General features: G+C 35.5%; 1 protein-coding gene, 1 long non-coding RNA gene and 5 pseudogenes across 2 annotated transcripts; 6 read left to right on the top strand and 1 right to left on the bottom strand.

The window, feature by feature from the left end:
• The first annotated feature begins 130,341 nt into the window (after nt 1-130,341).
• On the top strand, nt 130,342-141,727 carry LOC110196688 (putative E3 ubiquitin-protein ligase TRIML1 pseudogene; annotated as a pseudogene).
• Nucleotides 141,728-142,399: 672 nt separating this feature from the next.
• Nucleotides 142,400-143,026, top strand: LOC110196690 (COP9 signalosome complex subunit 8 pseudogene; annotated as a pseudogene).
• Nucleotides 143,027-167,559: 24,533 nt separating this feature from the next.
• LOC110196691 (putative E3 ubiquitin-protein ligase TRIML1 pseudogene) lies at nt 167,560-170,687 on the top strand (annotated as a pseudogene).
• Nucleotides 170,688-172,023: 1,336 nt separating this feature from the next.
• Nucleotides 172,024-174,731, top strand: LOC144454876 (putative E3 ubiquitin-protein ligase TRIML1 pseudogene; annotated as a pseudogene).
• Nucleotides 174,732-175,210: 479 nt separating this feature from the next.
• LOC110196692 (putative E3 ubiquitin-protein ligase TRIML1 pseudogene) lies at nt 175,211-184,750 on the top strand (annotated as a pseudogene).
• A 53,984-nt stretch (nt 184,751-238,734) lies between these two features.
• Nucleotides 238,735-932,272, bottom strand: MYO16 (myosin XVI). Its single transcript, XM_020970073.2, is given in 36 exon segments — nt 238,735-239,614; nt 269,991-270,082; nt 277,999-278,157; nt 319,974-320,314; nt 320,316-321,174; nt 328,938-329,245; nt 331,790-332,036; nt 345,782-345,878; nt 376,521-376,623; nt 433,570-433,775; nt 434,036-434,116; nt 436,636-436,811; nt 441,745-441,820; nt 469,776-469,976; nt 474,359-474,511; nt 519,514-519,586; nt 549,583-549,724; nt 553,341-553,412; nt 554,186-554,303; nt 557,601-557,712; nt 611,827-611,974; nt 621,878-621,995; nt 637,794-637,899; nt 650,880-651,007; nt 654,782-654,847; nt 664,052-664,162; nt 683,753-683,903; nt 695,981-696,134; nt 703,262-703,337; nt 728,593-728,718; nt 742,833-742,957; nt 751,805-751,913; nt 817,633-817,776; nt 836,148-836,218; nt 888,425-888,688; nt 931,778-932,272. Coding segments are annotated over 36 exon segments (5,772 nt in total). The 5' UTR covers nt 931,806-932,272; the 3' UTR covers nt 238,735-239,383.
• A 72,153-nt stretch (nt 932,273-1,004,425) lies between these two features.
• Nucleotides 1,004,426-1,014,756, top strand: LOC144454778 (uncharacterized). Its single transcript, XR_013483313.1, has 2 exons — nt 1,004,426-1,004,493; nt 1,013,732-1,014,756. It is a non-coding gene; the product is annotated as an uncharacterized LOC144454778 (long non-coding RNA).
• Nucleotides 1,014,757-1,153,433: the final 138,677 nt, after the last annotated feature.

Raw genomic sequence — 1,153,433 nt, 5'->3', positions numbered from 1 at the left:
GTTTTTTTAGGAGTATCAGAAATATATGATAGCCAATTAATTTTCCCTTCAAAGCATCAATTTTTCAACTGATTATACTGTTTGACTAGATAAATCAGCTTCTTTTCTGTTTTCCAGCTTATTAAATCAAAAGACAATTATGATAATTCTGACAGTATTTAACAAGAATGAAATTTCAGTCAAATTGTGTAAACAATGAAAGCATTTCTATTAAATTAAAATTTGTCATTAGTTATAGAATCTAGAGAAAACTTTCTAAGACATACAACCAAGGGTATGCTGGACTTAGCTTAAGCTAGTGATGGCTGAATTTTCAGTATTTACATGTTGGAAATCAGCAAATGCTAAAAATCAGGATGGGATTTATTGTTTCATTGATAGTCTAGACCTAAGAAAGTGATAGCAAAATGTTAATAATGGTGACTAAACTTAAAAGTATCTTGTGGGTACATTTTTTTCCTGGAAAACCAATTGTTAAATATTTAACAGTACAACCCTGAATAAAACTCAGATTAATGTTTTGAAATTAAACGTATTCTCACATGACTTATAGACATGTGTTTTCTTTTATAATTTGCATTTAATATAATATACATTTAAAATATAAAGATAATAAGACAGCTAGGTGGCAGAGTAGATACAGTACCAGTCCTGGAGTCATGATTATGCACCTTTCTAAGTTCAAATGTGACCGCAGACACTTAGTTGCTGTGTGACTCTGGGCAAATCACTTAACCTTCTTTGCCTCAGTTTCGTTATTTGTAAAATGAACTGGGGTAGGAAATGGCAAACCATTCCATCATCTTTGCCAAGAAAACCTCAAATGGGATCTTTAAGAATCAGACACAAATAAAAATAACAATAACAAATAATGATCATAGGAGTAGTCATATGCATGTATAGATGTGGTCATGTCTTCCCTCTACTCAGAATCTTTCAATAAAATAGAATTACTTGGTCTGATTTTCAAGGTCTTACAGTTTTTTTTAATATTTCCAGTCAGCCTGCAAAAATCTGAAATTCACATTTAAAAGGGGGAATAGCTTCTCTCTGTTCCATTTCTCATTGTCTGATTATCAGTATGACACATTTTTTGCATGACTATTATCCTTTTTAATGATGGGAAAAAAGTAAAGATCAGACCACTTTTAGTTTGAAGTTCGGAATTTCAGATGTTTGGGGACAGTATTTTTTGTAGGATATTGTCAATTTCTTTAAGAAACTTGGAAAGGGGCTTCTATCCCATTAGCTGGCATGACATTATAGATGTAGGCCAAAGATCAAGCATTCTCCCTGGAGTTCTCTCTTCAGTGTATGTGCTCAATGTGCCATTCAAATAGACCCATTGTTGTTCTTCCCTTTTTCTTTCTCAGAGAAAATGGTTTTGATCAGTTCAAATGACCACTCTTTCCTAAGTCACAAAGCTAGCAATGTAGGTATAACTTTACCTTTGTTAATGCCATGAAAGTACCATATGCTCACCTAGACTTCAAGAAGAATTGGTCCTTATGGATTTAGTTCAGACCAAAGATTAAAAAGAAAAATACCAGTTGGAGTCTTTCCCTCTCTCTTCCTTCTTTTTTAACGTGTAAGGACAGGAAAAGTCAATAGTGTGGAGGGCAGGCAGTATGGAATTATAACTCTTCAGCCTCCTTTTACTGTATGCAAGATGAAATTTGACCTCTATACATCTACTCTGCAATTTCCCATCGTTAATCATTGATTCATTGTGTTGGACACCTTCCCCACCCTGCTCTCTGTGATCTCTATCTTCAGAACAGCTGTTGTTTTTTAACTGAGTTGGTTTAAGTGAATAATCAGAAAACAAATTGCTGGCTAATATTTTCTCAAGATGAACTGAAGATTAACTTCAGCATTCTAGGGCTGTGGTATGTAGGCATGATGTACACAAGATTTGTGCACATGTGGGTATGAGTGGATATGCAGATGAACTCTAGTCCAGGATGATGCTACAGGTGTATTAGAAAGACCAACGTGAACCTGCCATCCTTTCAATAACAAGTGAACAGATCCTCTGTTCTTTCGCTGCAGCACTACTCTCTTGCACTGTTTACGTGCAATGTTAAAGTTGTTCTTTCTCAGAGATGAAGAACTATACCCACCCTTTCAGGTTGGGTTTTAGTATATCATTTACCTTTTTTCCTCTACTTGTCACAGTTCTCCAGAGTGGTCACTTCTGTCTGTTATTTTTATCCACTTATCTCACATACTTAACCACCATGAAAGGCTTTGATGCTGACAAACAATCTACTCAGGGCAACTTAACTTTGTGATGGAATGGATAGAAGCAGGAATCAGTCAGTTCTTATGGACAAAGCCCATGTGCGAACTACACTAGCCCAGTCATTTGGTCAGGTTTGTAGTTGATTCTGGTCACTGTAATTTATTCACAGAGTCTATTCTCTATTTAGTAACTCTTTCCTCCCAATGATTCCATTCAAATTGATTAAGTTCAAGAAAGAAATTTAGCAATGTTGAAGGCACTGTGCTAGGTAATAAGCATACTAGGATGAGAAGTGACAAAGTCCGTGTCCTAAAAGAACTTACATTCTAATAAGGCACTTTTGTGAATTCTGCTACAAGGCAGATTGTGGCAAGAACCAAAAGAAGAACCAAAGGTACATCAACATTTCATATAATACTTTAAGATGAATAAAATGTTTTATATACATTAATAATACGCAATCTCGTTTGATCAACTCAGCAACTTTGTCATTATTATTTCCTATTATCCAAGTGAAGATACCAAGGTTCAGAGAGATTTACTAATTTGCCCAGTTTTCTGTAACTAGCAAAATTCTAAGACAAGACTTAAACCCAGTCTTTCTACGTATAAATCCAACACTCTGACCAAGAAGTTTGAAAACAGAGAAATCAGTTTGACCTACACAGTCTAGGAGGAGTGTCAAAGAAGGTTTCCTGAGCAAAGTACTGAGCTTAGCTTTGAGAGGATGAAAGAATTTCAACAAGTAGTGATATGGAAGGAGTTTATGAGGAATGTCTGTACATTTGCTGACTAGGTAAAGGTGAAGATTCAGTTGCACTGGAATGTGGAGTGCACACTAGGGAGTAATGTGAAATAGGTCTTGAAAGAAGACTGGAATCTGATTATAGAAAGTCTTAAATGACAAGTTTACATTTGTCCTACAGACAACGGGGAGCTCCTGAAGGCTTTTGAGCAGGAGAGAAATGTAGCCACATTCATCCAAAACGTTATTTTGATTGGATGGATTATAGAGAGGACAGACTCAAAATGAGGAAAGCAGTTCACAAACTATTACAACAGTCCAAATGAGAAGAGATATGAGTCTGAATTAGGATAATAGCAGTGTGAGTGGAGGGAAGGGGATAGATGGGGTTACAAATGTCTGACTCTAGGGTCTATTACCTCTAGAATATAGTATGAACTCCATTAGTCTGTGAGCACCTTGAGTTTTCTTGCCTCTCTTTGTATCCCCAGGGCTTACTTAGCACAGTGCCTGGCACATAGTAGATGCTTAATATCTTTATTGACTGACTGGCTTTGATTGCTACTTAAAGACCTTTGTAATGTGGCTGCCACCTACTGAACATTAATTCCCTTCACATGTTTTATTGTTCATTTATTGTAGATTTCTTCCTCTTCCTCATACACAAGGCACTCCACTTTTTACCTCAGTGCCTTTGGACATTGCCCATGCCTGGAACATACTCCTCTTTACCTCCTTTTAGAATCCCTAGCTTCCTTTAAGACTCAGTTCAAATAACACCTGCTAGAGAAGCCTGTCTTAGATCCCAGATGCTACTGTCTTTCTCCTCAAAATCACCTGTGATTTATTTTGCGTATGTTCAGATATGTCTAGTATACAAACTCCTTGTGGACAGGGTCTGCTTCACATTTGTCTGTGTGCTACGTGGCATCTAAGACGGTACCTGATATAGAATAGGCACTTAATAAATGCTCATTAAATAGGAGCTAGATGGCACAGTAGATAGAGAGCCAGGCCTGGAATCAGGAGGACTTGAGTTCAAATGTGGATTCAGACACTTACTAGCTATATGACCCCAGACAAGTCATTTACCCTTGTTTGCCTCAGATTCCTGTAAAATGAGCTGGAGATGGAATGGCAAGTCCCACCAGTATCTTTGCCAAGAAAACCCCAAATGGGGTCACAGAAAGTTGGATATGACTGAAATGACTCAATAACAAAAATGATCATAAATGTCTTTGAAGAGTAAAAGGGGGAATTGTTCTTTTTTTTTTTTTTGGCTAGGCAATGGGGTTAAGTGACTTGCCCAGGGTCACACAGCTAGTAAGTGTTATGTGTCTGAGGCCAGATTTGAACTCAGGTCCTCCTGACTCCAGGGCCAGTGCTCTATCCACTGCACCACCTAGCTGCCCCTGAAAGTGGGAATTGTTAAATATCACCATGAGGATTCATAGAACTAGGAAAAGTAGGAGGGGGGACAGGTTTATGTAGGATTATGATGAACACAGTCTTGGAGATGTTGAGTTGGAGCTACCAAGGTGACATCTGGGTGAATATATTTAGCAGGCAATGGGGAATGTGGTATTGAATCCCAGAGGAGAGACTGGAGTTGCATATATAGTCTTGACAGCCATCTGCACATATGGGATAGTTGAAGCCATGGAGTTAAGAGGCTGCCAAGGAGAGAAGGAAGATGAGGGCAGAGCCTTGGAGGAACAGGAGGAAGAAAATGAACCAGAGAAGGCTATGAAGAAACAGAGTGTCAAGGCACAAGAACCAGAAGAGGAAAGTTTCATGGAGAGCAGAGAGGTCATTAAGAAAGAGGAGTATATTAAGAGCGCCAAATGCCAGAGAAAAATCCCAAGATGGTGATGATTCAGAAAGGATCATCATGTTTGTCAATGAACATTGCATGGCTGACCTTGGTGAAGTGAAGTGAAGAGGGCAAATAATAAGCTTGGTCATAGGGTTGTGTGTAATTAGGAAGCAGGAACAGCAAGTGTAGATTACCATTCCTAGAAATTCAGCAGTAAATGGAAAGGAGAAACAAAATATGGATATTAGCTGCAATGGCTTATAGGTCCCAGGACAGGTATGTTTTTAGGACGGGACAGACCTGAACATGTTTCCCGCTTTAGAAGAGAAAATGTCAGCAGAAAGATGTGAAGATCAAGAGCACCAAACTGCTTGGAGACATCATGCTAATGAATATGGCTCTGTGGAGGTGATCCAAAGTGGACAATCAGAATGGGAGAGGGATGCTATAAAATGCCAGATTCTTCGTTTTTTATATTCTAGGATTGGATTTTTTTTTAATGTATGTCCTCAGAGATATACACATAGTAGGTATTTAATGACGTTTGTTGAATTTATTTTGTTGATTGAGCTGCATGTTATAAGTTTAATGTATATACCCTGTCATCATGTCAAATTGTCATTGAGGAGAAGGATGAAGCATGGAGACTTATTTAAACTTTAGAATTCTCTCTCTTTCTTTTCATATATATCATATATGTATGTATGTATATATACATACATGTATACATACATAAACTTTTTTTGTTGTTTATTCATTTCAGTCATGTCTGACTCTTTGTGACCCCACTGGGGGTTTTCTTGGCAAAGATACCGGAGTGGTTTGCCATTTCCTTCTCCAGCTCATGGATGAGGAAACAGAGGCAAACAGTGACTTGCCCAGGGTCACACAGCTAGTAAGTGTTTGAGGCCAGATTTGAACTCAGGAAGATGAGCCTTCCTGACACCATGCCCAGCACTCTATCCACTGTGCTACCTAACTGCCCCCATGGGATAATATAGTAAAGCACTTAGCACAGTTAATAAACATTAATTAAGTGGCTACTATCCGCCATACCCTATATTAAGTACTATGGAGACAAAACAAGGTAAAATAGTCCCCGCCTTGGAGTTCAAAATCTAATGGGGGATGGGCAGCTAGGTGGTGAAGTGGATAGAGCACTGGCCTTGAAATCAAGAGGATCTGAGTTCAAATCCGGCCTCAGACAAAACACTTGACACTTACTAGCTGTGTGACCCTGGGCAAGTCACTTAACCCCAATTGCCAAAAAAAAAAATCTAATGGGGGAGAAAGCAAACAAATAAATACAAAAAAAGAGCTCTATTTAGAAAACACATGAAACAATTTTTAAAAGAGAAGGCACTAGGGGGCAGCTAGATGATGCAGTGGATAAAGCACTGGCCCTGGATTCAGGAGGAACCTGAGTTCACATCCAGCCTCAGGCACATAACACTTACTAGCTGTGTGACCCTGGACTAGTTACTTAATTCCATTGCCTAACCCCCCTGCAAAAAAAAAAAAGAGAGAGAGAGAGAGAAGGAAGGCACTAAAATTAAAAGGGGTAAGGAAATGCTTCCTAGGACATATAGTATTTAACTGGCACATAGTAGGTGTTTAATAAATGCCTCTCCTTTCCCCCTTCACTAGGTCAGTGCTACTTCCACTTTGCTATGGTGTATTTCATTTCTATGTACCACACATGTACATAAATATTCATCAAAAACATTCACTCATTTAGCAAACATTTAATGAAGGATTCTTGTGTGAAAACAAAACAAAACAAAACATTGTGCCAGGTGTCAAGTGCACACCATGCTAAGTGCTGAGGAAGATAAAAAGATTAGATGTGACCTGGTCCAAGTCCTGCTGGAACTTCAAATATAGCAGAAGACAAAGACAAAAACACACCCAACTATAATGGATAATATCACATGCAAGTGCTTTAGAGAATTGCACCAACAACCCCAACAAAAATGCCACGTTAGATCAATATGGAGGACTTCGAATGCTGAGTATATTTTAATCCATTAATAATATTCTGGGAGTAGCTGCAGGCCTGCCTCATTCGAGGCTAGCTGGAGGTGCCTGATGTAGTTTCTTGAAGAGTTGTTTATTCTCTTCTTTGCTGCTGCTTGTAGCATAGTTAGAAAGGGCAGTTTTGATGTTGCAAACTTTCTTGCTAAGAAAAACAACTCCTGCTGAGGAGGTATCAATATGAGCAACCGAAATGGTGCAAGCTGTGTTCTCTGGCAAATGTACTTTAGGGAAGAAGAGTAACTTTTAGCCCACATTGCACTTTTGCAATCATGTAGAAATAACTGTAGGAGGCTAGTGGCTTTTTTTTTTGCCTTTGCAATATTGTAGGTTTAAGAAATAAACTTTTAATGACAAATGATTTCACTTTGTCTGGTTAATTATTATTGGTGGTTTATTGATTGATACTGTGCCCTCTACGACTATCAGGAAGCTGAATATAGAAAACAAAACCCAAAAACAAAAACAACTCCCTTACATTTTCTGGGAATTGACAGAGTCCTGTACAATGAAATGTTTTAAGCTTAACCTTGGAATTGCTAAGGAGTGAGTGTGTGCAGTCTCCTATAGGCAGGCAGGCATTCCATGCATCAGGAAGTAAATGGGGGTTTGTTCTATATTTGGAAATAATACAAGATTCCAAAGGCAGCAAGCCCCATATGAGAAATAAACAGAAATTAAATTAGATAAATGTGATGAAGCTGTTGAATGAATTATTTTATGTTAAATGAATAGCTTGCATCAAATCTTTAGGGTTCTAGGTTACCTTTCTATTTTGATGGTGAATGAATAATAAGGAATAATAATCACAGGGTGCTAAGAACAGAGGAGAGAGGAGCCTCCCAGACAGTGACTGGAAGATGTTTCCAAATTGTGTTTCTTTATTGAAGATATGTAGTGGCCTTCCCCCTCCAGGCTATGGAGAGGTAACATTCTTCTTTAGCTGTCACATCATTCACCATTTACTGTAGCTCAAAGATAATTGATCCCAAAGCTGAAGAATTTTCCTAAATATGATACAATCCATGGTTTGCTTTTTTTTTAAGCCATATGTATTAAGCCTGGAAAAAAATTTTCTGTAGTGTTTCAGATGATAAGGCACCTTCCTAAAATATACCTGGATCAGAATTAAAGGTAACAGTGATCCAGAGTTCACTAGAGAAGAGATGTGCAGTGTTCCAAGTAGACTTTCACATAACAGACATGATGCCTTGTATATGAGGAGAGCAAGGACACATACACCTTAAAAAGAGATGGACTAGTTATCTGGCAAAAGTCAGGGCAAATGAGGGGTAAGATCTCTTGTATTACATTGATATCCACTAAATATTTTCAACTTCAGAAGACTGGCTTCAGGGCATTGGATGGATTCTCTACGGAGAATTTATCAAAAGAAATGGAGAATGATAGCATTGAAAAAAGAGTGTGGATGAGTTGCAATTTATATCCACTAAAGGGAAAACCCATATTAACAAAGCCATGGATCCAAAGAAGCATTGAAGCTTAGATGATAGGATCCCTTAGAGATTATTCTAGTCTACTCCCCTGAGTGCATAGATAGGGAAACTGAGGCCCAGAGAGTTGAAATGCTTTGTCCACAGGCACATAAGCAGTAAGAGTCAGAGCCAAGATTCCAACCAAGTCCTCTCATCCTAAATCCAGCATCTTTTCCACTGAAACAGGCTGGCTCCTTAATTTAGCACTTGTCAACATGTGCAAAGTAAAATGGAAATCTAAGGAAAATATCTAGATAACTGAGGCTTAAAATAAATCCCATAACATTTTTACTTAGAACAATTGGAGCCTATGGGGAGGAGGTAACAGAGAGAGTAGACTGAGGTGAACCTTTCTCTTGCAGATTGTCATCTTAGATACCTGCTTCACTTTTTATAGGTTGACACCAATTAAGAAACTAATAATCTTTGTACAGTGATTGATTCCTTTCCAAACTGTGGTGTGTCCATCAGGTTGATATGCGATCCTTCCCTCCCCTCAACATTTCCCCTCCAAAAAGGGAACATACATGTTATGTTAAAAAATTTAACCAGACCATACTTTGGTCTAAGGCCAGCAACAATAGCTAGCATTTATAGATCTGTTTAAGACTTGCAACATATACTATTTGTATTACCTCACAACAACCCAGGGAAGTAGGAAATATTATTATCCCCATTTTTCCATTGATGAAAGTAAGACAAGCTAAATGACCTGTGCAGGGTCACAGCCAATAAGCATCTGAGGCAGGATTTGAATTCAGTTTCCATTTCTCCAAATCTAGTATTCTATTCATTGTGCAAACTAGCTGCATAATAAGAGATGAGGTGATCTGTCTACAAACAATGCTCCCATTTCTGGCTGAATCTTTAAGATGAAGGAGTCTCAGTAGGTAACCACTGACTATCCTGAGGGAAGTCACAGGGAAATCTTTGAATGTTCCATGGCACTTTGAAGTGGGAAACCCTGTTTGGAGGAGATACGGTTGATACACAGGCTATATGTGCTAACAGTAAGTTTTGGCTACTGTCTAAGATTTGCTCCTATCTCATTGATTTGACCAGAGGCTTTGGTATCCAACCATGTCAGAAGCAACTTTTCCCACTCAATCTGATCAGGATCCCAAAGAGCCCTGGGTGAAAGAAAATTTAATTCCTCACTGACACTGTAAATAGGAAGGCTGGCATTTCTTCATGGGGCCACGATCAACACAAATAAACTCCCTTTACATCACTCTCATTAAAAGAAAAAAAAAGACCAAAGTAAGAAAATCAGGAAAGTTACCAACCTTGAATGATAATATTAAAAACATATCAACATTATGCAAAAATAATTATCAGAGAGACAATGAAGAAAAATAAAAGTTAAAGAGATTTTTGTAGATGGTTTTAAGTGCTTAAGGGTAATTGTTGGAGGCTTAACTCTGATCTGATAATTATATGGTAGGGGAAACCCTGGCAACATTTTTGATTTGGTGAAACATTTTGAAACATTATTTAAAAGGAGTATATAAAGACTCAGCTCACACTATGAGAAGATAACCTTTTCTGCCTAATTGTAGACACACCTTCCAGCTCTGCACTTTTAATTTAGGTATGTCTCAAATAGGAAAATAATATGATGTATTCTTATATTGCTGGAAGTCATTTTTTTCCTTTTAAATTCCAGAATTTCTCTATATTATCATTGTCTTTTGTATACAGAGGAATATAATGAAGCTTATTATGTGTAAAAAGCCTTGTAGTTCAAAAGACCAATACATAATCACTATTCTTATCCTCACTTGCCTTAATTGATAATTATTGCCTCTGTTTGCAAAACTTGTTTTAGTTTGAGATATTTCTCTATCCTACGGTTCCAAAGGGACATGAAAAAGTGGTATGGATGAGACCATTCTAACTATCCTTTGGTAATGCAGATGTGAATCCCACACTGGTAATGGTAAACAAATGCCCTCAGCTGCTATATCTTCAGGTGAGACCACTAATATATGAAGCCTATATCACAGAGGCAACTTTTATACCTAGGAAAGATAGATCGACAGGATGCACCTTTTTAAGAGGTCTCTTGTAATTTATCTTATGGTTCCCATTGCAATATTTTTAAACATCTTTTTTTTCATGATGCAAAGAATATTAGGCCGAGTCAGGGGACCTGAATTCTAGATCTGGATCTTCCATTAACTAGCTTTGTGCCTGGGCAAATTACTTCACTTCTCTGGGCCTCAGTTTACTCACCAGTAAAGTAAGGGGGGTCAGATTAGACGATATTTATGGTCTCTCCAAATAGAAACAACATGGCTATCCTAGAGTTGGGCAGACCTATGTTTGAATAGTGTTTCTGATACTTGACTGTGTGACCATTGAAAAGTAATTTAATATCTCTGACCTTTGGTTTCCTTATCTGTAAAATGGAGATAATATCTGATGTATCTACTTCACAGGTTTCTTGCAGCTCAAAAGAAATTATGTATATATACAAAGTTCTTATAAGCCCAACCACGTTATGTAAATGACAGTTATTATTATCATGCATGAGTTTGTTTTAAAGTTATCTGCTCATGTGTTATACAACTCTACTACTAGACTCTAGCTCTCTGAGAACAGGGACCATGTTTTATTTAAATTATATATTTCTCCTAGGACTAAGCACAATAGTCTCCTAGCAGATTTTAATTGAATTGAATTAGGTTTATGACAGGCATTATGCCTTGTTGGAGTTAATCTGCTAGTAGTAGTAGTAGTAGTAGTAGTAGTAGTAGTAGTAGTAGTAGTAGTAGTATTCCAGCAGTAACATTTCATAACTCTATGCAAAATAATAAAGACTGAAAACTGAAATAGATATTAGTATTTATTGACTCCAAGGTTAAAAGGGATGGGGCATAATCAAAATTTGACAGCATAAGAAATCAGATAGATAAACAGATCGATCAATCTATATCTATTGATGTCTATCTATCTATCTAATCTATCTATCATCATTAATTAAAGGACAATGGGGTGGTTAGTTTAGATAACAGCAAGGGAAACTCATATAAAACTCTGGAAGAATAGCTGAACCATGAATAGAGGTTTAGAGTACTATTGCAGAGGATAACTATTTTCCCAGTGGCTTTTGGCTCAAACTCGAAATTTTGAATTTTACTTCAGGGCTAAAGAAGTAAAGACAGTCCCAGGGTGGCCAACCACTCTTGAAACTAAACATGTTCCTATAGCATCATGGGAAGTTACATAACCTGTTTATGTACAATGTTTACGTACAAAGTTTATGTACAAAGTTTAAGTACAAAGTTGGTAAAATATAGGCTTCATTTTCCTCATCAGCAAAATATGAGGACTGGGCTACATGATCTCTATGGTCTAATCTATTCCCAAGATTCTAGGATTCCACAGCATTATTGTATCATGCTTTCCTAATTGCTTTATTTATTTACTTTTTGTTTCCTTTATTCTTCTGGTTTAGACTGATGCTACATGATGTGTATCAGACTGATATAAGGAAAGTCTTTAAGAGATGTATAACCAGGAAGGAAATGCCTATTTTGTCTGCCCTTAGGTCATGGCACAATGTAGCCTCAGTGGAAAATTTTCCTATGGTAAATGGTAAGTTTTCTTGAGAGTGCCTATTTTAACAGATCAACTCTTAAATTGAACCAAAGAAGCAGGGATTTCTCCTCTGAAGATGACATCCTTTACATTCCCAGCCTTTCCATCATTCCCTTCTCCAACTGTATCCCTCCCCCACTGTACTTACTGCATTATAGTGTTGTAATGTATTCAAATGCATGACTATTTTGACTACACTGTGAGTAAATACAAACTATAAACAAATAAAGTATATCATAGGCACACAGCATCTTACTCAAATAGCTTGGACAGGTTAAAAACACTCCCTTTCCAGCTCCCTAGATACCAGGAAAAGTGTGGTCAAAGATACTACATTAATAGAATTATAGATTAGGGTTGGAAGTGATCTTAGAAATTGTCACCCAACCCCTTCATCTTACAGATGAGAAAACTGAGGCCCAGAAACATAGAGTCACATAGGCAGTAAGCTCAGGCCCTTTTCTGTCTGAACCTCAGGTCCATTTACACATCTGCAGGTCAAAGTTGGTTTTCCTTGATGCCATCTCAACCTTCAATAGTCTTTGTCCCTTGCATTTTGCCCACAGAAATTTCTTGATGAATCTTTCCTTAAACACACCAGACATTGTTCAGCTCCTCTGAGCTGAGACTCTTATCGTTATCATCAATGATATCCTAGGTTGCCTCTAGGCTTGTCTCTCATCTTTCTTCCTTTCTTCTGACCTAGTCTTTTTCTAGTGGGCTAATTCCCCAGGCCTTCACTTTCAGCTATGTAATTCCACCCTGTTTCTTATCCTTTCTTCTGTCTTTTTTTTCAAAACCAAAAGACCTCCAAAAGCTCTCTATTTTTTTCATCATCTTGATGCCCTTTTTACCCGCATTTGAATGGCACATAGTAATAATCTGCAAAGCAGCATTCACCCTACTAAATACTGCAACACACACTCGGCCCCGGGATGTCCCAAAGTTGTTCTTTTCCATAAACCATATGAATACTTAACATGGATGCTAAGATTTTATTATTTAGAAGATCTTATTTGTTAAGGTGAAAGTTTATTGAGTACTCAGTCATATTAGATGTGATTTTACTTATCAAATTAAATTGAAACTATATTTGATTTTAAAAATTAACAACTGTGTTTAACTTTTAAAATACAAACAAAAATGAAAAGCAAAATATAATTTTAAAAGATATCAGGACATACCCAGGCACAAAGCGCTATGAATACTTAAACCTTCACAATCGTTCCATCAGTTTGAGGTCCTTCCCCCTTTAAAAAATGATCTCCAGTAGTAAGCCTTTGCTAAGATTTTCAGTGCCAGCATATATTCTATGAAAGCAAGAGAACACATAAAAACAATCAACCAAAATATATTCTGAAGCCTAAACTCCACACTGGATTTGGGATGTTCTCAAATAATCAGAAATATTCCTTGTGTTAATCACTAACGTAACTTGGAATCCTCTTCAGATCAAAAACAAAAAACAAAAAATCTCTCTCATTAGAAATGGAATTCTGGTTTCATTAAACAAGAGAATCAAAATAAAGTGAGAAAACCTCTGTTCCTAAGATCTTCATGAGGACCATAGCAAAAAAAAAGAAAAACAAACAAAAAAACAGGGATACAAGTAATCATTGAGTAAACATAACTGGCATCCTGGAGAGAGCATATTATCTCCCCTAGTTCTTTGTTCACTCACATGTTTTCATTCATTCCCAGAAGAATTGCTAAAACCAGTAATTAAGAACAATAAATACCATTGCTTTGCCTAGAGAGGAATCTGGGATTCAAGTTAAAATAATCTAAAATTTGAAATCTCTAATTAAAGGCTACTATAATCTTACATTTCCCAAACCCTTTCTGTCATTGACTTTCTTTGATAGCCTACATGTTGATTTCTCCATCTCAGTTTCCCCATCTTGCACAAGTTTTCACAGGCAACAGTTGTGTCTCCATACCTAGTGTCTGAGACAATTATTTTGTTTTATTTTGATTTTCAGGCCAGTTTTTTTTTTTGCAAGTGTAATCAGGATAATAGGTCTCCCTGATGTCCAGTGATCTAAATTACTCCTAGACACAATCAAAAACACTTGAGAGTTTTGTGATTCTGTGAACGCCACAAATTGGCATGATTTCCCCCACTCATTACCTTATCAGAATATGAAAGTTTCACAAGGCTATAAAACTCAATACAAATGAATAAATCATTTTTACTATGTTTCCTCAAGACAAAACAAACAAAAGCAAGTGCATTTTAGAGAAATTAACCTTTAATAATATTTTTCAGAAGTTTAACATTTCCTTTAAAAGACTGTTTTTGTTAACATTAGGCAAGTGTAATCATTATTTTTCTGACTGTGTTGTCCAAACAGGACTATCACGATAGTTTAGGGGACTGAGCAATGATTTGGAGTCAGAGGACCTGCATTCACTTCCCAAGTCTGCCACTTATATCCCTGGGACTAAGGTTTCTCATTTATAAATTGAAGGGGTTGGACCTGATGACCTCATTCTCTGAATGTATGTTCCCAGCACCTAACTTATGGCTAGGTTTCTCATATAAGGAAGACCCTTTAGAAATTTGCTCATTCTTCCTTTGTCCCTCCATTCCACTAACCCTCCAGGGAATATGCCTCCTGATATTTAGAAATCCTGTGATGAGAAAGAAAATTTTTCTCTGGGAACTCTGACTATACAATTTTGCACTACTGTGTTACTTGATATCTTAGCTATGAGAAGCAGCAAGAGGTCATGAAAAAAAAATCACTGAACTAGAAATCAGGGGTCCTGAGTTCTAGTCTCAGCTCCACCAATAATGGTCTGGGTAATTTTGGACACACCACTTAGCCTCTTTCTCTATACCTAATTTGATTCATCTATAAAGTGAGAAAATGAGAGATGATCATTTCTAAGGTCCCCTCTGATCCTGAAGTTCATACTTTAAATGTGGATGAGACTATTACTATATAGATCCCCTCTCCTTGTCAAAATGTCATCTCCCCCTGCCCTATATAAATCCAATTATATTCTAACAAGAAATGAGCTCATTATGCCAGAAGAAATACATAGAAAAAAATTTTGAAACACTGTATATATTAATAGGACTAAATGTTGTTATTTCTTAGCTGTGGACAAATTTTTCCTGCCTCCCCATTCCCCACCGCATTCCAATTATGGCTTCATCGAGAGGTATTTTACTTTCAAAGTCATCTTGAAGAACTTATTAACATTTGTAAAATGTTTTGAAAACACTGGGTGAAAGTAATAATTATTAATGACATAGATGTCCCTGAGGGCAATTATCTAATAAAAGGCATGTTATATGTGTAAAGGGGAAAAAAATTAATGTCAAAACTTAAACCTGCGCGACCAGATGTTGACTTGCAGAGCGCAGTGTATTTACCATCCAGTTTGGATTTCTCTGCCAGGAGGATGGATGCTAATGCAGTGCGCTGTTTTGGAGTAGGATTTTTTTTTATGCCATTTGTATTTGTTTTTCTCTAAGCTGAAACACATTCTGTACAACTACAGTACTACTGGCTGGAAATGAAAACAACAGGTATAAATAATCTCATCCACCCTGGCTGCCTTTGCTAAGGGTTGTTTTCTTTTTAACAGTGTGTGAGCTTCATTTCTCCCTCCCCCCTTTTAATGCTCTGTTTATGATACAGGAGCCAATGGAAACAGGGACAAATTATGCTGAGGAGGTAAACAAGTTGTTTACAACACAGCGGGGCTCCAGGTATATTAACTGAAAGGCAATAAAAGCCTTGAGTCTTGAGCTCCTGATAGGAGCTGGGCTCGTGGAGCTGCTGAGTCCTGGCTCCAGAAATGTCTGAAGGGCTTCAATAACAGGAAGTCACGTGTAGTGTCATTATCAGCTGCTGAGAGAGACAGATGCACCCAGATCAATATCAGTGTCCAGTATCAAAGACGTATTGTTATTGCACTGAGCATTTTTAACTAGGGAGAACAACAAAACTTCTCTGTATGACAGAGACAGGCAAAAGCTGCCGGTGTTAACCCTCCTCTCTCCTTTTTTTGTTGTTGTTCTTAAGGGGTCAGATACATTTGGAGAAGGGATCTAAATTCTATGTTTAGGAAGTTGATTTTGATTATTTTATCTAATTAAATTGGTAGCACTTACTGCTTTCAAGCTGAGAGACCCAGTAAATCAGCTAATGACAGTACTAACCTTCCTGACCCTTTCAAATCTCAAGGGACAGTGACCTGATTTATTTTCTCTATTTACAACAAAAGATGTTTGTCACCGCCCTACCTGTGGCTATTTGTGTAATTACAAACATTTTTTCCCCAAAAATAGAAAAGCAACTATTCTTCCAAATGGCCCCCAACTTGTTGGAATAGATAAAAGCTCCCAGTGGAGGGGAAAGGGGTGGGTGGAAAGCATTAGCTGGCCACATGGTCGAAGAGAAAGAGCAAATTGAAGCAATTTACTTCAATTGCTGGAAAATAAATTAAAAAAAATTAAAAAAGGTTGTGGGTCTCCCCCCCCCAAACACAGAGCTTGAATTCTCTGATTAATTGCCTTAGTGTGCTTCTCACAATGTGCATTGGAACAGCTTTTGAATTCTCACACCCCAACATTCCAGTCCTATCCAACATCATCCTCCATGAGTAGGATTACACTTGTGCGCCCAAGAGCATGGACAAGATATAATCACACTGCCATATACTTCCTTCTCTTTTGCTTTTTTTATTTTTCTTAAACACCTGAGGGCTCTTGGGGAACACAGGCCCTTTAATGCTCACAACAGCCCAGGAGTCCAGTTGCAGGTAAGTTTCTTTCTATCCATATTAAGAACTGGAGAGAAAAGGAGATCAAAAAAATTACCAAAGGTCATCCAGAAAAACCAGGGCTTGTGGTTTGCTGATTCCCATTTTACAGTTCTCTCCATCAGACCACAAGTTGCAGCAAAAGGCCCATGGTCACAGCTAAACTAAATTTGGACTGAGGGCAGTTCATGAGGTAGCTAGTCATATGAAAATGGGCATACTTTTTTTCCAGTGCAATCAGAAATTTTTTAATCCCTTACTCTGTGTTCCCTAATATGTATCTTTTCATTACCCACCTACACTGTTGACTTGTTTTGGTGAGAAGAAACTCAAAAGAGGAGGGGGAAAAGCTGCAGGAAACATTATGAGAATGAATACTCTGTGTACTGTGATAATAGCTCTCAGTACTATTCACACAGTATTATCATGGTACACAGAGTGCTCATTATCATAATGTGTCCAGTTTTTAAAAAAATTTTTGGTAAGAAAAAAACAAGCCAGCAGTTTATTTAATAAGCAGTAAAAAAAAATACATTCTTACTGACTTACTCTGAGCAGTTCAAGGTTTCCAATCTGAACTGGAAAACAGGCTGGCATCCAGTTCCTGCTAATAAAGTCCTCAGTGCCTAAAGCATTAAACAGATTGACTCGGGATATAAATTTGAATAACATTAAAACAGGTTAAATATCTAAAACCATAGGATTAATCATTTTATAAAATTTAATAGCACTTACTGGGTATATAACAATTTTATATTCAGGCTCTTACCTGCTAAATAAGTTTCTTTAAGTTCAATACACCCATATTATGGAATCTGGCATATGATACCAAAGGTTTTTCTCCCATGATGCTACTAAAAAAATCCATAGAGCTATACTGGAGTAGAGCTTCCCTAGCAGTTCTATCCTGAGCAGTGAATTAGCAGAAACACGTAAAATAAATGATGTCTGGAAACTAAAGATGCTAAACGTAGGTTTAGACACAGAAGCAAGGATACCAAGGCAGGAAACATGTTTTTCATCATTTACAATGAGTCTTTGTCAATATGAGAAGTTACTTTGTTTCACCTGAAAAATGGACAGACTGTTTGGCCTTCACTGAAGTGGCACAAGACTGAATATAAATTATGGCAATAGGATAAGTGTTTCTTTATGGGCTTCACTTGTCTTTCCTACATATTTAGAAAAACCCAAGATACTGTTTTATCACCAAGAGGAATGTGTGGGGCTATCATAAGCTTGTGTGCCTGTGGATAAATGACTAGGCTATGACTGAGGCAGCCACCAACCTTGGCATGTAGGAATTTCTTTTGGCTTAAATCTGTGCTTTGAGGTTTTATGATGTTTTAGAGAAGAACGTACGTGTCTGCTAGGTCTGAAGAATGCCATGCTTACTGCAGAACCCAGAGGTGGCATTTGCTGAACATTCTACACACACCAAATCCCACTGACAAGAGCCATGAACAGATCCTTTGAGCTGGGGGCGGGGGGAGCTCTGCATGCCCAAAAGAAAGCCCCCTTCCCCACTTGCGTGTTCACCAGTTTTCACAGGGCTCTCTGTCTGCGTGTTCAGGTGCTAAGAGGAGATACGGCCTCTGGAGCACAGATCTCTTCTACATGGATATGAAAAGGCAAGTCATTAATGTGATACTCACATCCCCATGGGGAGCACCAAAAACTCTGCAAAACAAACAAGTAGTGGAAATAATGAATGAGAACACTTCAGGAAGCCAACAAAGCATGGCAACGGCTGCTTCTGTAGTAAACAAGGGCATATGCCATCCATGGCCACACCTCCTTTGCCTGGTACAGTCACAGATTAGCTGGGCAGTTTTCAAAAAGATCCCTGGAATAAAAGAGATTTCCTGTTGGTAGGGTGCCTCTTTTTTAACCTGCTCCAGCTTGAGATTTGGAAGCTTGTGACCCACATGTCTAGAAGAGATTTTTTTTCCCTATATTTTGCCACCTAGTCTGTGCTGTGGCTTTTTCTGGAAATATGTACTCTTCACGCTGCTGTGTAGATGACAAGGAAAGAAAATCACTGGGCTAAGGCTGTTGCAAGAGAAAGGATGCAGGGAAATCTGAAAGAAGCATCTTTTAGGCTCTGTGTGTATATACATATGTACACCATCTCTCTGATGTTGACGCAGAACTGTTGTCAGTTACATACCAGGCCATGTACTTGGACTACTAATTTGCATTCTGATGACTGATCATTATTGTGGTGGTCTGTTTTAATCGATAGTTAGCTTATCTTATCACCCTGCAATTTTCTCCTATGGGCAGAGATAAACACACAAAGACTCACAGACCCTTGCTCATCATTTTTTTTCCTAATAAAAACTTGTTGCATGCACTAAGATACAAGAATGCTTTTCAATTTTAATTCTTTACAAAATCATCTGAAGCTATATTGATACCAGCAAAGTGAAGTGGACAGCTGAGAAACTATTTGGTTAATTCAATTAAAAATCCTAATTCAGAAAGTTTTTCCAAAGCAAAGATTTTATTTGTTTATTTTACCTGAATAAGAGCTATATATGTGCATAGATGTGCATAGATATCTCTATTATGTGTGTATATAAAATCTGTCTCCCTATGTATATACATATAAAATATGTGTGTGTGTGTGTGTGTGTGTATACATATTATTTGTGTGTATAGTGCAAGTGTAATTAGTTCTACAGGGACAACTAGGTGGCACAGTCAAGCACTGGGCCTGGAATCAGGAAGACCTTAGTCCAAATCCAGCCTCAGATATACTAGCTGTGTGATCCTGGGCGAGTCACTTAACCCTGTTTGCCTCAGTTTCCTCATTTATAAAACCAATTGGAGAAGGAAATAGCAAGCCACTCCAGTATCTTTGCCAAAAAAAAAACCCAGATGGGGTCATGAAGTCTGATGTGACTGAAATGACTGAGCAATGACAGCAACAAGATTAACCCTTCAGACCTAGAAGCTTCTGACTGCAGTGTTAAGGCATCACAGGGCACACATCATGGAGTCAAATCCACCTTCCTCCATTTCCCTTACTCTGTAGTAAGTGTGCAGCTATGGACAGTGTTGGCTTACCCCAAGGGAATGTTGATGTCTTACTGGTGGCATGTAGAGTACTGCAATAATTTGTGCTTTTCTGATAAAATGAGGAGGAAGCAGAAATGGTCTTTTACTACTTACGATTCTATTTGGTAAGTAGGCCTCAGAAGAATCTGCCTGTTCTGCTCCATGGAGGTGTTAATATCCTACTGGCCATTTGTGTAAGTCCTAACAATATGTCAAATGCAAGCTCAAGTCTTTATTTCTTTTGCTCCTCTTCCTCTTCTTCCTCCTCCTCCTGTGGTCAGAGAGCCAGGTTATATAAGGATGATCATATACATATAAATATGCACATATGTATATATGTACATATATGTATGTATTTATATGTGGAGATATGGATATATGCTTGCTCTTCAATGGAACTGAGCTCCTTAAGGCCATGGGTTCTTAACATGTCCCTTCTCTTTTTCTAGTATTTGGCATCTCATACCTAGTAATTTCTATTTATTATTATAACCATCTCTCTTTCAAGGTAAGACCATATTCAAAACCAACCTGAAAAATTTTGGTGAAAACCCATAAGGTGTTTTGTCAATTTCATAAACTCTATGAGCCAATACCCTTGACTCTGAGTTTCCTGGGTCAACCTCCCACAAAAACTACTTTTTTTTTTCATTCATTTTATCCTTACCTTTTCCTTGGGATAGTATCAGAACGTGGCTTAAATATAGCTCATATATAGGTACCTACAGCTATGAATAGAAGGTTTTCCAGTTCCTGTGTAAGCACTCAAAGCCACAACATATATTAGGATAGCCTTTATTTCACCTCAAAGATAATACAGAAAATACATAAAGGACTCCCAGAAGCTTATAGTCAATATAATTTACCTTCTCTCCAGTGAGTCCCATCTTCCCCCATGGTGTTAGTCCCCCAAATTCATAGCCCTCCTCTATGGCTTGTTCTTCTTCCTGGAAGGAAGTGGCCTTGTTGTTGCTAAAGAGGTAACCCTCTAATGAGTACCATTTTCTTTTTTTTCTTTTTTTAGTGAGTCCCATTTTCACCCCAAGAATTCATTCAGTCCTCCAGGCTTATGTTACTAACCTAAGAACTTGAACTCTTCCCTAAATGGAAAAATGGACTTATGATTGCTAGGGAGGCACCTCTTCCCCCACCTTCCCCCTTCACATTAGACATTCACTGTCCAAATAATACGAAGTAGTATAGGAAAACAAAGTCCAGGTCTTTTGCTCCCCTATATCATAGCTAAGCCCTTTGCTGCTTCTCCAGTTCAGGGCCAATGTATATGAATGTCTCCCTTTTCTCTCTCTAGAAAATAAATTCTCTGAACTACTAAATTTAACATTGTTCTAGAGGTAGCTCAAAGTCTGGCTCTCCTTAGTTATTCTTCTTTCTGTAAAAATTCGGGATACCAGAACTCCCACAACTTGACTATATGGTTTCTCTTTCCTGGGGTCACGTACATGTTTGTAGACCCTACGCAATGAAACATGACTCTTGCCTCTCCACAACTGGGTTCAGATATTCAGAGCCTAGTAACCCAGGTTCAGGAGCTTACTTTCTTCCACTTCCCTATATGCCACCATCTTCGGAGTTGAGAAGTTGACTAATTCTTTGGTTTCAGGAAGGGGTGGTGGTAGTGGTGATATTGTATCATTGCATAGGTACACCCTTAGGGATCGAAGCTCGGTTTCAGCACACTGATTTTTGACAAGTACTCAGCTCTCATTCTCGTTTGTGCTCTCTCTTTCTTTCACTTTTTCTCTCCTTCTGCCTATTTGTTTGTCTACCTGACTGTCTGTTGGTCTATCTAGGAGGAAACAGAGCCTAATCACCCCTTAGTCCTTGAGACCCCTCTTTTCTACATGTGGCATAAAGGAGAAGCTCTAATCCAAATCAGAAGCAAATCTGTTCATTACTGAAACTAATCAGAAAATGTCTTTAATCCATTGAGTATGGTAGAACTTGTCATGTCTACACTACCTAAAAGTGTAGACACTGTCTACACCTTCTTGTAACCCAATCAAGTTGAGCAGGGAAATCCCAGATCAGCTCCTTTCACTCAGATTCCCTGTTGTTGTTTGTCCTTCATTTTCAAAGAAGACCATGATACCAGGAAGGTGATGCCATGACCTTTTCAAGTGAATTGGAGTTAAGTGAGGGAGAGCTGTGCAAATCATCAGACTCACTTTCCTCCTTTCTTCTAGAGCCATTTGAGTCCAGTGGCAAAATATAGATCGAAATGACTGGAGATGGCTCTGTGTGAGACCTTGGCCTTTTTAAGTTAAGGTCTTTACCAGATCTCAGTTTGATTGAGGCAACACTCATTCAGTGGTTAAGGCTAGGTAAGAAATGAGGCAAAGAATGGCCTCTTTAACCTACTAAATTAAAAAAAAAATCAATCTTGGAGGGGAAGACCCTCAGGGCTTCTGGCCAAAACATAGACAATGGCTATTTATAATCACTCTGAACCATTAGGGCCCAAGCAATGACCAAGTGAGGCTTGGGCTGGGACCTATTGTTGGCCAATCAATGAGAGCCAAAGTGATTTGAGTTTAAGACATGGTCATTAAAAAAGAAAGCTAGCCCTCAAACCCCAAGATATCTTTTGAGGTTTCAGTAATCAAAATTTATATTCTTTTGACAGAGTACCCATGGGTATGGGTATGGTACTCTAATAGGAAGAAGGAAGGAAGACAGGAAGGAAGGAAGGAAGGAAGGAAGGAAGGAAGGAAGGAAGGAAGGAAGGAAGGAAGGACTCAGAGTACCTATGAAAAAGGCTCCTACTAAAGTTTAAGCATTTTTTATCTGTTTAGACTCCTCCACTAGATTCTCAGTTTTATAGTCTTTAACCTTTCTGTCCCTCCAGCCTTGTTACAGGGACAAGTCCTTCTATACATCTCATTTATTTCTTCCAGGAACAATCCATCCCTGAAGGACATAAACCTTTCATCTTTGAAACTTCTGGCCTGGGGCTGCACTGTCCTGTTTGGTGAGTGTCTCATGTGGCCCATTATATCTAGGCTAGCTTTAACCATTTTTTCACTTTAATCCCCAACCATCTTCCCAACAGCCGGCTTTCCATTGAACATATATTCCCTATGCCTCACAACCATCTGTTACTCCATCCCCATTTTCTAGGTGTGGATACATAAACAAATCGATGCTGTCATTGCCACTTGGAAAGGATATGTCAATCTACTCTACTACATATCCACTCACCATCATTGTAGCTTTCTAAACAACTTTCCCTTGCTAGCACTTTCATATATTGTCTCCCTCAATTATAACATAAGCTACTTGAGTTCAGGGACTGTATTCCTTCTCAGTTTGTATCCTCAGCACTTACCACAGTACTCATCAGTTAATAAGAGCTAAATGAATGCTCTTTAATTCATTCATACCTGATGGGCTATGTGGAGAATGAGAGTATAGCTGAGGGAGAGGTAGTAAAGGATACTCTTTTGTTTATAGGTGCCATTATTGGCTTTGTGAACAAGTACTTGTCCTCCAAATTAGTTAGTCCATGAACATTTCATTCTTCTGCAGAGATAAGCCTCTTGCTACTGCTCCAAAGAATCATCCTATTTGTAGCCAAGATTCTTGGAGTATAAAAACCGCACTGTTACTTGTTTGAGACTATGGCTTTTCCAAGGAAACCTGGGTTTTCCCATGACCACCTTGTTCATCCCAACAACAGCCATCAGTTAACCTGTTGATTGCTGTACCATCAAAGATGAGAGGGAGGGGTGAGGAAAATGACAATCATGATGATGGTAATAATAGATCTAGAATTATAAGAGACCTGAGAGGCCATCTAATCTAATATCCTTATTTTACAGATGAATAAACTGAGACCCATGGGAGTTAAGTGACTTCTCTGTGATGATGGTTATAGTATGGATTCACATGGATCCATTCAACCAAAGTGATCCCACATAATAACACTGACTTAGGTTACAAAGGCTCATTGATATTGTGATAAACTGTAGCAGGAAAATGGAATCACAGGTTTCGTCCTTAGCATAGCATTAAGACAACCCCTGGGAAATCAAACCTACTGAATTTTTCAGACACAGTTCAATTTGCCCAAAGCTGTTTAGATGTGGTCTCAAAGAAGGACAAGTGTTTTCTGGTTTTAACTAGTTAACAAGGTTTGCTGTTTGGAGAATAGAAGTGTTATATATCATAACATGTTTTAAGGTTTTATGTTTATCAACAATTGTTTCATATCATCCCAGTTTTGTGTAGTCTTAGTCATTGTTCTAAAACAATGGATAGCCCATAGTTATTTCAAGTGAACTGTGCTCTTTAATAGGGAAAACAAAATCAAAACAATCACTGAGACCAAAATTGCTTTACATACTTAAGATTTTAGCAGCCCGGAGGAATGGTCTATCATGTGAATCCTCTTTCCATTTCCAACTAAAATTATACCAAAAAAAAAAGAAATAAAAATTGGAAGGAACAAAATTAGAAGTTTCACTGCTTTTATGTTATTTCCTTATTTGGTTTTGTGACTCTTTTCTTCTATATTCATAAAGTATCTGAAGTGTGGGATACCATGTTGATTCCACCTTTATGATGCCAAACATCTGGATGAAAAATGAAAAAAATTCTATACAATCCAGATGTTTCCTACCATTCAAAGATTTGACACTGTGCAGAAAATTTTTTGGTATGTTTTCACTTTTCATTTGATATTTTGTTGTTGTTTAGACACAGGAAAATTATGAATATGATCTTGTGCCATCTCCCTGAAACAATAGAGTTCAGTTCAACATCCCCAAAATCAAAAAAGGAGGAGAGAAGGAAGTGACACTAATGAGTGTCACAATTAAAAGAGCATGTATTGGAAACCAACTCCCTGAGAGGTTCACCGTCCTGAATACTGGGAGTAGAACAACATAATGAGATAGAATAAGAAATTAGGAATCAGCAGATGGGTACAGAAAATGCTTGAATGTGGTAAGTGGGAAGGAAAAGAGCTAGAGATATTCTGTGGGTGTGTCGTTATCCTTGAGGTCAGGCTATTTGAATGAGTGGGGAAAGATCCAACACTTTTTGCTGAGGCTGCCATATGTTGATCTGACATGACCAATTGAAAGGTGTGCTGCTTTCCTGGAGCATGTATCCAGGATGCTACAAAAAGCCTCCAAAGACTCATCAAATCTGATGACTTCCATGAATTTCTAGTGGTTCATAAGGTGATATACAACAGATATATAGGCAGAAGAAACCTAGAAAGAACCTCTATGGATTATTTAATCCCAGGTTAGGAAATTCAAAGACTTGGAGGCATAGGAGGTATTTTTATCACTGTTTCCAGTGGACAATTACATTAGAAGGTAAAACAGTCTCTCAAAACTGTAACCTAAGATGTAGGAATAATGGATTCTTGGCCAGGGATGGAATGTATCTAGTAGCGAATAGTTTCATATTATAAAAGAGGAAGTGTTTGTCAGACACTTACTGATCAAATTAGGAGGGCTTCAAATTAAAAATGGAGGGAGCATGAAAAAGTCTAAATATTAACTTTAAATCATATATCATGAAGCACATTAATATCAAAAGAATGGCAATTAAGATATCTATTAATATATGGTAGAAAATAACTAGGAAGAAAAACAGATGTGATCATTATGGCCTTGGCTAATTACATACAAATGTATAGGTATATGGGTACTATACATAGTCATCTAACACAAGAAGATAAGAATGTATTCATGAACAGCACTGAGACTTGGTAGGAGAGGATTCATGACCAGAGGACAACAATTATTCTAAAAGAACAAGTCAAATAAAGAGGACTATGAAGAAGTGCCATACATCAAGAAAATATGTACTTGTGTAGAAATTATAAACCTTAAAAAGAGGAAGCATAGTGAGAAATCTTTAGGTAAGGATATGAGAGAGAGAGAGAGAGAGAGAGAGAGAGAGAGAGAGAGAGAGAGAAACAGTAGTGACATCATAGTGAGAATGGGACAGATGACCTGGTTGGTCCAGGAAAAAAAATAAAGATTATGGTTTTTCTATGCATATCACGGAATTAACAGGGAAATAGTTATCATTGCTAGAAATCTGATTGAGATTTCACTCTTTGTCTTCCAAGAAGTAAAGCAGTTCATTTGCCACATTGATAATTCCATCTTCTAAAAGAGAAATTGAGAAAGGGTTCTGACCAATCAGAAGGACCTGATTGGCCAAATAGTAACACCAGAAACTTTTAGAAAAATTTAACACAGATTAACAATTCTGTAATAGAGTAGAAAGGAACTGGTGAGTAAAGTCTAGACTTTGGGGAAAAAAACAAACAAAAAATATTTTTAACTGTGGAAAAAAGAGAGGAGGGATCTCATGGCCTTAGACTTTTTAAAAAAGGGAAATCAGTTCATTAATAATGGGAGTATCTCAAATAATTCTGATGAAATAGTCACAATATACTAATAAGGAAGAAAAAACAAATGTCATTATACAGGGAGTTCTATAATGAGATTTTAAAATTGTTACGCTCAAAAGGTCAGCCATATTCTGTAGTGGATAAAGACTCATTCCCCTAGCCAGAAAGACCTGGTTTCAAATCCAGTCTCAGAGAAATGTTGGATGTGTGATCCTGAAAATGTTATTCCAAACAGTTATTGCTCTAGGCAATTGTTCAAGTTTATAAATTGCAAAGAAGGTGCTACCCCACATTGGTAGAATTTATTGAAAAAAGGCATGGTGTCCAGCCTGAGGAAGGTGCTAGCATTGTTCTGGTCAGTCTATATCTGGGGGATGCCAGTCTATTCTCAGCCCAAAAATTTAAGTACTATATTGACAAACTGAAGCATATACAAACGTGGGAGACCAGGATATTTGATACATTCTGATGTAGAAGAGGAATTAAATTTGAATTTGGTGGTTAATAGGCAGGTTTCAGATCAATATAAAGAGGAATTTCATAACAATTAAAGCATCCAAAAATGGAATGGGCTGCTTAGGGCTGTAGTGAATTCTCCAGTGGCTGAATGACAAGTTAGAGAGATGTTTTACGTAGGATTTGTGTAGATAAGCGTTTTACTAGAGGATCTCTGATCAAACTTCCAAATCTAGGATTTTTTGAGTCTGCATTCTATTGAAAAATCTTTAATGTACTCTAATATAGTGGCAAGTTTTGGCATATTCTGAATCCTAGATACTGTTAGATAAAGCTTAAAGTATAGTACTAGAATACTTAATTACAGAATTAGAATTAAATATTTATTCTACCTCTTCCTAATCCCACTTGTATGTAGGGTAGTGTTTATGATGTTTATTTATTTACCAACATCTGTTTCTTGGCTTTATTGAAAGATCCTGTCTTTTTCTTTTCTCCCAGGAAAATAACCTTGCCAAACCAATATTTTAAAGATAGGGATACTCAGAGTAGCTGCATCTCCCTCTTGATGCTAGAATAATATGGCTCTGGGCACAGACTATGCTTATGACATAAATTATTTTAAAAGCTAAACATGTGTCTGTCACTTTAAATTTTACCTGTAGAAAGCAGACTGCAGGTCCTTTAAATTTCCGCTCATGGATAGACTCCAGTGAATCACTTAATCACTCTAAGTGGCTACTCTGTAATAGCTTCCTTACAGGCATCTGCTCACACTGTGATCACAATGAAAAAGAAATCCAGGAACAAACTAGTTCCAGTTTCAACTCGGTGACAGGTGTGAGTGGTGCTTTTATAAACTTTGTCATGGCTTTCAATTTCACTCAAGGCCTAAAAGATTCAGAAAATGTGTAGAGCCAAAAAGACCCTTTTCTTAATTGAGAGATGCAGCTCTTCATGGCTACATACTGGGTCCTGGGCTTATCCTTTGTTCTCACTAGTGAGTGGCCAATTCTTCAAAGATCACTCACAAATGGAGAAAAGTGAGCAGTGCTTATGATTGCAGTGTGGTCATGAAGGGAAACATATGATAATCTCCTCTAAATTCAATTATTTGGGGTTAGAAAGAACCTTAGACATCATGTAGTCCCACCTTTTCTTCCATGAAATCTTACTTAATGCCCCCATTTGTAATGAACTACTGTTTCCAAACTTCCCACAAAATTTTATTTTTTAATTCAATTTAATTGATTTTTTGGTAACATTTTAAGTTCCTGTCTCCTCCCTTTTTCCCTTCCTCCTCACCCCATGCTAGAAAAGGCTAGCATTTCACGCACACACACACACACACACACACACACGCATATCACACACACATATATATGTAAAACTGTACTATACATACTTCCATTTATCAGTTCTTTTTCTGAAAGTGGATAGCATCTTCCTTTATCGGTCCTTTGAATTTGATCTGAGTAGTTACAATACTCAAAAAAAAAAAACCCTAGTCATTTACAATTGTTCCTTGAACAGTTGCTGTAATTGTATACAAGGCTGGTTTTTTTTTTTTTGCTCTGCTTATTTTGCGCAAATATTTCCATGTTTTTTTCCCCTAAAATCAATCTGATCATTATTTCTCACTTCACAGTAGAATCACAATCATATGGCGCACCTTGTTTAGCCATTCCCTAAATGATAGGCATCCCCTCAATTTCCAAGTCTTTGCCACCAGAAGGAAAGCTGCTATAGTTTAGAACACACAGGTTCTTTTCCTTTTTCCCTTGTCACGTTGGGAAACAGACCTAATACTGGTACTGCCACGTCAAAGGGTGTACATAATTCTTTGGGCATAATTCCAGATTGCTCTCCAAAATGGTTAGATCAGTTTACAGTTCCACCAACCACAGTTCTTTATTTTGTAACTCTTCAATGGATTTATCATATCGTGCCACATATTATCGTTAGCTTCATTTGTGTCTCCTGACTGTAAGCTTCTTGAGAGCAGAGACCTTGATGTAACTTTGTATCTTTCTCAGGACCTAGCATATGACTCTGAACTCACACAACCCATGTTTAATAATATTTGTTTATGTTCTCTAACCCTGGCTAGTATCCCAAGAGAAATACCAAACATACCTCCAAACATACCTCCCACATAATGGGAGACAGCACTAAGGGAACCCAAGGTCGGCAATCGAGGTCTTGCTTTGTGACCTCATCCAACTCTCTTGATCTTTCTGCATTTCAGATCCCCCTACATGTAGGCTGCAAACATGAAAATCAGCCCTGCTTATTTCTTAGCTTTGTTGGGGGACTCAAAGGAGCTTGCGAATTGAAAAGTACTTTAGAGCCATGGAAATATAAAGAAACATTATTTTTATAATTTCTTTTTACACACAAAGCAATAATTCACTAAGGACCAGCCTCACAGCAAACTGTAGTGGATGGGGGAAGGGGAAAGAATCCAACATAACCAGCAAACACAGTTGCATAGAAATGCAAATAGATCCCTTTCCATCTGAAGGAAATTGAATAGAGAAAATGTGTTCCAAAAAAGATATTTGTTACTCAGTATATTAAAGCAGATCATGACAAAGCACCTATTTAACAGAGTTTGTCCTTTAGTACAATGATGATTTCTAACCCTTGCTCCATATTACCTGAGTGTTCACAACTCAACTTTATCTTGATATTAAAAAAAATAACGGTAATATATTTAAAAAATAAACACTGGACATGACATATAGCACTTGTGGGTGTGGGGTGGGGGAAGAAATCACGGATAGTAGTTTGCATTCGGGTATAAACCTGGGGAAATTAGGAAGTAAACTCTCAAATATTTTTATAAGAACCTCTTACAGCAAGAGATCTATATAGGCTTTCAATCTCACTGCACTCCCCTGAGAGCTTAGACTCCTCGCTAATGGAAATAAATTTGGGGCAACTGGAAAGGTAATGAATGCCCATTTGTAAAAAGGGCAAACTCCAGGTCTTTTGGTCCTCTGTATTGTGACTTAGATTTCTCTGATGATTCTTCAGTTTTAAGGTCACGTAGACAAACTCTCTCTCTCTCTCTGCCTCTCTCTCTCTCTCTCTCTCTCTCTCTCTCTCTCTCTCTCTCTCTCTCTCTCTCTCTCTCCAAGAGACTAGTGAATAAATGAATTAATAAAGGAATAATTTAAAACATTTACCACATGATTAGTATGAGCCAGGAACCAAAGTGCTAGGGATACAAATTTTGACATGTAAGAAAGTCCTCAAGAAGCTTATATTCTAGGATAGGGAGGCAACAGATTGAGAGGAGAGGTGGCCAAGAAGAAGTGTCAAATTATTGATATATCATTTTTAGGAATGATAGTATTGATTTGATTACTATCCTCAGAGCTAAAGTGGAAGGGGTGAGGGGCTAATACACATGGTGAAACGGCAAGGAGATGGTCACTATAAAATGAAAATTCACTACAAGTCAGGGCTCCGTTCAGTCCAGGCAAAAGAAATGGTCACCAATCAGAATCCAGTGTCCGAAGGGTCAGAGTCAGATTTCTGTGTGGAAGATGAGGAGACTGGAGTTCTGCCCCAAAACTTCCTATCCCTTTCTGGAAGGCCGTATTCCCAAATCCTCTTCTCTCTCCAAAAGACTTGTGCTGTCTGGGAACTCCTCTGTCCCTATCTTGAGAGAAAATGGGTCATATTATCTTCAAACTTGGGGTTGTTAGAGTGGCAACTCTGAGCTTACAGTATCAAAGAAATCTCTTTTCTTTCTCCACACTCTAGAAGGTTAGTAAGCCCATCTAGTTAATGACTGATTATTCCCTTATCACCTTTATTTCTCTTCATGGAGAATGCTAAAAATACATGAAGGACTCTTAGTACAATGCTATTCTTCCTCCAGAGTCCATCCTTTTCCCACAGCCCTATTGTCCCCTAGACTTAGAGTCAAATTTTTTATTTTGTACTCCCGACAGAAGGAAAACAAACTTGGCATTTATGGGGAAACAGGAGTACCCCATTTAAGAGACTGTAATTCAGAAAAGAAATTATTTTATTTATGGAATTTATTAAAGAAAATAAATTTGGCTAGTAGAATTCTATTGGCCATGGGTCTAATTTCTACTTGCTATTGTAAGACTTAGAATAATGATGACTATCATTTTTAAGATTATTCACTAATATGCAAACTTATCTATTCATCTATTTAGCAGGTACAAATTCAATGATGCTCATGTGCATTGCACTGTCCTATGCACTGAATGGGATACAAAAGAATTGTATGTCATGAATTCTGCCCTTTAGAGCATACAGTCTAAATGGGAAGACAAGATTAGATATAGATATAGATATATAGATATAGATATAGATATAGATATAGATATAGATATAGATACAGATACAGATACAGATACAGATACAGATACAGATACAGATATAGATATAGATATAGATATAGATATAGATATAGATATAGATATAGATATAGATATAGATATAGATGTAGATATAGATATAGATATACATATAGATATAGATATACATACATACACATACATACACACATATACATATATACACATATGTATGCACGTATGTATATAGAGAGAGACACACACACACACACAAAGAAAAGCCTTAAATAACTGATGAAGTAGATAACTAAATACCAAATGGGCAGAAATTCACTAGGTGTTCAGAGACAAGGAGGAGCAATCATAGGGACTGGTATAGTTGAAGAAAGGCTTGGGAAATAAGTAGAAGTTAACTATTTATCATGGTTATAGTGAGATTTAAGTGAGCAAATATAAATTCATTTCCTGTAATAGACTAGGGGAAAAAATCGTTGTCATTGTTCTAGAATTTCTGCTGTCTGTAAAGTGCCTCACTGAAGATGCTATGGTTGACTGGTGCAAACCTTCTGCCTGGCAGACATGAAAAGAAAACTAGGTAATTAACGTCCAGCATCTGATCTGGTTGCCTGATACCCTATGTACCCAAGATTGTCTTATGATTTGTTTTATTGTCTTTTGTATTTGTTTTTGAATTCAGAATGCATAAACTACTATTGTTGAGCACCTCCCATTCCCAGCAAAATGCCTCTTCTCCAAAATAAGCTAGTATCTGGAAATTCTAATCTCCATTATCACACTTTCCTTAGCTATTCCAGCTCCCAGTGACTTACTTAGGTCTGAATACATGCTCACTGGTCGTTTGCTGTGTCAAACAACTATTGTTTTTGAGTTTCAACTTTCTCCATTCTCCTTCCCCTCCCTCTGCCATTTGCTCTCCTCCAATTCCCCCAACACCCTCTTTATCTCACTATCTAGATGTTTTATGAGAAAGTGGCACCTACATTCTTCCAATACAACATTTTAGTCCCACTGGTGGCAAAATAACTTAGAAGGCAGAGAAAAAAGTTGTGTTTGTTTGTCTTAGCTTACTTCATAAATGAATAGTTATATAGAAGGGGTGAGGGGAGGACTAAATTGTTCATTCTGAGTCTAAATGCTGTAATGCTATGATCTGGACTGTAAGTTTCTGGAAACTGTATATTATTTCAGTAGACACTAAAAGAGCTATATGTATCAAGCAATTTGCTCTTATTGTTTAGTCATGTATGACTCTTTGTGACCCTTTTTGGGGTTTTCTTGAAAGAAATACTGGAGTAGTTTGCCATTGCCTTCTCCAGGTCATTTTACAGATGAGGAAACTGAGGCAAACAGGGTAAAGTGACTTTCCTAAGGCCACACAGCTAATAAATGTCCAAGACTGAATTTGAACTCAGGTTTTCCTTTCTCTAGACCTTGCACTTTATCAAACTGTGCTACTTACCTGAGTGCCAAGCAACAGTCTTTTATAAAAAAATCTATCTGGGTATTCCTATTGGAGTAGCTAGAGGAAAAAGTATGATTTCAAAATAACTCTCCATGGGCAGACAAATCAATCAACACAAAATTATAATGCACCTACTTTGTGAAAAGGCACTACACTTTTCATTTTTGAGGATAAAAAGACATAACATTTCTCCCTCAAAGAGCTTGCAATTTAGTTAGGGACTCTACAAAAAAGTTATTGCTGTATGCAAGGCTACATGCGATAAATTTCTAAAAAGTAATAGAAAAATAGCTATTAACTAACTCAGAGGAAAGAATGGGGGAATTAAGATGATGGCACAGGTTTAACAATAGAAGGTGGGGTATTTGATGCATAGAGCTGTGACTTGATAATTTTGAACCTGAGGCAAAGATGAAAAATCGCACATTGCATGTACACACACACACACACGCGCACACACACACACACACACACACACATTCATCCCACTATATAGTGAAATGATATCATGCATAAATATATTTATACATATTTTTCTGTGTCTCTTTCAGCATTGTTTGCCTGACGCAATAACCTCCCTTGTTTCATCCCTGTTATGGTTCTGGTCCACAGAGAGGCATTAAGAAGAACAATATGTTTCCAGTCATAAGTACAAGTCGGTGGCTTTTTAGGCATTTGGTATATGTACAATGCAAAGGATATCCATTAAGATCCTCTAAAATAAATGTCAAGATTTATAGCTTCTCACTGTCAACACATACAACCACATACACATACACGTACATATACATACACGCACAAGCAGTGACTTTTATATATTCTAAGCATGATAACATTAGGAAGACAAGATAGTAAAATACATGATAATATACTGTTATGTGGGTGTGCTGCATGTTGAAAGGGTGATAAATTTTTTGATTCGTGTACGAAGATATATCTATTTAACACTTTGTGATGCTTGGGTTATTCCACATTTATTTTTATCAATTTTCTTCTTTTTTTTTTAGTTGTTTCTAGGAATGACAAACTGATCATGGTTTAATAGAAACAGGGAATCTTGTACTATCATAGATGTGACTTATGGAGTAATGAAGGGGGAGGGAGATGTCACATTTTGAGGAAGCTCTCTGTTTTAGCAACTGCAGGCAATGAGCTAGCTTGATTGATGGATTATAGGGCACACATCAATTGTTGCTACAGAACTGCTGCAGACATACATAATTTTCTGAGATATTTAGGATTGTTAGTTGGTAATAAGTATAAAGGTGAGTGAACAGCATACAAAGTGCTCACCCAAAGAGAGGCAACTGGATACCTTCCTGGCTCTTCTTTTCCTCTCCAAATCATAGTTGTCCTTTGCGGCCTGGGACAAATTCCACCTACTCCTAAAAGATTTCATGGCCACTGTAGTTCTGAGTACTGTATATTCTTGAACTTGCAGCACTAATTGTGGTTACTATTCATTTGCATGTTTGAGTTAATTACATATGGTTCTTATATTTTTAAATAACTATTGTATTGATATTTCACTTTTTCAGTATTTTTGCCTATTTTCCCAGTATAATTCAATTCAATAAATAATTATCAAGTGTCTTCAGAGTATGGAGAGCTATTCTGTGTGATTAGGATAAATGAGACAAAAACAAAGTAGCTCCTGTCCTCAGGGAGCTTACATTCTACCATGGGAAAGGAACACGTATACGGATAAGTAAATATGAATACATATAAAGGTAACATAAAGCAATTTACAAGGTAAAGGGAGCACTAGCGAGTTGAGTGAAATAGGAAAGATCTCTTGAAAGGGATCCAACTTGAGACAAGTCTTGAAGGCAGCTAGGGATTCCAAGAGGCTAAAATGAGGAGGATTGGAGAATAATCTGTACAAAGACAGAGAGTTAGGAAATAGAATGCTTAGTATGGAAAATGGTAGGTAGGCCAGTTTTACTGCAATGTAGAGTAAGTGAGGGCAAATATAAAATCAGTCTGGAAAGATAGATGGTGACCATGTTGTAAAGAGCTTGACCCTTCCTCACCAAACACAGGTTATATAAAAGACCATCATAAAAAGCAAATAGCAAGCCCATTTAACTAAGCAAGAAAGGCAGCTGAGTGGCAAAGTACATAGAGTACTAGATTTATAAGTTGTTGTTGAGTTGTTTTTCAGTCATGTCCAACTCTGTGTGACTCCATTTGTTTTTTGTTTGTATTTGTTTTGTTTTTGTTTTTTTTTGCAGAGATACTGGAATAGCTTGCCATATTCTTCTCCAGATCATTTTATAGATGAGAAAACTGAGGCAAACAGGGTTAAGTGCTGTGCCCAGAGTGACATAGTTAATAAATGTCTGAGCCCATATTTGAACTCAGGAAGATGAGTTTTCTTGACTGCAGGCCCAGTACTCTATCCACTGTGCCACCTAGCTGCCCAAATTTGTAAGACCTATGTTCAAATACTTCCTCAGACATTTACTTAACTGTGTGACATTGGGCAAGTAACTTAACCTTTGATTTTTCCCATCTGTAAAGTGGGGATAAGAATAACTATTTTACATAGTCTCAAATGAAGTAATATATATAAAATGCATTGTAAACCTTAAAGCAGTTATGTAAATATTAGCTATTACCCTTAATATCAAAATAGCAAATAGAAATTGAAGTTATAAAGATTAGAATATAACAGAAATTACAGAGCAAATTAAATCACTAAATTGTGCATACCCTCTGACCTAGCAATACTACTAATTTTCTACCCCAAAGAGATCAAACAAAGAGGAAAAGAAGCCATATATACAAAAATATTCAGAGAAGCTCTTTTTTTGTGGTGGTAAAGAATTGAAAACTGAGGGGTTGCCCCATAATTTGGGGAATGACAACATTTATTTTGTTAAGGTTGCATCAATAGGAATTGGAAACTGATTGGGTAAGTACCAAGCTAAATTATTCACCGAAACAGGAAAGTTAGAAAGTTAAGTCAGGTTGTTGGATAGATGGGGGAGAGGAAGGGAGTGATGAATTCACCTTTGAGTAAATTGAGTTTGAGAAACAAAAGGGACATCTAAGTAGCATATCTATAAGAGAGTTGGATACATGGAATCAGGAGGTGGCTAGAGATAAAGATATGTGAGTAATTTGTGATGATTAGTTTAAATATTTATTTAGCACCTAATATGTGTTAGGTACTGATATACAAAAATAGAACACTTCTTGCTGTTAATGAGTTTACTTTCTCCTGAGGGAATCATCATGTACGTGGAACAGTTATATAGAAAATATATTCCAGTAGATATGAAGTCATTTCAGGAGACGATAGTAACAAACTGGCAGGGGCAGAGATGAGTGTAGTTGAAGAAAGTGGACTTTGAGTTGAATACTGAAGAAGCCTAGGGATTTTACTAGAGACAGTTGAGGAGGGAGGGCATCTCTATTTAGGAAACTGCCTATATATAGGCATGGAAAAAAGAAATGGGCAATACAATGGTGTCGATAGGGAACACAGTAAGTAGACCAGTTTGACTGGAGTGTAGAGTATGTAAAGAAATGTGATGTGAAATAAAAAAAAACCAGGAAGTAGACCAGAGCCAGATTGTGAAGGGCTTTTAAAAGAGCAGAGAAATTTGTATTTCATAATGGTGGCAAGAGAGAGCCACTAAAGCTTCTTGAATACACAAATAATATAGTTAGGCTTGAATTTAAGGAATATTAACCTGGCAGTTGTATGGAAAATGGATCGCACAGGGGAAAGATTAGAGTCTGGGAGACCAATTAGGTGGATATAGCAACAATACAGAGGAGAATTAACTACAGCCTGAATTAAAAAGGTGGCTGTGTTCCTGGGAAGTAGAAGATTGGTGTGAGAGATAGAATGGAGAAAGAATCAGCAATACTAGACGAATGAATGGCTATGAGGGATGAGTGAAAGTAGAAAATAGAGGATAAATCTGCCTTTATGAACTTGGGTACCTGGAAAGATGGTGGTGACCTCAAATGAAATAGGAAAGTTAAGAAAAATGGAGGATTTTGAAGAAAAGATAATGTATTTTTTTTCATTGGGAATAGGGCCACTTTAAAAAAGAATAATCTAAAGTAACTGCAGGATTATATTACTGTATTTACAGTAAAAATGGGGAAAAGTCATGACTTAAACAAAATTAGAAACAAATGGAGGAAAACATAACACAACTATCATAATTTAAACGTGAATGGATTAAATAGTCCAATAAAATGAAAAGGAATGACAGATTGGATAAGAAAACAGCTCCTACAGCCTGTTGCCTATAAGAAATACATTTAAAAAACAGAGAAATGCAGAAAATGAAATTAAGGGGATTTTTTAAAAACTATGCACCAAGTAAGTCTGTAAGAGCAGGAGTCACAATTATGCTATCTGACAAAGCAAAAACAAATATCCAAAAAATTGAAAAGGGACAAAAAAGGAAACTACATTATAGTGAAAGTAACCACATCCAGCAACCAATATCATTGATAACCTTATCCACTCTAAATGGTTTAACATCCAAATTCATGAAGAGAACATCAATTTAGCTATAAGAAGATAGAGACACAGTAGTGACAAGAGCTCAGTTTTGGATAAGTATAACAGAAAGATGGACAGCTAGGAGGCACAGTGGATAGAATTCCGGCCCTGGAGTCAGGAAGAGCTGAGTCCAAATGTAGCTTCAGATACTTACGAGCTGTGTGACCCTGGGCAATTCTGTTAACCCTGTTTGCCTCAGTTTCCATCTGTAAAATGATTTGGAGAACTAAACGGCCAACCACTTTGCCAAAATATCTTTGACAAGAATACCCTAAAAGGGGTCACAAAGAATTGGATATAACTGAAAATGACTAAACAATAACAAACAGAAAAATAAGCAAAAAGAAAAATATGGAACTAAAAAAAAAGATTGGAGAAGCTAGAGTTAAAACACTCATGGCATATTTAAACTAGGACAGCAAAAGAATATAAATATTTCTCAGTACCATTTGGAAATTTTGCATAAATTGATTATATATTATGGCATAGAAATATTACAATCAAATATAAATAGGAAGGAATAGTTAATATATCCTTTATAGAACATAAAAATTAAAATGGTCATTAGTTCAGGTAACACAAACAAACAAACAAACAAAAAACAGACACAAATGGAAATTTAACGATGAAATCTTAAACAATGATTAGGTCAAAGAAAAAAATCATAGAAATAATAATTATGTGAAAGAAAATGATCATGTTGAAATAAGATACCAAATTTTCTAGGATGCAGCCTGGGGGAAAAATCTTATCTCTTCCTAAGGGAAACAGCTTATCTCTACAAATATATACTAAAAATTTTTTAAAAAACCAAAGACAAAAACGAAAGAGAGAAACATAGACAGAGACAGACAGAAAAGAGAGAGAGAAAGGATTAATAACATAAATATGCATTAAAATACTCAGCCAATAAAAAAACAAACAAAATAAAAAGCAAAAATATAAAAATTAGAGGAGAAATAGAAATTAGAAGTTACCTCCACATAGAAATTATAAATAATACTAAAATCTGGTTCTTTGAAAAAACTAACAAAATAAATAAACAAAATAAATAAGCTAATCTGCTTTTTAAAATATTGGGCAGGAAATCAAATTAGTAAATAGTAAATGAGAAAGTTGAAATCACAAGAAAACCAGAAAAAATACATATATAACATAAATATAAATAATAATACTAATAAAATATAAAAAAGAATTATAAGCCAATATCGATAATGAATAATGACTTAATTTTTTAAACAAAATCTTGTCAAACAAACTACAGCAATTTATTCAAGAAGTCATTTATTGTGACCAACTGAGCTTGATTTTTATTTACTTTTTTTGGGGTGGGGCTGTGTGTGTTTTTTTCACATTTTCATATATAAATATATTTTGCATGACTGAATGTGTATAAACATATCAAATTGCTTGCCTTCTCAATGAGAGAAAAAGGGAGAGGAGGAGGGAGATAATTTCAAATTAAAAATTAAAAAAAGAATGTTAAATATGTTATATGTAATTGTAAAAAATAAAATATTTCAAAAAATTTGAAAAATATGGGAATGAAGAAAGGATGTCCACTCTCTTCACTATTATTTCACATGGTTTTGAAATGTTAGGAAAACACAATAAGACAAGAAAAAGAAATTAAAGGCATAGTGATAGGCAAAAAAGAAATACAACTATATTATTCGGTGACAATATGAAAGTATTATTTGGAAAATCCTACCGAATCAGGAAAAATACTGAGATAATCCTTTAAATCAAATTGCAGACTACAAAATAAATTTGTAAAAATCAACAGCATTTCTATATAATAATAACAAAACACAAGAAACAATCATAGAAAGGATGATCTTACTCCAAATAATTACCAAATATAGAAAATATCTGAGTACCTACCAAAGCACGCATATAAATATACATATATATACATATACACATATAAATTCAATTACAAAGTATTTCTTAAAGAAATTTTTTAAAAAAGCTTTAATAACTTGAAAAATATTCAATGCTCACGGCTAGGCTATGCCAATATAATAAAATACCAATAAATACTAATTAATAAATTAAAGTTAATTAATATATTAAGTGCTATACCAATCAAATTACAAAAAAATACAGAATTATTTGGAAAAAACAAAGTATCTAGTATATAAAGGTAATATTTGGAATGGGACAAGATAGAATGAGAATCAATAGAACTAAGTAAGGCAGTGTTTAATAAAGTTGAAAACATAAATTAATTAGGAAAAAAGTTCGTATTTGTCAATCTTGCTGCGAAACCTGGAAACAGTCTGGCAGAAATTTGTCTCAGACCAACACTTTATACCACATTCTGCGACACATTCTAAATAGATATGTGACCTTATTATTAAAGATCATATTATATTTTTAAAAGTTATAAACAGATCATATACTTTTAGAATTATAAGTTAATGCATTTTTAACATTTTATATTTTCCCACAATTACTTGTAAAAACAATTTTTAACATTAAAAATAAAATTGAGTCCCAAATTCTCCCCCTCCCTTCCTTCCCTACTCCCCTCATTGAGAAGGCAAGCAATTTGATATACATTACACATGTGCAGCCACATGCATTATTTTTTAAAACCATTTTATTTTTCCAATTACATGTAAAAACAAGTTTTACCTTTTTTTAGTTACAAATTCCTTTCTCCTTTCTTCCCTTTTCTCTTCATTGAAAAGACAGACAATTTGATATAGGTTATACATGTGTAGTCATGCCAAACATATTTCCATATTCATCATGTTCTGAAAGAAAATGTAGACCAAAAAACCAAACAAACAAGAAAAATGAAGTAAGAAAAAGTATGCTTTGATCTGTGTTTAGACTGTATCAGTTCTTTCTCTGGACGTAGATAGTGTTTTTCATCATAAGCTCTTTAGAACTGTCTTACATCATTGTGTTGTTTAGAAGAGCTAAGTCATTTACAGTTGATCATCATACCATATTGCTGCTACTGTGTACAATGTTCTCTTGGTTCTGCTCACTTCACTTTGCATCAGTTCATATAAGACTTTCCAGGGTTTCTTAAATCATCTTGCTCATCATTTCTTATGGCACAATAGTAGTCCATCACAATTATATAGCACAACTTGTTCAGCCATTCCCCAATTGATGGGCATCCCCTCAATATTCAATTCTTTGCCACAACAACAAAACAACAAAAAAAGGTGCTATAAAATTTTTGCCCCTGTAGGCTCCGTTCCTTTTTAAAAAAAAAAATCTCTTTGGGATAGGATATATATATATATTCTTAACCAAGTAATAGAGGCAATTACAAGAGATAAAAATTTTGATTACAAGAAACTGAAAAGCTTTTGCACAGACAAAATTAAAGCAGCTAGCATAAGAAGGAAATGGTCAAATGTGTGTGTGTGTGTGTGGGGGAAACAACTTAGTATTAAATTTATCTGATAAGGGCTTGGTATCCAGAAGCCATTTCCCGAAAGATAAGTGGTCAAAGGATATGAACAGTCAGTTCTCAAAAGAAGAATTGTAAAGGAATCATAAGAAAGAATGCTTCAAGTTACCAATAATAGAAATGCAAATCAAAATAGCCCTAAGGTTTTACCTCACACCCTGCAATTTGTCAAAAATGACCAAAAATGGCAATGTTCATTGCTATTGACAATGTTGAAAAGTTGTGAAATAATAGGCATTGTTGGGGTTCTGTGAAATGGTCAGCTATTTAGGAAAGCAATTTGGAATTATGAAAATAAACTGACTAGAGTATTACTGGGCTTATTCCTCAAGGATACCATTAATAAGAATAAAGTTTTCATATAAATGAAAATATTTATAGCAGCACTTTTTGTGAATTGGAAACAAAATAGATGTCAATTGACTGGGAATGCCTAAATAAAGTGTGAATGTAGTGGAATATTAATATGCTGTAAAATTATATATATGATGCATACAGAGAAACATGGTAAGATTTACATGAACCAATGCAGAGTGATGTAAACTGAACCAAGAAAACAATATACACAATAGCTACAACAAAAAATGGAAAGAGCAATCAAAAATCTAAATAAATCAAAAGTGAATGTAATAAAATTATAATAATCAAGCATGATTCAAATGAAAAGATGTGAGGAGATAATCCCAAGTCACCCTTTTGTGGAGGTGGGAGTTCCACAGATGTTACATGTTGTAAATGTTTTCTGATATTTTCAATGTATTGATAAATTCGTTGATTTTTTCCTCTTCAAAAAAAATACTGTTTATTATATGATATGGTTCTCTGGGAGTGAGAAGGGGAAAGGATACTGAGAATGACTATGATGATAGAATAAAAAGAAGATATTAATATAATTTTTTTAAAAAGTCTGGACATTATATTTCAAGAAATCATGAAATGAAAATTACTCAGATCAATTAGAACTAGAGAGAAAAGTGAAGTTAGAGAGAATACATGGATCCTCTCTTGAAAGAAACCTCAGAATGAAAACTCCTATGAATGTTATAGCTAAAATTCAGAGCTTTTATGATAAAGAAAAAAATATTTTAAGCATCCAGAATGAAAGGAGTGCTCATGGCAGTATATGTATTACAGGCAGAAGGTGGCACAGTGGATAGAATTTTATGCCTGAAGTAAGCAAGACAAATTTGAATCCTGTCTCAGAAACTTAATAGCTTTATGACTTTGGGCATGTCATTTCACCTTTCCGAAAAAAGGCAAATTTAATTGAGCAATTGGAAGGGGCTGTATAATGATGTACTACTAACATTCTAATAAGGAGAGAAGAAATGTGTCCTTTCAGCACCAGTGTCATTTCAAATGGGATTAAGGGAATTAAACAACAACAACAACAATAACAACAGCAACAACAAAAGATCTGAGTATATATTGGTTCCATTATGATGGTTTTAAGAGGAGAAAGAGAAGAAAGAGCAAAAGGAATACACCAGAGTGGAAAAGAAGAAGAAAGGGGCGGATCTTGTTGTTTCGCATATGTGATGAGGAGAGTATATAAACATGGAAGAAGGCGAGCATTCATCAGATGAACTTTACTCCTGTAGGAACTTCCATAAGATCTTGGAATATGACAAAGGAAGATTGAACTCTCAGACACAAACAATTTAGTATAAAAAATATATCAAATTGAAAAGGAAAACAAATGGCAATAATGAAGGGTGATAGTACAGAGGAGGAGATAGTTATGAGGAAAACAAACTTATTGATCCTCAAAGAGAGATAGGAAAGGAGAGGGGAAGGAAGAGAAGGAGAGGAAAGGAGAGAAAAGGGGCATCTAATGGAGTGTCCATCAATTAGGAAATGACTGAGAAAATTTTGTTATATAAATGTAATGGCTTATTATTATGGAATAAGAAATGATTAGATGACTGCAGCAGAGTCTGACAAGTATGAACTTACATAATGAAATAAGCAGAAGCAAGAAAACGTGGACAACATTGTAAAAACAACCACCACCACAAAAATAACAATCACAACTCTGAAAGGTTTGAGAACTCTGATCAATCTTTTCCAGAAGACCTACGTTGAAACCTATTACCTATCTTCTTTCAGAGACATAATGGATTAAAAAACAGAAAGAAACATTTTTGAATGTGGCCACAGTTTAGATTTATTTTGTTGACTATGCTTATTTGTTCTGAGGATTTTTTCCCCCTCTTTCTTTAATGAGGGAGAGGGAGGGTAGCAAAAATTGTTGCTAAAGGACAGAAGAGGGGAAAAAAAGGTTCAAAAAGAAGCGAAGACAGGCAGGACAGTCTTGAATCTAACATGTATGATTTGTTACATATTAACAAAAGTAGTATGAAATAGCGAGTTTCCTACACATTTCTCTTTTTCTGTCTTGTTTATATAGAAAAGCTCTTTTTGGTGGGTTAGTTCAGAATAAAGATGACACTTAAAAAGGATATCCATTACAACCTTTTATTTTTACAGATAATAAGAGTAATAATAGTAGTAAACATTTATTTATATGGAGGCAGCTAGGTTGCTCAGTGGATAGAGCACTCTGCTAAAGTCAGGAAGACCTGAGTTCAAATCTGGCCTCAGACACTCCCTGGGTGACCGCAGGCAACTCACTTAAGCTCTTTTTACTTTAATTGACTGGAGAAAGAAATGGCAAACTACTCTGGTATCTATGCCAAGAAAGTCTCAATATGGGGTCATGAAGAGTTAGATAGAACTAAATTAACAAAAACATTTATGTAGTGCTTTAATATTTACAAAATGCTTTCTATTTATTATATTATTTGGCCCTCACAAGAACCTTAAGATGTAGCTATTGTTATTATCCCTATTCTATGTCTTTACAAAAATTATTTTACTTTCCTGATCTCATAGCTAATATATGTCTGAGACAGTAGCTGAACTCAGTTCTTTCTAGTTATAATTTCAGTACTTCATTCACTGTACCACAGCAACCCAGAACAATAAAGCAATTTAGTGTTTACACTGGTGCTAAATGGCAAAGCCTAGATATGAGCCCAAGATCTCTGTCTTCAAATCCAGTGCTCTTTGCACAGTAGCATACTGTTTTGCTTGGTTTTTGTCTACAGGATAGAAAAGATAAATACATTTACATGTTGATAGGCTGAGAGAAATGAGTCAAGGAGAGTCTGAAGATGTAGGAGGGGAAAAAAGGATTATAAATGATGTAAGCAACTGGAGGAGATTAGAAGGGATAGAACAAGAATAAAGTTGTCAAGGATAGCCTTGAGAAGGGGGAGGGATTACTTTGTGCTCTGAAAATGGAGGAAAAGAAGAACAGGATGGATGAAAACATAAAAAGATTGAAGGAGAAATGAAGGAACTCACAAAACATAGCCTCAATCTTCTCAGAAGGGTAGTCATCTAGGGGCAGCTAGGGTGGCACAGTAGACACAGCACCAGCCCTGGAGTCAGGAGGATCTGAGTTCAAACCAAGCTTCAGACACATAACACTTACTAGCTGTGTGACCCTGGGTAAGTCAATTAACTCCATTGCCTAGCCCCTCTCCCCCCAAAAAAATCAGTCATCTGAGAAAAAGCAGTGTAGGGATACAGTGGGAGGTCTGAAGATAAAAAAGGATACTTAGACTAGCCGCAGTGGGGAATGTGACAAGATCTCGGAGATAAACATGTATGTAGCTGTGAGTGGTGAAAAGACAGATGGTGTACGTGTACATATGTCTATATGAATATATCTGTATCTATACCCATCTATCTATCTGTAGAGAGACACAGAGACAGAGAGACAAAGTATTTATCAAATGATAAATTAGTGCCAAGCACTGTGCTAAGGTGAGTGTTGAGGATAAAAATGAAAGCAGTAAGAAAGACCATCTGTGCCCTCAAGGGACTTCTAATTTTGTTGTTGTTGTTCAATCCTGTCTGACTCTTTGTAATCCCATTCGGAGTGTTCTTTTTTTTTTCTTAATTTTTAAATTTATTTATTTATTTTTAGTTTTCAACATTCACTTTCATAAGCTTTTGAGTTTTAAATTTTCTCCACCTCCCTTCGCTCCCCTCTCCCCAAGACAGTGTGCAGTCTGATACAGGCTTTACACATACATTCTTATTAAACATTTTCACATTAGTCATGTGATAAAGAAGAATTAGAACGAATGGGGAGGAACCACAAGAAAGAAGAAACAAAATGAGGGAGGGAGAGAAAGAGAGAGAGAGAGAGAGAGAGAGAGAGAGAGAGAGAGACAAATAGTATGCTTCAATCTGCATTCAGAGTCAATAGCTCTTTCTCAGGATGTGAATAGCATTTTCCATCATGAGTTTTTCGGAGTTAAGAGCTAAGTCTATCAAAGTCAGTCATTACACAATGTGACTGTTATTATGTGCAATGTTCTTCTGGTTCTGCTCACTTCACTCAGCATCGGTCCTTCCAGTTTTTCTGAAGTTCACCTGCTCATCATTTCTTATAGCACAATAATATTCCATTCATATGCCACAACTTGTCCAGCCATTCCCCAATTGATGGGCATCCCCTCAATTTCCAGTTCTTTGCCACCACAAAAAGAGCTGCTATAAATATTTTTGTACATGTGGATCTTTTCTCCATTTTTATTATCTCTTTGGGATACAGCCCTAGAAGTGCTATTGCTGGGTCAAAGGGTATGCACATTTTTTATAGATCTTTAGGCCTAGTTCCTACATTTGGAGTATTCTTGGCTGAGATACTGGAGTGGTTTACCATTTCCCTCTTCAACTCATTTTACAGATGAGGAACCTGAGGCAAACAGGATTAAGTGACTTGTGCAGAGCCACAAAGCTAGCAAGTGCCTGAGGCTAGATCTGAACTCATGAAGATTAGTGCTCTATCTACTTCTAATAGAGGAAGACAAAACTTAAAGGGGAACCAGAAGTGAGTACATGGCTGGCCTTTGTAAATAGGGGCAAGGCTGTTGAAGTGTTTGAGAAGTCTGGAAAGTGAAATGAGCTGGAAATGAAGTAAGCATGGAAAGAACTCCTCCAACAATGGCTAAGTTGCCCAGAGATTCACCAATCAGGAGAACGGGTCCCAGTGCAGTCATTGGATAATTCTCCTAGTAGCTGAATAGAAAGGATTTGTAATGGACTCAATTAATATGCTTTTCCTCAAAACATCTTTTTTCAATTTCCTTTTGGGGATTAGGGCTTGAATGATCAGGTTAGGTGTCCTATTTCACCGATCCCTTTTATTTTTCCTCTTGTAGAGTAGCATGGCCTTCATATGTGATTTCTCCTGTAGTTTTGGTGACCACTAACAAAAACTTGAGGCATTAGCCATTTCCCATCAGGACCACCAACTGAAGGGAAGAGATTCTGATAAATCTGAAACACGTAGATAATTTGGATTACCAGAATGTTTGAGGTTAAGAAAGCTCAACATTTTCACACTCACCTTATAATATTTGCTGAAATAATCTGATTAGTTGTGGCTTGAAAAGCATTCGATCCAGAGTAGCCCCAAATAGGCATTAGCAAAAGTGTCTCTAATAAAAAGTAAATTGAAGAACCACAGGACTATTTTTAAAATGAGGAATTACATAAAGTAGAAATGTTAGAAAGACCATGGAAATAATTGAATTTCTCCCTCTTTAGTTTCTTGACACCTCTTATGTTATGTAGTTATTTCATATTTCCTCATTCATCTACATCTGTGTAGATGGAGAGATCTGGATATACCTGGATGCTGTATAGATATAGATATATTAACCACCTTCTCATTGCCAGCTAGGAAGTCATATTTCATAGCTCTAATGTAATCAGAGGCTACAAAATTTAATCAGGGGCTACAATATTTCATGCCTGTGAGGCCATTACTTTGAAATATGGCTTTTTTAAGCACAAGAAAAGACCAGAACTTTCATAGGATTTTAAACCAGTATCACTGAGATACTCAAAATAACTCAGGTTAATCATGTGATATCTGGCAGAGATGATCAGAAATCCTGATTCTAACACTAGAACATTAGTATCTGACCAAACAAGAAAATGTAACACAAATTAATTTTGTTTCAGTGTTTTCCCAATAGATTACCAATTGACAAGGTACAAATACAAAGATAAAGCATGAGACCTATTTTAAATGTGATATTACCTTTGAAAAAAAAGATTTCTGAATATTCTCTGTTACCCAGACAAAAATCATTATTTCTAGACAGAGCTTTAATATCTGATGAGACCAAAGCAATCCAACATTCTAGTCTGGCAGCAGCAGTAGTAGTGGTAGTAATGGTGGTAGAAGTAGCAGTAGCAGCAGCAGCAGCAGCTGATAATGATATTTATATAGCACTTCAAGATTTTTGGAAGCACTTTACATATATTATCATGTTATTCTTAAAATTAGAAAGTAGGTTTGATAATTTAATATGCACTTTTATGCTCCTGTTCTATGCCTGGCACTGGGAATAAAAGGGAAAAAAGAAAGAGTTCTAATCTACAGTATTGGTGGAGAAACCACATTTATATTAAAAAAAATGTGCAAATATATAAAAAAGGTATTTTTCCAGGGGAGAGCACTTGGATTTATTATAGAGGAATGGTCCCCATTTTACAGATGGAAAAAAAAACCTTCAGAGAAGTTGAGTAATTTGCCCATGGTCACACAGTTAGCAAATTCTAGAGGAAGGAATCACCCTCTGGTCTCTGATGACTCCAAAGCCAATGCTCTTCATATTCTACACCTTGCTGCTTCTGGTATCTGTGTACTTCTGGCGACAAAGTATATATGGAACAGTCGCAAAAATAATCCTTCAAGTTCCATGATTATAGAAAGGAGAACAAAATTTAGAGTTTAATTTTATATTGCAATTTATGATATACTGCCAGTAGTATGGGAAGAAAATTTGTATTCTTTTGTAAGATTCAATGGGTAGCTAGGTGGCAAAGTGGATAGATCACCTGGCTTGGTGTCAGGAAGACCTGGGTTCAAACATGGCCTCAGACACTTACTAGCTGTGTGACCCTGGGCAAATCACTTAACCTGCTTACTTCAGTTTCCTCATCTGCAAAATGAGCTGCAGAAGAAAATGGCAAACCACTCCAGAATCTCTGCAAAGAAAACCCTAAATGGGGTCATGGAGAGTCAGACAAAACTGAACAACAAGAAGATACAACTCCTGCCTACTCTGGAGGTACTAAAATGAGCGTATTATTGCAAAAAAAAAAAATCCCACATACAAGGAACTAGTAAAAGCTAACAAACAAACAAACAATAAAATGGATTACTTGGAAAAGGAATGATTAAGTCCACCCTGGGTTGGTTACCTGAGGAATCATAGCGCCTGACAATGCATAGCAATTTAAAGCTTTTTTAAAAAATCAAATGCTGTTTTTTTTTTTTCCAGCCTGGGTTATGAGATTTTTCATGCTGAAAAATTTAAAAGACTACATGATCCATGTGAAATGAAAATGAGGGTGGAAAAGTAATTATTGCAGCTAATTGTTATAAGTGTAATAAATAAAGACCAGAACATTGAGTGGGAGAATAAGTGATTATGATAGGGAAGAGAGGAGGAAAAAACCAGCTAAATAGGAAGAAAATTAATTATGGAAGAGGGGTTCTTAACTTTCTTTGTGTCATGGACCCCTTTCACATTCTCTTGAAGCCTATGGAATCCTTATCAGAATAATGTTTTAGAATTCAAAAATATCAAGGAATAAAAAAAATCAATTATTTTGGAATACGATTATTTAAATATTGAGGTAAAATAGCTCACAAACCCCACATTAAGAAGCCCTGTATAGAGGAAATATCAATAATGGCTTTTACTCACTTATTCATTTTTGTTGTTGTTCAACTGAGGTTAATTTTTATTTGACTGTTTTTGTTAATATTTGATTTGTACATCATGGGAAACTGTTGTCTTTGGATTTTTTTAGATAATAGTGACTTATTTCCCACCTATTAATTCTACAATCAAGGTGTGTGACCTTAACCAAATCTTTTACCTTCTCTGGACTTCAGTTTCTTCATCTGTAACATAAGAGATTGGACTAGATAATCTCTTAGGTCTCTTCCTAATCTCACATTCTTTAACTCTATGATTTTTATGTGTATAAACTAAAATTAACTTTCAGAAATCAACACTGATCACATAAACCATATTCACCTCACTTGAAGTGGCTTTCACATCATCCTCAGCTTTTCCAATCTGTCTTTTACCTTTCCACAACTTGCCTGTCTTCTTGATTGAATAGATTTTCCCCATTAACATCTGATGTTAATTCTACAATTTGGAAATTAAGGTACTTTTCCGGACAGGATCCATTAAAGCACAATGATTTTTTTTCTTATTCTTCACAAACTTGGACTAAATGCTAGGTCATTAATAGAGCAGAAGCAGGTAAAACCAAGCTGGTATGAACAAACAAAAAATAAACAAATGAATAAATTAGTATATTGAAAAGTATATATGTATATGTGTGTATGTGCATTAGAATAACCTATACAATATAATACAATATATGCAATACAATAATTTATTCATATATACATATACTTAATACATCTATTCATTCACGTGTGTGTATTGTTACTGTTTTTCAGTTGTTCAGTCATGTCTGACTCTTTATGACCCTATGGACCATAGCACGCCAGGCCCTTCTATCATCCACTATCTCTCAAAGTCTGTCCAAGTTCATATTCATTGTCTCCATGACACTATCTCTTTCTCTCTCTCTCTCATCCTCTACCATCTCCTTTTCCTTCTGCCTTCAATCTTTCCCAGTATCAGGGTCTTTTCCAATGAGACCTGCCTGTCTTCTCATTATGTGGCCAAAGTATTTAAGCTTCAGCTTCAGTATACATATACGTATGTGAATGTATATATGCATATTGTATATATATATATTCATGCACACATACAGCTTCAGTATACATATACATATGTGTATATGTGTGTATTGTATGCATATGCATGCACACATACAGCTTCAGTGTACATATACATATATGTATGTGTGTATATTGTATATATATTCAAGCGCACACATATATACACATATATGTATATAGCCATATGCATGTATTATATGTGTATATGTATGTGTGTATGTATACTGTTCACAAGGGTACATTATCAAAAAATTCTACTAAACTTAGAAAACATATGGAAGAACATACTATCGAAAGCTATGTGACAGAAACTTTTGCTTTGCATCATATTTTATTGTGAAGGTGATATCTACATTTCCAAGTAAGCTCTTTCATATTCTTGAGAGTCAAATGTTTGAGAGATGGCTTTAGGGAGGAATATTGAAGGCAGGCCCCCAGGAGAGTAGTATTTTTTGTTCCCTTATCAACAGCCTTCTACAAGATCTACTTGTTTGACTTTGGAATCAGATACTACCCTGACACAGAATAGGTGCTTAATAAATGCTCGTTACTTGATTCATTCACAAAACTGTCCGGCCAAATTCCCATAATACCAGGCCATTCAGCAGTATTTTCCAAGCTGTCAGACCACTGCTGTTGCTTCTCTTTGTCTCAAAGAGCAGAAGGCACTGGTCTGGTAGCCCATGAGACACAATTGTCCTCTTGTTTCTTAGAAGGAGTACAAAAAAGGAAACATTCTTAATGTTATACTGTTAGAGCTAAAGATCAAAGGCCAGCAAATATCCCCAGCAGGGAAACAGAGCTGAAAAAATCATCACTTGTGCTTTTTTGTGTATATCTTGCATAGGATTCGATTAGCAAGGCTATTGAATTTTTTGTCTCTGCGTGAACAATTTTTGGTTGCTTAATTTTGATTATTGAATTTTTTTTTATCAAACTATGTTGTACTACTACCATCGAAAGAAATTTTCATGATCCTGGCTACACAGTGGGAAATGGGACTTGTAAAATACAGTTTACTTTTATCCAGGACCGAGAAAGGGAAAAAACCTCTTTAAACAGTCATTTCCAGGAATAGAAGTATAACCAGGATATAATTTGGTGAATTTACTAATTATTTTTCTCCATGGTAAGCATCTCTTAGGCTTTATTAGGCAAAGACATTGTGGACATTGTTGTATAATAAATGGAGCCAATAATAACAATTTTGTCTCAAAAAATTCAGTATTTCCAGAGGAAAAGCTAACTTTTTGATACTGAGCAATTGTTTAAATTCATTTTTTTTTACATCTGTACAATGAGCAAGTTGGAGGAGAATCGGATGTCTCTCCTAAATCTAAAATTATTTGATTCTGTGATCCAAAAATAATCTAATTTTAAAAAGGCAGTGTTTCTCCTTCCTATCTCACGGATTTTGCTAAATTTTCCCCTGCTATACTTGTCATTTAAGCTTTCTGGTAAATCAGTATACTTTAATCAAGTGAGATTATCAAGTGAGATAATATTTGTATACCACCTGGTACACAGTAGGAATGTAATAAATGTTTGTTCCCTTCCTCCCTCCCCCTTAAGCAGGAATTCACATTTCTGTAGGAGCTTTCTTTGATAGTGACATTGACCTGGGAACGAGAAATTTAAGCCTGAGGTTGAATCCAAAGCTTACCTTTTATAGATGTCTGTAAAGTATTAGGTCTCTATAAGTGCAAAGAATAACTGCCTTTAAATAGCTGCTGATCTTCATATCATTAATTTCCTGTTCTGAAAACTGAAATGCCCTTTAATTATCCAGCTGTAGGAACACAGAAGATGGTACTAAATTTTGCTTAAATACAGCCTATTGCCAAAACGGAAGCCAAAATGTATAATTATGTTGGCATTAACATTCTATAGCTGTGTGATATCAGAGCTACACAATGGCTAGAACATTCTGTGAAGGGCAATGCTGTCTGGGTAATGTAGCAGAAACACTTATCTAATAGCATGCCCTCCCATGCCCTCTGTCAGAGTGCCAGCATATTAGTCCTATTATCAGTCTGCAAATACAGTAGGCTTCCACGTTGCAATCACTGCCAAAAGAAACAGTCTTCCATGTTTCAGGAGCAAATGTCTGCACACATAGATGAAAGTGAAGAATAATTAGATTACAGCATTCAGAGCTGACCCCTATTCAAGAAAATAGTCCATCTTGCTCATTTACATTAATAAACATCCCACTATTTTTACCAAATATTGTACTAAGGGTGTGGGTCATCCTTTTTCCATAATAAATTCCAAGAAGACAAGGAGAAAGGAAAAAAAAAACCCTACCATGACCCATTGCCTGTAACTCTGTTTAAGAGTGTGTTCATTTTATGACATGCATGATTTTTCTCTACTAGTTATTATTTGAAAAATCACTGTGTGTCTATGATGGGCCAGTTTGGACATGAGAGGTCAGGAAAAAAAATAAACATTTTCTGTCAGGAAGCTACTTAATGCATGTGTCACATTCCTTGCAAAGAAATTGTTTTATGTAGTAAGTCCTCCTTTTTTTTTCTTTTTTTTCTTTTTAACCTCCTTTAACCTATGAAAAGAGAGTGCTGCAAGCCTGGCAGCTTATAAGAAAAAAAAATATCTAATTACTATTAATGAGATTCATTATAATATATGCTCTTCCAGTAATGAATTTATAATTTCCTCTGTCAGTATTCCTATCAACCTAGTGCAGAAGAAAACATCTGCTCTGTAGTGTCCATGGAACTGCATTCACATTAGCTGATATAAGCAATCTATTATAAGACTTATCTTTTGGAGGAAAAAAAATCAATCTTTCCAGAGCAAGATAAAAGCTGGGGTGTTGACATCTCATGCATGTTTTTCTCAGATCTGACATTAAAATAATTGCAAGGAATTAAACCCTGGATTTTTTTTTAATCTAACACAAATTGCCTTATAACCTTCATGATTTCTTGATGTCAGTTAGGGGAAAAACAACAGCACACAAATGCACAGGGTAATTCCAGAGGAGGAAATGAAGCCCGTTTGTGCACTGTATAATTCCACCAATTTCTTAGAGGCTTAAGAATCCCCTTATTCAAAGACACTCACTGCGCAGAGGAAGCTGTCATTGCACTGTTTAGTTCTTCTCTAAGAAATAGGAAGATGATGATAAAATGTTGTTCGAATTACACCTCTGTGGAGTGGACTCAATAGCCTACTTCTTTCTCAAAGTAAAAAAAAAAAATCCCTGAAGTCTGATGATTTGTCATTATCAAAATATGAAGAATTTAAAGGACAAGACTTTTGCTAAAAACTTTAAGGGTGATAAAATGTTCTCAGCTTCTTAGTAATATTAACTTAGGTCTAAGGTCTTAGGAAAATTAATATAAATATTATTTCATTTTTATTTCTTCCTACTACTGTAGAGTCAAATATTTTTACACCTTTTCTTTTAAAAAATTATTGAATTTGAAATGAAAATAACATAGAGTTCATTCATACCACCAGGAATTTGCAATTTGCAAAATTACTTTCATTTCAACAACATTTATTGTTTGCTAGGCAATGGGGTTAAGTGACTTGCCCAGGGTCACACAGCTAGTAAGCGTTACTTATCTGTGGCCAGATTTGAACTCAGGTTCTCCTGAATCCAGGGCCAGTGCTCTATCCACTGCGCCATCTAGCTGCCCCTTCAACAACATTTATTAAGCATCTACTATATTTAACTTGTAGTAGATTTTCTATGGATATGGATATAGATGTACATGCACATACGTACACACAAACACACATATATATGGAAGCAGGACTACCCAAGGTTTCTTATACCATCCCAAAGTGCCAAGTTCTTCAGCACTAGGAAATGTGTCCCCCAAAATGACCAAAATTAAGACTTAGCACCCATTAGAAATCCTTCCAGAACTACATCACCAGAAATGACAGTCTGGAATTATCCCTATGGATGCTTCATGGGATAGCCACTGTGGCTAGCCTCTTTTCCATGAAAAGGAGAGCAAGAACATTCTCATTTGGCCTGCCTTCAATGAGATTAAGGCTTCATTAACTGCACTCTTCCATTCCTCCAAACTTCTCACTATCATCATCTACTCTTTCCTTCCCTTCTTTTCACTGAGGAAGAGACAGCCTTACTTTTCTCTAGGGACAATTTTTCTACAGTCCTTCCACTTGTGCCCTTGATCCTGTCCCCTTCTTCCTTTTCCAAGGCCTTGTTCCAGTACTTATCCCTTCCATCTCTTTCTTTTTTCCCCTGATCCCCAAATTCCTTTAAATCCATTTTTCCTCACAAAGTTTCTAAAAAGAGTAGTTTGCATTACCACCTCTACGTCTACCCTACTTATTCACTCTTTGATCTATTACAATATGGTTTCTCATTATATTCTTGTACTAAAATGCTCCCTCCCAGGTAGTCAGTAACCTCTACCTGTCAAATAGAATGACCACTTTTTAGTTTCATAATTATTGACATTTCTGCAGCATTTGCCACTATTGACCACTCCCTCCTTTTGGGTACTCTATACCTTCTTGGGACTCATCCTCATGCTGTCTCACTAATTCCTAGTCAATATTCTTCACTGGCTTATTGTCATGCCACCTTCTAAATTATTCCCTAAGGCTCTACCCTGGGCATTCTTCCCTTTTCTTTCCATACTCTGTTCTTTGGCGATTTTATCCACTGTCATGCCTCCAAATATCAGCTCTTTCCTTTGTTCTCTATACTCTTATTTGTTGATTTTACCTACTGTCATATCTTCAATTATCATATCTTTGCAATGAAGTCAAATCTGAATACACAGCCCAAATCTCATACATAAATTCAAATCCCACTTCTCCAACTGCTTCATGTATTTCTTTTTTTGCCCTGACCTGTAATTTCATTTTTTAAGGTAATTCCCAGGGAACGTACTACTCCCATCCTAGTTGTGGCTAAAGTAGGAGAATATTTACCTTTGAAATATTGGGGTAAATATTTGTATTTTTGTTTGCACTATCCTTGAACTAAATGTACCTTTATAAAAAGTTAAATGATGTTAAATGGTTAAGCAGAACTGGGTTGCTGGGCACTAGGGTACAAGGCCCTGATTAGTCACCCTGGCCAATGTCTAACAGTAGGAGAAACTAGTTAGTGGAAGCTTGAATAGATGGCATTAGAGAAGAGAATCCAAACCCTGCAGGGCAGAATTAAGCAGCCTGGCTCTCAAAGAGGTGAGCCAAGGCAGACTGGCTAAAATAAAAACCTTGGGGCAGGGAAAGTTAAGGACTCTCAAAGCTTTTTTCTTTGAAAAGTTATTTTGTGAGATGGCATCATTACAGACATTAAAGTTCATCTCAGTTGAAAAGCATTGTCCTGAAAGATGCCCATTGTTGATAGCATTGCCACCTATGCCAACTTGACCTGGACTGACCAGATATTAAAGCAATGATAAGAGAGGAAATTAAAAGGAATTGCAGGAAAGGTAGTTATAACTCTTATCTTTTTTAATCTATCTTGTGACCTTAGAGGCTGATTGAGACAATGAAATGTACTTTCTCTTTTCTCTTCTCTTCTTTTCTTTGTTTTCCTTCTTTATCTTATCTTTTTTTTTTTTTTTTGCTCTGATGGTTAACATTTTATTATTTTTATTATTTCATTATCAGTACTGCAAGAAAAAATATAACCACAAATATTCATCATCACCTATAGGAATGTTTTTTTTTTCAACAAAGCCAGTAAGTTCTTGTCATGCTAATACATTCAATAAGACCCAAAGCAACATCTTTCATGGGAATATGTGTTTTATTTGTTTGGTTGCTCAAACTCATGCCTTAGTGCTTCTATAACATAGAATCATTCAGAAAAGTGTCTCCATCAGTTGCCCACTTCTTCAGTGCAAGGCTTACATAAATGACTGATTAAATTGTGAAGGTTTAGATTTATTTCTAAAGCATTTCATTTCAGGAGGACCCAGGTAACCAAGAATATCTCAACTGATTTCCTTTTTGACTTTATTTCTTCATCACTTTGCCACAGGGCTCTCTTTGTTCCAGGACTGAGTAGGAAAGCACAAGGATGGTTAAAGTTTATACTAAGTACATTATTCAGTCTTCGATATTTAAGATTCTGCTTTCATTGTTGTTTACCTTCATTAGACCTTCATTGCCATGCATCAATGTAGCCCAGGCTCTGGTCAAAGGCTAGCTTCATAGTAGTTACTATTAATACTTGGATTAATAGCTATTCTAACTTCTGTTTATGACTGAAACCAGAATTGAAAGAGGAAACAAGAAAGAGTTTTCCCTACCAAGAGACATGGGCTTTTTGCAAGTTTGTGTCCATTTATATCTTATGCTTGAAATCAGAACACATAGCAACATTTATGCCTCATTCAGTAAGCTTGATGTGAAGGGAAGGTAGACACAGAGATCAAGAATGATGGTTTTATGATATAAGGAATTTCCATGTAAGAATACTTCTATCAATGTGGGTCAGCACCTTCTCTGCAACTGATAGTCTCAGAGAGTTGCCTAGCATTGAAATGCTAAGTAAGGCTTGCACAACCAGTATATGCACAAGTCTGGAAAGACTTGAACTTAAAGGTCTTAATGGCTTTAAGGCCAGAATTCTGTCTACTAAGATGACTGATGGTAAGGGGATAACAAACAAACAAACATAAAACTTTTTCTTCTGAGATTAATATTTCTATTTAGCTTCCTAAGTGATCTGGGGATCAAGAAAATGATAAAGAAAAACAGAGAAACAGGGCCATCTCTAGGCAAAACGACTTCCCTTTTATTTACAACTCCCTCACGTACCTAATGGCAATAGTAGATTATATTTACATAATACTTTATGATATGACACTTTATGACAAAGCAGCTATTCCCATACATTATCTCATTTGATTCCCACAACTCAACATATGAGAAGTAGAAGTTACTTCCTGGCCCCCAACTTATGCCCCCACTTGCATGGCTTCCTTCTGAAGTTGTGGGGTAACAGAGTAAAATTGGTTTTATCTATGTACATCAAGGAGTCTACATATCTCCAGATAAAAGGGTAGGAGAACAGAGCTTGCTGTACACCAATAGGGCTGGTACCCCTTAGCATATTAACACAAGATATTTGTATTCATCAATAAGCTGAGCACCATAAAATGCAATTGGACAAATGGCCCCCTAAGTATCTCCAAATCTCCTTTCAAGATATAAATGGAGTAGGAGAAATGGAGTTCCCTAAAACACTGCACCAATTGTGGAAGAGAGGTGTAAAATCTTAGTCTCTTCTTGGCCAGCTCAGGGAAGAATTTACCTGGTGCACAGACAGAGATGAGGAAGTATTCCATCTGCTAGCTTCTTATTTTAACTAATTATTCTTTTAACAGGTTTCCAATCATGTCTATGTTGCTGAAAGCCTAACAGTGCTCTTGTCAAATCTATAAAATTTCAGTGTCCTAGGAAAAAGCTCTGATTCTCTTGTCCTAGTTAAAGCTCAACTTCCATTAATCTACTGTTTATCCTCCTCACATTCCCTACTCCTCACAAAATGTTACTCAGTATTCTTACCCAGGCAGCTTATACTGTGTGGCACAGTGGAGGGAGCGCTGCTCTTAGAGTCAAGAAGACCTGAGTTCAAATCCAGCTTCAGACACTTAGTAGCTGTGAGACCCTGGTAATTCACTTAATCTGTATAGTCTCACAAAGAAGCATTCACCTGTAGGTACTGTCTTCCTCCTTCCCCAGTAACTTCTGGTGCCCAGAGGCTGAAATCATTTCTTAACTGAACCAGTCACACTAATTGAATTTGTCTTTAAAAGTTGGTGTGACACCACTTTTTCACAGTGCTTGTCTGATTGAATTTTTTTCTGTTTGCCTAAACAACAAAAATGATACTTATAGGCTCTGTTGGAGGATTTAACAATTCACTTGAAGTGACTGATAAAAATAAAATATTAGCCGAATATTTCTACATGTCAGAGCTTTTGCAGCTGTCTTGAAGATTAAAATGTGGTTATATTTGGTGAGTCTATTGAACACATCTAATCTCATCTGATCTCAGAAGCTAAGCAGGATTGAGCCTGGTTAGTACTTGGAGCCCACCTGAAAATATTGGGTACTGTAGGCGAGGCTTTAAAAATTAAGGTAGCTAGATGGCTTGGTGGATAGAGTGCTGGGCCTGGAGTCAGAAAGACCTGAGTTCAAATGTGACCTCAGACACTTCCTAGCAAGTCATCAGAGAAGGAAATAGCAAACTACAACAGTATCATTGCTAAGAAAACCCCATATAGAGTCAGGAAGTATTGGGCATGACTGAACAACAATAATATTTGGTAAATATAAACCTCAGTGGGAAAAACAATGGATCTGGAATCAAAAGACTGAGATTATTTCCCTGACATTGGGCAAGTCACTGCCTCCTCTCTAAACTGAGGAAAACTGGAGTAGAACTCCAAGGATCTTTTTAGCTCTAAATAAGCAAATGCAAGACATTCCTCTGTTCTTAGTTAAGAAGCACTTTAACTATTTGCATTTACAACAAATTCAACTGGCCTACTTCTGTTTCTCCAAGTATAGGGATGATTTTCAGAAATGCTGCTTTGGCTGATTTACATACATCCTTTGTTTAGGGTCTCTAAACTTAGTTAAAAGAGATTTGCTCTTTTAGTTCCTCTGTATCCTTTCCTTATCAGTCACTTCTTTTATTCCTAAAAAAGAAACTAGTATCACTTCCTTTATGTGTTTGTGAAATGTTTCCTTTCAAGTATCTGAAGACTTAGCACATTGGAAAAGAAAGAAACCCTTCAAGAGCAAGCATCAGAGTGAATTGTAGAACTCTTTGGAGATTTGAATGTGATACAGCTCATTAATTCTGGTAACATGAGGATTTCATTACATAATTTTACTTTAGTACTCAGTTGCAGTAGGATTGGAGAAGGGAGGGGGAAAGGAGACCTTTATACTTACATAGATCTATCAGCTGTTTACCTAGCCATATTTTGTTTTCTATATTTGTGTATATATCAAGAGCCCCAACCCCATCTGGAGCACACGCGTGTGCACACACACACACACACATGTTCCAAAATGTATTTTATAGGTAAAAATCTTCATTTATATTAGGTTCAGTAATTTATTTCTGTGCTGTAACTAGAGAAAACCATATCCATATTCTTAGCAGAATCAATTTTCTTCAGAGATTCAAGTTGAATAAGATGGCAAAGTTATATATGGCTACAGAAGAGCTGACATGAATCCCAGAGTTATTTCTAATACCATCTGAGGGGATTATGAAATATTATTCCTCCTTTAGGATATATTTTTTTCTATGATTTGGACCTGAGACCTTCTGGACATGTTTTTTCCCTATGAATTGATTAACATGAAGCCTAGATACGGTTCATTTGGAAGTCAAACTTTTGGAAACTTTTAGAGAGAGATTTGGTCTTTTGTAAAATGACTGACATTCCAGTAGAACACCTGGGTTCCCTCATCCATACCCGGGCTAGCTTTGGTGTGTCATCTATTTGCTATTCTCAAAGGTGCATGCAAAGCATTTATCACAGCTTCTTTGAAATACTTGCTTGTATCAGTAAGGGTCAAATTCCAATACTCGTATGTTGTTCCTATATCTTGATATAGGAAACTAGGGATTCTGTTTTTAGAGGCATAAATAACAACGACAGCAGCAGCAACAGTTTTATTCATTAAGTCCATAGTCACAGAGAGAGAAAAGAATAAAAAAAAATCTACACAGACATTGTCCACCACATGTCTGTTCAACGCCTCTCCTCTTTCCACTTTCATCCTTAACTGTCTTCAGAGTGCTCTGGTTCTCACCTTTGACTCTTAGAATCCCTCAATCATTAAAGCTTCACTTGACCATGAGGTCTTTCATAACTATCTCCCCCAAGCAAGTCCTTTTGTCTCCTCCCACATTGCCTTCAATTATACACACACACCACACACACACACACACACACACACACACACACACACACACACACATTTTGAATATACCTTTATGTATACATAGTTTCCCCCAATAGAATGCAAGCTCTCTGAAAGGAAACAGTTATATTTTTATCTTTGTATGTCCATTGCATCGTACACACTAAATACATGCTTGGTGATTGGTTGAATGACTGATTAGCTGAATCTCTCATCAACTTTCCTGTAAAATTATTTTTAATTCTATTAGTTGTTGCTTTTTTATAAAGTACTACTGATCATTATCTTCCATCAGCCACCTCGCTAATATTTTATGAATGTCTTTATATTCTTTGCTGTGCTTCTCTGACTGCCATATCAATCTGCTTGGAAAGGAGATGAAGTATTTGCTGGTTAAAACAGTGCCTAGGGTCTTTTGGTTTCCTCTTTAATTTGCAATGGTTTGTAAATGGTGGCAGTCTTTTTAGGGACTGTTCTTGTATCCTTTTCCCATTATTTGACATCAATACATAGGTCAGGTTGTAGTTGCCTCAATTACAAAGCATATCTTTCCATTGCTGTTTTTCTTTTAATTTATGCTGAATTTTACCTTTGTTCTAGTAATTGAATGACCTGAACATATTCAGATACATGATTTGGAAATGATTCCCAAACTGGTAGCCAGGCATTTTTTGTCTATTAGAATATAATCAATTTCATTTTTGTGGCGTCATTTGGTACTCAGTAGTTTGTCTGTTGATTGTGAGGTTTGTCTATCAGAATAATTGAACCAATTACAGAATTAGGAGTGGGTCCTCCATAGAGTATAAATTCAAAATGAGAGACCAGGATGAGTATAAAAATCCATATGTAGTATGGATATGGAGGAACAGGATCATAGTCACTTACTATTGCAGGGTGAGTCATTTTTCATTAAGAACTGAATGTTCCAAAAAAGCCAACCTTGATAATCTGCCATAGTAGACCAATCAGAAATGAGACAAGGACAGGGCACTAATAATTCTACCTACCACAAATCCTATTTTAAGGTCTCCTGGTGGTAATGGATATAATGTTCTTGAAGGCAAAAATGTGAAAATGGCAAAACTGAGATTGAAACCCAGATATTCTGACTTTAAATCCAACATTCTTTCCACAATATGATGCTACTTCCAACATTATGTAATATCAAAAAATGTCAAAAGAAAAAAAAAATCAGTTACCCAATTGCTATTTTGATTCAGTATCCTCTGTAAAGGAGAAGGTTCTTTAAAAACGATGGTTAAGGAACAGCTAGTTGGCATAGTGGATAGAGCTCCGGCCTTGGAGCCAAGAGGACCTGAATTCAAATCCAGCCTCAGCCCCAAGATACTTACTAGCTGTGTGACCCTGGACAAGTCACTTAACCCCAGTTGCCTCACCAAAAAAGCAAAAAAAACAAAAAAGATGGTTGAAACAATATGCTTAACAAATAATTAGAACCAAGATAGAAGAAGACCTAGTAAAGGGATACCTACAAGAGTTCCAGTCTCCCTCCACCCCAGATAAATTAATTTTATCCCAAAGGACTGAAACATTTGCACATTGAAATGTAGATCTTTTGTATTTTTTGAGGAACTATGGAGAGTGGAAAAGGTGCCAGAAAATTGGGGAAAAAGCAGCTATTGTCCCAATTTTTTAAAAGCAAGGAAAATTAAATTCCAGAAATTCCAGAGAGGTGAGATTGATATTAATACATACCAACATTCTAAAATGGATTACTTAACACATGTTTAATGACATTCAATAAAGAAATGGTTAATCCCTAAAGGCCAACATGAGTTTACTAGGTATAAATCATGCATAACCAACTGAATTTCTTTTTTTTTTTGTATAGGCTTACTTGACTAGTATTTTAAGATAAACATGCAATACAGTAACTTACATGAAAAATCTTATCATATTTCTAGGGAATTAATGAAGTTGTGTATTTTATACCATATCATAACTGGTTTGATGTACAACTGGTTGAGCAGCTTTACCCAATGAATGCATATCATTGAGTTGATGTCAACCTTACCAGTGATGTCTAATAGTATGCCACAGCCTTCTGAACTTGGCCTGGTCCTGGTCAATGTTTTTAATTAACCAGTTGGATGAAGAGTAAGACGGCATACCTGTTAAATTTGTTGGAAGTATATTAATATTTTATTAGATGACAGAATCAAGATTTCAAAAGATCTCGAAGTGACATAACAATTGTAGAAGCTAATAGAATTATAGACTGGAAAAGACCTTAGAGGCAATATTATTCAGATTATTAAATGTACATGGACTGATAAACTGAGTTTTTCACTGAAGTGTTGCAAATCACAACCCATTCATGCCTACATCCTTTCTTATTCTTGTCCATAGACTCTCATAAGATTGTCACATGGGGTCTACAAAGATATGCTAATGGACTTCCTTGCTTTCTTTTTGCTTTACCCTTTCATAAGGATATCAGGCGAAAACTGAATGTCTACCTGTTGCTATTCTTTGCCCTTGGCACATGGCCAGTTCTTCTAATACTAATGTATATTTCCTCGATACTTCTTTATTTCTCTTCTATATTCTGTGTTGATTATATGAGACAGCCTGTTCATACTCACTATGTGTGTGATATTTAATTTCACTTTTTAATAAAGTGTTACATTCTATGTCTTCTGCCATATAGCATCAGTGGTAGAATATTGGTATTAAAATGATGGCCCCCTGTTATGGGAGATGGTTAGAGTAATTAAAAAGACTGCAATTTCCTAGAAGTAATCAAGCCTTTTGTCTTCCTCCTGTTCAACTTTAGGCCCAGCTTGTTTTCTATTTATATTGTCTAGGACAGATATAACCACTCATTGGCAGATTCTATAGGCTATTTGTCCAACTCTGTGTCATAATCTGGAAAACAGACATTCATTATTAACTTGATCTTTCTTGTGTGGTTGCTCAAATCAACCTCTTTTGAGTGTTTTGGCTCTCTTCCATGAAGCATTGCTATGTTCTCAGGCCACATTCAATTAGAACATTGCCATCTGCAAACAGGAGCATTGGGAGGACCTCACCATCCACAGTGACACCCTCTTCAACTTGGACTCTGTGTTGGATATCCTCCATCAAAGTGGAGAATAGAGGGCATCTATTTATATGGAAAAGAACTAGGGATTTACTACAATTTTTGTATGAATCAACAGTACCAAAATGGTCACCAAAATTACTAATATATCTTAAGATGCCTTGAATCAAATATAATGTGTAGAACTCAGAATACCACATTTAGAGTATTGTACTCAATTTGGGTGCAACATTTAAGAGGAATCATTCATAAAGCTTAATAAATATTTGGTGACCGATTGCTATATTAGGAGCAGATGGCATGATAAAGATTCTGTGTGAACCTGGAGCAGTCTTTTTTTTTTGGGAGGGGGCAGGGGAAAGTGGTTTTGTTTTTTAAATTTGTTTGTATCCAGAAAATAATGTAACAAACACAAATTAAATGGTTGTTTCCATATATGCGGTAGGAAAGACCAATAAAAGAAGACTTTACCCAAAACTATTCATCTCTATTATTCACCACTTGCTCTTGTTTTATATTTATAATAATTTCAAACTATAGCTTCAAAGCCATCCTCCATACTTCTTTCTGGCCTTCAGTCTTGTCTTCATTTCCCCACTCCCCCCCCCATACCACAATGCCCCTTGTTTCTTTTCTTTTTTTGGTTGCTTCCCTATCTCTATATCCTTTTACCCTCCCTTTTCATCTTGGAAAAAGGAAAAGAAAAACAAATACTTTCCACCAAAAATGCATAGTCAAGCAAAACAAATTTCCGCATTCACCATGTCCAAAAATTCAACTTGAATTGAGTAGAATATTCCTCTTCTGAAAGAATTCTTAGAATCTTTAACTCCCTTCAAAGCTCAGCTTATATGTCATCTTCCACATGAAGCCTTCCCTAATTTCTCTGGAATTTGTTTTTACTTCCAAAAATAACGTAGTATTTACTTATTTATCTATTTGTTTTTTCCTTGTCTGTATATGCATTGATTCTCTTAATAGAATGTAAACTCCTTCTGGGAAGGAAAATTTTTGTTTTTGTTTTCCCAATGGCTAATATTTGAATTTGTTTTGAGCTAGAAATTTCCCTGTAATGCCTTCTTAAGTGTCTCTCCACTTTTCTAGAATAAAACAATTTTTCTTTAATGAATTGAGTTTAACCTTCCATTGTGTCCTATTGGCATCTTACTTTCACAGACTTTGAAGGATGTCAACTGGGAAGGGCACCAATTATACCTTTAAATCCTTTCTGGGATCTCTACTATTAAAACCTGGCTCCAGCGGTGAAGTCAAGATGAAAAAGTAAAGTCAGCATTTTTGTCCAGCTCATCCAGCAGACATACTCCATGAAAACTCAGAAAATGTACCAGACCAAATTCTGATCTTCATTGGGAAAACCACAAAAAAAGTCACAATAATTCATTTTTTTTCTAGCCTAGGGCAGCTTAGGAAAACAGATTTTTGAACACTGGGTCAAGGGCTGGACAGCAGCACAGTACAGTGGCAGGTGCTGCAGAGGTAGGGACCATTCTAACACCCAGGGACTAGAAGAGCTCTAAGACTGAACATCAGGGCAAGAAACACAGGGGCAGGAAAATATTCTAAGGGACCCTTTAACCAGTACCAGGGACTGGAACAAGTGTCAGTTTGCAGCTTCATTATCCATTACCGAGTTCTAGGTCATACTTCCAGGGTGGAGAGGAGTGGTCATAAGTCATCATGAGCAAAAAGAAGCTGAGTTGTGTACATGTTCCCAAAACTTAGTTGTGTGGCTCTGAGCCCAAGAGTAGAGGAGAAACTCAGTTCTAACCTTTAGCTTTGCACATAAACCTGTAGTGGAATGATCAGGTCAGGAACCAAAATCAAAAGGGAGCTAACAGTTCAATCACTCTGAACCTGCAGAAACTCCCAGTGGGCTAATAGTGACTGAGTGCAACATCAATCAAATGAAACACAACCACACATAATCCAAGCCCTTAACCTAGGTTATTAGGTTAATATCAGGAATTTAGAGAGCTCTGACCATAAAAGGAGTGAACAGACCTCTCCCCAATCATACTAACTTGGAAGCACTGAAAACTTACAGACCCCAGGCTGAGTTGTGGAGGCAGCAGAAAGACATGAAAAGCCAAAGAGCTCAATCTAGAATTCCACCCCCACCCACACACACACACACACAAAGAAGGGAGCAAAGTCCAACACCATGAAGTCCAAAGTCCAGCAGTAGGTTGATAAAATTAGAGAATTTAAAAATAATTTGACTACAAAGAGCTACCATGGTGATAGGGAAGCTTAAGACAGAAACACAGAAGACAATGACTTGAACCTGTCTACAAGCAAAGCCTCAAAGCAAAATGCAAATTGGAAAAAAGCCCAACAAGAATTCTTAGAAAAATTAAAGAGACCTACAAAAAGATCAAAATCAGTGATTTAAAAATCAAACAAGGGTGGTAAAGAAATAAATGGTAAAATAGAACTTATGCAAGAAATGACAGCTTTGCAAGAAAGTTAAGAAAAGAAAAATGTCAGTGAATAATTGCTTAAAAACTAGAATTAGCTAATTAAAGCTAATGACTCCATGGCACATCAAGAAATAGTAGAACAAAATCAAAAACTTTAAAAATAGCAGAAATATGAAATATCACATAAGAAATACAACTGAACTGAAAAAATACACTAAGGAGGGATAATAACTCTGTGGCAAGGGCTAGGAAACATTCAGGAAACATTGAACTACTTGAAAACCATGAAACACCCTCCCCTACTAATAAAAAGCCTGGACATGATCTTTAAAGAAATTATAAAGGTAAACTCTTCAGATATGTTAGAACTAGAAGACAAAGTGGAAATTGAAAGAATTCACCAGTCAAATACTGAAAGAAATCCCCAAATGAAAATTCTCAGGAATATTATAACTAAAATCTAGAACTTCCAAGTCAAGGAGAAAATACTACAAGTAGCCAGAAGGAAAGAATTCAAGCATAGTGGATCCAGAGTCAGGATCACACAAGATTTAGCAGTCACCAAATAAAGGAAAGGAGGGCTTGGAATATTATATTCCAGAAAGCAAAGGAGCTAGGATCAGAATAAAAAAAATAGCAAAGAAAGCAAAATTGAATATGATCTTATGGGGGCAAGGAATGGAAGTTTAATGAACTAGGAGTCTTTCAAGCATTCTTGATGAAAGACCAGAGCTGAATAGGAAATATGGCATTCAAATACAGGACTCAAAAGGAACATAAAATGTTAAATATGAGTGAGAAAACATAAGGGACTAAACATGATTAAACTGTTTATATTTTTATGTGGGAAGATGATACATATAATCCATCAAAATTTTGTCATCATAAGGGGTATTAAAGACAGTCTACTTAAAGTGCCTGAGTGTGACTATCATGTTGGGATGATCTCAAAATAAGTATAGAAGAAAGAGAAAGAGAGGTGCACTGGTAGAGGAGGAAGGGAGAGGAAGAATGAGGAAAATTCTCTCACATAAATGGTGCATACAAAGGTTTATACATTGCAGGAGAAAATGGGAAGAGTATGCAACACTTGAACCTCATGCTCATCTGAATTGGCTCACTAAAGGAGGAATACACATGCACATACTGTTGGGTATAAAAAAATCATCTTACCCAGCAGGGAAATAGGAGGGGAAGGAGAGGGTAGATTAAAAGAGTCAATGGTAAGAAGCAAAAAAGTCTTAAGGAGGGAACAGAGTTTAAAAAAGAGAAGGATAAGTATAAGGAAATAAGATAGAGGGATATATGCAGCAATCATAATTGTGAATGTGAAGGGAAGAGAGTAGATCAATGAATAATGCAATTGAAAAAAATTTAAGAAAAAAACAACAAATTAACCTCCCCCAATTAAACACTAATGTGGAAATCTGAAAATCAAAGGAGAGATCAACAAAATTGAAGGGGAAACCACTGAATTAATAAATAAAACTAGGAGCTTTTAAAGAAACAACAAAATAACAGCAAAATAAAGAATTAATGATGAAAATTAAAAGCAATTTTAAGACATCATTTTGCCCAATTATATTCCAAGAAAACTATCAACCTAAATGGAATAAATGAATATTTACAAAATATGAATTGCTCAGATTAACAGAACAGGAAATAGAATTCTTAAATAACCCTGGCTTAGAAAAAGAAAGTGAACAGTCCATAAATGAACTTCTTAAGTAAAAGTCCCCAGGAACAGATGGATGTACAAGCAAATTCTACCCAAAACTTAAAGAATTAATTCTAATACTACAAAAGCATTCAAAAATAGGTAAAGAAAGACTCCTACCAATTTCCTTCTATAACACAAATATGGTTTTGATACATAAAACAGAGAGAGTCAAAACAGAACAAAAAACACCAGAGACAAATTTTCCTAATTATATTGATGCAAAAATTTTAAATCAAATATAAGCAAGGATATTATAACAATATATCAAGATCGTTTACTATGACTAGACTGGAGCTATACCAAAAATGTAGGGCTGGTTCAATTTTTAAAATCCTATGAAGATAATTCATCATAATATTATTTTTATGTACTCATATGATTATTTCAATAGACACAGAAAAATTTTTTTGGCAAAATATAAAACCTGTTCCTGTTTAAAACATTAGAAAACACAGAAACAGATAGAGCTTTCCTTAAATGATAAGCAATATCAATCTAAAACCAAGAGCAAATATTATCTATAATGAAGATAAGGTGAAAACCTGGCCAATAAGATCAGGAGTGAAGCAAAGATGTCATTATCACCATTACTGTTCAATCTTGTAGTAGAAACTCTAGCTACAGCAATAAGACAAGGAAAAGAAATTAAAGGAATAAGCATAGGTAATGAAGAAACAAAATTATCTCTTTTTGCTAATGATATGATGGTTTACTTGTAGAAGCCTAGAAAATCAACTAAAAAAAAAACTACTCAAAACAACTTACAACTTAAGCAAATTTTAAGGATATAAAATAAGCCCTCACAAACCAGCATTTCTTTATATTATCAATCAAACCCCACAGGAAGAGATAGAAAGAGAAGCTCCACTTAAATGACTACAGATAACTTAAAATGGTTGTGAGTCTACTTGCCAAGACATACCCAGGAATTATATGAACACAATTTCAGAATATTTTTCACACAAATAAAGATAGATCTAAATACCTGGAGAGATATTAATTGATCATGGGGAGGCTGAACAAGTATAAAAATTATAATATTTCATAAATTGATTGATTTATTCAATGCAATACTAAACTATCAAAAACTATAGAAATTCACTTAGTGGAACAAAAAGTTATGACAATCATAAGAATCAGTTTTTTTTAAGATGGGAATTCAGGGGTCCTAATAATGCCAGATCTCAAATTATGCTACAAAACTGTAATAATCAAAACAATTCGGTAATGGGTAATATAGAGGATGATCATTGGAACAGATGCTGCATACAATACACAGAAACAAATGAGCACAGTACTTGGTGTTTGACAAACCCAAAGAACCAAGGTATTGAAGACAATATTTGTCACTATTTGACAAAAAAGCATTGAGAAATTTTGAAAAGCATTTGACAGGAACTATGTATAGAAACATGTCATATCTACCAACATAAATTCCAAATGGCTGTGTGATTTATATGTAAAGGGTTATTTCTTAAGAAAATTATTGGAGCAGGGAAGAAATTGCCCATCAGGCCTCTGGATAGGGGAAGAGTTAGTGACCAATAAGAAAAATTCATAGCAGGTAAAATGGACAATTTTTATTACATCAAATAAAAAGTATTGCACAGGGGCAGGTAGGTGGCACAGTGGATAGAGCTCCAGCTTTGGAGTCAGGAGGACCTGAGCTCAAATCTGGCCTCAGACACTTGATACTTACTAGCTGTGTGACCCTGGGCAACTCACTTAACCCCCAATTGCCTCACAAAAAACAAAAGCAAACAAAGAAAGTTATTGCACAAACAAAACCAAAGCAGCTAAAAATAGAGGAAAAGCAGGAAACTGGGAGCCCATCTTTGCAGCTAGTGTCTGTGATAAAGGTCATAATTCTCAAATATATAAGGAACTGAGTCAACTCTACAAGAATAAAAGCCATTCCCCAATTGACAAATGGTGAGAAGACTAAATAAGCAGTTTTAGAGGAAGAAATCAGAACTAAGAATAGGTATATTAAAAATGCTCCAATTCACTAATAATTCGAGAAATGCAAGTTAAAACAACTCTGAGACACCTCCTTGCACCCATCAGATTGGCAGATGACAAAAAGAAAATTACAAATGCTGTTTTTCCACAGATACACTAATACATTATTGGGGAAGCTGTGACCTGATTAAGCCATTATAGAAACAAGTTTGAAATCATTCTCAGAAAGCTAGTGAACTGTGCACACTTGTTGATGGAAGAAAAATATTATTAGTCTATACTCTAAAAGGTCAAAGAAAGAAGAAAAGTACCCATACATGCACAAATATTTATAGCACCTCTTTTTTTTTCTTTTTTTTTTTTTGCAGTGGCAAAGAATTGTAAACTGAGTGGATGCCTGATAGTTGAGGAATTATGAACAAGTTATGGTACATAAATGTGATGGAATAAAAAATGTGCTATAGGAAATGATGAAGGGTTTCAGAAATACCTGGGAAGACATATAAACTGATACAAAATGAAGTGAGTAGAATCAGGAGAACAATCTACACAGTCACATCAGTATTGTAAAGATAATTACCTCTGGAAGATTTAGTAACTCTAATCAATATAATAACCCACCACAATTCCAAATGACTCATGGTGAAACATGGTATCCACTTCCAGACAGAGAATAGACTCAAAGTGAAATTTGGATCATTTTTTCTTTCTTTTCTTTCCTTTTCTTTTTCTTTTTGAATATGTCTAATGCGTAAATGTTGAGTATAAATATTAGTAATGGGTGTTGTTTTCTTGCCTACCCCATGGATGGGATGGGGGTGGAAAGGAGAGAACTTGGAACTGAAAAAAAAAAGTCTTTGTTCCTTAAAAAGATTTTAAGTTAATAGTCTTTCTAAAAATAAGCTATATTTTCACTTATGATCACTTTATCTTATCTATTAATATAATGTTTGTTTTTACTTATTGATATTATTTATAATTTATAATTATATTTATAATTTATAATTTATAAATAATTTATAATTATTTATAATAAATAAAAATTAAGACAAAAGAAGAATAAATCATGACTCCAGGCACACACATGAAAGAATTTTTTTTTGTGAGCTTATGCCCTAAAGTATAGAACCCTAGTGCCTCTCCTTTTTGTCAGATTTGAAGATTCCTGGTATGTGGTAGATGTTGAAAAGTTTCTATATGAGGAACACTTGAAGAAACTGGAAATATTTAGAATGAGGAAAATAAGAATCTAAATTATTATTCATTTTAGTTGAGAAAAACTTGAAGCTGTCACAATAAGTTCAGGAACTAAGCAAGGATGTCCCCTCTCTCCACTACCATTTGACATAATGCTATAAACTATAGCTACCAAAAGAAAACAGGAGAAAGAATGAGAATAAACAACAGCAAATGGGGAAGCAAAATAACCCCATCACAGGCAATATGATGTAGTTGTTAGGAAACTTTAGCAAATCAGTTAAGAAACTATCTTAAATGAGTAACAATTTCAGCAAAGTACAAGATACAAAATAAATCCTCACCTTAAAGGTCATTAGTATTTCTGTGTATTATTAACAAAAATCAGGAGGAAAAGAAATGGAGAAATTCCATTTAAAAGAAATATAAAATGTGTGAAATGTCTGAAAGTTAATCTCCCCAAACAGCATAAGATATAAATGCAGCTGCAAAATAGACTTTACAGATTTAAGGAAAGCTTTAAATAATTTGAGAGATATTTAATGTTTATGGCTGGGCCATGCTGATGGATTAAATATGAACATACTGTCTCCAATTAATCTACAAATTTGGTTCAACATCAGCCAAACCACTAAACTACTTTCCAGAATTAAGCAATGTGATAAAAATTAATTTGGAGGAGCAACAAATCAAGAATACCAAGAAAAATAAAGGAAAAAAAGCAATTGTTGAAGCATAGAATTCCCAGATACAAAATTAGATTTTAAAGTGGTAATTATCAAAACTATTTTGTAGTGGCTCAAGAAATATAAAAGTAATTCAGTGGAATACATTAGATAAGCCAAATTTAAAGAAATTTTTTTAAAAAAAGCAGCCCAGTGTTTCATAAGCACAAGGCCTCAAACTATTGGAGAAGGGACTTTTAGCTGACAGTAACTACTGAGAAGAGTTTAAAGCAGTGTTCTTTGAAAATAAATTTAGACTACCAACTTAAGTTATATAATAGAAGAAATTAGAAATGGGTAAGCAATCTAAGCAGGAAAGATTATATCGTAAACATAGAAAATGGAGCATAACTTTTATATCTATGGCTAGAGGAAAACCTATAAGTAGACAAGGAATAAATGTGATAAAGGATAAAAGACACAATTTTAATTAATTAAAATTAAATTAAAATGCTTCAATAATAATAATTAGTTTCATTTAAATGTCATCTTAATGTCTGAAAATGCTTTAAATACATAATATCATAAAATTAATGCAGTTAAAATTGGAAAAGTAATGCCTGGGGGTAATTTTTTTTTAATTAGGCTTCCCTGGTAAAAATCTGATTCTAAAAGCTATAGGGAATTAAAAATAAATCTACAAGACTAAGAACATTCTTCTATAGATAAGTTATATGAAAAAATATTTCATGAAAATGCAACATCTTCGAGGTAGCACACTTATCAAATTGGAACAATGTTTCAAAAATATAAACTCAATATTTAAGCTAGTGTGTAAAAAAAGGCCTACTAATGCATTATTGGTAGAACTGTGAAGTAGTCCAACCATTCTTTAAAATTAATTGTAATTATATAAGAAAAGTTAGTGAATTGCTGATATCTTTTGATCTAATGATGCTGTTATTGGGTTTATATCCCAAAGAAGTAAATAGAAAAATAATCATCACACATGCAAAAATATTGATAATACCATTATTTGCAGTAGCACAAAGCTAAAAACAAATTCTATATATGACTATTGGGAAATGGATAAACAAATTATGGCATATGGATGTAATGTAAGTATAATACCATAACAATTATTATATGTTATAATTATATCTTATAATTATTACAATTACTATACTATATAATACTGTGTCATGAATGAAAAATATGAAAAATTTATAAGGTGGGAAAGCCACCTAATAAATATGGGAAGACATTTGAATGTGGGAAATAAACATGAAGAAATATGGAAAGATATATAAAATGGTATAAAGTGAAGAAAACAAAACCAGGAAGATATATGAAAACAACCTTGAAATACAACAGAAATAGGGGCAGCTAGGTGGCACAGTAAATAGAGGTCTGGCCTTGGACTCAGGAGGACCTGAGTTCAAATCCAGCCTCAGACATTTAACACTTACTAGCTGTGTGACCCCGGGCAAGTCACTTAACCCCAATCGCCTCACCAAAAAACAAAAATAAAAAAAATACAAAGACCAATGTTGGCTCCAGATGATTGACATTAAAACATAGTCTCTTCTATTCTATCAATATGTGGTAAACTATAAAAATGGAAAGTTATCTGATATGGTAATCATTGCTAATTTAGATGGTCTACTTACCTTTTTAAGGAGGTAGATAGCTGCTTATTGGAAAATAGTTGATGTATCAAAGGGAAATGTAGCAATAAGAGTGTTTTTAAAACACATGAAAGTCAACTATCTTCAAGTATTTGAAACCATATCATGTCAGATTGTTCAACTGTGTATCTCTGCAGGAAAAATTTAGAATCTGTAGGTAGGAGTCATAGCAAGCAAACTTTGGATCAATATAAAGACTACTTTCTCAGAATTAGAGGTGTTCAAAAATAGAATGGGCTGCCTTATGGATAATGTCATTACTTGAGATGTCTGAATAGATTCTAAACACTTGTCTATCTGAGATAGAGAAGCAATTTGGGGAGAGAGGGAGTGGAAGAAACCCTATAGAACTCAAGATATTCATCGATAAAATGAGAAGAATTTATTCTAGATGATCTCTAAGTACATTCTAGCTCCAAAATATGCAGTCTAATTAAAAAACATTATTTTAGGTTATTGTTCTGTGTGATAAGAACAATGGTAACCTGAAGAGCCACTACTTTTGTAGTGACGTCTCATGGAACTGTACTCTGGAGCTAGAAGGGACCTTAGATATGTAGTCCAACCTCCTCATTTCATAGATGAATAAACTGAGTCACAGGCAAGCACACTCTTGACCAAAATCATGTTTAGAGGTGATGGGCTTTATGTCCCTCACTAAGAAGTAAGAGTGACTCTGGGTCCTCAAACACAATGACAATGCTCTAAAGGCAAGTAAACATGCTTATTATAGGGATATATCACAACAATGTAAACATGCCTAGTCAACAAGCGTGTTTTAAGTGCTTATTATGTGTACTGCAAAATGCTGAGGACAGAAAGAAAGAAAAAAGATAGTCATTGCCCTTGAGGAGCTCAAAGTCTAATGGGATAGACAATATACAAAAAACCTTGTACCAACAAGATCAATAATGACAAATGTTGTTGTTCTGTCATATTATATTCCTCATGAGCCCATTTTTGAAGAGTTTTCTTGGCAAAGATACTGGAGTGGTTTGTACTTCCTTCTCCAGCTCATTTTACAAATGAGGAAACTGAGGCAAAGAGGGTTAAGTAATTTGCCCAGAGTAGTCACACAGTTAGTGAGTGTCTGAGGCCACGTTTGAATTCAGGTCTTCCTGACTCCAGACCCAGAACTCTATCCATTGAAGCACCTAGCCGCCCCATAAAGATAAATAGGAAATAACAAACAGAAGGAAAGCACTTAGAATTAAGAGGGATTGAAAAAGGTTTCCTGAAGGAGAGATTTTACTGCAGAAGCTGGGAAAGCCAGGATGTGGATACTGGGAAGAAGAGCATTCCAGGCATGGGGACAGCAAGAAAAAATACTATAACTTACTGGAAGAATATCTTACAAGTTCTCTTTTTAAGAGCCAGACAAAGGTGTGAAATGGGTACTATAATACACCCCTAAGACAAAATTTATATTATTTCATTGGAAATTCGATCATCACATATTACAGTAACTGAGACTGAAACTTGCAAAAAGACCAACATAAAAATAATTGTAGCTCATATACCAACAGTTGTTGCAGAGGATGAAGAAGTAGAGAAATTCCACAAAGAATCCAGTAAAATCCTCCAATTTAATACATGCTTGGAAAATTACTGACTATATTGCAAAAGTGGGCACAGATGAGAATGAAGGAAAATACCTTCAACCTTCAACATGCTTCAGTGATAAGGAATGAGAGATGAATACAGCAATGGTCCTCAAACTTTTTGGTCTAAGGATCCCTTTATACTCTTCAAAAATTATTGAGTATCCCAAAAAGTTTTACTTTGTATAGGGCATATATGTTGATATTTTCCATATTAGAAGTTAAAACTGATGAAATTTTTAAATATTTTATTAATTTATTTAAAATAATAATGAGCTTATTTATGTTTAACCCAAGTAACATGTTTTTATGGGAAAAAAACTTATATTGTCCAAAACAAAAAGAAAAAGAAAAGAATAGCATTGTTTTTTACATTTTTACAAATCTTTGATGTCTGCTTTAATAAAACAAAGCTGGACTCTCATATCTACTTCTATATTAAATTTGTTGTGTCATACACACACATATGTGTGTGTGTATATATATATATATATATATATATATATATATATATATATATATATATATATATATATGCATGTGTGTATAATGAAACTGGTAGCTGTAGTGTAGAATCTGAAACCCTATCAACAAAACTTTATATTCTGTTACTTTAAAATTAATTTGTCTTCCTTTCACTTTGAATGGATGTTTTACCCACACATGATTTTGTTACATCATGCATTGGTCATTGGAAAATTGGTTCACTCAATTATGCATACCTTTTAAATGTTGATACATTTCATTATTCAACATTTTAAAAATAACATTTATTAATGTCACACTGATTTTATCAGAAAAGTCATTAAGAATTGAGAATCTGTCAGGTTCACAGTGATGTATCCAAGTTTTCCAAAATTCTAATTTTCAGCTGAAAACTCAAATTTTAATTTAAGAAACAAATACTAGTCAGTTGTTTTTCTTGAAGTGACAGGTTCATTTTGTTCATTTTTGGGAAAATGTCTTCCAAATACCCAAGTCTGAGTAATCTGTCAGTTATTCTTTCAAGTAAAAACGGAATTCCACAAAGAAAGTGGCTAGTTGGCAATTCAAACAATCTTACAGGTGCTTTTACTTGCAACACCAATAATATTTCAGTATACAACAGAGTTACACTGGCTATACTTCCCATTTTGTCCCACATAATGTTTTAAAAGATGTGTGCTCAAGGGTCAATATTTTATCTGATCAATTGTTTATATTGCTTATCAAGGGCATTTTTAAGTGAATATACATGTAGATGTGTATGTATATATCTGGGTGCATGTGTATCTACATATATATGTGTGTATATGCATATATCTGCATGCACATATGTGTGTATATTATATAGAGGTGTGGATATATGTATAGATGTGTGTATGTATATATGTGTTGTTGCATGGTGGCAAAGAGCTCAATGACTGCTTGTAGAATTAGGTGCCACTGTCTTAGTTCCTGTTAAGGCTTCAGCGGTTTTGCCCTTCAGAGCAAATGTCAGCTCTTTTGGTCCAGGATAAACCATGAGATTTAAAAAAGTTATTCAACAAAATATTTCAGCATCACCTGTGTCTGTTGCCAAGTACTCACATAAAAGACCTTCCGTGATGATTAGTTGTTGCTAAATCTAACAAATACAAAATGAAACCACAAATTGAGCCATGTTTGTGGTTTTGTCCATTTGTAAGGCAAAAATGCAATTCTGTAGATGAGAGTTAAACTTAGTTTTCATGTTTCATCTAAATCTCTAATTCACAGGTCATATAGCCTGTGGAAAACTCCACTGTATGTTCATGAGAGAACAAGAGTAAAAATAGAAATAATATCTTAGTATTATTATGAAAATAGTACTGACCTTGAAGCCCCCTTGAAAGGGTCTCAGGGATCACCAGTTGCCGTGGCCCACACTTTGAGAATTGTTGTATTTTGGTACACAGAAGCCTTGTGCCTATAAAGCATGACTACTTTCCTGGAGAATAGAACCAAATGAGTCTTTACATGGTGAGTACTGAATAATACTATAAAAATAAAATTGATCATACTTCAACAGACAGGAAATGGTTAGCTACTGATGCCAAAGTCATTCCTGAATCTGTGTACATCAGATCACTCTCTTGATAGAGAAAAATACAGTGAGAGGTTATTAGAAGAGAATAGGCAGGGTTTTGTAAGCTTTATTCCACAGCAGAACACATCATTACCATCACAGAATTGACTGAAATATATAAAGAATAAAAGACACCATTGTGCTTACTGTCTGCTTACTATAAAAAAAAGCATTAAATTGAGTGGAGCAAAGTGACATCTTAAAGCTTCTCCTCCCAATGGTTCCTTACATGAATATGTCAAAATAACAGAAGATTCCTTGAAAGATGGAACAATAGATATAACCTTTTTAAAAATGACCTTCTGATTGTTAGCATAAAACAGGGAGATGTATGCTTCCTAATGCTATTCAACATTATTTTAAAGGAGACCCGGCACAGATTCCAGATTTTAGAGGAATTCCCTCCTGCTTACAGATGACATTGCCCTGATTATATACAATATATTCTTAGAACATTGCACAGCTTCCTAAATAAGATCCATAGTTACTCTGAAGAATATCATTCAGATATCCATCCAGTAAAAAAAAAAAACATACGGGAGAAAATTCTTATTGTCTATGCCATGAGATACAGTAAAAAGAAAGAGCTATTGTGGATGATAGAGTGGAAAGAACCCTGGTTGTAGATTCAGAGGACCTATGCTCAAATCCCAGTTCTGACATTTGCTACTTATATGGCCTTGGGAAAGTGACTAGACCTCTGTTGGCCTCAGATTCCTCTTCTATAAAATGAAGGGGTTTAATTAGATACCCTCTGAGGCCCCTTCCAGATCTTACCTTGGACTGAACCATTACTGGATAACGAATTGGGCCCAGAATTGAAAAGAAAATTTCCTATCTTTCCTTTGAGAAATGGTAAAGTTCTTGTAATGTTCCCAAGTTTCTCTCTGAAACAAAAGTCCATCTTTTTAATACCAATATTTCCTCAGTGATAAGATATTATTCTGAGTCATGGAAATGTGTGGGCCCAAAAAGAATCATCCAAAAGGAAACAGGCATATGCATGAACTGTGTAAAAGACTGTAATACATTACATATAATGAAATTTGGTATGCTGGACTGGTAGTACAGAAGAATGGCATATAGGATGTCATCAAAGAGATGTACAATCCAAAAAGAAGATAAACTCATCATGTGGTAAGACTGAAGGATAGTCATTGGAAGGACTTTAACACATTGGGTGTGCACATTATTTTAAATTCTTACAAATGAAAAATCCAAGCATGAATAATATGAAATGATTTAATGTTCACCTTTTAGAATTCTCATCTTTTTACTTTAAATCTAAAAATATAACAAATACCTTATTTGTGATCAGTGACCTTGGAGAAGTTGCATAACCTCAGTTTCCTGATCTGTAAAATCATACTTGTCCTATCATCACTATATATACATCAAGGTTGTTCTAAAGAAAATCATTGTAAACTTTAAGTCACAGAATTTCAGAGTTTTAAGGGGCTTAAGTCATTTAATACATCATATTCTTGAATAAGAATCATCATTAAAATATAACTTGCAAATCTTCACCCAGACTTTGCTTGGAGACTTTGAATGATTGTCCTTGGCATTCCTAATACTCATCAGTTAATTGTATTAGTGTTTCTGGTGCTATAGTCAAAGCTGTAAATAAAGTTGGATAACCAGAGCTTTACGTTTGGCTAGGACATTTACAAATATGTGTGTGCATGTATGTATATGTACATCTAATATATATATTGTATTATGTACACATACACACATATATACAGACATATGTGTGTGTGTGTGTGTGTGTGTATTGTTGTTGTTGCTTGTCCTTCATTCTCAAAGAGGACCGTGACATCAGGAGGTGATGCCATGACATGGAAGTGAATTGGATTTAGATGAGGGAGAGTTGTGCAAAGTCACCAGCTTTACTTTCTCCTTTGGAGCCATCTGGGTCCAGTGGTGAGATATAGATCAGGATGCCTGGAGATGGCCCTGGATGCAGTGGGAGACCTTTACTTTTTTAAGCTAAGATCTTTAATAGATCTCTGCTTGACCAGGCAACACTCATTCAGTGATTAAGACTAGGTACATGTATATATATGTAATATATATACATGTATACACACATATACTATAAATTATATTATATACTATATATAACCATATATTACAATATGTTACATATTATATACATGTATAATACATAAATATATAATATATACACTATACTTATATATATAAACCAAAAATCACGGTTTTAAAAGATTCTACAACTTTAAAAGTTATTATGTTTACAAATTGACAGCACTTTGACTATTTTGAAAAACTATTTAGCAAGAATAATTAAAGTAGGAAGCTACCAGATGGTGAGCTCCCTCTCCTCAGTGGCTTCACAGCAGGTGTGATACTTCCCAGTCCTATCTAGTCTGGAGCCATTCTGCTTTCCCTTAGATGTCACTCTCCCCAACAGGACTCCAAAGTATGCCAAAGTCTCTTCCTGATATTGTGCTAGTTTTGAGCTTGATTTGAAAGTATATTTAAGCTACTTGTCCCAGATGTCAAAATTACTAGATGTGTCTCTGCCTATGTTTACTTGGCTTTGCCACACAAATACGAGGTATTATTAAGGGACTTGTGGTTAGAAAGAATATTGAATACTAGAATCATCATGGAAAATGTTTAAAGGCAATTTTCATGTCTCCCTTCACTTATATATGCCAGTATTGGGAAGAATTTTTTTCTATCACATTTTCACTTCTAAAATTCAAGGATTTTATTTTTTAATTTAGTATAAAATTTGGAAATGGTTTAGAATCTTGCCAGAAATTTTTTTTTAATTTTGTAAATTGATACAGTACATTAAGATTAATAGAAATAAAACCACACTGAAAATAGTTACTATCATATATGAGTTTCATATGTATGTGGAACTTGGTACTCTAATTGGATTTATCGACATTTGTTTCATTGCAATAGTCTGAATTAATAACATTTCTCATTTCTTGTTTCTTCCCTATTTTACCCAATTATACCTAATAGATTATAAGATCATAGATGTAAAACTAGAAGGAAACTTAAACATGAATTCTAAACTCCTTTTATTTACAGATAAGGAAACTGAGATCAATGATTGTTAAGGGAATTTCCTAAAGTCATATATAGTTAGTATATATAGACTTGAGATTTGCACTCGGATTCTCTGTCTCAAGAGTTGGTAATCTTTCCAATATGCCATGTATCATATATGTGTTATATGTTTATAGTGTATGTATATGTGATTTACATTTATATTATAATATGAACCCATGGCTTTATAGGTATCTATGTGTATATGTATGCACATGTATGTATATATACATGTGTGTTGCCACATGTGTGTATATAAACACATGTATGCACATAAAACCACTGTGCCAAAGCCCACTGGTATAGAACTCTCTCTCCCTATTGGTAGAGATGAAGACCCTGCCCTGTGTGAGAGGCAGAACAGAGGTGGTGAGAGATAAGAAAGCTTAAGCTTTCACCTTCAAGCTCCCCTTGGTGACTCATTAATCTTTGAGTCTTCCTGACTTTTTAAGTGTTGAATAACTCTGGGCACTCTTGTCTTCCAACTTTGAGAAAGAAGATGGAAGAGGCTAACTCTATTTCATGTTGCTGACACAAAAGACGCTGGAAAGACAGGAGAGAAGCTGGCATCTCCATCCTGTCCCTATTCCCAGCTTCTTCCTCTAGACGCTTCAGTGAGTTTCTCCTTGTGTGAGATCTGGAACACTCTCTTTTGGTTGAGATGAGTTATTTCACTCACAAAGAGAGATCTTCACTTTGTATTGTCTGGTATATATTCTTCTATGTGTACCTTCTTTGATGCCTGTTTTTCTATGATTTGGATTTCTATGTTTTTGGTTTCTTTGCTGTTCTCTGTGTCAGTTCATTGTGGAACTGGTATTAGGTAAGAAATTGATCAATCATTTAATATGGAGCTAAGGATCCCTTTTCCCCTCAAAACTGACAAAATGATCAGAAGTTACATGGAACCTAATCGTATCTCCTAGACAAACAATATTTAAGGCAATAGGTAGATATAATGCTAGCTGTGTACTCCCTTGCTGTGAAGAGAGCAGTGTGGCTTTTGCCCCAACTTCCTGCTTCCCCTCCTGGCATGAATGAAAGTCTCTCTTGGAGATGGATGGGGAAAGAATAGGCAAGTGATGTCTATACTGACTCCCTTTGAGCTATATAATGACATATCTATCTGTCTGTCTGTCTGTCTTTGTCTCTGTCTCTCTGTTTCTCTCTCTGTCTCTCTCTGTCTCTCTGTCTCTGTCTGTCTTTGTCTCTGTCTCTCTGTCTGTTTCTCTCTCTGTCTCTCCCTGTCTCTCTGTCTCTGTCTCTCTCTGTCTCTCTGTCTCTGTCTCTCTCTCTCTCTCTCTGTGTCTCTCTCTCCCCCCCCCACATTTTTCCCTCTTAAAGCCTATAGAAAGGCTCTAAGATTACAAAGACAGAAGTTCAGTAGTCCTTGCTGTTGAGCCAGCAGAGACAAGTGCATACAAATGTAGCATTTGTATATATATATATATATATGTATGTATATATGTGTATATATATATATGTATATATGTGTATATATATATATGTATATATATGTGTATATATATATGTATATATATATGTGTGTGTATATATGTATATTATATATATATATATATTATAATGTATATATGTATGTAGATAAACACACAGACATACCTATACACAGACACACAAAATAGATACAAGACAGTGTTGTGGAGAATGAGGGAAGCATTAGCAGCTGTTGAAATGAAAGTCTTCACAGAGAAGGTGATGCTTGAGCTTAGCCTTGAAGGTAACTAAGTATTCTGACAGATGTAAGTGAAAAGATAGGGCAGTCCACCCATGAATAAGAATTAGTATGAAGAAAGAGTCAGTCAACTGATACCTATTAAGTGCCTAAGAAACGCAAGGTATGTGCTAAATGTACAGTGGCAAGAAGTGGAGTGGCATGTATGAAGAATAGTTGGAATTCAGTTTGGCTGAGCGAATGAAGGGGATTCATTTGCTATAAAGCTGGAAAGGTATGCTGGAAACAAGTTGTGAAGAACTTACATGTCAAACCAAGGAATTTATGTTTCATGATATAACAGGGAAGCAGGAGAGCTTTTTTAGTAGGGGACTCAGATTTATGCTTTAGGAAAATCATTTTGGCAGCTGTGTGTGTGTGGCGGATTGGATTAGGGACACTTGAGACAGGAAGAGCAATTAGGAGGCTATTGCTAAAATCCAGGTGAGAGGTGATTAGGCCTGAAACTAGAGTTGTGGTTGTGTGACAATTAGGAGACATGTGAGTAAAGTTATAGAAGTGGAATTGGCAAGATTTAGCAACTGAATGAGTATGCAGGATGATGGAAATTAAGGAGCAGAAGATGACACCAAAGGCCCAAACTTATGTAACTAGGAAGCATAAGAGTAAACTAAACAGAAAAAGGAATTTGGGCTTTGGGAAGGAAAGATAATGAACCCAGTTGAGATGCCTATGGAACATCTAATTAGAAATGTCCTGTATGCAGTTAGTGATGTGGGACTCAGGCTTAGGAGAGAGACTATGTAGATCTGTTAGTCATCATCACAGAGGTGATAATTAAATCCATGGGAGCTGATGAGAGAGCCAAGAGAGGTGTAGAGAGAGAATAAAAGAGAGACCAAGGCATGGTCTTGTGTGGGACAGAGACCACTTACTCAAAATAAAAACAAAGACGTAGATACCTTGAAAGTAGAAAGGAGTTTATTGCTTTCTCATGAGAAAGGGTACCTCTCCTGGCTGGCAATGGCAACTAAGAGGGGTATGAGTTCGTTACAGAAATCAAGGCTTATTTATACCCTAACTCAAGCTCCTCCTCCCTAACCCCCTTCCCCTTATCCCATTGGCTGGGCTTTCTGGGGGCACAATCTATTCATGGATTTTCCCCAGCAACAGAGAGTTACACAAGTTTGCCCAGAGATAAGAAAAGGCAGGAAGTTTTGCTAGGGCAAGCAGTTCAGGTTGGGGGTAGGGCTATTCTTTCTGCTAAGTACTTAAAACAGGGTCTGAGTGGAGGAGGGTTTTGAAAACAATACAAGAACCATTAAAAAGAGCTAACACCCTTTGAGGAGGCTTCACTGCTGAGAGATCATCTCTCACAGTCTTAAAGTGCATCTGATGTTGGTAGGTATATCCTACAAAGGATTTGTTTGAGGGTGTGGACCCATGTAGGTTATATATGTCCACATGGCTCTGTGTAGGTATGGGCAGCACCAAGCATGAATAGATATCTCTAGAGTCTTCTGTAATCACCCTACTAAACTAAAAATTAATTAATTAATTATCGAAGAAAAAAAATAAACATGTGGCAATGGCAAAAGTAGTAGTAGTAGATACCAGGTATCTAGGCTAAGAAGGTATGATCTAAGCAATGCATGAGTACTTCCTGAACTTGAGATGGGTTGACAATCAGGTGAATAGTGGTTAGAATCAAGAACAGAAACTCTGAGAGAAGCACTTCTCCCAAGGAGACATAGGTGCTGGATATTCCAAATCCTTAACTATAATTACATTCCTGGACGTTCCCTAACAGTATTGTAGATGTATCTTTGTGGGGGTCATGTACTAACTTTTTGATGAAAGCAAAATAGCCCTATTCTTCTGCTACTTGGGGCACATAGAAAAGTTCAATTTCTGTGATTTATATGTTTACTAAATGTGCTTTATGTTCGATTGTTTTTCTGGAAGGTTGTTTGCTTGCAGGTGACCTAATTCAAATTCTCCTAGCAGGGAAGTCAGATGTGAGTTAAATTTATATGTTCCCAGATTGATGTGGAGGGGGCAAAACTCAAGACGTATTGATGTTATTAGAGAGAAGCTCACCCTGTCCAGTTGCCAACAGTCCACTTGGTACTTGGGTTACAGCTACTCTATTAAGGCAGAACTAATAATCAGTTGATTATTGCTGACTTTTGGTTTCATTCAATACCTAATAGAAATTCAGTTGAGTGGGAAGGTGTACAGGTAGATGAGTGAAGATCCTATCTCTAGTCTATCCTGAAGTGGATTGGTGGGTAGAAAGGATCCAAGGAAGAGGTGTCATCCTATCTCATTGGTGGGGGGGGGAGATGTGGAGGAATGAGCCTGGGAATGTTCATATCCTTCCATAGTGTGGTCTGGGAGAGGACAGTGAGTTGAGGTGTGAGGTCATCAGTCACCACAAGCAGGAGCTACACTCTGCCTGAGAGGAGAAAGCATTTTTTCCCCCATCCTCCTAAATGTCAGCACCCTGGGACAAAGCCCTGGACATACCCCTGCTAGTTATTATTGCTGTAATTGTTGTTGTTGTTGTTTGTCCTTTGTTCTTGCAGAGGACCAGCGACATCATGAGGTGATGCCTTGACTTGAGCCTGAATTGGATTTAAGTGAGGCAGAACTGTGCAAAAACAGTCTTGCTCTCTCCTCGGGGTCATGGAAGTACAGCGGCAAGACAAAAGTAAAGACGACTGGTGATGGCTCAGAATGCAGTGTGTGACCTTGGCATTTTTAAATTAAGGTCTTTCCCAGGTTTCAATTTGTCTGAGGAAGCACCCATTCAATAACTGAGGACTAGGGAAGAATTGAGACAAAAGATGGCCTAAGTGTACCATTATAAAAGTATCAACTTGGGAAGGAAAGCTCCTCTGAGTTTCTGGCCAGAACAGAAAACAATTGCTATTTACACTCATTTTAGCCATCAAAACCTAAATATAGAACTAGTAGGGCTTAGCCTGGGGGCTATTATCGGCCATTCGGTGAAAGCCAGAGTGATTTGGGTTTAAAGACATAGTCAAGTAGCTCCATTTGTATCACAATGTTGTTTTGGTTTTTGGGTTTTTTTTGTTTTTGAAGCCTGTTTTTTTCAGAATTATATTTCAAGAAATCATAAATGAAAACTTTATAGGACAAAAAAATAAATTTTCCCAGTGTTTAATTAATTTAAAAAATCTAGCCCCTAAACCCCAAAATATTTTACAAAATATAAGTAACCAAAAGTTATATTCCTATGGACAGAGAACCCACATGTAAAAGTATGGCATCCCAAGCAGAGAGAAGGACACATCGGTGAGGGAAGAAGTAGAAGCAGGGGGAGGAGAGGTTGTTAATCCAAAATATTCTCTAAAAACTTGGTTTAGCAGTAAGTTCAAACCTAGAGTATGATCGTAGTGAGGCACATGTGTAGGAAATCCGTGTGACAAAGGTTTAACTCACAACACGTGCTCTAGAAGGCCTTTTCTCTTTGTAGCCTTGTGCAGAAATCTTTGTTGTTGCTGCTGATGCAGGTGTTGTTATTTGTCCTTCATTCTCAAAAAGAACCAATGACTTCACAAGGGTGATGCCTTGACTTGCTGTACAAAGTCATCAGCCTCACTCACTCCTCCAGAGTCTTTGGGAGCTCAGTGACAAGACCTCTGTTAGTTATAGGTGTGGATTTAATGACTGATTCAAGACAAATTAGAAACCAACATTTCATCATGTTTAACTCTGACTAACTTATAATTTTTTGCCTCTCCTCACATTTTTAATTTTGGAACCTCTTAGACTACTACACAGAGCTCCAGAGTCCTGTGCTACTGCATTTGAACAATTTATGTCTTCTAATGTTGTACAATAGAGATCCACTCATTACCTTGTGACAGCAATAGTAGGATTTCTAGTCCTTTTCAGCATATCTCTATTTAAAAAAAAGGCTCTTAAACTAGGCTCTACAGACTCATGTACTTGGTTGGGAAAAAATACATTGTTTCCATATAGTTGATTTAATTTTTAGTTCTATGTATTTTATTTCTGCCTTTAAAAACATTATTCTGCAAACGGGTCAATAGACTTAACCGGACTGCTAAAGAGGTCCATGACACAGAAAAGTCTAAGAACTCCTACTCCAGAGGAAGAAATGGGCACCATTAATTGGAATTTTACTAGGTAAACATTGTGAAAGTCATTGTTTACCTTGGAGATTAAAAAAAAATTGTTTCCCAAGGACTGGAACATTCTCATTTTACAAAGAATCATTCACTCACTCTAATATTAATGCTGGCTATTACTAAGCTTTTAAAATTCAAATCTAGACTATGTAAGCCTTACATGAATGTTTCTGGGTACTTATTGTTAGAAAAATCTGAAACAAAAATCTACTACAGTGAGTGAGTGAAGGAAAAGCCTTTATTACACTTCTCTCAAGAGAAGCGGACACAATGCATTTTAGTAGCACCTGGGTGCTGGTTCAGTGGTAGAATCAACTTTTAAACCATTAGTAAGATCCATACTCCACCCATCAGGGCTACTATTGGTCTGGTTCATCTGAGTTACTCCCGTCCTGGACAGCCCATCATATGTTCGTCCATGTTCTCCCATGTCATGTTAGGTCATGTATCCCATGATCAGAAATGGGAGCAATCTCTGCCCTTGGGGTGTGTTAGTATTTCAATATTCAATAAGCTTATTAAGCAAGCACCATGGAGAAAAGCCTTTGCCCGGTTGAAGCCCAGGCTTCAAAAACCTGACGAGTAGCCTCCAGGGCTCTTTCTTAAGGAATTAGTTGTCTGCTAAACTTTCTGATTGGTTGAGGGACTATACACAAGATCTTGGAATTTCTTATCTTGCTGTGGAAGCCTAACCCCCTAAAATTTTTCTTACACTTATAAATTTAGAATGGCAAAGATTTCCTAAAAAGCATTTAATCTCAACGAGGTCCTGGAGTCCAAGGAGGTTACTGAGGGTCAGCTTGACAGTCAATGGCAAGGTAGGACTACAGGCTATCTCATAGCTGCAGGTTTGTGCTCTGCCTTATAGAATAACTGCATTGCAGTATTCTGTAGAAATATATAAAGGAATAAGGATTGAGACTAAATCTGCGATTTCACTGGCATCGGGAATCCCTAGGTAAGTAATGCAGATCAGTTCTTTCATTTAGAGTCATAGAGGGTTTTCTAGAGCTCTCAAAGGTTAACTGACTTGCCCAGAATGGGTCAGAGGAAGGACCTGACCCCAGGTCTTCCTAGCTTTGTCAAGTCCTGATCTCTATCCAATATGACACAGTGCTACACTCACACCTCCACCCCCAACACACATACATAGAATAAGTACTGAACCTGTGATTTCATTGATATAGAGAACCACCAGAAGAAACTGACTCTACCAATGTAGAGGCAGGCAGTCCCTTGAAACTCATATAGTCTTATAAGTCCTGATTTTGATGCAATCTTTTGAATGGGTTTTCCTAATTCCTCTTTGGGTGGCAGCTGAGTTAAAAGGTCTGATAATGAGAATGGCTGTATTGCATCTGTTTTTAGGCTTACTTGTGAAGGGAGCAGTATAGTATATACAATTTTATGAGGCAGATCATGACTTTTTATGAATTGTATTCTAAGAATAGAATCACAGCATTTTGAATTGGATGAGAGAGAGAGAGAGAGAGAGAGAGAGAGAGAGAGAGAGAGAGAGAGAGAGAGAACATTAAGCAAGTGGATTATATCTGGGCTTTTAGCCTAAGCCTTGGCTTCTCTTCAAGGTGAACTTTGGATTGTCTAAAATTCAACAGGTGCATTAAATAGACATGCACCATGATTTAGGGTTTTTTTTCTTTTTTTTTCCCTACATGTATTTGGTTACATTGTCTTTTACTTTCTAAACAAATCTAGGCATTTTGACTCTTACAACTAGAAATTCATATTTACTTATAGATGATAGGATATAGCTGCTATATCTAAGTTTATCAGTAGCCTGTGCATGAATAACGGCAAACAAGCTCTCCATCAGTAAATAAATTAAACAGAAGCCATTCCCTAAGTGACTGAAATATGGTCCCTTCTCTGTTGTCATGAACTACCTGCTTAAGTTCCTTATAAACATAGGGAAAATTTATGCTAGTCTATTAGACGTCAAACTCATAAACATTCTATCCCTCAAGAATTTCATAGTTTTAAAAATATTAGTTCATATGCCTCATTGTGTATTCATTTGTCATGGCTTTGAGAAAAAAGAGCCAACTTTGGAGACAGAAAGATCTAAATTCAAGTCCTGCCTGCAATTCCCATAATAATTGTATGACCATGGGCAAATCACATAACTTATCAGTTCCTCAGACAACTCTCTAAGACCGTAAGTAGCAGAGAAGGTACTCATTTGCATTGGTACTGGGAATTCTTCTCCATTAATTTCCTATGCTGATGAAATAATAGGTTACTAAAAATGTATTTATGTGTGTATGTATGTATGTATATATACATATATATGTCCATATATGTATAAATTCATTCTATTTACAAATAGGTATTTGTTGGTTTCAATCATATCTAACTCTTTGTGACCCCATTTTGGAGTTTTCTTGGAAAAGATATTGGAGTGGTTTGCCATTTCCTTCTCCGGATATAAAGGTATACAAATGCATAAAAGATAGAAATATTAAAAGAGATGTCCTGCCTTGAAGGTCTGACACACAATGGTTAAATGATTTTCAGGCTTATTAGTAAAAGAAACCTGGAGACTGACTTTCTACCCCACTTATTTATCTTGCAAGGACATAAGGATAATTTAGATTAATTTAAATAATGCTCCTCAGTGTTATTATTGTGATAAAGCCAAGTCTTGGGTTAGGCTTCACCATATTTAAGCTTGGGGTATGTCTCTCTAGGGCCCCATTTCTGCACAAATACCTTTCTTAATAGCCACGATACGTTTTATACTTGGAACTCAAGTTCCAAAGCCAAAAATGTACACCAGACGTTGGATCGCATTCTATTGCTTGCAGGGTTGTTTTGATCCTGTTTGTAAGATTCTCAGGACTGTATATTTCTGAGCTTTCTGTTAGTAGATTTATGCTGAGCTTTTTGGATTAAATGCATTTTCACAGGGAAAATTAACCATTATGTCACATTAAGGATGCTTATTCATTTAGATTATTTAGGGATCTTTTCTTCCATTGATATGCATATTTAATTCACATTAATGGTAATGAGTGAACATATTGACACCAAAATAAACCCCATGGGCTCTATATGTATAATACATTTTGTTAATTGGAAAGTATTTTCCCATAAATAATGCACAAAGCAGAAATGATTACAATTACATAAATAAGGGACAAGAAATGTTATTTGCTCATTTGAAGAGGGATCTAGTTTGATTCTGTGCAAGAGATGTTTTGAAAAAGAGACATAATTCTGAAACCTTATGTGTGTGTGTGTGTGTGTGTGTGTGTGTGTGTGTTTAATGGGGTTGAATAGGAGTGGAGTATCAAAGAAAGGCATCTATTTATTAGTATAGTTTTCCTGCTTCCTATCACCTCTTTGAAAGATTCAGCTACTGTAATTACCTTAGCCTGGACATAACAGTTCACCTCTGATGGCAACTAAATAAATTTAAAGACTAGATTAACTATGATGCCTGATTTGGCATAACAAGTTAATTTGCATCTCCTAAATTCATGGATTCCAAGAAAACCAATCAGAAGCTCCCATCACAACGAGGCTATGCTCCACAACTGTATCAATTCTGACCTCAGTGTTTATTTTCTTCTTACCAGGATCTCCAGCAGTTCTGAATTGATGTGGCAGTCTGGACATATTGCCTTGGCAGCTGTGATAACCAGGTGCAGGACTGGACTTGGTTCAGTAGAGGTTTATAGCATCCTAGTAAGAATGTACACACTCTCTAGAGAGGACCTGGGGATAGTGTTGACTGCCAGCTGTCCCTCTGGTCTACTCAGGGTTGGCATATCCCTCGAGTGACCTTCATATCACCTTTATAAAGAGTCTGGCGCTGGCACCGTATGGCCCAAACATGAAATGCCATAGTGGCAATGCTCTGGATAAGTAGTAAAACAATCATTAGAAACACAAGAAACATGAATGCCCCCCCCCAACAGAAATGTAAATATATCTAAATGTTCTACCTAATATACTAGGCTGGTGCTAGGATTTTGTTGCCCTAGGCAAAATAAGAAAAAGCAAACATTGAAAAACTAAAAAAAACAAAAACAAAAACAAAAACAACAAAACTAAACTAAAAACAACCCCCTCTTCCAAAAAACATGATGTCCCTAACTACCCTGAGTCACTCACTCAGTAGTGTCACTAAAGATTTTGCTGCCCTAGGCAACCATCTGCTGCTTTGCTTGTATCGAAAAATGATCTAACTTCAAACCCCTCCATCTCTGACTAGTAACTCCATGTTACAGTTATAGTTGTTCCAGGTTACAAAATAAAATCGAAGGGGGAGAGGCTGTAGGTTGTGTGTGCGTAGGGAGAAAGGGCGGGGGGGACCCTTAGACCACCTTTATGTTTTTTTCTTAGCAAGTTACACTTTTTGTTTGTTTATTATTAGTATTTACTATAAATTCCAGAAATTGAAAGGAAAGGTTAAAATTACCAGTAGGATTTCACAACAGGCATAGTTTTTACCTCCTTATTTTCTTTTCTCTTTCTTTTTTCAAGCTAATCCAATAATCTACCTCCAAATATTTAATTCCATTCACCAATCATTTACTAAGCACCTTCAAGTTATATGTGAGCATCTCTGTCCCTACATTACTGGATAGAGTCAATAAGATTTGAAAAATAACTAGATACAATTTTTGAAGGAAAAAAAGAAACTAACATTTTGTTACTATGCAATTTGCAGATTTACATGTTTCTGTGTTGACTACATGTGTCATTTTGGTGATTGGATGGTACTTCACATTATTGATTTCACAATCTTAAAATATAAACTAGCTGAAAGCAAGAAAGAAGTCCTTTTATGTTCGTGTTCTCTATGACATGCATTTAATTAGACATATTCACTAAGTATTTTAAAAGAATCGAAGGGTACTAAATGGTAGCTAGGGGTATAGAGGATTATTTTGTTCAGTCATGTCTGACTCTTTGTGACCCCATTTGGGGGTTTCTTGGCAAAGATACTGGAGTGGTTTGCCATTTTCTCCTCCAGCTCATTTTACAAATGAAGAAACAGACAAATAGGGTTAAGTGACTTGCCCAGGGTCATACAGGTAGTAAGTGTCTGAGGCCAGATTTGAACTGAGGAAGATGAGTCTTCCTGACTCCAGGTCTGGCACTCTATCCACTACGCCTCCTAATTGCCTATAAATGTTGGTAAAGATATCAGAAGGGAAGAAAAGTGAGATGGAAGGAGAAAATATATCTGGAAAAATTATCTGTGAAAAAAATATTTAACAATATTCTGATATAACAAGGTGATAACGCCTCTAAATGGAACACTTAACTGTGTATGATTAAGCCTGCCCCACCTCTACCTCCCACCTTTCTATTGATGGAAAAATTGTTTTTGTTCTTGTTCTTGTTCTTGTTTCAGTCCGGATTTCTCCAGATTTATTATCATCACATATCAGATTGACTGGCTAATCAATCATCATCTACCCTGTGCTTAATTTTTTTCCTAAAAAAATAAAACCTTTCTGCATATAACTTTCCGGTTTTTACAAAGCTTTTTTCACATCCATTATTCTACGTGATCCTAACAACAGCCCTGTCAGGCAGGGAAGAGCAGGGCAGGGCAGGGCAGGGCACAGTAGGTATTTCCCATTTTTTTCATATATAAGAGTACCAAATTTCTGAGAAGTTTTGACTTGCCTAAGGTAACTTGGAAAGTGAGTGGTTAGAGTACTCCCTACTACTACACAAAGGGCAATTGACTTGACTGAGGGATAAAACCATGCTTCATTTAGATCCCTAATCAGCTATTTTTTACTTCAAAGAAAACTATAGGCAAAGCTTTGTTGTCCCCCATGCCTGGAAGGCTCTCCCTTCTTATCCAAGGTCTGGAATCATCTTCCTTTTGGTTTCCATGATCTCCTTCCAATCTGTCTTCTGACAGAGGTCTTATTTGGTCCTTTTCTTATGTAACAAGCCGTGATCCCCATGACTTCTGAGATTGCCCTCCATTTATACTATATACATCTTACAAGTACGTACTTATTTAATGTTATTTCACCCATTAGAATGTAAGCTTAAGGAATATGTTTTCATTTCCCCAGCACTAAACACAGTGACTAGAACGGAGTAAATAATAAATGCTTGTTGACTAACTGGTTGACTGACAACTGAATAGTGAAGGGTTCGCATAAAGATATGACTTATTCAGCAGATCTCTAAGTCTGACAACCCCAAATCTCTAAGGTGTCTCTTCTTGTTGAAAAGTTACAGAGATCGTATGCCACATAGCAGATTGGGGACAACCTCTAAAACCTGAAAGGTAGTGGGGTCAAAAAGGACAGCATCCCCCTGTTCACCAGCCTCCTTTGTTATGATAGCATGGTTAGTGTTGCTATAATAACCCCTGGCCTCTTATGACACCAATGGTTACTGAGCACATGACAATGACGAAAATATCAGGTTACAAGGGCAGACAGCACGTTAAAACATCCTGTGCCTCCAACACCCAATTCCCCAGGACAGAGTGTGCCTACTACAGCTTGAAAGGGAGGGGTTTTTTTGGGGGGGGGTGGAGGGGAGGAGAATAACATCATAGTACATCACAGGTTTGCAAATATTTATTGCAAACATTGTCAAAGAATTGTTTTCCAAATCCCAGCTTCCTCTTCCTCTACAGTTAATGTCAATTCCCTGTTCAGTCACAACTATTATCCCAAAGTCTAAATGTCAGGAAGACAAAATACAATCTGCAGAATTATCCTGTGCTTTTGGATAGACAAATAGACATAGCGGTTGAAAAACACCTCCTTCATTTTCCATCTGCTTGTTTGCATTGCAGTCTCAGGAGCACAATGCCGAACTGACACCAGTTGGTCGACCAAACTGCTTGAAAATTTTTTTTGAGGGGGGAGGCACAAAGTGATGGGGGGAGATGGGGAAGGAAGTGGGGAATGGAGTGAATTAGCTCTAGCTCACCTAAAGCTTTCTGAGGGGATTTTCACTACTGTGATGGAGAATTGATTGGGGGAGGGGGTGAGAAAAGGGGGGGGGTTAAAAATGGAATCGACTTCTTTGTTGCTATTGTTGTTGTCTTAAAATAAAGACTTTGTTTACTCTTAATATTTGGCCTGCCCAGTTAGAAGACAAGTCAAGAATTTTATTTATACAAGATTAGCTGCAGTCTACACTTGAAATATAATACACATGTGATTATTATTGATTTTTTTTAAATGCAAACAGGAAAGAACCCTTGATTCAATTAAACATGATGCACAGGAAGACTGCTTGTTTATCTGGTTTTTCCACATCACTGATAAGTCAAAGAGGTTTTTATCAAGAAGTCTGAGTAATTTTAGAGGAAACTGAAGGAGGTAGAATCATTATGAAATCCAAAAAGTCATTAAAATTTGAAGCAATAGCAGACTATCTAATTATTAGTAATCTACATCAAAAATAGATTATGAAATTTGGAACTTTATTGATGGCTAGATTCTATGTTATCCCCCAATCACTTCAGTTTTCCATATGTTGCCAAGACTTTAATTACTATCCTGCCTCAGATTTTTTTTTTTACCTTGCTCTAAGACCTTAGGCAAACTAGTCTGGGTTTCAGTTTCTTCCTTGTTAAATAAGAGTGTGGATTTGATACTGACTAAGATTTTCTGCTCTAAAAGGTTATGATTCTATGTGTGCTTAAGAAATATATCTATATCTATCTATCTATTTATCTATCTATATGTATCTATTACAGCATATCAACAGAAAAATCATCAAATAGAGAAAGTTTACTGGTCAAAATTGTTCCATTTACACAATTACACAATTGTTCCATTCTGCTGGCTTTCCATTGTAGGATTCCTAAAGTGAATTATCAAATAGTGATAAGAGGTTAATGATACTATAGTCCAGCTGATGTTAATGTAGAGGTGAGAATGGGGCAAGGCACAAGGTCAAAAGGGACTGCTGAATATGCCTTGTGCCTCCAGAGAGGAGAGCCTCTGGGATGTTATCTATCCTGCCAACACCATGGCCATGAACAGCTGAATCAAGAGGTGGCTCAATGCCCTAACTCTTCTGCCAGGGAATTTAATGGAGCCAGATGATTGGAAGGCTGTTGGAGTATCTTTGATTGAACTAGCCTATGCTTGGAAGTGAAAAAGCATGTGATGACAATAAGTGGAGCAGAGGCTTATAGTGGAGTAAAGACTGATTGAGGCTATTGGGTGCAGCTGTGTCTTCTGTGCTGTTTGTCCCTCAGTCTCTTTCCCACATGTCATCACTGTTGTGAGTGGGTGGATAGGGGTGTCACAAGTGTTTTGTGCCGCTCTGGAGCTGGGACTCGCACTACTCAAGAGCCCACACTTAGCCAACACCTGTAGTGAGGAAGTCAAGAAGTGAGTGAAGTCCGGTATCATACAGAGCTAGACTTGAAATCAGGAAGTCTTAGGTTTGAATCCAACTCAGACACTAGCTGTGTGACCTTGGATAAGTCACTTCATTATCACTTGTTTCAGTTTTTCCTTTTTTGTTTTCTGTTTTTTTCATTTTGTTTTGTTTTCATTTGTGAAATGAGGGAATTGAACTTGACAACCTCTAAGTTTCTTTTCAGATCTAAATCTCAGATCCTGTATTATCAAGAATTGGCCCAGCCAAGGCTAATCTCAATTTCCAGTCCTTAAAGACGTATGTTTACCTAGGCCTGTATACCAGCAAGCAAGACAGTAGTGAGAAGTCTCAAGAAAGGGTGTTTTTTTTTTTTTTGTAGCTGGCTTTCACAAGCAGTCTCCACACCTTACTGTTCTATATGTATCTTCTACTCAGATCTGGACCAGACCCACTGAGAGACAGTATGAATTTGTTTCATGGTAGCTATAACAAGAGCTTTAAAATGTAGCCATTTGGTTATTATGAGTAAAACCATTATTGCTACAATTTTCTTGTTGTTCTGGTTGTTGTCAGAAACGAAAATAACTCTGGTGAAAGAGATCCAGGACAGTGAGACAATTTTGCTTGAGCCACTAATTCTGCTCAGCTTGCATGCATACTTTAGAAAGGAAGAGATTTCAGCAATAATTCTAGTCATGTAAAAGCTCTTCGTCACGGATATAAATCTTTTATATAGATCCCCTGCCCTGTCCATACAAGAGGACAATTGGAGTGTGGCTTTGAACTATTATCCCCTAAAGTCTGGACCAGCAGTTGGCATGGAAATTTGGTTTCATTGCCACAGTCTCTGCTGTTGCTCCCAACTCATCCATTAAGCCACATAGCCCTGGCTTTAAGGCTAGAATAAACAAAATGAAGAGATATGCCAGGGTAGTAATACTGCCTATAAGAATATGAATCTAATCCACTACCCTCTTAAATGCCAGGAGATCCAAAGGCAATATCAGTGCCCTCAGGCCCATCTCTTTATCTGAGGGTATATCCAATTTATAGCATGTTTGGCTCAAGCCCCAGAAACCCACTGAAATTTGTGTCTCCCAGTGATCCAGATCAGAGCACTTTAATTTGTCCTTGGATTTAGTAATGAAAAGAGGAAGTAGGTGTCTGCATTTGTTTTTTACTATTTGAAATTGAGGCAGCTAGGTGGTGCAGTAGATAGAGCACCAGGCCTCAGAAAGACTTGAGTTCAAATTGGATTCAGACACTTACTAGTTGTGTGAACCTGGGCAAGTCACTTAACCCCGTGTGCCTCAGTTTCTTTATCTGTAAAATGATCTGGAGAAGGAACTGACAAACCACTCCAGTATTTCTTTCAAGAAAACCCCAAAAGGAGTCATGAAGTATATGACATGATTGAACAATAACAACAACATTTCAAATTGACTCAATCTTCATTCAAAAATGGGGGAAAAATAAGAGTCAAAAACATAGACCTCAATGAGGCATGGTTTAGGTTGATTTAAAGGTCCACGCTTTTTCTTCTGGATGATTAGGTTCCAAAATCTCCAATACATTCAACTTGGTCAGTAAACATTTCTTAAGCATCTATTATTGCCAGGCACTGGCTAAGCAGTAGGGAAACCAAGGAAAACAAAAGAAAGTCCCAAATCTCAAGGAATGCCCAGTCAAATGGAGGTCTCTATCTTTCCTGTTCTTGGTATCTTCTGGAAATTTCTATACTCTGTAAGTATTCTATCCAGAGTACTTTCCATGAATAGAGTTCATTCACTCACTGTACTGCAAATTATTCTGCTCCCCTGGAGAAAGACTTTCTGATTACAAAAGAAGTCATCTCTGGTCGTTTTATTTTAGAGACATCATTGCAAGATAGAAGACTGAGATGCAAATTTTGCTTTGATTCCCATTTATGTTACCCAATCAAGCTTCCTCAGGGGTCAATCAGTGAGGTATTTTCTAGTAGCCTGTGGGATAAGAGACACCTTTGATACTTTGGAAGTGTCCCAGGAAACTCCTCTGGAAGTCTGTAGACAGCGGTCATACATTTAATGTCTCATGCTTCTCCTGCACACATACAAACTAACTTGAGAAACTTAACTAAGAGAGAACCAAATTAGCACAAATTTGCCCTATTGCTTTTAGCTTCTAACTAAAATAAAAAAGCCCAGAACTTGAGGCAGTGAACATCCTTGTCTGGTTGCTTACCCATGGTTCTCATACTCGTCTCACTTCAACATGTATATGTTCTTTCACAGAACATAAAATATTTGGTTTTACCAAATTTTCAAATTAAAAAAAAAGTAGATATGCTGCAAGCTCAGTCTTTCCTTTTCTTTCACCAAGAGTGCTGAGTTTTGCAATGTTCTCCTGATAAATTTATGAATAAATTTCGAACTCTATATAAGGCATATTTTTTAGCAATTTTTTCTAGCAGCAAAAGGTTATGTAAGTATGCAATATCATCATAAGTATAGACATAAAATGTTCTTTTCTGGAGGTTAGAATGATTTTCAGGCTGACCTAAAGCAGTTCTCAAAAATAATAGAGCATATGACTATTCTTGTTAGGTGCCATCAGTGGCATATTATTTCCTCTGAAGTCATTCTGTCTAATTTACTTTAGACAACTGTAATGGATACTTACAACCTGCAGCCCAGTGGAAATGATGCTTTCCCAAGTCAGCTTGGAGTGGCAGTGTTATGGGGCTCCAGGGCTAAAGCACATCAATTATCTTAATTGAAGCCTTCTCGTGCACTTCAACTGGACATGTCTCCATATTCATTTTCCCCTAAGATGAAGAGTCAATTTAATAAGAAATGACCCTCTGTTGGAGGGAAACAGGCTATCATATGGATGTAGGAAGTCTGCCTGGAAGTGAGTGGACACCTGCATTTCTCATAGCTACTGAGACTGGATGCCCCAGTGATGCTATTCCAGGTAAGGCCCAAGACCTAGGGTACATAAAGAAATAGCATATGGTTTTTTTTTATTCCTGCTACAACAGAAGAACAATAACTAGTTCCTTGATTCTCAGTAAAGAAGAACAAAATGTGATCACTCCTAACCTAACTCCAGAAAATACCAGTCTAATTATTAAAAAGATATGCAGTTAATAATAATCTATAATCTTTCTAATTCTTCAGAAAAATAAATCTTTGTGAATTTTGAGAGACATTATTCCCAATTAAAATGGACTAGGCTTATCAATTTGTCATTTCAAAAAAGTTGAATGATGTTAACATGTACTAAAGAAAGTTTGGAGACAAAAAAATGGGAATTAAAAACTCAACTCTCATGATTGAACTTGTTGCCATGGCCAAAGTATTCACTGGATAGTAAATTTAGAGCTGTAAGTGACCTTGAAGGTCACTGAATTCAACCCCTTCATTTTATAGATTAGGAAACTGAGGTTTAGACAGGATAAGTAATTTTCCCATGGTCACTCACCTAGTTCATCATCTCTTAGCAGGACTACTAGTGATGGGTTTTTCTGTACTGACCAAGATTGGTCCTTAAACATTGACGTTTTTCCCCACCTCCCACCCAGGATTCCTAACTTTTCTACAATGAGACCTACCACTTGGTTTATATTCTGTTTACATAGCTTCAAGAAAGCAGTGTCACTATCTTGCCATGATGATGCACTCAAAATCCTATATTATGGAAGAATTAGAATGGCAATGAGAAGGAAGGAAGGAATGAAGGAAGGGAGGAAGGAAGAAAAGAAGGAAAGAAAAAAAAAGAAAGAAAGGGAGGAAGGAAGGAAGGAATGACTTAATTTGTGGTGCTTGTGAAATAATAACTGTATAGTCTTTCTTACTCAAGTATGTGCTAATGCAGAATAGCTCTGGCCAAACATATTTAGCATCGTGCTTAGTGAGTAATCAATTACTGATAATTGAATTTGAGCCAAATAATTTAAACTCCTCCTGTTCCCACCTTCATCCCCACCTCCAGCTACCTTTTGGAGTAGATAAGTACTCACACTCCAATTTATGATGATTAAAGCTATAATGACATCTGTCATTTAAAAGAAAATTGAAGTCCTTTACCTTGTGCCAAACAAATGCTCAGTAGAAATGTGACTCATTTAAACCTATTAAAATTTTGCTGTTACACACAACACTGAATCTTCTGTCTGTTACATACACACAAAAAAAAGTGGCCTGTGCACTGTGTAGAGAGGAATAAGTTGCAAGAAGACTGGAAATTTTTCGGGGGGGTCAGATTACAAAGGTTAAAGCTAGAGGGTTTTATATTTGATACTTGAAGCAATAGGGAACCACTGGAGTTTAGTGAGGAGGGGAGCAACATAGTCAGACCTGCACTTCAAGAAGATGGTTTTGAGAGCTAAGAGGAGGATGAATTGTAATGGGAATAGCCTGAGGCAGAGAGACCAACCTGAAAACTATTGTAATAGCTCGGGAGTGAGGTGATGAGGGCCTTTATCCGCATAGTGGTAGTGTCAGAGGAGAGGAGAGAGTGTATGCTAGAGACGCTGAGAAGGTAGAATCAACAAGACTTCTTAACAGATTGGATATTGGAGAGTGAAAGAAAATGAGGAGCCTAGGATACATCTATGTAGTTTGGAGTCTAAGTGGTTGCATACTCAACAGTAATAGGGAAATTCACATGAAGAGAGATTTTTTTTTTGGAGGGGGGGAAGATGATGAGTTCAGTTTTGGGCATATTGAATTTAAGATGTCTACAGAACATTCTGTTTGAAATGTCCAATAGGCAGTTGGAGATGCAAGACTGGTGGTCAGGAGAGAGGTTGGGGCTTGATAAATAGACTTAGAAAAATCAAGTTGAATCTATAGGAGCTGTTGAAATCACCAAGTGAAATATAGTGGAAGAAGAGAAAAGGGTTTGTCAGTAAGCTAGGCACTCATTATGCTTTTTTGTCTAATGTCCTATTTCTGTCTGTCTGTTTACCCCATATGAGTTATTCATCTGCAAATCTAAATAATAACACAGTCCTGTATTTATATAAACTCCTTAAGAAACATATCTAAATGAAAAGTTCAGTCATAATTATAAAAAAAAATTAGTTTGACATTTTTTTCCATTTAATTTTTTGGATCTTCAAATCCAATTCACCTGTCAATTTAGCATCTCAAAGATACAGATTATGCTGATCTGTATTTCAAAAAGGAATCATTCTTTCTTTATATTCATATACCCAGAGCATAGCACAGTGCCTGACACATAATAGGCACTTAATAAATTCTTAGCAATCGATTCATTGTCTTGAAATAGCTTTTCCCCTCTCCCTACTCAGCTTCTTCAAGTAGCACCAGCTTATGGATGGGGATTGAGGAGTGGGAACAGCAGGGAGAAGGGGAGAAATGGAGGGAGCTTGCCATTAATTCAATACTAAATACTTCAATATAGTTTACAGCTGGCATTATTTCCCTGGTTATACTAATTGGTTTATCAAGGACCACATTACAAAGTTAATGGAAAATTTGAATTAAAAATGAAACTCCTGTTTCTGGCCTCTGTTCAAACCTAGGCTGAATCTTTCATTCTTAACTTTTCCATGTGATATAGTGAGAGAACAAAACAAAACACTGGCTTTGAGGGAGAAGACATAGGTTTAAATCTTGCCTCTTATGAATGCTGTTTGACCTTGAGGAAATCATTAACAACCTTAGTCTCTTCATTTGTAAATTACATTATATGATATGATATGTTTTATGATACAGTATATTGTATATTATGTATTATATCAAATAATAGAATATATGTTATTATATAATACATAATATATATTAAATAACAGTTGGACTAGTTGACTTTTGAGGTCCTTTCAGCTCTAGGGACAATGACACTTGATTTTAATTTTAAATGCTAAAGGGACTAGAGCAGAGATTTTTAACCTTTTTGTATATGTATGTCATGGATCCCTTTGGCAATCTGCTGTAGCCTCTGGACATCTTCACAGAATAATGTTTTTAATGCGTGGCATAAAATATATATGATTATAAAGGAAATCAATTATGAAATTGAAATAGCATTATCAAAATATTTTTAAAATAAGTTCATGCACCTCAGGTTATGAACCCTTGGATGGGAAAGAATTGCTTATTTGATAAATAATATAGGCAGGAATAAGTGAAGTGACCTCTAGTGTTTCTTTGAAAACTTTATATCCTGCTCTCTTTCAGTTTATCTTTTCTCCCTCCCTTCTGCATTTCCCCCTTTTCCTCTTCCTCAAATAAATATGTATGAAAGAAATGGCATCTAATTGGGCTGCTCTGAAGAAATGTAACCTAAGTGTGAGAAATGGTACTCCTTATTTCCTTACTCACTTCCACTGTAGCCTGGGGAACGTTATTGAATTTCTCTGTACCATAATATAGTCTCCTTTAAAAAGATGGGGGGGGCCAGGGGAAAGGTGTGCAGGGGTATACTTCTATTACACAGAGATACCCTGAGGATTGATAGTATGATGTTTATAAAGCCCTTTAAGATCCAAAGCAGGAAGATTCGATATAAATGCAAAAGGATCAGGAAATCCAAGAATCCTGGGGATAGTGTGAGCTTCTAGACTTCTTTTGCTGTAGTATAAATAGTTGATTTTATAGTGATTTAGATTTTTTAGGACAAAACCCTAAGGTAGAAAGTGTCAAGGGTCTCATTTTTTTTTAAATTTTAAAGATAATCTTGTTCTTTTCTATTTCCATTTCTCTATTTTAAAGAAATGAATTTTAATATTATCCAAAATGCAATGTTTTATATCCCATGGTAAAATGAGATATTTATTCTGAGTACTGTTAAAGTATTTTCAAAGCTCTGGGTATGTTACACATCTGTCTAGGAATTTCTTATACATTTAGACTAAAAATTGTGCTGTGTCCTAAAATAGCTATTTATTGATTTTTTTCCCCTTCTCTGTTTCTTCCTATCTTCCTTTGCATGTTCTCCCAGCTGACATATTATCTTTCCTACCCCAGGGACGAACACAGGAAAGATTAGGGAAAAGGAGAGAGAAACAAACCACTACTGTTTTTTAGAAAGAGGAAGAGGATAATTATACCTTACTAGACAGACTCCAAGCACATGCGTAAGGTATTCCTTACTTAGGAAATGAACACATGAAGTAAAAGTATGCTTGCCAGCTGAACTATAAATGCATCAAATGTGAGGTTCTAATATTTCCCAGGATGCCCTGCCCATGTGAGAGTTGCTGTCATAGTGGAGAGTGACTGATGAGATAATCTGGAGCACATACATACATTCTCTCCTTTGCCATCTCAAGTGAATGAAGACAAATAAAAAACCAATGCTTTCATTGACTGTTCTTGGTGTTGAGGATTCCTTTCTGATATTTGTCATTTCTTACAACTCTGGGACAAGACAAAGTCTTTGTCCTACAGTTGGACATGCTTCATTCTTGATAAAGACCAGAATTATTTCAGCAGCCACTGTGACTTGAAGCCACAATTCTGGGATGTAGAAGGTGAGTACCTGTCAGATATCTTAATTTTTAACCCATCTCTCAGCACTCAACTCAAGGAGCTTGTGAACCAGCTTTCTCTACACAACACAGATAGTCTATGGTTGGCCAGCACCCCCAAACATGTTTGAGTTGTTAGAATCATAATAACTAGCATGTATATAGCACATTGGGCAGGTAGATAGTGTAGTGGATAGGGTATTGGACTTGGAACCAGGAATACTCATCTTCCTGGGTTCAAATCTGGCCTCAGACACTTATTAGCTATGTTACCCTGGACAAGTCACTTACCCCTGTTTGCCTCAGTTTCCTCATCTGTAAAGTGAGCTGGAGAAGGAAATGGCAAACCACTCCAGTATCTTGACAAGAAAACCCCAAAAGGGGTCACGAAGAATCAGACACAATGAAAATGACAGAACAATAACAATATAGCACTTTAAGGTATATAAAGTGCTTAATTTGTGCTATTTCATTTGACCCCAACAATAATATTGTAAGATTGGTGTTACTGTTATCTCCATTTTACAGATGAGGAAACTGAGGCTGAATGAGGTAAAATGTCTTATACCTACTCAATTTCTGAGGTGGGATTTGAGCTTAGCTCTACTCCATTTGATGAGTGGCTTTACGCCACTGTTTATGTTCTGTTAATTACCCCCACTAATATTATCCTTCCAGATTAAAACAAAAAAAAAATAGGGACTGAGAGAGATCAAATGACTCCCAGGCCTGCTTCCCCTCACACAGGTAAGTTCGAGTCTGAGGCAGGATTTGAACTAAGGTCTTTATAATTCCAAGTATGGTGCTATCTCTGCCATACCAAGCTGAATGTGTTAGGTGTCCACCTTAGTGGAGATTTCCCACTCTGATGAAGCCACAGATACACTGAAATATTGAAGTAATATCAGAGCAGAGGCAGGCAGTTGATAGCATTTATTTTGCATTTGCTGCCTGCCGAGATTTGCTCTGTGGGCACCGGGGCACTTTGAGGAGTTTGTAATCTAGTTGGGGAAACAACATAACTAGCTTAAACAATACTTAGGAACAATTACCAGGCTACATACAGATAAGTGCATGATAAGGTAGTCTGTTCACATAAGTGCTAGGGGAATATAGGAATGATAGGGAAAGTCCATCTAACTCAGCAAACAGTCATTAATAAAAATAATGGTCTTTATACAATTATTTAAGGTTTTCAAAGCACTTTAGAAATATGTCATTTTATCCATGCAAGAGCCCTGGGAGTCAGGTTTTATTACTGTCCCCATTTTATAGATGAGAGGGAGAGGAGTAAGAGAATAAGCATTTACATAGGACCTACTATGTACCAGGTACTGCATTAAACACTTTTATAAATATTATTTCATTTGATACTTATAACCACTGGGTTGATTATTATCTTCATTTTATACTTGAGGAAATTGAGGCAAACAGAGATTAAGTGATTTGCCCAGAGTCACATAGCTAGTAAGTATCTGAGGTCCAGTAGGAAACAGGGTTGCCTCCCTAGCAAACTTTTTGTAATATGAAGAAAAAAAAACAAAAACAAACAAACAAAAACAACAAACATATAGTTACATCCATACAATGCTGTTTTTTTTTTCCTGGCTTAATCTACTTTCTAGATTTTTCTTCTAACCTTCTCATAACCTGATACCCCCTCTTTTCTTTCCTGTTCCATCTCTGAAATCTCCATAAATGGAACTGTCTATTCCACTCTAGAAAATTTTTGTTTCCTACAACCTGGGACCTTAGAGGTGGAAAACAATCTAGACCCTCTTGAGCAGGGCCCCTCCCCTCCCTGAACTGCTTACTGGGATCAAATCTTAACATGCTACAATGCCCTTCAAGTTGCCTGAGCTGCACTGAAGCATAGAGCCAGAATTCCTTGTGAAAACCTAGTGTAAGCAGGCACTGTCTAGAAAGTAGTCTCATTGTGGCGTGTCATTGCCTAAACACTATTGTTCCTGAGACTACCTGGCCACATTGTCAGTTAGACCCTTCCCTTGCCCTTGCCCAGTTCAGTTTTGTAGATATTAGTCTCAATCCTGGTGTGATGGGGTTTATTAGGTTACCTAATCTGGAGGTATCACTATTAGCCCCAGCATAAAGAAGCCAAAGGAGAATCAAGAGCCTTCCTCCATATTCATCTTTTGTTGTCCTTGCTTCTCCTTCGTTAAATACTCCAAAAGGAAAAGCTTGTTGATTTTACTTCTTAAACTGTTTTAATAAGTTTTTATTGATAATTTAATTGATAATATTGATAATTTATTGTTTTTACCATTGACTGATTCAATTCTTTTTTTCTGAGAAGTCTTTTTATTTCCAATACTGGCCCTAATTTAAGTTAGTTTCTCTTCAGAGTGAGTATAAATTCTTAGGGTAATAATTTAAGAATGGAGGATTATAAGGTCCCTGGAGGAGTAGGTGGAATTCTTTGGAACGTGAGCTAATAACTCCCTAGTAACCCCAAGTTTTGTTTCCATTCTGGGAAACTCAAAACCAGTAGGGATAGAATGAGAAAGTTATACACCTGAATAGACCACTTCAATGCAAAGTAGAACTCCCTGGAATATGAGGAAATTTTTTTCAATTAGTATTAGTTTATCTTTTGCTGTTTATTTTGCATTGTTTTTTATTTATTTTTTTTGTTTTGTTTATTGTTGTCAAACTACAAACAGTCCTGTTTCCAATATTGTGATTTTAGTGCTTTCATGGTGTGTACAGGCGTTCTGGGAAGACTAGTATCTCTGGTGTGAGGGGTGCTTTCCACCTTTGGTGTCTACCTGCCACCCAATTCTCAACTGTGGCTCCAAAAAGCTGTCGCATGTGTAGTGGCCACACCCTAGTACACCATTTCAGTGGATGGACTAAACGAGGTTGAGGGTAACCGAGGGACCTCAGACCCACTGGTAAGTCAGGGGGTTATCTATGCCAAGCAGGTGAAGACTTCCCTGGTAGAATAAGCAGATATGAACAATTTGTAATAAAAGACCATGAAGGTGGTGGAAGCAGGCACTGTGGAGCACTTCGACCTTGGTTAGATATCAAAGATGACAAGGTCATCCACTGCATCCCCGGTCATCACCACTTGTCTTGACTTTTGTTTTGCCACTAGACTCTGATGACTGTAGAAGAGACAGTGAAGCTGATGGCTTTGTGCAACCCTACCTCACTCAATTCCAACTTATTCACGAGTCAAAAGATAGCATCCATACCATTTTCCAATTTTACCTACCTCAAAGTCCTGTGGCAATGGGTAAGTGATGAAGCAGAAGGTATAGATACACTGGGAACTGTAGTTACAACCCTGCAAGCAGGTGGTCCAGGTCATAGGGTTATCTTCTCACTGGGCTGAAGCAGCAGTGGGATTCTAGCCCCCTGGGTGTCTGAGTAGCCTTTTTAAAGGACCACACTGCTCATTTCCTGGTGTGAGGAATGAGCTAGAAAAGGTTCCCTAAAAATTGTCTGCTTCACCCAACCCTGGCCTGCTTATCATGGCAGATAGGGAGCCTACAAGGCAGTCAAAACACATACCAAAAAAAAAATTGTACAAAACCTTTTGCAAAGATGATTCCACTCACCATCACTACATGGAATGTGTACACATTTATAGATAACACAAAACCCAGCAGACCTGAAAGATGAATAACTCTTCTTGCAAGAAAACTCAGTAGTTATTGCATACAACTAGCAGGCCTGAGTGAAACAAGGCTGGCAAATTAAGGCCAAGTTACTGAAGTTGGAGCTGGATACACCATTTTTTTTTGTTCTGGAACAGCCTCAGTGATAGGAAGTGCCATGAAGCTGGTGTAGGTTTCACAATCAAAACTAATCTAGTCAACAAGTTTGCATGCTTCCCAAAAGGAATGAATGACGGGCACATGACAATGTAATCGTCAGTTGCTGGAAAGTGCCATGCCACCATCATCGGTGTGTATATGTTCCCACCATGATGAACCCTGGTGAGGTCAAAGAAAAACATTATGACGACCTGGAGACCCTCATCAGCAATGTGCCAAAAGAGGACAAGCTTGTAATTCGGAGTGACTTTAATGCCACAGTAGGCATAGATAATCAAACATGGCAGGGGGTTATTAGAGGAATAGAGTCAGAAACAACAATAGCAAGAGTCATTTACTACTGAAGATTTATGTGTCTCATGACCTCATCACCAACCCTGTCTTTCATTTACCTAAATGCAATAAAACTTCATGGCACTCTCACTGGAAATAGTGGCATTTGATAGTGTAAGTCATTGTAAGGAGAAGAGACAGGCAGAGTGTGAGAGTGATGAAGGTGATGTGTGGTACTGAGTGCTGGACCAATCATAGACTTATCCTCTCCAAGCTAAACATTTGTATTCAACAATTGGAAAATGGTATGGATGCTATCTTTTGACTCGTGAATAAGTTGGAATTGAGTGAGGTAGGGTTGAACAAAGCCCTCAGCTTCACTGTCTCTTCTAGAGTCATCAGAGACTACCAAAGACTTAATGTCAGTAGATTAAAGGGCTTCTGTATGTGGGAATAGTGTGTTGCTAACCTGGAGAGAAACCTGAGCCAACAGATGACAACAGTGGAGCAGAAAGGGAGTGGACACCTTTCAGAGATTTGGTGTATACCATTGCACTCACTCATCTGGGACAGAACACTTGGAAACTTCAAGATTGGTTCTACCAAAATGATGGGAAAATTCAGAAACTGCTAAACAAAAACAAAACAAAAACCTGATGACAACAACAACAACAAAAAACAAAAGAAGAACTCTACAAGGTTTACCAACAGGATAGTTTGTCTGTCTCTAAGTGAGCATTTAACTCCATGAAAAGTAAAGTACAAGCAAAGCTTAGAGAGATGCAGGATTATTGACTCAGTAAGAAGGCAGATGAAATTTAGTTTTACATGGATAGAAACAATCTAAAGTACTTTTATGATGCACTGAAGGCTATTTATGGGGTAAAGACATATGGTGTATCCCAACTACTTGGCACTGATGGAGCTATATTGATTAATGAAAAGGACATGATCCTGGAGAGATGGGCTGAATACTTCTGTAGTGTTCTCAGCACAGTCATCAACCAAAGCTGAAACTATTGACTGTATACTCAGGTTGAAGTCAATCCCTCTCCAGCCAAACTTCCAATTGAAGACCTTTTGAATGCTTTTAGGCTTCTCTTATGTGGCAAAGTGCCTGGTGCTGATTCTATTCCAGCTGAGATTTATAAGGCAGAGGTTACAATGCTCATACAAGAGCTGACTGAAATCTTCCAGGTTATATGGCAAGAGGAGGTTATCCCCTAGAGTGCAAGGATGCCTCCATTGTCCATCTATATATCTATATCTATATCTATCTATATAGATATAGATATATATCTATATAGATAGATATAGATATATAGATATAGATAGATAGATATATATAGATATATATCTAGATAGATAGATAGATAGATAGATAGATAGATAGATAGATAGATAGATAGATAGATAAAAGAGGAAATAGATTGTCCTGTGAAAATGTTGTGGGGAGGGCAGCTCAGTGGCACAGTGGATAGAGCTCTGGCCTTGGACTTAAGAGGACCTGAGTTCAAATCCAGCCTCAGACACTTGACACTTACTAGCTATGTGAACTTGGGCAAGTCACTTAACCCCGATTGCCTATTTTTTTTTTAAATTGAAAATCACATGGAGGTCTCTCCCTTAGTCATTGCTGGCAAGATTCTTGCCGGAGTCTTCCTTAATAGGCTGATCCTTCACCTGGAAGATGGTCACCTACCTGAGAGCCGTTGTGGCTACAAGAAAGGGCCAATGAAGGGTTGATATGTTGTTTGCTTCCTGATGATTCCAGGAGAAATCCCAGGAGCAGACCAGAGGTTTGTAAACAATGTTCATCAATTTTAGTGATGTCTTTGATACTGTCAGTTATGAGGGCTTGTAGAAGATCATGGCAAAATTTGATTGCATGGAGAAGTTCATTAGTACTGTATACCAGTTCCATGATGGCGTGCTTGCACAGGGTTCTGTATAATGGATGATGCTCTCTTGCTTTCCTAGTCACCAGTGAAGTGAAGCAGAGCTGTGTGTTTGTTCCCATGCTTTTTAAAAGGATGTTTTCAATGATGCCATCAGAGGCTTTCAACAAAGATGAAACTAGCATCAAAGTTAGCTACTGTAGTGACAGTAAATTATTTAACTTGAAAACACTACAAGCCAAGATCAAAGTGGAGAGAGAGTTGTTGTGCTACTTTTTGTTCACAGATCTGTGCAGCTTCAGAGGCTGCAATATGAGTATGGATTGATTCACTGTAACTCGTGCTAATTTTGGCCAAGGGAACCAAGAAAACAGAAGTTCTCTATCAGCCAGCACCATACCATCCGTACATGGAACCATTGGTTATAGCAAATGGAGAAATTTTGAATGCTGTCGTAAAGTCACTTACCTTGGCAGCATACTTTCTAAGGATGTACATATAGATGATAAGATCGATGCACACATTGCCAGAGCTATCTCAGTGTTTAGGAGGCTCCAGAGGAAAGTGTGGGAGAAAAGAGGTATTAGACTGCCTACAAAACTGGATGTTGTGCTGACTTCATTATTGTATGCCTGTTAAATTTGGACAGTATACCAGAGCTATGACAGGAAAACTGAATAGCTTCCATTGGAATTGTCTTGGGAAGATTCTGAAGATCACCTGACAAGATAAGTTACTGGATGCTGAGTTCTTTTCTCGAGCTGAAATGCCAAGCATTCAAACTCTGCTGCAGAGAGTGCAGTTTCAATGGGCTGGCCACATTGTTCAAATGCCAATTATTCGTTTGTCTAAAAGACTATTTTATGAAGAACTCACACGAGGCAAGCTCTCACACAGAGATCAGAAGAAGTGATACAAGGACATTCTCAAGGTCTCTCTGAAGAACTTTGGAACTGATAATGAGACATAGGAGACACAGGACCATCCAGCATGGTGTACCTGAATCAAAGAAGGCACTTTGCTCTATGCGTAAAGTAGAATTACAGTAACTCAAAAGAAATATGAAGGGTACAAATTCAGAGACATCTTCATTCCAAATGTTCATATGGACTATTTGTGCCCAACTTGTAGTAGAGCCTTCTGAACTTGTATTGGTCTGATCAGCCATACTCAGACACACTGTATCTTGACCCCTACATAATGGTGTCATTTTGGTCCTCTTTAAGCACTAAGGACAACAGCCATCTTTCATGAGAACCAGTGTCCTTACTACACTGTAGAGACTAGGCAAGATCCATATTCTGAAATTCTCATGTAAGCCTGAGTGGGGAGTGGGGGCAAATAGGGACAAATCTAAGGTTCCCAGGGAGTGCAAAACAATCTAAAGATAGTGATTTCTGAGAGAATCTGAGGTTTGAAACCAGTCTGTATAGACGAACAACTTGGAATTCTAAGCCAGGGCTACAAAAAAAAAAGCCTACTTCAGACAGAGCAGCGCATTAGGTATTAGGAAAGATAGAAAGCTTAGATTTTTTTTTCTTAATTAAAAATTCTATTTTCTCTTTTCCTCTCCCTCCCTCAATTGAAAGAGAAAACAAAACCCTTTTAACAAATGTGCAGTCAAGCTAAACAAATTCCCACATAAGCTATGAACTCTACAGTTTACACATTTAACACACATATATATGTATAATGTATGTGTGGACATATACACATGCATACAAACATATACATACATCTCTTTATACATATATCTATGCATATACATATACATATTTTCATTCTACACCTGAATCTGTCAAGTCTCTATTAGGAGGTGGGTACATACTTCATCATTGTTCCTCTGGAATTGTGATTATAGCTCTACACCTATAACCCTAAGAACTTTCAGAAACCACCCAAAAGGAGGAATGAATTTTAGGTTGTGTTGTGGAGGAAAGAAGAAAATCACTTGGTCCTGGAAATGAAAGCAAACAGCATTACAGTTGGAGGAGCGAATAGCAAATTCAGCCTACAGGAAGTTTTGAACAGGTTGCAGCGAACAGGTTTCTCCATTGAACTATTCTTGTTGCCTTTGTTGGCAAGTAAAGAACTAAAGATTTTAAAAATCAAGTTAGAAGTTTGGATTTAATAAGAGGAACATTATTGGTTACAGAGTTAACTCTTAGTCAGAATGCAAACCTAGGTACCAAGATGCCTCCTGTTGCAATTCTGTCAATGAACTTGAATTGTAACTACAAGTACAAGTAAATACTTTCTTAGTCATGTATTTGTTTCTGTGTGGGAAGGGGGTGTGGGGATTGGGAGTACCAATTTAAAAGACTTCTTTAGGTTACCTTATAAATATAATCAAGGAGTTTTCTCTAATGTATAGTCTATTCAGATTTCTCCTTGTTTTGTTGCTAACCTGCATGCCTCGTGGTAGAGAGACATATTCAATTTTGGCTAATGGTTAAATATGCCCCACAGTAGAAATCATTCCCAAGTTAACAATTATCTCTGCACAATATTTATCTTATCAGAAGGAAGTTGTGCTATTTGCTTAGTCTTTCAGTAAGATCTCCTACTGAGCAGAACTTAGCGCAGTCAAGATAAATGTTACCTCTTCAGATATCACTACCAGAGCTAGAAAGGAGTAAGGCTTATTGGGGCCTTGGACTGTCAGACAACTTCCAGAGTAGTACATTTCTAATCAGGTCATTTCAGGTGACTCTGATGGTCTAGAAATTGCCTTTTTTTTTGGGGGGGGGAGGGTGACAAGATCTATATTTTCACTGGAATAGAGGGAGCTCCATGGTAAGGAATCATCCTTTACCAAGAGCAGATCAGAACCTGTAGTATAGATTCAGGTCTATTCCTATAGTTTTAAGGAGCTACCAAGGAGACTAAGGGAATAAATATTTTGCTTGTTCAGGTTCACACAGTTAGCCTATCTCAGAGCCAGGTCTTAAAACCAGTGTTTCTGTCCTCCAAGGCCAACTCTCTAGGCCTTCATTCCTCTCACATATTGACTTGTACAAATATCTATATAGGTCAATATTTGTTAGCACATGTGTAATTTTGATTCCTCTCATAATCACACTAGATATTATGGCAAGCTACCATGATTTCTCCACTAAGTATAAGTGAAATTCCCTGACAATTGCCAAGGATCTGGCACTTTGAGTTTACTGGCTGGCCTACTTATATTTATATTTGATTAATATCTACTTATATTTAATATATATTTAATATTAATATCTGCTTATATTTGATTAATATAAAATGACCCAGGTATTTTTCCAAATCTCCACTTGACTTTGAGCCATATTAACAGAGTCATGGAAAATAGCATAGGAACTGAGCAATAAAACATCTAATACAGTAGTAACTAAGAGGTCTATTTTTTTACCTCACTTTCCAGAAGTAAATGCTTATTTGCCTATTACATGATTGTTATGTAAAGGGAGAAGCAGTTTCATTCAAAGTATGACAGGCTCACTAAAAGGATGTGATAATCATGGTTCCTGGGTGTCTTGTGCACATCCAGAACTGGGGCTAGGTTTTGTGGAAAATACAAAAGAAATGTTCACTAATTAGTCCCTGTCCTTGAGGAATTTATGATCCTATTGGGTGAAGAAGACTCACAAGCTAGGAATAATTATATAATGACATAGTGTTATAATTCATTCATTTTAAATCCAGAGGATTATAGATTTAGAGCAGGAAGGAACCTTAGAGATTAATTTAATCCAAACTTCCTTTCCATAGCTGAGGAAACGGATACCCAGAGAACTTAAGAGACTTGCCCAAGTCCATACAGTTATTAAGTAGTAGAGCTAGGATTTAAACCCAAGAATTCTGACTCAAGATCCAAAGATCCCTTAACTACTTTGCATACATAATTTAATTTGACCCTTTTAACAACCCTGTAAGGGGAATCTTATATTTCCCTTATGAGGCAGTATCTGCAGTCAGGAAGACAAGTTCAAAACTGGTATCAGATATTTGGTGGATATTATTCACCTCTGTTTGCCTCAGTTTCCTCAATTGTAAAATAGGGGTAATTGTGCCTGCCTCCCAGGGTTATTGTGAAGATCAAATCAGAGAATATCTGTAAAGAGTTTCATACAGTGTCTGGCACACAGTAGGTACAATATTAATACTAGATTTTGTTGTTGTTGTTGTTATTTACAGATATCACAGATCTTATTTTTATGAATGTGGAAAACATGTATCAGAGAGGTCCATCAACACACAACTAATAAAATCTGAGATCTGGTTTTGAATCTACGTCTTTCCTGGTGCAAAGTTTAGAGTTCTTTATATAACACCCTCCCTCTCAATGACGAGTACTACTGCCTTTCAAAGAAGTAATAAGAATAGGAATTAAAGGCTTCGTGGAGAAGGAGAACTTTACAAATACATTACTGTATTTATGATCTCACCTATTTGTGATCTCCAGTGGTATAGATTAAAATTCTTTCATCTCTTTCAATCCTCTATACCAGTGGTGTCAAACTGGAATAAAAACAGATCCCTTTAGGCTGCATATTGACTTACAAAACCAGAAACAAACATTTTCTATGTTGTATCATATTTTCATTTATTTTGTAAAACATTTACCAATTAGATTTCAATCTGGTTGTATAGAAGACTTTTAATGGGGAGAATCTGCCTCCTCTGCTTAACAACAATCCAGTTTACAAGGAAAAAGAGGAGAGACTGTACTAGTTTTATTTATTTTTGTTTGAATACTACGTTTGGAATCAGAAGACTAGGGTTCAACGAATAGCCTCAACATGACTATCCTATCTGCTTGACCTGAGAAAAATTACTTAAGTTCATTGGGTCTTCATTTTCTTATCTGTAAAATAAAAATGTTGTATTAGATCATCTCTAAATTCGCTTGAGTGAATCATTTGTTATATTTCATCCTCTGTAAAATAAGGAGGGTTTTACTAAGATGACCCCAAAGGCCCATTCCAATTCTAAATCCATGATCCCATGACTTGTCATGCTATTCTCTTCCAAAAATCTTCCAAAGGGGCTCTACTCAATATGTATGTGTTTGGGGTGGGAGGGAGGAGTCTATGTCTAGAGCCATTACATGGCAACCATTACATGGAGATGGATATAGTAAGTAAGCTATCCATCTGCTCATTATCTCTTCCTCTTATTAGATGACTTTGAAATACATTCTCCAGATGTGACATTATATGAGTGCTAATGCTACATGTGAAGTATTTTCAAAGATATTTATGGGAATAATATAACAAAAACACGACCAATGTGAAAAAGGCATAGATACAATTAGGTTAAAAATCAAAGCAAAAAAAAGCTTCAAAAGGCAAATTAGAAAACAGACACTGATACTAGTAACGCCAGGCTTGGTTAAAAATAAGTCCACACTTGTAATTTTTTCTTTCTCTAGCAACAAAGACTCATGTGAGAAACAGTATAATGAGGGGCAGCTAGGTGGCGCAGTGGATAGAGCACTGGCCCTGGATTCAGGAGGACCTGAGTTCAAATCCAGCCTCAGACACATAACACTTACTAGCTGTGTGACCCTGGGCAAGTCACTTAACCCCATCGCCTAGCCAAAAAAAAAAAACCTCCCTGAGAAACAGTGTAACGTATAAAAAGAACTTGGCACCAGAAGACCTGAGAGAAGCCCAGTCTCTGGAAGCTTCGTGTCCAAGGGCAAATCACTTGCCCACTTTAGCCTCAGTTTCCTCATCTTTAAAATGAGAGGGTTGAACCTTTCCTCGGACACTGTTAGAGTGACCCCAGAAAAGTCTTTTGGCCTCAGTTTTTTCAACTCTAAAATGACAGGATTGGACAAGATAGTTACAGAAGTCACCCTCAGATCGGTTCAATGGTCCTATAAAATGAGGTGATCTCCACAGTCTCTTCTTACCTTAACTTTATACCTTTGTGTAAACATTTTTGTGGCTTCTAAGGGCTTTGTCATTACATGTAAAATGCCAACCTTCACTGCTAGAGCAGCATTGTCTGTCTTCTCTACTTTATATAAAGAAAAAGCACAGGCAGAGAGAGTATAGCAGAGTTATGTGACAACCAACCACAGCTGTAACTAACAGCATGCCAACAGTTGTGAGAAAGTAAAGAATTCAGTCAGTTAGCAGCTGATTATTTATTTATCCAATCTCAAACACCTCATTGCTACCCCCTAGGTCCTAGAAATTTTGCAAAGGTCTAAATGTTATTAAAATTTTTGTATGGGCAATTGAATTGTACGTGTTAATGAAAGGAAGCAAGGATACCTACAATCCACATCAGGGCACAAAGTCAAAATTTTGTTAGCACATCAACTCAGTTGCACTTCAGCTGTTTTAGTCTCTGCCACGGTAGTGGTTCTTAATATACATTTTTGGTTTTGTTTGCTTATAAGCCTTTGGAAGCTTGTCATTGACTATGCAGTAGGTATTCACATACCTGCTGTGGACCAATGGGTCATTGTCACAGCATGGAAACTACTTCTTTCTTAGTATTTAAGGCCCTCCACAACCTGACCCTAATCTTATCCTTATAACCATATCTTCTATCATACCCTTGCTTACTTTCTCTGTGCCAAACAAGCTACAAGTTACTGTTTCTCAAACACATCTCTTATCTTTCTTCCTCCCTTCCCTTGATCATCCCCCCAACCCCATCATTGCTATTTCTTTTGCTTGGTATAAGATAGGATGACTCCCTTCCTTTCCAAATTGGTTGAAGTAGCCACAGACTATAGTCACAAATAATGCATTTTTAATGTGCAAACGCATATATGCCCTAATCTCTTTATAAGATTTGAATACATCTCTAATTGGGTCATTAGGGGAAGAACATGGCTGAGTATGCAGGTTATCATGTTTCTGTGGACTTTAAATTGCTAGACCCTGGACAAGTTTCAGAATTTAAGAGTGGGTTGCAGTTATGGAAGAGACCCCTGTGTCTGTGTCAGAGGGCAGCAAGCAGGGGGGAATTTTTTTCCCCTCCCCTCCATAGGCCATGTTACCAGAAGTAATGGGCCAGTAGGAGATTCAACAACAGGAAGGGAGAAGAGACAAGCCAGACAGACATAGATACATGAAGACAATTATCAGAAGGAGGAAATGGCTTCAAGGAACTAGTGCTCACAATCAAAATTTGAACTGTGGAGAGAAGTATGTCCTAGAACAGAGGTTTCCAAACTTGTTTGGCCTACTTCCCCCTTTTAAAAAAAATGCTCAGAACACTCCTGGAAATCTACTTTCTTTTGTCCCTTAATATTTTTTTAAAAATTTGCATTATTTCAAAAAATATATATAATGTTTTAATTATGCATCTTAAATTTAATAATTTATTGTAAATTTGTGGGCTTTTTCTGCATTGAAATTTTGATGATGCAATATTATATTATGTAACCATATAGTATCCTATTGTAAATAAGTCATTACATGCACATATTCCCGTCCATGTATGCTGGACTTTCTGACGATGCACTACACACTCGCCTGTCAATGTTTGCTTGTAAAGACCTGTCAGTAGACTTGACCACTGATCAGTTATAACTTGCATTTTGTGTGTTTATTTGGAAAATAATGTAATCACTGTGACTTTGACTTTTTTACACAACAGATGAAACATGTAAGAACATTTTTTTTCAAAATTTTCTTAACTTCTCTTCTTTCCTTATGCTTCTACCACCCCCTTATTTTTATTCAACACCCTCCCCCAGTTTCACCCGTGGTTACTACTGCCCCCTTGGATCAGTTCAGTGCCCCCCAGGGGGTAGCATCACCCACTTTTGGAACCTCTGCACCTAGAAGCCCAGCTGATCTGAAGCCCTCTATAGGAAAAAGCAGCTTCAAGGAGTGAGCTCACAATCCAAATTGGAACTATGAAGAGAAATATGCCCTAGAAGCCCACCCAGCAGATATGCTGCACTGAAGAGGAGCTACATAAGGTTCTATAATGAGAAAAAGTATTTCTAAGGCCCTGCCATGCTAGTAGATTTAATTCCCTTTTACACACATGTACTCTACACATGTCCCCCAGTACCATTACTCTAAGTTTTTGTTAACCTTTTTTTTTGTTTGTGCTAATGTAATTGTAGGACAATGTGTCCCAAGTATATAGGAAGTGTTTTATAATTGCTATTCTTGCTATGTCACTTAAGTAAATGATTTAAGAGCTAATTGTATCTACCGGCTGATTGTTAATGTGGAGCAACTGGCACACTGGTTGGGGATCATGAGCTAATGGTAGGAATGAGGACCCACAGAGTTAACCCTAGAACCCAAGGGTGGTCAGCCCTCTGAAGGCCCTGTCAATTTAAATGCACGTTGGGGAATACCACATTCTGCATTAGAATACCCATTAATACTTCAATGGATATGAGCTTTCAAGAAAAAGGGTAAAAATGGTAACTCATCCATACCTTTTTAATCTACGTGATTCTTGTCTATGTCCTTGAATCAATCCTCTATAAATAGTCCACCTAACAGAGCTGCAGATCTTTCTATAGAACTCTTACTATTACACGGTGTTTCTACTTCATTCAAGCATAGAATGGGTATTGGACACTTACTATATGTGAAGTGTATTATGGACTTAAAGAGTCCTTAATCACTTAAATCACTTAAAGAGTGATAAGCCCATGAAGGCTAGGGTAAGATACATTTCTTTTGTTTTTACTTCTCTCTGAACTGACTTTCATTATTGTTGTTTGTCCTTTGTTTTCCAAGCGGACCAATGATATAACAGGGTGATGTCTTGACTCACACGTGAACTGGATTTAAAGGAAGCAGAGCTGCACACAACCATCAGCCTCATTCTCTCTTCCAGAAGAATCCAGCGGCAGAACAAAAATCAAAGCGAATGAAGACGGCCCAGGATGCAGTGTTCTCATTGTCTGAACAAGATCTAAGTGTTCCATAGCATCAACTTCAGCCACATTCACGGTCACTGGGAAAAAAAAAAGTTCTCACCTGTCCTTTCCACTAGAGGCATTTACATACCTGCTGTAGACACCCCTATAACTCACCAGTGGGTCATTATCACAGCACGGTCCCTATTGAGTCAGCAGTCAGAGATATTAAAGATCTGGAAAATAAAGTTCTTACCACAAAAGCCTTTAGTCTTTTTCAGAAATGGATGTTGTCTATCAGCAAATATAACATTAAAGATGGTACATTACTTTGTGTTTTGTTGTTTGCACTGTAAGGATCATAGGTCCTTCCATCTGACTTAAAGTTGAAACCACCTAACTAATTTTCTCACCTAATTAGAAAGTGAACTCCTTTAAAGTATTTGGCCCTTACCACATAGCCTTTCATATAGTTTCTAATAAATTATTTTTCATTCATTCTTAATGTAAGTTTTCATTTCAAGTGGAGATGAAATGAGATAAGAGATGGGGTGATGAACAAAACTAAGACTGGAAAAAATGTAGCTGAAATGAAGAAAGGAATAGTAGATGGACACTGGGTTCAATTTAATAAGCATCCACTAGGCACCTGCTTTGTGCAAGGCACTATGATAAATGCTGAATGCTATAAAGAATCTGTTTTCAGGGAGTCTATAATTTAATGAAGGGAAAGTTATGTATACAAATTACTATGATTCTAAGGACAAGAGTGTAGATAAGAAAAATGCTAAGAAAAATTTGAGGAGGGTGAGACAACTTTGAACTGGGGGGGGTAGGTAGAGTCAGGGAGCATTGAAGAATGGGAGGGACTTTAACAGGTTCTGGAGATCAGAGGCGAGTCTATTCCCAGTGTGAAAGAACAGAGTGAACAAAGAATAGGATAAGAAAAAATGACAGAGAGTAGTTTCATAAATTACGTGCAGGACACTTGTATGGGGAAAGGGTAGGTTGGGCTTGGAGAAAAAGATAGAGTATCGTGAATGCCTGATAAATACTGTAGATACCAGTGAGCCATCGATGCATTTTGAGCAAAGGAAGCACTATCACCACGTAAAAGAAAGAATGGAATGATGAAGAGTGCTGCAGGGAAAAGCCCTGAGTCCAAGTCATATTTGCTGTATGAACCTTGGACAAATTGTCTCACCTCTCTGTCTCGGATTTCTTATGAAATCAAAATAGAGGGAATGGAGGCAAGATGGCAGAGTAGAATAAGAAGATGAAATCTCCAAACATGCACCTTCAAACAACTTGAAAATAATGTCTCAAGTCAAATTCTAAAGCAAGAGAGCCAGCAAAAGGTCAGGGCAAGATATTTTTCAGCCCAAGAGAACTGAAGAGGTTAGAAGGAGAGGTATATGACACTGGGGTGGAGGCTGGCTTGGAACCCACATGACAGCACCACCGGCTGTAGGCCGTGGAGACAATGTGACAGTGGCAGCAGCAACTTTAGCAGCTCTCAGCCCAGAGACAGTAAGCAGATCAGGCAGCTGATCAGAAAGAGATTACATTGGGCCCCTATGCTAGCACTAGGCACAGGACCAGGTGCTGTATGGCAATTCCATTTCCTATACCCACTTTCAAGTCATAGTTCTAGGGCAGAGAAGAACACTTTTGGTCGCAAGAGAACAGGGGCCCTGGGGGTCAGGGGCCCATTTTGGGTAAGAGCAGTGACCACACCTCTTTCCAGATCATACCAATTTGGAAGCATGAAAAACTTCCAAACCCTTAGAATTAGCTATGAAAACAGCAGTGTGAAAAGCCTGACACTGGAGACAGTGCTACCCCATCATCACCTGGGAACAGAGCCCAACTTTAACATAAAGTTCAAAGTCAAGAAATAGTCTGTAAAAATTAGCAAATAACAAAACAACAAAAATTACTGGATCGTAAAAACTTATATGGTGATGAAGATAATCAAGATGCAACTCAGAAGATGACAACAATGTTAAAACATCTATAAGTAATGCTTCAGAGGGGGAAAATGTGAATTGGACACAACCCCAAAAAGAATTCTTGTGAGAACTAAAATTTTATTTGAAAAAAAAAATCAAATACAAGTAGTGGAGGGGCAAAATGGGAAAAGAAATGAGAGCAATGCAAGACAATTATGAAAAGACAAGTAACAGCTTAGGAAAAGAGGCATCAAAAATGTGGAAAAAAATACATTTAAAAAGACAGAATTGGTGGGGCAGCTAGGTGACACAGTGGATAGAGCACTGGCCCTGGATTCAGGAGCACCTGAGTTAAAAATCTGATCTCAGACACATAACATTCACTAGTTGTGTGACTCTGAGCCAGTCACTTAACCCCAATTGCCTCACCCCCACAAAAAAAAAAGTCTCTAAGAACATTTTGGGGCAGCTAGGTGGCACAGTGAATAGAGCACTGGCCCTGGAGTCAGGAGGACGGAGTTGAAATCTAGCCTCAGACACATAATACTTACTAGTTGTGTGACTCTGGGCAAGTCACTTGACCCCAATTGCCTCCCCGCACCCTCCCCCCAAAAAAACCCAGAATTGGCTAAATGGAAAAAAGGTTTTGAAAAAAAGCTCAATGGAAAAAAATCATTCTTAAAAATTAAAATTGGGCAAGTGAAAGCTAATGACTTCATGAGACATCAAGAAACAATAAAACAAAGTCAAAAGGAAAAAAAATAGAAAAAAATTGAAAGATCTTATTGGAAAAGCTGAGCTGAAAAATAGTCTGAGGAGAGATAACTTATGAATTATTTGACTGCCTGAAAGCCATGTCCAAAGAAAGAACCTAGATATTATATTTCAAGAAATTATGAAAGAAAACTGTACTGATATCTTAGAGCCAGAGGGCTCTAGAATTCAATAGAAATTGAAAGAATCTACTGAGTTCAAATCCCACCTCAGACCAAACACTTGACACTTACTAGCTGTGTGACTCTGGGCAATTCACTTAACCCCAACTGCCAAAAAAAAAATCTACTAATCACCTCTGAAAGAAATCCCTAAATGAAAATTCCCAGGAATACTATAGCCAAATTCGAGAGCTCCCAATCCAGATTTCTTATGAGAAATGAGGAAACATATTTGTCTACTTCACAGGATTGTTGTGAGTAAATTGCTTTGTAAGGTATGAAATACTATTATGAGTTATTATTACAGTTGAGATGAAGAAGTTGGTCAGGAGAGTCCTGATCAATCCATTCCCTTTCTCCAACACAGTTAATGAAATAATAGAAGAAGATCACAGAGATAAGAAGATTTTTAATGTTATAAATAAAATGCAAAGTTGTTGGTGGTGGGTTTTTTTGTTTTGTTTTGTTTCTGTTTTTGTTTTTGTTTTTTGCTTAGGCAATCAGAGTTAAGTAACTTGCCCAGGGTCACACAGCTAGTAAATAAGCTGTTAAGTGTCAGAGGCTGGATTTGAACCCAGGTCCTCTTGACTCCAAGGTCAGAGCTCTATTCACTGCGCTACCTAGCTGCCCCAAAATGAAAAGTTTTCACTATTACTCCTTCAAAAAGAAAAGTGAAGATCTTCTCTTTTATAAAATTAGAAGGATAGTTTGCCATTGCCCAGAAAAGAATGGCCATGCCCTCAAGGAAATTTGTAAAGAAAAAGCTAGCTAGCTTTTGGAAAGAGTGGACCCAGAGACAATTACGAAGTGTGAACCCTGGCAGGAGAGAGAATGGACAATTATGAAGAAAGAATCTAACTGGTGAGAGAAGATTACTTCTTGCTTTTATCAGATGGCAGTAGGAGAGGGAACAATCTCCTAACTTCCTTATTCATTCCTTTTTACTATCATATCTTATAGCATAACTATAGGTTCACCGCGGCAGAAAAAGAGAGTCAGTGGAGGCAAAGGCAGGTCTGAGGAGAATGACCCCTGACTGCAAAGAAGAGAATCAGTTATGGAAACAAAAGAGACTTTAACCCTATAGTCAGGGCTTAAGCTGTGCAGATCTGATTATGTCAGTCCCCTCAGCCCTCTCAATAAACTCCAGGGGCTCCCTACCACCTCCAGGATCAAATGCAAAATCCTCTGTTTGGCCGTTTAAAGTTCTTCATAACTTAGTCTCTCTTACCTTTCTAGGCTTTTTATACCTAACTTCCTGCCACATACTCTTTGATCCTGTAACATTGAGCTCCCTGCTGTTCCATGCGCAAGACACTTCATCTCTCAGCTCCAAGAAATTTCTAGTATCTCTTGGTTAATTATTTCCTATTTATCCTATATATAGCTTGTTTCTATATATATATGTGTTTGATTGTTGTCTCCTTCATTAGATTGTAAACTCCTTGAGGGTAAGGACTGTCTTTTGTCTCTTTTTGTATCCCTAGTGCTTTGTCTAATGCCTGGCAAGTAATAAGTGTTTACTGATTTATTGATTGAAACAGACACAGAGAACCAATCTGAGCAACATGTCTAATACTGAAGTTAACACTGGAGGGGAAGAAGCAGGAGGACACTAGGAGAACAGAAAGGACCTTTGGGCCCTATAGTTCCAAAGGCCTTGGTCATATGAATTCCCTATATTTTTGCCTCCCAAAGTACCTCCTAGATATATGGCCTACTCTTATAATTTATGGTGAGTGGATTTGTGGAAGAATGTGTCCCAAGTCCATGGGAGCAAGGGAAAATATTTTATAGTTATTATTCCTACTATGCTATTTTAGCAAACACCTTTGTTTGAGCTAATTATGTTTACTGGCTAATGACAGTGGTAAGGCTGGGGGTAGGGGATGATATTATGAGATACAGTGTTAATAGCCTGGCCTGCAGAGTTCCTTGAATTTGAGGTAATAGTCACTCCCTAGGAATTAAATCTAAAACTTGGAATACCAAGTTGGGGAGGTAGCCCAGAGAGGATAGCTTCCTATTATTAAGAAATAACATGAATAGAATAGAGCATTAGAAAGACTTCCAGGGGAGAAAAGCGAAGGATAGATGGGAGAGAAGAGAGACTTAAAGCAGGAATGTCAGTGATTATGTCTTTATATCCCTGATGAGGTCTTGGGGTGTAAGAACCCCAAAATACAGGGTGGGTCTGCCTCAAGACAATTTGACCACCCAAGCCTTCTTTTAATCCAAGTAACAAATTTATTATGACACTGGTTGGGTGGGAGAGATTCCTAGTGAGTCTATGATATTTGTGACACCAATAAGAAGTGGGCCAGATTCTAAGAATCTGTGCAATTTAATGGGGGTAAAATTGGTACATTTATACAGAAAAGACTGTGAGAAGATCTGGTTGGGATTAAGGAGTGGTAGATATCCTGGGGTGGTCTGGGAGGTAACTAGAAAAGGGCCTGGATGGGATTAAAGAGTGTCAAGTAAGCTAACTAAGTAATCAAGGTGGGCTGGGGTGGAACAGATGCCTCAGGCAAACACCAGGAACTGGCCCACGTGGGAAAACTGGGGCCTTTTAGGTATCCATCAGTAGCCCCCCAGCAACCCCAGACCCTAGCACACTGCCTGGATCATAGTAGCTACTTAATAAATGTTAATTAATTGATAAACAAGAAAAAAATTGAGATTCTGAAGGAGGGTGATTGTAGCGGAAGTGTAGAGACAGAAGCTTAGTACAATGTATTGAATGTAGCAGGCACCTGGTAGGATATTGGTTGAATTGAATTGAATCACATTGAGAATTTAAAGGAAATATGGGACAGGATATGTTTATACAATGTGAAAAAATCCTGAATGGAATACTTCCCAGCTGGTTCTGCAGCTGCTGGATAACTTTTGAGCTCAAACTCCTCAAGACCTTAGCTTGAAAAGGCCAAGGTCCCCCACTGCATTCTGGGCCATCTCTGGTTCTCCTGATCCATATCTGTCCACTGGACCCAGATGGCTCCAGAGGAGAAAGTGAGGCTGATGACCTTGCACAGCCCTCCCTCACTTAAATCCAGTTCACTTGCATGCCATGGCATCACTTCCCTGATGCCAATGGTGCTCTTCAAGAATGAAGGACAAACGGCGGCAGCCACCTCTGAGCTGAAGAGGAATTCTTCTCTACATGTCCTCCTGAGATTTCTGACCCTTCTCTCTTTGCTTCTCTGGCACTGCCCCTCCTTCTCATCACCATTGCAATGCCCCATGCCTGTGGAGACTACATTGTGAGGGAATCTCAGGAAACAAAGAATACATTAATTTTGCACAGTACAGGCATGTAGTCACTCCTTACTTACTCCAGCTTGTCGTGGCTTGCAACATTGCTCAGTCTCTTCTGGGACCTTCCTGCTTTACCTTAGAGCGTCCAGTGCCTCCTTACAGCCTCACCATTTGGCATACTCTTGATTTTTTCTGCAGGTTCTCTCTTACTATTACCACAGAATCACCGACTGTTGGAGACAGAAGGAACCCTAGAAATCATTTCCTTAACCCTTTCATTTTGAAAAGGAAATTAAAAAAAAAAAGAAAAAAACAACTGAGGCCCAAACTGATGAATAGATTTGCCCCAGTCATACATAAATGTCAGAATTTGGACTTAAATTCAACGTGTGGACTTCTCTAGGGTTTGAGGCACACTGCGTAAAGCATATTATAGATTGCAAAGTCGGTTCATGTGGATCATGTCACTCAGTCCTCACAATAACTCTGTGAGGTACATAGACCAGCTATTTATATGCCCATCTTATGAATGAGGTATTAGCCTCAGTAGGAAGTGATAGAGCCTGGAATCAAACCCAAGATGTTCTATTCCATTTCCAAGGTCCTGGCTGCCCTATCTCTGACAAATATTATCACAGAGCCTGAGCACATCTACAGCTTTTTGATTACTGTGACCTTTGCCAGAATTCACCTTGGGAAGCAAAATTTGTTTTGTTGCAATTTTTTTTTTTTTTGCTGAAGAGTATGTCAGTGGGGGCCTGGGCCTTTGAAAATGGGACCTTTTTGTCTACATAGGAATGGGATGACATAATGGTATTCTGGAATATTGCTTTTTTTCCCCATTTAGAGGTAATAGTATGGCATAGTAAGATATCAGGGTTAGGAGTTGATGGACCCGGAGAAGTGAGTTTGACAACTTAAAAAAAAAACAGCACGAGGCTGATTTTCTGAAAAACATCCATATCATTATTTCTCTAAAAATAAAATGGAAGAAGGTAGGGTTTTGGTTTTTGGGGTTTTCTTTTCTTTTTTTTTTTTTTTTTGCTCTACCCAGTTGAATATACCAGTTTTCTTAAAATTCTAATGAAGAATTTTAGGCTTAAACATTCTTCTATTTCATGAAACAGCTAGATGGCTCAGTGGCTTAAAGTAATTGAACCAGAGTTGGAAAGATATGAATTGATATTCTCTGTCAGGTGTTTACTTAGCTATGTGACCCTAAGCAAGTCATTTACTCTCCCTCAATCTCAGCTTAATCATTTGTAAAATGAGGATAAAAATAGCACCTATTTCACATGGTTATTGTAAAGAACAAACGAGGTACAAATGAGGTACTGTATGTGAAGTGCATTCCAAACCTTAAAGTATTAAATGAATGCTAGTTCTTAGTATTTTTAATGTCTTTCACACAGTAGTTAAATTAATATTTATCAAATGTGATTGACATTCCAAATATTCTAAAGGCAGAAAAAGGATTTAAAATGTTTCTTTTCACCTTCTTCACCACACAGACATGCATGTACAAACATCACTTAGACATACACACACATGCACAGCAATAAATTAAATCAGATGAGCTTTGGTCATAATTATGATCATCATTTTCATCAATAAAATTTTTTTTTGCAAATTCCTTTTAGGTTATTTTACTCAATAATACCATGGATTCTTAGGCAACAGGCACTGAGGATCCAGAGGCATGAAAGTATCATATATATATATATAAAGTTTTATAAAACCTTTCCCCCTATAAAACCCATAAATTAGCCATTAAAAGTTGTATCTCAATGTTTAAAATGAGGAAACTGAGGCTTGGAAAATCAAAGTAACTTGTTCAAGGTTACACAGCTAATAAATGACACCAGTAGGATCTGAACCTCCTTCAGACATGAAATGTCATACTTTTTCCACCTATACCATCAGAATATCAGAAACACAAGAATGCAGCTCTCTCTCTCTCTCTCTCTCTCTGTGTCTCTCTCTGTCTCTCTCTCTGTCTCTCTGTCTGTCTGTCTCTCTTCTCCTCCATCTCTCTGTATTTGTCTCTCCTCTCTGTGTCTCTCTTTTCTTTCTTTCTATGTCTGTCTCTCTCTCTGTGTCTTTCTCTCTGTCTCTGTGTTCTCAGCACCATGCTCATTATAGGTGCTCAATATTTACTTGTTGATTGATTGATGTTCTTGAGGGGCTCCTCATCCAAGACATCTTTACATTAGAAGAAGAGTGGTATGATGGAAGGAACATTGAAATGGGAATCAGGAGACCTAGATTCTAATCTTGACTCTGCCACAAAGTATTTGTCATTGAACACTCTCTGGACCTCAGTCACCTCATCCCTCTATCCTCATCGAGATGATCAGGTTCTCCTCATCAGTCTTCTACAACTATTACAAGGCGAGGGGCACATGAACATTTCTGTTTCTAAAATGCAAAAGTCCTATAATTATGAACTCGTGTCTCAATAACATGGTACAGATTAGAAAGTACATTAGACCAAGAATCAGAAGATCTGAGTTCTAGCTATGCCCCTTACTAATGGTATGACCTTGAGTAAATCATTTACCATTTCTAGGTAGTTATTACCCCACCTGCACAATGTGAGATTTTGTTTAAGTGATTTTGTCTAAGAGATTTTGTCTAAGTGACTTCTAAGGTCCCTTAAGTTGTCTAATAATCAGTAAACAACCATATTACTTATTCTAGTGACCCAATAACACCTTCTTCCTGAAGCTACCCATGCTTTTAGAAGGTCGATGATAAGCTAGTCCAGAGGACAGTGGTCAGGGGAGTAACAGCATGAGAAATATTGCCATATAATGATGACTTTTTGGAACTGGGGGTAGGGGTTGGGGCAGGGGTGGGGTTTAACCTGGGCAAATGAAAACTGGAAGAGAGACTAAATTTGTGAAGTCAAGCTATATAGTATCTGAGGTTTCTCTGAGATTCTAAGGTCTTAACCAGATGACCCCTGTGTGCTTCTAATGTCAAAACAACATCCTAAAACAATGTGCACATCCCTAAAGCCATTTCCTTGTGCCTCTGGTGGGGAAGGGGAGGAGAAGGTCAGAAACCTTCCCTTCTCTGAATCCTCTCTGTTCCTTTAAATGTGGAAGATCATAATCTCTTTATAAGTAGTTTGGCTTCACGAGGGCTAAACCTGAGACAAACCCAGTTTCACTGTATCTTTCCAGGGCATGACAGGTATTAAGGATGAGTAACAGCTTCTGAGACAACTCCTAGGCCCTTTCTACTCATTGAATATGGAACTCCAGGGTCATATTCTTCCTGGAGATTATCATGAGCTGCCAGAAGTATTCTGAAGCCTCTCTTTGGCCCTACACATTTTTCCAGCACATAAAAGCAGAATAATTGCCATGAGACATATGTATTCCAAAAGGTTTTATGGCTGAAATGTACATGATTCAGTTTGTTAGTCACCTCTTTATTATAGCAAGTGTCAGTTTTTAATGTTACACATCAGTTCTTGAAATGGCTTAGTAAGTTGTCCAATACTAAAATCATGGATGATGCATTTGGAAAAGTATGTAAGTGTGATAGACTGTTAGACTTTGTTTTCTTTTTCCAGAATCCAAATTTTGCATTTTGTCAGCACAATTTCACTTGGGTTATAATGCCCCATTACTCCCACATTTACTCTGGCTTTTGTCAGATTAATCATTGTACACTTTAAATATAGTTAGAAGTTGTACAGAGGTAATTTATTTTTTAACAGCAAACAAGCAGATAGGATATTTATAGCAGTTTCATTTTTTTTAAAATGTATGTTAGAAACACTTGTTATAAACCCAACAGACCATTCTTGGATATGGATTGGTGGAAAATCAGCTATTAGCTCAACAAAATTACTAATTTTCCAGCACAGCTGCTTAAGTTTGCTGTGGCCACAGCATTTTAAATAAATAAATAAGAGTAGAAATCATTGATTATTATTTATTACAAAAATAATTACCTTTAATCAATTATCATGGCTAACAAGTGATTTCTTGGGGATCATTATCTAATTATTATTAAACATCTGAGTGGAGATGACATATGCTATTCATTGTTTATTATTATTTTTACAAGCACAGATGGCTTAGTACAATCAGTAAGACGAATGGACAGTAATCTTTTTCCTTAATGTAATTATCCTATGAATATATGAAATATTTTTTCTACTTTTGCTACAGTGATAATGTCATTATAAGTTAGGATGCTGAGTGCAGGAATTTTTCTGCCTTACTGGCAAAAATGGATAGGAATTCATATTCCCACATAGAGATGCAAAGCATGATTTTGAAAATGATGATGAATTTCCTAAATACACCTTGCATTGAAATGCTTGTTTTTTACCCACCAACTGAAAGCCAGGCAGTACATTTAGTCTTCCCTGCCCCCACTGCAATTCTGACATCTTGCAAAGTCTATAGTAGGCTATTCTAACAGCATGTGCCAGACATTAAAATATTCAAGGGGTGGGTCTACTAACATTGTAAAAAAACAAACAAACTAGGGCTCTGAGGATCTTCATCAGATCATGAAAGTTTTTTAGAATTAAAATGAAGATTGTGAATCATTCCACATAATGGATATGTGAAAAATATGAAAAACAATTGCATATTCACCTTTGAAAGAAAATTCTCTGAAACCCACTTTCCATCAACAGTGACGAGGCCCCCTGTGAGCTATCTCTGTGAGGCAGCAAACAAATTTCTGGTCTGAAAAACCATCAATATATTCATTCAATTATTCCATTCATTGATTCAGCAAACATTTGTTAATGCCTACAGTTGGTAAATCACTGTTCTAGGTCCTTGAGGAGATACAAAAATTATGTAAGACCATGTTTGTGCCTTCAAAGAGCTTACTGTCCAATTCAGAATTTGTGCAGAAGCTCCCAGACTTTCTTGAGGAGTCCAATTCTTACCTCAGACAGCTGTGGATCACTACAGATATCCTAAATCTGATAGATTTTACAGAGGTAGGGAACCTTCTGCCTCAAGGCCACACATGGCCCTCTAGGTCCTCAAGTGCAGCCCTTTGACTGAATCCAAGCTTCTCCTTAAGAAAAGGATTTGTTCTGTGAAACTTGGACTCAGTCAAAAGTTCAGTGCAGCATAGCACAGTGGAGTGCAGCGCAATGTAGTGTGCCATAGTGCAGTATAGTGCAGTGCAGTGTAGTGCACCAGAGTGCAGTGTAGTGCAATGGAGTGTGCTATAGTGCAGTGTAGTGTACTGTAGTGTGGTGTGGTGCAGTGAAGTATAGTGCAATGAAGTGCAGTGTACTTCAGTGTAGTGCAATGCAGTGTAGTGTACTGTAGTACCCTGCAGTGCATTTTAGTGTAGTGCAGTTCAGTGCAGTGCAGTGAAGTGTAGTGTGCTGTAGTGCAGTATAGTGCAGTGCAGTGTACTGTGGTGCAGTACAGTGAAGTGTAATTAGTGCTGTGTGGCGCAGTGCAGTGCAGTGAAGTTCAGTGCAGTGTAGTATAGTATAGCTTGGTGCTGCACAGTGTAGGTCAGTGTAGTGTACTGTACTGCAGTGCAGTGTAGTGCAATGGAGTGTACTGTAGTGCAGTGTAATATAGTGTACCGTAGTGTAGTGCAGTGTAGTGTACTGTGCTGTAGCGTCATTCAGCGTAGTGTGGTGTAGTGTACTTTAGTGCAGTGCAGTGTGCTGTAGTGCAGTGCAATGCAGCATAGTATACTGTCGTGCAGTGCACTATTGTGCAGTGTGGTGTGTTGCTGCGCAGTGTGCTTAAAAAAGACAGTGTAAAGAATGAGGAAGAGGAGAGAGGAGAGAAGGAGAAGAAAAGAAGGAGGAGGAGGAGGAGGAGAAAGGAGGATGGTGGGGGAAGGGGAAGGGAAAAAGAAAGTGAGAGTGGAGGGGAGGGAGAGGGAGAGGGGAAGAGGGGAAAAGAAGAAGGGGAGGAGATGGGGAAAAGGAAGGGGGCGGAGAAATACACAGTTATTATGAAAAATCAAACTGATACATATTCTAAACCATTCCAAAGAGAAGACCACTCCAGCAAAACTAAAGCCCTGGAATTTATTTAGAAATTCCTGTTTAATTAACACAATACAGATAGAACTATCTCTTCAACCGGGGTGAACCATCAGTGAGAAGATAAGGAAAGACAATCTAGGGGAAAAACAAAATCAGAATTTCTTTCCCCTGATGTGTGTAATCAGAAAAAATTCTGATAAGGGATATTGGGTCTTCTAGGTTACTGACATCTTTCATCTGGCTCCAATTAAGGAATTTCATCACTTACTAGAGGAAAAGAAATGAACTGCAAACGTAAAGTATGAAAGAAACATTTGTACAAATAATGTGATCTCAATGATGAGAAAAACAAAATGAGTGATCTCTAAGATTCCTTCTAGTTTTAAAATACTAAGATTATAATATAATAATTATATTTTATAGAGTTAGGATTATTTAATCATTAACAGATTAAAAAGTGGACCATAAATTAACTCTTGACCTGGTAGTGCCTGATTAACTATACAGCCTTAGGTTACATTATTCTTTGGTCTACGCTAACTTGGTTACCATCTGTCCTTTGGTCTGGTTCCTGAGGATCTGAGTTCAAATATTACTTCTGACACATCCTACCTCTAGTGTAATGGATAGAGGAGTAGACTTGAAATTTGGAAGACTTGAGTTCAAATCCTCCCTCTAAAACTTATTAGCTGCATGATCCTGGGAAGGCCACTTAACCTTTCTCCATCTCAGTTTCCTCATCAGCAAAATAGGGATAAAAATAGGCCTTATTTTGCAGGGTTTTTATGAGAATTAAATAAGATAACAGATGTAAAATCTTTTGCAAACATCAAAATATTATATAAACACTAGCTATTATTGTAGTTATTATTAGGCAAGCCACTTAATCTGTTTGGGTCTCTGTTTCCCCCTACACAAAAATAAGGGGGCCAAATTCTGTCTTCAAGGTACCATTCAGGACCTATAATCCTATTGCCTTCTGGCTCCATTCTATTTTCATTCTTGAAGTTTGTAATTCACTGTCTATTTGTCTGTATAATGAAACCTTTGTCTTCCTTCAGGATAGCACTTCACAATACTGCACTGCACTACAGATTACTATGCTGCATCGCGCTACTACTACAGCACGCTGCACTTAACTACACCACACTGCACCACAGCGCACAATGCTCATTGCGCCACACTAGGCTGCACTACAGTACGCTGCATTGCACTGCATCGCACTGCACTGCAGCACACCACACTGAACTGCACTATAGTACGCCGCACTGTGCTAAACTACACTGCACCACACTGCACCATGCTGCACTAAGCTACACTGCACCACACTAAAGTACAGTACACTGCATTGCACTGCACTACAGCACAGTACACTGCACCACATTAAAGTATGCTGCACTGCATTGAAGCATACAACACTGCACTTCCTTCTTCTTGATACCTTCCTTGACCAACAAGAAAAAGTCCTCTTACCCTACTCACATTTCCTGATGGTCCTTTGTCTGACTCTGTCCATCATCCTTTCACACTTTATCTTATATCTTATGTGTTTGTATAGATGTCATATCCCCTGAATAGACTTTAACTCCTTGAAGAAAGGGACCTTTTTCCTCTCTCATCTTTGTAGTTTAATAAATTCTTATTCAATTGAATTCATTTAGTAATTCATGATAAGGGTATGATCGATTATTATGTATCATTTACATTTTTTCTAGTACAGAGTTTGTACAATTGAGCAATTGAAGCAGCCCTTTGTTTTTAAAAGCAGCATAATGCAGTGGAAAAATATTGAATTGGGAGTTTAAGACTATATATTCAAATCCCATACCTGATCTCTACTAAGGATATGAGCTTGACCAAGATACTTAACCTATGTGGGTCTCAGTTTCCCCATCTGTAAAATAAAGGTGTTACATTAGATGGTTTTAAAGGCTCCTTCCAACTCTCGATCCTTTGAGAATAGTAATGTAGAAAAGAAAAGAAAAACATCAATAATTTTATTTTTAATTGAAGTAGTCAATAATAATGCAGTATTTTTGAATGAACAGAATTTTTATGAAACAGTTATTTTATTTTGTAAAATCATAACCCAGAGTTTGGCATGGAAATGTTATTCTAGAATCCTGCCTGGTTTTGTGTGTGTGTTTGGTGAAGGGGGGAGAAGGCTGCCTCTAAAATGCAAGAAAGTATTTTGTAATGCTCATTTACCAAGAACAAAACTGTATTTATTTAAATTGTTGAAATGTGGACCTCATCCTTTCCTGTATAACTCCCACTGAAATCCTGTAAATCCCCCAGAGCACAGACTGACAAGTCACACCCTTGCAGTAAGTGTAGCAATGCTTATCCGTGAGCTCTAATTCAACTGCCTGATGGAAGATCACACAAACTCAATTCCTCCTTGCTTTCAGATCTAAGATGTATGCACTAATATCAGCTCACATTCATATTACCATTGGGAAAAACAAAAGATAGAACAAGCTTCTGACCCCATGCAATTCCAAAATGTATACTTTGAAATATCTGAGTGAATGAAATTTCAGTTGTATAGAATGAAAGGATAAAATCCCCCATAAAAAATAATGTCAGACATGCTGGTTAACAAAGCTGCCTATTCTTCAATGGGCAGTATAGGCCAAGCCTTACTCTTTTTCAGTGTTCATACTATACTGTCTTCCAGCATTTTCTTTATTTTCCTGAACTTAAGTCAAAAATGGCATATAAGCTCAGATGTACCTGTTTCACAGTCTCCCTCTCGGCTTGACTAACTGCCAGAATCAGTTACCGATAAACAGAATAATCAGACGCCTGTATGGTATGATTTAAAGGGTGCCAAGAAATCCCTCTTTCTCTCTTCAAATATCTCCACTATCAGCCTGTCATAGGGAGAGCCATTCCTTCTTAAAGGCTTTTCAGGCTTAGAGAGTCTATGGTTAATTAAAATGAAAGAGATAGATAATCCAAGAGCTGTTATCAGCTTCTGTGTTAGTGAAGAAGAAATGTCTACTGCAAGTGAGATTGAGAGTGTCTACCCCCACACTAAGGTGGCTAAGAGTAGGGAAAGTTTGGTTGAAAAGGGAACATGCGAGACTTTTCAAAACAAATTTCACTTTTTGTACTTTTTCTGGGAGTGAGGAGAGAGAGTGCAAGACAGAACAAGGAAATTGCCCACTATCTAGCTGAGGGGGTGTTTGCCTGGCTCAGTCTGAAGGGGCCATCTAGCCTTGGCTCACACAAAAGTAGTGGTAGCGAGTGACCCTATAAATAGTGTAGTGATAGGGCGTTAGCAGTATGGATGCTGAAGCGTGAGTGTGGAGAGACCAAGGTTTAAGACATGAGGGTTTTGCTGTAGGTCTAAACCCTCCTACCAGTGTGTAGCCTTTCTCCCCATATTTCCCAAAAGCCCCACCAATAGTAACAATCACCCCACCCTCATACCACCATCTTTGCTTCCAGACTAGGCCTCATAGTTATTGTCCAGAGGAACAGCCCTTATGGAGATTTGACCCGGCAACTGCCACTGGAAAGATGCAATAGTCACTTATCTGCTCAACAGTCATGGTCCCTGAAAACCCAGAAAAGCAAGTTGTCACCATCAAAATCCTTGGCATCATTATTGGATTCAAGGAATATGTCTTTATCAAAGGAAATGACACTAAAGAAGATACATTCTTGGGGGGCAGAGCCAAGATGGCAGAGTAAAAGCAGTGACTTGCTTGAGCTCTCCCCCAAACTCTTCCAAATACCTATAAAAATGGGTCTAAACAAATTCTAGAGCAGCAGAACCCACAAAAAGACAGAGTGAAACAAATTTCCAGCCCAAGACAACCTCAATGGTTGATCAGGAAGGTATATCACGCCAAGCAGGGAGAGGAATACAGTTAGGGTATGCAGGCAAGGTAGGCCTCAGCAAACCTGGAGCAGGCCTCAGAAGACTGATTTACAGGCAGCTGTGGTGGTTTCCAGACTTCTCAACCCATGAACACCAAAAACAACTTAGAAGGTCAATAAGAAAAGTCTGTGCCTGCAGTGAGAGGGAAGCGTGGTGCGGGCCCAGCCCCAGAGCCAGAGTGTGGCCCTGGGATGGTGGCTGCCTCTGGAGCTTCTGGACCACAGACTGAAGGGGAATTGAGAGGCTGATCAGAGGGAGATTGCAGGGATGTCTTTGCTGGTGCAGGATTCTCTTGCTTTGCCCATGGTTAGATCTGGGCCACAGTTCTGCGTGGTGGTCCTGGGGCAAGGAGGAGCACTGGCTTGGTGGAGCTTTAGTGGCTATGAAGAGAGAATCCTCCTCACAGTTCCAAGACAGAAAAGAGTGCTTGTGATCACTCATAGACCAGACCACAGGCCAGGAAAGTAGTAGACATCTCACCCGTGATCATTCCACCTTAGAAGAACTGAAAATTTACAGGTCCCTAGAAGTATCTCTGAAAACAGCTGCACAAAATCCCTGAAGCTTGGGACAGTATATTTTCCACACTGGAAGCAGACCCCTAACTTAACAAAGACTTTATAACTCAAGTAATTGGCTGAGAACATGAGCAAGCAGCACAAAAAGAGTCAGACCATAGAATCTTACTTTGCTGACAAAGAAGATCAAAACATACAACCAGAAGAAGACAACAAAGTCAAAGCTCCTACATCTAAAGACTCCAAGAAAAATATGAATTGGTCTCAGGCCATGGAAGAGCTCAAAAAGGATTTTGAGAAGCAAGTAAGAGAAGTAGAGGAAAAACTGAAAGTGATGCAAGAAAATCATGAAAAACAAGTCAACAACTTGCTGAAGAAGACCCAAAAAAATACTGAAGAAAATAACAACTTAAAAAATAGCCTAACCCAAATAGCAAAAGAGGTCCAAAAAGCCAATGAGGAGAAGAATGCCCTAAAAAGCAAAACTGGCCAAATAGAAAAGGAAGTCTAAAAGCTTACTGAAGAAAATACTTCCTTAAAAATTAGAACAGAGCAATTGGAAGCTAGTGACTTTATGAGAAATCAAGACACTGTAAAACAAATCCAAAAGAATGAAAAAATGGAAAACAAGGTGAAATATCACATTGCAAAAGCAACTGACCTTGAAAATAGATCCAGGAGAGATAATTTAAAAATTATTGGACTATCTGAAAGGCAAGATAAAAAAAAAAAGAACCTAGACATCATCTTTCAAGAAATTATCAAGGAAAATTGCCCTGATATTTTAGAACCAGAGGGCAAAATAGAAATTGAAAGAATCCACCAATCACCTGCTGAGATCCCCAAAGGGGAAAATCCTAGGAATATTGTAGTCAAATTCCAGAGTTCCCAGGTCAAGGAGAAAATATTACAAGCAGCCAGAAAGAAACAATTCAAGTACCGTGAAAATACAATCAGGATAACACAAGATTTAGCAGCTTCTACATTAAGGGATTGGAGGGCTTGGAATAGAATATTCTGGAGGGCAAAGGAGATAGGATTATAACCAACTATCACTTATGTCACAAAACTGAGTATAATCCTTCAGGGGGAAAAAATGGTCATTCAGTGAAATAGGGGACTTTGAAGCATTCTTAATGAAAAGAACAGAACTGAATAGAAAATTTGATCTTCAAATACAAGACTCAAGTGAAACATGAAGAGGTAAACAGGAAAGAGAAATCATAAGAGACTTATTAAAGTTGAACTGTTTATATTCCTGCATGGAAAGATGATATTTGTAACTCATGAGACCTTTGTCAGTATTAGGGTAGTTGGAGGGGAAAAAATTGTAAGTATGTAGATAGATAGATAGATAGATAGGTAGATAGACAGATAGAGGGCACAGGGTGAGTTGAAGATGAAGGGGTGATATCTGGAAAATAAAATTAAGGGTTGAGAGAGGATTATACTGGGAGAAGGAGAAAGGGAGAGGTAGAATGGGGCAAATTATTTCACATGAAACAGACAAGAAAAGGCTTTTACAGTGGAGGGGAAATAAGGGAAGGTGAGAGGAAATGAGTGAATCTTATTCTCATAGGATTTGGCTTAAGGAGGGAATAACATACATATTCAATTGGGTATGGAAATCTATCTTATCCTACAGGAAAAGGGTGGGGGACAAGAGAGCAGGTGTATAATAGAGGTGAGGACAGATTGGGGAAGGGGGTAATCAGTAGCAAACACTTCTGAAGAGGGAGTGGGTCAAAAGAGAGAATAGAATAAATGGGGGATGGGGCAGGATGAAGGGAAATATACTTAGTTTTCCACAGCCTGACTACTATGGAAGTGTTTTGCATGACTACACATGTATAACCTGTATCAAGTTGCTTGCCTTTTCAATGAGGGTGGGTGGGGAGGGAGGAAGGGAGAAAATTTGTAACCCAAAGTTTTAAAAATACATGTTAAAAAAAAATTGTTTTCACATGCAACTGGGAAATAAGAAATACAGGAAATGAGGCATAGAAATCTATTCTGCCCTACAGGAAAATAGAAGGGGAAGGGGTTAAGAGAAGGGGGGAAAGATAGAAGGAAGGACAGATTAGGGGAAGGGGTATACAGAATGCATGCCGTCTTGGGGTGGGGAGAGGGATGAGATGGGGAGAAAATTTGGAAATCAAAATCTTGTGGAAGTGAATGTTGAAAACTAAAAATAAATAAATTAAAATAAATAAATAAATAAAAACTAAGCATAAAAAAAAGAAAGGAAAAGAAAAGAGGATACATTCTTATATGCCTTGATTCTGCACCCTAAGGACCATTGAGCCTTTCTATCTGAGTTGAATATCAAACTTAATGTATTTGTTGCCTTCTCCTATTCAAATTCAAACTCTTTGAGAACAGAGATTGTTTTGTTTTCCTCCTTGCATCCCCAGTTCTTAGCACATTGCTTAGTACATAGCACGTGCTTAATAAATGTTTTCTGTCCCATCTGCCTAGCCCCACTTATTCATCAATTTATTCCTAGGCTGGCTTCCCCATCGTTTCTTTTCTTTAATTCTGTGAATCTCAGGCTCTAATTCACTATCTCTTTCCACTTGCAAAATTTAAAAGGCCCTCAACACTTCTTCCACTTAGGCTAAGTAGGAATGGTTACTTCTAGGTACTAATGGAGTCTTTGTGTACAGAAAGTACTAAAATTAGACAGCTACATTTCAGAGGAACAGGAAACACAGTCTTCTCTGGGTGTTTCATCAAAGGAATTGGGGAAGGACACCTGGGACGTGCATTGAACAGTGGTGAAGGGAGAGAGAACTTTAGAAGTTTGTTCTCCCCTCCTCCCTCACCAACCCTAGTCTTCTTGCCCATATCTTCAACTGCACTAGGAGCTACATTTGTGGGAGAGGCAGCTGCCTATAAAACGAGTGTTGGACTTAGTCCAGTCCTTAGTCAAGATTTACAGTAGTCTGTAAAATGAGGGCTGGACTAAGTCATTCTTAAATGTCCTCTCTTCCCATTCAAAATGCCATGGTCCCACGATCCCAGGCTTGGGGAAAAGGGAGGATGGATCAGTTTCAGGCAGTATTAGTCAAAAGGAGAGGGGAGAAAGGAAGATAGGGAGCACAAACAGTGGAGTCAATGAGGCAGCAGGATGAAGGGGAAAAACACTGGAACTGAGTATCAAAAGATTTTATTTGAATTCTGACTTTGGTGTCTCACCAGCTGTGTGACCATGGACAAGTCAAATGACTCCTCTAAGACTCAGTTTACTCATCTATAAAATGAGGGGTTTAGGCTACATCAGGGGTCCTTGACCTAGAGTCACATGAAATTATTTTTAAAAATATTTTAATAATTTTATTTCAATATAATTTTCCTCATTATCTTAGGTATTTTATTTTATACATTTATAAACATTATTCTGAGAAGGAGTACAGAGGCTTCACCAGATCATCAAGGGTCTGTAATACAAAAATGGTTGAGAATTCTTGGGTTAGATGATCTCTAAGGTCCCTTAGGACTTTAACATCCTCTGATTTTGTAGGAGAAATTATGCCCTTCTAAGACAAATGTGAAATTCCTAGGTATGTAACATATATAAGTTACAGTTTATTTGGACTTATTAGATATTTCCTAACAGTATCAACTGTCTTCTAAGACTCTGCATTCATTTTAATAGTCAGAATATATACAGACATGTAAATATATATATATATATATATATGAGTGTTATATATATGTATGTGTTATATATATATGTGTGTGTGATATATATATATATATATATATATATATATATATATATATGTTTTTGGTGTAAGGGAAATATGTGAGGGGGTGTAGAGGGCACATGATAGACAGAGGATCCGGCTTCAGTATTAGGAATACCTTGTTATAAGTCCCATCTCTGACATATATGGCTGTGTGACCCTGGCAAGTCACTTAACCTATTAATGGCTCCAGTCAACTAAGTCTGTAAGTTGCAGAGAAAGTTCTGATTTCTGCTGGAGGGAGTTTTTTGTGGGGGATTCCCTTCACTAATAAAATCTTAGGTTGGCTCAAGTCATATAAATAAGTAATGTTGAAGCTGCATTCATTGTTCCATTCAAATCACCCCTCCCCCCCCACATTGATCTTTATTTCTTTATCCTCTGAAAACCTTAAAACCCTCAGAAAGAATCACCATATAAATATGTGTCTTGTTTTAGAGAGGGAGGGGAAAAAACCGGGGATCTCCTCTTCAGGTGATGCTTATCTTCATTCAGAAAACAACTAAACTAAACAAAACAATACACATAAACACAGAAACCACTCAGTAAATTTCTTAAGGGATTTAAGAATCATCAGGGCCTCTCAATGGTGCATGGTCTTCCTTCTAAGGCCACAAAACAGGGACATTCAGCCAAATTCTTATTTGTATGCCCCACATCAATGGTCTGACTCCTTTCCAGTACTCCTATACCCTAGAAGACTTGCTGGAGAAATAATATTATAGCATATGATTAAGCATTTTTCAAAAGTGAATTATTTCTTTGGCATTTCCAAACAAGTGCAGCCCACAGGTTTTCCTAACAGGCTACATTTCTAGTACTGTGAGTGGCTCAGAAATGCAGCTGAGTAGCTGAAAGTCGGTTCTCAGTACCGGCTGAAATTGATTGTTTTCTCATCTCTACTCCCCCAAAACATTTTAATTAGTCCCAATCACCCCAGGAGAGGATTGCAGCAAGCATTGCATTGGCTCTGAAGGCATAAGCTCTGTCTAAATGTAGCAGAACAACTGTACAATGGAAAATATACTTCTGGTCATTGTGCCAATTCATCCAAATTTCCCCCTGATTGATTCAGCTGCAGTGCATCAAGGTTGAGGGAGGAGATTGCAAGAATCAAGGCCGGTCTACGCAAGCCAAACTGGCTTGCTGTGTATGTGTTGCAGTCCTCTTGTTTCTATGTCTTAGCCTTGCAAACCTCCATTCCTAGTGACAGAAATATTTAGTTAACTGACAAAATTTTGAAACTATCCACTTAGAAAAAGCTGAGTAGGCTTGCAGTGCTTGCCTGTAAGAATATATATATATATATATATTATATATATATATATATATATATATATATATGTATGTATGTATAGTGATTCCCTTTGCAATCCTAGGTGCATCCCTACCAGCATTTAGTTAGAATATAATTGTCAGTGTATGCTATGAACCATGAGATCTTGGGCACTGGAGGACCCACATCAAATTAAAAAGGTCATACAAAATTTAAAAATCTTATAATGTATTTGCTTAGGATAGATAGACTCAGACCCCTTTTTCACACTGAAACATTGGCTTAATCACAATGGTTTACTGATATAATTTAACTGGCAACTTCTTTTGCAGATTCTGTAGATCTTCACAGAAACACTGCTGTCTTTATCACTCTTTACCAAGGAAATTTGTTTTTTTCATCTGACCCTCCAAAGCATTCTATTCTGTGTGCAGATGTTGGTGGCAGGATGTTTGAAAATTCCCTGGCATAGGGACAGGGCTATCTTTCTAACAAAAATAAACAAATCACTACATGTTTCAGGGAAAGAAAAAAGTTTGAAAATAGCTCTCGACTTAGGAGAACTGATTTGAATCAGAAATCTAGCCTTTCTTACTGGAGTAAAGTCATTACTGTTCCACATTCAAATGTGATTAGAAAGCATTTTCAACATTATGGATATGGGGAAAGACCAGTTTCCCATTGAGGCAAATGTCCTACAGCTGCTTATTAGCAATTTGAGACCAAACAGGCAGAATCTGGAATTTTTACTCCCAATTTTTTTTTATCCTAACAGCCATTCTAGCTGGAATTGTGTTATTTGGGTATAGGGGACGGGGAAGATTGTTGCTTATCTGTTTTATTCCTCTTAAATGATACTATTAACCTCAGAAAGAAAGGAAACTCAGAAACTAAGCCGGAAAAAGATTTAATGATTCGAAAAGACAACTACAGATCAACTGTTCCTGTCAAATACAAAGCAGAAGTAACTAACCCACAGCCCTGCCTTATCACTGTTGAGGGGTAATTTCAATATGAAGTAGTAATATAAAGGGCAACTAGGTGGCACAATGGTAGAGTGCCAGGCCTGGAGTCAAGAACTCATTTTCCTCAGTTCAAATCTGGCCACAGAAACTCACCGGCTAGGTGACCCTGAACAAATCACTTAACACTGTTTGCCTCAGTTTCCCCATCTGTAAAATGAGCTGGAGAAGGAAATGGCAAATCACTCCAGTATCTTTGCCAAGAAAACTCCAAATGGAATCCCAAAGAGTTGGACTGAACAAAAACAAAGTCATTGTCATAATCCTTTGGTTAATTTAGTTAATTTACTGGGTACTTTTAAAGCTCCCATTTGATTAAGACATTTACTCTTGCTAGATCTCCATTTCCTTATATGTAAGAGTTGGAAATCTATATGAGTATAAGGAGGGCAGGATATAGAAGACCTCTTAGAATACTTCTAGCACTAGACCTATGACCTTAAGGAACTATAATCTTGTGATGGGCAAGGCACTCTGTAAAGAACAATATCATCCTGTAGAGCTTTGTTAGCATCACACATTTATCCATATGAGCAAAGTCCTGCATTTTTACTTTATAGTAATAGAAGTTCCATTGCCCTGGACATGAAACTAAAGTTTCTTGTGCTCTTTACATGTGTTCTTATACCTGACAACCTTTTCCTCTGCTTCACATTCAATTAAATAAAGTAAATCATAGGTACCTACATGAGCGATTTTTAAACATTGTATTACCAGACATGAATGCCCTATCCCAATTCATTTGCCATCTCAAGTATACTTTAAGAAAAAAAGGGGGGGGGAGCATCTAGGTGGTGCAGAGAATAGAGCTCAGGCCTTAAGAGTCAGGAGGATGTGAGTTTAAATCGGGCTTCAAACTCTTGATACTAACTGTGTGACCCTGGGCAATTCGCTTCATCCTGACTGCCTCTCCAAAACAGGGTGAGAGGAATCTTTTTTATGTTTTTCGAGTGTGTATTGTCTTTTGCAACATGGCTAATACAGACATGTTTTTGACTGAGTACACAATCATAATGTATATCAAATTACTTGCCTTTTAAAAGAGGGGGGAGAGCAGAGAGAAAGAGAATTTAGAACTCAAAAGTTTAAAGAAGTAATGCTAAATTTATTTACTTGTAATTGAGAAAAAATAAAAATTAAATGCAAAAAATGAAAAAGAAAAATTGATGCTATGAAGAACACATTCAAGAAAGATGATAATAAATTTTAAAATTATTTTTTTTAAAGGCTGTTGGTCCCTGAGTAAGAAACAATGCAATAGAGGAGCTGAGTAGACTCATGGAACTTCCACTGAGTCAAGAAAATAAGACATCTACAAAAATAAAGGCATTATGAATAGTTTTAATGAATAAGACATCAGCAGATGAGCAAAACACAGGAAACTGAGGCAAAGCTTTTTACAAAATAAACTTTTATTGCTACCTTCTATTTTTTATACCCTTGTTCTTCCCCTGTAGAACTTCCTTTCCCTCTTCTCAGAGCTATCACACCAAAGAAGGCAATCTAAAACACTACTGTTACCGTCACTGTGTCTTTAATAAAAAATCCAGTCATTTCTACCCCATCCCCACTGACTTGAAGGATTGAAGGAGCAGGAAACTCTGGTTTAAAGTGCCTTCACATGAACACCGCTGTGAACAAGAGAAGGTCATAATTATGAAAAAAAGAAATTGATGAAAACTCAGCCCCATTGCAAAGACTAGAAACACTTTGGGACATAGGAGTTCTCACCTTTTGAAGGAGGGGTAACAAGAGGAGCTTACAGGGGCAAATTTTAAAAAAGTAAAAGACACTGAAAAGTCAGTTCTGAAATTTTTGTTGGTAAAGCTCTGGAAAAAAAAAGAGCTGGTGTTTTATTTTATGAGTGGAATATGTGAGAAGAAAGGAATCAGAAGTCTCCCTTTAAAAAAAGAAAAAAAGAAATCTTCATATTAAAAAAAAATAATACCATGTTGGTCCAATCAATTAATCATAACAGAGAGAGGGGACAAAAAAGAGGTGCTTAGGGGGGAAATACCAAAGTTCAACACATATGTTGGTTATAGGGAGAAGGCAGTTTGGGGAAAGAGATGATGTTTTGGGGGTGTTTCTTACCCTGTTTCCATCTCAGAACAACAGAAATGTGATGTCCTGAGGCTTGGAAATGAGATGGGTTATTGCTAAGTGACCCAATTAGGAGAACTTTGCCAGTACTAAGAGGAAGTACAAGCTGTTTTCTTCTAGAGCTGTGGGATAAGAAGAGAGGTGAGAATTCAGCTCTAAAGCAGAGATTAGAAGCCCTCTCAAAAGTTAGGAGTTCTCAACTTTTGGGGGTGGAGTAAAGGGAGGGGCAAAGCAGAGGAAGAGACATAAGAGGACTCCCACAACTCAGTGCTAGTATCTTTTGCTGCCAGAGCTCAAGGGGAAGAGACAGCATCAACTCTCCTGCCAGGGATATTTGAGAAGCAAGGAACCAGAGGCCTAGGAATACAAATGCAAGAGACTTAATTGACAACCTCCAGACAGATCTCACTTGCTCCATCTGCCTGGACTACTTCACTGACCCAGTGACTGTCACATGCGGCCATAGCTTTGCACAGAGTGTCTTCTCCAGTGCAAGGAGGGAGCCAATAAAACCTTAAACTGCCCAGAATGCAGAGGAGTCATCAAATACAGTGATTTGATGTCCAAAGGGAACCTGTAGAATCTGTCTATGACTGGCAAAATGCTCAGACCTCATTTGCTGCAGAGTATGGTGGGCCTGACCACCTGTGATCAACATAAGGAAAAAAGGAAGTTCTTCTGTGAGGAAGACAAGACAGTCCTCTGTGATTGCTGTTTATTAGCCCCAGAGCACAAGGACCATCAAGTCCTTCCCTTAGAAACAGCTGCTGACAAGAGCAAGGATAAGCTCCAGGAGACACTGACTGTCTTAAAGAAAAAAGAAGAGGAATTTAAAATGGCATTGGATGAAGTGAGAAGGAGAGAGACTCACTGTAAGGAGGCTGCCTCCACTTTGAAATGCTCTGTTATTTCTGAATATGGGAAAATGCACCGGTTCTTATGGGATGAAGAATATCAATACTTGCAAGAAATGGACCAGGAATCTAAAGACAATCTGGTCAAACTGGAGAAAGGCAAGGCCAAGCTGTCCCAACAAATCCAGAATCTGCAAGGAAGGATTGTAGAAATAGAGGAGAATTTGGACAAGGTGCCCTTGGAAATGCTGCAGGCTATGAAAGGTACTAGGGAAAGGAAGAAGGAGCTGCTACTTCAAGAACCAGAGCTTCCTTCCCTTGGCTTGACCACCTGGTCCATCACAGGCTTGAGAGAAGTGCTCTTGAGTTTCCAGAGGGATATAACTCTTGATCCTGAATCAGCCAATCCTCATCTCATCCTGTCTGAGGACTTGAAGAAGGTCCAGTATGGAAGTGTCTCCCAGGACCTGCCTGACAACAAAGAGAGATTTGACTATGTTCTTGCTGTTTTGGGGGCCCAGACCTTCACCTCAGGGAAACATTATTGGGAAGTGGAGGTGGGAGATGAGACAGTGTGGGAATTTGGCATCTGTAAAGATTCAGTCAGCAGAAAGGGGAAACTCTCCTCATCTGAGGGTATAAGGACCCTAGCAGGCTGCACATTTGGAAATTGTTTTGTCCTTTTGAATTCACAAAATTGTTTTCAATTGATTCAGCCTGTATACAAAATAGGCATTTTTCTTGATTATGAAAAGGGACATTTAGCATTTTATGATGTCACGGATGGATGCCTTATCCACAGTTCCCCAAACACAGTCTTTGAAGGGCCTCTTCGCCCTTACTTTTCTTTTGGCATTCCTAAAGAAGAAATTATCCCTGGATCACTCATTATCTGCCCTATTAATAATCAGTAGAAGGCTGTCAATGATGCTTATTACTATGGGTAACTTTCAATGAAAGTGACTGAAAGGGATACTAAAAAGGGCTTTCTATTTACTTGAACTTATGTTGAGATGGCCAATAAAGTGATGTATGATTATCAAAACCAATAAAAATAAAGTCTCTCTTGTTTTCACTTGGTATAAAGAATGAGGGCTTTAAAAAAAATAGTAGCTGATATGCAGGCACCTAAATTGGAGATCAGTTGGAAGGGAAGGCAGAAAAGGAAGAAGAGAGAAGGACTGAGGGAAGCAAAAAGGGAGACAATAATTTTCAGGTAGGGAAGGATGAAGAAGGAAATTTAGAATGCTAAATAAATAAACAAATGAATGAATAAACAAGCAAAGAAACAAACAAATGAATAATTGAAAGAGAGAATGATTCTCTTGTATGATGTCTTAGGCTGTGAAAGTTGATAGCACTGAAATTCAAGACAAAAAGAGTTCCACAGTAGACTCAAGGAATTTCCACTGAATCAGGAAATACAAAACCTCTACAGAAAAAAAAAGTATTATAAAGAAGTGAAGAAGATCTTGGTCTCAAAAGCTGAGAGAGCCCAGGTCAGAGGCTAGCAGCAAGCTCTAGGACCTGGCCTCGGTGGCTACGGTGGAGGAGAAGAAGTCCCAGGCCCAGTGCAGTCAGGGAAGATGCCTGTGGTGATGATGCTGGACAACACCACCTTCAGCTTTAAGAAGCTGATGAATCAGTGCAGGAACCAGGAGTTGGGGCTTCTGGAGGAATCACCACGCCCCTCATTTGTGGGCAGCCCCTTGTTCTCTACTCCACAATGACAATAATGCCAATTATCTTTGAAAATAAATTCCTCCTGCAAGAAAACTGCGAATTCTGGGCTTGGGGGAATCTGGTCAGTAGGACAAAGAATCTGGCAGGGAAATTTGTCAGGAATCTATGTGACCTTCCGCTCTCATCAGTGGCCTGAGTCCATTCAGCCCATCATGGAAGCATTCAGAGATGCCACAAGAAGATGCACCTTTGTACTGTTTTCTCAGGCAAATATTTTATTGCTGATGATTTTCCTGCATTTGTTGGACTTCCTGTAGAAGAAGCAGTGAAAGAAACAGTGTCTCAGAGCTAGGATGGCAAGTGCCCCAAAAGCCAGGTTTCCGAGCGTTTCCTTGAACAGATTTATTCCTTTATCAGAGCCTGCTCCAGTTCCACCAATCCCTGATGAATAACAATCAGCCAGATGGACTGACTACCTGGCTTTTCTTGAGAAGTGGTTGGAAGTCTTTTCTGTTCAAGATCAAACTTAGAAATTTCATTGTGTTCTCTTGGATGAAGCACCCCAATATTCTTCATTAACCTGGGATAAACTACATGTGTTAGATATATACATGTAATATATATATATATATATATATATATATATATATATCCTCAAACATTGTGCTGAATTCACCATTGAACACCTTCTTAGTCCCATGATATTTATTAATTCAGAGTACAACAGTATTATGTGGTTAGGCTTTAATCTGTAATGATTTCTGATGGGGAAACTACCTGTCTCTGTCAATGGATTTAAAATGTAGTAGGTTGGCAAAGACAATTACCTCTTTGTTAGCAAACTGACTTGGTAAATCTTAGCTCTTCTCTGCTGATGTTTTCCGTGTACCCACTGCTGGTAGTGAGGTACATGTTGTGAAAGGAGACAGTGACCCTGAAAGGAGGCATATCACTCAGTATGAAAGGCCTGGTTCAATTACAGCCATCCACTAAAAAGAAGGAAATGATGAGTCCAAAAGTCATTCCCTGGATTGGTGTGATGCTGCTGCATCCTCTTAGGGCACCTTCCCGAATGAGAAGCATATTCATGCTTTGGCCCTTCCCTATTCCTCAAATTCATGGAGAGCATTTTGATAAGAATGTTGGCATTTGGGGACCTGCTTTTAGGTGGCCCTTAGGGTGCAAAGGACAATGTGTTGGGTCTAGGGGGAAGAAGGGGACTAGCTTTGTTGAATTTGCTGTCTGATGAAGACTTGCTAGGAACGTGCTTGAGAAAGAAATTACATTACAGAGGGATCTAGGCCACATTGTTGAACTTGAGAACAATGCTCTTGAAATTCTGGAGTTTATCGGCTCCCTATTTGGAAGGGTGAAACTTATATTACTCTTATGATTCTATTTAAAAACAGAATTTCACAAATTCATGATGATTGGGTAGTACATTTCTTTCATCTTTTCATGGTGGTGATTGTCATTTAAATAAGTTCTTTTTATTTGGTGATTTCATTCATTGTTGAGACTGGTAGATTCTCATATTTGTAGTAAGATTTCCTTGGGCACACTGTGCTAATGTACCTTTTTGTTTGTTTGTTTTAGAAAACTGTAGTTTTCTACTTTTTCAAAGGATCCTGAATCATACACTGTTATTTTAAAAGTCAATTAAACATGTGAGGCAATTAATCTCATAGGCTATTTATTTGAACCTACTGAAGTCCTGGAAGTTTTTCTAAGTGTTGAAGGAATTGTAATTTCAGTGACATTAAATATGTTTACACTAAAACAAACAAACAAACAAAAATAAAAACAAAAACTCAATGAATGAGTGAATGGTAGGAAATCGAGGCAAGACATTTTACAAAATAAACTTTTATGTCTATCTTCTCTTTTTATACCCTTGTTCTTCCACACATTTCAAAACTGTGCTTCTGACAGTCAACCTCAGAAATTTTGAGTCTTCACTCTTGACAGACACACCTTCACATACAGAACACTTTCATTCCACAGAAGATGTTCTAGTATTCAAAATATACTCATTAACAAAAGGTAATATAAAACATATCTCTGGTCACACCCCACCCTATATGTTACAACCTCATTGGCTTTTTATATACCTCTAGCCCTAGCTGCTGTTTCTTCTATGTGCAAAACACTTTTGTTAAATATTTCTAAAAAGTCATAGAAAAATAAGACTTTTTTTCTGCCCTCAAGGAGATTACAATCTACTAGGGCAAGTGAGACCTGTAAGCAAATACCTTTAATATAATATATAATCTTCCACAGTGTAAATGGAAAAGTTGGATCTAGATGATGATGATGATATATTTTTACAGCACTTACACTTACACCACATACAAGGCATTATGCTAAGCACTTAAGAATTATTCCCTCATTTGGTCCTCACAACAACCTTTGTGAGGTAGGTGCTTTTATTATCCCCTTTTTAAAGATGGGGAAACTGAGGCAAATAGGGGCTAAGTGATTTGCCCAGGGTCACACAGATAGTAAGTGTGTGAGGCCAGATTTGATTCTGATTCCAGGTCCAGAACTTAAACCACTGTGCCACCCAGCTGCCCCACATTTCTTTACTCAAATAACTACTTGTAGTTAAAGTTGAATGGAATGTGGTGAAAACCCCTCATAAAATCTAAACTCAAAATACAGGCCTTTTGCCCAACTGTGTGAACAAATGGTTGTATCATGTCTGCAGGGGGTCCTGGGGGGTGGGGCAGGAATTTCGCAGGGGTTTGCAGAATTTGAACATTTCAAGATAACCACATCTGTTTGTCACTGTCTCCGGGGAGATTTATCGCATGTAGATTGTACCTTCAAGGCTTGTAACTGTGGGCTGAGAGGAAAGGGGTTGGGGAGGAGAACTTTGGTAGAGACCTATAAAAACCTGCTGTATCTATGTTTGGTGGACTTTGACACTGAGGTTTTTCGGTGTGGATCACCCTTTCTGTCGAGATTATAATAAAAATTCATTTCTGCTTTCTACCTCGGAAGCCTCTGAGTTTTATTTGGAAAATAAGGATAGCCATCCCACACAAAGTCTTTGTTTTCAGTGTCCAACTCTTCTAGACTCCATTTTACCCCATTTGGGATTTTCTTGACAATGTCATGAATAAAAACCCCAAGAGACAGAGTTTCCAGGTAATTAATAATCAATTTATTAATTGAGTTAGCTAAAAAGAAAGAAATTGATGGTCAGTAGTTTTTCTTGGTAAACAAGGCAAGGGAGACTTTGAAATACCTTAAATCAGGTGTGTACCTTCTGACAGGGAACTCACCTGACAAGTGAAACTTAACCCTGATTGTTGGACATTAATGAGGAAGTAGGCTAAAAGTCTTCAGATCCTCCAGCTGGTTTGATCATGAAATCCAGTAGCCTCCAGCAATCTGGGCAGGGAAAGCCATTTCCATCCTACCTCTCTGGCTAGTTTTCTCCTTCATAAGCTGGGTTGCCTTGAATTATAACGGAGAGTCTAAAGGACAGGGGTTCCTTCCCTCAGGATGAGGTATCAACAAGACTGGATTCCGTTTATACAGGAAATAGAAAGTGGTTTCTCAGTTGGATGTGGTCCTTCCCAACCAAGTTAGAGGTGGGTGTGGTCCCACCCAATCTATTTAATGGCTGAGTGAGGTGAAGTACTTCCCAACCTAATTAAGAACATATGCCTTGGAGGCTAGGATAATCTTATTAGGCTGAGGACTGACTTTTTCTGGAGTAGGGTCTTCACAGAAATAGGAGGAAAAGGATGGATTACAAATTAATTAGCTATTAACATAATTATATCATTAATTTCTCTCACGAAGATAATAGAGTAGTTTTCTATTTTCTTCTCCAGATCAATTTACAGATAAGGAAACTGAAACAAACAGGGTTAAGTGACTTGCCCAGGGTCACACAGCTAGTAAGTTTCTGAGGCTAGATTTTTAATTTGGGAAGATGAATCTTCTCAACTCACCTAGTGGCTGTCAGTAAAGGTTTAAGGGTTTATTGACTGGCTGTTCCTGAGGCCAATCTAAAGTCAGGTCTTCCTGACTCCAGGCCCAGAGGTCATCTGCTGAGTCACCTCGTAGTTCTCAAGTCCTTATTGCCCTTCACTTTTTTTATTTTTTGAAGGCAATCAGGGTTAAGTAACTTGCCCGGGGTCACAGAGCTAGTAAGTGTCAAGTATTTGGTCTGAGGTACCATCTGAACTCAGGTCCTCCTGACTTCACAGCCAGTACTCTATCCACTGATTCACCTAACTGCCCCTACCCTTTACTTTTGTTATTGTTCTTACCGCATTATAGCCTCCTAACCTGTCTATAAGACTCTAGTTTCTCCACTTTTTAGTGCATGCCTTGCAAGTTTGCCAAAATAAGCTTCTCAAGGCAATAGACTGAATGTGTCACCACGGAGCTCAAAATCCTTCAGTGACTCCATATTGCCTAAACTAAAACTAACAGCTCCTTAGCTTGACATTTAAGGTGCTCTATAGTCCGGTTCCCACCTACTGTATAGGCATTATTTTATATTATCCCATTTCTCAAACCCTATGTTCCATACAAAGTCACTATTTGCCAAACTTTCTTCTATTTTTCTTCACTTCTCACCTGATGGTACTCCTATATTTTATCAGAAGCTCATCTATTGGCTCTCACACACGTGGGATGCCCGACTTCCCAGGTCTTAATAAAGCTTCTTCCTGATTCAACAATAGCCTTGTGGAATTCATGAAAAAGTAACAGATGGGAGCTTGGTCTGGTCCAGACCTTCTAAGGAAGAAAGACCCATGGGGGAATGGGAAGACAATTTCAAGGATCCCATGTATCCTGGGTGGGGGGCATCCCAGCTCATTGATGGTTCAAGATTCTAGGACCAAGTTAATGAGTGAAGCCATGGCTGAACCAGGAACAACAACAACAACAACAAAATGGTGTCTGTGTGTGTGTGTGTGTGTGTGTGTGTGTGTGTGTGTGAAAACCGTGGCCATGCATAAGTTTGTATATGAAGCAAGCATTATCAAAGCTGTTTGTGAAGAGAGAGGGGGAAATACAGCTGTCTGGATTTACAGATGTTAACTCCCTCCAGATTCTAACAGGGTAAAGAGAAGGAGACCGAAAGTGGGGAGTTTTGTGCTGTTAAATTATGATAAAGACAACAAGGGGACCCCCAAGGAGACTTGAAGAGAGATGAAAAGGTTTGGAAGAGCCATTTTGGGAAGAAAAGGGCTAAGAGAAGATAAATGACTTGCCTTTGAGTGTCTGAGAAGAGATTTGAACCCATATCTTCTGGAATTTAAGTGCCACAAACTAACCATTATAGCGTGCTACCTGTCAAAAATGCTACAAGTCATAAAGTGCCTCTCCAGGCTTGTGATATAGGGAGATTTCCCTCTGCCAATCAAGATTTAACTGCTGCTTGGTACAACAAAATCTCCACCTATGAAAAATTACACCCCTACCATGAAGCAGAGACCCAGCCTCCCCTGTCTTCTACCAAAGATGAGAAAGCTGAGGCCCAAAGAGTTTAAATGACTTGCCCAAATTCATAGGTGCAAGAAGGGGTAGGATTTGAACCCAGAATCTGACTCCAAACGCAGCATGCTTTCCACTATGCCACACAAACCATTTAAAATTGTGAACAAAAGAAGAGTAAAAAAGATCTGAGTGAGGGCTTCTTATATGAATAAAGTAAATGAACTTCATTACAAAAAGTATGTATTCATCCATCATACTGCAAGATCATATAAACCCTGAAAATCATACTTCTTCATTGACTCTGGGGCCCCTTCTTCCCTTTATTTGGAGAAGATAGAGAGTGGATGATGGACAGCTCCTCTCAGGTCCTCCATTTAAAAAGGGTGCCAATGGCAGCAATCTCTTCATTTTTCACCAACTGTCATCATGCCCAGGGACCATATGCCCTCTCTCCAACCCCTTTCAAGCTTCTTTTTATATATTCTCTTCCTTCCTTAGATCACTAGCTCCTTGAGGTCAGGACTGTTTTTTCCTTATATCCTTAGCACTTAGTAGGTGCTTAATAAAGATCTGTCGTTGTTAAGTCTTTTTTTTTTTCAGTTGTAGGGTTTTCTTGGGAGATACTGGAGGGGCTTGCCATTTCCTTCCCCTGCTCATTTTACGAGGAATAAATGATGAGGAACTGAGGGAAACAGAGTTAAGTGACTTGTCCAGGGTCACACAACTAAATAAGTGTCTGGGGCCAGATTTTAACTATGGAAGATGAATCTGCAGGACTCCAGACCCTGAGTTTTTTCCATTGCAGCACTTAGCTGCCACCAATAAAGGATCACTGACTATTTCTCCTGCTTCCACGCATTTGCTCAAGCTGCCCTCCTCTCCCAATGCTAGGATATATTCAGGAGTGTGATCATTACATTTTCAGTATATATCCTAGCAATCTGCAAATACTACAGATTGGTACTTGATTTATTATTTTGTTGATTGCCTAAGCTTAAGAAAGTGCTGGAGAAAATGTTAATAATGCAGATTAAGCTTAAAGTAGTTTGCTCTCTGCAGATTTTCTTTGCGGGAAAGCTGGTTGTTAAACATTTACCAGCACACCCCAACATTACCTCCAGCTTACTGCCACTAAAATTTCTTGTTTTCTTTTCAGATTTGCATTATGTGCTACCCTCTTCTGAGAAGTATTCTCTGAGTCTCTACATCTCCTTTTTCCATTTTCCTAGAGCACTCTGTCTCATCTCTCCTGGCCCCCTTTTCTTATGCTTATTAGGGTATCTTTTGCATCCTTCCTCGCCCTCCCACCCCCAGTAGAATGTAAGCTTCTTGATGGCAGTGAATATTTCAGTTTTGTTTTTGTATCTCCAATACCTTGTGTCTCCAAGGTGAGTTGCAGATCCCATTTCGTGGTGGTGGTTCTTTACTGGGACCGCCTTACACTGATTAAATCATTTGTCTAATATCTCTTTGTGATTTTCTTCTTTTAATCATCCTTATCCCAGATTTCTTCATTTGTTGGAAGGAGATAACAATATTTAACCCTTCTATTTCACAGGGCTATTTATATGGAAATGGCTAGGCAAAATGTGTCAAAAATGAAACTTGAACTCAGGTCTTCATAATTGCAAGGCTAAGATACCAAATCAGCCTCTCTTCAACAGTTAAATATGAGGTTATTTAGGGGGTTGTCTATCCCAAGAATGTGAAGACTTTCCCCGGTGCAATGGGCCAATGAGAAGAATTTGTTCCATAGGTCATGAAGGCAGCTGAAACAGATGCTGTGGTCCTGAATTTTGTCTTAACCCTGGATTTTGATAACTCTGGAAAAGAACGAACGTGAAGCTGATGACTTTGTGCAGCTCTGCCTCACTTAAATCCATTTGATGCATGAGTCAAGGCATCATTCAGTGATGACATTGGTCCTTCTTAGAAAATGAAAGACAAACAGCACCAACATGAGGTCATTATTCTAAGAGGAGTAGCTGCTCCCTGCTTTTCTATAATTTCCACTCCCATTGTCATGAGGGTCCCGAGTGCTGGAGGATTAAAAGTAACAGAAACTACCAGCAATGAAGCTGTGGATTTGAATTAAAGACTATAGACTTTTTTTTTAAAATCAGATCATAGACTTTTGAGTTGGAAAGGATTTTAAAAGTAATTTAGTCCAACCCTCTCATTTTGCAGAGGTAACTAAGGCCCATATAGGTTAATTGACTTTCCCAAGTTCACAGAGGTAATAAGTAGTAGCGATGGGATTCAAATGCAGATCTTTTAACTTCAAATGCAGTGCTCGTTCTATTGTATTTTACTATCTTCCTGACTGCCAAACATTAGTTGTGTGATCTTGGGTTGGTCACTTAATTTTCTTGGGCTTTCTTTCCACATCTGAAAAATGATAGGGTTTGAGTAAATGATTTCTAAGGTTCCATATAGCTCTAACAATTAAGATGGATCATCAACTGGGGATGACAGGATGATCAACATTCTGTGGGTACATGGTAAGATTCAGGCCATGCATGGTGCCACCAGGGAGGGAAACCACAATGGACTTTGGATAGCTGGCATGCAGAAATGTGCAGATTCCCTTGAGGGAGAAATTGTATCACCTTTATCTTTGTGCACCACCACTCCCTCCCACCCTCCAGCTCAGTACTTTGGGCTTGCTACTAAATGGGTATTAAATTAATAAATGTTTGTTCAGTTGAATTGAAGCAGATGAATTGGGATAAAAAAGGGCTGGAGGAATGGAAAAGGAAGGGAAGGGTCTAACCTAGGTATCCTATTGTCCTTTTTCACTCCTAACCTAAAAATACCAAAGGAGATTATACCTTCTAGATTAGCCTCAGGAATTCTAATTTGAACTCAAAGACTATGAGAAGGTCACTCTTCCTTCTCCCCTCTCCCCCATCCCAAACCTGAAGGCTATCTCCTGAAATTCCATTTACTAGAACAAAGACTTTGATTCTATAAGTAGATATGGCTCTTAAAATGCAAATATGGCTAAGAGAGTTAGCAAATTAGTGTGAATACTATTGCTTTAAAATGTAAATGATGGCATCTGCTCCTTTCCAATTTTGTTTGGTTTTGGAGGGCTAGAGACCATTAAAGCCTGGGTCTTTAAAGTGGAGCAAAGAAATTTCTGAGCAATAAGAAAGTAGGGGACAAGGATGGAGGGGACCACTAACTTGTATTGTGTCCTGAAAGAAAACTCAGATCCAGTTTTGCTGGAGGACACAATATACTTTATGTCTTATGTGGACACAAAATAGAAGACCAGATGATCATTACTTTCTCCTATCAGTAGTATTGATATACCTAAGAATCTCTTAAACTAAAACTGTCTTGCTTTGGGATTGGTGCAAGTTGAGTACTGAAGTAAGAAATGTATCCGAAAAGCAAGGATGACTTTTCAGAGCTGTAGTCCTCAAGTAGATTAAAAAAAATTTTAAAAGCTCTTTAGTTTCATGGAATTATGTAATTTAGATCTTGAAGGTATCCTAGTTACCATCTAGTACAACTCTTTCATTGTACAGATGACAAAACTGAGTGCCATAGAGGTTAAATGACTTACTCAAAGTTATGAATATGGTAAGAAAAAGATCTGGGATTCAACTCAGATAATATGATAACAAATTTTGTAATCTTTCATTTTGTTGCAGCAACTATGAGGCAGCTTTTTTTTAAAGCCAGTTGTAAAGTGCACCAATAAGAAGAGTGATACATTCAGAGCAATATGACAAAATTCAAGTTTGTTATTTCATGCTGAAAGACAGCAATGACTAATAGATTTCAATTCAACAAACAAATGATTATGTTTGACAATGTTAACATTAGCTTACACAGTGGATTTGTTTTCACTTGTCTATGAGTATTGGTTGTAAGGATCATATTTTTCTTCTGTTATGATAAGGGAAGAGAGGAACTAGTGATAGTATTGCCAAAAATAAAGAAGAGAAAAAGAGAAAAGAAGTGCATGGAAACATTTTTTAATGTACAGAAGATAGTAAAATGAATTTTAGGAGAAAAGAGATAAGCAGGACAGTTTTGAAAGTAAAATGTTGAATTTATTATATACTTTTAAAGACCAAGTTGTATGTAATAGACATTTACATACCTGTCTACACATGTGATTTTATGAACAAGACTCTTTAAAAAAAATTCTACTTTGCATCTAGAAGTTTCTCTCTCTCTCTCTCTCTTTCATATTTATTACATTCACAAGTTTTTTAAGGTGAAGAAAAAGGAAAAAAATACCTTGCATAATGAAATTATGAATGTTTTTTCCCCATTTCTAGATTTCAGTCGCAGTTTAGGCCTTAGCTTTGGAATGCACACACAACAAAACTGTCTAAGGAGCAAAGATTGTTCAAGGTTAAGAAGGGGAAAAGGTGCTGGCTTCAATATTTCCTTAATACATCTTTTAGAATTTCCTCCTTGTTTCCATGCCCCACCACTCAGTTCCTTATTCCTGATTTTCATCTACTCAGGATTTTTCATTCCAGTTTCACATCTAGACCTGTGCTATCTAATAGTGTTGTATGCTCTGATTCAGTCTTCTCTTCCTTCCTTCCTTCCTTCCTTCCTTCCTTCCTTCCTTCCTTCCTTCCTTCCTTCCTTCCTTCCTTCCTTCCTTCCTTCCTTCCTTCCTTCTTTCCTTCCTTCCTTCCTTCTTTCCTTCTTTTATTTGGGCATGAGGATTACTAAGATCCTTATGCTATTCAACAAAAGACGGAACCTAGGGAAACACTCTGTATCTCAGAGACCTGGCTACTTCTCTCCTAGTTTAAACCCTACTGGGAAGGACAACTCTCACATCTCTATCCAGCAGTTACCAAAATTTTGATTACACACCTTTATCGGGGGGAAAAAATTGAGCATGTGCCGTTATACATTTATCTATTTTTTAAAAAAATAATTCATGTGTGTGTACGTGGCTTTAATTCAGTTTAATGCTTTTTGAAATGACTACCATAGCTGAAAAAGAAACAACTCCAAATGAAAGAAATGCATCCTAAGTCATGGTATTTATTTTTCAATCTCAGCTATTATTTATGGAAACATTTTTCTTGAAATTTGGCTAGAAATTTCCATTTCCCTGATGTCAACCAATTATTCTTGCAAACGAATCCAAAGGTGTTGTATTTTTATGTTTAAAAATATTTCAAAACCAAAATTTGTCATGTGAAAAATTTTAAACAGATTAGAAATTCTTTTTTCAAGTTCTGAAAGTGTACAAATATGGTACACATCATTTACAGCAACAAAATCACATAATGATGAAAGTATTTCCAAACATTTATTTTTTAAATGCTCTCCACATAACGTTTCTTTCAAAAATTAATTTATATCTCACTGATTGTTAGTGACACCACTGTCTGATTGCTAAGATATAGAGGGAACTAACAAATATGTAACACTAAAAGTCATTCCTCAATGGATAAATAATCTAAGGGCAACCTTTCATTTCTATTTAGGAAACTGTCAAAATGACAAAAGTTGGAAATAGTCAACGTTGGAGCAGTTGTGAAAAACAGATACCCTATTGGTTGAGCTATAACTTTCTTATTGTAGTAAGTAATTGGAAACAAGCTTTATGTCATTGATTAGGGAATTGGAACATGAGAGGATGTTTGGACTGATGCAAAGTAAAGTAAATAAGACCAGAAAAACAATATATACAATAAGTGCAACAATGAAAAAAGAAAGGATGTCAACAGTAACAAGAAGAAAGAAACTAAAACTAAAACTATAACAATACTTGGCCAAAAGAAGGTATCTTCCTCTATTCTTTGCAGAGGCAGGTAGGTATGGAACTCTATTAAAAAAGTTGGATTTAATTGATTATGTTTATTAAATTTGTTGAATTGCTTTTTTTCCATCTTTCTCATTTTTTGTTCTAAGAGGGAGAAATACATTTAGATATGAAGGTGACATAAAATAAAATGTATCAATAGATGTTTAATGCCACCTTTACCTTGATGGAATAACACAACCACACACACACACACACACACACACACACACACACAGATAGGTATAGATATACTCACATACTAGCAACCACTTGTCATTGCAGAAAATGTCAGCAAATTTGAGGCAATTGTCTTTTTGTAAATGAAAAATGCACAACATCTGTAAGTTCATGATCTCTTTTACACACTTTGCCAGGAGGTAATGCAGAAACTGGGGCAGCTTGGTGGCACAATGGATATAGTGCTGGTCCTGGAATCAAGAAAACCTGAGTTCAAAAACGACCTCAGAGAATTACTAGATATGTGACCCTGGGCAAGTCACCTAACCCTGTTTGCCTCAATTTTTTTCATCTGTTAAATGAGTTGGAGAAGAAAATGGCAAACTGCTCTAGTACCTTTGCCAAGAAACCCCAAATGGGGTCATGAAGAGTCAAACGTGACTGATCAACAAAACAATAACAACAAATTAGAAAATTTCACTGTGGAAATATGTTGGCATATGTAATCTTTCCGGATAAAAGGTTTTGAAGGCTTTGCATTTTTTCTTCATTTGCTTGCTTTGGTAGCACATGTGAAAGAAATACTTGATAGAAAAATATTTCAGTTTCGATGCTTGAATCTAGAACTCTTCAAATGTCTTTACAATGTATTGCATATCACTTCTTATAACTTTTTAAACATACCTTATTCTTCCTATGACTTATTTTTATGAGTATTGGTATTCATTAAGGTTGTAGACATTAAGACCAAGAAAATGATCTGCTTGATCAGTCAAACCTCATCACTTAACAGAAGTTGCTCTCTCTAAAGTTATCAATAATCTTGCCAAGTCTGATAGGTGTTTCTCAATATGCATCCTTCTTGTCTTCTTTGAAGATTTTGACAGTGATACTTTTTCTTCTCTGGATTTTGGTTTTCCTTCTCTTGTTTAAATGGTCCTTCTCAGTGTCCTTTCCAGGATGATCATCCATAGCACTCTTACTGTTGTTGTTTGTCCTTCATTTTTGAAGAGGACCATGGCATCAGGAAGGTGATGCCATGACTTAAGTCAGGGCAGGCTGTGCAAAGTCACCAGCCTCACTCTCTCCTCTGGAGCCATCTGGGTCCAATGGCAAGAATCAGGATGACTGGAGATGGCCCCCAGCACCCTTACTGTTGGGTACCTGCCAAAGCCCTATCCTAGTACTATTGTGTCTCTCTGCTGTCCCTCAATGAGTTCATCAGGTCCCATGGGTTCAATCATTGAGTCAACAAGTATTCATCAAGAGCTTACTATGCACCAGTAACTAAGCACTGGGTATACAAAGAAAAAGGAGAGGGGGAGGCATCTCTGCCCTAAAGGAGAAAATATTCTAATGGGGCTATAGCATGTAATTAACTTTGTATATGCAAAAGACATGCAGGGTAGATGGAATATTATCTCATTAGGAAGTCACTGACAACTGTGTGGGGCAAGGAGAAGAGAGGGAAGAACTCCAAGAGGTTTCCTGGAGAAGGTAGAATTTGAGCTGCATCTTGAAGCAATTCTGGGAAAATCCAGGAAAGCTAAAGTATACACACACACACATACATACATACATACATACATATATATATATATGTATATATATATATATACACATACCATACATATATACATACATACACATATACATATATATGTGTACACACACACACACACACACACACACACACACACACATATATATATATATATATATATATATATATATATATATATATATATATATATATATATATATATATATATATATACAAAGCTGAAAGGAAGATACATGATGGAATAGAACATTTCAGGCATGGGAGACAGCCAGTGGGGCTCTATGCTTACCAAATGTCATGAATATTCAGTGTTAATAAGATCCCCCCAAATATCAGGAGACAAAGAACAGTGTGAATTCCTGAGACCCTACATCTCAAAGAAAAATAAAAAGCCTATATTGAGCTCTCTGGTGAAACAGGAGCTTCACTAGAAAAAGATCACTGTACTTGGAGGTAAAAGTCAGTCAGACAGCAAGCATTTATTAAGCATTTACTATATGTCAAGTGCTGTGTCAAGCTCATTATCATCTCCATGCAAATGACTCCACGATCCATATATCCAGCCTTCTGTATGTTGAGATCCAGCCCCACATTGTTAACTTCCCATTGAAAATTTTCAACTGGATATTTCCTAGGCATCACAAACTCACAATGTCCAAAATAGAACACATTATCACTCTCCCCAAAACTCAACTCATCGTCTAAAACTTCCCTAGTTTTATGAAATATTTCACCATCCTTCTAATCACTCAGGTTCATAACCTCAATATTATTCCCAATGTCTTGCTTTCACTTAATTGCTGAGTTTCATTTTTTATATTTCTTCAATATCTCTTGAATATTTCTCCTTCTCTTCACTCACACAACCCCCTCAGTTCAGGTCTTTTATCACATTTTCATCATTAAGACCTCAGTGTTGTCTTAGTATTTATCCCAGCATCAAGTTCATCACTACTCTATCTAGTTCATCTTCCAACTAGGCAGCAAAGTGACTTTTAAAAAGTGCATTTTTGACCATGTCACTCCTCTACTCAATCAATTCCTGTGGTTCACTATTACTCGTCAGATCAATTATCATGTTGGCTTAGCTTTTAAGTCACTTCGTAACCTGACTTCATCTGACATTCTAGTGTTGCTTAACCTCTATGTACTATAACATCTGGTCAGGCTGTCTTTTCTGCTTTTCCCACATAAAACATTCCATCTCCTACTTTGAACTGGCTGTCCTCCCTGCCTAGAACACACACATTCACTTTCCCTTTTAGAATCACTGTTGTTGTTCAGACATTTCCAGGCACGTCCAATTCTTCATGACCCTGTTTGGGGTTTTCTTAGCCAAAGATACTGTAACTGGCTTGCCATTTCCTTCTCCAGCTCTCATTTTACAGATAAGGAAACTGAGGCCAGCAGGGTTAAATGACTTGTCCAGAGTTATACAGCTAGTATCTGAAGCCAGATTTAAACTCAGGAAGATGAGTCTTCCTGACTCCAGACCCTATCCACTGTGCTACTTAGCTGCTCTTAGAATCTCTAGTTTCCTTTCAAATCTAGTTTGTGTTATCCCCAACATTAGCAGTTTCCCTAATGCCTCTGATTACTAATGTCTGCCTTCCAATGCCTTTTATTTAGTTTGAATACATAAACACATATACATATATATGTATGTTTGTATGTATGTATAATACCACACATGGACATAGTTTATATCTCACAAAGTATGAGTTTAAAAAAATACTTTTTGATTGATTGATCCTCAGTACTTTGAACCTCAGGAATATCTAACTGTGGTAATCATTTAAAGTGATATAGTGGAATGATCAAAGTTATTTTTGGATAGCAAGATTTTTGGACTATAACCCTCCAATCATTTTGTAAGCAACTGTCTATTCAGGCTATGCTTCAGGGCAGTTTTGTTGAGGAATAATTACTGAATGAGGAATAGTTATTGTTTAAATATATGACAGATTTTCAATAATTATTGAGTAGAAAGGGTCCTAGCCAAAGCATTCACATTCTTAGAATTCACATACAGAAGACATGATTATAGCCTCTAATGAAGCTGCGTTCTATTATAAAACAAAATATGATAGAAATTTGAGGAATTTCTGTGAATTGAAGTCTAGTCTTAGACTTTACAGGACAATATAGCCTTTTCCAGGTATCTTGTATATTATACTGAAACAAAAGATAATGAGAAGCAGCTAGGTGGGCACAGTAGAGAGAACACTGTTTCTGGAGTCACAAGGACCTGAGTTCAAATCCAGCCTCAGACATTTTATGCTAGATGTGTGATCCTGGGCAGGTCACTTAACTCCAATTTCCTTGCCAAAAAAAAAAAAGGTAATGAAAGAAAGGGTGTGAATGTTGTTATGAACCAATAACATCAGCAATAAACCCAATGGCACTGATTTCTACTCTAACAAAGTCAATAGCTTAGCACCTGCTCCTTAAATGGGAGCTTTGGTCATATGTGTTCCATGTCATACAGGGCTCTCCACCAAGCCATATCCACTCCAATCTTTCAAACACAGCTCAAAAACCAGCTTCAGATACCTCCATATGTTCCAGCGAAGCCCAAAATTTTAGCTCCGAAAAGAATGTCAGAAATTGTCTATCCAATTTCAGCTGAATCAACTGAGGCCCAAAGAAGCTGTAATTTGCTTGAAAAGAACAGTTTATGATTAGTTAGAACCCTACTCCCCAGATTCTTTTGAATGATCTCTGCCCTACACCCTCTGCTCTATTTAGAAAAAGAAAATCCTCTGAGTACTTCTAAATTTAATGAGATATTCTATCACTTACTTGTGTTGTCTTGTAATTATTCTTAGGTTACTTTTTTAAGTAACTTACTCATTATCATCAAATCCCTGAACCTAGAACGCAGAATGTAAATTCCCTAATATAAACTACACCTCGATTCCTTTCTATTTCCCTGTTTTTACTCTAGTACTCCAATACACTGGTCCCTTAATAATAGACATCTTGACTTTAACCATCTAGTTTATTCCTCAAATCCCTGCAACAGCCTCTTATAAAGCAGAGGAGAACCCATTAGAGAGCTGAGCTGCTGGGGCCATCAGCAGTGGTGAAAGGAAGAAAACTTTCTAGGATGCATTCCTATTGCATTGTTGGACTCATGGCTCAAAGAAAGCAAAAAATTAAAAAGAATCTTTTAGTACATACCCATGGACAACAGAAAATAAAGAGGAGGGTGTAAACCCATGAATCAGTGCCATAACTCTGGTTTCACTGACATATAGGAGTATATGTCTTAGCTGAGCTGATATTCTTTTCAACTTAGAATTTTCTCTGTTTTTTATTCGAATTAACTTTTGCACACTCACAAAGCACCATGCTCATTGGGGTGTTAATAATTTTCTTAGGGATGATAACATTACATATGTCCCTATCTGTATTTCAACATGAACACTGTATGGGTGTATAAACTACCTTACAGAGAAAATGGTAAATGGGAATGATGTTATATTAGAATATCGACTGAGGATTTTTTGGTTAGGTTTTTTTTTTCTTCTGGAACCATTGGCCCAAAGACATTTATCAATGAAACATGGTATGTTACTGAAATGCTAGGGTAAGTAGATGTACAGGTAGATATTTCCTTTAATCTGAAATTTTGAGGGTATATTTGAGATAGTAAGGTGCTTCACATTAGTAACATCTTTCTAAAAAATGGAATTTCCCCCCTCCCTCAAAGTGACAACTATTTAATTTTAACCAGATTTAATGGAAATCTTTACAAAACATTATATACTTCTTTGCCTTCACAAGCAGAGCATACTAAATGTAATTTAGCCCAGGGGTGGGGAACTTTTGGCCTCAAAGCCACATGTGGCCCTCTAGGTCCTCAAGTGTGGCCCTTTGACTGAATCCAAACTTCACTTTTTACCTCTGAAGTTTGGATTCAATCAAAAGATGACTTTGAGGCTGCAGGTTCCCCATCCCTGATTTAGCCTTTTTTTGATGACTCAGAATCATCATTCAGGATATGTTGGCTGACTAGACTTTAATATTAACCAAGGAATGTTGGAATGTTTGGGGGGTAATATGTGCACTTTACAAATAATATTTCATTTGATCACCACAACAACCCTGAGAGATAGGTGCTATTATTATCTCCATTTTACAGATGAGGAAACTGAGACAGAAGTTAAGGGACTTTCCAGGGTTATTTGGATAATGTCTGAGGATAGATTTGAACTCACAACTTCCTGACACCTAGTCCCAATCTCTGTTCACTGTGCTATCTACACTAAGTGATGTTAGTAAAGTTTTATAATGATTTAATGCACTGATACCAATATAGAATATAACCTTTGTCCATAAAGCGCTTACAATATAGCTGGTTAGACAAATATATATGTATCATACATGCACATGCTGGGTATCCAAAAATCTCAGTGCCACTATACTAAGTTGTACTTTATGCAACTGTGCTAAAGGCAGCTAAGTGGTAGCTCAATCACTAACTTTTCAGTGTGAGTATTTACACACCCTGGGAATTGTCAAATGTTACAAATCAGGACTTGATTTATTATTGTGTTGATTGTGTAGACAATAAAATAATGGAGAAAATGTTAATGATACAGGATAAACTTGAAAGTGTGTTGTGCATATACTTTCTTTTGGAGGGGAGAGTAGAGAGGCAATTGTTAAACATTTGCCAGTACACCACTAGGGGGATCATAGCATGAAGAACAGTAATCTATAACACAAGAAAAGTAGGGTTGGGGAAAGATTGTGTAAGAGACTTAAATGGCTAAACATAGGAAAATTATTTTATTCTTGAGGCAGTAATCACTGGCATTTCTTGAGTAAAGGAATGATGTCCTCAGTCCTTATCATTTTGCCATGTTGTGATTGAAATTAAGGCAAACAAAGGCACAAAGCTCTGTGCATGATCAATTTATTAGCAAGGTATGAATTTGTTGATAAAGGGTGTCTCTGCCTCCTCAGCTAGCTAAGATCTTGAATGTACTGAAAAACCATTTTTATAGAAAAAAGGAAAAGTATCCCAAAATTAGAAGACAGCATCATAGATGGGGGAAACAATATGATTGGTTGCAAAATCTGAAGTATCATAAGTTTAGGCGACAATATGATGGGCCAGAAATGGGAACTGCAGGTCTAGCAACAACCTCTCACTAATAAATTCTGATTGATTCAATCTACCTGCATAGCTGGTTAAAGTCATTGCAATAACAGGCCAGACTTTCCTGCAGAATAGCCAGTGTTGCAGAGATAACAGACCATACTCCTTGACACCCACCTGCATCTTTCAAGGATAACAGATTTCCTTGACAAAAGAATAGAACAGTGATTAGCAGGAAAACTGAACTTCTAAATTTAACTCAGAGACAATGAGTGATTTACAGAAAAGCTTAACTTCCCAACATAACTTGGAGGCAAATGAAATACGACTTAAGTAGTTATACAAAATGATGGTAGTAGTACAAAATGAAATCAATTACAGAATAGAATCAATTTGATTTCCTTAATTTTCAGGCCACGGTATGGAGGATGAGCTAAATTTGGGTAGCTAGATTGTACACTAGATAGCACTTTGGGCCTGAAGAAAAAAAGATGAGTTAAATCCGGTCTCAGATACTATCTGTATAACCTTGAACAAGTCCTTCACTTCTGTTTACCTCAGTTTCTTTATCTATAAAATGGGAAAAATAATAGCACCTATCTCCCAGGATCACTGTGAGGATCAAATGAGATAATAATTGTAAAGTACTTGCCACATAGTAGGTGCTCTATAAATGTTAGCTATTATCATTATTGCAGTGGGAAGAGTATATGCCTTGAGAGGCAATTTAGGAATAAAATTCAATCATCTAGATGAGAAGTAATGAAGGCCTGAATATGAGCACTAGGGCAGGGATGACCATGAAGTGTCTAGAATATGTGTATTGGAAAGTAATGGGGAAAAGATGTAGAGGTTGAGTGGGATAAGGTTATGGAGAATCTTCAAAGCCAAACAGAGGAGTAAAACTTTGCAATGGTTAAAATAATAATATTTTGGCCTATTTTGATGCTACTGAAAACAGAGAGGCAATGTGACATTGTGGGGGGAAAAATGTTGGATTTGGCATCTGATGACTTGGTTTCAAATTTTGGCTCTGTCATTTTCTTTTTTTGTTTTGTTTTGTTTTAGGCAATTGGGGTTAAGTGACTTGTCCAGGGTCACACAGCTATTAAGTGTCAAGTGTTTGGTCTGAGGCCAGATTTGAACTCAAGGGCAGATGCTCTATCCACTGTGCCACCTAGCTGCCCCTGGCTCTCCCACTTTCTACCTGTATGACTTTAACTGCCCTGGGCTGTAGTTTCCTTAACAATAGTATAGATTATGTACTATATTACCTTGAAGTTTCCATCCATAATTAATCTATCAGCCTATGAGGAAGCCATTAAATGTTTTTGAGTGTGGATGAGATGATAAAAGTGGCATTTAATGAAGTATCATGAAAAATAGATTGGAGGAGAGCAGGAAATCAAGAAGAAAAGAGGTAGGAGACACTTGCTGCTAATATATACAGAAATTGACAAGTCCTGAAGCAAAATAGTTGATATAAAAATAAAACAAAAAGATTTGAGAAACATATTAAGTCAGGAATATCTGAGTTCAGATTTTACCTTGAACACAAACTGGGCAAGTCTTCCTTTGTTTTCTCATCTGTAAGATGGGGATAATAATAGAATCTGCCTTCAAAGATTGTTGTGAGATCTGAATGAGATCATATATGTAAAGTACTCTGCAAAATTTGAAGTATCATATAAATATCTAGCAGTAGTTTTACTACTACTAGTAGTAACACCAATATTTGAACCCTGACCTCTGTCCCCAATTTTTGTATGATTCCCAATATATCATCTTGTGTTCCTTAAAGGTTAAGCCTTTTTACCTATCAGATCTATGGAGAACAGAAGAATTCATGACCAAACAGGAGATAGAGAACATTATGAAAAGCAAAATGGATAATTTTGATTACATTAAATTGAAAAGTTTTTGCACAAACAAAGCCAATGCAACTAAGATTAGAAGGAAGGTAGAAAATTGGGAAAGAATTTTTAGAACCAGTCTCTCTGATAAAGGCCTCATTTCTAAAATATATAGAGAATTAAGACAAATTTACAAGAACACAAGCCATTCCCCAATTGATAAATGGTCAAAGGATATGAACAGACAGTTCTCAGATGAAGAAATTAAAGCCATCTATAATCATATGAAAAAATGCTCTAAATCGTTATTGATTAGAGAAATGCAAATTGAAACAACTCTGAGGTACCACATCACACCTATCAGATTGCCCAATGTGACAAAACAGGAAAATGATAAATGTTGGAGAAGATGTGGGAAAATTGGAACTAATACATTGTTGGTGGAGTTGTGAAATAATCCAACCATTTTGGAGAACAATTTGGAACTATGCCCAAAGGGCTACAAAAATGTGCATACCCTTTGATCCAGCAATAGCACTTCTAAGGCTATATCCCAAAGAGATCAGACAAATGGGAAAAGGACCCACATGTACAAAAATATTCATAGCAGCTCTTTTTGTGGTGGCAAAGAATTGGAAATTGAGAAGACGCCCATCAGTTGGGGGAACGTCTGAGCAAGTTGTGGTATATGAATGTAATGGAATACTATTGTGCTATAAGAAATGATGAACAGGCTGACTTCAGAAAAACCTGGAAAGACTTATATGGTCTGATGCTGAGTGAAGTGAGCAGAACCGAGAGGACTTTGTACACAATAATAGCCATGTTATGCAATGACTAAGGTTGTTAAACTGAACCCTTCTCAGCATTACAAGGATCTAAGACATTTCCAGAGGCCTCGGGATGGAAAATACTGTCCACATCCAAAGAAAGAACTATGGAAGTCGAATCACTATCACTTATTTTTACCTTCTGTTGAGTTTTGTCTCATCTTTCTGATGGTTCCTCCTATTGGTTTTAATTTTTACTTACAACTTCACTAATGTGAAAATATGTTTAATGGGTATGTAAATGTAAAGCCTATATCAGATTGTGTGCCATCTTGGGGAGGGTGAGGGGGAGGAAGGGGGAGAAATATTTTCAACTCAAAAGCATGTGGAAGTGATTGTTGACAAATCAAAATAAATTAATAAAAAAAAATTAAGCCTTTAAAATCTTGAGAATTAGCATGCTTTTTAAGTTGAACCTTCTGAATGAATGAGATTTCCCTGTTAGATAACATCTAGAACAAGATTAAAATGAGCACCTTTACCTTTGAATGAAGAAGTTACCTGAAAGTCTCTTTACTAAATATAACTTTTGTATGGGAGGCCAACTGAAATCTTGTGAGACCAATTGAGTAAGAGTTGGCTGTGCTGCTTGTTTTGTCTACAGTCATCTAGAGAGACTTCAAATCTAGCTTGGCTTCAGCTAGGTCTGCCCTTTTAAATTCACTACTTTTCCCACATGCTTTCTGTTGTCCTTCTAAGCTAAAACAAATAGTAACCTTCAGCTCCATTCATCCAAGGATCACTATTGTTAAAGAAAGCAAAACAGAACATCTCTAGGCAACCAGTTTGAAAAGGAACAGAAAAGATTTTCTTGTTAGCAAGACATGTGCCTGACACTCTTTTGATTTTTGCAATATATACATTTTGTGTTGTTGTTTAAATAACTCAACATACCACACCCTTCAGTGAGCATGGTATTTCAGTCATACATTGATGACTATTGTAAATCTACATGAATTTTAAGCTTCTTTCTTGCTTTTCTCTTCAATTGGTAGCTTAGAGGTGAACAACTAGACGGTTGTGCTTTTCATAGCCAATACTAGGAGGAAGGACGTCTAATACACATTGAATTCACATCAAGATTATAATATCCCCAAAATGAACAACCCTTAGGTCTTCAATTTCCCTTTTACTATATATTCCGCAGATGTATACCTTCCATTTCTTTAGGCCAATATTGAAAGGAGGATCACAAACTATAAAGGACAAATTCCATGTAGATCTTCACAATATCTTTCCCATAATCTTGGTAAAGTGGATACATCACTGGCCTTTAAGTCAGGAAGACTTAGACATTACATGTGTAGCCCTGAGAAAGCCACTCAGCCTTTTAAAGACACAGTTGCCCCATATGTAAAATGGGGATAATGCTAGTATTTTTCTCACATCTCTCATGAAGATCAAATTAGACAGCATATGTAAAGCACTTTTGAAAGTCTTAAATAGACATCTCTAGGGTGGGGAGAGGGTTAGGAAAAGAAAAAAGGGCAAAAAAAAGAAGTTTACATAATCATTTTGTTGTATATTCGAAAGGAATAGCAAGTTGTGCATATTAGATTTGCAGTTTCATGTTCAATTCTCTTTTTCACTATACTATGTTATGGAAATGCTTGTTTTATTCTATAAATTAAAAATAAAATACATTTTAAAAACATTATATAAATATCAGTTATTATTATTATTATCATTATTGTTGTCATTGTTTTGAGGAGCAGGAGTCATAGTATCGACAGTGATAGTGTCATCTAGTTCTTTCATTCCACTCTCTTGGCCTATTATGACATCTCACCTACACTGCTTTAACATTCTGTTTTTTTTTTTTTTTAAGTTAGGCAATGGGATTAAGTGACTTGCCTAGGGTCACACAGCTAGTAAGTGTTATGTGTCTGAGGCCAGATTTGAAGTCAGGTCCTCCTGAATCCAGGGCCGGTGCTCTATCCGCTGTGACACCTAGCTGCCCCTTGCTTTAATATTCAAACATCCTCTATTCCACTGCCAAATTGCTATTCCTAAAGCAATTCCCCTGGTCTAGAAGTTCCAATGACTTCCTGTTCTTTGCAGAATAAATACCACCTCTTTTGTTTGACATCTCAAGCCCTTCACTTTCTGGCCACAGACTACCCTCCCAGGCTTATCATCCAAATTTCCCTTTATATACACACACTAGATTTCAGCCAAACTGACTTATTTACTGTTGTCTATATAGAACATTCCATGTTCTATACTTTTGTCCTGGCTGTCACCTGTGCCTAGAATATACTTCTTCCCCATCTCTACCTCTTATCTCTAGCTTCCTTCAAGGTTTAGCTGAAGTCCCTGGCACATGGTAGATGTTTACTATATGCTCATATAATAAATGATTGAATTTTGCATACTTGATTTTTTTGTTATTTTTCTGAATCAAATTTTGTTCTCTCCAGATGAGAATATGGATATGGTATAACTTGCATGTTGTCACTAGAACAGGCATCAGAAGCTTTAAGTCATTTGTCATTTACCAAGCAAATAAAGTCCAGACAAGTTAGCCAGATGTTCAAAAGCCCTCTACAATCTGTGTCCACTCTATCAATCTAACCTTACCCCATGTGTACTTCATGTTGCCCCCAAACTGGACAGCTCACTATTCTCTTCGCCTTCCTGATTTTGCTCATGTTGTTCATTAATCTATCAAGGGGCTGACAAATCCATTTTTTGTAAGGTTAGTGAGCTAAGAATGGTTTTCACATTTTTAAATAGTTGAATTAAAACTATTTTTATTTTATGTTTTTAAAAAGAGTCTAATTTAAGATGTGAAAAACCATGCTTAACTCATAGGCCGTATAAAACCACACTATTGCAGGATTAAACTTTTGGTGCCTTAACCACTACTTCATCTCCATCCAATGAAATGTGACCTTGAAGGGAACAGGTATAGGAAATAGAGCTTTGGACTTGGAATCAGTAAGGCTTGGTTTTGGATGCCACCTCAGACCCTTACTAGCTCTGTGACCTCTGGCAAATCATGTCATTTCTCTGTCTTTAGTTACTTCATCTGTAAAATTGGTTGGACTCAATGACTTTTAAGATTCCTAGTCTGTGACTAGGATGGGAAGGAAGGAAGGAAGGAATGAAGGAAGGAAGGAAGGAAGGAAGGAAGGAAGGAAGGAAGGAAGGAAGGAAGGAGGAGGAAGCTGCATTGCCCAACAGGAACTGGTTGGTTGGGTCCCCAGTGGAGCAGCTAGTACTGCTCACAGGTTTTCCTTCATTCTTAAAGAGGAATATAACACCAGGAAGGTGATGTCATGACTTGCAAGTGAATTGGATTTAAGTGAGGAAGGGCTGTGCAAAGTCACCAGCCTCACTCTCTCCTCTAGATCCTTCTTGGTCCAGGGGCAAGATATAGATCAGGATGACTGGAGATGGTCCTGGATGGCCTTTTTAAGCTAAGGTCTTTCCCAGGTCTCAGTTTGGCTGAGGGAACATCTATTCAGTGATTAAGGCTAGGTAAGAAATGAGGGAAAGAATGGCCTTTTTTATCTAGTCAAAAAAAAAATCAATCTGGAAGGGGAAGGCTCTTAGAGTTTCTGGCCAAAGCAGAAACATTTGCAATTTATACTCTGAGCCATCAGGGCCCAAACAATGACTGAGTGAGGCTTGGGCTGAGAAGTATTGTTGGCCAATCACTGAGAGACAGAGTAATTTGGGTTTAAGGCATGGTCATTAAAAAAAGAAATCACGCCTGTAAACCCCAAGATATCTTGAGAGGTTTCAGCATCAAAATTCATATTCCTTTGGGCAGAGCACCCACAGGCACCAACTTAAAAGTGATTGATTAACAAAGGTGCTAGCTATTTAAATTACTTCCTCTCTACTTCAGAATTGTTTTTGTGCTTCAGTCATTTTGTGACTCCATTTGGGGTTTTGTCAGCAAATATACCAGAGTGGTTTGCACTTTCCTTCTCCAGCTCATTTTACAGAAGAGGCAACTAAGGCAAACAGGGTTAAGTGATTTGCCCAGGGTCATACAGCTACTGTCTGAGGCCAGATTTGAGGTTAGAAAGAAGAGTCTTCCTGATTCCAGGCCCAGCACTCTATCCATGCACCTCTGGCTGCCTACTTAACACTAGGTCAATATTAATCCCCTTGCTGCTTACAGACTGCCCAAAACTATGCTATGGTGAAAAAAATATCTAGACCCTTGAATGCCTGAATCCTGAAGTGATATTAGTGACTGCAGTTTACAGCCTTGAGGTAACAGAGCATACTGTTGTTTTCCTGTTGTCAGGGATGTCCACAGGTAGGCTACTGCCAGAGTGCCATTGTAGAGGAATGATGAAGTCCCAGAATTAAATTTGTGCTACAAGAAGACCAATACAATGATCCAAAACAATTCTGAAGGACTAAATATGCAAAAAAAATATGGTATCCATCATCAGAGAAAGAACTGATGGAATCTGGATGCAGACTCAAGCATATTAAAAAAAAACACCTAAAAACTTTTAAATTTTTTTGGAGCATGCATTGTCTTTTGCAACATGGCTAATGTGGACATATTTTGACTGACTGCACAATCATAAGCTACATCAAATAGCTTGCCTTTTAAAGGGGGGTAGAGCAGAGAGGAAGAATTTGTAGCTCAAAAGTTTAAAGAACTAACACTAAATTTGTTTACATGTAATTGAGAAAAAACAAAATTAAATGCAAAAAAAAGAAAAAGAAAAATTGATGCTATGAAGAACACATTCAAGAAAGATGATAATAAATTTTAAAATTAATTTTTTTTAAAGGCTGTTGGTCCCTGAGTAAGAAACAATGGAATGGAGGAGCTGAGTAGACTCATGGAACTTCCACTGAGTAAAGAAAATAAGACGTCTGCAAAAATAAAGGCATTATGAATAGTTTTAATGAATAAGACATCAGCAGATGAGCAAAACACAGGAAACTGAGGCAAAGCTTTTTACAAAATAAACTTTCATTGCTACCTTCTGTTTTTTTCCCCTTGTTCTTCCCCTGTAGAACTTCCTCTCCCTCTTCTCAGAGCTATCACAACAAAGAAGACAATCTAAAACAATACTGATACTGTCACTCTGTCTTCAATAAAAAATCCAATCATTTCTACCCCATTCTCACTGACTTGAAGGATTGAAGGACCAGGAAACTCTGGTCTAAAGTGCCTACACCGAACATGAGAAGGTCATAATTATGAAAAAAGAAAAAGGTGAGAACTCAGCCCCTTTGAAGAGACTAGAAGCACTTTGGGGCATAGGAGTTCTCACCTTTTGAGGAAGGGGTAACAAGACAAGCTTACAGGGGCAAACTGTTAAAAAGTAAGACGCTAAAAAGGCAGTTCTGAAATCTTTTGTTGGCAAAGCACTGAAAAAAAAGAGCTAGTGTTTTATTTTCCGAGTGGAATATTTGAGAAGAAATCAGAAGTAAGTCGCCCTTACAAAAAAGAAAAAAAGAATCTCCATATTAAAAAAATAATAGCATGTGAGTCCAATCAATGAATCATAACGGAGAGAGGGGACAAAAAAGAGAGGCTGAGAGGGGAAATACCAATGTTTAATACATAATGTCGTTTATAGGGGAGAAGACAGTTTGGGGAAAGAGGTAATGTGTGGGGGTTTTTCCTTGCTCTGTTTCCATCTCAGAACAACTGAAATGTAATGTCCTGAGGCTTGGAAAATTAGATGGGTTGTTGCCAAATGACCCAATTAGGAGACCTTTGAAAGTACTAAGAGGAAGTAAAGATGTTATCTTCAAGAGAAGGTGGTGAATTGTGGGATTAGAAGAAAGGTGAGACTTCAGCTGTAGAGAAGAGCCTGGAAGACCTCTCAAAAATTAGTTCTCACCTTTTGGGGGTGGAGTAAAGGGAGGGACAAAGCAGAGGAAGAGACATAAAAGGACTCCTACAACTCTGCTAGTATCTTTTGCTGCCAGAGCTCAAGGAGAAGAGCCAGCATCACCTCTCCTGCCAGGGATATCTGAGAAGCAAGGAACCAGAGGCCTAGGAATACAAATGCAAGAGACTTAATTGACAACCTCCAGACAGATCTCACTTGCTCCATCTGCCTGGACTACTTCATTGACCCAATGACTGTCACATGCAGCCATAGCTTTTGCACAGAGTGTCTTCTCCAGTGCAAGGAGGGAGCCAATAAAACCTTAAACTGCCCAGAATGCAGAGGAGTCATCAAATACAGTGATTTGATGTCCAGCAGGAATCTGTAGAATCTGTCTATGACTGGCAAAATGCTCAGACCTCATTTGCTGCAGAGCATGGTGGGCCTGACCACCTGTGATCAACATAAGGAAAAAAGGAAGTTCTTCTGTGAGGAAGACAAGACAGTCCTCTGTGATTGCTGTTTATTAGCCCCAGAGCACAAGGACCATCAAGTCCTTCCCTTAGAAACAGCTGCTGACAAGAGCAAGGATAAGCTCCAGGAGACATTGACTGTCTTAAAGAAAAAAGAAGAGGAATTTAAAATGGCATTGGATGAAGTGAGAAGGAGAGAGACTCACTGTAAGGAGGCTGCCTCCACTTTGAAACGCTCTGTTATTTCTGAATATGGGAAAATGCACCAGTTCTTATGGGATGAAGAATATCAATACTTGCAAGAAATGGACCAGGAATCTAAAGACAATCTGGTCAAACTGGAGAAAGGCAAAGCCAAGCTGTCCCAACAAATCCAGAATCTGCAAGGAAGGATTGTAGAAATAGAGGAGAATTTGGACAAGGTGCCCTTGGAAATGCTGCAGGATATGAAAGACACTAGGAAGGAGGAGCTGCTACTTCAAGAACCAGAGCTTGCTTGCCCTCAGTGGCCCACCTGGTCCATCACAGGCTTGAGAGAAGTGCTCTTGAGTTTCCAGAGGGATATAACTCTTGATCCTGAATCAGCCAATCCTCATCTCATCCTGTCTGAAAACTTGAAGAGGGTCCAGTATGGAAGTGTCCCTCAGAATCTGCCTGACAACAAAGAGAGATTTGACATTGCTCTTGTTGTTTTGGGGGCCCAGACCTTCACCTCAGGCAAACATTATTGGGAAGTGGAGGTGGAATATAAGACAGTGTGGGAATTGGGCATCTGTAAAGATTCATCAGCAGAAAGGGGAAGTTCTCCTCCTCATCTGAGGATGTGTTGACTCTAACAGGCTTCATATCTAGAAATTGTTTTTGTCTCTGGAATTCACAAAAGGGCTTTCAATTCAGCTACCCTATACAAAAAGTGGGTATTTTTCTTGATTATGAAGAGGGACATATAGCATTTTATGATGTCACAGACAGATCCCTTATCCACAGTCTCTCAAACATAGCCTTTGAAGGACCTCTTCGCCCTTACTTCTCTTTTGGCATTCCTAATGAAGAAAGTGCTCCTGGATCACTCATTATCTGCCCCAGTAGTAATCAGTAGAGGACTGTCAATGATGCTAATTACTAAGGATAACTTCCTATGACAAGTGACTGAATTTATATGACACTGTAAGTGATTTTCTATTTATTTGAGCTCATGTTGAAATGGTGAATAAAGTGATGTATGATTATCAAAACTAATGAGAATAAAGTCTATCTTGTTTGTACTTGCTATTAAAAAAGTGGGGGCTCTTTAAAAAAATGGTAGCTGATCTGCAAACACCTGAATTAGAGATCAGCTAGAAGGAGAGGCAGAAAAGGAACAGGAAAGAAGGACTGAGGTGAGAAAAAAGGTTAGGGTAGACCTAAGTATGGTATAATTTTAAAAAATGAAAATGTTTAAGAAAAGCTAAAAAAAATACTTGTACCAATGAGGCGTGAGGGGAAGAACCAATAAAGAAAAATGAAATGGGGAGAAGGGCTGGTGGTTCCGGAAACCTACTTTCATAGGGAATGAGTTTAAGAGGGGAACAATACATACATCTATCTAGAAGAAAATAAAGTCTTCTAAATTCAGAAAGAAATAAAACACTAAGGAGATAGGGAGGGGAGAGAGGATAAGGGAGGGATCTTTAGAGGGGAGGGTGAGGCAGTAGGTTAATGGGGGTTATTGAAGGGTGTTTAGATGAATGGAAATAAGATGAGGTAGGGATCGTTGGAGGTGGGCGAAGTTCAGTAATAGGAGTGCAAGGTATCTGGTAGAAATAAAGTAAAGGAGTCAAGAGGGAAAAAGAATAAAGTAAAAAGCACAGAGAACAAAAGAAAACTTACAAGGAAGCAAAGAAAAGATGGACAGCTCTCAACACAATGTGAAGTATTTATTATATAGGCTGTCTTGAAATGGAAATTTATTGCTGTATATTTTGAATCCTCTCACATTCTGCTGTGGGCACAGCAATTTTAAATTTTTTTAATTTTTTCTTTTTTTCTTTTATATTATTTTAGTTTTAGTATTTAAATTCATTTCTTTTTTCTTTTTTTATTTTGTATTTAAGTTTAAAATAAAAAAAACTAATTTAAAAAATGGGGCAGCAAGGCAGTACAATGGATAGATCACCCGCCCTGGATTCCTGAAGACCTAAGTTCAAATCTGGCTGCAGACAATTGACACGAGCTTACTTGGGCAAGTTATTTAACCTCAATTGCCTGGCCAAAAAAACCTCCCAAAAAACAAAAAAACAAACAAAACCCCTCCAAGTAGAGAAGGATGAAGAGGGAAATTTAAAATGCTAAATAGGCAAGTGAATAAATAAATAAACAAGCAAAGAAACAAAAAAAGAATAAATGAGTGAAAAAGAAAAAGAGACAATGTTTCTCTTGGATGAAGTCCTAAGGAGATGGGTATGAGAAGCTTATTGCTATGAGTGAGAGATAAGACGACTTGAGAACCATAGTAGCCTCAAGGAACTTACTCTGAATCAAGTGAAATGACATCTACAGAAATAAAGGTATTCTGAATGATTATAATTTAAAAAAGACCTCAACAGATGTGCAGAAAGTAGGAAATTAAGGCAAGACATTTTGCCAAATATGTTCTGATTGCTACCTTCTGTTTTTATACTCTTGTTCTTCCCCTGTAGAACTTCTCCCCCTTTTAAGAACTCTCATAACAAAGAAGACAATCTAAAATAATATTGATATTGTCACCGTGTCTCCAGTTAAAAATCCAATCATTTAAACCCAATCACTACTGACTTGAAGGACTGAAGGACCAAGAAACTCTGGTCTAAAGTGCCTACATGTACACACCATTGTAAACTTTGAGGTCCACAATTCTGAAAAAGGAAAAAGGTGAGAACACAGCCCCACAGAGAACAGAAGCACTTTGGGACATAGGAGTTCTCACCTTTTGAGGGAGGAGGAAGAAGAGGAGCTTAAAGGGTCAAGTTGTAAAAAAGTAAGACCAACAATTCCATTCTCAATTCTTTTGTGGTAGATTCCTGAGGAAAGAGGCAGCCTTATCCTTTCTAAGTTGGATATCTGAGAAGGAATCAGACGTAAACTTCTCTTGAAAAAAAAATCTTTATATTAAAAAAAAGCCATCTCTGTCCAATCAGTGAATAATAACTGTGAAAGGGGGGAAGAGAGAGAGAGAGAGGGAGAGAGAGAGAGGGAGAGAGAGAGAGAGAGAGAGAGAGAGAGAGAGAGAGAGAGAGAGAGAGAGAGAGAGAGAGAGAGAGACTAAGAGGGAAAATACAAAAGGTGAATACATGTGTAGATTATTGGGGGGGAGGCAGTTTAGGGCAAGAGATGATGTTTTTCTGGTTTTCCTTGCCCTGTTTCCTTCTGAGAATATTAAAAATGTGACGTCCTGAGGCTTGGAAATGAGATGGGCTATTGCTAAATGACCCAATTCAGAGACCTTGGAAGTACTAAGAGGAAATAAAGGTATTATCTTCAAGAGAAGGTAGTGAATTGTGGGATTAGAAGAAAGGTGAAACTTCAGCCCTAGAGCAGAGACTGGAAGACAAGAGTTCTCACCTTTTGGAGGTGAAGTAAAGGGAAGGGTTAAGCAAAGGAAGAGACATAAAAAGACTCCCATAACTCAGTGCTAACATCTTTTGCTGCCAAAGCTCAAGGTGAAGAGCTAGCATTACCTTTCCTGAAAGGAGTATCTAAGAAGAAAGGAATCAGAGGCCTAGGAATACAAATGTGGATTTAGTTGAAAACTTCAAGGCAGATCTCACTTGCTCTAACTGCCTGGGCTACTTCACTGACCCTATGAGTGTCAGATGTGGTCATAGCTTTTGCGTAGTGTCTTCTCCAGTGCAAGGAAGGAGCCAATGAAACGTTAACCTGCCCATCAAATACAGTGATTTGATGTCCAAAGGGAAGTGTAGAATCGGGCAAAATGCTCAGATCTCATTTGCTTCAGTGCATGGTGGGCTTGACCACCTGTGATTAACAAGGCGAAAAAGAGAAATTCTCCTGTGAAGAAGACCAGACATTCCTTTGTGTCTCCTATTCATTAGCCCCAGAGCACAAAGATTACCAAATCCTTGCCTTAGAAACAGCTACTGGGAAGTGCAAGGACAACCTGCAGGAGACATGTACTTTCTTATAGAAAAAAAAAAAGAAGAGGAATTTAAAATGGCATTGGATGAAGTGAGAAGAAGAGAGACAAGCTGTAAGGAGGATACCTACACTTTGAAACACTGTTATTTCTGAATATGGGAAAATGCATCAGTTCTTATGGGATGAAGAATATCAATACTTGCAGAGACTGCACCAGGCCTCCATTGACAATCCATTTAAACTGGAGAAGGGCAGGCCAAGCTGTCCCAACAAATCCAGAATCTTCAAGGAAGGATTGTGGAAGTAGAGGAGAATTTGGACAAAGTGCCCTTGGAAATGCTGCAGGATATGAAAGGCACTATGGAAAAGAAGGAGGAGCTGCTACTTCAAGAACCAGAGCTTGCTTGCCCTCAGTGGCCCACCTGGTCCATCACAGGCTTGAGAGAAGTGCTCTTGAGTTTCCCCAGAGGGATATAACTCTTGATCCTGAATCAGCCAATCCTCATCTCATCCTGTCTGAAAACTTGAAGAGGGTCCAGTATGGAAGTGTCCTTCAGGATCTGCCTGACAACAAAGAGAGATTTGACATTGCTCTTGTTGTTTTGGAGGTCCAGGCCTTCACCTCAGGCAAACACTATTGGGAAGTGGAGGTGGAATATAAGACAGTGTGGGAATTGGGCATCTGTAAAGATTCAGTCAGAAGAAAGGAGAAGTTCTCCTCCTCATCTGAGGATGTAAGAACCCTAGCAGGCTGAATATCTGGAAACTGGTTCTTCCTCTGGACTTCACAAAAGGGTTTTCAATTGAAGCAGCCTATACTGAAGTGGGCATTTTTCTCAATTATAAAAAGTGACATATACCATCTGTCACAGACAGATCTTTTATCTACAGTCCCTCAAATACAGTCTTTGAAGGGCCTTTCCACCCTTCCTTCTCTTTTGGTATTCCTAATGAAGAAAGAACCCCTAAATCACTCATCGTGAACCCCAAGAGTAATCAGCAGAAGGCTGTCAATGATGCTAATTATTAAGGGTGACTCTTAATTTGACTGAAAGTGATAGTGAAAATGACTGTTTATTTGAACTCATGTTGATGTGGCCAATAAAGTGATGTATGTTTATTAAAACCAATGAGAATAAAGTCTATCTTCTTTATACTTGCTATAAAAAAAGAAAGGGAGCTTTCAAAAAATGTTAGTTGATCTGTGAGGAAATTTTGAATTGGAGATCATCTGTAATGGGAGGAAGAATAGTTACAGGAAAGAAGAACTGAAAGAAGGAAAAAAGGAAATAAAAATTTCCAAGTAGAGAAGGATGAAGGGGAAATTTTAGAATGCTAAATGTTTAAATACACGAACAAATAAAAAAGAGATTTTTTTTTGGATGAAGTCCTACAGTATCAAACTCAATGGCTCTCAGAGATTGACAAAATCAGACAAGGACTATAGTAGACTCAAGGAATCTTCCACTGAATCAGGAAATATAAGATATCTACAGAAACAAGTGTATTATGAATGATTACAACAAAGAAGAACTCAGGTGCGACACTGCCAGAGGGAGCCCAGGGTTGGCTGGCCTGAGGCAGCTGGAAAGGAGGAGGAGGAGGCTCAGATCCAGTGCAGGAAGGGAAGATGCCCTTGTTGGTGATGCTTCAAGGAACTTTTGTATCAGTGAGAGAATCAGGAGTTTGAGGGTTCTGGAGAAATCACTAAGTCTTCATTTTATGGGCAGCTCCTTGCTCTATACTTACTAAACAATGATGTGAATGATTCCTAATGTCTTTGAAAATGAATTCTTCTGCTATAAAATCCATGAATTCTGAGCTTGGTGGAATCTGGTCAGTAGGACAAAGAATCTGGTAGAGAGATTTCTCAGGAATCTACATGACCCTCAGCTCACATCAGTGGTCTGAGACCATTCACTGCTGGCAGTGAGGAGCATTCTATGAGAGGGGACAGAGACCCTGAAAAGAGCAGATGAAAAGAAGACAGACATCTCAGAGAAGGAGCCAGAATGCTAGATATAAGGGGCCTGGTTTAATATGAGCTATTCACTAAAAGCAGGGAAATGATGAGTCCAAAATTCATTCTCCAGGTTGGAGAAACCTCTTACCCTCTTAAGATACTTTCCAGAATGAGAAGCACATGCATGGCTAGGCCCCTCCCTGTTCCTCAAATTCATGGAGAACTTTTTGATAAGAATGTTGGCATTCTTGGGCCCCTGCTTTTAGGTGGTCCTTGGGTTGCAGAGGACAATGGGTGCTGGGTGTAGAGGGAAGGATGGGACTGCCTTTGTTGAATTTGCTGGTTGACAAAGACTTTCTAGGATGCTTCTCAAGCAATAAATTACATTAGAAAGGGGACATAAGCCTCATTGTTGACCTCTGAACTCTTGAAATTCTCTATTTGGAAGGATGCAACTTGTGTTACTATTATGATTCTATTTAAAACCAGAATTTTGCAAATTCATGACAATTGACAGGTTGTGCATTTCTTTCATCTTTTCACAGTGGCAAATGCCATTTAATAAGTCCATTTTATTTGGTGGTTTCATTCATTCGTGAGACTGGCAGAATCTCATATTTGTGATAAGATTTCTTTTATCACATTATACTATTGTGTATGTTTTGAAAACTTTAGTTGTTTTTCTGAGGGTACTGAGTTGTGCACTGTTATTTTAAAAATCAATTAGAACTTTAAAAAGTTATTGTAAGAACTTAAAAAAGAATTACAAAATCAAATAAGAGAGATCAAGGAAAAAAATAGGGAGGAAAAGCAATCTAAGAAAATTATGAAAAGAAAGTTAACCAATTGGAAAAAGAGATCCAAAGTCTTATGAAGGAAATGTCTCCTTGAAAACTAGAATTGGGCAAGGGAAATTGAATGACATCATAAGACAGCATGAAATGATAAAACTACAAAAAATGGAAGAGAATTTGAAATGTCACATTAGAAAATAACTCGAGAACAGATAGAAGAGAGAGAAATATAAGAATTGTCAGACTAGCTGTAAGTTGTGATTAAAAAAAAAATCTGGATATAATATCACAAGAAATTATTAAGGAAAATTTTCCTGAAATTCTAGAACAAGAGGGAAAAGTAGAAATAGAAAAAAAAAATCTATCATTCAACACCTGAAAGAGATACCAGAAAGAAAACTTAGAGGAATGTCATAGCCTATTTTCAAAATTCCCAGGTTAAAGACAAAATGTTGCAAGCAACAAGAAAAAAAGCAACACCAAATTAAATACTGTAGAAAAGCAGAATTTCACAAATCCTAGCAATTTCTACACTAAATGTCTGTAGATCTTGGAACATTATGTTTTGAAGAGCAAAGGAGCTGTGGTTGCATCTAAGAATAACTTAACCAGCAAAGTTGAGTGTCAGGTAAGGAGGATAGGGTAAAAAGAGAGGTTTGAGAAGGAAAAAAATGAGTGAAAACAAAATGAAGGGAAATTTACAAACAGTAATTATAATTTTGAATGTGAATGGGAAGTGAATGGGTTTCCACAAAATGGAAACTGATAGCAGAATGGATTAAAAATAAGTATCCAACAATGTGTTGTTTACCAGAAACACATTCAAGAACAAGAGATAAACACAGAGTTAAAATGGAGGGTTAGAGTAGAATTTATTATGCTTCAGCTGATGCAAAAAAGGCAGGGGAAGCAATTATGATCTCAAACAAAGTTATGATTAAAAGCGTTTTAATTGAAAGACATAAAAAAGGTAACTACATTTTAATAAAATGTACCATGGATGATGAAGCAATATAAATACTGAAGCTATATGCACCAAATGCTGTAGCACCTACATTTTCAAAAGAATAGTTAAATGAATTATAAGTGGAGCAGATAGTAATATATATATAACAGAGGACTTCCCCTCTCAGAACTACATAAATCTAACAAAGAAAAGAAAAGAAAGAAGTTAAAGAAGTGAATAGGATTTTAGATAAACTAGATATGACTGATATCTGGAGAGAATCGAACAGAAATAGAAAGGAATATACTTTTCTTTTTTTTCTTTTCTTTTTTTTTTTGGTTTAGGCAACAGGGTTAAGTGACTTGCCCAGGGTCACACAGCTAGTGAGTGTTATGTGTCTGAGGCCAGATTTGAACTCAGGTCCTCCTGAATCCAGGATTGATGCTCTATGCACTGTACCACCTGGCTGCCCCCGGAATACACTTTTTCCTCAGCATTTCATGGTACCTTTACAAAGATTGAGCTTACAAATTTTATAGTTAAAAGCAGAAATATTAAAAGTACTCTTTTTGGATGATAATGCAATAAAAATTATTTTTAATAAGGGACCAAGGAAACATAAAATAAAAACTAATTGGAGATTAAACAAGCTAAACTTAAAGAATGAGTGAGTGAAAGAAAGCATCATAAAAAAAATACCAAATAGTAATTTCGTTAAAGAAAATGACAATAAGGAGACAATATATCAAAAGTTATGGGACAGACCAAAAGCAGTGATTAGAGAAAGATTTCTATCTCTAACTGCTTACATCAATAAAATAGAGAAAGAGCAGACTAATAAATTGAGTATGCAATAAAAAAAACACTAGAAAACGAACAAATTAAATATAACTAATAATCACAAAATTGGAAATCCTAAAAATTAAAGGTAAAATTAATAAAATTGATAGTTAAAAAAACCATTGAATTGATAAATAAAACTAGGAGCTGGTTTTAATAAAAAAAACAATAAAACAAACTGGTTATTTTGATTAAGAAAAGAGAGAGAAAGAAACCAAATCACTGGTCTCAAAGGTGAAAAAGGTGAATATACCACTAACAAAGATGAAATTAAAGCAATTATAAGGAGTTATTTTGCTCAATTATCTACAAATAAATCTAACAATTTAAGTGAAATGGAAGAATATTTACAAAAAAATGTAAACTGCCTAGATTAGCAGAAGAGGAAATACAACAGCTAAATAGACCTATTTTAGAAAGAGATTGAACAGGCCATAAATTAAATTCCTGAGACAAAAGCATCAGCACCAGATGGATTTACAAGTGAATTCTATGAAACATTTAGAAATCAACTAATTCCAATACTAAATAAATTATTTGGAATAATAGATAAAGAAGAGATCTTATTGAATTCCTTTCATGAAACAAATATGATACTGCCACCTAACCTAAAAAAGTAAAAACAGAAAAAGAAAATTATAGACCAATTTCATTAACTACCATAAATCCCAAAAATCCTAAATAAAACACAAGCTAAAAGATTACAACAATATATTACAAAGATTATACATAATGATCAAGGGGGATCTATACCAGGAATGCAGGGATGCTTTAACATAAGGAAAACTGTTAACATAATTGAGTACATCAATAATAAAACTTAAAAAAAATTACCTGATTATATCAATAGATGCAGAAAAAGCTTTTGATAAAGTTCATTTCCACTAAAAACACTTGAAAGTATTAGCATAAATGGATTTTTCCTTGAATTTATAAAAAAACCCCCCTATATTTATTTGAAACCATTAGCAAGAATTATTTATAATGGGAATAAACTAAGCACCTTCCCAGTAAGATCAGGTGTGAAGGATTGCCACCATTACCAATACTATTCAATATTGTGTAAGAAGCCCTAGCAATAGCAATAAGAGAAGAAAAAGAAATAGAAGGAATCGGAATAGGGCATCAGGTAATAAAATTAACCTTTTTGCTAATGATATGATGATATACTTGGAAAATCCCAAAGAGTCATCTAAAACATTAGTTGAAATAATGAATAATTTTAGCAGAATATCATGATATAAAGGAAGTTCACATAAATCATCAGAATTGCTGTATATTACAAACAAAACTCTGCAAGAAGAGAGAGCAAAAAAAATTACTCTACTTAAATAACTCTAGACAGTATAGAATATCCAGGAGAAAAACTGCCAGAACAAACCCAAGAACTATAGAAACAAAATAATAATAATAATAATAATATACCTTTTTTATACACATAAACAAAATTGAAATAATTGGAGAAATATTAATTGTTCATGGGTAGGCATGGCCAACATGGTAAAAATGACAATCTTACCCAAACTAATTTATGTATTCAATACCATCCCAATTAAATCACCAAAAAATTATTTTACTGAATTAGAAATAATAATAACAAAATTCACTTGAAAAAACAAAAAGTTAATAATATCAAAGGAAATAATGAAAAAACATAAAGGAAGGAGGTTTAGCAGTAACAGATCTTCAACTATATTATAAAGCAGTAATTGTCAAAACTCTCCATACTGGCTAAGAAATAGAAAAGCAGATTAATGAAATAGAGTAGACATACAATTTCCAGCAGCAAATAAATACAATAACTTTGTGTTTGACAAGTATAAAGACTTAAGCTTTTGGAACAAGAATTCATTATTCAATAAAAATTGTTTGGAAGACTAGAAAGCAGTATGACAGAAACTTGGCATAGACTAATATCTTACACAATTTACTAAGATAAGGTCAAAATTGATAAGTGACCTAGATGTAAAGAGAGATTTTACAAGAAAAATAGAAGAACATGAAACATGTTACATATCAGGCTTATACGTATGTGAACAATTCATGAATAAATAAGAGATGCAGTACACAGTTGCAAAATGGATAATTATGATGAAAATAAATTAACAAGATTTTGTTCAAGTAAAACAAATGTGGCAAAGATCAGAAGGAAAGCAAAAAAAAAAACCAGAACAAACAATTTTATAGACAGTTTTTCAGATAAAGATTTCATATCTCAAATATACAAAGAATTTTGTGAAATCTATAAGAATATAAGTCATTTGCCAATTGTTAAATAGTCAAAGGATATGAGCAGGTAGTTTTCTAATGAAGAAATGAAACAATTTACAATCATATGAAAAACAGCTCTAAATCATTATTGATTAGAGAAATGCAAATTAAAAAAAAACTTTGAGATAGTTTATACCAACTAGAATGGCTCAAATTATGGAAGGGGAAAGTGACAAATTAGTTAGAGGGTATGTGAAAAAAATTATTAAAATATGCTATTCAGAGAAAGAACTGATGGAGTCTGAATGCAGACTCCAGTATACTTTAAAAAAATATTTTGGGGCATCTAGGTGGTGCAGAGGATAGAGCTCAGGCCTTGGAGTCAGTAGGATATGAGTTTAAATCAGACTTCAGACATTTGACACTTACTAGCTGTGTGCCCCTGGGCAAGTCACTTTTGCCTCACCAAAACAGGGGAGAAAAAAAGCCACAACCTTTTTTTTAATTGTTTTTGGGGTGTGCATTGTCTTTTGAAACATGGCTAATATGGACACGTTTTGACTAAGTACACAATCATGATGTGTATCAAATTACTCACCTTTTAAAAGAAGGGGGAGAACAGACAGAAAGAGAATTTAGAACTCAAAAGTTTAAAGAACTAATGCTAAATGTGTTTATTTACATATAATTGAGGAAAAAATAAAAATTAAATGTAAAAAAAGAAAAATAAAAATTGATGCTATGAAGAACACATTCAAAGAAAGATGATAATAAATTTTAGAACTAATTTTTTTTAAAAGACTGTTGGTCCCTGAGTAAGAAACAATGTAATTAAGGAGCAGAGTAGACTCACAGAACTTCCACTGAATCAAGAAAATAAGACATATACAAAATAAAAGCATTATTAATAGTTTTTTTATTTTTTATTTTTTTCATTATTAATAGTTTTAATGAATAAGACATCAACAGATGAGTAGAACACAGGAAATTGAGGCAAGGGTTTTTACAAAATAAACTTTCATTGCTACCTTCTGTTTTTCCCCTGAAGAACTCCCTCTCCCTCTTCTCAGAGCTATCACAACGAAGAAGACAATCTAAAATAATGCTGATACTGTCACTCTGTCTTCAATAAAAAAAAATCTAACCATTTCTACCCTATCCCCACTGACTTGAAGGATTGAAAGACCAGGAAACTCCCAGTCTAAAGTGCCTACACTGAACATGAGAAGGTCATAATTAGGAAAAAAAGAAAAAGGTGAGAACTCAGACCCATTGAAGAGACTAGAAGTACTTTGGGGCATAGGAGTTCTCTCCTTTTGAGGGAGGGTTAACAAGAGGAGATTACAGGGGCAAATTGTAAAAAAGTAAAAGACACTAAAAAGTCAGTTCTGAAATCTTTTGTTGGTAAAGCTCTGGAAAAAAAAGAGCTAGTGTTATATTTTCTGAGCGGAATATTTGAGAAGAAAGGAATCAGAAGTAAGTCTCTCCCTCCCCGCCCCAAAAAAGAAATCTTCGTATTAAAAAAATACTATGTCAGTCCAATCAATGAATCATAACAGAGGGGACAAAAAAGAGAGACTTTAGGGGAGAAATAACAAAGTTTAATACATATGGTGGTTATGGGGGAGAAGGCAGTTTGGGGAAAGAGATAATGTTTTGGGGGTGTTTCTTTTTTTAATATAAATTTAATTATTTTTAGTTTTCAATATTTACTTATACAAGAGTTCCAAATTTTCACCCCATTTTACCCCTCCCCCATCCAAAGATGACATGCATTCTGAATATTCCTTCCCCTAGTCTGCCCTCTCTTCTATCTCTACCCACCCCTTCTCTTATCCCCTTCCCCTTCTACTTTACTGTAGGTCAGGATAGACTTCTGTACCTCATTTCCTGTATTTCTTATTTTCCAGTAGCATGTGAAAACACGTTTTTTAAACATATGTTTTAAAAACTTTAGGTTTCAAATTTTCTCCCTTCCTCCCTCCCCACTCACCCTCATTGAAAAGGCAAGCCACTCAGGGGTGGCTAGGTGGCACAGTGGATAGAGCAGTGGCCCTGAAGTCAGGAGGACCTGAGTTCAAATCTGGCCTCAGACCAAACACTTGACACTTATTAGCTGTGTGACCCTGGCAAGTCACTTAAACCCAATTGCCCAAAAAAAGAAAAAAAAGAAAAAAAGAAAAGGCAAGGACTCAATATAGGTTATACATGTGCAGTTATGCAAAACATGTCCATAGTAGACATGTTGTAAAAAATTAACCCTATTTCCCTTAATCCTATCCTGCCCTCCCATTTATTCTATTCTTTCTTTTGACCCTGTCCCTCCTCAGAAGTATTTGCTTCTAATTACCCCCTTTCCCAATCTGCCCTCCTCTCTATCACCCCCCGGCTCTCTTGTTCCTTCTTCCCCTATTTTCTTGGGGGTGTTTCTTGCCCTGTTTCCATCTCAGAACAACAGAAATATGATGTCCTGAGGCTTGGAAATGAGATGGATTATTGCCAAATGACCCAATTAGGAGAATTTTCCAAGTACTAAGAGGAAGTAAAAGCTGTTTTCTTCAAGAGCTGTGGGATAAGAAAAAAGGTGAGAATTCAGCCCTACAGAAGAGTCTGGAAGACTTCTCAAGAGTCAGGAGTTTTCACCTTTTGGGGGTAGAGTAAAGGGAGAGACAAAGCAGAGGGAAGACATAAAAGGACTCCCACAACTCAGTGCTAATAGCTTTTGCTGCCAGAGCTCAAGGGGAAGAGCCAGCATGACCCCTTCTGACAGGGATATCTGAGAAGGAAGGAACCAGAGGCCTAGGAATACAAATGCAGGAGATTTAATTGACAACCTCCAGACAGATCTCACTTGCTCCATCTGCCTGAGCTACTTCACTGACCCAGTGACTGTCACATGTGGCCATAGCTCTTGCACAGAGTGTCTTCTCCAGTGCAAAGAAGGAGCCAAGGAAACCTTAAACTGCCCAGAATGCAGAGGAGTCATCAAATACAGCGATTTGATGTCCAACCGGGACATCAGAATCTGTCCATGACTGGCAAAATGCTCAGACCTCATTTGCTGCAGAGCATGGTGGGCCTGATCAACTGTTGTCAACATGAGGAAAAAAAGAAATTCTTCCATGAGGAAGACAAGACAGTCCTCTGTGATTTCTGTTTATTAGCCCCAGAGCACAAAGACCAACAAGTCTTTCCCTTGGAAACAGCTGCTGACAAGAGCAAGGATAAGCTCCAGGAGACATTGACTGTCTTAAAGAAAAAAGAAGAGGAATTTAAAATGGCATTGGATGAAGTGAGAAGGAGAGAGACTCACTGTAAGGAGGCTGCCTCCACTTTGAAACGCTCTGTTATTTCTGAATATGGGAAAATGCACCGGTTCTTATGGGATGAAGAATATCAATACTTGCAAGAAATGGACCAGGAATCTAAAGACAATCTGGTCAAACTGGAGAAAGGCAAGGCCAAGCTGTCCCAACAAATCCAGAATCTGCAAGGAAGGATTGTAGAAATAGAGGAGAATTTGGACAAGGTGCCCTTGGAAATGCTGCAGGATATGAAAGGCACTAGGAAGGAGGAGCTGCTACTTCAAGAACCAGAGCTTGCTTGCCCTCAGTGGCCCACCTGGTCCATCACAGGCTTGAGAGAAGTGCTCTTGAGTTTCCCCAGAGGGATATAACTCTTGATCCTGAATCAGCCAATCCTCATCTCATCCTGTCTGAGGACTTGAGGAGGGTCCAGTATGGAAGTGTCCCTCAGGACCTACCTGACAACAAAGAGAAATTTGACATTGCTCTTGTTGTTTTGGGGGCCCAGACCTTCACCTCAGGCAAACACTATTGGGAAGTGGAGGTGGAACATAAGACAGTGTGGGAATTGGGCATCTGTAAAGATTCAATCAGCAGAAAGGGGAAGTTCTCCTCCTCATCTGAGGATGTAATGACCCTAACAGGCTTCACATCTAGAAACTGTTTTTGTCTCTGGAATTCACAAAAAGGCTTTCACTTCAGCTACCCTATACAAAAAGTGGGCATTTTTCTTGATTATGAAAAGAAACATATAGCATTTTGTGATGTCACAGACAGATCCCTTATCCACAGTTTCTCAAACATAGCCTTTGAAGGGCCTCTTTGCCTTTACTTTTCTCCTTGTCATCCCAATGAAGAAAGTACCCCTGGATCACTCATTATCTGCCAGAAGAGTAATCAGTAGAATACAGTCATCATTGCTAATTAGTATAGGAGACTCTCAATGACTAAGTGACTAAATAGGACCTTGAAAATGTCTTTCTATTTATTTGGACTTATGTTGAAATGGTGAATAAAGTGATGTATGATTATCAAAACCAAATACCAATAAAGTCTTTCTTGTGTGTTTGGTATCAAAAAAAACCCCAAAGACAAAAAGTATGTGCTCTTTTTAAAAATTATGTGCTCTACAAGTGCATAAATTGGAAATCAGCTGGAAAGGGAGGCAGAAAAGAAACAGGAGAAAAGGACTAATAGGAAGGGAAAAAGGAAGTAAAATTTTTTTAAGTACAGATGTATGAAGAAGTAGATGAAAGAAAGCTAAATAAATAAACTCAAAATAAACAATTAAAAAGTGAATAAATGAATAGACAATTAAATGAATGAATGAATGAAAGAGAATGGTACTACTGAATAAAGTCCTAGGTGTGGTGTGGAAAGTTGATGGCAGTAAAGGGTTGGAGATTGTAGTCATGTTTATGCTATTAAGCCTATAGTTTTATGACATTTTTGTTTCTCTTTCCAAATTTGTTGAGGTATCAGGGGATGTGGGTGTTATTAAGGTAGCTTCTGGTTTCCTTTTGGAAAGTCATCAGCAAAGCTCAAGAATGTCTCTCCAGGGAGCTTTATGTCCAGTGACTATAAAAGGCTTTCTTCAAAGCTGGTGGGAGTTAGGCCTTAATTGCTTTAAGGTATGAGGAGCACGTTCCCTCTTTCCCTTCTAACTGGACAATAAAAAAGCCCAGGCAGACCTAGGTGGGCCAGGACAGTAGAGTGAATGGAGGGGGAAATTTTTCTTATTTCTAATTCTTGTGGAATAGCTGTGAGTGATGATTCAGGAGGCTATGTCTGCCTTTCAGAGAGCTGTCAGTGGTAGATAGGGAATGCATATTTAGTATGCAGAAAGCTGTCAGTAGCCAAATGTCCTCTTTCCCCTTCAGAAGCAAATAATTAATATTCCTTCCCCTCTCCCCTTCAATCTCCCTCCGAGGAAGTTGAGAATCTAATACATCTATGTACGCTTTCAAGCATGCTTTCTTAACTTTTTGGTGCCCTTTGGTATTCAGGTAAAGTCTACAAACCCTTTCTCAAAATGATATTTTTAAATGCAAGAAAAAAAATTTATAAGAATTCAAAGAAAATACAAATAAAGCCAATTATATTAAAATGCAATTATTGATTTAAAAAAATCATTGACTTCAAATTGAAAACCCTGTTTAAAAGGGGCATTGTTGTTCTGCTGCTAGAACTTCATAATTTGTGTGATAATTCACTTGTTCTAAGTCTTAAGGAATCCCTTATCCAGGTCAGTGAAACAGATTGAGAGAAGCTGATTTTATCCTCCACCTTCTACGGTTCTTTTCCCTGCTTCATTAACAGCTTGATTTTGCCTGTCTTTTTCCTCCCTAGCTTTCCCTTCCCTCCTGGAGGAAGGGATTATTCTGAAATGTAAGTGATGCAGTCTTCTTCTAGGGAGTGTGAATAGTAATTGGGATATTGCTTTGGACACTGACTGTCCAGAGCTATATTTAAATTGGCCTGTAGGACCCGTTTAGTGATACTGGAGCCATAGAGCAATGAATGCAAAGATGGGACTTATCACTGAAAAATTATGTAAGCAAAAGGAAAAAAACAAAACAAAACGACACTATACCTTGGAGGTATTTCTAGCTATCAGGAGCCTTTCCTGCTTTCATTAATTTTTTTCCTCCAAAAGGTACTTTTGTTCCTTCACCAAAGGGGTCATTTCTCAATTCCTCTTTTAATTTTACCCAGGGTTTTTTTTTCTTTCTTTTCTTTTCTTTTCTTTTCTTTTCTTTCTTTTCTTTTCTTTCTTTCTTTCTTTCTTTCTTTCTTTCTTTCTTTCTTTCTTTCTTTCTTTCTTTCTTTCTTTCTTTCTTTCTTTCTTTCTTTCTTTTTTTTGTGTGGCTTATCTGCCAAATGAATCCTGCTTTGAAAAATCTGAGATGGTATATTTCATTCAGATTTGTAAATAATGTTCCTGCCGTGATACGCCTAGGCTCCCTTTGGGATCTTCCATACACTTTGTTGTTGTTGTCGCTGTTTTGTTTTCTTTTTGGGTTTCTGAGTTGAAACTATTTCTAAGCATGTGTATGCATGCGAGCATACATGTGCCTGTGTGTTTGTCTTTGTGAATGTCTATTTGCGCATGTTTGTGCATCCTGGAAAATCTTCCTTAGAGGGATTGCTGTAGAGGCTTTAATTGATATGTTTCTTTTTCTAGGAACTATTGTTTTTGGTATTCTAAGATATAGTTCAAATGAATTTTGCTTTTTGAAAATACATTTAGTGTTAGTGTTCTAAATAGTCTGCAAAGTTTCTAAGTCATAATTGAATAGCTAGGAAGCACACCCTGGTGGGGCTTGCTTCTGAAGAGCCAAATTCTCTCTTTAGAACAAAGGACAGGTCTGTTTGCACCTCCAAAGTCAGAGTTTAGGAATTCAATTGTTCCATTAATCCATTGTAGCCAGCTACTGGTATTGACTTCCTAGTATCAGTCAATTAACAGACTGTTAGAGCGCTGCCTAAGGAAGCCAAGAATGTGTTTCTCTATGGCCTGGGGTTGCTTTAGTACTTTTCTAACCCCTTCTTTGTGAGCTCAAAGCACTTTCCACTCTCCAGTCTGTGAACCAATTCAAGAAGTGGAGAGGGGGTCCATTTTCTCTTCTTTCCAGATAAAGAAGATTTAAAAGATTTGGCTGTAATCACTGGGAAATTAGCTGCAGACCCAGAAGAAGATCCACCCCTCCCCTCCACTCCAGAAGCCAACCTCTGTTCTCTTATTCCCTGAACAACATTACTTCCTACTCATTTGTGTGAAATTTACAAATGCAATAGGACAGTATTTAACTGTAATGAACTACTTGCTGTCCAAGGGATGTAACCCTACAGCTAACAAGACATTTAAAAATGCATGCCTTAAAAATACAATATAAATATGTACCTTTGCATGCTACTTCTTACTGGGCATGTTGACCAGAGACAAATTAATCTATCCACATTAAAAAATTTGTACATCATAGACAAATCATCAAATATTTTCTTGTTACAAAACCATGGAAATAATTTTCCCCTTTTTATTAGTTGTCTGAAAAAGTCATAAGAGCATGAGATTCACAGTTGGAATAGACCCCGAAAGGTCATTTTAGTCTAATCCCTTCTTTTCTCAGAAAAAAGCGGAAGCCAAGTAACTTTCCCGGAGTTACATAGGAGATGCAGCAGACACTATCAGAATTAGAATCCAGGTGACCTATATCCAAATGTCCCATTTGTGTCATTTTGATTATTGGTTGCAATGCTGATTATGATATTACAACACCCAGTTTGTTTTTTGTGATGTCATATTTATTAAGAAATTGAATTCTACTTTCCCTTCAATTAGCATATCGCTTTAGAGCTGCTTATCCTAATTTCTGTGCTTTAATTGCCATTGCATCTTAACAGCATCCTCTAAGTTTGTACATTCCAGGCCACCCAGTGAACTAGTAAACAAACCCTTAAATGGATTAGGGGTAGAGGGAGAGGAAGTACATTCTAAAGAGACCTCAGGGCAAGTCCTTTGGTGACTAAGAATCCTTTGGTAATGCAAAAGCATTCTTTGAATTCCAGGATCCAACCTCCAGGACACTTTCTTCACTTCCTCTTGGCCTCAGGGCAACAGAGTAGGCATCAACTTCAGTAGTGGAGATGAGGCTGACAGTGATTTAGCATCTGGATCTGGGAGGGACTTCTGGGGTCATTGAGTCCAACCCCTTTGGTTTATAGGCTAGGAAAACCGAGTTTAAGGAAGTTAAAGGACTCCAGAAGTAATGGCAAAGATGAGAATTGAACCTAGTTCCTCTATAACGTCCTGTTTATTCCATTGTACCACACTGCCCTGCTCCCTTCCCATAAATCTGCAAGTCCCATAGGTCCTTACCAGCTGGCTCTTAACCACATTTCTAGTATTAGTAGCATACTATGGTGCACCAGTATACTATAGCATACCAATATACTATAGTATGCTACTAGTGTACTATAGCAGATTGTACTTTAGTCTATACAAACACATATGTGTGTATATATGTATGTATGTATGTATGTATGTATACACATACACAGAGAGAGAGAGAGTCTGCTACTGGTTCAGTACACTATAGTATAGCACATATATGGTATATACACACACACACACACAGAAAGAGAGTATGCTACTAGCATAGCATACTATACTATAGTACATATATACTATAATATATGTATAATATAGTATATATACTATATATACTATACTATATGTAGCATATACACATATATAATATGTGCATATGTGTGTATATACATATATACATATATAATATATAGAGAGTATGCTATTGGCATAGTATACTATACTATATTACATATATAATATATATACATATATAGTATATACACATATATAGTATGTATATATATAATACATACATACACATATAAAGAGAGAGAGAGAGTAGAGAGTATACTGGGGTGTAGTCCACTACACTATAGTACACCAGTAGTATAGTACAGTATAGTATAGTATAGTATAGTATAGTATAGTATAGTATAGTAGTATGTATAGTATAGTATGGTATGGTATGGTATATATAGTATAGTATAGTGTACTGGTGTGCTATAGTATACTACTGGCCTACTATACTGTACTACTACTACTACTACCACTAGATTACCAATCTGTAAAATGAGCTAGAGAAGGAAATGGCAAACCACTGCAATATCTTTTCCAAGAGAACTCCAAATGAGGTCATGAAGAGTCATATGTGATTGAAATGACTAAACAACAAAATAGTCCACCATCCGTGTGTCCACTATAAATAGCCTGCCCACATGCAGCAAAGAGATTGGTATTATTCTGGGTACCCAGAATTTAAGGCTTGCTTCTTGGTCTGGTCCTCAGCTATATGAATTTAGAATCGAGAACATTAACCATTCAGGGTGACTATGAATCCGAAGACCTTGATTAAGAGCCACCCTTGGTGGGGAAAGAGAGAAAAAACAAACTACTGTTATTATTATTACTTGAATTAATATTTTTTAGTTGATTATCAAAGAAGAAAGCAGGCTTTTTTTTCATTTAGAAAATTGGACCCAATAAGTAACATTTCCATTTATCATGCATTTAACTTCTGAAAAATAATGAATAGTTCAACTGATAATTATCAAACTTGGGTGTTCATGGAAGAAACACCCCCTTCATAAATCTTAAAAATTACAATGCTTTGCTACTGAGTCACATCTCAAAGTTTGGAAATCATTACAAACATTTATTGACTGTTGGAATTTGACAAATAGTGAGTAGAAATGTCATTTCTTTCACTAGCATTATGAAAATTACCCCCCCCCAAATCCTGCCAAGTTTGCTATTTCCTTTGATGAATTGTGTCCACTATTTCCAATGAAATAGGTGCACAAATAGATGCAAAAATGAATAATGACAGCATGTTATTTCTATGGAATTGCATTCATGTAGTGCTTTGTATGATGGCTCACCTATAATCTTTAGACATATATTTATGCAAGAAAATAATGGGTTTCTCCAAAATTATCACTTTGCTGCAAGTATCTTCCTCACGCAAAGCCCAGTAACATGTAAATTCAAAGATTTTTTCATTAGCAACTAACCTGTTTCCCCATGGGAACTGAGGAAGCATTTGCTCACTTGGTGAGATCCTTTAGGTACTTGCACTATGAAGTGTGGTAATTATTAACTCATTTCTTGACTCATCTTACCTCTCTTGATCCAAATGGTTGATTTTCTTATTTAACAGACTTTTCTCAGAGTTCAGCAATCTACTCAGTTCTAATCAGTACCAGGGGCAAGGACCTATGGGTCATTTAAATGTCAGATGCAGATGAATTGTGGACTGTCTATATGATATTATATCATCTGATCTCACATCACTCTACTGCATTCCTGCATAAAATAATAGATGGCAAATCTTTTCTCTTTATTCATTATGAGTCAAATTAATAATAACTAATGTAACAGGGGTAAGAGTCAAGCATGTGGTCCACAGTGCTTGGGCAGTTCCATTACCTATATTATACTATCCCCTGACCCTATTACACTAACATTCATATAGAACTCTCTCTCATCCTTATATTAAAGGTTTGTAAAGTGCTTCACATGTATTTTAGCCTCTCTTTTGAGCTTTCTGAAACACTTTGATAGAGCTATTACATGTATTAGCACTGAAAGGTGATATAAATTTGGCCACAGTCACTCTAACAGAATTCAAATACAGAATTTTAATTTGTTTTCTTGGACTCTAGTATAGAGGTGGGGAACCTATAGTCTTGAGGCTGAGTGTGGCTCTGTAGGTCCTCAAGTATAGTCTTTTGACTAAATCCAAACTTCATAGAACAAATCCCCTTATTTGTTCTATAAAACTTAAACTCAGTCAAAAGGCCTCACTGCAAGACTGAGTCTGACCCTTTAAGCTACTTAGCACATTATGTCTCCAAATCCCAAAGTCTGATCTCAGACACTTACTGGTTGGGTGACCCTGGGCAAATCACTTAACCCTGTTTGCCTTAGTTTTCTCATCTGTAAAATAATCTGGAGAAGGAAATGGTGAACCACTCCAGTATCTCTGCCAAGAAAACCCCAAATGGGGTCATGAAGAATTGCACATGACCGAAAAAATGGCTAAACAGCAACAAAAATGCAGTCTGCTATGGAATGTTTTTACCGAAAATTGGATTATTCCTATTTATACTTTCCTTAGGAGTGCTTACAATGTGTGTATATGATATTGCCATAAACACTTGGGAAAGTAGCCATCAAGGTCATTCATTAATGATAGTAATCTTTCTAAAATCATTTATTTATTTAGTGAGGCATTTGGGGTTAAGTGACTTGCCCAGAGTCACACAGCTAGTAAGTTTTTATTTGTCTGAGGCCAGATTTGAACTCAGGTCCTCCTGACTCCAGAGCTGGTGATCTATCCACTGTGCCACCTAGCTGCCTCAATGATAATAATCTTGGTCACATACACATAGACAACCTTTAAGCACTGGTATCATTGGATCATAATGTGATATGACATACCTAGGACTAGTAGTGATGGAGTGCCTGCACTCCAGCCCTAGGATGATGCCTTTTTTCAGCCCAAAGACACTATCTCTGGTCAGAGTGGACCCCAGTGAGGCAAACTATCTCTCCCTATTACAAGAACAAGCTAACCTCTGTAGAATTGCCCTTGTATTTTGTACCAGCAGAACTATCATGTATTGCTTCCCACGGTTATTGTATACAATCTCTGCATCTCTAAAACTGCATCAGTAAGAATTTCATTGGCCATTTATCCAACACCCTCATGCTACAGATGATGATATGGTAATTATTGGAGATTAAGTGACTTCCCCAAAGTCAGAAGGATAGTAAGTTTTAGAGGTTCTATCTGGACCCAGATACATTCATTACCAAGACAGCGTTTTGATATCTTGCTTTTTTTCAGATACCTTATAAATCAATCCCTCAAAATCTTCATAGTTTTATTGCTTCCAACATGGAACTTTTCTATTCACATTTGGTCTAATCCAGCTACTTTTCTATATTTATTCTCTTTAGTGATGTCTTTTTACCTCTCCTAAAAGTACATCTTGGACTTTGAATTCAGTGTCTAAGTGTGGTGGCTCTCTTTATTTTTGCTAGCGAAAAATGTTTCTTGTAAAAACCTTTGCAGATTTTATTCTATTTTCTGTTCATTGTCCTTCCATTTCTATCCATGACTACACTCTGCATGACTTAGATCAATTGGGTCTCATGCCCAGTTTTCTCTAAACTGATTTTATCCTCTTCTGCTTTAAAAAAATGTGAAGAAGAACCTGACCAAAAGTAAAAGTCACCAAAGTAAAGAATAGATGGGATGTTCATGTGGTAAGATAAATCAATAACTGGTGGAAGGAGGGAGAGAAAGAGAGAGAGAAAGAAAGAGAGAGAGAGAGGGAGAGAGAGAGAGAGAGAGAGAGAGAGAGAGAGAGAGAGAGAGAGAGAGAGAGAGAGAGGGAGAGAGAGAATATTTATTAAGTACCTATTTTCTGTTAGTCACTGGTGTAGGCAATGGAAGGAAAACACAAACAAGCAAGACAATCTCAGCACTGAAGGAGCTGATAATTTAAGGGGGAAAAAACCCCATCATACTAAAGGGTGCTTAAAAGTATGCAGAGAGTACCTGTGGGGTATGGAATAGAGAACAAAGCTCACCTATCTAAGAAAGCCAGAATGGAGTTCAAATTTCCTGTGAGATGCAGATAAATGGAGACTAAGGTCTAGGAGAGGCGATGTCAGGAAGTGGCTTAAAGGTCTATGCTGGGTCAAACTATGATAATCACTTCTTAGTGATAATCCACTGGTACACTCACAAAGTGAAGAGAAAGCCCAGAAAACCACCCACTGAGCATATTGACTGAAATGGATGCCCTAGAGTGAAATTATAGGAGGACATAGACAAGAGTCGCACCGAATGGCAAACATGGATAGGGTATGATTTGCACTTATTGAAGGGTGAATTCAACGAGATCACAGATTTGGCCATTTGCAGATTTTGAATTAAACAGTGAGATGTATCATTTCTCTCTCTCTCTCTCTCTCTCTCTCTCTCTCTCTCTCTCTCTCTCTCTCTCTCTCTCCCTCTCCTCTCAAATACACATTTCTTCTTACAAATGCCATGTGTGGTGAATCGACATTAAAAACACAATTTTTTATACCAGTTCCACTACTTTTTTTGATAAAGCAGGTACTGAACCTATATAGACTCAACTAACGAATCTATTGCAACATCTAGTTAAGTATTTAGAAACCAAAGCTCTGCTACAATAGGATGTTTCCCATTGGACCATAGCTTTGTGTGTTGCACGGTTAAAATAGATTTTTAAAAAATCACTTTAAAATTATTAATATGTGCTGTAAGTAAAATGCTAATTGGAAGAGTTCTTTTTGTCTGCATTTCTCTTTCCTATTTCCTCCTCCATCCTTTTCCTTCCTTCTTTCTATCCCTCAATGTTTCCTTCCTTTCTTCTTCCCTTTTCTTTTTTCCTTCCATACTTCCCCTTCTCTTTCTCTTTTACCTTCTATGTTTCTTCATTCATTTATTTATTCTTTTCTTTTTCAATTGAATTAATACATTTATTTTATTTTTGACTTATGAAATAAAACAAGCATTTCCACAGCATAGTAGAATAAAAAAAAAAGATGATTGCATATGAATCAGCAAATCTATTATGTACAACTTGCTATTTCCTTTAAATATATAGTAAAATTATCACGTAACTTTCTCTTTTTCTTTTTTTTCTTCTGTTCCCTCCCGCTCTGCTCTAAAGATAGACAACATTAGACACAAATATGTATGTATGTATGTATGTGTGTATGTATGCATGTGTATAGATATGTGTATATATGTATAAACACACACACATATGATTTTATGTTTAAGGGTACATACTTGTGTTTATCATACTTCTATTTATTCGTTCTCTGGATGCGGATAGAGTCTTCATAGATCCTTTGTAGTTAATTTGGGTATTTATAATAGTCAAAATGACTTAGTCACTTAAAGTTGTTCTTAAAACAATATTGCTATTACTGTATACAACGATCCCTCCTCACCCTCCCTCCCTCCCTTCCTTCCTTCCTTCCTTCTTTCCTTCCCTCTCCTATCTTGTTCTTTGAAAGTTACAGCCTGAGTATTTGAACACACTCTCAGTTTCATAATTGCATATAATAAGCCAGGGTGCTCAAATCAAAGGGGAAAATTGTTCCTGTTATCCTTTTCTCTGAGGAAAGTCTATGAAGAAAATATTATATATGATTTCAAGTCCACTACTTTCTAGGCACCTTGTAAATTATTGCACAGAAGCTTGAGATAGCTTGAGGTAGGGTGAACAGATGATAAATCTGTTGTCATTTTGAATATCCCAGATCAGGGAATTATCTTTAACAGACAGCATACCCTTGATTTCATTTACTGACATATATCTCTCAGGCAAAAAAAAAAAAAGATACCATGATATCTTACAATGGACCCAAACTTACAAGATTGTACATATATTGGGAATAGATCTGGAAAGATTTTTCTTTCCTCCTTTAAATTAGATTCATGAAGTTGTGTGTGTGTGTGTGTGTGTGTGTGTGTGTGTGTGTGTTTGTGTGCGTGTGTGATGATAGTGGGGTCAATTATTTTGAGATAATGTCCCCAAATGAGGAATATATCTCCCTAAATTTCCCAGTATGAAAAATGGCTTTTCCCTGTTTACATTTATTTTCAAAGTTTAGAAAACAAGACAACATGTTTCAATAAACCTTGTTCCAGAAGTGAGGGAGTGGAAAAGAAATCTTTTTTGAATGCTCTGAGATGAAAATATTCTATCTCCATAGAACTGTAGGATGCTGTAGTAATGACAACTAACAGCTAATGAAATTGATGTCTTTCAATACTATACAATGAGTGCCTTAATGGTGTAAGTCATGGACTCCACGGCCTTGGTATTTACCCAAAGCTCTTAGTTCAGGGCTATGCATTTTGCATATTGAATGAAGAAATAAATGAATGAGTAGAAATGACAAATCAGGGATAAGATCTGCAGTAAGGGTATTATTCCTCTATGCAACTGCTAAATGTGATGCCTAGTTTACTTCATTTCCCTTAAAATAAGACTAAGAAATAAAGAACTTGCACACTTTGCATTAATTTAGAATCACAAGATTATGAAATTCCTACCACAAGAGGACAAGTCCACTCTCCTACCATTAGCCTGGTATGCACGACAGTACCATTTTTTAGGCATAGAAGTTTTTATTGGTAACTTTCTTTAAAAAACTGGAAAACAGAACTTTTAGAGAGTATTATAGCAAGTTAGTAGTAGCTCTAAATGTCTCACAAGTCAGGGTTCCCACACATATTGGGGCCTGGAATTTATGCATCCCATTTCCTCATAATGCAGTAACCTAGGGCTCCTTGGGGATGTCATTTTATTCTATTTAAAACATACAAAGGCTAATCCTGATGCAAAATTTATATACCATGGATTTAGAGATTGTTAAATCAATGGTATAATTATTTCATAATCTTGAGAGGGCTTAAGGGTCACAAACACGTCCCCAAATGGGCTCACAGGCCCATAGACTTAAATCTAGAAGGGACCTTAGAGTTGATCAGTATCCTCTTTTTACAGATGAGAAAAATGAGGTATGAGAGTTTAAGTAGCTTAATAAGACCTTTATCAAGTGCCTACTATGTGCTACACATTACATTAAGCTCTGAGGATCTAAAGAAAAAGAAGGGGGAAAAAAAGCAGTTCTAGTCCTCAAGGAGTTTAAAAGTAACCCAGTTAGCAAGTAGCAGAACTCAAATTTGAACCTATATCTTTTTTTTTTAAAAAAAAGATAGTATTTAATTTTTACAATCACATTTAAAGATATTTGATTTTTATAAAATTTTGAGTTCCAAGTTTCCTCTTTCCCTCCCTCCCCTCTCTCTCCCTAAAATGGTAAGCAATTTGATATAGGTTATGTATGTGCAAGCATGTAGAATCTATTTCCATATTAGTCATGTTGTGAAAGAAAAAACAGTTTGCAAAACAACAGTTTGCAAAAGGAAAAAAAAACAGAAAAAAATTAAAATGCTATGTTTTGATCTGCATTCAGACTCCACAGTTATTTCTCTGGATGTAGATAGCCATTTTCCACCATGAGTCTTTTGAAATTGCCTTGGATTTTTGTGTTGCTGAGAAGAGCTAAGTCAATAATAGTTGATCATTGCACAATGTTGCTGTTACTATGTACAATGTTCTCTTGGTTCTGCTCATTTCACTTTGCATCAGTTCATATAAGTCTTTCCAGGTTTTCTACAACTTCCTGTTTGTCATTTTTTATTATTTTACATTCATACACCACAACTTTGGATCTGTATCTTTTGAATAAATGATGAAACTTTGATTTGACTTTATCTGATAATGTATTCAAGAAAGAAATAAAACAAATCTGATAAAATTGTCTAATTTTCTGTAAAGTTAAAGTTTGGATTTACTTCACTTTTCTATCTTATTCCTTTTAGTTTTCTTCCATAACCCTGTTCTCTGTTTCCTGTATTCCTGGGGTTAAGAAGACCAAGAGTTAGGCAAAGGCCTGGATGACCTAACTGGGGCTTCAGACATTGGACTGAATCCAAGAATACCAGGATTTGAGCAAAGCCAAATGGAAGGTATATCATATGTATGCTTATCTCCTGCTATGTTGGGGTGTATTTACTAAGGTGATGCCACATGTGAGATCACTTTAGTCCCAGAATACTCAAACCTCTGGCTTGAGGGTCCCCCCAAAATCTGCTCACAAACATCCACAGTTCCCAGCTGTTTGGGGAGCTAATGCTTCACCATTGCTGCTACAAATCTTTATATAACCCCAGAAAGGGTTGAAATAATTGGTTTCTATCTTCAGTGAATCTTCCCCTCTTACTTCACTATTCTCAGTGACTCAGAATCTTCATTCAGGCTAAAAGCTCTCTTTCTTTCCTCTATCTCCCCTACTCTTATCCTTAACTAGCTAAATTCTACCACTCACTTGTCACCTTTCTCTTGTCTTTTCCATTTCCATTGTACTTTCTAGAGACCCTAATCAATCATACATACATTTCCCTCCATGCTTGTTCTTTTCTTTCACACTCTGCTTTCTTGACTTCACAAAACCTGATTCTACAAATGATTCTTGCTCCCAGTGCTAGTGGTGCTCTTTTATTTTTTTTTTTATGAGCACAACAAACAAACATGACTATATTAATTTCCAAAGAAAAGAGGATTATATGTGAACTTCTATTATACACAGTTTTAAAGCATATATTAAATTATATACTAAAACTTCTCTGCTTGTTTGTTACCTTCCGAACTTTCCTCTGCTTTTATCTGTGTATTTTCACTGATATTTGTTTTTTTCCTTTTTTGCAACACTCTCACTAACAGCTCCCCTCATAGAAGCTTTCTCTTGGGACAAATGAATATAACAAAACAAAACAAAAATCAATGTTTTGATCATGTTTCCAAATAAATGTTTCATTCTACACCTTTTGTTCATCTTTTATTTTCCAACAGGTGGGTTTCTTTCATGTCTCTGAAAGACTGGTCCAGAAGGGGGATTGAGTGTATTCCTCACTCCCCACTGCCACTTTCACACCCTTCTTTTGCTGTGATCACTCAACAATCTCTCCTCCTTTGAACTTAATGTCACCCACCTTTATCATCTCAGCTTAGACTCTTGTTGCTATTATATACAGACTTTCCTTTCTGAAGTTCACCATTTGGCTGACTGCAACCTTTCTCAACAGTTCAGCCTCTTTCTTGCCCACCTGGAAACTGCAATACACATGTTAATAACCCTCAAACATCCTGGTTTCTCAGTTTATCAGTCTATACAGCTCTTATGAGGTACTGCTTTAGTCACTTGCTGAGATGATCGTACTTTATGTTTGTACTATCCTCTGTGATTAAGCACCTATCTGGTTGTGAACTCTGAAATTCCTCTTTCTAATCAACAACCTGTTTTGTATTTTCTCCTTCTTACTCCTTGTAAATCTATGTTTTGTGTTCTCATCCCAGTCTCTGTTTCTTCCATCCCTCCTAATCACTGCCGTTCTGGTCTCAGTGTCTTCCATTCAAAGTTAATCCTCTAGTTATCCATTTCAACTATATACCGTGATCTTTTACATTCTTACTTTTTTGGATTAACACTAACTTGGACTAAACACTAACATTCCTTTTTGAACTTCTGAAATCTGCAGGTGTTATCGATCACACACATATTTCCTTCTTTCTTTCTTTCTTCCTTCCTTCCTTCCTTCCTTCCTTCCTTCCTTCCTTCCTTCCTTCCTTCCTTCCTTCCTTCCTTCCTTTCTTTCTTTCTTTCTTTCTTTCTTTCTTTCTTTCTTTCTTTCTTTCTTTCTTTCTTTCTTTCTTTCTTTCTTTCTTTCTTTCTTTCTTTCTTTCTTTCCTTCCTCCTTCCCTCCCTCCCTCCCTCCCTCTCCTCTCTCTCTCTCTCTCTCTCTCTCTCTCTCTCTCTCTCTCTCTCTCCCTCTCTCTCTCTCTCTCTCTCCCTCCCTCTCCCTCTCTCCCTCTTTCTTTCTTTCTCTGCCTCTCCATCTCTCTCTCTCTTTGTCTGTCTGTCTCTCTCTTTGTTTCTTTTTTCTTTCTTTTTTTTCTTTTTAGCAGCACATATCCAACGTTGAAGACATATGTTTCTTAGTAACATAGTTACTAACACAGTTGTAAGGGTAAATGGAAACAAAGACCTTCTGAAGAATGAAACTATTCTTTTTCAGGCAGTGACATATAGGGAGAGTTTCTTTGAATAATGACTTTAAATGGAATGAGGAAAAATCTATCAGGTGATTCAGACATCACACTGGCATTCAAAAAAATTTGATTGCACAATGTTCTTTTGACTTCCTCCCTCTAAGCAATTTGGAATATCTGTGCTTACATGTCCCATCAAAGTGCTATTTACCAATATTGGTACTCAGTGTCATCATGGACTGTGCATATTCTTATTTATTAAATCACATTTAATATCTTATGGAAAATTCCAAGAAACTTAACTCTCAATATTAGATCATAAAACAAGGACTATTTAAATTTTGGATTCAAAATGGTGAGAAATTATTCCTTTTTGATCCTGCACAAGGTATCTTCTGTTAAAGTTACAACAACAATAACAACATATATAGGGGAAAGGAAAAGGAAAAGGAGGAGAGGGAGAGAGAGAGAGACAGAGACAGACAGAGAGACACAGAGAGAGAGACAGACAGAGACAGAGAGACACACAGACATGGGAAACAGAAAGAGCTAGTTCAAGTTCTAGGATCTTGGGTAGGTTAGTTAAACTTTGACGGCCCCCAGGCAATTCTCTAAGACTACAAGTTGTGAAGTAATTCCTTAATTGCGCTGGTACAGAGAATTCCCTATGTCAATGATACGATATATAGTATATATGGTCATAAATGTTTCTATATCTATCTATACTTATATTTAATCATGGTCATAAATTTGTCTAGATCAATCTACCCTTATGCTTATAGTTATATCTATAATATCTATATTTATTTATTTATATAATACATATCTATATCCTCTATATATTTATCTATTTTTATAAAAATTTAAAGCTTAAAGTTGCCTTACACATAGTAAGTACTCAATAAATGTACTAGATGATATCCTAGGTCTGTTCCAGCTCTTAATCTTCTGTTAGTTACTATGCCATAATCACAGTTGAGGAAGAGATCTTATTTTATATAGTTTGTATCCCTAGTTACATAGTTGGGAAGTGAGGATCTGAACTCTTTTTCTACTTTTAATACAGAAATCTTTATATGTTGTTGGAAACAATCCCCTAACTCCTGTCCTAGAATTGAACCTAAAGGATCAGGCTTGTTGGCCGCCAGTTGGCCTTTCCAAAGCTTGCATTAATGCATTCTAAGAGGAATAAACCAAGCTCAGTCATTCTTCAATTTAAAAAAAAAATCAGGACTCCAAATGTTCTCTGAAGCTCTTTTCTAGCAGAGTGGATGTTATCATTAGTAATCTTGAGACTTGAGGCAAACCCTATTATAAAATAACCTAATAACAGTATGTTAAAAACAAATTATAGCATCCGTTGTGATTGCGAGCCTAACACACATCCATTTTCCTTTTCAGGGCAGTGCCCAGTAATTGCTTGCCTAAATCCTATTGTATAATCGCTAGTAGAGATTTGTGTTTCTGAAACAGGAGAAATCTGTTTTATTTTTATAGGCATCAGTGCCCCATCAATGTTAAATAATTTAATGTTTAAGCAGGGGAACAGAGACTTTTTTAATGTATATGATACTCTATATGTCCGATACTTATTTTGGCAGAAATGGAATATGATTTTATGACTTCATATCATGCCTTCTCTGAAAATTAAAAAAAATACACAAATCTGTAGATACAACTCAATGGTAAGGTGAATGTGTGTATGCATTTGTGTATGTGTGTATATGTGTGTGTATGAGAGAGGGAGGGAGGAGGAGGGAAAGAGAAACAGAGACAAAGAGAGAGAGAAGATGGAGAGAGAGAGAAAGAGAGAGAGAGAGAGAGAGAGAGGATATGGCTAGTGTTTCATTCTGAATCTATTCTATAAAATTGTCCAACTATACTCATGTCAAATGATCAAATGAGTTAATATCTGTAAAGCACTTAGTGCATTCTGTGGCACTTAGTAGGCGCTTAATAAATACTTGTTTCTTCCTACTTGTCTTAATCACAGCCACTGGATCATTTTCACTTTAAAATGAACATGTTGATTTTTAGTCCAGCCTTTTGATTCTATGAAAATCTTGTAATACTTTTCACATTGACTCTACCACACCCCAGGGCATGCTTTTAATGCTTCCCTAATTGAGATGTTCATGTTTTCCTAACACCATCCCACATGCCTAGTGGGTGCTCAATAAATCCTAATTGATGACAAGCTATGTTTCTTTCACAAATAACCCCAAACAAGCATATTTCTATATGTTTCCTGACACCTTGAAGTAATTAAGTTTAAAAATGGAGCTCAAGGTTAGTGTTGGCAAGTAAATTGGCATCAAAACAAGTTAAGTTGTGTCAAATTATGTTACTTGGAATAAACAGTGTCAATTTCAAAGGAAAAAAAAATTTTACATAGTCTGGCTATTGAAAATCTACTATTCTGGGTCAATTAATCAGGATGTTCATGTTTTCCAAGTTAGAACTGGCAATAATATAGAGCAAGAAGATGTCACCAAGCTTTGAACTGGTATTCATTCAGTCGTGGTGAAAGTTCTTTGTGACATTTGGTGATAGAAATAATGGAGGCTTATTTATCCCCAGAGCTTGTTCAAGTCCTTGAGGAAAAAAAACATCATATGCTCATTGATAAAGTTGAGATATATAAAGCCACTAGTTAAAAAATCCCATGCATATTTATTTAATTAAATTCAATATGACCACAGAACATCATCCACCATGACAGTAGGGACTACCTAATGTGGGCATTTTGCTTTTAGATCTGCTGCTTCCCCTTTGTTCTTACCAAGAGCAGAAACCTTCTATATCCTGAACCAATAGAGACCAGGTCCCTCACAACCCTATAGTTTCAAAATTCTAAATTACATGCTGGAGTTAATCTTCTCTGCTTGGTAGTAAGTGAATAAGTGAGTGAATGAAAACTCACCACACCCCACTATATTTAGTATCCTGCCAACCAAAGACCATCTTATCATACCATAAAGTCATCTACCATGATGCCACGGTCTACCTACCATGGACATCTTGCCATCTATCTTCTCTGCTGTTCTGTTTTTACTCCTCCCTGCTTCCCCACTTTCTCCTCTTCCTCTTGGTCTGGAAATAAAAAATCAATATTAGAGAAAGGGAATGAACACTTATATGATGCCTACTATGTGCTAAATTCTGTACTAAGGTTTTTTAAAAAAATATTATCTTTAATCCTCACAACCACTTTGTGCGTTAGGAACTATTATTATCCCCATTTTACAGTTGAAGAATCTGAGATAATTAGAAATTAAGTGACTTACCTAGAATCATACCTAGTAAGTGTCTGAGGTCTAATTTGAACTGAGGTGTTTCTGATTGGAGTTCACTGCTCTATCCGCTATCCTACTAGGTGCCTTTACCCGCACTACCAGCTGCGTATTGATACCAGATTGGACACAATGCTATATTACACTATCACTAGAGTAACAATTCATATGACTCTCCAGACCAAAACCTTTCTCCTTTATATGTGTTGTACTCTGCTATTAGAATGTGAGCTTACTGAGGGTAGGCACTGTTTTGGATTTATATCCCCAGCATCAAGCACAATGCTAGAAACTTAGTATTTTTTTTGATGATTAACCACACATCTGTTAATGTTCTAGGTACTTCTTCTGTTCTAGGCACCCTACTCAATAAGCTTCATTCTACTGGGGGGATCCAACACGTACCAAGTCAGGAAAATGCAATACCCATACAAAGCACATAAATTAATTGAGAAGAGAGAGAGAGAGAGAGAGAGAGAGAGAGAGAGAGAGAGAGAGAGAGAGAGAGGAGGGAGGGAAGAGGAGAGAGGAAAGAGCAGAGAGAGGACATGAACAACTAGGAGAATAATGGTATGCTGGGATCTGGAGCTGTGCTTAGATTGCACAAGATAGAGGTGAAGAGGGGGCAGCTAGGTGGTACAGTGGATAGAGTACTGGTTCTGGAGTCAGGAGGACCTGAATTCAAATCCAGCCTCAGACCAGACAATTGACACTTACTAACTGTGTGACCCTTAGCAAGTCACTTAACCCCATTGCCTAGCCAAAAAAAAAAAAAAGAAGAAGAAGAAGATAGAGGTGAAGAGGGATTATATTAGAGACAGGAGTAACCACCTGTGTGAAAGCACATAGGCAGGTAGTAGAAGGTTTTCTATACTGACCAGCTATCTCAGGCCCTTTTGAGTGGAAAGATACTGGAGGACATACTGAGGATATAAATGGGAATAATATGAAATAGGACTAGAAAAATTATAATCATGTTGTGAAGGCTTTTATATTCTATAAATTGAAACTAAAAGAGACCTGAGAATTGACAGGCTTATAGGATCAGAGGTTTAGAGTTAGTGCTTATTTATGGGGACTAGTCCCCTCTTTTGAGGTCTAGATAAAAGTGACTTGCTTTAGGTCACATAGATGGGTAATAAGTGACAGATCCCAAACTCAAATGCAAGTCTGAATCAAAATAAAGGGCAAAATATAGCACTGAACAGCTTCCTCAGTCATCTTATCCAATGTCCTCATTTAGTAGATGAAAATACTGTGGCCCAAACTGGTAGAGTTATTTGGAAAATTTCTTGGAGGTAATAAAAAATAGATCTGGATTTCAATCTAAATCTTCTGATTCCAAATTTAGTTCTTATTTTATTGCTTCTCTTAATAATAATAATAATAATAATACACACACACGTACATATGTGTACATACATATATAGTATATGTTTGTATTCTATATATATATATCTATATCTTTAGATACTATACATAACATTATATATGGTAGTTCACAATATGGCACAGTGGATAAAGTGCTAGGCCTGCAGTCAGGAAGACCAGGGTTTAAATTTGGCCTCAGATACTTAGTAGCTGTGTGACCCTGGGCAAGTCATTTAACCCTATTTGCCTCAATTCTTCATCTGTAAAGTGAACCAGAGAAGGAAATGATAAACCACTCCAGTATCTTTGCCAAGAAAGCCTCCAATGGAGTCACAAAGAGTCCTACACCATTGACACAACTGAACAACAACAAACAACAACATAATACTGCCATGCTAGTTCATTTAATTCAGTTATCTCCAATTCAAAGAGGAAAACAGTGAGGATCTGAAAAGTTGAGTGATGCAGATGTCCATAGAGCAGCAAATAATAATAGCTGGTATTGGATAGTGTTTTCAGATTTACAGAGCACTTTATATTTGCTACCTCATTCAATCCTCACAGCAATTCTGAGAAGTAGGTATTATTATTTTCCCCATTTTACAGATGAGAAAACTGAGGCTGAGAAAGGTAAGTATTGCCTGGCATCTCATAGCCAGTAAACATCTGAGGCAGGATTTGAACAGTCTTCTTGTTCAAAGCAATTTTCTTGATTTTTGAGTCTAACACTGTATATGTATTGTGCCAGGTTTCCTGATTCCAAGTCCAGTACTTTGTCTTCTACCCATGCTGCCTACTCAAAGAGGCTATTTTTTTTCCTTAGTACAGATCATAGGGTTGTAGTAACTCAGCTTACCTTTAATAATGAACTATGTTGACATGACATTGAATTTAACCAGATGAGTGGTTGGCAGAGAGTATAAAAAGAATCTGATTCAACATTGTGATGTGGCAGCCAAAAAAGCTAGTGTGATTTTAAATAGAATTAATAGAAGGATAACATTCAGATCAAGGGAGGTAGCAGAAGTCAGATTATACCTATGACTGAATCTTAAATCAAAATTTAATTCCAAGGATCATATTGTAAGTGGGACACTTAAGACATTTAGAAGCTATAGTAGATTAAGAGTAAATTGCCTGGAATTATGTAGGAATCCAAACCCATGTCATAGAAAGATCAGTTGATGAATCTGAGGATATTTAGCCTGAAGACCAGAGTATTTCAGGTATGATTGCTTTCTTCACATGCCTGAAGTATCTGTCATAATGCAAAGGTATTAGAGGTATTAGATATAGTTTCAGTGGGCAGAGCGAAGAGCAATGATGAAAGTTACCAGGAGATGAATTTAGGCTCAATATGAGGGGGAAAGCTTCTTATCAATTAGAGTTATAAATAAAATAAAATAAAGTGGGCAGATTCATGAGGTCAAAGAATCCAAACTCAGAGTTGGAAAACTCCCAACTGTTCTCAAACCTCAATCCCCTCTACAATATTCCTTTAAAGGAGTCCCTCAAAAACATCTACAGATCTCGAGTGATAGGAACTCCTTCTTCCTATGGCAGCTCTTTCTACTTCTGTTCAACTCTAATCGTTAGGAAACTTCACACCTATCAAAATAAATCTTCTTTACAATTTCCACACATTGGTGGCATAGCGAATAAATTGATATGGTTGAAGTCAAGAAGAACTGGGTTCAAGTCCCACCTCTGACACATGCTAATTGTGGGATCTGGAACAAATAAGTTAATCTCTGTGTACCTCAGACAATGTTCGAGGATTTATCTATTGGTTCCAGGATTATGGTGAATGGTGATCTGCCACTGAAGGGTGGCTCCCATATTAGGAGTTCTCCACCTGACAATAGAACAGGTTCTTCACCTATTTACATTCCTTGTCCTTTTCTCTGAGGCCAAAGAAAACTAGTGTAAATCCTTTCCCAAATGAAAATCCTTTAAATATTTGAACACAAATATGTTGTCATCCTTTCTTCTTTGTAAGTAAAACATCTTCATTTTCTCCAAATATCCTTTGGAGTTCATTTTTTCAAACACTTTCAGTACATTGGTCAGACTCCCATGGATATATCCCAATCTATCCATATACTTTCTAAGTTGTGCTTAGAAAGGAGCAAAGTATGTGGTCTGACAAGGGAAGAATACAAGGAGACCACCACTTCCCTTTTTATGGATGCTTTGCTTCTATGATTTTAACCTAAGATGGCATCAACTGTTTGGCTACCATATTGCATCATTGAATCATATTGAATTTGCAGTACATTAATGACAACATTTTTCACATTAAAAAAAAAATCACACTTCTCTCAACATGTATCTATGAAGTTTTGTTTTGTTTTTTTTGCTTATGAGTGTACATTCATTCCTATTAATTTCATCTCATTAGGGTCAAACCATTTTTCTACTCTATTAAATCTTATTGGTTACTGACTCTGTAGCCCATTAGGTTAGCTGTCTTTCCTAGGCTTGTCTCATATACAAATATGATAAGCACATTATTTATGCTTTTAACCAAATTATTAATAACATCTTGAAAAACATAGAATACTCTTGGCCCTTCTTTCATGTTGGTGTGGATCTATTAATCATTAGTCTTCCAGTTATTCAGCTGGTTATAGGGTCTGCTATATCCTATCCTCTCTCTTACGTTTCTCCAACCTTAAACACAAATATGTCGTGAAAGACTCTTTGCTGAAATCCAGGTATACTACATTATCATATTCTTGTAGTCCAAAAATGAAGTAACAGTTCCAAAAAGGAAATGAGATCACTTTGGCAAAATCTGTTTTTGATAGATCCAAGCTGATTTTCAATGATGAATGCTTTCCTTTGTAAATGCTCAGAAGCCCTCCCTTATATAATTTGTTATTTAATGTTGCTAAAAGTCTGGGTAATTGTTTCTCCAAGGTTGAATGAATTCATGCTAGGTACTAGCTTCATGGCCTCACTTTATCATGGCATGGATGGGGCCTCCACAGAAGATATTAGGGGAACAAACTCATTCCCTAGGGAATCTGTTGATTCAGTGTCCTTTGTGATATGATTTCTTTGTTAAGACAGTCTGGACCACATTGGTACAACTCATTTGTTGTTTCCAAAAATACTTTGTGGCATAGAGAAGTCATTTCCATAATTCTGTATTTCCTCTAAACAACAAATAAATAATACCTAGAAACCCACAATATGTATTGGTATTGAAGTTCTTTTTTTTCCCAACAAGAAGCACAAACGACTTGGAAATGACAATAATCCTCTGACTACCAGTTCTACCTCCAGCCTAGCTCTCAAAGCTATCATCTGGGGAAGCAACTACTGTGAAAGAGAGGCCAGCCATCCCTACCAGCTGTGAACCACCTGCCATCCACAAGGGGGACAAGCTAGCCTAGCTAAAGCAGGGGAGAGACAGAGAGATAGACAGATACAGAGACAAAGAGAAGGCAGCATGTGACAAGCAAATCAAACTGTTATCACCATACTAACCACTATATTCCGTCACACCATGATGAAGACAACTCATTACCTGAAACCAACAATCTTAAAAATAGCAATGCTTCTAGCATGGTGCCCATAGTCATCACATTAAGAAGTGGAAAATCAACCTGCCAATTACATCTGCAGATACTGTAGCTACATCTATTAAATACCCAGAAAAGAAATTTTTTTTTCCCGTACAAATCCTTGGAACTATCAATTTTTTTTTTTATTTTTTGGCTAGGCAATGGGGTTAAGTGACTTTCCCAGGGTCACACAGCTAGTAACTGTTATGTGTCTGAGGCCAGATTTGAACTCAGGTCCTCCTGAATTGAGGGTTGGTGCTCTATCCATTGCATCACCTAGCTGCCCCTGTCAAAAGTTTTAACATTAGAAATTGATGTAATTTTGTTCATGGGAATGGAAGTTTTACTATCTGCTTTGCTGCTGCATTATAAGGATTATGGTTATCTTTCCATCTAACTTACAACTGAAACCTTCCATATGTGTTGTCTCTGCCATTAGAATGTGAGCTCCTTGAGAACAAAAACTAAATTTTCTATTTTTATCTACAGCACTCAGCACAGTTCTTTACATAGAGTAAGTACTTAATAAATGCTTTTTTCATCCCTTTATTAAAAAAAAGAAGCAAACACTCATAACTCTACATACAGCCTACTTTAAGTATCCTATTTTAAAAACATTTTGCATTGATTGGGTCACAGAATTAGGAAGATGTAAAACTAAAATAAATAAGGACAGAATAAAGTCCTCAAACAGATCTCAGAAGTTGCATTTCTATTTTAATGGGATGATGTGAATTTTTATCTTGATTTGTTCTTGTTATGAGGAAATAAAGCGTACTACTATTTTCTTTAGCCATGGAAACAAATGGTACCCAATTGAATAGTGAAACAAGGTAGAGTAGCATTTGTCATTTTCCTTTTCTATCTTGTTAGCCAGTCTAATAAGTGTGAGGTGCTAGCTCAGTTGTTTAAATTTGTTTTTCTCTAATCAGTAGTGATTTAAAGCCTTTTAAAATGTAATTATTGATAGCTTTGATTTCTTCTTCTGAAAACTGCCTGTGCAAATCCTTTGATCATTTATCAGCCAGGGAATGGCTCTTATTTTTATAAATTTGGCTCAGTTCCCTATAATATTTGAGAAAAGAGGACTTTATCAGAGAAAATTACTGTAAATCTCCCCCATAATTTCTTGTTTTCCTTCTAATTCTGGTGCCATTAGTTTTGTTTGTGCAAAAGCTTTTTAATTTCATGAATCAAAATTGTCTATTTTGTTTTCCGTGATCCTCTTGATATTGTTTTGTCATAAACTCTCCTCTTATCTATAGATCTGAAAGATGCATTTTCTCATGCTCTCCTAATTTACTAACTATATCTATCATTATGTCTAAATTATTTACCCATTTTGACCTTGGTATATGGCGTAGATGTTAGTTTATATCTAGTTTCTGCCAAACTCCTTGCCAGTTTTCCCAGAAATCTTTTTCAAGTGTTTAGTTCTTACCCCCAAAGCCTAGATATTTGAGTTTATCAAACACTATATTGCTATGATCATCTACTACTGTGTATTGCATTCCTAATCTATTCCACTGATCCACCACTCTATTTCTTAACCTATAAGGGATTGTTTTGATGATTACTACTTTGTAATTTAGTTTGAAATCTGAAGCTGCTAGATCACCTTCCTTAGCATTTTAAAAATTAATTCCTTTGATATTATTGAGCTTTTTGTTTTTCTAGATGAATTTTATTAGTATTTTTTTAGTTCCATAAAATAATTTTTTGATAGTTTGATTGGAATGACACTGAATAGGTGAATTAACTTAGGCATATCATCATTTTCATTATATTGGTTCAGCCAACCCATGAGCAATTACTATTTCTTCAATTGTTTAGATCTGTCTTTATTCTTGTGAAAAGTGTTTTGTAAATCCCTGGATTTATCTTGGCATGTAGACCTCCCAAGTATTTCATATTAGATTTAGTCATGCTTATTTCTAAGAGTTTCTTTATAATGCTGCTATAGTCATTTTAATGATTGCTAATATGTGATATTTGATGGTGTGTAATAAGCTCAGAGACTGTTGACTTGGCATAGTATATAAATAGTAGGCTGTCCTTGGTATTAGAAAGATTTAGGTTCAGATACTGTCCTCTGACTCATATTAGCTATATTACCTTTACTCTGGGCATGTGACTTAATTTCTCCCAGACAACTGTATAAACCTGTGAGTTACTAATCTGCATCAGTTAATGAGTTTCCATTTTGGGAGTTTTAAGGTCTGGCCCTTTCTCCAAAAATTTAAAAGTTCAGAAAATGCCCTGTGACATATCTATTAAAGTTTCTAATTAATTAATTAATTAATTTTTAGTTTTAACATTCACTTCCACAAGATTTTGAATCTCAAATTTCCTCCTCATCTCTCTTCTTCCACCACCCCAAGACAGCATACATTCTGAATACCCCTTTCCCCAATCTGCTTTCCCTTCTATCACCCCCCCCATCCCCTTTGCCTTCTATTTTCCTGTAGGGCATCTGCATACCATTGCCTGTATATCTTATTTCCCAGTTGCATGTGAAAACAATTTTTAACTTTCATTTTTAAAACTTTGAGTTCCAAATTCTCCTCCTCCCTCCCTCCCCACCCACTCTCATTGAGAAGATAAGCAATTCAATATAGGTTATACATGTGTAGGCAAACAAAACACTTCCATAATAGTAATGTTGTGACTACCCCTTTCCCCAATCTGCCTTCCCTTCTATCATCTCCCCTCTCTTATCCCCTTCCCTCCTATTTTCCTGTAGGGTAAGATAGATATCCATACCCAAGTGTGTGTACGTTATTCCCTCCTTAAGCCAAATCTTAAGATTCACTCATTTTCTCTCCCCCACTTTTCCTTCGCTGTAAAAGCTTTTTCTTGCCTTTTTTTTGCTAGATAATTTACCCCATCCTACCTCTCCCTTTCTCCTTCTCCCAGTACAGTCCTCTCTCACCTCTTACTTTTATTTTTAGGTATCATCCCTTCATGTTCAATTCACCCTGCGCCATCTGCATATATATGCATGTGTGTATGTGTATATATGCATATACACATACATGTATACATATATACATATACACATGTAGACATACACACACTTGTATGTCTATGTATATATGCACATATATATGTATATATGTGTACAGGTATATATGCATATACATATATATGTACTTATGTATAGCTTTTTGGTGAGGCAGTTGGGGTTAAGTGACTTGCCCATGGTCACACAGCTAGTAATTATCAAGTGTCTGGGGCCAGATTTGAACTCTGGTCCTCCTGACTCCAAGGCCAAGGCTCTGTCCACTGCAATACATATTCCCCTCTAACTACCCTAATACTGAGAAAGGTCTCATGAGTTACAAATATCATCTTTCTATGTAGGAATGCAAACAGTTCAACTTTAATAAGTCCTTTATGATTTCTCTTTCCTGTTTGCCTTTTTGGGCTTCTCTTGAGTCTTGTATTTGAAAGTCAAATTTTCTATTCAGCTCTGGTCTTTTCATCAAGAATGCTTGAATGTCCTCTATTTCACTGAATATCCATTTTTTCCCTTGAAGGATTATACTCAGTTTTGCTGGGTAGTTGATTCTTGATTTTAATCCTAGCTCCTTTGACCTTCAGAATATCATATATCAAGCCCTCTGATCCCTTAATTTAGAAGCTGCTAAATCTTGTGTTATCCTGATTGTGTTTCCACCATATTTCAATTGTTTCTTTCTGATGCTTGTAATATTTTCTCCTTGACCTTGGAATTCTGGAATTTGGCTATAATATTCCTAGGAGTTTTCCTTTGGGGACCTCACTTTCAAGAGGTGATTGGTGGATTCTTTTAATTTCTATTTTACCCTCTGTTTCTAGAATATCAGGTTGCTTTCCTTGATAATTTCTTGAAAGATGATGTCTAGGCTCTTTTTTTTTTTGTTCCTGGTTTTCAGATAGTCCAAAAAATTTTAAATTCTCTCTCCTGGATCTATTTTCCAGGTCAGTTGCTTTTCCAATGAGATATTTCACATTGGCTTCTATTTTGTCATTCCTTTGGTTTGTTTTATAATTTCTTGATTTCTCATAGAGTCATTAGCTTCTATTTGCTCCATTCTAATTTTTACAGAATTATTTTCTTCAGTGTGCTTTTGGACCCCCTTTTCTATTTGGCCAATTCTGCTATTTAAGGCATTCTTCTCCTCATTGGCTTTTTGGACCTCTTTTGCCATTTGGTCTAGTCTATTTTTTAAGGTGTTATTTTCTTCAGTATTTTTTTGGGTCTCCTTTAGTAAGCTGTTGACTAATTTTTCATGATTTTCCTTCATCACTCTCATTTCTCTTCCCAATTTTTCCTCTATTTCTCTTACTTGCTTCTCAAGCTCTTCCATGGCCTGAGATCAATGCATATTTTTCTTGGACGCTTTGGGTGTAGGAGCTTTGGCTTTGTTGTCTTTTTCTGGTTATATTTTTTGATCTTCTTTGTCACAAAACTGAGATTGTATAGTCTGAGTTTTTTTTCCCTTTTTTGCTCATGTTCCCAGTCAATTACTTGACTTTTTAACTCTTTGTTAAGGTAAGACTCTGCTTCTAGTGTGGAGGACGTACTGTTTCAAGCTTCAGTGGTTTTGTACAGCTGTTTTCAGAGATACTTCTAGGGACCTGTAAATTTCACTTGATCCTCACATTGTCTGTGGGCTGATAGCTGCAGAAGCAGCCACCATTGCCACCCCAGGGCTGCACCAGGGCTGGGGCTGGACCATGCTCCTCTCTCACCCAGTTCCGACAGACCTTTCCTACTGACCTTCTAAGTTGACTTAAGTGTTTATGAGTTGAGAAGTCTGGAAACCACCATAGCTGCCACTGATTCAGTCTCCTGAGGCCTGACCTAGGTTCACTGTTCCACCTTTGTCTACATAGCCCATGCTGAACTGTGCTCTTCTCCCAGCCTGCCACAACAGACCTTTCTCATCAACCATCCAGGTTGTCTTAGGCTGGAAATTTGTTTCACTCTGTCTTTTTGTGGAGTCTGCTGCTCTAAAATTTGTTTAGAATCATTTTTTATGGATATTTGGAGGGGTTTGGGGGAGAGCTGAAGCAAGTCGCCACTTTACTCCACCATCTTGGCTCTGCCCTACCCTATTTATATTCCCTGTGACATATTTAAGATTAGAGCTGCATTAAGAAAAATCATACCAGTATTACTTTATAGAACTTGGGAAAAGCAAATTAACCTTCTCTACTAATATTTCAGATTAGTTAAATATTCTTTTTGAATCTTTTTCAGGAAATTCTTAACATTGAACACTTAGCAATATTCACCTCTGCAATACTGATACTTGCTAATGAATAATTTCCCCTTGGCTTAGTAAGTAGGATGGTCAAATATGAGCAGAAGGAAGAGCTCTGTAGATTTTGCATATTCTTCTAGGAAGGTGGGCTCTCTCTAGGAAAGTGGGGGATTATAAGATTGCACCGTTTATTAAGTGCCTAATATGTGAATAACTTTGCATTAAAGTCTATAAAGAGTAACAAGGAAGATAAAAGAAACAATTCCTATCTTATAAGAACATAAAATAATTTTAAAGAGATGGAATATATGTGTGTATGTGTATATACCTATATATGCATATATACAGTTATGTATATATGTGTATATATGTATGTATACACACACAGAGAGACACACAGAAACACACAGATAGAAAGGGAAAAAGTGGCTATTTCCACTGGGAGAATACATGGACATTTTCACCTACATCAGAGTTACATGCAGTCACATTACTGAAACAGAAAGAAGCAATACCACCTTCACTGGGGTACTGAGATTATTAGGTTACCATTCTGTGGATATAAAATTAAGAGGAGGAAGATGGAAGGAGTCAGAAATGATTCTAATTTCAGTGTCAATGAACATAATAAATGAGCATTCATTAAGCACCTATATATATGTGCTAGGAACTCTGTTAGATGCTAAGAATACAGAAAAAAAAACCCCAACAAAAAAACATAAGACAGTCCCTGTCCTCAAGGAGCTCCCAATCTAATGTGGAGAGGGAGGGGAACAACATATAAAATGAAGCTGAAAACAGGTGGAGGAGAAGAATAGGAGGGATGTGATGAACTCTTGCAGCTGAGATCTAAGGAGATATAAATTAGAGTTGATTTCACCTTGATAATTTTCGCAGATCATGAAATCCAGGACATCAGCCAGATATGAAATGATGAAGTGAATTCCCTCTTTGCCTTCCTTAAATGGTAGAGGTTTAAGGAGGAACTCTCCAATGTCCAAATTCTACCTATTCCAATCAAAAGAAAAGAGGAACTCCAAGGGCAAGGAGTGCTGAGAAGGTGTGACGTTCAGAGTTGCCCTACTTAAACTGTAGAAGATAAAGGAGTGATTCAGCACATTATGTTGAAATTATTTGGAATACTTCGATATTTTCTCTTTCATACAAGTCAATAAGTCCTGTAGGACTGCTGTTGTCTCCAGAGGAGGAGACCATTAAGGATTGTGCTGTGCATTTCCCATTTAGGTGTCTTGTTTTCTAGTAGTCATGTTGCTAAGCTGCCCTGGGGTCTGGAATTTACACCAACGAGACTTCATTTCTGATGATTCTGCACCTCATGCTTGGCCATTGTTGCATACTTGCTGAAGAGATTGAACCACAACATCTCTGAGGTTCCTTAAAGTTCATAATGGATCAATAACCTCAAATCTTTAAAAACTTTACAAGTAGTATAGTTTTCAGGAATAAGGAAGTGATAATATGACTATATTTTTACCTTGTCAGATCTCATCTAAAGTATTATGTTTAATTTTGGATGCTACAGTTTTAAGAAGGACATTATTAATTTGGAGAGTCTCTCATAAGGAAATCAGGATGGTGAAAGGCTTGAGTCCATATCATTAGGGATCAGATGAAGGACTTGAACATCTTTAGAATAAGTTTAGATAAAAGATGATAGGGATCAGAAGGACTTGAATATCTTTAGAATAAATAAGTTTACATAAAAGATGAATGATGTGGGGTGGGGCAGTTGAAGATAATGAAGAGCTGCCATGTCAAGGAAGGATTAGATGAGGACCATTTGGGCCCAGATGAGAGAAGTAGAAATAATGGGAAGATATTGCAAGAAGGCCAATTTGACTCTCCATCAGGTAAAATTTCTAGGATTGGAGCTGTCCAAAAGTGGAAGGGGATGCTTCTAGAGGAGGTCTGTTTCTCCTCCTTGAAGTTCTATAAGCAGAAGCTAAAGCAGGAGTGGGGAACTTTTGGCCTTGAGGTCACATGTGGCCCTCTAGGATCTTAAGTACAGCCCTTTGACTGAATCCAAACTTCACAGAATAAATCCCCTTAATAAAAGGATTTGTTTGTTAAATTTGGATTCAATCAAAGGGCAACACTTGAGGACCTAGAGCACCACATACGGCCTCAAGGCTTCAGATTCCCCACCCCTGGGCTACACTATCACTGCTATTATTATTGTGTCTAGATTACATTTGATGGCCACTGAAATCCTTTCCAACTCTCAGATTCTCTGATGCTGTGATTCTTTCAGAATAGTGACACTCATGTTCATAGCCACTTACCTGCCCTTGTTTAATCTTCTGTACATGTATTTTTAAATTTTAAATTAGTCAGTGCTTACCCTGGGAACCACAGCAGATTCTTTAGTGTTTCCCTCTTTCCTCTTTGTTGGAATCATTTATGGTTTGCTGTTGGATTTCAATTCTGATAATCATTTCCAGACTTGTAATTTTAGGCATACCATCCTATCTATTGTTTTTCTGAACAGGGACAGGGTATTTCAAAGGGAAAAAAGAACTGCTGTATGAAGAAACTCTCATATGGTAGCACAGTGGTAGAGGATTGGGCCTAGAGTCAGCAATACTCGAGTTCAAATCAAGCCTGAGTTCAAATCAACACTTCCAGCTGTGTAGCTTTCAGTAATTATTCAAACTCTACCTCAGTTTCCTCACCTTTAAAAGGATGTAATAATAGCACCTACCTCCCAAGAGGTTCACGAGGATCAAATGAGATATTTGTAAAAGAGCTTAGAATAGTGCAAGGCCCAAGTACACATTTAATAAACATTAGTACCCTTCCCTTCCCCTTCTCTACTATTAGAGGTTGGTACTTTCCCGGTTCCTCATAATTTTAGAAAGTTGCCTAAAGGATTGAGGAGTCAAATACATTGTCAAGGGTCGCACAGTCAGTATGTGTATGAGGTAGAATTGGAACTTTCTTGGCTCTGAGACTAGCTTTTTATTGATTATAGCCATTCTGTACTTCATCCTTTATCTGGGATCTTTTAAGATAAGAACTCTAAGGTAGAGTGAACTCTTCCTCCTGTATTTCCCATCAATTATACTCACCAAACAACCTTCTGTTGTTTATTTGTTTCCCAAAAAGACTTTCCTACTTAGGAGAAAAGGGAGTAACAGGCCAACATATGGATTTTAGTTCACTTGACTTCTATAGCTCTCAAAACATGACATTTCATTCTATAAATCATTATCTCATTAATTTGTTCAGTATTTATCAATGACCCTGGATCTGATAACTCTTCAGTAAACTGATCAAATTGAGCTTTTGAAACTGTAGAGCCAAAGACTAGCCCAGAGGCCCATGATTCTCCTCTTGAGGTATCTGTGAGGATTAGCCTCTGCAGCTAGCCAGCCAGTCTCTCTCTTAACTGCATCAATCTAGATTGAAGGGAAAAAACAAATGTTGATATGCCTCCCTCAGTTTTAGCTGCCTATAAGTTTATCCTTACTTCTTGAAAACCACATTCATGTAAGCTAATGGTATGAACTAGATAATATGCTCTACTGAGTCTGGACCACTCTTTTCTCCACTTCTTAATATTCCCAGGCCTTTCCTTAGCATCTGATGGTTCCATCTTAGACAACTTCATTCAACATTCAAATTATTGAGTGCCTACTATATACAAGACATCTAACACAATAAAATGAGTATCCCTTTACTGGCAATGCTCTGCTTGTAATTACAGTGATCTCTGCTCTGCTGACTTTGCCAGGCCACATCTTTCTGCAAATGTAATTACTTATCTATTTCCTTTCTGTCAGATGAATAACTTTTGTATGCTTGAAAATGCTAGGACCTAGGAAGGCTGCTAGCAATTATGTGCACATGTGCTTCAGCAGAAACAGGAAAGGCAGGACGATGAAGGTAAAATCATTGTAGGAGTGAAGCAAGAAAGGAAAACATAATCACTGTTTGCTTTTCATCCTGTCTTTCCCTTTCTCCTTTAATGTTCCTTGGTTTCCTGGTATTGGAGGCCCTGAGAAAAATGCAGATCACATGGCTACCTTCACTTGCTCAGACATGTCACAAGGGCCTCAGAGGAAAAATTCCAGGGAATATCAGTGCTATAATAGGTCTTATTATTCTTTAGCACTGGTAAGTGCCCATAGTGATAGATGCTGAATGTGAAACATGTTGATGTGGGCTTTGAGAAGATGAGAATCTAAATTTAAATGGCAAGACAGAATAGACAAGCAGGTCTAGGTAGATGGAGAAAAGACTTGAAAGCCTGGAAAGGAAAGGCAGGATCCCACATTTCCTGTTATTTTCTTCTATTACCCTTCTAGCCAATGGCCCTATATGAAACTAGGGACTCCCACATCCTTCCAATAAAAATTTAAAAAAATAATTTTAAAAACTATTATTTATATTTTAATTTGATATATACCTGTTGTTTCCCTTAGTTTCCTCATCTATAAAATGAGCTGGAGAAGAAAATGGCCAACCATTCCAGCATCTTTGCCATGAAAACCCCAATGGGGTCAGGAAGAGTCACACAGGACTGAAACCACTAAACAACAACAACAGATTAATTCAGTTTAAGATTGCAGAGGAGTGCAGTGAATAGAGGGCAACTCTTTGACTCAGGAAGGTTTGGATTCAAATTTTACCTCTGACACATAGTGTCTCTGTAACCTTGGGCAAGTTAATGAATCTGTAAATGCCTCCGGCTTTTCTGTAAAATTATAAGTAGAAGAAAACTTATTGCTCTGCACTAGTAAAGGGATTTTCCTCACTTGAGAGCTCCCCAAAGTGGATAAAATCACAAGGCTTTGCCTTTCCTCACCAAAAAAAAAAATCTTGCAAAACAAGACTCAATAAAGTTAATACATAGCTCTGGAATTTAAAAGTCTTTGTCATACACAAAAACTTCTGTCTTCTTTTAGGGCTTATCACCAGCTAATCTGAGGTTTTGTGTGACTGGAAAATTAAGACCTTCACCCGTGGAAGGCAAGAGACATAGAGGTTCAATCTTGTAAGGAAAAACATCTCAATATTGATGCAATTACTAGGAACAGAATATTCCCCTGTACCCATGTGGTTCTGGATGCCATCCAAGTTATTAATAGCCACGGTGACAGGACTGTGCTTTATATTGTTTTCTCATCAAAGAGAACGGAATGTTAGGCTGTGTGGATTGTCACATGGAAACTATGTGAGTTGGCTGTGGCATGTTTTATTGGCTCCTTCCTGGGTTTTCTGTCCTTTCTGGTTGTGTGTATGCATGTGTATGTGTGGAGGGCCATTTGCTTAGTGACAAACTCCCTTGAAAATAATGAGGGAAAAATGGTTCTATTACCACATAAAGGAGGGTTATGGCTATGTTCAGTGTAAATCAATGCTATGTCCCTAAGAGTGACCAATATATGGTAATGTGTTACTACTACTTACTACTACTACTACTACTACTACTACTACTACTACTACTACTACTACTCTACTACTACTACTACCACCACCACGGCAGCATTAGTCCATTAATTAACAAGCAGAGTTTCCAGGTGGCATCGAGGATACAATATTAGACTTGGAATCAAAAAGTCCTGAGTTTAAATACTGTCTTAGACATTTACTGTATGACTGAAGGACAAAATTCATTGTACTTCTCTGTGCCTCATTTTCATCATATATAAATTGGTACTTTGGAATTGACAGGCTCTAAGCTGTCTTTCCAGCTCTAAATCTATTATTCTATATATTTAATTGCTTTCTATGGTACAGGTACTAGTGAGACACAAGGAATACAAAGGCAAAAATTTAACCATCCCTTCAAGTGCCTAACATTCTCTTGAATTTCAACATATATGTATACATATGTATATATATATGTATATATGTATATATGTATATGTACATATATACATGCATACACATATATGTATGTATACTGTATATATGTGTGTGCACCCACACTTTTTTGTTTTTGTTTTTGGTGAGGGCAATTAAGATTAAGTGACTTGCCCAGGGTCACACAGCTAGTAAGTGTTATGTGTCTGAGGCCGGTCCTCCTGACTCCAGGGCCGGTGCTCTAGCCACTGCATCACCTATCTGCCTCCTGGACCCATACTTTCTAAATAGATAATAGCTATTAGTGTTTTATTTCATCAATTAAAAAAATTGATCGAATTGAGTTACCTCATTAGTATGTTACATAGGGCTCATAGGATTTAAGAGATAAAAGAGACCTTTGAGGACTCATTTTTCAGAGTATGAAAGTGAGGTCTAGATTTTCGGAAATGGAAGGGATCTTGGTGCTCACCTTGTCTAACTTTATGTGTGGAACTTGGAGTCAAGAAGAACTGAGTTCAAATCCAGCCTCACATACTTCTTAGCTGTGTGATGCTGGATAAGTCACTTAACCTGTCCCAGCCCCCTTCAGCTGTAAAATGGGGATACCAAGAGCACCTACAATGCACTGTTGTTGTGAGGAGATAATGAGATAATACGAGGGGAGTGCGTTGCAAGCTTTCAAATACTACATAAATGCTGGTGATGATGATAATGATGATTCTGTTGCTGCTGCTGCTGTTGATAAAGATGAGGAAAATGAGGACCAGAAGTGAAATAACTTTCCCAAGATAACATTAAGAGTTTGTGGTATAATCAGGACTGAAACTCAAGTCTCTTGTCTTCTACTCCATCATTCTTTTTTTTAATACATCATAGTAGAAACATCCTTATCTTTGGCAGTTTCTTTGATTAGCATTTTTTCTCAGTTTAAAGGGACTTCTGATTAAATTTCTCATTAAATTTCAGCTATTATAATTGCTTTTGGATTCAAATAGAGAGAAACCTGATATGAGTTCTATTGTCTGTCTGACACAGTGAAAAAACCTCTTGTCATTATTATTGAATTATCATCATCATCATCATCAGCAGCAGCAGCAGCAGCATCATTATCATCCTGGGAAGCAGTATGGCCTAGTGGACAGAGGATTGACCTCACAGTGAGGAACAAGTGGATCCAGGTCTCCCCTCTGACAAATAATGCATGAATGACCGTGGGCAAGTCACTTAATTCCTCAGAAAGTTAAGTGTGTGTGTGTATTTGTTTGTGTTTGTGTGTGTGTGTGTGTGTGTATGGGGAAATCTTTAAAACTATGTTTTGCATATGTCCATTGTTTAAGAAGGTTCTTCACCCCAAGTTTCCCACACAGATGAAATCACAGGTTCAATAAAAAAGCCATAATCCTATACTAAAAGTTACCCTCATGTAGTTATCACTTTCTCCCCACCTCCATCATTTAAAAAAAATCTTTTTAAAAGACAATCGGAAAAGTTTGTATATGTCTGAGGTCAATTTGTTGTGACTTCTTCTCTCCCTCCTCTCCATCCCCCCTCCCGTCCTGAGTCTAAAGATGAAGAAGTTTGTCAATTATTTCTTGTTAAACAGTAAGGAGGCCTAACGTTTTCAGTTGGCTAAGATTCATTATGGTAAGGATGTGGTAGAAGCATACTGAAGAAATAAGGATAAAGGACAAAGTAGCAGAACATTAAGAAGGGATGGAAATGAGTGGACAATAATACAGGCCAGTGGGGGACTGAGGAAGGCACAAAACCAGCCCATCTGGAGCATACATCTATTCCCAACATCAATGGTTGGGAAGAAAAAGAAAAAGGAGATACTGTTCTTTTATAGGTAAAGATATGGTTCAATTATCAGTCCGTGCTTTTAGATGTAATGGATCTAGTATCTTCAAAAGCATTGTCTGGAGGTGAATTTCTTACTCTCCTTGGGTTTTAATCTGATTGCATCTTCAACAATAATTATTGCTTTCATTTTTTTCTTAGATACTGGCAGAAACCACACAATTTAATTCAATTCAGTTCTATTTAATTTAACCAAACTTTATTAGGTATTTACTATTTGCAAGTGACTAGGGATACAATGTAGGAGATAAAGACAGTAAGAAATGAAACATAAATCTTCTTTAGGTTGTGCTTAGTGGATGATGTGGCAAAATGCAAAGTGAGGAAAAGTGAGGACCATCTCATGAAGAATTTGCTACTGCCATCATGAAAATGACTTGTCTTCCCTTCCCCCTTGCCCCTCTACACCTAATAAACAAATAATCTGTCATTTAATTATTACACAGATCTCTTTTTTGGGAATTCTCTCCTCTAAGGTAGATCGCAAATTATGCTACAGAAAGATTAAGTGAATTACTCATGCTTACAGTGACAGCAAGTGTCAAAGGTGGTATTTGAATCCAGGTCATTCTAAGTCCAAGCCCAGTTCTCTATCCAGTACTCTTCATGATCTTTACATACATGCATTCTCTTAATACTCAAATAAAAAGGAATGTGGGTTTCAGTGCTCAGAATATCATGTGCTTTTTGCTGATAAAGTAGAAATTTTGCGAGGTTGGTCCACTACACACCATCAGTTCATATAGGGTTGGGGCCAGTACCTTCCGTGACTAAGGCTCTTCTTTCAGCTGTCCTCACCAATTGATTTTGTGCAGCATTGCATAATTCAGAAGATGTATTAACTGTAAGTCTTTCTCTGCAAGGGAACATATACTATGCCACCAATTATCTAGTTTTCAACCTGCAAGTCTGTCTGGAGGCTCTCACAGTGTGAATTAAACTCTGCTGATTAGTTACCCCTAGTCATGCTTCCCTTTTCACTCTATTCATTGCTTATTTTAGATTTGGAATGAATCAATTGGACCTACAGTCCTATTTTCAGTTCTCTTTCTGCTGGTATTTGTTTATCATTTGATCACTGACATTAAGCTGGGAGGGACATTATGGAGCATCTAGTCCAGTCATGACATTTTACAGATGAGGAAATTGAGGCAGAGGGAGGTTAAGTGATTTGGCCAAGATCATACAGATAGTAAGCATCAGAGTCAGTATTTGACCCAGTGCCTCTGATGTCAAAGCTAGTTCTCTTTCCATTGTATATTGGTTCTTTAATGTTATGAAGTTTGGTGCAGCCTAAGGCATGACCGTTTCAAATATGAATGTCTTCATGTGACAAAATGTCTCCACATTCTTTAATATTCTTTGGGAATCTTTGACCTGCATTCCAGGAATTTCAGTCTCACTCAAGAGTTATCCCCAATTCTGGACTTGGATCATCAGACTGAGGTTGTAGTTGAGTGCCAGAGGGCCCCAAGGAGAAGTGGTTAGTTCTAATTCACCAAATAAATCAGAATTCCTGGGTAGCCACAGAACTGATTCAGTTTTCTAAGCCTGCCACCTCTGATCCAGTCCAAGATTAGAATGAACTTCCTGTGTTTGTACCAAACAAGTTCAAGAACAAAAATCATGAGATGCCAAGGTGCCAGATCATTGTTGCATCTGTGGGGACCTTGCTAAATCATTGTTTATTTGTGGTTTACATACTACCAGTAATTCCTTCTTCAACAATATATTAAATGTATGAAAGCCTTTTGTCCCACACTTTTAAAATGTCTTTAAGAGAGGCCAGATCTACTTTTATTGACTTTTGCATGTTACTTTTATTTATCCTACATTTGCCAGTGGTTTTGCAAGCATTAATTAATGTATTTGTTGGGAATTTCTTTTTCTTGTTCTCATCTTCAAGGAACCTCTTTTTAAAAAGGGCTTTGATTAAGAAAAATAAGTTATCAGTTGAATCTTCACCTTACTTTAAGGAGTTCATTTAATTTGAGATGTAAGCTAGGTGTGGTAGCACAGGCCTATAATCTCTTCTAGATAGGGAGGCTGAGGCTAGTAGAATGCTTGAGTTCTGAGTTATAGTAAGGCTAAAGCTGATTATTTGTCTGCACCAAATCAGATATTAGTAAAAGGAGCCCCTGGGAGCTGGAAGCCACCAGTCTACCAAGAGAGGTGCAAGCTGGCCCCAGAAACACAGCAGGTCAAAGCTTCTATGCAGATCAGCACTGGGATTAGATCTGTGAGTGGCCACTGTACTTCTAGCCTCGGAGCAGTAGGGAGACCCAATCTCAAAACAATAACAATAATAACAATAAAAATTATTTGGAATATGGTTCTTCTTGGTATTTTTAGATGATTGTTGATTACTACAAATAAATGAATTAATAAAATAAAGTAAAAAAAACCCAGAGGTATATAATAAATTATTCAATTTATGCTTAGTTTCAATGATAATCCTTGAGTCAGAGAAATTAGATTGATTCACCACACTCCCCAACACATATCTCTCTCCCCAAATAGAACCCAACCTTGCAACAATTAGTATAGCTAGGCAAAATAAATAATCACATTGATCATGTATGACACCATATGCTTCCTCTTATCCTTGTAGTCTGTCTATCCACTGAGAAGGGACGTATGTTGATTATCATAGATGATGATCAAGATCAGGCATAGAATCAGAGCCAGAAGAGAACTCAGAAGTCATCTTGTCCAACTCCTTCATTTTACTCCTTCATTAAGAAACTGAGGCCCCCAAATGAAAAGTGATTTATCCAAGTCACCAAGTGCTAGAACCAAAATTTAATTCCAGGCCCTCTGGATCTAAATCCACTGTGCTAATAATGCACTTCTCAGATCAGCATGAAGAGAATATCTAGAGTTGAAGTTATATTGATTTGATTCTAACATCTTTTAGTATTATTTTCCTTTATGTTATTGTTTCTATTGCTTGCATGACTTTTTACCTGTTCATGCTCTTCTGGCCACATTTTTTTCCTGAATTTTTCATGTTGGTCAATGCTTATCTGTTTCCTCATCAGTAAAATGAACTAGAGAAGGAAATGGCAAACCACTCCAATATCTTTGCAAAGAAAACCCTAAATGGGGTCATGAAGAGTCAGACATGACTGAAAATGACTAAAAAGTAAAACAACAATGAGGCAGCAATATTCCATTAGACATGTAAAACACAATTTCTTCAGTCACTCCTCGTCAAAGGGAAGTCACTTTATCTCCAGGTTTTTGATGTGCAAAAAGTACTGTTCTCAACAAGTTAGCATACACAATATCTTCCCCCCAGCTTTAATTTCCTTGAAGCAAATAAATGCCCAGTAGTAGTATCATAGATCTAGAAGGGACCTTAGAGATCTTCTGGTCTAATCTCTTCATTTTAAAGAGAAGGAAATTGAGACCCAGTGGGGTTAATTTTTTTTTCAAGGTCACACTGATAGGACATGGGAGATTTGAGAGTTCTATGTTCATCATTTTTTCCTCTGTGCCACAATGCATTCATTAGAAAAAAAGTATGAATAGGTTAGTCACTTTTTTTTTCCCAGCCAAAGACAAGGTTTATTAGAACATTGATTGAGAGTGGGCAAGATTTTAGGAATCTGTCATATTGGCTAGATTCTTAAGGAATCTAAGCATTTGTATCACTAATGCAAGGGGGTCAGATTTTAAGAATCTGAGCACCTTAATGGTGGCCAAGATGGATCTTATATACAGAAAGACTGTGGGAAGAATCAAGGAGTGGTCAAGTAATCTGGGGTGACTGGAGAAGGGGGCTAAGGAGGATGTGGATGGGAATGGCCAGTACACTGGGTAACTGTGAGGTAACAGAACACCAGGGACCTGGACCAAGTGGCCAAGGGAGAATGGAGTCTAGAGAGGATTAAGGGTGGAAAGTGGCCAGGGGAAATTGGGAGGTAACAGAACAGAAGTGGGAGATTGGGCACAGCCACAGTGAAAGACCAGTTGAGTGGATTATAGCCTCAGGCAAACACCAGAAATTCAGCCATGTGGGAAAGTCCAGGGCTTTTCCTTTTTGGGGTCCAGATCCCAAAGACATGGTCTTTTCCTTTTAGGGGTTCAGATCCCATGACCATAATTCCCCCGTGAAACAAATGGGACCTAAACTCTTTTGGGGTAAGGGGCAAAGGTCTTGGCTTCTGAAACTGCTTCCTCCTGACAAGGGGTGTAGAGCTGTCCCTGCCTCAAGGGGCTCCCAAACAGGAGGTTAACTGGAACTGAGAACAGGCTGCATCCAGGAGATGATGGCGGGACATTGGCTGTTACCCGCTGTTTGTTACCAACTGAAGTTGAATGCCCTGTAGTCTGGAAGACACAAATCTGACAGAAACGACTTCAGAGCCCAAATATAGGAAGAAGTGAAAGTGTAAAAGGCCCATTAAAATCATTTACATTTGATCTGCAAGATTATCTGATCTTGTTACTTTTTCAAAAGTTTAAGTAACATTTTTGTAGGTAGTTTTCCATCCCTCTTTCCACCAAACTGAAGATGTTTCTGATTTAATTTCAGTTGTTTGGGGGTATTGAATGACTACACATTAAAGTCAAAAAAGCAAGATCTCACACACTTGCATTGATCTTTTACTGACCACTCGCTCTTATTATAGAAATTTGTTATAAAAGGATGAGGCAGGGACTAGATTTAGGGCCCAAATATTTCAGGATAAAACATCCTTAGCTCTGTTTGGATTCAGATAATTCACCACCAACCATGCAGTATCAAATCCACCTTATAGTCAGTCTCAGAAATAGCCAGGTTGGTAACATTCCTTTTCAAAGGAACACAATAGGGAAACTAAGCCAGATGGATCCCATCTTAGACTGAGGCTAAAATTGTCCTCCTAGCTTTTCCCAGTGTAGACTTCCCACCTGTATCACATTCTCTCTGAGTAGCTTGTGGAATTTCTCTCAATGGTAGATTATTGACTATTGATTATGGATGGATTATTATGATCCATCAGACAACTCAAAATAAAATCATTTACAGTCCTGTGAGCTTTTACCTCAAACAGCAAGTTTCACTAATCACAGCTTAGGGAAAACTTTTCAGGATTTACATCTCAAATTTTAATTTGTCCTGGTATAAAAAGCCACTCGTTAGAGATTATTTCTATATACTTGCAAATTCTCAGCAAACCATAACCCAAACTAGCTTTTTATTAAAACAATAACCAACAATAGCCAAATTGTTTTAGCTATAACCAAATTATGAAAAGTTGCTTGACATAACTGATAAAAAAAAAGTTTAACAGTTTGAAACTTGAAACAAATCTATTACCAATCAGGTGACATCAATTGTGTTAAATGCATTTCCAAAATACTTTACACAGAAAATCAACATCTTATCATTAACAGTTAAAACTACAACTTCAAAAGAGTGGGCTTACCCAAGTTTGGAGGCTGACTGGCTTCTTTACCTTGACCCATCTCTCTCCCCTCTCTCTCCATGGCTGCTGGGGGTTGAGGTGGGGGTAGTGGTGGTGGTGGTGAGCAGGATGTACCAAATGTGTGTGATGCTTCCAGGCAAAGGTTGCCCCAGGGCCCCACACTGTACCTGCTGCCCCTCCCACTCCTTTTCACCAAGTGAGGGAGGGTGAATTCAAAGGTGGGGGGGAGGGTGAAACTCTCTTCTTCTATGAGAAAGGTTAATAGAGATACCCTCTTAACGCAAGGGAAGGTAGTGGGAGAAGGGAGGGACCAGGGTTGTAAGGAAGTGTTTCAAAACTCCTTAATGATTGATCACAAAACCTCCAGAATTTGCTAAGATGTTTTTAGCTATTCTAACATTTCCCTGTAACCTCCATGAAGGAGGATCTAGGGATATAAAGGAAGAGAGTATGTAAGGTTCAGGGAACCAAAAAGCACCTATAGTTTTCCCAATTCCATAGAGCTGAGAGAATTGACAGAATTGGGCATACATTTCCAGATAGGGCATCCATCCTTGTCTTCCATGCTATGGAAGGTGTACCCAGATCCATGGCCACGAACCGAACTGGGGAACCAAGAACCTGAAAGCATTAGACCTGGTGTGAGACATCCTCATAACAGTCTGCCCAAAAAGCACCTCCAAACCTTACTAGGTGCTTGGAGAGCAACCCCAACTGCTGGACAAGAAAGAGAGTGGAGGCTTACATATCTTCCAGTCTTGGCTGGGGAAGAGCTTGGGGTTAATCAGTTTCCCCACATAGGCCAGCAAAATGTTGGTGTTTGGGCTTCAGGGTGCTATTGTTTCACTAATAGGAGCGGGCCAGACTCCTAAAGAACCTGAGCTAGGTTAGTCACTTTGTTACAGGGTCTCTTGACTGCTTCTTCTTTAATATGTATATATTACTCCTAGAAATACTGCACTACTACTACTATACTACTACTACTATAGTAATACATTCATTCTTCTTCTCCTACTACTACTATACTATTACTTAACATTTATATAGCATTTGATGGTTTGTGACATGCTTTACATTTTTTTATAGAGTGACATAGAAATTCTTTTCATTTTCTCTTTATAAATATTACTGGTTTTCTTTTTGGCATCTTCTGACATCATTTGTTTTTTTTCTTTCACCTTCAGTGGTCTCATTTTAAAACAAATACATACTTTAGATTTTTCAAATTTTCTTTCATCTTGCTTGTTGACAGGTAAGATGTCTGACTCTATGATCCTTTTTTCAGCTACATTTACATTTTTAAAAAGATAGTCTTTGTGGTTTTGATACATGTTGGTTCTTTGTTTTCCTAGAATTTATTTCTTCTCCTCTCTTCCCCTTTTGGCTTGCTCTAGGTAGGACTTATGGTTGTGAAATCATCAGAGTATTGGGGACAAGTTTTTGCTACTTGGTTAAAATGTTGCCAAGTAGCTAGCATATTATGGAATATAATATCTCCATTAACAAAAAAACTCAGTGTCTTGAAAAATGAGTGTCATCATGTTACTTTGCCATGGAGATAGTGCTCTTGAGTTTTCCTGAATGGCCAACTTATTTTCTAAATCAACTGTGTTAGCTATGATAACATTTCATGTATATTTAGAGTTTTACAATTTAAAGTTATGAAAGGAAAATTTCCTTTCATTACATAAAAAAGCCTGTGAGGTAGATAATACAAATGTTTTAACTTCCACTACATATGAGGAAACTAAGCTTTAAAGGGTTGAAATGACTTATTCAAAGTCACAGCACTAGTAAATGTTAGAGAAAGGATTCAGATACAAGGGTATACATAGGTTATTATTCTGATACTTAGATCCATTGAAAGGTGATTTGATAAGGATGAGTATTTCTTTCACTGGTGAAGAATGCAGTCATTTCATATGTCATTAATAGGGTTTTCTTTTGGGGGGGGCAATTGGATTAAGTGACTTGCCCAGGGTCACACAGCTAGTAAATTTCAAGTGGTCAAGTGTTTGGTCTGAGACTGGATTTGAACTCAGCTACTCCTGACTTCAGGGCCCCTGCTTTATCCGCTGTGCCACCTCGCTGCCCTGAGTTTTGTTTTTTTTAAATACATCACTTGGTGTTCAGCTTTTTGATGATGGGTCTTCCTACACTTAGCTAGAGAGAAACTTTCTCTGTTGCTAAGTGCAAATTGAAAGCCTTGTCAGTTTGATTAGACTCTCCAGAGCTCACCCTTCACTTATGTACCCCCTTGACAACTCAAGCCCTCTTCCACAAATGGATGAAGAATTACAATGGAACTTTGGTAGGGCTTGGACAGGTTATTTGACCTATCTAGCTTGTGTAGTCTCATATCACCAAAACTTACTTTTGCTTCAAATGAATTTTATCTCTTGTGACATGTATTCTTTCTTTGGACAATCTCCTCACCTCTATGATCTTTTTATATGTTTTCTCCCTGGGAATGGTAGTAGCTATTGGTTTTTCTCATCTCATTCTTGCAGAAATATGAATTGCTCACATACCATTAACAAAAGTTTGCAATGCAAGCTCAAGTCAACAATGAGGCTAGTTTTTCACAGATCTGAATCAAAATTGTTATAACTATTAAATTGTCTTTTAGGAACTTTTGGATTTCTGGATTCAGAGCTTATTATTCTTTGCCTTTTTCTTTGCAATGCCAGGGAATTTTGCATGGATATTTTCAATAATTGACTTGGTATGAACACATGTGGTACCAATGTAGTATGCTAGTTCACTGGGACCTTGGAGAGCACCAAGTTATATCCACTCATTTGACTTAATGAAGTGGAGACCCAATGAAATGAAATGCCTTACTGAAGATCAAACAACAAGAAAATAGAAGAGCCAAGACTAAGAACTTAGGTGTTCTGATTCCTGGTAAAGTGCTTATTAATTACAAAGATACTAGTTAACTTATTAACTATGTGGTGCTAATGAGGATTTAGAACTGGAAAGAGCTTTAGAGGTAATCAAAAATAAAATATTCATCCTATAGATTAGGCAACTGAGGCCCAGACCCCTGAAGTGATTTTCTCAAGCTCACCCAGCAAAGTCAAAAGTCACAGTTAGATCTTCTGAAGTTAATGTGTTATTTCCTTTCCACTACTATTGGTGACATATGATTATGGTGTTCTATTAGCCTCATTTATGAGAATAAAGATGGGAGAAGGGGAAAATTGGTTGGGAATCTCTTGTTTCCCCCTATTTCTCTCTTCCAGAGAGGCAAGGGGAGAAAAATATTATATTTCTACCATGTAAAGAGCCACAAGCCATATGCTTAGGGAAAGAAAGCAATCATCCTAGAGATAATTATCAAGCTTTCTTTTTCATCTAAGGCTATTCTCACTGATCTGTTTTCAAATGCTTGTTTCCATCACTGTTTCCATAAATACAATCAAAAGCAGTTAGACACATTTTATTCCAATAGACTAAAAAAAGTCATCCCTGTGAATCTGGCATCAAGGAGGAGCATGCCCTATTTCACAGATGGGGAATGAGAGACAGATTGTTAGCTAACTTGTCCATAGTCTCATCAAATATGCAAAGCAGAAGAATTTAAAACTATCCCTCAATGAATAATAGCTGACATTTGTATCACTTTAAAACTTGCAAAATGCCTTAGATACATACGCTATTTTTTTTAGGTGTGTGCCAACTCTGTGATGTAGGTATCATTCCTATTGCACATATGAGAAAATTAAGGCCAAAATCTACTGTCCTATTTACTCTACCATGCTATATTGTTTGGAGGATAATTTTGAACAACCAAGTTGTTCTGAGTATTAGAAATACTCAAATCACCTTCAAAAGACCTATGAAGGAAGATGCTATATATCTCCAGAGAAGGAACTGATAAACAGAAGCATACATAGTATAATTTTACATATATTTAAAAATCTATGTCAAATACTGTCTAGAGTGGGGTAAGGAGGAAGAGAGGGAGACAAAAAATAAATTCAATTTTAAAAAAGGAAAAAAATTGTTTCAAAATGTAATTGGGGAAAACAAAATATAAGAAAAGAAGAAAAATAAATTTTCGGGGGGGGATGGGGATTAGAACATCAAAACCATGATAAATTCAGTATCTCCCCAGCAGCCTTATACAAGAATTTTCTTTAAAAAGAGAAAAAATAAAAATGCTTTCTCTCATTATTTCTGCCTCTTGTAAATTTTGGCTTCCTTCAAAACTCAGCTCAAATGCCATCTTCTACTAGAAGTCTTTCCTGGTTTCCTTCCCCCTCCAAACTCCGTCTCTGTTTCTTTCTTTCTCAACCTATCTTTCTATCATTTATCTGCTTACAGGATGACTTCTCCTGAAGTATTCCATTCCATTGTAGCCTCATTATAAGTTCACTGAGGGCAGAGATTGCTTCACCTTTATCTTTGTATCACCTATATTTAGCAATGTGAGTAAGCACTTAATAAATTTATGTTTATTGATAGAAATAATAACACTGGAGGGGGCCTTTCAGATTGTTTATTTCCCCCTCTAAGTAGGACCTTCTTGAAACTATGAAAGAGATGTGATTCAGTGCTGTGTTTAAGAATTGAAGAGAAGCTGACCTTAGGATATGCTTTTTTAATATAGCGCAGTAACTCATGGAAATCTGAGTAAAATATGACTACCTTCTCAAAAGGAGAAACTTCTTTTTCTTCAACTTGGAAGTGCCCTGATTGATCTCATATCCTCTGACTTCAGTAAAATCCTCCCCCACCTTCCATATTTTAGGACAATAGCAGGTTTTAGTAATTTTGGCTCTGGTTGCAGAAACAGCCTCTTCCTCTGTGGTCAAAATGCCTTCTATATCTGATGACAACTAAGATAAAATATTCTTATAAGAATTGTAATGAGGATTATTTGTGCTTTGGATAAACTTCACTAAACCTGGCTAAGTAGCAAGAACTACATCTTGAATAAATTTTTTTAATAAAAATTCAGTTCTGGGGAGAAATCAATTGGGGTACAACAGGTAGGGTAGAAGCAACTCTGTCCCGTGCCTTCATACTTTAACAATTCTTGCTAAATACGTTCTCAATTCAGTTATTTTATTGCTACTGAAAACATGAAGTTGTTGTTAGGGCCCTCAAAATTTTATTGTCCTGGTATAAAGACCTTATTACTCTGCCCTGTTGTTGTTCAGTCCTTGTCATCTCTCTCTATTCCCTTATCTTTTTCCCTGGTTCTGAGATTCCCTTCCCTTCCCTTCCCTGACCTGACCTGACCTGACCTGACCTGTCTTGTCTTTGCATTCCCAGCACCTAGCACAGTGCTTTGCATATAGTAGCGTTTAGTAAATGCTTGTGGATTGAATCTTCACTTCATTTGCCCAGGCAGCCTTCATTACAATACAACCATTCATTTCCTAAAGGAGACAACCTAAAATGTTTTTCTGCTCACATACAATGGTTTTCTGTTGGGACACAACAAACCTAGACAAATGGCAACTTTCCATGCCAATATCATGAATATTTTTCCTAGAAGCTCACTGGAAAGATTTCTGGCGCTTTTTTATCTTAGTTGTTATTAAATGGAATTCTCTAGAATTGACTAGAGCAGTTAAAATCAATATTAGCTCACATTGTCTTCCTCATTTCTATGAACCTGTGTCCACAGTCTGTGTCATTCTAACGGACCACGTAAGGCTTAGCTTCTTTGGTCCTACAACCTCAGGGGATTTAATTGTGGTTGTTGTTGTTGTTGTTGATGTTGTTGTTGTTCTTCCTCCCTCCTCCTCCTCCTTCTCACAGTGGACAGAGTGTTGAACTAGGAGTCAGGAAGACCTGAGTTCAAATATGAACCCAGTCACTACCTGGCTGTTTGACCCTTGGCAAGTTACTTAATCTCTTCCTGCCACAATTTTCTCATCTGTAAAATGTGGATAATAATAGTACCTATCTCCGATACAGTTGAAAAGGTCTGCATCCATAAAGAACTCCAGAGAATAAAATCCTCCAACTCCCAAACTCACTTGCAATTTTTATATATAAGCCCAAAGGAGTGATTAATTCTCTCAATCAACCACAAAACATCTCCTATGTGGTGGCATCTGCCTTCACCTAGTGCCTAAAGCCCTTTAATCCTCTGGAGTTGATTAAGGGGGAACTGATCACACATTTTCAACTGTATCAGAGTGAAGCTAGTAGGGAGATGGGAGGGGAGTTTATCTGATTACTTCCTCCCTCTCCCTATCAGCTATTTAATTGGGGCTAAGAGACCTATAGGGTACAATGCATCCACCCCAGGTGCAGAGACAAACACCAAGGACAGATATGGATGGAGGCAGTCACCGGAGGGCAGCTTCAGGAAGTGTGACTTCTTATGACAGCAAAGAATGCTGGCTATGGATTCATGAAAGAAGCTGAGCCTGGGAACCAAACTGGGTGGCCAACCCTGAGGAAATGCTGTACCCAAGAAGAGTTGCATGGGGACTTTCCAAGGAGAGAAAGGACTGTGAATTGTGGGCTGTTCTTTATTACACATGCGATCTATATGTGTGCTTCCCTAACAATGTACTCCAATTTTGAATCCCCGTTCTCCCATGGATGCCATAAATATTTGTAGAAAAATGTGTTCCAGGTTTTTAGGGATAATGTTTTGTAAGAAACACTATATACCATTAGTAAATGTCACTACTAAAAGCTAATTATGCCTACTAGTTGATTGTTAATAGGAGCACACTGGTAGGGATACATGAGCTCCAGGGTAAGAAGTAGCCACCCCTAGGGTTACTCCCCTAGAAATCTGAGAGTAGCAACCTCTGAGAGGGGCCAATCCTGAGTAGGAGTTGGGGAAGTGGCCCCAGGCAAAATGTTTCTATAGGGATCACAAATTTAGATCTGGGAAGGATCTTAGAGGTCGTCTTGTCCATCTGCCTCCTTTTATGGGTAAGGAAATTGAATCCCTGCGACTTTAAATTATTAGGCTATTAAGTTGCTGATTCAGGATTTGAACTCAGATCCTCTTGCTCCATCTAGTACTCTCTCTGATGTACCACAATGGCCATAACCTTGATCAGAGATGTCATGAAATTTTATTAATATTTGAGCTTGATTCTCTCAAGTTATAAATAAAGTCTATCATTCAGTTGGTCATACTACTAAAAATGCTCACTAACTGGTAGTCCTCATTCTGATTCTGTTAACACACAAAGATTCCATGTACCCTACCTTCAATAAAATATGAGGAGAAAATGTTCAGAGGTTTAATGTATCAGTCTAATACCTAAAATGCTATAAACACAGATGCTATGAGTCCATCAGCTCCATTTTCCTCTGAGGAATGGAGGTTATGGGGAGAACCAGATTAGTACAAGAGGACATGTAAGACTGCTGTGGATATTCCAACAAGCTTTTTTGCTTATTGGAAATAAATGATTTTATACTTACCACTAGTTCAGTGTTACTTTGTATCGGTGTTGTACCTGTTCACCAAACAGGCTGGGGATATCTGACAGGGTTATGCAGAAAGCAGATACATAGCTTATGATCTTCACTAGTCATAATGACTTACATTTATTTAGTGCTTTGAAGTTTATAGACCACTTTACATTCACCATCTTATGTAAGCCTCAGAGCAACTCAGGATTAGAAACCTCATTTCAGACACTAGCTGTGTGATCATGGGCAAGTCACATACAAGCCTCTGTTTCCTGATTTGTAAAATGAGAAATTTGGATTTGATTGCCTCTAAGATTCTTTTCTGCTCTAAATCTATGATACTATGATCATGTGAACCCTGTGAAATGCAGGGAACACTAGTATTATTATCATCATTCCCTTTTTATTGATAAGAGAATCAAATTTGAATGTAGGGATGCCAGGGCTGTTTTCAAGCTGCAAAGTTTCCATTGTGGCTGTGATTGCAAGCATAGCAAGTATTTTTACTATTAGTCTTATATGTATGTTTAATCTGTTTCTGTAGAAAATAAGCAAAGAATGTTTTTGAAACCTTAGGAATGCCATCCAAGGATTTTTCTTAAAAATAGAGTAGGTTTGATGCCTTGGGGACGCGGGGTGCGAACACTCTCCCTCCAACGAACCAGGCTCTGACTGAGTTCTTTTAATAAACCCCAAGACAGTGGGATTCAGCCATTATTTTGGTTCAAATTCCAGCATAGATCTTGTGTGACAAAATGTATGTATTTCTCAGTCAATTATTTTTTAGAGTCATGGGTTCTGAGCCCCAGCGCTGAGTTTGTTGAATATCAACAACAACGACAGCAACAACGAAAATTGAAACTGAATTTGGTGTCATGTCACTTTTCCCCAATACTTTGGTGTCCCCCATCCCCCCTTTCAACTTCACAACAGCTTCATTCTTCTCTATCCCCCTTCAGATTTTGGAAACCAAGCACTGACATCAGGAAAATGCCATCTGACACAAGCTTGCAGGCTTTGCCTTTGAAGAAGCCAATTTTCCCTGAGGCTGAAGGAAAAGCACTGGTCAGCATAGAGGCCTGCAACCATGGGTGCCACTGGCTGATTTAAATAAAGTGAAAGGCAGGTTTGATGACTTTCCATTTTAATATCATAATTTAAATAGATGGCCAGATTTATTATTTCAGTCCGATGGGGTTGTGGAATGAGAGGGCTACAGCTTACCTACAAAAGAGAGAAACCACATTTTCTTCAGCCTTCACTGTGGTCTGATAAGCCATATAAAACTTTCATCAGATCATCCTGATCTCCAAGAACATGAAAGGAATCATGTGTAAAGTGCAATATCATAGCTTATTAAAAATCTGCCCTTGAGGGGAAAAATCAGATAATTCTGAGCAGAATGAAAGAGACCTGGATTATCTTTTTTTGTAAAATCAACTTTAAATTCTTAAAAATTTAGCAATGGTGACTAGAATCATTATAATGGAACTTTCTAGGGGTCTATGGTACTTATGGACAGGAAAGCTGAAACCTCAAAGGGAATTCTTTCTCTTTTGCAACCCAGCATATTACCCCCAGCCCTACCCCCACCCCCTCCTTGGCTACTTAATGTGAATCTCCATAATGCATAGGGAAGTCTTGTAGCACATAATACTTTTTTGTAGTAATGTTTTTTTATGACACTGAATATGAATTAACTGAATAGGAATAGGAATATAAGAATAAGAAATGAGTCTTCACAGGAAGACTTTTTTTTTAGGAAAACATTTTTTAAAAAATAAAGAATAGGGAAAATGCATTGTTATTTGAAAAGAGTGTTAAGCTTGCCTAAAGAATCTAGGCAACCTAGAATGTCTACCTTTTTATTTTTCTGAAAACAACAAATACTATAGAGAGCTAATTATATCTTTTTTTTTAGGGAGGGGGTTGAGACAATATGGGTCAACTGACTTGTCCAGGGTCACACAGGCAGTAAGAGTCAAGTGTCTGAGGCCCGATTTGAACTCAGATCCTCTGACTTCAAGGCTGGAGCTCTATCACTGCACCACCAATAGAATGTTAATTGCTTTTACTAAAATCTACTTCTGGGGGGCAACTGAAGGTAGTTTACAAAATTAGGAAATTTGCTTCAGAACATACTTGCACCACAACTATATCCAACAGCTTAGGAATGGTTTCATGGAAATTCGTTTTGGGAAATTTACATTTTGGGTTTGTAGCTTATGATTTCTTTGATATACAGAACTCCAGGTGAGGACATTCTCTCTACCAATATAAATTGACACCTTTTCTCCAATTTATGGCCTAGAGAGTGACCTAGAGACACTAAAATCCAGTCACTTGCCTAAGTTCACACAGCCAATGTGTAGGTGAGGGAGGATTTAATCCCCCTAGACACATCTTCTTTTCACAACACCACACTACCTTTCTTTCACACATATGCACACACGTCTATGTGTATATATGAATACTATGTATATGATTGGATTTTACTGACTTCACCATGATATGAATTTCAGAAAGGAGAAACCCAGCTCGATCAATTTTGATATTATTTTCACTTAAAAAAGGGACAAATGTCCTTTTATTCTTCTATAAGATAGATTTGAAGTGTCCCTGAAAAATGACAGTGATAGACCTTTGTCAAAAGTTAATCTGCCACTTTAGACTGCTGTGTTCACATTGCTCTGCTCGTCCAAGTTATCTAATGTAGTGGAGTAAACTCTATTTGTAGAGCTAATATTTTAATTAGATGATGCATAGTCTCTTGGGTTGATTTATTTGTGTGTACATCCTTTGGATTTGCTCTTTCAGTTTAAAAACAGTAATTGTTAATTTTTTTCCATCCTAGTGAACACATTTTGACACAGTTTGAAAAAAAAAAGTGCTAATAGCCTTTTTTGACCATTCTGAAAAGTTCTTCCCATCACCTTTAAAAAGCAATAGAATGAGGCAGGGTTCAAATCATTGGCTAATAATTCATAGCAATTATATTATTAAGTACAAGGTCAAAGGCCAGATGACTACTGAACACATTTTATGTGAAATATTTCATCATGCTCTAGGTTTTGGACTCTGAGAAGCATTTTGAAAAACTCTTGAAAATGTTTTGCAAACATAAATAGCTTTTAAAATATTGTTTTTTGAGGAATTCTATCCCTGGGGCTTACTAACCTGATTGCCTTGGTACACTTCAGTGGGAAGACAAACATCTACCTTCTTTTTATCTCCTTGGTTTCTTGCCATGGAATGCACAGTTGTATCTATGAACAGAGGCAATATCCTGAGAACTACTCTTGTGGGTAACTTTTAGTTGAAACACTGTGCTCTGGCACTGCTTACCTTGGCCACATAACGCAATGACTTGGATTTCTAGGTCTTTTTCAGTTGTCCTATTATGTCAATAATAGACCATCATAGATCCCAGTGGACTAAAAGGCCTGGTTCCAACAAATAGCTCTGCTATATTTCCCCAGAGTTTGAAGAAGCAGTTTTAATTCTCTGCTGAGGTCACATTGCTTTACTAAGCCTTATTATTTGTCAAAGCATAAAGTTTTCTGACTATTTCCTCATATATGATACTCCATCTCCCTCTGCCTTTGCACAGGCTCACCATCCCTGGACTGAATTTCCTATTTACCTCTGCCTCTTAGAATTCTTCATTTCCATTAAGGCTCAACTCAAATGCCATGTTCCATATTTTATTTCTCTTCCCAGATGCTGTTGCTTCTCCACTTAAATTACCTTGGGTTTATCTTGCATATATTTGCATATATTTATACATGTGAATATTGTCTCTTCTAGAAAGATTGTGAGTTTCTTGAGGGCAGGTACTCCCTCACTTTCATCTTTGTATCTTTGTAGCCTAGCATAGTGGAGACACTTAATGGTTGTTTGTTCAGAGACTGATTCAAATCCCCAAGCAGCTTCATTTCTAAGTTACCAGTTTAGCTAAGATCAAAAAGAGACTGTGTATTTGCTAGAAAAGGAAGGCACTTATAGTTGAATCTTTCATGCAATAGCCAGAAAGGCACTTGTAAGCGCAGTGGTATGCCACAGCAGATCAAGTTCTGGCTTTGGAATCAGAGAATCTTGGTTCAAATCCCAGCTCTGTTGTTTACTCTAGCTGACCTTGGGCTCTCAACCCTTCTGGACTTCAGGCTCATTTTACTGAGATTAGGGAGACCCAGGTGAATGGCCTTTTGTGATCAATGCAAAAGACAAGCAGCTTTATAGGAATCTCTAGGAAAGGAATAGTTTGCTGTTATAGTTAGAAATGCCCCTTTCTTTCTGCTCCAGAAGACTATATTTCTAATGTGAGGAAGGCAGTAATTCAGTAAATAAATATACTGCATTGTTCTGGTATTTTAGCTATTTTTAGAGTTATTTAGACATAGCAATCATTAAGAACACTAGCAAAACAGTCAATCAGACTGGGTTTGCTATTATCACCACAATTTTTTTTTCTTTTCATGACAGATTCATAATAAAACCCAAGTCTTCTTGTCTTTTTAATTTGAAGTTTATCTCCCCAGAGAGAGACTTATGACTCTATGTATATATGCATAGGCATATATATGCAAATGTACTCATACATGCATATATTTTTAAATACTTTGTAGGGTGAGTTGAATTTTAAGCTCACTTTAGACTTTAAGCAATGAGCTTTAAATAATAATTTTGGGAAAAGTAAAAGTATCTCAACACTATTATTGACGTGAATGATGTTTAATGGTGGAAAGCTGGTTCCTTCTGATGCTTTGTTATTTATGAGTAGAGAATCCAGGAATTAGGAGGAACATGGGAAGAATAGTTTGGAAGCTCCACACTGCATTCAAGTAGATACCCACCTCAGAGCTAAGACTACATTACCTCAGCCATCATGGTTTTTAGGAAGGGTTCCCTAGGAAGTCTATATGCAAAGGTCAATTGATGGTTTAAAGTAGTTAAGTCAACCGTGCCTAGGAGACACTACAGAAAAGGGCAAAAGACTGCTGGATTGAGGTATGCTGAAACCTCAAAGTGTTAGTTTGAATTCGAATCCACGACAACAACAGACAGCAAAAGGAATATACTTGTACCGTTTATTGGCACAGTCATATTTCAAAGGCTGGTACGGCTGGGAAAATCCAAGTAGCAAATTATTATTCTTTTAATGCCACTGCTCAAAATTTCACAACAGCCAACCAGAACACTTCATTAAGTCAAGGCCATTGTAATACATGAGCTCTGGTGATATACAGTATGGGAATCATGCAGCATACCTCTTTAAGGACATATTCATCTTATGATGCCTGTACCTTCAGGAAGCCTTATTGCTCAAAGGAGAAAAATCTCGGCCGTTCTTTCTGCACCTGTTACTGGGTGCACCTTTGTACTGACATATGACCTTTTACATAACCAGCTGTGAAAATGAAGCTATACACATTTACTGAGCACCTCATTATTTCCTGTAACCTATGCTGTCAACTTGAGATGAAGTTTAATTAAAGAAATTCACAATCCACTTATTCCAAAGCACAGCGCATAGAGAAGAAAGTATCTCCTAACTAATGAGTGAAATAGAAAGCATTGGGCACTATCCACAAAAGCCAATTTTACAAGTGTCACCAAATTTAAGGTTGACATCAATGAAGCTAAAACAACAACATAGTGTTGAGATTCTTAGAAACTTCAGGCAAAAACTATATGGAGCAAAAAGAATCCAAATGGATTTGGCGTTTTTACCTGTATTTTGAAGAAAGAACAGCACCACCAATTGCATAAATTTATAAAATCCAGTAACAAACGTAAATAATAATGCTCAGGTTTGGAATTCCAATAAAACACAGACATCTACAAAGAAATATAATATACGTACCATATATATATGCATCATATTAAAACCATTCAAGATTCAATAAACATAGTATTGAACCCTATAAAACAACTGTACAGTGTGCACACCAATTCCTCCTGTCATTCAACCACCACCATTCTGCTTCCCCCTCCACCCTCTGACTCATCTCATCCCCCACCTCCCACTCCTGTTTTCAGAATCCTGGTTTCTAAAGAGTGTTCTGTAGTTCTTGAGGCCTCTAAAGCACACAGTTAGAAAGATCAGTGCTAATCATTACCAAAGGAAAAAAAAAGAAAGAAAGAAAGAACAGAGAGACCAAACACACACACACACATACATATTGAATCTAGTGTATTGAACTCCAGTTTCCTGTGCTTTTTGAGGGTATATGACTGGAGATAGAATCTAGCATACTTGTGGGGGTTAGGGGTAGGAAGAGTAAGATGTTGCTTGCTACTACAGTTTCCAGTCACTAGGTGATTTTGATTTTTAGAGTCTGCAAACCAATCCTCATCAAATCGTAGTGTCCCATAACTCTGAAGGTAATCTATTGCAGGAGGTCTCTTCTGCCTTCTTCAATAGAGCTGGCTTTTTACAAGGGGGTGGAGGAGGTCCGCTGACCCGAGGTTCTGGATGGTGCTGGTTTTGTGGCCAGTCTCTTTCCTCACAAAGTTTCCGCCTCCAGTCTAGGAGTTCCTGAAGTGCCAAGCTCTCATTCTCTGAAAGCCTTAGTTGATGAATTACCTGGAGGGGTTAGGGGTTGGGAATAGAAAAAAAAACAAAAATAAAAAAAACCATCCAAAACATGAAGGACCGTGATGTTTGACAACACCTGGATATAAAAGCCTCTTATTTTATGACTTATAGTTGAACTATGATGCTCTAACTAAATGCCAAAACAGGTAGCATCTACCATTTGCCAAAAATATTATGGAAATGAATTAAAAGTTTGTCATCCCCAGGTAGCTGAGCATGAAGTTGGAAAATAAATGCAAAAATGATGATCAAAAGAGTTATTTTCACACTTTTGTTACTGAATTATGATTAACTAATTGACCTCATTGCAAGGGAAAGAGTCCTCTCCCCTCCAAAAAAATTAGCCAAGTGAGAGGCAACTTTAACTCAATTTCTCCCCATCCCCTTCACTTCACTATGTGGCCACTCTTTGTCCCTGAGGTATCATACATAAAAGGTCAGTATCATTCAGTCCACTACACTCCCTAATGCTGCCTGAAACAGATTAAAATGTAATTGGGCAATATTTAATGAAATAAATAAAAAAATACAATAAAACATGGATAATATCATATTTTCTGTCATTATGCTGCTCTAGGTATCCTTATGTGTAGATTAGTGGCCACTGTCTGTCTCCATTTCAGTTTGACACAACAGGTATATGGATAGAGGACTTGACTTGAAATCAGGCAAGATCTGAGTTCAAATCTTCCTTCTTACACATATTAGCTTTCTTATCATAGGCACGTATTTTAATTTCTCAATGTCTGAGACAATACTGTAGTTAAGTTACAGGGGAGTTATAAATCTACATTGGTAGATGGAATTTTCACAATGGGAATTCCCAATAGGATCATAGATGTGGAATTGCCCTGCATACCCCCAAAACACTCATTCATACATAGGTTATTGATATATGTATATATGATACCCATAGCACTTTAATAGACTTAATGCTTAATGTAAGTGCTATACAGAATTGTCTCATTTGATACCATGTACAATGAAAACCCAAGAGAATCCTGAAATCTTATTTCAGTGAACCCTTCAACTTCTTCTTCTTCTTCTTCACTAGGCAATGGGGTTAAATGACTTGCCCAGGGTCACACAACTAGTAGGTGTCAAGTGTCTGAGTTCAGATTTGAACTCAGGTCCTCCTAACTCCCAGGTGAGCGCTCTATTCACTGTGCCACCTAGCTGCCCCCAACTTCTTCAACTTCAAACCCTTTAACCAGAATAAGTTACCAAATGAGCTTGACTCTCTTTTTCATTCTTACATTTTCCCTGCCTACACCCACTTTTTGAGATTTATGGCCACATGATTATCATAATAGCTCACATTAAGATAATATTTCAAGGTTTCCAAAGCTGTTTCCTCACAACAACCCTGTAAAGGAAACAGAAAAAGGGAGTAATGAAGGTGTAAACACACACACACAGATAGCCAAAGAGAGGAAGAGGCAAAGCGGGTGTGTCTCAAAATGGAGATTTGCAAAATCACCTCCTGAATAGTTAAGACTGGATTGATTTTTACATAAAATAATCAGCAAAATGCTGTCACATTTATACCTGCCATTTAGGGGATACTAGTTTAAGTATCCAGGATATTCAGGTTTAAGCCAAAATGGAAGGATGGAAACAATACAGAGAATGGCAGTGATGCCTTTTGAGACTGAGATCCTTTCCTGTCAGTGTTGAGGTTCATAGGATCATAGCTCTATAGCTGAAAGAGTTTTTGGATCTTGATGACACTTACCCACACAATTACTGTCCTCCATTGTTTTCAGATGAGGAAACTGAGGTCCACAGGAGTGAAGTGATTTTCTTAATGTTACATTGATAGGAAGGGGAAGACCTGGTATTTGAACTTAGGATACATGACTCCAGGTTCAGTGTGCTTTCCACTGCACCACACTGATTCCTGCTAGATATTATATTAGCTGAGAAATTTTATGTCTTTTTGTTATTTCACTGGTGTGGGAAGCTCCCCAAGGGAAATTTCATTTACCCAACTTAGAATCTCAGAGTTTCCTAAGACAATGAGGAACCAAGTGACTTGATCAGGATGGCACAGCCAGCATGTGAATTCAGGTCTTTCTGACTCAAGAAGATAACTCTCTTATCACCTAATCTAGGCTGTCATTCAAATTTCATATGAATGCAAAATGGCATAAAGTTAAATACAATTGCAAAGAGGGCTGCATGATGCCATTAATTTCCCAAGAGAACAAGGATAAAAAAGCAACTTTAGGCAGCTGATTATGGTTTTATTTTTATATCCCCTTCCCTAACTGCATTGAATATTTAGTAATTTAAAGCAAAATTATGTAATCTCCCAGGTATGCACAGAGTTGGAGTGAACTTTTAGAAAAAAAGTTGACAAATCTGTTTTTAGCTTCATCAAGTCAGTGGGAGTTGTGATTATTGGGATTTTAGATGGGGAAAGTATTTTTGGGGGGGGGGGTCAGGCCACTCCCCAGACCTTTCTAACCCTGGTTTCTTTTCTCTCCTCCCCACATAACACTCCATCTATTAAGAAATATATCTCTAATCACTATTATTCATATTTCTGCATTTTTGCAATTCAATTTGCCTCAATTCAGTATAACAAACAATTACTAAGTGTCTATTGTATCCAATTATGGCTCCATGCAGAGGTTGAATGAATATGAGTTAGTGCAGCTTGTCTTAGCAAAGTCGTATGTGGTAGACTAGGAATATTTGACCAATCAAGGAACAGTATCCAGTCTGCATTTCCTCCTTGGTCCTTAATTCTTTTGGTGATGCTTTCAGAATCAACATAAACTTTTACCAGGTGTTGCTCTTTGAAAACAACTTCACAATAGGAAACTCATTTATGGTTAGTCATTCCACGTGGAGTCCTGGAAATCTGCTGACAGTGACTTTTACCAATTGCTGATCCAGAGTCGAACTTGTACAGAGGGCATTAGATGCAAAATTTTACAAATCTCCTGAGTCATTTGTTTTAATTTCCAAATGAAATGTACCTCCTACCAGCTTCTTGGTATTTACTAATAAAAATATTCGAAGTCCCAATTACATTTTAAGAATTGAAACTGATACACACAGAAAGCATTTACTGAAGATGATATTGACTGTCTTGAATGAAGTACTGAGTAGGGAACATTGCTGTCTTCTGTTCACAAGCTAGGGCTCTCTATGCTGACAAGCAAAATTTTGACTGCTGTTTTCAATAATCAACTAATACTCAGAATAACTTCTAAATGGAAAGGCTCTGGTAGATGTTCTCAATTATGAAGATTTATGGCTACCAAGTAAAGATCAGACTATTACACAGCTACCTTTGCTAGTTTGACGTATCTGGAATGCTAAATTGTTAAAGCCTTTAGAAGTTTTCATTTTTTTCAGTTCTTAGTTAATAAACAAACATTTACTCTGTGGCAGACACATTAAACAGTAGCGACACAAAGAAAGGCAAGACAGCTCTTGCATCAAGGTGCTCACAATCTAATGGGGAAGACAATATGCAAACAAGTATGTTCAAGGAAGCTACACACACATCGAATAGGAAATAATCAATAGAAGGCAGTCACTAATATTAAAAAAGATTAAGAAAGGCTTCTTGTAAAAAGGTGAGATTTTAACTGAGACTTGAAGGAAGCCAGAGAAGCCAGAAATTTCCCACCATAGCCTCCTCACCTTCCTTCCTTATTTGTCCCTTCTCCATTTAATATTTTGCATGAGAAGATATATTGTAAAATCTCAGATTTTTCAGAGAAATAGAGTTCAGGAAGATTTCAATTTGATAATTAGGTATGTGATACTGTAAGCAGAAAGAATGCAGCTCTAGAGATTGGGACAGTATGTCCTAAAAGATTGTCTGAATAATGATATATAATCTGCTGTATTTATAGCTGTCAGTTATTGTAATGGTGCCTGTCATAGAGAATAGGTATGAGATTTATTGCCTTCCAATATAAAACACAACACCAACTCTTTTTTTAAATAGTAATCAGATGATATACAGAAAATGATAAACATTTATAAGAATTATTATTTGTAGCTGATAAACATCTGAATAACTGTTAATTTTCTTTTCTGTAAGAGTTTACATAGATATATATGTATGTGTGTGAGTATACATAAAGAAAAGTCATATTCCAGACCCTATGAAAAATGAAATATCACTTACTGTTAAAAGGAAGCTCCCAATCTGTTTTAAGACACAAGGGACCCTTAAGTAAAATTTCAAATTCAAACTCTATTCCATGGAACAGGATTAAGGTTTAAGAGAGTGGGTGAATATGCAGGAAATAAATAAGGATAAGGTACTGATTACAAGGGTTTAATGTAAGGACAACCTTGGAGAAGCTAAAAGTCAATTATTTTTAATATATGTATAAATTTAGTTACTACAACAAAAGCAAAACAAATACATGTTAAGGTAATAAAAATATATTCAATTTATTAAGATAAATTTAAATAAAACACATTTAAATTTAAATAAAAGTATTTCTAAAATAAATAAAATGAATTTATTAAAGTAAAATAAATAACTAATAAATCAATATTTACATGGCCTAGCTAGCTGTTAGTAAATTTATTTTCAAAGTTTAAACAGTGTATTTTGCTACAGAAAAAGAGAACAAAAGAGAGAAATGAAAGAAGGAAAGAGAGAGAGGGGGGTATTGTAACTGAGAATGAGATGAGAGATTATCATAAGCTATCATATTTATACCTTAAATTAGGAGTACAGCATGGGAAAGTTGCTTTACTTCCAAAGCCTCAGTTTCCTCTTCTGTAAAAATGAGGGGGTTGGAGTAGACAATTTTTTTTTACTAAGCTATCTCCAAGTCCTGACAGTATACCCTTGGAAGGGTCCTTGAGAGTCATACAGATTTGATCCGATATCCATCCTTGAAGATGTCTTTTACATCTTTTCCTTTCCAGTAAGACAAACTTGTTGGAAAGCAAGTTGGGGAATGTTTGGAAAAATCTCAGGCTGTCTATCTCACTGGATAGAAGAATGTTTTGGGCAAAAAAAATGTTGATTCTACTTGAGCTAATTCTAAGTATGGGGGCCACAAAATAAAAAAAAAAAAGCAGAAAGTTGAGTCCGTCATGTGTGAGTACTACTTTCAGGTGGGCTAACACAAACAATAGTCAGTTAAAGTTTAATTATGAGCAGTGAGTAATCACTCCAGCTCAGGAGGTCTTAACCTTTTTTTTTTTTGAGTCATTTCCCCTTTGTCAGGCTAGTGAAGTTTGTAGATATCTTCTTCAAAATAATGTTTTTAAGTACAAAAAAAGATAATAAAGAAAATCAATTATTTTTAAATGTAGTCATCAAAATATTAAAAACAAAAAACAAGTTCATGTTAAGAACTCCTTGCTATGCCCCTTTGCTGTAAAAGAGAAAGAAAATTCTTACTGAGTGACTGTTAGAGAGAGGGAGAAAGCTTTCCAACAACTTCAGTCACCTTTCCAGAAGAAGTCTCCTCTGTCCTAAACTGTGATAACAATTCTTGTGCAAATGAATTTTTCCTCTGGGCAAAATTGAGAAGAAAGGTATTTGATCTAGAGAGGATCTCAAAGCACAGAGATCCTCAGAAAAAGAAGCTAAATCCATATCTATGGATGAAAGAACAGACTACTTCTGATTTAAAAAAGAACCCATTCCATATGTCTCTTTTTAAGCTACTAGACATTTTATTCCATTTTGTATACAACTTTTAGTGGTTATATCCTAAAGCCTTGCCAATAAGCATTATGTATATGTAAAGGTTAATAGTTGGGTTGGATATAATTCATAAACAGATGCAGTTTTTCATTGTATTCTCCCATATTCCCTGACTTTTGTAAGAAGCCCAAAGATGTGACCACAGGCTACTTACTACTGGTTAGTTTGAGCAGCAAGCAATGGTGAGAAACTTCTTGGACATGAGGGGATGAGCTTTCATAGTGAGTCAGTTAAGAGACAAGGCTGGGGACTTCAGCTCATGAGCTAGACAAAATAGTGGTTTCTAAAATGATTTCACAAGAGATGACAGAACTTCATCATAATGAGAAAGCCTGGGATTGGAGGGAGAAGGAATTTCAATCAAGAATCGTGAAACACTTTAAACAAAATCTTTTCTTAAAAAAAATAAAGATTCTATGATGCTGCTAATAAATAATACGTGTGTAACTGGCAGTATTCTGTGGTCTTTAAAGGTGATACTTCCTCCATTTGTTTAGGCAATTTTGTCTCAAAACATCCTTGAAAGCATCTTTGCCTTGGGGGCTATTTATTTTTTTATTCATTCATTCATTCATTCATTTGTTGTTTATTTATTTATTTATTTGTTTGTTTATTTTTCTTTAGTACCTGGAAGGCACAAAGGCAGAGTCTGAAGGGAGATAAGTATAATTTGACTGCTCAAAGAAATTGACAAATGCATACTATTTATAGAAGATAGAAAGTAAAGCAGTTTTATTACAGCGTTACCCCTTGTGCGTGCTCTGCTTAAGGTTGTGTCAGCATTTCCAATATACACCCTCATATTAGTTTATAGCAGACATAAAAACCTGGTCTAGGTTACATCTGGGGCACATCACCCTCCTTTATGTTTTAAGAAAGGACCGTATAAAAACAAATGACCAAGCCATTTAAATTCCGTGTGTATATGGCCAGAGAGACTAGATTAATAACCTTGGAAATGTGTAAAACAATACATAAATGGCTATATACCAAACATATTCCTTTATGCATGGACACATCTTCCCAAATAAACACTTTTTCTTCTAAGCAGGTATTTGACTGAAAAATATCCTGTGTTAAGTTGTTAGAACACCAGATACAGGAAAATATAATCCTTAGCGAATGATAATACTACTTGAGACCCTCATGATTATTGACACAGTAGCTCAATATTAGTGATAAAGAAACAGTAATTCTCCAATTGCTATGGCAAATCTGATTTTATAACTGGAACCCCCATACTCTCTTCAGCTAGCTAGTCCCTTGCTCTCCATCTGGATTATAGCACATCTCATGCTGGCATATTCGATAAGCACACAATATCAATTAGCTATGAAAATAAATAGCAGCCAAAATTGATTTAAGGATGCTGTGTGTTCCAGGTCAAATAGGCTCCTTGGTTAAATTAGGCACTGTTTTCAAGGAAGAAAATCACTGAAATGTCCTCACATTATGCAGAGAAACAGGATACCAAAGAATTTAATGAGGTTCATTGCTAATGCATATTTTGCTCATTTAAAGGTTCTTTCTATGTGTCACTAATGTAGCATACTTCAACAATATGTGCCCTATAAGGTTGCCTAATATTTTGGTGGGTTTTTTTTAATAGAATATAAATTGTTTTCCAAAGTTGTGGACTTGTACTTCTATGAACTGTGTCTAAAAGTTGAGTACAATTATTCTTTTTTCTTTTTCCTCTTTCATCATTACTTCTTAGGATGAATATGCTCTTTGTTAAATTATTCATATGTAAAATCATGTTGTTGGTCATTTGTCATTGCATTGATTTTTCTATTGACTACTCACCCAAAAGTGAAAAGAGGCATTTAATGACATTTATGGAAATTAAAAGAAGCAAGTGTTTTTGACAGATTGAATGATAACATCCCTATATTCTCGAATGCAAATATCATTAGATATGGTATTAAGGAAATGTTGTTTTAAAAACATAGCAAATGAAGCCTGAAACCTGAAAGGAGTTTTTACCATCAAGAAAAAAAGAAACCCATACAATTCTACAATTATGGGGTACAATGTAAATGAAACATAGTACTAATAGAGATAATATGGTGTATTAGAAAGATCATTGAATTTGGAGCAAGACATGTTCCAATTAAAATTCCTGCTCTACATTCCAGCCAGCTGCGTGACCTTGGGCAAGTCTCTTAAGCTCTGTAGGCCTTGATTTTTTTGTTTGTAAAATGAGGAGAATGAATTAGATGATATCTATGGACCTTTCAAACTCTAAAACCTATGGTTTATGTGACTACTTTGATTTTTCTAGTCTTTCATAGGATTCTATACTGTGAAAACAAGTTGGGAAATTGAGGAAATTACTAGAATAATTAAAGGCAAATAAAAAATGTCTGTTTTAGATTTACAAAGAATTATGCCCTAGAAATACCATAAACAGCAATCTAGTTAAGTTTAGGATAAGTTAAGGTTGACTTGTTTCTTGACCTCTAAGGGTTAAACAAAAAAAAATTCACTTTGAAAGGTATGCTAAAACCGAGCTCTTGATGATACTAGGAGTTCCATTTAAACATTCAATATAATTCAAAATCAACATGTCCATTTGCATTTGATTGGGCAATTTCCATTGGGCACTCCAGATCACAGCTGGGAGAAGAGAGATGAGGTGGGATAAATGAATTTACATGCTTCTTATTTCTAAATGAAAATCCTCCAACAAAAATGTTCAACTCAGAACCAAACCACACCCTACAATTTTCTTCTGACTCTGGAGACTTGGATTTTTCAGAAGAGTTTTTTCTACTTACTCAATGAATTAACTTATTCAAGTCTTGACTCATAAAACAATAGCATGTTAGAGTTGGAGAGAATAATAGAGAACATCTCAATCCAAATCCTTCATTTTACAGATCAGGAAACTGAAGCCCACAGAAATGAAGCATCTTGCTTAAAGTCATGTGGCTAAGAAGAGGCACATTAAGAACTAGAATTCTAGACCTTGGACATCTTGCCTAATGTTTTTTCCACTATAATCCACTGCCTCACTATCCAGGAATAATTGGTGGGGGATACCCAGTGTGGGAACTCCTACTAATTTAGAGTACAATAGAAGTTAAGTATTAGGAAGTTTTCTTAGGTATATAAAAGTTACACAAATCTTTCTAGACTTTGATGTGGGTTTCACACTAAGGTCTTCCTCTCTTCATGTCCATCCATCTGAGCACTAAAGCACACTGCCACCATTGTGACTAGTGTGGGTGTATGGGGGGGCATAAGATCATAGATTTAGAGTTAAAGACTCTTCAGAGGCCATGGCTATGCCTTCTGAGGCAGGCAGTTCTGACTTAGTTGCACATAAACGAGATCAGAATGAAAAAAAATACAAGAATATTATCTGATATTAGGGATTTATTGAAAACAAACAAACAAACGAAAAATTAGGTATGTGCTGTGGTCAATACGCATCGGACCCAATTGTCTACACTGACAATCGTGTATATGAAAATTGATGTTCATAATTATTACCTTGAAGCACTGCAAGATCATGAATTATCAAAAGAAGATTTAATTGTATTGCCTATTCTCCATGTATTAAAGCAGCAAATTTGACTAATGCATTTTAGACAGTTTCATCAAGGATTTAAACAAAAAGGGCCTTGTGTGTACGCAGTTAAGCCAGAAGCTCCAGTTAACTCGAACATCATTCTCTCAGCCTCCAACCAAGCATTCTGGTTAAATGAAGTTTTACTATATATCACTATTCCCTAGAGCTATAGAAAGATAGCCCAGGAAAAAAATGTTCTCATAAGTTTCTGGTGATAGGGGTGGGGAAAGAGTGTACAGCAAGGGGAGCTCAATTATTATAAAAGAAGGAATGTGCAAAGTGAAATAAATAAATAAATCAAATTGTCTTTTTTTCTTGTGCTTAAATTAAATGGTACAAATAACATTACTGAGCAAAGCCACGAGTAAGAGCATCACCACTCTAGTCTCTCCTTGCTTTCTATCTCTAGCTCTGGGAATAGTAATCAAATCAATATTACCATTCTGGGAAGGATGTGTCAATCAATTGCCCTATGACTCCAATCACCATTCCTTATCCCGCCCCTCCTGTTTTTAGCAGCAGATTGCATCTTCAATCATTCCCAGCCCCCAAACTTGAACATCTCCATATCAACTGGTTCTTTCCCTATTGCTTTCAAGAAAGTATTCCTGAGTCCCCCATTCAAAAACCAACAAACATGAAACATCTCTTTGACCAGATCCCATCATCCCTGAAGATTATTATACTATCTATCTTCTTATTTTCTCAGCCAAAGTTGTTGACAAAAATATTTGCAGTAGTTTTTCTTAATTTTTGGTGGCAAACAACTGGAAACTAGAGGGATTGCCATCAACCAAAATTATGGTATATTAATATAATGAAATGCTGTTGCTCCTTTAGAAGCTATCAAAAGAATGTTGTTTTTTTTCCAGAAACCCGGGAAGACTTGTATGAACTGATATAGAGTGAAATGAACAGAATCAGGAAATCAGGAAAATAAATTACATAATAACACCAATATCATAAAAGAGAACTTTGAAAGACTTAAGAATTCAGGTCAATACAATGATCAACTATAATTCTGGAGGACTGATGATGAAACCTGTTTCCCATCTCCTGACAGAGGGGTGATAGACTAAAGGTAGAAAGTGGAATACATTTTTTTGGACATGGCCAATATAGGAGTTGTTTTGCTTGTTTATGCATGTTTATTACAGGGTTTCGTTTTTGTTTTTTCTTTTTTGATGAAAGAAGATAATTTTTTTATTATTTGAAAAAATAAATTGAATTTAGTTAAAAGAGAAAGTTATCTTTACTCACTGCCTCTATTTGCTCAACCTTTTGTAATCAATCAGGCTTCCAACCTCATCGTTCATCAGAAACTGCTGGGTCCAAAGGTACCATTGATCTCTTAATGACCATATCTGCTGGTCTTTTCTCAGTCCTAATCCTAACTCCTTTAGAGGTAGGAAATTGGCACAGTGGATAGAGTGTTGGGCATTGAGTAAGGAAGTCATGAGTTCAATCCCAGTCTAGTCATTGGAAAAGTCACTTAACCTTTCTTTGCCTTAGTCTACTCAATTATAAAATAGGGATAAACCGTCTACCTCATATGTCACTTAAATACTGTCTGCCTCAGTTTTTCTAACTATAAAACAGAGATAATACCAACTACTTTCCAGGGTCCTTGTGAGAATCTACTGAGATAATATTTGTAAAATGTTTAGTAGAGTGCCTGATGGGTGCTCAACATATCCAAAAGTGAACCCATTATCTTTCCCCAAAGTCCTTGCCTCTTCCAAATTTTCCTGTTTCTACTGATAGTCCTACCTTTCCTTTAGTCTCACAGCTTCATAATCACAGCATTATCTTGGACTTCTGACTTCCCTTCCCTTACATATCCAATCACTTGTCATATTTTGCTATTTCTATCTTCACATCATATCTTTTATCTTATCCCTTCTCTCTACTCACACTGTTACCATCTTCATCTTGCCTATATTATCCTAATTCATCTTCTGATCACAAGTCTCTCACCACTGCAATCCATCCTGCACAATGTTGTCAGAGTAATAATCTTTAAATTTAAATCTGACAATATTACTCTCCTACCTAGTCCTCTAGTAGCTTCTTAGGGAATATAGGACAAAATAGAAATACCTTTGATTAGTTTTTAAGGTTCTATACAATTTCACCACATACCGTATTTTTTTCTTTATTTTTTAAAGTTCAATTTTACTTTATTTTCTCATATGAATTTTCTCCCTCTACCTCTCTCTCTTCACTTTGCTTCCACTGAGAAAGTAAAGAAAAAGCAAAATCTATTATGAATATATATATATAGTCAAGGCAATGTCTAAAAAGCCAAACCCAAATGAAACAAAAACATAAACCTCAATCTGCACTCTCTATTACTTCTCATCCAGAGTAGCCACTCTTTTTCAAGTCTCATTGGATGTTACTTCCTCTCCCAAAGCACTCTGCCATCCTACTCAAAATGGCCTTCTCTGTGTTCTATGCGTATGCCTTAGCATTGACTAATTTCCACTCTTAAAATGCCTTCTTTCATTACTTCAACCACATAAGCTCAGTTTTTTTCCCTTTAAATGCAGCTCAAGCACCTTATTTTTCACGAGCCTTTCCTGATCTCCCCAACTAGTAGTGCATTTCAACTTAAAACTACCTTTTATTTTATTGCTTTCTACATATTAGTATTTATGACCTTATATTTATGCTACATATATGTGTATACATACATTTACATGTACATACATATATACACACATATACATATAAACATACACACATATATTAGATAGGGATTATTTAATTCTTTGTTCTTTTATATCCAGTGCCTGGCAAAGTGATTGGCACATAATAGGCAGTTAATGAGAATTTGTTGATGGATTGACTGATTCTCTATACAAAACACTTCTCCTTGGCCACTATTCCTTTGCCTATTTGGATATCGGCTCCTTAAGGGTAGAGACTGTCTTGACCTTTTGTAGTTTTATCTCTAGTGCTCAACACAGTACTTGGCACATAGTAAGTACTTAAGAAATACTTTTTCATTTATTCTTTTAATGCTTCCATCCTTGGATTGTTACCTGTACTCACTTCACTTCATTGCAATTTGGGTGAATTCACATGGTTAATTCAGTGTGCATTTAATTTATGTCTACTATATTCAATTCACTAGGCACAGTGACTTAAAAAAAGGCGCAGATGTTGTTCTCAAGTGATTTACATTCTATGTGAGGTGGAGAAATAAGTCACACCCATTTACTAGCTGTGAGACACTACCTTTCAGGTTTAGTTCACTGATTTCTAAAACAGAGGGAATAATACTCTCAGTACTTATCCCATAACCATATTGTAAGGCTTAAATGAGATAATATGTGAAAAGTTCTTTGCAAACTTGAGAGTACCATATCTACTCTTGTTAATTAATTCATTCAAAAAGCATTTTTAAGTGCCTACTAACGTCGAAGATAATGTGTTAGGCACTGTAAGTACCAAGGCAAAAATAAGACAATCCCTGCCTACAAGGAGTTATACTCTAGGGTGGATCAGGAGGGAAACAACACACACACACACACACACACACACACACACACACACACACACACACACAGATAGATATGGACAGATAGATATCTACGCATAGATATACACAAAATTCAGAACATAGATAAATAAATAAATACAAAATGATATCTAAGTGGAGGGAAAGAGGGTACTAGTATGCTATAACATCAAGAGAACTAAATAAGAGATAGCTTTTTGGCTTCTTTTGGGAGAGTATCCAAAATGACTAGCTAAAAAACACAAACCCTCATAGATCCAGGAAGAGGAGTATCTATCAGTGGGCAGAAGGATAGTGAATGGAAGTATTCCTAAGTAAGAGGTAGCATTTTTATCCTAGGCTGTTTCTGTCATTGCAGTATGTACCTGTAATTGTATATGCTTGTGGAATATATGCCCTGACCTTTTTTTTACTCAGTAAAGAAAAGTTACCTTGAAGAACATAGACCTTGAAGGCCTATCTCATAGTAGGCTCCCAATAAATGCTTAGGAACAAAGAAAATTGAATTAAACCACTTGTGGACTATATGAAGTGTGTGGTTGCTATAGAAATGCATAGTCCAAAAAACCAAACAGGATGTCCTGGGTTACTGTGAGGATCAAATTAGGTAATGTATAGAGGGTGCTTTGCAACCATAAGATGCTACATAAATGTCAGTTGTTTGTTGCTGTCAGCAGTCATTCTGACGCTCAATTATCTTTTGAATATAGTGGCATAATCTATGTGGGTGCACATGGTAGACATGTGAAGTCAGCAAGGGGAAATTGCTTTGGTATATCAAATGCCTCTGGCAATGTTCTCTATCACTTTGAATACCAGGCAGCCACTGTGTCTAAGCAGACAATTTTACTCATCTACATCAACTCAATAAAGGCTTTCTCGATATCTGGTTAAACAAAAGAAAACACAGATCTCACTGTGATTGGCAGAAACTTTGAAAACAATGCAAACCACCTTGTGTTTTACCATCTGGGCTTTTTGTATCATTGACTTCATGGCTCTTGTTCCCAACATTTCAATTCACCTAGTTTAGAGATACTCAAAGAAATACTCAAAGGGCTGCCTCAGAACATGTTTCTGGTAGAGATAGGAATGCAAAATGACAGCTTCAAGTAATAATGGAATCATAGGAATTAGAGAAGGAAGGGGATCTACCAAGGTCAGAGAATACATTCCTTTGCCAGTGTTAACTGATTATTTTACAGTACAGTAGTATTTTTGTACCTTCAGCCTGCATCATGCCTTCAAAGTTGTCAAAGTATATTAGTACAGAACTCACTGGGCCTAAAAAGGAAATCTGGGCTCCCAGGAGACCCAGGAGAAGTCTCTCATAATCCTTTGTAATTGAATGCAAGGTAAACCTCTGTTTCTCTGTTTCTAGAACTTGTAATAAAATATTGCTACTTCTATGATGAAGATGATGACAACTACAACTGCTACTACTAACCTACAACAACTACTGCTACTAATAGTTGACATATATTTAGGGCTTTAAGGTTTTCAAAGCCTTTTACAAATGTTAACTTACTTAATAAAATAACCTTGAGAGCTAAGAATTGTTATTACCATTATTCAAATTTTACAGATGAAGAAATTTAGCTTGAGAGAGAGTAAATGAATTGCCCAGGGTCACACAGGTCATAAATGTCTAAGGCAAGGTCTGAACTCAACTTTTCCTGATTCCAATTCTAGTACTGTCCTCCCCGTACCCCTGCCATTTAAAAAAAAATTTCTTCCTTGGTTTCTGAGAGGATCCATTAAATACTATTTGCAAAGGTTGTAGAAAATTTTGGAAAATGCATATAAAACATCTACATATGGTTTTTATTATTATTTGCCCTGTATGATAATTTAAATCTTAATCATCATCATTTATAAATAGCTTTCCTTTAAATATCTAATCATATTTGAAGTTATTATTGTTCTTTCAATTGATTTATATTGTGTTTATCAATGAGAGGCAGACTGGTATAGTAGCTAGAGGCTGCATCTTTCAACCTAAGTTCAAGTGTTAGTTGTCTGTGGGACTGTGGGTAAGCCACTTATTCCCTCAGTGACATGGGTAAGTCTCTAAAACTAGAAATTGCAGAGGAAATAGAAAAAAGTGCTGGGCCTGCAGTCAGTAAAACCTGAATTCTAATATGGTTTCAGACATTTACTTTCTCTGCAGACTATGGTAAATCACAACTTCTGTCTGCCTCAGTTTCCTCAACTGTAAAATGGGGATGATGATAATAAAAGCACCTATCTCACAAGACTGTTGTGAGGATCAAATGAGGTGCTATTTGCAAAGCACTTAGCATAGTACCTGGTACATACCAGGTGCTTAATAAATCCTTGTTCCCTTTCTTTTCTTCCCAAGTTCCCTACAATGATGGTCTTTCTACAACATCTATCTCTATTTCCATCTTTTTTTAAAAAAAAATTTTTATAGGCAATAGGGGTAAAGTGACTTGCCCAGGATCCCACAGCTAGTAAGTGTCAAGTGTTTGGTCTAAGGCTGGATTTGAACACAGTCCCTCCTGACTTCAGGGCCAGTGCTCTATTCACTGTACCACCTAGCTGCTCCCCTCCCCCCCGTTTCCATCTTTAATACTGTCTCTCTTCCTATCTCTATAGCATCAATAATGATCTCTCTTTCATCTCTTTATCATCTCTATATCTTTCTCTATATAATATGTATAAATATACATTTATAGACACGTATAGGTATACATACATGCATATACATATATATGCATATGAAGTTACAAGCAGCATTTACTTCATGCAGTTTTATTGATTTTCCTTGTAAAATAAGAATTTTATAGTCATTAAAATAAGCAGGAATTTACATGACTTTTTCTAAAAAAACCAATTAATCTATGATTAGCTAGTCAGGCTAAAATAAATTTTGATATTGTGTGAGCATAGTCAAACCAGTCTTACAGGAGAGTTTGTTTTTTTAAAGAGAATTTACTCAGGCAACTTTTTTGGGCTTAGAAATGCCAAATAACCAGTTTAACTACATTTTCCCTCAGTGAAGAGTCCTGACCATGCATCACATCACATCATCACATCAACATTCTAAAAAGGAACTAAAGGTTCTTTTATTAAATTATCTCTGCCTACCCAGAATTTTTCTTTCTCTTAAATTAAAATGTAACTACAATTCACCTCCCAAATTTCTATTCATCTAGTCACACTGCCTAGACAATGACTTATCCTCATGCTTTCCTGTCCCTTCCCCTCCTACTCCAACTCCTTGTCCCCTCCTTATTCAAACCAGCTCTTTTTTTTTTCCACCTGTCACTAAACTTCCCTGAGCATTCCTTACATTGAGCCTTTTGGAACTCCCTCATGATGCTTATGTTAATGCATACCTCTTCACCCTTGAACTCTTCTTTTTTTTTAGACTCACTTTACTTGCTAATATTAACTGAAACCCGGGTTTCCCCATGAGCATTCCATAGCCCTGAAAACTTTCTAATGTTGACCACTCTTATATCTACCTCCTCAGAACCTGGAGACAAAGTTGACATATTCTTTGCTCTTCATTGGGACTTCTAGACCTTTGCTTGCTAGACCATCATGACTTAATCACCACTCCTTTGAAATCCAAGCCAATCTGAACGTATTACTGTCTCCTGATCCTCGTTATTGTCAGAAACCCAAACCTAGCATGCTTTTGATAAATTGTACAGAGCTTTGGTACTTGACTATTTGGCTTTTTTCTCCATTCCCTCTTCTGCCATCATCCAACAACCATGGCGATAGTCACTTGAACATTACCACAATTCTTTGAACCCTTCAATTTCTTTTAAAAATATTTATTTGGTATTTTGTGAACCTCTCAATTTCTAAGAGCTCCATCTTCAACTGTCCACCAGAAAAGTCACATCTTAGAGTTCATTGTCATTCAAAACTCCTTTATTGCTAAGACACTAAGCTTTGAAATTCAGTATTCTGAGCACTCTAATGTACTCTTAACTTTTTCCATTCTCTTATTCCTATCTTAATTGTTCTTTGTTCTCATATTGACCTTTGAATATTTAATTCACTTTTCCCTTTTCTCCCTACCTGTTAACATCTATAGTCTCACTTAACTCCCTACCCAATGTGGATCCAGTGATGAGCAAATTCAATAATATTATCTCCTCTGTTATCCCTGACTCTCTAGACTTACTGATCTTTAAGTATTCCTACCCTACTTACCTTCAACCCTGAGAAATTCCTTTTAAATAATTTTATTTTTACACTAAATTTAACATGTAACAAAAAACCCTCAATCATTTCCATATATGTACTAGAATAGAAAAAGAATCTACATTAAACTGTAACTCTGAAATTTACAGCTTACTTTTCTTTTGAAATATATAATAAATTCAGTATGTGATTTTTCAAAGCTATATTGCTTGTTTCTAATACTTTTTCTGGCCTTCTTTCTGTAATCTTCTGTATATAATAAAAAATACTTCAATGACTCCCTTTTCTTTTTCTTTCTTTCTTTCTTTCTTTCTTTCTTTCTTTCTTTCTTTCTTTCTTTCTTTCTTTCTTTCTTTCTTTCTTTCTTTTTTTGGCTACCAAATCTGTAGCCTTCATTTTCCACCTTCCCCACCCTGAAATGGAGAAAATATCCTTTTGTAGTCAAGAAAAACAAATTACCATATTGGCTGTATCTGAAATAGTATGAATTATTTTGCGTCCTGAATCCATCACATCTCTATCAAGAAGGGGGGGGTGGCATGCCTCATCATCATTAATCTGGGTGAATTCATATTTGTTTTCTCTGATTTACCTCCTGGGTGACTGAATATTGCTGGAAGAAATTTGCAAACTGCTGGCTCAGTCCACATAAGTTTATGCTATATTCTCGACTGGTCTTTTACTGCTGCATAGCAATCATTTTAATTAACTTCCTATTGAGTCTCTAGGACATCACACACAACAGCTGTATCCAACCCATTTGTCCTCCAAGCCAACCACATCATGTCGTTTTCTTACTCTGTCAATAAATATCCTTCCCCCTACTTTACTGAAAAGGTTATGGCAATCTGATGTGAACTTTAACTTTCCCCTTCTGCTCATTTAAATCTTTCAAGAAACTTCCTCATCAGTCTTAAAAAGCAAATCTCTCCACCTGAGCCCTCAGTCCCATTAATCAACAAACATTTCCTCTAAGTCCTTGCTCCATTAATTATCTCCTTACTTATGCATCTCAAATATCAACATATCTCCTCCTTTTCTGATTCCTTCTTCACAGCATTCAAATATGCTCAGATTTCTGTAATCCTAAAAAAAAAAAGAAAGAAAATACCTTTCCTTAACCCTGGTACTATGCAAGCTGTCATCCTATTCATCTCCTCTGTATTATTAAACTTCTTCAAAGCATAGTATATAATTAAATGTTTCCACTTTCTCATCAGCCACTCTCATTATTCAAACATTTTAAGACAACTGTGGCTTATGCACCAGCATCTCTTTGTAAAGGATGAAGAGGTAAAAGAAAATTCTATCAAGAACTTAACAAGATTCTCCAAAAGAAGGTAACACAAATTCCTTAATAACTGGAGGTTGTTGTGAGGTCAGACACAAAGTAATATCATTCTGGCTACTTTTACCTCTGAGTTTATTTCCTATTACTCTTGCTTAGCTTTACTCTTACCTGAGACTGTTCACTGAGGGTGCACACAAGAGAGAACAGCAAACAATGTGTTATACAATGTTTATGGGATTAAGAAATGAAATAAGCCCTTTGATCCACCAATAGCACTTCTAGGGCTATATCCCAAAGAGATCAAACAAATGGAAAAGGACCCACATGTACAAAAATATTCACAGCAGCTCTTTTTGTGGTGGCAAAGAATTGGAAATTGAGAGGATGCCCATCAATTGGGGAATGGCTGAGCAAGTAGTGGTATATGAATGTAAGGGAATACTATTGTGCTATAAGAAATGATGAACAGGCTGACTTCAGAAAAACCTGGAAAGACCTATATGGTCTGATGCTGAGTGAAGTGAGCAGAACCAAGAGGACTTTGTACACAATAACAGCAATGTTATGTGGTGACTAATATTGTTAAACTGAGCCCTTCTCAGGATCTAAGGATCTAAGACATTTCCAGAGGCCTTGGGATAGAAAATGCTGTCCACATTCAAAGAAAGAACTATGGAAGTCGAATCGCTATCACTTATTTTTACCTTCTGTTGAGTTTTGTTTCATCTTTCGGATGGTTCCTCCTATTGATTTTAATTTTTACTTACAACTTCACTAATGTGAAAATGTGTTTAATAGGAATGTAAATGTAAAACCTATATCAGATTGTGTGCCGTCTTGGGGAGGGTGGGAGGGAGGAAGGAGGAGAAAAATTTTCAACTCAAAAGCATATGGAAGTGATTGTTGCTAAATCAATAATTTAATAAAATTGGGGAAAAAAATAAAATAAGACACTGTGTTCATGCCCGTGAAGAAAAAAAAAGAAATGAAATAAGTAAAAAAAAATGTAGATTATTTGGAAGCCTCACATTTGAATATCATGAACAGTTGCTGCCAGAGGAAGGTAAAGAAGGATTGGGTATGGCAAACACTGAACCCCCCCCTCTCTTTCTTCTCTCTCTCTCTCTCTCTCTCTCTCTCTTCTCTCTCTCTCTGTTTGTCTGTCTGCCTGTCTTTCTCACACACACACACATACACAAAATTAACAGACAGTAAATGAATGGCTGCTAGTATGGTACTTTTTTCACCACAAATTTACTTTCTGTACATAGCTAGAAAATTTACTAAAGAAAGGTCAAAGTTTTCACCAAATTTGATGAAATGATAAACATGAAAAGACATTAGGGAAAAATGTCAACCTGATTCTTTGAATAAATTATTAATGCAAAAGAAGAATAAAAAGATAAAGGGAATACTATTGATCCTATTATCAATTCCTGCAGATATTAAATCTATATAAAACTATTGCCACATAAAGAAGGTCAAAAAACCCTAGAAACTGCCTTAACAATCAATCACATGCTATTTTAGTGGAGAGGCATGGAAACAGCCAAAGGCAGAAGTGGTTTAGAATATAAAGTTAATTATAAAATATTGCAAGGGAAGGCAATGGGACACCATGAACAGTATATCCTCACAAAAGAGAAAGATGAGTGTTGGTAGAAAAAACAAACACGTGGAAAGGCTGGCATTAGAATCAACTAAGTTTGACAATCTCAATTATCCATACATGTAACTGTAAAGAGGAGACAAAAAAAGGAACAGGTTTGTCAGTGTTTCTGTTTTCATAACTGATAAGAATAGGCCAACCGCATTTGTACTCCAACACCTCAGTACCTTATCAGAGGAAAATGAAATAATTCTCCATAAAAATGAGGTCAGGAACAATAGTTGAACTAAATCAAGTACATAGAGAAGAAATCCACATTGGGATTAAAATAGCTTTGAAAGCATCAAGAGACCAATTTTTAAAACATCTGAGAGAAGGAAAAGTACCAAGTCACTGGGGAAGATGTTAGATGGTTTTTATTAGCTTCTGCATCATAAAGTTATGAGCAAAATGACAAAAGAAATTACTCAACAGTATCTCTTCTATCTTATCATATAAAAATGATATCTTTGTCAAAATAGAAGAAGAAGAAGGAGAAGGAGAAGCAGAAGGAGGAAAGGAGAAGCAGAAGGAGGAAAGGAGAAGGAGAAGGAGGAGAAGGAGAAGGAGAAGAAGAAGGAGAAGAACAAGAAGAAAGAGGAGGAGGAAGAAGTGAGTACATTAATATCATACACAAATATTATAATGAATCACTAGTATGAGGCAGGAGAAAAAAAAGGAATGATGTCCTAGGGATAACATAGATACCAATGGAGGTAACAGTCATGGAACCAATCTCCTAAAGGATGAAGAGTTAGAGGGAGTATCCATATTGATGAAATCATAGCTCTTTCTGAGGTATTGCAGTACAATTGAGTCACATTTCACTAGAATTTGTCCTCATGTTACTATCAACAGATATTAATTGAGCATTGATTGCATGTCATTCTGCTATGCATGTGTTTTAAGGAGAAGATGGGAATTTTTTATATTAATCAATCAGTAACCATTTATTCAGGACATACTATATGCCAAGCACTACCAAGTGCTAAGAATAAAAGGACTGACTACTGTCAGGGAGATCAGTTCAGTGGGGAGGACAATGTAAAATAAACTATATAAAAGATAAACTGGAAATCATGAACAGAGATAATTATGGGAGATGTGGAAAGGACTTCTGGAGAGGGTCGGATTATATCAATCTATTTTTTCAAGAAAAACTCTTGTCCTCCCCTGCTTCCCCTAGAATGCCTCTAGTGACTCGGAAAGCTTCTATACCAAATGAGACATACTTCTTCTGTCCTTGGGCATTATGATTTGAACCTTGAACATGAATGCATTGGGTAGAGATGCATTACCCAAACTACTTTATGCCGTCTTCTGGGGTTTATATTCTTCCAGTATCCAAATATATTTTTTGGTGGATTATCATGTAAATATAGCAAATAGACACCCTTTCTTCTCAGACCATATTCCATCGATTGGTATTACTGTGGATTGAATATTGTATTACTGATGAAATGTAAGGAACAGAGGGATTCTAGACATGATTTTGCATTTTGTTAATGACCCAAATACTTTCATTTCCTGATTGGTATCTTTGATTTATGCAATTTGCTCTAATGAAGATAAGCCAAAGGGAAAAACGAACACATACCAGACTTCCACAGATCTTTACACTGGAAAATCTACCCTTTAAGAAATTTTCATGAATTCATCAATCAGAAAAGCAGCAGTGGTGTTTCCAAATGTTCCAAACCAGTGCACAGGCTTTAACCTAGATTCAGCCATTAGGGGAGACAGGTCTCTTCTCTTATATCTCTTGTAGAGAGTTTTATGGGTCAAATTCTATGGACAACATAATATATAATTTCTAGCAAGTGGGACTGGAGTATTGAAATTATAACCCTAAATGTGATGAGTTTCTGCATCTGCTAGCTATTTATAACACTTTAGTAAAAGTGAAGCCCCAATTTCTTTTGGGAAAGTTACCCTGGGTCAGTTAATTTACTTGTGTTTTCAACAATAACGCTGGATTATACTGAGAACTCAGGCTTATTGCTGGCCACCCTCCTCTCCTCATGCTCCTTCCCTCCCCCAACCTTTTGCCTTTATTCTTACTTTTCACTTGTCTAAATCCAATTTGTTTCTCTTTCCTGATTCTTTTTTTTTCTAATTATTTCTTCAAAGTCAAGGTACAAATTATGCTATCTTTTGAGGTACAGGCTTTATTCTTTATTTGATGTCCTTGCAAAGTTAATAAATATTCTTTGTGTTTCATTCTTGTCATTGATAATAATGTTAAATTACCTTAAGTGCTGGACTAGACAAACACCTGATTCTACTAGCTATTGTTCATACTTATCCTTTTCGCTAGACAATAAGTCCTTCAGAGTCAGAAGAAGGTGTGGCAGGCACACGTCAGTAGTCAGGCCTGTCAGGGGACTCTTTCTTCACTCATTCCTACAGAGATCACAGTCTTTTGATTGCCCATTCTGACATTTCTAAATCCTTGGCCTGAAATGACTGGACTAGAGGAACTCTCCAAGCCCACCCTCCCAATCTACCTGCATTGCTATTTGGTTAGCTGGATGCTTTCTTTACAATGACAAAACTGATTATTTCTTAAGTACTGCTGGATTAATTTAAATTTTTTATGGACCAATACAACCAAAGGGACAGAAATGCAGAATATGATTCCTTGAATACCTGGTTAAGTGGCCCCAAATCCCAAAAATATAAATTTTACAGAGGAAGGAAAGCATTCAGATTTGGAGACTGTCTTCCACTTTCTCTTGCAAGCTAATTGATATGCTTCATCCTTTGCCTTGACTGAATCATAAAGGGCCAGTTTCAAAACCACAAGGCAGTTTCCTAATGCTGGTGCCTACTTTAGATCATCTACTTTATTTACCACCCATTTGAAATGGAATTTGCTAATAGCTGTTGCTCCTTGGTGTCAGTTGTCCCTACAACTGGGTATTATGCCAGGATATCATAGCCTGAAAGCTCTGAAGACATACTCTTGAACGAGACCTTTTTTGAATTCTAGTTTTCAACTAGTTATGAACTTATCTACATTCATCTTATCTTCCCAGTTTATTGATACTACATGGAATTAAAACACAATTTTGATAAATTTAAGAAACATTGCATCAATTTACTTCACTTAATGCAGCTTGGTAGAATGGGAAGATCACTGACTTTTGAGTCAGACTACAGTTATCCCTTCTACATTGCTACTTTCCCCATCACAGTTTTGACGTATTGCTGGTTTGCATAAGAAATTAATGGGATTTTGGGGGAGTTTTGTGGAAGCTTCAGATGATATGCAAAGACAACACATGAAGGCCAGTAGATAACACAGAAAAAGCTTAGAAACTCAGAAATGAATCAAATATATGTATAGTATTGTATAATATCAAGAAAAAAGAGAAGAAACTCCATGAAGCCAGTAGAATTCTTCTCTGGTACAAAGAGAAGGCCAAAGGATTTTTTGCAGATTTTCTAGATCAAGGGGATGCCATACTTCCAACCCTAGTGATGTGGAATGGATAATTGTGCCTTACTCTCGTCTCAAATCCTAACTGTATTATTTAGTATCAGTATGGTCTTTTACAAAGTCCTTCTGTTTCTGGAGCTTATTTTGTGCATCTGTAAAATAAGAGGATTGAAGAGAAGAATTCTACCCATCCAGCTCTAATATTCATTGGTTCTGGGGAAATCTACCTGCATTGCTATTTGGTAATTTGGATGCTTTCTTTACAATGACAAAATTGATTATTTCTTAAGTATTGCTGGATTAATTTGATTTCTTTATAGACCAATACAACCATGATTAATTGTAACCCAACTTACTGTAAATCTTCATTAGTTATTGTTCTTTTCTTGACACCTTATAGAGAGCATAGAATGTGAGAGCCAGAAGGAAACCTAGAGATAATCTAGTCCAATACTCTAATTTTGCACATGAAGAAATTGAGGCTAAGGGAGGTAAGGTGACTTGTCTGGTCATACAGTTGATAAATAGTGGAGATGGGATTTGGATTTAGGCTTTCCTGAATTCAAATTAAGTAATCTGACCACCAAGCTATGCTGCTTTTTTTCAGTTCAACATCTATGTATGCTATAATGAAAGTGATGTATAGAATGACAACTCTTAGGGATCTAGAAAATGAATCATCACTAAAGATTATTTTCAATCTGGTTAAAATTTGTTTATCAATGCATTCATTTAACAAGAAAAATTTTAATAGCTTTTGTGTGCAAGACACTAGCTTAAGACAGAGAAAGAAAGACAAAATGAAAAACAATTCCTATTTTCTCTCTCTCTCTCTCTCTCTCTCTCTCTCTCTCTCTCTCTCTCTCTCTCTCTCTCTCTTTCTCTCTCTCTTTTTGGGTGGGGCAATGGGATTAAGTGACTTGCCCAGGACAGCTAGTAAGGGTCAAGTGTCTGAGGCCAGATTTGAACTCAGGCACTCCTGACTTCAGGGCTGGTGCTCTATCCACTGTGTCACCTAGCTGCCCCAACAATTCTTATTTTCAAGGGAACTTATATATGACTAGGATCAGAAGGAAACATATAAGCAGTTAAATAAATACCATATATTTCAGGAAGGAGAAAACACTAAAAGGTAGAGGAATCAGGAAACGCTTCTTTGGGTGTTGACACTTGAGTTGAACCTTAAAGGAATCTAAGAATTTTAAGAGGCAGAAGTGAGCAGGTAATGACTCTAAGCACACAGGTATTTCAGGCATACAAAGAAAGGAACAGTAGTTTAAGACAGCATAAAAGTGGAATATATATATATTATACCATGATTTTCATCAAGAAATGAAATTAAAAGGAAGTACCTGATTATTTCTTAGTTAACCCCGAAAAGAATGAAACGGCCCACTCCCACCGTCATCAAATTAGGTGTAATTTCAGTTTCACCATATAGAAGTTGTCTAAAGATATAAATTTTAAATGATTTTACATTTTAAAAATGTAGGCAAAATTTCAGTCTTCAGCCACCTCCTCAGTTTTCTAGTAATCTTCTCCAAATGATAATTAGAGGCTTTTCTTTTATGATGATCAATTTGTTAAGTTACCAAACACCACAAATTTCAATTCAGCTAAGTTATTCTTAACTACAGCATAATGAATGTTTCATGGAAAAAAATACACCAAGGAATTAAAAAAATCATTTTAGCCTAAAGAACATGACTGTCTCCCATCATAACTGTTATTATTTTAATAAAGTCATCGGCAATTCATTTCATGTCTTCTTTTCTTGTGTACACTCTACCAGGTCTATGCTTGTTATGCAAATAAGCCATTGATATTGAATACCGGTGCTCTGAAGCTTCTGACATGTGAAATATATTTTCCATTTGACATTCTCCATCTTTTTGCAGATCGTGTGTTAGAAATATCTTTTCTCCCTTGTGTGGCTACCTTATTTCTTTTTCCTGTCATGTACTTTAGAATAGTCCTTAATTTTAAGTCATTATTAAATGTCTTTATTGCATTATTTTCTGTAACTTACTATATGTTTTTCTTTCACTATTAAACTTAGTAAGGTGTTTGGAGTAGCATATATTTTGCACATAAAAAAGGACATTTTGTTATTAAATACCTTGCAACAATTAATTTTGTTGATGTGTGATGTTACAAAAAGCCTTCTTTGATAGTCCAGTAAAACAAACCACAAAACAATTTGCTTCCTAATTCAAATCAATTTTCTATTGATTATTTTATATCTTTCATTGGTGGCTGTATGTTAGAAGGAGTAGGGGGTGGAACTATACTTTATTACAGTCTTGACTGTTTGATTGCCACTTTTTTTTTATCAGACTATCACCATTTTTCTTCATTACTAATCTCTGAACATGACACATATTAATAATGAATTCTTATGCCCTTGTAAATGCAAAGTAAGCTCTGCACAGATTCTTTTTTTCACTGGCATTCTATGATTAACTAAACAAAGTAAAGAGTCAATGAAAAGAAAAAAAGTGTTTGATAAGAAATATGAGAATAAATGCCCAAAGGGGGAAAAGAAAGGGATCATAAGTGCATAGGACTCTTACTGTGAGCTACAGATTGCTGGAAGTAATAAAATGGCCCAATGGAGGTACTGGAGCTTAAGTTGAAATGAAAATATAAGTTGTGCTCAAATGAAAAAAGAAAGCTTTCTCATTTTTTATTGTCAAATGTGGGCTGCTAAGCAGATGTGTAACTAGTAATTTTCATGCTGAGGAGAAGGTCTAAGAGTTGTAGCCATACTTTCTCCTTTTCATAGCACCTCACTCCTAACTCACGCATGCTTTCATTCTGTTTTCACCCCACATGTTTTCTTGACTAAGCCTACAAGGATAGAGTGAATGGACTTCCATTTGCTCCTCTGATTCAAATGAGGGTCTTCAAAGCAAGGAAGTTGGTGTATACAACATCAAGTAACATTTTGGGGGTTGAGAGGTATGCACTGTATCCTTTTTTATGTTGTGATATTGGATACTCCCCTGTTTTCCCCACCCCAATTCCACAATACATCTGATAAGTATATTTGCAAGATTATCACAACCCTTTCCTCTTGGATTTTTAGATAGACATCTGACACTTCTTTTCTCATTTTCTTCCTTTCCCTCCTCACTAGAGTTTTGCTTTTGACCACCACCTCCTTCAATCTACCCTCCTTTTTATCCACCCCCTCCCTTTTCTTTCCCCTTTCCTCTCCTACTGCCTACATGGCAAGTTAGATTTCTATATCTGAGTAATCTACTACTTCCTAATGTTACGCCAGTAGATTTTATGGCAGGACCAATATTTAGGATTCCATGGAACATTGGTTTTATTTATGTTTAGTGCTAAAGACTTTACTATGGCTCAATATATTTTTAAAATCACATCCTACTAAGTTTCCTAGATAATTAATTTGGTTCAGTTCAATCCAACAATATATATTGAGTGCCTACTCTGTGTAAGTCACTGTCCTAGGTTCTAGAATACAGACAGAGGCAAATATGAAAAATAGTCCCTGCCCTCAAGAAACTTACTTTCTAATGGGGAAGACAATAAATAGAAGGCAGAAGAAAAAGGAATATAGAGGAAGAAGGTGCCTACTGGAGCATGGTGACAAAGTCCAGCACAGAAATGAAACATGACTGGTCTGGGCCGATGCCCAAGATGAAGGCCATCAGAAGGAAATTACCATTGGAAGAAAGGGCCAGCATGGTAGAGGGATGTCCAGGGTGAGAAGGCCCGGGAAATTGAGGGAAGCTCTAGGGTGAGAAGGGAACTGAGTAATGGTGAAGAAATCTAGTCAGAAAAACAATGGGGAGAGGAACAAGCAGGGATTATGAACTAGTAGATGTGATATTGGGGAATCCTATTTCCCCTACTGAGAAATTAGGCTTTCCTTAAAGCTAAAACTTGGACTAATTATGAGGGCAGATAGAATTTGGGTTGGATTGAATAAAGTCTTCAGCCTCATGATCTTAGCCAAGTGGTGCTTAGCTAGCCACCATATTAGATTTGGAATGAGCTTACCTCACTCTGTGTGTCATTTGGGGGGTGGGGTGGGGGACAAATTTAATATTTTACTTACTCCAGTACTCCAGTGCATTTGTGATCTCATTGTGTGGGTATCACCATTATACACAGATCACAAGCCACCCATGTCTACTTATCCTGTGTAACTCTGATCCAAGGCCTCCCACGTGTTTATTATAGGAAAATGATGGTGAATTGAATAGATTGAAAAAGAGCGCTGGATCTGCAGTCAATACAGACCTGAGTTCAAATCTGTCCCTAGACACTTACTAGCTCTGTGACTCTGGGCAAGTGACTTAACCTCTATCTGCCTCAGTTTCCTCCTTTGTAAAATAGGGATAATAACAGCCTTTATTTCCTAGCATTGTTGTGAAATGAGATATTTTTAAAGTTCTTTGTAAACCTTAAAGTGCTATAGAAACATTATTTTGTTATTGCTGCTGCTGCTGTTATAACTGCTACTACCACTACACATCCTCTCAATGTGAAGAAAGGACCTACTGTGCTTTCTCTCCATATTCCAAACCAATATGCTCATAGGAAAATTTACCTTAAAGTGCCAGAATTCAGACATATGACAGAATATTGAGAATTTCTGAGGCTCTATATTTCTAGAACTAAAACCCAAATAACTATTATACCCTATAAAAGATAAATCAAGAAAATATATATTTAACTTGAAAAAATCATTTGAGCTAGGTATAATGATTAATATTTATATTCTATGTCACAGATGACAAGGCATGTTCTTCATAAAATGTCAGTGAGGTAGTAGTCTGATTATGATTACAGATAAAGGAGATGGAGATTCTGAGAAGATAAGTGACTTAGCACAGTTACAACACTAGTAAATGAAGTATCTAAGACTCTAAGCCATATCTTTTGACTGCAAGTCCTGTACTCTTTATGTTAAACCATATTCCCTGATGTCACAACCTAAAGAGCAATTTAGTCAGCAGCTGCATTAAGCTGTTGAGAATTATCCTATGGCCTATATCCCTGGAAAAATTTATCAAGTGGTCACATGTCTAATTGAATGTGAGTAAGGCCATTTCTGAAAGCAAGGGACAAGCTATGTGACCACATGAGATACCTTCTAATGACACATTCCATAATTTTTGACATGGTGAAAAACGATCAAGACTGTTTCTTATTTTCCTTGCATATAACAATGCCTATACATTCTTATCTTCCTCCAAAGGATGACGTTAAAATCAATGTCTTTGTTATTCAAAATATAAACTTATCTGTGAAGCAATTTAGTTTTCAGTTTACAGAAAGCTTTACAACAAAACAGTTTATCAGTCAGGTTTCATGTTTGTTTTTCCACAGATATTACGTTTATTTATGTTGGGAGAATGCCAAAGCAGAATAATGAAAATGTAGGCAAATAAGCCCATATTAGTCCAGTTTAATTGTCACATATTAGATAGATCCTGAAATGCTAGTGGTAACTAAAAGCGTAATTTCAAATTTCTTCTCCAGCTTCTTAAGTAAGGAATGCGTTTCATCATGTGAATTTTTGCTCTTCAGAAGGAAGGAAATAAACATGGTTTTCCATTTCCCCAAGTAGTGCTGTTGTAAATGACTGGAGGTCACTGCATTAACTATATAACTCTATTTGGAAATAAGCCCCCCACCTCAAATAGAAAGTGAAAAATGACTTCTGAATGACCTTTCCCTTTTGCTTCTTAGCCATAGCCATGGAAGGTGAGAGTCAGTTATGGGGTAGCACATTTCATGCACCTTCTATCAAACTTCTCCATGACTACATTGTGAAGCATGAAACCCTGGTAAAGAAGTTAAATGGATCTATCATTATGTTATTAAGTACTGGAGTCAACCCTACAATAAAAATCACAGCAGTGTTCAGTGCAAGTAAATACCCTTGTGAATTTCTCTTACATAAAATATCAGTAATGCCTAAAAGAGAAAGTGCATGCATCTCTAAGGGATAGAGGGGAGATTAGTGACAATCTGTTACAACCAATCAGCATTTTCTTTCTATCTTAGTGGTGATATTTCAGCACAAGTGATTTCTAAATATTGCTTTTGCAAGATTTATTTTTTAGGATTAAAATTATTGATTTTTTTTCTTTTACTCTTTTTTGTGTTACTTTGAAAAATCTAAGTAGATACAATAGCTATGTGGACATGATGATGAATATATAGCTAAAAACACAAAATGCACAAAATGTTTGTATAAACTAGTTGAAACACCAGGATAACTGACCTTTTTCAATTTAATACTAAAAACTATATTGAACTTTGTAAAAAATATGAATTGAATCCTAATAAGATATCCATTATATAATGATAGAATAGCTTTTTTTTAAAAAAAAAAACATGGTCTATGGAACTTTATTGCAAAACAAACATCAGATTTAATTCCAAATTCACATTTCTTCTTTGAATTTCGTTTTTTAAAGAAAAAGGTTTTTTATTGTCTAAGATACAAATAAAATGACTAAATCTTTGTTAGAATTCCTTGTTCTCAAAAATAAATATGAAACATTTTTTTTCTCCTAGATATGTTAGTTTTCTTTGCTAAGATGAAATGGATATTTAAGAACTTAAGTTTTAGGGATTATATGTAAAGCATTTTGGGGAAAAGATAATATATAATATGACCTGTTGTCTCATTTTAAACTAATTGAATTCTGTCTAGAAATGATACTCAGATTCTGAGTGAAGATATAATGTATTGACTCTTTATGCAACAACTAAGATGAAATGATAGCCTATAATACTGTGTTTCTGTTTTGTGTCATGTTTTGTTTCATGAAAAGAATATTGAGATAGAGAATACCAGCTTCATTATATTGCATAGCCTTAATAATAATCTTACATGACAATAATTTTAAAACACTGCAAAACCAATTATGCCCCAGAGGCAAATCCTGATATAATGCCATTTCTAAGCCATCAGCTTCTATTTGACGATTGTGGACTGACTTACCTGACTCGTGTGGCTTTCCCTATGTCTCTGAATTGATGAGCTTGCTGTACTACTCACTGATAATTTTGAGTAGCCATCTTCTTCCGGTAAACCTATTGACAATGATACCATTGGTTAGATAGTTCTTCAATTTCAATAGAAAAAAATAAAACTTGCATACACATTTAAGCAGATTTCCGTTAATGGGAATGATCTTTGTCAACACCAAATATATACTAAATGATACAGAGTATTTAGCACTATGGGATTTATGTATTGATGGATAAACTTGCTTTAATGAGGATACAAGGTGGTCAAACACCAATTAAAAAACATAAATGAACAAATGTACACGATTGAACATACAAATGGTAGAGGGCAAAGACAGACTCTTCTAGTTTGAAAAAGAGGAAAATAGAAAAAAAAAGTTAGTGCAGCAGATAGAGCATCAGGCCTGGAATCAGGAAGACCTGACATCAAATCTGGCCTCAGATACTTAGAAGCTATTGACCCTGATTAAGTCACTTAACTTCTGTTTGCTTCAGTTTCCTCATCTGTAAAGTGGGTACAATAATAGCACCTACCTCCCAGGGTTGTGGCAAGGGCCAAATTAAATAATAATTGTAAAGTGCTTAACACAGTTCCTGTGTAGGTGCTATATAATGTTAGGTATTATTATTATTACTACTATTATAATTATTTTACCATGCACAGTAAACCGAAAGGTTAAAAAATATGTTGCTTGGGCTAAGAGGAAAGTGATGGCTAAGTTTATACATCTTTTATTGGAGAGCATGGATACCCAGCAGGTTTTCAAAGAATGTTATGAAAGTGAGATGGTATTCTTGACAGGTTACAATAGTCTGAAGAGTAAAGGCAAGAATTTGGAGATGAGAAACTTTATGAAAGAAGCAAAAGGTACCAATTTATTCATTTTGGGAATAATTTTCTTTTATTATTTACATTCATTCTAAGCAATCAAAACCAAAGCACTGGTAAATTGGTCCATCTTTTGTATCAGTTCTTACCCACTCTTATTCATTGAATGGATGTTGCCTTAGAAAAACTAAGACCTGAGAAAGACCTTAATTTAGAAAGGCCAAGGTCACTCACTGAATCCCAGACCATCCCCAGCTGTCTTGACATTTGTCTTGCCATTGGACTTTGATGACTGGAGGAGAGAGCAAGGGTGATAACTTTGCACAGCTCTGCCTCATTTAAATTCAATTCACGTGCAAGTCAAAACATCACCCTTGTGATGCCATTGGCCTTCTTAGAGAATGAAGGATGAATAACAACAACAGGAAGAATATTCTGGTAATTGTCCATCCATGAGTGAATGATAATATGAAAAGTCAAGGATGGAAGATGTGAAAGTTAGCATAGAAAAGGAATTGTTTTTGAAGAACTTGGCAAAGAAGTAGATTAAGGGGTGAGGTATAATGAGGCATCATAAACTTTTTAAGTGACCTGAGTGGTAAAGAAAAGATTCCTTGATGAATCAAGACAAGAAAAAGGAGTAACTGCCAAAAAGAAAGCATCTGATGAAGAGGTGAACCATAAAGGATGGAGGCAATGGGGTGAAGTGACTTGCCCAGGGTTATACGGCTAGTAAGTGTGAAGTGTCTGAGGCCAGATTTGAACTCATGTCTTTCTGAATCCAGGGTTGGTGATCTATCTACTGCGCCTTCTAGCTATCCCCAGGATGGAACAATTTTATTCCAGTTTGAATATACCTACATGCATACATACATGCATACATACACACATACATACAAATATATACACACATATACATATATATTATATATATATATATATATATACATACATAACACACACACATATGTATGTAACAAGAAATCCGCCACTTGAGTGCAAGTAATGTCCCAAAAATTAATTTGTAAATAAATTGTTTTGAATATGTCACTTTTTCTCCACAGGTTTAAAGAGAATCCATTATCTTTACCTCTAAACCCAATCCTCTACCTAACTTTCTTGTTTCTATCCAGGACATTACCCTTGACTATTTCCTTTTAACTAACATGGTTGCGGTGTCTAGGCTATATAGAAGATAGAGCATTGGACAGGGAGTACTGAGATGGAATCCTGCCTTAGCATTTACTTAAAATGGGGATACAATGACATCTACCTCACAGGATGAAATTTATAATATTTGTAAAGCATCATATAAATAGTATTACTACTACTGCTACTGCTGTTTCTGCTGCTGCTGCTGCTGCTGCTGCTGCTACTGCTACTACTACTACTAATTCCTACCTTCTCTTATCTTCAGTTTCCTCACCTGTGAAATGGGGTTAATAACCTATTCAATAGGGTGAAAATGTACAAACATAATACACACATACATATATACACATATGGTTAAAACTGTAATGACTTCTGGAATACTGTGAGTATATGATCAAATATAGCATGCAGTCAGTATTATTCAGACTTTTCTATCTCTCTAGCTGCCACCTCACCCTGGAGATACTCCTATCCCTATAGGACCACCTCTTATCATTAGTGGATTTTTGTCCAGAAAGTCTATTTAAGGAAGTTCCAAGATAGTACATGGCTCATTTTTCTCCTGACTTTAATCCTGATTATCTATATTTTTCCAGCTCCAATCTCCCTCTTACATGTTGCCTTCCTCCATCAGAATCTAGGCTTCTGGAGTGTAGGAACTATCTTTTTGCTTGTGTTTATATTTCTAGTGCTTAGCATAGTGCCTGGCACATTGTAAGTGCATAATAAGTGCTTTATTCATCATCATAAATGTGTATGTATGTATGTATATGTATATATATATGTCTGCAAACCTTAAAACATCATAGAAATGGCAACAAATATAATTTCTTCTTCTTTCACCATACTTTGTATTAATGTTATTTTGTATTTGTTATATCTTTTCCTAAGTCACAAATTCCATGAGGAAAAGGACAATCCCTTATTTGCCTTTGCATCTAACACGTTGCCTGGCACAGTGTTTATGGTGCATGATACTGCCTTCGTGTATCTGATCCTACCTGGCTTTGAACCTTCTATTATGTAGTTGGTACTATTGCCCTTTTCAAACCTCCACATTTGTACCTTTTTTTCTGTTTCTGTGGTTTTAGAGATAGACTGAAATCTGTAACTTGGTAGATCTATGCTGGGTCAGGAGCATTTTTTTTTGTTGGCAATTGAGGTTAAGTGACTTGCCCAGGGTCACACAGCTAGTAAGTGTTAAGTATTTGTTCTGAGGTTGAATTTGAACTTAGGTCCTCCTGACTTCAGGGCAGGTGCTCTATCCACTGTGACACCTAGCTGCCCCCCGGAGCATTCTTAACAACAGAACACTAGACTAGAAACCTCAGACATTGTTTTTAGTCCCAGCACTACATTTAAATAGCTGTATGACTTTGGAATGGTCTGGGACTTACTCCCCCCCCCCCTCGGTAAATGGAGGAATTGATCTTTAAAGTCCACTCAAGTTCTTAAAAATAAACCATACTGTGATTCTATATATGCAAAGAGTAGGCTAACCATGTATGATGTGTTTATGCATGTGGGGTATCTAGATATAACTCCCAGGGAGAAATGGATCACTATCTCTGGAATTTTGCTCACCCCTATCTGAGGGAGACTTTGATACCTGTCTCAAAGAGAAGGATATGGCAGCCAGTCTCATGGCCCTTTCCGTTTCCTTCCAGGGAGCAATCAAAGGCTGCCTTTGAGAAGAGTGGGTAAGATTCTGGAAGTAACTTTCTGTATCTCCCCATAAGTCACATTTAGACATCCCATATGTATACACACTGTAGCAATGGAAAACTTCAACGTAGACAGAAGTAGGATATGTAGTAATGTGTCATGAACAATGACTTACATGTGAGAAATGGCATAAAAGGAGGAGTAGGTGGGTAAATGCTTACACAAGAAATACCTCTCATTTGCACTATTAACATTTTCTTCATCACTTTCTTAGGTTTAAAAGAAATCAACAAAACTATAAACCAAGCTTTGATTTGTAGTATTTGCTGAGTTCTGAGGTATAAATGCTGACACTGACAATTTGACAGTTGGCTCTTGAGAGCCATTTTGAACTGGTTCTAGCACACACCTCTAGGAGACTTCATCAAGGACAGACACAATTTGAAGAGGAGGAGGGTCAATTATGTGAAAAGAAGAAAGAAAAGCAAACAGATGGGAAACTTGAGTGCTACACTAGGCTACCCCAAATAGAAAAAAAAGCACCAGCAGTAGACTGTCAGCGTATCCCAAAGATCCTCTGTGCAAGATTTACAGAATGACACAAATGAGAATCACTCAAAATGAAAATGCATGGAGTGGTTTCAATCTGCACCGATGAAAGGAATATCTATGCTAATGGGACTGCAGATCCATCATAGTATCAAGACACACTTAAATATACGTCATCCTCATACAGAGATTTACATATTTGTAAACACAAATGCACATACATACTATAAATGAGGTTGATAAATAAGAGTTGCCAAATCCCAGGCACCTAAAAATGTACCCATTCTATTAAATATTTAAGTAGCTGAATAGGTTAAATGACCTAAACTTTAAGCAAGCCTCTTTCTTCCAGCATAATTCAGACTAAAAACCTGAATTCTGGTAAGTATTGGAATTGAAGAGAAATTTTGTGGTCTTAGGTGAAATGAAGGTGTGTATGTGTCCAGTTTTTGTGCACAATGGGTGCTTAATAGATGTTTGCTGAAGTGAATTCCAAATCACTTAAAACATTTATAATCACATCATGTTTTCCCTTAGTCCTTCCCTTCTACAATCCAATATTTTATCACATCAGAAAATACTGTGGAATGAAGATAAGCACCATATATTAAATAATAGTATCACAAAGGACATAGAACCCTTCATAGACCATATGCAATTAAATTAACTATAATAACCTCTCAAATCCTCTTTCCTCTTCCCACCATAGCTCAGCAATTAAAAAAAAAGTATCCACCGAGCACAAATACTGCAGGATCTTGCACTGTACAATTATTATTTGGAATGCTTTATTATCTTTGTGTCAACATTACTCCACAAAATAAAAAAAAAATTCTATATGAAAAGAATCTGTAAAGTATCTTGTATGAACAGCATGTTAATACCGACAGTGCATTAATAATAATAAAATGTTTCCTTGATATAATGATAAATAATCATGTCCTTGGAATAAGTAAGTATATAAAACTCCAAGCTAATGTTTTTCTCAGTGAACTGATACAATTAAAATAAGAGATAGCCATAATTATCTATATCCAACCATAGTTCAGTAAATAAAAACATTAAAAAAAATTCTTCTTGGAAATAGAGGTGACATGCAATTTTGACAGTCAAAAGAATGTTTCCTGGAAAATGCTATTTCCAATTCAATTAGAGCTTTAAGTTGTTTTCTATTTCCAATTTTATTTCTTTTAAAAGTAGGATGCACTTTAAATTGTAAATTAGCATTTTATACTAAAAAAAAATCTTTGCAAGGTGTCATGAAATTGTATACCTTAGGGAAAAATGTATTCTGTCCATATTTTAAGGCAATAAGGAAAAAAAAGTTTTTTAGGTAAGATTCAGGTGTGTCATTTAGTTTTTTGTGTGTTCAATAGATGTTTATTGATCTCCTTCTAAATATTGGCAAAGTTAAGGTTGCACATAGAGAGAAGTTTAACACATACACAAAATACTTGCTCCACCTACAACAAAGGTTTGTTGTCAAGAAAGTCCTTTGCAAGCCATAAATTATTATGGAAGAGTGTGTTGTTATTTAATCTATTAAAAAGCAGTTATTCAGGAACAAGACAGCACCTGCTCTCACAGAAAGGATATTAATATAGTATATCCATACCTCTTTGTAGAATATAACATTTTTATTCTAAAATATACCAAAATAAGCCAGATAAATTACAAACAACTTAAACACACAAAGATGAAGGAATCTTTGAACTTTGAAAAGGCTTCCTAATCAAATTCTGATGGGATGATGGATGATCCCACCATATGGACCCCATTTTGGATGCTACAATTCTTTAGAACAGGTAAACAAATATTGATAGCATCACAGATGTGCCTTCCTATGATTCTGGGAATCTCTGACCCATGACAGTCTTCACTGGGAGGGTTTTATACCAATGAAATCACAGGTCCAGGAAAATTAGTTACCATAAAAATGAAAACAACAGTAACATGTGTGATTTATATAAAACTTTAAATTTTGCAAGTGCTTTAAATATATTAAATATATTGCCTCCCTTGACACTTATAAAAACTCTGTGAAATAGGTGCTATTATTCTCCCCCATTTCATAGATAAGGAAACTGAAATTCAGCCAAGTTTAAGCACCTTTTCTAGAATCACAGAACTATAATCAATGAGCAAGCATTATTAAGTCTTTACTATGTACCACGCCAAAGTGATACACTGTCATAGTGTTGTGGTTTGTACAGCGTGTGTTTGTGTGTGCATGTCTTTGTCTATTTCTATGTGTTTATGCGCTTCTACTTTATTCTGGGATATTACACATAAAACGTAGCTAGGCAAAACTTAGGAGGAAGGGAATAATGAAAAGAGGAAAAACTGTAAGATTTCATTAAGATTCCAGACTAGCAGCAGTGCTAGATGGAAACATAGCCTCTGTGACACAGCAATAATCTATTTGAAAGCTAGGCCAGCCAGTTTTTTTTTTTTGTTGTTGTTGTTTTAGTAGTGGTTCTTTAAGGTTTCATCAGATTTCTTTGTAAATAAGATCAAAATCCCAGTTGAAATATATTTTTTTCTTTTGAACATAATAACTTTTAAGATGTTTTCTGTAATACTTTATACTTCAAGAGAATTCTCATTCATGATAGCGAAGGACAAGCCTTATTAAAAAAAAAAGATTCTGTATTTGCTTAAGTGAGTAATGTATAAATTTAGGTTTCTGAGCTTGGAAGCAGGCTGCTTAGTAAAAGGCAGGACTTTGTAGCCTGACATTCTCAAGGACCATATTTTTAACTTTGAATTTCATGTTTTCTATTCCATGAAGTTACCAGAGTTTGATCAGTGGGTAGAACTTTTAAAAAGTGAGTCTATCGATTTGATCTAGGCAGCTTTCTATATAGTTCTCTTTTCAAATGTCACTTTTTTTATCCTCTTTTAGACAAAGATAGATGCACAAATCTCTGAGAAAATAAGGATCTCAAAACTGTCAGCTCTCTTTATCCTTTTTTAAGGGGTAATGGATAGAAGTAAGAGTGGGCATGGAAAAGAGATTTTTTAATATATTTGAATAAACAAAATGTACTTCCCAATATCTTTGGGGATTTTAATATCCCCATTTTCCAGTGATTTATTATTATTATTATTATTATTATTATGTTGTTGTTGTTTGTTTCCTGGATATGTGATTTTTATGGCGGAAGAATCTCCTTCACTGATGCACATTAGAAACCCTTCTATAACTTAGTTTTATACAATTGTCTGACACTGAAACACTGAAAGGTTAAGTGGCTTTCCAAAGCCACAGAATGTCAGAGGAAGGATTTAAACTCAGATTTTTCTGATTGCTAGGCCAGTCCTATAAGCATGCTTTCTCTCAAACATTACTTAACTCTTAAAAATTAGCCTCAGAAAGCAACAACTTAAAGCACCTTATATAGATACACAAAATAAACTTAATAATATCATAAGCAATAACAATTATCTAAAAATTACTTTTTAAAAATTTTCAGTGTAAGTAAAAAAAAATATATTTTTGGTCACAAATTCTTCAGCTATATTACATACCATCCATAGCTTAAAAAAATGACCATAAGGGATGCAAATGCTTTCAATTTTAGCTTCCTCAGCATAGGCAATTCCTATTGATCAGTTTTTGTTCAAATGAAATCTGTCAACCTCCATTCCATTAGTTAGTTTTAAAAGAAGACTAGTACCTTGAAAAATTAGCATTGCTAAATACCATTAAAAGCACATACAGGTTTACCAATTCAGTGTTTTTACCTTCTGAAAAAAAGTTTAGAATCAAGCATTACTTAACCATTTGAGAGTGAATTTCCATTTTCAGAAGTTAGGGAGCTGGACATTGGATTACATAACTGAGTTCCATGGTTGTTTGCATTTCTGTCTTGGGTTTCTGATCCACTCTCTGATATATTAGGGTCATCTCTGCTGGTTAAGTTCAGGTTAGTTTCAAAACCTAAGATGAGAAATGACACATCATAATTAAAAAAAAACTAATAAGAATACCTATTCTCAGTTTAAATGTTAATTAGAAACAAAAATCCCAGATTAAAAATAGCCGACTCTTATAGGTGAGAGATAGCAAGGGATAATTCAAAGAACACTGACTTTGGAGGCTGAGGACCAAGGTACACATGCTCCTTCTGTTACTTACTGCCTATATGACACTATACATGTCCTTTAAGTTTTCTTGGACTCTATTTTCTCCTCTGTAAAACGAAGTAGGTGAAATTAGATGACCTCTCAAAGGTGTGCTGGAGCCAGCTGGTACTGGCTCATAAAAAATATTCTTAAATTTTCAGTGTGAGCATTTATACCTTGAAAATTGACAAACACCACAAATCAAAGCTTGATTTATTGTTTCATTGATTGTCTAGACTTAAGAAAGGTCAGGTGGAGAAAATATCAATAATGCAGATTAAACTTAAAAGTACATTGAATATATGTATATATACACATTATGTATGTATGTATGCATGTATATTGGAGATCTGGTTGTTAATCATTTACCATCACACCTTTACTTCTATATCTAGAGCTACACTCTACATACATTTAAGTTTTACTAAGTATTTTACGTATATTATCTCGTTTGATTCTCCTAACAACTGTATGAGATAAACCATAAAGTTGTAATCCTGGTTTTAAAATAGAGAAAACTGAGGTTCAAAAAGTTGAACCAATTTGGCAAAGTGGTATAGCTACTAAGTGGCAAAGCTGTACCTTGAAGCTAACTTTTCTGACCTCAAACATTCACAAAATTTTGATGTGGCTAGAAAAACAAAGCGAACAACATTCTTTATGCCTTCCTCTGGTGGCCACTAAGGTATGTAGATTGGAGTACTGTAACCAGTCCCACCAAAAGAAAATATTTGAGAACTTCAATGCAAAAACAAACAAAAAACCCCCCACAAAAACCTAAAATCCAACATCTACACGTAAATACTCTAAAAGGTATGTCTCTTCAACCCCTTCCTTTATAAGTTTTATAACTATAGATATCATGTAAGTCATGCTTTGTGACCTCCTCTAATATGTTTCATCAAAACAAAAGTAGTCTCTGACAAGGATCCTCTGGGTCTCTAACACCTGTGAGGTTTTTTTTTAATCATTTTTTTCTTCTTTTGTTTTGGCAGAATAATAACTACTTTCCTCTTCCACCGATTTGAATTGTTTTTAGAAAAGGAAAAAATGAACCTCAGCTGAATTTGGTGAACAAAGCATCTCAGTATTGTACTAACGGTGGATTGTAACATACAAATATGTAGACACAAGCTAACTTTTTCTCTAGCGGGAGAATTTTCACAGATTTTAAAAAGTTGACACAAAGAAAATCCTTGTGCCTTTTGTTAGCCAGTTACAGAAATATAGTAATAGCTCAACAAGTAACATCAAAATCTCCTAGTGGAAAGTTTGATAAAAAGATTTTTTTTTAGTTGCTAGAATTGCTTTTCATGTCGTTTTTGATGATGATGATGGTGATGATGGTGATAGTTCAATTATTCTCTTCGGGAAAAAAATAAACTGTAGTAGTTGTTTTTCCTTTCCATTGAGATATTTTTCAGGTATGGAAGACTTCTGTGATTCATAGCAGACCAACGGCGACTACCAATTAATTCAATTAAGCATATTTATTAAGCACTTACTAGATATAGAAGTAGCATAGCTTGATGGGTAAAAGTCTGGGCTTGGAGTCAAGAAGACCAGTGCTCAAATCCTGTTTCTTACATTAACTGGCTATGTGAAACCGGGAAACTCACTTAATTTCTGTGTTCCTTATAGATAAATCTGATTTATTGACTGAGATTTCCTTTTCCTGATGATATCACAACTTCTTCATGTATTTTCACATTATTTGTTAGGCAAATTTGTCCCTTCCCATACACAGAAAAGTAAACACAAAGGAGAAAGTGAATAAGGAAAATAAGAGATCACTGTATTTTAGGAAATTTTCAGGAGCAAGAATTCATACATTTTCTGAGAACTCTTCACTGATGGAGTTGCAACAGAATCATGTGAGAAGATGCTATTAAGGTGATAGACCAAGGATGATCGAGATAGTTAATAGATTGAGTTAATAGATGATAGATTACTTCAAGTTTTGGAATGGCTCTCATGTGGAAGAGATATTGGACTTTTCCTGCTTGGTTCCAAAGGGTAGATCTAGGAATAATGGATAGAAATTGCAAAGGGGAAGATTTAGACTTGATGAAAAGTTAAAACAAACTAACAATTAGAGTTGTGCAAAAGGGGAAAGAACTACCTCTGAAGACATTTCTCTTTACTTGTAGTGTTCAAGTAAAGGATGACCAATATGGGGGATATTGAAGAATAAATTCTTAGATATGGGTTGGATGAGATGGGCTCTGGGGTGCCATTTGATTTCTGAGTTTCTGTAATATGTACAATAGATGGACTAGCTGATTAAAAGACATCATCTTGAAGGATAACAAATGGTAACCTGGATGACTGAATATGTAATGGGTTATTCCAGCAGTTATTATATAGATCTGGCAATAAAAAAAAAAGCAGTAGATCCAAACATGGAGATAAAATAACACCACTTGGTTATACCACTACTTTTGCTATTGCTTTATTGAAATTTGTGAGAGAAATAACCTAATTCATCAAGACATTACAAATGAATTAATTTAGTAATCTTTTTATTTTATTATTTTATTAATTATTGGTTATTATTCATTTATCTTTCCTTAAAGCACATGTGTGAATATGTCACTCCACTTTTCAAAACATTCCATTAGCTCCCTATTATCTCTAAGGTAAAATACAAACTCTTCATTTTGGCATTTAAAACCTTTCATAATCTGCCTTTCCAGCCTTATTAGTTCCCTTCATATACTCTACATTCCATTCGAAGTGGTCTTCTTGCTGTAGCTCCCACAGAAGACTCCATTTCCTGTCTCAGTACTTTTGTACTGGATATTGTGTCCGGAATGCAACCTTTCCTCACTGATATCTCTGAAAATCCCTTCAAAATTCAGTTTAAGAGCCACTTTCCATATGAAGCTTTTTCTGATTCATACATACACACACACACACACACACACACACACATACTTTTCTACTTTATGTAAATTTGCATTACTGCAATCAACTTTACCTAACGAATTCTGAAAGAAATCCACATCTAAACTCCTCCCCATGCCCCCCCCAAAAAAAAACACAAAACAGACTACAAGCCATGTGTGTTAGCTTTACTGTACAGTATTGTGCTTTTTGTCTCTGCTCCTGCCCCTTGGCTGGGTGCTCTGTGGCCTCCCCCCAAAACAAACAAAAGAATAAACAAATACAACTAAAGAAAAACCCTCAAACTGAAAGCAGAAGAATGGACTCACCACCTACTGGATGTGGGGCTTGACTTGGTACCTCCGCTGTCAGAGAAAGAAACTTTTGCCACACTCCATTCACCCTTCTGTGTGTCTAGCTCCTGTGTATCTGTCTTCCCTCCATCTGCCCCCTGCACCTGTGTGTTGCCTGTCCTCTCTTGTCTCTGTCCATGTTGCGTCCATCTCTAACATGGCCAGCCCCCCTGTCCTTCTCCCTCCTCTTGCCCATTGTGTTCTTCCTCTTGGTTCTGGCCAGGCCTCCACATGTCCTTGAATTGTATGCTCATCTTCACCTCCATGAACCTTCAGCCCCCTTCCTTATTCTCTCCCTTTCTCCCTCCCTCTCTTCCCCATGTCCCCTGACAAGTTTGCATTATGGAAAAAAAAAGTCTTAAGTCTGTGGAACAGTATACTTAGATTAAGTCAGAACTGTCTATAACATACACACACATATAATACATGCATGCACATTTACATTTAATACATGTACCCTCTACTACATTGGGGTAGCTTGGTGGTACAGTGGATACAGTGCTGGGGCTGGAGTAAGACATATCTTGAGTTCTAATCTGGCCTCAGATACTTACTAGCTGTGTGACCCCGGGAAAATCAACTAACCATGTTTGCCTGAGTGCCTCATCTGTAAAATTAGCTGGAGAAGGAAATGGTAAACCATTCCAGTATCTTTACCAAGAAAACTCCAAATGAGGAAATTAAGAGTTGGACATAACTGAAATGACTGAATTTATATACCATGTATATACATATATACATATGTGTACTACATACACATGCTATATACTCATATACATTTAATTATGCATGCTGTCTCTTCTGAAAGAGTGTAAATTCCTTAAAGGTATAGACTTTTACTCACCTAGGATTGCCCTGTACTAATGAAATCATGTGTACAATTCCCATCCCTGGCGCCTTGTACTAAGCCTAGTGCATATAAAATATTTACTGAATGGGTGGATAGTCCCATAGAGCTTAAGAGAGGCAGAACTTGGGTGGCCGGTCATCAAAATGGAGAGGAAGGGATAGATGTGAGAGATACTATGGAAGAAGAATACATAAGATTTAGAAACTGAGTAGATACAGGGGCTGTATCAAAAGAAGAACCAATGATGACTCTGGTGTCACGATCACATGGGACTTGGAAAATGGTAGTGACCTCATAGGGCAAATGGGGAAGTTTAGGGGAAGTTCAGATTTTTAGAGCTTCATTTTTATAGAGGGAGGAGAGGCAAGAATGATAAGCTCCATTTTGGACATGCTGAGTTTAAAATAAGCCCCAGAACACTTAGAAGGAAATATCTAGCACATCATAGGTGACGTTCAAGAGAGATTTTGGAGTCTTCTGCAAAAAGTTGAAAACTGAATCCACAAACGCAAATGAAATCCCCAAGGAAGGGAGAGTAGAAAGAGAAGAGGACTCAGGACAAAGCTTTCTCTAACTATTCCACCTACACTGAACACTCTCCTATCTGAACTCCTAATTCGCTAATGATCAGTACTGCACAATTAAGCACTTAATTGTTATTTAATTGTGGCATGTGCCTAAGCTTTGTCTCTCTAGCTTGATTGTAGGGCAGGGAGTCTTATCCTTCTTTTATATATTTCATAGTTCCCAGGCTTGTTTTCAATATATAATAGGCAATTAGTGGGTACAACTCTGATCACCTTCCAACCCAGATCCAAAATTTAAAATAATTTCATCTACTAAATAGAGTGGTAACATATTAGCTTGACATACAGGCCCCTTTCCCCCATTCCCAAATATAGAATCAAATAACTGTTTTTACCTGACTTCTACAATTTCTTTTCTAGTTGAGTCGAGGTGGATAAAAGGCCATTCGGTGGACATGCCATATACTTGCATGTTCCTTTGTTCATGTCATACCCTATGCTTCAATAAAATCCAAATCATCTTAACTGAATTCAACAAACATTTATTTTAAACCCTCACCATGGGTCATTATGGTAGAGGTTAGGAATAAAAACCAATTCAACCAAGTCTTTGTTTCTCAGAAGTTTGTAAAATTCAGGTTTTCTCAACTGAAAAAGCACTGACCAGAGTTGGAGTCTCTGGAGTTGAGTTTTGCTTCTGACACTCATTATTGACATTACCTTGGGCAGGTCACTTCTTCTGCCTGTGCTTCAGTTGTCTCATCTGTAAGATAAAGAGGCTGGACTAGACAGTCTCTGAGGAATATGAACTTGTGATTTCCTCCAGTTGGAATTTCAGCTGTTCTATTAGGTCCAGCTCAAATGCCAATTCTTCCCATCTTCTTTGATTTTTCTCCTCTTTCAAATTTGATGCCACTTTATTCTTTATCACTTTATCATATCACTCCAAATTTCAGACCTGTGTTACCTCTACAATATTCAAATATTGCTGAATTGATGGAGAAAATCATATAATCATGCCATAGGCATGTACAGAATAGGCCATGTCTGTTGGCACATGTTGAGGGTACATTGCTATTGAACCTTCCTTTGAGAGAAGGCCCATGCTCTGTGGAGAACTATAAACCATGACCACTATTATTATTGTTGTTCAGTTGTTTCCAGTTGTGTCCAACTCTCTGTGATGTCATTTGGGGTTTTCTTGGCAAAGACACTGAAGTGGTTTATCATTTTCTTTTCTGGTTCATCTTATAAATGAGGAAACTGAGGCAAACAGGGTCAAGTGACTTGCACAGGGTCACACAGTTAGTACATGTCTGAAGCTGGATTTGAATTCAGGTTTTCCTGACTATAAGCCCAGAGTTCTATTCACTGAGCCACCTAGCTGCCCTTATGGCTACTGGGTCCACTACAAATGTATGTTATCTTATATTCCATGAAATAATGAAGAGTGTAATGAGCAGAACCAAGAGAACATTTTATATAGTAACAGGAATATTGGTCAAAGAGTAATTGAATGACTAAGCTATTCTGAGTAATATGAACATTCAAATTAACTACGGAGGACTTAGGAAGGAAAATATTCACTTCTAGAAAAAGAACTAATATATGGATGTACATATTATATGGTTCCATATATACGTGTATATATATATATATATATATATATATATATATATATATATATACACACATACATACATATATATATACGTGTATATATATATATACATATATACATATATACGTATATATATATATATATATATATATATATATATATATATATATATATATATAAAATGTTGGCCTTCTCTAATGCAGGGTTGGGAGGGAGGGAGGATAACAACTTGAAACTCAAAATGTTACAAAAACCAAAACCAAAACCAAAACCAAATGTATGTTATCTTATCTCAGCTGCAGTCTTACTGCTTCATGGCTCTTATTGCTTCTTTATTATACACTCTATAGCTTGTCTTCCAAATCTTCTTTCCATAAACTTCCACATCACTTCTTTCTCATGCCTTTTGGCAAAGGGTGGCAAAAGAAGCCATTTTAAGATCCCTTTGTTCACTTAGACTACTATTTGAAACCAATCTCCATCACTCTCTATTACCTCTTTCTTTGCTCCATTTTCTAATGAGAAGGTAGACCTTTTTGCCAGGGTCAGTTCCTCTACTCCTCTCTTTTTATCCGTATCTGTCTCCTGTAGATGATTGCCCTCTCTATCATTCCCTCTTTTAATTTTTTATGTTGACCTTTAGTCCCTCCTTATTCACTGTCTTCTTCCATGGGCTAGGCATTGCCTACAAATATAGACACATTCTCCAGAATGGCTAAGTAGAAAAAGAAACGGATGTGGTATCAGAAGAAGTGGTGTGTGACTTTGGGGAAGTCACTTAATTTCTTTTGGTTTCCATATTCTTATATGTAATATAAGGTAGATAGAAACTGATGGCCACTGAATTTCCTTCCAGCTCTATATCTATGTTACTATGATCTGTCCTTAAAAATACTTTCCATAACCTTTAAGCCATCACCATATATCTCTTCTCTCTTTCATAGCCAGACTTCTAAAAGGGGCCATCTGTTTTTGCCTCCTCCATTTTCTTACCTTTCTTTCACTCTCAACCCCTAACAATCCAGCACACTGTATTGGATAAGCGGGGTACTTAAAGAATGTTTTTTCTAATTAATGAACTAAAGGCTATAGTCATTTCAAGTAACCTTATGAGAATGAATCTATGGATGAGGAAACCTATGAAAGTCTGAAGCTTATTCAAGATAGTAACTCTAGTACTGATTTGCTTTCTCGCTTGCTTTTTTTTAACATTTAATTAGATATATCCATTATCTATTTAAAGCTGTTACAGAGACACAAATATCCTCAACTTCTTAAAAGAAAAGCCTATAATTGGTCAACATATAAATAATAGCTTACCTTTATATAGCGTTTTAAGGTATGCAAAGTATATTTTACATATATTATCATATTTGATTAAATTGCTTACATATTTCTAAACAATACAGGGCCTTGCAAATATAACATATTAATAATTTTCCCTCCCTGTCTCTTTCTGGAATGAGACTATCCAATCAATTTAACTAGTATTTGTTGAGTGCTCATGTGCTAGGTACTTATAGTCTATTTGGGACATAAAATACACTCATACCCATGAAAAACTGAAATAACAAAAGAAAGAACTACAGGACAAATGATAAGAACATAGGAGTACAGAGAAGGGAAATGCAACACCAGGCTAGAGTAATGAGGGAAAACTTCATGAATGAGATTGCACTTGGCATAGACTTTGAAGAACTGACCACATTTGATTAGGAAAAAGGATAATTATTTGGGTGGGGAGAAGATAACATGAGCAAAGATTCAGGGATACAGGTGAATATATTGAATTTGATATAAAGAAAAGGAAAGAGGTAATTGGAGCAGTGAAGAATGGTAACATTTGAATGACTAGAATGGATCCAGATTTTTGATAGCCTTGAAATCCAGTCTGAAGAATTTGAATTTTTTCTTGTAGATGATAGGAAGTCATTAGACACAGGTGGTTTAATGCATAGACCACTGGACTTATGGAAGTGTTGAGTTCAAATGTGGCCTCACATGCTTACTAGCTCTGTGACCCTGGGTAAGTCACTTAACCTTTGTTTGCCTCAGTTTCCTTAACTGTAAAATGGGGATGTTAATAATACTTACCTCACAGGGTAAATGTGAGCATCAAATGAGATAGTATTTGTAAATTACTCAGGACAGTACCTGGTACATAGTAGGTACTTATTCTTCCCTTCACTAAATTTTTTTTTTGTGAAAAACTTAAGTATATTTCCCTTCATCCTATCCCGTCTCCAATTTGTTCTGTTCTCTCTTTTGACCCTATCCCTCCTCAGAAGTGTTTGCTTCTGATTAACCCATTCCCCAATCTGCCCTCCCCTCTAACATCTCCCTGCTCTCTTGTCCCTTTCCCCCTCCCCCCCCATTCTCCTGTAGGGTAAGATAGATTTCCATACCCAATTGAGTGTGTATGTCATTCCCTTCTTAAGCCAAATCCAATGAGAGTAAGATTCACTCATTCCATCTCACTGTCCTCCACTTCCCCTCCAATGTAAAATCTTTTCTTGTCTGTTTCATGTGAGATAATTTACCCCATTCTACCTCTCCCTTTCTCTTTCTCCCAGTATAATCCTCTCTCACTCCTTAATTTTACTCTACAGATATCACCCTTTCATCTTCAACTCAACCTGTGCCCTCTATCTATCTATATATACATACATATACTTTTTTTCCCTCCAGCTACCCTAATACTGACAAAGGACTCATAAGTTACAGATATCATCTTTCCTTGCAAGAACATAAACAGTTCAACCTTAATAAGTTTCTTATGATTTCTCTTTCCTGTTTGCCTCTTCACATTTCACTTGAGTCCTGTTATTTGAAGGTCAAATTTTCTATTCAACTGTGGTCTTTTCATTAAGAATGCTTGGAAGTTCCCAATTTCACTGAATGACCATTTTTTCACTGCAGGATTATACTCAGTTTTGCTGAGTAGGTGATTCTTTGTTGTAATCCTATCTCCTTTGCCCTCCAGAATATTGTATTCCATGACCTTTGGTCCCTTAATGTAGAAGCTGTTGAATCTTGTGTTATCCTGATTGTGTTTCCATAATACTTGAATTGTTTCTTTCTGGCTGCTTGCAACATTTTCTCCTTGACCTGGGAACTCTGGAATTTGGCTACAATATTCCTAGGAGTTTTCCTTTGAGGATCTCTTTCAGGAGATGATCAGTGGATTCTTTCCATTTCTATTTTGCCCTCTGGTTCTAAAATATCAGGACAGTTTTCCTTGATAATTTCTTGAAAGATGATGTCTAGGCTCTTTTTTTGATCATGGCTTTCAGATAGTCCAATAATTTTTAAATTCTCTCTCCTGGATCTATTTTCCAGGTCAGTTGTTTTTCCAATGAGATATTTCACCTTGTTTTCCATTTTTTCATTCTTTTGGATTTATTTTACAGTGTCTGGATTTCTCATAAAGTCACTAGTTTCCAATTGCTCCATTCTAATTTTTAAGGAAGTATTTTCTTCAGTAAGCTTTTGGACTTCCTTTTCCATTTGGCCAATTTTGCTTTTTAGGGCATTCTTCTCCTCATTGGCTTTTTGGACCTCTTTTGCCATTTGGTTAGGCTATTTTTTAAGGTATTATTTTCTTCAGTATTTTTTGGGGAGATCTCCTTTAGCAAGCTGTTGACTTGGTTTTTTCATGATTTTCTTGCATCACTTTCATTTCTCTTCCCAGTTTTTCCTCTACTTCTCTTACTTGTTTTTCAAAGTTCTTTTTGAGCTCTTCCATGGCCTGGGACTGATTCATATTTTTCTTGAAGGCTTTGGATGTAGGAGCTTTGACTTTGTTGTCTTGTTCTGGGTGTATGTTTTGACCTTCTTTGTTATCAAAGAAAGATTCTATGGTCTGACTTTTTTTGAACCTTTGTTTATTCATGATCCCAATCAATTACTTGAGTTTTAAAATCTTTGTTAAGGTAGGGGTCTGCTTCTAGGGTGGAGAATGTACTGTCCCAAGCTTCAGGGGTTTTGTGCAGCTGTTTTCAGAGATATTTCTGGGTGTCTGTAAATTTTCATTTCTTCCAAGGTGGAAGGTGTTTCTTCAAGGGAGAGGTGTTTACTCCTTTCCTGGCCTGTGCTCTGGTCTATGAGCGACCACAGGCACTCTTTTCTATCTTGGAACTGTCAAAAGGATTTCTCTGCACCACCACTGCAAGCTCCACCATGCCAGCACTCCTCCTCTCCACAGGATTGCCACCCAGAACTGCACCCCAGATCCAAGTGAGGGGAAAGCCAGAGAATCCTGCACCAGCAGAGAGATCCCTAAAATCCCCCTCTGATCAGCCACTTGATTCCCCCTCAGTCTGTGGGCTGGAAGCTCAGGAAGCAGCTGCCACCCGGGGCCAAGTTCAAGTTTAGGGACAGGGACTGGGACCACGCTTCTCTCTCTCACTGCAGTCACAGATTTTTCCCACTGACCTTCTAAGTTGTCTTTGGTGTTGATGGGTTGAGAAGTCTGGAAACCACCACAGCTGCTTATGATTTAGTCCTCTGAGGCCTGTTCCAGGTTTGCTGAGGCCTGCCTTGCCTTCATGCCCATGCCAATCTGTGCTCCTGTCCCTGCTTGGCATGATATACCCTTCTGATCAACCATCCAGGCAATCTTGGGCTGTAAATTTTTTTCACTCTGTCTTTTTGTGGGTTCTGTTGCTTTAAAATTTTTTATAGGTATTTGGGGGAGTTTGGAGGAGAGCTCAAGCAAGTCATTGCTTTTACTCGGCCATCTTGATTCTACCCTCCATTAAAGATTTTTAATTAAAGTTATTGCACGACAAAATGATATTTTAACACAGCTAACAATTGGCAATTGTTAATATCATTGTGGTGGGATGGTGACATAATGTCCCTGAAGTCCAGACCAACAGAACACTAACAAAAATTCTGACACAGGTCCTGATAAGATGGAAAAGCATTGTGCACAAAACTATTAATGGACTATATTTCTCACTTGGGAACAACTCATCAAAGCTCAGAGAAGGTCATCATGTTGTCAATCATAGAGTAATGAAATTTTAGAATCATAAAGAGTACTAGCTACACCTGGAACTAAGAAGGCTTGAATTAAAATCCAGATTCTAACAAGTACTAGCTATGTGATAATGGGTCAGTGCCTCCTTGAGCCTTGGCTTCCTCATATGTAACATTTATAGCATCTTTATCACAGAGGTGTTGTGATGCCCATAATACACGTAAAATGTTTTACAAACTTAAACTCAAAACAAATATGAACTACCAGTATAAAGTATCAGTGTTAATATTAATAATAATAAAATAATAATAATAATAATAATAATAATAATAATAGCTATTACTATTAATATTATTACTAGGGTTGTTGGGAACCTTATCAATGGAGAGAGTACTCACACCAATAACATTGAAAGTCATTGGTATACTGAAGTATTCATTAACTAGCCAGGGTGCAAAATGGATTCGAAAAGGAGAGATATTTTTTTCAAATGATAGACTGGAGAGAGAGAGACCAGTTAGAAGTCTGCTGCAATCTGGCATGAGGCTTCACCACTCAACTGAACATATTCTCAATTAAGTTACCAATGATCACTTAATCAACAAATTGTCAATTCTCTGTATATCTGGACTACCAGATCCATATATCCAGACAACATCACTTCCGAGCTCCAATCCTATGTCACCATCTATTGAATGCTTCCAACTAGATGTCCTTAGTCTTTTTCATTTTTACATGTCCAAAACAGAGCTTTCTGCCAAAAACCACCCATCTTCCTAACCTTCCTATCTCTATCAAGGGCACCACACTCCTTCCAATAGCATAAGTGGGAAGACTTCAGAAACAGCCTGCATTCAATATCTGTCACTCCACACACATCTAAGTAGTTTCCAAGTCTTGTTAATTCTGCCACCACAATATTTCTCAGATCTATCTTCTTTCCACTCCAGTTCAAGTCCTCATCAATTTTTGCATGGGCTATTGGAATAGCTTCCTCATTGGTCTCCCTGATTTAACTCTCTGCATTCTCCATCACATGGATGTCAAAATGATATTCTTAATACCTGGATCTGCTAAGAACAAACAAACAAAACAAAACAAAGAAATAAAATTTTCCACTGGTTCCTAGTCACCTTGAAGATAAAATACAATCTCCCTTTTTGGCATTTAAAATTCTTCATAATCTGACTCTAGCCTCAGTGGTCACTCACCTCAGCAAGGCTCTCACTATTGGGCTCTCACCTCAGCAAAGCAAACCCTTTATTTTTTTTAAAAGCCAAACCCTTTATACTTCCCTACTTGATTCATTATCCCACTAACTTTTGTTGTTCAATCATTTCAGTCCTGTCTGACTCTTCATGACCCCATTTTGGGATTTTCTTGGCAAAGACACAAGAGTGATTTGCCATTTCTTTCTCCAGCCAATTTTACATGAGGAACTGAGTCAAACAGGGTTAAGTGACTTGCCCAGGGTCACACATTTAGTAAGTGTATGAGGCCAGATTTGAATTCATGAATATGAGTCTTCCTGACTCCAGGCCTGGCATTCTATCAGCTGCCCATCCCACTCACTATATCAGCTATTACAAACTTTTTCAACCCCCTTCAAAGCTCCCACCATACTTCTTGTATCACCATCTCAGCTGAGGACCTTGCTACATACTTCAGAGAAAAAATTGCAGCCATTCGTCAAGAGTTCCCTCTTTTATCTATCTCTTCACCTCATATCACTCATATATCTAGTTGGAAGCATCCAATCGATGGTGACATAGAATTGGAGCTCATTAACTCATTCACCCCAATCTCATATGAAGAAGTATATTTTCATCTTAACAAGAATTAAAACAACTCTACACATGCTTTATCCCATCCCCATCATCTTCTTCAGTAGATTGGCTCCACTATCATTGTTGCTCTCTCTCTCTAATCTTAAATCTCTAACTCTCCATTGACTCCTTCTTGTTGTAATAAACATACCTTTCATTTCTCCTCCATCCTAGAAAAACAAAACAAACAAAACAACCCAACCCCCCCCCAAAAAAACCCTCATTTGATTCAACTATCCGTGCTATCAACTGATGTCTATTCTTCCCTTCTTGGATAAGCTTAAGAAAATCATCTATGTTATGTGTCTCTGCTTGCTCTCCTCTTACTCTCTTCCAAACCCTCAGAAAAATCACTTCCATTCTCATCCATTCCACTGAAACTGCCTTTTCTGAAGTTACTAATGATCTGTTAATGTCATGTTTGACACTGACTATGACCATTTCCTCTTACTCCTCTAACCATTCTTTCTCAGTCTCTTTTTTTTTAATGTCTTTAGTCAGGTTACCCAGTAATACTTTTTATTTAATTTATTATTATTCATCACTTACATTAATACCATATATTTCAACTGTTTTCAAATTTGTCATATCTATCTTTACATCTCTTGTATTCACCTTTTTCTCTTCACACAGCAAGTATCCTAGGTTAGGTGTTTTTAACCTCTTGCCTAGATTACTACATTTGTATTTTGGTTTCCTCTCTTTACTCCAATCCATCTTCCACTCAAATCCAAAGTGATTTTCCTAAAGTAGAGGGCTGAATATCAAATCCAATTTAAGCAACTTTGGAGGTTCTCTATTACCTCAAGGATTAACTATAAACTTCTCTGTTTTTACATATACAGACCTTTACCACCTGGCCCCCTTCTTGTTCTTCCTGTCTTCTTACACAATACTCCTTATCATCATGGATATCTCAGATTGGCTGTCCTGTAACCCTCTTAAACTAAACATGTTCAATATTCATTATCTTTTCCCCAAAACTTTCTACTCTTAGTAGTTTCCCCATAACTGTTGAGGGCATCACCATTTTCCTTGGTCATCTAGGCTCACAACCTAGATATACCCTCAACTCCTAACTCTTCCCCTCACCTCATATCCAATCTGTTGCCAAGTCCTATCAATTCTAACTTTGCAACATTTCTCCTATACTCCCCCTTCTCTTTTCTGACTTTGCTGTCTTCTTCCTTGTGTGGATCCTTATCACCTTACACCTGGCCTATTTCAATAGCCTTCTGGTTGGTCTCCTTGCCTGAATAGCCTCCCAGTTAGTTCCTCCCCAGTCCAGTCCATTTTCCACTCAGCTATCATAATTATGGTCTTTCTAAAGTGCAAGACTGACCATGTCACCTCACTTCTTAATAAATGTCATTCTCTAGTATTTTCAGAATCAAATATAAAATCTGTTTTGCTACTAAAGTTCTTCATAAACTGGACCATTCTTGCATTTTCACTCTTATATTTTATTTCCTTCTACAGTAGACTAGAATTCAGAGACAATGGTCTCCTTGCTGTTGCCCAAACAAGACTAGCTCTCCACTATACCCAGAATTCTCTCATTGCCTATCTCATCCTCTTGGCTTCCCTGGCTTTCTTCAAGTTTCATCTTAAGTCTAATCTTCTCTAAGAAATCTTTCTCAATCTTGCTTAATGCTAGTGTCCTCCCTGTGAGATTACCTCCAATTTACCCTGTAAATATCTTGTTTGCATATATTTACTTGCATGTTGTCTCCAGTGTTAGAATATGAGCTAATGAGGGTGGAATTGCTTTTGCCTTTCTTTGTATGCCTAGGTCTTAGCACATTCTCTGGCATGTTGTAAGTACTTAAAAATGAGAATTGACTGACTCTGTTCACTCTGTTATCTAACTACATTGACCAGTACACTTCATCTAAAGACTATGGGACTTTATCTTTGCTGTCTTCTTTGTATAGAATGCCCTCCCTCATTACTCCATATCTTAGCTTCTGTAAAGATAGCTCAAAGCCTACTTTCTTTATGTGACCATTCCCAGTCCCTCATGCACCATATTCCACACCCTATGTCTTCCTTTGGAGATTACTTTGCATTTATTTGTATTGATCTTATAAGTATGTAGTTATTTACATGTTCCTTCCTCCATTAGAATAGTAATTCCTTGAAGGTGGGAACTGCTTTTGCCTTTGTTCTTTGTCATCAGCATGTATATAATGGATGCTTACTGACTGCCCAACTATATAGTCTATTTTTCCAGAATTATTACATGTTACTGCACTTTACAAACTCTATGTTCTAGCTGTGTTCCTTATATATAACCACACATTTCCTACCCCTGTGCCTTTGCACAAGTGTCCTCCTTCTCTTATGCCTAGAATGCCTCCTTCCCCAGTTATACTTCTAAGAATCCTCAAGGTCACTTTCTACTTAATGTCATTCTTGATTCCCCAGCTGTTAATACCTTTCACCAATTGAATTTTGCATAAACTTCTAAGTGTATATGTTATTTTCTGTGCTAGATGTAAGATTCTTGAGGGCAGGAATAGTTTCTTTTTCATTTTTATCCCTAGCACAGTGCTTGGCACACATTCATTTAATCAATACATGTTTCTTTTTGTTTGTTTGTTTTGGCTAGGCAAGGGGGTTAAGTGACTTGCCCAAGGTCACAAAGTTGGTAAGTGTTATGTTTCTGAGGCCAAATTTGAACTCAGGTCCTCCTGAATCCAGGGCCAGTGCTCTATCCACTGTGCCACCTAGCTGCCCCCTAATATATGTTTCTGCACGGTTGCTTGATCAGTAGCTTTGAAAAATTTTTTGAAGTAGAAATAATCAGATTTGGTAGCATTGAATTTAAAGGTTCAGACTTTGAACACAGAGAACTGGAGAAATGATGGCATCTTGAATAAGAATGGGGGAGCTGAGAAGGATATTTGGTTTGTGGGTAAGATGATGAGCTTAATTTGGGTTATGTCACTTGTTATGTGACAAGTTGATACTCAGATGTGAATACTAAGTAGCACATTATATGTACAAAATGGGTTCTTGGTTAGACTTGAAAATAAAATTAATAAAGTCATATACAGAGCAATCATAGTTGAAGTGAAATGAAGACATCACACTTTGATGTCACTGATCTTTGAAAATGAAAAACAAACAACAAGTTGAAGTCAAGGGAGTAGATAGTGTCTCCTATTAACAAAGTATAGAGATTCAGTACAGGTATCAACATAAGAGGCATGATGAACTTAATAGAATCAGTGGAGGATGTAGAATGAGAAACTGAAATAGAATGTCAAAGAACCTAGTGTAGCATTATAAAAGCCATGAAAAGGAGTTTTGCCAAGGAGGGAGTGGATAATAAACAGTACTGAATTCCACAAAAAAAGTTAAGAAGAATGAACCATGAATAATATAATATTTTTAAAGAGAATTAAGAAAAAAAATCTTATATGTTTCATTTTCCTAACGAGATAATTTTAGAGAATATTTTGGAAACATATCACATAAGAAATCATGTTTCAGTAAATCAACAAAAAACGAAAATGTAATCTGTTGACTGGTAATACTGGAAGTGCTATGTAAGGCATAAAAATATGAAAATACATTTTTGAATCATTACTCATGCTGAGTATAATTCATTCTTTAACACTATAGGAAAATTCAGTTATGAAAGGGTATTACATGAAGGGAATGAGATTGTATTTCCTACTTGGCATTAAGGAAAAATGCAAATGAAATGCAGGAGACATGGAGTTTGCCATCTTAAAACCGTTAATTTTTACAACCTCACTTATTAGTAGTTATAGCTGACAATGCTTTTGGTTAGAATGAATTATAACTTGAAGCTTCTCCCTGTTTATGAGGATTAACTGTCTTAGGTTCTCAGGCTGGTACATTTTTTTATTCCATAGTATTTTTCTCTAAAATCCTTTTCAAATATTTTAAAATGTGAACATAAGAGTAAAATCAGATTACTCTTGAGCTATCCATGGTTGCAACTGTTGCAAAGTACACAACACAAGCAACCTTTTGAAAACGTCTACACATTTATCAAACATGTTTGGCTGATGTTTGTATGTTACTGTAATTTCCCCTCCTTAACTCACTAATACGACCACACATTTTGGGATCATATAGATAATAGGTATTGGTGAGTTTCATAGGCAATCAAAAAACTTTCATGTACAGGTTTTCTTTATGATGAATGGTGCCTATAAGCATATGTGCTATTTTTGAGAAATATATACATATGAAGGGTAGTGAACTTTTTTTAAGTGTTCTATGCAGCACTCAGTTTGTGCTCATTCCACTATTAAACAATCAATCTAATCTAACGAGCACTTATTAAATGCCTACAATGTGCACATCACTGTACTAGGGAATGTAACAATAAAAAGGAAAAAAAATCCATGCACTCAAGGAGATTAGTACATATTTAGTGTGCACATATAGATAATAACTACATGGATATAGATGTGTGATAATTTGGAAAGGGAGAACACATCAAATTGGGGTGGAGGGATAAGAGAAGGCTTCCCATAGGAAGTGGCCCATGAATTGAACCTTGAATTAATGTAAGGATTCTAAAAGGCAGACAAGAAGGTGTAGTGCATTCCAGGCATAAGATATGACCGGCATGATGGTGTAGAGACACTGAAATTGGGAAAGAGCTAGTAGAACATGAACAAGAGGCTTAAATAGTAATAATCCTAGAATATATCAAGCTGAGTAGTTTGTATTATTTTCTAGAGACAATAGGACACATTGAGATCTTGAGTGTGATATTGAGGTCTTGAATAAGAGCGTGACATGGTCAGACTTGAACATGAATTTATCTTCTCTCAGTAGGGGGAAATAGGTTTTACCACCACTTCATTAAAAGTTTGGGAAACTCATTTACCAATAATTTTAAAGAATGACTTAAAAAATCATAGAAATAATGATGAAAGAAAGAATACAAAATTTAAATGACATAGCAATACTACATTATGCTACAGCCATTTTCCAACTTGATCAGGAAAACATGGAAGCATAGAGATATGTCCTAGTAAGACTCATTGGCACCGAGGAACATGTGGAGAATTGCCTTCCATGACATCATAGGACTGGAGCACATTCCCCTGAACGACACACTAAGGAGCTATCAGTGAATCTAGCTATTTACGTTCTTAGCTTCTACAGCCTAATGGGGGTAGGGTGTTGTGAAAGTTTATTGTGCTAAATAGCCTAGAATCATAGTGGGCCCATATAGATAAGCTGGTAACCCTTTTGTCTCACAAAAAAATAAAGGCAGCCTCCAAAAGAAAAAGTTAATAGCAAAACTGAGACTAGAGCCCAGTTTTTGTGCTTCCACACTTTAGCATTAAATTGGCCAGCACTTGCAGGTACTGTAGGAGGGTTATACAAAAAAACATTCAAACAACATTCTGCAAATTCCCAAGTAGCTGACAAATCTAATGAAATAGCCACATTTGAAATGAGAAGTCTATATTCAAATTATTCCTACAGGGATGCTAAAATTGTTTTCTACAGAGACACAGTGAGATTATCAGGACATCAGCCAAACAACTACCAAAAATCACACCATCCTCTCCAAATGGAAGCTCCCTGTTCTCCCAATTGACTAAGAGTAGGACTAAGCTAGAAAATCAACCCAACAAGGAAACAGAGTAATGTCTTCAACAACATATGTGCTGAGAAAGAGAAGAGCTCACTGATAGTAAAGTTAAGAAATGACTGTCAGTGTAAATAATGTTTTTAGTAACCAAAAACTCATTGGAAATTAAGTTGTGCCAGCTTTCATTTAATTTAAACTAACTAGATCCTTCTCCTATGCACACAGCATGTATTTTGCTCTTGCCGTAATGAAGAAATAATTTCAATTCCTCCCCTCTCTTTGCACTCTTGGTAGGCTGCCTTTCCTATAAATAGCTGAGTACACAACACCTAGACTAGAAGTTTTCCTGGCTGCAAGCCCCATACCACATGTATAGTTTCATAGGTCATGAGGTTATTTATATTGATGTTATTTTTTCTTTCATTTTCAAAAGGCTAAGGCTAGCCTTGATTTTCTTAGACATATAAACCCAAGAGTTCAGGAACACAATGCCTTGAAAGATAGGAATATTATCCCACTTAGCAAGGTGTGCTTTAAGTAAACAATTTCTGTTTAATTTCTCACTGGAAGCAAAAGTGAATAACAAAGATTTGTCAAAGATCAGCTGTGATGCTTCTTCCATTAAGCAATGACCACAGACCTTATGGGTCTAGGAGTAAGCTTCAATCTGGAATGCCATGCTGGTGAATCCAGTTTGCTAACCACCTATTACCAGAAAAAAAACCAAACAAACACTATGTGCCTAGCTTTGTGCTAAGCTCTAGAGAAAAAAAAAACAATGCCCTTCCCCATCCCCCAGTTCCTGTCAGTGAGGAGTTTTTATTCCTTGTGAGAGACAACATAAATATGAACAAGTACATATAAAATGCCTATAGAGTAGATGGAAATTGGAAGAGAGGTTGGAACTGGAAAAATAGATTGGAGCATCATCAGCATAGAGATGATGGGAGATGATGAGATCACCAAGTGAAATGTGTGGTCCAGGACATATTCATCTTCACTGAAAACCTGCCGCTTATCCTAGTTCCTTATTTATGATAACGAAATAAATATTTTCCTAGTGGGCTCAGGTCTGAAACTCCAAAGTCATCTTCAACTCTTCCTTCTCTCTTATTTCCTATGTACAATTAGCTGCAAGGTCCTACCCATTCTGTCCTCCAATATCCTTAGAGATCATCCCTGCCTCATCCCTAGTACCAATACCTATGTTAAGGATTTCTTTACTTATAACTTGATTATTTTAATAACTTTCTAATACATTTCCATGATTTCAGCCTCTTCTATTTTCTACCTGTCCTTCAAACTATTGTCAAAGTAATCTTAATGCAGAAATCTGATCAATTCCCTGCTAAAATATATGGTTCCTCATTGCCTACCAAATGGAACGTAAACTTGTCATCCTGGTTCACAGCTTGAACCTCCTTTCTAGCATCATTTCCTAACACTCCCTTTCTTGTGCTTTGTCTTGTGTAGACTACTTGCTACTCCTCAATATCATCCTGTTCAGTAGTTTTTTTTTCTTGTCTCTATATATTTCTTTCAGAGCTTGTTTCTATATATTTCATATGATGAGAACTGGATGAGATCTCAGAACTCATGCAGTTCAATGCTATTAAGGAAAAGTGGGTGAATGTCTTAGAAGTAAATAGATGGTAAAAAAAATACTGAAATAGGGTAATGTGATTAGTAATAAATTTCAAAGTAGGAGAATAAAGGAGGTGGATGAAGAGTCTAGAGGCATTAGGAAGCAAGGAGTATTATTAGTGCTACATCCTGGCCTTGCCAGTTGTGGGGCATAATCAATCAATCAATCAATCAATCAATCAATCAGCATTTATTAAATGCTGAGACGGCAAATAAAATGAATGAAACAATCTCTGTTGTCAAAGGGCTTACATTCTAAAGGAAAAGACAATATGAACTCACACATGAACATAGAAGATATATAAAATGAATAAATACAAAGAGCAATAAGACTACAAGTGAGGTCATCATTAGAAAAAGTGAGAAGGAGTGAACTTTCCTCAAAGGAAATTTAGGTTTGATGGTAAGTTTGTGGAAAGAGTTTAGGAAGAAGGAGATGGAGGCTGAAGAGAAAATGAAGGGGTTTGTTTGTTATTTACAATAGAGAGAGATGCTAAAAGGCACAATGAAAGGAATGGATAGATGATGATGAAAACACAGCATACTATAGTGGAAAATGGACCAAACTTTCAGTCAGGGCACCCAAGATCGTATTCTGGCTTTGCCACTTATAAACTATTTGACTTTGGGCAAGTACACAGAATTTCTCAGGCCTCAGCTTTATTTTTAAAATGAGGAAATTGGACTAAAAAGCCTTTAAGCTTTGTTCCAATTACAAATATGTGATCCTATGATGGCATAGATCTGGGCTAGGTCACAGTGAGAATATCGGGAGTTACAGAAAGGGAAAGATATTTATGCTTTGAGTGTTGGGTTTGGGTAGTTGGAGAATGGGGTAAGCTCTTCTCCCTATCTCATTGATAATAAGACCTTAAGACAGGGCAGCGATGTACTGATATTTATAAAACAAATCAATGCCAAAGTTCTTATGAGAATATTACTGTGAGGGAGCCTTCAGGGATGGTAATCACCAGGTGACCTGCTAGCTTGATTGGAACTGTTTTAATGAAAACTGCTCAAGGGAAGGAGATTTTGTCATGGCTTCCTTAACTCTTCCTTAACAATATCTGGCATATACTAAGTGCTTAATAAATAATGCTGATTAATTCATTGAACTGGACAGACTAGTAACTTAGGAAAAGAAAGGGGAGGCTAAGCTTCCCTTTATTCTTTAGCATTACCATTCATGTCCCAGCTAAACCCTGGTGATTTACCATGACTTTTGCCCACTGCTAATGACCCTAAATGCATTTACCCAGGTGGTCAAGAAAATTGTAGTTCTCACATATCAACAAGTACTTGTGGATATCACTGACTCAGTGGCATTAATATGACAGTACTCTCACTTGCACAGAGCTTCCATATTCAGAGTTCTATTGCATTTTGCCTATTATAACAGATAGGCTCAAAATATTTGGCTGCCTGAATGACAGAAAAAATGAAGGATGGACTAATAGGATGGAAGCAGTGCCTAAAGCTGTTTTAAAAATCAACCTTCCTGCTACATTGTGCTTCCGTCGCCTTAATTGTTAAACAAGGGTCAAGGCAGCCTGAAATTTCTAATTATATGAGAACAAAGTAGCCTGGGCAACATCGTGGAGAAAACAGTGGAGGCCTGGGTGGGGCAATGTATGTAATTCATGAAATGCTGTCATCTATACCAACATCTATTTCTGTTCCAAGGTCATTTCTGGCAATGTAGATGTTGGCTGCCAATACATTCCAAGCTGCTATTTAATTAAATATTTAGCTTGTTTGTTTGCCTATTTATTTTTGGCTGGAGATATAGTCAAACAATGCAGAAGAATTCCAAATTTTGTCACTTTGTGATACCTTGAAAGTAGTCATATTCACATGGAAACCAAGAAACAGAAGCATTGGGAAGTGGAAAGAAAGCTGAATTTGGAGTCAGAGAATCATATTTCAAATCCTATTTGCACCTAATCAAGCAATCATTTTAGTCAATCAGTACACATTTATTAAGGGCTTATACTATATGCAAAGCTCTGTGTTCAAGCATTGTGAACCCAAAGGAAAAGTGAAAACCTTCCTTGTGAACACAGAGTTTACATTCTAGTAGGGGAAACAACACATGCACAAATTAATAAGCACAATGTAAACTCAAAGCTCACAGAAGTCAATTTTAAAGGAGGAATTACTGGCAGCAAGGGTGAGGAACCTAGACAGATTTTCTATAGGATTTATCACAATCTGAGTTTTAGAGAAAGTCAGAGACTCTAAGACAGACTTTAGGGGGAAAGCATTCCAGTAATGAGAGAGAGCCAAGGCAGGGGCAGGAAAATGGGAAATAGAGCATCACCTGTAATGATAGCCAGTATAGGTTAACTGCAGAGAATGAAGATGCAAGTAACATATTAAAAAGACTGGAAAGATAAAAATAGGCCATGCTGTCAAGAGCTTTAAGTGCTAACCTCTCTGGTCCTTTGTTTTCTCATCAGCAAAATGAAGGGTTTAGACTAGATAACCTGAAAGGTTCCTTCCACCTCTAAATCTATGATTATTAATACTGCTTAAGCCCCTAGACTTAAGAGTCATGCACTCATTCATCTTTCCCAATAATGCCTTCCCTTGGGCACCCAGGAAGCAACGTCCTGCCTCACTTTAAGTTTTGCTCTATTTCTAATATAAGTAATATTAAAAATGAGAAGTAGCGGTGAATTTAATATTATAAATTGGTAGAGCTCCCACTAGTCCCCTCATTATCTTTATAAAGCCTTATGCATACCTGAGATAAAACAGTAAACAGGAAAATGTCTTTACTCTTAAATTTTTGTATTTAATCATCCCCCACTTTTATGTTCTGAAAAAGGAGCTGCATTTCTCAGTAGGTTATGTCACAGGACAATCTTTTTTTTTTTCATTTTTGAAAAGTGAAAGTATTCAGTCACACAGTCAACATTGTGGAGGGTCCCTAAGATCCACTAAATCCCCATGGAAATGGGAATGCATCCTGATTAGCAGCTGGACCACATCGTTGAGTTTTCTAATGATCCTCAGATTAAAAAGACATTTTTATGATCCCACATCACCATATATAAAGCACGATGACCCTTTATTGTGTCACAGTTCCAAGACACACTAAATTAGAAATGATTTCAAGCCTGGATGAGTGAATGCTGGAGACCCCCTGCTTGGTGGCAACTGCATCAGTGAAATTAATGTTAACAATTAGGGAGTTTTACTGTCATGTATGACATGTAAATGATTAAACCAAATCTTTTATCTTTGCTATACTTTTAATTAAGTTTAATTAAGTGGTCAGAGGAGAGGAGAAGGAGAAAAATATCACAAACACTACAATCTGGAGAAACAAAACTGAAACTATACTTTCCAAAAGAGAGCAACACGACTTTTACAGAGATATAATTAGTATCAAGAAATCATGTGAGATACAAATTTTCCTTGGGGAGAGATGTAGTAGTTACAGTCAGATTAATTTATCTATCAGAAACCTAGAGAGCAAAATGTCTGTGAAGTTTTTATCCAAAACAAAAAAACATAAACAGTTAACAACTAAAGATTGTGGGGACACATCTGTAGTACCGATGGAAGCAAACAAAAAAAGGATTTCATGCCCTATACATATGAAGCTGGGCATGACCTAGGATGTGCAGGTGAGTAGTAAGGGCTGAGTCATCAACAAATAAAGCATCATATTTTTTACAGACTGTGGAATTAACTCAGTATCCTCTTTATCTCAGAGTTAAATTGGATTAATGTTAGTCCAAGGCAAAAATGCTGCAAATAGATAACAGGCATTGCCATTGTTAGTGTTTTGTTTTGTTTCCTGTCATTTCATTGGTGTATAGAATTCTTCATTCATTGAAGAACAGGAACTGCTCCATTAATTATAGTTTTAGAAAGTTGCTTGAGACCCTCAGGGGTTAAATAACTTGCTCAGTCACAGAGTCTGAATGTGTCAGAGGCAAGCCTTGAATAAACCAACCAACAAGCCCTTATTAAGTACTTACTAAATGTTGGGTACTATGCTAAGTGCTAGTGAGATGAAGAAAAAGTAAAAATATCCCTTGTTCTCAAGGAGCTTACTTTCTAATGTGGAAAACATGTACATATAAAGGCAGAGAAAGAAAAATACAAAGTATAAGGTAACTTTGGAGAAGAAGGCACAAGAAGCTGGAATATCCCAGGAGAAGCCTCTTGAAGAAGATGGAAAGAGACTAGAAAGAAAGGAAGGATAAGGTTTCAAAGAGCTTTAAATGGTAAAACAGATTGAATATTTGATCCTAGAGGTAACAGAGAGCCATTTGAATTTAATGAATATAGAGTCAACATGGTTGAAGCTACAGTATAGGAAAATCATCTAGGAAGCTGGGTGAAGGACGGCTTCAAATGAAGAGTCTTGAGGCAGAGAAAAACCAATTAAAAGGCTATTTCAGTAGTCCAGTAGTCCAGGCAAGATATGATGAGAAACCAAACTAGTGATTTTTGCATTAATAGAAAGAATTTAATGATGCTGTGGAGAAACAAGATAATCTGGCAGCTGATTGGATATGTAGGGTGGGTGAGAGTGAAGAGTTGAGGATGACACTGAAGTTATAAGAGTGTGTAATTGAAAGGATGATGATGATGATGATGATGATGATGTTGATGATGAAGATGATAATGCCCTTGACAATAATTGGGAAGTTTGGAAGAAAGGAGGGTTTGGGAAGAAAAATTAATGCTTTCTGTTTTGGACATGTTGAGTTTAAAATACTTACGGGGGATTTAATTCAAGATGTCTAATAGGCTGGAGCTAGGAGAGAAACTATGGTTAGAAATATCCATATGGGAATCATACGTCTACAGATAAAATTGAACCTATGGGAAATAATGAGATGACAAAGTAAAATAGTATGGTAAGAAAGTGAAGAAGACATTAGAAGAGAGCCTTGGGGGGCACCTGAAATTAGGTGCTGGACAAAGATGCTGATACAGCAAAGGAAACTGAGAAGTGGTTAGATAGGAGAATCAAAAGAGATTAGTATCCAGACAACTCAAAAAGGAAAGAGTAGAAGAAGATGTTAAGCAATGTATAATGCTGCACAGAGAGGAAAGATAGATGTGGACTGAGAAAAGTCAATTGGATTTGTCAATTAAGAGATTCTTGGTAACTTTGGGGAGAGCATTTTCAGTTTAATGATGATGTCAGAAGCTAGACTGCAAAGAATTTAGGACTTAGTGAGAAAAGAACAAACAAAAGGAAGCTTAAAACTTAGGGTGGTAGGGAGAAGGGAGGAAAGGTACCTGACAGTGGTGAATCATAATAGTGGAGTCAAATACAAGGAGTGTACCTGGTAGGGAATTAAGAGCCGTCTTTCTTTAAATGGAGGCTTTAGGAGGGTTTTTAGTATTATATTGTAATTTAGGAGGAGTTATTGTATTGCATTTTATGGTAGAGGTGGGGCAATCTGTTCAAGAAGATGGGGGGGGGAGATAGGATCAAGAGCATATGAAGAGAAGGGCCACTTTTTCATCTGAGTCAGGAATAAAGGAAAAAGTAGTGACTTCAAGGGGATGTAAGATGAAGAGAGGGGGAGAAGATGGAACTCAAAGGAAACAGGTTTGATTTTTCTGTAAAGATCCTTAGTTGAGAGAATTAGAAGCTTGAGGAAAGTGGGAAACTTAGGGAGGGAGAAGAAACTTTATAACAGATATGGAGATTGGACCAGAGAAACAAGCAAGGAGGAGGCCAGGGATTTGCCTTGTTGCACTGAGTGCCTATTTACAAAGAGATAGTATAAATTTCTTCTAACCCTGATCAGTATGTTTTCATGACTTCCTCACACTCTCTTTAGTAGCATGTAAGTAGCAGTAAAGGAAGAAAATGTTGGGATTTGGTAAGGCATGAACAGCTATAAGATAAGCAAATAAGGACATTTATGATAAAGAACAATAAGAGTTGAACTGGTTCACTAAGGAATCATGATAGAGAAGGTAGAAGGTTCTGTCTAAACAGAACAAAGGTAATGGTCTGGGAAAGTTCTGAGGGATGGCAATATTGAAGCTCAAAGTGAATATAAAGGATAGGTTTAGGAATGAAGGAAAAATAGGGAAAGATCCAATGATGAGAGTTTTTAATCAGAATTTTGAAACTCGACAGAGAAGTGGCACTTGTGGTTGATGACAAGATGGGTATGACCATCCTTGTGGAGTCAAAGTAGAACAGAGTAAAAGGTCATGGGAGATGGGAAGACTGAGGAACTGGGAAGGCAGGGCATATAAAGGAACATCATCATGAATGCCGAAGTCTGCAAGCATTAGTATAGGAGTTTAGATGGAGAAAGACTGTTAACCAGTGACTGAACTCATTGAGAAAGGAGGGAGAATGTCCTGGAGATCAATAGATAATGGTCACCAGTATTGGGATTAGGTATTCAATTTGGAATGAATACATTTCAAAGGAGAGACTGAGAAGATTATAAGAGAGTGTGGAAGTAAAGTGGGAAGCAAATAATATTCAGACTCCCCCAACAGGTCCAGTGAGTTTGGGGATATGAGGAGGTACAACCAGAGCTGTAAAGGATTGCTAGTTACTCAGTGTCACCTGGTAGACAGCAAGGGATCAATGAATATGAGAAGATGGAATGCGTATACCTCTATTACCTTCATAGTAGTTGATGATTAAAAAAAAAATCTTTGCCCAAAGATACCCCAAGTTCTCTTCTACTATGCCATGTCACTATTATTACCACTGTTTGAATACCCTCTAACATTGATCTTAACCAGGTTAGCTGGAATCGGGAAGAATAGACAGTGTAATGTAGTGTTAGGAACACATGCATGACAGTAAGGAAAACTGGGCCTCAGCATTGACTCTGCTACCAGATAGCTGCTCAAGTTTCTATTCACATCATGAGAGGAATAATTAGGCCTTTTGTGGTAGCCCTTAATGCCACTTTTTTGGGGGATGCTTCTAGACATTTTGGGTGCAGGCTGGCTCTTTCCTCCTGATTCGTAGTCCTTTCCAGTTTCTTCCCTGGAACTTGCCATATTTGGAAACTTCTTTGCTGTAATCTCCCAATTTTCTAGTCAATTGGCATTGACATCTACCTGTCTGTGCTATCAGGTCGGGGTGGAGGCGAAATCACTCTGTGATACTTGAGTAAAGGCCTACCCTTCCTCATTAAAAACCTCCCTCTTCCAAACCATTGAGAGACCTTCTCTGGAAGACTGACCCAGATGTACCTGCTTCAAAAAAGGGAAGAATGACAAGAGTTTGCAATAGTCTGGGCATCCAGCCAGGAGGAGGCCTCTTGCTTTAACAAGCTGTTTTTCCTCCCATTGGGGCCTCAAGATGAACTCACTCAAAAACTGAGTCCTCTACTCATAAAGTCACACACACACACACACACACACACACACACACACACACACATATATATACATACATATATATGTGTGTGTGTGTGTGTGTGTGTGTGTGTGTGTGTGTGTGTGTGTGTCCCCTCTAGAAATTTCATTGTATTATTGTCCCTTTGGTGTCTGAGAACCCAAGGTATTTTTCTCTTGTCTTTCGTTGTCTGAATATCCCAATGTAAGAACTTAAGCAGCTTTCCTTGTGTGAAGTAAAATGTGCCTATATGATAAACAAATGTGGAATTTTATCACAATTGTTTGGTTGGTTTCCCCTGTGGAAATCTCTTAGGCCCCCAAATGTAGCTATAATGGACTTGGATAATATGTCCTGTCTACATCATAACATTTCTTTCTTTTTTTAAGTTTAAACTGAGGAATAAGTATGGTACAGTAGCTAGACAAAGTGGTAGACTTGTAGTCAAGGAGTCCTAGGTTTACGTGCTCCCTAAGCCATGTTCTAGTTGTGTGATTCTAATGAAGCCACATAACCTTTTTCAATCTTAGTTTATTCATCTGCAAAATGGGAATAATAATAGCACCTACCTCATAAGTCTATTATAAGAACCAAGAGACAATAGACTTAAGTGTTTGAAATCCTTGAAGTACTATGTAAATATCAGATGTCATTATAATACACATAAAATTGCATTGATAAGTTAAAAGACTATTTACATATAAGTTATTATTGTTGTTATTCAATTTGAGATTCCAAGCTCACTAAGAGGCTTAAACCATCTTGTAATTATCACAAGATTTCTCCAAAACATGGGTTCTGGAGATCTTCCTATTTGCCCTATGGTGAGGCTAACTCCTTTCTTCCCTCTATTTTTACCCTTTCCCATATTATCTTCCCTCTTTTCCTTGGCTTAGTAACCCCTTACCAGACACATTTCTTTGATGTAGGCCTTTTCAAAAACACAAAACCAAAACAAAACCCACAAATTTTCTAGGCAAATACACTTGCGCTTATGAAATTACATCTCTATCCTGGTAATTTTTACTGGATGACTCCTATGCCTGGAATGTTCTCCTTTCTCATCTCTGCCTCTTAGTTTCCCTGGTTTCCTTTAAGTTTTTGCGAAGGTCACCTTCTATATAAAGCCCTTCCCAGTCCTCTTGAACCTTAGCGCCTATCCTCTGAGACTGGCCCAAATTTATCTTGTATGTTTCTTGTTTGTATGTACTTATGTGCATGTTGTCTCCCTCATTTGACTCTGTTTGAGAGCAGGGACTTTAAAAAAATTCCTTTGTGTTTGTCCCCAACACATAACACAGTGCCTAGAACATACTAGGAGCTTAATAAATGCTAGTTGATTGGCACTAATTGTGGAACTAGGTCATCTACACTGGTACCTTTGAAATGGAAAAGTCTACCCTGCCCATTGGGAAGGTTGTCTGTAAAAACTTTATAGAAGAATATGGACAAGAATCATATAGGAAGGTAAGGCTTTGACTACATTAGGGGGAATACACAAATTGATGAAAGAATAGTTGCTTTGAAATATGTAAGTGATATACTCCTAGGAATTTTTAGAAGTCTTTTTTTTTTTAATATTCACATTAGTCATGTTGTAAAGAAGAATTAGAACCCATAGGAAGATCCACAAGAAAGAAGAAACAAAATAAAATAGAAGGGGAAAAAAAGAGGAAATAGTATGCCTCTATCTTCATTCAGACTCCATAGTTCTTTCTCTGGATGTGGATAGTATTTTCCATCATAAGTCTTTTGGAGATCTTAGATCCTTGCATTGCTGAGAACAGCTAAATCTATCAAAGTTAGTCATCACACAATGTGGCTGTTACTGTGTTCAATGTTGTCATGGTTCTGCTCACTTCACTCAGCATCAGTCCATACAAATTTTTCCAAGTTTTTTGGAAGCCCAAATGTAAGTCTTTTTAAGTTTATATATTGACATGCATTGGTGCTCTTCTTTAGGCTAAAGTAAGGTATTTTGGGAAAAGCAAAAATTTTTCAGTCTTCATGTTTTATCTTAATAAATTGAGTCATTCTATATATGTCTAGTGTCTTGTAAGAGATAATGCTCTTTCCTTACAAATAAGGGTGTTTTGGCCACAAAAATTTATGATAACCATTATGTAAGGCAAAAAATAGTTACAATCTACATTGTGGAGGTCATGCGTATGGGATATCAAGACTTCATCAAATATCAAAAGAAGCAATTAAATGATTAGCAACTAACTTCAACTTAACAACCATTTATTAAGCAATTACTATATACCAGGCACTATGCTAGATGCTAAAGGTACAAAGACAAACATCTACTAGTCCATACCCTCAAGGAACTTACATTCTACTTAAAGTCTGCCATACTGTCCATGTTAAAGCCTAGAATTCTTCACTGGTCTTTTTCTAGAAGCTGCCAATATACAAAGTTTTCACAAATAACCAACCTTCAAAAAGGAACAAATAGCTTTAAAGTGTGAAAATAAAAGCCAGATCAACCAAATGACTGAGGGATGTATGCACATAGTAGGTGCTCATTTAATGTGACTCATTGATAAAAATTTACTAGAAACAAGATAAATCTAGATATTGTGACTATAATAAGCTCTTAGGTGTAATATGAGTAATTTCTTGGCTTATTTTAGGATTAATTATAAAAAAAGATCTGAGTCATGCATTAAAGACCTAAATGTTGGTACATAATTAAGAAGTAGGTTTTTCTCCCCACTACTTTTTAGGAAAGAGAGTACATGGCATAAATCCAACACATCTTTAGGAAAATATTCCTCACACTATGTCACTTCTGAGCATTTCTTCACAAAAGGAAGAAAACCCCATGATATTGTATTATTTGAGTATAATGAGATGCAGATAGCCAGGAAGGTCTTTATTAACTTGCTTAAGGAGAGAGGCTGAGTGGCTTAGAGGATAAAGCCCTGGATTTCTCTTTTGAAACCCCAGTGGGAGTTTAATTTGCAATCCAGCATAGAGATACACAATACACAATAGCTGCTTGCTTTAACATGTTGATAGTATGAAAAATATTTACTGGTTATGAAGGATAATCCACTTCTGAAAAGGCAGCATTCTTTTCAGGATACCAGGTACAATGCATTCCTCTTCAGCTGATTCATAGGAGAATATCACACTGGTAATGGCTTCTTTGCCAAGACTGAGCTCATTTCAGAGATGATAAAATACACGTACAAAATCCAAGTGTGGTAGTGTGACTGACACTCCATAGGCAATAAAAAATGATTTGTTAAAGCACCTGCCAACAGCAGTGCCTAGAAATCGGTTGTTTTTGGTCTGAGGTATTGATACTTCACTGGGATCCTCACAATATCAGAAAAATGTGAGGAAAACCTCTAGGATGTTAGGTAAACCCTTTGTGGCAAAGTTAGTGAAGGATGTGGACAAGAAGTGGACCAGTTTGAATGGGAAATAAGGGCCAAGATTTGTATTGTTAGAGAGGGCATCCAAAGTGATGAATTAGATGCCAGGTTCATATAAGCATCTGAGCCTCTAGATACACAATTGCTTTCAGCCACTGCTGCTTCTCTTGGTCTTTGAAAGCTCATCCTTATACCTTCAGAGTAGTCCACTACTAAAGTGACATACTATAAAGAGTCCAAGGGAAGTTTAGAGCAGAAAGACACTTTCATGATCATCCAGGCCATTGCTTTTATTCTACAGGTGAGGAAATGGAAGCTTCAAAGATTGTTTAAAGGACTTGGCCAACCCTACTTAGTGGCAAATCTAAGGCTCTAGCTTTGGTTTTCTCACTGCTACTCCAGCCATCTTTATATAGCACTGTGCTGCCACTTGTTTTGATTTAATATATTTCAATTTTCCCATCTAATGTCTTTCAGGAAGTAGTATGATTCGGTGTCTTATTCATAGTGTCAGTTTTCAGCAATGTCATGAGTGGCCTAGTTACAGTATCCTGGTATGGTAGGATCTGAGAACCTTTACAAAGGTTCCTGTGACTTTCTCTGAAATCCCTACTAGGAGATTCATTCAGTGGGATTAAGGCATTAAATTTCCAAGAATTAAATTTCTTTATAATTTAGATGCTTCCAAGAAGGGAAGCCCCAGGGAAGACATTGTCTGTAATTGCCCCTCACGTCCTTTTTATCAAATACAGAGCCCCGAGGGAATGAAAAGCAGAACAGCAAAATATTGATATATCATAAAATAAAACAAAATATATCTGTAGCATTGAGCTCCATCCTTCCTGGGTGAGGGAATGATAATGAAGGACACAAAAAAAGCTCAAGTGAGCAGCGTGAATGAAAGCTGGAAATGGGATTAGGCCTCAATTTCATCACCTATAGAGTTGGAGGAGATTGGATTAAATGACATCTAAGATTCTTTCCAGTTCTGAATCTGTAGAAAGACTACTGACTCAGAGGAAGTGTGTTCAAATTTGAGGAATTTTCCTCAAGGAAATGAGGAGCTTAGACTAGATAGCCTTTAAGGTGCTTTCAAGTTATTTATTTATGATTTTTATGTACTGGGAGGGCACACAGAAGAGGAGGTTGGGGGAAGGCAGAAGGGTACCAAAGAGAAACTTAATTTAATCTACTATTTGGTTTAGTTTAGTACTGCGTACTGGGAACACACCTTCCTAGAACACAGAAAGAAGAGATATTTGACTTAGCCTTCTCTAACATCTTGATGCTAAACTGGAATTTGGCTTCCTGGTACCTTTTGCAATGATCTTGGCTTTAATAGTTTTCTGCATTAGGTTTCTGCAGAGGAAAATGTCATTGCATTTTCCTAGGAACTGAGGAGAGGAAGACAGAGGCATTGGGAAGAATGTAGAGCCAGCTTTGCCACAGTGTATAATTACTATAACTTTATGAGATTTTTGGATTTAGAGTTGAAAGGTGACTTCAGGGTTCACTTAATCTCACCTTTTTATTCTAAAGATGAGAAAACTGAGTTCCAGAGAAATCATCTGTTCAAGTTCTCACAAGTCCTAAGTAGTAGAACCAAAATTTGAACCCAAATCCTTTGACTTCATACCCAGTCTTCTTTGTATTACATCACCCAGTTTCTCTTCATCTGACACTTGCACAGAGCTTTACAATTCACAAAATGCTTTCACAGATACTTCATCAGATTTCCATAGCCCTCTAGACAAGGAAGGTAGGTATCATCAACTCCATTTTATAGACGAGGAAATATATCAAAGAATTTAAGGATTTCGTTCATGGTCACATGAGAAAACGGTGGCAGGATAAGCCTAAATTTTGTAGCTCTTTTACCACTTCGTCATCGTAAGGGGAGCATCATGCAGATGCGCACAGAGAAGTTATGCATCTATGAAGTGAATTGTAACTGTATGTATGAGAGAGCATAAGCCTCTCAGTTGGAAAATCAGGCTCAATGTCATAAATGCCTGAACATCCACAGGAGGAAGATGCTATAGATGACAACGTATTAGGGCCTTTGCAGTATATTGGAGCAATAAATGATTCGGGGTGTTCTAAATGCATTGCTAAAAGTTATAGCCTATGCTCTACAGAAAAACAGTTTAAATGAAGTCTGTCCCAGTGTTTAATGAATGGTGACTTAATTCACTTATTACCTATGTCACCTTGGTGAAGTCACTGAATCTTCCTGGACTTCAGTCTCCTGATTTTTAGAATGGGGGATGGAGAGTAGAAGTTGGCTCTAGATGTCTTCTAGCATTTCTGGCTCTAGATTGATCGTCCAGGTACTCCAAACGACTATATTATCTAAATGATTATCTAGTTTCTAGTTGATGGAGTCAGCAAAACTCTAACGCAGAAGTGCTAACCACTGGCAGGTGGTTATACTTTTGGGGAAAGGGAGGATGGACCTCTGATTTTATTTGTCTGGCGAATTTTCCATAATGGAACACCCTCAACCAAAGTGGATCAGCAACCCTTTTTTAATCTATAGACTTTGAGAGCTGATTACAAAGTCCTAATGCATTATAGGTAGATCTTGAACTCAGTTTTTCCTTCCTCTAAGGTCAGCTTTCCTTCCCCTCTCCCACTATCTCCATACTACCTCTCACTTTGTACACATTATGGAAGGTGCTTAACAAATGGTTGTACTGCAGAGAAGCCAAGAACTTAGAATAGAATTATTTTCTCATTGCTAGAACTATTCACCCTATGTCAGGGTTCAGGTTCATGGACAGGGTGAGGAAAGAAAGCTTTACATCTCCAATGACTGCTGAATAAATGAGGAACTTCTTTCTCTGGGGATATTAATCCAGCATTCCCCACAGGACTGGTGCAGAAAATGAGAAAATCAGCAATGTCTTCAGCAGAGTTGCCAGCGTGCAGAGGAAGGCCTCCTTTTATTTATTTATTTATTGCAGAAGAATGACTGTTACGTTAGTGAGACATGCTAGTGTACTGGATCAGTGAGAAGAATCACACGTCAGTGAACTCTGTGCAATTTTGGTTCATTCTCTTTATACTTTTAATGCAACTTCATGCTACCACCCATCACAAATAATTATATAGATATAGAATTTAGAGGAATGAAAAAGATGAACTGTTCTGGATGGGGGAGGGGAGGGGTGAACCAAGAGTTCTGGAATAGCCAAGATGCTATGGATTGTCCTGTTATAGGATGTTAAGATTTGCATGGGGTGGGTCAATTTTCCAGACTACAATCTCATTAGAGTGTATCAGAGATTAAGCTGGGGGTAAAGGGGAGCTGGGAAGTGGAAGAGGGGTTTGTAAAAATCTGTTACCAGCACAAAGAACAGAAAATAGCAACTTCCAGATACTGTCCTTGAACAAATAACACATTCATGTTTGTATTTCATGGATCTATGAAAATCTGCTTCTCATCACTAAACAATTTGTAGGTAACAGCATTTAATTTGGTGCAGAAGCTTCTAACCTCATAAAATATTGATTTAAAATGCTATTGTGCATCTTTTTGACCTTTGATCTTTCATACTTAGTTCTGTTTTGATGAAATATTTAGAAGTCCACACATTTTCTATGTGAAAAGTAAATTTAGAGTGGTTATAGGGATGGCAGAATGAGTTGATCGCACTAGCTGCACCCCCTTAAGACATTTGCTGGATACTATATCTAGGATCATACATAGTGCATTGTTATTTTGGTGGAAATCTAACTCCTGAGAACTATTTTATTCAAATTATAAAAAATATCCTACGGCTTTCAGAGGCAAGTTGTTTCTGTGGCATATTGTAATCCATTGCCCATAAAAATTTAAATGGATTGCCCAAGAACGTAGGACAAAATTTCTTAAAGAATGGTGAGAAGAGGAGATGTTGTTTGTTTTTCAAGGTTGTTCCTGTACTAGTCCTACAGAAAATAAATGTCATATCATCCAACTGATAATAAGGTTACATTATGCTTTGATTCTGCAACTCCAAAATAATAAAATACTGAGGAGCTACAATGTTTCAAAAGAAGCCAGAGATCCAGTTGGAGTCAGAGACTTGCGTTTGAATCATGGTTGTCATTACTCAGCTGAATAGCATGGGACCTGTCACTTCATCTCTCTGGGCCTCAATTTCCTTATTTGTAAAATTAGCAGAATGAATTTGATGGTTTCTAAGATACTGGAAAGATGTATCATTTTGTGATTGTAAGATGCATTAAAAATGTAACTTAGTTCTTTGAAAAAATATTTAAAATATTTCTAATTTGTTATTTAAAATAATTTGGATGTGATATATGTCATTCTTATTAAGTAAAAATGCCTTCAACACTGGATCTAATACGCAATCCTTGAATGTCAAAATATTGTTTTATTTATTGTAAAGAATTTTAGCATATTTTCAATGTTCAACAAACATATTAAAGAGTTGCTATGTGAAGAGCACTATTATGGATTATATTTATCATAAAATTTGCCTTATTTTAATTATTTTTACTCATTTATCCTTTATAATCTAAAATTTATAATATTTGAAAATAGTAAAATTGAATTTTTTAAAAAAGAATTCCACCATTCATACCTTTCACAGATTCACACCTAATTTTCCAGAACACCTTTTTTCTTAAATTATTTTCTCTGCTTATAATCTGGATGTTTCTGAATCTCGCTTTTTCCTGGCAATTTTTTCATCTTTCAAAGATGGATGAGTTCAGCCAGGTACCAAAGTGCCAATTTGTACAACGAGGCACCCTAGTGGCCTCAAAGAGTTAATACATCTCTATTAACCAAAAAGGTCTAGCATGTTCGGAATGAAGAAATCAAGAATTATTTGCATTAGGAATGTTAGAAATTTTTCAGCATAACATAACTAAATATTTTTAACATTAATGGGATTATGATATATGAAAAGGTATAAAAAATTAAGCATTCAGTCATGCTCAGTTTTTAAAAGGCAATTTATCAAGTAACTATTGTATTGGTAGGAATATAGGCAGTACTTTTCCACACAAATCTAGATTGTTTGAAACCTGAAAACAGCATATAATCATGTTCCCAGTAAAATGGTGATAATTATAATGAGGACAAAGAGAATAGTAATGACAAAATTAATAAAACATTTCTATTTGAATAGAAAGGAATATTAAAACATTCACAATAAACATATTTTATGTAGAAATCTTATGTATTTTTCTCTATATACACACATTGACACATCCCCCCCTCTACCTTCATTCATTCATTCTCTCTCTTTCAAAAAAAATCTGTTTCTAGGTGTATGATATATATATTTATACCTATATAATCCATTTCTACATTTTATAATGTTCTTATGTCTTAAAGTACATACTGGCATACGTGAGTTTGGGAAGTCCACTTGTCTCCTAAATTGTATGATCCCCCTGCTTTACTTCTCAAGCCAGCAAATGTTTCTTTCATATCACTTTTCTTTGTACCAAGCCCAAATGATACCAAACCTCTAATACAATGACAGCCTGTCTCCACCATTGATGAAGAGACCTTCCCCCATCACAACTCCCTAATCTGCATATAGAAATACTATTTAGCATATGCCTACTATAATTGGAGAATTTGGAAAACCCTGTAAACCTCCAATTGCACACATTAAATTTAATGAAAATGTCATTTGAGAAATGAATGAATGGCTTTTAAAGAAATTCTATTTTTACCCATTTGTTTTCTTTATGTAAACCCATGTAATACTGAGATTTGTCTCTACCTGATAAAATTACACAGGAAATGATGGCTTTTAAAATATAGCCTATATTATTTGTCCAAATTCAGGATAACACATACATTTGTATTTGTGTACGTACGTACGTACGTATGTATGTATGTATGTATGTATGTATGTATGTATGTATGTATGCATGTATGTATGTAAAATACACACAGAGAAAGAGAGATAGAGACCGAAAAATAATTATTATTCTAGATTGAACTCAGGCAAGCCAAAGCTGACTTGCATAAACCCTGAGTTCAATAGCTGTTATTTTTAAGTATAACTCTCTCTCTCTCTCTCTCTCTCTCTCTCTCTCTCTCTCGTGTGTGTGTGTTGTGTGTGTGTGTGTGTGTGTGTGTGTGTATCCTTTCAAAGAGATTTTATTTTAGGAATTCAATATTTTTTAGGAACAGTACATTTTTGGACTAATATGGTTTTATATTTCAACTGGGAATTCTTGAAACTTTAAGTTAATGATTCACAATAGGTCAACAGTTCTATTTGCCCAAGGTCACTAACATAAAGTGGATAAGGCGGAATCTTTTTGTAGACCATTGAAAAAATCTGCCAAATGTTCATCTCATACCATAACCATGCAAGAAATTTTCAAATGGATTTGAGAGATGGGTGGAAAGGATGAATTACTCACTTACTGAAGTTTTATATAGGAAAATAACTTCAGGTAAAAACCACCAAATGTAAGGAAGCTAAAGTGGAAGATTTAAATCTAAATATCATCAGTTGTTAACGATAATTGTTCTGTTCTTTCAGAAGAAACATAAGTGCTAACTCTACAATTTTCTGGGTTTTTTTTTGGGGGGGTTTAGTGATTATATAAGGAGGTTTCAGAGCCATAATTAGAAGTTTTTGAAATAAGACAAGTAGCACAACTGAAGGCAATGCACATCAAAAGGCACCATAATAATTTGGGGGCATAGACCTTGGAATACAACAATGCTGCTTGGTCTATCCCTCTCCTGAATGCGCATGAAGACAGGTCATCTTTCTATTTTAACTTATTGTCCTTGATAACCAGGTGTTAAGGTAAGTTATTTCTTTACTTTTTTAAATAATAATTTTTTTCAGTTAGCAAGCATATATTTTCCTTGGAGAGTATAGGAGAGGAAAGGAGGGGAGAGGAGAGGAGAGGAAAGGAAAGAAAAGGAGAGGAAACGTCTTTTGTCATATAAGCATAGTCAAGCAAAATAAATTGACAACTAAGAAGTCTGATTACTGTGTGCTGGTAGAATTGTACCATGGCAAACAGAATGACAGTTTTGAGGAGTAGCCTTAATGAAAGCCTAGTGCCAACTTCCCACAATTCTCTAAATTTCCCCAGGCTTCCCCACCAAAAAGTATGTGTGTGTGTGTGTGTGTGTGTGTGTGTGTGTTGCTCTGAGAGATTTATTGATTAATCCTGTCTTTAAGACTTATTTTCCCTTCTACACCTAAATTTTAACTCCTTTTTCAGCTTATGCAAGGAAGACCCAAAACCACAAATAACCTGCTTTATGTTACTGGAATACTGCTGGAGAACACAAATATACTTCCCATATCACAGACTATCAATAGGTACAGAAATCTCCAGTGGGTAGTTGGATAACAGAAGTTTGTTGGATGAGGATGAGCTTGTTTCATGTTCCTCAATTTTCTCTTCTACCTACTGTGTTAGACAGGGAAGTTGCCAATTCATGTCTTTATGAGAAAGTCATAAGGAAGCTCAAAGCAATCTTTTCAATTAAAGAATGTCTCATAAAAAAGCTCACAGAAGGGAAATATGTCTTATAATTTCACAGTCAAGATAATAATATTGTACTTGAGATTCTAATATGTGTTACTGAATGCAGGCTAATGCTGCAATAGGAACAAACAATTAGCACATTCATGTTTTATCCTTACATGTATGCCTTAGAGCTTTATATGAGTATTGTCCTTGAAGCTCATGCCATAAGGTTGCCTAATGACATGATCTTACTTTTATTTCCCTGACTAAACCTTCTTGGACAGTTCCAGTAGGATCCTGCCAACTTTTAGGTTCCAGGCATAGTGTTAATCTGAGCTTTGTGTGTACTTAAATTATAGAGGGCAGCTAAGTGGTGCAGCGGGTAGAATTCTGAGTCTAGAGTCAGGAAGACTCATCTTCAAAGTTCAAATCCAGCCTCAGACACTTACTAACTGTGTGGCCCTGGGCAAGTCACTTAACCCTGTTTGCCTCAGTTTCTCATCTGTAAAATGAGCTGGAGAAGGAAATGACAAACTATTCCAGTATCTTTGCCAAGAAAACTCCAAATGGAGTCACAAAGAGTCAGACACAACAGAAATGACTGAATAACAAAAACAAAAACTTTAAAGGCTAACTGATAGCTCATATCAGTTTAAGTATACATCTCTAATATTTCAATGTGAGATTTGTGAAAATCAAAGATCCTTGGAAACACAAATTCAATTTACTTTATTAATGGTTATTGAGGAAGAAACTAAGAAAAGACTGACAAATCATAATGTACCTAAGATGAGTGTATACATTTTAAATAAAGGGTGGCATAACAAATAAATTAGGGGGAAAAAGAAGAATTTTAGAGCTATGGATAGAGGAAAAGTTCATAATCAATCAAAGAGCAGAATCAACAAAGATGAGATGGATATTTTTGATTACATAAAATTAAGAAATTTTACACAAACAAAACCAACTCAGCTAAAATTAGAAAGGAAGTAGATAAGTGGGAAGAAAATTTATGAAGCAAGTTTTGCTGATAAAGGCATGATTTTATGAAATATGGGGAACTGATTGAAATGTATAACAATAAGAACCATTATCCAATTTATAAATGCTCAAAGAATATGGACACCCAGTTTTCCAAGGAAAAAATCCAAGATTTCAACAATCTTTTGGAAAAAGGAAACTTCAATTCAATAAGAATTAGAGATAGGAAGATTAAAATAACTCTGATGTTTTTCTTAACAACCAAAGATGACTTTTAAAATGGCAAATGTTGGAAGGCCTGTGGGAAAATAGGCACATTAATAGTGTACCTGTGACTTGTAACAGCCATTCTAGATAGCAATATGGAACTGTGACTCAAAAGTCACCAAACTATGCAATTTTTGATCCTAAAGTGTGTACTCCAACTTGATCAAAGAAAAGAGAAAATGACTCATATGTGCAAAAATAAACATTTATTTATTTGAATTGTGAGAAAGACATGCTAATTGTCATTTACCTTCTTTTCTTCTTTTAAGTATTGGTAGAATTAATGATATTACAGCTGAAGAAATTATCACAGTTCTGTCTGCACATTCAAGAGCCAGAGGAAAAAGTGCTGTGGGATGTATTCTACCTACTCTTCTTCCTAATGTCCCTATTCTGTCTCCTTGCTGATCACTGAATCTGACTGTTCTCCAATCTGTATTATGGGAGGGAGCTCAGAATTGCCATTTCATTCAACCCCTCCTGCCAACTCTCCTGAATTGTAGGCAAAGCTGTTGACACTATTTGGCTGAACAGAAAGTTACCAACTTCAATCATCATGGTAAGATGGAGGACCTGGCATTACCACCCGTCCTATCACTGGTAATGTATGTTGGGCTTCACCAGCTATCCCATAGCTACAGTTTCTAGAATCCTGAGCGTTGCTATCTGACTTGCTGATATGTCTTAAGGACTCTGGGCCTTGGTATCTGCTCCCCTGCAGCACCCTCCAACACTTCTGGGCTTTTCCATGATTCAGGGGTGTGTGTGTGTGTGTGTGTGTGTGTGTTGTGTGTGTTCTGTCTCTTGAAATTAGAATACAAGCTCTGTGAAAGCAGGCCCTCTGTCTCAATTATATGTTTAGCTAGTGTTTAACATAGTGCTTTGTACATAGCAAGTACTTAATACATATTTTTTCATCCATTATCTAACATGTATTCAACCACAACTAGTTGAAATCCAGTAGGGGGAAATTCCAAGGGATTGATGATGATGATGAAAATTCCACATTTCTACATAGCACTTTAAGGTTTCCTTATGTGCTTTCCTTGCAACTCCTCTGTGAGGTGGGTAATACAAGTATTATTAATCCCATTTCACAAATGAGGAAGTTGAGAGCCATAAAGGTGAAGTAACTTTTCTATAGTCACCATGTTAGCATCATGAGAGGCAAAGAGTAAATTGTTAAAGAGAATGGTTTAGTAGTTATATGTCTACAAGTCAATGTGACTCAGTAATACAGAATGTAAGAACTTTAAGAATGAGTATTATTAATAATGATAAACCAAACATTGGACAGAAATGCCATATTCAATATTTTCCTCAGATTCTTGTTTAGTGTATCCTAATACAGTTTTATCCTAATACTTTAAAATTTTCTTAGCTTTTAATTTTTCTATCCGTAAAGAGGGAACCCTAGTGCTTAGCTAATTTCCTATTCTGACAATATCTGCTTTCTAAACTTAACAATTGTTTAGAAGAAATAATTAAAAATAGTAGTAATGATGCTAGTTAGCATTTATACAAGTTTACATATTATATTATAAACAATATACATATGTACATACACATACATACACACATATATATGAAATAAACTTTAAGGGTTACAAAGCACTTTACAAATATCATCTCACTTATTCCTCACAATAACCCTGAGAGGTAGATTCTAGTATTATCCCCATTTTATGTAAGAGGAAAATAAGCTAGACAGAGATTAAATGACTTGCCCAGAGTCACATAGCTAGTAAATATTGGAGGCTGGATTTGAACTCAAGTTTTCCTGACTCCAGGTCTAATGCTTTATCTACTTCATCATCTAGCATAATCATTCTACTACATTTTCTTAAATAGGAGCAAAAGGGAAATAGTTCCTGACTGCTTACCTTCAGGTTCCCTAATTTTCCTTCCTGCTGCAGACTTCCGAAGCACACTCCGTCCTGAGTTAAACAGGCTTGTTAGCTCATCAAGAGGACTGGTTAACGGTCTTGAGTTTGGAGGGCTGTATGGTAGTGGAGAAGATGAACTGGAGTTGGGCTTCCTGTGTTCCACTTTTGCCACCTTCCCAGGAGAATAGGACAGCTGGGAGACTGAGCTGGAAGAACCTGCACCATGAGTTGAATTTTGTTTCTGAGGTACTTTGGACAACTCTGAATTTGTCACTGCTTTCCCAGCATTAGCCAGAAATAGAGCGTGAGTTTCTGGGGGGAAAGTAAAATGTGGAAGACCGAAAAGCAGAAGGTGGAGGCACTGGAGGAGGTGGGAGGGGAGGAGGAGGTGGAGTTGAAGGAGGAGAAACTTTGCTTGAAACACTAAATATGATTAGACCAGGGGATGATGGTCTGTCATTGTCCCCTTTCTGATTTTTGGAGTACTGTGGAGACAATGGACTTGATCCTTCTGACTGCACAGGGTATTTCAGATTGGTTTCTAGGACAGGAAGCTTTTTGACCTCCAAGGGTGTTAAAGGTGACTCATCAGATGCCGGAGAGCATGTCACTGGGGTTGGAGGAAACACCAGAAGTGGAGGTCTATGAGGAAGCAGATTTGGAAAAGGTGGTGGAATGTCACATGTATCTCTAAAGGTCCCTGTTGTTTGACTGTTTATGTCACTATCCTCAACAGCCAGAGATTTTCGACAGTCAAAAAACAGTGGTGGGGATCCAGTTACTAGTGGAACCATTCCCAAGCCACTGTTGTTACTTTCTTCTGGCAAAAAATATTTCATTTCTTCATAAACAGACTCTCCTTGATCTGGGCTGTCTGTCTCAATGGAACTGTTCTTTATTATGTTCCCTACCATTTCGATGTATACTGGCTCGGTCTCCTCCTCTTCCTCTTGGGACATATACAAATTAAGGATTCCCTGGTGTGGTCCATCTGCAGAAGAAGCTCTTTGCATTGTCATCATGTCTTGTTGACCTACTTTAGTTACAGCACTTAAGTATTTTGCTTCTCCAGGCTTTTGTGCCGGTATCTCCTCATATGAGCCACTAAGCTTTGTGTTGGGGCTCCTTTTGGGCTTTTGGGGAGGAATCTTTTTCATTGTGCTGTAATCATCACTGTGTGGCCTAGGCCGAGTTAACACTGGAACAGAAAAAGAGAGTGGTAGAGTTAAGATTTCTCAAATAATTGATAGCTTGCACCATGTAGCCTAGCTTGGACTTAACTCTTCACAGATCTTACTGTTCCAGATCCTAATATGTTCTAAACCATATTTCTCTTCAACATTTCAATTCAGTCCCTTTGGTTCATAAACAAAATTCACTTTATTCTGTGCAAAAGAAGAATATCAAAACTTTCAATATCAAGATCAAGATCAATTAGTTTTTAGTATCAATAAGACTAACAACTTATCCATGAGAAAAAGGAGAAAGCTGAATAATACAATATTTATATTTGAGTAGGTCCTACTATGTCTTTGCCTTTCTTGAAGAGAGTTTAGCACATTAAGTTGAGATAAAATGGACATAATGACACACGAAATAATCTGGGCTATGTTTAACTGCTATTGTCCAAAGAATTTGTCTAAAGTATCTCAGAAACCTGGTGAAGGTTCGTTCAGCTCATTCTCTAAGTTGCCATATTCTCTTGTGAAGATGGCTAAAGCTGAGAATAGGAAGTCTAGTTCCAAAGAAACTTTATGGTTCCATGTAAACTAAATGCTTTTTCAAAAAAAAATTATATATAAACTCCTTTGTTTGGCACTTAGGGCCCTTCACATTCTGATTCAATTCTGTCTTTCTTGATTAAACATTTCTACCTGCCTGTCTCTGTCACTGTCTTTTTCTGTCTGTCTTTCATAGCTTGCAATCTAGTCAATCTACTCAGCTTTCAATAGACGACATTTCATTTCTCATTTTCATGCCCTTGCACTGGTTTTTCACCCATTCTTAGAATATAATACTTCATTTCTTCTTCTTGGAACCCCTGGATCCCTTCAAAGCTCAGCTTAAGAATAAAATTCTTCAGATCCTTTACCAAATTCTCCTGTTGTTAATGGGTGAATAGCTGTGTAATTATTTTGTATATACCCAATTTAGCCACACAATACAGTGTAAGCTCATTGAGGGCAGAGTGTATCTCAATTTTCAAAGTTGTACACTCAAAATTAAACAGAATAAATGTTTAAAAAATACTTATTGATTAAGTGATTGATTGTATCGTATATTCCACATTTTTACAGGCAAGGAAACTTAGATTCTAGAGGTGGACTGACTAATTAAAATCATATAGGAAATTACTGACAGAGCCAGGACTAGTGCCATTAAATAATTTAACTAGATTGTTTTGCTAGATGAATAAAAATGACTATAGTAGAAGGAAGGAGAAATTTGTTTAAAACTTACTTTGGTTGCTATTTAAATAGTAAAAGCAAGGAACAAATAATGTGTTAATGGGAACGAAAATAAAATCTGAAATAGAAATAATGAGAAATATTTCCTACAGAGACAGAGACAAAGACAGAGAACAGAGAGAGAGAGAGGAGAGAGGGAGAGAGAGAGAGACAGACAGACAGAGAGACATAGAGACAGAGACAGAGAGGAATATGTATGGTAAAGCAGCATCAAATACTATTAGAATCAATTCAAGGCAAAATTAAGTTAAAAAAAGAGTTAAGGGAGCAAATGGAGATACTTGGTCATGTGTAGGTAGAACAAATACAATAGGCTTTTTTAAAAAGAAGAATGATTTATTTCTCTCGTACAATAATGAGCAGTGTCTTATGGAATAGTCATTTTGTTAAATAAACACATCCTTTATAAATAGTGAGAATTATTTTATATAATAACATCATGTTATTTCACAAAATATATTGAATTTTGAAAATCTTGACATTTCATCATTCTGGATTGTTTAGCCGCTGTAATGGAGTTTATTGCTCATTTCGAATAGGGCCCTTCAACAGTTAGGGTCCTTCAACAGGATCCTAATAAAGAGAATTCTAAATCTCAAATTAGTAATGGAAAAGAAAAATTAGCTTTAAATCAATGGAACTCTTGAGAGAGAACCAGTGAAAGGGGGCACATCCATAGTAAGAAATATGCCCATTATTTACTATATTGTTTCATTACCTGTTTTTTTTTCAAAGCAGCCAAGTCTCTGGCTGTCCAGTGGAATGAATACATCATAATTAAATTGTTCTCAGTAAGTCAGAGACCTTTAGTTCATAAGTAACTTCTCTTTGGAAAGTTTCAGCTCTATTATCACCTTGTGACCCAAATGAGCAACGTTTAGATAGATACACTATAGATTCTATGAAAAGTTTAGCTTGTTGTACATTGAGATTAAATGCTTATAATGACACACAAATACAAATCCTGGCTACATTCAATTCAGCTTAATGATGTATATATGTATTTAGAAATTTTGAACTTTATTGATTGATCCAGCCTGAGATGCATTCCAAACCAACCAAATTCTTCTTTGAAAAAAAGTTTGAATAGTAAGTTTTAAGAAAACAGCAACCATGGATATAAAAACTCAACAATTTCACACCTCACCAAAGAAATCAGAATGATGTGATTATCATAGCCATATTTGGGTCAAATTGTGACCAATTTAAACAGAATTCTGTTATGATCACAATTTTGAGAATTGCTAGACCTCTTAAATTGTGTGTTCTGTCATGCCTCCCACATATTTGACTCCTGGCTAATTCATCATGAGATGACACAAATATTGATATTTTTATAAAGTGCCACCAGGAGCTAAAGAAGAATTCTTCTTACACAAGAGTCCATTTTGTTTTGTCTTGTTATGTCCTTTCCATTTTTGGGAAGAACCTTTGAGGTTATTTTAAAATTGTACCATTTGCATAAATATACGTATCACATGGTTTTAATCTCATTGAAGCCCAGACACCTAGAAAGTAATCCAGGAGAATAAAATAGTTCCTTTTCATCAACCAAAAAGTTGAGTAGAGAGTGATCCTACATGTTTCAAAATGGCAAGCAGGATTTAGGGTTAGTTTTGACTGTATTTTACTGCAGGTACAAAGACTCAGTCTCAATTTCATGACAAATGGAGGGTCTCTGAAAAATTCAAGAATTTGCTGGAACCTCATTATGATACTGTTTGGGGAGATTATGTTCCAGTACAATATTACAGGTGGTGAAAGAACATTTAACTGCTTGTCTGGTACATTCAATAATACATTTTCCAAGACTCAGGACTCACAGTTCAGATAGATGATGCCTTTTACCAAATTTCAAAGGAAAATATAATGAATCTCCAGTTGAAAATTAGGTGAGCAAAAGAAATGAAATTTATTGCTAAAAAATTTGTCAATCTCTGTAGAAGATTCTGGAATGCATATATGTATGTATAGTGTATGTATATATATATATATACACACACATACAATTTACATTATGTACATATAAAATAGGAAAGAACTATTTAATGTATAATTTATTTTCAATTTATTGTATATAGCAATATATTTTATATAATTTACTTATTTAACATAACATATATAAATATATTATATAACTATGCAGAATAGAACTATAAATGTATATGTATACATGTGTATGTATGTGTATGTGTATGTGTATACACACACACATAGAGAGAGAGAATATGGAGCTACAAACTATGTATGTCCATACACACACATATACACATACATATATGTGCATGTACACACATATATATACATACATACATCTAGTGAATGATGTTCTCTTAATATGCCATAAAAACAGTCATATGAAAATCTAAGATTTTCAAATAGTAATAAATTACAACATTTATTAAAACCCTTCTCTGATATCTCATAATGATGTGGGGATTATTCTGAAAAGTCTATCTTGTTTTAGAAATTTTACTGCTGCCTTTTGTTTTTACATCCACCTTGCATCTCTCTATTGATATTTGGGTGACCTATAATTTAAATTCTTTGAAAAGGGTAATAGTCCATTTTGCATCACTAGACAAAAATTGGTGTTAAAAAAAATTGGACCTTTATTTCAGAAAGAGATCATTAAAAGCAACTTGCTATTTCCCAAATGCAGTCTAGTTAGCTCTGTTATTCATTTTTTGGGCCCAGTTGGTTGTCCTTCTCAGCATCAGTCCAAAAGGAACTAATTGACTAGCTCTATGGAAGGATCATGCAACGTCAGATTATTGTCTCAGCAATAAGCCTTCTTTATACTTTCACATTATTTTCTCATGTAAATAGTTAGCTAAACTCATTCAGAACGCTCTGCAATGGTTCATTGCCTAATATGATCAGCACTGTATCATCTTCTGATAGGAGCATCTAGAGAAGCTCATAATCCTTAGGGAATTCCTCTCCTCTTTGGATTTGGCACTGAGAATTCTCTATTACAAAGATGAATATCTGTTTTTATCCCTAACTAGTTACTGATAAGCACAATTTTACATAAGATATTATTATTCTAATATATTTGTATAATTCAAACTATTTGAGGCTGAAAGCATCAAGAAAGTGTCTTTTTATATTTAGGCTCCATTGTCTATAATGGACATCTAAGATAGGGTTTGGACACAGCACCCCTTGACTCCTAGGCCAGCTTTCCATCAACCACACTGAATTGCTTCTTTGCTAAGAATCTCTCCAGCTCACTTTTACATCTCCATTTTGAAAGGGACCTCATTTTGCCTAAGCTGCCTTCTTTTTTCCCTAGACATTGTATGGAACAAAACTAAACAAAAACATAAATATATGTTATGCCATGATCAATCCACAAGTAAGCACTTGAAGGATCGCTCACAGTGCCCTACACAGCTTCTGGCTTTGTGTTGTGTAAGGTGGACAAGAGCTGGCTGTAAAGAAATGGGGTGTGTAATCACTGTGGTGGAACTCACATATCATTTCAAATTGTAACTGAATTGAGATGTCTAGAAATTACTTTTGCATATTTGATTTTTGTGGCTTTGGACACACACACACATAAATACTTGCATATATATATATATATATATATATATAGTGTGTTTGTATATATATGTGTGTTATATGTGTATATATGTGTGTATGTATGTATATATATGTATATGTACATACTTCTTTCTTCTCATTCAGATTCAAAATTTGAAAACTCCCTTAATGAAAATATGATTTTAGGGTTTTGGATGCTATTTCGTTGATGCTTTGATTCATTAGTCTTATATTTTACTCATCTAGTGCAAGAGAATATTCTACTGCTGGCAGATTGGATAGAGTGCCAGGCCTACGTCAGGAATATTTGAGTTCAAATTTGACCTCCGACACTTACTAGCTGCGAGATCCTGGACAAGTCACTCAATCTCTGTTTGCCTCAGTTTTCTCATCTGTAAAATGGAGATAATAATAGTACCTATCTTCCAGGATTGTTGTGAGGATCAAATGAGATAATAATTGTGCAGCACTTAGCACAATACTTGGTACATAGTAAGCACTATATAAGGTTAGGTATTGTTACACCAAGATGTGTAGAAGCCATTTTAATTCTCTGATTATAAATCCATTCTCCCTCAGCATACGTATGCTTGACTAAAAAAGTTATTTTGTACTATCTCAATTAGTTTCTCCCTTTAAAATATCATTAGATTTAAAAAAAATGACTTCTGAAATATGTTTTTCTATCTCCTGATAACATTTTCTCTACATGTCAATAGATTCCTTTCGTCAAAGGAAATTTAAAAAGTTATTTTCTAGAACCTCATCCTCTAGATTCCTTCATCCTTTGTAATTTGCCCTGAATTATGCTTAATGATTTGATTTCTTTTTCTCATTTCGTCAAACAACATCATGTTCTGATTCTCAAATTAGGCCTTTCCATCCACTTATGTGATGACTTGATGTGATTTAGAATACTCATGTCTTTTCCCATTCTCCCCACTCTGTAATATTTATTCTATACCTTTTCATATTGATTCTTCCATCTTGAATACAGCTACTACTAGTGGAACTTCACTCTCATATTCTTTTTTATGGTATATTTTGTTCTGAATCTTGTTCTTTTGAAATTATGCCATATTCTCCATATCCAAGTGAATATGATTGTAGGAACTATTTATTCCCCACCAGCTCTGTCTAACCCACAACTTGTTTCTTATTTTGGTCATTCCTTTGTTGAGCTTTGCCCCACAAACCTAGCCCTGCAGACTACTAAGTTAAGATACGTAGAGAGAAATAATGGAATGAATGATATTTATCCCGCCTACTCATCCTGTGTGCTTATGAATTATTTAGTTGTAAATATTATTGAGTAAGCACTGCGCTTCCTCTGTTTAAGATGATATTGTGAATCCCATCCTTTCCAATTGCTTTCCACTGATCAAATTTAAATTCCCCTTCGAAACTCTTTTCTATCTTCACTCCAAGTTGTTTCTTGTATTTGTCTATTTTTGTATTTACCCTCATCTTTATTTCCTACATCCTAGTAGAACATATGATTTTCTGCAGTCTCACCAATTATTAATCACAAGATCATGGGTATAGAGTTGAAAGGGATCCGAGACATTATTTAGTGAGATCCTCTCATTTTACAGAATAACAATTTGAAGCTCAGAGATGTTAACTGACTTGCCCTGGATCACAAAGCTAGTAAAGGCTTGAGGTGGTATTTAAGCCCAGTTCATGGTGATTTCAAGTCTAATCCTCTGTTCATTATACCAAATATTTGCTCTTCTAACAACATCTTGAAGTTTCCTTGTACATTTTTCTATCTATTTAAGGCAATGGGCTACTTCCCTGTGTTTAAAACATATATTTTTTAAAGAATGATTTCACCTGAAAGCCTGCAGAAACACTTTAATGAAAGTTATTGTACTAAGATTAATACTGAATTTTACTCTAGACTTGTGTAACTTGTCAAATATCTTTGTCCAGAAGAATATTCTTATGCTTTCTCTCTATTTTTATCTTGTTGGCTAAATTTCTTTGATTATTATTTTTTAAAAGCAATTAAATTCAATTCTCTGTTCTCTGATGTGTCATATTTATTTTCAATAATGTTAAAGATGAATAATTACTAATAAGTGATCACAATATAAATCAAGGGATGGCAAACTATGGCCCATGGGCTGACTTCTAATATAAATGAGTGGAAGGTAACTTGTATTGAGTATGCAATTTAACTTTAAGCAGTTAGACAAAGACGTTACTAGAATCTCAATACAGAAATTTAAGCTACTTTACTTTTACAGAAACCACTGAACAGAATTGCTATGCATTGAATGGTGAATCATTTCACTCACTGGCATGCTAAAATAGGTGTTGTTTGCCTAAATTTTGATGCAAAGAAAAACTGATGAAATGGTTGATTTGGGGAGTTTTATTTTGTTTTGGACTGGATCTGTTATAAGGAACGCCTAGTGAGAAAATGCACTACCTGTACATATCAACACTTAGAGACTTTGAGTATTGCTTCAGGCACTGATAGCTTGTGTGACTTGCCAAGGTCACACAGCTAGTATGTGTCACAGGCAGGATGATCCTAAGTCTTGCTTCTGGCCATGTGTCTTTCAATTGAAAACTTGGGAAAAAAAATCTAATTATTAATAGGGTGCAAAATTTGTATTGTGAAAATGTGAAGTTTATTTTATGTGCAGCTGTGTGTGTGTTGGGGGTTGTGGAGAGGGCAGGGGTAGGGAGAATATCATGAATTGCCTTTTCCAACAGTCTTGGAAATTTTAATCAAATGTCTTGTTTTCTTTAGTGATTAAAGAGCCACTAGTAAACCAACAATTATATTTATTTCTATTAAAAATGTACTAGAGCAACAAGGCTACTATGTGGCATTTGAGAACTGTAAGTCAAAAGATCGATAAACAGAAGTAATGTTGTTGTCTCCCAATCTACCTCCCCCCCCCCATCCTTTCCCTTTCAGCCTAACCTTCATTAGCTGTTTCCTTAGCAGCTGCTGACAAGCAGGCACTAACAGCTTCATAGGAAGCACTCAGTCTTGTGTTGGGGTCTCTCTTTGGTTTGGGAGGGGGCTGTTTCCGTGGTGATGGCAGGCCACTGCTGTCATCCATGCTGAACACAGAGTGCAGGGAGGGAGATCTGATGGATGATCCAGCCAGAGACTGTACCAAGCCATCCCCTGCCATGGGGACTGGAACTGAGCTAGAATGAAAATGCTTGGGTGCCCGACTGACTGCAAAGGTGTCTTCAGAGACCTTTCCACCCTTGTCTGCAGCTCTTAAAGGAAAGAAGAAAAACACACACACATAACAGAAGGGACGCCCAGATGCATTATTCAAATGATAACAATGAACCTGTTCATGCAAACATAATAACAGCCTTTTGGAAAACAATCTCTCAACACCCCTGCTGTGACTAGAGGATGTGTATGCAGTAATCTTCTGACAAACAAACCCAGATGAAGCTGCTAGCATTTTTCCATTTCCTGCTTTATGATAAATAAGATTATTGGACTCCCCCCCCCCCCCACACACAGACATAAATGCAGCTTTCCTTAAGTAGTTTCATATTGTTGATCAGGCATTTACTGAATGGATTGTTCACACTCTGATTATTAAACACAATCAAAACCTAGGAATTCAATCTGAATGATAATTTCTGGGAAATTCATCTTAATAGAAAGTTACTGATGCAGCAAATGTTAGGAGTTCATCATGGCTCCTTCTCAAAGGAGTACACCACTATAAAAAGCACAGCTTGGAACTATGGGGGTAACCCACTCTACTTTCCTATTTCTGTCTCTCCCTCCATGCATCATCAGCCATCATTTAATTATGTGGAGTTATTTTCTCCATCATAATGATTTTCTTTCGCTTTTAGTCTCTATGTCTTTTCTGTTGCCAAGCGTATTGCTCTTATCCAATAAACAAATTGACAAATCACTTGGTACTTAATTTTACATCTGGGCAAAGTGAGAAATTGAGGTGACTGTTCAGTTCTAGCAGGGAAAATAATGAATATCCTTCTGGAAGGCATATGCAATTAATAGTTCTTTAGTTTAGAAAGACACAGTAATAATAATAATAATAACAAGACCAACAACAACAAAGTTTTTCCTTTTGGTTTTATCATGTAATCACGTGATAAAAAGATGTCAATACATTTGTTTTCCAAGTTGTTGTTTAAACATTTGTTTTTATAACTATACCTCTTTACGGCAGAACATCAGAAGAGTTATAATTCATCTAAAAGACATAGCCAGATGCCCATGTAGTAAATGAAATAGATAAAAACTCAGTATTCAGTACGCAATATGTTTTCACTGTAATTCTTAAGTACCGATTTTTTCCTTATGAAGGGATTTGTTAGTATTTAATCACTGGGACATCTGAAGCTAATTAAACAGAGATGACACTGACATTTTTACTTTAATAAAAATAATCTTACATAGGCAGCACAAGCAAAGGAGCACCATTTCCAGTGAGATAACATGTGGCATTATTGAGTTAACTATGGAAAAATAAATAACTCCCTAACAAGTGAATTATGGTCAAAAAGAACAGATCACTGCCATTACACAGACTGATGTTACTATGTACAGGTGTCTTTATCATTCACATAAGAGGAAGGACACTCCACTGTAAATTGAAACAGGTGGTTGCAAAATTTCTATTTCTAGCTAAGCATTCAAAGTATGCTTTCAAATCAAAAGAAAAAAAAGATGACTTCACTGGTGAAGAAAATGTGTCAATTTAGATAGTGATTAGAACAGACACAATTCTCTATATTGATTTCATGGCATCTCCTCTCCCCTAAAATGGCTCCTTATTAATTATCTTGGCAAATTTCCAGAAGGTTCTGTAAGTCAGCATTTATGTTCAGTATGCTTGAATGAAAAAATTTAAAAGCCCAATTAAATCTGTTTGCTAAAAATAGAGCTATTATATACTTTAAAATAAAAATCTGAGATTGCCTGAGGTATTTAAAAAATGAATCAAGTATATCATACAAAATTAATGACCTTCAAAACAGAGATTATAAATGGTCTTATGATATGTGCATCTGTGTTATGAACTTGTTAACAAGGATATTTAATACATTAACAAAAATATATACAATATTCATCAGAAGCCATCATTAGATCATCATCATCATCTTCATCATCACCATACCTATGATTTCTTTACAATAAGAAACTCCCAATGAGAAAAATTCCCTTACCAGTTCAGAACCTCACCTGCTCTGCAAATTACAGTCTGAGAGAGTTGCTGAAGGTAAAATGCTGTTAAATCACTTGCTTAGGTTCACACAACATGTGTCAGAGGCTTGGTTCAGAGGAAAGCTCTCTACTGCTATATCATGTTGCCTCCCTAATCATAATCATGATAGCAATAATGACAAAAGCAAATATAATACCTCATATTTATAATACCCTCCAAGACTTAGAAAGCACTTCATATATATTGTCCTCATTCTACAGATCAGGAAACTAAGATTAAGAGAGTTTAAGTGACTTGCCCAGGGTCATGCAGCTAATAAGTAGTTGAGGCCAGATTTGAACCTAGGTATTCCTGAACTCAAGCTAAACATTCTATCAACTACACTGTGCTGCCTTTAGCAAAATCTTTGCAGATGACATGCCATACATACTACCATAATATTTGTAAAGCAATTAGCACTGGCTATGGCACATAGTAGATACTTGTTCCTTGCCTCTTCTCTTCTGATCCTTGTTGATGACCCTGAGCTGAGAGCTGTTATGAACTCTTACGATGATAGCTAGATCAATTACAAAGGCTGCCAAAAATGTTTTCCACTTACCTTTTGGTGCCTTCTTCTTGTTTGTTCCTGATTTCGAACTTTTCTCTATGGTAAGCTATGTTCATTTCATTGCGGAGCCGGTCATTTTCTCGAGCTATGTCTGAAGCATTCTGAATGACCAGTGCATCATATGTTTTCAGGCCCATGTCTTCTGTGTTCTGGAGGAAACTCTTTACTGAAGTGACCTCTTGTTGACTGATGCTCATCTTTTGCAGCAAGTGCTGGCGTGCAAGAAAGCCTCTTATAACTGTCAGAATAGGACAAAATTAAGGTCCGATGAGAGAAACATGAATCCAAAATACAGAAGCAAAGTCACAATGACATTAAGCTGCATGACTGATAATGGGGTTACAGACTGATAAATATAAGCTCAGTGTAAAAGAAATAATGAAATGTATCCTAGCCACATTAAAATGAGATTTAAAAATTCACTAATAGCTATCATAAATTCAAAGATTATGTTAAGAATATCATTTACTTGGATAGGTTACCAGGAATAATCTTTATAATGAGGTCTTTTATGTGTGGGTACATACTCTACCAAGGCAGGGCGAAGCTCCTTTATGCTAAGACAAGTGTTATCTACGGCTGGGACTGAAAAAAATATTATCACCTCAGGGCCAACTTTCTGGTGCTGGGTCTGTCTGAGTTTAGCTAAGGCTGCTCTTTTGATAACAGCACCTACTCAGAATTGTAATTTAAATATTTCTAGCTTGGTAGGACCCATCAAGCTTAAGATAGCTTTTAATAAGTCAATGTCTACTCCATACCACAAAGAGGTTTTGTTCTGGGGTTTAAGTGGAGGATAACATAAGTGTGTATACCCATACACACACATATACCTATATATATGCATGTGTGTATACATATGTATGTATACATACACACATACATAGTTGTGTGTAAATGCATTTTAAGCTGTTAACCTCCATATAAGTACTAGTTTATGCCTCATTTAAGGCATAGATAGATAGATAGATAGATAGATAGATAGATACGTAGACAAGTAAACACATTTAAAGTTTCATAGTTGTTGGAAAAAAATAGAAAAGCCAGACTACAGACACAAAGAATATACAATCTAAAAGACAAAGATTAACAGTCTTTTCACAGGTATAAAACTTTATCAGTTTGAAAGCAAAATATCTCATCCCCTTCATCCCATCCTGATAGGCCAATCATGATTACATTCACCCTTATTTCTGGAAATACACTCTTAAATATTTGAGAACCACTGTTTTTCTCTTTTGCTAATAACAATAAGTGCTAATGCTAAATGCTAATAATAAGTCTTCTACAAAATTGACAAAAGAAAGGCTACTCTTCAAAAATTTTTAATGCCGTATAGATATTATATTATAACTGTATTATCAACTCCTAAAAAGCCTAACTTCAAGTGTTTGGCCTTCCTAGAAGTGATGATGCTGAGTTCAGAAGATGTCTCTGAATTTTATCAGAAAAGGAAGGAAGAAGGGAAAGAAGAAAAAGGAAGGAATGAAGGAAAAAAGAAAGAAAGAAGGGAGGGAGAAAGAGAAAGGAAGAAACCAAACAAAAGAATGGATGAATAAATGAATAATAGAAAAGCAAGAGATCTGTTTTGCAAAATAAAACAATTTTTTTTTCTTGGGTGGTAGGGTAGGGAGGGGAGTTGAGATAAGAGAAATCTAAAGTATTAAATGCCTTAAAATTGTCAATTTCTCTGAAATTACAATGAACTAATGGGTTATCTGTATGATATTGGTCGAATACAAAGGGGGAAGTGAACAAATTTTCTACAAGTATGGCTTCAGAAGAAAAATATGCAGACTTAAAATGCTCAACATTTTTTTCAGATGGCAAAACTGAATGTTTATAGTTACTTTGGAATGCAGTGGTACTGTATTAAGTTAAATTGCACAACAGTCATGCTGAACTAATCTGAAAAAAAAGTAAACAGCAAAAGGTACAATCAAGCTTCCATGAATATAAACTATTATAGGATAAAATTCAGTTAGGCTTAAGAGCACCAGATGAAGAGAAAAGGAGAACAAGACAAACTGATCTTTACTCATCCTTGTTACTTTTTAAAAAAGGAAGAGTGTGTCTTTTGGAAGGGTGAAGTTTAGCTTAACTCTATAATGTCTGCTTACTTGACCTAAAGCATTAATGTGAACAAACCAGACCTCTCCCTACCACCACACCTCATTGTTCCTACCCCTCCCCATATGACAACAAAATTTACCCAATCACATCTATTTCAAAAAATTTAAGGGACTCCATTTTCCCATCGTTATTCCTAACTGTCTTTTTTGATCATTTAAACTATACTATATGATACAAATTGGCTTCTTTAGCTTAAGATTAATTACTTCAAGAAAATGATTTGGCACAAAAGGAAATTAATTTCCCATTTTTCTTCTGACATTTTTATGAGATTTTTTAAGGTGACAGAAAGACTAGTAGATTTTAGAGTCATAAAACTTTCTTTTCTTTTGTCTAGAAGGTAATAAATACATATACTCAGAAAGATAATCTCCTGGTAGTATAATTTGAAATTCAAATGATTACATTTATAGCAAAAATGTCCAGTCTCCTTTTCAAACCTTCCTAAAGGTATGTGTGTGGATGAGGGTGGAGTAGGGTGAAAGCAATAAAGCTCAACCAATAATTGGAAACAAGTTAAATCCAAACTATAAAAAATGGATTCATTTTATAGACATAAACTCTGAAATAATATTTTTATAGACTAAATTTATATTTTTGTATGGATGAAAAATAATGAGGTTGCAGAGCCTGTGTCGAGGTTATAGAAAGCCCTGGGCATGTCATATAATGCATCAAGACAATGGTTTATAAAAGAAGAGAAGAACAAATTTTTGAGATTACCCAGAGCGATTTTTAAGGAATTTTTTAATTAAGGGAAAACTGCATTTTCAATAAAGCTAGAGTGTTGTGTCAGTGTCCAGGTTATGTATAATTTTGTCTGAGGTCTACAGAATTGTTTATTGTAAGGACCCATCTCCATCCTATAGAGATAGAATAAATGCTCAGAGTCATGAGAATGAAGAATATTCACAAGTGAGAGCGTCAAAAAGGAAGATAAAAGAGCTAAGGACAGAACCTTGGGGAACCTCACATTAAACAGTTGGGAATGGAAAAGGGACAATGAAAGTCTAAGAGAAGGGCCCTGATTATGGTAGCTCTGAATCTAAGGGAGCAGATGGGCTTCATTAAGAGGGTTTACAGTGTCAAAAGCTGGTGAAAGGTCAAGGAGTATTAAACTTAGGGGGAGACGTGCCATTTAATTCAGCAATTAGAAGCTCATTTGTAACATTTAAAAGAGAACTTTCAATAAACTATTAGGAGACAAAGCCATATTGTACAGATTGATAAGAGTGGAGAGTGAAAATTATTTCAAGAAGTATGACAGTATAAGAGGAGAAATAGTATCCAGATGAGTGTTAAGGAAGGTGTTTATTATTTTTAAAAATGTTTAGGGAGACCTTATATTTGGAGGCCAGTGGAAAGGAGCCAACAGAGAGAAAGCATTTGAAGATATTTGAGAGAGGGGTAATAATTTCTAGAGCAAGGTTCAGAAAGAAGTGAGAGGGAAATAAGACCAAATATATAGGACGATAAGAATGATGAGATAAGAAAGAGAATGATGGTGCTAAAAAGTTTTGATCAACATCTCACGTTGTATACCAATATAAGGTCAAAATAGGTACATGGTTTAGACATAAAAGGTGATATAAGCAAATAAGGGGATCATGGAATATTTTACTGGTCAGATATATGGATAAGGGGAAGAATTTATGACCAAATAAGAGAGAGAGAGAGAGAGAGAGAGAGAGAGAGAGAGAGAGAGAGAGTATTACAAGAAATAAAATGAATGATTTTGATTACATCAAATTTAAAAAAAAGTTTTTTGCACAAACAAAACCAATGCAGCCAAGATTAGAAAGAAAGCAAGAAATTGGGGAGAATTTTTTTAACAGCTTTTGTCTGATAGACACCTTATTTCTCAAATACAGAGAACTGAGTCATTTTTAGTAAGAATATGTCAGTCCCCCCAAAATGATAGAAGGTCGAAGGATATAAACAGGGAGTTTCAGCTGACAAATACAGATCCTTTCAGTGTTCTCTGTTCAGTTTTATAAATAAAAGCTATCTAGTCATGAAAAATTCCCTAAGTAACTATTGACTAGAGAAATGAAAATTGAAACAACTCTGAGATACCATCTCACACCTATTCAGTTGGCTAACATTCCAGAAAAGGAAAATGACAAATATTGGAAGGGATGTGGAAAAATTGGGACCCTAATGCACTATTGGTGGAGTTGTGAACTGATATAATCTTTCTGGAGAGCAATTTGGAACTATGCCCAAAGGGCTGTAAAACTGTGTGTCTAGTCTTTGATTCAGTAATACCACTCTAGGTCTGTACCCCAAAGAGATCAAAGAAAAAGGAAAACAATCTATTTGTACAAAAATATTTATAGTAGTTCTTTTTATAGTGGAAAAGAATTGAAAATTGAGGAGATGCCCATCAATTGGGAAATGGCTGAACAAGTTGTGGTATATGATCATGATGGAATATAATATTACTATAAGAAATGATGAGCAGGATACATTAAAAAACCTGGGAAGACGTGCATGAACTGATACAAAGTGAATATAGCAGAACCAGGAGAACCTTGTATACAGTAACGGCAATACTGTATGATAAACAACTGTGAATGCTTAGCTACTCTCAGCAATATAATGATCCAAGACAATTCTGAAGGACTTATAAAAAATACTATCCAGCTCTAGAGAAAGAACTGATGGCATCTGAATGCTGATTGTAAAATACATTTAAAAAAAACCCCTCTCTTTTTTGTTTCTGTTTCCTTTTGCAACATGGCTAATATGGAAATGTTTTGCATAACTGCACATACATAATCTACATTACATAGCCTGCTTTCTCAGGGAGGGAGGGAGAGAATTTGGAACTCAAAATTAAAAAAAAACAAGTGTTAAAAATTTTGTTTACTTGGAATTGAGAAATAAAATAAAAATGAAATGTTAAAAAAGGGGAAAAAAAGTTTTGAGCAATTGAAAACCTGAGTGAGCTTCCATAGTATGATCTCAATCTCACTGAAGAAGGAGTAAAGTCGCCTGCCAAAACTGATGAGTAGGTGTCTAGTTTTCTAATTATGGAAAGAATAGAAAAGGTGTCAGAACAGATGCTTTGGGGATAATCTCAAGAGTCAGTCAGTGTAGCCTAAAATGATTTGGACAATCAGTAGGGCTGAGCCAGTGAGGGAAGAGTGCTGAAATTTTAACCTTTAAATTTGTGGTATATTTGTGAATTTCTCTAGCTAGAGTTTATAGCTCTGGAAGGGTAGAAGGCAAATTGTATATAGGCAAGGATCTCCTTGGAGAAAAATGTTCAGGTATGGAACAGGAGGGATCTGCAGAATGTTGGTTGGAGAGGAAGATCACATCTATCAGACAGTGGTTTCTAAAATAGCCACCATAGGAGTGTGCTGGAGCCAGTTCCAACCAACTTATGAGAAATATTGTTAAATTCTCATTCAGAACATTTATACTTCAAAAAGAGCAAACAATACAGTTCAGACTTGATATATTATTTTATGGCTTATCTGGACTTAAAAAGTGATGGAGAAAATGTTAATAGCAAAGATTAAACATAAATTTTCTTTTCTCTGCAGATGATATGATGGCATACTTAGGAAATCCTAGAAAATCAAGTAAAAAAAAACTAATTGAAATAATTAACTTCAGCAAAGTTGCAGAGTATAAAATCACCAGCATTTCTATATATATTGCCAACAAAGTCCAACAGGAAGAAATTTAAAAAAAATAATAAAAAATAAAAATAAGTACAGACAATATAAAATACTTGGGAGTCTACTGCCAGGACAAACCCAGGGGCTATGTGAATACAATTACAAAACACTTTTTACACAAATAAAGTCAGATTTAAACAATTAGAGAAATATTGATTGTTCATGATAGGCCAAGGCAATATAATAAAGATGACAATTCTACCTAAATTAATTTACTTATTTAGTGACATACTAATCAAATTTCAAAAAAAAACCCTGTTTTGTAGAGCTAAAAAAATGATAACAAAATTCATCTGGAAAAACAAAAGGTCAAGAATATGAAAAGAATCAATGAAAAAAATGTGAAGAAAGATGGTCTAGCAGTACTAGATCTTAAACTATATTACAAAGTAGTAATCATCAAAATAATCTGGTACTGGCTAAGAAATAAAGTGGTGGATCGGTAAAAGAGATTAGGCACACAATACACATACTAATCTAGTGTTTGAAAAAAGCAAAGATCCAAGCTTTGGGGAAAATGACTACTTGAAAAAAAATTATTGGAAAAACTGGAAAGCAGTCTGGCAGAAAGTAGGTATAAAACAACATCTCACACCAGATACCAAGATAATGACATAAAGGGTGATAACATAAGCAAATTAAGGGAGCATGAAATGCTTTATCTGTCAGAGCTGTGGATAAGGGAAGAATTTATGACCAAACAAGAGAGAGTATTACAGGATACAAAATAGACTACATTAAAATGTAATTTATGCATATAAAATGATTACATTAAATTAAAAATTTTTTCCACAAGCAAAGCCAATTCAACCAAGATTAGAAGGAATATGGGAAACTGAGAAAAAACTTTATAGCAAGTTTCTCGGAAAAGACCTCATTTCTGAAATATATAGAAAACTGAGTCAAATTTATGAGTCATTCTACAATTGATACATCATCAAAGGATACAAACATGCAGTTTTCAGAAGAAGAATTCAAAGCAATTTTAAAGTTGTAAGAAAACAAATACTCTAAATCACAATTCATTAGAGATTGGTTAACATGACAGAAAAGGAAAATGACAGATACTGAAGGGGATGTGGAATAATTGGGGCATTAATTCACGGTTGGTGTAGTAACAAATTAATTGTTCTGGAGAGAATTTGGAACTATGTGTAAAGTTCTATCGGCCCAACAATACTAATACTAGGTCTATATTCCAAAGATATCAAAGGAAAGGAAAAGGTCCTATATGCATGAAACTGCGACAGTAGCTCTTTAAGTGAATTCAAAGAATTCAAAATTTATGGGATGCCCATCAACTGGGAAATGGTTCAATGAGCTGTGGTACATAATTGCGATGGATTAGTATTGTGCTATATCAAATGACAAGTAGGATGGTTTCAGAAAAAACCTAGGAAGTCTTATATGAACTGATGCAAAGTGAAATGACCAAAGCCAGTAGATCATTGTACACAGTAATAGCAACATCATATGATGATCAACTGTGAATGACTTGGCTATTCTCATCAATACAATGATAACAAGACAATTTCAAAGGATGTATGATAAAAATTGCTATCTACCTCCAGAGAAAGAACTGATGGAGTCTGAATATCAACCAAAGCATACTTTTAAAAAACTTTCTTTCTTTTTTCTTGTTTTCTTTTTTTGGGGGGGGAAATCTATGTTCTCTTTTGCAACATAGCTAATTTTTTTGAAGTTTTAAAATTTATTTTAAACTTCATTACAAAATAAGAAAAGAAAAAAATTGCCATGTACATAGCAGAACATGAAAGGATTCAATATAAAAGAATAAATTTCTGTTTCAAGAAAACCTGTATAATGAATATTATACATTAATTTTAAAGCTGCCCATCTTTTCTTTGCTTCCTTGTATCTTTTGTACTGGGCTGCGTACTTTTTACTTTATTTTTAACCCTTCCTCCCTCCCCCCAGCCTCCCCACCCTGAAAGCTACAATTAGGCATGTGTACACACGCACAGATATCTATCTATATCTGTGCTTTACATATATATATATACATATATATGTATATATATATATATATATATATATAATATATGCACACACATATACACACATAAATATATGTATTTAAACACATGCATATATATAGATATCCATAAACATACACATATATACACATATACATAAAACCATTTGCTTATTTCCACTTGTCCTCTATTTCTCTGAAGGTGTGCAGCATTTTCCTTCATAAGTTCAAGTCTTTCCATATTTTGCTAAATGTACCAGCTCATCATTTCCTACACTACAACAATATTCTGACCCAATCAGATTTTATCTGGGAGATTGTCTATAAGAGTTTTTCCCCCAATTTTCTGCATACCTCTATTCTGGCTACATAAGTTTTATTAATAATTTATTAATAAAATAATCAAAATTATCAATTTTATAATTCAATACTGGTCTCACTTTATACTATGGTTTAAGGCCTGATATTACTAAATCTAGTTCCTTCACATCTTTTTCAACATGGCTCATATTGAAATGTGTTTTTCATGGCTGCCCATATATAATCTATTTCAAAATGCTTGTCTTCTCAAGGAGGGAGAAGAGGAGGAAGGAAATTTGAAACTCAAAAATTATTTTAAAAATGTTAAAATGTTTTTACGTGTAGCTGAAAAAAAAAGTAAAAGCATTCTTTAAAAAAGAAAGTTTTCTATGCACTTTCCTCCCTAGAGAGTTGGTTGTTTGTTAAATATTTGTCATCAGTACCCTTCTAAGTGTTGTCCCAGCCTCTGCTTAAATACCTCTTGTGGTATTACCATTACCCTTCACATACAAAAGTGAATAGAAAAAAATTAAATTTTTGTAGGCTTTAAATTTAGAAAGAATTTATGTGTGTGTATATTTACTCATTTGTGTATGTGTGTGTATACTTATTTGACCCTTCCAACAATTTTATGAAGTAATATATGTTATATAATTTCCACCCCATTTTTTCAGATGATAAAATTAAGGCCATGAAAGATCAATGACTTGTCTAGAGAAATACAACTAGCAAATCAAAGGACTTAAAACATGGGTCTAAATGCACTATTCCATGGTGCCCCTTTCTATAGTTATTTGACAGCATGTATTTATTCCGTCTCAGTTCCATGGAGCATATCAACAAAACCTCCAAAACTATACAATGCAAGATTCTCATCAGTTCCTCTTCTTAGGAGGTGGAATACACATCCTCCTTATACCTGTAAACCTATGAAGGGTTGTCCACAGAGGTTATAACACATTGTGTATGGGTCAGAGATTTGTGGTATTCCTTGTAAACTTACCTTAAATTCTATACTGACTTATTGGAATATTTTAAAAAATTTATCAAAACTATTTTTAAAATGACAATAACTCTCCACTTTCTACCTTTTCTTGTAGTTCAAATTTGTGGCAATGAGTGCAATGCAAAATTATTTTAATTACATTGATCTAAACATGTTTTTTTTTCCTGTTAAGCTAAGTTTTTAAAAAATCATCTAAAGATATGTCTAAGCCACATCATAACAAAACAAAATGAAACAGAAAAAGAAATATGTAAGAAATGGATTTTTTTCCACTCAGGATACGTTTATATTTCAAATGCTTACCAAATTTCCAAAATATCAAAATGATAAGTAAGGCATACATATACTTTCCTAGACAAGTCACTAACTCTCCTAGCCTCAGTTTCACACCTATAAAACAGAGATAATGATAGTATCTACCTCACAAATTAGTTGTGATAACAAAATCATATAATATGGGACAAGTTTTGTAAATCTTACATATTAGTTATTATTATTATGGCATCAGTTTATTTCTTTCATTCTTGGAAGAGAAGCTGGGGTATTTTATTTCCTCCCTCTATGTAAATGGCAGATGAAATACTTTCTTTCTGCGGCTTTAATAGACAGTGTGACCACATGCAAAATTCCAGGGGTAGATAAATAACACACACACACACACACACACACACACACACACACACACACACGCCTGAGAGACAGAACTCGTGATGGACTATTTATCTGTTGTCTAACTTCGTGCCTACTTAAGTGTCAAAGGCTCATTACCAGGTTGGTAGCACAGTGATGATTTTTTTTTTTTGGTTAGGCGATGGGGGTTAAGTGACTTGCCCAGCTACTAAATGTTATGTGTCGAAGGTCAGATTTGAACTCAGGTCCTCCTGAATCCAGGTCCAGTGCTCTATCTACTGCGCCACTTAGCTGCCCCAATAATTTTTTATCCACAGTAATTCTAAACCTAGTGTGTTACTATGTATACTACTAAATTATAACAGTACCACTCCTCCTCCTCCTCCACCTTTTACCTAGCATTTTTATAAAACTTTAAGATTTCCAAAGCTTTTCACATGTTATCTCATTTGACCCTCATAACAACCTCAGGTAGTTGATATTATTATGGTCATTTTATAGATAAAGAGACTGAAGCTGAGAGTGTTATGAAAGTTTTTGAAACAGGGTTTGAACTTAGGACTGTCTTAACCTCAAGTGCTGTGCACTACCTAAAGGGCTGCGATTATTATCTGTGTAGCTGAATTCACACTCATGGAATCACTAATCCTTGAAGTTCTGAAGCTGGGACAAAGTTAGTGAATAAAAATGACAACTTACTTTCTGCCTCCCTGGAAGTCTGACAATTATATTAAAAAGATCTGCTATATCTGTCTTTTTTTTCTTAATATAAATTTATTTATTTTTAGTTTTCACTTCCACAAGTTTTTGAGTTCCAAATTTCTCACCTCTCCCCCCACCCCAGGATGGCATGCATTCTGATTACCCCTTCCCCTGGTCTGCCTTCTCTTCTATCTCTCCCCCTTCTCTTATCCCCTTCCCCTTCTATTTTCCTGTAGAGCAGGATAGACTTCTGAACCCCATTTCTTGTATTTCTTATTTCCCAGTTGCATGTGAAAACATTTTTTTTAAAACATGTTTTTAAAACTTTGAGTTCCAAATTTTCTCTCTTCCTCCCTCCCCACCCACCCTCATTGAAAAGGCAAGCAACTCAATATAGGTTGTACATGTGCAGTTATGCAAAACACTTCCTTAGGAGACATGTTGTGAAAAACTAACTCTATTTCCCTTAATCCTATCCTGCCCTCCCATTTATTCTATTCTTTCTTTTGACCCAGTCCCTCCTCAGAAGTATTTGCTTCTGATTACCCTCTTTCCCAATCTGCCCTCCTCTTTATCACCCCCTGCTCTCTTGTCCCCTTCTCCCCCTATTTTCCTGTAGGGTAAGACAGATTTCCATACCCAATTGAATGTATATGTTATTCTCTCCTTAAGCCAAATCCTATGAGAATAAGATTCCCTCATTCCCTCTCACCTTCCCCTGTTTCCCCTCCACTGTGAGAGACTTTTCTTTCTTTTTTTTGTGAGATAGTTTACCCCATTCTACATCTCCCTTTCTTCTCCGAGTATCATCCTCTCTCATCCCTTAATTTTATTCCCCAGATATGACACCTTAATCTTCAACTCATCCTGTGCCCTCTATCTATCTATCTATATATACATACATATAATTTTTTTCCTTCAACTACCCTAATACTGACAAAGTTCTCATGAGTTACAAATATCATCTTTCCATGCAGGAATGTAAACAGTTCAATCTTAATAAGTCTCTTATGATTTCTCTTTCCTGTTTACCTCTTCATGTTCCACTGGAGTCCTGTATTTGAAAGTCAAATTTTCTGTTTAGCTCTGGTCTTTTCATCAGGAATGCTTGAAAGTCCTCTATTTCTATGAATGACCATTTTTTCCCCTGAAATATTATACTCAGTTTTGCTGGGTAGGTGATTCTTGGTTGTAATCCTATCTCCTTTGCCCTCCAGAATATTATATTCCATGCCCTGTGGTCCTTTAATGTAGAAGCTGCTAAATCTTGTGTTATCCTGATTGTGTTTCCACAGTACTTGAATTGTTTCCTTCTGGCAGCTTGTAATATTTTCTCCTTGACCTGGGAACTCTGGAATTTGGCTACAATATTCCTAGGAGTTTTCCTTTGGGGATCTCTTTCAGGAGGAGATCTGTGGATTCTTTCAATTCTATTTTGCCCTCTGGTTCTACTATATCAGGGCAGTTTTCCTTGATAATTTCTTGAAAGATGATGTCTAGGCTCTTTTTTGATCATGGCTTTCAGATAGTCCAATAATTTTTAAATTCTCTCTCCTGGATCTATTTTCCAGGTCAGTTGTTTTTCCAATGAGATATTTCACATTGTTTTCTAATTTTTCATTCTTTTGGATTTGTTTTACAGTGTCTTGATTTCTCATAAAGTCACTGTCTTCCAATTGCTCTATTCTAATTTTTAAGGAAGTATTTTCTTCAGTAAGCTTTTGGACTTCCTTTTCCATTTGGCCAATTTTGCTTTTTAGGGCATTTTTCTCCTCATTGGCTTTTTGGACCTCTTTTGCCTTTTGGGTTAGGCTGTTTTTTAAGGTGTTATTTTCTTCAGTATGTTTTTGGGTCTCCTTTAGCAAGCTGTTGACTTGTTTTTCATGATTTTCTTGCATCACTCTCATTTCTCTTCCCAGTTTTTCCTCTACTTCCCTTACTTGCTTCTCAAAATCCCTTTTGAGCTCTTCTAAGGCCTGGGACTGATTCATATTTTTCTTGGAGGCTTTGGATGTAGGAGCTTTGACTTTGTTGTCTTCTTCTGGTTGTATATTTTGATCTTCTTTTTCACCAAAGTAAGGTAATATAGTCTGACTTTTTTTGTGCTGCTTTCTCATGATCCCAGCCAATTACTTGAGTTTTAAACTCTTTGTTAAGGTAAGAGTCTGCTTCTGATGTGGAGAGTGTACTGTCCCAAGTTTCAGGGGTTTGTGGAGCTGTTTTTACAGGTAGTTGTAGGGACCTGTAAATTTTCAGTTCTTCCAAGGTGGTATGATAAGGGGTGAGGTGTTTACTCCTTTCCTGGCCTGCGACCACAAGTATTCCTTTCTGTCCCGTAACTGTGAGGAGGGGTTCCTCTCCACAGCCACTACAAGCTCCACCATGCCAGCGCTCCTCCTTACCCCAGCACCGCCACCCAGAACTGTGTTTTTTTCAGTATACAACATCCTCCCCCATCACACCTCCCTATACTTTAACAAATAGTCTTCAAGGTCTAAGTTTAAGATCATAGCCTCATGTAAGGCATGAGACTGGAGATAAAGAAGATCTGAGTTTAAAATATGCCTCAGAAACTTATTAGTTTTATGACCCTAGGCAAAACACTTCATCTCTCAAAGCCTAATTCTTCTTATCTGTACAATGAGGATAGTAATATCAACTATTTGCAGTTATTTTGAGGATCAAATGAGATGATCTATGTTAAAGCACGTTTTAAAGTACTATGCAAATGCTAGTGCTTAGTAGTAGTAGTAGTAGTAGTAGTAGTAGTAGTAGTAGTAGTAGTAGTAGTTTTAGTAATAGTAGAAGGAGGAGGAGGAGGAGTAATGGTGGTAGTGTTGGTGGTAGAGACAGAATTCAAAGAGGTGGTAACAGTGCTGTTACATTTTAGTAGATGGTCTTTTAGCATTACTATGGCTAAAAATCATTACCCACTGCTGAGATGGTGATGAACCCTAGACACTTAGAGGCTGAAAGTTAGACAACAAACATCCCATTACCAGACTGTATATGAAATCTTTGTAGCTTGGGGAAAACCTGACAGCACCTGTGGTCCTCTGGCATTGACTCTGACAATCCAGTGTCAGCTCAACATCTCAAGGAAAAATCAGAGGAGAATTTCAGTGGTTGTTACTATAACATCTTTGTTGAAATTAATAAAGAAAAGATCAATGTATTAAATACCTCTTCTCTATAGCATAAGGTTTAAACAATTGCTGCCAATAAATGACTAAGTTAATGGTTGATTAGCTAAAAAGGGTTGTCTCTAACCCCTGAAAAGCTGCATATGCAAATACTGTGCCAAATAATTAATGTCATGGTCAATTGAAAAGTGGATCCTACACAAACAAAAAGTTTTACTTTACCTCATTATCAAATAAGTGTGCATAACAAATAAAAACACAGTTCAGAAACATTAATGTATAATTATTACCACTTAGAGATTAAAAAATTCTATTGTACCCAACAACTTTGTGTGGGTATGAGAAAAATACAGTTCACAAATATCCACATGTAATTGTTACCTTTTTGACAGGTTATAATTTTCCTCTGGAGCTGAAGACACAAATCATTGAGTTGGTCAGCTTGCCAGTATTTTAGAAACACTTTTCGGACTCCTGTCTAAAACACAAACAGCGGGGAAACATTCAGCAACAAGGAAATGCCAAAATGATGATGGGTAAATAATCACAAGGCAGAGATTTTTTTTCCCCCAGGGGGAGGCTGGGAAAGAGCACCAAAAGCAATAACAGCTTGTTTTTTTCCCTCCTAGTATATCTCCTTTGTCAATATCGTCACATACGGTATGTACAAATACATCTTTGAAGGGCCTTCCTTTTCAGCAGTTCTGTACCATACATGTCTTCAAATAATCAAATACCAATGTTTTCATATGAATATTCACATATTTGGACAAACAAGTATCAGCAAGATAGAGTTTGTACTAGTGCCTCTTGGTAAAAAAATGGCAGAACTGACTTTATCATTCTTGCTTGGAGACATGAGTTTAGATAGGAATGAATTCTAGTTATTCATCTTCACGTGCCTCTTTTTTCTTTCCTTTGGAATTCTTTTCTTACCTTAAATTTACTACTAGAAATAAACAAAATGCAAAACATATGTGAATAAGAATATTATCATTTTGTAGGACACAGATATTTTGCTGAATGTGTGGCTGCTTTGTTAAACTTTATTTCTTTTAGAGTGTTACTTCCCTAAGGTAAGACACATGTCTATTGAATTAATCTCTGCAATATAGAGAATGGTTTAAACACAGTTGTGAGGAAGAATGTTTAAAATCCTCAAAACAACAAACTACTTTGAACATTTTCAGACACCTTAGACATTCCACATTTTGATATTCTACCAGGTAATAACGCTAATTAGTAATCACTCTTATCTATTTATTAGGCATATCACCTAGGGATTTCTAGTCCACTGTGAAACACACCTGGAGAACTCATTAAATGTTTGACATGATGATAATGATGATATTCTGTTTTAAGGTCTTCTTTTCTGGATCATAGAAACCTGCTTTTGATAAATGAATAATCACCATCCAGGATAATGGTGTTGGTTTTTGGTTATCATTGTCTTTATACCTGGTCTCTCCTTATTATCCATGTAAACACACTGACAAAGAAACAACTCATTCCATTAATACTAATTGCTGTTAAAAATCAGACTGTGGGAATTATTATTATTTTTTAACTAGCAGGTTGGCTTTAGTTGATCTTGTTCCTTTTAAGATACCATAATGATGAAACAAGAAAATGGAATTTAGCCCATAAGGGGACCTTAAAGATCATTTAGCAGGACACTTTTCTTTTATAGGGGATAACACTGAAGACTAAAGAAGAAAAAACACTCACTCAAGGTCACACAGGAAGTATAAGAACTGGGATTTTGATCATAAGTATTTTTCATTATTTTCAACTTCCATAATTTGGAATTTGTGTTAATTGAGGTAGGAGCTGTTCTATGTTTACTTTTGCTAATCATACCCTCTTCAAAGATAATGAAAATTAATCATGTCAACTCAATGAATGACAAGGAATAATGTTTGAAATACTGAAAACAACAAAGCATTTTACTCATCTTCAAGTCCCTTGATGATTTTCTACTCCTCATTCTACCAACTGACATGCTAATTATAAATCACTTGTCTTTGTATACTAAGCAGGTTTTTTTAGAATTGGACTTCTTTGAGAAAATAATTATTTAACCTAGTTTGAGTTACTATGTATACTGTACTTCAAAGCAAAAAAAAAATATCTAAAATATTTTATTATTTAGATTTTCAGAAATTCTAATTGGTCTTTTTTCATGGTATTGACCATTTACTAAAATTGTTTTATATTAATGTGTTATTAATTTATATTAGTATATAAGTATAATATGAAATATATACATAAATTCCATATAGAAACACATTCCATATTTTGTTTGCTTATCCTTTATAGCTTCTATATTATAATTTATGATGCACTTACGATCATTTGAAGAATCTGTGATTTCTTTACAATAGTTAAAAACAAATCTATAACTTAGTAAATAAATTGTGGAGATTTTCCTGAGGCATGTCGAGTTTAAGTGACTTGACCAGAGTTGCAGAGGTAAGTGTCGGAGACAGATCTCTTGACACCCAGACCAATATGCTAACTTTTCATGACATACTGTCTCTATTGTAATTAAGATGTTATAAAATAGGACTTGAACAGTAAATTTGAAAATTTTACACGAACATCACCTAAGGGATAAAATTCTATTTTTTTATGTAAATTATCACACAACAAATGTATTTATCGAGAATGTAATTTTCTCCCCTAAACTTTCACATAGCCTCAAACCAATTCTCACAAAACTTATGTAATGGTAAGATCAACTCAGTCAAGTATGGTGATAGTCTTGAAAATACTTGACATATAAAATTATTTAATTCTGTCCATTCACATTTTCTAATACTAATATTCTCATAAAATATGTCAATCTATGTACAAATGTTTCAATAATATGGCTTATTTTTATGTTTGGTTAAAAATATAAAATAACCTTTATTTTCTTATACAAAGACAAAATGTCTATATGTGAATTTTATCTTATATGTATCCAAAGTCCTTTCATTTTTCCTTTATAAATTATACCTTACCAATTATTTGCTCTCCCAAAAATACTGTTTGGGGCTAACGGGAGAAATATGGCCCAAACCATTTTAACAAAATGAGAATCTGTCTATAGGTCAGAGTAGTTACCTTGTTCATTTGACCAAAGTAAAGAACATCCTTCTTTATATGACCTTTCACTTACAGGCACACCCCATACAATATAGACAATATTGAACTGATAGGTACACTCAACATAATATTGATCTGACCAACATTATTTTGGAATAAATAATTAAGCCATTATTCTTGTCTCATTACAATGCAGGTGGTAAAAATGCTACTATGGTGTCATTCACCCAGTTATATGAGATTTAAAGTCATTGTTTATGATCAGACTATCTTAGGACAAAGAACTCTAGGAGGAAAGGCTGAGTATAGCCTTCTGATTAGAATGCTGGCCTTGTTAGGAATACCTGGGTTCTAATCCCATTTCTGAAATTATGTGTGTCCATGGACAAACATCTTAACCTCTCTGAGCTTCAGGTTCCTCATCTGTAAAATGAAGATAATAATACCTGTAATACATTGTTCCTGGAATGATTGTGAGTTTCAAATGAGATAATTTAAATAATTCACTCTGCAAAGTATTATACGCTATTCTATATCAGCTATCTCTATTAATTCCACTGAATTCTGGACATATTTCATATGGAAATACCTACTCTTGTAACATTTCTTATCATATGTAATGTTTTCCAGGAAAATTTAGTAATGTTGGCTCAAGTATGACTTTTCAGTGTAGGAGGTTTATGTTCATTTTCTTGGTTTTTATTTTTTTCATTATCAAAATTGTGAAAATTATCACCAACCTTGGTCTCCTTTTGAATCCTTTAAACTAAGTCTTTTGAAAATGTTCATTATTTCTTAAGGAGTTCCCATAGGTAAAGCTTTAGGCAAGTTGTTCTGCCATGCCCTAAAGCATCCTATATTTTCATGTTGGTTCATATTCCGTCTGCTTGTACAAGGCTTCACTCTCTTCTACAGCTTCTCTGGTACAATTCTGCCTTTGCAGATCTGGCTCTCAAATCCTTCCCTGGGGTTCACATTGTCATATCTCCCTTATCCCCAAGTCAGCTCAAAAGAGGGATTCATTACCATACATTATAATACATTAACATATATCTTCTGCTACAATCCAGAATCATCCCTTGCTGCTGGTAGATAGGACATAGAGTGGGGTATGCACTTCAGCTTTCCTTAGTTGTTAACAACTCAAGTTCTCAAGGTAATTCGTAACTTTTTTCTTTAGAGGAAAAAAAAAGTGGCACCCTGCTAGCTCTTCATCAGCTAATTCTAAATGGCCAAAGTGTCAAAGCCAATGGTTAAGGCTGTGAAGGGTGTGTCTTTGAATGGATACCTACTGATTTGCTGCAACCCTCCCCAAATAGTCTACCCAGGCATAATGGTTTCTTAAGTATGACATTTTGAAATATCTATGGTTCAGCAGTGAAGCCACTTCCCTTAAATAATTCAGAAAATAACCTGTCCATGTAGTATCATCTTTTCTGATTTTTGTCTGATTTTCCTCATTTTCTGTAGCTAAATCTATACAATGCTTAGGAGTAGTTTTGACTATTTATTTTATCAGTTTGTGGGGCAGCAATTGACCATTCAAGTTTTCCATGTGATATCAATCAATCATTTTCATGACATATGCAGTTCAATTCCTTGCTTGACACACATATCTCAAATTATGACTTATTTATGCTTTTCTTGTCCTTGAGATCATCATTGCTAACACAGCAGCCAGATTTCATCACCATACACATTTTTATTGCTCTTTGGACAACTTATAACTTTTATTCTTATTACATCATGGTATTCCAGAATTTAACATGATGAAGTTTCAATAGAAGAATATTGTCGACTTGGACTTTTGTAGTAGTGAATAGTTTTCTATCACAGAAAGCAATACATGATTTCCTCAAAACAGTTTAGCCACAACACTTTTTCTTCATTTCTGAGCTTACCAGATTGACCAGACATGAAATTTGTCAAGGTATAGATATAGATCTAGGTCTAGATCTGCATCTGAATCTATATACATATATCTGTTGTTGTCTCTATATACATATATCTGTATACATATATACAAATGATCTGTTCAATCATTTGCAGTCTTGTCTTCCTCTTTGTGATGCAATTTGAGGTTCACTTGGCAAAGATACTGGAGTGGTTTGCCATTTCCTTCTCCAGCTCATTGCACAGATAAAGAACTGAGGCAAATAGGGCAAATGACTTGCCTAGGGTCACATAGCTAATCAGTGTCTGATGCAAGATTGAACTCATAAAAATTAGTCTTCCTGAGTCCAAGCCCAGTATTCTATCCACTGCACCACATAGCTGCTACACACACACACACACACACACACACACACACACACACACGTATATACACATATAAATTTATACATATAAACATATACATACACATTATATATAACATATGTATGTATGTATGTATGTATGTATGTATGTATGTATGTATGTATGTATACTCTACTTTCCCATCCAGCCATATGTGATAATCTAGGCAATGTGTTCAGATTTTTATTTTTGTCTGCTTTGTACTGTACATGTTTATTTATCTCTTTGGCCTTACTGTGTATTTCATTAAAGAAGCTTTGCAGTGATCCCAGGCCTGATAGATTTACTGCAATGTCATTAACGAATATGGATTATGGAGAATCTCATAATAATTACTGTTACCTTTATTTGGGTGGATGTGATTGACTGTACTGGGCATCTTACATGACTGGCAAATATGTCTCCCAATTTAATATCTCATCTGATATTAATGTATTAATGGATCATTGAAAAAGTTTTCTTTTGGTTACATCTGTCATGTAATCTTGTCTAATTTTAATGTACTACTTAGAGGCACCTTGTCTGAGGAGAGCCTTTAAAGCAATACCTTGCTCTACCATGTCAACCACATTCTTAAAATAATAAAAGAAGATTGTCTAACTAGAATTTTATTATATGTTATTCCCATCCACCATCGTTGGTTATTTTCCACAATTTGTGGTCTTTTTATTTTTTCAACTACTGACTTATTCTGGCAATCAACAGGAAGAACAGTTGGTACTGTCTGTAAGCAATGCAGAACAAATCTGTGAGACAGGCATTGGAAAGGAGGGGGCAGGTCATCTATCTGTTCATCACCAAAGGTGACATGTCATTTATAGTGGTGAACTAAATCTCAAAGGCAAAATGTGCTCAAGGCTAAGCATAAAAAAGCAAAACTCAGAAATAGCAATAGCAAGTAAGACACTAGGTCACATTTGTCCAACCTATCAGACAATGAACAGAATCATTGATCACTTAATGGGTGGAAGGTGACTCAATGAAATATAAGTCTCAGTCTCTGCCCTCCAATGTCTCTATGGAGTAGTTTGCAAAAAAAAAAAATTTGTAAATATGAACAGTTCAATAAAACACAAAGCAATATATTGATTAGGCCAAATGAATGGTAGCAGATAAGACATCCTATACCTATATAAAGAAGGGAGACATTCATTGTGGGCTGGAATGATTGAGAAAATCTTTGTTTAAAAGTGGAGATATTTAGGTTGGATCTTCAAGAAGGACAAAGATTCATATGGGCAAAGATGTAGATACAGATATAAGAGTAGTTGGAAAGCACCACTTTGGGGCAGGAAGAATGTGTGAACAAAGCTATGGGGACATGAATATACAAAGCAGGTTCAAGAAACAATTGGTAGAATAATCCGGATAGAGCTGAAAGTTTGGATTGCAAAAGAATTTGGGGAAAGTTAGAAAGATGGGTTAGGACTCAGTATAGATTGATGTGGATACCAGTGTAAGGACTATGGACTTTTAGGCAACTGGGTGGAAAGAAAGCTGTTTATTGTTTTTGCTGTTGTTGTCTTTAAATATAGATATTTAATATGCAAGCCTGTTTTTAAATAATAATAATAATAATTATGTGGAAGAAGTGTGTGGAATAGATTGGAGTGGGGAGAGATTGGAGGCAAAGACCTATTAGGAGACCAACAGGAGAGTCTAAGTATGAGATTCAAGATTAGGAGGTTGGCAGTAAGAATGGAAAAAAAAGAAGAAACAATATGGCTTGTAGACTTATGGGAGAAGCAAGGAGGAAAATGACTTTAAGAATGGGAGAATGGGTTTTCAATTGAATGAAATGGAAAAACTGATGGCAGGGATTGTGCTGTGTAGTATGAATTTGGTTTGGACATACTGCATTTGAGACAGAGGTTATAATTTTCTTTTTCTCTGTCATAGATCCCTTTGGCAATCTGGTGAAACTGAAAGACAATTGTAGAATATTTTTAAATGTATAATACAAATATATGGGACCATAAGGAAACCAAATATTTTGGCATATAGTCATTAAAGTATTAAAATTAAACAAATTTATGGACCGTAGGTTAAGAATTCCTGAATTCAAGATGATGATGGAACATCCAAATAGAGATGTCCAGAAGGTAGTTAAACATATGGGCCTTAATTTCAGGAGAAATTAAAGAATGGAGTAAATATTTGAGAGTCATGCAGATAATATTGATGGACGAAGAAGTCATAGGAATAGACAAGTTCATATAAAAACAAAGTGCTGTGAGAGATATAAGAACTTTGCTTTTGAAGTTGCTTGGATTACTCACATCTAAGAGGTAGGAGGAGGAAAAATTATCCAGCACAAGAAAATCTAGTAGGAGTGGTGAGAGAGGTAAGAGGTCAATCCAAATAGTATAATATCATAAAATGTAAGGAAGGAAAATTTGAAAAGAAGAGAGGTTTCAAAACTACCAAGTAAAGAAACTGTAAAGCTGTAAAGAAGTTAAGAAAAAAAAATGAAGTAGCATAATTTCCCTAGATTTAGTATCTAGAAGATCAATAGCGACATTTGCCAGTATATTTGTCAGTAGAAGAGTAGGGGCAGAGTGGCACTTCAAAGGATTAAGAAGTGAGAGGGTGGTGTGGAACTGGCAGCACCAAGGATAGAATTCGATGTTAAATGTTCTGTAGTTAAGTAGAAATAGAACAGCAGAATGAGAAGGCAGTAGGATCTGGTGAAGGCTTTTCTGAAGTGAGATAGAGTGTGTCTATAGGAAGAAGGGAAGAAACAATGGAAGAGGGAATGCTGGAAAATAATGAAGCGGTAGGAAATACATGAAGGATCAAATTGTAGTAGTGAGTGAGAAATTATGGGATAAAGAGCCTCATGGGGTCAGCCTTAGCAAGCAAGGTCATTTCCTATTTTTATCTGTAGTTATAATTACATCTATGTATGTATATATGGAGGGAACTATTTTGAAGTGAAAAGAAAGTCTTCATTAATAGCCTGATGAGGGCATCAAACTCAGCCTCAGTTTTCTAAGTAAAAGAAAGTCAAGGGGCAGTTAGGTGGTGCTATGGATAGAGTACTGGCTTTGGAGTGAGCAGGACTTGAGTTCAAATTCTGCCTCACACATTTGACTCTTAGTAGCTGTGTGACCCTGGACAAGTCACTTAACCCCAGTTGCCACACACACACACACACACACACACACACACACACACTTAAAAAAAAGAGGAGTCAAGAACCACTTCTAATTAGTAGTATGATATGGTGGAAGATTAGAGGGAAAATAAAGTCCAAAGCAGTCATCATGGGGAATGAATTAGGAGCTACAAAATAAATTAATAAATGAAATGCTAAACATTACTGAAGGCTTAGTTGAAGTGACACAGGATAAATTTGTGATGGTCTCAATTAGTTCTTGAAAAACTTATATGGAGCTATGATCTCATTGAAGTGGGTATTCCTATTAAAACTATATATTGTGAACCATCCATGCCTATTCATCTTGTGTCACTCCTGTACATGTCCTACCATAAGTTTTCCACAAGGAGAACATCCAACATGTTGGTATCCTTCCTTTGTATCTCGTGATCTTGAGGCTGTAACAATGGAACAGGGGAGGTATCCATTGACCATTCTTGTCTCTTTCCATTGCAAACTGCCCATCTTCTTTATTGCTCAAACATCTTTCACGATACTGTTTAGTCAAAATCTCCTTTAGAACTCCATGTTTGTGATGTGTCATAGCTGACTAGTGTCCACTATGTGCTTCTCCTTTGCCCTGTGCTTGCTTTTTAATTTTTGTTTTTTAAGATGAACAGTATTTATTACTTGAATCTCTACAAACATTTTGGAAAACACAGGTAATACAAAGATGAACACTTTGTTTCAAGCCAGGAGTCATTAAAATAAAATTTGAATTTCATAAAGGTATTCTGGCTTTATCCGGTCATCTGTCATTTAGATATGCATTAATTAGATCAATTGTAAAAAAAAAAAGAAAAGAAAAAGAAAACTAGATTCAATTAATGATCTGTAGTGTCTGTCCAAAGTATTTACACTAATGCATGAGCTCTATAGGTTGTCCATTAGATTGATTATACATTATTGTCTGAATAATAGACCCTTTTTCATCAATTTAGATTTTTCTGTGCTAGTAGTTAGTCCAGACTATTTAAAATGGCAATAGATCTCAGTTAGGAGGCTCCTATTTAGTGTTCTAGGGCTTGATATAAACAGCACAATTGCTATTTGGAATAGGAGCATTTAAAAGGCCTCAATAGCTATAAGGAATCACTCTTTGATACAGGTACTGTTCCACTTCTCTATAAGAGTGGAAAATACTTCTGGAAAGGAGACACTTTTCTGTTTTATGCCTCACTTGTTATTAATGATCACAGGGTTATTGAGATCTGTTATATCTTTCAAAAAATTGTCATACGCATGGGTAACCACTTGTTAGGTTAGGTCCTTTAAGAGTTCATCATGCTCTACTGAAGCAAATGCCTTTTTTTTAGTCAACAGATAGAAAGCACAATGAGATCTTACATTTGCTACATCTTTTAGACATTGTATGATGTAGTCTACTATGGAGGATAATGTAAAAACACCCATCTAGATACTCTTACAATAGCTAAAAGATATGGCAAATGTAAGATACACTTCTCAAGATGTTCTTGTTGCATATGTATATGATTCTCAGAAATTTTATATAAATGGGAAAGTAAGCATATGAGTGAGGTTTTTTTAAATCTTTTATTCTCTTAATTTCCTTTGTGAAGGGGCTAATGATAAGATCTCAGATTCCTTTCGATTCTTTGGTCTCTTTCCTTCCTTTAGAAACCTCTCTTCTCAGCCTTCAAAATTGTGTGGCTTCTAGTACAATTGTAGAAGCTTAATCTAATCAAGTGACCTTTTCCTTTTTTTTTCTTAAGAGACATTATGATTTCCTATACAATAAGTATACCTAGGACTATGATGTTAGTGGATATATTGCTCCATTTTCTTTGATGTTGAGAAATTGCTATAAAAATATTTGCAGATCTTTTCCATCTTTCAACTTCCTATTGCCAGCATTCCAGTTTCATTCTTAAATGCCTTTGGGATGACATTGCTTAATTGGTTCTCTCAGCAAGATTTACTTAAATTATTTTTTTCTTTCACATCTCACTATTTTATTAGGTGATGCTGCTCATATTCTTCCATTTTATTTCAAAGGATGACTTTATATTCAATAAGCCTGCTGTCTTTGTAGAAGGAGATGTAAATAAAGTCAATAAAGTTGTCTATAGTGATAGAAAGATAAGAGATGTAGAAGAAAATGAAAGGTGAATGGTGAAGTCATTGAAAAAGCTAGAAATAAGTCATGAAAGGCAAAAACACAATAGAAGCAAGTTAATGGATAAGATAGTATTGTTAGATATCTTAGAAAATCAAATAATTGAGGATAAATATCTAGGAAGTAGACCTAGAGAACAAATAGATTATTGACCCTATGACATCTGTTATTGAAGCAAGGGGGATCAGTGAAAGGGATGCCTTTATAGGATAGGACAATAAATAAATATAGTTATTGATTGATTTATGTGGAAAATAGTTTTCAGTTATTGTTAGATTTTCCAGGAAGGTGGTCAGGAAAACTATGAAGATAAAGAGGAGTATGCTCAAAAAAAAAAAGGGGGAAAAAAAGAGTTTCACATAACATAGTGGAAGGGCATGAGGAAAAGTCCCTTAATAAATTTTGAAGGCATCATCAAATATCCCTAGTAAATTTTGTTTGAGGTCTTTGGGAAGGTACTTGAATGTTTGATATGATCAAATATTTGAAAGACTTTATGAATTTTTGTTCTCTATCTAGATGTTTTGGCTTACTTTATGCACACATAACCACTAAATCCTTATTCCATCATTGAGTAATAACACTTGGAAGAGTCAGCAAAACTAAAAAATGTCTAACACATTTGATTTAACTAGAGGAACTTGGGTTTGAATCTCATCTCTGTGACTTATTGCCTGTGTGACCTTGGGGAAAATTATTTAACCTATCTTGTGTCTCCATTTTCTCAAATTCCAAATGATCGTGTTGAACTATGATCTCTAAGGTTCTTCCTAGTTCTATGTCTATGAATCCATGATCCCCCTCTAATGTACTCTAGTATTATGCACACATACATTATAATTGTACTTTTACAGTTTAATTCGATTTATTTTTGTATACTTCTCTCTGGTAGCATGGTGTAACATGATATTGTTCAAAGAATATTCCACTAGGAATTAGAATTCCTGGACTTTTATTTTAAATTGACTCTTTACTAGCTATGTGGACCTGAACAAGTCACTTATCCTTTCTGAGACTCAATTTTCTCATCTGTACAGTGAAAATACTTGTAATTGAAATGATGAGAATTAACAAAACTAGATTTGGTTAAAAAAAGATACATAATATTAATTAAGCATCTTCTGTACATGAACACTGGCCAGAAGCTAAGACTAGATGCAGGGGAAGATCATAAATTTGGTAGAAGACCTAGTCACAGTATCCATGGAGTTCACAGTCAAGTAGATAATGAATAAGAACTGTTTTGCAATCACTACTTGATATAGAAATGCCACCAATTACCTTTATTACTATACTAGTAAACTATAGAAATTGGGAGCCATAGCTTAGTCATCATTACCTCTCATACCTTCACTGTACTTAGAATAGTGTTATTAAGATAGTAGATGCTAAATAAATGCTGGCTAAAAGAACTCTATGTTCATTTTTTGGGGGGTGACCAAAGTTGTAAGCATGTCAAATAATTTGTTGCAAGCAAGGCATGCCAAATCTTTACTTAAAATTCTGTGTTCATAGAATTGTGTGTAGTGTTGTAGAATAAAATTAGCATTACAGAGTACTTCCTAAGAAATCAAGCTTGATAATCCATCTTCATCCACAGAAGGCACATGACTGTTATTGATGCTCAGCTTCTAACTGGCGACGCCCATTTATGGCGATGTCCATGTCATGGAAACAAACAAGATTAGATGATTTCTAAATTTCCAGGGACTTACGTTAACTCAGAATTGAATCAATTGCCAAAGAAGGGTTGGCCATTTTGCCTCCTCTCTGTGTAACATACTTATGTAAAGTAATTATGGTAAAAGGTATTGAATGCTCTATATCAAATCAAATGGATCTGAGATAGGATTCTGATATCAGGCCAAATTTGGAAATCATTGCCTGCCTGGATTTGGGTTGTTTTCTCTAATCAAAGGATATTTTTTGCCAGAAGAGAAAAAGGCTAAAATGTTCTCCTACTGAGCCACTCTCTGCTTAGCACTCCCTGGGCGACACAGTGTTCTTAGCTTAGATTGAAATGTTAATGTCATTCTGACTCCTGTAAAAGTAAACCATCTGTGAATTACAGTCATAGCTATTTTTATTAGAAAACCATTAGGGTTTTTTAAATTTTTTTTACCCCAAAGTGACAGATTTTAAAAGATTAAGCAAAAGTGTCATTGATGACTTCCAAAGCTTCAATTACTGTTAACAGTTTTCAGTATTTTTTTTTCATACAAAGGTGTAGGATGTGGAAGTGCAGACATTCCAAATGCTGCAGTGGATGTTGAGATGGCGTGTAGGTGGCATGGAGGCTGTATTAGCTCATACTTAGTAGGTGTCAAGGGAATCTGTGAAGCAGTACTTCAGTTGTTGGGTTTTTTTTTCCCCAAAGACAATTTGTGGGAGAGCTATGTGTTTCTGGCAGTACTTTCAAAATAGCTTCTCACAAAAGAAAATTAAACTAAAGTTATATTCTAATGATATTTTACACAATGACAAACATACTCTCTGTGTAATAATGAAACTGGTGAAAAAAAGTTAACCTTGTAAAAATGCCTCCTTCCATATTGATTTTTATAGGAAAATTATGACATGAAGAGTTATAGTTATTTCTTTAGAATACATACTCAGATTTTTAAAAAATCACCAGATTTTTCTATATTCCAAAAGAGCACATGGATTATTTGTATCCTATAGGTAAAATATTTATTCCTTCATTTATTGCTGTTAAATAACAATAATAGGTAATTATTTCTCATGCTGATAAATTAAATGAGTTTAGTCAAATGACTCTCATTTTAAAAAGAAATGACACCCCAATTAAGATGACACAAAGCTTTTCAGTTGTTCATAGGGGATAGAGAATGAGTCTGCTCTGAAAGGAAAATGACTAAAATTTATTTTGAAATTATAGTAAGGCTTCTGTAGGGAAATGTGCCTTCATGATATCATGACAGACTAATGGGATTTATCATCTGTATAAGAGAAAATAAAAGAAGATATAGCTTAGAATTTTAGAGTGAAAGGAACTTAGATATAATCTATTCCAAACTCTTCCCCCTTCTAATATTCTAGTTGTTAAATTGGTCCAGATAAAGAAATTAGCCAAGATTACACAGCTATTTACTGACAGTGATGGAACTAGAAACAAGTTGCCTGACTTTTAATCCAATATTCCTCATGCTATACCCATGATCTCTTAGCATAGTACTTGTTATATAGTAGGTACTGGCTAGAATGTCTACTGACTGCTGTCAGGCCACAACAAATTAGACAGTGGCTTTATGTGAAAGGGACTCTCTCTCTCTCTCTCTCTCTCTCTCTCTCTCTCTCTCTCTCTCTCTCTCTCTGTGTGCATGTGTGTTATTGTGGAAGAATGGTTTGTGGTGAAAAGGGTAGTCAGTAATCTTGGGAAAAATAGTTAAAGGGAAATTTTAATAATACAGTTGGTTAGAAAGGTAAGAAAAAAGAAAGGACACTGGAAAAACTTGAAATAGGCAGATGAAACTAGTCTCAAATATGATTTTTTGCAGAAGTACTTATTAGCTAAATAAAGACGACTTAGGAATTTGAAAATTACCAAATTAGTTCCATAAACAAAGACAGCAACATGTGAGATTGAAGGAGATTAAGATCATAGGATCATAGATGAAGATTTTGCAGGGACTTCAAATGAAATTTGTAAACAAAAGAATATTCTTTCAGAATCATAGGCTAATAGGACATCAGATCTCGATGTCTTCTTGGTTTTTCTTTCATCGTATCATCATCATTCCTCTTTTCCTTTCCCTTCTACTGACACCACATTAGTCCAATCCCCATTGCCTCAAATTGTAGAAACCTCTAAACTAGAGATTTTCTGAGTTTTGTTTTTTTCCCCTCTGATGCATTTTACAAATCCTGTGTGAAAACATTAATCTTCCTAAAACAGCTACTTCAGTGTTTAGATTTAATTCAATCAACATTTAGTTGTGGGAAAAGCTAAGCCTTTTCCTTTGCTAAGGCTAAATCTTCTACTTGCAACTTGTACTCTGATCCCCCTTTTATTTCTAGGAGCCTGTCCCACAGGTCATTTCCTGTATTTTGCTCATCTTCAATCTCTAGTTATTCCACTGACCCCTTTTCTGTAGCCTAAAAATGTAACAGCCCCTAGCAAGTTGTTGACTGGCCACAAAACCCCTCGGACTCATAGTTCTTCCCATTTTGGGAAGAGATGAAACCACTTTCAGATAAGCAGGAATGCAAAGGTTTTCAATTCTTTGGGACTCTCAAAGTGAATGACTTGAGAAGAAGGGAGAGGTGACAATTGTTTTATGTCAGGAGTATCACTGTGGAAGGAGCTGGTATCTGCTATACCTATATTTCTCTTCTATAAGACTTTTTCCCAAGAGTTTGCTCTTCTACATCTTGCATTATTCAGATGCCCTCCCCCACAATTTCCTCCTTTACTCCTGTATTACAGTAAGATTTGAACTGTCATCTTTCTAAAGCAAACACTTCTACATGTACCTTTAATCCCATTATATCCTGTCTTCCCCAGATGATGATTGGCTCCTCTATCATCCCTACCATCTCACTAGTGTTTCATTTTTCTACCTGTTAACTCCTTACCTCTAATCTACAAACATGCTCCTATCTTTCTCTATCCTTAAAACCAAACCAAAACAAAAAAATCCACTTGCTCCTAACATGCCCGCAAGCTATCATTCTATATCTCTCCTCAGTTTCATGGCTAAAGTCATCTAGTGAATTGGCTATAATTGGTACCTCCACTTTGTCCCCTTTCACTTGATTCTAAACCCTATATATCCTAGTTCCTAATTTCTTGGTTCTTTTCCTACCTGTCTGATCAATCCTACTCTGTCTCCTTTTCTGGATTTTCTTATAGGTCATAACCACTAAACATTTGTCCCCTAAAGTTCAGTTTGCAACCCTCTTCTCTTTTCCTCCCTCTATATTTGCTCACTCAGTGATCATACCAGTTACCAAGGATTCAATTATTATCTCTATGAAGATGATTCTCAGCTCTATTCAACCATACAACATCTTTCCTATGCTCTAATCTTGCTTTAGGCCCTCCCTAACCTACTTAGTCATTAGTTCTCCTACCTCCCTGAAATTACTTTATTTTTTTATTTTTATAACTTTTATATTTATTTTTACATATGTTTTGCATTTAATAAGTGATTTCCCTTCAGTAGAATTGAAACTACTTTATCAAAGGGATTAAAGAATGTCCTAATACAGTGGCTGTTACATCATAAGCACTAAACATGTGCTTGTTGAACTTAATATATGTTGATAAGGACATTGTCTCTAATGGGAGCCAAAGACACCAACCTAGCAATCTCTTAGGAGAAGCCAAGCAGATGAAGAAGTAAACAAATCAATGGACAAATGTGTATTGTGACTTCTTTGTGCCAGGCGCAAAAGTGGAAAAGTCCCTGTCCTCAAAGTCATTACAATCTGATAGGAGGAGGTAATGAGTGCATATTTTGTATGTGTCCTGTATACAGGATTCTAACAAAATAAATGCAAGGAAGATTTGGGAAAGAAAGCAACGGTCTCTTAGGGAAGAATAGTAAAACAGTAAGGATGATAGAGGAGATAGAAAAGGCTTCATTGAAAAGGAAGAAAGGGGAAAAAGAGGAAAGAAAGGAAGGAAAGAAGGAAGGAAGGAACAAAGAGGGGAAGGAAAGAAGGAATGATAGAAGAAAGGAAGGGAAATGGAAGGAAGGTAGGAAGGAATAAAGAATGCCTGCATCATATAAACATAAACAAAATAAAATCGTATTTTGTCTACGTCCAAAAGTGTATTTCTTATTATGTAGATTAGTACATCATATATTCCTGATTCTACTCCTTTGGTCCACACTCTACTCTCTGTATATCCAAATTCTACCTATTCTTAAAAGATACTCCTCACTTACTTGAGGAAGTCTGACAAACTTTAGTCACTAATCATACATTGCCTTCTTAGATATAATTCACTGTTCTTTTAAAGTTACTTAACTGATACTATTTGAATTTCTATATATGCAAGTCTTTTCTTACTAACTAGCATTTAACCAAGTTGAAAGCAGAGACCATATTTACATACTTTTTTTCCCTGTTTTTCAAAGTGATTAGCACTTACAACATAGTGGTCACTCACATATTTAGCTGAATGCCTTGTTTTAGGTATTTCTTTACCTTCATAAAGAATTTCACTGCAATGGATTTTTCAAGATACTAATGATTGGTGTGATCAATATTCCATAAAATAAATTTTAATTAGAAACATGTCATTGGGACTTCAAAAATTTTAAGAGCAAAGAAACATACTCTTCATTCCTATTGATAAAGTAACTCTTTAAAGACAATGTCCTTCTGATGACTTAAAGTAATTCTTTTATCAACACATGTAGTTTAAAAGCAGTTCTTTCAATTCTATTTCTTCATTGTGGATGACTTTGGGATGCCAAATGCAAATTCATATTTGTTCAGTATAATTTTAACATAAGAAAAATAGGCAAGTTTGTGAAAAGTGCCTACCAGTGTCAATCTGTGCCCAATAAATAAAACAGCATATTATAAACCAAGGTCTAGATGACAAGCCCATTTTGACTACGTGTTTCTCTTTGGCATATGTAGAATTTTCTCCTGCTAAGTTTATTTTCTTTCATGCTGACCTGACAATGTCACTCTGCTCCTTAAAAACAAACACATTGTACTTTCTTTCCCTTTATGAAGAACAAATACCTACTGGAAACTAGCCTACAAATATTTAATACTGCCGCTACCATTGCCTTTTAGACTTTATCTGTTAGCTAATTTATTCTTTCTCTGGCCTTTAGTCCCTGACTTATGTCTTTCCTCCTTCCTCACATCCATCTCTGTATCTCCAGAAGCTAGCATAGTTCCGGACACATAGTAGGCACTTTATCAATGCTTGCTTTATTTGAGATAGCTCACCTCAACTCTTTCTGGAAGAACCTCCATCTGAATTTCTTCTTCCTTTCTTTAAAATAAATATATAGAAAACAACCAATCTACTGAAAATTCCCCCTTTTACACGCTGAATTATCATTTCTGCCCTTATTTATTCCCTTTTGGGTACAAGTTCATCTAGGGAAGATTATTATTTTGTAAATGTAGTTTTGTACTTTTTTTTTTTTAGTAATTTTAGTTTTCAAATTTAGTTTCAAAAATTTATTATCAGGTCTTTCAATCTCTTGCATCTTCATAGTTTTAAAAAATAACTGAGACCATTCCATTTTTGTGGCTTTTGAATATCATTTCTGCAGAATTCTTGAAAGAGAAGCTAGAGTTTCTGTTCTGTGTCAGTAGTCTAGATGGTCATGAAGTGTGAATTCAAAATAGGAAAGATAATTACGTACACAAACGCCTACTATAGTGTAACATTCTTCAGTTTCCAAAGAAGGTGGATTGGTTAAATTAAATATCATAATTATAGGCTCAAAAATGAGGCCCTCTTACCTAGAACAGTAAGATCTAGTCCAGGGGGAGGGGAAACAGACAGAAAACTCATTGCAGCTTGTTACTGGATTCCTCAATCTGTCCTTTTTGAGCCATTATGGATATTACTTCATTGGACTAAGCATATCTAAAAGATGTAGGTAACTTATATAAAAGAATATACTCTTCCAAATGAAGTGGAAGATTCACTAATCAAAAATATACTTGATCTAACATGGGCACAAAAGCATAGTAAAAACTGCCTTCGTTAAAGTTGCTTTTAGAGACAGCTTTAATCTTCCCATTTCTGAATTTCTGAAACTAAGCAATAATTAAACCTAGACCTCAATGATATAGTGTGTTGAGTAAGAACATTAACATTCCTAAATAAACTTGCAAATAATATGAGAGGCCACATGGCATAATGGAAAAAAAACCCACCTGACTTGAGGACAAGGAACCATTGGTTTATTCCTAGTTCTGATACAAACTGAATAAGTGACCCCTGGAAAGGCAATTAATTCCTCACTGCCCTGGCAACTCTCTAAAACTGTAAGTTATAGATTTATTGTTGATATGTATCACTGGATGGAATTTCTACATTTCCCACTCTAAACTCCAAGTTATTAACATACAGTTTTTTTCCCTTTTTTGGCTAGGCAATGGAGTCAAGTGACTTGCCCAGGGTCACACAGCTAGTGTTATGTGTCTGAGGCTGGATTTGAACTCAGGTCCTCCTGAATGTACTCTATCCACTGTGCCACCTAGCTGCCTCTTAAATTCTAGCTATTAACAGGTTGCCTTTAAACATTATCTATATAAATGCTAGTTATTGTTGTTGCTGGTTTTGTAGTGTAATTTATCTGTGTGTATGTCCCATTTCCCCAGAATCATTCAAAGGCTCTTAAGGGAAGGAATTTCATTCCATCTGTAGTGTATAACAAAAAAGTGTAGCATGTATCACACACTTAATAAATCTTTGTAGTTAAGGATCATTGACTCACAAAAAGTTTTGGAGGGTTATTTAGAATCCATATAGTCTAAATTTCTCATTTTGCAGATGAAGAAAAAAAAAAGACCCAGTGAGGCAAAGTGATTTAAGGTCATTTAACTAGTAAGTGGTGTAACTGGGTTTTGAACCAAGCAATATTGTATTCTTTCTCTTCCATCATGCTGATTAATAAGCAACAATTTTCTTTGCCATGCTTGGTATGGAGGGGGGAGGGCAATGTGGAACTTGATTTAACTCTATAGTAGGTGCTACAGGTTGCTTTGAAAAATCAACTCCAAATACACTGCTGTTTAAGTGCCATTTGTCTCTTTTTCGTAAAAGTGGAGTGCGGAAAAATTCTCAATTATTTAACCGCTATTGTTTTTGGATGTTACAACAAGAATGTTTTACTGAACTCTGTATTGAGTGGATGCTCATTAAATTTTTTCTTATTGACAGTGCTATATTCCATCACTTGGAATTCTGATAAGGCTACAGTGCTACTCATATAAGTGGGATATGGAAGGAAGCTGATAGGTTTTATGGCTGAAATAGCACACCTGATTTTTCTGGATGATGAAAAATAGTTTTACAAAGAGAAGCATTTCTTTCAGAAGGAATCTTCACATGTGTGCCTTCCATATTCAGAAGCATTAATGTGCTCCTAAATTTTTAAGGAAGACCATGACATATGTATATATGTAGGTGTGTGTATATGTATATATATGTATATGTGTGTGTGTGTGTATAAAATTTCCAAATAAAATGAGAAACCATCGGTTAGAATGTATACTGTATCCCCAGACATGCCTAGATTCCGAATGCTTAAATATTTTCAATATCACCAGCTGCAGAGAAGAGGACACATGACAGCTGATGATTTTTATAGTCTATTTTCTAGTTTGTATCTTCCACTGATTTATGAAGAAAGGTTGAAGTGTTACTTCAGTGATAAAACAAACACCATAAACTGTTAATTTATTGCACTAAGAAGAACTAAAACAATTGTCTTATCCTGAAAATGGTAAGAAAGGAACTTAAACTTTTAACATTATTTCTTCTCATTTTTACTATCCTTTCTATGGTACTCTAAGACCAATGCAATAATAAATCCATCACCCTGCTGGGTTCATTTGTAGGCATGATAAACGTTAATCTGGCATTTCTCAGCACTCATTGCCACAGAATCCCTTAGAAAATATACCTTTTAGAATTTCACATAACCAAGAATTCTGAACTCTTCTTTAAAACTACTTGTAAAGAAGAAGAGAATGGTTTTTTTAAATCACTTTTTCTGTGTTGCATTTGGACCTGAGTAGCTTTGCTGCTTACTACCTGGCTGACTTTGGACAAGTTAGTTAGTTTCTCTAGACCTCATTTTTCTAATCTTCAAAATTAGGGGGTTGGATCAGATAACCTATGAGATCCCTTCCTTCTGTAAAATTATGATCTTAGTAAGACTATGAAGGAGAAAGAATATATAGCTGACAATACATTTACCAGCTATGTGACCTTGGACAAGACACTTAACCCTGTTTGCCTCTGTTCCCTTATCTGTAAGATGAGTTGCATAAGGAAATGGCAAACCATTCCAGTATTTTTGCCAAGAAAACCCCAAATGGAGTCATGAAAAGTAAGATACAACTGAAATGACTGAATAACAACAAAAAAGTAGCTACGATTTTGCTTTTGAGCTATGTTTTTTAATTGTTTTCAATTACTAAAAGGTAGTGTATAGTATGGATTATAGTTCTTGATTTGTAGTCAAGAGATCTAGGTTCAACTCCTGGCTCTAACAATTATTTTAAGACCAGGGGAAAGTCAAAGCTTCATCTTCTGCACCTGAAAAATGAAGGTGTTAATCATCTGCTTCAAACAGTTGTTAGGAGGAAAGTATTTCAAAAACCTTTAAGCACTACATAATTTCCAGTTATTAATAGTTTTATTTTTAAGTCAAAGGCCAATACAGACTAGATTGGCAAATATGAAATCTGTATTCTAGCGCTACCTTTAGCCAAGTGATACTGAGCAAATCGTTTAATCATTTGGGTTAATAGAGTTGAATTATAGGGATCTCTAAAGTCACTTTCCAAACTCTAAATTTGAAGTCTATGCTTTAACTTTCACATCTTACAATTAGGATAATATTACTTCAAGATACCATGTTTTACAGGTTCTATGTTATTCTTCACCAGAGAAAAAGAGAGACTTATACTTTCTATTTAAAGAAAAATTAACTCATGTGTTTGGATCTATATTAAAAATGGGAAATCATCCCTAAGCCCCTCTCTCCTTGTATGGGAACACTCTAGATATTCCTGTGTTTCCATGTTTGCCACACACCTAGACAGCCTACAATTAATATAGTAAATTCAAATTACTACATAGTATAATTGATCTTATAATGAGGTAATTCACACCTGATGTATAAAAATCATTTACTTCATTTTCTTGTTTCATATTAACTAAAAAGATTTTCATTTTATGTAGATGACAATGTTCAAAACAATGTAGGCATAGAAGTTGGTTAGAATTTTTTAAAGGCTATTATAGATGAAGGCAGCAATTATTATTATTATTATTATCATTATATTATTATTATTATTATTATTATTATTATATTATTATTATTATATTATTCGGGAGGCAGTAGGGGTTACGTGACTTGCCTAGGACCACACAGTAAGCATCTGAGGCCAGATTTGAAATCAGGTCCTCCTGACTCTCCAGAGCTAGTATTCTATCTACTGTGCCACCTCGCTGCCTTAGCAATTATTTTTAAGGATATTACTGGGGACATAACATTCATAAAAAAACCAAAATCTACCTTAAAGTGGATGATAATCCACATCCAAAATTATCTGGAAAATGGATATATCAAAATAATTGACTATTTTGAAAATATCTGTTTAATCAACACTTATTAGTTAGTAGATTAACTAAATATACTAGATCATGTACAAGATATCTGGTAGTCTGAATTTAAACTGTCTTACGTTAATAAAGACTCTGTCCTTTATCTGCAGTACTGGTAGCAACCTGGCATTCGTTGTTTGTTTGTTTGTTTGTTTTCATTTTCAGTTTTTTTTTCATTCTGTTGAGTTATTATTATATAGATAAGTTATTCTCAGCTACCCAAATGGGGACTAAGGTCTGATGAGCACCCAAACTTTAAGAAAAAAAAATTTCAGGTCTCCCTCTAAGAATTACACAAGTGAAAAATAAAATAAACTTGATGCTTTTTTTCCCCTTTTTGCTCCTTTTAAAATATAAATCATCATGGACCATTAGCCATTGACAAGAATAATTCACTATCCCTAAGCCTTACCATTTCTGACAATAAACAAAAAAGACTTCTCTTTTTTTCTTATATTTGTTAAAATGTGTTCTTTAGTCTAAAACTGGACATAGATATTTTTTTTATATTTCTAATGCAGGTCACATGGAAGAGAATGAAAGGTTGTTATATAATGTTAAGTTTTGGGGTGTGGAATATGCAGTATGTTATAACAGTTTTCATGGCAAACCCCTTATAGTGTTAAAATAATTCAACATAGTTTTAGTGTTGCAATCATTCAACATAGTTTTCAGACTTTTTAGCAAACGCATATGTTCATTTGGCCTCCATATAAATTAGAAGAATATTTTTTTCTCTATATCAATATGTACATATGAGAACCAATTCTAAAAATATCACAAGAAAAGGTTGAGGAATTTAAAAATTGAATAATCAAAATGATTTTCCTTATTAAAGCACTTGTAAAACAAGTGTTCATTCATTCATTCATTCATTCAGTCAGTCAGTCAGTCATAGATTGTTCTCAAAAAGACCTCAGATATCAGCTCTTTCAAATAACTCTGTCCAGCAAACATCTTCTCTTTTCTAATGCTTCCACCTCTACAGTTTCCTACTCTAATTGGTGAATTTCCCTCTGAATCTTCACTGTGGAACATCCCATTCCAGCTCCAACTCAGGCTTTTCAGTTTGCCTTTACATGCTATCTTTCTCTACTAAAATGTATGTTCTTTGAGGTTAGGGTATATTGCTTTTTGCTTTTATTTGTACTCCCAGTGCTTAGCACTGCCACAAAGCTTAATAAATGCTTTATTTATCTAACTCAGCATTTTAGACATTAAGAAACTGAGGCCCAGAGAGATGAAGTGACCTGGTCAATATCAAATGTTGCAGAACCAGGATTCAAGCCTTGTTCTGATGACTACAAATCCAGCACTCAAACTCTACTAGTCTGTGATTATAAAGAGAAAAATGTAAGAAAGAATATTCTAGTCACTATGGAAAAAAGTTAGAATTTATATTTCTTGGATTGCATATAAGATCAATCTTCTGATAACTGTGAGTCCCTTAAATTTTCATTCTTAAGCATCTTCATGTTTCAAATAGGACTAATATCTGCAATGAAAAAAAAAATCTCAGAGTTGGAAGGACATGGCCTTTAAAGCTCATTGCATCCAACCCATTTTAATCCTCTCAGCAACTTGCCCGAAAAGTGGTCATCCATCCTTTACTTGACCTAAAGGGTCACTTACTCCATCCGAAGGCAGCCCATTTCTTTTGGGGAAAGTTTTTCCTTAAATCAAGCCTAAGTTTGCCTCTTTGTAAATTCCCCTCATTGTCCCTAGTTCTACTCTCTGAGACCAACTGGAACAAATCTCATCCTTCTCTTCAAAGACAGAAACACAGCTATCATGTCTTCTTTAGCTTCTTCAGTGACTTCTCATATGGCCTGAATTTGAAGTATTTCACTATGGTTCTTGACTTCCTGTGTCCCTTCCTAGTTTATCAATATTTTTTCTGAAAATGTTGTGCACAGAGCTAATAAGACAATCCAGCTGAGGTCTGACTAATGGGGAGTATAAAAACTCTCATACTTCCCCAGGATGAGCCACCATGCCTTTCTATGCAGCCTATGATGACATTTAAACAATTTTTTTAAAATGATATTTACAAACGTGTATTTAATCTTAGAATGATTTAGCCAAAGTTCTAATTGAAGGCTAATAAACAGAAGTTCTCTGGAAGTCAATTTCAGCTTTATAATTAAATTTGAAACCAAATCATAATATACATGCACTCACATATACACACATATATATCATCATGTTCAAAAATTACATACCGATGGCACCTAAAAATTTCTCATTTTTTTTTCTCAAAATGCAAATGAATACTTAGTAGACTGGTGGATTAGTAGAAAGATTATATGAAGAATACTTAGTGGATTAATATATAAGAATACTTAGTGGATTAGTAGAAAGATTATATGGGAAAATTTTCTAAAGTTTTTTTAATTAAATGTATTAATTATATTTATCAAATTATTAGTAAATTTATTAATTAAAACAATTCACTTTTAAAGTGCTATCAAAACCATACTATGTACAAATTTTACCTCAAGTATTTCAGTTCAGTAATGAAAAGTACCATTACCATTCATCTTTTTACTAAACTAATGTACAAGAATATTTAAAACTATTAATTGTTAAGAAAAATAGTCCTTTTTTTGGGTGGGTGAGGGGTTGCTATTAAAGGGAAATTTACTTTAGGAAAAGATATCTGAAAGGAATATAGCATTTAAGGCTGGAATGAACCTTAGAAATCCCCTAGTCTAACTTCTTCACTTTGTAGAGTAGGACACTGAGACTTAGTGAGGTTTAAGTAACTGACCCAAACCCATCTAGCTCAGATGAGCTCAAAACTTATTTAGTACTTGCTAGACCCTAGATTTAATTTTCATGATATTCTAATCTTTCATAGAGTCAATGATTAAATATGGAGGCCCTAATGTTAACCCTCAAATTTGGTTTGTATGTAGAATGCCAAAATGGGCACCAAAGACTTTGACCTAAATGTAGATATTGACAGGTTGTAGCACTTTCTCTAGCGTGACTATACTCACCCCTGCTTGCATCAGCAGGCTGGCTCCTTATAGCACTTCTGACTATGTCTCCTCTCAAAATCCAACTGGATGGAAGTAGTTCTAAACCTTACTATAACATCACACTAAATATTATAACATCACAGTTTCTAAGAGCTAACCATGGTTGGATGGGTTGGCGATATTAAATGAAAACCCTAGCAGTAGCAGGCCAACAACTCCACAAAGGTCTTTGACACAGTCTCCTGCAGGTATATACAGAGTACAGGCCAAAAGAAACTCATGTTTAAAGCATAATTGGCAAATGATGTAATTCCTAATTTCTAGGAGCCCTCTTATTGTAGTCCTTGAGATGTTGTCCATAGGTGTAGTATAACTTATTTACTTGAAAAGCACTGAATTTATCTGTCAATCAATAAACATTCATTCAGTGCCTATTGTACACTAAGATAGGGATACAAATATGAAAAACAAAAATAGTTCTTATTCTCAATAGTTCTCTTATCTAATGAGGGAAGAGAATGCATGAAAGATGAAAAATGGGGTAATGTCCCAATAGGGACATAATGAAGAAGGCAGAATAGTCCCAAAGGAGAAAGCATCTAGTCTGTCCTTGCCTCTCCATGAATATGCTGTTGTCAGCTGTCCTGGAAATGCTTCTAGGATGCTGTCAGGAAATGCAATATCTTTCAGATCTTTCAAAGATCACAAGATCCTTTTCTGGACAAGAAGGTGGGGGATATAGTAGAAGAAAGACTGAAGCCAGCAATAACATGAGGCTCAACTCCTTCTGCTAGCTGCAAGCAATTTCTTCTCAGTGTTTTGGAAGGAGGCTGCCTGAATGTCAGCAGATTCTCAAAACCCTGGGTTCTGAATTAGTCTATTTTTTTTCCCCAGGCAATTGGGGTTAAATGACTTGCCCAGGGTCACACAGCTAGTAAGTGTCAAGTGTTTGGTCTGAGTCCGGATTTGAACTCAGGTCCTCCAGACTTCAGGGACGGTGTTCTATCCACTGCACCACCTAGCTGCCCCTAGTCTGTTATTTGTTTAATGACATACAAGGTATAAACAAATTTCTTCAACCAATCTGAACACTTTCTATTCAATATTACTATAATTCATCCAGTGGCTTTAAAAGACATCTAAGTTTATCAATGGCATTTTATTTTTTTTTGCATTTAATATGAAACCTATGGCTGAGCAATTAAAGAGAGAAGTGTTATCACCTGGAAAAAGTATCTAGGTGTAGGTAGCATCTTGACATTTGTATTGATTGGGGTAGGTGATTTGACTTTTTGACTTAGTCAACTTCTACCTTACAAAGGTTGTATAGCTAACATGTCTTATAGCAGTGGCTTAGAATGGTTCTAACCGGAATTGGCTGATGAAGGAGAGGAGTTATATTTCTTGTCTTTCAAAAGAATTGTAGACATAAAATCAGAAATGAAAATAGTACTAAACAAGAGTGAATGTAATGAGAATAACTTAGAACTGAAGGATTCTATGATCCCTTATGTTAACTTGAAAAAATTATTGATTTTTTTATACAACCATCCATATGTTAACTTTTAATGAAGTAAGTCATAAATTATCCATCTTAGAGTTCCTACTATCTAAATAAAAGGAATACCTTGAAAATCTAATATTAAGGCCTACAGGTAAAATTAGAAAGCATGCGGAACAGGTATCAGGAGTTATCCAGTCTAGCCTCAAACCAAAGACTGATGAATCACAGAGGAGGCTGAATAATGAGACATCACACCACAACACTTCTGAAAAATAAAGATGTCACCCTTCTCTCACAAATTGTAAGGAATCTTTAGGACCCACAGCGCCTTTAGGACTGAGAACACCTTTAAGGAAATGAATGAGATTCACTGAGTTCAAATTCTTGTGTCCAGTGAAGGTAGAAATCAAATTTTCAATCAACGAAAGGGAAAAAAAAGGCTTTTCAATCAACCAAAAAAAAAAACCCAAACATTTATTGTGTGTGCTTTCTATATTCCAGGCATTCTGCTAAGCACTGAAGACAGAAAGGAATGCAAAGACCCTGTCCTTGCCCTTAAGGAGCTCACATTCAAGTAGAGGAGATAATGTGTAAATGAGTAGGTGCGTTGAAGACACATACAGATTATTTAGACAGTAATGTCAGAAGAGAACCCACTGGAACATGGAGGGACCAAGGAAGGCCTCCAACAGAAGGTGTGCCTTGAGCTGAGATTTGGAGGAAGTCAAGGTAACTAAAAGGTGTTGCTGAGAATGAAGAGCACTCCAGGCAAGGGGTGAATAAAAAGGCATAGTGGCAGGAAATGGAGTCTCATATGTGAGGAGCAACAAGTAGGCTAGTGTGAATGAAAGTGGTAGAGAGTTTTGAATCAAGATGTTGGGGTTAAATTAATACTCTTAAGAATTACAACAAGTACCAAGTAATAGCTAAAGGAAGTGAGTTTTATAGGCTGCCTTATTGCACTGGGTAACTACAGAGTATTGTGTAGCTCTGGACCAGTCCTCTCTCTCTCTCTCTCTCTCTCTCTCTCTCTCTCTCTCTCTCTCTCTCTCTCTCTCTCTCTCTCTCTCTCTCTCTCTCTCTCTCTCTCTCTCTCTCTCTCTCACACACACACACACACACACACACACACATACACACACACACACACTCACACATGCTTTCAATCATCCCCAAGAACTCCTCTGAAAAAAAACTAAAGAGAAAGAAATTCCTGCTAAATCAGGAATCAAAGAAAAATGGTGAACATTCATCTTTCCCTAATAAGCCACGAATTTGAAAAGCTTATAGCTCAGGAATGATATAACAAATCTAGCTAGCTGTGCATTGGACACAAGTCTGTCACCGTAACCAGGAGATCTTCCTTTCTGTAAGAAAAAAAAAGTATGCCTAGACAATGAGTTATGGGTTTGGGTTTTCACGCGTTCAAACCTTAAGAATGAAACTAGCCATTAAATTAGAAGTATGAATGAGATAAAAATCAGCGCTTTCCATGTCTTATCTTGATTCTCTTTTATAGAGTACTGATTCCAACTTGGATTTAATGATGGTATGAAACGTAATTCTAGGTAACTGAGCCACATGCAGAGACATAGAACGGTAATGATTTTTTCCCCCCACAACACACATTTCATCAGCCAGTTTCAATCTGGCTATGATTTCTGCACTATATAGGTGGGTTTCAGAATGATCTTATAACTGGCCAGGTGTTGAGTATATTGCCTGACATTTCCTCAGTAGAGAAGTTATTTCAGGTTTTCCTGACTTCTAAATTTCAAACTCCATTTGTGTTGGTTAAAAACTACACCTCTCTGCTATAATCTCTTCCCCGGGAATGGGTGCAGGGGCGAGGGAGGGTTGTTTGAAGGGTGGGAGCGTGGAAGGAAGTAGCAAGGAGGCGGTCTTAGTTTTAACTTATTCAAGAGCTCCTCTCAAATGACTTCTTTTTATTCCAGCAATGATTCAGTTGAAAGAATTATTGCTAGCTCCCGAGTTGGCTAAAAAGGTTCTTTATTAGAATCCCACATCTTATGTCACTGATGGTGATTCTGTTCATAGCATTGACATCCTCTTCCTCCACCCCTCCCTCACCCTACCCCAGCTTTGTTAGCTGACATCACCCTACGTTAGTAATTCCTCCCTTTGGCTTTCCTTTTTTATACATTCCTCTGGTAGGGCTGTGCATCCATGACAACTACTGACTGTGTGAGCTTCCTCCCTCAGACTGTTATTTAAGGTTCAGATTCCATGATTAGTCAAAAAAAGATAACGAAGAAAGGGATTAGGTGGCACAGACAATTAAACTATTACTCATTTGTGCTCAAAAAATCTAGGTTCTTGTTTCTGTGTCACTGAGAGATTAGTGTGTTACTATCAATCTTGTTTCGCCTCCATTTTTTGTCTATATCTGAAGACTCCTTCAGCCTCTTCTGCAGCAATCCTGAGCCATATGTTCAGTTCACTTCTCAAACCCTGTCTTCTTTTTCTGCCTCATCAATTAGCTTTCACTTGTGTTTCTCCTGGCTGTACCAACCCTCCAAATTAAAATCTTTTGCACTCTATAAACTTCAAGCAAAAACCTTCCTTTTCTGAAGATATCTGATTTGCCTTTCATGCCTGTGAAATTATGAACATCACATTTCTATCAAATAGCATTTTATTTACTCCAGATATTTATTTTGGTCATTTTATTTTTACTTTTATTTTAAATTATTTCTGATGTTGAAGACTGGCATCTTTTCTGCCATTTTTCCTCTACTGGCATTGCTTTTTCTTAAATGAAACATATTTTAATTGCTTTAAGGTTTCAATGTACTTTACAAATGTTATTTCATTTTTTATTCTCAAAACAATCCTGGAAGAGAGATCATAAGAAAGGGATAAGGACCCACATGTACCAAAATATTTATAGCCACTCTTTTTGTGGTGGAAAAGAATTGGAAAGAGGATGTCCATCAATTGGAAAATGGCTGAATAAGTTGTGGTATATGAATGTAATGGAATACTATTGCGCTATAAGAAATGATGAGCAGGCTGACTTCAGAAAAAATTGGAAAATGAAGTGATCAGAACCAGGAGAACATTGTACACAGTAACAGTAACACTTTGCCATGATCAACTGTGATTGACTTAGCTCTAAGCTAAGCAGATTAAAACAATTCCAAAAGACTCATTATAGAAAATGCTGTCTACACCCAGAGAAAGGACTATGGAGTTTGAATAGAGATTGAAGCATACTATTTTCACCTTTTTTGTGTTTCTTCTTTCACAACATAACTAATGTGGAAATATGTTTTACATTATTGTACATGTATAACCTGTATCAGATTTCTTGCTGTCTTAAAGAGAGGGGAAGGAAGGGAGAGACAGCGAAAAATTTGGAATTCAACATCTTTCAAAAAATAAATGTTGAAAATTGTCTTTACATGTAATTACATAAAATAAAATACTATTAAAAGAACCCTGAGAGATAGGTATTACAATTACTTCCATTTTAGAGTTGAGTGAAACTAAAGTAGATAGAGGTTAAATGACTTGCCCAGGGTCATACAGGTAGTAAACGGAGGGGACTTGAACACAGTTTTCCTGATTCAATGTCCAGCTCTGTATCAACTATGCCACCAAGTTTCAAAGAGTTTGGAAACATTCTATTCACTGGGCTACCTTACTAAAACACTTTATAAACCATAAAGTATGAACTATTACTAATGATATTATGTTAACTATTTTAATAACTACAATAATAATTAAATTATTCATTTTCTGTTCAATAATCAAAAAACAAAAAATTTTTATCTACCTGTGTAATAGTTCCCCAAACACTAGGCATGAAAGAACAGTAAGGGGAGAGCAACTTGTCTCAGGACCATTTCTTGCTGAAATATATCAAACTTATATGAGAAGAACGTAATTCTAAAAATAGCTCAAATTTCTATAGCGTTTTAGAGTTAACAAAACACATTACATACAATATTCCATTTGATCCTTGCAACAAACTGTTAAGTAGGTGCTACTATAAAGGCCATTTTAGAGATCAGTAAACTAGCAGTGCTAAGGTTTAGTTCGTATCTGATTATAGTGGATACCATAATGAAGTAATAAATTTACAGTTGTAAGGGAAGTCAGAGACAAAATCAGAGTACAAAGTCTAGATAAATCACTAAAAGAATTAGATGGAATTCTATGGCACACTTGTGAAATTCAGGGTGAATAAATCAGTTCATTTACACAGCCTTTGCTTCTAGACTTTCTGCTAACTTTGTGGTATGCTGAAAAGCTTTTAGCAGCAAAATTCAGAGGAGAACCATGCAAGCTTAATTGTACTGTCCTAACTTGAGCCTGTTACAAAAAGAGAGTCCTTTGATTTCTCTCTACTAGCTACCTGATTGCTGTTAGCAGTGTACTACATAGCTAAAATCAGTAAATCAAACAGATTGATTCATTTCCAAGGAATACATTTAAGGCCTTGCTCATGCCCAATACATCAAAAGGATCTCTTTTTGCCAATAACACTCTGGCGGCTTACTGCAACGGAAGTAACTCAGGTCACTTATTTAAAATCTTAAACTGATATTTTAGTTGCCTGTAGGTCACAAACCTGCCAGCCTTGTAATTTACATTGTTGAAGCACAAGCTGACATTTCTCCTCAGCCGACAGCTTCTTCTCCTCTCCCAGCAATGTATCAGCCAAGGCCTTATACCTGTAAAAAAATAATAATAAAAATCAGGAAAATGACTGATTAACACAGAAAGAAACCAAATAGCAATGATTGAATTTGGATGGCAAATAGCTCTATGTAACTGGTTAGTAGTTTAGATTTGCTGGTATTCTGGGTTTTTGTTTATTTCTTTGTTCTTTTCCTGTCAATATACACAAAAACATTTCAATTAGGAAAAAGGAATTGCCTCCAGAGTCAAAGGACCTGGGTACAAATCTCCTCTTTGGCATTTGTCTGACCTCGGCCAAGTCAGGTCACATCTCTGGGCCTCATTTTCCTGATCTGTAAAATGATAGGATTGGATGGCTTCTGAGATCTCTTCTAGCTCTGTATCTATGAACCTAGGATACTAAAATACTAGACAAATCTGAAGATCTTAGTCTCTTTTTAATTTGTCAGATTATGAGACTAACATTACTTGAAGCTCTATTGGATGTGTAGAATTTTTTTAGATGGTTATTATGAAGCAATTGTTATTCAGAAGTCATTTAACATGAAAATATAAAGACTTTGGAAAACTTCTCTCCTTTCTTCCTTTAAACTGCCAGTCATGTTAATATAAATGAAGATGTAAAGAAAAACAGATGCCTAAGAAGTTCCCTTTAAAGAGACAAAGGGCTTTTTAACCCTACTTTATGTTACATCCTTATGTCTTCTGAGCCCATTAGGAAGGGATGTGGTCAAAGATTCTGCTCAGTGTTTTCCTTTTCCTTGTTGGAGTCAATTAAAAACTGAAGAAGACATCTGTCCATCTCACATTGTTTGCCTGAATCCTTCTAAATTTACTGGAATGGAATTTTTAGAATCATTTATTTTGCCATGTCCCTCATATTCACCTTTTCCAGATGAAATTAATGTAAGTTTTAAATTCCTATCAATAGAGAAAAAAGGCTTTCACAGTGTTCCACAAACCAATTGATAGCTCTTTGTAAAGCCTTTCTTCTCCCATCTCCCCATCCTTTTGGCATTTCACCTGGCATGTGAGCAAATAGTGCATTAAAAAACCAAAAGCACCTGCATTAACTTTCTCTCTGCTACTATATTATACTGTTTATCAATATCATGTTACACTGCACCGTAAGCCAGAATGAAATTCTGCCAAAATTTCAGGGGAAGCACATATCATTATCACATAAGATTTCTGCTCTTTTCTGCAGAATGGCTGATAGTTTTCTCTAATGTGAGCTGTAGTTAATTGGGTGTCTCCTAAAATGAGGCCTTTATTTACCATATTTACTCAGAGTCTAGAATTGCTATTATTGTGGAAACCAATTGACAGTCATGTAAGACTGATATATGGCTCTTCATTTTGCAAATATCATGCATAAGACATTCACTGAAGGGGGGTGGAGGGGTTGGGTGGGCAGTATTGCAAAGGCTGCAGGTACAGTAAATAATGCATATGGGATAAAACCATGCTATTCAGCTCTTTAGATGAGCATGCTTTCTCATTTTCTTTCTTAACTCTTTAAGTATCTAACTTGACCAAAAGCAAAAGTAAAAATGTTTTCTTCTCTCTGGCATGAAAGCCTCCATCATTTAGTCAGCAAAATAAACACATCAATCCCAGCATGATCCCTTCTTTTTATATAGACTTTACTCAAGTGTCAAGCTCTGGGTATGACTGCTCATAAAAATAGAAAAGGGTAAGCAATACATAGTGAAGCTGATATGCCAGAGGCAAGGAAATGAAAAATTCCAACTCATCAACTTAATCATACTAAATGGGCTAAAATGATCTAGGGATGACTAGAGTACATAGTGTTCCTTTATGGAAATAATACTTTCCCTAACTGTCCTGAATCAGAGTCCTACCTCCTACTCACTTTGGATGTAATCACTTTTTGGTTGGTAAGGAAAGCTGAGATTTTTCAGAATCAGGTAGGGAGCAGATGTTGGGTAATGTTTGGGACATGCAGGCCTCCCAAGAACTTTTCAAGTCCCTAAAAGGTACTGGCAACAATTTATCACAGTAAGACACAATATATGTAAAACACTTTTTAAATACCCGCAGTGGAAAGAGAATTGGATTGAGAGTAAGGAGACCTAGAGTTTAGTTGCATCTCTGATACTTATTTACTAGCTGTGTGGAAATGGGCAAGTCATCCAGTGATCATGTTCCATCCTTCCTGTTATCCACCTGCAATTAGCCAGTGAGACTGTCTTGCTGACAGATTCTCCCTATCCAGAACAGCAACCTTTTGGATCCAGATATCCAAAGACATTGACCTCTTTCCTCAGGCTATATTTAGCTTTTAGACTTCCTCCAAGATGAAGTTACCTGGATTGGAAGATAATCAATCAACATGCTCCTCCCCTAAACCCACCTTGCCCCAGATGTCTAGGCTATGCTTCATCCAAACCTGATGTCTACCAAGGTACTAGAACCTAGCTAGTGAGGGCATCTTGCCATCAGTCTTGCCACTACACATATGGATACCTCCCTGAACTTCCCCCATCCCTGCTTCTCTTCTTACTCAAAAACTAATAATAAAATTAATACTGGCAATATTACTGGAAAAATCCTCTGCCACTATAGAAGCTATGGGTGGAAATTACAAAGAGTCTGATTTAGGCTTGATGTGTGTCAGGAGAAAAAAATCCGAACAATTAGTGTTGTCCAAAAGTCGGTTGAGCTGCCTCCAAAAGTGGTGGTTCCTTTTCATCAGGGGTCTTTCAGTAGAAAATGACTTATCAATTGCCAGATATTTAAAACTGGAAATTCCTTTTTGCATTATTTGGGATATATGGACACTGAGGTCCCTTTCCACTCTCAAATTCTGTGACAATCTCAAAAAAAAAGCAAACTCTTTCTCAGACAGATAAATTTTGCCAAAGGAGAACAAAGTAAGAGTTGACATTTCCAAGACTAACTAATTTACATTTGTTGAAGTCTGAATCAAAAAAGAAATCTAATCAAGAATGAAGTCTAGTTTCATCATAAAATAATGTTAATTTGTTTTCTAAAATTTATTTATTTTTAGTTTTCAACATTTACTTCCATAAAATTCTGAGTTTAAAATTTTCTACCCCTTCCACCCCTCCCCCCCCAACAGTATACAATCTGGTATAGGCTCTACATATACATTCATGTTAATTTTCCCATTAGTCATGATGTAAAGAACAATTAAAACTAATGGGAGGAACCATGAGAATGAAGCAATAAAACAAAACAACAAAGGAAAAAGAGAGCAAATAATATGCTTCCTTCTGCATTCAGATTCCATATTTCTTTCTCTGGATAGCATTTTCCATCATGAATCTTTTGGAGTTGTTTTAGATTCTTGCATTGCTGTGAAGAGCCAAGTCTATCAAAGTCAGTCATCGCATAATGTGGCTGTTACTGTGTACAATGTTCTCCTGGTTCTGTTAATTTCACTCTTCATCAGTTCATGTAAGTCTTTCCAAAAAATTTTTTGAAGTGTGCCTTCTCATAATTTCTTATAACACAATAGTATTCCATTATATCCATATACTACAACTTGTTCAGCCATTCCCCAATTGATGGTCATCCCCTCAATTTCACCATAGTTTGCCACTACAAAAAGAGCTGCTTTAAATATTTTTGCACATGTGGGTCCTGTTCCCATTTTTATGATCTCTTTGGGATACAGACCTAGAAGTAGTATTGCTGAATCAAAGGGCATGCACAATTTTATAGCCCTTTGGGCATAGTTCCAAATTGCTCTCCAAAATGGTTGGATCATTTCACAACTCCATTAACAATGTATTAGTGTTTCAATTTTCCCACATCTTCTCCATTTATCATTGTCCTGTTTTGTCATGTTAGCCAATTTAATAAGTGTGATGAGGTACCCCAGAGTCATTTTGATTTGCATTTCTCTAATCAATAGTAATTTAGAACATTTTTTCATATGACTATAGATAGCTTAATTTCTTTAGTTTGTTAAAAAAAACTGATAAATTTCCACTAACTGAACACAATGCTAACCTACCAGGTAGAGATAAAGTCTTTCTCCTAAGGTTTTATTTCCTCATTTTTGAATTGTTCTTTTGATACTTAAAGATTGTCTCATTCTAATTATTTTCTAACAGAAACTAAAAAGATCATAATAATTAAATAATATTTATTTAGTCAGGCCCACAAAATTAACATTTAGAAATGGGAGATATTATTAACACAAAAGAACTTGTACCTATTGTCAGTGACTTTTCTTCCTCATGAAATATGCTTTCATCCTATGACAGATAGTATGGCATAATGGATACAGAGCTGTTGAAGAATCAATCTTGCCTCTGACGTATATTGACTATGTGATCCTGGCCAATTCATTAAACCACTCAGTGCTCTGACCAACTCTTCAAGAGTCTAAGTTTCAGAGAAGTTGTCAACCTGCACTGACAGAGGGAATTTCCTTATCTTAAACTTAAAATTTCCTCATTTTTGTTAAACTATTGAACTCACATACCAGTCCTTATGATATATCCATCTCCTTATTGTTGAGCTAAAGAAGGCAATAAAGAACAAAGAGATGCAGTATGGATTCTGATCTATAGGCAAGGAAATTGAGATTTTGGGTCTTTTTGTTCAAAGAGTCAAAGTAAATCAATCAGAAAGGCGAACCACTCTTTTGAACTAGAACTTCAAAAGAGCCACCTGGTATCATAAGAGGAAATCATAAATAGCCACTCATTTAGCATCTCATGTGTATGAGGTCTCAAAGAAAAAAAAAACAACCCAAAAGCTTAAGATATGTTGAAAAAAGGGACTATTAATTATGCATAGGACTCTTCAAGTACCCATATACTTATGGACAAAAATCAGTAGCAGCACAGCAACATCTTTGATTACAAAGTGTAGCACTAATTGTGGGCAATACAACAGAAATACTAGAAAAAGAAAGATACACTGTCACTTTGTCTTCTAAAAATTTAAGAAGCTAGTACTCATTTAAAATCATTACCATCAACAAAAAATAGAACTTAAATGATTAACTCAGATCATATATTTAGAGCTGGAAGGAACCTTTAGTGAAAGTTGAAAGTAAGTGGTAGTAAGAATATCAAGAGAGATTCAAATGCTTTTACTAAATCTAGGTAACCATGTCAAAAGGAAAAGGAACTTAGAGCGGTACATGGTCTGTTCTTGATGAAGCTATTCTGGCCTTTATCATCATTCCTTTCTCTTAGATGTTTAGCCATACTTTATCAATATATTCTAGAATTCTGCTTGGAATCATAGAAAAATTTACTGGCCCACTGTTTGAAAAGATCATTCTTTTCTCTGCAGAGGTCTAATCAAACTGATAAACATACCAGGACGTGAGCCTGTCTTTGGAACTATGATCTTGGGATCACAGTACTGGAGATAATAAATTTATATCTAAAAGACAGGCCATTCCCTTAATTTTATAGCTCAGGGAACTGAGGTACAGAGAGATTAAATTACTTCCCTGGGTCATGTACAATAAATGTCTGAGGTAGAATTTGAACCCAAGCTTTGCTTATTCCAAGTCCAACACCCTATCTATTGCACATTGTCCTTAAACTGATTTGTAGCTAATTATTGTCAAATGAGCTGATAAATTAACATGGTGAGAGAGATTATGAAAGAAAAACAGACAAATTCTCAAAAAATAGTATACCAGGCAGGATCCATAAGAAACAATATATATCCAATATAACTTAATATATTTACAAAAGAGTTAAACAGCTGACATTCTCTATGAGATTGCATGTGATAACATGCAATGAAACCAATGCCCTGGCAGAAAAGAATAGAATCCTGACTAACTCTGACAAATAAAAGAAACCAGTGTCAGATGTTATGTAATTTTATGACCAAGAAGTTTAGCTCCATGAATGATTTGAAAAAAACAAATTGCTTCCTTCTTTTCAGAGTTGAGCCTTACTGGCTATAGAATATTGCATATACTGTTAGACTTGGGTCATGTGTTTGGTCAGTTTTGCTAGATTGCTTTTTTCTCTCATTTTATTTTATTTTATTTTTTAGTTATTGTTACAAGGGAATACCTTGCTGGGTAAGAGAGGGCAAAGAAATATATTCTGAAGTGAAGATGATGTGAAACGAAAACACGTGTAATGGTGGAAGAAAAGAAATAAGCCACAAGTTAAATATCAGTAACATAGTTGTTCATGAAGCAACTAACCTGACATATGGATGTGCTATATTTTGGAATTAGTACATGAAATTGTATCATGAATTGGACCATGTTTATATTACTTTTCTTCATTTTCAGGAAGATGAGATAAAGCTGAGCATAGCCTAGAGAATATCAAAATTATCATTAAAGGATGAACATTAGAATGTAGAAGAAGAATAAATGATGGTATATACATGTGATTGGATATTTTTGTGCTGTAAGGAATGAGGAAACAGGGGACTTGAAGGGGACATAGAAATACTCTTATAAACTTATATTGAGTGAAATAAGCAAAATAAAAGAGGATCTTATACTCTAACATCAATATTATTTTAAAAAATTGAAGAAAATTAAATGAACAGAACCAGGAGAACAATTTATAAGGCCGTGCAAACATAAACAGTTTTGAAAGTGGTTAAAAATTAGAATTAATGAAATATACATCCGTGATTCCAAATCATTAATGGTAAAACATACCATCCACATCCTGAAAGAGATTATAGATTTACTATATAGAATGAGACACCACACACACACACACACACACACACACACACACACACACACACACAGAGTCAATGAGGAAGTTTGTTCTGCTTAACTATACATATTTGTTATAGGGAATTTGTTATTCTTTTCTGTTTCCTTTTCTCCCCCAATGGGTAAAGACAGAGGGAGGAAGAGTGAAAAAAAGATTTATGTTAATTCATTTTTAATAGATAGGTTTTGTGTGTATGGTGGTGGTGCTACAGATACGGAATGTTGCATGCAGTTTTAGACTAGGTTACTATGTTAGTTTTGCCGAATTGTTTTTCTGTTACAAGCAACTTTTGGGGCATGGGGGTAATAGGCAAATGCAACCTATAAAAAAGAACACATCAACAAAACTTTTAAAAAAATAACTAAAAAGGAGAGATGAAAAGAACAGGAATTGTTTTCTCAATGACAGGAGATCATTCTTTCCACTTATTATAATACTGGCCTTCTATTATTACCTAGACACTTAGGAGGACCAAAGAAGAGAAAATGTTCTCCCGTAGCAGTATATCTCTCTACTCTCCTGGCATCAAGACACATTCAGGTCAAATATAATGTCTTATAAAGAACTATTTCAAAAGACCAACAAGGTTAGTGGTGAAAATCTTCATGAAGAATATAAAATCATCCTATAAAGTCCTTCTTTTCTAACATATGTCTTGAATGTTCAAATTACGCAGAAAGTAGACTCCCAAATACAAATGGTTTCCTCATCATTTTCAAAGAAAAAACCCATTCTTAAGGGCTCTTATGCTACCAGCCCCGATTACTCTACTAAACTCCCCCTCTTGGGAAGTACACATTCTAAAGTATTAATTCTTTGTGTGACAAGTATATAATTTTTTTTTATATTTAATTTATGTTTTCATTGCTGTTCCTTCATTTTTATGCTATCCCTTCATTTTTCTATGGGACATCCCTGATTTTCAGCTTGTTCAAGACAGGGATAAAGATATTTCTATTTCCCTTCCTAACTACTTCCTTTTAAAACTCCCCTCTGGGCATAGTATGGTTGTGTGTATTCAATAAATGTAGCTGCCTGGCTAAGTTCAACTAGAGATTCATTTTATTAGCTTCACAGTACTGTTCCGTTTCCTCTTCATATCATGTTCTCACGGTAAACATGGTGCAGGTGCAGGTGGGTGATTTTCTAGCTATTCAGGGCTAATTTCCAGCATTCTGAAGGCTGAGTGGTATGCTGAGCATAACAGCTGCCTAGCAACGGAGCTGACACGCATCATGAAAACAGAGAGAAGTATGAAGGAAAAGGAAAGAAACTGGGCTTGAGAGGAAAATAAAACCTATTTAAAGTGGGTGGAGGGGTGAGGAGTTAAACAGAGACAGAAAAAGAAAGATAAAGGGATTTTTCTTCTTTGAAAAAAAAAATAAAGTGCTATAGCCAGGAAGTACCTATAGGTATGAAAATCATTCGACTCATAGAAATTCTATTTAGTCCATAAAATGTATAAATTTTCTCCCTTCTACTGTTTTTTACAACACTCAAGCATACTAAGCGTGTGCCTATCATCAATATGGAATTACCTCCACGGACACAAACAACCTTCAAAATAAATCAAAACAGAAAAAAAGAGACAGAATATGTGTTTTAAACCTATAGTCTTTAGTTTGCTAGTCATATTTTGTGATTGGTTTCAGTTTTCCAAGAATACCTTTAGACACTGTGTTCATTTTTAGAAATATACGCCTATAGTGAACTATTGCAAAGCTAGAAAGAAATGCTACTCTAGCATAAGTAAAACAATAGCATCCATTTACATAATGCTTTAAGCTTTGCTTTATATTATCACATTTGACCCTCACAACAACGTTGATAGGTGTTATTACTATGGCTTTATAGCTGAGAAAACCAAATCTTAGAGAATCTGTGATTAGTATAAAGTTATTGTTGGGATCTGAACCCAGGCCTTCCCACCTGCAAGTTCAAGGCTCAATGCATTATCCTGTTCTGCTTCTAATATACAGGAATCATAGACTTGCTGCTGGCTTGTTCCACTTATGAAGAAAAATTGCCATTCTTTTTGGCAGTAGCATTAGAAGGTTGAATCCTGCCTCTGACCCTAGCTCTGTCACCCTGGGCAAGTCACTTAACCTCTTTCAGTCTCAGTTGTTTCTTTATAAAAGAAGGGCATGGGACTAGATGGCCTTAAAGGTCCTCTCCAGGTCAAAATCTGTGATGCTATGATTATCTAGCTTATATTGGGAGAAGAGACTAGTATAATCAGAGGATTAATGCAATAACATGGCCATTATAGAATGACAGATGTTTAAGTCATATTTCTTCCTCATCTACATAGGAATACTATGGTCTTTTATGTTTCTAGATTAAAAAAAAACCACTTATCGAACACTTGCTATGTGCAAAATCCTGTGTGAGAGATGTAAATATCAATCAATCAGTCCATAAGCATTTATTAATCACCTGCCAGACACTGTGCTAAGCAAGCTAGATACAATGAATGCTTAACCCTACTATAAATCATCAAGTCAGAATTGGAAGTGACTTTGAAGGTCATCTAGTTCAATCTTTTCATTTTACAGGTAAGGAACTGAAGCTCAGACAGGTTAAACTTGACCAAGCTTACAAAGGTAGTACCCTAAGGAAGCTAATATCCTCTGGAAAGACATGATATTATCTATCCATCCATCCATCTGTCTGTCTATCAGTCTCTCTGCCAATTTACATTAAATAAATGTTGTATTGAAACTCTTTTTTTAAAACAGTAATTTCACTTCACAAGGACTCTGCCTACTCTCACCCCCTCAATAAAGCCCTTCCTCAAAGAAAGGTAAAAATAAAATAAATGTTTTGGCTATATTTGAAAACGCATAACTCACTCTGCACTTATAGTCTGCCAAATCTTTGCTGCAGGACATAATGTTTCATGATCAGTTCCACTAAAGTCATGGTATTGATCAGAGTTCTGGTGTCTTTCAATGTTATTTGCCTTTAAATTACTGTGTAAATTGTTCTCCTGAATCTACCCATTTCACCCTGCATCAATTCATAAAGTCCTTCTAGGTTTCCATGAATTCTTCACATTTCTCATTTTATGGCACAATATTATACTATTACATTTATAGACCACATTGGGTTGAGATAGTCTGCAATTGTTGGGCACAGATTTTGTTTCTCATTCATTGCTACCACAACAAATACTGCTACAAATACTTTTGCATCTACTCTTTTGCATATATTACCCGTATTTCTATCTTCAAGGTATGTAATGAATAGTGAAATTTCTCATACCAAATCATTTTCCATAATGTTTGTGGACCATTTCATTACTTGATAGTTCCACTAAAACTCAGCACAGGTATGCCTTTCTTTCCATAATGCACCCATTCACCATTATCTTTTTCTTCATTGTCATTGCCACCTTTAATGTTGTTGAAATAACTGTTCATGTAGTCACTAAAAAAGGCAAGATGTTTAATAAGGCAGTAGGGAGGTTGAGCTGATAATACCACCATGCCAATGATTCCAGAAACATTTTAATGGTAATGTTATATCTATAGAAATGAATGATGTTCTTAGAGATAATTCAAGTGCATATAGAAATTTTCTTCTATCAAAGGAACATGGTAACAGGATTAAATAATTGCCTTTTTGGCTTATCCATTTACAAGATCAACTGTACTAGAGCACTGGTCTCTTACAAATCTAATCCATCCTTTATGACATTGCCAGATTAATTTCCAATCATATTATTTCTCTGCTCAAAACATTCAATGACCCCTTTACTTTTCTACAAAGAAAAGTCAAAACTCTCCAGCCTTGCATTCAAAGTTCTTCACAGTAAGGTCCCAACTTATATTTTAAGCTTCTTCACCCATTGTTTAGCACACTGCATGAAACATATTAGGCAATTAACAAATACTTGTTTCCTAATTACTTAGCTGCTGTAAGTATTCTGCTCAACAGCTAACCAAGCCTACTCACAATTCCTAATAGTGTGCCACCTTTTCTTTATTCTGGGATGTGGGTTTTACTGTTTCTGCTGTCCTTCCCTACTGTCTTCCCACCTATATTTCCACTTACTGAACTTTTGTCTTTTCTTGTAGGAAAATTTCCAGAGTTTCTCCATTAACTCTTCCCTGATGTTCCAAACTGGGTCTGATAATTTTCTTCTTCTGAACCTCCATGTTTTGTTGTTTGTACTCCTCTTCTGGCATTTACATTATTTTTAGTTATTTAAATACTTATCCTATTTACTAGAATGTAAATTTCTTGGAAGCAGAGGCTCTATCACTCATCTTTTGTACCCCTATGGAGTCCAACATAGCATGTGTGCATAGTAGACCCTGAAAAAAGTATATGCTGAATCGAGCTGAGATAGGTCAAACACAGAACTGTCCCTTCTGGGCCTTGGCTTTTTGTTATTGATGTTTAGTTGTTCAGTCATATCTAACTCCTTGTGACCCCCAATTGTTTTTCTGGCAAAGATGCTAGAGTGGTTTGCCATTTCTTTCTCCAGGAGATTAAGGAAAACAGAAATAAAATGACTTGCTCAGAGCCACACAGCTGGTAAGTGTCTGAGGCCAAATTAGAACTCAGGTCTTCCTGACTCCTGGCCCAGTGCTCTATGCACTGAGCCACCTTAGCTAACTTCAGGGCCTGGGCATGCACTTGGAAAATGGCATGCATATCCTCTTTCTTCAATGTTACAGGAGATCCCAGCTCAGTCACTCCCTACCCTTGTGCCTTTCAGCAAGTCATTTAACCTCTATGAGACCCAGTTTCCTCATGTGTTAAATAAAAGAGTTTAACTAGATGAGTTCAAAGGATTTTCAGTTCTAAAATTATTATCCTGTAGTCTCTTAATTGCTAAATCTGGTGGCCTTTTCTCAATTTTCATCCTTCTTGACCTCTCTGTAGAATTTTAAACTGTTGATCACTCTCTAGATACTACACTCTTCTCCCTGGGTTTTCATGACACTTCTCTCTCCTGGTTTCTATTCTGCTGCTTCTCAGATTCTTTTGCTGCATCATCATCATCTTTGTACTACCCCCCAAAGCTTCCTCTTTTTTTCTTTCAAGGACTTCATCAGTTTCTATGAATTAAACTTTATTTCTTGACTAAATAACTTCCACATCTAAATATCTAGTCTTTCTCCTGAGCTCTATCCCTGAATCACCAACTTTTTGTTGCAAATAGTGACTTCTCTTTCCACAACTTATCAGTCTACTAGTCAACTAACATTTATTAAATGCTACTTGGCTGACTCATTTCAGTTAAGATCTGTCTCTTTTTCTCCTCAAAAATAAAATTCTTGGGGGTGCTAAGTGGTGCAGTGAATAGAGCACCAGCCCTGGAGTCAGGAGGACCTGAGTTCAAATCTGGCCTCACACACCTAACACTCACTAGCTGTGTGACTCTGGGCAAGTCACTTAACCCCAATTGCCTCACAATAAACAAACAAACAAATAAAATAAAATTCTTCATCACAGTTGTTACCATTCATTGTGATACCTATATATCTCTAATGCTGTACAAGGTCTTAAAAATGATAGAGCAGTTATATAAGGAACAACGTGCTGTAATCAAAGACATATTATTTCAAGAGTGAAGAGATCTACATTCCGATCCTGCCTTTGTCACTGATTAACTCTGTGAACTTGGGCACTTACTCTTTAAGTACCTCACTTTCCCTATATGTAAAGGGAAGTGGCTGAATTTAGCAGATACGAAATTCCATCTAGCACTAAGATTTTGATTTTGTAAGTTTTACTGAAAACACACAGAGATATACATACACACAGAAATTATATATAGAGATGCATATGTATACATGTCTCTTTATCTAATCTTTATCTCTATGTCATCTGTCTCTCTGTTTATCTTAATTATTTGTTCCAAAATGCTAATATATGCTCATTATCATTCAGAGACTTTTGACCATAGGTGATATGTTGAAATTTGGAATGCTTAATGTGACAGATTTGAATTACCACAGTGTACACAGGTTTCACTTCCATTATAATCACTATTTCCGAGGCACCTGAATTCAAATCCCTGGAGAAAAGCAAATCGCTGGGAGATATTATCTTATCCTATGATATTCATTCATGCACTTCATGTAATTAAGCAGGAGTTCCCTCATGCCAGACAATATGGTGGCTGAATAATAAAAAGAATGCTAAATTATACTTCAGCTCTTGGGATTAGCTGATACAGCTATGCAAATAAAAAATGAATTCACAGCATCTGCTAAGAATTTACATGACAATGCTCTCAAGTTCCCTTATTTAAAACTGGCATCACCATTTCATTTTGATTGTGCAATATAACAACATCTTATTTATTTAATAAATGGATTAAAATGAAACACTAAATTAGAAATGTCTTAGCAGGAAATCTGCAGTAAGCTCCATTTCCCAAGCAATGCCACTCGCTTGATAGCATTTTGTTTTAACAATGAGCTGTGTTTCTTCCAGGCATGTTCTTTAGTTTTTCTAGACACATAACACCAGCTCTGCCCAAAGTCACTCTAGTGCTGTCTACCACAAAGAACATTTAGAACTATTCCCTCACGTGGGACTGGCTATGTGATGGGGCTGAAATAATGGCTGTGGGCAGTGGAGCCAATCACACTTTTCTCTGATCCACTTACATACAGGAGGAAGCTAAGCACGTTCAGTACTTTGCATTTGGAATGATGTGTATTACTTCTTTATTTACGGTGCATTGCACAATTCACTTGCTAAACCAGGGGCTTGGATTGATCAGGTACAAGAACAGCTTGTTTTGCTAAACTGAGGAGAACAGATGTTCATTTGCTTTTAAGTCTAAACAAGAGGCCTCTTTAAGGACATGATTTAAGTAAAATTATTCTATTCCTGTACCAATTTGGTCTTTCATCAGATATTTATTGAGGTCACTTTGACCTCCTACCTTTGAGCAGTAACATGAAGCTAAGGCAGGTAGATGTATTTATATATTTGAGATGTTTCTTCTTTAACCTAACTATACTCCCCTATTTTTGTTCACCAATTAGAGGTTACTTTTCTCATAGGCATTGACCAAAAAGGGTATATATATATATATATATACCCACCCATATATATATATATATATATATACCCATATATATATGGCTTTATCTGAAGATTACAAGGTGATATTTCCTTTTAACATATTAGCAAGTTTATTCTGACATTTAACTGATTTTCTTGCACATGTAGACACACTATACACACAAATGTATGCTACATGTGTGGTGCTTATGAATAAAATTAATATTTTCTTGGAATAATAGCATAGTGCTAAAGTCATTCAAGATTCTTAAAAACAATTATGATATTTTTGATCCATATAATTTAGGAAGCTTTCTGATAGAAAACTAGCTAGCTACATATACCTCAGTATTGATATTCTAATTTATTTGCATTTTGGTCTTTATTTAGGAGCATTAATTTGAAAACACAGGCAACAAGTAATGCATGAAAAATGAATGCCAAAGGACTAAAAATATGGTTGATGCTTAAAATGGGGAACAGGGGATGCTAATTTTCATTGGCTGGCATATACTATGTTGAGCCAAGTTTAAGAAAATGTATAGTAAGAAGTAGCATGCTGCAACAGAAAATTTTTCAGATCTGGAATTAGAGACTATAGGTTCAAGTCTCATCTTTACCACTGAATGGCATCACTGAATTCTCATATACAAATGGAGATGCATATATTAGCTACCTCATGGATTATTGTAAAGATCAAAAGAAATGATTTATGGAAAATGCTTTGTTACTCTGAAATCCTGTCTCAGTGTTGGTTATTGTAATTATGAAACCACATAAAGTGAACTACATGTTTTGGTTTGCTCCCTCTGATTTCATAGATGTATGTATTTTCTAACTAAACGTGAACTAAACCAGTTTGGCATCAAGGAAGAACAATTAGCAAATTTATGAATCAGCATCCTGTTTACACTTCTGTTGTAAAGGATAATAACTTGTTGGCTTAATTAAGGCACTTTGTACTCATTGCCAACTGTCATTATATGAAAATATTGACTAAGCTTAAGTCCCTGCTGGGAAATGCAAGATGTGTGAAATTCTCACATATGTTTGGAATTCAAGCACAGTATCATTAACTGATAGGCAGTAATGAGTAGATAAAAATCCTCAACTAAAAAGAATATTAGAATTCATTCATTAATTCAACAAAAAATTTAAGGATGAGTTTTGTGTACAACACTACAGGATTCTGGGGGAAATACAAAATTTAGCCAAGTCATAGTCTGTAACTTCATGAAATTTACATTTTTATATGAGGATGACACAAACTCAGTAATCATCTACAATATCACATGATAAGACCATTAGAGATAGCCAAAATCATGTGACATTTGAGGTAAAAGGTCATTACTGACCAATGGAACAGGAAGAATATCTGAGAAGGTTGGGATTTGAGATGCACTTTGAAAGATATTTAGGAATGCAACAGGTAAGGCAAAGGGAAGGTATTGCTAGCATGAGGAACAATACAAGTAAAATGCATGCAAGTGAAAGAAGGAAAAATATGTTTAGAGGCTGAAGGGTAGTGCATTTTGGCTGGAATAGATGGAGGGGAATAATATATAATAAGGCTGGAAAGGTACAGTAATGCCAGACTGTGAAAGATTTTGAATGTTAGTCAAAGGAGTTAAAATTTTGCTTAATAGTAATGAGAGACACTAAACATATTTGATACTTAAATGACATCTCTACAATTAATATGGAATTATGACAGAATTGACAACACAATTTTTTGTCACGCTTTATTATGACATTAAATGTTCTTCATTTCTTTAGGTATTAACATTTTTTGTTTAGCCATCATAATTATATATGAAAATATAAGCTGATGTTGAATATTACTGTCTGCCCACTGAACACTGTTTTTCAGTGAAATAAGAATAGGAGATTAAAAAATTTCCCATTTGTTGAATTTCAAATCATGTAAGTGCTGTATCCTTATGAGTATAACTGAGAATGGGTAGACATCACCATTTGCTTTGACAAAAATCATCTAGATATTGGATTACGAAGGTTGCGTACAGAAAAATTTACTCTTGCAAATTTACAAAATATACCATATTAAATAAATGTTCACTTGAATGAACTCAGAAAAGTGAATCCTATTTTATTTATAAAATTTTGATGTCTATATAAATCTTTTTCCCCATTCTGCTGAAGGACAAATATATCAGTATAAGTTACTTTCAAAATCTGTATAATCCCTACCTTCCTTCCTTCTAACTGTATAAAATCATTAGATTGTGATAAACAAAGTAGAGTTATCCCTTCCAGCATAATTGTTGAGCATTAATGTGTGTTTTGTATGGTATTACTATATACCGGATTTTTTTAAAAATCCTGAAAAAAAAAGTTATGGAGTCCAAGAACTGAAATTTTGACTGAAGGTGTACATCATGACTCATTTCTGAAGTACTTTTAAACAATTGTTGAACATTCCCAGTTGGATGCCCTGTTACTATTTTAAAGTCAACATTCAATTTAATAAGTATTTGTTAAGTGTCAATTATATGCAAGGCATTGTAATGGTTTGCAATATGTGAGATACCAAAAGGAAGAGCACATTGTGGTATTATATTCCTATTAAGCTCATAGACAACGACATTGCTTTAGATTTCTAGAATTATTTGAGTTGGAAGAGATTTTAGAGTTTTAGTACAATATATCACACAATTCTAAAATTCAATTCATCACCTCCCCCACCTTCACTCAGAACTGGTTATTTCTCTTGATAATCGTACCATCATTTTGGCAGTCATTTGGGCTCCAAATGTTCTTGTAACCCTTTCCAAATGTTTTTATCCTCATTCTTTACATTCTGGTAATTAACCAATTCCAATAGCTATTCTTTCATGATGAATTCTGAAAAAGTCCCTTTTATATATTTCTAACATAATCATCTAATTGCATGCACTCATCTCATGACTCCTCACTGATTTTCTTGACTTCAATTTATCCCCCCACAAAAAATAACCTTCTGCTCTATTTCCAGAATATGATTCCTAAAATACTATTTTACCACATTCATCTGTTTAAAAATTTTTAATGGCTTCCACTGCTTACTTTCATACTTTAAAGGATATGTGACTAATTAATGTGGTTAGTCTATGCACCACTAGAGATTGCAACTCAGACCTTCGTGTCCTGCATGATTCTTGTCCACTTCTTCCAATTTATACTCCATAAGACATATTTACTCAATATAATGGAGACCTCCCTCAAAGTCTTCTAACACTCTTTGGGTACCAATGCAATACTATAGTTGACCCTATGTCATTCCCCACTCTTATAGTATTATTGGTGTGTTCTTTTTGTTGGTGTTTTTCATATATTTACTGGATAACATCTTTTTTAATAACATATTGCAAGCCAATTATCATTGGGAATTTGCTCCAGATGACTTACTTACACCATATATATCTATTGTCCTTTGGATTACCTGCAATTTTATTTGGAGATTATGATACTTTACAATGTATAGTGCTTTAGTATCACCTGCATATTGATATTAATTTCTAAAGGTGAATTTTTTGTGCATAGATGAAGTTAGAATGAGTTTTTCAGTTTCTATTGCAATCTAGTATCTATTAAATTCTGGAACTAGAGGTGTTATAGTAAAACAAGAATATGGATTAGGTGTTACTGATAGCCTCTTGATGCCTTTAGCTCTTTTAAAGTAATAATGGCATCTATGACTTTTCAAATTATTCAGAATATTTTCATTTTTCAGATATCTTGAAAATGATTAGTAAGTATAGAGTTTCTTAACCTCCTTGTATCTGGTGTTTAAACCTTGGCTATCTAGTGAAACCTATAAGTTCAGAACATTTTTTAGTTCATAAAATGCATAGGATTAAATAAAATGAATATATTAAATTGATAGGCAGCTAGGTGGCTTAGTGGATAGAGATAGGCCTGGAGTCAGGAAGACCTGTGTTCAAATTCAGCCTCAGACACTCACTAGCTATGTGACCCTGGGTAAGTCATTTAATTTCTGTTTGCTTAATCCTCAAGAGAAGTAAATGGCAAACCACTCCAGTATCTTTGTAAAGAAAACCCAAATGTGGGGGATGGGGTGGGGGAGGGGAGGGCAGAACCGGCTTGAGCTCTCCTCCAAACCCCTCCAAATACCTGTGAAAATGGCTCTAAACAAATTATAGAGCAGCACAAAAAGACAAAGTAAAACAAATTTCCATCCCAAGACAACCTGGATGGTTGATCAGAAAGGTCTGTCACTCCAGGCTGGGAGATGAACACAGTTCAGTGAGCACCATGAAGGCAAAAATCAGGCCTCAGGGAACCTGGAGCAGTCCTCAGGGGACTGAATCAAGGGGAGCTATGGTGGTTTCCAGACTTCTCAACCCACAAACACCAAAGACAACTTAGAAGGTTAGTAGGAAAGGTTTATTGGATAATGATAAAAGAGGAGTTTGGTCTGGCCCCAATCCCAGTGCAGCCCCAGGATGGCAGCTGCTTCTGGAGCTCCAGAGCTCTTGGCCCACAGACAGAAAAGGGATCAAGTGCTGGATTAGAGTGGGATTGCAGGGACCTCTCCGTTAGTATTGAGGCAGAATTCTCTTGTTTTGCCCATGCTTACATTTGGGTAACAGTTTTGGGTGGTGGTCCTGGGGTGAGGATTGCTGGCATGGTGGAGCTTGTAGTGTTGGTGAAGAGAGAATCCTCCTTATAGTTCCAAGGGAGAAAAGAGTGCTTGTGGTCACTCATAGACCAGAGCACAGGCCAGGAAAGGACCTCGCCCTTGATCATAACACCTTGGAAGAACTGAAAATTTACAGGTCCCTAGAAGTACAGCTTCATTAAACCCCTGAAGCTTGGGACATTAAATTCTCCACACGGTAAGCAGATTCCTACCTTAACAAAGAGTTTAAAACTCAAGTAATTGTCTGGGAAAATGAGCAAACAGTGCAAAAAATGTCAGACCATAGAATCTTATTTTGGTGACAAAGAAGACCAAAATATACAACCGGAACAAGACAACAAAGTCAAAGCTCCTACATGCAAAGCCTCCAAGAAAAATATGAATTGGTTGCAGGCCATGGAAGAGGTCAAAAAAGATTTTGAGAAGCAAGTAGGAGAAGTAGAGGAAAAACTGGGAAGAGAAATGAGAGTGATGCAAGAAAATCATGAAAAATAAGTCAACAGCTTGCTAAAGGAGAGCCAAAAAAATACTGAAGAAAATAACCCCTTAAAAAATAGATTAACCCAAATGGCAAAAGAGGTCCAAAAAGCCAATGGGCAGAGGAATGCCTTAAAAAGCAGAATTGGCCAAATGGAAAAGGATATCCAAAAGCTCACTGAAGAAAATACTTCCTTAAAAATTAGAATGGAGTAAATGGAAGCTAATGACTTTATGAGAAATCAGGAAATTGTAAAATGAAACCAAAAGAACGAAAAAAAAAAATAGAAGACAATGTTAAATATCTCATTAATAGGTACCAAATTTAAAAAAAAAATTTCTTAATCTCTAGAGCAAGAGTGTGAGGTATTATGTGTAAAAGAAATTACCTCCTGGTAATTACTGACCTGGAAAATAAATCCAGGAGAAATAATTTAAAAAATATTTGAAAGCCATGATCAAAAAAGAGCCTAGACATTGTCTTTCAAGAAATTATCAAGGAAAATTGCCCTGATTTTTTAGAACAGGGGGCAAAATAGAAATTGAAAGAATTCACTGATCATCTCCTGAAAGAGATCCCCAAAGGAAAACTCTTAGGAATATTATAGCCAAATTCCAGAGTTCCCAGGTTGAGTAGAAAATATTGCAAATAGCCAGAAAGAAAAAATTCAAGTATTGTGGAAACACAATCAGAATAACATAAAATTTAGCCATTTCTACATTAAGAGACCAGGGACTTGGAATATAACATTCCAGAGGTCAAAGGAGATAGGATTAAAACCAAGAATCACCTACCTATACCCAGCCAAACTAAGTATAATCCTTCAAGGGAGAAAATAGACATTCAGTGAAATAGAGGACTTTCAAGCATTCTTGATGAAAAGACCAGAGCTGAATAGAAAATTCAATTTTCAAATACAAGACTCAAGAGAAGTATGAAGAGGTAAGCAGGAAAGAGAGATCATAACGGACTTAATAAGGTTGAACTATTTACATTCTTACATGGAAAGATGATATTTGTAACTCATGAAATCTTTGTCAATATTAGGGTAGTTGGAGGGAAAATATATGCATAAATAGAGAGAGAGATAAATAGATGGTACAGGGTGAGTTGAAGATGAAGGGGTGATATCTCAAAATAAAATTAAAGGGTGAGAAAGAATTGTATTGGGAAAAGGAAAAAGGGAGGGGTAGAATGGGGTAAATTATCTCACATAAAACAGACAAGAAAAAGCTTTTACAATGGAGGGGAAGTGGGAGAAGGTGAGAGGGAATGAGTGAATCTTATTCTCATCGGATTTGGCTTAAGCAGGGAATACCATACCCACTCATTTGGGTATGGAAATCTATCTTACCCTTCAGGAAAATATGGGGGAGGGGAATAAGAGAGGGGGAGATGATAGAAGGGAGGGCAGATTGGGAGGGGGTGATAAGAAGCAAACACTTCTGAGGGGGGACAGACTCAAAAGAGAGAATAGAATAACCAGAGGGTGGGATAGGATGAAGGGAAATATAGTTAGTTTCTCACAATGTAACTACTATGGAAGTATTTTGCATGGCTACACATGTATAACCTATATTGAGTTGCTTGCCTTCTCAATGAAGGTGTGTGGGGAGAGAGGAAGGGAAAGAATTTGGAACCTAAAGTTTTAAAAACAAATGTTAAAAATTGTTTTTACATGCAACTAGGAACTAAGATATACAGGCAATGGGATATAGAAATCTATCCTGCCCTACAGGAAAATAGAAGGGGAAGGGAATAAGAGAAGGGAGGAGTGATAGAAGGGAGGGCAGATTAGGGGAAGTGGTATTCAAAATGCACTACATCTTGGGGTGGGCTTAAGGTTGAGACGGGGAGAAATGTGGAACTGAAAATCATGGGGAAGTGAATGTTGAAAACGAAAAATAAATAAATAAAAATAAAAGAAAACCCAAATGGGGTCATGAAGAATTGGATGTGAATGAAATGACTGAACAATAAATTAAATTACTATTGTAATTTCCAAAATATACTTTATAAAAGTTCACTAACGCCAGGCTAAGAACTTCCACTTTAGTGCTTTTCAAATAATTCTACTTCCATAAGGAATTTTTCTGTATGTACTTATTATGGACTCACTTCCTCATGTGGCATAATGAGAACTAAGTCATTACAGTCTAAGTGATAATTCTAAGGTTGATGAAGAATATCATGACAGAAATAGATCTGATGCAGTTTTTTTGTCTGTTGTCCTCCTTCCAGTTTCATATATAAATGTTCTTAAAATGTTCTGGATTGGATGGGTGTTACATTAAAATTCCCAAAGACTCATATTCGCCTCTATCACTGCTATGTTATGATCCAGTAACAACTCACACTAGTTCATTACCTGCTTGGTAATGTTTGCAGGTGAATTTGTAGTGCAAGCTGGTACAACCTTAGCTGGAAGCAAGGTAATCCAAAATATGTGCTGGCTGAGGTGGTTTCTAGGCTCTTTGGGTTTTTTCATTGTGACAATTGATTTATGTCATTTAAACTTCCATAGGACATGATGATCATCCATGTTAGTATGATTTCCTTGATCTCTTTTCTGTTTTTGAAATCTTCTTTGAATAAGTCATAATAGAGCTGCTGTAATTACATGCAATATCTTCTCATTTGTATCTTTGTGTCTAATCTGATGTTGACTTGTATTTTTTCTCTGATTGTCAGATAGCACAGGGTCTGTACACTGATTCCGATAAGATACCCACATTAGCGACCATTAGTTTCCTATTTGCTAAAGAATAGTCAATTTAATTTTTCATGCTACAGTTGTCATGCTTACCATATTCAATACTGTCTGACTCTATCATTAAAGAAAATCATTGAGCTATATGATTAAGCCTTTTGAATAGTCTATCAACTTTTGTCCTCTTTCATTATGTAATATGAAGCATATTTTCCCACTTATTATTTTAGCATGCTCTCTTTTACATACACTTGCATTAAAGTCATAGATAACAGATCATGGATTTAGATTTGGGAGGAAAAAAACAGTTCTTTTGTTTAATCACCTCATTTTACTGATAAGGAAAATGAAGGTCAAATAAATTAAGTGATTCGTGCAAAGTCATATACTTAATAGAAACAAAAGCTAAGATGAAAACCTTTGTCCTGAGAGTCCAAATCAGGCCTTCTTTTCATGTCATCATTCTGCCTTGCTAAATCACCATGGTTTGGAGCAGGGGTGGGGAACCTGTGGCCTCAAGGCCATATGTGGCCCTCTAGATCCTCAAGTGTGGCTCTTTGACTAAATCCAAACATCACAGAATTGTTCTGTGTTTGAATTCAATCAACAGGCCACACTTGAGGACCTAAAGAGCCACATGTGGCCTCCAGGCCAAAGGTTCCCCACTTCTATTTTGGAGGATCTTGTTAGTTTATCATAGGATTTCCCCATGTCTTGATTTTCTGCATCAGACATTGGTGTTTGAGCTTCAGTTATCTTTCTTGTGGTCTTTTTTCATTATTGTCATCTTGAACTCCACAATGTTCCTTATATTACCAAACATCTCACAATGAGATTTTTCTTACTGCCTCTGTGTATATGATAACACTGAATCTACCAATTTCTTTATTTACTCTGCTAAGGAAAGAGTATAAGTCATCTTTCTTTTTATTTATAACTTCCTTAAGTTATTGATTTCATTTCTATTGAGCTTATTAACAATGATATGGTTCAGTTCTTATTGTGATATGTCAGTTTGTTAGGGGACAAAGATGCTAATTTAATATTTATAGAAGGTCTAAAACTGCATGAATCTCAAAACTCTCTGCTTTCTTTTCCTCTACTCTGCACTACCACTGCAGAAGAGGTGGAATATATAGAAATTCAGGCCATTTCCATTTTTTCTTTGTTCTTGAGTTACCATGGCCAAATAACTCGTGACTTAGTGGCCAACCCTAGTGGCGGTGATGATACACTATGAAAGTAGGTAGGCTAAATCTTAGATAATGACTCTTCCTCCATAATTTTACTCAAAGCATTTTTGGCTTGAGAGAGTCTTATGAAATTTGCTCTCTGCTGACATGGCCGCTAAGAAGCCGTGTCACTTTCATTCTAAAATGAAACATTAGAACAAAATTTTGAAGACAACTCTCTACTATGTCAAAAATAGAGCCATTCATTCACACAGCAAAATTTATTAAATGCCTACTTTTTGCTAGGTGCTGGGAATAGAAAGACAAAAATGAAATGGCTCCTCTCTCAAGGAAATTATGCTCTAATTCTTCTTGATGGGAATTGCAGTATGATCACAAATAAGGAAAAACAAAGTATATACAAAATGAATACAAACTATTTCATCTGGTGTAATGGTGGAGGAAGTATTGATTGAAAGAATCAATTAATTACTCCTACAGGAATTAAGTAACTGCCAAGACGTTCTACACCCCCATACCTTTATTAGGTGAGACTGCTATTAAATCAATCAATCATTAAAATCATTAAATTAGGTATAAAATGGTCTTGATCAATTTTGGGAATGAAAGCCATTAGATGAAATGAGATGATATAATGCATATTGGGATTGTCTGAAGAGTATGAATTCTATCCTCTGGCAAGGATGATTTAATCCCATTTTTTTTAAATGCTACCTTAGTAGATGCTCATTTCTAATAGCTAGTTAAGACTTTCTAGTTAATTGATATCAATTGATAATCAAAGGGGGAGCACACTAGTGGGAACTCATTAGGAGTAGCATTAGAAAGATAACCACAAACCCTCAGGGTTTGCATTAGATCACTGAAGGGAGAAGCAGCTATTTGCCCCTTGAAACCAAGCCTGCCAGTGTAAATAAGCTAGAGGATAGAGGCTTCTGAGCCTGGGTTACACTGACATTCAGATTCCTAAAATATTGGAAGTCCATAGTTTTCCTTTTCTTTTTGATGAAATGCCAATACTTTAAACTGAAGGATTCAATAAAAGATGAAATTATTTATGTTTCATAAATAGGGTGTATATGGTCACTATGTTGTACTATAGATAAGACAATAGCTAAATAAAATAAAAACAAACCAAGGAAAATGAAGCTAGCTGATGAGATTTCAGAGAAATAATTTTTCTTATTACCATTTGAATGTTTATACAAGCGCTTCCTATATTTTAAATTCACTTTAAATCTGTAATTTTGCATAATGTCATAGAGAATACATTAATTAAATTATTTATCAAAATATTTGATACTGAGAACAATTTCAACAAAAAATTAAATCCTAGAAGGACATATCATTACTACTAATGTATTTCCCTTTTAATTTTTGGTGTTAATTGCTAGACATAATACTTGAGTTGGGCTCATTTAGGATACAAAAGCCTTGGAATGCTTCTTATCCCTTTTGGCTAAGATCAGGTATTTAATGTAGAATTATCTAGATACAGATTCTTTACAGAAATGGTACCATGTTCAGTAAATGAAACCTAAGTGGAGCAAACTGATCTTTGTTTAGTGAAAAGCACAAAAGGAGAGACTGGGTTAATGATAATCAAAAATTCACACATGAAGGAGGACAGTAAGACCTCGTTCCAGAGATGGTATATTGCAGAAGAGGACAGAGGTTGTACCTTTGTGGGTTACAAGTGATAATGGCTATATTGTTACTCTCTCTGATAAACCCATATCAGAATCACATGGAGTGCAAAAGGAATACAGTGCTTGGGGATGAAACTGTTGCTAAGTAATATGTATTCAGATATCACTATTTTTATATCCAGAATCACAAGTTCTATCTATTTTAGCATGCATATACATACACAAATATGCATATTTACACATATTATGAAATATAGATGAATGGATATATATGTATATGTGCATATATAATGTTTTATTAAATATCAATCATTTTAAGTGAAACTGGTTCTAAAATGGTTGCCTGAAAAATATTGCCTGAAAAGCTTCATTTAGAAACAATGACCCTGAGGACACAGCATGAAGAAGCAAATAAAAACTATGATAACTTAAAAAAATAAACCCACAATTCCTAGACAAATTAGAGGGTGAGATAGCTATTAAATAACAATTGTACTGGAGACAGTCGCCTAGAAAAGAATTAGAACAAACACTGCTATTTTCTCTCAATAACTGTATTTGGTGTCTTCTTGTATGCACAACCTGACAGCAATAATACAACTGAGAACAGTTCAATGATGAAAAATAACAAAGCAAAATGACATGATTTTGACCTTGAGGTTCACAATTGGATATTATCATTAAGATGAAAATTTTGCAATATTTCTTAAAATAAAGAACTAGAGTGATGGACTGGTTATTAAGAGGAATCAGTGTGCTGAATAGGTGTCATAGAACTAAATTTTTTAGTACAGGTAGTATGAAAAGTCATTTGGGCAATTAAGTCTTACTAAATTTATTCAAGAATGAGGAAACTAGTTACAAGTGTATCAGTATGCTTATATAAACAGAAATATTCAACATTATTTCTCTAAACACAATGGAATCTTAGTGTTTAAAATAAAAGTTCTGTTTATTAGATTATAAAATGGTCAAATGGTCCATACTTCATATATATGTGTATATATATAAAATGTGTGTATGCACATATATGTATATATGTGTATGTGTATATACATATATGTATATATAAACATGAATGTATGCATATATATATATATATCAACTCAACAAGCATTTATTAATTATATATTATATGGTAAGCACTATCCTAAATGCTAGGGATTTAAAAAAAAAGATAAAAAAACCCCACTACCCTCAATAGGTATAAATACAAGCTACAGAAAGCTACAGAAGGAAGGTAGACTTGTAGGAGAAGGCTCTAGCAGCTGGGGAAGACTAGGAAAAGTCTGCTGTGGAAGGTAATTCTTGAGCTAAGCCTTGAAGGAATCTAGAGATTGTCACAAGTTAAGGTGAGCATTCCAGCCAAGGGAAACAGAAGATGGAGATGTGCAAGGAATGCCAAGTAGAACAGAATAGTTGGATCACAAAGTGTATGGAGGAAAGTAAATAAGTACACTGGAAAAAAAGAACTTAGGTTGTGAATGGTTTCAAAAGTCCAAAAATAAAGGTCTTTATATTAAAACATGGTGATAACAGGAAGCCAGTGGAGTTTATTGAATATGGAAATACTGTGACTCGTCCTGAACTTCATGAAAATCACTTTAGCAGCTGAGTAGAGGATAGATAGGAGTGGAGAGAAATGAGGCAAACAAATCAATTATTGTGATAGTCCATGAGAGAGGTAATGAGAACCTGAACTAGAGTGGTGACTGTGGAAGTGGAAAGAAGTGTCCACATATGAGAGATGTTTTAAAGGTAGAAAATGACAAGATTTTTTTTTTAATATGGGATGAGTGAGATTTAGAAGTTGAGCATAACACTGAAGTTGAGAGCTTGAATTAATGGGAAGATGTTGATGACCTTAAAAATTATATGGAAATTTGAAAGAGTGGAGGTTTAGAGGAGAAAGAGAATGAATTTTCATTGTGGACACATTAAGTTTGAGATACCTACTAGATATTAAATTTGAAAACAGGGGTCTTATTGATGCATGACTGAAGCTTAGGAGAGGAACCCGGGTCTGGATACATAAATCTGAGAGACACATGAATAGAGAAGATAATTGGAATCAGTGGAACCAATGAGAGATTACAGAGCCTAAAGAGAAAGAGGGCCAGAACAGATAATTGGGGAACACTAACATTAAAGAGGAGTAACACAGATCAAAATCCAGAAAATGAAACTGAAAAGGAACAGTTACACAGGCAGAATTACAGAAAAAAGCAGTATAATGAAAATACAGATATGAGAAAGTATCCAGGAAAGGAAGGTGATTAACAATGTCAAATGGCACAGAGAGGTCATTAAGGAAGAGGCCTGAGAATAGGTCGTTAGGTTTGGTAATGAAGAGGTTATTCACTGGTAATTTTGCAGAGGACAGATTCATTTGAATGATAAGGTCAGAAGCTGTATTACAAAGGTTTAGAAGAGAGAGGATAAAAGTATACTGAGTATAGGTGATTTATTCAAGGAATTTAGCTGAGAAGGGAGAAATCTAAGATTGTATCTAGTGAGAAGGGAAGGCTCAAGTGAAGATTTTTAAATGATGGGAGAGACATTGGCATGTTTATGTTCTTCAGGGAAAACTCCTGTGTAGAAAGGTTAAAGATTAGAAAGAATAGGAATGATCATGGGACAATGTGCTGGGGAAGGCAGGGGGTAGGATGAAGGGTACATGTTGTAGAGTTCCTGTGAAGGAGAAGAGCCTCATGTTTACCAGAGACTGGAGTGGAGGGGGATCATCAGAGGGATGTGGGATGAGAAGAGGAAGTTCTTGACAAATAACTTGAATTTTTCAGTGATATCAGGGGATCTATGCATGTAAAAACAGGTAAGTGTTTCCAAAAATTCCAAAAGGAATTTTGGTTTCTGGTTAACTGCAGCTTAGCTACTTATCACTTCTCCCTTTACCTCTGTGCATATGTGTACATATGTAGAAGTATATTTTGATACTTACATAATGCATCTGTGGGTTCTTCTTCCCAAAATGTAGATCATAATCCATCTTAAGCATAGATATATGAAATAAATGTACAAGCACACCTTTGGGCCAGCATTACCACTGGCCCTTTCCTGATCTTTGGAGCAGGAAAAATCTTTAGTTGATTCTTCCTACCTTGTTCTAGGGTTTCTTGAGTTTAAATAGAGCTTTGAGCTCAATAATTTTTAGGTAGTCTATTTAGGATAAGTTTTACTTGTTGACCCAGGATTATTCAGATCATGCTTTATGATCATATACACACATACACATGTGTGCACATATGTAAACACATGTGTATATATTCATATTGTATATGTGTACACATATGATAGAAAGATGCACGTATGCATTGTATGATATGCAACTCTATAAATGTTTATACATGAATATGTGTATAGAATGCACGTTTATATCGACAAACAAGATTGCCACATGCTTTATAAACTAATATTACAAAAGACCATTGCATGGGATTATTTTGAGGGACAAGATTTGGCCTGCATTGTCTAAATCTATGCATTAATGATCAATGATATAAAGGGGATTATGTTCTATGATATGGTAATTACATCTTAAGACTGAAAGTAGACAATTATTCAACACATTAGTGTTTAATTTATATTCCCACTTTCATACCTAGCTTTTACTATAAGTTAAACTATCCAGGCTTCTTAAGAGATATGGCTTCTCAGGACAGGATACTGTGTTTGTATTTGATATTTACATGCTAGACTCAGTCAATATTTTCACACGAGGGAGGCTATAATCAAGAAATACAGAGAAAACTTTGCAAAAAGTAGATGTGCAAGAGTGTCTGTGGCTGCTTTCGTTCGATAAAGAGCTACAACTCACTGTTGGAACTTTGAGGCTAATCTCTTCCAGTATTGGCTTAAATCCTTGCTAGAAAACATCCAAGGCTAAAATCTAGTTGAAGTAAATAAGGACTTACTCTTCTCTAGATACTTTCTTAGTTCAAGGGCCACCCCCAAACAGACTAGAATAAATGAAGCATATAACAAAAAAGCAACAATGTTGCTTCATCAGCATGAATGATGTTCATCATCAACTCTCCTCTCTGTCTCTCTCTGTCTTGTCTTTTCTATAAAAACCAAAACATCATTAACAATGTAATCATTTACTGTCTGAATGATGTACTATTACGACAAAATCCTACTTTCCTTTATACTGGAGGTTGACAAACTCCAGTCTGCCCGACAGTTCTACTGTATTTAAAAATATAAAGATCACTCTTAGCTTGAGGGCCATGGGAAGGATTTTGCTCACCTCTGTTTTATATCATTCCAGTTACATATAGGAGAAAAAGAAATCTCATACAAAAATTCACATCTTTGTTTAAGATACCTGTCTTCTGAGGGGATATTTCTAGACATGAGAGCATAGAAAAAGCAAATAGAAAATAAAGGTGCACTCTCACCTCTAATTTCATATGTGAGTTTGAGGAGCTGGAGTAAAGGAGACTGAAAGTAGACTTTAAAATATAACCTATTTGATTTATATATAATGTCACCATAGCAAAAACTGACTGACTGCAGTCACTTTGGAGGAATACAGACAGATTAGACTCTTTTACTAACAAGATGACCTACTGCAGAGAAAGTAGTTTACACCAGAATCTTCTTTCTCGAAAGAAAGATGGATAGGAAGAAGTCATAATGCTAAATATCTTGAGTCCTCCTTTGGTATATGGATTGGTCCAGTCACACATGTTAATTGAGGTCTTAGAAATCTTTTCAGCAACCATACTAATTTAAGGGTTTGGTTTTGTTTCTACTGAAGATAAAAATTAAAACAGTACTGAAGAATATGTCCTAATGTGAGAACATAGGAATTCTCAGTATTATACCAGTGAGTCAATAACAAATGCCAGTAGAAATTACCATATCATTTTGCTATATTAACTGTTCATAGACTTGCTTGGTCAATTAAGTCAATTGGTTTACCTCATTTGTTTCAGTGAATTGGTCTATTGTTGGAGTGAATATATTGAAGCAACCAATATCACAGAAGTGAAGTTCCCTGCTTCCACTAGTCATAATAACTCCCATGCTCTAGGTACCCCAAAACATGGGGGCACAGAGAAATCCTAATTTTTGTACTAGGCCAGAGTCAAGGAAATTACACATGAAAAGGCTTTCCATAAAAGTTGGCAATTTAGCCTAAAAAAATATTACAAGACATGAAAAGCCACACACAAAACAGTTATCAAAGAAAGAAAGAATAAGAAAACAGACTAGAAAGAAATATATCCATATAGGAGAAGAGGAGCAGTTTTCAGTCACCCTGTCACAGGTTAGAGACAATAAGACATGCTTTTTAAAATATTTGGGGACATAAAAAGCATGAAATTTAAGGTATAATATGAATAGATTTTGAACTGTGAACAGGCTGCCAAAGCATAAGAAATGTTGGGAATAGACAGTGATCTCCATCTAGATGTAACTGTCAAGCACTGGAGTTTACTTTGTTATCATCTTATACATTGATTGTCTATTCCCTACATTTTAGATGGAAACCTTGTTGAGCTTGTCTATCAGCATATATCAGCATATATATATATATATATACATATATATATATATATATATATATATATATATATATATGTATATATATATACATATATATATACACATATATATATATATATATATATATATATATATATATATATATATATATATATACATATATATACACACACACACACACATATATACATACATACACACACGTATATGTAAGTATATATGACAAGCAGTACAGATAGATATTGAGTTGGAGCCAGAGTTGTGAAAGGAGGTGAGTGGGTGTATTTGATTGATTTTAGGAAATTGCAAAGAATTTTTACTGACCCCCATGCTTCTCATGAAAGCAAAGTTTGTTTGTTTTTTTTCCTTTCAATAGTTGCTGGTGTTGTTGCATGGAGCAAGATGGGGACTACCACCACTTCCAAAGAACTAAAGATGAGTATTACACACAAGGTAATGTAAGTAATTTGGGCCTACTTCGAACTGGAGAAAAAAGATATAAATAAATGACATAGTAGAAGAAGGAAGATGGACTGGCCACATGGCAAGATAGAGTGGACAGTCAGAGTATTCCAGTGGTACCCTAAGATCAATAAAAAGAAAGGAAGGCTTGCAGCACATTGGTGGCTTTCCTGGGGTGAATTTTGGAAAGAAATTGAACAAGAATTGCACAGGATAGGAAAAAAGCATGGACAAATTGTGATCTTCATCACTGGAAGCCACTACCATATTAACAAGATCACAGATCTATTTAAGTATATTTATATAGTTATTCATTCTACAAACATATATTGAGTACCAAAGTATTTGCATGACACAGTGTCAGGTGCTGAGGGTGGGGTAGGGATATAAAGATGTATAAAACATGGCCCTGCTTGAGAAAATTATAGTCTAGTCTAGTTGAGGAAACCAGAAATGTTATACAAAAAGTTAATTAGTAATGAAAGTTTTAAATAACAATAAAGAATATAAAGTTCTACCAATCTATATTTATTAATGGCATATCTGATTAAGTGCCAAGTGAGCATGACAAAGGAGTTCACTATTACTTTGATGAGGTTTTAACTTTTTGCCTAAATCATGGACTCCTTTCCAGTTGCATCAAGCTGACATAAATCATGACACTCTCAAGCCCGTGTGAGCAGCAGTTTTACCAGATGGTACAAAGAAATAGCCTAGCTATAGAGAACTAGATACTCTAATGGTATTTGTTAAATTATTTGTATCAATGAAACTGTTACACAGGAAACTTGATGACAACTTAAGTGTTGAAAAACTATTTTAAATCAGTCATGCTATCATGGTATAGTGGTGTTATCTGGCCTTAAAGTCAGTAAGACCTGGGCTCATGCCACATATTGGCTCTGGAGTTGAGTCAACTCACTTCTCTCCTTAGTACTCTAGAGTCTAGAGCAGGGGTGAGGAACCTTGGGCTTTGAGGCCACAGTGTTTGTGAAGTTTGGATTCAGTCAGAGAGCCACACTTAAGGACCTAGAGGGCCACATGTGTCCTTGAGGCTGCAGATTCCCCAAACCTGCTCTAGACCATTCTTGAAAATTATTAAGTTAGAGACAAGGTATTAACATGATGGTAAGGAGAGTTTCCTCAGCTGGGACTTCTTTATGCCAATGAATTCATAGGCCCAATCCCTGTTCCTATTCATCCTATAAGTATTAGCTGATGGCTTCTATACACTCAGAAATGTTTGAGTTGATAGACAAGGAAAAATGAAAAGTGTTTTCTATTTCCTGGATACTTACATTACTGTTGGGGAAACAAGACAAATACTTGTATGGCTCAAATGGAAAGACAATATGTGCGGTCCAGCCTTAAATGGTTTTAGAAGTTCAACTGGGTGGAAATTATTAAAGTGTTGAGATTTACCAGCAATGTCTTAGAATCGAACATATATGAAAGTACAACATAGTGCATTTTTGTTTTGTAAAATCTAATTTGCATTAGCGTGGAATTTTGCCATGCTTGCTGCTGAAGCACATCCATTTCTGGGACATCATTAGTAGCATTCATTTTCCCAGCTTACATAATGAACGTCTTATTTTCTCTTTCTTCCTGATTCTATAAAATTCAACCTGAAATAGTGTTTGGAAGGTCCCCTGCAGCAAAAACATGTAGGTATAGCTTATACTGGCTTTCTTTTTAAAATAAAAGCTAAGAGTTAAATTTCTTAAGTCTGTAAAAGTAAGATTCTTTTAAGAGAAAATAAAAGAACATATTTTCATATGTGCTACATTTGAGATTCTACTTTGTGAATGGGACTTAGACTTTTAATGGTATGGAGATAAGAGCTAAAAAAAAAGGCACTATATTTCATCACCTGTCATTTCTCAAGATTGTTCCTCTCATTTCTACTAATAGCCTTACCTCTTTCTCAATACATATCATGATGGTTTAAGGGCATTTTAAAATTTTTACCCTTCTGCAAAGTCCATTGTTTTGAATATATAAAAGGAAGTTTTCTTCTATAAGAAAATGTGTCCCATTTATAGCTGCAATAGAAAGAGATTCAAATTCTGTAAAGTTATGTCTATTTTCCTCAGAAAGGCAAAAATTTCAGGTGGATTTTTGTGTTTTAACTCTGACTAAGGTATGCTATAGTCTCTAGGTTCATATTATTATTAATACTATACTTTAAAAAAGTAATGATGACTAAATTCTGTGCATCATTTGACAAGAAAATGGATTCGTTTTGCACTGTAAATGTGGTGTCTGCTAAAATACAGACCATAGACCATATCTCAAGGCTGTATTACTGTTGACTAGCAGCGGTGTTCAAAAGATTAATTTAAAAGCTTAATTGGTAATGCCTAAAAACCATTCTGTTGATAGCACAATATTCTGATAGGCCTTGTGTTTACTCCAATATGGGATTATTGTGGAATTTTCAACACCCCTAGTAATAAATTATAATATCACCTACACACACACACACACACACACACACACACAAACACATGACTGTATTTTATCAGAAACTACATTTACAGAGTAAAGTTAATCCATTTTCTTGTCAAATTACGGATAAAATTGAGTCATCATTTTTTAGAAGACATAGTATTAAAGTAATGGAGTATACATTTAAAAAAAAGTAGAATATTGTGCTATCCACAGCAGCATTTTGAATTGCTTGGCTATAATTTTGTGACTCTTGTATCTTTCATTTAAAACTGTTGTTCTCTTAATAAGTAAAACAGTGTTTAAATTCTTAAAGTAATTTATTTGTAGTCATTATTTTCCTAGTAATAACATTAATTTCTCATAAAGACCTTGTAAACTTGCTTTTTAAGATACTTATACTACATTTAAGTGGTATGATGGTACTCCTGAGAAATTAAAGAAATAGAGATATCCCTCTAATGTTTTAGATAATTACTTATATAGAATTCAAGGGCAAAAATAGGCAAAAAGCACACAGAAAGAAGATTAAGAGGTATTTTTGGTCTGCATTAGTGGATAAAGAGGTAGCAGGGGGAAAAAAAAACACTGGATATGGAATCCAAAGACCTGTGTTCAAATTCCTATTTTGACAGTTCATCTGATCTGTTTTACATCTCTAGGCTTCCATTTCCTTAAGGAGACATAATAAATTTGATGATCATTAAGTTCCCAAGGCAACTAGTTTGGACACTGGATTGTGTATTGGGCAAGGAATCAGGAAGAATTGAATTCCAATCTGGCCTCAAACACTTACTAGCTACATGACCCTAGGCAAGATATTTAATCTGGCTGCCTCAGTTTCCTCAAACTTAAAATGGGGAAAATAATAGCACCTGTCTCCTGGTTGGGAGAATCAAGTGAGATAACATTTGTAAAGAGTTTAGCACAGTGCATGGCACAGAACAGGAACTTAATCAATGTTTTCTTCCTTCCTTCTACTCTATCTCCTTAACTTTCTTCCTAATCTAGGTCCTATGAGACTCCCCCCCAACTCCCATCAGTGAAATGACAGCTCCATAAAAGTATTCATGTACTAATAGCTCCAGGTAAGTACCTTCATTAACAATCTTTACAGAGCCTCAAAACACACAATTGAGCCAGAAAGACTTGGTTTCGTCTCTGTGTCACGTCTCTTGCACATACTGGCTATGCGACCCTGGGTGAGTCACAACCTCTCGGTGCCCTCGGTGCCTCTTTAAGACAGGGCTTCTTCACCTATGGCTCACGGATCCCCATAGCCCTCACTCTCTAGGGATCTACAGACAGATGTCAGAGGATCTATAAACTTGGATGAGAAAAAAAAATGTGTCTTTTTTCATCAACCTCTAACTGAAATTTGGCATTTTCTTAAATAATTTAAAAACATTCTGAGAAGGGGTATACACATAGGTTGTACCAGACTAGAATTGTTGACACAACAAAATATTAAGAACCTCTCTTCTAAGACTACAAGTTACAGAGAAAGTGTCAACATGCACCTGTGGAAGGACTTTTCATCTGGGAGTTCCCTACACTGTGAAATTACAGATTAAGGCCTTGTCAATATCATATTTTGAATACGTATGGATCTCATTCAGAAAGAAACATAATGTTCTGAAACTTGATGCAATCAGTACAATTTCATCATCAAACCTAAGTATTACAATTTTGTAGGTAATTCCTTCCTCACTCGCTATAGGGCATCTTCTGTGATAGTATCAAATGCCTTTGATGAACATATAGCTTCCTGTTTTTTTTTTCTCACTTGACACTAATAATTAAAGAAAGATAGCAGAGATCTACCTCTATGCATCTTTTATCATCTTTATATGTTATTGGTAGATTCCTTGTTAAAGTAAAAACTCCAAAAAAAAATGCAAACCACATTTTACTCTGTCAAGCCTTTTTATAAACAAGTATAGGGAATAGGTCAGAAAATTCCAAGCTTTCAAGATATTCCCCCACGAAGATAAATCACCTCAGGGCAAACAGAGTGGGGTGTGTGTAAAATAAATAAGAACAGGGCACAACAGAGGTCCTCCCGGGACAATCCAAGAAGATCTGAAGGAGAATCCCGTGAAGAGGTTTCCTCCCTGTGAAGCGTAAACACCTCCAGGTTAAGGGCCCACTTAAACAGCAAGCAGCAAGCCCTGGGGTTAGCTGGATTGGGAGTCTGCCTCAGGACCAGCCACAGGAACTTTTACCCAGGGGAAGATCAAGGCAAACCTCTGCTGACAAGAAACGCCAGATTCAGCTGTACTGGGGAGAGTGGCAGGGGTGAGAAGGAACCAGCACACTCCAGGTAAGTGCAGAAGCAGGAAGCACCTGGCTATGTGTACTTACAGGAGGCTGGAGGTTTGGCTTTGGTTCCAAGCTAAAGGGGAGATCTGAAGATCTGAGGCCAGAGACACCATCCCCCCATACCCCAGGGCTAGAGGTGATTACAAAAAATTAAGCTATTACTACCAAAAAAAATGGATAGGCAAAGGAGAAGGAATACAACCACAGAAAGTTATTATGGGAATAGAGAAGATTGAGATTCATCTTCAGAGGAGGATATTGATGTAAAGAAACCCTCTTCTACCCCAAAGAATACCATCAAATTGTCACTTGCCTGAAAAGATTTTATAGAAGAACTTTAAAAAGACTTTAAAAATAAAATGAGAGAGATTGAGGAAAAAATTTTTCAAAAATTAAGAACAATACAAGAAAAACAAGACTATGAAAAAAGAGTCAGCCAAGTAGAAAAGGAGATCTAGAATCTTACAGAAGAGAATGAAACCTTGAAAATTAGAATTGGGCCAGGGGAAGCCAGTGAAGTTATAAGAGATCAAGAAATAGGGGGTGGTGCCAAGATGGCAGAGTAAAAGCAGTGACTTGCTTGAGCTCTCCGCCAAACCCCTTTAAAATACCTATAAAAAATGGCTCTAAACAAATTCTAAAGCAGCAGAACCCACAAAAAGATAGAGTGAAGCAAATTTACAGCCAAAGACAGCCTGGATGGTTGATCAGAAAAGTATATCACGCTGGGCTGGGAAAGCATAGTGCAGCATGGCCATGCAAGCCTCAGTGAACCTGGAGCAGGCCTCAGAGGACTGAATCACAGACAGCTGAAGTGGTTTCCAGACCTTTCAACCCACAAATGCCAAAGACAGCTTAGAAGGTCAGTGGGAAGAGTCTGTATCTATGGTGAGAGAAAGAAGCAGGGTAGTCTCAGCTCCAATTCCTGAGCTTGTCCCTGGGGTGGTGGCTGCCTCCTGAGCTTCCTTCCAGCCCGCAGACTGACCCAAATGGCAAAAGAGATTAAAAAAAAAACAATGAGGAGAAGAATGCCCTAAAAAGCAAAATTGGCCAAATGGAAAAGGAAGTCCAAAAACTTACTGAAGAAAATACTTCCTTAAAAATTAGAATGGAGAAATTGGAAACTAGTGACAATTTGAGAAATCAAAGAACTGTAACACTAATCCAAAAGAATAAAAAATAGAAGAGAATGTAAAATATCTCATTGGAAAAACAACTGACCTGGAAACTAGATCCAAGAGAGAACTTAAAAATTATTGGACTAACTGAAAGCCATGATTAAAAAAAGAGCCTAGATATCATCTTTCAAGAAATTATCAAGGAAAACTGCCCTGATATTTCAGAACCAGAGGGCAAAATGTAAATGGAAAGAGTCCACCTATCACCTCATAAAAGAGATCCCCAAAGGAAAACTTGTAGGAATATTGTAGCCAAATTCTAGAATTCCCAGGTCAAGGAGAAAATATTGCAAGCACAATTCAAGTACTGTGGAAACACAATCAGGATAACACAAGTTTTGGCAGCTTCTACATCATGGGTCCAGAGGGAGTGGAGTATGATATTTTGGAGGGCAAAGGAGATAGGACTACAACCAAGAATCACCTACCCAGCAAAACTGAGTATAATCCTTCAGGGTAAAAAATGATCATTCAATGAAATAGGGGACTTTCAAGCATTCCTGAGGAAAAGACCAGAGCTGAATAGAAAATTTGACTTTCAAATACAAAACTCAAATGAAAAGTGGAAGAGGTAAACAGGAAAGAGAAATAGTAAGAGACTTATTAAAGTTGAACTGTTTACATTCCTGCAGGGAAAGATGATATTTGTAACTCATGAGTCCTTTCTCGGTATTAGGGTAGTGGAGGGGAAAAAATTATATGTATGTAGATAGATAGATAGAGGGCACAGGGTGAGTTGAAGATGAAGGGGTGATATCTGGAAAATAAAATTAAGGGGTGAGAGAGATTATATTGGGAGAAGGAGAAAGGGAGAAGTAGAATGGGGTAAATTATCTCACAAGAAAGACAAGAAAAGGCTTTTACAGTGGAGGGGAAATGGGGGAAGGAGAGGAATGAGTGAATCTTATTCTCATAGGATTTGGCCTAAGGAGGGAATAACATACACAATGGGGCATGGAAATCTATCATACCACAGGAAAATAAGGAGGGAAGAGACAAGAGAGCAGGAGGTTGATAGAGAGGAGGGCAGATTGGGGAGGGATGATATCAAAGCAAACACTTCTGAGAAGAGACAGGGTCAAAAGAGAATAGAATAAATGGGGCATAGGATGGATGAAGGGAAATATACTTAGTTTTTCACAACAGGACTATTATAGAAGTGTTTTGCGTGACTACATCTATAACCCCTATTGACATGCTTGCCTTTTCAATGAGGGTGGGTGGGTAGGGAAGAAGGGAGAAAATTTGTAACCCAAAATTTTAAAAACATGTTAAAAAAAAGAAAAAATAGATCAAGAAATAATAAAAACAAAATACAAAGAATGAAAACTAGAAGAGAAAGTGAAATATCTCATGAGAAAAAAAATTGATCTGGAGAACAGATGAAGAAGAGAAAATACAAGAATAATTGGACTACCTGAAAGCTATGATAAAAAAAGAAGAATCTTGATACAATAATACAAGAAATAATTAAAGAAAATTATCCTGAAGCATTAGAACGAGGGTGGAAAGTAGAAACAGAAAAAAAAAATCCATTGATCACCGCTTGAAAATGTTTCTATGAGGACAACTCATAGGAATGTTATAGCCAAATTCTGAAATACCCAGCTCAAGGATAAAATATTAAGAGCAACAACAACAACAACAACAACAAAGAAATTTAAATATGATGGTGCTATGATTAGAATCACAGAAGACCTAGTAGCAGAGACATTAAAGGACTGCAGGTCTTGGAACACCAAATATCAAACAGCAAGAGAATTGTGGTTCCAGTTGAAAATATCATACCCAGCAAAGTTAAGCATAATCCTGAATGAAAATGAAAATATGGGCATTTGATCAACTGTCAGACTTCCAGGACTTTGTTTAAACAAAAACCTGAACTTAACAGAAGATTTGACGTACAACAGCCAAGAGAAACGTAAGGTATATACCAAAGACTGATTACAAGGAATTCAATAAGAATAGACCATTTACTTTTTATTTATGTAAAATGTATGTCTAAGATTGTCATTAGCAATTGGGTAGTTTGTAAGAAAGTTTGGGATAGACCTGAGAATGATATCACTTTAAAAAGTAAAACTATCTAGGAACAGTTAAAAAGAGTAATTATCTTATACAAATGAAATGCAAGAAGAAGAAGTGACACAGCAGAATTAGATGGGGGAGGAGGGCTGGTAGTTCTGGTAACCTACTTTCATCAGGAATAGGTTCAAGAGGGAACTATCTATCTATATCTCTATCTCTATACCTCTATCTCTGTCTATCTATCTATATCTATATCTATCTATATCTATTTCTCTCTCTCTCTCTCTCCATATATTTGTATATATGGAGAGAGAGAGAGAGAGAGAGAGAGAGAGAGAGAGAGAGAGAGAGAGAGAGAGAGAGAACAGTATAAAAGTTTCCTAATTCAGGAGAAATAAAATAGTAAGGGGATAGGGAGGGAGGAGAGGATAAGGGAAGGATCTTTAGAGGGGATGGTGTGGTAATAGGTTAAAAGGGGAGTATAGAAGGGTATTGAGATCAATGAGAATGGGAGGATAAGGAATGGATCTTCTGGAGGATAAGAGAGGGATCTTTGGAGGGGAAGGTGAGAGAATAGGCTGAAGGGGAGTATAGTAGGGTGTTTAGATTTTGGGAATGGGAGGATAGGAGAGTGATTCTTGGAGGGAGGCTAGGCAAAATAATAGGAGGGAAATGTAGTGGGTAGAAATAAACTAGAAATATAAAAATAAAGATCAGGTATAGAATTTGTTAGGGAAAGTGTATGTCTATAAATGTATGTATTCATGTATGTATGTATGTGTATATATGTATATGTTTATGCATATATGTATATATATATATATATATATATATATATATATATATATATATATATATATATATATATATATATATATATATATATATATATAAATCTACCCAGATTTAGTTGTAGCCTTCTTAGGGGGGAACGGGGGAAAAAGAACAAAGTAAAAAGTACATAGAGAACAAAAGAAATCTTACAAGGAAGGAAAGAAAAGATGGGTAGTTCTCAACACAACATGTAACATATATACACTTTCTTTAAATGAAAATTTACTGCTAGATGTTTTGAATCCTCTCCTATGTTCTACTCTGCACATGACATGCTTTTTTTCCCTTTTCTTACTTTGTATTTAAGTTTCAATATTTAAGTTCATGATATGCTTCTTTTTCTTTTCTCTTCTGTATTCAAGTTCTGGTGTTTAAGTCTAAAATACAAAATATATATTAAAAAAAACCCCAAGAATAAACATAGTGGAGTCATATTCTCTGCACACTTTAGTCAATTGTCTGACTATCAAAAATATGATCTACTATAGAATATTGTTCGTAAGTCTACACCTTAATTCTGATAATTTCATCAGGACATCTTCTATGAACTGATCATTCTCATAAAGACTTTTAAAAAATGAGAAAGTAGGGGCAGCTAGGTGGCAAAGTGGATAGAGCACCAGCTCTGGAGTCAGGAGGACCTGAGTTCAAATTCGGCCTCAGACACATAACACTTACTAGCTGTATTACTCTGGGCAAGTCACTTAACCCCAATTGCCTTGCAAAAAAAAAAAAGTACATGTATAAATCAGTAGTTATTAAGGACCATTCAATTATTGTTTTGGGATAATATGATTGTGACTTTTAAATTATTTTGGTTTCTCCCACCTCTGACATATATTATACAATAATATTTCAGTGCCTTCAATATTATATCACCTCTACCACAGAATTAAGCAGTGTGTATTTGGTTTGATCCTGACTTCATCTTCTTAATTATTATTTCAATCTTCTTCTGTATAATGCATTGGGGAATAAGCTATCTGGGGTCTATATCTAAGGGTTCCACTATTCATGATGAAAATAGAATATAGAAATGCACATAGATTTCTCCTGCTGTCACGCTTATATGTAAATGCTCTTGGGATGATGAGGCTTAGTTTGGTCTCCTGCTGTAGACTTGGTTTCACTTCTACTACATTCCATTTTTTTAGAAGGTGATACTGAATATCATTTTCTGCCATCCTCCTCCTTAGTGTTTTCCAGATGAGATTGTATTCTAAAATAGAATTGATTAGCCTTGGCTGCCTTGTCTCTCTGCTTGGCAAGGATGTAAAATGAGTTAGTTAAAAAGTTTTCTGGTCTTTCTTAGCTCCTTGTGGAAGATTGTTTTGCTTTTTGGTGGGGAGAAAAGAGTTAATTTGTTGCAGGAAATACTGCTAATCAAGGTCAATAGCTAAGCTTTTTTTCCATTTCCCATTTTTCAGAATCAATAATTAGTTTCAATAGATCATACTGAAAGTATGTAATTGTTCGTTGGGTTATCTTCTCATCTTCACCCTTTCTTCTAATTTGATGTTAACTTTGACCTTTGTTCTATTTAATGCATGACGGAATGACACAGACAACTAATTCTGATATGACTATCACACCGACAGCCAGTCATTTCCTGTTCATTTTGATATAGTCACTTTAATTTCTGTGTGTGTGTGATTCTGTTTTGTGTTTACCAGTTCAAGAATTTTCTTCCTTTCTTCTATTACAAATATTCATAATACATAATCTTAAGAATTATGAACAATTTATAGGCTTTTGGATGTTCATATTTCAAAAATCTAAATCTTTCCTTTTTACTGCCTTCCTCCTTTCTTATTAAAGTTACCAGATACTTAAATGTAATAGTTAGGAGGTATTTATCAAGCTTTTATAGAATTTTTCTTATTTTTTCACTAGGACCAAGAAGAAAACAAACAAGAAAACACTCCTTGTTTATTTCTTTATCCTGTGAATTACATCTAGTCACTAAGGACCCTTCAAAATTAGGAAAAAAATATTAATTAAAACCTCAATTTGCAGAAAACCTGTAATCTTAGGGCCTAGTCTTTCAGCAACACACAAATCAACCTCAGGATAACTTATTTCAGTTCAGTCCAATCCCAGAATATTCTGAAAGTTTGAAATTATTTATCCAAAGCCAGATAGACAGTCAAGGAGAGATTGAGAAATACAACCAATTCTAGAATTACAAATAAATTGAATATTAGGAGTATAAACTTACATAATATTTGCTAAAAAGAGAAAAAACAAACATCTCATAAAAGTATTTGATGGAAGGAATCACCAAATGGGAGAAATATTTTTCTTGCAAAGCATAAAAATAAGAAAACAGAGCAATAAAAGGAAAACCAACTAGTACTAAAGTGTTTAAAAATGGCTAATTCTTGAGCTCATAGAGCACAAAATCAAGCATTTTAATATGTAATAATATAAATTATGTGCCCATCAGAAAATTATTTTTTGCTGTCCCTACACTACTAAACAAAATATATTTTAAAGAAATTTCAATATGTTCTCAGTCATTGACTTTGTTTACAACTTATAAAACTGGTGGATAATATCTCAGTGAGAAAACTCTACATTTGCCAGAGATATAAATGTTATAGCACATGGTGCATTTCAAATCAATTCAATAAACATTTATCAAATACCTACTGTGTGGAGGCCAATGTATTAGACACTTGATAAGAAAGAATGCAATTGAAGGGGATATTGTGAAGAGCACATTCTAGGCAGAAGGAACAGCAATAGTAAAGTTAGAGAAGCAGGAAAAAAAGGTATGCAGGATAATTAAGTAATTTAGATTTACTTAAGTTTAGATTATGTGGAGGGAAGTGAGATGGGTCTGGAAAGGTAGATGACACTAGACTGTGTACAACCTCAGAAGTCAAGCAATGGAGAACTTTGTATAGTAGGCACAAATGCTAATGAAGATTTTTGAATAGAAGAGAAGTTGAGTTATCAGATCTATGTATAAGGAAGATTAATCTCTTAAAGCAGTGGTATCAAACTCAAATTGAAAGGAGGCAGCATTAAACCATCGTAAAGATTCCTGTGGGCCTCAAATTGATTTAGAAAATTGCATAATTACATATTAATAATATTTGTTTTATTGTATTTTTATTTATTTTATTAAATTTCCCAATTATTCTGGGCAGCATGCAGGAGTATTGTGGGCCATATGGAGCAGTGGGCTGGGTGTTTGGTACTTCTTTCTTAGAAGTACGAAAGCTGGGTTGGGTGTAGAAAAAAGGTGGAGGAGGCAATATCTAGCAGGAAGTTACTTTAATTGTAGAGTAAAGTGGTAGAATTGACTGGGCTTATTAAGTGAATACAAGAGATTATCAAGTGCCATAGAAGTTCCTAATTTGGGAGAATAGATCAGCCATGGGACTTGTGATAAAGGTAATAAATCTCATCTTAAACATGTGAAGTTTGAAATGCTGTCATAACATTCAGATAGAGATATCAAATAGAATGTTGAAAATGTGGGAAAAGAGCATAGGAAAGACATTAGAACAGGCTAGAGAGTTGGCCATTTGTGCAATAAATAGTTGGTGTTGTAAGAATAAATGAGATTGCCAACGATGGCATATAGAAAGAGAATTTAAAAAAAAAGGCCGAGTAGAATGTTCAGGAATGTTCACTGGAAATGGTTAGAAAGAACACAAGGAGCCAGTCAAGTTGAAGGAAGAGTAGCTCATGTCCAAATCAGGTGAAAGTGCAATCTATAATCCAAAGTCAAGTTGAAAGAGGATTGCCATAGGTGCCAAATAGATCAAGGCTTAGCTCATCATCATTCTTGTGTTGATACCATTAGGTATGGATTGACATGGAGCAATTGATGCTTAGAAACCTACTTCTTAAATTAGAAGTCGGTAGAATGATCCTGGTGGTGATGGGTGAGTGGAATCAAAGTAAGGTCAGTGAGGGAGATGTGTTCTCTGGATGGGGGTTAGGTCATTGCAGAGGAGCTCATTTTATAGAATTCTATACATTGGAGATACAGCTATTTAGGTTAAATTTTTGTGCTGCTCCCTCTCTCCTTATATTTATATGTTGTAGTTTGGGGTACTAGGAACCCACAAATGCAAAGGTACAGGGTGGGTCTGCCTTAAAAGAATTCGACCACTCAAGCCTCCTTTCAGTCAGAACAGTGCAATTTTACTATACACCAATTGGGCAAGTGAGATTCTAAGAATCTGTACAATTTAATGGGGGTAAGATTGGCACTTTTATACAGAAAAAGATTATGAGAAGATCTGAATGGCATTAAGGAGTGGCAAGTAGTCTGGAGTGGGCCAGATGACTTGGGCAGAGGCACCAGCAATCTGGGCTACTGAAATGTATTGGAAAAATTCAGGGACTGAGTTGCTTTCAAAGGCATTGTCTTTTCCTTTTAGAGGTTCAGGTCTCAGGACCCCACAGTTTTCCCCAACCATTGATAAAATTTGGTAGTTTTATCATCTGGATTTTGCTTTCTGTTTATTAGTATCTAAGGCAAATATTTCCATGCTGATTGCTTTTATTTAAAATTTTATTTTTTAATAATTTTTTCTCACTCATACCTACAAACAAAACCCTTGAAACAAATATGTATAGTCAAAAAAATAATTCAGACATTGGCCACGTCCAAAAATATATATGTCTTGAAATGCTCTCTGAGTCCATCATTTCTCTGTGAACAGGTGGGTTGTATGCTTTGTCATGAGTCTTCTGGCTGTTTGGAATTGTGGTTGGTCAGATGAGTTAATTCTATAGTGTTTGGAGTTCTTAAAACTTTCAATGATGATGCACAGAGGACATATCAGTTAATTGCCTTCAGTTTTTTTTCCAGTAAATATAATGGTCTATTAACTTGGTATCCTTGTAAAATTATGGTGAACTTGGAGTCACATGGGACCTGAGTTCACATGCTAGATGCCCTCCTTACTGTGTTGGTGACATTAGGCTAGTAATTTAACTTCTTGAGTTATGCATCCTCAGTCCACTATAAAATGAAGAGGTTGGATTGATAATCTCTAGGTCCCTCCTAGCTCTCAATACATAATCTTAAGATCTGTATTTCAAAGTGCTCAAGAAAGCATCTCATACACACAAAAAAGAATATTTTTTTTTTCTAGAGCATTGGCAGCAATTAAAGATGAGTAGGATTTTTGCATAAGAGTGACTATGATGTGAATTTTAAAAGCAAATCTTCTATAGCATGACATGCAAAAGAATATATGGTAAAATTAATTAATTTCCAATGTCTTTTATTTTTATTTTCAATCCTACCTGACAAATTAAAGTTTAAAAAAGAAATGGTTTGCACGACAGATTTAATAAGTACTTATTAAGCACCTAGTATGCACAAAACACTATCACAGGAACTGAGGATACAAAGAATAAAAATAAATATTCTCTGCTCTCTAGGAGATTTTCTTGTGTTGAAACAAGATACATATAAAGATAAATAAAATTAAGCAAAGTAATTAATACAACATAATTTCCAGGGCAGGGGGAAATGATAACCAGGTGAAACATTGAGTTACTAGATGATTAAAAAAATCTACTTTCTTTGTAACTGTACTATTTCCTGATGCATTTTTTTTTAAAAATAAGCAAATTCATTTCTCAATGTTGGTTTAACATAGGAACTTCAACATAGAAAATGCTTATTTAATAATTTCTTTTTCCTTCATTCAGCTACAGTTTATTTTTTTAAAAAACAATCCATGTTTTAAATGTTTTTCCCAAGCACTTTTAGCAGTGAATGGCAGGATAACTTAATGACATTAATCCTTTACTCACCTTTGGTCTTCTTTAGATCCCATAACATATTTCTGTTTTTCTAATTCAAAACAACAAGAGAACTTTCACACACTAACAACCATATGAGTATAATCAACTATATTACAAAATGAATTGTGTAATTTGGATGTAATGACACTAGCAATGTGCTGAAGATGGTGTAAAAAGAGTATAGCAGTGATTCAGAAGTTATTACTCAATTCATTTAATGAGTCTAAAGACTCAAGCATATTAGGGGGTCAAAAATGCCTTAGAGAAATTATTCAGTAAAGATTAAAATATGGTATGCTGAGAAAGGACTTTCTAAGCATGAGACAAAATGTATCAAACATACTGTGCTATGGTCAGAACACTAAAATTATATGGGAGACAGTATGGTGTAGTGGAAAAAGCACATGGCTTGATTTAAGAAACCTGGGTTAGAGCTGTGTGATAATGAATAAGTCACTTCCCCTCTCTGATTTTTATCTGGAAAATGAGGCTAATAATACCTATGCTGCCTACCTTAACTACCTAAGAAATTTCTGAGGAAAGTGGTTTATAAATCTTAAATTATCAAATAAATATTGATGATGGTGATGATGATAGTAATTTAATGAAGATGCTCCTTTTCATCCATCTCTATTTTGAAGACTAAATATCTGTGAAAAAATTGTGGGCTAGCAATAAATTATTATGGGGTGACTGCTTTTGCTATTTACTTACAAGGTTTCCACAATTTTTAGCTATGATGGCTCCTTATAATATCTTTACATTAATTATTTAAAAAGGAAAGTGTTATCCTTCACAGAGAGAAGATTACATGGATAACCTGTTCTGATGAATATACCCTTACAGCTGTTTTTACAACTGTCCATCCACATTCTATCACCTAGCTCCTTTGTGATCAATGGAATACATTTGCAAAATGATTGACCAGGATTAGAGGATTGTTCTGTGACCCCCACCCTGAACAAAGTTAACTGTCTTTTCAGGAATATAGTTCAGTACAACGGAACAACAACTGAATGTGATTCAATCCTTTAACTAAACCTTTTCCCCCTTAATATTCTGCACTGCTATCCAAGGATTGCAGTCATTCAGAATTCTTTTTTTGGCTTTTTTTCGGACTCCCAAATGCTTCAAATTGGTTATTCAGCTCTTAGTGACATTTTGATTGGCTGCCCACTGACAGTAGGGAACATTTCACTTGGCATAGCAGAAATTAGGAAGCATACTAGTTTGGTAAGACAAATACCAGTCACTTCTTGCCTTAAACCTTTTGACCTCCCATAATATTTTGCTGGATTCCATTGGAAGAAATCAGGGTAGATCATTGAGGATCCATGGTCCACAATCAATTAATAAATACGGAACTGGGCTGTCTTTTGTTTAATGTATAGATGAATTACCCAAGTTATTGCTTAGCCTTCTGTTTCCAGTGTTACATTTCATAGAGAAGCTACAGATAGGCTTCCCTCCCACTCTTTGTAAAGCTTCAGAAAATGAGCCAACACTGCAGGCAGGTTCAGCAGAAACACTGCAGTTAGACTTGGCAAGTAGTCCTGGAATCACATTTATCTTTTGCCAATTATATCTGGGCTGTCTGTTTTTACAGTATTTAATAGCTTCTGACCTTATTAATTCAAATTTTTATTAAAGATCCATTGACAGTAACTGGCATCATTTCCACATAACAACACAAACTTCTAGAAGATTTCAACACAGGTCTATGATTCTTGGGTACTGCCTGGTATACTGGGTGCTGTTACCTATTAGTTTTAATTCAAGAGCTAAAATGCATCTTCTTTGCTCCCTCCCCCCCACACCCAATTTAATTCGATGGCATGACCTTTCACTAACAATTGTGTCATTTAAAAAGCTAAATGACTCAGACCTGTTTCTAATAGGGATTCCATCCAATCACAATCTGAGAAAGCCGATCATAATTCCTCCCCATGCCAAGCATAATACCAAAACCTTTAGTACTATTACTGAGCTGTTCCCTCAGTGTTTTTTTTTCTTCCCCAAACAAGGTCATGTCATTAAACTGTAAACCTCTCTGTTGAGTTATTTTGGTCCCACCAAAAGCATAACTACCTTTTTGAATAAATAATATGCATGGGATAAGCCTCAGGATACATAGGAAATTATGATGTTAAGGATGAAGAATTACCTCACAGACTGCTCTTTTCCTAAATCCAAGTGAGGGTGAAACCCTATAGGGTTTGAAGGAAGAAGAGAAAAGGGATCTTGTACTAGAAGGGAATGGACTGTGGGTAATAATTTGAAAGTGCTGTTTCTCATATGTAACATTCCACACATCATTACTGTTTCTTTACACAAGATGTGCCCCATGCTAGAATTCATTCAGTTTTTCCCCTCTACCTTTAGAACTTCAAGACTCACCTCATGTATCATCTCCTTCAAGAGACTTTTTCTGCTTCCTCCAGCCATTAATTATTGATTCTCTTCATAAAATCACTTTTCATGTTTTGATTACATATTCTATTTACTAATCTCTTTATAGAATGTAAACCTTTCAAGGAAAAGACCATCATTTATTTATTTTTCAGAGTTTGTATCCCCTGCGCCTAGCATAATGCCTGACGTATTTATTGTTCACTCATTCCACCGTGCCTGACTCTTCGCGACCTCATTTGGGATGTTCTCTACCAAGATACTGGAGTGGTTTACCCTTTCCTTCTCTAGCTCATTTTACAGATGATAAAACTACAGTTAAGGAAGGCTACACAGGTTGTTACTATCTGAGGCCAAATTTGAACTCAGGAAGAAAAATCTTTCTGACTCTAGGTCCAGCACTCTATCTTTTACAACACATAGCTGCCTTAATACATGCTTCTTGAATGGGAAAAAAATAGAAATAATTCAATAACACAAAAAATGCTAAAGAACTTTGTTGGGGCTTAGATAGAAACATGACATTCTATCAACTCATTGTGTATTTTTTTATTTTGGTGTCCAAATATCAAATGCGGGGGATAGCATGAGCAATTATAGGGATAGGAGAAATCAAGATGAGAACAGAAGAATGGTGAGCCATCCAACTAATTTGGAATTTAAAGGGGAATATTATAAAATATGCTGTAATGGTAAGTTGGAACTCTATTGAAGATGGCTTTGAATGCCATAATGAGCTCATCCTTAATTCAGTAAGTAGTAAGGAACCAGTGAAGGTTTTTTGATAGATGAGTAAAGTGATCAGAATATTCAAAGATTATATTGACATTAATATAAAGGATGAGTTGGGATATGGGTGTGGGGGGATCATGAAGATACAGTGACAATCTAAGTGGCTATTGCAATCATCTAAGGTTAATGAGAATGGTTGCAGTGAGAGTAGAAAGAAAGGGACAAACACAAGAGAAATTCTAGTTGTAGGTAACTGATATGATCCTTAATTATTCCCCTGAGCTTTAATAGCTTGAAATTGCACTAAGACTTCTACTTTGGGGGAGGGGGGAGCATCTACTTTGCACTTGACCCATTTTGCCTTACATCACAAATATTTATGTACAGATAACTGGATTCAATTCTTGGCTCTGATATTTACTATGTGTTTTATTAGGAAAGTCACTTAAGTAATCTGTGTTTCAGTTTCCTCATATGGGAAATGGGAATAAAAATAACCTACATGTATATAGCATTGCAAGGCTTATAAAGATCTTTATATACATATGTGCCAGACACTATGCTAAGTGCTAGATATACAAAAAAAGAGGCAAAAGACACTCAGTCCCTGCCCTCAAATAACTTACAACCTAATAATCAATGAGATAAGTACTAGTGGTGTTATCCCTATTTATAGGTGAGAAAACTAAAGGTCAAAGAAGTTACAAGAGTGAATGAAGGGATGAGAAAAAATGCAATTATTATGAACAAGTACTGTGTCAAATGCTGAGGATACAAGCAGAAAAGTGGAGACTGCTGCTGCCGTCAAGCAGTGCACATTCTAATGGGAGAGAAAGTACATATAGGAGGCGTCAGCTGCAAGTTAGATAGAAAGGTTCCATGATCTGTAGGATGCAGTGGTGAAGTAGAAGGTAAAGCAGTCACTTTAATGTCATTTTCATTGATCACACAGATAGTAAGTATCAAAGAGAGGATTTAATCCCAGGTCTGCCTGACTCCAAGTCCAACATTCTGTCCACGAAGACTAAACTATATCACCTCTTATAGTGACAAAGTACTTAAGAAAAATGAGAAGGGAAAGAGTAATTTCATTTAACGTTAACAGGAAGGTTTCATGCAGGTGGTGGCTTGTGAGTTGAGCCTTGTAGGAAGAGAAGGATTCTGAATACCAGACATAAGGAAGGAGTGAATTTCGGTCATGGGAGAGAGTCTACCCAAATGCGCTAAGGCAGGCAATGGCATAATGAGTTCAGATAACAGCGAATGGTCCAGCTTGTCTAAAACAAAGTGCTGGAGGGGAAGTAATGTGTAATACAACTGTCAGTTTGGATCAAGATTGTGCAAAGCCTTAAATGAATTCTCTTATTTTAATCAACCTTCTATGTGGTTATTATCTTTCCTGTATCTTTCTCTTCCCCACCGTATTATTTTCAGATGTTATCTTCTTGATTTTTCCCCTCCTCCTATGTTTTCTTCTTCCTTCCATAACTAGAAATAACTAAACTAACTTCCTTATAATTGATTCATTAAATAAGAATCAGTTGCCCCTCCTTAGCTGAGAATATCCAAAATCTTTTTAAAGGAACATAAGAAATATGAAATTATATTTAAGAAATTTACTCTCACTCAGAAGTTCCAAACATACAATAAAAGCTTTGGTATCTCTGCCACACAAAATTTTATAGAAAAATAGAAAGAGCTGTAATTTTTTTCAAGATTTTAACATTTGATTCTATTTAATAAGAAGAAAGATCCACAGTTCAAAAACTGTCACATTACAAACCATGTACATTAAAACAGGATTACAATTTGTCTGCATTGGTATTTTAAAACATTCCAATTCTTTATTGTATGTGTGTATGACTTAGAAAATCAATTTAAATCGACTGACTTTATGTGGGGTCTCCTCATGGCAAAGAGATGATCTTGGGTTTTCAAAGGCTATATTAGCACTGTGCATGCTCTGGCAGATTCTCCAGATATAGAGAGGATTTGAGTCTGGGTCAAGAGAATTAGCCAAATATCACACTAGCTAAGAAAGGAGGAATACATTTTTGAAATGCTAAGCACTTAGCGATGATTTTGTTGGGGGTGCAAGCATGCTACAGCAACTGATGAGACAAAAGAACATACAAAATGACCCTTACACAGGGTAGCATAGCCCCATCCCTTTTACCTGAATCAATGACAGTGATAAGAGTAGTTGGAATAGGGCCAGAGTATCCTGAGGAGTATATATTTCTTCAGCCAATAAAAGACATAATAACAATGTCCCTAGAATGTCTACATCTCCTTGGGAATGGTTTATGATCTGGTACAAAATTTGGTAGTTCTAGCAGATTGGTCAAAGCAATTAAAAATGCTTCACAAAACAAGTAAGATCTTTGAAATATTGGCATAAATTTTGCCCAGGTCAAAATTCACACTTTGAAATCCATCCAGTTTCTTAGTATGTGATTAGCACTGAATCAAATATATTGGACACCAAGTAAGTGTTCAATAAATACTTCTAAAGTTAATGCCTGTTGAATAAATTGTGTGAACACCTTAAAGTGTGACCAAATTACTGCTACAGTGTAGCAAATTCCCTATTGTTGACAATGATTGAATAAAGCAGTCTTATAGTACACTCATCTATCTAACAGCATTTCTTTTATAACAGTACTTGAGGAAAAAATGAACACATTAACGTGTTGACCTTTTACATTCTAAATCAATTTAGAATATTATTTAAAAAAATTAAGTTAAGATGTGCTCTATAACTTTATTACTTTCTTAGGTATTGAAGAAAGCTACTGAGACTATTCTATAACTTCAATTCATTCTATCTATTCAAGTTTCAAATCTTCAAAATTGAACTCATATTCTTTCTCATACAAGACCCTTGAGACAGACAAGTCTCACCTTGACCTCTTTATTTCTAATAAAGGTGCTGATATTACTCTTAGCCACCCCCATTGAAGACCTGAATCAATTTTGATTCTTCCTATGGCCTCTTAAATTCAGTCAGTTGTTCTGTGCTCTTCTTTCATACATTTGCAATATTGTTTGCATTCATCTTATCCCTGTCTACTCCCATTGCAACCAATCATTGCAGGTTCTATATAACTCCACTCTAGAGTTTTGAAGAGCCTCCCCCCAATCTTCCTTCCTTTCATTCCCTACCCTTTCCAAACCATCATTCTCATCACTGCTGTAAATCTTCTATCACTTTGATTATGATGCTTTTCTGCTGAAAAACCTTCAAGTCAGATCTATAGGTATGCATAGAGCCTGGGCAGTGTGTGCTGGCACACGTTGGCCAACATGGTCTGCAATATACTCACAACTATGGTTGATATTTCTCCTCTGTCTCTTACTGTCCCCTCCTTTGCATTGTTCCTTGTGGGCACTTTTTACTTTTTTAATTTTTTTAAAAAAGGTATTTTATTTTTAATTTATGGAATAAAACAAGCATTTCCATAACACAATATAATAACAAAGATAAGTGTGCATTAAATTGTACATCTGTTGTGTACAACTTGCTATTCCTTTTAAATACATAATAAAGTTATGATGTAAATTTCTTTTTTCCTTTTTTCTTTTTTTTCCTTCCTCCCCCTCCTGCCCTGCCCTAGAGATGGCCATGACCATGTGTATATATACACACATACACACACACATACATATATAGACACACATACACATGTATATATACACATATATATGTGTGTGCATATACATGTATACAAGTATATGTATGTATATGCATATGTGTAAAATTATTCTATACATACTTCTATCAGTTTTTTTCTCTGGATGCAGATAGCATCTTTCTTCATATGTCCTTTATAGTAAATTTGGGAATTATGATAGCCAAAATGATTTATTAGCTCAGTCATTTTTGAAACAATATTGCTGTTATTGTATAAAATGTTCTCTTGGTTCTGCTCACTTCACTCTTCACCTTTTCCTGGAAGTCTTTGCATGCCTTTCTAAGATCACTGGGCTCATCATTTCTTATATCACAGTAGTATTCCATCACAACCACACACTACAGCTTGTTTAGCCATTCCCTGATTGATGGGGATTCCTGCAATTTCCAGTTCTTTGCCACCACAAAGAGAGCGGCTATACTGCTATAAATAACCCATTCTTATTCAAAGTTATAATTACTATTTGTAAGTTTCCCTCCACCTTATTTTTCTCTCTCAGCCTCTCTTTTTACCCTATCCCCATTACCTGATACATCTCACAATTATTTTAAATAACTGAAGGTCATCTCAACATTATAATGAGATACGAGAATAGGACTTTACCAAAGGACTTGTCCCCCATTCTCTGGCCATTCCAGATTCATTGTTATTGTAGTGTTTTTCTAGAACTTTCAATTTTACAAAGTGCTTTACCAATATTCTCATTTATTCTTCACAAGGGATTTGTAAGATAGCTTTTGCTGGGATTTGTATCCTCATTTTACAAATGAGGAACATGAGACAAAGAGTTTAAATGACTTGTTCTTGCTCCCATCAAAGATGGGATTCAAACACAGATCTTGCAATCTCCTTTCCACTACAAATAAACTATCAAGGACATGTGAAGAAAGATGCTATATCCATCCAGAGAAAGAATTGATAAATAGAAGTATATATACAATAAGTTTACACATACATACCTATTTATGTCTAGTGGTAGCTGTCTTTGAGGTGAAAGTGGGATGAGGTGGAGAGGAGAGAAAAAAAGGAGAAAAAAGGAAATTTACATGATAATTTTGTTGCATGTTTTAAAGGAATAGCAAGTTGTACATAGTGCAAAAATATTTATAGCAGCTCTTTTGTGGTGTCAAAAAATTGTAAATTAAGGGGATGTCCATTAATTGGGGAATGGCTAAACAAGTTGTGATGTATGATTGTGGTGGAATACTATTGTGCTATAAGGAATGATGAGCAAGATACTTTCAATAAAACCTGGGAAGACTTACATGAACTGATGCAAAGGGAAGTAAGCAGAACTAGGAGAATACTATACTCAAGAACAGCAATATTATACAATGATCAACTCTGAATGACTCAGTTATTCTTAGCAATACAATAACCTAAGACAATTTTAAGTGTCTCATGAGAAGTACTGTCCACATCCAGAGAAAGAACTTATAGAATCTGAATTCAGATAGAAGCATATATTTTTTAGCTTCTTTTAGTTTCTTGAGGTCTTTTGGTCTTTTTTTCACAACATGATTTAATATTGAAATATGTTTTACATGACTGCACATACATTAGCTTACATCAAATTGCTTGCCTTCTCCGTGAGGAAAGATGGAAGGGTGGAGGGGAGAGAATTTGAGGTTCAAAATTTTTAAAAAGTTAACATTTTTTACATGTAATTAGAAGAAATGACTTATTTAAAAAAACACACTACATGGGTGGAGCCAAGATGGCAGCGTGAAAGCAGTGACTTGCTTGAGCTTTCCCCCAAACCCCTCCAAATACCTGTAAAAAAAATGGCTCTAGACAAATTCTAAAGCAGCAGAACCCACAAAAAGACAGAGTAAAACAAATTTCCAGCCCAAGACAGCCTGGATGGTTGATCAGAAAGGCATATCGCACAGGGTGAGGAGAGGAGCGCAGTTCAGCATGGGCAGGCAGGCCTCAGTGAACATGGAGCAGGCCTCAGAGGAATGAATCACAGGCAGCAGTGGTGGTTTCCAGACTCCTCAATCCGCAAACGCCAAAGACAACTTAGAAAGTCAGTGGGAAAAGTCCGTTTCTGCGGTGCTGAGAGAGGAGCTAGGTCAGAGCCAGTTCCAGAGCACAGGGCTCAGAGCATGGGCGCCAGGGCGGTGGCTGTGTCCTGAGCTTTGGGCCCACAGACTAAGGGGGAATCAAGTGGCTGATCAGAGGGGGACTGCAGGGATCTCTTTGCCAGTTCTTGGATCTGGGTCACAGTTCTGGGTGGCTGTCCTGGGGTGAGGAGGAGCGCTGGGGCGGTGGAGCTTGTAGTAGGGGTGGAGAGAAAACCCTCATCACAATTCCAAGAGAGAAAAGATTGCTTGTGTCCGGTTACTCAAAGACCAGAGCACAGGCCAGGAAAAGAGTAAACACCTCGACCCTTATACCACCTTGGAAGAACTGAAAATTTGCAGGTCCCTAGAAGTATCTCTGAAAACAGCTATACAAACACCTGAAGCTTGGGACAGTACATTCTCCACACTGGAAGCAGACTTTTACCTTGACAAAGAGTTTAAAACTCAAATAGTTGGCTGGGATCATGAGCAAACCTGGCAAAAAAGAGTCAGACTATATTATCTTACTTTGGCGACAAAGAGGATCAAAACATACAACCAGAAGAAGACAACAAAGTCAAAGCTCTCACATCCAAAGCCTCCAAGAAAAATATGAATCCATTCCGGGCCTTGGAAGAGCTCAAAAGATTTTGAGAAGCAAGTAAGAGAAGCAGAGGAAAAACTGGGAAGAGAAATGAAAGTGATGCAAGAAAATCGTGAAAAACAAGTCAACAGCTTGCTAAAGAAGACCCAAAAACATACTGAAGAAAATAACACCTTAAAAAATAGCCTAACCCAAATGGCAAAAGAGGTCCAAAAAGCCAATGAGGAGAAGAATGCCATAAAAAGAACAATTGGCCAAATGGAAAAGGAAGTCCAAAAGCTTACTGAAGAAAATACTTCCTTAAAAATTAGAATAGAGCAATTGGAAGATAGTGACTTTATGAGAAATCAAGACACAGTAGAACAAATCCATGAAAAATTAGAAAACAATGTGAAATATCTCATTGCAAAAACAACTGACCTGGAAAATAGATCCAGGAGATAGAATTTAAAAATTATTGGACTATTTAAAAGCAATGATCAAAAAAACAGCCTAGACATCATCTTTCAAGGAAAACTGCCCTGATATTTTAGAACCAGAGGGCAAAATAGAATTTGAAAGAATCCACCAATCTCCCCTGAAAGAGATCCCCAAAGGAAAACTCCTAGGAATATTGTAGCCAAATTCCAGAGTTCCCAGGTCAAGGAGAAAATATTGCAAGCAGCCAGAAAGAAACAATTCAAGTATGTGGAAACACAATCAGGATAACACAAGATTTAGCAGCTTCTACATTAAGGACACAGGGCATGGAATATAATATTCCAGAGGGCAAAGGAGATAGGATTACAACCAAGAATCACCTACCCAGCAAAACTGAGTATAATCCTTCAGGGGAAAAAATGGTCATTCAGTGAAATAGAGGACTTTCAAGCATTCTTGATGAAAAGAACAGAGCTGAATACAAAATTTGACTTTTAAATACAAGACTCAAGTGGAACATGAAGAGGTAAACAGGAAAGAGAAATCATAAGAGATTTATTAAGGCTGAACTGTTTACATTCCTGCATGGAAAGATGATATTTATAACTCATGAGACCTTTGTCAGTATTAGGGTAGTTGAGGAAAAAATATATGTATGTATAGATAGATAGATAGATAGAGGGCACAGGGTGAGTTGAAGATGAAGAGGTGATATCTGGAGAATAAAATTAAGGGTTGAGAGAGGATTATACTAGGAGAAGGAGAAAGGGAGAGGTAGAATGGGGTACATTGTCTCACACAAAGCAGAAAAGGTTCTTACAGTGGAGGGGAAACAGGGAAGGTGAGAGGAAATGAGGAATCTTATTCTCATAGGATTTGGCTTAAGGATGGAATAACATACACACTCAATTGGGTATGGAAATCTGTCTTACCCTACAGGAAAATAAGGGAGGAAGGGGACAAGAGAGCAGGGGGATGATAGAGAGAAGGGCAGATTGGGAAAGGGGTAATCAGAAGGAAGTACTTCTGAGGAAGGACAGGGTCAAAAGAAAGAATAGAATAAATGGGGGGGCTGGATAGGATTAAGGGAAATAGAGTTAGTTTTTCACAACATGTCTACTATGGAAGTGTTTTACATAACTGCACATGTATGGCCTGTATTGACTTGCTTGCCTTTTCAATGACGGTGGGTGGGGTGGGAGGAAGGGAGAAAATTTGGAACCCAAAGTTTTAAAAACACATGTTTAAAAAAAAAGTGTTTCCACATGCAACTGGGAAATAAGAAATACAGGAAATGTGACAGAAATCTATCCTGCCATACAGGAAAATAGAAGGGCAAGGGGATAAGAGAAAAGGGGGAAGAGATAGGCGGGAGGGAAGACTAGGGGAAGATGTATTCAGAATGCATGCCATCTTGGGGTTGGGGGAGGGGCAAGATGGGGTGAAAATTTGGAATTCAAAATCTTGTGGAAGTAAATGTTGAAAACTAAAAATAAATAAATTTATATCAAAAAAATTTTAAAAAACCCTGCAAATAAATTCTATGCATTCCTCAAAGCCCATTTTGAATGTCTTTTCCTTCATGAATATTTCCCTGATTCCATACCTAGTTTTATCCTCTTTTGAACTACCCAACCACTTGTTTATGATTCTCCAAGTTACCTTATTCTGTCTTAAATTATGGTGTGTGTTAAAAATTTTTACATTCCTTTTAATACCTAACCCAGCATAAAGCTCATTAAATATCTGTTGAATGAATTTTACATTTGCCCAATTTCTGCATATTTTGGTGTATGGGTGGGTGGGAGCTTCAATAATGTCTTATAGCTCTTTGGATGTGGTTCTCTTCATTTAAAATATAGTAATCTTTGCTCAATGAAATAGGTTTCTCTTGAAAAAAATTGATTTGAAGCCTCATCATAAACAACAACAATAGCAAAACACTCTATGATGGCTCTTGCAGAATATCACAGCATGCTCTGTACCATAGGTGAAACAAGCTTTTATCTAGCTCAAAAGACTTTACCTTGATAAGAAATCATTGAAGGAGAGGCGGACTGGGTATCCATACCGAATGATCTTCACCATCTCTAAGACCCCGATATATTGTAGCTGAGCAGACACATAAAAATTATCAAAGGTATCTGGCAGCTTAGAGTTATTGGGTTTGATGCAATGAATAAAATGTGGTGTGCCCTTCTGAAGCTTCCCAATGATATCCATGAGGGATTTCTATGGAGAGAAGTAAAACCTAGTTGATTCTCAGAGGAACACATTGATTGACAAGAACGCAGTTCATTGTGAAATTTTGCATGTTCAAGTTATTTCTCTCATACTTACTGGGCACTATTTTTGATTTAAAGGTTAATATGAATATCTAAGTTAATTTCCTGAGCCAAATGGAGGAAAGATGCTAATCAAAGCCCTCATATTTAGTATAGTTATATGCTGTTTTTACAACATGTATATAACCTTAAAAAAATAACACTAACCCTGAGTTGTGATGCCACTGTGAGTGGACTTCTCCTTTCCAATTTCTTCAGAAATGTAGAAGTTCCTTTCTTTTTAAAGAGCTGCAAGGGGAAAAAGAAAGCATGTGAGAAAGATTTTATCTGAATTTGAGAAAAGTAACACATCCATATCATATATAAAATCCCTTGCAGGCAAATACAGACTTACAGCATAAATTCTGAAGTCAGAACCAGAGCATTTTTACCAATTTTAATATATGTTGGGGAAGATGACCCAGTGAATGTGTAAATAACTTTCTTTGAGTGACAACTTTTCAAGAAAAGGAGTATTTTCTAAGTCAGATCTGCCAACTTACTTTCAGTTGAGCACAAATATGCATTCAAGCATTAGGTTTTGATTTGCTGGTGCAACATGTATGCTCTGCAGAAAATCATTCTGATAATTTGGGCTAAAATAGCAACACATATTTTTCATTATATGTAGCTTGCCAAAGGAGAAAATGAGGACTTTTTTCTATAAAGAAGCATTTTAATATCATTAGAGTGTATCTCTAAGATTAGCTCTAATAAGTAGTTAAGTAGATGTTTTATTTGCTTTCTTTATAGTCATGTATTTTTTTACTGATAAAATACATAAATATATTACATGCCTTCCCAAGGTTGACAACAAATTGGTTTATTTCTATAAGAAGTAAAATAATAACAAATAGCATAATGTTCTGGTAAGTGAAAAAACCTTCGCATATATAGCTAAAATTGAAGAGATTTAGAAGGGATAAAGGCATTTAAAGCAATGTAAGGAAAAGGATATTGAGCAAAAGAAGGACACAGGGACAATTAATGATATCTCACCCAATAGTAAATTGGTTGTCTGATTTAACATTATAATTCAGTAAATTTTACAAGTGCAACAGATTTGGTCTATCACTTCTGGAGATCTAAAAACCTCAATCTAAAAAGATAAGGTAATTAGCTTTACTGCTCTAGTTGGGGTGAGAGTAGAGATTAAAAAACAACAAGAAATTATTTGATCAATTTTGAAGTATTTCCATTACAAGAACAGCTTAACTTCATTAAGATGAATAAAAAAGTCAAATTGTCCTAATGAATTACACTTCTCAGGCCAATGTGATAAGGAGGTTAGGTATAAAAGCAATTTTCATACAAATAGAATTGTAGGTACAGTGTCCAATTACAAGACTGTGAAAGATGCCAATATTGCAGTGTGTCATAGGGGCTGAGGGATCCAGGATTAGAATACTTCTTATGAAAGAAATATAAGGATGATAGCAGATGCTCATGAAAAAGTATGAGAGAAGGGTAAAATTCCTATTAAGTGAATACCATCTCTTGAAATTAGACCCTTTGGTTTCTTCTTACTTGGACATAACAACCCCCTGGGACTGATTTAATTTCTCAGAAATTTGAGTTAGGAAATGGCTAATAAATTGAATTTAGATATTGGGGGGGAGATAATGGAATCTATAACATTCCATTTTGTCCCTTTAACAAACACTCTTTTTAAAAAATACAATTAAATAATTTGGCTGGTTAGTTTTTCATTATATTTCAAATGAAAGGTTCAGGGGAAACTAAAAGGAACAGAGAAATAAACAGTGATACTTTTTCTTGCTTACAGAAGCCACCATTTTCCAAGGATGAGATTTGCTAAAAAGTTCTTATCAGCATCAATATATCTACTTTGAATGAATTTTCATTCTTAAGTCTTCTGAACCCAGCATGCTCTGAAAAAATTATTTTCCATCCATGTTCACTACCATACAATTTTTCTGACACCACTGTAAAAGACAACTAAGCTTTTATTTCAATAAGTATAGCAAAATGCATTTCAGCTAGGTATAGGACAACATTTCTATTAATTGATTATGCTTGACATCTTCCCAATTACAGTTCCCTGTCTTTTTATAGTTTTTGCAGAGATAAGCAAGGGGAATAAAAAAAAATACATTAAGACATTGAATCAAACAAACAAACAAAACAAAATCCTAGATTGCTTCACTAATATTGGTCAATTCTCAGTTCTATTTATGGTTCGATTTTATTCTACTAAATAGGCAGAATATATGGATATATATTCTTTGATGGAACAAATATAAAATCAAAATTAAGTTGAAGGAGAAGTTAAATACCTTCAAAATAAATGAAAAATATAAAGCTCTAGTCCATGAAAAATACACCATGTCTGTACAAGAAACTACAATTTATTGTTTGGAGACCAAAAACCTCTGAAGTGATTAATGTCAACAGAATAAGGAAGTTGTGTTTATCCCTCTAAGCCGACTGTCCCTGAAGTTACTTCCCATTCATCAAAAAGACAGCCATAGAGATGAAACATAAATAGGATGTTGCACAGACAACCAATAAAATTATTAATATTGTACTTGCTGTTGAATTTTCACTATAATGTATTGTCCTGGGAAGAAAGTAGATTTCATACCTTTCTTTCTCCAATTTTTTTTCAATGACTCTATTGTATACAGTCATTTTCTCCCTCCATTTACATCCCATATGGAGGTAGAGATGGCTGAAAGAAATAACAAGGCTACTAAGACAAACATATTAAGAATTTGCTAGGGAGAAGGGTCACAAAGGATTTTTACCTTGCTGAGTTCCAGGTATTTCTTTGTTTCACTGGTAACCGAGGCAGCTGGTGTTTTTTTACTTAGCATGATAGATCTGGACCATCGAACTTTGAAGGAAGGATAGGGACCTATGAGGGATCCTGTTTGTGTCAATTTGGACTGAAACAACTGATTGATCACTATGTTTTCACTTGCTGAAAGATAAACAAGTGTATGGGGTAAGTAGTGGTAGAAATATTTTACATCACTCAAATTTATTCCTCAATTTATATGTCTAGGTGACTGAAAGAAACATTGAAATGGGTTCTCCTCATATATTCCCTGTGTCATATGTTGCCTTAATCTATGACTTTTCATTTTCCCACTACTGACATGTATTCTTATGATCTTCATCCAAGGGTCCCAAGTCCATATGTACTTTGAAACTTTTACAGAAGGTCTATAGGAAGCTCCTACCTATCTCATAGAGCCTTCAGAGAAGCTCAGCATCATGATCCATTCTGGCTTCCAGTTTTGTCTTCCATTTCAGGCCCCTTGACTATGTCCTATTCTTTTATAGCCTAGACTTTTTGACTTAGGTTCTTGATCCCTGCTTCTTAATTCTTGGATTCTGGACTGGGAATTTTAGTTGGCTAGACTAAAGAGTACTTATGTGTATCTTCCAGTCTTATGTGGCATCACTGGACCAAGCCACTTGGTACAGTATCTGCCAATAACCATTCTTTCTAGTTGAATTTTCTACCCTGTTCTTTGATCTAGCCTGTCTTGTTGTCATTCAAGGAGTGATACTATCTCTGTTAGGTCCAATGATTTCCAGAGTTAGTTATAGTTAAAGAGAAGTGACTCTTTTCTGTAGTAGTGGCAGCAAAAAAAATATATATCCTTTTAGGAAAAGCCTAGTGCCCTTTAAAAAACAACAACAACAACAATAATAAAAAAAGAGTTAAGACATAAATCTTTCTAGCTCTGAGACCATATTGTTACTTCCCTGATTCTAGGAGGCCTAGAGTGTGAATGAATGGATTTTTACTTTACTTATAAACTTGAGTATGTTGTTTATGTGTACCTTTTCAACAGGAGAACAGTTTAATCTCTTACTTAAGGTGAGGATTTAGTGATCCTTCCTGGATGCAAATCAGTATAGCAATAACTTTAAAGTTCCTCTATTTTCTAGCTCTAGAGAAAGATATCACAGAGCTAACACAATCGAACATTGTTACACTGCGTGATTGTAGCAAACCAAAATAAGTAAGCAATTTTATCCTTTAATGTATACTATAATTGAATGAATGGATCAATTCTATGCATAGCAATTGCACTTATGTCCCTGGATAGGACAATGTAAAGAAAGAATAGAAAGTATATGAATAAAATATCAATTTTCTTAAAAGCTTATACAGATATTAAAAAGAAAAAAGAAGCTTCTAAATCAGAGTTCAGAAGATTTGAGTTCAAATCACTACTCTACTTTTTACTTCCCACGTCATTATGGACACATCATTTTGTCTCTCTAAACTTCTATTTCACAATATGTAAAAAGATAAGATTGGACTTGATGGCCTTATTTAAGGTTTCTCTAGCAATAATTCTGGGGTCATTCAAAAACAGATAATTTCTGAAACATGCACTTGGCTGATTCTACCTTTCCTCTGCAAAATTTTGTCAATTCTGCATAAAGATCATAGGGTCATAGATTTAGAGTTGCAAATTACCTCCATCTGGTCCAGCTCTGTCACTAATGGATGAGCTAATAGTGGTCTAAAGAGATTACCTTGGCAAAATGGCTTTAGATCTTACTCCAAATCTAGCATTTTTCTACTCTTCTTTATATATGAGAACTCTTCCACCAGGTTTTGAAAGAGGTAGTATAGTTGGGGGTCTAGGTGTATACCAGGAAAGGGCCACTGAATACGTACATGTGAAAAATTCTATCATCGTGATACCTCAGGAATTTATCCTCCAAACTAGGGAAAAAATATTACTGGTCCAAAGATAAACCATCTTTTCTTAGTGGTGAAGGGAACATTCAAAGTTTGACACTGTGTTAAGTGCTGAGGAAACAAAGAAAAGAAAAAATAGCCCCTGCTTTCCAAGGGTTCAAAGCCTAATGAAGTCAAATGTGAATGGCTTTGATTAACTTTCTGTGTAGTAATATAATCCAAATTCTAGCTGTTGTGTTTTCTATTAGAGAGAAAATCATTTCCCTCTGATATTCAATGCCAATATGTCAATTTACATAACGCTTCTTCAAGCATACATTGGTGTTGCTGGTTTCTGTGAACTGCTATTGCAAAAGGACCATATCTGATTATATATACATTTTATCCTTGTGTAGCTCTTAATAAAGGGTCTCCTACAATTAGATGTTTATTGATTCTGACATATTTATGATAAAATATTATCCTTCATATGTGAAGTTAAATCTACTTATATAATTATAAATCTTCATTTATAAAGTTAAATCTAAATTATAATCTATAATAAAAAGAGAATATGCTTCACATAATTTTCAGAAGTTGCAATAACCTTGTGTTTATCTGCCCACCCACTCTCAATAGTATTCCTTTCAACTAAATTATAAACATTGGAAAGAAAGCTGCCTGTGATCAAGGGGGCTGACCATGTCTATGGAACACAGAAAAGTTAATTAGTCCATCAATATGGAGAATGAACTTGTTATCTTGGCCTTATTAACATCCTGTTCTATCCAACTGAATTAACTGGCATCTGACTCAAGTGGCATTTTACCTAATTACACCCACTCATACTGAATTAATCAATTCAACTCATCAGAACTCACATTTTTATAAAAGTGTGTCTGTACCCCTGGTTTAACAACAAAGACTTCTGAGTCAGAAAGAGGCATGGTGGACCTTATTCCCAGCCATGTTAGCACATCAGTTCCAGTCAAAAGAAGGGAATGCAAGTATCTGCAATAAAAATCCTGAAACTTTAGGGATTCATATTAAGTCAGCTAGAGGGTCAGCTGCCTTGTGTTCTTTGCACTTTGGCTTCTAGATCAGATGCTGACACCCTGGTTCAAAATCCTTGCTTTAGTAATTAGTTTCCCATTTACCTCAGCTCCTTACATATTAGCATGCTAAAGACACCTTAAAACAAACCTGGACTGGCTTTTTTCCCCTACTTCCATAGAACCAAGTAGGAAATACTTTGTCCTTTCCCTGATGGATGCATGTAAGTAAGTAAGACATGTCCTTGTAAGGAGACATGGCATATATTCCAAATAATATGAAATAAGACATGATAAATGAATAAAGGAAAGACTAAACCAACAGTTATTCAAGGCCTTAGGGAGGAAGGAACACAATCAACATGGGAGGATTTATGATGAGAATACATTTGGGCTTTGTTCTAAAGTATGACCAAGTTCTGACATGTCAGATAAAACTGGGAAGGAGCAGGAAGGATAGGCTCAGATCATGATTCAGAAGATCATGCATTATGTTTTAAATTCAACGACTGATAGGTAAGGAGGATATACTAGACATAGAAAGAGGTACGTACATGCAATGATACAGAAGTGAGAAATACTGATATAGCTGAAGTGTAGAATCTGTGGAACCAGTCAACCAGCATTTATTAAACACTTACTATGTACCAGGAAAATTCTTTGAGATAAGGCTTTGGGGAAGAGAGAATGATGTCAGGTTGTACGACAGCCTATGCTGTTAAACTTTATTCAAAAGAGGACCATTAAAAAGTTTTTGGAGAAGCAAAGGACATCCTATCTTCCTAAAACATATTTGTTAAATATTTGCTAGCTTGACAAAGCCTAAACATCTGAAGATATTTTCCCCCCTTCTTTCTATTTATTCCAAAGAGCTTAAGGGCTAATAAACTTACAATAAAAACATTGTTTTTTTATTCCTTCTTAAAACTTCATTGTCTGTTCATAGAAAAGAATGGCTATAAATATTGGACTCTGTTAAGATAAGTGGGGTTTCAATTTCACTGGAGATTATATTTCTCTACTGAATTTGCTTTCTATAGTCACAAGAACACAATGAGCAAGAAAAAGTTACTCTAATTCTCTGAAAAACAATATTCTCGATATACATTTTATACATCAGGCCTTCATAAAAGATTATTGTTAAAAGAACATTATAAAAGAAAGTTCAAACAAATGAGAATTCAAATATTTCTAAAGTGGTAATCAATAAGAATATATTCTGCATCAATTCTTTCATTTCTTTCATTGTACTCTTTATAGCAATAGGTTCATATTTTTGTCAATAGTCCTAGCTTTTAAAATGCAGCAATGACTACATTATCTGCCACAGCAAATATCCTGGCCCATTTATGAGAGCCAATAGGTTGTTTCTGGAGTGTTGAATCAAAAAGCTAATGAGATTTCCCTTCTCCCCTTCTACAATACTCTATGGGTGTCCTCTATCTGGAGGATACTTTTAACCAATAAGGAGTTTTAACGCAACTGTGAGACCTGACCACAATATCAGTTCCATGAAGAAAACAGCCCTTTCTCACTTCATGTATGGCAATAAGTAAGAAAGAGGCACTTTGAATTGAATTTAATTTAGCTAATTGAAAATAGTTATTAGAAAAAATCTGAATCACTGCAGAACTGCTATTAATGAAAGCATTACTAACTGGAGAAAGCTAAGCTCAAGATATATTCACACGTGTACAGGAATATGAAATGATAGGATTCTTCCACTCACTGTACCTTGCTTGCTACTAGGTACCTAAGAAATATATAAGAATAAAACACCATTCCAAGCTGCACTCCACAGTCATCTTAAGTAATGAAATTCACCCTGCTGCAGCCTAAATAACTTGGGAAGCCTGATTCATCTTCATTAGTCTTTAGAGAAAAGCTTTTTTATATTCATATCACTAATGTTATATAAAGGTGTTTTACGTTTCTATCTGCTAAAAGCTTAGTTAAATCATGGTTTCTACAGGACTTCAAATTAAATTGTAACCAATGTATAATGCTGAAAGAGCCAGGCCATTATTATTCAGGGCATTAAAATGCAAACTATGTTTCAATTATTCTTTGGTTGGTGGCATATTTTACAAAACTGTGTTCCGGGTTAGAGAAATAAGAAATGATGGCATTTTTAACAGTCTTTTTAAAAGCCTTACTTTTCATTACAAATAGGAGATTTTGTGAAAGGGAGTCTTTATTTTTTTCAATTGCTCCAACAGCTTCATAAGTCACCTGTAATGAAAGAAAATGGCGTAATTACTAATGATTAAACATGACTGTGAAGATTATTTTCTTTAAAGAATAACTTGACTTTGCTGAAGTTTTAAATTATTCACAAAAAGAAAGAATCCATAAGTTGCAGGGTTCACAACGAATCAGGTTCAATGCTTCATCATTTCAGTCTCATTTTATACTTGTTCACATTTAAACAATAGGTTCCTTTTGCATTTTAACTTGAAAAACCTTATTCTGATTCATGAGCTTAAGTGCTAGTGGTAATGACTCCCAGCCAGGTAGCCCCTTTCATGCAGGAGGACCAAAAACCTCTTGGAAAACTGTATCAAATAGCAAATTTTCCCTACATTTATGAAATGAAAGGTGATAATTGCAATCGAAACTCTAAAATAATTTAAGGGCATTTCCAGAATATCCAAACCTGATGATGGTAACTTTGATTCTTTAAAGTGCGATGCTATATTAGAAAGTCCATTATGTATTATTTGAATTCTAAATTAGTCATTTTCTCATTTTCTCATTTTTATTCATTTTGAACTTAATCCATTTCTTTGTTCACAGTAAATTTTTTTTAAAAAAAATATTCAATATGAAACTATGAATCTCCATTTCAGACTGTTTACCACAATACTCAAAATTACTTAGTCCTTCACAGTTGTTCTTAAAACAACATTGCTGTTACTGTATATAATCATCTCTTGGCTCCATTCATTTCTCTCTTCATTATTTCATGTGAATCTTTTCATGTTTTTCTAAAATCAACTAGCTCATCATTTCTTATAGCAAAGTAGTATTCCATCACAATCATATACCACAACTTGCTTAGCCATTTAACAAATGATGGGAAATTTCTCATCGATTTCAAGTTTTTTGCCACCACAAAGAGAACTAAAATACAAATGTTTTAGAACATATAAGTTATTTTCCTTTTTGCCTAATCACCTTGGGAAATAGACCTAATAGTAGTGTTGCTAGATCAAAGCAAACAAGGCCAAAGTATACAGTTTTATATCTCTTTGGGCATAATTCTATATTGCTCTCCAAAATGGTTGGCTCAGTTCACATTTCCACCAACAGCGTATTAGTGTCTCAATTTTTTCACATCCTATATTAGTCATTTTCAAGGTGCTGATATTTATAAGGCTTCCCTTGATTTACCTTAACCCCAAATGTTCTTTTCCTCTTTAGAGCTTTGTATCTCCTCTAAGCACTCGCATTCTGTCTTGTATTTGAATGATTTGTATCTGTATTTTATAACTCTTCTTAGATTTTTGGATTAAATTTCCCTTAAATAAGGGAAGTACTTATTATTGATCAGTGTGGTATGGTAACACAACAACAATGACAACAATAGCACATAAAATCTTGAAATCCAAAGGCCAGGATTTAATTCTGATTACATCAACACCAGCTGCTTCTGATGAAGCTAAAAATAGAATATCACTGATACCCATAATGGGAGATAATTGTAAGGTCATCAATATTTGGCTTTGAAATGGATTTTATGCTTTTGTGTGGAATTTAAGGAGATATACGTCAAATTAAATAATTAAGTAAACCTATGAAAGCCAAAATCTTCATCATTTTCTCATTTTGTATGACTATGATCAATTTCACTGATTGTTCCCATTTCTAGTATGCTTTTCTTCTTCATTTCTACCTTTTTGTTTCCCTGATTTCCTTCAAGTCGTACCTACGTATCACCTTCTACAGAAAGCCTTTGCAGATAGCCCTTGAGTGTTTTCTGTTTATTATTTCCTATTTATGCCGCATATAGCTGATTTGTACACAGTTATGTGAATGTTATCTCCCTTACTAGACTCTAAGTTCCTTAAGAGCAGGGACTATTTTGCATTTCTTTGTATCCCCAGTGCTTAGTACTGCTTAGACTGGCATATAATAGACGCTTAGTAAATGTTTATTGAATGACTAATTCATTAATGGATTTAACTATGTCTTTTAATAAATCAGCATTTTTTCATAATTCTCTATTAAGGTTGAAATGTAAATGCTATTATCATCACAATATTGAGAAACTATTATACAAATGCTATTTCCATACACTCTTGAGAGTGTCTTTAGGTACTAACAAGTCAATACAGTACTTTCATTCAAATGTTCAAAATAATTTCAAAGCAGTATGCACACATGCATACAAATATATAGGTATATGGCATGTCTTTGTGTATAGGTATGTATATTGATAGATGCTTAATGTTTTATTAGTGCAAAAGTCATATTAATGATTTATTGTTAGCAAATAATGTATTTTAAGGAATTTAAATGGCAGGACCACAGACATTACGCTGAGCTGTCATTTGAAACTTGAGTAATCAATACATCTAGGTGGCATAGTGGACAGATTGCCAGTCAGGAAGACTCATCTTCCTGAGTTCACATCTGGCCACAGACACTTACTAGCTGTGTGACCCTCAACAAGTCACTTAACCCTATTTGCCTCAGTTTCCTCATCTTTAAAATGAGCTAGAGAAGGACATGACAAACCACTCTGGTATCTTTGCCAAGAGAACTTCAGATGGGTTCACAAAGAATCAGACACCTGAAAATGCCTGAACAACAGCACCAACAAAGTGATCAAAGCCACATATTTCAAATCTAACTGCTGGTTTAGAGTTCATAACCAGAGAACTAAAGGAAGCCAAGTAGCCTATTCTGAAAACAAACCTGGGTACTCACTAATAGAGTGGAGGCAACTTTGCTTAGGGGAAAGCCCTCTGGATATGGAGTTGAAAACTTGGGTTAAAATCCCAGCTCTATCTCTTTACTACCTGTGTAACCTTAGGCCGCTCTTCTGGCCCTTAATTTACTTATCTGTTAACAATTCTGAACAGCACCAGATGGCCACTGAGACCACATCCAGAGCCAAATCTAGGATCCTATGTCCTACAGAGCTAAGCTCCTCGGACACAAGTAACAAATACAGTCTCACCCTCATCATGTGGCCTGTGAGTGATTAGTAAGTAGTTTGTTAAAACCAAGGACTGTTCAGCTTGGCAGAGCAAAGCCAGGCTGTTTGAGATTTATTCATCGTTGCACATGAGCAAAAACCAGAGAGAATATGGTTGCTAGATGACTTGGAATGCATTATTTAACTACTCTGTCTTCCATTTTCTTCATTGGAAAATAACAGGAGTTGGACTAGATGTTCTCTAAGGATTTTTCAAGCTCTAACATTCTCTGACACCATATTATAGGAAATATATTCTTTCTTGCTATGTGTACATTTGCCATGTTAAAAATTGTTTATTTCTAAATTTAAAAACTCAAAGTAAATGAAATAAATTAACCAGAATGGTACAGGAAAGCAAATAGTTTTAACTGTCATTGCAGCATAATTAATATAATTGTGTAATTAATATAATTATATCTTATAGTTGTGCATATGTAATTAAGGACTCTTATTACTGATTTGTAAAATTAAATATGTCCATTATGTTTTCAAAGCATATGACATTATACCTCATAAAAATGACAATATACACCTGCTTCTAAATAATCTAATCAATTATATTTGTAACAGGATGCTGTTACGTATTACATGAATAATTCTTGGCATACATTCTTTCTTCATACCACAGATGTCACCAAGCTTATAAGGGGAATAGCATAGGTGACTTTTATTGTGTTAGCATTTGTTTCAATATCAGATACTGAATTGATTTTTAATTCCATGTTGAAAAACATTTTTGAGTTCCAAAATAGTAGGACCAGCATGACAATAAAATTTTGATTATAGATTATTTTAGAAGAAAATATTCTTTTGTTGATTTTAAGAGTAGCATTAATATTATTTTGACATGGACTTCTGATTTCATCGGTTGTGAGGCTCCCCAGAATGGACATTCCCTCCATCAATGTGAATCGACTACTCTTCTGTAACATGTGAGCTTGAAAGTTGTGTGGCTCTCTAAGAGGGTAAGTGACTTGCCAAACGGCACTCAAACAGTTTGTGGTAGAGGCAAGATTCAAGCTGAGGTCTTCTTGACCCTATTGCCTGTTCTATCTACTATCCTGCACTGCCTCTCAGTACCAAGATATAATGGGAGTATAAAAAGGAAAGTAGCTAAGTTAATAATCATATGACAATTCCCAGTATCCTTAAATGACACAATAATGTATCCTAAACATGAAAGTCCTATAGTACACACAAATTATTTGCTTCACACAGATGTTCAAGTGAATAAGCATTGATTAAGCACCTGCTAGGGCTCATTGCAAGTATTCTTAATTTCTAGAATACTTGATTTGTCAAAAGCTACTGATTTGGGATTGCATTCTCCTGATTTATGACCATGAAATGTCAAGGATAAAAAATATTTTTAAGTTTTACTGAATAAGATTCATGTATATTGTGCTTGAATTATCACAAAACTTAAATTTTTAGAAACTGAAATGAGCTTTTATTTTATTTTACATATAGGTGTTTCCAGGTGAAACTCTTATTAAATTCTATTTTTTGGATTATTTCAGTGTACTAGAATTGGAGTAAAATCCCTCTAGCACCTTTTAGAGACTAAAGTTAAAATTCTGTTGAGTTAAGGGTAAAGAGTTCAAGGCAATGTAGTGACTTAGGTTATTTATTTGTTTGTTTTTTGGGGCAGAAACCAGACCTTATATTTCTTTGTTATAGAAAACTCCCAGTAATGAAATATTATACTAATGAAGATCATTACCTTTTCTGTGACTTATAACTTTAGACAGCTGCCTGCAACACTGAATGATTAAGCGATTTACCCAGGGTCACCTAACTAGTATGTGTTAGAGGGAATACTTGTAATGCTGTGGGTTTCCTAAAATATAATCACCCAGTAGATAAGTTCTCAAAGGATGTGAACAGTCTTCAAAAAAAAATAGTAAACTACAAATGACCTTATGAAAGCATGCTCCAAGTCAGTAACAATCTAAGAAACGCAAATTAAAATACCCAGAGCTTTTACTTCACATCATGAATATCAGTAAGAATGATAAAAAATGATAAAAAATTTCTAGCAGAGATGTGGGGAGCTGGGCACATCAATTTACAGTTGGTGGAGTATCCTATCATTTTAGATAGGAATTTGGAACTATGTGGGAAAAGTGATTAAACTCTTCCTAGGCTTTGACTCAGTGATCTCACTACTGAACCTATCCATGGAAGGCAAAGACAAATTAAAGTTTAATATATAGGAAAACATTCATAGCAGCAGTCTCTGTAGAAGTACAGATCTGTAAACAAAGTGGGTACCCATCAATTGGAGAATGTCTGAAAAAATGATGACATGTGAATATAATGGAATATTGTTGTGCAATAAGACATAACAAATATGAGGAATTCATAAGAAAACACAGGAAGACGCATATATTGATGAGGATTAAAATAAGCATAACCAAACAAACAATACAATGGCTACAACAATTTACATGAAAAGATCTCTAAAAAGAAATTCAGATATGAGCAACTGAAAAAAAAATCAGCAATAGTAGAGAAGAATATTTGGCAGAGAAGTGACTCTTCAGGCAGAATTTATACATTGTCAGAAGGTTTCATAGGTGAATGTTGTTGCTTTATTTTATTTTTATTTCAAAGAAAGGTTAAATTTGAATGGTTAATTAGGGAGGTATTTTCAGAATTTTTTTGATGTCAAACAAAAGGCATCAAAAACTTATTTTCAAAAATGCCTAGAATATTAGAGAAACCATGGGCATTTTGGTTTAAATAACCATAGACTTGAAGTTTTATTAAACTTTGTATAAGAATGCTTGTCTTATTTCTACAAGAAAACAATGAACATTCATAAAAAGTTGTTAAATATCCTCTGGTAACTTTAAAATAATTGCTATATATTTTTCATGTTTAGTTTTATCAGACATGAATATTTAGGAATATTCATCAAATATTTCTACATGATGAGTATACACTAAGACAAGTCCATGCAACCTTAGGGAGAAGTGAGGTTTAGTGAAAAGAAGCTTGGACATGGAGTTTGGAAAAACTTGAGCTTAGCTCTGACAGTTAGCTGGATAACCATAAGCAAGTCACTTAACCTTCCTCTTCTACAAAAATGAGACTAATAACAATTTTAAAATCCAATTCAGAATGTTGTTATAAAGATTGAATGACATAATGCCTTCAAATTGCTTTGTAATCATTAAAGCACTGTCAGCTTTTTTTTTTTTACTCTAGTATTGTTGAAAACGTTCTAGGTTGAAAAAAGTCCATATTATTTTTAAAAGTTGATTGCAATAAAATGTTCATGAAGTGGTCAGGGTCATATGAATAAGATTAATAAATTTCAATTTGAAAAAAGAAAACATTTCCTCACAAAAACCCTAAAAAAATCAATGGAGTCTTTAAGCAAAATAAGTAAGAAATTCAAAATACTTGTGTAAGACCTTCAAGCAAATTACTATTCACAAATGAAGAAATTGTACAAATGTAGATTAGCAGTCATCACTACCCCACTACTGAGAAACGGGAAACTGCAATAAGACTTTGATGAAAGAAACCCACAATTATCATTTTAAGTGAATTTTGCAGTAATGCTTTAGTGTCTATTGGCTTGACATATCCATTCATCTGTCTGTGCAGCTAAACACTACTGAGTAGATACTGATAACATCTGATCATGAAAGATAACAGTATAATGTACTGACCAAATTCAATTTGGTCGACATTTTTTTTTTCTGAGAAAGGGTCTCTAATGGGTAAGAATAGCAGCTCACACTTATATAGTGCTTAATAAAATGCAAAAAAGTTTCCCTTTCAACTTCATGAGCTACTTTATTGGAACAATGCTATTAACTTAATTAGTATCATTTCTTATGTTCAATTATCTTCTTTATTCATAAGATATCCAGATCTATACATCCAAATCCCTTTGTTCTTATCTCTAGTCCCCACATTTCCAAATTCTTGGGAGAACCTGAATGTTCTTCCAGGCCATAAAACTCAATATAATCAAAATTAAACTCATCATTGGCTCCACTTAAACCCGTTCCCTTTGGTTGTTCACGGTAAAGTCATCCTCCCAAGCACAGAGGTTTGAAACATTTGTCATCTTTGACTATTTCTTCTCTTCTAATACTTCCTAGCCTCAACCAATCAGTCATGTCTATTCTATGTGCATGATTTCTCCTGATTCATTTTTTTCTTCTCTTGAGATACTACTACCAGACACTCATCTCCTGCCTAAACTGATGTCATAGCTGTCTGCCTCCAATGGCTTACCATTTTAGTGCATCTTTCACACAATCACCAAACTAATCTTCCTAATGCACACAATCGGGCCTTTTTTTTTCCTACACAAAAACATTCAGTGATTCCACATTATAAATTCTTTGGCCTGTCATTTAAACCTTCTATCATGACCTACCTTTCTTGCCTTTTTTGCTTTATTCTCCTCCTTCATGGATTCCAAGTCCAACCAAGTTAGACCAGCTCTTCTCCAATCCATCTTACTCCCTGAATCCACAAAAGTCTCTCTCTCACAGAGGCTAAATATGATTCCTATCCTTACTCTATGATATATACACAGGAGACCCAAAGCAGGACACGGTCTGTGAATGCCAATATAAGCAACAGATCTACCAAGTGATTCCAAAAGTGATCAAGAACCTTATCCAGTATTTCCATAAAACCAACTCTGACCTTATGGAACAAAGAGAGTCAATTTCCTCTTTTGACTTTTTGGCAGGCAATACCACTGCAATATAGCCAAAGAAATCAAAAGAGGAAATTGACTTTCTTTGTTCCCAACTTCAGATCTGGAATGTCCACAGCATCCTCAAAGTGCTTAATTTCCTATCAGACAAGTCCAATATCAACCAGCATAGCAATGAAAGTATTGACCTGCGGCTATAGGAGAAGTACCATGACAAGATGCTACTCATACAGAAAGGAAACCACCAGGGGTAGGAGGTACTCTCTAGCTATCCCAATTTTGGACAACATATACCCAAGCTACCACAAGAAGTCCTTTCTGCAGTAGCTGAATGTATTTGTGGAGGAGGTGCAGCAGCAGGCCCAACTCTCCACCATATGGAGCTTCCTCAAGCTCTACACTGGCATGCCTGTGGCCAAGCTGACTTGCTTCTTGGACCTCAACATGCAGAAATTCTACATCTAGTTGACCAGAGTGAGGAGAGGATTATTGCCTGTATTGTTTGAGGATCATTTGAGAGAAAAGAGGACGCCCTAGCAGAGAGATGACTTAGGAGATGAGGCAATTTCAGAGTCTTTCAGTCTTTGAAAGGCTTCATTTGGAAGAGCATTAGGATTGTTTTGGAACAGTGGATGGGATGTGTAAAATGGCCCATTTCAGCTTGATGAAAATAGTCCCCAAAATGGAATGACTGGGCTCCCTCTGTAGGAGAGAAGAGGTCCCACCCCTCAAAGTCTCCTTTCTGTCCAAGGCTAGACAGCCTTGGGGGAAGGGTAGAGGGTCCTCTTCAGGCAGCTTTTTGCTCACCCATAGGTTTAACCTGATGGGTTCTGAGGCCCTTTCCCTTCTTCCTCTGACATTCTGTGGTTCTATAAAAAGAAACTGAACTTTAAGGGGCAAGAAAACAGATTTGTCTGTCCCCTCACTTCCATCCTCAGCCCCTGAATCACTGACTTTGCAAGAATCAGACAGATCCATTCCTTTTGTAAAATGAGAATGTAAAAACTGTCTGCTGAGCCTCACTTAACTGAGAGTTGCTCACTTGCAACAGATAGATGGTACAGTGGGTAGAGCACTGAGCCTGGAGTCAGAAAGACCTGAGTTCAAATACAGCCTCAGACTGCTAGCTGTGTGACCATGAGCAAGTGACTTACTCCGTTTGCCTCAGTTTCATCATCTGTGAAATGAGCTGGAGAAGTGAATGGCAAACCACTCCAGTATCTTTGCCAAGAAAATCCAAATGGGATCCCAAAGAGTAAGACATGACTGAAACGACTGAACAACTCAGTCAGTTGCAAGAGGAGGCTGTCCTTGGGCTCTTGTGCAGAGCCTAACTCTGCTGCATGGGGCCAGGGAGTCGCCAGTATCGACTAGAATCTTCAGCCTTGTTTTTGGGCTGTCTTGGCCACTACCAGAGCAGGGAGAAGCCTCCCCCAACCTTTTCACTTCCTCTCCCTGCCTCAATATAAAGAGCTTTGGTTTGAAACATGCTGTTCTTATTTATAAAACTCCTTAATGTATATGAAATATGTCTATTTATGTTTACTTCATGTTTGTTTCCCTTGTGCACCTGAATATCCATTTCTGGCAGTGGATGGAAACTTTGTGTGTACACACAGGCACTGTACATTCTCAAAAGCAATAAACTATTTTTCTATGTGATAATGAAGGCTGCTCTCCATCCCTAAATACCATCTTCTCTTTAGCTATCCATAATGCCAGCAATTCCAATATTAGAGCTACATTTCTAAAGAGGGTTATTTAAGAATTGACCCTTATTAAAATGGAGATTTCCCTGGGAAAGTTAACACATTAAGACTTACTGATCTCTAAGAATAAATGTATTTATCAGGTTTTTCTCCCCCCAATATGACAGGTGAGATTACTTACTATAAAATGAGACACAGAAATGGTATATTATGAAGACATAATAATGGCACAAAGCCAGAGAGAATTTAGAAATGGGTCATTGCACCTCTGTGGGGATGCCTGGACAGCCATGGATTCAGTAAGTGCTACAGATGGGGGTTGCCATGAAATAGAAAAAAAAAAGCATCGCAGAAGGAGACATTGGACAGCACCACATATAGAACAATTTCTTTGGACCGGCTGTGACCCTGAGCAAGGCCTGAGAAGATTTTGGAGTACAGGAAGAAAAGAGAGATATTTTACCCTGGGATGGTTGTCAAAGGCACAGCTAGGGCAGTTTAAGAAACAAAAAGCTCTATCCAGGCTTAATTTGAGGCAACTGCTCAGATCCCAAAACATACCCTGGCTCTACCTCCTGTTTCTTCTCTAGATTTTCATTATTAGGAAAATGAAGGGAAAGCAGACATCTCCAAAAGTCTCATAATGGAAAATGTTATTCACATCCACAGAAAGGACTGTGGAATTTGAATGCAGATTGAAGCACACTATTTGCTCTTTTTTTTCCTTCTGTTTTGTTTGGTTTCCTCTTTCTTGTGGTTCCTCCTATTGGTTCTAATTCTTCCTTACAACATGACTAATGTGAAAATATGTTTATATATTTAACAAGAAAGTATAGATAGGGCATATAGATAGATTGCACATCGTCTTGGGAAGGGAAAGTGTGGTAAATTGTAGTTTCATTCTTCTTATTGTTAATTTATCAGTCTTAAATTCCATATTTTTTCTTGTGGAGATTTAGATGGTATGATTCATTTTTAGTATGCCAGTGTCACATATATAACACAGCTAACATGTTGTCACTAGATATTGTAGTGGACAGAAGTTTTGACTTGGAATCAAGAAAACCCACCTTATAGACTTTTTGGTTGTGTGACCCTAAGTAAGCCATGAAATGTTTCTCAGCCTTGGTTTCTTCATATATAAAATAATGACACCTGCTTTCCAGGGTTGTTGTAAAGATCAAATAAAATAACGTATTATAAAAATAGCATACAACAATGATACAAGTGCTTTGCTAAACTTTAAAACACCATATAAATATTAGCTATTACTTTTGTTATATAATAATCCTTATTAACTACTACTAACCCTGAATATTTTTAGGAAATATTTACCTATAAAATTCACTTTCAGTAATATCATTTAAGTTTTAAAACTCCTAAAGGAAAATTATCCTTTTGCTTATACTGCACTACTTTGCAATATTCATTTACAGATTTCTCAGTGGATGCCAAATGAAGAGTGGAGTAAAAATTATGTAATCATGGCAGTTTTGTATTTAGTTTGAAAACACTTGCTGTGTCACCAAAGAACCACAATAAATAAAATTAAAAAATAAATTATGTCAGCTCTCCACCAAAGGGGGAGCAGAAAGTTCACACTATTGCTGTGAATCACAGTATTTCCAGCTACAGGGTTGCTTGGATCAACAGAGCTAATAAGGAAAGAAACATCAAACATCATAAATTGTCCTCTCCACTGAAGGCTATCAGGCTGCTGCTTTGGCTAATCATTAAGAGCACAGGATTTTAGAGCTGAGACTGTGCCACCAAAAAAGCTTTTTGCCGTCAAGACCAGAATTCATTTCCTGGAATGGAAAGCAAGACATTTTGGCTAAACTTACATGCTTAAGGGGAACATGGGGGAAATTGCTGGCATCACAATGCACAGGCAAAAATAACTAATTTTAACATTTTCCACTTTGATGAATCAATGATCTGATCAATGTGGGTGCTCTGTCCAACAATGTAGATTGCAACAGGCCTATCCACATCTGCCCAATCTGGATTATTCCCAGTGTGCTCTTAGAAATCAGCCACAGAAGGTCTACTGAATCTGCTCAAACCTACTTTTAGTTCTGCATGTGAATAGTGATTGTCCACTTGTCATCCCTACCTCTAGTGATGGGAACAGTCCATCTCTTTGGTTCTTTGTGAGATTCAGAACTTTAATTCTTGAGAAAAGATTCTATTCTGTGATTTGTGGCCATGTGATATGATTGGCAGAGTATCAGTATTAAAAAAATAGATCTTTTTAACATCAACTACATATAGATTCCATATAATGGCCATAGTTTATTCTGTTATGGCTTTTTACTTGTGTTATAATGCCCAGAGACAAGGAGATAAGTGAATAAATATTTGGAGTCTCCCAGAAAGAAAATAAATAAATAAAGCATACCTAGACATTTTTAAGATCATGTGATCTTTTAAAAGGGAACTTTCCTATAATTATATTCAAGAATAAATCTGGGCAGGACCTCATTCCATCATACGAACACACACACACGTACACACACATATATGCATATATCCATATATATGTGTGTATACATACATATACACACACATATATGTGTATATATATATATTTTTTCTTATAAGTCTGACAATTCTCAGAAAAGGAACTAGAGACATTTCCTGGTAAGAGACGTATAAAATGTAGTAATTTAAAATAAATTTTAATATCAAATTAAGAACTTGATTCCCTGATGCTAATATTTGAGTAGTATTTAACAGAAATTTTAGAGAAAAATTCAAAGACGGCAACCTGGTAAAGTGGGGGAAAAAAATCCAATATGGGACTGAAAAGTGGGAGGCAGGTTCTCTTTCTGACTCATTTTTACGAAGTGCTTTGATATCTCTGACCTTAGTTTCTTTAACTGTAATATCAGGAGGCTAGACTATAGGATCTCTAATATCCTATGAATATGGATATTCTATGGATACGAATACTTTAAGAGGAAACCATGCTTAATTTATTCACTTAGAATTCTTTGAGTGGGTTAAATATGCACAAAAATAACTTGAGTAATTTTAACTTCCAAAATGAAAAAAAAACATGAAATAACAATACAGACTGAAGTCACCTGACACTTTTCATCAGGGCAGGGAACTGGCTTAGGGAGCAGGAAGCAAGAATTGTGGATTATCTGTCACTCCACTAGGTAGAGAATAATAAACAGTATGCTTTCCCAGAAAATGGTTCAAATGGTTGATTTCATTTAACTTGAAATCCATTTGTAAACTGAAAAGCATTGTACAAGTGTAAAGTATTACCACGATCATCACCACTAATGATAGCATTTTTTATAGATGATCTGCTTGAAGGAAGGAGTGTAGAGTGAAACCTCCTAATTTCAGGCTACCTTGTCTTCTGGACAGGAAAAAAATACAATGAGAACAAAATACAGGAAGATATGTAAGGCTTTATGGAAAGAGTGGCAGATAATTTTCCTTTCTTTAAGTGCAAATAAATAGGGGCAACTACGTGGTGCAGTGGATAGAGTAATGGACCTGAAGTCAGGAGGACCTGAGTTCAAATCCAGTCTCAGACCATAATACTTACTAGCTGTGGGATCTTGGGCAAGTCACTTAACTCCATTGCCTATCAAAAATAACTAAACAAATAAATGCAAATAAATAATGCACTTAGGAGAAAATAATCAAAATTATACTTATAGATAGGATGATGGCGATATATCTGAGTTATTATAAATTTCCCTCTAAGGTAATAGTCCAATATATTGCTAATGCCAAAAAGGCAAGCAACAATGTGGTGAAGGGGTAAAAGTACTAGATTTGGAGTCAGCAATCCTGGCTTCAAATCCTGACACAGTTATTTATTCTCTGTCTGACCTTGGGCAATCCTGCTAATCTCTCTAATCCTGAGTTTTCTTTTTTCTTAAAATGACTGAATATGATTGCATGGACTTTAATTCTATGATGATCAAGAAATAAATTAGAAATGAGAGAAAACACATGAGCCCATTAAGAAGCTGTGGGAATACTACAGGCAGTTCTGGTAACCAAACCACAAGAAAATCATAATGGGGCAAAAAAACTGAAAATTAAATAACCCAACATAGGCCTCAGTGTTTCTATACCAAAAGTTCAAACACAACACTCATTACTTCCAAGCATGGATGATTTAAGGTAAAAAGAGACATGTACCTAGACCTCTGAGTGACCGGCTATCCTCAATGGTTGGCAAGGCAGACCGTCTTAGGCTTTTCCCTTTCCTGGCAGCCATGATTCACCAAACTTACTGCCACTCTAACTTTCATTAATGGATTGTATAGGGCTACAGAGGGGAAAGGCAGCATCTTTTCAGGAGCCAATGGAAATGGCCACCATGCTATTTACCATGAAGATTATCAAGTTGCCTCTTTAATGACTGTTGTGATAGGATCTATAGAGACCTCAACACTGAGTCAAGGAATTGTGGTTAGTAATGGGGCAGATCAAAATGATCTATGAGAAAAATGCAACGAATGCACTAGACAAAAGTAATTAACCTGAAAAAAAAAGGAGAAACCAGGGTCATTTTGGAAAAGCTGTGCAACACTTGATATTTATGTGTATTTCTATGATGTTAGAATATACATTTCAAAGTAGTAATATTATGGCTATAATTATAACTCTAATAAAATAAAAACAACTTGTACTATAACCATGATAAGAGAGGGAAACATTTCTCTGCTAAAGAGTATAAAATCCAGGGTGAAAAGCAGAGAAACTAAAGGGCAATTAAGCTATCCAGAATACACTGCAGCCTGTGATAATTTAGAACGCATACATTATGATGAATCACTGAAGGTGTCGTGGTGAGATGGAAAACACTTTTTCCACATTTCTAGCTTATGTGAGAATATAGATTTGAGTTTCTAAAAAGAATTTCTATTAACTACGCAATGGTGTATCTTTGTATGTTGAGCTTGTTTTTGTACATGTACTTCCCTCCTGTTGTCTGTAGATAAAGTAAGGTCCTTTAGTGCAAAAATTATTTTTATCTTGATATCACTGGTCTGTATGGCACATAGTTAGCATTTAATAAATATCTGTTGAATGGATGAAATAACCAAGCAGAGGAAAGAAGGGATGGAAAAAGAGACTGTAACCTCTTAAATTTATGGTCATTTACCAAAAAAAAGATGCTATCAGTTTAAAGTGATATGTGTTAAAAGAGATATACCTTTAAAGGCAGGTGTGGGCCTATAGGGTGGGAGAAGAATCAGTGTGACATCCCTCCCATTGAAGATGACCCAATAAAGGGCAACATGACTCTGCCTCTCAATTTTTCATTTACATTTGTGTGCGGATGATTGCTTTGATTTTCAGATTAAGATATTTTCAGGCCAACACACTCCCCTGAATGTTAATAAAGCCAAGTTGTCTAGGTGATGAAAACTTCATACAGCTGACTAATACAAGTAATTTATGGAAACTGTGGTAGCCTCTACCAATATTTTGGTCACTAACTCTGCAAAATCCTTCAGTGAAGGTTGATGGGGTAGAGGGATGGTAAAGGGGATGTATCAAAGTTGGAAACTGCAAATCTCTTAGGTGTCCTTTGACTCTAGTTTAGTATATCACCAGACAAGTCTGCAGAAGCTTGATTATATCAAGAGGAATGAATGATCACTTACTGCAAATACCAACTCCTCCATCAGTGATTCTATTATCATATGGGTTATTCTGGTTTATCCTATCTCCTCTCCCTGGGAGATTTTCCTCTTTATATCTTACTGTATTTAAGTTGATCTTTGCTGATTGTCAATATTGAGATGCAGCTCTGGCCTTTGATCTGCCATTAATTAACTCTATAAATAGCAGACAAGTTGCCTAAATTGTTGGCTTCATTGTTTTTACATCTGATGTGGTTGTAAACAATATTCTCTCCTATAGGTCCTTTGGGAATATAAAAACACCTATAAAGCATTTTTGCTAAGTGATGGTGTAGCTTGGGAGCTAAGAGCAATAGAATACACACACACACACACACACACACACACACACATATTATATGTGCATGTGTCTACATATATTGTGTATGTGTGTGTGTGTATATATACACATATATATCTATATCTATCTATATATCTATATATATATATATATATTTCATTTCAAAGTGGACACACTAAATCAATTAACATCAATTTGCTGAAAAGGAATCTGCTAATGCATTCTCCACACAACCATGAAAGTGATTTTCCTATGTTATAGATGTGATCATGTCACTCTGCCCCATTCACAATACAGCCAATTGGCTGCTTACTAATTTCATTATCAGATGTAAAGTCTTCTTGCAATTAAATTTCTTCACATCCTGGCTGTCCCTTGACTTTCTAGCCTTATGAATCATTACTCCTCATCAGCTTACTATGAAGTACAGTCAACTTGACTTCTTGCCCTTCCTCACATGTGGCACTTCACGATTCTGTTATCTGTGCCTTCTTACTACCTGTTCCTTGTACAGGGAATATGTGACTTTCTACCACTTGTTGGAATCCCTGTTTTCTTCAGCCAACTTTTTCCCTGCTCCTGGGAGCAGCCTTGTATCAGTTTTCTATAGCTATTAAATAAATATACACACACATGTATGTGTGTGTGTGTGTGTGTGTGTGTGTGTGTGTGTGTTATCTTTTCTCCCCATTAGAATGTGTACTCCCTTAGGGACTCAGTATGTGACAAAAGTGGGAAAACAGACAAAAAAACCAATCTGGTGGTAATTAAGTTTGGACAAACATCTCACACTGTATACCAATATAGCTCAAAATGGATACATGACTTAGTCATAAAGTGTGATATAATAAATTAAGAGGGAAGAAATGGGTTACCTTTTGGATTTATGAATAGGGAAATGGTTCATGACAAAACAAGAAATGGAGACAACAGAACATGAAATAGACAATTTTGATTATGTAAAGCTAAAAATTTTTGCACAAATAAAAATAATGTAGATAAAACTAGAAGGAAAACAGGAAATTAGAGAAAATATTTTGGAGCCAGTTTCTCCATTAAAGTTCCCATTTCTAATATATATAGGGAATTGATTTAAATTTATAAGAATAAGAGCCATTTTCTAATTGATAAATAGTCAAAGAATAGTAACAAGCAGTTTTCAAAGCAACTAAGCCATCAACAACCATATGAAATAATGCTCCAAATCATTAATAAAGAAATGTAAATTAAAGTAGCTGAAGATGCTGCCTCACACCTATAAGATTAGTGAAGAAACAAAACAAAGACAAATTATATTTGTTTTTGGAGCTGTGGGAAAAGAGACACTATTGAATGTTGATAGAGCTATAAGTTAATCTAGGCATTCTGGCAGTTTGGAACTATACCACAAAAGTGACTAAACTATGAAAACATTTTGACCTAGCCAATACTACTAGTAGGCCTTACTCTAAAGATATCAATGAAGAAAAAAACATCATATATATACAAAACTATTCATAGCAGGTTTTAGAAGCTTTTTCTGATGTAGCAAAAAACCCCACAGAAACTAAGGGAGAATGACTATCTTCTACGTAACGGATGAAGAAATTATGGTATATGAATGTAATGGACTATTATTGTATCACAACAAATGATGAATGAAGTGGTTTTAGAGAAACCTGAGAATACATATACAAATTGATGCAGAATAAGATAAGCTGCACCAGGAGAAAAACTTATAAAATAACAACAAGATTATAAAGAAAAACAACCTCGAAGCATTGAGAACTTTGCTCAACGAAATGACTAACCAAAAATCTAGAGGATTAGTTGTGACTCATGTTCCCCATCTCTTAACAGTGAGGTGATGGACTCAAAGTGCAGAATAAGAGATACATTTTCAGACACTAAGTGGGAATTTGTTTTGGTTTACTAGATAGATATTATGTATAAATATGTGCACATTATATGTATATATACATATATACACAACTATATATATACTATATGTATATTACATGTATAATATACATGCATATATATATGCGTATGCTATATATATATATATATATATATATATATATATATACATATATATCCTATCTATCTCTTTTTGTTACAAGGGCTTTGGAATCTGCTACCTCTCCTCCAAGGCAGAAAGGGAAGTACTAAGAAGAAAGGGAAAAAATGATAAAATAAATTATATAAATAATGTCATTGAAGTTTCTTCCTTCCTTCCTTCCTTCTTTCCTTTCTTCCTTCCTTCCTTCGTTCTTTCCTTCCTTCCTTCCTTCCTTCCTTCCTTCCTTTCTTTCTTTCTTTCTTTCTTTCTTTCTTTTCTTTCTTTCTTTCTTTCTTTCTTCTTTCTTTCTTTCTTTCTTTCTTTCTTTCTTTCTTTCTTTCTTTCTTTCTTTCTTTCTTCTTTTCTTTCTTTCTTTCTTTCTTTCTTCTTTCTTTCCTTTCTTCCTTCCTTTCTTCCTTTCTTTCTTTCTTTCTTTCTTTCTTTCTTTCTTTCTTTCTTTCTTTCTTTCTTACTCTTTCTTTCTCACAGAACAGAAGGAAGCCAAGAAGGAACCACAAGATAAGTAGGACAGTTTTGAAAGCTTCAGGTTAAACTTACATAATTTAAAACAAAAAAAGCTGTGCACAACTGACATCTGCAGTTTAATGTACAACACTTTTTCTCTTTCACTATGTATAAAGAGAGGCCAATTTTATTTGGAGTTTGTTAAGTTTAGAAAAATTATGTTTTTAAAAAAGAAAATGAAAATATAAATATATATATATATATATATTCTTTGAAGGAAGGGATTTTTTTCATTTTTGTCTTTGTATTTCCAGTGCCTAGCATTGTGCTTAGAATACAGTAAGTAATTGGTGTTTGATGCTTACTGACCGATTTATTTTCCAGAAAATTACAACATGTATCTATATCTATGTTTATTATATATAGATTTGATATAAATAAATGGATATATGGATGGATATGCAATATGTGAACATATACAATATATGCGTGTATACATGCTCATACGTATACAAATACCTATCGTGTATTTGTGTCTATATATGACACACATGTATGTGACATATATGTATATAGCACACATGTATGTATACAATGAATTAACTGGGAACTCAGCTATCAGTATTCTGGAATTTTATGCTCTCTCATTTTTTTTGGCTAGTACATAAAATTGGAGGTAACAGAAGCTATTAAGTTTTTGATGAAACTATGAGATCACTTAAAAGCCCTTTTGTGTTTTCTCTAACAAAACCCTGAGTAAGTGAGCACTCATCACACAATCTTTAACAATTTATGCCAATACAGTATTTCACTGGAAATGACAGAATATTACAAGTAGGCTGAATTAACAACATGGTCTCTCTGGTTTTAACTCTTTGAAAAGTCTGTCCAAAAGGTGAACAAATGCAGATTTAAGTTAAAAACCAATAGCTCTTTCTGTGAGTGAAAATGTCTTTGCCAAATAACCTTTAATATTTTCAGCACAGCTTAGACTAGACTGATTTGATTGTTATGTCTGGGGATTCAGCCTGGAGAGAGAAGAAAAAAAGAGAAAATAAAATGAAAGCTTCCCTATTGATTAATCCATCTCCTTTGTCTTTTGATTTAAAGGTTCAGTTTCACAGTCTGCCTGGGATACAAGCTGTCTCCCACAAATCTCCCCATGGTGAAGGTGAGTCGACAGCTGAGACAGGTATTTCTGACACATGTAGAGTTGGGAAATTGAACACCTATTGATCCACATTTAAAAGATGTTATGTAAACAGGTTTAAGGGCAAAGATGTCCATCTTTTGGCCTGATCCATTTATCACCTTGTTATAGGTCAGAGCAGCATTGCATTTCAAGGTAAGACACCCTTGTCAAAATGGTTAGCACGTTGGCAAATGTTAGAAAATTTCAGCATTGGAAGGGACCTAGGAATTTATCTAGTTTAATCTGTACCTACCTAGCAGCTCTCTCTATAGTATCCCGTAATCAAATAATCATTGAGCTTTCTAGTGATGGGGAACTCACTACTTCAAAAGGCAAGCCATTCTACAGTGGATTGTTAGTTCTGATTGTTAGCAAATGTTTGCTTATATTAAGGCAAGATATATCTTCTATCCGTTGTTCCTGCTTCTGACCCCACGGACCAAATTATGCAAGTTCTTCTTCTGTATGATAGCCTTTCTAAAACAAGAACATAGCTCTTACAAACTCCCCACCCCTTAACTTCTCTTCTTCATGCCAGTTTCATTAAGTAATTTTCTTATGGCACAATCTTAAATTCCCTTAACATCCTGGCTTCCCTGTTATGCCAATGCCTTTCCTAAAATATGGTACCTATAGCTGAAAAATATTTGAAATGTGGTTTGACCAGAACCAAAGATCACATTAGCTTTTTCAGCTTCTTTTTTTTCATATACAACATTAATTCATATTAAGGTAAGAGTTCAATAGACACCCCTAATTTTTTTCATATGAATTGTTGTCTAATAGTATCTTGCACATAGGATGGGAATGGGTTTGGGATTATTATTCATTGTTACAGGTGAGGAAATTTCTTCTACCCATACTATTAGGCACCTTCACTACCCCTTATAGTCTTAGAGGGCTGCTGAGAACACTGAGTCTGTAGATATCATATGCAGGACTTGAACCCAAGTTTTCTTCATTTCAAGGGCTACTTCTTAACCATTATACCACACTGCCTTTCAAGTAGTGACTTAATAAATGTTTATTGTATTGCATTGAATTAAACCAAACCTTTCCCTTTCTGTTCTTTGGCAGTTGTTTTTTGAGCCTAAGTAAGAGATTTAAGGCTTGTCTCTATTGAATTTCATCTTATTAGATTGTGGTCTGTAGTTCTAAACTATTGAAGATATTTTTGGTCCTGAACCTATCAAGTGATGTCTTTTTATTCCTCCTAGTTTCAAGCCAGATGCATTTAAACATGTCATCTATTCCTTCATTCAAGTCCCTGATGGCAATGCCAAACTGTGTAGGCTGAAATATAGATCCCTACAGGCATGTGACTCCTTCTAGGTTGACATTAATCAATTAATCACCATTCTTTGTATTTGTCTAATCTTTCAGTCACTTCTTGAATCCATCAAGCCATACCATAATCGGCCCACATTTCTTTGCTTTGTCCACAAGAATATTATGAGAAAAATTTCCCCCAAATTCCATGATAAAACCACAATATACTATGCATATGGCATTGTCCAAGTCTACCAGTGAAGTAGCCCTACCAAAAAGAAGTTTAAAAAATACAATTACTTTCGGGTGTAACACTCTGGCAAGGCTTGGATTGACTGCCTTGTGAGGTGGGCTTAAATCACTTAAGGCACAAGGAGTCATATTCTTCCCAAATCTGGAAGAGAGGAAGCTAATGAGTAATTAAAAGTAGAGGGCATAGTGTTTTGCTTTAGAGGAAGTTTAGATCTCTTTCTCAAGACAAGAGAGAACACAACAAGAAGAGGAGGTTGCTAGGGGCCTGAAAGGGGTCAGGAGGTTGAGGCAGATACATGAAGGGGAATGTGGAAGGACTGGTTGTCCTTATCTCTTCCTCAAGACTTTTTTCCACTGAGTGCCATTGGAACTCCTTTCTAAGTATTCTGTTATCATGTTAAATAATTATTCATTATTTCTATTAAAAAACAGATGTGCTTTTCATTTCCTCATTTTCCTTGTTTGATAGGATGAAAGCGCAACATACCTCTGGGAGCCATATTGGAGAAACTGATCTTTCCTAGCTCAGGACTGAGATCAGAACTTCCATGACTATTGTTATGCCTTTTTCTCTCTAAGAACATAATCATGATCCATTAATATTTTGTGAACCCATGGTGACGATGATTGTTGTTTCTTTATTTCAGATGTAGAAACATGATGTGTTTTGATGAACTCTTCAAATAATCCATTGATAATAATTTATTGTACTGTGTACCTACTATGTGCTTATTGTTGTATAGGATTACTCTAATAAAACTCAGATATTTTTTATTCCTCAGAGAATGGGTTGTCAGAAGACTATCAATGAATAAAGTTCAGAATCATTTTGATGGAAAAGTAGTCCTTTTCTTTTAAAGAAAAAGAAAAGAATCAGTTATTTCTCAGTTTAGGAGAGGATGAGCAATAAAATATTATTCTTTCTTGAAATCATTTCCAATAGCTACGCTAACAGTTCATTGATGTGATTCATGTGAAAGCATGCAGAAACAAATGAAATGATACTAATGTATAGAACCCATGTGCCTATGATTTCTACTTCATGCCTTAGTTGAGGATGATGAGGGGTGGAAAAGGAGAAATAAAATAAAAATATATCACAAAAAGTTACACACACACCCAGAGTATGCAAGAGTAATATATTTTTATTTAGTAAGAAAAAGCTCAGGTATGAATATATGCTGGTTTCATAACAGGCTTTATTTCTTTAAATACACTATTGGAAAAAAACTCAGAAAGAGAAAATATATCAAATGTGGTTGCTTTATGGAAGAATAATCAGTAAAAATATGTAAGTACCAAGAAGAAGAAACTCCAATTTTAAAGGGAAAAAAATAAGATGAATGACTACAGTTAGGCAACACTCAAACAGTAAGTCAATGTAATAGAAAAGGCTATCTTTAAATTTATTGATGAAAAATATGATTTGACTGACTTTTCATGTAATGAACAAGTGTGTATTAAGCATCTACTATGGACCAGGCCCTATGCTATGTGCTGGGATATATAAACAGAAAAGTGAGACAATAAATTGTGTTGTGTTATATAGCTAAACATTTCTAATTAGATTGACTATAGTCTTTCATGTCGACCAAAAAAGAAAGGCTTTTAATACAGTGTAATGTCACAAATTGTCCTTTATCTCTTCTATTGTGATGCTATAATCATCACTGACCAATAAAAATGTACAAGTTTCCTAAGAATTTCATGTGAATATGATTTTTTTTTCCAATCTCTCTCTTCTTTTCTGAAGAATGATCAACTAATATGTATTCAGCACAGTAACAAACATTATAGGGCACCGGGACACATTGTGCCTATACTTAATGAGCTTTCCCACACACACACAGAGACACACCACTCAACACTAGCTCTGTCATTGGCCTTTACTGCCTGGCCTTGCAACTGTCTCTTCTAGCAATGCAATTCCTACTGCCTCAGTGGCCATAGCTACTAAAAAACCCAGAAAAGAACGTTATCACCAAAGTCCTTGCCACTGTCAAATAGTTCAACATCAGAAATGGATATGGTTTTGTCAGTGGAAGCAACTCTAAAAGATTCTTGTTCATATGTTAGCCTTATATCCATTCTACACTCCAGTCATACTGAATTACTTGTCCTTCACAACACTGGACTTCCTTTCTGCCCCAAAGCTGATGCCTCCCATATGATTGTCTCCCCCTGTGGATTCTTTGAGAGCAGGGATTGTCTCACTTTGTTATCTGTATCCCCAGTCCTTAGAACAGTGATTTGCACTAAGTAAGTACTCAATAAATGCTTTTTTATTCATTCATTCATGAACACTAAAATGTTCAGGAGAAGAAACACAGCAACAAAAACGAAAGAAAAATGTTATTGTCAACTTGATTTGGAATAAAATACCATACCTGGGTAACTTTCTATACTAATTTAACAAATTCAATTCAACAAGCATTTTAAGCGTCTATTATGTGCCAGACATTGTGAGACTATAGGTACTTGTGGATACAAAGACTAATAAATAGTGTCCTTAAAAATTTACACTTTAATAAAAACAAACTGAGAAAATCCTCTGCCAAAATCAGACCATGCTAAAGGACATTAGTGGAGTAAAAAGACATTCAATAAACCCAATCACATTTTGAATATTTTTTTTTGGTCAGATTTTCTCAAAAAATATTTTTGTGTGGAATATTTGTGTATGCTTTCTATAAGCACAAGCAATGAAGATTATTATAATGAGAAAATTATAAAATCTATAGGCATATAAAAATATGTTCACTTTTTAGAAACCCAGCATCAAAATGCCATTTCTAGGGTATCAGCAAGCATTTATTAAACACCTACTATGTACTCATTCTACTCAATATCTGCTGCTCTACCTGGTTTTAACTCCACCAAACAAGATGCCTCCTCGTGTCCTACCTCACCTACACACACACAAACACACATTGTCCAGCCTCTTTTTGTGTGTTAGATTGTAAGCTCCATGAAGGTAAAGACTATCTTTCTTTTTATTAGTTGTATCCCTAGCGCTTAGGACAGTTTGTGGCACATAGTAAGCACTTAATAAATATTTATTGGATTGGATTTATTGGATCTTGGATTGTGCCAGGAAATATAAACTCACTTAGCTCTTAAAAGGAAAACTGAAGACAAAAAGAAAAGGGGACCACAGAGGTTGAGATGGATACATAGTAACGTGGAAACAACAAACATGGCCTTGGACAGAGTTTGAGAGAAAGTGGAGGATAAAAGGGTATGGTAAGCTATGGAGTCATGAAGAGTCAGATGCGACAGAATGATGGGACAACAGCAAAGCATTTAAAATATTGTATGGGAAACAAAAAATAAAAGAAGACAGCTAAGCCTTTTTCTCTTCTCAATCTTAGGAGCTGAGGCTTAGGACTGAGGCTAGCAATTAAGAATCGGGGTTTCAAAAAAGCCATGTATGGTCCCAGAGCTCTTGGAAATGATCTCTCTACTCAAAGTGTCTTTTCAGTTCCTTAAGGGAGTAAGATATGCACTCAATGTCCCATTTGGGAACTTTTCAATGGACAGAGAGTTGTAGACTTTCCCCTGAATTTTAAATTGAATCATTGGATTAACAGAACTATAACAATGGAATTTTCACATGCTAGAGAAGGACTATCTTAAGAAGTTCAAGATCTTGCTATAAGCTGGGATGAATAGCTCTAACTCCTATCTCTCAATTTATACCTGAAGAAGACCAGTTAAACCTGCCTCTCCCTACTTATGAAACTAGGCAATGATATCTTATAATCTAGTATTCCCAAAACTGGATTTGCTGTGAATGCAGATTGACAACCTATCACTAACCTGTCATGAAAACACTTATCAAAATGTTTTGAGGTTCACAGAGTATTTCTGGAGATGAAGAGAAGTTTACCACTCCCTACAACTTTGAGCTCTTTCCTTAATGCACTAGGAAGCAAAAGTGTCAACAAGTGGCAACTTCAGTTTTATGCCTGAACAACTGATTTAAAAAAACCTACAATTCTCTGAATTCATTCTTCTCATAACCTACACTCTCTACTTTATGCCACCCTATATTTTTCCCAGTCCCAGATTTATATTCAAGAGAGGTATCAGATGGGATTACTTATCTCAAGGAGTAGCTATCCCCCTCTTCTCTAATGCTAAATTTTAGCCTTGCAATAAAATAATCCTTTTGATTTCAATTAGTATGAAAGAGCTTTAATGAAAAATAAAACTGTACCAATAGTTATCATTCTTTGCCAAACTATACTTTTGTTTCTCTTCATGATTCTTATTTTCAATTGCCAAGAAAACTGAATGCAATTATCTAATGTTTGAACCATTATATAAATCACTAGCTGGATGTTAAGGCTACCCTTGAAAGAGGCTATCCCATAATGTTCTTAAATTCACTCCAGAAGACTACAATTTAACTTCATTCTCATTAATGCTGGACAATTAGTATTTCATTATACCCTCTTTGCCACTTAAAAAAAGAAATCTTTAATGAAGATGGATTAATATATTGTGCTTCTAAGAGAATTGAAAATTGAAATGGGTTTAAGAACATTCTTTAGTTCAACAAACATTTGTTAAGCTTCTAGTACACAAAAACACTTTGTGAGGCACTGGGAAAAAGTGAAAAACCAAATTACACACAGCTTCTGTCCTCAAAGAGCTTTTGTTCTCATTGGAGTGGTAGGATCTGTTAAGGCATATGCAAGATCAATTATTTTTCAGCTTAGAATATGACTAAGTTTACAGGATAGGACAAATAGGGTAATTCGAGAGATTTGTAGAAGTAGAGATAATTTCACATGGTGGTAATCTGGGAAAGTTTTAGTTTGCCTTAAGTGTTCAATAAATATAAGGAAAAAAGATCAAAATAAGACTTTGAAAAGTATTTTAAAGTCAGATTATATGTTGGGGCTCTGCTAGGGGAAGAGTTTCAGCTGTAATTCAAATACTGTTCTTAATTTTTTTTAAAGAAGTCTCTTCTCCTTTGCACTACCATGAACTATATATAGACATAGATAAAGATATACATATGCATGCATGTATATATACATATAATATATATGTATATAGCCATGTATGATATATATGGCTATATATATGTAAAAAAAAGGTGCTTTCAAAAAGTAATTTTTTTAGAGAAAGTTCAGCAATGAATCAGTTCATTCTAGACGTTGGATTAATCATTTACTATCACCAGCAGTGATGATGACCACCTATTTTAAGATGAATTAATTTAAAATAAAATGATTTCATAAACGACCTTTTAGTATAACATTTCAAACAATAAAGAAATACAAACAATAGCGAAAGGCTATCTCTGGACATCTAATTGGCATAATGTATACAGTATTGAACATGGAGGCTGAAATATCTAAGTTCAAAGCTTGCCTCAGATTCCCCATTTACCAAATGGGGATAATAATAGGACCCACCTCACCAGATTATTTTGAGGATCAGAAGAGATAACACACAAAGCACTTTGCAAAATTGAAAGTGTTATACAAATGTGAGCTTTTATTATTATTTTCTAACAAGTCAAATTTTCATTGCTTTCCCAAAATTTGCTAGAAAAGTACTTCACTTTATAGAGCTATAAACATAAAAGAAAAACAAAAACCCTGATGACTGCCCTACTGAAATCACCCTGGCTCTGGTCTTTATCTGCTGAGTTAAGAAATACCATTAAGACTTAAGGAGGGAAAATTTGTTAGCAGTAGAAAGTTCAAATGTTTTACCAGTCCACATATATTTTGGCTTAGGGAATAATTCTCTAGTTCAATGGCATCAAACTCAAACAGAAATGGGCCCAATAAACTACATATAAGGATGCCAGTGGCCTCCATATTGATTCAGTTTTAAAATGTAATATTTTCCCATGAGCTATTATATTATTATTTATTTTATTAAGTATTTCCTAATACATTTTAACTTGGTTTTGGCCAACCTGGGAGTGTCGTGGGCCACATTTTACATTGCATTTTTGATACCTATGTCCTTGTCCCTTCCTCTGGCCAAAGATAAGACCACAGTCATGCCTTAAACCATTGGATCCCCTTTAGGAATCCATTTCAAAAATGTTTTTGTGTATCTAAGTATCATAGAAACCTTAGTTCCTGGAAAGCAAACACTTGGGGATTTCATTTTAATGAAAGGTACAAAAGATGCAACTATCTAAATTTTTTCAATGATTTTTTTTGCACACCCTTTGGTTAGATGTTTCATTCACTTGGTCTTATTAGTTTGTGTGTGTGTATGTGTGTGTGTGTGTGTGTGTGTGTGTGTGTGTGTGTGTGTGTGTGTATGTGTGTAGCTTTTCTTTCAGTAAATTCTTCCATCTCACTGTGGCATGGTTGGACTATATAGTAGTTCAGCTCTAGAACTACTATCTCCTGATCTTAAAGAACATGAACTTGGGTTTGCGGAGTCTATGCTCTTGTAGCATAGACTATGGCCAGTCCTACCATCCTAGAAATGTTTAGGGTATAGATGTGCCCAGTAGTTGACTGTATGTCTGCTGCTCAAAGATCAGTCTAGCTAAACCCAGAGAGATACATTACCACAAAATTGTCTGACTCATAGATGTAAACTATGTAAGTAAAGCAAGATGATTATAATCTGCATTGATAGATTTTTTAAGGGCCCTAAGTGAAGGTTAAGAAATTTGACTTTATCCAATTTGGAAAAGTTAAAGGTTTGGGTATAGGAGAAGGTGACATGAACAAAGTTATGCTTTAGAAAGTCTCGTTTGGCAGAAAGCACGAGGAGTGATTGATAAAATGTCTTACTTAAATGCGATATATATATATATATATATATGTATATATATATATATATGTATATATATATGTGTGTGTGTGTATATATATATATATACACACACACACATACATCTAGATAGATGTATATAAATATATACTATATTTTCCTTTTAAACAAATATTTGTTTAGCAAATGAAAATAGAATTAACTCAATCTTTAGACTCATAAAAATATAAAGTGTATATCAAAGGGTCAAACTAAGAAGTATTTTATCCTGGTGCACTGGAAAGAGTAATGGACATAGACACAATGTGCTTTGATTTGCATCCCAACTCAGGCACTTACATAAAATATGTGACCTGGAACAAGTCCCTTCATCTTTCTGGTCCTCACTTTCTTCACCCATAAAAAAGAAGGAATTGAACTAGATAACTTCAAAGATTCCTTCTAACTCTGTATCTGTAAGTGTGGTCCTAACCTTGGAAGACGTTTGAGAATTGGTGGTTCTAAAACGGATTCCCAAAAGTGGCTGATTTGTTTCCTACCTTTTCTTTGTGAAAATGAAGTGTTATAAAAATTATGACAATCCTAAACTTATCCTTTAATCCTTTGTCCATTATTTGCAGTTCACTGAACTTACCCGTCCTGCATAGTGCATAATAGTGAAGGTGGTACAATGATCTTTGAGTGCTACATTTCCATTTCCATCTTTAATGGCAGAATACACCACATTGGAGTTAGAAGATTCCAAGAGAGACTGCAGCCGTTTAGGAAGGTTAGATTCCAGTGATCCAAGCACTTGGCCCTCTTCATCCAACAAAGAGAGAAATCCAGATGGCTTCTGAAAAGCAAAAGAAACAATACTTTAAAAAAGGCCTTTGGCAATTCTTCTACTCAAAGCCTTTCAATTTGGTATTTTTTGTTAAATAGAAAAATTGTTTAATATTTTGTGTCTAAGAAAGTAATCATGACCATGACTTTTTAAAGTTAGATTTTTTCTAAGTACTAGAAAGTGACTTTTTAGACTTTTTTTTATGAATTGAATTTTATCCTGACACATTACCTTAAAAACAATGGGATTACAAATGAAAAGAGTTCTCATTGAAAAGAGCTAAAAAAATGTTGCTTATGTCAGGAAAGTTGCAGGTTATTTTGATATATGGGAGTTTGGTCTAACTCAAAATAATCACTTCATATTTCAGTTAGGAAGCAGAAGAAAAAGAAGAAATCACCACCAACAAACATGAGAAAGAAAAAAGACTAAGTCTCAAGATTATGTGACAAAATCCCACTCAGCAGGAAGTAGGAAGTGCCTCTATGACATTCCACAGCTCAGACCTAGAAAAAGCAACCGTGCAAAAGAAAGTTATAAATCTCAAATTAGAAGGCTGATCATTTGTGACTGCCAAAGAAAAGAACTAAAGCACTACAGTATCCGATGTTCTAAAATTAATTCTGCATCACTGGAAAGGGCTGCTTAACAGTACTTCCCAGCCTCCAACATCTCCTCCATATTTAGCATACCATTCTGCCTACATAGTTTGGACATCTGTTGAACAACTTTTTTACCTAGTGCTTTGTATCATTTTACTCCCTCAATTTGATCCCTAGGAAAAGTGCTGGAGTAAAGTTTAAAATGGCTTTTTAACTAAGATAATTGGTTGAGTCCGTGCCCAGTAATACCTAGTCTTCTGTAGTCCAATTTAGAGTTGGTTCTGAGAAGCTCTATCCCCAGAGTGTGGCCTCCTTCTCTGCAATAACTGATAACAGTCTATAAAGGAAGGCTGGTGGGAGGAAAGGAAGAATGGCAATTTGTACTAATAAAGGATATACCTATACTGAGAAACTCATAGACTTTTTGAAATATTGATGTAGGAAATAATGGTAACTTAGTGAGCAAAGAGAGATCTAATATATTTTGTCAATGTACATACATTAATGCCATTTTCCTAGGGAGACCTGAAGATAGAGGCTTCATGAATAGGTTGAATAGGCAGCTGCCTTCTTGGTTTAATGTGAGGCCCCCAAACACACATGTACTATCCAATCTTAATAGCTGATATTCCACCCTTATAGAGTGATTCCTTTGGGTCTTGAAGGCTTTCAAGAATTCCAGAGTAGTTATCAAAATGCAAGTATTTGTTAGAGGAATCAGTTTTGACAATCAACTAAAACTAGCGGTAATTATTTATATAATATTCCCAATCATCTCAGCTATCTGGCCTTGTGGGAACGGGGCACAAAGTACTGGGTATAGGTGCCTGAGGATCTTTGGGCAAAGGAGAAATCCAGAATATGAAGTGTTATTTTTTTTTGAGAGAGAGAGAGAGACAGAGATAGAGAAAGACAGAGAGTGAGAGAGACAGAAACAGAGATTTTCAGCTAGAGGAATGGAGCACTAGGAAAAGATTCTTAGAAGTGGCATTCCAGTTCCTTCCTTGAAGGAAGAGAAGTATTTCAGGTTGAAGGAAGAGAAGCATTTCTGCAGGTGAAGATAAGGAAGCAGTACACTAGAGAAGGCCTGAGTGAATATGCACAGACCACACCTGGGTGAGTGATAGATAAAACCAAGGAGCAAATATTTCCATTGGGAAGCTCTTTAGGAAGCTGGAAGGGCAAACTAACCAATGAAGATAAGCATAATGCCCTTTATTATGGGTGTATTTTAACTTACACAAAGGAACTCTTTGTGACCTAACTTGAGACCCTGAAGAACACAAAGAGCAGAACAAGGGAAGAGAGTACAAGTATACATCTGAATCAGTTGCTAGAGAGACAAGGATATCACTAACTCTCTAGAAGAGACAGTATACACCAGATAATTCAATAACCAAAGAAAACATCTGGGTTATAAGTTGATCTTTAGGTAATGATAGAAGTAAAAAGGGGATGAATAATCTAGTGAGCAGTCTGTAATTCCTATAATTCTATTAGTACAGATTGGAGAAAGATCTAACAATGTCTTAAATGCTAGTTTAAGAAGTGTATATTTTATTATTTAGGTAATAGGGGACAGTATAGAAAATAATCACCTATACAGTATATATGTATAAAATCTCATTTGATCACAACAACCCTACGAAAGGGAAAATAAAAACCCTACCAACCATGCTGATTTTACAGTTGAGGAAGCTGAAGCTGAGAAACATTACATGACTTCATCAGGAACTGGTAAGTGTCTGAGGGCAGGATATGAGCTCAGCCCAGCACTATAAATATGTGTGTGTGTGTGTGTGTGTGTGTGTGGGTGGGTGTGGGTGTGGGTGTGTGTCCCACACACACTCTGCCACTTACTGTCTCTAATAATAGTGAACATTTATAAAGAACTTTATGGTTTGCAAAGTGCTTTACATATATCATTTGATCATTACAGTAACCTTGTGAGGTAGGTGTTATTATTATGCCCATTTTACAGATGAGGAAACTGAACCTGAGAGAAATAAAGTGACTTGCCCAAGGGAAGATAGCTTGCAAGTGACTAGGGCAGGATTTGAACTCAGGTTTTAGTGACTGCAAATCTTTTATCCATTATTTTAAGATCCTTTCCAACAGAAATCTTTGAATATGAGAGTAGCATAGTCAGACGTGCATTAGGAACATAATTTTGGCAGCTATGTATAGAGTGGATTGGAAAAGGAGAAAATAGAGACATGGAGACCACTAAGAAAGATATCACTAGTCTAGTTGGGAGGTGATGTGGTCTCAAATGGTAGAAACGAAGATAAACAAGCACTATTTAAATGAAAGAGAAAGGATGAAGTACTGAAGATGTTCTAGAGAGCCTATGGCCAGAATTGAGACTGATGGGCATCTGGAAGTGAAGAACTTTTAAAGAGATAGTAGATACTAAAAATTAAGTGGAAATCAGAGGACAAACTTTGCCTTCTTAACAATCCTACCTCCAGATGAACTCTTGTGCATATTATTTCAACTCAGTCTATATGCTGATGAAAGGCATTAGGATATAGGGGAAAGAGCATGGAATATGATGTCAGAAGACATCATCTGAAACTTTTTAAATTCACACTATCGACTTATGAATCCCATATATGGCGATCCGGAGGAAGAGGGGTTGCAGTTACAATTTAAAGTAGGGAAAGTGTATGGTAGGGAACAGAAAAAAAAGTCTTTTTTTCCCTTAAATTTGGCAAAGAACTGTAAGTGAAGAATACGGACCTGTTGTAGGAACATAATGTGGGCCTTGCATCAGGCACACACAATGATGGATGAACAGAGAAATAAGATTGGGGAGAAGAGGAGAAGATGATTATAAACCACTGTCCCCATTAATATTCAGGTAGGGGAGGAGGGAGGCAACTTAATTAAGTTTTACTAGGGAAATTTTTATGAGAATTGGGGGGAAGGTTCAGATTGTATTTCTTTTAAAATGGAATAGGCACCTTTTTTTCCCTTTCTGAGATGGCTCAAGAGTAGTTCTGTCTAAAGATAAGAATAGACTAAATGTCTTCTTGTGGTCCCTTCCAGCACCACAATTTAATGATTTTATGAATCTATTTTTATAGGGTAAAAAATAGTATACTCTCTAAAATAGCTGAATAGTGTCCTTTTCAAAGAACCATCAAACACTTTAGATATATCTTCTATAAATACTCATAATAGCTCTATGTATAGGTCAGTGAATATCGACATCTACCTAATTTAGATAAGGAAACTGAGGCAAAAAGTCTCTTAGCACATAAACTGAAGTTCAGCAATGATGAATGGACAAATTTGATTCTGAAATATAAACCAGGCTTTATTTTTTTAGGGTTTTTTTTTCCATTTAGTTTTAAAGTCTTGGCCAACAGTTCACTATTGAAGTTCGTATAACCTTTGACTATGAGTATTAAGGAAATGTTATGAATGTGTTTTATGATTCCTCTAGTCTTAGAGATTATATTATAAATTGTGAACATTAAGAGTTTGCAGCTGTGCCAAAAGATGATTCTTTAGGGATGGAGCCAAAGTTGAGCATTTTTATAACAAGATGATCATATATTTCCTACTACTCATTCAGTAAATTGGTAATCATCCAAGAGCTCTTTCGGGAAAAGGTAGTGTGTGTTCTTCAACAGATTTGGAAAGGTAATAAATATATTCAAGGGTTTACAGATGAAGAGGTTTCAAAAAAGTTCACTTAAAAGAAAGCAGTTCATCTCTATTATTTTAAGATTTATACTGCTTGAAAAATATCCAATTGTACCATGTGGATTTGCAAGGTACCTGGAAAAAAAAATCCAAAGCTGCCGTCTGGTTACTAGGAGAATATGTTGTTTCCATGGTAACTCCCTCTTGTACACATTCTGTTTGCTCTTGTAGAAAAAGCACTTCATTGATATACTGATGTATCTTCTCATTGGTCATGTTGACACAGAGCTATTGTGACAAAAAAAAAGAAAAGAAAACATTTACAAAACAATTAGGCAGTTCAGTATTAACTCTATTTAAAAAGAAGTGTTTGATGAAATGGAGACATATAAGAGTTCCAAACCAACTAGAACATACAGGTAAAAGTATGTCATTGCTCTCATATAAGTCAGAATAAAAAAAAAAATTTACTCCATATTTTAATATGGTTTATTTTCAAAATATAGCTTCAGTTGAATTAAGAGTTTTAAAAATCGAAACCAAAACCTTATAGTAGGCAATTACCCCAATAATTTTAAATTTTTTAAATATCTCCTCTAGCTATTAAGTACCGGTTTCAACTTAAAATTAAAATTTCTAGGTTATTTAAATGCCACTGTACCCCAAAGTATATTTTTCCTCCACTGAAACAATGTTGTAGCCATTTGTAGACAGATTTTAAAGTCATCTCTCATTTCAAATATATTTGACTTGCTCTCAATATTTAAGACAAAGAAAAGATGGCAGCCATTATTATCATTGTAGTAACTCATATATGTCATATCGGCATGGGAAGCAACTGTGTACAGAGAGTCAGTTCAGGACAGAATTGTAGCATCAAACAATATTTAAGATGGAGGAAGGTGAGCAAAAGATACCAGGGTTACCAGGATAATATCTAGAAGAAGTATTATCTTTATAGAAGATCAAATATAGAGTATCTAGATGACGTCTGAAAGAAAATATCTGGTCAATGCAAGTAGCAACCTAGAACTCAGGAAGTCAGGTAGATCAAGAGAATGGCATCAACTCTCAAAACATACAAGTGAGATGTGCCAAGATAGTGCCAAGACTTCTTCAATAATCATTAACAAATATTAAATATCTAATATAACCAAAGCATTCTGCATGCCAGAAGTACAAATATGTTTTTAAATGACATAGTTCCTGTTCTCAAGGACCCTTTAATTTTCTTTTAAAGGTTTCTCTTGCCCTTTTTTAATCATTTGTCTTGAATAGGACCTGGTGACTGGCTGTGAGCTATTTCCAAAACAAAGGTACTCTCCATATATTCTCTGATCCTAAAATGGGGCAGAGATCGAAAAGCTAGGACAACAAGAGTATAGTCATCCCTTCCACATCACAGGATTTAGGGGAGCAGCACCTCTGCAATCTGGAAAATCCATGTAAAACTTTTAGGTCCTCCCTTCATACCAGAGAAGAATTCTGATTTTTTTTTCTTTTTCTTTATGGGGTGTTTAAAGTACCTTATTGTAAAATTTGGGTTAAGTATTTGGTCATAGGATACATACAGGTCAACGTTAAGTAAAAATATTGTATGAAAAAGAAATAAAATAATATTAAATATTACAGTAATTTATATGCCAACCCATAATATATTGAAATTTTGATATATTGACATCACAATGAGGAAAATAATGATGTAGAAGAGATAACTCTACTTTGCATTTATACTTATCCACTATCTATCTATCTATCCATCTATCTATCCATTAAATCTAAGTTCCTCCCTCACTACCTCCCTCCACAGGGTTATTACTCCTTTATGAGACACAAATTCATATGGCTAGATGAACAATTGCCTTTTGAACAATAGTGTCCGTTGTGAGGAAATTCTGCTTCAAGAACAGGCTGAGTGAGCTCAGTACCTGAATTCTGATATGAAGCTCTAAGTCTGGATCCAAAACTCCATTCATTCTTACTCACTCAACTCTACCATTTAGTATAATCTTGGTTCTGCAGTAGCTGAGCATGTAATTGGAGAATCATAGAACCAGCATATACAGATATGCCTTTTTTTACCTCCCCAGTGCTTCACTCAGTGTCTGATACACAGTAGGCACTTAATAAATGTTTATCAAGTGGCTGAAAGATTGGAATGTCACTCGTAGAAATAAGCATAGGAGCTCAACACTCCCCCCAAAAATCTGAGGAATTACCAAAGAGTAATAGCTATGTAACAGAATAATAATGATAACTAACATATTTATAGTGCTTACTATGTGCCAGGTACTGTGTTAACTGCTTTGCTCTCATTAGCTCATTTGATTCTCACAACAATATTGCAAAATAGGTGCTATTATTATTCCCATTTTATAGATGAGAAAATTGAGTCTTAGAAAGATTAATGGTGACACAACTAGTAAGTGTCTGAAGCTATATTTGAACTCAGGTTTAAAAGAAAGGCAAAAAAGATAGCCCTCAACTTAGAGAAGCTCACATTCTAGTGTAGGAGACAACATGCAAACAACTGTGCAGGTAGAAATGACAAGATATGTACAAAATAGGTGAAAGAGAATTTCAGGGGGAAGGCAATTGTAGAATGTTGGGACTGGGGAGGATGAAAGCCCTCCTGGACAAGTTTACACTTGAGCTGAATCATAAAGGATGCCAAGGAAGCCAGTAGGCAGAAATAAGAAGAGAAAGCATACCAGGCATAGAGGACAGTCGTTGAAAAGTCACAGAGTTGGGAAATGGAGCTCATTGTGTGGAGGGGGAACAAAAAAGGAAGGTGGATTTTAAAGTATGAGGAGAGTAAAATGTAAAGTCTGGAAAGTAAGAAGGTATCAGGTTGTGAGAGGCTTTAAATTGAGAGGATAATATGTTTGATGCTGGAGATCATAGGGAGCCACTGGAACTTATTAATTGAGGAGAAGGTAACATAATCAGATATTAACTCTAGAAGAAGAGTTGGAATAGGTAAAGCTTGATAGAAGTTCAACTAGTAGGCTATTGAAATAATCCATGTGTGAGATGAGGAGAGCCTCTGAAAGAGAAGAGGTAATATGAGTGGAGAGAAGAAAGCATACATCAGTGATGTTGTGGAGGTATAAATGACAAGACAGAACCAGAAGCATATGTGGAATGAGTACAAGAAAGGAGTTAGTCTGTGAGCATATAGGCATTGCCATATTATTTTTGATTCCTAGGCCTGTTGGGTAGCTTGGGAATGTTGAAGTCATTTAGTATGGGAAGAAAATAAAGCTTTGATAGCTTTAAATTGGAATATAAGGGCCACTGGGTAGATTTTAAGGAAAGCCTAATTTGGATATACTGAGGTGAGGGAGATTTTTTTTTCTATAATCTTGAAAAGTCTATAACATTTGTGGTTGAGTTTTCCTAAGGGATTTTCAGATGGGTTGCTTTCCTAAGGCTTTTGTATCTGCTTTGTAGACTCTTTGGTCCTGTTCAACAAATGGATAAGGATAGTGTAGGTTTTTACTTCAACTATTGAAAATCAAAATCATAGAGGGGATTCGTAAGAAGACAGAAGCTATATTAGACTGAAAGGGCTGAGTGAAAGGTTTTTTTTAAAAATGTTGATAAGATAATTACAATGGAGAGTAGGAAACTAACTCAATCATCTTGGTGATAATCCCTAAAGCACTATATTAATGAGTTATTATTAAAAGTATCTCCAGCAATTAATTATGTTATTGCAGACTGACCAATGAAACCACAGCTTTTATAAACATGAGCAGCCTATGTGGCTTGAGACAATTTTCCAAGGATTGTTTCCTATTTGTTTCCTGCGTGATGTAAAAACGAGCCTCTGATTGGCTCCTGGGTAAAACTGAGCCATAAGATTCCCACAGAGGCAAATTGCTCTTGTTTTTCCTAGTATCGAATGAAGGAAGGACTGAGGTAAACCTCTGGAAGGGAGAAAAAACTGAACATGAACAGCATACTCCCCACATATGAGTTGTCATGAGCACATGGCACAGCACACGACATGGTATTGCTTCTATCTATGTTCTTTCTATCCATTTTGCTCTTAATTGCAGTCCTATTAGACATGAAATGAATTAGGATGTGACCTTGTAAGCTTCAAAACATCAATAAAGCAAAAAAGGGGTTCAGTAAGGGAGTTCCTGCTTAAGTTTGTCAGTAGCCAAGTTTCAATGAGCATGGTCTGCATAGCTATGTGTCTATGACAGCCATAAGGCAACAGCTATCCATTATCTATGCTGCATTCAGAAGCTATCTTAGTGAAATTAATACTATGCAACAGGGTTTGAACACATTCTTCCCAGGGATTGAAGTGGTAAACAGGAAAGTATATTCCTTGATTTAGTTGGATTTGCTTGCATTTTGTTTATTGTCATTCCTTTTAAGAAAATATATGGGGACACTAATCAGTAGGGATTGATTTTGGGGAGAATATGCAAGAGGGTTCATAGTGAGAGAATTAGAGTAAACCTATTACCATTCTTGGATACCTATAGAACCCTGTGGAGGAGTTGTAGTTAGCCAAGTGGAAACTAGTGACTCCATGAAACATTAAGCAAGAGTTAATCAAAAGACTAGAAAAAAAATAGAAGAAAATCTGAAATATCTCATTGAAAAAAAATAACCATATAGTAAAGTAGATTAAGGAGAGATAATTTAAGAATCAGTTGACTAGCTGAAAGCCATGAACAACAACAACAAAAAGCCTAGACACCACGTAGCAAGGAATTATAAAGGAAAACCGACCAGATTTCTTAAAACCAGGGGGCAAAATAGAAATTGAAATACTTCACCTATGACTTCCTGAAAGATATCCCAAAATAAAAACTCCCAGGAATATTATAACCAAAATCCAGAGCTTCTAGGTCAAAGAGCAAATAAAAGAAACCATGTAACCCCTTAGATTGTATCATCACTAGGGTTGTTAGAAGTAATCTACATAGACAAAGGGCATGAGTGTGATTCCATTGTTGGGATAATCTCAAAAGAAGAATGGAAAGATTTGGAATGAAAGATGCACTAGGGAGGGGAAGAGGAAGAATGGGGGAAATTATCTCACATAAATGGAGCACAAAAGGAAGAGTTTAAACAAAGGAAGGAGGAGTAGTGGGGGTGGAATAGGTAACACTTCAACCTCACTCTGATCTGCACTAGTTTAAGGAGAGACAAATATATGTACACAATCAGTGTACAGAAATTTATCTCACCCAACAGGGAAATAGAAGGGAAAGGCATGAAGAGAAAGGGTGGAGGATGTAAAAGGGAAGTAAATTTAAGAAAGACAGTAGTCAGAAACAAGACATTCTTGAGGAGGGGAAAATATTTTTAAAAAGAGAAGAATAAGAGTAATAGGATAGGATGGAAGTAAATATTTAGTTAGCAATAGTTGGCAATGTGAATGGGATGAATTCACCTATAAAACAGAATATGATGGTAGAATGGATTAAAAACTAGAACTCAACAATATGTTGTTTATATGAAATATTCTTGAAACAGATTCACACCATTAAAATCAGAGAATCTTTTATGTTTCTGCTGAAGTAAAAGAAAAAAAGGCAGTTGTATCTAGCAATCATGATTTAGAAAAAGCAAAAGCAAAAATAAACCTAATTAAAGAGATAATTAAGAAAAACGATATTTTACCCAAAAGGGACCATAGACAATGACCTGATATCAATTGTGAATATACATGTATCAAATGGCATAGTATCCAGATTCTTGAAGGAAAAGTTAAATGAGTTACAGAAGGAAATAGATAGTAAAATTATAATAGAGGACAACCTCAATTTACTCATCTTAGACTTGGATAAAATAAAATAAGCAAGAAAGAAGTTAAGAAGAGGAATAGATTTTTAGAAAAGTTAGATATGATAGACCTCTGAAGGATATTGAATGGGAATACAAGGAAGTATACTTATTTATCATCACCTTCACAAAGAAATGAAAACCTTAATCAAACACAGGAAAAAATATTAAATGCATCCTTTTCTTACCATGATGCAAAAAAAATTACATAAAATATAGAGTATTTGAAGTGTAGGTTAAAAATTAATTGGAATCTAAATAATCTCATCCCATAGAATGAGTCAAAGAACACCTCAGAGAAGAAAAAATTTCATTAAAAATGACAAAAATGAGACAACATACCAAAATTTGTGAAATGCAGGCAAAATAGTATGTAAGGGAAAGTTTATATTGCTAAGCACTTACAGTGAAATTGAGAAAGAACAGCTCAATGAAGTGGTCATGCAACTATTAAAAGAAAAAAACTAGAAAAAACTATAAATTAAAAATCTCCAATTAAATACCATAATAGAAAATGAAAACCTGGAAATCAAAAACAAGATTAATAAACTTAAAAATTAAAAATACATAGTCTAGGAGGTGGTTTTTTAAAAAAACAATAAAATTAAATAATAATAATAAATAAATAAACCAATAAACTAGATAAAACAGTTAATAATTTGATGTACAAAGAAGAAAACTAAATTGAAAAAGAAATTGAACCCCTTAAAAAATCAGGACCAGATGGATTTCCAGTTGAATTCTACAAAACATTAATGAACAATTAATTCCAGTACTACATAAACTGTTTTGGGGGAAAAAAAGTAAAGAAGGAGTTGTACCAAATTCCTTCTGTGGCACAAATATGGCCTTCATATCTAAAAGCAAGGGTAACCAAAAGAGATAAAGAAAACTACAGATCAATTTCCCTGATAAATATTAATGCAAAAATTTCAACCAAAATACCACCAAGAATAGTAGAACAATATATCACAAGGATGATACACCATGACAAAGCTGAATTTATACCAGGAAAATTGATCAAAACAATTTAAAAAATGACAAAAATCATGTACTTGTTTCAATACATGAAGAAAGTACTTTGACAAAATACAACACCCATTCCTTATACAAATAATAGGAATTATAGGAGCAAATGAAGCCTTTCTTAAAATGATAAGTAATAACAATCTAAAACCAAGAGCAGGTATTATCTGTAATGGGGATAAAGTAGAAATCTTTCTAGTAAGATCAAGAGTAAAATAAGTTTGTCCATTATCACCATTATTATTCAGTATTGTATTTAAAATGGTAGCTATGGTAATAAGACAGATAAAAAAGAAATTGAAGGAATAGGCATAGGCAATAAAGAAACAAATTATAACAATTTTCCGATGATATGATAGATTACTTAAACAACCAGAGAGAGTTAAATTAAAAAAAAACAACTAGTTGAAACATTGAAATTGAGGAAAGTTGTAGGATATGAAATAAACCAATACAAATCAGCATCTCTATGTATTACCAAAAAAACCTTGCAAGAAGAGAGAGAAAGATAAATTACATCTAAAATGACAACAGATAGTTTAAAATATTTGGAAGTCTACCTGACAAGATACCTACTACTGGAGCTTATCAGCTCTAGTTTCCTATACAGAGCTCAGTGACTTGATGTGGTGGTATTTATAAATGAGTTATAAGACATGGAAACTTAAGTGGCACAGGTGTGTTGAGTCAGAATTGGCCTGGGTTCAAATCCTGCTCCAAAACTTAAACACCACATTTAAGTGCCAATGGGCAAGTTACTTGAGGTCTCCTAGCTTCATTTTCAGCATTTCTTAGGTGAAAATAATAATAGTATCTACTTCACAAAGTTGCTGTGAGGAAAAATGATATAATATATGTAAAGTGATTTACAAACCTTAAAGTATTATATAGATTTTAGCTGCTCTCATTATCATTATTATAGAGTAAAAATCAGATCATCCTAGAGCAGAAGTTCTTGTGTTCCATAAAGTTTTTTTTATTTTGATACTTATAGTGTGTATTTATATTGCATAGTCATTACATTTTGATACAATTTTCTCTGCCTTCTCATGTATTTTATTTTATGCATTTAAAACATTCTGAGAAACTCCTAGCTGCCAAAGTTCTGGGTGATCCACAACACAAAAAAAGCTAAAAAATCACTTTTCTAGAGTCTACCCCAAAATATTTTTAGGCATGTGACATACAGATCATTACGTGTGTGCTGATTTTTATGTAATGTCAGAATCTCTGGCACTTAGCCAAAAAAAAAACCAGATATGGGCTCTATATGGGTTTCAATTATTTAAATAAATTGGATTCTTGATGAAATTTAGAGATAAATAATGAAGAAATAATATACTACTCTTTTATTTGCACATAATTTAAATATAGCAAGTAAGCAGCTTGTCTTATTATGATTTGGAGGTAGAAGGGGTTACTTTAAGCCTATGACAACTGTATATAAGTTCAAAAGTTTTTCAATATTGGTGTAAGGATGGTCATTCTATTTGCTCAGTACCAGCCTCACTAAACTCGAAGAGACTCATTTTCAACATGGTCCAAGGAAATTTAGTTTTTTTTTTCTTTTTCAATTTAGTGACACTAAAAGACCAGCTATGAAGTTGTAAGTTGGTCATGATCTCTGTCAGTGAATGGGAGTTTTAATTCAAATGAAACCAAGGACACTTGAAACAGTGAAGAATAGCAATAACATGAAAATATCCATATTGAGCACCTAGGTGGGAACTATGGTTGCTTTGTTATCTAATGAGGCTATCAATGGCATTTATGCTATTAACAATAGCATCTATGAAGCATCTATTACATGTCAGTCACTGTGCTTAGTATTAGGGATACAAAGAAAGGCATAAGAGATTATCTGCTGTCAATTAACTTACTCTAATGGGAAGACAACATGTAAAGAACTATATACAAACAATGTAGAGAGAGAGCCTTCCAGATATGGGGAATAGTAGGTACAAAGGCACAAATATGGGAGAAAGAACATATGAGAAGAATAGAAAACAGTCTAATATAACTGTAGGATAAAATATATGGAAGGGATGCCCATACACACATATGCATATAGTATATGTGTATATATGCATTTACATACATACATATGTGTGTATGTACACATGCACACATATATTGAGAGAGAGAAAGAGAAGCATACACATGCATATATCATACACAAACTTCAGCATTTTAAAAATATAACCATCTACAGAGAATCCCACTACCATTTTTATCTTGAACTAGGTATCTTCTATGACAGTGAGACATACTTCTGAGCCTGTGTCATTGTTTTCAACAATAATAACTTCCTTTAAAAAATTGGGTTTTCATTTCTTTCAGATATCATGATAATATTTCAACATCCTAAAAATTACATCACTTCTATAATGAATTTCTTCTATATATATAGTTTGCCTAACCCAGCTATTTTGATATTTTTTTTCCTTTTCAGTGTCATTTTTTGCTTCCCCATATAACATACTAGGAACTGTGAAATTAGAATTAAAATATGGTGATCTTATTGTTAATCACTGACAAAATTTTATTGTAGTAGTATTGAAGCACCTTTTCATTGTTTTGTTTCATTTTTCACCTTTGATTTTCATTCTTAAATATTCCTGAACTGATCTCACTTATTTGGGTTTTTCTGCAAGCTTTCTATAAATTTGAATTTTTCCCCACCACTCCTTATTATTTAATGAGATGATACTACTTACAATCTCTTGCCATCCTATTCTATTTGTTTTGCAAGCTGGTTTATATTTTAAATTGGCATTTCCCTTGATGCATTCTCTACATCTCTTCTTAGCAAGGAACACAAATGTTTACTGGCTAAGGCAATTTCTAGGACCTATTATTTTCCTTGTGCTTAATTCATATCAATTAAATTTGTGTAGCAATAGTAATAGGAATAAAATTTCTTGGATGATAGCATGTGCCAGAAGTATTTGATCCATTTCTCATTTTCACCGTCAAAATATTATTTAAATAGGATACGTTTGATTTGTTTTAATTTTGTAACCTATTTTATTTTTTATTCTTTTTTCTGCTTTGTTCTTTGATTTGGTAAGTTGATAATCTCTGCCTTTCTTCAGATCTCCCTAAGGTTCCACTTATGCCATGATGCCTTTCAGAGTGCTCCTTAACCTTAATGCCTTCTCTCTAAAATTAACTACAATTTATCTTATTTATATCTTGATTATACATAGTTGTTTGCGTCTCAACTCCCCCATTAGACTGTGAGGTCCTTGAGAGTAAGGACTATTTGTTTGTTTGTTTGTTGCCTTTGTAACCCCAGACTAGCTTAGTCCTTGGAGCTTAGAGGATGCTTATAATTGCTTGTTAACTTGACTTACTTTATACAAACAGTTGACTGAGACATGACTCCCATATTAGTAATCAATCCTTTCATGTAGAAGATATGATCAAGTTGTAAGTGTTTGTGTGATTCTTCTTATAATGTACAGTTCTTCCTTCTTCTAGTAGAAAATATTCACATTATATAGAAATGAGATTTGTATGTAATCTATTAGTGGTTAGCCTCTTTCATTTCATATATCTTATTCATGTTTTTCAACATTTTTTTATTGTCTTTTTTCACTATGCCCATCTTTTCATTGAAGTCTCAAGTATTCACTAAATTAACTGGGAGAGCTTTATGAAATTCTTTATGGGATTTTTCCACCTTCTCATTTCACTGCAACTGCTGTTATTGAATAAATTATAATCACTTAATGGTGATTACTTCACAAATGTCCATCATGAGCAGTACAACATAAAATTTACTGCCTCCCCCCCCAAAAAAAATGTTTCAGGTTTTTGTAGGCATGGTAAGACTAACCTTATCAATTTTTGTATTTCTTCCTCTAGAGAGAACCAACCTATATAAAATATTCTTCCATTTGGATGGAACTGATTTGATTCAGTTCCTTCATCAATATGCCCACTCACTGCTCACTAAACAATAATTTCCTGTTTAGAGAATGAAGAATTAAATTAATGTTTATTGTGGTGTAAGTAAGTTTCTTAGGGTGCTTGACCCATTTTTTTTTCTTGTTACTCTGCCACTATCACTACAAAAAAGTGTCTGAACCTAGGGCCATTTATTTATTTTACTTTGTTCTATGGGTTGCCATGGCCTAAGAATTTATCACAAAGTGGCTAATCGACTGGTAATAAGCTTCTCTTGACTTAGCTCAATAAGTCCTCAAAAAGTAGAAATATTCTGTTACTAGGACTGCAGGAAAAGCCTATCCAGCATTGTAGAGCTTGTGCTCCCTTAGCAAAGCCTTTCAAAACCCTGGTTCACCTCCATGCCATAATAATGCATCAGAGTAGGAAGTTGGAGAAGTATATTAGATGAACATCTTTAAGGATAACCACTAGTCAGGTTATATTTATGTATTAAAAGCTAATAGCATTGCTATTTTATGTTAATTGATTCTTAATTTATGAATAAATCCTTTCAAATTGTATTTGGATTTGAGATTATAACTCTGGGAGAGGAAAAATATAATAATAACAATAATGATGATAATTATAATAATAACTGACAATATAATGCTTTAAAGTTTGCAAAGCACTTTGAACATATTATCTCATATTCATACTATTACTGTGAGGTAGACAATAGGAATTGACAGCTAGATGTTATAGTAGATAGAGTACCAGGCCTACAGTCAGTAAGACCTGAGTTCAAATCTGGCCTTGGACACTTACTAATTGTGTAACCCTGGGCAGGCCACTTAACCTGTTTGCTTCAGTTTCCTCACCTTTAAAATGAGCTGGAGAAGTAAATGGAAAACCATTCCAGTATCTTTGCCAAGAAAACTCCCAAAGGGATCATGAAGAATCAGATATGAATGAAACAAATGCCAACCACAATTTACCAGTTAAACAAAGGTAAGGCTCAAAGAACTTAAGTGACATCCCTTTTGTCACACATTTAGTAATGTTCAGAATTAGTATTCAAATTTAGTTCTAAGTTCAAGATCAGCATTTTTTTCCTACCATTATCAAAATAGTTTTTTGATGGTGAAAATGAGAAATGGATCAAATGTTTTTGATACATGCTCTCACCCAAAGAATTTCACTATTGCTACAGAAATTTAATTCACATGATTTTTTTTTTCTCTCAGGAATAGAAGACAGCTGGATGTTGGAGCCATGAACTCTAGAAATAAGAACAGAAATGTGAAGGGGCTGGAATGAATATCAGAAAATGAGAAAATTGTATAACATCATGAGTTGTGTTAAAAATATGAATCAAATGCCTGCTTCTTTACTATGAACTTACCAAGCAAGGAATAGGGGAGACCCAGTGACTACCAGAGGGTGATTGAAGCTTCGGGATAGTGTGCTAAAAGAATCTGCTCATTTTGCCTTGATTAGGTGGACACCTCCTCCATTTCCCAATCCACCACTATTCTTCAACTGAGGGTAAGAGAAAGCAGTATAGCTCAGATCTCTTTCACAACTTATCCAAAAAAGTCTGACAAAGAACTGTGATTGGGAAATCCAAGGACACTCTACACCGGGCTGTATTTCTAGTGCAAGATCACAAATTCAGCCCAGAACAAAGTAACTAGTATAAAAACTGTAACAAAGGGTGGGGATGTCACTTAGATCAAGCAGTATAATTTATTTAGCCTATTGACCTGGCAACGTGCCTACAGCTGAATTAACAATGGCAAGAACTATGCACTGTGGAGCAAGAATAAGTGTTCAGCTCTGTTTTTCTGAACTTGCAGACCCTATCAGACAGAGAATTGGGCTAGCAACTATCTACTAAAGCACAAACTAGTGGAAGCATGTAATTGCCCAGACCAAAAAAAGGGACAAGGGCCTGATAATCTCAGCCTAGGAGGGCAGTGGGTCAGACTTAGTGCCAGGTGAAATTTTCAGCTTGCCGGTGGCCTGACCCAAGTCTGAGGTCCTTGAAGAGCACAGTATTCAATATCTGGAAAATTTGACCATAATACCCCATAAAGTCAGAATTTAATAAATAAGACTGGAAGAATGATTAAACAGCCAAAGAAACACTAATAGTGTGGATAGTATAGAACCAGGATGCACAAGATATAGCGAATGTCCACAATAAGGGAATGGATACAAAACATAAACAAAAGAAAAGTTTAAAGAAAACTATACCCTGGCCACAAGGTCACCTAGAATTCCTGGGAGAAGTAAATTGGTACATTTAAAAGCTAAAAATGACATTTTACAAGATAGTTCTAGATCAAATAAAATGGAAATGAGAGTTCTCTGGATGAAAGATTTGGAAGAAGAATTAACAGTTTAGTAGAAGAAGCACAAATACTGAAATAAGAGACTGACTGAAAATTAGGAAGGACAAAATATAAAATAACAATTCCATGAGACAACAAGAAATATAAAAACAAATGACTCGAAAAATAGAAGAAAATATAAGGTATCTCATTGCTAAAAAAAAAAATAACCTAGAAAACTGATCATAGAGAAATGATTTAAGAATCATTGGACCAAAAAAAATTCTTGATATCTTATTTCAAGGAATCATGAAAGGTAATTTCCCATATCCATTAAAGAGATAAAGTGAAAATACAAAAATTTCTGACAACTAGGCAGAGAGAGAGAGAGTTCAAGAACTCATGATTTGCCTCAGAATCACATAAGCTTTGGCAGCTAGCAATGTAAAGAAACAGAGAGCTCTTAATACAATATTCGAAAAGACAGAAGATATAGGCTTAAAATCCAGAATAACTTACCAGAAAAAAAATGAATATAATACTACAATGGGACAAGGGGATAAGAATAGACCTTTAAAGAAATATATTTCCAAAAATTCTTGGTGAAAATACAAAAGCTGAGTAGAAACTTTGAAATCTAAAAACATGATTTAGGGGCAAAAAAACATAAAACAGTAAATAGAAGTGAGCAATTAGAAGGGACATCACAAAGATGAAATTTTTATGTTTTAATAGAAGGAGATGATACTAGTGTCCTCCCAGAACCCTAATTCCATTACAGATGACAGAGTTAGTGAAAGAAGGCAGATGGGATAGGAGTGTTTTTGTTTTGTTTGTATGATCTTACAAGAAGAAAAGAAATGAAATGCAAAAGGAATACAATAGAGAAGAAAGGAGTAGGAAATGTGTGGGAACTTAATATCTCACATAATCAGGATGCATGATTAGAAGATTACACAAACAAGGAGGAAAGGGCAGGGGAACAAGCATCATTTGAACTCTATTTTCATTCTAAAAGGTTAAAGGAAGAGTTTGATATGGAAATTAAAGAGAGGGCTTAGTCATAAGAATAATGAATGCAGTTTCCTCCCAGAGCTCATTTGTTTGGGACTTTCTCCTCAGTTAACAAAGAAGAATGCCCTGCCCTGCATGATGGGTGGAACAAAGTTGGTAAGAGTGGAAGAGCTCAATCTTTCTTCAGTATTCTTCAAGTGTCAAGTTGCTTTGGGCACTTCTGACTTCCAGCTTCAATAGGGAACATGGAAGAGGTCAACACCACTTCACATTGCTAAAGGAAAAGATTCTGGGAAGACATGAGAGGACTGGAAATTTCCATCCTGACCCTGTCTTAGTTAACTATAATAGGGATTTTGGGGGAGTTTCCTCCTGGGTAAGATCTGAGACTCTTTATCATTCTCTTGGTTGAGTTTAGTTACCTTGTTCCCAATGGGAGATCTCCTTCACTCTTTACTGTCTGATACATATCCTCCAATGTTTAGATTTTCTGATCTGTGTGGCTACCAATTTGTATATGTGAGGTTTCTTTAATGATTGCTACATGTATGTTCATTGTGAAACTGGTATTTTGTGGGAAGGGGGTCCTCCTTTCCCCCAATATTGAGAAATAGTAAATAGAAGTTAGATAGAACATGATCAAATTGATTTAAGGGACCAGACAGAATTTTAGCCTGGTCTCTCCTCTCTCTGAGGACAGCAGAACCTCTGACCTAATTTCCTGGTCCTACTCCTAGTAGGAATGAAAATCTCCCTTAGAGAAAGGTGAGGGGATAATAGGCTTGCAATTTTTATTCTGCTTCCCTTCAAGCCATACAGCAATGCTACAGATTATGGGAGAGCCCTCAGCCACACATGAGTCTTCATTACACATGGACTTCTCTACACAAACTAACCCTAGAGTCGCATGTGAAAAGATTTTAAAAAAAAGGGTAAGAACCTGTGATTAAGGTCTGAGGAAGGAGAAGAGGACAAAACAGTAGAAAAAATGATATCAATCTTAGATCACTATTGCTCAGCACATTCCATTCTCACCATCCCATTCTTTGGAAAGATGAAGGAAAAGAGAAAAAAGAAGGAAAAACATATAAGAGAAGGGCATGGAGGAAAATATACAATTTACAGATGTAACTGTAAATATGAATAGATGAAATCACCAAGGAAACAGAAGAGGAATGGTTTAGAAAGCATAATCCAAAAACTTTGTTTACAAGGAACACACTTGAAACACATTATTTAGAAGACACTCACTTGAAACACAAAGATTCATATAAAAATTAAAATAAAGGGCTAAGACAAAATCTAATATCCATAAGCTGAACTATAAAATTCAAAGGTAGCAATAATTATCTCACATAAGGCAACATCAAAAACAGTTGATTTTAAAAGATAAATATAGAAATTATGCTGAAAGGTACTACAGACAAATGAAGCATTTTTCAATATTTAATGTACATGCAGCAAATTGAATGACATCTAAATACTTAAAGGTAAAGCCAAATAAATTATAGGGAAAAATAAAAAAGTAAGCCTATGATAACAGGACTTCTCAATGTATCTCTTCCAGACTTAGGGACATCTAATTTTAAAACTCAGGAAAGAAAATAAGTACCTGAATAAAATTTTAGAAATATTAGAAATGATAAATCTCTGGCAGTTACCAGAAGAAAATTATAAATTATAATGAAAATCACCTGGAGGAGAAAAGTTCAAGAGTCTCAAGAAGAATAATCTTTAAAATGGAAATAAGTGTCCTGATACTAACATCTCAAACTATCTAACAATTTGACAATGATTAATAAACAGAGAAATCAATCAGTGAAATTGAGCAGTTACACAGCATGCAGAAGAAATCAAACCTATTAGCCTAGTGTTCAATAAACCAAAAGGCCATAAGCTTCTGAATGTAATGACTCACCATTTGACAAAACTGCTAGGAAAAAAAATGAAAAAAATATTGCAAAAATTAAGTATAGATCAACACTTCACATGATATACCAAGGGAGGTTCTAAATACATACATTATTTAGAGATAAAAGTTCTTATATGAAGCAAAGTAAAAGAGCAAGTAAGAGATTTACAATTAAATCTAAGAAAAGCATTCATCACAAAAAAAGCATAGAATCACTGAAGATAAAATTAGCAATTTTGATTACATGATATTTTAAAAATTCAGATAAAATTAGAAAGAATACAGTTAATTGAAGGAAAATCTTTACATAAAGTATCTCTCATAAAGATTTCATTTTACACATAAACCATTTATTCAAATTTATAAGAATAAGAGCCATCCTCTAATTGACAAACAGTAAAGGAATATAAGCAGACAACTCTCATAGGAAGTAATTGAAACTATCAATAGCCATATTAAAAATGTTGTACATCATTAATGATTGAAGAAATATAAATTAAAGTAACTGTTAGGTTCTATTTCACGTCCATCAGATTGGCAAACATGATAAAAAAAGAAAAATAACAAATTCAAGAGAGGCTGTATGAAAACAGGTGCAGTAATGTAGTTAGTGGATCCATGAATTTTTCAGCCATTCTAGAAATCATATTGGATCTCTCTCCCATAATAACTGCATAATCTTTTCTGACAGTGATAATACTACTAGGCTAATCACCAAAGAGGTCAAAGCAAGAGAAAAAAGACTTGTTTGTACAGAAATATTTAGATTTTCCAAGGAACTATAAAGCTGGGAGATGTCAATAAAATGGGACATAGCTGAATAAATTATGATATAAGAAGCAAATAGAATATATTCAATCTAGTAATAAATGATAAAATAGACAATTTCATAGAAAACTGAGAATATTTTAATGAAGTGATGCAGAATGAAGAACCCTGAGAACAATTATATAATAAAAACAACATTATAAAAAGAAAAAAAAACTTTGAAAGATGTAAGATGAATAAGCATTTCTATAGTACCTACAGTATGTGAGACCCTGTGCTAAGTACTTTTTACAAGTATTATCTCATTTGATTTTTTCAAGAATCTCAAGAGGTTTTTGTTGTTATTGTTCTCATTTTACAATTGAGGAAACTGGAGCAAACAGAAGTTAAATAACTGCCCTGTATCACACAGTTAGTAAATGTCTAAGGCTGGATTTGAACTCAGATCTTTCTGACTCCAGACCCAGTGCTCTATCCTTTGCAATACTCAGTTGGATATTTTTTTTTATTAAAGGGACCATTCCTTGACTCACTTCTTAAAGAGGCCTATTCATGAATGGGTGCTGCCTCACTTAAAGTGAGGACATGAAGTGATCTTAGCTTAAAAGGGCCAGGGTCTCCCATTGCATCCTGAACTATCTCAAGTCATCCTGATGAATATCTGGCCATTGGACACAGATAGCTTTGGAGGAGAAAGTGAGGCTGGTGACCTTGCACAGCCCTCCCTCACTCAAAACAAAGTCAATTGCAAGTCATGTCATCATCTCCTTGATGTCATGGTCCTCTTTGAGAACAAAGGACAAACACAACAATAGCAACAACAATAGCAGTTTGTGCGGTCAACCAACAATAGGAGTGCTTTTAGGACCATTTACCTCCTTCATGAGCTTCTGCAACTCCCCCCAAGTCCCTTGCACTATACCTATTATTCTTGGTATTTAGCTCACTTGATTCTCCTTTTATCTGAGTTGTATACTGGTCAATAGAGTCAATCCCAAATATCACAACTCTATTGCTGATATATTTTTATTTATGGTATGAAATATTCATTATCTAAAGTCTTTGTGTTAATGGCTAAATATTCAATAAATTGGGGGCTCATCCCATATTTTAATATTTCTTCAAATTTAATATCCTCTAAAAGAAAGTTATTAAAATTTAGCCTACAAATTTTAGTGAATCATATACCTTCTAAAATACTTTAAAATTACTTTTAGCAAAATTGTCATTTTTAAAAGTATATGAGTTAGAAGTTGTAGGGCAGAAAAGAAACTGGGTAGATAGTAATTGGGTGGTTAATAAAATTCTTAACAATGGTTTCACTAAAAAATGAAAATTCAATCAAGTCAGACAAAGCAACATGAATATTTTCTCCATCCCATGGTCTGCAGTACTAGATTAGCTAATGGTTAAGGATTATTGACAATTGGGGCAAACTTGTAGCTTGTCTTTGGAAAGAAATTACAGCAATGGGAATATAGTACTTAACGGAAGTACCCAGACATTAGCATCAAAAACTCTTAGATTCTTCTATAAACTCTAGAAGTTCTTCAGATCTTAAGAAGATTGGATCACGGACAGCAACATTCTCAGTATTTAGATGAACTCACCCACTGAAATATTTTCTTGCCCTTGAAACTGGTTAAGTCATTTTTATGTAGAATATTGCCAAAAGATACTTTTGATCATTTTTATTTAGTGGTTCCAGAAAAGCATGTCCTACATGATGTCAAACATCTGGATGAAAATGGAAAAATTCAATCATCTAAATGTCTCATCTATGTGATGTTAAACATCTGGATATCTAGAAGCATCTAAATGACTGACTGAATTCTTCAATTTCCATGTAGGTGTTTGGCATTATTTATACTCAAACCCTGATAGCTCATATGCAATAAATATTATATTAAGGAAGTATGTGGTTCAATTCACTAATGAAAATAAGAATTATCTTTTAACCCATAGGCCATAAAACCTATGCATAATTATTATCTGCTAAATGAGGAAACTAAGGATGTTTATAAATCCTTTGAAAAACAATGGAAATGTTTCATAGGACTGACTAATATACAACAGTTATTTGATTGGTATATGCAAAATTACTTTATACTTATGCTTTTAATTAAGTAAAAAGATAAGTTTTATAAATACTTATTTATATTTAATTCATTCTTCAATCTACCAAACATTGTAGTATCTATTTTAAAAGGCCAGATTATGTTTTGTAAATCCAAACATATATCTAAAGATATGCTTGACCTAGTCAATATACGTATATACACATATATGTATTCGTACATATACACACATACATATATATGATAAGAGTATATAAAGCAACCAATGGCTGTTTAGGCAGTGGCTAAAAAAAAAATCTAAATTGGGCAGAGTCAAGATGGTGGAGTAAAAGCAGTGACTTGCTTGAGCTCTCCTCCAAACTCCTTCAAATACCTGTAAAAAAATGGCTCTAAACAAATTCCAAAGCAGCAGAACCCACAAAAAGAGAGAGTGAAACAATTTACAATCCAAGACAGCCTGGACGATTAATCAGAAACGTAAATCGCACCAGGTTAGGAGAGGAGCACAGTTCAGCGTGGGTGCCCAGGCCTCAGCTAACTGAATCACAGGCAGCTGTGGCGGTTTCCAGCCTTCTCAACCCACAAATGCCAAAAACAACTTAAGAGGTCAGTGGGAAAAATTCCGTGTCTGCAGTGAGAGAGAGAAGTGCAGTTGATTCTAGCCCCAGTCCCCAAGTTTGGCTCCTGGGGCAGTGACTGCTTCTGGAGCTTCCAGTCCACAGACTGAGGGGGAATCAAGTGCCTTATCAGAGGGGGATTATAGGGATCTCTCTGCTGGTGTAGGGTTCTCTTGCTTTGCCCATGCTTGGATCTGGGTCACAGTTCTGGGTGGTGGTCCTGGGGCAAGGAGGAGCACTGGGGCAGTGGAGCTTGTAGTGGCCGTGAAGAGTAAATCTTCCTTGCAGTTCCAAGACAGAAAAGAGTGCTTGTGGTCACTCACAGACCAGAGTACAGGACAGGAAAGGAACAAACACCTCGCCCTTGATCATAGCACCTTGGAAGAACTGAAAATTTACAGATCCCTAGAAGTATCTCTGAAAACAGTTGCACAAAACCCCCATAACTTGGGACAGTACATTTTCCACACTGGAAGAAGATCCCTACATTGACAAAGAGTTTATAGCTCAGGTAATTAGCTGGGATCCTGAGCAAGCAGCGCAAAAAGAGTCAGATTGTAGAATCTTACTTTGGTGACAAAGAATTTTAAAACATACAATCAGAAGACAACAAAACAAAGCTCCTACATCCAAATCCTCCAAGAAAAATATGAATTGGTCCCAGGCCATGGAAGAGCTCAAAAGGGATCTTGAGAAGCAAGTAAGAGAGGCAGAGGAAAAACTGAGAGTGATGCAAGAAAATCATGACAAACAAGTCAACAGCTTGTTAAAGGAGACCCCCCAAAAATACTGAAGAAAATAACACCTTAAAAAATAAACATAACCCAAATGTCAAAAGAGGTCCAAAAAGCCAATGAGAAGAATGCCCTAAAAAGTAAAATTGGCCAAATGGAAAACAAAGTCCAAAAGCTTTATGAAGAAAATACTTCCTTAAAAATTAGAATGGAGCAATTAGAAGCTAGTGACTTTATGAGAAATCAAAACACTGTAAAAAAAAATCCAAAAGAATGAAAAAATAGAAAACAATGTGAAATATCTCATTGGAAAAAAAATTGACCTTGAAAATTGATCCAGGATAGAGAATTTAAAAATTATTGGACTATCTGAAAGCCATGATCAAAAAAAAGAGCTTAGACATCATCTTTCAAGAAATTATCAAGGAAAACTGCCCTGATATTTTAGAACCAGAGGGCAAAATAGAAACTGAAAGAATCCGCCAATCACCTCCTGAAAGAGATCCCCAAAGGAAAACTCCTAGGAATATTGTAGTCCAATTCCAGAGTTCCCAAGTCAAGGAGAAAATATTGCAAAGAGCTAGAAAGAAAAAAATCAAATATTGTGGAAACACAATCAGGATAACACAAGATGTAGCAGCTTCTATATTAAGGGACTGCAGGGCTTGGAATACGATGTTCTGGAGGGGGAAAGGAGATAGGATTAGAAACAAGAATCACCTACCCAGCAAAACTGAGTATAATCCTTTGGGAGAAAAAAATGGATATTCAGTGAAATAGAGAACTTTCAAGTATTCTTGATGAAAAGACCAGAGCTCAAAATAAAATGTGACTTTCAAATACAGGACTCAAGAAACATGAAGAGGTAAATAGGAAAGAGAAATCGTAAGAGACTTACTAAGGTTGAATTGTTTACATTCCTGCATGGAAAGATATTTGTAAGTCATGAGACATTTGTCAGTATTAGAGTACTTGGAAGGAAAAAATATATATATACATATATATATGTATATATATATATGTAGATAGATAGATAGAGGGCACAGGGTGAGTTGAAGATGAAGGGGTGATATCTAGAGAATAAAAGTAAGGGGTGAAAAAGGATTATACTGGGAGAAGGAGAAAGGGCGAGGTAGAATGGGGTAAGTTATCTCACATGAAACAGACAAGAAAAGACTGATGCAGTGGAGGGGAAATGGGGGAAGGTGAGAGGGAATGAGTAAATCTTATTCTCATAGGATTTGGCTTAAGGAGGGAATAACATACACATTCAATCAGAAATCTATCTTACCCTACAGGAAAATAGGTGGGGAGGGGACAAGAGAGCAGGGGGTGATAGAGGGGAGGGTAGATTAGGGGAGGTGGTAATCAGAAGCAAACACTTCTGAGGAGGGCCAGGTCAAAGAGAAAATAGAATAAATGGGGGGTGGGATAGGATGAAGGGAAATATACTTAGTTTTTTTACAACATGACTACTATGGAAGCATTTCACATGACTACACATGCATAACCTGAAAAAAAAAAAATAAAAAGTGTCTAAATTATGTGATACTAAAGTAAAATATATGAATTTTGTGAATATATATATATATATATATATATATATATATATATATATATATATATATATATATATATCCTTTTACTTAACCTATTTTCCACTCAACAGAATTGACAGGCTATTTAAATAGGTTAGCTTGGAGTTGGTATATTCAAACATCAAACTCAGTACCATTTCACCCTCAGGCTTTAAAAATATTTTAGTATTTTGGCATTGATAAATGAGAAAAAAGATAAAAGTAAAGACATGAATCTACCACCAATTACTAACGAAAAATGGTTACCACAATGAGGTCTACAAGATCAGAATAACCACAGTAGCCAGAATGTATATATTTAATCCTGTTGAAAAGTAGAAAAATATAGTAGCCAAGGGCAATATTGCTTTAAAGTATAAGCTTTTTTTTAAGGGAACAGCTAGGTGGTGCAGTGGATAGAGCTCTGGCCTTGGAGTCAGGAGGACCTGAGTTCAAATGTGACCTCAGACACTTGACACTTACTAGCTGTGTGACCCTGGGCCAGTCACTTAACCCCATAAACCCACTTAACCTTACCAAAAAGCAAAAAAAAAAAAAAAGCTTATTTGTAAAACTTTGGGGGGAGGGGAGAGAGAAAAATTACTGCTGAAACCCATAACAAAAGAGTTAAAAGTACAATTATCCCTTCCACATTGTAACTTGCCCCATTGCAGTTTTGATATATCATGGATTGGTATAATAAGTTTGTTTCATTTTTAAAAATTTATATTTATTTTGTTTTTTTTAATTTCTTTTTCATACAGTATTTTTTACTTAACATTGACCTACATATAGCCTATGACCAAATATTTAACCCAAATTTTACAATAAGGTACTGTAAGTACTCCATAAAAGAAAAAGAAATCAGACTTATTCTTTGGTACAAAGGGAGACTCAAAAAAATTTATGTGGGTTTTCCAGATCATGGGAATGCTGTATTCCTAATTCCTGTGATGCAGAAAGTATAACTCTAGTCAAATACTAAAGGACACTTATTCAAACCAAGAACATTTGTAAACAAAAATTCAGATTTTTTTTAGTACTTTAGCTTTTACAAGTTAGGAACTGGAAAAGTAGGAGGGGACCAGGGTATCAGGAACATTGAATGACAAACAGAGGCAGGTATGTAAGTATATGGAAATGATCATAAGCTTTTCTTTGATAGTGATCTAGATAGAATAACACAATTCTACTATGCTACTTAAATAATAATAATAAAACAAATCTCACCCAAGTTTTGAGCTATCCAGAGCTTCTAATTACATTCTTATACTCTAATTTGGAACAGAAAATCTTGTGGAAGTGAACATTGAAAACTTAAAAATAAATAAAAGTAATATTCTTATACTCTAATTTCATCTCTGAATATTATTTTCTCCTATAGTAGGGAAACTGATATCAAGCAAGAATGCAAGTAAAAATAAAAGTTCTTAAATTGATTTCATGAGTTAAGACAGGTTTAGAGATATAGACACCATAAGATTCTGCTAAATAATCAAACTAATGTAGGCTTTAAATACCTTTCTTACAACAATACTGGGAGGTAGGTAGAGCAACAATATTATTCTCATTTTAGGTATGAGGAAACTGAAGTTCTGACAAGTGACGTGACTTGCCCAGGGTGACATAACTGTTAGGTAGGAGAGACAGGAATTTCTTAGTAAAAAAATCCTAGTAATTTCACTCCAAGTCCACAGCACTTTGTACTAAGCCATGCCCCCTCAAAGCTAGGTTTAATATTTATTAATTTTGAGAAAGCATATACCTCAAGCAAAAAAAAAATGCAACCTTAAAAAGACACTTCAAGGAAAAGTTTCACTGAGTTGTTCATTAAAATAAATTTTAATGAGATCATAATATGTGTATTGAAGAACATAGCAAGATTTAAAAAGACCCTGTTCTCAGCTTCATGGGGTTTACATTTAAGTTACAAAATATAATAAATATTCAAATAACTATAACACAATATAATACATGTTAAGTGCATGCATGTAGTTCCAAGCAAAGTTCTATATTTGGTCCAGGAGAAAAGACACTGACCAGGGATGTGTGGGAGCCAAAGCTTCGTGAAAAACATATGAGATGGTCTTTAATGGACAGGCAGGAATGCAGCAGATGAGGAGGGGGAGGCAAGAGATTCCAAGCCTAACTGATTGCTTGACCTAAGATCCAGAGACAAGAATAATAGGCCATAAATGCTTCGGGGACAGGGAGCAGTCCAATTTGACTGAAATTTCAGTATATAATAGTAATATTAGTCAAGGTTATAAAGGTAGATGGGTAACAGACTGGGAAGAGCCCTTAATGTCACAAAAGAGCTTCAATTTTATTTGGTAAACAATATGAGACAATTAAGATTTCACAGCAGGGGAAAAAAAATGACCAGATCTATGTGTAAAGAAGATTAGTTTGGCAGCAAACTAATCCAGAATGGACTGGAAGAAGAGAATACAGGAAAGACTTGTTAAAAGCCTTCCATAATAACCAATTAGTTTGATAATAATTCTTCCTACTGAGCTGGTGGCAACTGGAAAAGAAAGGATTGGAGAGATGTTAGAGATAGTATGCAGGTCAAATTGATAAGACTTGGCAACCAATTAGGAATGAGAGGTCAAGGATGTCAAGGTCCTGTGACCCTGGAACAGGAAAAACTAAGGGAAGAGAATGGCTGGAGAGTATTGATAAGGAGGCATCTCATATCAGCCTCATAACACTAGGTCACTGCCCAGTCTTTGAACACATAGCACAGATTAGAGGAAATCCACCCAATTAGCCAGACTCCCAATGAAGTTGCATTTATTTGTTAAATTGAAATTTTGTTTTTCTCTATTGCTCCTGCTCCTTTCAATATAGAGTAGTCAATGTCATAACCACTCTTTAAGTCCAGATTAAGGAAAACCACAGTCAAATGCTTTTTGAAGATCCATGAAAAAGCAATAGGTGATGAGTGGGGCCATGTGATAAAAATGAAAAGCAGAAGATAGAGTCAGAATAAAGTACTGGAATTTCCATAGCTTCAATAACAGAAAAAGAAGGTCACTAGTAATTTATTTAGATATTTTATGTGGAATTAGGGAAAAAGTTGGATAAGAATCATACAAGATGAGAAGTTTTTGAAGACTGTGATCTATATCAATGAAGAGAATGCCTACTGCAATGAAATCAGAAGTTCTTCAAATCTTTGATCAAACAATCAAAGTGACATTTGGATGTCCCAAGTAGAATTGTATTTTAACCAGAAAAGTCTCTATCATTTTGTTAGTTTCAATGGCAAGTACATTTATATCCAAATCCACTATAGGGCCTTAGTAAAATGTCCAGCATATCTCAATAAAAATCTGCCCAAATCTGTCAGTAAAAGGTCTGTCTTCTACTGTCTCCATATATCTAACTGGTGTGACTTTTTATTTGAACTGAGCAGATTCTTAAATCAAAAATGTCATTCAAATGAGCCTGCTTGAACTAGCTGGCAGTTGAACTGAACTGGCCGACTAGTTAGTTAACTTTTCTATTCAATAGTCAGAGCAAAGCATCCTGAATTCCATTTGGATGCCTTGTGAAGTCAGAAAGGTTTGCAAATGTATGCCATTGGTTATAAAGTATTCTATGATAAGCATTCTAGATGGAGTCACATAATTCTATTAATTCTACCTAAAAAATAACTCAAATCCCACTCAAATTTTTAATCATTATGAACATCTCCTGCCTTTACATTTTACTTAGCCACATTATTTTCTCTTAAAGTAGGGGGAGTTAAGAGGAAATTTTGATTTTAACATTTACAATACTGGAGGCATGATGAGACCTAATCGTCCATCAATAAGTTCTTGAATTAATTCCATGAATTAGTACACCAGCTACAAGTATTACTGTCTAGGCAGCATTTAAAATGTCCAAAGGGACAGATAATGAATTCTACCTCCTAACTCTCAGTAGAGATGGAGAACTATAGTCTCCAGAGAGATTATCAACAATGGATCAATTAATCAATTCATAAATATTAATTAAGCACCAACTGTGTTCCAGGAACTATGCTAGATGCTGGAAATACAAAGATTGAAATAATCTCAACTTTTAATAAGGGAGGCAACAGATACATATGCAGAAAAAAATAAAAATAAATAAAAAGTAATTATATATAAGGTAATGTAAGAAGGAAGTCACACATAGATAAGGGGAATTATCAAAGGTTTTGTGTAGGTGATACTCAAGCAGGGAGGAGAGGGATTCCATGGAACAGAGGTAAGGAAGAAGTAGAATCTGAGCAAAAAACCCAATAGTTCAAAGGTGTAGAAATGGGAGTTTCAGTGTTATTTTTGAGGAAAAAGAAATGGTAAAGTTAGCTAAATCATAGTGTGTCGAGAGGAAGTGATGCCCAATGAGTCTAAAAAGATTGGTTGGAGTCAGGTTGTTAAGGTTTTTGTTTGTTCATTTGTTTCAAATTTTTTAACATTTTTATTTAAAGTTTTGAGTTCCAAAATCAGTAAGCAATCAGACATAGGTTATACATGTACAATCACGTAAAACATTTCCCTATTAGTCATTTTGTACAAGAAGACTCAAAAGAAAAAAAAATTAAAGAACATGAAAAACAGTAGGTTTTAATCTGTGTTCAATCAATGTCAGTTCTTTCTCTGGAGGTGGATAGTATGCTTCCTCAATAGCCCTTTGGGATTGTCTTGGATCATTGCATTGCTGAAAATAGCTAAGTCATTCACAATTATTCTTCAAATAATATGTTGTTACTGTATACAACATTCTCTTGGTTCTGCTCACTTCATTATGCATCAGTTTATGTAAGTCTTTCCAGAAATTTCTGAAATCATCCTGCTTGTCATTTCTTATAGGATGATAATATCCCATTGCAATCATATACCACAGCTTGTTTAGATATTCCCCAATTGATGGACACCCCTTTGATTTCCAATTCTCAGCCACAACAAAAAGCTGCTATAAATATTTTTGTACAAAGTGGTCCTTTTCCCTTTTTTTGGATATCTTTGGGACATAGACCTAGCAGTGGTATTGCTGGACCAAAGGGCATGCATAGTTTTATAGCCTTTTGGGCATAGTTCCAAATTGCTCTCCAGAGTTATTGGATAAGTTCACAACTCTACCAACAGTGCATTAGTGCCCTGTTTTTCCTTATCACCTCCTACATCCAACATTTTCCTTTCTTTTTTCATATTAGCCATTTTGATAAGTATGAGGTGGTACTTCAGAGTTGTTTTAATTTGTGTTTCTCTGATCAATAGTGATTTAGAGTATTTTTATATGACTATAAACAGTTTTAATTTCTTTATCCAAAAACTGCCTATTCATATCTTTTGATCATTTGTCACTTGAATTACTTGTATTTTTTATAAATTTGACTCAATTCTCTATATATTTGAGAAATGAGACCTTTATCAGAGATACTTGCTGCAAATTTCCTCTCAAATTTTTTGCTTTCCTTATACTTTTGGTTGCATTGGTTTTGTTTGTACATTTTTTTTAATTACATAATTAAAATAATTTATTTTACATTTTGTAATGCTCTCCATATCTTCTTTGGTCTTAAATTCTTCCCTTATCCATAAATCTGAGAGACAAACTGTTTCATGCTCTCTTGATTTGCTTACGGTATCACCCTTCATGTGTAAATCATGTACCCTTTTTGACCTTATCTTGATATACAGTGTGAGATGTTAGTCTATACCTAGTTTTTGCCGTACTGTTTTGTAGTTTTCCCAGCAGTTTTTGTAAAATAATGAGCTTTTGTTCCAAAAGCTTGGATCTTTGGGTTTACCTTATGCTAGATTACTATGGTCATTTACTATAGTGTAATTTGTACCTAAACTATTCCACTGATCCACCACTCTGTTTCTTACTCAGTATCAAATCGTTTTGATTATTATCACTTTATAATGCAGTTTGATATCTGGTACAGCTAGACCACCTTCTTTCACACATTTTTTCATTGATTCTCTTGATATACTTGAGCTTTTGTTATCCCAGATGAATTTTATCATTTTTTTAGTTCAATAAAATAATGTTTGATAGTTTGATTGGCATAACACTGAATAAATAGATTAATTTAAATAGAATTGTCAAATTTATCATATTGACTGACTCAGCCTACCCATGAGCAATTAATATTTTCCCAATTGGTTAGATCTTTATTTGTGTGAAAAATGTTTTATAGTTGTGTTCATGTAGTTCCTGGGTTTGTCTTGGCAGGTAGACTCCCAAGTATTTTATATTGTGTACATTTATTTTAAATGGAATTTCTCTTTCTGTCTTGCTGCTGGACTTTGATGGTAAAATGTAGAAATGTTGATGCTTTATGTGAGTTTATTTTGTAACCTGCAACAATGCTAAAGTTGTTAATAATTTCAAGTAGTTTTTTAGTTGATTCTTTTTCTAAGTATAACATCATATCATCTGTAAAGAACAATAGTTTTGTTTCTTCATTGCCTGTCTTATTCCTTTAATGGATTTTTCTTCTCTTATTCCTATAGCTAACATTTCTAGTACACTATTAAATAATAATTTATTAATAATTAAATAATGATAATGGGCATCCTTGCTTCACCCTTTATTGTATTGGGAAGCCATCTGGCTAATCCCTATTACAGATAATGCTTCTTGATGGTTTTCAAAATATATTAGTTATCATTTTAAGGTAAGCTACATTTATTCCCGTGTTTACTTGTGTTTTTAGTAGGAATGGGTGCTGTATTTTGTCAAAGACTTTTTCTGCATCTATTAAGATAATCAATGATTTTTGTTAATTTTGTTATTGATATGGTGAATTATGCTGATAGTTTTCCTAATACTGAACTAGCCTTGCATTCCTGGCATAAATCCCACCTGGTCATAGTGTATGATCCTTGTGATACATTGCTGTAATTTCTTTGTTAGAATTTTATTTAAATTTTTTGCATCAATATTCATTAGGGAAATTGGGCTATAATTTTCTTTCTCTGTTTTGGCTCTCCCTGGTTTGGTATCAGCACCATATTTGTGTCATAAAAGGGATTTACTAAGTCTCTTTCACCTATTTTTTTTCTCCAAATAGTTTATATAGTACTGGAATCAATTGTTCTTTAAATGTTTAGTAGAATTCACTTTTGAATCCATGTGGTCATGGGGATTCTTTCTTAGGAAAATAATTAATGGCTTGTTCAATTTCTTTTTCTAAGATTAGATCAAGTATTTTATTTCTGCTTCTGTTAATTTGAGTAATTTATATTTTTGTAGATATTCATCTATTTCATCTAGATTGTCAGATTTGTTGGCATATAATTGGGCAAAACAGCTCTTAGCAACTGACTTCATTTCCTCTTCATTGGTAATGAATTTACCCTTCTCATTTTTGATACTAGTAATTGGTTTTCTTTTTTCCTTTTTTTAAATTAAGTTAACCAATTGATTAATTTTATTGTTTTTCCCCATAAACCCAGATTATACTTTTATTTATTAATTGAATGGTGTTGCTTTTTTAATTTTATAAATCTCTCCTTTGATTTTCAAGATTTCCAATTTGGTGTATAATTGGGGATTTTTAATTTGTTCTTCCTTTAGTTTTTGTTTTTGTTTTTGTTTTTAGTTGCCTGCTCAATCTCTAAATGCTTATGTAAATAAATTTTCCCCTAAGTTCTTCTTTGGCTGCATCTCACAAATTTAGGTATTTTGTCTCATTGCAGACATTTTTTTAAATGAAATTACCAACTGTTTCTAAGATTTGTTCTACAACTTATTTGTTTTTTGTTTTTGTTTTTTTAGGATTTGATTGTTTAATTTCCAATTAATTTTTAATCTTTCTTTCTATTGTCCATTATGGAATGCAATTTTTATTGCATTATGATCTGACAAAGATATGTTTACTATTTCCACTTTTCTGCCTTTGGTTGTGAGGTTTTTATGTCCTAACACAGGGTTAATTTTTGTGTAGGTGCCATGTACTTCTGAGGAAAAGGTACATTCCTTTCTACTCTCATTCAGTTTTCTCCGGAGATCTATCTGGAGATAGGTAATCTAACTTCTTTAGAATTTTATTCAGCTCCTTAATTTCTTTCTTGTTTATTTTTTGGTTAGATTATCTAGTTCTGAGAGCAGAAAGTTGAGGTGCCCCACTACTACAGTTTTATTATCAATTTCCTTGTGTAACTCAGTCAATTTCTCCTCCAAAAATTTAGACGCTATGCCATTTGGTGCATATATGTTGAATATTGATACGACTTCACTGTCTGTGGTATCTTTCAGCAAGATTAAGTTTCCCTTTTTAATTATTTTAATTAGATCTGCTTTTTTTTTACTTTTACTTTGTTTGAGATCATGTTGCTACCTCTGCTTTCTTTGTTGCAGCTGAAGTATAATAGATTCTGCTTCAATTTCTTACCTTTGCCCTGTGTATATCTCTCTGCTTCAAATGTGTTTTATTGTAAACAACACATTGTAGGATTCTGGGTTTTAATCCATTTTAATCTATTCTACTATCCACTTCCATTTTATGGGTAAGTTTATCCTATTCACATTTATAGTTATCATAAGTAATTGTGTATTTCTCTCCATGCTATTTTTCACTTTTATCGCACCCATTGCCTCCTCACAAATATTTTACTTCTGTCACCACCTTCCCCAATATATCTTTCCTTTATCACTCTCCCTTCCTCCCCATCCATTTTTACTTATTTATAGAGTAAGATGGATTTCTATATGAATTCCATGTGCATATTACTCCCTCTTTGAGCCAATTTTGATGAGAGTAAGGTTTAAGCTTTGCCTGTCATCACCCTTTCTCATCTTTTCTTCTATTATAATAGCTTTTTCATGCTTCTTTTATATGGGATAATTTATTCAATATATGTAATTTATTCAATCTCCCATCCTTCTTCCAGTGCAATATTCTTTCTCACCCTTTTACTTTGTTTTTTTGGGGTATCATCCCACCAAATCACCCTATATCTCTGTCTATATATACTCCTTCTAACTGTTCTTATAGCAACAAAGTTGTTAACAGTTACAAATATTATCTTGCCAGATAAAATTATAAACAGTTTAACCTTTAATTTCTTATGTTTTCCACTTGTTTCTGTTTTACCTTTTTATGTTTCCCTTGAATCTTATTTGAATGTCAAATTTTCTATTCAGCTCTTGTCTCTTAACTAGAAACACTTGAAAGTCCTCTATTTTGTTAAATGTTAATTTTTTTTCCCCCCATGAAAGATTATAGTAAATTTTGCTGGGTAGGTGATTTGTGGTTGTAATCCTAACATCTTTGCTTTCCTGTATATCATATTCCAAGCCCTCCAGTTCTTTCATGTGGAAGCTGCCAAATCTTGTATAATCCTGATATTTGAATTGTTTATTTTTGGGTGCTTGTAATACATTTTCCTTGAGCTGTAAGCTCTGGAATTTGGCTGTGATGTTTCTGGGAGTTTTCATTTTGGGATATCTTTCAGGAGGTGATTGGTGAATTCATTCAATTTCTATTTTGCCCTCTGGTTCTAATATATCAGGGCAGTTTTCTTTGATAATTTCTTGAAAAATGTCCAGGTTTGTATTTTTTTTATCATGGTTTTCAGGTAGACCAATTATTCTTATCTCTCCTGAATCTATTTTCTAGGCCAGTTGCATTTCCAATGAGAAATTTCACATTTTCTTCTATTTTTTTCATTTTTTTTTTTGTATCTTGATGTCTTACAAAGATATTAGTTTCCACTTCTTCAATTCTAATTTTTAAGGAATGATTTTCTTCAGTGAGGTGTTCTACTACCTTTTCCATTTGGCCAATTCTATTTATTAGGGAGTTATTTTTCTCGTTAAATTTGTGCATATCTTTTCTCATGCTATTAATATTTTTTCCATCCCTGTCTTGCATTACTCTCATTTCTTTTCCCAATTTTTCTTCTACTTCTCTCATGTGCTTTTCAAAATCCTTTTTAAACTCTTTCGGGAACTCTTTTTGGGCCTGAGACCAAATTACATTTTTCTTTGACACTTCACATATAGCCATTTTGACACTGTTGTCCTCCTCTAAGTTAATACCTTGATACTCTCTGTCACCATAGTAACTCTATACTCAAGCTCTTTTGTTTGTTTGCTTGCTTGCTTGCTTATTTTTTCTGCCTTTTTTGTGACTGGTGTTTTTATGTGAGAGTTAGGCTCTGGTCCTGCACTGTCCTGAGCTTTTTGTGCTGGGGCCTTGGGACTTCTGGCTTTCACTAGCCTTCAGGGCTTAGCTTCTTGCTTTCATTGGAGGGTAGGCTTACCTTCTGATTTGTACTGAGTTGTAGGCCTCCTTGTTGACCTCCCTGGGTATAGAGTTTACCTGCTGTCCTGCTCCAGGGGTGGGGCCTTACTTCTGGTTTGCTATGGTAATAGACTCTCTCTGCTGATAGGCTCCAGGAGCAGGATCTTGCTGTTGGCCAGCCCCAGGGTAGGGCTTCATTTTTAGTTAGCAATAGGGTCAATACCTATTTGGAAGCTTGTGCTGGGGGTGGGTTCACTAGGGTGGGATCTTGCTTTGTTACCCAGACTGCTCATTTGCCTGAGGGACTGCTGGTTTGCAGGAGCACAAGGCCTTGCTGGTGGATTACTCCAGGCTTGACTCTTACTTCAGGCTGCTGCTATGAGGATGACTACTGCTGTGCTCCTGGACCTCAGTCCCCTCCCCCAGTGAAAAGACCTTTCCTGCTTAACTGTAAGCTGCTTCCCTGCTCCCAGACTAATTCTGAAGTATTTTTTTTTATTATTGTTTGGAGGGGAATTTGGGAGGGCTTCGAAGGGTTCCTTCCTCACTCTGCCATCTTGGCACTAGAAATTATCTTTAAAGGGTTTAAAGCTAAACAGAGAAGTTCATACATAATCCTAATGTTAATAAGGAGGTATTGGAGTTGATTGAGTAAAGAGTAACACACTAAGATGTGAAATTAAGGAGAATCACTTTGGTAATGTGTGTAAGATGGAGTAGGGAGAGATACAAAGCAGGGAGCTCAGTTAAGAGGATGTTCTAATGATCTAGGTGAGAAGTGATAAGGGCCTGAAATTTGAAGATAGAGTAGTATGTGAGCAGACAGAAAGGGTCAGATGGGAGAAATGCTGTGAAATTAGAAACAGTAAGATTTGGCAACTGATTGGAAATAGGTGAAGGAGAGTGAGGAGTTGAGGATAATGCCAACGTTCCAAATAGACAAGATTGGAAGGATGAGGCATTTGGAAGAGGGAAGGGTTTCAGAATTTAAAGAGAAAAATAATGAGTCCAATTTTGTACATGTTGGGTTGGAGATAGTTCTGAGATATCCAGTTCGAAAAGTGCAAGATGTAAAGTATCTACTTAAATTATCAGATAGCCACTGTAGCAGTTGATTTTATCTTTTTTCCCCCTTTGGTTGCAAAGGAAGGATCATTTCTGGGCAATAGTAGGACATATCCAGAACAACAATACAACTTATTTTTCAAAATGTAGGTTAGGGTGGGCTGACACTAGGTGGGATACTATCTGCCTGATTTCTGGTAGAGTTAATTCCTCCTCCCATAACTTTTTAATAGAGTTTTCTCTTCAGAACATACTGGGGTGAAATATTCCTGTTTTTTTACCTCCCCCAGTTGAAATAGTACAAAAAAAACTAACTTCTTTAACTCACTCCAAGCCTTTTTCAATAGCAATGTATAACAGTGGTTAGTTTTTGTGACAAAGGGGAAATGCTTGCAGTGTATTGGTACCTATTATGGTACATCATGTTCTTTCCTTTCTGCAAAATGTCCTTTCTGTAATTTATTAAAATCCTGTAGGGAAAAATATGGCTTGATATGAAATCAAGTAGACTGTGGAATGATTTTCAGCTTGCAGCCTTTTATTTCAGAGGTGCCGCCTAAAACTAAATATACATTTATATTTCTAACAGGGGAGAGCAAGACTGAGTGTTAACGTGAATCACTGGGAACACAATTATATAGTTCAAAGTGAACTGTGCTTCAAAATCATTTTGAAGTAAAGTGTGTATCTGAAAAATTCAACTCAAAAAAGTTTTTTTTTTCTTTCTCCTCTTTTAAATTGTTCAAAGGTTCTGGTTCTCACTGTTTGACCTACAAAAGTTCTAACACAGAAGCCACATCACGGGATGAACTTTAAAAGTGCAGACTAACATTGGGAAGAAGACATTTATAGATGAATCCATCCATTGCCCAAATAACCAGTTGAAAAGTAAGGGGAAAATGTCTTCAGCTGATTAAATAGAAGGCTAGCAAGGCAATTGCAATCAGGAATTCTGATTTTGTGTACATGTGCTTTTAAACTATCTGCCTTGATGTTGTATAGCTAGCCCCATGAGAAGATAGCCAAGAATATTACAAGAAAATGTGTTTGGGGACATTACAATTTTCTTTAAAAACCTGAAGTCAATTAAAGATGCTTCTGAATTTTAGGAGGAAAAATACCCAAGAAACATAAAAGTGCTCATATTGCCATAAATTTGCCCCTCTGCATTGTGTTCTTGGTTTCTGCAGAACAGATTCGAAGTACTCACCATTGGGGCCTTTAAAACATGAACAGGGTGACAACGGATAGATGTGGATAAATAATGATAAAGTAACTAATTAGTATTTATTGCATCCAGAAGGGAAAGATGAGGAAGGAGAAAATTTCTAGGCATAGGGGGCAGCAAGTAAACATATCCAGAGTCTGGAGGTGGAATATTTTGTTCAAGAAATAGCAGGGAGTCCAATGTCACTGGATTATGGAGTATATGCGGTACAGTCAAAAGAATGGAGAGGTTGGGGGGTGAGGGGAGAAGGAAATTATCTACTACTGTTACTATTGTTAGACAAAAATGCTTATACCTGAAATTTTATTTATATGTACATATATATATATATATGATCATATATAAATATATATACTTAAAATTATACACACATACATATTATAACCACATATATTTCCATTAACAGAAATGGCAAAAGGTGTTCAAGAATAGCCCAATTTTTAAAATAAATTTGCATTTGCTAGATGCTATGTTTGTAGCCAGAATAGGCACACTCAGACAACCATTAATAGTTTTTAATGGTAACTTAAGATCAGCAGTTAAGCCTTCTCTAGTATGAAAACTCAGAGAGGCAGACATATACCATTCTATTAACTTATGCTTTTATACAAAAAGCAAACAAGAATTTATTAAATACCTACTACTATATGTCAGGTACTGTGCTAAGCATTATACTGATAGTATTACCCTTGATCCTCACATAGGTGCTATTATAATTCCTGTTTTACAATTGGGAAAACTCAGGCACACAGCAGTTAAGGTCACACAACTAGTAACTATTTGAAGCTAGACTAGATCTCAATTTAAGATTTCCTGACTCCCAAATCAGTGCTCTATCCACTGTACAACTGGTTGCTCTAGAGTGATAGCTTTAAAAAAAATGCCCTCTAATTTATACTTTTTCTTTTAATATTTCAGTGAAACTAGTGCTTGCTTTAGGATAGGTTCATCATCTATCTTGTACATACAAATCTTGAGGATGTCTTTTATATGCTTTTCTCTTGGTAAGTCTTTGTTGATACTATGATTCATAGCCATATAAGATCACCAGGAGAATTTTAGTGTTAAAAAAGATTGATTTGTGTGGTGGTCAGGAGCTTGAGGTCATTTTAAGTGTTCTACAATTCCCCAAATGCAGTACAGCTCCCTTCCACTTGTTATTTAGCTCTAGTCCACTTTTTTAAGCATCCAGAGTGAATGTCCAAGATAAAGATGTTAATGGACTCATTCAATAGGCTTCCTGTAAACTGATTATTTTATTTGGGCAGTATGTATTTTTCTTCCAAGTGGATATTTTCTAATTTTAAAAATCACTTCTATTGAAAGTTTAGGAATTTTACTGAAAGGATTTTGTACCATTCTAGGCTCAGTGTTGCCAAGAGGAGCAAATAAAAGCATTCGAATAACCTCAGTATCGATAGGGACATATTCTTTTATTTAGGCTTTGCTGAGGATAACCTTCATGACTATGTTACTCTCCTGTTAAAGAACTCCAGTGACTCTCTACTCAATAACTCCAATAGCCCCTTAGTGACTCTAGAATAAGATATTATTTCTTCTTTTTGTCTTTTAGAGTCTTTCACAATCTAGCTAACCTCATTATATATTACTTTTTTCCCCCTAAACTATAGAGTTCAGCCAAACAGGCTTTCTCTATGTTCGTTATACATGGTGCTATATCTCCTATCTCCATACCTCTGCACTGACTGACCTTCATGCTTGAAATATTCTCCTTCCCTTTCTTTCTCAAAGAATCTGTATCTTCCTTCAAGATGCAGTTTAATCTCCACCTTCTATGGAAAGCCTCTCCGGATCCCCCCAAATTGGAATATTCCACCCTCTAATTACTTGATGTTTAATGATCTTGTATTTATTGTGGATTTATTCTGTACATACCTGCACATTTACATGCAATCTCCACCGATTTATAAACTCTTTTTGAATAGAGATTATTTCATTTTTTTAAAGCCCCAGCACCTAGCACAAAGTCAAGTATACAGTAAGTCCTAATTAATGTTTGTTGATTGATTGATTGGTCTTTTCCATCCTCTTACAATGTTCTTCTATCTGAGATATCCTGAAAAAACTTTCCTCTAGCATGGATATCTTCCATATTTAATCAGGTCCATTTATTCTTCTCACTTTAAGTTCTATTGCCACTATCATCACATTGCACATTGGATAATTAGATAATAAAAGTCCAAATGTAGTAGTTTAATTGTCATCATTAATGAGAATACATCATTAAAGAAATGCTGACAGAACTGTTCCATTTCACATTTATTTGTAGTCCTCTCAGTTTTATCTAAAATATTATCTAATGATCTGGTTTAGTTGAGTCACACAGCAGATAATTTTTCCTCAATCTAATAATAAAAAAAAAAAAACATTATTAAGCATCTACTATAAGACTGCATCATGCCGGAAACTCTGGAAACAAATGTAAAATGAAAAATGTTTCCTGATCTCAAGGAGCGTATTAGGAAGGACATCACATGCATAAGTAAGCATATACCTGTTGGGATTTTGAGCAGGGAGAGTACATTATTAACTGGAGGGAAGGGGAGTGAGATCATCGAAGTCCTCCTGTAGGACTTGGCACATGAGCTGAACCTTGAAGTGAATTCTGTATTCTACAAGGAAATATTTTGCCATTGAGTTGGTTGCCCATAATCTTTCACCATCATCCTGCATAACATTTTGAAAATAATGCTGCACTCTAAACCGACATTGTCCTTGGCAGTCCTGCCTCTCTGCTCGATAAGGAAAGCAGGCATTAACTAATGGAAGCTATTTTTGTGTTGACTATTATGTTAATTAACCTTTTCTAAGAAATAGTGATGAGTCAGTTTCTTTTTCTTTTATCCATTTTTCATTTTTCAGTCAAAAACATGTCTAAACAGCTGAGTTGAATCTGTTGTTAACTGCATGCAGTATCTCATACTTTTTAAATTTGTTGTTATTTATGGCCTATTTACCAAACAGCTGGAAGTCTAATAGTCCATCACCAGCTAATCCTAAAATGATTGCTAGATGGGTAACTAGATAAATTTCCTATCTATAAAAATAAATTCAATTCTATATGTGTTTTTGTGCAACGCTTTCCACATCTACCTTCCCAAATGCTTCTTGAACAAAGCAGTCATGACATGTAAGTGTGAAACTGCTAATTAACCTACACTCCTTTGTTCTAATTAATTTCTTCAATGAGAACCAATCATTTAGTCATCTCGTCATTAGTCATCACTCATTCATTCATTGATTCATTTGTTCATTCATTCAGCAAGCAACTGTTAAGCCCCTATTGCATTGTTTCCACAAACACATGCTAAGTGCTAAGGAAAGACAAAAAAAATAGGACCTGCATTTAAGACCTCAAATTTTTTGAAACATTTTCATTATCCTTTCCTGTGAACATCTTCACGTTGAAGTTACCATATTTCAAGGGATATATTGCCTTTAAATTTGGCATATCTTGTCGGGGTCTTCATAGGACATTTTCTGTCATTTCTCCTCTTCAATAGATGGTGACGTAGATTATTATCTTCATAGATATGCTTACACTTACATTAACAATACAAGGTAAGTATTCCATGAAATGACACATCTTGTGTCTTTGGGCATATAAAACCTTTATTTTATTCTTGGGGAAAAAAATTGTGAGTTGTCTTTCTGCAAGCTTTAAATTTTTATTTCTTCCTTTTCATGAAGAGTGATATCATTAATATGCATATGTCTCAAACTCTGCATTCATGTGTCAACTTGTTTATTGTACAAATATCTCACATGAAGAAGACAAAGAATTAAATTAATAATTTTATATATTATGAAAAACTGTTTAATGCTTAACAAGCCCTGCCCTTTTTCCTGTCACTCTTTCATCATCACTGTGGAAGTAAAAGAGGACTGACAGGACTAAGAGTCATATTATATATTTATCTATTCTCACATTCACTCCAAATTATTCATTAAGCAGCCAAATTTCTGGTGACAGATTCAACAGATGAGTTATATTTGTCTGGTACGTGAAGAGCAAACAAAGGTGTTGTTCAAGATGCATAATGGCATGGTAGAGTCTTCCTGAAAGCTCCCCCTCCTAACATTAGCCTTCAAAATCTCAGTCACTTCCATGCCATTATGAGGTATTAGAAGAGAAAATAAAACAAAACAAAATAATCTTTAAGTTCAATTTGAATGTTTCTGTTATAAGATCTTTTTAACATTTGCTTTCATAAATCCCTTACTTAGCTTTCACTCAGAGTCAGACCTTGAGTCTTCCAATAAGCTTTGACAACATATCCCTCACTAGTCTTAGCAGGTATGTGGGGTAAACTACTATTAAAGATAAACTTTCTCAAAACTTTGCCTTTATTTTATTTTATTTTTTAAACCTCTTTCCTCCCCTCAAAATCACACTCGACTTTTCTTAGCACATTTAATCCTTAGACTACTGTCAAGAGCTATTGTATGCTATTTGCCTGTTGGTAATAATCTGATCACTGGGCATGGAGTCAGGAAGACTGGAGTTCAAATCTGGCCTCAGACAGTTACTAGCTGAGTGGTTCTGGCCAAGTCACTTAATCTCTATCTGTCTTGGTTTCCTCAACTATAAAATGGCATTTACCTCACAGTGTTGTTATGAAGGTCAAATGAGAAATTATTTTCAAGGCACTTAGAACAGTGCCTGGCACATTTTAGATACTATATAAGTGTTTATCCCTTCCCTCTAACCTGTCACAAAATGGAAGGAAGATAAATGCTGTGCCTCACATGTAGTGCCATTATTATGTTCAGGATTCCATTCCTGTACATGATTTTATAGTTTGCTTACCAATTTCCTCAAAAAGTTAGACATTCCATTCTCCAACTCCCACTGCCCTCTCCCTGTCCCTTTTTTCGACATTTGAAAATTACCAAGTGAAACAGAACTTCTTTCAAATGTTGGGTAGGTGGCAAAATGGATAGATTTCTGGACCTGAAGTCAAGAATCCTGGAGTTCAAATCTTCCTTCAGCCACTTAGTAGCTATGTGATGATAGGTAAGTCCCTTACCCTGCTTCCTACTCAGTTTCCTCATTATATAATGGGGATGATGATAGCACCTACCTTACAAGGGTTGCTGTGATGTAAGAAGCAAATTAAATAAATAATGTGATTTGTAAAAATTAAACTGGCCTACAAATATTGTTATTATTTTCATTATAATCAAATGAAAAACAGTGATTTCTTCAAATTCAACAATGGGATATAACACAAGACTTATAAAAGATATTTAAGGAAGAAATTTAAAAATTAAAGTTTAAGTCAGATATAAATAGAAAACCAAAAAATATGTCCCTATTAATAGACCTTGACATTATAATGGAAATTTAAAATATGGACATCAATTATGTATGTATTTATTCTTACAATCATCACTTTTAGCTCTACTACTCGGAACATCATAGACTCATAAAGTAAGTCCAATATTTTCATGGATCTAATTCATTTTATAAGTTCTCCTATGAAGTAGATAAATGAGACTTTGGAACTTAAGAAATTGACTGGAAAATTAAGAAAACAGCCAAATTATGGAATAAAATGATAGCCTTAGTGATGAATAATCAAAACTTCAGCAAAAACAAATTTTCAAAATGTTTTACATAATTTACTATATATGTGCATGTGTATATATGTGTATGATATGTGTATATACATGTATAATATACATATAATACAATATACATACCTTTATTCACAATATTAATTATTTCTGAATACTTCATGGGTGTATATTACATTACTCAATTTTTTCATCCAATAAAAGTGAATTTAAGTTATTATGCTAACCAACATAAAATCCATTAGTATAATTCTACAAAAATATTATTTAAGGTGCAGTTTCTACTAAAAATAAGAATAATTTTACATGATATAAATTGAAGACTCATTTTTATAGGATAGCTCTTTAGAGTTCTCATATGTTTAATACACCAAAATCTAGTGCTGGGTCCTAGCCCTATTTTTCAGCATGAACTTCTATTTGTGGCTTTCCCTTTCTATCATCATATAATAGTCACTACTTGTTGCAAATTCAATAATGGGGAAGGGAGCAGATATGCATGGAGGAACAATGGGAGGATGTGCTGGTGGGAAACAGTTTGCTCCAGGCCAGTGCTGCCATGATGAGAGAGCGTGGGGAGTTTCAGTTTGTGGTTGGGCAATGGTGCAAGAGACATCATACAGTGCACACGAATGTCTGACAATTGCCTAGGGCTGAAATATCCCTTCTTCTCCTCAATTCTTAGAAATCTATGATTTGGGACAACGCCCTGATTGCTAGTATAAAAGTCCTCACCAGAGGGATTGAGATGCTTTTTTATAACTAGGGTATAGGTAGACAACAGTTCTTTTGAGAAAAGATGGGAAGAATGAGTGAATTTCAAACTCATTAACAATCAAAAGTGCTGCCTACATGAAATCTCCCCTTCCCCCCAAATGAGGTAATCTTAGGTTCCTTAAAACAGATATAGTATCTAGAACATATAGATTTTTTTTTCAAATTCAAACATTTGTTCAGTTTGGGGAAACAACATTTTAGTAGAGCATTCATTAACGGGAGAGAATCTATAAGGTGAGCACTTGAGGGGACTGGATAAGTTAGAGTATATGTAATATAAAAATAAATTGAAGTAACTAAAAATGTTTGCCCTAGAAAAGAAAAGACAGGGAGGTCATGACAGAAGTCATCCAATATTTGAAAGGCTGTCATCTGAAGTAAGTAAATATTTTTCTGCTTGACTCCAGAGGACACAGCTATGAACAAGGGATTGAAACTGCATTGAGGGATATTAAGGTTAAATGTAAAGGAAACTATCCTTACAATTAATGTTACTCAGGCATTGTGTTTCTCTTCATTTGAGGTCTTCAAGTGAAATCTGGTTGTCTACTAATATTGGAAATGTGATATAAAGGATTGCTGATTAAGTAGATGTTGGACTCAAGGGCCGATGATGTACTTTCCTATTCTGAAATTCTGTGATTATTTATAACTAAATAACATATTTCCATGTATAAGTCTTGTTGTGGCATAAATTATTGTTATAAAGTATCACTTTAAAATTTAAAAGCTATTTTCTTCTAGAAATGTTTCCTTCTATTGTTAGGATTGGGAAAATACGAAACTATTTTTTCCTTTGATTATTTTTCCTTTAAAAAAAAACAAATGACATAATAGGTTACTATGAAATACTTAGTTCCATAACATTTTAAATCAATTTTGAACTAGTTTCACTTATATTAAAATTATATTACTTAAGTATTAACAGTGTCTGTTTCTATAAAAATAAATCTACCCTAGGAAACTACCTTGTCAGAAAGGAATGTGACTTTCTAACAAGAAGATATCCTTTTGTTAAAATATCTGAAAAGTGAATTTAATAAGTTTGTAGAAAAACTATGTGTTGCTTGGAATACATTTTTATTTATCAAATGCATAGCTGCAATGCTTTAAAAAATATACACTTAGGTTTTAGTGAACTTATGATTTTAGAAAATATACATGAAATTTGTAGAGAAAATCCAAAAGGAAGAATTTCCTTATTGTTACATGTTTTCTTGTCCAAAGGTTCAAGCAGAGTAGAGTTTTATATAAGACCATATGTCCAAATACATTAAGCATTTCATGTAACCACAAGCAATTTTAATATATTGCAAGCAAAATTAGTCCTCTCTGCAAACTTCAAGTAGACATAGATTATAAGTTTGTATCCTCTTTGCAAAGTGTGCCAAGGATAGCATTTGCATAATTAGATACTTGATGAATGCTTTTGATGACATGGATAATAAAGAAGTTCTACTATATCACTATAAGATGAGTTTAGATAGGTCAACTGGACGTTTTTCTGTCTCCTGGTTTTTCCCCCTATTTCTAGGCTCAGTCTAAGTTTAACTGGGCTGTTTTTGACCTACAGTTCCAGTAAATCTTATTTTTTAGAAAACAACCTGTAAGCAGGGAAATTGTCCAAGACCTTGTCAACTCTCCTGAAACCAGTTTGGAGGAAGCTTGGGTCAGCAGTGATGAATCATAGTTTTAACTTCTAAGGCACAGGCTTTTGTTTTGACAAACCTTTGACTTTCTCTCTGAATTCTTACAACTTCCTGTCAATACTGGGCTTTACTACATTTCATGCCAACAAAGCCTCCATTTCATAAAGATTTGGCTGTCATATCTCATGAGAAATTTGGGAATTGTTAGTATACATATACATCATTAATATTTTCTACTGTGATATTACTGGTATCTCTAATGCAGCACATTTTTTTCTTTTAGATTTTTGTGGGAAAATATGTTTTGGAATTATAAATTCTCACAATTATTTAAAATAATAAAACATTTGTATGTTTACCATATTAACCAAGGATGGTAACTCAGAGATTCATTACAGTCCCTGCTATCACTGAAACCATATTGAGAACACTATTACTTGAAACACCGAAGTGGCACAGTAGTAGATAGAACGCGGGATCTGAAGTCAGGAAGACAGAATCCAAGACTCAGATACTTACTAGCTGTGTGATCCTGGGCAATTCAGTTACTTAACTTATCTCTGACTCAGTTTTCCCATCTGCACCATAGTGATGATAGCAGTTATCTCAGGTGAGGATCAAAGGAGTAAAAATATTAAAAAGTGTTTTTGCAAACCTTAAAGAGCTATGTAAATGCTAGCTCTCATTATTTCTTAAGGATGATATAATGGAGATTGGATTCAGGACTGGATTAGATTCAATGACTGACCTCTAGGGTCCTTTAAAACTTCCATAAATAAATCTACAAACTTGGGTGATACTGAGATTAGCTATCTGCATATAGTTGGAAAGGGTTTGTTGTTAATGAATTAGGAAATATTTTTTAAGTTCCTAGTATACTACCATTTCCTAATGAAAGAGATGACAGCCATTCTGTGTCTACTTGAAAATGAAGTGAAATGTTGACAGTTATTTTGATTAATTTAATCAATGAAGAGTGGCCAAATTCTGGCCAAAATAGTCTATTCTAGAACAGAAATTACCTGTTATGGCTCTTTCCATTGATTAATCAAATAGCTGTCAAACAACTACTTCATTTGACATTAGGTCTGAGAATTGTCTTAAATCATTAGAGGGTGTAGGGGAAGGTGAGGGGAAGCAGAGATGCACCAAGTGAGAAAGGGAGGCTTTGATTAGTATTTTCATTTAACTGAAACAAATTAACTTTTATAATCAGCACTAATGGGCAGATAATGTAACAGAACTACTTAAGGGTGATGAGATTTGAGGTGGTGTTCCAGATAATAGCACTTACTGTCTACTTAAATCTGTCCTTATTCTAGTCTTTTCACAATCTTCTCAAAAGGAATAATCATAGAAGAAAAACACACTGAGTTCATTTTCTGAATAGGAAAAGTGAAGAAAGGATAAGGCCATTAATTTTTCTTCTTGCTGTTGGATATTTTTGCTTAGCTTTGTTTATTTGGTTAATTTAGTCGATGAAGAGTGCCAAATTCAGGCAAAATAATTCACTCTTGATTTTTTTTTAAAGAATGAAGTGCTTTTTGAAAAAAAAAGATTATTAGAAGAAGAATGTTAGACTGAAACTTTAAAAAAAAAAGAAATTTGGAGTGAGTTAAGGAATGGGGAAAACCCTAAAGTATTTCAGTAACAGTCTTCTAAAATATATTCCTATACAAATAAAAAATATTTTAATGGCTTCAGATGTAAATATAGGGATTTGCTAAATCCAGTGTGAGTAAGATGGGATTTGGATATCACTCAAAGAAAGGGATTTTTTTCTCCTCCTAAATGACTACTATACATTATCTTGTTTAATAGCAAAAGAAAACTGCTAAAAGCAAGAATTTTTTTTTCAGAAAAAGGTTTCTCTTCTTTTCATATTTTATATGCAACCAGGTCTAGGCTTGAAAATTACTCATAGTTTCATGAAAGTGACGTTCAGGTTTTACTCAGGATTTATTATTCATTCATTTTTCAGAAGAACAAATTATACCTTCTGTTACATAAAACCTGAAACCTCAGCAATAATAAAATTTGTGGTTAATTAAAATATTTTAGCAGCAAGCAAGATGTATAAGGCAATATGAAAACAGCAATAAAATCACCTTATTCCAATACCAAAATAGAATAAGCTACCTTAAAGAGGCAGGTTTTGTTCTTGAAATCTTTGAATGAGCTCTATGATACCATGTTGAAGAGGGAAGTTTAAAGACTTACACCTGTCAGAGGGGGACATTGTCTCTTTTGACCAAGGACACAAATTGTACTATCAGTATAAACATCTAGTGAGCTCTGCTGTGTTGAAAGCACATAGGTATTGGTAGAAAAGTCAGCTCCAATATAAACCTTGCCAGTGTCAGTACAAGTAAATAAGAGAGAAGGAATAATATTTTATAAATATATTTCAAGTGTTAAATTAAAATTTAAAATAATTTTAAATAACATATTTTAAAGATAGTAAATAAGGATTTACAAAATGTTTTAGGGTTTAGAAAGTACTTGACATACATTATGTTGATCCACATAATAACCCCTAAGTCATAATACTGTGGCTATTATTATTTACATATTTTTTTCATAGGAAAAGCATGAAGCTCAGGTTTAGAAATGACTTGCTTATGCTTCTATAGCTCATGAAAGTGGAAATGAATTCAGGTCCTTCCAGATTCCAGGCACAGTGATTTTTCCATTGCATCGTATTGTCTTCCTTTCTTCCTTTCTCCCTTCCTCACTTCCTTCCTTCCTTTCTCCCTTCCTTCCTTTCTCCCTCTGTTCTTCCCTGCCTTCCTGTAGTAATACTAATAGCAGTTTTTAAAGGGCATCTTGGCAGAAAGTAAACTACTTGTTTTATTTTATTTTTATCATCCAAATATTATATGACTCTTTTGTGGCCCTAAAAGATCAAAACTGAGTTACCTAAAACATAATTAAGGTGAATGTGTCTTTCAAATAATGCTACTTACTTGTTCAAATTCATTCTTCTGAAATTCCTCAAAGCCGAAGATGTCCAATATCCCAATTTCCAACGTCTGCACACTGAAACAGTAAAATTGAATGCATGAGTATAAATTCTTAAAATCTTTTATTACCCTCTGCCTCTCCCCCTTTTATGAGTTCTACTTTAGCCACTTATCATATCACCATGAATTTTCACTAAAGAAAAATTGGTATATATGCTTTCTGTTTTCAAGGAATGTCAATTCTAAGAGACAATCAAAAATATGAAATTAATATATATATGTATATATATATATATGTATGCATATAGATGTAGATAAAGATATATAATACACAGGCAACAGTGGTTTTTTTTGATCATGGAAATAGGGTTAAATTTGCCAAGCCCATTCTTTTATTGAGCTTTGTTTTAAGGTAATTTTACTGTCAAGTTAGGGATTTGTTACCAGATAATAATGGTGAGTTTTCTATGTTTAATAGTTCAGGATACCTTTATGGCATGAACAAATGATAAGTAATATAAATCAAGATCCACTTGGCTGCTTTCTTTGATTTTTCTTCATTAACTCATTACTAACACTGTGAACTGAATAAGTAAATATCTCTATGAAGAGAATACTAAAGAATTACACTTTGGAACAAAATTTAAACACATTTTATTGGTATTAGAAGCAGCATCATGTAGTTATGGGTCAGGGGATAGAGGGACATTGTTTCCCAAAGTTTTCCCCTTTTCCCCCTCTCTTCATCTTTTGCCCCCTCTCTTCATAGCTAAACAACCAGTATGATTAGCTTTATAGGCTTGTCTGTATGTCATATTTTCCATTAAAAACAAAAAATTAAAAAAAATTAAAATACACAATCTGATGAATATAGAATTTTTTTGTGAAGCCCTGTTAAAAAGAATATATTCTGTTTTTTAAATCTAGACTCTCCCAGAAAATCTGGGAAGTGTGGCACCATGTGGTTGAAATGAGTCAGGGGAACTAGCTTTTAGTCCAGGCTCTGCCATTAACTTGTCCATGGAACCTTGGGCAAATTATATTTTTCAACCTCAATTTACTTATCTGTAAAATGAGAGGGCTTAATTAGATGCTTCCTAAGCTTCTTTTCAGCTTTAGAGTCATAATTTTGTATTTTTAAAAATACAGTGGTCTTTGGGTACTTTCTTTGGTGTATCAAGTGCTGATAATTTTAATATTTCTGTTATAATTAGTGCTTCATTTTCCTGGATCCAAGGTTTCCCCCCCTTCTATATAGCAATGACAGTCTTTGTTCTCCTCTTTCCATGGTTATTCTGACTCAAAATGAAAACTTCCTCTCCTAATACTGAAGCTTTGTAGTCAGCCTTTGCTTCATGATTCATTTTTCTTTTTTTATTTCCTCAGCCACATTCTCTGAGATCTGGACATTGCCACAATTTTGACATATTTCCTTTATAAGTCAATCTTGACACTTCCCAGCAGGAGTAAAGATTTTCTTAAAATATGGACTAGCTAAAAGCTGACTTTTTTGTGAATCTACTTATTTTTTTTAAACAAAATGCATTTTTAAAGAAGTCAAAGTTAAAAAAATTAAAACTTATTAGAACTTGCAGAACATAGAATACCAATTTTTATGTACACCAAATATTAATATACTCACAGCCATTTACAAAATAAGGTTAATGCACAGATGGTAAAGAAGACTATGGTGTTCTTAAAAAAAGTTTTTGTATTTTATCAGTTTGAAGTTGTCATTTGTTTATTCATAAAACTCTATGTTAGGCAGAGCATCAATAAAACAGGTTTAAAATACAAAGAGGTTTATGGTGGCAAAGAACTGTTCCATGGGTCAATTGAGGAATGGTTAGCCAAATGATGGCATATATGAATATAATGGAACTCTATTGAGAAATAAGAAGTAAAAGGAGAAAGAGAGAGAGAGAGAGAGAGAGAGAGAAAAAGAGGGAGATCTGAAAAGACCTGAAAAAAATATGTATGAACTGATGCAGTGCTGTGAGGCTGTGAGCACAATCAAAAGAACAAATTATAATATAATATTAATTTTGTAAAAACTAACAATTCTCCATGATTTAAAAACTTTGATCAAATAAATTTCAGCCATGATTTCAGAGAATTAATGAACAATATTGCCTACCTCTTCAAGAGAAAGATGATGGACTAATAAGCAGAATAAAAAAGATAGTTTTGGACATGGCCAATGTGGGATTTTTTTTCTTTGCTTAACTATGCTTATATTATGCTATGATTTGTTCAGTCTTCTTTCCTTCCTTCCTTCCTTCCTTTCTTTTTCCTTCCTTCCTTTGTAATTAGTGGGAACGATGGAAGGGAGAAAAAATTAATAGTTGATAATTGAAAAAATACATAACCTGTAAAAATTGACAGAAAAACAAGAAATATAGGAGTAGACAAAGCAAATAAGGCAGTTTTATTACTACATTGTTAAATTCAATAACATTTCTTTAAACAACAAACTATAAAAAGAAATGTATTATGTCTTCTACTATCCTCTTAGTCTTTTGTAGATCAATATACATTTCTTTTCATAGATGATTATGAAGTTCACAATACAAAAATATGTAAAAGGTGAATTGAGAGTGAAGTTGAATCTAGCAGACCTAGTGAATGATGAATTAGTACTTCCGCAATATTCTCCAGAGACTATTTCAAGAGAATCATGAGATTTTTCTCTTAGAGGCTCTATCCCTAGGTTAAAAACTATAGTTGGCTGCAAAATTTAAAACAAACAAACATTAATTTGGTCCAACTAGTAATGACAAAAAAAAAAAAAACCTTGTCCCTACAATACAGAAGATAAAAAGAAAATACATTGGGAGAGGGGGAAAAAATACATGTAAAGAATTTTAAAGACAGGGTTTATAACTGCTGGCAGACATATAATGTATTCACTTTTTTGTCTGTTTCATCATTTATGATTGAATGAAATATGTTGCTGTGCTACTACAGCAGCAATCTTGGCAGGGTGGTTACAGAAACTTTTAGCCACTGGATGCCCAGTCTGTTGAGTAGTCAGCATTATTGTCATTCCTTTTTATTGATATCTAGACTTCTATCATACAGACATTTAAATTAACATTCAATTTCTGGCAAGGAGGTTCAGAGATCTTTAGTCATCTAGACATCAATCCTATAGGCAGAATTAACTTTATTAATGTGATAATCTGCTTCAGGCTACTTTCTCCTTTAAAATTCTCCTGAGAGATTCCCTGAGAGTTAACAAATATTTCTAATTAGCATTTGCTTGTTAGCAAAATAGAATGGCTTTTTTAACTCTTGGTGTCAGAAAAAGTGTAGCATCTGACCCAGAAAATAGCAACCTGATTCTATCTGTACCCGAGTGATTCTGGCTTCATCCTAGAAGTAAAGATCTAAATTTACGGCACTTACATTAAAAACATTAACAATTTCTATTTCAAGTGGGTCACTTGATTCACAAGTCTGGTTGGGCACTGTCATCCTCAGTCTAGGATCCTGTGGAAAATAGATTTGCATATTCAGATCTAAACTTGGTGTTGGCCACTCCCCTGAGCAGCTCTATGGTGCAATAGATAGAGCCTGAGCCTGAAGTCAGTAAGATCTGAGTTCAGATTTAAAGTCAGGTATTTACTAGGTGTGTGATCCTAAGGAACACAACCTCTTTCTGCCTCACTTCTCTCAATTGTAAATTGCAGATAATAATAACACTTACCCACTAGGGTTTTGTTTGGATCAAATGAAAATTTATAAAATGCTTAGAAAAATATGAAGTGCTGTATAAATGCTGGTTTTTGTCCGAAGACATACACCATAACTTGTTTTTTAATACCTAATTTTCATTATTTCTTAGGCAATATCAACCTATTCATCATATGCAGTATTAGACATTGAAATATATATATGCATTATTTCCAGAAAAGCTATAGATGAGATCAATGAGCTTAACCTGCAAAGAGAAAGAAAAAAAAGGAAAGAAAGAAGGAAAGGAAGGAAAATTGGAAGGAAGGAAGGAAGGAAGGAAGGAAGGAAGGAAGGAAGGATGGAAGGAAGGAAGGGAGGGAGCGAGGGAGGGAGGGAGGAAGGAAGGAAGGAAGGAAGGAAGGAAGGAAAGAAGGAAGGAAGGAAGGAAGGAAGGAAGGAAGGAAGGAAGGGAGAAAAAAACAAAAGAAGGAAGGAAAGAACAAAGGAAGCTGTAAGTAAAATAGAGCACTAAGATGAAGGGGTCCCACTTCTAGGACCCAAGTTTCCTTATTTGGACCATGATTACATTAAGCTCATTGACCTCTGAAGTCACTTCCAACTCTGGGACTATTATCCTACGAGGCTATGCTCCCAATGCACCTTGCTTGAACTTTGCAAGAACAAAGAAATCTGACAGCACAACAGTGATGGCTCTTACAATATTCGTGTTAATTCCAACTGGTAAGAATTTTTCTCAGTAAATAATAAACAATCAAAAGAATAAAAGGGTCACTGATAAAAATGAAAGGAAATAAAATTATACTGTGAAGATGACTGAATAGGAAAGAGTTCTTGCAACATGACTGAGTTATGCCAATATGGCTTTGGTGACATCTTCTAAGGCAATAGTGAGTCTAGGTCAGAGGCTAGGTCTAGGTCTAGCAATGATGGGGCAAGTATTCTAAGTAATGGGACAAATCAAATAAAATGCCCACAAAATCTCCTTTGTTAATTATAAAAGGCTGTATAAATGATTTACAAGTACTGTCACTCTTTTTAAATAAGGTACTAGAATTTCTAATGCTTATAAGTTTGTAGTGTTCTATGTATCTATGTATCTATCTAATAGATCAGGGAAATTCACACCAGACTGCTTCTTTTTATGCAGAGTTTAATGAAGGAGGTATAGTTTCTAGTAAAATATAAGGACACCAAAGTAACATTTGGTAAGATGTAAGTACTGAAAAATAAATAATTTTTAAAAAAGCTTGAGTAGCTCAAAATCCTTGGATATAAAATAAAGGCAGATTTGAACAAAACCTTCAGAACTCTGAGTGAGTTTTGTTTCTGATGTTGCTAATGCTATTAGTAGAGTTTTTTTTCACTTATGATTGTGACTCACAGAGTCTAACTTCAGCTTCCTTACTTATTAGGCCACCACCTGCTGCCTTACGAAAGCAGGATAAAAACTCTTTGAATCTATTTTTTTAACTTAATTTAATTTTCTGGGTTTTTTTTTTATCACCTATGACTTTAGTCTTACTAATAAAAAACAGGCAGAGCTAACCCTATCTCATCTCATCTCCCCCCTCCCCCCGAACCCCTTCAACAACAGTCTGGACATATGAATCAGAAAGAGAAGCAGGAGGAAAGATACTCAGTTGTCAATATCCTGTGTCATACAGGGGAATGATGTTCTGCTGCCAGAGTACACATTCAAGGAAAAAATTACCCTGGGTATGAATGCCTAGTGCAAAATTAAAATCTCCCCAAGTTCAGATCTCTAAAGGAAATGCGGTGGCTGTGCCTGTCTGCATCAGATTTGTGCTTCTCATCACAAAGCAAGTGATTAATTGTTATTCAACACACCACGTAATAAAGGATGAGAGCTACATATATGCTGCTAAGTTTAGTATACTGCAGAATCTTATTTGGGCTATCATTTCCTAAGTGGCAAAAGCGAGACTGAGGAGATAGCTAAAAGTAGAGTATTTTAATCCCATCTGCCAAGGTAATTTTAATGTCAACCTGGTTTGGGGAAGCAATGCCTGCACTATTTAGATGGAATATGAGATCTATGAGAAGCCAAGTTTGAGAGCAAGCTCCTTGAGGACAGTGAATGTATCATCATTATCTCTGAATCCAACCCTTCAGGGGATTCAGTTTAAATTGCTTCGGAAAAGCAATCACTTTAATAAGGTTTCATTTACTGATACAGGATGTTCACACATTTGGATTTCTATTGACAGTGAGCTGAATTGGAATGTCTGACTTTGTCCTGATAAAACTGAACCATGATGTTTCCCCACCTTTAGTTAGTTCTCTGTAAGATGAATACTGAATTTTGTGCCACACATGTTTATTATTCTCTTTTATTGTATTTTTAATTCTGTAGTTGTTAAGAATGGATATTACTTTTAGGAAGCATGAAAAAGTTGTACTTCTTAAAAAGAACACTTCAATAACTATTAGACATACTATAGCCTCCTTTGGTGTGGGTAATAGCAAAGATCAGTCAAGCCCACAGTGAAACAAGATCAGTTTCACTGAAATGTAATGAAAACAGAAAAAAGTGAAAAGAAAGTACAAGGACTGAGAAATTATTGCTGCTAAACAGCTAAATTAGTCCTAAGAAACGAAGCAAAGATGTTCAAAAGGACCTGGTATCTAGAAGGTTAATTACTGATTCCTATACATTGTAGCGAAGGTTCCTTAAAGATAGAAAAGCAAGATGATTTTAGAAAAAACTTACTCTTCATTGCCATGAAGAAAAAAAAAATGGGGAAAAGACAAAGTTTATGGTATTGAATTTTGGGAAAAGGTAATTTTTTTTTATTGGTGGAATCATTTTTTTCTTCCAAGGCTACATCAAAAACATAGTCTGAAGTTGAGGTGACCTTATAAGACATGGGCTATAAATTACTCATAAGAAATGTTTGGGGTAATTTTTTTTTCATTTCCAGGAGTTTGAAAGCCTTGTCCCCATTGAGAGAATACGGAAATTTGATAACTGTATTGAAATACTGAGAATCAAAGTTGTTTCTGAATTGCAGAAATTCCTAAAATAAGATAGAGTATTACAACATGACTGTACCACAGCACATGGTATAAAAGGTTAATAAAATTATCAGAGTTGTAGAAAAATAATGGCCTGGGAACATGCCTGATATAAACTCTATTAAAAAGTCAAGCCTTTACTTGTAAAAATATACTATTCACAAAAAGTTTACTTAATATCCAATGAGATTAAGTGTGATTTTATGATAAAGAATTGTTTTTAATTAAATTTAATTTTTTTTTCCAATTAACAGGCATTTATTTTCTTGTTTACCCTTCAGCACTGGGAAAAAATGAAAGAAAACAAGAGAAAGCAAAAAAGAAAAAAAAACAACCTCAATATGAAATATGCACAGACAAACAACAAAAAAATTAAACTGAAGGCTTTGAAATTATAATCCCTAAACTTCCCCCCCAAAAAAAAAACCAAAAGAGAATGAGACTCTACCTCCCTCTCCTCTTTGAAGAGGTGAGGAATATGGATGTAGACTATTAAATACAATTTTGGACTTATGGATTTGTTAGTTTTACTGAGATGATTTTTCCCCCTATTTGTTTTTATTCTTTGTTATAAAGTATGGCTCCCAGGGTCAGAAAAAGGAGAGTGATATATTGGGAAATTAAGGTCACTAAAATATATCAATAAAAATTGAAAAACATAATTTATAACCAATACTTCTTCACTTCAATTGGTCCAGATTTATAGTAGGCTTAATATATATTTGATTGAAAAATCTAAGTGGCACAAGTTAACAGGTATGAGCACTATTTTTCGAGAACTAGAGTGTCATGGTATTATGGTTAGCCCAGTACAAAGTTTAAAAATTGTTTACAAATGTAAAGTTATTCTAGCTGTTTATGTCAATACAATCTGCCTATATATGGGTTAAGGAATGAAGAAAAAGGAAGCTTATGAAGAGGTATCCTTTTTATTTGTTTGTTTTTTTTCTGAGAAATCATTGTATTCAATTGAATTAAGTAATTTTTAAAAGTCCAAGAAGTTTCAAGGTCAATAAAAAGGTATTAGCCCTCTCAATAGCTTAGTTAAAGGAGGATGATTACCAAGCACTCACTATAATGGGTCACTATTGTGGTTGATGGAAGAGAAAAGATCTAACTAGTTCATTCCTCTGTATCTGCAGAAATTTGTTCTACATAGCCATGGAAACATAATGGATACACTAAAACAGTGAAAGGAGTTACGTACGTGACCTAACACAGCATTGATTTAGGAGAAAGTAAGTACATCAGCAACTAAGTATATCAGCAAGCTTTTGCTTTTGGTATCTCGTGACTCAGAGATTCAGAAACAGAATTTTGGTGATTAAGAATAAATTGTGACTTTTCATTATGATTTAAACAAATGCTATGTGGTTAAGCCAATTACTTATCTACTAGAGGTCTCAGTTTCTAAGCCTTTTTTTCGCATCTTTGTTTCATGCTGAGACACTTTGGATATATAGCGTGTTCCAAAAGTCTTAATGTAGGTGTAAGCTATTAAAGCTGAAAACTGCACTGTTGTTTTTTTTTTGGGGGGGGAGGGATATCTGTTATAATCTACACAGGCAATGAAAAGAAGATAGAAAAATGTAAATTCTTATTAGCATCTCAGATAAAGGACATTGAAGAGATTAGGATTAGAAAGAATGACTACAAAAAGGCTATGGATCATGTATATATTTCATTTATACATAACATCTCTGCTATCTGGGCCAATAATTCAGTTTCTTTGGGACTCAGCTTCTTCATCAGTAAATTCAAGGAGGTGAGTGTAATTACAAATAAATACTTTGGGTCCTCTGTAGACTTAAACTTTGATAATCTTAATTTCATAAAGAATTTAAAAATAACTACTTTGATACATACTATATCAACTATATAGTTGAGTCTTCAAATTAAAAAAAAATTACTTTTTTTTCCCCTTAGAGAACTATAGGGAAAGGACAAGTGTGCAGCCATCGTAGTGTAATTGATTTAGAGCTGGAAGAGACCTCAAAGGCCATTGCGTCCAAACATCTCATTTGATAGTTAAGTACAATTAGACCCATAGAGGGAACATAAGTGACTAGGCTATGATAGGACAGCAAATAAGTGGGGGAGCTGAGATTTAAGCTCTGATCTGACATCCTCTGATCCACCATTCTTTCCACTGGAAAACATAGTCCCCTAAGATCCTACAGGAATCAGCTCTTTGCCAACAAGTGCTGCAAAAACAAACCATGCAAAGGCAGAAGTCAAAAAGTCAAAAGAGTGAATTGTCAATAAGCTTAAGAGGAATCTGCTTTTAAGTGGGTAAAAACTAAATTGAAATTGGGCTAGAGCACAGTTTATGATCTTGCTCAGGTAAAGAAAATAAGACTGTCAAATCATCAGTACTATATTATAAAATACCCCAGGAGCCCTTTGAAGGCATTCCAACCTATTGTTTAAAAACAAAGATTTGAAGGTAATTGTATGTGTTTGAATTTATTATAACTTGAGTTATAATAGTGCCAAGGTTGAAGTATATAGCAGGGAAAAAAGTAATGGAGTTATTCAAAGTCCATCTTATTTGTGACCATCTTATACTCATCATTGTTTTTATTATTTTTGCAATATTTTGCATTATTTAGAAATATTATAGAAGATACACTAATATCTAAAGTGATATTAGAGATTGAAAGAAGGAATAAATTGGAAGGGCAACCAGGAGAATTTTTAAAATGGATGAAATATGTGTATGGATATGTACACATTTATGTGTGTGTATATATGTATATGTGTGTGTGCATGTAAATGCCTGTAAGTATTAGGATAGCATAAAATTCACATTTTACATCATGAACTCTGTCAAAGTCTGTTCAGGCTCACAGAATTAATGCGATCTTTATTTAGGAAAACAAAACAAAACAAAACAACAATAATGTTCTTTTAGCCTACCTAAGGAAAACTCATTATGGGGACAGCTATATTTAGATAAATAATTAATTATGGAAATTAGCTTAATAGTATTGGATATCTTTAATTGAATGGGAAAATGCCTTATTCTCCCCCTTCCCACCAAAAATAACACAAACAGCAATAAAAATTATTTTCATTATGAAATCTTCATTAAGGCATTAATAGCTATAGTCAAGACCATTAAGTAAATAATTAAGAGATCCACAGCTTAAATACTTCAGAAGAAAACCTTGAGGATTTAGAAGGTAATGTTTGCTTTGGGATCAATCAATGTTATTGGGGGGGCGGGGTCAGGAGATGATATATTTCCTTCTTCCATAGTTCTAGGTCTAAGGAAATGAAGTTTCTAAAAAGTTCACGAACATATTTCTTCTTGAACATTATTAGTATTATTCAATGGTACAAAGTCAAGCTATCATTTTAAGCATAGCTTACAAACACTAAAATATACCTTGACTTTCTAATTTTTCCCCAATGGGGAAATGAATCTTTGATTTTATACTATAAGAAATAGAGTCCATCATATGCTAAAATGGAGATTGCCACCAAGGAACCATTGAATCCCATTAAACAAGATATAAAGAAAGGCAAGTTTTGATATATAATAAATATCTTCCTTTACAGACATTATATATGGAATTCTGGCGTTCTCCTTCAGACTTGGAGATATTCTCAACACAAAGTTAATAATACAGACTGCTTTTGTGATAATGATCCCATTTATGTTAGTGAAATAATCTAAGACACTTCTCTGGCTCCTATAGTTACACTCATTTTGGACTTTTTTGGCTTCACCATGCCCCTTCCCTTTCAGTTTTTTTCTTTTCTTTTCTTTTCTTTTCTTTTCTTTTCTTTTCTTTTTTTTTTTTGAGGGGGGTAGGGTTGTCTTCCACCATTAGATTTTGAATTTCTCGAAAGCAAGGACTATCTATCTTTCTTTTTCATATTTGTATAGCCAGGGTTTAGCCCAGTGCCTGGAACATAGCAAGTGTTTAATAAATGTTTATTAAGTGACTTCAACTGTTTCCAATAATTAGACTAAAATAGAGGATTGCTTCTCTCTGTCTCTCTGTCTCTCTCTCTCTCTCTCTGTCTGTCTCGTCTCTCTCTCTCTCTGTCTCTTCTTGAAGGAATAAGGAAGTAATTAATTTGTTGATTCACACTTACCCAGGGACTGAGAAGTAACTCTTTTGGTTTGAGATCATTTCTCTTCTACTTCTGTTTATTTCAATTTAGACATAAACATCACAGATATAAGCAAATTTCATAATAATGATAAATGTGAGATAAAATAGTCTGCCTATGAATACCTGAGATATAACTGATTCATCCTGACATAATAAACCACTATACTGTGTAGTTTAACATATAATAAATGAAGGATGAAATGAATGCCTAAAATCTAAATCCACCTAGCATTTATTTTTAAAAACCCCTTCTGTACTCTATATACAAATACCCATTTCTTCATCATATCATGATTGTTTTCTCTAATCAAAAATTTGAAGCTCTCCTATATTGTAGGCTTTTTTTTTTCAGAAGCAACCTAAGATGGCTGCTACTGTACACAGAATGGTCTTCAATCTTTTCAACAAAATCACCTGTTCCCATTTTTTTTTCCTCCTCTCCCTTCAATAAAAGAGTTGAGGAGAATTTGGTACAGCAGAAAGAATACTAGCTCTGAAGTAAGAGGACCTGAGTTGCTGGTACTTAGTAGCTGTATAACTTTGGACAAGTCACTTATATTTCCCAGCTCTTTGTCTCCTCATCTGCAAATCACTTGAAACTAGATGTCCTCTGAGTTCCTTCCACTCAAAGTATATAATCCTATAATAATAAAGTTATTTAATATAGATTCAAATTTGAAGTAGAAATGTTTTTAAGCATATTTTTGCAAGCCTAATTTTGTACCAAATTTAGAACATCCAAGTAATCTCAAAAACCACCTATATCCCCCAGAACACACTTTGATAATGACTAGAGTGACATGTATCAAATGTTAAGAATTCAGACTATGTATAATTAACCACACTATAGTTTTATCAATCAAGATATATGAATATTCTTTGGCCAAAAGAAATCATACTTCCTATGCATTTGAAATCCATTTAAAAATGAAATTGCACATTATTAGGTGAAATAAATGAAATGAAATTTAAAATAAATGTTTTAGTAAGAAATAAAGTAAATACCTGACAAAAGAGACAAAAATCACCATCCCTAAGGTAACCTTGTTGGCTTGTCTGCAGTGAAAATATCAAATGGATTGCCATTAGCCCAATCTTCAGGCCACTGACAACAAGCATTTTGCAAAGTGATGCCATGTGCTCCCTTTCCCCCATATTCAGAGGTTGAGCTTATAACCAGTCACAGCAAAAGACCTGTTCCTTAGGCAAGTCATCCCCCAAGCACATTTTTACTTGTTTAAAGTAACTGTATAGGTCTTTAGGTAACTTCATATATGTGTTTGTATGCAATTTTTAGTGCCCAAATCCTTTTAATCATGGAAGGAAGGCACAAATTGAGGGGATAAATAATTTTCAAAATATATAAAATTCACACAGCAGCAGAGGCTTCATTTCTAATTGTATACAAGTTGTAGAAATCCAGAAAATAAGCACATATGCCACTTACTACTAGTGGGACCTTGCGCAAGTCATCTAAACTCTGGACTTGAGCTACTCTAGCCATAAACAAAGATGGGGGATGTGGGGAAGAGAAGTAGTTGACTGGAAAGTCCCTTTTAGTTCTAAATTTGTCCCCCTATGATCCTACGTATTCACAAACAACATTGATAAGCTTGGATGGCAATCTTCTATGGAAAAAAAATGATTCTTTTGCAGATGGGATTTTCAGTGAAACCTAATGGGTGAGACACAATTAACAAGGAGAATCTTGAGTTCCAAAAGTTCTTAACATTACTTTCTTCCCACTTTAGAGCCTCAAAACCAAGGAGGTCAATTCCCACTCTTTGTTCTGAGACAAACATCCAACAACACATATAACTGACAAATCCACAGGTAAAAAAGCTCTTAAGAAAAACAAACAAAAAACCAGTTAACATATAGGTATTCAGGGCTATGAGTCTTATGTGTTAAATGGAAAACATTTTTGATCCCTGATTACAAAAGAATAGCAAGTATTTCCTAACGAAGGAATGTAATTTTCCTGAAGATGAATATAAATTTCTCATTACATTCTCATTAGTGTAGCTTCACTATATTGATTTGGAAGCTATTATTCAGGAAAGTGTCATCGGATGCTGGCCCAGCTTTTATTCACTTTCATAGTTAGGGTTCAAGATTTATCATACTCATTGGATACTTTCTTTTTCCTACTCAGATAAGATAGTGAATCATCAATTTTGACATACCTCTAAGCTATTCCCCACTGCTAGCACAGTAGACTTTTACAAATTAGTCTGTTGCAAATATGCTGATCCAAATATTTCTGTATTTCTAGAACAATAGATATTGACTTGTAAAAAGATTATTTTCTCCTATAATCATATGGTATGCATTTAGAAACTAGATAATATATACATTTTTTAAAGTGGAACTGTATTAGACTATAATTACCTCTATGGCCAGATCTCAGTTGAAATAACAAACTATTAAGTAGATTGCTTCTATTTCATTTTGCTTCCTTGTACAATGTTCTATTTTGAATCTGTTAGTGTGACATTTACCTATTTCCTTCCTTCCTCAAACTATTCAGGTCTAATTAAATAGAACTGAGTTGGGGAGAATTACTCACACTAAAAATATAGGTAGGGTTCTCAACCTGTTCCAACTTATTTCTTCTATGACATTTCAATAATAACTGTGAACTGCATTTTAGTGATTTATTATAGTGGTGATAAAGAAATAGGTTGGAAGACCTATCTATGTTCAGCTATTTTAAATTTTAGAAAATGATATCCAACTACCTTATAACTGTTTGCAAGGGTGGAGGGGAGAATGAGACACAAAATAATCCATCTTTCCTTTACTTGGTTAGAGTACAGATAGTGAGACTAAAGAAAAATTGGCCTCCATTTAGTCATTGATTATAACAGCAGCTTTCTATTATGAGTAGGGAAGGATACTCTAGATTCCCAATTGACTTCATCCTTCAAAAAATCAGAGATAATAATTAATCTTCGTGCCTGGAAGCACTAAGAATTTGGGTGATAAGAGAATACTTTACAATGGAGTAGAAGTTGAGGAACCAAGAAAGGATATATGATTTGACTAAACTGCAAGTAGCACATAAACCTTCAAGACACAGGTGTGCTTAGGTTTTTCTCTTGACTTTGCTTATTCTTTTCTTTTCCAGGTAGATGGAAGAGATAAAACTCATTGTCTTTTTTTTTTATCCAGCATCCAGGAAAGCAGAATCTTTTTAGCTCTTCTCTCTGTGCCTTGCTTCTCTTTTCTTTTGATTCAACAGGATAGCAAAGTCTCCTCTATGCCCTCTTTCTTTCTCCTGTATATGGGCAAAGGAGAACGGCTTGGCACTTATACTCTTTTCAGACAACAAGAAGACTTGGTGGAACCCCATATAAGTACCAATATCCCATTTCAATTTTCCTTTAACAAATATTTGAGTGTCTCATAGCTTTATGGCTGTTAAAAATCCCATTTTAATAATAAAAGGGTCTAGTTTGATATATTTATATTTGTATTGAGCTAGGAATTTTCTCTGATAGTTTCTGTGCTTCATGGTTCTCTTTAAATTTCCCCTGCACATTCCCAATCTCTCTCAAGGAAAATTATGTATTTATTTGGTGGGGTTCCCCTGTCCAGATACCCTAATGACAAGGGCCTAAAAGATCCAAAGAATACTGATCCTCAAAAGCTTTAGGAAAAGACGGATCCTGTAAGAAATGTCAAAGGATGCAGGGATAGTTTGTTAAATTTTTCCCCTCTTTTATTTCAATGGGTCAGAGGAAGATATTTTTGAGTTCAGTGAAATGATTATGTCCCTTATTTTGTGTTTATGTATGTTTGTGTGTGTGTATATGTGTTTTAATTGGAAGCTCATAACATTTACATTTTCAATGTTTTCAGCAGCTTCTTGGCATTTCTTTGCCCAAATTCTCCCAAGCAAATTGCTGCTGTCCACATTTTTATTACTACACTCTACTCTATAGGTCCATTTCTCTACAATATAAATATACTCTTGCCCGCTATGCTAATCCAATATCTTGTCCATTTATGACATAACTGTCTGATACTTTTTTAGTGCCAAATGGCTAAATGAAGAGACAGAGACAAAGAAACAAATACATAGAAAGAAAGAGACAGAGAGACAGAGACAAAGTAGGGGAGGTTAATTTCCAAAATTGAAACTGTTAGGAAAAGTTTTGAATGAATTTATTTGAGTAGTAAGGTAGTGCATCCTACCCAATAATAGATTTTCCTTGTTCAACTCAGTGCTTTTATGGACAGCCCATCCTTACATATGACTCCACCCTTGTATAAAACACTTCACTTTGCTCTGTTCTATGACTGCAGGCTGCATGCCTACTACAGCCAGCCCAAATGTTATAAGACATGTCGCTGATTCCAGTCTGGGGAGGGAAGAGCTTAGAGTACTGCAAAGGATGAAAGCAAGAGCATGGACAAAATAGTCAAAATCCATTATGCCACTGGAAAATAACAAGTAGTTTAGTGTCATTTTCATCTATAAGAACAATAACAAAAAAAATTGGTCTTCAGAATTTTCATCTATACAGTGCATTGCATTATGAGATTTCTATGGTTCCCTTTAGCATTAAAATGCCATGATTCCTTGATTTTTTTTTAGCATGTAGTGGATTGAAAACAAGAATTTCTCACTTCCTGAATATAGCTGTTAATTAATCATGCTTCTTGCATTATTGTATTTAAAAAAATACTTTTATTCATAAGTCAAAATGATGTCTGAATAATTAAATTAAGTTTAAAAAAACTGATAGAAGAAACTTGAAAAAACTTATGCAAGTGGGTACAACCTCAACCCCTATGCATCAAAGCCTATACCATATAGAATATATGTTGGCAGACAGTAATCTAGTCCATGTGCACAATTATAAATAGCTTGTCCTGTGCAAGCTTTAATATTAAAATTACCATTGATTAATCCATCTCAGGAGTCATTAAATAAATGCATTGAAAACTTTTCCAAGTGGTTTCAATTTTAGTAATTACAAAATCTCTCTCTCTCTCTCTCTTTCTCTCTCTCTCTCTCTCCCCTTATCTCTCTATCTCTGCATACCTCTTCCTCTCTTTCCCCTCTTCTCTTTTATATTTCTCTCCTCTCTGTCCTTTCATTATTTCTCCCCTTCCTTGTCTTTCTCCTTCATCCTTTTTACTCTTTTTCTCCCTTCTCTCTCCTGCCTTTGTTTCTCCCTCTCTTCATCTCTCTCATCTTCCTTCTTATCTCTCTTTTATCATTCTAATTCTTCTTCCCTCTCTCTCCTCTCCTGTTTCTCTTCATCCCTCTTTATCTCTCTTTTCTCTCTACTCCTCTCTCATTTCCCTTTCTCTCTTCCCTTGTCCTCTTTGCTTTCTTTATCTCCCTTCCATCCTTTCCTTCCCTGATTCTCTTCCTCCTTCCCTCCCTCTCTCCTGACTTTCCTCCTTCCCTATACACAAATTCATTTCCATTTATCACTCACATTCTCCAATATAATTTCACTCTGATATTTCATCATGGTGATCATGGTGGTGACCCTGCAGGTAGGTTTTTAAAACCTATCTCAGTAGAGCAAATGTTGCTAGTATTTCCTATGAAGCTGTACAGGCTTCTGGCAGAACATTTTGTATTTTGTTTCATCAAAGGAATACTAATAGCTTGCATCAATATAACATCTTAAGGATTATCAAGAGTTATGCTCATACCAGTCCTTTGAGGCAAGTAGGGTAATTAATGCTAGGCTCATTTTTACATGTAAAGAAACTGAAAGTCTGATCACTGAAGTGATTTGCCAATCATGACTCAGCTAGAAGCATCTGCATGGGAGTAAAACTGAGATACCTTGCCTCTGAGTTCAACATTCATTCCATGACACCAAGCTGCTTCTCCTAACTGAATTCAAAGAGAATCATAAACAGAAGGTTGACCAGTAGGTGATGAATTTTGTAGGCCATAGTGAGGAAGGCAGCATGATGCAGTGGATAGGAGTGGCTTTGCCATTTCCTTCTCCACCTCATTTTACAGAGAAGGAAACTGAGGCAAACAGAATTAAATGACTTGTCCAGGGTCACACAGTAGTAAGTGACTGAGGCCAGATTTGAACTGATTGAGATGAGTCTTCCCCACTCAGGCTCAGAACTCTATCCACTGCATCATCTAGCTGCTCTAGAATATCTGAGTTTAAGTCTCAACTGAGACACTTAATTATCTATGTGGCCCCTACGTCTGTAAATTTACCTCACAATAAATGAGACAGTATTTGTAAAGTAGTTAGGACAGGGCTTGGAACATAGTAGGTTCTTACTAAATACTTCCTTCCTTCCTTTCTTTCACTCTGTGCCTCAGTTTTTCATTTTCAAATGAAGGTTTTGATTGGAAGGTTCCTTCCAACCCTGATCCTACAGACACGTCCTACAGAAATAACAATCTACCAAAAAAAGATAGATCTAGGTCACAGATCTTGAGCTAGAAGGGATCTTAGAGATTATCTAGTCCAACCTCATACCATTTTATAGATAAGGAAACTGAGGACCAGAGAGGTTAAATGACTTGCCCAGGGTCACATAACTAGTAATTGTTTCAGATGAGAATTGAACCAAGGTCTTCTTGTCCTATTTTCTTCAAGAATTTCCTGGGGATACTTTGAGGTAAAAATGACTCTACCCAGGGCAACATAACCAGTATATGTCAGAAGTAAAACTTGAATCCAGACTTTTCTGATTCCAAAGATAGCCCTCTGTCTACTAAGATTCACTGCCTAGTATATATGTTTTATTTGTTATTATTATTATCACCATCATCATCATTATTATTCAATTTAATTGCACGTATTATATATCCTCTGCATTGTCAACATAGGGAACATTGCTTAACATTGTAAAAAAAGTTCCCTTTCCTCTTTCCCTCATACACAATATTCCTGTGGGCTTAATTCTGGTCTAATGCTACATCGCTAAGTGCCTCCAAACAACCTTTCCTGATGATGAGAAACCAGAAGCTTAAATGGTGAAATTTAGCAAAGTAGTACCAGACTGGATCTGACTGTAGCTTCTATCATGGTCTGCTTTCACATCTGGCACACACTGTGGATGGGTTGTGGATGGATGTGGATGTGGAAAATGACACAAGCAATGAACTCAGGCCATCAATGACACTCATAAGCAGCTCTCATGCACCACAGAGTTGGTACAAGAAAAAACTCTAAAGTAAGCACTATGGACGTCCCTTCTCTATTATTCTCCTCAAATTTTAACTATAATAAATTCCACTAATTTACTCTCTTTCTTCACTAAGGCAAACTTCTGAATCCATCTCTATACTCAGAGTCCACAATTTTCCTCCTCTTTGAAAATTCCAAATACCCCATTGGAAATGCAAATATAGCCAATCACTGCCCACATCCACCCATCCCATAACAGAGAAGGAGAGCATGTGAGGAAGTATGGTACAGTGCAAAAGGCATGGGATTTGGATTATGACATCCTGGGTTCAAACTATATCTTTGCCAGTTACTGAATGACACTGAAAAAACACTTAACCTCTCTGGGTTTCCGTTTCCTTAACCGCAAAATAAGCAGATTGTATCAGATTACCTTAGAATTCCCTTCTCTAAATTAATGACCCTAAGAATTCTCCTGTCCTCTCCTCAACCCTCTGCTGATTAGCACCAGTATGCTTACTTATACTTCCCAGTCCCATAATATACCAATATGCTAAGTCCAGCATGAGGAATCCTGGAAGTTCTAGTTCCCTCCCTCTTTTCTAAAATCTATATTAACGTATGCCAGTACTAACACATAAAGGAGTAAAGGGATAGAAGGAAGAAAGTTTCATTACCTGATAATAAGCAGTTGTATAACTATATAAACCAAGTATTTAAATCTTAAATAGTAGTATGGCATTGATACTTGTGTTTGAATGTTTTTTAAGTTATTGGACATTATTATGATCATTTTGTCTCTGATTTGTAAATAAAATTAAAAGGCCATTAGTACAACGCTTTTATTGGATCATATATTTAGAGACAGCTTAGATGACATCAGTTAGAATATTCTCCTTTTAGAGGTGAGGAAAATGAGGCTCAGACAGGTTAAGTGAACTGCCCATGGTCATGGAACTAATAAGTGTCTAAGGTAGGATTTGAACTCAGGTATCCCTGAATCCAAGTCATATGCTCTGTTTACTTTGTCAACTAACTCACTTCAAAAGGTCTGTGACTTTTTTTTCCCTAAGGGAGTTCCTATTCCTGGGGCAGCTAGGTGGCATAGTGGATAGAGTGCTGGGTCTGAGGTCAGGAAGATTCATCTTTCTGAATTCAAATCTTGCCTCAGATTCTTACTAGTTATGGAACCCTGGGGAAGTCATTTAACTCTGTTTGCCTCAGTTTCCTCATCTGTAAAATGAGCTGGAGAAAGAAATGGCAAACCACTCCAGTATTTTTTGCCAAGAAAACCTCAAATAGGGTCATGAAGAGTTGGGCATGACTGAAGCAACTCCACAACACCTAGTCATACCTTAATAGATGGTACTTCATGACTTGTTACAAAACCTTCTTATTACTTGGTAGTCAGCCTTCTGGTGATAAGCCTCTCTATGCTTAGTTAAATTAGTCTTTTGGCCTAAGACAAGTCTGTTGACCAGCCTTTTCACTTAAAGCCTTCAAATCAGCATGGGAGGGTAAGAGTTCTATTGGTAAAGCCTTTGAAACCACAGGCATTGAGGTAACACTGGGGTTGTACGTTAGTGCAAGGAATATTGGCTAATAGCTATTTTTTTAAAAAAAAAGCTGAGTGTCTATACCAGAGAGTAGCCCAAAGCAATGAAGAAGTAAAATATTAAATTATAGTTCAGTAACAAAGGAAGAAGTACCTTCTTATGAGATAAAATTAGTATGCTTAACATTTATTAATAAGAAGAGAGTCATTTACAATTTATATGGTTACTATTGATTAATTAGACATTATGCTTTGGTTCTACCCACTTAAGTGATACACTAACTCCCATCTATCTGTGTAATTCAAAGTAGGCTTCTAACTGCCTTTCGTTCCATCATTTCTTACATACTGAAGACCCCTTCCATTAGGATTCACCTCTTATCACTTTCACTATTACCGATATTGTAGCTATGTTTAGAAGTCCATCTATTATGCCGCATTTCACTTTTCAAATTTGCTTTCCATAAGGGGAGGATAATTTACCTGAAATATGAGAACCCTAAAGTTCTTTTGGGCATGCAGTTCACATATTCTCCATAAAAGGCTAATTCTTAACCATAATTTCTAAGGAAAGAATTTATTAGAGTTTTTGCTTCTCGCATAGATGCTATCAGGTATTTAAAATAACAAACTAAAGATGAAGAAGAATTTCAACTATGGAGATTTCAGTTTATTTTGAAATGTATAGCCTCTCAGTTAGAGTCATAAAATTAAAGATATTTGACAAATCTTTTCAAATTAATTCTAATACTGACCCTATATACCCCAAAGCAATGCAATATTCAAATAGTCACAAATGATGGTTGAACAACTACCAGTAAAAATCCATATCTGAAATTTCATTGGCAAGTGTTGGTCCTGCTTTTATTCAAAAGGAAATCAAATCAGGTTCATTTTAAAAAGTTTGGTTTAGATCTATTTCAACAATGTGGGTTGTTCCTGGTCTGCAGACTCCCTCCACCAATGCTAATCTGTAACTCACGAGTTCCCTAGGATTCTGACAACTCAAATGTGTCAGTAGCACTCTAACTTGGGTTTTTCCAGCTCAAGGTTGGCCCTGCATCCAATATTCCTTTGGTATTTCATACTCCTCAAGAAAACCACATATAACTCTTACTCTTCAGAATAAGGAAAAGCTTAAAAGTTGTTTTGTTTTGTTTTTGAGGGGAGAAGACTTTTTGTTTATTTATTGTTTTTACTTTTCCTCTAAACTAATATTACCAAAGTTGTTAATATTAAATAGTAGCTCAATGACTAGACATTTTAAAATGGAATTTAAGGTAAAAAACTTCCATGACACAAAGTAAAAAAAAAATCTTCAAAGACAGGGGCAGCTAGGTGGCTCAGTGGATAAAGCTCTGGCCTTGGAGTCAGGAAGACCTGAGTTCAAATCCGACCTCAGACACTTGACACTTACTAGCTGTGTGACCTTGGGCAAGTCACTTAACCCCGATTGCCTTGCCAAAAAATAAAAAAAAAATCTTTAAAGATATAAAAGGGGGGGGGAGGTATTTGAAGAACTGTAGAAAAGTAGGACTATGGAAAATTCTCTTCCAGTGGCAGAGAAATCTCTCATGAGGTTTGTTCCTAAAAGGAAGCTCTGACCCTATACTTTTAAGACCTGCAAAGGGTCATATGCAAGAGCTATAGGAAGTGATGTACCAGGAAAACCTAAAGAAGTTGACAGTTGTACCATTTTCTGCCCTCACCCCTGCCATAACTGAGGGAGATGGGCAATTGAACACAGTCAGGAAACAAGACAATCTATTTAAAGGTCATAAGATCCTCTTATTTCCTGTTCTAAATCTGGCAACTCATTGCAGGAAAGATGACCCTCGCAATCATTAAAAAGCTCTCCTGAAAAGAATTAGCAAGACTACAAGTTTGTGTCTGGTCATAATGAACAAAACCTATAAAGGAAGATGTTATTCACTGGGGAGATAGATCTTGTATCAATGCTAATCTGTCTAATACTAAATTTTGATTCAAAAGAAATAATGAAAATTATTGTGATTTCAATGCTGATAATAAAAAATATTACAAGTAGAGAGGCCATATTTGAAGATTTCATCACAGTTACTATTTTCCACATATGAAACTATTACTATGCTATAGTTTTCAGTGGGTTTATTTAGGATTCTTGCCTATTTTTAATGGATTTTTTTGATTGAACATTTGTAAAGCATCCTGAAAACTTAAAACACTATATAAGTGCTTATTGTTATTATTATTATTATTATTATTATTATTATTATTATTATTTATTATCTTTTGGATGTTCTATGGGTTAAATGATATCCAGTACCCTGAGAAATCATTGTTCGTTCATGGCTTATATAGGATATGGAGAATCTTTTTCTAATGTTTCAGAAACATAGGCATGAGCTATTATAGTTGGAGATTTCCCAAAGGAAACACTGAATAGGGATGATATGAGACAGAGATACTATTATTTTTCAGTTATCCTTAAGACTAAACCTGGTCCATGTGAGCACAGTGTTGGCCACAGGCATTTTAATTACTAAATACAAAGGCATTTTCTTTGTCTTTATCTTTCTTGATACAATGAAACATTTGACACTTTTGTCTACTCCCTTTTTACTATCTCTTCCTTGGGTTTTCATGATTGTTCTCTCCAAAGCTCACTGTTTATCTGATCGCTTCCTTCTCATTTTTATTATATTATATAACATATTACATTATATATTACATATTATAAACATATATTTATTCTCATTTCTCACTTGGACTTTTATGAAGATTCCTAATTGGACTCCTGGCTTGAATTTTTCTTCTCTCCCATCTGGCTTCTACACATCTAATAAAACAACTTTTCTAAGGCACATGTCTAACCATGTCACCACTTCCTTCCCCTCCAAAGAATCTCTAGTGGCTTCCTATTGCCTCTGGGATTAACACAAAGTACTCAGCCTGGACTTTAAAGCCCTTCAGAATCTGTCTTTTTCCTGCTGCAGCCGTCTTGCATGTCTATGTTCCCACACTCAGCATTCCAGCCAAATAACCTGCAGCCTATTTCCAAATTCAAGACTTTATCTTTTGCATCTATGCTTTTGCATAAGCTATCTCTCATTTCTAGAATGCACTTCTTTCCCACCTACATTTTATAGAATTGCTAACATCTTTTAGGTTTCATTTTATAAGTTATCTATAATGGGAAGCTTTTTTCTCATCTTCATAATTATTAGTTCTTTCTCCTTTTCCCTCAAATTATGTACATATATGTTCTATGCACCTAGGAAAATGCAAGCTCTTTGAGGTCAGGGACTGCTTTTAGTTTTGACTTTCTATCACAATGCCTAATAGGTTCATGTATATGCAGTAAATAAATTTGTGTTAGAATGGGTCATAGAATCACTGGAGTGTATATATATATATATATATATATATATATATATATATATTATATATATATATATATATATATGTATATAATTGGAAGGAAATATAGAAATCATTTCATCCAATGGTGTCACACTCAAATAGAAACAGATTTGTATGATCTGTATATTAACTTGTTATTCAGTCATTTAAGTTGAGTCTGACACTTCATGACCCAGTTTAGGGTTTTGTTGGCAGAGATGCTAGAGTGGTTTGCCATCTTCATTTCCAGCTCATTTTACAGATATGGAAACTGAGGCAAACATGGTTAAGTACCTTGCCCAGGATCATGCACAGCTCAGATCCTCCTGACTCCAGGACCAGTATTCTATCCCCAGTGCTACCTAGCTGCCTTTTTTAACTTAGAAAACCACAAATTTATATTATCTATGTTTTACTGTATTACTATTTATTTTATGAAATAATTCCCAATATATTGGGTCACACATAGGAGTGTTGTAGCCCACTGGCTGAGTTTTTAATACCTCTGATCCAGTCCAACTATGTTATATTACAGATGAGGAAACTGAGGCACAGAGATGTATTTATGCATATGTGTATGTGTGTGTGTATATATATACAAACATATATATACATACACACATTATACATATATACATACATATATATATATATATATATATATATATATATATATATATATATATATATATATATATATATATATATATATATATATATATATACTTCCATGGATTCACTCATTTGCAGAGATATAGATAGATAGACTATATCTCTGAAAATAGCTAATCTATCTATCATAAACATGATATGTATGTAGAGACAGATTGTCTATCTCTAGAAATATCTCTCTATATAATCTCTATATAATTATATATAGCTAGATCTTTCTATATAAATACGCTTATATACACATATGTGTGTGTATATATATATACACACACATATATGTGTGTGTATAGATATATAGATAAGCTAGCTAGCTAGATAGATAGATAGTTAGATAGATATCCATGAAAGAGCCCAGGAATTAAATGAAAGAGCTAGAATTTGAACTCAGAACATATGATTACATCTTTCTGCTACATCATAATGCCACTTAAGAATACAGTGATGATCCTATTCCATTGAGAAAGAGTCAGCTTATATTAAATAACTTCTACTTGAGAAGACAGAGAAGGGTATAATGCATATAGGAAGATATGTTTTAAAAAGTTAAAGTAAGCAAAGTTTTGATGTTTGAAGGAGATAAGTGAATTAGGAGCTAAGTTCTAGTCCAAACTCCACCACAAGCCTTTGGTAAGTCCCTTAAACTTTCTGAGTTGTAGAATTTTAGCACTAAAGCACCTCTTCTTTAGATGAATAAAATGAGGTACCAATGAGAAAAAATAATTTGTGTAAAGCAACACAGCTATAATAGTTAATAGCAGAAATTAGAACTCTGATGTCCTGATTTTCTAGTCTGGTGCTCTATCCATTATATTGGCTTCTAAAAACTATGGTTCCTCCTCTGAATAATGGGGATAATAATGCCTGCCATGCTTGATTTACAGGATTTTCCTGAGTATCAAATAATAAAACAATGTATTTTGAAAGTATTTCCAAAACTCTAAAGCATTCTACAAATGTAAGATGGTATTATCCTAACTTCAAAAGAGCTTTGATTTAATCAGTGTGGGCATTTCCTCCACTGGCTTTCAACCCTTTCACGCCTTAATCACTGGTCTGTGTAGCTAAGACCAAAATGATTCATCACCTGGTGATGAAAATCTCTGAACTTTGCTGGGCAAAAATCTTCAGACAACAGACATTTAGTCCATTGCCGACCATATTCAAAGTCTTTCTGGTTTGGCAGGGCTTGGCAGGGCTGAGCTCTGCTGGCATATTCATAAAGATCTCAAGGTTACTCACTTTGCCATGCTGAGGCATTAGACCAGAACTTCAGTAGCAGGGCATTATAACTATTACTCATGACTAATTTTAATAATTTATATGAAACACCTCATTCTCTAATAATGCGAAGCAAATTAGACGCTACTGTTTTCAGACTTATATCTATAGAAGTTTCTTTTAAAAATGATTTTTATTGTTCTCTTTTATTTTTACATAGCTTAAATTTTCCCCTGCATCCTTCTCTCTAAAGAAATTATTTAAAGGTATGCATACACACACACACACATATATACACATACATATATATGTGTATATATATATATGTGTGTGTGTATATATATATGTGTATATATATATATATATATATATATATATATACATATACACATACGTTTAGGGTTTGTATTTCATTACAAATCTATTTAATATCTCCATCAAAATTATATTTATTGGATATTCAGGTCCCTCAAATGAATACTTTGTTTACCAAAAAAAACCCTCAGCCTAATTGGTAAGGGAAAATATACATTGCTTCATTTATAGTGTAGTAAATGCTAGCTACTGTTTAGAATAAAATTATGTATAGTAAGGTAATGCTAATGATTGAATTTTGTGGGTTTTGATACTATGTATGTTTTGTTTCCACATTTTTATTTGACACAAGGGACAGCAGAATAGCTTTGAATATTTCAAATATTATTTCTAATGCATTATTTGATTGTTCGTAAGCATTCATTATTTGCAATACAACTATGGAAAACAATAGAATATTTTCCCTCAACTTTAGTGATAAAATTGAGTAAAATATGTGAATTATAAAAATTTGCTCCATTTTAAAGAATCATTTCATTTTATACCAGGTACACCATTTGTTTTCCATTGTTTTATTATTAAAAGTTAGTGAGAAAATTTTTAATATAAGTTTGATCTACATCAAATCTAGTTAGAATGACTATATTCCATAAAGTAAACAAGCATTTACAAAGCTATCAGTTGCAAAAATGTGGACATAGTACTTCAGGAAGGACATTGATAAGCTTAGGAATAGAGAAGAATAACCATTATGGTTAAAGTCCCTGAGTTCATGCAATATGAAGAATGGATGAAGTAACTGTGTGGAGTGTTTAGCCTGCAAAAGAGAAATCTTAGAAGCAAATATAATAATCTTCAAATTTATGAGGGCTTCTCATGTGGAAGAGTAATTAAACTTGTTCTTCTTGGCCCTAAAAGAACAATGGGCCATAGATGAAGCTAAAAAGAAGCAAATTGGTTTGGGTTAGATAAAAGAAAACCATATGCTACCTAAAAGTAAAAAAGTCTGGAGTGTCCTGGTAGGTAGGAGTTTCCTCCTTAATTGAGATCTGTGAGCAAAGGTTGAATGATTGCTTGTAGGCAATATTGTAGAGGAGGTTTGATTCAGTTATTGGTTATAACATTGAAGACTTTTCCCATTCTGATATTCTGTGATTCTTATAAAAAGCTTTGATACAGTCATTTGCATAGTGTATAGTGGTTACATTTGCAGGGCCTTAACTATTAATCAGTCCAGTTGATCAGTTAAGAGACAAGGATGTCTGTCATTATCCTAACTCATGTTTATACAGTGTTTTATGGTTTAAAAATTTCTTTTCTCATCTCAACCTTATGAAAGAGGTATAGCAAGAATTATCAGACCCGTTTTATGGATGAAGAAATTGAGTGTTAGGCAATCAATGTCAGTTGACCTTGACAATGAGTGTCAGTTCAAGCAATGTTTTCCAAGTCACAGTAAACCTAAGAGAGAGAGTTTGATTCTGGCTGTTTCAGCTGCAAGATCAGTGTTATTTCTCTTACGTACACAACCCCACCTCTCTAGACCAAAGAAGATGTTCAGATTAGTCTGTAACCAAACACTGGTGATATTTTTTGGTGGAAATCAAAACAAACCAAAACAAACAAGCAAAACTGTACATTAGGTAGATTTTGAAGACTTTGTTCATCTTAATAGTTAATATGTCACCAACTCTTACTTCTGTCTCTTTCTTTCCATTCACATGGCTTTACCATCATCCCTTCCAGCTGGTATTGTGATAGCTTCTACTCCAAATTTCTTATCGCTTCATTCTCTCTTCTGCCACTGTATCAAAATGATATTCCTAAATGGTAGGACTGATCACATCAGTTCCCTGTGCAGAAAGGTCCAGTGGCTCCCTCTTATGGCCAGAAGAAGATACAAACTCCTGTGTTTGGCATCAGAGTGCTTAGTAAATAGCAAATGCTTAATTTTTTTTTTCACATTCTGCTTCACCTAAAGCCCTTTACATATGGTTCTGGTCTACCTGAACATGCTTATTGCTTCTACTGAATATTATTCCTCCTTCATGAACTCTGCTCCAACTTTGTGGCCCACTTACTCTTTTCCATACATTCCATTCCATTTCCCATCTCTATGTTTTTGCAAAGCCTGTCTATCCCTCATATCCGTAATGAATTCCCTCCTCATTTTTTCTCTAGCTTTTTCAAGACTCAGCTCAAACACCATTTCCTACAAACCTCTATTTCAAAAAAAAATTAACCAATAAACTTGAATTATATATTAGGCAGTATGCTTAACCTGGGTATTCTTATACAAAAATGAAACAATTTCTGCCTTCAAAAAACTAATGTTGTAAACTTTAAATGTAATTTTGTATTTAAATGTAAACTTTTAAATGCAGTTTTGACCCTTGCCTTGTCCTCTTGTCAGTCACTCACATTTACTTTGTATAGATTGTTTTATTTATTGGCATATCTTTCATGTTCTCCTCAAATTAACATAAATTCCTTGAGGGCAAGAACTGTATCATTTTTGCCTTTGTATCCCCATCATCTAATCCAAGAGCACGCATTAACTACTTAATACTGTACATGCTTGTTGAACGAATAAAGGAAATTTTTTTCTGCAATAATTTGAAGCTGTGATTTAGACTCAGACTACAACAAGTTCATGAAGAAAAAGGTGAGCCTTTTTTCCTCTGGTGGAATTGAGGATGTTTTCTTGTGCTTAAAATATGCATTTCTAATTTTGCACCTTTCCTACTACCTGTTTCTTTTGATATTCATATTTTTAAGTATATGTTATTGTATTTAAATGTCCTTTAATCTCCCAAAGAAATGTGCAGAATTAGTGTCAATGGGGGAAAACAAAAACAAAAACTGTTGTGTCAAGATGGTAGACTAAAAACCAAAGCTATGTTTATTTTTCATAGCATTTTCTAGAGACCAGGGACTGTGTCTTACTTATGTTTTTAATCATTCCGCCCCTCACCCAGTGTTTTACACACAAGAGACATCCGATAAATATTTTTGGAAATGAATTGAAAATTCCTCAAAGGTTAGCTATTTTAGTTACGTGTGAAAACGACATATATAAGTCTTTGGGATCCCAAGACTCCCTCAGTGACAAACTAATGGAAATATTTGTATTTTACTCATTTAAAAAAATAAAGTAGCGTGACTAGATGATCTCAGAGATGATCCCTTGAAGTTCTGAGAGCTTATGAACCTACTACAACCAATTTTTTTTTCTAGAATTATATCGACATTTTGGTTACTCATTTTTGATTGGGTTAAGAAATAGAAGTTAGAAGATAAAAATGAAATGTGTAACCCTCTCTCTGTCTCTTTTTTTTTTTTGGTCTCTGTCTCCGTCTATTTGTCTGTCTCTGCCTCTGTCTCTCTGTTCTCTCTGTATATGAATATAATAATGTATTCTAAATATTGGCATTATAATAAGGCATTAGTTCTACATATGATAATGGATACCCTCAGTTGTATTTCCTTCACATTCATTTCTTTGTTCATTGGTTTAGTTGAGAATTTTAAAAGATAAGACTGCTCTCAAAAAAAGGGTTTTTTTACTCAAATCTTAAGTACAATTTAAGATAATACACTAAAGGGGTTATGTAAACTGATTTTCGAATGTCTACTTATGTAATTCTAAAAAAAGGAAGAAAAAAGACTATTGAAACTTTAAAAATAAATGAAATTGGAGAATTTAAAGAAATAAATGAAAAGAAAATTTCTGAGAAATTAATGGGCATATGTATTTCTATACTATTCTCAGTATCAACTTTATTATAATTGGTGAAATTTCAATCCAAGATGCATTTTTATGATTGACAAGCTATTATTTTTTTCAAAGACTCTCCATTAAACATATAAATGGAATTGACAAAATAGACAATATAATAAATAGCATTTCAAGCCGAGGTTAATTTTCACTTCATTTTCACTTCATTGTATCTAATATCACACTTAATATTATAATGTAAACTTAATATTTGATATACACATGAACATCAATGCTCAAAAAAAAAGCATTTGTAAGCACAACTTACCATCATTTTATTATTATGCTTATTTCTGAGTTTCACTTGGAATAAGGTATTATTTCACAAGGGTTCCTTTAAAACATTAGTTGATATTAATATTTTTTTTCAAAAACAGTAAGGAGTTATCGAGCTAACTTGCTAGCTAGCTAGGTATCTATCTAGATGATTTATTAAATATGATAACATGCAGAAAATACAGAACTCTTCCCAAGGCTTTTTTCAAAGGCAAGGACACTTTAAATATGCATTGGATGGCCCCCCGAATACATTTTGTTTTCAATGACCTGCTCGAATGTCATAATTACTGACAAGAATATTAACGAATCTGTGAATTGACTAAGTGCCAAGCAGACATAGAATTTTTAGATCATTAAATAACCCTGTAAAGCTATTGCTTAAAGATGATTAAGCCAAGAGCCAATAGAGACTCTGTCAAATAGCCCACAAATTATACATAAAAAAATAAGAAAAAGCATTACGAAACTCAAACATATTGTCAAATTGGAACTGAAAAAGTCATAGAATATGTACTGAACTTGAGTGCTGTAGCAGGGCTTGGTTTGTATTCAGACCTCGAGCCAGACTCATAAATTTTTGATACTGCGTGATGCACAAATGGCCATATATATCTTGGGTCCAGATAGAACATATTTGCATATTTGTACATGACAAATGATTTGATTCATCCATCAACAGCAGGGCTAAGCCCTAGAAGAATGATCAATAAGAAGCTCTTAAGTAAAACCAACTTGTGATAATGAAATATTTTAATGATGGCTCATTGCATTTTGCAGGTTCCATTGTATTTTGAAACACTTTTTTTTTTAAGTCAAGCTCTTACATTGAATATTACATGAATACCAGTAGGGACTGGACTGTGGTAGTAGATTTTTTACCTGTTATGCTCATCTTGACTGTGGAGGTAGCAGTTCATGGTATTCACTAAAAAGTTAAACAAGCGGCTGTATATTGACTTGGCCAAGAGGTCACGATAAAATTCAGCAGTTTCTATAGTGTGTCGTCTTGTTATTGTATCCCCTATAAAAATAAAGACAAAGGAAAATAAGACAAAATCTTAATGGTTTCCTTAACCCCAAATGAAACTTTTAATAGCTAATTTAGCCTGATAGTAAACATTAAATTCCAAGTGAATGCCTTATCAGTAGCACATAGTGCTATGTCTGCTGCTTATAGGAAATATTCGTTCAATTAAGGGAATGAAGAGATGAAGAAAGGCTGAGGCGAATCACCATATTGGGATCCATCCTAAGAATGACTTTTAAGGATACTTCAACTTAAGAATTTATTGCAATATCCCTTTTAATAGGTGTTTCAAATACCCCTGTGGGTATTGTGTAATTGACCTTAATGAACTATGCTGTTTTATCTTTGATAAGGAACTACTTTTTGACAAGCTTCATTCCTTATAAAATTTCTAATAATAAATGAAGATTTATCTGAGATTTACCATCTATCAATAAAGTCAGTGTGAAGGCTTTATATAGATTCCTACCGAGACCAATTCAAAAAATAAAATCAAATGAACACATATTTACTGACCACCATCATGACAGATGCTATAATTATAAAAAGATCCAATCACTGACCTCAAGAACTTTATCATCTATTTAAGCAACATGACAAAAAAAAAGACAGAAAAATTTAAATAACGATAACAAAATTCAAATGTCAATTCAAGTCAACAACCCAAGCCATATACCAGGGCAGTACATGATTATTTGCTAAGTGAATTTCACAAATAATGAGATCACCAGGATAAGGTGATCCATCCAAGCTTTGATGAAGTGACAGAATATGTGTTGATTCTTAAAGAAGGTTAGCAGACTTTGGAAAGGAGAGAGAATTCTAGGAAGACCGAATGTTTGATTAGAGAGCACAGCCATGTAAGTTAAAGGGACATTCATTGGATAGTAGTGAAACTATCTTGCAAAGTGTAATTAGTTCATTTAATGAAGCAGTGAGCAATAAACCAAGAAGGATAAGTTGCAACAAGATTTCAGAGTACTTTAAAGGGTTAGTGAGTAATACGGAGGTAACCTTGTAGACAGTAGGAGGCCGTTGAATGTTTTTGATACGAATAACAATGGAAGTGTTGTTTTAGAGGATAAATACTCTAGTTGTAGAATGCAGAAAAGTTTGGAAGGAAGAAACTGCAGTAATGGAGATATTAGCAGCTTCTCACAATAGGACAGGCATGAAATGAGGATATCAGTAACCGGTATTGTGGCAAGGAGAATGGAAAGGAAAGTAGAGATGTGAGAGTATTTTTTATAATTAAATTTATTTATTTTTAGTTTTCAACATTCACTCCCATAAGATTTTGAGTTTAAAATTCCCCCCCTCCTCCCCCCTGCCCAAGTGTGAGAGTTATTGCAAAGGACAAATTGGTAGAAGTTGAATTAAAAAACAAAACAAAACTGTGAGAGTCTAGTTGAAATTAGCTAGCATGCAATTGTAGTGGGCTAAGTCATCTCAATTTCATAAATCCAGTAAAGCTTTGTAGTCCTAGTCCTCATAAATTAATCATAAAGCATTTATTAAGGCTTTAAGATTAAATACCTATTACATGGCAGGTACAGTGATAGGTACTGGACATATGTGATTTCAAGGAACTAATATTCTGCTGAGGGAGTACTACATGTTCATAGATAGGTAAATACACAGAGCAATTTCAGTATCTTATGTATATAGGGGAACTAAACTAGTAAAATTCAGGAAAGGCTTCCTAAAAGAGATAGTGCTTGAACTCAGGCTTGAAAGGAGCTATAGATTTTAAGACATGAAGAAAATCAACAAAGGACTGATCCTGTTGGGGAACTGCACAGGCAATCTGAAACTGATACTCAGAGAAACTGAGCCAATCAAATCAGAATTCCGGTAATGATAAAGTGGGAAAACAATGAATTGGGAAAACAATTGGAAGTCTAGGTAAGAAGGAAGAATGAAGTCAATGTATGTGTGTGAGTGTGGGGGAAATGAAAACAATGGAAGGAAAGAAAAATACGTTTAAAATGGAAGACTTATAAGATCCTATTGTCAATAGTATCTTGTGATACCATCTGAAGTGGAGCTAGAGTAATGTGTGCAGTATGGTGGAATGAGCACTGAACTGGAGTCAGAAGGCCTAGGTTCACTTTCTAGCTAGAGGACAGAGTGTTCACCAGATACTGCTGAGATAGATTGTACTTGTAAGATGCTCCTTCACTGGCTATAACTTCTCGTTCAACTGTAATTCCTCAATATCTCTTCTCCAAAGGAAGAGTATGTACACCATCATGTTCTTTTAATTTAAAACTCATTTCTTTGCAAGGGTTTTATAAAATGTCAGAAGCCCTTGCTTAGCAAGAATTAAAAGGCTTCCTTTAAGTTCTATCTTGCTTCCTTCAGAGGCTTGATTAGGCTGCAAACTAGTGATTCTCAGCCCTACATGCCAAATTCTTCACAAAGAAAAAAAAAAGAAGTTCCTTCTAGCTATTTCATGTCTTCAGGCTTAATATGGCTTTTATTCCTGGTCCATGAGCTTGGGTCAACCTGTCAGAGATGTCACCTTAGCTAATAGTGCACAGTGCCATATACCTCCCAATTTTAATCTCTGAAGGCTAGCCTAACAAGGCAGATAAAAGATATTGCCCAATAAAGCAACAAAGAGATCTTTTTTGAAAATCCTAATTTTTTCTGTTCTCTCAAGTAGAAGAACAGGTGGGGAATAAGAGTGTAGACAAGCTAAATCCTGGGATTTAGCAAGGTCATGTTTTTTTTCCCCCACCCTTTTCATACCCTTCTGCTTCTTAGCTAGATTTCTGAACCTTTCAAATGTAGATATAATTAGCCTAAATCTCAGTGGGGCTTTGGAATCACATCCATATACCAAGGCATTATATCATTTCCATGATCAAAATTTGTCAGTGGATTGCTGTTTCTTCTAGATTAAAACAAAAACTCCTTACTTTGTCACTTAGAGCCCTCCACAGTTTGATTCCAATTAATCTTTCTCGCCTTGATTCATACTACTTCCTTTCATATACTCTGTTTTTCAACTGCATTAGACTTCTAGCTATTTCCCATACTTGGTATTCTTTCTCCTATCTCTGTATCTTCATCCAATTGTAGTACCCTCCTTATATTCAGAATCCTCACCTTATTCAAAACACAGCCCAGGCACCGATTTCCATCAGTTGTTAATTTCCTCTCCCTTATCAAATTACCTTATATTTATTTGTGCACATGTTTTATTCCACCAGTAGAATGCAAGCTGCTGGATGACAAATTTTTGTTTGTTTGGTTTTTATCCACTGATCATCAGCATCTAGTATAGTGTCTTGCACATGAAATGTGTTTAATATATGGTTAGGGAGTTGAATTTTTGAATTGAGTGAAGTGATTTATCAGATAAACAGTGAATAAATCATATAAATTAGTGAAAATTTTGATGTGAATGAGAGTTCTGAAAATAGTGACTAATTAAAAAAGAGGGAGTGGGACCAAATAGTTACATCTGGACTCATTTTCCATGCTGTAAATATAAATAGAGTTGGCGATAGGAAGGGGTAGAGAGATAGAAAAGGACAGCTGAATGAGAGTTTCCTAACAGAAGTCTAAATGATACCAAATGTCAAAGTATAAAAAAAATTACCTTTGAAATATTGAATATCAGTTGTTAAGGCAGACACTAATTCATCTGGTGATACCTGGAGCATTGCAGCCACTAAAATGAAAAAAGTTAATTTATATAAGAATTTAGCCATGTAATTTACTATATCATTGTATACATTCTATTTTACAACTGAGAGATTTGTATGCATGTAATTATGTAGGCATTTTATAAAGGCCTTGTGAAAACTATATATGACAAAAAATGAACTAATATTTTAATCATTATTAGTTAAAGGAAAAATCAGCTTACAGTAACCAGGCCCTTAATTGGGTCTTGGGGTTCTATAATTTCTATTGTAACACTGCTTTCCTTTTTCTTACTTACTGCAGAGCTTTTTTTTCCAACGCTTGTATAAATCATCTGGGTATTAGACAGAAGGTATGTTACTAATTGGCAACCTGTGCTTATAAGCCACTTTAAAAAGATTTTGAAGTGACCAGCCGGGCAACTTCAAAAGAAGAAATGCTTTTTGGCAAGACTTTGCTAAGGTAATGAATTTTACTGGAATCAAAATTCCTTACCTCGTGACAATACCACAGAAGAATTTTTTTTTGGGGGGGGGTGATTACAAAATTTCAATAAATATAATGAACTTCAATAATATTGCATAATTATATAAAAGATCATTGTCATCTGTTCCTTACACTCATACATATTTATAAAAGATAAAAAACGGTAAATAGGAAGTTATGTCCATATTTGCTTTCCATATTAGCTGATGAAGCCCTGGCTCCTCTGTACTATGTCTCCATCTAGTGGTCAGTTTTGGGATTGCTTTTCAGTGGAACTAAGGAAGGGATGTCAGAAGGTCATGTTGTACTGACCTTGTTCCAGCAGCTGGAGGTCAGACACGAGTGCTGTGTTAGCGTCTGTCAAAGCAGTAAACCGAATGTCTCCAATATGTAAAACTGCTGCTATAATCACAAACAGATTCTCCACCTCCTACACATTTTATAAATAAAGAATACGAACAGTGCTGCTCAGCATACAGATTAAAAGAGAAATCTTAAAAGGGGGGGGGGATATGATAAAAATGTCACAATAACAATTGGCCTATCTTAAAAGGTCTATTTTTATAGTAGCCTGAATGCTACAGATGACAATTATTTACTTTTTAATGCAAAATGAAAAATCGTTTTTAAATATACATCTCCAGAGATAGAAGACCTGGATTGAAATCTCACTTCTTATGCTTACTATTTGTGTGAATTTGAGAAATTCACTTAGCCTCCATGGGACACCTCATCTGCAAAAGGAGTAAGGTAGACCTTGCCCCTCTGAGGTCCCTCCTTGTTCTTGTTTTGAGCTCTTTCTCCAATATTAACTTTTTTAAAAATGGTAAGTGCAGAAAAGCAGCCATGTTTCTACATGAAATGAATTATTTCTAGATAGATATGATAATGAAAAGAGCAGTTATGCAGATGATGATGACAGCGAGGGTGACACCTGAAAACTCCATTAACTAAATAAACCTCTATGAATCTTTAAAATAACTGTAAAAAGAAATGGAAAACAGTATTCTCAAAGATGCCTGAATGATACGAGACATCAGCTAAGAGTAGATTAAGGTAAAGGCTTGTCTAAGATGTGGCCGCTATCAGTAACAGAATAGGGATTGAAAATCTCTGCTGTTCCTGAAATGCTTTTGACACCATACTTTTACCTCAATCAGAAAGAATCTCAGTGCTTGCTGAATTGCCTAGGTCATCAGAGACATATATTATCATCCATATTTTTAATTTAGATAATCCTGTTTTGAAGGGGGAAAATTTGCTAGATCCCTCTGACTAAATAAAAAAGTGGTATTTCATGAAATATTCCCACAAAGTGCTTTCAATACCCTGATATTTTAGGTAGAACTCAGCAAAAAGGACAGTGTGGCAAAAAACTCCTTTTGGGAATAAGGTCCTAGAAAAATGAGAAAATTTGCTATTGAATATAATGGTAAGAAGCAACAGGTAGACCTTTTCAAATACTTTTTTGTTTAATTGGTTATTTTTCCTGTATTAATATTTACTTACAGAATTCATAATGGAAGACTCCCTAGAAAATACAAAAAAGAAGGGAAAATACCTAAATAAAAAGAGAAGTAAGTATGGGGCAAAGATGATGCAGAAAAGGATGAAAAAAAAATAAAAGCTATGATAAGGAAATAAATAAATAAAGCTGCTCAAAAAACTCATCTCAGAAAAAGGAGTTTCCAGTCTCTATCAAGAGATCCAGAGTATGTGAAATTTTAATAGGATATTACATACACTCACATAGACAAGTATGTGTATATTGTATATGTATGTGTGTATATTTATATGTGTGTATGGGTGTGTATAACATTTGTAAAGAGGACTCTTTCCTGGGGTTCAATTCTTAATAAAGCTCCTTTGATACTTCTAGAATCTATGATTTCATAAAATTGCAGCTTTAGAACTGAAGTGGCCTCAGAGTTCATCATGTACACTTCATTTATTTTACAGAAGAAGTAGAGTGACTTGCTGAAGGCAAGCCAGCTAGTGAGTGGTGCTGCCACGATTCAAACCCTGTCCTCTGGTTTGAAAACTAATGCTTTTTTCACGAATCTATTCTGTTTCCTCAGCCTATGTATTAGCACAGATTACATCCATTACTGTAGAAGATCGTTTTGACAGCTTCTGTGGCTGAAAAAGTTAACACTCTATAGGGAACTTGGTGATGAACCTCTCTAAGGCTTGCTGGTCCTCAGACAAGAAATGCACAGCTTGTTACAAGGCCTTGAAGCCTTCACAGGCTAGAGGTTCCATGGCACACATTGAGAAGACAAGTTCCGTGACATAATGGGGCACCAGTATAAGTGGACTTAATTGTACAAATGTAAAAGTTTAGGATCAGAGAACTAGATTACACAAAAGCAAATTAGCCAATCTGCAAAGTGCCCGGCATATAGTAAGCACATAGTAAGTACTTGTTCACTAACCAGCTAACTGACTGGATTCTAAAGGTTCTCATCTCCTTCTTTCTTGCTCTTTTTTTTTTTCTATCAACAAGGGAATAAAATATCCAATAAATATCCACTCTGTGACCAGAAATATTAGATTGCTTTCAAGGAAAAGCATCAGAAAGAACAACACACACACACACACAAAAACCTATTTCAGTGCCAGAACTCTCACATAGGAGTAAAGTTTCAACCTCAGGTGAGAAGCAGAGGAGGCAACGAAGGGAAGTTCAAAGATAGAAAGGGAGAAAGAGAAAGAGAGACCGAAAAAGATAGAAAATGGGGGTGGAGTCAGAATACAAGTGTGATATGAATAAGCAAAGATCTAGGCTCGGAGAGAATACAAGACAGTGACAGAATCATTTCTAAGCAGCACTTTTCTCTGTTAATTGCCTACTTTTCTTAATAGAAGCTCACCACCTCACAGCCACTATCCCTGGCCTAGGCTGCTCTCCAGACCATCACTGTCATTATCACACAGTCACATACACAAGGACATTCATACTGACTCTTACAATGGTTGTTCCTAATTGGTTAGGGGAAAGGAAAAGGAGTTCAAACTGTCACCCTTTCTCCTTTTAAGAAACTTGGAAAAAAGGGACAGAGTTGAACTTTGTGGCTGAAATGAAGTTTAGAATACCTGTGTGTGTGTGCGTGTGTGTATATATATATACATATATATATATATACACACATATATATACACACATATGCATATATATACACTCACATACATATATATGAATGTGTATGTATGTGTATAATATATAAATATTATACATGTATATAATGTGTGTATATACACACATTATATACATATATAATATGTGTCACCTTACATCAAGATTAGAACTAATAAACCATTAGCTGTATTTCTGGCAGGTACCATTTGGTCTGAGAAAATCAGAGGTTATTTGGAAAAGAAATATAGACTTACAGAATTTCAGAGGTTTCTATCTGTAGCATTAGATTTTTTTTGTTATTGATACATTCTTTAATCTGATTGTTCAGCTTGGCATCTATTCTAGATATTGATGAACTTTTAGGCATATTTTCCTTTCTTTTTTATTTTTGAAATATCTACAGTAAAAGTGACTGTATAATTTCCCAAATGAATCCAATATTTCTTTCATTAGTGTTTTGGCCTTCTACAAATAGGAAGCCAGAACTGTTCTTTTTCTTTTGTGTTGTTGATGTAAATTTCATATAAACTCTGCTATCGCAGTTAAATGTGGGATCTCAGTGAAATATATATGATGGGCACAACTCACCAAATTGCTAAATCCAACAGCAGTCAAAGCTTGTTTCAGAGTAGCCATTTTCTCTTTGTTAACAGTGTTTGCTGCTATGGATATGTCTTCCAGTATGGACCCATTCAGATACCTGTGGAGGGAAAAAAAAAAAAAGAAGAAGAAAACAAAAAACAACGAATAACATTATGGCTTGGCATACTGTCAAGCTCCTGTGGTTCTAAACCATTTCAGCCAACTTTGGTCTCCCACTGCAAAGGAAATCACACACAAACACCTGAACATAATGTACTTATTGGTATGCTTACAGGAATGTCAACACAGAATACTTGTTCTGCCCTCTGAAAGAAGAACACTTGTGGTACCATAGTTTATTTATATCACCAGATTCCCAAGGCTTCCTTTAACTATTCATAGTCAAGTGAAAGGACAAGATTCCTTGCAAATCTTTTGAATGGATGCCAAACCATTACATTTGTAACTTATGATTATTAAAGGGACTTACTTATCTTTCCTTCTGGCCAATATCTTGCAACTGTAGAACTGCAAGGAAAGTAAATGTGAAAGCTATCTTCCCATTTGTACATTTCATGAGTTAAAAAATAATTAATGGTGAGCTGAAGTTCCAGGGCAGATCACGGTTGCCCTGATAATACTAAAATCAAGGGTAATGACAAGGTTTCCCATGAAGCTAATCCTCAATTTCAATTCAGTGTGCCAACTCCCCAAGGAACATGCCACTTATAAGGGAAAGATGTGACAGCTATAAAGGGCTTCTTGATGATTCTAATAACCCGCCTTCCCAGGAAGAGTGTGATGGTAAATGTTTAACAACCAACTTTTTAGAGGGGGTGGGAAAGCATGTATTATACACTTTAAGCTAATTCTGCATTATTAAAGGTTTTTTTCTATCACTTTCTTAAGCCTAGGAAATCAACAAAACAATAAATTGAGATCTAATTTATAGCATTTTCCTATTTACCAGTTGTAAATGGTCACATTAAAAATTTAAACATCAGCTGAACCAATTGAAGCTAGTTCCAGACTCTCTTGGTACCTTCGAGGATACGATAAGTAGGATGCAATGGCCTGCGATCATTGGAAAGAAAGTTGTCTCCAGAAAAATGGGAAACTTTCAAGAGCAAAATTCTGGACGTTATACTAGTAACATTGTCTTTAAAGGAAATTAGATTATTTTGGCATGATTTGTTCTCAGTGAAGGAATGCCGATGTGTGGTGATCACTTTTCCTTTCTAAGCATTCATGAACTGTCCCATTAATAATTATTCTTAAAATTTGCCTGGAATTAAAATCAAGCTCACCAGCCTAACATGGCTTAAAAAAAAAAAACCTGAAACATGAATAGTCTTCTCCTCTACATTGGTCAACTCATATATGTCTAGTTTTGCACATGCTATGTTAAAAGTGAGTTCAAGATTTTAAAACTCATTTAGAAGAAGGCAACCATGGTGGTGATGAGATTAAAAATTGTATTGTACAAAGATTGGCTGAAGTAACTAGGGAATTTTAGTCAGTGGGAAAAAAGAGATATAATAGGGAAATGATAGCATTCTGGGTTGTTATCTGGAAGGAAGGCTGGATTTTTTTTTCTGTTTAACCCTGGAAGTCAGAATTAAGGAATTCCCCCCCATATATGTGAATATATAAATATACATTTTAGTATATGTAAATTATATATGTATATATATATAAAATTGAATAAATATATTTTGGCTCCAGATCTGCCTCTTTAATACGCACATACATATATGTATGCAGCATATATACATATATGTGTGTGTGTGTGAGTATATGCATATATAAATACACTTATGTAGGGGTATACATATGTACATTGATACACAAGCATGAATGTATACATGTATATATACATATATACATACACACATGTATACACCTACATCTATGTATTTGCATATGCCTTTACATACTTTTATTCATGTGTATATATATGTATATATGTGTATACATGCATAAATGTGTATATATATGTATATGTATTAGACAGGCAGATTTGAAGTAAGACACAAATTAAAACAAAAAGTGAAATGGGATTTCTCATGAGAGTAGAGCATTCACCATTACTAAAGGTCTTCAAGAGTCCAGATGACTACTTGTCAAGGGTCCTATAGAATAAATTCTAATCTAAGAGGGAGGGACTTCAAAGGCCTCTTCAAATTCTTGAATCTATCAATTCAAAGAGATTAGGATTTTCTGGCATTAAAATATGTTCACTTAATATTTCGAAAAAAGTGTCCCTGGTAATCTCCCTTTCATTCTAACAACCTAGGCAGCTACTACCTTTCCTTCCCCTATTATGATCATAGTTTCAAATTAAGATCATAGAAAGAATTAATCTAGAAAACAGTAATGAAACTGACACTCCACTAACAAGGTTTTTGTCAAAATCTTTTTTTTTAATACTGCTTTTGTTAATGGCTCTTTCAGATTTTGTTTTGTTCAAGTTTTCTTCTATAGCCTGAAATCTGGTAAAAAGACGACTCAGCAAAGAACATGATGTTTCATGCAGCTAATTTAGGATTCCAGATATTATTATCCACCCCGGTGTCATTAGTGTGTTCTTTTTCTGCAAATAGATCTATTAAGAACTATCAAGAAAAATATACCTTAAAGTGAGAGGATAGGTAAGGGGTGAAGCCAAGACGGTAGAGTAAGGCAGGGACTCACCTGAACTCTCCCCCAAACAACTCCAAATACCTTTAAATGATGACTCTAAACAATTTTAGAGTGGCAGAACCCACAAAAAGATGGAATGAAACAATATTCCAGCCCAAGCAACTTAGAAAGTCGGCAGGAAAGGTCTCTTGTAACAGGGTGAGAGAGTCCAGTGCAGGCCATGCCAGTGCAGACTGGGCCCAAGCAACAAGGAGTAGGCCTCGGGATGACTGAATCCATGGTAGCAGCACCAGTTTCTAGACCTTTTAGCCCACAGACAGCAAGGACTTGAAAACTGATCAGAAGGAGATTACAGGGGTCTCCAGGGGTCTCTTTGTTAGAACTGGGGGCAAGACTCTGTTGCTTTACCTATGCTCAGATCCAGATAGCAAGTCCTAGAGGGTAGTCTCAGGTGCAGAGGAGCACTAGTATAATAAAGCTTATGGCCACAGCAGAGTAAGAATACTCCTCACAGTTACAGGACAGAAAAGAGTGTTTGTGATCACTCATAGGCCAGGAGAGTAGTAAATACCTCTCCTTAGATCATACCACCCTGATAGAACTGAGCTATACAAAACCCCTGAAGCCAGAAACTCCATACTGGGAACAGAGCCCTACTTTAACAAAGAGTTAAAAGTCAAGTAACAGGCTGGGGAAATGAGGAAACAACAGGAAAAATATTCTAACCATAGAAAGTATAGTGACAAGGAAAATCAAAACGCACACTCAGAAGATAACAAAGTCAAAGCTCCTACATTCAAAGTCTCCAAGAAAAATATGAATTGGTCTCAGGTTATGGAAGAGCTCAAAAAGGATTTTGAAAATCAAGTAAGAGAGGTAGAGGAAAAATTGGGCAGACAAATGAGTGTGACACAAGAAAAGCATAAAAAATGAGTCAACAGCTTGGGAAAGGAGACACCAAAAAAAATACGAAGAAAATAATACCTTAAAAAACAAACTAGGCCAAATGGTAAAAGAGTTACAAAAAGCCAATGAGGAGAAGAATGCCTTAAAAGGAATTGCCCAAATGGAAAAAAGGCACAAAAATTTACTGAAGAACAAAACTTCTTAAAAAGTAGAATTCACCAAGCGGAAAAGGAGTTACAAAAGCCCAGTGAAGAAAATCATTCCTTAAATTGAGCAAATGGAAGCTTAGTGACTTAGTGACAAGAAACAATAAAATAAAACCAAAAGAATGAAAAAATAGAAGACAATGTGAAAATGGAATTGGAAAAATAATGGACCAGGAAAATAGATCCAGGAGAGAATTTTTAAAAAATTATTGGACTATCTGAAAGCCATAATAATAATAATAATAATAATAATAATAATAATAATAATAATAATAATAAAGAATCTAGGCATCATCTTTCAAGAAATTATCAAGGAAAACTGTCCTGATATTCTAGATCCAGAGGGTAAAGCAGAAATTGAAGAATCCACAGATCACCTCCTGCAAGAGATCCTAAAATAACATCTCCCAAGAATATTGCAAGGAACCAGAAAGAAACAATTCAAGTATTGTGGAGTCACAGTCAGGATAAAATAAGATTTAGCAGCTTCTACATTAAAGTATCATAGGGCCTGGAATATGATATTTTAGAGGGCAAAGGAGCTAGGATTACAATCAAGAAGCCCTACCCAGTAAAACTGAGTATAATTCTTCAGGGGAAAAATGGATTTTCAATAAAATAGAGGACTTTCAAGCATTCCCAAAGAAAAGAACAGAGCTGAATAAAAAAATCTGACATTCAAATACAAGATTCAAGAAAAGCATAAAAAAGTGAACAGGAAAGGAAAATCATAAGGAATTTAATAATGTAAACTTAAACTGTTTACAACCTACATGGGAAGATGATACTTGTAACTCATTAAAAAAAAAACACTTTCTCTTTATCAGGGCAGTTAGAAGGAGTATATGTAGACAGAGGGCACAGATGTGACTTGAATATGAAATGATGATACCTAAAAAAATTTAATTAAGGGGTGAGAGAGGAATGTACAGGGAGAAAGCTAAAGGGAGAGTTAGAATAAAGTATATTATCTCACATAAAAGAAGCAAGAAAAAGCTTTTACAGTGGAGGGGGAGAGGGAGGAAATAAAGGGGAGTGAGTGAACCTTACTCTCATCATAATTGGCTCAAAGAGGGAATAACATATACTCAACTGGATATAGAAATCTATCTTACCCAAAGTAGGAGGAGAAGGGGATAGGAGAAGGGAGAGCAGATAGAAGGAGTGGGTAGTCAGAAACAAAACACTTTTGAGGAGGGACAGGATGAAAGGAGAGAGAGAATGGAATAAACAGGGGGAATAGGATGGAGAGAAATAGTTAGCAATAGTAATTATGAAAAAAAATTTGAAACATGATAAAAGCCTCATTTCTCAACCACATAGAGAACCGAGTCAAATTTATAAAAATAAGAGCCATTCCCCAAATGATACATGATCAAAATATATGAATAGTTTTCGGATGAAGTAATTAAGGCTATCTATAGCCATATGAAAAAATGCTCTAATTCACTATTGATTGGAGAAATGCAAATTAAAACAGTTCTGAGGTACTATCTCATACCTATTAGATTGGCTAATGAGACAAAAGAAAAGTGACCAATGTTGGAGGGGATATGGGAAAAATGAGACATTAATGCACTGTGGTGGAGTTGTGAACTGATTCAACCATTCTATAGAACAATTTTCAACCATGCCCAAAGGGCTATAAAATCAAATACATAAAGTCCTTTGAACTTAGCAATAGTGCTACTAGGTCTGTGTCCCAAAAGAGGTAAAAAACAAAAAGGAAAAGGATTTATACGTACAAAAAATGTTTATACCAGCTCTTTTCTGGTAGCAAAGAAATTGAGGGGATGCCCATCAATTGGGGAATGGCTGAACAAACTGTGGTATGTAATTGTGATGGAATATTATTGTTCTATAAGAAATGATGAGCAGGATGCTCTCAGAAAAGCCTAGAAAGAGCTGATACAAAATGAAATGTACTGTGTACAAAGTAATAGCAATCTTTTGTGATGATCAGCTGTAAATGATTTAGCTATTCTCAGCAATATAATGAATCTCAGCAATACAATCATCCAAGACAACTCTGAAGGACTTATGATAAAAAATGCTATCCATCCCTACAGAAAGAACTGATGGTGTATGAATACAGATTGAAACATACTTTGTAAAACTTCTTTATTTTTCTTGAGGGTTTTTTTTTGTAGGTGTTTTCTTTCACAACATGACTATTATGGAAATGTTTTGCATGACTACACATGTATAACCTGTATCAAATTGCTTACCTTCTCAATGGGGGGTGAAGGGTTGGGAAGGAGGAAGGGAGAGAATTTGGAATTCAAAGTTTTAAAAGACAAATGTAAAAAAATTGTATTTAACATGCAACTGGAGAAAAATGAAATACTAAAGTTTACTTGTTTTAAAAATGGGGTCACATATGACAGGGACAATGCCACTATGACTTTTTTTTTGTGGAAAATGGAAAGTGTCCATTTAGCTATTGCTTGATGTAACTGAAGTGCTCAAGAATAACTAGGTATACCAAAGCATATCATTATACTTTATAAAGACACTTGATTTATCCATCCTTAAGAGAAAATTGTAAATGTGTGAATTTTCACATTTTCAACTTCCATTTAATTAGAGGATGTTAAGGCTGGAATGGACCTTGCAGATTTTCTGGTTCAACCTCCTCTTCTTAAAGAGAAACAGACTTTATCCCAGTGAGGTAAGTGATTTGGCCATGGTCATACTGCTAGTTGATTGAAAATTCAAATATCAAATTTAGTGTATCAGACTCTCAGTCCTGTGTGGTCTCAATAAGAGCCCTGGATCAATTTTTTTCCCCTTAATCTTCCAGAGGATTAAACTTTTTAAAATTTTTGAAAGGATCAAAGAGTACTAAGTTATCTAGAGGCATACATAATTCTTATAATGAAAGTTTTTGGTTTAGTGATTCATAGTGCATGTAGGCCAAAAGTGAATAGCTACCTAAGGAAAAAATTAAGGAACATTTTTTTAAAGAATTTTAGCAAATGTAATTAACTGAGGGGAGTTGTTTCCGATAATAAGTAAGTGATGTTTCCAAAGGTGAAGCTTATTTTGCAACTGATTTATAGTAAAATATGTGATTCTCATCCTTTATAATATGTAAAAGATGTAGTAATATAAATATAGATATAGATAGGTGTATCAATATCTCTACTATCCAGATAGCACTTCAAAGAAGTGCTTTATAATGATAATAATAATACCTACCTCCCAGGGTTGTTCAGAACAAAATCAAATAATGTTTGTAAAGTTTTGTAAACAATAAAGAACTATTATGATGATGATTAATCATCATCACGATCATTATAATTATGACAAGTTCAAGTCCCTCCCTATTCTTCTAATCCAGTACCTCTGCTCTGTCCTCAGTTTCCTTAATTCAGTCTTGACACTATAAACAATCAAATCTTTCCCACTCTTACTTTTCTTTTTCTCTTTTTCTTCTGCCACTCTCACTTTACCAATCCTTAACCCTAGATGCTTCCCCCAAACTAACCAAATCCCCAATTCATTTTGACAGACTCTCAACTACAGAATGGCAATCCTCTTATCATTTTTATCCATCCTCTCTTTGTGTTAATATTTTAAGGAAAGGGACCATTTTCCTTCCAAAGTAAACCTGTTGACTTGAACTCATGTATTTCTTTTTTCAGTTTTGTTCAATATCTCCTCTCCATTAGCACCTTTCCACTACCTATGAGCCTCCCCATCCTTAAAAGCCTTTGTTTAACTCTGTAATTGACTGAACCTGAAATCTTACAGCTTTCCTCCATTTTATAACTAAATTCATGGAGTTGTCTATAATTAGTACTCCACTTCCTAGCCATTCTCTTAGCCACCTCTTGCAACCTGGTTTCTGACCTCCCTGATCTTCTGCAACAGCCTATCAAAGGTGACCTCAACTGCTAAAAGTGATGGTCATTCTCAGTCTTCTTCCTCCTTGACTTCTTTGAATCTGAATATTCTCCTTCAATAACTTTTGTGAGCCTCCTTTCTCCTTGCTTCCTGACTTAAGGCCTAGCACTCTATCCATTGAACCACCTAGCTGCCCTAAACTATAAAGAGTTATAAAATGCTACTTATTGTTGCTGATATTGATATTATTTTGATTGATATTGTTATATTGATAAATTGATATTATTTATTGATTTTATTTATTTGATATTATTGATTGATTTAGAACTGACTGGGACCCAAAGGTATCTAATTGAATCTTGAACCAACTCTATGACATCTTTGACAATAGTATATAATCTCTGTTTGGATACCTCAAAAAGACTAGAGAACTAATTACCACTTTCATTTTCATGAAGCTGTATATTCTAGGAAGCGATTCTGAGTACTAATTTAGGTGCTGTCTCCCTTTATATTCCACTCACTTGATTTAGTTCTACACATTTAAAGACAGTTATCATTGTCCTCTCCCACCAACTCTCCCTCCCCCAAGTCTTTTCTCTTATACGTTAAAAATTCTTAGTTCCATAAATGTTTTAATTCTGAGTTCCCTAATTGTAGCAGTCACTATTCCCTGAGCACATTCGATTTTGTCAATTATCCTTTTAAAGTGTGGTACCAAGAACTGAACATAATCTTTTAGATCTGGTCTCCCCAGGCATATTCGTGTGTGTGTCTTTAGTAAAAGTAGTGTTTAATCGTACATTTTCACTTCATTAAACAATTAATATCATATTAGAACACTAAAAATCTCACAAGCAGCCATGTCTTTTTCATTGGATTATAGATTTAGAGCAGAAAGGAAATATAAAAGTCATTTAGTTCAATATTCTCATTCTACAGATAAGGAAATTGAGGCCCAGAGAGAAATATCTTGCCAACCTTCACACAGGAAATAAATGCCAGAAATTGGTAAAATCATGGATATTTTCAAAGGACTAAGTATGTAGCAACTGCACAGAAGAAAACTAAATTATATTATGAAAGGCATATTAAATATTTTCCATATTCATGATATGTGTCTTTCTTCCTTCTGCAAATTATGCATTGTATAGATTCTTTCCACCTGTAACAGATGAGGGGATAAGCTAGTTAAGTAGTTCAGTTATATCTGAAATTAGATTACTTGGCTACTCAAATGGATTACTTGTAAAAATCATCCTCACTTCTGGAAATAGTAGAAAAATCCTGCCAAAATAAAATATCTTGTTACTGTTGTCCTATGGTAAATTTCTAAGGTGTTTTTTTTTTCCATCTTTGAGCTACTTGAAACAACCACAAAGCTCTGTAACATTCCTCAGTTTTACAGTTAGATAAAATGTAGAGAACACGTTGAGATCACAATGATTACATGTTCAGGTTTGAGAATTTGTGGGAAATTGCCTTAAGCTCCATGTACACTTCATGAATTGAAGAGAAGATTCTTAACCTTATACATTCTATTAAATATGGGAAGGAATAAAGGGGTTGTTTAGATCACATTTCAGATGAAGTACTATTATTTTTAATAATTCCTACCAACAATCTGACTCTGTTTAAATATTATTTTACCATTTGCACAAGATTGGCTTTCTTGGTAGATTATTGGGAAGATGAAGTGAAACTTCTTTTTCATACGCCTTATGAAATTTGTATTTGTGCTGCAGTAGCTGTAGTGGTCCCAACTCATTGGCTGATATAACTTAACTTGACCAACTTCCTTATACTTAGTCATAGGCCTTCCCTGAGTCTGTTCAAATCATGGAGGTTTTTGAAATTTTCCTATACTCACAAGTTCATTCATGGAGTCCTAAAACAACCAAATCAAAGGAGAGGAAAAAAAACCCAGAGTTCAATAGATGGTTTCTTCTTAGGTCCACTGCCTGATTTGCATGAGGTCCTCTCTTATTGCTTAGGTCCCAAAAGCATGTCCTGGTGTTTTGTTGTGATTCAGGAATTTGTATTGGTTATTCAAGAAAACTAACTTACTCAGGGCTGTGCCTTGTCATTTTTTAAAGTCTTTAAGAAGGAATTTTCTGAAAATGTCATGTGCCTTGCTCCCAAGTGGGAATGTGCTCTCCCCTAATTATGAATGTTACAACACACGCAGCAGTGGACTAACCTGGAGGTCATTTACCAGCCATCAAGGCTAAAAAAAATCTCTGCCTGTGTGGATTTACATGAGTACGATGGATTCAGAAAACATTCAAATGCCAAGTCTGACGTGTCACTCGTCCTCATCCTTCCAGGAAATTTTTGAGGTCTATTCCAGCTATGTATGAGCCTTGCTTTTTAGGTAATAATTAATAAATAACACGTTTATATAGCTTTTACTATGTGCCAGGCACTGTGCTAAGCACTTCACAATTTTTATCTCAGAACAAACGGGGAAGTCGGTGCTATTATTATTTCTATTTTGCAGATAAGAAAACTTAGGCAAACTAGTTGATTGACTTGCTCAAGGTCACACAGTTGATGTCTGAGGCTAAATTTACCTCAATTCTTCCTGACTCCAGTCTCAGATCTACTATGCTACCAACTCCCCTAATTTTTAAATGTAGGCCTTTTATTCCTATTTCACAATAAATTTCTATCAATTGTAATGCACTGCAAATGAGAGTTCTGATGACGCAGCTTGTACTGAATGCAGAGTGGAGTCAAATTTCCCAGCATCACCACACTACCTGGATTTCCTGAGACTTTATCTGAATATATTCAACTATTCCCTTGTTTGTTTCTTCCCACCCCCCCATTTTCTATAATTACCAGCAGAATATATATGTATTATATGTATATATATATATATATATATATATATATATTTAATAAAACTAGCACACATACATTTAATCAACTAATTAATTGTTCTGTCTGACCCAGTTTTGCAAGTCTCATTCTCCACACCCCCCCCCAGGTCATCCAAGGGAAAGTACACCTACATGCACATAACACCATCCTGCTTTCATTTACAAAGAAAGAAGCTTATCAAATCAGCAGTACGGTTCAGTTAAGCCAATGTAAAACACTTTTTGTCCTGTAGAGGAGAAAGGATTTTAGCTACCATTTAACCTTAATTAAAATGGGTCAGTTACAAACAAGTTTGGTCAATCTGTGCTTTTATTCCCCTCCATGAAATGCTGCATTTCTTTACACCGATTGCCCTAGAAAGGGACACTGGCTACTTGTGAAGACACAACTTCCAGGTTAGATCATTGCTTCAAGGCATTTTTCTTTCCTAATAGCTTTACTTTTTTGAGGAGAAAAGAGGGTACCGGGAAGAGGCCCTTCCACCTGTGAACACTGGGGGAAAGCATTACTTTGGATGAAGGTTTTTATTTGGTGACAGAAGAATCCACACAGGAATATCCTTTTAGTGTGGACTCTAAAAAGTAGGCACCTTCCCAGCACTACAGATCAGGTTATATTATCTCCTTGGCATAATTATTGTGGGTACACAAAGGCTGTGATTTAAATACTAAATATAAACACCAGCAATCTTTTGCTAAAAAGCATCCTTAGTATTTCAAAGGCCTGCATTCTTCTTCTTCCTGTCCTAACCTGCTGCGTCTTGCTGCTGCTGTACACATTAAAACAGCTGGCAGTGCCCATGCTCAGCAGGGATGGCATCTCAGTGTACATGAACTGATCTTTTGTATGTTTGCCTGTGTGTACATAAAGTGCTCTGGGAATGAAAGATCAAATATGAATAGGAGATATTACTAGTTAAAAACAAACAAGCAGACCACATTCACAGAGTCAGAGGATTATAGACTACAAACACCATATTATTGTTTGGTCTTTAATCTGCCATGTGAATACAAAGGAACAATGTATTCTGTATTGTGTGGAAAAGCTGCCTTTCACTTAGGACTGTTTAATATGTAAACAGAAACCAGATAAGGCAAAACATAACAGTTGACATCCATAAAGACAACACCATTTACAGAGAAAGATAGTGAACTGTTCTGGCGTGGCCCACATCATTTCTCATAGAAAGGAAAAAATGCTCTGTCTCTCTCTGTCTTTCTCTGTCTTTCTGTCTCTTTCTCTGTCTCTCTGTGTCTCTGTCTCTCTCTTTCTCATCTTTTCAAATTAGTTATAAAGTGTTATTAACTAGTCTTAATTTCTAGATATAAATACCTGCCCACATTAACATGAGACAGTTACCAAATTTCTAGTTACATAATTACATAAATCTATACCAAAGGATGGAAAAATAGTCTCTGGCCCAAATTGTTGTTTGTAGATAAAAAAGAGCCCTGTCAATGGAAATTTTTGAAGTCTTATGATACTCCCAGAATAGCTTGTTTGGATTTTTCTGATCCGAGAGGATCTCAGAACAAGACATCTGCTTTTGGTAAAGCATGTTCTAAGAGAAGCATCTTCTCAACAGCATAGCTTCCAAAGTAGTTTTTCTTTGAAAGAGTCGATTCATAGGACCTCAGAGCTTACCCCAAAACTCACAAATAGATGAATGCTATATTGATTACATTTTACATTAGCACATATGTAGGATGAAGGTTAACTCCCTTAGCAGGGAAAAACAACCACATGAATTAGCTAGTTTTCTGCTCCTGATTATATTATGAAGGATCATTCTCTGTTAAGCCTTTATCATCCTACGAGATAAATGACTGTCCCAATGTTCATGTTTCAAAATTTGAGTTGTTTGAAATGAAAACAAATATAGAAAACCAAACACATAATAACTTTATTCCAGTTTTCCAAAATCTTCAGATTACACTGGTTGGGTTACTATATACTCTATTGATAATTTCTGGATTGGCTATCATCCTAACTTCTCTTTTCTCTTTCTCAGTCACATTGCTGGAAAAAGTCATGTAAATTCTATACATCCACATCCCTTTGACTTTGACTACACTGTCAATTCTTTACAATCTGGCTTAAAATCTACCACTGATTCACTCAGTCAATATTGGCCAGCCATTGTACTGTGTGCTTGTGACACAATGGCAGAAATGAAATAGTCTCTGTGCTCAATGATCTCTGAGCATTCTAGACGGAGAGACAACATAGCCACATATGAAGATATGCAAAATAAATACTCAGTAATTTGGTAAGATAGGGCACCCACTTGTAATCGAGAGTGGTAGTTAAGGTAAAGCTTTATGCAGAATGGAGTACTTGACCTCTCTGCAGTGTTTGACAATGTTAACCACCTATTTCTCCAGGATATTTTCACAGCATTTTTTAGTGGGGGAGGAAGAGTTGCTGCATTGTTCTTTTCTGGTTTTCCTCTTACCTATTGGACCTTTAAAATCTGATGCTGTATAAGCATCTTAAATTCCAAATGCCAAAACAGAATTCATCATTCCCCTTGATCCTAATCTACTTTTTTTTTTTCTTCAAAATTATCTGTTACATTGCAAGGGACCTGTCCAGTTACCCTGGCTCACAATCTCAGTGTCATGCTTGACCCCTCACTCTCACTCACCCCACATATCCAATCAGTTGCTATATCCTGTCATTTCTATGTCCACCACATCTCTTGTAAAAATCCTTGTCTCTCAACTAACTCAGCCACCATCCTATTTCAATCTCTTGTCTAATTGTTGATTAGACTATTGCAAATGACCCTTTATTGGTTTCTCTTCCTCATATTCCTTCTCACTCCAATCTAGCCTCATTCAGCTAACAAAATTATTTTCCTAACGTGCGGGTATGATGATTTTACTTCTCTTATGTACTCCAGTGGCTTCCTATTAGCTCTAGGGTCAAATATAAACTCCATGTAGATACATGGGAGCTGATTAAGATGTTAGAGGTTCTCACCTGGGTCTGATATTTCTTCACCTTTACCTTGTGAACATCTGTGTATTGGCACCTTTTGGGGCTACTGTGGCAGGAAAGAGCCTGAAAAATTGCTGGAAATGAGTGGTGGTTGGTCAGAAAATAACTACAATGAGTCTAGACACTTCTCTTTCCCTGGTTTCAAATGAAATTAAAACAAATATAGGAAACCAACCACATCGTTAATAACTTTATTCCAGCTTTCCAATATCTTCAGACTATACTGATTAGGTTACTAGATACTTTATTGATAATTTCTGGATTGACTATCATCCTATCTTCTTCTCTTTTCTCAAATTATCCAAATTTTATTCTTCTTTCCTTCAAGTAAGGATGAATTGAAGCAGAACTTCTAAACCTTTTGTTTGTTTCTTTCTTTCTTAGACTTCTACGTCACTCCAGCAAAGTCTATTGACACTTTCTCTTAAAAAAATGTATTTTTTTAAGAATAAATTAAGTAAAATATATAGTTGTCCAAAGGAAATCAATCCTATTGAAATAGAGTTATCAAAATATTTTTTAAAAGTTCACACCTAGGATTAAGAATTCCTGAATTAAAATGAGAAAATGATTCAGCCTCTATAGCCAGAACCATGAGCCACCTATTTCTTCCTCTAAATAGCCTGTTCCACTCCTCCTCTATAGTGATCATTTAAATTGTTCTAACTTTATTCTGCTTGGTTTTTTTTTAATGAAAATTTAGATGCCACTAATCCTTGTCTAAGTGATTAATGCTAGTGTGGATGTAAAGCTTTGGCAGGGGCTTTAAAGCATGTCTCCACTTCAGTGCAGCTAAGGCATAAGGATTTGGGTTAGAGGAGAAACTGATCTATGTGGAAGTTACAAAGTGAAGGCAATACACTAGTATTATACTTCTAGGTAAATATAAGGGGCCAAAAACAAGAGAACCAATAAGCAGAGAGGAATATACATATATGTAAGTATGCATAGATATGCATGTATATATATATATGTATACATATATACATGTATATATATATGTGTGTATATATACATATATATATATATATACACACACACACACACATACACATATTCAGTCAACCAAATATTTGTCAAGTACCTACTACATATTCTAGGTTCTGTGCTAAGAATTGGGGAATACAAAGAAAGATTAAAAAAAAAATAGTCACGGTCCCTAAGGAACTCACAGTCTAATGAGGTGACAACATGCAGAAAAACTACATACAGATAAGCTATATGTATATCAGAAAAATAGAGACAATTAACAGAGGGAAGGCACTAGAATGAAAGGGGTTCAGAAAAAGACTTTTGTAGAATGTAGGATTTTAGCAGAGATTTGCAGGAAACCAGGAAAATAAGAACATAGATATGAAGAGGGAGAGAATTCTAGGCTTGGGGATAGGCACAGAACAATCCTGGAGTAGGGAGATGGAGCATTTATACACAAGCATATATACCTATACCATTTACATAGATAAGTAAATACAAACATACACATATTTTTGCTTATATGTTTATCTCCACATCTTTAATATGTGTATATGTGTATATGTACATAACTATATACAGCTACATGTGTATGCACACACACCATTTACTTACCTGGGTATATCTTGTTTGTCCTCAAGAGAATATAAGCTCCTTGAGGGCAAGTACTATTTTGGGTTTTGTTTTTGTTTCTCTGCAGCACTTAACATGAAGCCCGTACATTGTACACACAATATTAAATGAAATAACAGATCTTATTGAATAAATCAATGAATGAATGACCATCTGGCCTCTCCAATGAGGAATTTTGTGTTATCTCAAAGTGTTAGGATTTTTTCCCTTTTTCTACCAATTTTAAATTTGCTTCCTTGTGAAATTGACCCACCCACCATTTGCTTCTTCTGATATAGTTCATCCTCTCTGCTGTCCATGGTACTTATCCTCAGAGTATAATAGACTAAGCACAAGATAAGGAGAATGAAAACATGGTTTCTAGTCTCATCTTTCCTCTTAGCTGCTTTGTCCATTAGTCTTGTGTATTCTTTTTTTTCCCTTCCACAAAAGTTTGATATTTAATTAAATTTACTTAGAGATCTACATGAAAAACACTGTTGCAGAATGCCTAAAGGGCAGATCTTGGAATCAAAAAGAAAGAAAAATGTGCATTTATTAACTATCAACTATATGCCAGTTTTTGCACTAAATGTTTTACAAATATTATCTCATTTGATTCTCAAAACAGCCTTGTGAGATAGGTGTTATTATTATTCCCAAATTGCAGTTCAGGAAACTGAGGCAGATGAGATTAGGTGACTTGCCCTGGTTTACACAGCTAGTATTTTCGTTTGAATTTGAATTCAGGTCTGCCTGATTCCACACTCACTGCTCTATCCACTGTAGCACCTTCTGCCTAGGTTCAAATCCTGACTATGACTTATACTGGCTGTGTGACTCTGAACCAGTCATTAAATCTGTTAATGCCCCCAAGTAAACTAAAACTATAAATTACAGATGAGGTAGCTAGTTGTATTAGTAAAGTGAATTTCACTTTACTAATTTCACTGATGAAATCACAGGTCTAAATTTTTTTAAAAGTCCCCATATTCTTGCAAAGGCAGTTTATAAAAATAAAAAGAATATAAAATACAGTAATTATGTATTAGAATAGAACAGAGACTATATAAGAGGAAACCTGGGAGTATAAATTTCCAGGAACTTCAGATGAGCCAATTACAACTGTTGAGAATTAAATCTGGCTTTAAGTTTCCAAGGAGGAATATTGCTTTGAGACAGAGTGTACTATTTAAATAGTATTCTTAAATTTGGAGATTCCACTCTTGTAAAAAAAAATTCAATCTTTCAAGAATGCAACACACATTTTATAATAATATCCTCAAGCAAAATCATACATTAATATATCACTAAGAAATTCAATTTTAAATTTTTTTTAAAATGGGGAAACACTTTCATCTGCAATAAAATTGTAGAATATATCCATGTACATAGTTTGAAGGTCACCACATCTTTCCACTTAATAACCACCTAAAAGTCTATGAATCTGGAATTGACAACCTGCACTAAAGAACATAGTGGCAACCTTAGGCTGAAGATGTAAATGAATTTTTATCTTGGTAGGTTACTATGACAGTCCCAAGATAGTCACACAAGAACATCAGAAAGTAATTGGGACATACAGAGAGGGACTGAATCAAAAGAAAAGGCTGAATACAACCTCTTTCAGAAGATTATTGGTAGCATTTTCAAAACTAGCAAGTTCTGAACCTGCTGGGGCTTAATGTGTTTGTAGGCCGTTAGAAATAAATGAAATTGCCATTTGTAATGCACCAAATAATCTCATGAGATAGTATTTTCACCCACTAAGCTATGTCTCAAGGTTTTTAAAGCAACAGGTTGATTGTCTGGCTGTCCTTTATTTCTTCTGCTTTATCCAAAGTAGTCCCAACCTCTAAAAGTAAACCTGTGTTTATTCTTAAATTATGTGCACAACTGATAAGACTTTAAAATCTATGAGTCTGAAAATTTATAATGTAAATTTCTCTCCTAGTCTCTATCTAATTGTGCAGTTTTTAATGATCAACAATACAAAATAAAAAATAATTCAAGGGGGCAGCTAGGTGGTGCAGTGAATAGAGCTCTGGCCTTGGAGTCCAAAGGACCTGAGTTCAAATCCAGCCTCAGACACTTAACACTTACTAGCTGTGTGACCTTGGGCAGGTCACTTAACCCTGATCGCCTCACCAAAAAGCAATAATAATAATAATAATAATAATAATAATAATAATAATAATAATTCAAGAGGAGAAAGTTCTATACCTCTTAGGCTTCATAATTTAGGCACTGTGGTACAATAAGAGACCTGGACTTAGATATACAGTCCCAGTAATGCTATTTATTATACGCTAGATTTTTGTCAAATAACTATCTGGACCTCTATTTCCTCATATGTAATATGACAGAGTTGGACTACATGAGGTTGGATTTCACTTTCAGTTCTAAGTCCATGATACTATACCACTCTTACCTTAGTCACTAATTAGCTTTATGACCTTTGGCACTTAATTTCATTTCTTTGTGCCTTAATATCCTCACCTATAAAATGAATATCTTCATCTGGGTGTTTTCTCATTTTTTTTTTTAGTTCTAACAATCTGTGATTCTGTTATTTCAGAATGGCAATTTCATTGATGTATGTGGACAAAGATAGAAGAGATTCCTAGTTACCAAGGCTAAATGCTTTGATTTTTTAAAAATTCTGGCATACAAGGAAAAAATCAAATGTGACATTGGAAGGATAAATGGTTGGAGGCCAAAAACAATTTTTAAAAATTCGTTCTTTGTTTTTGTCATTTCTTTCTTTTTTTTTTTTCCCACTGACTTAAATGAGCCCTAACCTCAGCAAACTTGTGTCTGAGTAGAAATTGGACGATGCTTCCTCTCTGGGTTCTTTCATCTCTACTCACAGCATGTTTTTCTATCAGAGACACTGCTGAAACTGCAATAGGTTAAGAGAAGAGGAAACATGGATGATATGCATACCAGGGATCAAAACAAGCTATCAGAGCACTGGGAATTTCAAGGGCAGAGTGGAAGAAAACCTGACACCCAGGCACTTGGGACACAAAGCAACAATAGCACCTGCAATCCAACAATGTACAGTTTGTTTTTCCTCTATCACAGATTGAAAATCTTGGTTGGCTGGTCCGCCCATACCAGAAATAAAGTTGTTTCAGTAAGTATGATAATATAATGATGAGGCACTCTTCTACCATTTAAATGAATAATTTATAAGTGTATGTATTAATGGAAATACAACATATTTAGGTTATTTCACTTATTTTTTGTTTGTTTGTTTACTGCTGGACTTGTGATTTTATCACTGAGGGAACTCCCACTGTAGAAATTCCCTCCACAAATGCAGATGAGAGAGAAAAGATAGTATTGTTTGACTCTTGCTTTCTTCTATTTTGCCCTTTTTTTCTTCCATATCTTTCTTTTATGTAGTTAAGTGGGACTTAATTCCAGTAAGGAAACTCCTTCTACCAATGTATATCTGCAATACTTTTGTTTAAACTTTTAGTCTTAAAGAGTTGTCCAGGACACTGAGAAGTTAAAAGTTAAAAGAACCGATCAAGGTTACATAGAAAGTATTTGTCAGAGGAGACCCTGCAACCCGACCCCATGGCTGGCCCCATAGCAACTGTCACGCTAAATTCAAAATCATCCTATAAAAATCCCCAAAATAGAACACACAACTTCCACAGTAAAGGAAAAATTTAATTGAAATATACTTTCTACTGAATATTATGATAATATGCTTATGATCATTGTCCAATCGTATCATAGCTTACCATAGCATATTATCTTCATGAAACCTTTCTTGAGCTCAACAAAATACAGTCTCTTCTTTCTCTGAACCTTCTGAACAAACTTTTTGTACTTCTCTTACATCATTTACCAAATTCACTTTAGTTTAGATTAATTGAATTTTAGAGTTGTAAAGGACCTTAGATATCATATAATTTAACTCCTCATTTTACTTTTGTGATTTTATCTTTGTGATAACTCCTTCAAGCCCCTTGATGTCAGGGGAAACATCAATGCCAATGGCCGCTAGCACACTATTGCTTTTCATAAAGCAGGAACTTAATAAACATGTTTTAAATCAGAAATTTTAGCCTTTTTATGTCACAAAACCCTTGACAGTCTAGTGAAGCTCATGGACTCTTTCCATGAAGAACTTTTTTTAAAGGAATGAAATAAAAAACACCAGATTATCAGGAAGCCAATTATACTGAAATAGAGATGTCATTTTTTCCTATCCATATTCAAGGTCATTCTAACATCTATCAACGGACCACTTCATTAAGAACCTCTTTTCTAGATAAATGAACTTCCCTGCTATCTGTACTTCTGGATTTCACTTCTTTTCTAGTTGAAATTGAGTCTTGTCAAAAGAATCAGTCACCACAAACTTTAAAAACAAATTGGGAAGTCTCGAAAAATAAATAAATAAATAAAATTAGTGGCAGATTATATCCTTTAAATAACATATTCTCTAAAAATAGGGTATTTGGTTGGATTTTTGTTTGTTTATCTTGGGGTGATTTAAAATAAAACCAACTACACTGTATTGTGATCTGGAGTTACCATACAGCCATCTGAGTAAATGAGACAATTACAGTGTAGTTTAATGATATGTTTCAAAACCATTTTCAGAGAACAGTAGACAGTGATTTGACCATGCAAAAAATGTTAAAGCAGAATTAAAAAGTGTCTTTACTTTTCATCAATTATAAATTAGGGCTTGGGATCCTCTAAGTACAGTAACTGTAGTTGGTCAAATTGTGTTATCTTTTACACAGTCCTGCTCAGTGAGTGATGTGCCTGGCTTACTTGGAACAATTTACAATCTGTTTGAGTTTCCATCAGTTTCTTCATTTTGTGTATTCATTTGGTCAGGTATAAATATATTTATCTCTTCTATGGCTATAGGGATATTACTAATATCTCTGTGGACCATTGTTGTTGACAAACAGCATTTCTTGCTATGTATCCTTTTGTAATGCTAAAATAATAGTGTATGAACTGAAGGAGTTCTTACTCTAGGGACTTAAATGAAATTATTATTATTATCATTATCATTATTGCTAATAAATGGTAATAATAATTATAATTGAATTTGTATGACATTTTAAGGTGTAAAAATGTTTTTACATGAGCCAGCTAGGTGGCACAGTGGATAAAATGTTGGCACTGGAGTCAAGAGTACCTTGAGTTCAAATCTGGACTAAGACACTTACTAGCTCTGTGACCCTGGACATATCTCTTAACCTTGTTTGCCTCCATTTTCTCATCTGTAAAATGATCTGGAGAAGAAAATGACAGACCACTTCAGTATCTTTGCCAAGAAAATCCCAGATAGGGTCACAAAGAGTCAGACATGACTAATCGACTAAAGAACAAAAACAGCTTTACACGTATCATCTCATTAGATACCCACAACAACCCTAGGAGGTACATGCTATTATTAGTCACATTTACAGATGAGAAAACAGAGGGGTTAAATGACATACCCAGGGTCATGGCACTATGGAGTATCTGAAACCATAGTTGAACTCAGGTCTTCTTGACTCCAGACTCCTTACTCTATTCATTGTACTACCTAGCTCTGGATACGTATTTAGTTTGCCAATGGCAGGGGTAAAAATGGAGGTTATTTTATATTATTTTATTTTCATAGTCCAAGAATCTTTTATTTTTTATAGTCATTTATTCCATGAATTCATAGGGGATGGGTTCCAATGGCTCAGGTTCCTTGCCATTGGTTCTCACAAAGTGTGCTTCTCTGAGTGGAACAGGCTGATGTTTCAGTTGAACCTGGGTGCCTTTTTCTTTGACTTCCTTCTTGTTCTGATCATTTTCCTTTACCTGCCTCAGAAAGCTATCTCTGCAGTTAGAGTGCTTAATACGCTCCCCACACACATTAATTCTCTTGGCTAGAATCTTTCCCTTAGTCTGTTTGTTTACAACAAGGCCTGCACCATAGCAACATTTTTAGGGTATTCCATGCTGAACTGTGCCCATACCCTGTTTATCTACAACATCACTCTTCTTGTATATTCACGTATACGTAGCCAAAGGGACAATACCATGTTTTCAAAAGGGCACAGATGCAACTTCAGATAGCAACATAGGATTGTTTTGGTATCATCAGGAGAAGGACACATATAGTCATGTTGTGACTTTCATAAAGTGAGAAAAATATAAGATGGACTATAAATCCAACTTATATCAAGGCAACAAAATAGGGTTTTAAAATACTGTTGATTATAAAAAGGCAGGAACAGTTCAAATTCTGTAATAACATGGAAGGAAACTTTTACCTCCAGACTAGTAAAAATTTCCTTCCATATTACTACAGAATTTCTAAAAATCCACCACAGGGTCACAACACATGTGCACATACCACAGTAGAATGTTGTGCATCTGTACATGTGCTGCCACAAATTCAATTCAAGTTAGTTGACTTTAGTTCAACAATCTGTCGTGGAGGGAAAAGAATGATGGATTTGGAATCAGAGGACCTGGGTTCAAATCCTTACTGTGACATTTGTTCCTATGTAACCTTGAGCAAGCCACCTATCTGGGCTTCAGTTTTCTTATCTGAAGTTATGGCCCTACTAAGTATCTATTATAGGCAATGGGGAAGGACAGGGGGAGATGAAGTTTAAATGAGACGGCCCCTGGCTTCATCAAGTTTAGAGTCCTGTAAGTAAATAAAACACAGGTGACTTTTATGAATGATGATGAAGTAAAAGTGGCTTCCAAGGGACAGGTCACCAAAGAAAAGAGGGGTCGAGGAAGACATATGCAAAAGATAGTATCTGAGTCAGGCATTAAAAAGAAGATAGGAATTCTGCAAGCAATGGGGGAGAATGAGGATTATTGAGGCCTATTACAAAGTGGGAGCAAAGTCAAGGAGGCAGGAAAAAAGGCACATTTGTGCAACCAAAGGTAGGATAATTTATCAGGAAAGCAGAGGGTAGTAAGAAATATGGTTGGAAGGTAGTACGAAAGCTACAATGGCACCAGCTTGTGAAAGGCCTCAAATCCAGGCAATTCAATTCAGCAAACAATAAATAAGTCTCAAATATGTGCATGGCATTTGTTAGTAGCTGGAGATAGCAAGGCAAAAATGGAAAGGCCATGCCCTCAAAGAAATTATATCCTACTGGGGGATATATCATGAATACTGGTAAGTAAATACTAAGTAATTTGGGTAGAGAGTGAGCTCTAAGAAGAAAATTAGAGAAAGCTTTAAGACAAATGACTGAATTCCACTTGCTAATCAATATAAAGCCACTTCAGATTTTTGAACACAGATAAATGATTAAAGCTATTCTCAAGATTGGAGGCACCTAGATAGCTCAGTGGATAGAGCATGAGCCTAGAGTCAGGAAGACCTGAGTTCAAATTTGGCCTCAGACATTCACTAGCTGTGTGACCCTGGGCAGGTCAGTTAACCTCTATTTGCCTAATCCAGTGAAGAAGGAAATGGAAAACCACTGCACTACCTTTGCTAAGAAAACCCTATAAGGGGGCAAGAAGAGTCAGACATGACTGAGCAGCATTCATAAGGTTAATCTGACAGCAGTGGAGTGGATGGATGATAGGAAAGAGGAAATGGACGTAGTAACATTTATAGGAGACTATCACAATCTAGACATGTTCACATAGGCAGTGCCTAAGAGTAAAATCGGGGGGTAACCAGGTGGCACAGTAGATAGTGCATTGGCCCTGGACTCAGGAGGACCTGAATTCAAATCAGGCCTCATACACATCACACTTGCTAGCTGTGTAACCCTGGGCAAGTCACTTAACCCCATTGCCTAGCAAAAAATAATAATAACAATGATAAAGTCAGGTTGTTAAACCAATTATTAGTTCCAGTTGAGATGAATAGTGAGATTAGTAGTGGGTATCCCTTAGGATTCTGTCTGGGCCCCTCTTATTTTCTCTCTCTATATTACTTTACTTCTCAGCTACCATAGACTTAGTACCAGCTCTATTTAATTACCAACCACTCTCACATTTACCTATCCTGTCCCACCAACTCTGTTGACCTCAAATCTCCTATCTCCAACTGCCTTTCAGACATCACAAACGGGATGTTCAGTAGACAACTTAAACTCTACATGTCCAAAGCAGAACTCATCATCTTTCCCCCAAAACTCTCTCTATTCCCATACCTCATCTATTACTATAGAGGGCAATTGCATCCACCCAGTCCCTTTGGTTTACAACCTAGGAAGTGATCTTCATCTCCTTATTACCACTCTTACCCCTCATATCCAATCTCTTGTCAGGACCTGTTGAATTCACCTTTATATCTCTCCAATATACTCCTTTTCTCCTCTGCCGCTGCCACTACTCTGATGTAAGTAAGCCTTCATCAACTTATGATTGGATTATTTTAATACTCTCTTGGTGAATCTATTTATACCAGTTCCTCCCAACTCCAATCTATTTTCCATTCAACCCCTAAAGTGGTTTTCCTAAAGCCCAGGTCTTATCATGTCACCTTTCCTTGCTTGCTTCCTACTCAATAAACTCTAAAGGCTACCTATTGCCTCCAGAATCAAATGTAAAATGTTCTGCTTGGGGGGCAGCTAGGTGGAGCAGCGGATAGAGCACCAGCCCTGAAATCCGGCCTCCGACACATAACACTTATTAGCTGTGTGACTCTGGGCAAGTCACTTAACCCCGTTGCCTAGCCAAATATATTTAAAAAAAAGTTCGGCTTGTCATTCAAAGCCCTTCGTAACTCCTCCTACCTTTCCAGTCTTCTTTTTTGTCTATTTTTTTCATTTTAATGTATTTTTTGTTACATTTTAACTTCCAAACTATCTCCCTCCCTCCTTTCCCATTCCACACCAGAGAAGACCACCATTTCACATAGATTTATACATATGTGTAAAACCATACTATCCATACTTCTATTTATTAGTTCTTTCTCTAGAGGTGGATAACATTTTACTTCATAGGTCCTTCATAGTTGATTTAATTACTTATAGTACTCAGAATAACTTGGTTGTTCACAATTATTCTTCGATATACAGCTGTAACTGTATACAATATTCTCTTGGTTCTGCTCATTTTACTTATTATTTCATGCAAGTATTTTCATGTTTTTCTAAAACCAAGCAGCTCATCATTTCTTACTGCACAAAGAGAGCGGCTACAAATACTTTAGAACATACAGGTTCTTGACTCTTTTCTTTGATCACCTTGGGAAATAAATTTAATGGTGGTATTACTGGGTCAAAAGGTATGCAGTTTTATAAAACTTTGGGCATAATTCTAGATCACTTTCCAAAATCGTTGGATCAGCTCACAGTTCCACCAATGCTACATTAATGTCTCAATTTTCCCACATGCCCTCCAACATTTATCATTTCTCCCTTCTACTATTTGAGCTAATCTGATAGGTGTGAGATGATATTGTAAAGTTGTTTTAATTTACATTTCTCAATTAAGAGTATTTTTTCATACATCTAGATATAGTTTTGATTTCTGCATTGAAAAATTGCTTGTTTGTATCCTTTGACCATTTATCAATTGGGGAATGACTCACATTCTTAAAATCCGACAAAGTTCTCTATATATTTGAGATATGAAAGCTTTATCTGAGAAACTATCTATAAAATTTTCTCCCCAATTTTCTGCTTTCCTTCTAACCTTGGCTACACTGGTTTTATTTGTACAATTTTTTAAAAATTTAATGCAATCAAAATTATCGATTTTACATGTCACAATGCTCTCTATCTCTTGTTTGTTCATAATTTTTTCTCCTATTCATAAGTCTGAAAGGTAATATATTCCATGTTCTTCTAGTTTATATATGATATCTCCATTTATATCTAGGTCATGTATCTATTTTGAACTTATCTTGGCAAATGGTGCAAGATATTGATCTATGCCCTGTTTCTGCCGGACCACTTTCCAGTTTTCCCAACAATTTTTACCAAATAGTGTTTGGTAATTAAATTAAATTAAATTAAAAGCTTAAATCTTTACATTTGTCAAATGAAGAGTTACTATAATTATTTACTACTGTGTATTTTATGTCTACACTGTTCTGCTGATCCACCTTTCTATTTCTCAGCCAGTAGCAGATTGCTTGGATCATTACTGCCATATAATATAGTTAAGATCTTGTACTGCTAAACCACCGTCTTTTACATTTTTTTTCATTAATTCCTTTGATATTCTTGACCTTTTGGTCTTCCAAATGAATTTTTAAATTATTTTTTCTAGCTCAGTAAATTTTTTTTTCAGTAATTTAATTGGGATGGCATTAAATAAGTATATTAGAGTAGAACTGCCATTTTTATTATATTGATGAACAATTAACATTTCTCCAATTATTTAACTCTGACTTTATATAAAAATGTTTTATAATTATGTTTATGTAGTTACTGGATTTGTCTTGGCAGGTATGCTCCAAGCCATTTTAGACAGTCTGTAATTGTTGTAAATGGGGTATCTCTTGTTATCTCTTGCAGTGTTTTGTTGGTGATATATAAAATGCTGATGATTTGTGTGGGTTTATTTTATATCTCTTCCAGTTTTCTTGTGCCTTACTCCTACCTATATGCCGCTTTTTGATTTAGTGATCAAAGGACTCTCTACGTCCCACGAACACAACACTTCATCTCTTGGCTCTAGACATTTATTCTGTCTCCCATGCCTGGAATGCTCTCTTCTCATCCCTATCTAATGGCTTTCCTGGATTCCTTCAAATCCCAACTAAAATCTATTTTCTGGGGGAAGCCTTTCCCAATCCTTCGTGATTCAAGTGCCTTTCCTCTGCTAATTATTTTGTATTTATCCTTTGTAGCTTATTTGTGTGTGTGTGTGTGTGTGTGTGTGTGTGTGTTTGTTTTTTGTCTCCCTCATTAGTTTGTGAGCTCCTTTTGGGCAAGGGTACTCTTTTTTTTTCTTGATGACACAAAAGGTTATAAATTCAGAAATGCACAAAATATACATATAATATTGTATAATGTCAACATATTTTATCTTTTAATATCACAATAATTCAGACTTCTGAAGAGAGAGTCAACAATTTTTCCATGGATTTTTCAGATCTTGTGGGCACCGTATTCCTAATTCCAGTGATATGGAAGGGATAACTACACAGTGAGCTATGGTGTTGGGGTTGGAGCTCTAGGGCCCTCTCTCATTCTGGGTACCAGTGTTACTAGTCTGTCTCTTAGCTTTTGGAAAGTTTCTGGAAATTCAGTTCATCTCCAAGTGTTAGTGGACCAGGGCATCTTGCTGAGTGATATTGTCTGAAGTTTCCTTGATCAAAATTACCTCCCTCACCGCCTGTGTACTTGGACCACCATAGTTCCATTATCATTTGTTGTTGTTGTTGTTTTCTAGAGTCCAGAGTTAAGATGCTACCTAGAAAGGGGGTAGATTGAGGACAAGTAGTGAAGGCATAAAAAATTAATTAGTGTCATTTATATTTTAACCTAGAAGAAATAGGAAACCATTAGAGATAACTGACGTGTGGTAGTGACATGATCAGATCTGCATTTATGGGAAATTACTTTGGCAGCAGTGGGTAGCATAGACTAGAGTACAGAGAGAGACTTATGGTAAGAGGAGGAACCAGGAAGTGTTGTAATAGTTTAGCAAACATGTGATGAATGCCTGAATTAAGATGAGAGAGTAGATAGAAAGGAAGATGTGCAAGAGATATTGAGGTAAAGACAGAAAGTTGTGTCTACTGATTGGATATGTGCGGTGATCAGTATGAGGAATGAGAAAAAGCTAAGGTTATAAATCTGGAAAACTAGAAGACAGTGGTGGTTCCAACACACAGAGAACTGGTTTGAGGAAAAGACAGTGAGTTCAATTTTGGACATAGGGAGTTTCAGGACTATAATGCCTAGTCTGAAATATCCAATAGATAATTGAAGATGTGGGACATTGAAGCTCAGGGAAGAGTATATACATATATGTATAGATGTCTGTATATATATTATATATATATATATACATATATATATATACATATATATGTATATATATAAATATACATACAGGTACATGCTTATATACATATAGGTCTTTTTGCATAGTGTTTATATATTTATATACATACATACATATGTGTGCATGTCTTCTACATAAGGCTAATAATTAAGCCCAAGTGATAGAGGTGATCACAAAAGATAAAATAGAAAACTTTGATTACATGCATTGATCAAACAATATTAATGCATTTAGTACAAGCAAGAAAGTGTTCAAATGGGCAAAACAACCTTCATATCAAATTTCTTGGATAAAGGTCCATTTCTATGAAATGTAGACAAATATTATAGTATATTTGTCAATTACATATTTATGAAAAACCATTTCACAATATATAAGTTTTCGAAGTATATTAACACAGTTTAAAAAACAAAAAAGAATTGCAAACCATTAGAGAAATTAAAATAAAATAATCCTGAGGTTTCTCCCAACAACATGAAAATTCACAAAGATGACCAAAAAAATGCAAAAAAGACTAAATTAGAGGGGTTGTAGAAAGATAGGCACACCTTTGCATTGTTGGTGGAATTGTGAATTGCTATAACCATTTTGGAAAGCAGCTTGGAATTATTTAAAGTGGCTAAACTATCTCTACCTTTTTACCCAGAAAATACATTGCTAGGTATATACCCCAGATATGTTATTGGTAAAAAAAAAAGAAAGCCTCCATATTCGATAAAATGTTTGTAGCTGCACTTTTATAGTAATAAGGAAATGGAAAAAAAAGTAGATGCTCAGTGACAGGAATGACTAATGATTTGTGGTACATTAATGTAATGAAAAACTACTATGTATTAAGAAACAATTACTATGATGAATCTAAAGAAGTGCAGAAAGACTTACTTAAAGTGATGGAAATTGAAATAAAAAGAGCCAAGAAACATATACATGACGCCAATGACAATGTAAATACAATGAACAAAACCCACAAAACAGTAATGAATGTTGCAAAGTTTACAAAGAGTAAGCATGGTCCCAAGGAGGAGATATGAGATAACATTTGCTTTTGCTTTGAAGGGACAGGAATAAGTGAAGAGGGCCCCAGGTATGGAATACCACATACGTTGTCACATTCTTTAGATTAGGTATATAAGGATAGAATGCCAGGCCTGGAATCAGGAAGACCTGAGTTCAGATCTGTCCTCAGATACATACTAGCTATGTCACCCTGGCAAAGTCATTTAACCTCAGTTTTCTTATCTGTAAAAAAAAAAAAGGGGGGGGGAAGCTAATTATAGCATCTGCCTGACCTGGTCGTTGGGAGTATCAAATGAAATAATAACTATAAAGCTCTTGGCACAGTACTTGGCACATAGTATATGCTATATAAATGTTAGCAATTATTTTGTATTCTTGGTATCATTTTCTTCTTCCTTTTTTAAAAACTATTCTTGTTTATGAGGTATGGCTGTATGGGAGGGAATAGATATGAGGAGAAATTTAGGTAATATAAAAACAAAAGACAAAAATTTATTTTAAAAAGAAACCTATATACTAAATTATTAAATATGTAGAAGAAGTACACATAACAGGTTTTCAGTTTCAGTTTCATGGAAAATCCACTTTCTTTGTTGTACAGTATTGGTGGTAATGCCCAACTTCTTTGGTATTTTTTAAGTACAGAATAAAAAAAAAAGTGACAGAGTTCCTTAGCTGGGGGAAGAAAGCAGGGGAGTTCTGTGAGCTTGAGAAGAAAAAGTCTGGAATACCTTCTCTGCAGTACAAGCTAGAGTATCAGTTAGAGAGGAATAAGAGGATTGCCTTGCTGGAGTGAAGGCCCAGGTGGAATTCGCTAACTTAACTTTAAAATGAATTCCATCAACATAGTGGTAAGATTTGGGAATAGAGGAGGAAGGTGAGCCAGATGCCCAATTCCTTGACAAAGGAAGGGCAATAGTCTCTGGGCTTGTATACAATATTCAACTTGGTTTAGACTGGATACAAATGTTGACAGCGGACTTCTAAGGAGAAGCAGCAGTGTGACGGAGTTAGAGTCTTGAAGCAGCAGCAAGAAATAAGGACTATTCTGACCCACACTTCAGAGTTGTAACCATTTATTAAGTATTGGCTGCATCCTGGGCCTTAAGGGTACAAAAATAAATCTCTGGCTTCAAGGAGATGATATTCTACTGAGGGAATGCAATAGGCTCACGATTAAGCAAATGTCAAGTATTTAGAAATAAGAAATACAAAGTAATTTCAAGGGAGAAAGAGAAAGGCACTGAATATGTTAATAATTGGGAGGATCAGAGGTCTGATTTGGGAGGGAGCTCCTGATCTGTGAAGGAAGCTTATGCAATGTACTTGGATATGAAGGATATATGTGTATAGGCAAAGCCATGTTCCATGGTCATGTGTGAATTTCAGTAGAAAAATTCATGACCATGTATAACTACATATGAGTTATTTAATCAATCTGACCCTTGGTCAACTACATATGAGTTATTTAATCTATCTGACCCTTGGTTTTCTCATTTGTAAAATGGAGACAATAATACCTAATAATAACTTTAATAGTAACTAAAATAGTAACTCTAATAGTACCTAATATCTGATAATGGGGTAGCTAGGTGGTACAGTGGATGAAGTCAGGAAGACTCATTTCCATGAGTTCAAATCTGGCCTCAGACACCTATTAGCTGTGTGACCCTGGGCAAGTCACTTAACCCTGTTTGCCTCAGTTCCTCATCTGTAAAATGAGCTGGAAAAGGAAATTGCAAAGCACTAAAGTATCTTTGCCAAGAAAACCCCAAGTAGGGTCACAAAGAGTCCAACAGGATTGGAAAATGACTGAATTACAATAAAAATACCTGATAATTCCTAAGATACACACATATTATTTCTGGTCTTAACTGTTTGCTCTGGAATTTTTATTGAAACAAGAAAAAAGCCACTTCTTTAAATCAGACCAATAATTGATGTCAAATATCTTATTGATCAGCAGCTGGTTGGTAGAGCACCTGGCCTGGAGTCAGGAAGACTCATCTTCCTGAGTTCAAATTTGGTCTCAGGCACTTACTAGCTCTGTGACCCTGGACAAGTCACTTAACCCTGTTTCTTCAGTTTCCTTTCTACAAAATGAGCTAGAGAAGGAAAGGGCAAACCACTCTGGGATTTCTGCTGGAAAAAAAAAAACCCAAATGGGGTCATGAAGAGTCAGACAAACAACTGAAAACTACTGAACAACAAAAAAAATTTCCTGACCACAAAAACTAAAGAGGAAACAAATTTCAGGGTTTTTTTGCTAGATTTTCCTTCTCTTTTTAATTTATTTTTCTTTCTTTATACCCAATTATTAGAATTAGAAGTGAAAAAAGTGATATTCTTAAAGTAGATTGACTTTAAAGTAGATTGACTTTTCTGAATTCATTATGCTTTCCATGGGCTAGCTCACCTGTATGTACCCAATAGGTGCTTATATGCTTGAAAAATGATTCTCTAGTTACAGACTAATCTCAATGTGTCTGTTGATTGATAACTAAAAAAAAAGCAATTGATTCAATTGAGAAAAATGTTGCCTTAAAGTCTCTCTCCTAATAAAGTATCTTCCATGAATACATTACCATACAAGATTCTTTAATAGATCCAACAATGGAAACAGTTTTTTTTTTCCTTAACAAGCTCTGATTACTAATACTAAACATGCATGAAAAGGGACGATACGTTTCTGTCATAGAGGAAGTCCAACTCAATCTAAATGGAAGAGGTATGAAAAGGTTCTCCGGGCACCTCTATTTGCAAATGACATTGTGGCTGACTATGCCAACCTGTGGGAAACTGCAGAGCTTTTACAATAAGATTCTCTATCAAGAATTCAGACTGGGGGCAGTGAGGTGGCACAGTAGATAGAGCACCGGCCCTGGATTCAGGAGAAACTGAATTCAAACCCGGCCTGAGACACATAACACTTACTAGCTGTGTGACATTGGGCAAGTCACTTAACCCCATTGCCTAGCACCCCCTGAAAAAAAAAAAAAAGGAAAAAAAGAAAGAATTCAGACTGATAATTGGCAGTTAGGTGGTGCAGTGGCTAGAACAATGGGCCTGAGATCAGGATTTCAACCTTAAACACTTACTCCCTGTGTGACCCTGGACAAGTCACCTACCCTCCATGTGCTTCAGTTTTCTCCTCTGTAAAATGGGTACAATAACAGTACTTAGCTCCCAGGGTCATTGTGAGTATTACATGAGTTAATAATTATAAAACACTCAGCACAGTGCCTGGCACATACTATGTCCTAAGTAAATGTCATTATTTTTATTAGCGTTGTTGTTATAATTTTACCAGAAATAAAGAGGAGGAAGAGAGCAAATTTCACTGAATTTAGCAAATTGCTCAAGTATTTCAGCCCCTCAATTACCCTTCTTTGGAGGTTTTCCAGAACAAGTTGGATGATCAATTGTAGAGAATGTTCTAATGAAGCTTCCTTTAGAGAATGGGTTAGATTAGATGGCTGCTAAGATCTCTTCTAGCTTCCAAATTCTATAATTCTGTGAGCACCCACATCTTTGGGGTCACAGATTCATTGTTGTGCTGAACATCCAAATGCATTTTATGGTTAAAGTTATTAAAGCCTACATAGGTGAAATGATGCCGGAGTCAGTAACAAAACTCATTTTCTTGTTCCCTTTCAGGTTGAAAATGCTACAAAGAAAGTATATAGAGTTGTTACTAATCCTTTCCAACCATCTCTTCATCCCCTATTAACTCCCTAGAGTGTCCCACCTCCCTCTTGTTCCCTGCAGTTTCTCACTTGACTTGGATATGTCCTGCTCATGAGGAAGAAAAATCAGAATCTACCAACACCGTCCATCAGGAAAAAAAAAAATTAAAAAACGACAGAGAGAGCTTTGTCTGGAAACTGTTTTCACTGGCATGCCTTGTATCACTGTGCATTGTCTCAGATCAGGGATAAACGGAGGGGTTCCTTTTCAGATCAGGGCATGGAGGAATTTCCAGTCAAAGAATAATGACAGGAAGTTTATACAGATTTCTGAAAGCACTACTACAAGCAGCTCGCTTTAAGAAAGAGACTAATGTGTTTTTTTGCACACTGAACAAAACACCTGTATTTTTAAGATTCCCAATGATAAACCATATCCATGATTTGAGAATCTAGCCTCTATATAGTTCTATAAATGTGCCAATGACATGTATTCTTTAGTTGAACGTAGAGTCTTCTTTGGTATCTTCAATTTATTACTTTTAAAATCCTCCTTCCCAGTTTGTTTGCGTTAAGAAAAACTTACGTATTATCTGGTGAGTAAGCAAACATTTCATGATATAGATTTACAAGTGATGTTTCTGGATGACTTAACCTTTCCCCCCAAGCCCCCTAGTTTTCTGTAGAAGACAATTAACAAATATATTCTGTTATAACTGCATGATGTTCTGTTTACCATGAAATGTTTAAACAGGTGAGATGTCGCAAGAGAGTAGGACAAAATGTTCTGTGCCTGGATAATATTTTCTGTGGGTGGGTCCATTACAGATAACAGTCACATCGTGCGTAATGTTACTAAGTTTATTTTCATTAATATTGACATTTTAAGTAAACTTAGCTCTGACGAAAGGTACTTGATTAACCTAGTTGGAAACCAAGCTGCTTTGTTATCCATCTATATGCTAATTAGCTATGTTCCTAAGCAGCTACAGGCCAGTTTAGAGTCACTCAGTTTTCCTCAATATGCTTTGCCTCAATGTGCTGGAGTAACATGGGGATTTGTTTTAATTTCTGACATTTTTACTTAATGGCCTGTACAGAACAAAGATATAATTCATGTTTTCTGGTGCTTTATAAAGAAAATAAATGCATTAAATTTAAAAGCAAATAAGTAATACACACAATTTATAACTTTACATTTAAATATGACTATGTATGTATGGGTGGATGGATGTGTGTATATGTATATATGTATACACACACACACATACACACACAATATGTGTGTGTGTGCTGCATACATGCTCCTCCCATCCTAGGTTTCTGGGACAAGATTGAGTAAAGGTATCAGTGGACTAAAGGGTTTGGTTGACTGTAGTCCAAGGGAAGAATGAGAGACCAATAGCTATCAGGAGCACTAATAATTTTCTGTGTGTCATCTAGATGTTTTTAGGAAATTATTTGAATAGAAAGATATCAAGCTGTTTTTTAAAATGATTTATAATAAACCACAGAAACACATTTCTTCTTAGGAGTTCAGTGGAAACAAATAAGATTATGAATCCTCAAGTGAATTTATTCATGTTCTGGGCTATGTCTGACTCAGGTCAGTCACTTGATAACTTTAAGTCTAATACAGGAATAAAAAGAAATATGTATAGGTTATTCAACAGTTACGAAAAGAAATTTACTTAGCAATAGCAAAGGAAGCATATTCAACATGAATAAGCATCAATGACACCTTAAGTTAATGCATCTGAGCAAAGCTTCTCTGCTACTGGGTTGTCATAGTGGTCTGCCAGCCAAACATCAAAAAGGGACTAGAGCTCTTCATGTTTGTTTTGTAATCAGGAAGCTAAAATGTGGTATTAACAACTGAAACCTTTGATTCCTGAACAAATTATGTCTTAAGTATAGCTTCAGTATTTTTAAGTAAAATTACCCTTATTTGCTTCCATAGGGGAGGAGGGTTGAGATACTGCTCCCACAACTCAACATAAAAAATGAGTACTTTTCAAGAATATTACTTCATAATATGACTTTCAACCTTACATAAGTCATCACTATTCCTTCAAAAAATTTTATGCTCCCCTTTACTCTCCATTTACATCAATAGTACTGGGTTTCCAGGGGACATTGAGTCTTATTATAGCTCACAATAAACAGCCACTTCATAGCAGCACTTTCTCCTCTCTCCATACAAAGCAGTGCATCTATGTTTTCCTGAGCATCTCAGGTGATATCCTTTCATAAAACAAGGTTTCTTCTCTTTCCTCCTCCACTGGGAAGATTAATAGCATGGATCAGTTTATACTCTCATTCCTCTATCTCACTGCAGCAACTTCCAATTCAGCAGCTTCACCTGAATAATGTTTTTTTTCTCTACTCTTCCCCTTTTTATTTCCTCCATTCTCTTTTCCCTAAATAACCCACTTAGCTCCCTCTTTCCTTTTTATCATTAGTTCTCTACACCTTCCTGTTCCACACCCCTCTCTCCCCAACACTTCTTCCCTTCACTCTCCCCAGCACCCTCACCCAGCTCCCTCTGGCAATTGTCTGCTCTCTGCTCTATGATATCATCAACTAGTGTAGCTTTCTTAAAGCTCGCTGACTCCTCATCACTATTCTTAAGGAATCTTATTATAGATTCTTCTAAAGGTCAATAAAAAGGCCTTCTAAGAGACTATTTTAATATTATGCTCCCTCTTCTTGACTTCTTATTTTATTCTACTATTATAAACTAAATATTCATTTTGGGTATCTTTTTGTCTTACCATTCATACAATATTATGAAGCAACTTCCTTCATTCCCCTTCAGTAAAATTTTCATCTGTAGTATCATAGTTTTCCTCTGTTTAGATATCAAAATTCTTCATTTTCTCCTCAAATATCAGAAATGTGTGAAGCAGCATTTGATTTCTCAAATCTCCAGAGAAACAAATTTAGATAAACACACACACACACACACACACACACACACACACGTGTGTGTGTGTGTATATGTTTTTCATATCATCAGTTTTCAGATTTTCAAAATGCACAAGATTGATGAAATATTACCATTACAATTATCAATTTAAACCAATTTTACAGAGGTCCATTAAGCAGCTACCTTGTGGATAGCAACTTTCATTGGGGCTGGATATGAAAAGAGTTTATGTTTTCTGGGGGGAAACAACATATCCTGACAAATGTAAATAGGAATTTATATATACAAAATGATAGGGGGCAGGGGAAGGACCAAGAAAGAGAGAGAGAAAGAGAGAAAAGAGAGAGAGAAGAGAAAGAATAATGAATAATTGGTAGGGAGGGAGAAGATAAGAAAAGGTGGTATGGTAGCTGAGCTATGCCTTAAAGGAAGCTAGGGAGCCTAAATGGTGCAATGGAGGTGTGAGTATAGTTCATAACACATAGAACTCCCAATTCAAGGGCATAGAAGTGGGGGATAGAATTTCATAATAAGGGAAAAACTAGTAGATAAAATGAGGTATAATGGAAAATTAATAAAAGACAGTGATATGAAATAAAATTTGGAAAGCAGGGAGGAGCTACATTGTGGATAGTTTTAAATACATACCTAAGAATTTTGTATTGGGTTTTTTTTTTTTGGAATATAAATTCAGCCCCTCTGTGGAGAATTATTTGAGGACGATAACATTTCACATAAATCTTTCCTCTTCTTAGTTTTTCCCCAAATCTCTCATTAGTTGTCATTTACCATCATCAATAACAAGGTTACTTCCCCAAAACTCTTTCCTTTGGCTAATCTCCATTTGATTTTCTTTATTTCCAAATTTTACTTGCAAATACTTTTCATATCTTTCAATTGCTTTTTCTCTAATTTGAGATAAATATGGAATGCATATTTTAAAACCATGTCCAGTAAAATTGTGGTAGTGTTATCAAAAGTGGTGAGGAAATATGGCTATATGCTCCTGTCAATGGCTCAAGAGTTTAGCTACCTAACTCATTATCTTCTCTTTCTCTTTCCAATTTCCTAATTTCCATTGATAGTACTACTGTCTTGTGGGCCAGGCAGCTTCCAAAGTACAAAGTAGTTTCTGACTCTTTGGGCTCACTCACCCTTTACATTTGATGAGTTACCAAGTCCTTTTACATCTACTTTCAAAATCTCTCCTAAATCCATTTTGACTTAGAAACTTAGAGATGGAAGCTGACCTGATCAAGACCATATAGCTAATTAGCAACTGAGCCAGTTATAAAATCTGGGTATATCACATCTAGCCCAGCGATCTTGCCCCTGACATGGCAAAGAGTATCATGTGGGTTCTCATTACCTCTTCTCTATTTAAATGACATCCTAACTGGTCTGTTTTGCCTCTAGTCTCTCTTCTTTGTTAATCTATCCTTTACATAATTGCAAAAATAATCCTCCTAATGCTTAGGTCTGACAGTGCTTTTCTCTTCCTGCTCCATAGCCATCACGTGCTTTCCATTGCCTTCAGCATAAAACATCCTAGCTTGGAACTCAGAGTCCATTACAATTTTATTTAAATTACCTTTCCAATGTTACTTAACTCTACTATCCTCACTTTACATTCCACACAAAATGGATTACTGTTCCTTTACATGACCTGGTGGCTCTCCTATATCTATCATTCACAATGGCCACCCTCCCCTACTACAATCCTTCCATATCTCTAACTATTGAAATCCTCCTAGTTCTAACTTTGGTGCATCCATGAAGACTTCACTGATTTCCCTTAAATAAAAATAATCTCTCCCAATTTCATTTTTCCTGGACCTCTTTGTCTGACTCTCTTTTTTTGGTGACATTTATTTATAAACATAGTGGTTCAATCTACCCTAGATTATAATCTAATTGAGAACAGAATCTGCATTACTTTTTTATTTGTTTTTCATCCCCAGTACTGAACACTGTACCTTGCACAAAGGAGATACTTAATAAAGGATTTTTAATGAAAGAAAATCATATTTCTTCAAGTCACCAGATCAGAATGTTTAGTTACCCTAGAGTGGGCAACTGGGAATTTAAAATTTCAAGAACAATTTTAAAAAATCCATGACATGAACTTATTCTTAACCTTCTATCACTAAAGCTAATGGTTTATTTTTCCCTTAGGGCATCTGTCTTCATTAAAACTTCATTAAAATAAAATTTTGACCCCAATCCCTGGTATGAAAGGTGAGTCACGAAAGTGCTAAAATATTGATGAAAAATAAGTACACTTTTATTCATGAAAGATTACATTCAAGACAGACACCTTTATTTAGCAAGCAAAAAGCCTTGGAAATAAAAGCTTAAATTGAACATAACCATGTCCCAAGTAGAATATTTTAATTTTCTAATCATTCTTCTGATTTCTTTTACTAAGGTTCTCCTCAGCTTTATCTTGGCTAAGAGGTCTCTTTGGGTTCAGTGAGAGCTCTAAAAATGTCTGTTGTCCAAAGATCAGCCTCTCTGAGTTTAGAGAGGTTAGATAGACTTTAGGATTACACCTGTTTTAACCACAGCAACTCTCAAAAACTATCTATCAAGTTAGAGAGTAACCGTGATTCATGTTGGTAGAGGGAGTACCCATGCTGATGACATCACATGTCCCTGTGATACTGAAATATTTTCCTTTCCATAAAAACAAAACAAAACAAAAACTTACCTATGCTTATTCTTTGACTATACCACTTCTATTTCACCTCATTATAAATAAATTATTTTAGTAGTCTTTTACATTCCTGGAAATTAAAAAGAATTAATTCCAAAGCTTAGGATTTAGAAGTAATTAGATAAATTAGCTCCATTTTTCAATTTTATTCTCTTGAGGCAGTCATTACCTCCTTTATAATCTCATTACTTGTGGTCATTAGTTCAGTGACATTGCTCTTGTTTGTCCTTAGGAATTATATAAGAAGGAACAATTCATTTTTTTTATTCCAAGGTGCTAGTCATTTGTGCATGGATTATTACAAAGCTTTTATTTCCCTGATTACCAGCCTCAGAAACTCATTTGTTCCTATGATCCTTATGATCACTATTATCTCTTAGGGGCTATTGTTTTTTTACCATGATCTTCCCATTTTAATGTTCTACTGGGAGTTTATTAATAATTAATTACAATTTGTTCAATTTTTATTTGCCCAACTTTCTCTGCCTCCCCAAGTGAGCTTAATGTTACATGATAATCAAAAAATATTTGCCAAGCACTCTAAAATTCCTTTGTGAATATTGTTACATAAATCGGAAATGTGACTATAGAGCAAATATAAGCTTGTACACAAATTCATTACGCTATTTTCATTGACTTTAGAAGAGGTAAGCAAAATATCTGAAGGTTTGCCAACAGAAAATGTTGGTGGAAGTGGGAGCTTTGTAGCTTTTGGAAGAGTTTAACCGAGAAGGAATTAGTTACTATGTTTATATGAGATGTCTTTGGCTGACGCCCTAGCTAAATTCCAAAGTGGTCACTATTTCTTAATCCCTCATATCCCAGACAAACAATGGCACAAACAAAATAATCCACATGCTTTCCTCAGTTTTATAACTTCTCTACTAGAAAGGTAAGAGATCATGTCCAGGCTAAGGAACTTGTTTTGGGCAAAAGAAAATGAAATAAGTAGCAAGATATCAATTTCAGCAATATAATTGAGGAAACATTTATTCATTGATGTGAATGACCAAGGACAGATTCAGATGAATACCTTAATGCTCAAATGAAATTTAAAAAGAATAAAGTGCTGAATAGAAATCTACCTTCTGAACCAGCTTCTTAACTTTTTTTTTTTAATGGTCACAGACCCATTTGGTAATCTCGTGAAGTCTAGGGGCTACTTTTCAGAATAGCTGTTTTAAATGCATAAATAAACTACATAGGGTTGCAAAGGAAATTATACTAAAATCAACTAAAATTATATATATATATATATATATATATATATATATATATATATATATATATATGTACATATGTATGTATGTATGTATATAGGTATGTCCCCAGACTCCCAGGTTAAGGAATCCTGTGAGTCTAAGCAATTCAAACCTGTGTGAAAGCACCATCTCATTGAAGAACACACATCAATTATAATTATTTGTATAGATCTAGAAAGGTTCTAAGAGGCACATAAGTGCAGCACACTTTACAGATAAAGAAAGTGAGATTTAGAGAAAGAAAAGAGCTTGCCTAAGATCATAAAGCTCACATGTGGTAGAGCCGGGATTTAATCTAAGATCTTCTGGCTACAAAGGCATTATTTTTGCGATCACCATTTGGCCAAGGAAGCTCAATTCTTACTCCTGTGGCCAAGGAACTGAATAACACCTTAGACATACAGTTTTAGAAATCTAACCATTAGGGATGCAATTAGAACAAATACAACTTAAAGCACCTATTTCAAAAGGGGAGGTAGGTGTCATTATCCGTAGGGAATACATGACAAGAGAGGGGGAATCATAGGATCCCATGATCAGAGATCTAGGGCAAGAAGCGCCCTTAAAGTCCATCTACTCCAAACTGTTCCTTTTACAAATGAAGAAAATGAGACTCAGAAAGGTTAAGTGTCTTGCCCTTGGTGGTATGTAGATTCAAAGTGAGATATAACCTCAGTCTTTTTGGCTCCAAATCCAGCATTCTATGCACTTGGCTTAGGTGCTTCTTTAATCTTTAGCTCAAATTCTCATTTTTTTTTTTTTAGGCAATTGGGGTTAAGTGACTTGCCCAGGGTCACACAGCTAGTAAGTGTCAAGTGTTTGATCTGAGGCCTCAGGTCCTTCTGATTTCAGGGCCAGTGCTCTATCCACTGCCATCTAGCTGCCCCTCAAATCCTTATTAATAAACATTTAGGTGCTGTTTATATTTGCAAAGAGGCTGACCTGTGTAGGTAGGATTAATATCAGAAAGGTGTCAACAATTGCCCTTTCACGCTTGGAGTAAGCATTTCACAATGGAGGAAGTTTGCTTGCTCTGGAATTGTACCTTCGTTCTCATAACTAGAAAGCACTGGGGCTGGCCAAAAGCAATGAGACAGGCTTTCCTAAAAGTGGAGAGAGGAGCTTAGATCTATGCTGCTATGAGTTTTCAGATCATGTTAGGAGTCTGGCTGGGCAGGTTTTGAATATTGGATAACATCCATATTTAACTGTGTATTTCTATACACATCAGCCTGGAGGCCTCCAGGTATATTTTACAATTCCACAAATAAACTAGTTCAAGGTTTGCAATGATTACTGTTACTAACAGCTCAAGCAGAAAAATTTGGAAATTATCTTATGCTACTTTTGTGTACAAAAGATCAAAAAGCTTTCAAGATAACTGGTTCGGTGAAATAAGAAATGCTTGATAATTTTAGTTAAGCAAAGAAGCTCATCAAACACAATTTCTTTGTTGTGCCAGCTAAAGTACTTAGATACCACAATGTGGTTATTTCTCCCCTTGAGTCTGAAAAGGGGCAAACAACATACTGGCCAGTTAAGGAAAGAAAGGCAACCTTCTGCTACTTTATAAACTCTCTAAGAGGCAGGAGCTCGTAGGTTCTCTACGTTTTGTGGTGTTATGGTCCCCTTTTCCAATTTGCCAAATCTATGGACTCCTCAGAATAATGTTTTTAAATGTATAAAATAAAACATCATGTGTCTAAAGTTTTAGTATAGCACTAAGCGCTAAGATTTCAAAGGAAACCAGTTATTAAAATAAAGATACCAAAATAGAAATTCACACACATATAAACACATACACACATACATAAACACCCATATGTATGTATATATCACACACATATACGCACAGTTAAAGTTCATGAATGCTAGGGTAAGAATCTCTGACTTCTTAGGCAGTGAGGAAACTATTCTGTGCTCCCACTCTGGAACTCAGGGACTAGAAGTGGCATCTTTGGGTGCTTCCTGATTTTTATCTTTCCTTCCTTCTTTCTCATCCCAACACATGTCCCAAATCCATTAATCACAGAACACTTATTCAGGATCTACTATTATCCAGGCACTGTGCTAATTGAGGAGAATACAAAGATGAAAATAAAATACCCCCTGTCCTCAAGCAGCTCACATTCTCTGGGGCAAATCAACAATAGTAAAAAATCAAAGGTGACTTATTGTCGTTATCAACAAACATTAATTGTTTGATCTTGGGTAAGTCAGATGGATTAATGAATAGAGTGTTAGACACAGAGTCAAGAAGACTTGTGTTTGAATCCTGTTTCAGACACTTAATAGCTAGGTTACTGGACAAGTCGCTTCGTTTCTCTTAGCCTCAGCTCCCTCATAGGTAAACTGCATTTCAGATTACCTAACTCACAGAGCTGCTGTGAGAATGAAACAAGTAATATATGCAAAGCACAGTACAACTTCAATGCACCATATAAATAATGGCTGTTATTGTTACTATCTATAATTCTTATCAAACACAGAACACATGCAATATACTGTTTTAGGCACTGGTCAAGTGTTTGTGGGGAATTTTGGCAATGATTGCACTTGACAATTTATTGTTTGTTTGTTTTGCTTGCCTAAAAGGGCAGACATCACAGTCCAGTAGGAAGAACATCATATTGGGTATGAGCGAGGAGCGCCGGCTCTTTTATTTACTCTCCAGCATCTTGGGCAAATCAATGAACTTCATCATGCCTCAGTATCTTCATCTACATAATGTGTTTGGATCAGATGATATTTAAGACCTTTTTCAGGTCTAATAGTACATAGCACATTATGAAAATCAATTATCTGGTAAAAGTCATTCAAATCTTTCCATCCTGAGTAGTTTTACTATGAGGTCTGTCATTAAAATTGCAGGCCTGAATATTGCCTCTATTTGTGCCTGAAAAAAATACAGATGAGTGGAGTTCAGGCTATGAGAAGCTTAACAGTCAGAGAAAGTTGAATTCTAGAGTATGGAGCAAAGAAGGGAAGACAGGATACACATAACAAATGAGGCCAATCATCTTGGTTGGCAGATGGAGGAAGGAAGATCAAGAAATGAGAATGGAAACTTACAGTTACTGAGGTCGAAAACCATCAGAGGACGAATGATAATTTTGGCATTTGAAACTAGCTTTGTAGTAACTTAGAAAATATTAATAATGAGGCAGGAACTGTGTACACTCCAGGTTTGGCTGCTCTGAGGAGGTATATTGATGCTGTTTGCTTTTTTTACAGCAGAATCATTTACTAATATACTGAGCTTTCCCATCTATATTGAATCCCCCCTCACAATGACAAATAGTTAAGCAAAACAAATTCCTTATCTCATCCATAAGCCACCTCCCATTCTGCCTCCTCATCACAGAAGGGAGCCATGCTTCAACATCTGTCCTATGGAACTAATATTGGTCACTGAATTTAATGAGATTTTAGCTTTGTTTAACTGGATTTATATTATTGGCATCATTGTGCTTATTCTAAAGACCTTTAAAAGCACAGGGTAATTTAAAAATACAGAGTGTGATGTATATTCCATATAATTTGGATTTTTTCTTAAAGAGATCATTTTATATATCCCAAAGAGATCATACAAATGGGAAAGGACCCACGTGTACAAAAATATTCATAGCAGCTCTTTTTTGTGGTGGCAAAGAATCGGAAATTGAGAGGATGCCCATCAACTAGGGAATGGCTGAGCAAGTTGTGGTATATGAATGTAATGGAATACTATTGTGCTATAAGAAATGATGAACAGGCTGACTTTAGAAAAACCTGGAAAAACTTGTATGGTCTGATGCTGAGTGAAGTGAGCAGAACCAAGACAATGTTGTACACAATAACAGCCACATTGTGCAATGACTAATATTGATAAACTTAACCCTTCTCAGCAATACAAGGATATAAGACATCCCCAGAGGCCTCATGATGGAAAATGCTATCCACATCCAAAGAAAGAACTATAGAGTTGAATCACTATCATTTTTTTCTCTTCTGTTGAGTTTTATTTCCTCTTTCAAATGATTCCTACTATTGGTTTTAATTTTTACTTACAACTTCACTAATGTGAAAATATGTTTAATAGGAACGTAAATGTATAGCCTACATGAGATTGTGTGCTGTCTTGGGGAGGGTGGTGGGGAGGAAGGGGGAGAAAAATTTTAAACTCAAAAGCATGTAGAAGTGATTGTTGGTAAATCAAAATCAAAATAAAATAAAATAAATAAATAAAAAGATTTACACACAAAAAAAGAGATCGTTTTATCTAGAGCTAGAAAGGGCATCGAAATTGATCTCTTCTAATCTCTGCATTTTGAAGACTAGCAATTTGGGTTTCACTTGCTAAAGGCTACAAAAGTATTAATTGGCATAGTCAGGTTTCAAATTCAGGTTCAGTGACTCCAAATTCAAATCTCTTTTCACTACATTATAATGCCTATTATCTCCCAAGTTTGGAATAAAATTCCACTAAACCACTTTTAAAAAAAGGATATCCACTGTGGCAGAAAAAAAAAAAACAACTCTCCATGGTGTTATTTTCCACAACTTCTACATTGATTCATAAACCTTAATTTAATGCTATTATTTCATGTTTCTACCTTTGTGACTTGATGAATGAACTAAAGTGAACCTATAGAGAGGACTTTATTAGCATGCCACAAGACGCTGTGCTAAGCCCAGTGCTGTTCAACATTTTCAGTAATGATTTTGATAAAGTTGAAAAGCACCATAATATAGTGGAATGAACACATAAAGTAGAGCTAGAAGACATGGTCTCGAATCCCAGTTCTGGCCTGTGTCATCAATTAGAATGTAGACAAGCCATTTAGCTTCTCTGAGGCCATTTCCTCAATCTGTAAAATAAGCATAATAATAGTTGGGCTGGCTATCTCACAAAGCCATGAGTTTGGAACATTGCATATGCTGAGAAACTTGGTGCATATTTTTTTTTTTGGATTTGCCTAATAATTACTATTTTGCTCTTTAAAATTTGTTACAATGGAAGGCTCATTATTTGGGGGAGATAAGAGTGGTACATTTGGAAATGAATGTGATATAAAAATTAAAGTCATCAATAAAATAACTTAAGACTGGTACATTATTTATCCTCAATAAAAAAAAAAGCAGGAAAAAGGGTGGTTATTGGGGGGGCCAGTTAGTGGGACAAGAAACCACATTACAGTGTAAAGGGTTGAAAATGAATAAGTGAATGGTGAAGAAAAGGAGGCAACGACTATAAATAACCATTTCTAAGCTTTTGGCAATAAAAGAGATAGAAAAGATAGGATGATAGTTTGAGCAGAGTCAAGGAAAGGGGTGTGTGTGTGTGTGTGTGTGTGTGTGTGTGTGTGTGTGTGTGTGTGATTTATAGATTAGAGGACACAAACCCATTTGTGGGCAACAAGAAATGTCAAATTTCGGTCAATTGAAAGAGCTCAGATGTTTATCCTAGAGATATATTAGGTATGTATGAATATTTGAAAGGCTGTCTTATACATTTGGATAATATCATCAGAGGGAAAAAGAAAGAATAGTGTGGTGGGGGTATATTGCAGATCACCTGGACAAAAAGGAAAAATTAGATGGGCAGTTCGTGAAACAGATCATAAACCTTGTTCAGAAACGTGAAAATGTAGTGATGGGATGCTTTCATGATCAGAATATTTTGCTGGCTCGTATACTCCTCTTCCTAAAGCAGAGCAGCTAATAAATGTATGATTTGCCTTAATGATAAACTTATTCCTCAAAAGGCTGAGAGATAGAGAAACTGTTTTCCCTTATTTTCATTCTAATTCTTACCTACAAGAAGTAATATTAGCTAACATTTACCTAGTGCTTTTCAAAATACTTTATCTACATTATGAAATTTTATCTTCACAGCACCCTGTGAGGTAGGTGCTATTTTTATGCCCATTTTGCAAATAAGGAAACCGGTATTTAGAGAAGTAAAGTGCCTTGACCAGCAACAATAAATGTATAAATTTCTCAGGCAGGTTTTCCTGGATCCAAAAAGATCTTTCTAAACACTGTGCCACTTTGCTTTTAAAATAATTCATGAAATAAGAAGGGGGGAAAAAAAGCAACCATTGTCTATTATGCATCTTAAACTTGGAGCAGATTTCAAAGAGTTCAAAGAAAGATTAGATAGGGTTCAATGGCCTAAAAGTTGGATCAAATGGAAAGAGAATTTCTCAAGAATGAAACTCTGATCAGAACAAAGAGAATTGCCTGGAGAGACTGATGTAGATACAAAGGAAACACATGGGTTAACTTATATGTTTAAAGTAAATGCATAGAAGATGAAAGTGAGGACAATGGGCAATTAAATGAGGATGACAGCAAAAAGATATTACAGTACTGTGTGATAATTACCTTAGAATTCTAAAGCTCATAATGAGTTGAGGCCCATAATGCAGGCTAAGTACATCCACCCAAAAAGAAAAAAAAAAACTTGTTTTTTTTTAAGCTATGCTGGGGGTAAGAAAAAGGTCAAGAGAGAAAGACAGATTGTGAAAGAAAGAAATGAAGAAAAAGACATAGAAAGACTGAGAGAGAAAAAAGAGGAGGAGGAGAGGAGAAAGGACAGCTGTTTGAGGTGAAAGGAATATTGATAACATCTGTGAGAAGGTTAAACTATCCAACTCCTACCTTCCTTCAGTTTTCTCTTACAAAAAGAACAAATAATCATTGGAACTGGAAAGGGCAAAATAAAAATGAAAAGCTAATGATAAATGATCAGTGACCAAATTGGCACTTCACTGACCTTGATGAGTTCACCTCATCAGGCTAAGATGAACTGTATAAGTCTTAGCTAAAAGGGTATTTCAATGTATTTGCTGAGATACTAATATAGAGTATAAAAGATCCTAGAGCATAAGATAGATGCTGCAGGACCTTTGAGGGCAAATAAATATCCTTTCTTAATGGAAGAGGATAGAATAAGTGAATATGACTCACTTGACAGGCAAAGTATTCAGACCTAGAGAGTTAACAATAGTTGTAAACTCTATCCTGGTCCTATCAGTAGTACTCTTTCCAATGCCAGACAACACATTTTAAGAAATAAAAAACCATAAAAGCCAAATGATGAGAGGGCTGGAAAACATTAGAAAAGAAGATTCACTGCAGGAACTAGTGATTTTTAGTCAGAAAATGTGAAGACTTATTGGAGGCAGAATAAACAGATATCTTCAAGGATCTGATAAACTGGTATGTGAAGGAGGGATTAAGACTCAGATGTTTGGTCCTGAGGGGGCAAAACTAGCAGCCTACAGGTGAAATTAGCAGATATTAGATTCAGGTTCAATGAAAGGAACAATTTCCAAGTAATTAGAGTTGTTCAAAAGTAAAATAGGGAAGGGTGGTTTTTCCTCTTTTGTCAGTCTTCAAATACAGACTGGTTGAGCAGGCATTTCAGAATAATGTTTAAAAAAATAAAGACTGTGAAGATTGACATGAAGAGTAAGTGCATGCAAGGAATGGTAGATGGTCCTCTACTATGAAGGCAGAAGAGGATTATAGTTATTTGGGAAACATCTAGCAGTCCAGTTTGGCTGGATCTTAAGTTATCAAAGATGAGTAATGTGAAACAAATATATAAAGGCACGTTGCAGTTAGAATCTGGAGGACTTTAAATGTCAAGGTAATGAGTTTGATTTTATCCTAGAGGTAATACTTGGGAGTCCCTGAAGGTCTTTGTTCAGGGGAATGATGTAGTCACATCTGTGCTTTAAGAAGATTTTTCTTGGCTTTTAAGCAAACAATGTATTTGAAGAAGAAAAGTGAAGAATTGATTGGAGAAAGACTGGAAAAAAAGGACAACAAATAGGATATTATTCTAGTAGTTTCAGTAAAAGGTAACGTATTATTTTAGGAGGCAGCTGGGTGGTGCAGTAGGTAGCATGCCAGTGTTGGAGTCAGGAAGACTCATCTTCCTGAGTTCAAATCTGGCTTCAGACTCTTATTACTCTTATTAGCTGTATGACACTTGCCAAATCACTAAACCCTATTTGCCTCAGTTTCCTCATCTGTAAAATGAACTAGAGAAGGAAATGGCAAACCACTCCAGTATCTTTGGCAAGAAAACCCCAAATGAGGTGACAGAGTTGGACATGACTGAAATAACTGAGCAACAACATGTTGTTTTAGTATTTGTACTCCATGTCCTAAATTTCATTTAACTAACACATTAGACAATACAATAATGAATCTTTTAAAAATCCTTAATATCAATTTAACAATTTCTACCTACCAGAGGAACTTATGATTCCTTTTCAGAGGCATTGAAACTACTCCTGACAGATCCTAGTAAGAATTTTCCTGTTTTGGCTACTAAACAACATCATGCCTTTGTCATTTCCTGAAGTCAGTGTCATTTCAGTTCCTCTAATCCTATATATCTATATTAAAAACATATCTAAAAATTTATATCTATTACATATAATATGAGGTAATGTATATTCCATATGATATGTGTACGGAAGGTGAGAGAGAAGAGTGAGAGGCAGAAAGAAAGATGTGTATACATATATATCAGATAAAATACGATAGTCAAAAACTATGAGGAACTACACAATGACTTCTAAATTATATTCATTAACCCCACAAAATGATTTTATAACATTGGCAACACTGGGTTTGGACAACCCAGCTATTTGGCAAAATTAAGATTTAGAGAATATATTTGATTTGTCAAAAGTCGTGACAAAAAAGATCTACAGCTGGAAAGGAGATGAGATATGCTTTAGTCTGTCAAGGGTGGGAAACCTGAGGCCTTCTAGGCCCTCTAGGTCCTCAAATGTGTCCTTTGACTGAATCCACAGAGGGTTTTTTTTTTCATTGAGAATAAGATAATTTGATTTTTAGTTATTTTGAATTTTTATCTGGGCAATTCTTGAACCAGATTCTTGTGATACAATCTATCCTGTCAGGCTTCCACCCCATGATATGATGACAATTTGGGAATCCAAATTTGACTGAATCCAAAATTCACAGTATAAATCCCCTTAATAAAAGGGTTTGTTCTATAAAACTTGGACTCAGTCAAAAGGCTGTACCTAAGGACCTAGAAGGCCACATGTGGCCTCGAGGCCACAGATTCCCCACCCCTGGGCTAGTTGTTTCTTTTTACAGATGAAGAAATTGATGTTGATAGAAGTAAAATGACTTGCCCCAAACTACAGAAGTAATATGTAATAGATCTGAAATTTAAACCCAAGTCAGAGTATCAAAGATCATAGATTTGGAGCTGGAAAAGATCTTAGAAGCCATCCAGGACTGATGGAACTCTCTTCAGGATTACAGCAGCCAATTCTCAATTTCTTATGCATTCTGAGGAACATTCTGTTGATTCTAGTCCAAAAGATGAAATCACTAAGGTCCAGAGAGGTCAGGTGACCTATCCAAGGTTATAAGGAGTAAATGGAAGAGTCAGGATGTGAATCCAATTCTTCTGATTCAAAATCCAGCATCTTCCCAATGTGTTACTCTGCTTACCTTAGGGGATACATTGAGATGTCTCTGGCATATCTGGGAGTTAACCTAGACTCTAATTTCACAGCCAGTACTCTTTATCCTACATTGAAATGCAGTGCTTTGACTATTAATCATGTGTTTATACGTCCTTACATCAGGGTTTGACCTAGGTACCTGAATAGCAGCCTGTGACATAATTTGCAAATTCTTAGTAATTTGTACTTAGTACATAGAGTGGGAACAGAACAACAGTGGCCTATAACCACCCACAGCTCTGCTTCCTGGCAGAGTGTCATTGAAATTAGCATATTGGTTGTGTGGTAGTAGTCCAACCCTTTTTAGAACTTCAACATATTAAAATGCAGAAGAGTTATTAGAGTTAATAGTCTATTAAGTACAAAAGTGTCATTATACCATGGGGTGGAAGCCTGACAGGATGGATTGTTATCACAAGAATCTGGTTCAAGAATTGCCCCTTAATATGATGAAACTCAAAATACCTAAGAATCAATTTATCTTATTCTCAATTAAAAAAACAACTATGAACTAAAAAATGTTTTGAACTTCAATTCTTCAATTTTAAGTTCCATTTCTTCCAAGCATTGCTTAATAACACGTCCACAGTAAATAACTATCTTTTTTTCAAATATGTTACAATATCACCATTCAAGAATGCATTTAGCTGCTGGCACAATTTCAAGTTTAACTAGTTAAACTATGAAGTAAAGAAGTTACATATCGCATATAAGAAAAGGAGCTGTAGCAAAAAGTCCCGGGAAGCAAGAAAATACAATGCCATGAACTAATATTTGTGTATTGTAAGATGTATGTACCCTTTATTAATTCACTGTATGAAACATTTTTCCTATTAAACATAACATTCATATTGAAAATACTGTCTGTTAAAGTCCTGCCTCATCATGGCATGGAGGTGACCCAGCATTCTCAAAGGTTATGCCATCGCAACATAAACTCTGGCTGATTCTGTCAAGTTGTAAAGTCATTTGACTATGGGCCTGGCCAGAGCCCATGTCTGTTGTCTGAGCACTGGGCTTATTGATCACAGGTCAGGAATTGACTCAGACAGGATAAAGTTGATGAACAGAATATAGATACCACGATGTGGCTCCTCATAATTTTCTATTATCAAACATTTGTATCTATATCTGTGCATGCATAGGTAATTTACATACATATGTGATATGCTACAGATATAGATTAGTGTACATATATTTTATGTGTATATATTAGTGTATACATACAGTGTATATATATTTTACACATATGTATATTGTGTGATGCCATATGGGAGAATAAAATGACATATTAAGAGGAATATTGAGATCTCTCTATGTATATCTAACATATAGAATATGTGAAAAAATATATATACATTTATACACACACAGATATATTCAGAGCTATAGAGGACTTATGATACATCCTGCCAGAAGGAATACTCTATCCAAACAAAATCACAGATCACTGAAGATTTAAGTACTCAAAACTTAGTAGAGAATCAGCTCTTGCTAAATTTAAACTCTAGTTGGCTTCTGCTGTGATAGGTATTCTTTTAGACAGCAATCATGAGTGCAAATAACTAGTGACTCAGAGTTTCCTTTTATCATAACAGAGGGTGAGACACAGTTCACACAAAGAAAATCAACCTCAAAGTGGCTTTCAGTTTATTTTTAAAAATATGGAAAATTGAAATAGTCTTTCATAGCTAACACTGAAATCAATCCCATCATGACAGAGCACCAGGGTGAATGAGTCATTTTTTTGGACATCGGTGTCGGCCTGACTCAACACTAAGGGTTCCTAGACCCCTGGATCTAATTTAAAGAGATATAATGGGAAGCATTCTGGATTTGAAATTAGAGGCCTTAGGCTCAAATCTTCAAAACCCTGTGTCATTTAGAATTTGTATGACCTTGGGAAAGCCCATTCTCTGAGTCTCAGTTTCCTCATCTGTAAAGTAAGGTGGGTAGATTAGGTGATGTGTAAAGGACTTCCAGCTATGAATCTATGATCCCAAGATGGCAAAGAGCAAAGGAAACAGTTGCATTCCTAGTAATTTCTAGGTTTGGGAACATAACCCAGTTATTTATCTGTATTTCTTAAAACTAAATGAGTGTATCTCTATTCACTCATAACAAAGTAGAGATGGAAAAAAAAAAAACATTTAGAAACCTGAAATAGAAATTGAGAACTGAGAACAGAAATTTCTGAAATGAACGGTATTCATAGTCCTGAGACTTGACTTTATGGAGAGGAAGGACACCTAGTGGAAGTCTAAGGCAGAAGCAGTAGTACTACTCTTCGCTTAACAATTTTATAGGTAGGTCATATGATGGAAGGAGCTGGAAGGAACCTTAGGATCATCTACTTGTATCCTCACCTTTAATAGGAGAGGAAACTTAAAGGACATATTGGGAAAGTGATTTTCCCGAAGTTGACTATTAGCAGCCATCCATTTGGAAGCAACAATAACAACTAATTACTTTTTTTTTTTTTTTTGGTGAATGTCAGTCCTGTAGAATGACTGCCCCACCTAGCACGCAAACTACACACACTTTTGGAGATTTGTGGGTTGAAGTCTATAACACATCACACAACAGGAATATATAAATTGTTCTTAACTAATATCCAAATGAAGCAGATATTATTGCAATGTTACAATAAGAAAGGCATATCAGATTCATGAGTGCATTTTCAAATCCACAAAGGCAATCCATTGAACACAAGTTGATATAAATCATTTCCACAGCAGAGTGAAAAGTGAGTAAATAAATGAATACATACATATATACATAAATGGCAGAGGTGGTTTTCATGTTTATAATTCTTTAAAGCAGATAATATATCCTGAAATTATTTCTTACTTTCATAGAAATAGAAAAATAGTAGAATGCATGAGTATTGTGGCTACAGGGAAAAGATCTATTTACAGATTTGGGGAGCTACTAAGTTATGTGTTCCTTTGTCTTTTTAAACTAAGACATCAACTAGATTCATTGAATAGAGCATAAAAATGTTAATTTTTGAAAGAAACAGTCCTTTACTAACTGTACTGTCCTTGCCTTGGACATAGTACATACCTCACAAATGCTCGCTAATTCAGTGGGCAACGTACTTGGACAAAATCAGTCCTAGCTTCAGTTGTGACATGAGCAAATATAGCCATCTACAAATTGTTTAGTTTCTCTTAATGGCTGAGGTACTGAATAAAGAGATCAGTGGAATGAGAGATTAAATGTGTTAATGTCTAGAATGCATCCAGCTGAGCACAAAGCAATTTCAAGAAAGGGTCACATTTAACATATTTGCTTTGTAAACCTAGAAGAAATCTCTGGACACATTAATGTCCCAGTGCTGCGTGATTCTGTCAAATCTCATCTATACTATTCAGGTAAAACCTCTAATTACCAATACAAGATCTCACTCAGCCTAATTAATCCTGGTAAAACTTTGCAGAGAAAAGCATTATTCTCCAAATGTTTAGGTATAAATTACTTCTGAAGCTGAAGATGGGATATATAGATCTGCTGAGGAATAGGACTTTGTCCTTTTTTGGATGCTTGTGAGATTTTTGATGAGATAACAGCTTTGTTCATGGGGACTGAATTATTCAAGATTTTGCTGAGGTTTTTCCTGCGGGGACTCTTGGCAAAGTGTCTCCCACTGTTTCAGTTTTTGAATATGCTGAATAACACCAAACTATGTTGAGAGAGAGAAATAAATGGAATGACCAGAGATAAAGAAATTAATAATTGTGCTTCCCCCCACAGAGAGGGGAATTTTTAAGGCAATTGGGGTTAAGTAACCTGCCCAGGGTCACACAGCTAGTAAGTGTCAAGTATTTGGTCTGAGATCAGATTTGAACTCAGGTTCTCCTGAGTTTAGGGCTGGTGCTCTATCCGCTGCGCCACCTAGCTGCCCCCACCCCCACAGAGATTATTTAAAAAAAAAAATAGCTGAGTCACAAACTAGATTGGGGTTCATTTGTGAGAAGGGTTGATCTTATTTTAAAATATTATTCACATCCCTCTATTTGTGTAGAGATATGGATATTAGTTATAAAACACAAAACAAAATGAATACTTCTTTAATATTTTTTGGTATTTACCCAGCATAAAATATTAGGAAGCTATGGATAATGAAAAGTTTCATTTATTTATTTATTTATTCATTTATTTTTGCAAGATATGTAGAGTACCTTTAAGTGCAGTCCTGCTCCCTTACCCATTTAAAGGCTCTGGCAGAGCTGATACTTTATTTCTCTTGAAGTATAAAATACTGTGGGGGTGGAGTGGGGAGAGAGGTATTTGAGTGAATTGTAAACAGGAAGATAGTCATGACTGAGCAAATAGGTTCCCTGTATCTACATAGTATTATGCATTAATTGCAGATTTTAGTTTAAACAACTTAACCCTTTTGGAGCTCCATCTCATAGGGCAATAATACTAAGTAGTCACATTAACTAGCCTTTTAAGGATTTATGTGTAGGGGTGAAGGGTGACATGGATGAAGAGGGATGAAGAGGTAAGAGTAACGAAATGGCCAGACAGAAGACCTCAGAAGTTGTGTTCTATAGTGGAAAAAGCGCCAGACTTGGAGTTAGAAGATCTTGGTTCTAAGCCTGTCTCTGGAATTTTTTAGCTGTGTGATCTTAGGTAAGTCATTTTACTTCTCTGGGGCTTAGGTTCCTCTTCTGTAAAATAAGATCTTGTACAACAAATTTGCTAAGGTGTCTTCTAGTTTTATCAATCAATTAATCAATCAAATATGAGCCAGATGCTGTGCCACTGTTCTAGAGATACTAAGATAAAAGTGTCCTCAAGGACCTTACACTTTTGCTGGAGGAGGCAACATGCATATAAATAGAGATTTACAAGATACATGCATAGTAAATTAAAAGTAACCTTAGCAGAGAAAGTACTAGAATGGGTAGGTGTATGAACCTGGCAGTACCAATATAGAGAGATATAGGAAGAATGGGGCAGGTAGGTGGCACAGTTGATAAAGTGAAGTGCCTGGAGTCAGCAGTTCAACTCTGGCCTTAGACACATATTAGCTTTGTGACCCTGGGCAAATAACTTAACACTGTTTGCCTCAGGTCCTCATCTGTAAAATGAACAGGAGAATGAAATGGCAAACTGCTTCAGTATCTTTGCTGAGAAAACCCCAAATGGGGTCATGGAAAGTGAGACATGAATGAAATGACTCAACAATAACACCTAGAAGGAACGCTAAATCCTTCTTACCTCTCCCTATTCCACTCCCCTGTGAAATCCTGAAGAAAGTTATTGCAGCACTTCTATACCGACATACCTTCAGGATGTGAAATCAGCCTCTTAAATTTGAAGTTGATTTAAGTTCAAATCAGTTATGCATTTATATTCACTCTCTCAATTAATAAAGAATTTCCTAGAATTCTATAACTTGAATACTCCTTCACCCTCATCTCATCCTGCATTGTTTTAGACATAACCAATTATGTCATGATGCCACTCTCTTCTGTTCCCATATAGAATATAAGCTCTCTAAAACTAGTCTGTGTCAATTTTTAAAAAAACTATTTTAATCTCAGTGCCTTCTTAGTATAGTATCTTTTACATGTTACACCAATGATAAATGTTTACTGAATTGAGCCAATTTTTTCCTCAATAAGGACATATCATCACATTGAAGGACTACTGAAAATTTGAAATTAATCATTAATATCTAATAAAAGTAATCAAAGGACACACATTCAGACATTTCCTTTTAATTTCTTTGATCTCCACAATAAGAATGAACTTTTTGACTTTCCAGATGTCAAATTCTATTATTGAGTCTTTCTAACATGTAAACATTATCATTTTTTTACCCTCAGTCTTAAAACTTAAAAATATAAATGCATATATAATAGTGAAGTTTTAAAAAACTCCCATTTTAAATTAAAACTACATTTATGGTAAAAAAAAACTGCTTATATCTCTTTGTTTTAGTCATTCCTTTTCTATTATTATATAATCCAAAGCTATTTTTAGAAAAATCAAATTTTAATCAAAATCTGAAAATTGATATTCATTACTTGGAAATGCTTAGCTACTTACCTGTGTGCAGATAAGTTGTTAAGGCGAAGACCATATTTTTCTTCAGCAGTTAGCCCATCCATCAACAAGTAGAAAATAAGAAAATTGCTCTGGCTGAGAGGTTGAGAAACAAGCCGGGTCTTCTCTAGCATGTAAGTATAAATCCTGGCTGATTTGGAAAAAAACAGAGACATAGTTAAAGGACATTCATTCATCCACTTTTCATGAATGTTGTGTATTCTTGTGACATGGCTTTGTAACATGGCTCATTCTGTTTTCCCGTATAGTCCTTTGAGATACAATGTAGCAGGGAATTTAAATCTGAGGTGATGTTCCTCCTAGAGCACTGCCACTGAATGCAGAAATGAGGAATTTTCTCATTTTGTACATTATTTCTTTAAAGTATTGAAGTATTCTCTGTATTGAAGGGTGACATTTTTGGAGGTTTTCCAACAAATAACCTGGAAAATAAAACTCCGCAAATTAAATGGAAGCTATTATTCCTTTGCCTTCTTGAAAACTTGAAGAAGACTTTTTTGTAGCAAATGAAGAAATAGCTTGGATTTCATAAGATATCTTGAGGCACAAACAGGATATAGCAGGAGACTTCCAAGGCCCTTGAGACCACACAAAGGCTACCTAGCCACGAATACACATATCTTCATGGAATAGCAGATAGCTAAACAATTGATCAATTCCTCCAAAAAATAAGGAAGTGTGAAGCTCAAGTACACAGTTGTTTGACAATGAGAAGTGTTCCAGATAGGACTATAAATTGAGATAGCTATTTGTAGGGAGTCCAGGGAAACTATTTTTCTAGGTTGTCTCTCCCACACCCTAATTAAAATTGGTATGGGGAACTCCCATTGAGAAAACTCCTTGTATTGAGGCAAACCAGCAGATGCTCTGCAATGTATATTATTAGAGGGGTTCCTGGGGGCATTTAGAGTTCCAGGGATTTGTCTAGTCACACAGGCAACATGCATTAGAGATTAGACTTGAACCAAAGGCTTGACTCTGATGCTGGCTCTCTGTTTCACTACAAAACACTACCTCTCATTTTCTAGCTGCCACTCATATTTTGTTCAACATATTCCTAAAGGTAGCCAGCACTGATCACAATAAAGGTAAAACAAAAGGAGGTAAAATATCACATAAGGGCACACTGATATAAATGACTTTGGTAAACCAAAACAAATCACTGTCACATTGTGACCCTGTTTCACAATGGCACAATCATTAAATATAGCCCACAAAATGCCAAAATGTGTATAAAAAGTCTCTTTAATCCTCAGAGATTATTTAGGCCCTAGTTCCTGACATAGTTTATGGCTACATATTTACACTTCTGTTGTCAACAATATTAGTATATCTCTTTGAACAACTGTCTCTTCAGCTTTTTGCTATTAATAATCAGCAGTAATAGATAATATGCTTAAACTGCATAAGTATATGTAAATGATAGAGGTCTTCTGATACACAGCCAGGAATCCACCTACAGTCAATATTTTTACAGGATAACAGTTCTCAGGAAGGAAGATGGCCTTAATTATCCATCACAACTGAACTATATAAACAAGACTCTACTTAAATAATTTACTAATTGTTATTTAACATTTATAGCCATTAACTCATTTGTGATTTGACCATAAAATGTAGGCTAAGAACAAGTTTCATCCTTTAGACTGAATTTGCTGTCAGGAAGTACTCTGGTCAAACAAAAAAGTCAAAGTGAGATTAAGCATACTGAAGAAGGACCTCATAAGAGGAATTTGTACTAGTACCTTAATTTTTCCCTGAGCAAGAAGAAAAGGTTCTTGAAAACACAACCCTGGATGGCACCAAAACAAGAATTCTCTCTCTCTTTGTCTCTGTCTCTCTGTCTCTCTTTGTCTCTCTCTCTGTCCCTCTCTCACCTCTCTTAAATTTGCCAGAAAATGACTATTATTATGGTAACATAGTGGTATAAAAATTTAAAAGTGAGGGTAGAAAAGTAGAGAATGAGGCAGTAGTGTGCTTCAAAAACATTATTTTTCCATTTTGTAATTGCCATTTTATCTGAGGGGATTTTCAAATACAATATCACATATTATTTTCTTTTTTATTTTTTAACAAACCCATTGCTGAATTTATTTTCCCTCCATTATAATTTGATTATATTAATGATATTAATTCTTCAGATAAACCAGAACACAAAAGTATAAAAATCTTTTCCTATTAACCTCAGACACATATGCAATGGGGTTCTTTAATTGAGTCATTCCCCACCCTTTTCATCAACGAAAGGAACAGAGAGGTGAAAGTGGAAGGCTTAGTGGGGTAGCCCTCATGATTATCACACTTCTACACTCAGGGATACAAATGACACTTTCACATGCTGATTCTATAATATGTGTAAGCTTTATTTAAAGCAGCATTCAAAATTAATCAAACTCCACCCCATAGAGCTACTTCAAAACGTTCCATTTGAATTAGAAAAAAAATGTAATTAGTAATCATCCTTGTTAGCTCATCTCCAGCAGGGAGAAAAATTGCTAAGGATTAACAGCTTTCTGATCAGTAGGGTTTCAAAAACTATCTTAATGGACATTTTACATTTTCAAAATGTAAAATAACATAAATTGCCAGGGGAACCAAATATTCTTCCAGAAGGAAATGTCTTTTTTTTTTCTACATGACTGAAATGAAATTGCAATAATTGAGGGAAGGTAATTGGTTTCTAAGCTAAAGAGGCACCTGGGATTTTTCAATTCCAAGTATGTCCATTGACAGGATGAACATTTCTTTTTACTAATAACTTGACCTGAAAGACTTTGAATTAAAAAAAAAGACTTTCAATGTAATTCTTGTAAACTATTTTTTTTGTGGTGTGATCAAACATTATATGTGATATGAATGGCATTTTGCACAGAAAGATGTCCTAAAGGGAATTTTTTTAGACTAAGCATGAATATTTTTCAGTTTACACTAAAAAATAAAACATAAAATATACATATATATGCATACTATATATGTATGTATATATATATATATTTATTTATTTATTTATTTTTCCCTCCCTAAAAAGTGTTGCAATGTCTTTAATAGCTCCAGCTTTACCTTTTACCTGCTCCCAATATCCACTGTGTTACTATGACTTCAACCCCTTACAAAAGCATAATTTAGACATTTTCTTTCTTCACATACTAAAAACTAAATAAATTTTGTTAATGGCTTAATATTGACCCAGTTTCTTACTCCTGTGTTCCAATATCCTCTAATTCCTCTGTCTCAATCATGAGTGAAATAATTTGGTATAGTTGAAACTACATTAGGTTTGGGGTCAGTTACTTTTCCAATTAAAATGGTTGGACAGAGGTTCCCAAACTTATTTGGCCAATGCCTCGTTTTCAAAAAAAACTTAGTGCCTCCCTGGAAATCTTTCTATAACCCTTTGATGGTTTTTTTTGAAACTTGCATCATTTCAAAAAAAATGTAAATTTTTTAAATGACATCTTAAATTTAATAATTTGTTGTAAATCTGTGGGTTTTTTTCCTTGCATTGAAATATTTGTGACTCAATATTGCATTATGTAGCTGTATACTATACGGTATGTAGATCGGATTGTAAGCAAGTTATTACATGCATATATTTCTGCCATGCCTGCTGGACTTCCCGACAATGTGGGACATGCTCACCTGCTAACACTTGCTTGTTAAGACCTGTTGGCAGGCTTAAACACTGCTTGGTTATAGCTTGCATTTTGTGTGTTTATTTGGAAAATAATGTAATCATTACAGCTTTAACTCTGTTACACAAAGGATGAAACATGTAGAAAAGGTTTTTTTTAAAATTTTCTTCTCTTCTTTCTTTATGCTTCCACCACCCCCTTATTTTTATTCAATGCCCCTCATTGTGCTGAAGGCTTCCCACCCGCATCCATTTCCATTGCCCACCAGTGGGCAGTATGGCCCACTTTGGGAACATGGACTAGATCATTGCTAAAATCTCTCCCACTCTAACATTCTATGACTCTAATTCTAGTCTTCTCTACCACTTGGTAACCCTAAACATTTTCAATAAGTCATATAACTTCCCTAAAACTCAGTTTCTTCATTGTTAAAATGTGGATAATAAGAACCTTCTTGTGGCTCCTCATCCCAGGATTATTGTTAAGAAAAGTACAGCACTACTATGGCTGCCCCATCTCCTCCTTGGGAGGTGTTCAGGTGTTCTCTTTGTTTAGAAAATCAAAGCTTGAAGTGGTTTTGTAATGTTTGCTGAGCATGCCCCAAGGCAGTATGGGCAAAAGTACTATTATAATAGCAATAACATCTGGTAGAGCTTGGCAGTGAACAGAATGAAAACTCTTACCTTAGCAAGAATGTGTACTATGGTAATAACATGATCTTACTACATGGGCTAAGCACAGTCTTAGCAAGAAAGCAGTTGACTTGGGGGCACCTAGGTGACACAGTGGATAGAGCACTGGCCCTGGAGTCAGGAGGACCCGAGTTCAAATCCAGTCTAGACCAGATACTTGACACTTACTACCTGTGTGATGGTGGGCAAGTCACTTAACTCCAATTGCCTCACCAAAAAAAAAAAAAAAGAAAAGAAAAAAAGAAAAAAGCAGTTGTCTCTATTGATTAGCTATTGTAGTATCAGCAGCCAAGCATCAATTATATTACTACTAAAATCACTACAATTGCTTGGCATTTTCCAATATTCAAAAAGATATACTTAAATCCATATAATAGCTTACTTACTATGTAATAAGGCTTTATTGTGACTGACTGACCACAGTGGTGGGCCCAAGAGAAGCCATCCTACTAGAAGCTGTAAGAAGGGCAAAGTGACTACAAAATTTTACAAAAATGTAAAATGATGACTTAAAAAACTGCAGTGTTTAAATTTTTTGTGCATGTTGACATCTCATGCCTTCCTTCAGCAGGCTAGAAACAACTTACTTTAGTATCTGATTAGCAAGAATATTTAATTAAAGTGGAAAGCTATTTTAATAACATTCAATAATATTTTAATAACACCCACCTGTGAGCCACTATAGTAGCTAATTCTCCCTCTTGCCCAACTACATTTGCTCTAATTACTTTTTAAAATGCAGTTTTTAACGACTGGGTCTTCCTATTTCACTGAGACTGGAAGTACAGGGGTTATTCACAGGCTTAATTCTACTATCAATTGGCAGAGTAATTATGATCTGCACCATTGCCAACCTGGGCTGAATTGTCCCTCCTCAGGCAACTTGTTGGTCTCCTCCCACCACTGCTAGAGGCTCACCATATTGATGCCAGACTCGGTAGAGAAACGTATTTTACTTATCCCAGTGGATGCTCAGAACTACAAAGCTCAAGAGATCTGCCAACCTGAGTCTCCTTGGTAGCCTGGATTACTGGGGCAGAACATGTTCAGCTTCTAATTACCTCTTGTATTATTTTCATACACAATATAATAGACAGAATGCTAGATATAGATTTAAGTGGCCTTGGTTCACATGCTGTTTCTAACATTAACAATTTACATGACTCTCATCAAATCATTTAAAACTTTTGGGCTTTAGTTCCTCATCAGTAAAATGAGGTGGCTCCCTTCATGGCCTCTAATGGTTCTTCAGTTCTAAGTCTATGATATTATGGCAATTAAAAAGTTTATTTGAGGACATGTTTTGTGCTGCTTGCCCTGGGAACCAAAATTGCTGATTTTAGCTTTGTTTCTATATAAAATGAGTTGTACTCCACCAAATATGCAAATTGGCTTAAATATCACTAAATCAAAGCATGGATAGGCTATTACTTCCATGTCTGTAACTTCAGATGGAACTGAATTTAAACAAAGATTTAAGGTGACTTTCATTTTTCTTTAAATCATTCAGACAGAAAGCTTCCAAAGCTTCTGAATTTGAATCTTGAACTGATAATATTCAGTGTTATTGATACATTGGATGTGAATGGTTACACAATGAAAGTGGGAAGATACATGTGGAAAAATTTCTTCTGGTTATTGTATTTTACTTAATTTTCATAAGCTTCCTTAATTTCTGTTAGAAACAACTGAGACAAAGTGGATTTGTCTTGTTAAAAAAAAGTAACAAAAACTATATTTTAAGGATGGTAAGAAAAGGTAAAGGTGAAAAGTGAGGCATTTTATTAAACTTGATTTAAGAATGGGATAACAACTGAATCTGTGATTTCATTGATATTGAGGACTCTCAGATGAAGAAAATTCCTCTACCAATGCAGGTGAGCACCTTCTCCGCAATTAGTTGGCTCTGTCATTGACAGGTCAAGTGAATTGCCCATAGTCACACAGCCAGTATGCATTGGAATTGGAACTTGAATCTAGGTTTTACTGGCTCTAAGTCCAAGCCTATCTACTATGTCAGTTAGGAGAGAGAAAGGAAAAGGAGAAATGACGAGGTTCATTAAAGGAAACAGCATATGGATAACAAAAAATAAAAAATGATAGACAAAAGAAAGCATTGACCATAAAAGATTTGTCATATATATCCACTTTAGTTTCTTTGCCAAGAAAACCCCAGATGGGGTCACAAAAAAGTCAGACACGCCTGAAACACGCACACACACATACTGACTCTACGAAGCATGTTTTGCATATGGCCATTTGGATGTCATTTTTTTTTAACTCTAAGTTTTGGAGGACAATTTTACATATACATTCATACTGTGAACTCCAAAATGGCTATAATAATTACATTGAAGAGAATAAAAAGCAAACCAAAAACCGATTTTATAGGCAGAGTTTGAACTGATGCCATTTATTATATGTTTAACAGAATGTCCTCCTTACCTCAAGAAGTAGAATTAAAAAAATCACTCCTTAGAACTGAAAAAAAGTTTTATGATAGCTGCTTAATTTGTTTATTGTTGGTAATAGTTCAAAAATTCCACAAAGATGTGTTGTCTACTACATGCAAAAGACAGTGTGTGAAAGATAGCAAAATTTAAAAAAAATCACAGAGTCTCTGCAGTGATAGTGTTTGCATTCTCCTGCATTCTTCTTGAGTAGAGGGGAAGATAGCAGATACCATATTTAGGTAACAAAATACCATAAGACAATTATGATTATATTTCTTGGTTTTGTTTTAATTAGATAAAGGACTAGCTCATCATATTTTCACATCATATGTCCCATCCACATCAATTTATTTCAGAGCAATAATTGTATCTATTCATTGTGACAGCAAATCAAGGCTTTTGGAGGATAAAAAGTATTATTGAGTCATATTACGTGGCAATTTATTGCTAGTTATTAGAGCATATCATGGTAGAATCATTAAAGAGAATAATAAAATATTAGAGTTTTAAGGGACTTTGGAAAACATCTTGTCCAAAATGCTCCCTCAAACAGGAATCCTTTCTATATCGTCTCTGGAAAGTGTTCACCACATCTGTGTTTGAACAATTTTAGTTATAGGGAACACACTATATTATCCATACACACACATATTCACACCTACAACTATAGCTATGTCTATATCTCTATAACTATAACTATGAGAGACAGTGTACTGTAGGAACACTTGATTCAAGTCCTGTTTGATATATACTGTCTATGTGACCTTTAGTGGCTGGACTTTTTACTGGCCCAGGCAACTTCAGGACTATAAGTTGCAAGAAGGTACTTATTCTTATTATGTTACACTAATGATATTGATTTCATAGTTTTATATCCATATTTTATATTTATAAATTAATGTTATATATATATGTACATATGTATATATAAACTGATATAAATTTTTTTTTTAGGCAATTGGGGTTCAGTGACTTGCCCAGGGTCCTACAGCTAGTAAGTGTCAAATGTTTGGTCTGAGGCCAGATTTGAGCTCAGGTCCTCCTGACTTCAGGGCCAGTGCTCTATCCACTGCACCACCTAGCTGTCCCGATAAATATTCTAAATATGTGTTTATAATTATCACAACAACAAACAAATTAAGTAGCTATCATAATACTTTTTGTCAGCTCTCGGATCAATGGAGTGATTTTTAAATTCTATTTTTTTAGGTAAGGAGAGAAATTCTGTTAAACAGATAATAATGACATCAGTTCAAATCCTCTGTCTATAAAATCACTTTCTATTTTGCTTTTTTCTCTTTAATGTAACTCTATTAAATCTATTTTGGAAGTAATTATATAAATGTATATGCAAAATGTCCTTCAAAACTTAGAGTTTAAAAAAAAAACTATAGCCAAGTAGCCACATTCAATGCATATTTTGTAGGGTCAGTAAATATAGCAATTCTGTTAAACATATATCTACATATACATATATGTTCATTTTCATAGATACATAGTTCTTTTCCTGATAAATTTTATTTTGGAAAGAAAAAGAAATTATCAATGCTATTCTAGAGGAAAAGGGATCATTTAAGTTTCATTTCATTCAGCAAAATTAAAATAGGATGAGATCTCTAGAAAAGATTTTCATTGCCTAAAGACTTCACCTAGAAGTAGTGAGAGGTGGTGATGGTCAGTACAAAATGGAATTTATGAGGACCAGATGTTCTCAATTTTTAATGATATGCCCTGATGGAGGATGGAATGGACCTATAAGTCCCAGGGCGTTATACAACACATTGCTGGCTAACCTTCAGAAGCCAATTATTAAAAAAAAAAAAATTCAGAGAGGGTGGTGATGGTGGTGGTGAACTAAAGCTAGAAACTCAGCCCACATACATGTTTTTCTTGAAATAGAATCATTCTTAAATTTGGAGTCTTATGACTCATTCCTACCATAAGGTCTTAAGGAAAGAGGACCCCAGAATTTTCTTTAGGAAGCCATTTGAAGAGATCTCTAATTTTCAGAGGTTTTTTTTTTTTACCAGTTTCTCTTTCTTTAAAACATGTCATTCATAACATGAATCCATTGAGTTACCTACATCTTTCCTATAACCACTGGAATTGTGAAAAGCACTATAATTAGTCAGAAGACCCCTTCATATTAAAGGTCTAAGACTCAGTAATTGGACTTTTTTAGTAGTCAGCCTTCCAAAATTACATTTTTCTGTCTATAATAAGCATTTATAATTATGACATGGTTTATATGCTAATAACTGGCTCAAGTTTCCCTAAGTGGCTTTATTTACTAGAGTAAGTTGTATATTTCTGTGTTAAATTGCATTTATACTATTACATATTTGTTTAAAAAATCTTTTGGGCATAACACATTTCAAAAACAATCATGAGTCTGAATTTTCTTCAGTATTATATAAAGTACAAAATCATCAGAGATGATTGAACAAAATTAGAACCAGAGGTGTGACAACATGGGTTAATACTTAGCCTCTCTGAGTCACAGTTTCTTAGTCTATAAGAAAAGAATTATATTTGCAATGCCTCTTCACAAGGCTGCTAGTAAGAAAGCATTTTGTAAATCTTAGCTCATTATATAAATGTGAAATAACAACAATAATAATGATGGGCTTTATTGTATTTTCATTAGAGAGCTGGCCTAAATGGATTGGCTCAATTTAATTTTGGTGAATACTTTGATGTGCTGATTTTATTAAAATTGTTCTTGAGAAAGGATTCGTTTAAGTTCAGGTTTTAGAAAATTAATGTGGTTTCTTTCCATTTGAGTTTGCCAGTTTGGTTCAGTACATATCCCAGATCATCATAAAATTTAATGATCTACCAAGGCATTTTAAAAAAGCTGTCCCTTAGGTTTTAGTTATTACAACCTAAGGTTGTAGCAGTATTTAAAAGTCCATGTCTCAGTTATTAAGATCAGTAAGGAAAAATATTTTCTGAGTCTTGATCCCTGTTACAAAAGGGAAGATGTGAAAAGAAAGTAAAAAGGCTTATTTCAAGCAAGCCAGTATTTGAATTGACGGCAGAAGCATAAACAGGACCCTAATTAAGCCATTTGCTAATTTGTTTTCCCTGTAACTGTCAAATTTGGTCTTTAGCCATGATAAATCTATTAAAATAGAATTGAAATGTTGAAGACATGTTTTACTGGAACTGCTAATCATTTCCTTGGGTGTCTCTGCCATCTTGTGGTTCAACAAGGGATCTATCTGTATTCCAACATAATTTATACTTAACTTACCTCCTGTTAAAGATTTTTTCTTCTCACAGAACTGCAGTTCAAAGTATTTTATAAAACAACTGGACAAGTCATTAAGTGTTGTCTTAGCATGTCCAAAAGCTTCTAAAATGCAATTGACCTGTAATATAACAAAAGTTTGTTATGGACTTTGTTTTTAAAAATGCATATGCATTGTGGAAGTGGGGTATTTTCAGATTTCTTAATGTTGTCTTTCTGTTTGCAATCACAGGATGAACCTAATCATCTAAATAATACAGCTCTATGGAGCTTTGAAAATCTTCTGTTCATTAGATGAACTACTCACTTAATCCTGAAGTATGTCTGTACCAAGGAATTGCAAAAGAATTGCTTCCCCTACCTCCTTCTAACAGGTAGTGAAAAACAAACAAACAAAATCATTTTTTGAGGGGTGTCAAAAAAATCTTTTTAATTTTTGCTATAAATAATGGCTTGATCTTTTCTTCCAAGTAGTGGATTTGAGTTAACAACGATATGAAGTGGTAGACAGAGTGTTGGACTTGGAGTTAGGAAGACTTGGTTTCAAATTCTGCCCTAGCTAGGTCACTCTAGGCAAGTCATTCCACCTCTATGTGACTCAGCTTCCTAATCTTTAAAACGGGGATAGTAAAGCATTTGGTAAATTTTAAATCCTATGCAAATGCAGACTGCTGCCACTGTTATCTTCGCGTGGTTGTTTTCCCGTATATTACTCCATGCAACCTGCTTGTGGAAATTTCATAAATTGAGGAAATTTATAGCTGCAGCAATTCTATTAATAAATGTTTCAACATTTATTGACAGCTCTTGAGATGCTGTATATAGCATTATTTTTTCCAAAAAAAATCTTTTTCTGTTTCTTTCAGCCTCGTGTTTGACAGTGAGGTGAGAATGATCAAACAATTTTCAAAAGAATGACAGAACCAGGGAGGGTCTGGGCATCTTTTCTCTCCCCTGTATTTCAGAAAGGATTGTTTCACTCCCAGAAAGAATCACACTCAAATGTCACTTCCTCTACCCTAGACAAACAGAGTTTTCCTGAATTAATTAATTTGCACGCTGTTTGGCTCTCCTAGAATTGAATTATTCTTATTTAGATGACATTTTTATTTGTATTTTCTGGGTTTAAAAAAACGATTTTTCCTGTGTTTGCTATATAAAAATACCTTATTCATTCCAAACAGTTTTCAAGTATGAAAGATTACCAAAAAATATTTTGTTTACTACCTAACAAACAGAAAGTGATATGAGATATGGGGTTGTAAATAGAATGTATTAATGTCTTTTCACTAGATGTCTTTATTCTGGGTGTGTGGTGTTACTTGGCATGCAGACTTGTGAGTTCCTAGAGATCGCAAAATTTTTTTAAAATGTTTTTACCTATAGTATTTAGCACAGTGCTTGCTACGTGATAAGTGCTTAATAAAACGTTGTTGGTGACTAAAAATGGCTGAATTGCAGTAATTTCAAAGACATTTAGACATATGACTAATTTTTAAACTTCTACAATATATAGTCAGCTTCCTAGTTTAAAAAAAAATGACTGTAGGAGCAGTTAAATGGCCCAGAGGATAGAGCACTGGTTCTGGAATCAGGAAGACCTGAGTTCAAATCCAGCTTCAGACACTTGATGCTTACTAGCTGTATGATCCTAGGCAAGCCAGTTACTATTGCATGCCCCCCTCCCGCCCCAAAAAAAAGATGAAAAAAAGTTGACTATACTAGAAATTTACTGTTATCACTTTTATCTTTAAAGAAAGTAAAACTAAGAGGCAAACATTAGAAAGTTTTAATGGTAGAAATATTACTAATAATATAATTTAGAATAGACTTCATTACATCACTCTTCACAAGTAATATCCTGTTTTGTCTTTATCCAGTCATGTACTGTTTAAAATTTTTTTTAGGTGAGGCAATCGGGGTTAAGTGACTTGCTCAGGGTCACACAGCTAGTAAATATCAAGTGTCTGAGGCTAAATTTGAACTCAGGCCCTCCTGAATCCAAGGCCGGAGTCTATTGTGCTACCTAGCTGCCCCATGTTTAATATTTTTAAATATTAATATTGTTAACTAATAAAGAAAACAGAAGGTAGTAACTTGCCTGTGTATCAATTTCAATGTTTCATAGTAGTTATTTAGTAAAAATATTTTTTAAAAAATACCTAAGAAATTATTTAAAAATTGTTTTTACTTATTAATCTTTTATTTCTTAAGACTGTGATAGTATCATATTACATTAATGATTACAAAATATATATAAAAATTGACAGCCAATAAATATGCAATATATAAAGATTACATTGAACTATAGAACATTAGAAAGTAGAAAAGAACATTGCATTTATTTTGTATATGTTCTGTTAAATATATGTGTGCATATATACATATAAATTTTCTCTTCCTTAATAATGTAATTTCCTTGAGGATGGGGCCTATTTCATTTTTGCTTTTATATACTCAGTGCCTAGCACATGGCAGACACTTTTAATATTTGTTGTTGTTTTTGCTGACTGACTGATTGATAGAAGACCTAGGTTCCACTCCTGGCTGTATCACTATTTGCTGGGCCACTTTGGGTAAATTATTCAATTTCTTAACCATTGTAAGTATGAATCCAATGAGCATAAACTTTATAGTTTTATTATTGACTGTGCTAGAAGCCCTTGGCTTTCTGATTCTGATATGTTATATTCCTTATCCTAAGGTAATCACTACCATTCATTTTATTCTTTCCTGTTCTTTTGCCACTGGAGAAATTTAACTGATTTTATTCACTTCAAGACTACAGTGAATAACCTCATCTGAGCCATGGTTTCTGTTTAATAATTGGTTTTAAATTTTTTAAACAGATTCCCTATACATTTTTCATAGTAATTGTGCTAATATTTTCCTCTCTTCCTTTGTGTCCCAAATCAGCATATAATGTCCTATCATGAGATTAACCAGTAATCAACCAGCTCCCCTAAACTTCTCTCCTACATTTCTAAAAAGTTTCCTTTCCCTAAGCCCTCCAATTTGCTCCCACATCCTTCAAAATTTTGCTCTAGTAGTCATTCTATCAATTCATCGTTAATTGCTCTCTCTTTCTCTCATGGCTCCTTCTCCTGTATCAACAAGAGTTTTAGGATTCCTTAAACTAAATTAAAGTCTTCCCTCTTGTTAGCAGGGGAATCTCTGTAACAAGATTCTCAAATAAATAAGTAATTTCCATGACATATAAGGAATATATTAAAATGTATAAGCATAAGAGCCATTCTCCCAATGACGTATTTTCAAAGGACATGAACAGGCAATTTTCCAAGAAAGAAATTTAAACTATAAATAGCTGTATTTTAAAAAATGTTCCTAATTACTAATAGAGAAATCCATTTTATTAATTTGGTTTTTCATTTTGTTTTTATTTTTTATACTTTCTTCTTTGATTGTCAGGATTTCTATTTTCATTTTTCATTTTTTAATTTGATGGTTTTTCTATCATTTTAGTTGCATTCCTAATTCATTGCTCTGTTCTTTATCTTTTTTGTTAATAAAAATAATTTAAAGATATAAATTTCCCCCTAAGGACTGCTTTGGCTACATTAGTTATTTTTTGGAATGTTTTCTTATTGATTTCATTATCTTTAATGGAATTATTTGTTTTTCTATTATGTGTTTGTTGATTCAACAATTCCTTAAGACTAAGTTATTTAGTCTTCAGTTGATTTTAATCTTTTCAATTTATTTAATATAAATTATTTATTTCACCTTATTTTTATTACATTATGATCAGTAAAAGATGGGTACAATATTTCTGCTTTTTCTGTATTTTGTGAAGTTTTTATGTTTTAAGAAATGCTTATGTACAACGAAAATATGCATACTCCTTTCTATATTCATTCAATAATTGCCAAAGCTATACCCTATCTAATTTTTCTAAAAGTCTATTCAGGTCCTTATCCTAGTTCTGATTTTTTTTTTTACATTTATCTAGGGCTGTTAGATAAATTGAAGTCCACCACCATTATAATTTTATTGTCTATTTTTCTTTGTATTTTCATTTCACTTTAAGTATTCATTTCATTGGGTGTATGTATATGAAATATTGAAATAAATTCATTGTCTATATTTCATTTCAGCAAAATGTAATTTCTCTTTTTAGTTCTTTAAATTGTCTGTCTTTGCTGCCTGATATAGATTTTTGTTAATTGCAAAAAAAAAAAGATTGAAGAATGCTACATATGTGGTAAATCACATGCACTTTCAGATGAGTTCTCTATAACATGAATTTTGCTTAACTGTTTGATTTTGTTATGAGACATCTCATGAAATGGGAGTAACCTGTAAATGGTTGAAATGTAAAAACAAACATCAAACAAATTTTATATATAATATATAAAACATTTCACATTAAAACAACTCTGAAGTTCTACTTCACAAAAATTAGTTTAGAAAAGTTGATGAAAATGGAAAATGACCAATGTTTGCAAGACTGTGGGAAAAGAGGCACATTAATGAACTATAGTTGATAAGTGCCTTAATTAATTGGGAAATGACCAAATTATAGTATATCTGAATATAATAGAATACCACTGTGCAGTGAAAAAAAATGATGGAAGAGACTTTTTGGGAGAATATGTGAAGATTTGTATACATTTATGTAGTAAAGTAGAAAAAATTATACAATAACAACAACATTGTAAAGGTGAAAGACTTAAGAATTCTGATCAACACAGTGGATTAGGACAAATCATGAAGCATGCTACCCGCCTCCTGCCAGAGAGGTAATGGACTTAGTAGAAAATAACTCATATTTTGGACATGGTTAATGTAGGAATTTGTTTTACTTGGCTATGTATATTGGCTACAAGGCTTTGTTTTTCTTTTCTTTTTTTTTTTTCATTTACCCCCCAATGGACAGAGAAGGAAAAATAGAAATAAAAATACAAAAAAAAAGTTAGGAGACCAGATAAAAGTCTTTCCTTGGCTTTTGTATTTTATCCAATTTCTTGGGGAAAATGTCTACAAGAAGCTCCACTTTCTCATTACCTACTCTTTCCTCAATTATTTACCACGTATTACATAAGTCACCACACTACACAGTATAGAGAGCCCTCTAAAATCAACAATGCCCTCCTAATTACAAGATCTAATGGCCTTTTTCAATATTCATTGTCCTTGATCCATATTCAACATTTAACTATTCCTTCCTACTAGGCACTCTTTTTTTCCCCTTAGGCTCAAAGATTTATAATTACATATTTCTCTTTTCCTGGCTTTTCTCCCTACTCCTGAGTAATCAAAATATGTGTTCTTTTGTTGTCTTTAGCTCTGTTCTCTTTTCCCTCTATCCACTACTTGGAAATATCATTCACTTCAAAAGATTCAACTAAAACCTCTCATTGTCTCCTGTCTAAACTTCTGTGATCAGTCTCATTAAACAGTCATCTATTAAGGGCCTATTTTGTGCTAGATGCTGAGGTTACAAAGACAAAAATGAAATCCATCCTGATGATGCTTATGTTCTATTGGGCCAAAAATATGAACACAGAAAAGTCAATGCAACATAAATACAAAATAAAAACAGTTTAATGGGGGTACATGATTAACCACAGTGGATTTCAAAAAAAGACCTCTTGAAGGAACTTAGTTGCACTTGAACTGTGATATTTGAAGGCTGTTAGGGGTTCAAAAAGCTGAGGTGAGAAAGAAGAGCATACCAAGCATGTAGGACAGCCTATGTGAAGGCATGTGGTAGGAGATCGAATGCTATATTGCACAGTGAACATCAGTTGGGTCAGATTGGCTGAAACAGTAAATGCACTGTGGGCAGAAATATGTGATCAAGGGCATCAGGAGAAGTAACCAGAAATAGCTTCTTAGTAGTATTTCTGCCTCCTTTTCAATCAGTCTTTTGCCCTGTTGGTAGTCTAATTCTTATGCTTACTGGTCATGTCAATTCTCTGATCATAATATTTAGGTTCATAGGATTTAGAGCTGGAAGGCACCATAAATCAATTAATTAATCACTTAGTCCAACTTCTTCCTTTGCATATGAGAAAACAGGCACCGAGAATTGAAGTGATTTTCTAAAGTCCATAGGCAGCACTTAACAGAGCTAATTTTTTTGTAGCTATTGCTGCTGCTGCTCCATCCTAAAAATTGAGCCATCAGAGGCTATGTTTGGGGGAAGAGAAGTCACTCAAATCTGCTCTCCCACCATCTTCATTTTCATTCTAGTCATTTTTCTACTCTGATAATGGAATTATTCCTCCTTACCCTCTCTCTCTCTCTCACACACACACACACACACACACACACACACACACACACACCCACCCTCTCCTGGGCATTGTAATCAAATCACCACAGCCACTGGAAAGGGTGTATTAATGAACTACTGTATTACTTACTTCCTCGTGAGCTTTGTCACTTCCCAGACTATAATACCGTACCTTGAATACTATCCACCTTTATGTTGCCTCTCTCCATTTGAATGTAAGTTTCTTGAAGTAGGAACTGTCTAGTTTTTGTATTTGTCCCAGTGTTTGGCATAAAATAAGTGCTAAATAAATGCTATTGATTCATTCATTAGCATTTAAATTTATAACTAGAGCACTACAAAGTGCTGCTCTCTTCATTAGCTTCCTATTCAAACAATTAACCAAGCAATCCATTGCCAAGTTAAAGACAAAAATGCAGTAATTCCTACACACAAAGAGCTAATGTGGGAGATAGGGGCATGTAGAAGTATATATAGTATATCTTTAAGCATGTGAAAGACAAAATATGGGAATGTAAGGTAGTTTAAGAGATAAGCATTACCAGTTAAGGGGATTAGGAAATGCCTCTTGTAAAAGGAATACTTCATCCTGAAGGAACAGAAAGAATCTAAGATGTAGAGGTGAGGAGACAGTACATTCCAGGGGACTAGCTCCTGCAAATGCAGAGGTAGGAAAGATGGAATGGTATACATGAGGAACAGAGAGTAGGCCAGATTGAATATTGGGAAGGGAGAGTGATGTTTAAGGAGGCTGGAAGAATGCGTTAGTACAAGATCATAAAGGGCTTTAAAAGCTAATTGAAGAAGTTTTATCTCATCCTAGAGGCGACAGGGAGTTAAGGAAGTTTGAGTGGGGGAGTGGCATTATTTAAAAGAAAATCTGTGATTTTCTGTGATTAAAGAAGATCATTTTAGTAATGGATTAGAGTTGGGATAGATGACACAGGGAGACCAATTAGGAAGCCATTAAAATAATGTAGACGAAGGGTAAAGAGGGATTGAACTAAGATGTTAGATAAGTGATTAGAGAGAAGGAGTAAGATAAGAGGTGTTATAGAGTTAGAAATGGCAAGATTTTTGAATAATGTGCTGTGAGGGAAAATAAAGATGTCAAGAATGATGCTGAATTTTCAAATCTGGCAGACTAGGGAAAATGGTACTACCTTCAACAGCACTAGGGTTGTTCTGAAGAAAGGTTGGTTTGGGGGCACAGATCAAGAGTTCAGTTTTGTACATGTTGAGTTTGAGATATCTCCAGAAAATCCAGTTTGAAATGTGTAATAGGCTGTTGGTGATGTGTAACTAAAGCACAGGAGAGAAACTGAGGGTGGGTCTATAGATATGGGAGTTACAGTACAGAGATAATTAAACTTGTGGGAATTGATGAGATCATTCCCAAAGATTATTATTGTTGATGTTATTTGTCCCTAGTTCTCAACAAGAACCAATGACATGAGGAGAGTGACATATTGACTTGAAACTGAATTGAATTAAAGTGAGGCAGGGCTGTGCAAAATCATCAGCCTCACTTTTTCCAGAGGCATCAGAGTCCAGGGGCAAGACATAGATCAAGACGACTAGCAATGGCCCTGGTTGCAATGGGAGACCTCAGCATTTTTAATCTAAGGTCTTTCCTAGGTGTCAATTTCTCTGAGGCAACACCCATTCAGTTGGACAATGCTGCTATTTCTTCTTCCTGCTATGTGGTAGGTGCTTTACTAGGCAAAGACAAAAATGAAACTTTCTGAATCACAATAGTTTACATTCTATCACATGAAAAGCATGCGCACACACACTTAATGTATACTATTATACATATACATGATTATGTATACACACTTGTGTATTTGCACATGTTTATATACACATTCACACATATAGTCATAGCATGTATGTATGTATTATGGTCTATTGTATTGGCAGCATGCATATAAACTATAGTAGCATATAGTATAGTGTATATAAATATGTATACGTTCTATTGGAGAAATGTGAACATATGATCTATACTATTAAATACAATAATACATGTACACATATAAGCTATATTGTTATATATCCTTATTTTTATATTATAAATATACTATTATATGTGACAGTATCATTTATATATGTGCATATATGGCAAAAGAAGGATCATAGATATATGTAAACACATGTGTGAATATATAATTATATGTTGATATATAATTATCCATGACATACACTTATATCAAGTAACTATTAAAGTGCACTGATTCAAACACTGAGTTTTACATTTTGAGTAGTCATTCGTCCATTAGGTGGCAGTAAAGAGACGTGTTTTGGACAATTTTTAACAAATTCAAAGCCAAATGAGGCCTTTTTTAAAAAAATATATATTTTTTAATGTGTGTGAACCATTGCTCTTAATGGCACAAATAAGTAAGCTGTCTTCTAATGGTTTCATCTCTTTTGAACCTCTGAAAGAAAATATGCATAGCTTTTATTAATACCAATTTAGAAAATGAATTGAATTACTTTGTCTATGTAAGAGAGTTTGGTAAAGTGAAAAGAACACTGGATGAGATACCAGGAGATCTGGTGCTATTCCTGGCTCTGCCACTTGACAAGTCACTGCATCACTTAGGGCTAAATCTAAGTCTTGTTATCCTTTTGTTTGGTATATACATATACTAATAAGAGGCCTCTATTAAATTACTTAGATTAGTTTTATCAGTTGTTAATTTTAGGACTTCTAAAAGTATGTAGATATATTGATAAAATATCCTTTCTCTAGAATTTTCTAGAAGACAAATGCAGAAGATTCCTTAGTGAAGAATGCCAGATTAGTGGCATAATATTTCCTAAAACTAGTTGGTTAAACCAGATGTTGAAATTCTCAGATAATTTGTTTCCTAAGAGTCACATTTTTAATTCCAGGCAGTTTTCTTTCATGGAATATCTATGTTGCAATTAATTTTAATAAATTCAAATTTGAGGCCAGTTGACAATAGCATTTCCATTGATCATGGTGCTATCTAAGAAGAAAGACAATATCTATGGTAAAATGATTGTAATTCACATACAGAATCATATTTTATATACTTTGAAGCATCCAAGAATAAAATGTACACCTGTACAGAGTTTATAAAACAGGAAAATTATACATCCATGATGAACATCATGAGAGAGTAGCTATGAACCTATTAAATGCAGAACAACCACCAGAAATCAATTTGGTCTGGTCTCCTTTGCACTCCCCCAATGTCACCTCATCTCTCTATTTTCCCTCCTAGTTAATACAGTATGCTGTTTATAGCCACTATGTAAACTTCTGACATTGAACTCATACGTTGACCCTCTTAAACTTGTCTTCAATGCATTCCACTCCTCTAAGCTTGTATTTAAATTAACAATGACATCAGTCTCAAACCCAACATGTCCAAAAATAGAATGGTTTTCTCTAAAAGCCTCCCCTCTTCCAAACTAATATGGTGAGGGCATCACCCACCCAGTGAAGCAGGTTCATAACCTCACATACTTACCCACACTTACTCCAATATGGAATCTGCTGTCAATTTCACCTTTGCAAAAATTGTCATACATGTTCTATTCTCTCTGAACACAGCTACCACACTTATTCAAACCCTCATTACCTCTCACCTGGATCACTTAACAACCTTCTAATTGCTGTCTTTTCCTTAAAATTCTCCCTCACACCAATCTATTTTCTACTTGGCTGCAAATGTGCTTTTTCCAGAAGGGCATGTCTAAGTCACAAATCTCCCCCCACCTCAACTCTAACGGCTCCCTATTATCTCCAGGATCACATATACAACTCTCTCTTCAGTCCTTTCACAGTCAAACATCTTTCTACTTTTTTAGTCTTCTTACACTTTACTTTCCTTCATACAATCTACAATCTAGCTACAATGACTTCACTCCATTTCTGACTTTGTGTATTTGTACTGGCTGTGCACCTTGTGAGAAATGGTCTCCCTCCTCATTTCTGACTCCTAACTTACCTGACTTCCTTTGATACTCAGTTTAAATATCACCTGATCCAAGAATTTTTCCTGGCCTTACATGCCCTCCATATCCTCCCTTCCCACATTTCCTCTGAGTTATTTTTTATGTACTTTTTCTATCTATTCTGCATCTGTCTTTCTGTCTCATACACAGAAACACACACACACACACACACATGCATATACAAATACACATACACACATATTATATCTATCTATATCTATATATCTATATACACACACATTATCTATATCTATATCTATATCTATCTATCTATACACATACATATACATACACACACACACACACACACACACACACACACACACACACACACACAGCATTATTTCCCAGGACAGAAAACTGTGGTTCATGGAAATCATCACTTTTCCTTCAGGGAAAAAAACAAACCAAACCAAATAAAATAACCAAAATGAAACAAAACAAAAAGTACAGGTACGGTCAAACCCATGCAAAGTTCTTTTGGTATTTCACTATAGATTCATGAAAGAAATCTGAAAGACAGCAATGACATCTTAAAATTTTCAATGAATAAAATGTGGAAAGGGAAGATGACTCACGTATCATAATGCACAGTGCATTTTGGAAATTAAAAGCACATCATGCTTAGAGATTATTCTAATAATTCATGGAAAATAGCTTAAGTTATATCTTTACTTTTATCAGGAAGAATCTGAAGTTGTGACACTATAATCAAGTCCATGAATTTTATTATCCCATTAATTAATTTCAATATATTTTACAAGACTTTGGGATCCTTAAATACAAGCAGACACCAAAGAAAGTGATGTTTTTCATTCTTCTAATTTGGCCCCAGATTTTAAAATACTTTGAGTTTCTGTGAACAAATACTGGCTAGAACATATAAGCTATGGTATAAATATATGTTACTAATTTTAATCTCTTTAAATGAAGGTGTGACCAGAATTACAAAACCCATTTGTACAGGACTCTCTCTTTATTAGTGGAGATCATTTCCCCATACCTGCCTGAGGGGTGGGGAGAGTTAGTGAAAAATAGGAGAGGGGAGACCTTCAGTCTTTTTACTACAGTAGTATCTTCAAGTCTCTTCAGATTGTCTTAGAGTCTCTTATCATTCTGTACTCCCTCCAGCTTCAAGAGAAAAGATGTTTATGACAACCCTACTTCATGTTCCTGAAGGAAAATACTTTGGGGAGAATGAAGAGGTAACTCTCTGCCTTTGAGGAGAGAGTTCCATATCAATGGCGCTTAGGACTCTTGTCACAAAGGGAAGGACCTGAAGTTTTTTTTTTTAACAGAAAGTCAATTATAGCAGGTCTCATTGAATTTAAAGGCATTTAAATGCAAAAGTAATGGCTGAAAATTTATCACAACCAGTTACATTAAATTTGAAATGTTCACAAGGCAGTTCATGATGTGTATTTTCTTCATCTAAGTTGCCTACAATTTTTAAGGCAGTCCCTTTGGTATTAAAAAGGGACTCTTCAAAGTAGATAGAATTATAGTAACATTACCTCCTCCCTCTAAACAACTCCATACAGAGGCAGGATTATGTGATGTAGGGAACATCAGAAACTGAATCCGTCATTGTACAATACTGATCTGGAAGTTTTACTGGTCGAATGTTCTCTGGGCTTTTCTTTTGATAAATGACTCCTGGGATAAATGCAGCTGTGTTTATCACAATGTAATCAGATGTACTTGAATGCATAATCACTGAAGTGAAGTGCAGCTGTATTTGTGTGTGTGTGTGTGTGTGTGTGTGTGTGTCTTGCACATCCAGAAACGCCTCATTCAGTGAGAGTCTGGATTCCCTCTCCAAGCTATTACTAGTCACATCAGCACATTTGTCATATCTCATTGTGAAGTGATTACCTGGGCGGAGCTGTTGTGTTTGTTACTCTGTCTAAGCCATATGACACTCATGCCTCATGACAAAAACAACTTAACCTATTTGACCATCATGTCCAACTGCTTATGTCTTCATACCCTTCATTTTTAGCAAAACTCATATCCAGTTTTTTTCAAGAGGAAAAATACACATTTTTCAGTTATGTGAAATTAATGGTTCCCTGCTTAAATAATAGAAATTGGCTTAAGTGAGTAATAATTCTAGTTTTTGAATAAATGTAGCTTTCCCTGGGGATTGCTATGAACATTTCATTAAAATGAGAAAAATTTAAATATCTGCATAAAAGTAGTTGAAATATATCAAGGGTAATGATAGAGGCACTGTTTTAAAGTTCAGTTTAGATTCAACAGAAGAAAATAAAAGCATATTACAGAAAATAAATGACTTATAATTTTAGAAGCAATTCATTTAACTTTTACAAAGTGTTCCATATAAATGAATTTTTCAGATAACTGAAGTTTGTGCCATTTTTTTTCACTGTAACCCTTTTGATGGAAGTCTTCTATTAAAACGTATTAAACATTTCCCTACTCTGTCAAAGAATAGAGAATATTAATTCACCTTTTTTCCTCAATGACTCAGATTCACTATTATGAACATCAATTACTACATTGAATTAAAGAAGTGAGATTCTTAGGAGTTACTGAGATGTGTTGGGATACCCGGCTCAACATTAGGTGGCCTCAGATCATTAAGTTTTTGAGTTTGGGGTTCAAATATACCTATATGCATACATATAGATAGTAAGAGATATACATTTTTTAAAAAATCTATTTGTTTGACTTGTTTTTCTCTTTTTAATGTCTAATTTACCCTCTAATTTTCTCCTTCCAAAATAATAGCGGTTATATGAATAAATGAACAACCAAATTTAGAATTATGTCTTAAACACAAGCAAATAAACCTTGAGTAAAGTACTGGAGTGTTCTTTTATGAATTAAAGTTCATTATAAGTTTTTTTTTTTAATGCTTTAGGTACTAAGAGGTTTTTTTGTTTGTTTGTTTTTTGTTTGTTTGTTTTTTGTTTCCCCCTGGAGGCTAACTGAGGTTTATAAATAAATAATGTACAGATTATTAGGTTTTATTATATCTTTTAAAATCAGGAAACAGGTGTAAGGATTTTATCATTTATGTATTACATTTAGTTATGACATGACCTTTAGCTACGTATTTCTAATAGAGATATTTTTCTCCTCTGGGGGTGAAAAGGTTCTCAGAGATCATGGGATTATATCTCTCTGCTGGGAGCTCTTGGTTCTCTAGGATAGGGGTAGCATCCCCATGTTAAAAAAAAAAGTGCCAGTAACTTATATTCATTCATTCTCGTAAAGAAAAAAAATGTCCAGCTTTTGGTAAGAATAAAGCAATAATTTAGCTGCTTATTAAATAGAAATAGATATTGAGATATATGTTTTTTTAAAATTTTTTTGGTGAGGCATTTGGGGTTAAGTGACCACTCAGGGTCACACAGCTAGTGAGTATCATTTGTCTGAGGCTGGATTTGAACTCAAGTCCTCCCAACTCCAGGACTACTGCTTTATCCACTGCACCATCTAGATGCCCCTGAGATAAATGTTACTCATGAATGTCTTGTCTCTCTACTTTAACTATATAATTCTTTGTGAAGATGGGTCATATTTTACACAAACTCTTTCTGCCTCTATTAATAGTTCTGGTTGCAGTACTAGGCTCATAGTGGGCACTCAATACATTTCTACTTTATTGAAACGATTAGAGTGACATTTAACAATTGTTTTATACATAAACTGGGACAGTGCTAACTCCAAACCACCATTTGTCACTTGCCTTCATATGCCTAGCAAATGATTTTGTAATAGGATAGATGTCGTTTAACATGATTATTAGTTCCCCTTTTCATTATTTCCCTGTGTCTTCACCTATTCTTCCCTCTTTTTTTTCCCTTTTTTCAATGGAGGAGGTAGTTTTCCTTTCCAAATATAACCTTTCCACTCATATACACAGACCATCTTCCATGTGCTCCTCCAAGATATTTCATTATCCATGATCCCAGCTATCTCTCTTGAATCATCAGTCCATTTTCCACTACTTCCATCTGCCTACAAACCTTCTGTCATCTCTTGCCCTTAAAGAGAAAACAAACAAAACAGAAGAAAAAAAATATTTTCTTCTACTCTCAACTACTGTCATCCACCCCTCTTTTCCTTTTCACTGCTGAACAGGTGGAAAGAGAATTCTACACGTACCTTCTTCATTTCTTGCACTACTAATGTTAATTTCATCTCCCTGGACCATGACTCCTATTTTTCCTTTCCACTCCATTGAAACTTGCTAAAGTCAACAGCAACCTTCTGATCATTGAATATAATGATATAATGATATTTTCTAACTATTCTAACTATTTTTCTAACTATTCTTTGACATCTCTATAGCATCTGATACACTCAAACCTATTTTTGAAACCTATCCCATGGACTTTTTTAGAACTCTCCTCTCTTGACACTACTGCCATATCTTTAAAAACTGCTCTGCTGGTCCCTATATCCTGGCATTCCCTATATTCCTCTTCCCTCTCCTTTTCTTCTTCCCCATCCCTTCCTTGGCGGTATAAGCCATATACTCTGCTTCAACTTGACCTCTATGTGGATAACTCCAAATTTTTATCTCCAGGTGCTAACGAGCTCTTAACTTTCTAGCTGTCAGTTGGACATCTTCAGCATGAATTTCAACCAACACGCCTTACATCAAGTTTATTGCTTTTCTCCAAATCCTGAAGTCTTCTGATTCCTCTGTGTCTACTTGTCTGCCATTTTAAGCCACCTATATTAAGAACATCTGCCATCTTTGACTTATCCATCTCTTTTTCCTCTCACACCAAGAAGTTGCCAAGAAATGATGAAACTTCTTCCTAATGATTTTTTGTATTTTTATTCTCACCATCTCTACCTTCATCCAAGCTATATTATCTTTTCCTTCCTTTACCACAATAGCCTACTAACTTCTTCTTCCCTCCCTTCCCCATACCTCTCTATTCAGTCTTGATAGATGACTCAGCCAGAAAGATCTTGTTAATACACATACATAATCATGCCAACATGGTGTTCAAAGCCCTTCAATCCCTGCTATCATTCACAGATATATTTAAATTAAATGAATATTTATCTTATTATGTTTATCTCAGTATCCTAGTTTCTGAAGGAGAAAAAAAATAAAACATAATACCTGACCTCAAGGTAGTAAAGATGAATAGACAGATAAGATATATACACAAATAGCTATACAACAAAATAAAATCTGTCAGATATATGACAGACATCAAATGCTGTGAGAAATGCTTTTTTAGAAAACCTCTGGAATTTAATTGAGTGTAAGTTTGTATATTGTGAGTAGATTTCTCCTACTTTATGCCCAATGCATGCCTATATAGGATTTAAAAAGAATAGAGCAAAAGCTTATGGAAGTGAATGTTGAAAACTAAAAATAAATTAATTAATTTTAAAAATAGAGAAGACAGTTTTGTTTGAGGAAAGAACCCCAGGCTTAGTGTGTAAAAAGACATCCATTTAAGTCCTGGCTCTGTCATTTACTTATATTTCCTGTGTAATCTTTTTTTTTTTTAAATCAACTAATCTCTCCTGGTTTTAGTCTTCTCAGACGCAACCTGAGCCAGGCAGAAGAGGTTATATCCTAAGTATGTTTCTAGTTCTAGCATTCTATGATTCTGTCTTCAACTTGCACTCCTATGATTCTCTAAGTCAACCAATGATGGTACTTACATTTTTAATTTTGCGGTCAAATAAACACCTGCTGGAAGTGGATCGACATGTGAGATGCCTCACTATTTGTTTGCTGGCTTCAGATTTCCCTGAACCACTTTCACCACTAGAGAGAAGGGAGACAGAGAGAGAGAAGAGAGAGAGAGAGAGAGAGAGAGAGAGAGAGAGAGAGAGAGAGAGAGAGAGAGAGAGAGAGAGAAAAGGAGATAAGACACCCATTCAACGATTCAACATTCTGGTCATAATTACTAAGCAGAAATAATCCTTAAAGACAAAGAAAAAATTAGATATTTAGGGTTTAGAAATATTACTTTGCTTATGGTTTATTATTATTGGTTATTTAATAATAATGATGATGCAGATTTACATAACAGCATAATTTTTGCAAAGCATTTTGGAAGAAGGTAAACAAGTATGTATTAAGTACCTACTATATACCAAGAACTTTGCAAACATTATCTCACTTGATCCTCACAGTGATCCTGTGAAGTAGGTGATATTATTGGCCCCATTTTATAGTTGAATAAACTGAGACAGACAGAAGGTATGTGACTTGACCAAGGTCCCACAGCTAATAAATTTCTGAGGCCAGATATGAACTCAAGTCTTCCTGACCCTAGGCCTGGTGTTTTCTCCAATGTATAACATATCTGTCTCTACTATCTATATTTAATTGGCACAGAACTAAAGATAATCAAAAGCTAAAGTTTGTCCCCTGACATATTTAAAAATAGAATATTTTGATAGAAAGTAAAGTAGGAATTAAAAAGTACAAAAAATTGTCTATTGAATGCAATTCTACAATATTGAAACATAATGCATTAATTGTTACAAATTAAAAACATTGCAACAGAGTATTATTAAATATAATGAATATTTCCACATTCATGTAAAGGTAACCTAAAATATCTCCTTAACAATAAATAATATTGCACATGTATTTTTGCTGATCATTTCCCATGTATTGGCAATCCGCTATAATGAAAACATTTGGCTATGGGATATTTGTAAGGAATAGTGAGGTTGCAATAGAGTTCTTCATAAATATCTCAATCACATAGGAGAAAATGAAAACATCTCAAGCTCTTACCATATAAAATACATGAAATTTAGCTAGATAGAGCAAAGATTAGGGCTCAGAGAGTTCATATGTATATACTATGTTGGGTTCAAGGCATTTATTTTCATTTGGTGATTCATACAAAAAAAAAGTTATCTACTGTATTTGCTTTTATGTGCCCTGGACTGGGAACATAATTCTCACCAACACATTCATTAAAATATTTCCATTAAGGCAAAACAATGTGGCTGTTCCATGAAGCTTGTTTTTAATAAAATTACTGATTTATTTATTTTAACTCAGGAATTTGCTTACTATCCAGTAATGGATATTGTATATCCAGCGTTGTATCCAATACGGTTATTTGCACACTTATCTAATATATATATTGCAAACCATCCAATAAAGCTACTTTCTTTTACAAAAAAACTAGAGCCATTATAATTCATATGTGAAAGAGGAATATGAACATGGAAGAGCAGTGATTTCAACTGTATGTTCTACCTTATCTGACATTAAAAAAAATAAGGTAAAAAATCTAATGAATATAATGAATCTGATGGAGCTTTCTATACAAGGTCTCAAGTTTTTAATGAACTTTAAATGATCATTAATATAGAATAAAAACCATACTCATTTGAATATGGAGAAAGAGGACTGAAGGTACCAGGGTAATGATTTTGAGGATTTTGACAGTTGGAAGAGGGTTGAAAACAGAGGCATCAAATGGGTAGACAGAGAAATGTGACAGAGACATAGAACATTAGCAATGGATCCAGCCTTAGACATCATGTTATCCAACTTCCTCATTTTACAGAGAAGGAAAGTAAGACCCAGAAAAGGCATATTACTCACACAAAGTCACATCACCTACAAATATTGGATCTGGGATGAGAACTTTCTTCCTCTTCTTCTTCAGTCTGGATGATTTGGGTTCAATTCTCCTCAACATACACCCTCCCTGGCTGGCTGTGAGACCCCATGCAATACATTTAATCTCCTAGTGTCCTGGGCAACTCCCTAGATCGAGGAGTTGTAGAATAGTTGCTGCTCTGTACTAGTTGAGGGAGTTTCTTCAATGGAAGTTCCTTATACCAGTAAAATCACAGGTACAGATATATTTTATAGATCCTTAGAATTAAGTGCTAGATACCTTTTTGGTCTTAGTATTTGCTCATCAACACCTGAACCACTCACTGTTTTAGTATCTGACAAGTGTGAATGGTTTTGAATTGCTTCTTCAGGCTTTTAATCACCTCTCTGTCCTACACTAGGCAAAGGAAAGGGTAAATGGCCCTATTTGTAAGAAAGAATGAAACAGACAATGCAAATTAACAATTATCTTTGTCGTTAATAAACTTGACCACTTAAATTTTGTGCCTATACTTTTAGGTGTTCCAGTAGGAAAAAGACTACTATCCTCTACTTCCTTCTCTGCGCCTACACATTCACATTCATTCTCCTCTGTCTGACTCAATCCACCTGTCTTTGTCTTCTTTTTTGTGTCTTTGTCTCTGTCTCCATTTCTATCTTTGTCTCTATTTCTGTGTGTGTGTGTGTGTGTGTGTGTGTGTCTTTTTCTATGTCTCTATCTCCCTCTTACTACCTCTCTTATTATATCTCTTATTATATCTCTATCTCTTCTTTGATCTCTGGATGAAGAAAATACAAATGGATGCCTTCTTATTCAGTGCCTCTCTCCCTTCTTTCTATCTCTCTATCTTTCTATCTATGAGTACATGAGTGGAGGGTATTTTTTGAGAAGACAAGATATTCCATTAAGTTAATATATACTTACTTATTCAACAGTCACCCAAACATTGAACATCTTTTTCTAGGTTTTTTCCTCCTTTGCTCTTTGGGACCCATAATAAATCTATCACCATAGCTTTGATTTTGTTAAATATTTATAATATGCTATTTTTTTCTCCTTAATATTTGCATGGGGAGCATATTTGGAGATTTTCTCCATGTTTTATTGATTATCCATTTATTAGCAATTATCAGTTTTTTAAATTTAAGACAAGAATAAAAAAAATACAGAATTCATGTATTCTATTCTGTGCTAAACTATGAAGTTCATGGAGACAGAGATTATGCTTTATTTATCTTTATGTGCCCCCAGGGCCCTACATAGTGTTCTGTACAGACTAGCTGGATAATATATGATTGTTGAATTGAATTCTTCTGTGCCTTATGAAGAGAAGAAATAGCTCTCTCAAGGGTGTCGTAGAGATAATATATAAGGTTCACTTTTGGGAAGCCAGTTAGCTGGAAATATTCAGCATTTAATTAAATCTTCATAGCATTGAAATGGTATTACAGTGATATCTCTCTGGTATCTATATGTCATCCTTAACTTTGTATTTCTGACAAGAGGAGGCCAAACTAGGCCTGACTTAGATGGTGTTGAAAAATTCTAATTCATTCTGGTTTAAGAATACCAGTGACTAGGATAATTCTGAGACAATCTGAAGTTTTTACTGCCCTGCAAACCAAAACTTCCTACTCAAATTGGAAATACATTTGAAATTCTGGTTTGTGCCACTCATAGGCAAGTAAAGATTCTTCTCTCTGACCCATTGCCTAAATGTGGCATAGACCAACTAGAGTCAGGGGTGGAGAACCTGCAGCCTTGAGAGCACATGTGGCTTAGTAGGTCCTCAGGTGTGGCCCTTTGAATCCAGACTTCACAGAACAAATCATTTTATTAAGGATTTATGAAGGATATAAGTCACTAGACTCTTCATTCCCAACAAGTACTTAAACGTGTTTTATTATTAGAGAAGATTCTAATAGCAATATCCTGGGAGTTCAACAGCTCCCTAGGTTTATCTTGTTGCTTAAAATTTCACTGCAAAAAAGCACTTCCAATGGTTATTAGCAGGCTATCCAAATTAGCAGGCTAACATTTAATGATCTCTTTATTGGACACATGCTGTAACCAATGAGTTGCTCATAAAGTGCAACTTTTAATGTCACCATTTTCCTCAATGCATACTGTTTTATATTATTCTCTTCAGGTTTGATCAGGATAGGTTTGAGAAAACAGATGGTTCCTATGCAATCTCTCTAGTTGTACATTATAACTGTACACAAGGCTTTCCATTAAACAATATACTTTTAATGCCTGTTCTTGGCCAGAGGCCTAAAGGCCTCTGGATCCTGAAAGGCTGAACCTGTTGAGCAAAAGCTCTGATAGGTCTTAGCAAGCTGAACAGAGTTTTAGTATGTATTTGGAGAAGGTCTCAGGATAAGTATAACTAAATTCAAAGACTGCTATTGTCAGTTAGGTCACAAGGTGATTCATATGTTGGCCATAAATCTAGAAGAACATCTAAGTAACACAAGAGATAGACTTTTTTGTGGATGGGAGGAAATCCCACACTGATTTCACTTGATGCTAGTGAGTCAGTCAGTATGCATTTATTAAGTATCTATTACATTCCAAACACTACTCTAAGTTCTAGGGATACAAAGAGATACAAAAGGTAATCCTTGTTCTCAAGGAGATCACAGTCTAATGGAGAATACCATATGAACATTAATATGAAATATCAGTGCTATTAAAAGTACAAGGTTTTATGAATGAGTAATCTAAATTACAGGGCAGTTAGGTGGCAAAGTAGACAGAGTATTGGGCCAGGAGTTAAGCCTGATTTCAAATCTCTACTCAGACACTTACTAGCTGTGTGACCTTGGGCAAGTCACTTAACTTGTTTTGCCTTAGTTTCCTCCTCTGTAAAATGAGCTAGAGAAGGAAATGGCAAACCATTCCAGTACCTTTGCAAAGAAAACCCCAAATGGGGTCACAAAGTATTAGACATGACTGAAAATCAACAATAAAGATAATAACCTAAACTATGAAATGTCAGGCAGCAAAATTTGGGTTATGAGCCCAAAAAGTGTCATTGGCCTCATTCCTATCTTTTTTTTTTATTTCAATCTTTTAATTGCTTTAAGTTCTTAATCAATTTTCATGTTTTTTATTCATCAAAAATCCTTCTCTCCTCTCCCTCCACCTGGAAATAAAAGAAAAATAAAATCTCTATCAGAAATATGCATAGTCAAGCAAAATAAATTTATATATTGGTTATGTCTCACTCTGAATTTGGAGTCTTTCTAGGTTTTTTATCTTTATATCCCCCCAGGGACCTACACAGTGTTCTGTTAGAAGGTAGAAATAGCACGTTTCTTCATTAGTCTTCTAAAACCTTGGATAATCATTATGTTGATCAGAGCACCTAAATCTTTCAAAGTTGTTTTTCTGTGCAATATTGTTGTCATTGCATAAATTGTTTTCCTTGTTCCATTTGTGTTTCATCAGTTCATACAAGTCTTCTTGAGTTTCTCTGAAACTATTCCCTTCGCCATTTCTGTAAGCTACATCCTTTTCCTTCTGTAATATTGTATTCCAAGGTCTCTATTCCTTTGTACTGGTGACTGCTAGTTTATATGTGATTTTAATTCTGACTCATCAGTACTTGAATTCTTTACTTCTAACTAAAGTAATTTTCTTGAAACTGGAAGCTCTGGATTTCAGCTATAATATTCCTGAGAGTTTCCATTTTGTGGTTTTCTTTGTTTTTTAAGTTTCAGAAATATTTGTATTAAGTCATTTGACAGAGAAGAGAAACCTAGAAAAGGAGGTGCTCCCCTCTCAAGTCTGTGTGAGGTTTACATTATGGAGTTTAAAGAGTTTAAGTACAAGCAGCTGGGTGACCAGAACTAGTTAGATGGTTTCCAAGAAAAGACAGTTTCCAGGTAACTTCCCGGAGGTATATATCAACAGGTAAATATAAATATACAATAAAATTTGGGCTATATCAAAATATAAGCTATTGGGGAATCCAAAACACAAGTTTTTTGGGTGAAACCAAGACCTGGATGGCTGGATACAAAACAAGCACTTTGTCAACCCTGGAGGGTCTCTGAGGTCAGCTTGACCTATAGTTTTGGTTAGACAATTTATAGCCACATAAAGTTAGGTTCAAACAATATTAATAAATAAGAAAACAGTTTCATCACACAAGCGGGAATTCACTCTATAGGCAAATTGAATCAGGTTACAAGTTAAAGTACATTTAGAGAATTCACAATGGACTGATTGAGAGATGATAGTCCCATATGTCCAAGATAACAAAAAACAAACAAACAAAAAAACAGGGTGAGGGATATCTCTGTTACATAGTTAGCTAGGGGAAATAAAGAACAAAATCACTTTGGAGACCTCAAACTCCACCTTGGCTTCTACCTAAGGAATGTCAAACAGTCTTCCTTGGTTTTATTATTATTCCTTGGTTTAGGTTTTGGGCAGGTGAGGTTAATGCTAGAAGAAGACAGACTTTTAGTTAATCAATGGCATAGAGGAATGTTGTGGAGGGATAGCCATGCTCCCCAAACAGTAAATAAGAGGAATTTGAGCATATCCCTCATGCAGGCAAACAAACAGCAGTAAACATAAAAACAAGAGCAATACACAACTGATCATCAATATTAAATAACATAAAAGCTCCTTGTTCCTGGTAACCCACTCTAAATGTCCACTTAATCAAGATATTTCCACTTGAGACCCAGTTGTATCCTGTAGATATCTGATCCTTCAAAACAGTTTCCTTGGAAATTCTGGAATGAGCTTCATTCTCAAGGCAGTTTTGGAGAGGTGCTCCCTCTAGTAGATCTCATTCTTTGTTTTCAAGTCACTTGCAGAAATTTCCTTGTTAATACTCCTAAAACTTTCCAGTAACAATACTCAATACAATTTTAGCAAGGCCTACCACAGTCTCCTAAATTTGGTTTTCCAGCAAGAGTTCATGAGGTGAAAAATAGTTCAAATATTATGGAGCTAATTTTATTAACAACAGAGCTATAAGAATATCAAATTAGGAATCCATGATTCACCTGAAAGTTTAGAGAATTTCAGTTTTTATATACTGCTTGCTCCTTCTATCTTTACCTAAAACCTGTATCTGTGAAAGACAATGTCATTTATAGGCTGAAGGATGAATTTTTAAAAGTATCTGAGGGTCTGACTTGTAAAATGAGACCTTTTATTTCTTAATATTACCAGAAAGAGACTTTTTATGTTTCTCTTGAGTCTTGTGTTTGAATGTCATTTTTTTTTGTTCTTGGGTCTTTTCATCAAGAATACTTGAAAGTCTTTTATTTCATTAAATATACATTTTTTTTTTCTCCTGAAGGATTATACTCAGTTTTTCTGGGTAAGTTATTCCTGGTTGCAGTCCTAGATCCTTTGCTTTCCTGAATATCATGTTCCAAGCTCTCTGCTCGTAGTTGTTTTCACATTGTGATTCTGAGTTTGTGCCTTGATCTTCCTTGTTACCATTGCAGCTTTTTACAATCATGTTCTTTTTTTGTTTTGTTTGCTTGTTTTTTAAGCCTATTTCTAGACTTTAAACTTTATGTTAAAGTTGGACTTTGCTCACTTTGCAGAAGGGGGTACTGTCCCAACCTTCTTTTTTTTTTTTTTTGCTTGTTTGTTTGGTTTTTGCCCTGCTATTTTCACAGGTATTTCTGGGGGTGTGTAAGTTTTCAATACCTCTAAGGTAGCAAGATCTGAGGAGAGATATGGTCACAGCTCTCTTTGTCTGTTCTCTGGCCCTTATCAAGGAAAGGACCCTGCTTCTGTGCAGCTGCAAGCACTCCTCTCTGCCCTGGAACTGTGACAAGATCCCTGCTCCATTGGAGATGCAAGCATTCCTCTTCACCCTAAAACTGTCACCAGAACTATATACAGGCAATAGAGTTGCCAAACAGTGCCTGGCCCTGCACCCAGTATAGGCACAGGGGCTCCCTGTAATCTCTTTCTGAGCAGTTGTCCAATCCCCTTACTGTCTCTGGGTTAAGAGCTCTTGAAGCTGTTGCTACTATTTTTGCAGCTGCTTCTAAGCCCACAACTGGTGATACTGCCACATGCATTCTGGGCCAGGCCCCACCCCAGTATCACACACCTCTCCTTCTTATGTCCTAAGTTGGCCTATGCTAGAAAAATATCTCATCCTGACCTTTTATTGGCTATGCCACTTCAGAATTCGATTTAAGGAATTATTTTAAAGTTGTTTATAGGGGAATATTGGGAGAGCTAGGATGTAGTGCTTCCCCTACTCCACCATTTTGGCTTCCCCACCTTCCAGTTTCCCATTTTGTGATTTATTTCAAGAGGTGAATGATGGATCCAATTTCCTCTTTGCCCTCTGGTTCTAAAATATATTGAAACATGATGTCTAACTCTAAAATATATTGAAACATGATGTCTAAGCTCATTTTAAAAAATCATGGCTTTCAGGGAGTCCAAAGATTTTTCATTTTTTTTCTCCTGGATTGATCCATTTTCCAGGTCAGTTGCTTTTGCTATGAAATCCCTTATGTTTTCTTCTAATTCTTCTAGTCTTTTAATTGTTTAGATATTTCTTGTGGTAGCTAGATGGTTCAGTGGATGGAGGGCTGGACTTGGAGTCAGGAAGACCTAAATTCAAATCTGGGGCCTTATATACTTACTACCTGTGTGACCCTGGGCAAGTCATTTAACCTCAGTTTGCCTTAATCCACTGGATAAGGAAATAGTAAACAACTCTAGTGTCTTTGTCAAGAAAATCCCACAGACAGTGTGGTCCACAGGGTCATGAAGAGTCAAATGTAACTGAACAACAACAATACATATTTTTTGCCTCATGTAGTAATTGGTTTCTATTTCATAAATTCCAATTTTTAGGAAGTTTGTTGGTTAGGTAAAATTTTGTATAAGTTATTAATTTTCTTTTGATAGCTCTCTTTTGTTGCTTTCATATCTTTCCCATTTTCTTCTGTAAGTGCTCTCATTTCATTTATAAAATCGTTTTACCCGTTTTAAAAACCTTTTTGCTGCATCTCTTTCAGGAATTTGAATTGAATTTGCATTAATGTTTTGTTTTTACTTTAGATTTTGTTGTAGATATTTGGGAGTCACTCTGTCCTCCTAGGTTTGTGTCTTGAGTATTCCTGTCATCGTAATAGATTTTTTTGGTGGGCTTTTTTAATTTGCCAATTCTTCCAGACCACTTATTGACTTTTGACTTAATGTTAGAGCCAGAGATAACTCAGTCTAGCACCTGTAAGTCTTCATTGCTCCTAAAGTGGTTTGATCCAGGGCAAAGTCTGATCCCTGCCCTCCTTGTTAAACCATGCAAGTTCTTGACCTGTGTTTGGGTCTGAGCAACAGAAGACTGCTGCAGGACTCAGCCCTAATCAGCCACCTGGAAAGCTTTGCAGTCACAGACAAATAAAATTGTAGGCTTCCCTTTGGTCAGGGACCTGGGTCCTAATTATTCCTCTATTTGCTCTACATTGGTCTAGAAGCTAGAGTGAGAACCCTCCTCTACTCCTGGGGCTGAGCAACACTGCTACAGTTTGCTTTTAAAATTTCCTTCTTCTGGGGTTGTATTTTCTGGGCTTTCAGAGGTTAATTAGGTACAATAAGAACAACTTACTTCTTACTCCGCCATCTTGGCTCCCAGAAGCAGAATCCTCTAAAATTTCCTTCTTGCTGGGTGCATAGGCTACTGCTAGGAAATATCACCTACCCCCAAAGACCACAAATGGATATGTTCCCCCTTCTTAGTCTACCCTGGATCTGTGACTGAGAACTGGGCGCCAATGAGTGACAGCAGTACCCTTTGGAACTTGTTCCTACACCTACAAAAGGTCCATACAGGTATGGGACCTTTATTACTCTTGGGAGCAGTCCTTGGGAGCTGGAATGCTCTGTGCTGTGTTCCTGGCCAAACTGTGTCTACAGATTTTTTTGACTATCTCCCTTTGCCAATCTAGGCTAAAAAAAAAAATTATTGTTTCTTATACTCCCTGATACATTTTCCAGATGTGTTTGAGGGAGTTCTGCAGAGAAAATTTGTGATATTTCTTGCTGCTATTCTGCCATTTTGGCTCTGCTCTCCCTAGACCTCATTCCTATTAGGATTAGCTGACGTTCCTGGATAAATAAGCTCAGTATAGATAGTCCTGTTACTCAAACAATTGTCTGAGCATTGGAGCTATACCTGATATGGAAGTTCTTATGTTATTTTTGATATGGCATGATACACTGAAAGTACAGTGAAATTAGATTTGGAGGATTTGAGATCTGGTTGCAGCTTGGCCTGTAGCTTTGGGTAAATCATTTATGTTGCTGGGCTTTGATTGGATCTCCTGTAAAATGTCCAGAAAAAAATCAAATGAAAGGTTGGGATAAAATGAAAACTCATCTTTTTCTTCCAGCTGTGAAATTCTACAATTATCAGCTTAAAAATAAAAAAAAAAGTAACAGGGGGGTGGAGCCAAAGATGGCAGAGTAAAAGTGGTGACCTACTTGAGATCTCCCCCAAACCCCTCCAAATGCTTGTAAAAGATCTCTAAAATTCTAGGAGCAGCAGAACCCACAAAGAGACAGAGTGAAACAGATTTCCAGCCCAAGACAACCTGGATGGTTGATGGGAAAAGGTCTGTTGTGCGAGTCTGGGAGAGGAGGGCAGTGCAGTGTTGGTGCTCAGGCAAAGACTGGGCCAGAGCAAACCTGGAGCAGGCCTTAGGAGACAGAATCATGGGTAGCTGTGGTACTTTCCAGACTTCTAAACCCATAGACACCAAAGACAACTTAGAAGGTCGGTGGGAAAGGTCTGTCAGGATCTGGGTGAGAGAGGAGCTCCATCTGGCCCTGGCCCTAGCACAGCCCCAGGGTGGTGGTCACGGTGGCAGTGGCTGCTTGTAGAGCTCTAGGCCTTCTGATAGTGAGCGGATTGAGTGGTTGATCAGAGAAGGACTGCAGGGATCTCTTTGCTGGTGCTCAGGCAGGAATCCCTTGCTTTGCCCGTGTTTGGATCATAGCCCCGAGAGGGTGGTCCTGGGTCAAGGAGGAGTGCTGTCATGGTGGAGCTTCTGGTGGCGGTGGAGAGAAAATCATCCTCATAGTTCCAAGGTAGAAAAGAGTGCTTGTGGTCACTCATAGACCAGAGCACAGGCCAGGAAAGGAGCAAACACCTTTCCTTTGATCATATCACCTTGGAAGATCTGAAAATTTACAGGTCCTTGGAAGTATCTCTAATAACAGCTTCACAAAACCCCCGAAGTGTGGAACAGCACACTCTCTACACTGGAGGCAGAGCCCTACCTTAACGAGTTTAAAAATCAAATAATTGACTAGAACAGGAGCAAACAGAGGAAAAATACTCAGACTATAGAATCTCACTTTGGTGACAAAGAAGATCAAAACATACAACCTGAAGAAGGCAACAAAGTCAAAGCTCCTACATCCAAAGTCTCCAAGAAAAATATGAGCTGGTCTCAGGCCATGGAAGAGCTCAAAAAGGATTTTGAAAAGCAAGTAAGAGAAATAGAGGAAAAAATTGAGAAGAGCATTCTGCCCACTGTACCTCCCTAGTTTTTAACAAGAATTAAAAATAGTCATGAATAAGTGAAGACCATAAATATTTACATTGGGTAGGAAGGATAACATTTATAAGTCCTGATGCAGTGGGACGGAATGCCAGGACTGGAGTCAAGAAGACTTGAGTTCAAATCTGGCTTTAGACACTTCACAGCTATGTGATCCAGGGCAAGTCACTTAACCTTTATTTACCTCAGTTTCGTTACTTATAAAAACAAGGATAATTGCACTGATGACCTAGGATTGTTGTGAGAATAAACTGAGATAATATTTGTAAAGCACTTTGCAAACACTAAATCACTATATAATTGCTAGCTAACTATAATAATAATAATAATAATAATAATAATAATAATAATAATAATAATAATACATGCAATATATAACATTTAAAATAACTTCAATAGCTTACATTTAGATAGCATTTTACAAACAATATCTCATCTGATTCTTAGAGCCAGTTTTTGAGGGAAGTAGAACAAATATTATCTCTATTTTACAGAAGGAATAAAGTGAAGCCAACCTCACTATGAAAGAGCTAATCAGTGGCAGAGCAAGGTATCTATCTAGGTGTTGTGGCCCAAATATAACATTCTTTTCACTATTGTATGTCACTAGATATATCTCAGAACTTATTTTACTATTAAAATATTCCAACCACCCTTAATTAGATATTTAAAATCCCATAATTCTAGGCCTTATGCCAAACTTTTGAAATACAGAAATTTGATACATTTTTTTTTTTGCTAAATATCATATAAAGTTAATGTAACGTGCTTGAATGAGCTTGTAAGCACTCTGTAGTGGCAAGAACATTAGATTTCAAATAAAAATATCTGAGTTTCATCTCTGGATTTGCTACTTAATTCTTATGTAACTTTACACAAGTCACCTCTTCATATGTAAAACAAGGAGCTTAGAACAAATATTATTACAAGTTTTTTTCCAGATATGCATTCTATGATTGAACAAGAACATACCAAAATTACAATAATGTGTGGCTTAAATGAAATGTTTTTAAAGCATGAAGAGATATATTTTTAAAATATTTTATTCAAATCAGTCAGCATGATGCATGAGAGTACATATCCTAAGAATACTAAAACTGATCTGTTTCCAAAAAGATGCATTTCAATTGGCCTAAACAATCGGCCTAAAATATTAAAAAAAAAAATTAAACTATAGTTTTGAAAACCCAAACTATAAGTTTCTCATTTTTTAACTCCTAACATTTATTTTATGCAATTTAGATTACTTACCTAACTTATTTATTTATTTATTCATTTATTGATTGATCAATTGATTGTAGTTTCTTGGGACTTAAAGCAAAAGGATTCTGAGATTCTACTTGAAATCTGTAAATTGAAATCTGTTTCTATTGAATTTTGTTAATGTTGATACAGTTTTGCTCTTCAGGATATTTCAACTAATGCAAGTGAGCAGCAGTTAATGGAAATATAATATGTTCATTACATAGATGTATTCCAACCTTGATTGTTGATGAGGCAAATGAAAACAAAACCATAAAAAATCTTTGTAGGAAAAAGTAAATATCAGATGGTATATTACTCAATGATAAAAAGGACTATACCTGAGGATGAAGCATTGAGGCCTCTGCTCCTGGAAAAGCATGTGGTAAGCTCTCTCAGCACAGGAAAAAATATGTGGGGGCAAAGAAGAACACAGCCTTCCAGTGTTGCTCAAGTAAAGTTGCATGACCTGAAAAAATACATGGCATTGAAACAGAATTCTTTACTTGTATTGAATGTAGAATAGGTAAGGACTAGATCTGTAATTTCATTAGTATAGCAAGTTCCTGAATGAGGAAACTCCTTCTACCAATTAGATTGGTACCTCCTCTGCAACTTATAGTCTTAAGCGACTTGCCCAGAATCACATGGCACCTGTGAGTCAGAAGCAGGATTTGAATCAGATCTTTCCTAAATCTGAGGCTAGCTTTCTATTTATTTTATTCTATGTCTTTTTGACCCATTTGATACTCAATTTGGGCTTAAAAAACAAATATCATTGTAATTTTGAGTCTACCAAAGTAGAGATAGTGTCTCCATCTTGAATTCATTTGCAAAACCTCTTCTATATGTTACTTGCTTAGGGTCATACAGTTAGCACGTGTTAAGAGGCAGGACTTGAAACCATTTCTTCCTAATTGCAAGGATGATCCTCTGTTGTTTAAGCCACCAATGCTTCTTATATTGTGGATAATTCTACTGTAATAATTTTATAACTGTAATATTTGAAAATGTATACTTACTATTGCAACATATTAAGCATTCATAATGAAAAATATAGTATTAAAGTTGAATATTCTTAACTGATGTATATGAGTGTGTATATATTAGTAAATAGGAAATAGATGAATAAATAAATTATAATATCTTTATAAAATATGAGTAATTCTATAACTCTATTTTTGTAGCCAGAGAAATTATGAATGTATATTTACTGATGGCTATGCACTAGATACACATATTGGTAGGATTATTGACTCTTTTTAGTTCATTCACAAGTTTTAATTGTCTTTCCCTTTTAAAACACAGTAATGCAATTTCCATTTGTGAAATGAAAATACACAATTTTATTAAATAGACTGAAGGGTGGTTAATTATTTAAAATCTTATGTCAGTAATACTCAATTTATGCAAAAGCAGTTAGCATGTGGTTTCTAATATGGAATGTGAGACATAGAACCAATTATAATATAAGTTTACCCATTTCCCAGGAAAATATGCTAGATATGTTAGAATTTCATGATATCAATTTCAGTATAACAATGGAACTTTACGTTCTTACTGTTATTTTGAAATCGCTTAACATTACTTTAAAAAAGTTTAAGCCCCTGAACTAATCCATAAAATGTGGTAGACTTCAATTAATGTGAAATATAAATCCAAACACAAGGGGGCCCTAGCAGCATGTATTAGCTTACAAAGCAATACAGTTACTTTACTTTTCTATTCATTCCATTCTTGGGAATATATCCTCTTTAGGCAAAGTTTTTTTTTTTTTTAAAGAATATGTAGTGCACTTGGCACAATAATAAATCAAACCTATTCATGATTATAAGGTCATTACCAAATTTTCTCATGATTTTTCCATAAACCTCTTCCTAATCATGCCTACATGAATTTAATAGGGTCTTAAGAGTTTGGGCTGTGTGTAATTACAGTGCAACTAAATGGATACTATCTGTTTGTGGTGTGCCACCATGAACTCATACTATGTTAAAGTAAATAATCTTCCCAATACCAAATGTGGAGAAATCTTCTGAAATGTGTCAAATACAAATTATCTCAATTCAGAGAAATTCTTACGGGAGATTATAAAACATTGAGATTAATTAAAAATACATGTACTGAATTAAAAATGTGAATTTCTAAATAAAGCTAATGAAAACTTTTTAACTTGAAGACTTTATTTATTTTATTGGCTTTTTAAAATTCAAACTATTTTGTAAGGTTAATTTCATTATTTTTAAACTCTGAACCAAGATTTTTTTTTCTTTTGATGTGTGTGCTTATGGCAGGCCGCCTTCTACAAAATTCAGAGAAGTAATTCAGCTTGTATTTGGGTAACTATCTTTACTTTTCTTTCAGTGACTATGAGGGAAAAGATAAAAGAGAATCTAAAATAGAAGTTTCCACAAAAAGGGAAAATATTCTCTGAAAATGCATTTGTTTTAGAAAGAATAAGTTTACTTTTTGAAAGTTGTACTTCCTTGGAGTCTTGGAATTTATATCTCTTCCTATCCATGATACAAGATATTCTAAGCAAAGAGAAAAGAGGGAAAAATAGAGAATAGAACCAGCTGAGCATTAAGGGAGAGTAACTTTAAAAGAGTTAAAGGAGTCATCTCACTATCTAATAGAGCATGAGAGCAATAGGAAAAATCTCTTTCATTTGTTTTGAGTTTTTTAAAGATCTCTTAATTCATTAAAAATCAATAAACATTTATTGAGAGCTTTTGTGTCAGACGTGCTAAGTTCTAGAAATACAGCGAAAAAGAAAAAAGTCTTTATTCTCAAGGAGGTTACATTCTAATAGAGGAAAGGGAATGCTCAATAATTTGTGCTTTATAAATTGACCTTAATGTGCCTTTCACCCATTTATTTGGCATACAAGACTACACTAATACTCAAAATATTCAAAAAATAATTCTCAATTTCCACAGCCAGTGCTAATATTTGTCCATATTCTATATAATCGTAAAAGGGAAAGGTCTGAGATGATTGGTTATCAATCCTATAAAGACGCTATAATATGTCAGATATCCTTGGTTTTCCATTCCTTTTCAATGGATTTTGACATTCATAAATGTACTCAACTTCTTGAAACTTTTTCATCCAAGAGTAAACATTTATAATTATGTCTATTCTGTTAGTTCTCCTTCTACCTCTTTCACCACCCTAATTTGTGTGTTGTCTCCCCAGTTAGACTATAAACTCCTTGAGACTTCTGGGTCATGTGAGAAAGATGAATTCTAAACTTTTTTTTTCTAGTCACTACTTAAAAAAAAAATAAAGGTACAAATAAATATTAAAGGGACACACAATAATTACAATTGAATCCATAGGACAAAAAAAGCAAGAAGTCCAACAAGTTATCAGCTTTTTGAGTTAGCAGAGCATGCCAGTTCTTAAAGCATTCACAGGCTTGGACTTTGGTGTTCACTCGGAGATTTCCCTTCTATGGCAGAAGCTCAGCAGTTACACCCACCACTGCACCACAGTCTGGTGGCTGCAAGTGAGGAAAACTAATTCTACCCAGCTATATGAGGAGGAAGGGATGATATAAAAGGGAAGATGGGGCCTACTTCCTTCTGCTTATGATAGCCCTTACATTAGGGAATCTCAAGGTGGTAAAAACACTCTTCAAAACACTTACCTTTCCCTCTCTCGACTCTACAAAAAGAAGTACTCTCTGATTCAGACCAGATAGGGAATTAAAGAACTGAGAAAACTAGGGCAGGGAGCCAGGGAGTGTGACTACACTATGCCTGAAAAAAAGGAGACTGGAATCCAGCTGGGACTATTCCTATAATCTCAGAAGCTGCTTTGGTCAGGAAACCAGGCTGCTGAAATGTAAGTTCCACATGGTAAGTAGAGGATAGAACTTTCTTATGGTTCAATCCACCATCAAAAGGGAAGAGTCAGATAGTGAGCAACAGGATAACACAAGGAAAAACATCAAGAGCATCAAATATTTCAAGAGGAAGAAAATTCAGTTAAGAATGTAAGCTCCTTAAGGACAAGTACCGCCTTATGCATTTCTGTACTTGTAGTTTAGAACAGTGCTTAGCATATAGTAAATATTTACTATATTTTTCATTTATTCATGAATGAAGATTCCCTAAGTGATATCTCTTATAAATATATCTGGTTACTTTTTGTTCTTATCTAGCCATATAATAATAATAGATATGTTTAATGAAAGTGAATCAAGATTAATATCCCAGAGTGTAAAATGAATACTCACCATATTGGAATAAATTGGAAGTTCTTTGAATGGATTAACAAGCAGAAGTATGTCCCCAATATAAGTCTGTTGGAGAGGGAAAAAAACCCTTAAATATCATGAAGTAGTAAGTATATTTTTTAAAGAGGTTAATGATTTTTTTCTAACAGTAAAAATCAGTTAATGAACTAATGAAAGTTCACAATACAATAATTTATAAATTATTAAGGCAGTCATTATTCTCTCTTCATTAAACTGATATTCTTAAAGTATTGTTATGACCTTGTCTGTCCTCTGGTCAAGAGATGTCAACAACTCTCTATTGCCTCTAGACTAAAATACAAACTTTGATCATGGTTTTCAGATAGTCCAATAATTTTTTAAATTCTCTCTCCTGGATCTATTTTCCAGGTCGGTTGTTTTTCCAACGAGATATTTCATATTGGCTTCTATTTTTTTTTTCATTCTTTTGGTTTTGTTTTATAATTTCTTGATTTCTCATAGAGTCATTAGCTTCTATTTGCACCACTCTAATTTTTAAGGAATTATTTTCTTCAGTGAGCTTTTGGACCTGCATCAGAAAGACAATTACAAATGGGTTCCATTATGTGACACCATGGAAATCTTTTCTACCCAGTACCAAGATATCAATACTTTATTTTCATGTGGCAGCCACCATAGCTTCTTGAGTTAGTGATATTTTTGCTGTCCCAAAAGGTTCAATAATAAATGTGAAATGGAAATAACTTTCTAATTAGTGAGTACGCATTAAATTCAAATGTATTATAGGTTCTACAATGATGGTGGTGTTCTACTGATGTTCCTTTTTATAGACAACATGATGTGAATTGCAGCTAGCAGTGGAGCACTACAAAGTCCCTTCAATAAAACCCAAAGACTCTTGACAGATTACTGCTCATCTGAACTGAAAAAAAAAAAGACATTAGATACTTTGTGATTCATTAATCAGCATTTATATCATGGGCAGCCATTGCAGGTGAACAATGACTGGGGATTCAAAACAGAATAGGAGTTAGATGGATAACATTTGAGAAATTGAACTGTCCATAATGGTCCTAGTTTTCCCTCACAGTTCAGTCAGATATCACCTACTATATGAATCCTTTGTTGAATGCCCCTCAAATTGTTACTATGACCCCTTAAATTAATTTGTATTTATTTTGAATATATTTCTTTTAAAAATTTGTCTTTTTTCCATGATACTTAGTACAATATCTAGAATATAATGTATGTTAAAAAACAAACTCTTTTTGATTGATTTATTAAGAGATACTAAGCTGTGTTTTGCTTTAAGCTATTATTAAATAATCAATATTTTCCCAGGAATACTACAGGGCTACAAACCATAGAGCGACATTGTATCAAAAAGAATAAAAATTGCAGGTGAACTAAGAAGCAATGAAAATCTGTCTTCCCAACATAAGTAGTCTGTAATACACCACCACTGATGTCTTGTCTGCAAAGTGACCTAACAAACATCTACCAGGACATATATGACTTGAAAAAGATGGGATCATGTACCAAAAGTGAGACATAGATAGTCCAAGAGTTGCAGTTGTATGCCTACACACGTGATATGCCATACAAAGACCTTAGGTATGCTGAGTCACTGACCTATGGAGTGTTTATGCTAAGATAGAAGATAAGAGCTGCACAGTATTAGAAGCCATAGGAATATTGTAATCTTCACTGGTGAAAGGACTTCCTACATCAATGACATAATAAATTCATTAAAGCATTTGAAGTACTGAAGACTTAAAAATGCATTGCACAATTTTTTAAAATTTAAACTTTGAGATGCTGTTGTGAAGCATAAAAAATGATAAGGAAACTGATCCTCAGAGATGTTAAATGGCTGGGTCTGTATCAGCTGATCATTAAGCAAAAGATCCAGGATTTAAACTCTTAATCTTCATGCCCTACCTGCCATCCTCTTCATGATAAAGAACAATGGTATGCAAATAATGGTATCTAGAAATGTTTATGTTCTACAGGCATATGTTATCCTTCTATCTTTCATGAAAGAACTTCTTCATCCAATCATACGATCTTAGTTTTGGAGGAGGAGTCTTTAACCTTTTCTGGGTCATGGGCCTCTTTGGGAATCTGATGAATTGTATAAACTCTTTCTCAGAAAATATTTTTGAATGCGTAAAATAAAATATATAAGTTTGCAAAGGAAACCAATTATATTGAAATAAAGATTTATTTTTCCTCTACAGAATCATGGACCCCCTAAAATCTATCCATGGACCCCTTAGGTGGACTGTGGACCCCAAGTTAAAAACTCCTGCCTTAGAGGAAGTACAACTTCTTTATTTTACAATTGAGTAACCCAAGGTCAAGAAATGTTAAATAAACTGGAAGTTTTCTCACAGGTAGTAGATGATATAGCTGGAGTTTGGAACCCAGCTTCTCTGTCTCCCAATAAAATACTCTTCGAATTTTATCATACTGAAATAAGTTTGTTTTTAGACAGGATAACATCCATAAGTGAGGTTCATATCTCACTCCCAAGATGTTCTCAGTTCCTTACCTGGTAAATCTTAAATCTAGTTGGCACAGCAATATCCTGCCTTCTACCATGAACCCTCTCTGTAATTTGTAAAAATGTCTTTTAAAAAAGAAAGAGTAAGTTGTGAAAAGAAAATACAGATGAACCTTCAAGTGGAAAGATGAATGCTCAAGAAAGGAAAAAGGAAAATGAAAGGAGAGACCAAACAAAAACTCCTCATTTTAGGCATTATTAACAGTGATGCAGTAGTAGGCGACTCCTCTCCAATCCCAGAGTGGGGAAATGAAGTCAGAAAAACAACAGGAAGACAGAGCTCTCCAAACTATCTAAAAGTAGCCTCCAGTCTGCTGTGATGGAAAAAGCCTTTGGAACTCTGCTCAAATCAAATCTCTGCTAATACTACCTATTATTTACTTTGGGCAAATCCATTACTTCTCTGGCCTACAAGTTCCTTGTCTGTGAAACAAGAGGGTGGGACAAGATAATTTGTTAGTTTCCTTCCACCTCAAAATCTGTGAAGAAGATCCATCATAGAAATTTCAGGCTTTTGATTTATTGTTTTTATTATTTATAATGATGATTATGATGCCCCTGAGGAAGATAGAATTGTCTATAATGATCCTTGCCACATATAAGATAGTAATGTTAGAAAATTTTCTTTTTGCAAGATGTAAGGCTGAAAGATTTGGACATCTTTAAAAATTTCATTAAATCAGAGGTTCTGGTTAATAGGTAGGTCACAGTGAAAGGATCCCAATTTTCTTACATTTTAAGGTGACATTAAGCAGCAAAGCTTTCAGGATTCAGGGTTGGCTTGGGAAAAGAACAAGTATCCACTCCTCTTTTAAAAAAAATCTTTGAGGGGTGGAGCCAAGATGGTGGAGTAAAGGCAGTGACTTGCTTTAGCTCTCCACCAAGCCACTCCAAATGCCTATACAAAATGGATCTAAACAAATTCCAAAGCAGCAGAACCCACAAAAAGGCAGAGTGAAACAAATTTCCAACCCAAGACAACTGGATGGTTGATCAGAAAGGTATATCACACTAGGTGTGCAGGCCACAGCAAACCTGGAGCAGGCCTCAGAGGACTGAATCTCAGGCAGCTATGGTGGTTTCCTGACTTCTCAACCCACGAACCCCAAAGATAACTAGGTCAGTGGGAAAAGTCTGTTTCTGTGGTGCTGAGAGAGAAACACAGTGGTCTCAGTTCCATTCCCTGAGCGTGGCCCCAGGGCAGCAGCTGCCTCCTGAGCTTCGGCCCACAGACTGATGGGGAATTGAGCAGCTGATCAGAGGGGAATTGCAGGGAATCTGCTGGTGCTGGATTCTCTTGCTTTGCCTGTGCTTGGATCTGCCTCACAGTTCCAGGTTTCAGTGGAGCTTGTAGTGGTTGTAGAGAGGCAATCCTGCTCACAGTTCCAAGACAGAAAAGAGTGCTTGTGCTCACTCATAGACAACAGCATAGGCCAGGAAAGGAGTAAACACCTCGCTTTTGATCATAGCACCTTGGAAGAATGGAAAATTTGCAGGTCCCTAGAAGTATCTCTGAAAACCCCTGAAGCTTGGGACAGACAGTACATTCTCCACACTGAAAATAGACCTCTACCTTAACAAAGAGTTTATAACTCAAGTAATTGGCTGGGATCATGAGGAAGTAGTGTATAAAGAGTCAGACTATATTATCTTACTTTGGTGACAAAGAAGATCAAAACATACAATCAGAAGAAGACAACAAAGCCAAAGCTCCTACATCCAAAGCCTCCAAGAAAAATATGAATTGGTCCCAGGCCATGGAAGAATTCAAAAAAGATTTTGAGAAGCAAGTAAGAGAAGTAAAGGAAAAACTGAGAATAATGCAAGAAAATCATGAAAAAAAAGTCAACACCTTGCTAAAGGAGACCCCCCGAAAATACTGAAGAAAATAACACCTTAAAAAATAGCCTAACGCAAATGGCAAAAGAGGTCCAGAAATCCAATGAGGAGAAAAATGCCCTAAAAAGCAAAATTGCCCAATGGAAAAGGAAGTCCAACAGCTTCCTGAAGAAAAATCTCCCTTAAAAATTAGAATGGAGCAATTGAAAGCTAGTGACTTTATGAGAATAAAGGCACCACAAAACTAATCCAAAAGCATGAAAAAATAGAAGAGAATGTGAAATATCTCATTGGGAAAAACAACTGACCTGGAAAATAGATCCAGGAGAGAGAATTTAAAAATTATTGGACTATCTGAAAGCCATGATCAAAGAAAGAGCCTAGACATCATCTTTCAAGAAATTATCAAGGAAAGCTGCCCTGATATTTTAGAACCAGAGGGCAAAATAGTAATGGAAAGAATCCACCAATGACCTGCTGAGAGAGATCCCCAAAGGAAAACTTCTAGGAATATTGTAGCCAAATTCCAGAATTCCCAGGTCAAGGAGAAAATATTACAAGCAGCCAGAAAAAAACAATTCAAGTATTGTGGAAATACAATCAGGATGACAAAAGACTTAGCAGCTTCTATAATAAGGAACCGGAGGGCATGGAATGTAATATTCTGGAGGGCAAAGGAGATAGGATTACAACCAAGAATCACCTACCCAGCAAAACTGAGTATATAATCCTTCAGGGTAAAAAATAGTCATTCAGTGAAATAAGGGACTTTCAAGCATTCTTGATGAAAAGACCAGAGCTGAATGGAAAATTTGACTTTCAAATACAAGACTCAAGTGAAACATAAAGAGGTAAATAGGAAAGAGAAATCATAACAGACTTATCAAGATTGAAGTGTTTACAATCCTGCATGGAAAGATATTTGTAACTCATGAGTCCTTTGTCAGTATTAGGGTAGTGGGAGGGAAAAACTTATATGTATCTAGATAGATAGATAGATAGATAGATAGATAGATAGATAGATAGATAGAGGGCACAGGGTGAGTTGAAGATGAAAGGGTGATATCTGGAAAATAAAATTAAGGGGTGAGAGAGGATTATGCTGGGAGAGGGAGAAAGGGAGAGGTAGAATGGGGTAAATTATCTCACATTAGACAGATAAGAAAAGGCTTTTATAGTGGAGGTGAAACAGTAGGAGGTGAGAGGGAATGAGCGAATCTTATTCTCAAAGGATTTGGCTTAAGGAGGGAATAACAATTGGATTGGGAAAGCTATCTTACCCTTTAGGAAAATAAGGGGGGAAGGAGACAAGACAGCAGGGGGATGATAGAGGGAAGGGCAGATTGGGGGAGGGGATAATCAGAAGTAAACACTTCTGAGGAGGGACAGGGTCAAAAGAGAGAATAGAATACGTAGGGGGGGTAGGATAGGATGAAGGGAAATATACTTAGTTTTTGTCAACATGACTACTATGGAAGTATTTTGCATGACTACATATGTATAACCTGTATCGAGTTGCTTGCCTTTTCAGTGAGGGTAGATGGGGAGGGAGGAAGGGAGAAAATTTGTAACCCAATGTTTTAAAAACACATGTTAAAAAATAAAAATAAAATAAAATAAAAAATAGAAAGGTAAAAAAGAAATCTTTGAAGTGATTGAAATTTTAGACTTTCAGGACTGAAGAAACTAAAGCTATTTGAAATTTTCTGGTAAAAGAGACTTCTGAAGAATTCTCTTAATAATTCTCCCTTGGCTTTCTTGATCTCTGCTCTTTTGTTATTGTAAGTATTGGGAATTATATAACTAAGGTCGATAACTGCCTATGAGCGGCTAGATGATGCGCTGGGCCTGGAGTCAGGAAGACCTGAGTTCAAATGTGGACTCAGACACTTACCATCTGTGTGACCCGTATAAGTCGCTTACCCGTTTGCCTCAATTTCCTCATCTATTAAATGAGCTGGTGAAGGAAATGCCAAAGCACTTCAGTACCTTTGCCAAGAAAACCCCAAATGGAGTCATGAAGAGTCAGACAGAACTGAAAACTACTCAACAACAACAACAACAATAATGAACTCTCTAACATTCAATAGTGGCTTAGGATATGCAAATGAGCCTTAGTCTCACTAAAATTGAACATACATTAAATGCTACCTATGCAATGTACAGTATAGTGTGACAGGTCCCAAGGGAGGTGAAAGTTTAGATAAGATTGTCTCTAGCCTCATTGAGTTTATAGCCTATAAGTTTCTTTCTTAATTTTGCCCTGATCCAAAGGTATACTATGTAAATCTCCAATTCTGCTGACTTGTTTATAGGGTTAAACTTGCCTACCCTCTATTCTACAATAATTTTTTTTTTAAATCATGGAGCATATTCTATTTTTTAAATATGTTTGGCAGAGACTATATCCCCCCAAATGGAGATAGTATGCCTTTGGCTTTTTTTACAAGACACCTGATAAGTATCAACCTTGCTACTCTTGGAGAGGGGAAAGAAGGGAATGAGGTCAAGAAAATATTTGAATTTCAAGCTCCAAGTTTTGGTCTCTTTGGTTCCAACCTACAAAGAAATTCTTTGACTAATACCTAATAAGTATCACATAAACTTTATGTGTAAAATAGCTTGTTTCATTTCGGAGGCAATATCTAATATAAGACCAGGGAATCAAAAGTTTAGAGCTGTAAGGGACTTGGAGTTCATGTAGTCCAACATTCTTATTTTACAAATAAATTAAAGTCATAAGACCGTGAGGCAGTGAATCACTGAGATGATCATATTCCACCAACTCTCATAAAGAAGGTTCAGAAAAAGACAAGAAGGTAATCAGTATGATAGATATAATGTTTAGAACTCTAGACATGAAAAGAGTAAGCCTCTTTCAACTTAGTGAAACTAGTCTTCAGATAACAGTCTATCATTGCCAGGCCAATTGGGCTTGGCCCTATTGCCAGCCCAAGCTTGATAGAAACTTCTAAAGTTTGTCCTCCACTAGCAAAACCCTTGATGATACAGGATTATATCCACATCATGAAAAGACAGGAGAATATGACTTTGCCAGGGACTAATAAAAATACTATTTTGGCTGATATTTAATGTCTAAGTATAAATCATTTATAACCATTCCTTAATCAGGTCCAATAGAGTTTCTCCTTGGCAAACTTGTTTTATTGCTTATACTGAAAGTAATGAAACTCTGCTTTAAAAAATTGAATTAGCTTGTTCTGCAGCTAATTTGAGTGGTTCTCTACCCAACGGGTCAAAGAACAAAATGATATAAATGTGCTTCAGGGGATCTCAAAGAGAGGAAACCTTTCAGTTCCCAATTCTCTTTCTCAATTGGGAACATTCATTGGATAGTTTTTGCTATGAGTGAATGCCGAAGATAAATCATTGTCCCTTAAGTGCCTGGCATGTGGCAGATGTTTAATAAACCCTTGTTAGCCTATGAAATATAATAGGAGAATTGGGCTGAATGCTAAAATTACGTTAACAAATACAAGTTTAGAATTTATATTTTCACAATATTCCTACAACAAAATTAAAATCTCAGATTTAAGGGGGCAGCTAGGTGGCACAGTGGATAGAGCACTGGCCCTGAAGTCAGGAGGACCTGAGTTCAAATCTGGCCTCAGACCAAACACTTGACACTTACTAGCTGTGTGACCCTGGGCAAGTCACTTAACCCCAATTGCCTAAAAGCAAAAAAAAAAAAATCTCAGATACAAGTACAATAAAGTCCCAGTCACCCAAGTTACACCTAGGTTTGCCAAACCTTTGCCTCAAATACCACAAATTCTATTCAATTTGGTAGAAATATTCAATTTTAAATACATTTACACTGGCATAAATTTTATTTTAGGATTTGGGTTGCAGTGATGCATTTTCCTAAACCAATACCACACTGGCAATGATCTAATCAGCTTCTTAGTAAGTTGGGAAACAAAAATGAATTGTGATCAAAAGGAATTCAGAGATGTGCAGACTATAATTTCACTAAAGATGTTATCTGCCCTTGGCTGAATTACCCTATGTTTAATTTGCACCCCCTCAACACACAGGCCCATACCCACACATATATACACACACGTATTCAAATTAGTTATTTTACCAGGTGTCTGATTTATTATCGAGCACTGAAAAATTTGCACATGAAAATGACAAGATTTAAACCAACAAATCAAAACTTCCATATAATTTTTAATCAAAATCTTATTCATGATTCTTGTTATCATGTCTGTGTATAAATTACTTATATTCACTGTAATCTCAAACATTATGAAATTTCTTCATAATGTAGGGGAAATTTCCATTCCCAAGTAAATTCAGAGTACCACATTCATATTCAACACAGTCTCTTTAGCTTGAATTTCCAGACCTCCTGAGCTAACGTAGATGAGGACACATTTACAAATTATTTTTAGAACATAAGTGTTTTAAATTGTCAAAATAATTATTTCCATAGAATTAATGAATATTCTCAAAGTCTGCTATAATGTACATAGATCCAGATCTGTTTCTGAGGTTCTGGGCTGGGAATATCTACTTTGAATCTTGGGATTCTGTAAGAAATGGTACTAAACTCAGTATCACTATGGACTTCAGGTCCATAACACACTATCTTCAAAAACTCTCTTTCAGAAACAGGACTCAAGAGCAGACACCAGGGTCTGACATAAGTACTCAGAGGTCTCTCTATAAAATTATGGTAACTTAAATGTCATTCCCAGTATACAGTTATTTATGTATTTTTTGAAATATCACTATAAAATTGTCTCCCCCTTTTGAAGGTGAAGTTTTGAAAATTCTAGTCTATGCAGCATTGGATACATCAAGATATCTAGCAAGATGAAGGCACTACAACAGAAAAATTCAAAATTACTCACATATATCTGATTGTTGCCAAAGCGCTTCTGGATTTCATAAAGAAGAGTGCCATCATTTAGTTCACTCAATGTTGCTAGGTCATCATTGGGAGCTGGAGGCATCAGCTTGACCTAAAAAAATAAACTTACACATATAATTTCATTTTAATACATTCACTTCATAGTATGACATTCCAATTTTAATTATGTCATAAATATTAATGGCCACACAAATAACACTAATAATACCTCATTACCCTTTTGTAATAGATGAAAAGGTCTATTGAAAGGAAAAGTCTGTATTTACCATTAGGCAAAAGGGCACATTGGTCTTAATAAGAGAGTTTCTTTCACACCTGCAGTGTGCTTGCTACCAGCATGCCATTTATAGTCATCAAATCTAAAAAAAAAAATAATTTCACAAAGTAGAATATTTCTGTTCTCTCCTTATGGCTTAAACAGAATAGAGTTTAACCCTATGTGAGATGGGTCAGGGGAAGGGGAAGAAGAGAGAGGGCCAAGGCAGAAAGTGAGTCTCACTATAATATTACCATTATTGAAACTGGAATGGAAAGAAGCTGTGCAGAATCAGTTTCTGTATACAAATGCATGGGATTTAGCAAGCATTTGGATTATAATCAACTTTATTTGGGCTTTTCTTAGCTCCAGGGATAATGCTACTATTAGGTTATTACTTTAGGGTCTTTATAGGACAACCCAATAGATTCCTCTCAGTCATCAGAAAACCATTTCACTTCACTAACTTAATACAAACGAAAAATTCATTTTAGATTTTCCCCTAAGACAAAAGTCTTTCATTTCAATGTTAAAATACAGACAGAAATCTATGTATTTCATAATTTCCTACGCTTCAACCAAGTAGAATCTCTCCACAAATTCCACGCTTGACTTCCTTAATCATTCAATCATATCTAATTTCTTGCTGATTGACACTCATAAAGAGAAAGAACACATATAAACTGTTTATCAACAATTATTTTATATTTGTTTATTATCAATTATTTATTAATACTTTTACTTTAACAAAGAGGTCAACTGCATATACACCATTTCAATGTAATTTGAATCATATAATGGGGGAGGAGGAGGAAAAGCCTAAGAAAATACCAAAAGATTGCAACTAGAAGATGAGTCCTTGGCCCTAGTGACCTGTGAAACAGATGTAAACACAAACTTCACTATAATACTGTGGGGTGCCCTCTGCTTTTACCATGACTGCAGTAGAATTGAAAAAAGACAGTAGAATTTGGTGCTATTGATCAAAAGATTTTAGACCATCAATAAACATTAATTTAACTGCATGTGCACAATGTGCAATGGCAAGTTGCTACTATTCAGGGAGTACTGAGCTACAGCTATCATGATATTCTTATTATCAATGAAACCAGAAGACACAAAGAATTTGTAAATAAATTTAAGTGTAGCTCACATGTTCCCCCCAAGGAAACACACAGTTGAGGGAGTTTATTTTATTGTGCATCTAAAGGCAATAAAAAACCCCACTACTTCTTGGCATATTTGATTCTTTTCAACTTTCAGGGTTCATAATGAGCATAAGAAAAAATTCTACCGTGAGATAATTATAGATTATGCATGAACATCTGTTGCATATGAAGAAGATTTGAAAGTTGATGAAGGAATCAATTAAGTAATTCAAATAAAGATAATTCATATCTTGAAATATAATTAATTTTAATATGAAGTTGGGCAAAGGGCAGATGTGGGAAAATATGTTGGAAAATATGTTTCAAGGCCAAAAAATGAAAGAAATTTTTAAAAAGCATATTACTCAGAAATCTCACAACTGTATAGCATTAATACCTTAATCAAGAAAACAACTTGGCCTCTAATGAAAGGGACTAAGTCCCAACAGATAGGCAATGGCCAGTTACTAAAACAGAAATAATTTTAGAACCTCTTCCCTGCATAAAATCAAATTATCAAGATATTAGAAGGAAAAGAGTCAAAATCAACACGAAGTTAGAAGGAAAGATAAAGATAAAAACCGTGAGTGATTCAGATGGCTTCAACCTAGCCTATTTAAAGAAATTATTTACTTTGAAAAATGGGAAATAGAAGTAAAGGACTTGACTCTGACTATTTTAATTTCTTGGAAGGAATTGACCAATGTAAAATAGTTGCTATGCCAAAGAGAGCAAAAGGGCCCAGAAACTATTTCAGGGGAGCAAACACTTCATTTCTTTGCCAAGTAGAAAAACCTGGCAACAACCACTAGTGCTTCAGAATACAATCTCATTTGGAAAACATCAGAAAGGAAAATTGAGTACAGGATCACATAGAAAAGCTTTGAAGGGTGAGACTTAGTATGAGAATCAAATAAATAACATCATTATAAGCACATTTCTAGATGAATCTGAAAAGAGAAAAAATTAACATGAAAGAAAATAAATTACCCAACATTTTTAGAGTGATCCATTCCCTAGAAGCGAAAATGGCACCTAAACTCACTAAGTCAGGAAGAGCAACTGGGCTTGACCAAATCCATACAGAAGAAATACATGTGGAAAGAAATACAATTTTAAAGTTATTCTGGGTTCAGTAAGTGTTTAATAATGGGGTAGCCTGGAGTTAGGAAAACTTGAGTTCAAATCAGACATAAGGCAAATATTAACTTTGTGACCCTGGTCAAGTCACTTAATCTCTATTTGTCTCAGTTTCCTCAACTGTAAAATGGAGAAAACAAAAGCATTTACCTCCCAGTGTTGTTGTGAGGGTCAAATAAGACAGTATTTGTAAAGTGTTTATCATAGCGCCTACTACACAGCAGCTGCTATATAAATGCTAGCTGCTATTATTATTACTATTATGTGTTTTTTGATTCAATAATTCATCCATGCATGCATATCTGGAAGAGGGAAAAATTCTAAAATCATGGAAAAGATTATGTACACAAAAAAAGATTCTCTCTCAACCCCACTCACCCAAGAAAGATGAACAGGTGGATATCAGCAACAACCATTCTCTATATCTAATTTCTGCTCCACACAAAATCTGTTTAGTAATAAAGATGTTCTTTACAGAAGTATGATGAAGGAAAAATGAAGGCTTTGGGAGGTGTTTTTTTTTTTTACAGCAGATATTTTTTAGATATTCCCATACCTGACATAGCTGGAGAGATCACAAAGGAGAGATATATTTATTTCTTGAGAAAAACGATATTTGACTCAGTAGAATCAAATCCAGAAAAAAGGCTCCAATGACACATGTCATCCCTGTATGTAGAACAAATAAGACTCCTTGATGGACACAACTACCTAAATGATGTTGTTCAACAATCCTCTGAATAACAGTATTGAGCAATGCATGTAAAAGGTGTTAAAAGTTGGGTAAAAAGTATAGACCATTCTAATGAAGATGCCTTGTACCAATAATAATAATGATAATGGTGGGACTCAGCAAATGATTTTATTTGTGGATGACATTGTATTGATCACATTAAGTTCCCATGGTCTCTCTGAAGAACTGACCAATCAAAAGATACTGGATGAGCAATCTACACAGAAAAAAAGGCAAACTAGGGAGATTATGAATAAATCTTTCCCATATTATTACATGCAGGGAGCTGGGAAGTTCATTTGTTTAATTTAAATATAATGGATTAATACCTCCAAGAATATAAAATACCAGGGTTAACAGAAAAGAAATAGGGAATAAAAACCACATGATTCCAGAAAAAGAAATTGAAAAAGTCATAAATGGGCTCCTAAGGAAGGGGTGGGAAACCTGGAACCAGATGAATTGACAAATGATTTCTATCACTCATGGAACAAAAAATTCATTCCAATATTATACAAACTGCACAAATAGGAAAATAAAGGATCCTACCAAATTCTTTATTTGATACAAATATGGATTCATATCTAAACCAGGGAAAGTCAAAATAAAGAAATAAAACTACATACTAATATCACAAATGAACATTCATTCAAAAATTTTAAATAAAATTGTATCCAAGAGGCTACACCAACATTTCATAATCATCAAATGCAGTTAGTTCAATATTAGGAAAACTGTGAACATAACTTGCCATACTAATCACAATAACAATAAAAATCAAATGATTGTGGAAATAGATTTAAAAAGGTATTTGGAAAAATACAATACCAACTTTTTTAAAGATTAGAAAACATGGGAATAAATAAATTTTTCCTTAACATCATAAATATTAAGTATCTAAACCAAAACCAGAATTATATTTTATATGAATGCAGTAGAGATATTTCTGGTAAAATCAAAGGTAAAACAAGGACATAAATTATCATTGTGGCTATTTGATATCATGCCAGTGATGGAAATAAGAAGGGGGGAAAAATTAAGGAAATAAACATAGGTAAAGAAGAAACTAAATTATTGCTTTTTTCAGATGTGATATGAACTTAAAGAACACAAAAATTGAACACTGGAGAAAATTATAATTTAAACAATTATACATTATGGACATTTCTGTATATTATCAACAAAACACAACAGGAAGAGATAAAGAGAAATTCCATTTAAAATATCTACAGAATTATAAAATACTTAAGAATATAACCATAAAGATACACAAACTACAGGAATTAAACTACAAAGTCAGACTTACATAAGTGAAATAAATATTTTTTAAAAAGTTAATTCCCATCTTAGCTCTCCCAGACAATGCTGTTATCCATCCAGGTATACATCAGAGTATAGCCATTATAGGCATCTTATCATTTGTTTCCTCTCTGCACACTCCCCCTCTGCCCCATCATAATCAGCTTTTTACTTCTTTCTCAGACAATAATGATCAAATCAAGTTTCCATTAGTCTTCAAAATTCTAGGACAATATATTGCTCAATAGTTTCAGTCAGAATTTCTGTCACAACTCAGACCAAAGTTCCATTCCCTGGAAACCACACTCTGATATATGTCTCCCACAAAAAGAAAGTAAGCTCCTTGAGGACAGAGCCTGTCCCTTTTTTGGAGGCAATTGGGATTAAGTGAATTGCCTGGAGTCACACAGCTAGTGTATGAGGCTGAATTTGAACTCACATCATCCTGACTCCAGGGTAGATGCTCTATCCACTGTATCACCTAGCTGCCCCGTAGGCCCTGTCTCACTTTCATATTTGTATCCACAACTTTTATCATTTGGTATACAGCAGGTGTTTTAAAAATTCTTGTTGACTGAGAGACAGGGGTTGGTCAGTCATAAAATAATAATGAAGAACAATAGGGTAAAACTCCAAGGGCTGTACTTTTAATATGCACAACATTTTTTTTAATAATAGGAAGTCTTTAATGCATTGGAAAGATCCTCTATGGAGGGTTTATGAAAAGATATGGGAAAGAATTACAAAGGATGAGGAGTTATGGATGACTAGTAATCTATACTAGAAGAGAAAATATCCATGTCAAATAGATCTTGGATCATTTTGAGTCTTGAAGTAAGGGGGGAAAATGAGTATTAAAAATCTGCTAAAAACAGAGAAAATAGAATTAGTTCTAAATTATTTCTCCAAGGAGCTAAACTTTTCAAAATGCATAGGATTCTTATGGAAATATTCATGAAGTTAGCACATTATACTTTCCAGATTTTTTCCATGCCTAATGTAGTATTATGACCTTAAATACTTGGCCAAATTGACATCTTCAGAGTTTCAGAAGAGCTGCAATTCATGTATACAGCATGCCAGCTGTTAAATGCTACTTATATAGGGAAAAGTGTTCTGTATTTTCTAGGGGGAAAAAGTTGTTTTTTTTTTTATTGGAAAGTCATTACATGAAAATAAAATAACATGGACTTATGAAACATTAAAGTCATTGTGCTTAGTCTAGGAACCTTAAAAAAAAGGTTTATGATTTATCTTTCTATCCTTTTAGTCCTAGTGAATGAAGAAGGATATAAGAGAACATTTTAAATGAGCAAGAATATAAGTGAATCTTTTAAACATAAATACTTGAGAAGAGCATTGTCATATATACCAGAGAGGGCACAGATCCACAGGATAATCAAATCTAGCCAACCTTCATCTCTGTGCCAGAAACACACATGTTGTGATGCTAAGGCTGAGAAATAACATTCTGTTGGGGATTCCCTACTTAAATATTTCATCAGTGTCATTCAAAGATGATGTCTGCTCGGTTGATAAAAATTGAAGCTACAAGGATTCAACTCTTCTCCTATCTCCTAGGCTGTCAAAAACAATTTGGGTATTGTTCAATATCAATTATTTCACATTTTACACTTCATTTCATCCTGAAGAGTCTCACAGGCTCAAGGCATTGTCCAGACTTATAGCTCCCAAGGTAACAGTAAAAGAGTAGTGACAGCTCTTTTTTCCTCACTAAAAACCAAAGTCCTACATTGTATATTCTTTATTACATATTGCTTGACTCCAGATACAAGTTAAGAATCTTGTAATTCATTTTAGGTATCATTCTTAAAATGTCAGAAAATTTCAACTCGTAACTGTAGGCTTCTACTTTATGATGACTCTCCAGGTATATATTCAAATTAATAGGATTCTGTTCTATTAATAAATCACATAAATATAGCAATTTATATTTTACAACATTTCCCACAGAAGCTTTGGCTCTATTCCTAATGAGCAGCTAAGCTGTAATTTTACCATATTTTTTGACTCATGGAATTTTTTAGATAAAGGAAACCTTTAAGACTATGATCTAAGAAAGAGAATACTGGATTATATGTCAGAAAACTTGGGTGCTGGTCTGCTGCTTATTCATCATGACTTTGGGCAGCAGCTCACTTTAAGCTGTCCCAGTCTCAGTTACTTCATGTGTAAAACCGAGAGAGAAAGACAGGAGAATGAGAGAGAGAGAGAGAGAGAGAGAGAGAGAGAGAGAGAGAGAGAGAGAGAGAGAGAGAGAGTATGTGTGTGTGTTTCAAGTGTGATAGAGGGAAGAAGAAAGGGAGAGGGGAGGAAGGGGGGGGGAAGACATACAGAGACAGAGAGACACACCAAGAGAGAACTAGACAATTTCCAATTTCTCTAACTAGATACTTTCCAAGTCTAACCTTCCATGATTTACTGCTCATCTATGATCATCTTATTCAGAGTCCTCATTTTACCTAGTGACTTTTGGAGGTTAAATAATTGAGACAAGTTTGAATTAATTTTTAATTAGTGACATTGCTAAATAGAGGCAAGTTCCAACAAATAACTACAAGGGTGGTAGAATAATAAAGAGAAATAGTTGCTTATATTGAGTCTAGCTACCATAGCCATTGTCTAGAGGAGTATCTTCTATGGATACCTGACCTGACAATGGTCACTGCAGGTGTTGTAGCCCCTAATTCTTCAACAGTCACAGCCATTTCTCACCACCAAAGTTCCTGACACTGTCAAATGGTGTCAACAACATCATAAATTTACATGGCTTTATCAATAGAAATAATATCAACAAAGATATAGCCAATTGTCTTGCTACAGTTCCCTAAACATCAGTGTACTTTTCCATCTTCCCTATAGCTGAATATTACTGAATATGATCTCTCCTTCTTTTAGAACTTTGCTTCTGAGAACAGGAACTGTCTTACTTTTCTATCTGTATCTCCAATACTTAGCACACTCCTTTGCACTTAAGTAAGCACTTAATAAATTCTTTTTCACTCACTCATTCATATAAAATTCCCTTTCCTCATGGCTAAGCTTCTGATTTCCACACAATATGTCAGCTGTAGTGTCATCCTGGCACCTCACTCAGCACCTGGGGCCTCTTCATCATGAAACATTTATCCACCTTTCTGGCTTTTCATGTTGGTGAGTTCCTTCTGGACCTCCATTTTGGATAGAGGATTAGCCCATCCAGTGTTCATTCCCATTGTGGCTGCACATCTGAATTTCTATACTTCAACAGCATACATCAAAATGGACAGCTTGATCTTGCCCCTCCTGTCATTACTCTTATTTATCCTTTTCAGCTATCTTTGGTGTGGCATCTTTCTCTGTTAGAATTTAAGTCCCTTTAGGTCAAAGACTGTCTTTCTTTTTACCTGTATTAATATCCCTACTGCTTAGTACAGTACCTAGCACATAGTAAGTGCTTAATAAATGCTTATCGCCTTGCTTAAAATCATAAGAGTTTTAAAATGAGTTTGTTCTTAATTGTATAATATCCAAGAGAATGGCATATATTTGTGGGATACTTCTTAACACAAATAAAAATAGTATTGATTTGGCCAATATTATGTCTGTTCACTTTCTGGGGGAGAAGGAGTGTTATTATTCTTTTCCATAGTCACAAAGACTTGCCCTCTAAACCTAGGTAGCCATTTTCAAATATGTTCTTTGGACCTAAGGGAAAACAGGAAAGAACATGGATGAAACAGTGCAAATCAACAAACAATATGAGAGGGAAAAAGTGAAAATGTGCTCCCCATTGATAGTGGATCATTGGTTTTCTCTTCACTGATGAAAGATATAAACATAAAAACATATGTTTAGATGTATGAGCACAGTCTAATGATGGTTGTAAATATTATTTATTTTTTAGTATCTTAGTATGTATTTTCCCAAAGCATCGATAAGAAAAAAAATATTTACAGGCCCTTAGTACCCTCTGGAATAAATAGTACGATGCTTAAAGAATAATGTAGGAACAAGGCAGACACCAGCAAGCGAAAATGCATATTCAGTTCTCAAAGGAGTCGTTTAAGGGGAGAATTAAAACACGATTCTAATTCCCATGGAATTCTCTGCTGTGACTTTTTTTTTACCTCAAAATAACTATTTACACAAAAGATAATAAAATCTGTCCTGAAAGTACTATTCCAACTATGCCTATGCAAATTTTATGTATGAATACTCCTAAAAGCATCCCAACATTTGTTCTGTCAAGCCTGAAAGAGCTATCATAGACTTCTCATTGGTATTAGAAATTCAAATTAGTTCTACAGCTGTTACACTAGAGAAAGCATTCGGCTGACAGTTTTAAGAAATGTCAAGACACACTAACCTTATAATATTGAGTGCTTAAAAATGTACCATATGAATAGATGAAGTAATAGACCCCTACCCTTATGCATAGCAAAATTTCACAGTAATTGGGAAGGAAACCATGACATCATTAACAGTAAGACAGATTTTCAGAAGTTCACCTTCTATTTTCTTTAAAATGTGTTTTTATATGAGATAATACAATTAATGAAAGCTATGAAAATATGCATTTATGAAAATATCTATAGCTGACTAATGGTGGCATTCACCAGTATTGCCTGGTGAATGTCAATATTCTATGCAAGAACATGGGAAGAAAAACAAAAAATAGCAATATATTGCAGTGTATATGACTGTTATCTTTTCAATAAAGATCTAAAAAAGTATATGATAGAAGAATCAATCTTAGAACAAAAAACATGGCACATCTAAGGGCCTGAGGTCAATAGAACATTTATTAGTAAAATCTGAGGAATTATTTGCTGCAGGTGGGGTCCAGGAGGTACAGCAATATAGAGACCTATCTTCTTAATTATCCCATTTTGGGCACCCAACATCTCCACACATCTTTCAGTGCATATCTATAGATTAGTACTTTTTATCAGCTTCCAGGATACCATCACAACACAGTCAATCCATGGTCTATAGCAGGGGAAACACACCATGGTTCACAGGCCAAACCTGGCCCACTAATGGTTTTTGTACACCCCTAAGAAAGGTCGTTAGAAAAAAAAAAGACAGTGGGCTGGATTTACCATTACAGCAGTAATTTTCTGACTCCTGATCTATGGTAATGAGGGACAAGGGACATTAGAAAATACAGGGAGAGATGAGGAGATGGGGATGCATAGATATGGCAGATGAGACATAAGAAAGTGGCAAAAAAGGAAAAGGGAGCCAAAAAGAATGAAGAAGGAAGAATCAGAGGAGAAGAAATGGAGATAGAGTAACTAGGATGAAGAGAAGTAGGGGAAAAATAGAAGAGGTGATAATTACATTGAACATATCTTTTTTCTTTTCTTAGACAGTAATGATAGACAAAACTCTTAACAGACTAATATTGATATTTATCATTTACTTTTTAGTCTAGAGAACCATATATATATACATATATATATATATATATATGTATATATATATATATACACACACACACATACATACACACATACATATATATGTACACACACATATAATATATATGTATGTATATATGTATATGTATATATGTGTATATATATATGCCATACAGATAATATCATTAACTTCATCCTATATATCATTAAACGATCGAGAGATTTTGTCTCCAATCAACAAGCATCAATTAATGTCTATTATATAAATATATAATATATGTATATATGGACATATAGACATACACATATAAATTAGAGGTATTGCATTATTAAATATTTATTAGTTAATAATATTATTGATATCATTAAGGGCAAATTGCCAAAACACATGGTTCTCCCGTCTATATCACAAGGATTAGGGATACAGTATTCCCATGATCTAGAAAATGCACATAAAATTTTCTGGCCCTCCCTTCATAGCAGAGAAGGAGTCTGAATTATTATGGTATTTAAAGATAAAATATATTGACATTATATAATACTATACATACATTTTATGAATTTCTGAGTTTCTAAACTTTTTCTGTGTTATCTTCTGGCCTTCATGTGTCATTTGTAGCTTCCACAAAGCTACCCCAAAATTTTCATTAAATTTCTTATGCCAACCCCCAATATGTTGAAACCATAATGGGGAAAGATATGATGTGGAAAGGATAACTGTATATGGGCTTAAATAATTATATTTTTCAGAACCCACAATTTTTAGAAGTCTTCTTAATAACTTTCCTATTAAAATGAATGTATTCAATTCAGCTACTGAAGAGCTCTATACTCCCTCTGAGAGAGCCTCATCTACATAGTATATTGAGTATGAATGCATGATCTATTTGAAAAACACCATGTGAAGTACTCTGGTGATCTCTGTTAATAATATATGAACATAAATCTGAATAATGGCTCTTCATACCTTAATGAAAAATTAAATATCCATGATTACTTCTAATGCAGACTGGATGGAATACCACTAAAGATAACTCAAAGCAGGACAGAGAATCTGCTTATGTTCAGAACTTTTGGCATTTTAGTGTAAAATGTCTATTTTGAAAACATTCTGCTAAATAACTATTAAAAAGCTATCAATTTGTGCAGGAAAAAAATCAGGTTTTTTTTTCTAAAAGTAGAATATAAAAAATAGCACTTGATTTGAAAGGATTAAACTTGAGTCAGCAGGTCATAATTGAAATTATCCCATCAAAAATAAGAAACTGACCTTCTGGAAAACTGGTGATCACAATCAAGGAAATATTATTAAGGGCAAACTGCCAAAATCCATAATCAATCATAACCATGGCAAACAAAAAACGTATTACTGAGAAAATGAAATTAAACATATACCTCAATATTAAGAGAAATGCACAAAATAGCAATAACTACAAAAACAATGCCCTGGAAACTCATTACACTTTATAAATTCACATACCACTATCTTCATGCTAAGAATATTAACTTCCAAAATGTTCCTGCATATTCTATAAATAAACTGTCCTGAAAACTGGAGTATCATGACCAGCAAGATTGCTGTGACAATTATTGACCTATAAAATAGATGTTGCCACACCAAATTTATATAACTTTCAATTTAAGTGTAATGAAAAATTTCCAAAGTATGGAGAATAAAATCAAACAATGTACAAATAGGAAGAAGTACATGTTATTTATATTGCCTTACAGTTCTTTGAGTGGAGTTGTCCTTCTGTCTACAGGAAATGAGCTACCTCCCCAATATTCTAATTCAATTTCAAAAAATAGTTATTTTATACACCCATGAAATGGTCTACATCAGAGTTGTCAGATTTACAGACTTCCACATGCAAAACTCCCAAGTGCAGTTGAACAAGACTGAAATTGAGAAATCTTTAACAAAAGATGAAAATATACTACAACACAGATGTTAATTTATGGTTTTGTAAGTCAGTATGCCTGCAGGATCTTTTTCAATTTTACTTTGACACCAATGGCCTACACTATTGACCATTAGGGAGGCAACTTGTCTTGAAACTATTTCTTTTGAAGTCCAACTAAAAATATAAGAAAAGCCAGGTGGATGATGATAGTAATAATAAACATAATAATAACAGTAATACATCAAGGAAGGATAGGGAGTTAAGGCTTTGAACTTGAATCTATAGGTGGAATTACCTACAAATACTTTTGTCTTCTGTAAGAAAGATATACCAAGCATAAAGCTATTCAAGAGTAAGCTTTTCAGGCCTACCTGAAAAGATTTATTGAAAGGAATCAAAAGTGATTTTTCTCTGAAAAGAGCTCTTACATGGATGATACCCAAGAGAGAAATAAAAAAGCTCTTTACGTGGTGATATCCACATGAACTTAATCCACAATATATTAACAAAGATATGTAGAACTAATGACTGAGTCATGTGGGTTGTTTTTTTTTTTACCGAAATGGAAGGATTTATGTTAGCAATTAAAAATCAGCTTTAGAATCAGAAAGTACAGAAAGGTTACAATTAAGGACCCCAAAGAACTTGATTGATACAGGTTATGCAACGAAATGATGGAAATTTTGCAACATATACTGCAGGTAGCAAAAGACTTAGCATATATTGGGTGCCAAGAAAAACACAATCAGTTAATATTTATTAACTAATAGGTGACAAATTCCCATATTAAAATATAAACCTGCAAATATTCCTGAGAAACAACAAAAAGCCTGATCTAGAACAAGAAAATCATTACAGATAGATGTTTTGCCCACAGCTTCACAGATATAATGTCAATCGATAACATTTTAAGGACACTATTTTAATAGATGCCATGATAATGAACACTTATAATAAATGCTATCTGACAAACTGACTGGTAGTTGACTGACAACAAGTCTGAAAAACATTAGCTTACATGTCAGTATTCTTACTTCTATTTAGGGGGAAGGGAATGAGCATTACTATATTGCTTATAATGTTCTAGGCAGTGTGCTAAACACTTTACAAATAATATCTCATTTGATCCTCCAGTAATCCTGTGTAGTAGGTGCTGTTATTATACCAATTTTAAAGTTGAGGAAACTGAGATAAATGGGGGTTAAGTGACTTGTCAAGTGTCGCACAGATGGTAATTGAAAGTGTCAGGGAGGTCAGTACTTCAAGGAGTTCATCTTTCAGGCAAGGAAAAATTATAGGGGAGATTTTGTTTTTTTATCTTTGCTTTCTTTTTTTTTCCATCCTTTCATTCATAGAGTGATAGTCGTGGAGTCACGAATACATGAGTTCAAATCTGGTCTCAGACACTTTATAGATGTATGACCTTGGACAAGGCAATTAAGCACGGTCTGCTTCAATTTCCTCATCTGTAAAATGAAAATAATAATAGCACCTGCATCTCAAGGTTGTTGTGAGGGTAAAATGAGGCATTATTTGTGAAGCACTTGGTAATTCTTAAAGCAATAGGTAGACAGAAAAATAGATGTTAATAGTACGGTAAAGTATTTTAATGCTCCAATGAACTTCTTTAAGCTATACAACATTCAAAACTATAGGAAAAGTCGGTATCTGCTGTTACAGAGAGGGAGATTTTGGAAAGGAAAAGCATATCACTTCCACTCCTATTAAAGAAATCAAAAGGTTAGGAAATTTCTAGACAGTGACTGGAAAGTTGAAATTAGGTCAGTGATTTGCAGGAACTTCTAGGCATAATACTCGAGCCCTCCCAGGAGGGCTGAGAGGAAATGTAAGTCAGAAAGACTGGAAAAAAAGCACATCCAAACTACAAGACTACCCTGGGATCAATGAGTTTTGTTTTGGGGTTTTTAGATTGTCTGCCCCAACCCATTCACTTCATAGGTGAAAGAAAATGCAGCTTATAGATGCTAACTGATTTATTCATGATCACACCTCTTGGCAGAGGCAGAAACAAACTGCTAGTACTTCTATAATGAGAGGTTTATTATCTACTGAACATACAGCTTTAGGAGAGCCAGACATGAAGGAAGGAGAGAAGGAAGGTGAGACAAACCACCTACATCTGTTGAATAACTGCTGGTAATAACTGAAGTGAAAGAAGGCCAAATAATTCTTAAACACTAATGGGCAAATCCTTTTTTTCCATCAGTTCTCACCCTAGATCTATCTGCTGAAATGAGCATTGTTGGCCTCCTTTTCCTTCTGTATACTGTATTTTCTCCTCTCTGGGCTGTCAATGACTCCCTTTTAACGCTCCCCTCCCTTTCTGTATGACTGTTCGTTCTCTGTCTCTTTTGCTGGCTCATCATCCATATCATACTTCTTAACTTCGGATATTCCCCAAGGTTATGGCAGAGATTCTCTCCTCTCTCTGCACTTTCTTCCTTGGTAATCTTCTATTAAGTGTTTGATCATCATCTCTATACACATAACTCACAGATCTAGAGATCCACCTGCAGTTTCTCCTCTGAGCTTCAGTTCTGAATCTTCAATTACCTATTGAACAGTTCAAATTGGATATCCTAAAGATATCTAAAATTCTATTTATCAAAAACTGAACTTATTGTATATCCTGAAAAAACTCACCTTCTTCTAAGTTTTACTATTTTGGCTGAAGGCACTCCCATTTTTCCAGTTTTCTAGGTTCATGACCTCAGTATTATTCCTGGTTCTTCAATATTCCTCACCTGACATCACAAATCAAGGTGTCAAATCTTGCTACTTCTATATATATACAATACCTCTCACATCCAGCTCCTCTACCATCTTAGATTAGCTCCCCATTATCTCTCACCTAGGTAATTGCAAGTCTTTTTCCTACTGCAGTTCATTGTACTAACTGTGGCCAAATTTTCCTTAAGGACAGATTTAGTACACATTTTAATAAATTTCAATAGCTCTCTATTTTCTCTATCAGGAAATAGAAACCCTGTTTAGCTTTTAATGCCTTTCGCAATCTGCCTCAAACCTTTATTTCTAGCCTCACTGAACATCATACCCCAGCATTATCCTATTATGATCCAACAAAACTGGCCTCCTTCTCACACTTATTTCTTGTTTCCATGACTTGCACTGACCATCCCTCATGTCTGCTGTATATCCCTTCCTCAACTCAGCCTCATTGAATCCTTTCCTTCCTTCAAGATGTAGTGCAAACAGCATCTGCTGATCCACCAACTCTGTGCCTCCCTCCCAAACTACTTTGTATTTAATTATTTTATACTCATTCTCTTTATGTGTATCCCATAAGTATACATGGAATTATTGTTTCCTCCATTAGAATGTGAGATCCTCGTGAGTAGGTACTGTTTCATTCTTTGTATCTGTGCACAGCATAGCACCTGACATACAGTAGGTGCTTAATAAATGCTTTTTGTTTGATTAACTGAAAATCACAATGCTTTTATGACTTAACAATCATAATGACAAGTAACATTCATTTATTAGTTTGAAGTTCACAATGCACTTCATCTAAATTATCTTGAGATAGCAAATGAGTAGATGATGTCTGAGAGTTGCTATGGAAAAAAATAAGCCAACAAATAAATGCACACATATATACTTGTAACTACATATATGTAAATGTATATATTTGAACATATGTGTATATGCATACAAATAATAAAATGTGCACCCAAGGCATCCACTTGCATGCACATACATGCAAATGCATGTAAATATCTTTATATCTATGTGACATTTATATGTATTTACAACATGTGGTGAGAGAAATGCTAAACCACTCCAGTAGCTTTGTCAAGAAAATCCCATAGACGGTAAGGTCCGTGGGGTCACATAAAGTTGGACACACCTGAACAACTGAACAACATTGTGTTTTATGTGAATGTGTGAATACAGATAAGTGAATGCATATGTGTGTATGTATGTATATGTATAGGCTTTTACATATATATGTTTCTATGTGTATATCTGCATATGTGTAAATACCTTTGTGTATATGTGTCTGTTCATGTATCTATGTATCTATGTATCTATGTATCTATGTATCTATGTATCTATCTATCTATCTATCTATCTATCTATCTATCTATCTATCTATCTCATCGCCCTGTAGCTAATCTGGTGATAATCTTTTTTAATCCTAATAAGCTTGTTGGTATTCAGACAACAGATATCACCACGTTCCTATAAATGGGTCAGAAAAAAAGCTTAAAACACAAATTAAGCGTAGGTAGATAAACCTGATCATTAACTGTCAAATAGTGTATCCCTCTTTTCTCTATTTTTCCATTATATTGCTTTTAAAAAAAGGGGCTAGTTTGATATTATGCAAGGAGGATGGGACTTGGAGTCAGAAGTCCAATTTTGAATGCCAGCTTGTTCATTTACTAGCTATGTTACCATGAAGAGGCAAAGGTTTATTAAGCACATGATATACGAAAAGAACAGAGACAAAAATAAAAGTTCTATAATCTCTGGCTTAAAGAAGTTACATTCTATTTGGGGGTGGGGAATGGGAGAATATAATATATACACAGATAATAGCAATATAATAAAAGTTAAAGAGACGGGGTAAATGAGAGAACTAGCATAAGTTTTCTAGGGGAAATAAAGAAGGCAAAGAACAACTTAACAAAGGAAGAAAGAATGGGCAAAGGGGTGGGGTGGGATGGGGTCATAGAATGCTTTATGGAAGATAAAGTATGAGCTAAACATTGAAAGACTATAAAGGTTCTAAAAAACTTAAAAGAGGAGATAGCACATTCCAGGAGAGAGGACAGCCTAGGCAAATGCCTTGAAGCAGGAGATGACATGTTAAGTCCTAAGAATAGTCTAGAAAGCTAAAGACTGGAAGTAGGATTTGTGAAGTATGATGGATCTAGTAAAATGGTGGTGGTAGTTGTTCAGTCATTTAATTCATGTACAACCTTTCATGACCCCATTTATAGTTTTCATGATAAAGAAACTTAAGTGTTTTGCCATTTCCTTCTCCAGTTCATTTTACAGGTGAGGAAACTGAGGTAAACAGGCTTAAGAGACTGACCCAAGGTCTCACAGCTATTGTCTGAAACCAGATTTGAATTCAGGTCTTCCTGACTCCAGTTCCAGTGCTCTATCTATTGCACCACCTAGCTGCCCTAGACTAGATATATAGATTCTGGAATCACCTGGGTAGAGGTGATAATTGCAGATCATGAAAGGAGAGAATGTAGACTGAAGAGGAGGGGAGCCAGAATATAGAGTGATAACTTCACTTGGTAAACTGTAACCTGGGATGTGCTAGAGGCAGCTCCTATTGGCTCATAAGAACTAACTGTTCAATTTTCAGTGTGAATATTTGTATCTCAGAAACTGGCAAACACTATAAATCAAGCCTCAATCTATTTTTTTGCTGATTTCTAAACTTACAAAAGTAATGGGAAAATGTCAATAATGCAAGTTACACTTACAAAATACAAATTATCACCTGACCTTTCAGAGCTGGTTGTTAGTCATTTGACAGGACATCCTTGACTATAACAGACTGGATGCCTATGTTTTATTATTTATTCGTATAAAGATATATATTTTGTTAAAATCACATATTTTCTATATATTGTTTTTGAAAGTATGCACATAGCATTTATGTGATAAAACTGCAGGGGAGAATTGCTTACGTAGATTAAATATGCAAACATTTTGAAAGATGTTTACATATTAACACCAAAAACATTTCCCAAAGTTTAGAAAGCTTGATAAAAATTAGTCGCAAAAATAATATGTATTATATATATGTGTGTATAAACTTGAAAAAAGTTTAGGAAGAGTGAATTATTGATTTAAAGTGGAAATATTCAAGTTGCTATAATTAATTAACCCCAAATTAATAAAATAATTAATGAAAATTAATAAATTAATAAATCAATTAATAAAAATAAAACAATAATAGTAATAAAACAATTAGAGAGCAACACTGTCACTTTACATTTGTAGATATCATTTATACTTTTGATATCACTTTCACATACGCATCACATTCAATCCTACCTAAATGAAGTTCATATCGGTGGATTAGTCTTTTCATTCTTGGGAACATTTTCAGAGATAACTGCCCCAGATCTCCTATGTCAGCTTTCTGGAAATGGGCCTTCTCCTGACACTGAAGGTAGAAAACTATCACTGCTATACCTGCTAGGAACAAGGGGATCTTTATACCATTCCATACTGCTTCTTCTCAGGCACATGAAGCATCGTTGCTAAGGACTGAATTATATTTTATATTGTTTTGTTTTGTTTTGTTTTAATCACATGTAGGTCTGAATCTACAATCAAAATAGATTAAGATTAGGTAGAACCTTAATGAGGAAAAGTGAACGTATTTGTTCTGAGGAAGAGAGGAATGATGTAGTTCCCTTAACGCTAAAGGACCAGCCCAATGGGCTATCAAGGACTTCTATTTGGACATTCACAAAGATAAACTCTGAGACTCAGGACATTGTTGTTTAATGTCTTGATACCTTACCTAACCTTGGGATAAACTAATATATAATTAGATGATCTATAATAGACCAGTATGGGCCTTCCCAGCAAATTTTCCCTCTGCCTTTTCAAATTCATGTTAGGCCTTGTAGGTGGCTTGTAGATAAGAGAAAGACCAACGTTGATGGTCCAGAGTCTAGGGTAAGTCTTAGAACAGAATTTGTTTCTACAGAATTTTTTTTTTAAACCTCATATCTATACTCCCAAGCCTAGCTATAAACAGAACTGACCTGGATCTAGAGGAGAAGTCAGGTGAATAGTTTATCTTATATATCAAACCATGCAATTAATGCAAGACCAGAGGACAAATACTATATGCAAGACCAGAGGACAAATACTATTGGGCTCTCCTTCCTTGCTGGAGTTAATGAAGCAGGAATGCCATGATGAGGAGTAGACACTGGTTTCCCCATTTATTTGTTGATAAGAATCTAAACTAAAGCATATGAATATGCAGGTTTCAGAATCTGAGTAGAGTAAAATGATTTTAAAAGCATGCCCACGTAAATATAAATATAAATATACAGGGAATCATATTCTCATGGGTCCAACTAACCAAAAATTAAGACACCAGAGGAGTACAAAAAGTAACATACCTCTCTCACCTTCATTAAAATTTCAGGGAAAAGCATTTCCTATTCTGAAAACCTTGCCCATTTCCAAACAGCACCAACTCAGAGATCAACCCAATTCAAGTTCTGAAAGAGAAATTCTATTATCTTCATCATGTTCTTTCTCTCTTTCTTTCTTTGTTCCTTCCTTCCTTCCTTCCTTCCTTCCTTCCTTCCTTCCTTCCTTCCTTCCTTCCTTCCTTCCTTTCTTCCTTCCTTCCTTCCTTCCTTCCTTCCTTCCTTCCTTCCTTCCTTCTTTTTTTCAGTTTCTCTCTCTTTTTCTCTCTGTCTCTCTCTTCCTCTCCTGTGTTTCTCTGTCTGTCTCTTTATCTCTGTCTCTCTACCTTTATCTCTATCTCTGTCTCTCTGTGTCTGCCTCTGACTCTGTGTGTGTCTCTGTCTCTCTCTGTGTGTCTCTGTCTCCTCTCTGACTCTGTCTCTCTCTTTCTCTGTCTCTACCTGTCTCTCTCTCTCTCTCTCTCTCTCTCTCTCTCTCTCTCTCTCTCTCTCTCTCTCTCTCTCTCTTTCTCTCTCTCTCTAGTTATAGTTTAAAAAAAAAACTTTTGGAAGGCATCATCACTTGTCTTAGAAAAACAAACACAATACCTGTTCAAGCTTGGCTGGTACATTTGCCGTAATGTTTTCAGGGGTGATGTCTTGAGACTGCTGCTTACTTAAGCCTTTTGCGGCATCCTTGAACATGGTGTCTTTTTCTAGTAAACTGTCTTGCTTGGCAATTGGTAACACCAGTGGACGGCTATAGAAAGAATCAAGAAGATAATTAATCATCCTTTAATTTCTCACACAAGCCCAAACATTTATGACTAACAACCAGTCTGTATAACGATAATTCTATGCAGAAAAAAAAAGTAGCTCTTCATATTCTAAGATGAGACAGCTGGAGGACTAAAGACTATTCCATTAAATTCGTTGCTATAGAAGTCAGTTATTGAAATCAACAGAATATTAATAGGAAACTTACATTTTCATTTTAGCTTTGAAAGTTAAACAGACCAAAGATAATGTTCATGAATTTATATTTGACTATGATAGGGACATAAATCAATACACAATTTAAAAGTTGAATGACTAACCTGAGCTAGATTTTCAAATATGATAATATATTACAAGTGCTTCAATAAAGGCAAGGTCATAAAATCTATTAAAAAATAAAATACATCTCTTGTAGTATTTATATTATACTAATAAATGGAATAATTCTGTATTTTTAAAGATATATTATGTAATAAAGGTCAATATTATAAATGTTGGTTGCAATGAAGTTCCGCAATAGGAGTAAATGAAAAATGTTATGACTTCAGTTTGACAATATTATAAATTGGATAGATTCCATTATTTCTGTCCAGTTTCAACTCATATAAGAAACCTACTCATATTTCTTGGTGGTTCCAAAAGGCTTTATTTCCAGAATGCATTATTCTGCTATGTTTATTGTCTCAAGGAGAAATAAACATCACATAAAAGTCTAACATACAAGAAAACACTTTATTAATAAAATATTTAAGAATTTATTTTTTTGCTAAGTCTTTGCCATATTAAATGACCCAATGGTAATGCATACATATTTAATTAATTAATGTACATATTTATTTTGCATAACCCACTACTTTTGCTCTAATCTTCTGATTAAAAATTGAAGTGGCTTCTCATCCAAATACCTGGTATATCTGGCCTCAGACACTTACTAGCTGTGTGACCCTGGGCAAGTCACTTAACTCTGCTTGTCTCTCATCTACACAAATGATCTGGAGAAGGAAACAGCAAACCACTCCAGTATCTTTGCCAAGAAAAAAACTCCAAAAGAGGGTCACAGAGAATCAGACATGACAAAAAATGACTAAACAACAACAAAACATGTGTGTTTGTATTTATATTTCCTTATTCATAGGTTATATTTGAATTCATTTTGCTTGTATATTTGTTATGAGGATTTTGTCTTCCTTTTTACAGTAGGAAGAAGATGGGGAAAAAGAATTTATTTTTCTTTATTAAAAATAAATATAAAAGTGATTTATATATTTATCAGGACATTTCAAATCTTAACAAGATTCTGTGAATGTGTAATTATATTTTCTTTGTGATGTGGAAAAAAGTGTAGTAAATTAATGAAAGATATTTTTTGTAGTGAAAAGAACATTGGAGGCAGAGATTCTGAATTCTAATTCTAGTTTTTCCATTTTTCTGTGTATATGGGCAAATAACCTAACCTTTTCAAGCCTTTGTTTCCACAAGGATGTCATCTAAATTCCCTTAAAGCTATAAGCCATAGCTCATTGTTTTCTATTTTTTCATTATAGATATACTTAAATTTTCCTCATTTCTTTCTTTCTTTCTTTCCTTCCTTTCTATTCCTTCCTTCCTTGCTTCCATTTTTCCTTCCTTCCCTCTTTCTTTCTTTCTTTCTTTCTTTCTTTCTTTCTTTCTTTCTTTCTTTCTTTCTTTCTCTCTCTTTCTCTCTTTCTTTCTTTCTTTCTTTCTTTCTTCCTTCCTTCCTTCCTTCCTTTCTCTCTCTCTTTTTCTTTCTTTCTCTTTCTTTCCTTCCTTCCTTCCTTCCTTCCTTCCTTCCTTCCTTCCTTCCTTCCTTCCTTCCTTCCTTCCTTCCTTTCTCTCTCTCTCTCTTTCTTTCTTTCTTTCTTTCTTTCTTTCTTTCTTTCTTTCTTTCTTTCTTTCTTTCTTTCTTTCTTTCTTTCTTTCTTTCTTTCTTTCTTTCTCTTGTCTTCCTATTTTGCCCAAGTTGAGGTGCAATGGCTACTCATATACAGATTCCATTGCTAATTGGTACAGTTTTCCACCTGGACCCACTCTCTCCTCCTTAGGAGGTCTATTGGATTTCTCCTCCTGAGGGCTCACCCTATTGGTACTGGGCTTAGTGCACACACTACAACATTTTTCATACAGATCAGAACTGCTAAGATCAACTTATCTACCAATATCAGCTTCCCAGTAGCAGAGTCTGTAGGCATTCACATCACACTTGTCTTAAATTTCAATATTAAGATTCAGAATCAAAATAATATATTAAATAAATGAGAAAATCCATTATTAGTATAGAATTCAGCTATATCTAAAAATTTTATTGAAAAATTTGAGAATTCATAAGTTTCCAAAATACAGCAACTGAAAGGTTTTTCTTTTTTTTTGGGGGGGAGAGGTTGTTTGTTTGTTGATTGGTTTTGGTTTTTCCCCAAACAGCTTGTCACCATACAAAGCTAACATATTAAGAGGTTGAAAATTATAATACATGACAACTGAGAGATTCACTACTTTGCCCTTTGTGTGTGTTTAAATGTATGAGACAAATATTCATTTTGTGCTTACTATTGTAAATATGTGAAATAGAGAATAAAAGATCTGTCTCCAAGATCCTATTCTTCAGAAGTATATAATCAGGTTTTTCAGCTTACAATATGTTTAACCAACAAACCAAGTTCATCTTAAAAAAGAAATGAATAGATAATTTGAAATATTATATAATCAAGTGCTAATCTATGTATTAAAAACTGCAAGTACTATAATAACTTAGGGTTAGCTCTCATGCACTCAGACAAGTAGATTACAGTTTCATCATAGTCTATAAAAAGAGATCAGCTATACTGAGAAGTAGTAGGAAATACTCAATGGAGAAAGTGAAACATTGTAAGTCTTGATAGACAGTATTTGGACAGGTGGCAAAGGGGAAAAATGAGAGCATTCTAGAGGAAGGAAATGAGATAACATCAGTGATGTGTATTAATAAGCTAATAAGTAATAATGGACATGTGTTAACAAACTGAATTTTGGAAGAAGGATCAGAATACATTATCAAGGAACTTGAGCAGAAGGAATGTAGATTTCATGTGGTCAAATAAAATAATAGATAGATAGATAGATAGATAGATGGAGAGATAGAATTTAAACATAGCAGTTTTGAGTGTAGAAAAGCATTTTATATATGCCTAAAACCAGGTTGTTGTTGTTGTTGTTGTTGTTGTTGTTGTTTTTAATGAAAAGATACTAGAAGGGCTGAAGTATGAAAAAGAAACTTAGTTCTGACAAAAGGAGAAGGAAGATGGGAATATATACACTGGGGCATTAAAATTTCAAATTCTACTTGGTTTTTCTCTAAACATAGGCATGGCATGCTGAGCAAATGTGTCTGTAAGTGCTAGGATTTTGCTTCTGAAAAGGAAAGCAGAAATGCAATAAAATGTAATTAACAAAAGCAGCAATCATTGGCTGTCATGACTAAGATAATTGTACAGAAATGGAATGTCAAAAAAATAAAAGGGTAAAAGAGTAAGTCTTAGAAATAAAGTGAAAAGAACATAAATGTGAATTCACATGATACATGCAGTAGGGATAGTTGTGGGGATGTTAAATCAATGGGGTGACAGAGTAGTTCTGAATTCTAATCCTCGAGTGAATACTCTGTCACTTATTTACTGAAAGGAATTCAATTAGCCTTTGGTGCCTTTCTCCAGCTGAAAAAAACAGGGTCAGAATAGCTGGCAGAGTGAAATTCCAGAATTACTGAAAAACTGTGTGTGACATTAGAGAGGTCTGAATTGAAATTTAAATGGAAATAGTAAAAAGCTGGGAAAGATATTGGGCCTTTAAAAAAAATACCAATTTTAATGTATAAACTAGTAACCAAATAGAAAACCAGGACAAAAAAATTCAGCGTTTTAAAATAAATATCTAAGCATCTCTTTAAGTACAACTAGATAACTGCAAACAACCTTTAAAAATATATTTGGGCTTATTAACTAATTCAAGGCAAAGCCCAATTACAGGAGGCATACATATTGTTTTGGAAAGGACATGATATAGGACCATTGTGTAGCCAACCTAAAGAAAATCCACTACTAAATACAGCCCCAGAGAAAGGCCAGGCTCCTACAAAGACAATATATCACATAGCAATAGCTTGGGACTTGTTGCATTCCTTAGGAAATAAAAATATGAGTTAGGAAAATTTGAGTAGTTGGGCCTGTAGAGGGGCCTGTCCACTAGTTCAAAAGGTTGCAGATGAGAGGTTTAGAGCTAGAAAAGATTGTAGGGGTCATTGAGTTCAAACCACCACCACCTCCTCATTTTATGGATGAGAAATCAAAATCAAAAGTGGTTTGCCTGAAGTCATACAGGTAGCAAGAGACATAGATTAGATACTCTGAATCCTAAGCTAGCACTTGTTCTACTGAATTGCATTGATGGAGTAAGATGGCACTAAGTTAGGAAAAACAAATTATAAATTGCAGACGGACAGTTGATGCCCAAATGAGGATGACCAGGCCTGAATCCATATGATATGGATTCTGGTCCTCAAGTAAGCATCTAGTACTCATAGGCAAGACACAAAATTATCTACTTTACGGTTTTTTTTTTCAGAGAAAGACTGGGTAAGATACAAACCTTCTGTTGTTAAAAATAAGTCTCCAATATTTAATCTGGTCCTTCTATCCTCAATTAATATATGAATTACTTATGAAAGGAAATAAGAAATCTAATATTCTATTAGGAAGAAAATCTCTCAAATATGATTCATAAATTCTCATTTAGACTTGAATCAATAATATCACCACATTTATTTAGAAGAAGGAGCTGTAATTTAGTAATTTTAGATATGGAAATATATACCAAAACTGTCCCAGACAGAAAAGAGTAGGCAGAGTGGGTAGGAAAGGAAACAAATCCAGAGGAAATTCCTTTCTTGTGTGATAATCCAGCTATGGAGTCCTCAAAAAAGCAAAGAGAACAGAGAATTGTGAAGGCCATCTATGTACCATGACGCTCCCTGGATAACATAGTATAACATAGTCAATAAACCTGAGGATACTGGATCATTGGCAAATTGGCAGATAAATGGGAGATATACACAGTAGCCCAGTGGTAGATGCCTACTGATACAGAGCTGTAGGCTTCCTCTGTGTGTGTGTGTGTGTGTGTGTGTGTGTGTGTGTGTGTCTCTGCCTCTGCCTGTCTCTGTCTCTCCTTTACTTCAAAGACACATGAATTTCCCAATTTTTTTTTTCAAATCAACACTTGAAAGCATAAGTAGAAGCAATGACAAACAATATCCTTTGACTGTACCCTTGGGGCTTGACATGCTTAGTTAGCTTTTGTGCTTTATCCAGGCTTCAAAGTTCTGAGGTCTATTTGGCACTGTTTTCAGTAACTCAAGCAGAAATGATGAGATATTACTTTGAGTCCCAAACCTAGTCTTAGGAGAAAATGTTTGCAAAGAAAGAGATTTTCTTTTTCAAATGATAAGCCCTGGCAATTCTGTAGAAGTGCTTCTCAGTAAATTTGTTTCCCTTATTCATGGTACTTCTTTATATGAGTTCCTGCTTCTGGTTCCAGAAAAGTCATCTGTTAAACAATAGCAGAAGAATTTTAACAGATATGCATAAGGAGTATAATGGAAATGTTTCTGTTTGTTTGCAGGATGACATTTAGTTCCACAAATCCCTCAGGACATAGTAATAAAATCCAAAGCCTGCACATAGCCAGCTGCAGCCTCCCTAACCATTATAACAGTGGCACAATAGTTTTCAAATAAGTATGCAGACTCCAAGGTTGTGAGCCCTGCTGGAATTTGTCTCAGCTGATGATATTTCACTGCAGTTGAGTAGACTGAAGTTGTGTTGATTTTGAAAAACCGTAGGTCATTCTGGGTCAATGCTACATTTAGAACAACTGTTTCATACAACTATCAAGAATTGCCAATGACAAGCTGGAGGCAGCAAGGAAAACAACTATAGGAGCACAATTGTGCCTGACCATACCAAGAATTTTTCTTCTTTACATACAGATTACAGTCTCACTTAGGGCAACATATCAGTGGAAAAACAAGAGAATTAGAATCAGGAAAGACCTGGGTTTGAATCCTATTTTTGCTCCATCACAAGCTAGTTATATGAGCGTGAGCATGTCAACTTCTCTGAGTCTCAGTTTCTTCATCTGTAAAAGGGGATAATAATGTCCTAGGGAAATTAACTACAATAACACAGAGAAAGTTCTATAAAGGCCAGATTATTATTACTTTTATTTTTGTTGTTATTTAAATAGTCCATAGTCATTTTTCTTGTTCTAATTCACAGAGAAGCATGGATGAATTTAAGTATTCAATATTTAAACACAATTAATGATTTTCCTTGGGAATTTTGAAGGCATTGCAATATGAGAGACAACCAAAGTAAAGCCAAGCTCAATACCATATTTCTGCTCAGCTTGCAGCCAGGACTTTGCCTAATCATTCTTGAACCAGTGACAAGATTATGCTGCTGACGCTGAGTGCTTCCATTTTTCTGCATTGAGTAATAGAAGGTTGGCACTGGAATACAATGTGCAGAGGGGTGGGAGGGTTAGAGGAAGGAGACAGGCCAGAAAGAGAGCCACATAAGATGACACTTCCTTCAGGTAGGCCAGGGTTAATTTTTTTCAGAATTTGGCCCTGAAAAAATTGCATGAATGATTACTAGGACTATTTGAACATGGCTGACTTGAGAAATGTATAAGAGAAAGAAAAAAAGAAAGAAAGGGATCACTTCACCATCACAGAGTCTGTCTTTCTACAGCCCTCTAACATGAAATTATTTTGATTGTTTTTATTCATTGTTGACTATTTACAGCAGGTTCTTTTATTATTTTGTCTTCTTGTAATTTCTGTATTTTCTGAATTTCAAGAATCTACTCATGAAGTATAAGATGCTCTTAGGATACATCTCAAGTCATCATAGGTTTTTGATATTTCAATATTCTTCCCCCCGGTGAAGGGGATGTGGGAGTTTGGGCTCATTAAGTCCAGCCGAACAGTCTTTCTAGCTATTTCTCTCATACTAAATTTCCCCTCTCTGTGCCTTTATAATGGCTATCTCCCCAACACTGGATTGCACTTCTGCCTCAAATCTGTTCTTTGGATTCTCTCTTTTTTTTTTCCCTTCAAGGCTCAACTAAATAACCGTGTTCTACAGGAAACTTTTCCTGATCCCCTCTTCAATTCCTAGTGCCTTCCCTCCCAAAAGTTCTTTGGACATATTTTGTGTAACATATATGTACATATATTTCTCCCCTAATGGATTGTAAACTCATTGAAGGAAGGGACAATCCCCTTTTTTACTTTTGTACCCCTTGGACTTAGCACAATATCTGGCATACTGTGGGGGCCTAATGAATATTTATCAAATTGAGATATAAAATAAACAAAAAATGTTTTTGTTTGTAAACTTTTAAATCACTTAAGCTTTTTCTGTATTTGAACAAGGCCTTAAAGCTACTTAGGCATAATCATTATTGATTCAGTAATTAATTTTTCATATCTATCTCTGTAATCAAATAAACTTTTCATCAGTATAGGAACAAGGGGTAAGATGTACCACAATGTGTCATTTCTTTAAAAATCTTAAGCACTTGCCAACTCAATATAAATATTGTTCAAAAATCCAACATTTGAAAGGCAGCAGGGTGTGGTGAATAGAACATTAGATTTGGAATTAGGAAATTTCTAGGTCTAAATCCTCCCTCTAATATTTCCTACTATGAGCATGGGAAGGTCACCTAGTCTTCTGAGATTAAGGCATCTAACACTTTAAGTTAAAGATGAATTGTAATTTGTGTTGATTATTTCATGTTAGTGAAAATAATAAGAGCTTGATATACAGGCTCAGTGGATAGAGTGCTGGGGCTGGAGTCAGGAAGACCTGAGTTCAAATCTAGGTTCAGACACTTATTAGCTGTGTAACCCTGGACAAGTCACTTAACCTCTGTTTGCCTTAATCCACTGGAGAAGGAAATGGCAAATCACCCCAGAGTCTTGCCAAGAAAACTCCACGAACAGTATTGGCATCATGAAGAGTCAGACATGACTGAATAACTGAACAACAACAACAATATTGACTAAATATAATGTTTCCTCATAAGATCAGCAAAATATAGAAATAAACCTTTGCATTAACTGAGCAGATCATATGCTATTGACCACCTTATTCACATCTTACTCCTATTAACCAACACTATTATTGAAACAAAGATGTGTCAGAACGTATTTTATTAATAAATCATATGTAGAGCAAATTGAATATTTATTCGACCATTCACCAAAAACCAAAACAAAACTGAAGAGGCATTGATTCGGGGGAAAAAATACACCTTCATTTTCAAACCAGTGTTTCTGATAAATAGGAATTCTTTATACTTGTAAAGTCCATATGTTTGGTAGCTCATCTTATAACTCCAAAAGAAACATGTTTCCTTATTGATTTTAATCATGTTACTTCAAAATGGCATTTCTGAGTCAGCATTTTAAATACTAATTTTGTTATTTCATCTTTTTTATTATATGTAATCTTTTCAAGGTCAAAGGTCTTGAAATTATTATTTCTAAGATTTCTCTAAGTCTACCACATTTTTTTTTTCTCTTCCTTTCTTGCTCCTCCTTCTCCTTTTTACCTATTCTCTAATACACAAATTATACATGGGAGAAAGGTTATATAGGCCCTTATGTGTGAGCTCCTCCCAGGGAGGAACTTGGTTGTTTTATGTCTATTTTTCTCTATGTGAAAAATAAACCAAAGGTCATCTCTGTGTTTAAAATGACACTATCTCATCATATAGACAATTATTTTGAATTTATGTATGAGTAAAGCATAGACAGCAAAGATAGTTGTAACATTTTCTACTTTCATATTTTAGGTAACAAAAGAAATTTAGTACCATAACTGAAAAAAGAAATTTCACAATATTTTATACTTAAATTTTATTACTTTAAGATATTTTAGAAGTATCTTTGTCAAGAAAGCCCAAATTAAGTTCATGAAGAATTGAATACAACTGAAATGACTGAACAACATTATCATGTACTTTTACAAAGTCAATCTATGATTTATCTAGACTCTTTTCTCTTCTTTTCTTTTTGGTGGAGGGCAGAGAAGGAAGAGGGCAAAAGTGTTCCAGGTAGAAAGAATAGAGTGACAAAAGGTAGGAAATAGGAGATAGTCCTATTGTGCTATAGTATAGGGTTTTTAAAGAAGGCTACTAGGAAATAAAATCATGAACGTAAGTAAGGGGCAGATTATAAAAGAATTGGAACTTAATGCTAATTAAGCAGAGATACTGAAGATGGAGGTATTCGAGCATGCAGATACTTCTGACAGCAGAATATAGGCTAGGGAGACACACAATATATACAGACCAGTTTGGACTACCATAATAACACACGAAAGTCTGCAAAGACAGATTTAAATATGACAGTGGGAAGCTAGATAGTACACGGGATAGAGAGCTGGGCCTGGTGTCAGGAAGTCTCATGTTCCCTAGTTCAAATCTGGCCTCAGACACTTAGTAGCTGTATGACCCTGGGAAAGTCACTTAATTCTGCCTCAGTTTCCTTGGATGTATAAAATGAACTGAAGAAAGAAATGGCAAACCACTTCAATATTTTGCTAAGAAAACCCCAAATGGGTTTACAAAGAGTTGGACATGACTGGAAAATTACTCAACAGTGGTTATAGAAATAAGGAGACAGATTCAAAGGATTTTGTACATATTGACTTTCATGACCTTGTACTCTCATAGTTCTCTTATTTTTTTTTCTTACTGACCAAATGTACGTATTCTGGCTTACTTGCTGACCTCTACTTACATGTGTTGTTGATCAGTAATTCAGTTGTGTCCAATTCTTTGCACATTAATACTGTCCATGACGTTTTCTTGGCAAACATACCAAACTGGTTTGCCATTTCCTTCTCCAGTGGATTAAGGCAAAGAAAGGTTTAATGACTTGCCCAGGGTCACATATCTAATAAGTGTCTGAGGCTGGATTTGACCTCAGGTCTTTCTGCCTCCAGACCCAGTGCTGTATCCATTGAGCCATCTAATTGCCCTGCTACCCAGTGGGCACCCAGCTGCCCTCTGACCAACTGTACCTACTCTGGCTTACTTGCTGACCCATACTCCTACCACTTCATAAATCTGGATATCCCCTAGGTTTTTTTCCTTGGCCTTCTCTTCTCTCTACCCCAGTGGCTTCAAATAGGAACCATTATGCAGAAAAGATGCAAACCTATAGCTTCCTCACTAATTTCTCTCTGTAACTCCAGTCTCGTTTTTTAGCATCATGCTAAATCTCCCTAGGTTTCTGAACATCTCACACATCACATGTCCACAAGTAAACTTGACATCTCTTCCAGATTGGATCACTGCCTCCTTGATGTTTCCGTAGTTGATGGTACCACTGTCTTCCCTTGCTACACATAGGTTCTTTTCTCTCATTCATTTCCCCAATTAATTGTCAAATCTTGTCGTTACTGAGGAAATATTATCAATAGAAATTAATATAGGTTGATAGAAATAAAATTCCAATAAGTAAAATTAGAGAAAATAATTTCTCATATAGATACAGCACAGTAATGTTGACAAAGTGTTTTTTTTTTCACAATCAACTTATAAAAGTAAGTAGTATGTTATCATCTCTGTTTTAAAGATGAGGAAACTGAGAATTAATAAAGTGATTTGTTCAAAGTGACCAAATATCTGAACACAAGTATAATTCCAAGTACTGTGTTGTCCTCCTTTCACCACAAGCTTAATTCAAAAATCCTATCTAATTGGTTCCTTCTATTTTACTTCCATTACAAGCATCTTAGATCTTGTGTAGGTAATTTGAATCCAGTATAAAGTGGTAGAGGGAAAAGAGTACTAGCTTTGGAGTTAGAAGACTCAAGTTCAAGTCTTGCCACTGTGACTTCTTCCCTGTATAACCTTGGTCAAGTCATTTTCATCATCTGTTAAATGAGGGGGTTGTATTAAATGACATCTGAGATGTCATTCAGCTCTTTCTCTATGATCCTATTACTTCAGACTTATTTATATTATATTTCATCTGACTGGATACTTCACTTTTTTTCTAGCCTATTGAATTCTTCTTGTATCTTGATTCTATTATCCAATGTTTTGGTCACTTGTCTTAGGTAAATGTCATGTATAAGTGTAATAAACATGCCACCCATTTCTTCATTCAAGTCAGTGATAAAAGTGTTAATTAGCACAAGGCCAAGGACAGATTTCTAGAGCATTAAACTAGAAGCCTCCCACTGAATTGACACCTGATAATGGTTTTAAGGGGAATTTGTCCTGTGAAGTTTGGATTCAGTCAAAGGGGACTTGAGGACCTAGAGGGCCACATGTGGCCTCAAGGACGCAGGTTCCCCACCCCCGACCTATGCTAGAGAAGAGTGGTCTGAATATTTTTCTGACACTGGTATGCTAGGCATATTACTTCTTTACCAAGTTATCACTCCTGTACTGGCTACACTGAGAATTCTGAGGCCATTCACTGAGAGCTTGCCTTTCTTTCCTCTTACATTGCAACCATCCAACCACCCTGGTGCAGGTAGGCCCTAGTCACCTCATTCTTAGACTATTACAATAGCCTTCTGGTTAGCCTCCTTGTCACAAGTCTCTCCCAATTCATCCTCCACTCAGCTGTCAAACTGATCTTCCTAAAACATGGGAGTGACCATGTCATTGCTCCCTCATTCAATTAATTCAAATGGTTCTCTGTTACTTCCAAAATCAAATATAAAATCCTCTGGCTTCCAAAGACCTTCATAACTTGTCTCTCCCTCTCCTGCTCCATACTTTCCCAGGATTCTTATAACTTATCCCCTTCTACGTACTCTGTCATTCAGGGACATTGACCCCTTTGCTGTTCCTTAATCACAATACTCCATCTCTAATCTGTGCTCCTATGAGAATTGAGTATATTAGGCTTTTCCATTTTTTGAGTATCAAGGATATTATCATTCCACTCTATCCTTTAAAAATGAGGGCACTTACAGTTTATTGGAAAGTGCTGATAAATCATGGATGATCTCTTCATATGGCTCCTCTTGAGATAAAGAAGGAACAGATAAGGGCTCTTTCACTTTTTCTTCCCAGACAGTTTCCGCTTTCAGTAACATTTCTTTAATAAATTCAGAAGCTGCAATATCTATAAAGTAAATATAAAGAAATCAGGGAAAGAGGGAAAATACTCTCTACAACTCTTGACCTATAATTGTTTAAATGAATTTAAGAGGGTTAAGTTTTATAAAACATAAAACACACCCGCCCTCTAAAAAAAAGTCTCAAAAGTTCATCATTGCTATGAAATAAGATTATTTGCATTCAGAAGAATCTATCTTGTTCTTGTGAAAAATGATTTCTATCGATAATCTGTGTCTTGGAGCCTCAGAGTTCCACCCTGCCAGCCTTCTATCCAAAGTTGTTCAGAAGGTGTCTCTGATGAGATTGCATTGAATCTTCTTATCTTGGCCAAACTCCAAACCAGGCCTGAATTGATTTTTTCCTACTCAGGTTTGAGTGGAGACAGACTTCCAAGACTGGGGTTGGTATTTCTTTGATGGCAGGCACTATAGGGCCTGTGGAATAAATGTCTAAAGCACATACTCAAGGCCTCATTTTAATATGACACACCTCCTCTTATGTAGAACAATCATGGTTGATTAACACACCTTGGAAATACCTACTCTTTGAAGGGCATATAACACTGTACCCCCAAATCCCAACCCAAGCCAGTTCTGAACTGGCCCCCTTAGGGGAGCACACTTTTGGACTGAATTCCCATGCATGTCAAGCCAGCTTGAAAGAAATTAAACCATAGACACATGCACCCAATTTTATTTGTCTCTTTCTTAGATAATAAATTGGGGTTCACATTCTCAACCCATGATACATTTGATTGCAGTGAAAAGCAGTGAGATAAAAGTCATATTCACAGAACAGAAATCAATGAATTGAAAATCATTTTTGAATGTTTCAAGAGAGACTTGAAAGAATTTGAGGTGGTTTCATTCTCACAAACTATCCTTCCCTTGTAAATTGCATATTGATTCATGTGACTCAAATGAAGGGTAGCGGCATTGTCTGCACAAAAACCAGGTAGTAAAGCACCCAACCTGTAGATGACACTCTCAACAGGGCTTTTAAAGCAAAAGGGTTGGCTTTTCCTCTATGACTTTCTTTCTTTTTTTTTTTTTATTAAATCAATCAGAAATATCACTAGAAATGAATACATGGGCAAATTACTAGCAGATTCAAAATGTCAATAGGACCGTATACAATGAGAAATTAATAGCAGACATTGAAATGTGCACAGATTTTGTAAGGGAAAGAATATAGTAGATATAGTAGACATTAACTAACTTCAGTTTTTAGCATGAAATAAAAAATAACTAACAGGTTGCACAGAATGAAAATTCACAAAAGTGCTAAGTAAAGATATAATGAATGTGACGTCCGCAGTTTCCATGAGCAAAGTATAGCACAACCAATGCAAATCAGCAGATTTAAGTTATGTGCATTTATGTCCTTGGCTGGCAAATTTAGCAGCCACCAAGCTCACTTTAGGATAAAGAAATTGAGTATAGGAGTAACAGGCATATCCCAGCAGACACACTGTTACAAGTATCTGATAACTGGATGTTAAGATTTTTGAAGAGGAAATGGTTATTTCAACTCCTTAAGAACCTATTACAGGCTAAGCTTTAGGCAAGAGACAAAATTTGCATATTGCCTGGTTCCTATAAACTCCCATAGAGTAAATGGTTGCATAAGAAGATAAGGCTTATACCAATATTTGTTAAAAAAAATAGTACATTATAAACACCTAAGTGCTAAAAGATAATGTTATATGATATCTAAATGGAGGAATAATCACCATCTGAGGGAATCAGAAGAGGTTGGTGACATTTCAGCTGGGCTTCAGACATAAGGGATAAAAGAATATGAAACTTGGGAAGGGATCCCAACCAAAGAGTAGGTAGGCACTGGACTCCTCTCTTTTTTTTTTCTTTCTTTCTTTTTTTTTTTTGTCTAGGCAATAGGGTTAAGTGACCCAGGGTCACACAGCTAGTAAGTGTTATGTGTCTGAGGCTTGATTTCAACTCAGGTCCTCCTGAATCCAGGACTGGTACTCTATCCACTGCACCACCTAGCTGCCCTCTCTCTTTCTTTTGAGAGCCATCCTGGCCTTCTACTGTTCTAGATTTATCCAGGTAATTCAAAGCCTCGTAGAGCAGGCCCCACAAAGGAGCCCTCCTATATGTGTTGTCTTCCTTAATTAGAATATGAGCTATTATTATGTGATAAAGGCAAAGGAGAGACACAAAATATTCTTGGAAAATCTGAAGTAGGAGTCATCCCCTTTAGATAAAAGACACAAGGAAGAAGCATAGAAAAGTCATCTCTTAGGTCAGCTTTGAGTTAAGAAAAGAGCTTCAGCAAGAAAAGATGAGATGAAAATATCTTCCAGACATGGAGGAGAGCCTGAGTGAATTAAGAGAAGTGGGAAAATGCAGGGAAGAATCAGGGATCAATTACGGTCCAGTTTTGTTGGATCAAAAAAGGCATAAAGAAGAGAACCAGAAAAGAGTAGAACCAGAAAGCCATGAAGGAGAGTATCTAGAAAGGGAATGGGATAGTAATGAACAGTCTCAAATGTTTCAGCTTGGTTGAAGAGGATAAAAATTGAGAAAAGAACAAGAGATTTGACAAGTCAAGTCAACAAGCATTACTAAGGTTTTACTAAGTTCCATCTAGTGTGTTAGGTGCTGGGTATATTGTTATCGTTGTTACTGAGTCCTTTCAGTTGTATCCAACTCTTCATGATGCCATTTGGGGTTTTCTTGGCAAAGATACAGGAATGGTTTGCCATTTCCTTCTCCAGATCATTTTACACATGAGGAAACTAAGGCAAACAGGGTTAAGTGACTTACCTGGAGTCACCCAGTTAGAAAGTATTTGAGGCCAGATTTGAATTCTAATGAGCTGATTTCAGGCCCAACACTCAATCCACTGTGCCACCTAGCAGCTGGGCATATAAAGAAAGGCAAAAAATAGTCCATTTTCTCAAGAAGTTCACAAACTAATGAAGGAAACAACATACAAACAATTACATATAAACCAGATTTACAAAGGATAAATTACCAGTAATCTTGGAAGAAAGACAATAGAATAAAGAAGATAAGGAGAAACTTTTTTAGAAGGTGGGGTCTTAGCTAATGCTTGAAGGAAACCATGAGAACCATGAGGCAGGGACAAGGAATATAGCATTCCAGGCATAGAGTCACAAGATAAAATGTTATGTTCAAGAACAGCAAGAAGTATAGTGTTACTGGATAGAAGAGAACATAGAAGAAAGTCAAGAGTAATTAGACTGAAAAAGCAGGAAGAGGGCAGGGTATAAAGAGATTTGAAAAGTAAACAGATTTTATGTTTAATACTAGAGGTAAAAGATAAGGGGCAGCTAGGTGGCATAGTAGGGTGACATAGAATCAGGAAGAGTTGAGTTCAAATGTGACCTCAGACCCTCAGTAGGTGTATGGCCTTAGGCAAGTCATGTAACCTCTCTTTGCCACAGTTTCCTCATCTGTAAAGTGTAGATGATAATAGCACTTACCCCACAGGATTGTTATTAGTATCAAACAGAATAATAGTTATAAAGGACTTAGCACAATCCTGGCACACAATAAGTCCTATATAAGTGCTTATTATTATTATTATTATCATAACTGGAGTTTACTGTGTAAGGAGGTAACATTGCCAGTAACTTTAAGAAAGACATTCTGAAAGCTGAGTGGGAAATTGACTACAGTGTAGAGATAATTCAGGCAGGGAATTCAGTAGGAAATCTACTGAAATAGTCAAAGTGTAAGGTGATAAAGGCCTGCACCCAGATATGTCAGTATCAGAAGAGAGGATCATTATATATGATGTTGTGGAGGTAGAATCAACAGGACTTGTCAACAGATTGGTAATGGTTGGTTGAGAGAGAGTGAGGAAGGAAGATGACACCTAGGTTATGAGCCTGGGTGACTGAGAGGATAATGGTGTCCTCAATGGTAGCAGGAAAGTTAGAAAAGGAGGAAGATTCAGAGGTAAAAATTACACATCCATTTTGATACATGCTGAATTTAAGATGTCTACAGTATATCCCAGTGGCACAGCTAGGCAGTGCAGTGGAGACAGGAAGACATCTTCCTGAGCTCAAATCTAGCTTCAGACACTAGCTAGGTGACCGTGGGCAAGTCAATTTCCTCATCTGTAAAATGAACTGGAGAAAGAAGTGACAAACTACTCCAGTATCTTTACCAAGAAAACCCCAAAAGGTCTCCATGAAGAGTCATTCACAACTGAAAAATAACTCAACAACAATGACAACAACAACAACAACAACAGAATAGTTCAAGATGTAAGGCTAGAGGTCCGAAAAGATGTTAGAGCTCAATAAATAGATATGAGAACCGTTGACATGTGAATCCATGGGAACTGATGAGATCACCAAGTAATACAGTACAGAGGGGGAAAAGGCAATAGGTAACCTCTGAGAGAGCAGCTTCAATACATGTAGGTTTAGACACCAAATAAAAATGAATGTGTATGATGGGAAAGTGGAGACAAGAAATATTTTTCTTAAAGTTTATTTGTGAGTGGTAAGATAATAGGTTTAAAGAACTGCATAGCACACAGGATCCCTGAACACGTTCATGTGCAGCTAGGTGGCGCAGTGGATACACCGATGGTACCAGAAATCCATCAAGACTGGCATTCTATGTTTTCAGTCACACAGTATCACTGGGAAAATTGGTTTGGGTGAGGTTTAGGGATTGGGAATACATTTAATGATTGCCAGCACTGTGCAATATTCCAAATGTGATCTGGACCATTCTCTGCTTTCTATTCAATTCTAGATATTAGCTCATTTTGATTTGCAATGAACTGTGAGATATATGCCATGCTGAGTTAATTCAGTGGGTTACCCCATTGTATCTTGGCGACACGGCTACCTCATCCATGATATTTTTTACCTTGTTGATATCTAGGCCAGTTTCTTTTGAGTAACTGAGGATCTCTGCAGGTAGACCACCAAGGGCTCAATGTAATCAGTGCAGTATAACTGGCAAACAAGAACATCTGTAGAACCTTGGCAAGTGTCAGAATTGTTTCTTCTATTTGACATCCTCTGTGACGCTGTCAAGCACCACTATTAAGGAAACACTTCCTTTTTTAATGCTAGCTTATCAACTCTGGGAAGAATAAAGAAAGGTTTTCTGGATTTAGAGGGGGCTCTACACTTGAAATGGTATTTATTGCTGTTCTCAAAGGGTCCTAATTTAATAATAATTCTATTTTAAAATTCTATTTTTCAAATTGAACCAATCTAGCCACACTTTAAGGGGTAATGTGAACATTTTGTAGTTTGCAATGAAATGAGCCAGAGGTTAGATTTTACTGGCAACTAATTAACCTTTAGTGCACATGCAATTATCACAGAGTTAGAAGCTATGACTAATTAGTTTTAGTTCAGGGGAGAAGCCTTAGACACTGTTAACAACTGAAGTAGGTTAGAAAAATGAAACTTCATCCTAGCTAAATTACAAACAGGGGAGAAGCAAACAGCCCATCAAAAAGTTAAAGTCCCAGAAGTGAAGGAAATAAAGATGCCTCCGGCGTATTAAGCTTTTAAGACTTAGATTAGAGCTTCACAGAAGTACAAAAGGGGTATGAGGAAGAACGGATAAATTTTCACTTCCCTCACTGTCAATGAGACTTTTATGTCAATCTGGTAACTATGTTAGACATATCATTCAATTTTGAATTAATTAACATTTTTATTTCAACTTTTAAGATATAGACTAATAAGCAATGTATAACTACCCCTACTTTAGTGTCAAAATAATTGTAACGAAAATTTAATGAAGCATATCTTCATTGACTACTGAAATAAATTTATGAAGATGGAGGCAAGAGAGTGATAGAAAATAGTTACAAAAAGTTGTTCTACTTTAAAAAAAAAAAGAGCTATGTTAAGGTAACCTCGAAGTTTACCATGTGGTAAAGTGTTTGAAAGAATTAAAAAAAAAAGTTAGCCCATGATTGTTTTCCTCTGTGAACCATGCTTTCTAAATCCCATATCAGAAGTAGTTAACAAAAATTGGGCAAAAAAGTATTCTAATTTAAAATAGATTTAATAACAATAAAAAATCCCTTTCCACAACAGTCAATGAAACATTTCAGGGAAGGTGACATTGCAAAAAATGTTGCATTGGCATAAAGCAGGAGGCAAATTATAATGGTCTATAACCAGGGCTCATAAATGTAATTGTTCCCTGATGCCTTATTACTTAAATGAATCTTTAAAATGAAACAGTGAATTTTTGTTTGTGAATTATGCTCAGAATGGTTCTGGTGGCATGTAGGTGGACATATCTTTATATAGAAGATGCTCTTGGCACAATGGATAGAGTGCTGGGCCTGGAGTCAGGAATACCTAGGTTCAAATCTGGTCTCAGACCCTTACTAGCTATATGACCCTGGGCAAGTTTCTTAATCTGTTTGCCTCAGTTTCCTCAAGTGCGAAATGAGGATAATAATAGCATTTTCCTCACAGGGTTGTTGTGATGGTATGAAATAATATTTGTAAAGCAATTAGCACAATGCAATATATAGTAGGTATTATATAAATGCTCGTTCCCTCCCCTATCTGGAACTGTCATTACAGCAGGATAGTATAAAGAAGAGACTCTCAAAATGTGGTCTTGGGGACCCCAAAGGGTCTCCAATATCCTTTCAGGGGATACAGTCAAATATAAATATAGTCAAAACTTTTCATAATAATAATGATATTTTAATTTTTATTACAGTAAATATATATAGCTATAACATACAAAAACAAAAGTTCTTTGCATGGTCCTTAATTATTTTCAGAAGCATAAAGGAGTCATGAGAGCAAAAATTGTGAGAACTACTGGTGTAGTGGATATTGGGTCCATGTTCAAGTAATGAAAACCTGAATTCAAGCTCTTTATATAGGACATATTGGTTGTATGACCTTGGACAAGTCATTTAATCTCAGTGCTGCTGGAAACAATCAGTTGCAGAATAGTTACTGATCTCCATTTGTGGAGAGGGCTTCTTCACCAGAAATTTCCTGTACCAATAAAATCACAGTTCCAGTCTCCAAAAATAGAAACATAGGCAAAACAATACCAGTTGTATTACCAAATAAATGAATGACACATTCTCAACTGGATAATCAGAAGAAAGTTATGAACCCACCTGAAGGTTTTTCTTCATTGCAGTTAAGAAGATTTGGGTTGGCCTGATACATCAAAAGAAGTTTCACGAGGTTTGTCTGGAAATGAAAAATATTAGATTTATGAAATAAAGTTATGTTTCAAATAGAAAATTTAGCTAAATAACCATCCTTCCTATCATCATTGAAACACAAAGTTATAGAATTAAAAAATTTGAAGGAAGTACCTCTAATATTTCTTCACAATGACACCTACGGCATCCAAATGATTATTCTTCATTCACAAGTCCAATCTCCCTTCTCAAACTTCATTTGTGGTTTTTGAGAATATTTTGTTTCTGTTCATATGATTCCTGCAATGCTTACTCTTTCATTTTTTTTTTTTGCATTTCTAAAGCAACTGTAGTGATAGAATTTACTCATAGAAAGATAACCTTTTAGGATGTCCTTCAAATCTGAATTTCTATTCTTTTATCTTATATCTTTTTAAAGCAAATTAATTAACACATTTTTTTGGGGGGGTTGCTTTTCCATAATCTTTCTTGATGATCTCCAGATCATCACCTGGATTTCAGGGAAGTTATTTTAGCTCAACCACTGGCCACAACTTCGGTGCTGTCTTGCCTTAGTAAGTACAAGAGGAAATGTTAATCAATTTCCTCCATTTCAAGGCTGGGCCAAAAATCTCCAGGCCACCCATACAAAAATGATAGATTTTTTTTAACAATAAGACAATATATTTTCCTCAATAATTATGCCTTGAGATTTATTTGACTCACGGCTGCCAGTAAAGAAAAGCAACTTTTTGAAAACATTTGCTTAATTAGGAATAATAACACCTACTACTACCATCACCAGCATCAACTCACATTTATAGCATTCAGAGCTTTCCAAGTTACTTTACATATATTACAAGCTACATCTGAACTTTATTACTAATGAATAAAGTTAACTTGATATGACCTTAATATTTAAACGAAAGAAATACAGATAACTGTTCAGTTTTTCATAGAACAAGTTTTAGTAGTTTTCCAAAACTGTAACATTGGCAGATTCTGTTCCTTAAGATTTTCATATAGCCAACACTGTCTATAATGGTACAACAGCTTAAAGGGTTCAAAGTGAGTAGACTTCAGAAATATCACAAGTAAAAGAGATGAGGGGAAATCTGGGTCTATCTGTGCTGAACTAAAGAAAGTCTGAAGGCCTCATTAAAGTTAAAAAATGAAACAGGGAGGAAGACATCAAAGGGAATCATTGTATGGACAGGAAAGGGATGATAAAAATAACTCTTAAAGCCAAGAACAAAATGGTTTGGTGGGGAGATATCAGAATAGCAGTATTGATGTAAATTCCTAAAAGGCCTAAAGTAGAAAAATGATGGGCTGAAGAAACAGTAAATGGATAAAAATAATGGATTTCTTTTAATATTATCATGGAACTTTGGGAGCTACACAGCATGGTATGGGCAGCAAAATCAAGATTTTTCTATTTTTTTTTTTAAACTGCAAGAAACACTTCTTACTTAGCCTAAAAATACCCTCCTGGAATTGGCATTGACACAACGGTTTTGACAAAGAAGAAGAAGAATATGAAAGTGCATGGGAATTTAAGGAAACTCCTATATGAGGGAGAAATCATTGTGAAATCGTAAATTTCATTATCTTTTTTTTCTTACTGTACAAAACACTGAGGCATTTATATATACTTTCTCCCAAACACTTTCTATCCCTACTCTGCCTTAACTTCAAATCTGAAGTTTAAAGGTGACATGCTTGCTTGGATAGGATTTCTTGAGACTTACTCTGAACTTGTTACCTTTTGAGCTTATAAAAATAAACATGAGAATAGAGAAAACTAGGTATGTGTTTAAATGTGCTCATGTGCTACTCTTTCCATGCAAGAAAGTCACTGCTTCCAGTTCATTTCTACTTGGAAGTCACTGATGCAATCACCAAGACTGAGATATTCAGGTCAGTGCTAATTTCAATTGCTTCCTAGTTTCTGCCCCTGCCCACATCGAGGCTGTGTAGTTGATTTAATTTGAACTCATTTTCTCTTCATTTTTTTGAATCGAGAGGATAAAATCCACTTTGTACAGTCCTTAACTTTACTTAGATTCACTTCCACTATTAACAGGGTTTTATAATAAACAGAGGAATCACAGTTTCAGGGGACCGATGTTCACAGTATGATAAATATACATCAAACTTTTATATGTAGTCTGTTTCTCTAAAGGGTATTTTAAAAGGCTAGTATAAAAGTTAATTAAGTTGAAATATAAATTTGCACAAAGCCCTGGTTATGTGCTTCACTGCGGTTTTGAATAATGTAACAGTATTTAATTTTTATTAGAACTTCATGGTGCTGATATCTCAAAGTTCATTATTTTTTAAAGAAAAAAAAATAGTAAGGAAACCCTAGATCCTACCTTAATTTTCAGGGCAAAACTGAAAAAGAATCTAATGAGAGCTATACAACTGCATTTCAAAGGTTCAATCTATTCTGATCTATGATATGTCATTTAAATTATATGTACAAGTACATAAAGTATTTTTGATTCACAGCATCTGAAAAATATGCTATGGTTCATCATGATAGCATGCTAGGAAATGCATACCCACATTCATATAAATATTATATACATATAGAATATATATAATATGTACCTATATACATGTATACCTATACAATATATACTTATATACACCTACATATAAAAAATATGCCTATATACCTATGAATATATATGCATGTATGTATATATATATACACACACACATATATACATATATACATATATACATATACATATATATGTGTGTATACACACACACACACACATATATATATATACATATATATATATATACATACATGCGTGTATGTGTGTGTGTATTCCCTGTTCCCAAGGTACTCATAGTCTAATGTGCAATCAGACACTAACACAGGTAAGTATAATAAACAGGGTGTGTGGGTACATGAAACAGAAGGTTGCCTAAGACAGTAGTTTGAGGCCTGATGGGGAAGGTAATAAATGAATTATATATGTGGCACTGGAGCATGGGTGAGCAGATTTGGAAAGGTTCCCTGAAAGAACTGGCAATTGAACTTAGCTTTAAAAGAGAAGTGGTAGTTCAAAAGATAAAAGTGGGAAGAAAGGGAGTTCCTGATATGGGGATATGAGCAAAAGTATGGGTGAAAGAGTCCAGGGTATAGTCAAGGGATAAAGAATTCTCCAATTTGACTGAAGCATGGAATTTATGGAAGGAAATACTAGACCAGTGTCACAGTAGTATAGGTTCTTCTGTAGTCCACAATAAAGATAAAGAGCAGAATTAAAGAGAAAAAGAAAGTGGAAAAGGGGGGAAGTGCAAGGTGTTACTGCTGGAGAGTGGAATTTTAAAGTCTGAGAGTATAATTAATTCCCAAGAGGGTGAGGTCTAAATTGGGGTGGAGAAAGAAGTCCTTGGGGTTAAGGAAATTTTGGGATTCTGTGAAAAATTTGCTTGAAGAATGGTCAAAATTTTTGAGAGGCAGGAGGACTTCGGTTTGAATTTGCATGCTGCTACTTACTAATTGTGTGAACTTGGTTAAGCAACTTAACTTTTTTTTTTTAATCTCAGTTTCCATATCTGCAAAATTAAGGGACTAGACTCTTTAAGACTTCCTCTAACTCACAACTACGCCCCAAGAAATGATGTTTCTTGTTACCTTCAGGTGCAGATTAAAATCATTATACTAATTCCTTTATTCCTTAAATAAATTCTCCACACAAGAGCCAAAATAATCTTTCTAAGCCATCGGTCTATCCATATCATTCTCTTGCTTGAAATCTTCATTGGTTCTCTGTTTCATCAACTATAATATACAAACACCTCAAGCTATCATTTAAAGCCCAGTGGAGTCCAGGACCTGGCTCTAGAAATATAAATTTAGAATCTAAATCTCTGTCTACTTCTGTTTCATACTTATCCCCTTCAAGATTCTATATTCCAACCTGACATGACATTTCTCTAAGCCTGTTAAGTTTGTGATTCTTTGGACTTTTCCAACTTGGCCCCAGAAGGCTTCTTATGCTGGAGAATACTTCCACACATGCTGCAGTCTCCTTCTCCTGTGAATTCCTTCAGGGAGCCCCATTTGAGGAAATTCCCATGCTAGTCATGTTCACTTCTGGCCAGCTCAGAATATGACTTACCTGACTTTTCCAACTAGTCTGAACATAAGTGCTTTCTCTTTGCCCTTTTTCAGTTCCCTCTTATATGTTATCTTCCCAAATTACAATGTAAGGTCCTGCCATATTTTGTGTTATATTGACTTAACTTTCAAGGATCAAGCATCATTTCTAAATTAGCAAAAGGGTTTCAAGTAGAATTATTGTTGTTGTTACTGCTCCTCCTTCATTTTCAAAAAGGACAAAGGACATGGGATTTAAATGAGGCAGAACTGCACAAAGTCATTAGCTTCACTCTCTTTTTCAGTCATTGAAGTCCAGTGGCAAGAAAATGGTCATGATGACCTATGACAGCCTGGGACACAGTGGATGAATCTTTGATGCCTGAACAAGCTCTGAGTGCTCCACAACTCCTGCTTTAGGTGCCTTCATGGGAGTTAGAACAAATCGGTTTCATCTGCCTGTCCTACTAGGGAAGTCTTCACATGTTCAGGGTAGATATTCCCCCAACTCACCAATGGGTTTGAATCCTGTCAGTTACCATCAACTTGGTTTAGCCCAGGGGTGGGGACTCTGTGGCTTCAAGGCCACATGTGGCCTTCTAGGTTCTTGGATGCGACTTTTTGACTAAGTCCAAGTTTTATAGAACAAATTCTTTTCTTAAGGGGATTTGTTCTGTGAAGTTTGGATTCAGTCAAAAGGCTGCACTTGAGGAGCTAGAGGGCCACATGTGGCCTTGAGGCCACAGGTTCCCTCACCCCTGGTTTAGCCCATCTGCCAAGATGGTTTTACTGGGATGTGGCCACTGTGCATTCTTCCTGGACCCACAGGTCAGAGTTGAGTGATAGATGGACACCAAAGGTAGATGAGAAGCCCGAAAAGGGGCTTGGCAAGCTATCTCATCAGAGATGCTAGTCCTCCCTGAAATACTGGCATTCTTTTTTTTTTTTTGGCAATTGGGGTTAAGTGACTTGCCCAGGGTCACACAGCTAGTAAGTGTCAAGTGTTTGGTCTGAGGCTGGATTTAAACTAAGGTCCTCCTGACTTCAGGGCCAGTGCTCTATCCACTGCACCACCTAGCTGCCCCCTATTCTGTCATTATTACCTAGCACAAAGTTTGCAGAGGCAAAGGAGAAAAAGGTAGCTATTCCTCAGGTTGAGACAGTTAGATAATTCAGACAGAGATGGGGACCAGGGACTTCCTGTGTTATAATTCTACAATGTGTGTGAAGAAGCTTGGCAGGAAGGATAGAAATATGGAAATGGTGATAAGCATTATTACAATTCCTCTCTGATGTTTAAAATCTCAAAGCAACTTTTCTTATTGTTTTTATATTAATTCTACAATTAATTCCTATTCTTTTTATATTAATGTATGCCATTATATTTTTCTCTTTTGTTTGGGGTCAGAGAACTATTTTTTCTTTCAAAACACCTTCCTGGTTATCTGCTACTATAATCCAAGGACTCAAAGGAGGAGATTTAGAGGATAGATTTCAAAGGGAAAGGAGAAGGAAATTCATAGTACATAGTATCTGTGCAGATTGTACCTACTTCATAATACTAGGAGGAGGAGGAGGAGGAGGAGCTGCTAGTATTTATATAATGCTTTATGATTCGCAAAGAGCTTTGTGAATATTATCTCTTTGGAAACTCACAATAACCCTGGAAGATAAGTGCTATTGTTCCCATTTTACAGATGAGGAAACTCCTGAGGCAAACAGAGGTTAAGTGACTTGTACAAGGCCACACAATTTAAAAGTGTCTAAGACCAGAATTAAATTCAGATCTTGCTGACTTCATAAATGTTGGTTGAATTGAATTGATTAATTTTTGCCATTGGCCTCTTCCACAATACTGACTTTGAATTGGTTGCTTCTGCTTCATGGAGTATTTATATGTAACTGTAATTCAAAGAGAGTAGTGGATGATTTTCCAACATTTTATGGTTATATAGCCCCTTCCTCCAAGAAGCTATAAAATTAGTACAGATAGACTAAAAATGAATCATGATCTACATTCTAACTTGGGGAAAATTTATTTCAGATTCTACTGACTATAGTGATAGTAAAAGTAAATAAACTGCAAAACAAACAAAAAAAATCAGATATGAGCTACAACAGGAATAAATGTCATCCTAGTCTCTGGAGGAGACAGAATATAGAATGTTCTGTTATTATGTTTCAAAATGACAAAAGATTAAGTGAAAAGAATACAAGAAGGTAAAGGAAACAATGCCTTAGGAAAAGAAAAGACGTTCTTATAAAGATTTCATTATAGATAAGCAAAATCATGTAACATAATTACTTTTGGCATATGCAGAATTGTTCTATGATAAAGAAAGAGGATAAAATAGATACAAACATCTGCAGAATAAATCAGTGTAATCTCCATTTTAGAAGAGCTAAAATAATGCAACCATATGAATTCTGAAAATCATGTTTTCCCAGAAGACTTATACCACCAAAAAGTTTTATTTATTTAACTATTTAAATAATTTAAAGCCTTGGTTTGCTCTTCAAATCACATAGTTGCTAATTAATTAATAGTGCTTCATATTTTCATAGTATTTACATATACCACTTTATTGGATTCACATAACCATCCTGCAGGCTGGAAATAATGCATTATCCTGATTTTATGGCTATAGAAATAATGCCACAGAATATATAAATGACTTTCCTAAGGTTATGTAAAAATTTAGTTGGTGGCAGAGGTGGGACTGATGGGGTATAGGACCTGGAAACCCTCCCCACCAACTTCTTTGAACTTTCTTACTGATCAAGTCTCTGGCATTAGCCTAACCTTGACCCATCCCAGTAATCCTCTCAACTGGCCTTCATTGTGGCCTAAACCCAATCTCCCAATTCTTTGTTACCTCTAACCTAGCCCAGTCCTTCACTGTCTGTTATCTCAGGCACCCCAGCTACTTCCCACCCTTAATTCCTTCTAGAATCCTTCTCTGTTTCCATAGTTTTCTGTATTTTGCCTCTATTAAAGTGCTCAGATTTCTAAAGAGTCTGGCTGATAGTGTGGATTCTTAAAATCTCTCCCACCTAGACCTGAGTTCTAAGAAATCTTGTCTTTGGCCAAAGAAAGCTAGAGTTGAATTCATTCCAGGCAGGACCTGCACTGCTATTTTGTGGTCTAAGTGCCACTAAACCTCAACAGGACTATAATCCATATTTTGTGACTCTCAATTTAGCAATACATTTCTTCATAATATAGGGAATATGTATATAGAGATCTAGGTTTTGCTAATATCTGAGTTTGTGTGGTTTACTGGAATAACCAATATATTTGGTGTCAGAGGCCATGGGCTCTCTGCTATGAATGCCTTCCTTGTGTGACCTTTGGGTTTACTTCCACTCGAATGCTATTTCATGGTACAAAAAAGGAAGAGGTGGAATGAAGTGATACCTAAAGTTTTTCTCAGTTATAACTCTATCTGTCCACATAATTGTAAATATGGGGAATTTTGTCCCCCATAATTGCCAATTTGGGGAAAAAGTGGCATGGAAATGAATTATTTTTAGAACGCTTGGAACAACTTCCCATTCATCATTTGTTCTCTGTATTCTCAGAGTACTTCAAATTTCATCATCTTTAAATATGCCATATCTTAACATTTGAGAGTGAAGTACAATTTTCTACTTGGCCCAAACAAACTGGTAATGCTTATCCCTCCATTACTAGGTAATTAAAAACTTTCTACTAATGAAGCCTATCTAAACTCATCTCTTGCTTTCCCATCCCCCTAAAATGTTAAAGCTCTCTCCCTCCTCACCTTTTCTTAAGGTACCATTTCTCTTAGTTTTTTGTTTGTTTGTTTGTTTGTTTTCACTAACTTAGTAAAATTTTAAAACCTTGAGGGTTGGGATTAAGTTATTTTTTGTATCCTTAGCATCTAGCATAACACTGGGCACTTAATAAGTGTGTGCTGTTGTTGTTGAGCTAAATCTAGGAGTCTCTAAACATTAACTCCATTCCAGAAGGAATGTATTTTCTTCATTTATTATAAGGACAAAGAAAGTTGACTATTGCAGTGTGTAAAGTCTAAGGAATGAACAGGGTACAAGGTAGAGTGGAATATCTTTATTACACTTAGTTGTAGTTCATTTTTATTTAAATTGAAACTGAAAATGCTACTTGAGGAAAAGGAATAATCTACTTATTAAAAAAAAAAACCGTTCCTCCTACCACCCCATCCCAAAAAAATCTTTAGAAAAGCCCTACTCTTAATGGAGATGTTGATGTCTTTGATAAGGTCTAGAGGTTTAGGAGTGCTGGGACCCTGAGATCATGACACATGGGCCCTACCTGAATGAATTTAACCCAAGTTTTCTTTCAGCCAGAGAAAAAGTTTATTAGAGATGAGCCATACAGGCCAGAATCTTAAGGAATCTGAACATTAGTGATACCTGTAAGAATGAGCAGGCATGAGAAAGTCTCAGTGTTTAAATGGAGGCTAGAGTGGGATCTCATATACACTCAAGTAATTTTGGGTGACCAGAGGAGAGTCTGGGAAGAGGAGGTGGGTGATTAGGGGAGGAGTTTAGGGAGAATGGGAGTGTCTGGATAAGGTCACCCAGAAATAGGCAATGAAAGACGAGGCTTTTATCAGGGTAACAAAGAACTAGAAGGAAGAGGTTGATAAGATCAAAGGTGGGATCAAAACTAGGTTTCTTCCTTAGGATTTCAAGGACAGGCTTCTTAGAAAGATAGGGAAAGATGAGAATGAGAATAAGAATAAGAGATAAGGAAAGGCCAGTTGAATGAAGTATAAGGGTTTTCTGGGGCCCATAGACAAATGGGAGCCAAATACTTTTTGGAGAAAGAGGCAAAGGTCTCAGCTTGGGCCTATACTCCATCATCTTCACTAAGGCTTTTCCTGGGGGGAGGGGGGGAAGTTTTCTTATTTTCTACCAAGTAGGATAAGATTCAAGTATAGCCTTAATGACAGACTGGGCCATGTTAAGAATAAATGAAATAGTATGATTTCTAGTATGATACAATCAGGTTAGGGATCACGAGGAATCTCTTTCCTCTTAACCCAACTTCAGTACAACTAACTTAATAGGTGCTAAAGCAGGGTTTAGATTTGTTTTATTTATCCCCAGAAGGAAAAAATGGGAGCAATGGTGGAAGTTGCCTACACTCCATTTGTGGCTCAATATAAAAAAATTCTTCTTAAAATTTTGTATAGTCAAAAAGAGTATTGAACTGTCTGTAGAGTCGAGTAATTCTTCATTATTTAAGATCTTCAGAGAGGATGGATTGCCACTTGAGAGGCATGGTTTATGATGGGGTTGGGATCTAGACCCCAGAAAGGAAAAACCCTGGATTTTCCCACTTTCATCATGGTTACACCCAATCTCCCAATTCTGTTAACCTAGCCTGGCCTTCCCTATGGCCCCAGGCCATTTTCCACCCTTAATCCTAGCTAGGCTCCATTCTCCCTTGGCCAGGAGGTCCAGGTCCCAGGAGTTCTGTTCACCTCAGTTTACTGGCCACTCCTAGGTCCCTCCCACAGTCTTTCTGTATATAAGGTCCACCTTGTCTCCCTTAAGATGCTCAGATTCTTATAATCTAGCTCACTAACATTCTGACTCCTTAAGAGTCTGCTTAATATGGCAGATGTTCTAATAAACCTTGTCTTTGCCTGAAAGAAGGCTTGGGTCAAATTCTTTCAGGCAGGACCTGTGTGTTTTGATATTGGGGTCCCAGGACCCTGAACCCCTAAACCATATCATTTTGGTGGCTTGAATGGGAAAACTGCCTAACCCCAACTTCTTCTCTAGCCAAGACTGGAAGATATGTAAGCCCCCTCCCCCTTTCTTTCTCTGCAGTTGGGGTCACTCTCCAAACACCAAAGCTTGGAGGTACTTTTCTGGCAGATAATTATGAGGCTGTCTTGTACTTGGCCTGATGCCCTCAGCTCTCGTTCCACTGTGTTGGCTCAAGGCCATGGACCTAGGTATGCCTTCCGCAGCATAGATGACAAGGAGGGACACCCTACCTGGAAGTGTATGCTCAATTCTGTTCATTCCCTCTGCACTAGGGAATTGGGGAAAACTGCAGGTGCTTTTTGGTTCCTTGAGGCTTACTTACTCCCCTCCCTCTGCACCTCTGAATCCTCCTTCATGAAGGTTACAGGAAAAGTTAGCCTAATAAACCTTGTTTTTAGCTGAAAGAAGGCTTGGGTCAAATTCTTTCAGACAGGACCCACGTGTGTAATTTTGGGGTCCCAGGACCTATGAATCCTAAACTGCATCATTTTAGACCAGACAAACCTTTTCGTGTATGGGTTGGACTAATTGATAGTGTGATGCCCTCTACAACTCTGAGATTCTTTGAAATATCCAGGCTTTAGCAAAGATTTTATGCTTATACGCTTTTTGTTGTTGTTGTTGCTGTTCATACCAATCCATCTCTGTAGGGAACCTCTACAAATAAAATTTTTTCTGTCAATGCCCTTTAACAACTACTCTGTAATGTTCCATACCAGAAAATTCCCTAGAGGCATTGTGAGGTTAAATAAATTGCAAAGAGAACAGACAGTATATGACAGTGTTAAGACTTGCATCCATGTCTTCTGCATTTTGAAGCTAAGTAGGTCTGATGGAGTATGGGCCCAAGCTGAGACCTTTGACCCTCACACCCAAAAGAATTTGGGTCCCATTTGTCTATGGGCCCCAGAAAACACTTAAACTTTCTTTGAATTATCAAAGAAGTTGCAAGCAGTTGCAGGAGGCTATAATCCTACTAGCTTTTCCTTATCTCTTTTTCTGATGGACTGGCTCTCCCTTATCCTAGGCCCTATCTCCCTTTCATACCCTAATGAAGTCTATTCTTACCTAGACAAAATTCCACCTCTACCTTCCTTATCTTCCAGTTGTTTGTTATCCTGAATAAAGCCTGGCCCTCCATAGTCTATTCCAGGATGACCCCATTCAACCTCCCAGCCCCTCCCTATGTCATCCAAAATTATTTGGATGTATATAAGATCCATCCTGGCCCCCATTTAAATGCTGAGACTTTGTCATGCTTGTTCATCTTTACAGGCGTCACTGATGATCAGATTCCTTAAGAGTCTGCAATACGGTTCAAGTCTGTATGGTTCATCTCTAATAAAACTTTGTCTTTGGCTGAAAGAAGACTTAGGTCAAATTCATTTGGAGAGGACCCAAGTGTCACGATTTTGGGGTCCCAGGACCCCTAGCATCTATACCTCAACAGATCCTTAGCATATCCATTATATATAGAATATTAAATATTTTTGTAGAAATGGATCCTAATCTTAAAAAGAAAACCGTGATAAAGCTGTGTAATCATTTATACATTGAAAATGTATAAATTGCCTTAAATTTATTGTGAGAATATAGAATACATACAAGTGCATAAGTATCTATAATGTATATGTACATACAGACACACACACATACACAGATGAAAATGTTTTATAGATTTAAAAAATTACCTAATACTTTCATGACTAACTTAGAAAAAGGTGTGTCAACTTAGGAAACGGAAAAGGGGTTAAATAATAGTAGTAAATATCTTTGTTGATCAGAAGTTAATGACAGAAGAAAATATATGGTGTTTCATATACATGCTTTGTTGTACTTCAAAATTCGTTAGAAGAAATGAACCTCTCTAGTAAGGGATCTTGGACAGCTAGGTGGTGCAGTGGGTAGAGTATCAGGCCTGGAGTCAGGAAGACTCATTTTCCTGAGTTGAAATCTGGTCTCAAACATTACTAGTTGAGTAACCCTGGGAAAGTCACTTTAACCCTGTTTGTCTCAGTTTCCTTATCTGGAATAAATAAGCTGGAGAAGGAAATGGCACACCACTCCATTATCTCTGCCAAGAAAACTCCAAGTAGGATCATGAAGAGTCAGACAAAACTGAACAATAAGTAAGGGTTCTTAACTTTTATTTGTGCTCTGGACCTCTTTGGAAGTATATTGAAGCATATGAACCCCTTCTGATAATAATGTTTTTAAATTCATTAAATAATATTCATAGGCTCAGTTGGGAAGGAAACAAATTACATTGAAATATAGCAATCAAAATAAATATATTTTAAAAATTCAGCAACCACAGTTTAAGGTTCCTTGCTCTATAGTATATAAATCTATTGCAACTTTCTGTAAATTTTCTCTTTTCTGCCTCTCTCAGCTGCTAAATGTCTTCCTCCTCAAAGATTGTCTTATATGAACGTGTTGTTTCCCCACTCCCATCAAAATATAAGTTCCCTAAAGGTGAGGACTATTCTTGCTTTATTTTTGATTCCCAGTGTTTAGTACAGTGCCTGGCCCATAGTAAAAGCCTAACAGATGCTTTTTAATTGATCAAATTTAAAAGTTGTAACTGAAAAAAAAAAGGTTTTTGTTGACTTCAAGAAAAATGAAAGGAGAAAATATAGAAAAAAAATGAAAATCAACAGATAGCTTCATTATTATGTACAGAGGAGAAATGAATTAGAAAGTATAAAACTACCATTGTGAATATCAGGTTCTTTGGACTATATACAAAGTGTGTTGGATCCAGCTTTAATGGGCTCAGGAGAGCTGATTATTTAGTTTCATTGTAAGCACTTATAGCTAGGATATCAGCAAACACTACAAATCAGGGCTTGATTTATTGTTTTGCTGATTATCTAGATTTGATGGAGAAAATGTTAATATTATAGATTAAACTTAAAAATTTGTCATGTATATATTTTTTGAAAGCTTGGTACCAAACATTTGCCAGGATATCACTGGTTATATAATACTGCACAATATAGAAATGGAGAAGTTTTCCATTATATGTTCCTCCTCTACTATGGTATTAATTTTCATGCTGTAAATACCAATGGAAATATACATATTCCAGGCTTGAGACAAATTTCTGTTTATTTACAACTCAGAAAAGAGTTATAAGCTGCAAACAACAAATTTATTACTCACGATTTATTCAGCTTACATTTTCAGCCCAAGAACAACAAAAATAAGAATTTGTTCTTACTGGGAAAAAAGTATATGTATAAAGGACAATGACAAATTTATAGAACTCTTTCCTGTAAGCAAAATTAATCAATCCTATTATAAATCATGAACTACTTCATAAAATTATTTTCATTCGGGAGCCATTTGTCTTAAAAATATCTTCTGTGTGCAAGTCTCCAAACATATATGTTAGTTTTCCTTTAAAATAAAAGTCTTCATAAAACATTTTCCCAAACAAAAACACATTTACCACAGAGAAATAGCTTTAAATTTACTATACATGGAAATTGATAATCAGGGTAAATTAAAACTCTAAAACACAAACATAAAATTGGAAAATTACAAGGTAGTTATGTTGATATGCTATGTGACAACATATTTGATATGTTCGGTGAAATATTTCTTGATGTCTAATGAAATTTGCTTGGCAAAATAATTGAGAGGTGATTTATTTACAGATTTTTATTAATATAACATTTAAAGTCAAAATGTCATCTCTTTCAGTCAAAGAAATATAGTCTCATGTTAATGAAGCATTGTAGCCTTGAGGTTATATTGTTATGTAGCTGTTACAAGAACATCTTTTATTTCCCTCCTTTCCTTGTTAGTAAGAGAGAATGCAATAATTCTCTCTCTTTTGATTTTGTATGTTTTGTTATACCATGAAAGAAAAAAAAATAAAAGGACACATTTAAAATAGCACAGCCTGTTTGTCTCAGTTTCCTTATCTCGAATAAATAAGCTGGAGAAGGAAATGGCACACCACTCCATTATCTCTGCCAAGAAAACTCCATTATTCTCCAGGACAGAAAGATTTTTTAAAAATGAATTCATGTAATGATTCAAATTAAAACAATGATCTATACACTGGTAAAGTGAAAGAGGGAAAAGCCTTGTTGCAATAAATCCTGCTCTAGCTATACCTTATGAACTGGAAATTTCTAAAAGCCAAGTTACACACACACACACACACACACACAGAATGTATTATGTATATATATATTGTGGTTATTATCTTGTTTGACTTTTCATGAACTCTTTTGGAGTTTTCTTGGCAAAGATTACAGGAGTGGTTTGCCATTTCCTTCTTCAGCTCATTTTATAGTTGAGGAAACTAAGGAGAAAAGGGAAAACTTGCCTACCTAGTGTCTAAGACCTAATTTGAACTCATGAAGATGTCTTCCTGATTCCATGCCCAGTGCTTTATCCACTATGCTCCATAGCTGCCTGAATTATGTATACAAATATGCATATATGTATATATGCATATAGCTATATGTATATAAATATAGTATATGTTATTATATATACACACAAACACACATCCCATAGGAGGAAAAAATATTTAATCTAAATCAACCAGGACCTCTGAGCCTCCAGAAAGAAACCTCAAAAAATGTAAAATTGTTGGTTTTCAGTGACTTCTGTTGAGTGGGAAAAAAATATTTTTGGTGAACTTGTGATTTTATTATTGTGTTCTCTATATTGATGTAGCTCTTTAGCTCCTCTACTAGTCCTCATGTGCAATTCCTGTCTGTGTTTTCTTATAAACAGACAATCTAGATGATGTTTCCAAAGCACTGAGGTCCTTCCTATTGATTCATTCATATGTCAAGAGCACTTATATGCCACTTGACCTATTCATCTCGTATCTCTCACTCTTATTACATAATTGGCTGATTTTGTTTCTGGTCACATAAACATTTGAAGCCACTTACACATTTTTAATGTCATTTACCTCATATTAGTTGATGAGATGCTGCAGTTTACTTAAGTCCACCATGAGTATTTCATTGCCCTTAGGCTTATTTTGCATCTTCTGGGAGAGACAGGTTCCATAATTCTCAGTTATAAAACATCAACAGAAAGCTATTGATGTTAATTAAATTGACTTTCATAGTGATAAACAGTCTACGATGTGACATTTCCCAAATGCAATCCAAACCAGCATTTTTCTGCCACTCTTTTCTGGTCCAATCTTAATATCAATCAAATATTATTATTTCACTTCGCAGGAGTAATCTGATAAGGAATATTATTCTCTATCTGCAATGCACTGTAATCTCAAATACACACACATGCACATACACATACACACACACACACATATGCATATTATCAATGCAGATTGATTAGGTATTCTACACATACATACATACATACACATATATACATGTATACGTATTCTACATATACATACATACATACGCATACACATATATACATGTACATGTATTCAAGGTATACATGGAGTAGCTTATCCTACTGTTTATCATAGATTGAACAATGTGTTCTTCATCCACTTTGTTTTGCCTATGTAGATGGCTATATTAATCTCTTTTGATTACTAGTGAAGTTTTACATTTTTGTAAGGCTTAATACTTTCTCCATTTGACTTAAACTAGTCTCTTAAAAAATCACCAGTGGTCTCTTGATCACCAAATACAATAACTTTTTTTTCATTCCTTATCTTCCTTGATTGTTCTGAAGCAATGAACACTATTAACTATACTCTCTTCTTTGAAGCTTTCTTACTTTGACTGCCAATGGTTTTTTTTCTTTTTTGTTGAGTTTTACTTCATTAGTTTCTCCTCTTCTATCTACTTTTACTTTGCCTATTCCTAAGTATAAGTATTGTATAAAGATTCTTTCTTTGGCCTACATCTATTTTCCTTTTCTAATGAGGAGTTTCAGTCACACATTTTTGTCTGTCTATTGAACATCTCCATTACCACCTCAAATCCATTGTATCTCCCTTGCTTCCCAAATTAATTCCATCTGAATTTCTGCATTTTGTTAATGGTAAGGCCACCTATTCTTAAATATCCTATTTAAGGATATTTTAATCACCCATTCTTAAATATCTCAATTCTCGCTGACTTTTCCTAGTCCCATACCTTCTACATCTGATCGATCACCAAGAGCCAGATAGATTCTTCTTCCACAATCTCACATCTGTCCTTCCCTTCCCTTTCTCCCTACCACCACCTTGCTTTGGGCCTTAATGACTTATTACTACACTATAGTACAAACAACTTAAAAAGTCAGCATTGCATCTCCAGTGCCTATCAAAGTGCCAGACACATAGGCAGTATTTAATAAATCTAGTTGTTATTGTGAGGCTGGAATGAGAATATATGTGTGTATATGTATCTACACATACACAATCAATTATTTTTTTATAACTACAACATCTTCCTTACTGACCTTTGCTATTAGCTTCTTCATTGATATACAAGATGGTACAATGGATAGAAAACTAAATTTGAAGAAAAGGAACATAATTAGATTCTCTGTCCTACCACTTATTACCTGCATAAACTTAGATAATCTGTTTTTACTCTCTTGTGTCTCAGTTTCTTATTCTGTAATTTGAGAGAATTAGACTAAATGACCTATAAAGGGTCATCCAAATCTTAATCCTGTTATAAGCAACAGTTAATGCTGGTAATGGCAACTAGGTGGCACAGTGGCCTAGAGTCAGGAAGACTCATTTTCCTGAGTTCAAATTTGGCTTCAAACGCTTACTAGCTTGGCAAGTCACTTAATCCTGTTTGCCTCAGTTTCCTCATCTTTAGAATATCTGGAGAAGGAAATGACAAACCACTCAGTATTTTTATCAAGAAAACTCCAAATGAGAACATGAAGAACTGGACACAACTGAAGCAAGTGAACAACAAACAATAATAATGTTGGTAAGGCTGGTTGAACAGTCAGTTCTCTGAGAAGGAACTCCATTCCTCTTTCCTTTTGCAGAGACATCACTTTCAATTCATTCCACCTTCAAAGGAATGGGTTTCCCCTTTCCAGCAACTTGCTCCTCTCTGTTCCTGAAGTATAACTTTCTCTAAAAACCCCATTATTCCAATAATGGCCTATGCAAGGGATTCTAAAGAGGAAGGGAAAAAAATAGCTTATGCTTTTTTTTTTAATCTGTTCATAGCTTGGTGTTTATTACTATCTCACTTAGCAGGAGTAATCTGAGCAGGAATATTATTCTCTATCTGCAGTGCACTGTAATCTCAGATATACACATATACACATACTCACAGAGACACATACACACACAGACACACAAGCAGATTGATTAGGTATTCTATATATACATACATACATATATGTATATATGTATACATATAAACACACATATATACATACACATGTATATATAGCCTATACACACACACACACACAACACACACACACACACATCTATCCTAACCAATTTGTACTGCAAAATAGAAATTGGCTTACAAAAACTCAATAACTTCAATCTTCTTCTCAATGTTTTTTCCCCCTCTCCCTTTAGTCTAACCACTTATATTCAAGTAATTAAAATTGACCCTAATTTAAATAGCTTTTAATATAGTGTTACATGAACAGTGAGAAGAAAACTTAAAACAATCCCACTTAAAGTTTTAACAGTTCTAAGCATATCTGATGCAGGCTATAAGTATAAGAGCAAAGGAGAGAAGAAACATTGATTGGAAAAGAGTAGGCATCAACCAAATATTTGTTGAAAGAATAAATTACTCAAAGAACTACTTCCAAAATTTCAGATGGTGATGCCTCAATAGTATCTTATTATTACAGGTAACTTATAGTGACCTATATTCAGTTTCTGTTTTATTTTGAGTGAACTCATTAAATCATTTGCACAATAAACATTTAGGATGTCTCCATTTGGCTGCCAAAGTAATTTTCTTGAAGTCCAGGCTTTATTATGTCACCATCTCCTTCCATCCTTTAAACTTTAGTGGTTCCTTTCTTATTATGGACTAAATATATGTATGTAATCATTGGCTCAAAGGGACATCTATATGTCACTCTCATTTCAGTGGTGGAGACTGACCACTCATTGCTTCATGCCAGCATGAGGGCTAAGCTGGAGTTGTTAAGAGTAAAAGAAAAGAAAGATCCAGGGCCCTTCTAGCTTCAAAATAGAAGATGCGCCATTCCAACTACTCTTCAGATCACCAAAGAGAGAGAAAGACTCTGGAAAGAAGTAAATATATAGCACTTTGATCTTGTCCTTCTATTCCTAGATTGTTAGACTAGGCACTTCAGAGAATTTCCTGTTGGGCAAGATCTTGGATTGTCTTTGTGTCTGTCTGTATCTCTCTCTCTCTCTCTGTATCTCTGTCTCTGTTTCTATCTCTCTGTGTCTCTGTCTCTTTCTCTATTTCTTTCTTGTTCAATGATGAGCCAAGTTACCTCACTCCCAGTGGAAGAGGTCCTTCTTTCTGTATTGTCTGGTATATATTCTCCTATGTATATTGTCTTTCTGTTTTGCTATTAACTTGGATAAATTGATTTCTTTGCTATTTGTTATAGGTTTTTATTGTGGTACTGGCATTTTGTGGGAAGTGGATCAAATCTTAGATATAGAGCCTTGGGCAGTTATTCCCCATTAATAAATATTAATCAGGACTTTGGCTTAAACCCAAAAATTACTATTTCCAGACTAATACTATTTAAGGGAGCAGGAAGATATAATTCTATCGTGGTACCTCCTCTCTCTGAGGAGAGCAAAGTAGTAAGCCTCTGGTCACAGCTTCCTTCTTACCCTTCTGGCAGAAATCAAAGTCTCACTTGGAGAAAGATGGGAGAAGGAGATGCTAGAGATGTGTATTTTTGCCTCTCTGTGAGCCACTTCTAGAAAGACCCCTGTAGGCATACATAAGGTTCATTGGCAAAAGCAAAAATAGCATACACATACTACAACCAAACTTCTATTTAACTTTTGAAGCCCTTTACAACCTGATCTCTTTCTACTTTTTCCAGTTTTCTTATACTTTACTTACTGTATAACTAAACTCCCCTGCTTATCATTTGTTGCACATAACAAACGATCTCCCAACTCCATGCAATTTCATTGGCTGTCTCCCTTGCAATGAATGTTCCCCTTCACCTCCCACTCCAAGCTTTATATTCTTCCTTCAAGAATAAATATATAACTTTAATCCTTTGCACAAGCTCTACATATTGGTAGATCAGGGTCTTCTCTTCACAATCCAAATATGGGAAGGTAAATAAGAGGAACTTTGGGAAAAAGGTTGAATAACGGTTTCACAAAGGTGTGTTTAACCTCTGCCTTCTCCTCCTAACATTTCACTATGTTCAATAAATAATGTTGCTATTACATATTATGTATCAGGGTCTTATTGGAGTGTTTATGTATGTGTGTATGTGGGGCAGGTCATTGATAGATGTTGGAGATTTAAAACCACAGACTTCACATTTGTGTTTGTTTTTAGCCAACATTTTATATCATAGCTAAGTTAAATTCCAAAACTGGTCAACATGCCACATGAAGCCAAATGGGTTAGTGGTGGTTGGAGAAGATATTCCATTCATGCCCTAGAGAAGTGTTGAAGTGGTTCCTGGCCTGGTTAGCTAAGGGAGACTGCCACCTGATGGACATCTAAGATACTGTCTTTCCTCACTAGATCTTTGGTACAGTAATAAAAAATGAAATAGGCTTATGGAAGGCAGTTCAGATGCTGATTTGGACTACTTATATCTCAATGTTACTACTGCAGTTTCCCAAGTGTCAAAGAGTATGTACACAGTGTCACATGCAATGGCATTATGATAGAGTTCCAATGTGTCCATTGATCAGAAGTGAAATATCACGCAATCTTGAGATATTTCAGGTGCTTATCTACTTTACTGGTAAATAGACACTTCGGTATCACATTCAAAATGGCAGTCAGGATGAATTCAGTCACACTTAGCCACTTTGTGCATGCGGTACCAAATATATCAATAGGTTCTTAATTGGGTAACTGGAATGAAAATGAGCAACTTTCTACTCTACCCCCTGTGGAGTGTATTTCATATTAAAAAAATCATGAATTATTCACCTTTCACAGATCTCTACTGTGCTTTTTAAAGGTATTTTTTTTTAGAAAAAAGAAGTCATTTCTGCAGCAGGAATTCATTTGTTATCTAAGACATAGAAAATTCTTGAAAAAGTATTTACTTCAATGCAAAACTTAGTGAGGTGAAAAAAAGTCAGGCTGTGGCATAAATCAATGTTAGAATGTGAAATATTTGAAAAGTAAGCACTCAGTTGAACTGGAAACAATTAAGGTATGCTGAATCAAATCTCACTCAACTAGAATTCTATTTTTAGTATAATCCTGCTGTTATCAATGCTGTAATCTCCAGGTCTCCCTTACACACACACACACACACACACACACACCCCAACAGCTACATACTTTCCACACCCAAATACATGCTGTATTCTTTTCTGAATAGTTAGCTCAGCTCCTAGCACCTAGCACCCTGTACCCAGTAAGTGCTTTTAAAATGTTCCATTGAAGTAGAATCACTTCTCAGGCCAAACATTATAAGTGGTTATTTTTCCTCTAAAATATAAAAACTATAATATTACATATACTGTCAGACAAGATAGATGTTTTGTAGAATTATTTTGCCTCTTTATTTTAATATTTGTGTTATAATGTATTGTTTCACAATGTGGAGCTAAGGACATATTCACAAATAAAAGTGATGTAAAGACAAAAAAAATTATAATAAATTAAGATCTTATTAAAAAGGTTCTTGTGGTCATAACTCCAGTGTGGACCTTCCTATTTTTAAATTTTAAAATATACAAGCATATGGGTGATTATATGTTCTCCTTCTTAGAGAAGAAAAAGTGGTCAAATGGAGAGCTCTGGTGTCAGATATCCTAGATTCAAATCCTGCCAACTTACCACGTCACTTAATCTAGTTGGACCTGTTTCCCTATCTGTAAAAGGAGGAAGTTGGACCACATAGATGTCAAAGTCCCTTACATGTCTAGACCTATGATCTCCTATAAAACTATTTTTCATTAAGCTCCAATCTCATATCCTTTGCTCTTGTGTCTGGGGAAAAAAAAAAGGAAGTGCTTCTTATTGCCCAAACCTACACTTTGATTTATGTTAAAGATCCCATGCTTTTTATCTCTTCTAGAAGCTTTCTCCCTTAAGCTTTCCCATTCTGTCATGTTCCATTTCTCCTTATCCACTGGTCCCTTCTTCTCCAGCTATAATCATATTCAGGTTTATGGTAGCCCTATAAAGCTTTTGCTTTAGATTTGCTAGCCCCTCAAGCAATCATTCCATACTTATTTTTCCTTTCACAGGCAAATTCATAAAAAAATCTCTCTACACCTTTGTTCCTTAAATTTTTTTTTATGTGTCATGGACCCCTTTGGAAATTTGGTGAAGCCTATAGACCTCTTTAAAAGCATAAAATAAAATACATAAGAATACAAAGAAAACCAATTATGTTGAAATACCATTATTTCATATCTATCTGAGAGAAATGATTATTTCTCTCTTATGTTAATAATCAATTATTGAATTATGCATTAGAATTTTTTCAGAAACCTACAGGTTATTCAGGACATTGAATTGAAGGACATTGTTGATGGACAAGATTGCTCAAGTCTCCCAGGTACACGTGTTTTGATCCTTTGTAGGAGACTCCATACAACTGGAGAACCTTGCAAATATTTAAGCTAGGGTGAATTCCACCCCATTATGTTCTATTAAGACTTAGGTGGGGGTAGATCCTTTAACTAGATTGCCCAGGGCTTGGGGTGGTCTGGAAGCAAGAGCAATCAAAGTCACATCCCCCAGTCTCTCATTAGAATGGGTTACCTCTCACTGTAATAGTCATTCTTCTCATTACATGTTAACCAATCAGAGTCAACTGCTACCCTCAAGAACACCCACTCTGTCAAGAGCATGTAAGTGTTGAGTAGGTTCCATGAGGGGTCTTTGGAATTCAAAAGTTCCACTGATCCTTTTCATTAATTATCCACTAGCATGATAAATAAAATATTAATTACCTAGAAAAAATGTTTCTTGAACTTTTTATATGTCACACTATATTTAAGTCCACTGCTGCCAGGTTAAGAATTCCTCCCTGCTCTAGACTCATTATCTATATTTCTTTACCTCCCACTGTCTTTTCAATATTTTGCAAGTAAGCTTCTGACTTCCGTAGTCAATGGAAAGTATTTTCTCCAAAGTTAATATTTAACTCTTTATCAATAAATTCAGGGACATTTTTGGTTCTAATTTATTTGACACTGTTGACTATTATCCTTCTTATGAGATATTCTCCCTCTTGTATTCCATGACACTACTTTCCTTTAGTTCTTCCCCTACAAGTATGGCCTTTACTTCTCAATTTCCTTAATTTAAACATCATCTTTCTCCTATACACTAATTATAGGTAATCTCCCATAAGCTGTATGCTGAGAACTCTTCTATCTCTATATTTTCTCCTTTGGTGATCTTACAAACTATCATGGATTCAAAAATAATTTCTGTGTCTATAAAAAGCAATTCCATATATCCAGGCATACTTTTCTCACCTGAAGCATTGTCTTATATTATTAATTGCATATTAAAAATCTCTAAATTGATGTACCATAGGTAGTTGAAACTTGATATGTCAAAAATATCTCACATTTATCCCCTAAAATACCCTCCTTTTAAAATTCTGCATTTCTTTTGCATGTATTTACATCTTCTTCCTAATTTTGTAACCTCAAAGTTATCCTTGACTTTTCCTTTTCCTCCAACCTTCTATCCCTCCATATCGAATTAGTTGGTAAGTCATGTCAATTCTATCTCTAGAATATCTTTCTCAGTCTTTCCTCTTTTCCCCATTCACATATCCATACCAGAATCCTGGCCTCTATCACCTTTCATCTTGTCATTTTCATTGCCTCTTAATTTACTTCTATGCTTGTATAGTCTTCTCCTTCTCTTTTAGTCCATTTTCCACTCAGTTTCTATATAGTTGTTCCTAAAAACAAATATAACTCAGTCATGTTACTCTTCTACTAAAAAATTTTCAGTTATTCTAGATTGCTTCTAGGATAAAATGCAAAATCTCTTAGCCTACCATTTAAAACACTCTGCAGTATGATTTCCTTCCACCTACCTTCTTGAACTCATTTAATGTTATTCCCCTGTACACATTCTCTATTTCTGACAAACTTCCCTACTGAATGCTTCCCTGGACCTGACCTTCCATCTACTATTTCTGTGTCTTTGCAATTGCTGTCCCCCATGCCTGGAATGTACACCTTTCTTGCCTCTTTCTAGAATCCTTAACTTCCTTCAAGGGCCAAGTCAGGTACCAGGTGATACAGAAAGCTTACTTAGTTTTGAACACATTGCTCCTCTCTTCCTTAGGATAGTAATTTTTATGTATACCATATGTTCCATTTATATACTTATCTATGTACCTGTCTGTTTACAATATCTTTACAATTGGCAGCTAGGTGGTGAAGTGGATAGAGTGCCAGGCCTGGAGTCAGGAAGACTCATCTTCATGAGTTCTAATGTGGCCCCAGACACTTACTAGCTGTTTCTCCCTGGATAAGTCACTTAACCTTGCTTGCCTCAGTTTTCTCATCTGTAAAATTATCTGGAGAAGGAAATGCCAACCACTCTAGTATCTTTGGCAAGAAAACCACAAATAGGATCATAAAGAGTTGAACACAATTGAAAATGACTAAACAATAACAATCATTACAATAGAATGAAAGCTTCTTTAAAACAGAGACTGCTTCATTTTTGCACTTCATTCTTAGGGCCTGGCACAGCAGCCTGTACATAATAGGTACCTACTTAATAAATAGGACATCTAGAGTTAGAGGTGGTCTCAGAGAGTACTCTAGTCCAACCCTCCATAACAGGGAAGCAGTGTGGTAAGTTAAAAAGAGCACTGGACAGGGGCAGCTAGGTGGCGCAGTGGCTAGAGCACCCGCCCTGGATTCAGGAGGACCTGAGTTCAAATATGGCCTCAGAAACATAACACTTATTAGCTGTGTGACCGTGGGCAAGTCACTTAACCCCATTGCCTAGCCAAAAAAAAAAAAAGAGCACTGGGCATCTGGGTTTATATACTTAGTAGCTGTGTGAGTTTGAGCATCTAATTAACCTTTCTGGAACTCTGCAAAATGGAGACAACAGCATTTTCACACAATACTTTTTTTTTTTGTGAAGAGGATTATTGTTTTTGTTGTTTGTCCTTCACTCTCGAAGAGGACCAATGACATCAGGAAGGTGGTGTCATGACTTGCAAGTGAACTGGATTTCAGTGAGGCAAGGCTGTGCAAGGTCACCAGCCTCACTTTCTCCTCCAGAGCCATCTGGGTGAAGTGGCAAGATAAAGATCAGCACAACTGGACATGGCCCAGGATGCAGTGGGAGACCTTGGCCTTTTTAAGGTAAGGTTATTCCCAAGTCTCAGTTTTTCTGATGCAACACCCATTCAGTGATTAAGGCTAGGTAAGAAATGAGGCAAAAAAAAAATAAAATGGCCTCTTTGACCTAGTCAAAAAAAAATCAACAACAACAGTCTGGGAAAGGAAGACCCTCTGGGTTTCTGGCCAAAACAGAAATAATTACTACTTACTTTTTATTTGCTAAATGTGAAGAGAAAGTGAGATAGTAAATACAAGTCTTTTGTAAGTTGTAAAGTTCTATGCGAACATACAGAATTAATACATTTACTAATTTAATATAATCAGAGCTAGAAATAGGAATCTGTTAAAAATATACTCAATAAAATTTAATAGCTACTGGTAATAGGATTCAAACTAGTAAATTTTTGCCCATAATTTGTCCATTAAAATAAAAATTAAAATATATTAGATGCCACAAGGAGAAAAAGAACATATAAAACATAATTTAGCTTTTAGGAACCTAGCCACATAAAACAAATAGAATTACTATAACTTGTAAAATTACAGTCTTGTAAAAATAACACAGGGATAAACAAACATCATTGTACAATTTATTTTATAAAGTACATTATAAATTCATGTAACATTTTCCCCTTCAGGAAGTGTTGAGTAACATATGAAGGATAACGGTTAAAAAAAACCTATATCCATAAGCGTATTTTTAATGATGGATTTTTATTCTCCCTGGTTCATATAAGTGTCTGCTTACTAAGCTTCTTCCCTAATAAGCCCTATAATCAAAAAAACAAACAAAACAAGTTAAAAAAAACACCTTGTGTGCTGCTGCTGAGATGATGACTAATTTTATAACCTTTGGAGCCTAGAAATAGCATAAATTGTGAAATGAAAAAGTAATCTCAAGATGCTTCAGACTCTAAAATCAACAATTAAAAACAAATAGGGAGATGACTTTACCTGGCCATATTTTGCTGCCAAATGGAGAGGTGTCCAGTGCTGATTATCCACCACATTGAGATCTGCACCATGGTCTAGGATGAGTGAAGCTACGTCCTTATAGCCACTTGCACAGGCCATATGTAACTGTGATTAAGAAAGACTCGTATCAATCCTCCTTCTGACATCATGCCATTTTGAATGCATCCAAAGATCATATATATATTCATTTTAATCAAAGTATACATTTTCATTAAATTATTTAACATCATAGTGACATCAAAGTTTAAAACAATTGTGAAGCAAAGCAGACTTTTATGCCAATTTGCCACATCTGTAGATTATTAGCATTTAATTTTGAAAAATATTTTTGAAATTCTCTCATTTTTCTTCTCATTTCCATTAGCATCTTCACTTGCCGCTACCTCCTGTTTGAAAATCATTTTGATTTTGAAATCATTGCATATTCTAACATATGTTGAAAATCAATAAACATTTATTAATTAAAAATTGCATCTACCTCCCAGGATTGTTGTACAAATCAAATGAGGTAATAATTGTGTATATACACACATCTGTATATACATATGTATATATTTATACATATATATTTGTTGTTGTTCTTCAGTTGTTTCAGTCATATCTGACTTTTCATTACCCCATTTGAGATTTTCTTGGCAAAGACACTGGAATAGCTTGCCATTTCTTTTCTTTTTCTTTTTTAGGAAATTGGGGTTAAGTGACTTGCCCAAGGTCACACAGCTAGTAAGTGTCAAGTTTTTTGGTCTGAGGCCAGATTTGAACTCAGGTCCTCCTGCCCCCATTGCCATTTCTTTCTTCAGCTCATTTTACAGATGTGGACCTGAGGCAAACAGGATTAAGTGACTTGCCCAGGGTCATACAACTAGGAGGTATCTGAAGTCAAATTAGAACTCAGGAAATGAAGCTTCCTAACTCCATGCCTTGTGCTCTATCCACTGTACCAGCTAGCTGTGATAGATAGATGGATAGCTAGCTAGCTAGCTAGATAGACAGATAGATAGATGGATGGATGAATGGATGGAAAGAAGGATAGCACAGTGCCTAGCACATAGTAAGCGCTCTATAAATGTTAGTGATGATGATGATGATGATAACGATGATGTACCTACTATAAGCATTAGACATAGCGTTTCAATATTATTCTTTTTATGATCCTATTATCTTTTCACGCTTTAAACAATTGACAGGTACTGCTCTTTTGCCATATTTTTCTAGTACGATTGCTTTAGTAAAATGAAATATGAAACATCAATCAAATGGTTAACAAGAATTTATAAGCACTAACTGTGCTAGGTATAAATGAAATAAGCTTCAGGTGAAATATGAGGAAAGTTGAGTTGAGGAAAAATTCTTTCAAATTGTAATGTAATATAAGGTGAATATAATAATAATTATATAATTATAATTATATAATAATAAGGTAATAACCTTAACAGATTGTTGTCAAGATTAGATAACATAATCTATGTGAAGACATTTTGCAAACTATGAAGTTATTGTTTATTCCTGCTTCTAGGATGATTTCCTGCTTGTCTAAGAGCGCTGATCAAAATTTAAATTTCATTTAAAACATGTGATTAAGCTCTGTGTGTGTGTGTGAGAGAGAGAGAGAGAGAGGGGAGAGAGGGAGAGAGAGAGAGAGAGAGAGAGAGAGAGAGAGAGAGAGAGAGAGAGAGAGAGAGAGAGAGAATGAGATGAGAACGTAAGGGAAAAAGGGAGACTAAGGGAGAATTTCAGGGAATAAGCCATAGGAACTTGGCAAGGGAAAGAAATAGTGCTGTTTATGAACAGTAATGATGTTCATTCTTGACAAAGCAATAGCAGGTTGCATGTAGAAGGTAATAAAAATAGAAATAAGCAGAGGAACAAGCAATCAGAGAAAAAGTTACCAAACAATCAGGATATCTCAAACTACTATTTTAACTTGTGATGTTGACAGTCATTTCATTTCCTGGTTCACCTAGTAGAAGGTGGTTGTGCTCTTTGATCTATAATACTCCTATACTACGCACACACACACACACACACACACACACGCACACACACACACACGTGCACAAATATATAGACACACACATGTCTGTCTGTCTATATATCTATCTATCTGTTCCATTTTAATTAACTAGGGAGACCATAGCAGTCTAAGGTATAATAACATAAATCTTAATGCCCAGTGAAATTCTATTGTCTTCACCAAAGGCTTTCTCCCATGTAAAATTCATCTCATTATCACACTAGCCAAGAACTTTTTGAAAGGCTTTTATCATCTAGAGATGGTTTACTGAATTTAATGTTTAAAAATCTTTCCCATCACTTCTAAATGAAAACCAAAAATGACTGGAATGATTGGCAGGTGAATCTATATGGTACACGCTAAAAATAGGAGTCAAAAGGTAGAGATCTATGAGGAGCATTTATTTTAGAGAGACATGTGCACCAGTAATAGGCCTATTATCACAGTTCGTTAAGGCAAAGTCCTAATGAGGTCATGGGGCAAATTCCTATATGGGCTAGTTAGTTTCATAGATTTAAAAAAAAAAAGAAAAAAAGAAAGAAAAGAAAAAAAAGACCCACAAAGCAGTTCCACAGTTGACAAACTGAACCCATAACCCTAGCCAAGCATCTTCTCACATTATTTCACAAGGGACAGGGAAAGTGAGTGACTTATTGACTTAGTACAGGGCTATCTATCATCATTTACTGTAAACTGAATTCAAAGCAGGCCATCACAGTACCTACAGCTCTGAAGAGGCAGATCTACCTACATTCATTGATAGAGAGGATTCTCTCAATGAGAAGTTATTTAAAGAGGTCCAAGCCAAAAGAAAACAAAAAAGAAAAGCCCACACATTAAAATTTCAAGAATTCTAGCATTTTCTTTGTAAGCCTTTTATCACTGGAAAATCATGAATTGAAAAGAAATTCTTTTGACTATACTTGAAATAGAAGAACTAACAATCCACCTCCTCTCTGCTGCCAGTTGTTTTTCAAACTTGGGGGGAGTCCCTTTTAAATATCTTGTAGCACAGTCTTCTCAATTGCATAATGTGGAGAGGTCAAGCCTACACAGTACCTGGTGCCTAACTCATGTTGTTTTATCTACCTCATATGCAACATCTCCATCCTTTCTGACAATCTCTTCCCCTAAAATCTTACCTAACCTTCAAGGCCCTCTTCAAAGGTCATCTCCCTCTTTCATGATCTTTCAATTATATAGGGTGTCCCAAAAATCCTAGTGTAGTTTTTAGCTTTAACTGGTACTTAAGCTATTAACGTTTAACAACTCTTTAAGCTATTAAAGGGTAAAAGTGCACTAGGACTTTTGGGACACCCTATATATTCCCTTCCCTCCTCTGAACTCCCAATGAACGTGGATTTCTCTTCAGGCACATATATTCTGCTTTATTTTGTAGCAATTTGTGCACTTGTCTTGTTACCCCTCAACTAGAATAGAATATAAATTACTCAAAGGATCGTCTATAATTCCTCATATTTAGCACCAAGGTTTCTTAAACTTTTTCCACTGGCTACCTCTTTATGCATTTTGGCAGCACTTGTTGGAGTTGCATGGCCTGAGGGCATGCACAGTGCAAAGTGTGTATATTTGTGCTCAGAACCAAGGCAGCAGTGAAGTTGCACAATGCAACTTACACTTTATTCATTACACTTTTGATTTTGAATTAATCTTTGGTTGTTGCATATTCAGAAACCTTTTACTGTTGCAAAATTTTTCACAACCCCAAATGGGGTCACCACCCACAGTTTAAGAAACTCTTCTTAGAACAGTATCTTGGCACGATATCTGTTCTATGGTTGTTGAATTTAGCTGAATGCAATGATATAGAAGTTGGTTGTTAAAAATGCATGAATACTTCCTACCATGATTCCAGATCCACAATAATGCACCCAAAGGGATGGTGTGTGATAGATTCCATAACTCTAATGCAGCCATTACTTCAGTCTTCCAACCAACTTTCCCTGCCAGTTCTGTGTGGTTTTCTAAGACTCGGGGGAAGAGGCTGTAGTCATAGATTCAGGAGTTTCTCTGTCAGTAACCTCAAAACTCATGCAAAAGCCTATGAGGAGCTGCTATCCCCAAATATTTGCGCTTCCAGTATAGCTATATAATAACAGTGTGATTACCCAATGAATGAAAGAATGAACGGATGTATGAAAGTATTTTTTTCTGTGTCAGAAATTTTGCTAAGCTCTAGGGATACAAACATTATGCAGGATAATCTCTGTATTAAAGGAACTCGCATTACTTTAAAAATATTTATTTATCTTTAGTTTATGGAATAAAACAAGCAATTCCATAACATAGTATGATAAAAAAGATAATTGCATGCAAAACTGAAAATCTATTATGTACAACTTGCTATTCCTTTTAAATAGATAATAAAGTTCTCATGTAAATTTTTTCTTCCTTTCCCCCACCTTAGAGATGGCTACCATTAGAGAAAAATATATACATATTTATAATAATATAATATAATAATAATATAGTAATATATATATATACACACATACTTTCTTATTATGTACACACATCTATTTATTAATTCTTTCTCTGGATGCAGGTAGTGTATATTCTAATAGAAGACAATACATATAGGGAAACTAGAGATAGAAAGTGTGGTGTGGCTTTGAGGTAGCCAGGAGATACAATGGCAGGCCTAGCACCAGGCAAGGTAGACTGAGATATCGTTAATCAGAGCCCAGGATCCCAATGTTAGGAGTCAGAAGTATAAGTGATGAATCAGCTTGGTGCTAAGTTATGTAAACAGATAATCTTTTCTCAGTTCTAATCTTCCTCAACCTTTTCAGTATTTACACTGTTGACCACCCTGTCCTCCTGATATTGTGTTCTCTCTCACTTTGTTTTTGCAGCACTACTCTCTTCTTGTTCTCTTCTTCAATATACGACTGCTCCTTCTCAATCTTCCTTGCTGGCTTATTATCAATACCCTGTCCCACCTTTGACTGCATGTATTCCCCCAAGACTTTATTTGGGCACTGTTCCTTCCCCCACCTCTTCATTCTCTTTTGGAACCTCATGAATTCCCGTGGCATTAATTTTAATCTCTGTGCAGATCCATTTATTATATAATCAGCTCCAGTCCCTTTCCTGAGCTTTAGCGCCAAATGCCAAACTGCCTTTTGGACATTTCAAACTAGACATCCTTCAGACATGTCAAAATCAACATGGTCAAAGCAGAACTGATGATCTTCTCCCCAAACATAACCTTGTTTCAAATTTCACTGTTTCTGTAGAAGACACCAGTACTCTTCCATTCTCTCAGGATCATAACGTCTTTGTTATCACTCTCCCTCACTCTCCAAATCTAACCAGTTGTCAGATCTTAACATTTCTACAACATCTGTCTCATCCAACCCCTTCTCTCTATTCACATAGCTATTACTTTAGCCCAAGCCCTCCTCAACTCTTGTCTAGACTATTACATTAACTTCAGTCAGTCTATCAAAAAAAAAATCAATAAGTGCCTAGTACATTCCAAGGGCTGTGCTGGGCATTGAGGACACAAAGAAATGTAGAAGATAATCCCTGCTCTTAAGGAGCTGTCTAATGAAGAGAGATAACATTCAAATAACTATGTGTAAATAAGCAAAATAGAGGATAAATTTGAAATAATTAATAGAGGGAAGACACCAGAATTATGTGAGATCAGGAATAGCTTCTTGTAGAAAATGAAATTTTGAATTGTTTTCTCACCCATAAGCCTCTCTCCACTCCACCCTTCTTATAACTGCCAAAGTAATTTCCATTAAATTTAGTTCTAAATATGTCTCCTTTCTACTCAAATGCCAGTGGTTCCTTTATTCCCTCTAAGATACAGCAAAAACTCCTTTTAAAAAAATAATGCCTTTGCAACCTAGTTGTAAGCTATCAGTCTTATCATACATTACTTCCTTTGCCCTACTCTATGGCCCAGTCAAACTGACATTCTCTCTAGCACTCATATAATACTCCACCTTATATCTCTGTAGTCTTTGTACTGTACAGCCTCCATGCCCAAAACACACCCTCTCCCTAATTCAGCCTCATAGAGTCCTTCATCTTCAAGACACACATCAATCAAAATCACTATCTTCAATACAAAGCTTTTCCTACTTTCTTTCTTGGAATGCCGTCCCTCTCTTGCTACCTTGTATTTATTTTACATTTTCTTGTATATTTTTATATACACGTTGACTCATGTGATAAAATGTAACATTCTGAGAGTAGCTACTATTTCTTACTTTGTATTTGTATTCGTAGCATCTATCACAGTACCAGAAGAAAATATGGGCTAATAAATTCTTGTTGATTGTCAGTTAAAGTAACAATCACGATTGCATGCAGGTGGCTTATGAGCCGCCACTTAACAATAAATCTGCCATTTCTATGTCATCCTATGCCTTTTGGCCTGAGAAAAACCACTGTATGTCACTGATCTGTGAAGTTCTAAATTCACATTTCACTGTGACTAGAATGGGAGTTAAAGGATTAGGAGTTATATCAGGTATATAGATTAAGAGTTAAAAAATGATCTTGGAAATGATCATACTAGTCAAGTTAGGAGGAGGATGTTCCAGGAATCTCTTTCCTAAAGAGGAAGCTATGATATTAGTGAAAAAAGAAATAAGTTTGGTGGTACCAGAAGGTTCATGTTCAAGTCCAAAATCTGCCACTTAACTGTGTGATTTTGGACAAGTCACTTAGCTTCATTTTCCCCATCTGTAAAAACAGGGCTAATATCTATTCTATAAAGCAATACACACACACACACATGATTTTTTAATATACTTTCTGTTCTCCCTTCATACTCCAATTTTGCTTTTTTCATGATTTTTTTTTTGTTTTTGTTTTTAGGCAATTGGGGTTAAGTGACTTGCCCAGGGTCACACAGCTAGCAAGTGTCAAGTGTTTGGTCTGAGACTGGGTTTGAACTCAGGTCCTCCTGACTTCAGGGCCAGTGCTCTATCTACTGTGCCACCTAGCTGCCCCTTGATTTTTGGTTTTTGAGAAATGTTATTTGATGACCATGCCTTTGCTAAGTACCTTTAGTTCATCTTCCTTAAATCCAGTACTGATTCAGCCCCACTATTACAGATTCTATCAAATCTAAAACATATTCAAAGACAAACTGATTTGTACAACTTAGTAGAGAAATGCATCTTAATATGCTGCAGTTGAGTGTGACTTTGCGGATTGGGCAGGATTTTCTGGAGTTCTCATGTACATGAAGATGTTTATTGTCAACCAACAGACCTAAAAAATATCATGTTGTTAGCATTCTAAAACAAACTGAAAATTAGTTTATTGCACACTGTCATTCTGTTGGATTTATCTCTCTTGAGCATTTGATTTGTCAGATTAGGGAATCTGTGAATGATTTTAACTTTAAATGACATTGTAAATTATGATAAGAGATTATTCAGTGGATACCATTGCTATTTTTAGCATTCTCTATAATGAAGTGAAGGACTACAAAATACTCTCTGATCCTTACATAGAATAAGAAGTATGATGATGGCTGTTACAATAAATAGACTTACCAGTTCTAAAATGAAAATGAAAATAAACTGCTGCTTAATAAATGCAATGATCTTTAAGTGGGAAAAGTGTTTTTTCCCCTCCACCTCCTCAGCCATCAATTCCTTGTAACTATTACTGTAAAGAGTACTCTAGATGATATGCAACATAAGTATTAGGTATTACTGTATAATTATCTGCAACATTTACGTTGTCTGTTCAATGGATGCTTGGTCACAAGGAATACAAAGATTCAACAACTCTGGAAAACTGAAGCATTTATTTTTCTTTCCTTTAAAAATAGCTTACTTTTCCACTAAACGATTACAATACCTTTTGCTCTAGAAAATAAAAAGCTGAAGGGTGGAGCCAAAATGGTGGAGAGAAGCCAGGAAGTTGCCTGAGATCTCTTCAGTTTCCTTGGAAACAATATTAAATCAAGCCTTTAAAAGGCTTTTGGAGTGACAGAATCCAAAAAAATGTGGAGTGAAACAATATTCCAGTCCGAGATAACTTAGAAGGACTTCAGGAAGGGTCTGTCTTACTCAGGTAAAAGAAGAGGCAGAGCCCAGCACAGGTGGTGTCCAGGCAAGCCAGCAAGAAGCTGTCAGCCACGGCACAGATTGGCAGCTGAGGCCCCTTGGACTTGGCTCAGCAGGCCATGGTATGGCTGGCAAACTGCCAGCCCCACACCCTAGGGCATAATGTGCATGACTGGCTGAGTCACCCTAGCATAATGGGCAAGCCACTAGCCCCAGAGGCCCTGGAAGAAAGATAGTGATGAGATCCACAGAAATCAACACAAGAAGATTGGGACAGTGCCCTTTTTATTCCAGGAGCAGAGTTCAAATTTTAAAAAATAAGCAAAACCCAAAAAAGAACCCTGACTGTGAAAACTACTATAACAACAGGGAAGATCAAAACACAAACTCAGGGGAGTACAACAATGACCAAATGTGAACATGTAAAACCTCAAAGGGGAACATGAATTGGTCTCAAGCCCAAAATGTCATCTTAGAAGAGCTCAAAAAGGATTTTAAAAAGCAAGTAAGAGAGGTAGAAGAAAAATTGGGGAAAGAAATGAGTGTTATGCAACAGAATTATGAAAAAGGAAGCTCAAAAGCTGACTGAAGAAAACAACTCCTTAAAAAATAGAACTAGTCATATGGAAACCAAAATCCACTGAAGAAAAGAATTCCTTTAAAAGTAGAATTGGCCAAATGGAAAAAGAGGTACAAAAGCAACGGAAGAAAAGAATTCCTTAAAAATGAGGTTATGAACAACCCCAGTTGTGGTTCCTTGGCATATAGTAAGTGAATAATAAATGCTTGTTGATGACTATACCTGAACATTCTACTTTCTTGCTGTCTCATTAATCACCTTGATTTTATTGAAACTTCTTTCTCAAACTGTGTCAATGCCTTTATGCAATGATTTTTGGCAGCTTGGGATACTGTAAAGAAGGGAGCTATCTTAAATAATATCTGGAAAATTGATTGTTAAATTTGCAGCGTAAAGATTTATAATATACATATATTATATATATTTACTTTATATTAACAAATTGGGAAATGTTACAAATCAAGACTTCAGTTACTTTTTTTTTATATTTCCTAGACTTAAGAAAGTGTTAGAGAAAATGTTAATATGCAGATTAAACTTAAAAGTGTGTCATATCCCTTCCCCAACTTCCTACCCCATCCTCCAAACCATTGTTAAGCATTACCAGCACACCAATATATACTTTGTCAGCTCCTCACTACTGACTATCTTTGGTTCCTTAATCAGTATGCTGTAACTAGTGTCTTTCTGCTTCTCCAGCTGCTCCTTTGCTGTATTTTTTTTCCTGTTTCCCTCTCTTCTTCTTGATGCATTAAAGTAGGTGTTTCTCAGGGATCTGCCTAAGTCCTCATTCTTTCTTTAGACTATTTTCCTTGGCAAGCTGTTTCACTTTGATGACTTTGATGACCCCTCCAAAGCACATGATTTCCAAATCTATAGTTCCAGATGTGCATCTTCTACAATGTGTAAGATATTTTTATCTGGAAGTATGAATTTCTACCTGGCTATAACATGTTGTGATTCTACCTTAATTCTACATATTCCAAATACATCACTCTTTCTGCCTCTGGCACAAACATTTACAAGGCCTATAATATTTGGAACTCCGAACTTGATTTTTACTTTCCCACGTCATATATGCAATTGGTCAAATAGGCTTGTGAATTCCATCTCTCGCATTCAAATTCTTTCTCAATTTCTACTGTCACCCCTCTAGTCATGACCCTCATTACCACTTACCTGATCTATTAGCATTGCCTCTAGACAGGTCTTCATGTCTCTACCTCTCTCTTTACTTTAAACTATCTTTCATATTGCTGCCAAATTGACCTTTCTTATAGATATGTTCATATTGCCTCTCTCTTCAATAATTGACAATGACTCTTTATTGCCTATTCAGTAAAATCTGAATTTTTTTTGTCTAAAATTCAAAGGCTTCTGATATGTTGGCACCAGCCCACCTTTCCAAAATTAGCAAGTATTATTCACTGTACACTTTTCACATGTCAAATTATACTACCCTCTCACTTCAGTAACTTTGTTCATGTTGTTCTCCAGGACAGGAATGTTTCCTCTTCTCCTAAACACAGAATCACAGGATTGTTAGGGACCTCAAAACCCAACATCCACCGTAAAATATGTTTAATTAAATTCCTGGCAAGTGATCATTCAGCCTCCACTTGAATGATTGTAAGATGGTTGTACCTACTATCTCCAACATCAGCCAATTCCACTTCTGAATAGCACTGATTATTACATTAAGTACAACTATGTGTCTCTAAGATTTTCACCTTTTACTCATAGTTATATCTTTTTGAGTGAAGTAAAAAGGCATAATACCTTTTCCACATGACAGTTTTTCACATAAGACTTTTATTTTCAAGGTTAAACATTCTCTATTACCTCAACTGATCCTTGGCATGATTTCTAATCTTGCTTCTATCCTTATGGCTCTTACTTGTATTCTCCTACTTCTCAATGACCTTCCTAAAAAGTCCAGAGCTGAATACAATATTTCAAATGTATTCTGATCAGAGCAGAGTATGCCTTTTATTCACTTGCCTTAATGTATTCAGATAGCAATATCTTTTTCTCTGTCATGTCATACATACTGTTACTTGTATACTATTTACAGAGCACTAAAATTTCCATCTTTTTTTTTTACAGGAATGGTTTTCTAAACATATCTTTATCATTCTGTACTTATGTAGTTGACTTTTTAAACCAAATTGGGATTTTATATGAATTTAATTAGATTCACATCATTATTATAGTGTCTTGAGGCCTTTTTTGGACCCTCAACTCTGTAATATAACTTCTTAGTTATCCCAACTAATTTTGTCATTAACTACATAGCCCCTTTATCTAAAGCATTCACGTAAATGTTAGATGATTCAGAGCTAAATACATAACCTAATGACATTATTCTTCAGACTTCCTTCCAAGTTAACCAGTTAATAATCATTGAGTTCTGTCATTCAATCAGTTCAAATGCTATTTAACTGTAACAACTAGTTATATAGGCCTCATTCTTCACCATGAGTCTATGATCTCTCTGCCAGGAAGAGGATGTTACTAACTTTTTATAAAAAGAGAGATGAATTTTACCAGTGACTTATATAAAGTAACACAGGGCATGTTCATTAAATTTCCAGATGATTCAAAGTTGGGAGGGAAAACTAATATGAGAGATGATAGCCAGGATCCAAATAAAACTCAGTAAGTTGGAGCATTGGGCTGAACCTAATAAGATGAAATCTAGGAAAGACAAATATTAAGTTTTGCACATAGATGCATAAGAATCAATGTCATTTATAGATATAGATATAGATGTGATAGAGAGGTATGGAAGGAAAGAAGTTATCAACATCATCTGGGTCTTTCAGTAGACCACAAACTAAATATGGATTAGCAGCCAGAAAAAAAAGTGAATTTGGCCTGCAAGATGAGAAACAGAGATTCTAAGAATAGTGGGATGATAAGTTTCATTGACCACTGTCAACGTCAGACCTCATCTGGAGTACTGTCTTTAGTTCTCAGCACCACACATTAAATAAGACATTGATAAGCTAGAAAGCATTCTTACATAGGCAATTAGGATGATGAAAAACCTTGAGTCCAATTTTTGTGAGAATCAGTTGCAGCAATTAGACATGTTAGTCTGGAGAAGAGAAAAATAGGGCCTGGCGAAAGAGTGGAGTATCACAGATGTCTTTGAATAATTAAAGGGCTATCTTGGAAGATGTTAGACTTGTTCTGTTTGGTCCCAAAATTTGAAACCAAGAACAATGAATTGAAGGTGCAAAGGAACAAATTTAGGCTTGATTTTAGGGGGAATGAAAAAAAACTAACCTAGTCATTAGAACTGTCCAAAAAAGAGAATGGGCTGCCTCAAGAGTTGATGGACTTCCTCTCTTTGGAGGTATTTGGGCAAAAGTTCAATAAAAACTTGTTGAGTATGTTATAATAGATATTCTTTTAATGGATGGCCTGTAATCAATGACTTCTGAGTTCTCTCTCAACTATCTAATTCTGTAATTTATTCTCATGCAAAATGATGTATGACCACAAATCATGTTGATTTATACAGTATAAATCAAAGAGGATTTTATAGTGGTATGCAGTGCTATGCAGCCCTTATAAATTCTTAGAGAATTCATAGAGAAATATAGGTGGCTAGTACTGGAAGGGACTAAAGATTACCTAGCTAAACTGTTCTTCATCCTTCATTCTCAAAGATGATCAATGACAACACAGGTGTGATGTCTTAATTTGCACATAAATTGGATTTGAGCGAGGCAGAGGTATGCAAAGTCAGTAGCCCCTCTCTTTCAATAAAATCAGTCCTTCCACACTTTCTCTTTCTTTTTTATAATTATGTTGTGTACTTCTAAGTCTTATCCTTTGTCAGCACTCATTGATGAAAGAGGGAGGGATGATGGGTGTGTAACATCTAGGTACATATACCTCAGTATTGTATTTGTACCTTGACAAAGCATAATATAAAAAGCACCTCCCAGTGTTGAGAATGCCCAAGCTGGTGCCAAAAGTTCTGTACCCCACTGTCTTGAGGAAAACTGTAAGAAGTCTTACTGGCCATTTTATAATATGGAATCACACCTGACTTTACAACATGTTTAGTGGAGACATTGTATTCTCTTTTATATTCCTTTATGAAGTTCTTTGGAGACTCTATAACAAAGAGAATGGGCCATGTTGAATCATAATTTGCTGAATGAATGAATAAAACTTCATAGTCTTACTACAAAGTAAGGTAGACAGGCCAGAAAGTATCATGTCTTAGAACTATAAGGACCTACAAACCACCAACAGCAATGACTCAAGACATTTCCCTGAAAAGTCAAACCACTATTAAATGATTTAATAAACAAGTGAAAAGTATCTATTAAGTCCTCATTGTATACCAAGTACTGTACTAAGTACTGAGACTGAAAGTACAAAACCATTAAAAGTCTGGCTCTCAAAGAGATCACCTGCCACTAGGGGGAGACAACACATATAAGAAGTTTCAGCTGCAAGCCCCCAAAACAGGGCACCAAATCCTCATCATTTACATTATACATTTCTGAAAGGAATCCTTCTTTCAAATGATATGGCAACTTGGTATATAATCTCTTTTGAGTATAAACAAGGTAAAATATCTCACCATGCCCAAAATTTAACATAAAATATGCTGTAACATTCAATAAAAATTAAGCATTAATTGCCAACTGTTTCTCAGCTTATTAAACCAGGTACAGAGAAAAACTGTAAATGCTGCCACAAATTTAGAACTCTGAAGACCAAGGAGTAGCCATTAGCATCAGAGGCTGGCTTGAATGGGAACTAGATATTTCAAAGTATTTACAAGTCAAAAGAATAACATGCACAATGTTTTCCCATGAGATATATTTCTGGCTTTGGCCTCTACAAATATCATACTACAAAGTGCAGAGAAAGCCTTAATATTATTAACTAACACCTAATTTAGTAATTATGTAGTAATGATTATGTACTTCGTTTCAAAAAGTTCTGATCATACCACTCTGCTGAGCAAAAGCATTTCATAACTTCTCTTTGCTGTAGGCTAAAACTCAAACTCATTACCTTGGCATTTTAAGTCGTCCACAGTTTGACCCCAACCTAACTGTGCTTTCTTATTTTACCCTGCCTTTAACATATTTATATTCCAGCTAACTGTATTTATATAAGCTATTACCTGATTTTGTTCCATATTCTCTCAGTTCCATGAATTATATAGTCCATACCTCAGCCCTCATGTTGAAATTTATCTTATCCCAGCTTAGATACTACTTCTACGAAGCTTTCTCTACTTTTCCATATTGAAATTTATCTCTTCACTTTCCAATTTTCAAAAGACTTTCTCTAACCTCTCCTTTGACTCTATATTATTCTATCTTGTATCATTCTAGGATTTTGCTTCTCTTACACACTCTGTTAAACCATAAGTTCCTTTAAGACAGAGACTATATTTTTGTTTCTTTGTTTTTGTATTCATGGTGCCTAGCCTAGTGCTCTGGGTTTACTAGGCATCTGATTAATGCCTGTTGAATTCAATTCTTCTGTAAGTAATACATCTGAGTAAAATATTTCAACTTACAAGGGTAACACCTTCATCATTTTTCTCATTTACATTTCCTCCTGATGATAAGAGTTGTTTTATATCATTCAACATACTCATTGGTCTCTGAAGCTTTATCTGGCGAAGTGAGGTCAGATCCACCCCTGTTAAGAGACAAAGAGAGATAGAAAGATGTTTCAAGCAGCTGGAAACACACACACACACACACACACACACACACACAGATTTCTCAGACCACTGGTTACCAAAAAATATTCTACTGAGGCACTAACTGCTATTGTTGTCTTACAGTTGTTGACATTGCCTATAGTTCTTTAAAATATTGTTAAATGTGTTATAATTTCCCAAGTACACTGCATGTTCTTGTGAAGTAGACTGTCATATTTATAGTCTTTTTGGCACTTAGCACAATGTTATATCTAGTGGATGCTTAATAAATATTTGTCGATTTTATTTTAAATTGATTGGGTAGGTTAATGCAGTGAATAGAAGACTGTCCTTAAAAGGAGAAAGACATCTTCAATTTCCACCTCTGACAGGCTGTGTAACCTTGTGCTGATGACTTAATCTTTCAACTAGCAAATTCTCTAAGACCATAAATTGCAGAGAAGCTATTGATCTGCATTGGTAGGGAGAGTTTCCTCACCTGGGAGGAGTTTATACCATTGAAATAAAAGGTTATATATATATATATATATATATATATATATATATACACACACACACGCACACACACATGTATATATGTATATAAACATACTTAAACATATACACATGACATATGCATATACACATATGTATGTATGTGTATGTATGCATATACACATACATATACATATATACACATATGTATGTGTGTATGTGTATGTATATATACACACAAGCACACACACATGCCCTATACCTATTTTAAATTGATATCGAAAGTTGAATGACAAAACAATTTCATTAAAACTCCTGTGTAGAACATGGTAAAAAGATACAATATCTGTTTGCTACAAACTTACAAAAGAGTCCTGCTATCAAGGACATAAGAAGTAAACTTTAAAAAATGCATACTTGTTTACAGTGTGTACAACTACACACTGAACATGCTGGGTGCAAGAAAGTCATTCATCAAAGTTGTACATAAAAGAAAATCTTCCTACTTCATTCAGGTAATCAATCTTTAAAAAAAAAATAGATGTGTACACCACACCGAAGTATTTTAAACTCCTTTCCTTCTAGCAATAAGGGGAAAGGAAGTGATAAAACAGAATAATAGATAAAAATGGGTATTTGAATGGTTTCACTTACTGAATATAGTCTGCTTTAAAGTCATCTCTTTTGGGGGGAATAAAAGAATATAAAACTTCTTTACATATATCAGGGCTGGATAATTACCATTTGCCATTTCAAAAAATAGATTCCCTAATGGATATTTATGGAATCTATTAAGGTAAAAAAAAATCATAACTATGTCCTCATCTTAAAATTCATGAGTCTGAACAGTAGTCTAAAGTTTTGATGCATATTTCTTCCTCTTGATTCATGCAGATTTTTTTCACATTATTTTAAACTGTTTCTAAGTAGATGAATGTTAATGTATTCTCCACTCCAAAGTTTGATCATTTTTGTAATTTTTCTAATGTTGCAAAAAAATTATGCAGTAGCTCATAGGGTTGACAAGAAAATGACTCTTATTTACCACCTGGGACATCATTTTAAAATGTGTTTAAAACATAGTCACTTAAAAAAAACCAGATTGACAAGGTAAAATAAGAAATTATAAGAAAAGTACAAGTAGAAAATGGAAATCCTCTATTTGCGGAATTGAATGCATGAGGTAATACAAAAAAATTCTCCTGTTTTTTGCATATAGTTGAGGCCCATACTAGGCTGTTTTTCCTCTGTAAATATCCAGGTACCAGTGGAGAGGGAATGGAAATGAAGAATGGAGTCTCACATCTAAGGAACAGAGACAAGGTCATTTTGGTTTGCAAGCAGAGTGTAGGAAGACAATGGTATCTTAATGAGGCTGGAAAGATAGGTTAGGGCCAGGTTGGGTAGGACTTTTAGGACAGCTTTTATTTCATCCTAGAAGTAATACAAAACCACTGGATTTAGTTGAATAATGTAGTCTCGTGGTTAGATCTTCATTTAAGTAGTTTTACTTTGGTAGCATTAAAATAGACTGGAATGGAATGGGAAGAGATTTGAGACAGGAAGACCAATTAGGAGGTTGTTGCAATAACCTAGAAGAGATGTGACAAGGACTTTAATCACAGTGGTAACTGTGAACGTCAAGAGAAGGAGTCAAATGGGAAAGACGTGGAGGCGGAATAAGTAGGATTTAGCTATGAATTTGGATATGTAGGGTAAGTGATATTGAGAAGCTAAGAATGGTGCTAAGATTATAAACCTGGGATCATGAAAGGAGGGTGATGCTTTCAACAGAAATAGGGACATTTGGAAGTAGAGAGCGTATGAGGAAAAGATGCATTCATATTTGGACATGTTTATTCTTGTGATCTTCCTGATTATAACCTTAATTGCTCCCCCCGCCCCACTTAGCTATGTCTTCAATTGCCCACACTGTTAGTGGTCCTTTATTCCCTCCTTCCACCCATGGGTATCCCATATGGGGTTTCATATACTCTCTTACTGAGTTAGTCACTGTTCTAAGCCCTTTACAAATATTATCTCATTTCATCCTCACAACCATCCTGAGAGGTAGATGCTATTATTATCCTCATTTACAGTTGAAGAAACTGAAGAAGACAGAGACTAAGTGATTTGCAAGGGTCGTGCAGCTAGTAAATATGTGAGGCTAGATTTGAATCCAGGTTTTCTGACTCTAAGCCACGTGCTCTGTCCACTGCTCCAGCTAGCTACCTCTAGTAGCAATGAAGTTGTGAGGATTGAAATATTTCATTCTTTGGTCAAATCAACAAACTAATCAAGTTAGCAAAGTGTAAATCCCTCGTTATAAAGGTTACTTGATAAATATTGAGTCATTGCCATTTTTTTCCAGATTAAACTGATTTACTTTTTTTTACATTTAATATAATAGATTTTTTTAAAAAATGGATGTATAATTTCATTGATATAAGGGATTTCCAGTGTAGAGACTACCTCTTTGGATGTAAACTGACATATGTCCTGCATTTTGTAGTCTTTGAGAGTTACTAGGTTAAGTGACTTGTCCAAGGTCATCCAGAGATTATGTGTCAGACATAGGACTAAAATCCAGATTTGTTCTGAACCTAAGAGCAGGTCTCTATCCACTGTGAGATGCTACCTCTCCAGAATGATAATGTAATGGAAATTTGATGCATGCCCAAGTACCTCCAATGGCATCTCCACGTGGACTACACTAGGAAGTGCCTTCTGGGAGAATTGCAATTACATATAAAGGAAATATTTTTAAAGAAGAAGACTGTGGATCATGCAACTGTTTCTGGTAAACTAATCCCAATTTTTTTTTTTTGGCAAGGCAATCGAGGTTAAGTGACTTGCTCGAGGTCGCACAGCTAGTCAAGTGTCTCAGCCTGATTTGAACTCAGGTCTTCCTGCCTCAGGGCCAGTGCTCTATCCACTGCACCATCTAGCTGCCCCACTAGTCACATGTTCAAGAAGAGGCTTTTTACTGATTGTGGAAGCACTCAAAAAGTTTCATCATTTGGGGCAGCTAGGTGGTGCAGTGGACAGACACCGGCCCTGGAGTCAGGAAGACATGAGTTTAAATCTGGCCTCGGACAAATAACACTTACTAGCTGTGTGACCTGGGCAAGTCACTTAACCTCACTGTCTAGCCCCCCCCAAAAAAAAGATTAAAAAAGTATTGTCATTTTACCTCATATGCTCCTGTGAGATTATGGTGATGCTTTAGCTCATTATGTTGACTGAAGGAAATAGAGACTCCAATCTTGGCAACCCTTGGCAAAGTAAGCCTTAGGAAACCAGGAATCAGGATTAAGACCAGGTGTTGCATCTAGAGTAGCATTGATGTCCTGGAGAACAAATGTTAACTTCACTCCTTGTCAGAGAAAGGGTGTATCTAGCAGATGGGCCACATCTGGACATGAAATCGGTAGGGCCAATATGGATAGAAACCAAGATAAATTTTAAGACTATACTTTCAGAGGCCACTATAAATGTAGAAGATATTATGCCTAAGAGGTATTGGGGGAAAATATTTATATCTTTATTTTGGCTATGTCTTTGCAGTAAATATCTTTCTGTAAAAAAAAACACCGCCAATTAATTGGTGTTGAGTGATTAAATGGAACTGGGAGTGCTAATCACTGATCCTAACAAATGGTGCATACATAGCTAGGGGGACCTCAAGCCAATGGCAGAGTTCATAAGTTACAATAATTTCTTAAGGTAAGAAATTAAAAACAATAACATTATTAGGCATTGAGCATAGATTATTCCATATGTTGCTTCTATTTTTTCTCCATAAATAAAAGCAGATATAAAATACCTTCATGTGTTTAGGGCCTAAAATAGCTTTACACACATAAAACTTTTTTTCCCATAAATTAAAAAAAATGTTTAAAGCTGAAATTATAAGGATAACTAACAAACAAGATCTTCTCACAACTTCCCTATTTCTATGAATGACACCATCATTTTCCCAGTCATCTAGAATTGGGATTTTCTAGTCATCCTTAATTAATTTTTCTCCTTTGAACCTCAGTCATAACCAATCATTGCCTTGTACATTTTTCCCTTTGAAATATTTCTAGATTTTACACATTCATCTCCATTCCCAATATTACCACTACACTATACCTTCATCACTTAGGATTATTGCAATATTGCTTAGATTAATTTTCTTTTCTTAAGTTTTTTTGCTGTTTTTTTGCTCATTAATCAATCCTGTGGATCACCACTAAATTATTCTTTTTCAAATAACAATTCTAACATTCACTTACCTATTTCAAAACATTTTCAACTCCTTTCTACATTAAATTGAAACTCTTTATCTGATAAAGCCGTCAACATTCTCACCCCATCTTTCTTACTAAACTTCATCTCCTACTACTCATTCCAAAAAACATACTCTGCAACATAAACTCCATTCATAGGATATAAGATTTAGCATTGAGAAGGACCATGGAATTCATATATGTCAAATCCCTCAGCCCAAGGAAATTAAGTGACTCAGCGAGATCACATAGATACCTAGTGTCACAGATAGGATTGAAATCTACATCCTCTGAGGCCAGATCCAATGCATTTTTCACTGTACTATTCTTTTCGTTTTTTCATCCAGAGCTTGCCATGCTCATTCCTATCTCTGTACCTGGAATACTTTACCTGACTAAGCATTAACCTCAGGGATCAGTTATATCTTCCTATATGAAACCTTCTCCAACTACCCTAGGCCACACTGACTTCAGCCTCCTCCAACAACTATACCTCTTACTATTTGTATGAATAATACCAAAATTGAAATACAACCCCCATTTCTTCTCTTAATGCTTTCATCTGTGGATATTTTTTTTCTCCTAATTCACTGCAAAGCCTAAACAAAAGTCTTAGTCTTTTGAATGTTATGCAGCATTTAGTTTTTCTTTTTAAATTGAGATGTCAGAACCAAATTCTTAATAGGATATATTTATTTAATCCTACTTTGAAGACACCCAAGTTTTAGTGGGGTTTTTTTGTAGTATTTTCTGCTTTAAAAGAACACAATCTTTAATCTGCAGAACTCAGACATGGATACTCCTATTCTTTTTTTCCCCATGCCCTCTTTATTATTCAGGACTATCCTTTGTATTTCTGACAACCTTATTGACCAATTGCTTTCCTCAGAGGCCTGGTGGTTTGTCTTGCATTTGAAATGCAGTATTCATCAAATGTTCAACCAGGCCTCCCTGGTTGTCTCATCTTACAGATCAGGACACCCAGGTAATGACTAAGGTTGATTGATTATTCCATGTTGAATCAGTCAACCAGTTGTAACAGTGCAATTAGAACTTGTGACCACTGATTTTCCATGTAACCAACATTTTCACTAGGCTCCTGCCACATTTATTTCTATATAACAATATATAACAATATATATTTCTATATAACAATATATAACAATAATTTAGCCGAGAAATATAAGAGGAATATGCATAATTTAAAGATTAAAATAAAGGAATGATGATACAATTGTGCAACAATGAAATATGAAATATAAGTGCAAAACAAAACAAAAATCTTCTCTAGGGTCATAAGCTCTAACAGCCTGCTACCCCATGGCCAAAACAGTTATCCACTAAAAGAGCACCAATGAGAAGGCCACAACGTATATCAAATTACACAAAATTTGCAAAGAGTATCTCCAGATGATGCAGAGAAGAGGGAGGGGAGCTGACATAAACAAAGCACAGATTGTGAATTAGGTGGAGGAAAGAAACAGATGGATGGTATCAGTAGAGACCATTACAGCAATGATGACAAATGGTATAAACAAAATTAAAAATTAAAGATAGATCAGGCTGAATTTATTCTGGCAAATGTTTATTTTACAAATTGACTGTGACAGCTAGAGTTGTGACTGATTTTTTCCTAATCATTAATTTTCAGCACCTCCCTCTCATTTTTACCTTCAAATAAAAATGTAATACCACTTAATTTTCATTATTGGGTAATATATATTGAGTAAATATATAATATTGACTTTATTACTGTAAAATACTATGCTATCCTATCAAATATAACCTTCTAAATAACTAGGAAACAAAGATGCCCATGTGATTAAACCCAAAGTGAGATTAAATAGCCATGTTAATGAATTACTATAATCCACTGAAAAGTGAAGACTCTTTTTTCAAAGAATAATTAATTAACAGTAGCTCCTAAAAAGACAGAAGGGAAGGGAAGGGTGAGGAGAAAACTATGGAACTAGCACTGTGAAATTAAAAGTGCCAAAATGCTTTTTTCAAGTTTACCATCATAAAATGCATGAAAAAAATGTACAAACTGCCAAATTTCAAGATTCTAAACAGCAAAATCTGCATAATTTCAAGCTTCATTCCCATTCTGATTAATGTAATGTATCTGCAACAGTGTAGTATGTAAGGAGGTTTTCAGAGAGAGCAATTTTTTTTTAAGCACATAGGAAGGGAAAAAAAATTAATGAATTATGGAAAGAGGAAAAAGGTGAATGGAGTATGAGGTTTGGTCAGAGTCTTAACTACTTGCTTACTTCTTGTTCTTTTAGTAGTTGACTGAATGACCTTCAAAAGAGACACTTAGTCAATCTGATTTCTCATTTTTTAATGAAAGTAATAATACTTAGCTTCCTCTTATACTTAAATTGGGCTATATTTTTAAAGCATTCTAAGTACAGATTATTATTGTCCTAAGCAATGCCCAGAATAAACCTTTTGAAAAAAATGTGTAGGAGGGGAAAAGCACGAGTGAGTAATGAGGTGGATATATTGTTCTGTTCCTAAGTGCTAGACTTCATGGACCCTATACAGTCATGAGAGATATACAATTACTAAAAATCTTCGTCTCTCTTCCAAATGATGGAGGTGAGGTGGGTGGGGAGGAAGGAAGAGATGTAAACACCAACACACAAAAAGTACTATGATTCCTAGACTTAAGGTCATTAAGTCCATCTATACTTCCTCTCCCATTTTACAATTTAGAAAAGTGAAAGAAGTCAAGTCAATCTACAAATTTGACAAGATCCAAAGAAATTCAGTGACTTCACTTCAGTGAAGGTCTTTGAAAACAGGGACTGTTTTGGTTTCTGATTTGTTATCCTTACCTCCTAGCCCAGTGCTTGGTACATAGTCCTAAAGAAATTCTTGTTGATTGATTGGTTGCTCAAGATCATACATACTAAGTGTTTGTACCATGAAAACTAGTTCTGCTGAATCCAAATCTGCTGCCATATAAAAGCATCTGGACTCCATATAACTCCCAGCTTTCAAAATTTAGCTATTATTTGGAATATTATGCACATATTTCAGTGTATGAAAGCCTGATTTTTTTGTAAGCTGCTAACTTTAGAGGGTCAGGAATTGCCCTGTCAATAATTCAACTTTGCATCTATTATTCTGCCTGGTTTTATTTTCATAGAACAAGATGCCTCTCCCAGGATAAGCTCATCACTTCTTCACTCAGTACCATTCTGTTAACTCAAGGTTTGATTGGCAGCACATTTATCAGCTTCCTCTTCAATTTGATTGGATACCTGGGCAGCATTCCTCCCAATGCCTTCTTTTATAGAGGGCAGAAACTAGACTCATTCCACTTTGCATCTGCTGCTCTGCCTGTTTTCACCTCCATAGTACCAGATGCCAAATACACTTTGGCATCCCCTCACCTGCTTTTCTACCTCCTTTTGTTTGTTATCCTCCTTTAGAATATAAGCTCCATGAGGGCAGAAACTGTCTTTCTTTTTTATTAATTGTATCCCCAGTACTTAGCACAGTGCCTGGCACATAGTAGGCACTTAATAAATGTTAATTGGATTGGACTGGGCCATAATGTGCCTGGTCAAGTCTTTTGAATTGAATCCCAGGATGTCAGAAAACAGAGATTTATTAACTGCTGGCAGTACAATTTACCCTAACATAAGGCAATTCATATTAGGCCTATCCTCTTCCTAAGGGGATCTCCATTGGGCAACTATTATCTTATTTGCTCAAAATCCAATTGTCCTAGTTCACTTTGCTCTCCTTTGTCCCTTTCCCTCCTAGTGGAAAAGCATTATATCTACAAACTCAGTCCCAATAATGATAGCCTGCAAATGCTTATTCAAATGTCTTTCCATTGTTGGTCTTCTGGGTTGCTACTGCTTTGCCCAGCTTGGTAGTCTTCTCACATGGACAAAGTCATAATGAATAACAGTGACAGCAAAAAAGCACAGATTAAAAAGGGTTCTCTTATTTGCCTAATTGAGTAAGATGGCCAAAAAAATAGTATCCATAGTAAAAATACTCTTACAGAAATAAAAGTACCAATATATTATATCAGGGAAGAAGTAAACTTACCATTTTCATCAAGATAGGTCAAAAGGATACAACTTGACTCTGTCCCTTCCACAGCATAATCTAATGGGATGTTCCCATTAACATCTTGCAATAGCACATTGGCTCCAGCCTGGATATGGTGGGGGGAAAGAGAAATAGTTTAAAGTGACATTGAATTATTCTAAAAGAAATCACTTTCGTTTGAGATAGATAAATGTACTTGAGAAGTGAATCACCGAAAGCAATATTTTTTTTGTTCTATACCAACTTTAAAAACTAAGTGTCTATTTACATTGGAGAACCATAGATCAAGATCTGGAAGGAAACTCAAGGACCATCTATTCCAACCATTTAATTTTTCAGGTGAGGAAAGTGAAGTCCCAGTTGGTTAAATGACCAATGTCAAAGAAGCCAGGTTTCAATAAGGGTCATCTAAGTAGTAAGTAATCTTTCTACTATCATCCAGAAAAAAATAAAGGAAATATAACTACATGATTTTGGGAAGATCATTGAACCTGTATGAGACTCAATTTCCTTATTGGTAAAACGAAAGATGTGGATTAGGTAAATTCTAATGTCCCTTCCATCTCTAGAACAAGGAATCTGTGAACTATTAGGACAATTACTATGTAAACATAAATAAGTACTATATAAACATGAGGCATTATTTATATTATTGTATCAGTTGATTATATAATTACTCATATCTTCCACTAAATCCCTAATTCAATATCATCCTAGAAGTGACACTGGGTTCCTAAAGATCTTTTCAGAAAATACAAGGATCTGTGGCAGGTCCTACATGCTGAAATGATATTATATACCACTGAAGTGGCCAATTATTCTTCTGAAGCCAACCTAAGTCAATTTATCTACAGAAGGCTGGAATTTTGGGGGAGAAATCATAGATTTAGGGCTAGAAAGGACATTAAGTATCAAATCCAATTAAATATTGAGTCCTTCACTTTACCAGATGAAGAAACTGAGGCTTCGAGAAGTGACTTGTCCAGGGGCATGAGCTAGTAAGGGTATGAACAAGGATTTAAACTCAGGTCTTCCTAACTCCAAGTCCAGCAATATAAGCACTATGATAAATAGTGCCTTATTGTTTTGTTTTACAGCAACTCATAAAATTGTCAAGTCACCGAGAAGTGTAATTTTCAAAGACAAAGGGAAATCTTACACCAATGAAATAGCAGAAGCAGAATAAGTAATTCATTACATAATAATAATAATAATAATAATAATATTATTATTATTATTATCATTATTGTTATACTTTGTTTACTGCTGAATTTTACATTTCTTTGCAGGTAGCTCCTATACTCCAAAATTTTCTAAATAATTTATCTGACCTGGTTTTTAAGCAGTACCACATTTACATTGACCTCCCTCCCCACCCCACCAAAAGAAAAGAAAGAAAGAAAAAGGGACCATATTTAAGCTTCTGCAGATGCCCGAATAATTTTCACATTTTTTCACATGTGTTCTATACCCCAAAACCTTCCTCCAATCTCCTCCTATTCCTTATAAACTTGTATATACACTAATTGGCAAAGTGTTATTTAGAGTGTTCCAAATCCATTTTTCATTGTTGAATAAGATAAGGCTAATCATCTGTCCCAGTCAGCTGAATACTCTTTCCTAACACATTCTTCTGTATAAAAACCTTTTATCTCCCCCATTAAAACAGTTCCTTTAATGTTCAATGTATGTCTCTATCTGGGGAAAAATATCTTTTACATATTCATTAGCTAATACTATTGTAGTCTTATCATTTAGGCTACTTCTTAACTTGACATTTTCTACTTTTCTATGTCATCAGGCTTCAAAAACTCTCCATATCTGCTACCATAAACAAAATACTTCCTTATTCAAAACTTTTAATACATTCAGAAGAAGTTTTTTAAAATCAGTTTTTAAAGTTTTAGGCTCAAGATGAGCTATAATTTGGTGCCATCAAAACATAGACTCCTTTTATTTTCTAACTGGGTAAGGGCAGATCGTCCATAGTCTTATAGGTTTGTACTTAGAAGAAATCTTCCTTCTAACTTCTTCCTTTTAAAGATTAGGAAACTGAGATCCCACTGGCTCCAAATCCAAACTTATTTTTCATTGTAATATTATGCTTTTTAGCATTCATGTGTTAACAAGTCTAACATGCTTAAAATGTCCTGAAAACTTTCATTAATCTTTTTTTGTTTCAAAAATTTCATTTTTTCAACAACTAGAAAAAAATGAAAATACCTTACTCCTCTGTTCCCTCGTAATATTTGATGACTGTTTTTCCCCTTTCATTTCAGACTAGAGAAATATAATTTTCTGCCATTTAACAATGATTCAGTTGCTCAAAGAACCAATAAAGCAGAGAAGAGATCATGTGGCTTCATTAACTATTTCAATATAAATGGAGTAGAACCAATATAAGTACTCCACCCTGTATAAATAGATGAAGGGTAGCCAATTTCCCCCCCCCCCAATTCATGAGTATTTCAAGTGGATCAACATTTGTGCCAAAAGAATTGGAGAAAAAAGATCAGTACATTTAATCAAAAGTCATATTCTGTGAATCACAACTAAAGAGAAACAGACAATATAATATCTTTTATGAAAACTCAAAACAACCTTAATAAAGCACATTGCTTATTCCCTAAGGGGTAATAAGATTCTCTTAAGTTAAAAAAAATTCCTTCTATATGGAATGTGGATACAGTATATGTCATAGTAATTTCATTCCATTTATCAACTAAATCATAAGTAGAACTTGATCATATGAAATTATAGACACAAAATTGAGAAGATAGTTATAATTTCTTGAGTCTTCTATGACTAACTTTTCTGAATAGTCTTTCCATGGATGCCTAGGAGAAATCTATAAATATTTATATCTTTTCTATATTGATGTTTCATTTTCCTCCCTCTTAAAAAAGTGCAATAGATGATGTTTCTGGCAGGCTGACTTATTTTTTAATAGTATAAATTTCAAGAGCCAGTTGGTTTAGTTAACTTACAAGACATCCACACTATGTCAATTGTTTTATGAACAATTTACTTGAAATCTTTTGGAGTCATTACAATAAACTATCAATTCCTGATAGATGCACTTTAAAAAATGCTTCACTGTGATTCTCTAGTCACCTGACAAAATAAGACTTTATATTTCCTACAATATTTTAGGACTTATAAGAAAACTGTTTCTTATATTAGCTGAAGCAGATTTTGAAGCAGATTCATTTTGGAGTTCATTTGTGACAACTTGAAGGTCTGTTGAAACATATTATTTCTAGTTGTTGAGAGATCAATGGTTTGAGTTATTGAGCGTCAACATATACACTATGTTTTGCCAAAAAACTCAAGGATATTAATGCTTATAGACATAGCTATATGCATATGCGTTATTATCATGAGTAAAACCAAACCAAACCCTCTACTGTGCCCTCTGGATTGTTCTCCCTTCTGCCCTTAGAACATTTAAAGCTGCTGCATTCCTGTGGTTCAGAGATGTACCATTTCATAGAATTGCTCAGTCTCTCCTCCATGGTGCTAGGAGAGGAAGTAATCCTTTTCTGCCACATGACTAATCCTTCCACTTGTATTCTTTCTTTTCTTATCATCTCTATGACCTTGTTACATGGACTCTTTCTTCTCTTTACCTCAACATATTTCATATCCTCCAAAGGATCACTATGATGAAATCATTTTTTAAATTTCAAAATTGTATGTAAACTTTTATTATTATTATCTCAGTTTCTTTCAAACAGTGAAGGACAATGAAAAAGTACAAGTATAACAGAGAAAAGACATACATAATCATGGATCAATTTTCAGTCAGCAACAAGAAACTTTAGGGGTGAGAGAAATTATTATTAATAACCAATGATTTGGGGATATCCAGAGTTTTCCAGAGCACTTTATTTCTAAAGTCTTAGATTTTAAAAAGTTCAGTCTTTTGAAGGATATTAGTGATATAGAGACTGAGCTAGCTTTCTTGTTCAGAACCCACACAAGTGAGTTCTTCTCAGGCTTGGGTAGGGCATACATCCTTTGAATAGATTCCCCAAGGCTGAGGATGATCTGGATATAAAGATAAGTCTCTCTGTCCAAGGGTCACATGATGTCACTCTCAGCTCCACATTGAACACCTACTGTTTGAAGGGTATATAAATCATAAGCTGCCACCATAATTGTCTTTGGCATAAGACAGAGAGATGGTTAAATGACCATCCTTTTACTAATAACGTGATGACCTTGTTAATAAAATGATTCAATTACCCAGAAACTATGTCTCTTGAACCTTTATAATCGTCATGGGGGAAAGGAATAAAGTCAAATAAAGATTCATTTTGGCAGGTGCAGTGTTTTGCAAAGTATCGGTGCATGAAACATTGTTGGAAGGATCCTGATAGCTAGGAGGAAGTCAAAGAAATAGTTTTAAAAGTGGGAATTGCTGGTAAGCTAATATGGGAGCTGTTTGGAGAGGTAAACTTCTAGTGTACAAAGGAATTTTAATTTTCCTCAGGAGACAATGAAGAGCTAATAATGATTGTTGAACAACAGAAAGGCATGACCAAATCTATAAGTAAGAAATGTTATTCTGACAGTGAGATGATGGATGAATTGTCTGGGAGACCTAAATCCCCTGGATTGTAGTGGTTTTTGCCTTCACAAGTAAAAAATGCTGAAAATGCCATAACAATTAATATAAGCCCATCACAAATCTCTGATTTTCTTCTCTAAGCTGCATTGCTAATTCATCCCTATAGAACATTCTCTACCATGCCTCAGAGACTTCTAAATACTGGAAATTCCCATTACAACTCCACTTGCTGTCTCTGCTTCTCACATTGGAATTAGTCTCCATCCTTGTGGTCTCTCTTGGTTGGCTCCTTCCAGCAGCACACTTTTGCCAGAGTCTTTATTTTAAGAAGGCTAGGCAACTATGTCTTCATTCTTCTCTAGGATACACTGTTGACTCATCTCTACATGATTTTCTATACCAAGCCTCTCCCTTCCTCTCCCCCGTCCACCCACGTTGCTTGTTAGCTCCCTTTTATGTATTCCTCCATTCGAATGTAAATTCCTTCATGGCAAAGGTTGTCTTTCTGTTATTTTTATCCCTAGCCTTCCTTTAGCAAATTGCCTAGAATATCGTAAAGGTTTAACAAAAGCATGTTGATCTGTTTTCAAACATTGTAGTATATCAAAAATAGGTAACCTATAAGATGTTTTAGTCACTATTTTAAAAGTGAAACTGATCAGTCACAAACAGCAGACAGTTTGTTTAAACCTGAATCCAACTTTCAACAACAGTGATAAATTCTCTTAACTATTTCAAACTATGGCCTAAAATAAGTTTGCGTTTCTCATATGTGCACATGGAATATTGTGTTTTTTTTAAAAAACATATCTTTCAAAAAATTTTTTTGACTTTATAGGCATTAGTTGCTCTGACAGTAGCTTATTTGTATAATGTTTAAGATCTGCTAAAAAAATTAACTAGAAAATTAACTTTAAAAAATCCTCCTAAAGTATTAATTATTGTTTTCTTGATGATAAGACATACCTTCACTTCTTGTATATGAGGCCAGTCATAAAAATTAGCTATATGCAGGTGTTTATGCTGTTTGGGATTTTTTTTTCAAATTAGATTTAAATCTAAGACACTAAAAACACCTAGTGGTGGAAATTATTTTATAGTACAAGTTAAATGGTTTTATCAACTTTATTACTGCATTGCAATCATCATAAATAAGATATACAAATGTTACATAAATGATGCATGCAAAAAAAGACTACAAATTTGTAGGGAAAGAATTAACTAATTTTGTGGAAATTGAGGTAAAAGCAACATGCCCTGTTTTTCTCAATTTTTAAATTTCTTATTTAAAGTTTTGAGTTCCAATGTCTAACCCTCCATCCTTCTCTCCCTTTACTACTCCCTGAGACAGTAAGCAATCAGTTATAGGTTATACACGTGCAATTATGTAAAACATTTCCATATTAGTCATTTTGTACAAGAAGACTCAAATAAAAGAAAAAAATGAAAGAAAGTGGAAAAATAACATGCTTCAGTCTGTATTAAATCAATATAATATCAGTTCTTTCTCTGGAGGTGGATAATATGCTTCATCCTTAGTTCTTTGGGATTGTCTTGGATCATTGTATTGCTGAGAATACTTAAATCATTCACAGTTCTTCATCAAACAGTATTGCTATTACTGTGCACAATGGTTCTCCTAGTTCTGTTCACTTCACTATATATCAGTTCATGTAAGTCTTTCCAGGTATTTCTGAAATCATCCTGCTTGTCATTTCACATAGCACAATAATATTCTATTACAATCATTCCATTAAAAAACATCTTGTTTAGCCATTCCCAAATTCATGAGCATCCCTTTGATTTTCAATTCTTAACCAGCACAAAAAATGCTCCTGTAAATATTTTTATACATATGGGTCCTCTTCTTTTTTAATGTCATTGGGGTATAACCTAGTAGTGGTATTGCTGGGTCAAAGCAATGGTTTTATAGGACTTGGGGCATAGTTCCAAATTGCTGTCCAGAATGGTTGGATCAGTTCACAACTTCACCTACAGTGCCTTAATGTCCCAGTTTTGTCACATTCCTTCTAACATACATATTCTAACATTTTTCTTTTTTGTCATATTAGCCAATCTGATAGGTGTGAGGTGGTACCTCAGAGTTATTCTAATGTGCATTTCTCTAATCAATAGTGATTTAGAGCATTTTTAATATTACTATAGATAGCTTTGATTTCTTTGAAAATTGTTCATATCATTTGATTGTTTATCAATTGGGGAATGACTTATATTTTTTAAAAATTTGACTCAGGTCCCTATATATTTGAGAAATGAAGTCCTTATCAGAGGTACTTGTTGCAAAATTTCCCCCAGTTTTCTGCTTTCCTTATAATTTTGGTTGCAGTAGTTTTGTTTGTTCAAAAACATTTAAATTTATAATCAAAATTATCTATTTTATACTTTGTAATGCTCTTTATGTCTTTTATGATCTTAAATTCTTCCCTTATTCATAAATCTAACATATGAATTTTTCCATGCTGTCTTAATTTTCTTATGGTATTACTCTTTACGTGTAAATCATGTGCCCATTTTTACCTTATCTTAGTACAGGGTGTGAGATGCTGGTCTATATCCAGTTTTTGCAATATCATTTTCCAGTTTTCCCAGCATTTTTTGTCAAATAATGATTTTTTTGCTCAAAAGCTTGGATCTTTGGGTTTATCATATACTACATTACTATGCCCATTTACTATAATATAATTTGTACCTAATCTATTCCACTGATGCATCACTCTATTTCTTAGCCAGTTCCAGATTGTTTTGATAATTACTTCTTTATAATACAATTTGTGATCTAGTATGCCTGGATTACTTTTTTTTTTTTTGCATTTTTCATTGATTCCCTTGATATCTTTGAGTTTTCTTCTTCCAGACAAATTTTATTATTTTTTCCAGCTCTAAAAAATAATTTTTGTCTTTACTTTGTTTTTTACACAGTTGGGGTTAAGTTATTTGCCCAGGGTCACACAGTTAGTGAGTGTGTCAAGTGTTTGGTCTGAGGCTGGATTTGAACTCAGGTACTCCTGACTTCAGGGCCAGTACTCCATCCACTGCACCACCTAGCTGCCCCCCAAAAAATAATTTTTGATAACTTGATTGGTATGGCACTGAATAAACTGATTTAGGTAGAATTGTTATTTTTATTATATTGGCTCATACTACCCATAAGCAATTAATGTTTTTCCAATTGTTTAGATATGACTTTCTTTGTGTGAAAACTGTTTTATAGTTGTGTTCATGTAGTTCCTGGGTTTGTCTTGGCAGGTAGACTCCCAAGTATTTTATATTGTCAACAGTTATTTTAAATGGAATTTATCTCTTGCTACCGGACTTTGTTGGTAATATACAGAAGTGCTGATGATTTATAAGAGTTTATTTTGTATCTTGCAATTTTACTAAAGTTATTAATAATTTCAAGTAGTTTTTTTTTTAGTTGATTCTCTAGGATTTCCTAAGTAAAACATGACATCATCTGCAAAGACTGATACTTTTGGTTCCTCATTGTTACTCCAATTCATTTAATTTCTTTGTCTTCTCTTACTACTATGCTAAAATTTCTAGTACAATATTGAATAATAGAGGTGATAATAGGTTCCTTGCTTTACCCCAAGTGTATTGGGAAGGCTTATAGCTTATCCCCATTGTAGATAATGCTTGCTGATGGCTTTAGATAAATATTACTTATCATTTCAAGGTAAGCTCCATCTATTCCTATGCTTTCTTGTGTTTTTTATAGGAATGGGTGCCTTACTTTGTCAAAGAGTTTTCTGCATCTATTGAGATAATCATATGATTTCTGTTGGTTTTGTTATTGATATGGTCAGTTTTCTTGGTAGTGTTCCGAATACCAAACCAATCCTGCATTTCTGAATCCCATCTGGTCATAATGTGTGATCCTTATGATATATTGATGTAATCTCTTTGGGAGAATTTTATTTAAATTATTTGCCTCAGTATTCATTAGGGAAATTGGTCTATAATTTTCTTTCTCTGTCTTGGCTGTCTCTGGCTTGGGTATGAGTATCATATTTGTGTCATAAAAGGAATTTGGTAGGACTCCACCTATTTTTCCAAATAGTTTCTGTAGAATTGTGATTAATTGTTCTTTAAATGTTTCATAGAATTTGCTTGTGAATCCATCTGGTCCTGGGGATTTTTCTCTTAAGAAATTCATTGATGGCTTGTCCAATTTATTTTTCTAAGATTGGATTATTTAAATATTTTATTTCTTTTGCTAATCTAGGTAATTTTTTTTGTAGATATCCATCCATTTCATTTAGATTGTCAAATTTATTAGCACATAATTGGGCAAAATAGTTCCTAATTATTGCTTTAATTTCTTCTTCACTGGTGGTAAATTTGCCCCTTTAATTTTTGAATACTAGTAATTTGGTTTTCTTCTTTCCTTTTTTAAATCGAGTTAAGCAATTGTTTGTTTTGTTGTTTTTTTTTCATAAAAACAGCTTGTAGTTTTATTTGTTAGTTCATAGTTTTCTTATTTTCAGTTTTATTGATATCTTCTTTGACTTTCAAGATTTCCAATTGGGTGTTTAATTGGGGATTTTTAATTTATTTTTTTCTAGTTTTTATTTTAGGTGCATGACCAATTCATTGATAAGCTTTCCCTCTATTTTACTAATATAAACAATTAGAGATATAAATCATCCCCTAAATACCACTTTGCTGAATCCCATAAATTTTGGTATGTTGTCTCATTGTTATAATTTTCTTTAATGAAATTATTGACTGTTTCTATAATTTGTTCTTTGATCCATTTGTTTTTTAGCATTAGGTTATTTAATTTCCAACGAATTTTTAATCTCCCTTTCCATTATCCATTATTGGATTTATTTTTATTAAATTTTGATTTGGGAAATGGTGCATTTACTATTTTTGCTTTTCTGCATTTGGTTGTGAGGTTTTTATGTCCTAAAACATGGTCAATTTTTGTGTAGTTACCATGTACAGCTGAGAAAATATATATTCCTTTCTACTCCCATTCAATTTTCTCCAGAGATCTATCATATCTAATTTTTTCAGAATTTTATTCACCTCCTTAAATTCTTGTTGTTGTTTTTTGGTTAGATTTTTCTAGTTCTAAGAGGGGGAAGTTAAGATCCCCAACTGTTACAGTTTTATTATATATTTCCTCTTGTAACTCACTCAACTTCTTCAAAAATTTAGATGCTATACCATCTGATGCATATATGTTTAGTCTTGATCTGACTTCATTGTCTATGGTACATTTTCGGCAAGATATAGTTTCCTTCTTTATCTCTTTTAATTAGATCTATTTTTGCTTTTGCTTTATCTGAGGTCATGACTGCTACCCCTGCTTTCTTTGCTTCAACTGAAGCATAATAGTTTCTGCTCCAGCCCCTTATCTTTACTCTGGGTGTATCTCTCTGCTTCAAATGTGTTTCTTGTAATTGCTTATAATACATATTGTAGGATTCTGGTTTTTAATCCATTCTGATATCTGCTTCCATTTTATGGATGAGTTTGCCCTGTTCACATTTATAGTTATGATAACTATTTCCCTCTATCTATTTTTTGCTTGTTTATTCCCCCTCTCTTACACCCCAGTCTTTTCTTCCTCACAAGTGTTTTACCTGTGATCACTGCCTTTGCCAATATACCCTCCATTTTATCACTCCCTTCTCCTTCTATTATCCCCATCCCTTTTTACTTCCTTCTAGGGTAAGATAGAATTTGCCCTGTTTTTGAAAATTTTGAAGAAATGTTGTTATGCTTGCTATCTTAGTTATGTCTCTAGATATGGCAGAAATAGCAGAAGCACAACATTTCTAATGTTTTTCATTGATAGTAGTTATGTGGATAATCTTCCTGGGAAAATAAATTCCAGATTCATAAAACCCTAGGATAAGGTTAGCCATATATTTCCTTTTGTTAGCTTTTATGTATCATGGGCTAAAGAGTAAACCCTTCAGTTCAGAGCCAAGAAGATGAATCAATTGTATAATGATTACTTTTTATCAAGGAACTAAAATTAATCAATATTATACAATCAAAATCAGTTGCAACTCATCAACTTAGTCCCACAAGTGATGACTGTAAATCACTCATTAGCAGACCATGAGCACGTATCCTATACTATCATTTAAATGGAGCAGGATTCCCTATTTCCAACATAGTTGAAATGTTTCCAAGGTTTTGAAATGGAACTCTCTATTGACGCCTCTGAAGGATAATATTATTTACTTCTGAGTGAATTGAGCAAGTATCTATAGACTTCATGAAAATTGCGAACATTTACAATCTAAACTGGTTATTATTGTAGCTAATTTTAATTTATAATTAGTTTGTATAGAAATAGATCTGTCCTTCCATCCTTTTTTTGTGCTTCACCTTTCTGAAATTTAGTGTCTGTTCTCACCTCCATCTCCTCACCACCTCTCCCGACTTTCTAAGACCATCAGCTCTCTTATGCTATCAATCTCCATCGTTCAAAATCTTGTCCCAATATTTGACCAGCACAACTTACACAGTCTTCTACCCTTGAGTCCTTTGGCCTCTTGTCCAATCACTGCTCGTCCCTTTCCAAATTCCAACTCTTGAATACTCTCACTTCTTTTCTTCTTACTTACTGCTGAATACTAATGGAGAAAGTCATACGACTGTGTTGATTGTTCATTACAAAAGCTTATGTCCTTGTCTGCTGTATTCCTACTTTTCCTACTATTCCTTGATTCCAATTTTCTGTTCTATCTTCAAGCCACATATACTAACCTTATCCCTTCCTTCTCAGCAGAGGATTAATTCATGCTTCACTGAAAAAAATACCTACCATTTATATAGCACTTATATAGTCCAATTACTGTGCTAAGTACTTTACAAATATTATCTCACTTAAGTAATGTCACAATTTCTTTTCTCTAAACAGTTCTACACTTCAAATTGCTTCTACAGCATCATGCACCATATCCTCACCTCTTCTTTTGCTCTAGGCTGAGAATAAGAAGCAGACTTCCTTGCTCTTTCTGCCCATGTTCTACCCCTACTCTGCTCTAGTTGCTTCTTTGAAAACATGCCTAGATCTCCCCTAACCTTAAAAACAAAACCAAAATTCTTATCTTAATCTTATGATGCCATAAGCCACACTTCTTTAATAGAAAAAAGCTAACTATATAGCACTCTGTTTTCTACTTTCACCTCTCAGACTTCAGTGTTTTGGATTCTGGCTTCCTACTACATCATTCAACTGAAATGGTTTTATATAAGATCAGTGATGCTCTCTTAATTGCAAAATTTGATGATGATTTTTCCTCAGTTATCATCAATTTTGAGCTCTCTAAAGCATTTACCCCCGTTGAGAACATTCTCATACTAAATGAAAACCTCCTTTTTCTTTTTTCTTCCAGTTTATGTGGCCACTCTTGTTTGTTTGTTTGTTTCTTTTGAAGGATAATCACTATTGTCCCGCCTTCTGTGGGTTTGTTTACTCTGTGGTGCTATCTTGGGACCTATTCTTCCTCTTCATGACCTTATGGGTTCAATTATCTTTTCTAAGTAGCTCACTCCCAGAGTCATACACCCAGCCCTAGACCTTCTTGAACTCCAGTCCTACATCAGTAATTTCCTATTGATCATCTTCAATTGTATGTTCAGTAGGCATCTCAAAATCATTTTTCCCAATCAGCATTAATTATGCTTTCCCCAAAATCCTATTTTTAACTTCTCTATGTCTTTTGAGAGCACCACCAACCTTTTAGTCATCAAAATTCATCACCTCAGGATTACCTTCAACCCTTTCCTCTCCTTTACCCCACAGTCAAATCCATTGCCAAATCTTGTTGATTTTTCTTTCATAATATCTCTCCTCTCTATCCATTTTTCTCCATACATGTGATCACCACTCAAGTCCAGACCCTCATCAGTCCTTCACCTATGCTAATCAATAGAGCAAGCAGGCATACTTGCAATGTGCCAGACAGTGTTCTATGCATCAGAGATACATGGACAAAAATGAAAAATGTTCTTCTCTAAGTGAAATTATAGTGTGGAGGGATACTGACAGCAAAGGAGGATGAGGAAAGTCCTCACAAAATAGGTTGCCTTTCATCCGAGCTTTGAAGACAACTAGGTATTCTAAGAGGTGGAGGTGAAGAGAGGCTGTACTCTAGGCAAGTGAAGTAAATTGGGTAAAGTAGTAGAAATGGGAAATTGAATGTCATGTGTGAGGAATAGAAATAAGACCAGGTTGGCTGGACCAAAGAGCATCTAAGGGGAATAATGTAAAAAATGGCTACAAAACTAGGCTGGAGCTGGGTTATAAAAAACTTTGGGTTCTAAGCAAAGGAATTTGTTTGACCCTATAGGTAATAGGAAACTTTTTATATTTTATTGAGTTGGGGAATGGCATGTCAGATTTGTGCTTTATTTGCAAATTTGAGTAGAAACCTGAGGTGCAAATATCAATTAGGATAATATTGCTATAATCTAGTTGAGAGATGATGATGGCCTGAGCTGTGTGGGGTGAGAGATCAAGAATTAGTTCAAGATCGCAAAACTGTGTGACTGGAAGGATGTTGGTTCTATCAATAAAAATAATCAATAAAAATATCAATCTAGGCATGTTTTCAAAGAAGCAACTAGTGAAGGGCAAAAGACTGAACATTAGGGAGAGAATGGGGTGATTAGAATGAAAATCAATACTCTTTCTTACAAATGTTAGTGTGTGTGTGTGTGTGTGTGTGTGTGTGTGTGTGTGTGTGTGTGTGATATGCCTATATGGCAAATACTTCAAATGTCCAGTAGGCACTTGGTAATGAGACACTGGATTCAGGGGGAAAAACAAACTACGCTTGATATATGTAACTCTGGGACACATTTGCATATAGATGTCTATAAGACATCTATGTGAAAACGTCCAATAGGCAATTGCAGATTGGGCACTGAATCCCAGAAAAGACGTGATCTTTGGATATATAATTCTGGAACTCATCTTCAAGGAAATGATTAACAAACCAATGGAAGCAGAAAAGATCCCTCAGAGTACAGAAAGAAGAAGAGGCTTGAGAGAGATTCTTAGGGGTACACTTACAGTTAGGGGAAGAAAAATGAATCATGAGTCATCAAAGGAAGCTGAGAGGGAGAGGTACTGTAGACAGGAAGAGAATGAAGAATGAACAAAGTCAGAGCAAAACATGGAGCAAAACATGAGTATATACAACAGAAAGGACAAGGGGGGCAACTGAGAACAGGCCATTAGGCTATTGAAAAGCCTCCTAGGTCTAGCCACTTCCTTCTTCAATCCATTCTCCACAGAACTGCCAGATTGATAGTCTTAAATCACAGATCTGATCATGTCATATTCCCAGTCAAAATCTCCCAGAGGCTCCACCTTGTCTGTAAAATAAAATATAAACTCTTTCACAATCTGGTTCTAACCAGCCTCTCTGGATTTACTGAACTTTCTGTCCTTTATACCTTCTCCAATCCAGACCAATATACCTAGTTGCTATACCAGGTGCATGACCCTGTACCTCTTGTTCTAGGACTTCTCTCATTATGTCTTTTATACCTAGAATATCTTCCTTTCTCATTTCTACCATGCAGAATACTTAGCTTCCTTTAAGGAAATACTCAATCACCACTTCCTACTGGGTCAATACCCTCCCTCTCATTTACTAATGTTATCCCCACTAAGCCAGAAATGATTTTCTATTTACTATGTCTTGTTGCATTTATTTGCCTGTATAAATGGTATTTCTTCTCATAGAACACAAGTTCCTTGAGAGCAGGAAATATATAATTTTTGTCTTTATGTCACCATTGCCTGTTAAAGTATTTGGCAAGTAGTAGGAATTTAATAAAAATTTACTGATGTTAACCTTTCACATAAAGGATCAAACACATTAAGTAATGCAAATATAGATAGATAGATAGATAGATAGATAGATAGATAGATAGATAGATATAGATAGATATATAATTTAACTTTGAAATATAATATAATCTATTTTCTTTGCCTCACAGATATATATGTATATATATATGTGTATATATGTATGTATGTATGTATGTATGTATATGCATTGTGTAGATTGACAAAATTTGTATTTTGAGATATTCTTAAAATCTAGTCCCTACAAATGTGATGTGAGCTGATTTAATAGGGTAATGCAATTTCAGACCAAATAGAATCTCACAGATCATGCAACTATTTCACTTCCTAGATAAGTTAAATGGTTACCCTAGTTCTGCTATTAGTAAGTGGCACAGGCTGATCTAGGACCTACAACTTCTGACCCACATTCCAGCTATCAATTTACTACACAGAATGTTTTTGATATTAAATAGTACAATTCTTTTTGGTAAAGATATTCTGTGAAAAAAATCTCTAGAAAATACAATTATGTGAAGATATATCATCTCCAAATATGTCCTCTCCTATCTATAGTCAGTTATTAATTAATTTCCCAGGATAAACAATAAATGACCTAGATAATTTAGAACAGCACAATATACTGCAAAAAACAATCTATCTCTGATTTAGGATGTGTGACAACAGTCTTCCAGCTTTTCTCAGGTAATTCCACACTGTTATGCTAGGATACACTGAGATTAAGGGGTTATAATTAGCTCCAATATGGCCAGATTGTAATAAAAACATTTTCTGTTCATAAACTTATCTCTGCCCTGGGAATTTAAAAACTAAAATTTAAATATCACATTTAAATGATAAAATGCCTTTTATTTCCTCAGATATTCTCCAATTGTATTTGTTGTTCATCTTTCAAAGGGAATTCTGAACTTCTTGATTTCATCTTCATTTTTGCATATGACAAGCATTCAAACACAGGTACAAGATATTACAGTTGGAAATGGGTAACTGCGAGAGATGAAGAAATGCTGAACTTTGTGAAATAAGGATGGTTTCTTCTATACATAAATATATGAATGAACTGGGCTCTGAAATTCAAGTTCGCTTATACTTATAGTAAAATTAGTTTGAGACCAACTGATTTACCACAGAAAGATGGACTGGAATTATTTGTGGTCCATTAGTAAAAGCACTGAATTCATAGTCTAAAGACCTAGGTTCAAATTCTATTTTTTCCACTTACTATCTATGTGAACTTGGGCAAGTCACTTAATTTCACTACATGGTAGGATTTTTATTTGCAAAATGAAGTTCAACAGTGTTATCTTTCTGATTCCCTAAACTACCACCATACCCTAAACTACCAAAATTGACACTTTTATCTACTTCTTATATTTATTTTTATTCTGTATGTGTATATATATATATTGTTTACAGTTACTTTTCCCATTAGAATGAGAGCTTTTTGCAACCAATTATATTTAAATCCCCAATATCTAGAACAGTGCCTAGCACATGATTAGAATTTAATCTATGCTTTAATAAATTGATTAATTATCTCTTTATGGCGTTAAGGTAAACCTGGCTTCTCAAAAGCCAAACTAGTGGAGCATCAGCTCTAGGAGGTGATGAGCCTAGAGGTGGAATGCACATCTGTTGTGATATTCTCTCATAACCACTCTATGTCTTATCTCTTGTAATTCTTGCCATATTCTCCTATAAGAAGACTTACCCAACATAATAAAGTTCTCTGCTTTATTCCTTGCTTTTTTAGTAGTCCAACAGTAATAATCTACCATTTAGGCTACAATCTACATGACCATATTTCTCATAGATTAAGAGCTGGAAGTTAACTTACAGGTTATGAAATCCAAGCATTTAATCTTAGAGATGAGAAAAAATAAGGCTCAGAAAATTTATATGACTTTCCCAGAGTCACATAGCTAGTCAGTGACTGAGGCAGAATTCCAACTAATTTCTTCCTAGCTACATATCCAACACTCTACCCACTACTGCCATGTAATTTTATTTTCTATTATATTTATCTTTTTATGTAATTACCAGATATATTGGGTAACATATCCTACAAACTAGATTCAAATATCACTTGTATCCAATTTCAGAAAAAAAAATATTCACACTTAGCTATATAGCTGAATCATCATTTATATCATCTGATAGCCCCAATGTAATGTTAATGATGCTATAATGTAGAGCAGAGGTAGGGAACCAACCTGAGAATAGAACAAATTTGTTGTGAAGTTTGGATTCAGTGAAAGGACCATACCTGAGGACCTAGAGGGCCACATGTGGCCTTGAGGCTCCAGGTTCCCCACTCCTGGACCACAGAGAGGGCGCTGGACTATGTGCCTGGTGGGGGGGGGGGACTGGGCTCAACTACTGGCTCTCTGTGACATTAGTAAAGTTACTTTTTTTATCCAAGGCCTCATTTCCTGCATTTGTACAAAAGAGAAGTCTCTACTCAATGATATGTAAGGTCTATTCCACATATGATCACCTATAAATCCATGTATTACCTTGGTTGTTATTGTTATTCAGTCATTCAGTAGCATCTGACTCTTTGTGACTCTATGAACCTTATTGCCCTTGGGGTTTTCTTGGCAAGGATACTGGACTGGCTTGTCATTTCCTTCTCTAGTACTACCCTGGTTACTTCATGGCAACTTAACATAATAATACGCCCAAGGGATAACTGAGGTGAGGCTATTTGCTTCTTTATTAAATGGCCCCAAACCCCTTTGGTTTTAAAAGGTCAGTTCAATTAAAAAGGCATTTACTGAGCATCTAATCTGTCACTCACATGCTCCAATGAATATCTAATGGTTTAATTGTGAGTATTCTCTTAAATTATGTTTGCTGTCCATCAATGCCCATGCATACTGTGCAATTCTTATCTATGTCTTCACATAAGGTCATCATAGAGGGACCCTTAATCAACTAGGGCCCTTCCTCACTTTCTCTTTACACCATGAAGATGTAGAGGAAACACACATGAGCCATGATTATTGGTTCTTCTTTGATTTTACCATTAGAAAAACTCATATTCTTTTTTAATCATATATTTCTTGATGACATCCTTTATACTAGTGATTTCAAATACAAATAGAAATGGGCCACTAAGTTGTACAAAATGTTTCTGTTGTTTTTTTAGTCATTTTCAGTCATATTTGGCCCTTTGTGACACAAATTGGGGTTTTCTTGGCAAAGAGACTGAAGTGGTTTGCCATTTCCTTCTCCAAATCATTTTACAGATTAGGAAACTGAGGCACATAAGATTAAATGACTTACCCAGGGTCACATAGCTAGTAAGTGTCTGAGGCTGGATTTGAATTCAGGAAAAGCATTCTTCCTGATTCTAGGCTCCCTGGCTGCCCCATATGGATTCTAAGGGGCTGTACATTGACTAAAATTTAAAGTATAATATTATCTATGTTTTATTGTATTTTTATTTATTTTGTTAACTATTTCTCAACTATATTTTAATCTGGTTCAGGCTGTTTTTGGCAGTGAGGTGATACAATGGATAGAGTCAGGAAGACTTGAGTTCAAATTTAGCCTCAGACACTTGCTAGGTGTAGCAAGTCATTTAACCTGTTTGACTCAGTTTCCTCAGCTCTAAAATGGAGATGATAATATCACCTACCCCCACCATTTTTGTGAGAATTGAATGAGATAATAATTTTGAAGTGTTTACCACAGTGCCTGGCATATAATAATCACTATATTAATGTTCCAGTGGCAAGACATAGGTCAGGATAACTGGAGATGACCCCAGATGTGGTGGAAGACTATGGCTTTTTCAAGCTAAGGTGTTTCCCAATGTTTTGCCTTAGACAAATGAGACCTGGGAAAGACCTTGACTTAAAAAGGCCAAAGTCTCTACCGTATCTAGGGTCATCTCTAATCATCCTGGTCTATGTTTTGCCCCTGGACTCAGATGACCTTGAAGGGGAGTCTGAGGCTGATTATTCTGCACAGCTCTGCCTCATTTAAATCCAATTCACCTGCAAGTCAACACATCACCCTCCTGATGTCATTGGTCCTCTTCCGTAATAAAACCAAGAGTTCCAGACTAAAATGGACTCATTGATTGACCCTGCACCATAGCTGCCCAGGAACTGACATGGTGTCAAACTCAGAGATTTGGCTGTTATATTTAATTTTTTTTTATTGCAAATGTAAATGGCCCATGAAATTTTATCAGAATTTTTTTTCATGTCTTTAGACTAGAAATAAAGAAACCACAATTCCTTCCTTGCTGCAAATCTACATTTGTGTGGAAATACTGAGCATCTGAATATAAATTTTGCAAATAGAATGGCATCATTCCAAAGGATAAAATTACATCATCAACCCTGAAGTTAAAGTGACTTTATTTCCAGGAATGCCAAGAGCCAGTGTGCTGATGGTAAGTCCTAGGGGCCCTGATCCCTTTCTATTTCCAAAATAGACTGGGCTTTCCCATATGGCTGTAAAAGGATAATGGAAGGAATATCAGGGCAGGGGACAAATGCTCATCTAATGATGGTACCCACTGCCTTAAGGCCAGGTACATTACATTTTACTCTTCCCCTAGGGTTCTTCAAAACCTGGAGGGTTTTGGTGGGATGGAGGTCTCTCATCTCTGTCATTGGTTCAAGACTCCTGATTATGATCACCTAAATTTAGGAATTCAATCAAAACAGATTAGAATTTTACACGGGAATATTTAGTTAAAAGGTATAGAAAAAACAAACCTACAAGCATTTTCCCCAAAACCTCAAGGGCATAATCCCTCCTCTACCCCTTCAGTCTCTGGAAGGGAGATTAGGTTCACCGTTTAGCTAAATTCCTATAAAGCAATAGTTACACCAAATTCTGAGTCTAAGCACCCTCTGTCCTTGCCTCCAGGGATCCTGGCTTTTCAGGGCTTCCCTGCCGGGCTGGCAGCATACAGCCTAGAACAATAGACTCCAAAGTCCCTATGAGTTTTCTTAACCGGGACTCCAATCCCTGCTTTCATTCAAATCATTCTCAAAGACACATGGTAGCAGCCTCACATTCCCATCCTCCTCGTTTTTGAGCCCAGGGAGGCTCTAAGGATCAGTACATACCCTTCTAATGGTCCTGCAAGGATATAATTTTAGAATGCTATATTACAAATATGCTTCTGTGGTTTCCATTTGGTAAGTATTGTAACTTGCTAGAATACTGTCAAGCTGAAATTGGTAACATTGGAAAAAGTTTCTCAAATTCTTCATATCGCAATGGAATTAAAAACCTTCTCAAAACTTTTTCCACCAATTCTTCTCTTCCCTACTTATTTAAAACTTCTCTCATACAATTTTCTCCCTTCCAGTGGACTTTGATTAAAGCCTATGAGTACTCTGATTCCTCACCTCTCTTAACCTTCATGACTTTCTTATGTTATTATCTTATTTCCCAATCATATTCTAGTCTACCATTCCACTAAGACAGTCCTACACAGATTTCTTTATACAATACCAATTAATTTATATACTTTTATTTATTTTTTAAAGCTAATAGTATTTTTCCAATTAAATTTAAAGATATTTTTCAATATTCATTTTTGTAAGATTTTGAGTTTCAATTTTTTCTCCCTCCTTTTCTTCCCTCCCACCCCCAAGACAGGAAGCAAACTGATATAGATTATGCATGTGCAATTATATTAAATATAGTTCCACATCAGTCATGTTGTGAAAGAAGAAGCTGAACAAAAGGGAAAAACCACAAAAAGAAAAAAAAAACAAAAGTGAAAATAGTATACTTCAATCTGCATTCAGACTTCATAGTTCTTTCTCTGGATATGATTAGCATTTTCCATTATGAGTCTTGAGATTGTTATGGATCATTTTATTAATGAAAAGAGCTGAGTTGATGTTGTTGTGTTCAATGTTCTCTTGGTTCTGCTCACTTCACTCAGCATCAGTTCATGTAAATCTTTCCAGGATTTTCTGAAATCTACCTGTTCATCACTTCTTATACAACAATAGTATTCCATTACGTTCATATATCTTAACTTGTTCAGCCATTCCCCAATTGATGGGCATCCCCTTGATTTCCAATTTTTTGGCCACCACAAAAAGAGCTACTATTTATTTTTGTATATGTGGTCTTTTTCCCTTTTTTATGATCTATTTGGGATACAGACCTAGTAGTGGTATTTCTAGATCAAAGTGTATGCACATTTTTATAGCACTGTGGGCATAGTTCTGAATTGTTCTCCAGAATGGTTGGATCAGTTCACAAGTCCACCAACAATACATTAGTGTTCCTGTTTTCCCACATCTTCTCCAACATTTATAATTTTCTTGTTTTTTTTGTCATATTAGCCAATCTAATAGGTGTGATGTGGTACCTCAGAGTTCTTTTAATTTGCATTTCTCTAAACAGTAGTGATTTAGAGAAGTTTTTTTTCATATAATTATAAATAGTTTCATCTGAAAATGGCCTGTTCATAGCCTTTGCACATATATCAATTGGGGGATGCCGTGTATTCTTATAAATTTGACTTATTTCTCTATGTATTTGAGATATGAGGCCTTTATCAGAAACATTTGCTGTAAAAATTTTTTTCCAGCTTTCTGCTTTCCTTCTAATCTTGGTTGTATTGCTTTTGTTTGTGAAAAACCTTTTTTAATTTAGTGTAACTAAATAATCCATTTTGCATTTTATAATATTCTTTATCACTTGTTTGGTCATAAATTATTCCCTTCTCCATAGACCTGACAGGTAAACTATTCCTTGCTCTCTTAATTTGCTTATAGTATCATACCTTAAGGCTATCTAAATCTATACACATTTTGACCTTATCTTGGTATGAGGTAAGAGATGTTGGTTTATGCCTAGTTCTTGACATATTATTTTCCAGTTTTCCCATCAGCTTTTGTCAAATACTGAGTTCTTATCCCACAAACTGGAGTCTTTGGTTTACCATAAAGTGGATTACTATAGTCATTTGCTACTGTGTCTTGTGTACCTAATCTATTCCACTGATCCACCTCTATTTCTTAACCAGTACTAAATAATTTTGATGATTGCCACTGTATGATATAGTTTTAGATCTGGTACAGCTAGGTCACTGTCCTTTCCATTTTTTTTTTCATTAGTTCCCTTCATATTCTTGACCTTTTGTTCTTCCAGATGAATTTTGTTATTATTGTTTCTAGCTCTATAAGGTAGTTTCTTGGTAGTTTGATTGGCATGGCACTGAATAAGGAAATTAATTTAGGTTGAATTGCCATTTTTATTATATTAGCTCAGCCTACCCATAAGCAACTGATATGGTCAATTATGCTGATGGCTTTCCTAATATTAAACCAGCCCAGCATTCTTGATATAAATCCCACCTGGTCATAGTATATTATCCTCATGATAAATTGTTGTAATCTCTTCGTTAATATTTTATTTAAATTTTTTGCATCAATATTCATTAGGCAAATTGGTCTATAATTTTCTTTCTCTGTTTTAGTTTTTTGTGGTTTTGGTACCAGCATCATATTTGTGTCATAAAAGGAACTTGGTAGAACTCCTTCACCTATTTTTTACCTAGTTTATATGACATTAGAATTAATTCTTTTTAAATGGTTGGTAGAATTCACTTCCAAATCCAGCTGGACCTGGAGATTTTTTCTTAGGGAGTTCACTGATGGCTGGTTCAATTTCTTTTTCTAAAATGTAGTTATTTAATTATTTTATTTCCTCTTGTGTTAATCTAGGCAATTTATATTTTGTAAATATTCATTCATTTCACTTATATTATCAGAGTTATTGACATACTGTTGAGCAAAATAGCTCCTAATTATTGTTTTAATTTCCTCTTCATTTTTGGTGAATTCGCCCTTTTCATTTTTGATACTAGTAATTTGGTTTTCTTCTTTCTTTTTTTAAATCAAATTAACCAAAAGTTTATCTATTTTATTTATGAAACTAGCTCTTAGTTATATTTATTAGTTAAATAGTTTTCTTAATTTCAATTTTATTAATCTCTTTTGATTTTCAGAATTATCTTTTTTATTTTTAATCTTTCACAGTCTATTTTGAATTAGCTACTAATTTACCTAAATAGTTCTTGCAAGTTCACTCAGGTAACCTCATGTCACTTGAGTCAAGATTCTATCCTTGTGACTTGTAACTACAACCTTGCATTGTGATTTGTATCCTCATTCTTATAACTTCTTGCTGATTAATTAATTGCTTTTCATTACTTACTACCTCTTCCATGTCATAAATGAAAGCAAAAAAAAAAGAAGAAGAAGAAGAAAAGAAGTAAAACTCTCAATACTAGGACATTGTTACTAATATCCTAAATAGTATGGTAGATTTTTCTTTTATTTATAAAAATATCTTTCTCTTCATATACCCTGGCCAAACACTTATATACATGTCAACTCCTAGCATAAACTGCAAGGCAATTAAAAATAGATACATGGCATACAAAATAAATGAAATCTAGAAAGACTAAACATTAGGTAAACCATGTTACCAGAATTTACATGACAGAGATACACTCTTGAAATTATAATGTTAAATGTTTTGCTTTGTTTTCCTAAATGGCAATGATTTCATTTATATAAAGATGACCAAAAGAAACTTAGTTAAACCAAAAAGGTTATTTTATGGAGAACTCACACAGGGCCAGTATTCACATAGTGGTCAGAAGAAGTGGTAAAAGGACAATTTCAAGGTCACTCTTAAGAACTTTGGAATTGATTGTGTGACATGGGAGACACTGGCACAGGCCCAATCAGCGTGACATGCCCACATCAGAGAAGTGCTGTGCTCTACAAGCAAAGCAGAATTGAAATAGCTCAAAAGAAGCTAGAGATGCACAGATTAAGAGAATCCACCCCAAATGTTCACATGGACTATTTGTGCCTAACTGTGGTAGAACATTCCAAGCTGCCATTGGTCTGATCAGCCACAGTCAGACACACTGTAACTTGACTCTAGCATAGTGATGTCATTTTGGTCCTCTTCTAGAATGAAGGACAACAACCAACCAATCATAATGCCTCATGACATCCCAAGCCCTGAGATGTTTAAGGGCCTAAAAGTGGCAAGACTGTAAGTTGTAATGTAGGGAAAGCAACTGAGGCTAATAAGAAAGTCTATCAAGATTTTTTTTCTTCCATCTTTAGTGATTTTAGTGGCCTTCCTTACCTTGCTCAACAAAGAAACCCTAGCAAAGTTCATAACCCCGAGTTACCTTATCGGAGTAAGACCAACTGAGAGTGTAAATATTAAATAGTCACCAAGTCCCCAGGAGTCTTCTTTCATCCCTCTAACATGAATCAGCACCAGTTGCAAGGTCCCAACATCCTGGGATATCTTCCCCAAATTCATGGTCCTGCTAGCCAGATAGGAACCTTTGAAAACCCCTCTAAACTACTGGTTTGGGAGACAGTGCTCCATTTCCCATATAGCTCTAGAGGGGTGAACCACATTCCACCTGGGTCTTCAGTAAACTTGACCCATTTCTCCCAGTCTCTCTGATTGTCTTTTACATTATACCTTTGTCCCTAAATAAAGCTAGCTTGCTTTACTTTCTTGTTGTGACTTCATATTTCTAATAAGGGATCTTAGTATCCCTAACCTTCCTAACTCTGCATAAGGTCAGCTTTCCCTCAAAGATTTAAGAATTTTTTTCCCTTTAAGTGCCTCTAAAAGATAATCTGCAAAAGAATCCTGTTATTTTTCGAGGATTCAACAGGAATAATCCCTCTGAAAATCACAACCTGTTCACAGATATGTACTGAGTTTCTTGTTTTCTGGGGGAGGAGCAGATGACTTGCTGATACACTACTTAAATTTTTTTTTTTGCTATTTAATTTTGCTAATAGTCCAAAATTGTAGTATGAAGTTCCTGTTCCTTCTTAAACACAAGCAAGTGGGAACAAAGAGATTTGCAGATTGTATGGCATCTCTCAGCTCAAGCTCTAGAGGGTTCTTAAAATGCTTAAGTAAATAGGGCAGAAAACGGCAGAAGGATTTTATAGTATGCCAACAAAGCTTTTAGTACCCTTGGAAGATGAAACCTGAAATCACTGGAGAAAAAAAAACAACAGGACTCCTTAAGCTTACTCCAAAGGATAAATAAAGACATCCAGGATTATCAGGCCCATAGAATATTCTTCATTAATTTTTCCTTTTTAAAAAAAAATTGTAACAACCATCATCAGCAATATATGAACATTTTAATATATAAAGAAAAACAAGAGCTTTGTCTGAGAAACTAAGCTTAGATTACATTGACCCATCCAGTCATACCTCTTTTGTTTTTACAATGCCTATTACTGTTGAATGTGTTTACTTTGAAAAAAAAAAGTGTTGCACATGGTCAAGCAGAAAGCAATACCCTAGAATTCTTATCTCCTTAAACCTCTACTTAAAGAACTATGCATGTGTAACCTTGCCCTCACACAGGTATCTTACTCACCCTCTCCAGTTTCCTCTGTGATATATTTCTCCATTTTATATTTATTTATATATATATATATATATATATATTATATATATTATATATATAATATATATATATATTATATATGTATATATATATATTATATATATTATATATATAATATGTATATATACGTGTGTGTGTATACATTCATACATACATACCTACATACAGATATATAGATATATACACATACACATACACATACACATACATACAATATACATATATATATATACATATACATATACATATATATATGTATATATATATATGTGTATATATATATATATTATATATATATATATATATATATATATATATATATATATATATATATATATATATATATATATATATATATATTCCTCCATTAAGCTCCTTGTGGGCAGGGACTATCTTTCTGTTTTGCTTGTACTTGTATTCCCAGACCTTATCTTAGCACTATCTGGTACCTTCACAGAAGTTTTTATCTAATCTAATCAGCAGCCAGTGAACATTTTTTCTAAAATTCAACTGGTTTCCTAGAACACAACTGTTTCTCTTTATTGCTAAAACATTCACTGAGGTTAAAAGATCTAGAACTTGGAGATATTTAGTCTAATCTCCTCATTAGGATATATAGAGAATATAAGTGACTTGTCTAAGGTCACATAGCTGGTAAATGTCAGATGCAAAACTATAATTCCTTTCTTTCAATGAATTCCCCCACCCCATTAAATTACTCACCACTCTTTGTGTCAGAAATCTAGCAAAGGATAGCCAGGCATTAGCCATACTGAATACACAGATTATAGAATGAGACAAAGCTAAGTACAGAACTGCAGGTTTCCTTGCGGCTGTGTTCAGACCCATCTGACATTTCCCAGCCACTGGAGAGGGCATATGGTGTTGGAACCAGGAACTATTGGCTAGCTGTGGATAAGAGCTATGGAGAAAGAATAAGCCAGCCTCTTGGCACACTGCTGTCTCTTTTGTACTTGAGTCAGTCACAAGCAATGTTGCTGTGATTCCATCTGCCTGCCCTCATTAGAGCTGTAGGCACTGGAACAGGAGATTCATGTATTTCAAGGGGAGTACCCTTCTGCTCCACTTGCCCAATGGCTGCTAACAATTGGCTAGGGAGGGAAGAATAAAGGCTGTATAACTTTTTAAGTCTTCCTCATAGTTTGGTGGACAATATAAATAACAGAAAATTAGAGAAATATGGTTTCAGTTGCTACAGATTGTAAAATTACCCACAGGGATGATTTTTGTATTAATTTATGAGTAGTGAATTCTGTTGTAACTAAATAGAGGTGTAAGAACAGTGAAAGAAAGGCAGATAACCTCTGGGGCTCCAGCCCTAGATACACATTTTAGTTTACCATCAGTACATCTTCACCTAGATGTCTCAACAATAATTCAAACTCATCATGTCAATAGTGGAGCTCATCAATTTTCCCCTAAAGGTATTCCTCTTACTTATCTCACCTTTTCCATCAGTGGGAGCATCATTCACTAGTTCCTCCACTTTCAAAACCTTGGAGATATCTTTCACTTTCTTCTATCCTGTGTTGCTCATATACATTCAGCTACTAAATCTTGTCATTTATTTATGAATCTCTTGCTGAAAATAGCTGACAAGTCACTTGATTGTTAGATACAAAGTTAAAAATTATGTGTCTGGATCAGAGGATTATAGATCTAAAGGTGGGAGGAACCTCAAAGACCATCCAGACTCCCCGACCCTCATTTTACAGATAACAAAACTGAGGCCTATAGAGATAAAGTGACTTACTCAAGATTACACAGAAATAAGCATCAGAGGCAGGATTTGAACCTAAATACACTAACACTGGGATTTCTGCTCTTTCCACTGTGCCATTCTTCTTTATCTCATACATCTGCCTCATCTTTTTTTTATTGCTGCTTTAACCACACTATTTTAGGCCCTCATTTCTGTCTCCTTAGATGACTGCAATAGCCCATTTATAGGTCTACTCATTATCATTATCATCCCTTCATTCAGTCAGTCAATAAACATATAGTAAGCACCTGCTATGGGCCACATACTATGTAAAGCAGTGGGGATACGGTAGCAGCAAGAAGACAGAACCTGTCCTCAATGAGTTCATGATAGATCTTTTATACCTTTTTCTGAAATATGGTATGTTCTGATGAAAAGAGTATTGGACATAAAGTTAGGAAATATTAAAGTTTGACTCCCATCTCTGATAGCTATTAGTCTAGTTCTGCAACTAAACCCTAGTCACTAAACCTCTCTAACCCTCAGTTTACTTATTTATTAAAATGTAAATGATAGTAATGGTAGTACCTATTTACAAGACTATAAAGGGCTTTGTAAACCTTAAATTCCTATATTGTATTAATATTAATTATTAGTATTCTAGAATAATTCCTTATGTGTAGTTCTGGTTATGCCTCTCCTCTATTCAAAAATTCTTTTCCTTGCCTCCAAAGTGTCTAAGAATATAGTTCAGACTAGCGGTGTCAGATTCAAATAGAAAAAGATCCTTGCAGGAATACTGACTCAGGAAAATCACAAATGAACATTATCTAGATTTTATTGTGCTTTTTAAAATTTATTTTGTTAAACAGTTCCCAGTCGCATTTTAATCTGGTGCCACTCATGGAGTCTGACCCTATCGTTCAGACTCTTGCCTGGTATTCATAGTTCTCCACATTTTGGAATCACATTACCTTTATTTTAGCCTCATCCCATATTGTCCCTGTCCCACTCCCATTCTATCCTCCAATCATAATGGACTATTCTTTGTTCCCCTCCTAAATAAGTTATGATTTCCCACCTCCTTGTCTTTGCTCACACTGTCCACTAAATTGTCTAAATTGCCTTCTTTCTCTTTTGTTTCTTCAGTTTTAATTTAGTTCAATTCACTATAATTCATTTCAATGCAATTCTGTTCAGTTAAATTTAAAATGCATTAAGACACTATGCTACATCCTGGGGAAATAAATGAAACCAATGTGACAAATTGAATTCAAATAAACTAAGGTTAATCTCAAAGGCTTATTAATAATTAAAATTGGTTTGTATTGCAATGTCATTATGTCAATATAGAATCGTGCTCTTTTCTAGGGTATTGGAGTAAGCTTAACTGCTGCCAACCAATGCAACCAATAAGCGTTTTGAGCAAAAATATTCATTAGAGAAACAAACAAGCAAATAAATGATTCTTATACTCAAGTCCAAAGGTGGGGAGGGGGGGGGCATTATGCTATCAATAGCCAAGTCCCTGCAACGTCCTTCTTTTCCCTCCTTGGTGACAGTTCATTTTTCAACTCTTGACCCAGACAACCCTGCTGAACATGTTCTGTTATTGATTTTTGGTTCATAGCAATAGATGAGGGAGTGGGGTAGAAGAAACTTTGTATGGAGGGTGGTGGGGAATGAAGAGCCAATACATAGAAAAGTATGGTATAAGAAAGTAAATTAGATGGATTATTGAAAGTAGTTTGTTTATTTCATCTATGGCACTTGCTTACCTTTGGAGCATGCCCAGATCATCCAGAAGGGGGATACACCCTTCAGGTGGCTTGTCTTATCCTAACATGAAGGTTCTGTATTCCCTACCACATACGTGGGGTGAAGGGGAGGTTAATAGGCTGGCTAAGAAATGTTTTTCATTCATTATTCTATTCATTCATTTATTCATTCTTCCATTCATTCATACATCTCTCTACACAACTATGACAATGATTAACCAATTTACAGATGCCATAAAGTTGGGACAAAAACAATATGTTGTACATTAGAAGTAAGCTTCAAAGTGATTTTCTTTTTTTTAAATTTTTTTTTTTGGCTAGGCAATGGGGTTAAGTGACTTGCCTGGGGTCACACAGCTAGTAAGTGATATGTGCCTGAGTCTGGATTTGAACTCAGGTCCTTCTGAATCCAGGGCTGGCGCTCTATCCACTGAGCCACCTAGCTGCCCCCTAAAGTGATTTTCAATACATTGAAATGATGTGGTTAAAAAATAAGACAGTGCTTGTTGAATTGAATAATAAATGAGGATATAACTGGAAGAAATGTAAAGTTCTTTATCGGATTAAACAATTTCAAGTGTGCATTAAGGGGGATGTAGTTTGACAGAAGATCACATGAACAAGACAAAGGCTATATGCAGCTAAGTGACTTAATGGCTAGAGTGTTGGACTTGGTGTAAGAAAATCTTGACTTTAATGTCAAGCATTTGGGAATGGATTATGTAGCCTTATGTAGCCATTCAAAATATTGCAGCACTCAAATTGGAAACTATAATGACAATATCCTACAAATGCCTTTATAGTGATAGGGAAAGAGAAGGAGATAATGTAAAACTAAGTTATCAACAGACATTTATTAAGTGCTTACTAAATATGAGGTACTGGGCAAAAACAGCCCCTGTCCTCAAATTGCTCACAATCTGAGAGGGGAAGACAAAATGCAAAGAGCTACCTACATAAAAGATACGTAAAGGGTAAATTGGAGATTATCTCCAAGGGAAGGCATTGGTCTTAAGGTGGCCCAAGGAAAGCCTCTTATAGAAAGTAATATTTGAGTTGAGTCTTGTTGAAAGTCAGGGAAACCTAAAGTCTGAGAAGATGAGGGAAAGAATTCCAGGCATTGGGTACAAAAAGAGTCTTTGAGGAGAGAAGAATAAGAAAATATTTTAAGGCAGGCATAACAGCCAGAAGGCTATTGTAATAGTATAGCTATGAGGTAATAAAAGCCTTCACCAGGTGGTGTTGGGGGTAGAGAAGGAGGAATAGATATAAAAGATATTGTGAAGGAGTAATAGATAAGACTTAGCAATGTGTTGGATGGAGAAGAGAGAGAGTTGAGGAGTCAAGGATGATGCCTAGATTGGGAGCCTGGGCAACTAGGAAGATGATGGTACCATCCACAGTAATAGGGAAGTTAGGAAGTTGGGAAGGGTTTGGGGGGAAAAGATGGATTGAGTTTTGGACATATTAAGTTGAAGATGGAACATCCAGTTCAACATATCCAATAAGTAGTTGGAAATGTGAGAATGAAGTTCAAGAGAGAGGTTAGGGCTTTATACATAGAGCCCAAAATCATCTGCACATAGATGATAATTAAATTATGAAAATTGATGAAATATAAGACAGTGGGGGAAATCATTTGAGGGATGTGAGATGTGAGATCAGGGGAGATAGAATAATATACATTTACAAATTGTTAGTATTAATAATAGACATTCCTCGTTACTATGCATTCAAATATTGCATTTTTTTCCTTTTCTTAACAAAAAGTCAAATGAGATTTATCAAAACTTAAAGGGTGATATAAATGTTAACTATTATTACTATTATCATCTTAACTTTTCATGAGGATTATAACTACAGCTGTTTCTTAGTGAGATCTAATTAAAATAGAAATGGATCCCCATAGGGGATTGAATTAGAAGACTACAAATTACTGTTGTCTATGTAGTATTGTATTTTGATTTATTTTGTTAAACATTTCCCAAATACATGTTAATATGGTTCAGGCTGTACTTGCCTAGGGCAATGAGCTTGACAGCTCTGTCAGAGTATTCAGTTTTCTCAGAGACAAATAATTTGTTTTCCATATGTGCATAAAAATTATTTTATATGTTACATAAACCATTACTGAAACCCAAGAATTGAAGAGGGAAATATAATATCACATGTATACCATATACCAGTGGCTAGCCCACAAAGGCAACTATATAGGCATATATTCTGACTTGTTGGGGACCAAAAGGCTCAACTGCTTCAAAATATCTCCCAGTAACACTATCTAACATTACTATGGTTAGAGTTATTCCTTTGCTTTAAGGTAGGTCTCTACCTGACACCCTGTTAATGTAAATGTAATTAAAGGGCAGCACATTATTAGAAGTCTTTGTCTACTGTCATCCAATTAGACCCTAATAAATCTGTAATATTAACAAGTTAGAACCTGGGAAATCAATAGTCTTGAAGGATTGGGACATATAAGTTTTATTTCATTATTATGATTATTATATTGCTGAGGAATGTGAATAAGAAAGGTAACATCTACAGTTCAGGGCTTTTCCTGGCAATAGATGGGAAGGTGTAAAGTGGGTAGTCTAAGTGGGGGGACAGCTAGGTGTCACAGTGGATAGAGCACTGGCTCTGGATTCAGGAGCACCTGAGTTCAAATCCGGCTTCAGACACATAACACATACTAGCTGTGTGACCCTGGGCAAGTCACTTAACCCCATTGCCTAGCCAAAAAAAAAAAAGAAAGAAAGTCTAAGTGGAATAAAGATATTGTGTGTACAAACATACATTTATACATACACACACACACACACACACACACACACACACACACACACACATATGGGGGCAGCTAAGCACACTATAGTTATTTCACAATTTTACCTGTGCAGAGTCCAGCATACTCTGAATGGTCCAATTAGAAAACTGCTGGTTATCTGAATAACAAGGTGGTTTGTTGGAAAGTATAGCATGCACCACTTGGGTGTGGAGAAAGACCTTTACCCTGATCCTACTTCTGCCACTTACTAGATGCTGACATGAACTCGGAAAATCAATCAACCATTTTGAGACTATTTTTTCATTAGCAAAATATAGACATTAATATTTGTACTACTTATAAGATTTTTCTATAGAAGTTTACATTCAAATATAGTCACATCTGTCTACATGAATTATTTTAAACTATGCAGAATGTTTTATTTTTGTTTTTGCTTTTTCAACCCAAGATAAGTAATAGAAAAGAAAGCTAGATGACACAGTGGATAGAGTTAGAGATTTGGAATCAGGAAAAATTGAGTTCAAATCTGGCCTCATACATTTATAAGCGCCTGGGCAAAGCACTGAACCTTTTATTTTGTTTCCATTTTCTAATCTATAAAATGGGGATAATAATAGCACCTACCTTCTCAGAGTTGTGAGGGTCTAATGAGATTAATAATTATAAAATTCAAAGCATAGTGCCTGGCACATAAGAAGTGCTACATAAATGTTATTTATTGTTATTGTTATTATTGGCAAGGTCTAAGGTTTATATATAAAATGCCTAGGCATTTTATGATCAAATCTGATAAGTGTGACCATGGGCAGTTCACTTAATCTCTCTGAGCCTCAGATTCCTTATTTGTAAAATAGGGGTTGGACTCAATGGCTTCTAAAGTTCCCTGGTGGGGATGGGGGGGGGCAGCTAGGTGGCTCAATGGATAGAGCACTGACTGTGGAGTCAGGAAGACCTGAGTTCAAATCCAGCCTCAGACACCTGAAATTTGCTAGCTATGTGACTCTGGGGAAGTCACTTAGCCCCAGTTGCCTTAATAATAATAATAATAACAACAACAATAACAATAATAACCATGATCAGTATTACATGGGAACCTGAGATGTGAGATCTACAAAGGAAGGTATGTGGTCAATGTGGATTTGGTCAAAAAGGAGATGGAAAGATTAAAAATCAACATCTTGAGTGTCAGTGGACTTAAATGGATGGGAATGGGTGAATTTAATTCAGATGACCACTACATATACTACCGTAGGCAAGAATCCCTTAGAAGAAATGGAATAGTCCTCATCATCAATAAAAAGATGAAAAGGCAGTAGTGGGGTAATCTAAAAAATGATTGAATGATATCTATTCAAATTCAAGGAAACCATTCAACATCAGAGTAATGAAAATCTATGCTTCAACCATTGATGCCAAAGAGGCCAAAATTGATCCATTCTTTGAAGACCTATGACATCTTCTAGAAACAAGCCAAATAAATAAACACAGCAACAGCAACAACAACAACAACAACAACAACAACAACAACAAAGATAGCACATTCATCACAGGGGATTAGAATGCTGAAGTAGGAAATCCAATGGTAGTTGGCATAATAGGCAAGTTTGGCCTTGAAGTACAAAATGAAGTAGGATTGACACAAAGAGAGTTTTGTCAAGATAACTCTCTGGTCATAATAGTTTATTATGACTCTTTTTCAACAACCCAAAAGATGACTTTACACATGGACATCACCAGATGGTCAATATAGAACTCAGATTGATTATATACTTTACAGCCAAAGGTGAAGAAGCTCAATACAGTCAGTTAAAATAATATCTGGTTTGCATGTAGTTGGAAAAAAAAACACTATTAAGTTAGAGAGAGAGAGAGACAGACAGAGAGAGAGAGAGAGAGAGAGAGAGAGAGAGAGAGAGAAAGAGAGACAGAGAGAGAGAGAGAGAGAGAGAGAGAGAGAGAGAGAGAGAGAGAGTGAAGGAGAGAGAAACAAAGAGAAAGAAGACCTGGAGTTGACTACGAATCAGACCATGAGTGTCTTATTGCAAAAGTCAGACTTAAATTGAATAAAGAAGGGAAAATGATCAGACCATATAGGTATTATATAAGTAACATTCATTATGAATATGAAGTGTAGGTTATGAATAGATTTAAGATAGAAAGCCGGCAGAAGTATGCACAGAATTTTGTGACATTGTACAGGAGGCAGCAGCAGAAACAACAACAACAAAAAAAAAACCACACACACCAAAAAACATTTCAAAGAAAAAGAAGAGGTGGCAAGAATACACAAAAAACTATAAAAGAAATATCTTAACACCACCAATAACCAAGATCTAGAGCCAGACATACTAGAGAATGAAGTCAAGTAGGCCTTAGGAAGCATTGTTTACAATGAGGATAGGAGAGGTGGTCGAATTCCAGCTGAGCTATTTAAAATCCTAGAAGATTATGTGGTTAAAGTGCTGAGCTCAATATGTCAGCAAATTTGGAAAACACAACAGTGGGCATTGGATTGGAAAAGATCTGTTTATGTCCTAATACTAAATCCTAATCCTAAAGAAAGGCAATGTTAAGAAATATTCAAATTACTGAACAATTGCATTCATTTCACACAACAGCAAGGTTATACTTAAGATTCTGCAAGCTATGTGAACCATGAATTACCAAAAGAGCAGGGTGGTTTTCAAAGAAGCAGGTCACTAGAGACCAAATTGCCAATGTTTACTGGATTGTGGAGAAAGCAAGGAAGTTCCAGAAAAAAACAAAACAAAACAAAACAAAAGGATCTACTTCTGCTTCATTGACTGCACTAAAACCTTTGACTATGTGGATCACAATAAAATATACAAATACACCAAGAGATGGGAGTACCAGATCACCTTGTTTCCTGAGGAACCTGTATATGGGTGAAGAAGCAACAGTTAGAACTGACTGATTGGTTTAAGATTTGAAAAGGAGGGTGACAAGGCTATATATCATCATTATGTTATTAAACTTATATGTAAAGTACATCATGCAAAGTTCCAGGTTATAAGAACCAAAAGTTGGAATTAAGGGTGCCAGGAGAAATATCAACTATCTCAAATATACAGAAGATACCACTCTGGTAGCAGAAAATGTAGAAGAAATAAGAAGCCTCTTGATAAGGGTGAAAGAGGAAAGTGTAAAAACTAGCTCAAAGCTTAACATTAAAAAAAAAAACACAAAACACGTAAGATCTTGGCAATTTGTCCCTTTACTTCCTGAAAAATAGAGGGGAAAGAAATGGAAGCCATGTTAGGTTTTATATTCTTGGGCTCAAATATCGCTGAAGATGGTGATAGCAGCCATGAAATTAAAAGATCTTGCTCCTTGGAAGGAAAGCTATGGTAAATCTAGACAGCATACTAAAAAGCAGAGACATTACCTCTCTAACAAATGTCCATATATTCAAAGCTACAGTTTTTTTCCCCCAGTAGCAATGTATAACTGTGAGAGTTGGATTATAAGGAAAGCTGAATGCCACAGAACTCACAATTTTGAATTGTGGTGCTAGAGAAGAGTCCCTTGGACAGCAAGGAGGTCAAATCAATCAATACTTAAAGAAACTAATTCAATTGTTCACTGGAAAGTCAAATACTGAAGCTAAAGCTTAAATACTTCAGCCACATAATGAGAAGAGAGGATTCATTGGAAAAGACCCTGAAATTGGGAAAGAATGAAGGCAAAAGGAAATGAGGACAGCAGAGGATGAGATGGATATATGATAGCATCATAGAAACAATGAACATGAACTTGGACAGACTTTGAGAGACAGTGGAGAATAGAAGGGCGTGGTAAGCTATGGTCCATGGGATCAGGAAAAGTCAGATATGACTGAAAAGCTGAATAACAACTAGGAAAAGCTTCTTAGAATTCTAGTTGTCCAAAAGTATAATGGGCTATGTTGAAGAATACTAGTCACCATAACACAAAATGTTTTCATATAAAGTTGGTGTGACTATCAATAAAATATGACACATGTGGGTCCTTTTCAGGTACAAGTTTGGCAAGATAACCTCAACAGCCCCTTTCAGCTTGGAGATTTCATTTGTGAAGACGAGGCCATATGGAAGTAAAGTGATAAAAAAAAAAAGTCCTGCCCTTGAAATAACTAATAACTCTTCCAGCTCTATTGTTGAACTAGGAAATTCTGTTAAAGCATCTGCTGCAATTCTGTATCTCTTGAAGTAGAATTTTTCAGAAGTCTTATATGATTCTATAAATTTCATTCAACAGATGTCAATCTTTCACAGAACAAAGTCTGAAAAATCTGTCATATATATATGTGACTTTCATCTGACATCTTGACTTAAGGTCACTAGAATTTAACTGTTACAAAATCCAAAGGGCAAGTTTTTTAATGTTTTGATTCACAGTTCTCTGATCTCTGGAGTAATATTACAAAAGAAATATATTTTTATTAGTGTTAAAGTATCTAAAATTTGATGTTTGCATATAGGAAGAAAATATGTCAAGAACATGAAACAAAGAGAAATCTACTGCATTGTGCATATAGCACAAGTATGTAAAGAGTATTCAAGATGCCATTTAGGAGTTCCAGAAATAGCAGGTCAAACTTTGAAATTTTCTAATGCAATTAAGTGATTTTTTTCCCAAATCTAATTTTAAGACTGAGAGCATACATTTAATATATTTGCGAAGGCATTTTTGTAGAATTCGACTTAATATACAACATTCCACTCTAAAGGGTGAATTTCGAGCAGGTTTTTTTTAATATGCTGTCAGTCACATCTAACAGCTAGTTTGACAGGCATGGTCTGTTTCAGTAGTGGAATCAGAAGATAAAAGAATCAGCACTGGTAACTGGAATGTACAACTAGCATTCCTCCATCTGCTCATATACAAGGGAGTAGCTTTTCCTCCCTTCCTTTGCCATTAGCAAAAAGGATTGTGTACAAATCAAACAACTGAAGCACTAAACATTGTTGATAACAGTGCAAAGCCATATGATCTTTTCAAGAAAAGTCACTTGTAGTTAAATACACATTAATAATTCCTGGTATTTTGGGGACACACGTGGATCTGGAAAATCTATGTGGACACACAAATTATTTACTCACAATAATGAAAAAGAAGAAAAATACAGGTTTAAAGGCTCAGTGTTCCTATGAACAGCTGTATCCACAGGAATTTAGCATTTGACATCTCTACCACATTAATTAGCTATGTATACAGATGTGTGTGATGGGGCAGGAGGAGGAATGGTATAATTATGTTTAACATAGTGGTATTTAATAAGTACATTTTATATTGGGAAAAGACTGGAAATGTAATTTTAAAATGTTGGATGACAGTAATTTTGACTCATTGAAACCTTTAAACCATTAAGAATGTCTTAGAAAGGCCTATTATACATTGTTTTCCTTCATAATGAGTACCCATGTTCAACAGATATAGCCCAGCAGGTGAAAATTTCAAATCCATTAGTGAATTTATCACAGTAATGAAATGTAATGTACAAGCTTTATATGCTTTTCCTGAAATCACTGTGTAATAAATGACTGCATTAAATCATGTTTATTTCATGAGCCATGTTTCTAAAGCAAAAATATTTTTCCGTCTGGAGAAAATTCATTTTTGCTCTTGATTGTATTGTTATTTACAAAGTAAATCTAGGAAATTCATTTCTTTTCTGCATTAGAATAACAATTTACATCAATTGGGCAATAGCTAAACAAGTTGTGGTATATGATTGTGATGAAATACTACTGTGTTATAAGAAAAGAAGAGCTCAATGATCTTAGAAAAAACATGGAAAGACTTGCACAAATGAAGAGTAAAGTGAGCAGAACCAAGAGAACATTGTATATAGTAACAGCAATGTTATTTTAAGAGCTCCTTTGGGTGAATAAATATTTTTTACTGTTACAAATACCTAAATTGACTGTAAAGGACAGGGGCAGCTAGGTGGCACAGTGGATAGAGCACCGGCCCTGAAGTCAGGGGGACCTGAGTCCAAATCTGGCCTCAGACCAAACACTTGACACTTGCTGGCTGTGTGACCCTGGGCAAGTCACTTAACCCCAATTACTTAAAATAAAATAAAATAAAAACAATAAAGGACATATGAAAAAAATGGGGGCAGCTAGGTGGTGCAGTGGATAGAACACAAGTCTTGGAATCAGGAGGACCTGAGTTCAAATCTAGCCTCAGGCACTTGACACTTACTAGCCTGTGTGACCCCATTTAACCCCATTGCCTAGTCAAAACAACAACAACAACAACAACAAACCACCACCACCACCAACAACAAAAACCACAATAAAGGACATGTGAAGAAAGACACTATCTCCATCCAGAGAGAGAGCGCCAATAAATAGAAGTATGTACAGAATAATTGTACAGATGTATTATTATGTGCAATGCTGATCTTGTAAGAGATAAGATTCCTGTTCAATGGGACTAGGTAACTCATAAGGTCTTTTTCTTATATAAAATTCAGGGCCTTTTTAAAAATAAAAAGTTTATTTGTGAAGTAATTTAAGTTAGCGTGCATATGCTGGCAATATGACTCATAGAGATTTCTCAAAACTAAATTATCAGACTAGAGTTAATGTACATGGTCAGCTCTCAATTGCATTGCCAAAATTTGCCACTACCCAGACTTCACTGTTGACATGGGGGAAAGGAGGTGTTATCTTCCTATTTGTAGCTTGTTATAGATACAGTAATAGAAGAGAGGTCAGGAGGTAGATTGGAGATAGCAGTAAGTACTATGTAACCAGTTTTTTCTGAAGCATAAAAATTCCTAGGGCTTTGTGGCCACTAAATCACACTAATTATCTCATTTCAACTCTCTAGAGAACAACTTTGTGCCCTTCAAAACCATTGGAGAAATTCATCGTTGGGCACCTCTGCTGTATGAGGGATCCAAATTTTCCAACATCTGCTAAGACCCTATCTTGCACCAAGACTTTTCATATGGGAATTTGATACATGCTATCATTTAAAACTCATAGTTGGGAGGATCAGAATGAATACATATATAAGATGATACAAATGTATTTATGTAGAAGTATGTGTATATAGGTATAAATATATATGTATATACATGTTGTCATTTTTGTGAATCCATAAATTTCTAAGCTATTCAGTAGCTAATTTTAAAGAGCTCTAAAATTAAAGTTGTGGTAATAGGTAGCCACTTTAAGGAAAAAAGTAGAAAGCATAACTAACTAAAACAATGATTCTTCATGAAAAGCAGAATAGAAGGTAAGTGAGCAACTTGCTGAAAATGGAACAATATCAAATTAACTAAAATATTTTAAACAAAATTCCAAAAGAAAAAAATTTCCTTTTGATTGAGGCAACTCTGGACGCGGTTCAAAATTTTCTAACATTTTTAAGCATTCTGTTTATTTACCTACATTATTTAGTTCCTTCATTTCTCTTTTTTCTCTTTAAACTATCTTTGTTGGTCTTTCTGGCCATAGTAGAACATTAGCATCTATATCTTAAGCACAGTTTGTTGTGCTTGGAGAAGAGAGCTGGGTAGAGATCAGGAAGTGAGAGTTGAAGACCAGATCCATGGATTTGTAGTCCATTGCCTCTGCTGCTTATTCTGCTAATTAAAAACCATTAACAAAGGGAAATGAAAACAAACTACCTAAATTTTTTATGATACAATGAGCATGGTCTAGAGATCACTATGCCTGGAAACACGAAGACCTGAGTTTCAATCTAGCCCCACACACTTCCTAGCTGTGTGACCCTTGGGCAAGTCACTTAACCTCTGCCTTTCTCAGTTTCCTCACCTGCAAAGCCATAACAGCACCTACTTCATGAGGATCAAGTGGGAAAATATATGTAATGCATTTATCAAAGTGCCTGCTACATGGCAAGACCCTAATAAATGCTTTTCTCTTCCCTTTCTTCTTCATGATGCATCTACTAACTGGGATGCCAAACAAGTTGTGAAAAACTGATGGCACTGTTCCAATCAATTTTTTTGAAGATATTGGTGATCTGGATTGTATTTCTAACATATGTGTGTGTACATACACATATATTCTATCTGTCTGTCTATCTATCAATCTGTCTATCTATACACACATACTTATATCTTTCGTTTTTTAGTGGCAGGTAGGTGATATAGTGGATAAAGTTCTGGCCATGGAGTTACAAAGACCTGAATTCAAATACAGCTTCAAACACTGAATGGCCTATATGTCTCTCTGAGCAAGTGACTTAACCTCTGATTGTCTTCATTTCATCAACTTAAAAATGGGGGTCATAGCAACTAACTCATAGAGCTAGGTGAGGATCGAGAAGGAAAATGATTTTTGTAAATTGTTTAGAACATAGTAGGCTCTTAATAAATGTTTATTTCCTTCCCTTTTTGCTCAATCACATTCAGTTATTTTCTACCCTCAGAATGTTCATTTAAATAAGAAAAAATGGATAAACAAAACCAACTTGTGGTTTCCATACATTCATCTACCACTTTACAACTTGGTCTATTCATTCATTCATTCATTCCATTCATTCATTCAGTTATTCACTTATTTATTTATTCATTTATTTGTGTTTCTATCCATCCATCCATCCATCTATCTATCTAGTTACTAGCTATTTATTTTGGCAAGGCAGTTGAGGTTAAGTGACTTGCCCAGGGTCACACAGCTATTAAGTGTCAAGTGTCTGGTCTGAGATGACATTTGAACTCAGATCCTCCTGACTGCAGGGCCAGTGCTACAAATTGCTTTATTGAGGGCCCACCAGTGGTGTTATTTTGTTTATTTTTTTTTTTTTAGCTAAGCCTTATAAAATGCATGGCCATCTGACCTCTTGGTGCAGTATATAGTCAAATCACAGTAGTATCATGGAACTTAGAGTTCCAAAGAGTTAATACCATTTTTAATCAATCAATAAACTAACCAACAAATATTTTAGTAAGTGCCTGTCATATGCCAGATACAGTGATGAGCACTGAGAACACAAAAATAAGCAAAAGGCAGTCCCTACTCTCAAGAGTTTATAATTTAATGGGGAAAGACAACATGCAAATAAATGTATACAAAATGAGTTATATACAGGATAAATAGAAAATAATCAAAAGAGGAAAAGCACTAGAAAGAAGAGATAATAGAGAAGGCTTCCTATAGAAGGTAGAATTTTAGTTAGGGCTTGAAGGAAGCCAGAGAGATCAGTAGTCATAGTGGAGTAGGGAGAGTATTCCAGGCATGGGGGACAGTCATAAAAATGCCAAGAGATAGAGTATCTTGTTGGTGGATCACACAGGTCAAAAGTGTTGTTGGATTAAAGAGTACATATGGGGAGTAAGTGGTAAAAGAAGACTGGAAAAGTAGGAGGGGGCTAGGTTGTGAATTGCTTTGAAAGCAAAACAGACCATTTTGTTTTGTTTTTTTTTTCTAGAGGCAATAGGAAGACACTGGAGTTTTTTGAGTTAGGTGGTGGAAGGAAGATTGGCATGATCACTCCAGTGTTTTAGGAAAATCAATTTAGGGACTTAATAGAGAATGGACTGGAATGGAAGAGACTAGAGGCAGGATGACACAACCAGTGGGCTACTGCAATAATTAAAGCACTAGAGTGTTGATAGAGTCAGAGGAGCGAAAGGGACATATTATGGAGATGTTGGAAAGCTATAATTGTCAGGTCTTGGAAACAGCTTGGATATGGGGGGAGGAGGTGAGAGATAGTGAGGAATCCAGGATGACTCCTAGGTCATGAGCCTGAGGGACTGGGAGGATAATATTGCCTTTTACAGTAATAGGGAAAATAGGAGGAGGGAAAGGTTTAGGAGGAAAGATAATGAGTTCTGTTTTGGACATATTGAGTTTAAGATGTCTACTGGACCTCTAGTTTGATGTCTAAAAGTTGGAGATGTGAGGTTGGAGGTCAGCACAGAGGTTGATGCAGAAAAGGTAGATTGAGAATCATCAGAAGAGAGAGGGTTATTAAATCCATGGAAGTTGATGAGATCACTAAGTGAAGTAGTATAGAGGGAGAAGAGAAGAGGGCCCTGGGCAGAACCCTCAGGGACATTTAAGGTTAGAGGGAGTGATTTGGAGGAAGATCCAGTAAAGGAGATACAAAAATTATGGTTTTCCACATTACTAGGAATAAGGCTTAAGAAAATTTTATATTACTATTTCTGATTAAGATATAGTATCTATGATCTCACAAATTGAAAATTAGTCTGGAAGGTTCAAGTGAGTAGTGACAGCATGGTACTGTATACATTCTTGTTGTTATCATTCAGTTGTTCTTAAATCATTTGACTCTTTGTGACCCCCTTTGGGAATTTCTTGGCAAAGATAAAGGAGTGGTTTGCATTTCCATCTCTATATCATTTCACAGATGAGGAAACTGAGGCCAACAGGGTTAAGTGACTTGTCCAGGTTTACACAGCTATTAAGTGCCTGAGGCTGGATTTGAATTCAGAAAGATGAGTCTTCCTAACTCCAAGCTCAGCAATCTATCTACTACTTGGCTGACCCAATGTACATGTAGGTAATCAATAAATCAAGTATTATTATTTTTGTAATAATGTACCACAATAAATGATCAATTGCTTAGATTTACATTATAGGAAGAAAATTGGAAAAAAATATTTTTTTTGGTTTGGGTCACTTACCTAAAAATTCAGTTCTGGAGACTTTTTTTTTCCTGAAATAACACCACTAAGTCATTAACCACAGAGATGTCCTTGACAAAGTTGAATAATGATACAATATGTCATAGTAAATCTACTTAACTGCACATGTAGTTTACAAATGCTATGCTTTTGTCCCCAGCTAGGAACAATTTATATTATAGGAGAAAAATAAAAGGACAGGATCCAAGGACAGACATAAATCATACCAAAAAAGAAAACAACTTGAATATAGGGGTATTTTCTTAAGTTATTGTGATAAGAATACATAGATATAACATGATATATCAATGCCCAAATTCTATATGTTCAGTTATAGTTAAGAATAATTTATAGTTTCTGGATTTTCTGACATTCTCAGCCCTTTATGAAATAAATTACTAAATATTCCATTTTTCCATCAGAGCGGACCATATTGGTCAAAGGAGTGTTCTACAAGTCTTCATAGTTGAGGGTAAGGAGGAACAACAAACAGAAACATTTTTACATATCATAAATAATTCATTTCTATAAATGTCACATCAGTCACACCATTTTACTCAATAACTAGAACTGAAATATGCTTAGAATCATAGCAACAAAATCTGAGTTTAGACATGTAATAAAACAGGATTCTCTTATCTTAATATGTTAATATTCAGATATAATTTACTTCTCTGACAATTTTCCTCAAATCAATTTTTTTTTATTATTTAGGACAAAAGTACTGACCACAAATTAGTATCAGGATATTTGCAACTTTATAGAGTCATAGAGATAAGGGGATTATAGATTTAGAACTAGAAGAATTAGCTAGAAATGAGTTGTTGACTAAGGTCAAGAGAAATAAACCACACCTTTATTAAGGAAATAAATAATAGAATATCTCTTTCAACTGAGGCCCTCTGAGTCCAAAACCAGTGATCTTTTTGGATAAACCAATTAAATTATTATGATTTCCAAAGACCAATTGTCCCAGAATAGTAAATAAGTAAAATTTTACACTAATAGTGAATAAAAATAGTTGTGTACTAATTTAATATTATATTGTCAGAGACAAAGAAAACATTGAATTGTGTTTTCATTTAAAAAAAGTAATCATAAAAGATATTTCTCAGGCTCTGTCACTAAGGTATGCCTTTGCAGTTGTTTTTCCAGGAATTGTGATAGATTTAAATTATAAACAACATTATTCATTCAGAGACATTTATAAAACTTATAAAAAAAACTACAGTATCATAAAAAAAATTTCCCCAAAGCTAAACGAAAAAGGTCATGGTAGTTATGAGTGGGCACTTACCAACAAAGAATTGTTCAGGAGAAAAAGCACAAAGGATACTGTCCAAAAGATATATAACTGGAAAAAGATGTGGCCTAGTCATGAAACAAGAATGGAGAATAACCAATATATAGGCTACATGCACCATTCTTAACCATACAATATCAAGAAATTTAAAGAATAACCCCCAGCATGTGGGGTGAAACCCATGGGGAGAATTTATAGGAGGATAAGAACAAGAGTTACCTAGGATGAGGAGTCCTAGGAATTAAGTCATATATGAAATATAGGAGGCTATATTCATATCATTGTGATCACTGATGAGATCTGTACATGAGATGTACAGTGTCTTAGTATAACAAGAAGGAAAAAAAATCCTCAAAATAAGAACTGTTTGAAAGTGAAATATGTAGTTGGATATGTTGTAGAAGGAATTCCCAGTGAGATCAGGATTAGATTAAATTACCTCTGATGTTCCTTTCCGCTTTTAGATTTTGTGATTTTGATTGAGGTCATTATTATTTTTTATCTTCCAAGTAACAAAATTTTTGTTTTTGTTAATTAAGCCATACTACTACCCACTATTGAGCAATTTTTGGAAAAATGGAAAACTTTAAAACATTCTTCAATACATACTTAGTCCAGCAAAACACATTCTCATAATAAGCCTGTGAGAAATTGTATCATGTTTCTTTCTGACTTCTAAATTCATCATCTCTCTCTGTCTGAAGGTGAGTAGCATGCTTCATCTTCATTCTTTTGGACTTATAGTACATCATTGTGGTGATCAAAATTCTAAAGTCTTCAAAAGTTTTTTTCTCTGTAATAGTATTTTTGTATAAATTGTTCTTTTAGTTCTGCTCATTTTGCATAAAGTCATAAAGAGCTTTCAAATTTCTTCTGATATTGTCTATTCCATCATTTCTTATGGCATACTATAATTCCATTATTATTAATATTCCACAATTTATTTAGTCACTTTCCAATAGAACACTATAAGTTTCTAATGCATGGAAACCATACAAAAAGCTTCTATAAATATCTGTGTATGTATAGATCCATTTCCATTTTCTTTGATTCCTTTAGGGTAGAGGATTATTTGGCACCCAGCAGTGGTTGTGGTTGAATCAAAGGATATACACAGTTTGGTAACTTTCTGGTCATGGTTCCAAATTTCTTTCCAGATTAGCTAGACTAATTCAGAGTTCTACCAACATTGAACTATTGTATCTTTTTCATCATTTTGATCTTTGGGCATTATTGACAGTCTAATAAGTATGAAGTAGAACCTCAAAGTTCCTTCAATTTTTATATCCCTAATTGTTAGTGAGAAAGCATTTTTTATATGATTGTTGAAAGCTTAATTTTTTTCCCTTGAAAACTGTCCATTCATATCCTTTGACTACTTATCTATTGGAGAATGTTTTAGTCTAATAAATTTCAAACAGTTCCTTATATATCTTGAAAATGAGACCTTTATCAGAGAATTGCCTTCTGTAAGTAGTAATGCAATTTAGTATATATCAAAGGATACCTTCAATACAATATGTTATAATCTACTATTAATAAAGACAAATATCCAAAGGGAATAAATTTCTTTTCTTGGTTCCCTAATACATCTTAGTTTGAAATGAAAAACAATCAAGCAAACAGAGAAAAAACAAAACAAAACAAATGAGTGTGTATGTGTGTGTGTGTGTGTGTGTGTGTGTGTGTGTGTGTGTGTGTGTGTGTGTTATTGGGGCTGGAGAAAAGAGTAAACAAGTCAAATCGTATGGCATAAATGGACCATTGGACTTGGAGTCAGAAAAAACCTGAGTGTAAATCTTGCTTCAGATAGTTACTAGCTGTGTGAACCTGGTCAATTCATTTAACCACTCTGGGCCTTTGTTTTCTCAGTTGTAAAATAAGGGAATTGATATACTTGGCCTTGATAGTACCTACATCCATGATCCTATGAATTTAGATATATTGACATTAGATTTTATAATAGTCAGAATTAAGAAAATACTTTCACAAATAAAATACTCAAGTAAGAAGTCATCTTTCAAAGCACATAGATATCATATACTTTCTAAAATATTAAGTAATATTTTGTCTTAGAGAATTTATAATAATTAGTGAATATAGTTCTTTGACTGTGCTCTAACTTAGGTTAATTTCATGTTTTACTCTTTTCTCTTCTTAATCTCCCATAAACTAGGAAAAAGACAAAAACATTTCTTACCTTCTGCTACATAGACCCATTTTCACAATTTGCCCTGTTTTTGAACCTATACAGCCCTCCATTAGCCAAGCAGTCTGAAATAGAATTCTCCTCCCCATGAGCAAATTCATACCATCAAAATGGTGTCTAGAATGGCTTTTAAAAAGTCATTTAAATACAGCATTAACTGTAGAGCCAGAATTACAAATCATTATATTAGATTTTGGGAATTAGCATCTGTAGTGTTAAAGTATAGCTGCCCCTACCATGTCCTTCTGATCACCATTATGTCCATCCTAAGTTCAGGGAGGCCAAGAAGTGTGCCTCTGTATTTTCTAGTTTGTACTACATAGAGGTAATATGGTGCCTGGCACCCTGTGAGTACTCAATAAATGTTAACTTAATTGAATTGGGTGTACTCTAATGGACCTCATGTTATTGGGATTTAGGATAAAGAAAATAGTCTATGTTAACAATGTAATCAACTATATAAAGTGAATTTGTTCTTTCAGGAACTATTTTATTCATACAAAAACCACACCCTTCTGCCTTGCCCTTCAATACTTTCTTCATCTTCCCCTCCCCAACTCACTGAATAGTTCCCTAGAGCTCTGGAAAAATTCATTCACCAAACATAAATGAGTGGCTTATTCATTTGTGTTCACCATAAAATTAATCCAAATAGATTTCAAAGGGAGACAAACATTTAAGTAAACACAATTTCATGAGTATTATTCTAGAAGCCTTATATATGCATTCCAGGAATTATTTTCCATATATATATTTGTGTGTGTGTGTGTGTATAATATATATGTATGTATGTATATGTATGTGTGTATATATGTATGTGTATATATGTATATATAGTATATATATGTATGTGTGTGTGTATATGTACATATATATAGTTCAAGTCTATTACTTCAAAATAATTCCATACGTTTCTATGTTTCACTGGGGAGTCTATTGCCTTTGCTTCAGTTTATTCCCAATCATATTAGAAACTATTTTCTAAAAATGAACTGAAATAGCTAGTCACTTCTGCTAAAGTAACCACATCTGTACAGACCATTATAGAACAGGAGAATCATTTTCAATTGTGTTTTTTCTCTTTTCTAGTCATTACCAGTAAACAAAATGAACCAAAGCCTTGGGATTGTTTTACATAGCAAATGTGATTGTAGGTACATTCTCTGGCATTCTTATTACCACATTATCTTTTTTAAAAAAATTAGTGTTACTCTCTTCACCTGTACTGTTTTCTTCAGTGCTCCCAAAGCTCTTTTGTGGCTGCAGTAATTTTTCCTTTAATGCTTTACATAATAGTCTATGGGTTAATATACTGTGACAAGCTATTTTTGACTTGCTAATAAATCTGTCTTCAGTAATGTATGTGAGAATTAAAATAGATTCTTCTGACAATAGTGTTTCATGAACCCATACTCCTTACTGCTTTCCTTGGTTGTCAAAATATTCTGAGATCTATCCAATTTCATTGCTAACCAACCACTTCAGTGGAAAATTGGATTTGTGAAATTAGCTACACATAGCACTTTTTCCTTAAAATGTGTAGTTTCTTTTTTTTACTTTCTAAAATGCATTACTATTTGTTAGATAAAAAAAATACATTTATATGTGGGCATGTTATCAGTTGCATTAAGTCATATATAAATACTTAATAAAATATGTTCTATAAACATGCAAACAGAATCCAGGATCTGTCTCATTTAAACTTAAATCATTCATTCACAAAATAAGCACTAGAACATAGTGGATTTTTCCTCCTATTCATTTTAATCCTTATGACTTCTACTCATGAGACTATTAAATTTGTTTCAGAGGTTAAGGATCTCTGTTTTATAGATGTTAATTATATTTCTCCACCTCAAAGTACAAGTCCTTTGTACCAATCTTTCTGTCTTCCTCTCTCCTTTTCTTTCTTCTTATCCCCAACCTTTTCCCAATTTTCCTTGTCTTTTAACTTCCTCATAAGCATAGTGGAGAGAACATTAGATTTAGAGCCACTAAGATCCTGAGTATGAATTCTACCTCAGCCATTTCCTAGCTATATTATCCTGGATACACAACCATCTCCCAGTTTCTTCAACTGAAAAGTGGGATATCAAAGGACTGTTATGATGATTACTTAAGAAAACTGATGCAAAATACTTGGTAAAACTTAAAATGATATAAAGAGGAGTAGTTACTGTTGCTATTTCATTTTTCTCTCCTTTTTTGATGGGATTCGAATAGGAACAGTCCCCAAGTCACAATCTTGTTATTCTTCTTTTTTTTTAAGGCAATTGGGGTTAAGTGACTTGCCCAGGGTCACACAGCTAGTAAGTGTCAAGTGTTTGGTCTGAGGCTATATTTGAACTCAGGTCCTCCTGACTTCAGGGCTGGTGCTCTATCCACTGTGCCACCTAGCTGCCCCTCTTGTTATTATTCTTGCATATTTATGTTAACTACCATGCAGGTTAATGATTTTGTGTGTGTGTGTGTGTGTGTGTGTGTAATTGAATAAGGGTTTTTGGATAACAGTCTATCTTCTGTAGGCTCACTGAAAATGTTTTCAGATCAGCTTTAGCAGCAGACAATATGACAAGAATGACATGTGTTATCCTATTCCTAAATAGTTTTAACTTGTTCCACTGGGACTCTATATTTTCAAAGCATTTCATTCCATATATTTTGGAGATCATAAATATTCCTTATGGTCACATTAAAATGAGCTTAAATTTTATGGAACAGTGTTATATATCAGGTAGTTGTGGACATTTTTGCCTGTAATGATGCTCTATTTGAATATAGTTTAATTTTTTGAATTCTATATGAATATTGTGGGGTTTCTATTATTAGAAGAGTGATTTATCATCTTACTTTGTAAAATAGAAAAGCAAACTTCTACTGCATAATTCTAGCTATCTGATCATGCTTTTCTAGGGATCTGGTACTGACGTTATATTCACACAATCTTAAGTGATATATTGCATTGTTTTCTCCACTTTATTCAAAATGTGCATAAAGCAATAAGTACTTGCTCCTTAAGGCTAACCTTTATGTAATTTATGGTAGCAAGTCTTTGATTCTGAATTAATATCAAAGCTCTCCATTTCTATGCAAATATGTTTTCTCCCATTCAACCACTTCCCTTCTTTTCCTAGATGCATTAATGTTGTTTGAGCAGAACTTTTCAGTGTCAAACTCTACTCTCATCTTATTTTAAGGTGACCCAGTTCTCATTGGCTGTCTTCCCCCCCTCCTGATCTCCTCTTCTCATTTCATTCCCTTTCTCTTTAGTTGTTTTATTAGTTCCCTTTTCTCTCTTGTTTTTAATCTGTATATATTCCTCCCCTCTCCCCTTTTTTCTCTTAGTTTGTCAAGTAGATTCCTCTTTCTTTCCTTCACCTAGTCTTGTTCATTAGGTTTTTTCATTTTAATTTTTACACCCCTTTCCAAACAGGATTCTTCTCACTCTTTTCATTAGCCAATTTCTCTTTCTGTGTGGTCTAGGCTTTCATTTTCTGATTCATGATCTCTATAATTATCTGGTGTCTCTTCATGCAATCTAAGCTTCCCAGGTATTCATTCTAAGCTCTCCCCTCCAAGGTATTTCTGCCATTGCCCCATGGATTTTCCTTTTCCACTGTACCTTACTCCCAGAACAACAATTATTGAAAGTGTTCCAGAGGACACAGATAATTTTAGGTACTCTCCCCCAACCAAGCCCTTGATTATGCAGCCAATGACTAATCTATACCTTCTCTTGACGACTTTTTTTTTTACATTTGGCTGGAAATCTCCCTTTGTCCATGACCTCCCAGGTCAAATAGACTTCAAATCCCGCAGGCATCAAATCCCTCGGAACTCATTCAGTGTAAGGTTCTAATCTCCCTTCACTGACTACCTCTCTTAACCCATAGCAGCATTCATCAATGGAATCTCTTCCTACCTCCAAAGAAAGGTCTCCTTCCTTTCCCTCCCTTTTGGTCTTTACTTCTCCTCCTCACCCACACCCCTATAGGTTCTTTTCTTTGTGAGACCAGAGAGGTCACCTTCCCCTCACTGCTAGCCCTTGATTTGAACCCAGCATATCACTCACTCTTTCTATTATTCTATTTCCTTCTTCTCCCTTATATACTCTCCCATGTTACAATGTAGCCCCACAACAAAAACATCTGTGGGTAGGGTGTCACCAGGTTCTGTTCATAATACCTCCATCTGCCTCTTCACTGTTACCTCTACCAGATTGCCTTCTTGACTCCCTTTTGTCTGTGTTTTCCTTGGGAGCTAGATCTCAAAGTGTCTCAGCCTTCTCTTGTGTAGGGAAATTCACAGTTCAACCACCTAGCTCTCTGCCCCAAGTGACTTTTGGATAGTCAGAACCAACCTCAGATGGATGCTAAGCTGTTTCTTTTGAGTATGGTTGAGTTCGGTACAGCTCACCATATACACAGTGTCCTGACCATTGATCTGTCTCACTCCTGTTCCTTAGTTTTCTGACCTCAGTTCTAAGCCCATTTTCCCTAGCATCAGATGCTCGGAGCATTGTATCTCTGATGCATTCCAGGTTGCCAATCCTGGCAAGCATTTGCTCTTGAAGGATTGTGGTCAACTGTTGAGGCCAAGCAAACTTTTGTAGCCTGGAGCTGGTTAAGAAAGACTCTGAGAAAGCAAATGACTTGCCTAGGATCACAGCTAGAAAAGTGTCTGAGCCGCATTTTGAGCTCATGTCTTTCTAACTCCAGGCCCATCATTCTACCCACTACACCAACTAGCTGTCATATTTAGGACAACATTTTGATTAGTCAATCAGTATACATATCTCAAAGTCATTTTTGAGTCTTCTTTGCTTCAAACATGATCCAATCACAAACAAAGTCATGTTAATCACATTGTTGCAATGTTTTTTTATTTTGTTTTATTTTTATTAATACATTCTGATTCCATTTCCCTTCCAAATCATCTTACGCCCTAATGTCAAATTAATCTTCCTAAAATAAATCTGTATTTTCTAAAATTATTTTACTAACCAAGCACCTGACGTAGTGAGGTGTAGATAGACCTTGGTTCAAGTTCTGACTGATACATACTGGCTCTGTGACTCTGTGATCCTGGGCAAATCACTTAACTGCTCAGTGGTCCAGGTAACTGTTTAACATTATAAAGTGCTAATCAGATTTGATAGAGGAATTCTCCCACTGAGAACAACTTGTACCAATTAAATCATAAGCATGGTCCCTAAAAAAAATACTGGCACGTATTGTGAGTTTCTGGTTAAGTTTTATTATTGTCATAGTACAAATAAAGCTTTATGCATCATTGGTGTTCACTACTGACTAAGTAACTCATGCACTTTCTCTTTAGCTGAAGTGGATTTCTGTATAATAGGATCCTTAACTAGTCTTACTCTCATGCCCTGGGGACTCATAGTCTATACTACTGTGCCATAAATATAGGTTCAATGAAAGACCGTCATCCAAGGATTAGTAAAGCTAAAGTTATGGAGGCTTATCACTAGGAGGCTAACTCTATCATGAAACTGTCTGCTAAGATATCAGAGAGTTTTGATTGAGAATGTTCACACCAATGAGATCATAAAACACTAAAATACATGTTGAGTGTTATTTGTATGTAAGACTCTAAGATTAGTTTCCTCTATTTCCATCCTTTAAAAAAATTACTTCTGGAAGATGGTCCTATGATGAGTAGAACAATAGCAGCCTACAATTTCTAAGTGGTAGGACAAATAAGTATATCTAGTCTTCTCTTCTCCTCCCAAGCATATAATTACTTTTACAACCATGATAATGTTTCCTTACAATAAAAGACCAATTGTGAATCATAGTTGAAGTTTTGCATCCTACCTTCCTAGAAAATAACTTCAACATATGCATAAAGAAAATTCTCATTTCTTTGGTGTATACTTAAAAAGAAACACCCATGGTGTACTACAATACCTGTAACCAGTTGCATATGCAGAGTGGGGATAAGAATTGAGGAGAATAAAAACTGAAAAACCTGCTTTAAGTATTCAAAGGGAGAGACTCCATTGGATAATTATTTCGTAGTACCAAATAAGTCCTCACTGGATTAGACTTTATTTTTTTGTTCATACATCTATGTGTTAATTTGGAGGAACTATTGGGAAGGAAACTCAATCCATAGATGTAATTCAGCCATTCCTGTATATAACTTTTAGTTTTAGATAGTTGCTTGGAAGCACTGAGGATGTAAGTGATTTGTTTATGGTCAAACACCTAGGATGTCAGAATCAGGTCCTGAACCCAGATTTTTCTAACTGTAAAATGAGTCCTAATTCAAAATTTCATATCCCCTCTCCACATTATGATACTCTGAAAAGAGAAGTGAATGTGGAAGTAGAAGAGACAATACTCACATGATTTAAAGGATGTCATGGATTTAGAAGCCTCTTAGTTAAAATAAAATTTATAGAATTAAGATAATTGCATTTAGTATTCATATGTAGTATATGGCTTCTTCTGGAAATGTCACCTTAAATACTCCAGACTATAAGTAGGTGCTGGTGTTAACATATGTACAGTTTATGAGAGAGACAGTGGCAGATTAAGACAGCGATAGAGTAACAGAGAGACAGAGACAGAAACACAAAGAAAAATAGACACACAGAAAGAGACTGAGGGAGAAATAGAAACTGAGAGAGACACAGAGACAGAGAAAAAATGGAGGAGAGAGACAGAGATAGGAGTTATTAGCCATTGATGATCTATGAAACAAAGAGAAAATGGTATTTATATATATATATATATATATATAATATATATACATATATACATATATGTATATGTATATATATATACATACATATATGTATATATATACACACACACATATACATGCACATATATTTATTCACGTCTCTGTGTGTGTGTGCACATATCTTTAAATTTTAGATCATTTTACAAGAATTCATACAAATTGTAGTTATGGAATTTGATAACATACAGATAGAGAAAGACAATTACACAATTCTGAGTCACTGAACTCATTTATTCCTGTTTTCTAAATAGTAAAAATGAGATATTCATTAGCAAGATTAAAAAATAAGAGTAACTTATCCAAACTAATAACACATTCTGTTATTAAATCAATTCAGGTTATCCAGGAGCTTTGATTTACTCACAGTTGACTTGGATTTAAAAAAAGTTATTATTTTCTTCCAAGCATGAACTAGGTTTGGGAAAGATTTCATTATATACTATCAGTTCAAGTAATTTGATAAAGACTAGAGACTGTGTTTATGAAATACTGTTTACCATTTTAGCAATGATAGAATTTATGGTATAGGAGAAGTTGCCTGCAAGCACCCATTCAATTTATCTAATCCCACATTACCTATTAGATACAGCCCACGAAATGCTTGAGCCTCAAGGCAAAGTAATTATTAATATCAGATGTTCACACTCAAAGGGCTAGAGGTTGAGGCAAATTTCGCTCCAGTTTCTCACAAATATTCTATTGTTACTGGAGTGAAACATTGATAACAACACTTGGCCTGCTTCACTCCAGAAAATGCCACTCCTTCTTCCATGTTTCTCTACCATATGAGATTTTCTTTCTGATTTCAAAAACCAAGAACATCCCCAAAAAGGAAAATATATCCTTCAAACAACGATGAAAGCATCTATTTACATTTAAATTCCTACCAGTAATTACTTAAAACTCTCTATATAGTCACACCTATATACTCTGTAGGATACTATAGACTCCAAATAAAGTGCACCACAAATATTTGGGTGCATGATAAAAAAATAAAACTTTTCTACTGTGGACAAACAACTTTGAAAGTTATTAGAAGTCTAGTCAAAGCAATCTCCCCAAATAATTAGCATCCATTACTTTGGAGGACTAATGATGAAGGATGACACACAGACACACACACACACACACTCACACACACACACACACTTACACACATACATACACACATATAATGTATGTATTTATAGAACACTGCCAATGAGGGAGTTTGTTTTGCTTGACAAGGATTTTTTTCTTTTCTTTTTCTAATGGAGAAAGGTGGGAAGGAGATAGTGTCAATTCATCTTAATTAAAAAAATAAAATTTAATTAAAGTAAATTGAAGTTACTGAAAATTGACTTAAAATGCGTGATACTTCTGATAGTATTAATTCATGCTATGTGATGGTTTATAAATATTAGTGATAAGACTAGGGAGCTTTTTAATCTCTACAAGAATCCCAAGATATTCATCTAAAAAAGAGGAAACTATTTAAAATATAAAATAAGTTAAACCATTCTGTCAAAGGGAATGAGATGTTTTAGAAAAATCATCCAGAATGAAGCTGTTGTTTATGTTGTGGCACGTCATCTACATAAAATGCCATCACATTTGCTGTGTCCAAGATCTTGAGCAGCTTAATGTACAATTAAACATAAAAATGTCTCTCAGTGACACGTAAGACATAGAGAAACAGAAATATATAGAAAATTAGAGTAATAACAAATTCATGAAGCTACATCTTTCCACTATAAAAAAATCCCAACTTGTTTACTGTGTTTTTCACTTTCCCAAAATAAGCATCTCTACAATAGTACTAGAATGATAACCTTTCCAAATAACAATCAAAATGATCTCTCTGATCTTACCTGCTGTTTTCATGCAGTCTGGGAGTGAAAGAAAGGTGGATTCTGTACAGGCCTACTAGGCACAGATATTTTTTGCTGTCTTCATAGTTCAGTTTTTCTAGTTCCCTAAATGCAGTAAATGTGGTAATCTGATATAACAATGTAGTTTGAGCAATTTCTATGGAATATTAAGAATATGGTTTCATAGCAAGATTCTGTCAGTGTGTCCTCGTCACTTTTTGGAGAAGGAGTACTCTGACCAGACAATATGAACACTTGGGTTGCCTTAGCAATCTAGATTATCATAGGTATTATAGGTAAGGTATGTTATTATAGATAAGGACACTAGCTCTTGAAATAGAGCAATTTCCTTATTCTGACTTGAAACTCAACAACCTTAACAAATTTTCTAAGTGGACTAAGAAAAGTTGTATGGGTCAGACTAGATGCCACTGAGTTCCTTCCATATCCTAAATTCTGTGATTCCATATGACTTTCCTATTCAGAAGACAATGTCTTAACCAGTAGACATTAATATTCTGATTCCTTCAGCAGTTGTCAGTGTAAATTAACTTATTCTCATTGCAGCATATAAATCAATATCTTATTGTTCAGTTCATATTCAAACAGATTAAATTGAGTGTTTGAGTCTCCAGAGATATTCCATGAGGCACACACAATGGATAGAGCACTGGGTCTGGATTCAGGAAGACTTGGGTTAAAATCTGGTCACAGACATTTGCTTACTGTGTGAGCCTTGGCAACATCTGTCTGTCTCAGTTTCCTCAACTATAAAATGGGGATAATAATAGCACCTACTTCCCTTGAGAAAATCAAATGAGATTATATCTGCAAAGTGCTTAGCACAGTGCCTAGCATGTAATAGGTGTTTAATAAATGCTTATTCCCTTCCAGTCAGCCAGCCTGCGGGTTATTATTTTTCATTTATTAATATTGTTTGAATCTAGCTTTATGCAACTAGAAAAATGTTTAACCCCAAAAGCTTACTTTTGGAGGGCTGGCTGACCTCAGAGATGCTCCAGGGAAGTCAGATGCTTGTAAGGAATGCTTAGATCCCACCCTGTGCTTGTTTTGGGTCCCCAAAGTTCTTGTTTTGAGTTCATCCAAAGCTTGTATTTTGATTCACTTTGCTGTTGTTTGTTGCTGCCCTTCTCAACTCACTCCTTAAAGAGGCCTGTTCATTGAATGGGTGAGAACTTGAAAAAACGTCTCTTACTGCATGCTGTGCCATCTCCACTTGTCCTGATAGACATCTGGCCGCTGGACCCAGATGGCTCTGGAGGAGAAAGTGAGGCTGGTGACTTTGCATAGCCCTCCCTCATTCAAATCAAAATCATGTCATCATCTCTCTCATGTCATGGTCCTTTTTGAGAACAAAGGACAAACCATAACAACCTGCGAGTAGTCCAAGCTGCCTGAATGGAGACCCAACTATCCAGTTCCAGTTGGTCAACTCAGCTTGTCCTCTCCTCTCCTCCCCTCCCCTCTCACCTGCTCCTAAATTCTGTGATTCCATATTACTTCCCTCTCCTTTCCCTCCCTTTCCTGTCCCCTCCCCTTCTTTTCCTCTCCCTTCTTCTCCCCTCTGTCCCTTCTCTTTTCTCCTCTCCTCTCCCCTTACCTGAGGGTGTTCTCCCTAAAGGAAGGTAATTTTTGATGGCTGAAAGCTGCCTAGTTAATTTGGGGCTTACTGGCTAGATTTCTTTCTCAAAGACTAAGTCTTAATCCCAATTCATTCAGAATCTCATTGATTGGAAAACAATAGGTCCCTGCCCTGCCCAAATACCACTTTTGGTCCCTCCTCAGTCAGAGTGAATGTAAATAGTACCTGTTTCTCTTTTGGCCAGCAACCCTGAGGGTCTTCCCCTCCCAGTTTGATTTTTTTGTAATTTAAGGGGCCTCCCTTGACTCGCTGCTTAAAAAGTCCTATTCACTGAATGGGCCATTGCCTCACTCAAAGTGAAAACTTGAAAAGACCTTAGATTAAAAGGTCCAAGGTCTCCAACTGTATTCTGGGCCATCTACAGTTGTCCTGATCCTTATCTGGCCACTGGACACAGATGGCTCCATAGGAGATAGTGAGGATGGTGACTTTGCACACCTCTCCCTCACTAAAATCAAAGTCAATTGCAAGTCATGTCATCATCTCCCTGATGACATGGTCCTCTTTGAGAATGAAGAACAAACCACAACAACAACCTACTGCCTATGTGAGGTCAATCAGGTAAATGTCCTTACACCCTTATCTGAACTCTATATAATGTAACTTCACAAAGACTTGGAGAGAGAGCCACTCCTCTCTGGTGCTCTCTCTCTCTCTCTCTCTCTCTCTCTCTCTCTCTCTCTCTCTCTTCTGAATTTCTCTCTCTCTCCTAACTACCTAATACATTTCTTCCTGAAACATTTTCAGATTTGGGGGTTTGTTCTTGTGATTTACACTTCCTTATTCTCTCTTCTGACTACATAAAATTTAATTTGGTAAAAACAAATGATGACATACTATGTTATATTGCAATCTTTTCACAGGTAACAAAAATGTCTCATTTATCTTTGTTTCCTCCATAGCATCTAGGAAAATGCATTGCACATAGTAGTTGTTAAATAAATGTTTGTTAAATGAACAAAAAGGGATTACATCATAGAAAACATGTAGAAAGGGTTCTTAATACAATTCCATACATTATACACCATTCTAGGAAGACAGGCAGTGTTACTGACAAAAATTAAGGGTGATGTCTTGATGCGGGAATAAGATTTGAATTCAGTAAAAGAAGGAGCCCAAGGCCAAGGGCAAAAGTCTTTGGATCAGTTTCAGTAATTAATAAGTAGAGTCCTTTGGAAGTGGAGGCTGTCAGAAAGACCCATAAATTCCTAGCTAGCAGATTTTAAGACACTAACTATCCTGTCTTCATCAATTTGCTTGCAACATTCTCTAGTACATCCATTACCAATACCTTTATTTCCTCTCAATATAACACATCGAAAACAGAAATTATTATCTTTCCCTCTAAACCCACTCTTGCCCTTAAATTCCCTAATTTTCTTGGTTATACCATCTTTCTTCCAGTCACCCAGCTTTGCACCCTAGGCATCAGACTCAGTATTGAACACCATCTAATCTGCTGCTGAGTCTTGTTGATTCTACCTCCTCAGCATCTCTCATATCTGTCTCATCTTCTCTACTTATATCACCTTAATGAAGCTCTCTTGACTTCATGGAAAACTCATCCTCCTTATTACACAGGTGGCAGTATTTGGAGAAAAAAAGTCAGAGAGTGCATCAACATGAGTAGATGGCCAAATTAGTTTATGAAGAAGAATTTTGAGAAGAACATTCTGATGATGAAGTAATGGCAGATTGAAATTCTGAGGAGAATTGGAAAGAAGATGAAGGAGAAAATTTAAAAAAAAAGATGAAGATTAAGATGATAAAAAATAAATAGGTCAACACAGGAAATGGGGAGGAGAAAGAAATGGCTTTTGAAAGAAATAACTAGAAATTCTGATTTGGACCTATAAAATGAAAATGAAAAAGATTGGAAGACTGGAGGTCTCTCTTCAGCTCACACTTGTGTTATTGCAATAGCTCACTGGTGGATCTGCCTACCTCAAGTATCTCTCTATTCTGATCCAATCCATTCAGCCATCAAAGTGATTTTCCTAAAGTGTCACTCCCCTTACTCAATAAACTCCAATGGCTCCCTATGACCTCCAATATGAAAGACAAAATCTTCTCTTCTAGCATTCAAAGCCCTTCATAATCTAGCCCCCTCCTAACATTTTAGTTTTCTTATTCCCTTCATCCCCATGTACTATTTGATCCAGTGACATTAGCCTCCTTGCTGCTCCATGAAGAAGACACTTCATCTCTTGGCTCTGGGCATTTTCTCTTGCTCTCCCCCACGCTTAAAGTACTCTACTTCGTTATCTCTTCCTACTGGATTCCCTGGCTTCCTTCAAATTCCAGCTAAAATGCTATCTTTTACAGGAAGACTTTTCTAACCACTCTTAATTCTAGTGCCTCTCCTCTCAATTATTTCCAATTTATCTTGTATATAATTCATTTCTACATTGTTTTTGCTTGTTGTCTCCTCCATTGGACTGTAATCTCCTTGAAGGTAGAGACTATCTTTTGCCTTTTTTTCTATATACAGCACTTAGCACAGAGCTTGGCACATCGTAAGCATTCAATAAATGTTTATTCACTAAGACTGTTATGATAGTCTAGGTGAGAGGTGGGGGTGGTGGGTCAGAAGTAGGGTGGTAGTTGTTGGTTTTGTAGGTAGAGAAAAGGTATGGGTAGTTATGAGAGATCTTGACCTCCATTACCTTAGTAACCAAATGGAAATGGCACATCTTCAAGGAAAACTATGCCACTATCAAGGTCCTGAACTATGAAGTTCCCCACCATAAGTATTACTGTATGTCCTTTTTCATCACCTGTATATCAGCTGAATCTTCTTCTTGCCTTTATCTTGGTCATTTCTGCTTAGTACCATAGAATCTCACTTCCCTTTCCTACAGACATTCTCAGATATCCTTTATAATAAAATACAAATTTTCCTTCACCATATTATCCAGTAAAACTATCAAACTCTTAACCTCTTCCCTCTTTATTTCTCTTTTCTCTCCTCCCTTACCTCACATGTGTGAACAATTACGAAGTCCTATCAATTCTATACATGCAACATCTCTAATATCTGTTCACTCTTTTCCATTTGCAGAAATAACATTTTAATTTATATTCTTGTACTTCTCATCTGGGCTATTAAAAACCACTTATCTGGTCTACCTACCTCAAAACCATATGCCTTCATACCACCAATAATTCCTAATTTGATGATTATCTTGTTCTTTCATACCACCAATTGCCTGTATGCATGTGTGTGTGTGTGTGTGTGTGTGTGTGTGTGTGTGTGTATGCTGTAGCATTGCATAATGGAAAGTACAATCAGATAAGGATCAGAGTATCTGGGTTAGAGTTTTACTTTTGCAACTTATTAGCTAAATCACTTAATGTCACTGAGCCTCAGTCTTTCCATCTGCAAAATGAAGGTAACACTATCTCTGATGCCTATTTTACAAAGTTGTTATGAGGATCAAATAAGTGTTTGAGAATAGTAAAGCAGTATAACAATTAAACACAAAAATAATGACAAAATAGTTATTGGGCCTATTTACTGAAAGCAAATTGAAGGAATATTTAATATCCTGAATATTTATTTTTTTCAATTTCCCTTGCTGACAAGAGTCTGCTAATTTGCAAAGATATGAATTCAAATGTTTTACTTTGTATGAATAATTTTTTGGATGCATTGCCAAAAATTCCCAAGTGAAGGATATTTGAATGAGTAAGTTTTTATTTTATGTAAAAACTGTATGATTTTACCAGTGGGTATAAAATTGGTGGGTATTTAGCACAAGAGTAGTACCATCTGCTAGAGTAATTCATTTGGCAAAAAGACTGCCAGTGTTTATAGTATCTAACTCCTACTCCAGGCAACTGTGATTTAAAGGCAATGCCAAATCTCTAATAGTGTAAAGCTCACAAAGTCAGCATACCACAAGATATACTTGTCCTTAGGATAGACTCACATTAAATATACTGAACAGATAATACAATGAAAATCTTACAAATGCAATCAGTAATTCCAATGAGGCTTTAAGAAAGGACATTCTCAGAGCAGTATAGGACAATATGTGGTACAAAGATCATAAGACTATGCCTATTTGACTTAGTTGAATCAAACTATTTTTATATAGTCTGCATCTCTCAGCAGCATATCCTCCTTTCAAATTTGTTGGCAAAAATAAAGAACTACTTCCATGAAACTGGAATTTTAGTGGTGACTTGTCTTTCCTAGATTTATGCACAATTAAGTTATGGCTGTGGAAGACTCCTTGAGTTAGCTATAGACACTGTGAAAGATGGCTGCTCTTTCAAGACCTAAAGAAGTTAGCTTCTCAATGGCCACAAAATTAAATCCAAATTCTGGTCATTCATTCCAAGAAAAAATATTGCCTTTCACAAGAAACACTATACAATAGACTGTGGCTACGTGAATAAAAATCCAACCTGACTACTGGAGGAAAAACATTTCAGAGCCTGTGTTCTTCTAAGTATGAGTTAATAACATCAATTTCATACACAAAAGACAGCACAACTTTATTTCAACTGCTGAATAACATGCTACTTAAATAGTAAGTTTTTTAAAAAAAGGTTATTCTGTCATCATGCTCTGAATACCTGTAGTGATGTGTGATACATTTCTGAAACTAATACAGGAAGTCTATAACATCGGTGTCATATTTTTCCTGTGAAAACAGTATCAATATCACCTTCTGTGTATATTTTCATGAAGTCTTAATGCTATTCAAAAACAAGGACAACACTATACAACTTAAATATTCAATTAAATGAATAATTCAAATACGACATATTTTGTCCCAGTCAATTAACAACTTAAGTACCATGTTATTTCTGTGTACGACATCTTTAGGAAGGATGAACTAGGGAGCATCCCAAAGAAGGGCCTTGAAGTCATGCCATATGAATAACAACTAAAGGACATAGAAATGTTGAGTTAGGAGAAGAGAAGTGTGGCAGGGCCATGAAAACTATCTTCATGTAGAAAGAGGATTTTTTTTCCTGCTTAGTCCCAGACAAGAGAACTACAAAGAATATTGGATATTGCAGTAGTAGATTTCAGCTCAGTACAAGGAAGAATTTCCTGACATTTAGAGGTATCCAAAAGTGTAACAAGCTCTCTTAGGGATTGATTTTACTAGATCTGGAAGACCCAGTTTCAAATCCTTTCTTTGATATTTGTTAGCTTTGGGACTAAATTCAATTCATTTAATATTTCTGAGAGTTTACTCATCTTTAAAATAGAGATTATAATATTTATAATACCTTTCCTCACAGGGATAGAATGAAGTGCTCATGAGATAATGCATAAAAAACACTCAAAATTTAAAATATCAAATAGATGAAAGTGATCATTATTATTTCTCAAGCTCTACTGACACAGTCGTAGACAACTAGATATAACTTTGATAGTCTGTTGTTAGACTTCGGCTGATTCACAGCATGACACAGATTAATTCAATTCAACAAAAATTCATTGAGTGCTTGCTCTGTGCTATTAAACATACAAGCACCTAGTAGGTCTAATAAATGATTATTGAATTATATTTAACTAATGAAATGGTGATGGGTTTCAAAAAGCTTACAACTTAGAACTAGTAATGCCAACCAGAGGTGATCTCTCCTTCTAAACATACATAGTATTTTGGATGTTTCTTATATCATAGTTCTAGATGTATATACTTTCTTTTCTTACTAAATTGTAAACTTTTTGAGATCAGAGACTTCATTTTATTTATCTTTGTTTGACCTAAGATGCTAGTCCTATTTTTCTTGAATACACAAACATTTAATGAGTCCCATCACATAAATGCACATAGACTACACATTTTTTTTATCTCTAATGAAAAGGCAGAATGGTAAGTTTCTCAAAATGCATAACTCAGATTGTTTCCTCCCTGAATGGATTCCGTGAATAGGGACTTTTTATTTCTGTAATCCTTTTTTGGGAGGTTATAACTCATTTATATTCTGGGAGAATGGCTGATTCATAGGTGTAAAATCACTGAAGAAGTGGCATGGCTTCTAGATCTATTCATTTTTTGTCATCCATCCCGACCACATTCTAAGAACTTTCCTTTATCCTTCATTACTGTATAGACTCAATTTTAACTCCTAAATGTGCTTCTGGGGGAAAAAAGTGAGGAAAGTACAAATAGGGTGAACAAAGAAAGGAAAAGATAACATGGCTGAAAGAAATCCTTGGGATTATAATGAATGGTATGTAGTGGCAAGGGCAGCTGGATGGTACAGTGGACAGAGAGTCAGGCCTAGAGTTAGGAGGACCTGAGTTCAAATTTGGTCTCAGACACTTAATAGCTATGTGACCCTGAGCAAGCCACTTAACCCTTTTTGCCTCAGATCCTCATTTGTAAAATGAACTGGAGAAGGAAATGGCAAGACACTCCAGCATCTTTGCCAAGAAAACCCCAAATGTCATCAGAAATAATTGGACATGACACAAGTGATTGAACATGTATGGAATATAGTGTTAGAGTAGAATTCTAGTTTAGTTTAAATCTATGTTCTAATCCATATTTCCCTCCTGACCTACCAACCTGTACCTTGTCTAATGCTAAGTTTCTGTTTATTTTTTTTTTGTTTGTTTGCTTTTGTTTTTCCCTTTGCCTTTTCTTAGGCTGGTAGGGATGTCATTTTCTTAACCAAATTCCTTCTAATTCTCGGTAGATGAGGCTTACTAGCCAACAGAACTCCTACTGAAATGACCATGAAGAGAAGGCTAAGATGAATTCTGGTCAACTCATCAGAGGCACATCTGGACAGATTTTCACTAGGGAAGAGACTACTGCCCAGCACAAGACTGACAATGTTGTCTGTAGAGAATCAGTTATTGCAGTTAACCAATTGGCTACCACTGTGAAATAGGCAATTAGTCTCTTGCATTAATTTAATTAAGGCAGCTAGGTGGCATAATTGATAGAGTGCTAGGCCTCCAGTGAGGAAGACTCATCTTTCTGAGTTCAAATTTGGCCTCAGACACTTATTAGATGTGTGACCCTGGGCAAGTCAATTAACCCTGTTTGCCTCAGTTCCTCATCTGTAAAATGAGCTGGAGAAGGAAATGACAAATCATTCCAGTATCTTTGCCAAGAAAATCCCAAATGAAATCACAAAGATTTAGATGTGACTGAAAGACACCAAGAACAAAAACCAAATTAATGGATTTCCTGTGCTGCTCTCCAAACCCCAGAAGATCTTAAATATTAGCTGCAAAAATGGCTATTTCCCTGTGCTGTACTTCTGGTGGTCCTTGACATTGTAGAATACCTCATTCCTGACACCCACAGCAGGGTGAACAGAGATTAGTTAGATGCTACTTAGATATTCTCTAAATAACTTATGTGTTCTATGAGTATTTTCTAATATGTTTCATTGTTCACTAATTGTCAGTCCCAGTTTGTGTTAAAGATTGATCTTTATTTTTTTCTTCAAATACATTTCTCCTTCTGGATGTCCTACACTTATCTTAAACTCAGCACATCTAAAAGTGAAGTCTCTACTTTTCCCTTAAACCTATCCCTTTTCCTAACTTCCCTGTTTCTGGAGGTGGTATTACCATTGTAATAGTCACAAAGGTTCATGACTAATGAGTACTTCTTAATTCTGTATTCTCCTTTACCTTCTATATTCCAATTAATTTTCAGATCTTATAGATGTTACTTCTACAATATCTCTCCTATTTGTCCCCATTTCTCAACTTATATGGCCACCACATTATAATACAAGCTCTTCTGTTAGGCACTCCATACTCTTCCTACTTTGTAGCCAACTTATATTTGCCAGCTGATTTCTCATTACACCCTCCTGTACTCTTTTGTTAAGTCCAACTCAGCTGCTTGCTATTCCCCATTCATGGCATGCCATCCCATCCAATCTTCCATGCTTTGGCATGGGGAGCCTAGGATGCTCCCCTTCCTCTCCTTTACCTTCTGAGATCCCAGAATATCTTCAAGACTCATTTCAATTGTCATGCCTATGAGGGACTTTTGTTGATTCCCACAGTTGCTGGTTCTTCCCTCCCCAATGTCATTATTTTTATTTTGTGTATTACATACACATGTGTGTGTATACACACACACACACACACATATACATACACATATATGTGTGTAAATATACATACATGTATATGTATATTTATAATGTATACATGTATGTATACACATAATACCTGTTATTTTCCTATAGTATAATGTAAATTTCTTGAGAGCAGGTACTAGCATATGTGTGTGTGTGTGTGTGTGTGTGTGTGTGTGTGTGTGTATCTTTGTATCCCCAGCATCTAGCATAGAGTCTGACACAAAATAGACACTTATTAAAAGTGTTTTTCTCCCAGTGGACTAGAATAGAATTAATAAGGCACAAGGGAGTTATGTACTTTTCAACTGTTTGTATAGAATATTAGTGGCAAGTTAGAAATATAACAAAGCTTTAGGCTAGATATTATTAAAAGGTGATTTGCTCTTGGTCAGGAGGCACTGTCAGTGAATAAGGCACCAGTTTACATTCTCTCAGGAGTTTTGGATTATTCAAGGACAGAAGTATTACAGAGGAAACACAAATAGAGTGTAATTGCTATGAATTTAAAAAATCAATCTTACAATGCTACTGAGAAATTCATAGAGAAATACCTTCTAGGAGGAAATGCTAATTCCAGTCCATTATTCTGAAGTCACATATGAAATTACAAACAGACTTAACCAAATTAAATGTTACAATTACATTTTTATTCTATTCAACAAAAATGTCTTAGGTGATTCAAATACACAAATATACTTAAAACTGCTTCAAAACAGTTAAGAAACTTGCTGCAGAACATATTGAAAATAAACTTAAAAAACAAAAACAAACAACTCTGAATAATCAAGACTGGAAAGAACCTAAATGAATCTTAATCCATTCCAAAGCCCTTCATATTTAGAGAAGACCTTACTACTGGAAGCCATTTTCCACACCATCATTCTGTAGCCAATTCCGATGGTTCATGATACATCATGTGATCATATTTTCTCTCAAGAAACATCAGTATCTTATATGCTGATGAAATAATGCCCTGTTGTTCTTCAATTCTATTGTCTTTAGGGCAGTTTTCTCTCCTATTTTATGTGACAGCCTTTTAGAAACTGGAAAACATGGGAATGATTCATCAACTCTTTTTTCCTCTAAAGCATTTAATTATTTTCCTATTTTTTCTTCCATCTTATCCTTCCTCCAACTGTACACAAAAGAATGTCTTAGGGGGATATATAGTTCTTATATTAGAAAACAAACATACATCCATATATACATACTCACACACATATCTATAAACATATGCATTATATATATGTAGATATGTCATATAAACATACATATTTATATGAACTACTAAGGGATGTTAAAAGAAAGTCAAAAGAGAATCTATGGCAAGTTCTGAGTATTCCTATTTTCTAGACTAGTTTTCATTTCTATGGTGCTTTTGTCAAGCCATCATAAAGGAAGGGAACATCCCCTTCATCGCTCCTCCTACATTTCTACTTCTTTCCCGGAACTCTTTTATATCTATTCTAATACCTTGCTAAAAATAAACCAAGCCAAAACACCCACACCCCAACATTAGGAAGATAAAGATGCTGAGATGAAATTCCAAAGACTTAGAAACAAAAAGCTTAATAAAGAAAAAGGAAAATAACCATCAAATGCAACACAATTTTCATTCCTCACATGCCTGTCTATCATTGAAGGCTGAAATTAGCTCAAATAATTTGAAATAATTTATCTTTTTATTATGCTCAGGGACACTTTACTTGACATAATGAAGACCTATGAAGTTCCATAAGTTTTTTTTATCTGTATCTCCCAGTTAAGTTATAAAAAACAAAGTGATGAGGAGAAAAAAAATGTATATTAACTGACTTTACTATGTGGAACCAACTTGCTGGTTGGAAGGGCACTATGTTTTCCAGGAATGGTATCTGACATCACAACTAAATAACTCAGTTTATGGTATGTGTAACCATACACTTCAGTTCTCTAATTATATTGGTTTTAGGCAAGGTACCAAAACAATTAAACCACCAGACTGTGTATATTTATTGAAATGATTTAGTGCATATTTTTTATGACTTCATCAGTTAAGGATGTAAAGTTGTTAATATCATCTAATATTTCAAATAGGCACAGAAGAAACAATTTTACTTACTAACAGCAGAAGCAGAATGATATCAGGGTGATCACATGCACAGGCAATGTGCATTGGTGTCCAAAAGTCCTCATCCTGATGATTTACATTCACTCCTTGTTCAATTAGAATTTCTGTAGTGAAGGCATTATCATAGCGAGCACACTAGGATTGAGAGAGAAAAAATAGCTTGTAAAATGTGAAAAGATGATAATAAATCATTTTCCAAATATGCAGCATTCAAAGAAACTTTGGCTTCAACTCCCCAGAAGCTCTGAAGTAATACATTTTTTCCATAGGTTTGCTAAAGAGGGAAGTGGTGTGTGTGGTATCTTAAAGGGGATACTGAGACTGTGAAAATTGGAGATGGAGGAAAGTTGATAAGAAAATGACAAATGTGAAACGAGGAAACAAGATGACTCAGTCTAAAGAAAAGAAGAACAAAATTTAGTTTCAGTTCCATGTAACAAGCAACAATTTAGTGTTTATTGTATGCACTGAATGTTACTTTCATATACTATAGCTTGGCCAGACAAAATTATTTACTATTCTTCATACATGACAATTCCATTTCTCATCGTTTTTCTTTTGCTCAGGCTGTCCTTAATGCTTGGAACACACTCTCTTCTTACTTCTGCCTTGTGGAATCTTGAGTTTCCTTCAAAGGTCAGCATAAGTGCTGTCCTCTACATGAGGCCTTTCTTGATCCATCCACTTACTAGTGCCTTTCCAACATAAAGACAAATGTACTTACTTTGTAAATATTGCATATTTACTTATATGTGTACAAATTGTTTCCCCCAAAAGAATGTTACTTCCTTGTAGACTGGAATGTTTGGGGTTGGTTTTGTTAAGGACTGATACCTAACACAATGTGTGATACATAGGAGACAATCAAAGCTTTTGATTAATTGATCAATGAGAGAGGGAATAGAGAAAACAAATGTCTACCCCCAAATCTTATTGTTTGGTTAGAGAAATTGATAGTATAAAATATAATATTAAAAGTCATCAGTCAGCCAATAAACATTTATTATATTATTTTTATTATTTAATTTGTTTATTATTAATTATCTGTTATTTGCCAAGCACTGTTAAGTGCTTATACTAAGCACCAAATAGCACATGCACTGATGAGGTGGGGGAGGGGGAAGTATTATTTGAGTTCCTCACCAACCAACAGCGAAATTAGGCAAAATTTCATATGGTAGGCAGTGCTTGGATTGTGCATTAAAGAAATTAGTTCAAAAGAGGACAAAAATCTGTTCCAGATAAAGGAGACAGCATAAGGAAAGGCACAGTAAGTAAGTATACAGAAGAGAGAAAATCAATTCAATTAAGCTAATGGCAATTAGGTAGTAGAGTGGATAGAGCATTTGGCCCAGAGTCAGGAAGACAAGTTCAAAACCAGCTTCAGATATTTACTAGCTGGTAATCCTAGGCAACTCACTTAACCTCTGTCTCTCTCAGTTCCCTGAACTATATAATGGGTATGATAATATCATCTACGGAAAAGGGTTGTTATGAGGACCAAATAAGGTAATAACTGTCAGGTGCTTAGCATGATGTTTGGCACTTAAAAATGCTAGTTTCCTTCCCTTCTACCTACTATGTCCTGGAGAGAGGCAAAAAACAGGCCCTGACCTCAAGGAAATTAAATTATACTTGGGGGAAGTGTGGGTTGGGATGACATAAATAAGTATATAGAAAGCATATATAATTAATAAAATGTAATTATAAGAGAGGAATTGTGTCAAAAATTGGAGAGATAGAAAAGAACTTGTTTTCAAGTTAGAAAATAGCACATGAATTGTGTTTCAAAAAATGTTAGGGATTCTATGAGGCAGAAATGAAGAAAGCATCCATTTCAGGAACAGAGGACCATTTCTGCAGAGGCACAGTATGGGAAATCAAGTGTCTCAGGAAATAATATTTCCTTTCCCCTCGAGATGCACAATAAAGCCAGTTCTATCAATTTTTATTTGACTCTTCAAAGAAGAACTGAGATTTCCTTTTATTTAGCTGAACCACCTTTTTGTCTTCTGGTTTCATTTATAACAATAAGTCAAGATTAATTCAAGTCATTTCTTCTAGTCGTATGTCCAGTGTTTAGTCATAGGGCATTTGGAGGAGAAACAACTACAGTAATGTTTTACATGGCTCAAAAGCCACTTTTTGGTTATTCTGTCTCCTTTTATAACACCACCATTGCAGAAGTACATGACGGAAAGAAAGGCCTGAGTATCATTTTTCATTTTCCTTTGTTTCATGGGCCAAAAAAATTCAACACCAAGTGACCATCTTTTTGTTGTTGAGCCTCTGCATACTTAGCTAGACCACTCTTCAGCAAGTAGGCATAGCCTGTGACCAAGACCATCCTCAAGGCCAATCCAATGTGATAAAAGCTGCCAAAGCATGTGCTCTGCATGCAAAAGAGTAAAATAAGAAAAATCACTTCATAAAAAGATGAGAAATACTGGGGGAAATAAGATTAAAGAAATCTTGCAAGAGATACAATTAAGCAAAACCATTCCAAGGACATTCGAAGATGTAACTAAAAGGAAGACTACAGACAAACAAAGAAACAAAACTCTGTATAACTTATTTCATTTTTTAAAAATCAACATCAAGAAACTCTGGATCCCTAATTTTGGTCTTATTGCTAAGCCCTTTTACGACTCATTCTACTTAAGGCCCTGACCCCTTCTAGAGTGGGGCCCTGACCAGGTTAAAGCTTTTGAGACTTGGAAAATTACCACTCCAGCATTAGCTCTACCCAATCTAAAAAAACCTTTCACTGTGCCTAGTGATGAAAGGAGAGGACAGACTTTGGAGGTTCTAACACAGTCCTTAGGACATGACTCCAGGTCAGTTGCTTGTTTTTCAAAACAATTAAGACTCTGTGGCTGCAAGATGGCCTTCATGCCTCCAGGCAGTGGCCACTGCAGCCATACTGTTCAAAAGCCATTCAACACAGTAAGCTAGGAGAAACCATTGGACAAGTTTGTCGGGCTTGCTCACCTTGTGTCCAGAGACTCTGGAATAAATCTGTGAATCCTTAGAGGACCTCAAGCTACTGTTTGGAAAGGCACCTGCCTCCTCCAGTGGACAGGTGGATGAAGAAAGGTGAAATCATACATGCTCTTTTCCTTTTATGTTTTCCCTTTGCCATGGTCATCTTTAATTCCCTCCAGGGAAACTGTCTTTTTTCTATACTCTTTTTGTGGCTCTTTGGTCCTTGTTGGCTTAACCTCCTTGACAGGTTTGTCTCCTCCAGTGTCCTAGCCATCAACTTCCAGATGACTGCTCAGGCTATATATCAACCTCAGACTGAGTCCAAGGTCTGTAGCCCACTGGGCTTGAAGTCTGATACTGTAAACGTGACCCAGTGAGGCAAGGACAGCTCTACACCCTTTGTCAGCAGGAAGCAGTTTCAGAAGCTGAGATCTTTGCCCCTTACCCCAAAAGAATTTAGGTTCCATTTGTTTGAGCGGGAAATGATGGGGTACGGATCCTGGGGAACCCCCCCCCCCAATTCTCCTTCAGTTTTCTCCCACTTGGTCAAGTCTTTGGTGTTTGCCTGAGACATCATCCCAGGATTCCTCTCAACCGGCCTTTCATTGTGGCTACACCCAGTCTCCCAATTCTGTTACCTGTAACCCAGACTAACCTTCATTGTCTGTAACAGTGATATAGTGCCTCCTCCCCCACCCACTTCCCACTTTGATTTTATCTAGACCCTTTTCTACTTCCCAGTCACTCCCATCGAGATCCTCCCTAAACCCCTTCCTCTCAGACCCCCTCCTCCAGTCACCTGCAACTACTTGGCCACTCCTAGATCCCTCCCACAGTCTTTTTGCATATAAGAGCCATCTTGTCTCCATTAAGGTGCTCAGATTCTTAAAATCTAGCCAATGGCTGAGATTCACTCTAGCCCACTTGTCAATATGAGCATCACAAATGTTCAGATTTCTCTAGAGTCTGGCCAATATGGCAAATCTTTAATAAACCTTGTCTTTGGCTGAAAAAAAATCAATATCAGTTACAGTGGATCATTGGGATATACTATGTTGTAGAAGGAAATTGAAATATCACTAAAGGAAATACCCTCCCTGCTCCACAGCTGTCATCAACACCAGCCTGTCTCAAATGCTGATACTTCAAGCTGAAATATTAGAGGCAGAAAGCTTTTGTTGTTTGTTGTTTGTTTTTGAAGAGAACCAGAAGCAAGTGGACTAGGAAGTGGCCTCAGGCCTCCAGATTGAGTGGGTAAATTAGCACTGAAGAAAACTGAGAGCTGGCTGATCTTTATTTCTGAACTCTCTGTCTCTTTCCATCTCTATTCCATAAAGTTATCAGTTACTGGTGTCTCTATGCAGATTGAAGCATACTTTTAAAAAAAACTTTATTTTTGTTGAATGTATTGCTTTTTTCACAACATGACTGATGTGGAAATATGTTTTGCTTGACTGTATGTGTCTAACCCATATAAACTTGCTTGCCATCTGAGGGAGTGGTGAGAGGAGGGAGGGATAGAATTTGAAACTCAGTTTTTAAAAATGAATGTAAAAATTGTTTTTATATGTCATTGGTGGAAAAATAAAGTATAAGGAATGAAAAAAATAAAGTTAGCAGTCAGGGCATACATAGGAACTTTTATGTATTTATTTATTTGCTTTTAGGCAATTGGGGTTAAGTGACTTGCCCAGGGTCACACAGCTAGTAAGTGTCAAGTGTTTGGTCTGAGGCCAGATTTGAACTCAGGTCCTCCTGACTTCAGGGCTGGTGCTCTATCCACTACACCACCTAGCTGCCCCCATAGGTACTTTTAATAACAAGACCTATTGGTGTCTTGCGCATTTCTATTTCAGGAAAATGAAAACAAAAAGAAATAGGCTTAAAAAAATGACTTGCAGTTTATGAATTTCCAGATAGAAGGGTCATTTAAAATTAGACTGTGATGTTTAAAATATGCAGGAGGGGACACGTTGTTATTTCTTCCATTAAATTTAATGTGCATATACTTTAAAACTGTACAGAACAGAATTTCACAATTTATTCCACAATATTATTTTTTTTAAATATGGAAATGTTGGAATTTATTAACAATACAAAACAAAATAAAAACAAAAATTATGATTATGAGTTCCTCTTCCTTAAATAATAGCAAAATTATTTCCATCATTTTAAATACTTTACTATTTATATAAAAACACAACAAAGACCAGTTTCTTTTTTTTTCTTTTTTTTTTTAAAGTCAATTGGGGTTAAGTGACTTGCCCAGGGTCACACAGCTAGTAAGTGTCAAGTGTTTAGTCTGAGGGCGGATTTGAACTCAGGTACTCCTGACTTCAGGGCCGGTGCTCCATCCACTGTGCCACATAGCTGCCCCAAGACCAGTTTCTCAGAGCAAGCTAGATGATAAAAGGAAATGCTTCTTCCCCCTAGCTAGATGCAGAAGAGAACACTCTACTTTTGACACTGAAGCATAAAAATCATAAAAGATAGAAAAAATTTACTACTGAATTGATTCAGCAGGCATAAAAGAACCATCACAAAACATTCCACTCCATCAATGCACAACATTCTCAAGTAGACAGAGTATTGATACCAAGAAGCCAGCATAAATATCAGAAAATGATTTTATAGTAATCTTAAATTATCCAGCCATTCTTTATGATCACTAATTCAATTAAGTGACAAAGAATTAAGAATCCCCCTTTTTAGCATCATATTAGTTTTCCCTTTTTTGGACATTATCATTTGCTTCCCCACCAATTCTGCCAACAGTACTCAACTATTGCAATCTATCTACTACAATGTTTCTTTCTTCTTATTATATTCTAAGCATATGTCCATTTCATTTCAGTTTCAATTATTTTAATTAATAATGAATCATAAAAAGTCTATCCAATGAGTATTCCTTTTCAGAAATACATTGAATTGACCTTATCCATAACCTATATTTATCTAGAGTGCCTTGCCAATCCCCAGGTTTTTTTTTAATATTTTCCATGTCACCAGACACCAAAGTATTAGTATCTTTGCTGTAACACATTCACTTATTGTTCTCAGTTTTCACTGTAGCTTTTATAGATTTGAATGGAAATCAGAAAAAGAAAATTATAGAAAGGAGAAGTTTTCATATTAAATGTATTATAGATTCACAGTTGACTTTGCTTTTGCTTCCTTTAAGCTTTTGGACATAAGGACCACTTTAAAAAAAAAACTTCCATAGCTATTTTGTTTAGAATAGTAATTTCATCATTCAGGGGACTGCCTCTATAGGAAGTCACTCCACTGCAAATTAGCAGGGTAGATGTAAGTTGAAGGCTTATAGAATTGCTTGGCACCCTGGATTATTATTAAGTAACTTGCCCACAGCCACACAGCTATTGTGTCAGAGAAAGGAGTTGAACCCAAAGTCTTCCTGATTTCAAGGCCATCCTTCCATGCATTTTGCCATGTTGTTTCTTATACCTAATTTATCCTCTGACAATATTTTTTTTTAGGCAATTGGGGTTAAGTGACTTGCCCAGGGTCACACAGCTAGTAAAGTGTCAAGTGTTTAGTCTGAGGCTGGATTTGAATTCAGTTCCTTCTGACTTCAGGGCCAGTGCTCTATCCACTGTGCCACCTAGCTGCCCCCCTCTGACAATCTTTTACATAACATATATGACTTAGAGAATCATGGAAATTTCACCAAAAATTTCATTCAACCTAAATTTGGCCAGGCATCTGTTGTACAACATCATTAAAAACACATGATTCAGGGTCCTTTTGAAGCCCTTTAGTGCTAATAAATTCAGTATTTGCTGAGGTAGCCTGTTCCAATTTTTGATGGCTTTAATTGTTAGGATTTTTTTCTTGTATCAAGCCTAAATCTTCCTCTCTTAAACTTCCACTGCTTGGTCTTAGATCTGCCATATGGATTCAAATAAAACATATTCAAATACACTTCCATAACAGTTCTATCCATTATTTGATCTTCCTCTTTATCTTAGTATATATTTTAAAGCTAGCCCTTTGTTTTCCCCTTAGCATGTCATATTTCTTGAGAGGTACTATTGCATAAAAATATCATTATGATCATATAATTTTTATGTAAGTGTTTTAAAGATGTCATCACCAGCCTAAAATGATGACATATTCCTGTAATTTCTGAAACCGAGGAGGCTGAGGCTGATGGATCACTCATGTTATGGAGTTCTGAATGGCAGGGAGCTAAACTGATTAGATATCTACACTAAGTTTGGTAGCAGTATGAAGAATCCCTGAGATTAGACCACCAGGCTTTCTAAGGAGAGGTCAACCAGCCCAGGTGAGAAAAAGTTTCAGTGCTGATCATCAGCAGGATTGAGCCATGAAGGCCAAAGCATCTCTAGCCAAGATGAAATAAGGAGACCCAGTTTCACAAACATAAATATATATATACATATACATATATATATATGTGTATATATATATATATATACATATACATATATACATGTATATATATATATATATATATATAATTTTCTATTGCTAAAATCATATACAATATTGTAAGATGTAATTACAAGTTATTTGTTTAAGGATAGTCTATGACCAGGGAAAGAGCTAACTGTACCTCTCCTACTACCTTTGCCTCCTTAGTTTGGTACGCTAATGCAGTCTCTCCCAATTATTTCAATTCCATGGCACAACTTAAATATCCCATAGCATGAAGTATACAATGGAAAGGAAGACTATGGTTATCTCTAAAAGCCAGAACAGGCCAATGACCCAAATAAGCAGCTTTGGGTGATGGAATTTTGTTCACTATTGGAAATCTGAATGTTAAAGTTGCCACATTTAAATTTATATTTACTGACTCATCATTTGGAATAAGTAGCAGAGAAATTGAAGTTCACTCACATCATATGCAATATTCTCCAGTTTTTCTATCAATAGAAAATAGTTTCCTTTCAAAATTCAGTCTTAGGAGTTTTAAAGTAAACTTATTTTTCATCTGCTTTTGTTCAAGAATGATTTTGTTAAGGGAGCATGACATACTTTTTCTTTATTTCTCTCATAATAATGAATTTGTTCATGGATATTGCTATGAAATGAGTTACGAGATTTTACTATTTGGTTTTAGGATATACCATGAGAACTAAAGATAGCAACTTCTGGAAATTGGCAATGCAGCAGGGAAAAAAGTTTATGGGCTCAAAAATCCCAGGAATACACACACACACACACACACACACACACACACATGTGCATGTATATGCACATGCACATGCACTCAAGCACACACACATGAAGCTCACTGATGTATTATGACAGACTAACGCTGAAGGCAAAGCATTGCTCTAACCAAATATTTAACAGAGAGAATGTTGCTGCTCATAATAATTGCATAAGCTGGGAGACACCAATTATAAGTCCTGGAGTAAAAAATGGACTGTAGTCTGGTCTTAGCATCTACCTTGCTACTGAATCCAAAAGTCCTTCAGGATTTACTATTTGTTCTGCTCCCTCATGACTTTCAGGCCTAGTTAACCAGTTGTCAACCTATGAGTATCTATTTTATTTCTAGTTCCAGCTACAGACAATATTTCCACAAATATTTGAGGGCATATAAAGTTTTTTTCCTTTTTATTAGTGAGAATCATAAAATTATATTCCTAGAAGTCAAATGTCTATGTCAAAGTGAATGGACATTTTAGCCAGTGAAAGCCACTTTAGTCAGTCGACAATCATTTATTAAGCACTTACCACATTCTAGGCATTATGCTAGATGCTGGGGATACAAACAAAAGCCAAAAAAAACCAAATCTGGTGTCAAGGAGTGGACAGTCAGATAGTGGAGATAGCATGTTAAAACATATGTAGAAACAAAATATATACAGGATAAAAAAATTTGGAAAGCATAATTTATATTGTTTTCAAAAATTCACCAATAGCTCATTAATGTTTCTATCTTTACAGAAGCTCTCAAACATGCCCATGCTTTGCTACCTTTGCCAATTTCTGGATGCTTGATGCTCACTTCCCAGGATTGTTCTGATGTGTATTTCTCATATTATTATTGATTTGGAACATTTTTTCATATGATTATTAATAACTTGTATATCTTTTGAGAATTATTTGTCCCTATCCTTTGAGTAATTTTCTTTTTGGGAAATAGCTTTCTGTTTAGTTATCTATATATCTTGAATTCCAAACTCTTACCTCATCCAATATATTTGATACAAATATCTCCCTCCCCCCTTTTTTAGATGTATTAATTTTGTTTGTGTAATTTATTTTCAATTTTATGTAATGACAATTTCCTATTTTATCTTTTATAATTGCTTCTATCCCTTGATTTGTTGTTGTTTTTGTTTTAGAATTCATCTTCTACCCACAGCTATGAAAGGTATATGATGCATTATGCTTTTAATTTTTTTCTTGTCATATATAATCCTTAACATTCAGTGCACATATACATTTTGAATTTATTGTGGAATATAGTGCAAGCTGTTGGTGTAAGCTTAATTCCTGTCAGATTGCTTTTTAGCTTTCTCAGCAGTTTTATCAAACAGGGAGTTCTTTCCTAGGTAATATTCATTTTTGGGTTTACAGATACTGATATTGAGCTCCATTATGTGTTATTCTCCATTGTCCAGTCTGTTACATTGATCTATTTTCTGATGAGGGCAAGGTAAATAGGGTTATTCTTGCAAACAGGGAATATCTCAGTTTTCTCTTTGTAACTCCTGCGCTTAACAGAGTGCTTGACACAGAGTAAGTGTTTAGTAAATGTTATTTACTTTCATTAATTTAAATGAATCAACAAACTTCAGACAGATATTTATGTTTATACAATCAAACATCTTCAATTTAGGACTTCCATCAGTTTTTAGTAGTATAACCTGGGGGAAGACATAATTTTGCAGCTATTTTTCATCTGTAAAGTGAGCATCTTAGACTAAATTAGTTAATTCTCACATGTTTTTGGTCTCAGGATCCTTTTACACTTTAAAAAAAAAAGCTTTTGTTCATGTCAGTTAGATAGAGGTAGGTATGTGCTGCAGCCAGCTTTTATGGGCTCAAGAAGAAGAAATTTTAAAATTTTCTCTACCTTGGAAACTGGTCAATGCTACTAATTAGGACTTGATTTATGTTTTTAAAAATTATCTAAACTTAAGAAATTATGGAGAAAATATTAATCATGCAGATTAAGCTTAAAAGTGTGGCATGCATACTTTGAAAGGTTTCTTTTGGAGAGATGGATATTAATGATCAGCTCATTTCATCACACATAGCACATATCAACACTATTAATATTTATCAAACTAGAAATTAAAACTGATAAATTTAAAAATGTATTTATTTTAAAATAACTATGTTAACATAAATAATTTTATGAAAAATAACTACTTTTCAAAACAAAAAATTGTGAGAAAATTGTCATTGTCTTATTTATTTTTGCAAATCTCTTTAATACCTGTCTTCATAGAAGAAAGCTACATTCTTGCACGTACTTTTGCATTTAATCTATTGTGATATGTTATTTTGGTTGAAGTACATAGAAAATCCAGCCTTATACAAATATGTATTTGGAAAAGCAAGGAGTACTTTAATACACAAATAACATCTTAGTATTATTATGAAAATAATTTTGACCTCGTAACTCTTACAATGGTCTTATGGATTTGCACAGGTTTTCAAACCACACTTTGATAATCTGGATTATATCTCCAAAGACCATTGGAACTTGAAAGGTCTATAGCTCTGTGCCAGGATAATACAATTGCATCATGAAGCTAGTAAATGGATTAAGAAAAAAAAAACACTACTTTCTAAATTGAACAATTATGTGATAAATTCACTGTACTCTATGACAAAATAGTATGTTCTCTCATTCCTAGAAATACTGGCTCTCTTCATCTTAGATGTTGCCTTTCCCAAGAAGCCTTCTCTAATCCCTCTACCTCTTAATACTCTTTCTATCCTCAAATGAACTTGTATTTGATTATCTGTGTGCACATTGTATCCCCTGGAGAATATAAGCTGCTTGAGGGTAGACACTACTTCACTTGCTTTTCTCCAAAGCCTAGTACAATGATTTGGATATGGTAAGACTTTAATAAACATTTGTCAAATTTTCTGCATTTTAACACTATTAAAATTATTCATAAACGTAAGAAATAATCCTCCTACACAAAACTGTATAACAAGGCAATTGATTTAGCTCAAGAAACTGCCCAACTCACAGAGTAGTCCTTTAAATAAATATGTGCTATTTTTTAATAAAAGCACAAAAAGCGACTAAAAACTTTAAAACAATAATCTTTTCTGTGGGTGCTTCCATAAAGGATAACTTAACAGCTACGTTTCCCGCAGTTCACTAATTAGTATTCCTTTAAAAATGTCTAACTTAATCTGTTGGAGTTATAGGAAAATGACTGGAGTAGTATTTTGAATTCATTTATTTATTCATTCACCAAGCATTTATTAAGCACCTGTCATATACAAGGCATTGTACTCAGCACTGTGAGTAAAAAGACAAAGAAGAAATTATACCTAATGTTAAAGAGCTTACATTCTAACTGCATCCACTGAAATCCAAGGTCATTGTGCTTTTCAAATTCTCTTCTGCCAAATCATAAGGATGGTTTATCCACTATTTTCTTTGGCAAATATTTCTGTAGCATTTGCATTTGACTTTTAAAAAGTTTTAATTTTAATGCATTTTCCAAAATGTATTATGGCAGAATGTACAAATATACTGCTATTGTTAACTGACATTTAAACTTTAAGCAAGCTCCATAACACACACAAGACATATCTTGAGATATTTCTCACAAACTTTCTAGTTATAGCGCCAATCTGTCTCTAGTGTATCTATATCTATGCCTGTATCTATCTAAATCTACGTTTCTTTACAGATCCATCTATATATAAAGAAAGGTAAGGATAGATTTCTATAGACATAGATATGGAATGGAATAGCATAATACAATTGTCTATTGCTATTTATTCTTTTTTGGGCAACTAGGCAACAAAGTGTACAAAGTGCCAGGCTTGGAGTCAAGGAGCCTCCAGTTCAAATCCAGCCTCAGATACTTACTAGCTGTGTGACCCTGGGCAAGTCAATTAACCTTGTTTGCCTCAGTTTCCTCATCTGTAAAATAAGCTAGAGGAGGAAATAGCAAACTACTCCAGTATTTTTAGCAAAAAAAATCAAACAAACCAAAAAAACTACCCAAAAAGGGTTGGTGACTGAAACAACTAAATAGCAACAACAAAATTGGTTCTTTTTATTGCTTTGATTGTGACAATGAGACTAGCCTATTAATTTTGGTTTAAACAAGTCACATTCATCATAAAGACAGATAGAATGTGAGCAAAACTCTGTTTTCTGGTCACACTTAGACATTGCCTTGATTGGATAAAGAAAGCATCTAATCCTTCACATTAATAAAATACAATATTTTGTACTTTGACAAAATATCTCCAAATTCCTTGGAGTTTATTTGGTCCCATAGAAATCAGAGGCTTCTACACTAGTTTTCGTATATTAGACATTAAAAATCTCTATCATTGGAAGGGATCTCTTAAAAGCTATCAACTGTAATATTTTACCTAATCCAGTGAATCACTTCTGAAACATGTCTGACAGGTGGATATCTAACTTTTTTTCTGAGTCTTTCTAAAAAGCATCACTTACTACCTACATCTTCAGCTAGACAAAAGTATAGTGAATTTTTTATCAGTATATCACCTTGCAAGAGCGTATTTAATAATGAGAGACATTTCTACTTTGTATCTCCTGCCTATTGAATATTTATACTTCAGATTACTTTTCCACAGATGTATTAGCTTGCATTTCCTGAGGTGAATTGCATTTATGATTTCTACCCATATTTCACATACCAATACCAAACTTCATATTGTAGTAGAAACTCATTATAACATATCTCACTGCTGACAAGAATCAGTCATATTCCTCATTACATCATATGCCCCAAATATAACTTCTTCATGGAATCATAACCTGATGATAGCAGTTAGCCTGTAAAATTAGGCTGATTGTTTTTCTCTCAACAACAGCATTATATTTATGATGTATTTTTTTAAAATTTATTTCAAGAAGCTCACATTTAAGTGGTACCTTTGAAATGAGCCTCATTTAACATCATATTCCTGCTTTTTCAACACAGTTTTATTCAGATCATTTTATATAGTATTTGTTTTTTGCTATATTGACTTAAATTATTAGTTAAACCATAATAATATCTAAGCTCTTAATAAACTTTATTAACTTATTCTATAATGAGACTGTGTATTGTAGAGAAAAGAACAATGCATTTGGAATAATAAAGTTCTGAGTTCAAATCCTAATTCTAACTAAATCACTTTATTTCTTTTGACTCTCAATTTTCTTATCTGTTAGATAATATGAATTTCCAGAAGAGGGCAGTTCCAGATCCTGAGTAGTTCAAGTGATTAATGCTTTAAAGTCATTGTATTATTTGAATTCCTACTGCAATTTCCATTAGGCTAACACCAGTTATCATGTTTTATGTAATTATAACTTCAAATACTAAAGATTTTACCATTCACCACTTCAGGGGGTTGGTTTTTCACATTAATTGGGATCTAGCTATATTTAGTTTAGTGAAGCATTTTGTGTCCACGATTATCAGTCAAAAAACATGAGGTCATTTGGCATGGAGATCAGAAGATTCTATGTTGGTGAGGTAGGTGGGGGAGATGATGAATATCTTCAAGCAGTTGAAGGGCTATAGTATAGAAGGGGGGCTAGACGTTCTTTTTTGCCACCGAGGGCACAACTAGGTGCAAAGAGTGAAAGTTTCAGAAAGGCTTGATGTCAGAAAAAACATTCTAACAATTAAAGCTGTACAAAAGTAGAACTGGCAATGCTTGAAAGGTGGTGAGTTCTCCCAGCTTGACAGTCTTTAATAATATTTTAGTTGACGACTAGTCAGTTATTATATAGTGAAGATTCCTTTTTTTACTCATGGGCTCCATAAAATTGCCACTGACACCCTTCCAACTATCAAGTTCTGTGATGCTGTATGAAGGTTATCACTAAAGACCCTTCCGTGTCATATTTCTATGATAACGTTAATAGGATGTGTTAAGATTTCAAAGAGTTTTTACCATCCAGTATGGTGCTTAAGAATGCTTTTTATACTGTTATGGAAATATTTGTTTTTTCTATAAGTTAAAAATAAAAATTGAAAAATAAGAAGTGAATTGGACTTTTTTATCCTATGGAAAAGATAGGTAACCTGAAGAGATTTCTTGAGAGGTTCTAAATGATCATTTTGAAACAATTGTGTTTCCTGAGTTGTGGAAGAATTAAAAGTTGCAGTTGATATAACTCTGTTATCTTTCTCATAGCTTATACAATGTTGAAATATTTAAGTGTATCTTTGTATTATTTGTTATACTGTTAAAATATATATATAATGAATAAAATTGGTATCATTTAAGCCTATGAGAGCAGGGAGTTTGAGGCTATGAGAAGTGAAGCAAAAGCTTGGGGAAAAAAGTTTCTCTATAAACTAGAGTAGGGGCTATGGAAAGTTATTGGAGAAGAGGTTTCTTTGGGTTATTTATAAGCTGGAGTAGGATATTCGACACAATTTATTAATTAATGAGGAAGAGTAGTCATTTCTGTTATTTTATAAGAAAAGATTAGAACATGCCCTGTGATTGTCTTAGAAATTAAGATGAGAATTAATAAGGAAATAGATTTGTAACAATGAAATATAAAGGGGACCACTCCACCTAAGCTGTACAACAGGCAGTGTTGATTCAAAAACCTGCTACACAAATAAATATAATTCAAAACAAAATGTGATAAATTTCAGACTTACACACTGTTGAATTCAGAGAGAGAGCTTTTGAATGAGGGGAGAGAATTATGTAGGGAAAGTTTCATGAAAGTTTCATGAAAGAGACAGCATGTGAACCAGCCTTTGATATAAGCCAACAGCCTGAGGCAGAATGGAAAGTTCTAGGTAGAGGAAATTTCATGAGCCCCAAAAAAGAATCTGGGAAATGTAGAATTTGCAGGAATATGCATTGAATAAAATGTTCTGGTACAGTTAATATAGTTATACTTTTTCTGTAACAACAATATGAACTGTACCACTGATGATATTCAGTGATAGTTCAGAACAAAAATCCTAAGATAACCAGCACACTACTTCAGATGCTCATACCACATGGCCCCCTTTCCTTACTATATTATATGAGAGACTATATTTATAGGAAATCATAAGAAATCTGGCTGCTTTCATCTTTAGTGGATGAATGTTTCTTATCTAAAATGGAATCTTTCCTTTCTGATTTTTTGAGATGACAAAGCAATGGTCCCATATTTTCCTGTTCTTCTATAGTGAGTTTCTAAATATCTCTTTTCTCCTTTAATCTCCTGAGACTTTAAGGAAACTAACACAGAGAAACCACTACGAAGGCTTATTCATATGTAGCAAGAAAATTTTATCCCCAAAGAAAGACATTTGTTACAGAAATTTAATATTTCAGCCTTTTAGCAACAAATATGAACTGACAAAGAGGTTCATAATAAAGACATTTTTGTTGTAATATCATTGCAAAGTACTTTTAGTATCATATTTTAACACTGAGGCAACTTACAGACTCAAAAAAAGGACATTTTTATAATACTTGTGAAAGAAATTCTGTAAGTTAACATTTTCATTTTTGAGAGGTAGAACAATTTGAGCCTTGAAATATAGTAGCAGACTCAATCTCCTTAGAAGAATTGGAAAGATTCTATTTGCAGACTAGATCATCTTTTGGTACTAAAATGGCCACACATAATATTTGTAATGTTTTTATTGATTATTTTAGAGAGGAAAACACAACTAGAATGAATATCCTTCTTAGTGAACCCCATTCACAAAGTATGGAATTCCAGTTGAGAAAAATTATTATTTTCTTATTATCTTAATAACCAATTTTATATACAGGACTCAAAGATCCTCTTTTTGCTTGCTTATTCAAAGCTGTCTCTCAATGACATTTTTGACCTTGCCCAAAAATTCACCTCACCTAGACCATGTTATGTAGATGCAATCTTACAGAAGCCTACCATTGTTCAATGTAAGTAGGAGTGGGTGGAGAATAGATTCTTTTATATAGAATGCTGGAGGCAGAATGATCTGGAAGTGCTGACATGATCAAAGTCGGCCAGCCCCTCATCACAAAAAGCCCTCCTCACATTATAGTATTCATTCTCTCATTAATTGTTCACCAACTAGGACTGGTCTGTGTCAGGAACACCCTCTTTTCCAAAAATATTTGAGGCGTTCAGTATCTCCATTAGGGATCTTTGTTTATGAGAGAGACCATTGACCTTAATTTATTGATTATTTGCTAGCTTGATTAATAAATTGGTTATTAATCACCTCCAAAACTCAGTATCTTGGACTTTTCATTCATTTCATAGTGTTCCATAGAACTCAGTTTGGATAATACTCCCTTATTTACTGAGAAAATTGCATTTAGAAGTGTGTACCAGATAAATAAAGATTAAATCAAATATGCACATATACTCAAGCCAGGCTAGTTTAGCAAATCTTCTCTTTCCCCCCTCCAACATGCTACCTTTTCCTCACTGACATTAATCTACCAATGTGTAGATATAGGCTAAGTGCTGATAATATGTTACATTTCCAAGTTTAGAAGGCCTAGAAGGATAAATAAACAATAAAGCACCAGAAGTTCACACTTTAGATGGCTAAATTGCCTTCTGTAGTACCTGAGGCATTTTGAAACACTGCAATTTGGATCATTGGCAACATGCTATTTTTCATTTGCTTCTTATTTACTCTTTTGGTGACCCAAATCTAAAGAATATTGTTTCACATAGACAAAACTCCTTATCTTTTGCCCTACATGTGTCCATGCTATAATCCATTGGTGATCCTATCACTTAAATTCTCAACTCTAATCCCTATATTTCAATAAATTCTCATCACTTCTTTCATCTGATTTTCCTAGTCCACATACAGCTCCTGGTGCCTGAATTAATTCCATTCCCAATTCTCTAGGTTCAATTTATAGGCTTCACTCCTTTTAAAATAACTATAATTTTAACTACCATAAAGGTTTTCTGACTAATGCAAAGTACTGATTTTGTGTCCTGATCATGTTGCAATAATGACCACATATATTAACAGCAAGCTATAAAGCTTATCTATAAGGCAAAAGGAATTTAAAAAAAAAGAAAAAGAAAAAACTATGAAGATCACCCTTTGTTTTACAAACAAGTTGTCATTTTGTTGTTAGTTTGTATTCCTTATAGTTTATATTACACTAAATTCTAAAGTAGTCTTATAGAAGTTATAACAACTGTACTTCAGGTGATTCCAGAGTTGTTATGAAGCCAAATAACTCATCTCAAATCACAGGTAACATCACTATCCTGAGCCTTCCAAGAATTAGTACTCACGATGCACTATGAAAATCAGTATTTCCAGTAGGCACTTAGAGATGACCTCTAAGGCAACCATGAAATATTACTTTAAGGAACTTCCTAAAAATACCCTGATTACAAAATCTATTGTATGGCTAGGGAAAATTAGAGGTGGCAAAAAGAAAGAGGAAAAACATTAAATATAGAACGAAGAGGGGTAGATTAACAAATTTCATGAGGCCAGTTATTATAATAGATAAATCATGACCCTCCACTAAAGTGATGTTATAACCTAATAGAGTTTATAAATTACTATACTATACTATACTATACTATACTATACTATACTATACTATACTATACTATACTATACTACTACTACTACTACTACTACTACTACTACTACTACTACTACTATTACTACTACTACTATCTAATAGTTGCATGGCTCTTAAAAGTTTGCAAAGTATTATGTAGCACTGTACTTAAGAAATAAAACAGCATATGTAATTACATTAACAATGAGTGTACTATACCTATTCAATTTGGGGGAGGGGGTACTCAAACCAATGTTTGTGTAGGGAACCAAGTTGTGTAGGGAAATGCTACCTTTTACCAATGCAAATAAGCCCTTCCTCAGCAGGAGAAATAGTGGCTTTCCTCTTGAAGGCCTGAAGGTCTTCAAGCTCAAGACGGATGACCACTTGTCAGGTATGGCATAGTGAAGGAAGATTCATTTAGTATATGAGTTGAACTAGAGGGCTGCTAAACTCCCTTCCAACTTTCAGATTAAAAGTTGCCTAGAGCAATGAGAGATTAAGCTCACAAAACTTGGGTGGATCTGAATCATGACTTGAACCCATTTTCCTTACTCTGGTGCTGGCTCTCTCTACACTGTGCCATGACTGCCTCCCAGACCTGTTCAGAAACCACCAAATGTACTTTGCAGTATAATTAGCTTACATCTATGGCAGGATTTAGTGTTGATTAAAAAAAACAACACATTGATTGTGGTTTTTTGTTATGTTTTATTTTGTTATGTTAGTAATATAGGTAATACACTCCTTGTCATCTTTACACATTTCTAAATAATTATGGTTCTTACCAGGTGGAGTAAGGATCCTCCTGATGAAAGAGTTGTGTGAGGGTCAGCACCATCCTTCAATAGGCGGAGTACTGAAATATAAAAGGAAGGGAGTTAATATATTGCTTAATTCCACCACCTACCATTCTTGCTCACCAGTTTTATTATTGTCATTAATAAATAATGGTCTGTGAAAAACCACAGGGCATTTGAAAATATGTGGGATGAACATTTCATGCCACATGCAGTAAATCAATCAGTCAACAAGCATTTATTAAGTGATTACTATTTACCAGGCACTGTGCTAAATGCTGGAGTTAATAAAATAGAGTTGGAAACATAGTCCTTTCTCTCAGGGACAATATTTTCTGATGAAAGGACAAGTAAATAACTAAGTGAGTAAGATGTATATGTATATTTGTATGTATGTATATGTGTGCATATACATACATATAGATATTTATATATGTGAATAGATATGAAAAGGCTTCTCATTTCAATCTAAGAATTTGAATTATATGATATCTCAAGTGATTTCCAGCTCAAAATCTACAACCCTACTGATGTTACATTCTGGCTAGAGGGCTAATTTTTTCAGCTGAAAAAAAGGGCTGAAGAGTCATAGAATGTGGGGAAAAGAGGGAAGATATGAAACCAGGTCCTCTGGCTCTAATTCCAATGTTTTTTTTCTACTGTGGTATGGTATGCCCTCTATCACTGCTTCTAAATTAAAGGATAAGCTCAGGGTAATGGACTTGATTTAACAAACCATAAGAAAGACTGTCAACATGGAGGGGATGACATCAGGGTAATTTTAATTGTGAACATATGCTCAACACATCTATGAAGTCTTATTGAAGCATCTCAAACAGAGAAAGAAAACAAACTATGAAGATAAAAAACAGTAACTTTCTCAATTAGCAGGGTTTAGAGAACAGATGATTTAACTAGGTTTACCATAGGCAATATTGGAATATAAATCTCTAGAAAGCCAGATTACTTATAAGAAAATGAATGTGCTTAACTGATATTAGTCTGATGCTCTTAAGGATTTTTGGAGACAGATGAGAATGATTTATATTTCCAAAGGTGCTAAACCTTGGAATTAATAGAGGAATATGTGATTTAAACAAAAATCTCAGACTCTAATTTTTTTTCTCCAGATATAACTACAGAAGAATTATTATTAAATAATCCTGTCAGCACCATGCCAAATAAGAATGATAGCAACAATAATGTGATAAATTATAAGTCTGCAAGCTGAGACCAATTTTTGTAATGCTATATGAATAATATGATATTCGTCTAAGAAGTCCACTAAAAATTTATCTCATCAATATGTCAGCTAGAAAAAAAGGTAAAAAATCAGACTACTTATATTCTAGGTTACTGTCAAAATTTCTTAAGTCCTTATGTGTGTGTAGCGCTATTTTGTCTGTCTTTGTACAAAATGTGTTTTAGATGGGTATTTTTTTGCTGCTGTTACTTTCATTACCAAGATTATTGATAATAAACAATAAAAGACATACCAAATATTTCAACAATGTATCAGCTATGAGGAAAATCAAAGACAAAGCCACTTCTAACCATTTACTGCAATGGCTGACTCTTCCACAACTCAGGAAACATAATTCTTTCAAGATGGTAGTTAAAAATTTCACAATAGTACCTCTCAGGTCAATCTTATCTACAGGATGAGTGTTTAACTCAGTTCTCTCAGGTAATATCTCTTCAAACTCTTCCTCCTTGACGAAGAACTCCCTCAGTCTCTTAAGAAAGAAGCTCTCAACTTTTGTAAAGTTTGAGTAAATCAATTAAATTATTTTAGTTGTTTTTTTTAAGTACCAAGAAGTTAATCCCTGATACATCTATCAAGTGGAAACAAATCTCCTCTGCCCAGTAGATGTGAACAAGGTCTAGAAGTTCCTCAACTCAGAGACATTTCAATGAGGTTTGATAGGAAGTCCATTCTGATGACATGAGGGACTTGTCATATTTGAGTAAATTTTATAAGAGGAGGAGCTAGTTCAGAATCACTGAGAGATATCTAGAATCTGGTGATAGAGTAGAAGGGATGAGGAGATCAAGAGCTAAAAGATTTAGCATCAGAGGGACAATGGGCTAAAGGACTGAGATATGACAGACAAGAGAGCAATGGAGATGAGCCATCAGCCCTCCAAGTAACTCAAAGAAAGCTCTGCCAACATCACCAGGTATAATCTCCTCATCAACAACAGAAAGACATTCTAAGAAAAAAAAAAGGTCTATTTTCCTCTTAACTTCCCCTCCCAGTGTCTACTAAGAGAACTTGTAAATACTCTCAGCCCCAACATTTCTGGTAAACTTAATTTTACCTCAATGACAAAAAGGCTGAGAGTGAGAAATGAGGAAGTTGCTAAGCCATTGTTGACTCCTACTCTGTTCCAATCAGCATCAATCAATGTGACTTGATTATAAGTTCTGTATATTTGGCCCCAGAGCTGTGAGCTGCAGATGGCATCACTTGCATAATCATGGGAAGCTAACTGGAGGCCCTCCACCCATGTTTTTCCTTGTCATGGTAACCAAGCTCAGTGTGGTGGGGGTGATTCAACTACATGGGAAGTCCCTCAAAATTATTTTTTTACCTCTGGACCATTCTGTCTTGTCCAATATGAGCAGGTGTTCCCCTTGTGACCATATTATGACCACCTAGTCAGTGGAAATATTTCCTGCCTTGCCCAGTTCATGACTCTGCTGCTATATTGTTTTGCTTATTTTAGTCTGTGCATCATATGTCAAGCAATGGAATTATTCTGCATCTTGTAGAGCTGTTCTTGAATGTTTAGATAACAAACTCTAAAAACAAAGCCCTGGAAGGAGGGGGAATCTCAGATCATAAGGAATATCTGAGGTCCACTTCATTAGAAGGAACCACGGATCCTTTGATGCCATTGGCTCTGAGCTCTGCCTCTGTTTCTCTTATTGTAGGTTGGATAATTTTTATCTCAACAGAAAGAGATAAATGTTAATCAAAGAAGAAAGCCAAACTTTTGCTTAAATGTTAGTGTGCTATGTGGCACTCAGAAAAATTGTGATTGTATTCCTACTTTTAAAAATTAGTATACATTCTCTAAAGCAGCAGAGTAGTGAACAATATGGGCCAGAGGATCATTATATGGCCCTTAGGGTTAAAAAGAGTGAATTATTGTTATAGGATGTTACAATTTTGGTACCACATACATTCTTACTCCAGCAATAACAGTTATTGCTGAGTCATTTTATAGTCACATCTGACTCTTTGGCATTTTCTTGGCAAAGATGTTGGAATGGTTTTCCATTTCCTTCTCTAGCTCATTTTACAGATGTGGAAACTGAGGCAAACAGGGTTAAGTGACTTACCCAGGGTCACACAGGTAGTTGGAATCTGAAGCCAGCTTTGAATTTAGGTCTTTCTGACTCTAGGGCTAGCTCTCTATCCACTATGCCACCGAGATACTCTAACAATAACAGTAACTTACTCCAGAATGGCAGTTAGAATTTTTCATGCAGGTTATCTCAAACACTAAGAGTTTAGGTGACAAGTCAAACAGATGGTATGGTATGATAGATGCAGGATTTAAACCCACTTCTTCCTGACTCCAAAGAAAGTCCTCTATCCTTTGCACTACATTGCTTTTTATGACTGTTGTACCGAGAAATCAGCGAGCGAGACCCAGACATAATTTAAAATGTGGATTTATTAGCACGCCACTGCAAGGGGTATGCACATCCAAATCAAGCAGCCCCGATCAGGGGTTGAGCTAGGGTTTATATGGAAAAGAGCATGGGAAAGAAATGCCAGGAACACTGATGAGGTAATGCAAAGGTGCAGGTGTCTTTGGGGGCTATGGATAGGAAAAGACAGGGAGTATACTGGGCAGGGAGGAGGATGGATCTTTGGAGTCTGGAAGGAGGAAGAGTCCTTGGGCTGGCCAAGGACACCCCTCTTCCTCTGTCTTGATGAGAGAATGCTCTGCAACAAGGGAAAGCTTTCTCACAACACAGGAACTTACTAAGGAATTGGGAGGCTTCCAGAGACATGATCTGAGGGCTGGGGCCTGAGCAGCCCAGCTCTGTATAGCTGTACCAGGGAGAGACATAAGGGTCATGCTGAGGCCCATGCATGAATAACTGCTAGGCACAGTGTCCTTGGGCTGAGGAGTGTTGTCAAAGACAGTGTTTCTGAGACTAGGGAGAAATTGGGGCACATGTACAAGCACAAGCACCCGAGCACCCCATCATTACAGGTCAGAGATCACACAAACCAGACCAGGTGTCCTGGTCTCTGGTATAAATGTAATTATCTAAAGCAATTATATTGCAAGCTTTCTTATCCATTTGTGCCGAGCTATGCAAGAGTACATTTCACTATTGTTTAGGTTTAGGAGAAAAGAGATCTGGGGCAAGATTTAGCAGTAATTTCTGCTTTCCGTGACTTAAAGGGCCCTACTACCTAAATGGTAAAATAATGTTCTGCATTACATGACACTGTTTAAACTCACATATTCCCTACACTCTAGAGTGTCATGAATTATGATAAAGTGAGAGGCAGAATAATATAATGGCTAGAGAGCCAAGAAGACCTGGTTTTAAGTCCCATTTCTGACACATATTGGCTTTGTGGCCGTGGGTAAGTTACTTAAGACAAGTCACTTAACCTTTGCTTAGTACGTTTGGAATTTGCCAAGTCTATAAGTTGAAGAGAAGGTGCAGGCCTCCTTTGGTAGAGGGAATCTTTTTACTTAGTATTTCCCTATAGCAATAAAATTACAAGTCCAGCACATACCTTTTGTGAAAAATCACTAACAGTGGCCTATATTTTCGTAGGGCTAATGCATTTTCTTCATGACATTTCTGTGAGTTAGGTAGTTCAAGTTATTATGTTCATTTTATAGGTAAGAAAATGAGGTCTAGAAAGAATAAATAAGTTGGTAACTACATGATGTAGTTAGAGAGTGTTATGATGGAATGCAAAAACCAGGACTCCAAATGCAGCTGTCTGTTATTGTGTTCATGTATTTGTTTTTCTCCATGTATAAAATTGTTATGAACTGTGGTCACAGAATCATTCAATAGTGGACTTAACAGTAGGCCATTCTCTCCAACATGATTACAAGGTTATTGATAGAAGAAAGTTTATTTCTCCCTCTTTTGTGTTTTATCTATCAATATCCATGGACTGCTTAATGAATGCATTTTGAAATGTATATTGAATGTACATTTGAGAGACAACATGATGCAATGGCTAGAACATAGAATCTGAAGTCCAAGAGACTAAGGTAAGAAACCTACCAGATGGGTGATCCTAGGCAAGTCCATTAACCACTCTGTGCATCATTTTCCTAGTCTGTAAAATAAGGGAGTGAGACTAGATCTCTAAAATCCCTTCTATCTCCAAATCAATAATCCCATGATTGGTTAATGGACTTGAGCTGGTATAGTGGCAAGAAGTTTGAGTTTGGAGTAAAAAGAGAATTTGTGTTTGAATTACAGCTTTGTAACTTGTTATCCATAAAAGCTGTAGTGAGTCAATTAGTTTAATTATTTCTCTCTTTTTTTTATCTGAAAAATGAGTTCCTTGAAAATGTTATGTTCTAAGGTCTTTCACAGCTTTAAATCTAATGACCCTATGAACCTAAACCTCCATGCCCTGACTCTAGGAGTCTATTTGATTTGCCACACAGTTACAAAATTATGATGTGTAAATAATAATAATAGCAATAATAAAACAATTGCCTCAGGCATTTGGAAACTTTGGCAACAAACCCTACCATTCCCCCTTTAACTTAGAAAATATATCCTCTTTTAAAAAAAATCATTTGCTCTAACACTAAGGCATTGCATTTTTGAGGAATAATTCTTTGATTCTTCTCAAACATGTTTGCCTATTTATTATATAATATGACTTAAAGAGATTTAATTATGGCGTACAATAAAATTAAGTAAAATGGCCTAGTTTTCTGAGATTTTTAAACTCCAGATGAGAAAAAAATCCCAGTTAGATTTTGATTCTGAAGGTTCTGAAACAAGAATGTCTAAACCTGCACTAAATCTTCACTTCCCTGACTATCACATGGCAGACCCAAAATGACCATTTTATTACATCATAAATTCAATAGCAGCATCCTTCTTCAAGCCATGATTTAAAAATAGTAAATCTGTACAGTACTCAATAAAAATGAATGTTGCATTTTTTTCATTCCCTTTGCTCAGCCTCATGCTCAATTATTTTATATGACTTTAAAAATGCCTTTGATGCCTAGTAAATTAAAATTTGAAAACAGTTTTAATTAATATTCAAAGGAAACCAATTTTACAGAAAGGAATATTGAGGCAGAGAACTCAGATTACTGATCAATTCCTCTTAATAAATCCAGTGTTTAGGATCCTAAAAATCACAGAAGCAGCAGAAAAATACTAAATTTAGTGATCAAATGAGATAATGCATGGAAAACATTTTCCAAATCTTATGGAAAATTTAAATTTTATATATGTATACATATATATGTATATATATATGTATACATATATTATATATATATGTATGTATGTATGTATGTATGCATGTATAAACATTTGTTTAGAGCATATTTCCACAACATTATGCAAGGGAATAGTACTCCAGTGAGACTCTAGCAAAAGCTATACAGGTCTGCAAAGACCAAAAGAGAGATACATTGAAATGTAAGTAAATGCAAAGCCTTCAGGAACGAGATAGACTATCCCCACTCTAACATCTGGGGGGAAATTCGAATATTTTAGTTGTCTATGAAAAGGCCAGCAAGCCAATGAAACTATTTCCTGGGCATACACTTTTGTCCCAGTCATTCATCCATCTAAATATGATTACCAAAGGAATAAGGGAGGTGAAAATGACTGAGTTGAAACTAATCACCATGAGGCAGTATTTGCTGAAATAAGGTGAGGTTTTGAGCTAAGGCACTGGGGATTCAAAGGAAAGAAGCTTCTGCAAATTAATGTTAAGCTAAAGTCCCTTGCCCTAGTTGAATGAGCACTGTAACACCCTAGCTAAAGATTAGCATGGTACCCTCAAACCCAGCCATTGGCTGAATGAGTAAAAATGCTGTATTACTGGCGTCCATTGAAAAGCAAGGCCAGGACACCAGGACAGAACCCATCTAGCAAAGCTGCTATACTGAAGTGCCCAGTTGCTGAGCAACTTGCCAGACCAAGTATGGCAATAACTCCCCAGCAATAGAATGTCCTCCTTGGTCCTGTCTGACATCCACTGCCCCAGTGGCAGAGCAACCTGCCTGGCTCCATCTAGCAGGCACAGGTGATGACATCCAAATAGAGTGATCAATGAGTGCCCATTTTCTCAAGTACCACTTAAAGTCACTTTAAGAGATAATGAGATTCAAGTAGGCTGGCCAATGAAAGAAACTAACAGGGGACCCTCCTCCCCTCTGCCTGAGAAGGAATGGAATAGATAATGCCCCAAACTCCCAGGTCACCTCATCTCCCTGCCCACAGCAGATTTTATTGTATAAGAACCCCTAGCCTCTGATACTATAAGCAAACTGGGAGAGCAAGGAATGATTTATCTGTCAGATTTGAGGAAAATGGAAGGATTTATGACTAAACAAGAGATAGAGAACATTATTTAATGCAAAATGGATAATTTTGATTACATTAACTTGACAAGTTTTTTTTTTTTTTGCACAAACAAAGCCAATGTAACCAAGATTAGGAGGGACACAGAAAACTGGGAAAGAATTTTTACAAGCAGTGTGTCTAATAAAGGCCTCATTTCTAAAATATAGAAAGAACTGAGTCAAATTTATAAGAATACAAGTCTTTTCCCAGTTGATAAATGGTCAAAGAATATGAACAGGCAGTTTTTAGAAGAAGAAATTAAAGCTATCTATAGTCATATGAGAAAATGCTCTAGATCACAATTGGTTAGAGAAATGCAAATCAAAATATTTCTGAGGTACTACATCACACTTATCAGATTGGCTAACATAACAAAACAGGAAAATGATAAGTGCTGGAGATGTGGGAAAATTGGAACACTAATGCATTGTTGGCGGAGTTGTGAACTGATCTAACCATTCTGGAGAGCAATCGGAACTATGCCCAAAGGGCTATGAAAATGTGCATACCCTGTGACCCAGCAACACCACTGCTAGGTCTGTATCACAAAGAGATCATACAAGTGGGAGAAGGACCCACACGTACAAAAATATTTATAGCAGCTCTTTGTGTGGTGGCAAAGAATTGGAAACTGAGGGGATGTCAATCAATTGTGAAGTGGCTGAACAAGTTGTGCTTTTTAAGAATTTAATTGTGCTATAAGAAATGATGAGGGGCAGCTAGGTGGATAGAGCACCAGCCCTGGATTCAGGAGGACCTAAGTTCCATCGGGTCTCAGACATGTAATATTTACTAGCTGTGTGACTCTGGGCAAGTCACTTAACCCCATTGCCTAGCCCCCCCAAAATGAGTAGGCAGACTTCAGAAAAACATGGAAAGACATATATGAACTGATGCTGAATGAAATGAGCAGAATTAGGAGAATGTTGTACACAGTAACAGCCACAATGTGCAATGACTAACTTTGATAGACATATCTCTTCTTAGCAATGCAAGGATCCAAGTCAACTGCAAAGGACTCATGATGAAAATGCTGTCCACATCCAGAAAAAGAACTATGGAGTCTGAATGCACATTGAAGCATATTATTTTTTCTCTCTCGCTCGCTCTTTCTTTTTTGTTTGTTTCTTCATTTTCATGGTTTCACCCATTGGTTCTAATTCTTTACAAGATGACTAATGTGAATATAAGTTCAATATGAATGTATACATAGAGCCTATATCAAATTGCATGTCATCTTGGGTTGGGGGAAGGGGAAAGATGGGGAGAAAATTTGGAACTCAAAATCTTATGGAAGTGAATGTTGAAAACTAAATAAATTAATTAATTAAAAACAAAAAGAATACCTAGTCTCTCCAGCTAGTGGGCATCCTTCTTTAAGCAGAATGTTCCCCCCTTAAGCTAGGGTCTCCCTTGATGTGTTTCTCCCTTAAGGACACGTCTTTCTTAAGGACCCATTGTCCCCTAAGCCCCCTCTCCCTTGGAGGGCTGCCCTTAAGCTGGGATTTCCCTTATGCTGCTCTCCCTTCTGCGGCAAAGAAGCCTGCTTAGTGTGTTGGGTTGTGTTATCTCCAATATATGCCTATACTTGATTAGGAGACAGTCTGAGCAAATTCTTTCAGGACCACTTTGTACCCCAACATTTTGGGTGCCCCAAACCTCATCACTGGTAGTCCAGTGGACTACCATGGCCCACTGTTAGAATCCTCTGGCAGCATCCACTCAGTAATACAATGGGCTGCCAAGTCCCATCCAGCAGCCCCATCCTCCAGTAGAAAAATAACCTACTCAGTGCTGATTGTTAATCATTTCATTTAATACAGCCAGAACCTGGTGAGTGGCCTACTCAACACAGTCTGCCAACATATTTGCTGATCTAGCTGAGACACTGTACACTTGGAGAAGAAAGCCCAACTTATCTGCTGGTCCAGTGGAGAAATGGTACATTATGATGAGCTATTTACCTGACCAGAAAAATAACTCATAGAAAATTTTATGAGGATCCTCTAGAAAAAGAAATGACATTGAGTCCTACAGTTCTGAAGTTTAAAGTTTCCTTGTCCACAATATGTATGTTTTCCACATATGTATCTCACTACCATTATACTTTAAATTTGAACCCACTCTTTCCACATTCTGTACTCAGGGTATATTTATGGGAAAGAACACCTCGGTTGCTGGGGAAAATGATTTCTAACTATTGTGCCTGCTATGTCTTTTAAGCAAATACCTTTGCTAAAAAAATGAATTTACTGGCTAATTATTTAGAGGAAGCATGTTGATGGCGACTTATGAGTTAAGCATTTAGGGAGGTATTTGTCTCCTGGGTTTCCCCCCTTAGACCATAGGAATAGAAATAATGGTCTTAGCATGTAAAATCCTGAGAAAGAAGTCAAGATCATGCCCTTATTTCATTAATAGAAAACTTATCTGTCCTGTTTCAAAATTTTTTTCATAATTTACTATAGAAAACTTGGAAAAATAACAATTCACGAGTACAAATAAAGTTAATAATGACCATCAGTTGTAATACAAATCAATATCAATCAAAAACTTAGAGTTGAAAACAATCAATTACTTCTTTGGAAAACCTTGAGTCAAGTTGTTTTTTTTTTTCCTTATGAATTCATATTCATCTGACTCTTGCTCAAGAGAAAATAAATTTTCAGGAATCTTACATTTGAAATGCAAACCAAAACTCTTACACAATTCACAAATAAGTTAAATCAGGACACTTACACTAAATTAAGACCTGTTACATTGCAAACAGTCTTTGACTTTAAGTTGCTTCTTTTTATGCTGTAAGAAACTCAGAGCTGATTTTATTTGCAAAAGAACTATAACCGCCACCATGACTCTAAGATTCTTTCTGGTCTGTCCTGGAATAGGGCTAAGGACAGATCTCAACAGTAGGTAAGATTGAGAATATTTCATGCCACAAGTTGTATTTTCCTCAATGGGATTAAGAAAGGGCTTCAACTGGGAGGTTTCTGCTCAAGGAAGGGTCAGAAGCATCAAAGGGACAGAGACCATAGTCACTATCTGAAGAATAAGTGGGCTGACCAGAGCAGTAAAAGCATAATGCAAAGTACAAGTTAAAAGGAGGATTGTTTCAGAGATTAAAAAAAAAGAAAGAAACCAAACCAAACCAAAATGAAACAAAACAAACAACAACAACAAAAACAAGCCACAGGTCAAAGAGGCCAGGGTCAGAATATGTTTTGATACTCGGATAGCAAGAACTATATGAGACTTTAATAAACATTTTCTTCTACATGCTGCATTCAATTTTTACAGTTATGAATTTTTACTTCTTTTTTATTTTTACAGTCCAAACCTATGAGCTTAGTTTCATCATACAGTTCTATATAAGTTAGTAGGACATTTCTCATTACTGCTAACTGAATAATCAGCCACAAAAATAGATAATAGTCTTCAGATATTTAATGAACTATACTAGGATAAGGCTTGTCTGAGTACTTCCACATAGCAGAACTAGGACCAAGGAGTAGTTACAGGCAGATAGATGTTAGTTTAATACAAAGAAGAACTTTCCAATAATTAGTATCATCAAAAAAAATGGAATGGCTAGCATGATGGAAAAGTGGGGTACTCACCAAAATAAATGCTGAGGAAGAATCTTGTTAACCATTTTTCAAGGAAATTGTAGATAGATATGTTATAGACATTAGATGGAAGTTAAGTATACATTGAAAACAAACAAACAAACAAAAATGACAACACTAGAACAGGAGGAAAAACTTGGGTGGCAAGGGAGAACTTGGGAAATGATAATAAAGACAAAGCACACAAAAAACGTGGTTAATGATGGCAAAGAAAAGAAATGATCAAGTACTTCACAAATTTACTTCAGTTTTTAGGCACACAATTGTGTGCCTAAACCTTCTTGGAGAAAGTTTATCTCACATAATTTTGAGTTCGGTGGATCTCAGAGAACATATTTCCTTATTTTAAAGAAAAGGAAACTGAGATCAGAAATGCTAACAATAGAAGATCACTTGAGTTCCCCAATCACCTGACCGTAATTCTTATGAATTAGTTCTGGGGCGAGATAGAGTGGATGTCTAGAGTGTCACAAATTTTCCTAATTGTCAGTTATATTTTAAGACACAGAAAAGTCTGTAGTGTCACTGCTGGAACAACTAGTACTAGAATTTCTCGTTGTTGCTATTTAAGTAACAATTTTCCATTTTATAAGTTCACCCTCAGCTGTTAGTAATTTTAAAATATCAACTTTTTTGGTAAGAATTTCCTGTTTTAGCGTACTAGTCTGAGGAAGTAACATATCAAGGTTGTTTGCTATGAAATAGAAAGAAGGTCAGAGTTATTAAAATTTTACAGATTGAAAGCTCCTTGAGGGCTTACTTCATTTTTGTCTTCATATTGTTTTGCCTAACACAGGGCCTTGCACATAGTAGATGCTTAATAAATGTTTGTTGAGTTTAATTATACTATATTTCTATTATTTATTGAGGTGGTAATCAGAAATTACATGAATATAACTAGTTTTCAAAGTATTTTTACATATTTCATAATTACTTGTCACAGTATTCTTTAAAGATGGGAACAATAGGGTTTAGATATACACAAGTTGTAGGTTGGTATGTTTTTGATACTAATTTGATACTAATTTGACCTCCTAATAAGATAAAAAATGTATTTCTTGTAATTAAGCTTTTCAATGAGATTTTTTAAAAATAGCTGCCATCTTTGATCATGTAAGAAAGTATCCTAAGAAGTTGAGAAACTTTGAACCCTTTTAGCCCTGTTGGGACCAGTTCCAATGATCTTTAATTCTGTGTCAAATCAACTTCCAAACCTTTGAGTAATTATTTTACACTATTTCCCCAGGTTCCTATTTCAACCACTAACCTCCTTTTCCTTTCATTAATAAGACCATTTTTCTTTCATATACAGACATATGCCCCATTAAGCATTTATAACTGTTGTCCCTAGAGATCTTCATGTAGAGAAATATGCACCTTGTGACACTAATGCAGAAAGAAAAATGAAGCTCCCCTTGGAAATTATCAATTCCAATTTCAATACTGCCAGAGGCACTGGGATTTAGCATAGAGAGGCTAGGCCAGACTATTTAGAAGCTGATCATGTACCATGCCCTGACCTTCTTGGAGATAAACACCAGTCTTATGAATTAGCTTTAGTTTGTTTTGCTTTTTTTTTTTTAATGGAAGGATACCACTTAGTCTAGTATGAGCAACATCACGTATAAGTCCCATATGTTTGCTATTTTATTTTTAATGGGCTTATTTTCACCTTACAACTTCATTAACTGCGTTTAAAATAAATTCTCCATCTTGACAACCAAGTTAAGTATGCCAATGCATAGCAAACCTTTAATAATTCTCAGGAACTCACAGATAATTCCTGTTTCATGAATAAAAAAAACAACAACAAAAACAAGAATGCAACAGGCATAATGAATAACATCACAGTTTAAACTAGTGGGAACCTCTCTTTAGAAGGATGGAAAATCTTGATTTAATTATATAGTGGTCTTATTTGAACCTCCTCAGCCCTCATGACTTTTGTCTTTACTTGGCCACACACAGAGATATCACCATTACTCACAAATATTCAACCTTCACGATCCAGAACTCTGAAATTGATCTACCTGAACATGGCATTCTATCCTTTCTTTGCCCACTGTGCCTAAACCCCCTTTAAATATGTTTATTCATATTACATCCTCCAGTCACTCCACCTCTCCTTGCTTTCTAAGTGTATGGTATCTACCCTGGCCTCATTTCCTGTCTTCAATATCTTTATCCTTAGGTAAACCAAGCCACCTTTATGCTGACCTTGATCCTTGAATCTTCTTGTTCTACCACTGCTCATTCCTTTCCAAAATCTAACCTTGGGTTACCTACATCCTCCCCACCCTCCCATTTGATTTCTCTTTTCCTACTCTGTCAGTGCCCTTGAAATAAATCAAAACACAATACTGACTTGGACAAGCAGAAATTTGTGCTATCTAATTTTAATTGGGCCTTCAATGCTACATAGAAATCTTTTTTTGGGGGGGCAGCTAGGTGGTGAAGTGGATGGAGCACTGGCCCTGGAGTCAGGAGGACCTGAGGTCAAATCCCGCCTCAGTCACATAACACTAGCTGTGTGACTCTGGCCAAGTCACTTAACCTCAATTGCCTCACACACATACACACAAAATCACAACTTTTTTTCCCTTGTCCCCTGAGTGACTGTGTTTCATTCAATACAGCATCTGCTTCAAAGTTTTCTTTCATCCTCAAACTCCCTAATTATCCATACTTTCATCACCTCCACTGGATAGATGAAACTGTAGTTATATACTAATGGTTCTCATTTCTACACATCTCGATATCCAGTCCTGAACTCCTTACTCCTTTTTGAATATGAAGTCTATATCATTAAATGTGTGCTGAACATTTCCAGTTGGATGCTCCATAGGAATCTTACACTAAACATGTCCAGAAGAAAATTCCTCATCATTCCACCGATGTCCACTCCCCCTCATATTCCCTGTTTCTGTAAAGGGCACCACTAAGGTTCACAAACTTCATAATCTTTAACTTTGTCTTCTCTATCAACATCTAATTCCAACTGATCACTAAGTCCTATCCATTCTGCTTTAATAAAATTTCTTACATTTACCCACTCCTTTTGTTTCATGGCCATTCCACTCATTTAGGCCCTCATCATCTCTCAATTGAACTATACCAACTCCAAATGGGTGTCAAGTCTCTCCCTCTCTAATTTATCCTCCACACAGCTGTCAAATTCATATTCCTAAAGCATAAGTCTGACTAGATCAGCTCAAGAACCTTTGGTTCTAGAAGGCTATAAAAACTGTGCATACCCCTTGACCCAGCAATAGTATTCTAGGTCTGTAGAACAAAGAAATGAAAAGGAAGAAAAGTGCCTATATATGCACAAAAATTTTTAGAGCAGCTGATTTTGTGGTGGCAAGGAACTAGAAATTGAGGGAAAGTCCATCAACTGGAGAATGGCTGAACAAGTTCTGGTATATGATTGTGATGGAATACAACCATACTATAAGAAATGATGAGTAAGATGCTTTCAGAAAAACCTGGAAAGACTTACACAAACTGATGCAAAGTGAAGTGAGCAGAACCAGGAGAACATTGTAGAAAGTGATACCAATATTATACAGATGATTAATTGTGAATGACCTAGCTAGTCTCAGTAATACAAAGATTAGAGACAATTCTCAAGGACTTATGATGAAAATGCTATCCACCTCAAGAGAAAGAACTGATGGAGTATGGATGCAGCTCGAAGAATACTATTTTTTACTTCATTTTGTGTGTGTGTGTGTGTGTGTGTGTGTGTGTGTGTTTATCTATGTTTTCTTTCACAACATGACTAATATGGACATATGTTTTGCATGACTGCATGTAGATAACCTATATAAAATTTTTGGTGTCTTGGGAGGGGGGGAGGAATAGGAGGGAGGGAGAGAACTTAGAACACAATTTTTTTAAAGTTAAAAATTGTTTTAGATGTAATTCAGAAAAAAAAAAGAACCCTCGGCTCATTATTGCTTCTAAGATAAAATTCAAACTCCCCAATTTGACGTTTAAATTTTCTCACAGTCTAACCCCAGCCTGTGTTTCTGGATAGGTATACATTCCAACTAAGCTTGATGACTCACTGTTTCCCATATACAACATTCCATCTCCCATTTCCATGTTTTTACATAGTCTCTTCTTCATGCCTAGAATGTACTTTTTCCTCATCCTCACCTCTTGAAATCCCTAGCTCCCTTCAATGGTCAGCCCAAGTGCCACCTCCTACAGGAGATTTTATTTTATCCCATCTTCCCAGCTTTTAATCCCACTCCACACCAAAAAGTATATAGTTGTTGCTTTTATTTTTTAACTTTGTCGTTACTTTACAATTATGGATCTAGAGGCATATATTTGCTATAGCCAACTGTGTGCTCCTTAAGGACAATGAATGTTTCATTTCTGCCTTTGTATCCACCAGTCCATGACACATAGCATCTGCTATGTGAATTCATTTCAAAATAAATGAAAAACTCAGAAAAATCATGATGTAAGGGCTCCAATCAGTAGTTTACATATCTGCATTGGCTTTGTACAATGGAATAATGAATTGTAGCTATTTCCTAGTAATATCATATTTTTGTTTACATTTAAGTTTCTGATAAATATTTTATTATATGTAACTTTCTACTACATAAGTGCATTTTTTGCCATTATAAATCAATGTGTTTTCTCAAGAGTAATTTATATACTTACACAACATTTCTATCTCTAGGATTTTCAGTTTTAATATTGATTTTTAAAAATTAACTAATAAATACCTAACCAAAATCATTTTTTTTTCTGTTTATAGTTGCTCTATTTATTAGTTAGAGGCATTAGGATAAATGCATATATGTCCTTGCATTTCTGAAAGACAATGCACTGATCTCATAGTAAGAACTATTATTACCTTCTATAGCTTGATAGTGTGATCCTAAAACTTATTTCCCACATTTGTCTGATTCAATAAATTCTTTCCAAATCTTAATAAAATTGTTTAATTCATAAATTTATACATTTTAATGTTTTAACAATTTAACAAAAATGTTTTAACATTCCAATGTCTGCACACCCTGAACCTTGACCTAAGAAATATGATAAAACACTTGTAAGCCATTTTAATCATATGTACATTTGAATCTGCAAGGCATGCTTCTCAGAATCTTAGGGCCTCTGGTTTTCAGTCTTATGTAGTTCTCATCAGATAACAATATTTTATTTGCTTCCTGGTATCTTGAAGTCAAATTTCTACTTAAATCCAAATAGTAGAAATGATAGAAATTGGTCTTTTATTGATGAAAAACAAGTCAAGTCTACAAACACTTATTAAAAACTTACTACATAAAATGAGCCAAGCTAGGTTAAAGAGAAAATAAAGAAAACAGACACATTCCTTGCCCTGAAGAAACTCAAATTATTCTGGGACAGGAAATCGAATAGAGATCCTAAGCATGACTAGATGTTCAGTGGAATTGGGGAGAGGAGAAATCCAAAATATTAGGAAAGAGAGAAAAAGCACTTTTTGCTTGGGGAGATCATGAAAGGCTTCTAGAAGATGTGACACCTCAAGGGAATAATAGTATCTTGGTCTACATGTGGGGATCATGGAGTCTGTTCAATAGTTACCCCAGCCTACTTAAAGTAAGTGATAAAACATAATGAACTAACACCATAAGCAAATGAGAACATATTTCAATCAATAAATCAATAAACAAAGACGTTAGGCTAAGGGTGACAAGTCCTTTGAAAACTCTTTGATAAACTTCAGTGATATTGCATAGGAAGTATGTAGATGTCTGTAGATTGGCTGAGGAAATCAGGACATACCCTGAGAGTCATTCCATCTTCTGGGATCGACTGAATATTGATTCAGTTCCAAAAACAAGAGATTTAGAAAAAATGTTGAACCAAAGGAGAGTGTTCTAATCAAGTTTATAAGAATGAATCACTCAGAGCTGGAAGGAGAATGATTGGCCTTAGGCTAGATCTCTAGGTCTCTATGTACTTGGTCAAAGCATTTGGATTCTTTCATCAGCATCCTAGCAATTTACCCAGGACAGAAGTAGGTGGTGGTAATGTCTGCATTGGGAGCTGGGAACAGAACAGATGTATTCAATTAAACAAATTCAAGACTCTACAATCAGCCTTTTCAAAAAGCTGTGTTATAATTAAGGGGAACTTTAAGAATACCCTACAAATATTAGGAAATGACTTCCAGCAACCAGAGCTGTGAACTTCTCCTTTGCCCCATATGGTCTCTAAGACTGAGTTTACTCCTTCATAGATTCTCCATGTATTGGTGAAAGTGAAAAGACTCTTTTAGGGAGAAATAAGTCCTATACTAACTGTTTCTACCATGACATCCTAGTAGATATTCCTTTCTAAAAGCTAAATAAGCCTAATTGACTAATTGATATCACTGATAATCATTAGGGAGAAGCACACAAGTAGGTACTTAAATTTTAAATAATTTCATAGACCCATGATGAGAGAATATAGCTAGATAACCTTTTGAGGAGCCACCTTAACAATGCCAAAGGGAGTTGGGATAAAGACTCCACTAGAACTATATAAGTTCCAGTTTACATTGGAAAGCGAGGATAAGAAAACTGCATTCTAGATATGGATCTATAAAAGACCATGGAAAACAAGAAAAGTTGTATAGCACAGGGAAATATACATTTTCCCTGATTTCCAAAAAAAGGAGTAAATTATACTGTAAATTATGGGGAAATAAAATTATCTTCCCTCCCTAAAGGAATTGTAGAGTTTTATAATTTAAGGAATAGTTTATGAGAATTTAGAAAGAGAAATCATAATTGCTAAGAATTTACATAACTTCATTGAAATCACATCATGCCAATTTGTTGACTCTTCCTTTTTGACGGGGTAACTAAACTAGTAGATCTGGAAATGCTTTAACTATATTATCCCTATGTTTTTGCACTGTATTAGACAGTTTCTCAAGTCATCCTTTTGAATAAAAATAGGGCAATGTGGGATAGAACAGATGAATTAGAAAGCAACTGAATATTCAGATCAAAAGTGAAACCATTGTCTTTTTTATTAGTCTTTTTTTGTTATTTTAATAATTTTATTAACTTAGTTTGATTTGTCAATAATCACTTTCACATGCTTTTGAGTTTAAAAATTTTCTTCCCCTTCCTCCCCAACATCCTCCCCAAGATGGCACACAATCTGATATAGGCTATACATTTATATTCCTATTAAACATATTTTCACATTAGTGTTGTACGTAAAAATTATAACCAATAGGAGGAACCAACAGAAAGAGGAAATAAAACTCAACAGCAGAGTAAAAAATAGCAATTCAACTTCCATAGTTCTTTCTTTGGATGTGGATAGCATTTTCCATCACGAGGCCTCTGGAGATGTCTTAGATCCTTGTAATGCTGGGAAGGGTTAAGTTTATCAATATTAGTCATCGCACAACATGGCTGTTATTGTGCACAATGTTCTCTTGGTTCTGTTCATTTCTCTCAGCATCAAACCATACAAGTCTTTCCAGGTTTTTCTAAAGTCAGCCTGTTCATCATTTCTTATAGCACAATAGTATTCCATTACATTCATATACAACAACTTGCTCAGCCATTCCCCAATTGATGGGCATCCACTCAATTTCCAATTCTTTGCCACCACAAAAAGAGCTACTTTGAATGTTTTTGTACATGTGTGTCCTTTTCCCATTTGTATGATCTGTTTGGGATATAGCCCTAGAAGTGCTACTGCTGGGTCAAAGGATATGCACATTTTTATAGCCCTTTGGCCATAGTTCCAAATTGTTCTCCAAAATGGTTGAATCATGTGAAACCATTGTCTTAACACAGATTAAGGTCTGCAATATCAAAAGACTAGTATGAAATAACATGGAGCTCACAACAAGGTAATAAAGCAAGTGAGTCTTATGAAAGAAAAATACTCAAAATGAAACAGGGATAACAGTGGAAATAGATCATTCCCTCAGCCTCTGGGTGGAACTGGACAACCTGTTGAAGTGCTGAGTAGAACTGGCCACTTCAATGAAGCTCTAGAGGAATAAGAAATCCACGCCCAAGTCAGTGGGTTTTTATTTTATTTATTTTTTAATCCAGTATTCTATTTTTTCCTAATTACATGTCAAGACAATTTTTAGCATTCATTTTTACAAGATTTTGAGTTACAAATTTTTCTCCCTCTCTCTTTCCCCTTCCCTCTTCTGAAAATGGTAGGCATTTACATGAGCTATCATGTAAAACATATTTCCATATTATTCACTGTTGTGAAAGAAGAAATAGATCAAAAGGGGAAAAACACAGGAAAGGATAAAGTGGAAAAATATGCTTTGATCTACACTCAGAGTCCATTAGTTCTTTTTCTGGACATGGATAACATTTTCCTTTATGAGTACTTTGTACTTGTCTTGGATCATCAAGTTGCTTAGAAGATCTGAGTCATTCAAAGATGATCATCACACAATAGTGTACAATGTTTACCTGGTTCTGCTCATTTCACTTTGCATAACTTCTTATTGCATAATAATACTCCATCACATTCATATACTGCAGCCCATTCAGCCATTCCCCAATTGATGGACATCCCCTCAATTTCCAATATTTTGACACTATCAAAAGAGCTGCTATGAATATTTTTGCACATGTAGATCCTTTCCCCTTTTTGTGATCTCTTTGGAATACAGACCCAATAGTGGTATTGCTGGATCAAAGTATACACAGTTTGGTTGCCCTCTGGGCATAGTTCAAAATTGCTCTCCAGAATTTTGGATCAGTTCACAACTCCACCAACAATGCATTAGTGTTCCAATTTTCCCATATCCTCTCCAACCTGTATAATTTCCCTTTATTTTTGTCATATTAGCCAATCTGATAGGTGTGAAATGGTACCTCAGAGTTGTCTTAACTTGCATTTTTCTAATCAATAGTGATTTAGAGTACTTATTCATATGCCTATAGATAGCTTTGATTTCTTCATCTGAAAATTGCCTGTTCCTATCCCTTGACCATTTATCAGTTGGGGAATGGCTTGTATTCTTACAAATCTGGCTTCACTCTCTATATAGTTGAGAAATGAGGCCTTTATCAGAGACATTTGATGTAAAGATTGTTTCCCAGCTTTCTGATTTCCTTCTAATCTTGGTTGCATTGGTTTTGTTTGTACAAAAGCTTTTCAATTTAATGTAACCAAAATTATTCATTTTATATTTCATAATGCCTGTAACTCACTTAACTTCTTTAAAAATCTGGATCCTATACCACTTGGTGCATATATGTTTAGTATTGATATTGTTTCATTGTCTATGGTACCTTTTAGCAAGATATAGTTTCATTCCTTATCTCTTTTAATTAGGTCTATTTTTACTTTTACTTTGAGATGAGGATTGCTACCCCTGCTTTTTTTTTTTTACTTCAGCTGAAGCATAATAGATTTTGCTCTGGCCCCTTACCTTTACACTGTATGTGTCTCTCTGCTTCAAGTTTGTTTCTTGTAAACAACATATTGTAGGATTCTGGTTTTTTGATACTTTCTGCTATCTGCTTCCATTTTATGGGAGAGATCATCCTTTTCACATTCACAATTACAATTACTGTGTATTTACCTCCATTCTATCTTTCCTCCTCTTTGTCCTCTCTCTCCTTTCACCCTTTTCCTCCACACCTAGTAGGTGTTTAGTAAATGCTTATTGACTTACTGATTGATTTTGCTGCCTTTGAAAAGGCTGTCACTAATGCCTACAATTCACTCCCTTGTTACCTCTGCCTCTTAAAATTCCTGGATTTGTCCAAGGCTCATTTCCTAAGAGAAACCTTCAGATTCCTCAGATATTAGTGCTTGCCATCAGAAAGTTAGCCACCTAGGAATGTTATTTCTTGCTTGAACAACTTAAACCATCTACTTAAGAAGCTTAGGATCAGAAATGTAGAGATAGAAATGGACTTTGTGTGAAGTGATTTTGAAGGTGAAGGACATTATTCATGAATAAGAGAAAATCATATCACTGAGTTATTAAAATAGATATCACTTAGACAAAAATTTTCTTTATAACAGTCCTATGATGTCGGTACTATAGGTGCTATTACCCCTTTTTAACAAAGGAAGAAATTGAGGTTCAATAAATGTTAAGTCTTAGCTGGTAAGAGAGTCTCAGGTCAGAATGAGAACTCAGATCTCCTTTGAACATATAGCCTCTGCCCTATATGTTCCTGACTTACAAGTCTAAATTTATTCTCCTCTTCATAGTTATAACCTCTTGTAGCTATTCATACCCTACATTGCTTTTCTGTGACTCAGTTTTGAGTTTCAGAGGTATGATTAAAGCTAGAAGTATATGTTTTTTTCTTAAATTACTACATTCTATCACTCTCTTCCCTTTACTTCTTGCTCTCTTTCTTTATTTCCTTTTCTTATGTCCCCTTCCCCAAATCTCCCATCTTGTTTATTTTTAAGATGTGAAAACATAAGAGGAAATTGACTCTTTGTTCAGCACTTCGTTCCACCTGTGGGAGCTGAGTTTCAGGACTTCCCATGAGGGGTGAATTCTGGTAGAGAAAGGTAAGAAAGAGAGTATGATGGCGGAAAAGTGTCATCATCAGAATAGCACCCACTGGCATGGGAATAATGTGCAATTGGGAGGGTACAGTCAAGGGAAGAGTGCTATTGGTGGCAACACAATGGTCTGGCCACATGAAGAAAGAGCAAACTTGGAATAATTGAGTAACTGAGGGTTACTCATGTGTGTTAGTCTTTGCAGCAATAACTGGAGCCATGGAAAATACTCTCCTAGTGGGAAAAAAAGGGATCTTAATCAAAATCCAAGTAAGTAAAAGCCAAAGGTTAGATAGGGTCACAAGTTGGGTTTCTTCAGAGCATCAAAACCTAAGGTTAAGATTTAGAAGAAAGAAATCAAATACATTAGCAGATACTAATTTGTGCATGTCAGTATTGAATTAGGATGTTAAGTGATATAGTGAGTAGAATGGTGTAGTCACAGTCTCAAAGAATTGAATTCAAATGCTTCCTCAGATACTTAGTACCTGTCTGACACCAGACAAGTCATTTAACCTCCACCAGTCTCAGTTTCCTCATTTTTAATGAGGAAACTTCTCTAATCAAATGAGATAATATACATGAAGGACTTAAAATTTTTAAAGCCCTTTCTATATGATAATTTTTATTCATTTTTACCTTTGAGATACAAAAGAGAGACAGAGATGCAGGCATAAGATATAGGGAATGTCAACATATATACTCAACGTATCTCCTCAAATCTCTACCTTCTAATGGTGGCAGCATGTGCTTCCTGCTGTGGACCGATATGATCACCAGTTCCAGTTGATGAAAGAAAATGAGAGAGAGAGAGAGAGAGAGAGAGAGAGAGAGAGAGAGAGAGAGAGAGAGAGAGAAGACTTCTGCCAAAAACTTATATAGAATTGGTCTCTATTGATTCTTTTGGCTATATCATGCTGCTTCTTAAATTAACCTATAACCACACAGAAGTGAATATTGATGGAATATTATATTTTTAATTATTGAGAAGACTAAAATCTTTTTAAAAATTAGAGTAAAAATTTTCTGCAATTCTGCTTGTGATTTAAAATGTTTAAACCTTAATCTGAGGGGAAACTAAAGCATAGTTAGTGATGTCTGACAAAGAAGACTTATCATCTTCGAAGTATTTAATGTATTGGAAATCATAGTTTAGATTAGAGCTGACAGTCAAGATATTCAGCTGTTTAGAAGATTAAGGGATCAGAGAGCAAGTTGAATGAAAACAGACCAGTGTCATCTTCATGGAATTAAAAGACTAAGATTAAGCAAAGCAATGAAATACAGAGAAGGAAAATAGTACAGATTTTGAAGTGGCATGAGTGAGATCCCAAAGACAGAACATCAAAATTATATAGCTGATGGACAAAAACAAATTAATTTTCCACCAGGAAGTGAAAAGGAACAAAAACAGATCAGAGACATGACTTGAAGAAACATAAGGACAAAAATTTACTACTATTTTACAATTCTTAATCTACCCAATAGAATATTTGATTGTTGGTTACACTGTCATAATTTCAGTGATCAGAATTATTGATGATTAGTAAAATAATCAGTCGTCAAGAATGCTAATGACAAATTTAAAGAAATTATGTAAAGCAAAACTTCCATCTGAAAATGACTTCATTCTATTACAGATTTACAAACTTTCCCAGAACATTTTACATGATAAATCAAGAAAAATTCATGTTTTTGCAGCTCTGTCAAAGTATATCCCTAACCAGATTGTTTTTCCCATGAAAATAATAACATTCCCCAAATTTGTTAATTATAGGCTTCATTTCTTCTTGTTTAAATTCTGCATTGGACTGTTAGCAAAGATAAAGACTATCTTTGTATGGCTACTTCAAAGAGGTCATCCCAGTTACATTTAGTTCTTTCTAAGGGTGCCTTGGAGGGAAAGAAAATGTTTATTTTTCACATAAAAAGCAATTTATAATAAAAAGTATATGCACCAGATGCCTAAAATATACTCCTAAAATTGTAATATGAGATACTGAATGAATAAAAATATCCTAAAGCATCTTTGCAAATCCCTTGTGATACTGTTTAATGGTGAACCATTGATCAGGATGTGCTATTTATCATTGAATAGATAATGCCTTTACCTGCATTTACTTCCCCTCTTTCATTGATATATTAAGTGGGAAAGGACATTATGCAGTAATTTTGCAGCAACTGCAATAAACTCTGGCAGGAATATAGGTAAAAACATAATTTTACCAGGTTGGGCTTCTGAATTGATCAGTAGCAGTAATTTCCTTTAGAACACACTCTCTGAAGACTTAATGAGAACAATTTAAGACTTGTGAACAGGGTTAGCCAATTTATTTCTGAAGATTTACTTACTGAGAAGTTTTTATTTGTTTCCCACAATAACATAGCTTAGATTATGACCCTAATCTCCTAAAACACACTGATGAATTTTTACTTTACTCAGGAAGCATATTCTTTTCACCAGTACGTACATGTATCCTGTATAATTCTTGCTTATATACTTCCGTAAATTCTAAATAAAGGATCTACTCATGAGTTTTGAGGCTTTTTTCTAGGTTTTTTCAGTAATTAATGTGAAGTGACAATTAAACTTTCTGTTATCCCTCATTCTCAATGCACTTTGCTATCTCAGGTTCTGAACACATGATTAGCCTGCTTTCTTTTCCAGTCCTTACATGTTGCCCTTTCCTCCAATTCTTTCATGCACTATTGCTGATGATATTTTACAGGCTATTGATACTATGCATATTTTCATTGCCTTTCTTGAAAATGCAATTTTAATTTTTTGAGATGGCATTTCATTATTATCAGCCATATAGCAGCACAGAGAGAATACTTGTGTTCAGAAGTAAGGGGCATCTTGAGATCCCCAAAACTTGCAGCACAATTCCTAAAATGTAATAAACCTCACTCGTTCTCTTTCTCCTCTTTAATTCTGGTCCATGCTCATTGTGCACTTATACTTTTTATTAAAAAGAGATATATTGATGCATAAACATGCTGTCCATGTAACTCATGTCATAATCTCTACAATATATTTATGGGAGGACTTTTAGGATTGTCTCTTTTGAGTAATCATGGATTTCAATGAAGAGATTTTGTGACATTCTGGGACTTGATGACATCACAATATTTTCTGCAAATGGGAGTATCTGGCAAGCCTCACTAACCATAAAGAATACCTTTTCCATTTGAAGTCTTTGAAGGACATCTTCCATGAAAGCAGTGATTACCTTTTGATATGCACATTTCTTCTTGTTTTCCATCTTGGTTAGTAGTGATTCATGGGTACATGTATTAAGTACTCTTTTATGATGGTAATACATATATGGCAAGATGCATAAAGAAGAATTCTTAAGGTTGCATTCTATTTTACTTAGTAAAATGTTTTAAAAAAAACTTTTAACCAAAAATCAACAAACATAGCAGGATCTTCTGTTCCTACAATTTCAATTCAATTATGTTATGATTAGGATTTAGTGTGATGTTAAAATTATATGCCAAATGCTACCTAGTCCATTTTTGTGTTTGACGAAGGTAACTCTCAATATGTGTGTAGATCATTACCCAAAATAATTTTATACGAATGGGAAAAGTTGGTATGTCAATTGGTAGTCCATTTCTTCTTAGGCAGCCTTTGGGAAGCAATAATCCTTTTCACTTAGGTATTTGTGTTGCATCTACAACAATTTTCTTCTAGATGTTGTTAGACACAGGCATTCTTCCTTCAGATTTCAATATCTAATGTGCAATTTCTACTTCCTACCCTAGCATACTGGATATCTAGGGATCAGAGCTCAAATGTAGTGCTTACACTGTTATTAACACTGGACAAAGATCTTATTTTTAGATTGCCAAAAGCTAAAGTTTGCTGAATGATCTGAAAATTATGAGATGTTTTGCACATTTGTCTCCCCACTCTTTTTCTGTTTTGCTTTTCCATCACTCTCACTGCTCAAATGGAAGAGAGCTAAAGAGAAGTTAGGACCATGTTGTATTTTCATTTGAAACATTTTTTTAAAAAGCAATAATACTGATCTTGTCCTAAATATACCCTCTAATCATTTAACTATGATAATTACCAACTGTATCTTGTTGGCATATGTATAATTATGTTTTCAAAAGTGCACAGAGAAGACAAAGCAGGATGATTCAAGATTTTAGAAGGCACTTTATACTACCAGCAAAAATAAGGTAAACTGGTGCCTACTATGTACTAGGTTCTCAGGATACACTAACTCAATGCATACTTAGGAGGAGCTTTTTCTCTCAGTACTGTGCTAATTGATTAACATTTCTAAGATTCCTAAGTTATAACTTCATAAATCTTACCTGTCTATAAGAACATAAACCTTTGTTTCAAAAAGAAACTTTCCAGTCTATTCTGGCTATAGAACAGCTATTCCAAAGTTATTTAGTATCATGATTTCCATCTTTGTCATTTACCATTCTTTATGGGGCCATGACCAGGCTCACAGCTTGCCACCATAATTTCTATCCTCTGTTTCATGCTTGGAATGCATGACTTCTGACCGCTAGTAGAAACCCTCAAAAGTAGATTGTTCCTGACTCATACTCATAGACACTGCAAGCTTTTATTGAATCTGTTCCATTGGCAAATCTGTCATCAGAACAGTATCTAGGGAAATTTGCTCCAAGGCATCAAAATTTAGAGAGTACTAATAGCACTTTCCTTACTTTTGCATAGAAACAATTGAGCTTAGCACCAAATTCAAAAGAAAGAAAAAGTTAAATTAAAAAGCAATAAGACATTGTTATTCATCCCCTGGGTAGTAAACCCTGGTTGAGCTCCTCCCTCACTTAGCCTGTCCTAGTTGTTTTGCCCTTTGTTTTTGAAGGGAATCAATGACATCATGGGATCATGAATTGATTTGGGGCTGAATCAGACTCAAGTGAGGCAGAGTTGCACAAAGTCCTCAATCTCACTTTATTTTTCAGAGTCATCAAAGTTCGATGGTAAGATAAAACTGAAGACAACTGGCAATGGCCTGGGATGTAAAGGATGATGTTGGCATCTTTGATGTCTGAACAAGCTTTAAAATGGCCTTCTTCAACTCCCTCCCTGGCCATTGGAACAAACTATTCTCATCTACCCATTCCATCAGGGAAGTCACTGATGAGTTTGAACCCACTGGTTAAACTCAACCTGTTTTAGCATGTCTGATGAAATGGTTTACCAGAGTGTGACTGCTGTCTATGCTACAGTTTCTTAGAACCACAAGTGAGAGTTGAGTGCCAAGTAGACACCAAAGTTGAATAAACAACTCTGAAAGGGCTTGGCAAGCCCTCACACCAGAGGTGCAAGTCTTCCTTGAACACCCCATACACCCTAGCCTGTCTTCAATGACCCAGTCAGTCATGTCAAATCCACAGCATTGGCTACTCCCCAATTGTGACCTGTGTCTGAGTTTCCCTACAACCACCATCATACATTTGAATCTATCTCTAGAATATGATTTAAGTACATATTTCACGATGCTTGCCCCACACATATTTTGTGCTTCCTGTCCCAGGAAACAGAATTGCTATTCATGACTCAGTCAACTAGTTTCTTATTCTCTTCAACTTTCTGAATGGTTTATCATTACTTGTCCCATTCTACTAGTCATAAAAAATGCAAAGTCCTGTATTTTTATAATTCACTCTGAGTTTTGACTATTTGGAGTGGAGATATATTTGTAATCTTTATTTTATTGGAACAAAAATATAATCTTGTTTTGTTATAAAAAATAATTTTCAATTTAAGAGAAATCATGCAAGCGATTGTCAATTCTACATAGCCCTGGGGTATTCAAGAAATGACAACTAGAAATATACAGCTATATTTAGTTGGAATTATGTCCTATCATTTCATGCAAACAGTACGCAAAGAGGCTCATTTTTCAGGCACAGATTGCTTATTTGTGGATTTTGCCTCCTGAGAGTTTGATCACAGAAGGATTATAATACAATAAATCATTTTATTGTTGTTTAAATTTTCTATTAACTGCTGATTCAACCCTGTTCTTCTTGACACCCATCTAACTTGAGATTTATGAGAAATCATTGCATCTCTCAAAACATATATACACACACATATATGTATATGTGTGTATATATGCATATGTTATACATATATACATATATATATATATATATATCCTAAAAGTTTAAAAAGTGTGTTACATATTTTCCCTGATTTCATCTTTTCAACAACCATGTAATATGGATTCTTCAAGTATTAGCACTTTCATTTTGCTGATGAGGAAACTTGGGTACTGAGAGGAAAAGTGATTTGTCTAGGGTCACACAATTAGTAAATGTAATAGATAAGATTTGAACCCAGTGTTCTTCCTGATTCTATCTCTAGTGGCCTTTCCATTCTCACACACTACCTCTTTAAAAATCTTGTGGTATACCCATTAGTTTTCTTCAGGAACTGAAGTGAAAGGAGAAATAGCTAGATGGTTTCATGGACCCTTAAAATGAAATGAGTTGTCATCTCCTGCATCATCTCACCCTATGTGAAGTCAAATACTTCTTTTAGAAAGATATACCACTGCAACCAAAGAAAATATTTAATTATCTTCTATCTTAAGAAAGTAACTGAAAGCTTATATCTGAAGAAAAAACCTCATTAATCATGTACAAAAAAAATTAATGGAAGCTCATGTCAAAGAAATACTGTGACACATCTCCTCTAAGGTGAAAAGGCTCTGATTGTGTTATGTTGCTTATTTTTTCAGGATTAATCAGACTTGCCTATAGTTGGAAGGTCTGTGTACTTCTTTTTTTTTTGGTCATTTTTTAAACAGGGATTTGGATGCAATTGATTTCTAGTTCTTTGGAATAAGTATGTCCTAGCAAAGTTGAATTTCTCTATTTTTAAATGCTGTTTTCTTATTTTGCAAAGAAAGTCAGAGATGTAGTTGCATAGGAAAAGAAGACATCTCACAAGGAGCTGAATTTTTTTTTTTAGGCAATTGGGGTTAAGTGACTTGCCCAGGGTCACACAGCTAGTGAGTGTCAAGTGTTTTGTCTGAGGCTGGATTTGAACTCAGGTCCTCCTGACTTCAGGGCCTGTGCTCTATCCACTTTGCCACCTAGCTGCCCCAAGGAGCTGAATTTTCAAACAGGGATGTTACAGTGCTGACTGTCCCCTACTGTATCTGGCACTACAGCATGCTGCTTGTCTGAGCTCTGCAGGAAGTGGAAACAATAAGATGATGCAAAGAGCCTAGGGATAAGAAATGTAGACCAATACTTCTGTCCTGGCTCATAACCGAGAAAAAAAAAAGTAACTAGACGACCTTCAACCACTCACTTAATCTCTTTGTTCCTTCATCTGTAAAACTCAGGTTGATAACACCCACCCTATTTAATCTCACAGGGCTCTAGGCATAAATTGATGGGACTACATAATAGATGAAAAAAATGCTTTGAAAAGTAAAAAGCTCTGTAAGATGTGGTGGAAAAAATTCCTAGACTAGGAAAGGCACCTGAATTTAAATCCCAGTTTTGCCACTAGCTGTTTAATCTGGGTCATACCAATTTATTTCTCTGAACTCAGCTTACACATCTATTTAATGAGAGATTTGGATTAAATAGTTGCTAAGGTCTCTTCCAGCTTTAAAAAACAATGAATCTACTAGTTGTTAAATATAGATCATAATATTCATTTAGCAGTTTATTTTTTGTACAATACCTTTAGACTATTTCCAGTTCCAAAATATCTCCCCACAACTACTGACCATTCAACAGAATCTCAAAGAACAACTAGGATTTCTTCAAAATGTAGGGATCTTTCAACTTCATATTTACAGCTCCCTTAAATTTGTATCATTTTTCTCATCTCCTGGGTTCAAATATCCAATGTAACTGATCTATATTACCACTTTCTTGGCTTGTATTACTATAGAATTGGTCTATATTACCATGAGCACCACTATTTATCAGATCATGAATCTTGACTCCAGCATTTAATAACTGTGTGACCCTGGGCAATTTACTTAAACTTTTTTAACCTCAAATCTTCCCTTCTCTGTAACATGATTAATAATACATAATTATCTATATCATCTAATATTTTGAGGCATAAATTGTGCACTATCATCATCATCATCAAAATGACTCTACATGGTATACCACAATTTGCAATCATAGTACCACAGGAAGTAAGGGTGGCTTTAAAAAAAAAGATGGACTTGAATATATGGGAGCAGTTTGTAATAATTAAAAACTGTAGAATTTCCTTACTACAATAGATCCAATCCTCTTCCTGTTATCCAATTACAGACCTAAATCACTGTAATCTTCTGCACCTATCAAGGCATCCAGCATTGATGGACTAAATTGAGGGACTACCACTTCAGTAGTTATGTTATAGTTAGCTATAACTTATATTATAGCCTACTCAACAGGTAATATTCATTTATTTTTTGCCTGTGTGAAGTGAGAGTGAGCAATAACATGATGGAGTGTTTACATGATTTACTGGTACCCATATGTGTGTATGTGTGTACGTATGTGTGCACACATATATATGTATATATGTTGTGTGTGTGTGTGTGTGTGTGTGTGTATACATACACAAGAGATACTCCAGAATATCAGGGAGATCTTCTATGTAGGATTTTATAAAAGGATATGGGCACAAATGGCATAAAATGAAAAGGCATGTCAGGATTATGATGTGCTCCATTGGAGCAACTACCCACCTGAATGAGCTCATATGTCCATTAAATATCAACACAATCCTTTACAACTTAACCCAAAACTACACTGGAAATAGTACATTATAACACACTCAATTGCTATCCACAAGTACCTTAGGGATAACCCTAATCCATCAAAATCCATAATCCATTAAAAATCTTAAGAAGATTTTAATATTTGCTGTAATTTGAAATAACACAGCATACACTCAGATCCTGATGGAGACAGCCCAGGACCTGGATCTAATTGCTTTGGGAATAACAATACTTCCAAGAGAGTGTCTTTAGCCAACATGTTGGGAAACAAACCTTGTGGAGATGCAGCTTGTCTACTGCTTATGCAGGTGCTACAACCACCTAGAAGCTCTTTCTTTATAGAATTATAAAGTACCTGGCACTGTCAAATGGTTCAACATATGAAATAGAGATGATTTTATCGATTGAAATTAAATTAAAGAATAGGCCTTGAACCTTGAGAGCAGAGATTGTATATTTGTGGCTCTGGTGCTTAACACATAGTAAACCTTTAATAAATCCTTCATTCATATATTTATAATTTCCAAGCTGTGTATTAAAAAAGTTTTCCAAATATAAGTATCTAACAGAAGAAATAATCATGAAAATAGGATGAGGTACTTATTACATCATTGTGTCTGCTACTGCCTTTATGACTTTCTACATCTTACTTTTCTGTATGTTCTATTCATCATATTATATTGCAAGATCTTTAGGACAAAGGAGCTGTGTAATTTTTTTTTCATCTTTTTACCCTCAGCACATTAACTTGCACTTAATAAATGTGTGTTCAATAGAGTCTCATACTCATACCAGGTTATCTACATTTTTTAAAATTTATTTTATTTTTAATTTATAGAATAAAACAAGCATCTACATAACATAGTATAATAAAAAAGATGAAACTGTAAATCTACTATGTACAACTTCTATTCTTTTTAAATATACAGCAAAGTTATTATGTATTATTTTTTCCTTTCTTTTTCTCCACTTGCCCTAGAGAAACAAATAGGTATATATACATGTAAAATTATTCCATACTTCTATTTATCAGTTCTTTCTCTGGATGTAGATAGCATCTTTTTTATATGAAATTTATAGTTAATTTGTGTATTTATAACATGAAAATTACTTATTTGCTCAAAGTCATTGTTAAAACAATATTGCTGTTACTGTATACAATATTCTCTTGGTTCTTTCTGCTCATTTCACTCTTCATTATTTCTTTCATGTCTTTACATGTTTTCTAAGATCATTGAGCTCATCATTTCTTAAGGGATAATAGTATTCCATTACAATCATATACCATAACTTGTTCAGCCATTCTGCAGTTGATAGGCAACCCTGTAATGCCTTTTTTTTTTACCATCACAAACAGACCTGCTATAAACATGTTAGAACATCTAGGTTCTTTTCCTTTTTCCCTATTCATCTTTAGAAAGAGACCTAGTAGTGGTATTGCTGAGTCAAAGGGTATAGGCAGTTTAATAACTCTTTGGGCATAATTCAGATTGCTCTCCAAAATGGTTGGATCAGTTCATAATTCCACCAACAATGAATTAGTGTCCCAATTTTTCCACATCCCCTCTGACATTTGTTACTTTCTCCTTCATTTTAGCCAATCCAGTAGGTGTAATATGATATCTCAAAGTTGTTTTGATTTGAATTTCTTTAATAAACAATGATTTAGAGCATTTTTTCACATGACTACATGTTGATCCAAAGGACCTCTCCTGAGTCTGAGTTGGAAATCATTAGTATGTCCTTTAGATTAATGAAGGTGTAATCTTCATTATATTAACATGGTGAGTCTAGAGGATTGGTCAGGGTTCCTGAAGCTTAGAGTTTATGTCAGGGAGGAGTGGAATCTGACATACTCTGAGGGAATCATAGTTTTACAGTTCTTTCCCAGAGGAAGTTTTGAACCCAGTTCATTGTCTTAGGCTCTAACAAAGGCTCTTCAAATAGAGAGTAAGGGTTGCCTGTGGGAGAGGTTGTGAATTAAGAATCAAATAGATTTTTGAGACTAAATGGGCATGCAAATCACTAAGAGGAAGAAACAAAAATTAAATATGAAGTTCAAGCCTGAGTAATTTAAGACATAGGAAGACAAGCTAATTTGAGATAAAAGATCATGAGTTCAGTTCTTAGATAAATTGAATTTAAGTGCTGGTGGGAAATCCAGGTGGAAATACCCACCAGACATATAGAAATTTAGCACTGTATTGTGTGGGAGAGGTTCATCCTAATGATATAGACTTGGTAATTACCAACACAGAGGGGATAGTAGAAGTTATCTGACAACATAGTGAAGAGTTTGGTGCAGAAATCACATACATATCACACAGATCTAGAAGTGAAAGGGACCTCAGCATCCCACACCTTTATTTTTACATATGAAGAAACAAAGGCCCAGTGAGTTTAAGTGACTTGCCTAAGGTCATACACCTTGGAAGTATAAGAGGTAAGATGTGAATCCAAGTCCTCTGACTGTAAGATCATTGCTCATGCCTTTGTACCGTGCTGCCTACTGGTAGTAAAAGTTGTCAATAAAATTTTCTGTCACTAAGGAGCAATTAGAAAATATCATTGATTTAAAAAATGTTTCTATATTTCACAAGAAGTAACCCATAGCTGTTATATAAAGTATCTCTCAGAGATACTTATATTAAAATTATGTGGCAACAATGAAACCAACTTGCCTCCTATATGAGATGAGTATTTTTTGTAAAAAAAAAATGTCAGTTACTGTAATGATGAAACATTGAAAATGGAACTAATGTATTCCAGTTTTGACACTTACAAAGTAATTAATTTTTAATTACCATAGGAGCCAAGAAAGACAAAAATGTGTTGTTTTGTAGCTTGTAAAAAGCTAATTATACAATACTGGGAAAGCATGAAATAGATATAATTTTTTACATTGCTGAGATTCAGTTGGCTACCACTTACTATCGATAAAATGAATTAGTAGTTGGGAGGTATCAGAGATATGACAAACACAAGAGAAAGAGAATTTTTCTCTAAAGCCTGGAGATATACATTTCTTCCTTCTTCAGTTCTGTAAAGGATATGTGAAGAAAGACACTATCTGCATCTAGAGAAATTACTGATAAATAGAAGTATGTATAGAATAATTTACATATATACTTATTTGTGTCTAATGGTGGCCATCTCTAGGGTGGGGTGGGGGGAGAAGAAAAAAAGAAATTTGTATGATAATTTTGTTGTGCATTTGAAAGGAATAGCAAATTGTGCATAGTAGGTTTGCAGTTTCATGTACAATCATCTTTTTTTTAATTGTACCATGTTATGGAAATAAACGTTATGTTATATTTTATTCCTAAATAAAAATAAAATAAATGTTAAAAATCAAACTAAATATGTCCAAAACAGCTGTCATTTTCTTTCCCTCCAAATCTTTCCCCTCTTTTGAATGCCCCCTTTTGCCAGTCATCCAAGTTTATAGCCCTGGGGTCATATGCCAAGCATTACATCACCTCATTCTGCATATTCAGTACTTTCCAAGTTTTCTCAATTCCATCTAAACAATATGTCTTGCTTCCCTCCCTTTTTTCTCTGTCCACACTCCCACCACCCTAGTTCAGGCCCCATTACTTCCAGTGTGGATTATTTTACTAGTGTCTTAAGTTCTGTATCCCTTCCTCAAGCCTTCCCTCCATCCCTCAGTTTATTCTCTATATACTTTCCAAGGAGATATTCCTAAAACACAGTTTGGATCATGTTATTCTTCTGTTTGATATTCAATATACCTCTAGAACCAAATATAATCTCTTTTACTCCTTTATTATTTAAAGACCTTTAAAACCTGGCCCCAAATTTCATTTGCTGGCTTATTATATATCATTTCACATACTTTTTTATCTAACCAAATTATCTTGATATTTTTTGTTTGTTTATTTTTTACATACCATATTTCATCACTCATTTCCAAGCCTTTTAACAGGCTGTCCATCATATCTGGAATTTACTCGTTCCTTACTTCCTTATCTCAGAATCCCTAGTTCCTTTGTAAGGTCATCTCTTGTTGATTCCTCCCAGATGATAGTGCCTCCTTCTCAGGGAAAAATACCTTTGTGAGTACATGGGCCTTAGTTATTCATATGTATGTTTGTTCAGTCTCCACCAACAGAATATAAGTGTTTTGAAGACAGAGACTGTTTTCTTCTTGTGCCTCACACCTACCATGGTGGCTGATCCAAAGAAAGTCTTTATTAGTTCTTTTCAACTGATTGAGTACTAGCTGTGTGACCTGAGACAAGCCAATTAATCACTCAGAGTATCTGTAAACTGAGGATAATAATGCAGGGTATACCTCACAGAATTCTTGTGAATATAACACTTTGTAAACCCTTAAAGCCCTATTCAAATGGGAGTAATGATTATGATAATGATAATAATGATGATAGTTGGATTTATCAAAAATTCAAATGCATACCTATCCTTTTTTTGGAGGATTAGGAGTAGGGAGTATGTAATCTCTTACTCTGTATTATTTGTTGATTTGACACAAGGGTCCAAGCAGTAGTTCAGCAGGGTGAGAGGTGTACAGCTGATTGTACCAATCAAAAATCAACAGGCATTTATTGAGAACCTACTCTATGCCACACACTGTGCTAAGCGCTTTGTATACAAAAAAAAAAGGAAACTGTCTCTGCCCTCAAGAATTTTCCTTTATTCTTTGCAAACATTGTATAAGGGATTCTTATTCAGTAACAGATTGGAGCAATTAATGGTTTCTGAGGTCCCTTCCAACTCCATGACTGAATAAAATCTAAATGTTTTTTGCAGCCTACACCCCTAAAACATTATTCTTTGGGGATGGTCTTCACAGTTTGAGGCTCATTCTCCTAAATATTCTCAATGGTGATACATTATTATTTTTTCAATGTGGATTTGAGTTTTGGAATAAATTGAAAGTCCTTGAAGGACAAGACTGGGAGATGTGATTTTTGGTTGAAAGCAAGGTGTTGCTATAAAGAATCAGAATACTTTTTTTTCAGGTGAATCCTAAGTGATCTTTGAAGTAAATTTCTAAAAAGGTGTTCCAAAGATGTCTTGGGCAATGGGTTGGGTGTTACTGTCAGAAATACCAGAAGGCTTCCCATGTGGCTATTTTAAATTTTTTTAGATGTATAAGCCCTATTACAGTCTTGTTTAATTTGGGGGCCTGCCTTGCATATATTGGCTGATAATCATATTCTTCTCTTTTTTGGGGGTGAGGGGGCTTTCTGTCATTGTGGCATGGTGCTCTTGTCACCATGATACTATTCCCTAAAGCTTTCCCATTACTCCTTAAGAACACTTTTAACATGAGCCTGACAAACAGCCATGCATTCTGAAATTTCTCATCTTCCAGTGTTCATGACTTTTGATTAAACTAAGACTCAGGAAGCAAGCATTTTGGCTCATTGAATTAATGCTGCAGCTAAATTCTCTGATCCATCAAACCATAAAATGTGATGCTACTGAGGGTGTAAAACATGAGGTTTATGATTCATTGTGTTCACAGCAGAGTTAAGAAAAGGAAAAATTGTTTGCAATTTTCATAGAAACACAGAACAGTCTATCAGCAGCACAAGCTGCTGTGTCGAACATCATTATAGCAAGGAAACAATTTGTAGACTATGTTTGCCTTTGGCAATACAATTGTGCTGCATTTAAAAATAAAACATTGCTAGAGTAAAAATTCAGATTTACTGTTTATGGGATCAGAATTTTTTTCTTCACTATACACTAGAATTGGCAGAACACATGACCGTAGTTGATTATGAATTTTTGCCAATATTAAGAAAATTTCTACAGATGCATCAAAAAGCAGTGATATTAAGGAAAATGTTCATAGCATAGTGGATGTACTGTTGGAAAGAGATCTTATAAACCACCTAAACTAACCATTTTACTTTAAAGATGAGGAAATTAAGGCCTGGAGGGGTTAAGTGACTTGAATGGCCTGGGTCAATCAGATAGTAAGTACCAGAACCAGGATTTAAATTCAGGAGCTCTAATTCCAAGGTCGTTATTCTTCCCAAGGAATCATAATATCTCTCTCTTTTTAGGTAAATCTCACTGGAGTCCTGTGATTTTTAGGAGTTATAATGCCACTTGATTATTACAGATTATGAAACTGAAGTAAATGAGAGAGAGAGAGAGACAGAGAGAGAGAGAGAGAGAGAGAGAGAGAGAAGAATTTGTAGTCAGATGAACTGGCTTTGAATCTTATTTCTATTCTTTATTATGTGTGGGACCTTAGACCTCTTTTTCTATTCTTTATTATGTGTGGGACCTTAGACCTCTTTGGGCCTCCATTTTTTCATCTAGAAAATAGAAGGTTAGATTATATGACCTCTAAAATTTGTTCTATACCTAATTCTGTGACCTCATGACCATGGTTTTATATTCACATCAAACTGCCACACATTGTGCTTAATTTAACTGGCTTTTTTACATGAAGGAGGGAGAGCAGACATGTAAGCTTGTCCCATCTGATCTCATTAATTGTTCTTGAGAAAACGCAGTGTCAGGTAAAATATTACCAAGGGGAATGGATTAGAAATGGTACTTAAGTGAAAGAAATATGTTTCCAAGTGATTCAAATCCAAAGTGTAATAGCTTAAAGTCAAAATTTACAAAAACCAGAGAATAGATAATTTTTATAATGATAATACTGAGTCCCCTCCTTTAAAGAACTCGTGTAATTTTCTACTTTCCCATCCATAAAGATTTTAAATGCAAAGGATTAATGAAGAATTAAACAGATATATTCTCCTCTGTTTCCTCAGAAGATTCTGAGTGGCAGAAAGGGGAAAGAAGAGGTAAGCATTTCTATAGCATGCTCTATGCCAGGAAGTATGATGTGTTTTATAAATATTGTCTCATTTTAATCTCACAATTATTTTGCAGGGATGGTGCTATTATTATTACCATTTTACAGATTAGGAAACTGAAGCCAATAGTTATATGTCATCAACTAGTCACGCAGCTGGTAATTTTCTGAGGTCAGATTTGAACTCAAGTGTTCCTGACTCCAGGCCAAACACTCTAACCACTGTGCCAGATGGGTGCCTAGATTTAGTTAGTTTAGTGCTGGGTTCTGTAAAACTAAGTGCCAAACTTTCTGCCTTCATATATCCTCATATTTCTATGCCTTCACTCTATTGCAAGATCTTAAGCTCTGGTATAGGAGTTACCAGCTCTCATCAGTGTTCTTTGCTGTTTACTTATTTCCCTGAGTCCTGGGTAGCCAGCCACCCAGCCTCTGGAAGAAGAATGTAACAAGATCCAACTATTTTGGAAAGCAATTTGGAACTATGCCCAAAGGGCTATAAAATTGTGCATACGCTTTGACCCAGAAATACCACAAGTCTCTGAACACCCTTCAGATAACTACTTTTTGGCAGTTATACTTTTCTTTTTAGTTAATTTGGCAGCATCATGGCAGTGATATCATTAAGAAACCTGGTGTCCCTCTGTCTCTTCTCCATTTCCCTATCAATTCTTAAAAAGTAGAAAAAGTAGGGAAAGGAACTTATTGGACGGGAAAGTACAGCCCTTCTATCAATAGCTATCTCATTGGCTACCTCTCTAAGCACTTTCTGAAAATCTTTCATGGAAATGGAAAATTTGTGGAAGAAATAACAAAAGTATATTCATAGTCAAGAAAATATTGCATCAACCAACATAGTTTTACAATGAGGGTGGTTATAACTAAATCACATCACAATTCAGGAAACAAATATCATTTCCCTGATAGGAATGGGGGAAGGAAAGGTAATAAGAATTTATATAGTGCCTACTATGTGCCAGGCACAGTGCTAAATGATAGAATGCCTTTGAAACAAAAAAGACCTATGTTCAAGTTCTAGACCCAAGCCACATCCTCTGAGACATAATGAGTTTATGACCTTGGCAAAGCATTTAAGCTCTCATTGCTCCAAGTAACTCCCTAAGACTATAATTGAAAAACAGGTATTGATCTATACTGCTAAAAGGAGTTTCCTCAGTGTCCAATTCTCTATACTTCAATAAAATCATACATGTGGGAAACACATACACACAAAAATGTGTGATCAGAGAAGACATATATGTCCCCAAGTTGAAAGTGTTCTCCCTCTTCAAATCTTTCCATATAGTACCTTGTCTATATCTCTCCTTTGCTCATATCATATTCTACTTTTTACCATATTTATATGTATGCTAGTACTACTCTTACATTATTAAATTGCTTGAAAGGCAAAGATTGTATCCTATGTAATATCTATATGACCATCACTTAGCATAATGTTTTGCATGAAGTAAGTGCTTAACAAATGTTTGCTGAATTTGTTAAATTGAAAAAATGCCAGAGTTGGGATTATTTATTCAATTTGATTTTTATATGCTGAAGAAGATAAGAGTAATAGCTACCTCAAAGGGTCTTGAATGATAACATGCTTCCTTTTCATGTACTAATGTGATGAGATGTCAACAGGTCATGGTCTTTGCTCTTCCATTGTAGGCTGTCAGTGGCTCACACCAAACATCCCCTGAGCAGACACAAATCATGTAAGAGGTGGGAAAGAAGTCCATGGCTACTAAGGGAAAACCATATGCTTCCGGCAAGGACATTCAATAGAACAGCTGTCAAAACAAGATTGCATATCCTTGAGGAAAACTGTGCCCCTCACACAAGATGCACAGCAAAGCCAACTATCAAAATGCAGAGACAGAGGGAATGTGACTTGAAGGGGCTGACTGAGAAGGGAGAGACACTGCTGTTATACAGCTCAGATGGGTGATATACCATTTGACGCTTCCTCAGCTTGTGGCAGCTGGGAGACAGTAAAGCTAACACCAAGCAAGCAATGATAAAAAGTGATCTGTTTTGATCACTTGTGTCTTCTGCAGCAGATCAAGTTATATTTGATTCAGATGGCATGCTTCACAGCAAAAATGCTCACAGGACCATGGGGGCAGGGGAGTTCCTTGACTATGGTGTTATGCTAATGCCCTTATTTGTTTATTTGTGTAAGATAGTAGCATTTCAGTGGAGCCTACCCAGTTGTATTTGGGTCTAAGGAATTGTTTATATCTGTGTTCCTAAGAGAAAGAGCATCTCTCTGGACCTATTAAACTGTGAACAGTAGAAGAATAGGTAGATTATGGTAAAAAATGCAAAAGGTAGTTATCTCAAAGTTTCATTTGGAATATGAATGGTAGAGGGGGAGATCTGTCTCTGAACTCCCCCCAAGACATTCTGCCTATAAACTAATCAGAATGGTTTCCTTCACTGGTTTGGAGATGGGGTTGCTGGAAAGCGTTTATAAAAGTGAAAAGGAGCTCCAACTTTCTATAAGAATCAGAACATTTATATGTGTTAAGAAAGAGAGAAGTAAATGAGAGAATAACTCTCCTCCCTCACATCCCTGACCAGCAAGGAGATAATTTGATTGAAAGCACCTTCAAAGGACAGGTAGGTGGTGCAGTGGATAGAGCACCGGCCTTGAAATCAGGAGGACCTGAGTTCAAATCCGATCTCAGAACAAACACTTGACACTCACTAGCTGTGTGACCCTGGGCAAGTCACTTAACCCCAATTGCCTAAAAAAAAAAAATCCCCTTCAGGTTATGTGTTAGACTGTTATTTCATTCTTTTCAGTTCCCAAACAGTGCTAGAATATGTAAAGGTAAGAAACATGAAATAAGGCTAGCAAGGTTGGAGCTAGATTCTACAAAGTTTAAAATGGTAGTCTGAGGAGTGTGCGTTTTATCCTAAAGTCAATGGTTTGAGAGCAGGAAAGTACAATGGTAATCATATCTATTTTATTTGTATGTTTATTTTCTCAGATGTTTTGAGGATGAATTGAAGAAGAGTGAGACAGGAAATAAGCATATCAATTAGGAGACTAGACAAAAGTGGTAGTGATAATAATAAGTGGAGACTAAGGCTTGATCTAGGGTTGTGTCTATGTGAATGGAGAGAAAGGTATTATAAAAGTAAAATCAACAGGGAATTGGAAACTAAGTGAAGGGAATTTTTGAAGATGACTTTGAAGTTACCAGGATGGGAGATCTGGAGCATACCGGCAACCTCAACAAAAATAACAAATTTTAGAGGAAGGATGAGTTGGTTGGTTTGTTTTGGGGGGAGGCAAGTCATTCCCTTTTGGATATATTGAGTTTGAGCAGCTGATGGGAAATTCAGATGGAAATCTAGCAGGCAGTTGACAACATGGGACTAAAACTCAGAAGAGGGATTAAGAATGGATACTAGATTTGGGAGTTATCTGCACATAGATTACATGATTATAGAAACACATAGCTAGAGCTGGAAGGATCATTAGAGATTATGTAGTTGAACACACTCATTTTTTTAAATGAGAAGTAAAAACCCAGGGAAATGAAGGGACTTGCCCAAGGTCATCCAAATAATGTGTCAGGGGTGGGATTGGAGAGTTCATGTCAGAACTACAAATCTAGTGCCTTCTGTCCTGGTCAGTGCTGTTAATAATTGAATCTATGGTTGCTGATGTGTTTGCCAAAGGAATGAGAAAAACAATAAAAGCCTAGGACAGTGCCCAAACTTAGAGAATTTAAGAAATGGATTATGATTCCACACAGAGATGACTGAGAATGAAGGAACAGGCAGGAAGGATGAGAACCAGGAGAAAGCAGTGTCATGGAAGCCAAGATGACATTGATAACAGGAAAATAAGATTTTTGCCTTAAAAGATGGTGACTGAGGGAATGACTGAACAAGTTATGGCATATGGTTGTGATGGTATTGTTCTATAAGAAATGATGAGGTAGAGGGTAGTTTTAGAAAAACCTGGGATGATCCAAATATATTGATGCAAGGCAAAGAGAGCAGAACCAGGAGATCACAGTACACAGTAACAGCAATATTGTAATAATGATCAACTAGGAAAGACTTAGCTACTCTGATCAATACAATGATCCAAGACAATTCCAAAGACTCAAGATAAAATATACTATCTACCTGCAGAGAGAGAACTCATGAACTCTAAGTGCAAATTGAAGTGTAATTTTCTTTATTCATCTTTCTTTTTTGTAATATGGCTAATATGGAAATATGCTTTGTATGATTTCATGTGTATAATTGATATCACACTACTTGCCTTCCTGGTGGATAAAAGAGAGATGGGAGGGAAGGAGAGAATTTGGAGTTCAAAATTTAAAAAAAAAATGTTAAATAAATAATAAATGAAGAAAAAATCTAAGTCCCAGGGACTAACTGGGAGAACATGAACTGAGAGTTCACTATCCATAAAAAAAATGGATCAGGGTTCCTCCCCTCCCCTTTTCAGTGATGATGGACAGAGTTAATTGGGTATGGATTATTAGCACACACATTGGTTCTCCCTAAAAATAGAGGAGAGTTTGGGCCACAAAATTCCAATCTGTAACAATATTCACTTAGACAGGGCTCCAAGCATGATCAATCATTTTATCAGGGAGCTTGGTGGCCCCTAATTAATTGAGTTCAAGACTGTCCTCAGAGTTAGGAATGCCTCTGATGGAAAAAACAACATTTTTATAGCCATTGAAAGAGTACTAAAAGTAAAATAAGGTGGTACAATTCCATGATTGGGCTAAGGGAAATGCCTAGCAATCACCAAGATTTAGTCATCAGGCTTTTCACAGGTCATTAGCAATTGGGCATCAACTACAGGCCATCAAGAGCAGGCCACCTGAACAGGAGCTTTCCAAAGGTCACAAAACCCTGTTAATGACAGCTCAAGATCTTTCACAGGTCATAAATCACTAATGTTTGACCAATAGGATGCTAGGGTCCAAAGAAGTTGTGACTTAAAGGTAGAGGCAAATGATCCTTATTATAAGCACGATGCTTAGAGTGAAGGGGCAAGTAGATGGCACAGTGGATAGAGCACCAGGCCTGGAGTCAGGCCTCATCTTTGTGAGTTCAAATGCAGCTTCAGATACTTACTGACTGTATGACCCTGGCCCAAGTCAATTAACCCTGTTTGCCTCATTTTCCTCATCTATAAAATGATCTAGAGAAGGAAATGGCAAGCCCCTCAACTATCTTTACCAAAAAAAGCACAATGACTCAACAAAATTCTGGGTGGGGGGAGTGATAGGGGGTAATGCAGTAATTTCATTCTTCTGCCAAACCTGGCTAACACTATGACTTTATTTGATAAATCAAATACCATTAATATAATCATCAATACTTAGTGGATTAAACATTTACAACTCTTATTTCAACAGCATTAACTAATATGATTACCTCATCCTCATTTCTGTTCTGCTTAGTTAACAAATACAATCACTGATACCCATCAAATCATAATGGACTAAACAAATCCTGATTAAATTGAGTAGGGGTATTTAAATTATCATCATAGAGGTAGAAGCCTCCAGGCCTGGTATATAGATCATTACCTAGTCACTGCCTCCCTAGGGTCAGGGTTGTGATCATGCCCTGAACCAATTCTTTAACTTTCATTTCATCTAGGTAAGAAGGTTATATCAATGGCAGGTGATTAAAGTCTTATTTGGTTCATTTGTATAGTTTCCACCTTACTCTTCCTTTACTTCATGCATCAATGATCAGACATTGACTTTCCCAGATAATGATTTGGACCCACGTACTCTGCATTTTTATCTTTCTCTCCCACTTCCAATCTTAACAAAAACTTATTCTTAACCCATTTAAGGCTGTTGAGTGACACAATTGTCATGGCAATGCCATCTTTACTATGGCCTAACATTTTGGACTGGATCTCCAGGAAAGAGTAAATCTTTGTATCTCCTCTTTTCCACCTCTTTCCACAACTCATACTAGTTAATATATTGGAAGAGGTTCATTGTGACCATGTTGCCTTTAGGGCCCTTCTATGCTTTTTCTCAACCCTGAGTAGGAGAGATCCAAGGACTTGGTTTTGGGAAAGGTGGTTCCAAACCTGGATCATGTCTTGTGTGAGAATGAAGCTCCAAGTTATCCTATTACTATTCTACATATTCCACACGATAACAAGAAGAGAATTGCACTCTCAGAATGGTATTTGCACTAATCCAGACCACTTCTGTACAATGGCTTACATAATAGATGTGTGGTTTACATTCAAAGGCTTAGAATGCAGTATTTATTTGAATATCACCAGAGAGAATACAGGAATTGGAAATTATTTACATTGAAGAGAGACCTTTAATTATTGGTAAGAACTTCTTAACTCTAATTTTTTTTTTTGGTAAAGAGCTTAAAAACAGTATAGGTAATCATATGTCTTAAATAGTTTCAGTTCAGCCTTGCCAGACATGGGTCCCTGAACAAGAGTATTGAGAAAATTAATATGTTATTATGGAAAGGTATTATTACCTGGTATTATTATAGTATTATGCTAGTAGGGCACTTAGAAAGGGCTCCTAATATCCTCTCTCACATGCCTTGACTACTTCTATATCTGTGAATTAATATAAGCCATTACTCACAACTGGAATACAATTTTCCTTCATGTTAACTAAAATTACTCGTAAACTTCCTTTAAGATTCAGCTGAAGACTCAGGTCTTCCCTAAAGGCTTAACTTACAATAATTTTTTCTCTTTCATTTTAAATACTCTCAGCACTTTTGCAGGTATTCTATATATAACACCCTAACATCCTTCATTATATACTTCTCTAGAATTTCTTTCTAATAGTTTATTATATGTAGTTTGCATCTCTTTAACCAGTCAACTTCTCTAAAGTAGGAATTATACCCTTTTTTTCCTTTTGCAGCCCTCATTTTGCCAAGTAAAGACATTCCTTTTATATACTAGTCATATAATAAATGTTTAATGAATGAATAAAAATTGATTAAATATTAAGTCTTTCATAAACCCATTTACAACCTACACAATGTATGAAATGTATTTTCAATTCTTTATCATTTTATAACTCTTTCTTAATGGATAGCTGTAATTACCTAACAGCTGGTACTCAATAACTGAAGACATCATGGTTGACTAATCATAACGGTATGACCATGAAAAAATGCCCACTTTTGCTTAATTCAGCATCTGTCATAAGCTGCAGAAATGTAACATACTAAATCTATAAAGTGGAAATCTGTCCAGTCTTGACATGTCCCCTTCCATTCTGACTTGGAAATAGTTTATATTTTCAAAGGGGGTGTAAGATATTTGGCCAAGTTGTGTTTTTGCAAATATGGAGCTGATTAATTATTTAACAGCGTGTCTCAGTGTCAATTAACTGTTCCCATTGGGTACAGTAGTTATAATAGTATGGCAATCAAATGCAAAGAGAATTTGTAAGAAGAGAACTGATGCTTTCCCTCCCCCTAATCGTGGTACTTACTCTAATGTATTTTACTTGCAGTTGTGCTATATTGTTATTCTTCAAGTCATTTTATGTGCATGTTATTTCCCCAATTATATTCTCCAATTATAATGTAGATACTTAAAGAAGGTATTTAATAAATGACTTTTCATAGATTGAGTCAGTCATCTTATACATTGATTCAAATAGTCATAGTATAGAGAGCATGGAAAATTTAGGATTGATCAATCAGTATTGCTGCTGCTACCAAAAAACAAACAAATAAAAGTAAATCAGTAGAATCATCCCCATTTAGAAAAGACAGCATTCATAGGCTTAAGTGCTGAAAATTATGCACTTAACTACCATTTTTCAACACCTGTACCTCTGCAAAAGAAAGATTTTTCTGAGTATTTGCTAGTTTATCACTACAGTAATAGAAACAAAGGGGCCATATTCTACGCCATTATTCTATGAGGCTATGTATTTTCTAATGAGTCCAAAGTAAAGGACTAGAAAACATAAATAATCTAAGCCAAAAAGGGATTGTGCAACAGTCTTAATGAGACAACTGGAATAATTATTTGACCTAATGATAAACTTCTCTAGAAACAATAATTGTCTAAATAGTTTGCTAATGACATTCTATACAATGGAGTGAAAACAACAATGTATGTGACCAATTAATCGATAAATCAACCAATAATTATTGAGCATTTATTCAACATGAAGTGCTGTGTTGAGCTATCAACTCTGGATTCTTCATTCAGACTTTATAAAGCAGGTTTTCCTGTTAATTATCCAGGATATTTAAGTGATCAAGCCAGGTAGTGGAAGGGTTATTTTTGTTGTTATTGTTCAGCCATATTCAACTCTTCACAATCCCATAGATGATAGCACATCAATATTGTTTTCTTGGCAAAGATACTGGAATAGTTCTCCATTTCCTTCTCCAATGGATTAAAGCAAACAGAGATTAAGGGACTCATCCAAGGTCACACAGCTAGTAAATTTCTCAGTTTGGGTTTGAACTCAGGTCTTGTTGACTTCAGGCTCATAGATCTACCCATTGAGTCACCTAGCTGCCTCCTAAAGGGTTATTAGTTGATTCCAAACCTAGTGTCATTGTTCCTGTGTCTGCTCACAACAAGCTGGCTTTGTGATTGAATTTTTTACCCTTGCTTTCCATTCTTTTTGTTATTTCCAAATGAATTTTACTCAGTGTTATTTCTTAAGCCAATGGAAAGGAGAAAAAAAGTGGAGAAAGAAAATTGTGTGACTGGGGAGAAGGAAAGGGAGAAGAGGCACCTGTCACTCACAGATAACATATTTCTGCCTCTGGCCGTTCCATTTGCAATGGGGGTTGGGATCCTGGAAGCCAACTAGGCAATGGAGAGAGAAGGGCTCCAGGTGGAGACAGGAATCACATCTCCTGTGGAGACCTCAATACAGTTAATTCTGTCACCGTTAATCAAAGTACATTTTACTCTAAGTAAGTATGAGAGAATGTTATGACTATACAGAAAACACACAAATCTAAAATACATACTCTAACTTAAACTTCATCTCTGGTTTGCCTGTTTTTTTTTTTTTGGATGTAAGACAATTACATTAGAAGTCAGAGCCTTTCTCAGAGAATGACACAGACTAGCTCATGAGGGAACGAATGAGTTATAGAGCCCACTTCAGAATGTCACAGTACATTAAAATGACAAGTTGTTGACAATAAAATACCATCAACAATCAGAACATAACAATGAAGTGACAAAGACAATAACCAGGTCCAGCCTTAGGAAAAAGAAATGACGGCTATCAAATCAAACAACAGAAAAAGAAAACTTGAATTGATTCTTCAGCAGAATTCTATAAAAATTTTTAACACAGGTAACATCAGCAGCTTGGTTTCCTTTGGGAAAGATTTTTGTTTTTATTTAGCCCAAGTCAGCAAACATGAAACAAAATTCAAGGTTGGCAACCAGCTAAATTTACATATACACACTAAATGTATACTAATAGCAGAGAAGAATTAGCAAATTCGGGCAGGAAAATACCTCAAAAATATTTCTGATTACTTCCTTTCCAGGACTTCATAATTACCATACTAGGGAGAATGGTTGGACTGTGGAAACATTTGTAAAACAACCTGGCTGTCCATACTAGCTCAAAAACAAATGGATTCTTCAACCCAACAACCCAAACCAGCCTTTCTACTTTAATTTTTTGCTGATGCAATATAATTACTCTAGAAAGCTGTGCATGAACAATTTTATAGACTAATAAAAAGAATGCTAGCACCAGTAAAATCTATTGTCATTGAGGAGGTAACAAACTGCTATTCTACATGTGCAGCTTTGTAGAATATTAATATTCAGCTGTTAAGGATCTTATAGTGGGAGAGATTCCCAAAAAGAGAACCTCTGAGAAATTGCTGATTTCTCATTTGACTTGAGCTTCAAAAATTGAATGAAAAGAAATTGGTAGTACAAAACCAGTCACTTTTATTTACGGTGCTCAAAGAAAGAGTGGATATCGGCAACACTGGAAAAATACAAGGACCTTTTATTCGGTAGAAAGATGCATTTATCTACCCTACAATACTTAGAGGACCTGGCTTCTTAAGATTTTTTTTTCTATCTACTACTAGTACCTGATAGCACAAATGAGTTTCACTTACTGCTGAAAACCAAGCATTTTGTGAAGAATAACCAAATTATTTGTTCTACTTTTTGGAACTATTCCAGGACTAAGAGTAAAAATGAAACTTAGAATCATCATATCCAACCCCTTTATTTTGTACATAAGGAAACTGAGGTCCAAAGGGCTTAGATTAATGATTGAGTCATCCAAGTCATATATAGCATAACTAGAATTTAAATCCAGACCCTCTGATCCAAAGCCAGTTCTCTTTTGACTAGAGCAGGTTACTCTGGGGATGAATGAATGAATGACTAAACATTAATTAAGTGCTTACTATGTGGAAAGCAAAAATGCCCACCCTCGAGGAGTTTATATTCTAATGAGAGAAAAGATACACATACACACACACAAAGACACATATGGAACATTTCAGTTGCAAGGCAGAAGGAAAGATCCCATGGTCCTTCAAGTACAGTGCACAGAGTACAGTGACAAATTAGATGATAATTTTTTTAATATTCTTTCCACTGATAAGATCATATTGATTTCTGACACCGAACAATTTGACAGTGCTAGGGACTTCTATGACAAGCACTTTCACCCCCTGTGGCTTCAGTAGATATGGCTGGTATACATCCAGATGCTTTATGATACTCTAATTCATATTTAAAAAAGTTAAGGCAGCTAGGTGGTATAGTGGATAGAACACTGGACCTAGTTTCAGGAAGATCTGAGTTCAAAATTTACTAGCTGTGTGACTCTGAGCAAGTAATTTAACCATATCTGCCTGGTTTCCTTACCTATTAAATGGCAACATAAATAGGATCTACATCCCAGTATTGTTGTGAGGACAAAATGACATAATATTTGTATAATTTTTACAAACATCAAAGTACTATATAAATGTTGGCTGTTATGTTCATTAGTTTTATTTTGCCTAGCACTGCTATGTTATATTTTTCAAGAACTATCATCACTCTATAATGTCCTTGAATTGAATAAGAGGTAGAGAGTTCCTTTTGCTTTTGATTCTTATTAGGAAACATTTTCTACTTACTCAAATAAACATACTTCAGTGGTTACATATTGACTGTTCAAGCAGCACTGGAGATTTTTCCATGTTTCTTTAAAGCTTTTTATCATTCATAATTCTATCCATAATGATTTGGGGCTTTCAGCAACCTGAAAGCAACTTCAACCTCTTCAATCATGGTGGTCACATCAAGCTTTAATTAATATGAATCAATTCCTCGCTTTTGTGAAGAGAGCTTCAAAAGACACAAAAGACTTTATGCCTACATAGATGAGAGAGAATTTTTGGGAAGCAAAATTTTATGGAAAGTATATAAATTGCTTGTTATACCAGTATGAAGATTTAACATATAAAAACGTGTGACTAGAAATTACTTTTTAAAAATAGGGAACTTCCTAACTCTCTTCTTTATGTCTGTGGCATAAACATACTTTTGTATCTGATTAGGCTTAAGTTTTGGAGTCATCTTTGATGCTTTCTTCTCCTCCAGTCACAGGTATAAAATCACAGAATTACAAATTAGGTGATGAAAGGAACACACAGTTCGATCTAAGCAAATTTTCAGAGCAGATAATTGAGTGTGTTAATGTTATAAGTGATACAATAGTGGAAGTCTGACAGTTCTTCTTTCAGCCAAGGTCCAACTTGACCAAGATGGGAAACAGATTTCATTAGTGGTGACTTCCCTTCATAACATAATCCTCTCACATTACCTTGTAAGGTCTTTCCTATTGCCCAAAGATCGATAAAAATGGAATGTCCCACCTCTTCTGAGATATCATCATTTTCCTAGGCACATACAAACATCAGAAAACTCATCAACCTGAATAGTAGACATTGTGAGAACCATACTGACACCTACAAATGGAGGGAGCCTTCTCAATACCCTATGTTGTAGGCCAGGATACTTTTAGACCTAAGAAGTTTGAGTTAACTGCTATACTTCCATTCAACCGACAGGGCTCTTGTGAGCAAAGAAGCTTTAAAACAGTTGGAACAGTCTGAGATAAATTTATCTGAGGCGGATTGATCTGGGACATGCCTGTGAGATCTTCAGACAAACAGGTTAGAAAGATAGCTCTAAGACTCTGACAAAGAGATCCTGACACTCCAGGGAACTTCCTTGCCAAGTGTTTTTATCTGCTTTTATTTTCCTGTGGACTGGTTTTGCCTAGAGGTTATTAATATGCTTCTATTAAAGAAATTGTTTATCTAAACCATCCATCACCAGAATACCCTGGCTGAGTAGTTTGCCATTCTCCTATGAGGATCCCAACTCTGGAGCATCCATATTTTATTAAACTGATATCTATCCTGTCCTGTATAAGCAGAAACAATTGGTCAGAGCAGATCACCAATATCAAGGCTTTGCTGTTGCTAAAAGTTCATGGTCCCCTGCCACTATAAAGGGGAAAAGTGTCACTTATTTGAACTACATGACTATAGTGGCCTCCCCCTTCCTGATCAGTGTATAGATATTTTCTTTCTTCTTCTCTTTCAGTATTTTTATAAGCAGGGGCAACACACATATTGTAAGCTGAGTTGAGCTTCCCCAGAGAGTACATGGTATTATTTTGACAGCTGTTTTTTGTTAGATATCCTTCAAAAAGTGGATTGGATCTCAAGTCCATTTGGTCTTGTGTTGACAGACAGGACCATTGGGCATCTTCTCTTGGGAATGGGGTGGAGGCTTTTTCACAATAGCTATATACTCAATTCTCTTGTCAATCATGCTCTTCATTGGATTGGATTGTGCAGCAGCAATTTATTGCTGACATGGTGGCCTTGAGATGATGAATGCTTTACCCAAGCTTGCACTACTATTTAAGTGCATAGTCATTGAGTGATAGCATGATCCAGGGGACACAGTACTAGACTTGGAGTCAGAAAGAAATAAGTTCAAATTTTTTTTCTGATACTTACTAAACATCTATGTGCCCATGGAGTCTTAACTTTATAAACCTCTTTTTATTAATGTATAAAATAGGCATGATGATGTTTGTAGTACCCCTCCTACAGGATTGTTGTGAGAATCAAAAGAAATAATCCAGGTAAAATGCTTTGTGAACCTTTCATGGATTTTTTTTGGGGGGCAATTGGGGTTAAGTGACTTGCCCAGGGTCACACAGCTAGTAAGTGCCAAGTGTTTGGTCTGAGGTAGGATTTGAACTCAGGTCCTCCTGACTTCAGAGCTGGTGCTCTATCCACTGCGCCATGTAGCTGCCCCACTTTGTGAACCTTAAACTACAAAACAATTAGTGATTATTACCAGGATGAAGACCTAGGTCTATGATAAACTAAAACTGGTACTAACAAAACAAAATTAGATAAAAGTTAAGCAAAGATAAAAAATAAGTACATGGTTTTTTTTTTAGTTTCCTTAAAGTCTTATAAATTTTAATTTGAAAGTGGTGTAGTAAAAAGATCATTAGATCAAAAGTCTGATCTAGAACCTAGGTTCTGACCTGTATTCTGCAACGAACTTCCTATATGATATTGTTGTTGTTCAGTCATGTCCACCCCTTCGTGACCCTATTTGTGGTTTTCTTGGCACAGATACTGGAGTGGTTTGCCATCTCCTTCTCCAGCTCTTTTTTTTGGCTAGGCAATGGAGTTAAGTGACTTGCCCAGGTTACACAGTTACTAAGTGTCAAGTGTCTGAGGCTGTATTTCAACTCAGGTCCTCCTGACTTCAGGGCTGGTACTGTATCCAGTGTGCCACTTAGCTGCCCCTTCCAGCTCATTTTACAGATGAGGAAAACAGGGTTAAGTGACTTGCCCAGGGTCACGTACCTAGCAAGTGTTTAACAGCAGATTTGAGCTCATGAAAATGAGTCTTTTTAACTCCAGGTCTGGCACTCTATCCACTGTGCCATCTAGTTGCCTTATTAGTACTGGTATGGTATTGAGCACCTCCTTAACATCCCATGTCTTAATTTTCTCACCTGTCAAATGAATTGATTTGATTAGATAAATTCTAATGTCCTTTTCAGCCTAAATATTCTGATTTCTTCTAATAATGTTTGCATTATAGGTCAGCCAGTTTTGATATGTCATTTGGGGGAAAATAAGCTTATCCTTTAGGATAAATGGAAAATAATTAATGAATTAGTATTTATTAAACTCCTACTATGGCAGATACAGAAAACAAAAATAGGACCTTGTGTTTTATAAGACTTGACTATCCTGGATGAATCTTGTTATTACTATCATATCCATAGAAGCATGGTTGCATATAGTAACTAATTTCCAAAAGGTAGTCTCTATACCCTGCCATGTCAATGAATTGTCTCATAGCATTTTAGATCTAGAGCTGGAAAACACATTAAAGAATATTTATTTGAACACTCTTATTTACAGATGATGAAACTAAGGGAGGTTAAGTGACTTGTCAAAGGTCAAGGCAACAAGCCAACAAACATTTATTAAATGCCTACTATGTACCAGTGAAGACATACAAGTTAGTAAGCATCAGAGATGAAATTTCAATGCAGGTTCTGTTATTCCAGAACCATGCCTCTTTTCAATTATACCATGATAGAACCTATGAAAAACCCTATGTTACCTGAAATAGATCATATTCCCATCCATTAACCAAGGGCACTGAATCTTATTACAATGAACATGGAACATGCATTTTTAAACCAGATAATTTGGATATCTCAAGTGGTTTAAAGAAAATAGGAGCTGCTACCTAAAACAGAATATATAGAAAAATGGTAATTAAAAAGTCATGTGCACGTATTACACTGCACACACACACACACACACACACACACACACACACTTTTATGTTAAATGTACCTTCTTTATCATTGTGATGGATAATTGCATCCTGTATCATGTCAGTAAGGTTGAAATGAACTTTGTGATTCTTGCCATGTTTCAACTTCTTCACAAATCCTTCCTGTTTTTGAAAGGCTTTCTCTCGTTCATAGTAAGCTTTTATTTGATCACAGCGCATACGTTTCACCAGCCTCTGTCGCTGGCCTAATGGTAGGGACTCCAGCAAGCACTGGTCAATTTCCATTTCATGGGATCGAAAAACATTACATAGTTGGAAGCAACCTAAAAGAATGAAAGAAAGAAAAAAAGGAAATGTTGTTCTACTTTTTACCATTGTGACCTTTAAACAATAAGAGCAGCAAATGTAGTGTAGGTTCATGTACTAGGTACTTATAAATCTTTGAATGAATGAAAGTAATGATATTTGACATGGCCCATTAAAATATATCTTAAAACGTAAGCAAGCCATCACTTTTCATAACTCTTTTCTGCAATTCAGATGAAAAATAAAGATGTCAGTTTTACAGGTGGATTGTCCAAGGTCATACTGTTATGAAAATGAAGAATCAGTTGGAGACTTCAGCTTTTCTTGAAGCTATACAATACAGATTCTTAATTTCTTGAAATCAACACAAAATGCCTAGGTGAGCCACTAGATATTTTGTAAGAACATTGTCTAATAAAATAATACTATGTAATTTTAAAGAGATAGTATTTTGTTTTCATTTTTTACAAAAACAGCAAATTTCATGTTATTTTTAAATAACAGCTGTATTCCAGCATTTGAAAGGTTATCATACAGAAAAATAAAAGTATTCATTTATGCCAGTTGTTCTCACAGAACATAAAAGAACTGCTTGGTAGGAGTCATGAGAAAGCAGATTTTGGTTGAACACAAATTTAACAGTTAAAGATATATAAAAATGACACAGAATGCTTTTTTCCCCTTAATGTAGGTTTGCTGTCACTGGGGTTATTCTTTTTTTTATTCTTTTTTTTTTCCACTAGGGTTATTCTTATGGAGGTTGGATGAGAAATTTTCAGTGATATTATAGTTGTAATTCTTGATCTGATTAGGGATTGGATTAGATGATAGATTAGATCTTCTCTACCATATTTCCTTGCAAAGGTGGCAGCTAGGTGGCAAAATGGATAGAGAAATGGTCTGGGAATCAGGAAGACTCACCTTTGTGAGTTCAAATATGGCCTGAGACAATTACTATCTGTGTGACCCTAGACAAGTTACTTACCCTTGTTTGCCTCAGTTACTCATCGGTAAAATGAGATGGAGAAAGAAATGGCAAACCACTCTAATAACTTTGCCAAGAAAACCCCAAATGGGGTTATGAACAGTTGGACAAAACTGAAACAAATGAATAACAAGGCTTGTTCAGTACTAACGATATATATTCTCACTTCTAAGATCCCTTCAAATTAGGAAGATGTAGGATATAAGACAAGCAAGCAAACCAAAAAAGATTCTGCATACTAATATAAATTGACTAAATTAATTTTGTGGAATGTTTGCTTTAAATCATTTTTATGTAGTGAAAGATTTGCAATGATCTACACATGTGCTCTCTTCTTTGTGAACAGCGGCATTAATTTATAAGATAGCTAGCTAAAGATAAGAGTTAAGCTGGGATCATAAAACAGATGAATTCCCTAGATTAATCTGGTTGGCCAAAATGGGTATCAATCCCATAAGCATACCCATTTTCTTTAAAATCTTGCTTTTCTATATAAGATAGAGAGTTCTAACCAAGGAATATTCTAGTCTTAGAAACGGGGATAACAATAGCAAACAGATCTTTGGACAATTGACAATAGTGCAATTAGACATAACGTATGCTGACAAATCACACACATTTCTCATTGGAAATGGAAATATATTTATAGTACATACATACTAAAACAGACATTGATTAACTTGCAAGAATTTTTTTAATTACAAGTATACCAATCTACCAAAGTATCTTCTTTTCATGGACATTTTGATTCTATTTTTTAAAAGTCCTCAAAATCCACTCCGAAAGTTTGTATAAACAGAAGTTTCCAAAAAATGAAGTTTTAGAGTTAGAGGCATCTTAGTGGTCATTTTATTCAACCCATACCTGAAAAGAAATTCTCAGTAAGACACACTTGACAAATGATCATTCAGCCTTCTCTGGAAGGTCACCATATGCAACCTGTGTGTTCCATTTTTTGATAACTATAATTCTTTGAAAGTTTTTCCTAACACCAAGTTTAATTTGCCTTTAGAAATGCTTCTCCAGCGCTAGCCCTATGGGAACAAACAGAATGTCTAATTCTTTTCCCACATAACAATTCTTCAATACCTCAGCACAACTGAGACTTCTTTTCACTAGGCTAAACACCCCCAGTTCTTCAACCAATCCTTTTAAGAAATTGAATCTTAGCTCTAGTTCAAGAGTAGGGAGCTTGGAGCCTTGAGGCCACATGTGGCCTTCTAGGTCCTTGGGTGTGGCCTTTTGACTGAGTCCAAGTATTACATAACAAATCCTTTGGTTGGGGGGTTTGTTCTGTGAAGTTTGGATTCAATCAAAGGGCTCCACTTGGGGACCTAGAGGGCCATATGTGACCTCAAGGCTGCAGGTTCCCCACTCCTACTCTAGTTCCTCTGGACATTTTCTAGCTTATTGATGTTCTTCCTAAACACTACTACCTTAATCTGGTCTGACCAGGGCACAGTAGAGAGGGATTATCATGTCCTTTTTTCCTAAGAGCTATAATTCCCCCTCTTTAATGTAATCCAAGAGTACATTAGCTATTTTGGCTATCACAACACACCACTGACCCCTACTGATCTTTCAGTCCATCAAAATGTTGAGATCCTTTATTCAAATTATTATATTAACAAAACACCATCCATAAAGTACTTGTAAAGTTGATATTTTGAACCCAACTGCAATGATTTTACATTTAATCCTATTTAATTTCATCTTATTAGATTCAAGCCAATGGTCTAGCCTTATTGAGGTCATTTAGATATTAACTTTGTGATTCAATTTGTTAAGTAGTTTTTTTTTGAGCTTTAAGTTATATATTTTGTAATAAATAAATATGTATATATGTACATATGTGTACACACACATATATGCTTCTTTTATATTCAGGTCTTATGTTCATTTTTAGTTTATTGGTATAAGATATTGGTGTCTAAGCCTAATATTTAATAAACAGTTTTCTAGTTGTTTTAGCAGTTCTGGTCAAATAGGAAGTTCTTCCACAAGTAATTTATGATCTCAAATTTATCAAAGAATTTTTATTCAATGGCTTTTTAAGATTCTTCCTAATTTAGTGTGTTTATTTTTCTATTTTAACTGGCATCAATTTGTTTTGAGGGGTATTTCTTTATAATGAAATTTGAGGTATGGAATGATAGTCTCATTTATTTTTTTTAATGATTTCTCTTGAGATGTTATACTTTTTTTCCCTCTCCAAATGAATTTTGTTATTTTGTCTAGTTCTGAAAAGTATCTCTTTGGTAATTTGATAATAATACTAATAATAACTAACATTTATACAATGCTTTTTATTTACTAGGTACTGTGCTCTCATTTCATCCTCACAACAACCCTGGGAGGTAGTTGTTATTACTGAAGCAAAAAGTTAAAGAGAGGTTAAGTGACTTGCCTAGAGTCACACAGAAAGTAAAATCTGAGGTTAGATTTTAACTCAGATCTACCTGACTCTAGGCCTAGTACTCTATCCACTACAACACCTAGCTAACTCCCATTCTGAAATTAATCTAAGTAGTATTGTCACTTTATTATAGTTGTATTACTAACATAAAAATGCGAATGGTTTAAAAATTTTGAGATCTTTATTTTAATTAAGATCTTTATCTTAATTTTAACTTAAATGTTAAATTTACTTTCATAAAGAATATATACATACATACGTATATATACATATGTGTGTTTATGTATATACATACGTATATGTGTCGATCTATCTATCTATCTATCTATCTATCTATCTATCTATCTATCTATAAATGTCTGGATAAGTCAATTGCCAAATATTTTATGAATTTTGTAGTTATTTTAAATTAAATTTCTCTTCTTTTTATTTCTTTTTTTAGTATTATATAAAAATGATGATTTTTTTTTGATTTCTTTTTTTTGTGTGTCCTACTGAAACTATTGTCTCAATTGCTTTTTCCTTGATTCTCTTTTTTAAATTTTTAAAAAAATTTTCTTTTTCTTTTCTAGGCGATTGGGGTTAAGTGACTTGCCCAGGGTCACACAGCTAGTAAAAGTGTCAAGTATTTGGTCTGAGCGGGATTTGAACAAGTCCTCCTGACTTGAAGGTGGTGCTCTATCTACTGTGCCACCTAGCTGCCCCTTTTTCCTTGATTCTCTAGGATTTTGTAAGTATTCCGTTAAATTATCTACAAACCAGAATTGCTCTCTCCTCTTTAACAATGTTTATAAATAAAATATAAATAAATAAAATAAATAATAATTGAATAAACAAAAACCATGCCTTAAGCCCAAATAACTCTGGCTTTCACTGATTGGCCAACAATAGGTCCCAGCCTAAGCCTTATTTGGTCATTGTTTGGGTTCTGATGTCTCAGAGTGACCATAAATAACAATCCTTTCTGTTTTGGCCAGAAATTGTAAGGGTCTTCCCCTCCCAGATTGATTTTTTTTTGATCAGGGAAAGGAGGCCATTTTTTGCCTCATTTCCTACCTAGCCTTAATCACTGAGTGGGTGTTTCCTCATACTGAGACCTGCGAAAAGACCTTAGCTTAAAAAGGCCAAGTCTACAGATTACTACTGGACCCAGATGGTCCTGGAGAAAGAGTAAGGCTGGTGACTTTGCACAGCCCTGCCTCTCTTAAATCCAATTTCCTTGCAAGTCAAGACATGACCTTCCTGATGTCATTAGTTCTCTTTGAGAATGAAGGCCAAACAGCAAAAACAAGCAGCAATATTTATATCTTTAATATTGTCTCTGGTCTTATTGTTATAGTTGACATTCTAGGGCCATATCACACAGTAGTGGAGAGAGAACAGTTATGCTTGCTTTATCCATTTTATTTTCTTTTGCCACTTCATAGTATTTAATTTTTTTCCAATTGCATGTAAAGATAGTTTTCAACATTCACTTTTATAAGATTTTGAGTTCCAAATTTTATCTACTTCCTTCCCTTCTCTCCCTCCTCCCCAAGAAGGAAAGCAATCTGATATAGGAAATACATGTACAATCATATTACATATCTTTCTATGTTAGTCATATTGTGAAAGAAGAATTAGAACAAATGGGAAAAACCGTGAGAAAGTAAAAAAAAACAACAACAAAAGAAAACAGTATACTTCAATTTGCATTCAGACTCCATATTTCTTTCTTTGGATGTGGATAGCATTTTTTACCACAAATGTTTGGAATTTTCTTAGATCATTATATTGCTGAGAAGAATTAAAGTTGATCATGGCACAATGTTGTTTTCTTTATCCCTTTTCAAATTAGGATAATTTAGTGAATGATTGAGACAGGTTTTAAATCCATATCTTTCTAATTCCAAGACTTATTCCCCACCCTCTCACCAACCTTATCTCAGACTATTCCACTTTATAAACTATCTATCTTGTCTATCTATCATCTGTGTATGTAGGTACACATACACACACACACACACACACACACACACACACGACTGTATCACTATTTATATTGTAATCACCTCTATGTTCTCTTGCCTTTGTTATTTTTTTTTCCTGGCCACCACAAAAGTTACCTTGCCTATGAAGCCTTGAAAGATCCCATTAGTTTGTTATGTTGTTCCCTGGCTTCATCTAGAACTTTGTATTTCTTATATTTTCTAATTATATATTATTTGTATTATGTCTATAGAAGCCCCTATAGACTATTGCTTTAATTTATACTCACATATTAGATTCTTGGATAGCTTGTGGGTCTGGCTTCCTATGACTATAGCTCAAGAGCCTCCAAATTTCTCCTTAATTGTCTGGCAGTCACAATTAGCTTAAATGAATAGCATTTCCTAAGATGTCATAATAAGAGCAATAATTTTAAAATGTTCTTTCCAAAAACTTGCAGGACACTCTCCCACAAACACAGACAATTTCAGCAGTAAGAGTGTTCACAAACTCAGAATTCATGGGTAGGGTGACGTACATGTAGGAAACATACATAGCTAGGGCTACCTCATGCCTGCAGCTCTCCAGGGTCTTGAAGTTATTTCTTTCTGGAGTGGAGTAAAGATGGCTCCCAATCTGACCCATGTAAATAGAGTGTCTCTGCTGGATTGGTCACTTAGCGGGCCTCCCAGAGCCACAGCTCAACTATCAATTGTTGAGGTGGTTATTTTTTGGTAGCTAGCTAGTCTGTTTCCTGCATAGAATATTTGTCTTCTCTACATCAATGCTTCTAGACAGTGAATGTCTTTGCTCCTTGCTGGGTAACTCAATATTCCTTGGGCTAAAGAAAAAAAATATTAAAATGCTGGATGAGATTATCCTACTGGGTGAGCAGCTTTACTGCAGACCTCCAAAGTCAATGAATGTAAGAGGGAAGAGAAGAGAGAAATGAATTGAGGCTCCTTTGCTGGCTCTAAGTTCTTCCTTTGTTTCTGGCTCCTACTTGGACTACCTGAAGAATTAGCAAGCTATCTTTTTAAGTGGCAACAGGGTGAAGTAGCCAATTATTTTTTCTAGCCAATGGCCTAGTTCCCCTTACAGTTCAATTAAAGCCTTTCCACATTTCCAAAAGGAAGACAAGGTTTAGATACAGCTTTATACTTAATTTAATACTGCAATATATGCCTCTTATTTTCTACGCTTATATCCTGAATGACTAGGGGTGCAGTGGTCATCATGGAATAATTTCCCTCCAATTTCCTGGCCCCACCAGATATTTATTTTTATATTATATGACCCTATTAAATTTTAGGATGGGGAAAATGCAATATTAAAGTGGCCAGTTCAGATGAGGAAATGAAGTATAGGGATGGCAGAGTCAAAATGAATTTTATACATTAAGAATAAATATAATTTTTAGAATATAAGTAGGTAGTAAGGGGCATTTTTATTTCACATTTCAGTGAAAATAATTCAGTAAATTAAATTATATGTCAGAAGACTAGATATTGTAATATGCCTTAAATGGAAGATTAGTCTAGGGTCATCTTAAACAACTATTAGGCCTGTTTTTAAAGTACTTTCATAAATTTAATGATGAATATAAATATATATGGTTTACACAAAGCTTTTAACATGTTGATAGCCTCTCTGATTTTTTTATAGCTTTAAAATTTTACTAGTACTATGAGTTTATGTAAATGTCAATTGACTTTTCTGTGAAAACATTTTAAATAAATTTGAATGATATGTAGTTTAGTGAAGTGAAGTGTAAACATGGCAGGAATAAAATAAAATAAAATAAAATAAAAACGTTTTTGAACTTTCAGAAGCCAAGATGGTGAAGTAAGCCATAAGTCGCTTTCACTCTCCCTTATTGACCTTGAAAAACCCAGAAAACACACTGCCCCAGGAAAAGTCCTAGAACAGTGGAGACAGCAGAAAGATGGGGGACAGCAGTTTTTTAGCTCATGAGGCTAGGGGGATTTACAGGAAAAGTCCCTCTTGCTGTGGCTGAAAGGGACCAATGCAGCACAGGAGCCGTCCTGGCAAGCCCCACCTCAGCAAACCAGTGGGAGATTCTGAGCCCCAGGGAGGTAGAGCAGGCAAAGGATAATACCATGAACTCTGTGTGCCTTGGCAAAACCAAGGGAACCAGAAGACACCAGAGCAGAGAACCACCAATTATGCAGCAGACAGATGTCCACCAGTAGCTGAGCCCTGCCATTCTCTAGTGTACCCCATGGTGAGAAGGTAACCTTCAGCAGCCAGACCATCCCACCCTCCAGCTACAGTGTAACCACAGGAAACACAGAAAAATACCACCTGGCCTTGGCACACACCAGCCACCACCATCAGCCCCAGCTCAGCACCAGGTAAGCACCAGGTAGCTCCAGCTGCCAGAACCTGAGGCCCCAGCACAAAAAACCAGTAATCAGGCTCCTAGCCCCCAGCACAAGAAGCATGGGACAGTGTCCCCTGTGTCCCCGAGGCAGAGATCAACTTTAAAAGCCAAGAAAAAGGCAGACACCATGAGCAAAAAGCAACATAGAAAAACAAAGACCATAGATTTTTATTATGAGGACAGGGACGACCAAAACATAAATTCAGAAGAGGAAAGCATTGGCAATATGCCCACATCTGAAACCTCAAAGGAGAATATGAACTGGTTTCAAGCCCAAAAAGCCTTCTTGGAAGAGCTCAAGAAGGATTTCAAAAGTCAAATTTGATAGGTAGAAGAAAAATTGAACAATTCCTTTAAAATACAATTGACAAAATGGAGAAAATGTATGCTGAAGAAAACAACTCCTTAAAAAGTAGAATTGGCCAAAAGGAAAAGGAGGTCTAAAACCTAACTGAAGAAAACAATTATGACCAACCAAGAAATAGAGACCATTATGAAATGCAAAATTGATAATTTTATTTACATTAAATTGAAAAGTTTTTGCACAAACAAAGCCAAGGAAACCAAGATTAGGAGGGAAGCAGAAAATTGGGAAAGATTTGTTATAACCAGTGTCTCTGATAAAGGCCTCATTTCTACATCATTTAGAGAACTAAATCAAATTTATAAGAATACAAGTCATACCCAAATTGTTAAATAGTTAAAGGATATGAATAGACAGTTTTCAGGTGAAGAAATTAAAGCTATCTATAATCATATGAAAAAAATGCTTTAAATCACTATTGATTAGAGAAATGTAAATCAAAACAACTCTTAGGTACAAAATCACACTTATCAGCTTGGCTAACATGACAAAATAGGAAAATGATAAATGCTGGAGAAGATGTGGGAAACTTGGAACACTATTCACTGTTGGTGGAGTTGTGAACTGATTAAACCATTCTGGATAGCAATTTGAAACTATGCCCAAAGGGCTATAAAACTGTGCATACCCTTTGGTGCAGCAATACCATTTCTAGGTCTTTATCCCAAAGACATCATAAAAATGGGAAAAGGACTCATGTATAAAAATATTTATAGCTACTCTTTTTTTGTGGTAGCCATGGATTGGAAACTGAAGGGTGCCCATCGATTTTGGAATGAACAAGTTGTGGTATATAAATGAAATGGAATACTATTGCACTGTAAGAAATGATGAGCAGATAGACTTCAGAAAAACCTGGAAAGACTTACATGAACTGATGCTGAGTGAAATGAGCAAAACCAGGAGAATATTGTACACAGTAACAGGCACATTATGTGATGACTAACTTTGACAGACTTAGCTCTTCTCAGCAATACAAGTATCTAAGACAACTCCAAAAGAATCATGATGGAAAATGCTATCCACACCCAGAAAAAGAACTATGGAGTCTGAATGCATATGGAAGCATACTATTTGATCTCTCTCTTTTTGCTTTGTTTTATTTCTTCTTTTTCATGGTTCCTCCCATTCGTTCTAATTCTTCTTTACATGACTAATGTTGTAATGTAACTAATAAAAATGTAAACGTAGAGCCTATATCAGATTTCATGCAGTCTTGGGAAAGGGTGAGGGGAGGGAGGTGGAGAAAATCTAAAACTCAAAAGCTTACACAAGTGAGTATTGAAAACCAAAAATAAATAAATTAATTTAAAATTTTTGAAAAAGGCACATTAGATATTTGGTGAGGTTTTGATAGAGTAACCTCTGAGTTGAGACTAGGTCTCCAAATATCTCCAGCACAAATGTTGTTCTGTATACAACAGGTGCTTAATAAAGATTTGCTCCATTGAACTGTTATTTTTGAATCTATAAAAATAGAACTCTTTAATAACTGACACTTTCATCCTTTATAGCAGCACAATTGATAGACATAATAACCTTCAGAGACCACAAATTCTCAAAGAATCATACAAATTATAAGAGAAAAATTGAATTTGCTTCAGTATAGATTGTTTTGTTAAACACATAAATAGCATTGACAACTGACATATCAACTTGTTAATTCCTAAGACCCTGTTCAGATCTGAAACATCCCATTATAATAGCCCTTCTGGTAAGTCTTGGGCTGTCTACACATGGGCCTATAGTATTAAAAATCCTGGTAATTTTATTTCTTCCTAGAGTGAGAAGGAACTAACTTGAGATCAGAACTGGAGCACGAATTTTTCCCCCCTACAATAGGAGTTTTCAAGGATCTCTGGATAGGGAGAGGAGAGAAAATAGAAGGGAAAAACAGGGAGGTGGTGCAGCTTTCCTAAGACACATTGAACAGAAGGGAAACCATCTTAGCTAATGGCGGCAATTTCATTTCTCAAACCCAAAACTTCAAATTAGATCATGAATGGTGAAAGCAAAAGGGACAAGCAGCAAACTACATAGTAGAGTTGTTGTTTTATTTTGAGTATTAGTTCAGGTGGCTGGAATGCTGAGGAAAAAAAACCTGACATAGAGGACAGGGTGCTTCTTATCCCCCTATTCTTTGCTTATTTCTCCTCCTGTCTTCTTCCCTTTCCCTCTAGAGAGGAAACTTTAAACTCATATTTAGGGTGTTTAGAGGTAGGGTGAAAACCCTGCCCTCTATTCTTTATCTTAGTTCACTTCTTCTCTTCCTAAGCTGTGAAGCAATACAACTCTTAAGAATCTTTAGCAATCCAGTCCACCTTTTGTTAGCAGTCCCATGCCTTACTAGAAGTATTTTGCTGTCATTCTAAGTGTGGTCTACATGGGAACTTTTCATTGATTAGAAGGTTTACTTAATCAGAAACATTCATTCAAGTCAAATAACAGACATTACAGTATAAGTAAGTATAATACTCACTGATACTCAGCAAATTCTGAGTTCTTGAGACCTTGAACCTTTTCACTGCAATATGTTACCTATACTTTAGTTCAAATATTCTTAATGATTTATACATAACAATAGGCAGATATTCTATTATTATTTGGGTTATTATTACTACCTTTTCTTTGGACTTCAGAATTAAAATAACCAAATCCATTCAAGTATTCATATCAATTCTTGATAGAATAGGTAGAGAACCCTATGAGAAGGTAAACATCTATGTGGGAGAGACATGTCATTTGTACAGCTGTCCACAATTATTAATAATTCCCTACTTAAAGATCACTATATCCCTTTAATACTTATAATCAAGCGTGATTTAATTTAGTGTTAGGATATGGAATTTTTTTTATTTTCCGTGATTGAATATGAATTGGTATATGTAGTGAGTGAAATAGAATAAAATGTGAATGACAGAGAAAATAAAGTTGGTCATTTGAATGTATGTGGAGTAGGAATAAAATACTCATGCCTTGCTCCACGGGGATCAATGTCGGGGCTGAGTTCATCTTAGTCTTGCCAGTTATAGGTAGGGTAGGAACAGATGCTTCTGTCTATTATATTCTCAGTCATTCCCACACTATCTAAGTAGAAGTTCAACCTACAGATATACCCAAATATCCGGGCAACTGCACCCAAAAACCTAAAACATAATCTCAAATTACCCAAGGATCTACACTTATACACCATCACCTCTCAACAATATGAATTCACACTCCCTTATGTTCTACATAATTAGATTACCTCATCACTGTCTCAACTTCCACATAATCACTGAAATTAAATTAATGAAATCAACTGTCTCATCCTCCAAGTATTCAATACCTGTACTATACTTTATTATAAACAACTAGGAATATACTTCCAACCATACTTAGTCTAATTATTAGCAGCTTCAAAAAATTTTCACGACATTCCCTTATAGTTTTAGGCAAATTCATGACAATGGGTGGTAATTTAGATTTAATGGATCTCAGACTTTTTTATTAGTCTAATGCATTAATTTCACAGACAAGAATATAAAAAAAACAAGGAAAAGGGATGTACCAAAGTAATAACAGAAGGATAGCCAGCTAGGTGGTACAGTGGATAGAGCACTGATCTTAGAGTCAGGAAGACCTGAGTTCAAATGTGGCCTGAGTTATTAGCTGTATGATCATGGGCAAGTCACTTAATCCAGTTTGCCTCAGTTTCCTCATCTGTAAAATGATCTAGGGAAAAAATGGCAAACCACTCTAGTATCTTTGCTAAGAAACACAACTGACAAATGACTAAACAATGACAACAACAAAAGTAGTAAATAAAAGGACTTAGTATGCATTCAAGTTCAGGTCTTCTGAATCCAGGTCCATTCTTTTCTATTACATTATGCTATATTAGAAGTAGTTCAGGGAAAGACTTTTGATTTTTAACCATTACATTTGTTTGAAACAAGGTAAAGACTCAAAATTTTACTGATGTTCTCTAGGATGACTAGAAAAAAGGCTAAACAGAACACACCTATAACTCAGATAGATTTAAGTATTTTCATATTCTTCAAAGTCTTCTACTCCTTTAAAAGGATAATTGCATGTATTAAACTTCAAGGGTTAAAAGAAGTGTCTGATTCTTAAGAATTAACATTTGAATTTTGTACACATTAGGAGGGGGAAGAATGAAGGAATGGAGAGGAGAGAATAAAGATAGGGAAGAGGGAGAGATGGAGGAGAGATAACAGAAAGGAGAGAGATTCATACAGAGGTAGACAGACCTAGAGAGGCAGAAAGAGATGGAAAGAAAGATTTGTATGTAGAGAATATATATTTTCTCTTCACGGTGGATAGCATTAACAATTGTGTTTCTCCACAGAGTTACTCAGAATTGATTGTCAAAGTGATGTCTGGGAAGGACAAATATCTGCCATCCAAAGTAATTCCTTTTCTGTGTCCTAAAACACAAGTGGACAAGGAAAACATCCAAAATAATGACAAATTACTATGGGGAATGAAAGCTTGATAATGTCATCATCACTGCCACAAACAGATTGCCAAAGAAAGCTCATTAATAATGCAATAGCAATATCTCTTGCTATCAAATCCTATTAGAAAACTGCATTAGGTGTGATTTATTGACTTTGATACACTGTGCTGAAGGATGCTAACACCACCATGACTCCTACAACCCACCAGATTTGTAAATGTGTCCCCAGAGAATGTTTAGGGTCACTGGAAAAGATATAAAAAAACAAAAAACCTAAAAAAACCCCCACAAAAATATATTACCATGTGATGATCAGTATGCCATTGAGGGTTGAATGTAATCAAAATCAAAGCATTGGTATAAATTCCAGTGAAGCCAACAACTATTCTCAAGGCAGAAAATAGCTACAAGGATATGAACATAGGGGCAGGTAGGTGGTACAGTGGATAGAGATCCGGCCTTGGAGTCAGAGGACCTGAGTTCTAATCCAACCCCAGACACTTGACACTTACTAGCTGTGTGACCATGGGCAAGTCACTTAACCCCAACTGCCTCACCAAAAAGCAAAAAAAAAAAATCAATATGAAAGCTAACTGGAATATAATATAATAATATTCTTTCAATTATTAAGAAAACTGGTAAGTTGGGCTGAATTCACTTCCAGTTTAAATATCCAGAGGAAGTCTGATTCATGTTATTAAAATCTAACAATTTTTTTCCATCCAGATGTGCTCGTAGAAATATTATGTTAAATTCTATTTTGAAAAATACACTCCACAGAAGTATTGTTGACTTTGGGTAAGAAACCAAAAGAGTAAGGACCAGACCTAAGATTTATTTGTCTAGGAAACTCCAAGAAAAAAGACACCCCTTCCACCAGTGTAGGTTGTCAACACCTCTTTTCCCGATTTATAGTCTCAGAGAACTTCGCAGAGCACTGAGAATTAAGTGACTTGCCCAGAACCGTGCAGTCAGTAGGTATTAGAGACAGAACTTGAATTCAAATCTTCCTGACTCCAAGGCCAGCTCTCTATCCAATATACAAAGATACCTCTCAAATACAAACAGGCCAAAAAGAGAGAGGGGAGAATACATAATTTGTGATAAGAAGGGTTTTTTCTTCTTTCTTTCATGCATCTGGCCATTGGCAGGAATTTCCCTCTCCCCTCCTTTTTCTCTCCACTGCTATCCTTTCCCCCAGTTTCAAACTCTCATCACTTTTCTTGTGGATTACTATAATAGCTTCCCAGTTGGCATTTACAAACTGGCCTCAGCTATCTTTTCCAGACTTCTTACACTTTATTCTCCTGCTGGCATTCTACATTCCAGTCAAACTGGTTTTCTTACTGTTCTTCATACATGCCATTCCATCTGCCAAGTAAAATCTTGCCCAATTTTCAGACCACATTTCAAATGCTCCCTCCTTAGTGAAATCTCTGATTTCCACAGCCAGAATATTGAAACCTAATAGATCTGTTTTTCTTCCATTCTTATGCATTCATTATATTCTCTTTTTAAATTATGTTTTAGGTACATGCCTTATTCTTATTATGAGACTATTTGTAAGCTCCTTGAAGGCATGACAATGATTCAATTATCACTGCATCACCATTAGTTCCTAATATAATGTCTTACCCATGGATAATAATCAGCAAATATTTAGTGAATAAATGATATCATATATGAAAGAAATATCAACAGGTTACTAGATTTCTTAAATTTCTGCATGTTATACTATGCTTGTTCCATTTTTGAATATGATGCCATTTTTTGTTTCAAGATTCAAAATCACAGATATTGAGTAATGGATTGTCCCACCGCCAGAAGTTTCTGCTCAGAAAATCTGGCCCTCCTGGTGTCATGTTAAATGCCAGCAAAACAAACAACTACATTCAGAAACACATGGGCAATGTTTGTTAAGGCAAGTGGCACTACACAAGAGCTGGAGAGTCTTACATCCTGGGTCAAGGTACTGAGACTTAATACTACAGCTAGCTAGAAATGTGTGCCTGATTTACAATTCTTGTGGTAGCTGTCATCTTCAGTCCTGTTGGCATCAGGATGGCCAGAGAGCCTCTTCAACATTACTGTCGTATTTTTCCCCCTGAGAACTGGGAAGGTAAAGGCAAATTTCACGTTTTTAAATTTTTTAAAAAAGACTTTCAAAAGATTTTAAAAATTAAACTCTTCAGATTATGTCTTTTCTTGTTTTACGTGGAACAGATTGAGCTCAGTTCTAACTTGGAAAAATGTGAGAAGAGAAATGTAGAATGACTACCTCCAAAGTTTAAATAATTCAATAATTACATTTGAAACACTTTTATGGTTCAAAATGCTATTTAGTCCTTCACAGACATAAAAGAATCATAAACAAGGCAGCTTACTAGTAAAATTATTATATTCAGTATACTTAGAAATAGATATTTCATCCATTTTCAGGGGGGGAAAGTCATTTTTTTGAAACCTTATTGAGGTACAGAGGTTAACTAGGCAGAAAGAAGGCAGGGACTAGCCTGAGCTCTCCCGCAAAACTCTCCAAACAATTTAAAATAATATCTCAAAACAAATTCTGAAGCAGCAGGTTTGCAAGTACGCAGTGCATGTGCACACACACACACACACCCAAGAACAGGGTGAAACAAGTTTTCCTCCCAAGACAGCTTAGAAGGTTAGCAGGAAAGGTCTGCTACACCAGCGTGAGAGTAGAACATGGTCCAGTGAAGGTCACACCCCAGAAACCCAACAGAAGGCTGTGGTGACAATTAAATAGATGTATGGATTTCTGGACCTTTCAGTCCCCAAATGGTGATTTAGACAACTAGTCAGAAGGAGATTATAGGGTCCCATCCTTTGCTGGCACTGGAGGCAGGACTCTGTCATATTGCCCATACTTGGATCACATCCCTAGGTGGCAGTTCCTGGTGGCAGGCCCAGGGTGAGGAGGAGCACTAGCACACCAGACCTTGTAGCTGCAGGACAGCTGGGACCCTTGTCATAGTTCCAGGGCAGAAAGGAGTATAACAAACACACCTCACCTTGGATCATACCACCTTCGAATAATCAGAAGCTTACAGATCCCTAGAATTACCTCTGAAAACAGCTGTGCATACACACATATGAACACACACACACACACACACACACACACACACACACACACACACACACACACACACACACACACCCTGAAGATTGGGATGGTGCCCTGTCCACTCCAGAAGCAGAGCCTCACTTTAACATAGAGTTCAAAGTTATGAAATAGGCTGGAAAATGAGAACAAAGAGCAGTAAAGTATCCTGACTACAGAAAGTTACTATGGTGACAGGGAAGATCAAAAGAAACTGAGAAGAAGACAATAAAGTCAAAATTGCTACATCCAAAGCCTCAAAGAAAAATTTGAATTGGTCACAGGCCAAGCTCAAAAAGTATTTTAAAAATCAAGTATGAGAGGTAGAGGAAAAATTGGGAAGAGAAATGAGAATGATACAAGAAAACCATGTGGAAAAAAAGGAATAAACAGCTGGGTAAAGGAGTCACAAAAATACCAAAGAAAATAACACCTTAAAAACCATAATAGGCCAAATGGTAAAAGAGGCACAAAAAAATCAATTAAGAAAAAAAATGCCTTGAAAAGCAGAATTTGCCAAATGAAAAAAAAAAAGATAAACAAAAATTCACTGAAGAGAAGAACTGCTTAAAAAGTAGAATTGTTTTACCTCCCCCAATCCACTGGGATGGAAATGAAATTACAAATGGAAATCATATTGGAAATGAAGTCACATTGGAAATGGAAAAGGAGTTACAAAAGCTCACTAGAGAAAATAATTCCTTAAAAATTAGAATTGAGTAATGACTTTATGAGACATCAAGAAACAATAAAACAAAATTAAAAGAATGAAAAAAATATGTGAAATATCTCATTAAAAAAAAAAAAAACTAATCCAGGAACATAGATCCAGGAAAAATAATTTAAGAATTCTTGGACTACCTGAAATCCATGATAAAAAAAAAAGAGGCTAGATACCATCTTTGAAGAAATTATCAAGGAAAACTTCCCTGATATCTTAGAAACAAAGAATGCACCAATTTCCTCCTGAAAGAGGCCCCAAAATGGAAACTCCAGGAATTTTATAGCCAACTTCCACAGCTCCAGGTCAAGGAGAAAATATTGCAAGCAGCCAAAAATAAAAACAATTCGTATATTGTGGAGCCATACATTAAAGAATCAGAGGGCTTAGAATATGATATTCTGGAGGGCAAAAGAGCTAAGAATACCACCAAGAATCACCTACCCAACAAAAATGAGGATAATCCTTCAGGGGGAAAAAATGGATGTTCAATGAAATAGAGGATGTTCAGGCATTCCTGATGAAAAGACCAACACTAAACAGAAAATACAAGACTCAAGAAGAGCACAAAATATTAAACAGGAAAGAGAAATCATAAGAGAATCAATAATGTTAAACTTTGTATTTCTACACAAGAAAATGATACTTGTAACTCCAAGAAACTTTCTCATTATTAGGGCAGATAGAAGGAGTATACATAGACAGAGGGCATGGGTACAAGTTGACTATGATAGGATGATTATCTAAAATAATTAAATTAAGGAATAAGAAAGAAAAATGAATTGAGAGAAGGGAAAAGGGAGAAGTAGACTGGTGAAAATTATCTGACATAAAAGAGATACAAAAGAACTTTTATAGTGGAGGGGAAGATGGGGGAAATAGAGGGAAGAGTACATGAACCTTAGTCTCATCAGAATTGGCTCAAAGAGGGAATAATATATACATTCAATTGACCTTAAAAATCTATCTTAACTGGAAAATAGGAGGGCAAGGGGATAAGAGAAGGAATGGGGGCTAATGGAAGGGAGGGTGGATTGGGGGAGGTAAAAGTCAGAAAAAACCCCACTTTTTTCATGTATTTATTTATTTTTAGTTTTCAAGTTCACTTTTATAGGATTTTGAGTCCTCAATTCCCACCACCTTCCCAAAATTGCCTCCAATCTGATATAGGCTATATATGTACACATATTACACTTATTATATTATATATATTTCCACATTTGTCATGTTGTGAAAAAAGCATCAGAACCAAAAAGAAAAGCCATGTGAAAGAAAGAAAGGGGCAGCTAAATGGCTCAGTGGATAGAGCACCAGCCCTGGATTCAGGAGGACCTGAGTTCAAATCCTGCCTCAGACACATAACACTCACTAGCTGTGTGACTCTGGGCAAGTCACTTAACCCCTTTGCCTAACCGAGAGAGAGAGAGAGAGAGAGAGAGAGAGAGAGAAGAGAGAGAGAGAGAAAGAGAGAGAGAGAGAGAGAGAGAGAGAGAGAGAAAATAATATGATTTGATCTGTATTCATACTCCATAGTTCTTAATCTGGATGTGAATAGCATTTTCCATCATGTGTCTTTTGGAATTGTCTTAGACCATTGCATTACTGAGAGGAGCTAAGTGTATCAAAGTTGGTCATCACGCACAGAAACAAAACATTTTTGAGAACGGACTGGTTGAAAGGAGATAGAGAGTAGCATAAATAGGGGAGAAGAATAGGATGGAGGAAAACAGTAATCATAACAATGAAAAAAACTACAGCATGTTTCTCTGATAAAGACCTCATTTCTCACATATATGGAGAACTAAGTCAAATTTACAGAAATAAGAGTCATTGCTTAATTGATAAATGGTCAAAGGATATGAACAGGCAGTTTTCAGAAGAAGTAATCAAAGTTATCTATATTCATATAAAATGCTCTAAATCACCATTGATTGGAGAAATGTAAATTAAAAAGAAAAACTCTGAACTACCACCTCACACCTTTCAGCTTAGCTAAAATGACAAAAAAAGAAAATGACAAATGTTAGACGGGATGTGAGAAAGCTGAGACACTAATGCAATGTTGGTAGAATTGCAAAATAATTCAATCAGTCTGGAGAGCAATTTGGAAATATGTCCAAAGGGCTATAAAACCATGCATACCCTTTGACCACTACTAGGTTTGTATACCAAAGAGATAAAAAAAAATAACAAAAAAGAAAGGGACCTATATAAATATATTTATAGCAGCTCTTTTTGTGGTGGCAAAGAATCAGAAATTGAGGGGAGATCCATCAATTGAAGAACGGCTGAACAAATTGTTTATATGAATATGATGGGATACTATAAGAAACGACAAACAGAATACTCTCAGAAAAAAACATGGAAACGCTTACATGAATGGATGGAAAGTGAAGTGAGCAGAACCAGAAGAATATTGTACATAGTAACAACAATATTATATGATGATCAACTGTGAATGACTTAGCCATTGTCAGCAATATAATGACTTAATACAATTCTGAAGGCTTGATAATAAAAAATGCTATCTATCTCATGAGAAAGAACTGATGGAGTCTGAATACAGATCAAAGCACACTTTTTCTTTACTTTATTTTTCTTGTGTTTTGTCTGTTTTTTCTTTTACAACATGACTAATGTGGAACTATGTTTCGCAGAACTGCATATATAACCTATATCAAACTTACTTTCTCATTGGTGAGGAGAGGTGAGGAGAGGAAAGGAAAGAGAGAATTTGGAAATAAACAGTTTTTTGTTGGTGTTGTTGATCCAATTGGGGTTAAGTGACTTGCCCAGGGTCACACAGCTAGTAAGTGTCAAGTGTCTGAAGTCAGATTTGAACACAGGCCCTCTTGACTCCAAGGCTGGAGCTCTATCCACTGTGGCACCTAGCTACCCCAGAACTTAACAGTTTAAAAACAACCAAATGTTAATAATTGTTTTTATAGTTAATTGGGTAAAATCAAATATTACATTAGAAAAAGAGGTTGATGAGTTCAGGAGGAAGGAGAACCATTTGTTTACAAATGCATGTATTAGTTGTAATCTAGTTTCAACATGTACTAGCCTAATAAAAGTGAAAAATGGTAGACTAAGGACAGCACAAATTAGTGGCTTGGAGATCAATATCTCAGAAAATTTGTGAATATCCATAAGTGAATCTGATTAATAGAAAATTCGACCTCATTATTTATCTCACTGTAGCCAAAATGTTTGCTAAGAACGCTGATGGCAAGAAAGATGGATGTAGAGGGAAAAGCAGAACAAATTACACCATAAATATTGATATTGGAGATTCACAGTAATATACATTAGACGATAAATTCTAACCCTGTTGAAAATCTGTTTAACTTTTCAGTAGGGTACATGGTTGTTATTTATCAATACCTTATAGCTTTCATTTTCCATAATAATTTCCTGCTACTGAAAAAGGAAAAAAGAACTGACTTGAGTCACATTATTTCTGCTTTTGAGAGTAGAAAAGACTCATAGGTATCAAAACTTAAAAAAAAGTTATTGTGCCTACATTTTAAAGACAAACATGTCATTACAAGGGTCTTCTTTAAGTCAAAACTTAATATTATATACCTAATCTTCACCCACATGCCTTCTTTAAAGACATCTTTCTGAACAACAGTATAGGAAGATTAATTGAAAACTAGCTAAAACTGCATCTTAGAAATACTTGTATTTAAAAAAATGTACATTCAATCTTGTATAAAATTATGCTATTAAAAACATTTTTCTTAATCTTTTAAGAGGCTTGAATGACTGACATTATAACATCAACAGCTAGAGCATTGTGGTTAGATCAGTAACTTTGTGAAAAATTTGTTAGGACGGATTTGCTTATTTTCGAAGCTGTAGAGCATAGGTAGGCTGAATGCAGAATTACCTACTTTCATATAATGAAATCTAGTAATTCAAAATCTTTGAAGAAAGTAACAATGAACACTACTGTGTGGTTGGAGGTCAGGTTCTCAGACTCTTTGATTCATCTATCTCGATGAGATGATTAACATTCACATTCTATAAATGAATGAAAGTCAAAAGGTTATAACTTCCTACTTTTATGCCAAATAACTTCTTTTTTTTTTCATTTCTGTTGAACAGGAATTCTGAGCATGTCCCAATAACCACTCTTATATAAACTCAACTCCTGCACACTGTTCTTTAAAAGCCCTTTGATGTGACTGGACTGGTAAGCAGAAACTACAATCAATTTCCAGGCAGATACCAAGGGAACAGTTATACTTTGTGGATATTTTAATCAAATCCACCAGCTGTATAATAGTGTGAATTAACTGTCTCTCACTGTTTGACTCATACTATGACTTAAAAAATTTATATTGGTGATATTCTAAATCTATGCCTACAAATATAGAAAAAAATATCCCAGTGATAAAATAAAAAAGTTAACCTGCCAGATACAATTCAGGGAGGAACCTTCATGCCTTCATAAACCATTTAACATAACCATAGAGTCATGGATGCCACCATGAGACTAGGAATTAACTTTTCCTCATAGAATCACTTACACATATAGATACACACATATACACAATAATAAGGAAATAACTAAGATGATTTAATTTCCAATGTCTGTACTAGAAACACGAACATACATTGTTTCAACATACTCATGTGTATATATTTAATACACACACATGTACATACATGTGTATATTTTTTATGTGTGTGTATATGTGGGTGCATATACATACATACATACATACATATATATATGTATGTGTATGTGTGTATATATATATGTATATATATACATATATATGTATATATATATATATATACATATATATATATATATATATTTATCACTGCAAAAATTTATTATTAGTGTCGCCAAACACACAGCCCCATCTTCAAAGCCTATTGTATCCATGGGGGAACCCTTGAGCTTCCAGCATAATGGTCTCTTTAAGTGAGTCAATATGTGAAAAGTAAAGAAAATGATGATGAAAAACAACTGTTCTCAATCTCATACTTTCTGACAAAAGATACTCGGTGAATTCAACAGCAGTGGACTCTGAATCACTAGATATCTATTTTCAAAGCTGTTGAAGGCACTAATGCTTATTTTATGTCCAAGAATTGTTGAGTACTATTGGGATGTATAATAGGATTTACTTGTAATGGGGACTCCAACTATGGATCTGCCAATAACAGGTAATGCAATTAGCCTGAAAAGGTTTATGGAACATGGAATGGGGACAGGAGGAGTAGTTTTCAATGAATGATTTAATATCCATGTGTTTGTGGAAAAATCTGTGAGATAGGATAGATAGGATGAAAACCAAGTTGTCCACAATACTGCCCACTGGTACAGAGAAGTTAAGACATGAACAAACCATAGGACAGGGAATTTATAGCTGCATCCTTTGCCTAGGGGCACTACGACCTTAATGCCATCTCTTAGGATTTCCAATTTGTTTTGAAATTAAGCTAAACCACAATCTTCTATGGGAAGCTTTTCCTGGTGTCCTCCCCACCCAACAGTTGATACTTTCCTTCCCTCTCCCCCCATTTTTTTTTTTACTAACTCTGTATTTGTCTATGTATGTATGTTCTCCCTCAAAAGAATGTGTGTTTTGGTAAATTTAATGGAGTCTGTGTTTATGAGTCTGTTTCATTAATTTTTTTTTCATGTGTGTATGTTTAATGTTGTAGTAAAATACTAATAATGTGGCTATACAGTGAAAGAGGAGAGAGAGCACATTATATCCAGGGCTCCTTCTTGCTTATGGGAAAACTATGAAATAAGTCAGAGCAATAACTACTACAGGGACTAGGTTTCAGTCTCTCTTCTCTACTCTCCCTCCCTGGCATCAAGATACAGGGATACATGTTTCTTCTCTGCAGTAGTCACCATGCTGTAGGGCTAGGACCTCCAGAGATCAGCCTGCCCTGTCTTCCACAATCACCTAAGGCAAATAGTGGTGGTCAGAAACCACTGACAGGGCTTCAGAGGTGCAAAACATATTTTTTGAGGGATGGATTACTTCCTAGCCTAGAATAATTGCACCTGGAAAAGACAATTCTGTGAGGCCTCATTAGTGCCAACTTAATTAATAAAAAAAAAATTCCTAGGTCTAGCCCTGAAGCAACTGAGAAAGAAAATAACATTATCTGAATGCTACATTTCCAGCAGTGAGATCCTTGTGTGGCCCTGCACAAGAGAATTTTTTGACATGGTTAGCAACAACAGGAACACAGATAATTATAATTCCCTATGTCTCAATGTATTTTGCATACCAAACAAGCAGGAAACTTAAGACTAGGAGGACATCTGTGGGTAGACCAATGAATTCACTGGGGTAAGGTATCTTTACTAGGTGGCTTGGTCCTATGGGATAGATAGCTATACCACCACTCAGGACCTAATAGAAATTATATATTTTTTGAGCAACAATGCCCTTTCTTTGTCCGTGAGTTCCTTTGGCAGTCTGGTGAAGTCTATGGACCTCTTCTCATAATAATATTTATAAATGCATAAAATAAAATGCAGAGGATTACAAGGGAAATGTATTGAAATATTATTATCAAAATAATATATTTTGAAAAGCCAATAAATTTATAGATTTCTGGTAAAGAACTGTTTAGAGGGAAATAATTGATATCACCAAGAATATGACCAAGTTAATGACACAAGGACAAAACAAGGGCTTTCCAAAATTTTAAAAAAAAGTCATCCCGGGATATGAAAGACCCTAAGCTGTTTCTTCAAAAGACTAATGGATTGGATATCCCAGAAAGTAACCTGTATTGGAATTCTCTTTTTCTCTTGAAAAACAAAATTGGTATTTTTATTTTTTTAAACACAAGGACTTTTTTTTAAGATTGTCAATTCTCTTCTTCTCTGTAGCCTTCCCCTGCTCATTAAGAAGGCAAAAACTAAAGCCATTATAAATATGTATAATCACAAAAAGCAACTTTCCAAATTAGCCATGTTCCAAGAAAAAGGAAAAAAAAAAACCTGTGCTTCAATCTCCATGCTGAGGCTATCACTTATCTTTCTGGAAGTAGATAGTATGTTTTATCATGAGTCTTTGGACTTGTACTAAGTCACTGTACTAAGTCACAAAACAAGTTGCTATAAATAGTTTTATACTGATGGGTCCTTTCCCTCTTTCTTTAATCCCTTTGTGGTTATAATCCTAGTAGCAGTATCACTGGATCAAATGGTAAGATTCTATAATTCTACAGAGTTTTTAGCACAGATTAGTATTGCTTTCCAGAATGTTTGGACTAGTTTATAGATTGACCAACAGTGCATTAGTGTGCCTATTTTCTGACATCCCCTCCAGTATTTGCCATTTTTCTTGTCATCTTAGCCAATCTGATGGGTACTCCAGATTTGTTTTACTTTGCATTCTTCTAATTATTAATGATTTAGGACATTTTTTTTCAGGTAACTATTGATGGCTTTGATTTCTTCTCCTAAAACCATGTATTAAGACCTTTGAGGAATAGGTTGTTTTTGTTTTTTAAGAAATGAGGAGCAACTTGCTGCAAATATTTTTCCTGAGTTTCCCATTTTTCTTTTACTTTTAAATACATTGGTTTTGTTTGTGCAAAAAAAATCTTAATTTCATGTAATCAAAATAATACATTTTATCTTGTTTGAACCTATTTATCCTAGTCAGATTTGAATTTGAATTCCTGAGTGCAGGCAGAATGCTGTTTGTATCACACCACTTACCTAAGGCCATGGGCCTTAGAGCTATGTCACTATTCCAGAAGCTTATTGAATTATGAAAAGGGGTTTCAGTCTAAGAATGACACCATCTCCAAAAAAAATCAGGACCTCAACCTCAGGGAAAGAGGGAGGAAAAAAAAGAAGAAAGGGTCTAGTTCAGGGAATGAGGAGACAGGGCAGACAAAGTTGGTTATATCAAGTAAAGAGCATTGATGCTGAGCACACTCCTTTAACCTGACCCTCTTTTATCTAGAGAGAGGATAAGAAGCAAAGACAGGCAAAAGTCTAAGTGAATAGGATGAAGGGAAATAAACAATTTTTGGGCATAACTGTAAATGTGAATTGATGATATCACCTATAAAATGGAAGATGATAGCCGAAAGAATTAGAAATTGCAGTCCAAAAAAATATTTGTTTTTACAAGAAATGTTTGAACATAAAGATTCACTAAGAATGAAAATAAAGTCCTATAGCAAATTTTATTAAGCTTCAGATAAAATTTTTAAAAATCAGGGGAAGCAGTTATGATCTCAGATCAAGAAGCCACAAACTACTTAATTAAACATATCAATAAGAAAACTCAATTTTCCTGAAGGTATCATAGCCATGAATTAATTTTATTATTAAGTTTGTATATACTGAGTAGTATATCACCTAAATACTTAAAGAAAAATCGAAATAACTAACTGAGGAAAAATAGTAAAACTGTAATAGTGGGAGGACCTCAATGTACCACTTTCAGAGTAAGACAAATCTAACAAAGATAAGAAAAGAATTTAAGGACTTGAATAGAATTTAGAAAAGTTAGATATGAAAGACCTTTATTGATTATTGAATAATAGTAGAAAGGAGTACATATATTTTTCAGCTGTGTATCTTTATGAATATTGAACTTATATTAGGATATCAAAACAAGAAATAGAGAATTTAAATAACCAATTGTCAGAAAATCCATTGAGACAAATCAAAAACCAACTCCTAAAGAAAAACAATCCTAGAACCAGTGTGATTTATATATGAATTCTATGAACTGTACAAGAAAGATTAATACTAATATTATGTGATCTGTTTGCGAAAATAGGAAAAGAAGGGATCTTAACAAGTTCCTTCTACAATATAAATATGTTATTTATACTTACACCAGGAAGAATCAATACAGACAACAATGTATCCCAATGTCTCTACTGAAAACATTCAAAATCAATTTATATTTATTTAACAATAAATTTTGATTAATCACATTTATTAAGCACCTACTAAGTGCTAGGCACTTACAAAAGGAGAGAAAAGACATTTCCTGCCCTCAAGGAGATTATAAATTAATAGGGGAGATAAGATGCAAACAATTATTTACAAAACAAGCTATATAGAAGATAAATGAGAAGTAATTAAAAGATGGAAGCCATTGGAATTAAGAAAGGTTAGGAAAACATTCTTGCAGAAGGTGGGATTTTAGTAAAGTTTTAAAGGAAGTCAGGGAGGTCAGTAGTCAGAGCAGAGGATGGAGAGCATTCCAGGAATGGGGGACAGCCATAGAAAATGCCTAGGGTTGAGAGATGGAGTATCTTGTTCATATAACATCCAAGAAGTTGAATTGAAGAATGTGTGCAGGGAAGTAAAGAGTAGAGAGGAAGAAGCTAGGTTATAAAGGGTTTTAAATGCCAAACTGAGCATTTTGTATTTGATCCTGGAGGCAAGAGAAAGCCACTGGACTTTATTGAGTAGTGGGGTAACATGATTAGACTTTAGTGTCTGATCACTTTAGTGGTTGAATGGCTGATGGATCAGAGCGTCAGGAGACTTGAGTTAGACAGAGCTATCAGAAGACTATTGCAATAATCAAGGTGTGAGATGAAGAGGGACTGCACTAGAGTACTGGTAGAGTCAGAAGAGAGAAGGGACGTATTTGAGAGATCTTGCAAAAGTGAAATCCACCGGGTTTGGCAACAGCTTGGATGGGGCCAGGGAAGAGGTGTGAGACTTAACGAGAAATCCAGGATGACACCTATGTTGTAAGCCTGAGGGACTAAGACAATGGTGTTGCCTTCTATAGTAACAAAAAAAGTAGAAGGTGGAGGGAGCTTAGGAGAAAGATAATAAGTCCCACTGTGGACATATTGAACTTAAGCTACCTACTGGACATTCAGTTTGAAATGTATAAATGGCAACTGGCAATAGGAGATTAGAGGTCCAGGACAGTACTCTGAGGGATCCACATTGTCAGAAGGTATAGTCTGCAGGAGGACTGAGCAAAAAATATTGGGAAGGAGCAGTTATATATTTAGGAGAAAAACTAGGAGAGACTGGTATCCTAAAAACCTAGAGAGAAGATAGTATCAAGGACCAGAGAGTGATCCACAGTGTTAAAAGTTGCAAATGGGAAAATGAAGACTGAGAAATATTTTGAGAAAAACAAAACAAAACAAAACAAGATTTGCCAACTCATTAGAAGAAAAGTGAAAATTCAAGCAAAATGTGGAGATTACCAACTTGTCTGATTGAAAGAATGTCTTTACCTTCAACAGAAGTAGGAACATTTGGAGAAAACATAGTTTGGGGAGGTAAGATACTGAGTTCTCTTTTGGATTCTTTGAGTTTGAGATGTTATTTGATCTTCAAAACAGCCTTGGGAAGTAGGTACCATTATTATCCCCATTTAACAAAGGAGGAAACTAAGGCAGACAGAGATCAAATAACTTGCCAGAACCATCTAAATGATAGTTGGAAGGGATAGTAAGGCATGCAGAGGCATTTTTTTTTCCTCTTAAGGAAAGAGGACACTTAGGTATGTTTGAAGTGGGTAGGGGAGGAACCAGTAGATAGTAAGAGTTTGAAGATTCAAAAAAAGGAGAGAATTATTGAAAGGGAAATCTGAGGTAGAAATAGAAGAGTCAAGACCTTTGCAAGGAAAAGAGATCCCTCATTATCAAAGAAAAAGAGGGGATAGTATAAGATGGTATCAATGAGTTTTGAGATGAAGAAAAGGGGGAAAGGAGCTCAGGCTGAATTTTCACAGTAAAAGGTGAAATTCTTGCTTGAGGTACCAATGGAGGGAGAAATGTGAGAACTTCAAGGAGAAAAGAGAAAGAATAGCTTCCATGGGTCATGAGATATGGAATCAATCATGGAGGAACGGAAGAATGGTTTTATTTAAATTAGAGTCTGGTTAAAGTTGGATAACATGAATGTGTAGGTACTCATTCAACACAGTTATGTGATTTCCTCCAGTTCCATTTAGCAGCATATAGATAAGCAGAGATACTGAAGGGAAAATAGAGGACCATGTGGTTTGATATAGTGTCAAGAATAGAAGTGAAAGAAAGTAAAGTTAGAGCATAGGTTATAACCTGGAAGTACTCAGTGGTAGAGGGATTAATGGTCTTAATGAGATGTAAAAAGAGATTTGGAATGGATTAAACATAGGAAGAGATGGAATGGTAGGAAGTCATGATAAGATAGATGAATCTCGGTGCTTTTCCTTTTTGTAATCAAGGAAGTAGTACAGTTTTATGTAATGGTACAATATTAAGCATGCAACAAACTCTGAGTCTAAGATGGAGTCTAGGAGTAGGTCAAAGTATTTGAAGAATTTGAGAAATCTGAGAGGCTAGGGAGCTTGAGGAAGAAACAACATGGAAGTCTCTTAGTAAAAAGATAGGAGTTAAGGATGAGCAGAGATTGAGTCAAGACAAAATGACTCAAGAAAAGAGAGAGTCTGACCCAGGGTCTGGGAGACAACAGCCAACAAAACCTTTGCTGTATTAAAACATTTAATTGAATAAACTTCAAAAAGAAGAGAAGTTACTAAGTGATGGCAACAAAGGTAGAGTATGGAAGTGGCTGTGGGAAACAAACAATATTCCAACTTTCCCTCTAAATCCAGCATATCAGCAGGGGTGAACACTCCTAGAGAAGATGAACATAAATACGGCGCCATCTCAGGGAAGTGAGTTTTCAATGAGAGCAAATAAATAGAACATGTATAAGAGAAGTAAATGCAGAATGAAAGGAAATTTGCTTATTAAGGAATGGAAACTCCAGAGAGCACAGTGGAATGGCTGAGTGCTGGAGTATGGATGGGATAGAGATGAAAAGAATGAAAATATCATAACAAGATGGGGAAATTATGATAAATCATGCCTAAACAGACTAAGATCAAATACTATAGAGACAGAGAGAACAATGGGTAGTAAGAATTTGCTAACCTTAGGGTGCTACTGGGGGTAGCTAGGTGGCAATAGATAGAGCATCAGCTCTGGAAAGAGGAAGATTTGAGTTTAAATCCAGTCTCAAACACTTACTAATTGTGTGACCCTTGGTAAACCCTATTTGCCTCAGTCTCACCATCTATAAAATGATTTGCAGAAGGAAATGGAAAACCAGTATAGTATCATTGCCAAGAAAACTCAAAAAGGGGTTATAAGGAGTTGGACGTGACTGAAAAGAACAATGCAACAACAACAAAAAGATGCTACTGAATGTCAAACATATTGTAAGTCTCCCTCTTCACAAGGTAGGGTTGTGGGTCAAAGGTCAAAGGTTAGTTGGGCTTTTGACACATAAATTAAACAGGTGGACACAGGACGAATGATAAAAGTGTATTAACTGATAATAAAGAATTTTAAAAGAATTAAGTCCAGTCAAAGGAAAGGAAGATTACAAAGATTACTGATAAACTCTCTGTGAAAGACAGTTCAAATGCTTCAGCATAAGAATAGTATAATGAGGACATCACTGAAATAGGATAGTTGGAGAACGGCTGAAAAAGTTGCAGCATATAATTGTGATGGAATACTACTGTGCTATAAGAAATGATGAGCTCACTGATTCTCAAAAAACATGGATAGACTTGCATGAAATAATGAAGAGTAAAATGAGCAGAACCAAGAAAACATTGCATATACGTAACAGCAATATTGTTTTAAGAACAACTATGAGTGAATAAGTCAATTTGTCTATTACATATAACCAAATTAACTACAAAGAACATATGAAGGAAGATGCTATCTGCATCCAGGGAAAGAATTGATGAATAGAAGCACGCATAGAATGATTTTACATAATGCAAACATACATATACATACACGTGTGTATGTATATGTATGTATGCATATATATATATATTTATGTATACACACATACATACATACATACATACATACATACATGCACATATTTGTGTCTAATGGGAGGATCTCTAGGGCAGGGGGGAAGGGAAAAATAAATTTACATGATAACTTCATTATATATTTAAAAAGAATAGCAAATTGCACATAATAAATTTGTAGTTTCACATGCAATCTTCATTTTTTACAGTACTATGTTATGGAAATGCTTGTTTTATTCCATAAATTAAAAGTAAAATAAATTTTTAAAAAACAAAGAGAAAAAAATAGGATAATATGGTAACTTACTCTTTTAGTGGACTGGCAGCTTAAATCATTATTTTTGGAGCAGAGAATTACATTTCTATGGAATTTTCCAGGAGATATTTTCATGTTAGATGTAAGAACTTCAATGTGTAAATAAATAATTTGAGTCTGCTAAACAATTTAGTTGATGCGTTTTAAGTGATAATAGTTTCGGAAACAATGAAACTTAAGTTGCTGGGATTTTTCCAGTGTGTCTCTTTTACTTGAAATTTAGAGGTAGAAGAAACCTTAGAAATCAGCTAGTCCAAGCCTTTTATATGCTTTTTATAGAGTAGAAAAGTGAAGTCCTGAGGTGAAGTGACTTGTTCAAGATGACAAAAGATGCAAGCAGAGTTAAGATTTCAATCTAAACTCTCAGGCTGCAATTCAGTTCTCCTTCCACTCTGTTTCAAAATGTGCCAAGGGCAAGAAGTGCTCCATTACTGTAGATGACCTGTCACAGTGACTGAGGCAAACATTGTCAGCTCCATTGCTGCTAGTGTAAATTCCACAATATCAAAGATAATAATAATTATATATTACTATATTATATTATTAATAACAAAAATCATTTCTATAGGTCCTATTATATGCTAGGCACTGCAGTGAGCATTTTAAAAATATTGTCTCATTAATCCATTTAATAATGAAAAAGCATGCAAAATTTAAGCTTCATTATGTCAGAAGTAGCAGGTTGCTCTTAGAAACAACCGTAGGATGAATGACCAGGTAGAACTGCCTATAATTGCTTAACGTTCCAGGTGAGCAAAATATTTCATGATCTGCTCTATTGACTATTACTTACAATGTGTTACCATTCTAACATAAAATTTGAACATGAGAAAGCTAAGGTAGTATTGGATAAGCCTTATTTAAGGTCATACAATAAAATCAAAGATAATGTCAAGTATATACCTATATAGCTCAATAGCCATCCAAGAATGACATGCTATGTGCAATCAAGGTCAGTTGGTGAAGAGGAGTGTGAATAAAGATGAAGACTTGCACTCATTGGCAGGAAATGTTGCCTAGTACGTTCAAAATAAGAGCAATAAAATAAAAACTGACACATTATACAATGGTTAAACAGTTCTGCTTGAAATTTTTACATTTTGAAAACTATATCTCAAAGATGCTCCATGATGATGACTTTCGTAGAGTTACAGTATAAAGAATAAAGAGTTACCTCCATCTATCTAAAATTTTTTGTCATTTGATTTCAACAAGTGTCTTCCTGTTCTCTTATTAAGGGATTAGATGAAGAAGAATGACCAAATGATTTCTGCAAAACCATTCATTAATTTGTGTCTGTCTCTCATGTCAATCCTCATTTCTAGATGATAAATAATTCAACCCCCTTTAATCACTGTTCATTCATAGGGACCTGAAGCTGTTAACCTCTGAGCTGCCCTTTCTTTCAACCTCTTCCTATTTAGCAAAGTACCTTTTAAGCTGAGACAAACAAAACCAGATACACAATTTAGGATATACAATTGATTAATACAAGGTCATTATCATACTGTCTTGTGAGTTTTACTATCATGTTTTAAAGTGTGGCACAGCATGCAATTAGCCTTTTTTAACTGCCACATTCCATGGCAACAACATATTCATTGAACTGTCAACAGTGACCTCTAGATCATTTTCCTGAATGTATAAGTCAATTTAAAGCTCAACAGTTTAAGAGTCTTTTAAATGAGTTCTGCTGATGGCACTATTTTAACCTGATAGAGGGAAAAAAATCCATCTACTGTCTAGAGCAATAGTCCTCAAAGTGCAGGGCATAAAGGTCTTCCAGGAGTGTCTGAGGACTGTTCTTTTACATTATTATTCTTTTTTAATATCACATTATTTATAGTGTTTTCTAGAATGAATTAGCAATTTTGTTGTGATATTTAATAAACGTAAGATATTTTATTGCTGACTCATTGAAATTAGCATCATCATTCTTATGCATCGGGATAATTTTTAGAAGCAGAGTATAAAAAAGGATTCAAAGCAAAGATTGAGTATCCTTGAACTTCTCTGTTCTGTCAAAGAGGTCCTAGCATTGAGTAAGAGAAATTATGTCTTCACAAAGTTGATTACATATTAAATTATGTTAAAACTTTTCATAACTATTTAGAATTAACTGATTTTTTTCTTCTTGGATAATTTAATATTCAAGAGCATCTGAGATTTCAATAATCTTGGAGATTTATTCAATGATCTTATTGAAACCTATCCATTCCTTCCTAGCCTGTCCAACTCTTAATTGTATCATCCCATAAGTCTGCCAAAGAGAGATTGCTCAACATACTTAGAAGCCTTCCTTTGCTTTCTACTGAAATGCCAAAGGTACCAGAGGAATACTCTGGCTCCCTCATCCTTGCCTAATGACCATCCCATTTAATCTTTTTATCATATATTTCCTTGAAGATAACCTTTCGCTGCTCTTGTCTAAGATGGTTATATGTGGCAACCTGCTTACATTCGTCATGTACATCGCTGAAAATCTACGATATTAATTTTAAATTGCTTGGAGAATTGCATATTCCATATGTTACTATCATGAAACAATAATAATAGTAGAATATGCTAATGTACCACTTCATAGGCCTTTGTTTCCATGAGAAAGGTAGAGGTCATTAAAGTTGCTCTCAAATTTCCCAAAGCCAATCCTATGCACTTGCATTCTCTAATTCAACTCTAGGCCTGATTACTTCTCTATCTGTATTTCCTGGGTCAGATAGGTATCTACATTTGCATATCTATATATGTTTGCATGCATATACACATACATATATATGAATATATAATGTGAGCTATAGATGAATGCATCCATATGAATACACACACAGAGCTCTGTATATATGAACAATAGATAGTCTTTATCAATTTGATCTTTCTCATACAGATCTGTAAATGTTACTACCCTTGTGAATAGTTGTGTATTTCTTTCAGAGTCTCTCCAGTGATCCAGGAATTAATGAAATCAATACAATGAACTATGTGGAGGACTTCACTATTCACAGAGGAACACTCCTCAGCTTGGACTCTCCTCTGAACATTTTCCATCACCAGTGGTGAACACCGTTGGTGAACAAAAGCATACATCTCCCAGTTTTACATTTCACCAGATATTTATGATCATAGTGTTCTTGAATAACATTACTGTTATTTGAATGTCTTTAGGGAATATAGAATTATTAATTCAATGTTGTTCTTAATTTGTTGAAAAAGTCATTAAGGAGGCATTTTGCTCTACCAAAGCAAAGTCATTTGTTTTTTAATAACAAAATTAATCATAAAAAACAGCCATGTACAATAAGTCCTTCTAGTCTTCACATTTCAACCAACTGTAAAATGGCAAAGGTATGGTCCACTATTGAATATTGCTTACAAAAATGTTTTGGTCACTTACTAAAATTTTCATTAATTATGTTCTTAATTTGTGAATAGAGATAACAAACATAAATTTTATAGATTAAAAAATAGGCATAAAATTGGCAGTTGATTTTTTTCACTGAATATTGTGTTTTGTTTTACTTTGTTTTTTTCATTGATAAAATTGGAAATCCTTCCCTCCTCCTCCACATACCTTTGATATTCTCCTGTCCTTGAGATCCATTGGCTAGCACATTTTAGTGTTCATACAAGGGTATCTCCTCCAACATCAAACTCCTTTATATACATTTTGATCAACCAGACTACTTTTCCTATCTTTGCCCTCTTTGGTATAATTTCTGCTTTCTCCTTAAAGCATCCTGGACTGCAACGTCAGGGTCCATCTTATCTATATACCATGAGACCACAAGCACATCAGGGCAAAGGTAACTTAATAGTAACATAAATTTGTTCTTTTATTGTAGTATCATGCATTTCTACATATTCAGAAATAGTAAAATTCACTGATCACCATATGAAAGAGCTTTTATGAGGAACCCTACAGGAACATAATAGTCAAATTCCAAAATCCCCAGCTTACAGATTAAATATTATGAGCAATAAGAAACTAAACAAATATGGTTGTACCACAGTTAGAATCACACAAAAGTCAGCACTGGCTACACTAAAAGACCACAGGTGTTGGGACACTGTATGTCAAAGAACAAAAGAACTGGAGTTGAGGCTAAAAATATTTATATTCAACAAAGTTAAGCATAATCCTGAACGAAAAAAAAAATATCAAATAGAAAAAAATACACTGATTATATTCAAGTGGTTAAAAAGGATTGAATTTGGAGTTAGAAAAGTTAAATTTTACCTCCATAGTTGATACTTTCTAGTTGTAGGAGCCTAAGCAATCCACTTAACTTCTTGAAACTTCAGTTTCCTCACCTTGAACTTGAGAGGACAATACTTGTACTATTTCTTCATCAATACATTGTGGTAAAAATGCATTAGAAAGTTAAAACATTGTAGGTATGGGTAACTATTATTATATCTATGTCACCAATTCTTCAATCAAAAGGATTTCCAATAATATGATTATAAATTAAATCCAATAATTATATATTATAATGTCAACTACTGAAAAAAAATGAGCTGTTTCTTTGAAATAAGAAGGGTGAGAGGTATGGCTGGAGGAGGAAGGGACATTTTTATTAGTCTATGAAATAACTTTGTTTTGTCCTCATTCCACTCCCATTTTCAAAGGGCATATGTATCAGAGATCTGCCAATGATTAGCAAAGGGGCAAAATGGAAGCACATAAGGTCTAGGAACCTAGTAAGATTTCTGGTCAAGGCCAGAAATCTAAAAGGTAAATGTGGTGGGAAGAGGTAAAATGAGGCCAAAGTTTGAAAGCAAAGGTTCCCAGGTCAAGGGGAGGTGGAAGAGGAGGCACAGAGAAAGAATAGAAGAACAGCATGAAGATATGTTTTGGGAATGCACTTAATCGAAAACATCAACCTGAAATTGCATAATTTCATGGCAGCTTTTTTGGTAGCCTTGTCCCTTATCCCCCAACTCCTCTGAAAGATTCTGACAAGCTTAGCCATAAAAGGGGTAAAAAATAATCAGAGTACATTTAACATAAACTAGCTACTGAAAACCTATGAAATAGCTCTACTCAACCAATATCCATTCTTACCATGAGCAATTTGATTTAATTATACATCATTCAACCTGTCATTTATTCATTCAACATTTACTAAAATAATATGCACTGCTTGCTCTTATACAGGGAGTTCTGCTAAGTGAGATAAAATGTTTATATGGCCCCTCCCTTCATAAAGCTTATGGTTTAGTGGGTAACTACCAGGTGTAAGTCATTGTGCTAAGTGCTGGGAGAATCACATCAATGAATGAGGAGTGGTTTTTATATTAAAAGAGCTTACAGTTTTATAGGGGAAGTAGGATCTCTCTATGTATAAATAAATATAAATTCAGCTATCATAATATGGAGAGAAAATTACATGGCACATTTGAGTAATGTTGATGTAAGAGAAAAAGTACTTAACTTGAAATTAAAGAACATACATTTGGGAGACCAATGGATTTAAAGCAGTAGGACCTGAGTTCAAAATTTTCTCTTGGTCACTTACTATCTGTACCATGTTGGGCAAGTCATTTAAACTTTCTGTGTCTCAGTTTTTTCATTTAAAAAAAAGAGGAATTGCCCTATAGATCTTGACAGATGTCTTCCATATCTCAACCTGTGATTCTTCATTTTTATCCAGTAATTGACTCGAACTACTTGCCTTACATGATTCCTAAAAGTCTTTTGTTGTTGTTGAGTCATTTTAAGTCATGTCTGACTCTTAGCAACTCCATTTGGAGTTGTCTTGACAAAGATACTACAATGGTTTGCTATTTCCTCCTCCAGCTCATTTTACAGATGAGAAAACTGAGGCAAACAAGGTTAAATGACTTGCTCAGGGTCACACAGCATATAAGTATCTAAGGCCAGGTTTGAACTCAAGATGAGTCTTCTTTACTCCAGGTCTGTCAGTCTATCCAATGCACCTCCTAGCTGTCTTCTTAGGAGTCTAGTACTTTCTAAGCTGTAAAGCAGTATAAATTATATGAGACATTATTACTATTATTATTATTATTATTATTATATATATGAGGTAGCAAAGTGTTCCTTGGGCAAGAATGCCAATCAGCCAGACAGTGGTAACTGCACAAGGTAGAGAAATCAGTATTTCAATGAAACACCATTAACAATTTATTACTTTGCATTTATTGTGTCTGACTCTTGTTTTTTGTGACCCCATGGATCATAGCACCCCAGGCTCTTCTATCCTCCACTATCTCTCGAAGTCTAAGTTTGTGTTTGTTGTTTCTGTGACACTACCTACCCATCTCATCTTCTGCAATTCCTTTTCCTTTTTTCTTCAATTTTTCCAACAAAAGATTTTCCATCTTTATTAGGCAACATTTATATAGTGCTTGAAGGTTTCCAAAGCACTTTACATATATTATTACATTTGGTCCTCACCACAATATTATAAGGTAGTTGTTATCATTATCTCCATTTTAAAAATTAAAAAAAAAACTTAGCTTGAGAGTTCATTAAAATAGCAGTAGCTAACATTTCTATAGTATTTTTCTATATGATTTCACATATATCCTTGCAACAATTCTATAAGCTAGATGCTATTATTGTCTCCATTTTATTGATGAAAATATTGGTCCTAGGAAGATGAAATTTGTCCAAGGTCACACAAAGCTAGTAAATATCTCAGGAACAACAAACTCAGTCAGATCTTCTTAAATCCAAGTCCAGTTTTCACAAATGAGTAATATGAATGGATGGATTAATAGATGATGGATTAACAAAAAGACAAGTGATAGATGAATAAAAATAACTGGAATATAGTTCACTAATTCACCACTCAGGGAATTTCTGTAGTATCTAAGACCCTCAATTTCCTTTAACCTCTCCTTCAGAATGACCTTGCAGACCTTGTATCTAATGAAACATTGGGTAATGACTATTGAAGTAACTCCTTTGGAAAGTATTGTGGAGTCTCCATGCAGAGTTAGGCCCATAAATTAGAGTCATCACATAGTTCGAGAACAAAGGAAGGGAGCTACTCTGGAGCATTCTGAAGGGTGGGCGAATAAATGGAGGAAAGAAGTTATCAAAAAAGTCTAACCATGGCTACAACTCTGTAACAGAGCATAGGAAGAAAAAGATAGCCAGTAGGTGTTGTGAGAGAATTGTGAAAAGAAAAAAAAAACAAGTGCAAAGACTTCTGGGAATATCCTGCTCACTATGTCCTGGTGGGCCCTTCCCTGATCCACCCACAGGAAAGATAGCTGCAGAGAGTAGAGAATGGTAAAAACAGAAAATAGTCCCAGTTACAGAGAACACTTGAAGTCTCCCTACACTAGTTTCTCAACTGGTCACCCTCATCCCCTAAGACATACAAATTTTACATAATCCTGGAGGTTTGAGACAACAGGGAACAGGAAGCAAGAGCTGAGGGGAAAAGCATTATAATATTAGGGTTCCAAAAGAGAAAGGATATACAATAAGAAGTACATTTTCCTCAAGGACAACACAGAGAAATCATCAAGTGATTTATAAAGATAGACATAAGCTTCCCAAGGAAGAGATATGGAATAAAAAAAGCATAAATAATAAATAAATATCTCAATAAACATGCATTTACAACAATTGAAACTGATTCAAAATCTCTTGAGGAAGTTGGAGGTATCACAACAAATTCTGCAGACTCTTGAAATTATGATGGAGTAATTCCAAGAACCAGTAGGATGGTTCAGAAGAAGAATCAAAGAATAAACGATTAAAAAATAAGGACAACAATAGAGCTTCTGAGGAAGAAATAAGGAAATCTAAACAGAGACTAGAGAATGTAGAACAAATGACATTCGCCATAATAGCATATTCTCTGAAAAGTAGGATGACAGAATGAGAAAACAAAAATGAGGTAGAAGTAAAAATAATGAAACTTTTTTTTTTTTAATTTTGGAAGAAAATATGAGAGCTGAGCAAAATTAGAATATTGAACATGGAGATAGAATGGAAAGGAATAATTTAAGGATTATAGACTTTCTTTTTCTTTTACTTTTTTCTTTTTTAACATAAATTTATTTATTTTTAGTTTTCAACATTTACTTCCACAAGATTTTGAATTCCAAATTTTTACCCCATCTTGCCCCTCCCCACTCCAAGATGGCATGCATTCTGAATACCCCTTCCCCTAGTCTGCCCTGCCTTCTATCTCTCCCCCCACCCTTCTCTTATCTACTTCCCTTTCTATTTTCCTGTAGGGTATTTCCTCATTTCCTGTATTTCTTATTTCCCAGCTGCATGTGGAAACATTTTTTTAAAACACGTGTTTTTAAAACCTTCGGTTCCAAATTTTCTCTCTTCCTCGCACCCCACCCACCCTCATTGAAAAGGCAAGCAAGTCAATACAGGCCATACATGTGCAGTTATGCAAAACACTTCCATAGAAGACATGTGAAAAACTAACTCTATTTCCCTTAATACTATCCTGCCCCCCCATTTATTCTATTATTTCTTTTGACCCTGTCCCTCCTCAGAAGTACTTCCTTCTGATTACACCTTTCCCAATCTGCGCTTCTCTCTGTCATCCCCCTGCTCTCTTGTCCCCTTCCTCCCCTATTTTCCTGTAAGGTAAGACAGATTTCCATACCCAATTGAGCGTGTATGTTATTCCCTCCTTAAGCCAAATCCTATGAGAATAAGATTCCCTCATTTCCTCTCACCTTCCCATTTCCCCTCCACTGTAAGAACCTTTTCTTGTCTGTTTTGTTTGAGATAATGAGGATTATAGACTTTCTAGAAAAATAAAATAAAAATTAAAACTTTGATTTCATTTTCTAAGAAATAATAGAGAAAATAGCGTGGATGCACTGAAAAAAAATAGTAAAGGTCAAAAGACTCCAAAGAACACCAACAGTTTAAAAAAGAAAAACCTTCTCAAAGAACACCAACAACAAAAAAAAAAGAAAACCTCCAAGTTTAGCACATTAAGGAACAATGTGGTCAGATTTCAGAAGTGCAACAAGAAAGAGTAATTATTGGTAGCAAGGGAGAAAAAAAATCCCTTCAAATTCTAAGGAAAGCCAAGGAGAATAGCATAAAGAAAACTTCTTGGTTGTGAATAATCAGAGGGAAAATTAAAATTAGTATTCCAAAGAGATAGTTTGTCACTACAAAAAGCACATCTTTCAAATCTAAGCCTAAAAATCAAAGGAAATAATTGGATATTCAGTAAAAGGAAGAATGCAAATCATTCCTCAAAAGATCCCAGATGTGAGGTGGATATTAAATATGCAAATTGATTAAATAGCTAACAGTTAAATACTTTCATATAGTACTGAAAAACTAAGAAATGAAATGTTTGTCTTCATATGGGTAGGCCTAGACAAAGTCATGAATGTGGAACAAAGTCATTTTGTCTTTTATTCATTTTTCTTTCATCTTTGAAGAAAATTTCAGTGGCATAAAGAATCTAAGGAGTAAACAATATAATTATAAAAATTAGAGAGATATTAGGTAGAAGAAGTGAAATAATATTTCAAGTGAAAAGCACATTTCTTGATTGCTTCCATACTATATCTCATGAGATAATAGAGAGGAATGTTTTTTAGATGAAGAAAGGAGAGGCCAAGGCAAATAATAACTGGTCAGGACTCAAGAAGAAAAGATGATGAAAGATTTTCAATTTTGCTTCATAGCTTTAGACTGGTGAGAGATTAAAGATAGAATACTAGAGAAAAGACCACAGAAGAAGGAGTTGGGTTCGTGTATATCTAGCTAAAAGGTAGAATTTTATAATATCATTAGACTTACCTATGGAAACATAAGGAAGGAAGAGAGGGTTCTGGCAATTAACTCTATTGGTGGCATGAGGACACTTAAGTACATTAGATTCTATATAGCTGTGTTTTAACACTAACATCTACTAGGTGATAGGAAACATTTGGGAATTCATGCATACAAGTCAGGAGAGATTGTACAGTGGGCCATAGATCCAAAGGGAGGATTTTGCATCATCAAATTGAAAAGCAGAGAAGGAAAAAAAAAAAGAATCAAGCCTTAAGGACCAGGGTTACAAAACATTGCCCACTAGACATCTGCCTTCATCAAGGAATAACATTTCTAGGAATGGGTTATAGCACATCACAGAAAAAAAGATTGAGAAAGGGGTTAAATCAAAACAAAACTTTGTGGAAAGGAGCATTAGGAATTAATATCAGTTTTTTTTTTTTAAAGGAAGGAGGTTTGAAAGACACAGCAAGTTAGATAAGTTATTTGAGCTGGGATGTAGAAAGAGAAAACAACAAAAGATAGTGAAAACAATAAAAATGAACACAGGGAGAGCTGTAACATACAGGCTAATAGGAGAAAATCATTGGAAGAGAAAGCTAGGTTCAGATTAGTGATAACAGAATGAGAGATATTTACTTCTCTTGTTTTATTTACCTCTTCTTAAAAGGTAAATTGCATACAGACACCCACAAATATATATACAATACACATGTATTTAATGGAAGAAAATACAAAACTTTAGAATTGTGACCCTAAATATAGATTATATCCCACACTTGCAAAAAAAAATGTAAAGAGACACAAAGCAAAAATAACTTGCTGCATATAAGAAGCTTGTTGAAAACAGATACCTATGGACAGAGTGAAAACAAAGTGACAGAAAAAAAATTGTGCTTTAAGTAATTCAAAAAAGCAGGAATTACAATCAAAGCATTAGATAAGGTGACAATAAAAATTGCTAAAATCAAGAAAAATATGCCAGGAAATGACATTATTCTTATGGCTACCATAGTGACTTAACAAAAATAACCATATATGCATCAAAGCACACAGTGGCTAACTCTTAAAATAAAAAAATAAGCAAATTATAAGAAAACAATGATAGTAATATATTTAAAAATCATAAAGTGATTTGTCTAGAGTAACATAGCAAATACTTATCTGAGGCAACACTTGAACTTGGATCTTTGTGACTCTAAATTCAACTCTCTATCTACTACCAATACTGCCTCTACTATAAGTTTACACACAAACACACATACAAACATATGTAAGTATATATGTAAATCTGTGTATGCATATAATATATATATTTGTAGAATAATAAATAACATTTATGTAGTACATTCTATATGTTATCTCACTTGATACAACTTTATGAAGTATATAGTGTCATTATTGTTAATCCTACTTTTTTCCCCCAAGGAAGAAACTGAGGATAATTGAGGTGACTTTCCTATGATCACATACTTAATGTGTCAGTTCTAGAATTTGAACTCATGGTTTCCTGAGCACATATCCAGCTTTCTGTATGCTATGCCACATAGCCTCTCCACCCCTATACATACTATTTCTAAAAGTCCTTTCAGATCAAGTTCGAGTCCTCTTTGAATGTTCTAGTCCATTGAGATCTCTCTCTCTCTCTCTCTGCTAAAGTCTTAGAGAGCTTGCCTATATAGTACATAATTTTGCACCTGACAGTATAATTCTTAAAATCATTATGTAGTTGTCTCTTCTGCATTAGTCTTATCTTTCTGAGTATTGTATATTGTAAATTTTATGAAGGCAGAACACATGCCATATGCTTCTCTTACATCCCTCATATCCTAACAAAGAACTGGAAACTGTAGGTATTAAAAAAAAATACTTGGCAACTAATTCAGAGTATTGTTCTAATGATCTATAGTTACCATTTGAAATTCAAAATTTCATTAAATTTAGCTTCTACCTTTTATCATACCAGCCTCCAAAAATGCGTGTGTCACACACACACACACACACACACACACACACAACTGGTTTTTACTCAGCATAACTCTCCTTTTCATTTTTCTGAGCCTCTACACTCAACTGCAAACCAGTTCAGGAAACAAATAATCTACTTTGGCAAAAAGCACTTCAGTGTTATATTTGGGTACCAAACTGCTTGTTGAAAAATCCCAATACAGCATCATTTAATCCCCCAATGCTCATATTGAATCTCTCTCTGTTCTTGTCCTCTAGCAAGAAGAATGCTCAATCTGCTTAGCCAGTACCTTGGAGAGGTGGGAGGGGGGATGGGTGAACACTAGGCTGCAGAACATTGCAGCTAAAAGAATTGACTTTGCAAAGTCACAGATAGGAAAGAAATGCAGTTCTGACAGTGAACTAGCACACTTAAAGCAATGCCAACAACAGCAGTAGCAATAGTCTCTGCACCAGAGAAATCACCCTCAATTGGAAAAGGGGGAAAACTACTCAGTGATAATCTCAAGCTTTTTCATAGTATCTTTCCAGTCAAGATTCCAATTTTAATTCATTAAGAACTCATGTCCAAATTGACAGATGCATCTACTAGTGGGTTTTATTAGAGTTAAAAATTTAAATGCATTTATCAGAGCATCAAATATAAAATGTCAAAGGGTCTTTCTTCACATGGCTATGCCTACTAGTCAGTTCATTAACATTAATAGAGGTTATAGTGCATACCTGTATGTGCCACGACAGGAGGAAGCCAAATATTTTCTCTCTAGGCATTAGTGATATATGTTCAATTCTATTCACTTCACAGTTAAAGATGGAATATACTTCTATCCTGGAATATTCTACCTGGAATATATTTCACTTAATAATGTGTTTTTTTTAAAGTCATAATATTAGTCTTTAAAGTACCTTATTCGCATGGTGACCAAAAGAAAAACACTTTCAACAACATATCGGTAGCCACTGGAAGACTATGACATAAATATGATAGAAGTTTTTAGAAGTAATATAGGAGAAAAAAATATATATATGTATGGCAAGCCATTTCCTGTTACCTTGAGGGTGCAAAAACCATGAAAATAGTGTTCTTCCATTTTACTATTATTTTTTGTAAAAGGTTTAATATGCAGAATATTTGTAGCTTTAAAAATAGTTTAAAATGAGACAATTTCATAAATTTTAGTGAACAGCATATCAGAAAAGCTTGTGAAAATCTTTCCTTCCCCCCCAACATGAATCAATCTGCAGAATTTGGCACAGACACCACTTTGAGGTTTCTCTCTTTCTTTCTTGTACTTCAAGAGGAATGGTTCAAGGGTAAAAGTTGAGTCAAGGAGAAGTGTAAGGATCTAACTTGGAAGTCTAGGCAGTCTAGTAATCTAATGTATCACCTCAAACTGTCAGGCAATCAAACTTGAGAAGTATACAATGCTAAGATGACCTTCATATTGATTAATGAACTCTGCTCTCTATCTTGTCTCATAGTATTTATTGCTTATAGGCATCCTTGTATAATCTTGTTTGGTTGGTTTTTTTTTCCCACAGAGGTCAGTCTTTTTTTTTTTGTCTTTCTACCAGGATGAAAAGTTTTAAAGAGTTAGCTCAGTATTTAAATCACTTTAAAATTATTCCGGAGCTTGGGAGAAAGTCTAGAGAATGCCTGTGTCTCTACACCTGTATTCCAAGTAACAGATCCTTTTCACACAACTGAATTTTTCATCCCATGGCACCTTCTTAAATTTTGCTATTTGCATAAAATAAAATAAAAATGGAAGGAAGCTACATAAGCAAAATACCAAGGTTACTTACAGCACTTGATAAAATGATAGTGAGACATGTTTCCATTTCAGACAGTAGTCTTGCTACATGTTCCAGCATTCTCTTCTGCTACAATAGTCGTTCCCACAAACTGCATAATTTAGAGCCCTTCCTCAGGTAACCAGTTTACCTCAGGATGCATTATTGAATGGAGCTCCTATTCCATGATCTTGCAAAAAAAATGTAAAAAAAAAAGCTTCAAACTCATTCTCATTCAGCAGCTGGAGTTGGATAAACCTCTCTATGTGCCTTGAACCATGGCTGCTGCACGTGCTATTGTAGCATCGCTGATTGACACAGCTCCTAATCCCACATCCCCAGGAATAGTAAGATTTAATTGGTGTGCACTCGCAGCTACATTGTTCAAGCGCTGAGGTGTGCTGCTGCACTGCGGCGCCCACCGTCCTGCCGGTTAATGGCTTTTCAATAGCTTCCAAATGGCAGCAAACTAAGCTTGATGAGTGGGCTGAAGCGAAGTCACAAGAAGAAGGGATCCTAAAGCTTGTTTGTGCAGATTGTCTGTAAGCCAAATGTGACCGGATTCTTCGCTAGTGGTAAAAGCTGGGTATTTTTAGTTGCCACCAGTTGCTGTGTGAATAGAAAACTGATAGCAGGCGCTCAAAATAACTACCTTTTAGCATCAGAGATCGTTTTATTTGTCTGGTGTAATGAAGGAATTAAGCAAGAGCTCACAATCATCTCGACACTCCCGGAGCCCCATGCTGAATCAAAAATGGGAAAAAAAAAGATACATATAAAGCATATAGTTTGCATATTCTAAATAATTATTTATTCGCTGTCTGTGTAGAAATGCAATGCATTTAAGCATATATGTGTGTGAAGTCTTTCTAACAGGATTGGAATTCAGGAGGAAAGAACAGTAAGATTTACATAAATTCAATCTCAAATTAAAAATAATGTTCAGTCAGTGTAAAAGCTATATTAGCTACAAAAATGTGGCACAAGATCAATTTGATTTACATATGTAAATTGGAATCCAGTAAATTCATTTTCTTTCTGCTGTTCATAGAAAACAAGTTGCTATGTTCCAAAAATCATGCTTTGGATGTTAAGGGCATTGGAAAGGCAAACCTGCAGTGAACGTTAAGCAACCGCACCACCACTGTAGAAACTCAGGCCCTGCATTTCCTTACTAAGCAAAAGAAAAGGAGGGATTTGCTGCAGATTCCACAGCAAAACTCAGAAGGGAATGAACATCTAATGAAGAGTTCTGCAATCACATAACAAGTTTATACAACCTAGACCTAGTAAAACAGAACTGAAGGACAAAAGTACTGCTATTCATTTGATTAGAGGAAGATTCTCTTAGATATTAACCTGAATAAGCATCCTTAGCAAGTGAATGTGCTAATTAGTCATATGCCAAGTGACTGACTAAAACAATATCTTTACATTATCTCCTGCTATCTTTCACAGATTTAGTCTTCTTCCATTACACATTTTCCCCCAGATATATAGAAAAAAAGGAAATCTTTGTTGTTGAGTTTTTTTTTCAGTTTTGTCTGACTCTTCATGACCCCATTAGGGATTTTCTTGGCAAAGAGACTAGAGTGGTTTGCCATTTCCTTCTTCAGCTCATTTTACAAATGAGGAAACTGAGGCAAACAATGTTAAGTGACTTGCCCAATGTCACACAGCTAGTAAATGTCTGAGTTTGGATTTAACTCATAAAGAGGAGTCTTCCTGACTTCAGACCCTGTACTCTATCCATAGAGCCACCTAGATGCCCCCCAAAAGAAATCTAGTCAATAATAATTATTTATTTTCTAAGTCAAACATTTATGGAATACCTACTATGTTTGAGGCACTATGTCAGATATTGTAAGGGATACAAAGTTAAATAAGCCTATACTATTCAAAAAGCCTCATAATTGGTCTTCCTGCCTTATGTCTTATCCATACGCCAATCAATACACACAGCTTCCAAAGTGATTTTCCTAAAGCATACAGTCTTTCCATGTCACTCCATCAGAACCAATAGCTCCCTATTACCTCTAGGAACAAACATTAATTCTCTTTGACATTTAAAGCCCTTCACAATATAGCTTCAACATACTTTCCACCCGTATTACACATTCCTTCTTTTCACACACTCCAATGAAGACAAAGTGGGCTCTTACTATTCCTCGTAGACAGAATCCTGTTCCTGTCTACACGCCTTTGTATCTCTGTCTCCCACATCTGGAATTCACTTAATGCTATCCCTTAGAATCCCTAGAATCCAACAAAATTCATCTCAAAAGCTGTCTTCTAAATTGAGGCATTTCTAACTCGAATTCTTAGGCAGCTAGGGGCACTTTTCCATAGCACACGCAATATTACCAGTCATGTAAAGCAAAAGTGTCAAATATTTGGCCCTCAGGCTGAATGTGGCACAGACCAGATTAAAATGCAATAGGGAAATATTTAACAAAATAAATAAGAAATACAAGAAATCATAGATGTTGCTAAAGTACAGTTTTCTAAGTTAATATAAAGCCTTTAGGGATTCTTATGCATGGCATAGTGGCCCCTGTTTCTATTTAACTTTGACACTATTGATATGAAGCTGAATTTATAGACTCTGGTTTGAATTTCAACTTTGCCATTTATAAGCTGTGTAACGCTAAGCAAGTCTCTTGACATATTTGATCCTACATTTTCTTCTCCTATACATTAAAAATAATATTTGTAATGTCTTCCTCTCAGATTTGGGAGGATCAAATAAGAAATGGTATATAAAACAAATGTATAAAACAGTTTGCAAGTAAAAAGATGTATAATGTCCTAGATAAAGGGCTGGCCTTAGAACCATTAAGACATAGCTTCCAAGCCCTTATGTCTTAGCTGTATAACCATGGGAAAATCTGTTAGCCTTTCAGTGTCCCAATTAATTAATTCTCTCTCTCTCTCTCTCTCTCTCTCTCTCTCTCTCTCTCTCTCTCTCTCTCTCTCTCTCTCTCGGTGAGGTGATTGTGGTTAAGTGACTTGCCTAGAGTCGCACAGCTAGTGAGTGTTATGTGTCTGAGGCTGGATTTGAACTCAGGTCGTCCTGACCCCAGGGCCAATGCTGTATCCACTGCGCCACCTAGAGGCCCGCCAATTAATTCTCTAAGACAAAAAGTGACCAGTCAGTTATCATTCAACATTTGTGGGGGGAGAAAATAAATTTAAAAAACCAATGCTCTAAAACACAATAAAAATGAAGGAAGCTATTATTACTCATCTGTGCTTCTAGATCAGGAGAACTTTGCATACACAATGTCTTGTTCATTTTGTATCTCTTCCACATTGCCAAGCCCAGTTCCTTGTTCATGGTTGATGCTTGTTCTTTTTTTTTTTAAATTGAGTTATTATTGAACAAATGGAGTAGCGAAGTAGCACAATAGATAGAGTACCAGGCTTGGAAGACTCATCTTCATGAGTTCAAATCTGGCCTCAGACAAAGTGAGCAAGTCACTTAACCATGTTTGCCTTGGTTTCTCATTTGTAAAATGAGTTGGCGAAGGAAATGACAAACCACTTCATTATCTTTGCCAAGAAAATCTGAAATAGAGTAGTGGAGAATTGGACATGACTGAAGCAACTGAACAACAACAATTAAAAATTGGATGAATGAATTGGTGATTGTTGTATATACTCAGTGTTTTATGATACATATTATTTTCTATGAAGTGATATATTTTTTTCTTTGAAAGGACAATTTAAGACTATGCAAATGATTATACAGGTGATTCTCTGAAGTACTTCTATATTTCCATCATGCTTACGTAACTGGAGAATTGAAAGAGACTCTTCGGACTACGATGCTGCACATGAGTTCTATGTCATAACAACACCTGAACCACATAGGGTAGTCTCACCAGTGGAAGGGTATGAGATGAAGGGATTTTTAGAGATTTTGGGCAATGAGATTGCAGCAACAGAAAAGCAAGGCAAAAAGGGACAGGGGAGCTGAGTGGTAGAGGTGCAAGTGGCCAAAGAAGCAGGCAATAATTCCAAAGAAACGGGCAACTGAAACCAGAAGGCAAGACAACAAGAGACTGGGTGATGAGCCACATAAGCAAAGGCACCAGCCACATGATGAAATAGCAGTTCTTCCTGAACTATGAACTCTAATACAGCCTATGTCAGATGGAACAGGAAGTGTTGAATGTTTGACTCACTGTTTTCTACTCTTAATAGGTGAAAATGCAAAGTTGGATTGATTTGCCAGCAGACTAGTTTTCCTGGGAGATATGAGAGAGAGGAGAGGAGGCCATTTGTTATGGACACCAAGAATAATGCCAATCAATTAAATGTTTAATTTATTTCTTCATTGCTATTTTGTTTTCATTAAATATCTTTTTTTTTGCCATAAATTCATATGTTTCATTCTCCTTTGTAACAGGGTAAAATGGTTTGGTAAATGAGTCAAAGAGAGAGTTGTGAGAAGCTCTTGTCCCCTTCTTCTTCTTCTACTTGTGAGCCATCTCTCAGCTAACAGAGAGCTAAGGTTCTGGCTAAGGTCTATTTAACACTGGCCAGAGAGAATAAATGAATTAATATGTCTTAGACTTTTGGCCTGTAAAAATGTTTCTAATTTGATGTTAATGCACAGAAAATGTATGTTTCACTATCTTCCTCACCTTTATAACAAAAGTTTCTAACGGCTTTCTAGTCTCAGTTACCCACTTATGAAATGAGAACAATGGTGATTTAGGAATGAGTACAATTTCTTAGCAAATTCCATTCTCCTGAGAAGCTCCACCCTGTGCCCTGGCATCATAGGAATTTGTTTGGCTTTCTGAACAGAGACAATCCTACACTGTCAACATCTGAGATTTAATACTTGTGGCACAGTCTATGATCTGGATGCACAGATGATGAAGGAAGAAACAAATATTTAAAAAAGAATATTTGGAGGTGTCAGAAAGTAAAATGATCATCCCTTCATTTCCCAGAATACTATACTTAATCTCAAAATCAAAAGACTCAAATTTATGACTTTAAAAGAAGTACTTTCTTTACCTGGTTAGATGACTAAGTAATCCAATGCACACATTGTATTAGATCACATAATGTTTGCAATAAGCTATTGTTCTTATGCTTTTAGTCCGAATGTGTTATAGATAAAACTATTTCAGGAGCATTTTGAATAATCAAGACACCACATTTTCTCCTTTACAAACTAGGCAGATGCTTACTGTTCACGCTATTTTTATTTACAACACTTTACTTCTTTTTCTTTTGGAGTAAACTTCACAATGAACCATTTTAAAATATAAAACTAAACTATTTTTGCTAGATAACAAAAAAAATGAAAAACTAATACGCTGAAGATAAAAGTCATGTTTAAATGATATTTTATTATTATGAAACTGCTTTGGAAGTACTTTTCATCTCAGAAGATCCCTCAAACAGACTTACAATAACAAATTTTTAACTGTGCCTCCATGTTATCAACAGATGTGAGGCGGGGGGGAAAGCACAACTAGATTGGGGAACAGAAATAAACTTTAAGAGCTTCATTCATTCTTGGTTTTGGGGAAAATCAAGTATTTTAGCTAGCTCTGTATTGCCTTCAGTACTGGAGTATGCCAATCAGAATACTTAATATTCGGGGGTAATCACAATGTTGCATGTAAGAAAGTTGAGAAGTGAATGGCCAGGTAAATCTGTAGGGAAATGCAGCTACCTTAATGTTGTTCTGTGTTCTTTTCCTAGGGGTATAGACTTCAAGACCAATCAGAAGCTCAGAAAATATTTGTTGCCTTGAGTGTCTTATATTTTCCACATACAAGCCATCTTCTTCTCTAAAGCTAGAACATAGACCTAAGAGAGTGTATAAGTGATGAAGCCATGTCCTGAAAACAGTATCTAGAAGCCTTTTTACTGGACCTCCATTATAAAGTTCAGTCTCCTGCTTTGTAAAAGATTTCATCTCCATGGCATACTTTTCTATACTTTATAGTTCTCATTATGAAGTAGATATATTTGCAGTCATATAAAGAAAAGATCATTATCCACGATTTGCAAACCCATTTCAACAAAAGTGAACCGGAGCTGTAATATTCATCTCAAGAGTCTCACTGCTTCAAAAGCCCACCATTTTAATAGTAATATTCCTTCAGTGATATTATGTGACTGATCATATAAAACATTACATTCTTAGAACAATCAAAATTTCAGGTGATCTGAATGGCAACAGAAAGTTGCATGATAGGTATAAATAGTCTTTGACACATTGTCAGAGATAACATATACACAAGAAGTAGTATAAAAGAAATAATCAAAGACATATGTAATTGAGAAAAAGGTAATTAGTCAAAAAGTGATAGTGAGACAAAAAAAATGAACAGAACAGTAACTGCACTGGTATGTATGAAATGTTAAAAAATTCAGGAGCTGGTTTCCATCATGGAAGGAAGAACCTATATGATGAAATCATGGAAAGGAATAGGCAATAAAGAAATATAATGTTATAGAAACTATCACTTGGAAAGATATAGGAGGGCCCCTATCAATGAGATAATAGATCCATTAAAATAACAAAATATTTAATTACTGAATGGAAAGTGTACTCCTCAAATTTGTAGTCATCTCCAATTACAGAAGATAAGTACACTTGGAAGATTAAGTTTTGAATTCAAAATAAACTTAATGACCTAGATAAGTGATCAGAAAAATAAATGTAGTGGGGGGGGGGAGCCAAGATGGTGAGTAAAAACAGTGACTCAGCCAAACTTCCTTAACATTTCCTTTTAAACAATTTTAAAAATAACATCTCAAATTGAATTCTGGAGCAGCAGAGCCAACAAAAGGGAAGGGTGAGATATTTGTCCAGCCTAAAACAACTTAGGAGGTCAGCAGGACAGGTCTGTGACACCAAGGTAGGAGCCTGACCTGGTACACACATAGTAGCAGCAATATCCATGGGCCTTGGAGGCAGGGTGGCAGCAGAAGCTTCGGGAGCTCTCAGTTGAAAGACTGTAAGTGGGTTGGACAACTAGTCAGAAAAAGATTACAGGGGACCCTTTGCTGGCATTGGATTCAGGGCCTGGCACTGCTTGGCGACTCTGCGTCCATGCAGTTCTGGGTCATAGTTTCAAGGCAAGGGACACTTGTGGTCAGTCACAAGAGAGCAGGGGCACTGGTCACAGTTCCAGTGCAGGGAGCAGAACTGCCTGTGGCTGCAGCGGAACAAAGCACATGGTCACAGTAGCAGAGCCCACAGGAGTGCTCACTCTTGCAGCTGCAGGGGAGCAGGGGCATTTTCTGGATAAATATCGAGCATAGACCAAGAAAGACCACACTTCTCCCTGGGCCATACCATCTTGAATGCACTAAAAACTTTCAGACCAATCAGAACTAGCTCTGAAAATAGAACTCCAAAAAGGCTGAAGCTTGAGATGGTGCTCTGCCTTCCTACCCAATCCAACTTTAACATGAAATTCCAAGTCAATAAATAGGTTGGGAAAATGAGCAGTTAAGAACAAAATAACTTGACAATAAAAGGCTGCTATGGTGGCAGAGTCAAACTCAGAAGAAAACAATATGAAAACAAATACAAGCAAAGCTCTCAGATAAAAAATGCTAATTGGACATAAGCCCAATAAGAATTCCTGGAAGAGTTAAGGAAAAGCATGGTAGGGAAAAAAATTGAGTCAAGAATTGAGAGTGTTATAAGAAAATTATTAAAAGAGAATTAATAGCTTGGTAAAAAAGGGACCAAAAATCTGAAGAAAATTATACCTTAAAAATAGAATCAGCCAACGGTAAAAAAGGCTAAAAAAAATCACTGAATGAAAGAATTCCTTAAAATTAGAACTGGGCAAATGAAAAATATTAACTACATGAGACATCGAGACACAGTAAAACAAAGTCAAAAGAATGGGGAAAATCAAAGAAAATGTGAAATATATCCTTGGAAAAATAATTCACCAGAAAACTGAAGAAAGATTATTTAAGAATTATTAGAAAACCTGAAAATGATGATCAAAATAGACTCATGACATCATATGTCAAGAAATTTTAATGGAAAACTGATGTGATAACTTAGATCGAGAGGGTAAAAAAGAAATTGAAAGAATTCACCAATCACTTCCTCAAAGAGGTACCAAAATGAAAACTCTTGGGAACTTTATAGCCAAATTTTAGAGCTCCCAAGTCAAGGAGGAAGTTTTGTAAGCAGCTACAGAGAAATTATTCAAATATTGTGGAGACACAGTCAGGATCGCACAAGATTTAGCAGTTTCCATGTAAAGGAGTGAAGGGACTGGAATATGATATTCAGGAAGGCGAAGGAACTAGAATTACAGTCAAGAATAACCTACTAAGCAAAAGTCAGTATAAGCCTTCAGGGGAAAAAGTTGATATTCAATGAAACTGAAGACTTTCAAGCATTCCTGATGAAAATACCAGACCTGAACAAAAAGTTGATATTAAAACACAAGACTCCAGAGAAGTATAAAAAGGTAAACATGAAAGAGAAATCACAGAGGATGCAATAAGATTAAACTGTTTACATTCCTATATGGGCAAATCCTACATGTAATGCCTAAGAATTTTATCATTATTAGGGCAGGTAGAAAAAGTCTGCAGAGACAGAGGGCATAAATATGAATCAATAATCCAAGAAGTACTCAAGGTGAAAAATATTATGTACCTCCACAGAAAGAACTGATGAACTCTTAGCGGAAATTATAGTATAATTTTCTCACTTTATTTTTCTTGCCTTTTTGTGATGAGACTAATATGGAAATCTGTTTTGCTTGAGTTTACATGTATAATTAATATCATATTGCTTGTCTTCTCAGTGAGTGGGGGAGAGGCATAAGGGAGACAATTTTTTTTAAATAATGTGTCAAGTAATAGAAAAAAATAGCAAAATAAATGTATTAAGGTCTTCACTTTCAGTACCTCTGCCCCATTCTAAGAAAAGCCCGGATTTCAAAGAACAATGACTGATAAGAAATTTAAGAACTGTATCAAGGAATCAAGCTTTACAGGGCTGTTGGAAAATGAAACACCCTGTCTGAACCCACAATTACATATGTCATCAGTCACAGACCACAAGGGATCCTGGCTAAATGAGAACATTGTTTGTTTACCTGGGGATTAGTGCTTTCTGTAAAGGTTTTCAGCACTTTAAGAACTTAGAAAATATGAGCTGGATGGCATAAAAGAATAGCATTTATCTCAGGCCTCCATTTATTTACAAAGTTATTTGTGAACTCTCTTTTTTGCTACTACAAGCCAAGTTCAAGACTTATTATCTGACTAAACTTCATTTAGGCTGTTAACCCTAAGTCTTATCTATAACTGTGACTGTCTTAATTCCAGCCACTTGACTAGGTTTTTTTTCTTTTCCAAACTAGGTCTACTGTTGCCTCTACAGTGAAGTTTATTATCCCCCTATATCAAGCAAAAAATGGTTTGGTGTGGCTAGATAGATAGGATCTAGAAAGATATTTATAATTAGAGCTCTACATGACAGAAAAAGTAGAGGGCTTGGTGGACTAGGAGCTGAATAGGAATCTTAGTAATTAATTGCCAGTGCTAAAAGCTCAAATACAAAGTTTGAATGTGTGAAGAGAAGTCTGGCACATAGAAACTGAAAAAAATACACACACCTCAAATTAGATTACTGTTACTGATATATATTACAGGTTTCTTAAACTTTTTTCACTCATGATTCCTTTTTGCCTGAGAAATTTTTACACGACCCCAGTATAGAAAATTGGCATACAAATCAAACATTTACTGATAATAAATCATAAAGAAATGCATTTTAAAACAATTTTGATGTATATATATATATACATATAATTTTACCATTTATTAAAGATGAAAGCAAATTTGCATACTAATGAAATGGATATGCTCATTTAGTTTTACAAAAAGAGTTAAATCTTGGCAGAATATTTGATACTGAAGGACACAGAGCATGTTTAACATTTTTCAGAGTTGACTGATATTTTGATTTTATAATTGTCAATGTCGAGAATGCCAAGTCACATAAATACGTAGTACAAAATGGCAGAAGTATGTTTAGGGCCATTTCAGTAACTATTGGAAATTCTATCCTAATCCCAAGCCAAAATTCATTTAATGATTTTGTACGTACAATAAAAACACTGCATTTCATAACACGCAATAGTCTCAAATCTGATTCGAGGTGTTTCTGGCAGCATTCACTGGAGTTGTGTGGTGTGATGGCATACACAATGCAAAGTGCTCATGTTGTGTGTTCAGAATTAAGGCTGCAGTGAAGTTGTACAAAGCAAAATGGGCAAGCACTTCCAGAAACACCTTGGATTCATCACACATTTAATTTTAAATTAATTTTTGGTCATTGTGCATTCAGAAACCTTTTACTGTTGCCAAAGTTTTCACGTCCCCACATTCAGTTACGCAGATGAGGTTGTGACCCACGGTTTAAGAAGCACTGGTCTATTATATACATAGTGCCAACAAGTAATTTTTTAAGACTCTAAATGTTGATGTGGATAACTATGGTATAAACACACATCTAAAATAAAATTTTAGCTTTTGGGGTGTGTGTGTGTGTGTGTGTGTGTCTCCGGAAGGATCCAGTTTCATGATTTCCTTGGTGTTGGCTATTGAACAAGATTTGTATATATTCTAATAAGAATTTTTCTCTAAACTTAAAAGACTCAAAATGCAAAACTAAGTAAAATTTATGTTGGACTTCTTTGTAAATAATCTTTATTGTTGTCATGATAATACTAGGATTCCAATGACACTACTTCAGTCCAATGGTTACGTAGAGGTAGGGCTTTCATAATATATATGTATATATCCAAAGCCTAGCACAGTTCCTGGCGCAGTATGTATTGAATATATATTATTAAAATTTATTCATTGATTCAATGATGTCTCATTTCATCTTATACAACTTAGGAAATTGATATTGGACAAAAATTATTTTTGCTCAGTTTTTCGATATGTATAAGAGGGAAAAGAGGGGAAGGTATAGAAAACAATGTAGTTTTTACAAGAGGAAATTGTGGTTGCAGAAATATTTGGAGTTCCTTGAGGGATTAAAGCCTTGTGTGCATGGGATTACTGGTACACATTATTTATTTAGCCTTGTAAAACTTTAAGGGATTCATTAATTGATATCAGCCCTTTCATTACTAAATATAGTGATTAAGTAACCCCCTATCCTCCATCTAAAGATCAAAATCCCTCTATGACCAGGTTAACTATATTTGTGAGTTCCTACGCACATTCCTTCCAGGTCCCCTGTCTGCTAAAAAAACAAACAAAAAACCCCCAATCATTTGGTGGCCAGTCCTCTAGTGATAAGCCTTTCCAAACTTAGCAAAGTTGTTGTCAGATGATAGACAACTACTACATTCCTGGGCTTTTGTTTAAAGTCTTTCTAGTTTAGTGGGTTATTGAGGACTTGAAATCTTCTGTAATAGCCTTTGAAAGCTTTCACATGGAGGTATTTGTTAACATTTGAAGAGAACTTTGTCAATTTTGACATCTGTAGAGTCAACAAGTCTTTTAGAATATTCCATTCCAAAGGATATAGGATAAAAGAATCAACCTAATATTGTTTGTAAAATTTTGTCATTGGTTATTTCTTATCTCTTTGAGAGTTCTCTAATAATAGATACTTCTCTCAATGTAAAAATATAAATGACAATCCCCATCCTTCCCTACCCATCCTAAAATCTGTGGTCAAAATGAGCTTATTTTGTATTTGGAAATGTGCTTTAAAGAAAGAAAGGCCCAGCAGAAGCTCCAAATTTGCAGATAACATTAAGATCTTCTTGGCAGTGAAGGACCAAATCTAGAAGGATTACCTGTAGGAAGATCTCACAGGATTGAGTGAAGAGCCATATGTAAGATACAGTTAATAAGGGCATGTAAATGTCAGAAGAAGAAAATTCTACCAGCAGACACTAAAAGGGAGTTAAGATTGGTATCCATATAATTACAACATGAGTGTGAATCAGTTCACAATACAGTCATAGATAAAGAGCTGGAAGAGATCCCAGAAATTATCTTATTATTGTTATTGTTGAGTTGTTTTTTCAGTCGTGTGCAACTCTGTGACAACCTATATATGTCAGAGGTGGACTTTGAACCCAAGGCTCCTTTACACCTAAGCTAGCTCTCTATTCACCATGCCTCACTACTTTCATATACCTGGAGCACAACTCTGATTATCACATACCAAGTAATACATAAATAGATATAGAAATAAATCAGGGAAGGACAATACAAATAACAAGAAGATATAAGAATTTCTATGAGATGAGAGAATAAAATAGTAAATACTCCTCATTCTGGAAAGACAACCATTGAAAATGATGAAAATGAACACAACTATGAAATCCAGTATTAGCATAGAACTTTTCATCAACATCTAAAATATAAGAACTAAGAAACTTTTTTGAAGCTCTGAAAAATATAATTCTAGGTGAAACCATAACTAGAGTAGAGTAATGAATATTCTGTTCCAAGCATTGAAATTTAAAGCACTGGCCACACACTCCATGAGGGTATGGAAACAATTAAGTTTAGCAACTGGTTAGCAAAAATAATTAGCCAAATCAGGAAACTGCCAGATGTCATCTTCCTTATCACAGAAATTATCCTTTTCCCTTTCTCCCTTGAAGGAGAATATACTGTCTCTCTACTGAGATTTCTGCCTGCTTTTAAAACTATACTTGCCTATAAAATGCTTATTTGAAGGCATACTTCAGACACTTACTTTTGTAAAGCTTTCTCTGGGCAAATTTTGTGAAACTTATGTCAAGCACGCATACACATGATTACCCACAAATTCTATTTATAGTTCTGGTTTGGGATGAGTAAAGAAAGTGCTATTGCATCCAGTTCATAGAAGTTAATGGAATTTGTTATCTTCATGAGGAGGGGTCACAGGCTGAAAATGTGAATAGATTCCCAAAGGGTTTCAATTAATTAATAAAATGGCAACTTTGCATAGTGGATAAATCAAAGACCTAGAAGTCAAGATGACATTGATTCAAGTCCTGGCTCTGACATATACTGACTCAATAAGCTCTCAGTGCTCTAGGTGACTCTCCCAGGGTATGTTTCAGAGATCATAGCAACCTGTTTTATTAGAAAGAGTTGCCTCACTTGAGAGTTCCTTAGATCAATGTAATAATAGGCCTAGTACCTATCCAGTCATTATCCAGTCAGTCATTCACTCAATCAAAAAACATTTATTAAGTTACTATCAAAATAGATAAGCAATCTTTAATATGCTATCTGCAAAGGTTGTCACATGTAGCATGCTTCTGAAATCTTTTGAAACCACTATCAAAGAACACATCCTCAGAAAGTCTGCCTTGGTTTGACCTAGAATAGCATTTTTTATATTCCTAAGATGTCACTAATCTCTGAAATTTTTGCTCCTAGAAGTTTGCTCCCTGGAAGTTCCACCCAGTAGTCTGGAATCATAAGAATGGATCCGCTCTGCTGGGTCAAGGTAATTCAACACTGACTAGGACCAAAGCTTTTCATCACCTCCCTCAGCAATTTTTTTTTAATCTTGACTGTGCCTTCTGCCAGCAAAGCAATTTTAAAACCACAGGCAATCCAAAAACCCAGGGTCTTTCCTTTTAGAATTCTTGGACAAAATACTCAGAGTACTTAATGAAGAAATAATACAACAATAAAAACAAGCTTCAGAGTTAATAGTTGTTGAAAGTAACTTTGGTTACTTCAAACAACAAAAACTTCCTCAAAACTATAATGTTCTTTTTAAAAGTTAGACTATTTTCTGTGCTTTCCATTATTGTCCTCTTCTGATAGTCAAGTGGGCACTAAAGAAGTCCCAGGGTCTCAAAAACTGTGCTGAAAGATCACAAGCTACGATAGGCCTGACAAAATAATGGAAAGTCATTGAGTGTATGTTGTATACATGAGATTTATTTATGTATGTATGTGCCTGTATGTGTGTATAGATATAGGTAATAAATACACACACAGTTATGTTAATAAATATGCACATACAGATGCATATATAAAAAAGACAGTGTGAAATTCAGGATAATAGAGGTTGAAAAAAAAGACAAAACTTGACCCTCTACCTAATGTTTCTCTCCTTCAGGCTCTACTATTTTATCACTCCTCCCTATCTCTTCTTTTCTTCCTTGTGTACATTTCCTTCCATCATTCGCTCTATTATTATGTAAAAAGTAAATACTACTTGTTCTGGAACTGTGATTTCATTGAATTAGGAAACTCCCATCAACAAACTTCTTCTATCTATATAGATTTGCAATTTATAGCAGACAGTTTCTTAGAGCCCTGAACAGTTAAATGACTTGCCAGAATGACACAGACATTGGGGGTGGGAGTTGAATTCAAGTTTTCCTAACTCCACACCTCTCTAACCAATACTCTATATTGTCTCTCATTTTAACGTAATATTATATTCACAACTGTAATGCTTAACATAGTGCTTTATGTGGATTAAGTACTTAGAATGATTTTCATTCATTCATCTAAGCATGTGCAAATATATAGGGACACACACATGCAAAACATATATGTTTCTTTTCATATACACAGCATACCAATGGAATCCCAGTTCCAGACCATAGAGTATCCATGCTTTTATGTTATCACAGAAGGAATGAAGAAGAAAGGAGTACATATAGGGGGAAAAAAAGAAGGAAGTAGGTAAAGCGAGAGAGACTATGAGAACAACATTAAGCGTCGAGAGTTGTTCCTCCATCACTCTTTCCTGCTTCTCTGACTCCTGCAAAATATCTTTTGTGTGTATGTTTATATCTATATTAATATAGATGTATTTGACAGGTGTCATATGCTGTATACATCAATAGTATCATTATGCAATTGATAGAGTGAATTGATGTTGGGATTAAGAAAACCTAGTTGAAAGTCTTGCCCTTGACACCTCCTGGTTGGATAACTTTGGTCAAGTTATTTAACCTCTCGATGCCCTCAGGCAACTCTCTGTGCCTATTAATTGCAAAAATTTTTACCTATCTGCATATACTTCTATGTAATTATAGATAGAGCAAAGAAGAAAAGAACACACAGAGAAGAAAGAGAAAAAATGAGAAAGGGAGGTAACTAAAGTAACTGAAACTTAGGGAGAGAAAAAGTGCAGTAGAGTATCAAGAGTTGTTCCTTTATCACCTGTCACTGTTGCCTTGACTGATACAGTGTCTTTCTTGTTATAAAAATTTAACTGAATTGATTTATTGCTTGTGTGCATAAGGATTCAGCATCTTATTAGGCCTTATTTTTGTTCAATGTAAGCTCCCCTTCAAAATGCTAATCTAATGCTAATACAAAGCAGTTTAGTTTTGCATAATGCAGGATTCATCATAGGAGCCATTGCAAAATGCAGCCAGTCAACCATACATATAAATAAAAGAGCAGTTTTAAGGAAAATATTAAGGACAGGAATTAAGACTTGAATAAAAATATGAATGTTAATGAAAAAAGTTAATAATAATTCAATTTTAAGGTCTTGGAAAGGTACTGAATTGGAGAGAGAAGTTTTAATTGTTTATCATTTTTTCTTCAATATATTTATTCCTTAACATTAGGTGAACAGACACCAATTGGGTATAGCTCTGGTTAGGGTACAATCAGAATAGGAGATAAATCTATGAACCCAAATAATGAGGTGATAATTGAGTGGTTAAGAGATGTGTTATAAGCAAATGTGTGTTAAGAGAGACTATGGAAATAGAAATGTTACTTGAATTTGATTAGGGTATTCATGAAATCAACAAATAGATGTTCATGTACATTTCAAACAAAGGGTAAGAATCACAACCTAGGAATATTAAACAAGACCAAGAGGTAGAGAGGAAAAATAATGCTTATGTGAGGAGCTGTGTTATAATAAAGACATATGTATTTAAGGAAAGTCAAAACACTGCCTGTTGCAAGTAGGGAAAACCACACTGGACTAGATTTTCAGTAAGGCCTTACAGGTGTTTTTTGCTGAAGATGAATTTACCTATTTTTTTTATAGTCAGCATGATGTGACACCATGATACAATGTCACTTGATTAATCCATTATTAATGTGTTATTAATAAAAATTTAAATTATTGTTAATCAAATACATTCAGAACCATATCCACTTTCTAAAATTTATTTCCATTTCTAACCTCAAATGAGTTACAAGTAGAAAAAAAATTCTCTTTTCTCCTTTCTACCTTGATATTTCCGTCGAGGTACTAGTAATTTCTGTTTTGTCAAGATACCCCTGCAGTTTTCCTTCCGATTGACACTTTCAAGAAGAACATGCCTCTCAATCTGCCTAAGGGTAAAAAATTCAACTCTCAGGTACTTTCTCACCCTTATCAGATTGGCTAATATGACAGAAAATGAAAATGACAAATATTGGAGTGGATGTGGGAAAATTGAGATACTAATGCATTGTTGGTGGAGTTGACTGATTCAACCAATTTGGAGCAATTTGGAACTATGTCCAAAAAGCTACAAAACTATGCATATTCTTTGATCTATAAATACCACTACTAAGACTGTATCCCAAAGAGATTAAACACAAAAAAGGAAAAGGACCCATAAGTAAACAAATATTTATAGCAGCTCTTTTTGTGGTGGCAACGAATTGGGAATTGAGGGAATGCCCATCAGCTGTTCACAGCTGAACATGTTATAGTATGTGATTGTGATGGAATACTATTGTGCTATAAGAAATGATGAGCAGAATGCACTCAGAAAAACCTGGAGGGGCAGCTAGGTGGTGCAGTGGATAGAGCACCAGTGCTGAAGTCAGTAAGACCTGAGTTCAAATCTGGCCTCAGACCAAACACTTGACACTTACTAGCTGTGTGACCCTGGGCAAGTCACTTAACCCCAATTGCCTAACCAAAAAGAAAAAAAGAAAAACCTAGAAAGACAAATGAATTGATACAAAGTAAAATGAGCACAACCAGGAGAACATTGTACATAGTAACAGTAATATTGTATGATGATCAACTGTGAATTACTTAGCAGTTCGCAGCAATACAATGATCTAAAACAATTTTGAAGGACTTATGATGAAAAATATTATTTATCTCTAGAGACAGAGCTGATGGAGCCTAAATGCAGATTAAACCATACTTTTTAAAATTTATATTTCCTTTTGGCTTTTTTGGTCTTTCTTTCACATTATTGACATAGAAATATGCTTTACATGATTGCACATGTATAGCCTTTATCAAATTGCTTGCCTTCCCAATTGTAGGGAGTTGGGGAAGGGGGAGTGAGAGAATTTGGAACTCAAAAAAAAAAATAAATGAATGTTAAACATTGTTTTTACATGTAATTGGAGGGAGTATAAAATATTCAGAGATCTACATAAAACCAGAAAGGAAGGAGGTTCAGATACAACCCAAAGCACCCCAGAAGATATACAAAAGACTGGGCTAGGATAAGAATCTCCAACTTAACTTATTGGAAAATTGATTTACACACGAACAAGGGAAAAATAAGCTGCTATTCATGGTTCATTGCACAAATCATTATAAAAGCAATACACATCACCCAACTGCCATGTTTGAGTTAAAATAGAAAGCAAGGCTGAAGATTTCTATTGCTCTTTCAAAAAAAAAAAACATTGCCTGTACTGCAATTGTCAATGAATTAGAAGCCCTGCGATAAAAGTTATTAGGAAATAATTTAGGAGTCATGTTTCATCATGTTTTTTAAGAAAAATGTTAGTGCCTGAAAGTTTGCTAGAATACTTCAAAAGAAAAATGCATATAGTTTCTTTTCTAAGATTATTGCTTCTGTAAACAAATTTAATTAAAAACTAAATTGTAGCTCAATGTATATTAATTGTGCATCCAGAACTAAATGCACATCTTGATGTGTTCACCCATATGAGCAGATCTTAATGTTGTCTCAAGCAAAACATCATGTCAGATGTCTGTATGAATGCAAAAGGCAAATCAGAAGGGAAAGTCTTCAACATTGAAGCCAATTCAACAAAAATTTAACCAGAGAAAGCTTCCTTATACATGTATTTTGCTATGACAAATACTTAATTGTGAAACAAGTTGTCTCATTTATGAAAAATGTATTTTTGAGTAAATCTAAATATTTTCACTGTTGCTGCTATATGATATTACAAATTAAGATGAAAAAGTAAAAAAAGAAATGAAGATAACCTCTCAAGTGTAATTCAATCTGCTATTAAATTCTGAGTAAATTCGTGTAAATCTGCAGTGTCTGTTTCAAGATTTCCATATTGCTGGAACAGCTACATGAGCTATCAGTCAACTGCATATAATAATGAAGCTAATTCTTCATCCACTTGTTTTGTTCTGTGTTGATGGACTAAATTCTTTCGAGTAAGTGCAGACCTCATTTATGCAGTTTTACAATGTACTGGGCCCAATGCAATTTACAATACGCAATCCACAAGTAGAAGCAACTGAAAGACTTTACCATTTACAGTGAATTGCTCTTCCATTTCATTTCTACATCAAACATCCTCTGTGACAGTGGCAAAGAGTTTTGTTGATCACGTACCTGATTATTTTATCCCTCAACTGATTTTCTAACTAACAAATTCAACATAGGTGGTTCTACTGTTGCATTCTTTAAGGTATCTTTTAGTATTTAACATAAGTATTGGAGATACCTTGTTGGAAGTGGCACTTTGCTCCACTGAATCAAATGGTACTTACTGTCAACCAACCACAAGCACAGTAGGATTTATTATTCTCTGCGTCTTCATTCTACTGCATGATAGTAAAACTGTATCTGCCCTGAAATATTTATGAAGCTTATCTATTTCTTTTTCACACCTCCATCAAGTGTTCTTCTTATATGTGTGGAAAAATCTAATAATTTTTTTTTTAAATTGAGGACTTATTTAGTTAAAGTTAAAGTAGTTAAAGTTCAAGAAGCCTTCCTGAATATTCTTTTTAATATTAATGTTGTTGTTCAGTCATTCAGCTGTGTTCAACTCTTCATGGCCTGGAAATTTTCTTGGTTTGCCTTATTTTTCTCTTGTTTTATGCAGGCAAGGGTTAAGTGACTTGCCCAGATCACACAGCTAATAAGTGTCTGAGGTCAGATTTGAACTCTCATCATTTCTGATTTTAAGCCCATTGCTTTATCCACTGAACCACTTAGCTGTCTCTTAGTATTAACAGTGGCCATGAGTTGATGTTTCCAAGCCCTTTTTCAATTACTTTGTTAATGAATTCTTCAATGTTCTCAAAATTGGATAGCCTCCAATATATACTTCTATGTATACTTGGCCTAGTTCAGCTGCGCTTCCCAGTTTTTTTTTTTTAGCGTCATTTGTATTTCTTCATGCAATACATCATATATCAGAGTTCAAATGTTGTGGCTACCCTGTTATCATTATTGAAATGTTGATAGGTACTTTCCATTGTTTGTAGGTTCTTTTCCTCCCAGTTTCACTGGGGATGAACTAGTATAATTGTATATCCCTTCTAGCTTTCTGTAAAACGCATTTTTCTCTCTACAATTTGTTAGAGTTCTCTATGGGATTACAGCTCAGAACTTTTGCCACTGAGTGAGATTGTGAACTGGTGCTGTTTTTCATGATCTGTTTCTCTCCACTCGGCAAGGATATCATGTGTTGGTTGATTGAATTGGTTTCTAGTTTCCATTGGTTTCCTCATTGTGGCAATTGCTCCCAAATCAAAAGCTTTTTAAATTTCCTAATTAACTATTTTAATGTCAATAGTTTAAATAGATCAGTCTGGAAAGATGTACAGAGTAGAAGAGCTGGTTCAAGTCTAAGTTCTGCCATTTAATACCTGTGACCATAGCAAGTTGCTCAACCTCTATGACCTCAGATTCCTCATCTGTGAAATGAGGAGGGTTAACTAGATCATTTCTAAGGCAAATCACAACCAATTAGGGAAATACAAATTAAAACAAGTCTGATATTCTACCTCACAAGCATTAGAGTGATAAAGAAAACAACAACAAAAAAGAACAATGGCAAATGTTGGAGGGGTTGTGGAAAAACAAGTAGATTGATGCACTTTTGGTGAATCTGAAAATGGGTACAACCTTTTAGGAAAGCATTTGGAATTACATACAAAAAGTTATGAAACAACATGTGAACTTTGACCTAATTATAACATTGTTTAGGCCTATATCCAAAAGAGATAAAAGAATAAAAAAAAGCATTCTTTAAGTACAAAAAAGTGATAACAGCTCTTTTTGGGGTGGCAAAAAAACTGGAAAATAAGGGGATGTCCTTCAATTTAGGAATGACTAAGTTATCATATATAAATGTGATAGAGTACTATTGTGCTATTAAAAATGAAGAGATATGGGGCAGCTAGGTGGCACAGTGGATAGACCACTAGCCCTGAAGTCAGGAGGACCTGAGTTCAAATCCGGCCTCAGATCAAACACTTGACACTTACTAGCTGTGTGACCCTGGTCAAGTCACTTAACCCCAACTGCCTAAAAATAAAAAAAAAATGAGGAAATATACGATTTCAAAAGGACATGATAAGACTTACATGAACCATAGAAAGAAGGGCAAAGGCAGGAACTCACCTGAGCTCTCCCCCCCAAAACCTTCTAAAAATGACTCTAAATCAATTTTAGAACAGCAGAACCCACAGAAAGAGTGAAACATATTTCCAGTCCAAGACAACCTGGAAACTCAAAAGGAAAAGTCTGTTGCACCAGGCTGAGAGAGAGCACAGTCCAGTACAGGCTGTGCCAGCAAAAACTGGGCCCCACAAAGACAGCAGGCCTCAGGGGACTGAATCACTGGCAGAGTCGTGGTTTACAGGCTTCTAAGTCCACAAACACCAAAGAAGACTTAGAAAGTCAATAGGAAAGTTCTGTTGGACCTGGGTGGTAGAGGAGCTCAGTCCAGCTCCAGCCCTAGCACAGCTGCTAGCCCCAGCAAACCAGGAGCAGGCCTGGACAGTGATTAAATCAGCAGTGGTAGCCGCAGCAGCTGCTTGTGAAGCTCTCAGCCCTCAGACAGTAAGGGGATCAAAAAATTGGTCAGAAAGAGATTCCAAGTGTCTCTCTGCTTGCACTGAGGCAGAACTCTGTTGTTTTGCTCATACTTGGATCTGGGTGGCAGTCCTGAGTCGAGGAAGAGTACTAGCACAGTAGAGCTTCTGGCAGCAGTGAAGAGAAGTCCCTCCTCACAGTTCCAGGGCAGAAAGGAGTGCTGGTGGACACTCACTGACCACAGCACAGGCTAGAAGAGGAGTAAACATCTCTCCTTAGATTATACCATGTTAGAAGAACTGAAAATGTATAGGTCCCTAGATGTATCTCTGAAAACAACTGCACAAAACCTCTGAAGATTGGGACAGTTTGCCCTCTGGAAGCAGAGCCCTATCTTAACAAAGAGTTAAAGAGTCAAGTAATAGGCTGGGAAAATGAGCAGACAATGGAAAAAAATCTCACTATAGAAACTTACTTTGGTGACAAAAAAGATCAAAACATACAACCAAAAGAAGACAATAAAGTCAAAGCTCCTACATCCAAAGCCTCCAAGAAAAAATATGAATTGGTCTCAGGCCCATGTAAGAGCTCAAAAAGGATTTTGAAATGCAAGTAAAGAGATAGGGGAAAAATTGGGAAGAGAAATGAGAGAGATGCAAGAAAATCATGAAAAATGAGTAATAGCTTGCTAAAGCAGACCCAAAAAATACTGAAGAAAATAACAAGTTACAAAATAGACTAGACCGAATGGCAAAAGAAGTCCAAAAAGTCAATGAGGAGAAGAATGCCTTAAAAAGCATAATTGGCCAAATGGAAAATTGGGTCCAAAAGCTCACTGAAGAAAATACTTCCTTAAAATTAGACTGGGGCAATTGGAAGTTAATGACTCTATGAGAAATCAAGAAATTGTAAAACAAAACCAAAAGAATGACAAAAATTGAAGACAATGTGAAGTATCTCATTGGAAAAAATAACTGACATGGGAAATAGATCTAGGAGAGATAATTTAAAAATTATTGGCCTACCTGAAAGCCATGATAAAAAAAAAATCATCTTTCAAGAAATTACCACGGAAAACTGCCCTGATATTTTAGAACCAGAGGGTAAAATAAAAATTGAAAAATGACTCATGAAAGAGATCCAAATTGCAAACTACTAGGAATATTATAGCTAAATTCCAGAGTTCCCAGGTCAAGAAGAAAATATTGCAAGCAGCCAGAAAGAAACAATTCAAGTATTGTGGAACCACAATCAGAACAGCACAAGATTTAGCAGCTTCTACATTAAAGGATCAGAGGGCTTGGAATATGATATTGTAGAGGTCAAAAGACCTAGAATTAAAACCAAGAATCCCCTACAGAGCAAAAGTGAGTTTAATCCATGAGGGGGAAAATTACATTCAATAAGATAAAGAAATTTAATGCATTCTTGAGAAAGGCCAGAGCTAAATAGAAAATTTGACTTTCAAATACAAAACACAAGAGAAGCATGAAAAGGTAAACAGGAAAGAGAAATCATAAGGGACTTATTAAAGTTAAACTGTTTACATTTGTACATGGAAAGATGATATTTGTAGCTCACTCATAACACCTTTCTCATTATTAGGGTAATTAGAAGGAATATGTAGATATATGTGTGTATGTGAGTGTGTGTGTGTGTGTGTGTGTGTGTGTGTGTGTGTGTATGGGGGCATAGGTGCAAGTTAATATTAAGGGATAATATCTAAAAAAATAAAATTAAGGGGTAAGAGAGGAATGTACTGGGAGAAAGAGAAAGGGAAACGTAGAATGAGGTAAATTTTCTGGCATAAAAGAGACAAGAAAAAGCTTTCAAGTGGAGGGGAATTGAAGTGAGGTAAAAGGGAATGAGTGAACCTTACTCTCATCAGAACTGGCTTAAAGAGGGAATAACATACACACTTAATTGGGTATAGAAATCTACTTTACCCTACAAGAAAGTAGAAAAGAACAGAATAAGAGAATGGGGGGGGGAGTGATAGAAGGGAGGGAAGATTGAGGGAGGAGGTAAATTTTTTTTTCATGTAAATGGGGAAAAATACCAAGTTAAAAAAAAAAAGATTTATATGAACCAATGCAATGAAATGAGGAGAACAATTTGTATTATAATATCAATATTATTTTTAAAAGATTTTGAGGTTTTTATAAACTAATGAAGAATGAAATGAGCAGAACAACAGGATGAGGATAATTTTAAAAGTTCAAAGATCTATGATTGATCAACATAATAACAATGCATGATTCCAGAAGACTAATAATGAAACATGGCATCCAATGCTGATAGGTGACAGCTTTAGGGTGCAAAATGAGACATATGTAATTTTGTATACAGACACTGAGGAGATTTATTTTGTTTGGCTATGCATATTTCTTAAAAGGAATTTATTTTTCTTTTTAGTTTCATTGAGGGTATGGAAGTTTGAGAGTGTGAGAAAAAAACTATATTAATTTTAAAAATAAGGGGCAGGTAGGTGCACAGTGGATGGAGACGGGTCCTAGAGTCAGGAGAACTTGAGTTCGAATCCAGTCTCAGTCACTTGATGCTTACCAGCTGTGTGACCCTGGGCAAATCACTTAACCCCAATTGCCTCAGCCTCTCCAAAAAAAAAGAGGGGTAGGGGAACTACAGATGTGAAATATAGTGTCCACTTTCAGATGAGGTCACTATACTATTAGTTTTCCTTAACTAGTTAACTTTGCTATAAGAGACCTCTCACAAAATGAGAGTAATCTATAAAGGTTTATAATGTAAAAACAAAACACATCAATAAAACTTAATTAAATAGTCAATTTCATTTTCTATAATGTTATTTGGTACTCACTGTGTCCATTGTCTCTAGAAAAAAAAAAGTATTCATGATATATAGACAAGACTCTTGTTCGTACTTTATAAGCCCCTTTCTTTTTTTCTTGATACCATGTCTTATTTTAATTCTTTTTGGTAGCCCTATCCAATGTCAACCTTTGCATTAAATCTCCCATCTATTAGAGTACGAGTAGATTTAACTTAGAGAGTCCTAGCAGTTTAATTATAAAACTTTTCATTCTCTGTAACAAGTATTGGTACATAAACTGAAATTCTTTTCAATGGGATTTCTTTGCTTATGATTTACATGGATCAATGAATGAATAAGCAGGTGACTATTATATGCCAGGTAATATGTTTGGTGCTAAGAATATGCACATATGCAAATATGCACATAAGAGTCCCAAACAAAAAATAATTTGTGTTATAATTTTAATTAATATTGCATTTTAATAACAAATAAAAGAAGTATTATCTACTCAAGGGATTTTATTTTTTTTGCTGGGAAAAATGGCAGATGGCAAGATGTCTGGTGTGGGTGGATGTGAACTATATAAAGAAGGGGTTACATAGTAGGTTAAGAATGTATGTATTCAGTCACCAATCAGAACAGCTCAGTCCTAGGGTAGACATCCAAATAAGACTGGATTATATCCCCAGAAAATGTTCTCTGAAGGTCTGATCCAGAGTACTACAATGTAACATAAGAAAGTATTAAATAAAATGAAGCTGGAAATTTTGCTCTTTTTTCTTTTTTAAACTTTGGATGCATGTCATCTTGCTGATGACAATATAATAATATTACTGGATATCTAATTGTAAGATCCTTGAGGGCAGGGACTGTCTTTTGTTTCTTTTTGTATTCCACTTAGCCTGACAGATAGTAGGCACTTAATAAATGTTTACTGATTGATTAATTGATCATTTAACTCCTCTGTCAAGAACTTTTAAAGATTTCCTATTGAGTATGATATTTTTTCCCCCAACACACCTCTACAAAACCTTAAGGTCACTCAAATTAATTGAATAATGGTAATAATGATGATGATAATAATGATCAGGTTGATAATAATAATAATAATAATAATAATAATAATAATAATTAACTCTGCTCATGAAATATATCCCACATATTTCTTACTGCTTCCTGTGGCTCTGTTCTACTAATGATGGTGCTCTGGGATTCTTTAGCTGCAAATTCACTAAAAAAGCCAACAAATAGCACCTTGTATCCCCCCAACAATTAAATTCTAAGAATCCCAAAGCAAAATTAAGATACAGGGGAAATTACTCCAAACATTGTAGCTCAGATAAGATTTTTCCTTTATATAAGGAACTCTTAGGAGATTTATGTTTGGACTGTCTCTTTCTTCATGAACCTACATCCTAGCTGTTGATATGCCAATAGAATATGCAGTGGGTCTAAAGCCAGAAACCTCATAGACTTGGCTAAGAATGTCAATTGTAAATATCAAGAGATTTGGTATATTTGGAATATCAGTAGCTATATATAACCTTATATAATATATATATGTATATATATAACCTTATAAACCTTTATAATTGGGCCTTTACATGAAGTCAAGTCAATTGCCCCTCCAAACTTCATTCCAATAAATTTATTTCCAGATACAAAAGATATGTGCGTAGGTTATCACTAATATCTTTTGAATGACTGCTATCTTGTCACTACAAAAAAATACCCATTTGAAAGTAGTTACTGCTAAATGGTAAGTAAAAAGGACTGATCCTCTTTCTTGTCTCTAATGAACCTTCAAATTAAGATATACATGAAGTTCTAGTAAAAAATCAAAATAGAGAAGAAATGCAAATATAATATCTATCTTTTATTTGTTAACCCTTATTTGTTAACCCAATTTCTAAAAATGTGTTAATTATGTCACAGATGTTCCATACAACATAGAGAAAGGGATAGGAAGATATGTAATGGGCTCAGGGTTGAAACAAATAGGACTGAGGAGTGAAAAGTTGGGGTAGGAGAGGTAGAGTCATTCTTCAGACATTCAGTATTACTGAGATTGAGAAAATAAAATGGATATACTAAGCATTGGAGAATGAATCCATTTATTAGGAAGAACACATCCAGTGAGATCTGCTGTTGAATGTGACTGACTAAAAGAGGCAAGGTCAACCTTCAAAGTTCTAGAGCAGGACCAAACTATTTGACCTGCCAAATTGCCATGTCCTACAAGTTTTCCAGAAGCCTGCCTTATAGCATGAATGAGTAAGACATATGCTCCTACTCAGCAGGCAGCTACATCCTCAGTTGGTTAGGAGAGTCTGAAAGTATTATTACTATTGTGGCATTTGCAGAAGCCTAGAGAGGAGCCATAAATGCAGAGTTGCATTTTAGCCCTATCTTGTGCCAGTCAGGAGAAATAATGTCTTAACACCACACAGCTTTTATGTGACAGAGATAGGATTTGAATCAGTTCTTTGTAACTTCAAAGCTGTTCCTCTACTCTCTCTGCCATACTGCTTCTCACTGATATCAATATGATTCCAATTATAAAGAATTTACTAACAGCCAACATTCTAATCCTTACTCAGTAAATTACATGTAATAATGACAATAAAATTTATCAGGATATGTTCTTTTAAAATTAGTCTTATGTTATTTAAATTATAATTTCTTAATATTAGCCGGCAGCATCTCAAAGAATTCCAATTAATGCTGTGCATGGTTTAGTAGCACAATTGGCTGTCTCTTTTACACCAGTAGAAATATTTCCTGATTAATAAAAAATAATTCTCAACTATTGGATTACCCACAGTAGCTTAAGTCCAAGGACAATCTGCTATTGGACCTAGTCAATAAGATCACATTAAGAGCCATCTCACCTCTTATTATCTTTTGTATGCTCCTCTTTCCTAATATCTTCAATTCTATTAACAGACTGCTTTTCCTATCACACTCTGTGTCCTAAACTTCACTCAAAATCATATCATTAGAAATCTCAAAACTTCAAAAAATTGACTCCATATTCTATAAGAGGAAATTTTACTCAGTGTTTAAATCAACTACATTTCTCCTTTTCCAAAAAGAAACAGTAAAAGAAAGACCTGAGTTCAAATGTTGTCTCAGATACTTACTAGCTCACCTAACCCTGTTTGCCTCAGTTTCCTCAACTTTAAAATGCGGATAATAAAAGAACCTACCTCATAGGGTTGTGGTGAGGATCAAGTACGATAATATTTGTAAAGCATTTAGAACAGGGCTTAGCACATAGTTTCTATTTAATAAATTTTTATTCCCTTAACTTCCTTATTTTTTGTCATTCAGCTCCTTGGAGGATATGCCTAGGAGCGGAAATTCTATGTTAAAGAGTAAGGATATTTTACGTACTTTCTTCATAAGATTCCAAATTACTTTCCGCAATGGCCAGATCGATCCACAACTCCTCCAGCAATGAATTTGTGTGCTTATCTTTTTGCAACCCTTTGTCATTTTTGCTAGTTCTGTGGGGTATGAAGTCAAACAGCAGAGTTGTTTTTATTTATACTTCAGCTATTATTAGTGATTTGGGCCATTTTCTCCTGTGATTGTTAACAGTTTGCATTATTTTTTTTTTTGCTATTTTTTTTAGATGAGGCAATCAGGGTTCAGTGACTTGCCCAGGGTTACACAACTAATAAGTGCCAAGTGTCTGAGGCCAGATTTGAACTTAGGTCCTCTCGATGGCAAAGCCAGAGATCTATCCACTGTGCAACCTAGCCATCCCTAGTTTGCATTATTTATTTGAGGACTGTTTATTCACAATGTTGGACCATTTACCTATTAGGGAAATGGTTATTGGACTTATATATTTATTTTAGTTGTCTATATAGCTTGGATATTAGACCAGTATCAGAGTTAGCTACTGCATATTTTCCTCCTATTGGGTCACTTATTTTCTGATCATAGTTTTATTGGATTTGTTCAATTGAAACTTTGGAATTTTAGGAAATTAATATTTTCCATGTTCTATATTTCAGCTAAACATTTATCACCTTGCTATAGCTATGAAAGATACCTGATTGGTTTCTCTGTTTCCAATACTAAAATTTTTAATATTTAGGACACATATTTCTTTTGAATTTTTTTGGGGGGGAGGCAAGGAAATTCAAGTTAAGTGACTTGCCCAGGATCACGCAGCTAGTAACTGTTAAATGTCTAAGGCCATATTTGAACTCAAGTCCTCCTGACTCCAGACCCGGTGTTCTATCCACTACGCCACCTAGCTGCCACCCTGGAATTTCTTGGGGAGAAATTTTTAAAGGTCTACTGTAGCAGGGGCTAAACATAACTGGTGATACAGTTGAGTTGCCCCTTCATAACTCTCTATATTGATTCATAATTTGAATATATTGTTACCTGCAAAGGGCAGATTTAACTTTTTTTTTGCTAGTTTCTCTTTTACATTTATTTCTAATTTCTCTCTGTTCTATTAGATAGCCTATTTTTTAAAAATGCTATGTGTTCCTAAGAAATACATATGTACTTTAGAGCACCTATTAGGAAAAAGACAAAAGTGAGTGTGTGCATTTTTTTTTCTTCCTGTTGTTTTCCCAGCTCTGAGAGAGGAACATTAAAGTCTCCTATTATTAATGTCTTTCACAATTCAACTTAGGTGAATTCTGTGGCTCTCAATGTCATGCTTGCATTTGCCTATCAATATCATTAATAAGTAAATTATACACTCCTGGCAGGTAGCATTTTTTTTCAGTTAAACTTTATATTATATCTGGTGTAGTATAACAATAGCTCAAAAAGTTAATGTTGATAATGATAATGATATGGAGATCTTAAATAAGATGATAATTTAACATTTCCTGATAATACAATTGGAAAACTTTACTCTAAATCATCCAATCACACCACATTGAATCTTCACATTTTAAAACAATTTTAAAGAGATGCATTAAAGGGGTAATTTAGATAACATAATTTCAAGTGAAAAAAATTGATAGTAAATGGTATGAACTATTCAGTTATTTTAGTATTTATTATTTCATCTTTTGATAACTGAAAAATTATATTGCTAGGTGAAAGTTGTCTAAATGGCCTAAAGAATGTATTTTTATATGTGATTCTTCAAATTTTTTTTTCTATTTCATTTCATTAAGTTCTGAGGAAGGCAGATGGGAAAAGACATAAAAGTTGTTCACATTTTAATTTGCACTAAATCTAATACTGTCATTATTCTACTACTTCTAAATTAATTCCTTGCTCATTTGTTTCAGCATGACTTGCAAGTTGGGATTTAGTAAAATGATTAATTGGATTCACTGAGAAGGTGTTTTGTATTTTCTCTACAATTTAATACAAAGGAATACAATAGGCAAGGCACATATGCCAGATTTTTTAATAAAAATGATTACCAAATCAGATTATACTTTAAAATTTGTTTTAAAAAAAGGATATAGACATAAAGAAGGAAAAAGATAGGAAGTCAAAAAAGAAAGAGGAAGAAATAAAAAGAGAAAGGAAGGAAGGAGGGAAGGAAGGAAAGAAGGAAGTGAGGAAGGAAAGAAAGAAGGAAGGAATGAGAGCAGGAGGGAAGGAAGGAGTAAGGAACAGAGGAAGGAAGGAAGAAAAATGAAAGAAAATAAAGAAGAGGAAGGAGAAAGGAAAAGAGAGATAAAAGAAAGAGAAAGAAAGAAAAGAAAGAGAAAGAGAAAAAAAGTAACCAATTTTTTTTTGGAGTTGCATGGAATCTCAGACTTTCACTATAAAATGCGGTTCAAACTTGGAAACTTCCTAATAAATCATGACATATTAAAAGAAGACATATGAGATAAGTAATGAATTTTTTTTAAATCCACATAAAAAAACTCAAGTTTCAAAACCTTATAATTTTAGTATTTCTCAAGGGACTTTTAGCCCTCATAATTCTTCTTATTAAAACTACTTAGTTCAAATATACTTTTTTATCTCCAAAGGTACTTTCAAAGCATATGTGGCAGAAAGGCAATCTCAATATCCCCTGACAGAGGAAAATAACAGGCCAGTCATATTCATGCCATAATTCACTATTCCTGCCCTCTCTACTCCTGCCCACCATTTAGTCGCAGGCACAAAAATATGTCCTGCTTCTTTCAGGCAACCAAGAGAGGTACCATAGTAATATATGTCTACCTTAGCCTGAAACCCAACACTATGGCAATATAGCCTCTCTGTGAAAATATATATAATCTTTAACTTCTTTATCTTTTAGCACATAAAATCAAGCAAGCATTATTTAAATGGTATGTATTTACTCACAAGAATATTCATATTTTCCTTTCATTTCATATTCATAATAAAACATAGTAGACCCAATGAAGTACACATATACAATATCTTCCAAAGCTAGCATGAATTCATCAAAAACATGTCTTGGGGTGTGGAGCCAAGATGGCAGAGAAAAACAACTCATCTGAGCTCTCCCAAATTTCCCTCCAAACAACTTTTAAACTTCAAAATGAATTCCAGAGTGGCAGAGCCAGCACAAGGATGGGGAGAAACAATTTTTCAGCCCCCTAAAAACTTAGAAGTTTGGCAGAAAAAGGTCTGTTGTGGGGGTGGGGGAGAATAGAGTGCAGTTCAGAGCAGGCAATGCCCTGGAAAGACCTCAGGAAGCCAGCAGCAGATCCTAGGGGCAACTGAATCAGCAACAATGGTTTCTGGAGCTCTTACCCCACATATGGTAAAGGGGTAATTGGTCAGAGTAAAACTCTATTATGTTACACATACATTACACATGCACACATAAACATTCAGTCCTGGGTGACAATCCCAGGTTGCAGTCCCAGGTTGAAGAGTACTAGCACAACAGAGCTTGTAGCTGCAGAGTATGGAGGATTCTAATCATAGCTCCAGGGTAGAAAATAGTGCTTGTAGTCACTCAGAGAATAGAGCACAGGCCAGCAGAGTAGCAAACACACTTCTCCTCAGATCATACCACCTTGGAAGAACTGAAAATTTACAGACCCCTCTCCTCCATGACAAGCTCTAAAAATAGCTGCACAAGAAATTTGAAGCTTGGGACAGTGCCCCCTCTTCCATGGGAACAGAGCCCAACTTAAAAATAAAATTAAGTCAAGAAATAGGCTGGAAAAATGAGCAAACAGCAACAACAACAAAAGAACCTGACCATATAAAGTGACTAGGGTGACAGGGAAGATCAAAGCAAAAACTTAGAAGACAATAAAGTCAAAACTGCTGCATCTAAAGCCTCAGAGAAAAATGTGAATTGGTCTCAGGATCAAAAAGAATTCCTGTAAGGGCTCAAAAAGAAATTTAAAAATCAAATAAAAGAGAGGAAAAATTAAGAGAAGAAATGAGTTATACAAGAAAATTATGAAAATGAGTCAACAGCTTGGTAATGGAGACACATTAAAAATACTGAAGAAAGCAATACCTTAAAAAACAGAATAGACCAAATAGTAAAAGGCACAAAAATCCACTGAAGAAAAGAACTCCTTAAAAAGCAAAATTAGCCCAATAGAAAAAGATGTAAAAAATTCACTGAAGAGAAAAAAAACTCCTTAAAAAGTAGAACTGGGCAAGTAAGAGACAATAAAATAACTTCATTAGGCATCAGGAAACAACTAACCAAAATCAAAAGAATTTTTAAAAATGGGGAAAAAAACCCCAAAATATATCTATGAAAAAAAATTGACCTGGAAAATAGATCAAGAAGAAATAATTTCAATACCATTGGACTTTCAAGGGAAGCTATGATCACCAAAAGAGGTTAGACTTCATCTTTCAAGAAATTATCATGGAAAACTACCCTGATATTCTAGAATCAAAAGGTAAAATAGAAATTGAAAGGATGTCTTTATCACATCTTGAAAGAGATCTCAAAATGAAAACTTCTGGGAATATGTAGCCCAATTCCAGAGTTCACAGGTCAAGGAGAAAATATTGCAAGCAGTTAGAAAAAAAATCAAATACTATGGAGTCACAGTGAGTAGATTTAGCAATTTCTACATTAAAAATAAGAATGCTTAGAAAGTCATTACCATTTATTGCCATTTATTAAGTGCCTACTATGTGCCAGGCAACGTGTTAAGTGCTAAGGATAGCAAAAAAGGTAAAACATAGTTCTTGCCCTCAAGGAGATCTATTAGGGGAAACACAAGGAAACAAATGTGTTCGAGAAAGCTACATGCAGGATAAAAATGAAATAATTAAAAGAGGGCAAGAATTAGAATTAAGAAGGGTTGAGGATGGTTTTCTATGGAAGATGGTATTTTAACTGGAAATTAATGCCAGGGAAGTCAGTAGGCAGAAATAATAAGAAAGGATATCCCAGGCATAGGGAACATCTAGAGAAAATGCCTGGAGCTAAAAAACAGTTTCTGTTTTTGAAAGAATAAAGGAGGCCAGTGTCATTGGAGTAAAGAGTATGAAGATTAGTGTGTCAGAAGACTGGAAACATGAGAAAGGGCTAGGTTATGAACATCTTTGAATAACAGAGAATTTTGTATTTGTTCCTGGAAGTGATAGGGATCCACAGAAATTTATTGAGTGAGAGGAGTGACATGGTCAGAACTTTGGTGACTGAATAAATGATGGATTAAAATAGAGACATGAGGCAGGATGATCCACCAGTAGGTAAGGGCCTGTACCAGCATGGTGATGATGTGATAGAAGAGAAGTGGGTATATTCAAAAATTGACAAGCTTCGGCAACAGCTTGGCTATATGAGGTGGGACATAATGAGGAATCCAGGTTGACTCCTAGTTCGTGAGCCTGAGGGACTGCGAGAATGGCTTTGTCTTCTACAACAGTAATAAGAAAAATAGGAGGAGGGGAATATTTAGGGGGGGAAATAACAAGTTCTGTTTTGGACATAATGAATTTAAGATGTCTACTGGATATCTAGTTTAATGTCTGAAAGGCAAATGGAGATGTGAGATTGGAGGTCAGCAGAGAAATTAAGGCAGGACAAGTGAATTTAAAAATGATCAGCATAGATATGGCAATTAATTAATGAAAATTGATGAGACAGATCATCAGTGAAAAGAATATCAAAAATGCCCAGGACAAAACCCTTGGGAAATCTATGTTTACAGGGAGGAATCTGGCTGAATATCCATCAAAAGAGACTGAGAAGTAGTAGCCTGATAGGTAGGAAGAGAACCAGGAGAGAGTGGCATCCTAAAACCTAAAGAGAAGAGTGTGTCAAGGAGAAGAGGGTGATCAAGAATGTCAAAACTGGGTAGAGGTCAAGGATAAAAAAGGACTGATAAAATATCAGTGGATTTGTCAACTGAATGATCATTTGTAACTTTGATGAGAGCAGTTTCAGTGGAATGAGATTGTAAAGAGATTTAATAAAAGTTTGAGAAGAGAGTAAGAGTAGAATACATGGAAGCATTTATTATATAAAATCTTTTTGAGGACTTTAGCCAGAAAAAAAGACAGAAGAGATATAGAATGATATTTATATGGAACAGAAGGATAAAGTAAGGGTTTTTACAGGATAGGAGAGAGATTAACATGTTTCTAGGTAAACAAAACAGTTTTAATGGATCAGAAAAAATTCAAAACTCTAATAGGATTATAATTTATGATTAACATATACAGAGTTACAATGAGATATTAGAAAAGATTATCCTATGGTTCAATTGAGTGAAATAAAAACAGGACTGGCAGTCATGATTTCAGATAAAGAAACAGTAAACAAAGACAGGGTTAGAAGAGACAAATAGGGAAACTATTACACTTAGAGGCATCGTAGGTAATGAAGCAAAATCAATATTACCTATATTTACCATGTGAAATATCATCTTATTAACTAAAAGATAAGAGCTCTAAGCAAAAATGGGAGAATGAAACCGAATAACTGTTTAAGGCTTACATGTGCTCCTTTCAGACTTAGAAAAATCTAACAGAAAGAAAAATAAAAAAATTAAGATCATAATATCAGAAAAAATGGATAATGGAAAATACATGGAATATACATTTTTTCAGCTTTCTATCATCTTCACAAAAAATTGACCATATGCTACAGCAAAAAAATTAATAAACAAGTACAATAAATTAGAACTTAAAATGCATAATATACAACTAAATAAGTTAATGTGTGTAGTCATTTGCAAACTTTGATGTCTTTACAAATGCCATCTAATATTAGCTATCAATTAGAAAAAAATCTTAAAGAAATAGGCTTAGAAAAAAGTACAATAAAATCTTAAAGGATAAATGGGTCAAAGAAGAAAGCACAGAAACAAGAAGATAATTATGTCAATGTAGTAACTATGTGGCAGTATTCGAAATGTAAAATGGTAATTAGGGGAAATTTTATATTTCTAAATGTTTGTATCAACAAAATGTTGAAATAAGAGGCAGTAAATTTAGCATGCAAATAAAAAAACATTTTATGAATCAATATGCACAAAAATATTCTATAAAATAAAAAAGAGGTAAAATTAAAAAGAATTATTTTGGTTTTTAGGAAAGTGATTGCGATTAAGTGACTTGTCCAGGTCACACAGCTAGTAAGTGTCAAGTGTCTGAGGCTGACTCCAAGGCCAGAACTCTATCCACTGTGCCACCTAGCTTCCCTAAAAAGAAAAATTGATGACAAATGAAACCAAAAATTTTAAAGACTAACAATAAAATAGAAAAATCATTAGCTAAATTGAGCCACATGAGAGAGGAAAACAAAATTGTTAAAATCCAATATTAAAAAGGGAAAAAGCACAACAAATGAAGAAAAATAATTGAAATCTTTGGAAACTATTATGTAAAATAATATGCCAACAAAATTGGAAAGTGAAGTGAAAGGATGTATTGTACACACATATATACATATGTGTTTGTGTAGATATACATACACACACATATATATAACCTACATATGTATTTTACATATTAATATGTGTGTTATAGGGAAATTTTTTAGTATGTTTTTCAGAAAACCTTAGATCAATGTGGCTAAAATTGTTTAATTCAAAAGTTTACTGTAAAAGTCAGGCTGACCTCAGGGGAAACTCAATGGCTGCAACCATGGATTAAGTCTACCCCAGGGGTGGGGAACCTATGGCCTCCAGATCGCATGTAGCCTCCCAGGTCTTCGGGTGCAGTCTTTTGACTGAGTACAAGTTTTACGAACAAATTCTTTTTATTAAGGGGATTTGTTCTGTGAAGTTTGGATTCAGTTACAGGTCACACCTGAGGACCTACAGGGTAGACTTTACCCAATGCTTGTGTATAGTATTTTCCACCCTTGAATGTTTACGCTTACTTATATACATCTCATTAGACCTTTCCTGAAAACTGCCCTCTCTACAAAATTGCTTAACTACTACATTTGCTTTCTGTGCTGGTACTCTTTTCTGAATGCTATATAATGTAAATTTCCCAGAAACTAAACAGGGAGCCACACATTTTTCTGGATCTCTCCTTAACCTAATGATCAAATAAAATTATTTTAAAACTGTGTCAGATGTTGGGGATGGTTCTTGTGACTAATAGTGTGTGTGTGTGTGTGTGTGTGTGTGTGTGTGTGTGTGTGTGTGTGTGTGTGTGTGTATTACCAAGATTGACATGACAGAAATTAGAACATCAAAACTGCTTTATTCAAAAACAGAAATTAAATAAGCCACAAATAAACTCCCAAAAGTGGGTGGGGCAGTCCCAATGTGATTTACAAGTAAATTCTATCAAATATTTTAAAAATGGTTAACACATTATATGAATTGTTTACAAAAAATAGAGATAGGTGATACCTTACTAAACTCTATTTATGAAAGAATCCAAGTAAAGAAAGATAATTATATGCCAATACCACTAATGGAAAAGTTGTGCAAAAATATTGAAGATGTAGCATTATGTGTTGTTTTGGGTTTGACCTTGTTTTTGTTTTTGTTTTTTTACAAAATCCACTGTAATCATCTGAATTTTTAACAAGAACATAGGAACCAGTTAGTATTAGGAAAAAAGCATAAAGATAATAAGTAGTAGTACTTTAAAAAGTAAAATCAAGCCTTTATAGCATAAAGTTTAGAAAAACTCCTGACACAATGAAGCACTCAAGTCCTTTTTTTTTTTTAAATGCATAGGATTAAAGTAGACCTTCCCTTAGATGATGTACAGTAGCTATCAAAAAGCAAAAACTGACATTATTTGAAGTGGAGAAATACTAGAAGCTTTCCCAAGGGGTAAAGAAAGGATATCCATTGTATCTGCATTTTTCTGATATATTTATAGAAATATTAGCTGTATCAATAGGAAGGAAGGAAGGGAGAAAAGAAGGAAGCATTTATTTCCTGTCTACTATTTGCTAGGCACTGTGCTAAGTAATTTACAAATATGATCCTTTAAACATTCCTGGGAGGTAAAGTAGAAATTAAAATATTTGGCAACAAAGTGGCTATATGGGGTGAGTGAAATGGAGGAGCTGAGGATGATATTAAAGCTCTGAACCTGGGTAATTGGAACTTGGGAAGGTATATGTAAGAGACAGGATTTGAACACACATCTTCTGACTTCAAGGCCAGTTGCTTCTTACATACATACATGCATGCAGATGCATACATACACAAATAATTGCATATACACACTTACTGGATTAAATACTTTTTTTCCATAGTGTTGCTAAAACAGTAGAATTGGAGATTACCACAGACATAATATACTTGGATGTAAACAAAAGTATTTGACAAAAATTCTCATGCTATCTTTCTGGATAAGATAGAGAGATTTAGAACTGGTTGATTAGTGGCTCCTTCAACAGAAATGGGAACATTTTAAAGAGTGTATTTGGGGAGATATAGGTAAAAGATAATAAATTGTACAGGACAAATTGAGTTTGAGATTTCTCAGGTCATATAATTTGAGACATCCAAGAGGCAGTTGGTAACATGGAACTGAAGCTCAGAGGAGGGACTGGACATACACATTTGTAAATTGTTCAAGTGTTTCAGCAATGTCTGATTTTTCATGACCCCATTTGGGGTTTCCTAGCAAAGATGTTAAAGTGGTTTTGCTATTTCCTTCTCCAGTTCATTTCATAGATAAGGAAACTAAGGCAAACTGTTAAGTGACTTTTTCAGCATCACACATTTAGTAAATGTCTGAGGTCAGATTTCAATTCAGGTCTTCCTGACTCCAGACCTAGAGCTTATCTACTTTGCCACCTAGATGTATGGGGTGTTCAGAAAAGACTAGCACCTCTGTTGTAAGAGCTTGCCAAGCCCTTTTCAGGACCTCTCATTCATCTTTGGGGTCTCCCTTTACCTAACTTTTACCCATGACTCTAAGAAATATAGTCTGGCAAGTATATCTACATGCCCCAGTAAAGTATAACTACACCCCAGTAAAACCATTTTGGCAGATGGGCTAAACCAGGTTGAGAGTAACCAATGGGCATCAAACTCATCATTGACTTAGGGGATATCTATACCAAGCATGTAAAGACTTCCCCCAGTGGAATGAGTAGATGAGAACAATTTATTCCAATGGCCATGAAAGCAGATGAAGCAGGCACTGTGGAGCTCTTAGAGCATGGTCAAACAGTGAAAATGCCAAGGTCATCCACTACATCTTGGGCCATCATCAATTGTTTTGACTTTTATCTTACCACTAGAGACAATGAGACTGACGACTTTGTCCAACTCTGCCTCACTTAACTCCAATTCAGCCATGAGGCAAAACATCACATTGTAATATCACTGGTCCTCTTCAAAATGAAGGAAAACAACTACATGTGTGAATTATCTGCATAGAGATGATAGTTTAACTCAAGGGACCTAATAAGGTCACCAGAGAAAGTGAAAAGATAGATAGAGCCTTGCAGAATACTGACAAGAGTTTTGTTATGAATGTTGAGCTAGCAAAGAATACTGAGGAGTGGTTAGCTATATGGAAGAACAAGGAGAAAGTGATATCATAAAAAAAGAAAAACTCAAAAAGGAATGCATATCCAGGATAAGAGGGTAATCAGCTATGTCAGATGCAGCACAGAGATTAAGAAGGATCAATAATGAGAAAAGACCATCAGTTTAGACAATTAAGAGGTCAGATAATCTTAGCCACCCAAGAACATGTAGAGAATAAAGGAAAATTTATTACTAATATAAAGGAGTCCCAGAGAGTAAAGGGAGAGACAGACATAGGCTAATTATAGGTAACAGTGAACGAGGCTGGATAGGAATGTGAGTATGGTAACAGGATGAAAGATAAAGAAACCAAGGCTGACTGTATTTCTTCATCACAGGCAGGGAAGAAGCAGGAAGTGGGAATTTAGTAACCATAAGGTAGTGACAAGGAGAAGTCAGGAGAAGTTTAAAGAATCAGTCTGATCTAAGATTTTAAACAGAATCCTAGTGGAGGCTCTGCCAATCTTCCTTGAAGGCAGAGCTCCTTTATTTGATTTCAGAGGGCAGAAAGCAAGAGCTAAATTTTAGGCTGACATTACTTACAATTCTTTGCATTAACTGTAACTATTTTCCCTAAATTACTTTAATATATCTACTTCAAATAAAACTAATGTTTCATGACACTTTATAGATATTTAAGTCAAGAAAGATCCTTTTATAGAAAATTTGAAAACACTTCACTTTTTTTTTGCAAAAGGTAAGTAATCATTAGGTCCACCAACTAATAATAGGAAAAATGATTTAATTATATTCAATTGTTACCATATTTCTTTTCTTAATTTAATATTTTTATTAAAAAAAGAAGAAACAGCATTTTTTACTTCATTTTCTTGTTTTATTCCTTCTCTCTACTCCCTCTAGTGTCCTCATATTAATACTACACAACAAAGGGTTATCTTTAATAAGTCACAAATAAAGGCTAACCTTCATCAAGAAAACATAATTCTCACTATAAATTACTCGATAGCGTATACTTCAGACGTATTTTCAGTAACTAAGAAATTACATTCAGATAAAGCTCAAAGCTATTTTACATGGAGATATGCTATACAAAAAGTTGCTTCCCTAGACTTGTAAAGCAAACTAAAATGAACTTTCTTCAGAAACCCATCAAGAAAAAGTCCATTCTCAGATGCCTTTGCTGACATTTTTCTGCAAACTGGCTTGAGGCAAATATTTAAGTACAAGACATTCCATCACACAATTCTTAAATTACAAACTTAAACGTGACCCTTTAATTTGAAAGGCATGACACCTAGTAGTCCGAGCTGCCTGAATGGGGACCCAGCTGGCCAGTTCCAGTTGGGCAACTCAGGTTTTCCTCTGTTCTCTTTCCTCCCCTCCTTTCCTCTCCTCTCACCTGAAGGTGTTTGGCCCAAAGGAAGATACATTTTGATAGCTGAATGCTACCTAGTTAACTTGGGGTTTATTGGCTAGATTTCTTTCTCAAAGACCAAGCCTTAAACCCAATTCACTTTGGATCTCATGGATTGGGCAACAATAGGTCCCTTCCCTGCCCAAGCACCACTTAATGGTTATTTTTGGGCCCTCCTGGCTCAGAGTGAATGCAAATAGTAACTGTTTCTCTTTTGGTCAGCAACGCTGAGAGATTCCTCTCCCTCCCAGTTTGATTTTTTTTTTTAAATTAAAGTGGCCATCCCTTGATGTACTTTTTTTTTTGGTTAGGCAATGGGGTTAAGTAACTTGCCCAGGGTCACACAGCGAGTGAGTGTTATGTGCCTGAGGCCGAATTTGAATGTAGGTCCTTCTGAATACAGGGGGCCAGTGTTCTATCCACTGCGCCACCTAGCTGCCACCTAGCTGCCCCCTGCCTTGATGCACTTCTTAAAGAGGCCTATTCACACAGGCATTGGCTCACTCAAAGTGAGAATCTGAAAAAACCTTACTTAAAAGGGTAAAGGTCTCCCACTGCATCCTGGGCCATCTCCAGTTGTCCTGATTTATATCTAGCTACTGGACCCAGATGGCTCTGCAGGAGGAAGTGAAGCTGGCTCTGCAGGAGGATGAAGCTGGTGACTTTGCACAATCCTCCCTCACTCAAATCAAAGTCAATGGCAAATCATGTCATCATCTCCCTGATATAGTCCTCTTCAAGAATGAAGTACAAGCCACAACCACGATCTTATTTACTATTCAAAAATGGAATCAGAGCTGAATAGTGACTGCAATGTATTCTTTCTTCATTTCTACCTCTTTGCATCCCTAGTTTTCTATATGAAGCCTTTCCATGTGGTACAGTGCAAAAAGCACCACATTTGTAGAAGAAATCAAGGTTCAAAGTCTCTCTCTACCAATGCTACCTATGTAACCTTTAGTAGGTCACTTGACTTCTTTGGGCATCAGTTTCCTCATCTTTGAAATGAGGTGATTGGACTGGATGAAAATGATGAACTTATATTTCATATAATTTGAACTGATTTTGTAGATGTTATTTTCCCCTAGTAAAATATAAAGTCTTTTTGGCAAGGTATGTTTTATTTTTCTCTATATTTCCAGAATGTAGTTCAGTTCATTGGCATATAGTAGATACTTAACAATGCTTATTAAGTGGATGGACTTTTGCACTTGAAGGCATTGTATATACCTAATAGAATGGCCTTACTTTACAGATAAGGTAACTGAGACCTAGAGAGGTTTAAATGACTACCCAAAATTTACATAGGTAGAAAATAGGGCTGGAATTCAAACCCAGGATATTTAATTCCAAACCCAGTTCTCTTTCCCCTATAATATGCAGATTCATATATTACTGAAATGAATTTTTTGTGAGCATGAATTTTAATAAACAAGATCTCTTTGTCCTCTTTTATATATTCTATTTAGATTAATAACACTAGGGACTAAAGAATAATCTACCTACTCAACAACAAAATACCACAGAGGATTATGAGTCTAGATCAAGAAGAATAGCAAAAGGTCCATCTTCAGGAAAAAGAAGCAATTCTCTTTTTAATGTGAATATTCCTTCTATTGTACAAATGGGAGTGATTCAATGAGGCTCATGTTGAACTATTCCTTAAAATTACTGCATTTCTTTGAAAAATATTCCTAAAAGTATTTTTTTGTCATTTTAAAGGAGAATAAAAATATTTGAATCTAGAGCTAGCTCAGGTTTTTCACTTTGTGCTTCAAGGAGAATTCTGAAACTATGAACTGCATGAGTTTTTCTATCTTAAGTTACCAAACTTTAGAGTAGTCAATGAAATTCTGACAAAATTTGGCTGAAAACTCCTTAGGTTACAAATTTCAAGGTCAATAAAATTTTCCCATTTGTGCGATTTCAACAAAAGAGTCAGAGTAAATGGTCATGAGGTCAAGCCTGTAGCAGTGTCTAAGAGATGAAGGCCACTTCTGTTCTATTTCCTGAAAAAGTTTCAAACAGATCAACAGGCAAAAATTCCATTATCTTCTAGAATAGGTCAAATTGATACTTAGAGATTTGAAGGGACTTTAGAAATTATCCCCTTCAAATCTTTCACATATGAAGAGATTAAAAGCCAAAAAGGTAAAGCTGCAGAACTCTTTTTTAAAAGTTTATTTTAAAAAATGTACATATAATTGGAAAATAGTTGATGAAATAAATAAAAACATATTTTATAAATTGTTATAAAGTTAAAGCTGTGGTCACATAGCTATTAGATGACAGAGTCAGCTCTAGAACTTTGCCTTTTGAGACTCTAAGCAAAGTGCCCTTGCCAGTATAGTATTAGCCTTTTCTCAGACTGAATTTTTAAATTAAACATCCCAAACTAAAGAATTCTAAAATTATGATTTGTTTCGGCCACTGTGGATTTGTTTTATATGAGGAAACTCCAGCTTCCCCCACCCCCTCCTTTTGGGAACAGATATTAAGAGCCCCACACACATATAGGTTCTACTGTGCTAGCCTCAAACACTAAGATTTAATTGGTGAAGTCTTGTTTGATCTATTCTTATATGGATGCAGCTGTTTTTAGTTCATTACAAGAAGCCTACAGAGAGTGGCACTGTTTTGCAGAGAATATGTAGTCATCAACAAGAAAACTGACATGTATAGGACAAACATACTTTTTTTTTTTTACTTTTTACAGCTTAGAACACAAATCATAAAAAAAAATACCCCATAAAGTAATAATATGGCTGAACTATTTTAGCTGCTTTATCCAAACTAGCCTCCTTAAAAGTAGGTGATAATTAGGTTGCCAGCACTCTTGTCTACATACATTGCTACTTGTTAATACAAAACTCTCAGATGATGGCCTGTACATGCCCTACAGCTGTGAGTCAGTCAGTAGTTCAGGAAAAGGAATTCACAGATTTTTATGTTAGAGAATTAAACTGGAACATGAAACCCAGCACATGGATGGCTAATAACAAGAAACTATGATCATATTCAAGCAATTGCATCAGAGATATAGAATACATACTTTTAAAATTCTTCATAAATTTAATCTCACTAGTAGTGACATAAGGGCAATTTGACTTTTCTACCTCAGCCAGAACAGAGAGACTGCTATGAAAATCATGAGCACACAGATACGCTGAAGCAGAGAAAAAGCAGTGATACAAGGCAGGAGAAATGAGTCTTGTCCATGGGAGAAGGATATTGAGTATATCCCTGACTCATAGCTTTCTTATGACGTTTACACCATTTTAGCTCATACTTTACTTGTTAGTTCAAATATATTTTAACTGATCTACCATTTGTAAGCTCTTTGAACTCAATGGCTTATTTATTTTTGATGTCATTGACAGTCACTTGGCCTAGTGCCTAGGTATAGTAGATAGGAATAGGTATAGCAACTAGACTCATAATTTAATTAGTTAACTGCAGCTTCTGGAAACAAAAAAAACCCTTCAACTAATACAGATCAGTTCTTTTTTTTGTAACCTATGATCTTAGTACTGAGAGTTTCAGAGATTTAATTTTAGCTGTTGTCAGTGACTGCTAAAAGGACAAGGTAAGAAAAGACAGGTAAATCTTTAGAAAAATAATTGTTTCTCTTTTTAGATATTCCTCATAAAATAGGAATTAGGACCAAAGGCACTCAAATAATGATTTTTTAAAAATTTATGCAAATAAAAATCCTGAATTATATATATGGAAGTAGTTCTCAAAAATAAATTTGACTTCAAGAATTCCAAACACTGTGTTTAAGTCTGTATTTTAATGTTCTGTCCTGAGTTGTTGAATATTCATAGTTGGGACATCTATGATCCTTCCTTATTATTCCCAAAATACTTCTTCATTCTCATTTTTCAACAATTCTACTATTGCTGACTTTATTTTTTTAGTTTCACTATGCTCTTATTTGTATGGACTTTCATTTATACCAGCTTCCTTCCGCAGAAAGTTGAACACTATACATAAAATGTAATTGATTAAGCACCTCAATTGCATAGGATCATACTGGTCAATGGAAAATTTGATATAGAAGATCCAGAAGAAATATAAGGAAAACATTGAAGACTAATTATGAGACATTTATTAAGGTCAAATTATTTTAAATTTATATATATAACAATGTTATCTATCTATCTATCTATCTATCTATCTATCTATCTATCTATATATAACAATGTTATCAATATTCTTGAAACTGCCATCATTATTAAGGCAGTATGGAAGAAAGATTGGGGCTACTTGTGTGTGATTAGGTGATCCTAAAAAAAAATTAGGTAGGAAATGTAAAAGGGAGCAATTATCAAGAATGGGTTGCAAAAGGAAGAACTAATACAGAGGAAGCAGGTTGGGGTGGAGGGTTGGTAATGTTGGAACTTTAATCTCTTCTGGGTTGAAGAGGAAACAATTGTACATCTGGAAGGGTATCTCCTGAACATTTAAAGAGGTGAGAAAATGGAATCAGAATAGGGGTGGGATTAGAGGGGTATGTGTATTGGGATTTGAGAAGATGAGGGGAGAGGATAGGGGACTTTTGAAGGAGTGTGTGGATTGAGATTGAGGTGGGGAGAGGGGATGAGGGGGGACTCTGGGAGGGGTGGGTGAAGTGGAAGGGTGGGAGAGTGGGGGGAGATAAGGTAACAGGGATAGGGTAAAAATAGAGTCTGAGAAAGAAAATAATGAGTAAAAATAAGATGACAGAAAATTCATAAATAATAACTTTGTGAATGGGATGTTCACAGCAGCTCTCTGGGGTGACAAAGAACTGAAAATTGCAGATATCCCTACCAATTGGGGAATGACTGAGCAAATTATGGTGTATAGTTGTGATGGAATACCATTGTACTATAAGAAATGATGAGCTCAATAATCTTAGAAGGACCTGGAAAGATATACGAAATGATGAAAAGTGAAGTGAGCAGAACCAGAAGAACAGACAGTATATAGTGTACACACACACACACACACACACACACACACACACACACACACACACAGATTATACAATATGGCTCTGGAGGAGAAAGTGAGGCTGGTGACTGCACAGCCCTTCCTCACTCAAATCAATGTCAATTTCAAGTCATGTCATCATCTCCTGATGTCATGGTTTCTTCAATAACAAAGGACAAACCACACACAATAAATGTATATTGTATATAGTAACAGAAATATTGTTTTAAAAACTACTTTGAGTGACTAAGTCATTTTGATTATTACAAATGTATGAATTAAAAACAAAGGACATATTAAGAAAGATACCATCTGTATCCAGAGAAAGAACTGATAAATACAAGTATATATTGAATAATTTTACATACATACATACATATATATATATATATATATGTGTGTACATATACATATACACATACACACAGATAGATAGATAGATAGATAGATAGATAGATAGATAGATAGATACTATTTGTGTCTAATGGTAGCCATCTCTAGGATGAGGTTGAGGAGGGAAGAAAAAAAAGGGAGAAAAAGAAATTTACAATATATCTTTGCTATATTTTAGAGAGAATAACAAGTTGTACATTGTAGATTTGCAGTTTCATGAGCAATTACCTTTTTTATTGTACTGTGTTATGGAAATGCTTTTGTTCTATGAATTGAAAAGAAAATAAATTTTTAAAAATAAAATCATGCAGAGTGGTGCATAATTTTATGTACATATGAAGCATTTGAATATTTTAAATGGGAGTTTAAGTGGAAAATTTGTGGAAGATAAAGACTTAAAGCTTGTCTTTAGAGGGTTGACTTCAAGGGGATTTAAAAAAACATGTATCTATGTCTGAAGGGAATTTTTAATGTTTATTGATAAAGAATATAACCACAAAAATAAAATTTAAAATGTTTGAAGTATATATTTAGACATATAGTTTAGATATATGAAAATATAATGCTGACTAATTAAAATATTGATCAATTAAAAATGTTTTTGTCCCTCAACCTGGTAAAAACTCAGGTCAAAATGTTGCCAATATACTCAATAAAATGTGAGGTCAACCATTCAACCATACCTACAGGGAAATAAGGTAAATGGGTTTATACAGAAGAAGCTAATGGCACAGTTGAGAAATGCAGAATAATAAGTACTTCAAATTGTAATTTAATGATTCTGACCAATTAAAAATATCCATGGTAGGTCTCATATCTAGCTCATTTGGGAAGTGTCTAATAAAAGTTTCAAGAATATATCATGCAAATTTAAACCAATATTAATAGATCAAAATGCAACTGCACATAAAAGAGAGAGGTAATAAAGTATAAGGCATCACTTTTTTCTTTCATCAATTTGGAATTCAAGTATCACTATTCCCAAAGTCAATTAGCAATTATATTGCTTATGCTACTCCCATTAAGAAAATCTCTGCAATTTAATGCTTTCTGATTTGATTACAGCAATTCATTTGAACACAATTTAAGTATATTACTAAAATTCTATGTCATTAGCAAAATTCTTTTTATAAGTTTGATTTAATTATAATTATGAGACAAGTTAGGTGTTTACCAAGATTAGGTTCTTTCTGTTCTTTCTCCACTATCCCTTTGAGTGACCTCTTCTACATACATGAATCTCAAATAAATATGTCCATCAGTAACTTCTCATCTGGATTTCAGCCCCACATTGTCAATTGCATACTGGATATCTCTACCAGGTTGACTCAGTGACATCTCAAATTCAATATGCACAAAAAATGCATCCACTTGCCCTAATTCTTCTCTCTACCCTAAACTTTCCTATCTTTTTTTAAGGGAACCACTTTCCTCCAAGATACCTAGGTTCACACTTTCAGCATTGCCTCTGATTCTTCCCTCTCCTGCACCCTCCATATCCCATTAATTGACAAGTTCTGTCAATTCTTGTCCCACAATATTAGTCACTTTGATTAGATTCTCCTCACCTATACTACCAGTACCCTAATTCAAGCCATCTTCATATCATGTATTAAAAGTTTCCTAGGGAATTCCCCAGATTCCATTCTCTGTCTCTTCTTCAATTTATCCTTTGTACAACTTCCAAGACAATATTCCCTGGTCACATGCATGTCCAAGTCACACTCCTGCCCAAAAACCTTTAGTGCTGATGTATTATTAGTAGGATAAAGTAAAACTCTTTAAAAGTCCTCCTTAAAGGCTTTTTATTCTGGTTCTAACACTCTCTTCCAATATTGTTTTATTTTATATTATATTATATATTTATATACTTTCAATTACTCTACAATCCAACAAAATTGAACTGTTAGCTATTCCCAGAGACAACTAGTTGGTATAGTATATAGAGCACAGGCTATAGAATCAGAAAGATCTGAATTCAAATCTAGCCTCAAATACTCACTAGCTAGGTTACTCTGGGCAAGTGCTTAACCTCAATATTCACCACTTTCCTCAATTGCAAAATGGGTATAACATCAGCATCTAGCTCTCTGGATTGTTGTAATGATCAAGGGAAATCATATTTTAGATGCTTTGTACAGTGTGTGATACACAGTAGGTGCTTAATCTTTCCTTCTTTCCTTCTTTCCATCTCTGAACTATGCATTCCATATCCTGTCTCTATCAATCACACACATTATTTCTGCATGCCTGAAAGAAGTAAAGAAAAACTGTACCAGTGAGTTTCTTTTTAAATGGAGGTGTTTAAATAAACCACTATAGATATGTAAGAAACTCATCACCCAACTTAGATTATTAAGAAAGGTGCAGAAGACAGAAGCAAGGGCAGATAACAGAAGTTATAACAGAATACAAAAACATGACACACTTCTTTAAGAATAGATTCAAATGGGCTAAAGCTCTCTTATTGAGAAAGAGATGAGGTTGGTGAAGAATTGTAAATGCAGTAAATGGGTGAGTTTGGGTGGTTTGAGGAGTTTGTGAACATGTTTTGAAGGGGATAAAATAAGGGATCATCTGTTGGTTGAGACTAGATGGGACAATGATTATTTAGGACAAAAGAAAGACAAGGGTGCTCAATTATTATTTTGTTTTGGACTGAAAGGACGGAAGGAAAACAGTTCATACCCAAGATAAGGAAAGAGTAAAAGAGCTCCTAACTATCCTTGATGTGTTCAAGTCATCAAATCCAGATAAGCTATATTCTTGGATATTGAAAAAATTGTCAGACATGTTTGGCAAATTACAATAAATGATCTCTAAAAGATAAGGGAGAACAGGGGAGATATTCCAACATTGGAGAATGGTAAATCACCTAATTTTCAAATAAAAGGGGAAAAAAATGGAATCTTCAAATTACAGTCTAGGGAATTAGATTTTGATGACTAGATTATTAAAAAGATGATTAGTGAACATCAAGAGAAGGAAATAATTATGTGAAGGCCTAATCTGTGATCTTCAAGAATAGGTCATGCTAGACAACCATGTTTCTTTTTTTTGACAGTGATAGTAGACTGCTAGATTGGGGAATTCTGTTGAGAGTTTATCTAATTTTTACAAAATATCTGATAATGTCTCTCTTGATGTTACTATGATGATATATAGGCTAGAAAAGACTGCCATCAAGTGGATCTGAAACTGGTAACAATGAGTAGCCCTAAAGAATAGGTGGTTAGATAATGGTTCTATATCAGCTTGAATGGAGGTCTCCAGTGTATTATAGTTCCAGAAATCTTCATTTGGCCCCATCATGTATAATATTTTTATCAATAATTTGGATAAAAATATAGATGGAAAGCTTATCACCTACAAATGACATAAAGCTAGGAGAGACTGAGGGCATCCCTAACATACTACATGATACACTAAAAATTTGAAAAGAATTTGGCAGACTATTGGAACCCATACTGACTGAACTTGGAATCGTAGGACCTGAGTTTAAATCTCAGCTTTTACACTCAGTATTTAGAGGACATTGGGTAAGTTACTTAGCCTTTCTAGGCCTCTTTTTCTTCATTTGTAAAATAGAGATGGTAGATAAGATGATCTCTAAGGCCCTTTCCAGCTCTGGATATATGATCCTGGATATTCACATCAGGGCAAATCAAATAACAGTCAGTCAATCATCAACAAGCATTTATTGAGTTGTTAGTATCTGCTCAGCACTGAGTTTTCAATGAAAAAAAAAGCAAAAATAGTAGCTGCCCTCAAATTCACATTCTAAAGGGAAAGAAAACATGCAAATCGCTATGTAGAAACAAGATAACAAATTTCCTGATCTATTAAATATGGATCATAATAGCATCTATTTCCCAGGGTTGTTATGAAAATCAAATGATGAAATAACTCTAAAGCTCTTAGCATAGTACCTGGCACAAAGAATGTAAATTTTAGTGATGATGATGATGATAATGATGAGGATGAGGATGAGGATGATATGCAGGGCAAATTGAAGCTAACTAATAAGGAAGGCACTAGTATTAAGGCAGGATTGGGAAGGGCTTATTACAAAATGGTGGGGTTTAGCTGAGACTTGAAGGAGCAAAGTGAGCAGGAAGGACATTCCAACCATGGGGGAAATGTGCCATTTGGAAAGGTGGAATATCACGTTTGACTTGACTGAGTATGTGTGGGGCAATAAAATGTAAGATGACTGGAAAAGTAGGAAAAAGCCAGGGTATGAAGGTTTGAAGTCAAACAAGGGATTTTATATTTGATCCTGGTAATAATAGGGAGCTACTCAAGTTGCATTTTAGGAACATCACTTTAATACTGAATGGATGATGTTCTGGAGTGAGGACAGAATTGAAGCAAAGAAAGCACCTCAAAGGCTATTGCAATAGTCCAGGTGTGAGTTAATGAGGCCTTGCACCAAGGTGGTGGCACTGAGGTAAGAAGAAGACACATACAACTAATAAGGAAAAATATAAATTCTTAATGTGCCCTCATAAATTAACTTCACAAGTTGGGGGAGATGTGGCTAGAAAGTTGTCAGTCTTTAAAAGATTTGGACATTTTAGTGGATGGTAAACTCAACAAGAATTAACATTGTGAGATGTTGACCCAAAAAGGATTTCAGTCTTAGGCTGTGCTAAGTGAGGCACAGAATCAGGACCATGGAAGTGATGGTCCCACTCTTCTCCAGTTAGATAACATCTACTGGACTGTTTAGTTTGAGGTGCCATACTTTAAGAACATTGATAAATTAGAGAATAATAAGAGGACAGCAAGAAGAATAGTGAAAGAACTTCATACTGTTCCATATTGTAGTTCTTCTTAACTTGCAATCCATAAACATTTGAATTGATAACTACATTTCATTATAATTGATTTCCTTTATAATATAACATATTTTATTGTATACATTTAAAATATTATTTTGAAAAGGGGTCCAGAGAGTTTACCAGGCTGCCAAAGAAAGGGGTCTGTGACACAAAAATGGCTAAGAACCTCTACCATATTTGTTAAGCCTAGAAAAGACGTGAGGGGTATATGCTGGGGGAATGGAGCAGCATGTTAGATTTTTTTCAAGCATTTAAAAGTCTATCACAAGGAAGAGCAATTCAATGATCATTTGCTTGGGCCTATAGAGTAGAATTAGGACCAATAAGTAGAAGCTTCAGAAACAAATTCAGGAAGATACAGAGAAAAACTTGCTAGCTTGTCCTAGGTATTTCAGGAATGTTTTACGGAGGTGACTTGGCATAATGGGTGGAGGGCTAGTTTCAGAATCAAGTAGACCCAGATTCAAGTTTTGCCTGTTACATACATTGTGTGATCCTGGATAAGTCTTTTAATGAATTAGTGTTACAGGAAACTGAGAAAAAAAATTCTGAGCAGGTGCTGACTAGCAATGATGGCAGAAGCTTTTTCTTCAAGAATCTCCTATACCAGTGAAATCACAGGTCTGGACCAAAAAAAAAAATGCTTATTGTTTTAATTTCTCCCTTTGATTCAATTCTCTCACTTAATGTTGATACTTTTTTTGAGCTGGCATTGAGAACCTTTTTTTCCCCATGAACACAAAAATAATGCTTGAGTTTTTCTTTCCCAGTTCTTAGATTCAAGTTGCCCCTTTGATCCAGTTAGTTACCTAGCATTTGATTAGCTAAATAAATATTTTTCCTTCCCTTCCTTTTCATTCCCTTTCCCTAAGTTGATGCTAATTGACTGATTGAATTATACACTACTGTGTATATTCCCTCTACAAAGAAATTTCACAATTTCAAAGAGGCTTCTAGTTAATCAAGAATTCAATAAGAAACTTCCATATAGTTTTTTTCCCCCTTATGATGCTCTCGTCGGTGAAAGATTTATGTAAGTTAGATCTCATTTCCATTCCAAGCCAAAGATATAGGATAAGATTCTTTCAAATAAAATTTTCACATTCTAGGAATAAAAATATAATGAAACAAAAAATGTAGAAAGTGGAGGGTAACATTACATGAAGTTATCCTGTAAATTTGTCTTTGGGCTATCCTTGGTTGGCCCTAAGTGACTTTTTTTAACTAAAACACAGAATAATTTACTGAATGAATTTTTCTATTGGGTAAAGAGTATGTAGCTGTCTTCTGCAGAGAATTACAGAATCATCACAACAGTTCTCCAGTGTAGAATTCACTCTATAAGTAAAAATGAATTGGAAGGGTAAAGGGAAGCTTGTATCAATCAAATGGCATCTGCCTATCATATCTTCTGTCTCAGACACTTTATAAAATTTTCTGGCTTAATATTTCACTCAGGTTTTACACTCAGACTGTAAAATGTATGTTTTGAGTGATGTTATGACAAAGGTCTCATTGAAAATGTTCTTATACGCTTATGTAACTTGCTACTGTGTAGCCAAAAGATTATTCATGTACTAGATAGAAAATAAGGAGTTATTTTCTAATTTCTGCCATTGGCAGCTATGACATCTTGAACAAGACAAAACACCTCTGAACCTTATTTCCCTTTCTATAAAATGGGTATAATAATTCCTACCTTGGTTACAAGGTTCTTAAGAGGTTCAATAATATTGTGCATATTAAAACTTTTTGTTAAGTATAAATCACCCCCTCCACACACACAGACACATACACATACACAGACATACACACATATACATACACATGTTATAATAGCCACTTTGGTTCACATTCATTAAAGTATTTATTTGTATATTTTTTCATCAATTAATAAAATATGTTGTTTCACTAGAAGATTTTGTATTGGAAAATAATCATAAAGCAAATGTTTGGAAAATATTGTAGTCTGTTTTAGCAGCATGTTTGTTAATCTTTAAAAGTGGTCCTGTCACAACACATATAACACTCCTCCCAAAATCTCCTCAATATTTCAATACATAAAGAATGGCTACCATTAAAAGGTACCCCAAAAATAAAGTTTAAAGAAAATAAAAGTAAATTTATAGTATTCTGAACATTAGTGAAGGGGAAAGAGATGTGTGTTGGTTTATGGCAATTAACCCTTTTGGTACATGCATGACTTGGTCTGGAAGAAGATAAAGCAATTACCTGGGGCAGCATGGTTTCCTAAAAGTGGGAACTACAATATGATGAAGCTGTGCAAATAATTGAAGCTTATGGCAAATTAATAAATTGTCACTTAAATTGATTTTAATCAAGTAATAAATATGCATCAATAAAATCATTCTCTTTTTATAGTTTGCCAAGATTTTGTTATCAGCAGCCTTGAGTGACAGACAGAACTAAGGACTGCACTATGATTTCACTGCCATAGGGAATTCCTGGGTTTTCATTGTTATAGGGAATTCCTCAGTAACAGATTGACACATTCTCTGTAATGTATTGGGCATCTAGGTAGCATACTGGACATCAGGAAGACTCATCTTCCTGAGCTCAAATATGGCCTCAGACACTGCTACATGAACATGGGCAAGTCACTTACCCCTGGTTGCCTCAGTTCCTCACTTGTAAAATGATCTGGAGAAGGAAATGGCAAACCACTCCATTATCATTGCCAAGAAAATCACAAATGGGGTCATAAAGAGTTGGACACAACTGAAAAAACATCTGAACAACCATAATGTATCATCTTAGAGAATGGTTAGAGTACTAAAAACTGATTTGTCTTTGTTCACACTCACAGTATTTATCATATGCAGTACTTGAACCAGAAATGCTTGGATTCAAGGTCAATCCTCTATCCTCTACACCACACTGTCTCATGTGAGGTAGATAGCTGACATTTACATAACAAAGAGATACAGCTACTGTCCATGGCCACTTAATACAAACATTGCTTTATTTTTTAATTTAATTTTTTCTTTTCAGTTTCAAATTGTCTCCCTCTCTTCATCCCTCCCTTACCAATTGAGAAGTCAAGAAATACAATATCTGGGCAGCTAGGTGGCACAGTGGATAGAGCACCAGCCCTGAAGTCAGGAAGACCTGAGTTCAAATCCAGCCTCACACCAAACACTTGACACTTACTAGCTGTGTGACCCTGAGCAAGTCACTTACCCCCAATTGCCTAAAGGGAAAACAAAGAAATACAATATTTATTATACATATGAAATCATACAAAACATATTTCTATATTGGGCATGTTCTTTTTTTGCTTCTCTTGATTCTTGTGTTTGAATGTCAAATCTTCTATTCACATAAGGGATTCAATAGAACTAAACTATTTACATTCCAACACAGGAAGATGATACTTGTAATTCTTAAAATTTGTACCACTAATAGTACCACTATAAGAAATACATATATGTATAGATAGATAGAGAAAGAGTATCAGTATAAGGTGATTTTGAGGGAATGGCATAAAAAAAATTAAGAGATGAGAAAGAGGAGTACACTGAGTACAGAAGGAAGGGAGAGGTGGAATGGGGTAAATTAATTCACATGAAGAGGCATGAAAGACCTATTCCACTGGACAGGATGATGGGAGGGTGCACAATGAGCTTTGCTTGAACCTCTCTCTCATCAGTATTGGGTCAAAGAGGGAATAATACACACAATCAGTTGAATATAGAAATCTATCTTACTGGACAAGGAAGTAGGAAGGGAGATTATAGGCGTGCACTGACAGAAGGGATGGTAGATAGAGGAGGTGGTAGAGAGAAATAAAACACTGTCGAGGAGGAAAAGGGTGAAAGGAGAGAGAGGACAAACAGCAGGAAAAATAGCATAGAGGGAAATACACAGTTAGTAATCATTACTATGGGTGTTAATGGGCTGAACTCTCCCATAAAATGGAAGTGGATAGCCCAGTGGTTCAAAAATTAGAATCCTATAATATGTTATTTACAAGAAATGCACTTGAAGCAGAGAGACACATACATACTAAAGGTAAGGGCTAGTGCAGAATCTATTATGCTTCAACTGAAAAAAAAAGAAAACAAAACAAACCAAACAAAAACCAGGGGTAGCAATCCTGATCTCAAGCAAAGCAAAATCAGAAATAGATCTAATTAAAAGAGATAAGAAGGGAAATCACATCTTGTTAAAAGGTACCATAGACAATGAAGTACTATCAATACAAAACAAATATGCACCATGTGGTATAGCATCCAAGTTCTTAGAGGAGAAATATTAGGTGAATTGCAGGAAGAAATAGACAGTAAAACAATACTAGTGGGAGACCTTAACTATCCCCTTTCAGAACTTGAGAAATTCAACCAAAAATAAACAAGAAAGAAACTAAGGAGGTAAATAGAATATTAGATAAGTTAGATGTGATAGCTCTTTGGAAAATACCAACTGGGAATAGAAAGGAAAATATTTTTTTTCTCAGCAGCACATGGCATCTACGCAAAAATTAACCATATATTGGGGCATAAAAACCTCAAAATGAGATATGGAAAGGCAGAAATAGTAAATGTATTCTTTGCAGATCATAATGCAATAAAATTACATTCAACAAAGGGCAATGGAAAGATATATTAAAATTAACTAGAAAATAAATATTCTAATATTAAAGAATAAGTGGGTCAAAGAACAAATCATAGAAAAAATAAATAATTTCACTAAAGAGAATGGCAACAATGAGACAATGACCCAAAATTTATAGGATGCAGATAAAGCAGTACTTAGGGGGAAATCATTTCTCTAAATTCTTACATTCAATATCAAAAGTGAAAAGGTGAAATCACCACCAATGAGGGAAAATTAAAGCAATCATTAGGAAATATTTTGCCCAATTATATGCCAATAAATCTGACAATCTGAATGTGAAATCGATGAATATTTACAAAAATATAAATTGCCTAGATTAACAGACAAGGAAATAGAATGCCTACATAACTTCATCCTAGAAAAATAAACTTAACACACCATTAATGAATTCCCAAACAAACAATACCCACAGCCAGATGGATTCATGAGTGAATTCTACCAAACATTTAAGGAACAATTAATTCCAATACTATATAAACTATTTGGAAAAATAGGTGAAGAAGTAGCCCTATCAAACTCCTTGTATGATACAAATATGATACTGATACCTAAACCAGGAAGAGATAAAACAGAAAAAGAAAATTATTGGTCAATTTCTCTAATGAATATCGATGCAAAAATTTTGAACAAAATACTAGCAATGTAGTTGCAGCAATATATCACAAGAATTATACACTATGACCAAGTGAGATTCATACCATAAATGCAGTGTTGGTTTAATATTAGGGAAACTACTAACATAATTGATCATATCAATAACAAAACCAAGAGAAAACATTGTTATCTCAATAGTTGCTGAAAAAGCTTTTGACAAAATATAGCACTTGTTTTTGTTAGAAAAAAAAGCATTCCTTAAAATGATAAGCAGTATCTATCTAAATCAGAGGTGAAGCAAGGATTGCTCATCATGACCACTATTATTCAACATAGTACTAGAAATGTTAGCTATAGCAATAAGAGAAGAAAAAGAAATTAGAATAGGCAATGAGCAAACAAAACTATTGTTCTTTGCAGATGATATGATGGTATACTTATAGAATCCTAGAAAATCAACTAAAAACTATTTGAAATAGTTAACAGTTTTAGCCAAGTTGCAGGATATTAGATAAACCCATATTAATAATCAGCATTTTTTTATATGACCAACAAAACCCAGCAACAAGAGATAGAAAGAGAAATTATATTCAAATTAATTGTAAACACTATAAAATACATGGGATTCTACCTACCAAGACAAACCTAGAACTATACGAACACAATTACAAAAAAAACTTCAGACAAAATCTCATCTAAATGATTGGAAAAATATCAGTTACTCATGTGTAGTCTGAGCCAATATAGTAAAAGTTACAATTTTTTTCTAAAATAATTTGCCTATTCAATACCAAACTAATCAAACTACCAAAAAAAAGTTAGTTTATGGAGCTATGTAAAAAAATAAGAAAATTCATCTGGAAGAACAAAAGATCAAGAATATCATGGTAATTAACGAAAAGGAAGATGGACTAGCCAATACCAGATCTCAAACTATATTATAAAGCAGTAATCTTCAAAGTTATCTGGTATTGGCTAAGAAATAGAGTAGTGGGTCATTGGAATAGATTACCATACAAACCTAGGGTTTGATAAGCCCTAAGGGATAGGAACTCACTATTTGTCAAAAACTGCTGGGAAGACCAGAAAACAATAGGGCACAAACCAGGTATAGACCAATATCTCACACCATATACCAAGATAAGGTCAAAATGGGTACATGATTTAGATATAAAGGCTGATATCATAAGCAACTTAGAAGAGCATGGAATAGTCCATTTGTCAGATCTATGGAGAAGGAAGAATTCATGACCAAACAAGAGATAGAAAGCATTACAAAATGTAAAATAAATAATTTTGATTATATTAAATTAAAAAGCTTTCACATGAACAAAAACAATGCAATCAAGATTAGAAGAAAAGCAGAAAGGTAGGAAGCAATCTTTACAGCAAGTGTCTCTGAGAAAGGCCTCTTTTCTCAACTATATAGAGAATGAAGTCAAATTTATAAGAATACAAACTATTCCCTAACTGATAAATAATCAAAGGATATGTATAGGCAGTTTTCAGATGAAGAAAACAAAGCTCTCTGTAGGCATGTGAAGAAGTTCTCTAAATCACTTTTGGTTGGAGAAATACAAATTAACACAACTCTGAAGTTCCATTTCATACTTACCAGATTGGCTAATATGACGAAAATGAAGGGAAATGATAAAGGTTAGAGAGGATATGGGAAAATTGGGACACTAATGCATTGTTGGTAGAGTTGTGAACTGATCCAAATATTCTGGAGAGCAATTTGGAACTATGCCCAAAGAACTATAAAATTTTGCATATCCTTTGATCCAGCAATACCTTTCTACGTCTGTATCCCAAAGAGAACATGAAAAAGGGAAAAGGACCCACATGTACAAAAATATTGATAGCAGCTCTTTCTGTGGTGGCAGAAAATTGGAAATGGAGGGGATGCTCATCAATTGGGGAATGGCTGAAGAAGCTGTGATGTATGAATATAATGGAATACTATTTTTCAGTTAGAAATGATGAACAGCCAGATTTCAGAAAAACCTGGAAAGATTTGTACAAACTGATGCAAAGTGAAATGAGAAGAACCAGGAAAACACAGTATTAGCAACACTGTATGATGATCAACTATGAATGACTCAGCTCTTCTCAGCAACACAATGATCCAAGACAAGTACAAACTACTCAAGAAGGAAAATGCTATCCACATCCAGATAAAGAACTGATGGACTTTGAATGCAGATTAAAGTATACCTTTTTCACTTTATTCTTTGTCGTGTTTTTTTTCTTTCATCTGTTTCTTCTTTCACAACTGTGACTAATAGGGAAATATGTTTTACATGACAGTATATGTATAACATGTCAAATTGCCTACCATTTTTGGAATCAGGAAGGGGTGAGAGGGAGGGAGAAAAATTTGGAACTCAAAATCTTGTAAAGATGAATGCTAAAAATTGTGTTGACATGTAATATGGGAAAATACTGTTTTTTAAAAAAGATACAAACTCAGAAGGCAATGACTTGAGAAAATCAACAAGCAAAGCCTCAAAGAAAAAATGTAGATTGTATATAAGAATTGACCAAATAGTAAAGAGGCACAAAAATACTGAAGAAAATAACTCTTTACAGATCAACTACTGCTTTACTAAAATAAACAAACAAATCCTACATCTAATGTTTAGTTCCTATGTGACCTTGTGCAAGTTATTAAATATATCTGGGCCTCAGTGGATGGAACAATAAAGCAGCCAACTGGCAAACCCTTTGCACTGGTGTGTTGATAGCGTTGACTTCATTATTGTTCTTAGAGCAAGAAGTAGAAATAGGGATGTATCGAGGGGTTGGGCAGAAAGGGGCCAGATGAAAAAGAAGCTCCTTCTTCCAGGGTCTGCTAAGGCAAGAGGCTTAATTACTTTCAACCTTAGTCTCTACAGGTTCAGTTTGAAAGGTTGAAGTTGTAGGCAACAGGGTAAAAAATGGCCTCAATTTCCTTAATAAAGTATGGAACAAGGTACTCAGCTGAGAGGGGAATGTGGTGGTGCTATGTTGAGTGGAATAGGGAGAAAAAATATGTAGTGGACTCAGCTCAATTGTGTAAGTTCCTCTAGTCTTATTTAACATCACTTGAGTAGGAAAAGGAAGAGGAAGATGATAATAATAAAAGCTAGTATTTGTATAGCTCTTTATGGTTTGCAAGATCGTATACAAAAGTTACCTCATTTAATTCTCAAAACAGCCTTTTGATGAACATGGTATTATTATCCCCATTTCATAGATGAAGAAACCAAAACTGAGGGAAGTTACTTGCTCAGGGTCTCAAAACTAGCAAACGTCTGAATCAGGATTTGAACTCAAGTCTTCTTTACTAGCCCTCTATTCACTATGCCAAATAACTGACTCTAAAATGCTAAAAGAAATCTAGGTTGGCATAGTGAAAAGCATGAATGATGATAGGAAATGGAGTGAGGGATTTGTGAATAGAGACTAGTGTGGAGTTGAATTGGCTAAATAAGGAATTGAGAGTATCGCCATAGCAGAGGTGATGGCCTGGAAATGTAGTGATGTTTGGAGGGATTGGAAGGTTTGGTGAAGATAAAGAAAAAGTTTAGGAAGAAAAAAGCAAAAAAATGGAATGAGAGGAGATTGAATCAGACAAATGAATTTCAGAGTTCTTGATAAAGGAAGTAGAATAATAATGAATGATGACAAGAGCAAGAGTGTAACCATTCCCCTGTGTGGCTGAGGTGGAATGTGTGAGTAGGTCATGGGAAATGAGTCAATCAGTAAAGGGAAAAAGTTGAATCAGATGATTTGCAAATTTCTTTCTTGTTCTAACTTTCAATAATTCTATGAATTTAACCCCTGACCTCAAGGAACTTTAGTACATTACATAAGCAAGGCATGTAGACAAGTCTACAAAGCAACATGCCTGAGGAACTCTTCCTTCTCACTTCTTCCCTGCCCCTTCTTATCTTAAGTCTTTCCTTATTTCCCCAATTTTCAGTCTTCTTTTAGCACAAAATAAAAATTAAAAAAAAAACCACCATCATCAATTTTTTTTCTCTGTCTATATTTCTGCACTTAATTATGTGTGTATATGTCTCTGCCCAGTACAATGGAAGTTTATTGAGGGCAGAAAGTATTTTTGTTTCTTTCTGTTTTCTCATTTTAGTCCAGAGCTTTGTACACAGAATGTACTCAAGAAATGATTGTTGAATTGAATTAATTATACAAGTGTCAAGACAGTTTTTGTATATACTATATGTATTATGAGAATTAAAAAGAAAAGATATTATTGGCTGTCGTGACCGTCAATGTATTGGTAGTGGTACCCGGAGGTGGGAAATAGGCAGAGTATCCAAATGTCAATTCAGATTAATCACTGCAATGGAGAATAGTTTTGATACTGATTGGATATCAAAATAATCATTATAAAATCAGACCATTAAACCATAATCTACACTTCTTGAATTTGTACAATGCAGTATATTTCAGTTTCTTTTTCCTACAGGTTAAATATAATGTCAGATTATGCTAAAATACTCAAATGGATCTGAGATCTTCTGAATTCAGGAGTTCCCTCCATTGTTGCAGAGAGTAACCCATTCATTCCTGCTTGTTCTACAAGACTCTTGTCCCTCAATGTCACAATAGAGATTCCATTCAAAATGTTGGATAGAAGGAAGAGAGCAGACTGGACTGCTTACAGGAAATTGCAAAGCTCTTTTGCTGAACCCACATTGTCTCTGAAAGCAAAGAACCATCTTTTCAATATGTAATACCACTTTCCTGGTGTTGCTATAGGGCAGTGAGATATGTAGCTTCACTGCCTCTGAAGAAGTAAAAGTGAGTATCATACAGGGGGCAATGGAAAGGCCCATAATGGGTGTGAACAAGCTGTAATATATGACTAATGAGGAACTCCACAGAACAGGACAAAGGGAGGACATTAAATTGTATTTAATAAAAACAAAGATGGGGTGGTCATGTGTCAAAGGTTAGGGAGGATATGGCCAGAATTTCCCACTGTTTCTGTTGTCAGGAAAAAAATAAGGAAAACCATGAACATGCTTGCACTAAATAAATACCTTTTTCTTAAAAGAATAAAAAAACACTTTTTGGAAAGAAATGGGATGACTACTTGTCAGAAATGCAATAGAGAAAATTATGGCAATGGTTGGGAGCATTGAAATAGTTATCTCTAAGGTCCCTTTCATTTCTAAAATTCTATAACTCTGTAATTCATTAAGTTATAGTGTACCATATATTATTAAAAAGAAAATTGGTTGAGAAACTTTTCTCCAATGATTCCTTACTTAGGCCCTAAAAATAGAAATCCCTGGCTCAGCTATTGATATCTTCTATGACTATGGATAGAGAAATCTACTACCTTTTGTCTTTCAGGCTGTTTCTATTTATAGAAATTAGCCTCATTGTATCACTGCTAAAGGAAGGACATAACCCACTCAAAATAAAAACAATGACACTTTACAAAATAGGATAATGTTTTCTTTTCCATTTGCAATAGGTTTTTGGCTAATGCTCCCTTCTAGAGGACAAATCACTTTGTTCATTATTTTCTATGCCCAAGAGAGACCTTACTGTTGTAGTCCTGTGTTGGCATGCCCTTGTTGAAGATTCATAGAATAGTTCAAGACAACTGCTGACCCACCAAGGATAAATATTTGTAGTATGTAAAGAACATGAATAACATCTCTTTATTCCCCCTTTCCTCTTCCTTTCCAAATCTCCAATAATTTTGCAATATCAGTCTAAAACCTATTGTTTAGCACCTAATTAAACCCAAGCTCATGTCTTGTCCCTGGAAATCAGGGATGCTACATAAAGGAAAATTTAATTTTTTTTTTTTAAATTTCTACATCAGTAACTTCTTTCCACAATGTGAAAGGAAAGATTTAGTCCAGTTATTCTTATTTTAACAATAAACTTAAAAACAACATGGAGTAATCATTTCCAAAATCTCAGGGAAAGCATTGTGAGCTATTTAAAGAATCTTCCCTATCATGTCTAGCAATAGAGGAACAGTTGCACAAATAATAGTAGTATATTATTTTATATGTATTCATTTACATTATATTTATATTATATTGCTATAAATAAAAAATTATTTTAGTATTTAATAATCAATAACAATATTTGTAAAGAGCTTAGCACAGTGCCTGACATGTAGCAGAAGATTAATAAATGCTTGCTCCCTTCCTCTTTCTGCCCCACCCCTGCCTTGATGCTATGGAACACTATAATGTAATTAAAATCAGCAAGTATAAAGAAGATAAGGAAATATTAAAAACCTTTACTGAATCACATTATATGATGGTATGAAATAATTAAAAGACAAACAAAAAAAGTCAAACAGAAGCAAAGAATACAATATATATTAACTATGAACATAGAAGAGGAAAAGCAAATGGGAACAAGCAAAGAATCTTGACAGAAATATTTAGTGGCAATAAAAGAAAAGTTGTTATGATACTTTATGCAATGAAATTCATTTATATAAATGTGAATCATTGCAAAAGTAGTCAAATTAGCTGTATTGATGTTTAATATTAACTTTATGATAATAACAAATTATCCAAAGAGCACAAAAAGTGTTTTATAAAATAACAATAAAGGATACTTTAGCTCAATACTTATTTTGTTGCTTATTTTACTACTAACAAACTCAGGATTTTTTAAGCCAATTGAAAATTTTAAAAATGACAATTAACTTATAACCTATAGCATATCTAGCCCATTATTCTGTCTCAAACAGTGACAAAAAACAATGGATTGTGACAAAACAAATCTACTAGTTAGCTTGTTTCAAAAGGTTAGAAATAAACTCTTCAATACTCTATATATATCATGACTGTCTATTTTAATTTCATTTCTCCCTGCTAAACTTTAAGCTCCTTTAGGTCAACTATTGTCACTTATCTAAATTTTGTATCTCCAGCAGTGCTTAGCATAGACCCTAGAGCACACTCAGCTGCTAACAATTTTATTACATTGCTTTACTGTACTATAAAATATCCTAGTTTCTCATAATAGTCCATTATGAATTTATCATCCATCTTAAAATTTTTAAACCTTTTTATACTTCTGACCTCAGAAGTCATCCAGGCAACCCACTCATCTCACAAGAAACAGTCACCAAAAGACTCTTGGTCACATTGTCAGCAAAGTCTCTTGACTTCAAATCCAGCATTATTCTTGCCTTACCTTCCCTACATTCCAAAATGTGGGCATGTCCAAGTTCATAATGCCTACAACTTTCATGATTAAAAAGAATTCCAACATAGTCATTAAAATTTATCTTTCCAGATCATTCCTGATTACATCTGCGTTCAATGGTCCCACTCATCTTCTTAGTGAGTTAGCTTTTTATAGAGCTACTCTAATTCTGCCATATCTTTTATAGGGTGGGACAGACTTTCCTAGTATATTCCAATAACAAATACACTATAGTTCTATACATGTGTAGGATAATAGTTTCCTTTCAATTTCCAGAAACTGTTATAATAATGGCTAATTTCTTGTGAGAAGCAATGACAGAAGCTAGAAAGAGAAAAAACTGGCTGATGTTTCAAGGGAACAATGTACAACAGGTGCAAGATTCATTTCCTGGGTCATTGTATGTTTTGGAGGCCATGATTATTTTAGAAATACAGTTTTACCCCAAAAGAGCCCCTTTGTGTCAACATGGAAATATACCTGCTACTCAACATTTTACTTTTTGATATCATCCTCCAAATTTATCTTGCAAGTCTGAAAATGCATGTCTCATTCTATACCTCTAATCTAATACCTCTCTGCCGAGAAGTGGAAGGCATGACTTATTCCTAATCTTCTTCATTGTACTAATCAAAGTCATGAAGCCTTACAAAAATATTTTCCTTTACATTTTCAGAGGAATTTATCTACAGCATTATTAATTTTACGCAGTCCTCAATCATTAAGATTATTTACACAATTATTGAATGAGTCTCACCCCAGAATTGATCCTGGAAGAACATCATTGTCTAAATCTCCATCCACAGAATCTCTTTTGATCCTATTTCTAAGTCAGTTGGTTTTTTGCAGAACAGCATTTCCTCCAGCCCCAGGGTCATCCATTTTTGGAAAGACCTTTGATATGAAATCCTATCAAAGGCCTTTGGAAAGTCCAAATAAATTACATAGCTGAACCTGCAATACTGCTATAACAAATAATATAGGACAGAGAACAAGTCAAGACAGACTAGCCACTCACTTTGTTTTTGGAAAGCTTTCTTTCTGATTTTTTTTTTATATAAAAAGCAAGCACAGAATTTCATCATCAAATGTCAGATCTAAAGGATTAGAATTCTGTTATAGTGCTTCCTGGGCTCTAGAATAGTACATAAACCTCCAAAGAGAAGAAGAGTTAGAATGGAACTCTGCATTTACTGAACCAGCAAAGAAAGTGAACCCTTTGATATATTTATGTAGTTCAAAGAACACTACAGACTGAGCTCATAGTTGTATAAGAGATAGTAAAATAAAAAGATAAGGCCTTATGTATGTTTTTACTCTCTCTCTCTCTCTCTCTCTCTCTCTCTCTCTGTGTCTCTGTGTGTGTGTGTGTGTGTGTGTGTGTGTGTGTGCATGTGTGTGTGTAATATAGATGTATGGGTTTTTTTTCAGTAGCTTTATCTTGATCTGTATTTCCAATCTGTATTTTTTTTAAAAAAAGGAACTAAAAGCAATTATTGATGTTAATATATTTTAGAATGTTCATAGAAAGTTTACTATGTTACTGATGGAGGAGGAAAAAAACTCAGGCTTCATTCACAAAAGCAGTTATGAAGCATAATGTTGATAAAATAAGTTGTTCATCTTTAAAGAAAATATAATGAAAAGAATAATGGAAAGTTCAGAGTCTAGTTAGTAATAGAAATTAGCTTCCATCTAACAGACAGAATCATAGTCCAAATTTTGCCAGACATCCAGGCAGTCAATCAATAAGTATTTATTAAGTGCCTACTGTGTGCAAGACACTATGCTAAGCATGGGAGATACAAAGAGAGAATAACATCTTCTGACTTCAAGAAACTCAGCTTGTACATGACAACTTTTCAAAATTCCTTTTTGATTATTTTATGATTGTACTTTTCATTTACATTTTTGTAGTCATCGTATATATTCTTTTCATGATTCTGCTTGCTTCACTTACATTCACTTTGAATGAGTTTATATAAATCTCCATCCTTCTCTGTATTATGTTTGTTGTTTAGTTAAGAATTATTCCCTTAGTCATAGTTGTAAAATGTATCCATGTTCCTTCTGATCTAATCTGTTTATATGACTTCTTATATTTAGGTCATTTACCCATTTGAAGCTTATTATTGTGTCCGGTGAAAATTGTTGGTCTGAACCTTAAATTCTGCCCAATTGTTTTCCAGTTTCCCAGATGTTTTTTTTTCTCATAAGTAGGGAGTTTTTAATCGCATTAGCTGGAGTTCTTGGGTTTATCAAATACTATGCTATTGTATTTGATTACTTATGGATCTTGTTTATCAAATTAATCAACTTTTCTAGTTTTTAACTAGTACCTAATAAGCTTGCAGATAATTGCTTTGTGTAGTTTTAAATTTGGAACTGCCAAGCTCCTTCCATTCTACTTTTTAAAAAATAATTTGAGATTATTTTATTCTTCCATAAGAGTGTTATTTTTTTTTCTAATTCAATAAACAGTCCTTTGGTAGTTTTATTGGCATAGCACTAAATTTCCAAATGATACTTATTAACCAAGCCCAGACTTCCAGAGCACTGTTCTGACTGGGACTCAAGCACACCAGACACCCTGAAGGGAAACAAAAACAAAAGCCACTCTCTTGGCTTCTTCTGCCAAAAGGTCAGTTCATTGGCAAAGCACAGAGAATCACACAGGGAAAGGAAGACATCCCACGACTTAAGAACTTGGCAGTTAAAATGCCTCCCAGAAGCCAGAATATTACCTGCCCCCTCTCTCTCATTTTCCCTCTGTATTTCGCTCTTCTTAGATAGTTCACTAAATACAATTCACGTAAGTTTAGAAAGATTGTATACTTCTCCACTGCAGAAATTCCACAAGCTTACTTTCTGTTTCTGGGACTCAGCTGTGTAAAACACTTCCTCACTGTGGTAAACCATGGAAAACCAAACACCTAATGTGTAGCTTTAGTTTCACTGACCCAGTCTGTTACTTGATTCCTTTGCAGGTGACAAAGAACTATGGCAGATGCTTTCTGTGCCAATTTGCAAAAGGAATTGATGGCAATATAAATAGTGGGAGATAGGAAGGCATTTTCAATGAATAGAAAGGATATACCTTCCTGAAATTTTTTTTTTTTACCTTTGGAAATATTTTTGATTCTTCTAAATAAGTTAACACCCTCAAAATACTCAAAATGTTTAAGATAGTTACTTTGTGTAGTCATGGTCTCTGGTCATTTCTTAAGAAATTTATTCTAAGTGGAATCTTCAATGGAAGACACATTTTGTGATTTGTGTTTTAAAACTCCAAGTGTTTAGACATAATTATAAACACCCACCCTACCCCCATACTTATCTATCTATCTATCTATCTATCTATACACACATAAACATATGCATATGTATTTACAAATAATCTCAGAGAACCTTTCAGGTAGCTCAAACTTCACTATGTTTATGTTCCAAGTATTGGAGGAAGGGGGATATCTGAACAATGAATGGAAATGACACAGGTCTCCTGAGATTTTGGACTTGAGAGCTTGAAGCAACCTTCCAGGTCATCTAATTCAGCCTATAAATGTACAGATTAGAAAAATGAAGCACAGAGATGTTGAATTGCCTAAACTTATACAAATGGTTACTGGCAGAATCCAAGTTTGAATACAAGTCTACTGGCTTCAAATATGGCACACTTTCCATTGAACCTTGAGGCCTACCAAATAAAATGAAATATCAAAGATATTTATGCAAAATATATCAATACATACATATATGTAACATATTTATGCATGTTTCATGTCCATATGTATACATTCTACATATTTGTATACATATATCCATTTTATGCATTCCTATATATATTTTCATATGTACATATATGTATATATACATATACACATATTCACATATACACATATTCCTATATACACATTCATATATACATGCACATATTCATGTATATCTCTAGCTCTATATCTATCTATCTATCTATCTATCTATCTATCTATCTATCTATCTATCTTTCTGAGACTAGATCTTCCTATTTCACCTGAGCTGGGCATATACCAGTCACTCAGAGCCCAATTCCAATGCTGATTCATTTGAAACTTTAATCTGCTGCATTTTTCTAACTTTAGCTGGTTTATCCCTCCTTAGGCAGGCTTGTGGCTGTGCTTCCAAGAACTAATGCTATTGGCACCAGGTTTAGAGTGGACACACTATCAGCTTTAGCCCTTTTGCAGCTCCAAACTCCCAGCTTGAGATTCACCAGTCTTGGCTTCCCCTAGTATCAGGGATTATAGGATTACAGGAGTGTACTACCATGTGCAGCCTCAAAATACATTCTGCATTCATCACAAGATAGAGCAATATGACTTTTAAAAGAGTTTCTCAGAAGAAATAGTAGACTCAGTGGAAAAACAGCAAACTCTTCTACCTCAAGCAAAGCCTCAAACTTTCATAATAATAATTTTAAGTCATTTATTTTGTAGAAGTAACTAACCTTACACAAAAAAATTCCCTTTAATAGTTTAACATGAGTAGAATGTACCATTCAAATAACATTCATTTGTTTTTGCTATATGTATTTTCTAAATTTGAATTTAAAAAATGAATCAATTGTTAAAAGAATTCAGATAAAAAAAAAAGACTAGCCTCAGTATTTCTCCCTAAAAATTGTATCTTTCCAGTTTGAGGGATAAATAAAGTTGGCATTATCAAGTAATTTCTAAGTAACCAAAATAAAGTAGGAAATATGCATCTAGCTAAGATAAGTCTTAGACTTAGGTGGAGTGATTAACTTTCTGAGATTTCTAGAGGTCACACCACCAGAGGGGACAAGCAAAGGCATTACCTTGGTTATACAAATATTCCAGTTGCTGTTTATGTAGAGTTAAATCCATATGGCAGAAATAACACTGGTATTGATCCCTGTCTCTCAGTCTCAGCTGTATTATTCAAGTGCTCCTCTCAAATGTAAATATCTCAAAAATGCCAATAACTTGCCTTGTCTCAATTGACAGCAGCACTGAATAAAAGCAATTTCAGGGATCCGTCAGCAATGTTCCTGTTGAGTGGCCAAGCACAGTAACTGTATCTCTTCACAGCTTCTATTGTCTAGGCACAGCTGAAAAACAAAAGAGTGGGCCATTTGCAAAGTGCCTTCAACCTTCTCCTTTTGATTCAAACCCCTTCTCCCCCAGCACCATCTCAATCTTTTATCCCAACTCTCCCTTTTATTGATCAAAACAGAAAACCAATATGTCATTTACAAACATTTATTTATTGATTGTAATTCACTGTAAATGAGTGTCAGTCAACGCATTTTCATTTCAGGCTTCTTACTTTCAGTGTGGGATGAAAGGCTGTATTCTGTTAAAGGATTTCGAAGTTTCTGCAAGTAATGGGATATATTTGTGAGGAGTAGGAAAGACCTTCCTTTGTCATGATATCTCACCCTGGAGATAGCAGAAGATAAACTTGATTGAATTTAGGTCTTTGGTACCTGTCCAAGGTACTCTAATACCTATAGGAAAAGCCAGAGACGGGTGTCAAGGACAAAGTAAAATGTGTCCTTTCTTCACTGGCATAGAATCCAGAGATATAATATCATGGGCAAATAATAGCAATAAGGAAGGTGTTTCTGAATTATATATGGATATTTAGAGAAGAATAAAGTATGAGAAGCCTGGAAAGGTGGGAGAGTGAGAGGTTGTGGAAGGTTTCATATATGTCAAAGGATTTTAATTTTGATTCTAGAAGTTATAGGAAGCTATTGGAGTTCATCAAATAGGAGGTGACAGGATCAGGCTCGCACCTTAGGAAGATCACTTTTACACCTGAGTGAAGATTGAATTGGAATGGGGAGAGAACTGAGCTAGGGTGTCCAAACAGAAAGCTACTGTAGTAATTCAGGCATAAAATGATAAGAACCTGCACTGCAGTGGTGGCTGGTAGTTGGAGGCAAATAGATGTATCCAAGAGATGTTATGAAAGCACAAAAGGCAAGACTAGGCAACGTATTGGCCATGTGGAATGAGAGTAATAGGAAAGTTCAGAACTTTATTAGGTAGACATTATGGAGCCAGCCCTCCCCCCCAAAAAAAAATAAAACAAAACTTGAGCAGAAGAATACCATGAGAGGAGCTATGAATGAGGACGGCTATTTCTGGCAATCTTTTCTGTGCTCAGAATCTGTTACATTGAGTCATTGAGTCTTTCATCAGTGAGGACATCGGAGCTATGGAGTTGGTTGACGTGTTATTCAATGGCCCCTCTGATGAAGAATGAATAACAGAATAATAAAACTGGGGCCTCAGAACCCATCTCATTCAACCCATATTCAAACAGGAATCTTCTTTATGTTATGTTTGAAAACTTAATACTCGGCCTCTGCTTGATGGGAGACTCAATACCTTGTGATATATGCATATACATACATACATATACACACACACAGATATTCATATACACGCATACATATATACACAGATACATACAGATATACATACATACATACACACACACACACATATATATATGTATATGTATAGTTCATTACACTTTTGAATAAATCTAAGTGTGATACTCTCCACCCCCTTATATCAAACTGAAAAGTGTCTCTTCCCAACTTCCATAAATTACAATGTCTGACTTTTTGAATTAAATAATGTTCAATCTCTTTCAAGAGGATAAGCCTTCAAAAACTTAAGAAAGCTATGACATCTCCCATAAGCCTATGAAAAGGCTTTCATCATTGTGCATATGTTGAGGATTAAACTATATGTGGTATCAGGGAAAACCATGGATAATAACGCTGATTGAATATACTGAAAAATTAAGAACTCAAAAAAGGAAAACTATACAAAATGTTCTGTCATATTGCTAAACATAGTCATTTAGATAGTATTTATGCTTAATGTAACAGCTGCAACTGACATTTATATAGTGCTTCAAAGTTTATGGCAAGCTTTGCATATAAACATTATCTCACAAAGATTATGGTATACAATGGAACATGGTGTCCTAGGTATCAGAAGACTTTCTTATCCTGCCTCTGACATTAACTGGGTGACCTTTTGCAAATTACAATCTCCCTGGAAATCAGTTTTCTTATCTGAAAGAAGAATGGTTGGCATATATCAAAGACTGTTTAAACTAAAAATTCCATGAGTCTTTGTCTATGTATGTACACTTTAACAGGTGTGCATTTCATGAATCATTATTAGTAGTAATAATAACTCATTTATGAAGCAATTTGTGTTCTATAAATGTTAATTCTGCTCATGCATACTTGATCTTTCTAGTGGCTTGCTTATATAGTATAGTTTTCTGCTTATCACTTTAAAAAGTAGGGGAAAAAATTGCTCTTCAGTAATGCGCTAGGTCAAAATCACTATACTTCAAGGGGATATAAAAAGCTTCCACTATTATTTTTGGTGTTTATGCAGATGGACCCAGCTCAAGCACATACTTTAAATACACTTACAGACATAAACATACAATATTTATGTATGTATACACGGATACATATGTTGTATATATGTGTGTGTTTGTGTGTATCATTTGGCTTTTTACGATTTTATTTTGTCTCAAAGCAGATGATAGTAGATTCTCTGGTAAGTGAAAAGATCAAAAGTGTTTTTATTTTCTAAAAAAGGATGAATTTCTTGATTTTCAAATAATACTAATTATTTTTGGCTTATTCTGTTTTATATAACAGTGTGTGCCATAAATGCCAACATTTCTTTGGTACAGTTTTATTTCCCAAGAATTAAAAAAAAATTGATTAAATTGTAAAGGTATTAGCAGAATAAGAATTTAACACAAGGGATATCTTAGGCACAATCAACATTTTACTTCTAAAGGAATAAAGAGTACTTTTAGTATTCAATACCTGATATTTAAATGTTCAGCTGTAATTAGGTCATTACAGCCTTTCCTTTTATACTTATCTTCTCATATCACAGAGACTTTTTTTAAAATGTGTCTAATAGATTATAGAAGCACTTTTGCTTAGGTTTAATACTGAACTACATATTAGATGACATAGTATATACCTTTCCTTTTATACTTTTCTTGGAGCCAATTCTTTTTTTACAAATAGTAGGAAATTACAAATTGAGGATAACCAACTAATATAGATAAACATGTTTGTATGTATGTACACACACACACACACACACACATACATGAACTAAAGTTTAAATTACAAACAATGTGTAATGGTTGCTCTCCCCACTTCTCTTCCCCTCCCCCTCACACATACACCTTCCCTTGATGCTGGAGCCATGCCCTACATTCCCATTATTAAAACCTTTTCCTTCTAAGACTTATGCAACTTTTGAATTCCTACCACCAAATTAATATTTAATCCCTTCAACTATTCCAAAAGTTTCAGAACCCAGACCTCCCATAATGCCAGTTGCAAAAACCTTTGACCAATCTACTTATTCCTTTTCAAGGTCCTCAAAAAATTCAGATTCAGAGCTCAGGGTTCCAGGTTTTTGTCCACCACTAATCTAGACACACCTATTCTCATTAAGGAGATAAATGGGAATAGTCTATTTATGAAAGTTGAGAGGGTAGGGTTAGCTCCACTTATCATACCTGGTTTAAAAAGTCTCATGGCTGTTCTTCTCATTAAGTGTAACAAATTATAAGATTCTGCTTAAGCTCAGGTCTTCATTTCGACATATTTGAAATCTTGGCTCACTGAATCTTACTTTGGCCTGATACCACTGAGTCTGGTTCTTCTTAGTAACTCAAATTCTCCTACCTTTTGATTGGCTACATCACCTGATACACAGTAGGTCATTTTATCTTTACTGGTGAGATACAGTACTCTGGCAGCTGGGTCTTTGATTCCATTTACTGAGCACACAGCCTGCCTCTTCCTCTCACTCCTCGTCGTATCAGAATATTGTATTACTAATGTAACTTTTCTGCTTGGACCTAGTCCTCACAGTTTGTCCACACAGAGGTCTGGATTTGGATTCAATCATAAGGTCAATAAGCATTTAGTAAGTATGGACTCTATGTCAGGCTCTGTGCTATGCACTGGGCATACCAAAAATAATAATAATAATAATGATAATATAGCCAAACTCACAATTTAATAGAAAAGACAACATACAAACAACTAGATGTAAACAAAATATAGACAGGATAAAATGGAGATAATCTTAGAGAGAAAGCATCAAAGGCAATAGAGAAGGCTTATTGCAGACTGAGTTTGAATCCTGCCACTGCCCCTTCTTACCTGCGTAAATTAAATCACTTAACCTGTCTGGCTTCAGTTTCTTTACCTCTAAAATGAGAAAATGGATTAGGTAACCTCTAAGATCCTTTCCCACTCTAAATCTATAGTCCTGTGATCCTTTGAAATATTTTTACTTTAATAGCATAGAAGTAAAAATAAAAATGTTATTATGGCCAGAGTATCAGAAGAGGGATTTGAAATTGTATCTTCCTGACTCGAAGCTGGCTTTCTATTTGCAAACCTACACTGACCTTCCTTTGTGTTGTGCTGTTGGAAATTAATTTTTTATGATAGAATTTTATAAAAGGCATAGAAATTAGGACTAAATCTTACTATAGGACATGGTTTGAATATTTTAATTCCACATTTTAATGAAAATTTGAATATTATTGTTATATGTTTCTTACTCCAAAAATTAAGTACCAAAAAAAAAAACCCTCCACATCAATTAGCATCCCAGTTAATTGAGTTCTACTTAATGAAGACTTTAGACTCCTTGGAGCTTTTTTGTAGAGACAAAGTGTCAAAATTCTAAAACAGAGTCTCCATAAAAACTGACCTACTAAAGAGCAATCCACTGAGATACCTTACAGAAACTCCACCCTAGTCCTATTTTCAACAAGGAAGCCACCTGCATCAGAGATCATGTCCCTAATTTATAGAAGCTAACGAACTGAAATAGCTATCTATTTTATATATAAAATATATTATTGTTCCCTATTTTCAATAATAACTATCTATCATCTGGCTCTAGTAAACTATTTCCAAGACAAAAATCTCTGAATGCCTGTAAAATGAATGTATAGTCTGAGAATAAAAATTAATAGCCTGGCATTAAACTCTGAAGCAGAATGCTAGCTAAAAAGCCAACCAAGTCTGACAGATGTAGGTTAAGATGCTAAGAAATCTTCCTTAGTTCTTTCTTTCATTTTCTTTGAATAAAGAGTGCTGCTTTGAGTATCAAAAAAGAAAAACAAACTAAAAAAAATGTTTTTTGAACAACTAAAATCACAAACCATATTCAGCCACAGCTCAGTTTATTTTAGGGTGAGCCTTTCTTTATCTCTCAGAAGTCTGTATTCTCTTATGCTAAGAGAAATGGGAGACAAGCCCATTGATACCTGATATACCTCCATAATAGACTCCCCATACAAGTCTTTAACCTTGATTCGTCAATTTCCTGATCTTCAGTCTGAGGTATAATGATGCCAGTAACTACTCCCAGTTGCTATAAAAATCCTGAGGGAGAGCATATCTGTCTTAAAGCCACCTTCTTCAGCTCCTCAGTAAGTGAGAATCCATAGATTATGATCCCAGTCTTTTGTCATTTTGATCATTTCCCCATAGCTTGTGTTTCTTCTCTCAGGTTGTAAGGAAACCAGTGATTTCTTTCCTCCCGTAATTGCCCATTTTTAATTTAACATGACCTCTTACAATCCCTGGAGCAATGTTTCGAAATCAGTGGCTTGACTCTCCCTACAGCAGCAAGCATTCTGTTTCCCACAGCTTTCCTAGTCTTTTCCTGGAAACACTTTTGGCTGAGGCTCTGGGCTTGCTCAAGCAGTCAGGCAAAATCTGGACTATTAACAGGAATCTTTTGGAGGAGAAAGACCAGATTGACCAGTTGCCAGAAAATATGTGCAGATACCAGGAATATTCTCTCCTGCTCCCAGAACCATGTTTCTCTGTCCATGGGTGCCGGTGCTGCTCTACCCTCCCCCGTCTTGCTGAAAACATGAAAGAAAGCTTTACAGCTGAAGAGTGGCTGCTCCAGGTGACAAAAGGTGAGAAGAAAGGTTCTAGTGCTTAGACTCCAAAGAGATCAGGAAAGAAATGCTACTATGAAGTATGAGAGATTGAAAATCATACTAGCTGAGTAAAAGAAATTCCTGGGAATTTCAGTTGACCACAAGCTTGATGTGAGTTGGCGATGTGAAAGGGGCTGCTAAAAAAAAAAAAGCAATCTTCAACTCCATTAATAGAAGATCAATGTAGAGATAAAAAAGGATGATATTCCCACTGCATTCTGATTTGGCAATTTCAATTCAATTACAACTTGATCAATATTTAGCGTGGTAGAAAGGGCACAAAATGTGTAGTCAAAGGCACTGAGATATTGGTTTCAAATTTTTGCTTTGCTTATTACCTTTGTGAAGTTAAGCAAGTCTCTCCAATCCATTCCAAATAAATTATGCACTTATTTAGGGTCTACTCTGTGCAGAGGACTGTGTTAGGCCTTGCGGATGGAAAGACAGACTGAAAAAAATTTGTCCCTGCCCTCTAAGATCTTATATTCATCTACAGAGAGAGATACCATGCATGCAGATAAGTATTTATGTGACAATTTTAGGAGAAGAAGGGAAAAGTAAAACAATCAAGAGTTCTTAACTTGGGTTAGTGCATTTGTTTGTTTTCAATGTAATTTGATAATTGTATTTCATCATAATTGGTTTTCTTTTTTAACTCTGTGTATTTTATTTCATACATGTGAAAACATTTACTGTGAGAAGTGATCCATTGGCTTCTCCGGACTGCCAAATAGGAACATGATATTAAGAACTTTTCAACTAAGGGGATAATGAAAAATATTCTGTGGCTAGTACAAGAGATCTAGAGATTCTAAGAGAAGGTGAAAAGGGACAGTATTTCAGGCATGAGAAAGAGCCTGGGAAAAATCAGGGAGGTGAGAGAGAGTGCCAACTTTGAAAAATAGACTTTGTTCACCTCTCTGTGCCTCAGTTTCCTCTTCTGTCAAATGGACTCTTATAGCTCTAAATGCTATAATGTGTCTAGGTGACACCAAAATGCACAACTCAATATGTGCCTAGACAAATCACATTTTTGAGTATTTTGTTCAGTTCCATACCTACACTTTCAGAGGAACAGTGTCAAAGTGGAGTGTATCCAGAGGGCAAACAGGGTGGTGAGGGGTTCAGTAACCATGTACTAGGATAATGATTAAGAGAAGTGGGTTGTTTAGCCTGGAGTAAAGTGGAGTAAATACATGCCAGATGTCTCCAAATGTTTGAAGGTCTGTCATATGCAAACAGAGACTAAATTTATTGTCTCCTCGGCTTCAGAGGTCAAAAAGAAAGTCAGTTGATGGAATTACAAAGAAGCAGATTTATTTAAACTCATAAAATTTTCAGGAAAACTTTTGAAAAAAATACAGCATTTAAAAAATGGAACTATTTACTTCAGAAAGTAGGAAACTCCCTGGCAGAGGGAGGAGTTAATCAGCAAGCATTCGGTAAGCACTTACTCTGTGCCAAGCACTGTGCTGAGCTCTGATAATAAAAAGAAAGAAAAAGCAAACAAAAAAATCTAATCCCTGCTCTTATAGTCTAATGGGGTAAACAACATACAAACAACTATGTAAAAACAAGCTATAGACAGGATTAAAATGGAGATAATCATCAGAGGAAATAAAAACAGCATTAAAAGGATTCAGAAAGGCTTCTTGCAGAAGGAAGGACTTTCACTGAGACTTGAAGGAAGCCAGGAAAGGAGGCTAGAAGAGAAGGGACATAATTCTAACTGTGGGAATAGCCGGAGAAAATGAAGAGAGTCAGTAGATGGAATATCTAGCATGAATTGGAAGGTACTAGATTTCCATTCTGTTAGGGATACAATATAGGGGATTCTTATACTGGGTGAGGCTTTGGCCTAAAAGCCCTTTAAAGTCTCTTCCAACTCAGGACAGCTAGGTGGCTCAATGGATAGAGCACCAGTCAACTCTAAGATTCTGAATCTGGTTTAGACCTTGAACTGCCCAAGCTCTCAGCTCCTAATATCTCCACATAGGATACCATCATCCTAATAATTTCTTTAGATGCATGAATTAATATATTTTGTGGGGAAAAGAGTAAGAAAAGAAAAAAATGATAAAACAGAGAAGTATGCTAAAAGTAATGGATCAAAAGTGATATCTTCACTAAATGATGGTGTTTACTAAGTATATCTGTGGGTAGGATTTCCTTCCTTTTGTCTCAGGAAATTAGAGCCTCATTCCAGTAACAGCCAGAACTCTAAAGTTCAATGCTAAGATTCCTCTTTAATTCTACAAACCTTTGCCCCCTAGGGAGAAGAGAACAAGTTATAATTACCAACATTTTTAACAAAGAAAAGAGTAATGAATGTAAGCAGGCTATCAAAAGCCTGTATTTACAGCAGGCTTTATTATGTAGTCTTTTCTGCTGGCTCCAAAATCTAGCATGATCATGTACTTACTGTGTGACTTTGGGCAGTTCCCTTGACCTTGTGATTGTTTCTTTTCCATTTGTCCATCAAAGGTAAAAATGCTTTTGGAATTGACCTAACAAAGGTCAAAGTGTTTTTTTTCAAATATAAGTCTTGCAATGGGGGACAAGGAAGAGAAAACCAAAATACTTAAAATGAACTGGTAGGATAAGATGATATCTAGGTTCCCTTCTGGATCTAAAACCCCAATTTTAAAAGATTAAATATAAGTTTAACTAATAAAATTTTACTTCTTTTCTCATGAAGCTCTCTTTAACATATACATACATTTATCCATTTCCTCCATTGATAATTTCAATTCTTCCTTTAAAACTTAGCTCTGCTTTCCATTCTCTCTCTCTCTTCTCTCTCTCTCTCTCTCTCTCTCTCTCTCTCTCTCTCTCTCTCTCTCTCTCTCTCTCTCCCCTAGTTTCCTCTTACACGTCCTTTCTCTTTTTCTTCTTTTTCATTCTTTCCCACTCCCTACTTACTTTTGACCTTACTGACCCTTTGCATAAGGATAAGTGGCCGCTTCCCAGAAGAAAGTTTAATTAATAAAAGTAAAGGTGGCTAAACCTCAATTCCCTAATTTGTAAAATGCAAGGTTTATACTGGCAAGCCAGTGCCATTGAGTTGAAGCCAACATGCCGACCTTGATTCTGTATTGTCAGATTGGTAACTGATGAAATCACTCATGAAAATCCAAGATGCAGTTGAAGAGTTGGCATTATAGCATTATTTAGGGCCTTTTGTTTAGACTAAAGTTTTAGACTGTCCCAAGAGCATAGCACAGACTGCTTTTGTGGATATGCTAATTTTTCATAATTTATTGGGGAAAAACCTAGAATGAGGGAATAATTACAGATATAACCAAAAAACAGCCATAAAATCCTATGCTGATGCCTTATGGAGTTGCAGTGACCCATGGGCATTTAACAGCTATGCTAGAAGAGGGCTAGCTTTGGCAAGCTTTGGAAATACAGAGTCTTAAAATATGGTCCTTGGCTAGACATGCTATCTGCCATCAAAGACTAACACAGCTAATTATGAAGAGGCTCATCACCAGCAGTTTGTGAATCTGGGGCCATGGTGTTCTAGCTCTAATGTAAACTTCAGATTGGATAAGTTGCAATATCCAGAGACTAAAGACAATTTACTAGAGCACATTCCTGAATTTCAGAAACTAAAAGGAGACTGAGAAGATGCCATGAGATTTCTCCTGAGTGCTCAGTTTGGTTATCTAGTATTTATTTATACAAAATTTAAGAAAACTATCTTCCTCTAAATTCTGACGGATTCTATCAAACTGAAAAGGTTTTGAGCAAAACACTTTAGACTAATCCTAGCTACATTTGCAGAGGCTCAGAGCTACTCACTGATGAATATTTTTTGGCCACAGAAACTCACAAAAATGACAAAAATATAAGGGAGAGGGCAATCTGTATTAGTGGCATGAGTGATCACATAATAAAATCATGGATTTCTGAAATATACAGTAAAATTGGGGGAATATTTTTAAATTTTACATTGTATATGTATATGTATGTAAATATATAATATATATTAACACACACATTACGTATACTTTTATATATATACACATACAAAATCAAAGCATTTTGTAGGTGAGACAGAATTAATTATGCAAGAGGTTTTTCATCTTACACTTCTAAAAGAAAGATTTAAATAGAGCTGACCCACTTACCACAATGTAGATGGGTAGATCAGATCAGAAGCAAAATACAACTTTTGAATGTACTCCCCTGGCTTTCAATGAAAGAACCCTGCTCTCAAATCTTGTAAGAAACACAAAGTGTCTAACTCTCCCTCCCCCGCCTAACGCACAACTGATGAAGCCAATTCCTGTAAGCAAAAGACTGTTTTTTTTAAAAAGAAAAGTCATTCAAGAAAACAAAGTTTAGCTTTACCTAAAGACAACACCAAAGCCAGTTTTACAGCAGTCAGTAACTATTCCTTAGTATTTGTAATAAGGAAGCTTAATTAACAAGAAAAAAAAAGACTTCGAAGAAATGGAATTAATTCTGACTTTGAAAAGGACCATCGTAACTTCTAAACAATTTAGTTTCAGGAAATGACTTTGAACTAAAAAGCACTGTCAAAATAAAAATCAATGTAGTAAATAAAGGTAAATTTACTAATAAGCTGGGCATACCACACAGACTGAAATTGGGGAGGGGGTTTAAATCTGATAAAGAATAATTTTATTTAGATGGGGATTTGTAGGCTGCTTGGGGCCATGACCTTGTTCTGTGTCTAATCATTCCACAGCAGGTGGAAAGAGGATTTTCCCATCAGAATAGTGATTAGGAAGCTGGAGAGGCCTGCCGAGCTTCTGTGAGGCAGCAATTACTTAGAGAATTTGGCTCTATACTAAGTTTTTCATTAAAAGTACGTCACCACCTTAACTGAATCAGGTTTTCCTAATTAGTTGGGAATGCAGTTATCCATAATACTTAATATTGTTTTTATTAGGATTTAAATATATATATGTATACATGTATACATATATATATATATATATATATATATATTACATTGAAATGATGAGTCAATGTGCTAATTTTAGAAAATCTATTGTATAGAATACAATAGGACACTTTTATAATGTTGCAGCCAAGGGCAGAACACCTGCCTTATAAGATAGATTGGAATATATACAACCCTATACACATACACAAGGACACATATATGCACACACATATATAATATATATTTACATGTATGTATATGTATGTATATATGTACATGTATGTGTGTGTGTTGATTATCATTTAAGATCAATTGAGCCCCAATAAGGGCCAAAAACCTGAATTAATCTTTTCTTCCTGAGTGAGCTAAGAATGCTCCTTCCTGTGTCAACAGCTAAAGCCGACCAAGAGTATTCTTATGTTTATGACCAGTAAGGAGCCTTTAACCCACACACTACCTTGATGGTGGTAAAGGAAACACAGATATTCTAGATCTGACATTTGCCTATCTTATTTAAATTTCCTTTCTCATGCTCTGGTTACATGTTATGGAGATCATAAAACTAAGTAACACAGACATCCTGAATTAGGGTTTAAATGTCCTCCAAAAATTGTTTGATTCAGTCAGAGTTAAACCTCTGCCTCTATATAACATGTTACATGGCTGCTAACTTAAGGGAATAAAACAACATGAATTTACTTATCACCTAGCTTGTTGTCTCTTTAACCAACTATCAGGTTGACAGTAAATACACACACACACACACACACACAAACACACACACACACACACCATTGTGCCATTATGTTCCAGGGACATGCTGTGACCTGAATGCATTATAATAATGAGCCATTTCAATAGGATTCTAGTGACTCTCCAAATGTTCAAGAATGGTTTATGTCTTTGTGATCAAGAAAATTTTAGCATTCTAATAGTGAGAAGGTGCACCTCAATAAAGAACCAATCTGCAAAATTTGTTCATGTAAAAAAATATGTCACTATGAAAAACAAGACTCAGAAGAAAAAAATCCAGTGTTAACCATTGCTTGCAATCCAGAATTTACGTCAAAGAGTCCAAGACCCTCCAAGTTATTTAATTGCTGACTGTGCTTAATAAAATTCCATGTGAATCATGCCCGGAAATCAATGGAAATGTCTTTTATGTAAACATTAGCTTTTTGCTGAAGAGTAAACAAAGTACAAATTTTGTGAGAATGCAAGATTTTTTCCATTTCTTTTTTCAGAAACTCTTAGCTAGTCTAAAGTCTCCAAGAGGATTGTTTGTGTGTATTCAAAGCATTCAAAGTTTCACCATTAGCCTTTTTATTATTATTATTATTATAGGTACTCATTGTAGCTCCAAGCTACAGGTCTGTTATCAAAGGTGGAAAGCAAAAGGAGGCAGATTTGAACCCCTACCTTGGTAGACTTCAACAAAATCCCATTGTGATATACTATCATGTTGTCTTAGTGACCCTCACTGAAGGACAGGCCTCTGAAAGTTCCCACCATGCTGGGAACATCCCCTTCACCATCTATAATGAAGGGAATAAATAAAAAACTACCATGATGATTGTTGCAGAGTTAGTGCTGTTTGTGCCAGAGAGTGAAAGAGTAGAAAGATTCTATAATTTGACAAGATCTTCCAAACCAATTCAACATATACTTAAATAATGTGAAAGTCTGCACAAGAGTGGATGGTGGAAAAATGTTGGAAATATATAATCATTCGAGATTGAGAAATGAAAGCATTTGAAGATTTATAGAGTTAAGAATGTATGTCTTTCTATCAGAAATACATTTTCCCAGAAAGACATGAAAATGGCAAGCACCATAGAACATCGTAAAAATGAAATTAACTGTATATTAACCAACAAGAAAAGACTGGTTCATAATGTGGACATCACACCAGAATCAGCGGTTTGGGCAAGTCAGATGATCAACTAGTAGGAGTACAGGTCAAAATCAACATCAAATAAGAGGAAAGGTGTGATGAGAAGACAGTAAGAAAACAGTGTTAAGTTGGCCTTTTCTAATTAACTATCTATATCACTGATAATGAGCTCCTTAATTATCACCATTTCTTAAAAAAATCTAATAGGAAGCAGTTGACATCAGAAGGAAGTTAAAAGATCTCAGAAATTTCCTTACACAAAATTGCTAATTTTTTTTTTGCCAAGAAGCAAGAGAGAATTCCTAAAGATGAAACTCATTGATGATATAAAAATGCATTGAAAAATTTGTAAAAAAAAATAGGATAATTGAGAAGTATTAGCTTATAAAACAGCAAAAAAAAAATAGGAGTGAAAAATAAATCTGTAAAAGTCTTGGTACTATGTAATCATCATGTGGAGATTTCTAGGGAATGAAAAGGCCTGGATTAGGGAACAAATAGGGGGAAATTGCACCTATCATAGTACAGGGTATTTCAAGCTGTAGAGACCACATTTCTGGTGTGGAGAAAATGAGGACAAAGGATAGAATAGAAAGAGAGAGAGTATAAGGTCTCCTTGTGTTTGATTGCTCATTATTCTAAAAGCGTTCAATTCAGCAGAACAAAATGCCACCTTGAAGCCTTTTTTCCTCAAAAAAAAATAGTATTTCTTGAGCACCTATAAGATCAAATAAGATTCTTTAACAAATGCAACCAGAGAGATTACTCTGGTCAGTGATGACCAGATTAACAATGTGAAGCGAGGTATAAAAACTATTGTTAAAACTAAAAAAAAAAATTCCTAAGTGATAGTGAGTTTTCACATATGCTTAGCTTTGTGGATATACTAATTGCATTATACCTCAGAAAACTACAAGACCTCCTCAGTGTGGCTACAAGATTATTCAAAGGAAATCAGTCTAAGACCATGTACAAAAAAGTGGATGAAAAGTATCCATTGCCCAGACTTTGGTAAGCAGTTTGAAGGACAGTTCATCATGACAGTATGTGTATTTGAAGAAAAACTGCTGGTGGACAATAAGTTGGGCCCAAAATCAAATAGAAACAATAGAGCAAGTTAGATAACATGGAGGAAACTGCGTTATGCTTTGAATGACCCCTAACTTCTCAATCCAAAGATCAATCCTTTTTCACTCAAACGTTCTTTCAACAGAGCTACATGGTCATATATCTCAGAACACTATAATCTTTGAGGTACTAAAATTGAGAGTAAACTACTCCAAGGAAAAATAGACACACTGTGGTCATAAGGAAACTGTATCATATTAGTAATAATCATATATACTCAAGGAGTGTCAAAAGGGATATTGGTGAGGAAATGTTTGATTAGGAAAGAATGTGGATTTGTTATGAGATATGAAAAATGGGGAAAAAAGATAGCCAACCCAAGTGTCAAATTCATTATGTTAAAATGTAAAAATAGCTTGAATAAAACCTGCATTATGAAGAGTGAAGCCTCTTTGGAAGACCTATGAAAGAACATAGACAAAAATCATACAGCATGAGAAGCATATGTTTATTTTCTCTCCTGAAGTCATCTTCTCACTATTCACATGGCACCCATAAGGGTCTGCCCTTATCATGTTTCTCTGAACAAATTGGTAGCTTCCTAAACGTATTTTTGATGCCAACTTCTCCTTTCTCTAATTTATACTCAACATTTATGCCAAAATTATCTTCCTAAAGCATGTTATGTTATCATGTTACTTTCCAATTGAAAACTTTCAGTAGTTCCATATTGCCTCAGGGATAAACTTGTCTTTACTTTTACAATTTACTCTAACATACATTTATATACACATTTCACATCATTCCCCTTCATACTTTCTATGCTCCAATAAACTGCCCTGCTTACTGTGACCCAAAGTTTGTATTCCACTTCCCACCTCTGAGTTTTTCAAAAAGGCTGTCTACCAGTCCAGCTCTTCCTCTTTTCCCCACACATTTTAAATCCCTACTTTATTTCAAGACTCTATTAACATGCCACTTTCTATGGAAAGCTTTTTCTGATCTCCTTAGATGTTGTATCTTCTCCTTGCTCCAATACTAATAAATAGATCTATCTCTTTACATATTTAACATCCTTAATAGAATATAAGCTCCCTGAGCACAAAGGATGTTTTCTTTTTTATCTTTGTGTCCTTAGTTCCTCTCATATAATAATCTCTTAATAATTTTTTGTTGGGTTGAATTGGTTTATGTCAGTATAAAGGTAACTCTTAGTTTGTGAAAGATGCCTTGTTGTTGTTACTGTTGTTGTTCAGTTTTTTTGACTCCATGACTCCATTTGGGGTTTTCTTGGCAATGATACTGAAGTGGTTTGTTGTTTCCTTCTCTAGTTCATTTTACAGAAGAAGAAGCTGAGGTAAACAGGGTTAAGACTTACCCAGGATCACACAGCTAGTAAGTGTCTGAAGCTGGATTTGAGGCTCAGGAAGAGAGCCCAGCACTCTGTCCATTATGCCACCTAGCTCCTCTTTTGAAAGATATATCAGGAAACAGTCTCTTGCTTTTTCTACCCAGATTGAAAAAACTTATAATGTGGGTCTGGGGAAAGAATGTATACCCGTCACTGGAAAGACATTATCACAAACTCACAGAGGCTTACCAAAGAGGATTGGTCACTAGGTAGATAGGATAGGGATTGAAACTAGACCCGTGGTAATTTCACAGGTAATTGGAATTCCTAGTTAAGGAAATGTCTTTGACCAATGCAAGAAAGCACTGTCTCTGGAGCATAGACATTATGAAAATTCTCTACAAGTTCAGTGATTTGCACAGGGTCACACAACCAGTAAATATCAAAATCAGAACCTGAAGCAGATCAGCTATGGAAGAACTGTGGTCTGCATTGGAAGAGGTACTAGCCACAACAATGAAGGTAAAGATCTCTGAAGCACTAGAATACCTTTAACAATCTATTTGGCTGCATCTTGACTACCATAAAAAAAATCTTTACTAATTTCAAGTGCTCCTCTTCATCGTGTTCCAACATCGGCAGAATGGTGCCTGTGGAGAGAACCAGAAGAGCACTCTTGATAGGAAAGAATGAATGAGATAACTTACTATGACATTCAGCAGTACAACACTCAAAGTCAGTGACTGTTCTAGCTATGCTGCTGAGAAAATAAAGCCAAAGCAAGGATTTTAATAAACTTTGATTTAACTTTTATTTTTTTCACTGAAATTTCAAAAAGCCCATTTTTACTTCACAAAGAACAGTGAAGAGAAAAGAAAGAAAACCTTATGAAAGCCATGGATGAACAATAAAAAAGTCCAAATACCAACACTTCAGAGGTTTTCTAAAACTATTGTACAACCTTGAAAGGGGAAAAAATACATGAAATTGGTTTTTGTTCTATAATTCTGTCTACTTCATATGAAATGTCACAGTGACTGTGTGTCAATGAAGAATGAAAAAACAGGGTAGCAGTAGGAAGAAAGGGCCACAGAACTGATTATTTATAGTCATGAAAACCAAGGAAATTTTAAGAACAGGCAAGTCACTAAACATGTTTTGGTGACCTAAATTTCCTCTTACATTTTCAAAATAATAAACTGTCCATTCTTCACTTCTGAAATTAAGTCGTATTTTGTCCTCAGAATTAGCTTTGCAACCATGAAGCCTGAGCATTTCCCTAACTTTAAAATTTTGGACTTGTTTGCTACAGTCTATATTATTTTACTTTCAATGGTTTTATTTTTTTATAAGGTGCAAGTATGTTTGGTACTTTTCATGAATTTGGATTTAAAAGAAGGAACATATCATAGGCATTCTGGCATATTAGATAATAAGATAGTTTCCAATCTCAATGTGAAAAAGTATTTTGATAAAAGTCTTTAAATATGCAATATGTTCTCATCTGGTGGAAAAGATTTATTCTCTCTCCACTGAGAACAATTCAATTTGGGCTGAAGCTAGATATGAGAAAGACATGTCTGGCAGAATTTCTAAAGTAAGAAGTGGAATTACAAAAACATTTCAAAATAAAGTCATATTCAATCCTCATCTATAATGAGTTAGCTGTCCATACTGATATAGAAAAGGAGAAAGGTAGAGTGTAAGTCAGAGACAAGAAAAGGAAGATAAGTGAATGATTGGAATTAAGGTTAAATTATCTGAAGAGGCTTTATGGAGGCCTTGTTGGAAATATTCAAATTTTATTTTGTTGCTATTGCCTTTACTGAGCAGAATAGTCTTTAGCCTGAAAAGGATGGAGCAAAAATTGTTGACAGTGAAAATTCCAAACTAAATGAGGAGATGATAAAATACCACCTAGCAGCTGTGAAATGGTCTATCTACAGCACAGAAGGTATTGATGGATACATTTAATGAAACACTCAGAGTGTATTCTGGGAAAAACAGAGAATGGGAGATAGCTCACCAAAATGAAGCGGGGAAGAGATTGGTTTCTCCAAACAGTAGGCTATTGCTTTTAACTTTGATTCTTGGCAAAAATTCTAGAATGCATTACTAAAGAGATAATTTGTGCATATAAATAAAAGAAAGTAGTGACTACAAAGAAAATATTTTTATCAAAAATAAGTCATAACAGGAAGAGTGAGCCAATATAATGAAAATTCCAATATTATATAAATCAATTTACTAATTCATGCCATATCAATCAAACTACTAAATGACTACTTTATAAAGCTAGAAAAAATAGAAACAAAATTCATTTGGAAAAATGAAAGTTCAAGAAAATCATGAGAATCAAGAGGAAAAAAATGAGAATGAAGGAGACCCACCACTAACTATTCTCACACTACACTACAAAGCTGTAACTTTCAAAAACAAACAAACATACAATTTAGTACTGGGTAAGAAATTGAAAGATTCTTCCATGGAATAGATTGGGTACATAATATCCTGAAGCAGATGTAAGCAGTCTTTTAATAAACCCAAAGATCTCAGGTATTAGGAAAAGGACTCATTATGTGACAAAAATTTCTAGGAAAACTGGAAAAAAGTCTGGCAGAAATTAGGTATAGACCAACACCTCACACTATATAGTAAGAAAAGTTCCAAATGGGTAACATATTTAGACATAAAGGATCAAAGAACAAATCACAGAAACAATCAATAATTTCATAAAAGAGAATGCAACAATGAGATAATATTCCAAATTTTGTGGGATTCAACTAAAGCAGTACTTAGGGGAAATTTTGTGTCTTTTATTGCATACCTCAATAAATGAGAGAAAGAATAGATCAATGAATTGAACATGCAACTAAAAAAGAAACTAATTAAAGAAACTAATTAAAAACCAAAATAGAAATCCTTAAAACAAAAAAAATTAGTAAAATTGAAAGTAAGAAAACTGTTGAACTAATAAATAAAACTAGGAGTTGGTTTTATGGGAAAAAAAACAAAAAAGAGTAAGCATTGATTAATTTGATTTTTAAAAAATGAAAGAAGAAAACCAAATTGCTAGCATCAAAAATAAAAAGGGTGAATGCACTACCAGTGAAGATGAAATTAAAACAATAATTAGGAATTATTTTAACCAATTACATGCCAGTAAAACCAACGTTCTAAGTGAAATAGATGAATATTTACAAAAATACAAACTGCTCATATTAATAGAAGAGGCAATAAAATATCTAAATAACCCTATCTTAGGAGAACAGGATATCAATGAGCTCCCTAAGTAAAAATCCACAGGACCAGATGGATATACAAGTGAATTCTACCAAACATTTAAGCAGCAATCTATTTAAATAATACATAGAGCATTTGAAAAAATAGGTAAAGAAGGGATCCCACCAAATTCCTTTTGTGACACAAATATGGTTTTTAATACCTAAACCGTGAAGAGCAAAAACAGACAAAGAAAAGTATGGACAAATTTCCTTAATGGATATTGATGCAAAAAATTTAAATATAATTCTAGCAGAGAGATTGCAGCAATATCTCAAAGATTATACATTATGAGCAGCTGGGACTTATGCCAGGAATGGAGAGTTGGTTCAATATTAAGAAAGCTATCAGCATAACATGCAATATCATTTACAAAACAGCAAAAATCATATGATTATTCCAATAGATGCAGAAAAGGTCTTTGACAAAATAGAACACTCATTCCTGTTAACAACAGTAGAAATCATACTAATAAATGGACTTTTTCTTAAAATGACAAGTAATATCTATCTAAAACCAAGAGCAAGCATTATCTGTAAGGCAGATAAACTTGAAGCTTCCCCAATAAGATTAAAGGTGCAGCAAGGATGTCTATTATCACTACTATTACTGAATATTGTACTGAAAATTTTACCTATAGCAATAAGACAAGAAAAAGAAATTGAAGGAATAAATATAGGATGAAGAAATAAAACTATCACTCTTTGCAGATGAAATGATGGTATACTTATACAACTCTATACAATCAACTAAAAAAACTAGTTGAAACAAAGTTGAGGATATGAAATAAGCTGATAGAAATCATGAGCATTACTACATACTATCAACAAAACCCAGCAGGGAGAGACAGGAAGAGAAATTCCATTTAAAATAACTGCAGATGATATAAAGCAATTGGAAGTCTACCTGCCAAGACAAACCTAGGGATTATATGAACACAATTGAAAAAAAAAAACACTTTTCACATGAATAAAGACAGATCTAAACAACTTGAGTAATGTTAGTTGCTCATGGGTAGGTCAAGCCAATATAATAAAAATGACAATTCTACCTAAGTTACTTTACTTGTTCAGTGACATGCCAATCAAACTACCAAATATTTTATAGAGCTAGAAAAAATAATGACAAAATTCATCTGGAAGTACCAAAGGTCAACAATATCATGGGAATCAATTTTAAAAAATGAAGAAAGGTGGTCTAGTAGTACCAGATTTCAAGCTATATTACAAAGTGATAATCATCAAAACAATGTCTTACTGGTTAAGAAATAGAGTTGTAGATCAATAGAATAGAGTAGGTACACAATAAACAGTAGTAAATAATCATAGTGATCTAGTGTTTGACAAACACAAAGATACAGCTTTGGGGATAAGAATTCATAATTTGACAAAAATTCCTAGGCAAACTGGAAATCAATTTGGCAGAAACTAGGCAAAGACCAACATCTCACACCGTATACCAATCAATGATGTATTCTGGTTATCTATATGCAATGCCCCTCACTTGCTACCAGACCAGACCAACTTTTCCGAACAAGCATTTATTTTGCTCTTCACAGTTCCTTCATATTTCCAAATGTTGTGGCCTCATGCTGATACCCAATATGAACTTCTCCATTACTGTCTGTATGATATCTGTTTTAAATTCTTGGAGAATGCAACATTCCATGTCTCTTTGTCATAGAGCAAAATTAAAGGAATATAGATGTCTAAAAATGGACTCTGTTTCTGTGATAAGTTTAACATCAGTAAAAGAGCTCTGCATTTTCTGAAGGTTAGACATTCCATTTTAAGCCTCCTACTCATACATGGACCCATATCGTTCATCTGTCTACCTGACCAAGATATACATACAGCTAAAATGGGTACTAAATGGAAGAAAAGTTAGATGTTTTCTGACCTCGTTGAAAGACAAGACCAATTAATGGACTGATATCAGTTTGGAAGTACATATTTTAGTGGAATTCCCCCAAGATTCTCTGCTTGGCCTTGCGCTGCTTTTTTGTTTTGTTTGTTGTTTGTTAGTGGTTTCAATAAAGGCATAAACAGAGTACCTATTAAATTTGATGATGTTACAAGGCTTGGAAGGATCATTAATGTACTGCATGATGGAATCAAGATTCCAAATATTGCAAACATACTAGAATACTGGGCTAAATATAATAAGGTAAAACTTAGTAGAATTAAACATAAAGTAGAACCTTAAGAGAGATTTAAGCTTGATGTAAGGAAAAACTTTTAAGAATACAGTGACCAACATGGAATAAGCTGACTTAAGAATTCAGGTAAATAAAGGCAGAGACATCACTTGAGTCTTCAAGCACAAGTCAGATTAACATTTGTCAGAGGATTTGTATACAGTTTAAGTTTGTGCTGAGTTATGTGACCTCTGAACTGCCTTCCAACTCTAAAATTCTGTGATACTTAAACATATCATTCAGGCAAATGTGTTATATTACTCCTATCTTTTGAGCTACACAGTCCTTCATTCATATGGTCATAGATTTAGATCTGAAGAGACCTTAGAGCTTATCTAGCCCAATCTAGTTATGTTTTATAGATCAATCAGTTGAGAAACAGGGAATTTAAGTAACTTGCCCAAGGACATGCATCAAAGTTAAGACTAGATCTTCTTACCCTATCCTTTCCGTTAAACCACATAGCCTTCAACAAATGTCTCTATAGGTTGAGCTGATGGGTCAAATATAATAAGATTAAATTTAAGAGTGATAAATGTTCCAAGAATTCAACAGTACAAGTACAAGATGGAAGAGATATGATTAGATAACTGTTTGTATGAAAGTTTAACAAGATTAATTTCTTTCTCAAATAACAGCACATGCAATAGATGAAGTCAACTACCATGCTCTTAAATCATCCTTGTCCACAAAAATTATCCTTTGGAAAACTAGAAAACTGGATTCCTTTATTTTTAAAGAATACATAAAATTGTTTTATAGAAAAGATTTTCAGTTCTCTCTATGAAGACGATGACAAACCTCTGATAAACTGTAAGAGGTATGAATGAACAATATTATATAAGGTTTTCTGGATAATTCTATGCCTTGTCTGACATATAGAGTTAATAAAGGCTAAGAAATTACCAAAAAAAGTAAATAAAATAAAGGTCACAATAAAGGGCGATGTATTTACTATAAGGTGATGTTTAGTGAGGTGCCGAAGAAATATAGGCATATTTAACAGCCATGAGAAAGTACAGAGTGCATTAGTGGAATCTGCAGGTTACTAAATTGAGAGATATAGCATAATAAAAGAACTTGGAAAAGATAATAAAATAGAAAGGTCAGAAATGGAAGTATAATAAAAATGGTTATTCAGGACATAGGCTAATAAAAGAAGCATACAATGTGATGATCAAACAGGAGGAGGCAAATTTATTTAATGAAAAACAGCACATGCCTCATCCTAGATTAGTAATGCCCTTCCCCACCTCTTTCAGAAAGTCCTCAGAAAATGTCTCCATTTTAAAGGAAGTTTTCCATGAATGAGAATGAGATGGGCTATATTTTCTGAAAGCATTTCCCAACTAGGCCACAATATAAAATCTGCCCATGCTAAGCATTATATTTAGCAGACAGAAGTAGAAAAAATTGCTTGTGAACATGTTTTTTCTTATTGCCTTATTCACCAATGTCCTACAACATATTTTTTATTATTTAATATTTGCTCTTTTTATTTTAGGTTATAACCTTTTATAGGGCAGAGAACATATCTATTTGACTCACTCCTATGATATTCAGGAACATGTATAAATACATTCAGTTCTTTTAGATGGTAATGACAACAGTAATGATGACAATTATTGAATTAAGTCTCAAATTGGGGTAGGATGAGATGGAATACCTCTTTCCTCCCCAGAAGGACTACTAACATAGATACCATTCACATAACAAGAAATTAAATCTTTTGAATGATTGAATATAATATACTTTGAATAAATGGAAGCACAATAACCAATGACAGAACATCAACTGTTTGGTTGTTATTTGCTCACTTCACTGGTGTCCAACTCCTCGTTACTCCATCGAAGGTTTTCTTGGCAGAGACACTGGAGTCATTTACCATTTTCTTCTCCAACTCATTTTATAGATGAAGCACTGAGTTAAATGGGGTTAAATGACTTGCCTGGGGTCACACAGCTAGTAATTGTCCAAGGCTGGATCTGAATTCAGGAAGATGAATCTTCCTGACTCCAGGCCCTAGCTGTCTATCAAATGTTTACATTGGTAATAGAAGGAGAAATAGGACTGTATTCAAAAAAACACTCTTACCTCTTATGGACATTAGCCCATTCTTGCATTTTAATAATTATATGCATACATGATCTATTTGATGCCTAAGGCTTCAAATGGGACTCATTTTTTAATTCAAATACTTCCAAATATTTTTAATTTAAAGGGTGTGGTCAATCGAGCAATGCATAGCCATGCCCTAACAAAATAATTTCATAGGTTCTTGGGACTAACAACAATGACAATAACAATTATCAGGAAGCCATTTCCCAATTGATGACCCTTTTCAAACTTAAATCAGCTACTTCTCAGTCCAGCCTACATCTACACTCACATTCAAATAATTTTATTTTTTGCTTTGTAGGAACTTCCAGAGCTTATGTTCCTCTAGCATAACCTTTTAGAATCTGTGGATAATATCCAGGGGTGTGCTAGAGCCAGCTCAAACTGGCTGGAGCCTATTGTTAAATTTTCATTGCAAACATACATTTCTACCTCAGAAATAAGTAAACACTACAAGTAAGGTTTAGTTTACTGTTTTCTTGACTGTCTATACTTAAGAAAGTTAGAGAGATATTAATAATGTAGATTAAGCTTAAAAGTGTGTTTTTCTATACTTATTTTTGGAGAGCTAATTGCTATATATTTATTAACACATCCCTTACCATACCCATCCCACAATGAGGAGTCAGTATAAGACTTAGTAAGACCAAAACACATGATTTTGAAAAAAGAGTTCTTGGGAATACTCAACTCATTACTTTTAATTAATATACCATTAGGAAAATGAAATAATTAACTTCTGAAATGTGTAACAATTTTATATGTAAAACATTAATAGAAGAGGGAAAATAGCATTAAGAGTAATGGTGTGAAATCAACTCCAAGAACATAAGCTCCTTCTTTATGAATGCCATGTCTGAGGATGAAATTCTTCCTTACTTTGAGATAAGCCTTTTCCTGGGATATATTCCCATTCCCATTGGTGCATGTATCCATAGAGGATTATACTTATTTATGTAAAAAGGGCCAAGATTTGCACTGCTTGAGTGTCCCTAACGCTTATTTTGGTGATCTGTCTCAATTAAATACTTAGCTATTTAAACAAGATTCTTTCTGGTCTGTGGACAGAGAATGCACTGGATAGAAGCACAAAATTAATATTAGAACCTGCACTAACAGCAACTATCAATGGGATTTCAGAGTTGAATGGGATATGGATTAGACTAGTTAAATTGAAATGAATTCATGTTTAACCTGAATTATCATTTATTTGTAGGTCATAATGAGGAAGATGAGATAAAAATGATAGATTATCATAAATTTCCCCTTATAATTTTATCATAGAAATTTATCTTTGAAATCATTATTAGATCTCAAAGGACGGATAGGGAGATTTTTAGTCATCTCTATACAGTGACCAAAATTGAAAAGAAAAAATGGTCAAGTTCGTGATAAATAACATATCTTTTCCTCTGTCTGTACTGTTATGTGATAGTACCTTCTTCAAAATATTTTATACATCTTTTGACATTTCTTAAATATTGCTGAAAATAAGAACAACCAAAAGAAAACATTCCAATTCCCTAATTATTTAGAACAGAATAATAGTGTAGAAAACTCTCATGGTTGGTACATGGTCATAAGTCATCTTCCAAAAGTGTCAGAAGGATTTAATTTGTAGAAGAATCTAATTAAATTTTGTATTAAAGTTGTTTTTTTTTAAACTTAGAAGTAGAAAAAGAAAAAGAAGAATGCAATTCAATAGCAGGGAAGTCCTTCATTCCTTCCCATTAAACAAACTTTCAGGTACCCATCAAGGCTAACTGGAGGAATTCCTACAGAATAATGCTATCAATTCAATTGTCAACTTGATGCATGGGCTCTCTTCTCAATCTAGGGATGATTTACGAATGTGCTTTCTAAAGCAGTCTTTACATTACATCATGTGTACCTTCTTTGATCTAAAGGTTAAGAGAGGAAAAAATTATTCAAAAGAAAAATTCTATGTACAAAATACTCATTACTTTACCCATAAAACTGAACATTATTAATATGTAGTATTTTATTTTACTAAAACATATATCTGTAATATATATGATCTTTTCTTCTCTTTTATGTTCTCTCCTTTGCACTTATATGAAATAAAAAGTGGACTTTTCCAAATTCAACAAGTACTTATTAATTCTAGGCTGAAGATATAAAAATAAAATAACAGACTTTGCTCTTAAAAAGCTTAAAATCTAATAAAATATGCATATATTTATGCAGACTTTAATGTCTCATATTTACAAGATATTTAAAAGTTCTTTATAATGTGAGAATACCCTTTCTCATTTGATTTCCCCAGCAATTGTGTGAAACATTCATTTGTATCTCCTTTCACAGATCAGAAAATTAAATAATATAGGGTTAAGTGACTTTCCCTTGGGCACACAATTATTAAGTGGCAGAGATGAGATATGACCCTATGTGTTATGACTCCCATGTCAGTACTATACCATATTTCTTCCTCTACTGAATCTGAAATGTTTCCCTGAATATAATGGCAATATATACCTGAAGCGGAAGAATAGTAGCGCTGAGGAAATTGAAGTGCTTTCAAGAAGGAAACAACAGAGAAACAACATTCTATAGTATACAGAAAGCAGCATGTAAGCGTGTGTGCTTGAATAATGGACATTTTTCCAGTTTAAAACAAGAAATGTGACTCAGCTCAGTAAACAGTTGGTATTTTTGAGAAACACACAAATGGTGTCAAATCACCCACCTATTTTTTAAACACTTGACACAATTAACATGGACTTCACCCACTTCACAGATTTGCCTTGGGCCAGCCCTGGTAGAATGAGTGGAAAGGATTCAGTCCTTAACAGGGACCTAATGGCAAGAGAGATGAATATGCAATACAAAAATGAGTTAGGTGAAGGTTAGTGGAGTGAGAGGCCAGGGAAGGTTAAAATGAAACATAGCTTAATTAGACTAAAGCTAGACTTGAACAAGCATTAAATAGTAATTTGCCCCACTTCTTTCTTATATGATGTTATACCATTTATAAATGCATATTGTTATTCTGGATTCTGATATTCAACACTTCTCACTCACTACTAAATTTTAATGTACTCATATTGCTAGAATATAGTTATCTATAGAGTCATTTTGATCTGAATATCAACATTAATACTTTGTGACCTTGATAAACGTGACTAACTTTCCTCCATCTTAAACAATACTATTAGTAATTAGTTTCAAAGCTTTTATCACTTCCCCAAAATTAGGACTGTCATAATTCCTCAAACATTTCCATTTGCTGGCTTAATTTCACACATATATATGTGAGTAAATTATTAAAGCCAAAAGCTTACATCATTTTTGCCAAATTTGTTAAATTCTCATTTATAAGAAAATCTCATTAATTTTAAAACCCAGGACTTTTTCTTCATTTTATTTTCCTCAATAAATATTCTTGGATGTTCTACACTTTTTTGATATTTTACTACATATATCACCTTTCTTCTTTAGAGTGATATACATTCAAATGAATTTGACACCATAACAAAATTTCTCAGGGTAAGAAAATTTCTCAATACTTCTATTTCACATTGAAATGTTTTCATGAAAAATCAATATAGTTCTTGAAGAAATTTTCCATAAAGATGGCCAACACTATGTATAAAAATAAAAAAGGTTTTTGACAATCTGAAACATTTGTATAAAACCAAGAATATATACACATATATACACACATATATAAGCATACGTATATGCATGTGCATATATATTTCTTCACCCATTGTATAATAAAATCGTGAAAGTCACAGAAGTTTTTAAAATTTACATCTCTCACTTTAAACCATTCTATAAACATATGTTTAATAATAGTTTATTGGCATTTTCTTGTGTATGAGATTGCTTTAAATATAAGAAAGATATTATTATAATTATATTATTATGGTATTAATATAACATAATATACATAAAAGTATACAAAGAGCCGATTCATGTCTTTAGAAGCACAATGTTTTTCATTGTGTCTATGTATGTCCTGTGCTAGCACAGCAAAGGCATTTATGGTTAAGTATAGCCATGGAGTTGTGTGTGTGTGTGTGTGTGTGTGTGTGTTTTGTATTTTGCATATTTGTGATTTTATCTGTGTAGAGAATTCACAAGTGAAGAAACTTCCTTTTGTCAATGAAGATTAGTTACAGTTTGATAAGTGATAATCTCTCAATATCTCGAAAATGAATTGTCTCTACCATGGACCTTCTCTGTGACTACAGAGCTTTCCCTGATTTTATTTGGCTGATATGGTTTGTGAGGTCTCGTCCAGCTCTGAGATGAGCTGATTCTGCTTAAAATATTCTTTAGCATAGTCATTTCTAATTAAAATCTTATAAAGTTTTTTTTGAATTCCTTTAAAACTTTCTGATCTACCACTTAACTAACTTTCATAGGTCATTTCCATTGTGAGACTCCAAACTAGAAATCAACTGTCCTAATAAAAATTATTAGCTAGATTGAGAAAATACTATACAGAATTTCAATTTACTAAAATTGATTTCTTTTGTGTACTTAATGAAATTCTCTAGGTATTGAATGACTGTTCATTTCAAATTTAGTTGTACACAGCTTTTTAATTCTCCACAACTTAAAAGTGTTCCATAAGTATAAACAGCCCCCCGTAAAATTGAATTTTTTAAAAAACTAGAACAGATCTCTGAAATAATTCTGTTCCCTTCATTTTACATATGGGCAAACTAAGTTGCAGAGAAACTGTGTTTAAGATCACACAATCAGATATTGACTAAGCTGGTGGTAGAAATTCAGGTTCTCAGCTTTCCAGTCCTGATATAAATGTATGTATGTATTTGGTATATATGTGTATGCACATATATGTATACATGCACATACATATACATACACACATATTCCTGCCTTATTCCATAAACTATGAAGGGTCCTTGTTTGTACCCAGATGACCAGAAGTCAGTGGGCTCTGTTCTCAACTTTAAAAATCTTAATACTATGCACTCTGAGAACTATCATTCTATACTGCTATGATGCAATTATAATCTAGCTCCTATTAATAACACTGTTTCTGTGGGGAAGGAGGGATGTTGGAGGGAATAGGATTTTTCCCATTTCTAAGCAACTGATTTTCAAATGAACTTTGGAAAGCATTTTGTCTGTAATCTTAAGAGGCACCATGTGACTAAGCCATCGAATTTCCTTAATTTGTGGTCCATGCCCACAAAATACTAGCCAACCATAATCCTAAATTATTTATCAGGCAAATTAACGCATTAGAGAGGACCCTAAACATTTGATCATGCATTTTAATGTTGTAGTTGGCAGGGTACGGCCTCTAGGGATGCTTTCTATCTATTCAGCAAGAAGGTATTTAAATGATTGGGTTTTAAAGTATTTGAGTAGCACAATGGGAGCTTGGTCAGAAGATGCCACAGAAGAAATACTCTCCACATGACTTAGCAGCAAGATGCCTATATAAGCATATTTTTCTTCCCTTTCCTCACCAAGTCCTTCCAGTTCTTGAGTAACAGAAGTGGAGGGAACCAGAATTTGAAACCTCAATGATTTCATGATGTCACTGGGTTTTTGGGGTGTAGTCATTTGGGAGAAAGCTGTTCCTTTAAAAAGCAGATAGGAAGGAGAGGCAAAGCTAGAAAACTAGCTATTTCATGTTTTTTTTCTATCAGTTATATTCACTGAAAACTTCCTATATTTTTAATTATTTTTACCTAATTGTCCATATAGATCTTTCTGTGTTTATTTTACATATAATTAAATTTGAGATCTAAATGTTGTTTGAAAGTATTTCACAAATACAGGTTTCTTTGAGGGATGGTTATATTTGTAGAATCACAATCTAAGAAAAAAATCCATCTATGTTGGTTAATTTAAATGCCTTTCATTTTTAATTTCCCAGGCTCATGTCCAAAAACACACCCACATACTCTGGGAAAAGGACTATTAAATCATGACTATAAAATATAAAATCCATTGCATGCCAAGACACAAATATGAAATTATAAAAAGCCAATACCTGTGAACCACTCAAGCACTTACCTTCCTTAAGAAACCTCCACATTACCCAAATAACTTGATGAAATTTTATGGTGGATATATTTCAATTTGTTTTTATAGAACCCAATAATACATTTATCTTTTGAATATGAGTCTTAGTATTAGCATATGAGGGAGTTCTATGGGACTTGTTCTATAAGGCATAGATTAAAGTGTGGGAGCAAATGGTATAGGTATTGGTTAAATTGCCCACTGACTGGATGACCATTACCATGAGGATGTTAGGGAGGAAGTATTTTTTTTTCCATACTGAGAACTTGGACCGTTTCCTCAACATAGAAATTTAGGCCACAAATACTGACTGCTAAATGACAGATTTCTCAAGGCAAGTAAGTATATGAGAAATGTTGTAAGAGAGAGCATGTTTTTATGGGTAAAGCATTGTCCCTGGAGAAAGACTTCATTTAGAATTCTTCATCAGAGACATATTAAGTATGTGACTCTGGACAAGTCACTTAAACTCTGTTGGCCTCAGGTGCCTTATGTGTAAAAAGGGATAATAACAGATATCTAACTAGGTTTTGCGAGGATCAAATGAGATAATATATTTGAAGCATTTTGCAAACCTCAAAGCACTATATAAATATCAGCTATTATTTGTAACTTTCCCAATTGTCAAAATCCTTTTTCTCTGTCCCCCAATTTTTACAGCAGTGTGAAAACATGACCTCTCCCTTCTCTAACTATTCTGTTTTGACCTAGTTGTGAAGCTGCCTCTATTTTAAGGATCATTGCAGGAAGAAGAAGGGTGGGAAAGTTAACATTAGGTATATACAACAGAATACTTCATAGAAATCTATTTCAATAGCTTTTTTTCCCCTTTAAGTCACACAAGATAAGAAAATAGCTCTCTGAATTTCTACCTGTCCCTGATGCCACTGGGGCACTACATTCAAAACAATCAATGCCTTCCCAGGCCACTTGCTGTAAATGCCAACCATATGCTTGCAAAAGGACTATTTTATGGAGAACTAAGACAGGACAAGTGCTCATATGGTGGTCAGAAAAAGCAACACAAGGACACTCTCAAGGTCTCTCTTAAGAACTTTGGAATTGATTGTGTGACATGACATGTGAGACACTGGCATAGGACCACCGAGCATAGGACGCCTTAATCAGACAAGGTGCTATGCTCTATGAGCAAAGCAGAATTGAAGTAACTCAAAAGAAACCTGAGATGCACACATTTAGATAATCCACTTTAAATGTTCACGTGGACTATTTGTACCCGGCCTGTGCTAGAGAATTCTGAGCTTGTATAGGTCTGATCAGCCACAGACAAATACGCTGTAATTTGACTCTGACATAGTGATGTCATTTTGATCCTCTTTGAGAACAAAGGAAAACAATCAGGTAGAATGTTCTACTTCTTTATATTTCAGACACAAAGTGCTGTTTTTTTTTTCAGGATAATAGCAGTACCTTGTAAGCAATTAAAAGAAAAGTTATGCCTCAGTAGTTCTGTTATCAGGTATGTTTCGCTACATTTACTGTGTTGTAATATGAGTTACATTAGTCAAAATAATTTATCACTTGGTGGTCAATTTTCTGGAGATAGGCTTCTCTAAATTTTCTTATGCTATCCTCAGGTCACAGGTAAATACTCTTCCTCTCAGACCAATTTTTGGGACTAGCCAGAGATGCTGACATAGAAGCAAAAGTTATATCCAAAACACAATGATACATAAGATTAAGACAGTTCAAATCCTGTGTCAGTCACTTACTAGCTGTGTGACTCTAGGCAAGTCAGTTAAGCTCTCTCAGACTCAATTTCCTCATCTGTAAAATGGAAATAAAAATAGCATACATCTCACAAGGTTGTTGTGAGGATCAAATCTATATCTATATGTATGCGTAACGCACCTTACAAACTCTAAAACATTATAATAAATGATAGTTATTATTGCAAGTGTTTGTTAGGCTTCATCAAACTGCCAAAGGGGTCCCATTGTGTGGTAGAAAGATCACTGGATTTGGAATTACAAAATCATGGTGAGGAAAAAAAATGCCTGAGTATTCCTTCCAGTGGACTGACTACAGTCTTGAAAGAGCCAGCAATGGGTTAAGAGGGCCTGGGATGTAATGAAAAGATCAAAAGCTTTGGCATTTGGATGAAACAATTATGAATGAATGAATGTATGAATGAAGCATATGAAGTATTTACTATATACCCTAGTGCTAAAAATACCAAGGCAAAGTAAGATAGTCCCTTCTCTGAATATACTCACATTGTAATGGGACATAACACATATGGAAGGTTTCAATTGCAAGTCAGATGGAAAGATCCCATGGTTCTTAGGGAGCTCCTATCTTTAATATTATCTCCACTTATAAAATCATGTCAGTTTCTGCTGTTAAACCATGTGACAGTGTCAAGGATTTTGGTGGCAAGGATTTTTTTTTTCTGGGTCTTCAATAGTTATAGCTGTAACACCTACAATAGCAATTGATGCAGAAGATCTAGGCTTAAGATTCATTTCTTCCACTAATCAACTAGGTAATATTAGGCAAATTAGGCCTTCTTTTGCCTCAATTCTTACCTAGTTTTTAACTACTGAAGGGGCATTGCCTCAGTCAAACTGAGACCAGGGAAAGGCCTTGGCTTAAAAAAGCCAAGGTCCCCCACTGCATCTGGGGTCATCACCAATTGCCTTGACCTATGTCTTGCCACTAGACTGCAATGACTCTGAAGGAGAGAGTGAGGCTGATGACTCCACACAGCTCTTCCTCACTTAAATCCAATTCACTTGCAAGTCAAGACAACACCCTGTTGTTGCTATTGGTGCCCTTTGAGAATGAAGGAGGAACCTAAAGAGAGCTCTGACCAAGACACTCAACCTGAACAAAAGTCTCCGAAGGCTGTACTTCCTCTAGTATAAAACATAATATATAAGCACATATAAGTAAGTATACACACACACACACACACACACACACACACACACACACACAGGCAAAATATAAATAGTACAAAATAACCTGTTATTTTTTGTTTTTTATTAATTTATTTTTAGTTTTCAACATTCACTTCCACAAGATATTGAGTTCCAAATTTTCTCCCCATCTCTCCTCTCCCCCCACCACAAGACAACATGCATTCTACATACCCCTTCCCCTAATCCACCCTCCCTCTCTCTCCTCCTCCCTTCTCTTATCCCCTTCCCCTTCTATTTTCCTGACGGGCAGGATAGATTTCTATACCCCTTTGCCTGTATTTCCCTATTTCCCAGTTGCATGTAAAAATAATTTTTAACATTCATTTTTGAAACTCTGAGTTCCAAATTCTCTCCCTTCCTTTCTCCCCACTTACCCTCATTTGAAAGAAAAGCAATTCAATACAGGTTATGCATGTGTAGTCATAAAAAAACACTTCCATAATAGTCATGTTGTGAAAGACTATTTCCCTCCATTCTATCCCATCCCCCATTTATTCGATTCTCTCCTTTGACCCTGTCCCTCCTCAAAAGTGTTTATTTCTGATTACCTCCTCCCCCAACCTTCCCTCCCTTTTATCATTCCCCCCTCTCTTCTCCCCTTCCTCCCTATTTTCCTAAAGGATAAGATAGATTTCCATACCCAATTGAGCGTGTATGCTTTTCCCTCCTTACGTCAAATCCAATGAGAGTAAGGTTCACTCCTTCCCTCTCACCTCCCCTTTCTTCCCCTCCACTGTAAAAGCTTTTTCTTGCCTTTTTTATGTGAGATAATTTATCCCATTCTACCTCTTCCTTTCTCCTTCTCCCAGTATAATCCTCTCTCACCCTTTAATTTCATTTTTTAGATATCATCCCTTCATATTCAACTTACCCCATGCTCTGTGTGTGTGTGTGTGTATACACACACAGATATATGTATGTATGTATGTATGTATGTATGTATGTATGTATGTATGTATGTATGTATATATTCCCTCCAACTACCCTAGTACTGAGAAAGGTCTCATGAGTCACAAATATCATCTTTCCACATAGAAATGTAACCAGTTCAACTTTAATAAGTCCCTTACAATTTTCTTTCCTGTTTTCTCTTTCATGCTTCTCTTGAGTCTTGTATTTGAAAGACAAATTTTCTATTCAGCTCTAGTCTTTTCATTGAGAATGCTTGAAAGTTCTCTATTTCACTGAATTTTCATTTTTGCCCTGAAGGATTCTACTCAGTTTTGCTGAGTAGGTGATTCTTGGTTTTAATGCTAGCTCCTTTGACCAATATTATATCCCAAGCCTTCTGGTCCCTTAACATAGAAGCTGATAAATCTTGTGTTATCCTGACTGTGTTTCCACAATACTTGAATTGTTTCTTTCTGACTGCTTGCAATATATTCTTTTTGATTTGGAAACTCTGGAATCTGGCTATAATATTCATAGGAGCTTTTCCTTTTCGGATCTCTTTCAGGAAGTGATCAGTGGATTCTTTCAATTTCTGTTTTACCCTCTGGTTCTAGAATATCAGGGCAGTTTTCCTTGAAAATTTCTTGACAGATGACATCTAGGCTCTTTTTCTTTTATCATGGCTTTCAGGTAGTCCAATAATTTTTAAATTGTCTCTCCTTGATCCATTTTCCAGGTGAGTAGTTTTTTCAATGAGATATTTCACATTGTCTTCCATTTTTCCATTCTGTTGGTTTTATTTTATAATTTATTGATTTCTCATAGAGTCATTAGCTTCCATTTGTTCAATTCTAATTTTTATTTTCTTCAGTGAGCTTTTAGACCTCCTTTTCTATATGGCCAATTCTGCTTTTTAAGACATTCTTCTCCTCATGGGCTTTTTGGAACTCTTTTGCCATTTAGGGTAGTCTATTTTTTAACATGTTATTTTCATCAATATTTTTTGGGTCTCCTTTAGTAAGCTGTTGACTAGTTTTTCATGATTTTCTTTCATCACTATCATTTCTCTTCCCAATTTTTCCTCTACTTCTCATACTTGCTTTTCAAAATCCTTTTTGAGCTCTTCCATGGCCTGACACCAAGTCACATTTTTCTTGAAGGCTTTGCATGTAGGAGCTTTAGTTTTGTTGTCTTCTGGTTGTATATTTTGATCTTCTTTGTCATCAAAGTAAGATTTTTATAGTCTGAGCTTTTTGCTTCTGTTTGCTCATGACCCCAGCCAATTATTTAACTTTTTAAGGTAGGGCTGTGCTTCTAGTGTGGAGAGTGTACTTTCCTTAGTTTCAGGGGTTTTGTCCAACTGTTTTCAGAGATACTGCTAGGGACCTGGAATTTTTGGTTCTTCCACGGTGCTATGTTTACTCCTCTCCTGGCCTGTGTTCTGGTCTATGAGTGACCACAAGCACTCTTTTGTGCATTGGAACTGTGAGGATTCCCTCTTTACCAGTGCCACAAGCTCTACCACACCAGGACTCCTCCTCACCCCAGAACTGCCACCTAGGACTGTGACCCAAATCCAAGCATGGGTAAAGCAAGAGAATCCTGCCTCAGCACCAGCAAAGAGATCCCTGCAGTCTCCCTCTGACATTCAAGAAATATTTACAAAATTTAAGTATTGCAAATTATCAGTAGGGCATGAAAGTGAAAAGAGCTAATGAAGACTTGACTACTTTTATTACAGTACAATATACAAATCAATGAAGGTGATACCATTTTTCTCTGCCCTGGTTAGACCACATGTTAAGAGGGACATTGGATACAAATATACTAGAGGAGTGGTGGTATGGATGAATCAATCATGAAAATTATGTCAAAGGATGATTGGTGAAAGGAAATAGTGATAGAGAAGAGACTAAGAGGAGCATGAGAACAGTATTCTAACATTTTAAGGGTTGTCATGGGAAAGGAATGGAACATATTTGTCCCTAGTCCCCCAAAATGAGATTAGGTCCTGTGAATAGCAATCAATAAATCAAAAAGCATTTATTAAGCATTGTGCTAACCTCTAAGCATACAAAGAAAAGAAGAAATAATTTCTCTCCACAAGGAGATTACATTCAAAGAAGGGAGACAATATAGGGGGAAAAAAGGTACCTCTGAGCTACATAAAAAGGGAGAGGTCATTTCAGAGAAGCAGGTGATAACGACTGAGGGAGGATGGCCCAGGAAAGACTTCCCAAAAAAGGTAAAATTTTATCTGAGTCTTCAAAGAATCTATAGAAAATAAGATTGGGTGAGAGAAGGCTTTCCAATGAGAGAAAGCATTCCCAGTACAGCACACAGCTAGTGCAGAGGCACAGAGACCAGACATGAAAAATTATGTTCAAAAACCAGCAAGAAAACTAGTTTACCTGGATCATAGAGTTTGTGGAAAGGGGTAAAGTGTAAGAAGATTGGAAAGAAAGTTAGGGATCAGGCTAAAGACAGAGCTTTAAATGTCAAATGCAGGACTTTATATTTGAACCTGGAGTTGATATGGAGTCACTGGCATTTATTGAATACAAGGGTGATATGCTCAGACCTACACTTTAGGAAAAGGCATTTTGGCAGCTAAGTGGAGGATGAGGTGGAGCAGAGAGTCACTTGAGGCAGGAAGACAAATCAGAAACTTATTGAAATTGTACAATTGAGAGGTGGTGAGGGCCTGAGCTACACGGTGAGTGGAGAAAAGGGGATATATATTAGAGATGTTGTTCATGTAAAAATGACAAAACTTGACAATGGATAAGGTGTGGGCAAGGGAGGAAATGAATATTTATGTAGCACCTGCTGTGTGCCAGGCATTATACAAATGCCTTACAAATATTATCTCATCTGAGCCTCTCAGCAATCTTATGAAGTGGATGAATTTATTATCTCCATTTTATAGTTGAAGAAACTCAAACAGAGGTTAAATGACTTGCCCAGAGTTACACAGCCTAGCAAATGTCTGAAGTCAGATTTGAACTCAAGTATTCCTGACTTCAGACATAATGTCATATTCATTTCACCTAAAGATGAGGAGTAAAGGTTCAAGTGGGGGAGGTTTTAAATAAGGGAGGGCTTGAAAAGAGAAATAATGAGTTCTATTATGGTTATGTTGAGTTTGATATGCCTATGGGACCCTTAGTTCAAGATACCTAAGCAGAAGTTGGTGACATGACACAAATGCTCTGGATGTAAGGAAAAACTTCTTAACAATTAGAGCTGTATAAAAATATAATAGGTTGCCTTTGGAGGTGGTGAGTTTTCTGTCACTATAGGTCAAGTAGAAGCTGGGTGACCACTTATCAGGAATATTATAGAGATTTCTGCTAAGTGACTGAATTAGAGGATCTTTTTTTTGGGGGGGTCACATACATGTTTAAGATTCTATGATTCTATGGAATAGGTTTGAGTTCTAGTCATGTTACTTAGTAACACTACCAATGGTAAGCTATATCATTAGACTTAATCTTGAACCTTAGTGCTCTCCAATATAAACTGATGATAATACTTACACAATCTTTTTTATACGGCTATTACAATAAAGATCAAATAATGCATATTAACAACATTGTACACATAAGTCATTACATAAATGGGTATCATTATAATGCAAACTTAAAATATTGAGTTTATGTAAAGAATTAAGATAGGAAGCATCTTTTAATAGCTTTTGAGATGGAGGGATACTTAAGAAATGACAATGTATTTAAAATCAGATATGAGAAGAAAAAGATGATAAGCTCCTGATAGTTTTCTTTTTCTTTTTGACTTCTGAATCTTTTTTTTTGCAATAAGAACAGATAACTAAAACAAATATGGTGTTACCTCAGATTAAGAGGAAATGAGAGAAACTAGATGACAGATTACAGATAACATTATATCTTTTTTAAATAAAGAAACAGAATTACAAATGTCAAAGCATTGCAGCCATTAACAATCTACTACAAATAAAAATGGCAGCTAGGTGGTAAAGTGGATAAAGCACCAGGCCTAGAGTCAAGAAGACTCATCTTCCTAAGTTCAAATCTGGCCTCAGATACTTTCTAGCTGTATGACCCTGGGCAAGTCACCTAACTCTGACTCAGTTCCTCAACTGTAAAATGGGCTGGAGAAGGAAATGGTCAACCACTCAACTATCTTTGCTAAGAAAATCACAAATGGGGTTACAAAGAGTCAAACATTACTGAAAAGATTGAACGACAAAAGCAAATAAAAACGACCTCAAATTCTTTATAGAACACCTAGCTTAAGCCTATGTTAAGTTCTTTTTTTAATGAAAGCAGATTTCTTGGTAAATTTATATTCAACAAGTGCATCATTGATTTCTTGTCTTCTTTATTGATGAGACAAATGTTTTATATCTTTCCAACATAAGAAAAAGTTCATTTTCCCTTGATATGTTGAATGGTAACACTGACATGAAAGAAAAACAATAATAATTTGGAATGAGGTATGGAAGGATCATAGGGTTTAGAGCTAGAAGGAACCTGAGAGAGCATCTAATCCAAACCCATTATTTTGTAGAAAAGAAAAGGGAGTCCCAGAAACAAAAATGGATTTTTCCCAAGATGTAATCCCAGGCCAGAGCCTCTAAAGTCAGTGTTCTTTCCACAATACCACAGCTGCCATGATATATACTAGTAGAAGGACTTTCTACATAATGAGATCACTGTTGCAAAAGGTAATGGATTGAAAGTTCCATATAAATCAACAGTCAAATATGGTGATCAAGAAAGGTATCTTAATCTTAGGCTGAATTAGAGAGTACAATGCCCAAGCCTGGGCAGAGTGATGCTAGTTCTAATGTACTTTGTCCTAAGCAATCAAACTATGGCAAGTTCTGGGCTCCACATTTTGCAAAAGACATTGATGAGTTGAAGCCAACCCAAAAAAAGCAACATAATGATAAAAAGCTTTGATAGCATGCCAAATAAAGATGGTTGAAGGAACTGAGGGTGTTTAACCTGAAGAAGAAAAAGAAAAACGACGACTTCAATACAGGACTGATAGTTCACATGTATTTAAAAGGTAGTCATGTAGAAGAGGCATTGACTACTAGGAGAAATGGATTGAAGTTGTAAAGAAGTAGATTTAGGCTTGATATAAGGAAAAATGTCCTAATAATTATGTGCTATCCAAAATCGGATACACATGATTGATGGGTGAAAATTTATTAACGTATATTATCTGATCTTCAGTGTAATAGCCATATAAAATGGATTGTATAACTAATATCCTCAGTTTATATAGACCTCCAGAGGTAATGTTTCATCTTCACAGGAGGACTTCAGTGGATGCTGAATCATGACCTTTTGGGTGCATTGTAAAGGAGATTATTGCTTAGGTAGAGATTAGACTGGATGGCTTCTGGTCCCTTCTGATATTGGGGTGATTTCTGAGAATATTTGGATCCATTGAAATATTGACTTATAATCACAAAACAACTTCAGGAGCTTTTGTCATTTCTAGCTTCATTCTCTCCAATAAACCTAAGTGATGAAATTTTGTTAAAGTATTTTTCCCAGTAATAAAATTGTGAGCATTCTGGAGATGGAATGAGAAGGGCATTTCTGTGACACAGAATTTTTTATCAAACACACTTAATGTTTATTTACACTTAAATATGTCACAGGGTAACTAGGGAATACAGTAGATAGCACACAGGCTTTGGAGTCAGAAGGACCTGAGTTCAAATCTGGCATTAGAAACTTACTAGCTGTGTGACCCTGGGCAAGTCACTTAATCCTGTTTGCCTCAGTTCCTTATCTGTAATATGAGTTGAATAAAGAAATGGCAAATCACTTCAATATCTTTGCCAAGAAAATGGCAAATGGGTTTGTAAAGAGTAGGACTTGACTGAGAATAACAAAACAATAACAACAAAAGGGATTGGGAAAGGTGGTGATAAGAAAAGATAAAAGGGAAAGGAAGGAGAGGAAAAGAGGCACATTTGTATATCTAGATGAAGCAAGGATATCATGAAATCTATAAACATTTTTTTAATTGTTGCTATGCTCCCTGGTAAATAGACATCAATACTCTGAAATGCTCAGTCAGGGGGACAGTAACCTTTTATTAAACAAGAACTTACAGAGTGTCTAATATGTGCAATCCAGTATGGCAGACAATAGGAAAGGTAACAAAGACAAGTAAATCTTAAGTTCTGTTCTTGAGTAGCTGACTGGGGTGACTAGGTAGATAAATAGATACATAGATAGATACATAGATAAGTACATAGATACATAGATAAACATAAAACAAATTAGCATATCTACATAAAAGGAACATAAAGTGTTATGAGATGTGTGAACACAATCAGAGATGAGAAAACTTATCTCCCCCTCTTCTTTGCAGAGGTTAGAGATTTTCAGTGTGGAACACCTATATATTGTCAAAGCTGATTGATTTGATTACTCCTGTGGATCTGCTTTCTTTGTTCCTTCCTTCCTTCCTTCCTTCCTTCCTTCCTTCCTTCCTTCCTTCCTTCCTTCCTTTCTTTTTTTCTTTCTTAAAAGTGATGGCTCATTGAGGCAGGACATAAAAACAACAATAAAACTAGAAATAGTTTTTGAAAATTGCTATGAGGACAATGAATATAATGTAGGATGAATGACAATTTTAACAAGAAGATAGCGCAGCATACCTCCTTCAAGTTAGGTACTCTACCAACTATCATTTTTAGATAGTGAGATTTCAGGTAGACAATACACTGCCTAGCAAGCAGCACCATAGTTTTGTTTTGTTTGTTTGTTTGTTTTTGCTGTTGTTGTTGTTGTTTTTTAATTCTTATGAATTCTGCTGTGGGCTCCAAACTTAAAAATAGGACCTGCAAAACTGATGGGAACTAAATATCTCACTAGATAAACAAGCTTCTCATTAACTAGTTTTCAACTTTAAAAATATTAGATAAATGCAACATAATTATCATCTAAATTTGCATATTAAACATTTCAAAACCTACATATGCACTTTTTTTCATTGCACCAAATTATCACAGACAAATACTTTTTAAAATGTTGACACCTTATGGTTATTGTTCATATTTGATATAATAGTGACCATAGTAGCTAGATTTTATCCAGTGATGGGGAAACCTGATGCCTTGAGGGATTTGTTCTTGGAAGTTTGGATTCAGTCAAAGGGCCACACTTGAGGTTCTAGAGGGCCATGTATGGCCTTGAGGCTTCAGGTTCCCCACTCCTGTTTTATACAATATTTTAAAGTTTGTAAAGCACCGTGCTTATGTTATCTCATTTGATTCTCACAACCCTGTGAGATGAGGTAGGTGTAATTATTATCCCCAATTTACAGATGAGAAAACTAAGGCTTAGTTTAAGTGACTTGTTCAGGGTCACAAAACTAATATGTATTTGAAGTAGGATTTTAACTCCGGTATTCCTGACTTCAAGTCTAACATTATATGTTACCTAGTTGATATACAACATTTATCAAATATTCATTTATTTAACTTAATTCAATTTTATTTTATTGTCAGGTCCATGTTTTTTCCCCTTCTATTGAGAAAGCAAGAAAAACAAACTCCTGTTATAAAAATCTGTAGTAAAAAATAATTACTGCATTGGCCTGATCCAAAAGAGGGGGAAAAAAAGGTATTCATACACAGTTCAAATGTCATTTTGAAAATAAATTTTTATATTACTAGTCTCTTAACTAATATAATGTCAATCAAAGAAGTAACAATCATATAGGATTCAGTTTCCTAAAGTCAGTCAATCAACAAGCAATTAATAAGTGCCTATTATCTGTCAGGTGCTGTCTGTTTTTTTCTTTATATTTGCATGCACAAAGCACTGTAGATACACATACAAAGAAAAATGCAAACAGGCCTTTCCCTCAAGGAGTTGACTTTCTAATGGGAGAAGATAACACTTTAAAGGTAAACTGAAAAGGAGTGGGACTTGGTGGCTAAGACCAAAGAATGTAGGATCTGGGGTCTTCCCTAAAATGGAGGTTCCAGGAAGAACTCATCAGTGGGAAAGGGGACCAACAGGAGAAGAGTCTCGAGATTGTTGAGTCACAGTGGTTATGTTTGGAGAATGAGGGATGTCTGGTTGGGGGCACTTCCCAAAATGGAAAGGCAAAAAGTTATTTAATTATTATACTTATTTCAAGATAGTTGTGAAAGAAGAGAAGAGAGAGATATGGTATATAGATAGTTGTATACATAAATATAAAGAGTAAAATAATATCTTTATACAGAAATTCATGGTTACAAGGAACTTTCCACACATATCATTTTCACATCAACCCATCAGACATAGCCAATACAAGAATTCTTACTGGTTGCCACCTCACCCTGCCTTATGCTGTACTGCCATCATCCTCATGTCCCACTTGACAAACTCCTAATGGAATCCTGGATTCTACCTCTGCATCCATAGACCCTGAGAGATGAGCTTTTGTCTTATCTTCCAGGGTCCAGGTAGCTCTCCATGCCATCTCTCTGCCATCTCCTTACCATGCTTCCATATTCTAAATGACAGAGATATTCATGTATCAGAGTTCAACTGCAGGGCAAATAACAAAACTACACATTTGTAGGGTGCATTAGTAGGAAAGATGGCAATGAATAGGGGTCTAGAGGGCACAGTAGGCCATATACTAAAGCTCAATGGTCCCAATGGTCCTAAAGGTTCCAGTGATAAAGAAGATGGTAAGTCCTTCATTTTGTCTGAAAGATTCTAGTTGGTGAATTCTTGTCCATCAAAGGTGTGAACTGTCACATTCAAATGAGAGGGAGGGTCCTGGGCCAATGACTTTAGGAAATAAGAGATCCTGGTAGCATCTGACCTGAAGGCTAGCTAAAAAAACCAAAACAAACAAACAAAAATTCTACTAACAACTTGATTGAATCTGTTCTCTTGCATCCAATGGTAGACAGATGAAAGCCAAGTTGGAGCCATTGGTAAAAGGGGTCCACATTAGTCTAGTCATGTCCTCAAGAAGCTTATGATTTATTAAAGGACCCATAATCCCACATAAAGACAATGAACTTTCAAAGTTAGTATAATGTAAGTGCCAAAGTGAATGAGTTTAGAAATGCCAAGATTTCGGAGGTGGGAGGGATCACTGTGGCCAAAGATGTTCAGAGAAAGTTTTGTGAAACATACAGAACATGAGTTAGTTCTTGAGGGCAAAAAGAAATATGTTCGATGGACCATGAGTGGGCTAGTCTGGTCAGAACACAGATGATTTAGGCTAAGAGGCATTTCTTGATTGTTTATTTGCTACTTTCAGGAGACAATGGGTTTATGAGTCATGCTGACTTGATAAAATAACTAACTTGTGGGTTTTGGAAAGAACAAGTCAAGAAAATTATAGGTTCAGCAATCTATTTGTTCCTTTAAAGAGCTAGAATCAAAAATAGGTTATTCCAAATTCCTCTGACGATTCAAATTAGGGAGAAGTGTCTCTAATTTGGAACTTTAAAAGTTTAATGTTAATATTTGTTAAAAAAAACTTCTTGATATTCAGATTCAAATTTATACTCCTACATGAATATTCTAGGAGGGTTACATCTTTAATTCTTAATAATCACGGTCACCTTAAAGAATAAAATATAAATCTTCATATGAGAAGTACTTTTCATCAGCAAGTATATGATTGCATAGGTATGCATGTGCATACACATTTTCCTCACATTCGGATATATTTTGGTGAGAATTACAATCTTTGTGTTTCAGAATATCTGTGTGCTAAAAAGCTAAATTCAAGACAAATAGTTCTCTTTACAGTGTGCATTATAAAAATGCTATGATTTTAGTGAACACCTTAGAAACAGTTGAGTAATTGATAACCTTAATTTAGACCCTAATTACCTCCTGCTAAGCCATTTTGTGTAGTCTTAATAAGGCTCCTTGCCTCAGACTTTTCTCTTTTCTATCTTTCCTTTGTTGTTGTTTGTCCTTCATTCTCCGAAAAGACCTCATTTCTTACATAGCCTTAATCACTGAATGGGTGTTGCCTCAGTCAAACTGAGACCTGTTAAAGACCTTAGCTTATTTTTTTTCTTTACAATGGTACCAAAAGTTGTCTTTGCAAAAAATATGTGTGTCTGTGTGTATATGAAATGTATACAGAATTGTCTATTTGAATTATAAAAGACTGCCAACAGATAATTGCAAAGAAGAACCCACATAAAGGATTTTGTTAGAGAAATGTGAAAGAAAGTGGCCTGGCCATATAGCAAGAAACAGAGAAAAATAGTTTGTAAACTCCTTGAGGAGGGAGATTGTTGCATTTTTCTCTTCATATGCCTGGTGCCTAAAACAGAATACATACCTGCAGCGGGGAAATTGCCTGGAGCCAGAAAGACCTGTGTTCAAATTAGGTTTCAAATACTTACTAGCTATGTGGCTCTGGACAAGTCACATAAGCCTTATTTTTGTCAGATTCCTTACCTGTAAAATATGAATAATGGTAACAAGGTTGTTGTAAGGATCAAATTAAATAATTGTAAAGAAATTAGCATAATGCCTGGCATATATTAAGTGCTATATACATGATAGGTATTGTTGATAATAATGGTAGGAATACAGTAGGGACCTAATAAATAGTTGGTTAAATGCTTAATTAATTATCAAGAAATTTAGATGAAAATTCACCAATTTATTGGATTGACTCCCTAATAATAGTTGAAAGAAAGATCTGCTGAAAAGTTACACAAGATAGAAAGGCATAGATGAGATCTGATCAGCATTACTGGAAGGACTAATGACATTAAAATAAATTATATTTACCATCCTCTGTCTCGAGGACTGTGCTAAGAGGAATGAAGGATACTTATGGAAATATAAATATTTAAGTAGGTCATTATTAGATCAATGGTTATAACTAGATCATTGAGAAAGAGGTTACAAAAATAGATCAACTATGTGAACACTAAGCTATATGTTCTCACAATACAATTAATGGGAAATGCAATGGGAAATGTATGCAGAAATGTTGAAAGTTGACAAAATTGATTTTCCTATAGAAAACAACCAAAAGAATGGTAAGAGAAGATTCAATGCTTATGACTGAATTCCAAAATTAAAACAGAAAACAAACTCAGTATCTGAAATTTGACCTCTTTAGTCAAACTGGAAATAGAATAAATAGGGTTACATCATGGGACAACAGATGCTGCCTAATGATCAATTGTCACTAGCTCAAAACTTATTCACCCTTCAAATTTCTCCCTCGATATTTTAAAAGAATTTTAGTCAATCCTTTTAGTTTAGTTTGACTTTATTTCTGAAAACTTGCTCAGTTTCCCTTTGTTCTCAGTTTGTACACCTACTTATTTACAAAATACTAATTAATCTGCCTGATTATTTGTCTGTCTTGGCATTTTCATTGTTCTCTCTAGTTCAAAAGCCTTTTCCAGTTATGTGTCATCTTGGCCCCTGAAGCTAAACCTCATGTCTAACCATTTCCTATTATTCCCCTTGTCTTTGGCCAATGACCCAATCCCTATGCTTCCATGATTCACACAGATTCTGTCACTAACCAAATACTTTCACATAGCTTAAAGAGAAAGAGAAAGAAAATTTCTGGGAAATTAGCATCATGAAGCTCTAATTCTAATGTATACAGATTTCCTGGTCCTTTGAATTTATTGCCTAAATATATTTAAATCTGTAGAACCCCCTCAAATGTGATTCTACATTCTAAAATGAAGTTAGCTAGTCTAAAATCAAACTTCCTTTGACCCTACTGTACCTTCAAACTGTCTTATTTATGTCATTCTTTTATTGCCAAAGTTACTAAATGAATATTTGGCACCAGCTAACTGCATTTCCTCACCACTCTTTGGCTCACTAAGATCTAGTTCTATGCAATCATTTTACTGAAATCAGATATTGAAAGCATAGTTCACAATCATCAGATCCAATGCCTTTTCTCATTCTTTGATCTCTGCTGCATTTGAAACTATTTACCACCTGCTCCTTGAAAATCTCCTCTTCCTGGGTCCTCCATGACTTTTTTTTCCCCTTCTACTTCTCTTATTTTACCTACTTTGATAGTCTCTGTTCTTGGCTCTTTCTCAACTGTAAGAAGTCCCTACTTTTCAAGAAGTTCTTATCTTCTGTTATTCTCTCTCTATAATCCATATTTTCTCCCTTAAGAGTATTTATTAATGGGGCAGCTAGGTGGTACAATGGATAGATCCTTGGAGTCAGGAGGACCTGAGTTCAAATCCTGCCTCAGACACTTGACATTTACTAGCTGTGTGACCCTGGGCAAGTCACTTAACCCCAATTGCCTCACCAAAAAAAAGTATTCATTCATTCTCAAAGCACTTATTATTGTTCCCTTGTGTTTGATTTCCAGTTTGGTATTTCTAGACTTTACTTACCTCCAATCTCTAGGTTATGTTTTCCTCTGAATTTTAATTTCCTATCTTCACTTCTTTCCACCTCTTTGCCAGCTATTTTGCCCCTTCTACAACTCTCATTTTCCAGGTATCCTTTCTGTCTTTTTTTTCCTTATTTCTTAGGGGAAAGACTATCTTGTTTTCTGTATTTCTGTTCTCAACATTTAGCACAGTGCCTGGCACATAGAAAACACTTAACAAATGCTTTCTTTATCTATCTTCAACTGTCTACCACTGTCATTTCCAAATCATTATATTTATAAGGGAAGCCATATTTTCCTTTTCACTTCACTGTCATCAGTCTCCCAGAAATCTAGAGTCATTACATTATAGACATTTTATTCTCCTTCCTCTTTCTACCCATCCCACCACCATGAAATCATACAACAAATTAAAATAATCCTTACATCTTAATATTAATATTTTATATTTGTCTCTTCATTTTCATTCACACTGCTATTATCCTAATTCATGGCATTTGCAAACTCAAATTTGACTAATTCAAAAGTATCTCCCTGACTCTAGTCTTCTCTCATTTTAGTCTATTATGTATTCCACCACCAAGTAAATCTTCCTAACACATCCATCATACATACAGAGATAAAAATAGCCCAGAGAAAGAGTCACAGAGACAGAGGCCACATGAATAGAGAGAAGCAAATGGACTGATTGTGTAAAATGAGAAGAAAGTGAATGTTTCAGATTATAATATAGTAAACTTAAATCCTAGAAAAAATTACAGAATTCATTATCAAAGAGGAAAGTGATCACTATGAACCAGTAATGTGCTCATCAAGTTCAGATCTTACTTTTTTTCTTTTGTTTTCTTTTTTGGCAAGGTTATTACATTGGTGATATATCAGTGTTTCAGTATATAGAAGGCCAGCTTTAAAATCTAGAAGACCTGGGTTCAAGTCCTATATCTGACACATATGAGCTGTGGGGCCAGGGGGAAATAATCACTTAATCTCTTCATGCCCCAAGCAAGATTCTCTAAATCTATAGGTTACAGAGGTGTTTATGGTATGTAACTCTCTACACTGATGAAAACATGGGTTTGAATTTTTAGAAAAAAAGTCTCCTCAAAATTATATGTGTAGGCTAGGGAAATATCATAAGAATAGCAAACCTAGATTTTAGGAAGAAATTTAATGAAGTTGCTCATATTATATCTGAGGAAAAGATGGAATGACTTGGACTAGATAATAGTATAGTCAGGAGAGTTTAAAACCAGTTAACCAACAGAATGCAGAAATTACTCGTTACTAGAGTTGGTATCTGAAAAGGGCTTAAAGGAAGAGTTGGTCTGTAACCAGACACGTATTAAGTGTGTACTATACCTCTGGGACTCTGGTAAGCTGTGGAGATACAAAAGACAAAAGAGTCCCTGCAATCAAGGAGATTACATTTTAGTGGAGTAGATAACAACATAATGGAAATAAGATTGTTGTCTTATAAAAATTTAAAAGTTGGCCTTTGTAGGAGATATTTAATTGGAACTCCTTGGCCCTGGAAGGCAAAACTAGGATTGATGAGTGGAAATTATAAGAAAGTCACTTTTTCCTCAACATTAGGAAAAACTTCCCATTTTAAAACTTTCTGAAAATTGAATGATATACTGAGTTCTAATGGTAGCTATCTTCGGCCAGAGTTAGGGGAGGGGGGAGAGGAAAAAAAAATTTACATTATAACCTCATTATATATTTTAAAAGAATTGCAGGTTGTACATAATAAATTTGTAGTTTCATGTGCAATCATTTTTTATTATACTATATTATGGAAATGCTTGTTTTAGTCCATAAATTAAAAATAAAATAAATTAAAAAATTAAAAAATTCCCAACTACTTGACACTTTGCCACAATGAATGAAGCTTATTTCAAAATAATCTCATGCCATTTTAAGTCTATTCCAAATGCAGTAATATCTGGGTACATTGTTTTATTTGTTCCAAAGTGAATAAGCTCTTTCTTTGGTTGCTCCTGCCTTTAGCATTTCCTTACTCATGAAGAAGTTCTGAGGGAAGATAAGTAACCCAGAGTAGATACATGGAATTTTATGTCTGGAAAGGAACTTAGAGATCACTCATTAAAACCTCTCACTTTGCAGGATCCTAGGGAGGACAACATGAACTGCCTAAGATCACACAGTTATCCCTTCCACATTGTGACTTTCCCTATCTCAGTTTTGATATATCGCAGGTTGGCATAAGAAATTAAATGGGAATTTGGGGCGAATTTTGCAGAAACTGCAGATGCAAAGGCCAGCAGATGACATAGAAAAAGTTTAGAAACTCAGAAATGCATTTAAAATATGTACACTATTCTTTAACATCAACATATTTTATCTTTTAGTACCATAATAATTCAGCCTTCTTATCTGGCACAAAGAGAGGGCCGAAATATTTTATGTGGACTTTCCAGATTGTGCTGGGGGGTGGGGGATTGGAAACAATTGTAGTGTCGGCCACTATAACTGGCTCAGCTCAAGTGCCCTAATCCAGTATATCAAGCCTTTTTTGGTCACTCAACTTACTCCACTACTCCCCCCCCCACACACAAAGATGTTTTCATTTTGGATATATTATATATTACATATACATATATGTACAGTGTATATTTTGTATATATAGTATATATTATATTTATATATGTATATAGTGAGTGTGGGTGTGTGTGTGTATACAGAGAGAGAGAGAGAGAGAGAGAGAGAGAGAGAGAGAGAGAGAGCTTTATAGGTACATCAGGCCCTTCTCCCACCTTCAACTCCAACAGAATATAAGCTCTTTGAAAGCAAGAATGATTTCACTTTTTTCCTTTGTATCTCTAGGACTTTGCAGAGAAAAAGGCTCCAAGTAGTTCTTTAATAAACATCTCTTGATTGACTGATCAACTAAAACCCCACCATCCCTACTCCCATGTGATATGCCGGTGTTCCCTGCTTCCAGAAGTAGAAATGAAGTGAAATACTTATGAAGCAGGATCATACTTAGCAAAGAGTTTTCATCTTGTCCACTGGGATTCACTTTTGAGTGAATTTGTAATCAATTGAGGTTGTACTAGAAAAAAAAAATTGTCATTGCCCAGGAAGTGAATTTCCAGCAGGAGAATTTATTTGATTAATTTACTTGAACAGCTCTTCTTATTTGGTGTTTCAAATAAGTGTTTTCCCTAAGTAAGGCTTTACACAGCTCTAAGTAGGTTTACAAATAAGAAGCATATAAGACCAGCATACCAATGGTTGCATGAGGGATGTAATACAAAATACAACCTAATCAGTTGTCTCACTTTTGGCTCTAGTTTAAAGTAAATATCAGAATCCTCAAGTCCACTGTCAAATAGTCATTGTAGGGGCTAGTACAATTTCTCCTGAAACAAAATGGAAACTTTTGCAAAGCTCAGTTTTGGTTATAGGGATTAATAGTCTGTACATGAGCAGTGAAGGAAGTGTTCTAGTATACACATAAACAAAATAAGGCTGCTGAACAGGCTGCATTGCTTTAGGGAGCCTCATTCTATCATCACGGCAGAAATGCATCGTCAGCAAGTGAAGTGTGCTGCCAAGATCTGGCAAATGTTGCCCTTGGAAGTTAATGCCAAGAGAATAAAAGAAAGCAAATATTGGTTTCTTTTATATAAACAAGTCATGCTGTCTTGTTTTTTACAATGAGAACTGAAAGAGTAGACAGTTCTTAATATATACAACTAATGAGATACTATATTGTTTTAAAACTTATTGTGGATGATAAGTCTATTTCCACAAGGCAAGTTGCATTCAATATCAGATAATTGATATTTTCCAAACTTAGAAGTTACTTTTCTTTTTTTTCTCCTTCTATTCCTTCCTTTTTTCAATAACTCTCGTCAAGTACATTGAGCTCTGTCCACATGTTAGGAGTGGCTAAAGAAAGGGAGTAAACCCTGTCTATTGTATCAGCTTCTTCAAAAGATGTCAGATAAACAATTTGCCCTGAACTACTGCATTCAGCCTATTAAACACATGCTTGCTACCCACATTAAGCTCTGTCTCATCAATGCGTTTTAAAGATGAATTCTGTTTCAAACCACAGAGGAAACAACGTAAATTGTGAGTGAATCATGATTTCCCTTTCAACAATGTCTTTCCTAAGCAGAAATAACCTCTATATAAGCTTTTATTTCAAAATAATTATCTGTCATCATATAGTGATTATTTGATGTTGTCACTAGACAAAAATTGTACAAGATAGAAAATCTAGCAACCCATTCAAAAGGCAGTAGCTCATATTTATTTTCAATACTAAATATTTGCATGAGGTTTTCTCTGATTAATGTACATCCTTTGTGGTAGATAATACTTTAACCAAAAGGTCAAAAAATATTAATGTTTCTCTCACATTATCATAAAAGCATGCTTTCTATAAATAGCATCTGAAAAGAACTAATGTCTTTGTCTTTGCAATAAGATAAATGTGAACATCTGAAAAATGAATACTATGGTGATTCTTATTGAATATAGTCTCACTTTTTGTTATTTTATACTAAGCAGCATATATTTGGTTTTAGTTGCTATCTCAAAACACAGATAAATTATAAGTTTTCTTTATATTCATATAGAGAAGCCTACTTTAGCACTTTAAACTTAAATAAGGAAATAACCATTGCTTTCTTTCACAAACATAATTTACATATGCTAATAACTTCAAATTTTAGTAAAAATATTAATTTCTGAATACAGCAAAAAACAATCAAAATTACCTACACTAAGCACAGAGTTTACAGTAGAGTGGAGGGGGAAAGAAATATTTAACAAAATGCATTCAATTAGAAAACAACATTTTAACAGAATATTCAAAGTAAATATTTAATAGCATAATCATTGTGCCTATATAAATGTAAATACAATTTCCTACCAGTAATTTTATCCTGACAATTTTGGCTCCAACATATTCCTGTGTACAACTGAATCAATTTCACACTTACTCACCTCCCTGTCTCTGGGATGTGGTTCATTCATTGGTTTGATATTGCCATAGCAACTCAGCAACATGGTAACATGCTGGCCAAGCTGTGCTGTTCACCTCCCAGTCTATGCTGAGCAGCTGTCGTGTGTATATACAACATTGCGGTTTTTTAGATATTGTCCTCCTTTTAACTGTTGCTTAGCATTATATTTTAGTATCATAATATCTAGTTCTCACTAATAATTTTCATCACTTCAAATGTAATCCCAAATGTAACACCTCACATTCTATACTGAGCTAATTTCAGCCCCTCTCCACCCCCCCCCCACTACAAGCCTCTCAAAGGTAGAATGGAACTTCACAAGTTAACTTCCAATAACATGATAGCACAGAAGCCCTAAGTTAAAATTAGTACTTTAGCTATTTTAAAATATCTTGTCCCCCCACCTCATTTTTTCCTTCTTTACAAATGTAGAATAAGTCTCATTCAACTCTATAACACTACAAGTTCACATAGATATCAAAATCAGATGTAGAACGTGAACCCTAGTCTTCTGACTTCAGAGCATATCCCAGCTGGAATCATAGATTTTTCCAGTCTCCATTTCTCCAACTGATTTTGACTCACTATTTAAAATATAATAATGAACTGTATAGTATTTGTGTATATTATATAAGCATATTATGTGTGTATTATGATGGGGAAAATGTGGGACCTTTAAGAAATTCATATAAAATTTGGTGATATTTCAATTCCATCTTAAATTATTGAATTTAACTATGGACACTTGCTATTTTTTTTTTCTGTTTGAGAAATCTTATTGTGGGTAGAAGACAAAATAAAGATTCATATCAAGTGCCATCTTTTAAATGAAGCCTTTCCTGATCCCTGACTCCCCCCATAACCACCTTGTCTTCATTTTGTATATATGATATGTATACTTTTATGTACATGTGTTTTCTTCTCCCACTAGGATGCAAGCTTTTTGAAGTCAGGGACTGGTTCACTTTATTTCTTCAGCACATAGCACAGTGTCTGGAACATAGTAGGCACTTAATAAGTGCTTGCTTGTATATTGATTGATGGCTGCTCTACTGAGCTCTTGAAGAATCAGCTTCAAGTACACACTAGGGTAATATATAGGATGGGAGCTCACTAAAATGATATGATCCCAATAACCTGCCAATAATGGGCTTTTTCAAGCTGTTCTTTTGTTGTTCATTCTTTATATGTTTGCTTGTTGGGTTTTTTTTTTCCTATTCATTGGGTGACAGGATTTTCAGCTGGAAAGCCTAGAATCTGACTGATAACCTGACTCAAAAGTAGGCTGAGACAAAGCCTCCCCAAGAGTAAAACAGGCAGGGTAACCACTCTGTGCAGTGAATGGGACCAGAGAGCTGAAGCTTTAGAGTGGTGGCAGGTGGGAGCAGAAGGCAGTAACTCCACCAGCTGGTGCTTTTAAAAAGGGTGGGGGGAGAAGGAGTCCTGAAGTGTTCATATACCAATATTCAGCACATGGCCAAGGAAACAAACAAGGTTCGGATGCTCACCCCAGTCCTCTTTTTTCCTCTTCCACGTGGTGTTTACAGAGCAAGCATCAGCATATTACCATTTTGTGAAATCTCTACTCCTCTCCACTACCCCATCATTTCAGGCAGCTCTAAAGAATCATAGAATTGAGCAGAAGGGAGCTATCTATTCCAGGAACTCTTAATCCAAAGTCTGCAGACTCACAAAGTTTCTCTGAATAGTTTTCAGGGGGTTTTTGGTGGAATTATATCTTTGTTGCTGTTTTTTATAATTTGTTTTTTTCTTTACTAACCTCTAACTAAAATTTAGCATTTCCTCTAATTATTTAAAAATATTATTCTGAAAGAGGTCCCACAAGTTTCACCAAATTGTAAATGGGGTTGATGACACCCAAAAAAGTTAGAAACTCCTTTGTTTGGTCATTTCAGAATCTTTGTGACCCCATTTGGCATTTTCTTGGCAAAGATACTGGAGTGATTTCCCATTTCCTTCTCTAGGACAAGGAGACTGAGGCCAACAGAGTTAAGTGACATGCCCAGAGTCACACAGCTAGTAAATTTCTAAAGCCAGATTTGAACTGAAGAAGATGAGTCTTCCTGATTCCAGGCCCAATACTCTATCCACTGTGCCACCTAGCTGCCCTGGTCCAATCCAGACTCCTCTTTCACAGTTGAATTTATTCAAAATCCAGTAGACATCTTAAACTAAAATGTCCAACAGCAAACTCATTATCTTTCTCCCTAAACCTCTCTCCTTCTGTCTTCCCTATTACTATAGATTACCCATCTTCCCAGTCCCTCAGGCTTTCAAGCTAGAAATTATCCTTGACTTCTCACTATCTCTCAGTCCCTACCCCCTCCTATCCAAATTGTTGCCAAGCCTATTGGTTTCATCTCTGCAACATCTCTTCTCTCCTCTGACACTGACACCATTCTGCTGCACTTTCTTATCAACTCACCCTTGGACTTTTGCAATAGCCTGCTGTTGGGTTTGCCTTTCTCAAGTCTCTCCCCATTTCAATCAATCCTCTATTCTGCCACCAAAGTGATTTTCCAAAAGCTCAGATCTGACCATGGACTCCCAAACTAAATAAACTCCAGTGGCTCCTTATGGTGTTCAGGATCAACTGCAAATAAATACAAAGAAAATACAAATCTTTGGATATTCAAAGACCTCCCTAACTGATCACTCTCCTGCCTTTCCAGTCTTCTTACTCTTTGACACATACTTTTTGATCTGATGACACTAGCCTCCTGGCTGTTCCATGAACAAGACCCTCCATCTTTTCACTCTGGCCATTTTCTATGGCTATCTCTCATGCTTGGAATGATCTCCCTCCTCATCTCTGCCCACTGACTTCCCTGGCTTCCTTTCAGTCCCAACTAACATGCCATCTTTTAGAGAAAGCCTTTACTAATATCTCTTATGTCTAGAGCCTTTCATCTCTTAATTATTCCCTACTTATCTTGTATATAGCTTGCTTTGTATATATTTGTTTGCACATTGTCTTCTCCCATTAGATTGTAAGCTCCTTGAGGGCAGCGACTGTCTTCTGCCTCTTTTTCTACCCCAGCTTAATGGCTATGTTTTGGGTCCAGATGGCTCAGAATGAATGTAAATAGTAATTGTTTCTCTTTTGGTCAGGAACATTGAGAGTCTTCCCTTCCCATTTTGATTTTTTTTTTAAATTAAAGTGACCATCCTTTCAGCTCACTTCTTCAACAGCAGTCATCAATCAATATGAATGGGTGTGGCCTCAATCAGATTGAGACCTTGGAAAGACCTTAGCTTAAAAAGGCCAAGGTCTCCCACTGCATCCTGGGCCCATCTCCAGTCATTCTGATCTATATCTGGCCACTAGACCCAGATAGCTCTGGAGGAGAAAGTGAGGCTGTTGACTTTGCACAGCCCTCCCTCACTTAAATCCAATTCATTTGTATCATCTTCCTGATGACATGGTCCTCTCCAAGAATGAAGGACAAACCACACACAGTACCCAGCACTTAGCAAAGTCCCTGACACATAATAGGTGCTTAATAAACATTACATGGTTGGTTAAAGAAACTAAGGTCTACAATAATTAAGTAACTTGTCTAACTTCATGGACATAGTGAGTACCAGAAAAGAGATTTGAGCCCAGGTCCTCTGAAAGCAGAATGACCATCCTTTCCCTAGTACTATCTTGCCTCCTTCTATAGTATGCTACTCATTTAAATCAGATTTCATCTATGATAGCTGTGATAGCTCATACTGTGATTTGCTCCTGGCCCTGTATTTGTTCAAGGTGACCCTGGACTGAGGTTCCCAGGATTCCAGTTACATACTGCATATGTTATCAGTGAGAGCTGAAGAGCAAAGTTTTTAAGGCATATAGTCTTTTAACAGAGAAAAATAAAACGCTTTTATCTACACACTCATTATCTAGAAAAGGCTAAGTCCTTCATTTGCCCACTCTACAAATTTAAGAGGACACAAAGTGAGGTCACATTTTTCTAGGGAAAGGGCCCCAGAATATATTGCCCAAATTATAGCGCTATACATGGGCAAACCATTGATTTAGTCCATAAATCTTAGGCAAAACACATAGGCCCATAATTGAATAGAGGAAAGAGATTGGCCAGGGTCACTTTTGGAAAAAATTTCAGTACTGTCAGTGAGCCCAAACTAATTGCTGTCGCCAAAACAATCCATTATTTTAAGACCAATCTTCTTTTGGTCATTTATAATGAGTATGAAATAGTGGGAAAGTATGGTACTGGGAAGGCCACATTTGCTTGTGATCTAGGACAACAAAAACAATGGATGAGCAGTATAAGCAGGATGTAAATTAGAGTCAATAATGACACACTTATGACTTCCTTTAAGACAGAGTTCAAGCACTATCTAGACAAAAAAAGTTTTTGATCCATCCTTCTCTGTTCTGAATTGTGAACTTTTACGTATATGTTGTCTCCACCAACAGAATGTAAGCTCCTTGAAGACAGGTATTGTTTTTATTTTTTGGTCTTTTTTTTTCACCAACACCTGGAACAATGCTGGGCACACAGTAGACATTTAATAAATATTTGTTGATTGATTGATGTAAATACTCATCAAAGACATGTACGACTAGAAAAGGAGGTGAGAATAAGAAATAACAAGATAAAACAACCTGAATTTTACACTGGTAATTATAAAATATTTTAAAAAAAACCAATGCTGTTGTTGAGTTGTTTTAGTTGTATACAACTCTCTGTGACCCCATTTGGGATTTTCTTGGCAAAGATAATACTTTGCCATTTCCTCCTCCAGCTCATTTTCCATATGAGAAACTGAGGCAACACAGGGTTAAATGACTTGCCTAGTAAGCTAGTAAGTATCTGAGCCCAGATTTGAACTCAGGAAGACAAGCCTTCCTGACCTCAGGCCCACCACCCTTTCCACTGCATCATCTAGCTGCCCCATTATATATTCATAGTAAAAATCATTTAAGCTCTTGGAGCCTAGGTTTCTATATCTGCAAAATCATGGTATAATGGGAAGAGTATTAATTACAGAGTCAGAATGGATGGGTCCAAATATCATCTCTGACTATTATTACTTGTATGACCTTGGGCAAGTTGTTTGACTTCCCTGCGTCCCAGTTTCCTCATCAGTTATATGAGGGAATTGAACTCGGTGAACTATCTGCCCTAAGTTGATGATCTGATGAAAATTGTGATGATAGCGGCCTGAATTATTTACTGCTCCCTTTACATGGCATTTCATCTACTGCTACCATACCTTTGTACAGGTTTTCCCAAATGCCTGGAATCCTTTCCTTTCCTACCTCTGTTCCTTAGAATCTCTGCTTCCCTTTAAGGCTCAGCTCAAGGGTGACCTAAAAGACACTTCCTTAGTGTTATTGATGGCTCTTCATTCTAAGCACTATATCACTCTTCCCTAATTACATTATATTTACTTTGTGCGTGATGAGTATTTATGCTACATACCCTCTTATCTCCCTCAAAATATTATTTTAGCCCATATTGTACAATCATGGTAATCTGGAGAACAGAAAAGAAATAAAAGAGTGGTGATCATATTCTTTCGCTTTCTTCCTCCCTGCCATTTCTGCCTTAAAAAAAAAATAAGTCACTAGAGAAGACAGAGGAAGGGGAAGATTTTATGTTAAAAGACTCAAACAGCTGTCTTTCCCTTGCACCTTTTACCCCTAAAAAGGACTTCCTTTCAGACATTCTTTATGGCTTCAGGAAGCAGAGAGAGATGTCAAACTCCCAGAGGGCCCATGCTGCCAGAAGTCACTGCTTGCTGCCTTAGCTGTCTATACTGCTAGCAGCAATGACTAAGCTGAGACTAAGCTTGGAAGACTCTGGAGTAGAGATGAGACCAAGGCCTTGTAGGGGCAAAACAGATCCCGGGCAAAAACTAAGTCAAGAGCCAGATCTAGGACCAATGTGAGGAACATTCTAGAAACAGAAAGCAGATTCTCTAAATGTCCATGGCTAGTGAGAATGTCAGAAAATGAATCTGTCTCCCAACTCTTTTCTAATTTCCACTGTTTCATTGCCTATTCTAACTATGTCCTGGACAATAGCACCCTCTCTGCTCTCTTTTTCTCAAGTATGAGAGGAGGTTCAGAGATATGGTCTGGTAAAGCCCTGTAAGTATTCTGAAACTTACCTTGTATTTTTAATGTTAATCTCTGTAGCTAAAGAAAATATATTTCCTGAGTAATATTAATATAGTGAATCAAGACTGAGCTAGGAAATTTCCCAGATATAGCACAGAAAGAGTTTTTCAGAGATTTTCTTCTAATGCTTGCATCTGTGAAAAATATTTTATATTCTCCCCAGGCTAGAATTTAGCACCCAGTTAGTAAAGGTTTCCTTCTTGTTCATTACATACTAAGAGCTACTCACACATGCTTCAGAGAGACCTTTGACAAGCCGACTGGACTGGTTCCTTGAGTATAGCACCACTTGGTAGACAAATTATATATCTCACTACCTCATGGTCAAGTCAACAAACATTTATTAGGTAAGTTTTATTATGTGCCAGAAACTGTGCTAAGCGTGGTCTTGAGCTTATTTCCTAGTGAGAGAAGACGAGGTATGAAAGGAATCTAAAAGGAGGTGAAGGGAGATGAATTACTTGGTGTGAGGCATTATAGAGAGTTTGAGAAAAGTGCAGCTAGGTGGGAAGTGGAGAGATGACTGACCTGGGCATCCTTCTTCAGTGGTGATTCTGGGAAGGCGTTTCCACCTTCCAATCAGAGGGAGGGGTCCCAGGGGCATAGGGTACTGATGAGATGTGAATTCCAGGAATGAAGTGATCTTCCATAATGATGAGGTTCCTGTAGCATGATTGAAAAGTCCAGAGGAGTGCAGCCAGTTGAGAAATTAATTAACTGCTTAATTAATAAAATGGTACTTTGTCTTTCTGGGGGCTTGTGGAAGGCAGCACACCAGCTAATTCAGAGCTGGTGCTGCAGCACCTAGATTGTCATATGGGATACAAAACCAAATGAACACACAGCTTATACCATTTTCTAAAATTTGTATATTCTTATTTTCCTATATGTTATTTTTCCTCAGTAGAATGTCATCTCCTTTGAGGGCAGCTATGTTGTCATTTTTGTCTTTGTATTTCCAGGGCCTAGCACAGCAGCTGACGGGTAAGAGGTACTTAATTATTAATTTATTGTGAATAGTTGTTTATTGATATATTTATACCCTCATTTTACAAATGCAGAAAATACGACCCAGAGTTTAGCTGAAATCTTGAAGGTCTAATGGTTAGTAAATGGTGGAACCAGGATTTGAGCACTTTTCTGGTTCACCATCCAGTTCTGTTTCTACCATACCATACCCCTGGGAAATTATTCATATGAATAATAAATAAAACCATTGACCTTGTGCTAAATTTAATCCACACCTACCTATTTTTGCTCATTTAAGTTCACCTTAAAATTGAAAATGAAAGTGATGTGTAAATTGTAAAGGGCTTAACAAATCTAAGTCACCATCAGGCTATTTTCTCTAAAGATATGTTTATGTTTTTGAATGCTTAAGGAATCAATTTGCAATGCTTAGAAAATCCAATTGGATTTAATGTGCTCTCACATATTACAAGCTACATTTCTGATAAAAAGAAAATAGAATATTGGTGTTATTTATCTAAAAGGGAATAATAATTTTCAAAGCATTCATGTAGGTTCAACAAAATTTTATTCATGTTGCTATTTTTTTAATTGAACAATGAGTTTATTGGGGGAATAATTCTGACAAGTATAATACAATAAAGAAAAATGATTGTCATTATCCACCCCTCCTCTCTACCCCCACAGCAATTTGATGCATTTCCATTAAAGGTCCATACACAATATTGCTTTTATTAATGATTCAGTACTTTAAACACGCAGATGTCATTTTCTATGGTTAGAGGACATGGAAGAATAGAAACAAGAGAAGTATAAGCAGTAGTTCTTTGGCCAACTCCAATTTTCTCTTTTCTACAACTGAAATCAGGGCAGCAGAAATAAATTGCGTGGAAAAGAAAGGGGACAAAAAAAAGGAAAGAATGGAGGGAGGGAGGAAAGAAGAAAGGAAAGGAAACAAGGGAGGGAGAGAGGAAGTGAAGAAGGAAAGAAAAGAAGAAGGAGAGGGATAGAGGAAAGAAGGGAAGGAGGAGAGAGGGAGGAAAGAAGGGAGGGAGGAAAAAAGAAAAGAGGAGAGATGGAAGGAAGAAAGAAGAAAGGAAACAAGGGAGAGGGAGAAAAGAAGGAAGGAAAGAAAGGGAGGAAAGAAGGAAGAAAAGGAAGAGAGGGAAGGAGGAACAGAGGAAGTGAAGAAAGAAAGGAGAAAAGGAAGGGAGGGAAGAAAGAAGGAATAAAATAAGTGAGGGAAGGAGGGAGGAAGGAAAGGAAGGCCAGCAGGTAAGCAGGAAGGAAAGAAGTTTCTTCATGCAAATATGAGAAATAAGAAATATTTTAGCCTAGGCTTGTGCTTTACACAAGTTGAAGAGCTGACTTGTGGCACTGCTAGGCTCAGACACAGCAGTTGTATGGACTTTTGTCCTTCCCAAGGCCCCATGCACAGCTGCCAAGGGGCTGACGCCTGCTGAAAGCAGCACCACTAGCAGCCATCATCAAACAGCTGATTGAGTGAGTAATCGCGTCGCCAAGGGACTAAATACTGTCTCTGTGCCTGTTGTCCCTTCTCACTGCTCAGATGCTCTACTTCTTCACCACACATCGGCAATCTAGGCCATCTAAGTACAAAGGCAGTTCGACAGACAAGCCGGCTGGCAAGCAACAGAATTATAGAGACGAGGGACAGAGGTGGAGTCAGTTCCAACAGCACTGGATAGAAACTAGAGAGAAATTAGAAGTGTCTTGCCCAATAAAAGACCCAGATAGTCTGCACTGAAGTTCAGTTTAGGCAATTTGGACTCAATTATTCCTTCCATTCCTAGAATTATTGACTAAAAATGCCCTGATTTAAAAGCAAAATGTCCTAATAACTTACAAATTCTACATACATATTAAAACACCATACTAATATTAAAACTCATTGTCTCCACTATTTTAGGAATCCATCATTAAAAAAATTAACATTACAGAATGCTTTTCATTATTAATCATTCTGTTCCCCTTGCTTCCTACTACTGTACCATCCCAAATCACATCTCTCTACTAATTTCCATGACCAAGATTCATATTCACACATCTACCAAATCAAGAGCTTGTCCTCATTTGCAATAAACTCAGCATCCTATTTCTTGTGATATTACATGAAGGCTTCTTGGCTCTTCCTAAGAGCAACTTTTGCTTTCCCTTCTTTGTTTCTTTTCTTTTACATCTGAAACCTCTTTTCTTACTTTGTCCCATTCATCTTTATCTTTCATGACATTTTTCAGATGAAACTAAATCCAGTTGCTTAAAGTCACACATAATTTAAAAAAAAAATACTAGTAAAAATGAGAAAAAGAAAGAAATGACAACCTAACGCTATTTCTTCCCACTGGCCTCAGTTTTTTTTTTTTTAAATCCAGTCAGTTTGCGTATACATAACCTATATCAAATTGCTTACAGTTTTAGGGAGGGTGGAGGCAACGGAGAGAGGGAGAAAATTTGGAACTCAAATGTTTATATAAAAAATGAATGTTAAAATTATCTTTACATACAACTAGAAAAATAATATTATCTATTGGAAAAAATAAAAATTGAATTTTATTTATTTTTTTCTTAAAAATCAGGTCAGTGACTGCTTTCCCCCTACACATATAACTTTCTTAAGAAGTATTCCCAAAATGATGACATACCTAATCAACCAACAAACCTGTTATGTAAAAGGTGCTTAGTGCTGAAAATACAAATTTTAAAAAACATTTAAATAGTTAGAAAGAACTTACTATGTGCGTGGCACTATATGAACATAATAAAAGTTGTGCATAACTAGATAACTATTAAGTCTCTGCCCTAAGTAAACTATTTGTTGTTACTAATGTTGTTGGTCATTTTTCAGTCCTGTATAATTATTCATAACCTAATTTGGGTCGCTATTTCCTTCTCTAACTCATTTTACAGATCAAGAACGGAGGTAAACAGGGTTAAATGACTTGCCCAAAGCCACACAGTTCTTAAGTGTCTGATGACATATTTGAAATCAGGAATTGGGACTTTCTGACTCCAGGCCCAGCACTCTATCCATTGTACCACCTATCTGCCCCAAATAAACTATAGGTATATACAATATATGTATATACAACATATAATGTACAATATACAATGAAGATAGAGTATTGATACTACATAATTTTATAACATATGTTATGAAATATATTCTTTCAATAATCAATATATTCATTTTATATTTTCAGTATTTTAATTGGCATCATTTAAATGCAAATTGTTAACCCATACTGAAAATATCTGATTTTTCACTTCTGAAAGTGGAGATCAAGGCGAAAAATTACCCTATATTTGTTTTGAATGTCTACAGTTTACAATATTATACCTTTAATATCACATCATAGAAAAAGGAAAGGCAGAATGGCACAGTGGACTGAGTCATCTCGGAGCCAGGAAGACCTGGGTTCAAGTGTTGCCTCTGACTGACTAGATTTATGACCCTAGGAAAGTCATTTAAATTGTCACAATCAAATCAATGTCATACCTGCTTGCAAGTCACATGAGTCTCTGAGTGTAGAAGTTGCAGAGAAGGTACAGATCTGAATAGGTAAAGACATTTCCTTATTACCAATTAAATCACAGTGTAATTTTTTTTAAGTATAATTTTAAGCCTAGGAAGGAGCTTAGTGATAACCTATCTAATCCTGTCATTTCCCAAATGGGGAAACTGAGAAGAGTTTAAGAAAATTGGCTACAGTTCATAATTATTACATTGTTCTATTTCTATAGGTGAATTTCTAAAGTATATGGGAAATTATTTTAATAATGAAGGCACAGGGAATATGCCTTTATTCACATCTTACACTCAGACTCAGGAAGGGTACAGAAATAATAGTGATAATGCAAACAATATAATATTGACATTTTATGGTTTATGATTTTAGCATTGTAAATATTAAACACATAATTTTATACATTATAATTTATACATTTACACATTATAATTTATGATATTCTCACAAAACAATTTGAGATTGACATTATGATATTATTCCCATTTTAGAGACGAAGGAAATGCACTAGAAAGGGTTAAATGTCTTACTCATGGCCAAACAACCAATAGATGTGGAAGGTAGAATTTGAAGCCAGATGTTTCTGACTCCAACTACATTCAAGAAATGGCTAAGAAATCTTATTAGAAAAATTGGAAAAAGAATTCTATCCTTGCAGGAACTTATTTTAAATAATACATTTCAAGAAAGATCTGTGATTTCATTGATATAACTACTTCCACCAGGGCAGATCACAACTTTTCCATGCCTTAGTAGATAGCTGTTGTTTTGTTGTTGTTGTTTTTATTTTTGAGTTGCTACAGTCCACACAATGCAGCACCTCTCAGGTAAGCCTCTGGGACTGAGCCTCCCAACCTTAGCTAAATCAGTCCTTGGACATCAAACATAGTTTGACACACTGAGCCCGTATCCTGCTTGGTAGGACCTGCCAAATACTGCCCTCTGCTGGCAAAGTCTTCTAGAACCCAGAGTGACCTCCAGGCTAGGAGAGGGAAGAGCACTCTAATTCTTTAAAGTCTGATATAAAGACTTTCAAAATGAGCCACTGGGTTATTCTCTACTCAATTGTATTGCTCTACTACAGGGTGGCAATGCTTTTTGATCCTCCAATGAAGAGTAAGTATGGCATACAGAATAGAGAGTCAGGCTCAAAGTCACACTAGGTACAAGCCCTGCCTCTGACAGACACATACTGACTGTGTGTCCAAGGGCAAGTCACTTACCCTCTCAATGCTTTCTAGGCAACTTTCTAAGACTGTAAACTGCAGAGAAGGAGCTAACCTGCCTTAGTGGAGGGAATTTCCTCACTGGGAGTTCCCCATACAAATATAAGGTCCAATGAACCCGGCAGAATTAGAAAGACATTTCCTTTATGCTCAATAAATGTTGAAGGCAGAATTCAGTCAACCATACTTTCAACATTCCCCGCAAATTACTCAGTCAAGGGATGGAATTGCAGCAGATGACAACTGAGAAAGGTCAATAGAGGTTCCACAGATAGTAGCACTATGTTCTCTTCCTTTTCAAATATGCACTTAATTGTATTCATAGAAAGGTAGCTCTAAAGCAGTGATTTGTCCTTTATAATGACAAAAAAGGTGATGGTAGGATTTGAAGGCAAATGCAAGAAGAGTGGACATGTTTTGCCTACAAACTCTTCTCCCCCTTCCCTTCGCTGGTTTGCATTTCTTTGATAAATTAGGTAATTATCGTTAACTAGTTGGTCATTATCACAATTAATATTCAGTGAGTTTTCAAATGTTAGCAGTAGCCACAAAGAAAAAAACATAAAACCTCAAGATGTTTTAAGTGCCTCTATTTGTGACTTCAACATTTTAACCTTCAGTTTCCTTTCCAAATGTGGAAGTTTGAAAAGACAAAAGGTTTCAAGTCCAATGAACAATTGTGTTTTGTAAATAAACCATTTTCCTCTAGAAACATCCCGAATGGGAAGCTCTTTAACTGAATGTATTTGTTCATTGGAATGTTACTGACTGCTGAAAAGTAGAACTACTACTCTCATGTAAGTTTAGGTAGATCATTAAATGTTTTCTATATGAATAAAATAACTGGAGTTTTAGCTTTAAAATAAGCAAACTAATAAAAAAAGATTTCTCACTGTTCCATTGTGCATGAGGCATACATTTTTTTCTACTTTTATCTCAAAAGAAAGCATGTAAAGGTTTATTTGTTAAATTGGGTTCATCCATTCCAATCAAAAATTTTAATTATGCCTGTATGTCTGAAGGTGAAGATTGAAGCTGAAAGTTTCATTTGAACAATATCTTTGTGGTCAGGGCTTTTAATACCTCTTTGGCCTGTGACTTTGGAAATATGCATCAGAAATTACAACTGGCCAGCAGTCTGCCTCTCTGAGATGAGCTCTATCCTCACCGGCAAGTATTATTGTGAAAATTGGAAATTTGTGTGAGAAGAATGCAATATTCAACCAGACAAAAAGAGGTTGACAGCAAATAAATTGGTGCCAATAAATAATCATCATAACTTATCGTTTAATCTTTGAGAAAAGATAGACACAGAGTTGGTGGTTGGTTTCCAGACAACACATTATTGAAAACTCTGATTTCTATTAAAATGTGTTATTTGGGGTTGGGGATACATTGTCATGGTGTGCCTGTGATTTTGATTGATCACCCTCTTTACCATTTTCTCTTAAATGAAATGAATTACTGTTGATAATAATATACACAGGCATGTGTGTGCACAGGCGCGCACACACACACACACACACACACGCATACACATCCCCAGAGCATGAAGATATTCTCTTGGGAGATTATCAGGGCATTTTACATTTTTCATTTTTGTTAAAGCTGCCAATAAAAATTATGTTCCTTTTTATTGTTGTTCTTTAAATTATTAGAGTTAGAGGTGTTTAAAATGTTCAAATATCATTGTGATAAAATTTTAAAAATGAAACAGTATTACTATCCATCCCACCATAATAACAGCAAACATTTGTACAATGCTTTTTGAGTCTCGAAAATCTTCACTTAACATACCTCATGTAATACGAAAAACAAAACTAGTTTTACAGATAACTGTGAGCATTATTATCTTCATTTTGTAGATGGGAAAACTGCAGTTTCAGTACACCAAGTAGTTTTTCTAAAGTCATGCTAACATGTGAAACTCATGGAGACTGTCGACTAAGGCATGGAACTTTAGCTTTAGTGGAAAGAGCATTTAAAACAAAGTAATCACAGTTCCTACTTGAAGTAGAGTACCTAAAATTGACTCCCATGTGGGCTAATTTCACCTTCTAAATTTGTCCAGGACTTATCTTTGATGATGTCTTAGTTATTCTGTGTCCTTAGTTGAGTTCAGAGTAATGATAATATTAAGTGTAGTTTTATTTTAATTTTGTATTATAATTCTGTTTAAAATTTCAGGCATGTTTAAATAATTATAATGACTAAGTGATAGAGCTGGAACTTTAAATTTGGTCTTCTTTTTCCAAATACAATGTTATTTTTGTTGGGGGGGGTTAATATTCCAATATGTATTAAACTTTACTCCAAATTCTCCTTAACATCCTGATTCATTTAATTCATTTTATTTAGTTGTTGTTGTTGTTTTTATTAAAGACATGGGACCATATTTGCTTTGGGAATAAGATATATGAGAATACTGCATGGTATTGAGACTGAGAAAGAAAAGGTATGTAGAACTGTTTCTGTTCTGGTTATTTCTGTAAGCAATAGGCTAAGGATGGCCAAAAATAGAAGGGAGAGAGAGAGGGAGAGAGGGGAGAGAGAGAGAGAGAGAGAGAGAGAGAGAGAGAGAGAGAGAGAGAGAGAGAGAGAGAGAGAGAGAGAGAGAGAGAGAGAGAGAGAGAGAGAGAGAGAGAGACAGAGAGAGAGAGAGAGAGAGAGAGAGAGAGAGAGAGAGAGAGAGAGAGAGAGAGAGAGATTTACAATATAAGCTTGCAGTTCAGTCTAGGACTATTGGCCCATAGACAACCAAAAATACAAGAACAAATAAACAGTTTATAAAGAGTTTTATGTTATAATGAATTCTGTTTTTAGAGCCCTATGTTAAAGAGAGTTCTGTTTATAAAGAGAGTTTATGGTTTATAGAGGAAACTGGAGGGTAAATTATATGGGCTACACATATGGCACTGGTCTGAGATTCAAGACATGGGTTCAAATTCCACCTATGACACTTACTAGTTATATGACCGTGGGCAAGTTAATTAAACCTACTGTGTCTCAGTTTTTTTTTTTTCTGTAAAATGAGAGGCCTGGATTTGATGGCTTCCATAGTGACTTTCAACTCCAAATCTTTGATCCTATGAGCCTTGTAAACAACCTTAAGTGATATAATTTAGGCAAAAGATGAATGGGAGGAGCCAATGGGATAAGGCATGGGATTTGATTGGAGGACCCATACTTATGCTCCAAACCAACATAAGACCCTGGTAGCATAGTGTAGTGACTAGACCAATGACTTGCAGCCAAGTGGACCCAGGTCCAGATTTTACCTCAGGCATTTGCTAATGTCTCCCTGGGAAAATGACTAAACCTATGTGCACCTTAGTTCATGATCTATAAAATGAAAGGTGGTTGTGCTTCCAGTTGTAAGTCTACGATTCTTCGATGCTACCCAAGAAAGTACTAATGGGTGAATGAGAGCTAGCTGATCCGAGAGCCTGAGAGAGACAGAGAAATCTTTGGAAATGTTTCCACTCCATCCACAAGCACCTTCTACTATTGGATGACAGCTTGACTTTCATTTTTTAGAAATCCAATTTTTTTTAATCCTAAAGACCTACCCAATGTATTGGAAAGCCTTCATTTGGTTCTTTTCATAGTTCATGGGTACCAGTACAATACCTGGAATATCCATCCAACTCCCTCTATTTGCTCTAAATCTTAGACATTTAGAGAGTCACCTAAGGTGTGAGAGGTTAAGTAACTTGCCCATGATCACATGAGGAAGAAATTGACCTAGACCCCACATTAGATAATGTGACTCAAAATCATCTTCTCTACCCACTATACCATGCTGTTACCTTTCAATTTTACCTAATGAGGGCTTTGCCTTGATACCTCCCATAGGCAGTATGTGTCAGAGGCAAGACTTGAACACAGTTTTTTCTGACTCCAAGATTAATTCTAACTACTTGATCATTCTGCCTCTCACCCCATTTTACAAGTGAGAAAAAAATGAAGCCCTGTGCCCTCCAATTTAAGTGACATGCCCATGGTCACAGAGGTAACAGATAGAACTAGAACCCTACTTTTGACTTGAAATAAACTTATCTACTCACTATAACACATTAGCACTCTTTAATTTTATCTAATGATTTTTTTCCTTGATGGGAAAGTTTAGTCTTTCTAATATTCAGATTGCCAGCACATATATTTAAACTGAAAATAGATTCAAGATTCTGGATTCTACTCTAAGTTCTGATGAAGTCTTACTAAATAATTCTCAATAGAACTGCCTTTATCAGGATGCTGAGATAATAGTGATTATTTATTTACCTCACAGGAGTTTTTCTGGTAGAGCAACTTGGAAGCACTTGGTAAAGGATGTGGCCTCGGAGACAAAGTTCTTATCAGTCTGATGAAAATGAGAAAAGAAAATGTAGAGGAGAGGTGGAAGCAGATAGTGCCCCTTTCTGTCTATTATAAACATTTTCTCTCTCATTTACTGTAAAACATTCAGATGCCACATCCTCCAGGGCACAGTGGATAGAACTACTGAGACTTGATACAATATTAATTTTAAATTGGGGTTTGCACTGATTCCCACTGAGGGTCTGCTTCTGTTTCTAATTTTCTGGTTCCACCCAATGATATTGGGTTGTTAGTGTGTGTGTGTGTGTGTGTGTGTGTGTGTGTGTGTGTGTGTGTGTTTTAAGTTGTCATAAATGGAGCTAGTTCAAACTGGAAAAAAAACAAAAAAAGCTCTTAGGGCCATTTAGAAATCTCTAGAAGATTTGTTAGTATCATGTATAGCTACAGGGCAAACCAACTCATTTATAAATATGTTCTAGTTATTTAAAGGAAAAACCATGGAGGTATATACTAATACAGAATAAAGTGACATGTGGGTGTTCAACAGAAACGAAGTAATTTGGATGAGCCACCACAGTGAAGATGAGACGAGGCATTTCAGAGATTCTCCTTGTCTCCTCTCTTAAGGAGGTAACACCTCACCTGGTCAATATCAGGTTTGAATGTTGAGATGATTAGGATTCAATAATTCAACTCAATAAAGAATTTATTAAGTGGCTATTCTGTGCCAGGCACAATATCATTTAATCACTCCAAAATCCTAGCAGAAAAATAAACATAAACACACTTTACTTTCCTGATCAGCTGCACTCATTTTTTTTAAAGCAAGTCATAGCTGAAGGCTAAACTAAAGGTATGTTAAATATTCTGGGCAGAACTGATTATTGCAGCTGATTTTGCAGTCTTTTAAAATAATAAATACTATGAGTAATATTAAAAAGATTAAACAGACATTGTTTTCCTCTGTACCCAGACATGTGTATCCTGGAAGCAATGATTAGAATTTAAACAAAAAGTTAAACAGTAGTATGAGAACACTGAAAAACATCTCATAAAAAAAAAAACACTACCAGATATATTTAAGAATTTTTAAAGTTAAGGCCATGATACAGTGGCTATGAGTCAGAGGACCTGAGTTCAGATTTGACCTTTGACCCCAAACCACCTATGAGAACCTAAGCAAATCATTATAGGTTCGTGGACTTTGATTTCTTTTCTACAATGAGAAAGGTGGGCTAGGTAACGTCTGAGCTTTCTTTCAACTCCAGATCTATGATCCTAGGTAAAACTTCTTGGTCATATATTGTGCTCTTATTCACTCAGGGCCTCCATTCTATTTACAGAAAAATCTATTTTAGACTTATGCTATACAATAAAGAGAATAATATATTAAGCTCTGCTTTGCATGGTTGGAAATATTCCGATACTTGATCAGAACATCAGTATGAATATATATACTAATACTGCTTCCTTGTGTATGTGTTTTCAAAATAGTCATTTATCTCAAAGATAATTTTATGTATTTAAACAACTGCAAAATATGTTGTGACATTCTAGACCATAATTTAGAATGCTAACAAAATAAAACTGCAGCCTGGTAAGGCATAAAATTTCAAATCATTTCATTAAAGAAAAAAAAAACTAGTGATAACAAAAGGCACTGAATAATACAGCATAGTATTCTGTTGCCAAATTAATTTCTGCAGCATATCCCAATGAATTTGAAAGAATGTCCTGTATGGTATGACAATTCTATATATGCTGACAGCACAATGCTCTTTACAGTCACTTGCAGGAAATGTGCAAATTACCACTTGTGATTCCCAATTTCTAGTCATTTATGATGGTGACAGCCCAAGCTAGAAGCATCTAAGCCATCTGAAAAACTTGGAGGTGTTCATGTGCTGTGGTGAGCTGAACCCTGGGCCTGAAACCACAAGACTAGAGTTCAATATCTCCATCCAACAATTACAAGCTAGGTGATGATGGGGTAGCTGCTTAACTTCTGAAAACTGAAGTTTTCTCCCATGGAAGCCAGGAGATGATAGTGGTGATGATGATTATGATACGTCACTCATAGGGTTGTGCAGAAAATACCTTCTCAATCTTAAAGTGGCATGGCATCATAGATAAGTCAGACAGAACTTTAGACTGACACTTTGGTCTAGTTTCCCATGTTCCTGAAGCATACCTTTGGTATCTGTATTCTAAGCTTGATCTCCTCATTTGCATATGTTCAACTGATTCTCATCAGAATATGATTAACTGACCCCAGTAGCCCAAAAAGTGGGGATATTATCAGGAAATCTTGGGAACATTACATTCCAACATCAACATAGTTAGAAAATATTAGAGATGCAAATAGTCGTAACTAGGGAGGCACAACTGGGGCTTTTCCCCACGGAGCCAAACTTATAGATTTCTGAAAGCACTTGAAGTCTTTAAAGAGAAGCAACAGAGATAAACACCTATTTAGCAAAAAAAAAAAAAAAAACTGAAATTACAATCTACCACTCAGTCAGTCAACAATCATTTACTAAGCACTTACTACGTGCCAGGGATTGTGCTAACTGCCAGGGATAACAAGTAAGGCAAAAAACAGTCCCTTTCCTCAGGGAGTTCACATTTTAAAGAGGGGGATTCCATGCAGATTACTATCAGGAAGCTCCCTTCCTCCTAACACAGTCACACAGGAGACTAACTTTTCCTTGGCCTATTTCTTAGCTCCCAAGAAGTCCCCTTTTTGGCCCCATTTAGCTCTCAACTTCCTTAAGCTCAAAATTTGCTAATTATAGCTCTAAATGGAAGAGATCTTTGAGATCATCTATTTTGGCTCTGAAAAATCAGGCCCAGAGAGTTAAATGAGATGTCCAACTTAGCATCACTAGCAGGGTGTCAAAGCCAGCTTTTCTGACTCCTAATTTAGTGTTTTCTGACTACACATCAACACACGCACACATTTCTCCCTCCTCTGCACCACTTAAAGATAGAAAAGATAATTCAATCAACACACAGTTATTAAGTAGCTGCTTATTAAGTGGCTAAGTAGCTTTTTATCAAGCATTTTTTTTTCTGGAGGATAAAAAGTCAAAGTAGAAATGACGCTTGCCTTCAAGGAACTTATATATTAGTAGTGGGTGGAGGTGTAAGTAGGAGAGTGTACAACATGTGCATGAGTAATTTATATGTAAAAGAATATAATATTACTTGAAGACAATGCCCTACATAGGGGAGCCACTAAGAAATCCAGTTTGTTAGTTTTGGTTTTTTGGAAGCAATTAGGGTTAAGTGACTTGGCCAGAGTCACAGAGTTAACAAGCGTCTGAGACTACATTTGAACTCAGGTCCTCCTGATTCCAGGGACAGTACTCTATCCACTGTGCTACCTACCTGCCCCAAAGTAATTGTTAATGACAAAATAAAAAGGTAATCATAATATCTATTTTAATTTTTAAACATGGAAAAACCTCAAAAATATAACTTTGCTTTTTGAAAATATCATCCAAGATAATGCATGCTGAACAATAGTATTTATGAAGCTAATTCAATGCTACTCCAATTTACCAATCAACATTAAAAGAATCTTTAGGGATAGAAAACTCACTCTGCAGTAATTCTAGGCTCAAAAGATTATCCATTCTGCAAATGATAGTAACTGCACTAATTAGTTGGACAACACAGGTGTCTTGGCAAAATACACAACCTAATCATTTCAAACACAACCCGAAATATTTTACTCTTCTTCATCTTTATGTTCACACTGTTAAGCCTAATTAAGGAGCATTTCATCTCAAAACCAAAGTTCAAATGAGAAGTAGTTAAAATACCAAGATGTTAGAATATGAAAAAATGAAACTATAGGCTATCAACAAAACATAAAAAAAGTCAAGCAAAGAATACGCCAGGTGTTTGTTTGTTTGTTTGTTTGTTTACTTTTAGGCAATTGGGGTTAAGTGACTTGCCCAGGGTCACACAGCTAGTAAATGTCAAGTATTTGGTCTGAGGCTGGATTTGAACTCAGGTCCTCCTGACTTCAGGGCCAGTACCCCTCCAGGTGTTTGATTTTTACAAAATGAGGAAATGTAGACAAGTTATCAAACAAAGAATTTAGAAACTGCTAAAGTATACAAGGTTTGGGGGATTTTCATACTTCTGTGCAAGATACTGTCATTTTGAAATATCACATTTTGTATACATTCCGATAATTTCTACATGCTAGTTTCCAAGAAGAGATGCACAATATTGCACACTAACTGCCATTGTTAGCATTATTATTATTGGAGACCTAGAACTAATTGATCTTATAAAAACAGATTTTTAGTAAGATCTTTATATCTCCAAAAAGAGAAATGCATTCCCTGTACTACCTACCTCAGAGCTCAGAGAAGCTGAAAAAACCAGCTAACATCTATCCTTAGTGCAGTCAACTAATTAAATATTAGGTTCTTTTCACAGTCCCATGAGTGACATCATACTCACATGATAAAAAGTCATATTAATAGTTAATTTTGCACATACTCTAAATATTGGCCTTTTAAAATTCTGTTCTATAATTTCTGAACCACTTTTTTTAAGAAGGAGGGTTATATAGTGGGACATTTTCTAATCAATTGCAGAATATAAAAACAGAGCCTCAAAATGTCTACACATGTGATATTATCTTCTGTCACCTTGAGATTGAAAGATTTTAGAAATATTATAAATATAGTTCATCTAAACTTTTTTTTTCTAAAAAAACATTTTGTAAGTGTTTTCATACTGTTCTTGTGGACAATATTGAGAAATGTAGATTATATTATAATACAGTTACATGGATTTGAAAATGGTTTAATAACCACACTCAAAGAACAGCCAAAAGGTTCACCATCAACTTTACAGAAGTTCTGCCGTGGAATGCTCCAAGGATCTAGACTTTATCCTGTGTTATTTCATGTTTTCCATTAGTGATTTGGATAGATAACATGTTCATCAAACGGATAGGTGATACAAAAGTAGAAGAAATGTTTTAACACACTAACAGGACAGATTTTTTTTAAGATCTTGGTAAGTTGGGGCATCGAATTAAATCTAATAAGGTGAAATTCAATAGACATAAATGTAACATCTTAAATAAAGTTCAAAAAATCAATCACACCAGTTCAGGTAGGAGAGATATGGTTAGAATGCAGTATGTCTGAAAAGGTTCCAATGATCTTAATGGACTAGAAGACAGTTGAAAAACCTAATGTGCTATTAGGCAGCAAATAGAAAAGGAGAGCTTCCAGGATTAAGAAAGTGGCAGTGCTTTTGTTCTCTACTATGGTCTGGAATATTATGTTCAGTTCTGGGTGGCATAGTTTAAATGGGACACTGACAAACTGAAAAGAGTCCAGAGTAAGGCAACCAGGATGGTGAAGGAACTTTAATCATTATTTAAGGAACTATGGATGTTTAGCTTGAAGAGTAAACTTAAGTGGAAATTATATCTGATATCAATATCCAAAAAGTTATGATCCAGAAGTTGGATTTGATATCTTCTGTTTAGCTCTCAAGGACAAGACCAGGATCACAAATTTTAGAAGTCATGAGATGCCTGTTAGCTGGGGAATGATTTAACAAATTGTGGTATATGATCATGATGGAATACTACTGTACTGTAAGAAATAATGAGCTTGATGATCTTCAATAATCATGGACAGACTTGCATGAAACAATGACAAGCAAAATGAGCAGAACCAAGAGAATGTTGTATACAGTAACAACAATATCATTTTAAAAAGAACTTTGAGAGAGATCATACAAATGGGAAAAGGACACATGTGTACAAAAATGTTCACAGCAGCTCTTTTTGTGGTGGCAAAGAATTGGAAATTGAGAGGATACCCATCAACTGGGGAATGGCTGAGCAAGTTGTGGTATATGAATGTAATGAAATACTATTGTGCTATAAGAAATGATGAACAGCCAGACTTCAGAAAAACCTGGAAAGACTTGTATGGTCTGATGCTGAGTGAAGTGAGCAGAACCAAGAGAACGTCATACACAGTAACAGCCACATTGTACAATGACTGACTTTGATAGAATTAGCTCTTCTCAGCAATGCAAGGATCTAAGACATTTCCAGAGTCCTCATGATGGAAAATGCTATCCACATCCAAAGAAAGAACTATGGAAGTTGAATTGCTATTTTTTTTCTCTTCTATTGAGTTTTGTTTCCTCTTTCTGATGGTTCCTCCTATTGGTTTTAATTTTTACTTACAACATCACTAATGTGAAAATATATTTAATAGAAATGTAAATGTATAGCCTATATTAGATTGTGCACCATCTTGGGGAGGGTGGTGGGGAGGAAGGTGGAGAAAAATTTTAAACTCAAAAGCATATGGAAGTGATTGTTGGTAAATCAAAGTAAATTAATAAAATGAATTTTAAAATAATAAAAAGAACTTTTAGGGAATAAGTGATTTTGACTATTAAAAATGCCAGATTAACTAGAAAGGAAGATGCTATCTACATCCAGAGAAATAACTAACAAATAGAAGTATATATAGAATAGTTTCACGTGCATGTGCGTGCACACACACACACACACACACACACACACATGTCTAATGGTAGCCATGTGTAGGGTCTGGGGGGGGTGAGGAAAGAAAAAAAGGAAAAATAAAAAGAAAGTTACATGATAAACTGTATTATACATTTAAAAGGAATAGAAACTTGTACATAATAGATCTGCAGTTTCATGTACAATCATCTTTTTTTTCTGTTCTACTCTGTTATGGAAATGCTTGTTTTATTTAAGTTAGAATAAAATAAAGATAAAAAACAAATTTTAGAAGTTGCAAAAAGCCGTATTTAGTTATGACATCAGGAAAACATTTTTAATAATTAGAGTTGTCCAAAAGATCAATAGGCTGCTTTGCAAGGTTGAGGTTTCTCCTCTGTTGAAGTGTTCTAGCAGAGACTGGTAGGCTACTTGTTGAGTATGTTATATTGATTATTCCTTCCAATTACAGGCTAAATTGGATAGCTACTGAAGTACTTTATGACCCTAAGATTCTATGATTCTATGGGACAAATTCAAATGGTAACACTAAGCCAAATAGACATATTTCCTTATCCTTAAATCATTTCAGTACTACATTAGAAGTTTCAGTACTAAAGATTTAGGTCAACTCCAACTAGGACTTTTTATATTCAATATAATAGTAAAATAAATAAAAATTCAGCAAAACATTAACCCCTTCTTTTATTATCAAAACTAGTTGGTACCGCCTCTTCCTCTCACCTTCTTCCCTTGAGTTGATAATGAGATGATCCTTCTCCTTGTCAAGGCTGACTCCTCTACATAGGACACAAATCCTAACTCCCTGTGTTCTCCACCAGAGTGTAACCTCAGTTACCACCCTGCCAAATTCAGCCTCTCTGCTAGTTCCTTCCCTATTGCCTTTGAACATGCCCAAGTCTCCCTTATCCTTAAAACAACAACTCCACCAGACTCTACCAACTGCCAACCTATGGTACTATATCTCCTCCATCTTTTCCAGACAAATTCTTAGGGTAAAAATGTTGTCTACACTTATTATCTACAATTTATTTCCACTAACTCATGCTTCAATCACTTTGCAGTCTGGCTTTTAAGCTTATCATTCAATTGAAACTTTCCTCTTCAAAAATGGCAACAATCTCTTAATTGCCAAATTCAACGGTCTTTTCTAAGTCCTCATCCTTCTTGACCTTTCTGCTGCATTTGACACAGTTGACCCCTTTCTCCTCCTGGATGCCCTTTCCTCTATGAAGTTTCATTATATTACTTCCCCCCCCCCCCCGCTTCTTCCTTTAACTATCCAACTATTCTTTATCAGTCTCTTTACTGGCTTATCATCCACATGATGCCTGCTAATTGTTCCCTTTCCCAAGGTCTAATCTGAGGCCTAATCTCTGCACATCTATATCTCTCTCTGTCTCTCCATGTGTCTTTCTCTGTAGGTGTCTCTCTGTTTCTATCTGTCTCTATCTCTGTGTCTCTGTGTCTATGTCCATGCCTCTGTCTCTCTGACTTTGTGTCTCTGTCTCTGTCTCTCTCGCTCTCTCTGTCTCTCTCACGAATTTACTTAGATGATTGAAGATCTCTTTATCTACCTGTAGCCTCTCTCTTGAGTTCTAGTCTATCACCTGTTGCTTGTTGGTCATTTTTAACTGGATCCACTGTAGGCTTATCCAACTCAACATATTCAAAATATAGTTTATTCCTCTCCCCGCCAAAAAAAGTTCTTCTGTTTGAATCTTCTTTGAAGGCACTACAATTCTTCCAGTATGCCAGATTCATAACCTCAGTGTTATCCTCAACTCCTCACGCTCCCTCACCCCATACATCCAATCAATTGCCAAACCTTGCATTTTCTACCTCTATACCATCTCATATGTCACCACTTCTCTCTACTCACACAGCCACTACTTTAGTTCAGAGCCCCACCATCTTGTGCCCAGGCTATTGCAATACTTTTTTAATTGGTCCCCTGACTCAAGTCCCTGCCCAATCCATTCCATCCTCCAAAGAGCTGCCAAAGTGATTTTACTTAAACATAGATTTGACCGAGTTTAAGTATGTTCTTGTTAACTAAACACCAGTGGCTTGCTATTACCTCTAGGTGAAAATATAAATTTCTGTTTGAGTTTTAAAACCCTTTTCAACCCATCTTTATAGCTTCATTATATAGTATTCCTCTTCCTGAACTTTATGGTCTAGCCCATTTGGCCTTCTCTCTGTTCCTCACAGGCTTCATTCTATCTCCCATTCAGGGATTTTGCACTGGGCATTCCTTCATGCCTAGAGGCACTTCCTGCTGCCCCCGTCTCAGAGAATCCCTCTCTTCCTTCAAGATGAAGATCAAATATTGCCTTCTTCATGATGCTTTTCTTGATTCCCCACCCAAACACACACACACACACACACACACACACACACACACACACACACACACACACTGATAGTGTCCTCTCTCTCAAACTACCATTTTATTTAAGCTTTGACTTTTTGGTATTTATTTTGTATATATTTATTTTCAATATGCTTTTATGTACAAGTTGTCTCTCCAAATAGAAGGTAAGCTCCTTGAGAGTACAGATTGTTTCATTTTCTGTATCTTTATCCCCAGAATCTAGTACAATGGTACTTGATAAATGCTTGTTGATTGGTTGATTACTAGGGCCATATGGGTAAAGCAGTCACAAATCATTCAGTTTATTTATTTAGTGTACCCTCTATACTTCCACCATCAGTTTTGGCAACTATATCATTGCAGATTGTATACCTGGTTACAATAATTAACAGGTCTCTGCTTGCCACAACCACTTATATCTTTAGTTGCAAGTCACAGTGTGGCACTCCCATAGTGGGCTTTAAAATTTATGTCATAATGGGGGCAGCTGGCTTTTCTGTAAGTTAAAGAAAAGAAAGTGATCACCACTCCCCCAATCATAGCTATCTACTAAAGAAACTCTCTTGCTATTATATCTTTACTCTTATTATCTTAGCTATTGATTTAGTGTGTGTGCATGTGTGTGTGTATGTGTGTGTGCGTGTGTATGTGCGTGTATGTGTGTGTGTTTTAATGGGAATATACAGATTACAAATTTCAGGCATGGAGCCAATGTGTCTTATTTTAATAAGATGATTTTGTGCCATCTTAACTTGAAACTTCTAAGACTATTTTCTTTTTTTCCCTTTTTTCCTTTTTTTAATTTTTTTAATATAAATTTATTTATTTTTAGCTTTCAACATTCATCCCCACAAGTTTTTGAATTCCAAATTTTCACCCCATCTCCCCCCTCCTCCCACCCCAAGATGGCATGCATTCTGAATATCCCTTCCCCTAGTCTGTCCTCTCTTCTATCTCTCTCCCCTTCTCTTATCCCCTTCCCCTTCTATTTTTCCTTTGGGCAGGATAGACTTCTGTACCCCATTTCCTGTATTTCTTATTTCCCAGTAGCATGTGAAAACATTTTTTCAACATATGTTTTTAAAACTTTAGGTTTCAAATTTTCTCTCTTCCTCCTTGCCCACCCACCCTCATTGAAAAGGCAAGCAATTCAATATAGGTTGTACATGTGCAGTTATGCAAAACACATCCATAGTAGACATGTTGTGAAAAACTAACTCTATTTCCCTTAATCCTATCCTGCCCTCCCATTTATTCTATTCTTTCTTTTGACCCTGTCCCTCCTCAGAAATATTTACTTCTGATTACTGCCTTTCCCAATCTGCCCTCCTCTCTATCACCCCCTTCTCTTGTCCCCTTCTCCCCCTATTTTCCTGTAGGGTAAGACAGATTTCCATACCCAATTGAATGTTTGTTATTCCCTCCTTAAGCCAAATCCTATGAGAATAAGATTCACTCATTCTCTCTCACCTTCCCCTTTCCCTCCACTGTAAGAGACTTTTCTTTTTTTTTGTGAGATATTTACCCCATTCTACCTCTCCCTTTCTTCTTCTCCAAGTATAATCCTTCTCATCCCTTAATTTTATTCTCCAGATATGACCCCTTAATCTTCAACTCACCCTGTGCCCTCTATCTATCAATCTATATATACATACATATAATTTTTTTCCTCCAACTACCCTAATACTGACAAAGGTCTCATGAGTTATAAATATCATCTTTCCATGCAGGAATGTAAACAGTTCAATCTTAATAAGTCTCTTATGATTTCTCTTTCCTGTTTACCTCTTCATGTTCCACTTGAGTCCTGTATTTGAAAGTCAAATTTTCTATTCAGCTCTGGTCTTTTCATCAGAATGCTTGAAAGTCCTCTATTTCACTGAATGACCATTTTTTCCCCTGAAGATTATACTCAGTTTTGCTGGTAGGTGATTCTTGGTTGTAATCCTATTCCTTTGCCCTCCGGAATATTATATTCCACCGGTCCTTTAATGTAGAAGCTGCTAAATCTTGTGTTATCCTGATTGTTTCCACAGTACTTGAACTGTTTCCTTCTGGCAGCTTGTAATATTTTCTCCTTGACCTGGGAACTCTGGAATTTGGCTACAATATTCCTAGGAGTTTTCCTTTGGGGATCTCTTTCAGGAGGAGATCTGTGGATTTTTCAATTTATTTTGCCCTCTGGTTCTAATATATCAGGGCAGTTTTCCTTGATAATTTCTTGAAAGATGATGTCTAGGCTCTTTTTGATCATGGCTTTCAGATAGTCCAATAATTTTTAAATTCTCTCTCCTGGATCTATTTTCCAGGTCAGTTGTTTTTCCAATGAGATATTTCACATTGTTTTCTAATTTTTCATTCTTTTGGATTTTTCTACTGTGTCGTGATTTCTCATAAAGTCACTATCTTCAATTGCTCTATTCTAATTTTTAAGGAAGTATTTTCTTCAGTAAGCTTTTGGACTTCCTTTTCCATTTGGCCAATTTTGCTTTTTAGGGCATTCTCCTCATTGGCTTTTTGGACCTCTTTTGCCATTTGGGTTAGGCTATTTTTAAGGTGTTATTTTCTTCAGTATTTTTTTGGTCTCCTTTAGCAAGCTGTTGACTTTTTTTTGATTTCTTGCATCACTCTCAGTTTTTCCTCTACTTCCCTTACTTGCTTCTCAAAATCCCTTTTGAGCTCTTCCAAGGCCTGGGACTGATTCATATTTTTCTTGGAGGCTTTGGATGTAGGAGCTTTGACTTTGTTTCTTCTGGTTGTATATTTTGATCTTCTTTTTCACCAAAGTAAGATAATATAGTCTGACTCTTTTTGCACTGCTTGCTCATGATCCCAGCCAATTACTTGAGTTTTAAACTCTTTGTTAAGGTAAGAGTCTGCTTCTAATGTGGAGAATGTATTGTCCCAAGCTTCAGGGATTTGTATAGCTGTTTTCAGAGACACTTGTAAGGACCTGTAGATTTTCAGTTCTTCCAAGGTGGTATGATAAGGGGCGAGGTATTTATTCCTTTCCTGGCCTGTGACCACAAGTATTCCTTTCTGTCCTGTAACTATGAGGAGGGGTTTCTCTCCACAGCCACTCTAAGCTGTACCATGCCAGCACTCCTCCTCACCCCAGCACCGCCGCCCAGAACTGTGACCCAGATCCAGACAGGGGCAAAGCAAGAGATTCCTGCCTCAGCACTGTCAAAGAGATCCCTGCAGTCCCTCTCTGATCAGCCACTGGATTCCCCCTCAGTTTGGGGCCGGAAGCTCGGGAAGCAGCCACCCCCCCCAGCCATGCTCTTAGGGAATGGAGCTGAAACCCCACCTTCCTGTCTCAGCACCAACAGAAACAGACTTTTCCCACTGACCTTCTAAGTTGTCTTTGGCATTCGTGGGTTGAGGAGTCTTGAAACCTCCACAGCTGCCCACAGTTCAGTCCTCTGAGGCCTGCTCCAGGTTTGCTTTGGCCGGCCCGCCCATGCCACACTGCGCTGCACTCCCAGCCCGGCGCAATACACGTTTCTGATCAATCATCGAGGTTGTCTTGGGCTGGAAATTTGTTTCACTCTGTCTTTTTGTGGGTTCTGCTGCTTCAGAATTTGTTTAGAGCCATTTTTTATGAGTATTTGGAGGGGTTTGGGGGAGAGCTCAAGCAAGTCACTGCTTTCGCTCTGCCATCTTGGCTCCATCCCCCCTCTAAGACTATTTTCTCTAGCTCATAAATGGTCCCACTTGAAAAATAAATAAGCACAGAGTTTGAGCAGACAAAACAGAGCAAGGTTGTGAACAAGTGTACATTTCCCCTGACTAAATTAGCAGTGGCAAAAGACAAAATGAAATATTGACCTCTTCTTTTGAATGAGCTTTCTGAGGTTTGCAGCCACCTTTTCTTAGCTGTGGACAGAGCAAAACTAAAAATTGATTATCACTCACTTCCAGAGCTGAGCTCCTTGAATCTTTAACGGTTGACTGGTTAATGAAATACAGTAACAGAATACTAGAGTAGAGCTTTCTTCCTAAGCATGACATTAATAAACCCATTTTTCATGTAAGAAACATCATCTGAACATAGTCACTATAATATTCCTTCCCAACTATAGCATTTCATTCAATGTTTTGACAGAGCATCCCCTGTGCTATCCACAGGGATATATATATCATCAACTTGCAGATGCTTGTCCTGATTTCCTATAGAAGTCCCAAATTATAATGTATGTTTTAAGTTTTGTTTCTTTTTTTTTTAATACAGGGATATCCTGGAGTCAGCTCAAATTGGATAGAGAGCTGATTGCTAAATATTCAGCATGAGCATTTACACCTCAGAAATAAGCAAACCACACATCAGGTTTGATACATTCTGTTGTTGATTGTCTAGACTAAAGAAAGTCATTGAAATTATTAATAATGAAGATTAAACTTAAAAGTACACCTTCTACTTTTTAAAGAGACTGTTATTAAACATTTATAAGCACACAGACTGTTTTTATCCATCATTTACCCAGAGGATGGGCCGCTGGCTTTTGAAGAAAGGACTAGAAAGACCTTTAGCATACCCTTGCAAATTGCTACTTGCCTGATACTAGTAAGAGAACATGCTGTCTACAGCTATGGAATGTAGATTTTTATACTTTGTTAGACTAGTTTTTTATTTTTTTTTAATTTTAGGTCCCCCTACAAATCTTTGTAGTACCACTCTGAATATGTTAAGATAGAACATATAATTTTTCTAGTTCTCTTGCAAAAATTATTAACATTTAAAATGAGTAGATTTTTTAAATCTTAGAAACAGATTTTTTTCTGAAAAGTTTGTCTTGATTTCTGCAAATTCAAACACTATATGAAACATTACAAACTAAATTTTATTGTGAGATTGACAGATTTGACACAAAATAGGTGCTAAATCATATTGAGGATTTCATGGTCTTGACACTGAGTATGACACAATCAAGAAAAAATTAAATATATATAAAACATATATAAAGTATATACATGTGTATATGCATATGTATATAGGTATATAATATGCATATATATACAATATGTATAAATATGTATAATATGCATAAAATATGCATATATGTATATATCTTATTGATACATCCATGTATACATATACACATATACACACATGTATATAAACATACAAAACCATCTGAGATATCAGAAATTTAGGGAAATGTTAGAAGTTTTTTAGAGTTAGATAGGCCTGGCAGTATAGTGGGGAATAAGTTCTCTAGGTTTTTATTTTATTTTATTTTAAATCTTTGCCAATATCTTTTGCTTTTATTTCACTTTCACTTTCAAATATATTACTCCATCCACGTTCCCCCCAGCAAACCTTTCCTTGTTACAGAGAGTAAAATGAAAGAGATGAATAAAAGAACAAAAAAAAAACTTCAACAAACCAATCAACATATCAAATGAGTCAGCCATCATATGCAATCTTTCAACCCATAGTCCCCACCCAATGAGAGAAGACATATCTCTGTGTGTATACACATACATATATACACACATATACAAATATGCACATATTTCACATATATACATATGCATTATACATTCATATACATATACACACATATAGGTATATTTTATACTTCAACTATCTCTCTATTCAAGTTTATTTATAATTAAAGATATGCATTATAAGGAAAATTACTTTCAAGTACCTATTATAATGCAGAAAAGGGAGATTGTAAATAAATGAAAGGAAAATATAATTTTTTAAAATATTAATTCTTGCCAATAGTTTCAAATTCTTCCTTCTGTATATCTTTTACCAGATTTACTGCCAAGTGGCAAAATTGTCTGGTTTTAGTTTCAGCTTTAAAAAAAAATATCCAAATCATCCTCTAGAAAATGGGTTAATGAGATGAAAAGAATGGGGCAGAAAAAGAAAAGAAAGAAAGGGCATGGATAACCCCAAACTAGATAACTAATCATTAACTCCCTAGAAATGACTATTACCATCTATACAGTTGTGCTCTGATTCTGTGACAGACTCACAAAGAAATATATAGATATAATATGTTATAGATCCTATATTCTTTCTGCCATCTCTGCACTTTATCTTACATATTTGTTTCCTTCTCTGGAGTTCAGAGAACATCAAAGAATATAAACTCAAGAGGCTATAAAAGCCCAACTCTGGGCTTACAGAACCAAGGTCCTGAACTCCAAGTGCCAGCCATAAACCTACAGTCATTCTGGGTTTGGTCACAGAAAGAGGCTGTTCTAGGGCAACAATTGTATTTCCCCTCTCTGTGGCCCTGCTAAGACTGAGTAGCAATGAATCACTCAATAATGTAATAAATGACTTTACTCACTTAACCCACAAAGTAGATTCTGCCACCTCTGGCTCTCACAAATTGCTGCTTCTGTTACTGTTCCTGGCTGGAAGTGAAAGGAAAGGTTTGGGGTGGGATGGGCTTGGTGGGGGGGGGGTTGAATTTTTTTTTTAAACAAAATCTCTCCTATGGAAGTTTTATTTCATTTTGAAATGATTGAAATTGCCATGATATTCTCATTGAGGTATTCTGTATAAGGGCAAATCAACTAATTAATCAAATATTTAAGGATGTATGCAATGTGTTTGATAACATTCTTAGGTGCTGGGGTTGAGGAGTTTAGGTGTCAGGCAAGCAAGACAAAGAAAAAGCACTAAAAACAAAATCCCTGCACTCAAGAACCTTTCAGTGCTGTGAGCCTGTGAGAATCCTACATTTGGACTCACACCACTCTGGTTTGAAGCCAAATTCTGCTTTCTGTATAGCTGGGTTAGTGAATTTTCTTCATGGTCCTCAGTTTTTCATCTGTAAAATGAGGTGGAAGGTAGACAAGATGATTTCTAAATTCCTTCCAGCTTCATATGCCATATGGGAATAACATAATTGACAAAGAAAAATTATAACATAAAACAATGGCAAATAACACAAGGTAACATAAAAAAAAGAGGTCTCATTTATAGAGGAAAGAAAGCTGAGTTTGGAATCATAGGACCTGAGTTCAAATTCTAGCTCTAATGCTAACCAGTGTGACCTTGGGCAAGTTACTTAACTTCTCTTGGCCTCAGTTTTTCCATCTGTAAAATGATGGAATTGAAGGTCTCTTCCAACTCTAAATCTATGAACCAAAGTAATAAACTGATTTTAGATGATCCAAAATGATGTGGTAATGATTTTAGGTGAGGAAGGGGTTCAAGTGAGAGTAATACCATATTAGGGTTAGAGTGGTTATGGAAATATCATGGGGAAAGTAGAACTTGAACTTGGCCTTGAATGTAAGATCTGCTTAGGAGAGAATAGAAAAGGATTTCTAGGAAAAGAAAAATTAGTGATAGAAGACATGTATGTGAGTATGGTGTAATCTTGGGAACATATAAAAGACTGGACTAGAGCAATGGGTTTCTATTGTGAAAGATAAATAATAAGAAATGAAGTCAATAAGTAGGCTAAACATCAGGATTACAGTGGATTGAGATTAGAAATTCAAAAAGACTAATTGAGACAATATGATGTGAAATTTAGGGTGAGGGGACTTTGGAAGTTAAGTATGGGAGTGACATAATGATTAAGACACTTTATAGGTTTTCAAAGCATTTCACCTGCATCCTATAATTAAATGCTCCCAACAATCAAGTATAGATGTAGCTATCTTCTAAAGCAGTAGTTCTGAAAATGTGATCAATGGACACTTAGAAGTCCTTGAAATTCTTTCAGCAAAGTCAAAACTATTTTCATGTGATTTGCCTATTAAAATATTTTTCCATTTTGTTGTAAAGCTAGATTTTCATTATGTACTTTACCAAAACAACATTGCAACAGATTGACTGCAAGGAGCACTATAAGAATCCAACTGTCTTCTATTAAGTCAGACATTAAAGAGATTTGGGGGGGGGGGAAGGAGTAAAACAATGCCTCTCCACATTAATTTATCTTTATTTTAGAAAATAGATTATTTCAATAAAATATTTTCTCTTTGCAATCGTGTAATAGGTTTGTTATCATTTTAAATTTTATCTGTTTTAATTTCTATCATGGTAAATATTGACTGATGTAACTCATGTAAACTGATGCTCTTTGGGTTCCTCAATAATTTTAGAAGCATGAAGGGGTTCTGAGAAAAAAAGGTTTTTTTTTTTACTTGTTTGTTTTGTTTTTAAGCAATCAGGGTTAAGTGGCTTGCTCAGGGTTACAAAGCTTGTAAAGTGTCTGAGATCAAATTTGAACACAGGTCCTCCTGACTCTAGGGCCTGTGCTCTATCCACTGCACCCCTTAGTTGCCCCAAAACAAAAGGTTTTAGAAGTATTTTCAGTAGTGGACAGAGAGCTAGTATTGGGGTGAGAAAATATAGGCTTTATGAGAAATTATAATTAACTAATTGTTAATATTGGGCAGACACTTTTTCCCCCTGCTTTCTAGATCCTCATTCTCTACTAGGCCAAACCAGATGTGAAGGACATTGTTGATAATGAGTTTGGACTAACTTTCTCCTCAATCTTGTTCAGACCCCACCCAGGTAGGGAAGCCTATTGTGTTATACTCTTGCTCCAGCGCGATAAATTCTTTGATTGGATTGCTCAAGGCTAGGGGTAGTCTGAAAGTAAATGACATAATCAAAGTCACAATACTGAGCCCCTCACTAGAATAGGTTAGCCTCTCATTATAATATTCATTCTCTTATTACTTGTTAACCAATCAGAGTGGATTGATATCCTCAGGAACACCAATTCTTCCAAAGACATATAAGCATTTAGTGGGTTCCATGAGGGGCCTTTGGCATTTGAAAGTGTCACTGACCTGTTTATTAATCATTGCTAGCATGATTAATTACTCAGAAACTCTCTCAAACTTTTCACATGTCACAGTTTCAAGGCCCAACTTTTTTTTTTTAGGCAATTGGAGTTAAGTGACTTGCCCAGAGTCACACAGCTAGTAAGTGTTAAGTGTTGGGTCTGAGGTCGGATTTGAACTCAGGTCCTCCTGACTACGGGGCCAGTGCTCTTTCCACTACGCCACCTAGCTGCCCCAAGGCCCAATGCTTTCACACACTGGTTATGTGACCCTAGGAAAGTCTTTTAATAACTCAGTGCACTACATAACTATTTAGAATTATAAATTACAGAGAAAGGGCCGACTTGTGCTGACGGGTTTTATTCATTGGGCAGTTCCTTTCATCAATGAAACCACAGCCCCAGTCCCTTATTCCTATCCTAACAATAAGTAATTGCAGTTAATTTCTCTATTTTGCAAATGAGGAGACTGAGGTTCAATGAATTTAAGTGATTTGCCCTGAGTTGAAGCAGGATAATCTGGCAGCAGGGACAGCCTAGGGGCTAGAAGGCAAACTAAGACCCCAAATGTTATAATCTCCACCTCTTGTGTTCCAATGGCTCTCCTCTCCTGGAAGCTGAGAAGTTAAACAACAACAAACTGTTACTCTCCCTCCCCCTACAAAATGTTGCTGCGTATGACAACTGTGTTTATATTCAACACACTCTTCTCCCTCTAGATGTCATGGCCCAGGCCCAAAAGGGACAAAAAGTGTTTATGGGGAGGCCAGCTTCCTGGTGTAGCCTCTGGACACCTTCACCCTATGATCTGGGATCAGAGCTGAGAGCTTATTCGGCAAGACCTCCACTTAAGCCCAAGGGGTTAACTGCTCTGTGTGTGGTGAATGAAAAGGAAGTGCCTGTGGTCCATTGCCCTGGCTATAGATGGTACTTTTCATTTTTCTCAGGCTTGGCCACTGAAAATCATCAGTTGGCCCAGGAGTGTGCTCAGTGCTGCCCAGATCACACAGGTGACTATGCAGTCTATTTCAAAGCTAAGGGTTTACTGCTTTGGAGCTGGCAGATATTAAATCCATAACATAGCTCTGTTGTTTCAGAAACTGCAGGATTTTGAAGAAGAAATCTTCCTCTTTCCACAAAAATGAAAATAAGCAAAACAAAACATAAAATCAGTGTTTTCTTTGGACCCAAAGGATGCTCTAAAGAGGAAAACACTCAAAACCGTTTTTATTATATCTCCTGCCAATGCAGCTGAAATAATATCTACTATTCTTAGATATAAGCACAATTTACACATGTATAAATCATAAGATGTGTTTCATTTTTTTTCTAATCCCTTGGAATAAGGGTAAATATCATTTCTGTTCTTACACAATGACTATGGCAAGTAGAGTTCTAACACTTTCCAATAACATTCAACCCATCTGGACAAACAAAATCTGCCTCTGTAATAACAACCAAACATCAAACAAGAAGAGATCTGTGAGCAAGCTCCAATGCTATTGGACAACCACCAACATTCATACTGTAATTCCAAGGCAAAAATTAGGTCATATACAAATTCCTGGAAATGTAAACTTTATTAAAATAGAATTAAAACTAATTGTCCACTTAGCAATTTTGAAAATAGAAGCTATGTTCTCAGAGAACACCAAAAGATCTATCAGACCACAAAATCCAGTATATTTTTTTCAGCTTTTATTCTCTTTAATCTTTCCCTGTTGTCTCTGCTTTTAAGCGTTGACCACCATATTGTTTCTGAAATGTCCTGTACCTGGTTGCTATGACACTATACTACATAGTTCCCCTTCTATCTCTGACTGCTCCATCTTTGTTTCCCTTCTTGCTCTTTTTTCTTCTGCCTCCAAAATCATTTTCCAATATGACCATTTCCAAAGGTTTCTTTCTTAAATATTTGTTCTTCTGTCTCTGACCTTTCTCACTTAAAGCTCTCAAGGCTCAGTTCAGGAACTACCCCCCTCATGAAACCTTCCCTGATCTCTCTTTCTGGAATTAATCTCTTGTTTTACTCTGTTGACCGTTCTATGTATTTGTCATCTAAAATTGATTGCATCTGTTTATGTATATAGCACAAATCTGGGGCTACCATCACAAAACTCTACACTTAGTGGGAAGCTGGATCCTAGAGTGGAGCTAATGCTTCCCCTCAGGGTGCTGTAACAAGATGCCAAAGAACTGGAGTGATGTTTTTCCAGTATTATAGTTCATGAGCCCACACTGGTTTGTCTTCCCCACCAATTATCAACTTATATCAGTTAGTCCCAGACCTAATTAGTTTTTTAGAAATGACTATTTGTTGAAGTAGTATAAAAAGAAGTTGATACAAAACATCAGGACACATTCTTTCACAAATACATAGAAAGTCTAGGGGAAAGTGAGCTATAACATAGAGAATGCATATAGAAAAGGGTTAATACAACTTCTGGTTGTCATAAATTCTTTTTACCCCCTTCATGAGATATGCATGGAGTTCCCCTTAGGTGTGCTATAGCTTTATTCTGGAGTTGTGGAGCTGCCTTTCTTCAGTTCTTAGTTTTCTTTGACTCCCTTTGTAGGTAGTGCTGTGAATCACTGCTGTTCTGAGGACACTGATGAGAATTCTATATTCTCTGACCACCTGAAGTTCGCAAGGACCTTCTTTGGTGCTGGAAAGTGAGGCATTTCCCTGGCAGGGAGGGTTGTCTAGCTGGAACTGCATTCACTTGGCTCACTGGTAGAATGCTACTGAATTATTATTAATACTGGAAACTGAATTGACTTACTATATTACAGAAGAGCCACAAGGCAATTTGTGATAATTTGTTCATTAATCTAATGCTTTTGATTGATTAGTTGTTCAAAAAAGATATTCTCACCTGATAAAGTGATCAAGACAAGATTGTCTCTTTACTTTAAGTAAGGAGGAATTACTCTTACCTCCTTCCTATAGATATGTCTTCTCTCCACCCTTTAAACTGTAAATTCTCTGCAGACTGGGACAATATAATTTGTTCATCTTTGTATCCTTATTTGCCCATGGTAGATGATTAATTGATGTTTGTGAAAATGAACTGAATTGGAATGACTATTAGATTACAAAAGTTTAAATGTATTAATTTTCCCTGGATGATCCCAAAGTCCAACATTCAAAACTATTTGGTAAGTTCCTATTTGTTTCTTTCATCTGGAGTCTTTTTGGTTTTATACAGGCGGTTTTGGATATATACTACAGATCTGTGTTCCAATGAAAAAAAATGCCATAAATCTAACTGCTGGCATTCATTACATTATGAAGTCTTTTTAATTCTATCTATGAAGGGAAGAAGCTAAACCTAAGATTTTATCGATATAGGGAACTCCTGCATCAGGGAGTTCTTTCTACAAACACAGATTGGCATTTTCTTTGTATCTTATTATCTTACAGAGTTGCCCAAATCCCTTAGAGACTGCCCAGGGTCACACATACAGGATGTGTTAGAAATAGGACTGGAACTCAGGTCTTTGTGGCTCTAAGGCTAGTACTTTATTCACTAAGTTATAATATCTCTCTCTAGGTCTGTGATCCTTATTTGTTCAATAACTGCTCATTTATACTCTCTTAGCATGGTGCCTATTATTGACAATATAGCTCTTCTATAAAATCTGTATAGAGCCTTCTAACAAGATTCATCTTGTGTGATTTGACATTTCTTCCTTTCATTTTTCTCTACCTATATTGTCACCTTTAGAATTGGTTTTAGATGAGACCTCAATGACTAACTCTGACCTTGTGTCAGAACTTTGAAGTTAAGTCCTCCTTTATTAACTTCTAATTAGATCATTCCACGTTGTTTGGCTATCTCAGGTACTTGCCTCAACCTCACCTGTAATCAAGGTTCTGGCCCTTATCCTTCTGCTTAGGCCATAATTTCTGATAACAGCTGCTCTATTTCTTCCCCTGAATTCTTACCAAATTGCTTGAAGTTAAAAGTTAACTGCTCCTGCTCAAACAATATAAGTCCCTTGAGGAACTTAGTGTTTTTCTCTTTGTATCCTTTGTATCCTTAAATCCTTAACTAGGATTTAATAAATGCTTGTTATTGTAGGGCCTGTCACTGCGTATCCATGCCTTTTATTTCATTTATGACACCTTTGTTTTTGACAAAACACAAAGTAGTCCTAAATCAATCAGGTAACATGTCTTGTTGTCCTCTTTTCATCAGTTCAAAGTTTCCTCTGCAATTCTTGAAGCTTCATATTAGAACTTAATACATAGAGATTTTTTTCCTACCTATTCATTCCTGATTATCACTGAATACCTTATGGAAATAGATAGATAGATAGATAGATAGATAGATAGATACATACATACATACATACATACATACATACATACATACATACATACACAGATATAGATAGATATAGATATAGATAGATAATTTTCAATGTATCAGACTTGATGGAATTCAGTCTCAGTGAAATTTTTTGGCATATATCCTGAATGCCAATACGTCATTATTAATGAGCCTACCTCACTATTTGCTAGACACCACAAAAAAATGAAACATGACAAGATGATTATAGATCATAGAACTTGAGGATAAAAAGACTATAAATGGTCATAGGGTCCTACCCCTTGGATTTATAGATGCAAAAACTAAAGATTCAAAATGTTAGATGACTTACCTGAGGTCACACAGCCAATAGGTAATAGAAATGAGATGTAAACCCAGGTTTTCTGACTCTAAATTCAGTGTTCTTTCCACCACCCCATGCTAGCTCCCTGTTAGACACACATGAATAACTCATGGATCTGGCACCTCTAATTACACAGAATTAATTTGTTCAGAGATGGGAAGTGGGGAATAAACAGTGTACAATATAAGTGCAAAAACATGCAAACTGTCTACCTTCACCATCAGTCATCCACAAGTATACGGAAATGGATAAACTTTCAGCCAGGTTTTTGTTGGTCATCAAACTCAACTCATTTTACTTCTCTGGACCATACATGTAGGAATTTTACTTTAGAAAAGAATCTAGAATCTATTCTTTAAAAAGAAAAATCCAAATATTCTATACAATTATCTTCTTAAATTATTGGGAACTTGACATACTGGGAAAATACCTTCCTAACACAAATTATCTACTTGTGAATATAATATTTGGGAATGGCTATTATATAACAACAAAAAAACTTTTTCAAAATTCAAATTAAATTCACAGGTACTACTTCCTGGACTACTTGCTTGTACTTCTTTGCTTCTGCTTGGACAAAGAAGGCATCTTAATTCAGTATTTTGCGCATTAAAATTTAACAACTCCAGAAGAGTTAATCAACTCAGCAAACAGATAGGTCCAGCAAAAACATGGGAAGTCCAAACTGCTAACCATCTGTGGGGCCTGCAACACAGCAGCAAGTCTCTAAATCCCAAAGAATTGCAACATATGCTTCCAAGAAGTAAAAGAAATTATCTGTTCAATTCCTGGTAATCTTAAAGGGCAGGAACAGCTGCCAAAATCATTAGTAGTTCGTTATCCATGTGTGTGCTTTTTAAGGAAAACAATCTCTAATTAATTCTGCATTCACCAGCTGGTGTCACTAAAGTCAAAAAATAACACCCACAATCTTGTCTCCCCCCAATATACACAGATACACATACACACAGAGATTTGGGAGATCAGCATCAATGTCTATCACCAGTTTAAGAAAGAAAGAAAAGAAAGAGAGAAAGAACATTATTTAACTAGCTATAACAGAGAGAAAAAAATATATGTGAGTATGAGCAAAAAGTAATTAACTCTGGTGCACTTAGCATTTTTATGCATAGAATTCACTAAAGGACTAGGCATAAGTATGCTGGTAATATGATGGGTCTTCTCATTAGGCAGTACTTAATAAGTTAATAAGCGTATTTGTCATGACTGGCATTCAAGCAGTGACAAATGGAGTAAGAGTTCTCCAATAATACTTGGTTTCTAAAGAGGATCCACGTGACATCCAATTGCTGCTAACATATAATGACTAACAAAGCATCATCCTATATTTCTCCGATAGTCTATATGATAAACAGGAAAAACATCAATTAAAAAAAAGGTAGTACCTTTAAATTTCTTTAACTTCAATTACCCCTTCTGCCCCTGAGATTTAGAAACAAAAAAAACAAAAGATACCTTTCCAGGAGTCTTTCAAGGAAAGAACAAAGAAGAAAGAGGAAATTGATGAACAGAATACAACATATTCAACTTATTAACATTTAGATGCAATAGTACCTGACTTTTACATCTATAAGCTGTAAATAGTTATTGGAAAACACAGGATTCTCAAATACACATTCGTCCTAAATTACAAAGCACAGTTTAATGGATTACTAATAATAACCCCTGTCCCAAAGCCCTCTTTGCTAAACTAATATGGCTGAAGGCCTACAATTACGGCACAATTCCTAGTAAGTACACAGTTATTTTCAGCTGCATTTTTTGAAGGAGCAGTGAAAATGAATCAAAGAGGAAAAAAAAAACATTTCAGAGGTAAGGAAGGATTTCAAATATCCTTGTACTGAAAGATGTGGCAGTTTCTAATATATTCTTATAGATGTGCTTGTCTTATAAAAATTATTCTTTGGGGCAACTTACAGTGATATATCCCATTCAAAGCACTCCAGAGTGAAGCAAACAAAGTGGGGAGAGAAATGTAGGTGGCATTTACATTTATATGATATCTAGTGTAATAGACATCTAAAAGGGACACTTTAGGATAGCAGCTGACCTGTGTTAGCCAAAATGTTAACATTCCCAATGCTTTCCTTTCTCTTCTTTGTATTTTCTCTTCTAAGTAAGTTACTAATAAAGAGGGGAAGGGCTAGGGGGTGGGGGAGGTCCACTGTAGTTCTGAAGCAGTCCTTGGATGAATCAAGATGGCATTTTAAAATGTATATTACTTAACAGATTATCCATTAAAGATCCACATGAATGTATTAACTTGTCATGGAAATGCAGGGGGCTCCCCATGGTCAATCCATATCAGTAGAGGGCAAGTTTTGGCAAGATGACTATCTCAAAAGGCTTCAAATGTATGTGTGGACGCTGCCAAAAAAAAATTTCTATTTTTCAAGGACCACTCTAACTGTTTAGAGGTGCTCACCATCAGAAGATTGATCACCAAATAATATTTTTTTCTACCACAAACAATACTTAAACACTCTTGTTTAAGATCTTATAATTTGTAACATGGCTTCATCATGATCCAGGGACAAGTACCAACATGGATAAAATTAATCTTTTAAATATAGAAATATTTACAACATAAATACATTTTTGACTTAAAAGTCAAAGTGTTCTACCTTTCCAGATCTCTTAGACTACATTATCTGTCTATATTGCCTTCTATCCTTTTCCTAAAAGGATTAGAAATAGTCCTAGTTCAGAAGTCCTAGCACAAAAATAAAGTAAGCTCTCTGCAATCCATCCCAGAATCTTTATTTACTCTCCATACCGCTGTTGCAACTGTAGTTCTTTTCTGGGAACCAGGAGAGAAAAACCAAGACATCAAGCTCTGTAATACAGGGTCTACTGTGATTTCCCGTGGGAACAATAGCTACAGAAGTAGTGCTACGACAGGTCAAATAGAGTACTAACGCAGTTATAATAATCAGGGGTACTCATTTAAAGCAGCACGGTATAGTGAAAAGAGTGCTAAACAGAGGACTCAGTTTCAAATCTCTACCTTACCATTTACCTGTGTCACCTTGGGAAAGTCATACACCTCCTTCCAGCTATAAATTTAAATTTGTATGACCACATAATAATAAAAATCCAGGTCTGACCTTGGATTAACCTTGGACCCAGTATCTTGTAAAGGATCTGGGGGTTCTAGTGCACCATAAACTCGATGTGAGAGAATAGTGTAATGTGGGAACCAAAATACTAATGTAAACTTGGATTGCATTAAGAGGAGCATAGCTTCCAGAAACAGTGAGATCTTAGTTGCCATTTTACTCTGCTTGTAGTACAGTCCTGTTCTGAACACCATTGCTTTAAGAAGGAGATTGATAAACTGGGGAATATCCAGAGGAGAGCAATTAGAATAATGAAGGGCCTTGAGACTCTCCTCTTGAAAATGTGCCCCTTAAAAAAGGTGTCTTAGTAACTCACTTAACCCTAATTGCATAATATTAAAAAAAAATTTAGATTTGAGGACCTCTGTGGGCTACTACTCCCTCAAAAGCACAATTCACATACCAGACTAATGTATTTACTTTTACAAGTCAATAGAAAACACCTATGTTCAAACAAAAGTCATTTAATCAAATAGTATAGCAAATAAAGTTGCAAGAGAATATCCCCCCCTTATACATACGAGTCCTAGAAGTGACTATACAGCCAATGAGAGTGAACACATATAAGAAACATACATAGCAGGGAAACATGTTTGGAGGGTAGTGGTATAATATATCCAGAGAATGTGTGTGGAAGGCACAATGTGGGGAATATGTGTGACCAACTCACACTACCAGATTACTGATGTCCTCTGATGATGTTAACATGCTGAAGTTTGCAGTATCCCATTGATCATCTTATCTCTGATCTCCACTGAGTGTTGTTCTGCTATTTATCATTACTATCGAGCTTGTTTTTCCTCTTGGCTAGTATTCTATTTTTTTTTTTAGGCAATTGGGGTTAAGTGACTTGCCCAGGGTCACACAGCTAGTAAGTGACAAATGTTTGGTCTGAGGCCGGATTTGAACTCAGGTCCTCCTGACTTCAGGGCTGGTGCTCTATCCACTGTATCACCTAACTGCCTCTAAGTATTCTATTTTTCTTATGGTTGATTGCAGGTGCTGTGCCCCACTACTAGCTCCTGGGTGTCATTTCTTCACTGAAGCTATGAATAAAAAATCATCCATCTACCTTTATTAGGAAAATGCTTATTAATAATGACACTTTTGCAGAATGTAGCCAACATAGATTTAGAGATGAAACCCAGAAGTTTGTAGCAGGTATCAAAACCCAACAGCAACCATAAGAAAAGTAGAGTGGGGGCAGCTAGGTGGCACAGTGGATAGAGCACCAGCCCTGACGTCAGGAAGACCTGAGTTCAAATCTGGTCTCGGACCAAACACTTGACACGTACTAGCTGTGTGAACTTGGGCAAATCACTTAACCCCAATTACCTAAAAACAGAAAGAAAGAAAAGTAGAGTGATGCCTAAGCCATTCATCTAAGGAGTTGCTTGGGGAAAAAAAAATAATAACAGGTCAGAGTAGCCTTATGCTGATTTTTTTTCACTTCCTATGCCTAAGGCTGAATCAAAGTTCATTGCCCCCAGACAATTCTTTGACTCTGGTGTAGAAATTCACAAGATCCTTTCCTGCTTAGCATGTAAATGAAAAAAAAAATAAATAAAGCCAAGCCAAGGGCATTGACTTCTACCCTCCTGGTCCTAATTCTTGGCTTCATCACATCCAAGATAGACAAAACTAGATAGATAGATAGATAAATAGATAGACAGACAGACAGACAGACATAGAAGCAAAATTCCTTTTGTTGATATATTTTGGAAAACAAATAAAAATAATCTGTGTCCTTAAACCATTTACAGTGACAGTGTTTGAACATAGCGGAGGATTTGAATTAAGGAGTAACCGAACTAAAATATTTCTATGGGAAGATTAATCTGGTCACAGTGTACAAGGCAGAGGGAAAAGGTAGGGGAAAGCTGGATTCAGGGGGACTATACTAAGGGTAAAATGCTATTAAAATAGTCTAGGCATAAGATAAGGGCTTAAACAAGAGCGATATATTGAGAAGGGACAGTAGTGAGCAGTATTAAAAGGAAGAAAAAAAAGGACAAGATTTGGCTACTATCTTCTTTGACTCTTCTGTGTCTCTTATCGAATCTACACCCATGTCCATATCCACAAAATCTTCAGGCTTGGGTTATTGCAGAGAATGGTAGTACCATTAACAAAAATGATTAAGTCACAGTAGGAGCTGGCTTGAGAAGAAGACTAGTTTTTGATTTGTCACTGAAGCTGCTGGCAAGATATCCAAATGGATATGTCTAGCAGATAATATTAAGTGGAAAACTTGAGGTCAGAGAGGGTTTGGATTATGTATAGAGAAGACATATTCCTACATCTGGCTTAACAGGATGCTTCCCATTTGTGTAACTGACATTGGTTTCTATTTTCTATATTGTCTCATCCTAGATACTGACATGTGTTTATAAACCCCAGTTTAGTAATCTTATATTAACCCCTGCTGCTCATTTTATTGCACAGTTCCCACCTTGTGCTGTACTTCCAATTAATAGCCATCAGGAAGGGTCTCCTCTCTTCCTCTGGCAACTGACAAAGAATTGAAAATGGACACTAACTTATAGGCAAGAGAGTTCAGACATATTGTTTGCTCACAGGAAAAAAAAATATCCAGGGTAACAAATACTCCAGAGATACCAAACTTGGAAGCAAAAATTATGAAGCAAGGGCTCCATAAGAGTTCTGGCTTTTTCAACAGTAAAACAGTTTGAGGATCATACAGGGCTTTGCTCTATCTTAGAACATGTTCTAATTAAAGTCAAGCATACTGACTTCCATTACTATTACCTCTGCCCATGTAAACTTATTTAATTCCCCATATTCAATACAATTTGTCTCTTCCAATCATTGGCTTTTCATATGGGCTATCATTAATAACTGTATTGAGCTTCTATTACATATACAGTGTTGTCTTAGTGTTCTCTGGGGTGGAAAAAAACTGCAAAGTTGAGGACAATTATATAATAAGAAGATTTGGTCTATGCTTTTAAGGAGTTTGTGTAATCTAAATCATATTTATGCTACTTGATATTAACAAAACTGAAGTCATGTGGAATATTCATATACCATAAATCAAATGTAAAACACATATGGTGATGCCAATGTTTTTTAAAGAGCACAGCTCCTTCATTTCATTTTTTTTCTTTTATTCTACAGCCAAATTCAGCTGACTACACACAGGAAGAACACAGTAAGGAAAAACCATCAGATTTATGAAACAGATCATTAAATATAATTGCATTTACAAGTAAAACTACTTAAGGTCCCAAATGCCAGGCTCAGCAGCAGATTATTAGGCATAAAAAGGACAGTTATCAGTTTGAATGGTGCTATTTACAAAACAGCTGCACAAAAGGTGAAGAGATTAAATAGCATGCCAGGCAACTGTTACATTTATATTGCATCCCCTTATGTTTGGAATAGAGGAAATCAAATGTGAAGTGTGTTCTCTGACAGACATTTACATCGGAAATGTTCTTTTTAGCTAATTAGAGAAAGTTGAACTCTAGGATGAAGTTCATGTATTTGCTCTATATGCTGCTAATTTATGCTGATGCACAATCATTTAAATAACCTACTTAAAAAAAACATTATGAAATAGCATGCTACCACCCATTCACCTGCCTTTCTCACCTTTCCTCTTAACCAAAATCTACCTGTCCTTCAAGTCTTGTTTAAATCCCATCTCTTTCATAAATCTTCCACAAGGATGCCTTTTTCACTGAGCTGCTAGAATATTTATTATCTACATTGTTATTTTTGACATCATCTTATACTACTTTATTTCTTCTATGTTCTTTTTTTATGCCATCATATACTACTTTATCACTTAACTACTTTGTGTGACTGTCTTGTCTGTTCCATTAGATTATATGCTCCCTGAGGGTAATAAACATTTTAAGTTTCCTTTTATAGGTCTTCAGTATCTAGAAGATTATAGGTAACACTTAAAAACCACAGAAAGGAAAAGAGTGAGGAAGGAAGCAAGAAAGGAAAAGACAAGATGCAAGTTAGGAAATCTTAACATGCTTAATTTTAGAAGCAAATAACATCATGACAGTCCCTGGCACTACCCTTGCCAATGCCAGACCTTTATGGTTGAGCTGTGGAAGAGGAAAATCTCTAAATTAATTGCAACCTGCTGTCTTGGGGAATGTAGATCATTGTTGCAACTAATCATTTTGGGCTCAGTATAGGCACTAGATTGTCTTTTCTGAAAGCATAATGCAAATGTTGATATTGGTCACCCCTATTTATGTTGTATAAATACTAGTATTCATGAATTGTACTCAAAGAAAGACATTAAATTTGACATACGTAACAAATCTAGAGTTAAATTTTGAAAAGAAAGTGGTCTTATAAATTGTATATACAATAAATGACCATCCAAAAAAGTATCTGCCTCTTCCTAGTAGGCATGTATACAGTCAGTAAGGTACAACTGAAAAGGCTGAAGAAGTGAATATAGACTGAGTCCAGTTCTTTTAATTGATTTTAGATCTACACGGTCATTTCTGGATTATCCTCTAAAGTGATACAGGATGAAAAAGAACTTCTGGTGGGATAATCCTCTACCCCACATTTAGATACCCAATTGGGTGCCTAGTGTTTAGTCCAAGATAAGTTGTCCAAGCAATTCAGCTATGAATAATCCTTACCTGCTCATTTTCAATATTATTCTGACCCATTAGCTCAGTGTATACATAAGAGTAGAGGTACTGAGCCCTATGCAGTGGCCTGATAAGACTATAGGCATGACTAAGATTACAACACAATTACTACCCTATGAAGCTGGCTTAGACAGGTTCTGAGCCAAGAATGGACCTAAGTCTTTCTAATCTTCCCTGGGGCAAGTGGATGGTATATTAGCCTTTCTGTGTTCCCATAAGCCTGAGAAAAGCTGATTGACCTGTAAGCCAATCCAGCCCATTAATATCATTCAAAGTAGAAAGCTTAACTAATCCACATAGGCAATATGATTACTTGTTCTTGGTGAGCAGACAATTACAGTCAGTTTTTGAAAGGAAAGTGTAAAATGCGAAACCATCCAAAACAGTGTCTGCCTCTCCCTATGATATATTTGTGGATATATCTCTGGATATCAAATTGGAAGGTTTTAATCATCATCATTATTATGTTATTAAGAAGCTAGCATTTTGTATAGTGTTTTAAGTTTTACATATATTTTTCAACTAGTGGCAATCTTAACATATTTACATTTTTTCATTTTACATATGTTAACTCATTTGATCATATATTCACACTACCTATAAAATATCAGTATTTAAGTATACAATTATAGATTGTTAGTAAAATGAGCACTGAATACAATTAATCTCTTCTCTGAACAGCAGGTAGCAATCTGTAAGTAGAGGCAGTTGTGTGGCACAGTGGATTAAGTGCTGGGCCTGAAGTTAGGAAGACTCATCTTCCTGAGTTCAAATCAGGCCTCAGATACTTACTAGCTGTGTGACTCTGATCAAATCACTTAAGCTTGTTTGCCTCAGTTTCTTCATCTGTAAAATTAGCTGGAGAAGGAAATGGCAAATCACTCTGGTATCCTTGCCAAGAAAACCTGAAATGGGGTCATGAGGCATTGAACACAACTGAAAAACAACCGAACAAACACTGTATATCTATGTCTATAGAGATATTGTAATATGAATTTTATATATCCATGCATACACATAAACACACAATTCCCATAACATGTATAAATAGGTAAGAGGTAGGTATGTATATATGCAGATATACTGATGTGTGTATATCTTGAATAATGCTTTACTTATAACTTAATTTATCATTGTTGTTCTTGGCCAGATTTGAACTCAGGGAGATGAGTCTTCCTGACTCCAGGCCTGGCTCTCTATTCACTGTGCCACCTAACTGCACGTTACCCAAAATTTGAAGAGGTAACTGTTAGTGGTCTGAAGATACCATATATGAGGAACATTAAGGAATAAAAAAATGAAGATTTTAAAGTTTGACTGGACTAGTGACTTCCTTGCTTTGGGGAAGCTGGGATGAGAAAATTCCTGCTTTCAGTGCAGGTACAGTTCCTGTATGGGAATTACAGTCTTAGAGAGTTGTCTGAAGCACTCAGAGGTTAAATGAGTTCTGCAGGGTCACAAAGCTGGTATGTGCCACAGATGGCATATTGAGGTGGGATATAAATCCAGGCCTTCCTAACTATGAGCCTGGCTCTCCATTCTGCCTCTGGACCTTTTTACATATTATATTAATACAAAAATATTTCTGAAATGCATTACATGGCAAAATAATACAGGACATGATTTAGCAGAAAGTGCAAAGGATTTGGAGTGAGAAGACCTGAGTTTGAGCTCTGATTCTTACCTTAACTATATGACCTTGAGCAAATCAATTAAATCCTGAGCCTCAGTTTATCCCTTCATAAATTATAATATTTGCACTACCCACCTCACATGGTTAGTGTACAGTTCAGATAAGATAATGTATGTAAAGTACTTTGTAACTATTATGACATGTATAGGTCAGCTATTAATATGATTACATTGATCATAATTCAATTTTCATTTGAAGAATCATCATCAGGAACACCAGTTATTTCAGTGATGCCCTCAGGGACACAGAGGTATTATGATTGTTGACATCATATTATAGATATGAGCTAACATACTGTTTATTTCTTCCCAGGGATTATGTTTATAATTAAGGTAAGTGGCTACCAGTTGGACAGTAGTAAGAAAGACGTGCAGGCTGACTTAATACTCCACCTGGCCCTATTCTCAGGAGCCAAAAATAGCAAAAGCAGGATTTGTGAGTAGGTAAAGGAAAGGGAGAACATCTACCAGAGTGGGCTTAACATTTGGGATTATAAGTGACTCTTGATTGATGTCAATGGAATTAATGGCTCTTCGTTCAGGGATTTCTGTTTTATTTTCCTCCTTTTAATAGAGTTTCTCCTGTAATATGTTTGCTAGCAGATAAGAAGCTGGCCTCAATATACTGGGGGTACCAAGCAGCTGGGTGGCTCAGTGAACAGAGTATTGGGTCTGGAGTTAGGAAGATTCATCTTCCTGACTTCAAATCTGGCCTCAGATACTTGCTAGCTGTGTGACCCTGTGCAACTCGCTTAACCCTGTTTGCCTCAGTTTCCTCATCTGTGAAATACGCTGGACAAAGAAATGGCAAACCACTCCAGTATCTTTGCCAAGAAAACCCCAAATAGAGTTATAAAGAGTTGGACACAACTGAACAACAACAACAAAAACGAACAAATAAAAACCAAGCACACATTTTCACAGGTTTCCTGAATGAGACTTATAAACCACATGAGTGATTAAATCCCATTAAAGAATCCTCCAGTGCTTCATTTCTAAAAGGTCTCTTTTTTTCTTTTTTCTTTTTTTTATTACTTTATTTTTAGTTTTCAGCAATCACTTCCATAAGCTTTTGAGTTTTAAATTTTTCTCACCCTCCCTCCCTGCCTACCTCCCCAAGATGGCATGCAATCTGATATAGGCTATACATATACATTCCTATTAAACATATTTTCACATTAAGTCATGTTGTAAGAAAGAATTAGAACCAATAAGAGGAACCACAAGCAAGAGGAAACAAAACAAAACAAGAAAAAAAAAGAGCAAGTAGTATGCTTTGATCTGCATTAAACTCCATAGTTCCTTCTCTGGATGTCGATAGCATTTTCCATCATAGGACTTTTGGAGATGTCTTAGATCCTTGCATTGCTGAGGAGGGCTAAGTCTATCAAAGTTAGTCAGTGCACAACATGGTTGTTACTGTGTACAACATTCTCCTGGTTCTGCTCACTTCACTCAGCATCAATCCATACAAGTCTTTCTGAAGAGTCTCTAATGTAAGAATTATATGTTTTCAGATGTTAGGATCACAGAATCAAGGCTGAAAGTTACTTTAGTGATCATCTGGTCCAACCTTTTACTTTGCCGATGAATTACCTGAGCCCAGAAAGATCAAGTAGTTTACCTAAATTCACACAGTAAGTTCCAGAGGTGGGATATAATTGGCATATTCCAGAATAAAATGAATCTCTATGCAAGTGACTGAATTTTTTTTGTGGGGGAGTATATGTAAATTGTTCCTATAGTATTTCTATACAATACATGTATATACACACAAATACAACTTATACATAGGTATTAATATGTGCTTTTTGGATCTATAATACTTATGTACAGATGTGCCACTGATAAGAACTAAACCTGCCCTCTCCAAAGTTCCATAATCTCTTAGATGCTAAATCTGATGGCCTTTTCTCATTCCTCATTCTCGACATTTCTATTAACCATTTTCCCTCCCAATGCTCTGCCTTTTGAGCTTTTTAGTTTTTACTCTATACTCTTTCTTAGTGATGTCATCAACTCTCATGGATTCTCATGTGCATTTACATATTTACATTCAGCATTTAAATATGCATCCCTACACTGTCTTCTGAGCTCTAATCCTGCATCAATGACTGTTTATTAGACTCCAATTGGATGTCCCATGGGTCAGTCCAAATTAACATATACAAAATAGAAGTTACTATATTTCTTCCTAAACATTCCCTGCATCCCACCTCCAACTTCCCCTATTTCTGTTAAGGGCATAACCATCCTTCCAATCACTCAGTTGCACAAACCCACACTTACCCTCAATTTCCCCACCCCTTGAATGCCTTTTAGCTGATTGGTTGCAGTTATGTAAATTTGACAGCATCTTTTGCATTTGTCTCTTCTAAACATGACCACCATCATTGTTCAAGCCTGTGTTTCGTGTCTCCTATATGATTTCACAGTCTCTCCCTTCTTTAATGCATACTTTACAGAGCTGCCAAAGTATTGTTTCTAAAACATGTCATTGATCTGGTTAAGACTCTTCAATGCCTCTGTCCTGCCCAGGCATTCTTAGTTTCTTTGTGTCATGAAGCACTTTGGTAGTCTGAGAGAGTCTATGGATCCCTTCACAGAATAATGTTTTTAAATGCATAAGATAAAACTAACCATTTTGAAATAAGGTAACAAAATATTTTTTAATAGGTTCACAGCTCCTAGTTTAACAAACCAAGAAAGCCTTAGCTTTATCTCTCCAGAATTTTGCATATTACACTACTTTATATGCTTTACATTCCAAGAAAACTAGTCTATTTGCTGTTCTTAAAATTGTCTTTCCATTTCTCATTTCCAAGCTTTGCATGCACTATCTCTCATGCCAAGAATGTACTTATCACCTCCATCTCTTAAAATCCTCAGCTCCCAGTCCACCTCCTATAGAAAGTCTTTCTCAATTCTCCTAAATTATTCTCCCTTCAAATTATGTTTGATATCTTTAGCTATGTACATGTTGTATCTCTCTCCACCTCTCACCCCCACATACTCCAAAAGAATACAAGATCCTCGAGGGCAGGGACAATTTTACATCTTTTAGCACTTGGTAGAGTACTTTGCATATAGTAAGTGTTTCATAAATAATTGGTAGATTTGATAGGAAAACAAAAAATAAGATGTCTGAAGCAGAGAAAACAATAGGTCTTCTTTTAACAACTTGATAGGTAGTAAGATATGAAGGCATTTAAATTTCTTCAAAATTTAAGATTTATCTTCCAACAATTATTTGTATGAAATCAAAAATGGGAGTACATCTTTTTAACAAAGACATGGGGAAAACTCACTCTATAATAAGATTTACAAATGTTGTCACATAGATTTTGAATAATTTTTTTTTCTTTAAAGCTTAGCTTGTTTTATACATAGCTTAAATGTCACAAGATCACACAGCATTTTCATCTTGGTGCTAAACTAATTAATTGTTGTTGGTGATGATTTAATTAGCATATGCTTCACAAAGATTGTTAATTTCATTGTTATTGTCTGTTAAAATTGTGTTTGCCACTAACCTATACCTGTCTTCTACAGAAGATTCAATTATACTTTGCATTCTTGGATAAAACCTATTCTTTTTATGTCCAGTGAGTTGATCATATTGACAGCTAAAAACATTTATGGTGTTACTTAGCTCTTCACAATATTCAGATACCAGAAGTCAGGTTCTATTTTCATGATGAATTTTTTAACTGAAGCTCAATTCCTATTGAAAATAATTTTTAAATTGTATTGGTTTTGAAATCATATAAGCTAAATTTACAGTCCCTTTTTGCATAATATAGGTTTTCAATAGCTGTAGGGTACATCACAAAAATAAGAAAAAAGTTAAGTCGCAGCAACGTAAGCGAGTACTGTTAATCATCTCACCAAAAATAGTTAAATGCTCCCAGCAAGCTAAATTGAAAAAAAGTAATGGATTGGAGACCAGGGCAACCTAGTTCAAATCTTAATTCCTCCTCAGTTGAATACAATGCCATCTAAGGTTCCTTCCAGTTCCAAAGTTCTGCCATACAGACTCCATCTCATTTTACTGTTTCTCTAACCAAAATTATCTTGAATAAGTCACATTTATGCATCACACTAATCTTTTGGTTAACTGTTACAGCACTTCACATTTTCCACATTGTTATTCCCATTTCATTTGTTATTTTGGGTTACTCTTCCTTTGTTTTCCCTTTCTCCCTAATACCAATATAGCAGCCTTTAGTTTCAGTGACAGATGCAATTGTGAAACTTAATGTATGGATGCTATATAATTTAGAAATAAAAAAAACCCTCTGTTGCATGTATGAGAACTATAAAAAAACTTTACACTAAGTGGATATTAAATTCAACAAATATTTGTTAAGATCCTACTATGTGCAAAAAGCTATGCTATGCACATAGCTGGGGGTAGATACCACAACGAATAAGATGGAGTTCTTGTTCCATAGCTGAATACACTCTAGTAGGGGAGAAAAAACAAATGTACATCTAAGTCTAACAGAAAAAAAGAAGAGTCTCACTTTACAATCTCTGTTAGTGATTTCATTCACTATCCAGACTATAACTATCACCTCCTAATATCCCCAAGTCTACACTTCTACCCTGACCCTTAACTCTTTCTTTGAGCCATATTTCTAAGATCCTGTTGGGTATTTCCACACGGATGTTCTGCCATCACTTCAAACTTAATGTGTTCAAAATGAAATTCTACAGTTTTCAACCAAAATTTCTCCTTTTTCCTACTTTCTCTAAATCTGTTGACAGTTTCATCATCAACCTAGTCATTTAGGCTTATGACTAAAGTCATAAATGACTCTTTTACCCTCTTCCTTATACCATACATCAAATCATTTTTCAAATTCTATCAGGTCTATCTCTTAGACCCATCTCCTCCTTTTCAATTCCACACAACAACCCTAATTCAGGATCTTATCTATTTTTTTGTCTATGCAATGGGGTTAAGTGACTTGCCCAGGGTCACATACTTAGTATCAAGTGTCTGAGGCCAGATTTGAACTCAGGTCTTCCTGATTCCAGGGCCAGTGCACTATCCACTGTGCCACCTCACTGCCCTTATCTTATCTATTCTTGATAAGCTTGAGCTGCTTCCTAACTTTTTTGTTACCACTCTAACCCTTCCTAAATCCATTCTTTATGTTTTTTTTCATGAATAATCTTTTTGATATAGTGGTCTAATTTATCTCACATGCTACTCAAAACTCTTCAGTATGAACCCTTCCCCCATCTCTATCTATGGACATCCCTATATTTCTTCAAGGCTGAACTCAAGTACAACTTCCCCAAGAAATTTTATTTCTGATACCCCCCTCTCCAATCACAAAAATTATTTTTCCTTTTCTTCCTCCTAAAATTCCCAATATTAATTTGTCTCTTTTTCATTTATTATACTCAATGGTGCCACAGTTATTTGCTCACACCTTTTCCCCACACCCTAATCCTCATTTTGCTGTAAGATTCATGGAAGTGGCCTTGGTCTGTTTTCTATCTTTGCATCTCTAGAAATATACAAAGGGTACACATTATTCCAGTCCCCTAAATGCAGTTCAAGGTCTTCTCTTCAATAGCTCTTAATACCATTTTTAACCCTGTCTCTCATTAAATGTATCCAACTCCAAACATTACTCTGAAAACCTAGATTTATTCACTATAAGTTCCTTCATTTCTTCTACTCCACAGCACAAAATTCCTCCATCTTCAACCCTCAATGCCTCCTTTATCCTGATGTCTTTATCTCTGCCAAGATTTACTCTATTTGTGTCCTTAATCCTATCGAATACTATAGGAGCTAGCCCCATCAATGATCCCTTCATTTCCATTGTTTACTTACTGGCTCCTTCACTGACAGCTACAAATATTCTCAGATCTATCCACTCCTTTAAAAAGTCATCTTATAATTTTTCCAAGACCTTAAGCTACTTTCCTATAGCTTACTTAGCAAAAAAGATTTCTCTATCAAATTTCTGCCTCCCATTTACTACCTGAGCCAACTCTATTTCCTCACCTCCCACACTCTTTACAAACCCTTACAATTAGGGGGTTTTTTTATGAGGCAATTGGGGTTAAGTGACTTGCCCAGAATCACACAGCTAGTGAGTGTTATGTGTCTGAGGTCACATTTGAACTCAGGTCCTCCTGACTCCAAGGCTGGTGCTTTATCCACTGCACCACCTAACTGCCCCTGTAACTAGGTTTTTAATGCCATCACTCAACTAAAACTGCTCTCACAAATTTACTGACAGTATCTTAACTATTTAATCTCATGTGATTGTTCATGTCTCTTTGTCACCTCCAAAAGTTTTTTTTTTCTCTTAACATCATTGACCACCCCCTGATTACTCTCTCCCCATCTGTTTTCTAGGTACTATTCTGTCCTGGTTCTCCTTCTACCTAACTGATCATTCTCGTTTTTCTTTGTTGGATAATAATTCACTCTGTTTTCATCTTGCTTTATATTCTCTCTCTTGGCAATCTCATTTTTACCCATAAGCTCAGTTGTCACCTCTATGCAGATGATTCCCAAATCTATATGACCATCAGTCATCATATCCCTGAGCTCCAGTCTTGAATCAATAGTTATCTACTGGGTACATCCTTCTAGATGTCCTATAGACATTCAAACTCAATATGTCAAAAATGAAATTCATTATCTGTCCTCCTAAAATCCATTCTTCCTTCAAACTTCCTTATTTGTGTTGGCACTGATTCCTTCCAATCACCTAGCTTTGAAACCTTAGGTTTATCTCAGGTCTTATTTCTCCCTTATATCCCTATGCAGGCACTTTACGCATCTTACCTATTTCATACCAATATATTTCACATTTCCCCCCTTCTATCTATTCATAATGTTGTTCACTTAGTTTATGTGAGGGGTGGGGAAACTGTGGCCTTCTAGGTCCTCGGGTGCAGCCTTTTGACTGAGTCTAAATTTTACAGAACAAATCCTTTTATTAAGGGGAATCTGTTCTGTGAAGTTTGGATTCAGTCAAAGGGCTGCACTCGAGGACCTAAAAGGCCACATGAGGCCTCAAGGCTACAGGCAGGTTCCCTACCCCTGGTTTATGCCTTCATGTCCACCTGGTCACCTAAAACAGCCCTCTAATAGGTTTTCCTGACTCCAGTAGCTCCCTTCTCCTCTTCATCCTCCACACAACTATGTTTCTAGAGCACGTTTAGCCACACTACTCTCTTGCTCAAATCTTTCATAAGTGCCTGAAGCATAAGATACAAACTCAGCCTGTCATTTAAGTTTCATGACAATCAGGCTCCAGTCTACCTTCATAGTAACATTTCATATGATTCCTTTTTATGAATACTACATTCTAGCTGAAAGTCTACTAACTATCCCCTGACTTTGACACATACAATCTCCACTTCCACAAACAAACACAAACAGCTCCTCATGCCTGGGATACACACCTGCCCTTCATAACGTGTGTTCATACATTTCATGCTTGAATAATAAGAAGTTACTTGCTTGTCCTGTTATTATAATGAGCACAGCATAGTTATAATAAGTCAGTTATAAAAACATATGATTAGTTTTTGATTCAGCATTGATTTTGCTTTACTATTACAATTATTAAAGTATTCATCAGTGAGTTTTTAGCCATGATAGACATAAATAAATGAAGATTCTCTGAAGAAAATTATAAAAGAAGCTTGACCAACAACTTACCCAATCTGTATTCACTCAAAATGTCATTCTATCCATCAATCAGTCAGTAGCCATTAATTAAACACCCCCTATGTACGAGGCACTGTGCTAAGCACAGGGGACACAAAAGGAGGCAAAAGATAGTCCCTACCTTCAAGGAACTTACAATCTAATGGGAGGGATAACATGCAAACAAATGTATACAAACAAAGCTAACTGGAGTCTTTCACAAGGTTTTGCTAACAAGGCAAAGCACACAATTTTTGACAATATATAAGAATGAATGTTTCTTAGCTTGCACTTATTCTTTAATCATTTTTACTTTATACCAGGAACTGTAGTATAAGAATAAAGTGAATTTTTACGTATCTTATTTTATTTTCAGTCTCTCCCTGTTTGCTGACCTCTTTCCTATTGCCTATAAATATGTTCATATCTTACCATCCTCAAAAGACCGTCATTTGATCTATCCAACCCCACTACTTATCATCCTATACCTCTTCAATCTTTTGTGACTAAATTCCTTGAGAAGGCTTTCTAAAATCATTGCCTCCACATCCTGTCTCTCATTTTCCTCTTAACCATCTATAGTCTGGCTTCCAACCTCATCATTCAACAGAAAATGCTCTCTCCAAAAGTTACTAATAATATCTTAATCATCAAATTTAAAAAGGTTTTTTTCAATCCTCATCCTTCTTTACCTCTGTAGCCTTCGACACTGTCAATCATAGTCTTCTCCTTGATGCTTTCTTTCCTCTTTGTTTTCATGACAATGCTATTTCTCCAGGTTCTGCTACCTATTGGACCATTGCTTAGGCTCCTTTGCTGAATTTTCATCTAAGTAACATCCACTAACTATACGTGTACCTTACAGATCTGTTCTGGGCCGACTTCTCTTGACCCTCTAGGCATTTCACTTGCCAATCACAGAAGCTTCTATCATTTCTATGCTAATGATTCTCAACTCTCCTTATCTAGCCCTAATCTCTCTGCTGGCCTTCATTCTCAAATTTCCACCTGCCTAGTCAACATTTCTCAAACTACATGTCCTGTAGACATCTCAACATGTAGATATCTGTATGTCCAAAACTGAACTCATTATTTTCACCCCTCTGACCTTCTTGTGATCTTTTACTATTACTGTTGATGACACTACCATCCTCCCAGGTGTATCATCTTGCAACCAGGACAAGTGGCATTTCTACATCTATGTCTCAACTAATGGTTAACCAAAAAAAAAAAAACTATCAAAAAAGTACATCTTTGCTCATAAAAAGTACATAAATTAGGAAGAAAGGTGTTTCGTGTATTAGGAGGCACTATTTTTAATATTATATTTTGCATCCTCTTGAGTCCTTATAGTTTGTATGCTGATGTTATTTGGAGTTCATAGGGTACATAATATTTAGAAACAAAAGGAACTTTGGATGTTAACTTTTACCTTAATGAAGCCCAAAGACAGTGGATGGATTCCCAAAGTTTATACTGACAGCAAATAGCAGAATGAGAATTGAAACCCATGTATTCTACTTCCAAATCCAATGTTATTTCCTCTAAAGCATGACCCAATAAAGGACTATCATATTAAAGACTACCAAAGGTTTCCTCTTTTAACTACATTAGGTTCAGAATCACAGGTCCCTTCCTTTCTTCATTTACCTTTTAAGATATGAAATTGTCAGCAAATAAGTCGAGAATTTGTCAGATGGTGGGCTTTCAGCTGAATGTAGCAGATGTCCTGGTGTTTCGTGTGTGTGTGTGTGTGTGTGTTGTTGTTGTTGTTATTGTTGTTGTTTATCTGATTCAATTGTGTGCAACTCTTCATTTAGGGTTTTTTTGACAAAGATACCAGAATAGTTTGCAATTTCCTTCTCCAACTCATTTTACAGACAAGGAACTGAGGCAAAAAGGATTAAGTGACTAGCCCAAGGTCACATGTATAGTAAGTATCTGAGGCTGGATTTGAACTTCCTGACTCTAGACTGAGTACTCTATCCACTATGCCACCTTAGTGCCCTCTTCTATGTTATATTCAGTAATCAGTATTAGGACAATATCAACCATCTCTCCCATCTGAGAGCATTAATCAATTCTTTGCTCCAACCAAACCCCTCCATCAGGAGCTAACATATCAAAGCTCAGCTTGGGAAAGCATTTCCTCTTTTTATACAATACAAAATAAAATTATTGAACTCAAAAGCTACATAAGAAATATTTCATCAATATTCTAGTCCATGCAGTTTTTTCATTAGAATAGACCAAACTCCTTAATTCTAAGTGTCTTCTACAAAAGAAAATTTAATTTGCAATACAATTTTAAAGGACTGAAATAAATGTAAAGTTAATGACTCACTGTGCCAAATAATAAAGATAAGAGCCATATTAATGGACTTTTTAAAAAAGAAGATTTGGTATCTGATGGAATGATTTCCATCTGGGGACTACTAAAACTCATATTACAAAGCTGTTTAAAACTAAGAATTTAAATTAGAAAGAAAAGTAGTGTATTGGGTAGTGCTTTATTATTCTTAGAGGAATTCCTTAAGATCCCAAATTTGTTTGTTAAATATATATAAATACCATATGCTCAGTGTTTTGACCTATGAAATTTCTATCTAAAATGTTAAACTGTTTCTCAGTGAATCCGACCGAAGAAGAGATTGTGCATTGGCAATTTTAGTCACAGAAGAGGAGGGCTTTCAAATGTTCTGTTTCTGTGCATGCATCAATTTAATGTTTTTGTGTCAGACTTTTCCTGACCCCATTTAAAATTTTCTTGGCAGAGATATTGTAGTGGTTTTCCATTTCCTTCTTCAGTTCATTTTACAGATGAGGAAACTGAGGCAAAGAGGGTTTAATGACGTGCCCAGGGTCACACAACTAGTAAGTTTCTGAGGCTGGATTTGAACTCATGAATAAGTCTTTCTGACTTCAGGCCACGTGCTCTAAGCACTTCTACACCTAATTGCCCTATCAATTCAATATACAATGCACAATTGATACAAAATAGTCCATAATCTTTTAAGATAAATAGTTGCTAGGATCACAGCTTTAGATATGGAAGGAAACTCAGTGGCCAAATAATCTAATACTTTTATTTTATGGTTGAGGAAACTGAAATTCAGAATTTTTAAATGACTCACCCAAGGTCACATATGTAGTAAACTTTCAAACTTGGTCAGATGTCAAAGTTTTTCTTCCTTAAAAAATTTCCGCCTATAAGTGATTTCTAAAATATAAATGAATAGCCTACTCTTTCCATGGACAAATGTTACACCTGACATTACTAGTATATCTACAGATCCTGATTTAATTCTCCATTTTACACTTAGGCTTTTCATAGAAAATCATCATATAAATTCAGTTTTTAATGAAAATCCAACTACTCACATGACATCAGAGGGGTCAAAATCTCCCATTAGTAAGAATTTATTTAAGAATATCATATTCAAAGCATTGAGCCAGAGACTAGAGACTCAAATACAAAAGTAAAACAGGCTGTGCCCACAAAGAGGTTAAAACTCATCTGGAGAGAAGGAAGACATGTATGTGTGTGTATAAAAGATAGGTGGAGGAATCAAAGAAGACTAGAGGGAACTAGGGGTGTGTGAAGATTGTGGTTTGTGACTAACTTGTCAAAGCAAAAAAAAAAGACACAAAGTAATTTGAGAGGGCAATTAAAGGTTGGCATGCTAGAGAAAGTCATTCTCTGAAATATTCATATTTTATAAGAATAACCAACATGTCACAAATATTAATGAATTTTGGCTTCCAAAAATGCATTAAATCTTTCCGTGTTCGGAATTTTTAAATATGTAATCTGACCAAACAGTATAGTCAAGGCACATATTCACTCAGAAAACTCAATTACTACTGCACATAGTGTGTTATCACTTAATTCCTTTAAAATTAGGCTATATGGTATAACATTATAAAACCTATTTGACTTTCATCCTACTTAAAATATTTTCTTCTTCCTTAATTTTACCAATATATGAAAATGATTTAAGATAGTAATTATGCCAAATATAGTAATTATAATAATATATTTAAAAAAACATGAAAGTTATAGCATGGTGTAGTGGCTAGGATACTAAACATGGAGTCAAGAAGATGAGTTCAAATTGCATACTAGACATTTACTAATTGTGGGGCCCTGGGCAAGTCACTTAATTTCTTTGCCTCAATTTTTTCACCTATAAAATGAGGAGGTTGAGCTCAATGTCTTCTAGGGTCCCTTCCAACTTTAAATGTATGATCTCATGAAAGAAAAAATGCTAGGTACCAGAGTTTAGACTATATATCAGCTAACTGCATATAAGAAAATTTTATATACATACACATATATATATATGCATATAATGTTTAAGGGAATATATGAATTAATACATAAGTATGTCTAAAATAGAATGACATTTCATATATTATACACAGATGAATATGTTTTGGTTAATAAACATTATCCACAATTTTAAACAGTTCTTACATCATTTTTATTTATGTGTCATCCTACGCTAGAGACAAGAAATGAATGTTACATGATTAACTACTCAAATGAAATTATTGCCTCAAAATGATATTACCAAACACACCTCCAATGAACATAATGAGAAGATCTAATTTGTGCCTGACAGATGCTAATTTGTAGTCTTACAAGAATGGATACTCAAGCATTTTGCCAATAGGTTTAATAGGTGCTTTTATAAAGGTTCAAGCTAAATGACCTTGAAAATACCTCCCAAATATGAGCTTTTATAATTCTAAGTGACCCAAGTGTACCTGCCCATAAAAACCAGGCAGCAATCAGCCTTCTCCTTAGGAGGGACATAGTCCATAAAATAAATTAACATGCTTCATCACTTTCCCTTGGAGAATAAGCAAGTGATTCTTGCTAAGGCTGCACTAACCTAAAAATGTTGTTCATGGTAATTTCTAAATAAAATATAATATCTATATATTGTACCAAGTGATTTATGTGGAATTTGCCTGGGAAATAGCTACATTGAAACTCTGCAATATACTAACAGCTTTGGATACTGCCATTTCCTTACTGGCTTATCGATTTTTATTAATTTTACTAATGAGATATTCATTATATCCATTAGGGCTGAACTATGAAAATGTTACTTTCAATTTTCTTATGACAATGTTATATCCTCTGCATGCATTTTAAATTTAGATAGCAACTTATGGTGCAAAGCATTTAATGTTCCTATTTTCTCCTTACAGCCTCACAAACACCTTCTAAGGTAGGATACACACACACACACACACACACACACACACACACACACACACACATATCCCATTGAAAAGAGAGAGAAATTGAAGTTCAGAGAGATAAGTGATTTACCCAATCTTTGGTAAGTGGCAGAATCAAGTCTCTAATCCAAGTCTTCTAATTCCAAGTCTTTTGTTCTCTCCACTAAGACCAAACTGTCAAAGTAATTTTTCAATGACTTAATTATCATTTAGCTCAAAACCTTGGAAGAAAAGAAGGGTTTTAATTTCCCACCTCTAAAATATAAAAAAGAAAAATATTATTTTATCAAACCTTCAGCAACATGTAAGTGCAACAGGAGAATGGTCAATGAGGGCTCATTTCTGGGAGCATATATAAATGAGGGGGTTTGTCGATTCTGTTTTTGGAAATGAATAATGATATTAAATGAATGAGCGGGGCTCTCAACATCAGTATATACTCAAACATTCTGTGAGTGTCAACTTATTGCATGGTAAAGAAAGGGCCTTTGAGTTTGATGCTGATACTGAAGAATGCATAAAAAAGTCATTGTGTGGCCACATTAGTCTATCTTTCCTGATGGGGATCTAGGGAAGCCATGATGTAAGCCTCTGGGTGGGCAGACAGGCATCAGACCTTTATATCCCCACCTGCACTGATTTTATTTCTGTTGTATTGATTCTTTCCACCTCCTTGATAAAGGAGTAGCGGAGATGGATGTGATATTGTACATGTTGAAAGGCCAAAATTCATAATAGAGTTTTCTGGCATCTGTGTATGGTGAGGTTCCAGTCACTTGCTTAAAGAGTGAGCTATCAGAGGTCCAAAGGTGAGCACTGATTTGATACTTTTCTCTCAGCCAATCCCAGTGAGGAGCAACCTGTTTGACTCAACATAGCAGTGGATCAAAGACTACATTAACAACCCATCCTTTTGGCTATACCACATTTGGAAGTGAACTTGGTGAGGCAAATGCTTGTATCAACTGCTTTACATTTGAGCCCAATCTCTCAAGGAACTGAGGTGGCATAAAGAAGAGTGTACCCCCAAGTATAGGAGATAAAACTATTTATGGCTTCTTTTCCTGCTATATCCTCTCAAAAATAGGCTTTTTGGTGAAAGCTAATGTATGTTGATTGTTAAATGATGCTGGAGCACTAACAAATTATATTAATTATATTAAGTAGATATTAATTGATTCTGGTTAGATCATAATGAAAAGGTAACTAATGATTGATATTGAGAGGGGAGGGAGGACTAGAATGATCGGTCTGGTCAATAGCAGGAGAAAGACACCCCAACATTTCAAGGCACTCCTAGAAACAAGAAGGGGAGATCTAGCTAGCTCCACTCTGGGGAACTAATTTTTGATTACAAGTGGAAATTGGTTTAAGGAGCCCCAGAGTTTATATGGGCAGTATTAGCTACACAGCATGTGTTTGAAAAGAGAAAAGAAAAACACAGCACTATTTACCTTCTGCTTTTCATGATTATAATTGGTGATACTGATCATCCTTGAACTAAACAGTAAAAAGTGTAAATGAGTGTGGGGAAGAAAGGGAGAAGCTGGAGAGTTTTCCACTTTATTTGAGTGGGTTTTTTCAAGTTTCTTCAATATCTTGTTTAACATGTATATGCACGAGTAGAGTATAACTTTGTCCTAAGTAAAAGGACAGCTTTCAAAGAAAAAAATATAAATTACCTATGGGTCTCATCTCTTTCATGGACCCTCAGGGATTCAGCTTCCAAACATGAGAATTTTAATTATAATTTACCTATCCTGTCTCATTTGCCACCACCCAGTTCTGAAGTTAATTTGGATTTAGGTATTCAGATGTTCACCATTCTAACCAGCCAGGAATGCAATAACATTTAAAGAGTTAAACATCTCATGTGGACAGCCATGATCAGTAAAACAACAGACACAATCTTGGCCAAGTTTACAAATGAATACAATTTGATTCCCTTTTTCTGCAGAATAATTTAGGAAAGGAGCAACTCCCAAACCCCTGTCCTCTGACAAGAAGGCATACAAGCTGAAACTCTCTGTAGCTGGCATTCGTACTTGGATAGGTCGTGGCCCCTAAAGTCTTCTCAGAAGAGCTGAGATTTTGTAGGATCACCTGCTTCCACTATTGGTTCTGATTCCTTACTCCATTCCTTGAACTTCTCCTGCAGAGCATCTCTCCCTTTCTAGTTTTTTAGTTGTACTAACTCTGTATAATCCCTGCCTTGCACTGCCTCATTTTGTACTCATCTCTTGTACTCATCACAGCCACTGTAATATCCATGCTTTTCTGTAATGAGAAAGCCTTATCAACTTGCTCCGCTCTCCAGAGAATTCTGGAGGAACTTAGCACTGCTGGAAGACCCAGGTCAAGTCATTAACTTCTATGGGGCTAAATTTCATTTGACTTGGGTGGTTGGGGTAGATGAACACTAAGGCTTCTTCTAGAACAAAATCCTATGACCTTCACATGGCATAATGTTACAATCTAGGAAAAGGCTCTACCCAGGATAACAAATGAGTTAAAAAGAGAACATACACAGCCAAATGATGCAAAGTCACTCTGTGCTTTACAATCTAAGATATGGAAATGGGTACTGAAGGTTTATCTCTCAACCATCTATGCCATAGCATTGTCCTTACATAGTTCACAACCAATTTCTACAGATGCTAGAAAAGAGATGAAGTAGAAACTTTGTAATTTATTATAATTTATTAAGCAGCCAGTGTACAAGACCAGACACCTGTTAAGTAGAGCAATATTAAAAGAATTAATTAAAAGCAAAATGAAAAGAATAATGCACATCTTCTAATATGAGAAATCAGTATATATACTGTATATATACTGCAAGTAAATTTTATGTTTACAGTCATTCGGAATAGAATCTAAAACTGAAGATCAGAGTTTGGACTGACTTGGGGACATTTCATCTTCTTGAAGCTTTTCCCGCAGATGCTCTCAGAGGGGATTCTCTCTCTCTGTTTCTCTTGGAGGAGACTTTCCTTGCTTTCAATTTCCTTCTTTCCCCATGCTTAAGCAGAAGTTTTAATGAACCCTAGAATGATTTTTCTAATAAAATAGTGGGTGTATCTATAAAACTGAGTTAAATGGAATAACAAATATTTTTCAAAAAACTATTTTATGAGTCATTTAGAATGTTTCTATTTTTTTTAAATAAGTGATCATCAGGAATATCTAATAGAATCACAGAATCATAGAGTCTCAGAATTAGAAGGGATGTTAGAGGTTATCCAATCCACTTAAACCTGAGAAAGAATTCCACCTCCCTCCCCTTCCAAAAAAAGTTCATTGACAAGCAATTACCTAGCATATGTTTGGAGAATTCTAGCCTTGGGGAACTTGCTGCTTATTGGGAATCTCCTGCTTTTGAATATAAAGTTTTTCTTGTATAAATCCTATCTAGGTTCCAGGTCCACTCATCTAACCACTTAGTTCATGCCATATGTAATGTTAAGATAATCTCTTCTATAATCATCTTACTTACTAAGGAGTACCTGTAATATTCTGAGGTTTGATGCATTCAGCACCAATTAACCCTTAAAACAAGTATCTTCTACAATCTTAGTGAGCAACTTTGAGTATCTGCCAATGTTTTATAACTTGCAAGACATTAATAATCAGCAGATAGACTGAATGGGCGTGTGTATGTATATATACATATATATATATATACATGCATACATATATATGTATATACATATATATATACATGCATACATATATATATACATACACGCATATGTCTGTATATGTACATGTGTATATAGTCCAGAATATGACATGCAAGTAAAATTTAGTTTATTGAGTGAGTATACTCCAAGTGCAATACTCCAATGAGATCTATAATTTGATCAATATGGAAATTTATTTTGTTGATAAAATCACCCACCACTTTTCTATTTATGTCCATCTAATGTGACTTTTTTCCATATCTTCCTATAAGTTCACCAGGGTTGGGGCATCCAGCATGCCAATCTATTGGCATCATCATGATACCAATGGAGCAAACAGGTCTTCCATCCTTTGCCCTTGCCTTATAACTGATCCACTTTATTTTTTGTTCATTCATTTCTTTGACATCATCCTTTACATTACACCACTTCTCCTGTACACCTTCTCATTTGTACAATGTTATAATGACCTACTCCTGCCCACCATGTTCCTAACTATTGCCCTTTGGGTGTTCCTTAGCTTCAATTCTTTGGAAACTGCAGTATCCCATGACCTATAATCATACATCATCACTCTCATTGTTATCCTATTCATGAAGCAGATTTTCTTTCTTTGATTCTCTTTCTCTCAGCATAGAACAAAAAGTACCACTTTTTGTTCCTGACATTTATCATTAACCAAAGTTTGTTTTGAAATTTAGCATTCTTCACACTTTTCTTTCAAGATTATGACACTCATTTGTATTCATCCTTAGCCAGTTGTCTGCCCTGGATTCTAACTTTTCTAAATTAAAAAAAAAACAAAACTCTACCAGTGAACCCATGAGTTACCTGTGTATGCACATCAGTTTCTTTGCCTAATTCCCCCCTTTTATTTCTCACTGAAATAATTTGTGCTTGCCACAATTAATTCTTGAGAGCTTCTCATTAGCTTTGGAGCAATTTCCCTTATAGAATTTTAAGCAATAAGATGTAACTCTATGGTCTTTGAAATACATTCATGCAAAATCTATGGTACATATGAGACCATCCCTTCCTCTTGATACTTTCTTTAACCTTATTCTTAATCCATAAAATGAAGCTAGTTAGATATAATGGCACTGACTAGTATAACTAGTTGTGGTTAAAATATCTGTAAATCTTAACATACTATATAACTTTGAGTTATTAATATGCAGGAAGGAATTCTATTTGGCTTCAGAAGATTGGTAACTAGAGAAGTTGGGGTGAGGCAACATTTGGCTCAATTTAAAGAAGCACTTATTTTAAAATAGTGATATCCAAGACTAGAATAAACTGTCTCCTCAGGCAGAAAATTTTCCTTTCCTGAGGGTCTTCAAGTACATTCTGGATTGGATGATAGCTTCTTAACAACTTTTTATTAATCTGGCCATCATTTATAACATTTCAATGGGGCAATGAAATCAAGGTTTCAATTAGAAATGCCAGGATTAGGGATCTCTCTGTGTAGCCAACTATTGGAAGGTTTCAAATCACTGACTGTAACCCCTACAGACTTGAGCTCCAAAGGCAGGGATGAGCAAGGACTAGGAAAGGCTAAATATGTGGGAGGGGGCTCCAGTGAGTAAAGTAATAAAAGCTGGTGGAGGCACAAGGAGAAAACACATGGCCTTTCATTAGTGTGAACTTACATAAACACTGCACCCATATCGTGGTGCATTTCTTCATTTCTTCATCTCAAACTGATTTTCCAGTCAAGGCCTTTATTTTCTTCTTGGGCCCTAGGGATTAACTTGCCTACTTCCTTTCTGTTGCCAACATCTGTTGTACCTTGTCTCTGGCCCCCTGAGGGAAGGGGAATCACATATGTCTGAAACCACGGAGTGATTAATAGTCCCAAAGTGGATAAACAAACCTAAGAGAAAAAAGTTTGGTGCAAGAAGAGATCGCAAGGGGTAACCAGTTACTCTTTCCAAGTTTAGAGACTTATGAAGCAACAAATCCAGTGAGCTAGGAGGGAAAACATTGGTGGAGTTGGAAAGCATAAGGCTTAAAGCCAATGGAATATCCTTGTGGAGTAAGGGCACAAAAAACAAGTACACAACACTTTTTTGGAGTGTCTAGGGGGTTTTACTGCCAGTAACAACAGAAATGGATTTAAAAGCTTCTCTCCTATGTCTACTTCCTATATTTCACTTGAAACCCCAGGGAAGAAAGATAAAGATGAATATGATGGCTCTTGGGGTACACAAAAGACTTAAGTAATTTAATTTAAGAGGACAATTATGGCAACTAGCTCTGATCTTTTTTCACAGGACCAAAAAGTTGAGAGTAGGTCTTGGGATGACAGACTCAGTAGGGCATGAACAGGAGAGGAGATAGTATGGTAATGGGGCAGGAGCTGTCAAAACAATTAGCCTAGGGAAAGAAAGAAGCAACCATAGGGATTTTTCCCTCCCTCCTTCTTAGTTCTCCTTTCCCTTGGCACTAATAATGCCACAACTGCATACACACCTTAGATGAGATGAAAAAACAGGAAAAGGAGTTGGAGGTTGGGATGGTACTATGGGCAAAATGGAAGTTCTAGGTTGTAACAGGGTGTGTTGAGAATTCAGGGAAGAAGAAATTCCAAAAATCAGGGGGAACAAGGGAGAATTTCTTATGGCAATTTACATATTTCTTATAATAGTCTGTGCCTAAGCAGAATGAGCCATGAATGTTGTTGGTGGTTGGTGGTAATTAAATGGTTATTGGTTGGCTGGCTGATAAAATCAAGTGGCCAAGAAGAATCAATTAGCCCTTTAATAATCTAGCAAACTACAATCATAAAAAAAAAAAGATTAAAAAGGAGCCTTGTAAAAATCAGTCACATTTGTATATTTCAAAAGGATCCAAGGAGAAATTAGAGAAATTTAGAACCAACTATGGGTCAGTGCACTCATCACATATACATTCATATGCATATGTACTCATATGTATATGTATGTGATCACAAACACCCTGATTCAACTCATTCTTCACTGGGTTATAAGATTTAATAATGAAAATAATAGGAACTGACTTCTATATAGTACTTTAAGTCTGGCAAATATTTTACATCCATATTATGCTTGACTAATTACACCTCCATGTGGTAGATACTGTAGAGATTTTCTCCATTTTATGGGTGAAGAAACTAAGGCTCGGAGAGGAGAAAGAAGCTTATTCAAGATCATATGTATATTAAGTAGGAAAACTAGCATTTGAACTCAGGTCTTCTGCCTCCAAATCTTGTGCTTATACCACTAAAATACACTACCATTGTATTGCCACATTGCCTGGCATTGCTACCATGAAGTAAAAATGGCTTGGAGTCTGGAAGACTTGGGATCAGGTTGATAAACCTGCATCTGAAAAATTGTAGCTATGTGACAACCCTCAGATAGTCAAACCATTCTCAGACTACAAATTACAAATGCCTTGCCAATTTGCATCTGTGGAGGGAGTTTCCACACTGTTAACTTTCCAAATCAAAGAAACCATATGTTTAAACCCCCCTCTCCCCCAAAATAGAAAGGGTAAATAATAATTCCCCAGAGAGATTAAGGTTCTAAACAACGTATTTCATTTACCGGTGTCAAAATGAGTTTCTTCTTTTTCTGATTGCTCCTAATTTGGATTCAAAAATATTTCCATTCAAGAATGTCTTACTCAAGGAAAATAATATTAAAAGTCTTCAGAGCTCAAATCAATGCAGTGACTAATCTTGACCTCAGAGGTCTTGGTGATCAAGGATGCCTTTTACCTAAGGGCAAAGAGGTGATGGACAATAAGTGTGGAATGAAGAATACATTTTCAGAAAGAAGCAATATGTTGATTGTATTGCTTGATTTTAATCTATTTGTTACAAAGAATAGTTCTACTGGGGGTTGGCTAGAGGGAATTATTGGAAACTGTCAGGATTTTTTAAGTGAATCAATAAGAAAAGAATATATATGCCTTTATACATTTGCCCATGAAAATACTGCCAGTGTGCATGGCACTGATTGAGTCACAAAACCTATTAATGACTTAGCTCAGTATCTATTAAATCCTTTTGCTTCCTTGAATCCCCAGGCCAAAGAAACAGTTCAAGTAAAATATGAATTGTCAGTTTAAGATTCCTTAGGTACTTTTTATTTTCAACCCCTATGACTCAGTCATATTTTCATTTAACCAATAGAATGCAGGCTTATAATATACTCTCCATGATTTCGAGAAAATCACTACAGAACTACATGTTCTTGAATAGATTATTAGATCTATCTTTTTGAAGAAATATCACACTCTCCAGTATGTTTTTTTGAAAGCCAGGTTAACATAGTGCTCTGTGTATGTAAATAGTAGTTATAAATCAGTGTGGCACTTGCAGATTCTGAAGACAACCCACACCAATGCCTGTTAGGTAAACCATAATTTTTCACACTGTAGAGTGTTACTATACAGTAAGTAGCAGAACCTAGTTGTTTTCAGTACATACCTTGCAAATGTGTGCAGCTATTTTACAAAACTACTTCCTAATTTGGCCACTTCAAATACAAGCAACTTTAAGATAACACAACACAGGCAGAAAATCTGAAGAAATTCTTCTTGTTATGATTATAACTTTGGGAAAATGAAGCTATCCAAATGCATCTACCCTTGGCCCTTAATCTGGAAAAGCTTAGGATTTCAGAGAGGGGGTGTGAACTTGGACCTTTTAATATTTCAATAACTGAATTTCAATATTATTGATTTTCTTTGTAACTCCATATATTTTATTATATGCATTTAGAAACAGTATTTGGGGAAGGGTCCATGATCTTCATGGGACTGCCAATGCAGTCCATAAAAGAAAAAAAAAAGAGGTTAAGAATCCATGCCTTAGTGCTGCCATTCCCAAGAGTAACGACATTGATATTTGATTTAGGGCATCTTTTTTGACCTAGGAATCTCGTTTGTTTGTTCCACACACACCCCCTTCCACTAGGGCTTGAACCTCTGTAGAGGCAACCCACAAAGACCCTAGGGAAAAAACTAACGCTTGGAATGATAAATAGAATCTCTCAACCTTTTTGCCTTCCCAGCCAGGAATACTCCTGCAGCCAAATATAACCACAGAAGCTAAGTTCTCATCAGCCTTTCTCCCCAAGAGGCGATACTACTCCTGGTCATATGTTCCTGCCAGGTGGAAGGATTTTTTTTTTTAAATAGGATCAATCCATCCTGCTTTTTAAATACAGAAACAGATGAATGGAATACCCCTCCGTTTTCCTGGGGAACACAGGAATAATCAAGTAGACACTGATCAAAATTCTCTCAGTTATCACTGAGAGGTATAAATGGTATCAATTAAGCGCAGCAGGACTTCGGTAGACCTACTTGATTAGTTACACATCCAGGGAAGGTTGGGGGTGAACGTATTGTTTCTTACCCTCTGGTGCCTAGAGGTTTACTTTACTCCATCATTTAGAAGCATCGCCTCCCCTGTCTCTTAAACAATGAAACTGACATTTTCAAAGGGAGCACTTATTGGGGGGTTGGAATGAGGGGTGAAGGAAGATAGTAATGTGGGGAGGGGACATTACTGGTTCTATCAAGAGACAAGCAAGAAGAGTCTCTCTTATCGTTCTAGCTTTGTTCTTTAAAGTAATCCCTTCTGTAACCTAAAGAAGAACCAGATAAAGCAGGAACTTGGCAAGAGTGGCTGCATAGGTAGGTGACCCCTAAGCTTCTCACTAGCATCTAGTAGTAACCTTAGCAACGAGAGGCTTCCCCCTCCCTCCAAGCAGCCTGTTTCTCTTCCTCTTCCTCCTTACTCCATTCCAAACCCAACCCTAAGCATCTCTCTCGCTCGCTGAAGTTCGGGAGGGTCTTAATTGAGCCACTATCCGATTAAAGAAACCCAGATCCGCCCCCGGTGCCTATGGAAGCAAGTCCATGTCAGCCACCATTCTCAGCCCTGAGCGGAGTAGAGATTCCTGGTGACAAGCTCCGCAACCCATTTCTCTGCCAGTCCAAAAGAGAAAGGAGCATCCTTCCCCCTTCTAACTCTCGACCGCTGCAGGCAAAGGGGCTTCGGGAAGTTAATTCTGAGCCATGAGAGCCTAGCTGAGGACCAGCGGTCCACCCACCCCCTTGCGGACGCCGCCAGCAGGAAGTACCTGGGTAGAGACGGGATCCTCGGACGCGCCCGCGTCCTTCCGAAGCATGCAGTCTTCCCAGCTCCAATCAGTTTATTCCCCAGTTCACGCTGATCGGGCACTTGGAGGCAGAGGGATCCGGCTCTGAAGCCCCGCTTGGTTCGGGGATTCTGCCAAGTAGTGAGCGGGGGAGGGGAGGGGAGGAGAGACAGCTTCAAGAGACTCTAATTACAGCTGCTTAGTCAAATTTAACAGCTGCTTTCTCCTTTCTCAGACAAGCAGCAGTAGCGACAACACAGACACTTTACACCCACAAGGAGGTGTGGGTGGGCACTGAAAGCTTCACTTCTCTTTCTTTTACACACACACACACACACATACACACACACACACACACACACGTTCTCTCCTAATAGCCACTGAGCTCAGGTTCCTCCCCTTCTGTCACTAATGTGTGTCTTCCTAACGTTTTAGGGCCACCCCCTGTTTTCACACTTTCTAGCTTCTCTCCATCCTTCTTTACTTTTCCTTTATTTCACTATCTTTCCTTATAAAATCACTCTTTTTTAGTCTCACTTTGATTCTCTGTTTCCTTCTTTTCTCACACTTTATCGAATACTGCCTATTTCTCTCTCTTATTCTTCCTCACACAATTCTGCCTTTCAGTTACATCCGCCTCGCCCTTTGCAGCAAACCTAAGAATGTGGCCCCTTCTTCAAACTTTCCCTTCCTTGAACTGTTAGAAGGAAAAAAAAGGAGGGTGGGAGGGAATACACACTGCAACAGTCTGGTTGCTAATCAGCATGACAAAGAGCTGGTTGATTCCCCACTGACTGATGGAATAGAACAAAGGGGAAACACTGGGTATATCACAATTGTCACTATATGAAATGATGAAAAATTCTTTTAAAGATACACAGCCATGAATACTTCCTTCACTCCTTTCTTTCTTTCTTTCTTTTTCCCTCAAGACTATCTAAAATCCACAGTAACACTATGGTAATATACACCAAAGTGTGTGTTTCATTATAGGTCCAGTAGATAAGTTGGGGAAGGCAAGAGTCACAATGTACTGTAGACTCATTATGAAATTTCCAAATTGAAAGGTACCTCAGATATTATCATATAAAGAGGATATTGAAGGAAAGAGAAGTTCAGTGACTTGCTTGGACATAACTTCTTCTTGGTAGAACCAGAATTCAAACTCATGCTGTCAGCCTCCCAGTTCAGTGATGCTTCCACTATATCACATTGCCATTCATTTTTTTTCTGCAACTGTATTTTCTTTATGGCTTGAGATGAGTAGGGTATAGCTTACATGATATAATACGGGGTCAACTTTTAAATTTCATTTGTCTGATCCTATAATATGTCCTTTGTGTTTTTTATAATAAGTACTATATACCAAATAAACACCCAACTGTTATATGAGAATTTTATACCCATCTTTCGTATGGGTCTTTCTGAAAATATCAAATGCTCACTGTCAACAATGAACATAGAATCTAAAGATATTTTCTTAGACTACCCAAAAGCCCTCACAACATATAATAGGCATGAGGTGTGATGAGAGGACTGGGATTACATTAGTGGATAAAACTCTTTAAGATTGGGATTTTCTTTAGATGTCATTCATTTTATAGGTGAATTGAGATAGACTGCCCCTAGATTTTTACTATATGTGATGCAAGATCAATTTAGATAATTAATTTATCTTTATAGCTACTAGCAGGCTATATGGGGAAGTCCATATTATGTGACAGGTTTATGTATTATAGCTCTAGCTTCAGAGAAATTCAGATTTGGCATAAGAAATATTTCCTATTTTTATATTTAATCTTGTAATATCCTTGTAATAATTGCCCTACTTTCTCAAAATGTTCATATTTCCAATAAAACACTTCAACAAAATTAGGATCTTTTACAAATAAGACCAACCCCATTATTTAAATTGCTGCTGCAGAATCAAGTCAAGTGTGAATTTTGGATACAAAGTGTAATTATTCTTTTTCTTCCTCAAATTTTTATGCTAATCATAATTGCTTAGAAATATATAGGCAAATAACTTGGTCAGTTTATATTTACAGCCTTATGAGAATAATTCCTATATAAATCCTATTCCCAAGCTTTATCATGGCCTGAAAGTAACCTTATCTTCTAGAAGGCTATGATTCCAAGGGTAACCTCTGGCACATCCTTCCGAGCTAAGAAAATTTGGAGTAGATTCTTGGTAACAGACTTTGTGTTTTTTTTTTCTCTGAGCACCAGCCTTCTTAAATTCAGACTCATTAAAAAAGAGTTGTCTACCAGGTAATAAATTTCTTCAGCCATAGCAATTCATTAACCTATCTACTTAGGAGAAGAGATGTTGCTGGTAGAGTGGTAGAATGAGTACCCACAAAAGTCATGGATCCTTGAAACACAACTACCTTTGATAAGTTTATTTTAAAATACGAATATGCTATCCTAGCATATAGACAATTTGTTATTAAACATGTCAATATTGGCTCATTTCTGAAAGTCATTTTTTTTACCTTGAAGTGTGATATGAAAGATGACTTGCTATTGGCAACAACGTACTATATACAAAGATATCCAATTCTGAAATATTAATTCTTTTGCTGGCATAGAAACAAGTATTATCCATTCTTTGCACACCCATGAGTTATACAGTTATAAAAGAAAATTGCCTAAAACAGAAACCTGAAAGAATGTATGTATCATTAACTTCTGAATTTTTTTTACCACTTTAGAAACAAAATTATTAAAACTTTGGGATGATAAATGTTAGCATTTTTATTAAATCAGTTGATAGCATTAAATGAACTCTGTGTTTTCAGTAGACACATACAAATGCCCCCTTCCTTCTAGAGTCCCTTTTAAATTGAACAGACAACCTAGGAATGTTAATGAAGTAGTTTGCTCATTTTTAATAGATATTGAAGGGCTTGGGACATCCATTCCCCATGTAATTGGAACCTCATTCTGTATTAACTAGGTTTCCTAGAAATAAATGCACATGTACTTACAAAAGCAGATTTTATTATTTAGAAATTTTACACACATATTAATTCAAAAAGTTATCTCTCACCAGGGGAAAAAAAAATTTCCCCAATACTCTGCACATTTTAAATTCTCTACCACATTATTAGCATATTCATATTTCCAGGTGGCATTTCAACAGGCAGCATGGGACAGTAGATGGAGAATGGGCAGTGAAATAAAGAAAACCTGGATTCAAGACCAGCCCCTGATATACTGGCTATGTAACTCTGGGCAAGTTAAACTCTCTTAGTACCCCTAGATTACTTTAAAAATTCAATTTTTAAAAAATGATTTGTGTTAGTAGCAATTTCTTTACTGGGACTTCCTAATGACAATAAAATGAAAGGTCTGGTCTCTCCCTACTTTCAAAAAAAAATTCCAAATAGCATGGTATAGTTCATAGAAAAATAAATTTGTATTGAGGAAGACTTAGATTCAAATCCTGCTGGATCCAGTACTTGCTGTAGTAGGGACAAGTCTCTTGAACACTCAGTGTACCTAAACAACTCTCTAAGAACCTGTTATAAAAAACTGCTCATGTCCGCTTGTGGAGCGCATTCTCACTCTGAGTAGTGCCTACCTGATGAAATCGCAGATGTTGACCAAAACTAAATTTCCAGGTTAAGATCAATATAGAATTCAGCATATTACATTAATAGTAATATAGCATTCATTTTTCTCCTAAATTTACCTTTAAAAGCCTGGAATTTCTATTCATTACATTTTTTCTGTTTTTTTTCCTCTTTGTACTTGAATATCATCTTTCTCTCATTTATTAGATAATTTATCTAACCATCTAGAGCTACTAGACTCATATAGTAGCTTTCCAAAAATGTTCTTTTCTTTAACATACCTCTTAAAAAAGGGTGGTATGGATGGGATAATCTCTAAATTCTCTTCCAACTTCAAAGTTTTATTATTCTATGACCTTTCCTTGAGAGGAAGGTATATAAAACCACTGATAATTTTTTGGTTAACTTCCTTTTCTATATGTTTCTTTGCAGTGGATAGAGTTTTTAATCCCCTGTTCTTTTCCCTTCTAGTGATTTCCTTGCATTGTGACAAAAACCTCCTGTAAAGAGAAACTGAGGCACAAAGGTCCAAGAATAATCTATCAGCAAGGCTAGCCATTGCCAAACCCTTTAGTGAGCAGAGACACACCTTTGCTGGGTACATAAGGTCCAATAATGAAATCTAAACTAAGACTCTTATTGGTCTATAAGAAAAATGAAAGGTGGGCTGTACATCTCATTGACTGGCAAGATAGTGTTTCCAGAAGCCATAACAAGAGGGAAAGCAGAGTTAAGCAACACCTGAGAGACCCAGTGATGGACAAAACATCCCCTGACCAAACTGACTCATCTACCACTCATCTTCCTTATCTCTCTAAAGAGACAGGATCAACTTATAGCCCTTGAAATTTAGGCACCTAAGTTACAAACTCTGCTACAAGACCTACACTATTAAATTCAAATATGATCCATAGTTATTACTTACAGTAATTAAAACTCTTTTTTTCTTTTTTTCCTTTTTAAAAATTTTATTAATTTATTTTGATTTATCAACTATCACTTCCATATGCTTTTGAGTTGATAATTTTTCTCCCCCTTCCTCCCCCCTACTCTCCCCAAGACAGTGCACAATCTGATATAGGCTTTACATTTACATTCCTATTAAACATACTTTCACATTAGTGAAGTTGTAAGTAAAAAGTAAAACCAATAGGAGGAACCATCAGAAAGATGAAACAAAACTCAACAGAAGGTAAAAATAAGTGATAGTGATTCAACTTCCACAGTTCTTTGTTTGGATGTGGACAGCATTTTCCATCCCGAGGCCTCTGGAGATTTCTTAGATCCTTGTAATGCTGACAAGAGTTCAGCTTAACAATATTAGTCATTGCATAACGTGGCTGTTATTATGTATAAAGTCCTCCTGGTTCTGCTCACTTCACTCAGCATCAGACCATATAAATCTTTCCAAGTTTTTCAGTAATGAAAACTCTTAACTGTTAATCAGTTAATAATCTAAATTTCACAGTTGTTAGATGGATTCACACACATTCCCTGAAGGAATATGACTAAAGACATATAAAACATGGGACAGTATTAAGAAAAATTATGAATTTTTTTTATGGCATTTCATATTCTTTTACATCGTCCCTAATCCTCATTCAATAGACTCTTATCCTTCCTCCTATTCTCCCAGGACCTTGCTCTCAGCTAAGCCAAGAAATTTCTGCGAATGTATCAGATGCTACCCATTCTGGGTAAATTTGCACTTACCAGGAACCTCCTAAAGTAATAAACCTTCAATACTCAAATATGGCATGGTAAAATTTTAGGCACAAGTACAAGTATAGAAGAGATATTTTGGAGCAGAGAAATACACAGATCTGATACTGTGTATTCACAATCTTATAAGCAGAGGTTTCAATGAGTTCTACCACACTAGGGTCCATCTAAGAGGGTTTCTAATCCCATCTGTAATAATTCCTTGGGGTAGCTAGTTGGCACAGTGGATAGGCACTGAAGTCAGGAGGACCTGAGTTCAAATCTGGACTCAGACCAAACATTTGACACTTACTAGCTGTGTGACCCTGGGTAAGTCACTTAACCCCAATTGCCTTTAAACAACAACAACAACAACAACAACAACAACAACAACAAAAACTAGAGGTGTGCTGGTAAATGTTTAACAACCAGTTCTTGGGGCAGCTAGGTAGTGCAGTAGATAGAGCATCACCCTGGATTCAGGAGGACCTGAGTTCAAATTAGCCTCAGACACATAACACTTACTAGCTATGTGACCCTGGGCAAGTCACTTAACCCCATCGCCTAGCTAAAAAAAAAAACTTTAAAAAATAAAAAAAAGAACCAGTTCTCTGTTAATTCAGGATGTAATTTAAAAAAAAACTTCCTTAACTTCCTGTGTGACTAGGCAAAAGTCATTTATCTTCCCAGAGACCCGTTTTCTTCATCTGTTGGATGAAGAGTTTGGACTAGATGTCCTCTGAGGTCACTTAACACTCTAGTTCTATGATCTTTTAATAATTAATATCAAAGGATAAAATAAGTAGATATGGTTGTCAAAGCAAATGTCTTTCTTCAATTATGGTAGAATTCCTGCCATTTTAGAGATCTTGACATTCCTTGGGTGGGATGCACAGCTGTGATACCAGAGGTACATTGTGGAAAGTTCAACTTATCAGGACATTTTGTCTAAATAAAAACCTTTAACCGTGTTTACTCCCTAGAGATTTTAGAATAGCATGGCTTGTTTTTTGGAACAGAAGAAACAAATCCATTATAAGCTAATGAACTTTTACTTTAGTTTATCTTGTTTTATGTGGACAACATTTAAAGAACAGTTTAATATAGCTCATCAAAAAAAAAGTTTTACCTAAAAAAAAACAAGAAAAAAAAAACAAGTTTTATTGAAACATCTTTCTCCAGCTTGAAAAAGGTTTAGCTTTGTTAATGGTTTCTTTACATAAGTGAAATTTTAATTCTAAAAATTTGGGGAAATATTTTTAAAATAGCCTTTTTTAACACTGGTAACCATAGTATCAATAAAAACAGGTTTCTCCATAGTTAAATTTATCAAGCAGTTCTGTATAATCATAACAAATACATGGGTAATGGCTCTGAGGCTTTATTTTTCTCTGCCTTGTCAAATGCTTTTTTATTATACTAAAAATAAGTAACCATAGAAGGATCTTGTATTCTTTGCACATTTTAGTAAAATTGTATGATTGAGAAGTTTTCTAGTATAGAAAATTGTTTGTGAAGGATGCATATAATATGCATGTAGAATCTTCTCATTAAAATGTATAAGAGAGACAGCTAGCTGGTGCACTGTATAGAGCACCAGCTCTGGAGTCAGGAGGACCTGAGTTCAAATTTGATCTCAGCCATTTGCTAGCTGTGTGACCCTGGGCAAGTCACTTAACCCTATTGCCTTCAAAAACAACAACAAAAAGATTGTATAAGGTTGAGAAAGAAGGCATATGAGTTGGGAGAACTGACATTCTCTCAATTGTCTTGTGGGGGTATGAGATTGATACTTTTTTTTTCTATTCAGATATCTTGAATATCATTGCCCTAATAATATTTTCAAAATTATCTGGACTTCAGCATTAGTAAGTGTCACCCTAGGTGGCACTGAAGATGGACATTCAACTAAACCCAAAATTGAGCAGGCAAATAGAATTAGCCAGAGTGCATTTGGGAAACTATGTGAGGATCCCTAATGAAAATTCATCTTTTTAAATTCTAATATTTTTCAGGTAATGCTATATTGATCTGAGTCAAGGAGTTACAATTTCTTAAGAATTAAAATTGTGGGTGACCAAAAAAATCAGTGGATAGATGGATGGTGGCCATGAAAAGCTGCAGCATATTACCAGTGATGATGTGCTTAAAAAGTTATTTTAAAGCCCTCATTCAGCAAAAGTATAATGAGAAAAAAAAGAAACTAAGCCAATGATGTAACAAAAGCCCAACTGCTGCTCTATTACCCATTGAAAGATAAAAGACTGAGGAGAAGGCCTCCAGAAAATGAGGTAAATCTTCTGTGGAGGCTTCATGGGAAAACACACAGCATGATAAGGCTCATTTGGATAGGTCATAATCTGCACCCCTGGAGGAAGTAGATACATTACACAGATTCCTTGACATTTTGAAGTATTTTTAAAGCAAGATTCACTTTGACCTTGTAATTTAGTGTTATTTTTAAAGGGAAGGATTATCACTGTATTTTAAATTCTAGAAAATAAAATATACTACACCTAGAAAATGAAACATACTACAAGATTACAAAGAAAGTTGTCCTTTTTGTGGCATATGTATAAATGCATTGAGCAAAATAGACAATGTTATCTGCAAAGAGGAACATCTGGACAACCAAATTTTCTAAAAGGAAATCCTCTTAGACTTGGACTCTATGCTGGATCTTCTCTATGGAAGTAGCATACATTTTGGGTGAGCATATGTCTCCATATTTTATTTCTTGCTTGATATTAATTAAAACAGCATCATCAAAGTTATTGCCATTGTCATTTCTTTTAAGAAATCATGTATGATTTTTATATTTTCATGAAAAAGAGCCCTTAACATAGCATTTTGTTCTAATAAATTACATGCTTTAAGAGAAAAAAAAAGCCAATAGATGTTCACCTTCTCTATACCTTTCTCAGTTGTAGACCCCTTTTTTTTTTTGGAGGCAATCATGGTTAACTGACTTGCCCAGGGTCTCACAGCTAGTATCTGAGGCTGGGTTTTACTTCAGGTCCTCTTGAATCCAGGGCTGTGCCACCTAGGTGCCTCTAATAATTTTATTAAGGATTCTTGGTGCATTGTTAGGTTATTTTCATTGAAACTGTACATAGATGGGGAACTAGGTATGTTTGTAGTTATAGATACTTTCTGCATTGACTTGTGTGTGTGTCTGATAATGAGGTCCAAGGATTTTTTTCTACATATTTGTTATCTTTTCATCTTTAATCTATCTTGAGAACCAAAACTTAATGGCCCTCAAAACGTGTGGCCTCCAGTATAATCCTCTGTTGCATGCATAGTCTCTGAACTAGCTACTTTTCCCATCTATCTTTTCTTTAGTCTAATTTCCACTTCTTCTCAAAGCCTATCCAATACTATGATGTTCACAGTTTTATTCCAGAAGAGGTGTCCACCCTGTCCTTGGTATGAAAAGAGTTTGTTACTAAAATCTTTATAGATCTTTTGCATTTCTGCCTGATTGCTGTCCTCTTAACTTCCATCCTTATATTTTCAGGGGGTTATTTGTTTGCTTAGTGTCTCATTTAGCTTTCTTTAAACTAGTTTTTGTTTTCACTGTCTTATAAAGAAATATTTTTAATAATTTTATATTATTTTTCTCTGGTAAGATTTTACAAAAAGAGATTATATTCCAAACCTACATTGTTCATTACTGACATTTCTTTCCATTTAAAAAGCCAATCAAGTTGTTTTCTCTATCTGTTTCTGTTGTTGTCTTTGCTTTTACTTGCTGAGGCTATCATTGGCTTTTCTGCCTGCCTTCTGCAGCAACTGATTCACATTAGTTAAACAGCTGTAAGAAATTACTTTCATTGGTGTGTATTTCCATTCACCCCATCTGCGTCACATTTGTTATCATCAGCATTGTTTTTGGTTCAGACCTAGGGTTTCATCCATGTAGGGAAATCCCAGTGTGGAAATTCCCTCCACTTATAAGTTATACTCAGAGAATTGGTTGGAATTGTTTTAATTGTTCAACATATCATAGGATCATAAATCATAGATTAAAAATCTAAAGCTGGAAGAACTCTCAAAAGCCATATAGGTCAATCTTTCATTTTACTGACAAGGCAACTGAAGCCCAAGAAAGTGAATTGACTTGCCTGAGGTCACACAGCTAGGAAGTATTGGAGATGGGATCTGCATACAGATCCTCTAGAACCATGGTTCATCTTTTTCTTAGTTTTAATACAGAGGATATGATCAATAGACATTTTGTTGATTAATTCAGAAAACAAGAATATCTACTTTTTTCTCTCAATAACAGTTGCTTTGCCTGAATTACATAGAAAATTGTCTCAATCCTTCATTTAATACCTATAGAGAAGACATTAAAATTTGTAGAATAGTCTAGTTTATAAATAAGTATCTAATTTACAAATAAATGAGTCATTGTGATATCTTGCAAGAACAAAGACTAGGATTCACAAAACCTGGGTTCTAGAATTATCTCTGAATTCAAAGAACTAGATGCAGAAGTGGGGTACCTACAGCCTTGAGGCCACATGAGGCCCTCTAGGTCCTCAAGTTCAGCCTTTTGACTGAATCCAAATTTCACAGAACAAATCCCCTTAATACAAGGCTTGCTTTGTAAAACTTGGACTCAGTCAAAAGGCTGCACACAAGAACCTAGAAGGCCATGTGTGACATCAAGGCCACAGATTCCCCCATCCCTGATTATTAGAGTAAATCACTTAGCCTCTTGGAGCCAATTTATTACCTGTTTAAAAAGTGGGTCTTGGAATAGATGATTCAAAGTCTTTTCCAGCTTTAACATGCTTTGTTCTACTCCAGAGGACCACAAATTTATCTGTAACTTTTCAAGTCTTTAGTAAACTTTCCTTTTTTTTAATTATCAGAGTTGTCACTCCCCTCATAAACTCTTTTCCTCTGACTTATACCCATTGAAGTAGATTAGTTACTATGGAAACTGTAATGTTATTTGTATATTCAGTGATTACCAACAAGACATAAAACCACCATGATTTAGGGGAAAAAATCTGATTTTGTATGATGTTTAATGAGACCACATATGTGGTGTGAATTTTATTTATAGATTTGTGAGATAGTCATGAAAGTGACTATGATTTGGGGTCCTATTCATATTGAAAATCTTAGTTATGCTATTTTTCCTCATTCCTTCTTCACTTTCCAGTGAAATATTTTTTTCTTTTTCTTTGCTTTAAATATTTCCCATGTGTATTACATAATGTCTAATTATTTCTCTTCTCTCACTTTCCTTTTCAATTCCCAGCCCTGTGTGTAGAATAATGATTAATGGTCATGCAAATCATTGAGAAAAGCTAGAGGCACAAAGCAATTGTGAGGCCAGCCCCTGTGATAGCACACTGACCTCACTATGTTTGAAGCATTAATGGCTTGAAGAAAAAAAAAACAGTGAAAGGCCAGTTAACATTAAGCATATGTTAACAAGATGAAAGGAACTGAGTTAGGAAAAAAGGAAATAGCAGTCTCCTTGCTAGCATATTTTCTCAAACACTAAGTGTTTTATTATATGGAGAGTTGGGTACCAGAGTACTTATGGAGTGGAGCCTTCTTTGTTTTGCTACTAAAATTACAAAATTAGGATATTAATTTATAAAAAATACAGAATATTCAAGCTGAAATGTTTGTTAGAGATCTATTCTTACCCTTCATTTTAAAATATTCTACATGAAAGATCAGGTGATTCACCCAAGGTCCAACAATGAGTCAGAATCTTAGATTTGAGAATTAAAGAGACATTAATGACCATCTAGTCCACTCCCCCTGCCCGCCAATTTTAGAGATGAGGAAATGGAGGCCCAGAGAGTTTAGGAGACTTTTCAAAATCACACAGTTTGTAAATAGATCTGGGATTCAAACTTAGGTCCCATAACTCCAAGTCCAGTCGTCTAACCTAGCATTCTCTCCACTATCCCACATTGCATCCCAATCTTACAACTAAGATCTCCTCATTCCTAGGCATGAGCTTTTTCATAGATAACCTAAACAAAACTCTACTCACTTTCTATGGATCCTTATTTCCTCTCACCTGGTAGCAGTACATGAAAAGAATTAGCAGCATCATGAACTCTACAAGGAAAGGGGCAGGAAGAAGGGAAAGCAGAGAAACCTCTGCATCCATGTGATGGAGGAGGTATAATTTGCCATGATATAGAAGGCTAAGGAGAAGCTATAACGAGTCACAGTTGATGGGACACTAGCCTTATTTTTCTTGTATGCAGAGTAAATATAAACAATTCAATAGCACTTATTATATGAGGTAGACAAGTGATAGAGTGGAAAGTGCACTGGCTTGAAGTCAGAAAGACCTGATTTCAAATTCTTGCCTTCCACATCTTTTAGCTGTTTGATCTGATCAAGTCAAAACCTTTTTCAACTTCCATTTCCTTATTCAGGGAATTGCTAAAATGGAGATAATAATAGTACCTACAACATGAAGTTATTAAGGATCAAATGAGATTATTCTATGTCTGTGTCTGTGTATGTGTGTGTATGTGTGTGTATGTGAGAGAGTGAGAGAGAGAGAGCTAGAGAGTTTTTCAAACTTCAAAGCTCTGTCTATATATAAATATTAGATATTATTTAATTATCAAACACCCATACTAGGTGTAAATTCTAGGAAGGCAAAAATGAAAACATAGGATGTGCCTTTAAGGAGCTTATCATATAATGGGGGGTGGGGGATTAGAGTAGTAAGACCTACACAAAAGATACAAGGTCAATAATGACAAATGCAAAGGACAGGTCCACTGGCAATGACCTCTGAGAATTCTGAAAGAGAGAGAGTAAGAAAAGACTTGGGAAGAATCTCAAAAATGGCAAGTCAGCACACCCAGATTCCCAGGTATTTTTCTTCTTTTGTATCCTTCTGTGGAATTTTGCCTCAGCAGAACACATCCATGGGGACTTTTCTCCTGTGTGTTCTATCAACTCAATTCTCAAGGGTCCAAGCTTATGTTTGGCACAGGAGTTTAGGATGGCAGAACACCAAGAGAGACTCGGCTGATGTACAGACACAGCTGCTGGTTAACTGCTGATATGCCTTCCCAAGGTCACTACACTTACTTTCAGGTGTGTCCTTAGCACAGAGGGAAAGAACTTAACTGTCCTTCCAGCTTCTGGGATCTTGTTACCTGAGGTAATATATAGAGTTCAGTGATATGTGTTCTATTGCCTTATTTTTGTTCCATTTCCTACCTTGGATGTAAAGGCAGTTTTTTTAGTTCCTCCCCCACAATGTTGGGGTGAGAAGAGGTCAATGAATTGAATGAAGGGAACAGAAAGGGAAGGGATTCCCTCTGAAGACCAATGCAGCATACTCCCCAATGGACAGCCTTGTTTATGTTTTGCTTATGCAGAGATAATCTTATTCAATAAAGATTTATTATTGTTAGATATCTATTATATTCCTGATACTATACTATGCTATGCTCTGAGGATACAAAGTCAAAAATAAAAATTATTCCTTGCCCTCCTTAACAAGCCAGAATTCTACTATAATTAGAAGCAATGTGCACATAATGTGCTGCTGCATGTTTGGTGTGAGCAGAAAACACAAGATAAGGAGGCATGGATGAATTGCTACATGCAGTGGTGTGGGGATACCCAATACACTAAAAGGAAACTATGTTTCCAGTCTGTCAATGATTCCCTCCCTAGGTACTTAAAGTTACATTGACAATTTCTCTCCTCTTAGAGATCTTAATTCCCCTAGAGCTACTAAATGCCTTTTATTTTTATTTAAACTCAGAACATGCAGGCTTAAAAAGGCAAGACTAGGGCAGGTCTTCAAGAAAACAGTCATCTATTGCTTTGAAATTGTCTGGAACTGGTTCCACTCTAAATTACTATAGCAGGAACACAACATCCAATAGTGAAAAACAATATCCCCTGGTTTACATGACACAATCTTTTAATCATTGGAGGGAAGGTAGGTGGGATTCCTTTGTAAAGCTATCTCTACAGGACTATGGCAGTGAAAGCTATGTGTTTGACTTGAAAGTGACCAACGAGAATGCATGGAGAGAGAAGAACGGATGATGTAATCATGATTGTGATTCTTTAAATACTAGATTTCTGTCAACATAAATCTCAGTACTCCATAAACCACTAGAAATAGCAACCTATTCTAGCCTCATTTTATGTGTTTCTAGCTAATATGCTTCCATTGATTCTTGAAGAACTGGTGCAATATGCTGATGAGCTTTCTTTTGATTTTTATTGTATTTCATGCCTACATTTAGAACTATAGGGGATCTCAGAGGTCATTTTGTCCAACTTGCTCATTTTACAGATTAGGAAACTAAAGTTCAGGGATAATAAGGGACTTGCCCAAAGTTACACAGGTAAGAAACATTTCATAACTGTCAGTGTAACACTCATACTACATATCAATTATCTCTTGATCTTCCTGACGACGTCTTAGTGAACCTATTCAATTCTACACTGTTCTCCTCTCTTGCATCTCCAGCCCGTTTATCATATCACTGATTATGCCCCACCAAGACTCAGTCTTACATTATTCTCATTATTCACAGCTTGCATTCTTACACATATGCTGCTGAATGAAGGTAAAGAAAATCATGCAACTGTTCTGACTGGATCCACTAAAAATTTATGTTGCACAACTTCTACGGGGCCCCCATAGCTGCTAAGCAATCCTATCATGCCTCCCTTATAAATTCACTAACCCAAGTCTCTATGATGGCTCTTCTAATCCTTTTTCATCCTTTCTCAAACCTCCCCCTGTTCTGTGCTTCATATTTGATGAGAAAAAATAGAGGCCTTTTGGCATGAGCTCTCTCTTCTCCTCTTTTAATCATCTCCTATCACTCATATGCCTTCTGCTACTCACTATCTCCTCCTTCAACCCTGTCTCACATGATGAAGTAACCTTGCTCCTTACCAAGACTAACTCCTCTGCATGTTCAAGTGAAATCATTCTATCCCATCTCCTCCAACAGACTGCTTCCTCTGTCACCAACAATCTATCACTTATTTTTAATCTTTCCCTGTCCACAAGCTCCTTTTCTACTGCCTATATACATGCCCATGTCTCCTCAATCCTGAAAAAAAACTCACTTGATCCTTCCATCCATCCATCATTGTATATCTCTTCTTTTTGTAGCTAAGCACTTTGAAAAAGTCATCTACAGTAGGTCCCTCCAACTCTCTCTCCTCTTACTCTCTTCTTAATCCCTCACAATCTGGCTTCCAGCCAAATTCCAACCAATGCCACCAAAACACTCTCTTCAAAGTTACCAATGACCTCTTAGTTTCTAATTCCAATGCTCTTTTCTCCATCCTTATTTTCCTTGACCTTTCTGCAGGCTTTGATCAACCTTGTGATCGATAGGAAAATATCCTTGATACTCTCTTTTCTCTAGGTTTTCAGGACATCAGTTTCTCCCTACCTATCTGATCACTTCTTAGTCTCCTTTGCTGCTCATCCGGATCACATTCTCTAACCGTAGGTGTTGCTCAGGTTTCTATCCTGAGCCCTCTTTTTTTCATATACTATACTACTTCACTTAATGATCTCATTAGCTCCCGTGGATTTAATGACTATTTGCTGATGATTCTCAGATCTTCCTATCCTATCCCAACCTCTCTGCTGGCTTCCAATCTCACATTTCCAACAACAGCTTTTCAGACATTTTGAAATGTCTGTATGTATAGTAGAGATCTTAAACTCAACATGTCCAAAAGTAAATTCATTATCTTTCTGCCCTAAATCCTCCCACACTTCTATCTTCCCTATTATTGTAGAGGGTAACACTATCCTCCAAGTCTCTCAGGCTTGAAACTTAGGAGCTATCCTCAATTCCTCACTATCTTTCACTGCCTCCCTCCACCCCCATGTTCAATCTGTTTCCAAGGCTTGCCAAATTCACCTTTCCAGCAATGCTTGATGCCCTTTCCTCTTCTATGACACTGCCACCACTTTGGAGCATGCCCTCAACACCTCATGCCTGGATGATTGAAATTGTCTGCTGCTGGGTCTGACTGCATCAAGTCTCTCTCTATGCCAATCCATCTACCATTCAGCCACCAAAAGGACTTTCCAAAAGCGCAGGCCTGACCATGTCACCCCACTGCTCAATAAATTCCAGTGATTTCCTGTCCCTTTCAAGATAAAATACATTCTGCTCTGTTTGGCATTCAAAGCCCTTTATAACCTAGACCCTATCTGTCATTCCAGTCTTCTTACACCTTTTCCCACCAGGTACTCTTTGATCTAGTGACATTGGCCTTCTTGCCAGTTTTTTCTGGTTTTCTCTGGCTGTCCTCCATGCCTGGAATGCTCTTCCTCCTCAACTTCCCTGGCTTCCCATAAGTCCCAATTAAAATAGATTTTCTTTTTAGAGGAAGCTTTCCCCAACCCTTATTAATTCTATTGTTTCCCTTTGTTAATTATTTCTTGTATATCCTATATGTAGATTGCTTTGTACATGTTTGCACATCATCTCCTCTATTAGATCATAAGCTCCTTGATAGCAGGGATGGCTTTTTTGCCTCTTTTTTAATCCACAGTGCTTAGCCCAGTGTTTGGCATGCCGTAGGTGCTTAACAAATGTTTATTGATTGACTGTAATGGTGAATGCCTTACAAAACTGTTGTGAGAATCGAATGAGAAAATATGAGCAAAGAATTTTAGAAACCTTAGCGTACTATATCAATGTTAGCTATTGTTATTTTAAAATGTATTTTAGCTGGCTCTCTTCCCATGCAATTTATTATCGTTGATATCTTGTATTAATAAAAGAACAATTATACTAATAGAAGTGTTGAGATTTCACCCTATTAGTAACCCAGCAGAATTCCTTCCTTTTCTTGATATGTTGAATGGAAAGAATGCTACTAAGTCTTATTGGCCAACCTCCTCCAACAATCTGCTTCAGGGCATCCTTAGTCACCTATACCATCTTTTGACCCTGACCATTTGCTTGAGGGTGATGAGGTGGTATAGCTTGGATAAAATTTCTGTCAACTTCCATCTTGTAGTCATGGATATTTATGAGTTCTGTTACAAATATTGCACTAACCTAAGGCTTCTACCCATAGACTTTCTGAATGTGCTACAATTTATAACTTTGACTTTTCTGGCATGTGAATAAATAAGGTTGCCTGTATCAGGTAATATGAATTGTTTTGACAGTTCTTGGACTTCACATTGATGAATTCTGAAAGGCTTATTCTCTCAAGATGGCCCTTCTATTTGCCAAATCTATTCTTTGCATCCTTGAAGCTAGAAGCAGAGCATAAGTACATACTTAGGTAGCCGAAGAAGGAGTTAATGGATCTGAACAGATTAGTTATTTAAAGCACATGATCTGTTGCTAGAATAGGCTAAAAATCATATCCATTCTCTAACTGGTAGTTCTGGATTTTCACAGCTTTTATTTGCTCAACTTTAATAGGATCCCATCCTGGACACTAAAATGATGCAATCCTGGAATGTCAGAGCTATAAGGTACCTTAAAGCTGATCTGTTCCAACTTGGTCATTCTACGGATGAGGAAACTAATTGGTATTGGTTGATTGATTGATTGATGAGTAATGCAAAATCTCTGACCTTAGGGAGTTTACATTGTAATCTGGAGATGTCACTACTACAGATATCTCCATATTTGACCATCTCCCTTATTAATGTGGATATTTCCTAATTGGCAGAGAGATCACAACCCATCCATTATTTCTCATTCAGAGTAAAATAATCCTTTGTGTTTTTCAGTAATAAACATTAAGCTTTTGGGGAGAAGTTACCATTTTGGTTTCTGTCTTTGTGTCATAAATATCTAATGCAATGACTCACATATGGTAGAAGCTCAATGGATAGATGTTGAACTTAGCTAAATGTGAATCTTCCAGAGAAAATCCACAAAACTTTCTAAAAGCTTTCCTTGAGACCACTGGTGTCAAACTCAAATAGAAATGGGGCCACTAAACCATACATAAGGATCCCTGACACAGCATATTGACTCAGAAAATCGCATCTTATCTATGTTCTATTGTAATTTTTATTTTATTAAATATTTCCCAATTATATTTTAATTTGGTTCCCTAGCACTCTAGAATGTAGCTGCTTTCAGAGTGTGTGAATCTATATCTCTAGGTCTAATCCATCTTCCTAGGTCTAGAATGCCATCTTCAGCTGGCTACAGGATGTCTCCATTTGGATGTTCCATAAGAACCTTAGATGCAATATGTTAACTATAGCCCCCTAAACTCACTTCTGCTTTTCACTTGACTAGTTATATCCATGGTACCATTATTCATCTATGTCATCTATGTTGATAACTTTGGGGCTATCTTTGGCTCTTCCTTCTCCATCATCTCTCACACCCATTTAGTTCCCAGGTCCTGTGATTCGATCCCTATGTCATCACCTTTTCAAAATTCCCTTAAATCAGGCCTCCATTATCACCCACTAGTACTACTACAAGGCAGCTAGGTGGTACAGTGGATGGAGTACCAGGCCTGGAATCATGAAGATTCATCTTCCTGAGTTCAAATCTGGTCTCAGACACTTACTAGCTGAGTGACACTGAGCAAGTCACTTTAGTGACTTGCCAGTCCTGTTTGCCTGAGCTTCCTCATCTGTAAAATGAGCTGGAAAAGGAAATGGCAAACCACTCCAGGATCTTTGCCATGAAACGCCCAGATAGGATTGTGAAGAATTGGACACAACTGAAAATGACTGAATGAGAACAAGTATTACTACAATAGTTTCCCTTCCTCTAACCACTCTAATTGGTTAGATTTATTTTTCTCAGGCATGGAATTGGTCATGTCATATTGGCTTTAAAAAAAAAAAATCAGAGATTTCTCTGACCAACAAAATAAGGTTCAAACTTCCTTATCTGATATTCAGGGCCATCCACCACCTGGAACCATAGTACCTTTCCAGAGGTGTTTCATATTATATCTTCCTGCATATATGCTCTATCCAAAAAGTTTGCAAATTATTTGGTCTCAGAATCCCTTCACACTCTTAAAAAATATTGATGGTTCCCCCCCCATAGAGAGTTTGATTATGTGAATTATATCTAGCAATACTTATCATATTAGAAATTAAAACATATTTGTATTATTATGAAAATAGTTTTCATTGACTGTGCCTTCACCACACTTTGAAAACCTTTGCTCTAGCCAACTTTTCGATCTGTGAATGTATACTGCACTCCTACATCAAATTGTCTTGGCTCAAGCTGGGATACAGCCTAGAGTATCTTCCACTGCGGTCTTGGAATTATTGACTTTTAAACCTACTAAACACATATGTGTCAATCTGGAACATAAATCCCCTGGCAAACCCATAGGAGAAGTCTGTCTAATCACTGGAGAAAATAGGCAAAAAGAAATGATTATGGGGTATTGCCTTCAGAATGTGTCTCTTTCATTGTTCTGCCTGCCTCATGAGATGCCCTTCATGTGCAGAGGTCAAGGAAGTGGAAGAAAATCCATTATTTCCATTCCTTACTCCAAGGGCATCATTCATGGCTCCTCTACTTTCTGAGTCTGCCCTATGGGTATGCTAAATATAATAGATTCACAAAGGACATGTTATGTGAGCTGGATGTTGAAAAATTGGTAGGATTTCAATTGAGTCTAATAGAGATGGAAGAAAGTATTCCACAAAGAGGCAAGGATGTGGAATCAAAGTCACAGATGTGAGAAAGTACATAACATGTACAGAAAATACAAGTTATTTCACTGACTGGTGATATATGAAGTATGTGAAGGGTAGTATCACAGTTCACACTTGGAAGTTGTTAAACAGGTTTAGTCCATCGCATACTACTACAATATCTCTAACAAATGGTCATGCAACGTCTTTTAAAGACCACCATAATTGAGAACTCACTGTCTAACAAGGCAATCCATTCTACTTTTAGTCAGCTCTGATTTTAAGAGTTGTTTTTTCCTTATTTCAAGCATAAAACTATCTCTGCATGCTTTCTAGCTTATCAGTGTCCTTCTTAGAATGTTATACTTAGAAATAACAAAATATTAAGAGGTCATGCCCTATGACCAAGGCAGATAACTGCAGTTAGTTATTCTATCACCCCAGTTGCTCCAAACAATATATTCTTTATTAACACAACATAAGATCACATCAATCCTTTTGGCTATTACTTCACATTGTTCACTCACATAGAGCTTAATGAAATTTATTTTATATAAACTTATGTTTTATATTTTCTTGCCATGTCTTGCCCATTTTGCATCATGTAGTTAATCCTCTGAAACCAATTCTATTCAGATTACATTTCTCTTTAGAGGCAGCCCGAGATGTTAGGCAGAGAGCTAACCTCAGAAGGTAGAACTTTGTTCAAGTCTTGCTTCTAAATCATATTGGCTATGTGTATGCAAGTCACTTAAATTGTCCCAAACATCTTTTTAGAGCATAGCTTTTGTGGACATGTATTGATTATTGGAGTTTCCTCACTAAGAGTTTCCAATACCAACAAAATCACAGGTCCCAACCAATATTTGTGACTTTGGCCAAGCACTCAAATTCTCTGACCTCAGTTATCTAAGATAACATGATCCTCTCATTTAATTCAACCCATTCTTCTGGCCAGTTGACAACTTTGGGATCCCAATTCTATGATACAATACATTAGTTTTCCCTCTCAGTTTTCATTATCTACAAACTGGATAGGCATATATGCATTCAATCATGGCATGGATAAAAGCATTCATTAAAACAGGGCCAAGGACATATTCCTGTAGATACCCAGCATCAAATTAACAGTCTCATACATTCTTAATCTTTGGACACAGTTATTCAGCTAGTTCAAAACCTCCTTAAGTGTCCTATTATGTACTTCACCTCCTTCCATAGTCTCCATGAGGAGATGAGAGGCTTTGCTAAATATTGTATCATAACACAGGAATTCTTCAGTCCAGTAGGCCTAAGTTCCTCTCTGATAGTAATTCTTCCCAATTTGGTCCACGGGACTAAAGGTCAATAAGTCAGAAAGCAAGACCAGAAAACAAAATATTTAATTAAGTAAATTAGCATCAACTGATGAGCATTTGCCAGGTGAATAGCAGCAGGCTGAACAAAGGGAGATACAAATATATAGGGTTTTGCACAACATGAGAATTGACATTACAAGTCACAAAAAGAGCCTATCAAGCGAAGTTGCTCAGTCCCTTTTCTTCTTTGTGAGGTTGAATAATAGGAACAGGATATTAGGTGATTTGGGGAGAATGTGTTCATCTTGGGGTTGGAATGTATTATCTTTAATGTCAAGGGAGTTATAAAGATCAGATTTGTTCCTGTAGAATAATGCATTTTCTGAGGTTAGTCTTATCAGAACATCCTAGTAGTGCAGAGAATCTCTAAAAGAGTGGAGGTCTCCTTCAAGATAGAAATCAATAAGGCTCATCCTGTTGCCAGCCTTCCTTAGGATCTCCATTTACACAACTCTGTAGCTTGGTATCTTTCATTTCTAAGTTTGCTTTTTTTCTTGTGAGAAGATCTTTCCCCAAAACACAGTCTATCTCTTTTGCCCTACACAAGTCTTCACAATCTGTTCTATATAAGCATTTATTCAGTGCTTACTTTGTGCCAAGCATAGTGCTAACCAATGGAATCACAAATACAAGTAAAAATACAGTCTTTATTCTTAATGTACTTATATTCTAATGGGGAAGATATAAAAAAGTATTTTTTTTTAAAAAAAAGCAGGTAAATGGGAGCCATAATGGAAAAGTTGGAAGAGTGAAAAATAGGGCAAGAAGAGGAATGAAGGAGTGAACATACTTGGCCTGGGTACCCCCTGGAGATCACCAGAGGAACTCACCAAGTGGAAGGAAGAAAAGCTGGAAAACATATTGCCAAGTTGCTTAAATATCTCATTTGGAAAAATGAACTGCTTATGAATTATGGTATGTATATTAAATAATTGATATTGATTATCTTGGGCCAGCATTTACAGTATAATTGTTAAACTTTCTTTTTGCTGGGCAAGCTTGGCCTGAGATATTCTTTAATCAAGTTTCTATAAAGAAAGGAAGGATGTAGAGTTCAACAAATCATTAATAAACTAAGCCTTACTAAACAGAAAATTTAGGTAAAGTAGGCCCCAGGTATGATTTTTTTTAATCTAACCCTTACTTTTCTGCTACTCAATTTAACTATGTTCATTTGACTGTGAAAATTTGAATTTCCATTTTTTCTGAGGGATGGGGAACTTCCTTGGAAAACTTCCCATGTATCACTACTTACTGTTGTGTCTGATGAATTAAACTTTACCTCAAGTTTTCTTTTTTTTTTTTGATGAGGCAATCAGAGTTAAGTGACTTGCCCAGAGTCACACAGCTAGTAAGTATCATGTGTCTGAGGTCCAGATTTGAACTCAGGTCCTCCTGACTCCAAGCCTGAGCTCTATCTACTGTGCCACCTAGCTGCCCCCTTTACCTTGAGATTTCAGCTAAAGTGATTGACGATGAAGCTTAATAAAAACTATCAAAAGAAATTGGTTTAATTTAGTTGAAGCGTATTTCAATTTTATCTATGAAAGTGTCATTTTGCACTTCTGAGACCCTATTTATTCCAATTTTAGCATCTCCCTGATCATTGCTATTAGCTTTATTTCAACTCAATGAGCTTAAGACAATGACTGCTGGACATCGCCCAGATGTGTTTCCAAACTCAGTAGCTAAACAAATCTTGAAGAAAAATAAGTAACTCATATACATTTCAGAAATCTAGAGATAAAAGCAAGGTCAGTCAATACTCAAAAAATATTTATTAAACACTTGCTATTTGCAAGACACTGTCCTAAATTCTAAGTATACAAAGAAAGTTAAAAAAAAAAACTGGGCCCTCCTCTCAAGTAGCTCACAGTCTAATAGGGAAGACAGCATGAAAATAACTATCTATCCACACACACATATGTATGTATGCATATGTATATGTATATGTATATGTATATGTATATGTATATGTATATGTATATGTATATGTATATGTATATGTATATGTATATGTATATGTATATGTATATGTACGTGTGTGTGTGTGTGTGTGTGTGTGGTGTGTGTGTGTGTATATGTGTGTGTATTTGAGATAATCAACAAAAGGGAGATACTAGCATTAAGGTAGACTGGGAACAACTCCTTGGAGAAAGGTGCATCTTAGTTTGTACTGAAGGAAGCCTAGTTGGCCAGGAGATGGAGATGAGGAGGGAGAGAATTCTGAGCATTAGAAACAATCAGAGAAATGCCTACAGTCAGAAGATGGAGTGTCTTGTTTAAGGGACAGAAAAGAAGTCAACATTACTGGATCATAAAGTATATAGGGAGTGGAAGGGAGAATAATATGTGAGAAGAATAGAAGGTAGGAGAGGACCAGATTATGAGGGGCTTTGAATACTAATGTTTTAGCCATAATACTTCAAAGAGTTCTTGACTTCTAAGAAAATGGTTATGAATTATAGCTAAAATTATCTGTATCACTAAAATTACATGCTCTTAAATTCAAATGTTCACCTTTTACTTTCAACAAGAACTTTTACAAGAAAAACCACATGGCAAGAATATGAATGGGGGCTAGCAGGGTATAATAGGAGAAACCCTGGACTTTGAGCAAGGTGAAATCCTAATTCTGAGATTCAATAGTTGGGTAAGCTTGACAAAAATCACCTGAATCTCTCTAAAACTCTTTCCTTTAATTTACAACGGAGCTGCTACTTAGAACATACTTTATAAGGAACATACTTTGTAAGCATTAAAGTGCTACATAAATGTGAGTTTTTATTATGTATGAATGATGTATAAGGACTTCTGGAATACCTAATTTCAACTACTTCAGAGATAAATATCACTGTAATAAAAGTAAAACTTTATGTATTCCTAAATTTGTTGATTTGTGTTGCAAGGATGATACGTGTGTATGTTTGTTTGTTTTTAATTCCAAAAGTAAGTTGTATTTTAAAGAAACATATCTGTATTTCAATGAGGAAGCATACTTTTTTGGTCAGATTGTCATGTAGAAATTTGAATACATTCACATGAATGAAGATCATATGAACTTATATTAAAGATGAATATAGACAGTAGGTGGCACTGGGAAGCAGCAGCCTGAGCTGTCAATCATTCACTGAGCCAGCAGGAACTACTGAGCTTGCCAGTACATACAATGCATTTTTTTTTTGTGGGTGGAGCTTCCTTCCATAGCAACTTCTACTTTTCAGGGTTATGAAATTCTCTTTCCAAATAATTCAATTCTCTTTCCTTTGAGGTGTGGCTTAATGTTTCAAAGCTTCATTTAGCAAATAGGAGGAACTTAGAAAATCAAAATAAAACCTAAGGCCTTGCAATATTGATGTGTTTTTTTTTTTTACCCATCTTATGTCCTTATCAGTTCTTGATCTAGAGATGTATGAATTCAGAATTCACATGCCAGCCTTATAACAGGGAGCTAGGTGATACAGTAGGTAGTATTAGACTTGGAGTTAGGTAGACCTGAATTCAAATACTACCTCAGACATTTACTAGTTATTTGATCCTGACAAGTCCCTTAATCTCTCAGCCTCAGTTCCCTCATCAGTAAATGTAGGATAATGATAGCACTTACTTCATTGAATTATTTCAAGGATAAAGGAAGATAACATGTAAAGTGCTTCATAAAAATTTAAATGATATATAAAATGCTGGAATGTTGATTGATGATGATGATGATGATGTCAATACAAAGCTCCCACCTTGTAAACCTCTCCCAAAGTTAACTCCCAAGGCCCCAAGTTAAATTTGATCATGGTTTGTTTCTCTAGAATGAAGAACATTTTCTTTGTAAACCTTAGATAAAATACATACAGCTTCATATATCTGTTAACAACAATTTTACAGCATTAAGAAATAGAGTAAAACTTTATTAAATAAAAAAAAAAGACTAATGCTTCCCAAACCTATAGAGAAATGGTGGAGCAGGGGCAGGTAGAGTAAACAAATGACTATCAATACATTCAACCTTGATACACTGGAGCCAGCTAGAGCCAGCTTGAGAGTTTTCAACCATAGCATTTATACCTCAAAAATTGGCAATTGCTACAGATTATAGCTTGCTATATTGGTTTGTTTACTGTCTAGGCTTAAGAAAATGTTAATAATGCAAATTAAAAGTGTGTGTGCCTGCATCCCCCCTCCCCCAAGCATGGTTGCTAACATTTACCAGCACACCCCTGTGTTATGTTATAAACATTGCTTGTGTCTAGCAGGAGTACAGAGAAGGCTCAGGGAATGAAGTCATCACCAGACTGGAGGCCTGGTGAGTAGAGGTTAACAATATTAATAATAATTGACATTTATATAGTGCTTTAAGATTGGAAAAGTGTTTTATATCCATTATCTAATTTGAACCTTACAATCCCCCTGCATTAGACCCTTTCTGGAAAAATGGAAAAGGGGAAGAGGAAGATCACCATTTTCTATCTTTAGCTCAAACTAGGTCAGCAACTGCAGCATTCACCTGGAACACAATTTGTGCTTGAACCTTTCTCACCTCCCAGGCTCATGGTTCCCTATAGTAACTTAAAACTTTCTATTCACTCACCATAATGCCTGCTTTCTCTTTCCCCCTGCTTTCTTTTATCTATATCACTCACTTGGCTTCTAGGTCTTCTACCCAGTAATTCCCTTCTCCAGATTAGGGTCAGAGACACTGTGGATAATTTGCCTTTGCTGGTCCTGGAGGCAGGAAGACTTGAGTTGAAATTAGACACTTACTAGCTGTGTGAACCTGAGCAAGTTACTTGAACCTCATCTGTAAAATGACCTTCGGAAGGAAATGCAAACCATTCCAATCTTTGCCAAGAAAACCCCATAGGGTGTCACAAAGAGCGTGACACTACTGAAAAATGGCTAAAAAACAAAATCCAATCATTTCTCCCTCAGATTTTAATGAATGCTGGGAAGATTATCAACAGAAGACAGCCACACCTGTCTCCCTTTATGCCACTTCCAAACCTTTTGGTAGAACTCCAAAATATGGGTTACATTAGTGATTCTTGAAATGTTTAGAATTAAATCCTATATATCAAAGCAAATTTCTATTGCAAGGAAGAATGTAAACGACTTATTTTCAGCAAATTGGATTATAAATGTTAGAAAAAGCACTGGCACTAGAATGAAAGGATCTGAGTTCAAATCTGAACTTTGATGCTTGGCACTTATGTGACCTTAAGTCACTGTAAGTCACTATACCACATTAGTTTCAGTTTTATTTTCTGTAAAATGAAGAGTTTGGACTAGATGGCCTCTGAAATCCCTTCCAGCTCTATAGCTATAATGTTATGATTCAATATTCATTTCTTAATTTTTTTAAACTTTTTTGTAATTATCTTCAAAATGAAATTATTATACTAGAACGGTATTACAGTAATGACTATAAACTAGGGATAAAAAAAGCCTTATTACTCTAAGCAGTTCTCTAATAGCAGTAGAGACAACTATCAAGATATCAATTCATTTGTCTGTTCAGAAAACAATTCTGATTAAAATTTATACCAAGAAATTGATGACAGGCATATAGTACAGTGGATAGAGTGCTGAGCCTGGAGTCAGGAATACCTGAGTTCAAATCTGGTCTCAGACACTTACTAGCTATGTGACCCTGGGCAAGTCGTTTAACCCTGTTTCCCTCAGTTTCCCCATCTGTAAAATGAGTTAGAGAAGTAAATGGTAAACCACTCCAGGTTCCTTGCCAAGAAAACCCTAAATGGAGTCACAGAGAGTCAGATACGATGAAAACAACTGAACAACAAAAAATGAAAAAGAGATATTCTCTTCACAAAGAACATTTAAGAATTTATAATCTATTTGGAAAGATAAGACAACATGAAACTATGACACATAATACAAAATGATTTATAATCATCAAACTGTGTAATTGTCTACAATGCCTTTAGCTGCTAGTGTCTCACTGCAAACAAAACACCTTGTATTTATTTATATGAACATATGTTTCCTCCATAAAACTATGAATTTCTTGAGTTTAGGATCTTTCTTTTATTTGTCTTTTTATCTCCTATAACTAACAATGTGGGAGCTTAATAAATGTTTGATTTGATTCTAGTAGAAGTTCAGATAAGAAGATCAATTAAGATTCAATTCTTACTATAATCAAATCTAACATGAGAGTCCTTGCTTTCATAATTCATGTTTTGATGAATATCTGATCTCATAAAATGTGATTACTCCCTCAAATACTTCAAATTTCAACCCATCCTGTAAAACCCTTGTTTACATCTTTCCATACATCCACTTGAGCTTGTCCTCCCAAAGTTCTTACAGCTATCCTCTAGGTGTTGATATTAGTGAAACACACAGGCTGTGTGGTAGTTAGAGCCACACTGTCCACCTGACCAGCCAATCTTTCCATACCCCCAGTCATTCATATTGCAGAATGCATTACAGTTCATAAACAAAGAGGATGACAGTATTATTAAAATGTACTTTCCTTGTCCTCACTTGCATCATTGTCTAAGAAAAATCCAGTTAATGTGCAAATCTACTAGAGAAGATTAGGTAATAAAAAAGTACATGTAATATGGAATTTTCTCACAAGCAAAGAAAAAAAAACACGAACACGTATGATTGACAAGGTGGTCTTGACCCTTGGACTGCTTTCTGGAAGCCAGAGGATGATTCCCAGTACGTTTTCCATTCCATTCCATTCCATATTTACATGCAGGAGTGGAGAAGTCAGACACCCTGTTTACTATTTCATGCTATTTATTTATCTACCAAGGAGGGGAAAGGCTTTAGAGAGACTGGGAATTCCTGGTAGGACAAAGTAGATTAATAACTATGGCTCTTCCACTGGCGCTGCTGCTGCTGCTACTCAAATCAAAGCTGCGAAGAGTGAAGGAAAAACTGGGGCTGGTCTTGGAGAGCAGCGGTAGTCAAAATAGGGATCAGAAAATGGGGAATGTGGAGCAGTGTGGGAGAGATACGACACAGCCAAGTGTTGTGGGAATCAGACAACAGGAAAATGACAGGAATGACTGTGGCTGTCAAACTACCAGCCACAATAAGAAAGAACAGTGGGTGATTCAGAACCTGAATGATATAACTCCATATTCTGAATTAGTACCATCTTCCCTGAACCTTCTCCCCTTGCTCCAAGCAATAAGAATAGTTAGTAGAGAGATCAGAGAGGAGTCTATAACTCTTTACAATTACTTTATTAGGTTTAAATGAGTTACATAGCCTAGACAAATCAAATCACCTAAGGCTTATAAACAAACAAACAAACAAAAAAAAGAGAGAGTTAGATGAGAGCAGAAGGTTTCCCCTATGTAGGGTGGGAACTCAGAGCAAAGATGAGATTTTTTTTATTTTAATAATTTCTACATATTTAGTTCCCTTTCTTGCCTTTTTTTTTTTTACTTTCTGCACTTCATTATCTGGTCTCTATTATTATCTCATTCTGGAACTTTTCTCAACATCTGGGGGGCTCCTTGCCCTACAATATGCTACCATCCCTGTAGCCTGCTCACTTTGGATGAGGGGTGGGCATAGAGATGAAATGTTTTTAAAAAAGGTTGGATTTTTATTATATTAGAGTTCGGAGAGAAAAGAAATGTTAATAGCCCAAAGGTCTATCAGAGTCTTTTAGAGCTAGCACAAAGGAATAGCTGAGAGAAAAATCTGACTGAAGTTAGCATAAGCTTTTCGGCTGCTTTAAACTACTCTAACCCGAGAATTGATCTAGGTTTTTGGTTTGGGGAATAACTCACTTGCTGCTTCTCCCACCATCTCAAGCTTAAACCTTTCAGGTGAATCTGTGTCTTAATGTGCAGGTCGAGAGAAACAATCCAGCATTACTCAGACTTTCAGGTTTGGATTCTTAGGAATGGTCACTGGTCTCTTTGTGCTATCATGCATGTGAGCTGCTGATTTTTACCTGGTAGTCATCATTGTCTCCACAACTTCATTTCTCTCCTTCCTTCTACCATGTAACCATTATTGTCGAGCAAGCGTATCTCCCTCTTCCACCTATGCAACAAACAGTTGATACAACAGTTTCACTCATTTCACCTTCTTCTAAACTTCACTTGGAGAAGAGAAGAGAAAGTGGTATGGTACAAGTACCAAAATAGAATCTGACTGGACAATTGTAAAAAGGGTTAAAATCGGAGCAGTCTGGTAATGGGATGACATTGACCTAGAGCACCCAATTTAGATGACCTTGACAACACTTATGCCCCTTTTACAGAATAGACACGATAGAGCTTCACACCACTTGGCAAGCAAAAAACAAAAATCATTAAAATAAGATGCTTTCAGATGACTAGATGGGATAAGCTCCTTTCTCACCCTTCTGACCCAATATAGCCACCATGCCACCTTCCCAGTAATGGCTTTGCACTCACTTCCTAGGGTCTGGAATATTTGTCTTGCTCCAACATGGCATCACTCAACTCTCTTTTTGCCCATCCACAACTGAGGGTTTGCTTCCTGTTGTTTGCCCTGGATGCCCTTTGTTGCGTTTACTTCAGACGCAAAAATCCCAAGAAACCAGGAGCTTGGGCTAATAGGGATGCTTTTGGTGACTATTAATTATACCATCATTATTCTTTACAAATTGCCAAAGTGAAGTTGTTATGCTCAGAGATACTCTGGGGTAACCCACTCTCCCAAACAGAATTTTTTTCTTAAATTTATTTTATTTTCAATTCAGGGAGCAAAAGAATTTCAATAACATTACAATAAAAATATGATTGCACATGAAACTACAGGTCTATCATGTGTAAGCTGGTATTCCCTCCAAATATAAAGCAAAGTTATCATGTAAATTTATTCTTTTTAATTTTTTTCTTCCCTACCCTCTCACCCCAGAGATGGCCACCATTAGATACAAATAGACATGTATGTGTATTTATCCATCTACACATCACATAGTGTATATTTTTCAATACATACCTATTTATCTATCTACACATCACATAGTGTACATTATTCAGTACATACCTCTATTTATCAGTTCTTTCTCTTTATGCAGATAGCATCTCTCTTCACATGTCCTTTATTTTTAATTTGTGTGTTTATAATCGTCAAAATGACATAGTCACTTAAAGTCATTCTTTTTTATTTTTATTTTTTATTAATTTATTTTGATTTATCAACAACCATTTCCATAAGCTTTTGAGTTTTAAATTTTTCTCCCCCTCCCTCCCAGCCTCCCTCCCCAAGACAGCATACAATCTGATATAGGCTATACCTATGCATTCCTATTAAACAAAATTTTCACATTTAGTCATGTTGTAAGGAAGAATTTGAACCAATGGAAGGAACCACAAGAAAGAGGAAACAAAACAAAACAGAAGGAAAAAAAAGAGCAAATAGTATACTTCAATCTGCATTCTGACTCCATAGTTCTTTCTTTGGATGTGAATAGCATTTTCCATCATGAGACTTTTGGAGATGTCTTAGATTCTTGAATTTCTGAGAAGGGCTAAGTCTATCAAAGTTAGTCATCACACCACATGGCTCTTACTGTGTTAAATGTTTTCCTGGTTCTGCTCACTTCACTCAGCATCAGTCCATACAAGTCTAGGTGTTTCCGAAGTCTGCCTGCTCATATTTCTTACAGCACAATAGTATTCCATTACATTCATATACTACAATTTGTTCAGCCATTCCCCAATTGATGAACTTCCTCCTCAATTTCCAGTTCTCCACACTATTTGACTTTATTGACTACCATTTCTTCCTGGATACTCACAACTCTCTAGGTTTTTCTTTTTTACCTCCATTTATCCCCATTGTAGTCTATTGGTTTTTCTTCTACCTTTCTGTCTACTCTATCTCTGTTTAATTTGCTTAATATCACCCATGTCTCTTGTCCTATTCATGAATATACCTCTGGGCTCTTTTCTGGATCCTCTTCTCTCTTCATAGTCTCTTCTGATAATCTCATCAGCTTACATGTATTCAACCTACTTTTCCCTCCATTCCATCCTTTACATAGCTGCTACACTGATAGTTCTTTTTTAATTTATTTTTTTTTAATTTATGGAATAAAACTGGCATTTCCATAATACAATACAATAAAAAATTGCAAATAAAACTGCAAATGTATTATGTACAACTTGCTATTCCTTTAAATATATAATAAAGTTATCATGTAAATTTCTTTTTTTTCCTTTTTTTCTTCCCTTCTCCTCCCCACCATAGATATGGCTACCATTAGACACAGATATGTGTGTATATGTAAAACCATTCTATAGATGTTTCTATTTATCAGTTCTTTCTCTGGATGCAGATAGTGTCTTCTTTCATATATCCTTTATAATTAATTTGGGTATTTATAATAGTCAAAATCATTTATTCCTTCAAAGTTTCTCTTAAAATAAATTGCAGGGGCAGCTAGGTAGTGCAGTAGATAAAACACCAGCCCTAGAGTCAGGAGGATCTGAGTTCCAAAACCTGAGACATTTGCCAGCTGTGTGACTGTGGACAAGTTACTTAACCCTAATTGTCTCAACAAAATTTTTTTTAAAAAAATACATTTACTGTGTACAATGTTTTCTTGGTCCTTCTCATTTCACTCTTCATTATTTAGTGCAAGTCTATCCATATTTTTCTAAGATAATCAAGCTCATCATTTCTTATAGCACAGTAGTATTCCATCACAATCATATACCAGAACTTGTTCAGCCATTCCCCAATTGATAGGCATTCTTACAATTTGCAGTTCTTTGCCACTACAAAGAAAGAAAGAAAGAAAGAAAGAAAGAAAAAGAAAGAAAGAAAGAAAGAAAGAAAGAAAGAAAGAAAGAAAGAAAGAAAGAAAGAAAGAAAGAAAGAAAGAAAGAAAGAAATGCTATAAATATTTAAGAACATATAGGTTGTTTTCCTTTTTGCTAGCCATCTTTGGAAATAGACTTAGTGGTGGTATTGCTCAGTCAAAAGGTATAGGCAGTCTAATAACTCTTTGGGCGTAATTCCAGATTGCTCTCCAAAATGGTTGGGTCAGTTCACAATTCCACCAACAATGAATTAGTGTACCAATTTTTCCACATCCCTTCTAATATTTGTCACTTTTCCCCTTCAATCATTTTAGCCAATCTGATAGGTATAAAAAATGATATCTCAAGATTGTTTTAATTTGCGTTCATATCCTTTGACAACTTCTTACCAGTTGGGGAATGACTCATATTCTTACAGATTTGGTAGGGTTTTTTTTTATATATTTGAGGGTTTTTTTTATATATTTGAGATATGAGAACTTTAAATCTGAGAAACTTCTTATAAAATCCCCCCTCTCAATTTTCTGCTTTCCTTCTGATCCTGGTTACGTTTGTTTTATTTGTAACACAAAACCCATTTAATTTAATGTCTAGATTATCCATTTTATACATCATCCTGCTCTCTATCTCTTATTTATTCATAAATTGTTCACCTATCCCTAAGTCTCATAAGCAATATATTTCATGTTCTTCAAATTTTCTTCTAATAGCTCTTTTTATATCTAGATCATGTATCCATTTTGACCTTATTTTAGTAAATGGTGTATATTTATACTTCTAAAAGTAGAATGCCTATGTGTTTACCCTGCTCAAGAAGTTTCAGCGGCTCTCCATCACTTCCAGGATAAAAAACAAACCATGTTGTTTGCCATTTAAAGTCCTTAATATAGGCCCCAGTATTTCTTTTAGGATGATTAAACATTAATTCCCTGTATCCAGTCTCTCCAGGGGTGAAACTATACTACTTAACTATTCCCATTAAAAACAATCAATTATTTAACATTTCATATATGTGTGTGCATGCATGTATTTGTGTGTATATGCATGTGGCCATCTGTAAACAGATATTCTCCCATACACTATAAACTTGTTGAGGGCAGAAACTGTCTCACAAAATTTTGTATTTGTATACTAACTGCTTCAGATAGTGCATGGCCCGTTGTAAGTGCTTAATAAATACTCATTGATTAATTTAATGATTGATGTTGGCCTTGACTAGCCTGCATTGGAGAGATGGCAGTGAGTTGTAGTTACCCAAATGTACTTTTCACCTTGTCAAGGATCAAACCTTTACAAGTCTATCAGCAATTTTTGGTAGTTGACTAACTACTGCCTGGGTCCTTGATGAAATTACCAAGCAGTCAAAATTTGTCTTTGCTACCTTTTTTTTTGGGGGGGGGTGTTAGGCAATTGGGGTTAAGTGATGTGCCCAGAGTCACACAGCTAGTAAGTATCAAGTGTTTGGTCTGAGGCTAGATTTGAACTCAGGTCCTCCTGACTTCAGGGCCAGTGTTCTATCCACTGAGCCACCTAGTTGACCCTTTTTACCTTTTGAAGTCCTGCTTCTCTAACTCATTTTCCAGATATCTAATGCCTCTAGACACCTCATACTACCTTCTTATTTGTATGAAGTGCTCAATTCCATCCCAGGTCTGTTCTTCCTCTTCAAAATTACCTCCTTCAAATGCTGGTCCCCAGTCAAAATATCCACCTACCATTTGTTGTTTTTGTTATTCAATCATGTATGACTTTTCATGACCCCATGTACTATAGTATGCCAATACTGTCCACAGGGTTTTCTTGGCAAAGACAATGGAGTAGTTTGCTATTTAATTCTCTAGTGGACTTGGGCAAAGAGAGATTAAGTGACTTGCTTCGGGTCACAAAACTAGTAGGTATCTTAGGCCACATTTAAATAAGTCAGGTCTTCCTGACTGCAGGCCCAGCCCTCTATCCACTGAGCCATCTAGTACACTGAGCAGGCATTATTATGATACAAGTGTTTCATGCTAAGCCAGGTATAAAGCTTAACCTTCCCTAGGGATCTATAGTTAGAAGTTTTTGGTTTTGTTTTTCTACAATACAGGTGAATATTTAACTTTCAAAATTCCTATGCTTAATATTAAGGAGTCTGAGTGGGGAGTGGATGAAACAGAGATACTTTCTGTCAGGTGGGAACTCTGTCCTTTTTGGGAATTCCAGAATCTATCTGAAAATACTCTTGCCCTCAGATATTTGCATTTTGTGTACTCTATCCTATAACTATTTCTAGGTCACCTTTCATATAAAATTACGGAGAATAACCCTGTTTTTGTATTCCTTGACTATCTAGAGGGTGCTGCCTCCTTTTCCCTTGTGTTAGCCCCCCCCAAAGTCCCTCTCAACTCCCTTAATTAGCCTGCCTCTAGGTCAAATACATGGAATTGGCACAGTAGATTCACATTATTCAACTCACTCCCCTTACTTTTAAGAGGACCTCTGCAACAACTCCACCCCCTAGAATTCAGTAAAAATAAATACACATTGTTTGGGAACTTCAAATATTTGAACCTGTGAATCACCAATTGATGAATGTGGAGGGGCCTCCTTTATTTAATAAAATAATCACAAAATACTAAGTGCCATCTCTATTCTGTACTGCATAGTAGAATGTAACAGATGTAACAAACATGCAATTGCTTGACTAAATTTCATTTTACAGAATGCTAAATACCTTATGGGAATCACGAATATTTTGACAATTCTTAATTTCTGAGAAATTAGCTACACTTCACACTTCTCTCAGTTAGATTGTGGTTATTTCAGCTCTTACCTCAGATAAATCGTGATATATTACCTTCAAAGAGCATACTCCAAGGTTTTTTTTACTTAGCATTATTTTATTTTGATTGTTTTTT

Source organism: Phascolarctos cinereus, unplaced genomic scaffold (genome assembly GCF_003287225.1).
Source record: "Phascolarctos cinereus isolate Bilbo 61053 unplaced genomic scaffold, phaCin_HiC Scaffold_7;HRSCAF=346, whole genome shotgun sequence".
NCBI lineage: Eukaryota > Metazoa > Chordata > Mammalia > Diprotodontia > Phascolarctidae > Phascolarctos > Phascolarctos cinereus.
Note: the sequence above shows the minus strand (reverse complement) of the source record. Positions and strands in the feature narration are given on the sequence as shown.